General features: G+C 47.7%; 29 protein-coding genes, 10 long non-coding RNA genes, 1 other non-coding gene and 1 pseudogene across 110 annotated transcripts in view; 22 read left to right on the top strand and 19 right to left on the bottom strand.

Moving 5' to 3' along the window:
- Window positions 1-131,219, top strand: part of PITPNM2 (phosphatidylinositol transfer protein membrane associated 2) — a 144,488-nt gene extending 13,269 nt beyond the window's left edge. The window contains exons 2-28 of one of the 16 annotated variants that reach the window (XM_058691399.1): window positions 20,784-20,890; window positions 97,939-98,111; window positions 107,223-107,437; window positions 108,506-108,627; window positions 111,183-111,410; window positions 113,669-113,980; window positions 114,656-114,715; window positions 114,985-115,080; window positions 117,748-117,852; window positions 118,069-118,139; window positions 120,914-121,161; window positions 121,520-121,709; window positions 121,834-121,953; window positions 122,551-122,768; window positions 123,196-123,374; window positions 124,470-124,640; window positions 125,152-125,301; window positions 126,358-126,522; window positions 127,186-127,347; window positions 128,172-128,314; window positions 128,630-128,746; window positions 129,060-129,176; window positions 129,278-129,426; window positions 129,520-129,669; window positions 130,033-130,216; window positions 130,308-130,436; window positions 130,535-131,219. In XM_058691399.1, coding sequence (XP_058547382.1) covers window positions 98,034-98,111; window positions 107,223-107,437; window positions 108,506-108,627; window positions 111,183-111,410; window positions 113,669-113,980; window positions 114,656-114,715; window positions 114,985-115,080; window positions 117,748-117,852; window positions 118,069-118,139; window positions 120,914-121,161; window positions 121,520-121,709; window positions 121,834-121,953; window positions 122,551-122,768; window positions 123,196-123,374; window positions 124,470-124,640; window positions 125,152-125,301; window positions 126,358-126,522; window positions 127,186-127,347; window positions 128,172-128,314; window positions 128,630-128,746; window positions 129,060-129,176; window positions 129,278-129,426; window positions 129,520-129,669; window positions 130,033-130,216; window positions 130,308-130,436; window positions 130,535-130,858 — 4,203 coding nt within the window. In that variant the 5' untranslated portion in view covers window positions 20,784-20,890; window positions 97,939-98,033 and the 3' untranslated portion in view covers window positions 130,859-131,219. Of the gene's footprint in view, window positions 1-20,783; window positions 20,891-30,934; window positions 31,124-51,988; window positions 52,253-53,950; window positions 54,199-64,637; window positions 65,041-97,938; window positions 98,112-107,222; window positions 107,438-108,505; window positions 108,628-111,182; window positions 111,411-113,668; window positions 113,981-114,655; window positions 114,716-114,984; window positions 115,081-117,747; window positions 117,853-118,068; window positions 118,140-120,913; window positions 121,162-121,519; window positions 121,710-121,833; window positions 121,954-122,550; window positions 122,769-123,195; window positions 123,375-124,469; window positions 124,641-125,151; window positions 125,302-126,357; window positions 126,523-127,185; window positions 127,348-128,165; window positions 128,315-128,629; window positions 128,747-129,059; window positions 129,177-129,277; window positions 129,427-129,519; window positions 129,670-130,032; window positions 130,217-130,307; window positions 130,437-130,534 lie in introns of those variants that run through there. The other 15 variants (XM_058691393.1, XM_058691394.1, XM_058691397.1 and 12 more) reach the window with 15 other exon arrangements.
- Window positions 131,220-134,074: 2,855 nt separating this feature from the next.
- Window positions 134,075-136,494, bottom strand: ARL6IP4 (ADP ribosylation factor like GTPase 6 interacting protein 4). Of its 6 annotated transcripts, none has more exons than XM_058691390.1 (6): window positions 136,165-136,494; window positions 135,830-136,003; window positions 135,096-135,404; window positions 134,895-135,012; window positions 134,427-134,496; window positions 134,075-134,347 (listed from the first exon to the last, which is right to left on the bottom strand). In XM_058691390.1, exons 2-6 carry the CDS (start codon window positions 135,990-135,992, stop codon window positions 134,291-134,293), a joined length of 717 nt encoding a protein of 238 aa, XP_058547373.1. In that variant the 5' UTR covers window positions 135,993-136,003; window positions 136,165-136,494; the 3' UTR covers window positions 134,075-134,290. The 6 variants fall into 6 exon arrangements, with proteins under 6 accessions (XP_058547373.1, XP_058547371.1, XP_058547374.1 ...); XM_058691388.1 differs by having other exon boundaries at window positions 136,169-136,494; XM_058691391.1 differs by having other exon boundaries at window positions 136,185-136,494.
- A 630-nt stretch (window positions 136,495-137,124) lies between these two features.
- OGFOD2 (2-oxoglutarate and iron dependent oxygenase domain containing 2) lies at window positions 137,125-141,963 on the bottom strand. The gene is made up of 7 exons (XM_058691386.1): window positions 141,831-141,963; window positions 141,340-141,396; window positions 140,511-140,624; window positions 140,322-140,421; window positions 138,738-138,865; window positions 138,219-138,476; window positions 137,125-138,144 (listed from the first exon to the last, which is right to left on the bottom strand). Exons 1-7 carry the CDS (start codon window positions 141,960-141,962, stop codon window positions 137,881-137,883), a joined length of 1,053 nt encoding a protein of 350 aa, XP_058547369.1. The 5' UTR covers window position 141,963; the 3' UTR covers window positions 137,125-137,880.
- Window positions 141,964-142,897: 934 nt separating this feature from the next.
- On the top strand, window positions 142,898-179,399 carry ABCB9 (ATP binding cassette subfamily B member 9). The gene is made up of 11 exons (XM_058691633.1): window positions 142,898-143,033; window positions 155,560-156,248; window positions 162,110-162,258; window positions 163,135-163,340; window positions 165,717-165,914; window positions 167,131-167,259; window positions 170,091-170,279; window positions 170,766-170,939; window positions 172,807-172,966; window positions 174,717-174,853; window positions 177,974-179,399. Exons 2-11 carry the CDS (start codon window positions 155,644-155,646, stop codon window positions 178,235-178,237), a joined length of 2,211 nt encoding a protein of 736 aa, XP_058547616.1. The 5' UTR covers window positions 142,898-143,033; window positions 155,560-155,643; the 3' UTR covers window positions 178,238-179,399.
- On the top strand, window positions 175,774-177,961 carry LOC131489434 (uncharacterized). The gene is made up of 3 exons (XR_009250552.1): window positions 175,774-176,281; window positions 176,524-176,968; window positions 177,220-177,961. It is a non-coding gene; the product is annotated as an uncharacterized LOC131489434 (long non-coding RNA).
- A 23,426-nt stretch (window positions 179,400-202,825) lies between the features above and the next one.
- On the bottom strand, window positions 202,826-205,712 carry LOC131489430 (uncharacterized). Its single transcript, XR_009250550.1, has 2 exons — window positions 204,966-205,712; window positions 202,826-204,241 (listed from the first exon to the last, which is right to left on the bottom strand). It is a non-coding gene; the product is annotated as an uncharacterized LOC131489430 (long non-coding RNA).
- Window positions 205,713-205,810: 98 nt separating this feature from the next.
- VPS37B (VPS37B subunit of ESCRT-I) lies at window positions 205,811-232,844 on the top strand. Of its 2 annotated transcripts, none has more exons than XM_058691384.1 (4): window positions 205,811-206,001; window positions 227,758-227,929; window positions 229,908-229,990; window positions 230,793-232,844. In XM_058691384.1, the coding sequence occupies exons 1-4, from the start codon at window positions 205,891-205,893 to the stop codon at window positions 231,288-231,290; spliced, it is 864 nt and encodes a 287-aa protein (XP_058547367.1). In that variant the 5' UTR covers window positions 205,811-205,890; the 3' UTR covers window positions 231,291-232,844. The 2 variants fall into 2 exon arrangements, with proteins under 2 accessions (XP_058547367.1, XP_058547368.1); XM_058691385.1 differs by lacking the exon at window positions 205,811-206,001 and adding an exon at window positions 226,714-226,947.
- Window positions 232,845-235,713: 2,869 nt separating this feature from the next.
- HIP1R (huntingtin interacting protein 1 related) lies at window positions 235,714-263,659 on the bottom strand. The gene is made up of 32 exons (XM_058691383.1): window positions 263,449-263,659; window positions 249,061-249,124; window positions 248,388-248,530; window positions 248,110-248,166; window positions 246,789-246,869; window positions 246,310-246,386; window positions 245,920-245,981; window positions 244,038-244,178; window positions 242,948-243,005; window positions 242,775-242,850; window positions 242,468-242,608; window positions 242,306-242,367; window positions 242,149-242,221; window positions 241,872-242,055; window positions 241,669-241,757; window positions 241,465-241,581; window positions 241,267-241,368; window positions 240,799-240,993; window positions 239,455-239,602; window positions 239,252-239,338; window positions 238,770-238,877; window positions 238,481-238,617; window positions 238,129-238,239; window positions 237,859-237,917; window positions 237,589-237,619; window positions 237,443-237,505; window positions 237,034-237,134; window positions 236,807-236,912; window positions 236,572-236,695; window positions 236,423-236,484; window positions 236,103-236,309; window positions 235,714-235,894 (listed from the first exon to the last, which is right to left on the bottom strand). Exons 1-32 carry the CDS (start codon window positions 263,539-263,541, stop codon window positions 235,847-235,849), a joined length of 3,207 nt encoding a protein of 1,068 aa, XP_058547366.1. The 5' UTR covers window positions 263,542-263,659; the 3' UTR covers window positions 235,714-235,846.
- Window positions 263,660-267,416: 3,757 nt separating this feature from the next.
- CCDC62 (coiled-coil domain containing 62) lies at window positions 267,417-313,438 on the bottom strand. Of its 10 annotated transcripts, XM_058691379.1 has the most exons (14): window positions 312,643-312,830; window positions 311,478-311,670; window positions 308,515-308,679; window positions 307,176-307,342; window positions 305,062-305,163; window positions 302,941-303,112; window positions 299,629-299,730; window positions 294,405-294,493; window positions 293,948-294,063; window positions 291,125-291,853; window positions 287,521-287,677; window positions 283,842-283,967; window positions 269,121-269,214; window positions 267,417-268,141 (listed from the first exon to the last, which is right to left on the bottom strand). In XM_058691379.1, exons 3-13 carry the CDS (start codon window positions 308,606-308,608, stop codon window positions 269,161-269,163), a joined length of 1,908 nt encoding a protein of 635 aa, XP_058547362.1. In that variant the 5' UTR covers window positions 308,609-308,679; window positions 311,478-311,670; window positions 312,643-312,830; the 3' UTR covers window positions 267,417-268,141; window positions 269,121-269,160. The 10 variants fall into 10 exon arrangements, with proteins under 10 accessions (XP_058547362.1, XP_058547356.1, XP_058547357.1 ...); XM_058691373.1 differs by lacking the exons at window positions 308,515-308,679; window positions 312,643-312,830 and adding an exon at window positions 313,220-313,437 and having other exon boundaries at window positions 311,412-311,670; XM_058691374.1 differs by lacking the exons at window positions 308,515-308,679; window positions 312,643-312,830 and adding an exon at window positions 313,220-313,435.
- Window positions 313,439-317,254: 3,816 nt separating this feature from the next.
- Window positions 317,255-329,842, bottom strand: DENR (density regulated re-initiation and release factor). Of its 3 annotated transcripts, none has more exons than XM_058691371.1 (8): window positions 329,733-329,842; window positions 328,788-328,902; window positions 323,934-323,953; window positions 323,147-323,231; window positions 321,094-321,177; window positions 318,696-318,812; window positions 317,655-317,794; window positions 317,255-317,547 (listed from the first exon to the last, which is right to left on the bottom strand). In XM_058691371.1, exons 2-8 carry the CDS (start codon window positions 328,891-328,893, stop codon window positions 317,503-317,505), a joined length of 597 nt encoding a protein of 198 aa, XP_058547354.1. In that variant the 5' UTR covers window positions 328,894-328,902; window positions 329,733-329,842; the 3' UTR covers window positions 317,255-317,502. The 3 variants fall into 3 exon arrangements, with proteins under 3 accessions (XP_058547354.1, XP_058547353.1, XP_058547355.1); XM_058691370.1 differs by having other exon boundaries at window positions 329,689-329,828; XM_058691372.1 differs by lacking the exons at window positions 328,788-328,902; window positions 329,733-329,842 and adding an exon at window positions 325,054-326,291.
- A 19,366-nt stretch (window positions 329,843-349,208) lies between these two features.
- HCAR1 (hydroxycarboxylic acid receptor 1) lies at window positions 349,209-354,296 on the top strand. The gene has a single exon (XM_058691369.1). It carries the CDS (start codon window positions 350,022-350,024, stop codon window positions 351,051-351,053), a length of 1,032 nt encoding a protein of 343 aa, XP_058547352.1. The 5' UTR covers window positions 349,209-350,021; the 3' UTR covers window positions 351,054-354,296.
- A 9,969-nt stretch (window positions 354,297-364,265) lies between these two features.
- Window positions 364,266-366,372, top strand: LOC131489422 (hydroxycarboxylic acid receptor 2). Its single transcript, XM_058691368.1, has one exon. It carries the CDS (start codon window positions 364,389-364,391, stop codon window positions 365,478-365,480), a length of 1,092 nt encoding a protein of 363 aa, XP_058547351.1. The 5' UTR covers window positions 364,266-364,388; the 3' UTR covers window positions 365,481-366,372.
- A 32,211-nt stretch (window positions 366,373-398,583) lies between these two features.
- On the bottom strand, window positions 398,584-473,093 carry KNTC1 (kinetochore associated 1). Of its 3 annotated transcripts, XM_058691361.1 has the most exons (64): window positions 472,913-473,093; window positions 471,287-471,457; window positions 467,204-467,324; window positions 465,362-465,477; window positions 464,931-465,009; window positions 464,263-464,340; window positions 462,961-462,995; window positions 461,627-461,737; window positions 460,772-460,865; window positions 460,110-460,162; window positions 459,788-459,903; window positions 459,409-459,460; window positions 458,363-458,461; window positions 456,836-456,879; window positions 456,670-456,735; window positions 456,496-456,571; window positions 452,911-453,036; window positions 452,731-452,820; window positions 452,080-452,133; window positions 451,444-451,505; window positions 448,434-448,545; window positions 447,495-447,638; window positions 447,252-447,308; window positions 447,060-447,161; window positions 445,172-445,291; window positions 444,933-445,076; window positions 444,319-444,417; window positions 443,116-443,219; window positions 442,863-442,962; window positions 442,185-442,319; window positions 441,512-441,631; window positions 439,505-439,577; window positions 438,702-438,769; window positions 434,588-434,868; window positions 433,573-433,745; window positions 433,037-433,134; window positions 432,232-432,370; window positions 431,654-431,710; window positions 430,765-430,928; window positions 429,608-429,712; window positions 429,026-429,154; window positions 428,293-428,409; window positions 426,269-426,378; window positions 421,526-421,733; window positions 420,088-420,177; window positions 418,602-418,773; window positions 418,456-418,514; window positions 417,887-418,103; window positions 416,791-416,864; window positions 416,307-416,517; window positions 416,077-416,186; window positions 413,553-413,599; window positions 412,094-412,172; window positions 410,628-410,746; window positions 410,119-410,254; window positions 409,343-409,438; window positions 408,934-408,990; window positions 405,312-405,366; window positions 405,159-405,222; window positions 404,479-404,608; window positions 402,812-402,901; window positions 402,201-402,346; window positions 401,361-401,451; window positions 398,584-399,549 (listed from the first exon to the last, which is right to left on the bottom strand). In XM_058691361.1, exons 2-64 carry the CDS (start codon window positions 471,413-471,415, stop codon window positions 399,529-399,531), a joined length of 6,624 nt encoding a protein of 2,207 aa, XP_058547344.1. In that variant the 5' UTR covers window positions 471,416-471,457; window positions 472,913-473,093; the 3' UTR covers window positions 398,584-399,528. The 3 variants fall into 3 exon arrangements, with proteins under 3 accessions (XP_058547344.1, XP_058547345.1, XP_058547346.1); XM_058691362.1 differs by lacking the exons at window positions 467,204-467,324; window positions 472,913-473,093 and having other exon boundaries at window positions 471,287-471,398; XM_058691363.1 differs by lacking the exons at window positions 459,788-459,903; window positions 460,110-460,162; window positions 460,772-460,865; ... (6 more) ...; window positions 471,287-471,457; window positions 472,913-473,093 and adding an exon at window positions 459,688-459,724.
- Window positions 473,094-473,269: 176 nt separating this feature from the next.
- RSRC2 (arginine and serine rich coiled-coil 2) lies at window positions 473,270-491,711 on the top strand. 4 transcript variants are annotated; one of them, XM_058691365.1, is made up of 10 exons: window positions 473,270-473,427; window positions 477,433-477,589; window positions 478,960-479,003; window positions 481,485-481,675; window positions 482,730-482,933; window positions 485,117-485,239; window positions 487,271-487,350; window positions 488,576-488,805; window positions 489,265-489,354; window positions 490,744-491,711. In XM_058691365.1, the coding sequence occupies exons 1-10, from the start codon at window positions 473,422-473,424 to the stop codon at window positions 490,921-490,923; spliced, it is 1,305 nt and encodes a 434-aa protein (XP_058547348.1). In that variant the 5' UTR covers window positions 473,270-473,421; the 3' UTR covers window positions 490,924-491,711. The 4 variants fall into 4 exon arrangements, with proteins under 4 accessions (XP_058547348.1, XP_058547347.1, XP_058547350.1 ...); XM_058691364.1 differs by having other exon boundaries at window positions 488,573-488,805; XM_058691367.1 differs by lacking the exon at window positions 473,270-473,427 and adding an exon at window positions 479,824-479,901 and having other exon boundaries at window positions 477,494-477,589; window positions 481,463-481,675.
- A 4,639-nt stretch (window positions 491,712-496,350) lies between these two features.
- ZCCHC8 (zinc finger CCHC-type containing 8) lies at window positions 496,351-522,360 on the top strand. 6 transcript variants are annotated; one of them, XM_058691355.1, is made up of 14 exons: window positions 496,351-496,886; window positions 498,360-498,400; window positions 502,700-502,774; window positions 504,607-504,712; window positions 505,966-506,043; window positions 509,594-509,697; window positions 509,816-509,881; window positions 510,464-510,524; window positions 510,997-511,139; window positions 511,454-511,596; window positions 514,478-514,599; window positions 516,698-516,784; window positions 517,047-517,164; window positions 520,527-522,360. In XM_058691355.1, the coding sequence occupies exons 1-14, from the start codon at window positions 496,686-496,688 to the stop codon at window positions 521,309-521,311; spliced, it is 2,130 nt and encodes a 709-aa protein (XP_058547338.1). In that variant the 5' UTR covers window positions 496,351-496,685; the 3' UTR covers window positions 521,312-522,360. The 6 variants fall into 6 exon arrangements, with proteins under 6 accessions (XP_058547338.1, XP_058547341.1, XP_058547340.1 ...); XM_058691357.1 differs by having other exon boundaries at window positions 496,355-496,884; window positions 498,363-498,400; XM_058691356.1 differs by having other exon boundaries at window positions 496,355-496,884; window positions 498,357-498,400.
- LOC131490670 (small nucleolar RNA SNORA9) lies at window positions 503,439-503,573 on the top strand. The gene has a single exon (XR_009251181.1). It is a non-coding gene; the product is annotated as a small nucleolar RNA SNORA9 (small nucleolar RNA).
- Window positions 522,361-555,011: 32,651 nt separating the features above from the next.
- Window positions 555,012-682,451, top strand: CLIP1 (CAP-Gly domain containing linker protein 1). 14 transcript variants are annotated; one of them, XM_058691336.1, is made up of 28 exons: window positions 555,017-555,157; window positions 556,243-556,308; window positions 591,974-592,168; window positions 596,715-597,286; window positions 614,709-614,833; window positions 615,518-615,740; window positions 619,754-619,951; window positions 620,569-620,672; window positions 623,197-623,257; window positions 624,541-624,573; window positions 627,646-627,750; window positions 631,569-632,513; window positions 634,322-634,438; window positions 636,791-636,848; window positions 637,592-637,675; window positions 638,634-638,790; window positions 640,139-640,304; window positions 640,402-640,617; window positions 643,516-645,783; window positions 646,935-647,051; window positions 649,355-649,461; window positions 654,606-654,726; window positions 670,143-670,195; window positions 676,273-676,390; window positions 676,483-676,633; window positions 677,204-677,253; window positions 680,282-680,406; window positions 680,724-682,451. In XM_058691336.1, exons 3-28 carry the CDS (start codon window positions 592,084-592,086, stop codon window positions 680,947-680,949), a joined length of 6,585 nt encoding a protein of 2,194 aa, XP_058547319.1. In that variant the 5' UTR covers window positions 555,017-555,157; window positions 556,243-556,308; window positions 591,974-592,083; the 3' UTR covers window positions 680,950-682,451. The 14 variants fall into 14 exon arrangements, 13 of the variants coding, with proteins under 13 accessions (XP_058547326.1, XP_058547325.1, XP_058547318.1 ...); XM_058691342.1 differs by lacking the exon at window positions 556,243-556,308 and having other exon boundaries at window positions 555,015-555,157; window positions 631,569-632,285; XM_058691335.1 differs by lacking the exon at window positions 556,243-556,308 and having other exon boundaries at window positions 555,015-555,157.
- A 2,064-nt stretch (window positions 682,452-684,515) lies between these two features.
- VPS33A (VPS33A core subunit of CORVET and HOPS complexes) lies at window positions 684,516-708,207 on the top strand. Of its 3 annotated transcripts, XM_058691348.1 has the most exons (13): window positions 684,516-684,649; window positions 686,426-686,491; window positions 686,941-687,068; window positions 687,949-688,135; window positions 695,685-695,801; window positions 696,655-696,829; window positions 697,599-697,792; window positions 699,179-699,305; window positions 700,444-700,511; window positions 701,070-701,207; window positions 703,623-703,760; window positions 706,089-706,257; window positions 706,631-708,207. In XM_058691348.1, the coding sequence occupies exons 1-13, from the start codon at window positions 684,548-684,550 to the stop codon at window positions 706,810-706,812; spliced, it is 1,791 nt and encodes a 596-aa protein (XP_058547331.1). In that variant the 5' UTR covers window positions 684,516-684,547; the 3' UTR covers window positions 706,813-708,207. The 3 variants fall into 3 exon arrangements, with proteins under 3 accessions (XP_058547331.1, XP_058547333.1, XP_058547332.1); XM_058691350.1 differs by lacking the exon at window positions 706,631-708,207 and having other exon boundaries at window positions 706,063-706,229; XM_058691349.1 differs by lacking the exons at window positions 706,089-706,257; window positions 706,631-708,207 and adding an exon at window positions 704,032-704,990.
- Window positions 708,208-708,351: 144 nt separating this feature from the next.
- Window positions 708,352-712,446, top strand: LOC131489417 (uncharacterized). The gene is made up of 2 exons (XM_058691354.1): window positions 708,352-711,184; window positions 712,060-712,446. The coding sequence occupies exon 2, from the start codon at window positions 712,085-712,087 to the stop codon at window positions 712,217-712,219; it is 135 nt and encodes a 44-aa protein (XP_058547337.1). The 5' UTR covers window positions 708,352-711,184; window positions 712,060-712,084; the 3' UTR covers window positions 712,220-712,446.
- Window positions 712,447-712,564: 118 nt separating this feature from the next.
- DIABLO (diablo IAP-binding mitochondrial protein) lies at window positions 712,565-729,353 on the top strand. Its single transcript, XM_058691353.1, has 6 exons — window positions 712,565-712,731; window positions 713,602-713,728; window positions 717,722-717,853; window positions 718,847-718,957; window positions 719,133-719,229; window positions 728,577-729,353. The coding sequence occupies exons 1-6, from the start codon at window positions 712,682-712,684 to the stop codon at window positions 728,771-728,773; spliced, it is 714 nt and encodes a 237-aa protein (XP_058547336.1). The 5' UTR covers window positions 712,565-712,681; the 3' UTR covers window positions 728,774-729,353.
- A 222-nt stretch (window positions 729,354-729,575) lies between these two features.
- B3GNT4 (UDP-GlcNAc:betaGal beta-1,3-N-acetylglucosaminyltransferase 4) lies at window positions 729,576-733,869 on the bottom strand. 2 transcript variants are annotated; one of them, XM_058691352.1, is made up of 3 exons: window positions 733,370-733,869; window positions 732,975-733,075; window positions 729,576-730,814 (listed from the first exon to the last, which is right to left on the bottom strand). In XM_058691352.1, exon 3 carries the CDS (start codon window positions 730,804-730,806, stop codon window positions 729,745-729,747), a length of 1,062 nt encoding a protein of 353 aa, XP_058547335.1. In that variant the 5' UTR covers window positions 730,807-730,814; window positions 732,975-733,075; window positions 733,370-733,869; the 3' UTR covers window positions 729,576-729,744. The 2 variants fall into 2 exon arrangements, with proteins under 2 accessions (XP_058547335.1, XP_058547334.1); XM_058691351.1 differs by having other exon boundaries at window positions 732,975-733,869.
- Window positions 733,870-734,237: 368 nt separating this feature from the next.
- LRRC43 (leucine rich repeat containing 43) lies at window positions 734,238-770,039 on the bottom strand. Of its 4 annotated transcripts, none has more exons than XM_058691334.1 (12): window positions 768,040-770,039; window positions 751,502-751,762; window positions 750,421-750,531; window positions 748,194-748,333; window positions 745,778-746,016; window positions 744,950-745,137; window positions 743,855-744,093; window positions 741,599-741,740; window positions 741,313-741,468; window positions 741,019-741,204; window positions 740,656-740,689; window positions 734,238-734,398 (listed from the first exon to the last, which is right to left on the bottom strand). In XM_058691334.1, the coding sequence occupies exons 1-12, from the start codon at window positions 768,055-768,057 to the stop codon at window positions 734,271-734,273; spliced, it is 1,842 nt and encodes a 613-aa protein (XP_058547317.1). In that variant the 5' UTR covers window positions 768,058-770,039; the 3' UTR covers window positions 734,238-734,270. The 4 variants fall into 4 exon arrangements, with proteins under 4 accessions (XP_058547317.1, XP_058547315.1, XP_058547316.1 ...); XM_058691332.1 differs by lacking the exon at window positions 768,040-770,039 and adding an exon at window positions 753,065-753,181; XM_058691333.1 differs by lacking the exon at window positions 768,040-770,039 and adding an exon at window positions 752,102-752,931 and having other exon boundaries at window positions 741,599-741,686.
- Window positions 759,646-761,634, top strand: IL31 (interleukin 31). The gene is made up of 3 exons (XM_058691713.1): window positions 759,646-759,661; window positions 759,833-759,981; window positions 761,320-761,634. The coding sequence occupies exons 1-3, from the start codon at window positions 759,646-759,648 to the stop codon at window positions 761,632-761,634; spliced, it is 480 nt and encodes a 159-aa protein (XP_058547696.1).
- An 8,714-nt stretch (window positions 770,040-778,753) lies between the features above and the next one.
- On the bottom strand, window positions 778,754-835,288 carry MLXIP (MLX interacting protein). Of its 2 annotated transcripts, none has more exons than XM_058691329.1 (17): window positions 834,757-835,288; window positions 792,830-792,936; window positions 792,028-792,113; window positions 789,398-789,487; window positions 788,961-789,002; window positions 788,459-788,630; window positions 787,647-787,736; window positions 786,979-787,070; window positions 785,390-786,041; window positions 784,805-784,926; window positions 784,531-784,684; window positions 782,937-783,061; window positions 782,400-782,504; window positions 782,164-782,291; window positions 781,797-781,920; window positions 780,200-780,329; window positions 778,754-779,550 (listed from the first exon to the last, which is right to left on the bottom strand). In XM_058691329.1, exons 1-17 carry the CDS (start codon window positions 835,167-835,169, stop codon window positions 779,429-779,431), a joined length of 2,754 nt encoding a protein of 917 aa, XP_058547312.1. In that variant the 5' UTR covers window positions 835,170-835,288; the 3' UTR covers window positions 778,754-779,428. The 2 variants fall into 2 exon arrangements, with proteins under 2 accessions (XP_058547312.1, XP_058547313.1); XM_058691330.1 differs by having other exon boundaries at window positions 782,400-782,501.
- LOC131489408 (adiponectin receptor protein 1-like) lies at window positions 820,915-822,239 on the top strand (annotated as a pseudogene).
- Window positions 835,289-850,109: 14,821 nt separating the features above from the next.
- BCL7A (BAF chromatin remodeling complex subunit BCL7A) lies at window positions 850,110-880,330 on the bottom strand. 2 transcript variants are annotated; one of them, XM_058691327.1, is made up of 6 exons: window positions 880,065-880,330; window positions 872,696-872,777; window positions 869,368-869,464; window positions 863,517-863,684; window positions 856,263-856,447; window positions 850,110-851,999 (listed from the first exon to the last, which is right to left on the bottom strand). In XM_058691327.1, exons 1-6 carry the CDS (start codon window positions 880,154-880,156, stop codon window positions 851,928-851,930), a joined length of 696 nt encoding a protein of 231 aa, XP_058547310.1. In that variant the 5' UTR covers window positions 880,157-880,330; the 3' UTR covers window positions 850,110-851,927. The 2 variants fall into 2 exon arrangements, with proteins under 2 accessions (XP_058547310.1, XP_058547311.1); XM_058691328.1 differs by having other exon boundaries at window positions 856,326-856,447; window positions 880,065-880,326.
- Window positions 880,331-886,206: 5,876 nt separating this feature from the next.
- Window positions 886,207-888,434, bottom strand: LOC131489404 (uncharacterized). Its single transcript, XR_009250541.1, has 2 exons — window positions 887,568-888,434; window positions 886,207-886,455 (listed from the first exon to the last, which is right to left on the bottom strand). It is a non-coding gene; the product is annotated as an uncharacterized LOC131489404 (long non-coding RNA).
- A 4,568-nt stretch (window positions 888,435-893,002) lies between these two features.
- On the bottom strand, window positions 893,003-962,182 carry CFAP251 (cilia and flagella associated protein 251). Of its 3 annotated transcripts, XM_058691326.1 has the most exons (23): window positions 962,039-962,182; window positions 960,887-961,117; window positions 960,552-960,760; window positions 959,254-959,637; window positions 954,295-954,435; window positions 951,941-952,050; window positions 944,668-944,779; window positions 944,361-944,441; window positions 939,215-939,292; window positions 937,652-937,702; window positions 935,043-935,257; window positions 932,779-932,973; window positions 931,798-932,048; window positions 931,299-931,450; window positions 929,540-929,713; window positions 928,164-928,348; window positions 921,502-921,616; window positions 920,500-920,663; window positions 915,859-915,949; window positions 915,506-915,649; window positions 896,273-896,501; window positions 894,524-894,625; window positions 893,003-893,274 (listed from the first exon to the last, which is right to left on the bottom strand). In XM_058691326.1, the coding sequence occupies exons 2-23, from the start codon at window positions 961,095-961,097 to the stop codon at window positions 893,138-893,140; spliced, it is 3,531 nt and encodes a 1,176-aa protein (XP_058547309.1). In that variant the 5' UTR covers window positions 961,098-961,117; window positions 962,039-962,182; the 3' UTR covers window positions 893,003-893,137. The 3 variants fall into 3 exon arrangements, with proteins under 3 accessions (XP_058547309.1, XP_058547307.1, XP_058547308.1); XM_058691324.1 differs by lacking the exons at window positions 960,552-960,760; window positions 960,887-961,117 and having other exon boundaries at window positions 962,039-962,167; XM_058691325.1 differs by lacking the exons at window positions 894,524-894,625; window positions 960,552-960,760; window positions 960,887-961,117 and having other exon boundaries at window positions 962,039-962,167.
- Window positions 962,183-962,904: 722 nt separating this feature from the next.
- Window positions 962,905-985,803, bottom strand: PSMD9 (proteasome 26S subunit, non-ATPase 9). Its single transcript, XM_058691322.1, has 6 exons — window positions 985,569-985,803; window positions 980,103-980,205; window positions 975,574-975,785; window positions 973,312-973,413; window positions 965,235-965,323; window positions 962,905-964,528 (listed from the first exon to the last, which is right to left on the bottom strand). The coding sequence occupies exons 1-6, from the start codon at window positions 985,704-985,706 to the stop codon at window positions 964,501-964,503; spliced, it is 672 nt and encodes a 223-aa protein (XP_058547305.1). The 5' UTR covers window positions 985,707-985,803; the 3' UTR covers window positions 962,905-964,500.
- Window positions 985,804-985,870: 67 nt separating this feature from the next.
- LOC131489400 (uncharacterized) lies at window positions 985,871-1,006,237 on the top strand. The gene is made up of 3 exons (XR_009250536.1): window positions 985,871-985,994; window positions 989,353-989,397; window positions 1,006,126-1,006,237. It is a non-coding gene; the product is annotated as an uncharacterized LOC131489400 (long non-coding RNA).
- Window positions 993,126-1,005,855, bottom strand: LOC131489401 (uncharacterized). Of its 2 annotated transcripts, XR_009250538.1 has the most exons (3): window positions 1,004,585-1,005,855; window positions 998,414-998,716; window positions 993,126-993,983 (listed from the first exon to the last, which is right to left on the bottom strand). It is a non-coding gene; the product is annotated as an uncharacterized LOC131489401 (long non-coding RNA). The 2 variants fall into 2 exon arrangements; XR_009250537.1 differs by lacking the exon at window positions 1,004,585-1,005,855 and having other exon boundaries at window positions 998,414-999,126.
- On the bottom strand, window positions 1,006,058-1,010,536 carry LOC131489398 (uncharacterized). The gene is made up of 2 exons (XR_009250535.1): window positions 1,009,005-1,010,536; window positions 1,006,058-1,007,594 (listed from the first exon to the last, which is right to left on the bottom strand). It is a non-coding gene; the product is annotated as an uncharacterized LOC131489398 (long non-coding RNA).
- Window positions 1,010,537-1,015,663: 5,127 nt separating this feature from the next.
- Window positions 1,015,664-1,026,520, top strand: HPD (4-hydroxyphenylpyruvate dioxygenase). The gene is made up of 14 exons (XM_058691320.1): window positions 1,015,664-1,015,742; window positions 1,015,860-1,015,886; window positions 1,016,528-1,016,590; window positions 1,016,946-1,017,050; window positions 1,017,630-1,017,672; window positions 1,017,870-1,017,952; window positions 1,018,897-1,018,986; window positions 1,019,880-1,019,983; window positions 1,020,407-1,020,484; window positions 1,021,057-1,021,219; window positions 1,021,353-1,021,424; window positions 1,023,532-1,023,654; window positions 1,025,972-1,026,088; window positions 1,026,180-1,026,520. The coding sequence occupies exons 1-14, from the start codon at window positions 1,015,740-1,015,742 to the stop codon at window positions 1,026,288-1,026,290; spliced, it is 1,182 nt and encodes a 393-aa protein (XP_058547303.1). The 5' UTR covers window positions 1,015,664-1,015,739; the 3' UTR covers window positions 1,026,291-1,026,520.
- A 4,121-nt stretch (window positions 1,026,521-1,030,641) lies between these two features.
- SETD1B (SET domain containing 1B, histone lysine methyltransferase) lies at window positions 1,030,642-1,055,788 on the bottom strand. The gene is made up of 17 exons (XM_058691319.1): window positions 1,055,553-1,055,788; window positions 1,054,860-1,055,044; window positions 1,054,517-1,054,615; window positions 1,053,610-1,053,880; window positions 1,051,399-1,051,511; window positions 1,049,275-1,050,513; window positions 1,044,936-1,045,763; window positions 1,044,289-1,044,550; window positions 1,043,840-1,044,210; window positions 1,043,641-1,043,746; window positions 1,042,328-1,042,825; window positions 1,039,724-1,040,983; window positions 1,038,698-1,038,864; window positions 1,036,292-1,036,423; window positions 1,036,087-1,036,206; window positions 1,035,871-1,036,008; window positions 1,030,642-1,033,347 (listed from the first exon to the last, which is right to left on the bottom strand). Exons 2-17 carry the CDS (start codon window positions 1,055,028-1,055,030, stop codon window positions 1,033,174-1,033,176), a joined length of 5,949 nt encoding a protein of 1,982 aa, XP_058547302.1. The 5' UTR covers window positions 1,055,031-1,055,044; window positions 1,055,553-1,055,788; the 3' UTR covers window positions 1,030,642-1,033,173.
- On the top strand, window positions 1,036,432-1,037,433 carry LOC131489402 (uncharacterized). The gene is made up of 2 exons (XR_009250539.1): window positions 1,036,432-1,036,739; window positions 1,037,225-1,037,433. It is a non-coding gene; the product is annotated as an uncharacterized LOC131489402 (long non-coding RNA).
- A 429-nt stretch (window positions 1,055,789-1,056,217) lies between the features above and the next one.
- On the top strand, window positions 1,056,218-1,060,752 carry LOC131489395 (uncharacterized). Its single transcript, XR_009250527.1, has 4 exons — window positions 1,056,218-1,057,205; window positions 1,058,022-1,058,127; window positions 1,060,096-1,060,197; window positions 1,060,316-1,060,752. It is a non-coding gene; the product is annotated as an uncharacterized LOC131489395 (long non-coding RNA).
- Window positions 1,060,753-1,061,299: 547 nt separating this feature from the next.
- LOC131489644 (uncharacterized) lies at window positions 1,061,300-1,066,713 on the top strand (the record flags this gene model as incomplete). The annotated part of the gene is made up of 5 exons (XM_058691632.1): window positions 1,061,300-1,061,526; window positions 1,061,943-1,062,081; window positions 1,062,350-1,062,521; window positions 1,062,777-1,062,920; window positions 1,064,545-1,066,713. Coding segments are annotated over 5 exons (1,785 nt in total), but the record flags the coding sequence as incomplete, so codon positions are not given.
- A 4,515-nt stretch (window positions 1,066,714-1,071,228) lies between these two features.
- On the top strand, window positions 1,071,229-1,073,159 carry LOC131489397 (uncharacterized). The gene is made up of 2 exons (XR_009250534.1): window positions 1,071,229-1,071,523; window positions 1,071,974-1,073,159. It is a non-coding gene; the product is annotated as an uncharacterized LOC131489397 (long non-coding RNA).
- Window positions 1,073,160-1,073,744: 585 nt separating this feature from the next.
- Window positions 1,073,745-1,085,376, bottom strand: LOC131489396 (uncharacterized). Of its 5 annotated transcripts, none has more exons than XR_009250533.1 (5): window positions 1,084,727-1,085,376; window positions 1,080,498-1,080,606; window positions 1,079,909-1,080,033; window positions 1,077,360-1,079,614; window positions 1,073,745-1,074,620 (listed from the first exon to the last, which is right to left on the bottom strand). It is a non-coding gene; the product is annotated as an uncharacterized LOC131489396 (long non-coding RNA). The 5 variants fall into 5 exon arrangements; XR_009250530.1 differs by having other exon boundaries at window positions 1,077,360-1,077,484; XR_009250529.1 differs by having other exon boundaries at window positions 1,077,360-1,080,033.
- On the top strand, window positions 1,074,617-1,086,956 carry RHOF (ras homolog family member F, filopodia associated). Its single transcript, XM_058691323.1, has 5 exons — window positions 1,074,617-1,074,930; window positions 1,075,210-1,075,297; window positions 1,084,220-1,084,329; window positions 1,084,417-1,084,551; window positions 1,085,387-1,086,956. Exons 1-5 carry the CDS (start codon window positions 1,074,805-1,074,807, stop codon window positions 1,085,549-1,085,551), a joined length of 624 nt encoding a protein of 207 aa, XP_058547306.1. The 5' UTR covers window positions 1,074,617-1,074,804; the 3' UTR covers window positions 1,085,552-1,086,956.
- Window positions 1,086,957-1,087,968: 1,012 nt separating this feature from the next.
- Window positions 1,087,969-1,130,505, bottom strand: TMEM120B (transmembrane protein 120B). The gene is made up of 12 exons (XM_058691321.1): window positions 1,130,299-1,130,505; window positions 1,112,605-1,112,723; window positions 1,110,604-1,110,720; window positions 1,106,876-1,106,935; window positions 1,106,118-1,106,213; window positions 1,100,688-1,100,777; window positions 1,092,775-1,092,840; window positions 1,092,216-1,092,277; window positions 1,090,748-1,090,840; window positions 1,089,564-1,089,628; window positions 1,089,147-1,089,215; window positions 1,087,969-1,088,624 (listed from the first exon to the last, which is right to left on the bottom strand). Exons 1-12 carry the CDS (start codon window positions 1,130,365-1,130,367, stop codon window positions 1,088,511-1,088,513), a joined length of 1,020 nt encoding a protein of 339 aa, XP_058547304.1. The 5' UTR covers window positions 1,130,368-1,130,505; the 3' UTR covers window positions 1,087,969-1,088,510.
- Between the last annotated feature and the right edge of the window lie 1,059 nt (window positions 1,130,506-1,131,564).

Raw genomic sequence — 1,131,564 nt, 5'->3', positions numbered from 1 at the left:
GAGAGAGAGAGAGAGAGAGAGAGAGAGAGAGAGAGACAGATGCCACTGCTCGTGATGAGGACAAAGTAGCTCTGGGACCAGGCCCCGTGTGGGGACCACTGGCCACGGCCGTCTTGTGCTGTGGCTGGACTGTGCCGGGAGACCAGAGGCTCTGTTTAAGCTGTGCTGTGCGGCCTTGGGCAGGATTCCTTTCTCTCCCTGGATCTTCATTTCCTCACCTGACAAGTTGGGATGAAAATTCCTGCCCTATGTCCTTCTCTGGATCTGGTGACATAATTTTTGGGGGGCAAACTTCGAGTCTATAATGAGGTGTGAGTGCCGCGAGTGTGTGTGTGTGTGTGTGTGTGTGTGTGTGTGCGCGAGTGTGTGAGCATGTCCGGTAATTATTGTGACGCCAAGGTCACCCTCAGCAGATCTTCTAGAATTTTTCCTGCTCCTTCATCTTGCTACTGGTCCCTGTGATTTGGCTCCTCTGTTCGAAGGCAGAGAAAGAACAGGTCGGAGGGAAAAGGATTTAGTGCTTTGCATACATTGTCGTAAAAGATAAATCAAGGGACGACGTGGACACCGCCCCCTCTTCCCCACTACCTGTGTGCCATCCCGTAGAGTTTATGAAGGTACTCTGTCTTCCATTCCCGTGGCAAATACCTGCCTCCAGAGGGAAGTGACACTCGGCACGTTAGCTCTGTTCCTACAGTGGACATGACTGAGGCGCGCAGCGACCGAAGCGCTTGTCCGGACTAGAACTGAGTTTCCCCTGACTCTACGACCAGCACGGTCTCTGGGGCTCCGTACAGAACGGCAGGCATAAAGCAAACAGATGCTACTCTTTAAAATTCTCCTTTTAAAATCTCAGGCGTGGCTGTGATCCAAACACAGGACATAACGGGTGTCGGTGAGGATGTGGAGAAATGGGGACCCTGGCGCCCTGCTAGGGGGAACGTAAAATGGGGCGGCTGCTCTGGAGAACAGTCTGGCGGTTCCTTAAATGGTTAAACACAGAGTTGCCCTATGACCAGGCGGTTGCACCCATAGGTCACTGTGCTTAAAAGCATTGAGAGCAGGGACTTGAACAGATGTTTGTACACCGGCCGGAAGGTGGAAAGACCCCCAAGTGTCCATCAGCTGATGGATGAGTGAACATGGACGTTTGTCCAGTGGAATGTCATTCAGCCGTAAAAAGGAGGGAGACTGACCCCTTCTACAGCACGGATGAAACCTCAAGTGGGGTAAAAGAAGCCAGTCACAGAAGGACAATGTCGTGTGATTCTCCTTACCCGAGGTGTCCAGAATGGGCGAATTCATAGAGACAAAAAGTAGAGTGGTGGCTACCGGGGTCTGGGGGAGGAGGGATGGGGAGTTAGTGTTTAATGGGTATGGAGCTTCTGTTTGGGGTGATGAAAATGTTCTGAAATAGTGGTGGTGTTTATACCATTGTGAATAGTCTGTGAATGGTGCACCTAAAAATGATTACGATGAAGAAAACCCCCCAAAAAACCAAAAACACCAAACCCAGGCTTGTCTTGGAATCCCAAGTGAGACTTGTGGGCTGGATCCCACGTTCCTTTTACTTTATGGAGCCCCTAGCTTCCCCCCCCCCCCCCCCCCCCCGGGAATTGGGAGAGGCCCAGCTGGTCCTCGTGCTCTTTGGGGAGTGCACTCCCGGCGGCTAACGGCCACGCTCGGTCCCTGCATGCGAACGGCATCTGTCTCTGCGGAACATTTGTGCGCCTGACGTCGGACATGTCCTTTTATGGCTCTGCTTGTTCTCCGCGAGTGGAAAGACAAATACCTTTTCAAAGAGCAGATGCCATCTGCCCGGGGTCCCTGGCATCCACAGCTGCGAAGTGAGTGGGAGCCGGCTCCGCCGAGGGGCAGGTGCCGCGGCCCCGGGGGGAGCCAGGCGGGGGGGGGGGGGGTGCGCGGAGGAGTCAACCCCGCGGGTGGCCGGGGCCCTGTGCAGACAGCCAGGGCGCAGAGCGAGGCTCTGCCACCCACCTGCTGTGGGGACCCAGCGGGGCACGGGCTCTCACCAAGCTTCTTTTGGCTCACCTGCCTCTCGGCTGGTCGTGAGGTTTCCAGGAGATTGTGTGTGCCCAGCACAGTGCCTGGGGCCTCACCGAGCTTCTTGTTCTGGCCCCGCAGAGGTGCTGGGGTCCTTGGTGTCTTCTAGGAAGAGGCCGCAGCCTTGGGAGTGTTCTGGAGGTGTAGCCGTTTGAGAGGGTGAGGCCTGTTGACTGGGGCAGGGAGGAAGGGGCCATGTGGTTTGAGGGATTCTGGGCCACACCGAACTCCCCCTGTGCCTCACGGAGTCCCCTGCTCTGTGGGCAAACATATTCGAGTTCTGGGGCCGGGTAACAAATCACTGCACACCACGGGGCTCAAAACACAGAAACGTGCTCTCTCCTAGTTCAGGAGACACAAAGTCTGCATTTAGGCTTTGGGTAACGTTGGTTCCTCCCGGGGGCTCCGAGGGAGAATCTGTTCCAGGCCTCCCTCCTGGCTGCCGGTGGTGTTCCTTGACACTGGACTCCCGTCTCTGCCTCTGTCTCCATGTGGTTGTCTTCCGTGTGTGTGTGTGTGTGTGTGTGTGTGTGTGTCCCCGGGTCTCTTCCTGTGAGGACACCAGTCATATTGGATCAGGGCCCCCCTAGTCTAGTGTGACCTCACCTTAACTAATATATCTGTAAAGATCCTATTTCCAGATAAGGTCACATTTTGAGGTTCCAAGAAGGACGTGGATTTTGGGGGCACAGCCTTCAACCCCGTATCATCTCCATACTTGTTGGATGAGCGAGCGAGGGGAATCACTATGAAAAGCCGTCCAAGTGTGTCTGTGTTGGTGAAGAAGGTAGGGGCATCCCCGTCGACCTGGGTGTGTGAGAGGGCGGCTCCAGGATCTCCCCCTTCTCCCGGCAGGCCCTCCACCGCTACCTTCTGTCCCCTGAGTGAGCACTCCCGCTGCCTCCTGACTCAGCCCCCTTCCAGGTAGCAACAGCAACATTTATTACAGGGAAAGTCATGACACAGCGGGGGTTCTCTGCTTCCTTTCTGCCCGAGCTCTCAAAGCTCTCTTTGTTTCTCTCCCCTCCCCTTGGAGCCAAGGAAGACTGTAGGGGTGGCCCGTGGCCTTGGGCAAATCAGCTTCCCTCTTTGAACCTCAGTTTCCGGTCTGCAGATGAAGGAAGCTGAGCTGGGTGCCTCTGAAGGGCTTTTCTGCTCCATGATTATTTGTTTTACTGCCGAGAAGATTATGGGCTAGGAAAGCATGCCCTTGGGCTCCATAGGAGGCAGGACTCAAGTCCAGAGGTTCCCGAGTCTTCCCTGCCACCTCCTGTAGGAAGCCCTCTGTGATTGACCCCATTCATGTGTGGTTCCTCCAGTCCTCACTGTGCCCCGTGTGTGACACATGAATTCACAAATCCTAGCCTGCTCTTCAGATGTGTGCCGTTGTGTTTGTGTGCGCGTGTGTGCACACGCACTCTCTTCTTCATGTTCCCTTCCCTCCTTTCTTCTGTAGGCAGGAGCTATTTGCTTGGGGTCTCTCTCTGTGTCCCACCAGAAAGGCACCGGGCAGAGGGTTCACTGTACTGGGTTGTGGACCAGTCTCAAAAACATAAGCAGACGATTATTTACTAGGAGATCTGCTAAAAGAAAAAAGGGGGGGGGCGGAGAAAAACCACTTAGATGCTTTCAATAGATGCCAGGAAAGCATTTGATAAACTGCAACATCCATTACTCTTAATAACGTAGAGACTGAGCGATAGACACAGATCGCACCGTCCTAGAGAGCATTTCCACTCGGTGGCGGCTCACTCCTTCGTGGCGAAGCGCTGTGGCAGCACCTTCCAAAGTTGTTTGAGGGGCACGGAACGCTGTTGCAGGTTGTGCCGCAAAAGGATTTCAGGGCCAGCCAGTATCTGGAAACCCCTTGCTGCGAGAGGCATCCCTCTGAGACACGCTCACCCTCTGCCATTAGTATTAAACATCTCTGTAGATGGAAGGAAGCCAGGCCAGTGGGCCGGGGAAAGGAGGTTGCAGAATTAATGTTTTGAGATGGATACAGTGTTCATCTCAGGAAAGCGGACATAACTGACAAGCAATTAGAAGCAGTAAGACGGGGCGCCTGGGTGGCTCGGGGTCGGTGAAGCGCCCGACTTGCGCTCAGGTCACGATCTCGCGGTCCGTGGGTTCGAGCCCCGCGTCGGGCTCTGTGCTGACGGCTCGGAGCCTGGAGCCTGCTTCGGACTGTGTGCCTCCCTCTCTCTCACTGCTCCTCCTCCACTTGTGCTCTTTCTGTCTCAAAAATAAATGAACATTAAAAGAAAAAAGGAGAAGTAGCAAGACAGTACGGTGGCCAAGTTGCCACACGCCCATCACTGCCTTCCTGGGTGTCAGAGGTAACTGGCTGGCAGCTGTGATGGGAAGAGCGCCTCTGGCATCCTGCTCGGGTGTCGACAAACCAGGGGCCTTCTTTCCTGGTTAGGAATAAGAGTGACACCCGGGCGGTCTCAGCCGCCAGCATCTCCTCCGCCTCCCTGGAGCCCAGAATCCCAGGGAAATGTGGGGGAGTGACGCAACGCGGAGCATTCCAGATCTCTCCTGGCCCTCTCTCCTGGGGTCAGGCGGGAGCTGTTTCGTGGGGCCAAGCTCCCCGCCCGGTGTTCCGGTTACGGAGGTGTGAGCCCTGGGTCCTGAGTCTGGTGACACCACTTTCTGCCTGTGGGGCTTAGGCTGGACTACTTCACCTGAACCGGAATTCCATCTTCTGTGAAAGAGGGGCCACAACATCTGAGGAATCTCCGAGAATGACTTGAGCACCTCTGTGCGTCAGTGAGCCGCTGTTACAGCGGCTGGAGTCCGTGGTCTCAAGCTCAGCACCAACCCGGGACCCGCGGAGAGAGGACCCCGGCGCGCTGTCCGAGACTGGCTGTCAGGGTTCCCCTCCACCTTGTCACGCGTCCCTGCCGGGGCATCCCAAGGCAGCCCTTGAGGAGAATCTGGGTGTAGGAAGTAACTCGTGAACCCCTGTGAGAAGCCAGAGCACAGGCCAGGCCACATCATCGTCATCGTACGAGGTCACCTCATTAGCCTCGGACTCGGGAGGACTTCACACGGCCCCAGTAATGCTCCTGCTCTTTCTCGAAGGCGTTTCTGGCCTCTCTTCAGTAGACGGTGAACATCGGGTAGAGAATTCAGTCTCTTTGGGACCCGGCATCACCGAATCGCCCAGCCGGCCGGCACTGCAGAGACACAGATGGAGGTTGGCCGTCGGGAGCAGTGCTGTGCGCAGAGGCCTGCGATGGGGCCGTCTGCCCCTCAGGCCGAACCTGTGGGCTCCCACTAATTCCTTTTTAGGTGGCCTTCCCTTCTTCCTGTTGCTTTTCCTTTGCTCTCCTTGGTATGGTTTTGCTGCTGTTAATTTTTTGCCTTAGTTTAACCACGATTGTTTTACAACCACTCGCGGGGGCCAGTGGAACTTTCTTTCTTTCTTTTTTTTTTTTTTAATTGTTTTAAATGTTTATTTATTTTTGAGAGAGAGGGGGAGACACAGAATGCAAAGCAGGCTGCAGCAGACACTGAGCTGTCAGCACAGAGCCCGACGCGGGGCTCGAGCTCACCGACCGCGAGACGGTGACCTGAGCTGGAGTTGGACACCTAACCGACTGAGCCACCCAGGCGCCCCCAGTGCAACTTTCTAAGGACTGAAGTTCTTGGGCTTTATGCCAGCTTTTCTCCTGGAAGCCTGGCAGTGTTGCTTGGCCCACTTCTAAAGGGTTAAGGTTGCTGCCAGCTGGCCGGCGGGGTCATGGAGGTTAATAGGGCAAGAGTTAGGGGTTAATAGGCGAGAGTTCCCCAGCTGGGTTTGCACCCATCTCTGGAGAGCTTTTAAAAACTGTAATCACCTCACTGGGGAGTGATGGCTTTTTGATCTACTTTCTGATTCTTTAGGAATATGTGGTTCATGGACTTAAAAGGTGGGCTGTAATGTGGTTAAAAAAAATACATTAAGGGGCACCTATGTGGCTCAGTTTGGTTGAGCATCCGACTTTTGATTTTGGCTTGGGTCATCTTCTCATGGTTTGTGAGTTTGAGCCCCACATCGAGCTCTGTGCTGGCAGTGTGGAGCCTGCTTGGGATTCTGTCTCCCTCTCTCTGCCTCTCCTTGCCCCTCTTTCTAAATAAACAAACAAAGTTTTAAAAAATTTAAAAAATATGTTAAGCGGTGCCTGAGTGGCTCAGTCAGTTGAGCATCTGACCCTTGATTTCCGCTGGTCACGATCCCAGGGTTGTGGGACCAAGCCCTGCGTCGGGCTCCACACTGAGTGTGGAGCCTGCCTCAGAGTTTCTCTCCCTCCCTCTCTCTCCCTCTGCCCTTCCCCTACTCGTGTGTGCTCTCTTTCAAAAACAAAACAAAACAAAACAAAAAACCAAATTTTTGTTTCATCGTTTGGACCACTCATTATTTTCTTTGCATTCTGCTATATCCAAAGAAACATTAAATACTGGCTTTTATTTATTTATTTTTTTTATTATTTCTCTTTGTTTCTTAATTTACATCCAAGTTAGTTAGCATATAGTGCCATAATGATTTCAGGAGTAGATTCCAGTGATCCATTACCTACGTATAACACCCCACGCTCATCCCAACAAGTGTTCTCCTTAATGGCCCTTACCCATGTAGCCCATCCCCCACCCCCCTACCCACAACCCCTCCAGCAATCCTCAGTTCTCTATATTTAAGAGTTTCTTGTCTTTTGTCCCCCTCCCTGTGTTTGTATTATTTTTGCTTCCCTTCCCTTATGTTCATCTGTTTTGTATCTTAAGTTCTACATATGAGTGAAGGCATATGATAGTTATCTTTCTCTGACTAATTTTGCATAATAAACTCCAGTTCCATCCACATTGCTGCAAATGGCAAGATTTCATTCTTTTTGATCACCGAGTAATACTTCATTATACATATACATCACATCTTTATTCAGCCGTCGATGGACATTGGGCTCTTTGTATACTTGAGTTATTGTCTCTAGAGCTGCTATAAATATTGGGGTGCATGTGCCCCTTTGAAATAGCACACCTGTATCCCTTGTGTAAATGCCTAGTAGTGCAATTGCTGGGTGGTAGGGTAGTTGTATTTTTAGTTTTTTGAGGAACCTCCATACTGTTTTCCAGAGGGGCTGCACCAGTTTGCATTCCCACCAGCAGTGAAATGCTGGCTTTTAAAAACATAGTTATTAAAATTAAAAATGTAAAACCCTTGTTCAGTAACCTGTCTTTTCTTTTTTAAAAATGTATTTATTTACTTAAGTAATCTCTACGCCTAACGTGGGGCTTGAACTCAAGGCCCTGAGATCCAGAGTTTACGTGCTGAGACTGAGCCAGCCAGGTGCTCCCTTGTTCAGTAAACTCCTGACGTCAACTTAACCATACGGTCAGTGGTGTATCTCTTTCTTCACTGAATCTACTTTTTCTGCTGAGATGATCAGTTATCAACCAGTGTCTGCCTCTTCCTTCTCTAACAACTTAAGACTCACCGTTTTCTAGTATTCAAAGAATGTTCATAATTTTTCAAACACTTTTCTTCACTCTTCATTCACGTATGCTTTCGTTTATTTACAAAAATGACAGGGGCGCGTGGGTGACTCAGTCGGTTAAGCGTCTGACTTCGGCTCAGGTCACGATCTCACAGTTCGTGGGTTCAAGCCCCGCGTCAGGCTCTGTGCTGACGGCTCAGAGCCTGGATCCTGCTTCGGGTTCTGTGTCTCCCTCTCTCTCTGCCCCTCCCCTGCTCACATTCTGTCTCTCTCTCTCTCTCTCTCTCTCAAAAATAAATAAACGTTGAAAAAAAAGAAAGAGTAGGGGCGCCTGGGTGGCTCAGTCGGTTAAGCGTCTGACTTCGACTCAGGTCATGATGTTGCAGTTTGTGGGTTCGAGCCCCGCGTCGGGCTCTGTGCTGACAGCTCAGGGCCAGGAGCCAGCTTCGGATTTTGTGTCTCCCTCCTCTCTGCCCCTCCCCCACTCACACTCTATCTCTTTCTCTCAAAAATAAATAAACATTAAAAAAATGACAACACACACACACACACACAAAATGTACATGATGTTACGCCAGACATTGGTGAGGTTTTAAAAATAAATAAGATACGTGGCTTGATTTATGGAACTTAAAACTCATAGGTTACAATAAAATAATAAAACAGGATAGGGGCGCCCGGGCGGCTCAGCTGGTGGAGGCAACTCTTGATCTCGGGATCTTGAGTTCAAGCCCCACATTGGGTAGAGAGATTACTTACAAGTAAAATCTTAAAAAAAAAAAATAATAATAAATAAATAAATAAATAAATAAATAAAATAGACGATAAAGCTATACTTGATATGAAAAACACTTTGGGTATGTATAATCTTACATTTGGTTACCAAGCTGACTTACCCTGGTCTGTGGGCTCCCTGTCTTCCTCCCCAGAGGCAACTACTGTTGCTAAGTTTGTATTGTGCGTGTGTATACTCTTTCGGGAAGATTCTCTGCATATATGAATATATATGACTTAGGAGAAAAACCCCAAAAAACCGAAACCACAGACGGCTGCCTACCATTGTGCCCCTGCTGTTTTGACTTAACAATTGGTGGTGCTCTGTGGGTTCACTTAGATTGTCTGGGTCTTTTTAACGGTGGGCTTAGTGTTCGGCTGACGGATGATGCACCATCATTAGGTGAACCGATTCCCGACTCACGAAGTTCTACATTGTTCACGGCAGAAGCCTGGCAGCAAACAGGGCCGCAGCGAGTGCCCTGGTACAGAGGTGCTCGTGCACATATACTCTCCTATCTGCGGAATAAATTGCCCGAAGGAGAAGCGCTAGGTCAAGGGGTGTTTTCCTTTTATTTTCGATAGCTGTTGCCGAATTGCTCTCCGCGAAGGTAGTACCAATTTACACTCCCACTTACAATGTGTGAGTGCGAGGTAGTGGTTTTTAACCTCAAAACCCCAGGCAAGGAAGAGCTTTTAAGTAAAATGAAAATCTGGAGAAAACCGTGAGAGCCTTTGCTACCGCAAAGGGCGGCTCTAGCAGGGTTCCTGGCACAGCCGGCTAAGGACGCTGGTTCCCATTAGGTGCCTCCTCGCACGTGGCAGGGAGGGGGCCCTTGATTCCACCAGGCACGTTGTGGCCTGGGTGGTCCCTTCCTGGAGGGGTTTGGGCCTCCTCTGTCAGCTTGTCCATCACCAAGTATTGAGGAGCACCAGATGCTTTAAAAATGACACCAGGACGTGTAAAATTACAAAATAATTTTGCCAAGGTAAGGACACTATTTTTATTTGTTATTGTTGAGAAGGAGAGAGAGAATGTGAGCAGGGAAGGGGCAGAGAGAGCAGGAGACACAGAATCCGAAGCAGGCTCCAGGCTCTGAGCTGTCAGCACAGAGCCTGACACGGGGCTCGAACTCATGAACCTCGAGACCATGACCTGCGCTGAAGTTGGACGCTCAACCAACTGAGCCACCCAAGCACCCCTGAGGACGTTATTTTTATTTTATTTATTTATTATTATTGTTTTTTTGATGTTTATTCATTTTTGAGAGAGAGACAGAGCACGAACGGGGGAGGGTCAGAGAGAGAGGGAGACACAGAATCCGAAGCAGGCTCCAGGCTCTGAGCTGGCAGCACGGGGCCCGATGCGGGGCTTGAACCCGTGGACTGCGAGACGAAGAACGTTATTTTTAAAGAGCTGTGCAATTCACAGACGTTACCAGGGGCCGGAGGAGGGACAACGGGAAGCATGTGTTTAAGGGGTACAGAGTTTCCACTTGGGAGGCGGAAAAATGTCTGGAGATGGGCGGTGGGGGCTGCGAGCGGCGTGAGTGCGCCTGATGCCGCCGAATTGTGCACTTCAGACGGTTAGGGTGGCGCATGTTATGTTCCGTGTAATCGACCACACACGCAGAGAAGCACCAGTTCACTGTAGCCATCCTCCCGTGAGCAGAGGACACGGAAAAATAGGAACGATCTAACCCAAGAATGAAAAGAGGAATGGATGGAGCTTTTTTTTTTTTTTTTTTTTTTTTTTTTTTTTTACATTTTTTATTTATTTTTGGGACAGAGAGAGACAGAGCATGAACGGGGGAGGGGCAGAGAGAGAGGGAGACACAGAATCGGAAACAGGCTCCAGGCTCCGAGCCATCAGCCCAGAGCCTGACGCGGGGCTCGAACTCACGGGCCGCGAGATCGTGACCTGGCTGAAGTCGGCCGCTCAACCGACTGCGCCACCCAGGCGCCCCAGGATGGAGCTTTTTGAACAGCTTGCCCTGTTAGCCGTGTTTGCGGGTCACCTTGCACTGCTGAGAGTGTGGCGGCGCCTGGCGCGGACCGCTCCCCGGGTGCGAGAGCGGTCAGGAGACGCTGAGGACTGGAAACAGAGAGCTCCCTGGGGCAGGTGCTTGGCTGGGCCTGCGGGGGCTCCGTGGCCCCTGAGAAGACCCCGTGTGTGACCCGGGAGGCCCGAGGCTGACCTACTCTCCACCCTGAGGTGCTGGACTCACCTTCACCTGTGTCATCGCTGTGTTTAAACAGGGCGCTTGTCCCGGGCCTGTCGCTGGGTGTTTTCTGGGCCTGGTATGCGTGAAGCTGGCAAGCAGTAACTGGGTGCGAGCTTTGTCACGATTTTTCTGTGTCCCCAGTGGCTCAGATAACTTTTGCAAAAAGAGCATTTGCCTGGTCCTGCCTAGAAGCTGGGAAGCGGAGCGGGTGTCTGCCTGGAACTGCGCAGAGGCTCAGAGCAGGTGCGGGGGCTCCAGGGATCTGGCCAGAAGGAAAGTCTCCCCACAGAGGTCGCTTGGACTTCTGCACAGCAGCCACCAGCCTCCTTGAGGTGCTGCGTGTGTTACCGGTGCAGTCGTCACCCCAAACTGTAATGATCGTCGGGAAACCCGAGCTGTGAAGTCCCTGATTTTAGAGGGTGTGGATGTGTGCGCGAGCAGACTCTCGCTCAGGCAAGGTTGCTCCTGCGGAGAATGGGCCTCCTGCTTTGTCTGGCTGTGGGGTTATGACTTGCTTTAGGGCCCTGTCTCCGTTGGGTGAGTCTCTGGCCTTCACCTCACTTGCAGAGAGAGAAGCACCAGACCCAAGAAAGACCAGGATCCTGGGTTGGTTGCAAGACCACAAAGAGCCCCCTGACCCGGGCTAGTACGTCCCTGCCACCCTGTGACTGGATGACCAGCTCGTGATTGCTCCAAGTCACACAGTCTCACCCCGCCTTCCGTTGCCAAACTCAGATTCCAGGAGGCGAGGTGGCCACAGAAAGCTGGAGCCCAGTCCGGGTGCTGCCCTGGCCCCGAGCACTCCGTCTGGGGCATTTTGCGTCTTAGAGGGTAATCGTGAAAAGACGCGAACACTGTGGGTTCACGGTTGACGGAAACACAGCCCCACCTTTCCTGCGGTGCGCCCATCCGAAAAACCGGTGTCAGAGCGCGAAGCCACCGCCGGAGGCTGTGCAGGCACCTGTGACGAGTTTCCATTTGACTCACATCTGTCAAGAAGGTGACACGACGTACCATATCCACAGGCCGCTGTGATCACTGAGCTGACACAGCTCCACATGTGGGCAGAAGCATATGCTTCCCATTAAGAAAATTGCTGCTTTTGAACAGGCTCCGAATAGACTTTTTTGCTTTTGCAGAAATTAAGACAATAATAATAAAACAACCCACCCGACACCCCAAATTTCTTAAAAAAGGAAAAAAAACATTTGATGTCAACCCAGAAACCCAGCTTGGTATCGGGACCCGGCAGAGCCACGTGGACAGAAGGATGGCTGAGGCCGCCGTCCTCTATCCTCCTGGAGCAGTGACACCGGATCGTCGTCCCCGCCCCCACGCCCGAGTGTGACAGAGCTTCAGTGGAAGGGGCCTCCGACACGAGCGAACAGGGCCGGCCGGATTTGCCTGCGAATCTGCAGCAGCCCCCATGGGATCACTGGAGAAACCCCCCAGGTGGCTGCAGCATGTTGCGGTCACATTGAGTGAAGCCTCGTTTAGAGCACTCGAGCCCTGAAGGAGTCCTTGATAAATGGAAGGGAGACTTATTGTCGGTGCTCAGCCCAGACAGAGCAGAGGGTGGGAGCTTGAGAGCTCTGCTCCCCGCCTGTAGTGGCCGAGGCCAACGGGGCACAGGCCGGCCGAGACTTGGGCTGCAGACCCACCCCTCTCTCGGGTCCCTGTGGTGGGGAGCGTGATGGGGATGGGGCAGACGGTCGCTGCCTGAATCATCGGTACCAAAGCACAGCGTTTGTGGACGGGCATGTGTGTGACAATAGTTACTGCATCTAGTAGCCAGATGGTCTAAACAACCCGTCAGTGGTACGGTATGTAAATATTTTCCGTCATTATCATGGGGCTGCCGTGATCACATTAACAAGGATGAAGAATTACTCAGGAGCTTGCTGCAGTCAAGAGCCAGTTGGGCCACAGGCAAGGATAGCTTTTGGGGCGAGCTTGACCTCCTCTTGCTGCCTCCTGCCCAGACACCGGATCCTTCACATGGAGACCCCAGGGAGCATTCCCTTAGAGCTCTTAGCAAGGACAGAGTTTGTTTCTCATCTTGAACCAGTATGTTTTTCACTGGTGGTGAAAGCTCTGTGACCCAGAATATTTCCCTTTTTGCTTTGCCTACCAGGAAGCACACAGCTAAGATGATGATGATGATGATTGTAACTCATTTGCTTGTGGATTGTCCTTGGGAGTCTCAGGATAGTTTTTCTCGTCCATTTTGGTTTCTTTCGTTCTTTACTCATCTCGTGTTTTGGGGGAGGTAAACCTACATAGTAAGGTTTTGAGAAGCAGGTAGTATGAGTGCTGTGAGTATGAGCTCACATACATGCAGGAGCTCTCATCACGTGCTTAGCCTGTGATTGCCGGGTGCAGAACTGGGCTGTACCCGATCCCCCTGAACTGTTAACTACACTGGTGATGCCTAGGCCTGATTCTCCTGTGCATCCTTCACACGTCTGACGCGCAGTAAGGGTTTGGTGAATGTATCAGTTAGGATAGGTTTGCTGGCTGCTGTAACAAACCGTTGTTACAGTCTCAGTGGCTTATCCCAACAAAGGCTGTTCTCACTCTTGCAGTTGAGTTGCATGGGCTGGGGGTGGCCTCTGTGTAGTGATTCAGGGATCCCACATCCTTTCCTGTGGTGTTTCTGTCGTCCCCTGGGGCTCCCTTGGGGTCCTCCACTGGACCTGGGCAGTCAGCTGCCTGGTGAACGAAGAGAGAGAGGGCATTGAGGATCACGTGGGCATTTTAGAGGCCAGGCCTGGAAGGGGTGTACGTGCCGCTGCTCCCAGAACTCCTCACGCATCTTGAACCTGGGGGGCTCCAGGTGTAATTTAGGAAGAGGAAACTGGACCAAGCCGGAGTGGCATGGCAAGTGTTGTGGAACGAACAAACGCGTGCAGGGCACGGAGGTGAGGGTGGGGATCCTCAGGGGGCAGAGGTGAGGAGACTGTGCGCCTACCTTGTAAATCTAGGTGCCACAGTCGTTTGGCCTTTGTTCAGCGCTTTGGATTCTGTTTCCGTGTTCCCTTCTGCCCAGACTAGGAGGTCGCAGAATGTTGGAGCTGAGTGGAGAGGCCCTTTAGAGGCCAGCCTCCTCACTGCGCACATGGAGAAGTGGATCCCGGAGAAGGGAACTGGTCCACCTGGGGTCAGCCAGTGAGAACGCTGGTCTCAGCACCACATCTGGGGGCATTCCCTGGGGCTCCCAGGGAGCATCTCTGCTCACAGCCTACTGGACAGTACGGCTGAGCCAGCCAGCAGAAGGTCCGGCTTCTGCGCCGGATCACTGGAGAAACCCCCGGCCTCCACAGCAGCTGTTTGACTTCAGCATGTGTTCCGCTGGGGCTTGGGGAGTGGAAAAGGAGTCTCTCCCTGACACTTATTTAGGCACTGCCTTGTCTTCGTGGCTCACCTGTGAGAGCACCAAAGAGCTTCATTGGTCCTCCATTAGAAATGGAAATCTCGGGGCGCCTGGGTGGCTCAGTCGGTTGAGCGGCCGACTTCAGCTCAGGTCACAATCTCACAGTCCGTGGGTTCGAGCCCCGCGTCGGGCTCTGGGCTGATGGCTCGGAGCCTGGAGCCCGTTTCCGATTCTGTGTCTCCCTCTCTCTCTGCCCCTCCCCTGTTCATGCTCTGTCTCTCTCTCTGTCTCAAAAATAAATAAAAAACGTTAAAAAAAAATTTAAAAAAAGAAATGGAAATCTCCCCCAAAGCCATTAGCCTGACCACCGCGTTCATCATTCATCGCTGCAGCGAAGTACTCCCAAACTTAGTGGCTTAAAACATCAGTCGCTTTATTTGTTTGCTCACAGCGTGGCAAGGCAATTGGGGCAGGGCTTGGTGGGGACACCTCATCTCTGCTCCACTGGTGTCAGCTGGGACAGCTTGACTGGGGGTGGAGGATCCCTCTCCAAGATGGCCTCACTCCCGGGGCTGGCGTGTCGGGGCTGGCACTCGCCTCTATCTGCTGGGGCTCTTGGCTGGGACAGTGGTTCTCCTCCACATCACTTCTCCAGGCACTGTAGTAAAACACGCGTAACATAAAATTTACCACTTTAGCCATGTTTAAGTGTCCAGTTCAGTGACATTAGGTGTGGTGTTCACACTGTTGTGCCACCGTTTCCATCATCCATACCCAGATTCTTTTCTTCTTCCCATACTGAGACTCTGTCCCTGTTCAACGACAAGTCCCCCTTCCCCTCCCCCAGCCCCTGGCACCCACCCTCCTACTTCCTGTCCCTGTGAACGTGACTCCTCTGGACATCTCAGGTGGAACCATGCAGTATTTGTTGGCCTGTGACCGGCTTATTTCATTCAGCACAGTGGCCTCCGGGTTCATCCAGAATGGCCTTCCTTTTGAAGACTGAGTAATAGTTCATTGTATGGAGAGACCACACATTTTGCTGATCCATTCGTTCGTGGATGGACACCTGGGTTGTGTCCACCCTTTTCTATTGTGGATGGTGCTGCCGTGAACATAGGTGTGTGAATATCTGTTTGCGTCTCTGCCTTCAGTTCTTAGCCAGGCATTCCTGAAGGCTTGGGTCTGAACCTGGTGCAGAGTTACTTCCAGCACGTTCTGTTGCTTAAAACAGGTCTTGGGGTCAGGCTGGATTCTAAGGACCGGGACTCCACAAGGCTGTAGCTCATTGGGTCCTTCACAGAAACCATCTGCCACGACCCCTCTGGGGAAGGATCTTTGCAGGAGAGGCAGCTGGACCCGCTCGCACACACCCCTCCAAGGCCCGATTCCCCTCTCGGATGCCTCTGAATGCCCAGATGCCCGTGGCCCCGGCTTCCGGAGGCGAGGTTCCGTCGTCGGCAAAGCTCAAGCCAGAGCCCTGCTGTCCCCTCCCTTGGGGGGGCTGCAGCGCTCGCTGTCTGTTTTGTATCGCTAATGGCTGTGCCTCTTATTATATAATCTGTTATTCTGTGCCGCACCAGGCCCTGGTTACTTGTCAAAAGTTTCTAGAAGCCAGCTGTATCAGCTCCAGGCAACTGGGGGTGCTGCCTGTCCCTCATAGTATTAGTCACTCTGTACTTAGCTAAATTTAACTTTTTATCATCCAAATGATATTTTTGTGGGCTTGGAATTTTACATAATGCTACCAACTGCTGTAGGCTAAGAATTTCTCCTTTGTGTTGTGAGTGTGCATGTGTGTGTGCGTGTGTGTGTGCGTGCTGGTTTTCTCCCCCATGAACTTTTGCACGCCCAAGGAGACATTCTTCAGTTTCCCTTCCCTGTTCTGCCTTCCCAGGCCCTGGGTTTCTTCTTAGGCTCTGCTTTGCCTTTTGCCAGCTGGGAGGAAAATTGCTCCTAACAGCTTTCTGATGGCCCTGCTAATGCTTCCTTCCTTACTCGAGGGCTCTCCACTCTGAAGGTCTCTGAGGGTTTCCCTGCTGATTCCGACAGTCTGGGATTCAGAGAAGGAAGCTCAGCTCCAGAGTAGAGAGTGCTGAGAAAGCAGAGAGAAGGGTCCGGAAGGGAGGGTGGGGGTGGGGGCGGTGGTGGTGGAAAGGGACAAGAAGTAAGAAATCCAGTGACTTGTCCGAGGTGTGGGGTCCAAGACGCAGGCGATTCCTTTGTGCCTGGGGGAGAGACTCACCTGTTCTGTCACCACTGGGAGAAGTCAGGGCTGCGGGGGGTGGGGGTGGGGGGTGTGTGGAGCTGGGAGATCTGGCATCTCCTTGGGGAGGGGCTCCGGAGCTCTGACTTCCCTGAGCACCCGCCACTCAGAAATGGTAGCGTGCTGGGCCCTTACCCAGGGGTCTCGTGCGGTCTACACGTAACTGTGCATGCCTCCATTTTCCAGATGGGAAAACTGAGGATCAGATCAGAGGGTGAGCCCTTTGCTCTGTGCCAGGCATGGCACCTACACTCGCATCCTGTAGCTCGCCGGCTCTTGGCAGAGGTCTGTGAAGTAGGGGCCCGTGTCAGGGCTCTCTTACAGACAGGGAAGCTGAGTCCCAGGGAGGTTAAGCACACTGCTTAAGTTGCTTGAGGCGAGGCCACAGCTGAGAGGCCACCCCAGACCTGCCCTCAGACCACCCAGCCGTGTCACCTCTTCATTGCTCAGCGGCCTCAGATGGGACTCGCACTGGGCCCTGGGCTCTTCCCAAAGCCTATGAGGCTGACTCCAGCCTCACCTGGTCTCCAGGTTTCCTGTAAGCAATCTTTAAGTACGGGTGTGTGTGTGTGTGTGTGTGTGTGTGTGTACGTGTGTGTACGTACAGGCTGCTTCTGGGAGAATCTACCTGGAATTGGGATTGGCTTCTTGAGCGGGGGAACCCTGTTCCGGGAAACAGGGACAAGGCTGAAACTCAGGCTCACCTCGCACCCTTTTTATGTTTTCAAAAATATAGATGTGATGCTTGTTTTAAATTATTTTATCAACAAGTTAGGAACTCCTGGGTAGAGACCCCAAAGAATTAAACGCACCTGCACACAAAAGCTCGTGTGTGATCGCTCGCGGCAGCGGTTCTATTCACAATAGCCCCGAACGCGGCGTGTTCATACAGAGGAATATTATTCGGCCACAAAAAGGGATGAGGCGCTGACACCCACTGCTACACGGATGAACCCTGCAAACACGATGCCAAGCGAGAGAAGCCAGACGCAGAAGGCCACACAGGACGCGCCCGCTTCTATGAAACGCCCAGAACAGGCAAATCCGTAGAGACAGAAGCAGGGCGGCATCTACCGGGGGCTGGGGGAGGGGGAACGGAGAGTGACCGGTGGTAACAGGTGTGGGTCTCTCTTTGGGGTCGAAGGAAACGTTCTGGAAGCGGGTAGTGCTCAGGGCCGCGCAGCTTCGCGAATGTGCTAAATGCCGCCGAATCGTGCGCTTCGGGAGGGTGAACGTATGGCACGCAAATTATATCTCAGTAAAACAAAAAATCAGAAGCCATGTCTCAGGACCATTTGCATCTGTCCGCGTCTGCACGTTTTTTGCCACCCGCTTCACGGTCTCCATGCCAACGGGGGATGGAAACCACAGTGTTTAACTTCGGTTATACCACCCACTCGTTTGGAGCTTATGCTTTCAACCAGGGCCAGCCTGAGACACGCAGACGTCTGGGCAGGCTCGTAATTTGGCACCCCAGCAAACCGGTATTCTTTAAGTGTTTGTTTGACATTTATTTAGTGGGATGAGGAGAGACTGATAGCCTATTAATAGAAGTTGGGTAGAGAAACAGATTCACTTACTAATTCACGTCCACTGACCAAAATCAGGCAGGGATCTGAAAAATTTTCAGGAAAGCGGTTCTGACTCCTCCAAAAGGTGGGTTTTATTATTATTTTTTTTCCCCTTGCCGTTTTTCAAATTACTCAGGACGTATATTGAAGATTTAAATCTTGTTTTTTACCTTCATTTATTTATTTTGAGAGAGACAGAGAGCAAGTGGACGAGGGGCAGAGGGAAGAAGAGAGAGAGGGAGGGAGGGAGGGAGAATCCCAAGTGGGCTCTACACTGTCAGCTCAGAGCCTGACACGGGGCTCGAACCCACAAACAGTGAGATCATGACCTGAGCTGAAACCAAGAGTCGGGTGCTTAACCCACTGAGCCACCCAGGTGCTCCCTGAAGATTTAGATTTGCTCCGTGAAGGAGAAGATCTAGTCTGTAAGGTGATGAGTGTAGTTGATTATACTGTATCGTATGATTGAAGTTTGCTAAGAGGATAGAATGTTCTCCCCACACCCGCCCCCAAAAAGGGTTGCTGTGGGAGGGGATGGATGTGTGAATTAACTCCATGGGGAGGAATCCTCTGCAGGGTGTCAAACATCACCTCGTACACTTAAAAAATTTTTTTTAATGTTTATTTATTGAGAGAGAGAGAAAGAGGGAGAGAGACAGCATAAGCAGGGGAGGAGCAGAGAGGGAGGGAGACACAGAATCGGAAGCAGGCTCCAGGCTCTGAGCTGTCAGCACAGAGCCCGACATGGGGCTCGAACTCACAAACCATGATATCGTGACCTGAGCCGAAGTCAGATGTTTAAACCGACTGAGCCACCCAGGCGCCCATCCTCGTTCACTTTAAATATATCACCGTTTTGTCAGTTGTATCTCAGTAAACCCGGGGAAAAAAACTTTAAAGGCACAGAATGTTTTCTTTTTCTTCCTGATAATCAGCAACTCACCACCAGCATATTAATGCGTTCCGGAACCCTGCCTCCCCGGGACCACAGCCACAGGTGTGCACGGACCATGCACGCGACAGCTCTCAGCCACGAGGCTTGTGTTTTACTTCGACTTCTCATCTTCCCAAAGGGAGTGGGCTGATTTGCTTTTTGCCTTTTGTGCGAGGGGTCATGGGAGGAGACCTGAGTCACCTAGCAGCATCTTCTATTTAATCCCCGTGATGTTTTCCTGCCTCCTGCCTCCCGCCACCCACCCCTAGAGGTTCCCCCAAGGAGCTGACCAGCTCCTTAGGCTGATCCTGCATTCACTTTCTGGACTTCAAATGCTTTCTCTTTTTTTGAGTCAGGAAAATGATCTCCCCGCGGTGCACCTCTCTGTAAGGAGCCTGCGCTTCTCTCTCGCAGCCCCTGCCGGTCTCATTCTGCCGGCTGTGAGTCACAGCTGACCTTCTCACCCACAAGAGGCGTCACGGTGGCGTGGAGAGGGGCCAGCCTCCAAAATCTGGCTTGCCATTGACTGTTGTGTTGCTATGGCAAACTTCTGCCCTCTCAGTGGGCTTCCTTACCTCTGAGGCTCACGGCTGACCTCACACGGGGTGAGTTTGGAGGTTTTGTGATGGCCGCTAAGAAACAGAACGGAGAGACCACATGGAGGCAGGGCGTGTGTGCGGTGAGCTGTGGAATTTGGTGCAATGGAGAGGAGAGAAGCTGGAGGGCCCGACGTGCCCAGGCGGGGGCCCGGAACCTGGGAACCCTGAGATGTGTTGTTCGTTCGGGATCCGGCGTGCGTATGGGGGTGTATGTGCGGCCGTGGACAGGAGCGGCAGGTGCAGGGCCAAGAAGGAGGCTCACCCCTGCAGGCCCAGCCCAAAGAGGACTTTTCAGAGTTGGCCGAGCCTCCTCCGGGAGTGTGGGCCCGCACCGCTTCGGGTGGGCGTGTGAAAAGCTGGTCTCTGCTGCTTGCAGCCACACCTCCCACTGCTGTGCTGTCCCCAGTTAGATTCTCTCCCTCCTCTGAACTCTTACTGCCTGTGCCCTCATTCGGCAGTTTATCGCTTCTGCTGTCCCGAGCCACCACAAAATGCCCCTTACTTTACCTTTACCTTTACCTTTGTCGAGGATACTAGCCCCTTGCGGGCACAGGCTGGTGACCCCAGAGCCGCCAGCGCCCGGCCTCAGCCCTTGGTGTGAGGTTATTCCGGACCTGGGGGGATTGGTTCCTGAAGAGCCATGGCTTCTACGGCCCACGCAGGGGGTGGGGTGGGGAGGCTGCCTTCCGGTCATGGTCAGGGGAAGGCCTCCCGGCTGCTGCCCACTTCCTGGGCTCAGTATGGGGTCTGGCAGGCGTGTCAGACAAACAAGAACATGTTGAGGTCGAGCTGCAGGTGTGGGGCCACGGCGGGAGCCCTGGGTTGGGTGGCGGCTTTAGCAGTGCCTGTGGATTTTCTGACGTCTCGTAGTCTGATTGTACCTGGGACTCCCCCGAAATCCATTTCTCCACCTTTTCCGTTTTGTTGTCAGTGCTCATCTCTGGCCTTTGGATATCTGGCAGAGGTGGGTCTCCAGTTACACACCGCCCAACTGCAGGGACTTGATGGGAAGGAGAGAATTATCTGCATCACCCCATGACGCTGCTCGTGACCCCGCCCCGGGCACCAGGATGCTCGAGGCTGGTGGCCAAGAAGCCCAGGCTGCCGTTCCCCCCTCTCTTCCACTTGCCTCCTCTCTGCAGCCTGGGGTCCTGCAGTCCCAAAATTTGATAGGTGAGGAATCTCAGGTTTGACGCCGAGAGCTCTGAGCTGGGCTTCTGAGATAAGAAAGCTCGCGTGTGTGCAGGGGGGTGTGGGGTTCTGATTGTCTCCCTAAGCAGAGGGAGCCCTGGGCAGTGCTGGGTGCATCAGCCTCCGTGATTGAAAGGACTGGGCCCCTTTGTCGAGAGAAGACTCCTTCAGCCCAGCGTCCCCTGTCCTGTCCCCTAGGCACAGCTAAATTTCTGGTCTTTGGCGTTGCTCAGGATGAGGCCAGGCCCTGTGGGTTTCCTGGTGAGTTTCCCAGGCGCCTCACCTCCTCCCCGACTGGGCTTCTCCCTGCAGGATGCTGACTCGTGCTTCCTGGTCCCCGACACCCTTCCGTGTGCCTAGTGAATCGTCCCTCCTCCTGCAGCAGGACGTCGAGGGAGCCTTCTGACGCAGACCCACAGGTAAGGACCGCCCACTGGCTTTGGAGTTTGGGGGAGCTGGGGCTCGCTTGCTATTTCCTCTTTCTTAAACATCTGACTTTATCTGATTAATGGGGTAGATTGTATTAATCGATCCTGCTTCTTGCAAATATTGATTGCTCACTGAGTAGGTAGGACTGATGTTCTGTCTGTGGTTCCTTTAGATTGCAGATATGATACAACCCCCCTCTGGTGGCCCTTGTGACTCTCCACTGTACAGGGCACCCTGAGGGACTTCTCTTCTCTTCTCTTGGACCCCCTGGCCCAGCCTGGGCTCCCCACCCCCAGGAAATACGGCAAGACAGGAGTTTCAGGATTCCTCGGCCTTGGCAGAGGGCAGGGGCTGGGCACTGCCTCTCGGCGTTTCCCATAAGCTGTGATTGGCGACATGGGAAAAACCTTGTGTGTGTTTTCACGTAGACATTTCCCTAGATGAGAAACCCAGCAGGGGCTGTGGCGTGTCTGAGGTCCTCTCTGGAGTCAGTGGCAGCCCCAGGACTAGGGGTGGAGTCTCCCTGTGCTTAGTTCCTTCTCTTCTTCTGCCCTGGATCCTCCTGAGCTTCTTGTCCATCCAATTCCATTTCCTGTCCCCGGGTCTCTGGCACAGGCCTCTGTCCGTCCCCTTTTTGTCATGCCAAGGTCTTCGGGGGGTAGAGCAGGTAAAGTGGTGTTGCCTTTTCTTGTTCTAAACTCCAACAAACACTTCTCGCTGGACACTATTCAGCTAAACACGCTGTGAACACACTGGCCCTGCTGAGCACACAGGGTCCATTATGACCCCGTTTTCCACGAGGAAGCTGAGGCTCAGAGATGTCAAGTGTCTGGCTCAAGGTCACCTAGCAAGTCAGTGGGTGGGCTTGGGATTGGACCCCAAGTCTAGACCCTGAAGCACATGACATGGTTTTCCAAATATGGCATGACTTCCCCAAAAGATGGGGTTCAGACCGTGCCCTTCCTTGCGGTCTGGCTCCACGTCAGTCCCTTGCCTCCCCTGGGCCTCTGCTCCTTGCGGCGGAACAGGGCAGGGCAGACAAGGCCTCAGCTGTGTCCCCCTCACTCCTGGGTTTCCATGTTGGCACCGCAGGCTGTTTTCTCTGTAACTGCTCATTCTTTCCAGTTGCTGTAAAAAGGCCTCCAAGTGCTAAGAAGGGAGAGTGCTCTGTTGTATTTTTGTTTTGTTGTCTTGTGTTAATTCACTGTGTGAGAGTCTCAGAATCTCAGCTGCCAGGGTGGGTCTGGGGGAGGGCTGGCAGGGGAACGCAGGCCTGACCCTGAGCCTCCCTGAGGTCGCTCATCATCCTGCTGTGTCCTGCTGGCCTGCGGGGCCCTGGCGAGCCCTTCTCTGCCTGTGAGGCCTGAGCTCTGACGACAGCTTCTTTGCTTCCTGTTTCCTTTTCTACCAGAAGGCAGTTCTTTTTCCTTCCTTACAACTGCATTCCCCACGTATGTGGTTTTAGAGATGGTGGCCTTGTGGCCACCTGATCTGGGAGGGGAGACCCACTTAACCCCAAGAGTTCTCCAGGATTCCTGCGCTTTACTCGTTTATCCCGTGAATAGTTACTGCGTCCTTCATCCATATAGACCAGGTACTACTGTTCTAGGTATTGGGCGCACAGCCGTGAACAGAGAGATGGGAGTCCTGCCCGCGTGGAGTTAGGCTCTCGTGCTTCAGGAACACTCCCTGCCCTACGGTCTCACCTCTGCTCTTTGCACAGGGGAAGATCGTGGTTGCGCCTACCCACCTCTGAACTCCCCCTGGGAGTTTGTGGCCATGACAGGCGTCAGGACCCCTGGGCCCTGGCTGGCAGGAGTGTGTGGAGGGGGTGATGGGGATCAGCAGGCAGCCCTTCCCCAGTGGCTGAGAATGTGAAATCCCCTCCTCATCCCCACAGTGGGGTGAGGAAGGAAAGGGCTTAAGGAACAGGGTCTATTTTTAGAGGAGCTCTTGCTCCAAAGGAACAGGAGCCCTTCCTTCCAGAAGGTGGGGGTGGGGTGGGTGCAGGGCAGGGGGCTGCTGGAGTTGTTTTCTCCGCTTAGCCTGCCTGTGTTCTTCATCTGCTTGACTTGGATGCAGGGCCGTCCGCAGAGAGGGTTTGCCTGAAAGAGGCAGGGGGAGGGGGGCGTCCCAGCTGGGGGACAGCATCTGCCCTCAGGCACCCACCCAACCCGGGGCAAAGCTGAAGACGTTTGCCATGAGCTGAGCCTGTGGGCAGAGCTTCTAGCATTTGACCTTAACCTCCTCGGATGGGGGCCTGGGGTGGGGGAGGGTCCGCAGGCACAGGTTCAGGGTCCTCACTTCCTTCCTGACTCCCCACACTCGCAGGGAGGGGCGCTTCCTGCCATTGTCTCTGTGAGGCCTCAGCAAGGTCACTGTCTCCTGAGGAGGAAGAGGGCGGATGTCACCAGCAGGACCTCAGCCCACAGCAGCACTGACACACATGTTTTGTCCCTGCCACCCGTGCTGGCCTCCCAGCCTCCCTGCAGCCCAGGACACAGGCCACAGGCAGGGTAGGGGCTCTTCTCCTTCACCTGCAGAAGCTTAACCCTGCCCGGAGCCACCCTAGCGGCTGTCCCCTCAGGGTTTAGGTCGGTGACGATCCGTGGCTGCAGCCAGCTCGCCTGGGCACAGAGAGGCAGGAGCTCGAGGTCAGGAGGCAGGGCCGTGGGACGCCGTGTTGTGTCCTAGAGCAAGGATGCTTCCCGCTTCCTGTGTTCCTTCGCTGTCCCCCCACAGTGCTTGGGAGAGAACTGGGTGAGATCCGAGTCCCCCTCCTGTCCCCTCCTGACTTCCCTCCGCCATATTTCTTTTTCTTATGTGGTCCCTTGACACGCAGCCAGCCCTGCCCGGCACCTGGGCCGGAACGTGGAGGGGCTTTCAGCAGAGAGATCGCAGGAGCCTCCCTGCCCACCTACGGCCTCTCTGCTCTTCCTCAGCTCAGGGGCCTCTGGGAAGCCATTCCCTGGCTTTGCCCGCTGACTAGGTGGTGCGCGTCTTCCCGAGAGCATACTTTGTTTTCATCCAGGTGGCAGAAATGCGTTCCTCTGGCTATGAGTCGGGTCCCTGCTCCTGGTCACCTGGGGAGGTTTGCACAGGTGCACCGTGGCTCTCAGAGAGCCAGGCTGCAGTGCACTCGGCTCTCGCACTCCAGGGTCGGCAGAGCCAGGGTGAGAAGCCGGCTCAGCCTCCTTCAGGCCGCGTGAGGCCAGGCTGTGGCCCTGTCTCAGCCTCCGTGGTCCCGGCCGGGGCTCCCCCGGAGTTCTGCCCGCAGGCTCTCGGCACTGGCGGCACCCCCCTTCTGGCTGCCTTCTGTTCCCTCTTTCCCCATCTCTGACTTCACTCGGTTTTGAGGATGGGCCCACTGCTTTGAGTTTCTTGCCCTTCCCCACGTGGTCGTGCACTGACAGACGCCATGTGTATAAGGAGGCGTCTGGAAGCACTTGCTTATGAACTGACCCTCAGACCCACCGGGACCAGGTCCAGTCAGTGTTCTCTGGGTCATTTCCGTGCTTTGTTCCTCCCCACGTTTCCTGAGCCGCAGACCTGCCTGGAACAATCACTTTGATTCCTGGAGACAGTGTCCAGAGCTTGGGATTCTCAGAGGGACTCCTGAGATGATGCCATTCAAGCTGGAGGTTGTGTGGCCCCAGACTGTTCATTTTATTTTATTTTATTTTTTTATTTTTTTTTTAAATTTTTTTTAACGTTTATTTATTTTTGAGACAGAGAGAGACAGAGCATGAACGGGGGAGGGTCAGAGAGAGGGAGACACAGAATCCGAAACAGGCTCCAGGCTCTGAGCTGTCAGCACAGAGCCCGACGGGGGGCTCAAACTCAGGGACCGCGAGATCATGACCTGAGCTGAAGTCAGCCGCTCAACGGACTGAGCCACCCAGGCGCCCCCAGACTGTTCATTTTAACAGCACGATGGAACCTGCAGATGATCGAAATGTATTCATCCAATGCATTGTAGTCATATGTTCATTCAATATTTAGTGAGTACCCACGATTCTGAGAGCTGGGTATAAAGGAATAATAAAACATTTAAAATGCTGGCCCTCCTGGGCTTATAGTCTAGTGTGGGTATACATACAATAAGCAAATAATGCAGCAAACTATGTAAGACTGACCGATGGGGATCAATGCTAAATTAATGCTAAATGAATGACAAGGCTTCTCAAGTCAGGACAGTTAAGCAAAGGCCTAAAGGCGGCGAAGGAGAAAAAGCCAAGAGGTTATCTGGAGGAGGAGCATCCAGGCAGAGGAGACAGCCTGTCCAAAGGCCCTGAGGCAGGAGCTTGTCCGGGATGTTCTTGAAACTGGAGAGGAGGAGGGAGGGGAAGGGGCTGGAGAAGAAATGAAAGCCCACATGCAGCAGGTCTTTGGAGGTCTTATTGAGACTTTGACTTTGAGCTGCTGAGGAGTTTGTGCCCAGGAGGGCCAGGCTCCCACTGAGCTTTAAAAGGATGGTTTCTGGCTATTGTGCTGGGAATGGACTGGATGGGGTGGAGGGAGGAAGAGGGGAGGCCAACGGGGAGACTGTTACAAGGGCCCGAGGTGGCAGGCCCTGGACCAGAGGGGCTGCGATGGAGGTAGTGAGGGACTTGGGCTCCAGGCATGTTTTAAAGGTAGGGCCTCAAGGAATCTCTGAGGAACCGGGCAAGCCCTGTGGTGTGGACTTTTAGAAAACAGGTTCTCACAGACTTGGAAGGACTCAGGAGGTCAGCTTTTTTTGCTTACCGTCTGGGGAAACTGAGGACCGGTGAAGGAAGTCACTGCCCAAAGTCACAATGCAAGCTGGTTAGTGGCAGAGCCAAGACTCAGTCTTCCAGCCCCAAGTCCAGTGTTTTTGTAGCTGAAGTGATGGACAGCTCTGGGCGGGGGACGTGCAGGGGTTCGAGGGCTCAGGGAAGGACTGGCTGTGGACCCTGCTGCTGAGTGTGGGGTCCTGGCAGACTGCACCGGCGGGCAGGAATTCAGGGCTCTGAAAGCTGAGAGTTCTGGGTGCCCTGGGCCTTGAACAGCTCTCTCTGGGATGGTGTTTTGACTTGGTCGGACAGAGGTCTGAGTTGGTTGGCCATGTCTGAGCTCTGGGGCAGATCAGTTGGTGCTCTCATGCATTTTATTAACACTTTATTGAGCTTCTTCCAAGTGCCAGGCCAGAGATAAGATGTGCTTGCTCTCAAGGAGCTAACAGTTCAGGGGAGACAGACAGGTGAACCCACATGCCCCTGGGACAGTGGCAAGCTGTCCACACTGGGGGGAATCTCTATCCACAGTCAGGCCAGGCACTGAGCAGATTCTTCAGTCTCCAGACACCCCAGAGAACACAAGCCAGAGGCCGTCGGTACACCAAGGGGGTCATGCTAAATCCACAGTCCATCTCTTGTAACAGAGGGGGCAACGAGGGTCGGTGGGGGCTGGGGTCTCAATGCCCTACAGCTGTGTCACCTAGAACAGGTTTCACTTAAACTGTGACGACCCAGTGGCACCCTGAACTTGATTATACTCCCTGGGAGGCAACCTTGAATTTCATCGCTGGGACTTCCTGTGTGCCTCTCTGTGAATAGGACTGGTGACTTATTTTTAGCTTGCGAGCCTGCTCTAATGATGAACTTTAAGTCACTTGTGACCTTCGCGATGCAGAACAAGGCCTGTGAAGTTCCCGGCTCTGCACAGGGGGGTCTGGGCGTTGTCTTTAGACTCCCCAGCATGAAGGTAAAGACAGATTTTGCTTTGGCTCTCTTTGGTGAAGCTGAAACTATAGGCCAAAGGAGGGAAACCCAGTTTGATTTTTCTTTCGGCCTTTTAACTTGACCTGTCCCCATCACAATAAATGTACCATCGAGGAATGACAGCTTGGAAATTGCTTCCATTGATTGATTTTCAGCTGTCTCCAGAAACGGTTCTCATTGCCCTGTGCTCTGGTTAGCACCCTGTGACCACGGGTAACAAGAGTGTGGTGCCCAGAAGTGGGAGATCCGGCCACATGCTGAAGAGAGGCATGAGCCCCAGTGGGCTCGGTGTCCAGCCAGCCTCTGTCCTTCTGTTGGCGTCGTCCTCAGAGGCCAGAGGAGGTGCGAGGACAGCAAGGAAACCAGGCACAAGCTGTTGAGTCCCTTCCTTCCCTACTGTGGGCTGCAGCCTGTCTCTGGGCCTGTCTGCCCCGGGCTGACATGGCTTGACGGGGGATTTCATTCCTGCGGTGCTTCTCACGTGTAGACCCCTTGTCTAGGACAACTGAGGTTGGGTGCTGTGCCCAACAGATCAGTGGTGTGGGTTTCAGGATTCACGCCTCCCCTCTGGGCTCAGTCTCCCTGAGAAAAGGGGGTTTGTCGGCTTGTTCTCATCGAGCAGCTTTCTGGGAGGTGGGTTCCCAGATGGGAGGCATGGCCTTAGGTTGGGCCGTCATTTATCTAACATGTATTAAATACCTTCTGTGTGCCTGAGCTGTGCTATGTGCCAGAAGTAAAAATAAATCCAAGTTGTGCTTTGACGGGGGAGAACCATGCCTCCCCTCTTCCCTCTAGATGAGCTTTGCCCTTCTAGGCCATGCACTTTGAGTACTAAAGCCATCGGCTCGTGCTGTTTCCTGTGCCTTTCCCCCTTCTCCGTCTGGTAAACTCCTGTGCATTCTTCAAAGCCCAACCAAAATGCCCCCTTTTCAAGTTACAGATACTCTTGGGAGATATGGTGCACCCACTCCCTGGTGCTTTGCTGTGAATGAGTTTATTAAGTGGAACCAAGTGGGCGAGGATGAGATAAGATGGCATCTCAGCAGGAGGGACATCTCTTACAGCATGAGTTGCCCCAGGGCCAGCCCATCCCATGACCCGCGCTCTACTCCTGCCACAAGGGGATATCTGAGGTCAGGGACATGTTTTCTTCAACCACTAAAGCATTTCACAAAGATGGCCTAGATTTGAAAGGACTGACGGGAGGAAAGAAAGCAAATGAGAAAACCAGTGTAGAGCATCTCACATGTGCCTGGCACTTAGTAGGTGCTTAATACACACAAGTTCCTTGCCTAACACAAACAAGCAGAGTTGACTATAGGTCCCAGGGCTTACAGCTGCCTAGGGACCGCTAGCTGTGCCCCTAGTTGGCAGAGCTCTCTGATCCAGATCTGTGTGGGGCTCGGAGCACATGAGCAAATGGTTCCTTCTGTCTGTGAGGTCAGGAAAGGCTCCTGGGGCTGGGGACCCTTGGAGCTGTGGAGGCAGAGTGTGAAGGAGGGTGTTTAAGGATGCACCTGCCCCAGATGAGACGGCCTGAGTCCCCTCTTTTACACATGAATGGCCCATGCCGTGCCAGCTCCTAAGCTCTGTGTATGACACAGGAAGCTGGGGACAGGCCTGGCTGGGGACGTGAACAGCCAGCGGAATGCCACAGTGTGGCCGCCAAGCCTGCCCAGCCTGCCCCCCCCCCCCGCCCCCGCCCTAGGCAAGAGGGACTCCCCCTGCTCTGTCTCCCCGAGCGTGCTGGGCTTGTACGCTTCTGGTTTTGTACTGCTTGGTGATTTTTTAGCAAGCAGCTGGGCCGAAATATAATTTATGGAGCATACAATTCCCCCATTTAAAGTGTACAATTCAATGAGATTTCATATATTCGCAGACTTACGCAACCATCAGAGATTTTTGGAACATTTTTATCACTCCAAAAAGAAACCTGTACTCCTTTGCTGTCACTCCCCTTCCCCCACCCCCTGGCAGCCACTAATCTGCTTTCTGTCCCTATGGATTTGCCTGTTCGGGACATTTCGTGTAATGGGATCGTACACTGTTTGGCCTTGAGTGACCAGCTTCTTTCACTCAGCATCATCTTTCAGGATTTATCCGTGCTTCGCTTCTATTTTTGGCTATTACAAATAACGCTGCTGTGAACATTCACGTACAAGCGTTTGTGTGGACTTCTGTTTCATTCCTCCTGAGTATGTACTGGGGAGCGGAATTGCTGGGTCATATGGTAACTCAATCTTTAACATTTTGAGGAGCTGGAGGCTTTTCCAAAGCAGCTGTCCCATTTTACAGTGCACATTAAAAAAAACCTTTTTTAATGTTTATTTTTGAGAGAGAGAGAGAGAGAACGAGAACAAGCGGGGGAGGGGCGGAGAGGGAGACACAGAATCCAAGCAGGCTCCAGGCACTGAGCTGTCAGCACAGAGCGCAACTCGGGGCTCGAACTCACCCACCTCGGGATCATGACCTGAGCCGAAGTTGGACACTTAACTGACTGAGCCACCCAGGCCCCGCCCCCACATTTTAAAAAATACTGACAGACATGGAGAGTTGGGCCAGAATGGGCGAGGGCTCCTACTGGGAAGGAGGGAGAGGGTAGGTCTCCCAGGGGCTAAAGATCCATACTGGGTGGAGGTGTCAGGGACCAGCCCAGAGGCCCTGTCAGAGAACGCCCCACCCAGGCCACAGATACAGCCACAAGGATGCTGGGTGAGCCTCCTCAATCCCATTTGCTCAAAGGCTCTGCTCCTGAGATCTGTGATGGGGCCCAGCCCTTCTTAGTCTGACTCCATCTCACCACCCTTGACCCTGCACTCCTACCACTGCCATTCCCCAGTCAGACCATGCACTTTGAGTACTAAATCATTGGCTCATGATACTCCCTGTGCCTTTCCCCCTTCTCTCCTGGTAAACTCCTATGCATCCTTCAAAGCCCAACCAAAATGCCCCCTCTTCTATGAAATCTTCCCCATCAGGCTATCAGCTGGTGCCTTCTCTCTATTCCAGCTGCACTCTGTTCCTTCCTCTATTAATACATCAGGTGCTCAAATGAGCGCCTGTCCCCTATCCCAGAAGGTGACTTATTCCAGGATGCTGAAACTAAGGACCAGGAAAGGCCCACCGGTTCCCCTAAGGTGCCTGCTCTTCTTCCCTGCCCAGCCAGGCTGTCTCCGAACTGTCCTCCCTTCCAGGAGGTGGAAAGTGGCTGGGTAAGCTGGAGACCGTGCACATACTTCCACTGTGAGCTGAGCGCCTGTGTCCAGGTGGGAGGGGGTGAGGCGGGAGGGCGTGTCCCTGCAACCTTGGTGCATGGGTGACCTGCTTTTTTGTGAGCGCGTGTCCGGGAACCTGCAGAGCCCTCCTGCCCGCTCCCTTTGAGTCTCCGTTCTGTCTCTGAGCCGATTAACACGCTGACGTCCATCAGGAGATCACGTCACTTTTGGTCTCCCTGTAGCCCGGCAGCTGAGATGTATTGTTCCATACTCGTCCACCGCACCACTACAGAGGGCCGTGGCCGGCAGGGAAAGAGGGATTATGTTGTTCCCATCTGGCTTCAGCTGCCTTGCCGGCCCATCCAGCTGTTCCCTGTTACCCACTGCCAAGCAGCAGATGCCGGGGGTGAGGTCAGCCTGGGAGCTGGGGACCTGCCCATCATCTTCACGTGAATGTCTTCAAGGCTATTTCTGGCTGCACCATTATCCCAACGGCTTCGGGGGATAAATATAGACACGGATTGAAAAGCCCCAGTGGCAGGCAAGCAGGCAGGCAGTGCTGGAGAGTGTGCGGACGGGGTACTTGGCTATAAATAAGTCTGCTAGAACACCCCCCCCCCCCCCCCCAGCCACGCCGCCACCAGCCGTGTGTGGAAAGACAGATTTCCTTGCCGACTCCGTCCCAAAGCCCACGTGTGCCTGGGGGCCCCGGGGGGCAGAGGAGGGAGAGGGGAGGATGCAGGTGTGTCGGGACCTCGTGCAGATGGGCTGGTTGCTGGGAGTCGCTCCCCCGCAGCGCTCCTTAGAGTAGCTTGCGAAGGGGAATGGCCAGTGGCCCCCGCGGGAGTCCTAGGGACAGCTACGCGGAGGGACAGGATGTTGTGCTAAGAACCGTGGTCTGGTTCAGCTCCTCTCCTCAGCTCAGTCTCCCCAAGGCCTGGCTGCCCGCAGACCAGGGCTGGGCCTTAGGTGGTTCTGGGGCCCGGGTGGCAACGTGGCTTTCTCAAGCCTCACGCCCGTCTCCTTGATTTTCTTCTGCTTCCCCTGTCCTCACTGCTCAGTCGAGGGAGTGACCCTTGTTTAGGCTGGCGTTGCAGGGGAGGGGTCCAGTCGCTCCCTGGACCTTTCCCTTCCTCTCTCTTGTCTTCCTTCCTGCCCATTTCCCCACTGCCTCCTCCTGGGCGGGAGCAGGTAGCTGGGGCTGGCGTAGAGTGAGGAACGGGACGCGTGCCCGAGAGATACTTCTCACGGACGAGGAGAGTAGTCGGTAAGCTGGCAAGAATCCTGTGAGCTCCCCCGTGAATAAAATATTGTTTCTGTGCAATCACCGAGCCAGGGAAGCGGCTTCCCATGAGCCCGCTCGCCTCCTGTGGCCCTGGCCAGCAGAGGCTGAGAGCTGGAGTGTGCGAGAAGAGCCGGTGCGGGGAAGAAGTCACGCTTGGTAACACTGCCTGCATAGACCCTGCCCGCGTGCTTGCTGCCTGCACATGGGGAGTGGGCAGCTGCTGCGTGGGGGTGTGGCCGGGCCTGCAGAGGAGGAGGGGCTATGCCCCTGCCCCACGGTTATCCTAGAGATCCTAGAGCTGGTGGCTTTAACCCCGAGTGTGGGCAGGGAGCTGAGATGAACTGTCTGATGAACCCCCACTCTCAGGAGCTCGTTGGACACTGGACGGGACAGGGTCTGCCCATGGTGGTGATGGTGCTACACGCCTGTGGGGATGGGGCAGGGAGCCCAGGGAGGAAGGTCTCGGGTGCCGGTACTTGCAATCACCCCACGCAATGCCAAGTTCACCCCACAGCTGAGGTGTGGTCGGCATAAGCGGGGAGGGCCTTCCCTGCAGAAGGAACAGCCTACGCAAAGGCCTGGAGGCACGGTGGGTCCCACTGTGAGTCTGGTTAGGGGGTGTGCTGGGAGGCCAGGCAGGGTGGAGGGAAGGAGCCAGGTGTGTGGGTGGTTGTGTGCTGCTTAAGGAGCGCGGATGTCCTCTTGAGAGCTGAGGGGAGCGTGGAGGGGCTTTTATCCCGGGGATGTCACGCTCTGATGCGGGTGTCAGAAAAGGGCTTCATCTGGCTTCGTGTGGATGACGGGTCGGAGGCGGGGGGAGGAGGGGGCAGGCTGATGGCAGCGTCCCGATATCCCGCCTTGTCGAGTGCACACCTGAGAGATTGGCTTTTTGTTTTTAACTGAGCCTGTAAAACCGGGACGTACGCGTGTGGGTGCACGCCCGCGAAAGTGGGATTTCTCAAGATGGCAGTGCTGGGCTGCGGTCCGCAGACGCCCGGCGTGAAGCCACCATCGGCTCCCCTTGTCACCGGAGGGGTGACTTTGTCCAGCAGGCTTGGCCCCCTGCCAGTGACCCAGGTCTGGAGCCGAGATAACTGACCCCCAAGGGTCTCAGCCCTTGACCTGGGGTTCCCTGGAACCCCGAGTCAGCTGGCTGTAAAGAGATGTCAACGTGTGGCTCTCAGCATCCTCTCCGCCTCTGCCACCACTCTCCCCTCCTTACGCTAGTGCTGAGTGAGTCTAGCACCCCAAAAGAGAAGTATCTCTAAAGTGTTGTTTGACAAGAAGATAAACATGTTTGCTTAAGCGAGCCACAGGACCCAGAAGTTAATCTGGTCATGTAAATATTTTCATGTATTTACGATTCTGCGGGTGTATTTTGATGGAAGAAAGGAGAGATTCGTGTGGCCCTGACCCTGCCTTCGGGGAGAGGGTGTGATGTTGACTACTGAGCGCATGAGTCAAGAGGTCCCACGCTGCTCTGGAGCCCTGCTGTCTGTCTGCAGGGGCTGAGAAGATCAGAGCCAGGACGCTCCCAAAGGCCACGCAAGGCCGGGCCTCCGTCTCTCCGATGGGGCCCGGAAGGAAGTCGTTTCTGTCCTCAGCAACCCCTCGGACACAAAACGTGTGGGTCCTTCACGCCAAGCAGTTCTCCGGTTCTCCGTGGACACCAGCTGTGCGTCCTGTGTGTCCGTTCCATTCTTACACTAGCGCCCCCCAGTTGGCACGGACCCCATGGGTTAAGGGCTCGGTCCCACAACTGCCTTCCATTTCAGATGCCTTTCGATCCCAAGTGACGGGTCCTGGGTTCCCCGCTCTTCTGTCCAATCTGGCTACAAAGGCGGGCTTCCCATACACCCCTCTCTCCGCCTCCGGTTGGATCATTCGCTAGACTGGTTCGCAGAACTCAGGAAACGTTTGCTGATGTTTGTTGGTTTATCATAAAGGGTGTGATAAAGGACACAGATGAACAGCCTGATGAAGAGGCATGCAAGGTGAGGTCCGGAAGGCTCCCCACCTCAGGAGCTTCTGTCCCTGTGGATTCGGAGAGTGCCACCCTTCCAGATGTCAACGTGGAGGCTCTCTGAACCTATCGTTCGGGATTTTTATGCACAGATGATTCCATCGTTGTCACTGTGGTTAGTTCAATCTCTAGCCCCTTCTCCCCTCCTGGGGGTAGGGGAAGGGGTGGGTAGGGGCTGGTCACTGGGGCTTCCTCTGGGGAGCTCAGCCTCCAGCTCATTAGCATACAGAAGACACTCTCGTCATTCAGGAAATCGCAGGAGTTTTAGGAGCTCTGCGGAGGCCAGAAAAGGAAGCAAAGACCAAATATGTATTTTTTATTATGTCACAAGATCATAGGGAAACTGATCCCTGAGGAGGCCGGGTGAAGGGACATGCGTTCAGAGGCACCCAAGGGACGCAGCAGCAAGATCCCCGGGCTTTCCCAGGGCCGCACCCAGACCCACCGGGCCCTCTCGGGCCTGTCCTGGCACCTGTGGAAGGCACTTCCTTGCAGGCCCAGGAAGGTGGAAAGCTGAGGGCCCTTGCTTGGCCCTTGGGGACCCCCAGAGGTGCTCCTGGACCCTCTCTGTCTTGCCTTGAACCCTGCCCTGCGGCCATCCAGCCCTTGCTGGTGGACCTGGCTCAACCCTGCTCCCTCACCCACCTGCTTCCTGTTAGGCCTCCTGAGCCGAGCAGAGCAGAGCAGGTGGCCTGTGCCCGGCTCGTGTGGTCTGGAAGGCAGGCCAGTGCCGGGCTGAGGTCCTGAGCCTTAGAGACAACCTGGATTTGGATTCTGCCAGGTGCTGTCACCCTGGGAGCCTTATCAGTCAGACTCTGCAAAACGGGAATGTCACCTCCTAGAGTTTGAGGGAGGGTGAAAGAAAGCGCATCCGGGTAGGCGAGCTAACTAATGCGCGTTGCTTGCCTTGCCCGCCCTTTTCAGCTGCCCTTTGAAGGAGATGGCGGTGGCACAGACGCAGAAGCGAGGCCCAGGGAAGTGCGCGGAGAGGCCCGAGCGGCTTCCCTGTGCCTCCTCAGCTCCGTTCCCCTGATGGGTCACCTGAGCTGAGATGGCCCCCTCGGGATGTAGGGTCGGCCTGGGTTGGCAAGGCTGAGATGAGATAAGCGCCCCTGAAAGAAGTCACCTGGCTCCGTAGAAAGCTTGTAATGTGGGCAGGGGCAGCCGCCGCATGTGGCGGGGTGAAACCTGGCCTGTTTGACAGTGTTTTGGGGTGCACTCGCCCCGACCAGGCTTTCACGTCCTCCCCGTCTGCACTGGGCCAGCTGCAGCCTCAGACCCCAGTCTCTGGCCGGGGTCGCAGGCTTTGTCCTTGAGATGACCAGGTGCCGACGGGGTTCGGCTCTGCCTCTGCAAACTCCGGATTCCTCACCGTGGACCCCGGTCTTCTCTGGCCACTGTCCCCCAGCTGGTGCTGGTGGGTGGGCGTTGGGAGAGCGGGGCTTGTCCAGGGTGCCTGGCCCCTGCCCCAGAATAATACACACTTTTCATTCCTCTTGGCATCAGGCGTCATCACTGCTGTCTGTGGCTGCTGTTGGTTTAGCAGAGGTGAGAGAGGCACGGCCAACCTGTAGTCAGACCCTGTTCGCCCACAAACCAGCTGGAGGTCAATGTGTTGTTGCCTTTGGTCTCAGGGTTGGGAACTTTAAAGATGGGGAGCAGCAGGGGCACCTGGGTGGCTCAGTCGGTTAAGCATCCGACTTCGGCTCAGGTCATGGTCTTGCGTTCACAAGTTTGAGCCCCGCGTCAGGCTCTGCGCTGACAGCTCAGAGCCTGGAGCCTGCTTCGGATTCTGTGTCTCCCTCTCTCTTTCCCTCCCCCGCTCATTCTCTCTCTCTCTCTCTCTCTCAAAAATAAATAAACATTAAAAAAAAACTGGGAGCAGGCCAGGGCCACTACCCCCTGTTCTCCGGTTCCCCGGGGTGGGTGGGTGAGGAGAGCCGCGTCTCCTTGTTTTCCCTCCCAGTGCTGGCCCCGGAGGGACTGACGATCCCCTGAGCTGTGGTCACACTGGTGAGGGGGCTGCGGAGTGATGGACGGGGGCAAGGCTTGGGGGCAGAGCGAGCTTCCACTTAAGAGCCTCTTCCATCAGTTGTTAACGAATACTAGTCTGATTTTTGCATGTTTTATTTTTATTTATTTACTTTCTTAAATATTTTTTTAATGTTTATTTTTGAGAGAGACAGAGAGCGAGCAGGGAAGGGGCAGAGAGGGGGACAGAGGATCCAAAGCAGATCTGAGCTGTCAGCAGAGAGCCGGACGCGGGGCTCGAACCCACAAACCGTGAGATCACGACCTGAGCCGAAGTCGGATGCTCAACCGATTGAGCCACCCAGGGGCCCCATTTTTGCATATTTTAAATAACGGCTTTATGGTGATACAATTCACATCCCCTACAATTCACCCATTTAAAGTGTGCAAATTCAATGGTTTTTAGTACAATCGACCCTTGAACATCACAGGTTTGAACTGTCCGCTTATACGTGGATTTTTTTTTCAATAGATTTGGGACAGGTCTGTAAATGTATTTCCTCTTCTGAACTTCTTAGTAATTTGTTTCTTCACTGGCTTCCTTTATTGTAAGAATACAGTATTTATTAATACATAGAACATATACCAAATACGTGTTAATGGACTGTGGGAGCGGTCAGTCTTGTGGTCAACAGTAGGCTGTTAGTAGTTACGTTTCTGGAGAGTCAAAAGTTCTACACAGATCCTCAATCACTCGGGGTGGGGGGAGCCCCATAAGCCCTGTGTTGTTCAAGGGGAACTGTATTTTCCCGGATGTCTGTAATCATTGCCACGATGAGTTTTAGGACATTTTCATCACTCCTAGACACCTCCCCCTGTTGCTCCCTGAACCCCAGCCCCTGGCAGCCATTCATCTGTTTTCTGCCTCCATGGATTTGCCTGCTCCGGACATCTCATATAATGGAATCATACACTATGTGGCCTTTTGTGACCAGCTGCTTTCCCTGAGTGTCATATTTCCAAGTTTATTCATGTTGTAGCATGTGTTAGTGTTTCATTCTTTTTTATGGCAGAACAATACCCATTGTATGGATGGACCACATTTTGGTTTTCCATTTTTATTTTTTATTTTTATTTATTTTTAATTTTTAAAAAAATTTTATTCATTTTTTGAGAGATAGAGACAGACTGCAAGTGCGGGAGGGGCAGAGAGAGAAGGAGACACCGAATCCGAAGCAGGCTCTGGGCTCCGAGCTGTCAGCACAGAGCCTGGTGCTGGGCTTGAACCCACAGACCATGAGATCATGACCTGAGCCAGAGCTGGACGCTTAACCAACTGAGCCACCCAGGCGGCCCGAGTGTTATTTTTCAAGGGAGAGAGTAAGAGAGCAAGCAGGGGATACGGGCAGAGGGGGAGAGAGAGAGAGAATCCTTTTTTTTTAATTTTTAAAAAATGTTTTATTTATTCTTGAGAGAGAGAGACAGAGCACAAACAGGAGAGGGGGCAGAGTGAGAGACGGACACAGAATCAGAAACAGGCTCCAGGCTCTGAGCTGTTAGCACAGAGCCCGACGAGGGGCTTGAACTCACAAGCTGTGAGGTCATGACCCAAGGTGAAGTTGGATGCTTTACCCACGGAGCTACCCAAGCACCCCAAGAATCCTTTTTTTTTTTTAAGTTTATTTATTCATTTTGAGAGAAAGAGCCGGGGAGGGGCAGAGAGAGACAGAGAGAGAGAGAGAGAGAGAGAGAGAGAGAGAGAGAGAGAGAGAGAGAGAGAGGATCCTAAGCAGGCTCCTGTCAGTTCAGAGCCCAACACGGGGCTCAAACCCACGAACCATGAGATCATGACCCAAGCTGAAATCGAGTCAGATGTTTAACTGAGCCCCTCAGGCACTCTGAGAGAGAGAGAGAGGGAGAGAGAGGATCTTAAGCAGGCTCCATGGCCAGTGGAGAACTCGATCCCATGACCCTGGAATCATGACCTGAGCCAAAATCAGGAGTCAGACACTCAACCGACTGAGCCACCCAGGCGCCCCCCTTTTGCCATTATTAAAGGGTGATTTTCCATCTCAAGCAGAGTTCTGAGCTGCCGAGGGGATCGGGGGAACACTGAGTAGAGAATGTGAACAGCACAAACTGTGGCTTCCAAGAGGGGCGCCCGAGGGTGGAGGGTGTCCTTTCCCTGAGCAGTCGCCCGGGAGGGAGAGGGAAGAATTAGGAGACCAGGCGCAAGAGTGCCCGTTTCAGGTTTCCTGGTGACTTTTCTTTCCCGTTTCCGTGTGAGACAGGGAGATACTCTGCCCCAGCCAAGACGGTGGTCTCTCTGAAGGAGGCCTGGGTCCCACGGCTGGCACCCTGGAGCGTGTATGTCCCGAGGCCTTGCTTTGAGGTGGCCTCTACTGCCTCAGGGAGCCCTGCGGGCAGATCCAGAAGGAGCCCAGATTAGAGCCTGCCTGATTGATCACAACCCAGGGATTAGGGGAGGGCAGTTAAGCATTTGTTCAATCTTGCTCCAATTGTCTCCTCTTTTCAGACAGAATGACTAGTAATCCTGCTGTTTAAGGCTGTGCTTTGTGAACAATAGAGTCTTGGATTGAAAGGCACCATACCTCTCAGCTGTTTGCAGGCCACACCTGAGCCGCGGCTGGTTCTGAGGTCCCGAGGTTACAGCCAGGGATCCAGGGGTCTCAGGGAAGATTCTGTAGCAGGTGGGGCCTGCTCCACCCGCCCCCAAGTGTGAGTGCAGAGCACTGGCTGGAGGAATTCTCCACCAAGCTGCTTTACTGTAGGGCCACGTCCGGGTCCAAAACTAAGCAGCAGGGCAAGGAGGCGCAGAGAAACAGCTCCCGGACCGTCTCCCAGAGGCGGGCGCCGCTGGACGCTTTGTGCGCTTTTTAAGTTTCACTCTCGCATCAGCCCCGCAGGGCGGGGGCGATGGCTGAGGGCTTCTCTGTGCAGGGCGTTCTCCCGGCTTGTGAGTGGATCGGGGCAGCTGTTACTCTCCAAGGCCGGAGTCCCCTGTGCACAGTGGGTGGCCCAGGGAGGAGGGCTGGTCTTCATAGGAATTGCAGGCTGGTGGAGATGTGGGGCGAGGCTTCCTGGGTCTGACAGCCGAAGGCTCTGGGTGGCGGCCCCGCCTGGGGGTTGTAACGTCACCGTCTTTTATTTATTTATTTATTTATTTATTTATTTATTTATTTATTTATTTATTTGTTTTTGGGACAGAGAGAGACAGAGCATGAACAGGGGAGGGGCAGAGAGAGAGGGAGACACAGAGAGAGGGAGACACAGAATCGGAAACAGGCTCCAGGCTCCGAGCCATCAACCCAGAGCCTGACGCGGGGCTCGAACTCACGGACCGCGAGATCGTGACCTGGCTGAAGTCGGACGCTTAACCGACTGCGCCACCCAGGCGCCCCAACGTCACCGTCTTTTAAAATTGAGGCACCCGGCCATCTCAGTCGGTGGAGCACACAGCTCTCGATCTCGGGGCTGTGAGTTTGAAACCCCACGTTGGGTGTAGAGATTCCTTAAAAATAAAGTCTTAAAAAATAAATAAATAAAATATATCAGCAGGGCTGCCCCTTATGTTTGTTTGGCAGCAGGCACTTCTTGCATTTGGGCCTTAAACAGATGGTGACGCTGGCCTCTGTGTCCCCCCTGCCCCCCGCTCACCCCCACCCAGGCCTGTGCGGGAGAAGGGTAATCAGCATTGAGAACCACCACCCCTACGTGGAGAAGTTAGATTTGTGGACTTGATAACCTCCCTGTCCTCTGTGGTGGTGAGGACAAAGTGGGCAAAGCTGAGAGGCCTCTGTTCTCTCAGAGACAGAAGGCAGCTCTCAGGCCGTGTGTTTCACCTGTGTCCTGCCTCTGAGCGGCTGTTCCCGGGGTCACGCATCACTCGGGCGCTTCTGGAAGCCTGTCTCCTAATGAAGTGGCTGCGGAAGGGGATCCTGCCGTGAAGTCAGGCACCTCAGAGCAGGTGAGGAGCAGGACCGAGTGAGGAGGTGCTCCTTGCTGTTTCTGCAAGGCCGCTGGTGGCTGGCGGCCCGGCCCCATCAGCGAGGGGGTGACCGTGTGGGCCGCCTGCCCCTGTGCTGCTTCTCGGGAGCCTTCCTCCTGGGTGCCTACAGCCACACCCCCCTCCCCCCCCCCCCCCCCCAGCACTGTCCTCCCCGCTCCGAAGAGTCCCGGCAGGTTCCCGCAGGGAGCCTCAAGTCAGACACGAGTGTCGTGAGCCATTAGAGCAGCTGCTGGTGTTTAGTGAGTGTTGCCCAGCCCCCCGGGGCCCGTGCTGGACGCTTCTCTCACGTGATCTCATCTCATCTTCCCAATGACCCCACCAAGTCCGCACCGTGATTAACCTTATTTTGTGAATGTGGGAACACAGGGATGAGGGGATGTGGCGGGGCCCCACCAGCCTGGCTTTGGACTCCTTTCGGAGGCCCCGCTGCCCGGCGGGGGGCCCCTGGGGTTCCCGGGCAGGACACAGTGCCTGTCAGAGCTTCACTTTCTACATCTGTGGAAAGAAGAGGGACAAGCCGGCCTCCCAGCTCTGCCCTGAGGATAAAAGGACATGGGCTGGGACTAGACTTATCAGTGTCCATGGTGGCCCCCTGCCGTCACAGCCCCGCCGACCTGTGTAGCCCAGGGATGTTGGGGAAAGGATGGAGCGTGACGGCCGGCCAAGGCACAGTGTGGCGTGTGCTGCCCTCTCCTGCGGATCTCTTGCTCTGGGAAGCCGGCCACCATGTCATGAGGACCGGCCAGCCGCTCTCTGGAGAGGTCCGGAGAGGTGGTGAGGAACTGAGGCCTCTTGCCCACAACCAGCACTAACTTCTTGGTCCCATGAGTCAGTTCCCTCACGAGTGGCTCTTCTGGCCCCAGTCAGGGCTTCCGATGTCACTGCAGCCCTAGTCAGCATCTTGGCAGTGACCTCCCGAGAGATCTGGAGCCCGAACCACCCAGCTGAACCGCTCTTAGGGTCTTGAGGCACAGAAACAGTATGAAACTAATGTTTATTGTTTTTTTTTGTTTTTTTTTTTTTAACATTTTTTTATTTTTGAGAGACGGAGAGAGACAGAGCATGAGTAGGGGAGGGCCAGAGAGAGAGAGAGGGAGACAGAGAATCCGAAGCAGGCTCCAGGCTCCGAGCTGTCAGCGCAGGGCTCCACGTGGGGCTCAGAGTCCCGAACGGTGAGATCATGACCTGAGCCACAGTCAGACTCTTAACCGACTGAGCCACCCAGGTGGCCCTAAACATTTATTGTTTTGGGGCGCCTGGGTGGCGCAGTCGGTTAAGCGTCCGACTTCAGCCGGGTCACGATCTCACGGTCCGTGAGTTCGAGCCCCGCGTCAGGCTCTGGGCTGACGGCTCAGAGCCTGGAGCCTGTTTCCGATTCTGTGTCTCCCTCTCTCTCTGTCCCTCCCCCGTTCATGCTCTGTCTCTCTCTGTCCCAAAAATAAATAAATTTAAAAAAAAAAAAAAAAAAAACAAAAACATTTATTGTTTTAAATTTTTTTTTTTTTAACATTTATTTATTTTTGAGACACAGAGAGACAGAGCATGAACAGGGGAGGGTCAGAGAGAGGGAGACACAGAATCCGAAACAGGCTCCAGGCTCTGAGCTGTCAGCACAGAGCCCGACGCGGGGCTCGAACTCACAGCCCTCACAGGCCGCGAGGTCATGACCTGAGCTGAAGTCGGCCGCCCAACCGACTGAGCCACCCAGGCGCCCCACATTTATTGTTTTAAACAACTCAGTTTTGGGGTAATTTGTTACCCAGCCGTAGACACCCAACACACAGTGCCATACGTGCTCTTTCCTTTCTGATGTTTCTGTAAGTGTTCCCTGTTCGTGGGCAAATCTCGTCGTCTTTCCAGTGGCCACAAAGGTGCCCGTTGGTTGGCTCTCCCTCATAATTGCAGGTCTGTTGGCTGGCAGGAAGGCCTTTACACAGAGCACTGTGGTTTGTCACGTTCAGAACGCAAAGGTCACATCTGCTTTGCCAGTACACAGAACTTGCCGTCCTTGGGCTGAGCTTGATGGCTGGCAGGGAGGTGACGGGGCACAGGGAGGCAAAGGAGGAAGGAGCCTGGTGCACAGATCCCTGGCTGATCCACCGGTTTCTCTGGTTTCGTTTGCATGTGTGCTTTTGTTGAGGGCGAGGCACGGATGTTCTGGAACTTTTCAGTCTGAGGATGGGAGAAGATTTGTCTTCTTTCTCCCCAACATACCTTGTCTTTCTCTTCCCTTGGCATAGTTTTACAGACCACTTGGGACTGGAGTGGTTCCCTTTTTCCCGGGTTGGTCTGCAGAGAGCAAGGCCTGGGCCTGTCGGAGAACCGAGGGCAGCTGCTGGTCTTTGCGGGACAGGGCTCTGGACCGGCGGCAAGGGTGGCGAGGGCTCCCTTTGGAAGTGGGCCGGACGTCGGAAGGCCACAGAAAGAAGACAAGGAAGGTGCAGGCTGGGCAGGGAGGCCTGGGTGCAGTTGGCCTGCTTTGTGGGAGCCAGACCGGCTGGCGGGTCAGAAGAACTGCCCTGGCCTGAGGGCAACGTGCACTTACAGCCTCTGCCAGTGATGCCCCTGCTGCTGGCACAAAACATGCAAACGGGCTGACCTGGCTGGCCAGTTTTAAGAGAATGCCCTGCGGGTCGGGTGGGAGTGGAGACAGTTTTACAACCTCAGGCTTCTCCAAGTTTGCACACAGGGGCCCTAGATATTCCCTGTAAGATGCCTCACTGAAGTCCGGGTGACTGCCATGTCCTGAAGGACTTGTCCCTTACCTTCTCAGTCTCCAGGAAAAGTAAGATGACTTCATGTGGGATGAGGAGAGAGACCGCTGTGTTCAACTTGGTTTGGTCTGCTCTGTCTTATTGACTTTATGTGCCTTTAAACTTTTTTTTTTTTTTTCAACGTTTTTTATTTATTTTTGGGACAGAGAGAGACAGAACATGAACGGGGGAGGGGCAGAGAGAGAGGGAGACACAGAATCAGAAACAGGCTCCAGGCTCCGAGCCATCAGCCCAGAGCCCGACGTGGGGCTCGAACCCACGGACCGCGAGATCGTGACCTGGCTGAAGTCGGACGCTTAACCGACTGCGCCACCCAGGCGCCCCTAAACTTTTTTTTTAATGTTTGTTTGTTTATTATTTTTTTAAAAGTTTATTTATTTTTTTTTTGAAAGAGAGAATGTGTGCAAGCAGGGGAGGGGCAGAAGGAGAGGGAGACAGAGAGAATCAGAATCCCAAGCAGGCTCCACAGGGTCAGCATGGAGCCCGATGCGGGGCTCGAACCCACAAACCGTGAGATCATGACCTAAGCCAAAACCAAGAGTTAGACACTTAACTGAGCCACCCAAGAGCCCCAAATGTTTATTTATTTTTGAGAGAGAGAGTGTGTGTGCAAGTGGGGTAGGGGCAGAGAGAGCGGGGGACAGAGGGCTCTGTGCTGACAGCAGAGAGCCCTACGCGGGGCTCCAACCCACAAACCGTGAGATCATGACCTGAGCTGAAGTCGGGCACTTAATCGACTGAACCACCCAGGCGCCCCCGTATGTGCCTTTAAAAAGCTTTGTTGTACGTATTTCATTGTCTAGTTATCCCTAATTAGTTCACTCAACAGAGCTTATTTAAAAAAGAAAAAACGCAACACTTTTTATTGAGCTGTAACAAATGTGTAGAAAATGTACAAATACTAAGTAAGTGCATTGCTGATGACTTTGTATAGACTGACTCCAGACCAACTAACAGGACATCATTAGTGCCCAGAAGCTCCCGCCACTTGTCTGCCAACCAGCTTCCTTTTTTTTTTTTAAGGTTATTTACGGAGAGAGAATGAGCAGGGAAGAGACAGAGAGAGGGAGACAGAGGATCTGAAGCAGGCTCTGTGCTGACAGCAGTGAAGCAGATGTGGGGCTCGAACTTACAAACTGCAAAATCATGACCCAAGCTGAAGTCGGATGCTTAACTGACTGAGCCACCCAGATGCCCCCCACCTTGCCTTCTAAAGCCATCAGCAGTTTTTGAACAGCACTCGCATGCCAGACATTGTTCTGAATCCTGGAGATTGAGCAGTGAAAAAGATAAACTGTTTGGCGATGCTAAAATGCCAGGAAGGAAAATAAGAGAATAGAGTGGAGAGAGAGGATAGGGTGGTAGGGGGTTTTAGATAGGATAGTCAGAGAGGACCTCTCTGTAGAAACCTACATAGACTTAGGAAACAAGTCACATAATGTCTGGGAAAGAAGGAACAACAGGTGCAAAGGCCCTGAGGTAGTAGTGTGCTTGGCAAGTTTGAGGAACAGTGGGGAAGCCAGGGTGGCTGGAGCCAAAGGAGACAGAAGAGGTGCTGGGAGACAGTCAGGGGCCCAGTCTTGGAAGACTTGGAGGTCATGGTAGAGACTCTGGTCTCGATTCTAAGTGTGAAGAGAGTTGCTGGAGGGTTTGAGATGGAGGAGTGACGTACCCTATGTACGTTTTTAAGTGCTCACTTTGGCCGCCCTGGACTGGTAACGCCCTGGGAGACCAGATAGAAATTCAGTGCTGCAGGAGCCTACCTAGCACAGTGGTTACTGAAGAGGTTTGCAGATAGCCTTTAGGAAGTGGCACAGAGGGGAGCGAATCACCTCTGTGAAGGAGTTGAAAACAGCTTGCCCTTTAGCTATGTGTGGGGACTCCCATGTCTCCCTTGGCGGGTGTGGGCTTTCAGTTGTCCCCTGGGTCTCTGAGCTCCTGGGACGTCAGAGCTGGGCACGGAGATACTGCTCCCCTGCTGCACCCCAGCCGCGTTCTGAGGGAGTTAATGCACTCTCGGTGCTGACCAGTGCAGCTGGCTGGATGGGACTAACTATGTGGATCTTGGGCTTGACATTGGAGACCTTCAGGAGAAACCAGGCCAGTATAGCCCTGCTGTGGGCTTCCCCAGGGGATCTGCTCTGAGAACTTTACCGCTGGCTTCTAGGGACTCACGTAGTCCTGATGTCAGAGCTGCGGAAGCTGGCGGGAGTTCTAGCCTGCTTGCTTGGGGCTCCTCTCTGTGCCTCCCTCCATCAGTCCCAACCTCCTCCCTTCCTTCTTTCTTTCTTTCCTTCCTCCCTTCCCTCCCACTTTCCTTCCTTCCTCCCTTCCCTTCCTTTCTTCCCACCTCCCTTCCTCTTTCCTTCCTTCCTTCCTTCCTTCCTTCCTTCCTTCCTTCCTTCCTTCCTTCCTTCCTTCCTTCCCACTTTCCTTCCTTCCTTCCCACCTTCCTTCCTTCCTTCCTTCCTTCCTTCCTTCCTTCCTTCCTTCCTTCCTTCCTTCCTTCCTTCCTTCTTTCCTCCCTCCCTCCCTCCCTCCCTCCCTCCACCCCGCCCTCCTTCTTCCATCCATCTCCAGAAACCTTTTCTTTCCCAAACAGAAATTGTGTCCCCATTGAGCACTAATCCTCAATTCCCCCTATCCCCATCACCACCCCTCTCCTTTCTGTCTCCTCAAATCTGCCAATTCTAGGCACCTCCTATAAGTGGAATCATAAAGAATTTGTCCTTTTGTGTCTGCCCACTGTCACTTAACATAATGCTTTCAAGGTTCGCCCATGCTGCTGGGGGTGGACTTTTTAGAAACAAGTGGGGTGTTAGCACTGCATGCCTGCCCCTGTCCCCGGAGTTACCAAGAAACAAAGGGGGAAGAGCAGGGCAGGTCCTGGATAAAGTAACTCACTTCGTCCCTACGCCCGGAAGGCTTGGGCTCCACAGCCCCTGGCTTCACCTGTCTGCACTTCTCCAGGTGGGTACACCTTGAAACCAAGGCTCCCACCCCACATTTCGTCCTCCATGGAGCATATGACCACTGGAGATTCACTCACCATGGGTTCCCAACTCAGGCTCATTTTTTTCCTTCTGTGAAATGGGTCTCAGGCCCTGACTCTCAGGTCACCTTTGACCCGATTCAGCCGGCTTCCCACAGCCAGCCTGGACCTGACCCCGTGTGCCAGGCTGACTGCGGGCAGGGGGGGAGGAGTGCTTCTCAGACTATGACTTTTTTATTTATTAAAAATTAATTAAGGGACTTTGATGTATCAGGACTTAAGAGGGGCTGACAGGTCACATGGTCTCTGAAAGCACAGGGCTGGTAATCCATTTAAAAAAACATTTTCTTCTTCTTCTTTTTAACTTAATGGAGGAAATCATTAGCTGGGAAATTGGTAGAACTGATTTATTCCTGTTTTGGGGAGGGGGAATGAAAGAGAAAATCTGCTCTAATTGCTGCTTGTTCTAGAAGTATGTCAGCAAAACATTCCCATTAGCTGGGCCCGGTATGGGTGGAGGCAGAACGCTGAGATTTCTTCCCCACATTCAAATCGTACTCTGAGTGGGGGCAGGGGGCTCTTTCTGGGCCCAGGTGGGTGGCCGTCGTGTCCTCGTGTCCTCAGTGACACATCTTAAAAGTCCCAGCAGACCTGCGTTGGCCCCTGGGGCACATCAAGAGCCCCAGGGATCTCCTCCTCAAGCCCTCGTTCCCAGGGACACGGGACCAGGACCCCCATCTGGGAAAAAGGACTACGTGCCTCTTGGGCTCTATCCGGTTCCAAGGAGAGGCAACTGCGTTCACCCTAAAAATAACCAAACATGCAAACAGCTTCAAAACATGCAAATGTTTTTCATATCTGTGGGCCAAATAATTTAAAGGTACAGCTGTTTTTCCACTGTCCCAATCTGTTTGTTTTCCCCCCGAGCGGGGTGGGGCTCTGGCCTGGTCTGGGGCACTTCTGGGGTCACTGTCTACCAGCACAGTGACCTGGCTGAGGTCCAGCCGGGCACGGAGGCCTAGCCACAAGCTCCCGGCACCTGTCTTATGGTAGACGTCTCCTGCCCTGGGGACACCCCAAATCTGGCAAGAGGTGAGCACCCCCTTGCACTGTCTGTCACCCCTTCAGGCTTGCTGTGCATGTGGAGGGGTCTGCCTAATCCCATTTTCCAAGGTCGTCTGGCCCAGAACATAGGTAAATGAGTTTGCAGAGAGTAGGAGGCTATCAATAGGCAGGCAGGATGTGGAGAAGGTGAAAGGCAAGGGACCACCAAGGTTGTGAGGCTCAGACTCTCAGAGGACCCCAGGTCCCCTAAATCCATGCCAGAGACAGCTGCCCTGCTGGGTGCCTGCCTCCCCCCCCCCCCACCCCCACCCCCAGTGGCAGAATCGGATGCTTCAGGCCCTTACTCACCTCTCGCTCTCCTCCCTCCCCATTCAGAACCAGCTACTGTGAGCCTTCAAAGCACATTGTCACATCCGTGGCAGGGGGACTCTGTCTGTTCCTGTTAATCCTTCCATAGACATGCCACCTCTGGGGAGAAAGCCCATCAAGTTGGGGAGTCCTGTGGTGCTGAGTGTGGTCACCCCTCTGGATGGTGGGCGAGACTCCAGGGTGAGAGTGGGGAGGGGCCACCATCAGTGGGAGCCGGTCCGCAGTGGGGGGAGGGGTGGGCTCACCTCCGCAAAGTTTTTATTCATGCATTCATTCATTCGTTTGTTCATTCGTTCATTCATTCGAAAGATTCGTTCAGTGTCTGCTGGGTACCAGGTGTTCTTATAGGCCCTGGGGGGACAGCAGTGAATACAACCAACCCACAGCCTGCCCCCCCCCCCGAACCTCCGTTCCAAGGGGAGAAATGGTTTATTTGTTTTTTTTGTTTGTTTTTTTTTTTTAATTTTTTTTAACGTTTTTATTTATTTTTGAGACAGAGACAGAGCATGAACGGGGGAGGGGCAGAGAGAGAGGGAGACACAGAATCGGAAGCAGGCTCCAGGCTCTGAGCCATCAGCCCAGAGCCCGACGCGGGGCTCGAACTCACGGACCGTGAGATCGTGACCTGAGCCGAAGTCGGACGCCCAACCGACTGAGCCACCCAGGCGCCCCGGTTTTTTTGTTTTTAAAAAAAGAACACACTGCACCATGGATGGATCTGAAGACATGCTAAGTGAAAGAAGCCAGACACAAAAGGGCAAATACCGCACGATTCCACTTGTATGAGAAACCCAGAGGACTCAGATTCACAGGGACAGACAGTAGAAGGGTGGGTGCTTGGGGCTGGGGACCGGGAATGGGGAGTTGCTGTGAAAAGGGGACCTGGAAATGGGTGGAGGTGACGGCTGCACGACAGTGGGACTGTACTTCATGCAGCTGAACTGGACACTTAAAAATGGTTAAGATGGCAAATTTGATGTTATGCATTTTACCACTGTTTTTAAAAATTTATTTTTAAGAGAGAGAGAGAGAACCAGCAGGGGAAGGATAGAGAGAGGGGGAGACAGAGGATCTGAAGCGGGCTCCATGCTGACAGCAGAGAGCCCGATGCAGGGCTCAGAGTCACACGCCGTGAGATCATGACCTGAGCCGAAGTCGGACGCTTAACCGACTGAGCCCCCCAGGCGCCCCTGTATTTCACCATAGTTTAAAAAATAAAAACAGGAGGAGAAGGAAAAGTAGGTGGAATCTTCAATAAGGCACAAGCTGTGCAGTAAGTGAGGAAGGTCAGGCCGGTGCTGGGTTGGGGTTAAGGTTCAGAAGGGGCCCAGAGTGGAGGCCGCAGGAGGGGAGGGGGCTCTGCGCGCAGGGCAGGCGGGTGCTGATGCTGGGGAGGCCGGCAGGGTGGGGCCTGAGTGGGTGAGACCAGGCCACTTGGGGCACGGGTTTGAGGCGGATGCCTGTGGCCCTTCTGTCGGGGGAGGCAGAGGCCACTCGGAAAGCGAAGAGAAGGCTTTGCTGGGGGCCCGGGGGCGGACAGGCTGGGGCTCCTTGTCCTCGGTAGCATTTCCCAGCTCTGGGTGACCCACACCTGTTCATGGGCTCACACCAGGAGCTGTGGTTCTTTGTGGCAAATTTTTCTGAGTCCTCCCTGCCACTCCCCAGATGCCACTTCTCCCTCCCCCGCGTGGGCTGGTTGGGGTAGGTCAGGGCCGGGAGTGGGGTGGCTTGGCTAGGTTTCAGTTTCTGCCGTTCAGGCTTTTGAAGCTGCACAGACTCCTGGAAGCACACAGCTGCCCCTGGGCCCTTGACCTGCCGTGGTGTGGGGCCCTCCTGCCCTTCCAGAGTCGCTTCTGAGGAGGCCCGTGCAGACTGGGCAGGGCTGGGGGCTGGGCTTCAGCCCCGACTCTTCCTGCCTTGCCCATGCTCTTGTCTATCGGGGTCTGAGTTTCTGCTTCTGCAAAGCGAGAAGGTCTGGACATCACAGTCCAGACTCTGTGATGGCGGACGGCATCTGCCAGAGCTGCTGTGTGCATATGGGAAGGTCTCTGTGGGTGCCCAGCCCGGGACCGGGGACCTTCTGCGCGTCCCCACAGGGGTCCCTGCTGCCACTTTTAGGAGTTGGGGGAGGGTCTGTTCGAATCCTGTAGCTGTAGCCCAGACATTTCAGGAATGACCTTAGGAGTTGCTGGGGGAAACGGCAGGAGATGGGGTTCTAGAATAGGGGTCTGGGGCCAGTAGGGGCAGCAAGAGAGGGGCAGCGGTTCAAGGATCTGCGTCATTATGGAGTCCACCGAGCCCACTGTCCAGCCAGCCTCTCTTTTGTTCCCTGAGAGCCCAACCACCTGCCCTCTGTCTGTTTAGAGGGGGCCTCAGGGGCCAGGCTGCAGATAGAGGCCTGCTCCACTGCCGGGACTGTGTGGAGTATGTAGGGAGAGAGACGGATGGAGGAGGAGGACCGTGGAGCTGGGTGCCCCCTCTCAACAAGTCCTTAGGGCTGTCTAGGGTGGTCACCACCAGCCCCACACGACTACTTAATTTTAATCTTAAACTAAAGTGAGGTAAAACGAAAAGTCTCATTTCCCAGTCACGGGAGCCCCATGTTAGGTAGTAAATAGCCGCATGAGCTGGTGACAGCCGTACAGAACAGTACGGGCAGAATACGTCCGTCCTTGAGGAAAGTTCTATTGCGTAGTGCCCGTCTTGTTTCTGGTGCAACCCCATGATGGCGATTGTTGCCCCCAATTTACAGATGAGAAAGCTGAGGCTCAGAGAAGAGAATGACGTGCTAGTCATGGAGCCGGTGGGTGCCAGAGAGTTCTAGAACCTGGGTCCATTAGGTTGCAGAGCACAGATGTGGGGTTGCTGTGCTCATGTGTCCTGTTGCCCAGAGAGCTGCTTCTCGGGACCAATGAGACCAAGGCCCATCTGCTGGCCACACACAGGTGTGGAATGGGACCCCTGCCACCTGTGCTCTGTTACCTAGTGGGGAGTGATCTTTAATGAAAAGGCAAAGGAGCCTCCCAGCCTGCACCCTTGAGACCAAATCCCTCAGGAGGGGCTTCCGGCGATGTCTCCAAAAAACTCTTTTTATTCATTCATGTATTTTTATTTGCAAAATATATACATTTTATTTTTTTAAATGTTTATTCATTTTTGAGGAAGAGACAGAGCACAAGCAGGGGAGGGGCAGAGAGAGAGGGAGACACAGAATCCGAAGCAGGCTCCAGGCTCTGAGCCGTCAGCACAGAGCCCAACGTGGGGCTTGAGCTCACGAACCATGAGGTCATGACCTGAGCCGAAGTCCGATGCTCAACCGACTGAGCCACCCAGGTGCCCCGTAAAATATATACATTTTAATATTTTATTTATTTTTGAGAGAGAGAGAGAGATGGGCAGAGAGCGAGGGAGACAGAGAATCTGAAACGAGCTCTGCAGACAGCAGTGAGCCTGATGCAAGGGCCCAAACTCTCAGACGGTGAGATCATGACCTGAGCCGAAGTTGGACGCTTAACCCACAGAGCCACCCAGGCGCCCCCAGAAAACTCGTTTTAAAAGAGAGCTGGGGCACGTGGGTGGCTCCGTGGGTTAAGTGTCCAGCTCTTGCTTTCGGCTCAGGTCATGATCTCACAGTTTGTGGGATCAAGCCCCACATCAGGCTCTGCACTGACAGAACCAACCCTGCTTGGGATTCTCTCTCTCTCTCTCTGTCTCTCTCTGCCCACCCCCCCCCCCACCGCCACCTCTCCCCTGCTCGCACGCATGCATGCACTCTCTCTCAAAATAAATAAATAAACATCTTTAAAAATTGAGGAAGCAATAGCCAAAAGGTGGAAACAACCCACATGTCCATCGAAGGATGAATGCATGTGGTGTATCCATCCAACGGACTACACAAAGGAATGAGGCACGGACACCTGCTGCAACGTGGAAGAACCTTGAAAACGTGATCCTGAGTGAAAGAAGCCAGACACAAAAGGCCACACGCTGTACGATTCCATTTATGTGAAATGTCCAGAATAGAGGAGTCCATAGAGGCAGAGAATAGATTGGTGGTTGCCAGGGGCCGGGGGAAGGGAAAGCCAATGGTATCGGGTCTTGGGGTGATGAGAATGTTCTGGAACTAGATGGAGATGGTTGCACAGCATTGTGAACGTACCACGTGCCGCGGAACTGCGTACCCCAAAACGGCTAAAATGGTAAGTTTTAGGTTATGTACGTTTTGCCACCCTGAAGAAGTGGCACAGAATGGCAGAATCTAGGTGGTGTGGGTAGGGAAGTCCTCTATAATATGTTACAGCGTTGCCCCGTGTCTGAACATTTTCATAATAAAGGGTCAAGGGGAAAAGACTGAAGGGAGGGGCGCCTGGCCGGCTGTGTCGGCGGAAGGTGCGACTCTTGATCCCGGGGCTGTGAGTGTGAGCCCCACACCGGGCCTAGAGCTTACTTACTTAAAAATAAATAACAAATACATAAATTTAAAGGTAAATGAAAAGACTGTGAGAAGAAAGTGTTTGCAAGGCTGTGGCTTTCAGGCTGGACTCCAGCATGGGCTACCCTTTGATCTTTTCTGTGTCGGGACAGTGAGGCCAAGCCCTCTGTGCTGGCTTCAGGCTCTGCTGGTCGATGTTGGGGAGCAAGAAGAGGTGGGGTGTTGGGGGATGTGCCTGCCATGGAGAGAGGGTTCCTCAGGTGGTAGTGTTTCCCAGTGCCCATGCCCCTCACTGTCCCCAGCCGCTGGGGCGTCCCAGCGCCTGGGAATGCAGATTGGGAGGGGGTGGTGGGGTTATCATCCTTGTCGCGAGGAATGGAGACCAGAGGCCCCAAGCCAGGCCTCCTGGCTCCCTCCCCAGCCCCATTTCTGCTGCCCGGAGTCTGAGTGAGCCAGTGGCGAAGGCCCGCCCTGGAGCCGCCCTGGAGTCGGGCTCTGCACGGAAGCAGCAGGGCCACAGCAGGCAGGTGGGAGCACGTGTCCGCTGAGCTCCCCCCACCCACCTCTGCATCCGTGGCCTGGACCAAAGAGCCCTCGGCAGGGGACACGCTTGTTCCTCAGGGTGGGCAACGTGGCTGGCGCTCCTGGGGCCCGAGACTCGGGGTTCGGCCACTCTGATTTGTAGAAATGGGGAGGCAGGTGGAGGTCCACCCTGCCTCCCCAGACGCCAGGGCCCCTGGTGTCGCCCAGGCCATCGGAGGGGCTCTGTCCCCGTCCCCGTGGCCTGCCCGGCAGCGAGACCTCAGGTGAGGGCACAGCTCTCCGCAGGCCGCGCGTGATGGAGCAAGGAGCCCGGTGAGAAAGCCCCAGGCTCCTGCCCCAGCCCCCTTCTCCTGCCCGTGCACAGGGCTCCTTGCCCCACTGGGCCGCCCGTGGGCCCGAGGCTCGGGCCGCCACCGGGGGGAGGCTGCGCCCGGAGAAGGTGGGGATTGGCTCTCCGCTGACGCCTTCCCTCTGGCATATGGCTCCTCCGCCCGCCTCAGGCTCTGCCAGCGGCTCCCCCTTCTCCATGGCAACTTCGCTCAGTGGTCCCAGTGGAGGAGAGAGAACCAATTCTCCCTCTTCCCTCCCTCCCTCTCCTCTCCCCACCCCTTCCTCCTGGCCTCCCTTCCTCCTGCGTCCCCGCCAGCCCCGGACTCCCGCGTCTGTCTGTCCGTCCGTCCGTCTGGGGACCTCCACGCTTGGGGTGCGCTCCCGCCACGGGCATGGGTCGCCGGCGGAGCTGCGAGCCGGGGGCGGCTCCCTGAGGCCCGGCAGGCGGCATGGGGAGCTGGGCCGGCCTCCGCAGACATGGGGGGCTGCGGGCCGAGCCTCGGCCCGGGTCCTGCAGCGCGCGGCTCCAGCTCTCACACTCTGTCCCCTCTCTCCCCCTTCCTTACATTTTCCTCCTGAAAGGTAATGTTCTGCGAAAACTGTCACAGCCTCAGGACGGGTTTATTAGCAAGGAAGGCTCTGTCTGGTCACGTGGGCTGCTTGTTTTCTCCGAGTAGCTGGGATGGAGGGAGACGGGGAGGGAGAGGCATGGGCCGCCTCGCCGCTGGGAAGGGGCATGGCAGAGGTGGGGGCACGGGGTCCCCTTCTGGGCACCCGCGAGTAGCCCGGCGCTGTCAGTTGCACTTCCATTTTCCCGTGTAATTGCTACACAGCATGGACGGTCTGCTTTCCTGGACCTGGTCTGACCAGAGGAGGGCACGTTTCGAGGCACGCGCGTGCGCCCCAGATGGGGCAGAGCTCCCAAGTGGCCCTCGGAGGGTTTGGTTCTCTGCCTAGTTCTCTCTCACCTGAAAACGGAGTTCAGTGGGGGAACGTTTTGTCCTCGTAGCCAAGAATTTCCGAGAGGATACGGTGCAGCGAGAATCATCTGCTGGCTGGTTCCTGGCAGCACGGCCGTCTGTTTGGGACGGTCCCTCGGCAGAGTTTGGTTCAGGCAGGGTTTTAAGGCCGCTGCCCAGTTCCCCATCTCCAGCCGTGGTGCTCAGGATGGCTTCTGAATGGCTCCCCTGGAGGGGGCTGCCAGGTCCCGAGGCAGTCTCCAGATTTGCACCCCAGGGCGGGCAGCCCCCTCCCCTCTACATCTGCCTCCCGGGCAGCAGACGGACAGACCTCCCTTCCATCAACTGGAGCATCTTTATGTTGATGGAAAGTGAGGCCCAAAGGGAACGGATTTAGCACCCAGTTCTTAGAAGCCACGGGTTAAATGGTGCCTGAGAAGAAGCGCTGTGTGATCTTTAAATAGAAAGTGAACGCCAGGTGGCCCATCTGACTCCCAGGGGCGCTTCAAAGTTTGGTGCAGGTACGAGGGAAACAACCCCAGACTCTGAAGGTGGCGCCCGCAGTGGGGGCTAAAACGGCAAGTATGTGTCTTAGAGTCAGGCTCCTGGGCGCCTGGCTGGATTATGTATTTTGTTTCAGTGTCCTCTCTGACAGATCGCCGTAATGATGTCGGCCCGAGGCAGGGCTCCCCGTCTGGTTCTGTGGTCTGGGTCTGTGGTCTGGTTCTGTGGCTGGACCGCTTCAAACTACATTTGCATAGCTCCCAAAGCCACGTTCCTCCCAAGCTGCCCTGCACGCTGAGTTCTTGAGGCTCCCCTTTGATGATCAGGTCGGTTCCTGCTGGGCTGGCCGAGAATGCTCTCCAGTCTGCAGACGCCCGTGCTGTCTTGCCCTCCCTTTGCCTGGAGCCTGGAGTCTGTCACTGAGCCCCTCCTGGCATCTGGGCGCTGTGCAGGCTTCTTAATGACATTACCTGCGTCTGGACTCTCTAGTCGGCCGGCTGTAAATTCTGATAAGTTTATGAGTCGTGAGACGGGCGGGGAGGCAGCGTGCTGGTTTGCTTTTGGTTTGCCGGCGAACGGAAAATCCGATGTGACACAGAAAAGGTCTGCCCCACCAGGGGCAACGACCCGCTCTGTCTCCGCTCAGCCTCTCCGCGGAGGCCGGCCCGGCAGGCTGCAGCTGGGGTGACTCTGCCCTGGGGTCTCCCGGGTGCACAGGGCGGGGGCTGCTCTGGTGATACGCATGTGTGTGCGCGGTCAGAGCGGGGCTGGCGTTGGAGGAGGGAAGCGCCATCCGCCAACCCGCCCGCTTTCATCCCGAGTGAATCCTGAGTGCCTCGTGCCAGCCTCCCCGCTCAGTCCCCCGGCACAAGGAGCCAGCCTCCTTTCTTAGTGTAATTGCACGTTGCAGTGACTCACTTGAAAGCTTCTCGTAAAGAGCGGCGGAGGGTGTGAGAGCAGGTCGGAGAGGTGGGAGCCCGGCTGCCGAGGGCTCCAGCCAGAGAAAGCGTGGAAGGCTCGTTCCAGGAAAAGTGGAACAATCACCCGTTGGCTGGCTTTCAGGCGGTGAGCGACTCTCTCTTCCTTCATTCCCGGGGAGCACTGGGACTCGGGGAAGGGTGCGGTGGGGAACCTGGTGGTTCGCACAGATCTCACGAAGCTCTGAAGCGGAGATTGGTTTTATTTGGCCCTGAGTGCTGGCATCCGGCACCCGGGCTGTGCCAGGCAGGGGTGGCAGCACTGGCTCAGCGTCGGGGATTCTAGGACTCGGGATCATGTCCACCTGGGAGGCTGAGCCGACGCCCCATCCCCGCCCCACCCCCCGGACTTGAGAAAATCCTTTGGTGGTGGCTGTTGATCTCCGGGACACAAATGGTTTAAGAAAGTGAACAGGAGAAAAGCTCGTGAACGTTAACAATCCCGGTCTGTCTTGTGATGTCCCTGACACACACACACACACACACACACACACGTGCATGCAGCCACGCATAGGTACACGCACACCCCACACTCATGCACATGCACACTTACACTGCCTGCACACACAGGCAGTCACGCATGTGCACACCCCACACATTCACACACACACGTGCACACGCACCCCCCGCGTGCACAATACACGCAGCCGCACGTACACACACACCCATGCACACAGTCACACGTGTGCACACTCGCACACACGGATACGTTTTTCCCGTCTGCCATCGGGGCTGCGCGTATCAGTTGGCACTGTGCTTGCGGTAACGTGATCTCCTACGAACGGCCCCTGGTGTTGATACGATCGTACAGCTGTCCCTTTGGTGCATTGCTTTTTAGCTCCGTGTCTTACCTGTGTGAGACAGACCATTCCTGGCCACTCCTGGAAAGAGCTGCCTCCCTTCCCAACCGCTCCTCTTTTCCATGCCCTCTGGGCTGTGTTGTCAGAAGTATTACAGAGCCCGGCACGTTTGTGTCTGCAGGGAAAGCCCCGGTTGCCAGCTTTCCGTCCTGAGCCTCTGGGTGTCTCAAGCCAAAAGGAAGGGGAGTCGTCAGAGACTGCTAAGCTTCAGATGTGCTGAGCAAGGCTGTGTGTGCACACGTGTATACGCTGTCTATAGTGCTCATAGTTAGGCTTCCTTAGCTTTGCTTCTCATTTTCCGGTTCGTGTCTCAGAGCACAATCTCAGCAGACTCTGACTGCAGGCACCTTCACAAATCCCATCTAAGTTAACTTGAGAAGTGCTTGGTGTGGTCCCATTTTACATAGGAGCAAACTGAGTCTCAGAGGGGTTGAATAACCCACCCAGGGAAGTCAGAGCTCAGATTCCATCCATTCATTCATTCATTCGTTGGGCCCCAGGCCACCACACGCTGGGATGAGGAGGAGTTTATCCATCCCAGTTGTCTGAGGCATTAAAGCAAAAGGAAAGAAGCAGAGAGCAGGCCCTGAAGGAGGCGATGTCCCAGGGCCTGAGTGGTGAGGCCCTCACTGCCCACCTCCCCAGCCCCCCATTCCTGCCCAGAACTCAAGAGTTAATGCCGCACTGTGAGAACTTTCATATTGCCTGGTCCGGACCCCCTCTTTATTCTGCTTTTTAAAAAAAATTTTTTTAACGTTCATTTATTTATTTCGAGACAGAGAGAGAGCGAGAGAGAGAGAGAGAGAGAGAGAGAGCGAGCTCATGAGCAGGGGGAGGGGCAGAGAGAGAATCACAAGCAGGCTCTGCACTGTCAGCACAGAGCCTGACATGGGGCTCAACTCACGAACCACGAGATCATGACCTGAGCTGAAATCAAGAGTCAGACACTTAACCGACTGAGCCAGCCAGGTGCCCAATTCTGCTTTCTTTTAAAAATTATTCTGGCATTGTCACGTCGTCGGGAGGACAGTCTGCAGAATGGGGTCTGTGTGCTTTATGCTGAGAACTTAGGTGTGGGTGGGTCGATGTAGTAGGAGGGGCATATTGTATATCAGGAGACCAAGCCTCCGTTTCCTCCTCCTCCTTCACACGCCTTAGCACAAGGGAGGGAGGTGTGAGGGTGCCTGGCAGTGGACCCCATGAATCGGTATGCGGGACAGGGGTGGGATGGTGATCGTGCACTTAGACTTTCAGGCACTTTACTCTCTGACCTTTCAGAACAGACCGTATGCACATCAGTTACACCGAGAGATCGTATGCATACAGATGTGCCGATAGCTCTCAAATGGGAAAGCACGTGGTTTCGACAGTGGTGCTGGGTGGAGGGTACGTGAAAGTTCTTCCATTATTTTTGCAACTTTTCTGTGAGTTAAAAATTATGTGAAAGAAAAAAAAAAAAACTTAGGCAGTTTGAGGGCTTTTCCCCAAAGGTGGACGGAATAGTGACATGACAGAGGAGGGTTTGTACCTCTGGGACCCCACAGGAAGCCACATGGTTAAACCGTGGGTTAGCGCCCCCCCCCCCCCTCCCGCCACGGGGGATGGCTGGCGGGGGGCGGAGAGGGAGCCATGGGGGTGAGACCTTTTAGGCCACCAGCAGACTCTCTAGAGGCAACTCCCCTGGGCACAAGGGCCCGTGAGGTCAGGCTCCTCCCCACCTCCCTCCCTGGGCTCCCTGAAGGGGCACCAGGCTGGGATGCTTTCTCTTCTTCCAGGGGACACAGCCTGCCGACTGCCTGAGGCCAGGAGAAAATTGTTTGTGTTTTTTGATGGTTTCTTGATGGGGTGCAAATGCACCAGCTATGCCAGCCTTGTGGCTGCCATCGCCTGGACTCCTGAGAGCCCCCTGCAGTAAATGGCCACCCTCCCGTCCTTGAGGCAGCTGTGGGGAGGGAGTCCTAGACCTCTAGTCCCGCCCCCGCCCCATGCAACCTCCCCACGTCCCTCCACTGTCTCCCTGCCAGAGCCCAGCTTAGTGGGAGTGGATGAACTGGGTGCCTGATGTGCTCTGTTCAGTCCAGCCCAGCCTAGCAGCAGCTGCCCAGTGTGTGCCTCGGTTTCCCCACCTTGTTGCCCTAGCAAGAGGAGGTTTCCTCACCAGGTCCCCATCACCTCTCTGAAAGCAGCCCAGCCCAGAGGGTAGCAGGCAGGACAGAGGCGGCAGCCCGGAGGAGCGCTGGGGAGTCGGGCAGTTGGGCCATTTCTGTCCTGTCTCTTAGGTGAACACCCGGCACCGGGCGGTTGTGGGGGGGAGGGAGAGGCGGGGATCAAAGGGTGAAAGCAAGTCAGAAGACCTTGTCCTAATCCCCTATTCTGCCATCAGCCTGGGTGTGAGACCTTGGAGAATTCCCCTGGCCTCTCTGAGCTTCTCTCTCGTCTGTACAACAGGGTTAATGGCAGGTGCCCTCGGGAGCCTGGGAAGGACAGAAGGGACGGTGTGAGGGGAGCACTTTGTTCCGTGCGGGCGCCCTCCCTTGGCCCGTCGCCCTGTGCCCTTGTGAAGCACTTCACAGCTTTCTAGGCGTGGGCACACCATTATCACAGCCTGTGGCTTTGTCAGGGCTGCGGCAGGCTGCGCAGACGGGGGACCGGGGGGACAGTTAATTTTAAAACACTCTTGCTGCCTGGTGTCACTTGCCTGCTGGGCCCCTGCTTAACTGCATGGCTGAAGGCCTTCCCTAAGCCTCTGGACTCCTGGGATGGGGATACTGGGAGGTAGGCGCTGACCTGGGATGGCAGGAAGGGTAAGGAGCCTGGGTCCCGGCTCTGTGACCCACAGAAGGTGCTGATCCCGGGAACCTTAGCTTCCCTGAGTGCAGAACAGAGGTGCTGGGTGACAATATGAGACTGTGCTTGCCTCACCCGCAGGAGTGAGATGCCGGGGTGACCGTTTTACAGGGCTCTCCTCCAGTGCAGGACTTACAAATGGATTGGTCTCAAAGGACCACTCCGGATCAAAGCCCGTCCTCTTAGGATCAGGGCCTGGTCAGCTGCTGCCTTTCGTGCTTCCAAACGTTTGGAAGTCCGGTGCTGTGTCGCAGCTGGGGGGGACCTGCTGTCGGGAGGCGTGGTCACTACGCTTGCCCGTGGCCTGGAAGAGGAAGCCTGTGCTCTGCCAGCTGCCTGAGCACACATGGCACGGCAGGGTTGCTGATGGGGAAACCAAGGCACAGGGGGGTGACCCAGCTGGAGCTGCTTGTGGCCATGGCGCCAAGGAGGGGTCTCGCCTGGACCCACAAAGAGAGCCAGGGCCAGAATTTATGCCTGAATCACCACCTAGCCCTCTGCCTTCCCAGGCAGCATGCGGCATGCTGGGATTCCAGGTCAGTCTAGGCAGATGGGGAGACTGAGGCGGGACAAAGTCCACCTTCCTCCCCCTGACACTGGCCTCTGCCCCACTGTTCCCCACTTGTAGCCGTGGGGGGCTCGTGCTGGGGACATGGTGACGCCCCCTCCTTTGCAGTGCTAGCCTGCGTCACAGCCTTCTCAGGCCCGGCTCTCGCCCCGCAGTCAACCCGGGTTGGGCTGATGCGTGAAGGGGCAGGTGGGTGCTGGGCCCTTGAGAGTGTCCCCCTAAGTGGCCCAGGCTGAAGACTGGTTGGTCACTGTGAAGTCATCTGGAAGGCAGGGCTCCAAGTGGAAGCCGTGCCTACAGCTGGAGGAAGAGGCACTGCCCAGTGGAGCAGAGTGTGCCGTCTGACGGGCAGCTGTGCTCTCTGACCGCTTGGCAGTCATGGGAACCAAGAGTGGCGGCCAGGAGGAGGGGCTCCTGCCTTGGCCTGGCAAGTGTCACATTCCTCTGAGCCTCCCTGCCTGGGCGCTCCAGGAAGCCTGTCTCTAAGAGAGGGCTCAGGGAGGAGCACCAGCGTGCACCTGCCAGTGGGAGGCGGGGGGGGGGGGGGGGGGGGGAGGGGGACGGGTCCCCAAAGGCGCAGAGCCACTGCCCCCATGGCCCTCAGGCCGTTGGATGTGGTCTAGCTCAAGCCTTCACTGTGGCTGGGAAACAGGCCCACAGAGGGCCAGGGTCCTCCTGCAGCCCCCAGGGCCTTGGTAGCACCACTCGACGTGACCTCATCTGCAGCCTGATAGCTGTCAGGACCCAGGCCCAGTCACTACAGGGCATGGGGCCAGGGTAGGATTTATGCCCCCCAAGAGCAGTGGACTGTGTTAAGGAGGGGGTGGCAGAGCCTGTAGAACCTGCCTGCCTGTCTCACTGCAGGGCACGTGCCTGCCCCCGGGCACTCTCTGCTGCCCTGTCCACCAATAGCGTCTCCTGGCTGGCCTGGCTGCCCTGGGCTTCCAGCTCATCTCTAGTCCGCGAAAACTTGCTGGCTGTGTTAATACTGCTGTGCAGAGCTCATGCCTGGGTTGGCTTTGCATCCGGTTTGTTGGTGGATCTTACAATGGCCTTGTGAAATGGTCAAGGCAGATGACCAGACTGTTTTCCACGGAGGGGCAGAGAGGTTGAGGGAGCTTCCCAAGGTCAGACAGCTGCTCTGGACCAGAGTTTGGACTCCAGATCACTTACCTAACCGATATTTGCCAGGCACCTGCTCTGGCCAGGCCCTAGGGAGACAACCATGAGTGACCCACAGGGCCTGAGCTCCAGGGCGAGCCTGTGGTGGTGACATTGCCTTGTAAGAAGGGCCAAGAGGAAAGTCAGCGCTGGGTTCCCCGGGGAGCTGACCAGCCCCCAGGGAAGCCTTACCTGGGAGAAGAGCTCTTTGAGCACAGGAGGCTCAGATCCCAGGCCCAGAGAGACACCAACCGGCTTGGCTCTGCCGTGTGACCTGAAGCAAGGCCTGTTCCATGTCTGCTCCCTCCTCCTTCACGAACTGGTTGAGCCAGGCCACTTGTTGTCACCTCAGTGGTCTTCCCAATATCGGTGGAGAACGTGTGTAAAATGCAGGGTCCCGGCCCTCTCATGCAGAGGTTCTGTCATACAGATTTGGTTCTGATTCTGAGAGGGAGAACCAGGCATCTGCGTTTTGAACAAGCTCAGTGAACCTTTGTAAAGTGGCTCATCCCTGTACCTGAGTTTGAGAAGTGCTGGACTTGGCTTCTCAGAGCCCTGTGAGCTCAGGGCTTAACCCTGCCCCCACGTATGGTAGCATCCGCGGAGCCGGGACCGTCACCTGCCAGGGGTTTGTAGATGCTGAATCATCTGCGCTCCTGTGCCCTGCAGGAGCCCAGGTCCCAAGTCCTGAAGCTTTCAGAGGCCTTGGCCAGCTTCCCACCTCCCTGCCCCCGGTGAGAGGTTCCCCCAGAAATCCAGATGGGGAGGAGATGCCGAGTCAAAGGTCAGAGTAGGGGCCGAGTATTTCTCATCAGAGAAACCTGTGGTGCCTGGATTAGGACCTCACCCAGGGAGTGCTTCCAGCTGCTTGCTCGGGGCTGGCGTGCCTGGGGGCTCTGGCAGAGCCGGACTAGCCTGACCGGACACGGGGGCCTAGAAAAGGCTGTCCAGGTGCCAGCGTGGGGAGGCTGGGTGGCTCCACACCCAGCAGCCACTGCCCCTTGAGTGTGTTCATAGCAAATGCAAGAGGACTTCTCGCTGGCTCCTCAAGTGCCCTGAGCTCATTGGCTGCAGCCCTGGTGATGGCCTGGTCACAGGCTTGCCCAGTCCTGTGCGGGTGCTGGTGTTGTCTCCTGGCCAGGACACCGTTGGTTCTTCTCCCACAGACGCCCGGAGCAAGGGGACACTGGCTAAGTCTGGGTGGCCAGCTTGGGCCGTGTCCTGCTTGCCAATGCCACAGACCCAGAGTACTGTTTCACGGGGCTGCCATCACACCTGACCGCAAACGGGGCTTAGAGCAAACGAACGTCTCATAGTCCTGGAGGTCAGGCTGTCTGCAGGGCCGTGTATGTCTCGCTTCTGTAGGCCCCACCTGTTCTTGGCTGGTGGCTGTGTCACTCTGATTTCTTTTTCTCTTTTTTTTTTTTTTATGTTTATTTTTGAGAGAGAAAGAGAGAGCACGAGTCGGGGAGGGGCGGGGGAGGGGGGGCAGAGGATCCAAAGCGGGCTCTGCGACGACAGCACACAGCGCAATGTGGGGCTCGAACTCACAAATCACGACATCATGGGGCGCCTGGGTGGCGCAGTCGGTTAAGCGTCCGACTTCAGCCAGGTCACGATCTCGCGGTCCGTGAGTTCGAGCCCCGCGTCAGGCTCTGGGCTGATGGCTCGGAGCCTGGAGCCTGTTTCCGATTCTGTGTCTCCCTCTCTCTCTGCCCCTCCCCCGTTCATGCTCTGTCTCTCTCTGTCCCAAAAATAAATAAAAAACGTTGAAAAAAAAATTAAAAAAAAAAAAAAAAAATCACGACATCATGACCTGAGCCGAAACCAAGAGTCGGATGCCCAACCGACAGAGCCACCCAGGCGCCCCTGTGTCGTTCTGATTTCTGCCTTTGTCTGCCCGTGGCTGGCCCCTCTGTGTCTCTCTGTGTCTTCTCTTCTCCAAGGACCCTTGTCATTGAATTTGGGGCCCACCCTAAATCCAGGATGATCTCATCTTGAGGTCCTTAACTAATTACATCTGCAAAGACCCTGCTTCCATATAAGGTCACATTCCAGGGTTCCCAGGTGGACATGAATTTTCACTCAGCAGGCAGAATGTCACCAGGTAAAGGGCAGGTCTGCTGCGCCGGCCAGGGGAGCCGTGGGCTGGCAGCTGGTCCCAGCAAACAGATCTGGGGCTTTTAGCAGCCTCAGGCTCTGTTGTCAGCCAAGGCAGTTTTGCCTCTGTTAATAGAATCAGAGAGCCCAGAGCAGAGGAGGTGGTGGCCGAGGGGGCAGCTACCCTGGAGAAGAAAAGCAGAACATGGCTCTGAAAAACCAACCAGGACCCTAGGTTGAGTCCCCGGGAGGCAGACTGCACAGCATAAGAACTTCCTGGAGGTACCTTGCAGGTGGTGAGCATCCCCTCCTGGGAGGTGGTCTTAGCAGCCCCCCAGGGTGGGTATTGCAGAGCTATCCCGTCCCCAAGAGCTCTGAGCCTGCACTTGTCTCAGGGATCGACGGCCCCATCCAACAGCCACAGTACGAGCTCAGGGACCCCAGACCCCAGACCCTCCCTCTAGGCTGGCTCGTGGGTTTGCAAGGCAGGGGCGGGGTGGGGGGTGCCCCTAGTATCCAGGCCATCAGCTCCTCTGGAAGTCCCAGGCCCCTCTCTCTGCCCCCACAGAGCCCTCGGCCTCTGTAGCTGGGTCTCCCCTCCCCTTTCTCTGTCTTATGGCTCAGATCCTGACCCCCTTGCCCCAGAAGCCTCTCCCAGGGTGACTGTCCACAGAAGCTGCCTGTCTCACACCCAGGGCCTTTAAAATTTTTGGTTTTTGTTTTTGTTTTTAATGTTTACTTATTTTTGAGACAGAGAGAGAGCATGAATGGGGGAGGGTCAGAGAGAGAGGGAGACACGGAATCCGAAGCAGCCTCCAGGCTCTGAGCTGTCAGCACAGAGCCCGACGCGGGGCTCGAACTGACAGACCATGAGATCGTGACCTGAGCCAAAGTTGGAAGCTCAACCGACTGAGCCACCCAGGTGCCCCAAAGTTTTTTTGTTTTTTTTTTTTAATTGAGGTAAGATTCGTTTAAAATTAACTCTTTTAAAGTGAACAATTCAGTAGCATTTAGTACATTCACAATGTTGTGCAAATACCCCCTCTGTCTAGTTCCAGAATATGTTCATCACCCTTAAAGGAGACCCTATGCCCAACTCTGGAGCTTTTTTTCTCCTTTCCTTTCCTTTCCTCTCCTTTTTTAAAATTGTGATAAAATACATGTAACAGAATTTACCATTTTAGCCTCGTTTAAGTGTCCAGTTTGGTGGCATTAAGCACGTTCACACTGGATGCACTGAAACCATCCATCTCCAGATCTCTTTTCTTTCTCCAAATGACACACTGTCCCCATGAACACTAACTCCCCCAGCCCCTGGCACCCCATCCTACTTTCTGTCCCTGTGAATTCAACTCTTCTGGGTGCCTTGTATGTGTGAGTGGAATCATACAGGATCTGTCCTTCCTGACTGGCTTCTTTGGCTCAGCACAATGTTCTCCGGGTCCATCCGTGTTGTAGCAGATGTCAGAATCTCCTCCTTTTATTTTTAAACTTTTAAATTTTAAAAAATATATATATATTTTAATGTTTTATTCATTTCTTGAGAGAGATGGACAGAGTATGAGCAGGGAGGGACAGAGAGGGAGACACAGAATTGGAAGCAGGCTCCAGGCTCTGAGCTGTCAGCACAGAGTCTGACGTGGGGCTCAAACCCACCAAATGCGAGATCACGACCTGAGCCGAAGTTGGACATTTAACCAATTGAATCACTCAGGTGTCCCAGAATTTCCTTCCTTTTCAACGATGAATAACATTCCATTGTATAGATAGACCACATTTCTTTATGGGTTTGTCCATCATTCATTGATCAACGAATGCTGGGGTTGCTTCCGTGGTTTGGCCATTGTGACTCCAACTCTGGGGCTTTTTTTTTTTTTTTTTTGAGAGACAGAGAGAGAGCATGGGAGGGGCAGAGAGAGAGGGAGAGAGGGAGAGAGAGAGAGAGAATCCTAATCAGGCTTTGCACTGTCAATTCAGAGCCCAGTGTGGGGCTTGAACTGAGATCATGACCTGAGCCGAAATCAAGAATCAGAAGCTTAACCGACTGAGCCACCCAGGTGCCCCAACCGGGGGCTTTTTGAGGGTCTAGTGAGAAAAGTATAGGGCCAGGGCTCAAACTGGGCTAGTCACATCTCCAGTACATGCACTGGTCCCCCTTCATCTGTAATTAACTCAGGTCCTTGGGCCCAGGCCCCAGTGGAGAGATGATCATTCCAGAATGCCCTCCCTACTTGTACCTTCCTCTCCGAGCTATGCTGCCTTTGCTCCCCATCAGCCCCCGTATTTTCTCCAGAAAGACCAGGGCACAGCATGCTGAGAACAGCCCTTGCTGGAGGCTGCTGGCCTCCTGAAGTTCTGACCAGCCAGCTGACCTTGGACATGTCTTTTCTCTTCTCTGAGCCCCTGTCTCTCATCTGAAGGGCAGTGATCTGAGACAAGGGACTCACGTGGTGACTTGTGTTAGCTACTCACGAGGTGCCAGTCTCCTTGGAAATGCCCCCCAAATGGCTGTCCCCATCCTTGGTCCTGCTGTCTGTACTGCCAGCCCTGTTCCCTGGTATATTCTGTGCACAGGTGTTTGCTGAGCACCTGTCTTGGGCAGGACGGGAGGCTAGAGGGGCCTGCCCGGCAGAGGTGTCTTGAAGTGACCCCAAGGGATGACTGGCCAAGTCAGGGCCCCCGGCAGGTATCACCCTTCACATGCGTGCCCAGGGCCTCAGTGTTATCTCATTTGATCCCACCTGACCCTTGAAGACGAGGCCTGAATTTGAACTCACTTCAATCTGGTTCCAAAACTAGTCTCTCCCACTGCATCTTGCTGCCTCCAACTAGTTTTGTTTTTGTTTGTTTCCTGCCACCTTTGTTTTGCTCAGGGTGGGAGGGCTGTGTTTGCCCCCACCACCCCCGGCCTCCCCCCCCTCCCCTGTTCCTGCTGTTCGGTTCTGGGGCTGTTCAGAGCCTCACTTCCCACCCTGTTGACACAGGGCTGTTGCTGAGTTGGTTTTGTTTTTGACCTAGTCAGCCTGGTGGGGAAGTGGTGGGTTGTGTGCGATGATGGTCTTGGGCCAGGGGAGGATGACTCCATTGCCCGCACCCAGACACCCCCTCTTCTTTGTGCCCCCCCCCTGGGCTCCCCTGCCCTGTGCCCCCCCAGCCCAGGCCGCCGAATGCTGCTTCACACAGCTGTGCCCCTTAGGTGGCTCTTCTCCCCCCAACCCAGTGCCTCAAGGCCGGGATGGATTTGGGGTAGCCTGGGGCCTGGAATTAGGGATTCTCATTTCCTCCCTGTGACCGACTTGCTCAATGACCTTGACGAAATTTCCGGCACACCCTCGGGTTCAGTCTTCGTTTGGAGGGGGGAAAGGCCTGTACAACCGCCTGGTGTCATCATGGGGTGAGTGAGAGCGTGGGGGCCGGGGCCCAGCCAGGCAGTGGGAAGGTTGGGAGGAACAGTCTTGATGAGTGATTTCTTGTAACCCTTACCGTTTCGAGCATGTGAGGATACCGTTCAAAGGGAAGGGCTCCATTAGCAGGCTTGTCCCGATACTGTGTCGCATCACAGCGGGGCTGGCATCGCAGCCGCGGCCGTTCCTTGGGTGTTGCGTGCCGAGCACTTGTCACTGCCCCGGAGTCTAATCCCCCCTCGACTACCCTACGGAGGGACGTGGCATTGGAGCTAGTTTTATAACCGTAAGAACTGAGGGTCAGAGATTTCGAGTAACTTGCTAAGGCCAGGTGAAAGGTGGAGCCGGGATAGGAACGTTGGAGCTTCAAAGATCTTTGATGTCTTACCCCCTCCTCCAGGGTAAGCCTGCCCCTGCTCCAGGCTTTTCTCTCCAGACCCTGAGCCCAGTCCCTTGGGGGATCCCCTTGGCAGCCACAGCAGCCAGAAAGTTCTGTCTGTGTTCACATGGAAAACCTGCTGTAGGACAGAAACGCACAAAGGCCTTACCTCAAAAGAGAGCCCTGGGACACGGCTGCGTTTCTGGAACTGCAAAGCTGCTCCGTTGAACCTGTTCTTTTTATACTGTACATTGAAGCGACTTCACAGAATAGTCAGCAAGCGTTTCGCAGGCAAGCGCCCAGTGTCCCAGGCCCTTCGGGGCACTTCCATGCGCCTCGACAAAACCTGGTGAAGCCCAGTTATTTAGACTTGCCAGGTGAAATGCAGCTCAGTGAGGAGGCCAGGCCACTCGTCTAAGGCCGCTGGCTCCTATGTGGCGATGCTGGGGCTCGATCCCAGCGTGACTGGAGCTCTCGCTGCCCCTCCGGAAGCCGGAGAGCAGGAAGCCCACAGCCACCAGGCTCCCGCCCTGTTCCTCCTTCCTCTCGTCCGGGTGCAGTCTGGAGACACACGTGGCTCAGCAACGTCGCAGGGCTTGGCCCAAGCAGGTGTCCGTGGCCGCTGGAGGCTCCACCAGGGCTGGGTTCCATCTGCAGAGCAGGGCTTCCATCATTGTTTGCTCGTGTGACCATGTTTATACGCATTTCTGTGTGTGTTTATGTGTGTGCGTGAGGTTGTTTTTTGGTTTGTGACTGATCTTGCACAGGATCAGGGCTTCATGAGTTTTGGGGGCAGGGTGTGTGTGTGACTCCCTCCCCTCCCCCCCCCCCCCAATCATCTGGGCTGCACCAGCTGTGGGATGAACCAGGGCTGACGCACACTCGTTTTCCCCAGTGAGACATTGAAATGCAGACCCACAATTCCTTAGCCTCAATTCCAGAATCCAGCAAGCTCGGAAAACCAAGCACTTTTTCATAACTCATTTGGCAGCAAAATCCCGCCTGAACCGAGGTGAGGCTATTTATAGTGCAAGTGAGGCTATTTATAGCCTTCATGTATTCTAAGTTCACGTATTTCACTGCAGAAATGTCAACTTATTTGGTTATTGGATGCTGCTGAAATATGCAATATCATCCATCTAAATGCGGGGAGTTCTGAATTCTTAAATACATCCGGCCCCAAGGGTAAGACCTCTGCTGTGAGCCTTCTGCAAATAGCCTCTTGCTCCCAGGCGCCCACAGCGTCCCCCCCGGCCCCACTGGGATTCCTGGAGCTGAAGGGAGGACCCCCCACCCAGCCCCATAGCCTGGGCCACCGGCAGTGCCCAGCACTTAGATATTTTCAGTATTGCCATGGGTGATGGAATACATCTTTACTGCCAGGCACGGTGCCGGGTGCTGTCCACACTTACGTCTGTCCCCTCACTGGATGTGTCACCACGCTCCTTTACAGTAAGCGGAGGCTCAGGTTCAAGCATCCCGTCTCAGGACAGAGGGGTGAGAAGGGCAAGCGCTGGGGCTCCAGCCAACCTGTCCTTCTACCTCACTGCCTGTCTGGGAGGGCGTCTAGGGACGGTGTCTAGGGACGTGGCAATGGGTGTCCCTGGATTTGCAGCCAAAGCCCGTTGAAATGGGGAGGGAAGAAGCATGTGGGGCCCCAGGTGCACGTGGAGGGGAGCAGGCAGATGCGAGTCAGGCCCCTCCATTGGCAGGGGGGAGGGGAGGGAGCAGGAGCCCCTCTGCTGCTGCAGGGCCTCCCTCGGGACCCACCGCCCACCTACGCTGTCATTCCTGCTTCTCAGAGAGTCCCTGTTGTAAGAGCACCTGTGCCGCCCCACCCCCACCTTGTCTGTTCCCAGCAGCTGGCAGCTGATCACACGTATCTGCCCCTGCCCTTGGGTCTTCTCTGCAGTCAGTACTCACCGAGGCCCCAGGTGCTCAGACAGATGGTGAAACTTTGCCTAAACCCCATCTGCTCACTGTTCTCGGGAAGCACCTCCCCACAACCTTCAGCGCCTCCCTTGTATCTGGGAGCTTCGGCGGCTCTGAAGTCCCCAAGGGTCCATGCTTCCCAGTGTGCGAGCTCTTTCCTGTGCATACCCCATCAATCATCCTGTGTCAACCCAAGGATCCCTCAGCACCTGCCATGAAGTCAGGCCTGCCTCAGAGCCTTTGCTCAGCCTCTTGCCCCCCAGAATGCTTCCCCCGCCCCCGCCTCAGGCACACCCACCCTGCAGAGCCATGGTGCAGTGAGATCAGAGGAACGCTGTGATGGCTGTAGCTTTCTCATCTACAGAGCTGTCTGAACTGGCCTTAGGGCGGGTGCCTGGGGTAGTCTGTACCTTGGCCGGAGCCCTACGGTTTGTGGAGTCCCACCAGAAAGTGCTTCCTTCTTGCCAACCCTTATTGGGTTGGAAAGTTTCTCAGAGCTGCCAGGACTTAAAGAAGGCAACTGTGGCATGCCGTAGAGAGCTTTGGGTTGAGAGGCCAGGACTCTGGGCTCCAGGTCTGTCTCTGCCCTCACTCCCTAGAGGGAGGAGAGGGATGGATGTGTATGGGATGCAGGATGGATGGATGCATGGGTACATGGTGGGCACATGGATGCACATGTGGATAGATGGATACGTGCGTGAGTGAATGCATGGTCTCATTCACACATGGATGTATACATGGGTAGATGGATGGGTAGATGCCTCGATGGATGGATGAAAAGATCAATTCCCTGTCCTTCTCTGGCCTTAATTTCCCATCTGTGCAATGACAGGATTGGGTTACAGGTTCTGTGTTCTGTGATCCTGTCTGTGACCCATGCCCCATGCCAGGCACCTATAAAGAACACCATACCTGTTCTGGAACCCTTTCTTGGCTCTGCTTTCAGCTCACACCAGACGTTCCCCGGGCTGGCCTTGCAACCCCTGCCTCCAGCCTCTATCCGTGCGTGTGCTGTCTGCACTCCGTGTCCACACATCTGCCTGGAGGTGTACTTGTGCTTTTTTTGGCCTTTGTTTTTGACAGAGCCGTTTGTTTGTCTGGGGGAGGCTTGTATGTTTATGACGAGGAGCCACTGAGGGATCGGTGGGTGGCAGTGTTGTTGTGGAAGGGAACAGCGCCCCCTGGAGTTGGGCAGCCCTGTAGTGGCAGCAGGCCCTGAGGTCCACCGCCGAGGGCACGTGGCCCCCGTTCCTCCAAGAACGCATAGTTTGTGGGGTAGCAAGGTCTCAAAGCAGCACAGGCGTGTAACATTTTGTACGGTAACACACCCGCTTCATGCGTGGAGAGCTTGGCGGGGGGAAGGGCAGCTGTGGCCTAGGAGGCCGTGGGCCAGGGATGGCTTTCTCAACAAGGCAGGTCTTGCTGGGGCTCAGCTCTCTGGGCAGGGTGTCCCTGGGGGGATGGGGACCCAGATGATGACACCAAGTGCAGGCACCGAGACTGGCCTGGGACCCGATGCACAGGGTTGTCCCATCTTCAGCTTGTGCGCGAGACCGGATACTGGGACAGGGAGCCGAGGTGTTCTTTGGTGAAGAAAGGTGAATTCTGGAAGGTCTTTAAGCAGGAGAGCGATCCAGTCAGTTCCCCCTTTCTTACAGTACGTGAGGGATCTTTGGTGAAAAGACAAGACTGACTCAGAAAACTCACCTAGGAGTGGTATACTGAGCCCTCCAGGCCTGATGCTTCACATAAGGGGCTGGGATGCTGGCTCACTGAAGAAGGGGCGGCTGCCGGGACCTGTGGGACAAAGAAGGGAGACTGACTAGCTGGAGTTTTGCCTGACTTTTTTTTTTTTTTTTCTGAAAAAAAGAAAAATCTTCTTGGAGATATAATTCACGTAACATAAAACTAGCCATGTTAAGGTAACAGTTCCGTGGCATTTAAATACATGCACAATGTATTAAATTGTGGTTGTGCACCCACCACCTCTGTCTAGTTCCAGAACATTCTCATCACCCCAAAAGGAAACCCCAAAACCATCAGCAGGCAGTCCCCATCTCCCCTCCCCCAGTGCCTGGCATTCACAGGTCTGATTTCCTTCTCCACAGATTTGCCGGTTCAACATTATCATATCACTGGAATCACACATACATCAAATGCCAGGGGCTTTTTTTTAAATGTTTATTTATTTTTGAGACAGAGACAGAGCATGAACGGGGGAGGGGCGGAGAGAGAGGGGGACACAGAATCTGAAACAGGCTCCAGGCTCTGAGCTGTCAGCACGGAGTCCGATGTGGGGCTCGAACCCATGGACAGTGAGATCACGACCTGAGCTGAAGTCGGACACTCCACCAATGGAGCCACCCAGGTGCCCCGGCTTTTTTTTTTTTTTTTTAAATGTTTACTTATTTTGAGAGAGAGCACACACGAGCAGGGGAGGGGCACAGAGAGAGGAGAGAGAGAAAATCCCAAGGAGGCTCCATGCTGTCAGCACAGAGCCCGACGTGGGGCTCAAACTCATGAACCGTGAGATCATGATCTGAGCCTAAATCAAGAGTCAGAAGCTTTAGTTCCGCTTTGCCCCCCCCCCCCCCATCCCTAAGCTCACCCTGTACTTTGTGCTCTGTGGCCTGCAAGCCAGTCCTGTGTCCAGCCTGGCTGTGGCTCTGGTCCAACCGGGAGGTTCAGACAGATTCTCTGAACAGATTAGTCAGCCGTAGCCTGGACCTATTGGAGAAGCAGTTCTTCCGTCCTTGTGGGGCATTGGTTTTGTGTAGGGCTGTGAGGCTTGCATAGTAGCCCCAACAACAGAGAGCACAGACTGAGCTCCAGAAGCTGCAGGTCACGTCGGAGGCCCCGGGCAGATTAAAGTGGCTCAGTGCCCCCCACGTAAGAGGGTGAAAGCTGAACTGCTGGGGAGGTGGCTCATCGACTCACCCCCCACCTGACTACCCCCTGGCAGATCCCAGGGAGAAATGACCGAAAGCCTCTGAGCGCCCCCTGTCTGACTGTTCGGAAACACCCGGGCTCTTCGTGCCCTGCCATGCACCCCGGCCACCCTTCTCTCCGACCCCCGCTTGCCAGGTTTTCGTAGAGTTCTGCAGGGTGCCTTGTGGTGTGCTCAGCACTGAAGAGGGTAATGAACCAGACATGGGCACTGCCCTTGAGCCTTGCAGTTGGGCACAGATGGTGGGAATGGGGTGAGAACAGAAGGTGAGGTGCTATGGGGGACCCTGGGCACCCGGCTTCTCCCGGAGTGGTCTAGGAGGGCTCACTGAGTGTGAGCTGGCCAGGCAAAGTCTTACAGGACACTTTGGGGCTTTGCCACGTAGACCAGGTGGGGAAGGGCTTTTTCGACAGAAGGAACAGCAAGTGTGAATCTCAGCAAACGCTTTGCTTTACGCAACAGTGAGGGATCTCCCGCCGTGCGCCAGACGCTGGGGACCGGGTAGAAGATGTGAGCACTGCCCTTGAGGGCTACAGAGCAGGGGTGCAAGAGGGAACGGTGAGAAGGGCAGATGAAGCTGGAGAGTTGGGGTGGCCAGTGAGAGGGAGGACCTGAAAGGCCGTGGGCAGAGCCCAAGGGCCTCGGGGGATGATCTGGGATGAAGGCCTCTGACCCTGGAGGTCAGGTACATTCTGACAGTTTGGAGGATCTGGGGGGACCCAGACTGGAAGGCCAGTTGGGCAGCTGTCCTGCCCCCGAGGAGAGCTGATGGGGCCTGAACCAAGGTCGAGGTGAATAGGGACAACAGGTGGGGCAAATAAGAGTCTCCAGTTCTGCGTGGTGGCTCTTGGGGACCTGGTATGCATGCTGGCCTGGTCCTTAGCACCTGTGGGACTTTGGCTGACCTGCCTGATCTCTTCCAGCTTCCTCACTCTTGCAAAATGCCCAAAAGGAAGGAACGAGAAGCTCTGGTTCCTAACCACTTGGGAGAGTGCAAGCCAGCGAATGAGGCTGGGTTAGGTTTTGCTGCCCTGACAGGACGACCCCTGGGCTCATGGCCCAGCTGCTGCCAACTCTCGATCCCTCGGGTCTGTGCAGCCACAGGGTCGCAGCGTCCCTTCCCAACGCCTGCTCCCCACCTGGGCCCACCGCGTTGTCCAGCCTTCCTCCCCATGGGCCCACCGTGTTGCCCAGCCGTCCTCCCCCAGTTAATAACTCAGGACAAGCAGACGGCCCTGCTTCCTTTCCTTCCTGCTCTCGCATCGCCTCCCGCGGCTTGTTCCTCAGCTCGGGGTGGGTGTGGGCTGGGGGGAGCCTAGGAGGCTGGCTGCGATTAGCTGGGCGCGTCTGTCTGAGCTCTCGCTGCCAGTGCCCACGGCCTCGATGGGCCCTGGGGTGCCCCGGCGTCAGCTCTGTCGGCCCGTAGCCCGTGGAGGGGGAGAGTCTCCTTCGAAACTGCTGGTCCTGCCGTCTGCCCACCGCTGACCTCACAGGGGGTCTGCTGAGGGCACCTGTTGAGCCGTTGCAGACTGGAGAGGCCACCGGTGCCCTTTTCGCTCCTAGGAGCATCCCTTCCTTTGGTCTTCCTGATGTCCCGTGAGGCAAGGATTCACACACATACTTTCCGCCGTTGGGGTCTGAAGCTTCAGAGTGCCCCGACTTACCCAAGGCCAGCGGCGGTGGCTGTCTGCACCTGCCTGGCGTCCGCTCAAGGCCAAGGGCAGTCTGCTCAGTGAGCAGTGAAGTCCCGAGAGACAGAGCCCAGCAGGGGAAGCTTTAACACGCGCGCCACTCTCTGGTCGTTGTCCTCGTTCTTAATGAAATCCTGGGGGAGCAACCAAGTGCGTGTGACCCCCTAATTGGGCTGAATGTGGAGGGAGCCAGATCTCAAGGCCTAGGTGGTGGGAGGTTACCCCACCCCTGGCCCGAGGCCAAGGAGGGCTGGGACAAGGTCCAGTGCCCCCACAGGATTGGGAGAGGGTGGAAAGACTCTGAGCCTTTCTCTGCTGACCCAGAGGACTTGCAGGAAAAGGGGGGCAGGTCAGCTCACTTCTTTCATGCTGGGAGTCTGACAGAGGGAGGAAGCAGCACGTCCTGGGCCTCCTGGCACTGGTGGGAGCTGCTGGCGTAGAGAAGCTGAATGGGCGTGAGGGCACCTCCCAGGGCGAGGGGCCACTGTGGCACGGGGCCTACCTCACAGGACACCCTGGGGCAGCTCGAAATCGAGAGTTTTGTCTCCCCAGCAACGCAAACATGAGCTGTCAGCCTGCACTCCTCCAACCCGGGTACCCAGCACTGCCCAAGAGCCCTGACAAAGTTCCGGTGTTCGCTGTCCTTCCCAGACAAGTAAACGCAGGCCGGGGTTATGTGGTGCATACAAGTGGCTGAGCCCAGCCTGATGTTCTTTCCACTGACGCTCCACTACGGCCCTGACCTGAGGGGTCAGGACTCAGGGCCTGGGACTCAGCCCTCAGGGACCCTCAGGGCTGACTCAAGCCTGACGGGGCTTGAAAACAGGCAGTGTTCTAGGAGCCAGAGGACCCCGGGAGCAGAGGCGGTGTAAGGGTAACACCGCAGGGAAGAGCCCTGGGAGAGGCCGGGGCCGCATGGTGGCCAGTGGGGGCATGAGCACATGACAAAAGCTGCCCCTCTTGGACTCGCTTCTCTCCATTTCTCTCGGTCCTGCTTTCATACTGCCTCCACTGACGTCTCACAAGCGTGTATGTTCGTATCTGTCTTAAAATCATCGTTATCAGTGGACCCGGACACTTTTGTAGACAGGGCTCCAGGGGAGCCCCGGGCCCTGGTTCCCCCTGCCCTGTCTGCTTCTGCACGGGAGGGAAGCAAGATCCAGGAGGCTCAGGAGTCTGGCAAGAAGGAGACCCTCCATCTAGGATCTGTCGAAGGGCTGGGTCTGGTTTTTAAGTGGGTCAGAAGATCCGGCAGCCTGAGCTACCCTCAGAGTGGTCCAGAAACGTGTGAATCTGAGCAAAGGCTACTGACGTGTGATTAATTTACAAACAGGCGTGCAGAGTGGGACATTGTGTACACAGGAGCCTGCTGTTCCTGCAAAGCTGTGTCAAGATGTCACCAAGCTGGGTTTTATTTTAGTACCAAGTTATTGTATGTGTTTAGCACCAAGCCCATGTGGTGCCGTGTACGTGCTGGGTGGCCGACCTGGTGGTGTTATCACCTCCGGGAGGGGAGAAACCTTTGAGGTAGTTCCAGGCCCCACGCAGGTGGGCCCAGATTTGTTAAAAGCCCAGAGCAGCTCCCCAGATTCACAGAAAGTGTCTCACGGGTAATGTCTCTGCATGAGGAAAGGTCAGTGCACGTCCAGGACACGGGGCCTCGTGTTGCCCCACGTCTGCCCTCCACCCCGGCCAGCTGCATCCTTCCCCCAACCAGATCACCTCCCCATGACCTGCGCGGACTCAGAAGGTAGATTGTGAGATTTCAGAATGGCTGTACAAAGAAAAACGCCTTAGCTGATTTGGAATTCTCAATCACTTTTGACCTTGGGGTAGAGTGAAACTTACCTTACTGCCCTTTTGGAGGAAAGGTTTACTTAGCAGGTGAATAAGCTTGCAGAAGGTCAAAAGAGGATGCACCATCCTGCTGTTAGTCAGGACTTTCCTGGTTGAGAATAACAGAAGTCCCGTTCGAGCGAGCTCCGGCGCAAGGGGGGCCTGCTGGGAATGCGCGCATCAGCGCGGGGGTTACCGGGGCAGAGGACAGGGCAGTCGGCCTCGGCAGCCGCCAGGGTTGTGGATCCGAGGCTGCCAGGACTTGTGTTCGTGCTCAGCTCCGTTGTCCCAGACTGGCTCCTGCATGGAGAGGACGGGGCTGTTGACACCTTCCTGCCTTTGCCACCAGGGGAGGGCCAGCTCCTGTTCTCTTTGACCCCAGGCTTAAATAAAGGTGCCGGCATTAAAAAAATTTTAATGTTTATTTCTATTTGAGAGAGAGAGAGAGAACACATGTGCATGAGCAGGGGAGGGGCAGAGAGCTGGAGACACAATCCAAAGCAGGCTTCAGGTTCTGAGCTGTGAACTGTCAGCACAGAGCCTGAAGCGGGGCTCGAATCCATGAGCAGTGAGATCATGACCTGAGCCAAAGTCAGAAGCCCAACTGACTGAGCCACCCAGGCGCCCCAGGATGCCTGCATTTTAAGCAGAGGCAAGATCACAGTTTGCAGATTGAGGGCAACATTTCAGCCTTCTCTTCCTCCTCCAAATCCTCTGTGTGATGGAACAAATATTATTAAATATCCAGGTGGGCAAAGAGATGCGTTTAGTGTATCAGAAACCATGATGAATCAGCAAAGGACTAGGTATGTGCCAAGCCTAGATGTGTGACATGTGAGGACCAGGAAGGGTCCTCAGGTGACCTACCCGGTTTGGTGGGTAAATGCGGACGAAGAATGAATACAACTGTCAAGTTTTCTCTCTTGTTGGGGAAGGAAAGGTGGACCTTTATTAAATCTGGGCACTCTAGAGAATCACATGTTTAACTTTAAATATTTAGGGGCGCCTGCGTGGCTCAGTTGGTTGAGCCTCTGACTTCAGCTCAGGTCATGATCTCACAGTTCGTGGGTTCGAGCCCCACATCGGGCTCTGTGCTGACAGCTCAGAACCTGGAGTCAGCTTCAGATTCTGTGTCTCCCTCTCTCTCTCCCCCTCCCATGCTCATGCTGTGTTTCTCTCTCTCTCTCTCTCTCTCTCTCTCTCTCTCTCAAAAGTAAATAAACATTAAGAAAATTTAAAATATATATATTAAAGAGTATCCCTGGGATCTGGCCCATGCTCTGTTTGTGTATATAAAGTTTTATTGGAACACAGCCACACCCAGTTGTTAGTGTATTTTCTGTGGTTGCTTTCCTGCTATGGTGGCAGAGCTGAGTAGTTACAGCATAGACTATCTGGCCCACAAAGCCTAAAGTAATTACTATCTGGCCCTTAAATGGAAAAAGTTTGATGACCCTGCTTTAGAAAAATGAAAACCAACACAAAAAATCTAGTGTAGTAGAGGGGAAAAAAAAAAGATATATCTAACAAAACAAAACGAATCCAATAAAGAGCAAAGAAGAAGAAAGGAGATATATATAATAAATAGAAAATGGCAAGAATTAGTCCAAATATCACTAAGCACAATAATTGTGAACAGAGACAGTCTCTCAGAATAAGCTAAAATTTTTTTTTGAATGAGACTGAAAAAAAAAGAAACCATTTAAGAAGAAAATAAAAGGATGAGGAAAGAAATCCCTAACAAACAGAGCAAAGAAAACAAATGAGCAATTTAATATCAGATGAAAAGAGAAGTAAAATGAAAATATTTTAGGGATAGAGGAATTGCTTCAGCTGATAAAAAGAATATTCCACGGGAAGTTAAAGTGAAAAGATGTGGACTTCCTGTACTTAACAATGTAGCTTCAAATACAGTAAATAAAAACTGATGCTATTATGAGTGAAAAAATGACACATATAAAGTAACAATGTTGAGCTTTGAAAGTCTCTAAGACGTCTACATAGATGCACCCAGATGATGAAGTTGTGTAGAACTTAATACACACACACACACACACACACACACACACACAAATAAGTACAAGGAAAACTGGGGAAATGTGATTAAAATCTATAAATCTTATCAGTGTCAATATCCTGCCTGTGCTATTATAGTTCTGTAAAATGTTACCATTAGGAGAAACTGGATAGTGGGCAAGCAATCTCTCTGTATTATTCCTTACGACTGCATGTGAATTGACAAGAAAAATCTTCAAGAGATACACGTTAGGTACAAAAAACGGAGTAACTCTTAGGTTAGATGAGAGTCAAAGCGAAAATTTTACTATTTTTTAAAAACTGTTTATTCACTTTTGAGAGAGAGAGAGAGAGAGAGAGAACACAAACAGGAAAGGGGCAGAGAGAGAGAGGGAGACACAGAATCCGAAGCAGGCTCTAGGCTCTGAGCTGTCAGCACAGAGCCCGACGCGGGGCTCGAACCCACAAGCTGTGAGATCATGACCTGAGCCAAGTCCGACGCTTAACCAACTGAATTAGGCCACTGAATATAAAACCTATGGAGTGAAGGCAAATTGGTAGTCAAAGGACAATCTGTAGCCCTAAATTCATTTATTAAGAGGCAAGCAAGACTAAACATTATTGAAGTCAGCTTTCAATTCAAGAAGCTAGAAAAATAAACTCAGAGAAGGTAAAAAGATATCATTACACATGAAGTCAGAAAACAAAATTCATTAATAATTCTAAAAGCATGTTCTTTGGAAAGACTAACAAAAGAAACGCAACTTTGGTAAGTCTGATGTAAAAAAAAAAAAGGCACAAGCGAGAAAGAGAATATAACTATAGAAGGGATTTTTAAAAATATTTATGTATTTTTGGGAGAACACAAACAGGGGAGGGGCAGAGAAAGCGGGACAGAGGATCTGAAGCGGGCTCTGTGCTGACAGCATGGACTGATGTGGGGCTCAAACTCACAAACTGTTAGATCATGACCTGAGCCAAAGTCAGATGCTTAACCGACTGAGCCACCCAGGTGCCCCTTTTTTGTTGTCTTTTAAATTTTTTTTTCCAGAAGAGATTTTAAAAAGAAAAGACTGGGGGCGCCTGGGTGGCTCAGTCGGTTAAGCGCCCGACTTCAGCTCAGGCCATGATCTCACGGCTCGTGAGTTCGAGCCCCGCGTCAGGATCTGTGCTGACAGCTCAGAGCCTGGAGCCTGTTTCAGAATCTGTGTCTCCCTCTCTCTGACCCTCCCCCGTTCATCCTCTGTCTCTGTCTCAAAAGTAAATAAACGTTTAAAAAAAAAAAAAAAAGAAAAGACTGTTTTATGCACCTTTACGCCAATTAATTAGAAAATCTAAGTGAAATGTAGGACTTTCTAAGAAAATAAAAACTACCAAAACTGGCTTCTCAAGAAAATAAATTTGCCCCTAAAACAGGACTGAAATCTCCCAAAGATTTCAAGAATCTTTCCCTTTCAAGAAATAGATAACACTCGTGTTATATAGCCTATTTTGGAACATACAAAAAGGTGAAGGAGCCCTCATATCAAAGTCAGAGGATAACTCAGCCAAACTACAGGCCAGTCTCACTTTTGAATAAAAACCTGAATTCTTTTTGAAAAAAAAAAAAAAAACAAACAACATTTAATTCAGCCAAACATTAAAAGAATAATATAAGAATGACCAGGTAGGATTTATCCCAAGAGTAGAAGGAAGATTTAGTTACTAGAACTTTTCATCGAATTTAGTGTATTGACTGTTTGCTTTTTTTTCCCCCCTAAGTAGTTGTTCAAAATTAAGGTGGTTCTTATCGTACAATAGACCAACCTTTGCCATTTGCTTGCTGCTGAGGGAGTCCGGGGAGAACCTTGTCACACTGTCCTTTCCTGTGTACTGTCCCTGAGGGTGTTTAACAGGTGGGGCCGCAGGAGGCCACGTCCCCTTTATTGGGGTGACAGAGGGAAGGCAGCGTGCTGCAGTGAATAGAGTGAAAAGTGTAACGCCAGGCGACACTGAGAAGAAACTGTAGAAATTATAAGGTCCAGGCTGCTGAGAGAGGTTACACCCTGACGGAGAGTGTGCTTTGAATGGTACCCTCTTCCCCACCCCCCACCTGCATATGTGACCTTATTTGGAAATAGGGTCTTTTTTTTTTTTTTTTTTTTTTTTTTTTTTTAATTTTTTTTTTAAATTTTTTTTTTTCAACATTTTTTTAATTTATTTTTGGGACAGAGAGAGACAGAGCATGAACGGGGGAGGGGCAGAGACAGAGGGAGACACAGAATCGGAAACAGGCTCCAGGCTCCGAGCCATCGGCCCAGAGCCTGACGCGGGGCTCGAACTCACGGACCGCGAGATCGTGACCTGGCTGAAGTCGGACGCTTAACCGACTGCGCCACCCAGGCGCCCCTGGAAATAGGGTCTTTGCAGATGTAAGCAGGTTAAGGTTCTACTGGAGTTGAGTGGGTCCTAAGTCCACTGACTGGCGTCCTTATAAGAAGGATTTACAAGGTCTTGTAACAAGGACCTTATAAGAAGGTCCCTGTGAAGACACAGGGACCCAGAGACACAAAGAGAATGGCCCGTGACAGCAGATGAAAAATGCCCAGGATCCAGGATCGCCAGCAACTCCCAGAAGCTAAGAGGGAACCGACCTTACTGACACCTTAATTTCAGACTTCTGGCCTCCAGAACCATCAGCGAATAAGTGTATTATTTAAAGCCACCCAGTTTGTGGTCCTTTGTGACAGCAGCCCAGCAAATAAACATACTTGTTATCTGTTCTGGAGGATGCCCCCAACCCATTCTTCAGACCAACTGCTAGCTGGGAGTTGAGGGTGGTCTCAGACAGGCAGTAACCCAGGCGTCTGCTGAAGCAAATGTAAATCTTCTCAGAAAGCACAGACCCTCGTCCTGAGTCTCAAAGGATTTTCTCCGCATAACTTCCACAGAAAATGAGCAGTTCGTCCTCAAAAATAACGAAGCATCAGAAGAGAGAAGACACCATGAGCCAGAGCCAGAGCCAGCACGAACCATTCACAGCAGAAACAGACCCTCGGGACCTCGGCTACAGCAATATTTAGGCAGAGAAGAGAAAATAACTGTGTTCGATGCGTTTGAATAAATAGAAGGCAGGGTTGGAAAACCGTGCAGGGAATAAGAAGCTGTAAAAAATGATGAAGCAGATCTGAAAAAGAACCAAATAGAACTTCAGTAGGAGAGTAGGCATAGCTGAAGCAGGAGTTAGTGACTGGAAGCCACATGTGAAGAAATCATCCAAAAAAAAAAAAAAAAAAAAACAGCAAAGGGAAGGGAAGGAAGCCATAGAAAAGATAAGACACATGGAGAAGGGAAACACCTGACTTTCATCTGATTAGAATTCCACAAAGAGTAGAGAAAAATAAGCTCGAATCATGTTTGGAGAGAGAATTGCTAAGAATTTTCCAGAACTGGTGAAAGATAAGAGTGGTTTGGAGAGAGAGGAGGGTGCTGGAGAAGCGAGATTCAGCTCATAAAAGATAGCTAATTCTTCCGTCAGGTCCTAGGCTTGGAGCTAGATTCCAGCCTGGCCCCCAGAATGACTCAAGAGATACCAAAGTCTTCACCCTGATTCCCCTTCGATTTTGGTCAGTTCTTCTGACCCAAAGGGTGGTTCCTGAGAATTGAAGGATCCTCATGCTAGGACAAGGTTTCAGTGAGGAGTGGACCTTGAGACTATTGAAAACATTGCCCCAGATCAAGCAGGGCCCTTTCCCTGCACTGCCCAACTCAGGGGACTGCCAATCTTATAGTCCACAAGAATGTCATCTCTTGGAGTTGGGCAGTGCACAGCCTGTGCAGCTGAACTGGGCAACCCAACTACCTCTGATGCCGCCTTTTCCCAAGTTATGTGCCCATGGGGTTTTCCAAGTTTAACCAGAGGGGTTTTTTTTCCTTTGTGTTTTCTTTCCTCCCTCCCTCCCTCCCACGATGGGGTGGCATCCATCATCGGCAGGAGGATTTTATGGGGCGATGAAGGGAGACTAATAGCACTGCAAAGAAGAGCTGGGCAATTTTCCAGGACGCCTGGCTGTAAAGGCCACGCTTCTCAGTGAGATAGAGCAAGGCCTGGGCAGAGTCGTACAGACACATGGATTTTCATGTGCATACACAGCATACACAGCTCCCCCTCGGGACACTGGCTGCTCCTTTTGGCTCAGGATGGAACCAGGCCTGCTTGCTCCCTACTGAGTGAGCACTTGCACCCAACTGTTGGCGGCCTGAGGTGCTTGGACCCTTGCTTACCCAAGGGCACAGTAGGCCAAGCCTGGATCACAGGCCAGGAAATATGGATTGTGGTTCCATCTGCACTTGACTCGCTGTGTGGCCCCGTCAAGTGACTCAGCCCCTCGCGGCTTTCCTCTTCCCACCTTTTTCTGGCTACTTCCAAACAATGACTTCCTAACGAGAATGTGGCGGCCTGGTGTGATACATTGTAATGCACTGAGCCTATCTGAGAGCAGGTGGCAGCCACTGTAAGATATTTGGGCCCCTGGGTGTTGCCGGATCTCTGGATCTCACTCAAGGCCACGCTTGCCTTTCCCAAAACACCCCCGTAGGAAAGGGGTTGAGATGGCCCTGGATGCCCCCCATGCCCTCCATGGATAACAGCATCCAGCCCTCTGTGTGTCTGAGGTTTATGCCCCTGCATACTCTCGGGGGAACGGGGCGGGGGTGGGGGGGGGAGGAAGGGGGGAGGCAAGTCTGGCTCCGTGAACAGTCTGAGTCACAGACGCTATCAAGAAACTGGGTTTGTTATTCCAGGGACGGCAAGGCTCTATTCTTGGAGAATCTTTTAGTTTCTCTGAGGAACAGCTAACAGAGCAGTTTGTAATTAGCACTTTGGCTGCTTAGTGGCATTATCTGCCTGAACGTTCACCAAGCAAACCTTCTTGAGTACCTACTAAGTGCCAGGCCCCTGCTCCCCAGCACCTGCGGGGAATGAAAAGGCAAATAGGGCAGATTTGCTGTAATTTCTTCCGGCTGGGAATGAGGCAGGCGAGGCCCCCAGCGTGGGGTTGCCTGCGCTGTGTACAAGTAAATCAGATCGCTCGAGAGCGTGGTAAGCAGTGGGGTCCTCCCCGGAGGGGCACGGCATCTGGTGTTGAGCCTGTATCACAGCAAGCAGCCAGCTGTGCCGAGTCTCAGGTACCGGCTTCAACAGGCACAGCAGAGGCTGGAGTTAGGAACTCACCTGGGTTATTCCAATAGAAGGAAGCATGCCGGGTGGCTAGAGCAGGGTGAGGCAGGCAGGCCCGGCCCGGGGGTCAGCATCTTCCTTCCTTTTTAAGGGTGAGTAATATTCCCCAGCAGGTCTTTGATAACTCAGGCAATGTCTGTCTTTTCATGTGGCCTAGAGGCTCCCAGTGGTCTCTGTTGTGGTCCCCCAGAACCTTAGCACTTGGTACAGATCCTGACATCTGGCTCAGTCAATACCCTGGATACGTGAAGTTCAGAAGGAAGCCAGCATACGATTTCTTGGGGCGCCTGGCTGGCTCAGTTGGTTAGGCATCTGACTCCGGCTCAGGTCGTGATCTCATGGTTCATGAATGTGAGCCCCGCGTCAGGCTCTGTGCTGACAGCTCAGAGCCTGGAGCCTGCTTGTTTTCTGTGTGTCCCTCTCTCTGCCCCTCCCCCACTCGCGCTCTGTCTCTGTCTCTCAAAAACGAATAAAAGTGTTTCAAAAATTAAAATAAAAGAGTTCTTGCTGAGGGGGGAGGTTGGAGGGGCTTATTGAAACTTGGATTTAAGGAACTTATCTGCCGGGTTATAAAGTTGAGATTTTATCCTCAATAAATCATCCAAATTATCCTCCCTCAGCAATGCAGTTAAGATTTGGGCTGGAACCAAGGAGTCTGTATTTTGAAAGAAATACCAACCTTTATTTCCAGGATCGGTCAGAAACATTAAATTAAAACCAAGTAATCACTCTCAGATGGAGTTTATGTGGGTTTTCCCTCGGCTGCAAGGTGTGCATTCACTACAGAGTAATCCAAAAGAGAAAATAAAAGCACCTCTCTAAATCATGCATCTTTGTAAACAAGTGTTACAGCTAACCCGTTAGCTTACGTTATATCTGGATTCTGATGCAGCCACCATAAATCCATCAATAAATGTCTCGGGCCTTGGACACACAACTTAAATTCTTGGTTCCTTCCAAAAATGGGGCACACTTGTCTTTTCCACCTTGGAGGATCGATCTGAAAAAGCAAGAGTATAAAGCGAAAGGCTTTTATAAACCATAAAGCACTATTAATAATGCTAAGGGTATACATTTATATAAATTGGTGTAAATGTGGTTACGATTGTTCAGATCTTGAGCCGTTTCTCTTGGCTGCACAGAAAGATAAACTTGACTCCGGTCCTTACTGAGTGATGGGCGGGGGACAAGGGACTTCAAAGACATGAGCCATCGTTTCTGCAGCTATAAAAATGGATGTCATAGCCATGAAGCAGGATGGTATTCCGCCATAAAAAGGAAGGGGGTACGGATCCAGGCCGCGCGGATGAACCTCAAAGACATGATGCTAAGTTAGAGAAGCCAGACAGAAAAGGCCACACATGGTGCGAATCCATTTATGTGAAACGTCCAGGATGTGCAAACCCACGGGGACAGAACGCGGATGAATGAGTGCCAGCGAGTTGGTGAGGGTGGGGGTGGGGACGGAGAGTGAGTGCTCACGGCTACTGGGTTTCCTTTTGGGGTGAGGAAATGTTCTGGAATTTGGGAGTGGCAATGGTTGCACAGCTCTGTAAACATACTAAAAACTACTGAAGTGCACACTTTAAGAGGATGAATTGTATGGCACGTGAATTGCATCTCAGTTAAACAAATAGATAACTGGGGGTCATGTATTTAACACAAGGCAGTTGTGAGGATTAAGTAACTCTGACTATGTAAAGCGGACGAAGGGGTTTATGCACCAAGGGACCGAGAAGAAAGTGTGGTTTTGCATGTGTTGGGAGGTGGGATAAGATGAGACCCTGGTGGGGCCTCCAGGAGAGTCCGTGTTGGACAGACTGGACATTTCCTCCTCCAACCTCCTCACCGGTGGGGGGGGGGGGAGGAGGGGGGCGGTTTCTCAGAGCTAATGGCTTTAATATTCCACTGGACCCGCTCCCCACTGGGCTGTAGCGTCTACAGAAAGAGCCTTGGGTATCAAGCCATGAGAGCTTGCCCTAAAGCGGGCAGGACTAGGGAGCCCGGCTCCTAAACCCCACCACGGAGTCTGTGCCCCTCTAGATCGGAGGTCAGCCCCACGGGGCCACTTGCCGAGGCTGCACGATCCCGGCCATGTTTTTTTGGAACAAAAACCGAAGCATAATCTATAGCTTATGGCCAATCAGCTTGGAGCCAACTGGAGTCTCGCATCCGCTGGGCTCCGAGCAGAGGTTTGTCGGTGGGTGTGCAGGTCTGTCCAAGGGCTGGGCTACCTGCCTGCCACCTGCACGTGCTCCATCAGTGGGTGTTAAATACAGGAAGTAACGGAGGTGGAGACGTGATGGAGCACCGAGAATCGGCTTAGCCGCGCCGGGGTCGCTGGCGGCCCCGACCGGTGCCTTTGTTTTTTTTTTTTTTTTTTTAACATTTATTTATTTTTGAGACAGAGAGAGACAGAGCATGAACGGGGAAGGGTCAGAGAGAGAGGGAGACACAGAATCTGAAACGGGCTCCAGGCTCCGAGCCATCAGCCCAGAGCCCGACGCGGGGCTCGAACTCACGGACCGCGAGATCGTGACCTGGCTGAAGTCGGACGCTTAACCGACTGCGCCACCCAGGCGCCCCACCGACCGGTGCCTTTGTAGCGGGGTAGTGGGTTGAAAGAGATTAGGAGCATGGAAACTGCGAGCGTAGCTAAGTCTTAGGAGGAGTTTTGCTATAAAGGGGGAGCAGAGACATGGGGTGGGGTTAAGAGAGCCGTGGGGGTTTTGTTTGCGTGTTGTAAACACGGGGGCCGATCCTTGCATGTTTGCGTGCTGGCGGCGGGGGAGACTCCGGTAGGAAGGCACAGGCCGACGGCAGGTCAGCTCCCCGTGGGAGCCCCTGTCACGGGGCAGCGGGTGCGGGTGGGGGGACTTGACCCAAGGTGGGAACTTGAGGAAAGAAAGAAGAGGATTGGAGAGAGGTACACAATGGTGGCAGGAGCTGGATCGCTGTAGCAGGCTTGCTGGGTGCTGGGCCCACCCGGGGTGTCCAGTCGTAACCCGGAGCCCAGGCTGGCCTGAGAAGTGGGCACTCAGCACCGTCTGCTGTGATTATCACTGGCGCTTACTTAGGTTATCGCTGTCACACTGCCGTTGTAACAAGGGGCCATCACCCGTTTGGGGGGAAATCCCAGCTCTGCCTCTCAGCAAACTCGGGTGCCCCGAAGCTGCTTCTTCCGGGGGGGGGGGGGGTGTTGATGAGCAAAGGTGCTTTGGGCCGAGCTCTGTGCCAGATACCGGCGTAACCAGAGCCCCACTCGCCTAGAGGTGCCCCCCACTTTCAAACACCTGAGGGGTCCCCCCTTCTTCTGCCTCAGTAGCTGGGGGGCATTCTTACCCCAGAGCGGTGCTCATCTCCAAGGCCAACATGCTCTTGGGAGGCCCAGACACAGGACCTTCGGTGAGCAGACACGTGCACTGCTGACATGGAATGATCTGGATGTTGCTGCTGAAGTGCAGCGCCCGGGAAAGGCGACCACCGGGTGGAAGGCCCCTGAGCACCCCCCAGCCGATGGCTGTGTGAGCCACCACCGCCTGCCGCCAGGCTGGTAGGCGAGGTCCCTCTGGATTTGTGTTTCCCCGTCACATGTACGTGTCCAGTGGCCTTCTTAAAACAGCTCAGGCTTGTTGGAGCTGTGCTGAGTGCTCACTGTGGGGAGCACTCCCTGGAGGCCTGCGTGGTGACGGTCAGAGCAGCAGTGGCCGGCAGGATCCCCCAAGGGCAAGCAGTACAGGGCAGGAGGTGAGTGCTGGCTCAAGCCCCTCATGTTGGCCCAGAGGATCTGGCTCTCAGTTTTCAGTTCCCCACGTGCAAATCTCCTCTCCCCTTTCCCCCACAAGTGACGTTGGAATTTGCGGGCTAGTCAAGGGAGTAGGAGTCAGGAAATCGGGGCACTGATACCCCTTGGCTTGCAGTCCTTGGCAGGGCACCCACCCTCTCTGGGTCTGCCTTGCTTTCTGCACCGCAGCCATGAAAAACCCTCCCGCTGAACCCCCTGGCTGCCATTCGGGTTGAGGTGTTACAGGTGAAAAGCTACACAGCCCTCAAGCATTTCCTAAGGGTCTCGCTCCTACCACCCCAAGCTCCTAGCCCCACAGAGCAGCACCTGCCCTGCAGTGCCCCCAGCGGCCACTGTTCCTTGGGGTCTCATGGCCAAGCCCTGCAGTGGCTTGGCAGAGGTCCCCAGCTTGGCCCTCCGGGTGCACAGTGACGGGATTTATGGCCTTCCCTGGGATGTCAGTAACTGCAGGGGTGCCCAAGGCTTTGGGGCTCCATGGGTCCTGGTTCCATTGCTCAGGCCAGAGCAGGGGTGAGGCTGTGTCCTCTGGCTCTTCCTACCTGTGAAATCCAGGTCTCACTCTCATTTATAAGGTGACCGTTGACCTGGGGTGTGGTGGAGGGTGGGGGGGAACGTCCTTTACCTTTTCTTCCAGAGAAATCTTGGTGGAAGTCCAACATCTAACAGCTAAAGACGGAACACCCTTGGGGGCAGGGATCGGACCCCCCTCCCCCAGCTCCTTCCAGCCCAGACTTTCCTGGGGGATGTGCCTGCTACCCCCAGGGACAGAGAAGCAGCCCATGGGTGCTAACTTCATGCACACGCTCCCCCACCCCACCCCTGGCCTGGCAGGCACGTCCCTGGGGCACAAGGGGGTTGTCCCCTATTCATCTGGAGCCCGCCTTCCCTAGATGTGGATGGTGGGGGAGAGATGCCCACGTGGGGGCAGGTGAAGTTCTCTTACCTGCTTCTGCCCCTGATTAGGGGCCAGCAGACTTGGGAAGCCGAGAGCAGAGGAAAGGGGGCTTTCCTGGAGGATGTGGGGGAGAGACCCAGGGTAACCAGAAGGGGTGCTCCAGATGCTCTGAGGCTGCCAGTCGTCCTCCACGCGGTCACAAATGTCTAGGCAGGCTCCGACGGCCTGGCTCAGAGTTGCTCCCAGACCTAATGGCCAGAATGCAGCTGAATTGCGTTTGGACAGATCCCATCCCCCTTGTCTCCTCACAGCCTCGCTTCTCAATTCCATCTGTGACGTCAAACCCCAGCTAATCGTGGAAAAACAGATTAAGTTCCATAAACTCAATTTTCTCGCTTCCCTCCCAGCCACGGCCTTTGCTCAAAGAGTGGTCTTCCCCACCCGCTGTGTCACCTGCCCTCTTGAGCCCAGCCCCGGCAACCCGCCAGGCTCCACCAAAGTCCCTTCAGCCTGGCCACCCCAGCCCCTTCCCCACCATGCCCGGGGGGGGGGGGGGGGGGTCACTGAAGACCTTTGGGCTTCCAGCCTGGGAGGCCCTGAGATGTGTCCTGCCCTTGACCCCTCAGGCAAAACCAGGTGTTTTGGTCATCTGCATCCTCCTTTTTTTTTTTGTCTTCCTCATATGGGTTCAGATGGGACAGGCTGCCTGAGGAGGAGGGGGTGACGGCCCTTCCCCCTGTCTGCCTGTGCCAGAGCCCTGGCCTGGAGCTCTCTGGACCTAGTGCCTTGTCCAGAGCTGGGCTCTCCCCTCATTGCCTCCCTGCTTACCATGCCTGCTGGTGCCCTGTCCGTCTCCTCCCTGGTTAACATGGGGCCTGGGATCATGAATATGGGGGTTCTGGAAAGCCAAGGCTTTTCTACAGATCAGGGGCCAAGTGCCACGCATGAGGCCCATTGGAAGGTCCGTCCCTGTCTTCCCTGGAGAGGGCCTGGGGGGATGTGCGTATGGGTGCATTGGGGGCACAGCGGTCACTCAGACTCCTCACCTGGCTTCCCTCGAAGAAGGGCGTCTGGAGCCGTTTTCCTTTCTTCCGTCTCACTGTGCCAGGCACTGAGGGCTGCCCTGTGGAAAGGAGTAAAATATAACCCTGTCTAACCCGTCACGACTCCAGCGGGGACAGAGATGAAATGGGTGTCTCGCGAGCACCCGAGTGGGTGTGATGAGATCGTCTGAGGGTTCGGCTGCTGGTTGAAGGGGGCTCAGGGCACAGGCAGGCACACAAGTCACACTGCCTTCTCTCGTTGGCCTGGGCTCCAGCTGCGCCCTCTTGCGCCAGGCTCAACCAGGAGGAAAGCACGGGGACCCTGTGTCATGCCTAGCAGGTTCACATTCTGTCTGGGAAGCAGACCTGGCCTGCCAAGGGGTCATTTGTCCCTCAGATGTCTGTGCCTGGGTGCTGGGCTGTCTTTCCCTGATGGTGGTAGGCTTTGTGTCTGTGCCTGAGGTCAGCAGCACAGCCAGAAAGCTGCCCAGGCCCAGGGCCCAGCCTGCCTGACCCTGCCGAGCACGTTAACACCACCTAATGGCTAGCTGGGTACCGGGTGGAACTGGGCTAAGCATTTTATGTGCACCGTGTCATTTAAGCCACAAGACAGCCCAACAGGGCAGGTGCTGTTCTCACCTACTATTTTGCTGTTTTGTGGAAGATAAAATGAAAGATCAAAGAGTTTAAGCAGTTTGCCCACAGTCAGAGCTGGGAGGTGGTGGAAGGTCTGGCTGACTCAAAGTCCGCGGTTTTAACAACTGCATTGACTGTCCTTCCTTGGTTAGTACTCAAAATGCTACTCAAAGTCTGCTGCTGCGCCTTGTAAAACATCAAGTAACAAAGAAAAGTACAAGTCAAAGTTGTCCCAAATTCCACCGATCTGAGATAACCCTCACCAGCATCCAGTGAGCATTATTTCAGACTCTTTATACAAACACACACATACAGAGTAGTAATAACTTTAAAAAAAAATGGATCTTAGTCTGCATGCAGTTTTGTTTTGGTTTTTTTTTTTTTTTTTAGTATTTATGTATTTTGAGAGGAAGAGAGTGTGAGCATGGGAGGGACAGAGAGAGAGAGAGAGGGAAGGAGAGAGAGAATCCCAAGCAGGCTCCATACTGTCAGTGCAGAGCCTGATGCGGGGCTCAATCCCATGAACTGTGAGATCATGACCTGAGCTGAAACCAAGAGTCAGACACTTAACTGACTGAGCCACCCAGGTGCCCCTGCGTGCAGTTCTAAAATAAAAGGTCAAGTTTAATTTTCTTAAATATAACTGAAGACAAATCCCTTTGTATGTCTTTGAAATGAAATGGAAAGAAATTGCTAAACTTCAGAAACACATTTCTTAACTCACTGAGCCACCCAGGTGCCCCAAATGTTTGTTTAGTTTTGAGAAACACATTTCTTTAAATTTTTTTTTTTTAACGTTTATTTATTTTTGAGACAGAGAGAGACAGAGCATGAACGGGGGAGGGTCAGAGAGAGGCAGACACAGAATCCGAAACAGGCTCCAGGCTCCAAGCTGTCAGCACAGAGCCCGACGCGGGGCTCGAACTCACGGACCGCGAGACCATGACCTAAGCCAAAGTGGGCCGCCCAACCGACCAAGCCACCCAGGCGCCCCAAGAAACACATTCCTTAATCTTAAGTAATAATAAGTAGTTCCTAAAAGTTCCTTAAAGTTAATGGGGAAAAGAGAAAAACTTTTTTTTAAGAGAAAAACTTTTTAAACAGCTTTATTGAGATACAATTCATATACCATACAATTCATTGATTTAAAGTGTGTGATTCAGTGGGGTTTTTTATACTACATTCTTATTTTTTTTTAATTGTAGTCATTATATAACACAAAATTTGCCCTTTCAAACATGTTAAGTGTCCAGTTCTGTGGCATTAGTACATTTATAGTATTGTGCAACCATCTCCTCTCCTATTTCCCAAATGTTCTCATTCCCCAAATAGAAATCCTATAACCAGTACACAATGCCTCCCCAGTTTCCCCCCTCCCCAGCCTCTGGTAAACTTTAATTAGCTTTCTGAGAGAAAACTTTTGTTTAATTATTTTATTTCATTTTCTAAAATTTACATCCAAATTAGCATATAGTGCAACAATGATTTCAGGAGTAGATTCCTTAGTGCCCCTGACCCATTTGGCCGTCCCCCCTCCCACACCCTCTCCAGTAACCCTCTGTTCTCCATATTTAAGAGTCTCTCTCTTCTGTTTTGTCCCCCTCCCTGTTTTTATATTATTTTTGCTTCCCGTCCCTTGTGTTCATCTGTTCTGTGTCTTAAAGTCCTCATATGAGTGAAGTCGTATGATATTTGTCTTTCTCCGACTAATTTCGCTCAGCATAATACCCTCTAGTTCCATCCACGTAGTTGCAAATGGCAAGATTTCATTCTTTTTGATTGCCGAGTAATACTCCATTGTGGGGGGGGGTGATATATATGTATATATGTATGTATACACACACACACACACCCCACATCTTCTTTATCCATTCATCCATCGACGGACATTTTGGCTCTTTCCATACTTTGGTTATTGCTGATAGTGCTGCTGTAAACATTGGGGTTCCTGTGCCCCTTCGAAACAGCATACCTGTATCCCTTGGATAAATACCTAGTAGTGTCATTGCTGGGTCGTAGGGTAGTTCTATTTTTAAAGTTTTGAGGAACCTCCAGACTGTTTTCCAGAGTGGCTGCACCAGTTTGCCTTCCCACCAGCAGTGCAAAAGAGATCCTCTTTCTCCACATCCTCACCAACATCTGTTGTTGCCTGAGTTGTTCATTTTAGCCATTCTGACAGGTGTGAGGTGGTATTTCATTGTGGTTTTGATTTGTATTTCCCTGATGATGACGGATGTCAAGCATTTTTTCATGTGTCTGTTAGCCATCTGGATGTCTTCTTTGAAGAAGTGTCTGTTCATGTCTTTTGCCCATTTCTTCACTGGATTATTTGTTTTTTGGGTGTGGAGTTTGATAAGTTCTTTATAGATTTTGGATACTAACCCTTTATCTGATATGTCATTTGCAAATATCTTCTCCCATTCTGTCGGTTGCCTTTTAGTTGTGCTGATTGTTTCCTTCGCTGTGCAGAAGCTTTTTATTTTGATGAGGTCCCAGTAGTTCATTTTTGCTTTTGTTTCCCTTGCCTCTGGAGACATGTTGAGTAAGAAGTTGCTGCGGCCAAGATCAAAGAGGTTTTGCCTGCTTTCTCTTTGAGGATTTTGTTGGCTTCCTGTCTTACATTTGGTCTTTCATCCATTTTGAGTTTATTTTTGTGTATGGTGTAAGAAAGTGGTCCAGGTTCATTTTTCTGCAAGTCGCTGTCCAGTTTTCCCAGCACCACTTGCTGAAGAGACTGTGTTGATTCCATTGGATATTCTTTCCTGCTTTGTCAAAGATTAATTGGCCATATGTTTGTGGGTCCACTTCTGGGTTCTGCATTCTGTCCCATTGATCTGAGTGTCTGTTTTTGGGCCAGTACCATACTGTCTTGATGATTACAGCTTTGTAATATAGCTTGAAGTCCATGAGAGAAAACTTTTAATAGGTTAGAATCATTTTTTTTTTAATCAATACACTGTATTTTTAAAAGAAGTTTTAGGTTCACAGCAAAACTGAGAGGATAGTACAGAGAACTCCCATATACTCCCCTGCCCCCACGTGCACAGCCACCCCCACTATCAACATCCCCCACCAGAGTGGCACATTTGTCACAATTGATAAACCTATATCAGGACATCATTATCACCCAAAGTCCATGGTTTGCATTGTGTTGTATATTCTCTGAGTTTTGACGAATGTATAATGATATGTATCCACCTTTATAGTATCATACAGAATAGTTCCACTGCCCTAAAAACCCCTGTGCTCTGACTATTCATCCCTTATTAAGTTTTAAATCTGTATAATGAATCAACTTTCATGCCATCCACCTCTGTCCACTTTCAATTTTTGTTATTATTTGTGTACATTGCCAAGGTTTTTATATTCCATTCAAAAACAATAATTGCTCCAATTTCAAAAATATTAATTCAGTATTCACCAGGATTCTTCCATTGATGAACTTATTTTGGTTGGCTGGATTTCAGCATGAAGTAATTTTTTAAGACCTTATGGATGCCTAAGCGTCTAAATTTATGTTATAGAATGTCCATTAACTTTATACTCAAAGGACAGTTTTGTTGGGTATAAAATTCTGGTTCATAATTTCTTTCTCTCACAACTCTGTAGATATTGCTCCACTGTTTTCTGAAATTGGGTTGCTATGGAGGATTCTAATTCTCAATTCACCTTTCTGCCCCCCTAGTTATATGGTTCTTTCTTTATCCTTTAAGATCAGGACCTTTTTAAAGATGCCTTGGTGTTAATTACACCATCGAGTTTTCCTGGGCCAGTGAATGGCAGTTAATTTGTAGAGCCAAGTTTTGTTTTTGTTTCTGTTTTGTTTTTCAGGGGATTTTCCATTATATATTTGAATACTTTTCCTCCTGTTTTATTATTCTGTTCTCTTCACCAATGTATATGTTGGGTTTTCTTTTGCCTCCTATATCTGTCATTTTTGTCTTATTAGTCTTCTCCATTTAATTTTGTGTGATTTCTTGCAACCCACTCACCAGAACTCTCTAGTTGTTTATGCTCTGCTTCATCATTTATTCATTGCTTATCGTATGGTTTTTTTTAAAATATGTGATGTATTTCTTTTTCTTTCTCATTTTCCCCTGAGCTCCACTAACTCACTTTTCAGCTTTCATCTCTTTCTGTTGTCAAATAATTTCCTTTTTTTTTTTTTTTACATTTTTTTCATTTATTTTTTTAAATTTTTTAAATTCGTTTAAATTTTTTAAACTTTTTTTTAATGTTTATTTATTTGTTTTTTTGAGAGAGAGAGATAGAGAGAGCGAGCAGGGGAGGGACAGAGAGAGAGGGAGACCGAATCCCAAGCAGGATCCATGCCGTCAGCACAGAGCCCGATGTGGGGCTCGAACCCATGAACCATGAGATCATGACCTGAGCCCAAATGAAGAGTTGGATGCTTAATCAACTGAGCCACCCAGGTGCCCCTCAGATCATTTCTTTTTAAAATTTCTGTGTGTCTTTTTTTCCACTCATCTGACCCTGTCAGTTCTTTTTATTTTTTTATTTAAAAATTTTAAGTTTATTTATTTTGAGAAAGGTAAGGGAAGAAAGGGAGGGAGAGAGAATCTTAAGCAGGAATATGGGGGTTGAACGCATGAAACATGAGATCATGACCTGAGCCAGATGCTTAACCAACTGAGCCACCAAGTGCCTCTGCCCCTACCAGTTCTTAAGAGATTATATCTGTAGTTTCTCTGGGTCTGTGAACTGATTTTCTGAAGTCTTTCTGTATTTCTCTGGACGATTCCTCATGATATGTGTTCTTCTTCATTTGCTCCCCCGCCCTTAATGTCATAGGGCCCATGTGAGTTCCTTTGTGATTATTATTCTTTAACCACCTTCCAAATAGCAGCATGTGAAAATGTGGGAGTGGTCCAGAGCAGATGCACTATGGGCTTACTTACTGTCTGGAAGGCTCTCTGGCCAGAGCTGTTATTTATCTTCTGCCTAGGGATTCGGTCTCTCTCATGTTTCAGGGTCCACAGTCATAATGGTTGTCAGCAAAGCTCTTTACGTCACTGGCTGTCCATGTTATGACCAACCCCTTGCTGCCCCTTTTCTCTCCCCAGCCTCACTTCACTCCCAGTATCTGTTTTAGCTGGAAAACGAGGTTCTGTCATAGAAATGGCCCATTGGTGTGATTTCCCATCAATTCCCACACCAATTCCATCCCACAATGTAAAATCGCATCTCTACATGTGCTCAGTTGTTCACAACAGCCCTAGTCCCATCAGCCTCAAATTGGAAATCACCAAATTCCCATCAACAATGGAATAGTTAAGTCGATTATAGTACATCCACTCAATGAAATACTAGACAGCAATGAGAACAATCTACAGCCACATGCAAAAATTTGGACGAATCACATGAGCATCATGGTCAAGAAAGCCAGGATCAAGAACACATATAGTATGCTTCCGTATGAAGTCACCCAAAGACAACTGGATATTGGCAATTCATTAAAGTACGAAAGAAGCAAATGGCAGGAGAGTGGTTGTCCACAGTTGAGGAGTTTCTCGATCCTTGCTGGTCCTACAGTTGTGTTCAGTTTGTGAAAATATATCTGTACTTATGATACATGCATGTTTTGCATGTATGTAATACTTCAAATAAAACATCTTTCTTTTGGGGGTGCCTGGGTGGCTCAATCAGTTTAGCATCCGACTTTTGATGTTGGCTGAGGTCGTGATCTCATGGTTCGTGAGTTTGAGCCCCACCTTGGGCTCTGTGCTGAGAGCGCAGAGCCTGGTTGGGATTCTCTCTCTCTCCTTCTCTCTCTGCCCCTCCCCTGCTTGTGCTCGCTCTCTCTCTCTCTCTCAAAATAAACTTATAAGAAGTTTTTTCTTTTGAAAAACAAGACAGGGGGCGCCTGGGTGGCGCAGTCGGTTAAGCGTCCGACTTCAGCCAGGTCACAATCTCGCGGTCCGTGAGTTCGAGCCCCGCGTCAGGCTCTGGGTTGATGGCTCGGAGCCTGGAGCCTGTTTCCGATTCTGTGTCTCCCTCTCTCTCTGCCCCTCCCCCGTTCATGCTCTGTCTCTCTCTGTCCCAAAAATAAAAAAAATAAAAAAAAAAAAAAATGAAAAAAAAAAAAAAACGTTGAAAAAAAAAGAAAAACAAGACAGGGAGATGCCTCCCCTCACCTGGGTGGCATCCACAATCCTATTTCTTCATTCCAGCAGGAGGATCGTGGCCATGACTTTCAAGAAGTGATATTTACTTGGGGGTCCAAGGAAGAGGCATGTGTAAGCTGTCAGCATGTTCCTTTCTTCCAGTTCAGACTTCATGGTGTCTGTGGTTTGGGGGAATAGTGATTGCCTTATTTCATCAGCCACGAGGACTCCCCTGTCTCTGTAGTTTGTGTTGTTTTTGAGGGAGAACGGTAGAACAGAAATGCTCCTACCCCTCCGTCTTCAACAGGAAGTCAGGATGGATTCCCGAACCCACTGGTGAGGGTGTAGCTGTAAAGAAACAGGCCCGACTTTCTTTCTTAACTAAATAAAATGCTGGTCCTTGACGAGACCCCTTTAGAGTGATCAGCTTGAAAGACAACACCCAATGTGGCCAGCACTGAGAGATCACCCGTGGCCGTCTCCTGAGTTCGGCTCCTCTCACTGGGAGCTTCCTGAAGGGGTGCAGAGCTCTGAGGGCTTCCAGAGGGGACCCCCGGCGGACATGGGGGACCGCACACCTGCACCAGGGGCTGCTTCAAAGGATAACATTTGCTTGCCTGTGGAAATTCTGGTTATGAAGTTCATGCTTTATGCTCAGACCTTGTCTGAGGAGTGTGTCTCTTGTCCCTCAGAAGGAGAGCACTCCTGGAAGCACATGATGGTCTCTTGTCACCCTGCTCCTGTCCCACTGAACATCATGGGCACTCGGCTGCAGGGCATGGCCTCATCTCAGCCTTGAACGCCACCCTTTCCTGTGGTCAGTGACGGTGGGGTGGCCTCCGTGCATTCGCACAGCCCCAAACCCAGCATGTGGCGTGACAGTGCTGGGGCACAGTAGTGGGAGGTCACTGTGATAGTGTGGCACATTTAGGCCTCAGGGCCTTTGCTCGGCTTGTTCTGCAGCACGTCCATGTCTGCTGAGGATACCTCGGGTCCCAGGAAGCCCCCGCTCCTGTTACTGTAAAGCTCCACCTTCCCTGAAGCCTTTCCCTAGTCCCCCCTCTGCACTGACAAACACCACCCCTGGCTGGTCCACTTTTGTCATCTTGGGGACACTGGCAACTCTGGAAGGCAGATGATGTTATCCCCATTTGCTGTATGGAGACACCGAGTCTCAGCAGGCCCCGTCAGTCGTCCTGGGGGACCATGGTCAATCAAGGCATTGTCAGGTTTTGAACTCAGATCCCAGACTGGGGCTCCACCTGCGATGTCCCAGGTCTCGCAGAGGTCTGATCCCTCTGACCTGTTCTTAGTCCCCGTGCACTGATCTCTAACTGTGCGGCACTCTGTTCTTTCCTTCTGTCTGTCTGTGCTCCCACCTCTGAGTTCTGGTGTTGCACAGGCAGAAACACGGTCTCTCACCCAGTGGCAGATGGAGCTGTATCCTGAGCGTTCACATGGTCTGCTCATCTCCTGGCCGTCATGGGGCCGGCACCGCTGGTCAGCCCCAGGCTTTGCCCCTGGCTTTGCATGGGCACTTGGTCTGACTCGTGAGCAGGCGAGCACAGGCAGGTCACTTTCCGTGGAGCCTTTAAGATCACCAAAGGTCAGATTGCTTAGACTCCCACAGTTTCTCAAGAACACTTAGGGATTGCACCTGACTTCTTTGTTATTGAGGTGATGCAGTGGGACTTGCCCAAAGTCATTGTGGGTCATTGCACTTGTCCTGGGTTGCAGAAGAGGCCCCCTGAGGCCCCCTAGACATCGGTGTGCATGCCACCGTGTCGTGCAGGGCACGATGCCTGACACTTAGCAACTGGCTAAGTTGCTGTTCTGTGACGGGCGTCTAGTACCTTCCCAGCAAGGTGATGCTGGGCTTGAAAGAAGACCACGTGGAAAAGCCTTGGAAGCACGGCCCTTATTGAACCTCATCCTTCCTCTTCTTGTCTCCAGGCCTCATCGCATCGAGCTTCTCCCAAGCATGTGGGTCTCTCTCCTTTGTGTCAGGAAGGTCCCCATATCCAGTGCCTGTCCTACCCTGTCGGCCACTTGAAAGTTGCTCCAGGTGTCGGCTTGGATGTGCTGCCACCTGGCTGATCCCAGTCTCTCGTGGGAGGAGGTGACACTGTAGGGACTCTGGGGCCATCACCTCTGTCTCCAGTGGCCTCAGCTTCTAGCCAGACTTGAGCAGAGATCTGTGGGCCTCGGGGCAGGTGGGTCTCAGAGCTGAGTGGGGGCAGCCCACAGCCTCTGCTTTCTCGTCCTGGACAGTGTCAGCTTGGGCTCGAACCCACGGGCCCTCTCAGCTGCAGGCTGCACCCGTCTACCTTGAACGAAGGTTAGCAATGCTCTTGAGTGTAAACTCTGGAAAGTTCAACCCCCTCCTCTCTGTGGTAAGTTCAGGGCTTTGGGTTGATGAGGGAGGCGACAGGACCCGGAGGGGGGCGGGGGGCTGTAACAACAAGTGTGTAACAACAAGTGTTACCCTGTGGCATTTGGACAGGTTGCCTGAGAAAGTCCCTCCCAGCATGAGGCCTTGCAAATGCAGTGATGTGTGACCCCCACCCAGGAGGGGAAGGAGAGTCAGACAGGGCGCTCACGTGTCTGGTGACATCACTCAGAAGTGTGATGGGGAGCCAGCCTCCCTGTCTGCGGTGTTTTGTTGCCCCAGGCTTTGTCTTTTCTATGGCCAGCAAATGTGGGGTGCAGCTTCGTGGGTTATGTAAAGTAGATGACCTCTAGTTAGCTAAAAAGATGTTTATTTGGACTGTATTTAAAGCAGTTGGATGCGTGAGAGCTTGTGGTGGGGCTTTGGGCTAACGGTCCCACCTGCTGTGCAGAAGTGAGTAACATAGGGGTCATTTGAGGCTAATAATACAGTGGCCATCTCTGACTTATTTACGTAACACCCCCCACCTCTCAGTCTCTCTCCCTAGGTGGCTTATTAAAGAATTTCTTTCAACCCTACATGCTGATCGTTCCAAGAGTTCTGGTACATTCTTTTCCCCCAATCTCATTACATAGCCAGTAGTCCCTTAGTGCCTGGGTGACGCTCAGGCCTCGGACAGATGGTGCCCCAGGGAGGCTGCCTGCCTGGCCAGACCCTCGCTCTTATCATTTACCCAGTGTCACCATGAATCTCCACCGACTGCTGTCCCTGGCGTGGTCCCTCTGAAATGCTATCCTGATTCTGCCACTGTCCATCTTGGAAGCCTTCACTCACCTTCCATTTAGCAGTGTGTAACCTCTCTGGGGGTAACCACAGCAAAGCCCCCACCATCTAGGGGAAGGATTGTGATGGGTAATTCCATTTTCCAGATCACTGAGAGTATGCCTCCAAGCCTTGCTTGTTTGTTTTTACATTTGATTGCTCCCGGTGCACATCTCCCTCAAAAGTATTCTTTGTCATCTTAAAGAGAAGCTTCCATGGGTACACTGTTTATTTTTTAAGTAGTCTTACTGAGCTAGAACTCACATGCGATGCAGTCCACCCACTTATCTCACTTATCTCTTCTACTTCCAAGACCTAGGCTGGGTCGGCAGCAGAACAGATGCCAATAAATACTTGCTGGATTGAGCTAAAACCACACTGAGATCACCTCTTTTGGATAAGTCCAGATCTCCTGCCAGGAAGCAGCCGTGCCCTCTGTGTCTGGTGACATGAATGGAACTGATGGCCCCGACACCGAAGGGTCCCAGACTGCTGATTTTTAATTTTTTTTAACGTTTATTCATTTTTTAAGAGGCAGAGAGAGATAGAGCGTGAGCAGGAGAGGGGCAGAGAGAGAGGCAGACACAGAATCCGAAGCAGGCTCCAGGCTCCGAGCTGTCGGCACGGAGCCCGACACGGGGCTCGAACTCACGGACCGTGAGATCATGACCTGAGCCGAAGTCGGACGCTTAACTGACGGAGCCACCCAGGCGCCCCGCAGACTGCTGATTTTTAAATTTCTCACCTGGGTTTTTCATCCTTTTGTGTGCCCTCCCTTCTTTCCCGTGGCCATCTGCCGTCACCGTGTCTGCCTGCAGCTACTCCAGAGCACGGGGCTGCTCTTGCCGGAACAGGAACGGTGTGTGAAACGAGAGCACAGTGCTCTTCACGCTTAGGGGGTGTGACACCCTCCCGCCGCCTGGCCCTCACTAGTGGGATGACAGTCTTTTATTTACCCCACGGCTGATAAGAGTTCACACGTCGTCTACAAGATTGCTCAGCAAACAAGGAAAGTGAAGGCTGGGGAGGTGAGGGAACTTGTTCAAGGTCACACCGTAGGCTCACGGTGGAGTCAAGACCAGGCCCGTCCTCTGTGCTGCTGTGCCCACCAGTCTTGCAGGAAGTGACTCTCCTGCTCTCTCTTTCTCCCCCAGGGGTCCTTGGTGAATTTTGTCATGGTTATTTAAGGAACCTCGCCTAGAAGTCCCAACACGCAGTTCCCCATCGGCGGGAAGGCTTGGACTCCAAGATGATTATAAAGGAATATCGGATTCCTCTGCCCATGACCGTGGAGGAGTACCGCATCGCCCAGCTATACATGATACAGGTGGGTCTTGGGGCCAGGGCAGGCCACGCCGGGCGTACAGATGGCTCTCGGACCCTTGGGTGGGGTGGGGCGGCGCTGTGGTCTCCACGGCAGTGTCTGCTCAGTAGGCCCCTGGTAAGTGTCTCAGTTGCCCGGGCGTTGTGGCTTCCCCGCCCGATGCCAGGAACACAGCGGAGTGCCGTGGGTGTTTGTGGCATTGGCCTGTCCCGCCAGCCCTGTATTCACGGCGCTGGCAGTGCTGACGCCCTTTGCACTTAATACCCGTCCTCTCACTGATTCAGATGTTATCCGTGCGTATAGTCAGCTTGGGCCGCTTTAACAAAGAACACAGACCAGGGGGCTGAAACAACAGACATTTGTTTCTCACGGTTCTGAAGGCTGGAAGCCCAAGGTCAAGTTGCTAACAGAGCCGGTGTCTGGTAAGGGCCCTCCTCCTGGCTTACAGATGGCCACCTTCTTTCTCACCGTGTCCTCGATGGTGGGTGAGGGGGCAAGGGAGTCCTCTGGAGTCTCTTCTGTAAGGGCACGAATCCCGTTAGGAGGGCTCTGTCCTCATGACCTAGTCACCTCCCAAAGTCTGACCTAGTACCATCGCATGGGAGGTTAGGGGCTTCAGTATGAATTTGGAGGGGGCACAGAAATTCAGTCCATAGCAACCCACTTGACAGACAGGAAGGTGTGAGGTCCAAAGAAGTTAAGCGACTTGCCTGGGAGCACCTGGCCAGTTTCCCCATTCTTGGCTCCACACTTTCCTCACTACTCTAGGCTGCAAGACAGTGGCATCTACTATGTGGCTAGTTTACAGAGTCACAGACGAATTTCAGGGTGACAGATTCCTGTGACAAGCCAGAGAATGCCATGCCCCACCCCTCCCACTCCCACACACCCGGAGCCCTACTCAGAGCCTGGCTGACCTGGAACACAGAACGGGGAGACCCAGGATCTGGTTGCTCGTGGCCTCGATGTGACCAAACTCCTGCTTGCTGGGCTCCTGCTCCTCTGTGGAGGTCCCCCGCCCGGCTACCCCACCAGCGTCTTGCTCAGCCTCAGTGCCCCAGCGCTTTGCCTGACCTGGCAGCTTTCCTCCCAGTCGGGAGTCTGATTACGAACCAGCTCTCACCTGGCTCTGCTCTTCCGGGCATCAGGATGCCTTGGTGCAACCCGTGGATCATCGCGTCACTTGGTGTCCCACGGTGTCACACAGTGTCACATGGGCCCCTGCCGGCAGGGCTCCACCTCTGCCCCTGGCTTTGCTTGGTGGGTGCTCACCCTTCAACCCGGGTCTGGGGAGTTAGTAACAAGCTCCCTGCGGAGCCCAGGCCCCCGGGCCCTTCTGAGAGGAGCTCTGTGAAGCTACCAGAGTTTGACCAGGTGCCCCCAGCTTGGGGAGCTTGATGAGGAAGAGAACGGAAGGTGAACTGGCCTCTCTGGCAGGGGCTGTTGGCTCCATGCGGCTTCAGGAGTGCCACTCGATTCCCTCTTGAACCACTTACCTCGTAATTATTCCTAGAGATCAAGGAGAGAAGGGACTTAGTTCACTCAGCCCCCCAGCTCTGAGCTGTCTGGAAATTGCTCAGCCTATTCAAGGACGCTATTTGCCCTGCGGCTCCCCAATTCCCATCCCAGCCGGGAGAGCCCAGACCCTGGCAGGCAGCCCTTCCATGTGCCTGTCAGCTGGTGGAGGGCCCATCAGGATCCAGTGGCTGACTTTTAGCTCCTAGAACATCCCAAAGCTTTCTTGAGCATGTGATCACCTCCGACTGGGCTCCTTAGAGGCACCTGCCATCCCCACCCCGCTTTATTGAGATAGTTTGTTCTTTTTTTTTTTTTTTTTTTAATTTTTTAAGTTTATTTATTTTTGAGAGACAGAGACAGAGACAGGACATGAGCAGGGGAGGGGCAGAGAGAGAGAGGGAGACACAGAATCCGAAGCAGGCTCCAGGCTTCCAGCTGTCAGCACAGAACCCGACCCGGGGCTCAAACCCACAAACCACGAGATCGTGACCTCAGCTAAAGTCAGACACTTAACCAGCTGAGCCACCCAGGCGCCCGGTATTTTGTTCTTTTTAAAACATCCTTATGCCTCCAGTTAATGTTAACTATCCCATAGCCTCCTCCACGATACCTGCTATGGGCGCAGGGCCGCCTGTGTGCGTTCACTCATCCAAGCCCTACTATAACACCTGTCTGTCTCTCAAGGCTGCCCTCCCTTGCTCCTGCCCTGACACTTTCTTACCCGCCACTGGCCCCAGCACTTCTGGGGGCTCCACCCACCGTGGGGGGTGATGGACGAGCATATTATCTCCGTTGTGTGATGGTTTCACAGCCGCGAACATGCGTCAGAGCTCACCAGCTGTATTTTTGTGTATGTACCGTTTGTTGCACGCCAATCGTATCTCAGTAGAGCTCTTAAAACACTAAGTGAAATGCACGGACTTTTCTGTGCTCAGCCTGGGCCGAAGGCTGGGTTCCAGAGGAGAATGTAAAAGCACTTGCTCCTCTCCAGGAGCGCCTTTGGGGAGGTGGGCACACAGGCAGTTTACTGAATACAGGCCGGGAGACAGGGAGCGGATGTTCGTGTGGGCTTAGGGCCGCTGCTCCAAGAGTGCGTCCACTGGGAGCTGGGCCAGTTGAGGAGGATGGATAGGCCCTCAAGGAAGGCAGCTGTGGTTTTGTGGAAAGAAGAGCAAGACTTTAGTTCATTTCCTCCAGACCCTGCTTACCAGCTAGAGTGGCAGCTAGCAACGGACCTGCCTTCTGCACTCACTAGCCAGCCTCCTCCTCCATGGGGTCATGAACAAGATGGGATGAGCTCCCGTGTCAAGCTGCCTCGTGATGTGCCTGACCAGTGTCCAAGCAAAATACATGTTGTTCAAGGCAAGGAAGAGGGAGAAGGAGAAGAGGAGGAGAGGAGGAGGAAGAATAAGAAGAAAAGAAAAAAAGTTGGGCTGGCTGGGAGAGAGACTTCTGTCATCCATAGAAGTGTTCAGCAGATGCTTGCCTCAGAGGGAGGAATCCGAGGTGGTTTGGCCAGGACCCTGGACAGCTCTGAGAGCTGCCACTTTTACGGGCGTCCTGGAGCATTCTTGGTCTTGGGTCCTTCACCCCTATCGTTTGTAGGGTCTGTGCTTTTTCTGCACCAGGCCCCTCCTGTGCAGCCCCCAGGCCCCAGAGATAGAGACGGGTAGGGAGGTGAAGTTCCCCAACTCAGCCCCAGCTGGTGGGTAGGGGTCATGGGTGAGGCCTCACCCTGGGCACGTGTATGCCCCTGGGGACCTGGGCTTATCTCTGCCACCCTAACTCGGTCTCCCTGGGAGGCTCCACAGTGCAGGGAGCCTGGCAGGGACGACTGGCAGGGATGGGGGTGGTGACTTTCGGTGCGAGCAGAGAAGGTCAGCACGTTTCGAGAAGAGCTCTCCTAAGTGGCATGACCGAGAGCCTCAGCTGTGCCAGGGGACTGAGCACCCCCTCAGATGCCATTGTCAGAGGGGAACCAGGGGTTCAGCCCTTTAGGGTGTTAGCTTCAAAGTTGAAGGGGGTGCCCAGACTCAGATGGAACTGGCGATAGTTGAGAGCAGAATCCATTTTTGCTCATTCAGCTAATTTTTTTGTTTATTTATTTTGAGAGAGAGAAAGAGAGAGAGAGCAGAGGTGGGGCAGAGAGAGAGGGAGGGAGAATCCCAAGCAGGCTCCACACTGTCAGCATGGAGCCTGACACAGGGCTTGATCCCATGGACTGTGAGGTCATGACCTGAGCTGAAATCAAGAGTTGGGCACTCAACTGACTGAGCCACCCAGGCGCCCTCATTCAGCTAATCTTTACTGTGCAGAGACAACAAAGTGCTGTTCAGGGGGTACAGAGCACTGCCAGTCTGGGTCCTGGGGCTCTGCCACTGCTAACAGTGGCCTTTGTGCCCCCAAGTGGCCCATGGTATCCATCCTGCATGAGTGACCATAACGGCTTGCTCAGCTGGTTGGCCAGTGTCCCCCCAAATTCATGTCCATCCAGATGTTAGACCGTGACCTTATCTAAGGACAAGACAGAATGGGCCCTAAATTGAATGACTTATTGTCCCTATAATTATGAAGAGGAGAGGACAGAAAGAGACACAGTGATGTGATGGTGGAGGCAGAGAGCCGAGTGATGTGGCCACAAGACCAGGAACGCCTGGGGCCCTGGGGTCTGGAGGAAGCCAAGAAGGAGCCCCCCTAGAGCCTTGGGAGTGGACATGGTGGCTTTCCCTGGCTAGGAGTCTGAGGACAGCTCAGGCCGGGTCACCCACTGAGGCCGGATGGCACCTTCCCTACCCCTGCTCCTTGTCCCTCCCTGCCTCTTCTCCACCCTCAGCTCCCTGGCAGGCTGGGTGCCCCGCCTCAGCCTTCAGAGACTGCTTGTGGCCCTGGCTCCTGTGACCTGTGTGTCCCCTTCACACTGAGTCACCACAAACCCTAGATGTGTTCGTTTCCTGGGGTGGGGGGGGGGGGAGGGGGGGGGAGGCTTAAAACAAGAGACATGTATTCTCTCTTGCTTTTGGAGGCCAGAAGTCTGTCTGAAATCAAGGTGTCCGCAGGGCCTGCTCCCTTTGAAGGCCCTCTCTCCCTCTGAGGATTCTGCCTTGCTCCCCTCCAGCCTCTGGTGGCGGCCAGCTTCATTGGCTAGTGGCTACATCCCTTTAGTCTGTCTTTTAAGGACATGGTCCTTGGATTTAGGACCCACCTTAATCCGGTGTGACTTCATCTTAACGAATTATATCTGCGAAGATGCTATTTCCAAATAAAACCACATTCCTTTTTTTTTTTTTAAGTTGCTTTCTTTGTTTTCCTTTCTTTTCTTTTTTTTAAGTTTCTTTATTTTGAGAGAGAGAGATTCAGAGAGGGTTGAGCAGAGCGAGAGGGAGTAACAGAGGATCCAAAGTGGGCTCTGCGCTGACAGCCGTGAGTCCAATGCAGGGCTCGAATTCATGAACGGCGAGATCACGATCTGAGACAAAGTCAGACGCTTAACCGACTGAGCCACCCCAGGCGACCATAAAGCCACATTCTAAGGTTCTGGGTGGATGTGAATTTTGGGGGGCCCTTTAGCCCACTACACCAGGCCTTAGACAGATAGGTAGCCCCATCTCCCCTTATAGTTTTGGAAATTGAGACCAGAGAGAAGTGACTTGTCCAGGATGAGAGGGAGCTGGTCACAGAGTTGGGACTAGAACCCATTTATTTGCTCAATAAGTACCGAGTACCTGCCTTATGCCAAGGTGTCTTCATGCTGTGGACTGAACAGGTCCCAGAGGCCAACAGGATCTCGAGTACAGGTTGAGCTCTGCCACTTGAAGCTGTGTACCTTGAACAAGTCATTCCACGTCTCTTAGCCTCCACCTTCCCTTCTGCAAACTGGGAACAGTAGCAGCACTCAGCCTTTCTCAAGGGGTTGTGGCACTACCTAAAGGGAGACGTGCACGCAGAGCACATGGCACAACCATAAAAGTGAAGCCACCACGAAGCATGAGCTTACAAAGTGTCTGGGAAATGGTCGCTGCTTTCATTACAGAATCTGGGCCGCATTCCGTGGGCTCCTTTGAAGAGCAAGGGAGGGCGTATCCCCGCTGACCACATCTGTGCCCTCGGCCAGGGTCCTTTCTATTTTTTTTATGGAGGGGACTCAGCTGCTCTGGGCGTGGAGATATGGCATGTCTTTGTACCCCAGGGGTGAGACTGTGTTCTTGGGAGCGCCTGTGTGTGTGTGTGTGTGTGTGTGTGTGTGTGCGCGCGTGCGCGCATGTGCACACCTGCTATTCAGGAAGCTGACCGAAGGTGGCCTCGGTGATGCCGTCATGTCACCATGGAAACAGATGCTGGGCTTAAAGTCACCAGGACCTTGACCATGAATGAGGCTTTCTGCATAAGTAGAAACCTGAGCTTTTGGACACTGGGAAGAACATTTGGGGCAGAGAGACATTTAGAGGTGACCCAGGAGTCCTCTCTCTCAGGCAGCGCCACTGAGGCCCCTTCCCACTTCCCGTGTTTGATCTCTCTGAAATCTTAGTGAGTATAGACACAGGATTGGTTTCTGTTTGTTTGTTTTGTTTTATACCAGCTTTATTGAGGTGTGAGTCCCACACCACACAGTTCACACATTTGAAGGGTACAGTTTAGGGATTTTTCGCATATTCACAGGGTTGTCAAACCATCACCAAGATTTTAGAGTATTGTCATCACCCCAAGAAGTCACTCTCCAGCCCCCCACCCCCACCCCCATCCCTAGGCAACCAGTAATCTGCCTTCCGTCTGTACAGATTTGCCTGTACTGGACATTTCGTGTCGATGGGATCGTACACTATGTGGACTTTTGTGTCGGGCTTCTTACGCATCGTTCTCAGGGTTCATCCACGTCGTAACAGGTTTTGGCCCTTCATTCCTTTTTATGGCCGACTCTTACTCCATTATGTGGGTATAATTTGTCTGTCCATTTTTCAGATCACGGATATTGGGTTGTTTCCACCTTTTGGCTCTTGTGACTAATGCTGCAGTGAACATTCGAGCACACGTTTCTGTGTGGACATGTTCTCCTTCTCCTGGATGTTTACCTAGCAGTGGAATTGCTGGGTCATACAGCAATTCTATGTTGAGCTTTTTGAAGAACCGCCAAATTGTTTTCCGTGGCTGCTGTACCGTTTTATATTCCCACCAGCAATGCGTGAGGGTTCCAATTTCTCCACATCCTCACAACACTTGTTATTGCCTGTCTTTGTAGTCATCCTAGTGGGTCTGAAGTGGTAACTTGTAGTTTTGATCTACCTCTCCCCAGTGGCTAGTGATGTTGAGTATCTTTTCATGTGCTTGTTGGCCATTGATGTACTTCTTTGGAGGTATGTCTGTTCAAGTCCTTTGCCCATTTTTGAATTGGGTTGTATCTTTGTTGTTGAGTTGCGTAGTTCTTTATATATTTTAGATACAAGTCCCTCATCAGATACATTATTTACAAGAACTTTCTCTGTGGGTTGTCTTTTCATTATCTTCATAGTATCTTTTGATGCACAAAAGTTTAAAAATTTATATGAAGTCCAATTTATGTATTTTTTTATTGGCTGTTTGTACTTTGCGTACCCTATTTAAAAAAAAAAAAACATCGGGGCGCCTGGGTGGCTCATTCGGTTAAGTGTCCGACTTCGGCTCAGGTCACCATCTCACTGTCCGTGGGTTCGAGCCCCACGTCGGGCTCTGTGCTGACTGCTCAGAGCCTGGAGCCTGTTTCGGATTCTGTGTCTCCCTCTCTCTCTGACCCTCCCCCGTTCATGCTCTGTCTCTCTCTGTCTCAAAAATAAATAAAATGTTAAAAAAAATTAAAAAAAAAAAACATTGTCAAATCCAAGGTCATGAAGGTTTACTCCTATGATTTCTTCTAAGAGTTGTGTAGTTTAAGCTCTTACATTTAGGTTTTTGATCCATTTTGAGCTAATCTTTATATATGATGTGAGGTAGGGGTCCAACTTCATTGTTTTACATGTGGATATCCAATTATCCCACCAGTATACTGGGACATGTTGAAAAGACTTCTTTCCTTCATTGAATGATCTCAGCACTCTGGTTGAAAATCAATACATATAGTATGTAGATATATGGGTTTATTTGTAGACTTTCAGCCCTATTCTTTAGATCTATCCTGTGCCAGTACTACATTGTTTTGATTACTGTGGTTTTATAGCAAGATTTTCTGAAAAAAAATGTAATGTTTATTTATTTTTGAGAGAGAGAGAAAGAGTGTGGTAAACAGGGGAGGGCAGAGAGAGAGGGACACAGAGAATCCGAAGCAGGCTCCAGGCTCTAAGCTGTCAGCACGGAGCCCGACGTGGGGCTCAAACCCATGAATCGTGAGATCATGACCTGAGCCAAAGTTGGAGGCTTAACCGACTGAGCCACCCAGGCGCACCTATGGCAAGATTTTTTGTAGCAGGGTGCCTGGGTGGCTCAGTCTGTTAAGCGTTCAGTTCTTGATTTTGGCTCAGGTCATGATCTCATGATTTGGGAGATCAAGCCCTGTGTCAGGCTCTGCACTGACAATGCGGAGCCTGCTTGGGATTCTCACTCTCCTCTCTCTGCACCTCCCCTGCTTGTGCGCACGCTCTCTCTCTCTCTCTCTCTCTCTCACTCTGTCTCTCAAAATAAATAACTTAAAAAAAAGATTTTGTGTAGGAAAATGTAAATGTTCCAACTTTGCTTTGCTTTGTTTTTGAGATTGTTTTGGCTATTTGAGATCCTTCTCTGATCCTTCCTGATTTTATGATCAGTTTTTCCACATCTACCAGAAAGGCCACTGGGGATTTTGACAGGGACTGCACTGGATCTGTAGAATGCTTTGGGGAATATTGACCTCTTAACAATATTAAATCTTCCAATGTATGAACACAGATGTCTTTCCATTTACTTAGGTTTTTGCTTTCTTTTGGCAACGTATTACCGTTTCAGCATCTGAGTGCTTCACCTTCATTACATTTATCCAAGATATTTGATTCTTTTGTATGTTCTTGTCAATGGAAATGGTTGCTTAATTTCCTTTTTGCATTGCTTATTTTTGTGTGTTGATTTTGTATCCTGCGACTTTTGCTGAATTCGTTTACTTTGTCTAACAGGTTTGGAGGTGGGGGGGATTCTTCAGGATTTTCCGTATATAAGATCATGTCCTTGGCAGATTGAAGTGGTTTTATTTCTTCCTTTCCAATTTGAGTGCCCCTGATTGTTTCTTTTTCTTGACTAATGTCTTGGGCTAGAACTTCCAGTACAGTGTTGAATAGAACCTAGAGAGCGGGCATCCTCAACTTGTTCCTGATGCTGGGAACACTTTTAGTCCTGGGACTGATGGGAGCCAGAAGGGAGGAGTTGGCACAGGCAGTGCTAGAGCTCACAGGGAGACCATGGCCCGCTGGGTCTCCTGTAGGGGTACAGGGGCTTGTGGAGTCTGGGCCTGGATCTGGGAGTCCTGGAGCGACACAGAAGAAGCCAGCCTGGTTGGCCAAAGCCCCTCCTCCTCTCAGCATCCCTGGGCCTGGTCTCCTGGGCCCCTTCCCTTCTGCAGAGTGCTCTGGCCCCAACACATGCTGAATGCTTTTGTCCCTGTAGAAGAAGAGCCGTAACGAGACGTATGGCCAAGGTAGCGGAGTGGAGATCTTGGAGAACCGGCCATACACGGATGGCCCCGGCGGCTCTGGACAGTACACGCACAAGGTGTACCATGTGGGCATGCACATCCCCAGCTGGTTCCGCTCCATCCTGCCCAAAGCGGCCCTGAGGGTGGTGGAGGAGTCCTGGAATGCCTACCCCTACACCCGAACCAGGTGAGCCTTTCCCCACACCCTGCGCCACCCTCTGGTGGGGAAGGAACCCCGGGGGTGGCCCTCTAGGCGGGCTCACCCTCCCTCCAAGAGGCTCAGACTCCTGGGGAGCTAAGTCTCCATTCCAGGAGTCTCCATCCTCAGAGAACAGGCAGGAAAGGGGAGGGTGTCCCCCTTGTTACTGCACCTTCCCAGGAAGGCCGGGAAAGCATGAGTCAGGTGAGGGCCGCCTGAGATCCCTTTGCCATCTAGGAAGGCTCAGGGAATACAAACTCACGTTAATGATCACCTGGGAATGCGGGGCCACTAACCAACCAGCTAGGGAGAAACATGAACCAAGGGTAGACCAGATGGCCCAGAGACTCTCTCTGAGCCTGAGACCTCCAGCACCTGCAGCAGTGCTTCCTTATTTTCCACTTGGAACAGGGCTTCCTTTGGATTCCCCAAGAAGGGAGGCTCTTCACTCCGTGCTCCCACCCACCCAGTGTAGCTGAGTGTAACGGATAGGGGGCTGCTCCCAGCTGGCCACCCACTTGCTATGCAAGTGGAGTCCCCACGAGTCTCCTGGGGCTTCATTCTCCCCACTAAATGAGGACCTGGGCTTATCAGAGGGTCCACCGAGGTTATTCGTCTTCCCAGAAGTACTATCCTCCTCTGAGCTCATGTCCAGCCAAGAGAAAGGGGTGTGGCCTTGTCGTCAGACCTGGTTGCTTGGGGGGGTAAGGGGTTGCGGAGGTATCAGAGAGTGCTAATTTAGATTCAGCCTAATGGGTTCATGCCACATGCTTGTGGTATGCCTGTGTGTCTATGGCCATCCATGCCTTACACACATGAACAATGGCCATAGGGCTTCTGGAAGCTTCCTCCGATGTTTCCGTCCCTCTCTCCCCAAACACATTCCCCACCCCCAGCCTGGCCTCGGCCTGGACAAGGAGAGGTCCAGGAGGTGGACAGACAGGCAAGTCTCAGCCACCACCCCCACCCTTTCTCCCTCTCCTGCCCAGTGGGGTCCCACAGGCCCTGACCCACCGCTGCAGGCACCAGTCCTGATGTATGCTTTCCTCCCCACAGGTTCACGTGCCCCTTTGTGGAGAAATTCTCCATCGACATCGAAACCTTTTATAAAACCGATGCTGGAGAAAACCCTAATGTGTTCAGCCTGTCTCCTGTGGAGAAGAGCCAGCTGACAATCGGTAACCACCACTACAGCGCTCCCCGCCTGGGAAGGGCAGGAGCCCTGCAGGGCCACTTTCCAGGGTCCCTGCCTACATGTCCCTTGGCTCTGCCCCTTGTCTCCAGGCCTGGAAGGCTCCAGACTGGCTCCTGTCCTGGGCGGGGAGGTCATAGTCCCAGCAAGCATGAGGGCACAGGGATGGCAGGATCAGACTCCTTGGCCCCATTTTCCTGACGTGCACATTGAGGCTCAGTGCCCTTCCCACTCAAGCCCCTTCCCTCAATCCCTTCCAGGTGTCCTCCTCCCCTGGAGGGCACGTGTGTGCTCAGGGGGCCATCTCAGGCTGGCAGCTGTGTGTGGGTGCAGCCTGTGGGGGCTCTGGCACACTGCAGGGCCTGTGTCCCCTTGACGGTGAGTGGCCTCTCCAGCTGACTGTACGTGAGGAAACAGCCCGTCTGTTAACTTAAGAGAGGCCTGAGATCAGGATTTGCATGTGAAATCTTCCAATTCCTAAGTAAACTTAGTAAACTGGCCAAAGAAACCACATCTGTGGGCCACCTGCAGCTCAGCAGCCACTGGTCTGCAACCGGTGGGCTCCAGGCTCTGCGGGGCAAGCCACCACGGAGGTGCTTCAGGCAGGTGCGTGGCCAGGTTAGAGAGCTGCATTCCAGGCCGTGTGGGGTGAGCCGCCATGGAGGCAGGTACATGGCCGGCGTTAGACAGACGGCTCCCAGCACCACAGGGTCCTACTCTCAGGCAGCCTCTGATGGGCACGAAGGGCTTCTCCCCGGGACCCCCTCACCCGGCTCCCTCCCTCCTGCTGGAGTTTTCAGGCCCCATGGGGCTTTGGGAGCTCTATCAGTGTGAACAGGCCGCCGCAATGTACCGCAGGCTGGGGGGCTAAACACAGAAGTTCAGTGTCTCGCTAAAGTCTGAGGTCAGAGTGTGAGCAGGCTTGTCCCCTTCTGGAGTCACTGAGGGAGAATCTGTGCATGCCCTTCCCCTAGCTTCTGGTGGCTCCTGGCAGTTTCTGGCATTCCTTGGCATATAAATACATCACCCTAATCTCTCCCTCATCCTCACGTGGCACTCTCCCCGTGTGCTTGTCTGTGTCCAAATTTCCCCTTTTTAGAAGCAGATTAGTCATAGTGGAGTAGAGCCTACCCTAATGACCTCATTTTAGTTTGGTTCCTTCTTTAAAGGCCTTATCTCCAAATAAGGTCACGTTCTGAGGAACTGGAGGGTTAGGACTCCAACATACGAATTTGTAGGGGACACATTCGACCCACAACGGGAGGGATGGACCCCGCATGATACCGGCCTTCCGCCAGCTCAGGTGCAGCCAGCCTCAGACAAGGCCTGAGCTCCATGGGCTGCCTCCGGAGGCCACCTGCTGTGATTCCTAAGTCTCTGTGATATGACTCATCCATGTCCCGGCCTGCCCCTTGGCCTTTGCCTGTCCGCGCAGGCGGCGCATGTGGTCTGCTCCGGGAAGGATGTCCGTCCCTCCCCCGAAAGCCCCTGCCCCTGGGGAGCTCCTGACCCCTTGCTGATTTCCGTGGAGCCCACGTCTGTGCCTGCAAACCACCACGTGGATTCAGTGCGGGCCAGCAAGCAGGGGAGACGAGACAGAGCGTGGCCAGGGCAGAGCCCGCCGGGTGCCATCATCCCCATGCATCCCAAAAAGGGCCTCTCTGAGCCACAAACTCTCTTCTGGGGTTTATGTACCCCAAGTGTGTACCCAGTCCTCTGTAACACATGCATGCCTTGGGAGCCCGCACAGCAGGGAGAGATTTGGGACAAGAGGTGGCATGGCCCAGGCCCTGCCCCGAGTTGCTGCTGTTCCTCTTGGATCCATTCCCCACACCCGGCCAGGTCCCACCGCCCCCAGTCCTGTTTCCCCAGCACCCAGCCCTGTGGCATCCACTACCCGCTCTCAGGACCGACACCTCCTGCCGATCTCCTCCCTTCTGACCTAAGAGGGGCTCCTACGCGGCCAGCCTGCCTTAAAGCCGCTACGTGTGTATATATAAGGAGAATATAGCGCCATTTCCCCTCAGGGTACCGTGTGGGTGCCCAGCCTGGTGAGAGAAGGACGCATCCCCATCCCCTCACCCAATACAGACACTCTAGTGGCCGCCCAAACTCTCCCCATCCCTTGCTGCTGGAACCTTCTCGGCTTCACTGCTTTGCTCCTGTAGCTGAAATGCCACCTTTTCTGGGAATCTCTTCCCGGCCTTCCCTTCTGTTTCCCCGCCCCCCGGCAGCCACCACCCTGTCCCACATCCTCCGTGGAAATTCATCTCCCCTTGCCTCCTAAGCTCATCATCTAATTTGTCTGCTTAGGCAAGTGGTAGAGTCATGGGAGGACACAGGCCCTGAGGTCAGGAGAGCCCAAGGTCAGAGTGGCCCAGAGCAGCATCCCCAATCCCAGGTCCGGCCCTATGGCACAGGAGGCCCAGAGGCCTGCGAGGACTTGAGGGGGGAGGGCAGAGACACAGGGGCGGGGACTGAACAGGGAGGGGCGGGCTGGAGGTTGGGCGGAAGCGGCCACCAGCGGGCTCTCCCCCACAGACTTCATCGACATTGTCAAGGACCCCGTCCCCCCCAGTGAGTATAAGACCGAAGAGGACCCCAAGCTATTCCACTCGATCAAGACACAGCGGGGGCCGCTGTCTGACAACTGGATCGAAGAGTACAAGCAGCAGGTTTTCCCCATCATGTGCGCCTACAAGCTCTGTAAGGTCGAGTTCCGCTACTGGGGCATGCAGTCCAAGATCGAGAGGTTCATCCACGACACGGGTGAGCTCGCCAGTGCCCACCGCCTCCCTCCGCGTCCGGGGCAGATCCCTCCTCCTCCCAGAAGCTGACCCAGAGCCCATGCGCAGCTTCCTGCCCAGTTTATCTTGGCTGCTTGCCGAGTACCTATAGATGACAAGCAGCGTCCCCGGGCCCTGCCCCCAGACACTCTTGACTGGCTTGTGTTTGGAGCATATAGTGCCAACCCCCTGAGGAGGAGCAGCCCCAGGAGGCAGCCTCCCTGCTCTTACCTGCACCTCTTACCCCAGGCCCCAGCTCTGCCTCCCCTATGGGCTGGACGTTCCAGGCACAGAGGGCCTTGGACGCCGTGGTGCCCTCACACTGTGGAGCCCGGCCTGGAGCAGGTGTCCAGGGAACAGGTGGACCAGCAGGACCAACCTGGGGCTCCTGGCCCAGCTAGAGCTGACCCGGGCTCCTCCCTCCCCTAGCACCCCCAGCTCCCTACCTGCCCCCCCCCCCCGCCCCTACCCAGGTCATGGCATGAGATCAGTGCCAAGGGCCTGGCCCAGCCCAAGCTCATGAGCCAGGAGTAGCACCTGGACAGACATCTTTTGACTCCAAGGCCCAGGGTTTTGGTTCAGATGTGAATCTTTGGAACAGATGTCCCACACTGTTGATGATATGCTTTCACATGTGCCGTAACAGCTCACAATGACCTGTGAGGACAGCCATGTCACCCGTCCGTTTGTAGAGGAGGAAGCAGAGACTCAGTGCTGGGCCTGACCCCAGATCTCCCTTCCTAGCTACCCTGGATCTGAACTGATATTCTCATAGCAGTGGGGCCGTGGCTTCTCATCAGATGGTCTGTTGAGTGTGGGACCCAAGGATAGTATGCCTGAGGCCATCGCCCAGGCCTTGGAGGACATAGTCTTGGCTGAAGGAGGGCAGAGGGTGAAGGGATCTAGGAAGTATTTCTGGGGAGGCAGAGTGGCCTGAGCCAGGAGGAATGGTCACCATAGAGCTGCCTGAGGACATGACATGGGTTGACCACTTGGAAAGCCGCTCTCCTTTCTCTAGGAGAGTGGAAGATGCATGCCTTGAGACCCAGTGATGTCCCTCCCAGGTTTGCCCCTTGGAGAAACTCTTATACACATTCCAGAATGTTCAGAGGAGCAGATTTGTAAAAGCCAAGTGGACAAACAATGAAAGTGAGCCAAAGGCCCAATGGCAAAAGAAGGAATAAATAAAATGTGGTATTTCAAACAAATAAACACCATGCAGCAACGAACTTGAAACTCACCCAAAACAGCAGGCGGCAGGAAAATACATGCAGCTTGACACATACATGTAAAAATGTCAATAACATGCAAACCAACCCAACCTATCGTGTAGAAAAACACACCTGTGTGCTCCAACCAGAAAGAAAAGCAAATAAACACAGAGTTGAGGCTGGACTGGGCAGGGGGAGAATGCGTCCAGGAGGGCCAGCCAAGGGCTCCCTGTTACTGGTCATGTCTGCTCCCTCACTGGGTAGTGTGGGTAAGGATGCTCTATTTCTTCTTAATGTTTTCTTAACGAGCTTTATTGAGGCCTAATTTTACACACCATACACTTCACCCCTTGCAAGAGGACAGTTCTATAAGTGGCAGTATATTCAGAGTCGTGCACACTGTTCTAGAACATTCCATCACCTCAGTCTTTCGTTCCTGTTCACAGTCACCCCCACTCCCACCCCCAGCCCAAGGCAACCCCCATCTGCCTTCTGTCCCTAAAGTTCTTTTATTATCTTTTCTACCTTGAAAGCTCTTACTTTCGTTATTTTACACGCATGATATATTCTTCTGTATCTTTATCTTCTTTTGTGTCTTATTTTATATGTATATATGTTCTACTTATAAGAAAAAGGACCAACCCACTTTGAACTGGAACTTGATTTCCATGTGGAAATTGGACAGGAAAAGTGTATAGATACCAACCGAGAGACAAAACTGGCAGGAATCCCCCCTCTGTCTCCCCTTGGGGCAGGAATCCCCCCAAAATTCAGTGTGGCTTCTGAGCAGGCACATTCCCTTAGGGGGCACCCCTGCTCTAGTTATACAACCACCGTGAGCTTGTGAGGTCATCTGTGAGCCATTTGCAAATGGGGAAACTGAGGCACAGGGTAGGGAGGGCAGTGATTTGCCCACGGCCACACGGTGGGGATGACCTTGGGTTGCCTCCCAGCCCCGAGCCCGGCCCTGGGGGCTGACAGTGCCCGTGTCTCCTGTCTCTCCCCTCCCCCTGCCGCTGCCCGGGACCAGGCCTGCGGAAGGTGATGGTCAGGGCCCACCGGCAGGCCTGGTGCTGGCAGGACGAATGGTACGGGCTCAACATGGAGAACATCCGGGAGCTGGAGAAGGAGGCACAGCTCATGCTGTCCCGCAAGATGGCCCGCTTCAATGAGGATGACGAGGAGGCTGTGCAGCTGGCCAAGGACGAAGCCATCCAGGCCCAGGTCACTGGGGAGCCCGCCCAGCCCAGCAGCAGCAGCAGCGGGGAACCCTTGGCGGGCCGGGGTCTCAAAAAGCAGTGGTCCACATCCTCCAAGTCTTCAAGGTCGTCCAAGCGGGGAGGTGAGCGCCGTAGCTCTGCGTTTTACCACCCCGGCAACAGCCCTCACCCCCGCTCCGGGCAGCCCCTTGCCACCCACCGTCAGAGAATTCTGGCTCCTCCCGGGGACTCTTGCCCCCAGACCTTGTGGGCCACGCCTGAGGGGGGTCAGAACCATTCTGCCGGTAACCCCCCACCCAAGTTCAGAGTGAGCCCAGGGTGTCTGTCCCCTCCCCCCAACACAAAGCAGGTGGCCCAGACTCACCTACAAGGGCCAGGTGAGACAGGCTGGCCGTGTGGGAACCCAGCTCCCAGCCTCTCCTGGGGCCCAGATGGCTGCAGCTCTGAGGAGCTGGGCTTCCCAGGAGGAGGTGGGGGGGTGGTCTTAGTGGGTACCTGTCAGCACAGCCAGGAGGGGTCTCTGCTCCTGTGGTGGGAGCCAGGCTGACGGAGTCTGAAAGCCTTTACATCCTGAGAGAGGGCTTTCTCGGGAGAATTTTTGCAAAAGCACCGTGGCTGTTTGGGAAACCAGGATTATCCCGTGTAGAGCCAGGAGTCCCCTCTGTGAGTCCAGCTTCCCCACACCAGGCTTGGCCGTCTATGTGCTGAAGGCATCTGTGTATGTATATGTGTCGATGCCTTTTATGTGCTCACTTGCCGACAGCACCCCGCAGCCCCATCTGTCTGCTCTGCTGCAGGGGAACTGAAGGGGCTCGCTCCCGGAAAGACCCAGGTCAAAGGCACAGGAGCAGACCCAGGTCTGTGCGACTGTGCGTCCTGGCCTCATACCTGACACCCTCCCCCTTCCTCGTCCTCCCCGGGACACACCTGTTTTGTGCCAGGTGGGCTGGGCGGGGCCGTCTTGAAAGTTCCAGGAGCTTCCACCAAAATGAGCCAGGGTCACCCCACCCCTCATTTCTCCCTTCGTTCTCTCCTGAGCCCTCCCGGCCCATCACCTCCGCCTGCCTTCCGCCCGCCCGGCCTCACCCAGCCGGGTGGTGGGTCAGCCTGCGGTTTTGCCTTCCAGCCAGCCCTTCCCGCCACAGCATCTCCGAGTGGAGGATGCAGAGCATCGCCCGGGACTCGGACGAAGGCTCGGAAGATGAGTACTTCGACGCTCATGGTAGGCCGTGGCTCCTCCCGGGGCAGAGGGGGAGGATCTGGGCAGGGTTGGAGCAGGAGGCGTGGACTGAAGCAGCAGTGGGGCAGAGAATGAGACGAAATCACCGGGAGTCTGGGGTCTCACCCTGGCCACGTGCCGGGATGTCTCTGCTGGGCCTGGCAGGCAGGGACTGTTCTCTCGAGCACCGCCCCCCTCAGAATGGATTTATACAGTCAGACGGGGGCTTTTTTCCATATGTGAGTTTATTTCCACAAGCAGCTTTACCAAAGCATGACATCTTACAGTTTTCTAAATTTTTGCAATGACCTTGTTTTTTGCCTTGGTTAAATGCAAGTACACCGAATGTAGAAACTTTAGAAACTGCGATGAGCCGGAAATATGTGAGGTGCCCATTTTCCCACTAATCCCCAAATCAACACAGTGAGCACACGGCCTGACGAGTCACCCACCTGTGCTGGGAAGGTGCGGGTACACTTAACCCTCAAACGACACGAGTTTGAACTCTCCAGGTCCACTCACACGTGCTTTTCCCCCCAATAAATACAGTACCGTAAATGTATTTTCTCTGCCTTATGATTTTCTTAACAACATTGGTTTTTTTCCACCTAGCTTAGTTTGTTGTAAGAATATGGTATATAATACATATGACATACAAAATGTGTGTCAGTCGACTGTTTATGTCACCGGTCGGGCTTCCGGTCAACAGCAAGCTGTTAGTGGTTAAGTTTCTGGGGAGTCAGAAGTCTTACATGGATTTTTGACTCTGCGGGGGGCCAGCGGCCCAGCCCTCCCTCCCTCCCTCCCCTCTCCCCGCACCGTGTTGTTCAAGGCTCAACTGCGCTAAACATTCACTTGCTTCATACCTTGGCCGTTCCTCTCGACTGGCAGACAGGTCTGTGGAGACAGTTCTCCGGCTTGTGATTTACAAGGCAGGACACCGGCTCGGAAAGGGAGGGGAACTTGCCCACAGGCACTAGGCAGGGCAGCGGCAGGCCAGAGCCCTCTCACGCTGCAGCCACCTGACTGTTATGGCATCTTAGTTAACTGGCTGGTCTTCGAGGGAAAACTTGGTGGGGGGGGAGGCGGTGTCAGTGTCCAGGCAAGAGGGATCTAAGATGGGGAGCTGCAGAGGGTGGCAGGTGGTTCCTGAGCCGCCCTTGGTACCTGGGTCCTCCCCAAGGGTGAAGAAAGGTGTCTGGGGCATCCCATCCCACCCCAGCCAAGCTAAGAGGTGCACCCTCTCCTGGCTGTGAGTCCCTGACAAGAGGAAAATACACATCTAATGTAGGAACTTTATTTTTTTTTTAATGTTTATTTACTTTTGAGAGAGAGACACATAGAGCCCAAGCTAGGAGAGGCAGAGAGAGGGAGACACAGAATCCGAAGCAGGATCCAGGCTCTGAGCTGTCGGCACAGACCCTGACGTGGGGCTCGAACTCACAAACCGTGAGATCGTGACCTGAGCCGAAGTCAGACGCTTAACCGACTGAGCCACCCAGGCGCCCCTAATGTAGGAACTTTAAAAAAAAAAAAAACCAAAAAACAAAAACAGAAGGGAGAAGAGACAGCAAAGTAGGAGGTGCCAGAGCGGCCGTGGCCGGGGAAGCACCTGCTGACCCGCTGTGTGGCCAGAGGAGTGACCAGTACAAGCCAGCGTCTGCACAGCTGCCTCCAGCCCCGTGGTCCCCAGGCCGATGGTCTCGGAAAAGCAGAAACTAGAGAAATGGATGGAAGTGTTCAGAGCAGCGCCTCTCGCCGGGCTGTACTCGTGCAGATGTTGAAAACAGGAACGTTAGCTGATGAGTGGAGAAACAATATACCGTGATGTGGTCCGTCTATACTGTGAAATAGGACTGGGCCCTGAAAAAGAACGAAACCCTGACGCCTGCTACCATGTGGACGGAGTTTGATAGTATGATGCACAGGGAGAGAAGCCAGACACAAAAGGCCACATCCCGTGTGATTCCGTTATGTGAAATGTCCAGAACAGGCAAATCCATGGAGACAGAAACTAGACAGGTGGTCACCAGGGGCCGGGGGACAGGGTGTGACTGCTAATGGCTACAAGGCTTCCATTCGGGGAGGTAGAAATGTTCTGGAACCAGATAGAGGTGGCAGTTGCACAGCATTGTGAATGGACTAAATGCTACTTTAAAATGGTTCAGATGGTGGGGGCGCCTGGGTGGCGCAGTCGGTTAAGCGTCCGACTTCAGCCAGGTCACGATCTCGCGGTCCGTGAGTTCGAGCCCCGCGTCAGGCTCTGGGCTGATGGCTCGGAGCCTGGAGCCTGTTTCCGATTCTGTGTCTCCCTCTCTCTCTGCCCCTCCCCCGTTCATGCTCTGTCTCTCTCTGTCCCAAAAATAAATTAAAAAAAAAAAAAAAAAAAAAACGTTGAAAAAAAATGGTTCAGATGGTGAATTTTATGTTATGTGAACGTTACACAATTTTGAGAAAAGGTCAGGCAGAAGCCCTGCGGGTGCTGGTCAGGTGTTCATCCTGCTAAGGAGGGAGAGGGCGGAAGCCAGCATGGAGGGTACGGGCCAGAGGAGCATGGGAATCCCCACAGTGGCCACACCTACCCCTGTGCCTCCCAGCCAGGCCTCCCGGTGCCCCTCAGTCCCTGCCTTCGAATGGGTCGGTGCTGAAGCCCCACTCTCTCCTCCCCAGAGGACCTGTCCGATTCAGAGGAAATATTCCCCAAGGACATCACCAAATGGAACTCCAATGACCTCATGGACAAAATTGAAAGCCCTGAGCCAGAGGACACACAGGGTACCTTGGTCTGGGGGGGCTACAGGGCCTGGGGGAGGATGGCCGCAGGGGCCAAGCCCTTCTCTGCCCCAGCTCCTTAGCAGTGCTGGGCATGGCGGGGTGGGGGGGTTGGGAACACCCAAGGCCCCGCTTGTCAGGGTCACGGCCTCTGTCCTGTGGGCCTGGGGCTGCCCGGCTGCCCCTCCACTCACAGCACCCACTGCTTCTGTCTTGCAGACGGTCTGTACCGCCAGAGTGCCCCCGAGTTCAGGGTGGCCTCCAGTGTGGAGCAGCTGAACATCATCGAGGTGGGTGCCGGGTGGCAGAGGGCCCCCAGGGCCGCAGGGGAAGGGGGGGTGAGCTTGTAGGACCTGTCCTGTGAGAACTTGGCACCCATGGCTTCACATCCACACTGGCATAGGTGCCATCAGAGAGAGGCCTGGGGCCTCCTTTCCTCCCTCCCCTGCCGTCCCTGAGAACCAACAGGGCCTTCAGACAGCCCCCAAGGAAGGCCTTGACCCAGCTCCACCTGTGGAAAGTGGAATGAGAAATTTGTAAATTCCAGACCAAACATAAGATCCCCACCTTGAGCCCAGCTTTTCTGCATTTGCTGAAGAACATGAGATGGAAGGGAAGGAAGCAAAAGCTGTCTAGGCAGAAGTGATGTGGTTGGTGGCCGCTGCCCTGCTGGGGGCACGTGGGGCTCCCAGTGTCCAATAAAGCTGTCTTGGTAGAGTGCCTGTGTCCACTTTGGGGGTTCTTCGCATGAAGCTCAGGCCCCTTCTCCTCTTCCAGCTGTGGGCGGTCAGAGCTGTTTGCATGGGGCACGGGAGCCACGATGCCCAAGGTGGAGACAGAGCTGGGAACTCGGGACGCTTGGGGAGTTTGGACCGGGTGCGGGGGGGGAAAAGAGGAGCAGCGTCCACACTGCCCTCCCCAACTTGGGCTTTTCTGCTTTGAGGTCTGAGGTCAAAGTGGGCTTTTCTAGAAGGCAAACTGGGACAAGGGGAGTTGATTCCCAATTGGGGGTTAATGGCAAATAAAGCAGAGTCTCCTCCCCACCTAGGGCACGCACAGCTCTGACGGCCACTCGGGAGGGGCAGAAGGGACGTTGGGCTTTAGATCTGCCACAGGATGCAATGTGCTTGTTGGAACCCAGCACCGATTCTGGGGCATGGCCATCCAAAGTCAGATCCCTCTGCTTGCAATGGCCCCCAAACCGGAGCCTCCACTCCCCACTCCCAGCCTTGTGGAGGGGGTACGGCTTTATGGAGACACTGACGGGGACCCCCTGGCTCTCCAGAGCTGGCCCCACGGCTCCCAGGCCTGCCTCCACACTCTACCTCTCGTGGGCTCTGTTCCTACTGGGTTCGAGTCTTGGTGGGGGTGGGGTGTGCCCCAGTATTAGACATGAATGGGAGGAGAGCTGAATCTCCAATTGGCCCCGAACAGTCCCAGCCTCCGGTGCCGGGTCCCAGAAGATAGGCACAGGAGGCATTCTCTAGGCCTCTCACTGCCCACCCCCGCCCGGCCTGGATTTCTCAGGGCCATTGGACTCCCCCTCCCTGACTGGGTGGTGGTGAGGTTGCCCGCAAGACGTTCCTTCCTTGAGCCACTCACCGGGCAGTGTTGATAAGCCCTCGGGGCTGCTGGTCTGGGCAGCTGGTGGCCCCGCCTTGCCCTGGCCGTGAATTCACTCCTGCCAGGTGGGCCACTGGTGAGCAATCCTCACGTGGGGACAGGAAGCGCTCCGAAACTCTGCTGGGCAGGTGTTCCTGCCCGGGCCCCGGGGCCCACCGCCGGCCGATGACCAGCCTCCTCTCGGAGATGAGGCAGCCCAGTGTTGCTGTGGCTCCAGACCCCATACCACCCACCGGCCTGCCTTCCCCCTTCACTCAAGGTCATCTGCTGCTCAGTGGCTCCTGGGCCAGCCCATACGCTGCCATTTTCTGGCAGCCTCGCCAGCCCCTGGGTCCACTGCCTGTATTGCCCACGCCTCGCCTGGGCTCTGTGTTGGCACTTGGGCCCTACGCTGCCCCCCGACACACCACGCGGTGGCCCACTTCAGGGCCAGCTGTCCCCATATGGGCCTTCCAGGTGGCTTTAGGCCCTCGGTCTGTCTCCAAGGTTCCTTAGGGATAGGCCTCTCTCTTCAGTTCCTCCTCCTCGTCCCCCACACACCTAGGCATAATAAGGGCATGGCAAGTACTCCCAGTGGCCTCTCTTAGGCCCTGGCCCTGGCTCCTCCAGTCGCACATCAGAAGTTAAGGTGGGGAAAGGTCCCTGGGGATGGGGCCACAGCCTGGATTGGAGGGAAAACACTGAACCGGGGGCAGAAGCTTTGGATTCCAGTCCAGCTTGGCACTGATGCGCTCCGTGACGTTAGACATGTCTCTTGACCTCTCTGGGCCGCCACCACCACCTCCTCTCTAAATGGAATCGTTCCATACCCCGTGCAGATGTGTACCAGTCTCAGGTGTCACTTTGACCTCACGTGCAGGCCTGGCCAGCCAGACGTGGGATCGTTACCCCTCCCAAATTAGGTGGGTTCAGACAGACACATCTGCATCCCCTCCCTGCTCTAAGATGTCTGGACAGAGTCTGAGAATGACAGCACAGGGGACGGAGGAGAGGCCCTGAGTAGATGGGGGAGGGCTCGGAGCTGCAGGCTGAGTGCCCAGGATCACCGCCCTCCCGGGCACAGACACATGGAGGGCAGGTGGGCTCCAGAGGCCCCCCCATGGGATGCGCCTGTGCCTCCTCGCCGAGGCCAGAAACTGCCGCCTGGGCCCCCTGACAGGGAGCGGAGTCTGTGCTTTTGTTCAGACTGGCTGATGGGAGCAGGGCTGCTCTTGGGGAGGAAGAAAGGGGCCATCGCCGCCTCCCCCAGGGAAGGGGTCGAGGTGGCTAACACCAGGCCCTGTAGCTCAGGAACTGAAATCGGGGTTCTCAGAGGGAACAGTGGGCCAGATGGGCCTCCTCCTGGGGTGACAAGGACCCGGCAAGGGGTTGAGTCCGCGGGGAGTTGATGCCACGCCCCCCCTCTCCCCGCCTGCCCCCCCCCCCCCCCCGACCTGCACAGGACGAGGTCAGCCCACCCCTGGCTGCGCCAGCCTCCAAGATCCACGTGCTGCTCCTGCTGCTGCATGGAGGCACCATCCTGGACACGGGTGCCGGGGACCCCAGCTCCAAGCAGGGCGACGCCAACACCATCGCCACCGTGTTCGACACCGTCATGCGTGTGCACTACCCCAGCGCCCTGGGCCACCTCGCCATCCGCCTGGTGCCCTGCCCGCCCATCTGCTCTGATGCCTTTGCCCTCGTCTCCAAGTGAGTGCATAGGCCCCAGACCACCTGGCCCTGAGGGTCAGGCTTCCCCCCTAGTGTCAGGACCCCCGTCTAGATGTCCAGACTTGGCCTCCAGCCCCTTCCGACAGAGGAGACTAGCACTTGCCCTGTCCGTGACGTGGAAGACGCTGACCCGCCTCTGGGACAGAGGGCCTTACTCCCCCGCCCTGTTCCTCAAACTTCCAAGGCCTGGCCCACAAGTGACCCCGTGAGGTTTGCCGTCACGGCAGAGGCCCTCAGGTGGCAGGCAGCCCCAGCCCTGCTGCCCTGGCCGGGGAGAGGGGCCCACTGGGCCGAGCTGAGGCCTCCTGCTCTCTTCTGACCGGGCCCCCTCCCCCAGCCTTAGCCCCTACAGCCACGATGAAGGCTGTCTGTCCAGCAGCCAGGACCACATCCCCCTGGCCGCCCTGCCCCTGCTGGCCACCTCCTCACCCCAGTACCAGGAGGCGATTGCCACGGTGATTCAGCGGGCCAACCTTGCCTACGGGGACTTCATCAAGTCCCAGGAGGGCATGACCTTCAACGGGCAGGTGAGTCGTGGGATGAAGGAAGGGAAGACAGAAACCCTGCAGGGCAAGAGGTGGTGGCTCTCCCTGGCCGGCACCCCAGCAAACAGGGCGGGCACTCAGGCCTCTGGGGCCTCTCCCCCTGTAGATCTGCCTGATTGGGGACTGCGTCGGCGGCATCCTGGCCTTCGATGCCTTATGCTACAGCAATCAGCCAGTGTCTGAGAGTCAGAGCAGCAGCCGCCGGGGCAGCGTGGCCAGCATGCAGGTATCAGCTTCTCATGGCCCCCAGAGCAGGGGAACCCCAGGATAGAAACTGTGTCACCCTTTAGCCCCAGACACCCCCCAGGGCTGCGGTAAAGGCAAGGGAAGGGCAGAGGTTTCCAGTACAGGTGCCCAGAGGTGGCGGGGTGGGTGCACGGGGCAGGTGAGCAGCTGTAGCAGGACCAAGCCTAGAGCGCATGAGGCTCCGGCAGGTGTAAAGCAAGGTCTGCACCTCGCGGAGCTGGGGTCTGGTGCTGGAAGGTGTGGCAGGCGGCTCCTCTGAACTTCCCAGCAGGGGAGAGGATCCCACGTCCCTGGGGCACAGGAGCAAATGGCCTGGGTGGGCCGGGCAAGGCGGTGAGATCAGTGGGAGATCATGAAGATCCGGGTAGCCAGTTCAGGCAGGAATGAAGGCTGTTGGGACTTGGCCAGTGGGTTGGGGGGACAGTGGCACGACTAGGGGACAGGGCTTTCTCCTCTCCGGCGTGGGTGAGACGCTGGCCGGGCAGTGGCCAGTAGGCCCGGAGTCAGGAGGGAGGACACTGAAGCAGGGCCCAGGCCAGCAGCCACCGGGCAATGAGCCTGCATGGGGCTGTTCCAGGACACTGACCTGCTGTCCCCGGGCACCCTGGTCGATGCGGCACATGGCGGCAGTGGCAGCGGTGGCCTGGAGAGCAGCCGGCACCTGAGCCGCAGCAACATTGATATCCCCCGAAGCAACGGTGTCGAAGACCCCAAAAGACAGTTGCCCCGAAAGAGGAGTGACTCGTCCACCTATGAGCTGGACACCATCCAGCAGCACCAGGCCTTCCTGTCCAGGTGGGTGGGGCCGGTGGGACCCAAGGGTCAGACCGTGAGGCCCATGGCCTGGTGAGGAGGGGTGACTCCAAGAGGGAGGGACATCTCAGGTTTAAGGCTGTCAACCAGGTCAGGCTGCTGGCCAACGTGAGGGTTGGGTGCCTCTGGGGTCTTGTACAAGCAAGGGCCATCTTGAGCCCAAGGGGACAGTTTGTCCAGGGGTGAAGCCCAGTCAGGGGGCAAAACTGACCAGGGACAGCTGTTCCAAAGGCAGTGGCGTCCCTAGGGAGGTTGGGACCAGCTGTCACCAGAGGTGGCCACATCTGCAGGACAGCACAGGGGTCAAGGCTCGTTTGGGCCTGATGACCCCTGGGGGGCTTCCTTTGGGAGACTGAGGGCTGTGGTGCCGCCTCACGAGCCACCCCCCCTCCCCGCCCCCCGTCTGCAGCCTCCACGCCAGCGTGCTGAGGAACGAGCCCAGCTCCCGCCACTCGAGCAGCTCCACCGTGCTGGACGGCACAGGGGCTGTGGGGAAGTTTGACTTTGAGATCGCAGACCTCTTCCTGTTCGGGTGCCCGCTGGGGCTGGTCCTGGCCTTGAGGAAGACTGTCATCCCTGCCCTGGATGGTGAGAGCTCTGTGGGGGCAGGGCAGGGCAGGGCAGGGGGTGTATGAGCTGGGTTGAGGGTCTCAGCGGAGCCCTGTCACAAGGCCATGGCCACATCCCAGGCCCGTTCCTGCATCAGCCTGCCTCATTTCTGCCCCCCCCGGCATAGGCTCGCTGCTCCCCTTTGCTCCTACTCCAGCAGCTCAGTCTCCAGCCTCCAGCCCCTGGCCCCTGCTGTTTAATCTTCAAGGCACCTCTGGGAGCTGAGGTCCAGAAGTGAAAGGGCTGCCCCGCGGTCAGATAGGGACGGACCCAGTCTCCGGGGCCCAAGATCTTCCCCTAAGGAAGAGATCCTCCTGGGTGCCTGGCTTCCCGGTTTCAGAAGGGCCGCAAGCATGCTGCTCCAGAGCCCCTCCTCATGGCTGCGGGGACAGGGAAGAGTGACTTACTGGCCGAGCAGCCTATCAGAGCAAGGATCCCTGCACTGTATGCCCCAGGGGTCAGCCAGTGTGGCCAGGGAGCCCTGACATCCTTACGGGAGAGGAGACTTGCAGGGTTCGTGTTACGTCCCCAGGTCACAGAGGGGTCGACCGAGGCTCAGAAGGGTGTAGACACTTGCCCAAGAGCAAGTAAGCGCTGGCTTATATATATGTAAGTGGACAGAGACTTAGGAACAGTGACATGGCAACGTTATCTGTAATCGGGAAAACCAGAACCATTGTAACGGTTTGTCCATGGAGGGGGCTGCAGCCGTTAAAGGGTCGGGTAGGACTCGCAGTGATGGAATGAAGAACGCCAACATTTTTGTGTCAAATGGGGGGTGGAGGGGAGCTCGAAGACGATATAGCACCTGTAACTGTGTGTGTGTGTGTGTGTGTGTGTGTGTGTGTGTGTGTGTGTGTGTGTGTTTAAAAGTGAGACATCTACTCGTGGGGTAGCAGCCCCGCCTCACAGCCAGGGCTGCATCCACTCCGCTCAGTTTAAGAACACCTGGTTAATAAACGGTCAGACCCCAAATCGAGAGACATGCTTTTGGATGCTTCCGGACCCCCCACCCCTCGTGCTGCGGACCCCGGCCTCCTTAGGGCTCTGCGATCCCACCCCTGCCCTCCCCAGTTTTCCAGCTGCGGCCAGCCTGCCAGCAAGTCTATAACCTCTTCCACCCCGCGGACCCGTCGGCCTCCCGCCTGGAGCCGCTGCTGGAGCGGAGGTTCCACGCCCTGCCGCCTTTCAGCATCCCCCGCTACCAGCGCTACCCGCTGGGGGACGGCTGCTCCACGCTGCTGGGTGAGACCCGCGGGGGGGCCTGGGCCCCTGCCGGGTGGGAAGTCACAGCCTGCGCTGAGCTCCTCGGAAGCTGGGTCCCCGGTATACCAGGTGGTGGGGGGGATTAGCCCCACACACCCCAGCCAGGGAGGGACGACGTGGCCTCACAGGTCAGGGCCTCACCCCAGGTGCCAGGAGGCAGACTGGGACCCAGATTCCCACCCTGTTGCCCAAGACAGAGCTGGGGACCTGGAGGGACCGTGTGAGAACCCATCGTGGCAGTGGCTGGCGAGGGGGCACAGGGATGGGAAGGGGCTGCAGAGTGGGTCTGAGCAGGGGACGTGTGTGAAGGCAGCCCATCGCCCGCTCCCGACCCTCCCCGAGAAGGCCCCATCCCCCCGCCCCGCCCTCGAGCGTGTCCTGTCACGTCCTGGTCTTGAAGGAGCCCCACGTGTCTGTCGGAGGAGTACGTCTGGACTGCCCACGAGAGTGTCTGTTGTTGTCCCGTCTGTTCTCTCCCGTCTGCCTCCAGTTGAGACAGTGCAGAGAAACCCCGAGCTGGTCCTAGAGGGTGGGCCCCTGGCCCCTCTCCCCCCAGGAGACGGCTTCCTGGAAACCAGTATCCCCGTTCCCGCGCTCACCTGCCAAGACGGGCCCCGCCCGAGCCCGGACTGTGCTGAGTGTGTGTAACACCCCCATTCGTGGTGGCGTCTGCTTCGCTGGCTGACTGCTGGTCCCCAGGGGCTTTCCCATGCCCTCCTTGGCCACTTGGAGCCTGTGGGACCCTAGTGGCATCCCACAGAGACCAGACAGGACAAGTCTTAAGGATCAGGTCCCGGCCCCTCCTCCCTAGGCTCCTGGGAGCCTCGGAGCCCAGAGAGGGGACCGGCTCTCCCAGGGACACCTGGCACGGGCGTCAGTCCAAGGGCTCTGTCTCCCATTCGTGAGGCTGGTGGGGGCAGCTAGGAGATGGGGTGGAACCTTGAGCCTCATCCCACCTGCTCCCCAGGAGAAACCTCTGGTCCTGGGGAGGGTTTGATTCTCAGGGTCCCACTCCTTACCTTCCCTGAGGGAGTCCCCATCTGCATGTGAGTTCTCTAGCTGAGCCCCGCTCTCCCTGCTCTGCCCTGCCCTCAGCCCAGGGCCCAGGTGAGCCCTCAGCACCTGCCTCTGTTCCCGGACACACACGCAGGGCTGGCTCAGTGTGGCCCATGCGGGAGACGTGCAGGGGTGTTGCCTCATCCTCAGTGCCCAGCATTGGGTGCCCCTGGGAGACCACTCGGGCCCCTGTTGCAAGTGCCCCTCAAACCCAGCTGCAGGGGGCCGCGGGTCACACCTGGCCGGGCAGAGCCCGGGAGGCTGGGAGGGCTGGACGAGATCAGGAGCTGTGTATTGGGTAAGAAGCGTGGCCAGGGGGGGCTTGAGCCTGGCCGCCTTGCCTCCCTACCTGTTGTGTCTGTGTCGGTCCGTCTGTCCGTCCCTGCCCCGGCTCCGTACCCTGCCCTGTCAGCCCCGAGCAGTCAGGCCCCGGCATGCTTGGGCCTGCCCTCACTGCCAGTCGTGCTCAGATGCCACCGTTCGTCTGCAGTGGGAGGGGTTGGCCTTGCCCGCCCAGCCCAGGGCACACCGGGCCCTGCCTCCCACTGCTCAGGGTGCCGGGGGTGGGGGTGGGGGTGCTGAGCTGGAGGAGGAGTGCCTGTCTTACCCACTGGCCTCTCTGGTCCCTGTCCACCCACAGCGGACGCACTCCAGACCCACAGCACAGTCTTTCAAGAGCACGCAGCCCCCTCCTCGCCCGGCACAGCCCCCGCCACCCGAGGCTTCCGCCGAGCCAGTGAGATCAGCATTGCCAGCCAGGTGTCGGGCATGGCCGAGAGCTACACGGCATCCAGCATTGCCCAGAGTGAGTGCAGCAGCACCCAGGGCCTGCGCTCCCTGGGCCCTCCCCTCTGTCATAGCAGGGGTCTGCACCCTTCCCGCCCCCGGCCCCACCCCGAGATAGCGGGCAGTGCCTGGCGGGCAGTCGCCAGGGATGCCGCTAAACGCCCACAACAATCCCAGATGTCCGTAGCGGACTCGAGGGACGGGGGATGGCCGGGGCAGCCCAGCGGGGCCAAGTCCAGGCGGCACGAGATGGGCAGTACCACCCAGGCAGCTGGGAGGCGACGGGCGCGGGAAGAGGGGTCCTAACCCCAGAGGGCCCGGTGCTCCCGGAGGAGGAAGCTGTGGGCTGTTTCTGGACAAGCAAGCAGAACCAGATAACCAGAGGGGCAGCTGAGGGGAGCTGGAGAGGCGAGATCTCGCTGCGGCCGCTCCTTTGCTGCTCCTGCCCGTCTCAGAAGCTTCTCAGCAGCTGGAGCCCAGGTCACCCCCTCTCAGCTCACCAGGGCCAGCCGCCCACTCTGTCCTCCTCGACTATGTGCCTGCCTGCCTGCCTGCTCAGGGGCGCCTGAGCTGAGGCTGGCGTGGGCGTCCTTCTGTGAGGAGGGAGCCTGGCACTCTTCCCAGTGTCCTTCCTGGTGGGCCCGGCGTGGCTGACCCCTTCCTCGTCGTTCTTGCTTCTCAGAGGCCCCAGGGTCGCTCAGCCATACCCCCAGCGTCAGGCGCCTGTCTCTGCTCGCCCTGCCCCCCCCACCCCCCTCTACCCTGGGCCCCCACCCACAGGCCCAGCAGGGGAGCCCCAGCCTGGAGTGGGCCCCCCACCTCCCCGACTTGGACATCAGAGAAGGTACCGGGCGTCACACGGCCTCCGCCCACACACGCTCGCCTCCTCTAACTGGGGTCACTCAGCATTTCCAAGCACATCTCACCGTCAGGCCCTACGCTCTGTGGCCTAACCTGAGAGCTAGAGGCTTGGGCTGGGAGCACTCAGGTCTGGGGAGGACGTAGAGGGGTTGACTGGGGGAGTGATGGCCAAGGGACTGCCTGCCTATCCCACGTGGCAGGCCGCAGGCAGAACTCACAAGAGCCCTGACCCCCATCAGGCACCACTTACCAAGTGTCTGTGTGAACCTAGCAGAAAGGCATCTGATAACCCTTTTCCGGAGCTAGGGGGTTTCCCAGCCCCGAATGGGGGCCAGGACTCACACCCAGACCGTGAAGCTCAGCCTGCGGCTCACGGCAGGCCTTGCCTCGGGGTTCACCTCTGCAAAGTCTGTCACCAGCCTGAGGCCTGCAGGGCACATGGTGGGGGGGGAGGGGCAGGAGAGCCTGGAGAGGACAGCAGCAGGGCCCAGGGCAGGGGGTCAACAGGATCGGCGACAGGGCCAGGGATAGACCTATCTCCAGACTGGGATTGTCCCCAGCCCCCTAACTCCACATGCTCCTCCCCCACCCCCGCACCCGGGGCCTTCTGGCTGCTTGTGCACCGTCCTGGAGTCCTGCACCTTCCCTGCTCCCCTCTGTCACCCAGCCAGGGGGGAGGAGGCTCGCTGTGGCTGCACCCCTTTCCCTGGTCAGAGGAGGATCTAGTGTTTGGGCTGAGCCAAGCCTGCGGGGCCTGGGAACCTCCTGAGGTCCAGCCCGGTCAAGGATCCCTCCTGGCAGTTGCAGCCAAGTGGTGGGGCCAGAAGCGGATCGACTACGCCCTGTACTGCCCTGACGCACTGACAGCCTTCCCCACCGTGGCCCTGCCCCACCTCTTCCACGCCAGCTACTGGGAGTCAACAGATGTAGTCTCCTTCCTGCTGAGACAGGTATCCTGGGGCCCACCGCTAGGAGCACTAGGGCCTTGCAAGTAGGACCAGATGACGCCACCGCTGACATGGCCCCATTTCATAGATGCGGGGGGGGAGGGGCGTGCTCCCATCAGACCCCAGAGCAAGCAGGATGGAGGAACCCTCGCAGACACGGGGATGGGGTGGCTGTTACTGAACATTCGTGAGACATGTGAATCTGGGGAGGACCAGGAGGCAGACTGTAGTGGGTTGAATAGTGCCCCCCGGGCCCCTCACAGGCTCCTGCGTTTCTGGTTCCTGAGTCTGCCCCATGGCCTGCTTCTTCCCTCCCAGGTCATGAGGCATGACAATTCCAGCATCTTGGAGCTGGACGGCAAAGAGGTTTCCGTGTTCACCCCCTCCAAGCCGAGAGAAAAGTGGCAGCGCAAGAGGACCCACGTGAAGCTGCGGGTGAGGAGGCCTCTGGGGGTCCAGGCCCCAAGGCTGTTGTCCTGTTAAATCCTCGAAAGAAGACACCATATCACAGATGAGGAAACCAAGTCGCAGAGAAGCGTGCTGTGTTACTTAATCCTCAGTCCGTGAGGTTGGAGCTATTGCCCCGTTTATAGACAGGGATGTGCCAAGGCCGTGTAGGGCAGGTGGCTGAGCTGGACTCGAACCTGGGCCATCTTGCTTTAAGCCCGTGCCCACCCACCAGGCCCAGGAGATCCCAGCCACCCCTCCATCCCCTACCCTGACCCAGCCTCGCTCCTCCCGTCCCCAGAACGTGACCGCCAACCACCGGATCAATGACGCAGTCGCCAACGAGGACGGCCCGCAGGTTCTGACGGGCCGGTTCATGTATGGGCCCCTGGACATGGTCACCCTGACTGGGGAGAAGGTAAGGACGTGGGGAGGTGGCGGGAGCCCCTACCCTCGCCTCCCTCTGGCTGGGGAGGCCAAGGGCCCAGCCCCTTCGTGACCAGCCTGCCCGGCCCCCAGGTGGATGTGCACATCATGATGCAGCCGCCCTCGGGCGAGTGGCTGTACCTAGACACGCTGGTGACCAACAGCAGCGGGCGGGTGTCCTACACCATCCCAGAGACCCACCGCCTGGGCGTGGGTGTCTACCCCATCAAGATGGTGGTCAGGTACGTGCCTCTGGGGGGCGAGCAGGCCAGGCCGGCCACCTCTGGGGCAGGAAGAAGAGGGTCTGGAGGGTTCTGATGAGCTGCCCCTCCCAGGGGAGACCACACGTTTGCCGACAGCTACATCACCGTGCTGCCCAAGGGCACGGAGTTCGTGGTCTTCAGTATCGATGGCTCCTTTGCTGCCAGCGTGTCCATCATGGGCAGCGACCCAAAAGTGCGGGCCGGGGCCGTGGACGTGGTGCGGTGAGTGACGCCCAAGGGCACGGTGGGTGGGCTCAGGGGCAGGAAGCTCCTGGAGCCCAAGTTGGGGAGGGCTCTGGGCACCCGAGCAGGGGCTCACGGAGTCAGCACCACCAGCAGCTCGCCGGGTGACCTCTTAATGTTGATGTCTCAGTTCCTCACCTGAGAAGTGGGGCTCCCGACAAGACCGGTTGTACTTGCCACAGAGGGCGTCAGACCGCGTGACCTGTGTGACCGTCCTCGTGGCTGTTACTCTATCTGCTGAGCCCAGAGATGCAGTGTCCTGCGGCTGGGCAAGGAGGCAGGGTGGCCCGGGAGGGAAGACCGGGCGGCCGTGGGACACCCAGTCCTGCCCCTCGTCGCCAGGCACTGGCAGGACCTGGGCTACCTCATCATCTACGTGACTGGCCGGCCTGACATGCAGAAGCAGCGGGTGGTGGCGTGGCTGGCCCAGCACAACTTCCCCCACGGCGTGGTGTCCTTCTGTGACGGCCTGGTGCACGACCCGCTGAGGCACAAAGCCAACTTCCTGAAGCTGCTCATCTCCGAGGTGGGTCCCAGGCGGCGGGGACGGGGCGGGGGCGGGGCGGGGGCGGGGCTGGGTGGGAGAGCCGGGCCACGCCCACACGTCTCGCCCACAGCTGCACCTGCGCGTGCACGCGGCCTACGGCTCCACCAAGGACGTGGCGGTCTACAGCTCCATCAGCCTGTCCCCCATGCAGATCTACATCGTCGGCCGGCCCACCAAGAAGCTGCAGCAGCAGTGCCAGGTGGGTGGGCAAGTCGTGGGGGGCAGTGCGGGCGGGCGGGGGCGGGCGGGGACAGCCCACCTCGTGACGGCCGTCTTCCTCACCGCCCTCCTCTGCAGTTCATCACGGACGGCTACGCGGCGCACCTCGCCCAGCTCAAGTACAACCACCGGGCGCGGCCAGCCCGCAATGCGGCCACCCGCATGGCACTGCGAAAAGGCAGCTTTGGCCTGCCTGGCCAGGGGGACTTCCTGCGCTCCCGGAACCACCTGCTCCGCACCATCTCGGCCCAGCCCAGCGGGCCCGGCCACCGGCAGGAGCGGACACAGAGCCAGGCGGACGTCGAGCAGCGGGGACAACGCAGCATGAGCGTAGCGGCCGGCTGTTGGGGCCGCACCATGGCCGGCCGGCTTGAGCCAGGGGCAGCCGCGGGCCCCAAGTAGGACACCGTTAGCGAGGCCTTGTGGTCTCCGTGGTGCTAGGCCAGGGCGGCCAGCCCCGCCAGGAGGCCCGGCCCGGGCACACAATGTCGGCTGGAGACAAGCTTGTCCCAGGGCCTGGCGGAGGACATAGGCCGTGCCACACAGCCCTCCCAGCCCTGCCTCATGTCCTAGGGTCTGAGGGGTTCCAGCTTGCAGGAAAACCTGTCCCAGGATGACAGAGGGACCAGGACTCCCCACGTGGACTGGCCCGAAAGGCACTCCCAGACACTTGCCCTGCATTGACCTCCCAGCATCCTGGGCCCAGGCCCCGCCTGCCACCTCCCATCCACTAGCTCACCTTGACCCCCAGGTCCCCTCCCACTTGGCCTGCTTCTTGTGCACTGATTTTGGGGAGTGGAGATCCATTACCGTCTCCTGTGGCCACAGACCCGTTGACATGCATGAAAATCCAACGTTCGCTGATCTGGGACCTATTGCCACACAGAAGGCTCCAGGGTGGCAAATCCTTGTGCAAGCAGGAAGAGAAAGGCCACATCTTAATTTCTGCAGCTCCGCCTGGCCCGCCAACGCTGTGGCAGCCCCGGATCCCTACCCATCTGTCCACCTGCCCCACCTGGAACCCAGTCTGGCAGCGAGGCTGGTGAGGCCCAGAGCCGGCTCCTGAGAAGCCACGCCTCGGGCTCCTGGGCCTGGCCAGGCCCGGCCTCCTCTTCCACTCCTCGCCTGCCATCAGTCAAGGCCACGTGCCTCGGCTCTCCTGCGTTTCTACACCTTTCTACTTATCCAATCTGACTTCTATGAGGTTTTTTTAAATGAGCAATCCTTGGCTGCTTCCTTTTCTTAACTCTTTCAGTACCAAGCGCAGCCCCTCCACATGAAAACACCCAGCACTGTGATGGAGTCCAGCCTGGTTCTGGGTCCCGGGGCCCTGCCCCCTGCCCACGCAGTGAGGTGTGGGGTCCCTGCCTCACCTGACCCCAATTAATTCCACTGAATTTCTACTCTGGGGTGAATGGGCACACACTTAAGTTTTTTTAATGCCAATTCCGTTTTGATGCCGAATCTAAGAAGCCACAATTTGCTTCGTTAGCTTAAGGGCGGGCAGCCACGACCTCATTCCCCACCTGTCAAGGACCACGATGTCCTGCACGCTGGGTCTGAGCATCAGCCCTCCCTCCCCAGAACCGACCACGATCTCAGCTATGGCGCTCGGCCCCGGGCGGCCCTTCGACTGCTCCTCTACCTTCTTCTACAAGGCGGGGGAGCCTGCCTGGCCAGGCTCCCACTCTGAGAAGCTGCTGCCAACCTGGATATGGCCTCAGGGCCCCATAGGCTGGGATGGGGAGGCACGCAGATTGATGTTCACATTTTCCCGTGTGTAGATATGTACAGCCAAAGGGTTGTGTAAATGTTCTGCAAAAGTGGGTCTATACAGAGTGAAAGCTATTTATTTTGTGCAGAGAAACATTTCTGGAGGAATAGGACCTTCAGGGTTTGTTCATATTTAAGATGTAGCTTTTTGTTTTTGTTTCAGGCGTTCTGTATAAAGCAACGATTATTTTATGGACCAAGTTTTAATGTAAGTGTTGCAATGAAAGTGCAATATCTGACCCCCACTCTGCTCCCCGGCGGGGAAATCGCTTGGCCCGACAATCACAGCCCCAGCGGGGGGCCCCTGTGGCCAGTGCCTCCTTCTCTGTCGGTCCCATCTCACCCCATCTTGCCTACTGCCTCGGTGACCAGCCATCTGGAGAAGCACCTGGAAGAGCCTTGGGCCCACCTGCAATACAGGCTGGGAGGCCTCCTGGCCCGGGGAGGCCATGTGGGCAGTGGGCTCGGCCTCTCCCAGGGGGCAGCTCCCCCAGGCTCCGCACTTCCCGCCTGCCTGCCCAGCCGCCAGCCATGCCAAGGACAACAGCAATAGTCCCCTGGGCCTCTCCCAGTGGCCCTTAGCCATAGATGGTGAGATGGGCAGCCCCCCCCTCCCCGTTGACATCTCTCTTCTATATCCAGGTCTGCTTCCTGCCTCCCTTAAGGTTCCTTTTGGCACATTCTCCTCTTAAGGAAGCACCAGTTTTTCAGAAACTAAGAGAGGGAGGGCAGAGTCCTTTAAAAATACCAAAAATGTTTACAGTGTTGGGTGCTGAGCTGCAGGGCTCAGGCCTGACCAGTCGTAACCAAAGGGTGAGGCAGGCCTTGCTGACTGCCACCCCCACCCCAGGCCTGTTAGAGTAGAAGCCTTAGTCCCACTCCCAACCCCACACTGAGCCTCCGCCCACCACCCCAGATCCAACCGCCTGCCTTCTCTTTGATTTCTAAAGACGGATTCAGCAGAGACCCCACCCCCAACTTTCCCAGCTCTTTATGAGCTGCCCCTCCACCACCCCACTCCCCACGCCCCCCCCCCACACACACACACCTCGTTAGTTTTCTCGTCTCGGCCCCTCCTGTCTCTCTGTCTGGGCCGTGTGTGAGCCGTGTCCTGACTCGCCCCATCCGCCCTTGCTTTCCCTGCACCTTTGGGCCCGAGTGTGCTCTGTATACAGTGTCGTTGTCTATTACACCAATTAAAGAAGCAGGAAGGCTTCCTTCTGGGTCTCTTTACTGCACCAGCAACCACAGAGCACAGGGTGGGGAGGGGATCTGGGGTGGGGGCACGGCCTGTCCCAGAGCTAAAGCTGTGGTGGGGAGAGGATGTCCTTCCCAATCAACAGTGCCTGCTACGCTGACTGTAACACCAGTACACTTATGCAAGCCTTCCCCTGCACCGGGCCTCCTCCCAGCCCCTTCCTGGGCATGAACTCGGTTCATCCTCACAGCAGCCCAGCCAGGTGGATGCTGAAAGCCTCTCTGCTCTACAGAGGTCACGGCTAGTAACGTGGACCAGGATTCCCACCCCAGCGGCCCGGCCCCAGCACCAGGACTCTGAGCAGTTGTCATCTGCAGAATAAACAGTGCAGGAAGCAGCCTCCCTCCAAATCTGAGGGGATGGGGTTTAAAAGCCATGTCTCTGGGTTTGGGATTCAGCTGAGGGTCAGGGTCAGGATCTGGTCTAAGCAGGCTGACCGGAGGATGAGCAGAGCAAAGGTGGCTGGTCTTCACGAACGTCAGGGTACACCCCACCTTCCCCCCAAAAGTCCTACAGGCCTCCTTTGTCCTCTGGAAGTTGGGTAGCAACCTTCCCTCCCTTCAGCACAAAAAGCCGACCTAACAAAGTTTCCAACCAGGGAACATTTAATATTTGGGAAGTGATGCTCTTGCAGGAGGAGCTGATGAGGCCAGTGACCCCGTCCTCACCCCCTGCATCTGAGAGGAGGCTGGGCCAGAGGCCAGTTCGCAGGAGGAAAGGCAAACAGCACCCACTGGGCTTCCTGCTGCCCACTCTGAAGCCAGTCTCCAGGCCACGCCACCAGCACTTAGCCAGCAGGGCCCTCAGGGCAACAGCCCTGCTCGCATCTGGAAAGCCAGGCCATCCCCTCGGGTAGCTTGCTGGAGAAGAAAGCGCATGGGAGGAGACCCATCAGAAACAGAGCTGGGCGTGGACCCCGGGCAAAGGGGTGACACAAACCTTGTTGATCTCTCGGTGTCGTTCCTTAGTTACGATTTCCTCTAAGACCTCGCCATCTCCCTTAATGAGCCTGGGGGAGGAGGGGAGAGGAAGCTGAGCCTCTTAATGCCAGAGCAACAGAACCAGACCCACCTGGCAAAGAGATGCCAGGGCGCAGGCCCCTGCTACCCTGAGCGGGTGGAACACAGTTGCTCCCACCTCTCCCTCTCTCCCACCCTTGGGATAGTGATAAAGGCAGCTGGGTAGGGTCTGCCACCAGACCGGCCAACTGGCTCTTTGAAGACCTTCCTCAAGGCCCTTCCAGCCCCTGTAAGTGCTTGCTCTGGGCAATAGGGAGGAACAGCCTAAAAACTCCCAGAAATGAGTTAACTGCCCTTCTCCTGTCTTTGGCTTTTTAGCGCAGCAGCCGTCGCCCCTCCTCCTGAGAGTGCAGAGTGTGTGGGGCTGAGCTTTGCCAAGCGCTCCCACCTGGTGCGTCCTGTCTCCGGGTCCACCACCTTGCGGATGACACTCTGCCGAGCATCCCACTCCTCCTTGGTCATGGGCTTCATGGCCTGGATGCGGGACTTCTGTTCATCCGTCAGGACTGCGAGGGGAGTTGGCAGGGAGTCGGCAGCTGGGTCTCAGGGAGGGGGCCCTTCCCCTCCTGCACACTGGGAGGCACCATACCTGGGCCGTCCTCTTCCTCCTCGGCTGATCGGTGCCACTGGTCCAGCGAGGGTCCCGGCAGAGCCTCCCCCTGCTGTACCTTTGTCTTCTCCTTGCCTTTCTTCTTCAGCTTCTTCTTCCTTTTCTTCTTCTTCTTCCTCTTCTTGTCCTTGTGCTTCCCCCGCTTCTTCCGGCCACCACTGGAGGAAGAGGAGGAGGACGAAGAGGAAGAAGAGCTAGAAGAACTGGAAGAAGAGGAGGAGGAGCTGGATCGTGGTCTCCTCCGGGCCTTGTGCTTGCTTCTCTCTGTGATGCAGGGAGAAGGTGAGGCTGGAAGGCCAGGAGGGGAAGAGGTAAACCTTTATCCCCTGGCTCTGGCCTGTGGCAGGCTTAGGGGGACTACTGAGGGGTGAGACCCTCCAGGCCGGGCTTTCCAGCCAGAGCAGGGATCAGCACTCCCTGGAGAGGCACCTTCTGGGCTTCACCCTGTCACTGTTTGACCGGGAGCAGGGCAGCCAGGCCCCTATCTCAAGTCCTGCTGCTCAAAAAGCACCATTACGTGCTCCCTTCAATCCTTACACAACGGGCTGGCCCAGCCCCTAGAATCGGAAGGTCTTTCGATCTGGATACGGAGGTCCAACATTCTGCACTCCTCTGACCACTGCTCACAGCCATGCAGGGACGCCCGCCCGGGCCTGCCCGCAGCTTCCTCCCTGAAGTTCCCACACCCCTTTCCCATTCCCTCCGGTCCTCACCCTCCGCCCCAGAGGAGATGGTGCTGGCCTTGTGGTCTTGGGATCTAGAAGCCGAGCAGCTCTTCGGGACATCCTTACTGCTCTTCTTCCTTCTCTTTTCGGACCCTCGCCCCCGGGACCGGCTTCGACTCCTCGAGCGCTTGCGAGAGCTGACGTGAGCCATAGCGCCGCGGGCTGGAGACGGGGAGACACGCTCAAACTGAGGCTCACAGAGCCGATCCCCAGACTGGGCTCCACGGGCGGCTCTTCTCGGGGCCTGGCTCTCGAGGGCCCACTACCCATCACCACCCGGGGCAGGGACTTGAGGGGGTCCGCGGCCACCGCACGATCCTCACCCACCCCGACCCCCGGGGACCTCAGGTCCTGCGCCGACTCCCGGATCCTCTACCCCTTTAAGGGCTCGCCCCCGCCGGGCCGCTCCACGCCTGCGCACCGGCGCTCTGGCGCCCCTAGGAGCGGCCGCGGCCCCCGGCTGCCAGGTGCGTTCCGAATCCCTCCCCGCGCGCTCCTGTCCTCCACCCGCGCGGCCTCCGCCGCCTCGCAGCCTTGGGGAAGGTCCCCGCAGCTGCTCCGTTCCTTCCTCAACCGCCCATCGGGCGGGACCACCCGACCCGCGCCACGCCTTCGCGTGAGGAAGCGGCGGCGAGGCGACTTCCGGCCTGGGCAGTGCTCCCAGAGGCCGTCCGGCTGGGAAGCGAGGCGCTGCCTCCTTTAGTCCCGAAGCCCCAGGTTCCGCTTCCAGGGCTGCGGGAGAAACGGTGTGGCTCGCCCACCTCCGGAAGAGGGAAGCAGGGGATCCAGGCTTCGGCCGTGCTCCCTGCTCTTCTCAGACCGCCCTTCTCCAGCCTCCCTGAAGACCCAGGGAGGGAGGCGACCCGAGACCGTGCGCCTCTTTCCTCCTTGAGATGCCTGCCGTCCTGTCCACCCTGGCAGGCCGGGGGACACCTTAGTCATTCCAGCGTCCCCACCTGGTAATAGAGGTCGCGAACAAATAGCCATAGGGGCCGGAGAGATCATGACAGTGAGCCAGGAAGGGACCCCTGTGAGGGAATGCGCCACAAGCCTGTCCAGCGTGAGCAGCAGCGGAGGCTCTGCTCCAGCTGATTTCTCCAGTGTGGGCTGGGGCCTGGTGTTCCAGACCTTCCCACCTTCCCCGCGAGGCCGGAACTCAAGATTTCGACATGGGAACCCCTGGGTTTTCAGGTGTACAGCCCAAACCCATCACAGCTGCACTCTTCATCCAACTTGGGGGCGGCCAAGTTGCAAGTTTTTCAAGAACAACAGCAAACATGGAGGGCTGTTATAAAGCACTTTATATACATTAAATCGTTTCACTCTCACAACAGCTTTCCGAGATAGGTACTTCCCAGATAAGCAAAAGTAAAGCACAAAGAGGTCAAGGGGCTTACTTGCAGCCACACAGCTGGAAGCAGCAGGATCAGAATTTGAACCCAGGCAGTCTGGCTCCAGAGTCCCTGCTCTTAACCCCTCTGTGGAAAGCGCCCGACACCAACTAGAAGTTGCTATCGATGGCTCACCCAGATCCCCTTCATAGACAGATGCACTCACCCAGGCTGTGGTGTCTCCTAACTCATACCTGTACTCTTCTCTGGAAGGTTCCCTGGGCCACTGGGAACCACCACCTCCCCACCCACCCCGCCAGCCTGGCCTTGACACACCTGTGAGCCAATAACCGATGCAGGGGGCAAACTGCTACATTCATGCTCTAGAGAGCTTGGTGGGATTGGGCTGAAGCTAGGTGCCCTCTGAAACCACATCTTGGCCCAGCTCCTTCCTGTCCTGTCCTTCCCTCACGCCCTTCTCCAGAAGGTATTCCCTCAACAAACCACCTGCACAAGAATCCTCATCTCAGGCTCTGGTTCTAACACACCTGACCTAAACCAGCGTGTCTGCTGAAAGAATGACTCCGAGGCTTGTGTGTCCTTTTGAACCAAGAAGTGCCTGAGGGCTGCAGGGAGTTTATTCTTGCCCTGCCCAACCCAAGGCGGCAGAGCCCGGCCATGCCACCCCGACACTGGCCCCAACCAGACTCAGGTCAGTGCGCACACATCCACCGTGGTGGGCTCCTCACGAGTGAAGCCGTCGCCGAAGCCATCGTCGTCCACCAGCTCAGGTTTCCGGCAGCACATGGGGCACAGGCGGTTGCGCACAGCAGAGGCCCGGAGCCAGACGACAAGGTTCCAGCGCTCGCCAGTGCCTAGGGGCCGGGCCCCGTGCAGCTGGCCACCCCGGTGCAGGATGCCCCGGCCCACCACGTGTTCCACCTCCAGGGGCCTGGCCAGGGCTGAAGGTGCCTGCAGACAGCGGAGCTCAGGCCTGGGCACTCCTGGCTGCCCCAGGCCCTGCCCCCCGGGTCACACACACTAACCTGGAAGAGGTCCCCGAAGTACAGGGCGCCCCCCGTGAAGGCCTTGCCAAGGGCCACGTTGAGGGTGAGTTCGGCATTATCATAGTGGCAGCCTAGCTCACGGTCCTGGCCCGGTGCATATTTGACCACAAAGGCACGGTGGCTGTCGAGCCAGCCCCCACCGCAGTCTGGGTACAGCAGGGCCATCAGTGGCTGCAGGAAGCGTTCCCGCAGCGGAGTCACCAGCGGCTCATCCAGGCCTAGCTCGTGCAGCAACACCTGGGAGGGGGATCCCGGGAGTCGGCAGGGAAACTGGTGGGGGCCTCACCCTGGGTCCCTGCGGGCAGTCTCTTCCTAGGGACAGCAGCGCTTTGCAGATATCGATGGGCTTAACTTCAAAATAACCCGACCGTGACCTCATCTTACAGACTGGGAGACCAAGACCAACGGGACCCAACAGCTCTTCTCTCGCACTGCAGCTATGGCTCCCCAGCCCCAGCTCCCTGCCGCCTCGGGCCCCCCGGAGGGAGCCGCACCTACCCCATAGTTGTTCATGGTGTTGGGTCTTCCCTTGGGCATGTCCGAGTGCTCGAAGTGCTCCAGCTCCTCCAGCAGGGCCTGGCAGAATGGCGCTGTAAAGACCGGCAGCCGGTAGATACGCTTCTCCCCTGCGGAAGGAGGGACAGTCTGTTGGCTAGGAGCTTCCGTGTGGGTTTCAGTCTCCTTGCGAGCTGTGAGCCTGGGCACGTCTTTTCACTTCCCTCAGCCTCAGTTTCCTCATCCGTACAATGGGGATAACACAGGTACTCACTTCTCAGGGCTGTTGTGACCATTAATGACATAATGCATGGGCAGCAGAGGGGCCTATTCTCGGGTCCCCTTATTTGTCCCTGGAGCCTCTCCTCCTGCTGCCGCAGGTGTCCACAGCCTAGCCATCAGACTCAGATGTGGGTTCTGGTGAGACCCAGAGGTGGGAAGGGATTAGCCCAATGACCCCCAGCAGGCCAGTGATGGAGCCCAGCAGGGATCACAGGGCCAGCGCCAAGCTTTCCCTGCACCCCATCCCATGAGCCACCAACACTTGTACCCCAACTGAAGTGCCTCCTGGAGCCTCTGTTCCCCACACAGGAAGGCTGAGGGGGGCTGCTCTTTCTTGCCGGGTCCTGGTAGGGAGAGGCCAGGCTCTGAACGGAAATGCAAACATTTCTTGGCAGATGCACCAACACCCTGGGGTGCACGGCTGGTGTGCCCCCACACTTTTGGCCAACTCACAGCCGACAGCCTTCACCCAGACAACCGTTACACAATCTCCGCTGTTGGGGAGTGGATGGGAATGAGGAGGGATGCCCCCGGGCTGGGAGGGCATGTTTTCATTCACACTCCACCCTGTGCCTCACAACAGAGCACGGGCTTGATAAGGGGAGCAACACCTTGCACCTATCTCCCCAAAGGATCCCCTAGGCCTAGGAATAGCCGTAACTGTACGACTGAGGAAACCTCTAGATGCTATGCACCCAGCCCTTTAGGCATGTTACCTCACTTAATCACACTTTAGCAGATGGGTATTACTATCGCTCCCGTTTCACAGATGATGAAACTGAGGCAGAGGGCTTAAGGAACTTGGAAGGGCCAGACTTCCTGCTAGGGTTAGCCCACGGGAGATCCCAGCAGGAGACTCAAAGGCCAGAGAGATGCGGCATTTCTGAGTTTGGCATGGCTTTGTGCTTCTGCTCAAGGCCACAGCTGCTTCCCGCCCCTCTCCCACAGCTCCAGGTCGTGGCGGGCTCAAGACACTCACTCTTGCCCACTTCTCCAGGTCTAGGGATAAGGAACTGTCTGCTCCCCACCCCCCTCACCCCCAGGGAGAGGGGGGAGGGGGGTGGTCCTGTGTCAGCTGTCCCTTCGTTAAGTTCTTCAGTCACCCCCATTCGAGTGTGCCAGCTGGCTCATACCTGACACAGGCAGGTGGGCAAGTGAGTAAGTGACTTACAGATGCCCTGCTCCCGGCAGGTCCCACCAGCCCTTCTAGCTCCTGCTGGCTTAGATTCTGGAGGCAGACATGGTAGGTGGAGGGACCCCACCCCTTAGTCCTAGTCCTACCGGGTGATGGGGCCAGGGTCTCACCAGACACTGTCTCCAGCCGCTGGAGAAGGCCTTCAAGGTCTGCACCCGGCGATGTGCTGTACTCGGCTGCGGCCAAAAACTCAGGGGCCAGGGCCTCATCCTGGGGGCAAAACACACCGGCTGTGGGGCAGACGGCCTCCGGTGCCGGCTGCCTCCACCTCCTTCCAGTAACCTGCCCCGACCAGGTACCTGCAGCGTGTTGTAGATGTGAGGCCGCACCGGGTGGTAGGAGCGTGCGATGAGGGCTTTCCTGGCAGCCGCCTCCTGCCCCAGCCGCTGCCGCCGTTCCACCTCCTCCTCGAGCTGGGGATGGCACAGGGCCTGGTCATCCAGATGGGGCCGCCCATCACCCCCCAAGGTCATTGTACAGATGAGGAAACTGAGGCTCAGGAAGGCCAGAGCAGGACCTGGGCTGACAGCCCAGTCTCCCTACACGCCTGACTCGATCAGGGTAAACTGCAGGTGCCAAGCTGCTGGCTGAACGCAACTCCTTCTAGTAGGGGCCCATGCCGCTCGGGGTTGCACCACTCAGGGCCTGGCAGGGATGAGAGCCCCTCCCCATACCTCAGCCAGCTGGGCCCCCGAGGGAGGGGAATGGAATCCCAGCCAGTCCTGTGTTCCAGAGGCTGCGGAGGGCTCGCCTAGGAAGTTTCCCGTTACTAACCCTCAGATGGAGGAGGAGGTGGAAGGTGGAGCAGCCCTGGCACCAGCCAAAGGGGGTGGGTGGACAGACGAAGAGCTGGGAGCCAGAGCCGGGCGGTCCCGGGTGGGATCTCAACTCCACCTGCTGTGACACCTCGGGCCAGTAATTCCCTCTTTAAGCAAAAGTGTCTCGTCTCAGGAGGGCGTGGGGTAGACGACCTGGCATTTGCCACTTTCTCTTTTCCTGGTGTCAGGACACAGATACTGCGGTGAGTGGACACGGGAAGGACCCCCCCCCCCCCAAACTGCTGACACAACCTAAAGAGGAAGGGCTAAGCTGGGTGTGGAGGGGGTCCGCGAGGGTGGGGAGCGTTACCTCTGCTAATAGCTGCTGGAAGTCTTGGGGGCTGACACATCCTCGGCTGCGCAGGATCTGAGAGCAGAAAGTCCAGGGAGCTCAACTGTGTGACCTTGTGAGTAAGTCACTTAACGCCTCTGAGCCTCAGTTTCCCCAGGTTAAGATGCAGACGAGAGCCTGGACCTCACAGGATCATTGTGAGGATGAAATTCGATAAGCACGCAAAACAGACAACACCGAGAGCGCGCAGAGCCTGGCCCTGCCCTCAGCACTTTACCTGTATGTTCCACTCATTCATTCATTCCTTACGACAACCTCACTAAAGAGACACTATTATCCCCCTTTAAGGTGAAGAGAGCGAGGCACCCAGAGATTAAGTCATTCTTGTTGTCACATCTGAACACCCGGGCAAAGCACAAGACCTGGGGGACAAAGGTCCCTCCTCCGCCACCCCTCCCCCATCACCCCGCCCCGCCCATTTCTCTGCAGAGCCACTGGGGGCCACTCACCGGGCCATAGTCCCGGCGAAGCTGCTCCTCGCCCCGGAAGCGCACGTGGAGCCGGTAGCGCGCCACGTACAAGTTCTCCGAGCAGAAGCAGGCGCAGCGGCAGAAGCGCCTCGGGCCCCCAGCCGTCGCCATGGTGAAGAGGCGAGCGTCGCCCCGCAGGGTTCCGTAGGGGCACTTCCGGCACGCCCCCGACGGGGGTGGGGGCGCGGCGGTGGCCCGGGAGGCAAGGGTCCGTTCTGAGTTCGCAAGTGCAGAAGAGGACGAAGACTCCGCCCCAGAAAACGGGTCTGCAAAGGGGAAAGACGCTCCGGGGCCGGACTGGGGCGAGCAGCCTCGGCGGACAGAGCGTGTGGTCTTCTCGTTCCGCCTCACAGTTCCCCCATCCACGACGTGGGGATTAATCACCCCACTTTACAGATAGGCAAACTGAGCCGCACCTTCACAGGCCGGGGACAAGTCGGGACTTGGAACCGCAAGACGTTTTGCTTCAACGCTGCCTTCCTTTTCTGCTCGGAGCTTTTGAAGAGGCGGCCAACGCCAGGAGGACAGGAGTTCTGGGGTCCGGTCTCGTTCTCTCCCAACTATCCAGTTCTGTGCGTCTGAACTCGGGTTTAGCATTCTGCCCGGGTCCCTACCCGGCACTCCTCGAGCCTCCGCCACGGTCTCCAGATTCGCTGCTGACGGCCCCGGGATGTGTTTTCTCGAAAACGCTCCGTCCGGCGTGACTTCCGGTGGCTCCTCCTAGGGATACAAATGTGGGCGGGGATCGGGGTGTGGTCTGCTGGCGGCCACACCCCGCACGACCGGCTCCCAGTTGTGCTGTGCACCGCTGCTGTGTGAGATGAGTGTGTTTTTCTTTTAGAGTGTGCGCCCCTACCTCGGGGACACCCATCGTAGCTCCTACGTACTTGTCTGGGAGGCCCCCCATCTTGGTCCTCGGTTCACCCCCCAAGCCCAGAGCCGCAAAGCCCCGGGAAGAAGCTTGGATGGCAGCCCTGTGACTGGGGGAGGAAGTCGTGTCCCCTGCAACAGGTCTCGTCCCCTGTCCTAGAGTTCCCTCCCTGGCTCAGCGTGGTGTGGGGAGGCCTGGCCCTCAAGACTCCAGCCCTTACCCCAGATACGCAGATGACCACAAATGATAACTCCTGTTGGCCGAGCCTCCACCTTACCTGCTTCCATCCCTACGGCAAACCTTTGAGCGAGGTACCGTCTTACCATTGTTACAGATGGGGAAACTGAGGCTCAGAGAGGGGCGGTGACCTGCCCCAGGGTTCACAACGGGAGTCCTCCGAGTGGTTGGTTTCTGAAGGATTTCCGATTTCCTCTTTGTGCTTGTTGGCATTTCTTTTCTTTTCTTTCTTTTCTCTTTTCTCTTATCTTAAATGTTCATTTGTGAGAGAGAGTGCACGCACAAGCTGGGAAGGAGCAGAGAGAGAAAAGGACAGAGGATCTGAAGCAGGCTTCAGCTCACAACTCGGGAGATCGTGACCTGAGCCGCCCAGGTGCCCCATCATTTATTTTCTTGATGCTTTCCTTTCCTTCAGATGTATAGTCGGGTTTACACCCACGCACTCACACTGGCAGTGAGACACGTACACACTCATGCACACCCTTACATGCTCACATATGCTAACACACATTCACACACCGTCACAAATACGCTTGTATCAGTGACACACTCACACATCCACTCACCCTCACTCACACACACGAAACACCTCACATACGGTCACAGCCGCACACTCACGCATCCGGCACGCTCACTCACACTCACAGACAGCACAGTCCCTGGTTCCTCTCAGCTCTGTGGCAAATCGACCCCCGATGCCTGCCAGTGGCTCCTACTGGAGCTCCTACCAAGGCAGACGGGAGAACTTCACGTCCTGTGAAGTATGGTGCCAGGCTGCCTTCCCCAGCCGTCTCCAGCAGTATGTTCGGGGGTCCAGGGCTCCAGCCAGCACCTTGGGGGGCTGGGAGAAGGCTTCTGCTCTCAGGGCAACAGCCTGATTGGTTTTCACCCTGGCTGGCCAGGGGCCAGCCCGGGCGGGGGGGTGGGCAGGACCACCCCAAGTGTGGGAGGTTGGCCTGTGTCAGGAAGTGTGTTTTGACTGACAGATAAGGTCCCTCCCCTTCTGAAACTCAGTCAAGGTGGGGGGTGGGGGGTGGGGGAGGAACAGGAGCAAGCAAAGAAACAAATACATGGTCAAGGTATTTTCATTCAGCCGTAAGTGCAAGGAAGACAAGCTAGGTGATGGGATGGAGAGTGCCTGGAGGTGACCGCCTTACACAGGGAGGCCGGAGAACGCCTCCCTAAGAGTGACATTTTAGCCGAGCCCCAACTGCTGCAGCAAGATCTGGCAGGAAAGGGTTCTAGGCAGGGGGACTAAAAATGTAAATCCCCTCCCGTGGGATGAACTTGCCATGCTGGGAGAACAGCAAGGCATAGAAGAGGGCAAGTCATACGGAATGAGGCCAGGGTGACATTCGGGCCAAATTACTGGGCGTAAGATACCACTGTTAACACTTTGGATTTTACTCTACACGCAAAGGGAAGCTGCTTAATCCTTGCGACCAACCTTATGAGGCAGAAACTATCCGCATTTTACAGAAGTGGAAAACGAAGGTCAGAGAGGTTAAATGACCCAAGGTCATTCAAGGTGACACAGTTCATAAGTTGTAGGGTCTGGAATGGAACAGGAGTCAGATCCTGCCAGGTTGTTCCTAAACGTATGGCCAGGTCTGCCTTTCCCCTCCTCAGGCATAAAGTCTAGGTCACTGGGCCTCAAGGATCTGAGGATCCGGGGACCCAGCCCAAGCCTCCTGAAGGTACTAGGCTTCCCCAAGGGGGAAATCCCCCTGGAGGTCTGCTTCCCCCTCAAGGATGGAGCTCCCCAGGCCAGAGCTGTGTGGCTTGAGAAGGTATTTAAACTTTCATGGGTGTCTTGATTGCCCAGCAACAGTGGAAGGCCCTGCTCTCCAGGAAAGGATCTATTTCCCCAGCTCTGCATTCATTACACCCCTAACTGCCTTCCTCCCCCAGAGGCCCAGGGCAGGCCCTGCCCAGGCATCTTCCCACCAGTGCACCTGCTCAGATTCCTCCCTTTGCAACATTTTGCAAGATGAGCATCTTTTGCTTATCGGTTTAGACTGGCCTTCCCAGTGGCCCCCCCACCTCCTCGGAAGCAGTGTCCCTGCCCCCACCCTGCCCCAGCCCGGGCTCAGTCACCAAAGGGAACAGCAAGAATGTTAATAGTGAATACTGGATCAATGTGCTTTCAGCCAGCACTGATGTCTGTGTGAGGTATTGGGACACGTGTCGTACAGATGAGGCTCAGTGAAGTACAGGGCCCTGTCTAGGATCATAAGCCTAGTAAGTGGCAGAGCCAGAATTTCAGCACCCATCCTTCCCTCTGATTCCAGAGTGTGTTTGTGTGTGGGCTCGTGTGCATATGTATATGTACGTGTACATATGCATGTTGCACATATGCATGTATGTATGTGTCTGTGCACGTTCTTTTGAATTCATAGAGAGCATGCTATAAAAAAAAAAAGGCACATCTTAAGTGTACCATTTGGTAAATTTTTACAAACTAGACACACACAGGTAACCAGCATCCAGACCCAACGACAGAACATTCCAGCCTGCAGAAGCCCCCACCATATCCCTGCTCAGTCCGGACTAATCATCACCCTGACTCCTAAGAACAAAGATTAGTCTTGCCTGTTGCTGAATTTGATACAAATAAAATCGTGTAGTATGTATTATTTTGTATAGTGCTTCTCTCACTTGGCATTCTTTTTTTTTTTTTTTTTTTTTAATTTTTAAAAGTCTGTTTATTTTGAGACAGAGAGTACGGGCACAAGCACAGGGGAGGGAGAGAGAGGAGAGAGAGAGAGAGAGAGAGAGAGAGAGAGAGGGAGAATCCCAAGCAGGCTCTGTGCTATTAGTGCCGACCCCGATGCGGGGTTCAAACCCACAAACCATGAGATCATGACCTGAGCTGAAATTGAGAGTGAGACGCTTAACCGACTGAGCCCCCCCAGGCGCCCCTCTCACTCAGCATTCTGTTCTTGAGATTCACGGGTGTTGTGTGTAGCCGGAGACAGTTTATGCTTTTTTGTGGCTCCTTAATATTCCACAGGGTGACCCCTCCATCCATTGAGCCATTCTGCAGTCGAGGGACATTGGTATTGTTTCCAGTTTGGAGATGTCATGAATAAAGGTGCTACGAACACTGTAACTTTTTTCACTGCAGTAAAATATACATAAAATTTACCATGTTAACCATCTTTTAGTAGACTTTACTTTTTAGAGCACTCTTAGGTTCACAGCAAAATTGAGTGGAAAATGCAGAGATTTGCCATATGCCCCATGTCCCCCCAGCCTATCCCCCAGTGTCAGCACCCCTCACCAGAGTGGTACATTTGTTACAATAGACGAAGTCACACTGACACGGCATTGTTACCCAAAGCCCATAGTTTATGTTAGGATTCACTCTTGAAATTGTACATCCATGGCTATTGACAATGTATAACAACACGTATCTACCATCACGGTATCATACAGAATAGTTTCACCGCCCTCAGAATCCTCTGTGCTCTGCTGTTCAGCCCTCCCCACTCCCTAACCCCTGGCAACCACTGATCCTTTTACTGTCTCCATCGTTTTGTCTTTTCCAGAATGTTATGCCTTTTCAGATTGGCTTCTTTCACTTAGTAATAGGCATTTACGTTCCCTCCACGTCTTTCCGTGGCTTGAGAACGGAGTGATACTGTATTACCTGGATGTACCACGGTCATCCATCCACCTACTGAAGGACATTTTGCTTGCTTCCAAGCTTTGGCAATTACGAATAAAGCGGCTATAAACATCCATTTGCGGGCTTTTATGTGGACATGAGTTTTAAATTCATTTGGGTAAATACCTAGGGGCACGTTTGCTGAATCATACAGTAAGAGTATGTTTAGTTTTATAAGAAACCACCAAACTCTTCAAAAGTAACTACTGTTTTGCATTCCCACCAGCAATGAATGAAAGTTCCTGTGGCTCCACATCTTCACCAGCATTTGGTGTTGTCAGTGTTTTGGATTTTAGCAATTCTGTTAGGTAGGTAATGGTATCGCATTGTTGTTTTAATTTGCAATTTCCTAGTAACATGATTTTGAGCGTCATTTCATATGTTTATTTGCCATCTGTATATCTTCTTTGGTGAGGTGTCTGTTCAAGTCTTTTGCCTCTATTTTTTTTTTTTTTAAGTTTATATATTTATTTATTTGGGGGGAGAGAGAGAGAGACAGAGAACGCACAAGCACAAGCGGGTGAGAGGCAGAGAGAAGGAGAGACAGAATCCCAAGCAGCCTTCACGCCATCAACGCAGAGCCCATGCGGGGCTTGAGCTCACACACTGTGAGATCATGAGCTGAGCCGTGATCAAGAGTTGGCCGCTTCACCGACTCTGCCACCCAGATGCCCCTTTTGCCTCTTTTTAAAATCGGGCTATTTGTGGTTTTTTGTTGTTGTTGTTGTTGTTGTTGTTGAGATTTATGTATTGTTTTGGATAAGAAGACATTTGGCTTTATCAGATATATTTTTTGCAAGTATTTCCTCCCAGTCTGTGCCTTGTCTTCTCACTCTCTTGACAGTATCTTTTGCAGAGTAGAAGTTTTTAACTGTAATGAAGTTCTGCTTATCAATTCTTTCATGAATCATGCCTTTGATGGTGCATCCAAAAATCATCTTCATACCCAAGAGAACCTAGATATTGTCCTATGTTATCTTCTAAGACTTGTATAGTTTTGCACTTTACATTTAGGTCTGTGGTCCATTTTGAGTTAATTTTCATGAAGAGTGTAAGGTCTGAGTCTAGATTTTTTTTTTTTTTTTTTGGCATGTGGGTGCCCAGTTGTCCCCATACCATTTGTTGAAAAGACAATGTTTGCTGCATTATCCATCTTTGCTCCTTCGTTACAGATCAGTTGACTATATTTATATGGGTCTATTTCTGGACTCTCTATACTGTTCCATTGATCTGTGTGTCTCTTCTTTCATCCAAACCACACTGTCTTATTATGGTAGCTTTATAGTAACTCTTGAAGTCGGGTAGTGTCAGTCCTCCGACTCTGTTTTTCTCCTTCAATACTGCGTTGGATGTTTTCACACAGCAGAAATGACAGAGCCTGGATCTCGACCCAACTCTGAGTCATTCTGACTTTTGGATAGCCCATCCAGAATGCTTTCTTCAAGTATAATCATATATTTGCTTTTGTTTTTGCACAAACATTAAGAGACTTCAACTTTATTCTGTTCCCCCCCCCTTTTTTTTTTTTTGAGGTTTATTTATTATTTTGAGAAAGAGTATGTAAGCAGAGGAGGGGCAGAGAGAGAGAGAGGATCCCAAGCAGGCTCCACATTGTCAGCGAGGAACCTGATGTGGGCATGAACTGTGAGATCATGACCTGAGCCAAAATCAAGAGTCAGACTGTCAACCACCTGAGCCACCAAGGCGCCCCTATGTCCCTTGTTTTCACTCAATACATGCAGGAGGTCATTCCACACCTTTATAGAACTTTTGTATATAGATACATGCATACATTATTTTTCCCCTGCCATAGTGTTCTGTGAGCCATGAGTTGGCCAATTCCCTATAGAAGGGTATTTAGGTTATTTCCAGATTTTTGCTACTACAGTTACTATCTGAAAACTGGTATCTTTGCTCCCCTCCACAAGTCTTCTCTATAGAAGAAATTCCCAGTGGGTCCCAAAAAAGTGCTTTTTACGTTCTGAACTTTGCCAAATTTCCCCTTGAAGGAGGCTGTGCCTTGTAGTAGCAGAGGCTGTTTTAAATTCAGAGTCCTTTGGGGCGCCTGGGTGACTCAGTCATTTAAGCGTACGACTTCGGCTCAGGTCACGATCTCAAGGTTGGTGAGTTCTAGCCCCGCGTTGGGCTCTGTGCTGACAGCTCAGAGCCTGGAGTCTGCGTCGGATTCTGTGTCTCCCTCTCTCTCTGCCCCTCCCCTGCGCTCTCTCTCTCTCTCTCTCTCTCAAAAATAAAAAAAAACATTAAAAATTTTTTTTTATAAATTCCAAGTGCTTTAAGCCTTTGACTGAAGGATGGAGAGGTGAGGGAGATGTTGCCCCACTTGCCGACTCTCTGGGCCTTGACCTACTCTCCCTGGCTCTGGGTTCAGGCCACATCCTTTGCCTGGAAGCCTACTCACCTTACACCTTTCTCTAAGAGCCTTCCCAGCTAAAGTAGGCCTGGGTCACTTTCCACTACCCCACCCAGGTTGATTCCTTTATAGCACTTACCACTGACCGAAATGATCTTATGTATTGACTTGTTGATTTCCTGTCTCCCCTACCCTGCAAAGGATGGTCGTTTTCCTTTTTTCGCACTCAGCCATATTCCTAGCACCCAGCACCCAGCAGTCACTCAGTATGTATTGCTGTTTCCCCTCTCCCAATCCCTACTACCCTGCTCTATTTTTCTCCATAAAATGTATTCCCTGCCACCAGATATACTTTACTTATTTATTATATGTATTGCCTGACTCCCTCACTAGCATGTCAGCACTGTTTTCTTCACTGTTGCATCTCAAAAGCTCAGAATGGTACAAGGCACATTGTAGGTGCTGGACAAATGTTTGTTGAAAGAAAGAGAGGGAGAGACAGGGAGAAAGACAAAAAGGATGGAAGGAAGGGAAGGGAGGGAGGAAGGAACTAAGAAAAAAAAGAGGATCATAACGCCCACCCTCCGGGGCCGGCAGACTGTCCCTCCAGAGGAAAAGACCCATGAAAGAGGTGGCGCCCCCACCAGGTCAGGACATCTCTGTGTGCCCACATTGGCCCTGGAGCCTCTAGACCAGAAGTGCGGGGCTGGAGGGCCTGGCTTGGGGGGGAGGGGGCGGGGCTCGTCGCAGGTGGGCGGGCGGCTAGCTCGGGCCCCGCCCCTCCTGGGAGGCCCCGCCCCACCCGTCAGCTGGCCTGGGCGCCCGCCCCGCTCTGCTCCGACCTTGCCGCGGCGCCGCCGGGGTGGGAGGCTGGGAGGATCAGCGGGAGGAGCGGAGCGAGCGCAGCGCCGGGCGCAGCCTCCAATGAGCTGCGGAACCCGCGCCCCTGGAGACCCGAGCCCCCTGCGCCCCCTCCCCACGGCTCACCTGGTGTCAGGTAAGGTAACAGGTAAGAGCGCGGCGTCCAGGACCCCCGAACAGGTCCTTCCCAGGCCGGGGTGCCAAGCTCCACACAGGCTGGGGGCGTCTGGGTCCCATTGCCCCAGAGGTAGACATCACGGTTGAAGGTGGCAGCCTTTTGGGAGCCTTTCTGGCCCCCGCCCCTGTCCCCAGGCGCCCGCGGCCGCTGGCCCAGCCCCCCACCCCTGCGGCAGCATCCTTTCCACGCCCGCAGGGTGAATGTTGCTTTTTTTTTTTTTTTTTTTTTTTTTTTCTTTTTTAACTCCTCTGGCGCTGCTGCCTCTTGGAAAATGGTGGGGGCGCCTTTTGGGGAGGATCTTGGGATGGCTCTTCTCCCCCAAGGATCGGACTGGCGCGCCTTCCCAGGGCTCCCCCACGTTCTACAGCGGTGCCTGCCCACGGGTCCTGAGCGCCCTGGCTGTAGCAGAAGCCTGGGAGCGGAGGGGGGGGGGGGGGGTGGGCGACCTGGGCCTGCTGATCTTGGCAAACCTTTTCCCTCATATCCCCCGCTGGCCCATGGGCTGACCTTCCAGCGCATCCACCCTGGCAGTTAGGCCTATGGGTTCCCCGGGGCTCCTCCCTTGTTTGTGGGTCTGTGTTAAAACGAGGTGCCTCCTCCCCAGACCTAAGAGCCTTAAGCTGGTCTGACAGGGTTCGCCATCCTCTGCCCCACCCCCTGGAGATAGACTGGCCTCCATTCCCCTGCTTCAGAGGGGCAGGTGACAGGTGACAAGAGGATGGTTGTAGGAAGGCCCACAGCAGCTCCCCAGTTTGCCTTGCCCAGGGCCAGGAGTTACCTGAAACAACTTTCCCAAGTCTCTGCGAGAGGACCAGTCCCAGCATGAGATGTGGTGGGTTCAGCAGGACTGGACTCAGGATGGAATAAAGTGGACCTGGCCCAGTCCTGGCCCTGCATCCAGAAACCCCATGATAACACCACCCTCCGTTGGCCAGTGTTTGCTGAGCAGTGAATGGGCCATGACAACTTTGGGGTGAAAAGTTCACCAAGTTAGGAGTGGACCGAGCTGCTTGGGCCACCCAGGTCCTTCAGGACCCTTTTGTCGTGGTCCCTGAGTCCCTGAGTAGTCTGGGCACGTCCCACCCAGAGAGGCAAGTGTTGAGTTTCAGTCCTGCCTTTGCCTGTTCTCTGCGGGCCACTTAACTTACCCGGGCCTCCATTTCCCCGTCTGTACAGTGGGCATGATTGCATGAGGACCTCCCAGGAGAGGAGTGAGGATGAGCTGAACTGGGAGGTCATTGTCTGGCAGGTAGTAGCCCTCCATACACGGCAGCCGTTGTGATTGTAATAATTGCTTCTGATCTCCTGGCTGTTGCAGACTTTCCTTTTGTGCAGCTGACGGCTGGAAATGCCCCACCCACCGTTTCTACTGAGACGAAAATCCTTTGGCAGGACCCCCTGTGGACGTGGGGTCACTTGCTAAGCCTGTGCCGTTCCTTAGCATTTGGGGGCAAGGCAAGTTGCCCCTGTCTTCTTGGGCCATGTCACAACCTGGGCAGTGCCTGCTCTGGCCTCTGGCCACCACCTTGTCCTTGTCCCTCGGGCCACACTCGGCACCCATGTGCCCAGAGCTTGCCCTCCAGCTCCACCCGGCTGAGCTCAGCTGTATCCTCCAGATCAGGCAGCTGGAGGGCAGGGATGTGCCTCCAGGCAGCCCCACGGTCCCCCTTCTTCCCTCCTCACAGTCTTGGCTGGTGGTCTCGTCCCCTTCACCCTCCTACTCAGTAACTTTAAAAATAACAGAGTAGCCTGTCCCCACCGAGGGCTGTAACCTGACCCGAGTTGGATTCTGCTCCATCAGAGCCTGGATACGAGGACTCAGCACTTGGGAGTATGGGGCCATGGTGCTATAGCTGCTCTGTCCCCAGGTCACTGGGTGACCCTAGACAGGCCTCACCCCTTATTCTCTGTGCCTCAGTTTCCTGTGCTTCATGTGCTTCACATAGTCCATGATGCTGGAGTGTGAAACTTTGCTTTTCCCGGTGCAGATGAACAGCTGGGGTCCCCGTGTGGGTGGCTGTCCAACGGGGTTGCCATAACCCCAAGCGGAGGGGTGTTGGGAAGGAACTCCCCCAGTGACTGGGGTTGGGGGCAGGAAGAGCCGGCTACGTCCCTCGGCAGGTCTCTGGCAGATATGCCTCCTGTCCCACTTCTGAACCCCAGCTCCTTTCCGGGGCCAAGGAACTCCTTGTGCCCACCAAGAGGTGAGCAACAGCCAAGGTGGCTGGCAGGGCCTGGGTAGCCGGCGGTGGCTTGGCCAGGAGGCCTGGCGTGGCACCGGGCCAGGAGCGTCCCTCCCCGGGCTCCGACTCACGCTCGCCCACTCGCTGGCTCCCCAAGGCCTCTGCATTGCAGCAGACGAGAGCCTTTGCCGGCAGCCCAGCTGGGACTTGGGGTGGAGCAAGGGACTGGGCAGGGGGTGTCTGTCCCCACCATCCCTACCCCTGCCCCCTCCCCTGCCCCTGGTCCCATTCAGCCCTGCCTTCCTTAGGAGATACAGCTGCTGACAAGGTAGCCTTCTCTGGGACTGATCTGAGTCTAGTCAGAAGTGCTGGACTCTCCGTGGGGCCCAGGCTCAGGGACTGTCACACCCCTGGGTTCTTTCTGCATCTGAGACCCCTCCTGAGCATCATTAGGGGTCTTGCCTACCCCCTGAAGAGGCTGTTTTGGAGCATTAGGGCTTTGGAGTTGAGAGCCCAGATTTTAGAACTCCGTGGCCTGGGTTCACCTTCCAGCTCAGCCACTTACTTACTAGCTGTGTGATCCGGGACAGCTCACTTAACCTCTCTGTGCCTCATTTTCTTGACTATAAAATAGGGATAATAATAGAACCTACCTCACAGGATTCTTGTGAAGATTAATGCATTTAAAGCACTTAGAACAGTGTCAGACACACATTTACGTCAATCAGCATTAGCTGTCGGTACCGTTGTCACTGTTCTCATCACGGATGCCATCGGCTCTGCCTCTTGGCTGAGCCCCCTCTTGTGCAGACTCTATTTTCCTTTGACAAATACTCCCTGTTAGCACTTGTTATATTGACAAGTGTTTTAGCTTAACAGTGTAGAACCCAGATTCTGGAGCCAGAGAGCTCTGGGCTCAAATCCCAGCTCTGCTACTCACCAGCTGTGTGATCTTGTGCAAGTTCTTAACTTCTCTGGGCCTCAATTTCTCCATCTGTTAAAAGGGGATGGTGAAGGTACAAATCTCACAAGTTGTGAGGATTAAATAAACAAACACATATGAAGTGCATGGCCTATATAAAAGGCTGGGCCTGAGGTGCCTGGCTGGCTCAGTCAGTAGAGCGTGAGGCTCTTGATCCTGGGGTCCTGAGTTCAAGCCCCACTTTGGGCATGGAGCCTACTTAAAAAGAAAAATAAATTAAAATCCTATTAAGAAATAAAAAAAAATATATATGTATATGTATATGTATATGTATATGTATATGTATATGTATGTGTATATGTAATGCCAAGCCCACAGGAAGGGTTGTGTTTACATAACTGCTTGTACTTAAAAAAATGTTTTTAAGTTTATTTATTTGAGAGCGAGAGAGTGAGCATGAGCAGGGGAAGGGCAGAGAGGGAGAGAGAGAATCCCAAGCAGGCTCTGCGCTATCAGCACAGAGCTTGACATGGGGCTCAAACTCTCAAACCGTGAGATTATAACCTGAGCTGAAACCAAGAGTCAGATGCTTCGCCGACTGAGCCCCCCCCACCAGGCGCCCCATGTTTGCTTGTACTTACTGGGCAGCTGCTGTGCACCAGGCACAAAGGTTCAGAGTTAGGTGCCGGGATCCTTCACATACCGGCTCAAGTCCTGGCTTGGCCCTTTGTTGCAGAGTGATGCGGGGCACATGCTTTGCCTCTCTGTGCCTCAGTTTCTCCAACTATATATGGGGTGTGGAAGCAGCCGCCTCATGGGGTTGTGTGGGGTTTCTAGCACTCCAGAACATGAGCCAAGAGACTTTGTGCACCAGAGCTGTTGGGGAGGAGGTCTCTTGAGGTGGCCCCCTTTCCAGTCACTGCTCACTCAGAGTGACCCCTCCCGGTGTTCCGTGCCTCTCCTTTTCACTTGGGGACTCCAGAACTTTGTCCATTTTGCAGATGGGACGATAAAGTCCCCAGGATGAAAAGGGATGGAGCCAAGTCAAGAGGCAGCACTCAGAGGCACATGCCCAGCCTAGTCCCAGTCCTGCCCTGGACAAGCCCAACTTCCAAAGTCCCCACCGGGCCCACATCCTGCAGTGTCCCTGCAGCTCCCGGGCTCTCCCAGGCACTGGCTCAGTCCCGGGAGGCCCAGTATGGGAGGGTGCTTTGGACAAAGCAGACATTAAGCTCCTGAGAGCCAAAAGGGCCCAAGTCAGGAGGTGAAGGGCAACCTGGGCTGGCGGAAAAGATTCTGGAAACTTCCAGGCGGATGTGAAAGTCCCTGGGTTGCTCCTAGGACCTGCGGTCACCCCCTCTTGGTCTAAGAGAGTAAAGTTTTATTTGGGGACACGAAAGGCCTGATTTGGGGAGGAGAGAACTAAGCAAACATTTATTTATTAAGCACCCACTGTATACGGTGGTAACAATCAGCAGCAATTATTACGTGCTAGGCACTGTGGCCAGAATTGATGCTCATGCATCGAACCTCATGCTGTTTTAAAGCTGATCTCAATTTTGTCCGCAGAGTCCTCCAGATCCCCTGTGCCCTCACCCCCCAGGCCACGTGGGGTGTCCTTGCCTCCCTCAAGCACATCGGCACACTGCTACCTCGGGGCTGTGGGGCTGACTATTCCAGCAGAAAGTGCTTTTCCCCCAGATAGCCGCATGGTGGACCCCCTCACCTCTTCTCGATCCTGCTCAAGTGTTACCTTCCTAGCGAGGTCTTTCCCGGACCCCCTGTTTCAAATTGCCCTCAGGGCACCTGGGTGGCCCAGTCGGTTAAACGTCCGACTCTTGACCTCGGCTTAGGTCATGACCTCACGGTTCGTGAGTTCAGGCCCCACGTCGGTCTCTGCTGGGGATTCTGTCTCTCCCTCTCTCTGCCCCCTCGCCACTTGTACTCTCTCTCAGTCAAAATAAATAAACTTTAATAAATAAATAAGTAAATAGATAAAAAAAAATTGCCCTTGCCATTTCCTGGACCCCCCTATTTAAAACTGTCCCCATTGCCCCCATCCCCTACACCCCATTCTTTCCCCCCCAGCCCTATCTCTTAACTGTATCGTTTACTCATTGTGTTTCTCCGTCTCTGACCCGAGTGTTCCACCTCCACAGAATCAGGGATCTTTGTTTTTGTTCATCGTCAAATCCCAACACAAAGAACAGAGTCTGGCCCACTCAATAAACCTTGGTGTTCGGTAAACATTCCTTAAATGAATGGAATCTTCACGAAACTCCTGGGAAATCAGAATGCTTGTCATTGCCATCTTGCGGATGAGGAAACCGAGGCGTAGAGATGTCAAGTGACTTGCCCGAAGTCACACAGCCAACAAGCGGCAGACCTGACCTCCTTGCCCTGTCGCCCCTACAGGTCTGGCCTCACCCCACGGACAATGGCCTTGCCCCCGTGAGCTAGAGCCCGCCTCTCGGCACCTGCCCCTCGCCAGCCAGCAGGATGCAGCTGTGGAAGGCGGTGGTGGTGACCCTGGCCTTCATGAGCATGGACGTCGGCATGACCACGGCCATCTACATCCTCAGCCACCTGGATCGCAGCCTGCTGGAGGACATCCGCCATTTCAACATCTTTGACTCGGTGCTGGACCTCTGGGCGGCCTGCCTGTACCGCAGCTGCCTGCTGCTGGGAGCCACCATTGGCGTGGCCAAGAACAGCGCCCTCGGGCCGCGGCGGCTTCGGGCCTCCTGGACGGTCATCGCCCTCGTGTGCCTCTTTGTGGGCGTTTACGCCATGGTGAAGCTGTTGCTCTTCTCCGAGGTGCGCAAGCCAGTCCGGGACCCGTGGTTCTGGGCCCTGTTCGTGTGGACTTACGTCTCGCTTGCCGCTTCCTTCCTCCTCTGGTGGCTGCTGTCCACGGTGCGGCCGGACGCCAAGGCCCTCGAGCGGGGGGCCGGAGCCGAGGCCGAGGGCTTCCCTGGGGAGGACCGGCCCCCGCGTGAGCAGGCGTCTGGGGCTACGCTACAAAAGCTGCTGTCCTACACCAAGCCTGACGTGGCCTTCCTCGTGGCGGCCTCCTTCTTCCTCATCGTGGCAGCTCTGGGTAAGTGAGGCCCCGGGGGGCCTGGCAGGCACCCGCCAAAGCACTCGAGGGGGTCACAGCCACCTGTTCTTTCCTCTTAAACGTTTGACATTTTTCTCACGTGGTCCAAACAGCATTTTGATATGGGAAGGTGAACACGGAGAGTTTCATTCCTAATTCTGCCTGACTACCCTGATCTCCCTGCCTAGGGCTAACTACAGCAAAATGTTCTAGAAGCTTCCAGGTGGGTGGGAAACCACTTTCTTTTGTTTCTTGTATGTTCTTCCAGTGTTTCCTTACAGAGCTACAAGTAAAAAAAAAAACAAAACATGGTACTCTTAACCACCTCTCACACGCTACCTTGCTATTTCGTGCCTTGCTTTTCTTGCTTAACGATATATTTTTGGAAATTTCCAATCAGCACCTCGTCCTTTTATTTGGCTGCATAATAGTAGTCCGCTGTGTGGCCGTAGCAAAGATTATACAGTTGGCGTCTTGCGGTCGGACCCTCGAGTTGTTTTGAGTCTTTTCTCTTACGGTAAATAACCTTGTTCATCCACGTTTCATATAAATGGGGGTATATCTGTAGGATACATTTCCCGGAAGTGGATCACTGGGTCAAAGCATTTTTCTGGTAACGAAGCAGAATGTACGAGAGAGCCTCAGAGTATGCTGTCTGTGATAAGAATAAGTATCGTTTGGGGTATTTCAGTCACGTGTGCGTATATGTAAACGTGTCCTGGTTTGTCATGTAAAATGAATTCGTTACCGCGGTTCTGGTCCGAACAGTTTGTTTTTAAATTTTTGTTTTTAAATTTTTTTTTTTAATGTTTATTTTATTTTTGAGACAGAGAGAGACAGAGCATGAACGGGGGAGGGGCAGAGAGAGAGGGAGACACAGAATCGGAAGCAGGCTCCGGGCTCTGAGCCGTCAGCCCAGAGCCAGACACGGGGCTCGAACTCACAGACTGTGAGATCGTGACCTGAGCCGAAGTCGGACGCTTAACCGACTGAGCCACCCAGGAGCCCCTTTAAATTTTTTTTTTTAAGCTTATGTATTTATTTTGAGAGAAAGAGAGAGCGTGAGCTTTAGTGGGGGAGAGAGAATCCCAAGCAGACTCTGAGCTGTCAGCATGGACCCCGACAGGGGGCTCGAACTCACGCACCGTGAGATCGTGACCCGAACTGAAATAAAGAGTTAGACGCTTAACCGGCTGAGCCACCCGGGCGCCCCTGGTCCAAACAGTTTGAAAGCACTGCTCAAACAACGTGGGTAGGAAGGTGACATCTCAGGGTCAAAAGTCCGTGGGTTCCGGGGGGCGATAAGGCCTGGTCCTTGCCTGGCTGTGTGCCTGTGGGCAAGTTAGTGGACCTTTCAGAACCTCACTTCTGTGAAATGGGGATTGTTGGCATTCTCCATGTTTCACGATGTTGTAAAGCTTGGAGAAACAGGAGAAAGACAAGTACGGAGCTTGGTACGAGACGGTAAGCTCTCAGGAACGTTAGCCGTTAGGCGTCGTTGCACGTTTAAGACAGTGTCTGGGAGTGGCCACAAAGCCAGAGTGTTCTCAAAGAGGACAGGAGCTGACCCCTTTCCTCTCACGGTCCACCCTCTGCCCTCTCAGTCCCAGCCCCTTGACGGCTGTGCAATTTTATGCAAGTCACTCAACGCCTCTGAGTCTCAGTCCCCTCATCTGTGAAATGGGCATAAAAATAGTACCCATCGCAACAAGGGCTGAGGAGGTGCGGGACGTTAATAGGAGTACGACACCACAGACAGCTCCTGCCACACAGAAGGCTGCCGAGAAATTGTAGTGGCTGTGAGTATTGGGATGACCCCTTTCCATTTAACCAGATAGTGTCTCCTGCTCATGTTTCAAGGTCCAAATGTCCCCTTCTCAGAGAAGCCTCCTCGAATTCTAGTGACTTGCACTGGTGTCATGAAAATCACGCATCCACTGTCCTGCCTCCCCGACCAGGTTTTGAGCCCCTTGGGGGGGTAGGGGCCAGGTCTGCCTCACCCCGGGTCCCCCCCCCCCGCCCCGCCCCAAACCCTGGCACAGAAGCAGGCTCACCGAACGAATGAACAGATGACCGACCAGCGTGCCCGTGTGGGCAGCTGTCACCCATGACCTCGTTTCCCCCTCCTGCCGGGGCCCTGTTGTCAGCTGCCTGTGCCCGGGGACTACAGATGTCCTGAAATACAGCTGAGCAGATTCCGCCAGCCTGCAGGGTTGTGTCGAGGTGAAGGGCTTAGACTTGAGATCAGGCCCCCACCTGTCCTGGTAACTTGAGGCAAGGTTATTGAACTTGGCCAAGGCTGTTTCTCATCCTGAAAGTGGGGTTTTGTTGGGCTTGTGAGAATTGGGGGAGCTGGGGCACGGTGCCTGCAAAAGGAAGTACTTCACACAGGTTAGGGACAGGGGCTACTGATAATTATTCTCGATCAACAAGCGCCCAGGAGGGGCCAGCTTTTTCTGAAACCTTATAATCTGAAAGAAAAACCGCCCATTGTGGGGAAAAACGGTGAATTTTAGGGTGGAGCATCTCCTCTCCAATTGAAATTCTTTAATATGGACTTCACACCAACCCAACTAGAAAACCTTGGACAAGTGACTTAGCCTTTCTGAACCTTGGTTTCCTCATCTGTAAAATGGGAATAATGATAATACCACACCTATGGGATTACTGGGGGGCGTTTGAGACTTGAAAGAGATGGGAGAGCAGATATCCAGTGTAACAATGCTCCAAGCAGAGGGAATGGCCCGTGCAAAGGTCCTGAGGCAGGAACATGCCTGGTTGTGAAAGGAAAAGCAAAGAGGCCTGGGTAGCTGGAGCTGTAGGTGGGGTTGGGGTTGGGGGCGGGAGAGTAGAAGATAAAGCCAGGGCACTGGCAGGTGCCTGATCATGGAGGGCGCCATTGACCGCTATAAGGACTTTGACTTTTACCCAGAATGAGATGAAAGCCTGAAGGCGGATAAGGTCTGACTTGGCTTTCATAGGACCCCACTGTGTGCAGGGTGGAGAACAGAGGGGCAGGGACGAGGGTGGCAGCTGGGAGGACCAGGAGTTGTCTGGGAAAATCCAAGGGAGGTTGGACCCAGGTGGGGACAGTGAAAGAGACTGGATTCTAGAAATGTTGACTCTTTTTTTTTTTTTTTAATATTTATTTTTAAGAAAGAGTGAGAGAGTGTGAGCTGGGGATGGGGAGAGAGCAAGGGAGACACAGAATCCGAAGCAGGCTCCAGGCTCCGAGCTGTCAGCACAGAGCCTGACACGGGGCTCCAACCCACGAACCGCGAGTTCATGACCTGAGCCGAAATCAGTCGCTTAACCTACTGAGCCACCCAGGCGCCCCTAGAAATGTTGACTCTTAAACAACACGAGAGTTGGTTGAAAACACGTGTATATCTTTTGACTCCCCAAGAGCTTAACTTACGAAGAGCCTCCTGTGGACCAGAAGCCTTCTATATAAACAGTTGAATAGCACATATTTTGTGTATTCAATTATTGCAACAAAGTAGTGTATTCTTATGATGAAATAAGCTACAGAAAAGACAGCCTTCTTAAGAAACCATAAGGAAAATACGTTTACAGTCTTGTACTGTTATTTATGGGAAAAAATCTGCGTGTAAGTGAGCCTGAGCAGATCAGACCCGTGTTGTTCAAAGGTCACCCGTGGTTTTTTTTTTTAAGTTATTTATTTATTTATTTTGAGAGAGAGAGAAAGAGAATGAATGCAAGCGGGGGAGGGGCAGAGAGAGAGGGAGAGAGAGCATCCCAAGCAGGCTCCGTGCTATCAACGCAGAGCCCGACACAGGGCTCGATCTCACAAACTGTGAGATCATGACCTGAGCCACATGATCAAGAGTCAGTCACTCAACCGACTGAGCCACCCAGGCGCCCCAAGGGTCACCTGTATTTTGAAGGTGGAGGCATAGGATTCGTCAGTGGGTTGGAGAGTTTCGTGTGATTCCTGTGCAGATTTGACAAGAGCAAATCGCCTAGCTTAGCACGGCACCTCGTACCCAGTAAGGGCTCCGTAAGTGTCCGTTGTGCTTAATATTATCATTGGTGTTTCTTGGAGCTCGCTGATGCCCTTTTCTTCCCTGTGGGTAAACTGAGGCCGACCTCCAGTTTAGGTGGACTCCACAGCGGTGCCTGGAGACCCCATCGAGTGGAGGACCGTGGGGACGGAGGCCCTCTAGGTTGCCACCTTGTGGTCCCTGTGCCAAGACCAGCAGAGGGCAGCAGAACCCCACAGAGGGCCTCACTGTCCTGGCCGAGCCGGTCCCGCAGAGCTGGCCAGGGAAAGGGTGTCAAGACCAGCGCAGGATTCATTCGCTGAACTTTACCGAGTACCTACCGTATGCCCAGGCCCATGCCAGGCTGTGCCCTTCGAAAGCAATGCAGTGACAGCGAGGACACAGCCTGGTCCAAGCACCTTCAGTCCTGAGATGAGAGCGGGCCTTCCGGGTTATTGGGAGGGAAGGGATAGGAAAGAGCCCCCAGATGGGAGGCCAGTTTGGGTTTGCGTCCTGGCCCTGCCTCTTAACTGCCCCGTGCCGTGTGACCTCAGGCAAATGACTCAGCCCCTGAGTCGAGTCTCCCGTTCACCTCTGTGCCATGACATGGGGGTGGCGTCCCGCTAGCCCCCTCTCGCCACCCTGCCCGGCGTTGTTCTGAAGGTGGGTACAATAAGTGGGTGCACAGTGACGTGGCAAACTGTGAAGTGCGCCACCGAGAGGAGCTGGGTGGCCGTTTCCAGCATCATTGGAACCAAATACCTACATCTCCTGAGGCTGGGAGCTTCTGGAATTTGGACTCCGGGGCCCTCCGCCAGTGAGAAGAAGGAAGTGAACTTTGGCCGTGTGGCCTGGTGAGCGTCGTCTCATCTCTCGGTTCCACTCTCCTGCTCACCTGTCCAATGGGGGTGGTGGCAGGCCCACCCACAGAGCCTGTGCAGAGGGAACCGAGCAGCGCCCGGGAGTCCCATGGCGCCGCCACCCCCCCCCCCTCCCCCCCCCCCCCCCCCCCCCCCCCCCCCCACCCCCCCCCCCCCCCCCACCCCCCCCCCCCCCCCCCCCCCCCCCCCCCCCCCCCCCCCCCACCCCCCCCCACCCCCCCCCCCCCCCCCACCCCCCCCCCCCCCCCCCCCACCCCCCCCCCCCCCCCCCCCCCCCCCCCCCCCCCCCCCCCTCCCCCCCCCCCCCCCCCCCACCCCCACCCCCCCCCCCCCCCCCCCCCCCCCCCCCCCACCCCCCCCCCCCCCCCCCCCCCCCCCCCCCCCCCCCCCACCCACCCCCCCCCCCCCCCCCACCCCCCCCCCCCCCCCCCCCCCCCCCCCCCCACCCCCCCACCCCCCCCCCCCCCCCCCCCCCCCCCCACCCCCTCCCCCCCCCCCCCCCCCCCCCCACGCCGCCTCTCACCCCCCCGCCCTCCCTCTCGGACCGCAGCAGGGGAGGGAGGTCAGGGGCCAGCGCCTGAGAGGGCTGTGCCCTGGTGGGCCGGTCACCGTGGTAACCAACAACCAAACTGGCTTCAGCCACCTCTTGTCCCTAAAATTGGCTTCGGTCCCTGAGGGTTCCCCTTTTGCCCTCCCTGGCTATTCTCCAAGTGCCCTTCTGGAAGGAAGAGGGGTCTGACCGGGCAAAGCTGGATCCTTGTGCCCAGTGAACACAGTCCCCTCACAGCCCTCACCTTGGGGGACTCCAGGCAGGGAACGGGGGAGACCGTGCGGTGGCAGCAGCCCTGGAAAGGGGCTCGCTCGAGGTTGGGTCCCTCCCTGCCTCCCCCCTGCAGAGTGGCCCTCGCCTGCCAGCAGCGGGAGGGGGCAGCTGGGTTATGGTTGCTGGTTGTCGCAAGGACGTCGTGCTATATATAACATCTCTTATCTGCAATTAGCTCATTTGCCGCAGGTATTCGGGGAGGCATTTTTACACTAATATTTGCCAGACTGAACATTCGCCTTCGAAACCGTCTGTTCCGCTCGCTGGTGTCTCAGGAGATGAGCTTCTTTGATGAGAATCGCACAGGTTGGTCCTCCTGCGGCCTGGGGTAACCTCGGCGGCCTGGGGCCCAGCCAGGGTGGGCTGGCCTCCCGTGGAGGGATTAAATGGCTGGCTTTTCCTGCTATCCTGTTGGGGATAGAAACACCCCCGGGGGCCCTGCCTGAGGCCGGGAAGCTGGCCTGCTGGCTGAGGTTTTGGTATGAGCTGTGGCCACTGCAGGGGGACCCTGGCCAGGCCACTTCTGCAGGAGCCAAGGCCTTGCCTTCCGCTGTTCTCTGGGAAGCACCAGGGCGGTGGCCCGAGAGGCTCAGCTCCAAGGGGACGAGAGGGTTGGGGTGCGGGACAGAACAGGCAAGGCAGTAATAGTATCCGGCCTAGATCCCAGGCTCTGAGATAGAACAGCCTGGGTGCAAGCCCTGGTTCCACCACTCGCTAACTTAACCTCTCTGAGCCTCTGTTTCCCCATCTGTAAAATGGGGACAATGGTAGGAGCTACCACGGGCTTGCTGTGAAGCTCTTGGCCGGGCAAGTGCTCAAAGTTTCTCCTCCCCACCAGCCCAGATTATTATTTCTGTCCCCTCTGCCAGTGACAGGGAGGAGATACGGGCTTGGTCCTGGCTCAGTCAGGGACAAGTCACGTGGCACCAAATGACCTTTCCCTTTCTGAGCCTCGGCTGCCTTCTCTGTACCGTTGGGATGTGATGTCACAAGATGCTCGCGAGGAGGGCTGGGCTCAGAGCAGCCCTCCGGGGGGTGTTTTCTCTTCCCTCCCGTCCCCACCCAGAAGGTGGGGGACGCCTGAGCTCCCTGGTGCCTGTCTTGGAAACCCCCCAGTGTCTCCTGCCCCCACCCGCAGTGGGCCCGTTGCCACGGTGGGGACTGAGCCTGCCTGTGTTCCAGGGGACCTCATCTCCCGCCTCACCTCTGACACCACCATGGTCAGCGACCTGGTCTCCCAGAACATCAACATCTTCCTGCGGAACACGGTCAAGGTCACAGGCGTGGTGGTCTTCATGTTCAGCCTCTCGTGGCAGCTGTCCTTGGTCACTTTCATGGGCTTCCCCATCATCATGATGGTGTCCGACATTTATGGCAGGTACTACAAGGTAGGTCCCGCCTGCTTCCTGCTGGGGTCTGTGAGCCGCTCCCGAGGGAGGGAGGCGCCCCAGGAGGGGCTCGGGGGCACCACCGGGGGCTGGCGAAGGACTCAGCCCGAGCGGGTGCGCTCCGTACATTCATTCACTGTGCGTTCACTCATTCAAGGAGTACAGGCCCCGGGATGCATCAGTGAGACAGAAAAGCTTCTGCCCTCAAGGGGTTTATGTTCTTGTGGAAGACGCAGACGATAGCAACAATAATAATAGCAACAATGTGTAATATGATGCCAGACGGTGAGTGCTAAGGAGGAAAAGGAGAGAGAGAGAGAGAGAGAGGGATGGGGAACTCTGGGGGGGCTGCCCTTTTAAATCGATCTTTCTGGGGTGCCTGGGCGGCTCCGTCAGCGAAGCCTCCAACTGGGGCTCAGGTCACGATCTCACGGTTCGTGAATTCGAGCCCCACGTTAGGATCCGTGCTGACGGCTCAGAGCCTGGATGGAGCCCGCCTCGGATTCTGTGTCGCCCTCTCTCTCTCTGACCCTCCTCCACTCGTACTCTGTTCCTGTGTCTCTCCCTCTCTCAAAAATGAATAAACGTTAAAAAAACATGTTTAACTGGTCTTTCTGAGGAGGTGACATTCGAGGAAAGAGGTGGACAGCTCGGGGAAGCGTGTTCAGAGCTGGTGCAAAGGCCTTGCGGTGGGACGTGCCCGTATGTCTGAGGAGCCTCAGGGAGGCGGGTGATGCCAGGGCGTGAGCAAGGGAGGTGATGAGGGTCGGGCTGTGGGCCTTTGTGAGAACTTTGGTTGACGCTCTGAGCGCAGCGGGCGCTGGCTTTCCACAGAGGGTGCGTTCGTCCGTGTGGGGGAGGCTCGGGCCCCGCGCGGGCGGCCCTCGGCCACCACGCAGCTGTGCGTGGCCGCAGCCGCTTCTGGCCACTCCTTGGTGCAGCCTCCGCCAGGCAGGTTGGCCCGCGAGCTAGACCCCCACCTCACCCTCCTCCTGCTCCCCACACTGGCGGGTGCTCCAGAGCCAGAAGGGACTGAGGCCGGGTTTAGACAGGCACAAGCGGCTCTTTCCCCGGTGACCCAGGCCGGAGCGACAGGCCTTGACACGTGATTGGCTCAGCGTCCCAGGCTCACTAGAACCTTTGGTGCCCGTGACCTTAGGCCAGCCCCAAAATACATCCACTCCCCACAACCGTCGCGTCGCCTCCTGGCAGAGTTGACCGCCCGGGAGGGCCCTCTCCCCCATGGTTCCGGATCACGGGTCTCTGTTTTCCTCTCTCCGAGTAGAGAAAGTAAATATATGAGTTGGAACTGGTGCCATTTCCCTTCCTCTGCTCCCGCCCCACCCTTCCTGCCTTCCTGCCAGCCCCTGGGACGGGGCAGGAAGCCCAGAGCCTCCCCCCATCTGCCCGTGCACACCTCAGGCCCCGCCAGCAAGTTCTGCTGGGTGGGGCTAAAGGAAGCTCAACGTAGGTCTCCTGCTTGTACCTCAAAGTGTTGAATCTAGCCACTGAGTCATCGCCACAAGCTACATGTGCACTGTCCACAGCCAGACATGACTCAGGGCATGGCATGGCTCCACCCAAGATGCCACAACACACTGCATGCTTCCAACGGCCTCGTGGGACATGCCCCTGCATGATCCTAGCCTGGCCTCTCCAGCAGCCTTCCTCGATGGTTTGACGATATAAGCATCTTACCTACTACAGGGCCTGAACAGCTCTGCCCAGGGGCTGCTTCCAGAACTCTGGTGGGCAGTAGTCGGGTAGTCCTACACTTGGGACTGCCTCTCAGCTATCCATACCCAGTCATATACACAATGCAGGCGGATTTCACAGCCTTCTGCCACCATCTAGGACTCAGCTAGGAGTTCTGGAATCTCTGTACCAACCTTCAGGCTCTACCATAATTTAGTGTATGTTGATAATATGAACAGCACCCCCTTCATAGTTGGTGTTTCTTGGATAGTGTACAACCTGAACAACCATCCAGAGCATCTCTGTCTTACACTAGCACAGGATCAGGTGTTGAGGCTCCTTTTCTGAGAGGATTACCAAAAACTGAGCCTGTGATGGTGAATAACCTCCATTTGGTATTGCAGATGACTTAATAATCAGCTCCCCATCCCTCAGGAGCTGGAACCTCAGGACCTCATCCCAAGAACCCAGCTGGAGTCTATTCTCTGAGTCTGTCAAATCGAGCTAGAAGGAGAAGGGAGACAGTGGGGATCTCGGTCTTATCCTTTTGTCCCTGGAACTCCCTGCATAGGCCTGGCACCAACTAAGGGTAGGAAAAACCCAGAGAGGCGTAGAGGCTGTTGGATGGTGAGACTGTCTGTTTGGGGGTCTCCTCCTTCTTGTCCCCACTCCTGCCCACAGAGGCTCTCCAAAGAGGTCCAGAACGCCCTGGCGAGGGCCAGCAGCACGGCCGAGGAGACCATTAGCGCCATGAAGACAGTGCGGAGCTTTGCCAACGAGGAGGAGGAGGCCGAGGTGTACTCGCGGAAGCTTCAGCAGGTGTACAAGCTGAACAGGAAGGAGGCGGCAGCCTACACGTACTACGTCTGGGGCAGTGGGGTATGTGGGGCAGGTCCGCCTGCCGGTGGGGGTGGGGGACGGGACACCAAGATGGGGAGATCCCTCCGTCAGGGCGCGAGCCTGGGGCCCTGCGACTCCGTGTCGGGCTGGTTGCCCTTAGCTTCGCTCTGTCCCACCTTTCTTTCTGCTGGTCCCTGGGGCAGATCTTTCTGGAAAAGAATTCAGCCTCCCAGTAGATGTCTTCGCAGGGCATCTCCTCATTCCCTCTCACCTGGGCATGGGCTTGCTAGGAAACATCCTCGCCCAGGAAGGGAGTCACCCCGAGGCCACTGGGACCCAACCGAGGCTGCCGTCTGGCAGGTCCTAGGTCACAACCCCACAGCCCCCCACTGGAGTGTCTGGCTCACTCCCTGGGGGTGAGTCACGGCCCCTCCCTGGAGGACGGGGAGTTCTTGGAGCCCGTTGCTGTCCGTTGGCCACATCTGGGAGGGAGGTGGGCACAGCGGGGGTAGGTATGAGGAGGGTTTGGAGTTTAGGGGGGAGAAGGAGTGTGATCCCAGGGCACAGGGCAGGCTGCCCAGCCAGAGAGGAGAAGGGGCCCAGAAATCCAGCTCAGCTAGCCAAGCAGCCCAGCCGTCTGCCCGCCGACAGGGATGCCTTTTGCCCCCTGCACAAAGGTGCTGACCTAGCTCTAACCCAGCTGGGGGTTCGGGGCGGGGAGAGGCAGAGAGCAACCCCGGCCTGTCATGGGTGTTCGGGTTCCGCTCCTGTCCCACCTGCCAGGCGCTGGAGGTGTAGGGAGACAAGAGCGTCCCGGACGCAGCCCCTCCTTCAGGGAAGCCGGTGGGGCGAGGAGACACTTCCCATCGTCCCCCTCCGTCTGGCTTGCTGTGCGACCTTAGCCAGCGGACCGAACCTCCCCGAGCCACGCTCTTTGCAGCGAGGAGGAAGACACAGCTCCCGCTTGGCCTGGCTGAGGCACTTGGGCTGCGCGTGCGGGCCAGGGCCTTACAAAGGAGGCCTTGTTCTCTGCCAGGCCTGCGGCTCCCTCCAGCTGGGGGCCTTCGCAGGGAAGGAGTCCGGGGCCCGGGAGCGGGAGGGCACGTGTGACGGCCGGCCACCAGCGTGTGGGAGGACACCCCCGCCTGGCCGGAGTCTCGGTCTGTGGCTGGGGGGAGGGGGGAGGGAACGGGGGGCGTGGGGGGGTCTGAGCCGAGACCCCTGTGACCCGGGCCCCCTTGCCCTCTGCCCGCAGCTCACCCTTCTGGTAGTCCAGGTCAGTATCCTCTACTACGGGGGCCACCTCGTCATCTCGGGGCAGATGACCAGCAGCAACCTCATCTCCTTCATCATCTACGAGTTTGTCCTGGGAGACTGTATGGAGGTGAGGGGCCGGCTTGGGGAGGGGGTCCTGGGGAGCAGGAGGGATGCGACAGAGGGGTCCAAATGGGGGAGGGAATGCTCCAGGTGACGCACAGATGGGGTATTTCTCAGTAGGTGGGGGAGAGAACATAATGCCAAGCGTGACAATAATACCACCAAGTGGCAGCAGCTGTGTTTGCTGAGCAAAATGACAGGGACAGAGGTCATTTCAGGAAAGGCTCCTAAGAACACCGTGAGGGGTCTTAGTACTATTCTACGTCCCAGTTCTCAGAAAAAGAAGCTAAGGCTCAGAGAGGTTAAGTGACTTGCCCACCGCGTTTGTGGGGGGACCAGGTTCACAGCCAGATGGGTCTGACTTTATTTTAACCCACTTTGTAGTGTTTTTTTTATTTATTTTTGAGAGAGAGAGAAGGGGCACAAGTGTGGGAGGGGCAGAGAGAGAGGTACAGAGTACGAAGCAGGCTCTGAGCGGTCAGCGCAGAGCCCGACGCGGGGCTCGAACCCCCGAGCCGTGAGATCGTGACCCGAACCAAGTCGGATGCCCAATCAACTGAGCCACCCAGGCGCCCCTGTTTTAACCCACTTTATTTTATTTTTTTTTTTAACGTTTATTTATTTTTGAGACAGAGAGACAGAGCATGAATGGGGGAGGGTCAGAGAGAGAGAGAGGGAGACACAGAATCTGAAACAGGCTCCAGGCTCTGAGCTGTCAGCACAGAGCCCGACACGGGGCTTGAACTCACGGACCGCGAGGTCATGACCTGAACCGAAGTCGGACGCTCAACCGACTGAGCCACCTGGGCGCCCCTGTTTTAACCCACTTTAAAGAGTAGGCACCACGAGGCGCCTGGGTGGCTCAGCTGGTTAGGCATCTGATTCTTGATTTCGGCTCAGCTCATGAGCTCACGGTTCATGAGTTGGAGCCCCGCGTCAGGCTCTGTGCTAACAGCAGAGCCTGCTTGAGATTCTCTCTCTCCCTTTCTCTCTGCCCCTCAAATCCCCTCAAAATAAATAAACTTAAAAAAAAAAAAAAAAAAGAGTAGCACCACAGAACAAACGGGTTGTTTTAGATTCCCTTAATTTGGGTTCCCCCAGGAGCAGACCCTGAGACAGGGAGCTGGGGTGCTCACGTCCCAGCGCCCGTTGGTCACTGCTGAAGGATGCTTGGAGTAGGGGCGTTAATCCCCTGGCACCGAGGGTGGGCCTTTGTGTCCTCCACTGATAAAGCTGGGGGCGTGCATGGGGGAGAGGGTGTTAGCCTCTGCAGGAGATGACACTTTGCATTGGCGACAGTCATACCTGTATGTCATTTGACACAGCAGCTCTGCCTCTGGGAACCCCGGGCTGCAGAAACACCCACACCGGTGGCCAAAGGTGTGTGGACACTGAGGGAAGGAAGCATTGCTTCCAATAGTGAAAACTTAAAGCCTCCTCCAACGCCCACCGGTCAGGGATTGGGGCATTAGGGCCCATCTGTGTTCCAGAAGCAGTATGCCTGCACTATAAAAACTAGGCAACAGCCACAGAAATGGGGTGCCTCTGTGTGTATTGGTATGGAAAGGACCCCGAGACCTCGTGTGAAGTGAAAAGGCGAATCCCAAAGCAACAGGAAGGGTCTGATCCCACTGGCGTGGTTTTTAAATGTCAGAATTATTTATCATATATGTGCGTATGTTTGGAAACGCCCGGAGGAAGGACTGGAAAGATAGAGGACGCGGCTACCCAGGGCTGTGGGAGGAGGTGTGGAGGACCGTGGCCATGTAACGCTTGTATCTTAATAGGAATGATAATATCTTGATATTCGTGATAATGGTCCCAGCTGTGCTATATTTTTTAAGTTTATTTGAGAGAGACAGAGAGAGAGAGAGAGAGAGAGAGAGAGAGAGAGAGAGAGAGAGAGAGAGAGAAAAGATGGAGAGACAATCCCAAGCAGGCTCCACACTACAGCACAGAGCCCAATGCGGGGCTCAAACCCATGAACCATGAGATCGTCACCCCCTGAGCCAAAACCGAGAGTCAGACACTTAACCAACTGAGCCCCAGGTGCCCCCCACCCCCACCCCCCTGCAGCTGTGCTGTGTTGAGGGCCTACCAAGTGCCGAACAGTGTTTCCATGGAACAGTGACGCTGGTACTAAGGTCACTCCCGCTTCCCCAACCAGGACACCCAGTCCTAGCACAGAAGGGCCTGAACTCGGGAACCAGCCGTGCCTGGGTTCAAGCCCCACCTCTGCCACTTCCCAGCCGTGTGACGTGGAGGAAGTTACACGAACTCTCTGTGCCTCCGTTTCCCCATCAGCAAAAAGGAAATAATGATAGAACCTACCTCGTAACATATACAAAGTGTTTGATGAAGTGAGTCATCATTCTTACGTTTATACGGTGTGTATTTTTACGCGAGGAGAACGTATAGCAGAAAGTAAGTTTTTAAAACCGAAATTTGAAAAAATGCTGTGGCAGCCGAGAGGGGAAGGTTCGATTCCTGTCCTGCCACATCTGGCTGGTTCAGTTAACTTCCCTGCCCTTCCGTTTCCTCCTCTGGGGGGTGATAATGCCCCTGTGCAGGATGCTTAGCTAGAATGGCCCCAAGGCACTGGTTCCAATGTGTTCTGACAAAAGGCATTGGTATTTTTTGTTACTGCCCTTGTTTTTCATTATTGTTGTTATCTGCTGGACTAGTGGGGAGCCCCAGCAGCATCTGCACCCCCCAGAACTGCTGCTATGGTCCCCACTCTCCCACACCCCCTTCATCTCTCTGGCACCATGGCGGGGGGGAGGGCTCCCAGCACTGGGGTGTCAGCGGGACAGGAACATGTGTCTCCTCCGCCCACAGTCCGTGGGCTCTGTCTACAGCGGCCTGATGCAGGGAGTGGGGGCCGCCGAGAAGGTGTTCGAGTTCATTGACCGGCAGCCAACCATGGCGCATGATGGCAACTTGGCCCCTGACCACCTGGAGGGCCGGGTGGACTTTGAGAATGTGACCTTCACCTACCGCACTCGGCCCCACACCCAAGTCCTGCAGGTGAGAAGGGTGCTTGAGGCCCTCCCAGATCGCCCCCTCCTTCATCCCGTGTCTTGCGTGCCTCCTAGAAGCCAGGCCATGGCAGTGTAGCCGGGATTGCGTAAGGCAGAGTCCTTGTCCTGGAATTTGGGCTGTAGTCAGGGAAGGCAGATCACTGACCGAGGAGTCCAAACAGTGAGTGCTAGGAAGGCAACAAATCAGGGTGGTGTGACAGGGGCCGTCTACAGGGATGGTGTTAACAGTCAAGGAGGGCTTCTCGGAGGAGAGGACATTTGGGCTGGATCCTGAACAGGGAGAGGAGGCACCCAGGGAGTAGAAACGAGCATAAAGTTACTGCCAGATCCTAGAAAGGAGAGCATTCCGGGGGCTGGCAGTGTCCAGCCCAAAGGGGCGTGAGCGGGTGGGGAAGGGTGCCTGCCTGTGTCCAAGGCTGGAGCTTCAGAGCCCGTGGCCCCACACCGTGCTATGTGCTGCGTGTCCTTGCAGAATGTCTCCTTCAGCCTGTCCCCAGGAAAGGTGACCGCGCTCGTGGGGCCCTCGGGCAGTGGGAAGAGTTCCTGTGTCAACATCCTGGAGAACTTCTACCCTCTGGAGGGGGGCTGCGTGCTGCTGGACGGGAAGCCCGTCAGCGCCTATGACCACAAGTACCTGCACCGAGTGGTACGTGGAAGGGCCTTTGTTTGCCTCTGTGCGCTTTCTTTTTCTGGCTTCACCCTCATGAGCCGCAACAGAGATGCCGAGAAGAGTGTCGTAGGTAAACGTACAGCTCAGAGACCGCCACCCCGGTCAACAGAAGGAACATTCCAGCACTCCTGCACCTCGTGTGTCCCTTCTCCTCCCCTGGAGGCCACGTCTCCCTGACTTTTATGATCGTGTCCTTCTTTAGTTTTGTGCCTCTCAAACAGCAAAGCTGCGTTTTGCCTACTTTTGAACTTGATCTGGCTGGAATCCTAAAGCATGCATTCATCGCATCTTGCTTCTTCCGCTCAGCAGTTGTCTGTGAATCATCCAGGTTGAGGCTCTGGTTGTAGTTCATTCATTTTCGTTGCTGAATCTAAGGCATCTCTAGTACTTAAAGGAGGCTGTTCCTGACCATACGGTTTTTGGCAATCATTTCAGAGAAGGTTCCTCAACACCTGGGCCTGTGCTGGCATAAAAGCAGGGATGCCCTGGATGGTTGTTTGGGTTGCATACAATACGAGAAACACCAACTATGAAGAAGGCACCATTGCATCATCCACATACATTATAGGAGAGCCTGAGGGTTGGCACAGGGATTCCAGAACTCCCAGACAAGTTCTAGATGGTGGCAGAAGCCATAGGTTGTGAATTGTGATTATTTGCCCGCCCGTCTGCTTCTAACCAGGGGGTAGATGGCTGAGCAGTGGTCTCAGGTGTATAAGGACAAGGCTGCTGCCCACCAGAGTTCCGGAAGCGGCCCTTAGGCAGAGCTATCAAGGCTTTGCAACAGCTGATACGCTCAGACACATACTATTCTTAGACTGTTAATATTGTCCTGCTTTTTGGCCAGCGGGTGAGTGCACGTGTGGAGGTGTTTCACCGCGGCCTTTTGCATTTTACTGATGACTAAACATATCAAGTACCTTTCCATATGGTTCACTACTTGGATTTCCTCTTTTGTGAATCCCTTCTCTTTAGTTTAAAGTAATTTTTTTTCAATTTTCGTAAACCCAAAACAGGAAAATTCAACAATCTAACCACATTCCCATATATTCAGAGAATTTTGTAACTAAGACATAAGAGTTCCCCTCTGCCTCACTTTTTAAAATTCCACCCCATGGTGGTGACTCTGCTGTTAGCAGTTTAGTAAATATCCTTTCTAACCTGTTTCCTATCTTTATATAAATATATTGATATATAAAGGCGCACATATAAGTTTTATTTTTTAACAAAAACAGAATCATACTCGGTATGTGTATCTGTATATGTGTATATACAGATACACGCACATATATATACAAATTTGATTTTATGGATACACTGTGATTATTAGCCAATTCCCAATTTATGAAATTGATTTTTTTCTCTATTTACAATGTTGCAGTGATACCCTCCATACTCTCATTTTTGTAGGCTACATTCCTAAAACTGGAATCGGGGGACAACAGCTTATTTAAAATATTCTCTTTGGAGGGACGGGGTACCAGGGAGGTCTTTATGGCCCGGGGGCCTGCTGTGGCCTCTTGTCTTCTGACGTGAACAGACTTACATTCTACACTCTCTTTCCCAGCGAGCTGTCTTGGAGGTCAGGGAACTCGGCTTAGCCCCAAGCAGCTAGCTTAGCAGGCCCCAGATTTTTGGTCGGGGAGCTGAGGTTTTGTACAGAAAGTGGACTCTTGTTTTGGAAGAAGAGAGGCAGCTGATGTTAGCAGCCAGGCACAGGCCCTGATCAGATTTCAGACCCAAGACCCCTGGCGTCAGGCAGGCCTGGGGCTGGCAAGGTTCCCGGTGACAGCTGGACGGATGAGCTCCAGGCCTCTCATGCCCCATCCTTTCTCCTGCACAGATCTCCCTGGTGAGCCAGGAGCCAGTGCTGTTTGCCCGCTCTATCACGGACAACATCTCCTACGGCCTGTCCACTGTGCCCTTTGAGATGGTGGTGGAGGCTGCACAGAAGGCAAATGCCCACGGCTTCATCATGGAGCTCCAGGACGGCTACAACACAGGTACAGCCCAGGAACATCACCTCCGCTGTGCCTGAAGGTCCACCTTCAGGGATGCGACCCTCTGAGTTGAGCATTGCACTCTGCCAGCTGCTCTTTATTATTTCAGGTGAAATTCACTTAACCCTTTGAAAGTGAGCACTTCAGTGGTGTTTAAGGATATTCACAGTACCAGGCAACAACCGTCACCTCTGTTGAGTTTTAAAAGATTATTATTTTAGGGGTGCCTGTGTGACTCAGTCGGTTGAGCATCCAACTCTTGATTTCAGCTCAGGTCATGGTCCCGGGTTGAGGGATCAAGCCCACATCAGGCTCCATGCTCAACATGGAGCCTGCTTAAGATTCTCTCTCTCTCTCTCTCTCTCTCTCTCTCTCTCTCTCTCTCTCTGCCCTTGTCCCCTACATATACACATTCTCTCTCTGTCTCTCAAATTAAAAATAAACAGGGGCTCCTGGGTGGCTCAGTCGTTAAGCATCTGACTTTGGCTCAGGCCATGATCTCATGGTTCGTGAATTCAAGTCCCACTTGAACTCAGGTGAGCCCGAGCTCCACTTTGGGTAAAACACAAGCCCTGTGTCAAATGAGCCCCACTCTCTCTCTCTCTCTCTCTCTCTCTCTCTCTCTCTCTCTCTGCACCTCCTGGGATTCTCTCTCTCCCTGCCCCTCGCTCACTTGTACTCTCTCTCTCTCAAAAAAAAAAATTAGAATATAAATAAGTAAAGCATTATTTAAAATAATATATGTATTATATTAATGACAACTTAATTTTAGGTTAATAAATTAATATTTTAATATAACAGATTTAGCAATATTGATTTATATTATATATTTTATTGTGTTTAATCTACTTTAAAATTGTAACCCTTGTAAAGGGGCTATTCACATGGTTCAGAACTAAAAATATATACATATAATGATACATAATGAAAAGTTTTCTTTTATCCCTGTCTCTACCCCTTTTTGTCCCAACAAAGCCTCTTTCATGAACTTCTTACGTGTACTTTTGGAGTTTCTTTATGCAAATGTGGATGTATGTTTTATTTTTATTTTATTTATTTATTTTTTGAGAGAGAGACAGAGAGCATGCTGGGGAGGGGCAGAGAGAGAGGGAGACACAGAATCCGAAGCAGGCTCCAGGCTCCGGGCTGTCAGCACAGAGCCCGACGCGGGGCTCGAACCCACGAACCTTGAGATCGTGACCTGAGCCGAAGTCGGACGCCTAGCCGACGGGGCCACCCAGGCACCCCTGCCTTGCTCCTTTTTTAAACAGTTGGATTGTGTACCAGTGTATGGGCTTTATGATAATTTATTTAAATAAGCCGTTCAGTTTCCTACTGACGGACATGCAGGGGTCGTGCATTTGTCCTTGTGATCACAGGCTTGCACGGTACAAAATGACAGACACAGAGGTGTGTGCAGCCCCAGGAAGGTGGGGGAGTGCCTGTTTCCCCACAGCACAGTGTACTATCAAGCATTTGGATTTTTGCCAAATGAATAAGTAAACATTGGTACCCTGCTACCGGTGACTGTAGTCACGATTTGCACGAACAGGGAGGGAGAGCAGCCTTTCGTGTTTTGGAGCTGGTGGTTGTCCCGGCCGGCGGCCCTTTGAACCACACCTTTTCCTGGAGAGCACGGCTCCTATGGCAGCAGGGAAAGGCAGGAAAGACAGAGGAGGGGACTTTTCTCTCTTCCCCAGGGCTGCCCTGGCCTCACCCTCTGCTCACTTGCCCCTGTCCCTTTGTCACACAGAGACTGGGGAGAAGGGTGCCCAGCTGTCGGGCGGCCAGAAGCAGCGGGTGGCCATGGCTCGGGCTCTGGTGCGGAACCCACCTGTCCTCATCCTGGACGAAGCCACCAGCGCCCTGGATGCAGAGAGCGAGTACCTGGTGAGTTGCGGGGGATGGCGGGGTGATGCCAGACAACGGAGCCAGGAGCTGGGAAGGGTTTGGAGACGCCATGGAGCCCTCCCCGGCCGTCAGTTTCCTGGACTGGGGTGTTCAGGGCTGAGGGTAGGGAACCAGGGGAGAGGAGACCCAGGGCTGGACCAGCCAACTGGCTCCTGGCAGACGTGAAATTATATGATACGGTTTGGAGTTGAGGCCCCGCCCTCAGCTCATCACTTGAGCCAGTCTTCCACTCTCTGAGGCCCACTGTCATTGGTAAAGAGGGTCCAACGGGGTATTTGTCACTGACTAGCTACCTCGGCCTCTCCGAGGGTTGAATCGTTAATTACACAGGCATTCGCTGAGCTCCTCCTGGCCACTGGGCACCGTCCCAGACCCTGAGGTTGCAAGGGCTGGCTGAACAGACAGACAAAGGCCCCGTCCCTGCTGTGTTTCCATGTTTCCATTCCAGGGGAAGAACAAGCATGAGTTCAACCTGTGGCCTGTGCCACGTAGAGAATGAAACTGTCATTTGAGAGAGAGAGATCGAGAGAGGTCACCAGTGCCAAAGAGAAACACGGCCAGACATTAAAGCTGGAAAAAAACCCAGATTTTATTCAGTAACTACTGACAGTAGGGGAAAGAGCTGAGCTCCACACTGATTTGCGCAGAGGTGAGAGTGGTGACAGGCGTTTCAAAGGAGAATGAAGGCATAAGGAGGCGAGCTCCAGGGAAGGCCTAGGAAGGGCTGGGCAGTGTGGATGCGATTAGCCGGCCGTGTCTGCTGGCTGGCAACTGTCGGCCAGAATTCTGTCCTCCCACGGAGAATGGGAGACTGAGGCCCTGTCCTTCCTAGCAATTCCATTGAAGAGGAAAGGCCTTTAGGTCCTTGAGAAAGACACTCTTGACTTTATATCTCAAAGGGACAGAGGAAGGATTTATAATTATAAGCCCTTTTTAAAAATTTTTTGATGTTTATTTATTCATTCAAAAATTTTTATGTTCATTTAATTTTGAGAGAGAGAGGTCACAAGTGGAGGAGACACAGAGAGAGAGAGGGAGACATAGGATCTGAGCAGGCCCCAGACTCTGAGCTGTCGGCACAGAGCCCGATACAGGGCTTGAATTCATGAACTGTGAGATCATGACCTGAGCCGAATTTGGGTGCTTAACCGACTGAGCCACCCAGGCGCCCATTATGTTTACTTATTTTTTGAGAGATAGCGTGAGCAGGGGAGGGGCAGAGAGAGAGGGAGATACAGAACCCGAAGCAGGCTCCAGGCTCTGAGCTGTCAGCACAGAGCTCGATGTGGGGCTTGAACTCATGAACTGTGAGATCGTGACCTGAGCTGAAGTTGGACACTTAGCCGACTAAGCCACCCAGGCACTCCAGTTATAAGCCCTTTGTATTAAACGCTCGAAGAAAGGGAGGTCACAGGGGCGCCTGGGTGGCGCAGTCGGTTAAGCGTCCGACTTCAGCCAGGTCACGATCTCGCGGTCCGTGAGTTCGAGCCCCGCGTCAGGCTCTGGGCTGACGGCTCGGAGCCTGGAGCCTGTTTCCGATTCTGTGTCTCCCTCTCTCTCTGCCCCTCCCCCGTTCATGCTCTGTCTCTCTCTGTCCCAAAAATAAATAAAAAACGTTGAAAAAAAAATTTAAAAAAAAAGAAAGGGAGGTCAGGAGTCTACTGTCAGGCATTGGCCAAAACAGTCGATTCTCCTGGCAGTGCTGAGCATTCGGTGGGGCTGGGTCATCCCAGGGACAAGGCCTTCCACTGTCAAAGCCCTGCTGGAATGTGGCCATCTCACTGATAGAAGCAGGGTCTCCGGGTACCATTTGAGCTGAGACCCAAGAGGAAAGGAGCCAGCGGAGGGCAGTTCTGAGGTAAGAGCATCTGAGGAAGAGAGGGCAGCATATGCAGAGGCCTGGAGCAAGTTCATAGGCAAGCCCGAAGGTCAGCGTGTCAGGCTGGCGGGGTCCAACAAGGTGAGGACAGAGTCCTAAGGAGACACAGGCAACTCAGGCCCTAGTTCTAGAGTTTGGATTTTTTTTTTTTAATTAACAGAAAAGTTTTAGGTTTAAAGAAAGTTGAGCAAAAAGTGCAGAGAGCTCCCGTATATGTCCTTTTCACCCCATTCTTATTTTTTTATTTTTTTATTTTTTTATTTTTTTAAATTTTTTTATTTATTTTTGAGACAGAGAGAGACAGAGCATGAGCAGGGGAGGGGCAGAGAGAGAGGGAGACACAGAATCCGAAGCAGACTCCAGGCTCTGAGCTGTCGGCACAAAGCCCGATGTGGGGCTCGAACTCACAGACTGTGAGATCATGACCCGAGCCGAAGTCGGACGTTCAACCGACTGAGCCACCCAGGTGCCCCTCACCCCATTCTTATTACTAACATCTTATTAATAGTAAGTTTCTCTTATTATTAACATCTTGATGCAGTGAATTCGTTCCAAGTGATGAACCAGCTTTAACGCGTTATTCCTAACTAAAGTGCATAGTTTTCATTAGGGGTCCCCCTTCGTGTTGTGCACTCTTGACCTTGACAAGTGCAGAATGCTAATGTGGAGTCTGGATTTTATTCTTTGGTGAAGGGCTTGGAGCAGGAATTCAACGGGAACTGATGGAAACGTTAAATCCCGGGGGGCGGGGGGTGGGGGGGGTTGCAGGCATTCCAGCGAGAAGATCGTGGTGGAAGGAAGGAAAGGGTGAGATAACCTGGGGAGAGAGCACCTGCAGGGTTCGCTCAGCAGCCGGATTTGGACAATGAGTGAAGGATGAGGAATTGAGGGCGATCGTCTCGTTGGCTTGAGCTTTGGGGCTGATGGTGAGACCATTAACCAGGGCGAAGGTTAGAGGAGGGAGCAGGAGCAGGAAGACCGGGGGAGACCGGGTTAGGGTTCGTTCACCTGTCGCCGCCCAAGCACCTCCCTGGTGCCGGGCACGGAGCTGTGGCCTCCGTGAACCAAAAACAGGTCGCGTGCAGGCCCCAGCTGTACAAACGAGGAACCGAGTCTCAGAGCGGTTAAGGGTGACTGGGACACAGGGGACCTGGGAGCCGAGCCAGGCCCCGGGTGGACTCGCGGCCGCCCCCCCCCCCCTCCCCCGACTGTCTCTCCAGATCCAGCAGGCCATCCACGGCCACCCGCAGAAGCACACGGTGCTCATCATCGCGCACCGGCTGAGCACAGTGGAGCGTGCGCACCTCATCGTGGTGCTGGACAAGGGCCGCGTGGTGCAGCAGGGTACTCACCAGCAGCTGCTGGCCCAGGGCGGCCTCTACGCCAAGCTGGTACAGCGGCAGATGCTGGGGCTCGAGCCCGCCTCCGACTACTCAGCCGGCCACAAGGAGCCGCCGGGCAGCGGCGGCGGTCACAAGGCCTGACCGGTGGGGCGGAGGCCCTGGCGCCTCGCCTGGCAGACGTACCTGTGGGGGCTCCCCCCCCCCCCCCCCCCACCGCTGCCCTCTGAGCCCAGGCCCACAGCACTGGAGGGCCACCTGCCATGTCCCACGTGTCACCGCTTCCTGCATCTCGCCCCCGATTCCTGCCCCGTCGCCTGGGCCACCACCAGCCCTCCCCTGCTGCCACGAGCCACCGCCTCCAGCTGGGGCAGCGGAGACACGTCTGATCTCTCCATCTGGCCTCCCAAGGCTTCTAAGCGAAGGTAGAGCTACCTTTTTAAACCAGGATCTTCCCAGGTTTTTTTTACTGCTTGGTTTGATGGGCCCCAGTCAACTCCCAGATTTCAAAAACAGTTTTTTCATTGGGAGTAACGATGGGCCAGGCCGCTGAGATGTTCTAGAAACTTCTGAGCCAGGAGTGAATGATCTTTCCTAATAGCCTGGGGGATGTCAGGGGAGAACCAGGCCTCTGCCCCTTTGCCCCTCGAGAGAAGGGGCTTCCCTGTTCCCTCTGTGTCAGAGGAGGGGACTTCCTCTCTCACTCTTCCCAGCTTCATGAGTCAGGCCAAGGTCAGCAGGGGCAGTGGAAGGCACCTGTCTGCCCATCGTCCCTGCCGCCCTGCCAAATCGAAGCCAGTCTCACTGTGAACCACTACTACTGACCTTAACTGGGGGAGTGAGGGGCTGGCCAGGCCTGGCAGAGACTCAGGGTGTCCCCAACCCTGCACCCAGCTCGAGCCCCTCGGCCCTGCCTCATCCCCTGCCCCTGTCCCCCACCCCCACCCCTGCAGCCCTCTCCCCCACCCCCGCCCCTGCCGCCCTGCTCTTCGGAGGCTCTTGGCATGTTGGATGTTTGGCAGACGCATTCTCTTCTGTGTCTGGTGGATGGGGAGGGGACAGTGGCAAAGCTCAGGCTCTGGCTTTGCGGGGGGTGGGGGTGGGGGATGAGAGGGGCGTTGCAGGATGTTAGAAGAACCCGGCCAATAAAGTGTACTACCTCTGACCCCTGACCTCTGACCTCTTCCTGGGCCCTCTGCCCCATCACCTGGTTAGGTTTTTCCATCAAACCCAGCTCTCCTCCCAGCCCTGCCCGGTGTAGTTGTGGGAGAGACTCTGGGTGGTACAGGGCCTCCCCCCAGGATCTGGGAGCCTCCCTTCTGTCCTCTTCATGTCCCCAGGATCTCCAGCACATACATTCATGTCTGTCTGTCTGTCTGTCTCCGTGCGGCTTGTGCAGGGTAACGGAGACCCGTCTCCTCTAAATCTGCGGGACTTCTGTGACTCCCAGGAAAGCCGAGGCCCAGCAAATGCCACCTGTTCTTTCCCGTCAGGGACCGGGCACCTCACGCCCACTCCACCCCACGGAGCTGAGACATATTACCTAACAGCTCAGTCAGAAGAGACTGAAGACGTCCGTGGGGGTTATTCATACTTGCAGGATTGTAAGGGAGTCTGGGGCTCCCGGGAGGGGGCTGGGGCAGTGGCGATTTACCAAACTGGTAGAGAAGTATTTCGATATTGTAACTACTGGGGCGGTCACGCTGCGTATATCAGCTCTGTGTCAGCCATGTACCCACTCTCTTGCCAAATAAGCTGACCCAGGCTGTGACCAGCTGAGTCTCCTGCTTCACCTCAGGGGCTCAAGGAAACTGAGATACAGAGAGGTTAAGCAACTTGCTCAAGGCCACCAGCTAGTAAGGGGTAGAGCTGGGATTCACCCCCAAGAAGTATGTGTGTATGTTTGACCCCAACCACAGAACGCCCGTGAGAGTAAAGATTTAAGGGCGCGTGTTGGAGAGCATATTGACATTGCACCAAATGCTACAGATCAAATGTTGGTTCTCAAACATAAAAGTGCCTCCGGGAACCGGGTAGGTATCATAAGTGTGCAAAAGCAGCCAGGTGTTAGAAAAATCAGTCAACGCTCTTGGTTTCTTTTCTGCTTTTCCACTTTTGACACGGCACAGGGGAATCTTTCTGTTCTATTAAAAATAGAATATGGTGCAAGCCCAAGAATAAATGGCAACCGAGGCTTTATATCTCATTTAACGGCGATGGCTGGGACTTGGCCTCGGCCTCTTGAGGCCATGCGGGAAGGTGGCCTTGAGTCAGCAGATCTGCAGATATTTTCAGAGAAGCTGGAAATTCCAGTTTTAGTGTAGGATCGATGGCTTTATAGATTGGCTCAAATTATTTTTACAAAACCCAGGGCCAATAGACACATCTCGAGTCAGTCTTCAACCTGTGGGTCACCAGTTTGCATCCTCTCTGCTGGACATTCTTGTTCTCCAAAGTCCTTGGAGCTTCCCCATCAAGGAGATTTCCCCTGCCGTGGGGGCCCCCAGCCCAGCCCCATTCCAGCCCAGGCTCCTCTCTTGCCCCCTCCCCGCCGCCCATCTCTTTGCCTCATTGCCTCACCTCCCCCCTCAAAATCCCCAGGCTGGGAACCCCAGATGCTTCCTGCTTTCCCATGCTCTGGTTCCCTGGTTGGCAAACCTAAACCCAAAAGCAGGCCCTAGGCAGACAAAAGAACCTTCCAGAGACCAAGCTAGCTGTTTTCTAGAAGGCAGATATGATTTTTTTATTTTATTTTTTTTAAATGTGTGTTTGTTTTGAGAAAGAGAGAGAACGAGCTGGGGAGGGGTAAAGAGAGAGGGACAGAGAGAGAATCCCAAGCAGGCTCCACACTGTCAGAGCAGATCGAGGGGTGGGGCTTGATCTCATGAACCGTGAGAGGACGACCTAGGTCAAAACCAAGTGTCGGGCACTCAACCAACCGAGCCACTCGGGTGCCGTGGCAGATACGATTTTTTAAATAAATACTTTGTTGTGGGATAATTTTAGCATTTCAGAAAGGTTGCAGTGAAATAGAGGGAGTTCTTGCACAGCCCTCAGCCAGCTTCCTCTCACATCATCGTCTCGTGCAATCGTGGCGATAACTTGTCCTAACTAAGAAAACAGCACTGACGCATCACTGTCAGTGAAACTCCAATTGACCAATTTTCCGCTCATGTGGGTTTTTGGGTTTTTTTTTTTTTTTTTTTTCTGTTCCAGGATCCAATTCAGAGCACCGCATTGCATTTAAAGATAGTTTTTGAGTTGTTTTTATTGTAGTAAAACACACCTAACATAAAATTTGCCATTAATAACATTTAGCAACCGTCAGCATCTCCTAGTTCCAGGACATTTTCATCCTTTCCCTCCAAAAAAAAACCCATCCCATTCATAGTCCCTCCCTGTTCGCCCCTCCCCCCAGCCCCTGGCACCCACCAGTCCCCTTTCTGTCTCTAGATTCGCCTCTTTGGGACGTTTCGTATCGGTGGAACCATACCTTTATGTGGCCTTTTGTGTCTGTCTTCTTTCACTCAGCATCATGTCTCCGAGGGTCATCCACAGTGTGGCAGGTGTCAGCATCTCGTTCCTTTTTACGGCTGAATCCTATTCCAGTGTGTGGATGGACCACGTTTTGCTAATCCTTTCATCCATTGATGGGCACTTGGGTTGTCTCTGCTTTTGGGCTGTGCTGAATAGTGCTGCTGTGAACATTCATGTTTTTGTGTGGACGTAATCTCTTGGGTATATGCCTAGGACCAGAATTGCTGGGCCACATGGTCACTCTCCGCTTAACTTGAGGAACCACCTACCAAACTGCTTCCACAGTGGCTGCACCATCGTACCTTCCTACCAGCAAAGTGTTAGGGTTCGTGTTAGGGTTCCAGTTTGTCCACGTTCTCACCAACACTTGCTATTTTCTGCCTTTATCTATTTACATTTTTTTTTTTTAATTTTTAATGTTTTATTTATTTCTGAGAGAGAGCACGCGTGAGCAGGGGAGGGTTCAGAGAGAGAGGGAGACACAGAGTCTGAAGCAGGTTCCAGGCTCCGAGCTGTCAGCACAGAGCCCGACGCGGGGCTCGAACCCACAATCGGCAAGATCACGACCTGAGCCAGAGTCGGAGGCTTAACGGACTGAACCACCCAGGTGCCCCCGTTTATTTACATTTTAAATTACAGTCAAACTGGTGGATCTAAAGTGGAGAGCCATGGTTTTTGAAGTGGACTTTTTCTCTTTTGTGATTGAGCAAATACGGCTGCTTTCTTCTGCCCCAGGGACTGTGCTGGGCCATCAGGGAAAATCATTGCGGTCAGGCCCTCAGGGAATGCACGGTCTGCTGGGGACACAGGCAGGCGAGGAAATAAAGGATGGGACGCAAGGGACACGGGCACAGGGGCTGTGGGGCCCCAGAGCAGGTTTAATCCTGGTGTAAGGACCCAGGGGCGGGAGGAAGACAGAGGCAGGGCCGGCCTCACATGCGCGTGCATCCTGTGTTGAATTTTTGGAACAGGCGGCCCTGCATTTTCCTTCTGCACCAGCCCCTGCAGATTCTGGTCTTGGGAAGTGGTCCCAGCTGGAGGCAGGGGTCGGGGAAGCCTCTCTCCACAGCTGCATCTCTGGCGTCTGGAGGAGGGTGCTTTTTTTTTTTTTTTTAAATTAAGCCGTGTATTTCTCACCTCTCGGGCCCCTGCCGCAGATCGCACCTCCCCTCCTCCTGCCCCCTCTCTCTTCCAAGCTGGTCCCTGAAGCCGAATTAGTGCAGCAGGCGGCAGATGGGCTCTTCCAAATGGCTGGTCTCGGCAGACTCTGATCCAGAGCGTACGTGTCGGGAGGGGGCTGTTAATCCGATTTGGGGTCACAGTCAGAGCTGAAAGTGCCAGACACAGAAACCCAGCACCTCAAGATGGTGTTCATCAGCTACAGCTGGAGAGGACGCCGAAGGTGAGCTCTTCGGGGCTGAGCGGCCTCACTTGGATAGTAGGAACGATGGGACGGTATGTTCTTCTATCCGTTGCCCAATGGCAATGCCAGGGCTCTGGCCCCACCTTTCTCTTCAGTTCCCAAATCTGCTTTTCTCCCCAAGTCTGAGACCTCCCCTATCTCAGCAAACTTCCATAACCAAGGGGCTCAGAATTCCATCTGTCCTCTTCACCAGGGCCGCCTGGAACAGTTGTGCAGGTTGTGACCTGCACAAAGATGCTCAGCTGTGAGAGTGAGCCCCATTCACACCCATATAGTGCTCTGAACTTTATACCAGGCGTGAGTGTGCTCAAAGAGTCCCTGGGCCACGGGGGAACACAAGCGAGTACGGGGACCGGCTGTAAGACGTCAGGTAATGTGGAGGCCACAGTGAGTGAGAGAGTCCACTCCTTTGAAGGGGGCACGGGCTGCTCAGCTCCGCTAAGGGTCACTACAAGGAAATATGTGCTGTGTGGGGCTGAGTCACAGTCCGTGATCCTCGGATTTTAGCTATGGGCACCTGCTTCAAACTTTAAAAATACAAACTGGCCAAACAAAGCAAGTCATTGAGCCTCTAGATCGTCACCTCTGGTTTATACCCAGTTAATGCCTGAGTTATTCTCTTGGCTATTTTTCTCTTCGGTACCAAGTGTGTGTGTGGGGGGGGGGGGGGGTGTCGGGTAGAAGTTCTCATTCACTGACTACAGCTCAGGACAACAACTTTGGAGGGCAATTTCCCACGTGTAGTAAAAAAGGTGAAATGAGCAAACTGTGCTAGCCCACAATTCTGCCCTTAGTTTAGAGGAGTGGCTTTAAGCATTTTTTTTTAATGTTTATTTATTTTTGAGAGAGAGAGCATAAGCAGGGGAGGGGCAGAGAGAGAGAGACAGAGGATCTGAAGCAGGCTCTGAGCTGACAGCAGTGAGCTTGATGTGGGACTCGAACCCACGAACCGTGAGATGTGACCTGAGCTGAAGTCGACATTTAACCCACTGAGCCACCCAGGGCCCCTAAACACTTTTTTTTTTTTTTTTTTTTTTATATATATATTTTTTCAACGTTTTTTATTTATTTTTGGGACAGAGAGAGACAGAGCATGAACGGGGGAGGAGCAGAGAGAGAGGGAGACACAGAATCGGAAACAGGCTCCAGGCTCCGAGCCATCAGCCCAGAGCCCGACGCGGGGCTCGAACTCACGGACCGCGAGATCGTGACCTGGCTGAAGTCGGACGCTTAACCGACTGCGCCACCCAGGCGCCCCTAAACACTTTTAATTGAGGTAAAATTCACAGAACATAAAATTCATCATTGAAACCTTTATTTTTAAGTTTATTTATTTTGAGAGAGAGAGACAAACAGAGCACATGAGTGGGGGAGGGGCAGAGAGAGAGGCGGGAGGGAGGGAGGGAGAGAGAATCCCAAGCAGACTCCACATTGTCAGTGCAGAGCCCCGTGCAGGCCTCAAACCCACGAAATCGTGAGATCACGACCTGAGTCAAAGTCAAGAGCTGGACGCTTAACCGACTGAGCCACCCAGGTGCCCCTTAAGCCAATTTTTAAAGCATAGAATTCAGTGGCTTTTTGTAAATTCATAATGTTGTGAAACTATCATCGCTATCTAGTTCCAGAACGTTCTCATCACTCCAAAAGGAAATCCATATCCATTAAGCAGGTTCTCCCCACGTCCCCTCTCCGCCAGCCCCTGGCAACCACTAATCTGCTTTCCTTCTCTACGGATTTGCCTGTTGTGGCACTTAACATAAACGGGATCGTACAATACGTGGCCTTTGTTGTCTGGCCTCTTTCGCTCTTCATCGTGTTTTCAAGGCTCCTCTACATTGGAACATGAATCAGTACCTTCTTTGTTGTGGTGGAGTCATATTCGATTGTCTGGAAGCACCCCATTTTGTTTATCCATTCATCTGTGGCTGAACATGTGGGTTGTTTCCACCTTTTGGCTGCTGGGAACACTTGTGGACGCCATGTTTTCACGTGGACATACATTTTCTGTTGTTGTTTTTCTCAAGTGTATTTATTTTGAGACAGAGCACACGGGCAGGGGAGGGGGCAGAGAGGGAGAGAGAGAATCCCAAGCACACTCCAAGCTGTCAGCACAGAGCCCGATGCGGGGCTCGATCCCATGAACCACAAGCTCACGACCTGAGCAGAAATCAAGAGTCCTATGCTTGGGGTGCCTGGGTGGCTCAGTCGGTTAAGCGGCCGACTTCAGCTCAGGTCATGATCTCACGGTCCGTGAGTTCGAGCCCTGCGTCGGGCTCTGTGCTGACAGCTCGGAGCCTGGAGCCTGTTTCAGATTCTGTGTCTTCCTCTCTCTGACCCTCCCCCGTTCATCCTCTGTCTCTCTCTGTCTCAAAAATAAATAAACGTTAAAAAAAAAAAAAAAAGAGTCCTATGCTCAACCAACTGAGCCACCCAGGCGCCCCTGGACGTACATTTTCAATTCTCTTGGGTAGAATTGCTGGGGAAGGAATGTTTTGAAACCTTGTTTTCACTGCGATTCCCCAGTAAGAAAAACACTTTACCTCCCTATCAAGTACACACACACACACACATGCAAACACAAAACAAAAGCTTCACCAAAGGATATTGAAATACTTATTACAAACTATTCTGTCCTATGTCACTTAAGGGAAAAAGGGATTTTGTGACCCACTAATGCCTCCGGCAGTTTGAAGAACACGGCTTTGGAGCAATCCGCCCAAGGATGCTTGTGGCAGCCTGGTTTGCATTTGCAAATACTAGAAACAACTTCCATGTCTTTAATTTGGTTGAAAAAAGTGTGCTGTAGGACATATGGTGGGCTATTATGTGGGAGGAATAGGCATAAATTGGACCTATGCATGTTAACTTGGATAAATCTCAAAAATAGAAAAACAAGCCACAAAGCACACTGCGGGATAACATATTAGGTAGAGTTAATTTATTTATGTTAATTAATACACAACAAGCAGTACCAATGATATTTTTTGCATAAATAAATATGTGTGTAAAGTTTACTAAGTGTTTATTTTAATTCCAATTAGTTAACATAGTATTATATTAGTTTCAGGTGTATAATATAGTGATTCAACAAGTCCATACATCACCCAGTGCTCATCATGACAAGTGCTCCTAAATCCCCATCACCTGTACCCCCCCTCCCCCCACCCCTCCCCATGTGTGTAAAGTTTAAAAGAATAGGCTGAAGCGAGCCCGGCTGACTCAGCCCGTGGAGCTTGCGACTCTTGATCTTGGGGTTGTAAGTTTGAGCTCCACATTGGGTGTAGAGATTACTTAAATAAAATTTTACAAATAAATAAATAGGGGCACCTGGGCGGCTCATCGATCGAGCAGCCGACTTCGGCTCAGATCATGATCTCACGGTCCGTGGGTTCAAGCCCCGTGTCAGGCTCTGTGCTGACAGCTCGGAGCCTGGAGCCTGCTTCTGATTCTGTGTCTCCCTCTCTCTTGGCCCCTCCCTCATTCACTCAAATAAACATGAAAATAAGTAAATAAATAAATAAATAGGCTGAGAGCCTTTACACTGCATTCGTGTTGGAGTTTGTCTCTGGTGATTAGAGACAGAGGGACACCAATATATGCAGTGCTTTACCCTATTGTTAAGAATAAAAGTAAATTCAGGGCGCCTGGGTGGCTCAGTCGGTTAAGCATCCGACTTCAGCTCAGGTCACGATCTCGCGGTCCGTGAGTTCGAGCCCCGCGTCGGGCTCTGGGCTGATGGCTCAGAGCCTGGAGCCTGCTTCCGGTTCTGTGTCTCCCTCTCTCTCTGCCCCTCCCCTGTTCATGCTCTGTCTCTCTCTGTCTCAAAAATAAATAAACGTTAAAAAAAAATTAAAAAAAAAACAATAAAAGTAAATTCAAAGCAAATAGAGGAAAACATTAACAATGGTCAGTTCTGAGTGTTGGTCACATGTGTTACATTGTTCCATGGACGTTTCTTTCTTTCTTTCTTTTTTTTTTAAGGTTTTAAGTCATCTCTACACCCAACGTGGGGCTCAAACCCACAACCCCCGAGATCAAGAGTCCCATGCTCTTCTGACTGAGCCAGTCAGGCTCCCCTCCTATAACTTTTTAAAAACACTATTGTCTCCTTTCATCTGAATGGCCAGCCTGTAGATATCAGCACCAAGATGGGGCAGATGATCCTGGGAGGGCAGCAACTATTCCAGTAGATAACGTTGCTTTTTTTTTTTTTAAAATACCCATATACCTTTTTTTTCTAATTTTTTTTTTTAGCGTTTATTCATTTTTGAGAGACAGAGCATGAGTGGGGGAAGGGCAGAGAGAGAGAGGGAGACACAGAATCTGAAACAGGCTCCAGGCTCTGAGCTGTCAGCACGGAGCCCAACACAGGGCTCGAACTCATGGACCACAAGATCCTGACCTGAGCAGAAGTCAGACGCTTGGCCAACTGAGCCACCCAGGCACCTCACTTGGTAACATTTCAATACACCAATGCTGGACCAAGCACTTTGTATGATGCTAACTCTTTTACTCCTCACAACAAGCCTCGGAGGGATCTGGTACTATTAACCGTGTTTTTCCAAACAAGAAAAATGAGATTAAGTAATCTACAACAAATCATAGAGCTAAGTGACAAAGCTGGGACCTGACCCAGGCAGCCTGAACACCTGAACCCCAAGCTGGAGCCCTTAACCAGCATACCAGGCTGACCACAGCCTTGTTCGTGTAGCCAATTCCCCACCCAAACTCTTTTCCATCTTTGTGGCTTTTTTTTTTTTAAACCTTTGCAATAAGTCACTAAGAGTAACTTGTTCCAGCGCAAGGACTGGGAAATGTTGGAGAGATGTCTGTGCTGAGTCACTAACAGGGAAGGATGAAGAAACAGAGCATAACCAGTATTTCCTTCCACTGGTTTTTGTCCCTTCCTCAGGGCAAGAGGAAGTCATCCATTTAAACAGCTGAGTCACTCCTGGGCGGACCCAACGGCCACCTCTGATGACAAAGACAGGCCTCACAGTGTTGCAGTTCCTTACCTTTGACAACCTGAGACCAGTCATTCAGCAATGATTATTATGTATCAAGTGCCTACTGTGTACGAGTCACTGTGCTAGGCAGTGGGTCCCCACGGAACATAAGAGGTATGAGGTCGCCTACGTTCTCAAGGATCACGAACCCAAAGAGTGAAAAGACAAGAGGGTGATTTGGGGGAGGGTGTTGTTGTCTGAGTCAGGGTCGTCTGAGGACGGGACATCTGAGCTGAGTGAGGCGAGGGGCCAGCCGCAGGTATCTGGGGGAAAGAATGAGCCGACAGCAGTCCGGTGAGTCCTCGGTACATTGAACGTGGAGTAACCCTATGACCCAGCAATTCCACTCCTAGGTAGAGACCCACAAGAAATGGAGATATGTTCACCCAGGAACTCGTACATAAAAGTTCTATTCACAAAAGCCAAAAGGTGGAAACAGCCCGATTGTGCGTCAACTAATGAATGGGTAAACAAACGGTGGTAAATGCATACGGTGGAATATGATTCCACCATAAAAGGGAACCACATTCTGACACCTGCTAGAAAGTACATGAGCCTCTGAAACATCATGCAATGAAAGCAGCCAGTCACAAAAGCCACCTAGTGTAGGATTCCTTCTTCTTTTTTTTAAGTTTATTTATTTATTTTTGAGAGAGAGAGGGGAAGAGAGAGAGAGAGAGAGCGGGGGAGGGACTGAGAGCAAGGGAAAGAGAGAATGTCAAGCAGGCTCTGCACTGTCAGCAAGGAGCCTGACGTGGGGCTCGAACTCACCAACCATGAGATCATGACCTGAGCCGAAACCAAGAGTCAGATGCTTAACCGACTGAGCCAGCCAGGCACCCCTGTAGGATTCCTTCTGTGTGGCATATTCAGAAGAGGCAAATCTATGTTCAGAAAGCAGGTTAGAGGTTACCAGGGCACAGAGGTGGGGGCAATGGGGAGTGACTGGGTATGAGGTGTCCTTCTTGGTTGATGAGAAAGTTTTGAAGCATCCGAGACCTAGTGGTTGCATAGCACTGTGAATACACTAACACCAATGAACTTGCACACTTGAAAATGTACATGCATTAATTGCATGTTATATGAATTTCACCTTACTAAAAAAAAGGTGGGGGGGCAGGAAAAGATTGATCTGGGCAAAGGAATAAGGAATGGCAAGTTTAAATTTTTTTTAATGTTTATTCTTGAGAGAGAGACAGAGACAGAGCACAAGCAGGGGAGGGGCAGAGGGAGAGGGAGACCCAGAATCCAAAGCAGGTTCTAGGCGCTGAGCACAGAGCCCAACATGGGCTCGAACTCCTGAACCGCGAGATCATGACCCGAGCTGAGCTCCAAAGCTCAACCGACCGTGTCACCCAGGCACCCCAGGAATGGCAAGTTTAAAGACCACAAGGCAGGAAGAACGGGGGGGAGCAGGAAATGAGGAGTGAGAGGGAACCGTGGAGAAGGTAAAGGGAGGAAGCTCAGGGCTGGATCCTGAGGCTTCTGGGAGGTCAGGGCGTGATTGATCCTTCTGGCTCTGGGTGGAGAACATACTGGACTGAATGGGGCCCAAGAGAGGCAGCAGGCACCCCACCTCCCCACCCCGGGCAGCCAGGCCTGGGCTCAGCCCACTCTCTCGCCTTGGAGATGACCCTTACTCAGGACATCCTGCCGTTACTTATAACCGAAGGGGCCAGGGCCGTGTAGAATTTTCTGCTCTACCTATGACAAACACAAAAATCAAAGCTGGTGGTCAGCTAAGGCCCTGGGGCTGCTTTAGGTGGATACACAATAGACGCCCTTCACCTTTCCTGGCCCCAGATCAATACAGCATACGCCCAGAGACAATTAGAGACTCTGTGACTCACCCCCACCCCCGCCCCCCATGACTCTTGGCAGCTACGTAAGCCCTGCAGTTGACAGGCCTGGTCTGCTGCCAGATGTGAGTTCCCTGACCTCTGACCCTCAATTATCTGGCTATTCTGGACATCGGCCTAGAGAAAGGGAAGGCTTTTTCCAAAAGGGAGACGGGCCTGAAGCCAGGCCTGATGTGTGCTGACTCCGGTCAAGGACGGGCTTTTCCAGAGCAGGAAGATGGCTGACATCCGTTTTTCCCTACCGCCTTTGGGCCATCTCCTGGTTGCCCACCACCCCAACTGGTCTCCTCCGTTCTCACTGAGTCGGCCGGTCAAGCCTTCCCTGGCATTTTGCTTGCTCTTTGAACATACTGGAAGCTTCTTAAAGCCCTTTCACACCTGGATCCCCCACACAGTAGGTGTGTTCCTTGCTCACAGTAGGTGCTCTAACCCTCACCACCGGACTAACTCCTCTATCTCCCCGTCCACTCATGTCTCCTCTCCCATGTCCCAGGGGCCCCTCAGACCCATCATGGTGGAAATGCAGCCTCAGGCTTTCCTCCCAAACCCGTTTTCCTCACAGTCAACTCCATCTTAGTTCATGACGCCCTCTGCCACTGGCTCAAACTCTGGGTGTCACATACCCGACTCTTCCCTTCCTCTGTCCCCTACAATTCAGCTCTTGGGGAGGCCTGCCAGACCGTCAGCTCGGCCCCCTGAGTCGAATTCTCTTCCTCCGTCTCCCACCGAGACCCAAGCCACATCTCACCTGCGGGCTGCAAAAATATCCATTTCCGGCTCCCACGTTGCCTCACCCCTTACAACCCCATTCTCCCCGCAGTCACCAGCCAGATCTAACCTTTTTATAAACAGACTTTATTTTTTTAGAACAGTTTTAGGTTTTACAGAAAAAGTGCAACAGTAGTATGGAGAATTCCCATAACCCGCTCACCAGTTTCCCATTATTAATATCTTACATTAGTATGGTCCATTGGCCCCAGTTAATGAACCCATATTGATACATCATTACTAACTGAAGTCGATACTTTATTTAGATTTGTTTAGTTTTCTTTTTTTTTTTTAATTTTTTTAATTTGAATGTTCTTTATTTTTGAGAGAGAGAGACAGAGACTGAGACAGAGGACAGAGACAGAGCATGAATGGGGGAGGGGCAGAGAGGGAGACAGAATCCAAAGCAGGCTCCAGGCTCCGAGCTGTCAGCACAGAGCCCGACGTGGGGCCCAAACTCACGAGCCATGAGATCATGACCTGAGCTGAAATCAGACACTTAACCGGCTGAGCCACCCAGGTGCCCCTCTAATTTCTTTAGCTTTCTTAAATGTCTTTCTTCCATCCCGGATCCTGTGCAGGGCGCCATGGTGTATACAGTCCTCACGTCTCCTTAGGCTCTTCCGGGCTGTGACAGTTTCTCAGTCTTTCCTTGTGTTTGGTGACCTGTCACAGACTTTGTAGATTGTCCTCTCTTGAGATTTGTCTGAGGTTCTTCCCATGGCTGGACTGTGATTATGGGTTTGAAGAGGAAGACACAGGGGCAACGTGGCATTGTCATCAGATCTCAAGTCTCCACCAAACATGACTGATCACCACTGATGTTAACCTTGATCACCTGCAGAGATTGCGTTTGTCAGGTTTCTCTGCTGGGAAGGGACTCTTTTCCCCCTTTTCCATACCGTGCTCTTTGTTTTTTATTTTCATTTATTTTTAATTTTTTTAATGTTTATTTATTTTTGAGGGGGGGGAGTGGGGGAGGGTCAGAGGGCGAGGGAGACACAGAATCCGAAGCAGCTCCAGGCTCTGAGCTGTCAGCACAGAGCCCGACGTGGGGCTCGAACTCACAAACTGTAAGATCGTGACCTGAGCTGAAGTCGGATGTTCAACCAACTGAGCCACCCAGGCATCCCTCTTTGTTTTGTTTTTTTGAAGATTTTATTTTTAAGTAATCTCTACACCCAGTGTGGGCTTGAACCCACAACCCTGAGATCAAGAGTTGCATGCTTTACCAACAGACTGAGCCAGCCAGGCGTCCCCACACTGTGCTCTTTGGAAGGAAGTCACTAAGCACAGCCCACACTAAGGAATGGGAGTCATCGAGATCATTAAAACTCAATCTAGCCTCTTAGTCCTTACTCCTCGGGCTCAAACCCTGGGAAGAGGTCTCCTGTTCTTGGAATAAAGCCCACCCCCACCCCCGGGCTCCGCCCTGGGTGGCCTGGCCCTGCCCTGCCCCAGCCTCACCTCTGTCACCACCTGTACTCACCACTCCACATTCCATTCCAGCCACGCTGACCCCTTTCTTTCCTCAAAGTGCCAACTTTGTCCCCACCTCTGGGCCTGTGTGAGGCCCTTCCCTTCCCCCTAGTCCCCTTCCCCCTAGTCCCTTCCTGGCTGGCTCCCTCCTCATTCAGGCCTCTGTCAGCTCAAATGTCACCTCCCCTGAGGGATCCAGGTAAATCCTGGGGGAAACCCTGAGCCCTATCAGGGCTCACCCGCCTGGGTGGCTCAGTGTCTGATGCTTGATTTCAGCTCAGGTCATGATCTCATGGTTCATGGGTTTGAGCCCTGCATCGGGCTCTAAGCCGACAGCAGAGCCTGCTTGGGATTTTCTGTCTCCCTCTCTCACTGCCCCTCCCCTGCTCCTGCTCACTCCTGCTCCCGTGCTCTCCCTCTCTCTCCCACTCTCAAATAAATAAACATTAAGAAAAAAGGCTTTCTTGCTCGAGGCCCTAGGCCACCCCATGCACTCAGACTTCAGTGCAAGTGGCCTTGTAGAGGGAGCCACCAAGACAAACAGGAACCAAACTAGAAATGTGTGAGATGGGGCGCCTGGGTGGCTCAGTCGGTTAAGCGTCCGACTTGGGCTCAGGTCATGATCTCACTGCTCGTAGTTTGACCCCTGCATCTGGCTCTGTGCTGACAGCTCAGAGCCTGGAGCTGCTTCGGATTCTGTGTCTCCTTCTCGCTCTCTGCCCCTCCCCCAAACGTGCTCTGTCTCAAAAATAAATATTTTTAAAAATTAAAAAAGAGGGGCGCCTGGGTGGCTCAGTCGGTTGAGCGCCGACTTCGGCTCAGGTCACGATCTCGCGGTCCGTGAGTTCGAGCCCTGCATCGGGCCCCTGTGCTGACAGCTCAGAGCCCGGAGCCTGTTTCGGATTCTGTGTCTCCCTCTCTCTGACCCTCCCCCATTCATGCTCTGTCTCTCTCTGTCTCAAAAATAAATAAACGTTAAAAAAAAAAAATTTTAATAAAAAAAAAAAATTAAAAAAGAAATGTGTGAGAGCTTTACAAGCATGTAGCCTTGTGAGGGTCGGTTAGGGTCGTCGTGTCTCCCACAATTCACAATCATGACTTCACACCGGCTGCTTGAAATCGATCATGGTGTGAGTATTTATCATGGAAAGCATTCAGTGCTACAGATCAGGGCTTTTTTTTCTCCCCGATTGCTACACATTTACCCAGACACCACCACTGACAGACTTCACTGACCCCAACCCCAGGGGATGGTCGAGAAGTTTGTCTGGATGCTGAGCAAACAGGAAGAAAAAAGAACGGGGAGAGAAAATAATTCCTGAGAAGCTGTCACGGCTCACCCACAGATACGTCTCAGCTGGGTGCACAGGGCACTGAGGCTGGGTGCCCGAGCAGAAATGACCCTGCCCAGTGGTGGCCTGGGCGGGTGGCAGAAACAAGCAGGATTCAGAGCACGGCTCATTCATTCTGGGCCTCGCAGAATCCCTGCAAATAATTTCCCAAGGGCACTGACCAACATGCGGGTGAAGGGAATGTGGCCCACAAGGAAACAAATCACCACGAGTGAGAACCGACAGAAACAGGCGGCAGAAACAAGATCCACGTAGACCTCAGATACTGGAATTCTCCAACACAGATTCAAAAACTGTGCTGCTTACCCAGTTGAAGGAAGCAATCACCAAGCTGAGAATGTTTACAAGCAATAGAAGGCTACAGAAAGGGGCACAGCAGATATGGTAAGAAACAAAACAGAACTAGAGGGGCACCTGGGTGGCTCAGTCGGTCGAGCTTCCGACCTCGGTTCAGGTCATGATCTCCCGGTTGGTGAGTTCGAGCCCTGCATCGGGCTCTGTGCTGACAGCTCAGAGCCTGGAGCCTGCTTCCAATTCTGTGTCTCCTTCTCTCTCGCCCCTCCCCCACTCGCTCTCTGTCTCTCTCTCTCTCTTAAAAGTAAATAAACATTAAGAAATTTTTTTAAAGAAGTAGAAATATTAAAAAAAATAAATTCAATTGTATTTGATAGAAGATGGGACATAGCAGAATTAATGAGGTATCAGAAGAAATTATCCAGAATGCAAAACAGAGACCCCCCCCCCAAAAAAAAAAAAGAAATACCAAAGAGAGAAAACGAGAGGATGTGCAGATTCTGTGAGAGGTTTTGTTATCCATTTGGAGTTTCAGAGACAGGCGAGAGAGGATGGGCGAGGAATCTTTTTAAGAGATAATGACTGGGAATTATCCAGAACGGATGAAAACATGTCAACTTACAGATCTGAAAAGGCCAAATATTTGTTGAGTGAGTGACTAAGTGAACGAAAGATCCCTTGGTGAGCGTGCCCTGCCCCCTCCTTCCCCTTCCAGTGGGAGCTGCAGTGCGTGGGAAGCCCCGGCACTCGTTCCCCAAACTTCGCACCCAGTGGGAGCCGATCCACGTAATTGAAAGTCTGTCAGCCTCCTGCCAGCCTTTCGTGCCAGATGTCCTTCACCCACTGTTCCGCCTTTGTTGTCTTGCCTCGCCTCCCTGCTTGTCCGTGTGGGTGAAGACAGACGGGCAGGGAGAGGAATATCGCCCAGCTGACAACCCCAGAGATTCTCTAAACTTTCCCCTCGGGGAAGAGGAACATTGAAACCTGCTTAGCTGTCTTTTTCTCCTGGAACAAAGGGAAATATGTGGAACCCAGAGAAGGGTAGCTTCCCAGCTGAACGAGGAAGGGGGGGGGCGGGGGAAGGGTGAGAAAAACGTTCAGGTAGTTTTCGATCCCTCTGTTGAGCCCCCACCAGGCATCGGGGAATTGCACGCCACCTGGGCAGGGCTGCGGGGGGTGGGGGCCGATTTGTCAAAGCGGCATAATTGGCCCCATGCCTGCCTGCTCTTCTCTAGATATAACGCCTTGTTTTTGTGCTGAAGGAGCTGAGACAGGAAATAGCCCTGTTTTCCAGAAGGGGAAACTGAGGTCCAAGAAGCAAAGTAATCTGCTCGTCTTTTCAATGGCCAGAACCCAGTGTCTCTGGTCGGCCAGACCAGACTGTTTCTTCTCGTTGAAACTGTACATGGTCACCTACCGCCGCGAATCAAGTTCTTGTCATTCCAAGGCAGGCCGCCAGACTCTGGGGGGGGGGGGGGGGGGGACAGCCGTCCACTTTCCCCGATCCTAGGAAAGTGGATCCGTTCATTGGCAAGGACAGATCAAATGCAGGTGGAAAGGCTTCGGTCTGTTTACAAGAGAGAATGCAAACACGTACAGATCGATAGAGCACAAATGGAAGTCGCGCAGGTTGCCAAATGAAATCCTGATAACACGGCACAGCGTGGAGCGACTGATAGGTGCGAGGGCACAAATACTGAACGATCCCGCTTCCGTGAAATACCTACAACAGGCAAATTCACAGAGACACAAAGTGGAATAGAAGTTGCCAGAGAGTGGAGGAGGGGGGACAGTCTCCGTTCGAAAATGCTCTGGAGAGAGAGAGTGGTGATGGTTGTACAGGAATGTGAATGTGCTTAATGGCACCGAACGGTGGGTTTGAAAAACGGTTGATGGTAAATTTTATCTTATGTAGTTTTGCACAATACACAAACATTTTTAAAAAGTGGTAGCTGAGGGGCGCCCGGGTGGCTCCGTCGGTTGAGCGTCTGACTTCGGCTCATGATCTCGCGGTTCGTGGGTTCGAGCCCCGCATCGGGCTCTGTGCTGACAGCTCAGAGCCTGGAGCCTGTTTCGGATTCTGTGTCTCCCTCTTTCTCTGACCCTCCCCTGTTCATGCTCTCTGTCTCAAAAATAAATGTTAAAAAAAAAAAAAAGTGGTAGCTGAATTTGTTCTGTGTTACTGGAGATGGTTCCTAGATCAGAGAAAGAAGCATGCCCCGTAATATGACGCCATTTGGGTTTGGTTTTTTGTTTTTGTTTTTGTTTACCAAAAAAATCCACCGGCACCTGGGTGGTTCAGTCGGTTAAGCAGCTGACTCTCCACTCGGCTCAGGTCATGATCTCATGGTTCTTGAGTTTAAAGTCCCTCACCGGGCTCCACGCTGGCAGCGTGGAACCTGCTTGGGACTCTCTCTCTCTGCCCCTTCCCCATGTGTTTTCTCTCTCTCTCTCCCAAAATAAATAAATCAGCTTAAAAAAAATCCACCAAAACCAATACTAAAAAAATATGCTATGTATTTGTACGTACACACGTTAGAGCATGAAAATGGAAAAATGCACCCTGTAGAGTTAATAGTGGTCACTCCTGCGGGAAAGGCTGGAGAATAGAGCTAGGTGTCAAAGGGGCTCTTAGGTTTTAATTTATTTGTTCTTAAAGGAGGATAGTGAGGCAGGCTGAGCACCGCTCTCCCCTCCGCCCCCAGGAAATCCGCATCCTAATCCTCAGCACCTGTCAGTGTTGCAAAGGGGCTTGGCAGGTGTGGCTCAGCTAGAGACGGTGGGGTGGGTTATCCAGGTGGCCGACAGAGCCACAGGTGCTTATGCGGGGGAGGCAGAAGGGTCAGTGTCAGGGGATTTATGCGAGAGCAGAAGCGGAGCTCGAGGCAGAGATGTGCTTTGAAGGACGAAGACGGCCGCCGGCCAAGGAGTGCAGGCGGCCTCTAGAAGCTGGGAGAAAGGCCAGGAAACAGCTTCTTCTCCCTTCCGCCTCCGGAAGGAACCCTATCTGCCAACACCTTCGCTTTGGGACTTCTTGACTCCAGATTCCCGAGCTTCAGAACTGTAAGAGGATAAATTTGTGTTGAGTTGGTGGTGGTTTGTTAATGCCGGTGGGTTGGTACGTTCCTTGGGCAGTTAAACGTGATGGGAAGCCTACAGATAAAAGACGAGAGACCCAGGAGGAGAGAGCAGGTTTGGGGTGGATCAGGTAGGAAAGGTAGCCCCTCTGAAGAGGAGTGAACTGTGAACTCGGTGGGCTTCTGGAACCGCCGGGTACGCGGGGTACGGCGGCGTTGAGAGCTGCCTGAAGGGGGGAGGGTGTCGGCAGGCGATGGGATGAGCTGAGCGTGTCAGAACCGCCCGGGGAACTAAAGGTGTTCTCGAAATAAACTCGCATCTTCACACATTCTTCTGCCTACGATCTGACTTGCAAAATTTCACAGTGCTCAGAAAGGCCCAGATTTAGTGCCTGAATTAACACCTTCTGCCGAGAAGAATCCTCACTTAAAAAATGCACAGGATTAAAAGAATAAAACCGCTCCGCCTGTGTCGGTACCAACAGAGGCGATGGGAACTTGAACAGCAGCTCTTGAGGGAGTTCATGTGCTTTTGGAATTATCCGAGGGTCCGATAACATGCAGGGGTCGCGTTTGTTCACCTTTTTTAGCAACACGACTTCAAAATGACAGATTCCAGGGGCGCCTGGTGACTCAATCGGTTAACTGTCCGTATCTTGATTTCGGCTCAGGTCACAATCCTACGGTTTGCGGGATCAATCCCCGCGTTGGGCTCTGTGCAGTTTAAGATTCTCCCTCTCTGCCCCTCCCCGGCTTGCTTGATCACTCTCTCTCGGAAATATTAAAAAAAATTTAATGGCCAATTCTATGGAAGTTGAATGTGCTTCCCCTTTAAAAAAACAGGTGGGGCACCTGGGTGGCTCAGTCGTTAAGCGTCTGACTCTTGGTTTCAGCCCAGGTCATGATCTCACGGTTTGTGGGTTCGAGCCCCGCATCAGGCTCTGTGCTGACAGCACGGAGCCTGCTTGGGATTCTGTCTCCCTCTCTCTCTGCCCCTCCTCTGCTTGGGCGCGCTCTCTCTCTCTCTCTCAAAAATAAACATTTAAAAAAACTTAAAGGGAATGGGTGGCAGGGTCGAGACGAACAAAGTGGCTTAAGTACGCATGGAAAAAAAATTGGGGGAAGGAAACACAAAGCTGTTAACAACGGTGTGTGTTTCACCCCTTTATCTATCGTTTGAATTTGATTTTATACCATTTTGTGACTTGTGAAAGCTAGAAAGTAAAGCGAGGGGAGCATATCTCCCCACTCCTTAGGCATGGGCTGTGTCGAGTGACTTCTTTCCAGAGAGCACAACATGGAAAAGCAGGGGGTGGGGGAGGGGGGACAAGAGTCTCTTCACGGGGAGAAACCTGATAGACAGTCCCCCACAGGTGATCAAGGTTAACATCAATGCTGAGCAATCATGTTGTTGCCTCTGCATCTTCCTCCCCCAAACCCACATTCGAATCATGAGGAAAACCTCAGATTCCAATAGAGCACAACCTGCCTGTACCCCCCAGAATGGTCCATGTCCTCAAAACCCAGGAAAGCCTGAGTAATTGCCACAGTCCCGGAGGAGCCTAAGGAGACATGAGAACCAAATGAAATGTGAATGCGGTGTCCTGGACGGGGGTCCCAGGACTGAAAAAGGACGTTAAGGGAAAAACCAAGGAAACCTGAGAATTGGGACTTGATGATCAACTAAAGTCTCAATATCGGTTCGCTTAATTGGGGCATATGCACCTTTCCGAACTACTCGATTTTTCTGTAAATCCAAAACCATTCTAAAAGATTAAAAAGTGGTTCAATTCCCTTCCTAAGAAATTCTCCTAGGTATATGTGCACAGAGGACACAAAGATGTGTCCACAAAAGTGTTCATCGCATCGTACTGAGTGACAAGAAGGCCCCTAAATGCTCGAGACGGGAACTCTGGAATACCCCCCCCCCCCCCCCCCCCCCGCCCAGCAGTGAGAGACAGGGGTTTGGCTAAAACAGACTTGCAGTTGTAGAGTAGCAAGGCCCCACTTCTGCTAAATGAAAAGTTCTGTATGTGTGTGTTTTTCTAGGCTTAGAAAAATTTTAGGAAGAGAAACTCATACTTGTTTGTTGTGGTTACCTCGGATGGGAAGTCAATTGGACCCGTTCTGTCTTTAACATTTTACTTTACTAAAGTCTTTAATGTTTGGACAGTTTTAACAAACAAATATTTAAGTATTTGAATGTTAATTTGTATGTATTCTTGTGAAATATTCTAGATTGGCCAAAAGGGATCAAGGATAAGATCCAGCCAAGAAATGAAAGATGCAAATACCTTTTTTGACTTAAAAACGAAACAAAAAAACCTCAGCCCTGTCAAGGTTCCTGTTTAAATACCACCTTGAGAGAGTTTCAGTTTCTCCCTAGAGAGTTTGAAAGCCCAGTGCCTGGAAATCCTGTCTCTCTAGTCCTACCTAAAGTGTGAAACAACTCGAGGGTCCTAACCACTTCCTACGTGTTAAGTTCTTCACATCCCGTCAGGGCTGCAAGTGACATCTATAGCTGAATTTCTTGGTGCATGAACCTATATTCTCAAGGGAGTCAAGTTTCTTGCAACGTATGCACAGAACAGCCTCTGTGGCTGGAATGCCGCACCAAGGCAAAACAGGCCAAGATACTGAAGGATCATTTTCTAAAGGCCATTTTGGTGAGGAAAACAAACTTCCAGGATTTGAAACCCTTTGGGTCCTCTCCAGCGGTGACCTGTGTAGGGCTCTTCAGCAAAGCAGAAGTTAAGTAGTCTTAAAGATGCACCACCAAACCCACAGGGAAGAACAAAAGAGGTTAAAACACACACACATCTTCTTGCCTCTTACTTAAAATAATGGTACAAAACCACCCGTTTTTGAGGAGAGCTACAAAAAGCAAATGGAACATCTTAACTATCGAGGCCCCTCTCTGTTGCAAACTTTTTTAAATTCTGTTCTCTGCTGTCCATCAACAACTTAAAGACTTTGTTTCTATGTTCCTAGACAAACCTGACTTGTTCACGGTTGTAATCACAGTAGATGCACACATCTATGTTTTACTTTGGTAGCTCAGTATTAATTCATACTGGATCTTCCATGTTGCTTCAAAGTCTTTTCTTTTAATGACTGGAAAATATACCATGGGTCGGGTTTACCACAATTTACTTAACCGTTCCCTTGGTGTTAGTCATTTACATGACCCTAATAATGGTCACTTACTCATCCTTCCCTCCTATGACCGCTCTATAGGTGATGCATTAGTTACTTGTTGCCGTGTAACAAATTACACCCAAACTTGGCAGTTGTGTTATCTCCCCTAGTTTTGGGTGTCAGGAATATGGGAGCAGCTTAGCTGGGTGGTTCTGGCTCGGGGCCTCTCGGAAGGTTTCAGGCAAGCTGTTGACCAGGGCTGAGGTCAGCTAGGCTCGACCGGAGATGTACTCCAGTTCATGTACTCTTCTGCATAGGCTGCTTCAACGTCTGCATGGTGGGACAGCCAGCTTCCCCAGAGCTAGCCACGTTAGAGTGAGCGTGAGGGGAAAACTGGAAACTTATTCTCAGAGGTGACATGTCCTCTCTTCTGCCATAGTCTGTTGATCACACAGACCAACCCCAGGACCATCTAAGAGAGGGCCACTCGAGGATGTGAATATCAAGAGCCTGGCTGCCACAGGTGCCTATCTGACCTTCTGGCCATCTGCTTCCCATCCCTTTCTTCCTTTGCTTTCATATTCTGGGTCTTCTTAAAATTTTTCTGTGAGCACGTGTGTGAGTGCAGAGGGATGGGCAGAAGAAGAGGCAGAGAGTCTTAAGCAGGTTCCACAATCCGTGCAGGGCTTGATCTCAAAACCATGACCTCATGATCTGAGCCCAAATCAAGCACTGCCATGTTCTGGGGTCTTAAGCCAAGAAGACCTTTGTCGTGGGAACAATCAGTCACATCCCTTATGTACAGAAACATCTGTTTCTCTGTGCATCCCAAACTCTCTCTTCCTGGATTCTAGGAATAAAGAAAGCTAAGTTCTCTTAGTCATTACTGGTTTCTGGAACTTTTCAGACCTGCATCTGACCTGTACAGAGTCAGAAATGAAGTGATGTGTATCTTTTAAAGCTTATTCTCTCGCCATAAGAAACCCTAATTAAAAAACAAACAGGGGCGCCTGGGTGGCTCAGTCGGTTGGGTGACCGACTTTGGCTCGGGTCACGATCTCGCGGTCCGTGAGTTCGAGCCCCGCATCGGGCTCTGTGCTGACGGCTCGGAGCCTGGAGCCTGTTTCCGATTCTGTGTCTCCCTCTCTCTCTGACCCTCCCCCGTTCATGCTCTGTCTCTCTCTGTCTCTAAAATGAATAAACATTAAAAACAAAAAACGGGCACCTGGGTGGCTCAGTCAGTTAAGGGTCCAACTTCAGCTCAGGTCCTGGCCTTGTGGTTTGTTTGTGGGTTCAAGCCCCAGGCCAGGATCTGTGCTGATAGCATCTGGAGCCTTCTTCGGATTCTGTCCCCCGCGCCATTCTCTCTCTCTCTCTCTCTCTCTCTCTCTCTCTCTCTCTCTCTCTGCCCCTCCCCCTCCCCCCCCACTCATGCTCTCTCAAAAATAAACATCAACCAAAAAAAACCAGGATGGCTATTAAAAAAACAAAACAAATTTGGTGTGGATATGAAAAAACTGGAACCCTTGTGCATGTCTCATGGGAGGAACGTAAAAGGATGCAATCACTGTAAAACGGCCTGAAGGTTCCTTGAAAAGTTAAATACCATACAATCCAGCAATTCCACTTCTGAGTATATACCCAAAAGAATTGAAAGCAGTGACTCCGATACCTGTACACCCACGTTCACGGCAGCATTACTCACAAGAGCCAGAAGGTGGAAACCGCCCAGTCTGTCAACAGATGAGCAGATAAACAAAATATGGTACGTACATACAATGGAATATTATTCAGCCTTAAAAAGGAGTAAGATTCTGAGACCTGCTAGGACCTGGATGAACCTTGAAGACCTTAAGCGGAGTGAAATAAACCAGCCACAAAAGGACCACTATTGAACAATTCAAGTTACGTGAGGTACCCAAAGTGGTCAAGTCCACAGAGCTAGAAAGTGGAACAGTGGTTGCCGGGGGCTGGAAAGGGAGGGAAATGGGAGTTCTCGCTTAATGAGTTCAGGGTTTTCAATTCTGGAGATGGATGGTGGTGATGGTTGCACAAACGTACTTAATGACACTGAACTGCACAGTGAAAAAGGGTTAGAATGATAAAGTTTACATTATGTGCATTTTATCACAATTAAGAACCTTTTTATTTTTTTATTATTTGTTTTAAATATTTATTTATTTTTGAGACAGAGAGAGAACATGAACGGGGGAGGGTCAGAGAGAGAGGGAGACACAGAATCGGAAACAGGCTCCAGGCTCTGAGCTGTCAGCACAGAGCCCGACGCGGGGCTCGAACTCGTGGACTGTGAGATCGTGACCTGAGCCGAAGTCGGACGCTTAACCGACCGAGCCACCCACCCAGGCGCCCCAAGAACCTTTTTAAAAAACCACTTTGGAGAACAATCTGGCAACATTTAGTAAAATGGAAGGTGTGAATACCTTATGACCCCTCCAAAAATGCAGAAGGATTTCAAAAATTGTCATAAATGTATGTAACAGGACACCATACAGTTGTGAAAAAATGTTTCAAAGTATGTAATCTAGCAAGGCAATATCTCAAACTTCACGCAGACTTAAAAACAAGTAGCAGAAAGATACCTGCATGTCTGTATGTAAACATATTTTTTATTAAGTTCGTGGATATATAAGGTAAAATAATAAAACAGTAGCTACCCTCTGGAGCGGGTGGGGGGAAGTAAATGGGATTGAGGAGAAATGATACACAGGGGTTTCAGTTGTGTCCATGATGTCTATTCCTTAACCTGGTCATTATGAATGTTTGTTTTATTCTCTCTCCCTTTTTGTGTGCATTTTTGTGCCTTAAATGTTTATTAAACTCAGGGGGGGAGGGGGGCACCTGGGTGGCTCAGTCAGTTGAGCATGTGACTCGTGATTTCCCGTTCAGGTCATGATTTTCGGGTTCATGGGATCGAGCCCCACATTGGGCTCTGCACGGACAGTGTGGAGCCTGCTTAGTATTCTCTCTCTCTGCCCCTCCTCCATTCATGCTTGTGCTGTCTTTCTCAAAAAAACAAACAAAAGCCCCAACTCCACATGGGAGCAAAAAATTAAAAAATCAATACCAAAAGAGCCAAACCATCAAAACGACCAGCCTTCCTTTCCTCCCCACCTTTATAACACACAAAAACCATCATCCTAAACGTAATTTCAAAACTACTGCTCCATATCTTTAGATCTTCTCTCACCGTAGCAGAGGCTGTGTCTACGAGTTTTTTCCTTCTCGATGACTGGTGCTTAGGTCACGTTAGGCATTTAGTTATTAGCAGACGATGGTGACGTCAGGCAGTGCAGCCTGAGAGGAACATGACCACTTCACCTGTTGCCTTGGGGAATAATTCCGCCCCTGCCCACACATAGCTGCATAGCCTATGCTATGGGTACCTCGTCATTAGGTCGACACATTTTCTCCCAGCTCTTCAAACCAAAAATATGTATGAAGAATTCTACTGACTTGTGTTGAAGAGAAAGAGGTCTAAACTCAAGGCTAGCAGATGTTAAGGTTCAACCAGGCTGTCGGTTTTCTAAGTATGCTTTCCAAATGATTCCTGATGTTGTGTAACGGGAGATTCACTTCTCCAGCGGTAACAATGCGCCCGTTGAGAGCGCGGCCCTGGCACACGCATACATTGCCCTTGGTCTGCCAGAGCAAAATCTTAGTTAACCCACAGGCAGACGTAGGTGGGTCGAGAAACCCAAACATCAGTCAACCAAAAGGAGGAAAATGAGCAAGTCCACCCACACATTAAGTTGACAGGTTTGACCCCGATGTAAGGATTTTCTGATGTTCCTGGTCTTCTTTCAACCACTTTTAAGAGAAGCAAGGAGTTTTTAGAGCCGCAGAAAACGAGATATTTGTATGGTTTGCCCTTTTGGCAAAGGAAATGGTTTTTGACTCAAACAGGTCTGTGACAGAAAACAGGGTTGAGAAGAGCTCTGTAACGAGTGAGGCAAGGTGCTGAGAGGTCAACGTTGCAGCTGAGCATTTTAGTGGTCAGGGTATACAGAGCGACCTTCAGAACCAGGCGTGTTCTTGACTGAGTCACTTCATCCCTCTATATTCTGGAGTGCTCTGACCCCTAACCTTATTAAGGGGACTGTGAGAAATTTCTGGATAACCTCTTAAGCCTCACGGGTAAGTAGAATTTCCTGGAAATCTAGTGACGATTCCTAATTTGGCAGGTCTATTCTTTTCCTGGAGAGAAAAGAAAAACACTGAGCTAGTACTCTGACCATCAACTTGACTTTTGACATCCCCTTCCTCTTTATTGTGGACTTTCCTCCTCAAGGCCACCTTTTGGGACCAAGTATAATAAGTTTAAAAGAAGAAAACTATTGTGAGCTCCTTTCAAACTCCATAAAACATTTTGCTTACAGATATTATGAAATACTTTTAACTTTTCTGCAGGTGTGTGCCCTTAGTCACAAGGGGCTGGAAGGAGAGTGAGAACAGGGTCAGTGGAACCCAGCCTAATGTATGGGTGGACAATTCAGACCTTCTGTTCCACGGATGTTGGAGCAGAAGCGTCATTTTCAAACACAAAGCTCGTCAGTCGGCCAATAAGCATTCAGTGAATGCCTCGACTGTGTTCGGTACCGAGTTATGTACAAGGTCAATATGGTATGATGCCAGCCTCCCGAATGCCAGACTGGGAGCCAGGAGACCTGCCAATCACTCGATTTGGCGGGGGAAAAACCAAAATTTCCTCCTCCCAGGTCTCCTCCTCAGTTTCTTTATGTGTAAAACTAGGCTGTGGTAGTTAACCTCAGCCCTTGGAAGAAATCTAACTAGAACTGTTGCAGATTCCAAAGCAGGAGGAGTTCACAGGTTCCTGGATCTCGAGAGACTTCTAGATACCTGGGGCAACTGAATAATTGCACCGCAAATCATGTTTCTGAAAGAGCACAGTGTGGCTCACCTGGAGGCCTAGGTAACTTCCTCGGAGTTGGTGCAAAGGGGTCCTATGCATGGTCTCTGCTCGTGATGCTCTGGCCATCCTGGCAGAATGCTCTGCCCATTTCATGAGTGTCCCAAGCTAGTCCTGACTCCGGGACTCTGCACATGCTTGTTTGGCTGCCTTGGGCTTCCTAGAGGAATGGTGGTTGGTTCCTCCTTTCTTGTCCTTCGGATCTCTTTAGCTCTCCCCTTCTCTGAGGGGGCCGCGTTTTACACTTTCCAAAGGTGGTCTCTTATTTCAGCACCCATTTCCTTCTTTGTGCTCTCCCAGGTTGTAGCCCTTTTACTTGTTTCTTGCTTGCTTCCCCTGTCAGTCCGTTAGCTCCCCTAGCTAGGGGGTCCTTTTGGTTTTGTTCAGGACTGTACGCCCAATGTTTGGTCCACAAAGCAGGTCTCAATATTTGTTAAACGAATGCCTTGGCAGCTCTACAATTCCGAGGCGCCCAAGGCATCTAAAGTTGTTTCCCCGTAAATACCCTTCTTTGGAATTCCCCGGGCCAGGCTGGGCTTAGGGTGCAGTAACTTCACTGCCTGCTTTCTTTGGATCTCCACATTTCTTTTCCTTGAGGAAAAAGGCTGTTATGACCTCACAACACATGCTCCGGTGCCGCAGTGACCTCATCGCTGCTGCTTGTCGCGTCACAAGTCCATCCGCAGCACCTTTCCTTTTCCCTACAAGCCCCTACCTTTCCCGGAGGCGGTGCCTCCATGCGTCTGGCCCCGGGGCCCAGCCCGCTACGTCACGTCCGCCCGCCCGCGCGGCGATGACGTCATGCACCAGGGCTGGCGTCACGTGCCCCCCCACTCCGGGGGGCGGGCTTTGAGGGCGGCGCTTCCGGTCGGCGGAGCCTGGCGGGCAGAGCGGCGGCGGTGGCTGAAACGCGGGGATGGCGGGCGCCGGGAGCGAAGCCCGGTTCGCCGGGCTGTCGCTGGTGCAGCTCAACGAGCTGCTGGAGGACGAGGGGCAGCTGACGGAAATGGTGCAGAAGATGGAGGAGGTGGGCCGAGCGGGGGCGCGCGGTGGCGGCGGGGCCTCGAGAGGGGCGCGCGCGGGGCCGGGGGCCCTCGGCGGGCTGGAGGTGGCCCGAGGCGCCGGCGATCGCGGTGCCTCTAGCTGGGGTTGGGGAGACCGAGACTGGGGCTGAGCGGGCTCGAGGCGAGGCTGTGAGGCGCCGAGGCTGGGAATGGAGCCTGGAACGGGCATTTGGGGACCTCGGGGGCTGGGGCTGGGTCGGGTGGGACGAGGAGAGAATCGGGGGATGAGATTAGGTTGGGGAAGGTAGGGGGGATTGCAGTGGACGATTGGGGGGTGACAGACCGGACTGAGTCAGCCAGGGGTTGGGCGGGGGGTTGGGGAGGGCTTGAGGAGAGGGTGGAGCGGTACAGGCGGACTGAGGAAGTAACTGGAGTCTTCGAATAGGTTTTCAGGGGCTAGGTGGACGAGCTGGACGAGAGTCCTAGGGTTTGCTATTTCCAGGGTGAGTTTGTAGGGGCCTGGGTGTCTGTAGCTGAGTCTGGGCGGTCGTACTGAAATGGACTTGAGCCTTGGGCAGGGTCTCTGAGGTTGAGGGGCACGAGGCCCCCGACTTGGCCACGTTAGGGTTGGAGGGGTCTGTGTATGTGAGCGTTCCCACGAGGGTTAGAGGGGCCCTGTTGGGGCTGCCTTCTTTTGGAAGAGGCCTTAGTAGGGCCATCCTAGGGGCTTCTCCCTGGTTTTGGGGTGGGAGCAGGAATCCCTTTCCCCGTAAAGTTGCCCCCTTTTGTGGAAGAAGGGAATCTGGGAATCTGGTGGCTTTGCGTCACCATGGGGCAAAGTGAGAATTCCTGGAGCTGTTTTGGGGGAGAAGATAAGCCAGGGATGGGGGGGACTGGTGGCCAGTCCGCACACGTCTTCCATAGTTGAGGGCCTGCCCAGCCTCTGGGAGGCATATGCCCACTGTGTTCCTGGTTGTGTCACTCCGTCTCTCGTGACCTGCTTTGCTCTCTGCGGTAACTGACTTCACGCTTGCATTTGCGCTGTGAATTGTCTCTTCTCTTCCCAACCCTTCTGGGCTCTTTTCTCTAAGCCGTCCGTCCTCCGGGCCTGGGGTCTCCTCCAGGCAGGTGGACCCAGGCTGATCCCAGCCCATTTACCACTCCTGCCTCTTTGTCTCCAAAGTCTGAGCCTTCCCACGCCTACAGGGCTGAGCCTCTGCCCCAGAAGCCTGAGTGGGGGCTCTTGGCTCTCTTTCCGAAGAGGGATTGTTCAGCCCTGAGCCAGCTTCCTTAAAAGGGGGCTTGTGTGGAGGTTGCACATTCAAAATCACTGGAAAACCCTCAACAGATTATTGTCCTGAGCTACAGAGAGGCCACTGTAGTGAGATGGTATCAGTCTTTCCATTAATACACCCCTTGTATTCACGGGCTTTGTAACTTGGCACATAGCACGTTGCTCCGAGATGCAGTTTCCCTCATTTATGGTCTCCATGTGGCACTTTCCATCTCCGAGAATAATAAGTGACAAAATCCATCTTTCTTGACTGAAAGAGTCTCATGTCTCTAAAGAAATAAAATCTTTGCTTAGTTTCTCTGCTTTTCAGTTGCCGGGAGACCTTTTGTTGTGTGTCGGCAGGCATCCTTGTGCTTTAATGATAAAATGACAGGTATTTTTTCCTGACGTGTGATCCCACCTACAAGTTATTTTGCTGTACGACTGTTCTGTTTGTTAGAACAGGATACTGTATTTATATTGGCGTAGTTATACCGATTATATTCTACAGTAATAGAAATAAGCTGCTTTTTAGTGGAGGGAAGATTGTGGAAAGAGGTGATTCTCTCAAGTCTGAGGCTATTAGGGACAGCTTGTTTCCTCTACCTAAGAAACTGGAGATTATTACATGAAGGGAAAGGCAGATAAATCTAGCAGAACTTTTTTTTTTTTTTTTTTTTTTTTTTAGCGAAGGTGACTGTCATACCAGAGTCCCCTATACAAATGCGGACGACTGACGTACTTGATTAGGCCACATAATTCAAGTTAAATTACTCAGCGGTACTTCAGGGCGTAGTGCTGTTAAAACAAGGAAACCGAATGAGAAGACCAAAATACCCTAGCCAGGCAGCTCAACGAGCAATAGTCACACTTAGCAAATCCTGTTCCCCCAGTCACATGTGGCATGTTTCTGTAGGAATGGGTATAACATGAACAATTAAAATTGTGGCCATGGTCCTTTGACTCAGCTGTTAATGTTAGACATTGGTTTATTTCGGGGTAGTTGGGAGACACAGGAGAAAATATTCTGTATCAACTGTCCACTCTCAACCAGGTGGAACTTTCAGACTTTGGACTCCTACACTCCAGGCCGGACTTGGCCATTTCGCAGCTGTGTGATTTCAAGGAAGTTAATCCACCTCTCTGAGCATCTGTTAGAGAAGGCTAACATGATGTTTATTTCATAGAGTCGACACGGGGATTATGCGTGTTAACACATCGTGTAATTAGTGCTCAATAAAGAGTGATTGCAATTACTAATAATCACCTAGTTCTTTTTAGGGAGTTTACTGCCAGTCATCAATACCAGGCCATCCTGACAAGTTCATAGCGTCTTATTTCAAGAATGTTAAGTAAGTTTCTATTTACCATTAGCTTAAGAAACCTCTTATCTTTCTGTGGTCCAAATGATTATGTATCTCAGCAGGTCCGAGGATGAGATTGTAAACGGAACAGGCCTTTCCCAGCATAGAATCTCTTAATCTGAACCAAAGGCTTTTTTTTTAAATTGGCAGAAGGAAGTGTTTTAAATTGTAGAGTAAGACTTCTTCAAGCCTGAGGGGATATTTTGTGGCGGCTGGAAAGCGTGGCTAGGTTTTGAAGGCATTCACTGTTAGGTTTAAATACAGCCGTGTATTCTGCTTCACTTACATTGTTTTAATTGTGGTGTGTGAGCTTTAGTGCAGCTCAAGACATTGAAATCGTGCTGGAGCTGGAGCTGTTCTCTTTTTCGGTGCCCCCGTGTTTCTCTTTTCCTGTTGGTCCCGTCCACTGTGCAGTTCCCTAAATGCAGTACCCTCCCTGGTGATCTCTGCTCTTTGCTTTCGCTGTGGGCTAATGTTTCATATGCACACATTTTATTTTTATTTAAAGTTATTTTTACATGGCAATGGAATGCGCCTTCTTCTATCCGTCCACATTAACCCCGGTGGACTTACTGGGCACTCCCTTAAAAGGAACTGTCGCTTAGGGGATTAGGCAGCTAAACCGCACGTCTTGGGTCCCGTCTCCCCGTGTGCTTCCGGAGGGAATGTCGGTCGGTTGGTTGTTGCTAACGGATAATTCCACCCAACTAAGGATTCAAATTCAGGATCTCTGTTCCTTTGGCAAGTGAGAGTGCCCACATGCAGAAACACCGAGGGTCTGAAAAACAGATTGTTTTGTGGAAAGAGTCTGGTCTGGGAGACGCTGTTTCCCTAAGGCGTGTTCTGGTGTGATTGGTTTGGGGCTGCAGAGCTACTGCGTGAATCATAATGGCTCATTGAAACGTACTGACCTTGCTTTAAACCCAGGGACTGTTTCCTCAACACCAGCTGAGTGCTGGTGGGACTGGTTTTTCGAAGTTAAAGTTTAAACGCTTTGAGAGTCTGCTAACTGGAGTTTGTTTCTGCTCACATTGTGCAGTCATTGCGTATGCAGAGGCTTCAAACTTCTAGGTTTCAGTATTCTCTTCTGTGGACTTACTGTTTTAACTCTTGAGTAAAAACTTACTGTGCCTGGGAATATTTCCTGAAATTCAGTTTTATCTGATTTTTTTTTTTAAGTTTATTTATTTGTTTTGAGAGAGAGAGAGAAGGAGACAGAATCCCAAGCAGGCTCCATACTGTCAGTGGAGAGCCCAATATAAGGCTCGAACCACGAACTGAGAGATCATGACCTGAGCCAAAACCAAGAGTTGGATGCTTAACCGACTGAGCCACCCAGGTGCCCCTGATTTTATTTTTTAAGGAGGCATTAAGATTCATGAAAAGGGGTGCCTGGCTGGCCCAAGTCAGTAGAGCATGTGACTCTTGATGTCGGGGTCATGAATTCAAGTCCCACGTTGGGCATAGAGCTTACGTACATACATAATTTTTTTTTTTTTTTTTTTTTTTTTTTTTTGGTAATGTAAGGAGCATAGCCGAGACTTGTGTGACCTTATTTCAGTTACTTAAACTCTCTGTGCTTTGGTTCCTCCACTGTAAAGTGAGGGTGGTCCCCACACCTGCCTTTGAGGGTTCTTGTGAGGCTCAGTGGAATAGCAGGTGAAGGCAGGCAGTACTTTGGCACAGAGGGGGCTTCAACAGAGGCTAGCCCCCTCTCGTAAGAGATTTTCAGAATTGTTAGACTGGCTGGCCTAGGTGAAATCTGATCACTTGCTCTCTACTTGCATTGATTAAAAGTGTGGTGGGTGTGGTGTAGTACAGAACCGCCTTTTGATACAACCCACGGACCTTTGGCAAGTACTCTTGTCTTCCCAGTTTTGCAGTTTCCTCCTTGAAAACAAAGGAGGTGACAACAGTAACCTACTTCATAGGGTTTGGGTGGATTAAATGTGATAAGTACATAGGATGCTTACTCTGGTACCTAGCACAGTGAGCACTCAGGAAATTGTTATTATTGGCTAGTATTGCTAAAACTAAAAGGCATCCTATCCTGGCTGCCGTTTCAAGAAGTTTCCATTTCAGTTTCACAGCTATGGAGCACTAACTGTGCAAGACGTTTTAAGGATGGAAACACGAATAGGGCATAAACCCCGTATTATAATTTGGGGAAGAAACCACGCACACAGACCTTTACAGCCCAAGAGCGAGTAAAAGGTAGAGAGTTCGAGTTTGGGAAGACGAGCAACGTGTGGAGGATGGGTGGTGGTGCTGGCTGTGCAGCAGTGTGGATGTACTTCACCGTGGCTCTTGACAATGGCATCTTCTTATATATATTTTATCTTTTTTTTTTTTTTTTTTTTAAATTTTTTTTTCAACATTTTTTATTTATTTTTGGGACAGAGAGAGACAGAGCATGAACGGGGGAGGGGCAGAGAGAGAGGAAGACACAGAATCGGAAACAGGCTCCAGGCTCCGAGCCATCAGCCCAGAGCCTGACGCGGGGCTCGAACTCACGGACCACGAGATCGTGACCTGGCTGAAGTCGGACGCTTAACCGACTGCGCCACCCAGGCGCCCCTATTTTATCATTTTTTAAAAATAGAGAATAAGGAGGCTGCATGTGAATTGTAAATGACGTCGAAGGTCAGATGAAGAGAGGCTCTCTGGCGAGATTAGTTAGGTCCTAGTGCAAGAGATGGACTTTGATAGGTGGGTAAGAGTTAAGAAGGTAAAGGATCAGATACAATAATGCCTCTGAAAGGGTTTAGAGTAACGTAAGGAACATGTGTCTACCTGCCACGCGGCTTCGGAAGTAAACACTGTCAACCCAGTGAAAAGCCCTCTTTGTGCTCCATCCTGGGCCCGACACCCACTCCACCCCCAGCCACTGCCTTGAATTAGATATTTATTCTGAGTAGGATTTTGAGAGCTAAGCATGGGCAGTCAGGAAGAAGTGACCGCGAGGGTGCAGTCCCAGAGCAGGAAAGCATGGGACAGGCTTTCTGACTGGCGGGTTACCAGCTACTTGAGCCGGATCGGATCCGCGCATGAGCAGGGAAGTGACGGGCAGTGATGGGGAGGGAGGCTGGTGTGCCGTGTGTGCGCCGAAGGCCGTGAGTTTGGTAGCAGTGAGTTTCCGTGACTTTCTGGAGCGGAAGAACAGTATGATCAGAAGTACTCTTCAGTACGGTTAAGTTGGCCGCAGAGTAGGGGCCGCGTGGGTGCGGGAAGGTTCAGGAACGGCCAGGGTGGAAGTGGAAACCCAGGTGAGGAGAAGCTGGGGTTTCAGCTGGGTTTCTGGGAGCGGGGACTCCAGCCTCCTCAGCTTTGCCTTCCACATGCTCGCCCTGCCTCCTGCATCACGGGCACACGGTATCTTTGGGGACCTCTTCTGTGGTACTTGTCACACATTTTGTAAGTCATTCACTTCCTTGTGGCCCCATTTTGTCACTTTTGTCTTTGTGTCCTTGGCACGTAGGTACTGCTGAGTGCAGTTCACTGGCTTCAAGTGGAGATGAGTAAGGGTGGGGGGGAGGGGAGAGGGCTCACCCAGACCCTGCCTGCCAGCCTAAGAGTGAGGGACCGGGTGGGGGGAGGCAGGCAGGTGGAAACCCGGTTCCAGAGCTCAGGGGACCAGTCAGCTGAGATACAAGTCTGGGGGCCAACTTCCTTCAAGAAGAAAAGTTTGAAAGGCCGCTAGGAGTAATTAGTGGGTTGGGAGGAAGAAAGAGGTACCATCGAAGCACAGGGAGAAACGAGTCTGGTATTTTCCAGACAAGTTGACGTCCTGTTACAGTGCTTGTACTGTATCAGACTAGTCGAAAGAGGAACCTGGATTTAGACTGAACTGTTGGAGCATCATGTTGTCCTGTCCACAACTGATGTGCTCTTGAGCTAAGCCAACTTTGTTGTTTATAGAAGGTCCTGCCTTCTGATGGTTCGGATTATGACCGTTTGACTTCGTGATGGTGCAAAGCGCAAAAATGATACACATTCAGTAGAAACTGCGCTTGGAATTTTGGATTTGTCTTGTCCCAGGTTAGCAATCAGCGGTGTCCTCTCGTGATGATGCTGGGTAGTGGCCGCGGTCAGCCATGCGGTCAGGAGGGTTGACAGAGCTGAACGCGGACAGCCACCTGCACCAGTGTCCGCTCCATTTGTCACTTTCAGTACCGTAGTCAATGACCTAAGATAGTCAACACCTCGTTATAAAATGGGCTTGGTGTGGGGGCATCTGGTTGGCTTAGGCAGTAGAGCATGGGTCTCTTAATCTCAGGGTTGTGAGTTCAAGCCCCATGTTGGGCATGGAGCCTAGTTACAATGAAAAAAAAAAAAAAAATCTGTGGTAGAGGATTTTGCCCAATTGGAGGCTTATGTCCGTGTTCTGAGCGTCTAAGGTGGGCCAGGCTAAGCTATGATGTTCACTAGGTTAGGTGTATTAAATACATTTTTGACTTAGTGATATTAAAAAAAATTTTTTTTTAATGTTTTCATTTTTGAGAGAGACAGAGCGTGAGCGGGGGAGGGGCAGAGAGAGAGGGAGACACAGAATCGGAAGCAGCCTCCAAATCCGAGCCATCTGCCCGGAGCCCGATGCGGGGCTCGAACCCCCCCAACTATGAGATCACAAAGTTGGTGCTTAACCAGGCACCTCTTTATGATGGTTTTTTGGGACGTAACCCCATTATGTAAATGAAGATCTGTATTTGGCTTTTATCACCGTATTTGTAGTGGAATGTTTGCCGTGGGGATGAGCCCGGTAGGTGTGCAGTTCAGGGTTTTCTGTATCGACTTGTGTTTCAGCCACTGTTGATGTGTGTAATGGCTGGCTCTCAGAATGTGCCGAGACAGGAGTTCTGGTTGGCTTACTTCCTCCCTTTGCTCTATGGGGTTTTTGGATTCCACAAAAACTACCTTATTCAAGAAAACTTACCTTACCCAGTGGTAGAAAGGCAAAGGAAAGTCCTTTGCAGAACTTCTTCCTAGGGAAGAATGCAAGTGGAGAGGAAGATGTAGCTTTGTTGTCATGGGTTATGTTGCAGTATGTCAAGAGAAAGAAAGCTTTTGAAATCGTTTCTCATGGAAGTAGGAGGAATATTGTCCACTACTGTGCCAAAGAGTTCTTGTCAAAAGCAGATACTTGAGTAGCTCGTTCTGTTACAGGCGGTGTCATAGTTAATGTTTCTTCCAAATTAGATCTTTCATTATCACCAGAGGTGGAGCCACCAGGAGTGGCACCTGGAGGTCATGTCCATATCCGTTGCCTGGTGCCCCGGTTGGCAGAGGGACAGCGGAAGTGCTAATTAGTGTTTGCCATCAGACAGCAGCTTTCATTAGCGCGAACACAGCTGAGGTCGAGCAAGGTTATTCATTACTCAACTTTTATGGAGCACTTTGGGGATATGAAACCACGTAGTTTTCATCTTCTAGGATTGCGCAGGTACACAAAAGTCAGTTACAGATGTCGGAGGTGTGAAACAGCGGTGGTGGGGACGCAGCAAGCCTCTGCGGGGGCCGGGGGAGATCCACGGAGAATGTTCCCTTGAGGAGATGACTAATGTGCTGTGATTCAAAGGAGGAGTTAACCAGGTAACGAGGGAGAAGGGCTTCCAGTCATGGGGGTGGACACAGGAAAAGCCTAGAGAGAGAGGTGCAAAGGGATATTCTAGCCTTGCCGGAGGGATGAGGGCGGGGCTTGGTGGGGGAAGAGGCCAGAGAGGCAGGCAGAGACCAGATGGCTTGATCCTCTCGGCAGAGGGAGCCACCTGGGAGTGCTGTGTTCACAGTTGTGACTTAAATGGGTGGTTCAGCCAGCCCCAGGGTTTGGGGGATGGATTTGAGGAGATGAGACCAGAAAGCAGGGAGATCCGTCGGAAGCCTGGAAAAGATGCTTGATTAAAAAAAGATCTTTGGGCAGCCGAAATCGCTGACTTGGAAGCTCACACCAGGCTCCTCGCAGGGCTTGTTGAGTCTTGTCTCGTACACCGTTCAGATGGAGACACGCCAGGTCATATGGTTTGTGTGTCCATGGCAGATTTTCAAAGGGTGTAGGGAAAGACGAACAGAGCCAGTAACACCGTCAGGAAATAAATGATAGAGAAAGAGGAAGCAAAAGTGATAAAAAGCTTCACAAAAAATGTAAGGTCAGCTCTTAGGCATAGTGGTTAAAGGTGGGATTTGGAGGACACCTGGTGACTCAGTCAGTTGAGCATCCGATTCTCGATTTCTGCTCACCCAAGTCACAATCCAGGGTCTTGGGATCCGAGCCCACTCGCTCTCTTTCTTTTAAAAAAAAAAAAAAAAAAGATGGGGTTTGGGTTCCTGGGAAACCCTGGGCACCATTACCCTTTCTAAATATCAGTTTCCTTGTCTTTAAAATGGGCATATTATAACAATGGCCTGACGGGTCGTTCTGAAGGCTAAACAAGGTGATGATCGTAAACTGATGAACAGGGCGCCACAGGGCGCCGTGGCAGTAATGGAAATAATGGAAATAACGGCAGTTTTAATAAAGTGGTCGGGGCTGTTTGGTTTAGGGTTGCATTTCCCTTAGTTGTCCTGGGGCCCTGCTTCTGTCAGTGGTGATTACATTCAAAGGATCTCCATGGTAAATAAGTTTGGGAAACCAGTGGTTAAGAGGGATTTTTGTTGTTTTGCCTTGTTTGGTTCTTACTGTTAGGGCCGGGCGTGTGGTAAAGCTCCAGAGGGCGGACACTGAGCGTGTCCCGTTCTTACTTGGTCCCAGAACTGGCGGGACTAGCTTCCCTGGGGCAGGCTTTGGCAAATGCTTATTCAGGGGATAGGTGTGCCATCTGCTTTCACAGACAGCATGGTAGTTACTTGGGATTCATGATGCCGGTTCTTGGTCATCAGAGGCTGGCCTGCATTCACATACTCCATTTAAGAACACGGGGAATATATAGTATTTCATTTGTTTTGAGTATATGGCATTTCAGTTTCGGATTCCAACTAATCTTTAAAAATATTTTTACATGTTTATTAGAGAAAAATTCAGAAATGAAGAAAAACAATCACGTGTGATACCAGCACCCAGACATAAACCCTTATTAACATTTTATGGGGTTTTTTTTCATGTTTTTCCCCCACTGGGATCATTCTGTATGGTGTGTGTGTGTGTGTGTGTGTGTGTGTGTGTGTGTGTGTGTGTGTGTGTTAACCTAAAGTTATGCTCTGGGCATTTTCTTATTTTTATGTCATTTTTTCTTTTTAAGTAATCTCTTCACCCAGTGTGGGGCTTGAATTTATGACTTTGAGATCGAGAGTCGCATGTTCTACCAACTGAGCCACCTAGGTGCCCTGATTTTCTTATTTTCTATCAGAATATTCTTATATGGGGGCGTCTGGGTGGCTCACTTGGTTAATCCTCTGACTCTTGGTTTCGGCTCAGGTCATGATCTCACCGTTCATGAGTTCGAGCCCTACATCGGGCTCTGTGCTGGCAGCATGGAGTCTGCTTGGGATCCTCTCTCTCCTGCTCAGGTGTGTGTTCTCTCTAAATAAATAAGTAAATAAGTACATCCATCCATACATACATAAAACAAAAAGAATATTCTTATATAGCAGTGTTTTTAGTGGCTGCATGATATTTTATAAGTTATGATAAATATCATCATTTTTGTGACCATTCCCTCATTGGATATTTCATTGCTATCATAAATTGTATTGAAATTAACATCTTTAAATTTAAATCTATTAAAACATCAAAAAAATTTTTATTTTTTAATTTTATTTTTTTTAACGTTTATTCATTTTTTTTTTTTTTTTAATTTTTTTTTTTCAATGTTTTTTATTTATTTTTGGGACAGAGAGAGACAGAGCATGAACGGGGGAGGGGCAGAGAGAGAGGGAGACACAGAATCGGAAACAGGCTCCAGGCTCCGAGCCATCAGCCCAGACCCTGATGCGGGGCTCGAACTCACGGACCGCGAGATCGTGACCTGGCTGAAGTCGGACGCTTAACCGACTGCGCCACCCAGGCGCCCCAACGTTTATTCATTTTTCAGAGAGAGACAAAGCATGAACGGGGAGGGTCAGGGAGAGGGAGACACAGAATCTGAAACAGGCTCCAGGCTCTGAGCTGTCAGCACAGAGCCCGACGCGGGGCTCGAACTCACAGACCGCGAGATCATGACCTGAGCCGAAGTCGGACACTTAACCGACCGAGCCACCCAGGCGCCCCCCAAAAAATTTTAAAATGATTAAGTCTTAAGTATCTAGGCAGGTTTTTTGTTTTGTTTTGATTTTAGTTAGAACATCAAATTCCCTACACCAGATAAAGTTGCAGGTATTTTTTGTTATGAATATAAGTAGAATAATTTAGGGGTAACTGATTCTTTGACTAATCCCTTTCTCTACCCACAGACTAAAAGTATCCCACTATTAGAATAGCATTTTCTCATAAGAAGATGAATAATTTAAATCATGTGACAGTAAATTGTATCCATTAAACTGAATTCATGAGTCAGGGGTTGGAAAGTTTATGTCATGATGTATTTCAAATGTAAAAGCAAAATTGTCAAAAATGTAGTCTTCACATAATTCAGGATCCACCTGGTTAGGCATTTTCTTATTTTGCATCTGTGTAAAGACTGTCCTAGAAAATTCTCATACATGCACTTCTTGTAAATTGGGGGTAAAAGGAAATAGAAAAGAGGAAGAAGAAAAAACAAAACAAAACCCTGTGCTCTTACTAAACAAACGATTGCTTTGGTGGTTTGTCCTGGCCAGGATCTGCTAATAAGAAAAGCAGAGTTTATAAATTTTCTCTCTTCCATAAGGCTCTTTCTTTTTGAGGAAGGGATACAGCCTTGACGACACCACCCCTGTGTTCCTGATCAGGTTTCTGGACATTTCTGCTCCCAGTGCGGTTGAGTCCAGGACCTGGCCATTCTGGTTTCTTTGTTACAGTAATTATTTCATTAAAATACTGTGGCAAAAGCTGTAAGCGAAAGGACCTCGAGGGAAAACTACCTGGAGGGAAAACTGAGCTGTGCTTGCCTTGGAAAGAGTTAATAGAGTTAAAAGGTGTGCTAGAAACAGACTTGTTAGCCAGTGAGGTGTGTTCCAGGCTGGGGGAAAACAGAAGAATTCCAGGATTCTGCTCTCAGCTCGCTTGTCCAGTGTCTTGAAACCCTCCCCATCACAGGATGTGGTCTGGATGAAAAAGAACTTTTGGAACTTGAGCTAGTGGACCCTTTGTCTAAGAAAAGACCTTTGCCTTACATGAAGAAATGGACAGATGTATATCTTTAAACTTCTGTGTGTTTAGTGATTTATTGCTTTAACTGAACTGCTCAGCTGACCAGCTAATTGGTTCTGATAATGTGGAGTGAGGGCTTCTCAATAGCTTCCCTGACTCACCTGCTGAGACTCTGATTCCGTAGGATCAAGTGTAACAAGCCCTTTGAGGAGACTAGGGACAAAAGCAGTTAATGTGATCAGTTTGGGGGTCCTGTCCTGCCTTCTGTTCCTCCCTCCTCTCCCTGGAGTCCTCAGGAATTGTAAGGTCAGTGATATACTAGGAAAGTAACATTTTCTAACACGTGAGAGTTGTCACAACCCATCACACCTATTATATTTCTTTATTATTGACATCAGTATCCACAAAGTGGGAGGTCCCCCCCGCCCCTGCAAATATTAGGAAGTACTCTTCCAAGGGGTAGGGGGAAACAAAGCACCCTGGTACCTCGAGAACTAGAAGATTATTCAAATTGTGTTTCTTTGAGACCATTTAATTCTTCTCTGGGACTAGTCCATTTATTTTCAAACGTAGTAGCTCTTTGCATGTCTGTGGTTAGTTGCACGTAAAGTGAATGTCCTACCGATTTTTAAGGTGCAAACCAGCTCCATGTGGGAAGGAATCGTTCGTCTATATCGCATTGCCTGCTACTTTGAGTGCAGCAAGTTTCATCTCAACAAGGAATTTGAGATCTTCAATCAAAAATAGCAATCTTTATTAATCTAATATGCTGTCTCTGTTGAGTGGGTTGTTTTGGGGGAACATTTGATAAGCATCTGGTAAATTTCTTTTCCCGTGTGGGCTGTCGCCTTGGCGACACACAACCCACGAGGTGGTTATATTTTAGAACAGTTTCATAATCTCGACAGTTCTTTCACTGTATTTTTGAGTTTTCAGATCTTTAATTTTGTGAACATGTTAAGCAGTCCAACTCTGCACCTGTTAAGTTTTTTTATTTTTTCATGTTGGGGTTGAATTAAGCCACCTCTGCAGCACACCTCTGGGATATTGTGGGCTTGGATTGCAGGCTTCCCTGAAAGCCTGCATTTAGTGGGAAGACTGCAGAAAGAGGAATTTGTCACTGGCAAGGTCTTCACTGCATGGAAGATGAATTTGGTCTTTCTAATAGCTGTTGATATTAAACCCTAGGCTTAAATTGCATGTGACCTTGGTGATACTTGTCCTAAAATTAATCGGTGAGCTAGATCAAGATATTGTACTCAATAAAAAGAGATTAACCTGGCTGAATACGTGCCAACCTTTTGGTCGTCTGATCCATAAGCTTGTGTATTTAGAGTCTGAAGGCAGTCTAATGTTTTCTACTGGTAGGAAGGTACAGGAGCTGAGATTTATTTTGTTCTTCGTCTTTATATTACGGCAGCTTTCAATTTAATTTTATCTGGAGAGGAAAATATAAAAATCGAAACGAATTTCCCACCAAAAGCAGCCAGCATTTCTTCAAGAAGGGCTGGTCCAGATCAGGGGCAGCAAATGTGCAGATGAGTCTGGGACCCCTTGTTCTACAGGAGGGCTGGGCGGCGGGGGGAGCGGGGGCGGCTGGCAGTCCTCTGGGGTATGTCAGCTTGAGACCCAGCCCGAAGTGTCTCCCACCAGCCATGGACATTTTGATCATCAGGAAGATTACAAACTGCAATTGATTGAAACACACAAAAAATACAAATCCTGGGGGCACCTGGGTGGCTCAGTGGGTTGGGCATCTGATTGTTTCTTTTTTAAATTCAAGCTAGTTAACATACAGTGTAGTCTTGGTTTCAGGGGTAAAACCCAGTGATTGATCTCTTACCTATGACACCCAGTGCTCATCCTGAAAAGTACCTTAATCCCTTAATGCCTGTCACCCATTTACCACCCCCCCCACCCCCCACAACCCTTAGTTTGTTCTCTGTGCTTGAGAGTCTCTTATTGGGGTGCCTGGGTGGCTCAGTCGGTTGCGTGTCTGACTTTGGCTCAGGTCACGGTCTCACAGTTTGTGGATTCAAGCCTTGCGTTGGGCTCTGTGCTGACAGCTTGGAGCCTGGAGCCTGCTTGGGATTCTGTGTCTCCCTCTCTCTCTGCCTGTCTCCCACTTGGGCTCTGTCTGTCCTTTTATCTCTCAAAAATAAATAAAAACAAACAAAAAGAGTCCCTTAGGGTTTGTCTCTCTCTCTGTTTTTATCTTGTTTTTCCTTCCCTTCCCCTATGTTCATCTGTTGCGTTTCTCAAATTTGACATACAAGTGAAATCATACGCTACGTCTTTGACTTACTTCGTTTAGCATAATACCCTCCAGTTCCATCCACGGTGTCGTAAATGACAAGATTTCATTTTTTCATCACCGAGTAGTAATCCATTGTGTATATACATCACATTTTCTTAATCCATTCATCAGTCAGTGGACATTTGAGCTCTTTCCATACTTTGGCTATTGTTGATAGTGCTGCCATAAACACTGGGGTGCATGTGTACCCCTTCAAATCAGTTTTTGGAAAAGAATTTGGATAAATTTCTAGTGTAAATTGCTGGGTTGTAGGATAGTTCTATTTTTAATTTTCATACTGTTTTCCAGAGTGGCTGCACCAGTTTGCATTCCCACCAACGGTGCCAAAAGGTTCTCCTTTCTCCATGTCCTCGCCAACATTTGTTGTTTCCTGCGTTGTTGATTTTAGCCATTCTGGCAGGTGTGAGGTGGTATCTCCTTGTGGTTTTGATTTGTATTTCCCTGATGATGAGTGATGTCGAGCATCTTGGGTGGGCGTCCGGCTCTTGATTTCAACTTAGGTCATGATCTCACAGTTCGTGAATCTGAGCCCCGTGTGTCAGGCTCTGCACTGACATTGTGGCGCCTCCTTGGGATTCTCTCTTCCTTCTCTGCCCCTCTCCTGCTCTCTCTGTGTCTCTGCCCCCCCAATAAACAAACCTAAAAAAGAAAATCTGTTACATAATGATGATGTTCCCCCAGAGTCATTTTCAGAGGTTGCTTGGGCATTAATTCAGTCTTGTCAAAGTTGGGCTTAAAGCAGGGGTGGGGGATGGTGGAAACAGTTATAAAGGATTTCAGATACTCAGCCAGACAAGGCAGAAGCTCATTATAAGAGGAATTCAAGCCAACACATGCAGAAGTTGAAATTAGAATATTGTTAATTTTAGTAAGGGTGCTTAAATTAGAATATTGTTAATTTTAGTAAGGGTGATGATGGCATTGTAGTTAAGTTGTAAAGTTCTTCCCGGTAAAAGATACATATTAAAGCTTTTAAGGGTGAAATGGTAGGATGCCTGAAATTTACTTTAAAATACTTCAGGGGAAGAAGAAACTTCAGGAAAAAAAAGGGAGGAATATCTCGAAGCAGGATTGACAAATGTCACTAACTGTTGAACCCTGGAGAATGTGCACGGATTCTTTATTCTCTCTCTCCTTTTCCTTTGTGTTTGAAAATATCCTCGGTAAAAAGGTAAACAATAATAGAAATCTAGATGACTCCTGGTACTTGAAAATGGAGAAATGATAGACCAGTTCTATGCAGTGGACAGATGCTACGGCATAATTCAGGGCATAATCCTGTAGAAAACACACTTGGGAGACAGAATATCCTGACCCTTAACCTCATGGCTCTGCAGTTACTGACCCTCTCAAGACTCTGATGGTCTCTTAAACCTCCCCGAGATGGTATTTCTTTCCCGAGTAAAATGGGGGCAAATCCCCCCCCACCCCAGTTAGAGGATTAAATGGAGATAATGCATGGAGAGAAGGTGGCACAATGCCAAGTGTACAGTAAGTGCTCCATAAATGTTAGTAAGTACTGTTGAAACATGCAGGGTGCTGACAGAGTGGTTTTCACATCACCAGTATCTTCAAGTTCACCTATATTGGGATTTTTTTTTAATTTTTTTTAATTTTTATTTTTTTTTTTTTTTTTTTTGCCTTTTTCACTCTTAAGCCTTCTTATTTGTGTTTTTTTTTTTTTTTCAACGTTTTTTATTTATTTTGGGACAGAGAGAGACAGAGCATGAACGGGGGAGGGGCAGAGACAGAGGGAGACACAGAATCGGAAACAGGCTCCAGGCTCCAAGCCATCAGCCCAGAGCCTGACGCGGGGCTTGAACTCACGGACCGCGAGATCGTGACCTGGCTGAAGTCGGACGCTTAACCGACTGCGCCACCCAGGCGCCCCTTAAGCCTTCTTATTTGAAGAGCAACTATGGTCTCTGTTCAGGGCTGCAGTACAAGGGGCCTGGCGCCCCCTGAAGTTGGGCATTGTGATACTCACAAGGCCTGCCTACACTTGGGGTCATGGGGACAGACTGTTCTGGTTACTGTCTCCCCAGAACCCCTCAATAGAGGTGCTTCATAAGTATGTCTTGAATGAATGAATGAATGAATGAACGAATGAATGAATGAACGAACGAACGAACCACTCAACCAACCAACCAGCCATCGTGTTGGAGGATTTCGTTGTGGCTGTTACAAGCTATACTCGAGGTACTGAAGTATGAGTGTTTTTTAAAAATAGACATGTAAATTCTAGTGGCTTCAGGGCTGTCCTATCGTGACACTGGGTCCCCCCTCACATTCTGACATGCTGTCCAAGAGGAAGAGGGCTGAATCTCAGCTGAAGAGGAAGGAGTTGTGTGAAGCCTGTCTGTCTCTAACATGTCTCCATGTGTGTTGCGTTTCTCTCTGCAGTGAGGGGTGGTTTTGCTTCAGAGCCATCTGAGGTTTTCCACTGTACCCTATAGAAGTGTCTGCTTTGGAAAACATCCACTGGAAACTCAAAACTTTGACCTCACACTGGCTGGCAGGGCACTGGCAGTCCCCTGTCCTCGTTCCGGTGCCTCTCGTTCGTGACCATTGCGTATGTCACCCAGAGGGGAGTTTATATCTGTTTTCTTCTAAACCGACTTTATTTTCTACCACACTTACCAACCCAAATTAAGAAATAATGGTCAGGGGCACCTGGGTGGCTCAGTCGGTTAAGTATCTGACTCCTGATTTCAGCTCAGGTCATGATCTCATGGTTTGTGGGATCGAACCTCTGCGCTCAGCACAGAGCCTGCTTGGGATTCATATTTCTCTCTCTCTCTCTCTCTCTCTCTCTCTCTCTCTCTCTCTCTCTCCCTCTCCCCCTCCCTCCCTCCCTCCCCCTCCCTCCTTCCCTCTCTCTCTCCCCCTCTCTCCCTCCCTCCCCCCTCTTGTTCGCTCTCCCCCTTTCGCTTTCTCAAAATAATAATAGCATGCATTTGAGGTAGCACATGCCTGCTACAAGAGAGCTTCATGTATTAATGTGAGCATCGCAAGAGATAAAGGGGTCTTTACATTTCTTCTTGAACAAAGCATGTATAAAATACTTTGTTTTCTTTGTGTGTGTGTGTGTGTGTATGTGCGCACATGCGCGCGTGGTGTGTGGTCCTTTCTTAAAATTTACTATTGAAGTATAGCTGACACATCGTGTCGTGTCAGTTTCCGGTGTGCCATGTAGTGATTTGACACTTGTGATGGCCAGTGAATAATCTATACGATTAGCATAGTCCCCGTCTGTCCCCACACCACGTTGTTACGATATTGTTGACTCTGTTCCTTATGCTGTATTTCTCATCTCCGTGACTGACTTATTTTATAACTGGAAGTTTGTATCTCCTAATCCCCTTCCCCTAGTCTTGAAACAGCTTAATTTTCTGGAGCCTCTGCTCTTCCAGTTCTAATATCTAACAGGCTGTATTAACCCTTTTTTGTAAACTTATATATGCTTGTAGTAAATCAAGCACTATGTCCAAGTAGAAAGAGGAAAATTAAAAACACAGGTTGCTATTGTCAGTCTAGGGTGAACCTCCTTTCAGGCAGCTCTTGGGTAGACAGATAGGCAGAAAGAGCTGTATAATTGGGGTCCTGCTTTAAATGCTCCAATCCTGCATCTCGCTTTTCTTGGATTATGAGCAGAAAAAGAAACTGAAGTAACCCTGAGTACGTACTGAAAAATGTTCCCTTACCGCAGACCGATTATTTCCTGAAAAGATCTCTCTATGGTTAAGAAAAAGGATCGTGAGAACCATCAAGAGGTCGGCAGTAGTGTTTTCAGTTTCAGGTGTCTAGGCCCCTGCGAGCGTCTCCGAGTTCCGGTTCAGATTCAGCCACAGGCGCTGAGGCTGGAGTCAGTCTTACGGGACCTGGAGAGCTGGGCCATGTGTCGTCCAGAGTGACTGCCACTTGGGCCTGCTAAGCGTGGGGTGCACGTCCCCATGGGGAGGGCCCCTGGGCCTGTTCTGGCCAGCTCTTCCTGTTCTCCTCTGCTTTGCAAAAGATGGAACAGGACTGGGCGTTTCCCCTCCCGTTTTCAGTTGGCGCGGTGGAAAGGAATATTAAGGAGGAAAGCGTCTTTTTCGGCATCTAATGCAGCATCAGAGGTGTGTACCGGGAGGCACAGAAGTGTTGGAATCCAGGCCGTTGTCCCCACCACCACTGTCCACTGGAGAGTGCTGTAGGTGTGCCCTGGGTGGCCACTTAGAACTTACCAGTACTTCCTGATGTAAAAACAGCTGAATCCCCAAAGGATACACAAAATCACAAGCCGTTTTTGATGGCTGTCAGTCGCCGTCGCAGCTTCAGTTGGCTCTTTCGGTGGCTGGTAGCTTAAACTTCGCCCGTATGCATCCCGTGCAAGCCACCTTTGGATTATAGCCTGTGCTGCTCTCTTCTGGGACTTTCTAACATGCAGGAGAAGTGATTTCTACCTGATTTAGACCCTAGGAGAGTAAGATTTCTTTAGATCTGCTTTACGCTGAGACGGAAGCGGTGGCACTTAGCTGTATGCTGGAACACCCCGGAGAGCTTGGGAAAACACGCCCGGGCCCCTCCTGGAGGGTTCGGCTGGTCCAGAGTTGGTCTGGGCACTGTCCACATCAATACCCTCCTCCCTCGGGACTGTCAGGTCCGGCCGAAGTCATGATCCTTCAACGGCACGCTAGAATTACGTGCCTCATTGGACGCCAGTGCCTTTCCCGGGGTCCCTTTGCAGACCTGTGCCCACAGCGGTGCCTTGGGTGAGGACGGAAATCCTGCTTCGGCATAAGCCTCCGATCCGGCTTGAGACCCCCACAGCCCCCACAGACGCTGTCTCAAAGGACTTCATCAAGGGAGCCTGTCTCCATAAAGGATTTGGGGCATTTGTTGCTTGATGTACACAGCTTTTTTTTTTTTTTTTTTTTTTTCTTTTAATCCCCTCCATATTTTGTTACCCATCTTATTTGCTGGGCCTGGCCTCAAGAGACTGGCTTTTGGGGGGTGGGAAGGACCTCTGGTGCCGTCAGCAGCCTTGGACTGGTGGCCCACGTGTGCTAGGTGCTTGGCACGCTAGAGACGACAGGGTCCCTTCTGTGTTAGTATTCCAGTGGGGGAGGCTGTGAACAGGGAAACGATACTTGCTGACTACAGCTTGTGGCAAGGAAGAGGTGGGTGCTGTGACTGAGGACGTAGCGCCGACCCGGCCTCCCCGTGAGGAGCCGGTGGGAAAAGCAGACCTGAGCTCCAGAGGCGGTGGAAGGAAGGGCTGGGGGTGCTCTTGGAACTGCCCGGGAAGACAGCTGGGGGGACCAGGCCCCCCCACCGTAGTCAGGGCATGCTCCATTCCGTTCCATTTACATCACCTGGGTTTATGTGATGAAAGAAGTGTTCTCCTCTCCGTTCTCCAGACCTAACTCTGGGCCCGGCAGATAATAGTTGCTCAGTAAATGTTTATTGAACAAAGAATTAAGACTGAGTCAGAATGATGGCCAGCGGGCGGGGAGCCAGAGGTCCCTGACCATGGCCTTGAACACCTGCCGGTTCTCAGCTGGCAGATGAGATGGGTTGGGGGGTGGGGTGTAAAGAAACTCCCCAGCAGTTTGTTGATTTACAACTAAACATTGAATCTTGAGGTAACTGTAGATTCACAAGCGGTTGTCAGAAGGAACAGGGATCCTCTGTGTCCCTCACCCACTCCCCCCAGTGGGAGCACCCATCCCCATGAGCCCCCTTCCCACGGCCGTCCCCCAGCCACTCACCTGTCTCCGTCTCTGTGACTCTGGCGTTTCGAAAGTGACGTATACCCCGAATCCTAGAGTGTCCGACCCTTTGGGCTCAGCATGATTCCCTGGAGCGTCATCCAAGTTGCCACGCGTGTCAGGCTTTGTCCTTGTTAAGGCTGAATGTTCTGTGGCCTGGACGCTGTGCGCTTTGTGCAGCCACCCACCGCGGAGCGACAGCTGCGTTGCCTTGGGTCCTCGGCTGTTCCAAATAAAGCCATTTTGAACGTTCACGTGCAGGTTTTGTGTGAACATGTTTTCATTTCCCCCGGGGCGAATGCCCAGGAGTACAATTTCTGGGTCGTGTCGTCGTGGCATGTTTAGTTTTAAAAGAAATTGCTGAGCTCTTTTCCAGAGTGGCCATACAGTGGTTTGTGTGTGTTTGTTCTTTGCAGTGGCTTAACAATCGAAGGAAAGACTCTTCTACAGGATCGGGATACAACTGCACAGGGCAGGGAGGGAGCTGCTGCGTGGCGGGAGGTGGCGGCCCTTCCAGAACCCCGTTTACACCAGGGCCCCAAACTCTCCAGCGGCAAGAGATGAGAGTATTGGTGCTGCACTGATTTTGTAGTGTTGAGCTAGAGGCTCAATTTTCTATCTTAATTTAAATTCCATTTTAAGCGGAGAGGAATCTTTAGGGCCCCTGGGCGCAGCTCCTGGGTGCGGGAGATCCGGATTCTGTGTCTGCTGTAGGGAGCCCCCCGGCCCGGGTCCAGGGCTGCCGCTGTGTTCTCTCCCTTCACCTTCACCTTCACGGAGGGGGTGCACGTGCCTCGTGGAGCTGGACTGACGCCTTGGCTGGGCGTGGCCAGGACGAAGGCAGCCCAGTGGGAAATCTGCACCCAGACTCTCAACAGGAAGGAAGTGCAGACGTGCGGCGAAAATAGCCTGGGTGGGGTAGCAGCAAATATCAAGGGGAAAACGAGATAAGTGGAGTCGTGTCTCAGTAGAGCTGCGAGAAAACAAAAACGCGGCTCGATGGGGAAGGACTCTGCCCTGCGGGAACTCCAGCTCCAGACAGGTTGCTGTGGGCGGGTGGCGGCGGCCGAGGCGTGTCACTTGCCAGTCCCGGGGGTGCCCCATGGGTGTGGGTGTGGGGGTTTCCTTTAAATAACGTGGCTTGCTAAGTCTTCCTGGGAGCTCTTTATCCTCAGGCCTTCCATCTCCTCATCAGCCCTGGGGTCTGGGCACGTGGGCTTCTCTACCTCCCAAATGGCGCCTTGGCCCAGCTTTGGGTCTGGAGCTGGGGGCTGGGAGGACTCTGGCCTTCCCCTCAGTCGAGGAGGAGCAGGAGGTGGGCGTGGGAGAGAGAACAGGGTCATGGCAAACAGAATTCTTTCCCAGGGGGTGTCGGGCTTTCGTGTTTGATCCCTAAGCCTGACGACTGAGCCTGAATTGACCCCATGCCAGCTGGTCCTCCTCTGTTAAAAGTGATTCTTTGACTTCCGCTGGAGCAGCAGAAACAGGTTTTGAACAAATCTAGCCCTAAATCTTTACAGCTGTTTATTCTTGGAAGCACAATGGCGGCAGTAAGGGATTCCAGTCACAGCACGGCTATTGAAGCAAAAGGCCTTGACAAGTCACAAGACAAAGCCTGTCTGCAAATCGTTGGAAAGGAAGTGGCTTTGCTCTTTAAGAACAGGGAGCTGTGTCCAAACTAGAAACCCAGAGGGGCTGGAGTCCGGGCTGGGAGCGGCCCCACATGTGGTCCCAGCCTGGCGAGCAGCCAGACGGAAGCAGATGTGGTGGCCGCTGAGGGTGGGGCACAGGAACCTCGGGGGACTGGTCCGGGAACTAATACTTGCTTCTCACCATCCCGTGTTCCTTGCAGACGCAGAATGTTCAGCTTAACAAAGAAATGACGCTCGCCAGCAACCGGAGCCTGGCAGAAGGAAACCTTCTGTACCAGCCTCAGCTGGACGCCCTGAAAGCACGTTTGACCCAGAAATACCAGGAACTCCAGGTTCTCTTTGAAGCCTATCAGATAAAGAAGACCAAATTAGGTAACTTTTTCAGGGTGATCCTCCAAGAATAAAGAGTTGAGGGAAGGACACGTTTTCAAGCCGTTAGATTACCAGGAAAGAAGTATTATTATGGAAAAGTTTCAGATTAAGACCATGGTTAATGCCACAAAGAAAAAGTTTATGTATGGAATCATTTCACCTGTTTAGAAAAGAGACTTAACCACTTACAAATTCATTTTTTTAATGTTTATTTTTGAGAGAGTATGATTAGAGGAGGGGCAGAGAGAGGAAGACAAAGAATCTGAAGCAGGCTCGAAGCTCTGACCTGTCAGCACAGAGAGCCTGACACAGGGCTTGAACTCACACACTGTGAGATCATGACCTGAGCTGAATTTGGAGGCTTAACTGAGCCACCAGGTGCCCCGAGACGTAACCACTTTTTAAACAAAATTTCACCTTCTCCAAACAGTGCAGAAAAGGGTAACTTTCTTATTCAACAAACGTTTTATCCTGTGGAGTTAGGTCCTCAAAGATAGTGTTGACAAATATCCATCATGGGAACTTTTGATTCTCTCTTAAAAATAAACATTAAAAAAAAAAAAAAGGTGACCGGGGGAGGGGCAGAGAGTGGGGCTTGAACCCACGAAACCGTGAGATCATGACCTGAGCCAAAGTCAGACGCTTAACTGACTGAGCCACCCAGGCACCCCAGGAACATTTCATTAAAAATTTTTTTTGTTGTTAATGTTCACTTTTGAGAGCGAGACAGAGTATGAGCAGGGGAGGGGCAGAGAGAGAGCAAGACACAGAATCTGAAGCAGGCTCCAGGCTCTGAGCTGTCAGCCCAGAGCCCCACACGGGGCTCAAACTCACGAACCGTGTGATCACGACCTGAGCCGAAGTCGGACGCTCAACCGACTGAGCCGCCCAGACGCCCCGGAACATTTCATTTTAATGTCGTGCTTACACCCGACAGTCGTTACGAAGAGCGGTAGGAACTCAGTGTCAAGTCCTAGGGCTTGAGGTGGCTTTCGAGGGAGCGGAGATAAAGAAAAGGTTAAAAACGCAGCCCTTCCGTGAGGTGGACACGTCCGATGCTGAGACTCGCACTGTCTGCACACCCTCCAGAGCCAGTCCTGGTGACATCCGGCGCTGCCCGGGAGCCCTTCCCTTGCCGGGAGGAATGTAGATGGGTTAAAACCACCTTGGGGGGAGAGTTGTTGGGCAAAACCTGCCTGAACGCAACGCGTGCTCACTCTGGGACACAGCCTGTCTGCCCCTGGGGCCGCCCCGGAAGTGGCGGACCTTCGTGTCTGTCCACGGGGACGAGAGTGTTCGTGTGTGGCTTTATTTATAGTAGCTGAGTTTGGGAGCCGTCTGGATTCCCGTGTCCAGAATGAAGGGAGAGTAAGTTAGGTCCACACGGTGGACGCCGAGAGGGGTGGGCGGTGGATGTCAGAGACACGGTGCCGAGTGGGAGGGACCGGCACGCGTGTGACCTGCGTACGTGAGGCTCCCAGCCAGGCCGAGCTTCCGCAGCGGGGCCGCCTCGGGGCAGGCTCTGGGACTGGGCCCCCGGAGCCTTTGTGGATGTTCTACGTCCTGATCTGGGTGGTAGGTGGGGTTTATGCGTTTGTAAAAGCGCAGGTCACACGCTTCAGTTACGTACACCGTGTAAGTTCTCACTCAAACACGCAAAGGAAATCTGCGTGGGGTGACGAGTGGTGCGTCATGTTGCTGGGTCAGGGCCCCCTGTGGTCGGGATGGGGACACGGGGGGGTGCGGAGAAGGATGAGTGGCGTGGCCCCCAGTTTCCCCCTGCTTTTGTCCTGTGTGCTCCTCCTCTTGGATTTTAAGGCTTTGACTTTGAGCTTCCTGGAAAGCCAGTTCTCGGCGTGTGACTCTCCCAGTGCCTTTCCAGTTAAAGTGCTCGCTCTTTGGCAGGCGGGTGGCAAAGAGTCTGGGGGGCGTGTGAGTGGCTGGCTGTCCCTGCTCTCACACCTCTTGCTTCTTCCAGATAAACAGTCGAGCAGCGCTTCCTTGGAGACCCTGTTGGCGCTTCTTCAGGCAGAAGGAGCCAAGATTGAGGAAGACACTGAGGTAAGAGCCAGCTGGTGCCGGGTGGATGGGGGGGCAGTGCCCCGGGGCGTGGTGACCGGGGGGCCAGTTCCTCCGGGGGGGGCGAGTGCCACGCCTCCGTAGCTAGGACAGTCTGGTTCTCAGGCCAGGGGTGCACACCCTAAGGGGAGTCTGCGCCACGGCCGCCGGTGGCTCTGAATCGGGGGGCAGGGCAGAGCCTGGGAGATGCGGCCACTCGAGCACCAGAGGCCTGGGCCTCCCTAAGTGATAAGGTGATGAGTCAGGGTCAAAAGTGCCGTGTAGCAAGCTGGGGCGGGTGGCAGGTTGCCAAGTTAGGCCACCGGGGGTGGCGGGGAGTAACCCCTGGGTTTCTTGGGTGGGGGCCCGGGTGGGCGTGAGCACGTCTCTGTCCTGCTGCCCCTGTAGGGGGTGTGTCTGTCAGGGCGCAACCAGTGGAAGGAAGGGACTCCGGCCGGCTTAGTGGGAAGGGGGCAAGTGGGTATGGTGGCTTCCTCTGCGCCGGGTGGACCCACAGCTCAGGGCTGCTGAGAGGCCCCCTTGATCTGAGGCTGGCTGTCCCTGAGGCCATCCAGCTTGTGGGGTGGGGCGGGTGGTCAGGGCCAGCCCACCTCTGTCCCCTTCTCTCTGTGGGAGCTTGGGGGGCTCCTCGGAGGTCAGCCAGGGTCTGCCCCGTGGAGCACGTGGCAGATGGGATCGAGGGGGAGGGGGTACAGGTGATGGAAGCTGGGTGGGGTGGTGGTGAAGGGAGTTCCTTCCCCAAGGACTGAACCGTCCTTCAACGAGTTTCTCCTGCTTCTTTCAGAACATGGCAGAGAAGTTTCTCGATGGAGAGCTTCCTCTGGACTCCTTCATCGATGTCTATCAGAGCAAGCGGAAACTGGCCCACACACGAAGAGTGAAAATCGAGAAGCTCCAGGAGCTGGTGCTGAAGGGACAGAGACTGCCACAGGCCTCGGTGCCCGCCCCGCTGCCACCCAGGGTGCCCGAGCCAGTGCCCGCTGCCCCCCTGCCCTACCCTACCTCAGAAGCCAGCGGGCCCCCCTCTGTGCTACCTCGGCGCATCCCCCCGCCGCCTCCCCCGGTGCCTGCAGGACGCTTGGCCACACCGTTCGCCGCCGCCATGGGCTCAGGACAGGCCTTTCCGTACCCTGGATCGCAGTGTCCTCCCCTGCCCCCCCGCGTGGGCCTCCCCAGCCAGCAAGGATTCTCCGCACAGTTCGTGTCTCCGTACCCGCCCGCTCTCCCCCAGAGACCCCCGCCCCGGCTGCCTCCACACCAGCCGGGCTTCATCCTCCAGTGAGTGGCCCCGTCCCTCCGGGGAGCCTGCACCTGCTGGCCAGGGCTCGGCACACACAGGCTGCGAGGACCGGGGGGCTGTGGCCCTGCGCCAGCGCCCCCGTTTGTAGAACTGTAGGTCAGTGGTAAGTAGACGTAGACCCCGGTTTTGCACCCAGGTGGTCGTGCGTGCAGGGCCTCAGCCTGGCATCCCCGCGGCCGCACCGGCTTGTGTTCTCGGTAGGATTTCTAAGTCTCATAGTGTTGATGGACTCCTAAGTCTGGGGGGGAAAGCCTCCCTCCCTTCCCACTTAAAATCGTGTTCCTCCCGTTGCAGCTTTATTTAATAAGCTGCGTCATCGTTCCTGCTTTGTGCACGAAAGACAGTGCTGTGTGGCCCTGCCCGCCGCTGTCCCTGGTGAGGGTCTGTGAGGTGGGCTTGCCTGGAAGGTGCTTACTGAATCGGTGGGCTGGGGTGGCCAATCGTCCCTCCCCCCGAACCTGGACGCTTCAAAGCCACATGCAGGGTTTGCACTCGACCCCCTGCCAGGTCCGGAGGCTGGGCACGTTGCAGCCGGGCCGGGGAAGATTGGTCCGAGCCGGACTTTGCACAGCAGACCACGTCCTCGGCTCCTCCTCTCTCCCCCGCCTCGGGCCAGCCCCTGACGGTTTCTACGAAGAAATACTCCCCCCAGTATTTTTACTATGTCTGTAATTTTCCTGTTTTATATTGGGAAAGAAAACTTTTTTGACACAAGACCATTCAGGGAAACTTTATAAAAATGCGCATTTGTTTTGAACAGATTGAGGTGCAGAAGCGAATGCAATTTTCTTTCTTACAAGCAGTGTATGGTCACACCTGTGGGTGCCTGTGCTGTGCCTTAGTTTCCCCTGGTGCCAATGAGGGGCCGTCCATGGCTCCCCCGCAGGCCCACAGGCTGGGCAGGCCGAGGGGTAGCTCTCACTACTGGCTCTGTGTTCCCAGAGGGGCTTGTCCAAGGTCGTCGTGTTGCAGGTGGAAGAATTCTGTCCCGTCTTGAACCAGGATACTCGTAGCCAATATTCTCTGCCTCTGATTGGGCCTCAGGGTGGGAGGGGGACAGAGGGAGTCCGGCAGCATGGCGTCATGCTTTGGAGAAAGCCAGCACCAGGATCGGCAGACGCTCTGGGAACTCCCCTGGCTCCTCCCGGCCCTCCGGGCTCTCGCCTGCCCTGGTGACAGACTGGAGGCAGTGCTCAAACGAGGTCTGTCGCAGCAGGCCAGAGGCGAGGCCACCACCCTGTGTCTTCAGTTAGCATATGGTTCTCCTGGACTGTCACAGCCGAATGGGCTGGGCGTGCCTGCCATGTTTTGCGAATCTGGAGATCAGGGCCCGCCCCTCCCCTCCCCAGTACCTCTGCTGCCTACCCCGAGGTCGGTGGGGGGACGCCCACAAGCCCACATGGGGTGGAGCCAAGGGCGTGAGCTCGGTGTCGGTGTCGATGTCGATGTGGTGAAGGGCTGGCCTCACTCCAGGGCCAGGCCTGAGCTGGGGTTGTAAAGCTGTAGGACCCTTTTTAATAAACAGGATTAACAACAGTTCTGTCCTTTATTTTATCCGGGGATGTTCGTGATCTGTGTGGTTCTAGAGTATCACTGATCAGAATTCCGACCGCGAAGCTGCCTTGTGCGTCGAAGTTAAAAAGCCACCCACCGTCCTTGAAGCGTCTGCCTTGACCAGGGTCCCTGGCACGGACAGGATAAAAGGCTCGATTGTTTCCCACCTCCTGCCCTTCACTCGTGTTCACGAAAAGGCAGTGCACTGCTCCCGTGTCACAGTGTGGCTACACTGCGGCCGTGGTTGCCCTCTGGGCTTGGTCGCTCCCTGGCCCTGACCGCACGGTCACCGGCACAGACTGCATCGCCGAGGGAAGTGATGGATATTCTTGGCTTGTTGCAAATAAGTGATAGAATCGAGTGGGTGACATTTCGTCCTGGAGAAGAGGACCCCTCCCACCACCCCAGACTTACTTGCTCCCCTCTCGAGGCTGGAGAGACCCTGCCGGTCCCCTCTGTACCCCAGGGCCTGGGCATCTGGGAAGGGCCTTCCTCGTTGCACCGGTCGGAAGGCGAGCACGGAGGACACCCCCGTGAAGCCCTCCTACGGGATGCCATTCCCTGCACGTCCCTGCATGGGGAGGATGTGCCCGAGGCACCGCTGGGGCTCTCCCGGGACGAGGAGGAGAGCCTTTCTGGAGACATCCGTGCGCTTGTTTGAGAATTTGTGGCAGATAGGGAGCTTACGGCCACACTTGGAGCATGCTTGGTGAGGACACTGGCTCCCTTCTCCGGCCCCCCCCCCCCCCCCCCCCCCCCCCCCCCCCCCGTGCTTGTGAGGTCGTGAGGGAGGCCCGGCGGTAGGGGGCGTGGTGAGATCAGACGCGGGGCTTCTTGTTTGGGGTCTCCAGTTAAAAGAGTTGCTCACTGAGGACATGCTTTCAGAACCAGCTACCCTTTCTGGGGCTCGACTAAGCGGACTCGTGCCAGTTTTCACTGGTTGCATGTGGTGGAGCCAGTCGTCTGCTTGAAAGTCTTTCCCGGAGCTGGTTTCCCTTCGAAACGAGAACCAGGCCCCGGTTCCATCGCCCTGTTTATGAAGTCTCCAAAGCACTTCACCCCACCCACACCGCATACTGGTCCGGAGCGGGGACAGGGCCCCACTTCATGCTCTGGGAAAACCCCGGGCACAGGGAGTGAGACTCTCCTCCGAGGCCACATGCGGCGGAAGCCACCCAAGTTGATCTTTCTCTGCCCTGACCTGCGCGGTCTTTGTTCCACAAATGCCGGTGGCCTGCGGGGGAAGGGGGCGCGCTGTGGGCCGCGTGCCAAGGCAAGGCCGCCTGGCCGGGAGCCCTTGGCGGGGGCGCCCCCGCGGAAAGCGGGTGTCTGCACAGCCAGCTGTGCTCTTGGGAACCCAGAGGCCTGTTAGGCTCTCCTAATACAAGGCTGTGTGTGGCCACGCCGGTTCAGTCCGGACCAGATAGGAGTCCGCGTGCCCACCGCCAAGCCCCGGTGTGGGCCGTTCTTAACTGCGGGGACTCAGTGGTCACTCCTCCCCCTTCCCAAAGAAGCGTGGCTTCTGACAGGGCTGGGGGAGGGGGAGGGGGGGGGGGGTGTGTGGACAAGAACCCAGGGGACTTGGGGTGGCAGTAGAGGCCGGGGAGGAAAGGCCCAAGCCGCGACTCACCACGGAGGTGTCCGTCCTACGGCCGCAAGTCACGGACTTCCCAGGAAACGAGCCGGGCGGAACCAGAAGCAGCTGTACAAGCTCTTCCATAGTTCCAAGTGCCCTGTTACCTGCAGCAACTAAGTGGGTCCCTGCCCTGCGGTGCACGTCCCGGCCCTGGAGAAATGACAGCCCAGGCACGGCCCCTCATGGTAGGGCAGTGACGACAGTCCAAGTGCATTTTATTGCCAGTCTGACTCTTCAACACAAGGAAAAACTAAAGGCAAAGCAGAAGAGCTGGTTCCTTGTGCTCATGTCCAGACCGTGGCTGGTACCGGAGCACCCTGCGGTGGGGGGGGAGCTGCCGGTCCTTTCCTCCCAAGCACTCCCAGCGGGGGGGGCGGGGGTCCAAGGAACACACGTTCTTGCAAATCCTCCTCCCGGTGGGGTCAGGGCAGGCCCACGGTGAAGCGGGGCTGCGGCCAGGCTGCCGGGCGGCCCCTTCCTGTGGGGCACAAAGGTGCCCTTGATCTGGAGGACGGCAGGCAGGCGTCCTAGTTCTCGGGCTTTTTGTGGCTGAGCCGGGGAGGCCTTCGAGAGGGCTGGCCATCACCTCATGAGGAGGGGAGGGAAGGAGGCAGGGGGGAGGTGGGGGCGGCAGAGGGGAACAGGCAGAACGGGGCCTCCAGGGCAGGAGCAGCCAGATCAGGGTCGTGAAGGACAGGACACAGGAGGGTCACCGTAGATTCCGGCGGAACAAACTCCCGGAGTGACCACACAGCACCTGTGCCCGCCGGGCCCGCATCTCCCCAAAGGTCCTGTCCTCCACACTCCCGTCCCCGATGCCTTGGAGCGAGGCCCAAGGAGAAAGGGCAATGCTAGGCCGCTCTGGAGCAGTCTGCTTTGCTCGAGGCCACCCCAGCCCCATCGCCATGGACGCAGTGCCCGAAAGCTACAAGTAGCTACCACATCTTGCCTACGTCCCCAACAGCCAGCATGGACTGGCCGTTCATCGCTAACCTCAGACCTTGAGTTCAAAAGGCAGGGGAGGTCCTACCCAAAGTCCCTCTCCTGGGGCCCTGCTTCTCAGGGTGAATACAAACTCACGAAGGAAAGCTTGAACTCAGAATGTTACAAACGTTCCATGTGTTTCCTGAAGACGTTGTGGCTCGGGCCTGCTAGATCCTGGCTGCGCTCACGAGTGCCTGTTGCAGACGGAGAACCGGCCCCTGATCCTTTGGGTTCGGCGAGGGCTGGGGACCTCGGGGACACTGATCCGGTCCGTGGGGTGGGGGACCACACCCCGTGGAGGCTCCGCAGCCGAGATGGGGCGGCCACCCAAGGCCCGGGCCTGCCTGCTGGCCCCCTCGGGAGCCTAGTAGTTCACGAGCTGAGCCGGGTAGATGCCATCCTTCTTGTCCAGCTGCGGGAGTCAAAGTTGAGGGGCTCAGCGAACGTGGCTGGGCCCCCACGCACCCTGCCTCCCCTCGGCCCCCTGCAGCCTTCCCACCCCCAACATCCTCCCCGTGTTGCTGGAGCAGCGTTTCTGCCCCGAGTCCCGCAGACTGGGGAGCAGAGACCGGGACGGCACCCCTGGGGCCCCTCCCTGCCCCAGTGCCGGCGCTCAGCACCTGCTGGTCCTGCCGGGCTGCCACACTGGGCTTCTGGGCTAGGGGTGGCTTCCTGGAGGTCCCGCCACGGGCGGCAGCACTGGGTCGGCTGGGCTCCTCCTCGCTCAGTGTCCCCACGCCGCCAGCCAGCACGTAGTGCTGCTTCCGCAGCTCCCCCAGCCGCATACGCTCCGCCTCCAGCGTCTTCTCCAGCTCCAGGACACGAACCTGCAGCCCCACGTGCCCGCTCAGCACAGCCGTGTGGCCCGCCCCGCCCGCCCTCCCAGAGCCGGGCCCTCGAGGAGCAGCGGGAGGCACGGAGGCCAGCCGCAGGCACCCACCTGGGTCTCCATCTCCTGCTTCTTCAGCTTGATGAGGGACAGGCCGGAGAAGTCCATGGTGTCTGTGGCCAGAACGGGACGGGGTTAGTGCCTCTGCGCCCGCCCCCACCCCGGCTGCGGCCAGGGCCAGGGCCAGGGCCCGGGCTCACCTCTTTCTTCGATCTGCTCCTGGCCTGATCTGGTGGAGGCCACCACGTTGGCGGCCATCTCGTTGACGGTGCGGGAGCACTCCTGCAGGCGGCTCAGGTGCGGGCTGTGTTTGTCTGCCTTCACCTGGGGGGGGTGGGGGGGGGGGCGCGGGGGCAGGTCAGCCTCACCCCTAGCGCGTGGGGGGCCCGTCTGCCACAGCCCAGACCTGAGAGGCCTCCGCGCGTGAAGCCTCACCTTGGAGGCCGCCACCAGCTGGGCCGTGCTGGCTGCGATCTCGTGGGAACAGACGATGAGCTCTTCGTACTTGCCCGTGTGGAGCACCACCCTGTCGGCCGACTCCCTGCGGGCAGAGCCGGGCGGGGCCTGGGTCTCCGACCCTTGGGAACCCGGGCCGCCTCCACGCTCCCTCCCCAGACCCTGTGCACCGAACGCCCTGCCGCCCCCCACCTGGGGCTACATACACCAGCTGCGTGGCTCCCCAGCCCACGGCCTTGGAGGCGGAGATGAGGCCTTCGGTCCACCTGGAGTTCTTGGCATAAAATTCCTGCTGCGTGGCTGCCCCCTAGCGACAACAGGAGGGCAAGGCAGGGCGGGGGGGACCAGTCAGTGACGGTGCAGGTGGAAACAGAGCCCCACGTGGGGCCCCTCTGCCTTCACCTCAGCCACGAGGGTACGTCCCTGGGCCGTGGCGGGATTCAGGCGTGAACCCCGGGCGCACGGTGCGCGTCACCGGGTGGGGGGAGCGTGTCGGATCACTGCACGCTCCGGGAAGCTCGTGCCTGAAGGAGCCCTGAGGTCAGCTGAAGCCCAGGGTGGAGTGATCCGGAGGGCTCTGAGCTCATGCCCCCTTCGGGAATCGGGCCCGCTCACCCTGCCGCCCTCCACGATTTCCTTCTGCAGGCTGGTGGACGTCGTCACCAAGAGCCGGATGGCCTGCCAAGACCAAAACACGTGTCACTCTCGGGGTGGTCTTCCCAGGCACGCAGCCCGCCCTGGGATCGCAGTCAGCCACTCACCTTCATCAGGTCTGTGCACGAATTGAGGATCCTGAGGCGAGCAGGGAGGTGCGGGGGCAGGGGCGGGAGAGAGAGAGAGAGAGAGAGAGAGAGAGAGAGGAATCTACAGCGTGACCCTGGAGAGCCTGCCCTCCGTGTGGACCACCACGGGGCCCGACACGGCTGTTCAGCAGGCCGGGCTGCACTTGTTCCCGGTCCCTTGTGGAGAGCTAGGCAGGCAGGACAGAACACCCCGGGGTCTGGGGGGCTCGGGAGTGAAGTGGGGCTCACCTCTCGTTCACCTCTAGCTTCACCCCGGAGCTGGCATGGCGGGCCTGGTTCATCATGTCCTACAGCCAGTGACAGAGGTCAGCGGGCTGAGAGGGCGGTGTGAGAGGAAGGGGGATGCGGTGCCGGACCAGCCCCCCGCCCCCCAAACGGCCACGGAGCCGTCCACCCCCGTGCACGGGAGCGCAGAGGCGGGCAGAGCCTGCACTCAGCCCAGCGCAGCCCCCGGGGCTCCTGCAGAAACCGGAGGAGCCCCCGCGCCCCAGGCCTCACCTCGATCCTCCGCACGGCGTCTTCGATGGCCGCGGACGTGGCCGCCATCTCCTTGTCCACCACGGCCCCGAGCTCCTCCTGACGCACGTCCAGGCTCCTGGGCTTCAGCTCCTGGGGAAGAGGCATCTCGGAGTCAGGCGGGGCGGACTGGAGTCCCAGCAACCCCGGGGAGCCCGGGAGAGGCTGGAGCGGCGCTCTGCCCCTGCCCCGTGTCCTCCGGCTGCCAGCGCCACACACGAGCACCGGTTCGGCCCGAAGTAAAGGCGGGTGCAGGGGAGTTGGGGCCCCGAGCCTCACCCCGGCGTCCTCACCCCTGCGGACCCCCACCCGGCGCCGCGGCCACACACCTCACCTGGCCCAGCTGAAGGATGTCCCGCAGCGGGGTCCGCACCAGGCCGGGCTGGGCCTGCTGCAGGGTCTGCTGCTGCTGCAGCTGCCCCACGAGCTCCAGAGCCCGGGCCCCGCACTCCCGGCACGTGTCCATCAGGCCTGGGCGGGGAGAGGTCCGTCAGGGGCCGGCACCCGGGAGCCCCGGAAGATGCCCCCGCGCCGGGTCCGACGCCAGGACCGGTGTGGAGGCCCCCCGCCTTCCCTGGGTCCACACGGGCCCCAGGTGGGAGTCAAGCCCGGGGCCCGCTTACGGTCGGCAGGGTCGGTGGGCGCCAGGTGGGAGGTGGCGCCGCCGTTGACGATGGTGTCTGCAGCCACGTGGGAGAAGTGGGTCAGGGCTGCCACCAGCACAGAGGCGTCTGTGGGGGAAGGGGAAACAGAACCCTCACGCCACTGCCACAGAGCGAGGCTGGGCCGGGCAGGCTGCTCACGTCCTCTGCCCACAAGCCTAACGGGCACCACGGCCCGGAGAAGAAGCAGGCTCAGGGGGGTGGGAGGTGTGGGGGGGGGGGGGGGAGAAGAGGAAGGTCACGGGGAAGAAGAGCCTACACCACGTCAAGCGGCCAGACAGCAGCCAAGCCGGGAACAAAGCTAGGTCTGGGTGATCCCAGGCTCCCCGGCAGGCAGGGCTGGGCTCCCGGTGGGCGTGTGCAGGGGGCACGGCTCTGGGAAGCTCCCCAGTGGCAGGAGGCAGCCATGGCCGGCGGAATGGGCACCCCGCCGCCGTGCTCACCTGACCCGGACACCAGGTACTGGGCATGGCCCTTCTCCAGGGCGCTCACGGCGTCCAGGGCTGCCTGGGCCCTGCTCACCAAGTAGTCTGCGGGCACAGGGAGAGGCGGTCAGGGGCGGAGCCTGCCTGAGGCCTCATCGCCTTCCGCCCCTCCTCTCGGGGCGGGCTGAGCACCCCACCGGGCAAGGAAGGAAAGGCCCTACCCGGCGAGCTGGTGCAGCGCAGGTGCAGGGGGTCATCCAGCTTGGCCACGGCGTCCCGCAGGATGCGCTGGGCCTCGGTGGCAGTGGCCCGGAGCACTGCAAACTGCTCGTCCACGAGCCTCCGCCGCAGTTCCTGCTCCTGAGACTCCTGGGGGGGGAGGGGAGAGGCGGCTTGGACATCCCAACCGGGGGTCAGCGCCGTGGCAGCCAGGCAGGCGGTCAGCTGGGACCCTCGCTGGGGAGGGAGGTCTGAGGAGAGGCCCCGCTCCGACCCCCTGCTTGCACTGCTCCATCACGAGCCAGCGGGCGGCTTGGCAATAACAAGACAACCGATGGGGCGCCTGGGCGGCTCAGTCAGTTGAGCGTCCAACTTTGGCTCAGGTCACGATCTCACAGTTCGCGAATTCGAGCTCCGCGTTGGGCTCTCTGCTGTCAGCAAAGAGCCCGCTTTGGATCCTCTGTCCACCCCCCTCTGGCCCTCCCCCACCCTATCTCCAAAAAACAAAAGACAGCCAAGTTAAAAAGCAGACAAGAGATCTGAACAAACATTTCTCCCCAAATACACAAAAGGCAACGAACACACGCACAAGACATTCGACACCATAAACCCTTAGGGAAACGCGAGACAAAAAAACCACAATGAGATACCACCTCACCCCCGCTAGGGTGGCTAAAACGACCACAGACAATAATAACAAGTGCTGTTAAGGTTGTAGGGAAATTGGGGCAGCGGTTAAGCGTTTGTCTGACTTTGGCTCAGGTCGTGATCTCACAGTTCGTGAGTTCGAGCCCCACAGAGCCTGCCTCAGACCCTCTGTCCTCTGTTTCTCTGCCCCTCCACCCCGGCCGGTTCGCTTTTTCTCAAAATAAACTAAAAAAAAAAAGGTTCCCCAGAAACGGACAACTGCATACGTTCCTGGCGGGAACAGAAACGGCACAGCCCCTCTGGTTCGTGGCGTTACCCCCAACCGCCAAAGTGAAAACACCCACCAACTGATGAACAAGTACACACAATGCATTCTGGCCGTGGGACACTACTGGGCCACACGACACTCGGATGAACCCGGCCAACACTGCTCGGTGAGAGAAACCAGTCCTATCGTGAGGTCCCGTCCACCTGCAACGTCTGCAACAGGTCGATCCAGAGGGGAGAGGTTGCCAGGGGCTGGGGCTGTCAGAGGGGAGTGGGGATTAACCCCTTCGTGGGTGAAGAGTTTCTTTTTGGAGTGGTAAAAATGTTCTGGAAGTACAGGGCGGACGCGCAACCCTTCGGTCGATCGGGAAGCAGGGCGGGTCTCGGCGCAGCTGTTGCTGTGCTGGGGGAGGGGGCAGCCGGGGCGTCACCTTGTCCGCCAGCCGCCTCTGCAGCTCAGCCGTCTCCCGAGAGCCGCGCTGCTGCTCCTGGCTCAACGCCGCCTCCTTCTCCCGCACCAGGCCCTGGGCCGCCAGCAGGTCCGCCTCCTGTCGCTGCACCGCACTGCTCAGCTCGGCCTTCTCTGCACTCAGTGCATCCAGCCTGGAGCTCAGCTCCGAGCCGCTCTGCAAACACCCGGCACGTGAGCAGGGTGGCCCTGCCCGCACCCCGTCCCCACCCAGGTTCACAGACTACCCCCGAGAGCTATGTTCTCCTTAATCTCCCCTTAGAGAACTTCCCGAAGGCCAGGGCCTCCTTCCCGTGTCCTCTGGGTCAGAGCTGCACCCCAGGACTGAACCAAGCTACTGGCATCCGGGCATGGCCCCGCTCACGGCAAAGAGGACCCTAACTCCCGCCCGGCCGGCTCCCGGAGGCCACCCCACGTGCAGCGGCCATACCTGCTCCGTGCGGCTCAGGGCCTCCCGCGTGCGCACCAGCTCTCCCGCCTTGGCCTCCAGCTCCCTCTTGAGCTTCTCCAGCAGGTCAGTCTGCTCCTCCAGCTGGGACAGGACAGCGTGTCACGGCGGGCAGGGTGGGGGCAGGGGAAGTGACACCAGAGTCGGGGCCACGGGGGCCCACGCACGCCCGGGACGCACCTTCAGCTCGGACTCCCGTCTCTCTTGCTCCATCTGGAAGGCCAGCTGCTCCTTCACCCGCGCCACCTCCTCCTGGCTCTGCTGCGTCACCGTCAGCTGCTTGGCCGTGTCCGCGTTCTGCGCAGGTGAGGCACCGGCTCACGCTCCGCCACCGCCCGGGGGCCCCACTCAGCGTCCGCCCGTCACGCCCGTGCCTCCACCTACCTTCCTGAGCAGCTCGGCGTGTGTGCTGATGAGCTCGCTGTGCTTCTCCTTGAGCTTCTGGTAGCGCGCCTCGGTGGCGCTGGCCCTCTCTGCAGGGGGCAGGGGAGGCGGTGGTCCCCAGCCGCCCGCCCGCCGGCCGCCCCCCCCCCCCGTCCCCGCCCCCGCCCCCCCCCCCCGTCCCCGCCCCCGCGCCGCTCACGCACTCTCGGCCTCCTCGCGCAGGCCCTGGTTCCGCTCGCCTTCCCGCTGGGCGGCCCGCAGCTGGGTCAGCTCGTGGCGCAGCTGCTCGTTGTCCACCAGCGCCTTCTGCTTCTGCTTCCGCTGCTCCTCCAGCTCGGCCTCCAGCGCGTTCACCTGGCCCTTCAGCTGCGAGACGTAGCGCTGGGCCTGTGCGGCCGAGGACGGTGGTGTGGGGACCCCGCGCGCGTGTGCGTCGGTGGGGGTGCGCCACACAGCCCGGCCCCACGGCCCCGCCCTCACCTCCAGCCTGATCTTCTCCAGCTCTGCGCGGAGCGTCTCCACCTCTCTCTTCAGGGTCTCGATCTGCACGTCCCTGGGGACAGACGGCCTTCAAGGTCAGTCCTGACCACCGCGCAGTCCCCGCCACCGGCGGCCCCCGGCCCTCACCTCGCCTCACCTGTCATCCTTCAAGGAGCCGTTGGGGGGTCCGAACGTCTGCTCAAAGAGGTCGGCCACCACCTGCCACACAAGCACGGTGACCCAGGGCCACGCCCCCGGGCCCTGCAGGCCAGGGGAGGGTGCGGGCAGAAGGCCACCCGACCAAAAGGGGGAACCTCACCGCTGGTTCCCCGGCTGGGGGCCCCGTGCTGATCTCAATGAGGTTCTCGGGCTCCTCGTCCTCAGGGGCCTCCTCGGGGATCACCACCACAGGCTTGATGTGCTCGGCCAGCGCTGAGGCCCGCAGGAAGTTGGGAGGTCCCTGCGGGAGGGGCAATGAGTGGGAGCCACTCACGGCCCCGGGGGAAGACCCTCTCAGTCGTCCCCAGCGCCCAAGTGGGGCCCCAGCAGGCACCCGGGGCCCCCCACGCGCCCAGAGTAGGAACAAGGCTGCAGCCCAGGGGCAGCCTGGGGAATATGACAGGTACCTCAGGCAGCCGGGGGATCTGGATGAGCCGCTTAAAGTAGAGCATGTCAGAGGCTCTCCGGAAGAAATTTCTGAGGCTGCAGAGGCAGATGAGGGGAGGTCACAGAGGGGCCGGACCTGGACAGGAAGCCCAGCTCACCAGGCCGCAGAGCCTCCTCCCTGCCCGGGCCATACCTGTGAAACTGCTCGTGGAACCGGTCCCTGTGGCCTTGCAGGGTGTCAGCTGGGAGACCTGAGGGCAGGGACGTTGGACAGGACTTCCCCTCTGCCCCCTGCTCTGTGACTTGCAAAGACTTAAGCTTCCCTTCCCTCCCTCCCGTTCCCACTCTGCTCCACCACATTCTAGAAACCATGGTAGAGGGGAGAGCACCTGCTGCCTGGCCAGGCCCCCCCCCACCAACTGGGAGAGTGAGGTGAGGGGTTGTGAGGTGAGGGGAGACCCCTACAGGGGTGTGGCTCTCGACTCTGAGAAGGGGTGGGAGGGTGGGCGCTCCAAAGTCAGCATCTTGACCACAGCAAGCCTGAGCGGCGCATGCCTGTAGGGGGCGCTGTGAAATCGCTTCTGGACTCCAGCTTGGGCTGATAGCATTGCAACAGCTCATTCACCCCAGGCCCCTGGTTCTCAGGGTGGGGCGTGGGGACCAAGACCTCTTCAGAGGGTCGACCGGGGCCAAACCCTCTGTGAACGGGGAGCAAGTGACGTGCGCCTCTTTGGATGTGTCACGCCAGCCTGCGGGATGCGAGGCGCCCCAGTGGGCTGCCCTCGGAGGGCAATCCCTCCTTCAAGACCAGGGATTTCAGAGAACTGCAAACGTGTAAAACCACACCCCTCGTCTCACTAGACCCTTGTGTTGGAGAACAGTGCTTTTCCACCACAACTGTGGTGGTTATGTTAAGGCTAGTGTTCTACATCACATTTAACTGAGAAGTATTTTTTAGGGGCGCCTGGGTGGCGCAGTCGGTTAAGCGTCCCTCTTCAGCTCAGGTCATGATCTCGCGGTTCATGGGTCCGAGCCCCACGTCGGGCTCTGTGCAGACAGCGTGGACGGAGCCTGCTTGGGATTTTCTCTCTCTCTGTCTCTCCCCCTCCCCCCACCTCTCAAAAATAAACACTTTTTAAAAAATAACTTTTTTAAATGTCTTGATCTTCATTTCTGATACAGCCAATAGCTGTCAACGTAAGCCACCTAAGCACGGCCCTCTGTGGCTCCGGCGGAGCCTCAGGGGGCCCGAGGCAGGGCGGCAGGGGGCCGGGGGGACTTACAGGCGTGCAGCTTGAACATGAGCTTGACTGTGTAATGGTAGAGGTGGCTGCAGTCCTGGATGACCTGGATGAGGGGAGCCAGGCGGCACTGGCCCGAGGACATCTGGGACACAGCGATGGCTGTGTTCAGCTGCCGGAAAACTGCAAACAGAGGTGGAGGGAGCAGCATACGCATGGGAAGCTGGGATGCGGCCGCGGTGACAGGCTCGTGAGAACAGTGCAGAGGGTGGCCCCACGCCCTCATCTCGGGGCATGGGCAGAGCAACCCTGGGAGGCAGCGGCCTGGGGACCTGCCTTGCTGGTTCTAGCCAGGCCAGAACAACTCTGTCCCAGGTCCTCGGACACAAACACGCTCCAAACTGCTAGGACAGGAGCCCCTGTGCTTTGGCTGCCCCAGATGGACCCGAGAGCCCTCACAAACTAGGGCAACAGCAGGGTCGGCGCAAAGAGAATACAGGTCAGCTCAGCAAGGGTTTCCAAGAGCCACCACGCAGTGCTCCGGAATGAGGGGCTGGAGGGATAGGGTGACTTCGAAGGTCCTGTACCCGTGGGCCTCGAGCTCATCCTGTCTTCGAGGGAAAAAGGCTCAAAGCGGTGTAGCCAAGTGCCTCATCTTACAACTGTGATGAGAGCCACACGGCAGCCGATCGGGACCTGGTTCTGAAAGCCCCAAGTGACCCCAAAACCTCACTTGCACCCAGGGTCAATCTCCCCCGTCCCTGACAATCAAGCCTTTCGTGAGATCAGCCAAGTAGGAGGGCCAGGGACAAACACGAGGCTGCCCCCACCATAGCCGGCCTCTTACCCAGGGCACAGAGAGAAAGGACAACGGGCAGACCGCACGCCAGGGTGGCCCACGCACGACACAGATGCCAGGACAAGCCCTGGGGCCCCGCCCTCACCTGGCCTAGGGTGGGACCGTTTGCAAACCTCCAAGCCCAGGAGGAGCAAGACGCAGCTAAGCATGGTCCTTCACCCTCTAAATCTTAACATTCAATGACGTGTCACATCAAGTACATCTTCCTACAAAAACTGAAACGCACATAAAATACTATTCGGGGTTTGATACAAGGCAAAACCATTTCTCCACTGAGGGGCATTCAGGATGGTTCTCCAGGGAGACGCCGGCCTGTGGACCGCTAGGCTGCCCCTTCTTTGTGCTTCATCAAGAGGTGAGCGTTGCAAGGGGCGGGGCGCCCAACTGTGGGTTTTCTCTATCTTCCCTCGTGGGAGCCGCTGTGAGAAGCATGTCTCGTCCCTGCCAGTCACAGGCCGGCGGCCACACTCCCCAGTGGGGTCTGGGCTCCTCTGGGTACAGCTCAGAGTCCAGATCCAGGAGTGCCAGGAGGCTGCCCAGACCCACCTCTCTCAAATCCCGATTTTCCCTTAAAAAGGCATTTGCTATTCGTTCTCCTACAAAGAGCACTGAGTCACCCAACAAGACCTCCTGAAGCTGCCGCCCAGAACAATCCCCTCTGTGGCCCCGAGAGCGCGAGCCCTCTGAGATTTCCTGTCCAGCAGCTGCTGGGTCCCTGGACTGTGAAGTCCATGACTCACAGGCCTTTTACAGCAGGAAACACGCAAGATGACCCGAACCAACTCTCTCCTGGGAGGGCTCTGCAGATGCCCGACGCAGGGGGAGCCGAGTCAGGAGGGGGCGCTGCTCCCTGGACACCTCTGAGGCCTGGTGCCCTACAGGAGCAGTGGACATACCCCTCTCCCCATGTCCTGGGGGCACCTGGAGGCCCCCTCACCCCCTCCTAGCAGGGGCATGGACACCGGGGGCAGAATAAGCTGGTGGGGCTAACTTCTCATCCGGCTCTGGGCCCTAAGGAACCACGCAGGACCCAGGGGGGCCGGGCCTCCTCCTTGCTTGGCTTACCTGATTCAGAAAGCCTCAGCTCACAGTCCATGTAATCAAACATCTCCACGGTGAGCTGGAAGCTACAAGGGGAAGGCGGAGGGCTGAGCGGAGGAGGGGCAGGGGACTCACCGCACGAGACCCGCCCCCCAGGCGGGAAGAGGAAACACGGTTCATCCAAGAGCCTCTGCGCCGGACAGCCATCTTTCAGCCAAAGAGGCCAGATTCCAAATTAACCCCAGCCCTTGAACTTCAGCCTCATTTCCTGGGAACGGGACCCTCTGCCCCAGCCAGCCGCTGATGAGCACCTGGCCTCATGGACCCAGAGTGTGGAACGCTGAGGGAGCCGCCGGGGAAACTGAGGGAGAAAGGAGGTGGCGCCAGGCAGCCACACTGTCCTGAGGGACTCACATGTTGTTGACGTCGGTCCCAGCAGTTTTCTCCAACACTTCGTCCGTCACTTCCAGGCCCGCAGGAAACTGGGGGTGCTGTGGAGAGGACACCCCCACTCAACTGAGGCCCATGCTGGCCCCGGCCCAGAACGGGTTCTAGCTTCTGAGGAAAGGAGGAGATGCTGGGGATGCCCCCATCTGCCCCAGGCACTGGCTGAGGGGGCTGCAGGTGGCGGGACAGATTGGGGGACAGGGAGGAGGGGACGTCCAGCCAGGGCAAGAGGCTGCCTGGAGCCAAGGGCAAAGCAGACACTCCCCCCGGCATTGGAGGAAAACGTCTCAAGTTGCCGTGACTCTCAAGGCACCCTGGGCACCTCTGGTTTCCCCTCAGGTCAAGGTTGGGACACAGCAGATGCCACCACCCGGCTTCCCAGGATATCACAGAGAAAAAAGCCCAGGGTCCTCCACCCCCAGCCCCATGACGCCCGAGGAAACTACCTTGAGGTGGAAGGAGATTTTGGTCAGCAAGAGTTTGGTATAAACATTCACCAGCTGTCCGTAGCGGTCATGCAAATGTCCCTGTGGAGAAAGGAGCGCTGGGATGAGGGTCTCCCGCCCCAGGAACATGCCCACAAATCCTACAGGACCTGTTCACGCTTTGGGGCCAACGAGACAGCAGAGGCGGGAAGGTGCAGGACGCCAGCTGAGTGTCCCTCCCCCACCCGCCACACGGACAGACGTTCACGCACAAATACCGCTCAGCCCTCCAGAGGCCGCCAACGCATCCCTCCTAAGGGCCTCCGCCAGCCCTACGCTTTGTCTACGGCTCTTTGTTGTTGTTGTTTTTTTTAATTTTACTCCTAGTCCTTCTTGCCAAAGAAACTCTTGCGAGAAGAAGGCTCTTTGTCCAGGGCAACAGGCCAGCTCAGAGTTGGGACGCTTCATTAAAATGCTGGTGGCAGCCGAGGAGGCACGTTCTGCCGGGTCCGTGTACACATCCTCCCAGCTGCCTCCCCGGTCACCTCCAAACACCGTGGCCCCTGCGAGCACGCCAACTGAGCCTGTGTCCGCAAACACCACCACGGGCACTATTTTCTTGACTTCGAGGGACATCTGTGAGACACGGCAGCTCGTGTCTACGCCAGCAGGGCCTCCCTCTACAGCCCAGCTCCGAGGCCTGCCCTGACCCCGGCCTAGCCCATGAGGTCCCAGCAGTACTCCCAGGTGACAAATAAGGCCAGAGGTCCTGTCCCCACCCCCATATTCCCTGAGGTCTTAGAGGAGATCTAGAATACAAGCTTTTGGGGCTCCCAAACTTTATTATGGATAAGAATCTTCTGGGAAGTTTTTTGAACCCAGTTTCCAATCCTGAGATTCTAAAGCAGCCCTGGTCGGGGGGGGGGGGGGGGGAAGGGGGTGGCGGGCAAGGAGTCTGTACCCCTCACATTGGCTGTAACCGCCAGTCAGACACTCAGACTGAGGTGTCGCCACATTTCCCAGCTCACAGGGACCACAGGGCTGCTGAGTTTCTGGAGCTAGGGGGCCCATTAGTTATGCGTTTGGAGCTTCCCAGACAAGACCTTAAAAGCAAGGCTGAGGTTTCATTTACTGACGTCCGTCTGCCCCCAATGTCTCCCCAGATAACACTGTGACTTCTGCTCTGAGGGAAAGGAGGGAAAAGACACCCATCTGCAGGGAGCTCCCATTCACTTGGCCCCACGAGCTGGGGGTCAGGACACCAAGCGGGACCGTGGCTGGGCTTTCTGGACGATTCCCTCCGCAAGGTGCTAAGGCCGCCATGCTTGCTCCCTGCACTTACCCACAGATCTCCGATCTCCCGAATGTTGCTCCGATGGCGTTGGCAGTCATGTAGCACCTGCAGCGGGGGGGGGGGGGGCGGGGTATGAAGAACCCGGACTCACGCGGGCGGGGTCCCAGCGTATGCACCGCCCATGCTGGCTGGCACGCCGAGGGCAGGGAGGGGTGGGGACAGGGACACTGCTCTGCCTCCCTGGGGTGCTGGCCTGCTCAGGCAGCAGCAGGTGGAGGGCCTGAGAGCCCCGCCCCTGTCAGCACCAGCGGAGAGTGGCGACTCACATTCGGGTGCCCGTCTCGGAGGACCTTGTGGAGCACGTGGCAGAACTTCCAGCTGAGGATAGAGCTGCTGGGAAGGGGCAGACCAATGGCGTAGGACCAGAAGGTGAAGGCCCCCTTCTCATGGTGAGTGCCCAGAATGATGCCTACCAGGGTCAAGGCCAAGTGCAAGAGGCAGAGACTCAAGTGTAGGGAAGGCTGGGGTGCTCAGCGAGTGCAGCTGAGTGACGCAGGGAGAAGGCTGGCCCCTCACCCACAGCCACCCAGCACCTTCTCCCGACACCCCTCTCCCACCGCATCTGCAGGAGCTCGCCGAAAGCGATGGTTTTCTGCCAAGGTCAATCCTCACAGATTTAACCGGGACCGACAGCCTCAGACTATAGATGGTGTTGCCCAGATGGGACTGAGAATGTAAAACCAGCAGAGCAAGGCAGGAGACCCGGCTGGCCCGGGGCCACACGAGCATGCGCCTTCTCAGGCCTCTGTCTCGTCGAGGGCACGCTTGACAAAGCTCTGGTGGCCAGCCACCTGCACTGTTCCCCGCCCCCCAGTTCACTTCCCACCAAGTCCACAGTCAGAGATAACGCAGGGCAGGCCCCTCTCACTCTCCCTGCCTCCCCCCAGAGACCAAGAGGGACAGCGGCCGGCCTGCCGGAAGCAGGGAAGGGAAGGATACGCCGGGCATGCTTCTCCTTCACGGGGGCCTCCTGGGTGTTGATGGCTTTGCTGATGCTGATGGCCTGGGAGGGAACAGAGGAGGCAGAGTTCAGAAACTCACCAGGCAGACTTCTCCAGAAGACACAGGATGGATTCTTCCCGTCAGTCAAAGGAAGGTGTAGAGACACAGAGGAAAAGGAAGTTCTCTCAACCTAAGCGAACCAGAGCTCTGAAGACTTTTCTTTTACTTGACTCGTACAGCTCAAAATGAGTTAATACCCGATGCCAAAAAGCCCCTGGGAGGCTTCTAGGGGCTAGGATATAAGGACAGAGGCTGGCTGGTAGCTGCAGGACCCCGCCTCTGGGCAGACACCTGTGTGTGCTTAGCTCACCCCAGAAGGGGAGGCCCCCTGGGCCCCAGCGGGAGCGGCCACTTGCAACAACGTGGCATCCTCCGCCCTATCCCTCCTGAGCCCTCGTGAAGACACGTGTGTCACCCCCCCCCATCCACATTACTGTGGGACAAGGCCACACGGCCACTACACGGAAACACGGGACAAACCCAGGTCCTGTGGCCCGTCTGCCACGCGGGCCGCCTCCCTCCTGGATGGGGACAAGTCCTGACTCGGTGCCTACCCTCACTGAAGCAGATGGTGACCGTGGCCCCTACTGGGGGCGGTGGGAAGTGGGGGGATCCGCTCAGCATACCTGCTGCTGCCACTCGGGCACTGAGCAAGCAGCCATGTCACTTGTGGGCAGAGGTCCTCACCCATGTCCACCTGCTGGGGTCCTGTCTCCTCCCCCTTAGGTCAGAGCCTCCACAGCCCGAGGCCTCCTGGATGGGGCTGCTCCCTCAGCAAAGGGCCCCAGCACTTGCCGCCGGTCCCAGCTTTCCTCGCAGGGATGTTTTATTCCTCTACCTGCAGGCAGGTTCTACAGGCCTCTGTCCAGCTGCCCAGCACTGAGCTGAGGACATCGATGTTTGTGGCTGGAGAAGAGCCGCCTATGTCCCCCGGTGGGAGCGACAGGCAGGTGCCCGGCAAACCTACAGACGCGATCCTTCCGTCCCCCACTGGCCCTTCCCCAGGGCTCACGGCAGCCTGCCCCCCAGGCCATACAGGATCTGCAATGGCTGAGCAAGGGTGGGGGCTGCCCTCACCCTGCAGCCCGGGACCCATGCCGGCAGGTCAAGGCCTTGTCAATAGGACGCGTTTGTGTGGTGGCCTGACTCAGACAGGAGTGGGGAGGGGACGGGGCAGAGGGAGCCCCACAGGGCAGCCCCGACACTTGCTTTCCTCTTAGCCCAGAGGCCGCCACGCCATCCACCTCCAGCATCCTCACAGCGTAACTGCCCAGCCTGGCCAGGAGGCGGTCCCCCCCTGCACACGTCCACCACGAACCGACTTTGGGCCTACTTGGCAAGGCTGTGAGATGTCCTCTGTCGGTAAGAAAAGCAACCCCACGGGAGCAGAGGCAGGCCTCTCCCATCAGGCACGCAGCTGCTGAAACCGGCCCAGCCCCCGCCCCCCCCCCGCCCCTCCCCCCACAGAGCCCACTGTGACCCCACTCACGGGACGCAGGAGTGCCGACCCCACACCAGGCCCCTCAGGGGCCACTCTCCTGGTGTCCCGTCCCAGGGTCCCAACGGAAACCCAGACAGGCTCTGGCTTCTCTTATTCCCAAAGCTGCGGCAAGCCAGACCTGGAAGGCTCCCTTGGCCATCTGTGTGCCCAACCTCCGCCAGCACAGCCTCCCTGAGGCCTCAGCGCCTGGCTTTGTTCAACAAGCATCACTGAGCAGCCGCCGGGAGAGAAGTCGAGCCCAGCCCCTACTTCTCCCGGCCCCACATAACCACCACACCCCACCCAGGCAGAACTCTGTCCACCACAGTGGTGGCGACACTGATGATTCCCAACTGCCGTCTCCTGGGTGATTGCACTGTTCCGGGAACAGGAGACACCTCCAGCAACAGCCGTAGGAAGTGGGCATGAGCCCATCTTCCTGATGAGAAAACTGAAGTATAGAGAGGTTAGGTGTCCTGTCTGTACAGCTACTAAGGACAAAGCCAGGTCTGGCTGCCTGTTGTGTCCTTAGCGACTCTGCCATACAGCGTCCCAGGCTCCTCCCTCCCATACGGGCACAGAGCTGGGAAGGGGCAGGCAGGGGTGGCCGTGCACAGGGCAAGGGCGTGGGGCCACACCTCTCCCAGCAGCAAGCAGCTGCCAGCTCATAAGCCGGGAGTGTCCGGTCTCTGGGGGTGTGTAACTCCATCCCCCAGCTGCCCTGACACCTGAGCTGGCTCTTCTGACGACTGCCACCTGGTCTAGCCTGATCCGGAAGATTCGGGGCAAAAGCAGAGCCGAAGCGACACATGCTGAACAGGCCCAGGAGGAGGCTGTGGATGCAGAGACGCAACCCCAAGTCAGAGCAAGCTGAAGGGGCGCCCACAGTAACTGCTCTCCCTCCTGAAGGCCGGTGCTTTCTCCTCCTGGGGTCTGCAGCTGGAGAGCAGAGGCAGAGACGCGCCCTAAAGGGACAGGCTGGCTAGGGCCCAGCAAGGGAGGGGAGTGGTGGGGTGGGCAGCCCTTTCCTCCGAGCAGGGAGGAGGCAGAGAGGAAGCCGTACGCGGAAGGAGCCAGCAGTGGCTGAGCCAAAGTGGGGCGCCAGGGTGAGGCAGTCCCGCCTCCCAGTCGTCCCCCGGGTCACTAAACACAGCCTGTACTTCACCGATGGTCCAAATGTATACTGAGCACCCGCTCACTACTGGGCACTGGACCCCTCGAAAGACCACCCCCACCACCACCCCTTTTGGGTCTCTGCTCGCCAGTCCCATTCCTGCTGCCACCCTACGTCAGTCTCCCCTGATTAACGCTTTTCCACGTACTCAGCTACTCAGCACCCCCTGACAAGGACGTCTTCCTTATTTGTCTATTATCTGAAGGTGAACGCCATGAGGGAAGTGTTTTTGCCTCTCCGGCCACCCCCAGCCCCTAGATGGTGGCCGGCACATGAAAGATCTCCCAAAGCGGGAGCCCCGGTGAGATGTGGTGTCTTGGGTACAAGGCAGGATCTGGCCATCAGGCTCCTCCTCTCTCCCCGACCCGCCCTCCCAGTGCTGGCGGCAGGAGCAGGGTCCCTCCCGGGGTGGGAACACGGCCCCGTTGTGTGCAGGGCAGCAGATGTGTGGGTCGGGAAGCCTCACAAGGAGGCACAGTGTTCACACAGAGGGAGACTGTGCACACTTCACAGGGCCTCGCTCTTCCTACCAGGCACAGCAGCCAAGCCTCGTCCCGGGAGGGGATGTCAGGCTCCGGGGACCCCGTCTGCCTCCCCGGCCGGTCCTGAGTGGGCTGCAGGGGTGGGAAGAGCTTCAGGGTTCTTCTCCATAGCGCCGGAATCTACACGGGGTGACTGAGACACAGCTCAGCTTCTAGGGTTTACAGTCTCAAGGCGGCTCCACACAGCGGGGTATCCTCACAATAGCCTGCCAGGTGGCTGGGGGGAAATTCAGAGGGGAACCCAGCACTGCCATGTGGGTTCTCTCCAGCCTGCCGGCCTGAAAAATAGGCTTCTTCTGGCCCTGGTACAGCCACCTAGGCCAGAACTACCCTGGCAGCTCTGACAACAGCAAATTTAATCCCTCACGGCTGGCGGGATCAATTGCCATGGAGAGAAACAGCTTGGAGTGGAATGGATTGATCAGAGGCCTGGGTGGAAAACCCAGAGCTGGAGAGAAGGGTCCTGGGGTGGGAGGGAGGACAGGTGGTGACTGTCTGGGGATCTGTCTGCTTATCTGACTCCCGGGGAAAAGAGGGAACAGTTCCCTTGACCTTTCAGTGGTTGGGATGGGGGGGCTAGGGAGTGGTTCTCCCACTGCAGGAAATCAGGACAAGAACAATAGCGGGGAGTTCCGGGGCAGCCGTGAGACCCCAGAAATGCTCAGGGAGACTTTGGTGGGAGCTGGACGGTCTGCAGAGACAGGTTTCTTAGACCGGGGAGCAGGAGACAGCGAACGGTTTTATGGGCATTCAGGCCACTGCTGCCCTTTCTGTGCTGGAAAAAGCCAACAAGTCCACACTCTAGGCCCTGGCAGCCACCTCGCCTGCAACCCTCCACTTGCTCCACCCAGTGTTTGGATGGTGAGCGGCTGGACCTTCCGAGGGGCAGAGGCGGGTACAAGGCGGGTACAGGCTAAGGGATGGGAAGGCTCCGGCATGCTCTGGACAGAAGCAAAATCGCTTTCACCGGGAAGCTGGTAAAAGGTGTACTTCATGCCACAACGACAGCAAACTAGGCTAACTTAATAATAAAATGATTTGTATCAAGTTCGGCCAGGGCCCAAGCTGCGTGCTGAGCACTTTACCAGTATTACCTCATTTAATCTCCTAAGTAACCTAGGAGGAGGCAGATGAGGAAAAGCGAGGCTTAAAGAAGGTAATCACTTGCCCAAGGTCACAATAATGAAACGTTGACCAAGTGCTTTTGCCCTGCCAGGCACTGTTCTAAGTGCTTTGCATATTGACTTGACCCTCACACAACCCTCCCTCCCCCGTTCACACGGAGAGGGAATCTGCAGGACTAGACCCAGGCTGCCCGGCTCTGGAGACTGTCCTCTCGGCCACCACTCCACCACTGGGTCCTGGAGGAGGGAGGCTGAGCCAAGGAAGCAGTGTGTCAACAGACGTCCTTCTTTGTCCCGCCACAGGAACCCTGCACCCCCGGGCCACTACCGCTCAGGGAGGGCCTGGCCCGACTCCAAGTCAGAACACACGCTCTGGATCAGGGATTCGTTCAAGCATCGGGGCGGCACCGAGAAGCTCACGGGCCCCCATGGCTCCCCACTCCTGTGAGCAAGGGCATCTGACTCTGGGCTCTGACCTTCATCTCCGCTTACTCTGGCTCCCTCCCAGGGCAACTTCTGTCCTGCAGCCAGGACAAGCGAAGCCTGGGGACGCAATCCAAGGACCAGGCCGGAGAGAGCGGCCAATGGCGCCCGTCCCTGGATGAGCAACTGGCAGGGACACGCACCAGGAAACATCCCAGCAGGTGCTGGTTCGGGAAAGAGGAAACTCTCGAGGTGGCCAGGCCAGGACCGGAGCCACAGCAGGTGGTACCTAAGAGGCTCGGTACCTGGTGTGGACTCCAGACGGAAGCAGGGCCTTGAGGCGTGGATGTGGTCAGTGAAGCCAGATGACCAAACCTGGAAACCCCACTCAGCAGCTGCTCACAGCAACCCAGTCCCTGCCCCATCAGCTGTGGGGCTTCACAAAGAGCAAAGGGGACCCCAGGAAGTTTGGGGAGAGCCACACAGTCAAGGAGGGTAGTGGGGAGGAGAGTCACTGAGGACAGAGCAAGAGTGTGGGCAGCTCACAGAGCCACAGCTCCTCAGTTCACCAACGTCAGTTACACTATGATTGTTTTTAAAAATGTTTTTATTATTTATTTTTTGAGAGAGAGAGACAGCATGAGCAGAGGAGGGGCAGAGAGGGAGGGAGACGCAGACCCGAAGCAGGCTCCAGGCTCCGAGCTGTCAGCACAGAGCCGGATGCAGGGCTGGAACTCACAAACAGTGAGATCTTGACCTGAGACGAAGTCGGACACTCAACCAACTCAGCCACCCAGATGCCCCCAGTTACCCTGTTCTGCAAACCCCCAGCCCTCGCTCAGCAAGGGGCTAAGTGGCTGCAGAGGACGCAGCCCTGGCTGTCCTCTGTGAGGTCAGACATCCTAAAGACCCCTTCGCCAGGAGACCCCATGCCTGGGGACAAAGACAGGTCTTCTCACCGGCCCCACCGGTGATGCCGCTGCAACCCGGCCCGCACACACACTCACATCATCCCATCTCACTGGGGAGCCTTCGCTTCAGAAACTTTCCCTTTCCAGACGGAGGCTTCCCCATCTGGGAAGCAGGAATGAAAACCCCTGGGTCTTCTAGGATGCAAACATGCACAAAGCCTGTCCGAACACCTTGCTTTGTTGCAGGCACACACTTCCCCCTTTTCTTCCTCACAGGGCCAACCAGGTCCCAGCCTCCAGGCGCATCTCCCCTCACCCAGCTCTCGACTAAAATGCTCTTCCCGGAGGATCTTCCCCAACCCTCCTGTCCGGAGAGCAGCCTCCCATTTACTTCCCCGAGGACATTTATTATCCGAAACCGTCTTGTTTACCACTTAGTCTCAGCTTTTACCTCTGACCCCCAAACAGATGTCCACGGCACAAGGGACTCTGTGAGTCCCGCTCCCTGCTGTATCTCCAGTCCCCAAACCCGTGCCTGGCGGTCAATAAATCTTTATTGGATGAGTCAGAGTGAACACTTGAATGAACAAAAGCTCTTTCACATGTACTTTCTGGTTAAATTCAAGGCAGCGAGTGAGTGTCTTTCTCCAGCTAATAATTTAACCTCTAGTTAAGTAGTAAAAGCAACTATAAAACAATTTCTATTCTTAAAATCAGTCCTGAAATGAATCAGACTCAAGCCTCCTTGTGCCGTTATCACGACACTTCACAGAGGCACTCAGTGGGGCACAAAAACGTCCTTCAAAGAGCCAAGGCACGGGGACAGGCAGAGAGGTGGGTTGCTCTCCAAAGAGTTGTTTGAAGGACAGCAAGACCTCGAGACCTCATTCAAAAGCGTTTGCCATCTCAAAGGCCGCTGCCGCACGCAAACACAGGATTTCTGCAGCTGGGGCAGCGCTGGGATGTGGTCACATGCAGAGCAGGGAGGCGCCCGGCAGCTTGCTAATTCTGGCAGATGGGAAGTCAGTGACGCAACACTGTCCTACCCTGATTCCTTCAACCGCTCAACTGGCATCTCTCGTCATTCACATGCCCCAGTCCCCGCTCAGTCCTGGCCCTGCAATCACCCAGTTTATGAAACTGCAGGGCCCTGTTGACACCTACCCCTCCTGACGGCCGGCAGGAGCTTCCCTGTCACTGGGACGCAGCTAACAAGTGGCAGCCGGACCAACGCCACTTCTCCCCAGGGCCCTGCAGGTGACAGGCAAAGAGGAGGATGACGTAGCCTCGAGTCCCGCCTCCGTAGGCTGCTTCTGAATGGACAGGGAGCCAGCCCGGGCGGCTTCCTTCCTCGGGCCCTGGTGATATCACTCCACAGACCTGTCTGTCCCACAAGCCAGGGGGCTGAGTCACCCCCTGGCAGGCGAACCCACTACAGTTTGAGGAGTGTGTTTATTTCAACCAGAGGAAACACAATCCTGCCTGGACTCAACTTTTCTCCACGGGCTCAGTCCTTCCCTGTGGTGGGTGCCTTGGGTGGCTTAGGTCTCACCAAGTGACAGCATCAAAGAAGGGAGACCTGCTGGCCCCGTGGCCTCAGTTCAGCCACACACAGCAAGCGTGTCTCCTCAGCGCTAGGACGGAGGAGGAGCCAACAGGTCCTGCCTGAGGATCTCGGGGTTCAGCAGGTAGTACTCAGGGGCTCAGAGGGGAAAGCAACGCGATCCCTGCTCCCGTGGACCGGAACGCACGCCCACCCTCACAGCAGCCACGGACAGGGAGACAGGGAGACAGGGAGACAGGGAGACGGCGTTTAGGTCAGGAGAACCGGGGGAGCAGAGCAAGGCTCGTGCAGGGGGGTTAAGTGGCTGACGGCTTCACCAACGAGGACATATTTGAGTCCGCCCTGAGATCAAGGGAGGAGGAAGGCCAGCAGCGCAGCCCTGCTGGCAAAGGCATCTCCACTCTTTGCGCCAAGCGTCTCAGGTTAACAGACTGGGTTTCCCTGACCCTCGGCCAAACCGGCTCCGACTCCCGAGTTTCCACCGTAGCAGCCGTGGGACTGAGCAAACCAGTGCCCAGTTGGGTTTCATTCACAAATGGGTCCGGCCTGGGGCAGGCTGGGATGCTGGCCTGGGGGCAAGGCGCTGGCTGCCCCCCCAACCTCGGGCCTCCTCCCGGAGAAGGGGAAGTGCTTCTGGAGTGTGGGCACTCGCAGGCTCATTCTCCCAGGAAGAGGCTGTTCCCCACCTTCCCGCCCGCCCACCCCTGCAGCAGATCGGCCTCTCTTCCCAACAGCCCTCGCTCCCCCTTTACAGACGGCTACACTAGGGGCCCAGGGACAGAACCCTACAGGGACACTGGGTTTTATTTCTGCTTTTCTCTACAGCAAAACCGCTACCACACGGCATTTCCTCTGCACCAGCCAGTCCTGCACTGTGAAGTCCCAAGTGCCCCCAGCCGCTCTGGGACGTGTGCAGGATTCTACCCCCATTCTGCAGGGAAGTCCTGCTCTGAACCGCTCTGCCAAAGCACACCTGTCCTCCTCGCACTTCTCCCACCTCCTGCACGGAGGCAAAAGCTCCAGGAGAGGACACGGGTGGTCTTTGCCTCCCTGTGGCCCACCCCAAGGCACCAGGCATAAGCCGCACAGTCAATGGTCCTCACCAACGTGGCACGGGGACAAATGGCCATCAACAAGAGGAAGGGGAAAGGGAAGGACCAGCAGCCCCATCCCCACCTCAACTTGGACCAACAGGTCACATGATACCCCGAGAGCACAGGGAGATTCTGGAGGATTCTGGCAGCCCAGGGAGTCAGGAAGTCAGCTGCCTACCTGAGCATCACCAAGGGGAGGGCATGTTGGTGTGAGACAACTGTGCACGTGGCAGGAAGGGCATAGCTCACCACCCATGACCCACCCCAGCTGACTAGGGACTCTGGCGAGGGGGCAGCACCCTAGGTGGGCTGTGTGCCTGTCTCTTTCCCTCCTTTTCAGAATGCCTTGGCTCACCTCCGTTCTTCAGCCATTCAATCTGTCTGCACCAGATGCCAGGCCCTGTGCCCACATGTGGGCACCTCATGCCCCCCCACGACGGTGGGGGGACCGAAATGGGAGAGTCCTGGCTGTCCCCCACATGGTTTAGACCCCTTCCCAAATTCAGAGGCCAGGGGACATTTTTTTGGTAAACATTTAAATGAGGCCCAAAAAGGGGTTAGTGACTTAGAGAGTGTTAGAATACCACAGTGTTTAGGGGCGCCTGGGTGGCTCAGTCGGTTAAGTGTCCGCCTCTTGGTTTTGGCTCAGGTCATGGTCTCCTGGCTCGCGAGTTCAAGCCCCGCTACAGGCTCTGCGCTGACAGTATGGAACCTGCTTGGGATTCTCTCTCTCTCGGCCCCTCCCTCTCTCTCTCTAAAAATAAATAAATAAACTTAAGAAAAAAAAAAAAAAAAAAAAGAGGGCACCTGGGTGGCTCGGTGGGTTAAGTGCCCAACTTAGGCTCAGGTCATGATCTCCCAGCTTGTGGGTTCAAGCCCCACATCAGGCTCTGCACTGATAGCTCAGAGCCTGGAGCCTGCTTCGGATTCTGTCTCCCACACTCTCTGCCCTTCCTCCACTTGCACTCTTTCTCTCAAAAATAAACAAACATTAAAAAAATTTTTTAAATACCACAGCGTTCATAAGGAATAAAAAAAGACACGAAAGTGTATGTGCTTAAGTGCCTGCCAGTCAGAGGAAACTCCACAGAGGGGGTGATGGGCACACGTAGGACAGGAAGTCAGGTCAGAGAGACCAACTTGTGCAGTATGGGAGTCGGAAACAATATTGCGTATTTGGGAACGGCCCTCAAACTCCAACTCAAGTGGAGATTCTAAAGAAGGAGATTCTGGGAGCCTGGGTGGCTCAGTGGGTTAAGCATCCGACTTCGGCTCAGGTCATGATCTCGTGGTTCGTGGGTTCCAGCCCCACATCGGGCTCTGTGCTGACAGCCCGGAGCCTGGAGCCTGCTTCGGATTCTGTGTCTGTCTGTTGGTCTCTCTCTCTGCCCCTCCCCCACTCACACTCTGTCTCACTCTCAAAAATGGATAAACATTAAAAAAAATTTTTTTTTAATTAAAAAAAGGAGACTTTAAAAAAAGAAAAAGAAAAAGACCAATGCCTGGGGCTTATCCAGCACTTTCATACTGCCATTTTAAAGACACCCCCAAGTGACTCTAACACTGGGCAGCCCTAACAGGTAGTCTCTGGCCATGTGTGGTTATTAACTGAGCACCTGAAGTTGTGAGCCCAAACTGATGTGCTGTGTCCAACACACAACAGATTTTGAAGACTTAGAAGGAAGATTTAGAAGAGGGGTGGGCGCCTGGGTGGCTCAGTCACAGTTGAGCATCTGACTCATGATTTCGGCTCAGATCACGATCTCACAGTTCATGAGTTCAAGCCCCACATTGGGCTCTGGGCTGGGTGCTCCTAGCCTTGCTTGGGATTCTCTCTCTCTGCTCCTCCCCTGTCGTGCATGCCTCTCTCTCTCTCTCTTGCTCTGTCTCAAATATAAATAAATTTTAAATTAAAAACAAAAAAGGAGGGGTGCCTGGGTGGCTCAGTCGGTTAAGCATCCAACTTTGGCTCAGGTCATGATCTCGCAGTTCGTGAGTTCCAGCCCCACGTCGGGCTCTGTACTGACAGCTGAGAGCCTGGAACCTGCTTCTGTTTACTTTCCAACGTGGCTAAAGGAAATCTAACATGACACGTGAGATTCGTGTTCTGTTGCTACTGGGCGCCGCTGCTCTAACATGATCCAGGGCCGACGAGTCCTGAAGGTCAAAAACGTTACTCTTCACAGATTTCAATTCCCCTGGGGGCTGCTGAGGGGATGGGTCACTGACCTGGAAGACGGGCCCTAAGAACTGTTTTCTGCCTGCTTTCCCCCTCCCCCCCACACACTGCCCTCACAACTAGAAAACCCCCAGCACCGGGATAGTCTTAGCCCCCCACTTAACACTCCCCCAACCAGGCTTGGCTCACTGAACAGGGTGGCCCCTCGCTGTCCTGACCTCAGCGATCTTGCAGAGGCTTTAGCCACAGAGAAGCACAGGGACTCACAGACAAGGAATAAGCAAATCTGAAGTTTAGCATTTCCTATCTGCTGAGTCCTCGTCCATGATACGCCTCAAAGACAGGTTTCCTCTCTAGTGGAAGTTCTGAACTAGTTCTCAAATGTTAAAGCTTTTTTTTTGGGGGGGGTGGGTGGGAAGGGAGGAAGACAGCTGGCTATTTGCAGAGCACTGCACCATGCGTTTTGCATTCTGGGTGTATTAGCAGCCTGTTAACCGCTGTAACAAATCGCCACAAACAACACAAGTGTTTATCACCTTAACAGTTCCGAAGGCCAGAAGCCCAAAACAGGTCTTCTGGAGCTAAGATCAAGGTGCCAGCAGTGCTGTATTTCTTTCTGGAGGCTCTGTACGCGACTCCACGCCTCGCCTTCTCCAGGACACCCACCGTCCTCGGCTAGGGGCCCCTTCTTCCATCTCAAAGCCAGCCAGTACTCCTCTCTGCAGACCCTCCCTGTCACCTCCTCTCCTGCCTCCCTCTCCCACATTTAAAGGCTCTGGGCCCACCTGGCTAACCCCAGACTAGTGAGCCTATTTTAAGGTCAGCTGATGAGCATTTTCTCACCAAGTACTGTAACAGATTCACGGCTTCCAGGAATTAGGATGTGGCCACCTTCGAGGGGCGGCCTACCACCGTGTTTCTCTATACCTTAACCCAGCCATAGGAGACAGGTAGGATTATCTCCATACAGATGAGGAGACAGATTCAAGAGTTAAGCAGCTTGCCCAGGGATACCGTCTGCCAGTGCTTTCCATGACATGCCACCTTTGTAACGCCACAGGCTATTTTCAGGTTCAGAGTGCAGACATACAGTACTCTGTATTGAGAATGTTACAACAACGAAAAGCCATTACTACAGCGTCGTCTCCATTTTGAAAAGGGGTTTTATCACCAAGAGGGCTAAAGTCGTGGGGAAGAATCGACCAGCTTTCTGGATGCTCCCCTGGGATCTCACACACACACACACACACACACACACACACACACACACACACACACTCACACACACACACTCACACACACCAGGCAACGATCACAAGCACCAGCCACACAAAGGAAGCACGACTGCTCTAACACTCCTGACTGGGGCAGGGAAGGGACCCTGTTTTGCAAAACAGGGTGTGGCCTGTCAGGAAAACTAATATGGAAGCATTTTTCCTACTCCTGATCCAGGAGTCCAAGAACAAAGGTGAGGCTGGCAGATGGTAATGACAAATTCCAAGCAAGCTAAAGTGCTCCCCCGGAACACAGGGCCCTGTGGTCAACAGGAAGACAGAGGCAGTGTATTCCAAAGGGAAGGTAAGTCCGTGAACTGCATGTGCTATTTTCTGTCCACAAGGAGACATGTAAGCAGCAACCTCAGCTTTCTGGGTCCTTTCCGCCAATGGGGCCGGCTGGCAGCTCACGAGATATTTCTGGGACCGAGCTAATTAAATATTAACCATGCAAAAAACCTTTATCCTACATCCCTCAATAAGTCACTCTGAAGACCAGCAAACCTAGACGCTGAACCCAAACTCGATCTTTCCAGGAAAAAAAAGATCAGGAAAGGGTAAATCCTATGAGATTCGGCCATTACAAACTTATTTATTATTAAGTAACGCTCTCAGCTCCTAAGAAAAACCCAACTAGCGAAAACAAAACAAAACACTTTCTTGTTTATCGAACCAACCACTAAAATGTATGGACCGGTATCAGAGATTCTTTCTCTTTGACATTAAAGAAGGTTGCCCTTGGGACGCCTGGGTGGCTCAGCCGGTTAAGCGGCGGCTGACTTTGGCTCAGGTCATGATCTCACAGTTTGTGGATTCGAGCCCCGCGTTGGGCTCTGTGCTGACAGCTCGGAGCCTGGAGCCTGGAGCCTGCTTCGGATTCTGTGCCTCCCTCTCTCTCTCTGTGCCTCCCCCATTCACGCTCTATCTCTCTCAAAAATAAATAAACATTAAAAAAAATTTTTTTTTAAAAAGTTGCCCTTGATTTATAACTTAAAGGGTAAGATTAGTGAAACTGGCCCTTTAAATTCCATCTCCTCTGTGAAGCAGTCAGACCTCCTTATACCTCCTCAAAAGCAGGGGGAGAAAAATCTAAAAATCAGTGCATAAATAAAGCTTCTGACAAACCCCAGATTCTATCTGCCAATTAAATTTTCCTCTCCGTCCTTGCACATGCTCCTGACACAATTAATTACGTATTAATGACTTTAAATTAAATGCCACATCTGTTTTTATGATGGGCTGCCCCCGATGAAAAGAGGCCAGATGATGATGATGATCACAAGGAGAAATTAATAATTTGGGGGCAGGTGGGGTCCAGCTAATGGAACGGCTTTCATAAAGCGTTGGTGTCCCCAAATTTTATTATCGTTTTCATTGTTAATCATAAGCACAAAGGTTGGACGGTCCCCCTGAGTTTTCCTTCTTTCAAAATGAAAGCTGTTGTAGACTGCATGTAGATAAACTTGATTTGAAAGCAACTGCGGAAGTCACTGCTATGGGCAGGGACAGGTGGGAAGGAACTTGCTACAGCAGCCACAAATGTCACCACACCGCTTCAGACAGGGTCAGGAGGGGTCCCTTCGGCTTCCTTTATTTCTAAAGTAAAATTTCTCTGCGATTTCAGTCTTGGTTGACTTATTCTGGCAAATAAGTGTGCTCTCCCCTCCCCCAGGCAGAACACCACCTCAGGATTTGTAAAATAAAAAGGAACAGAAAGCCAGAAGCACAGCAGCGACTGCGTTTTGTGTTCTCAGCGGGAACACATGTACAAACACACACCCGCGCCATTGCTGAATTTTGAAAATAACCTTCCCAGGATAGGCGCGTGGGAAGTGCAGGAAGGGAGCCCTAGGAAGTTTCTGTCTGTCAGGCGCCGGTATTTAATAAGGGGGTGTGAACCTATTTATACGTGGGCCAGCGCTCAGGCAAACAAGTCTGGCTACATACGTGAAACTTTTCGCCCGACATATAATAAGATACTGTGCGGCCCTGGAAAACAGCTCGGGCGAGGAGGAAACTGGGAGTTTCCTTCAAGGAAATGCTCTGCCTCCCCGAGCTGGGGGCTTTTTCCCGCGGCCTGGAAGAGGGTGGCAGGAGCCCGCTGGGGAGGGGCGGCACGACCAGGGCGCAAAATCCAGGCAGGCCCCGCCGGGAGGCGCACCAAGGCCCGGGCACACCTGACCCCACCTGGCTCACCGCCGCATCCTCCCCCGCCCCGCACCTGGGTCGCCCGCCACCTTGCTCCCCGGGTCCGCCGGGCCCCCTCCGCCCGGGTCGCCCGCCACCTCGCCTCCCGGGCCTCCCGGCGCTCCCGCCCCGCCCCCCTCTCCCCGAACCACCTCAGTCCCCAGGCGGCCTCTTGCGCCCCGGTCCCTTCGGCCCCGGCGCCGGCGCGCGCTTCCGGTTCACCTGCGCGCAGGGCGGCTCGGGGGGGGGGGGGGCGGAGGCTGGGGCGCCAGGTGGCGGGGGCAGCCCGAGCCCGGCTAGGCCCTGAGGGGCGCGCGCGAGGGGACGGGGAAAAGGGCACCCACCCCCCCCCGCCCGCGGCCCCGACGCTCGCCTGTGTCTTGTCGAACTGCTCGCGCTCGGCCTCCAGGCTGTGGCCCGGCCTGCGGCTCAGCACCCGCGCCGGCACGCTCTTGATGCTGTTCATCCTGCCGCCGTCGCCGCCCGCGCTCCCGGCCCGGCTCCCGCTCCGCGCGACTGAGCGCGTCACCGCCGCCCGCCCCAGCCTAGGCACCGCGAGGCCGCCGCACGGCGCCCGGCCGCCCCGCCCCTGCGCCCCGCCCCGGCCCCGCCCCCGGCCCCGCCCCCTCGCCAGGCGGAGCCCAGGCCAAGGCCCCCCCGCCCCTCCACACCTCAGCCTACCCCCCTGGGTCGAGTCCCTTCCCCGCAACCTCCGCTCCGCACTTAGTAAGTCCCGTCTACACCGGAGCAGGATCTGGCTCACTGGAGAAAACTTGGCCTCCACGAATCTGACCAACGGAAGCACAACTAGGCATTTTTTCCCCCTTTTTAGTCTCATATTAATTTATGTGTCAGAATGCACACAAGTAAGCTCTCCCCTCTTTGTGCATCTCAACGCGGGGCTGTGGGATGAATCTTCGGAGACTGCAGGCTCCGCATCGGACACCTTGCCAGAGCCGAGGAACTGCAAGGGGAAGAGGACAGGCAGGGCTGGGACAGCCTGCGGACAGATCTGAACACAGCACAGCGCGGGGCCGTCCAAGGGCATGCCACCGGAGGTCGTGTGAGACTTTAAAAAACCCTGTTGTTATTTGTTTGCTTTTTAAATGATCGGTCACAAGACTGAAGTAAACAAAAAACAAAAAACATAAACCCCACAGTTCTCCCAAGTGTATGCTTATCAGATGGTCATTTTGTTTCTGCTGTCCTCAGTTTTGCTCTCGGAATGCAGGTGTGAAGTCACCGGATACAGGACTCCCCTTGAAGCCGGAGAGTGATGCCTACAGAACCCCGAAGGTGGTCTCCCTTTCTGGAACTTCACCGATGGCTCTCTGCCTGCCCCACAGCTGATACGGGGCACTTAAAACTGTGTGTGACAAGGCTCTCTCCTCTGACTCCACCAGAGAGGACTTAACCGTGCCTTTACCCAATTCCAATCCCTGAGCAGCGTCTTCACCAAAATAACAACGGCTAATATTTATCGAAAGCTTATTATTTGCCAGGCATTGAGCTAAATCCTTTACCCGCACTATTTCGTTTTCAATCCCCAGCACTCTAGTCAACAGCTGTGGTCTGATAAAGACCACAGCAAAGGGGCGTGCTGGCTCCAGACCAGCTGCTTCTCACACTCCGTTTTCCACATTGAACAAGATCAAGTTATCCTGTGAACTTCCTACTTAACACAGCATCTTCTCTCAAACACACAGCAACCCCCCTGGGTCTGGAAACATCTGCCACAGTTGCGTAACATCAGCAACCAGCTACCTCTCTTTTTAAGAATGGTTTGTTACTGGGACCCAAGAGCACTTTCCTAAAATATCTCTAATGAATTATAATTTGTCTGCCTGTACGGAAGCTTTTGAGCTCCTGGAGGGCAAGGACCACCCATCTGACTCCACTTGATAACCTCAGCAGAGTGCCTGGCACATTAGCGATGTCCAATAAATGTGTGTGAAATCAAGGGCTGAAAAGGTGAGCTGAATAACCCCCCATAATTCGGTATGCTTCAACATATGGCTTAGTTTTCTAAAACGAGCAGCCTGGGACACAAGGATAGAAGCTTCCCCACTCTGAATTTGTTGAAGTGCATCTCGGGTAACACCTCCAGGCAGCAGATCTGGTTCTGGTACTGGCCCCTGTCACCGGTTGGCTGAAATTCTCCTGGTCATCGGCATGAGGGTGCCATTTTGCTGTGTCTCCAGGGCCGTGTAATGCTTTCTGGAGGCTATTACAAAGGCAAAGGATTTGGGATATGTATGAGACCTCATTTCAAGGAAGCCCCAGGAAGATGAACAGTAGAGATTACATCATTGGGCTTGCTGAAATGACGAGGCTGTAATCCCCACACGTGTGTATGATCTGGCCCCAACCTCTCGGTCCAGCTTCGTCTTGCACCATCCTAGTTCATCAGGTCTGAAAATGCATCACGCTCCTTTCCACCTCAGGGCCTTTGCACATGCTGTTACCATGGTCAGGAATGTTCTTCCTCTTCCTGTTTGCTGGTTAGCATCTACTTATCTTTCAGCTCTTAGTTCAGGTAAGAACTGAAGCCTCCGCCCTTAACCTGTGTCCCTGATATATGCTGTCACAGTAGCTCAAAGCTTTATTTTATAGCACTTACCAGTTTTTATGACCTATTTGTGATTAATTAAGGTCTCTCTCCTCCACTGTAAACAAGGATTCAGTCTGCTTTGCTCACTGTTGTCTCCCCAGCGGCCAGCAAAGCAGTGTTTACTGTGTGCTCAAATTATTTTGTTTTGTTAGATGTCCTAAGTGTGCATTTGGCTGAGAACCCAGAAATCATCCTTTACAGGACTGATTAATGTGCCCTCCTCATTTGATAAACTCCTCTCAAAGACCACTCTGGTTTTTAACCTACCTTGCCTGCTGTGATTAATGTGTCTGGTTTCTTAGTCTGGACCAACCTTACCCCATGGAGCCTCTCAATTCCATGCTTTTCTACTACAACTTTTTAGGTAAAACTGTTATTAGTGTTTACATATTATCTTGAATCAGACTTTCTTTTGGGGTATTTCTATTTTTGTTTAGATCTGCCCACAAATTCTAAAAGTACCCTTACACCAGTCTCTTTTTCTTTTTTCAGATTTTTATTTATTTTTGAGAGACAGCCAGAGCAAGCACGAGTGGCAGAGGGGCAGAGAGGGAGGGAGAAAGAGAATCCCAAGCAGGCTCCACGCCGTCAGCACAGACCCGACCCCCGCCCCCCCCCCCGCCGCCCCACCGCCCAATGTGTGGCTCGAACTCACAAGCTATGAGATCATGACTTAAATTCAAGAGCTGGATGCTAAACCCACTAGCCACCCAGGGGCCCCCACACCAGTCTCTTCTGATAGAAGGCTGAGATAACTTCTGGCAGGCAGATTGTATTACCATTTATTTGCCTCCTCTTAAGATGATAGAATGTTGATGACAAAATCAGGATGCTCAAATCTGGTCTGATCTCACAACTCTTTCAAACATACTGAGGCTGAGTCTCCCTAACAGAAACTGCTCACATATCTAAATAACTTAGGTTGAGACAGAGAAGTAGATGATAATATTAAGATTTCCCATTTTGGGGTTATACGTGCTGTAATTCACAATAACATGGTGGGGTAAGATAGGAACTGTAGATATTATAACCCTAGGAGCTCAAGTACATTTAGCTACAGAATAAGTTTTGACTTTTTTTTTTCTTCAAATTCTACAGTTCCCTGAAATCTTCCTACTTACTAGCATCTCGCCAGTGTTCTCTTTCTCTTTTCACTGGGCAAGTGACGTGTAGCCATGAACCTAGCGTTAAGAGGAGAAATTTTCATAGTTTGTTTCTCAGGCTGGAAATCAGCCTCCCCAGGGACATTTTAGGTTTCCAACAGCTCAGAATCAACTGTACCTTTCTCAGACTCGCTCTGCACAGACCGGCCGGCCATGCCTGCAGGAGAAAGCAAGCATTTATAAAGAACTTCGGCAGAACCTCACCCAATTTCTCTTTTCAGCACCCTAATTAAAAAGGCTACATGGGGTGGCTCCTCCACTCTCACGAAAATCATCTCTGAAGTAGCACTGAAACCTTTCAACAAAGGGGCATTTATACAGCACAATGGAACCTTGATAACTGCAATGCTTAAGAAAACTACATTCCCACTCCCGAGGAAATTCACTTGCCAGGCTGGGTCTTAAGCGACTACCCTTCCTTATTTCACTCCTGTATAATACAAAGAAACCCAAGAGAGTTATTTTTCTTATTAAAAATATTTTTTATTGGCTGAAGCTGATCGATTCTCTTCTTCAGAAGGGATAGAAATGCACATTAGTATATTCTTTAAAAAATTAAATTACAAGTTAAAAGGGAAGTGTTTTTAGTCTTTAATGATAAAGAAAAAAAAACGCATATAAAACTTGATCTTCCAGTGAGCCTTTGTTTGTATGAGTAGATGGGACTTACTACAGACCCAGACACGATGGGGCTCTGTTCAGCTTGGGGAAAGACGGGCCTCGATTGTCAGTAACTGATGAGATACTTTCCAGTTAAAAATATGTTCTATCATATCATTTTATGTCTATTTTACACAGCGAAGTCCAGAGCAAAAGCCACGAAAGAGGAGGAGACTATTTCTCATATATTTGCAGCTGTCTCTGATAAGCTGTTGGTTGTAGTTTAAATGCATGCACAGGTTTTTTAAAAATCAGAGAGTGAAAACAGCACTTTATATGCAGGGGTTCTCGATTTGATGTTCACGCTTTTAAAGAGCTTCTCTAGTACTTAATTCTGGTCTGCATCTTTACAGAGAAGTCTTTTTCTCTGTGAGCATAATATACATAATTGTGTATACAGACAATACACAATAAGGTCTAATCGCTTACACATAAAACAATATTTCTTCAACATGAAAACGGTCAACTTGAAAAGCAATAAAATACAGATGTTGAAAAACTAACTTTCAGTTTCTGCTTCCCTTTGGTATTAAGTGTTGCTTACAAAGGATTACAATCCTCTTTTTGTTTTCAAGGTTAAGCATTAGGTATTGATGTCTGCTTCCTGCCTTCCAAAGTTGGAAAATCGGCTTCTGCAGGAAGGAAACAGAGTGAATAAAATCAAGTCAAGGAGAGCGGTGGGCAGTGTGTTCTAATTCACAGTCTCTAAAAAATTAACTATATACATCCTGATTTTTGTCTACCTAAGGCCGTGCAAAATACCATAAGTCTTACAGCTTCTCAGCAAAGAGAGAGAAAGAGAACAGGAGACAGGGAATAGCTACCTGCGTTTAGTTCTTGCTTACACTGAAAGCATCTGAAATGATTATGTCTTTTAACTTCTCAGACTGGATTCTGAAGAAACTTTGCATATGAAATGTAGGTTTAACAGAAGGAAACAGATCAAGAAAGTGCAAACTACACCAATTAGCCTTTTTTCGCAAGATTTTTTCTTTTTATTTATTTTTTTGTTTATTTATTTATTTTGAGAGACAGACAATCCCAAGCAGACTCTGCACCCCGATGAGGCGCTGGAACTCATGAACCATGAGATCATGACCTGCGTGAAACCAAGAGTTGGACACTTAACTGACTGACCCACCCAGGCACCCCTGAAGATTTTATTTTTAAGTCGTCTCTACACCCAACATGCGGCTCGAACTCACAACCCCGAGATCTCGAATGTACACTCCATGGCCTGAGCCAGCTAGGTGCTCCAGTCAATGAACCTTTTTATAAAATTGAAACCCCATGAAAAGATTTCTTTCCAGACAGATATCCAGATGAAAGGCTAAAATGTTAATTTAGATTTGATTTTGAAAGCTATCTGTATTCATTTCCTTATATTTAAAATTCTAGGTATTGAGAACAAGAACTTTTTGATCTGCATTTCTCATACAAATTACTGACATTTTACTGATTAAATTTAGAAGGTATGTACAAATAGGTCAAACAAGAGAAAGGATTACAGGTCAAACAAATGCATGGCCTTGACTCTACATTATCAACGTTCCCAAGTTACTTATTAAATATCAATGGAGATATAAAGGGAGATAAACAAAAGTGACTTACCTCTGACCACAGTGAATACTGAAGTTGACTTTTGTTTTCTTCAGTTAGTAAGGAGGGTATTTTTTTGAGCTGACTCTTCTGAGACTTCTAAGTTCTATAAAACAACTTCTAAATTAGTACCCAGGAGAGAAAAACTGGACAGTGCTTAAGACAATACACAAATATAGCAGAAATGCCTTTAAAAGACCTAAGGAATTAATGAAATACAATGAAGTAATTTCAAACAACAAGCATCCATCCAGCAAAGAGGTACTGATTTCCTATTCATGTGTGGGGCCCTTTCGTCTCTAATTGCCTAGTTGGAAGGCTCTGTTTGCTTTACCATGTACGTTATGCCTTAAACTCTGGCAATCAGCTAATACCCAGATATAACTGTCTCTTTGTCAGCCTTAATATGGACTATGTCATGAGCCCCTAATGATGACAAGGGTCATCAATAAGAATCGACAATTGTAAGTGCCACTGTTAATTATAAGTACTTACTGAGGGCTTGGTTAGTTAGCATTGTTAGCTGTTCTGGGAGATTTTTTTTTTAATGTTTATTATTTATGTATTTATTTTTAATGTTTATTCATTTCTGAGAGAGAGAGACAGAGCATGAGCAGGGGAGGGGCAGAGAGAGAGGGAGACACAGGATCCGAAGCAGGCTCCAGGCTCTGAGCTGTCAGCACAGAGCCCGGACACGGGGCTCGAACTCACGGACTGTGAGATCCTGACCTGAGCCGAAGTCAGATGCTTAACCGACTGAGCCATCCAGGTGCCCCTTGTTTATTTTGAGAGAGAGAAAGAGAGCATGTGCACACGAGTGGGAGAGGGGCAGAGACAGAAGAGAGAGAATCCCAAGCAGGCTTCACGTCAGTGCAGAGCCCGATGCGGGGCTCTATCTCCTGAACCAGAACCGAAATCGAGTTGGATGCTTGATCGACTGAGCCACCCAGGCGCCCCTGGGAGATCTATTTTTTAAAAGGCGAAAAAGAAGGAAAGAGAAGGATGATACCTGGAAAGACAGCGGTAGACACAGCTGGTGGACTTCAGGGTGCAGGGAAAGCCTGCCTCCTCAGCCTCTTCCTCCTCCCCAGGGGGCCTGCATTTGAGCCAGGCTGAGGCTCTTCTCAGTGCTCCCAGACCTCCGGGCTTTAATCATTCCACTTCCTCTCTGCTCAAACAGCCTTCCTATGTATTCTACCATCTGATGTATTTTATTTCATTCCTTTAAAAACATTCTTCTGAAAGGGAGCTGCAGGCTTTCCCAGCCTGCCACAAAAACAGGTCAAGAACCCCGACAGGACCGACAGTCTTGAGCTAGCAATGAGGATGTCGGGTCCCCTGTACTCGTCAAAAGTCCAAATTCAGTTTCAGGCTGAGTCCCTCCCTGTTTCCACCCCTCAACTAAGTAGGAAGCCTGCTGTGGGGCAAGGTGATGTGGTCAGCTATGCTGTGTTTTACTCTTTCTTTTCTCTCTCTTTAAATCATTGGGGCTTTTAAAAAATAGTCAATAGGGGCCCCTGGGTGGCTCAGTCGGTGGAGCATCTGACTTCGGCTCAGGCCACGATCTCATGGTCCGTGAGTTTGAGCCCCGCGTCAGGCTCTGTGCTCATAGCTCAGCCTGGAGCCTGCTTTGGATTCTGTGTTTCCCTCTCTCTCTCTGCTCCTCCCCTGTTCATGCTCTGTCTCTCTCTGTCTCAAAAATAAATAAAAATAAATAAATAAATAAATAAATAAATAAAAATAAAAAATAGTTAATACATTCAAATACGATAAAAAGAATATATATTCTTTTTTTTAATGTTTATTTATTTTTGAGAGAGGGAGAGAGAGGGAGAGACAGAGCGCACACGTGGGCAAGGGAGGGGCAGAGAGAGAATCCCAAGCAGGTTCCATACTGCCAGCCCAGAGCCTGCCCCAGGGCTCGAACTCATGAACCATGAGATCGTGACCTATGCCGAACCAAGAGTCGGATGCTCAACTGAGCCACCCAGGCGCCCCCAAAATAATATATATTCTTATCCCCATCCCTTTGGGTACATGTGAAAAATAACATATGAGCCTTTCAGTATCTTGCTTCTTTTCACTTAATAATATATCCCATAAGTATGTCCACATCTGAGCTCTTCCTCACTCTGTTTTATGGCTAAGCAATATTCCAGTGTGGACACACCATCGCTACTCCCTGAGTTCCTTTTTGCTGGACACTCGGAATTGTTTCCAAACTTTTGCTATTACAAAGCAATGCTGCAGGGGTGTCTGGGTGGCTCAGTCGGTTAAGTGTCCAACTCTCGATTTCGGCTCAGGTCGTGATCTCACACTGCACGGGTTCGAGCCCCGAGGGGGGCTCCGTGCCAGGCTCTGTGCCGACAGTGCAGAGCCTGCTTGGGATTCTCTCTCTCTCCCTCTTTCCTTGCCCCTCTCCTGCTTGTGTGCACTCTCTCTCTCAAGATAAATGAACTTTAAATTTTTTTTTTATTTTAATGTTTATTTATTCTTGAGACAGAGAGAGATAGAGCATGAGCGGGGGAGGGTCAGAGAGAGGGAGACACAGAATCTGAAGCAGACTCCAGGCTCCGAGCTGTCGGCACAGAGCCCGACGCGGGGCTCGAACTCACGGACGGTGAGATCATGACCTGAGCCGAGGTTGGACGCTCAACCGACTGAGCCACCCAGGCACCCCAAGATAAATGAACTTTAAAAAAAAAAAAAAAGCAGTGCTGTAATGTAAAACTTGTACATAGGCCACTTTATACACATGTGGATGTACTGGTAGGAGAGATTCCCAAAGCAACACTACTGTGTCAAAGGCTCAGTTCTGCAATTTTGAGTAAATGGTGCCAAGTTCCCTGCCAGAAGGTTTGAATCACTTTGTGCTCCCCCAGCAATGTCTAAGAATGTGTTTGAGAAAAAGGCTTTGAAATAAGACCCTTGTTCTCTGCAACAGATGCCCCAAAATGGTGACGCAGACAGGCTGCTCAGAATTTTACCCTGCTTCCTTATTGCAAAAATTAAGACTTTTTACAAATTGGGGAGCCTGGGTGGCTCAGTCAGTTGGGCATCCGACTCTTGATTTCCACTCAGGTCATGGGGTTGAGCTCTGAGTCGGTCTCCAAGCTGCCAGCTCAGAGCCCACTTGGGATTCTCTCTCTGCCATTCTCTCTCTCTCTCTCTCTCTCTCTCAAAATCAATAAACTTAAAAGATTCTCTCTTTCTCTGTCCCTCTGCCCTCTCCCCCGCTCACACATTCTCTAAAATTAATTTAAAAACAAAGAATTTTTACAAATCATTTGCTTTTTTCTATAACTATCCAGTTCCAAGGACCAGAGGGATGGAATTTGTAAAGCATGTTGCCAAGTATATTTCTGTGAATTACACTGTTTTTTAATGTTTCCAGAATTAGTTAATAACCTTCCAGAAAATTTATTACATCTGAAGGCAATACTTTTTCCAACTAATTCCAAACGATTATCTGATTCTAGCTATGGAATGTTAAGCGAGAGAATTAATCACTTTTCCTCACCTGTAAGATGAAAGGTTGAGATTACACCCTCTTCTAGGTCTTTCTAGCTCCAAAATTCTCTTAAACCAAGTTTTCACCAACCTCAAGCGGCTTTAGCGTTTTTTTCATTCTCTAGCTGAGGTTACTGTTTTGTCTTTTTCTTTTTTTTGAATTTTTTAACATTTATTATTTTTGAGAGAGAGAGAGACAGCACAAGTGGGGAAGGAGCAGAGAGAGAGGGAGACACAGAATCTGAAGCAGGCTCCAGGCTCTGAGCTGTCAGCACAGAGCCCGACACAGGGCTCGAACTCATGAGCTGTGAGATCATGACCTGAGCCGAAGTCAGACGCTTGACCGACTGAGCCACCCACGCACCCCTGTTTTGTCTTTTTTCTGATCATGTCCATTCCAGGTATTTATTTACTGAGCGTCCTCTAGCAGGTACTGTGTGTGCTACAACTAGGAATGCCAAAATGAGTATGAGGGGCTCCCGAAGGTGCTCACAGAGGAGGGGAGGACATGTATGTAATCTGCTATCCTGCACTGTGACCTGTGCTCTCATGGAGATACATATATGGACACATACATACAAAGCCCTGCTATGAGGACAAAAGCGAGGGAGCTATCGATTATATCTTAGATAGGAATTTGACATAAAACCCTCCAGAAGAGGGGCACCTGCGTGGCTCAGTTGGTTAAGCGTCTGACTCTTGGTTTTGGCTCAGGTCATGATCTCACAGTTCATGGGTTCGAGTCTCACGTCAGGCTCCATGCTGGCAGTGTGGAGCCTGCTTGGGATTCTCTCTCTCTCTCTCTCTCTCTCTCTCTCTCTCTCTTTCTCCTTCTCTCTCTCTCTCCCCTTCTCTCTTTGCCTGCTCACTCACTCTCTCTGTCTCAAAATAAATAAACTTAAAAAAAAAAAACAACCCTACAGAAGAGGTTAGGAGCCTGAGGCCATGAGAATGACTAGGAGTCGGCCAGGTAGATTATACTGAAAGACAGTTCTGCTCAAACACTTGTTTTGAAAATATGAATTTGTTCCAACACAGCCGATATATTAGGGAGCAATTTGGGCCTAATGTGAAGTTTGCATTTATTTACCTGAAATTTTGTCCATGAGAAACGCTAGGTAAATTGTACCCAGTTGCCTGAGCCATGGCGTGCCGGAATACAGACACACACCTGCACCCCTCAAACATCCACTGCCCTCCCCCAGTTTCCCCGTGTGTGTTAAAAGCCACCCCATCCACATCTGCTGCTATAACTTCCCAGCCAAGTACCTTCTTCCCTCATCCCAGTGAATCATAAGCTGCCACCTCCCCAACACCCAATTCCACACGCAAACTTCAGGTCTTTCTCAAGATAAAGTGCCATATTGCTTACAGGACTTATCTATTTCTTAACGACTTAACATGTATAAAAACTGTCCTACCGGGGTGCCTGGGTGGCTCAGTCAGTTAAGCGTCTGACTTCAGCTCAGGTCATGATTTCGTGGTTTGTGGGTTCAAGCCCCACATCGGGCTCTGTGCTGACAGCTCGGAGCCTGGAGCCTGCTTCAGATTCTGTCTCCGTCTCTCTCTGCCCCTCCCCTGCTCATGCTCTGTCTCTCTCTCTCTCCCTCTCTCTCAAAAATTAAAATAAACATTAAAATTGTTTTTAAATATATGCACTCTTTATTTTTTAAGTTTCATTTAAATAATGTCTATACCCAACAAAGGGCTCAAACTCACAACCCAAGATCAAGAGTCTCAGGTTCTTCCAAATGAGCCAGCCAGGTGCCCCAAGACTCTTTTTTTTTTTCTTTTAAAGTAAGCTCTAGGCCCAATATGGGGCTTGAACTCACAACCCCAAGATCAGGAATCCAGGCGCCCCTTTTCTATAGTAAAGGATTAAATGATACGATCCAGTCGCAGGCCTAATATTCTGTAATTCTGAGCCAGTGCTAAGTATAAAGGGTATCTCAAGATACCTGTAATGACTGTAATGTGATCTGAAACCATTTGTGATCTCTACTAGGAACAAAGTCATAGGTATTATGTACTCCTATGACTTGTTTCCTATGTCCAGAATTGAAGGAAGTGCTAAATTTCAATCAGAGGTTAATTAAAATAAGCTTATGTGTGTTTTTATTCACATCAAAGTTTATGGATCCCCTGAATTCTATTCAACAAACTCTGGTTAAAAATCTCTGCCTTGGGGCGCCTGGGTGGCGCAGTCGGTTAAGCGTCCGACTTCAGCCAGGTCACGATCTCGCGGTCCGTGAGTTCGAGCCCCGCGTCAGGCTCTGGGCTGATGGCTCGGAGCCTGGAGCCTGTTTCCAATTCTGTGTCTCCCTCTCTCTCTGCCCCTCCCCCGTTCATGCTCTGTCTCTCTCTGTCCCAAAAATAAATAAAAAACGTTGAAAAAAAAAAATTTAAAAAAAAAAAAAATCTCTGCCTAACAAATCCATAGAGAAAAAAAAAGGAGATCGATAATTAGCCACCAGGGGCTAGGGGAGAGGGAAGGGGGAGTGACTGCTAATGGGTACGGGCTTTCTTTGGGGATGATGAAAATGTTCGAAATTAGATTATGGTGACAGTCGCACACTTTGTAAAATACACTAAAACCACTGGATTGTACACTTCACATAGAAGAACGTGATGGTATATACATTATATCTCAGTAAAGCTGTTTAAAAAAACCCTTACGAATACTTAAAAATACTTTCTGCCCCAATGTAAAATAAATTGCTTCACTAATGCTTCAAAGAATCTGTCAAGAAAAAAAATCTTTCTTCCCAGAAAACACCACAAAGTCCATTAAGGTTTCTACTTTGAAAAGCTTATGTGGCATACATGTAGATATTCTTTTAAAAATCACTTTTTTTGGAGCCCATTCTTCTTTTTTTTAATGTTTGTTTATTTTGAGAGAGACAGCGTGCATGAGCAGGACAGGGACAGAGAGAGAGGAGAGAGAGAGAATATCCCAAGCAGGCTCTGCGCTGTGAGCACAGAGCCGAGGCAGGGCTTGAACTCAAGGTTATGAGATCATAACCTGAGCTGAAATCGAGAGTTGGACGTTTAACCGACTGAGCCCCCCAGGTGCCCTGGAGCCCATTATTCTTTCAGGCAATCTTTGTAACTACCTGTTGAAGCTCATGGCAATGAGCATGTTGATTCTAAAATGGTTAATGGTCTTGGGGTGCCTGGTAGTCTCATAGTGAAGTGTGAGACTTGGTTTCGGGGTTGTGAGTTCAAGCCCCATATTGGGTGTAGAGATTACTTAAAAATAAAATCCTTAGGGGCGCCTGGGTGGCTCAGTCGGTTAAGCGTCTGACTTCGGCTCAGGTCACGATCTCACGGTATGTGAGTTCGAGCCCCGCGTCGGGCTCTGTGCTGACTGCTCAGAGCCTGGAGCCTGTTTCAGATTCTGTGTCTCCCTCTCTCTCTGACCCTCCCCCGTTCATGCTCTGTCTCTCTCTGTCTCAAAAATAAATAAAAACGTTAAAAAAATTTTGTTTAAATAAATAAATAAAATCCTTAAAAAGAAGCAATAAAATAAAATGGATAATGTTTTAGTTTCAGATCATCTGTGTCACATGGAAACCACTCCATGGAACTCTGAATCTACCAAAACACCAATGTGATGAGGAACCAAGCAAGCAGTGCCCCCAGAGAGTATTTCATGGAACAAGGCAAGGACGTCTGCCCTCACTTTTCTGTCCAACACTGATCTGGAGGTCTTAGCCAGAGCAATAAGGTAAGAAAAAGACATAGGGCATACAGATCAGAAAAAGATATTCTTTGTTCACAAATGACATGACTGTCCATGTAGAAATCCCTAACCACCTATAGAAAACCTACCAGCATAGGTGAATTTAGATAGGGGCAATCTACAAAAGTCGACTGCAGTTCTTTGTGCCATCAGCAATTAGTGAAATTTAAAGTGCCATGTATAATAGCAGCAATAAACAAAATATTGGCAATACATTTAACAAAAGCAAGACGCCTATGAAAACTACAAAATAAGAGAAATGAAGGAAGGCCTTTTATTTTTATTTATTTATTTTTTTTAATTTTTTTTTTTTCAACGTTTTTTATTTATTTTTGGGACAGAGAGAGACAGAGCATGAACGGGGGAGGGGCAGAGAGAGAGGGAGACACAGAATCGGAAACAGGCTCCAGGCTCCGAGCCATCAGCCCAGAGCCTGACGCGGGGCTCGAACTCACGGACCGCGAGATCGTGACCTGGCTGAAGTCGGACGCTTAACCGACTGCGCCACCCAGGTGCCCCGGAAGGCCTTTTATTTAGGTCTATAAACAAACAAACAAACAAACAAACTATATGGAGACATACTCTGTTCACATATGTCAATTCTTCCCCAAGTGATCTATAAATTCAATGAAATCACAATATCCAACTGTATCTTTGTAAAAATTGACAAGCTGACTCTACAACTCCTACGGACCTGCAAGAGATCTAGAGTAGACAAAGCAATTTTGCAAAAAAAGAAGTAGAGTATGTATACTACCTGATTTCAAGACCCTCTACAGAGTTATATAATCAATACAGCGTGGCATAAGGAGAGCTACCAGATCAACAGAACTGATAGGAGACTCCAAAAACAGACCCTCGCATATACGGTCAACTGAGTTTCAACAGAGTTGCCAAAAGTAATTCAACTGGGAAGGGCAGTCTTTTCACCAAATGGTGCTGGAACTGGATACCTATGTGAAGAAAAATGAACCAGATCCTCACTTCATACCATCTGCAAAAATTAAATTGAGATAAACCATAGACCTAAACAGAACCTTAGAACTTTCAGGAGGAGACAATATTTACAACCTTGGGGCAGATTTCTCAGGACACAAAAACTGCCACTTAAAAAAAATTTGATAAACTGGACTTCATCAACATTTTATATTTCTGCTCTTCAAAAGACACTTAAAATAAAAAGGCAAACCACAAAGTGGGAGAAAATATTTGCAACATATCTGACAAAAGACAGAGGCCTTGTGTGCAGAGTATATTAAGAACACTTACAACTGAATATAATAAAGGAAACAACTCAAACTTAAAATGGGCAAAAGACTTGAACAGACACTTCACAAAAGAAGATATATAAAGAGCCAATAAGCACACGAAAAGATGCACATCATTAGGTTATCAGGAAAATGGAAATTAAATGGCAACCACATGAGGGCACCTGGGTGGCTCAGTCCATTGTGAGTTCCGGGGCCCCTGCCCCACACTGGGCTCTCTGCTGTCATGGGGGAGCCCGCTTCAGATCCTCTGTCTGCCCCTCCCCCACTCACGCTCTGTCAAAAAACAACAATGAAATAATAAATGGCAACCAGATGCCACTTCACATTTATCAGGATGGCTAAAATCAAACTGACAAGGGGGGCCTGGGTGGCTCAGTAGGTCGGGCGTCCGACTTCGGCTCAGGTCACGATCTCGCGGTCCGTGAGTTCGAGCCCCGCGTCGGGCTCTGGGCTGATGGCTCAGAGCCTGGAGCCTGCTTCGATTCTGTGTCTCCCTCTCTCTCTGCCCCTCCCCCATTCATGCTCTGTCTCTCTCTGTCTCAAAAATAGATAAACATTAAAAAAAAAAAATCAAATCAAATCAAACTGACAAAACCAAGCACTGGTGAGGATGTGGAGCACCTGGAATGTTCATACACTGCTGGCAGGGATGCAAATGGAACAAACCACCCTGAAAAACACTTTGGCAGTTTATTAAAAAGTTAAGCATGCACCTGTCCTATAGCTAGTGATTCTATTTCTAGGTATTTTCCTTAGAGAAATAAAAACATATTTCCATTTTACAAAAGGTTTATATAAAAAATGTTCATAGCAGCTTTATTCGTAATAGCCCCAAACTGCAAACAACCCACGTGTCCCATCAACAGGTGAATAAACAAACTGTGGTCTCGTCATACAATGGAATACTGATCGGCAATAAAAAGGAGTGAAGTACCAGTATACGCAACAACACGGACAAATCTCAAAATAGTTCTATTGAAAGAAGCTAGACAAAGAGTACATACCATATGACTGCATTTATACGAAGTTCTAGAATAGGCCAACTATTCTTCCATGATCAAAATCAGAGCAGTAGCTCCCTGGAGTAGGGGAAAGGGGGAGTCCACGCCAAAGAACATGAGGGAACTTTCTGGGGTGATGGAAATGTTCTATATCTTGACTGGGATATTGGTTAAATGAGTGTGTACACATTTATCTAAACTTACTGAACTAACGATCTGTGTTGGTTTTCATTAAGGAGTAAGTACTTAGGCATTAAAGTCTACAAAGTTGATCTTATTTTATTTCATTTTTTTAATTCAAGTTAGTTAACATACAGGATAGTCTTGGCTTCAGGAGTAGAATCCAGTGAGGGGCGCCTGGGTGGCTCAGTTGGCTAAGGAGTAGAATCCAATAATTCATCTCTTACATGTAATACCCAGTGCTCATCCCGAAAAGTGCCCTCCTTCATGCCCCTCACCCATTTAACCCATCCCCCACACCTTCCAGCAACCCTCAGTTTGTTCTCTGTATTTAGGAGTCTCTTATGGTTTGCCTCCCTCTGTTTTATCTTATTTTTCCTTTCCTTCTGCTATGTTCCCTTCTGCTATGTTCATCTGTTGAGTTTCTCAAATTCTACATATGAGCAAAATCATATGATATGTCTTTTTCTGACTTATTTCACTTGGCATAATACCCTCCATTTCCATCCACATTGTTGTAAATGGCAGGATTTCATTCTTTTTCATCGCCAAGTAATATTCCATCATGCGCTTGTGCGCACGCACGTGTGTGTGTGTGTGTGTGTGTGTGTATACATACCACATCTTCTTTATCCATTCATCAGTCAATGGATATTTGGGCTCTTTCCATAAATAATTTGGCTATTGTTGATAGCGCTGCTATAAACATTGGGGTGCATGTGCCCCTTCAAATCAGCATTTTAATATACTTTTGTATACTTTGGATAAAATCCTAGTAGTGCAGTTGCTGAGTTGTATGGTAGTTCTATTTTTAATTTTCTGAGGAACCTTCATACTGTTTTCTAGAGTGGCTGCACCAGTTTGCATTCCCACCCAACAGTGCAAAAGGTTCCTCACCAACATCTGTTGTTTCCTGAATTGTTAATTTTAGCCACTCTGACAGGTGTGAGGATGTATGTCATTGTAGTTTTGATTTGTATTTCCATGATGATGAGTGATGTTGAGCATCTTTTCATGTGTCTGTTAGCCATCCGGATGTCTTCTTTGGAAAAGTGTCTATTCATGTCTTCTGCCCATTTCTTCACTGGATTAGTTTTTGGGGTATTGAGTTTGGTGGCTTCTTTATAGATTTTGGATACTAACCCTTATCCATTATGTCATTTGCAAATATCTTCTCCCATTCCATCGGTTGCCTATTTTTTTTAAAAATGTTTATTTATTTTTGAAAGAGAAAAAGAAGGACAGGGCAGGGGAGGGATCCAAAGCAGGCTCTGTGCTTACAGCAAAGAGCCGGATGCAGGGGTCAAACTCACAAACCACAAGATCATGACCTGAGCGGAAGTCAGAAACTTAACCAACCGAGCCACCCAGGCGCCCCTCTGTCAGTTGCCTTTTAGTTTTGTTGATGGTTTCCTTTGCTGTGCAGAAGTGAGGCCATTTTTGCTTTTATTTCTCTTGCCTCTGGAGACATGTCAAGTAAGAAGTTGCTGTGGCCTAAATCAAAGAGGTTGCTGCCTATTTTCTCCTATAAGATTTTGATGGTTTCCTGTCTACATTTAGGTATTTCATCCATTTTGAGTTTATTTTTGTGTATGGTATAAGAAAGTGGTTCAGGTTCATTCTTCTGCATGTCGCTGCCCAGTTTTCCCAGCACCACTTGCTAAAGAGACTGTCTTTATTCCGTTGGATAGTCTTTCCTGCTTTGTCAAAGATTAGTTGGCCAAACATTTGTAGGTCCATTTCTGGGTTCTCTATTCTGTTCCATTGATCTGAGTGTCTGTTTTTGCACCAGTACCGTACTGTCTTGATGATGACAGCTTTGGAGTATAGCTTGAAGTCCAGGATTGTGATGCCTCCAGCTTCAGTTATCTTTTTCAAGATTGCTTTGGTTATTCGGAGTCTTTTCTGGTTCCATAAAAATTTTAGGATTGTTTGTTCTAGCTCTGTGAAGAATGCCGATGTTATTTTGATAGGGATTGCGTTGAATATGTAGATTGCTTTGGGCAGTATTGACATTTTAACAATATAAGTTCTTCCAATCCATGAGCATGGAATATTTTTCCATTTTTTGTGTGTCTTCTTTAATTTCTTTCATAAGCTTTCTATGGTTTTCAGTGTGTAGATTTTTCGCCTCTTTGGTTAGGTTTATTCCTAGATATTTTATGGTTCTTGGTGCCAGTTTCATTCTTTTGCATGTTGCTGTCCAGTTCTCCCAGCGCCATTTGCTAAAGAGACTGTCTTTCTTCCATTAGATACTCTTTCCTGCTTTGTCGAAGACTAGTTGGCCATATATTTATGGGTCCATTTCTGGGTTCTCTATTTTTTTCCATTGATCTATGTGTCTGTTTTTGTGCCAGTACCATAGTGTCTTGATGAGTACAGCTTTGTAATACATCTTGAAGTCCGGAATTGTGATGCCTCCAGCTTTGGTTTTCTTTTCCAACATTGCTTTAGCTATTCAGGGTCATTTGTGGTGCCATACAAATTTTAGGATTGTTTGTTCTAACTCTGTGAAGAATGCTGGTATCATTTTGATAGGGATTGCGTTGAATGTGTAGATGCTTAGGGTAGTATCAACATTTTAACAATATTTGTTCTTCCAATCCATAAGCATGGAATGTTTTTCCATTTCTTTGTGTCTTCTTCAGTTTCTTTCATAATCTTTCTATGGTTTTCAGCGTATAGATCTTTTACCTCGTACAAAGCCGATTTTAAAAGAAGTATTTCAGTGTTCGTACAGACCTTTTTTTATTTTAGTTTTTTGGTCAGGGACACAAAGAAGTTTAACTCCGTGGCTTTCATATATCTTTATGCACACAGCACACCCAAGTAATGTACCTGGAATCTTAAATTTAAAGCCTCAGTTCTAAGCTCTTATTTTAGAGATTAGGAAACTGGAACCCCAGTATCCCGATTTCAAGTTCAATGCTCTTTCCACTATTTATATTAAGGCTATAAAATCCACAAAGCAACTTACATCATTGCTACTGAAATGTTACCGGGCTCAGAAAAAGCAGTTAAAATTAACATGTAAAACACTCCCCCAAAAGAATGACAGATTTAGAATGAGTTTGTTGCAACTGCTAATGAAATAATAGCTCTGAGCAACAGTAATCCAAGAATGCTAAAATCATTAAGTGAACTTTATAAATATAAAAGCTCGGGCTGACCAACTCTTGAACTTCCAATGAACCTTTACATCCACAGGTGGCACAACCAGAGATCCGGGTCCTCCTGATGCGATGGAGTAGGCAGCAGGCAGCATCGCCAGTGAGGCAGTGATGCCAAAAGGAAAACACCAAATTGATCCCAAGTCTAACCAAGTCACTAGATCTAAATACCAGTTCTTAGGAATCATGGAGGACACAGGAATGTGTTAAATAACAATGAGGACAATCAGCAAGATCCAGAATGCGGGAAATTCTACAGGACAAATCACCCAGTGTTTCTTCCACAACTAAATGGCAAGAAAAAAAAAAAAACAAAGGGAGAAGGAGAAGAAGAAAGAGGAAGAAGAAAAAGGAGGAAGGAAGATGGTGAAGGACCTGCCAGTGATTGAGACTTTATTTCTATTTATTTATTTATTTATGTATTTATTTATTTATTAATTTATTATTTAGTAAACTCTACACCCAATGTGGGGCTCGAACTCATGAGCCTGAGATCAGGAGTAGTGTGCTCTTTTGACTGAACCAGCCAGATGCCCCTTAAGACAGACTTTTTTTTTAAATCTTTTTTTTTTAACGTTTATTTATTTTTGAGACAGAGCATGAACGGGGGAGGGGCAGAGAGAGAGGGAGACACAGAATCAGAAGCAGGCTCCAGGCTCTGAGCCATCAGCCCAGAGCCCGACGCGGGGCTCAAACTCACGGACCGCAAGATCGTGACCTGGGCTGAAGTCGGACTCCTAACCGACTGAGCCACCCAGGCGCCCCAAGACAGACTTTAAAGGACATATCCAAATGCCAAGTATGGACCTTGGTTGATTTAAATAAAGAGTAAAAAGGCATTTTTTAGATTAATGGGGAAAACTTAACACGGTCTAGTCATTAGGTTGATATTAACAAGTTATTGTTAACTTGGCTGGGTATGACAGTGTTAAAACTATTTTTTTTTTAATCCCTATCTGTGCAAGATACATAATAAAGTTTTTAAAAAAATTTTTTAATGTTTATTTTTGAAAGAGAGAGAAAGATACAGCAGGAGAGGGCCAGAGAAAGAGGGAGACACAGAACCCAAAGAAGGCTCCAGGCTCTGAGCTGTCAGGACAGAGCCTGATGCAGGACTTGAACCCAAAAACTGTGAGATCAGGACCTGAGCTGAAGTTGGATGCCTAACCTACTGAGCCACTCAGGTGTCCCTGAGTTATTATTTTTGTTTGTTTTCTCTTGTTGTTGTTGTTGTTGTTGTTGTTGTTTTTAATGTTCATTTACTTTTGAGATAGAGGGAGAGTACAAGTGGGGTAGGGGCAGAGAGAGAGGTAGACAAAGGATCCGAAGCAGGCTCTGTGCTGACGGCAGAGAGCCCAATGCGGGGCTCAAACTCATGAACCGTGATCATGACCTGAGCCGAAGTCAGGCGCTTAACTGACTGAGCCACCCAGGTACCCCACATAATGAAGTTTTTATGAGTGAAATGATATGATGTCTAGGATTTGCTTCAAAATGCTAAGAAAACATGTATGGATAGGGGAAGATAAAACAAAAATGGCAGAACGTTGAAGGCCTGTGATTTTAATATTCTTCCTACTTCTGTATTTGAAGTTTTCTATAGTAAAATATATAATCTTATATCCCAAGAATTTATATTTATACGCCCAGGTAATTAGAAAGAGGAAGTTGGGGCACAGTGACTTTTTTGTGTGAATTTTCCCTCGTCCTCGAAGCCAGTGTGCTACCTCTCTGTCTCAGAGACATACAGGAACTTTCCTTCTAACAGAAAGGGATGCCCGACCAGTGACGTCTGCGCGAGAGTACTCAGTGGAGTATTCGGATACACAGAGGGGGTCAAAGGAAAAGTAACCACATACCTTATTGGCACTGCTGCTGAAACTCTCAGAGCTGATGGGGAGCAGAGTACTCAACTCCAGGTCCGTAACCATCTGCCGAGACTCTGCCAGCAAACGCTGGAGCTTGCTTGTGGGCGAAAAGTCGTCCTGGGAAGACAAAACAATGTAAGCATTCAAGAAATCAAGAAGCGTTTTGAGATGTTTATGTTTACAAGCACAGTGTGATAAACACAAATGTTAACCACCCACTAATGTTTCTTTGACTTTAGGCATTACATATCAAAGCTGGACATGAAATACTACAAGAACCAAATTCCATTTATTTCTTAGAACCTACTTTGCTAAATAATTTGACTTCCACAGACCTTACAACTAATTAAGTAACATCCATGCGACAAAAAGAATCCTATGCTGGGGCCCCTGGCTGTCTCAGTAGGTAGAGCGTGCAACTCTTGATCTTGGGGTTGTAAGTTCGAGCCCCACACTGGGTGTAGAGATTACTTAAAGATAAAATCTTTAAAAAAACAAAAATCCTAGGCATTGTTTAACTCTCCTAAATTAACTTTCCAAAGTCATAATTACCATGCTAATTATTAGTATGTCAAAATACTTGCAAAATGTAATTTTAACATTAAACGCTTGTAAGCTTTTAAGGGGCACCTGGGTGGCTCAGTCAGTTAAGCGTACGAGCTCAGGTCATGATCTCACACTGTTTGTGAGTTTGAGCCCCGAGTCGGGATCTGTGCTTACAGCTGAGAGCCTGGAGCCTGCTTCAGATTCTGTGTCTCCCTCTCTGTCTGCCCCTCCCCTGCTGGTGCTCAGTCTCTCTCTCTCTCTCTCTCAAAAAATAAATAAACGTTAAAAATTTTTAAACAAATAATATAAAAATATGTGGATATGTGCCTTAATTTGTTCTTGTTTAATTTTCAACTTTGGGATCTAAAGTTTTAGCATGACAACCACTCTTGAAAGTACCTAGACTATTTTTTTGCTAAGAAAAGTGAAGTCTAATGTTCCAGGAACAAAGATGATCACTACTGACCTGGATTTAGAAGACATTTAATAAATACCTGCTGAGTGAATATATCTGTGTGTGTGAGCAGGTGCGCGTGCACACACATACACACACACACACAAATGTATACATATATATGGACAACATAAGCATGTAATATATATATACTGCCTCAAAAAATAGGTACCAACCCTGAAAAAAGGTCTCACAAGAACTGAAAAGGTAGTAACTAATATTTCCTCTCATACTAACAGCTTTAAAAAAATTAACATCTCTGAGGGGCACCTGGGGCCTCAGTCGGTTAAGTGTCTGACTTCAGCTCAGGTCATGATCTCATGAGTTGAAGCCCTGCGTCGGGCTCTGTGCTGACAGCTCAGAGCCTGGAGCCTGCTTCGGATTCTGTGTCTCCGTCTCTCTCTGCCTCTCCCCTACTTGTGCTGTTTCTATCTCAAAAATAAACATTTAAACAAATGTTTAGAAATTAACAGCTTTGAGGTATAATCAACATATAATTAACTACACAATTAAGTTGGGGTATCTAGGTGGTTCAGTCGGTTGGGTGTCCGACTTCAGTGCAGGTCATAATCTTGTGGCTTGTGAGTTCAAGCCCTGCATTGGGCTCTGTGCTGACAGCTCAGAGCCTGAAGCCTGCTTCGGATTCGGTCTCCCTTTCTCCCTGCCCCTCCCCCACTCGCGTTCTGTCTCTGTCTCAAAAATAAATGTTTTAAAAAACTATGCAATTAAGCTACATAATATGCTGAGCTTTACCTGTGTACACAGCCCTGACACCACACCCACAACGGACAGGGAAGCAAACCTATGCCCCCTGGGAATTCCTGCTGGAGTCGGTCCACCCATTCCCAGCCAACACTGATCTGTCTTCTGTCACCAGAGACTAGTTTGCCTTTTCTGGAATTTTATATAAACACATTCATATTTTTGTCTATGTGGCATCTTTCGCTCAGCATAATCATCTTGAGATTCACCTGTGCTGTGTATCGTAAATAGTTTATGCCTTTGTACTCCTGAGAAGTACCTCACTGCATGCGGGCATCATTTTGTCTATTCACCTACTGATGTATATTTGGGTTGTTTCCAGTTTTTCAGTTAATACAAATAAAGCTGCTTGAGTATTCACGTGCAAGTCTTTGTATGGACGTGTTTCCATTTCTCTAGTGGAATAGCTGGGTCACATGGTACATGTATATTTAATTTTTTAAGAAACTACCCAAGTGCTCTTCAAAGTGAATTTTCTTTTCCCACCACCAGTGAATGAAAGTCCCAGTTGCTCCAGATTCTAGTCAACGCTTAGTATGGTCAAGTTTTAACAAAGAGAACACCCATCAAATACCCATTAGGGGCCAGGCCCTAAAATATCTCATTTAGACCAAGCAAGTGTAATGTTATTATTGCATATTTGCACATGAAGAAACTGAGGCTCAAAGAAAGTAAATAACTTTACTGAGGTCATTGAGCTAAGACAAAGCAAAACAAGGACGTGAACCCAGATCAGTTTCATAGCCTGTTATCTCCCCCAAGTAAAGCCAGAAGTAATTAAGTTCACTTCAACTTATTTTCACTCTGACAGAGCTGTAATGCGGATCCCATTTATGGTGAAGGCACCGGCTCATGTGTGACAGTGACAGTGCAGTAACAACCTCACTGACCGTCAGGAGGGGCATGAACAAACTGACTTATTCAATCAATAGACTACATATTGATCAGCAGTCAAAATGAAGGGACTAAGTCTTCAAGTATCAGCATGGATAAATGTCACAAAATATTCACACAGTTGGAAAAATCATCGCAAAAGGATAGAGACAGTCTTTTACCACTTACACACATGTTAAATACACACAAAACATTATGTAATGTTTAAATATATGTTTTTAAATAGTAAAAGCATAAGAAAAAGCATGAATGCAACTTCAGGATAGTGGTTAACTGGTGGGGGGAGTGGGCGAGGGGAGAAGGCACGTGGGACCCACGCTTTATCTGTAGTATTTCATTTCTTGAACAAGAAAAATAAAACAAATGTGACAAAGGTAAGCATATTAAATGTGAATGTAGGTGCACAATTGCTTGTTACAGTCTTTTTTGTTGTATTTAAAATATGTGTATGCACATATATATGTAATATGTATGTATCTACCAGTCACCAGGAGGGCCTGAGGGACATCTGGCCTGGAGTTAACTCTATAGAATAACATTTATTTTTTTATGTTTTTTAAAATTTATTTTGAGAGAGAGAGAGAGCACATGTGTGAGCGTGGGGAGGAGCAGAGAGAGACGAGACAGAGAGACAAAGAAAGAGAGAAAATCCCAAGCAGGCTCCACACCGTCGGCATGAGTCTGTTGTGGGGCTTGAACTCATGAACAGTGAGATCATGACCTGAGCCGAAACCAAGAGTCATACACTTAACCAACTGAGCCACCGAGGCACCCCTATAGAATAATATTTAAAGGAAATAGAAGGTGAGTAACTGTGACTTCAGTTAAATGATATAATTAAAGTCCCATAGTTTAGGAAAAAACAACAACAACAACAACAACAACAACAACAACAACAACCCTGAAGAATGACCAAAATTAAGCACACGAACCACAGTACTACAGGAAAATTAAAAGCATGCTGGGGAGAAGTCTTGCTTGAATGAGTTGGGTATCTCTAAGCAAAATACAAACCTTCTCATTGGACAATGGCGCCTCTTTGTTGAATAACAAAATCTTAGGTGAGTTCTTTGTATCAGAAGAGGGCCCTGTCTCTATCAATCTCTCATCCTCTCGTGCCGCAGATTTTGAAGCACCCAAACAGTGGGAATGCTGGATGGCAAACAGCTCACTACAAACAATAAAACCAAACGGGACAGACATCTTAAAGTGGTAGCAAACATGCGTCACCAATACTCTTAACGCTTCAAACTATCTCAACAGGAAAAAAGTTGTTTTTCTTTTTAATGAAGAAGCTCAAGTTTGAGTAGAACATTAGAGATTTGAAGAGAATAATTGAGTAGAATATTATCAATTAATGCATACCCTTTGCAGTCAGAATTAAAACAGAATTCTTAGAGGGTAACAACAGAATAGGGAATTTCCATCCCCCTTCCAAAAAGAAAGAAGAGAAGGGAAAGGAAGGGAAGGGAAGGGAAGGCAAGGGAAGGGAAGGGAAGGGAAGGGAAGGCAAGGGAAGGGAAGGGAAGGGAAGGGAAGGGAAGGGAAGGGAAGGGAAGGAAAAAAGAAAAGAAAAGAAAAGAAAAGAAAAGAGAAAAGAAAGAAGGAAAATCATCCAAAAGGGAGGGGAAAAATTAACACAGGTTAAACTCGTGAAAATTTTGAGTTTTTGGTTTGTGAAGTTGATTTTTGTTCATGGTTTTTAAAAGTCCAACCCTTTTGTGAGAGTCGGACAGCACCGTATGGCTCTTCATTCTTCTGCAGGCCGTCGGTATCGGAGAACAGAGCCGTGTAGCCAAGCTTCGGGGTAGGATATTAGAGTTTGGGCTCAAAGCAGAATGAATGGCAAAAGCTGGCACCCCTTCCTCCCACGTGCCCTGCAACTGAAGGGGAACAGGCTGCCAGTGGCTTCTCCCTCCACAGGTGACCCCCCCGTGGTCTGGCTGGCATGGGATGGTGGAACAAACGGGAGCATTCAGTCCGATAATAAAGTAGGTACACAGTAAGTGCTTACACTCTTTAGCCACGCATTTGTCAGGTGACGTGTGGGCACCGCCCCTCTGCTGGCAGCACGAGTCCTGTCAAGTACTTCAAACCAGGGAGGTCAAAAGGGTCTTGAAAGAAAACTCCAAATTTAAATTTGAATTTCTTTCCTATGTTAAATTTCATATGTGTCCACTGCGCTCTTAAACCTAACATAGGGGCTGAGCACAGAGCCTAAATAGGATTCTCTCTCCCTCTGCCACTCTCCCCTGCTCATGCTCTCTCTCTCAAATAAAAAAAAAAAAAAAAAAAAAAAAAAAGAAGGGGCACCTGGGTGGCTTGATTGGGTAAGTGTCCGACTCTTGATTTGGCTCAGGTCATGATCCCACAGTTTGTGGGTTCGAGCCTCGCACTTGGCTCTATGCTGACAGTGCGGAGCCTGCTTGGGATTGTGGCTCTCCCTCTCTCTGCCCCTCCCCTTTTGTGTGCACGCACATGCTCTCTCTCCCTCCCCCCAAAATAAATAAATAAACTTAAAAAAAATTTTTTTAAATAATGTTGTTAAACCATGCACTCAACAAACATTAAAAAAAAAACTACCATAAACTTTCCCCGTAATCTATGTGTATTCTTCGCTCAGCAGTGAAAATGCGCAGTTGTGCTCTACTGATAACTTGCAATTATTTAAAGAAAATCTAAAGAAAATCTGTGAAAAACAAATACAAATAGATAACTTTCTACTGATAACTTGCAATTATTTAAAGAAAATCCGTGAAAAACAAATACAAATAGATAACTTTGAGTGGCACCACCATTTTACTTTAAAATTTCACAACAGACAATAACTATCTGTATGATTTTTTTTAAGTTTATTTATTTTGAGAGAGAGGCAGAGCACGCAAGAGGGAGAGGGACAGACAGAGGGATAGAGAGAGGGAGGAAGAGAGAGAATCCCAAGCAGGCTCCACACTGCCAGGGCAGAGCCCGACATGGGGCTTGAACCCATGAACCATAAGATCACGACCTGAGCTGAAGTCAAGAGCCATATGCTTAACTACTGAGCCACCCAGAACCTCATGTATGATTTTTAAATGACTTAGGCTTCTAAAAGGGCCAAGGCAAAATCCAAATAATGAAATTATCAGAAAGAAATTTTAATCATAAAGTCCTATGAAAGTCAGCGTGATGACTGAAATAAGGCTCTCAATATAGAAACTTCATTCTTTCTGTAATTTAAGAACAAAGAGCTAGGTTTTATTTAAAAATTGCAGGGGTGCCTGGGTGGCTCAGTTGGTTGAGTGTCTGACTTCAGCTCAGGTCACGATCTCATGGTTCATGGGTTCAAGCCCCACTTTGGCTCTGTGCTGACAGTTCGGAGCCTGGAGCCTGCTTCAGATTGTGTGTCTCCCTCTCTCTCTGCCCTTCACCTGCTCATGCTCTGTCTCTCTCTCTCTCTCTCTCTCAAAAATAAATAAACACTGAAAAATTTTTTTAATTGCACACATTGGGGCACCTGGGTGGCTCAGTCGATGGAGGGTCCACCTCTCAACTTCAGCACAGGTCGTATCTCAGGGTCATGGGATCAAGCCCTGCATCAGGCTCCATACTGAGCATGGAGTCTACTTGGGATTCTCTCTCTCTCCTCTCGCTCTCTCTCTCTCTCTCCCCCCTCTCTCCCTCCTACCCCTCCCCCCAAAAAAGTTTTTTTAAATTTCAGACATTATTATAGCGCCCCTCAACCACAAGATTCTGCAAGTTTTTTTTATGTTTCTCTATTTTTGAGGGAGAGAGCACAAGCTGGGGAGGGGCACAGAGAGAGATAGAGGGTGGCACAGAGAATCCAAAGCAGGCTCTTAGCTGCCAGCACAGAGCCTGATGCAGGGCTTGTACCCAGGAACCGCAAGATCATGTCCTGAGCCGAAGCTGGATGCTTAACCAACTGAGCCACCCAGGCGCCCCAAGATTCAGCAAGTCTAACGATAAGATGAGCCTGAATAATGCAGCATATGCTAATGACTAATCCATTTTCTTCTCTTAAAAAAAACATTAACCTTTCTCAGCTTGTTATGTACAAATATTATTTTTCTTGCATGATTTCAAAAAGTGAGAAGGTTTGGGAAATGTAAAATGAACACAAGGGCAGAAGCAGTTGGATACGGAAATATGTCACTGGGGGGTTGGGGGGGCAGGCGGAGGCGAAATTCTTATCTGTGGTCTAGGGAATGTAATCTCTGCAGAAAAACAGCTTATCGATTCACACGGGATCCAGGGGTGAGGAATGCTCCAGAGCGGCATTCTGCTCCGTAAAGTGACCTACTGTCAGCTTTAAAAAAAAAAAAAAGAAAAAAATTTGCCCAACTCATGACAACTGGCTTTCTTTTCAAACAAACCCTTTGCCTCAGAAGCAGTCCGTCCTAGGTACAAACTTTTCACTGGAATCTAATAGGGTCTCTTTGCACAATCAGAAACTCGACTATGTGGTGATGAAGAGAGTAACCGTTTGGCCCCAGACGTGATTTCTGTTTGCAAACACTGGTCTCTGCTTCCCAGTGAGCATCGAGTGGCTAATGCCTTTCCATTTCCAAGCACAGCATGTGGGGTCCCCGGGGGGGTTAACAATGCCAACATCACTAACCTCGTGGAGGAGTTGTATTTCCGTCTGCTGGCACTTTCTGCACAAGTACACACAGATTTGTGGCGAACGATTCTTTGGACTTTGGAAGGCTTGAAAATACTCATCCATTCCATGTCAGACATGTGGCCTGGTGCCTCGATTATGAGGTTACTCGGGTGGCAGCACTTGGATTCCCATATGTCACTTTCCCCCAAACAGGCTTCGTTTTTATGGCAACAGGAGACTCCAGACCTTTCCATGTCATCTTGACATTCGACATTCAACTTTTCCGGTTGTTTTGCCCCAGAACAGCTGGCCAGGCCCAGGTACACGTTAACATCATGCCACTGTTTCTCATCAGATAAGGACACTGATGTTTCCAAGAGTTGTTTCTCTTCATTCTGAATCTCTATCCCGTTCCCTTTTGGTGACTTTGCATGGATCTTGCAAAATGTACTTTTGTTTTCGGCTTCCATCGGCATTTTTCCTCCCAGAGACCAAGACTTTTGCTTCTCCAGCAAGTCTTTTGTAAATAGAGATGACACAGAAATTACACTTTTCCCCCCAAATGAAGTATTAACCTGTAGTCTCTTCTCTTCGCATACATCACAAGGGCTCTTGTCTGACCTATTTTGCTGAACCAACGTGGTCTCGAATTTTGGGTCTTTAACCAGTGACTTCTGATTTTTCTCTCTCTTAATATCGACTTTTGGGCGGTTATTCTCAAGGTCTGACAAACACATGTCTCTGCTATGGTGGCATTACAAAAAACGTAAGTTATAAGATACACTTAATACCGTCATTCTAAATATTTCACTCAAACTCCATTAGTTGAGCTAAATCCTATTAAGACCCATTTGTATGAAATGAAAAGGTAAGGTAGAATATGTATTCTTCCTTCAGAGCCCGATTTCCACCTGACTTCAAGGAAGTCTTTCTGACCAGCAAGCCCACACGCTTACTTTTCCTTCCTGCCTTCCACTCCCCCGTGCTTACTGCCTATACTGCGGTTACTGCTTTACTGTATGTATTCTCTAATCATGCAGCAAACTTCCTATTATAACTATATTGTTCACCAACTTTCATGTATATATCTTGTCTCTTCAGTAGACTCATAAGTTGTTTTTTTTTTTTTAATGTTTATGTATTTTTGAGAGACAGAGCACGAGCAGAGCAGGGGTGGGGAGGGGCAGAGAGAGAGGGAGACACAGAATCCAAAGCAGGCTCCAGGCTCTGAGCTGTCCGCACAGAGCCGGATGTAGGGCTTAAATCCACGAACTGTGAGATCATGACCCGAGCCGGAGTCGGACGCTTAACGGACTAAGCCACCCAGGAGCCCCGACTTGTAAATTTCTTAATGTATAGGCCTTTTTAGTCCTCCTGGCACTTCAGGACAGCCTTTAACATACATTAGGTATTCCGTAAATACCTGTTCATTGGTCTGTTATTCCCCTTCCTATTAGTGTCACAGTAAACAGAAGTAAAGCCAGGACTGAAAGGGGACAGAGATTCAAGGGACAGAGACACAGTGGCAAGTGCCAAATGTATTTACCATACTGCATTCATGACCGACCCATCGATCTGCTAGATATTTACACAGCGATATACTGAAAGCTGGTCTAAAGTAAGAAAGGCATGTGTGCATAATATGAAGATTAAGAACACTATACAACAGGATACACCGTTAACTAAACTGTCTTCATGTCACATGTATTCGGGTATTCTGATCTGTAGAATTCTGACCCCTCAGACAACTCAACCCCCACGTTTCTAGAATGGCACAGGCCATTTCACGCTCTTAGAGAATAACTTCACGCATCTGGCCCAAGTGCCTCCCAGGGGCAATGAGGTCCAAACAAGGAAAAAGCCAGTGTGATGGGGGCTCTTGCCTGCAAGAGAACTCTGGGCTGGTGTGGTAAGTAGCAGCAGCAACAGCTGGGACACAAAGCCAAATGTAACCACCCCCCTTCCCCCCCCAGCAGAAGGTCTCAAAAGAAAAGTAAAGCACAGCAGTCACACCGTCCGGAGGGACAGTCGCTCCCCACGTCCACCGCTGCAACTGCTAACTACCAGCAAAGGGGCGGCTGGGAGCACAGGGCGGCCTCCACACCTGCGCGGTTACACCACCCCCCCCCTTGCCTCCCCCAGCGGTGGGGACCTGCCCTCATTCCTGTGCCCGGTCATGACTCCCATGTAACACTGGTGCTTGGAAAAGTAGACTAAATGTAACTGTGGGGGCAGCCGTATGCCTGTTCAATTAAACCACACCTCATATATTTGTATTTTAACTTTACAGAGACCAATTTAATTCATACACTACACTGCTTGTTAGAGGTATGAAAAGGTGTCTCCTTCTATTAACAAGGAAAACAGGAAAATCCAGCTAAAATCAGAGATCACCCTCAGCTAGCTGAACTCCTACTCCAGTTATGTATACCATTCGCTGGCGTTATTTCTTTTAGGCAAGTGCTATGTCCTAGGCGTCTTTATTTTGCCCACCCCCAGCCCCGTGAGTGCTAAACACTACACACTAAGTGCGCCTGAAAGAGGACATGATTCACCTCTGCGGTTTCCACTTAAGCTCAAAGCCTTGTACGCAACGGACGCACAAATAATGCTAATGAATTTCTTTCATCAAGTGGCTAAATCAGGATCGTACGTAAAATTCTCAGATCAGGTCTCATTACAACACAGGATTATAATGGTGATTACTAGCTCATATATATTTATTCCGTATCCCTTAGGGAATGACGGTCAATACTGGCCTACAGTAAGGACTTAATAAGCAGACTGAACGATAAAATAATATACAAGATCATACTAGCAGCATCTTACTAAGGTTACCTGGATTCCAGAACCTTTGATTCCTCCATCTTTGAGTCATATATCTGTAATAATTCCTGAGAATTTTCCACATTAAAATTAAGAAACTGCAGATCACTCTGTTGTTTTACATAAATCTGCCATAAATATTGATAAGTAAGTTGTGACAATAAAACTATATTGAGTCAACATTCAAATGCTACAACACGTCAGATGGTGACTAGAGACATATGCTAAATATGTTTGCTTTTATTTTTCCTATGTTAGCACTGAGATTTGTTAGTATAACTGGTTTCCTAACCTTTCGTTACCATAAGCCAAACCCTACTGATTATGCTAAAGGTGACATACCTTTAATGTACTTAGGACACTAAAAGCACCATAAGCAAAAATCGGCAGACACACGCTTTTCCTAATTTGGTGTTTGTTTATAAACGTGTCCCACCTAACAGTAAGGGCAGGGGAACCGGGGACGTACCTGTCTCAGATTACGTAGTTCTGCGTCTGTACGTTCTTGCTTTGACTTGGCAACATCAAGTAACTCATCTTTCCTTTTTTCTCTCTGTGCTATTTAACAACAAATGTTATTCAAATATTTCTCATCAGCCGTATCAACACAAACCTCTTCATTTCCAAAAATTTAATGTTCCAGTAACATTTTCCTCCTGTTCCTGAACTTAAAATTTGCAAAATGCATGGCTGGGAAGAGCTTTTTCTGTGATTCTGACTAGATCTTTCACCAAATTTGAAAATTTTCACAGTGTAATTAATGCTGAGTCAAAGAAAAGATCCAGAATTGTATCAACTGTATGATCAAATCACACTGTGCGTTTAGATACACGGACACAAAGATAAAAAGTCTGAGAACAAGTACATTAAATATTAAAATAAGCTTTTTTGGATGGGAGGATTAATAACAATTATTTTTCTCTCTTTTTTGGGGGAGGGGGCATGATACAGTATGTATTACTTTAATTTTTAAAAATTTGTTCACATTACATGACTACCTTATGAATGCATTTTCATTGCAAAAACCCAAACAACGTATTACCTTTATCAACAGAATGAATGAATGAATAAATAAATAAATAAATAAATAAATAAAACAGTTTCAGAACTTGGTAAATTGAGAACCCATAGGAAGAAAAGAATCTGAAATGCTATACAAAGACTAGTACCAGAAAAAAAAAAAACACAATATTACACTAAAGGAGAAATAAAGTGACTCACACAGAAATCAGAAATCAACAATAAATGCTTCACTTCAGAAAAAATCAGTAACTTTATAAGAAGTTCAAACTCAATGTATAAAATGACCCTGTAACTACATGAATTGAATTCGAAGTAAATCGGAGACAATCTCAATAAAAATTTATAACTTCTATCTATGGTTCTTTCATAAAACACCTTCTACATGTCATTTTTCTACATTTTCATTTTACATGAAAAAGGACAAAAGTTTTTATCGTCACTTTCCATCTGGACATCGCAAAGACCACGTGAGGACACAGGCCCGTGCTTTGCTGCGCACTGTAACTCCACTGGACAGCTGCTCTGGGGGTCAGGGCACCAGCTGCAGGAAGGAGCCAGAGAGGTCTGTGCACAGCCGCCCAGTCTCCCCAGCGTGGCTCATGCTCAGCCCTTCCAACATGGGTCTGCAGCATCATCTCACCTTTGAAAGGTAATCCACGTGCACAAGATGGAAAATGTGAAGAGAAGTTCAGTGAAAGCCACGTTGCCAGCTTGAAACTATCACGTCTTTTCTACTCCATTCTGAATTTATTTCTTTGCATTACAGGCGTCAACACCATCATGAGAGCATATAAATGCAGTGCACCTGCACTATTTATGCAGAGTTGCATTCAGTTTATGTGAATTCAATTATAAGCACAAAGAAAAAACTAAAAAAGGAATTGCAGCTAGTTTGACTGGAAGTAATGCCCACAGTGGATCTGTGACTCTCTCTGCTGGGCTCAGTTCCGCTTGCCTCTCATTATTAGCAGCACTGTGACACGCTGGGTGTAATTCCTAGTATTTTGAGATACTCGAGATACTTTGGATACAGTACGGACCCTGAGCAAAAGCCATATTTGAAGTTCACGGGTAATTTTAAAAATATGTGAACTTTGCCTTAATCTCGGACTTTAGAATAATCTACTAGTGCATAAGAGGCAACTCTACTGTAAATATCGGTGTTCCGCTCGGTCAGATACTTTTCTACATGGCTGGGTTTAGCTGAGAGATCAAAGCGGTGGGACCACTCTTTCTGTGGTCACAGAAAACAAAGAGATGTCGGACTCTGCTGGTAGCTGCCTGAGCAAGCAGCCTAAGAAAGACACCAGAGGGGAAAGGGTCCTGGTAGTCTGCACCCACCACATCTGGTTAAGGCTCTGCCTTTTACTGACCAGGAGACCTTAGGCAATCAATCACTCAATGCCACGGGGCTTCGTTTACAAGACAGTCAGGACCCCAGAAATATGACCTAGCATCATCGCTTTATTTGCAAACTTCTTATAAGCAGTTATATACAAAACAAAGAAACACATCATCTATGTGAAGCACTTCATCTTCAACGAGACAAAAAAAAGTTTTGAACTTAACAGACATCTTAAGAGGTCTTAAGACATCTTCCAGCTTCAAATAAAATGTGTTCATTTTCAGTTACAGCATCTGACAGGATATTATCATATTAAGCCTTTTAAAATTATTTTAGGCTTCCTTCACTTTTATAATTTAAACACACAAAAATTGTTTGAGACAGCGGTATGACTAGAAAAGGTGTTTAAGAGGGGAAACTGGGTGGCTCAGTCAGTTGAGCGTCTGACTCTTGATTTCGGCTCAGGTCATGATCTCACAGTTCGTGAGTTCCGGCCCCGCATCAGGCTCTGCGCCAGTGACATGGAGCCCGCTTGGGATTCTCTGTCTCCCTCTCTCTCTGCCCCTCCCCTGCTTGTGTTCTCTCTCATTCTCTCTCTCTCTCAAAAATAAATAAATAAACATTAAAAAAAAAAAAAAAGAAAAGAAAGAAAAGGTATTTAAGAGATAAGCTTAGGAGGGGTGCCTGGGTGGCTCTGTTGGTTAAGTGTCTGACTCTTGATTTGGGCTCAGATCATGATCTCACGGTTCATGAGATCAAGCCCCATATCGGGCTTTGCACTGACAGCATGGAGCCTGCTTGGGATTCTCTCTCTCCTCCTCTCTCTGCCCCTCCCCCACTCATGTCCTCCCTCCCCCCCCCCCCCCCCGCACAAAATAAACATTTAAAAATAAATCGAGGGGCGCCTGGGTGGCGCAGTCGGTTAAGCGTCCGACTTCAGCCAGGTCACGATCTCGCGGTCCGTGAGTTCGAGCCCTGCGTCAGGCTCTGGGCTGATGGCTCGGAGCCTGGAGCCTGTTTCCGATTCTGTGTCTCCCTCTCTCTCTGCCCCTCCCCCGTTCACGCTCTGTCTCTCTCTGTCCCAAAAATCAATAAAAAACGTTGAGGGGCGCCTGGGTGGCGCAGTCGGTTAAGCGTCCGACTTCAGCCAGGTCACGATCTCGCGGTCCGTGAGTTCGAGCCCCGCGTCAGGCTCTGGGCTGATGGCTCGGAGCCTGGAGCCTGTTTCCGATTCTGTGTCTTCCTCTCTCTCTGCCCCTCCCCCGTTCATGCTCTGTCTCTCTCTGTCCCAAAAATAAATAAAAAATGTTGAAAAAAAAAAAATTAAAAAAAAAAAAAAAAAACGTTGAAAAAAAAAATTTTTTTTAAATAAATCGACATAAAAAATAATAAAATTATTCACAAAATGGATTTATTATAGTATTATCTAACAAATTCCATAATCCATAATCCATCCTAGTAATACACAATAGGATGTAGGAGTAAAAATTGCCAAATCAAAACAAAGGGAGACGGTTAAAATATACTGCAAATATCTTCCTTCCTCTGACCTCCCACAGCATTGTGTTCACATCTGTATAGTACTAGATTTTCTGTGGGCCTATGAGCTTCATAGCAACTAGCAGAGTGCCTGGCACACAAAAGCTGACCCAAAGATTGTTTGAATTCAACTGTAAAGCTATATATATACATATATGACTTTAGGATACATGTATATCTCATTTACACATACATTTTTTTTTTCAACGTTTTTTATTTATTTTTGGGACAGAGAGAGACAGAGCATGAACGGGGGAGGGGCAGAGAGAGAGGGAGACACAGAATCGGAAACAGGCTCCAGGCTCCGAGCCATCAGCCCAGAGCCCGACGCGGGGCTCGAACTCACGGACCGCGAGATCGTGACCTGGCTGAAGTCGGACGCTTAACCGACTGCGCCACCCAGGCGCCCCTTACACATACATTTTTTTTTTTTTTTCAACGGTTTTTATTTATTTTTGGGACAGAGAGAGACAGAGCATGAACGGGGAAGGGGCAGAGAGAGAGGGAGACACACAGAATTGGAAACAGGCTCCAGGCTCCGAGCCATCAGCCCAGAGCCTGACGCGGGGCTCGAACTCACGGACCGCGAGATCGTGACCTGGCTGAAGTCGGACGCTTAACCGACTGCGCCACCCAGGCGCCCCTTACACATACATTTTTAATAGATTACTTTGAGACAGCAATCCTAGAAATAATGAAAACAGTGACCCCTACTGGTAGAAAACTGCATTTTCCCCAATCTTTAGTCACATGACCTTAAAATTAAGAATTTCATTTTATGTGAAAAAATGTTAATAACGCATTTTGCCCTTTAAGAAATTTATTCTCCTAGAAGGAAGGGCATTAAGGGTGTGTATAAATAAACCCCAAATATGTCAATTTAATTAATTCTATTTGAAACTTCACCTCCAATTCTAGGATTTTCCTCATACAAACTACCAGAATGAAAGCCTAGTAAAATTTGGCTGGCAAGGACAGAGAGAAGACCTATACATCAGCGGTTCTCAACTGGAAGTGGAGAGGGAGAGGTCGGAACTAGTGGAAACTAGTGGGGCATATACAGTGGGCAGTGTGGTGGCGGGTGGGTGGAATGCAATATTTATATCTATCTTCAGGGGGCCTAAGTTAAACTAGTGATAAATTTGCTTTTTTTTTTTTTAAGTTTCCTTATTTAGGGGGCGTCCGGGTGGTTCAGTCGGCTGGGTGTCTGACTCTTGATTTCAGCTCAGGTCATGATCTCATGGTTCGTGGGTTTGAGCCTGTACACTGGGCTCTGTGCTGGCAGCAAGGAGCTTGTCTGAGATGCTCTCTCTCTCTGTGCCCTTCCCCCCACTCAAAAATAAACATTTCGAAAAAATAAAATAAAATTTATTTATTTATTTTTGGGAGAGAGAGAGAGAGAGAGAGAGAGAGCGCGCGAAAGAGAGCAGGGGAGGGGCAGAGAAGGAGAGAGAGAGAATCCCAAGCAGGCTCCCCACTGTCAGCCCAGAGCCCGACCTGAGACTCGAACTCATGAACCGTGAGATCATGACTTGAGCCAAAACGAACTCTGACGCTTAACTGAATCACGCAGGCACCCGCCCTTTGTGTTTTGTTTTTTTTAACGACTTTAATATTCCTTGCCTGATCCCTCCCTGTCCCTTAAAGGCTGTTAAAAAAACCAAAAACCAAAAAACTACCATTTTGAGAGAGGTGTAATTCCTTCAGTCTGTCGTGGTCGTACCACAGAAAGTTTAGGTTACAAATATATAACTATTCAATCGCTTAAATTAATTTCTATTTTTACCAGTAAAAACCAATTCATCATGCAGGCAACTTTTCTCTTGCTTGAGGCGAATGATCTCTTCTCGTTGTTCGTTATTTTCTGTTGTCTTTTCGTTTAGATCCTCTTCACAAATAGAAGAAAACAGAAGTCCTCAAATAAATACTAGTTCCTAGAAGACTATATACACTGAATACCTCATGCCCTCGGCACCCTTTCCAATCAATGTGAAATCCTGTTGGAGCTACAACCGCACCCCTGGCAGTGACCCTTGTCAGCCTTCCGTATCCCTGACCGGCCTCTCTTTTACAGCCTGGAGTCCAAAGAACAATCAGGGTAATCTTATTCTTTTTTTTTTTTTTTTTAATTAAGTAAACTCTACCCCCAATGTGGGGCTCAAACTCACGACCCCAAGATCAAGAATCACATGCTCTCCTGACTGAGCCAGCCGGGACCTGCAGGGTAATCTTTTAGAAGTAAAACTCTGTTCATGTCACTTCTTCGCTAAAAGCTCTACCACACTTAGGATGAAATCTAAACTCACTACCCTGAGCCTTGCATGGCCCTGACTGTCACTCTCCCCATTCTTTGTTCTGTTCCTTGAACGTGTCCCAACCTCAAAACCCAGCCTAGGGCTTTTGTATTTGCTGTTCCTTCTGCCTGGAAGGCTCTGGGCCCAGATCCTCACATGGCTACTTTTCTCGCCATCCAAGCTTCTGCTCAAATGTTCTCCTCAAAGCCGCCTTCCCAGTCCACCCGGACTGAGTTCGTTGCCCTCACTCTCTAGTCCACTGTCCATTACCCTGTCATCCTTTAAAGAGATGACAGAGTCTGTCCCTGCTGTCAAGGGGCTTACAGTGTGATTATGGTTTTAGCTGAAGCTACAAATGGAGACAAAGCCTACGATTTGGCACAAGCCAAGGCATCGTAAGAACAAGATTTTAGAAGGCTGTCTTTTAAATTAAATCGACCACAATAAACTTTCACAATTTCAGCAGCGACTCACTGGCTCAGGGGTGCAGGAGAACTGAAAATACGGACTCCGTCTGGTTCATGTCTGCACAATGACCTCCCTCGGGCCTGTGTGCTCCAGGCCCCTTGGAGGTTACTGCATGCCCTAAATGGAATTCAGAAAGGCTTATTCTGATCTTCCCTCTGGTGCACAGATGGCACCACTTTAGATAACTACCCTCGACCTCATCACAATGCCCCTCGCTCCATAAAAGCTATGGATTAAAGTCTGGACTTCGTGGAGAGTAGCTTATGTAGCACCAGGATCATGGGCCACCCGATCCCCCTGTCACTAAGTGACCCTGAATAAAACTCCATGTGAATGGTATGGAATGGCTTGCTTCATTTTTCAGTCTCAAAATGCCTTCTCAGTCTGGAAGATACTTTACTTTCCTCTACCTTCTAACAACAAGGCACTCCACTAAGGACAGAGGTCAGAGTAACTTCCACCAAAATACAGCTTTGTTATTCTAAGGTTGCTTGTTCCACGGTGAGAGCCTATGCTCATGTGGAGCTCGATGACCATTTAATCTGCCCCAGGGTGGGAAATGGCCAGAGAAAAGTGGGCCTACCAGGGCGCCTGGGTGGCTCAGTCGGTTGAGCATCCGACTTCAGCTCAGGTCATGATCTCACAGTTGGTGAGTTCAAGCCCCATATGGGGCTGGCTGCTGTCAGCACAGAACCTGCTTCAGATCCTCTGTCCCCCTCTCCACCCCTCCCCCACTTGCACTCTCTCAAAAATAAATGAAACATTAAAAAGGAAAGAAAGAAAGAAAGAAAGAAAGAAAGAAAGAAAGAAAGAAAGAAAGAAAGAAAGAGAGAGAGAGAGAGAAAGAAAAGCGGGCCTACCTCCATGCTCTCTGTAGGAAAAGGTAAGCTTTTACTCCATCACCTACATCCACACTCACATAAATAGGACTAACCTATTTGGTACACCTAGCCTCCATTTCGCTATAAAGCTTCAAGTAATATTACTCAGAAGGAAATGAATGAGTTACTCCGAGAACAAAAATAGAAAATGAGAACGCAACAGGAATTTTCAAAAATAAAACATGCGCCAAAAAGCCGCTCTGGCAGGTGTGTTGTTGTGGCAATTCCTCAGCCCTGCCCTGCGCTCCTCCCGGGTAGGGACAGATCTTTCTCCACTGCTGGACTTTGGGTTTAGCCACATGATGCTTCGGCCAACAGAGTGAGGGTATGTCGGGTCCTCATGTGTCTCTGCTTCTTCCTTCCTTCCTTCCTTCCTTCCTTCCTTCCTTCCTTCCTTCCTTCCTTCCTTCTTCCCTCCCTCCCTCCCTCCCTCTCTCTCTCTCTTTCTTTACTTACTTACTTATAAAGTAAGCTCTATGCCCAACGTGGGGCTTGAACTCATGACCCTGAGATCAAGAGCCACATGCTCTCTTGACTGAGCCAGCCAGTCGTCCCTAGGTGGGGAAAAGTGCCCAGGCCAGCCTACCAGCAAGGAGAAGTGAGACTCATAAAGCCCCCAGAGGAGCAGCTCGGCTGGGCCCAAGCAACATAAGCCAATTCCCATCAGGCCGATACATGAACTTATCACATGCTTACGGTTGCACGCCACTGAGATATAGTCACTGGTTGTTACAAAGCATAAATTAACAAGAGCTAAGTGGTCCAGCAAAGGCAAGAGTATTTTGAAAATATAATGCATTATGCACTTTCCCCCAAGTCTGTTATTTATTTTGTAACACAAAAACTGTAGCATAGGGGCGCCTGGGTGGCTCAGTCGGTTAAGCGTCCGACTTCGGCTCAGGTCATGATCTCTCGGTTTGTGAGTTCAAGCCCCGCGTTGGGTTCTGTGCTGACAGCTCAGAGCCTGGAGCCTGTTTAGGATTCTGTGTCTCCTCCTCTCTCTGCCCCTCCCCTGCTCATGCTCTGTCTCTCTCTGTCTCTTAATAAATAAATGTTTAAAAAAAAAAAAAAACAATTGGGGCGCCTGGGTGGCTTGGTCGGTTAAGTGTCCGACTTCGGCTCAGGTCATGATCTCTCGGTCTGTGAGTTCGAGCCCCGCGTCGGGCTCTGTGCTGACAGCTCGGAGCCTGGAGCCTGTTTCAGATTCTGTGTTTCCTCCTCTCTCTGTCTCTCCCCTGCTCATGCTCTGTCTCTCTCTGTCTCTTAATAATAAATAAATGTTTAAAAAAACAAACAAACAAACAAAAAAACCTGTAGCATCATTGTATACAAGTGCAATGAACATTTCATGGTAGGACCTAAGGCCAGACCTACCCTCAATCACAAGATGAAGTGAACCCACATGAAGAAATATGTGCCCGAGGTAAAATGCTTGAGTTGATGTCTCTTCCTTACCTTTTAGTTTACTGACTTCAATTTTAAGTGCCTTCAATTTCTGCTTGTAATCTTGTTTCTCCTTCACAATACAAGTCTCCACCATCTTAGCATCACGCAAGGCATGCTCTAACATTTTAAATTTTCCTGAGCAGTCTGCAATGTGACTGACGGCCTCGATGATATCTTTGTCCTAAAAACCAAATGTGAACACTGTTCTGTAAGATTTTTTAAGTTCCAACTAATCAGGATGAGACCTCGCTATGAGCCAGGTTCCATTCTAGGCACTTCGCTGCTAACTCACGTAATCTCCACAGGGGCTCTCTGAGGTAGGTGCTACCTTTATCGGCAGGTGACAGACGAGTCAACAGTAAAAAGTCCAAGGTGACGCAACTAGTCAGAGATGGAGCTCCAATTCGCACCTAGTTAGCTGCCCCGGCAACCATGCACGAACCACCACGGCTTGTGGTCTCAGGAAGTTTATAACCACAGTGTGATGTGCAGTAGGAGAGCTGTTGGCCGCTGGAATGGGCCTTACTCTCTGCACTACAGATAAATCCCATGGGCCTCTCTCTTCCCTTCTTTTCGGCTTGTTAAAATGGCAGACTCCAGGGGCGCCTGGGCGGCTCAGTTGGTTACGCGTCCGACTTCAGCTCAGGTCATGACGGTGAGTTCGAGCCCCGTGTCAGGCTCTGTGCTGACAGCTTGGAGCCTGACGCCTGCTTCAGATTCTGTGTCTCCCTCTCTCTCTCTGCCCCTCCCCTGCTTGCACTCTCTTTCTTTCTCTCTCTCTCAAAAATGAATAAACATTTTTTTTAAATTTAGAAAAATTTAGAAAATTTTAGAAAAAAATTTGAGAGAGAGAGAGCATGATCAGGGGAGGGGCAGAGAGAATCCCAAGCAGGCTCAGCACTGTCAGCACAGAGCCCAATGTGGGGCTTGAACTCGTGAACTCTGAGACTGTCACCTAAGCCGAAGTCGGACACTTAACCAACTGAGCCACCCAGGCGGCCCTGTTAAGAAAGCTTGCCCATGACCACTTTAAAACAGTAAACTGCTGGGGCGCCTGGGTGGCGCAGTCGGTTAAGCGTCCGACTTCAGCCAGGTCATGATCTCGCGGTCTGTGAGTTCGAGCCCCGCGTCAGGCTCTGGGCTGATGGCTCTGTTTCCGATTCTGTGTCTCCCTCTCTCTCTGCCCCTCCCCCGTTCATGCTCTGTCTCTCTCTGTCCCAAAAATAAATAAAAAACGTTGAAAAAAAAAAAATTGAAAAAAAAAAAAAACAAAAAAGTAAACTGCTGGGGGAAATCACACATGAATTACCAGGACCGTCCCATTATACCTAAATCACTCTCTTATTCTCTAGCTGCCAAACGTATGTGACAGCAGAAGAGACTGCCGATCACTGATCATGGCATGTTAGTGGCTCTATCAACTACTTGATTGCTAATAGTTTTTCTCTCCATTAAAAAAAACTTAACAAGCAATCTAACTGGCAATGACTTTATGAGACATAATATTGGATACCTCAGAAGAAAACAAGTTAATCCAGACATGCTAAACCATGGAACAAGCCTTGGAGACAGAGACCAAAAGTGGAGTCCTGCCTCCTCTCTCAAGGCCTTAGGGGCATCATTGTTGTTGTTGTTGTTTTTATTTATTTTTGAGAGAGTGCAAATGGGGGAAGGGCAGAGAGAGGGGGACAGAGGATCAGAAGCGGGCTCTGTGCTTGAGGCTGACTGCAGCGAGCCAACGTGGGGCTCGAACTCACAAACCGTCAGACCTGAGCCAAAATCGGACACTCAACCGACTGAGCCACCCAGGTGCCTCTTTAGAGACACCATTTTAAACTTGTTTCCCTCTTTTCTGAGAATTTTATTTTTTTTAATATTTTTTTATGTATAAGTAATCTCTACACACAACCTGAGGCTTGACAAACCTACAGCCTGGAGATCAAGAGTTGTATGCTCCACTGACTAAGCCAGCCAGATGCCCCTAAAATGAGAATTTTAAAAGACAGAGCAACATTGGTAGGTAGCTCTACCATCCGATTTGCAATGGGACTTAAGTAAGATAACATACATGACGACACTTTATCAAGTTCAAAGTGCTCTGGCAGATGGAGGTATTATTATTTCAATTACCTTTAGCTTTATCATTGTAGTGAGAGCCTGTTCTCGAGCTTGTAATTGTCCTACCTGAGCAGAAAGTTCCACTAATGTGTTGCTGAGATTTTCATTTCTAGCCTACAAGAAAACAACACATAAAATACTAATTGAATCATTTAAAAGCTTTCATTACTATCATTAGCCGCAATCTGTGCTCAGTGTTCCGTTTTTTCTGTACCTTTTATTTAGTAACAAAGTAGGCCAAGTCAATCAAAAAGGAATACAAATATCTCTGTCCATTACCTCTAGCGTCCTCCCAATACTTATGTTTGCCCTACTGAATCATACTGGTTATGCTTATAGATGTCTATTTCCCAACCTCTTCCATGTATAATTCTAGGTTGGCAGAAAAGAAAATAAACAAATGAAAACCGGATTGGTAAAGAGATTCCCTTCGCTGAAGTCAAGCAGCATTAGTGAACTTCTGTGCATTTGTATTTCTTACTCTATGTTGAAAGAACTTCACTTCATATTGGGGTATTCCCACTTATCAGGGTTTTTTTTTCCCCCCTTAACCACAGAACTGAACCACAGAACTACATGATATATTTGGAAATACAAACTATATGATGTATTTGGTTGGGAAAAAAAAGAATAATGAGGCTTTTTAAACAGTATCTTCGTGAAGGAAACTTAAATGCATGTTACTAAGTGAAAGAAGCCAATCTGAAAAAGCTACTTATTATATTCCAACTCTACGACATTCTGGAAAAGACACAACTACGGAGAGAGTAAAAAAGGTCAGCAGTTGCCAGGGGTTAGAGGAGACAGGAATGGAGCACAGGCTTTTTAGGGCAGTGAAACTATTCTGTACAATACTACGGTGGTGGGTACATGTCATTACACATCTGTCAAAACGCACAGCATATACACCACCACGAGTGAACCCTAATGTAAACTGTGGACTTTGGGGGATAATGATGTGTCAGTGTAGATTCACTGAGTATAACCCAGGTATTACTGTGGTGCAGAATGTCCACAGCTGGGGAGACTGTGTTTGGTGGTGGAAACAGGGGGCATGGGAGAAATTTTTGTACCTTCCACTTGGTTTTGATTTTAACATGAAATTGCTCTAAAAAATAAAGTTTATTAATTAAAAAAAAAGTCTCGATGCCACAAATTACATTGCATCCCTCCCAAAACACGCATGTTGAAGTCCTAACCTCCAATATTATGTTATCTGGAGATGCTCCTTTGAGAGATAATCAGGTATAAAAGAGGTCACGAGAGTGGGGCCCTCACAATGGGATTAGTATCCTTATAAGAAAAGACACCAGAGATCTCGCTCATTCCCTCTCTCATGTATTTCCTTTTTTTTTTTTTTTTAAAGTAAGCTCTATGCCCAATGTGGAGCTTGAACTCATGACCCTGAGATCAAGATTTGCATGCTTCACTAACTGAGCCAGTCAGGCACCCCTACATTTCCATTTTTTCATGCAACATATCACTGGATTCTAGAATAGTTTTTACTTATCTTCTACCTAGAAACCATAGAATAATCTGAAAAAATAAAAAAGGCATGATTATTATGAAACAAAAATATGGTGCTCTCTCCATGCCTCTCATAAAACAGGAGTTCAAAAAGTATCTTGATGACCAGAGCTGAAAACTGGAAAATCAGTCTTACCGATTTTATTCCCAATGGGCCACTAACATGACATATCGTTTATGTTTATCATTGTTTATCATATCATTTTTATCATGTTTATCATGATAAAACATGTTTATCATTGTTTATCATATAAGGCATGAGAAAGCCTAGTTGGAAGCTACCAAAACTTCCAACCAAAACTTACTTATCTCAGACTCTGAGAAAGGCGTCTAAAATAACCCGTTACTGATGAAATGACAGATGCTCCTAGACCCAATGGCCTGAGAGCAAAAGTAGTCATGAAGTTCATCTCCAAGATGGCACAGCTCTGTGCAGCCAACCAAAGCCACACAGTGGACACAAAACCATGGCAGTGGAGGGAAGGACAGATTTCATACACAGACATGCATTTTCATGGGAGCATTTAAATCCAATTTCTCAGGAACTGAAACACAAACAGAATTTGGGCAAGTGAAACTCATCACAAAATAAAACCAACCTCAAGGTCTTCAGAAAGGAGAGAGGAATGGGTTGCCTTTTGAGCCATTTCCTGAAGCTGTAGTTGAGTCTTCTGAAGAGCCGCCTGGTATTCAGTTTGATTAGATTCGAGGGTTTTTACCTTCTTCGTGAGTGACCGGATTATTTCAGTTCTTTTGTGTAGTTCACCTGAGGGAAATTTCATCAATAACTAACTTGTGACCAGAACTGAAGCTTAAAATGCATCATATTTAAACACAAAATTAAAAAGGTAAGTGTGCTATGGGGTGCGTAAGTGGCTCAGTTGGTTAAGCATCGGACTCTTGGTCTTGGCGCAGGTCATAATCTTTTGGTGGGTGAGATCGAGCCCCACACTGGGCTCTGTGCTGACAGTGCAGAGCCTACTTGGGATTCTCTCTCTCTCTCTGCCCACCCCCCCACCCCCCGCTTGCACACTCTCTCTCTCAAAATAAATAAACTTAAAAAAAAAAAAAAATAGGCGTGCCTGGATGGCTCAGTCGGTTGTGTCCAACTTCGGCCAGGTCATCATCTCACGGTTTGTGGGTTCAAGCCCGTCAGGCTCTGTGCTGACAGCTCAGAGGCTGGAGCCTGTTTCAGATTCTGTGTCTCCCTCTCTCTCTGCCCCTCCCCTGTTCGGACTCTGTCTCTCTCTCTCTCTCAAAAATAAATAAACTTTAAAAATTTTTAAATAAAAATAAAAGGTAAGCGTGCTAAAGAATTTTTTAAAGGATAACGCTTTTTAAAGAGTTTATTATGGGGGCGCCTGGGTGGCTCAGTCGGTTAAGTGTCCAACTTCGGCTCAGTTCATCATGGTCTGTGGGTTTGAGCCCCATGTCGGGCCCCGTGCTAACAGCTCAGAGCCTGGAGCCTGCTTTGGATTTTGTGTCCCTCTCTCTCTCTGCACCTCCCCTGCTTGCACTGTCTCTCTCTCTCTTAAAAAATAAACATTAAAACATTTTTAAAAAAATAAAAATAAAAAGTTTATTATGAAACACACGATACCATATTCTAGTCAAGAAATAGAACACTGTCGGCAACCCAGAAGCCCCCTGGATATCACTCCCTAAGCACAATCTCTCCAGTTTCCACTTTCCTAAACATTATCCTTAATCATTTCTTTGCTTTTTAATTATAGTTTTACCACCTATGACCACATCCCTAAAAACATGGTTTGATTTGAACCATATATAATTAGAATTATACTCTGAGTTCTTGTTTGTTTTTTTTTCACTTCAGATTATGATCCTAAGATCTATCCACATTGTTGTGGTTAACTGGTGTTTGGGCACTGTTGTTGCTACATAATATCCCATTATATGATTATGCCAAAATTTATTTACCCATTCTATTGGTGGTCACTTGGCTTGTTTCCACTTTGCAGCTGACTATGAACAAGGTTGTTCTGAATATCCTTATACATGTATCTTGGTGCATTTTTGCACGAATTTCTCTGGAGCCATCCTAGTACTCAAATGGGGTCCCTGAGCCACCAGCACTGACATCACCTGGGAATTTGTTAGAAATGCAGACTCTTAGGTGCCAGACCTATTGTATCAGAATCTACATTTTAACAAGATCTTTAGGGAATTCATGTGTCCTCCGAACTGTGGGTATATTCCTAGAAGTGGAAATGCGGGGGCCATGAGCCATGTTTATTATCTTCAACTTTACCAGATACTGTTAAATGATCTTCCAAAGTAGTTGCACCGACACTCCCACCTCCAGTGAAGGAGTCTTCCCTTGGCTCCACACCTTTACCAACACCTGATAACTACTACCAGTCTGAGAAATGTAAAGGGTGTCTATCTCATTACAGTTTTTTGTGTTTTTTTTTAACGTTTTTTTAAATTTATTTTTGGGACAGAGAGAGACAGAGCATGAACGGGGGAGGGGCAGAGAGAGAGGGAGACACAGAATCAGAAGCAGGCTCCAGGCTCTGAGCCATCAGCCCAGAGCCCGACGCGGGGCTCGAACTCACGGGCCGTGAGATGGTGACCTGAGCTGAAGTCGGACGCTCAACCGACTGAGCCACCCAGGCGCCCCTCTCATTACAGTTTTAATTTGCATTTCCCTAATTAGTAATGAGAATGATTGTCTTTTTTACATATTTACTGGCCAGTTTTCCATGAAATGCCAATGAACATTTCTTATTTTAAAATCAGATACTGATGGCTACTTGTTATCTTCATTCTTTAACATACTTGTTTAAGATATATTACATCTAATGTGTAATACTGTTTATGTGTATACATGTGTGGACGGGTATAGTCAGAGTAAAATCAAATGGTCATCAAAGAAATGGAAAATTACTCATATTTAGATGGTTATGTCTACAGAATCCTTTGTGTAAGGGAAGTAAAAAAGGAGGTGCTATATGGTTATCTTTCTATTAAGGAGATCTAGTGTTTTCCTTTCTAATACCGTCTAACATTAACGTAGTGTCACTAGAACATTCAGACTTTAGGGCAGCACGAAAGGATGACAGAATTAAAATACGGTACAAAAGAACATTTTTTCCAAGCCGTTTCTGAGACTGCTATATTTTTAAAAAGATGACTGGGGGGCGCCTGGGTGCCTCGTTCAGTTCAGCGTCTGACTTTGGCTCAGGTCATGATCTGAGTTCATGGGTTCAGCCCCGCATCAGGCTCTGTGCTGACAGCCCGGAGCCTGGAGCCTGCTTCAGATTCTGCATCTCCCTCTCTCTCTGCCTCTCCTCCACTCGTGCTCTGTCTCTCTCTCTTAAAAATAAACATTAAAAAATAAAATAAAGTCTAAAAAAATAAAAATAAATTTAAAAAGATGACTGTCTTAGGTACTTCAGATTAAGTTCAATACCAAAAGTTTATAAAATCTTTGAGTTAGTTCAACAGAAATGGCTAGTCTGATAGAATCTTTATTCATATTCTAGCTCAAAACTAATTTCCCTCAGATTCACTCTTGACACTGCAGCTTAAAAATTGGAACTCTGGGGTACCTGGGTGGCTCAGTCAGTTGAGCGTCTGACCTTAGCTCAGTTCATGATCTCATCCCTTATGAGTTGGAGCCCCACATCATGCTCTGTGCTGACAGCTCACAGCTCAGAACCCTGGAGTCTGCTTTGGATTCTGTCTCTGTCTCTCTGCCCGTCCCCTGCTCGTGCTCTCTGTGTATCTCTCAAATATAAACAAACATTAAAAAATTTAAAAAAAAATTGGAACTCTAACCTGCTTCGGATTCTGTCTCCCTCTCTCTCTGCCCCTTCCCTGCTCACCTTGTCTCTCTCTCCCTCAAAAATAAACATTAGGGGCGCCTGGGTGGCGCAGTCGGTTAAGCGTCCGACTTCAGCCAGGTCACGATCTCGCGGTCCGTGAGTTCGAGCCCCGCGTCAGGCTCTGGGCCGATGGCTCGGAGCCTGGAGCCTGTTTCCGATTCTGTGTCTCCCTCTCTCTCTGCCCCTCCCCCGTTCATGCTCTGTCTCTCTCTGTCCCAAAAATAAATAAAAAACGTTGAAAAAAAAAATTAAAAAAAAAAAAAAAAAAACATTAAAAAAATGTGTTTGTTTTTTTTTAATTGGAGCTCTATCCAGGGGCACCTGAGTGGCTGAGTCGGTTAAGCATCTGACTCCTGATTTCGGCTCAGGTCATGATCTCACCATTTGTGAGTTCGAGCCCCGTATCAGGCAGACAGTATAGGGCCTGCTTGGGATTCTCTCACCCTCTCTCTCTCCCTCCCTGTGCCCCTCCCCTGCTCATGCTCTCTCTCTCTCAAAATAAATAAACCTTAAAAAAAAAAAATTGGAGCTCTATCCATCATCCTTTTTACATTTAAGTTGTCTGTCCTACTTTAATTCACATTGTGTTTGTTCGATCGTGAGTGTTCATAAAGGCCTCCTATCTTCAAGTAAACTGAACTCCAGGACAGCAGGTATTGTGTTGAGATATTCCTTATCTTTCCCATGAACCCACCCTCCACTCCTTTTTTGTTTTTTTATTTTTTTTTTAATATTTATTTATTATTGACATACAGAGAGACACAGAGCGTGAGCAGGGAGGGGCAGAGAGAGAGAGGGAGACACAATCCGAAGCAGGCTCCAGGCTCCGAGCTGTCAGCACAGAGCCCAACGCAGGGCTCAAACTCACCAACTGTGAGAGCATGACCTGAGCCCAAGTCAGTTGCCCAACCAACTGAGCCACCCAGGCGTCCCCCTCCACTCCTTTTTTGAAATGTATTTAACATTTAAATAGCGGTTGTGTCTAACCCGTGAGTCCTTTTAATATGCTGGCATACAGAAGTGTGGAAGAGATACTGCTAATGTATTTCTGACCCTCTAATTTGCTGCAACGTTCTTCCAAAGTCAACACTTTCTGCCGATCCTCTTCCCATGAAAGAAGTTGTCTCTGATGTACTGCAACCATATCATTGAGCTCTTTATCTCGATCTTTTAATTCTCCAATGAGCAGCTGCAGCTCTTTCCGCTGTTTCTCGATAGTGGAAATCTCAACTTCCGACCCGATGTTCTAAACACAGAAAGTAGTTTTATATAAAAAAAAAAAACAAAAAACTAATCAATAAATAAATCAGCCAAAGCATCTTTTCCAAATAACTGTATCTTCTTTTGCTGCCAATTCAAGGCAGTTAAATTATTTTTTATGCACTGGTTATTATATGGCATCAACGTTACATATATTTAAATAAGTTCATGCTACTGTGCATGAACTCTATAATTTTGTCATACCACCACACACACTGCTCTTAAAAAGTGGGACCATTTGTCCCACCTTCATTAGCTAATCTCAAAAAACTCATTTCGGTATTTTTGTGTCTTTGCTGTCAACCTATTCCTTGTATCAATTAACAGTATTATCCCACACTTTGGCCCAACAATTCGGGGCCAATCAAGTAAAGCAAACCGGAAATATTAGTGTTTAAATGAAAATAATCCTCATAACATCTAGCACATATACTCCATCTACCAAGAACAATTTAATGTTGTGATTGGGCCAAAATCAACACGCCTGTTTATAAACACATTTTGTAAGGGAAAAATTTCAAACGCATATGGTAACAAGGGAACTGTACGATAAACTCTCTCATGCTCAGTGCCTAAGCCTTGGTTTCCTGAGGAACCTGTAAAATGGTAATAACAACAGTTAAACTTCTTAAAGTTGTGTGTATTAAGGAAGATAAACTGCAAAGCACTCCACATTACTTGGCACAGGGTAGGCATTCAGCAAACATTAGTTTTCTTATTTTGTTTCCAAGGAAAAATTTTAGATACCAACTTCAACATGGGAAAGGGAAGTGTAGCTTTTCCAAACATTACCTATTATTAAGATGGTAAACCACACTTTTGAAATATGGTACTGCCCCCTACCTAAGAACTAAAAGGGTTACTTTAAAAGATCACCAGAGGCCCACGTGTGCCATCACTGCTTTCTGAAAAATAAGATTCATAAATAAATAAAGACGAACGAGTTCTAGTTACTGACTAGTAACTAAACACAGAAAACGGAATTTGCATCAAGCGATTCCAAATCACAAGATCTGAATTCCGGTCGTCGGTAACCATCCATTAATTCATTAATCCGTTCAACAAATATTTACTGAACGTCACGTGGCTGAGCGCGCCGGCAAGGCGCACAAATTCTGGTGTAGGAAAATAGGCAATACGCCAAGCATGCAAAAAAGCTCATTTCATCGTACCTATGAATGCAAAGCTCACTTTTCATCGTACACTCATAAATGCAAAGCTCGCTTTCAACACTTCTAAGGAAATTAAGGACAGGAAGCGAGGTGGCCTAGGGCAGCTCTCCAAACGCCCAGCTGTCGTTAAAAAGTGAGCACCTACTGCTCCGCGCCTGGGCTCCAGATCGCTTTTACGAAGGAAAGTAAACAGATGCGACACTCCGTTTCTCTTCGTACTGTGTACCGTTTCACATTTTAAGCAGAAACCGTTCCTTAAAAACCACCCAAGCTGGGCCGGAGTGCTCCCCGTCCCCTGAAGTTCGCTGTCCACTCGCAGCTGGACGCAACGGCGGAAACGGTGAGCCCGCGGCGGCCGCTCACCTGACGCCCGGCGAATAAGGTCGCCGAACGGTTCATGGGTGTTTCCTCCGCCCCCGGAGAAAGTCGGGGAGCGCAGCGTCACCTGAGAAAGGCCATAGGCACGCCTGCCCGGAGCGGGGGCGAGCCCCGAACCCCGGAGCCCCGCGCCCACGGCCGGCCCAAGCGAGCACCCAAACCGCCCGCCCAGGGGAACGCGCCCACCGACCCCGCCTACGGCGTCGCCTAAGGGCCACCCCGGCTCTCGCGAGACCTCGGCGGCTGTGCTCCCGCTCTCGAGCCTCCCGGGGGGCTCCGGGCTCTGGGAAGGTTTATCCGCGAACGTCAGGCCCACTACCCACGGTTCGCAGACAACCGGTTCTTTACGATTACCCAGCGAACGGGAAAGCAAATTAAAGGCTGCTTGTGCCCCCGTCACCCGTTTTTGAAAGCTGTTGTGTACACGGGGCACTGCGGAGGGTCCCTGCCCATTGGCGCCAATGCCTGGATGGAGGCGGACGCCAGCCTGGGTGGTTAGCAGCTGCTGGCCAGCCTAGTAGACTGTTGGAAACTATGAATTACAGATTGAGAGGAAAACACAATAAAGCAAAACACGTTTTTTTGACTCTTGATGAAGCTCTTGAGTAACAATGAGAACTTTGGCAGTCGGTCATGACAAAATCTGCCATCCTGGGGCGACTTCTAAGTTTTTTCACGTGTTATCTCAGCCATCCTTCTCCCTTTTACTCTTTTTACACAGGAACTGGATTATATTAAACCCCTGGTCGCTCATCCCCTATTGTTTAACCCATAACATGGCATGAGTGGCAAAACTACCAAATACAGTATTACGCTGTTTCAACTTTACTTTTTTTTTTTTTTTTCAACGTGTTTTTTTTTTTTTTTTTTTTTTTTTGGGACAGAGAGAGACAGAGCATGAACGGGGGAGGGGCAGAGAGAGAGGGAGACACAGAATCGGAAACAGGCTCCAGGCTCCGAGCCGTCAGCCCAGAGCCTGACGCGGGGCTCGAACTCACGGACCGCGAGATCGTGACCTGGCTGAAGTCGGACGCTTAACCGACTGCGCCACCCAGGCGCCCCTCAACTTTACTTTTTGATTGACTATGAATGAGCAAAGCATGTCCCTGTCACAAAAGACAACCTGAAAATGGGAAAAATTTAAAATTCTTGCTTTGAAGTTCTACTGATTTAGGTGGCACCTGCCTCCCTAGGATACATAGGATCATTTAGGAGAACCAACAAGACAAGGTCTAAGATTTAAAGTCGGGAAAACAAGGGGCACCTGGGTGGCTCAGTCGGTTGAGTGACTGACTTTGGCTCAGGTCATGATCTGTTTGAGGGTTCAAGCCCTGCATTGGGTTCTGTGCTGACAGCTCAGAGCCTGGAGCCTGCTTCAGATTGTTTCTCCCTCTCTCTCTCTCTGTCCCTCCCCTGTTCATTCTGTCTCTCAAATATAAACAAACACTGAAAGTCAGGAAAACAAATTCTGGCTAGTTAAAAACATACTATCAATAGATGACTGTACAGTTAAATCTTGGTGGAATGAGAAAGATAAAAAGGAATGTGGTTGAATGTCAACTTTCCAGTTGAGGATTTCAATTCATGTTTCCCAAACTTTACTATTATTAAAATGTGTGTTTCTACCAGGCAACCACATGCCTAACCGTCACTGTAAAAATATGTGTACAGGGGCACCTGGCTAAGTTGACAAGAGCATGCAACTCTTGATCTTGGGGTTGTGAGTTTGGGCCTCACATTGGGTGCAGAGATTACTTAAAAATAAAATCTTAAGGGACACCTGGTTGGCTCAATTAGTTAAGTGTCTTAACTCTCGATTTTGGCTCAGGTCATGATCCCAGGGTTGTGGGATTGAGCCCCGCATCGAGTTCCACTGAGCATAGAGCCTGCTCAAGATTCTCTCCCTCTTCCCCACTCACGTGCTCTAAAGAAATAAAATCTTAAAAAAAAAAAAAGGTTATGTACATAAAGGAGAAAAAATGAGGCTCACTTTGAGATTGGTAAATAAATTCAGTGTGGTGAGAGGAGTATGGTTGACTAGTTGCACATCAAAAATCTCAATATTTTAAGTTCACTCCCACAGGTTTTCTTTAAAACAGAAAAGACCTTTGAGAATAGAATTTTTAAAAAAAATGACGTTTTATGAAAGCTCCAAGAATTACACTGCATCTGATTTTATACTCAGTCTAATTCTAACTGATGAACTAAACAGACTCATTCCAGTCTCCCTACCAGATATCCTAAGTAATTTAGAAAAAACAGGATCTAAAAACTAGAATTCATTTTTAAAACAGTAATTTATCAACTTTTTAACTATCAGTGAGAAAGCTACCATGTATTTTATCTTAAGCAACAGCTGATTTACTGAGGCTTCTATGTAATAACTAAAACAATGTAAAAATCACTTATTGTCAGCATCTATGCTTTTTTTAATGAATGAAATACTACATATCAAAGCTGGGTTTGCATTTAAACTGCCAGCTTAATTGTGGTAAGTCTTTTACAATTATAACATAAGGCTGTTTAAAGGTTAGTATTCTTTTTGCTAAAAATACTAGACAGTGAAAACATTTACAGAATACATAAAGAGAATGAATTAAAGTCAATCCTTGAACTCAGTATATTTTAACCAGAGAGTAAACTAATGCTGCATTTTAAATTTCTGGTTGAAGGAAAAGATTCACACATGTTATACACAAGGACAATTTTAATCCTCCATTATCCTGCAGTAACATCCACTGCTGGCTTTATATGGATTAAAACTGCATTTGCCAAGAACTGTGAACATTGAGAATCTTTACATGAAGTCACATGGTTGATACAGGCACATAGACGTCTTCCAGCACCAACAGCATACACAACACATACCAAATGGTCTTGATGGATAAATTTGCTTCATCAGATACTCATATTTAGTAAAATTCACAGTTAATGCAGAATTTCATTTCCTTAATTTGCATCTTTATTACACATTTTTTCTAAGATGTTAATTATTTTAAAAAAAACCACTCATTCATTCAAAATTGTACTTTGCAGGACAATAAACAATGGGTTCTAAATTTCTTAAAGGTGTCCATAGCAATTTAAAATACCAGGAGTCTTCTTTTCAATTTGTAGCACCTGACTTAAGACCTTTACAAAAACAAAGTTTAAATTCATTTAGTGCATTCATTAAAATTCATTGTCACTGTTTCTCTTGAGAAAGACTCATTTCAATTGTTATTTCCCAGACTACCTATATATAGAGAGAGAGAGAGCACGGGTGTATATTCTTTGTAATTGGGTAGAATTTTATTCTCAGAATTTATAGCTAGAACAAGAATTTGCAGCATCTCTCAATGGTCTTTCACTGCAAACAATGGTGATCATGTATAAAATGGATTTGGGATCTGACCCCCTACTTAACATCACCGAACATGTTTCCGAAGTATTCTTGGAAAATATTTAAAAATATATGAAAATTCTACCATATGGTGCACCTTCATTCTCTAACCATTTCCCAATTGTTCATTTATATCAGTTGCAATTTTTCTATGAGTAACATTGTGATGAACACCCTCATCCACAGTTCTAAGCAAGAATGATTCTATCTTTAGGATAATGTCAACTAAGTGGCTTACTGGGTCTGACTGCAGATGGTTTTAAGGCTTTAGTATACTTTACCAAATAATCTCCAGAACTGAACAACTCCTACCAACATTAAGTTAATGTGACCACAGAGTGGACTTGGTTGGTAACAATGAAGCAAATTCAACCACAAATCTATTAGATGCCCAAGCATCTCAAAACTATCACACCAAAGAAGCAAGGAGACAATCGTTAATGGTGATGAAGCCAAAATTCAAATTCTTTCAAACATTACGCAGCTTTAAATCATGATTTAATTAAATCACGACTATTTTTAAGAAAATTAACTCATTAAATCATGATTATTTTAAGATAAGAAACAGAAAAGCTTTGCACAAAAAATCTAGTGTTTTTCCAAAAATAAAAAGTTAAAAAGAGAAAGAGAAAAGTCAGTACCAAATGACCAAAAATTTTTATTTGACTAAATTCTATTTCATGCATAAGCATGACAGTCTCCCCTGTTTATTAGACTTTGGCAATAAAAAAAACAAGCAGCCTTATACAGAACAGTGAAAATGCCAAGGGTGAGGGTAGTCTACAGTTTTACTGTAGGATAAATATATATATTTTTAAAAGGCCTCTCTCCCTTTGGCCATATCAACTCTCAGTTCAAATCATTAAATAGAGACAAATTTTCAAAATCACTTCTTTACTTCTCCAAGATCTTCGATGCTATCATCATCCACCTATAAAACACAAATAATTACATCTCGTGAATTGTGGTATCAAATAACACGGAAGAATCTTGCTTTAAAAACTTATTTCCACAGATGCACACATTCTACCTACTCACCTCTGGCCATTTTTCCTGAATGACATCAATTATGTCATCTGTAAAGTCTCCCTGAATGATGATTTCATCCTCTCCTGTCACTGAGGCACCACAGGAGAATTTTTGAGCAAAAAATCTTTGTGCTTCTTTTAGATCAATTTCTGTTATTTATAAAAAAAGAAATAGCAAGACTATAATTGGAGTCGTATCAAAGATATTTTTCCATTTTTAAATTTAATCTTCATCTTAAATTCATAAAACAGATCACCTTAATGGGTTTTGTATTCCTTTCAGAATAATTACAAACTACCATAGGCAGTGGTCCTAACAACTCAACTCATTTTCAAGGCCAAATAAAGCTTCAGTACATAAAAACAGCACTGTTCATAGCTCATATAGTAAGACCCAAATAAATCCAGGAACATATTGATTCCAAGCATTATATGTACATTTCCAAGTACAACAAAGTTCCTTTGTTTATCCCTTTTTACAAGACAAAAATTTACAGCAGGGAAACAAACCTACTATCTCGTGATTGTTTTTTAACCTGCGCTGTCACAAGAAGGGACTCTGGTTTACAATTTTGCTGTTCATTCAAGGCCTCCACAAGAAGCTCTGAAGCAGGACACTGGGCCAATATCCACCTTCCCTCACCCTCTACTGTCATTCCCAGAGGGCACGAGCCATTTTGCTACTCTTTGCCATCCAAGCCTGCAGGGACAGAGGCGCAATACTGATAGGCTTCAAAAGATATCCTACCTAGCCCTTCTCATTCCACATAAAATGTGCCCAAGCAGGAATTCTGGGAAGGAAAAAGTTAAACTAGTCCCCTCTGCAAAAGATTTTTAAATTTCTTCAAAATTTGATTTTGGAGCTATAGTTAGAAATGCAAAATCTCATTTTGTATCTTCTTAGCAAAAAATAGATCTGTGAAATTTTCATGATGTCGGATGGTAACAGAGAAAGAGACGGAAAGAGCAAGATAAAGACAGGGAGAGGGAGGGAAGGAGGCAGAGAGCAAGAGAGAAGATAGTTCACACATCTTAAACATACTTAACTCACCAAAAGTTGCAAGGCCACATACTCTTGTTACATATTTCTTCTTTGCTCTGGGAATTTTGGCTATCGTAACCTTTTGTGGTACAGTCTTCTTTTTTTGCTTTATTTGACCCCTTCCACCTTTATTTATTAAAAAAGAGCTCAGCATTAATTGTTTCGTGTTTAACATACAGAATACTGTCTCTAAGTTTGTTAATTTTCAAAAGATACCAAATATTAATTTCTAAAGTTTCTTCTTCTAATACAAAACTAATAAATACATGCATGAGTATTCATCCAATAAATACTAACTAATTAATATGTGCCAGCCAAGCACTGTATTAAGGGCTGAAAACACAAAGACGAACCGAAGAAAACACAGTCCCTGCCCTCCAGGGACTCTCAGTCTAGTGAAGGGAGACAAAAAAAGTTTAATAAGTACTGCAACCTGATATATACTATATAGGATCCATGAATACTGCACTACCATAGCTTTGCAGAGGAATGGCTTACTATGCTTCCAGAGGACAGAAATGGTTTCTGAGAAGAAATGGCATTTAAGTTCTTATAGAATAAGAACTGTCCAGATGAAAGCAGAAGGGCTGGAGAGACACAGTAAAAAAGGAACCCCAGAAGAAAGGAGCAAGTACAAAGATAAGAGAAGGCATTATATTTGAGAACTACAATTGTCCTGATGAAGGATGCTTACGAACGTGTTGCAGATAAAGCCAGAAAAGCAAAAGATAACCTACCGGTCATAAAAGGACTAGTGCAAGAAGCTGTTACTAGACTTTATATCGAAGCAGAAGAAAAGCCAGTGAAGAACTATACAGGAGTCAAATTACCAGATTTAGGTTTTATGAGATCACTCTACAGTGTGGAGCGTGAGCGTTTGAAGAGTAAGGCTGACAGGGAGGCCACCAGAGGCTCCTACATTAGTTCAGATGAAAATTAATCAAAATCTAACAAAGTAGTGATAACAGCAATGGTGACTAGGCACAGGATAAAGAGAGTAAGGAGAAGAAACACAACAGAATTTAGAACTAAAAGGAGTAAAGAAAGAGGACCCAAGAGGAGTCTCAGGTTTCTGGCTCGGATGACTGGATAAAGTATGCTGTCATTAACCAAAACACATAGATTTGGGACTTAGTAAGGTTTTTGTGGAATACTGCTTTTGAGATGCCTGGGGGACCATGCACACTGCCAGTCTAGAGACAGAGGCCAGGAATCTCAAGCGTACTAGAGGTACAGGAATTTCAAGTGTGGAGTGGTGTCAGCAGTGAGGGATGTGAAAGAATCACTCAGGGAGAAAGCTGCAGAATGAGAAGGTATGAGGGCTGAGGACAGGATCCCGGGAAATACAGCTCTTTAGGGACAGATAAGAAGAGAAGTCTGTACAGAAGACCAAAGAGGAGTGACAGGGAGAATGAAGAAAGAAGTCTATCACAAAAACCAAGGCAGTACATACAGCATTTCAAGAAGTGTGTGCCCGAACACTCTTTTTGGTTAGCAATTACTGAGCCACTGATGACCCCTATTAAAGGAATTTCAGTGGTGTGACAGTCAGCTTAGGATGGAATGAGGCATGAACAATGAGGGACAGAAGAGCAAGGATGTGAGTCCAGTCTTACTAAAGAAGTCTGGCTAAGAAGGGCAGGGCAAGGCATAAGGTAAAGACATGGACTTTTGAGGGAATTTTTCTTGAAAGATGCAAAGTCCTTATTACTAAGCTAATTTTAGTCACAGGGGAGAATAATTAAGGAAGAAGAAACAGGCAGGGACAAGATCCAGAGTACAGGAATTTATTTTACAAGGAGGAGAAATAAGTATATGCAACAGTTGTTTTAAAAAAAATTCAGGGGCGCCTAGGTGGTTCAGTCAGTTAAGCGTCAGACTTCGGGTCAGGTCATGATCTCACAGTTTGTGAGTTCAAGCCCCGTGTAGGGCTCTGTGCTGACAGCTGGGAGCCTGGACCCTGCTTCAGATTCTGTGTCTCCCTCTCTGCCCCTCCCCCACTCACACACTGTCTTTCTCAAGATAAATAAACATTAAAAAAAATTTTTTTTAATTCAACTGAGCTGACAACATGAGAGAATAAAATCTTTTATAAACATCCTCACTCCAACTAAATAGAATACACAGGTAACAAAGTTTTCAAGTCATAAACAAAGTGGTCGGTCGCTTTTTACATATGTATGCAGCAAATAAAGCATGTTTTCGTAGGTCCAATTTACTGATAAAGCCCAAATCATATGACATCCAGTCATCTTGAGAATATGATTCTGTCTCATTCTGTAGGGTATACATATGGAACTAAAATAGCAGGTAGGTATTGCTGCCTTTGGGACTGTCTTCATTTCGTATTTCCTCTGGTAGAGGGAAGGTGTGTTTATATAAATCACGCCACAGATTTAGGCCTTACCTCTCTTCTGCTTTTTCTTCTCTTCTTCTTCCCCTGCTGTGCCTTGACCCTCACTAATTCCAGATTCTTGTTTGGGCGAATTTTCTAGATTTAACAATTAAATCCAAAAGCATTAACAATCACTTCAAAATAACCTTAAAAAATCAACTCTGAGCAACTTCTTATACAATTAAGGCATCTTGCCAACAACAGAGCATGTCATTTATAAACCAAATGATTATACTGCTAACTTCTTATCGAGTCTAATTCTGGTCATTATGGTAAAGTGTATGGTGATAGAAGACAAAATAAAGTCTTGGATATGAGAGGATTAGGATCCTTTTAGCCACATGAAAGCAGCATAAAACACTCAGACCCTGCAGGAGTGTTTAGCATCTGAACATACTATCTAGGTAACAGGAAGTCTGGTCCTGAGTAAGACGACTCCCTCCTCAAATCATATCATGACTTACACAGCTCATGTCCAGGGCTGACCATGACCATGCAGACTGACTGTAACAACCAACTTTAGGGTTCTTCTCCAACCACGGACAATGACTATGTAGCTACTATCCAAAAGGGCCTTAGGGATTGTGCGTCTTGGAAACAATCGGAAAATCAAAACAGCAAACAATGGAATAACGTCAGTACATCTGATAGGCCTGTTCCCAGCCCAGGCTTTCCTTTCTTCCTGCTACTGCCTTCATTTCCAGCAATCTTGTAACAGAAGCCAACATTTGAACAAAATGAAGAAATCTGTTCCTCTGCAGGCTTCCTTTCCTCTGGCAACGGCAACTCCATTTTTCTAGTTGCCAAAACCCTGGATGCCTCCTTTTCTCACATCCCACATGTAACATATCAAAAAACCCTGTCAGCTCTACCTCCAAAACATATTGAGAATCTGACCACTTTTCACAACCTCCACCACTACCATTCTGGTCAGGTCGTCATGGTCTCCCGACCTGATCACTGCCGCGGCCTCTTACCTGCCTGTGCCCCTCTTCAGTCTATTCTTTAGCACAGCAGCCTAAGAGATGACACTGAACGAAAGTTAGACCTTACTGCTCTTCCGTTCAGATCTCTCCAATAGCTCATCTGATTCTGAATTAAAGCCAAGACTTGGCATTGAAGGTGTGGTCCTCCATTACCTCTCTGACTTCATCTCTGACCCTCCTTCCCCTCCTTCCATAAGCTCCAGACAAGACATAAGCTCCTTGATGTTTCCTGAATGACAGGTAAGCTCTTGCCTTAGGGCCTTTGCACTTGCACTGCACCTGGAATGTTCTCCCGGATATCCAAATGACTCACTCCCTCCCTTCCTTGAGGTCTTTGTTCAAATGCCATCTTTTCAGCAAAATCTTCCCTGCCCCCACCTAAAATTTCAGATTCCCTTCCCAACAATTCTTATCTCCCCATTCCCTACTTATCACTATTTAACATACTTATTTTGTCTTGTTTTACCCTTCTAGAATATCATTTCCAAAGAGTAAATCTTTTGTTTACTGCTTTATCCTCAGCATCTAGACAATGTGTAGTATACAGTATGCTCACAAGAAATAATTTGTTAAATGAAGGAGTGAAAATACAAATGCCCCGGGGGCGCCTGGGTGGCGCAGTCGGTTAAGCGTCCGACTTCAGCCAGGTCACGATCTCGCGGTCCGTGAGTTCGAGCCCCGCGTCAGGCTCTGGGCTGATGGCTCGGAGCCTGGAGCCTGTTTCCGATTCTGTGTCTCCCTCTCTCTCTGCCCCTCCCCCGTTCATGCTCTGTCTCTCTCTGTCCCAAAAATAAATAAAAAAAAAAAAAAAAAAAAAAAGAAAATACAAATGCCCCTAAACTATTACTCTTGTTATAAGAAAGTTGTTCTAAGCTATCTGTGAGAGATAAGACACATGAAGCAGTGTGTGATTCTATATAAGAAATTTTAACCCAAGAATGTAAAGTGGTTTTAAAGTCAATAGCTATAAATACAATTTTGTAATATCCTACTAAAGGAGCTCGTTCCTATCTTTATAATGCCTTATGTGCATTTGTTTCAGGTATACAAGTTTTGATGAAAGAAAAAAATGTTCATACCTACAGTAAGTTTTGCAAACTCATTTGGAAAATTCTTCTCTAACCACTGTCGACATTTAGCGACATCAGGCATATATTCACAGTACTGAGGGAGGCAGGGAGGAGAGGAGAACAAACTGAGTCACAACAGAACATTTTCAGTCAACCAGTACATTTTAATTAAAAGTCATTTCCTAAAGTTGCTATATTAAGAAGGATGAAACTAACTACTCCCACCTGACATTTTATCCACAGGAATTCGGTGTTCCACCAGGAAATGCCCCGTAAGAAATTAGAATTTAAAAAGGATTAGGCACCTCCTCACTGCGGTACTTTATTTTCTCTCCATCAAACAGAAGGGCCATTAGAAAAAGGAGCAAACAGACAAAAACAAGCATGCTTATTTTTGCTTTGGGCACACAGGTGTCTCACTATTTCTGTGACTTGCCCACAGAGCCTGACTCAGAAACTTACTAACAGAAAATCTTATACATAATTTAATTTATGCTCTCCTCCGCTTAGACATTAGATTCTGGCTTTAAGGCTACTCTTGCTTTATTAGCTAACGATTCATGAGTTCCATGCAAAAGTCCAAACTGTCTAGTCAAGTGCAAGTGATATACACGATTCCAAGTCTAAAGAAAACAATTTGTAAGACCATAAAATCATTCAGTTCTCTACAAAAAGCTGAAACTCTACAATTAAATGATAGAAAATGAAAAATTAAAAAAAGCTCTCAGGCTAGCTCTAAAGTCAATAACCTCAAATGCAGAAGTTAAAGAAAAAAAAGAATTTTAAAAGAACTTACCTCTGTTGGTAATGAGCAGACTGGGGAAATGCAGAGAAAAGAAAGATTAGAAAATTTAAATATATATAAGCACACAGGGCTCATGTAACTTTTATTTTAAATTTGACAAAATGCTTCATTTCTACTTTTTCCTGTAATTCTGAACCACTTTTTGAATACTACCCATGGTTTTTTTTGTTTTTTTTTTTTTTGAGGTAAAAGGCACATGACTAATAAAAGTATTATCTTGATGGTTTTTTGTTTTTTTTTTTTTTTTAATTTGAAAGAAAGAGGGCACTCCCACAGGCACGAGCAGGAGAGGGGCAGAGAGAGGGAGACAGAATTCCAAGCAGGCTCAGCACTGTCAGCACAGAGCCCAAGGCGGGGCTCAAAGTCACTAACTGTGAGATCATGACCTGAGCTGAAATCAAGAGTTGAACGCTTAACCAACTGAGCTACCCAGGTGCACCAAATTTTATTTTTTATCTAAACAAGACTCTATCCCTCAGCTGATGGAGCATCAAACTATACTATCCTGTATATCTTAAGGTTTTCCAGAAACACTTCAATGGGTCTGAAGCTAAGCTGAGAACAAGTAAAGCTCGAATGAAACTGGTTATTTCTTTTTTTTTTTTTTTAATCTTTTGACAGAGAATCTTAAACAGGCTTTACTCGCAGCACAAAGCCACATTGGGCTTGATCCCATGATCCTGGGATCACAACCTGAGCCAAAATCAAGAGTCAACCAACGGAACCACCCAGGCACCCCAGACAATTGTTATTTCTTTTGATAGCTTTACCACAATAGCCACTAGTTTTCATTCATACTAACACATTTATAGACTTCAATAGCACTTTTGCTACCACCTCTTTGCAGTTAGTATTTCTTTTTCTTTTTCATATTATGCTACACAGGATTATGCAACTGTAAAGCTACAGGGAATGCTGGTTCAAGCTCATCATTGTTGTACAGGCTAACGCACTAGAAGAACTCAAAAGGTTTCCCAATTTTAAATGTAATTCTGTTACTGGGTCAATTGCTTATTTTGTTTTTATTTTTAAGGTGGCAAATGGAGTAGTTCAGTGTGTCCAAGATCTTGAGATTGGTGAGGGAGAAGAGGGGTGGTGCGCCATTACTCACAACAGCAATTATCTTTATGTCCATTATTATGTGTCATCATCACAACCCTGGAAGAATCACACCTGTATTACCGAAGAGAAAGAGGAGACTTCGAGTAAGTAACCCACTGCATCTGGTTAGTAAAACAGGATTTGAACCCTGGTCTGTTTCTGAAGCTCACGCTCTTAAGCACTGAATCGGATTACATGACACACACAGGTGGTGCAGCTGTGTGCCAGACTCGTGACACAGGTATGCCTTCTCCTCACCTCACCATCACTATTTTATAGATGAAGCTCTAAAAACAGGTTAAATAGCTCAGCCAGTGACAAAGGTGGTATGTGGCAGAAGAAAACTAGCAATCTAGCACCTCTTTATTTCAAGTGTAGAGTTCCTTCCACCAAAGCACTCCCTGGTTAGCTAGAGATATGAAAGTTCAAATACCAGTAGGTACAGACATCCAGCCACAGTTCAGGATATAATTATAGGTTAAATGCCATTACAGCAAATATGAAAGCTATATAACTTTGTACGCCATTTCAAAGACTATTCAGTTCAACAAAATTCTAATACAATGTAAAAATTTGGACAATTCTTCCAGGTTCACTGTTACTTGCTTTCAAAGTCAATTTTGGGGCGCCTGGGTGGCTCAGTCGGTTAAACGTCTGACTTCGGCTCAGGTCACGATCTTACAGCTTGTGGGTTCAAGTCCCGTGTCGGGCTCTGTGCTGATAGCTCAGAGCCTAGAGCCTGTTTTGGATTCTGTGTCTCCATCTCCCTCTCAGCCGCTCCCTGACTCATGCTCTGGCTCTCTCTCAAAAATAAGTAAACATCAAAAAAATAATAATAAAGTCAATATCTCTTTTTGCAAACTGTAGTTTTTCAACACAAAGCACTAGCAGTTACCATCAAACTTCACATCACTAATACTGGAAAAACATGAAAAACAAAGCATCATCATCCATGAGACTTTCTGTATGGTCTGAATGTTTGTGTCCCCTCGAAATCAGTATGTTGAAATCCAACGTGATGGTATTAGGAAGTGGAGCCTTGTGGAGTATTATTCATTCTTCTCAACAGCCCTCTGAAGTAGGCTTTTTAATGGATAAGGGAACTGACCAAGTGAGTAAATGGCTGAGCTGGGATTCAAACTCTGATGGACTTCAGATACTGAAGTCACAATCCTGAAGACACAATGTCTCCCGAGAAATGACCTCATCCTACCTAGCCTTGTTCCTCACTCTGCACCAACCAGCACTCTATTCCAATCAGCCCTTTCTTTTCTTTTTTTTTTTTTTTAAACTTTTTATCATGTTTATTTATTTTGAGAGAGAGAGAGAGAGAGAGAGAACATGCCTGCATGCATGGAGGAGAGGCACAGAGAGAGAGGGAGAAAAAGAATCCCAAGCAGGCTCTGCATGGTCATCACAGAGCCCAACACAGGGCTTGATCTCAAGAACAATCCCACAGAACCATGAGGTCAAGACCTGAGCTGAAATCAAGAGTCAGGCGCTTAACAGACAAAGCCACCCAAGCACCTCTCCAATCAGCCCTCTCTTTTCCTCTCCCCTGAGGAAATCATATTAAATCTTACCACCATATTGTTCTTATGAATTCCTTCGCTTTTCCTTAGAATTCTACCCATTCTCTAAGGCCTCCCATTTCCTTGGAAATTTCCCTATTTCCCTCTGAACAAAGATCCCACCTTTTCCTGAACTCTTAACTCACAGTTATTATCAGTATCCTCTAATTTAGAATTTAGTATTTCTTAAGTGCTTCTCCTACAAGCGGTCCATAAACTCCTTGAAGAAGTAACCCTGTCCCCAGCCTAGTGCCAGGAATATCAATACAAACTAAGGAGGAAAATGAAAATAAACCTCTCTTAAAAACATTAGGAACTTCTGGTCAACACCAATTATTACTTGGGTGCTTGCATATTTAATGGAATTGTTCAAAAGTCACCTTAGCAGTGACATAAACAATTTAACAGGATGGTGTTCGTATACTGTATTTCATCAGTTCTAAATTTTTTTTCATTTTTATAGGGATGCAACTTATAATTATGACAGGTCAGTCTGACAGCTTTTTTTTCTTTCTGGTGGAACATAAAATAATGGTGAAGCTTATAAGATATGGAGCCTTAGATGAAATAGTACAAAGAACAACAGCTCTTAACTACATGTGACCAAGATAAATAAAGCATACTAAACTAGTACACTCCTCTAATAATAACATTTATTGTACTACATTCTCATGTTAGTTGCTATACCAGGACCTTTATACAAATCACTTGACTTAGGATATAATCATCATTTTCATTGTACAGACCTTAAGAAACAGACCTCCAATCCTTTACTGAATTAGGTAACTTGCCCAAGGTCACATAGATGGTAATGCTGGAGTCAGGATGCAAACTTTGGTCTGTGACTCCAAAGGCAAACAGTTATCACCAAATAGGATCAGTATCATAACAAAACTCAATCAACCCTACAAAAAGTTCAGGAGAACTTACACTTACTGAATTCCTTACACTTACTGAATTCCTATATTCTTACTAAGGTATTCTACAATAATTTTTACTATCAAAGTAACAATAATAATTCCATCAATTTATTGACACTAAATGTCATTGTCAAATGTCATTGACACTAAATGACAAATTGATGAAATTTTAACTCAGTGACATCACCTCTTTTAGAGTGACATCACTCTATTATACTCCAAAACCATGGACCTTTTCACTACTTATTCACTACTCAGTCCCCAGCACCTAAAACATTGCTAGGCACACAGTAAATGGCCAAAAACATTTCCTGGGGCTCCTGGGTGGCTCTGTAAGTGTCCGATTTCATCTCAGGTCATGATCTCACGGGTTCGTGAGTTCGAGCCCCACATCTGGCTCTGCACTGTCAGCACAGAGCCTGCTTGGGATCCTCTGTCTCGCGCGCTCTCGCTCTGTCTCTCTCTCTCTCTCTGTCCCCCCCCCCCGCTCATGCACACATACGCTCTCTCCCTCTCAAAAACAGACATTAAAAAAATATAGTTCCTGAAAAAATTAATATTTACCTGCCCTTTTGCTATCTTGTACCTTCAAATTTTTCTGAAACCTTCCAAAATGCTAATAAAATTAGGGCATTTCGAACTCATGGATGTTCTATATTGAAAATGAGGAAAAGCACTCGGAGAATCCTGGTTTGAGCTAATATGTAGATTATTAGTCAAACCAAGAACACTTTCCTTAGACTGTCCTACTACCCCTCACCCCAACCTCATCATCTTCCATTCCCTACTGACACCCGCCCTATACTATACCCTGTGCTAATACAAAGCTGCTCATTTCTCCAGAGACATGCATCAAGCCTTTTCTTGCACAGCTGTTCACTTCATCTGGGACGCCCTTCCCCGAGTCCTCATCCAGTCCCTGTCATCTCTTAAGACTCCATGTCTTCCAAGACGTCCTCCTTTCATAGCCAGATGAGCAAGTAACATTAGGCTGAAATAATTTATTTGCACGTCTCTAGTCCTACTGGACCATAATCTTCTCCAGGCCAAGCAGCAAGACACAAGTCGCACAGGTTGGGAAAATCTATTAAACCATGCCCCCTGTTCACCACTACCCACCCTCCCCACCCCCAGGTAAGGATTTACCAAATAGCAAAGATGAGAAGAGGATTACTAGAATCCAATGAGAAACTACTATGACAATGCATAAAAATCACAAGAGTAAAAGCCACTTTCTGCTTTGTAACACTTGCCTCCACAGTAGAGGACTCGAAGTGGGTAGTCTGCATCTAACTTGGTATTGCCCCTCGGCTCTCCTTTGCAATCATGTCCACCGGATTCAGAAATATCAGCAGCCATCTCACAAACCTGTAAGCAAGGAAAATAACACATTTTCACTCTTTTGGACCAAGACCCCAGAGAAGCAGTGTTCAAACGCAGTCTCACCTCCTCCTCCTCCCACGAGAAATACCTCAACCCTACATCTGGTTCAGTTCTGTTCCCAAATGAAGGATACAAGCTCCATTAGGATTCATAAAATATGAGCAATTCTGGGCGCACCATTACCAGCTCCACAGGTCTACAGGGAAGCAAGTGACCGGAGCTAGAGGACCGTGAAGGATGGGGGAAAGGGACACGAGTGAAAGGAAGCAGTGGGATAACAGGATGGGGAGAAGGATCCGTAGTGACGGGGCAAAAGGTCTGGGGGTGCTCTGGAAGGGATGCAAACTGCAGCAATAAAGGCCACAAGGCAGCTGGACGAAAAGAGGCTGGAAGAGCCTACGAAGAAGGGGCGGGTGACTGGAGGTGCCCCCCCATACAGGGTGTGGGGGCAGCGAAGCGCCAAGGGAGGGACACAGGAATCGAGAAAGGGGTTGGAAGTGGGAGGGGGCGGGGAGACTAAAATCTGAAGAGAGAAAATGGGGGCAGAAGAATCAGGAAGAGGCAGAATGTAAGAGCACTGAGGCGACAAGGACGGCCAGGTGTTAGGGGAAGACGTGAGGCAAAGGGGCAATCCCGGGGACACCAGAGGGGCCCATGTGGGCGGGGGTGTGGAGACGCTCGGCCCGGCCCCCTTCCGCCGGGCAGCACCTCGGCTTCCCCCACGCTCTCTACGAGCTTCTCGGAAGAGAGAGAGGCACGAGGAATCGTTACCCAGGCGGTCGCACAACCCCCGCCGCCTCCGCTCCCGCCACTACCGCCAGCTGAAGCGACACATGCAACTCCTCTTCCCCGGCCAGGGCCGCCTGAAAGCCCGTCTGCCAGCCGCGGTCCCGCGAGACAATAAGCCTTTATCGCGAGATTCAGGCCGCCGCTGGGCGGCTGTCGCGAGACGCCTGGAGGCGGAGGTGGAGAGGAATTGGAGAGCATGCGCGTTTTGCTCGGGGGGGGCGGGGCCAGGCCTCCAAGCGGCTGACAGCCAGTAGGCGGTGCTCGCTACCCGCGGGAGAGAACTGGAGGTGGGCAGTCCGCGAGCGGAAGCGAACGCTGATGGGAAAGCGGGGACGTGCGCCTAAGTCATCAGTGACTCCTTGTTAATGAGTTGGGGAATGTATCCCCCGTCTGGGGTGCATCCTGGAGTCCTGACTAACCCCCCCCCCCCCCCAGCCTGTTGGATAAGTCACTCCTCCGCGGGGAAATGGCAGCTGGAAAAGGCATTTCGTTTCAACACCTTTCCCTACATTGGCTGAATTATTCTTGAAAAGATAGTTATCAACATTATTTAGATCGTTCTCATCGCCCATAGTCTCACCATCCTAACAACGATTTTCATCACCTTCCTCGTGCTTACCTATCCTTATATGTGTTGCAAGTTGGAATTAATCTCTCCCCTCTCAGGCTGTCCCCCAAGCAGCCGGAAACCTGGTAGACATAACCAAACATGGGGCGTGTTTGCTTTGCTTCCATACAGTTGTCTCATTTGGGAAAATCCCTAACCGTACTCCACCTGAATCCCGTTTGTGAAATGGGAGTAATAATACTACGGTGCTTGTAGAGTCATGAGGGGTAGGAAAACGATGACCAAAAAGTGCTCTGTAGCTGGTGGAGGTTGCCCTTTTGTATTTTGTTCTGCCCTGTGCCTCATTCCCCTCCTTCCAGGCCAACTTGATTTGCCACCACCACCCTTAAATTTTCTGCTTACAATTTCCTTTGTGCACAAAGCCATCTGGCATAATCTTTTCCACCAGGCTGTGGTCTCCACTCTGACATCATTTTCTAAATAAAAGAAGAGGCCCCCCGGCCCCTCCCACAGAAGAGTCGATTCTACATAACTAGTGAAAGAAGATCTTGTTCCCAAACATGGGTGATTCCAATAGTAATAGCATTCGATTCCAATAATAACTTCCATTTACTGACACCCACCTTCTACTATGTGCCAACAACCTGCTCATTTGGGGATACAAAGTCCAGGTGGACTCATTTCACAAAATTTTCTTGATGTGGAGAACAAATGCGAAAGGAAATATAGATAAAATTAAATTTCCTTATAACCTGCAGCCCATTGACAAATATAATATTTGACAAGAATAATTGTATAAGTATCGACAAGAATAATAAGGACGAGCAATTGAACTCCCTACTGTATTAATGTTAATACTTTGCTAGAGGCTAAAACCACCTTAGCTTGACAATAGATGGCCTCCAGGATCCTGTGAGTCTTCTTTAGCATATGAAAGTCCCTTTGGAAACTTCCCTTTGTCTTTATCCCACCCCCACCCCGAACTTCAAAGTATGTCATCAGTCACGCCTCACAGCCCCAGTGCAGCTCTTTCTGCCCACGGTGCTGTCCCTGTGCTTTAATAAAACCACTCTTTTGCACCAAAGATGTCACAAGAGTTCTTAGCCGTGGGCTCTGAACCCCACCATTTCAAACCACCTCTCTGTTATGCACCAAGTACTGTGCTAGGAAATGGGGGTACAGTGAACAAGGGACAAAGTCCCTACTCTTGCTAAATTTAGCAGTCTTAACAGTGTTAGCTGACTTAATCCTTACAAAAACCCTGTGAGGTAGGTATTACCTTTAATTTCCAGATGGTAAAATCGAAGCTCAAACGTGGAAATAAATTCAGTTCACATGTGTTTAAGATCACACAGCTAATGTAATCTTTCATTGATCTTAAGATGCACATTTTTTCACATTTTAATATCTCGTATTGATGAGGGAGCCAAAGGCAAGCTGAGGACAAAGCACAAGCTAACACTACCCCCAACCCCAGGTGGGACATGTGCGACATTCCTCAGGCACTCCTGGCTGCCCAAGAACAAAGGAAAGGGAAAAACAAATAACTGATAGAGATCACAGTCTTGCAGGACAGGAGTCGCCATCAGTTTACAAATGTCTTAGTAAATTACAGGAAAAGGCAATCTTTTTAAAAAATGTTTTACATTTATTTTTGAGAGAGAGAGAGAGATTGAGAGCGCGCACAAGTGGGGGAGGGGCAGAGAGAGAAAGAGACAATCTGAAGCAGGCTCCAGGCTCTGAGCTGTCAGCACAGAGCCCAACGAGGGGCTCGAACTCGCAAACTGTGAGTTCGCGACATGAAGTGAACTTGGACGTTTAACCCACTGAGCCACCCAGGCGCCCCAGCAATCTTTTTTTGTTAATGTTTGTTTGTTTGTTTGTTTGTTTATAGCGGGGGTAGGGGCAGAGAGAGAGAGAGAGACTCTGCACTGCCAGCACAGAGCCCAACACTGGGCTCAATCCCTCAAACCCTGATATCATGACCTCAGCCAAAACCAAGAGGCCATCTATCACTGACACAGCTCCGGTCAATGAGATACAGCAGCTGGGGGGGAGGGGGCATCCCTTCTGTCAGGAAACTGTGAAAGATTTCTAAATGGACCAAAATATCGCATTCTCTTTGGTGTCATCACCATCTTTCACAATCTTCGAGCTATTTTCCAATTTTGTAAGTTGTAGAAAACTGATAGAAATACAGTTGGCTCTTGTCCATAGAAATGCAAATGAGTCGTGTCTGGTGGAGCTGCAGTGGATTATTTCTCTTTTGGCTAGTTTTTCATCTATTTGTAAAGTCACTGCTTCATTCCTGATTGCCGACATGTGAATATTTTCAAGAATTCTCTTTTGAATTGGTTTTAACCTCTTATACTGATTTCCTTATTAGTTAACAAGTGAAATAAAATATTTGGCACTTGTTTATTTTATGATTAAATAAGAGTCATGCTTTTATTCTTCTAGAAATTCATCATTTAATGCTTCTCAAGTAAAAAAGCAAGGCCTCATGTTTAAAAAAAGAAAACAAAGCCTTGACCTTTCTCTCTTCATTCAGACCATGAGAACATGAAACATGAGCCATCTTGCAACCATGAGGGTCTAGCTTGAGAACGAAGGTACTATATCAAGAATTTGGGACTGGAAATAGATAAAAAGCCTATGTTCCGGATAGCATTGTTGAGTCATGGTATCAGTCCTTGACTGCCTCCCTTCTGAGGCTTTCTATTGTGAAAACTCCCTGCTCCCCACCCCTCCCCATCTGTTTAAACCAACGCAGTAGGGTTTTCTATTATATTGCAGAATGCATTCCTAAATTATACTATCAGAAACCCAGAAAATAAAGAAGGGAAAGAAGGGAAGGAATGAAGGAAGAAAGAAAGAAAGAAAGAAAGAAAGAAAGAAAGAAAGAAGGAAGGAAGGAAGGAAGGAAGGAAGGAAGGAAGGAAGGAAGGAAGGAAGGAAGGAAGGAAAGAAAGAAAGAAAGAAAGAAAGAAAGAAAGAAAGAAAGAAAGAAAGAAAGAAAAAGAAAGAAAGACAGACCAGATACTTCCTTTAGCACAAGAGGGAAACCTGTGGTCAAGCAAAGCATGACTGAAAAAAGAACAAAGCTGAGCCCTGACTGAAGGTCGATGGGGAAATAATATTGTTGCAAGACCAGTCATTCAGAGGAACCATGGACGGAGGGGTATTCTGACACTCAACTTTCTGAGAACTCCTCTAGCAAAGAAAAGGAAAGAGTTTGCCCTGGGTTTCTTGAAGTAGGAGGGATTTCTTACCACATGTGACACCTTTTTAGGAGATCACCAATTTTCTCAAGAAGTCATGGGTTTTATTTTCCCCTTCTTGGGGCTAGCTTGGCCCTTAGCCAGACATTTACTACCACCTGGTTCCTTCTGGGCATTTTCTGCCTCGGGTGGAGTGGATATTTGTTGATTGTCTTTCTAGCATCCACTCTCTGTAATAGACCCACCTTAGTTTGGAAGGGTTTGTGTCTCCTGCATACTATACCCATGTGGTCCAATTAGACCTTCACAACCCCCCATCCAGAGATGGAGCATGTGACCCAGGTCTAAGGCAATCAGCACGTGGTATCCTGTTAGAAACGACGATTAAATAATTCAAAGGTGGACTGATTGGAGTGAATTCCAGCACCTTTTTGAGGAACCTTCTAGAAAAGAATCTCTCTCCTTCCCACTGGACCTGAGTCTCAGAAGATGCACAATAAAGTTACTGGCAGCCATCTTGCCACCATGTGGCCTGAGAATTGAAGTCAATATGAAGGAGAGCAGAGCTGAGAGATGGAAAATGTTTGGCCCCTGATTCCGGTCACATTTGAGGTCAGCTCTAAACCTGGACCTGCCAGTTGTAAAAGCTAACAAATTGCCATTTCTGCTTGGGCCAGTTCGAATTGGAGTGTCACTTTCAAATTAGTTCTGAAGAACACACAGGTTTGGGGCTAGGGCAGCCCTTACAGGGTTTATTAAGACTTGTTCTAGCCTAATGTTTCCCAACATTTTTTCCCGCTCTGACACACACAATAGATTTTATGCCCTTGCAGAGCATAATCTTGTTAAAAAAAAAAAAAAAATCTACGTTTTGATGAAAGCCCTAAATAACTGCAAAGATGTAAAGCATTAAAATAATTTATAACTGGGTCGCCTGGGTGGCTCTGTCGGTTGAGTATCTGACTTTTTTTTTTTTTCTAAGTTTATTTATTTTTTAGAGAGAGAAAGAGAGAGATAGAGCTCATGCTTGGGGGAAGGTCAGAGAGAGAGGGAGACACAGAATCCGAAGCAGGCTCCAGGCTCTGAGCTGTCAGCATAGGGCCCAATGCAGGGCTCCAACCCATGAACCATGAGATCATGACCTGAGCTGAAGTTGGATGCTTCACCGACTGAGCTACCCAGGTGACCCTGAGTCTCTGACTCTTGATTTCTGTGCGCTGACAGCACGGAGCCTGCTGAAGATTCTCTCTCTCTCTCTCTCTCTCTCTCTCTCTGCCCTTCCCAGCTCCCGCTCACATGCATGTGCACTCTCTCTCTTTCTCTCAAAATAAATAAATAAACATTATAATAATAATAATAATAAATAAAATAATTTATAACTTTCACAGTTACTTACGATACATGCTATGAACTATGGCAGATTCAATGAGCTGTAACTTGATTTTTTTCTCTTCTACTCAAGAAGGTATTTTAGAGTTCTTAGAGCAAGGGCTGGCCCACAGAGAAACACTGTAGACTTAACCTTCAATCTGGCTCATTCATTTAGATAAATAAAGTTTCAAACTCTAATACTTTCACACCTGTTAGCAATAAATTAGCAGACACATGCCATACATACATCTGAATCCAACATCCCAGTAGATAGAGATGACCATGGATGAGAGCTGCTTAGTGAATCGGGCTTAGTTTATTCTCAAGCCATATGAGCTACCTTCAAAACTAATAAATTCTTCACCTGTTAGCCCCTATCTAAATTGAAAAAAAATTCATTTTTTTCCTGAAAAGAGAGTTTTTGGGTTTTTTTGTTTGTTTTTGTTTGTTTTGTTTTTAATTTTAATTAAAAAAAATTTTTTTTAATGTTTTTATTTATTTTTGAGACAGAGACAGAGCATGAGCAGGGGAGGGGCAGAGAGAGAGGGAGACACAGAATCCGAAGCAGGCTCCAGGCTCCGAGCTGTCAGCACAGAGCCCGACATGGGGCTTGAACTCATGAACCGTGAGATCATGACCTGAGCCAAAGTCGGACTCTCAACCAACTGAGCCACCCAGGTGCCCCTGTTTTTAATTTTAATTTTATTTTTTTAATTTACATCCAAATTAGTTAGCATATAGTACAACAATGATTTCAGGAGTAGATTACTTAGTGTCCCTTACCCATTTAGCCCGTCCCCCCTCCCACACCCCCTACAGTAACCCTCTGTTCTCCATATTTAAGAGTCTCTTCTGTTTTGTTCCCCTCCCTGGTTTTATATTATTTTTGCTTCTCTTCACTTGTGTTCATCTGTTCTGTGTCTTAAAGTCCTCCTATGAGTGAAGTCATATGAAAAGAGAGTTTTTGTCATCTTTCTCACCCTAAAGGATGGATATCTTTCCAGAATTGTTCTCTCAGAAAAAATAGGGGTGCCTGGGTGGCTCAGTCAGTTAAGCATCTGACTTTGGCTCAGGTCATGATCTTGAGACTTGTGAGTTTGAGCCCTTGTCAGGCTCTGTGCTGACTGACAGCTCAGAGCCTGGAGCCTGCTTCAGATTCTGTGTGTCTCTCTCTGCCCCTCCCCTGCTCGTGCTGTGTCTCTTTCTCCCTCTCTCTGTCTCTCTCTCAAAAATAAATATTAATTTTTTTTTTTAAAAGAGAGAACAATTCTCTCGGGGCTCCTAGGTGGCTCAGTCGGTTAACTGTCCAGCTCTTGGGTTCAGCTCAGGTCATGATCTCACAGTTCAGGAGTTCAAGCCCCGTGTAGCACTCTACATTGACAATGCGGAGCCCGCTTGAAATTATCTGTCTCTACTCTGGCCCTGCTCACTCTCTCCCTCTCTTAAAATAAACAAACTTTTAAAAATTGAAAAAAAAAAAAAAAAGAACTATTCTCTCAAGAGCAAGATGATGCCTTTCTCTTGGATCTTTGAGGCACAAACTGGTTCAGAATCCAGGAATGGATTCCAATTTCAGGCATGGCTGGATCCTAGAGATAAAAGAACATATTCACGAATCTCTCTTCTCTCAGAGAACAATAAAAGCAAATGTGTAAAGTGCCTATCCTTGGTAGTTCTGGGTAAATGTGTGTGGGAGTTACTTTGTACTAGGCTGGCAGCTTTTCTGTAACTTTGAAATTGTTTCAAATTTAAAAGTTTGGTTTTTTTTTTTTAAATATTTATTTATTTTTGAGACAGAGAGAGACAGAGCATGAACAGGGGAGGGGCAGAGAGAGAGGGAGACACAGAATCTGAAACGGGCTCCAGGCTCTGAGCTGCCAGCACAGAGCCCGACGCAGGGCTCGAACTCGCAGACCGTGAGATCATGTCCTGAGCCGAAGTCGGCCACTTAACCGACTGAGCCACCCAGGCGCCCCTCAAATTTAAAAGTTTTTAAAAATGAAACTGTCTCTTTTCATCTCTTGGCTCCTTCCCTATGCTTTGTTCATGTTCCCTAAATACTTAGGTTCGTTTCTACTCGTTTATCAATCCCCGAAGAGAGATCATCTTTTCCAATAATTCTAGCAAACAACTCAATTTAGTATCCGCCAGAGACTGAATGTTTGTGTCCTCCGAAAATTCAAATTCGTATGTTGAAATCCTAGCCCCAGTGTAATGGTAATAGGAGGCAGGACCTTTGGGGAGGTGATTAGGTCATGAGGGCTGGGAGCCTTTATGATGAGATTAGTGCTTTTGTCAAAGAGACCCCAGAGAGTTTCCCTTCTCCCTTCTGCCCTGTGAGGACAGAGAGGGAAGACAGCCATCAGTGAGCCAGGAAGCAGACCCTCCCCCGAAAGTGACTCTCCTGGCACACTGATCTTGGACTTCCCAGCCTCCAGAGCTGTGAGAAATAAATTTCTGTTGTTTATAAACCACAGTCTATGGTATTTTGCTACAACAACCTGAAAGGACTAAGACAGTGAAACATTAGCCTTTCAAGTCCTGTGCCCACCGGGATGAAATGATCTGATTCGCCAGGCCAGGGCACATGCCCATTCCTTGAGCCGAAGGATGGAACCAAATCCTCCAGAACCTCACCAGAAATGGTCAAATCTCAGGGATGGATGGGTCACCAAAGGAAACGAGGATAATAATGCCAAAAGAGAGCAGATACTGGGAAGACAAAAGCAGCATACAAGAACCCCATCATATGAGTTCTTGATCCCAGAAGCCCTGCTCAAAGGGAGAAGGGACAGGGGACTGGGATAATAGGCAAGGAGCAGGCATGACAGAGGTTAAGAAGACCAACCTGTCCTGCTTCTCCAAAAAGCAGACGTTTCATAAGCTCATTTGTTCTTCTTGCAAAGCAGGGCTGATAAGGAACACGACCAGTTCTGCCACAAGAGACCCATAAATATTCAACGTAGAGGAAGGCTAGTTTACAAAGATGATACACTTTTATCACCACGGGCCGTACTTTCAACTTGTGGTGAAACCCGTCTTTGCTCAGTCTAACCAAAGACGCCCCCTCCCTCGTGTAAGGGGCCCAAATCTCTCTGACTTGCTGAGTTGTGTTACAATACATGTACACATATCTCTCTTTGATTATAAAAATACTACAGAATATTTGAATAATACAGAAGTGTGTACAGTGGAAAATGAAAGTTTCCCCCTCTCCGGGGTGCTATTAACAGTTTGGTGCATATAATAATAATAATAATAATAACAAGGGGCGCCTGGGTGACTCAGTCAATTAAGCATCTGACTCTGTTTCAGCTCAGGTCATGATCTCATGGTTTCGTGAGTTCAAGCCCCGCATTGGGCTCTGCGCTGGCAATGTGGAGCCTGCTCGGGATTCTCTCTCTCTCCCTCTCTCTCTCTTGCCCCTGCCCTACTCACTCTGTATCTGTCTCTCTCAAAATAAATGAATTAATTAAAAAAATTTTTTTAAGTTAACAAAAATACTAGGAATATTAGCTAAACTATAAATAGCATACACACTGTGTTGCTCACTGTTCTAAGCGCTTTACATAGATTAACTCATTTTGCCTTCATATTAGAACAATGGAGGGGGTCTAGGTGGCTCAGTTGGTTGAGTGTCTGACATTTATTTATTTATTTATTTAGAGACAGACAGAGCACGAGTAGGGGAGGGGCAGAGAGAAAGGGAGACACAGAATCCGAAGCAAGTTCCAGGCTTCGAGCTGTCAACCCAGAGCCCTCCGCAGGGCTTGAACTCACAAACTGTGAGATCATGACCTGAGCTGAACTCAGACGCTTAACCGACTGAGCCACCCAGGCGCCCCAAGGGTCTGACTCTTGATTTCATCCCAGGTCATAATCCCATGATAGTGGTGGCATCGGCTCCACATGAAGCATGGAGCCAGCTTAAGATTTTCTATCTCTCAGGGCACCTGAGTGGCTCAGTTGGTTGCAAGTCACACTTTTGTTCATGTCATGATCTCACGGTTCCTGGGTTCAAGTTCCACACCCGGCTCTGTGCTGTCAGAACAGAGGATCCTCTGTCCCTCTCTCTCTCTCTCTAACCTTCCTCCTTCTCAAAAATAAAAATAAACATTAAAAAAAGATTTTCTACCTCCCTCTGTCCCCCTCCCCGCTTGCATGCTCTCTCTTGAAAAAAAAAAAGAAGAAAGAAAGAAAGAAAGAAAGAAAGAAAGAAAGAAAGAAAGGAAGAAAGAAAGAAAAAGACGGGCGCCTGGTTGGGCTCAGCTGGTTAAACATCTGACTTCAGCTCAGGACATGACCTCACAGTTCGTGGGTTCGAGCCCCGTGTCAGGCTCTGTGCTGACATCTCAGAGCCTGGAACCCACTTCTGATTCTGTATCTCCCTCTTTCTCTCTCAAAAATAAACATTAAAAAAATTTTTTTTAATAAAATAAATAAGAGCAAAAAAAAAAAAGAGAGAGAGAGAGAGAGAGAAGGATGTGGGTAACATTGTTTCCATCTTACACAAGGAGGAAATTGAGCTTTAAAGAAAGTGAAATAGCTTGCCTAAAGATGTCACAGCCAAATAGTGAGAGAATCAACTTCAAACCCAGCCAGTCTAACTTCAGAGTACTTATTATTCCAGATTTTAAAAAGGTAGATACATTTTTTTGAGTTGCAGTTCAAATAAAATTAACGATTTAAAGTGTACAATTCAGTAGCATTTAGTACGTTGTGCAAACATCACCTCTATCTAGTCCCAAAGCATTTTCATCACCCCCCACCCCCACCAAAAAAAAAAATCTCTGCACCCGTGAAGCAGTCACTTCCCGTTCTCCCCCATACCCAGCCCCCAGTAAACACTAATCTACTTTTTGACTCTAGGATTTACCCAATCTGAATGTTCTGTTTAAATGGGATCATCCCAGGGGCGCCTGGGTGGCGCAGTCGGTTAAGCGTCCGACTTCAGCCAGGTCACGATCTCGCGGTCCGTGAGTTCGAGCCCCGCGTCAGGCTCTGGGCTGATGGCTCGGAGCCTGGGGCCTGTTTCCGATTCTGTGTCTCCCTCTCTCTCTGCCCCTCCCCCGTTCATGCTCTGTCTCTCTCTGTCCCCCCCCCAAAAAAAAAAAAAAATAATAATAATAATAATAAATGGGATCATCCCATATGTTACTTTTGGTGTCTGGCTTGTTCCATTTAGAATGTTTTCCAGGTTCACATACTTTGTAGCATGAATCAGTACTCTATTCCTTTTTATGGTGGAATGTATTCCTTTGTAAGCATATACCATGATTTGTTTATCTGCCCATCTGCTAATGAACATTTGGATTGTTTCCACCTGTATTAGTCATTGTTCTTCAGAGAAACCGAACAAATAGGATGTGTATATATTCGGAGAGAGGTAAATTTTAAGGAATTGGCTTATGCGAGTTATGGAGACTGGCAAGTTCAAAATCTGCAGGATAGGCTGGCAGTTTGGATACCCAGGGAAGAGCTGACATTGCAGTCAACTCTGCAAGGAAGGCCATCTGCTGGCAGAATTCCTTTTTGCTTGGGAAGGTCAGTCTTTGTTCTAGTAAGCCCTTCAACTGATTGGATGAGGCTCACCCACATTATAGACAGCAGTCTGCTTTTTTAAAAAGTTCACCAATTTAGGGGCATCTGGATGGCTTAGTCGGTTGAGCATCCGACTCTTGATTTTAGCTCATGTCATGTTCTCATGGTTCGTGGGAGTGAGCCCCACATCAAGCCCCACATTGGGCTCTGCCCTGACTGTGTGGAGATGGCTTAGGATTCTCTCTCCCCCTCTCTCTGCCCCACCTCCCCCTCAAAATAAATAAATCAAGATTAAAAAAAAATATTTTTTAAGTTCACCAATTCAAATGTTAACCTCATCCAAGCATGTGGGTGGCCCAGTCGGTTGTCTCTGACTCGGGTCATGAGCTCATAGTTCGTGAGTTCAAGCCCCATATTGGGCTCTGCACTGACAATGCAGAGCCAACTTGGGATTCTCTTTCTTTCCCTCTGTCTCTGGTCTTCCAAATGTGTTCTCTCTCTCTCTCTCTCTCTCTCTCTCTCTTTCTCTTAAAATAAATAAAACTTAAAAAATTTAAAATAAAGGAATAAATAAGTGTTAATCTCATCCAAAAGACACCTTCACAGGAACATCTAAAATATTTGACCAAATATTCGGGTACACCCAAGTTGGCATATAAAAGAAACTATCACACCACCTTTTGGCTATTGTGATTGGTGCTGCTATGAGCATTCATGCACAAGTATTTTTTGAGTCCTGTTTTCAGTTCTTTGGAGTATATACCTAGGAGTGGAATTGCTGGGTCATATGCCAACTCCACGGTTAATTTTTTGAGGAATCGCTAAATTGTTTTTCACAGCCGCTGAGCCATTTTCCATGCCCTTCAGGAGCATCTAAGGGCTGGTCTATTATGTTTTTAACATCCCAAAATGGGAGTATGCTACACAGATTCAGGTGCATTTGTGTGTGTGTTTTGTTTTTGTTTTACACTTAACAATCTATCTTGGGCATCTTTCTGGGTCAGTACTTATAATTCAGTCTCATTCTGTATGGATAGCAGAGATGCTTAGAACAGGGCCTGGCCCAAGGGATTGTTATACAAATGAATGCCACCTTTTTTTAAAAAAAAATAAGTACACAGTGATATATTGAGTGAAGTCACTATAATTTATCCCATTCCATATTGATAAAGATTTAAGTTGCTTTCAACTTTTTTTACCTTTTGTTGTGGAAAATATATACAAGCAGGGGGAATAGATAATGAATGTCCATGCCTCCTCAATCCAGCTACAACAATAGAAAAACTCATAACCTCTCCTTTTATATTTCTGCACCTCTCCTGCACATCCTAAATATTGTATCAGTTCATCTACATATATTATTTCTAAAAGATAAGGAAATATTTCTTTAAGCACAACTGAAATACCGTTATCATACTGACAACAATTAGCAATCATTCTTGAATTAGCCAATCAGTGTTCAGATTTCCCCAAATGTCTCATACTTTTTGACCCTTGGAATTGAGCCAGGGTCCAAAAACTTGGTTAATATATCTCTTAAACCTCTTTGAATCTATAGTTTCTCCCTTTCTCTCTCTTTTTAAATTTTTAAATGTTTATTTATTTTTGAGAGACAGAGAGAGTAACACAGAGCACAGGCAGAGGAAGGGCAGAGAGAGAGGGAGACACAGAATCCGAAGCAGGCTCCAGGCTCTGAGCTGTCAGCACAGAGCCGGACGCGGGGCTTGAACCCACAAACCGCGAGATCATGACCTGAGATGAAGTTGGATGCTTAACCGACTGAGCCACGCAGGCGCCCCTCTCCTTCTCTCTTTAATTTCTCTTACACTTCGTATGTTGGAAAAAAACTCATTGCTCACAATTTTTAAGACTCATTTTGAAACGGCAAGGAAGTTCCTGTTAGACCTTGTGTCAGCTCAGGGTAAACCCCTCACCAACCCCATTACACTGCCCCTCTGCCTAACTGTTGGGCCCCCAATTTTCCCCTGGGCTGCAGGGCTACAGAGCACAACAAACAAAACATATGGTAAATCACTCGGTCCTTAAATTCCATCAGTAATTTCTTCTCCCTTCCAGAGAGGCCATTTTGAAATAGTTGGGTAGAGACAGGAATTCAAGGACGCACACATTTACACTGGAAAGGTCAATGGGTTGTGGTGGGTTGGGCAGTGGGTTGTAGCTGTGGGTTGAATGGTTTCCACCCCCACAAAAGATATGTCTGCAGCCTCACCCCTGAAAACTGTGAACATGACTTTATTTGGAAAAGGAGTTTTGCAGATGTAATTAAGCAAATGACCCTGAGATGAGATCATTCTGGATTATCTGGGCCCTAAATCCAATGACAAGTGTCCTTATAAGAGGCACCCAGATGGCCAAAAGGCACACGAAAAGATGCTCAACGTCACTCCTCATCAGGGAAATACAAATCAAAAGCACACTGAGATATCACCTCACGCCAGTCAGAGTGGCTAAACTGAACAAATCAGGAGGCTATAGATGCTGGCGAGGATGTGGAGAAACGGGAAGCCTCTTGCACTGTTGGTGGGAATGCAAACTGGTGCAGCCGCTCTGGAAAACAGTGTGGAAGTTCCTCAGAAAATTAAAAATAGACCTATCCTATGACCCAGCAGTAGCACTGCTAGGAATTTACCCAAGGGATACAGGAGTGCTGCTGATGCATAGGGGCACTTGTACCCCAATGTTTATAGCAGCACTCTCAACAATAGCCAAATGATGGAAAGAGCCTAAATGTCCATCAACTGATGAATGGATTAAAAAATTGTGGTTTATATACACAATGGAGTACTACGTGGCAATGAGAAAGAATGAAGTCTGGCCCTTTGTAGCAACGTGGGCGGAACTGGAGAGTGTGATGCTAAGTGAAATAAGTCATACAGAGAAAGACAGATACCATGTGTTTTCACTCTTATGTGGATCCTGAGAAACTTAACAGCAGACCGTGGGGGAGGGGAAGGGAAAAAAAAGGTTAGAGAGGGAGGAGGCAAACCATAAGAGACACTTAAAAACTGAGAATAAACTGAGGGCTGATGCGGGGTGGGAGGGAGGGGAAAGTGGGTGATGGGCATTGAGGAGGACACCTGTTGGGATGAACACTGAGTGTTGTACGGAAACCAATTTGACACTAAATTTTATATTAAAAAAAAAAAAAAAAGGCACACAGAGAAGACCACATGACCCTGGAGCCAGAGAGTGGAGCCATGGGGCCACAGGCCAAGGAGGGCAGACAGCCACCATCATCTGGAAGAGGCAAGGAGCCAGCTATCCCCTAGAGCCTTTGGTAGGAGCACAGCCTCTGCTGACACCTTCTAGTCTCCAGAACTGTAGGGGAATACATTTCTGTTGTTTGAAGCCTCCCAGCTTAGGATAATTTGTTGCAGCCGTCCCAGGAAGCTAATACAGCCACATACTCTGGGCTTGTGGGGGAAGCGGGGGCCCTGGATTTCTACCTGTGAAATAATAAGAAATATATATATGGCTTCTCTGCCCCTCATTCCTGACACAAAGCTCCTCAATCTCTTGGAATTTCCTGAGTGGTAGGAGCATCTGACACTGAGCTCCTATGTCGCTTGGAATTTCCTGGAGTGTCTTTTGCTCTAATGAGGTGATTCTTGGGGAGCGCCTGAGCTCCTCGTTGAGGGCTGGTCACCAAAAAGATCCAGCCACGATTAAAAGCTTGGAATTTTCAACCCTACCCGCCCTGATTCCTCTAGAGAGGGGAGAGAGATTGGAAATGGAGTTAATAATCTATCCTGTCTATATGACGAAGCCTCCATAAAAATCCCAGTTGAATGGGATTTGGGGGCTTCTGGGCTGGTGAGCTTCCATGAACCAGGAGGGTGACACAGCCCAACTCCATGAGGACAGAACTTCCTGCACTTGGGACCCTTCCAGACCTCACCCTATATACCTCTTCATCTGGCTGCTCATCTATATCCTTTACCACGTGCTTTATTACATAACAAACTGGTAAACACACATACGTTTATGTGTCCTGAGGTCCAGTGGCTGTTTTAGTATATGACAGAATCCGGAGAGAGGGGTCATGGCAACCTCAAGTTGTAACCAAGTCAGACAAAAATTGTGGGGAACCTGGGAACTTACAACTGGTGATTGGCATGTCATTGGGGGGCAGTGAGCCTCTAACCAGTGGGGTCTGCACTTGAGTTGAATCGTAGGACACCCGGCTGGTGACACAGAACCTTGCTTGATGTGGAAACAAAATGGCACACGTCTGGCAGAGTGAAGGTGGCAGGAGTGTGGGAGTAAGGGAGGAACGCACGGCGGGGCGTATGTCTTTCGAATACACTACCGCACAGTTCCTCCTCCTGACACTTGCTAGGCAGCCCCACAGGAATGTCCATAAAGTGAAATGTCATCTTGGAAGACACTGGAGGAGGGGGGCATGCAGGGCCCAAGAGCTCCAAATCAGTCCGGCAGGTGTATTCTCAAGTTTCTTAACCCACGTTTCCTGTTCGGTGGTGTCTCCTCACAGCCAGGAGGGGAATAAACCGCAGAGAGGCACCTGGGGGCGGGGGGGGGGGGGGGGTGGCTAGGTTGGTTAAGCATCCGACTCTTGATTTTGGCTCAGGTAACGATGTCACGGTTTGTGAATTCGAGCCCCGTGTCAGACTCTGTGCTGACAGCGTGGAGCCTGCTTGGGATTCTCTCTCTTCCTCTCTCTCTCTCTCTCTCTCTGCCTCTCCCCTGCTGTCTCTCTCTCTCAAATAAATAAATAAAGTTAAAAAAAAAAAAAAAGTAAACTGCAGAAGTCTGGGATCATGTGTTCGTTAGTTCATTTATTCAGGGCTGACTTACCGAGTGTCCCTGTGGGGTCAGGCATGGGGTTATGTTCTGGGCTTGCAAAGCTGAATCAGATCCAGTGTTTGTCTTCCTAGGGACGGAGGCTGCGGGAGACACACGAGTAAACCATTACAAGAATGTGTGGTAAGTGTGTGCGTGCCAGAAGCGGCACAAGGAACACAGCCTAATCCAGACTGGAGAGCGAGATTCACAGAAGGCCTGGCAGTTGTAGGAAGTGTGATCGCCGCAAACCACATGTGGCTTTTCAACGGCAAATTAATTAAATAATATTGAAAATTCAGGTTCTACTAGCCCCATTTCAATTCCTTCATAGTTACATGAACCTCACGGAGCATGTCCATCGTTGTGGTATCTTCTGTTGGAAGATGCTAGTCTAGGCTGAGGCTGACAAAGGAGGAGTTATCCAAGACTAAGAGGGAAGGAAGTATGTCCCCAGCAGTTCCTAGAAGACAGCCTTTGGGGGGGTGCCTGGGGGGCTCAGTCAGTTAAGCATCTGACTCTTGCTTTCAGCTCAGGTAGTGATCTCAGGGTCCTGAGATCAGGCTCTGCACTGGATGTGGAACCTGCTTGGGATTCTCTCTCTCTCTCTCTCTCTCTCTCTCTCTCTCTCTCTCTGTCCCTCCCCCCCCCAAAAATAAATAAACATTTGAAAGAAAAAAAAAAGGCAGCTTTTGGATACTAGACAGAGTAAAGCTTCTATGGGAGGTGTCCAGGTCAGTTCCTACGGTGCCTTGTCAGCCATCTTGAACTCCCTGCTAAGGACAACAGGGAAGCTGCTGGAACATTCATCCAGATGAGTCGCGTCAACAGATTTGAGTTTTGGAAATGGATTGAAGGAGGAACAAGACAGGAGGAGATGAGATGATTGTGTTCCTCCAGAACCTTGGATTAGTCAAAGTGATAGCAATAGGGTGGAGAGACATTTGGGGCATGTGGTTGACAGATTGGGGATTGTGGTGAGTGGAGAAGAGGGAACCAAGCTGATGGCTTGTGGCTAAATGGATGGTGCAGACTGTTCCCCTTGTCTGAGGTGGAATCTGAGGAAGAGGATAAGAAACTTTTTTTTTTCAGCGTTAGTACTTAAGGGAAGGGGCTTCAGTTATCTGGAGGCCCTCGTTCCTCAATAATACCTGCTCTGTGGCTTACCACAGAACACACTAGAAAGGACATGTGGGTTGGAGTCTGCAGGATACCTGGGGGCAAAAAACAGGAAGCTCTGTGGCTCCAGAGCAGACAAGAGAAGGGGGTGGGCAACAAAAGCCTGTTGCTTCCCTTTTCTCTCTTTCAACTATTCCCCCACTCCAAAGTGGCTCCCCGCCCCTACTGAGTCCAAACGCCCTCGGAAGACAGCCCCACTCAGCGTGGCCTGTTTTATCCTAATGGTTCTGTGACATAGACTCCAGATTCCAAGCCCCTCAAACGCCTCTGCAGCCTTACTTCTTCCACACTCTTCGTTTGGTTTGGAATGTCTGTTCCTTCCATTTCTGTCCCCGAGAAATTTTAACAGCTCTCCTTCACTCCCCTCATTCTCAAAACTCCGATGGACCAGTTGTATTTTTTTTCAAACACATATTAAAGTCGTAGCTACAAAGTCAAAATACAAATGTATCTGACTCTGTGTCATCCACAATAATCTCACATATCATCTGTTCTGTGTCCACTACAACTTGAAAAATAGGCTTATTCAATGTGCTTTGTTAAATTGTCATTTATGGACTTGTCTCATTTCCCCTACTAAACATTCAGCTCCAGACAGCGAATAATACCTTTCTTATCTGGGGGAAGCATCTAGTAAAAACACCTCAGAGGTTCATTGAATAAGCATTCTGACATCAATAAAGCCTCTGCTTTGCACCAGGCACTGTGATTAGTAGCTAGGAGCGAAAATACGGTCAGCAGTAAAATTTGGTTTAAACTTTTTAAGGCTCCTTTTAAAGTTTATTTAAATTTATTTTTTATTTTTTAAATTTTTTTCTTTGCCCTGTTTGTTTCTTCTCAAAGCAATTAATTTGTTATGTGTTTCCTTTAAGACTTTTTTTAAGAGCAGTTTTACATTCACAGCAAAATTGAGGGGAAGGTACAGAGACTTCCCATATACCCCAAGCCCCACATAGGCCCAGCCTCCCTTGTTATCAACAGCAGACTTTCAGGGAAATGGAAACCTATATCTTCCTAATCCTCTCCCTTCCAGTGAATTCTGCAGTCAAAGAGAAAGAGAAGGTGATTTGGCAAGACAAACAATGTGAAAAAGAAAGGTAGGTGTTTGTCATTTGAGAAAAGGGAAGCACTCGTGTTTACAAGAACCTTGACAGTATCTGCTTACACAGATGAGGACCATTTTCCATTTGTTGAAAATTCCAGCCTGACCACATTAAGGTATTCACCAAGAACATGGATTTTGTCTCCAAGGACCTCTTGGATGAGTGGGGCAGCTACATAGGCATGTCTGATGGACACTTATTTATTAGAAGTTATGAGACAAGTGAGGTATGAGGAGAAAAAGTAGCAGAAGGACATTGGAAAGGTAGTTGGAGAACCATCTGTGAAGGACCTTGTATACCAATCTGTTAGCCCAGAGCAGAGGTGGAAACTTAAAATCCCACAGATACCAGGCATGTGAATGAGTGAAGCTGCCCAGGCAATAGGGAGTGGTAAGGACTGGGGCAAAGTGGGAAAGTCTTACTCTGTCTCAGGGGAGCAGCTACTCTTGGCTCCAGCTGATTGTTACGATGCGGGACTATTGGCCCAGAGCAGCCAGGTCTTCCAGTTTTCCGAGACGCTCTGGAAATCCAGGTTTTTATAGGACAGTCCTAGCTTTCTAAAAAAATTTTTTTTAATTTTTAAAAATGTTTTTATTTTACTTTTGAGAGAGAGGGGGAGAGAGCAGGGGAGGGGCAGAGAGACAGAGATAGAGGGAGACACAAAATCCTAAAAAGGCTCCAGGCTCTGAGCTATCAGCACAGAGCCCAGTACAGGGCTCGAACTCCCAAACTGGGAGATCGTGACCTGAGCCAAAGTCAGAGGCTTAACCGACTGAGCCACCCAGGTGCCCCAATCCTAGCTCTTTAAAACATATGGCCCATCGGAGCTGAGCATTAAGTCTGCTTAAGATTCTCTCTCTCTCTCTCTCTCTCTCTCTCTCTCTCTCCTCTGTCCCTCTCCCCTGCTTGCTCTCTCACTTTCAAATAAAAAAAAAAAAAAAAATCTAAAAAAACAAAGAAACAAACATGTGGCCCAAATCCAACTGGCTTTAGAACCAGATATAGCTCACAAGTCATACAGCGATCACCTTGGCAGCTTGAAGTGAGCAAATGAAGGTTAAGTTAAAAAAAAAAAAAAAAAAAAAGGATGTGATCACATCTGTGCTTTAGAAAAATCACACTGTGGTACAGGGGAGGGATTACAGGAGATTACAGGGAATAGATTAGAGGAAAGGAAACCACTCAGGAAAGTCTCTCAATATTTCCCCCAGGTGGGAGGTGACAGCGATCATGGTGGGGTTGGGGGGGATGTCGTGGGACTGACCTGGATCCAGGATTCAGTGGGAAGAGCTTCGCTTTAATCAGCATCTGGAAGAAGGCGTGTATGCCTCCTTTCAATGCATTTCCCTCCCCTGCACCCCTTTCTTAAGCTGGGAGCTGAAAGGCACAGGGGCAGGTGGATCATCTAGAAAACCGAAGGGTAGGAAATTTTAGCAAAGACTCCAGTCTTGGGTGCAGTCTAATTTTACCCGTGATTATTTTAGAGATAGGCTCTCTGACCAACTGCCCGGCCCTCACTCCCCCCACCAACGGGCGCAGCCGACAGTTAAAATTAAAAGCATATCTATCATGGTTTTGGGCCAGCGGGAAACTCCGAGCCAAATCCTCTTTTGCAAACAGCTGAGGGAGGAACTGACTCCCCGAGAGGCCGCTGCGTGGGGACAGGCACATGAGAGGTGGCTTCACGTCCATTGCGTGGTCCTGCTCATTGTGCAACAGGTCACTTGGGTCCAGGGAAGGATGCAAAGGGCAGGAGGTACGAACGGAGGGAAGGAAAGATGTCACGCTTCACGGAGCTTTTCTAATGACAGCCGGCGGGTGCCGGTTTTAGAGCTTTTTTTCCTCCCCTGACGCTTCTGACTTCTGCGTGCCTTATTTTTGGGTGTGGGCACAGGAAATGGCTCTGAGGAGCTGCGGAGCAAGGCCTCCCCCTCTGGCACCGCCTGGGAGCGCCCCATGGGATGGGGGGCGGACGGGGCAGTCAGGCAAAGGTTAGGGGAGGAAAGCAAAGGCAGAGGCCCAGAACGGCTCCAGGAAATGTTTGTATTTCTCCACCGGGAGGGAGGACAAACAAGCTTTTCTCGTGCCTTCTGGGCGGCCCTGCACGCTCTCCAGCACAGGAGTCTGAAGAGCAGAGTGAGGCCGCAGAGAAAAATCACCGCGGGGCCGGGGCCGGGCCCGGCGCCGCAGCATGAGTCCTTCTGGACCTGCCCACCGCTTCCCAGAAGTGACCGCCTGCGCCTCAAAGCCTCGCGGTGCCACCCGCTTCTCCCGGCCTGGGACAGCCGGAGACGAACGGACCTCCCCGAGCCTCTCCTTTCCCGGCTGACGTTCCTGGCCTCCTGGCGGCGGCCGCATCCACCCGCACCTGCAGTCCGCGTCCGCCCGCATCCCGGGGTGGAGAAGGGAGAAAACCAGCAGCCCGGTGAGTGGTAGCGTTGCGATCGGCACCTGTCTTTGTGGGGGCTCCCGGGGCCGCCCGGCACGCAGAACCCCCGACCTCCGTCCACCATGGACAACGGGTCGTGCTGCCTCATCGAGGGGGACCCCATCTCTCAGGTGATGCCCCCGCTGCTGATCGTGGCCTTCGTGCTTGGCGCCCTGGGCAACGGCGTCGCCCTGTGCGGTTTCTGCTTCTGCATGAAGACCTGGAAGCCGAGCACCATTTACCTTTTCAACCTGGCCGTGGCCGACTTCCTTCTCATGATCTGCCTGCCCTTCCGGACGGACTACTACTGGAGACAGAGGCAGTGGGCCTTTGAGGACATTCCCTGTCGGGTGGCCCTCTTCATGCTGGCCATGAACAGGGCCGGGAGCATCGTCTTCCTCACGGTGGTGGCGGTGGACAGGTACTTCAAGGTGGTCCACCCCCACCACCTGGTGAACGCCATCTCCAACCGGGCTGCCGCCGGCATCGTGTCTGCCCTTTGGACCGTGGTCATCCTGGGGACCCTCTACCTTTTGATGGAGAACCATCTGTGTGTGCAAGAAGACACCGTATCTTGCGAGAGCTTCATCATGGAGTCGGCCAACGGCTGGCACGACATCATGTTCCAGCTGGAGTTCTTCCTGCCCCTCGGTGTCATCCTGTTTTGCTCCTGCAAGATTATTTGGAGCCTGAAGCAGAGGCAGCAGCTGGCCAGGCAGACTCGGATGAAGAAGGCCATCCGGTTCATCACGGTGGTGGCGGTTGTGTTCGTCACGTGCTATCTGCCCAGCGTGTCGGCCAGGCTCTATTTCCTCTGGACGGTGCCCTCGAGTGCCTGTGACCCCTCCGTCCACGTAGCCCTGCACGTGACCCTCAGCTTCACCTACATGAACAGCATGCTGGACCCGCTGGTGTATTATTTTTCGAGTCCCTCGTTCCCCAAATTCTACACCAAGCTCAAAATGCGCAGTTTGAGACCTAAGAATCCGGGACGCTCCAAGACCCAGAGGCCAGAAGAGATGCCAATTTCCAACCTCTGTCGCAAGAGTTGTGCCAGTGTGGCAAACAGCTTCCAGAGCCAATCCGACGTGCAGTGGGATCTCCAGATGTGTTGAATGGCAGTGAAACAGACAGACAGACAACGCCAAGGAGGACAGACAGACTGGCGACTTAGGATGGTTCATGCTAAGGGGTGAGAGTCTATTGAAAAGGCCACCCTTTCTTAACTGGATCCTCACTCTGTTGGAAACGAAATTCAGGTTACTATGCCTTTTTGGAAGGTTGTGGTTGACAAGTGAGTCACTTGCCTTTCTACGCCCCGATTGCAATGACGGGACAATATGTGCGTGGAGAAGGGCATGTGTGTGTTAAAAAGGAGGGACGTTAATTAAGAAGAGCTCGGCTCCTGTGTAGTTTTAATTGGCTGGGTGAACAGGCACCGATGTTTGAAGGAGTCACGTTCCCTGTCTGGGGGAGGTCGTGAACTTCATGACTTGGCAGTATTTCCTATCCTCTCTCAAGTCATCGTTTTAGAAACTAGAAACCTGAGTGAGTCAATACCTTTATTTCGGGCTGAGTGACATCTTTATGGGGACGTCCGGATCCTGACGATTTTCATCTCCACAGGGTGCCTGGGTATGTTTCTGATTTCTCAGTAGCCCAAGAAGAAGGACAGCAAAACAGTCTGCTCTGACCTTCTTGAAGCTCCACATGTTTCCGCAAGTCGTTGCATTTCAAAGAAGATGCTGAGGGATAGGTTTGCCTCCCCTGATCTTTCCAGTGGGAGCTGAGTGCGTGAAAAAACTCGGTTGACCTTTGGGATGGGCTGCGTGCAATGTGATCGCTTTTGACTGCTTGTTATGTGACTGTGAGTTGAAATCATTTATTCATTCCTTCTGCAAGTACTTACTGAGTTCATGTTTTGTGCGAGGCACTGTGCTACTATCCCCTTTACCTGGAGGGTCGTTAGTCGATTCCTGTGTGACAGCAAAGTATTTTGGTGGGGTTGGGGGTGGGGAGCAAACAGAGGGGTTAATACCCTCACCCTCTCACTGAATATAGTTTCTAGACCTGTTCTGTGCAAACATCAGTGTATTCCTCCTATTGTGGGATTCTGAACAAACACTGAAGGGTGGAAAGGGTGATGTCCCCTACGCACATGAATTTCCCACATATGTACCTGGAGCCCTCAAAACTAGATGGTTCTATGGAATGACCGACTGTCCTTGCTCTGGATTAGGGGGAAAGATTCAAAGCCAACCTTAACTGTGTTCTCAAGCCACAAAGTGGTGAAAGCCATTCTTGGCTCTTCTATTTACACTTTCTCAAATGTTCAGGGTGCTCTCTGCACTAGATGACCTTTCCAGCTTTTCGTGCTCTGGCCTCGAAACACTCCTATAGGCTGTCTTTATTATTTCCTTCTGCAGAGACACTACACAGCTCAGTGCCGAAAAGTAAGGGCTCTGGAAAGTCAGATGAACCTTAAATTGGAATCCTAGCTCCACCACTCACTAGATTTTGTTCGCTGTTATATCCCCAGGGCTCAGGAGAGTGTCTGCACATAGTAGGTGCTTAATAAGTATTTGAATGAATAAGTGTCTGTGAAGCATTAAACAGTGTCTGGCAGGGAGCACTCAATATTGTGACTTACGACATTAACACATTTTACGCACCAAGATATTGAGGCACAAAAGCAATTTCCCACGGGGTTCAGAACTCCTAAGTTGCTGTATTGTGACCACCTGAATTCCCACCCCCGCCCTCCCCAGCTGCCTGGCAGAGGGTGGGTGGGTGGGGGGAGTGAAAACAGGATTCTTACCGTCTTCAGAGAACCATACATCCTCCTGAAAGAAATCTGGGAAAGCCCACACTTCGGCTTTTAATTCTATCCCTACTTAGAATTCTTTCCTGGACTGCCCCTTTGTTGCTTCCTCTCCATAAAAACGGTTCCAAAAGAAAGTCCGCATCCTGCGTGTGAGCCTATATTAGTTAAAAGACTCGTAAGACTTTACCCTCCCAGGGAAAAAAGCCTAAAAAATCCAGAAGTTCACGGTAGTCAGAGGCTCTCACTAAAAAAACAGCAATAACAAACAAAAAGAAAGGAAAATGAAAAAACCCAAACACAGTCTAGACTCTGATTTTACTGCCCTTTTTAAATTCACAGAATGTGATGAAAAGGAAATCTTATCAGGTGTTCTTCAGAAATGGTGAGGAAGAGGAGTATAGCTTTGTTTGAGTAAACACAGGACCCTTTTGAGCTCATCCATGAAGCTGGGGCCCTAAATTTTATAGATGCATTTATAAACATATACACAGGTTGGCATGGAGTAGAACAGACAGATGGGCTCACGCATGGACCTAACTATACTCACCTTCCAGTGATGATACGGTAGGAGTGGGAAGGAGTTAATATTTTGTCCCTTGTAAAGATTCATTCATTCATTCACTCACTCACTCACTCATTCATTCCCTTTCAAGGAACACTTTTTAGGCACTGGCTCCGGACGAGGCACAGTACAAACACGAATGGAAAACACAGCCCCTGCCCCTGTGGGTTCTATTGTAGAATCCGGGGGAAAGAATCAAACAACCATTTGGGGGTAACCGTGTGAAAGTGGTAAGCACAGGGCCCTGCGGCAGAGCCCAGGGGCCTTCATCCTGGCCGTGGGGGTTGGAGAGGGCTTCTCAGAGAAACTGACTCTGAACTTAGCCCTGAAGGATGCAAAGGAGGCAGGCAGGTGACTCAGTGGGAAAAGGTATCCCAGCGAGAGGGGCATGGTGAGGAAGCAGCTTGTTAGGGAGCTTCGGAAAGGTCCACAGGACCGGAATGAAAGGTCCTGGGGGTTGGGGGGCGGGACTGCAGCCCCTTGGTGAGAGATCAAGCCATGAGATCCACTGCGGAGAGAGAGAAAGAAGGTCTGCTCATAACTCTTCTTTTTTTTTTTTTTTTTAAAGTTTATTTATTCATCTAAGAGAGAGAGAGAGAGAGAACGGGAGAGCACGAGCCGGGGAAGGGCAGAGAGAGAGAGGGAGAGAGGGAGAGAGAATCCCAAGCAGGCTCCACAATGACAGCAAAAAGCCCCACATGGAGTTCGAATTCATTAACACAAACCTAGAGATCATGACCTGAGCGGAAACCAAGAGTCAGACGCTTAACCAACGGAGTCACCCAGGAGCCCCCATTCACAACTTTTCCTGATGGAATATTCTTGAATAGCCTCTCAGAGTCGTTTCTTTTTTAAAAAAAAAAAAAGAATTAAAATCTCTGCAATTATTGAAGGTATATATGTTTTTGTTCAAAATTCAAAACAAATATATCAAATGAGAAATAAAAGTCTTCCTTCTGTTGTTCCCCTTAATCTCGTTTCCTAGAGGTGATGACTAATATTTGGGGTAAATACACACTTGCCCACAAATAACAAATCTTGTTTTGTTTTGCTGAAGCATGATACACAAATAGTTCTGCAAGTTATTTTTGTCATGAATAGCTTCCTACATCAGAACAGAGATCAATCTCGCTTTTAACTCCATTTCATTGTATAAACAAACCACATAAGGATTATTTAACCAATGGCCTTTTAATGGACATTTAAGTGCTTTCCAATTTTCCCCTATTGCCACCATGCTATGGTAAATATTCTGAATGATGTATCTTTGGGCACATGTGCTAGAGTTTTCGGAAGAAGATTCTGAGACACGGGAAGTATTGGATCAAAGGACAGGCATACTGGGTGAGACAATGCACATCGTGCCTCACAGCATAGACCCTAGAGCTGGACGACCTGGGTTCAGATCTTATCTCCTTCACTCACTAGCTGTGTGGCCTCGGACAAGTTACTTAACGTCTCAATGCTTTACTTTCCTTGCCCATTAGATAGGATAACAGTTGTACCTGCCCCTTAGGGTTGTTTTGAATACTGAGTTTGATGTATAATGCATGCAGAAGAGTGCCTGACAGAAGAGTAAACCCTCTGTCCGTTAGCTCTTGCTATTATCTGGCATTAGCTCTTTTTATATGAGTTTTCATTATAATCTTGATAGATACCACCAGATTGCCCAACACAAAGTTGAACCAGATTGCATTCCCACCGACAAAGCCTTCCTCCACATTCTTGCCAACAGGCCTTTGTTTGTTTAATAAACATTTTTATCTTTGCTTGTTAAAAAAAAAAAAAGAACCTTTTGTTTCCTAAGGAACACAAACAGGGGCGCCTAGCATGTGACTCTTCTTCTCAAGGGTTGTGAGTTCCAGCCCCATGTTGGGTGCAGAGATTACTTAAAAATAAAAATTAAAATATCTTAAGAAAAAGATGAGAGAGTAAGCGTTTTAAAAATTTATTTATTTAAAAAAATTTTTAATGTTTATTTATTTTTGAGAGAGAGAGACAGAGCGCAAGCAGGGGAGGGGAGGGAGACACAGAATCTGAAGCAGGCTCCAGGCTCTGAGCTGTCAGCACAGAGCCCGACGCGGGGCTGGGACCCATGAACCATGAGATCATGACCTGAGCCGAAGCCGGACGCTTAACCAACTGAGCCACCCGGGTACCCCAAGCCTTTTTTTTTTTAAAGATCTTTTATTATTAAAAAAAATTTTTTTAATGTTTATTTATTTTTGAGAGACAGACAGAGGAGCACTAGTGAGGGAGGGGCAGAGAGAGAGAGGGAGAGACCCAGAATCTGAAACAGGCTCCAGGCTCCCAGCTGTCAGCATAGAGCCCAACGGGGGCGCTCGAACCCATGAGCCCTGGGATCATGACCTGAGCTGAAGTCAGATGTTCAACCAACTGAGCCACCCAAACGATCTTTTACTATTTTCATTTTTATCTGTTATTATTTTTAAGTAATCTCTATGTGGAGCTTGAACTCACAACCTAGAGATCAAGACTCACAAGCTGCAGTGATTAACCCACCCAGGTATCCCAAGGCTTACTCTTTTATTTATTATTTTTTTTTCAAATGTTGAGCATGCCAGTCATTCTTTGCTTTTTTTTTTTTTTTTAAGTTTATTTATTTGTTTTTAAGAGAGAGAGAGTGTGTGAGTGTGGCAGGGGCGGGGGGGGGGGGTGGGCGGTGGACAGAGGCTCTGAAGCAGGTTCTGCTCAGAGAGCCGGATGTGGGGCTCATGAACCGTGAGATCCTGACCTGAGCCCCAAGTCTCCCAGGCACCCAACTGAGCCACCCAGGTGCCCCAAGGCTTACTCTTTTATTTATTTATTTATTTATTTATTTATTTATTTATTTATGTTTTTTATTTATTTTTGAGACAGAGAGAGACAGAGCATGAACGGGGGAGGGGCAGAGAGAGAGGGAGACACAGAATCGGAAGCAGGCTCCAGGCTCTGAGCCGTCAGCACAGAGCCCGACGCGGGCTCGAACTCACGGACCGCGAGATCGTGACCTGAGCCGAAGTCGGACGCTTAACCGACTGAGCCACCCAGGCGCCCCAACTCTTTTAAAGCCATGAAGTCTAATCATCAATGTTGTTGTTGGTGCTGATATGTTTGGTGTTGCACTGAGGAAGGCTTTGCCTAAGACAAGATCATGAAGACTCACTCTTAGGTTTTCTTCTAAGAGTTTTTGTCTTACATTTCGGTCTGTCATCCATTTTGAGTTAATTTTTGCGTCCAGGGCAAAGAAGGGATCTGACTTCATTCTTTTGCATGTGGCTCTTCAGTTGTCCCAGCAGAACCGCTTGAAAAGACTCTTCTTTTCCCGCTGATTTATCATAGAACCCTTGTTGAAAATCAGCTGACCAGAATTGCAAAAGCTTATCTCTGGACCCTCAATCATGCCCCACTGATCTATATGTCTATTCTTACGCCAGAAGCACTCATTGTCTTGATGACTGTAAAGTATTTGAATCAGGAAGTGTGAGTTCAACTTTTGTCTTCTTTTTCAAGATTATTTGATTATTCTGATTTGCCCTTAGGTTTTTTGGGGGTTTTTTTACATGAAATTGAACACCATGTTTGAAAACCCTGCAATATTCTTCTTTTTTCTTTTTATATGTCTCTGTCAGCCAGTATGGCCAGCTTCCTCTCTATCTCTTTGCTACTTCTCAATTTCGGCTTCATCTTCCTTAGTGGTCCAGGCGTCTCTCGTTTCCCACCAGCCAAGTGTCCCAGCTCAGCGCTATTTACCATCTGAGGGGGGAAATCTCCCACAATGTCCCCGATGAGCTATGATTCCTGTAGTCCCACCCTCATGTGACCCCTCCCAGTGGAATAGAGACCGGCCCCGTGACACGCTTTAACCCCCAAAATGTGGGGTTGGTGATGTTCTGAGATTTCCGAGCCAGGCAACAGAAAGGTCTGCACGTCTGCTCTTTGGAAGCCTTGAGTAGCGAGCGTCGTAAGAAGTCCAGCCTACCCCGTGGAAAGAACACGCGAAGAGGCCGTGTGGAGATGCCATGTAGGGAGATACAAGACTCGATGGAGAGGGAGGGAAGGCCAAGGGTCCCAGGGCTCTGCTTGAGCCTAGCTGCCCCCCACGCGAGAACTAGCCAGCTGAGTCCAGTCAACTCAGGACCCGGAGAGGTAATACAACAGTGGTTGCTTTAAGCCCCTGAATTTTGTGGTCGTTTGCTACACAGCAGTAGATAACTAAAACAGAAATGCCAGCTAAATCTGAAGACAAACAGCGGGGTACTTAATTTAAGCCTTGGTTCCTAATCTGTAATATGGAGCGGATGGTGACAATCACAACACATCATTCACAGGGTTTTCATGAGGATTAAGTGAGATCACGAACCTCTTAGCACTATGCCTGGCACAGAGGAGGCAGTTGATAAGTGATAGCAATTTTTTAAAAGATTTTATTTTTAAGTGATCTCTGCACCCAACATGGGGCTTGAATTTACAAGCCCCAGATCAAGATGCCCCTCGCTATTATCATTTTCACTTAAAAAAAAAAAAAAAGTTCAGTCCAGTTCAACGGCACTCATCCAAGCTGTGATAAGACAACTAGGAATAAAGATTCAATTCTGAAAGCCATAGATTTTAAGTGGAGTTTCCACAAAACTCAGTGGAATCACTGCGTTAGCTGGTGAAGTGATTCATTATAGCAAGTTTCTGTACAACTCATGTGCTAGTAAGAAAAAACATAAATACATAAAAGAAGAACACAAACACGACGACACATGCCCACGGCACAGCAGAAAGACCGGAAATTCCACCCGAATCCAGGGAGGCCGGAATTTACGTTCAGTCTGAGTCGTTGTGAACTTTGTGTTACAATCAGAGAATGAGCTGGAAGATTGTCTGATCCCTCAATTTATATACGAAGAAACTCAGAGGGTAAGAGGGTTCATGGTAGTTGATGATAAAGCCAGACCAAGCATCCAGGCCTCCAGCTTTTCTCTTCTTTCAAACTTAACAATATTTATTGCTCTCTCATAATTTTATCCATGACTATTGGCTTTTTTTAAAACATAACTATTATTTTTTTAATGTTTATTTATTTTTGAGAGAGAAAGAGGGAGGAGGGGCAGAGAGAGAGAGAGAGAGAGAGAGAGAGAGAGAATTCCAAGCAGGCTGCACACTGTCAGCATGAAGCCTGCCATGGGGCCGGATCCCACGACAGTGCGATCATGCCCTGAGCCAAAACCAAGAACCAGAAGCTCAACTGACTGAACCACCCAGTCATCCCCAAAACCACAAATATTGTAAAATTGTAAAACTTAGGAAGAGAAGGAACCTAGTAAATTTCAGCTCCCAGAAATAGACAACTATTGTTAATAGTTGGTGTTTCTGGCTTTTAGTGAAGAAAGTTAATCAAGGTTCTTTATGAATATCACCGACAAATCTACGTTCATCCCAGAAGGAAGCAGGATACTCATAGGCGGCGAGGACAGGAAGTAAATACCAGCCATTTCACTAGAGCCTTAACACACCCACGGAATATGACCTCAATCCAATGCAGCCTTACAAACGAGGCAATAATATAATAAGAGGCAGTGTAGTTTCATGGTTGGGGACACAGGCTTTGAAGCCAGTGCCAGATTCAAACCCAAAGCTCTGCTCTTATTAGCTGGGGTAGCCTTAAACATTTCCAACCTCTGTGAGTTTCACTGTCCTCATTTGGAAATCAGAATCAGCAATGGTCCCTACTCTGTGGACTGCAGTCACGGTAAAACACCATCATGTATTTGAAGCATTGCACGTGGGATCCGGTGTATATTGGAAGCTCTCTGTAATCTAGATACCAACATCATCACCTTTCCTTTTTTGTTCTTGCTTTTTTAATCGAGCAATAAATAACATAAAACCCTATATTGGCTTCAGGCATACAACATAATCATTCAATATTTGTGTATATTGCAAAATGATCACCACGAGGAATCTAGTAACCTGTCATCATACGTAGTTATGGAATTTTTTTCTTGTGATGAGGACTTTTAAGATTTACTATCTAGGGGTGGCTGAGTGGCTCAGTTGGTTAAGCGCCCAACTCTCGACTTTGGCTCAGGTCATGATCTCATACTTCACAAGTTTGAGCCCTGCATCGGGCTCTGTGCTGTGTCAGCACGGAGCCGGCTTGGAATTTTCTCTTCCTCTCTCTCTGCCCCTCCCCCACTCACTCTTACTTGCTCTTTCTCTCTCTCTCTCTCAAAGTAAATAAGCTTAAAAAAAATTATTTTTTTTTGAAAATTTACTGGGGTGCTTGGGTGGCTCAATCAGTTAAGCGTCCAACTTCAGCTCAGGTCATGATATCATGGTTTGTGAGTTCAAACTCCATGTCGGGCTCTGTGCTGACAGCTTGGAGCCTGGAGCCTGCTTTGGATTCTGTCTCCCTCTATCTCTATCTCTCTGCCCCTCCCTGCTCTCATTCTGTCTCTTTCTCTGTCAAGAATAAATAAACATTAAAAATTTTTTTAATTAAAAAAAAAAAAGATTTACTCTCTAAGCATCTCTCAACTATGCAATACAGTATTATCAGCTACAGTTGCCATAATGTACATTATAATCCCAGGACTTACTTATTTTATAACAGGAGGTTGTACTTTTTGGTTCCCTTCACCCATTTTGCCCCGCCTCCGGCAACCACCAATCTGTTCTCTGTATCTATGAGCTTTTTTTTTTTTATGACTCCTCATCAAGAGAGATCATACAGTATTTGCCTTTTTCCGTCTTATTTCCCTTAGCATAATACTGTGAAGTCCATCTATGTTGCCTCAAACGGCAAGATTTCCTTCTCTTTTATGGGTGAATAATATTCCATTTTTACACACATGCTTTTTTTTAATCCATTCATCCGTCTATGAACACTCAGGGTTTTTTTCCCATATGTTGGCTATTGTGAATAACGCCACAATGAATATGGGCATGCAGGTATCTTTTCAAGTTAGTGTTTTCGTTTTCTTTGGATAAATACCCAGAAGTGAAAGTGCTGGATTGTATAGTATTTCTTTTTCTAATTTTTGCGAAACTTCCATACTGTTTTCCATGGTGGCTGCACCAACCTACATCCCACCAACAGTGCACAAGGGGTCCCTTTTCTCTGCATTTCTTGTCTTCTTCTCTTGATAATAGCCATTCTAACAGGTGTGAGGTGATATCTCATCGTGGTATGGATTTACATTTCCCTGCTAATTAGTAATGTTGAACATCTTTTCATGTACCCGTTTGTCATTCGTCGTTCTTCTTTAGGAAAATGTCTATTCAGAGCCTCTATCATCTATTTATTCATTCATTCATTCATTCATTCATTCATTTAGAGAGTAAGTGGGGAGGGGCAGAGAGAGAGAGAGAGACAGAGAGAGAGAGAATCTCAGGTAGGCTTCATGCTCAGTGCAGAACTGGACTTGGGGCTCAATCCTACAACTGTGAGATCATGATCTGAGCCAAAATCAAGGGTCAAACATTCAACTGACTGAGGCACCCAGGTGCCCAGGAGTTTTATGGTTTCAGGTCATACATTCAAGTCTTTAATCCATTTTAAGTTCATTTTTGTGCATTTCATTCTTTTCATGTGGCTGTCCAGTCTTCCCAACACCCTTTATTGAAGAGGTTGTCCTTTCCCCATTATATATTCTTGGCTCCTTTGTCATAAATAAACTGACCATATTCTCATGGGTTTATTTCTGGGCTCTCTATTCTATTCCACTGATTTATGTATCTGTTTTTATGCCAATACCATACAGTTTTGATTACTCTAGCTTTGTTATATAGTTTGAAATCAGGAGTGAAAACACTCTAGCTTTTTTTTTTTTTTTTTTTTTTTTTTCAACGTTTATTTATTTTTGGGACAGAGAGAGACAGAGCATGAATGGGGGAGGGACAGAGAGAGGGAGACACAGAATCGGAAACAGGCTCCAGGCTCTGAGCCATCAGCCCAGAGCCTGACGCGGGGCTCGAACTCACGGACCGTGAGATCGTGACCTGGCTGAAGTCAGACGCTTAACCGACTGCGCCACCCAGGCGCCCCAAAAAACACTCTAGCTTTGTTCTTTTTCTCAAGATTGTTTTGGGACTCCTGGGTGGCTTAGTCAGTCAAGCATCTGACTTTTGATCTCAGCTCAGGTCATTATTTCACAGTTTGTGGGGTCAAGCCCTGAACTGGGCTCGGTGCTGACAGCGTGGAACATGCTTGGGATTCTCTCTTTCTCCCTCTGTGCCCCTTCCTCACTCTCTCTCTCTCTCAAAATAAATAAATAAAGTTAAAAAAAAAAAAAAAGATTGCTGAGGAGCCTGGATGGCTCAGTCAGTTAAGCATCCTACTCTTGGTTTCACCTTAGGTCACAATCTCATGGTTTCGTGGGTTTGAGTCTCGCATCAGGCTCTGTCTGTGCTGGCAGTGCAGAGTCCACTTGGGATTCTCTTTGTCTCTGCCCCTCCCCGAACTTGCATTGTCTTTGTCTCTCTCAAAATAAATAAATAAAAACTTTTTAAAAAATATCGTTTTGAAAAAAAAAAAAAAATAATAATAAAAAAATAAAAAAAATAAATAAAAAATATCGTTTTGGCTATTTGGGGCCTTTTGTGCTTCGATACACATTTTGGAATTATCTGTTCTATTTTTGCAAAAAATGCTATTGGCATTTTGATAGGGATGGCATTAAATCAGTAGATCTCCTTGGGTGGTATAGACATTTTAACAATATTAATTCTTGCAATCCATGAACATGCAATATATCTTTCCATTTATTTGAGTCTGTCGATGGCTTTCATCAACGTCTTAGTTTTTGGTGTATAGGTATTTCACCTTCTTGGTTAAATTTATCCTAGGGTATTTTATTCTTTTTGAGTATGATTGTAAATAGGATTGTTTTCTTAACTTCTCTTTCGGATAGTTCGTTATTAGTGTAGCCAACATCATCTTCATCATTATCATCATCATCAAGTCCTCTGGTTCCTATGGGAATCTAATATTAGAGCATCCTGACTCCAATTTACTGTGAAGAGTCCACAGATCCCTTTTATTGAAACTAGGTATGCATCTAAAGAAGCGAATTTCCTATTTTTTAATGATTACTTATTTTTGAGAGAGAGAAAGAAAGAAAGATCATGAGCAGGGGAGGGGCAGAGAGAGGAGACACAGAATCTGAAGCAGGCTCCAAGCTCTGAGCTGTCAGCACAGAGCCCGACACGAGGTTCAAACCCATGAACCTCGAGATCATGACTTGAGCTGAAGTCGGACACTCAACTGACTGAGCCACCCAGGCGCCCCGTGTATTTCCTATTTTTAACTCAAAGTAGAAGCAGCAGTTTGGAACCTCTTGCACAGCAAGAATCATAACTAAAATATTAAAGGGTAGAATATTTCTTTAAAAAGGGTAGAAATGTTCTGTGGGGCTTCACTCAATTAGACTAAAAAGCAAAGAAATGATGTGTGAAATAGTGGCCTGCTATGAGGCAGGGTTCAAAGTCCTCGTAGGTCCCATTGCTGTACATTTAATTTTCCAAAAATGGAGGCTTTTCAAATATCATGCACTTAGTAGGGGGAGGCTGTGAGTGTGTAGGGACAGAGAGACACAGGAACTCTCTGTACCTTCCGCTCGATTTTGCTGTGAATCTAAAACTCTAAAAAATAACTTACTGATTTTTAAAAATCATGTACTTAAAAATAAATCACTTATTCGAGCACAGAAGCCTATCAAAATCCAACACAAACAAAAACCCCAGCTTTATTGTAACATATCGCTGGCAATCCAAACTAGGTTCAAGTTTTCAAACATCTTATGAAATTGTATGCTGTTCCCAAGTATCTTTCCCCTCCCCCCACCCCTCACTTCCCAACTAGAGATTAATTGCAAAGTTCTGGTGTGGAAAAGCAATCCGTGTTTCTGCAGAGAAGGTGGCAGGGAAACATGAAAAGCAACACATCTGTCTGTGTAAAATAGATAATTACTGTCTTCTTGGTATTTCCAAAGAAATTATATGCATGCTACTGTTTTCTTTTCTTTTTTTTCTTTTTCTTTTCTTTTCTTTCCTTTCCTTTCCTTTCCTTTCCTTTCTTTTCTTTTCTTCTCTTTCCTTTCCTTTTTATTTTCTTTCTTTTCTTCTTTCTTTTCTTTTCTCTTCTTTTTTACTTTATTTATTTTGAGAGACAGAGAGACACACACAGAGCAGGGGAGCAGGGGAGGGGCAGAGAGAGCATCCCAAGCAGGCTCTGAGCACAGAGCCTGATGTGGGGCTTGAACCCACGAGTCATGAGATCATCACCTGAACCAAAATCAAGAGTTGGACCCTTAACTGACTGAGCCACCCAGGCACCCCAGCACGATACTGTTTCTTAAATCATATATATGCTAAAGCTTCATACTCATTCTTTTTTTTTTTTTAATGTTTATTTTTGAGAGAGAGAGACAGAGCACAAGTCAGAGAGAGAGGGAGACACAGAATCCGAAGCAGGCTCCAGGCTCTGAGCTATCAGCACAGAGCCTGAAACGGGGCTCGAACTCACAAACTGAGAGATCATCACCTGAGCCAAAGTTGGACGCCCAACCGACTGAGCCACCCAGGCGTCCCCATGCTCATTCTTAATGTTTCTGGAAAACCATGCTGCTTAGCACAGGAAATTATTATTGCCATTGTTGTTTTGTTCATTATGTAAGCCAACAAGCTGCCAGTGATTTAATTCTCTAATGTTAAGCACTCAGTATGTAGGCACACAGCCTTCCAAAGGGATGCCTTCCACGTTTCAGTAATTCACAAATGGCAGTTGGCTTGCCTAAACTTATCCTTTACATTTAGGAAGCTGTGGGTTCCTGTCTGCCCAGGGGATTTTTATTACTTGTTTATGCAAACAGCAGATTGCATAAGAGCCTTGCTGGCTTTTTTTTTTTTTTTAAACGATTTCGTAGCTTCCTGGTAACCATTCAGTCATCTATTTCAACACCCTGACATGACATAAAGGCGGGAGCTGAACCTCACGTTCGCCACTCAGACACACACCTCTTTCCTTGGGCATTCGCTAGGTGAGGCGCTCCCTAGGACTGACTCGCTCCACTCATGAACCTGCACCAGCAGCAGAATCATTTTCTGGAAATAGACAAGAAGAACTGCTGTGTGTTCCGGGATGACTTCATTGCCAATGTGCTGCCGCCAGTGCTGGGGCTGGAGTTTGTGTTCGGGCTCCTGGGCAATGGTCTTGCCCTGTGGATTTTCTGCTTCCACCTCAAGTCCTGGAAATCCAGCCGGATTTTCCTGTTCAACTTGGCCGTGGCCGACTTTCTCCTGATCATCTGCCTGCCATTCTTGACGGACAACTACGTGAGGAAGTGGGACTGGAAGTTTGGGGACATCCCTTGCAGGCTGATGCTCTTTATGCTGGCCATGAACCGCCAGGGCAGCATCATCTTCCTCACCGTGGTGGCTGTGGACAGGTATTTCCGGGTGGTCCATCCCCACCACGCTCTGAACAAGATCTCCAATCGGACGGCGGCCATCATCTCCTGCCTCTTGTGGGGTGTCACCATCGGCCTGACGGGTCACCTCCTGCACAAAAAGATGTTGATCAGGAATCGAGATGCGAATTTGTGCAGCAGCTTTAGCATCTGCCATACCTTCAGGTGGCACGATGCCATGTTCCTGCTGGAGTTCATCCTGCCCCTGGGCATCATCCTGTTCTGCTCGGCCAGGATCATCTGCAGCCTGCGCCAGCGACAAATGGACAGACACGCCAAGATCAAGAGGGCCATCAGCTTCATCACGGTGGTGGCCATTGTCTTCATCATCTGCTTCCTGCCCAGCGTGGCTGTGCGCATACGCATTTTCTGGCTCCTGCACACCACGGGTACGAAGAACTGTGATGTCTATCGCTCGGTTGACCTGGCGTTTTTCATCACCCTCAGCTTCACCTACATGAACAGCATGCTGGACCCTTTGGTATACTACTTCTCCAGCCCATCTTTTCCCAACTTCTTCTCCGCCCTGATCAACCGCTGCCTGCGGAAGAAGACACCACAAGGGCCAGATAATAACCAGAGCACAAGCATGGAGCTCACGGGGGATCTGAGTACAACCAGGAGTGTTCCAGACACTTTAGTGGCCAACCCCAGTGAGCCGTGGAACCCATCTCATCCAGCCCCAGCTTCTCGCTAAATAATCGAGCCAAGAAGAGAGATTGTTACCAAGAACCAAGGTCTCTGGAGAAACGGTTCGGCTGGGTGCACAGAGTACCATCGTTAGTCCCGGCCTGTGGTTTCCTGGAACTTCCAGATTCAGAGAATCAGACTTAGAGAAGTGGTGTGGCAGAGTGGGCGGCCTGGTTGCAGAAAGTCAGCAGAGGAATCTTGGGGGGAACAGAGACTAAAGCCTCTGAAACTCCTGCTCAATCTCTGACACTCACAGGATCGAAGACGGCAAAACTGTCCTCACCTTCTGCTGAGTAGAGTTGGAGCCGCAGAGACGCCCATCAGCACCTGTGATTCACTGACCTCTTTTCCTCCCTTGCCTGAGATGTGGATGGTTCTCAGCTCCTGGGGAGGGAGTGGGTATCCAGCCTGTTGGTGGACTCCAGCTGAGACAAGGAGAGCTAAGTGACTGGAGGGAAGTTATTGTCCCGGAAGGGAGGCCAGGCGTCATTAACACTTGCCAGTAGGTCACTTACATTCCATGGATTCATCTCTCAGCCAAGCTTCAGCAGAAAAGCACTAGGCAAAGAGACTCACAGCTTTGGTTAATATCTGAGTTTCCAGTAGTGGGAAGAGGGGGATTAGCCAGGGAGGGACGGAGCAAAACAGTCTTACTAAGAAAAAGGAAAGGCGTGTGTGCTACGACCTTCAGCTAATGCATTCCTTTCTTGTTGACACTAATTTGAAGGCTGAGCAGTTAGAGACTTTGGAGAAGATAGCTGCTTCCCACCTCTGTTTGCTTTTGTCATTAAAAGGGAGGTGCTGTCCAGCAATCCGAGGGAGAAGGTGCCTCCTGGTTCGTTTGCTCGTGTTTCTATCCTTATGGGAAATCTACCATGTCAATAAACTTGGATGTGAGACACACTGTCTGGTGTTGCGTGTGTCCGGATGATGGTTCACAGAAACGGACTTCTTACTTAAGCGGAGACTTTTATGGGCTGTCAACTGTGTCCTAGTAGAAAAATACTGAATACTGTAAAGTAAGAAAAGAATGTGGACGCTGAACCGCACCCAGAGACAGTTAAGTGAAAATTACACCTGCATTAGGACAAGGACGAGAAAGGGCTGGGAATAAATAAAAAACCATTTAATTGGGAAGGGAGGTGCAGGCAGGGTTGCAAGAGCACTGCACGTTTTATTTAGAGTTTGGTGAATATTGATGTTACTATTTGTGTATTAAAAAAAGGAATCGGGGACTCCTGGGTGGCTCAGCTGGTTAACCGTCTGACTTGGTTTCTGCTCTGGTCACCATTTCACAGTTCGAGATAGAGCCCCGCGTCAGCTCTGTGCTGACTCAGAGCCTGCTTGGGATTTTCTGTCTCTCCCTCTGTCTCTGCCCCTCCCCTGCTCTCACGTACTCTCTCTCTCTCTCTCTCTCTCTCTCAAAATAAATAAATAAACTTTAAAATAAATAAATAATAAAGCATCGTGGTTAAACAAAATGATGTGTTGGAAAAAAAAAAAAAAAAGGAATGGGGACAGACTGGGGTGCTTGCATAGGAAGGGGAAGAAAGAATTTCCTATGGAATTATTTTAGTTCCCGGTTCTGGATGGAAAGGAGACGTACTGGTTTGAGTCTGTGATCCGTCCAAGTTTCTGTTACGCTTTCATTCCCAGCTTGTCCCTCCTTGATGCTTTGGCAAGATGAGGCTTGCTTTGACATCCTGACTCAGAAACAGATAAGAAAGGTAGATACTCAGACTCCTAGCCATAGTTGAATGGCAGTAAATGAATAGACATAGACGTTCTCATGGTGAAGTGTTTTGAGAGCACTTTGCTTGCCCGGTTCTCCAGTCCATTCCTAGAAGTAGAAAGTTAAAGCAGAAATCACCTTCTTAAAGAAGAAGTGTTGGCAGACATGAGCTCAGAGGGAAGGAGTAGTTCCCCGGCCTCAAACGCATGAGTCAGCAGGGAGCCCGGCTGTGAAACTCTGACCTGTTTAGAATTAATTCACATTCGTTTCATTTGTTCATGAGTTCCATCAGCTTTTTGTTTTTTTTTTTTTTTTTAAATAGGCTCCACGCCCAGTGTGGGGCTTGAACTCACGACCCTGAGATTAAGAGCTGCCTGCTTTACTGCCTGAGCCAGCCAGGCACCCCTCCATCAGCTTTCAGGTATCAGCACCAACTATGTGCCCAATGCTGTGCTGGGTGGTTGGTGGAAATAGTACAAGGGACAAGGTACCCAAGACCTTGTTCTTACAGGACTCACCTTCGGGGTGGGGAGACAACAGAAAAGTAAAACAGTGACTGGAAAAGGAATTGGGGACAGCTGGGAGTATTATGAAGACAGCAAAGCAGGGTGACGGGCTTAAAAGGGAGGGGTCTGGGATGACCAGGAAGGTCTCTATGAAGAAGTGACCTTGACCTGAGCCATAAATGACAAGGCAGAGCAGAAATCTTCAAAATGTGCAAAACTCTGGGGGAAGGACATTCTAGCCAGTGGTGACGATGACGGTAACCACAAAGGCCCCGAGGTGAGACTCAGTTGGTGTGTGTGACTGTACTTGCGTCCTGGGGCCACCATAGCAAAGTACCAATCTGGGAGTTTAAAACAACAAAAATGTGGGGTGCCTGGGTGGCTCAGCTGGTTAAGTGTCCAACTCTTGGTTTTGGCTCAGGTCATGATCTCAAGGTTCATGAGTTCGAGCCCTGTGTCAGGATCTCTGCTGTCAGTGCAGAGCCCACTTTGCATCCTCTGTCCCCTTCTCTCTCTGCCCCTCCCCTGCTCACACATGTGCTCTCTCTCTCTCTCTCTCTCTCTCTCAAAAAAGAAATAAACATTAAAAAAAAATAGTCAGACGCTTAACCTACTGAGCCACCAAGCCATCCCTAGAACTGAACTTTTGATGAAATTCTTTGACGGTTGAGGCTGGGCTGTTTGTATTACCGGCTAAGCTCCTGAGAAGGAAATTCCTTTTTTTTTCTTCATTGTAGTGGGATGATGCCTTATTATAATTGTGTAACTCAGGGGCCTCATAAATGCAAGTAACTGAATCACACTTCAAATTAGCTTAAGTAACAAATGAAAAATAAAAAGAGAGGAAAGATACTAGCATATCTCACAGAAACTAAGAGTTAAACCAGGGTTGGGCAGCTCCAGGAGACCAGCTCACAGCCCTTCGCCCCAACTCTTAACCATGAACTTGACTCAACCCCTCCATACCCCTGTCTCTCCAGTCAGATTCTCACATGAGAGAATTTGACTGGTCCCAAGCCATTCTCTATAAAAGAGTCATGAAAACAAGTCACAGAGCAGCTGTGCAAAGGGTATTTTATTTTACCTATTTTTTAAAGTTTACTTATTTATTTTGAGAGAGAGCGAGAGAGCAAGAGTGAGCATGAGCAGAGGAGGGGCAGAGAGAGAGAATCCCAAGCAGGCTCTGTCAGTGCAGAGCCTGATGTGGGGCTCGAACTCACAAACCGTGAGATCATGACTTGAGCTGAAATCAGGAGTTGGTCGCTTAACCTACTGAGCCACCCAGGCACTCCCACAGAGGGTATTTTAAAATTACTGTTTGGGTAAAGACATGCTCTCTGCCGGGTGTTCCTCATATAACATTCCAGATCACCTTCCATGTCACTCATACATAGCACATTTGGACTTTAGGTAGATCTCAATTCTCTTGCTGCCCAAATGTCTGCCATGTTTTAAGATGGTGGTCCCAGAGAATGGAGAAGCAATCAGTCAACCTTTGGAAGCAACACAATTCACACACCCATCTCCATTCAGATGGGGACCTCCAGATGTGAGTTCTAGAGCCCCTCAGAAGGCCTTCCTGGAGAATTAAATTCTTCATTATTTTATGTATTGCTTCATAAACTCGGGGCTTAGAAATACTCTTTGGCCAGGGAACACCTGGCCATGACGCTGCGTTCACGAGGTTCTGTGTCTTCTGCGGCAATGTTGTCATTCTCCTGGAGCTCAAATTTAAGATTTGGCCACCTTGACTCTTCAGAGAGAAGGGGTTTGCGTGTGGCATCACAAACGTCAGGGCTGACCTATCGTCCACAATCCCACGGCCCAGGCAAATGAAAAGCAAGCACTTCTAGGCTTTTGGCAAATATTGATAAACTCAGTGTTCGGGCCGCACCCACAGAGGGATTTACGGCCATCAACAGGAATCGGGGTACATGACTTTCGAAAATGAGAGAAAATGAATCGACCCACTGATGTCATCAGGTTGAAAAACTGGGTTTCTCTCCAGCAGGCTTACAAAATATCCTTTCTCTTGATTATGATAGTTCAGTAGGAAAATGGTATTAATGATATGCTGCTTCTTCTTTTTTTTTTTAAAGTTAAAAGTAATCTCCACACCCAGGGAACCTGGGTGGCTCAGTCGATTAAGCACCTGACTCTTGATTTCAGCTCAGGTCATGATCTCCCCGTTTGTGAGTTTGAGCCCCACATCAGGCTCTTTGCTGTCAGCACAGAGCCTGCTTCAGATACTCTCTCTCCCTCTCTCTCCGCCTCCCCCACTCGCAGGCACTCTCTGTCTCTCAAAAATAAATTAAAACATTAAAAAGAGAAGAGTCTAAAAAAATATATAACCTCTACATCTAACATGAGGCTCGAACTCACAACCCTGAAATCAAGAGTCTCATGGTCTGCTGACTGAGCCAGCCAGGCACCCCTGCTTTTGGTTTTCATAAATATGCAACATGAGACAGAGACAGACTCACAATCAGAGACACTATTTTCTTCATCATCATCATCATCATTTAATGTCTACCAAGTATCATAGCTAAGATTTGCTCTCTGCTGCCTGTCAGACACTGAGCTAAGTGTTTTATATCGGCGATCTCACCTTATCCTCTCAATAACTTCATAGGGGAGGGGCTATTTCCATTTCACAGATAAGAGAAATGAGGCCCAGAGAGTTTGAGTAATTAGTTTTCCTGAGGCCAACAACTGATGAAAAAGGGAGGGACCAGGGGAACAAAGGCAAGCAGTCTGACTCCGGAGTCTTTGCCTTGAAAGTTCTGAAAAAAATGCAAAGTGAGAGATGAGCGACCTCAATGAAAAAGGTAGGCGAATACTTTGATCCATTTGGGCTCAATGTTCTCCGCACTTTCCAGGCTGCCCAACAATTTAGGCCCCCAGGCACCTCGGAAGCTAACTGGTGATGGACCTCTTTCGTCTTTCTTTGTAAGAGTGAAAAACAGGAGACAACCGTGTCCACTGGTAACAAAATAGATACATAGTGACACAGGCTCCCAATGGAACACTATATAGCAGTGAAAAAGGAACCAAAGCTAATTGTGTCAATAGGACCAAATCTTGAGCATGGTATCTAGAGCAAAAAGCAAGTTGTCAAAAGATATATTCCATATGATAACATTTATGTAAATGTTTAAAACATGCTAAACAATATAACATGGCTTTCGGAAGCCTCACTACATAATAAAACAAAAATTCCAGCTGAGAAGGAAGCACAGCAACCACAGGATAGAGATCGCTTTGCGGAGGGAGGCAGATGGCATGGAAGGGAGGCCTCAGCTATATCTGTAACGCTTTACTTCGTTTTCTTTTTTAAAGTAGACTTTATGCCCAGTGCGGGACTTGAACTCATGACCCTGAGACCAAGACCTGAGCTGAGATCAAGAGTCAGACACCTAACAGACCGGTGCCACCCAGGTGCCCTGCTTTTACTTCATTTTAAAAGAAAGATCCGCAGGGGCGCCTGGGTGACCGAGTCAGTTAAGCATCCAACTTCGGCTCAGGTCATGATCTCGCAGGTCATGAGATTGAGCCCCGGGTCAGGCTCTGGGCTGACAGCATGGAGCCTGCTTAGGATTCTCTGTCTCCCTCTCTCTCTGCCCCTCCCCTGCTTGTGTGCACTCTTCTCTCTCTCTCTCTTTCTCTCTCTCAAAAAGAAATACATAAACTTAAAAGATCTGAGGCGCCTGGGTGGTTCAGTTTGTTAAGCATCTAACTCTTGATCTCAGCTCAGGTCATGATCTTGAGGTTCTTGGTTGGACCCCTGCATCGGGCTCTGTGCTGATGGAGCAGAGCCTGCTTGGGATTCTGTCTCTCCTTCTCTCTGCCCCTCCCCTGCTTGTGCTCTCTCTCTCTCTCAAAATAAATTAAAAAAAAAAAAAAAAAAGGATCTGCAAATGTCCCTCAGTGAGTAAATGGTTAAACAAAGTGTGGAATTTACATCCATGCCGTGGAATGTTACTTAGCAATTAAAAGAACAGACTATTGGTGCATCAATTTGGACGGCTCTCAAGGACATTACACTGAGGAGGAAAAAAAAGGGCCAATCTTAAAAAGTTGCATACTGTACAATTCATTTCTGCGACCTTCTTGAAATGATAATATTATAAAGAAGAATGTAGATCAGTGGTTGCAAGGAGTTAGGGAAGGGGGGGGACAGGCATGGTATATAGCATGAGGATGTTTGTTTAGGGTGAGAAACATTGTTTGTTTGGTTTTTTTTTTTTAAGTTTACCTATTTTGAGAGACAGAGAGCATGGGGGAAGGAGAGAGAGAGAGAATCCCAAGCAATCCTGATGCGGGGCTAGATCTCACAAATGGTGAGATCACGACCTGAGCCAAAATCAAGAGTAGGATGCTTAAGTGACTAAGCCACCCAGGTGCCCCGAGTGAGGACCATTTGTATCTTGAATGTGATGGTGGATATACAGAGTTTATGTATATAATGAAATGTCGTAGAATTATAACAAAGACGTAAAAGAAGAAGCGGAGGGAAAGGGAGGAAGGAAGGGAAAGGAAAGGAGGAAGAAAAAGAAAGAATATGTGGAAAAATTGGTGAAATCCGAATGATGTCTGTAGACTAGTTAATTCTACTGGGCAAATATCAATTTTCTGATGTTGATAATCTAGTACAGTTATGGAAGGTGCCATCGTTGAGGGAAGCTGAGTGATGGGAGGGTGGGACCTCATTGTACTATTTTTGTAAATTTGTGGGTCTATAATTCAAAAAAAATGTTAAAAAAAAGGTTCTGAAGTAACTATAACCAACTGTTAACATTTGTTAAATCTCAGCAGTAGGAATCTGAGTGTTTTATGAATTTTTATTCTTTATGAGCATTTAGGGTGTATGTACACCCCCTCCCCCCCCACACACACATGCGTGTTCATGGGTTACCTGGAAGGACTTTGGGGCTGACATTACCACCCATTCTGTTGATGAGGCCTCATTTGTCTGATTCAGCTTAACCTCCACTTTCTTTTTCCTTCCCGCCACCCAAATGCCAACAGATGCCCTTTATATATTTTTTTAACTTTATTTTTTATTTTTTAAAATTTTACATCCAAATTAGTTAGTATATAGTGAAGCAATGATTTCAATAGGTTCCTTAATGCCTCTTACCCATTTAGCCCATCCCGCCTCCCACAACCCCTCCAGCCACCCTCAGTTTGTTTTCCATATTTATGAGTCTCTTTTGTTTTGTCCCCTTCCCTGTTTTTATATTATTTTTGTTTTCCTTCCCTTATGTTCATCTGTTTTGTCTCTTAAAGTCCTCATATGAGTGAAGTCATATGATTTTTGTCTTTCTCTGACTAATTTCACTTAGCATAATACCCTCCAGTTCCATCCACATAGTTGTAAATGGCAAGATTTCATTCTTTTGATTGCCGAGTAATACTCCATTGTATATATATACCACATTTTCTTTATCCATTCATCTATCGATGGATTTGGGCTCTTTCCCTACTTTGGCTATTGTTGATAGTGCTGCTATCAACATGGGGGTACATGTGTTCCTTCAAAACAGCACACCTGTATCCCTTGGATAAATGCCTAGTAGTGCAATTGCTGGGTCATAGGGTAGTTCTATTTTTAGTTTTTTAAGGAACCTCCATACTGTTTTCCAGAGTGGCTGCACCAGCTTGCATTCCCACCAACAATGCAAAAGAGATCCTCTTTCTCCGCATCCTCACCAACTTCTGTTGTTGCCTGAGTTAATGTTAAGCCATTCTGACTGATGTGAGGTGGTATCTCATTGTGGTTTTAATTTGTATTTTCTTGACGATGATTGATTTTGAGGATTTTTTCATGTGTCTGTTGGCCATCTGGATGTCTTCTTTGGAGAAGTGTCTATTCATGTCTTTTGCCCAATTCTTCACTGGATTATGTTTTTTGGGTGTTGAGTTTGATAAGTTCTTTGTAGATTTTGGATACTAACCCTTTATCTGATATGTCATTCTCAAGTATCTTCTCCCATTCTGTCGGTTGCCTTTTAGTTTTGCTGATTGTTTCCTTTGCTGTGCAGAAGCTTTTTATTTTGATGAGGTCCCAGTAGTTCATTTTTGCTTTTGTTTCCCTTGCCTCCAGAGACGTGTTGAGTAGGAAACAGATAAAAGGTAACTACAAATAAGCATGTTTATAAAAAACTAAGATTAAAAACTCTCACAAAATGACCATGGAAAACTTCATGCTGAGTGAAAGAGGCCAGACACAAAAGGCCACACATTGTATGATCCCACTGATATTGAATTGTCCAGAACAGGTAAATCCAGAGAGACAGAAGGTCAATTAGTAGCTGCCAGGGGCTGGGGAGGGAGAATAGGGAGCGACTGCTAATGGGTATGGGGTCTCCTTTTGGGGTGATAAATATAGAAGTGGTGGTTGTACAATACTGTGAATGTATGAGGCGCCTGGGTGGCTCAGTCAGTTAAGCATCTGACTTTTGATTTTGGCCCAGGTCATGATCTCACAGTTCGTGGGTTCAAGACCCTCATCGGGTTCTCCACGGTCATCGAAGAACCTGCTTCGGATCCTCTCTGTCCCTCCCCCACTTACTCTCTCTCTCAAAAATAAATAAGCATTGAAAAAATAATAATAACAGTGTTATTATTGCCACTAAATTGTTCACTTTAAAATGGTTCATTTTATGTTATGTGAATTTCACTTGATTAAAACAAAAACTACTTGTGAGCAGAATCTGTAGAGTAACTGACCCTGTCTCCAGATCATCCTCCCTCCCATCCCACACTCTTCCTCTGTCCCCAGTCCTGTCCCGCATCAGGCAAGTTCTCTCTTCCCCAGGGCCGGTGAAGGTAGAGTTCGGGTGGGATTTTAACTATCGGCCAGTGTCTCCTGTGGTTGCTGGTAACCCCTCGATTAATTGGGTAATTCTCATGTAAACGTTTTCCTTACTCCTTGGAGCCAGACATGGAGCCAGTGTCTGTTTGACTGAATTCCTTTGTTGAAGTCCTAACCCCCAGGACTTTAGACTGGAACTGTATTTGGAGAGAGGTTCTTCAAAGAGGTAATTAAGTTAAAATGAGGTCATTAGGATGGCCCGAATCCAACAGAGCTGGTGTCCTTATAAGAAGAGGAGGTTAGAGGGCACCCGGAAGGGTCAGCTGGTTAATGGTCTGACTCTTGATTTCAGCTCAAGTAATGATCTCACAGTTCGTGAGATCGAGCCCCGCGTCAGGCTCTGTGCTGACAGCACAGAGCCTGCTTGGGATTCTCTCTCTCTCTCTCTCTCTCTCAAACATAAATAAACCTTTTAAAAAAAGAAGAGGAGGAGGTTAGGACACAGACACACACAGAGGGAAGTCTATGTGAAGACACAGGGAGAAGATGGCTGTTGTCAAACCAAGAAGAGAGGCCCCAGAAGAAATGACCCCACGGACTCGGTGACCTTAGACTTCCGGCCTCCAGAACTGTGAGAAATAAATTCCTGCTGTTTAAGCCCCCAGTCTGTGGACCTTTGTCATGGTGATCCTAGCCAATTGACAGGGTCTGATCATTCTTCTTATGTGCCTCCGTCAGCCACTGGTTCCAGGGCTCAGCTGGAACGCCCTATCTGTTTATTTGAAACCACTTATCACCTATAAATGTGAAGAGAATTTGACACAAGGCCTGCTGTGCTACACAGCAGAGAAATTCAACTTCAGAAAAAGCAGAATAACACTAAGGACAGGTGGACTTTTCATAGGCAAACATTGCCCAACTGCTTCTTCTCTCTCTTCATCTACCTTTTGTGCAACGATGGAAACCCATCTCAGAATGTATTAAAGTGCATATTTTTAAAAAAATGGAATGAGGGATAAAAATTACTTAGCTCTCTAGAGTTCCTGTAGAGGCTGACATTTCACTCATGATTTTATTTTTATTTATTTATTTTTTTAGGTTTATTTACTTCTGAGAGAGAACAAGAGGGGAAGGGGTGGGGGGGGGGGGGACAGAGGACCCAAAGTGGGCTCTGCACTGACAGCAGAGAGCCTGATACAGGATTCGAACCCACAAACTGTGTCACTCATGATTTTAAAAAAATGTATCTTGGGGGCGCCTGGCTGCTCAGTCGGTAAATATGTGACTCTTGATCATGCATGGGGTCATGAGTTCAAACTCCACAGTGGGAGTAGAGCTTATATTAAAAGAAAAAAATATATGGGCCACCTAGCTGGCTCAGTCAGTAAGTCACACAACTCTTGATCTCTGGATTGTAAGTTTGAATCCTACATTGGATGTAGAGATCACTGAAAAACAAAATCTCTCCTGTATGTAAACTAACTGAAATTTAAATAAAAATTTGAAAACACTTAAAAAAATAAAATCTTAAAGAAACCCATATATATCTATATCTATTTAAACACGTTTTATTTATTTATTTTGAGAGAGAGAGAGAGAGAGCGCATAACCGGGGGGGGGGGGGAGGGTGGACAGAGAGAGAGAGAGAGAGAGAGAGAGAATCCCAGGCAGGCTCTGAGCTGTCACTGCAGAGCCCCACACAAAGGCTGAACTCACAAACTGTGAGATCATGATCTGAGCTGAGTTGGTTAAGCATCCTACTCTTGATTTCGGCTCAGGTCATGATCCCAGGGCTCTCAGAAGACAGCCCCGAGTCAGGCTCTGTGCTGATGGCATGGAACCTGCTTGGGATTCTCAATCTCTCCCTCTCTCTCTGCCCCTCCCCTGCTTGTGCAGGCACGCGCTCTCTCGCGCTCTCTCTCTCTCAAAATAAATAAACTTAAAAAAAAAAAAAAAAGCAAAACGGGCTCCTGGGCAGCTCGATCAGCTAAGCATCTGACTCTTGATTTTAGCTCAAGTCATGATCTCACAGTTGTGAGATCGAGCCCTGCATCTGGCTCTGCGTTGACAGCGCGGAGACTGCCTTGGGATCCTCTATCCTCCTCTCTCTCTGCCCCTCCCTGACTTTCTCCCTCTCTCTCTCAAAATAAATAAATAAACATGAAAAAAAAAACCTACTAAAATTATTATAGTCAACCCAGGAAAAAAGTCTTCCTCAATATTCTTATCTACTATTATTATTTCTAATAAAGAATATTCACAGTGGGGCGCCTGGGGGGCGCCGTCGGCTGAGCGCCCGACTTCAGCCGGGTCACGATCTCGCGGTCCGTGAGTTCGAGCCCCGCGTCGGGCTCTGGGCTGATGGCTCGGAGCCTGGAGCCTGTTTCCGATTCTGTGTCTCCCTCTCTCTCTGCCCCTCCCCCGTTCATGCTCTGTCTCTCTCGGTCCCCAAAATCAATAAAAAACGTTGAAAAAAAAAAAAAAAAAAGAACATTCACAGAAAGCTCCCAGTAGTAATTTTTTCTAAAACAAAAATTGCAATGTATCTCTTGTCCTACTTCAGAAACTTCAGTTATCAACGGAATAAAACTCAGCATGGATGGCATTTCCCTGCCAGGCTACCTGGAACCAGCCTGGTATGGGGAAGTGAAAGAGAATGGCCTTTGGAATCAGATGTTCCTGGGGCAAAATTTCAGCTTTACCACCCACCACTCAAGAGGCCTAGGATCTTTCCAGCTTTTGATGCTCCTGATTTATTTTCTTACTGAGATACAGTTCACATACTGTAAAATTCATCCTGTTTTCTTTAAGCCTACTTACTTGGTTGGCTATCTCGTGCCAGGTACTTTTTTACATTCAACGCGGGCCTAGAAGGGCTGAGAGGGTCAGGACAGGCAGGGCGCACAAATTTCAATTTACATCAATGCCCGTCCTTGTCTTTCCCGGTGAGGGTTCAGCCACCGCTTTCCTGCACCTTCTCAACAGCCCAGTGGTCCGTCCTTTATCACTGATAGAAATAAAGATGGGATCGAGGAGAACCAACCAACCGGCAGAGGAGAGCCTGAGAGAGACAGTCTTGCTGATTCTGGCAGCCATAGGCAAGTCCCCGGCGTGTGGCCAGGTGTCCTTGGTCCGGGCTGGCTTCCAGACATCAGCTGGGTTCCCAGCCACCTGAGCCATTTTTCAAGAAACCAGTATGCAATTCCCAAGGGCCCCGGCGTCAAGTTCTCAACCTCATTCCAGCCCAGGACGCCTAGCGAATACATCCTTGCACTTGATCTTAGCCAAAAAAGCCGGGAAATGATAAATCTGCCCTTGTAAAGTGTACAAGTCGGTGGGTTTTAGTATATTCACAGTGTTGTGCGGTTATCCCCTCTGATTCCAGAACTTCTTTGTCACCCAGAAAGAAGCCCTGGGCCCATTAGCAGTCCTGTAGAGTTCCTGCAGCCTCTGGCAAGCACCAGTCTACCTTCTGTTTTTATGGTTATGATATATATTTTTTTAATTTTTTATTAATTTATTTAAAATTTTTTTAACATTTATTTTTTTGAAAGACAGAGAGGGACAGATCATGAGTGGTGGAAGGGCAGACAGAAAAAGGGAGACACAGAATCCAAAGCAGGTTCCGGGCTCCGAGCTGTCAGCACAGAGCCCAATTCAGGACTCAAACCCACGAACCATGAGATCATGACCTGAGCCAGAGTTGGATGCTGAGTCACCCAGGCACCTCATGATATATGTATTTTTTTTAATGTTTTCTTTATTTTTGAGAAGGAGAGCATGAACGGGGAAGGGGCGGGGGGCAGGGCAGAGGATCTAATGCAGGTTCCTCGCTGACAGCAGCAAGCCTGATGCAGGGTTTGAACTCGTGAACCATGAGATCATGACCTGAATGGAGGTCGGACGCTCAACCGACTGAGCCACCCAGGCACCTCCGGTGATGACATATTTTTTTAATGTTTATTATTTATTTTTGAGAGAGAGAGAGGGAGAGAGAGAGAGAGAGAGAGAGAGAGAATGAGCGGGGGAGGGCTGGGGGGCGGGGGGACACAATTTGAAACAGGCTCCAGGCTCTGAGCTGTCAGCATAGAACCTGATGCAGGGCTCGAACTCACAAACCACGAGATCATGCCCTGAGCCAAAGTCAGACACTTAACTGACAGAGCCACCCAGGTGCCCCCAGTTATGATACATTTTTAAAAATGAAGAAATGCCAGGGAGCCTGGCTGGCTCATTCGGTGGAGCATGTGACTCTCGATCTTGGGGTTGTTTGAGCCCCATGTTGACTGTAGGGTTGCCTTTAAAAAAATGAAGAAATGCCATAACAGGGTTAGAAAAATCAGGTGAGGAGGATTTAGAGGGGAAAATACCTTAATCAAGGCTTCCCTTCCCATCCTGGTTTAGGTGCCTGTTCTTCTGGGTTGGGGTCAACAGGTGTAAATGAGGCCTTGGGTTCAAAACCCACGAGGGGCTTTCTCTCCTGTCTATGTGCTGGTGAGGAGACCAGAAAATGGCACTCAGCTTACGTATAAAGATCACTATGATGGTTAAACTATGTCCACAAATGCTTTGACACTCTCCTTTCAAGAGATGGGGCCTAACCTTCCTCTGCTTGAGTGTGGGTCAGACTTAGTGACTTTCTTTTAATAAATAGAATGTGGTCGAAGTGATGCTATGTGACTTCCAAAACCAGGCATTCAAAGGATATAGCTTCTGCCTCTCTCTCTCTCTCTCTTTCACACTCTCTTTCTCTCTATCTCTGTCTGGTGCACCATAATGGGAGGAAGCGCAGGCCACATGCAGAAGCCATGTGGGACTGCTCTGGCTGATGCTTCCAACCAGACCCTGAGCTGACAGCCAGCATCCACAGCAGGGCCACCTTTATGAATATGTGACCTGGACACTTAGCTCAGGGCCTCATGGCAAGAAGGACCCAGAGTTTATTTATTTATTTTTTTTTAATTTATTTTTGGGACAGAGAGAGACAGAGAATGAACGGGGGAGGGGCAGAGAGAGGGAGACACAGAATCGGAAACAGGCTCCAGGCTCCGAGCCATCAGCCCAGAGCCTGACGCGGGGCTCGAACTCACGGACCGCGAGATCGTGACCTGGCTGAAGTCGGACGCTTAACCGACTGCGCCACCCAGGCGCCCCTACCCAGAGTTTATTTTAATGCTGTCATCAGCACCTTGAAATTCTTTTTTTTTTTTTTCTTTAAGTAATCTCTATTCCCTACATGGGGCTTAAACTCACAACGCCGAAATTAAGAGTTGGCATATTCTACCGACTTAGCCAGCCAGGCGCCTAAGCACCTTGAAATTCTTAATAGTTTTTAAAACAGCTTATTGAGGGGTGCCTGGGTGGCTCAGTCAGTTGAGCGTCTGACTCTTGATTCTGACTCAGGTCATGATCCCAGGGTTGTAGCACTGAGCCCTGCGTTGGGCTCCACGGAGGGTGGAGCCACCCTGAGATTCTCTCTCAATCTCTCTCTCTCTCTCTCTCCTGCTCACACACTCTCTCTCTCTTAAAAAAACAGTGGGGGGCCTAAGTAAACAAATAAATAAAGTTTATCGAGATGTGATTTATATAATAGAAAATTCATCCATTTAAAGGGTACAGTCTAGGGCTCCTGGGTGGTTCAGTCACCTGAGCATCCGACTCTTGATTTCAGCTCAGGTCAAGAGTTCGCGGTTTCTGGGATGGAGCCCTGCCTCGGACTCTGAGCTGACAGCTGAGAGGCTGCTTGGGACTCTCTCTCTCCCTCTCTCTCTCTACCCCTTCCCCTGCTCGTGCTCACTCATGCTCTCTCTCAAAATAAATAAATAAACTTAAAAAATGTTTTTTAATTAAATCTTAAAAGAAGTAAAATAGAATAAAAGAAAAACTAAAGTGTACATTCCAATGGTTTTTAGCGTATTCACAGAACCCTGCGACCATCACCACACTCCTGCACAACACTCCATCCCCACCCTAGTCGGTCCTTAATGACTTTTCACTGTGCACTGGGGCCTGCACATTATGTACACCATTCCAACAGCCAGACGCGTGTGAGAAGGAGCCTTCAGATGATTGCAGCCCCAGCCTTTGGGTCCTTCCATCCAGACAAGCTATTCCGCATCTGAATCCCTGGCTCATGGAACCTGTCAGAGTTTCCAAGCAATAAATAATTGTTTTTGTTTTGGGGGTAATTTGTCACATAGCAAGAGATACATACAGCAGGCAGAAAACAGCGGGTTCTGGGAAGAGCCTGCATGGCTGTGGATTCTCCCGGAGGAAGTTTCCTTTGGCTTCCGATGGGCATCCTGAGTCTTACTGGCGTCCCAGAAATGAAGGTGAGTGAGCTAATCTCTCTCCGGACACATTAGAATGGTACCAATATTTGCTTGCAGAGCAGACAGCCTCGTTGCCATTTTCCTCTCTCCAGGCTACCTAGAGGAGGGTCCAAAACCCAAGGGGCTTCAACTAGTGGGCATATCATCTCCTGCGTACCCTTACTTTGTATCCAGTTTTTCCAGAAGCTTCACTGTCTAGATGTTTCCATGCAGACAAACTCTTTTAATGAAACTAGAAAGTGATCTGGTGGTCTGTAAGTTCAAGAAATCATTATCTTTGGGGCACCTGGGTGGCTCAGTGGGTTGAGTGTCTGACTTTGGCTCAGGTCGAGATCTCACGCTCTGTGAGTTCAAGCCCCACATCAGACTTGCTGCTGTCAGTGCACGGCTCACTTCAGATCCTCTGTTCCCCTCTCTCTGCCCCTCCCCTGCCTGCTCTCTCTCCTTCTCAAAAATAAACAAACATTTAAAAAAAAAAAGAAATCATTATCTTTAAGGAACGATCTCTCATGAAGCTGCTCATGTATAATATATGTATAAATATATCTGTATCATACATTAGTTTTTGAAAATTCAAATCACCTACTATTTGGACTACATCCATATAGTTTATGAGATATTTTAACATCCATAATCTTACAGATGATTTTATTTTTTTAATGTTATTTATTTATTTTAAGAGAGAGAGAGAGAGCAGGGGAGGGGCAAATAGAGAGTTAGAGAATCCCAGTCTCCGAGCTTTTATCACAGAGCCCGATGCAGGGCTCGAACTCACAAACCCTGAGATCATAATCTGAGCTGAAATTAAGAGTCAGATCCTTAACCGACTGAGCCACCCAGGCACCCCTGAAATACATGATTTTTGCAATTAAGAAACTCGTGTTATGATTTCAAAGCGAGCAGGGTCTCTCCCCGGATCCAAGTTAGTAGTCCGGGAGATCAAAAGCGAGAAATGTCTCAAAGCCCAGAGCGAAATGATGCAGAAATGGAAATCTGTGGGGAAAGATAGAGAGGTGGAGGAGAGCTCCTGGAGAATAAACACTCACATAGGAGGAGTTCCAAAATGAGAGGATGCACCAGATAAGCAGAGTTCCCTGAAAGTGATAAACACCGAAGATTGCAGCTCCAAGGGCTGGCTAAATTCTAGGCAGGCCCCACGAGAGAAGATTCTATGTTAGCATATTCTGTAACAATCTTAACAAGTGTCAAGTGGAAAGCAGAAAACACCCACAAAGAAATGGAATATCCGAAATCTATCTGGTTGTTCACGGAAGGTGGTAAACGACAGTGGAGTAGTATTATAGACAGGACAGCTGACATCGCAACCCAAGACTCTCTCCAGCTGCCCAAATATCTGCATCTACTGAGGCAAAAGAAGACAGTCAAGGATACCCAAGAATTCAGAGAATATAATCGCCAGTGCTCCGTCTGGGGAAACTAGCTGAGGAAAGCCTAGACAAACCCCGAGGAAACTTGCAAAGAAAACTGAGGGGGGAGAAACAAGAGAGAGAGAGAAAACAGCATTAAGAAGGCAGGCCTGTGACATTTTACATCTAAATGGCACAGCACAGACTGGGACTTGTAGAATAGGGAAGGACTCTTGGAACCAAACAGACATCCCCTAAGGGACTTTTAACAAATACTAGATGCTCTCAGCCAGACCTCAGAGAGCCGGGTGGGGAATAAAATTTTCATGGGTCTCAGCAGGGAACGAGGGGAAGGAAAGATGAAGAAATGAAAGTGTTCTAAAGGTCTCATCCTCCTGGGTGAGGGAGAAGGGGAGGAAATAGATCAAGGAAGTGGTGGGTTATGTGCCTCTGATTATCAGAGCAGGGAAATTCGTCACGAGAGAAAGAGGGAGATCTTAACCCAGCCTGGGAACACAGAAGCGAGGAAAGAAAAGATGGATGTATTTGACTCTGCAAACATTAAAATGTTTTGTATGACAAAGGATACCATAAACACAGCCAGTTCAAGAAATGGAGCTGGAAAAATATTTGTAATATAAATAACTGTCACCAACTGGTATTGACTTATTTTGTGCCTGGCACCATTCTGTTGACTCTCCGTGCGTGGACTCATCTGTGTCTAGAACAATGCTATGAGGCAGGGATGATGAGGATAATGATGGTCACTACTTTACTGATGAGTAAACTGAGGCAAAACGAGGTTGAACAACTTGCCGAGGTCACATGGCCAGTTCACATGTGACCCTTGGCAGCCCTCCCCGAGAACAATGGCCAAATGGATGCTATATAAAGAGCTTTACAAATTGACTTGAACATGACAAGCAACCATTACAGAAACAGACTTAGATTATAAATAGACTTTACAGAAGAGCAAAACCAAATGGCCAGGGAACGTATAAAAACACCCTCAATTTCACCAGTGGTCAGAAAAATAAAAATTCAAGAGGCAACCAGACATCGGAATGACGCAGAGCGAGAAGAGAGATCTTGTCAAACGCTGGCAGGAGTGTGGAGGAAAGGGCACTGTCCTACATGTGAAGCTTACAGCCATTTGGAAAAGCTCTCTGGCAACATCTGTTAAAATTAAAACTAAACATACCCTTTCACCCATTAATTCCACTCCTGGGAATCTGGCCCAAAGAAATAAAACCACTAATACTTAAGGACAAGGATGTTTATTGGAACATTATTTTTTGTGGCAGAAAACCTGTCACCAAGTGAGTCCCCGTTAAAAGGAAAAGGGGGGGGGGCGCCTGGGAGGCTCAGTCGGTTGAGTGACCCACTTCGGCTCAGGTCATGATCTCATGGTTTGTGAGTTCGAGCCCTACATTGGGCTCTGTGTTGACAGCTCAGAGCCTGGAGCCTGTTTCAGATTCTGTGTCTCCCTCTCTCTCTGCCCCTCCCCCATTCACACTCTGTCTCTGTCTCTGAAAAATGAATAATCGTTAAAAAAAAAAAAAATTCAAAAGGAAAAGGGGATCAGGGTGCCTGAGTGGCTCAGTCGGTTAAGCGTCTGACTTCAGCTCAGGTCACAATCTCATGGTTTGTGAGTTCAATCCCTGAGTCGGGCTCTGTGTTGACGGCGAGGAGCCTGGAGCCTGTTTCAGATTCTGTGTCTCCCTCTCTCCCTCTCTCTGCCCACCCCTGTTCATGATCTCTGTTTCAAAAATACATAAACATTAAAAAAAATTTTTCTTTTAAAGGAAAAAGGGATCTATTGCAAGAATTACTCTACTTTGATTCTATACACATTTTAATAAAATCAATCAGGGTCTTCCACGTGGCACCCCGCTGGCCCAAAGGACTGGCAGATGTGTTCTCCGTGGGCCAGCAGTGTTTTCATAAATTCCTGCAGGCTTCTGAGTCTGTGACCCCCTGCAAATATTTCCATTAGACACAGAGCCTGCCCTGCGTGAGGCCACGGTACATAAACAAATACACGGTGTACGTGTGGTATTAGCATTTCATGGTGGGGGAGTGCTGGCAAGGATGTGGAGAGACTGGAGCTCTCCTGTGTTGCTAGCGGGATGAACGATGGTGCAGCCGCTGTGGAAAATGGTTTGGGAATTCCTCAACGGGCTCAACATAGAGGAGCCATACGACCCAGCAGTGCCACTCCTATGAACACATCCAAAAGAATTGACAACAGGTTTTCAAACAAAAACTTGAACACAATATTCACACCACTACTATTCACAAGAGCCAAAAGGTGAAAACAACTCCAGTACCCACCAAACGATGAATGGGTAAACAGATGTACGAGATCCGTCCACACAACGGGATACAATTCAGCCATAAAAAGGAGTGAGGCACTGACCCCTGCCGCAATGTGGATGCACCTGGAAAACACAATGCTGGATGAAAGAGCCCAGACACAAAAGGATACATTTCGTATGGTTCCATTTATAGGAAATGTTTGGAACAGGCAAAGCCATATAGACAGAAAGCCGATTAGGGGTCGCTAGAGGCTTGGGGAGGGCACGAGGGGAGTGACTGTTCAGTGGGTAGAGAGTTTCTGTGGGGATGACGAAAATGTTCTGGAACTGGAGAGGGTGCAATGCTGCACACCATGGTGAATGTGCTTAATACCACTTAAAAATGGCTAACGTGGTGGGTTTTATGTTATATGTATTTTATTACAATAAGAAAAATTCATGGAGGGGGACAATTAGGAAAGAAAATGCCTAAAAGGCAACTTGGGAAGGAGGGATAATGGGAAAAAAGGGTTGAGACATACCAGAATAAAGACTAATCTGCATCTTGACTTTTTTTTTAAGTTTATTTATTTATTTTGAGAGAGAGAGAGAGAGAGGGCAGAGGCAGAGAGAGAGAGAGAGAGAGAGAGAGAGAGAGAGAGTCCCAAGCAGGCTCCACACTGCCAGCATGTAGCCTGAGGTGGGGCTTGAACTTCTGAACCGTGAGATCATGACCTGAGCTGAGATCAAGAGTCAGAAGCTTAACTGACTGAGCCACACAGGTGCCCCTGCATCTCAGCGTGTTACAAATTGTCACCCTTAAAGCAAATACCTAAGTTATTTTTGTTTTATTTTGTTTTTTAATTTTTATTATTTTTACAATTTTTAATATTTATTTTTGAGAGAGAGAGAGAGCGCACACAGCGGGGAAGGGGCAGAGAGAGAGGGAGACACAGAATCCGAAGCACGCTCCAGGCTCTGAGCTGTCAGCATAGAGCCCGATGCGGGGCTCGGACTCACGAACCGTGAGGTCATGACTTGAGCCGAAGTCCGATGCTCAACCGACTGAGCCACCCAGGTGCCCCTTATTTTATTGTATTTTTGTAAATTATTTTTATTTAATTTTTTTTTCTTTAAAGAAAGGCAGACTACCACATACATGCAGTGCCTCATTTGGATGTGTCCGGAGTCTTGGAAACGACTACCCTAAGCTTCCTGCAGAAGGACGATGAGACACTCTACTCCCGTACTCTTGACCCAAGAATGGTCCTTCTCTCGCAGGGAAGGTAGTCCTCTTGAACTGAGGACACGGCCTAGGGAGGGACGCACACTGAGCGGTAAGGGAGGAAGGGGTCACCGGCCTAGCCAGCCAGATCAGTCAGATCAGCCCTAGTGATGGATGGGGTGACAGGTCAGAGCCAGGTCACCCTCACATCCCTAAATAATCTTTTTTTTTTTTTTTTAATTTTTTTTTTTCAACATTTATTTATTTTTGGGACAGAGAGAGACAGAGCATGAACGGGGGAGGGGCAGAGAGAGAGGGAGACACAGAATCGGAAACAGGCTCCAGGCTCTGAGCCGTCAGCCCAGAGCCTGACGCGGGGCTCGAACTCACTGGCCGTGAGATCGTGACCTGAAGTCGGACGCTTAACCGACTGCGCCACCCAGGCGCCCCGCTAAATAATCTTTTTAAACAGTGAGGGTTCATGGTGGTTCCTGAAATAGGCCACCCCCCCCCCTTTCTCTTCTAATCCAAGATTTGGGGTGTGTTTTTTCACAGCTCATAAAGCTTTGAGTATAATCACTGTTTCCTGTCCAACTTGTGTCTGACTCTGTGCTTCTTGGGATCTTCTAGGCTGTAAGAAATCAAGTGCACACTCAGGTTACCTAAGGTAACAAAATGTATGTAAGCAATCTGAGCAAAGTGAGAACGCTCTGGAAGCTGTCAAGCCTCACGGAGAACTAGAACATACTGTCTTCAGTCCAAAATGCCATCTGTTAGAAGGCGTATGCTTATTTTATGGACCAGGATCAAAGGGAAATGATGTGCAGTTAAATTACGCCATCCTTCTTTCTTATCGCTTCATTTGATACTTTTAGTCTCAGGTGTTAATTTTTTATTTCCTGTATCATTCTTGTGCATATATAAAAAGTAGGTAAGTTGAAATGAGTTGATTAAGGTATCCTACGATGCCTTTGTGTTTCGAATCTGACTCTTTTCATTACTTTTCAACACACTCACATCGCGATCTGTGTTTTTCACCCACTGTCATCCTCTGTGCCCTTTTTTTTAAATTTTTTAAAATGTTTTTTAATTTATTTTTGAAGGAGAGAGAGAGAGACAGAGCATGAGCTGGGGAGGAGCAGAGAGAGAGGGAGACACAGAATTCGAAGCAGGCTCCACGCTCTATGCTGTCAGCATAGAGCCCGATGCAGGGCTCAAACCCACGAACTGCAAGATCACGACCTGAGCCGAAGTCGGACACTCAACTGACTGAGCCACCCAGGCGCCCCATGTGCTCTTTTCTTGAAAGACTTAAGAGCCACAAGCACTGAATTCTTATGCCAACTCAGTGAGGGAGCCTCCTTTTGACTCCTTCTATGGGAAGGTTGCTAAACATGTCCAATTCTTGCCCTGCCTCTCCAGCCTTTGGGTTCTCAAGAGTGAAATGAGTACACCACTGGCTTCTCCAACCATTGACACCCATTCTGTGTCTCTTGGTCTCAACTGGTCACCCAGTTGTCGGCAATGTCCATCACTTCAACACCGCTACTTCACTAGAAGCAATAGCCAATCTATTGTTAGACATACTCCAAGATACTAAAATGTGGGGGCACGGGGAAATACATATATTTTCACTTACTTTGATGACAATGGTATGCCAGGAAAGAGAAGCTCTAGAATGTCACCGTTCTCATGAGGCTGCTTCACATAGTTGTGGCTCTGACTTCTGGTTGCTCTTCTTTCTACCTCATGTCAGCTCTGCCAACTGTCTCCTTCTGGATCTCTTTGCTTCTGCAGGACTCCCGTGAAGGTGCCAACATCTTGCTGGTCTTGTGTTCAAACTTCCACAAAGGGAAGACTTGACCGGATTGTTGTCCCTAATGGGCAGAGGATTTGGTTGCGTTTAATAGTCACTATCCAATTGCAGTGGGTTGAATGGTGATGCTATGCCCAGAATTCGTGATCCCCAAAGACCACCAGGGAGCCGAGTCCGATGCAAAAGCAAAAGAGCCTTTATTCGAGCTAGCTAGAGCTCAATCCCCTACCTGCACCGAGGCAGCGGTGAGATACCAGGGAGAGAGAGCGAGTTTCAAAAGCACAAAGGTTTTATAGGGGTCTAGGGGCAGTTGGTGAGGTAATGGCTGTGGCCTCGGCCGATTGGCTGGGGAAGGGTCGTGGCCTCGGCCGATTGGCTGGGGAAGGGTCGGAGCCCTGTTACGCAAGTCGCTGGGCGTGCTTTGATCAGGAAGTTTGAACGGGTGAGTGGGAGGTTACTCAAGGGGAGGAGCGCGGTCTAGGTGAAGGACACAGAACAAGATGGAGTCGGCCGGCCTAGGCCCGCCCTTTCAGTGACCCCCAAAAAGATATGTTCCCAGGGGCGCCTGGGTGGCGCAGTCGGTTAAGCGTCCGACATCAGCCAGGTCACGATCTCGCGGTCCGTGAGTTCGAGCCCCGTGTCGGGCTCTGGGCTGACGGCTCGGAGCCTGGAGCCTGTTTCCGATTCTGTGTCTCCCTCTCTCTCTCTGCCCCTCCCCCGTTCATGCTCTGTCTCTCTCTGCCCCAAAAATTAAAAAAAATTAAAAAAAAAAAACGTTGAAAAAAAAATTTTTAAAAAGATATGTTCCCAGCCTAACCCCAGGCACTTTATTGATGAGTGTGACCTATTTGGAAAGAGGGTCTTTGCAGATGTAACTAAATTTAGGATACCAACACGAAATCGTGCTGGATTCTCTGGATGGGTCCTCAATCCAATCGAAGTCAGATGCTTAACCAACTGAGTCACCCAGGTGCCCAGCAATTCAGTTTTTAAAGACTTCCCTGCTCTGGCCTTTATAAAACAATAATTTGTCTTCAAACTTAGTTTGATTTTTCTCTTGAACATTAAGTTGAAAACAAACAGATCTCCGTTATGCTCCAGGTAGCATCCTTGGAGTCTGCCCTTGGCCTTGCTGGCGTATTGAGGGAGTTCCTTGACATTTCCTTGCTGTAACCACTTTCCCAGAACCTGCACATTAGAGGATCACTTGTAACCTCTCTAACCCGGCTGTTGTCAGGGAGGGTCTGATCAGAATCCTTCCTGTCTTCTACATTTTCAGAGTTCACTGGGCTGCTTCTTCTTCACAGCATTTATCACAATGTGAATTAAATAATTATCGACACAATTACATGTGGGTTTTTTTGTTTTTGTTTTTTAATTGTTTTTAATGTTTATTTATTTTTGAGACAGAGACAGACAGAGCATGAACAGGGGAGGGTCAGAGAGAGAGGGAGACATAGAATCCGAAGCAGGCTCCAGGCTCTGAGCTGTCAGCACAGAGCCTGACTCAGGGCTCGAACTCACGAACCGTGAGATCGTGACCTGAGCCGAAGTTGGACACTCAACCGACTGAGCCACCCAGGCGCCCCGACACAATTATATGTTTAGCTTCAATCTCACCCGCCACCCTGTAAGTTCCATGAGCGGGGAGTTAGGAGTCTCTGGCATACCATTATTTCTGCAGTGCCTTGCACAGCACCTGATACATAGCAGGTTGACAATAAGTACTTGTGGAGGGGCTTCTGGGTGGCTCAGTGGGTTAAGGGTAAAACTCTTGATCTCTGCTTGGGTCATGATCTCATGGTTCATGGGATCAAGCCCCGTGTCGGGCTCTGTGCTGACAGCTCAGAGCCTGGAGCCTGCTTCAGATTCTGTGTCTCCCTCTCTCTCTGCCCCTCCCCTGCTCTCACTCTCTCTCTCAAAATAAATAAATAAATAGATAAATAAATAAACATTAAAAAATAAATATTTGTAGAAAAAAATGAAAGAATGACTTGCACGTCACTTGGTGGCGGAGACAAAGGGAAATCTGGGTCTGCAAACCAAAATCTGGAAGACAAATAAATAAATGAAGCACATTCCCAGGGTCTCTGTAAGAGTGCTGGAGGGAGAGCACCCCCAGGATCCACCAAGGTGGATTTTATTTTTTAAGGACTTCTACTACCTCTTTTTTAAGGACTATTTTTTAGGGACTATTTTTTAAGGACTCCTATTTTTTAAGGACTTCTACTTCATATGGCCTTGATCCTCTGGCATGCTGTTTGTTATGACTCTGGTACCCACACACACACTTCTTCATTAAGACACATGTTTATAGAATAGACAATCCCTAAAGGGAAGGTTGGTTGGTAGCTGGAACTGAGCAGCTCACACCCTTGAACAGGTTACATATTGCTCTAATAATATTGAGAGGGGTGGTTGACAGAGAATTTGCCTACCTGCATCACTGTGTTTGTGCTCACGGTCACTGCCTTCTGCAAATGGCTCTCCTCTGAGTATCTGTGTCCTTCAGAGGTGATGGGGTTCAAACCAGCTACAGGGTGTGAATCTTGTGAGTTTAAGCCAATCGTGGTGGGTGGTCTTACTCTCCTTGCCAAGACCTTGCTGTAGGCGCAGGGCTAGGACACAGTTCTGACTAGTAGGATGTGAGGCACAGTCTTCTAGGGACGCTTTTCAGAAAATTTCCCAGCAATGCCATTGCTAGGTATGTGCCCCTAAAGAATTGCAAACCAGTTACTCAAACAAATACAAGCACAAGCATGTTCGTGACAACATTATTCCTAAGAGCCAAAAGGCAGAAACAACCCAAACATCCATCGATTGTTGCATCGATAAACTATGTGTGCTGAATCCATACAATAGAATATCATAAAAAGGATGGGGCGCCTGGGTGGCTCAGTCAGTCAAGCGGCCGACTCTCGATTTTAGCTCAGGTCATGATCCCAGGGTCGTGGGACTGAGCCCTGCCTTGGACTGTATGCTGAACATGGAGCCTGCTTAATTTAAGATTCTCTCTCTTTCCCTCTCTTCCCCTTTCCCTGGCTTGTGCTCTCTCTCTAAAATTAAAAAGTAAATAAGTAAAAAATAAAAATAAGGACTTTTGGAAATTCTTATCTAGGGATGTAATGCTTGGAGCTGCTGAGCCCTTTTGCATTGTAAGGAGACAAACTAAGGACAAGCCAGCACAGTAAAGCATGGCCAAGTGGAAAGATGGAAAGAATCTGGGTCCTTGATTATGTCATCGGCAAGTTGGGGGAACTTGGTCTCTAGACTTCTGATTATGCAAGATATAAATGCCCTCTTTACTTAAAGCCACCCCTAGCTGGGTTTTCTATGACTTGCAGCCAAAGTCAGTATAGACGTCAAGGTTCTGAAAAAACAAGGCCAAGCCATTAATTTTATCCAAATGGGAGCAAGAATCACAAAGCCAACAGTAGCCACCTTCACCCACTTTAGGTGTGTCGCATGGGAGACCGGAGACTACATAATGCATTGCTCCCTGAGGTGAAAGAAACACACCTCTTCAGCTTGTAGGTAAATAGCGATGACAAGTTTTGGAGAACAGTTAATTCTCAGGGTTAGACTAGGAGTGTGTGTGTGTGTGTGTGTGTGTGTGTGTGTGTGTGTGCGCGCGCACTCCTCAAGATGAACGCAGGTCTCATCCTCCCTGTTTTAGTATTACAAAAACAGGGAGGACTAGCTTCAGGTGCAATCGTGAAATAATTATGGAGTTGTCAGCTCTGAGTCCTACAGGCGAGGTGGAATCTCTGGCCACAGAGTTTGTGTGGCTTCTCTTGGGATTTGAGAGCTTAGCATCCAACACTGAAATGTGACCAAACACAGAAAACTCAGGCTTTCTCCGTCAAATCTATGCGGTGAAGGTGAGCGCATCCCTTTTCAAAGGCAAGTTGACTTTTCTGCATCACTAGGCTGTGATGGGAAAGCATAGAGAGGGAGATAAGTAGTCTTTTCTCCACCTCCTTTCCCCCACTTTCCCATGGTTTTGGAAAGTCCTGGCATTGCTACCTTAGATGCTTCCTGCTGTATTCCACACACAGGAAGATTTCAGAAAAAGGATAATGTAGTTGGGGAGGTTCTTCTAAAGGCATTTAAGGGCTAATATTAGGGATTAATATTTGAAGTGTTGTTGGATTTGATCCGGCTCTTCTCTATTTCTTGGTACCCAGTCCCAAGTCATTGTGTAATGTGTAAACTATGAAAATAAATGACTTAAGTTGCCGACCATAAAAACCTGTTTCACAGCTGATGGATTAAAGGAAATAGGTCCTTTGCCTGTGTCGATGATGGTGCTACATTTGTATATAAAGGTGGCAGGGAATTAGCCACGATGAAAATGAATTTTTATCCCTCTGAGAGTAGTTGATACAGATATGGAATTACATTCCTCCCTGTTTCCACATTGTGGTGTTTGTTTTGTTTTGTTTATTCAGCTAGGAATTCAGATAGTCAATGGGTCTGGTCTATAAAGAGGTGAGTTATTTATTCAAGAAGTCTTGAATTGCCTGGAATGCAAGGTATTTACAAAACAATGGGTAAGTATGCTAAAATAAAAGGAAACAAAACACAAAATCTTGCTGACTTCCAGTGGGCTGCCAGCCTGAGGACTTTGAGTTAAACCTAAACTATTGCTGACGTCCTGGGGGATTAGCCTGGGAGCCAGCTTCAGAGGAAAGAGGATAGAGAAATAAATTGTTCTTTGAGAATTGCCCTTCTGGTTACTCTTACCCACTTTTGAAACCTGTTGATTCCTTAGCTTTCCTGTAGACCTGGTGGCATAAAATGAAAACCCAAAATCTGTAATCAAGGAGGAAAAGGCTAAAGAAACATGCATTGTTGATTAATTAGAACCAGGGGTGAAAATAAGGAAAGATTTAGTCATAGAAATCCAGAGGAGGTTGTGACCACCTTTCAAAAGAATATGGTTCCTGTATTGTTCAGCCCTAAAAAGGAAGGAGATTCTGACACCTGCTCCAACATGGACGAGCCTGGAGGACACTGTGCTGAGACAAAGAAGCCAGTCACAAAAGGACACGTAGAGTATGACTGCACTTATATGAAGTCCCTGGTGTAGTCAAATTGACTGAAACAGAAAAAGTAAAGTGGTGGCTCCTGATGTGAAATGTTGGAGTCTAGGAGCAAACGGTCAAGAAAGAATTCTCGAGACATCTTTGGTGCAAAAATGATGGTTTTATTAAAGCACGGGAACAGGAACCAAGGGCAGACAAAGCTGCACTAGGGTTGTGAGGGATGACTGATCATATGCTTTTTAGTTAGTGGGGGTTAGGGAGAGTGTAAGTCTCTAAGGAATTTGGAAGCAAGTTTTCCAGGACCTTGAGGGGCTAGCTGCTGTTAAGATAATGTCATTTACTACTGTCTAGTAAAACCTTAGTCATCATGATGTGGTTTGAAGTGGTGCGGTTCAGAACCGACGGCCAAGAAAGAATTCTTGAGCTGTCTTTGGTGCAAAAAGATTTTATTAAAGCATGGGGACCGGACCCATAGACAGGAAGAGCTGCCCCAGTATTGTGAGGAGTGACCTCCTACATACTTTGGAGTTGGGGGAGGTAAAGACAAAGGGAAGTTTCCAGAAGAACTTTCACATGCTAAAGAAGGCTCACAAGATCCCTGAGGCCTAGCTATTGTCAAACTAAGGTTGCTTTTCCCTCTAGCAAAGCATTAAGACACTCAGCCTGCCTCAAATATTTGTCAATGGGCTGCAGGTTAGAAGGAAATTTAATTTCATCTACATTTCCTTCTCCCTGGGTTCCCCACATCAATGAGACTCTTCAGATGTGTATCAGTGGGCCATATGTTTGATGGATGATTGCTAACATATATCTTGGGGGGTAGAGATAAAGGAAGTTTCCAAAGGGATTTTTATAGTTAAAGAAGACTTACAAGATCCTGGATGTCCAGCTAATGTCAGGCTAAGGTTGCTTTTTGCCTCTAGCAAAGCATTAACTTTAAGGCAGTTGTGAGTTCTTTGAGGAATGTCACTCTCTACCTGCCAAAAGTATTTGTCAATGGGCTACAGGTTGTTAGATTTGATTTTAGGCACACTTCTTTTGCCATTGTTCTCCACATCAGTGGTTACTCTACAATGTAAATGTACTTAATGCCACTAAACTGTTTACTTACAAATGGTTAAGATGGTCAATTTTGTTATGTGCACTTACCACAATTAAAAATTCTCCTTAAATTTTATGGAAAAAAAGAGAGGATATGGCTCCTAATCTATAGGGGGAATGTTGTGTGTCTTGATTTGGGTGCTTCTTACATGGGCATGTAGACTTTGTGAAGATCCCATTATGATTTCTGTACTTTTCTGTATGTTAATTTACTATTATAGGATGATTGTTTCTGATCAATAGCTAGGTAGAGAGCTCACTGTCATTTAAAGGAGAATATACTTCACCCAAAGGCAGAAGCAGACTTTGAGGAACAAGCTTGTAGTGGGTTCAACAGTGTCCACTCCAAGATTCATGACCATCTGGAGTAGTGTCTCTGCATATATAATTAGGGTAAAGATTAAGATGAGATCACACAGGGTTAGGGTGGGTCCTAAATCCAATGACAAGTGTCCTTATAAGAGACAGAAAAGGACATACAGAGACACATGGAGAAAGCCATGTGATGATGGAGGCAGAGGCTGGAGTGAGATGGCCACAAACCAAGGACATCTGGAGCCACCAGAAGCCAGAAGAGACAAGGAAGGATTTTCCCTTAGAGGCTTTGGAGGGAGCACGGCCCTGCTGATGCCTTGATTTTAGACTTTTGGCCTCCAGAACTGTGAGAGAATAAATTCCTGGTTGTTGTTGTTGTTTAATGTTTATTTATTTTTGAGAGACAGCGTGTGAGCAGCGTAGGGGCAGAGAGAGGGAGACACAGAATGTGAAGCAGACTCCAGACTCTGGGCTGTCAGCACAGAGCCCGACATGGGGCTCAAATTCACAACCACGAGATCATGCCCTGAGTCCAAGTCAGACGCTTAACCAACTGAACCACCCAGGCACCCCTTCCTGGGTTTAAGTAGGTTCCTAGCCCGACATAAAGCTGAAACTCACAACCCCGAGATCAAGAGTCGCAGGCTCTAGGACTGAATCAGCCAGGTGCCCCAAATTCCTGTCATTTTAAGACTCTCAGTTAATGGTAATTTGTTACAGCAGCCCTGGAAAGCAAGAGACATTGGGGGCAAACTGGGGAGAAACGGAGTTTTTTTTTACCTCGCCTTTCAAGAGACCTCACAAAGGAGGCGAACGTTAGAAAACTTGGCAAGAGGATGGCTTGGTTTCTGGCTTTCATCCTTCGGGGTCTTTTTTCTTTCACTCCAAAGATCTCCTCATCTTCCTTAGGACCCTCATCACTTACATTTTTTCATCCTGTCAATTTTGCTTTTCCTCCTCCAAGCCCAGAAAATGAAAATATAGAAAAATCCTCACCAGCAATCCAGATTAAACCAAAAGCATGTAACTTCCTGAGAAAAGGTGACCCACTAATCCATTACTATGCAGAATTCTTACTTCCATATAGCACATTTATGAACAATTGAACTAAATGTTGAAGAATATGCTTAAGACTCTTCAATTTAATTTTACTGTATTTTAAAAATATTTATTTAAGGGGCGCCTGGGTGGCTCAGTCGGCTAAGTGTCTGGCTCTTGGTTTTGGCTCAGGTCACCATCTCATGGCTTTGTGGGTTTGAGCCCCCATTTGGGCTCTGTGCTGACAGTGCAGAGCCTGGTTGGGATTCTCTCTCCCAAAACTCACTCCCTCTCTCAAAATAAACTTAAAAAAAAAAGTGTGTGTGTGTGTGTGTGTATATATATATATATATATATATATATATATATATATATATATATGAATGGGAGCCTGGATGGCTCAATTAAGCATCTGACCTTGGATCAGGTTATGATCTCACAGTTCATGGGTTCAAGCCCTGCACCCAGTTCTCTGTTGACAGTTCAGAGCCTGGAGCCTGCTTTGGATTCTGTGTCTCCCTCTCTCTCTGTCCCTCCCCTGCTTGTGCTTTCTCTCTGTCTCTCTCTCTCTCCAAAATAAACATTAAAAATTTTTTTAAATTAATTAAAAAAAAAAGCTATACTAGTTACCAAGGAAAGTCAGTTGAGAGGCCACATTCTTGAGACCAACGACTGTTGGAAGAATTCAAAAAGAATTGCTCTTGAAATTTCTTTTTTCCATTTAGAAAACATTCAGCTTCGGCTGGTCTAGAAACACATCTCTTATTTTATGGTTATTTTCAAATATGTAGAGTGCCAGAAAATACCACCACCACCACCTTGTCCTTCTCTAATCTTTTGTAGAGTTTATGGTAAGACTTAGCTGTTTTGAGTTCACATTTAGACTCGTTTCAAGGGATCCAATGTATTAACATAAACACTGCAAACAGGTTTCAAATCTGAGCCCCAGCAAACACAGTAGAAGGAAGACTGAATATTCTGCATTTTGTCAGTCCAGGTTTTCTACCAAGAAGGCAGTGGAAGGAAAGCAATCCACTAATAAAATTCTATACTCCAAGTTGTCAAAGTAATGAAAATTAAGCCACCTCATTCAAGGCAGGAGATGGTGAAAGAATGGGCATGAGTCATGAGAATTAAATACAGTAGGGCCTTTACTCAGTTGTTGCTAACTTCCCCCTTTGTAATGAGGTGCTGTCATGTGTTCACATGATCATGACACATTCAAAGAAGGAATTTTACCCTGAAAATGGGTAGCTAAGGCTAATTTGTTTCACATGTATTTAAAAAATTTTTTTGTTTATTTTGACAGAGTGCGAGCGGGGGAGGGACAGAGAGAGAGGGAAAGAGAATCCCAAGTAGGCTCTACACTGTCAGCACAGAGCCCAATGTGGGGCTCAAACTCATGAACCATGAGATCATGACCTGAGCTGAAATCAAGAGTTGGATGCTTAACCAACTGAGTCACCCAGGTGCCCCCCTATATATATATATATGTATATATTTATACATATTTATACATATATGTATTTATACATATATATGTATAAAATTTTATATATATACATATATATACATATATGTATATATGTGTATATATATATATAAAATTTTTTAAAGAGCCTATTACATGAGATGCTGTTCTAGGGTTTGGGGACAACACGAGTAGTGAGACAATCAATAAACACGCCACGACAGCTTTGGATTGTATTGAGAAGGCGCTTGCAATAGCTAGTGACTGAGGTGGGGGTCAGCGGGGAGGCAACTTTAGTTGGGCTGTCGGGGAAGGCTGGTGAAAAGAGAAAGTGGTAGGTACGGAGGCTGGAAAGGTGGATGGGGACTAAATCACGTAGGACCTTGTAAGCCACCATATGGATGGGCAGGTAGCATGGAGTTGTAACTGAAATCCAGCTTTAAATCCAGTGCTTCTTACAAATGTGACTGTCTCCAGGGACTGCCTTTTTGCAGCGGATCTACCAAAAGGAGAGCCCTTTATAACCCGTTCTCCCAGAATGGATTGTTTCCAATTTGAACAAAGATGCCTGTGTGCCTCAGTTGGCAACTTGGGTCTTGTGCTAAAGTGACACTGGAAGCCAGTGAAAAGTGTGAGGCAGGGCAAAGTTAAGATCTGGCTTGTTTTAGGGATAAATAGTATGGAGAATGGCTGTATGGAGACAAGAGTGGAAAACAATCAAGGCTAATAAAAATATAATAAATGTAACAAGGATCCTGGCTAACTGTATATTTGAACTTCAAATAAACTTAAAAAAATAAATTTAAATATATTTATGTTTTAAAAAATTCCTTCTCTGGTATACCTAAAGCTAACCCTTTGCATGTCAGGACTTTATTCTGAACAATGAAACCAGTGTTGAGATTGGGAAAGAATCCTTCAGCTCAGTGTGAATCCCTCAGGCATGCAGAGTCGTTTCCCATTTGTTACCTTCTGGTGCCACCACTTGACCCCTTCCATTCCTTGCACATTTATGCTCAAGGCCATTCCAGGTTCCGCTTTCAGATGCAGCCAGAGGGTTTTCTTAAGGTTCAATTACATGAATATCAAAGAAATACAGATGTAAGTAGTGAGATATTATTTTCACCTATCATATTAGCCAAAAGTTTTTAAAGTCAGATTGGTCCATGTTGGGAAGAAGTAAAGCAGACATGCCTCTTGCTGGTAGGGACAGGAGTTTGTGAAAAAGATCTTTTGAGGGGAGGTGGGTGGGGGGTGGGCTAAACAGGTGAAGGGTATTAAGGAGGGCACTTGTTGGGATGAGCACTGGGTGTTATATGTAAGTGATGAATCACTAAATTCTACTCCTGAAACCAATACTACACCATATGTTAACTAAGTTGAATTTAAATAAAATCTTGGAAAGAAAACAAAAACTTTTGAAACGCATGCAGGTTGGCAACGTACATTTAGAGGTTTTAAGATCTTCTTCATTCCCTTTGATGTGGTCAATCTGTTCCTGGGAATGTATCTTAAGGAAATAACTCCAAATATGGAAGAAGTTTTATGAAAAATACTGGTGTGGTCTAAATGTCCAGAATAGAGTAAGTAGAGGCCCATTTACACCTCCTTAGGAGGTTTTACAAATAAGGGAACTAAGGCTTTGAGAAGTTCTATAACTTGTCCAGTATCACACAGCTAGTATGTGACAGAGCCAGGATTCAAATCTAGACTATTTTTACCCCAAAACCCAAGTTTTTAATCTATGATACCTTGACTATAATGTATAGAAAATTTTTTTTTCTTTTCATTAAAAAACTTTTAATGTTTATTTTTGAGAGAGAAAGAGAGAGAGAGAGTGAGCAAGCAGGGGAGGGACAGAGAGAGAGGGAGACACAGAATCCAAAACAGGCTCAGAGGTGTCAGCACAGAGCCCAACATGGGGCTCAAACCCACGACTGGTCATGATTTCATACCTGAGTCAAAGTCGGATGCTTAACCGACTGAGCAACCCAGGCGCCCCAGAAATAAGGTTGTTCTCAACTGGAAAAACAAAGGCAAACTCATTCTGATTTATGAAATTCAATTTATACACACAAATAGAAAAAGACTACAGAGGCAGAATAAGAGTTGTGATGACCTTTTCTGCACGCTGGGTGGCGGCTGCTGGCTTTCAGCTCCACACTGCCCCCGCAGGCCAGCCTCTGTACTGCCGGCGCTGACAGCCTACTGCCGGCTTTCCCAGACACCTGGCCAGATGGGTTCCGGTTTGGTTCTGTCATTCTTGGCACTGGCAGGAGAATTAGAAGGTTGGACAAAGAAAAAAGAGTTGTTTCTCTCCTCTTTCGGTGGTAGCCTGGAAGCGGCAGCAATCGCTGAGGGTGACCGAGGGCCACTGGAGGCCGCGGCGGTGAAGTGGGAGGCACAGCAGCCACCTCCTTGCGTCAGCTAACAGCCCTTTCCCCTTCCGCCTCTCCAGCGGCCCCTCGCTCTCCCCTTTCCTTTTCAGTCCTTCTAACACCTTTGTAACCAATTCCTGCCGTCCCATCCTTCTCTGCCTGAAATACCTAGAGTGGTTTCTGTTTTTCTGGCTGGCCTGATACACTCTGCGGCAAAACTTAGATACATATTTAACTAGAATTCATTAGAAAGAGTGGCATTATTCTTATTCTTATTCTTATTTGTATATGAAGAAATAGGATATAAGTAGTTGTTTGTCTTGTGGCCGGAGCAAAATACTTGTGCATTTAGTTTCCTTCCTGTGAGGTGCAAAAGACTGATGGTCTCTATACATTATACAAGTAACTGGTAAAGAAGATTGATTAACTCAAGACATGAGTTCTTTACAAGATAATAATCAAACTACTACGAAGCGCCTCAGTTGTTATTTGTTGGTCAACATTTGACAAGTTATAACACATTGACGGCACAACTTTAAAACCCTAATAAATATGATTAGTTAATAGTAGACTCCAAAGTCCCCTTTGTTCTTCTTAAAAGAGGTTGATCTGCTATGATCCACTAAGAAACATCTAAATGGGAAGAAACACAGAAGCATTTTTATTAATGCCATTTAGTTTTTTCAATAGAAAACAGTCAGATAAACTATAAAATTTAAGACTTAACTGTATTGCTAAACACCTACACATAAAGTTATTTGGCATTTAGACAGCTGGACTAGAAAAAAACAGATATATTTTAAGGGCCAAAGATTTGCCTCCTAAATCAATAATCTCCCTTTTAAAAAAAAGGTAACCTAGGGGCACCAGGGTGACTGAGTTGGTTAAGCGTCTGACTTTGGCTCAGGTCACGATCTTACAGTTTGTGAGTTTAAGCCCTGCGTTGGACTCTGGGCTGAGAGCTCACAGTCTGGAGCCTGCTTCAGATTCTGTGTCTCCCTCTCTCTCTCTGCACCACCCCCCCCAAAATAAATAAACATTAAAAAACTTTTTTTTGAAAAAAAGAAAAAAAATTTAAAAAGGTAACCTATGCCATTGATCACAACAGATTGGAAGTGACCAAGGGAAGTTATTAATGAAAGTTAACAAAACGCAGGCTTATTCTAACATGCCTGATCTGGACCAAAGGAGGGGAAAAAACCCACAATTACTTAAACATGATTAAAAAATTTTAGGGGCACCTGGCTGGTTCAGTCGGTGGAGCATGTGACTCTTGGTCTCAGGGTTGTGAGTTCAAGCCCTACTCTGGGTATGGAGATTACTCAAAAATAAAATATTTAGGGGCACTTGGGTGGCTCAGTCAGTTGAGCGTCCAACTCAGCTCATTATTCCAGGGTTGTAGGATCAAGCCCCACATCTGGCTCTGTGCTGAGCATGGAGTCTGCTTGGGATTCTCTCTCTCTCCTTTGCCCCCACTCGTGCTCTCTCTCTCTCTCTCTCTCTCTCAAAAAAAAAAAAAAAAGTAAAAAATTTTATCATATATATATATATATATATATATATATATATATATATAATTATTTTTTTTTAACGTTTATTTATTTTTGAAAGAGAGACAGAGCTCGAGCAGGGGAGGGGCAGAGAGAGGGAGGGAGGGAGACACAGAACCCAAACCAGGCTCCAGGCTCTGAGCTGTCAGCACAGAGCCCAATGCAGGGCTCTAACCCATGAACTGTGAGATCATGACCTGAGCCAAAGTCAGACGCTCAACCGACTGAGCCACCCAGGAGCCCCTTATCTTATATTTAAGTTCAGAATAGGAGTAAGAGTGATTTACATGCATATTTTATATATGAAAACATTTGGAAGGACGTATACTAAAATGTTAAACAGTAAACCTATTTCTGGGTAGTGAGATTTCAAGAGATTAAGGTTTTTTGTGTTTGTTTTTTGGCTCTTGCAAATTTGTTTTTTCTATGGTGAAATACATATGTCTTTGGTAATTAAAAATGAGAATTAAAGAAATTAATGCCCAAGGATAAAATTAATCAGTACTTTTTGAAATTTAGTTTTTCACTTGCTTTGATATGAAAAATAAGACTTTATGAGAAATCATAATGCTGGAAAGCACCCAGGAGACCACGCAGTCCAGATGTGAAAATAAAGCCTGCACAGGTAGACCATGAAGTCCAGGTGTGAAAACTAAAGCCTGCACAGGGTCAGTGAATGGCTGGAGACCACACTGCTGCAGAGAGTAGAACCAGGGCCTCTTGATTTCTGGGCTAAGAGCCCCTCAAACAAAAAGCAAAACATAAAAATATATATAGTTAACACATAAAAATACATTTATCTCCAGGACACAAGAACAAGTTGGGTCAATATCAAGACCCTAGAGATATAAATGGTGTCACGTCAGAACCTGAGTAACGGTGGGCCAGCTTTACCTTCAGAATTTCACAGGGAGCGGCGTCTGGTGGTACAGGCTTCCCACAATGCTTTGAATATTCAGTTATAAACACTGAAGCTTCATCTAAACTATGGAATCAGAAAGAAAAAGAGCATCAGGAGGAAATCCTCGGGCATGATAAATACGTTTGCTATCTTGACTGTGGCGATGGCTTCACGGGTACATGTATGTCCAAATTTATCAAATTGCATACTTGAATTATGTGTAGCCTATATATGTGTGTGTAGCTATGGTTGGATCACAAGTGGTAAGCAAACAAAAAGAAATCCACGGCTTGGTAATGAGAGAGAGATATGTCCCAAGTGGCCAGCACAGTTAGACTAAATGTAGGGACCAGGAAAGACTTCTATCCTGACAGGGTTTCCCTTCCTTAGTGCCAGCCATTTCTCTCTTCTCCTTTTCGCGTTCCAAATCCGTTCCCAATTCTATCCCAGAAAGCTTATTTCCAAACTTCTGGCTGCCAGAAAATTAGACAATCAAGCTTAGCAAAAATTAGGTCACATAAAAGCCAGTAATTCTCTGAGAAAATGTCTAAGGAATAAAGTTGTAACTCAAGTTTTAGAGCAGGACTGTGAGATACCTATTATGGGGGTTTGGAAAGTTTCTTGATTGTCTGATTCCAAGTTCATGTTCTAAGGGACTCAGTTATAAGACAACTAACCTCTGGGCATATGTGGTAATGCTATAGCTTAATATTCAGAGCCTTTCATTACAACCAAATAGTTGTACAATTATTTGATATTTTCCTCTAAAATAAAGATAAATTTTAAGGAAACTCTACAGTAAGTTGTTTTTGTTTGTTTGTTAATTAACTTACCTTAACTCATTTGCCAAATAGTTTACCAGCTCAGTGATGTTGTTGGAATTCATCATATGCAATTTCAACACTTGAAAGTATTTTGTCTTTGCCAAAATCCCAAACTCCTTCTTACTTATGATATTATTCAGAATCAGGTTTCTAATCTATAGAATGATAGGTATCATTAAATTAAAAATGTGTGCAATTCCAAGTTCTTACTCAATACCCCCAAATTCCTTACTATCAGAAGTTAAATTAGCACTGTGTTGTGACTAAGTCTCTTTTTTTAAGGGGGTGGGGAAGGGGATCTGTTTTGGCCCATTTCAGTAACAGATTAAATCAATAAGAAGTAATTGCTCTGAAGCACTTTGGGACTCTTTAGGAGGAAGATCTGCTTACAACAACAAGCATTTAAGGCTGCAGATTTTTCAGTGAGCACAGCAGCAAATAAGACAGATGAGGTCTCTACCTTTTAAAAATTTATTAAGGTTTTAATAAAGGCAAAATAATTTTATATATTACCAAATAGGCAGAGATAGTAGTATTCAGCCTACTTTTGATTTAGGGAAAATTATTACCTTCTAATATAAAATTTTTCATGGCAAAAAGGAGATGAAATTGCCTCTTACTTGATGTGAAAATCCTGCCAATTGGCCAGTATTCATATGCTCTTCTAATTGCTGTAAAATGATCTGAGGATTGCACGAGCCCAGAAAATTCTAGAGGAAAAAAAATCAAACACAGTGGAAAAGTATCATTACTAATTTCTGTCAAATCTAAAAGGTTTTCATTTTTAAATTTGGAATATCTTTAATCATTTCTATTATAGGAAAAAAACACAACTCTATCATATAACAAAAAATTAAATAAGGAAAAAGACATTTTACAAATACCTATTGTGACAACAAGGGCTGTTTAACAAGCATTTTGTCATTCTAAGTGCTGAAAGGACTCTATTTAAATAGTAAAATTTTGAAAAGCATTAATGGATGAGTTTATGAATAGTCAAAAAATCCCCAAAGTCCAAGGCAAGCACAGATGGCTGTGAGAAAATGGAGTAAACAGACCAAATGACAGATAAAAAATATGCATGTTCATTTATATAGATCTCTATCTACTGGCTAAACTAACTTTGGGGAAATACTGCAAAACATTCCCAAGTGCTTTGTTCTATTTGTTCTGTATTGTAAAGGGAATGAGTTCGTTTTAAAAGTTCTGTCCTGGGGCGCCTGGGTGGCGCAGTCGGTTAAGCGTCCGACTTCAGCCAGGTCACGATCTCGTGGTCCGTGAGTTCGAGCCCCGCGTCAGGCTCTGGGCTGATGGCTCGGAGCCTGGAGCCTGTTTCCGATTCTGTGTCTCCCTCTCTCTCTCTGCCCCTCCCCCGTTCATGCTCTGTCCCTCTCTGTCCCAAAAATAAATAAAAAACGTTGAAAAAAAAAAATTAAAAAAAAAAAAAATAAATAAATAAAAGTTCTGTCCTGGGGCGCCTGGGTGGCGCAGTCGGTTAAGCGTCCGACTTCAGCCAGGTCACGATCTCACGGTCCGTGAGTTCGAGCCCCGCGTCAGGCTCTGGGCTGATGGCTCGGAGCCTGGAGCCTGTTTCCGATTCTGTGTCTCCCTCTCTCTCTGCCCCTCCCCCGTTCATGCTCTGTCTCTCTCTGTCCCAAAAATAAAATAAAAAACGTTGAAAAAAAAAATTAAAAAAAAAACAAAACAAAACAAAAAAAAAATAAAATAGAAGTTCTGTCCTCAGAATGTTCAGGGGTCTGTCCCTTTGTCAGACACCCACACACAAACCTGACAATTCCCTCTCTTATCTCCCACATCCAATCACTAAGTGAAGCTGCTCTATTTGGCTCATTCTCACTGCCACCACCCCACTTACAGCACATATCCCCTCGAGCCTTCCCTGCCCATTCACAGGCTGGTCCAGGCACGTGCAACAGCTTCCCACACTTCCGCTCCTGCCTCCTCTCTCCCCCACCAAGCCCAAGGATTGTTCCCTCCAAAACGGTGCCTGAACATTTTACTTTACTCTTCCAGGAAACCTGACAGTTCCCCACTGATAAAGAACAAGGTCCAAACCCCTCTTAAGGCATCCCTTGGATGGACCTTGATCTATCTTTTAGGCTCACCTCCTGCTAAACCTGCATACAAACCTCCCACACCCCTCAGGCTGATGAACTCCTGCTTTGCACGTCTGGTAAAAAGAAAACACCACCCCTTTTGTGGGGGCACAAGCAGTGGGAGATTTTCTGTTTCTCTGGCAGGCCCAGAGGAATAATTTGCGAGATACCTTAATTTGCTGATGTCTTTTTTCCGAGTGAGGCATGAGCATCAGACAGGCTAGTGCAAAAGCCGGAAGCTCTAACTGGACATACTGCCTGGCAACCGCAATCATGTCGAGATCATCTGAAACTGGGCATCTTCAAGAGAGCACGTGAATTTATTAGTAATTTGTCAGATTCACGATATTATGTTGAGTCTTCCAGCTTTCCACAACTGTGACCTGATTGTGCTTTCAATGATTTTAAACATTACAGTGCCGGTGCATCACATTCACTTAGTAATGAGTAACTGGAGTCTTCTTCGTGGAACAAAATATCCCACCCACTGGAACACAGAGCACCGACTGCCACTATGATCATGTCTGAGGCCCACACGTGCTTAAAGACATTCTCAGAAGACTCAAAATCTGTGAGACAACACTTCATGATTTCAGGTAGTGATAAAAACACTCCTTATGTACATTAAAACTAATTTTAGGGAATGCTTATTGAGTATCAGTTTACGAGTTGCACTGCACGTGGAAAGCAGACATTGTGAAAATAAGAGAGATATTTTATTTTAAAAACAAGTGCTATGTTTAACTTCTCAAGAAAAATGAGTTACTCATTTAAAGAGGTTTATTAAAAAGAAATTTCATAAACAACACATATGATTTTGAGGGGGTAGGAAAGCAATTATTTTACTTACTCTAGAATAGCGATGAGACTCTCTCGACAATCTGATAACTGACTGGGGCTCAGAGGACAAGATGCTGAAAAGAAACAATAATGTGTACACACACACACACACACACACAGCTATAAAACGCTACTGTCAATGTTTCAGGGGAGAGAAAAATACCTGAAAGTAGGGGTATCTGAACCACACGCTGCCAAGCTTTGCTGAAGTAGGGAACCTGGGGAAACAAGCATGTTATAGGATTTGAGCCACAGTCTCTCGGTTTTGCGGTCACAGAATTATATACTTAGAGCATATGTTCTGGATCCTAAGACCAAAAACGTAAATTGGTATCTCCTTATTCAAGATGGTTAGATTTTAGGATAATATTCTTTCCTTCTCTCTCTTTTTTAAAGTAAACTCTGTACCCAATGTGGGGCTCAAACTTGATCTCAACCAGACAAGAGAAAGGATTTCGAAAAGGAATAAGGCAACAACATACGTTTCCACTCATAGGAGAGGGGTTAAATGACTCAGGATATATTTTACTTCACATTATGGAGAATAATTAAGAGTTCAAAGTCATGGGGCACCTGAGTGGCTCAGTTGGTTAAGCGTCCACCTTTGGCTCAGGTCATGATCTTGCAGTTCATGGGCCCTGTCTCAGGCTCTGTGTTGACAGCTCAGAGCCTGGAGCCTACTTTGGATTCTGTGTCTCCCTCTCTCTCTGCCACTCCTCTGCTCGCACTCTGTCTCTCTCTCTCTCTCTCTCTCTCTCTCAAAAATAAACAAACACATACAAAAAAAAGAGTTTAAAGTCATGAGATACCAAAAAGACTAAATGTAGAGGTTTCTTAAGATCCAACAATTCCACTCCTAAGCATACGTTTGAGAGAAAAACACACATCCACATAAAAACTTGTACACAAATGTTCACGGGGCACCATTATTCATAATAACCCAAATACCCTTCAACTGATGAACAGACAAATAAAATGCAGGTGTGTCCACACAGTGCACATGAGTCAGCAGTAAAAAGGAATGAGGCCCTGACACCCACTCCCATGCAGATGAACCGAAAACATGACACCGAATAAAAGAACAGAAGGCCACGTGGTGCAGGATTCTGTTGATATGACATGTCCAGCACAGACACTTCCAGGGGTGGGAGAGGGAGGAATAGTGAGTGACTGTTAATGGATATGGGGCATACTTCCGGGGTGAAGAAAATATTCTAGAATTAGACAGTGGTGATGGTTGCATAACATTGTGGATATACTAAAAACCACTTAATTATACACTTTATTCACTTTTTTGGGAAAGGTTTTTTTTTTTAAGTAATCTCTACCCCCAACGTGGGGCTCGAACTCACAACCCTGAGATCAAGAGTCACATGGTCTTCTGACTGAGCCAGCCAGGGTTCCCTTAGCTGTACACTTTAAAAGGGTACATTTTAGGGGCCCCTGGGTGGCTCAGTTGATTAAGCATTTGACTCTTGATTTCTGTTCAGGTCATGACCTCAGTTCGTGGGATCGAGCCCTGTATCAGGCTCTGTGCTGACAGCATGGAGGCTCTTGAGATTCTCTCTTTCCCCCTCTCTCTGCCCTTACCCTGCTTATGCTCACACACTTGTTCTCTCTCAAAATAAATATTAAAAAACAAATAAAAGGGTAAGTTTTACATGGGAATTACATCTCAATTGAGAAAATAAAGGTAGGGGGGCACCTGGGTGGCTCAGTTGGTTGAGCTTCTGACTTCAGCTCAGGTCATGATCTCACGGTTCATGAGTTCGATCCCCCATCGGGCTCACTGCTCTCAGCCTGTCAGTGCACAGGCTGCTTCAGATCCTCTCTCCCTTTCTCTCTGCCCCTCCCCACCTTGTGCTCTCCCCAAAATAAATAAATAATAATTTTAAAAAATTAAAAAAAAAAAGAAAGGTGGGTCTCTGAGCTCTATGGAACTATCTCCAAAACACCAATGTTATGTGGAAAAAACACTTTATCTAGAATGTGATTGCATGTACATGTACAAAAAAATATATATATATCCCTCCCCCCACACTTATATGCTACTAGGAAAGTTCTAGAAGAAAACATAAGAAACTAGAAACAGTAGTTACTTCTGGGGAGATAATTTTGAAGGGAAATGGTAAAGGAGAATTTTCAAGTTTTACTCAGCATGTTTCAATGTTGCTCTAATTTATTAAGCTACGAATAGATGATATATTTCTACATTACATATTATAACAATTATGTGGTATACAACTTGTGAGATTTCGAAAAGATGAATAAGTCATTGTGTCTGATTTAAAGATCTTCTAAGTTCAAGAGGGGCAGGAATATATGCTTAAAACAAATTATACCATGGCAGGTGTTACAGCAGAACCAGTGTTTTGAGAGCATAAATGAAGATGCAGCTCAGGAGGCCTGGAGAACACGGGCAAGTGATGTCCTCAAGTGACCTCTGAACTAAATATTCTGGGTCCCAGCACCATTTTATTTTTTAAATGTCTATGTATTTGTGGGGGAGGGGGAGGCAGCAGAAGGGCAGAGAGAGAGAGAGAGAGAGAGAGAGAGAGAGAGAGAGAATCCCAAGCAGGCTCTGTCAGTGTAGAGCCTGATGAGGGGCTCGAACTCACGAACCACATGATCATGACCTGAGCTGAAATCAAGAGTCAGATGTTTAAGCAACTGAGCCACACAGCGCCCCCTGGCACCATTTTAACAGGACATCAGGTCTGTTCTTTTTTTAAATTTTTTTAATGTTTATTTATTTTTGAGAGAGACAGGAAGAAAGAGAGAGAGAAAGAGCGAGAGAGAGAGCATGAGAGGCGGAGGGGCAGAGAGAGAAAGAGACACAGAATCTGAAGCAGGCTCCAGGCTCTGAGCTGTCAGCACAGAGCCCGACGTGGGGCTCGAACTCACAGAGTGCAGATCATGACCTGAAGTGAGAGGCTTAACTGATTGAGCCACCCAGGCGCCCCAGGTCCATTCTTTTAAACATTTTTTTTTTTAAGTTTATTTATTTATTTATTTATTATTTTTTTTTTTTAATTTTTTTTTTTTCAACATTTTTTATTTATTTTTGGGACAGAGAGAGACAGAGCATGAACGGGGAGGGGCAGAGAGAGAGGGAGACACAGAATCGGAAACAGGCTCCAGGCTCCGAGCCATCAGCCCAGAGCCTGACGCGGGGCTCGAATTCACGGACCGCGAGATCGTGACCTGGCTGAAGTCGGACGCTTAACCGACTGCGCCACCCAGGCGCCCCTAAAGTTTATTTATTTTGAGAGAGAGAGACACATGCAGAGAGAGCATGTGAGCAGGGGAGGGAGGGAGAGAGAGAGTGAGAGTGAGAGTGAGAGTGAGAGAGAGAGAGTGAGAGAATATCCCAAGCAGGCTCTGCACTGTGAATGCACAGCCCAGACATCAGGTCCATTCTTCACTTGAGCCGGTGACTTCACCCAGTGCACCCAGCAGCCACAGGCCGTCAAGTATAAAGATTAAGTTCTACAAAATGTATTTTATTTTATTTTATTTATTTATTTTTTTTTTTTTTTAAATTTTTTTTTAACATTTATTCATTTTTGAGACAGAGAGAGACAGAGCATGAACAGGGGAGGAGCAGAGAGAGAGGGAGACACAGAATCTGAAACAGGCTCCAGGTTCTGAGCTGTCAGCACAGAGCCCGACGCGGGGCTCGAACTCACGGACCGTGAGATCATGACCTGAGCCGAAGTCAGACGCTTAACCGACCAAGCCACCCAGGCGCCCCTCTACAAAATGTATTTTAGAAAACTACATACCTGCCATAACGAATGGATACTAGAAATGGCGGTTAAAACTTTCCTTAGATAAGGGATCTGTGAAAACAATAAAATACAGTTCTGAATATCACTAAAATGGAAAGCTTCAACATGAAATATCAGATTCTTAAATTCAGTAAAATGTATCCACCACGAGAACCAAAGAAATTCACTTCCTAAATCACAAATATCAAAAAAGGGCAGGGAAGCTTCCATTTCTTTCCAGCGAAATTTATGTCAGTTTTGAGTTAGCACTTCCTCTGGCCTAACACCAAGTTAAGTTTGGCACGAACCCAACAAGTCAATGTTTGCAGCATACATCTGTTCGATAACAAGCATCAGTGCAGAATGCTTAAGAGATGCTATGAGAAAGCTTTAACACACTGCAGTCTAGGGCACTGAGTCTCACCATATTGAAGCCAAGAAGCTTCTGCAAGAGTCCATTCCAAAGCTGCAGGTCATAGATTTTGTACTCCAAACAAAGTTCAGTCACCAATCTTACTGCCTAAAGCAGAAGAGACATTAAAAAAAAAATCATTCTGCTTCAAAAACAAACAAACAACAAAAACCCATACTGCTTCAAGATACCAGGAAATCAAAGCAACTTTGGAAAAGGTAGGGTGGCCACACACAAAATGTTTATAATCTAGATGTGTCTATTGCCTAATTTCAGTGAAGCCCTCCCATCTCTCTAATGAAAGTAAAAAAGATTAAGATTATTCTCTTTCTTTCTTGCTGTCATGGATTCAAAGAGCATCTTGGGGCTTCCCTGTCTTTTTTCTATCCAAGATCAGTTTGCCTGTTGGCCTCATAACCCTCACGCCCTAGGCTCCAACTGCCTCGGAGACTAAATTCCCACAGGCAATGAGGAAGGAGAGAAGTGACGTCCCTCCTGACATAGGGACACTCTCTGTCCCTACCCATCAGGATGAGGACACACAGGCCTTGGGAAGGGATTACAAAAGTGTCCTTTTGTGGGTGGAGATTAGGCCCTAGGCTTTAAGGGGCAGAGGTAAGGGGATCCTACAAGTTGCCCGTCACCTGTCAGGATAGGAAAGTAGAAACAGTCTCAGAGCAGCAAATTTGTTCAAGAATGAAGAGTTTCTCTGGTTTTAGGCATGTGAGTGAAAACAAAGGTATCTGAGAAGATGGGGACCCCACCCTCAGACAATTCCATGTACATACCATGGATTCATGGCTGTGGTTTTTCCATAGACCCTTAATCATTCCTTCTTTAGGACTGTTGCAAAATAATTCATATGTGATGGGGATATTCAAAGTCTCAAATGATGCCAGAAAAGTTATACATTTCAAATAAGATCTGGAAAACAGAGGCATTTATGGGAATCATTCTTACCGGCCACATTTACATTTAAGATAAAAGCCACCAGAGGGCAATTATTAAGCCTGTTTGTTTTTAAATGTCTATTTTTTAGGCTTCTAAATATATTCACTGAATATAATATTAGAAATAAATCAATATGAGCAAGATCAAGAAAACATTCAGTTCCTAAATGCCTCAAAAAACTAGGGAAACAAGATGTTCTCAGAGGCCTACATCCCCTTTGCCAAAAGGTCAAGGGCACTCAAGGCATAGCATTCTAATGAACTCTTATAAACTAAGGGATTTAAATGTTACATTTCCAAAGAACCCATCTGTTTCCTATTAATACAATTTAAAAATTTCCACTTACTTCACTTCTTGCATGGGTTTTTTGAAGAGAGATTCTATAGTTTCCTTGTCGGCCAAATATAGGAGACACTGAAGAGCTCGAGCTCTGTGGGCAAAAGTTAACTGGCGCACACCCAGCGTCTGTAAAACCAATGCAAGTTTGCAGAGACACATGCATGTTGCAGCTGGGTATATGAGTTTCAACTTAGGTAGCATAAGCATCATGAAAAACAAAAATTAAAGTCAATCTCTACCCTTAGGGAGCCAGTGGTTCCCAAAGCGTGGTCCACGGACCCTTGGCGGACATTCCTCAAACTCTTATAGGTGGGAAAGGGTCAAAGTTACTTTCACAGCATCACAAAGATATTATGTGCCTTTAGGCTGTGTTCATACTTGCACTGGTGGGTGAAAGTGTTGGCACTAGTCACAGGAACACACGGTTGCTGGGGCAGCTGTGGTGTACATCACAGCCACGCACGCACAGTATTGAAAACCAAAGGTGACTTCCACTTAAGGTTCTCGACAGAGCGGCAAAAATTAATTTTACGAAACCTCACCTCTTGAATATGTTGAGTTCACACTTGAATACATATTAATTAATTAAAATATATTCATCAATGTGTGTGACCGAACGGGAAGTACAAGTAAAGCATACTGCACTCTTACGATTTATGAATAGTTGTGAGCTGAAGTAGCCACTTTAAATGGAACGTCATTTTTACTTGAAACAATGACTATCAGATAAACTAATATGGGGAAGGAAGAAGGAAGGAAGGAAGGAAGGAAGGAAGGAAGGAAGGAAGGAAGGAAGGAAGAGAGAGAGAGAGAGAGAGAGAGAGAGAGAGAGAGAGAGAAAGAAAGAAAGAAAGAAAGAAAGAAAGAAAGAAAGAAAGAAAAAAAGAAAGAAAGAAAGAAAGAAAGAAGAGATAAAGAAAGAAACCCTCCCCTTGCTGTTGAGGGCATATAATCAAGCATCTTAGATTTCCCTCTTTCTTCCTTCTATCCAAGACCTATTTGCCTCCTGGCTCTTTCTCTCCGTTTCTGCCTCAGAACATTTCCACGGGCAAAAGCCTGAAGGCCAAAGAAGTAGTGTTGCCTTTAGGGAAAAGAGAAAGTTTAGTGCAGCTAACGTTTAGTGGGGAGGGAGGGAGGGAGGCACAAGCAAAGGGTGAAGTAGGTCCTGCAGGGCGTTGAGACCAGTTGGTTTGGCCCCTGGTATTAGGAATGTTGTCTAACCAAGGAGTTAATAACTTTAAATGCAGATAACCGTGGGAACTGTCAATTGGTTCAGTTTACCAAACAGGATGTTACAGAAGCTAGCACCTAATAGAGCCTGCAGATACTATAGTCCTGATTACCAAGTAAAATACGCAGTACCTTGAGTTAAGTGTGTAAGTGAGCATTATCGTAACCATCCCCTAATGGTATCAAGCATGGTAAATACGCAGGGAGAAAAGGGTAAGCTGAGACTCTGTGTCCTGGGCTTACAGTTGTCGCTGATGTTGCAAACACGAACAGCATTCTTGAACTGTAATCAATTGGGCGAGACAGAAGGAGATACAGGACTCTGGGGAAAAAATAGTTTAAATTACATTTGGATTTTAATTTAGTGACCGGTTACCCAAACAACAGATCTTTTGCTGTCCATGGAAAAAGTTACCAGACATCCCAAACATGGGCCTGAAGGATTATGGGTCAAGAACATTTTTGCTTTTCCCCTGAATGGATGCTTATGCTTTTCTTGAGTTCCAGGCATAGCTAAAGAAAATAAATACGATAAATGCCAGGCCCCAGTCTTCTCATCTATAAAACAGCCAATCTCTGATAATTTAAATTCTATTTAAGAAATTAATGCAAACTATAGCTACAAAGTACATTGGATCCTACACATGGAAAATTCTATTTCAGTTCACAGGACCTTGTTAAGTGGCACAATTCAACCTCTAGACTCAGGCCTGACTGGCCCCCCTCCAGAGAAGGGCAAGATGGATGGGGTGGGCAGGGTACCAGGCAAAGGAGAGGGTGGAGCTTTCAGTGGGAAATGGCAGGAAGCTACAAAATTAGTATGAAGTATCCCTTTGGGATCTCCTAGGGATTTCTTTTTCTCTCTTTGAATCTCTGTAAGGCTTTCCATCGTGGCTGGTTCAGTTAGACACGGCAGGATGAATCTACCTGTTGCTTAGACAAAGGTACCCCTGTGTTTCAAAGACTAAGCAAGGACAAGGTGGGGTCCACAGGAAAAGAGGACATAGAAGGGGTGGTAAGCCACCTCTGCCCAAACCAGGAGAAATTCTTCTCTTGGGTTTGCCTTTTCACATCCTCTCTATCAGATCCAGGGCGGACGCAGGGTGTAAGGCTTCACAAGTGACTTGACCTACTTTTGGTCTAGACCAGGAACGGCAAAAAGCTGGCACACATGTCACCACTCCCTCTCCTGTGCCTGTGCCAAGCATCATTAATGGATTACCACATCCTTTTAGATTTGGGCCCAGATATGGTCAGCAAGCCATGACCAATCAGATTTAGCATGTTAGATGAAACCAACGTGCCTTCCTTGGTCTCAGTCTTAGGTTAGAAGGGGAAAGGAATGCTGGTGGCCCATACCTGAACCAGGCCCAGCTCACCTGGGGGACAGAATACATAGAGGTCTGGGGCCAGAGTCCTAGCCTAGCAAATAAGAATACTCCTTTGTTTGAGGTGCATTCTCTGCTAAAGAACCCTCAACATCAGTAGGGACTCACTGAAGGTTCAGAAATTCTGGATCTTGGTTGTTTATTCCACTGGAGGTAGTTGTACATATTCATGGCCATATATCAATGAAGTGATTCTTCTCAGAGACTCTGACCCAAATTACAGGAAGAAAAGTCTTTTCAAAACCAACCTCTGACAGATTTAAGACTCCTACTGGGCAACAAGATACAGACACATCTAAGTAAAGAAAGAGTACCTTCGGAGTGCTTCATCTTCTTGAAGTTCAAATAATTCTGACGGTTTCTTGAAAAAGTGAAAAACAAAGTCAAAAAACTAAAAGTTTGTGGACTATAGAAGCTAACACAACCTATTAGGTGAAAAACCCAATACACAGAATTGTTTACATAGAAGACATTAGAGTGTAACCCATTACTTTATGAAAAAACTTTTCCTTTTAAAATTAGTTACCTCACATTATTCAGTCAACAAATATTTACTGAGCACTTACTATGTGCCAGGCACAATCCCAGGCTCGTGGGTTGCCTGAGTGAATGAAACAGATGTTCCTGTCCTCCTGGCGTTTACAGTCACTGGATAATTTTTAAAAGGAAAGGACTCCATGGATTTTAAATGAGTCCTTGAGTAATTCAGTACAGATTTACTGGGACTTACAAAGCAATGTGCAAGGTGCTATGGACAGTCCCAGTTCCTGGCTTCAGGGTGCTTTTGTTCAGTTCCTCGAATTTATGTACAAGTTAAAACACATCGGTTTCTGAGTCAACCACAGATTCTATGAGGCCTAGATATGCTTCCGTTTCCATTGAAGCACAGTCCTTGCTCTTTGCAAACATTTAATAAATACTTGCTAAATTGGATGCTAAGGGATATAAAAAATAATTTAAAAAAACCTGTCATTTCAGTTATAGTATTTGTTGACACATACATTTTTTTCCAAGCATATCTGCCTAGGTGGATAGAGGAAGGCTCCCTAATTGAGTTCTGCCTGAAAACGCAGAAGTACTGCAGAAAACTGTGTTGGGATTGCTGAATCCCAGCATAAACGTCAGTGATACTGCTTCTAACACTACATGCCTCCTGATGTGATACACTGAAAAAAAAAAAAACACATTACCTATATGGTATCCTTGCCCAAACCACATAACCTGAATCTAATCATGAGAAACATCACAAGGAGACATTTTGCAAACCAACTGGCTGGCCCCCTTTAAAAACATCAATATCCCATCACAGTAAAATAGACTAGAGTAAGAATCAGCAATAGATGCTAAATTGGATTATGTGTCGTAGGGAAAGGAGTTTGAGGAGGAACAAGTTATTAAACTGTCTCAAAACACCTCCCCTAATAGTTACAAAAGGAAATACAGTAACTATGTAATATGGACACTGACAACATCTTAACCAGGTTATTTAAACTCACATCACCTATTATGGCAAACGGACATCATGTGCCTCCAAATGTCATACCCTGAGAAGCACACGATATCACTTAAGTAGGATTCTGGCCCAAAATGCATCATTAGAATCTTATCATGAGGAAATATCAGACAAACACAAATTGAAGGATAGCTTCTAAAGTAAATGGTCTGTACTCTCCAAGAATATCAGGGGTGCCTGGGTGCTGACAGCTCAGAGCCTGGAGCCTGCTTCAGATTCTGTGTCTCCCTCTCTCTGTCCCTCCCTCACTCATGCTCTGTCTCACTCTGTCAAAAATACATAAATATCAAAAATTTTTTTTAAATAAATAAATAAAAGAGATTAAAGATATGACAAATACATGCAATGTATAGTCTTAGACTAGACCCTGGTCCAGGGGGAGAAAGTTCCTTAAAAGAGCACTATTGGGCCAATTCATTAAATTATAATGTGAAATAAAAAACGTTGAAAAAAAAATTTAAAAAAAAAAAAAAAAGGGGCGCCTGGGTGGCGCAGTCGGTTAAGCGTCCGACTTCAACCAGGTCACGATCTCGCGGTCCGTGAGTTCGAGCCCCGCGTCAGGCTCTGGGTTGATGGCTCGGAGCCTGGAGCCTGTTTCCGATTCTGTGTCTCCCTCTCTCTCTGCCCCTTCCCCGTTCATGCTCTGTCTCTCTCTGTCCCAAAAATAAATAAAAAACGTTGAAAAAAAAATTTAAAAAAAAAAAAAAAATTATAATGTGGACCACAGATTCAAGCCTATGTTTGTACTGTATCAATAGTGCACCAATTTAAAATTATCTAATTTTGATAATTATACTGTGGTTAAGTAAGAGAAAAGCCTTGTTCTTAGGATATACAGACTTGTTAAGGGGTGAAAGGGGATGCCACATACCATGAATTCTCAGACGGTCCAGAAAAATACTATAAATATATATATAATAGGGCAAAGCAAATATGGCAAAATGTTAAACATCAACAGAGTTGGGTGAAGGGTGTACAGGAATTCATTCACACTACTGCAACTTTTCTGTATGTTTAAAATTATTTCAAAATAAAATTATCACATGAATCTAAGAAAAATAAAAAGTTAATCACATGAATCTAAGCACAGACCACTTCTTTTATACAAGAGTTCGTCTGAAATCACCAATTAAAAGGTAAAATAGTGGCAAAACAATATTTAAATAGAAAGAAAAAGGAAATAACCTCATGAAGACTCATCTGATAACAGAAGGTATTAAAAGCAGCAAACATTCCTTGTGTTAAGTCTGAGCTCCTAATCCGAAGGTTCTATCAGTGCAGAGCCAGCAGAAAGGACAAGAGAACCTCTCAGAGGACGGACTGACCTCACCAGGCTTTGTGGACGGGCACAGCCACTTCTCCAACAACATGTCCCAGACTTTCTCCAAATTAATTTCGTTAACTTCGGCAATTTCTTTGGCAGCTGCGTGAATATCTAAGATATTCAAAATAAAGAGTTTAAAAAAAGAAAAACCCAAGTTTTCAGTGCAAGATAACTGGGAATCAAAATAACAGTTCTCCCTGAGCAGAAAGATAAATGGTGCTTTGTCCTCACCGGGATATTCTTTGCTGGAGGAATTCTGAATTCTTTGACTTATGCTAGGATGCTCGTACAGACTGACGATGAGATGTGCAGGCTTTCCTATCACTCTTAGATATTCCGCGGTGTTTAGCTTGTGGGCTATGAGCACAGCTTCAGTGCCTGATCGCCGGTACTGAATATGAAGCTTCTTCAACAAAGCCTCTGCTTTTTCACGCGTTTCATCCTTTAAAAAAAAAAAAAAAATCCCAAGCAGGGATTCCAAGAAAAGGTCACATTCTAAACCTCAGGTGAGGCGAAGAATCCATCTTTATCAATCAAGATCCCTCCCTGCCTTAGTTACATCCTTACATATCTACACAAATTCTCATCTTCTTTATCCATTTTAGGCATCCAACCCTTAAAGACGCCATCAGCAGGGCGGGATGAGAAGGTGGGCCAGGGAGCACACTATGTAAATGAAAAGAGAGGAGCCTTCCATTGTACAGTTCAGACTCACCTGACATGGGATATTCTGTAGCCATCTCTCAGCTAAATACAGGCAGAATTTCAAGCTGGACATCTTGAAGGAACCTGAACAGATAAAAAAGAGATTTATAAACAAATCATAATCCTTTTATGATAAATGTATTTAATCAAATTATCAAGGTGTTTTTTTTTTATACAAGAATGCATACTCAGAGAAAAAACATAATTTAAACAGAAGGATACAAAGTAAAAAGTCCAAAGGCTCCTCTTTAGCTTCTATTCCTTCAGAAGTTTCCCCTGTATGTGTGTGTCTGTGTGTACATGCACACATTTTAACCCCAACAGGCTAAGATCATACATGTGCTATTGTCCACTGTTCTGACTTAATATATACCTTGGGTATCTTTCCAAATCAACTATATAGTATTCTATTCTATGCATATGCTCTATTTTTAAAAACAAATTCCTGACAAATGAGCATTTTAAAAAAACAGTTATTTTTTACGGGTGACTGCGTGGCTCAGTTGGTTAAGCATCCAACCTCAGCTCAGGTCATGATCTCACGGTTCGTGGTTTCAAGCCCTACGTTGGGCTTTGTGTTGACAGCTCAGAGCCTAGAGCCTGAAGCCTGCTTCAGATTCTGTGTCTCCCTCTCTCTCTCTCTGCCCCTCCCCTGCTTGTGCTCTGTCTCAAAAATAAATAAATATTAAAAAAATAACTAAAAAGTAGTTATTTTTGACTTCTGTTACAACTAAAAACATGGCAGTAAGTGCCTGTGTTTGTGTGCTTATTTGGTTATGCAAGAACATGTAAGGATTCATTACTAGAAGCAGGAGTACCTGTTAGGAAGCAATTTCTATTCCTACAGACAAGGTAGAGAACACCCACATCCCTGCACCCTGATAAGCTGCAAGGAGCCTTGCTGACTTCACTGGAGCCTTTCAACATTCAGCAAATTTTAATCATTTCAGCAATGCACCAAGTGAAGAGAAAGGGCACATAACATTTTTAACTACCATCAATAGTTTTAAATGCCTCTTCTCAAAGATAGGTAAGGAGTAAATTTTTTTATTGCAAGTTCAAAAAAAGCCGACAATTTCGAGCCCATTTAGAGGAAGAATCCATACCTTCTGGGATATCCTGGGCAAGACTGATGCCAATAGCTACAGCCCACTCTGGGTTAACTATAGACAATAAGTAGGACTCGATGGTTTGAGTGATCTTAGTTATTTCCTTGTTAATCAGTGTTGAGGATTTAGCTTGTGTTAACTTCAGAAGCTTTGGCTTCAGTTTTTTTTCAAAAACATGTTTGGCTGTAGACACATACAGAGTGTCCAAAGAGAACTTCAAAGAGAGGAAAAGAAAAGTTAAGGCTGGGGGCACCTGGGTGGCTCAGTCGGTTAAACATCGGACTGATTTTGGTTCAGATCAGGATCTCATGGTCGTGAGATCAAGCCCTGCAAAGGGCTCTTTGCTAGGAGTGCAGAGCCTGCTTGGGATTCTCTCCCTCTCTGCCCCTCCCCTGCCCCCAAATAAATTAACGTTAAAAAACATACACTTAAAAAAAAAAACTTAAGGTTGATTTACATGCTCACCTTTAAGGGTTTTACATGAAAGTAGTACAAAATCCTTCTACAAAGGGTCTGAGTTAACTAGAGGGTATAAAGGTATGTTTGACCAAGTCTCAACCCATTACCTTCATTAATTTACAAATCAGGAGCAGTGTTGGAAAAGATTCTTCACTGAGTTCTGTAGCTAAAAAAGAAACAAGAAGATTATGATTTGCTTAAGAAAACAAATTTGGGCTATTCAGTAAAATTCATAAGAAGTTAAGGAACATACAGAGAATTTTCCAGAAGTTCTGTGCCGTGCCAAAGAATATTAGGTGAAAAGGCAGTCTAGTTTGGGCAGCTGATGGCAAACTTATCACATGCTCCAACATATACTGATATTCTAGGTCCACCGGAGGAGATATTCTTCTGTATGATTTCAAATGTTTCAGAAGACTCAATGCCTATATTAAAATATAAATGTATTTTCTTGTGAGCTTAAACCAATCCTGTTTCTTAACTCTTTAACTTGATCGTATCATAGAATTCCATTCCTGAGATGGTCTTGTTTTCATTAAGAGAACCAAAACCTTTTGTAGTTTTACCTCTAAGATTATCCTTCTAAACCACAATTTATATGATGATTAAAGAAATTATACTCAGAGAAACTAATGGAACCCTGTTATTGGTGGGATTTTTCTAAGTGAGTCTGAAAGTTCCCCATAACCTCTTCAAACAGTCTGAGGAAGATCTCAAAAATACTGGATTTCATTTTAAAAAGGTAGGCAGTAGGTCTAAAATTAATCCTCTACACCCTTACATCTCTTTAGGCTTATATCTGATATTTTGGGTGCTTGTATAATTTTTTGAATCAACCCATTTTCTTTTAATGTTTGAATCCATTTTAAAGAGATACAAAAGCTACTATGACCAAAATTCAGAAAAGACTAAGAAGTTACTGAAAGTACTAGAATCGAGTCAGCCCTACCTACTAATATAGAAAGTGGAATCTGACTCTGGGTCCCACATACTACTACTTCTTTTTTGTTGTTGTTGTTGTCGAATCACAGAAATTTTGCTTTAATTCTTCTAAATTAGTCCTTTAGTGACTTCATGATCTTAGACAAATTTAAACTGCCTCAGTAAAGCCAAAATAGGATTAAGATAAACGATAAAATATGAAGAGCATGAGAAGTATTTATTTACAGAAAGCATTAGGGGCAGAGGGGCAGAGAGAGAGGGAGACAGAGAATCCAAAGCAGGCTCTGAGCAGTCAGTGCCAAACCCCATGCTGGGACTCGAACCCACAAACCGTGAGATCATAACCTGCGCCAAAGTCAAACACTTAACTGGCTGAGCCACCCAGGCACCCTGAGCGTGACAAGTCTTTTTACTTCTGTATCCCTTTGAAAGACCCAGGGGCGCCTGGGTGGCTCAGTCAGTTAAATGTCCGACTCTTGATTCTGGCTTAGGTCATGATCTCACAGTTTGTGAGATTAAGCCCCGAGGAGGCCTCTCTGCTGACAGTGCAGAGCCTGCTTGGAATTGTCTCTCCCTCTGCCCCTCCCCCACTCACACGTGCGTGTGCACACACACTCTCTCTCAAAACAAAATATTTTTAAAAATCTTAAAAAAAGAATAAAAAAAATAAAGAGGAACCAAACGAAAAATGAAGCTCAAAGGACAGTCCAGAAAGGTCCCATAGGACCACAATTTTGTGAAATGATCCAAAAAGAAGCAAAAATATAATTCTAAAATCTACGATACATTAGTTATACCTGATTGATATTAATGTTGGTTATCTTTTCATCAGCTCTTTCTATAACCTTCAGGACCACTTCAATCATTTCGTAGCTGTAGGGATCCAACTGTATAAAAGTAAAAATATGTCAAAACTTAAGATGGTGGCAGGCCAGGTTTTATTATGGTCATCAGTACAGATCAAAAATGTAAAATCTCAGTGTGCCATAGTGTTAGATAATTCTTCTACAAATGAACTGAAATGCTCTTATCTCTAAAATTAGTTGTATCAGGATAAATAAACCTTAAAATGTCTCAGAAGTGATTTTAAAAAGAAAGCTGTTCCTAGGATACTAAAAATCTAGAAAGAATAAATATATCAAGACTTCATAATTTTGTAAGATCTTTAAATGAAAATTCTATGTCTTCCATTTAAGATGGGAAAAGTACAATAGGAGGAAATGGACATTTTCTTGAAAATTATGTAACTAAAAGTGTGGGCCTCCAAGCAAAAGTTTCTCCAAGTATTCCATTCTGGCTCTAACCACATACTAAAATGCAAAAATTAATTGGGTGGCATCTATATATGTTCATGAAAAGAAAGGAAGTATTCTCTTTGTTCTTTGTTTCTGCCCACACACCATTACTTTTTTTTCATTTCTTAAATGCCAACTCAAGTCACATGAATAACAACACTGAACTAAGTGGGAAGATGATTTCCGTAGTACCTAGAACTTTTGTGAAAGTCTTTATTAATTTTGGCTGAATTTCAGGAAATACTGAAGTATTTCTTGTAGTCTTACAATCTTCCTTGCCCTTCAATCCACCTTTACTCCCCCAACAAACTACTCCTTGAGTTAAAAGTTTCAATTCTCAGGAAGATGTCCTAAGAAAATAATCAGACTAGAGGCCAAATAGGTATATGTATGTATGGAGATATTCACTGTAGCAATATTTAATAGTAAAATATACAAATAATTTAAGTGTCCATCCCTAAAGGCTTGGTTACAGTATGTTTATCCACACAGTGGAGTAATATGTACCTGTCAAAAATGAGATAGATGTATGTTATTGACACATAATGACAATATGTTCAGTGAAAAAAGGAGAATAACAGAATAGAATATTTAGTCTAAATCAGTCACCAAACTACTAACGTTTTTATCTATGGGAATGGGGTTATAGAGATTTTGCTTTTTGATTAATACTTCTCTCTAGTTTGATCTTTTTCAAAGAATGTGTGCTATTTTCAAAAATCTGAAAAACAATGCTATTTCTATTTTCAGGGAAAAAGGGAAGAAAACTACTACATTAAACTATATTAAAAAGGTAGAAATCTAAAATTACCAAAATTATATAAGTTTATAAAAAATACAGGACTTACTTTTCCAGCTTGTTACTTTATGTACCTAAATTAACTAAGGGTAGGAGGGATGTTTGAAGTGACCCGATACATTCAGTTCCCCATTCATCTACCTTATGCAGTATTCCACTAAGACTGATGACCAGATCTTTTGTGCTCGTCAGTAGAGGAACCATTTCCAGGGCTTTGGCCAGGAGTTTGGGGTGCTGCTGCTTTGCAGACTGTGTGCTCATGTCTCCCTGGCCTTGGCTGGCATTGGTGTTGTGTAGCAGTGTTTCGATGAATAGCTGAAGAGCTGCATCACAGTCCAACTGAAATGTGCTGAAAGAAGTATTCAAATACAGACTAACTTCTCTCCATGCATGTGTTTTCATACAATTTCTCACTGACACACTCCCATCGAACCCTCTCATTGTCCAGCCTCATTATCAGATCACATACACATCATCAAGAGTTAACTGCTGTCTTTAAAAAATCAGATCTTGGGGGCACCTGGGTGGCTTAGTCGGTTAAAGCGTAGGACTCCTGGTTTCAGTTCAGGTCATGATCTTGCAGTTCATGGGTTCCAGTCCTGCATCAGGCTCCATGCTGGCAGTGTGGACGGAGCCTGCTTGAGATTCTCACTCTCTCCCTCTCTCAAAAACTAAATACACTTAAAAAAAACCCCAGATCTTGGGGCCCTTTGGGTAGCTCAGTTGGTTAAGCACCTGACTTTAGCTCAGGTCATGATCTCGTTGTTGGTGGGTTCAAGTCCCATGTTGGGTTCTGTGCTGTTAGTGCAGAGCCTGCTTCAGTTCCTCTGCCTCCCTCTCTGTCTGCCCCTCCCCCACTCACACATGCTCTCAAAAATAAACACTAAAAAATTTAAATAAATAAATCATCAGATCTTGGGGTACTTGGGTGGCTCAGTCAGTTAAGTATCTGACTCTTGATCTCGGCTCAGGTCATGATCTCACAGCTCACCAGATAGAGCCCCACGTTGGACTCTGCACTGACACCATGGGGCCTGCCTGGGATTCTCTCTCTCCTCTCTCTCTCTGTCCCTCTCTGCTTGCACTCTGTCTCTCAAAATAAAAATAAAATAAACTTAAAAAAAAATCATGGCCATGTAATGGCATAATACTGGGGATAAATTTGTAATAAAATTGAAAATATTTAATAGGGCAATTCCACTTTCATACCCTTCACAAAAAATAGCCAAGATACACATACAAGGATGTCTGCTGCAACAACTGTTTGTAATATTTAAAAACTGAGAGCAATTCAATTATCCATTGAAAAGGGGCTAAATAAGTTATTCATACAAAGGAATACCAGAGTTCAAGAGATACAAAGAAAAGCTATATGTACCAATCTTATAAATATACTGTTAAGTGAATGATGCATGCTATAAAATAGTTTGTAAAATATGATTCTGTTTGTGATAAACTTAAAGAATGCATGTTTTTTTTTTTTTAATTTTTTTTTTCAACGTTTTTTATTTATTTTTGGGACAGAGAGAGACACAGCATGAACGGGGGAGGGGCAGAGAGAGAGGGAGACACAGAATCGGAAACAGGCTCCAGGCTCCGAGCCATCAGCCCAGAGCCTGACGCGGGGCTCGAACTCACGGACCGCGAGATCGTGACCTGGCTGAAGTCGGACGCTTAACCGACTGCGCCACCCAGGTGCCCCAAGAATGCATGTTTTTATATGCATAGGGGAAATAAAGGAACAATATAGACGAAATTCTTTAAACGGTGATTATTCCTGAATGGTAAGATTATATGGAACTTTGATTTTAATATGTTCTATCTTATTAGAAAAATAATAAAAATTTAAAAAATAAGAATGAGATGGAGCTATTATGTGTATTGTGCTAAGTGAAATAATTCAGAGAAAGACAAATACCATATGATTTAACTCATGTGGAATTTAAGAAACAAAACAGATGAACATATGGGAGGAGGAGAAAAGAGAGAGGGAAACAAACCATGAGAGACTCTTAAAGATAGAGAACAAACGGTTGATGGAGAGATGTGAGTGGGAGATGGGCTAGATGGGTGATGGATATTAAGAAGGGCACTTGCTGGGGTGCCTGGGTGGCTCAGTAGGTTAAGCATCTGACTTTGGCTCAGGTCACGATCTCATGGTTAGAGTTTGAGCCCCGCGTCGGGCTCTGTGCTGACATCTCAAAGCCTGGAGCCTGCTTCGGATTCTGTCTCCCTCTCTCTGCCCCTCCCCACTTGCACTCTGTCTCTCTGTCTCAAATAAACGTTAAAAAATATTAAAACAGGGGCACCTGGGTGGCTCAGTCAGTTAAGCGTCCAACTTCGGCTCAGGTCATGATCTCAAGGTTCTTGAGTTCGAGCCCCGCATCAGGCTCTGTGCTGACAGCTCAGAGCCTGGAGTCTGCTTCACATTCTGTGATTCCCTCTCTCTCTGCCCCTCACCTGCTCATGCTCTGTCTCTGTCTCTCTCAAAAATAAATAAACATTAAAAAAAAAAATTAAAACAAATATAAAGGAGGGCACTTGTTAATGATGAGCACTGTGCGTTGTAAGTGATGAATCACTGAATTCTACTTCTGAAACCAATATTGCACTGTATGTTAACTAGAATTTAAATAAAAATTTGAAAAAAATGAAGAATGAAATTATAGACAATTGAAATGCTTTAAGCCCTATTAACAAGATGATAGCTTAATTTGCTACACAGAATAACAAATATCAAGAAAAGCTTTAAGTAAGACCATTAAAAAATTTTTTTTGTTTATTTGGTTTTGAGAGAGAGCATGAGTGGGGTAGAGACAGTATTTTAAAACCAGTCACGTAGGGGCGCCTGGGTGGTTCAGTCGGTTAAGCGGCCGACTTCGGCTCAGGTCATGATCTCACGGTCCGTGAGTTTGAGCCCCGCGTCGGGCTCTGTGCTGACAGCTCAGAGCGTGGAGCCTGTTTTGGATTCTGTGTCTCCCTCTCTCTGACCCTCCCCCGTTCATGCTCTGTCTCTCTGTCTCAAAAATAAATAAATGCTCTGTCTCTCTCTGTCTCATTAAAAAAATTAAAAAAATAAAATAAAATAAAATAAAACCAGTCACTTATTATTTGACCTTAAGTGGGTCACTGAATATGGGTTTGTTTTCTCATATATAAATTGGTGCTAATATGCAATAAAAATGTAAAAATTAAATGATGGTGCATGAAAGCACTTTGAAACTAATAAAGTGACAACAATCTGGTCATCCTATTTATTAGATAAACATGTGAGATATTATTTACTCCTACTTATCACAATAACTGTTATATATAAACATTTAGTTTTAGTTTAATTACTTGTTATTTTAAAAAATTCTCCCTAAATCATATTAAAAAAATTTTTTTTTATGTTTATTTATTATTGAGAGAGACAGAGCACAAGCAGGGGAGGAGCAGAGAGAGAGAGAGAGAGAGAGACAGAAAGAGAGAGAGAGAAAGAGAAAGAGAGAAAGAGAGAAAGAAAGAGAGAGAGAAAGAGAGAGAGAAAGAGAGAGAGAGAGAGAGAGAGAGAGAGAGAGAGAGATAATCCAAAGCAGGCTCCAAGCTCTAGCTGTCAGCCAGAGCCCAATGTAGGGCTGAAACCCATGAACCGTGAGATCATGACCTGAGCAGAAGTCAGATGCTTAACTGACTGAGCCACCCAGGTGCGCCCCCCACACTTTTCTTTCAATAAGAAACATCATTATCTTTTTTTTTTTTTTTTTTTAACTTAAGAGTTTATTTATAAGGGTGCCTGGGTGGCTCAGTCGGTTAAGCATCTGACTCCCGATTTCGGCTCAGGTCATGATCTCACGGTTTGTGAGTTCAAGCCCCACACTGGGCTCTGCACTGACAGTGTTAAGCCTGCTTGATTGTCTCTCTCCTTCTCTCTCTGCCCCCACCTTACTCACTCTCTTTGTCTCAAAATAAATAAACTGTTTTTTAGTTTATTTATTTTCAGAGAGGAAGAGAGAAAAGTGGAGAAGTGGCAGAGAGACAGAGAGAGAGAGAGAGAGAGAGAGAGAGAGAGAGAGAGAGAGAGAATCCCAAGCAGGCTCCGCACCACCAGTGTGAGGCTTGAACTCAAAAGAATTGCAAGATCATGACCTGAGCTGAACTTGGATGCTTCACTGACTGAGCCATCCAGGTGCCTCTAAATCATACTTTTCATTACATCTTTTTTTTTTCTCTCCATTATATCTTCATTTAAGATTACTTTGCCCCTATGTTGATCTGATTTAGAAGTTCAATTGCTCATAACAATACTCCCAAACTTTCCTATCATGGGAATCATCTGGAACTCCTATTACGGATCAGATTTTGGGGCTTGGCCCAGATCTGCTGAGTCAGAACCACCAGGAAGGGGCCCAAGAATCTTTATTTAAAAAAAATTTTTTTTTTTTTAGCGTTTATTTATTTTTGAGACAGAGACAAAGCATGAACGGGGGAGGGTCAGAGAGAGGGAGACACAGAATCTGAAACAGGCTCCAGGCTCTGAGCTGTCAGCACAGAGCCCGACGCGGGGCTCAAACTCACAGACCGCGAGATCATGACCTGGGCCGAAGTCAGCCGCTTAACCGACTGAGCCACCCAGGCGCCCCAAGAATCTTTATTTTTAATCAGGAGCCCCAGGTGATGTTCAACATGAGGCAAGTCTGGGAAACACTTAACCATGAATTTAAAAGGTGATAACCTAAGAGAATTTAATCTGGTTTTGGATTCACTTAGTTTGGAGATTAAAAAAAAAACATCCACAGTCCATAGACTGCATGGAATAATCATCTTTATTACTGTGTTCTTGCAATAAGGAGTACCAGTTTGTTAACCTAATAGTAAAAATACCACTAAAGTTTAAAGAGTTACCAGCAATATTCCAGAATGAGGCTTGTGTCCATATCTATATTCTCCACAAGAGCTTTAATGAGGTCTTTCTTGGTGAGAAAATGTTGCCTGAAAACCGGTTGGAAAGAAATCTAGAAATAAAAAGAGCAAAACAAAAACCCCAATAAAGTGAAAGGTATTAGAAAAAGGACACCATGGTGATTTGCCTTTTTACTATCCTTTTTTATAGAGAAACATTTTTCTAGACTCCTCTAACCCTTTTTTATCCCCCTACCCAACTTGACCATCATTCTGAGATTTCAGGTATATTTGGCTATGGGCCCCAAATCTCTTAGTCAGGTTACCCTTTGGTTCTTCATCAATTAGTTGTTATCAATAACCAGTCCCATTTCTACATTTGAACTAGGCTTCAAAACACATATCCTTTCTGTAGTGATCACATTCCTGATAAGCCTACTTGCGAGTAAAATAAAATGTTTTTATTTTTTTATTTTTATTTATTATTTTTGAGACAGAGAGAGACAGAGCATGAACAGGGGAGGGTCAGAGAGAGGGAGACACAGAATCTGAAATAGGCTCCAGGCTCTGAGCTGTCAGCACAGAGCCCGACGCAGGGCTCGAACTCACGGACCGCGAGATCACGACCTGAGCCGAAGTCGGACGCTTAACCGACTGAGCCACCCAGGCGCTCCAAAATGTTTTAAAGACATAGTGTCAAGAACACAGTTTTGTTTGTTTTTACAAAGTGAAAAATGACTTTTCCCTAGGAGTTCATAAACTTCAGTATACCTGTGTACACACTGATGTTATCTTTTTAATTTTTAAATTTAAGTTTACTTATTTTGAGAGAGAGTGAGCGAGAGAGAGAGCACACAAGCAGGAAGGGAGCAAAGAGGGAGGGAGCGAATCTCAAGCATGCTCTGCACTGTCAGTGCAAAGCCTGATGAAGGGCTCAAACTCACAAACCATGAGATCATGACCTGAGCCCAAGTCAGATGCTTAACCGACTGAGCCACCCAGGCACCTTCACATTGACTTATCTTCCACCAAACAGCAACAGAAAAGTATGAGGCTAAAGGCTAGGTCTGAAACAGCTTATATGTTAATTAATCCTAGATATAGTTCTATCAATGGGAAAGCTAAGTAGAAAAAAATGTCAAGCCTCAGGGGTGCATCTGGGTAGCTCAGTCAGTTAAGTGTCCAACTCTTGATTTTGGCTCCGGTCATGATCTCACGGTTCATGGTTCAAGTCCCACACCTTTCAGTGCAGAACCTGCTTGGCATTCTCTCTCCCTCTCTCTGTTTGGGATTCTCTCTCCTTCTCTCTCTGTCCCTGCTCTGCTCTCTCGTGTGCGTTCTCTCTCAAAAATAAACATTAAAAAAAAGTCAAGGGCACCTGGGTGGCTCAGTCGGTTAAGTGTCCGACTTTGGCTCAGATCATAATTTCACAGTTCGTGAGTCCGAGCCCTGCATCAGGCTCTGTGCTGACAGCTCAGATCCTGGAGCCTGCTTTGGATTCTGTCTCCCTTTCTCTCATCCCCTCCCCCACTCACATTCTGTCTCTCTCAAAAATAAACAGACGTTAAAAAAAGTCAAGCCTCTTCTAAATTTTCTTAAAAATACAGAAAACAGGGGCGCCTGGGTGGCGCAGTCGGTTAAGCGTCCGACTTCAGCCAGGTCACGATCTCGCGGTCCGTGAGTTCGAGCCCCGCGTCAGGCTCTGGGCTGATGGCTCGGAGCCTGGAGCCTGTTTCCGATTCTGTGTCTCCCTCTCTCTCTGCCCCTCCCCCGTTCATGCTGTGTCTCTCTCTGTCCAAAAATAAATAAAAAACGTTGAAAAAAAAAAAAAAATTAAAAAAAATACAGAAAACAGGAAATGAAGCAAATGGTCCTTATTTGTTTGAAAACAATAATGTGTATATTTAATATAACTAAAATTTATGAGTCCACAACATATATCCTCTCCCCAAAGAAGAAGACTTTAAGATTTCCTGGGGAAATCATCAGAATGGATCAAATTTGATGGTACTCTGAAGAATACTCACACCAAGTTTGCCAAGACGAATACCCCACTGAGCATCAGTACTGAGTTCACGGAACTTAAGCTCTGTTTCTATTTCCTGATAGAGGCTGGCCAGCTGAGAGCCCACCAGAGATATTGCCTAAAAAATTAAAATAGAATTAAAATTCAATCACAATATGTTCTAACACCTTTTGGATGAAACCCAACAATAAAAATCATAACCTTTCTTTGTGATAACAGTGTGGAATATTACATATTGCTTCATACACACAGTCATTATTGATATAATAGGTCATTCAGCTTTTATTATGATGCCATAAATGTAGTCTGGCTTTCCTTCAAAGAAAAGGCCAAATTTTGGTTATCCTGAAAATAAAATCCCCACAAAAGGCAAATTTTAAAACAAACATCAAAGAGAGATTCTGCATCTGCTAACCTTGTCCAACAAAAAAGACCTGGCTCGTGGGTCTAAGGTTTCAAATACACTTCAGATATAGTAAATGTAAGAAGTGACGGTCTATGGCCACATACAGATTTAAGAAATAAAAAATATCCTAATTCTTTGGGTTGAGCAGTGCTTATGACCTGCATATACATTCACTGGTGTGTCAGTAGTCAAGGAAAAGCTGTTAGAAAACAAGAGAGTTTGCTCCACATTTCTTCTGCTAAATCATTAAGTGGCAAAGCCAACTTCATTTTTTCCCCTAAATCTCTTCATACTTTAAGAAATGAAGCTGTGCTTGCTCAGGCCATACCAAAATTTTGTCGTAATTCTGCCACGCTTTATCTATGAGCTTCCAGAGATTTTCAAACACTTCTTTTTGGGGTAACAGAGTGCAGTAACCCAATGCCAAGTCAAGATCCACCAGGCGACAATTAAATACCTATTGGAAGAAAGCATCAAGAGAAGGACATTCTTTACAATCAAAATAGAATTTGGTCTCTGAAAGCTTATTTGTTATCAAATTTAATTATAACCCCTAAGAATAAGAATAAGAAAGAAAGAAAGAATAAGTTTCGTGAAAAGTGATTTAGAGTAACTTGGTTCCAACTTGTATGCTTAGTTTTAATATCCTTTATCATTATCATAAACTTAAGGAAACAACTTGGACAGGTTGTATATAGCACAGAACCCTTACCTTCTTCTCCCTGACAATCCCATCACTTCTCTTTAAGCCCCAATATGCCCTCCCCATCCTCATTCTTATCCTGAGATATCAGAAGCAACTAGAAGAGAGAAAGGGAAAAAAAAAAAAAAAAAAAAAAAAAAAAAAAAAAAAAAAAAGAGAGAGAGAGAGAGAGAGAGAGCCAGCAGCTTACCAAGAACGGATACTCACTTTGTGCAACAGTGTTGTAGCATTTCCCCTGATAAATGTAACAGCTTTCTCTTTCAGTTCCGTAACAACATGCCTTGATTTAACTAATGTGGCCTCTCCAAACAACTTTTAGAAAAGAACAAAAGAATTGTTAGGTCTACTTCTACCTATGTGTCATTTTGAAAACTCTTCTTAAATATTAAGGAACTTTGAAAATTCATCATTATATGCAAAATGTGCTGGCATTTAATCTATGATGACAGAATGCTGCAGCTGAGGGGGGAACTGACTGGGAAGGCACAAAAAGGAACCTTTTCAAATATTCTATACCTTGATCGTGCTGTTGGTGACATGGTGAATACACTGTTGACAGACTTAAAATGTGCAATTTTGAAAGCAATACTTTACTTAAAGTTAATTTTGGGGCACCTGGGTGGCTTAGTTGGTTAAGCATCTAACTCTTGAATTCGGCTCAGATCAGGGTCATGGGATTGAGCTCCACATCAGATTCTGTGCTGAATGCAGAGCCTGCTTAAGATTCTTTCTCTCTCCCTCTCTCTGTCCCTCTCTCCACACTTGCACACTCCCCGTCTTTCAAAAAAAAAAAAAGTATATATATATATATATATATATATATATATATATATATAAAAGATAAAGTTAATTTTGTAAAAAATTGTTATTTAACAAATATAAACAGAATAGTAGAAGTGAATGCAATTCTGTGATTAGCTTCATAAGCAAGTTATCAACAGGTACTTTGCCTTCTAGAATCTTTTCAACGATGCTGTCAGGTAATAATTATAATAATTTAGGCTACAGTAAAACAAACAACAGATAGAGTTTTGACCTAATGTATTCACTGGGTTGGGAGTAAGAAGACATATCACTGCAAGTTAAAACCTCAACTGAATGATTTCACCTCCCTCAGTCTGCTTCCTCATTTGCAAAATGGAGACTCTCAGGGCTGTTGTCAAGACTGAATATGAAAAGTATGCAAGTACCTTGAACCACACCTGAATCTCAGATGCTCAACACATGTTTCCTAAATCTGACAAATTATCAATTTCCTTGTTCCAGAGCCAAGTGAGAAAATGTGGACTCCAAATCCCTTTGTTTGGTGGTGTATTTGTATCTATATTCCTCCAAAGTGAAAGCATTTGTTCTCAGAACTATACCTTTCCACTCAGACTGGCATCCATGAAGCTTGATACAGAGTGCTGAAGACAGGTACCAAATGAACCAATGACAAATCTTAGGGCCAGTTCCCACTGGCTAGATTCTTGCAGGTTCTGGAGCAATGCCGAGATGGAATTTATAATAGGTAAAATGAGGTTGTCTCCTGTGAAGTGATAAAAGTACTTCATTTCAGTAAAAGTATTTTAATATTTAGATTTTTCAAAGAAATAAAGATCATAATTATTGAAAAACTGTTTTCAGGGACAGCCAATGTTTTCAATGTAGATAACTATCATAAAATTCTTTTTTTTTTTTTTTTTTTTAACGTTTATTTATTTTTGAGACAGAGAGAGACAGAGCATGAACGGGGGAGGGTCAGAGAGAGGGAGACACAGAATCCGAAACAGGCTCCAGGCTCTGAGCGGTCAGCACAGAGCCCGATGCGGGGCCCGAACCCATGGACCGCGAGATCATGACCTGAGCCGAAGTCGGCCGCTTAACCGACTGAGCCACCCAGGCACCCCTAAAATTGGTTCTTAAAGCTAGTAAATGAGAGAATTAACACGGACTTTATTTAAACCAGAAAATAACTAAGTTTGATGATAACTGATCTATTTTCAGATGCTTAAGTCATTAGCTGGAAAAAAAAACAAAAAACAAAAAACCACTTCTCCGTGGGGAAAACCAAAATTTATGAACAGATTCATAAGTTAATGTTCCAAGCCAATGACAGTCTCTTGACCTTCTGGAAGAGTAACACTGTAATAGTCATAATTAAGTACATCAAGAACATTAAGTCAGACTTATATTCAAGATTTCAAGGAATTTCTGTTTTTCTGTTATTTATAAAATTGTAATACAATAACGTATATTTCTGATGTCAAGTACCTTCATTAATAGAACGGTATGGTAAACTTGTAGAATCCAAGGGATGTCTCTTGCTTTCTACAAAAAAGAGTGAAATATGTTAACAGTAAATAAAACAACATGCTTGTAGACCACATATTCCAAGAAATATTTAAATATTATGCTATTAACAAATAATGTTCTAAAATAATCTACTTAAAAAAAAAAAAAAAGAGCACTTAAGTACATACAGAAAAATACATACGTCAAGTGTACAACTCGATGAAGTGAATACATTCACGTCCCAGAACCCAAACAAAGAAATAGAACCTTACCAGTACCCGAAACCCTCTCTTCCCCCTTTCCAGTCATTATCCACCCTCGAGAGCAACCATTCCCCTGACTTCGGACAGCACAGCTTCTTTATAGCCTGACCTTGCACTTTACGTGAACGAAATCATATAGTATGACGTGTTCTTTTGTATTTGGCTTCTTTTGGTCAGCACTGTGCCTGCGAGATTCACCATATTCCCATGTGCAGTCCTAGTTCCAAACCTCCACGCTTTAAAACTTGCAGAAAGCAGAAATACATAGAAAATAACAACACAAGTGACATTTACCAGCCAGAGGCAGAAGTGACGCAATCATTTCATAGATAACAGGCAGCACCATCTGTGACTCCAGAACTATCCCATCTTCACTGAAGAAGTCACTGTAAGACCACTCTTCATATGGATCTTTTTGAGTTCCAAAGGAAGTCTAAATACCAAATCACAGAAAAGACACAAGTAAATACGCTCCAAAACACAAATACCATCTTCACTAAGCAGAACCCAGAATCCGATGTACTAGAGCCAAACGCAGTTTGGATGGTCAAATACAACTGTGTAGTCTGCTTCCTCTGGGTAGTCTGTGGCTTATGATAATGCCATTTTAAATTAAACCGTCGCTCTAAGATAAGGACAATGTCCAGAGATGCCTTTTTTGAGGCCCGACATTTCAAAAGGTAGGGCAACTTAAAGCCAATAAATGTCACTGAAAAAGAGGTTTCGTGCCCTTGAGTTTTCCGGTCTAGAGTACGAAAACACAAGCGGCAGGGGCACCTGGGTGGCTCAGACAGTTAAGTGTCTAACTTCAGCTCAGGTCACGATCTCATGGTCCGTGAGTTTGAGCCTTGCGTCTTGCTCTATGCTGACAGCTCAGAGCCTGGAGCCTGCTTCAGATTCTTTGTCTCCCCCCTCTCTCTGCCCCTACCCTGCTCTCTCTCTCTCAAAAATAAACATTAAAAAAATAAAAAAAATGAATTTAAAAAACCCACAAGAGGTAGATTTGATATTTTTATAAACTATACAAGTGATTTAAAAGTGGTTCATAATGGGCGGGCAGGGATTTGGTTTAAGGAAAAGAAATTTAAAGGCAATTTACTTTCATTAGAATTCCACAGTCATCCATGTGGCACTGTCTGGAAAGCTCTACTGCCGTTAATGTAGATTTACACAGTTCTAAAGCATCTAGCAAAAAATCTGAAAGAAAATGGAGAAAAATCATTACACTAATATTCCACGTGTTTGGAATAATGAAAACAATCTTTTAATAATTACCATTCAAATTTTAAAGAAGGCCACAAGACAGAACGGTTTCCACACAGCGTTGACTACCCTAAATAATGCAGTTTAAATTTTTACAGAAGCTTGGCTGAGATGTAACCTCGTATGTGGAGAGGCAAGGAATTTCACAATCCCATCAAAGTGACTATTATCAACAGTTGGAAATGACATTGTTAATATCTGTAAATATTCTGAAACAATAATCCCCATGGAGAATCAGTTACGACTGGCTTTGCACAACGGAGAGAACGGTCTTTTGTCTTTATGGCGATGTCCAACTGTGAAGAGACAGCCCGTGGGAGATCCGTGTGAAATGAGACACACAACACAAAACTGTATTATACACCCCGTCACCTGGGCTGCAGATGGTGGCAGCTTGGCAAGCTAGAGCATGTATTTCAGAAGGAAGATTGAGGCCCACGGGTGTTGCCAGTGGAATGTCATTAGCCAACATGTGACAAAGCTTCTGACACGTCAAAAACAGCAACTTCCCAGTGTCGGCATTGCGGTGATACTTAAACAAGTCTCTGGAAAAAAGGAAGTGTCAAAAGTGAGACTACTCGGAGCAGAAGCAAATGCATTTGCCTTTCTTGGATTAATATATGAACACCGCCTCTTTAAAAAGGGGCGCCTGGCTGGCTCAGTTACATGTCTGACTGTGGCTCAAGTCATGATCTCGTGGCTCATGAGTTCGAGCCCCGCACCGGGCTGTGTGATAACAGCTCAGAGCCTTGAGCCTGCTTCAGATTGTGTGTGTCTCTCTCTCTGCCCCCGACTCACGCTCTGTCTCTCTCTCTCTCAAGAATAAACATACATTGGGGTGGCTGGATGGCTCAGTCGGTTAAGGGTCTGACTCTTGGTTTCAGCTTAGGTCATGATCTCACAGTTGGTGGGTTCGAGCCCTGCATCAGACTCTGTGTTGACAGTGTGGAGCCTGCTTAGGATTCTCTCTTTCCCTCTCTTTCTCTGCCCCTCCGCTGTTAGTGCTCTCTTTCGCTCTCAAAGTAAATAAATAAACTTTAAAAATAATGAAAATAAACACTAAGAAATAAATAAAAAATAAAATCTCTTTAAAAATGTTTTTATGACATCTAATGTGCTTTGTCTTTTAACTTATTTGGGATATTATTAACTGTCAGAGGGCAAGGCCACCTAAATTCCACGGTTAGGTTACCTAACGACTCACATCATGTGAGTTACCTGCCTGCTATGCTACCATTTTGTGACCTAAACTAGGCTCCGAGGGCGAGAAACCAAGAATGATATCCATGCAAATGAAAAGGTCACTGGCCTAACCCTATTACCAAAGAAGTCAAGGAAGCACGTGTTCCTTTCAGACAAGCTATGTGTGCACGGGGCCGGGGCTCACCTGCATCTTCTCAGCGCTGCTTCCAGGTTCCCATGGTTTAAGGCTCTCAAGGTCAGCTCGGCCTCCCGCTGTTGTGTGGACAAGTGCAGGGCCAGCGCCTGTCTGTGCAGCTTGGACCTGGTGCTCGGGCTCTTGTCCTCGGCAGCTGGAGGCTCTGCAGAGCTCTGGGATTTGTGTTTGGTCTGTGTGACTTCGTGAGCTCTGATGTACTGTTCACGGAGCTCTGAGACCAGGGCACTGTTGCTGTAATCTCCAAAGGACAGGAAGACCTCGAAGTTCTCCTAGGAAGGCAAACAGGACAGCGTGCCTCATGTGCTCACTTCATCTGTTGTTAAAAACCACTGGTGAGTCTCAAATCTCTCCTTATTCTCCCTCAAAGACAACTCCCATGTTAATTAAGAATTTAAGACTTTATATTTCAAGTTATGAAAATAATACTATAATAAGTTTGAAAAACAGGAAAAACCATTTTAACCCAAGGATTTTTTTCTTTTCCTTGTTTATTTTAAATTTATTTTTTTTTTTAACGTTTATTTATTTTTGAGACAGAGAGAGACAGAGCATGAACGGCACAGGGGCAGAGAGAGAGGAAGACACAGAATCGGAAGCAGGCTCCAGGCTCTGAGCCATCAGCCCAGAGCCCGACGCGGGGCTCGAACTCACGGACCGCGAGATCGTGACCTGAGCCGAAGTCGGACGCTCAACCGACTGAGCCACCCAGGCGCCCCACAATGTTTATTTTTAAGAGAGAGAGAGAGCGAGAGAGAGAGAGCGAGAGACAGAGAGAGTGAGCGAGGGAGGGGCAGAGAGGGAGACAGATAATCCAAAGCGGGCTGCACATTGACAGCCGACAGCCTGATGCGGGGCTTGAACTCATAAACCGCAAGATCACGACCTGAGCCAAAGTCAGACGCTTTAACCAACTGAGTCACCAAGGCGCCCCTTAACCCAGGATTTTCTAAATGTCAGCACTATTGACACCATTTCTTGGTGTCAGATCATTCTTTATTGTGGGGGAATCCTTGAATAGCAAAAGTGACAGAATTAAGTATTAGGTTTGGGTGACTGAAGAAACCAGCTTTGCTCTTTTTTGTAATAATTCCTTTTGGCTGCTAACTCCAGACTTAGAATTTATTTTTCTTACCCGATTAAAAAAAATCCCCCTGAGGCCCAGGGAAGGATACCAAGAGGCAGTGAGATCACCTTCTTCTCCCCCTCTTCTTCTGGCTTTCCTCCCTCTCTTCTCCTTTTCTTTCCCCTTCTTCTACTTTTTTTTAAGTAATCTCTACACTTAACATAGGGCTCAAACTCACGATCCCAAGATCAAGTCACGTGCTCTTCTAACTGAACCAGTCAGGTGCCCCCTAGACCTTCTGTTTTGATGCAGTACTCTACAGCAAGGTTTCTCAATCTTGCCAGGTCCTCTGTTGTGAGGGCTGTCCTGTGCACTGTAGCAGCATCCCTGGCCTCTACCTGCTAGATGCCACTAGCACCCTCCTTCTACCACTCGTGACAATCAAAAACTATTTTGATTTTGAAAACTCCCTTCACAGTGTCAAGTACTCCCTGGGAGCAAACACACCTGAGCTGAGAACTGGTTATCCTAATAAGCAGTGACCATTTTCTTGGTCTTTCTTTTCAGTTTTCTTCACCAGCATTTTGTGGCTACACGGGTAATTTCATATGTTCCCTTCTCCAGTTAACACTATGGCATTTCTCCTTTCTCCTGTCATTACACAGACTTCACAAATATTATTTTGGATGCCTGCATAACTTAATCTATGGTGCAGTTATTTATAAAATGTAAAATTTTGAAACTGAGGCTTTTCCCCCAAAAATATTAGTTATCTTTCCCAAAGGGGATGCATCATGTAGAAATACTTATTTATAAAAATAAATAGAATGTTTACTGCAGATAAGTTGTGGAAGACTTTATTCATTATATGTCACAATTCCCTCTTTATTAGGAACCACAGAAATGTTTATGCTTATATAACCACAGACTATCTCTAGAAAAATACACAAGAAACTGGCAACAGCAGTTGCATCTAATGTGGGCAACTGGGTAGCTAGAATATCAGGATAGGAGGAAGACTTGTTTTTCACTATATATTCTTTCAAACTTTTTTTTTTTTTGTCAAAGAGTTAATTCCTTACTGTTTACAACATGCAGTACAGAATTTTAGTAAGTTTATTTTTTATTGTGGTAAAATATACATAAAATTCACCATTTTAACCATTTTAAAGCCTTTTGAATTATGTAGCATCCATGTATAATCTAGTCAAAGATAAATATACAAGTGATTAAACCAAGAAGTTTCTCTTTTCAATGTGCATCTTTTTCCCAAGGAATGTAGCTTCTGTGTGTAGTCAATATAGCTCATGATTTTTCAAGAAGATATATATATGTTTTTAACGTTTTATTTTTGAAAAAACACAAGCTGGGGAGGGGCAGAGAACCCAAGGTGGGGCTTGAACTCACAAACAGTGACATCATGACCTGAGCCAAAATCGAACGTTTAATCGACTGAGTCACCCAGGTGCTCCCAAGGATATATATTTTTTTTATTTTCAGTAATCTTATTTTAACTATTTATTGCTGCTGAGGCAGTGCTAAGTAGAATAAGCAAGGGTACTGAGGTCAGACACATGGGGTCCGAGTAGCGGGTTCAGGTGATGAGCTCACCATGTTCACTGCAGCATTACTCACAACAGCCAAAAAGAAAAAACAACTTAAGTGTCTATCAACAGAGGAATAAACAAAATGTGGTCCACTCCTACAATGGAACATGAGTCAGGTGTGAAAGGAATGAAGCACTGACACCTGATACACGGAGGAACTTTGAAAACATGCTGACTGAGAGAAGCCAGACACAATGAGATAAATATTGTAGGATTCCACTTACAAGAAATCTATAGAAAGGCAAATTCAGAGAAAGTAGATCAAAGGTTTCCAGGGGTTGGAACGGGGGGTTACTGCTTAATGGGTAAAAATGGGTAAAATGCATAAAAAGTTTCTGCTTGAGGGGACGAAAAGTAGATGGTGGTGAAGGTCACAACATTGTAAGTGTAATTAATGCCATTGAACTATATATTGAAAAATGGGTAAAATGGCAAATTTTACATTGTTACCACAATTATGAAAAATTATTAATATACCAAAAGCACTGAATTATACACTTTATTTTTTTTTTTTTTTTTTTTTAAATTTTTTTTTAACCTTTATTTATTTTTGAGACAGAGACAGAGCATGAATGGGGGAGGGTCAGAGAGAGGGAGACATAGAATCGGAAACAGGCTCCAGGCTCCGAGCTGTCAGCACAGAGCCCGACGCGGGGCTCGAACTCACGGACCGTGAGATCACGACCTGAGCGGAAGTCGGCCGCTTAACCGACTGAGCCACCCAGGTGCCCCTGAATTATACACTTTAAATAGATGAACAGTATGGTATGTGAATTACATCTCCATAAAATTGTTTTTTCCTTTTCCTTTTAAATTTTTATTTATTTTTGACAGAGAAAACGCTTATGTTTGTGAGGGTGGAGTAGAGAGGGAGGGAGAGAGTCCTAAGCAGGCTCCCTGCTGTCAGTGAAGAGCCTGGGGCTCAATCTCACGAGATCTCAAACTGTGTGACCAATGTCCCAAGCTGTGACGGTGAGACCATGACCTGAGCCAAAATCAAGAGTCCGATGCTTAACCGACTGAGCCACCAAGGCACCCCAGGTTGTTTTACAAATGAGAGAAAAAAAGGAAAACCAGTACGCTGTAACTACAATTCCCGAAGGCTTGGGGCACCTGGGTGGCTCAGCTGGTTGAGCATCCAACTTGGGATCAGGTCATAATATCATGGTTTGTGGGTTTGAGCCCCACATCGGGCTCCCTGCTATCAGTGCAGAGCCAGCTTCAGATCCCCTGTCCCCTTCTCTTTCTGCCTCTCCCTCACTTGCACTTTCCCTCTCAAAAATAAATGAACATTAAAAAAAAAATAACAAAATAAAATTATTGAAGACCAGTACAGAAAGTTTGAAGGATGGACTGATCATCCATGTCAAATGCAGTGATAAGTAACATAATCAGTAAAGTAATAATGTTCAACATAACTTAACGTCTTTACCTGTAAGCTAGCAACAGCTTTAAATTGTTTCAGGATTTCTTCACATTCATCCTTCTTCTGCAGATTGTCTGTAATTAAATTTTTTTAAGTTATAGTAGACATCCAAATTCCCCTATTATTAGATTTTTTTTTTTTTTTTTTTTTTTTTTTAAGTAGGCTCCATGCCCAATGTGGGGCTTGAACTCAAGACCCTGAGATCAAAAGTCACATGCTCCACCGACTGAGATAGCCAGGTGCCCCTTATCAGGGTTTTTTTAAAGCTAATGTTTTAACTGGCTATGGGTCTTTTATCTCAAGTCTTCAGTAGTTCTTTTCAGAAGCTGAGGTAAGAGAATTTAAGTACAAAAAATCTATTCTTTCTGAAGACAGAAAAGAGCAGCTTATGGGTTACAAGAGAAATGGCAGTTATTCTGAAATAATTTCAGCTTTTTTCCCCCCTAAGAGTTACTTTGTTAATGTTTTACTTAAGTTCAAGTTTAAACAGGTTTTTGCCTGACCATGACCAAACGATAAGTGAGAAATCTGAGCAGTAAGTGCAAGGCACCAAAGAAATCCAATCTAGCTTCAAAGAGCTTACTGAAGCGTATAAACAAATGGTCAGGTGATTTTAGAGGTTTCTGTTTTTACACTACTAATCAAAAGAATAAAGGAAGGAAGACTTTTCATGAGGAAAAATGGGTGGGGTCAATGAAGACAAAGCAAGAAAAAACAAGGATAAGGACAAGGGCTGTCACTGATGCTCCTTTCTGGAAAGGGCAAGCTTACGAACAAAACCAAGATGAAGGCACAAAGGTAGAATGTACCTTTCTGGATGTCACATAGCATTTTAAGAATGTCTACGGATGTCTTCGCTACAGACATTCTCCAGGCCTTGTCCTTAAAAGGAAAATAGAAAATAAAACATATTTCTTTTATTCGTACTTTTTATTCACTCTTTTGTTCACTACTAGTGAAGTACACATACAAACAAATACACAAAAGCCATGAAATCAGAAAAAAAAAAAAAAAAACCCAGTAAAATGGCTGAAAAAAAATGAGAGGTCAGTCATCACAGGGAGTCAGGCCGCTGAGAAATGGATAATTGAATCGCATAGAATGTAAACACGAACAACACTGGTACGAACGCTTGGATATATGATTTAGAAATACCATAGAGCAGGCAAATCCCCAAATCACACCTTTCAGCTACACTATTTTTTTTACATATGTAATGTTTTTTTTTTTTTATTTTTGAGAGAGAGAGAGAGACACCCACTCAGGCACCCCTCAGCTACACTGTAATTAATCGTCACTTGGGTTTTGTTTTTTAAATAGTTTTTATTGGACAAAACATTCGGAAAAGCTCTCTGGAAAAGTTAAAAAGAACTGAACTTGTTTAAGCCCAGAGAATCAAAGTCTAAGAAATAATCATTATCTTCAAGACTGAAAAAGATTTGAGGCACCTGGGTGGCTCAGTTGGTTGAACGTCTGACTTCGGCTCAGGCTATGATCTCACAGTTGTGAGTTCGAGCCCCGCATTGGTCGGGCTCTGTGCTGACAGCTCAGAGCCTGGAGCCAGCTTCAGATTCTGTGTCTCCCTCTCTCTCTGCCCCTCCCCAACTAGCACTCTCTCTCTCAAGAAAATAAACATTAAAAAAAAAAAAAGGACTGAAAAAGATGAAAACAAACAAAAAAGACAAGAAAAATCGGGGCGCCTGTGTGGCTCAGTCGGTTAAGCGTCCGACTTCAGCTCAGGTCACGATCTCGCGGTCCGTGAGTTCGAGCCCCGCATCGGGCTCTGGGCTGATGGCTCAGAGCCTGGAGCCTGTTTCAGATTCTGTGTCTCCCTCTCTCTCTGCCCCTCCCCCGTTCATGCTGCGTCTCTCTATGTCTCAAAAATAAATAAACGTTAAAAAAAAATTTAAAAAAAAAAAAAAAAAGAAAAATCAAAGGAGGAAAAGCTTTAATTGAAGACATGATGTATGTGAAATGCTTAGCAAGTGCAAGGTGCACACAAAGTACTCAAGTATTTCCACTCTGGGGCGCAGTCCGAGCTGGTGGTTAAGAACACAGACTTTGGTATCAGATGGTTTGAGGTGAGGTTCTGCCACTTTCTAATAACGCCGGGAAAGTCACTCATCTTAAAATGTTAGTTTCTGAACTTAATCTATAAGGAGCTGACAACAGGACCCATCTCAGAATGTTGTTGTGAAGAGGAAAGTGGACAATTCATTTAACCTATTTAACCTAAGCCCCCAGCATTATAACAGTATAACAAATATTAGATACCAAAATAACCAAACTTATTTCCCTAAAGGTAAAAAATTACTAAAGTGGACTGCTGACACAGGATGGGGGGTAAACGGTAAAAAAAACCCTCAACTGTCCTGAAAAAATTAGGTATTTGGTTCCTCATCTCTCTCAAGAAGTGAAGTGGCTCTTTTAAAATTGTTTCTAAGTTCAACATTCTAAGATTATTGAGATTTACATGGGTTCTGTGGCTGACATTATTTGATAGTAATGACTACGTCCTATACAACACAAAATACTTTATATTGCATGGCTTTATGGAAAACCCTTTGTGTACAACAACTAGTTCAATTAATCCTGGTTTGTAGATCCTTGATTATTCAGTGTGGGCTCAAGCCACTGCTCCGAGGCAGCCATATGTGGTTTTCTATGTAGTGAATTTACACAGGGATTTTTACATTAGAACATTCTAGCAATGAGAAGAGCAGATATTCATATTTTGCTTATCCATCTTTTCTATCCTGTTGATTAATATCCATAAATATTGGATTTATCTATATTTTATTTAGTGAAAATCTCACCTCTTTAGAATCATCCGGTTCTTCTTGTAATGCCAGTCGTGCCCATAAGATTACCCGTTCTGCAGTTTTCTCCGCTTGAGCAGGAGGCAAAGACCTCAACAGAAGCACACAGTCTTCACCCTTTAACAGTGTTTGAAAGGAAGAAAAGTGTAAAGGACAGTTTGGAAAGTTTGGACTTGCCTCTTCCTTTTCTATTTAAAGGTGAAAAGACGTCAATTAAAAAAACAGAATATAGTCTGATGTTTTAAAAATTTTGCTAATTCTGGTTTTGACAACAGCAAACAAAAAGATAAAATTAAAATACAAACCTTTGTATGTTGTGACTCTTAAGTATGCTCATGTTATCAAATTATATCAAAATAAAGACACTTAAAATACAAAAAAAAAAAAAAAAAAAAGAACATCCTACTCTGGAATCAAAGGGTCCTACAGCGTATATAAAACATGAGTCTATGTTTCATAACCACGAAATAGTATGAAAGCCCAACAGCCAGTCACTAAATACTTTTTAAAGAACCTACAGTTATGAAAAATGTGGCCAATCTAACATCCAATATTTTCATCTTGGTGTAACTTTCTTTTGTGCTAATCTAGTCAGATAATTTGATTGATATGAGCTTTTACAGATTTAGTTGACAAAGAAATCTAAGAAAAGATAATATAAAACTCATACCTGTTCTCTATCCATCAGGTCAATAATCTTTAGACTATAAATTTCATCATCAGGTAACATATACGCTTGGGCCACCTTCAAAGCATCTTCTAAAGAAGATGGGACATCTTGTTTGAGAATATATCTGACCACCCTCTGAAACAGAGACAATATACAATATATACTTTCTTCGTCATGAAATCTCAGTGAACCCAGAAATCCTTTGCTCGTAAGGGCACAGTACTCATCAAATTAAAATCAAGCAGCAGAAAACAAAGCTGTGTGAAAAATTAAAACATGATTTATATTCTGAATTTTATGACAGTCCTGTCTACCTTCTTCCCCATCGCCCAGCTTTATTGGGGTATATGTGACAAATAAACGTTGCGTATACTTCAGGTGTACAACTTAGTGATCTGATACACTCCTTTTGGAAAGGTCTTCTTTTATTTTTTTAAGTAATTTCTACACATAACATGAGGTTCAAACTTACAACCCTTAGGTCAAGAGTCACATGCTCCACTGACTGAGCCAGCCAGATACCCCTGAAGATCCTACTCACATTCTGTCTAACAAAAGGAAAGTAGTGAGGAACCTAGCCCTATGAGCTTTTAAGAATATAAAGTCCTCGTTACATTTTCCAAGTTGCTTTCAACATGGAACAGAGGAGTTAAAAGACTCTTCAACTATTATACTTACCATGATTTCCTTGTTTAAGAGATTCACCTCCCTTATTCCATAACCTCGTAAAAGTTTTTTCATCTCCATTAGTTTATAACTTTCCTGCAATAACTTGACCCTAAAAGGAAATTGTTGATATTAACATGGATTGTATTTTTTTAATGAAATAATAAAGGACACAGTAAAGGAAAGAAAACCATAAATAGATGTCAAGTGAAAACATGAGGTTTATCCAACACCAAAACAACTATTTGGGAGACTGTCATCTTACTTGGGATGGTCCATCTCTAAATGCTGTCTCACCAGCTGCTCCACAGCCACGCTCCAGGGAACCACTGCAGCGTACATGATCTTAAGCACAGCATCAAATATGAGCTACAAAGATACACACACACCAATCATGAAGAGGCCTCAGATTTATGTCTCACGCAAATTAATGACACTGTCTAATCTACAGTAGATGTCTTATATCCACTGTGCAGTACTCTGAGAATATTCCCTCTGATTGCAAAAATACATATTTCTTCCAGTTTTCACACATAAAGTACAATTTTATTATTTAGAAAAACTCAGAAAAATATTTTCTCTGCTGAAAGTTAAATCATATACCTCTATTCCTACAGACTCTAGTCTCTTTAAAAATATTTTTCAGGATTTTATTCATATTTTTATAATGGTGTCCAGTAACAGTGAGAAGCCAAAATAAAAAATGTTTCAAAAAAAAAAAAAATGTTTCCATGTTTGTATTATCATAGAACAGCCTAGAAATATATGCATCCCATCATCCACGATAGTTCTTCTAAGAACGGGATAAGAAAGTTTTTACTTTTTATAATTAAAGAAAATGGAATTTTGGGGTTTTTTTCTTTTTTTTAAATTCTTTTTCCAAACCTCAGAAATTCTCCTTAGCAAATATTGTGTTGCAGGGCACCTGGGTGGCTTAGTTGGCTAAGCGTCCAACTTCGGGTCAGGTCATGATCTCATGGTTTGTGAGTTTGAGCCCTCCATCGGGCTCTATGCTGACAGCTCAGAGCCTGGAACCTGCTTCCGATTCTGTGTCTTCCTCTCTCTGCCCCTCCCCTCCCCCACTCATGCTCTGTCTTTGTCTCTCAAAAATAAATACACATTAAAGAAAAAAAATTTTTATTTTTATTTATTTATTTATTTTTAACATTTATTTATTTTTGAGACAGAGAGAAACAGAGCATGAACGGGGTGAGGGTCAGAGAGAGGGAGACCCAGAACCCGAAGCAGGTTCCAGGCTCTGAGCTGTCAGCACAGAGCCCGACGCGGGGCTCGAACTCACAGACCGCGAGATCATGACCTGAGCCGAAGTCGGCCGCTTAACCGACTGAGCCACCCAGGCGCCCTGAAAAAAAATTTTTAAACAAATATGTGTTGCTTTTGTGATTAGAGAAAAAGTTTTAAGATGCAACGCTCAAAAGGAAAATCTGCACGGTCACGACGTACTTACATCTGTGTCAGACAAACATCCTATTACTGCCATGGCTTTTGCTTCCCATGCAGTTTCAAAGAGTGAGGTGGACTTTGAGCTACATCTCTTCAATAAATCCTAAAAGGGGATAAACATATATACTTTTTTATTTAAAACTCTCACATACACAATAAGTAAAACACAGGTAAATAGCTTTTGTGGACATGAAAAAAAAAAAACAAAAACAAAAACTACTTAGCCATGAATGTTAAAACAATACTCGAGAAAGACAAAATTGCCAAAGCCTGGGCCTTTAGTTTTATATGGTACAGAAAACTTAAGAAGGAAACGTTCTTGAAGAATTTACAAATAAGATTATTGCAGCTTATTAATGTGTGAAAACAATTGCTAACATTTGTTGAGCTTATGCTCCTATTATTTCACAATAACAATTTGGAGGAATAATTAATTATATTATCCCATTTTGCCCAAGGTTACCATCAATCAGTGGCAGTTATCCCACATAACCTTGCCGATACAACATGCTGCATAAATCCTAATGGTAAAGTATGACATTTCTTAAAGGTTAAATGTTTAATATAATGACACATTGCACAGAGGCAAGGAAAAAAGACTAGATCTAAAGAAGCTACCTCTATGTAGAGCAGGAGAAGTTCCTCCTCTTGCAAGCCATGTTCCCTCATGTAAACTCTTATAAACTTCTCTAAGACAGAAGGAATCAGCTCTGGGGCTAACACTTTATCAAACATCCGGAACACAATGGTGGTTGTATTCTCCTGGATGCCAAAAGAAAGATGGTATAGATGCAAGCTCTAGCCATAGTGGCTGTGATTAAAAACTAATAATACTTCTGATAAGTCTAGACTTTTACCTTCTCAAAATCAGAGAGGGCCAGTTTGCAGTTGTATTTCCTATGCAATGCGATCAACTCCTGCAAGTTATTTACCAAAGTCCTTAACTGACATACTTCCTCTGTGTTTTGATAATCCTTCTAAAACAGAAGTGTGAGAAGGAAACATACAAAAAGTCAGAATTATTTCAGATAAGGAGTGCCTGGGTACCTCAGTCGGTAAAGTGTCTGACTCTTGGTTTTGGCTCAGGTCATAATCTTATGGCTTCGTGGTTTGAGCCCCACATTGGGCTCTGCACTGGCCATGTGGAGCCTGCTTGGGATTCTCTCTCCCTCTCTCTCTGCCCCTCCCCACTTGTGGTGTCTCTGTCTCTCTCAAAATAAATAAATAAACTTAAAAAAAAAAAGAAAAGAATTATTTCATATAAAATAAGAATTGGCCATGATTATGGTCTTAAGGGGAAATCTGCACCTAATACCTTTAAATTTTGTAGAATTTTAACTCATACACTAGTACAAATTGACAGATCAGAATCCAACAGAAATCTAAAAGCAATTTTCCCTCTCAAAAAAAATACACAGAAAAACTTCAATGTTAGTGTAATTTTTTTAAACGTTTTATTTTTGTTTTAAGATTTGTTTTTAAGCAATCTCTACACTCAACATGGGGTTGAACCTACAACCCAGAGATCAAGAGTGCACGCTCCACCGACTGAGCCACCCCTGAATGCTAGTGTAGTATTTTTATACTTAAGTATAAAAACATCATTTAGATGGCCCTCAATATCCCCTCTATACAGATCAAGATCACATATAAAATTGTAACATTTCCTAAACTTATATACAAGAACACAATTTTCACTATTGACAAAAGACAACAGAGAAAAGACAAAAGTAGTATTTTATAAGCAAGAGAAAAATCTCTTCTATGGAAAAATCTGTTATAATGATCAATATACATCATATATTAAATATACATATATCAATATACTTGAAATGCATAGAAAAAATTCCCATTTAATTTTTAACAGTATATAATCAGTAAGTACAATTACTGGCAAGAATCTGCTGTGTCAGAAAGGAGGAAATTTAGTATGTATTTTGATAAATTTAGAAATTTAAGGAATCAATGCAATTTCATAATGCATATTATGACCTTATATAAAGTCATACCTTCTGGTACTTAATTAAGTCCTTAATACTTCCAAGTTGAAATTGTAAGGGGATGTCTCACATATTAGTTTATAAATGAATTTATGGTACGCCGACAAACTTATGAATGCTTTCTAGTTTTTAGAAACTTAAGGGGAAAAAGAAATTAAAAATTCAGAAGCCAAATTATTAATTCAGTTCATGAACCTCAAATTAACATCAAACATAACATCAGCATTTCTGAGCTTAGTTCCCTTTCTAGCACTGCTATTTTTTTCAGTCAAAAAAGACCCAGAATTTTTTTCAGTTTCATCTTTAAAAAAATTCACTGGTACCTAAGCCATAATGGCTATTAGAAATCTAAGAAATGCAATCAGAACAGGGAGTGGTTTGCTGGTTTAAGTAAGTCTTTGAAAACTAAGCCTAATGCATTAATAAATTTCATTCTTTTAAAGGACTATGAAATGCTGCCAATGCAGAAAATCCCAATTATACTACTTAGGAGTATGTTTCTCTACTGTTTCCCATTTGGTTTGATCAATAGAGAAAAACAGAGCATTAAAATAGGCTGAAGCTGTGACAGGAGAATCAGAAAGAAAAAAAAAGAAAAATTTTCTTTTTTTATTTTAAAACTACATGAAAGAAGAACTCATAAACAGAAAATTTAAGAAATGGATGTATTTCTAAGTACACGTAGACAAACTCTTTAATATAAATTGAGTGCTTTACTACTAAAAATTCACTATCCAGATCATACCAAGGAAATCCATTGCCAACAGGACACCAACACCAACTCATTTGGTTTTCCTGCTGTAAAAAATACTTCTGCCAGTTGAAGTCCATTTTCTGGCCAGTTTGCCTGTGAAGAGTAACAAGCCATGAAATGTGATGTTGTAAGCCACTGGGAGTGTTTGAAATGTCTGTTCAGTGTAAATTATACTGGTATTACCTTATCAGTTAATTCAAGGTTTCTGGCTGCTTGTTCCAACCATTTTGCCAGAATTTTCTGAAACAGACATATTACTTAAAAATAAAATACTCGGCAGACAATCACTGGAATAATTTAAAACCCCCCTTGGTAATCTTTCAACAGAGACAGTAAAGAACTAACTGGTGTTAGTGTAATTTACTATGACATAAGGCAAAGATGGGACTTGGACGATCCAGAATGGAAATACTAAAGGAAACTCACCTGCCCTTCAGGTACAGCCCTTCTCACAAATGGGATCACATCATTTTTAAGCCATGGACAAAGCTTTCGCAAAGAGACTGGTGTAGAAATTGAGTTGAGCAAGTTCTCAAGCATTTTCACATCCAATCTGTTTTCAAAGTTTGCCTAAATTATACAGGGTGAGAAATTAAGACCTCTCAGACAGATTTAAAGTGACAGCCTCCCAAAATGGAAAAGACTTGTTATGAAATAATGTACTGATTTAATTATGAGCACTAAGGGTGACCAGTGAGTCACCGGCAGCCACAAACTCCACGAGCTTTCATGGCAACAAGTACCAACTAACAAATTAAGTGGAGACAAACTGGCAGAGAAAGGGAAATTTAGCAGCAGGTCAAAGTACAAATCCTAACAAGCAACATGTCCGTTATTGACGTCACACCAAGATACCACTTTTGGCACCTAAGTATATCTGTCAACATTGAAGGGATTCAGAGGAGCAGTGTTAATGGGCAATCCTTTCCCACAATCTGAGCTGCAACAGGAACACCCTCTCCACCAACACTACTTAAGAAAGCCCATCAATAAATCATGTAATAAAATGTTACCTTTTTTTTTTTTTTTTTTAAAGATCTTGTTAAGTAACCTCTATACTCAACATGGGGCTCGAACTCACAAACCCAAGGATCAAGAGTCACATGCTCTACCGACACAGCCAGCCAGATGCCCCAAAATGTTGCCTTTTGAACTAAGTTTAGGAGTTAATTAGATTTGAATGATGAGATAAAATATGTTTCTAAGGTATCTTTACCTCTAATTTAATATCATCAGGATACTTTCATCAAACATTCCATTACCCACTCACACCTGTGACCCTTCTCATCCGTGTGAAGACAACGGATTCAATCACCTATCCCAGGAGCCATAAAGCCACTAAGGACAAAACGCAAAACATATTACCCGATGTCGAAGCCAAAGGTACTGTGCACAAACAAGGTTTCCTTCTCTTAGCTGTAAAAAGATATCCTTAAGGTCATCTTCATTATTCAGAAATTCAATCCAAGAACTACCACTGCAAAGTCAGAGAGGAAAAAAACTAGTGGTTTAAAAAAAAAAATTAAAGTTATATATTGCAAGGAGAAACCATTAGACATTTTAATTAGTTTTTTCCTCAAAGTTAAAAAAGTTCCAAAGATTATACAGTGAAAAGCATGTTTTCTTCTTATCTCAGACCTGTAGAGCTCCTGTTATCTTCTCCAAAAGCCATATCTCCTCTTCTAGGTCCTTCCTGAGATAATCACTACATAACAAGCAATTATTTTAAGTATTAAAAAAATTTTTTTAAATGTTTATTTGTTTTTGAGAGAGGACAGAGAGTGAGCAGGGGAGGGTCAGAGAGAGAGGGAGACACAGAATCCTAAGCAGGCTCCAGGCTCCAAGCTGTCAGCACAGAGGCTGATGCAGGGCTCTAATCTACAAGCCATGAGATCATGACCTAAGCCGAAGGTGGGGGGCGCCTGGGTGGCTCAGTCGGTTAAGCGGCCGACTTCGGCTCAGGTCATGATCTCGCGGTCCGTGAGTTCGAGGCCCGCGTCGGGCTCTGTGCCGACAGCTCAGAGCCTGGAGCCTGTTTCAGATTCTGTGTCTCCCTCTCTCTGACCCTCCCCCGTTCATGCTCTGTCTCTCTCTGTCTCAAAAATAAATAAACGTTTAAAAAAAAAAAAAAATTTAAACGTTATTCTTTTTAAGGACTACGTATTATTCCATGACATGGATTTACTATTCTTTATTTAACTAGTCCCCCATAGTTGAACATTTAGGTTATTTCTAGTCTTTGGCTATAACCAGTAATGTATGACCAACTCAGTCCCGATTAAAGCTCAGAAATAGGGTGCCTGGGTGGCTCAGTTGGTTGAGTATCCGACTCTTGATTTCAGCTCAGGTCATGATTTCATGGTTCATGAGTTCAAGCCCCACATCAGGCTCTGTGCTGACAACATGGAGCCTGCTTGGGATTCTGGGTCTCCCTCTGTCTCTGCCCCTCCCTGCTCATGTGCATTCTATCTCTCAAAAGGCTCAGAAATGGATGATGAATGTTTCCTTAAAATTCTTTTTTTTTTTTTTAACGTCTATTTTTGAGACAGAGAGAGACAGAGCATGAACGGGGGAGGGTCAGAGAGAGAGGGAGACACAGAATCCGAAACAGGCTCCAGGCTCCGAGCCATCAGCACAGAGCATGACGCGGGGCTTGAACTCAGGAACCACGAGATCATGACCTGAGCCGAAGTCAGACACTTAACCGACTGAGCCACCCAGGCGCCCCTCCTTAAAATTCTTAAAAATGATAAAAAGAGAAACACACCAAAAGCCTGTATCATGCTTAATGGTAAAGCAAAATAAGGATTCCCATAAATGCCAGTTACAAGAGAAGGATACCTATTACCACTATATTCAATACTGCTCTATATGCACTGATGAGATTAGGTAAAGAGAAAAAGTGAGGCAAAATTATCATTATTTGAATATATAATTATATACTTGGAAAAAATTAGATCAACTGAAACATTATGAATAATAAAGGAATTTGATAAAGTATCTGGTTAGAAAGCAATTTAAAAAAATCAACAGCTTGTCATGTCTTTCAAAAATGTGATGAAACATCCCATTTATAACAGTAGAAAACAATTTAAAATAAAATTAACAAAAAGTGTACAAAATCTGTATGAAAGCAACTGAATAGATACTGCTGAGAACATAAAAAAAGAACAGAATGAGTAGGAAGACACATACTGTCCTTAAATAGGAAGATTCAATACTGTAAAGATGCTGGTTCTCCCCAAATTGATCTTAGATTCAGCACATTCCCAATAAAAAATAAATAAAAACTTAAAATCCCAATAAAAATAAGCTTCTTTAAGCTGGGTAAGCTGACTCTCATTCCAAACATCATACAGAAAAACAAACATGAGAAAATGGCCCCCCCAAATTCTGAAAAGGAAAGTACAGTAGGGTTAGTCTACCAGATAATAGGACATTCTAAAGTTACATTAATCACGACTATTTCATACTGGTGAATAAAGAATATAAAATCAACCCAATACAAAGTCCAGAGACAGACAAATACATGCCAGATTGTTAGCATAATATTGCAATTAGCAGGGAAAGGGAGATTGACTAGTCATAAGGAAAACAATAAAACTTCTTTGTTGTTGTCTTATCTTTTTTAAAAAAATTTTTAAAGTTTATTTATTTTAAGAGAGAGCTCAAGCTTGAGCTGGGGAGGGTTGAGAGAGGGGGAGAGAAAGAATCCCAAGCAGGCTCTGCATTGTTAGAAGGGAACCCAATGCAGGGCTTGAACTCACGAACTGTGAGATCATGACCTGAGCCGAAACTGAGTTACATTTAACCAACTGAGCCACCCAGGCGCCCCGTAACTTGTTTTATCTTTAAGGTATACCTCATACACGTAAATAATGCTACTCTTGGTGTACGTGTTAGTATATCGAACAGAATCAAATGCCAGAAGTGAAATTGCTAGGGCAAAGGTATATGCATTTAAATTTGCCTTCCAAATTTTTAAAAATTTTTTAACGTTTATTCATTTTTGAGAGACAGAGTGCAAGTAGGGGAGGGGCAGAGAGAGAGGGAGGCACAGAATCTGAAGCAGGCTCCAGGCTCTGAGCTGTCAGCACAGAGCCCAATGCAGGGCGTGAACTCATGAACCGTGAGATCATGACCTGAGCCGAAGTAGGATGCGTTGCCAACTGAGCCACCCAGGTGCCCCACCTTTCAAATTTATCAGTTTTCCAAGGATGGTGCAGAAGAGTATCTAAAACTCATCAGGAAAATAGTATTTTCCATCACTCAATTCCCAGAAACACATTCAGTCAAAGCAATACTGTATCTTTTATGACACTCTAAACTAAAACCTAATTCATAATCTAAAAATGAAAAATGAGGAATTTTTCACCTGAATTTTTCTGGTCCAAATGCTCCATAAAAAGTAGTCAATTTTGCATGAGCCCTTAGTACCTAAATAGAAATAATCTGATAATCTGAAAGTTGCAAGCAATAACAATTAAAAACACCAAAAATTAGGCATTCTGTTTCAGAAGTCTTATACACATGCCCATTTCATCCCATATTATTGGTCAATTCCCATAAATAGGACTGCATTTATGTAACACAAAACAAAAACAACGTGGACTAATGGAAACACTTCCAATCACATTAAATGCAATAAAACTGCAAAAGAGAAGGCATTTGCACACTGACTATAGGTGCCCTTCAAAATTAATTAGTTTTCCCAGTGGTTTATAAATGCCTTATGGTAAAATCCAGCTGGATTATACTTTTGTACTCTGATAATCACCGTCACAGTTTACATTTATTTGTGTGCTTAACAGGTGCCAGGCACTACACAAAATGATTTATATAAATTAATTCATCTGATTCCCAAGTAACCCTGTAAGTACTGTTATTCCCATTTTTCAGTAAGAAAACAAGAGTCAAAATAACACTCTTGAAAAAATATAGGTCTATCTTGAACTGAAAAACATATTGTAAAGGTACATATTTGCCCTCAAATTAAGTCCAATGTAATTACCTCTTTTAAGCCATCAGAATAGACAGGAACAGTTTTATCTTCTTTTTTCAAAAGCTAAGATGAACAATAAGAAACACAGTTAGAGTATCTGCTATATTAGTTTTTTCATGAAAGATGGATTTTCTGTGAAAGGAAACAAATTATCAAATTGCACTGAACTCTGAGATGAACCGTGAACAATAAAGAAATGACATATTTTAAAAAATAATGCATTTTATGAAAACAACTCATAACATTTTGCCCATGTGTTACACCTTAATTTTAAGGAATAAAACTAGCAGTGGTGATCAAAGTTCAGAGGGGAAACTACAGCGTAAAAATGCACTTTAAAAACAGGTCTATGATGGGGCGCCTGGGTGGCTCAGTTGGTTGAGTGTCTGACTTCGACTCAGGTCATGATCTCAAGGTCTGTGAGTTCGAGCCCCACATCGGGCTCTGTGCTGACAACATGGAGCCTCCGTGGGATTCTGTGTCTCTCTCTCTGCCCCTGCTCAGGCTCTCTCTCTCAAAAATAAATAAACATTAAATAAACAAAAACAAAAAACAAAAAACAAAAAAAACAGGTCTATGACAGAGACACAAATCTTTTTTTTGGAGACGGTTTATCTTGCACAAGACAAACTATCAGGTACAAATGTTATAAAAACTTACCCTTGTTTTTGCATAATTTAGCATTTCCTGGGTGGTTTCATAGGTTATCCACTGAGCCTCCAAGCAGTAATTCACCACAAATTCATCGTCCTGGTTCAGAAATACCAGACATAATGAGGCAACCAAATGTTATTCAGTCCATCAATCCGAATACTCTCATACATGACAGGGGAAACACACCTGGATTTTATGTAGATTTTCCTTAGCTTCATCTACGAGTTTTTGCCATTTAGTCTGCTCGCTGGTGTCCGCCGAACTCAAGGCTAGTCTCTCTAATATATCATTGGATTTCACCTTGTATACAAGCTGTAATTTAGAAATGCTACATTAAGCAACTTGGAGCAAAATAATGCCTGTGGATGACTTTCTAGACTGCAGGCAATAGACTGTTATTGAAAAGGGTTAAGTCTCATATGGCCCAGGAGTAAACAGTAAAGAAGCTAACACTTAGATGACCAAAAGGTAATCCAGATTACTAAGAGTTATGGAGACCACTGAGTCCTTAACTAAGGCCACGAGTAGCCTTATGTGAATTATCTCATTTAATTCTCATAAAAACCTGAGCAAACATTTATATCTCACCCTAACTCTATAGGGTGAATATTAATATTCCCATTATACAGTCAAGAAAACTGACACTCCAGGAAGGGTAAGGAATGCACCTGAAGTTACACAGTTCCAAAGGGATGGAGCTGGTTTCTAAAAGAGGACGATACAGGGGCGTCTGGGTGGCTCAGTCGGTTGAGCAACTGACTCTAGATTTCCATTCAGGTCATGATCCCAGGGCTGTGGGATCAAGCCCTGAGTATCAGCCTCTGCACTGAGCATGGAGCCTGCCTGGGATTCTCTCTCCCTCTATCCTTCTCCTCTCTCTCCCCCAAAAAAACGAAACAAAACAAAAAAACCAAAAAACCAAGAAAAACTAGAAGATGTCTGTTGGATATGTTGATTAGGTAGGTCATGGACATGTCTTGAGAAGTCCCGGGGAGTAATGTAGGAAAAACCTGATTGTAGTAAAGACTTAATATTTCCTAAGAGGGTGGAGGGCGCCCCTCTGTTTTAAAAATGTAACATTTTAAAGCATGCAAAACCATTTTGTGAGTTGTTTAGAAAGTTATATGACCAAAGAGATAGAGAAATTAATGGAGTATTAAGCACCAAAATCAGAATAATGGATACTTCTGGTTGGGGTAAGGAGAATGATGTATTTGGGAAGAAGAGAAAGAGGTCTTAAGCTATATTGGTAATATCTTTTTTTTTTTTTTTTTAAGTAGGGTGATGAGTATGTGAGTGTTATATTACCTTTTTGAACATCTGAAGATTTTGCAATAACTATTTTTTAAAAAAGCGAATGGGGGTGCCTGGCTGGCTCAGTCAGTAGAGCCTGTGACTCAGTCTTGGGGTTGTGAGTTCAAGACCCACATTGGACATAGAGATTACTTTAAAAATAATAATAAAATTTGGGGTGTCTGGGTGGCTCAGTCAGTTGAGCGTCCAGCTTCAGTTCAGGTCATGATCTCGCGGTTCACGAGTTCGAGCCACGCATCGGGCTCTGTGCTGACAGCTCAGAGCCTGGAGCCTTCTTCAGATTCTGTGTCTCCCTGTCTCTCTGTCCCACCCCTGCTCATTTTCTGCCTCTCTCTCTCAAAAATAAATAAAACATTAAAAAAATAAAATAAATACAAATAACAGTAAAATTAAAAAGTGAACAGAATAAAAAATCAGCGAAAGTTTTTCAGGGAGGAGAAACAGAAGTAGAGAAACTATGTTTTCTTATCATTTTTAGTTTTCGGAATCAGAGAATCAAAGTTGGTATTTGGTTTATAAAAAAGGAACCTGGGGTGCCTGGGTGGCGCAGTCGGTTAAGCGTCCGACTTCAGCCAGGTCACGATCTCGCGGTCCGTGAGTTCGAGCCCCGCGTCGGGCTCTGGGCTGATGGCTCGGAGCCTGGAGCCTGTTTCCGATTCTGTGTCTCCCTCTCTCTCTGCCCCTCCCCCGTTCATGCTCTGTCTCTCTCTGTCCCAAAAATAAATAAAAAACGTTGGAAAAAAAAATTAAAAAAAAAAAAAAAAAAGGAACCTGAAGTTTTGGGTATTTCTAACTCATGCTATTTCTAGCTGCTAAAGAACCTTTGACAAACTTAGAAAACTAGACATGCAACATAATTGTGTGGTCATCTTTTATTTTTATGTTTACTTATTTGTTATTTTTTGAGAGAGAGAGAGTGCAAGGAGGGGAGAGGAGTAGAGGGGGAAAGACAGAGACAGAGAGAGAAAGAGAATTGTAAGCATGGAGCCCAACACAGGTTTGATCCCACGACCCTAAGATCACGACCTGACCTGAAATCGAGTCAGTAGTTCAACAACCTGAGCCGAAGTTGGACACTTAATCGACTGAACCACCCAGGAGCCCGCCCCTTGATACTTGATCTTATCTGCAGTATTTGAAACTGTGGATCACTTTGCACTAGACTCTAAAGTTTCTCTTTCCTTGACTTCTATCTATAATCATACATTCTTGTGGTTTTCTTCCTTTATTTCTTCCCAAATATGTATACAGCCCTTCTTCCTCAACTTCCCACATGCTGGTACCCCTGGATCTCATCCTGACATGAGATCTCTCTACCCTACACATTCTTCCCAAGTGGTCTGAGGCATCCCCTGGTGTTACCTACCTCTAGATTCAGCTAAGATCACTCTCCAACCTCCTACCATAAAGACTCGTTTCCAGTTTTTTTTTTTTTTTTAATTTTTTTTTCAACATTTTTTATTTATTTTTGGGACAGAGAGAGACAGAGCATGAACGGGGGAGGGGCAGAGAGAGAGGGAGACACAGAATCGGAAACAGGCTCCAGGCTCCGAGCCGTCAGCCCAGAGCCCGACGCGGGGCTCGAACTCACGGACCGCGAGATCGTGACCTGGCTGAAGTCGGACGCTTCACCGACTGCGCCACCCAGGCGCCCCTCGTTTCCAGTTTTTATAAAGCAGATCCTTCATCTTTTACCACTACCTGCTTTTCCACACATACTTCTCATTTTAGGGAGGGCCGTCCCCATCCCACAAGTATGCTAAGCCAAGCGTCCCGCCAGTCCAATCCCTACATCTGTCCCTCCCTATGTTTGATCACTAGTCCCACTGATTCCACCTCCCCTGTGCCTCTCATGTCAGACCTCCCTCTTGTACATCTCCACCTCACTGCACTAGTTCGGGCTCCCACAGAAAGCTGTTCAGTCTCCCAACTGGTCTTCACACCTCTAGTCTGCCCCTTTCCAAGCAATTCTCCAGCTTTACACAGTGACAATCTAATCAGGACACTTGTATTAGCTCCCTATCACCTGCAGAACACAACCTAAATCCTCTGCAACACACACAAGGCTCCCCATGCTCTGATCACCTAGTTCTCCATTACCAGTTCCTCTTACTGCATGGTGCATATAACCTACATTCTACTCTTACCTAATTACTGGGAGGTCCTGGAAGCCCTGTACGCCTCCCTCACTTTACTTACGCTGTCCTTACACCTAGAATTCCCTACCTTCCCCTGGACTATCGGGAACATCGTCAAGATCTGACATAAAATGATCTCTGTGAAGTCTTTCTGCCCCAGTATATTTCCATCTCTCCTTTGAATTCCTAGTCTACTTCGGTCATATCTTAATCATAGGACTGATCATACTAAATAGCAATTACGCCTTACATGTCTGTCTCCCCAGTCTCTACTACATGAAGAAATGCTCATTTGATGAACAAATGAATTCATGATTACCTCAACATCTAGTCCAAACTGAATAGCAAAGCTCTCGGCTTCAGCAAATCTGTGTTTGTGAAGTAACCGACTCAATCTGATGAAGTGAAAAACAAATTTCAGTGAAATCTTTATTAATCAGGGAATTTACGGTTATCATTAAGGGGTAAGGCTTAAAAGAATATGAGAACTTACCTGTTTTCTGGTAAAGCTTCTGTAAGACACCTGAGTACTACAACAGAGACTGAATCTTCAGATAGTCTGAAAAAAGTTTTCAGGGTGAATGAATTAATAGTATTAATAAGTAAATTGTAACTTAGCTGCTATTTAACGACTTATTCAATAAAACAAAATGACCTACTTTGAATCATTTTTGCAAATTCCTTCCAAAAGGTATATGGTATCCTACAACAATAAAAAAAAAAGTTTAAAACTGAAACATAGAAATAATTTATTTTAGGGGCACCTGGGTGGCTCAGTCAGTTAAGCGTCTGACTCTTGGTATCAGCTCAGGTTATGATCTCAGGGTTTCATGGGTTCAGGCCCCACAGGGGGCTCTGTGATGACAGCGCAGGTCCTGATTGGGATTCTCTCTCTACCCCTCTCCCACTCACGCTATCCCTGTATCTCTCTAAATAAATAAACTTTGAAAAAAAATTTAAAAAAATAATTCATTTTGGTTACTAAGGTAACAACTGGTTTAGGTGAGAATTATTCATCAATGGATTCTAAACTCACTGTGAAAAACTGTTGGGGAAAAAAGGATATTCCATAGTTTCAAAATAATACCAGAGAATTTACTTAGCAATTACAAAGGAGAAAAAGCACCTCTACAGTGGAGAAATCTGGCAAAACTGCCTTAACCAAGTAATCACATTTATCATCATCAGTAATAGGACAAATGGACATAAGCCCCTTAACATGACACAGCTGAATACAGTATAACCTATGTGGTATCCTTGCCAAGAAAGCTCAGCATGTGTCTAATTATGATGCAATAACCAGACAAATCCAAATAGAGGGACACTGTACAACACAACAGGCTAGGATTTGGAAATGTCAATGTCTTGAAAAAAAAGACTAAGGAACTATTTAGCACATTATAGTAGACCATGTGACCATGACAACAAAATTCCATATATGATGCTTGATTAGATCCTGGACTAAGGAAAAAAACAAAAATAAAACAAAACAAAAAAACAGCTTTAAAGTGATTGGCACAATTGGTAAAATTTGGATCTGGATGGTGTATTTCGGAACAGTATTGTATTAATGTTAAATTTAATACTGGTATTATGGAAAAATGCCCTTATTCTCAGGAGAGACCTGCTGACGCATTTAGGGGTTAACAGGCCATGATGTCTGCAAGTAAATTCCAAATAGTTTGGAAAAATATAGTGTGTCTGTGTGTGTGCATATGTGTGCATCTGTATGTGAAGACACAAAACAAATGTAGTAAAATGTTTTTTGAAAGATTAAAATTAAAAGATAAATCAGTAAAAGCAATGACCCTCTGCCCAAATTGCTTATCATTCATATTTCCTGTGGAGACACAAGAAAACTGAATAAGCAGATGGTTCAGGTTTCATTTGATTAATGTGCTTTTCTTTTTCTTATATGAAGACTTGGTTTTGTCAAGTATATTTGAGAACCTCTGGTAACAACAAATATAGTTATAAACCTGAGCTCTATTCAGGTATTACACCAGTTCCACTCATGCTTAGTTTGTTTTAAGTTTTTATTTATTTAAGTATCTCTACACCCAGTGTGGAGCTCAAACTTACGACCCGAAGATCAAGGGTCGAATGCTCTTCTCAGTCAGCCAGGCACCCCTTAGCTTATTCTTAATTTTTTTTTATTATAAAGTATAAAATACACATCCACTTACTGTGCTAATTCCTGACTGGACCAGAGATGAAACGCTAGATACTTCCAAAGAATACAGTATTTCCATCATAGGTAATGAATAAACCACGAGATTTTTCATCTAAGAAAAAGAGAAGAGCAATTAATTTAGTAGGTCATATAAACCTACAAGGATAAGACAGCACTTCATATCAAGTGGCTAGATTAAAACAGTACAAAACTAAATGCAAAAACAATTTTATAACAAAGACCATTGCTGTATTATTTAAATGTTACATATAAAATTATGCTCTATTCCACCTTTCAAATCTGTTGAATAAAAAACCGTGCATCTGGTGTTCATTCTACAATTTGTATTTAGGATGCATGGAATTCCTCAGTACCAGAACTGTCTGAGTCACTCTAACAAACATTTTCTTGTGGATATATATTTTTAAAGTTTATTTATTTTTGAGAAAGAGTGAGCAGGGGAGTGGGAGAGAGAGGGAGAGAGAGAATCCCAAGCAGGCTCCACACTGTCAGTGTAGAGCCCGACATGGGGCTCAAACTCACAAACTGTGAAATCATGACCTGAGCTGAAATCAAGAGTTGGACACTTAACTGACTGAGCCACCAAAGCACCCCCTTGTAGATATTTTTAATCCTGCAATGCTCCATTTAAAATAGGGAGCTGAGGGGTGCCTGGATGGCTCAGTCAGTTCAACATCCAACTTCGGCTCAGGTCATGATCTCAGGGTTCCTGAGTTCGAGCCCCGCATTGGGCTTTGTGCTCACGCTCAGAGCCTAGAGCCTGGAGCCTGCTTCGGATTCTGTGTGTGTGTCTCTCTCTGTTCCTCCCCTGCTCACACTGTCTCTCTCTCTCTCTCTCTCTCTCTCAAAAATAAATAAAGATTAAAAAAATTTTTTTTTATTGGGGAGCTGAGACATACCCATTTTTTTATGAGGAAAAAAGAACTCTGCAGGATTATTTCTGATTTGTCAAGTGGGCACTACTTAACTACTTTCATATTAGTTAATGCTATTTCTAACACATAATATGGACAAATGTGAAATAAAATCTTCCAGTACCTTATCAGCAGTAGTTGTCAGAGCTACTAATTTGAGATTTGTAATCCCTTGCCTAAGAGAGAAAAGAAGGTTTCAGTGAATAAAATAAGCTTTGCCAATTGCTACATAGAAGCTAAGTCAAAGGGGTATTCTTAAAGGTTAAAATTGATTCCCACAAAAGACACTGAACCTGGTTTCTTCACATTTATAGCCCAGATTAACACTCTAACACAACCACTTGGAGGTTTGAACTACCTATTTGTTCTCAATGAATCTGGCCAGCAATGGAATGATCCTTACCCTGTCAGTCTGTCCAGAGTTAGTTAGAATGTAATACATAATCAATGATCAAGAAGCCTGATTCTAAAAGAAAGGAAACACTACTAGCGTCATAATGTACCACGTGACTGATGAAGGAGACTCTGCTTCTGTGGTAAGAAGAAACTCTTCAATGTGAAGAGAGGGCCAGTTCCATATGGGAGTCAGAGTGTAAATATCCCACAAGCTCAGCACATTCTGCAAAAGGAGACATTTCACGGATACATCTTCTAAATGATATTTCAGGATCTTACATTGTAGGATCTTTTTGATTTATGTACTGAAATAAAGCATAGCACACCGGACAGTAATCCACCCCACTTAAAGTCCTCATCTTTGTTAAGTATGACAAATATCACATAATACCAAGTGAAAACATTGAAGGAGAAATATCAGAAACATACATCAGTATCAAGAACAAAAAGTAGATTGTCTATCAACTGGAACTTCTTTGCACCTACAAAAGAGAAAGCAAGGTGTGTAAGAACTACATTTCTGTATTACAGATAGCCACATTTAAATAATAAACTATCATGTTTATGGAAAGGCAGACCTACTACAACTAAAGTTTGCATTCTCACATTCACCTCTTTATTTATATATATATATATATATATGTCTGTCTACGTGTATACATATGTATATTTTAACTTTATTTTGAGAGAGATGGAAATACCATGAGTGGGGAGGGGCAGAGAAAGAGGGAGAGTAAGAATCCCAAGCAGGCTCTGGGCTTCCAGCCCAGAACCTGACGCCAGGCTTGAAGTCATGAAACCACGGGATCGTGACCTAAGCTGAAACCAGGAGTGAGATGCTTAACTGACTGAGCCACCCAGGTGCTCCTGCCTCTATGTATTTTTAGATGACCACTAAAATGTAAAATCTCCTAAAATGAAGAGTAAAAACTGCAACATGTCAAGCATACATGGACAATTATCTAACTAACCTGGCGTGTTTCAAAGAGCAGTAAGGTAAAATGTCCTGTTTGCCAGACTCAGGATGATATTGACCTGAAAATTAAAACTTGCTAGTGTTGACCCCAAGTAGCTTCATGAACTTATTTTACCTTTAATAATCTCTGCATCAAGAACATTCTTAACTGTCATTCCTTTCTTGGAAGAGTCTGGTTCCCATTTTGAGAATGCGCAATTACCAGTTCCCTACAGAGGTAAAATAGCACATCAACTGCAAATTTCGTTCTTAGATCTGAATTCTCCTCAAAGCAGAAACACCCAAGTTGTACACATTACATATTTCAGAATATACTTATGTACTCAAGCCCAACTAGCTTTTTATCTTCCAGTTCCCCTCTTAGATTGCTTTCAACAGAACAGGATGGCAAGAACAGCAAAGTTTGCTGTTCACTGTTATCACGTGAATATTTAATAAGGAGTGGGCATATTCAGGCAACTCACTCCAAAGACATGGGGTAAACTTCAAGACCTCCTCCAGTAGCATGAGATATAGTTTCTGATTAAGTATTTTCATTAAAGTAACCACAACTTTTTAAAAAAAATTTATAAATATTAAATCATTTGAAACCCTAATGAAATATTGAACCAGATACACAGAATAGACAAATGTGCCTGCTTCTTAATATGAAATACAAATTTGGTAGGTAAAAACGTTGTAAATGCTATAATTATGTTGAATTTTTGCCTACTTCTTGAATATAATTAGATTTTTGTTGTTGTTTTTATCTAGACTCATAATTGAAAGAAATGCTAAATTTCAGGAAGAAACTAGTGACAATAAAGATGCAATATTTTCCAACAGAGAAACTTAGGTATACTTACTGAGTTAATTTTATAATTTCCTGCTTCTGTTAATATATTACAAATTAATTTGTAATTTAACCAAAACTATGTTAATGAAGAAACACTTCTGAAGCAAAAAACTAAAATTTTATAGAAAGAATTACCCCAATTATCACAGGAATTTCACTGGCTAAATCTCCAGCCACAAGATTGAGACAACCAAGAGTATGGTAATTTTCAGTAGAAATAAAACTGGACTTGATTTGTCCTTGTAACTGCAAAATTAAAAAAAAATAAGAACGTTATATATATGCTCCACCGTCGAAATTCCTTGGAAAGATAAAAATGAATTAAATCCATCTGTTATGAACGCATTTTTACTTTTTTTGTTTGTTTTATTTTCTAAGTTTATTTATTTTGAAAGATGGAATGAGAGACAGTGCAAGCAGGGAAGGGGCAGAGAGAGACAAAGAGAATCTCAATCAAGCTCTGCACTGTCAGCGCAGAGCATGACACAGGGCTCGAACCCAGCCGAAATCAAGAGTCAGATGTCCAACCAACTGAGCCACCCAGGAGCTCCAGTTTTTTTTAAATAGATATCTTTTTTTTTTTGAAAGGCTTTGTTTTTATTTTTTTATTTTGAGAGAGAGAGAGCACACAAGTTGGGGGTGCAGAGAGAGAGGGAGAGGGAGATTCTCAAGCGGGCTCCATGCTTAGCATGGAGCCCAACACAGGGATCTCATGACCTTGGGAATACCTGAGCCGAAATCAAGACCTGGATGCTCAACTGACTGAGCTACCCAGTGGGCCCAAGATATTTTTTTAAGATTTTATTAAAAAAATTTTTTTTAAACGTTGGTATTTTTGAGAGACACAGAGCAAGTGGAAGAGGAGCAGAAAGAGAAGGAGACGCAGAATCGGAAGCAGGCTCCAGGCTCCGAGCCGTCAGCGCAGAGCCTGACGCGGGGCTCGAACTCACGGACCGCGAGATCGTGACCTGAGCTGAAGTTGGACGCTTAACCGACTGCGCCACCCAGGCGCCCCAACACTTATTTATTTTTGAGACAGAGAGAGAGCATGAACGGGGGAGGGGCAGAGAGAGAGGGAGACGCAGAATCGGAAGCAGGCTCCAGGCTCCGAGCCGTCAGCGCAGAGCCTGACGTGGGGCTCGAACCCACAAACTGCGAGATCGTGACCTGAGCTGAAGTCGGACGCTTAACCAGCTGAGCCACTCTGGCACCCCTAAGATTTTATTTTTAAGTAATCTCTATAGCCACCATGGGGCTTGAACTCACAACCCCGAGACCAAGAGTTGCATATCCCATCAAAGGAGCCAGCCAGGTGCTCCTATAAATGCGTTTTAAAATGGAAATGTTATTAAAATGTTTTATCACACTGATTCCTAAAACATTAGCCACTAGACAATATCCAGAAACACTCTCCCCAAACTTATATTAAATATAAGAATCAACAAGACAATGTGGTTTTGTTTTCTTACCTTTTTTGCTGTGTTGAAGTCTACATTCTCAATTGCTGTATGAAAGGAGAAAGCAGACTAAATTTATAGTATTAACCTACGAAATACACACAAGTCACCCTTGTGTGTTAAGTCAAAATTACATACAATCTAGTGAGAAGAACACAGGTCAGAAACTAATAAAGAAATGTTGACTTTTCAGTTTTGCCTTTGACCACTGATATAAACTGTGACAACATGTCATAGTCAGGACACCAGCCAGGCTGCCTTTTTGTCCCTGGAATGCTTCTCCATACCTTCCCTTATCATGTTTCTCCCTTCTAAGAGGGTCTTCTTCCTGCTCCAACTCTTCTATCCAAGCTCTGAAGTCCTACCCGTAAAGTCTTCATCACTTTGCACACCATTTTGGAAGAGCTCTTTTACTTGCCTGGCTTCTTTATTACACTATGAAGAACTATGTCTTGTAGTATCCCCAGGACCTTGTATATTCTTGGAATACAGACTATTTAAGGAACTTGCTGAACACATGCTCTGAACTAATTCCTTAACCTTTCCCAGCTCACAGGAATGTATGGTCCATCCATTCACTTAGCACATACTATGAATTATTGTCTGTTATTGTTAACATGTTTATATAGTCACTTCAGTTTCCAGGTTCATTCTTTCCATCGAAGAGCATTTATTATTAGGCTAGTGTGTGTCTTGTCTCCCCAGCTAAGCCATAAACCCCTTAAAGGCTATAAACAAAATACATTTCCTCAGATTCTGTTGCATCCCTCATACGGGAGAAACATAATATGAATACTTAAAAAAATATATATGCAGTATCATAGAATCTAATGAAACTAAAATAATACTCTCTTTTTTTTAATGTTTATTTATTTTTGAGAGAGAGAGCAGGGGAGGGGCAGAGAGAGGGAGACAGAGGATCCAAAGCAGGCTCCACACTGACAGCAGAGAGCCCAATCTGGGGCTCAAACTCACAAAATGTGAGATCAGGACCTGTGCTGAAGTCAGACACTTAACCGACTGAGCCACCCAGGCACTCTCTCTCTTTTTTAAAAAAATATTTATTTATTTTGTGAGAGAGAGACAGGGGAGAGAGGCAGAGAGAGAATCCTTAGCACAGAGCCTGATACAGGCCTTGAACTCATGAACTGTGAGATCATGACCTGAACTGAAATCAAGAGTTGGACACTTAACCAATGGAGCCATCCAGGTGCCCCCTAAAATAATGTTCTTAAAGAAAATATTTAAAATTTTACCCCAAAACTAATAAGAAATATTGCTGCAAATCAATAACAAGAAAAATCCATTACTTACCTTGTTGAATTTTTGCAAGCTGAAGGTTTGTAATACAAAAAAATCCATTGTTTGTAAGCAGCAGCATATAATAGGTACCTATTGAAGGAAAATCAAACCAGTTTCTCTAAAAGGTGTGTGGATATGAAATTTAAGCCAGTGTTTGGACCTAGCTTAAAAATATGCCAATTTGCTCATTTAAATTCTAATCATCAAATAATATACTAATGATACAGATAAAGCTTATTTACAAAGAACTGTTATTTGCAAAAACAATGTTAACTTCCTTGCAACTTTATAAATCAAAGTTCATTTGCCAAAAAAAAGAAAAAAGAATCTTAGATATATTGAAATAAATTAAGTATAGTTAACATTTGTTGAAATAAAAATATGATAAATATGCTAAAACCTACAAAAACATTTTAAAAGCATATAATTCTCCTTGGTAATCTATAGAATTCTCAAAATGGTAAAAATGAGTTTAGAATATTATATTTAGGAGAAGAACATTTAAACCTCTGAAAAGGACTAAAATAAAAAACTTATTTCTTACAATAATATTACTTGAATCACTAGAAAATTTAACATTGTATAAAAAGCATTAAAATAGAGTCATGTAATTTATTAACTATAAAGTTGATTTTTTGATTGGATATTAGAGAGCATTAAAAAATATTCAAAAAACTTACCTTCACTTGAACCGTCTTTCTCAATAACAAGATTCCGGTAAGTACGCTGATTTTCATCATTAGCTTTCTGAATAAAAGCCTAATTGCAAATTCATTTCAAATGATAAGATTAAACTCAGAAAACATAATTAAGGGTTATATTCTCTAAAGCCAGGGTTATCAATTATTATTAGCAATAATTCTGCCTATGTTCCAAACATTTTAATTTTGAAGTGGAAAACTATTTTGGACAAGCATACTATCTTCAAATCTTAATTTTTAAATTTTGCATTTACTTCATGTTTCTGAGGTATGATTCTTAAAATTTCATGTAAAGAACATTATTTTTTCCATTTAAAGCACAAATTAAGCAACGGTTTATTAGTTTTCGTTGTCTAAGAGATAATTTCAAATTTAGGTTAACAAAAAGAAAAACATTAACAGGGTCTTACATTAGTGAGTAATGTTTGCTTCGATGTTACGTGAATAAGATGTAAGTTGCCGCTTCTCTCCCCAACGAAAAGAAACTTTCCTTCTTGACACAGGCCAACTACATCCACTTCGGTATCTGAAAATTTCAAGTCAAAGTTACAAGCTTCCCACAACTCTTTCTGCCCACAGGTCCTGTCCTCTTGCTTTAATAAAACCATCTTTTTGCACTAAAAAACAAAAAGTTATAAGCTTCCTTCGAAAATGTTTATTTTCAATCAATACAAGAAATTTGCAAATTTTGTCATTAAAAGCCAACTATTCAAGTTTCTCTTAAATACTTCCAAAAGGTGGTGATTAAAAAAGAATGTGGGGGGGGAGGGGTTGAGGGTGAGGAGGCAGTGAAAATGGGGCATGGGCATTGAGGAGGGCACTTGCTGGGATGAGCACTGGGTATTCTATGTAAGAGATGAATCACAGGAATCTATTACTGAAGACAAGACTACACTGTATACACTGTATCTGTATGTAAGCTAACTTGACAATAAATTATTTAAAAAAGAATAAAATAAAATAAAATAAAATAAAATAAAATAAAATAAAATAAAATAAAATAATGTGGGGCACCTGGGTGGCTCAGTTGGTTAAGTGTTTGACTTCGGCTCAGGTCATGATCTCACAGTTTGTGAGTCTGAGCCCTGCATTGGGCTCCGCACTGGCAGTGCAGAGCTTGCTTGGGATTCTCTCTGTCTCCTCTCTCTTTCTCTGCCCCTCCCCTGCTTGTACATTCTCACTTTCTCAGATAAATAAACTAAAAAAATTTTTTTAAAGAATGTTACTCTTGTATTCAGTGAACAAATATTTACTGAGCACTTACTGCATGCTAAGCAATGGCCTAGGTCTTTTGCATGTATCTAAGAATAGTAACAAAAGAGTCCCACCTTCATGGAGCTCAAATCCCAAGGCAGAAATACATGGTAAACAATTAGAGCATAATAAATTACATGATATGTAAGAAGGTGGTTAAATTTTCTGGAAACAAGAAAAAGTAGAGCAAGAAAAGATAGTTTGGAAGAGCCATGCATGTTGCAGCACTGACTGGAGTCCTCAGGATAGCCCTTGTGGATAAGATGAGACATAAACACTTTCTTCAAGTGTATTACATGTTAACACAGCCCGCTACTCCATGATGAAACTGTCAATCTTGTGGATCATTCAGGGTAGATACATTAAGATTCCACAAAATAGGAGTTCCTTGCCTCCATACTACGATCAGGATTGGCTTCTCACATGCATACCTCCTGACTTTTTCTGTTGTCTAAGTTCTTAAACAAACACTTCAACAACCACCACTCACAATTTCAGAAAAAGCATTCACAATGTTTTCACCTATATTTCAGCACACTCACTGACTTGTCCCTTATTCTTACGTCCACATTTGCATATACTTTAAGTCCTTCAACTCAACGAAGAATTTATAAGTAATTTAAAAACTTTTTACACAGCTATACATATTCTAAAACTATTCAAATACCTGTTTTGATATTGAAATTATGTACAAGATTCAGGAATGTGAACACAAATGAGCTCAACTGGTTTCTACAGTAATTCTAGTTTTAAAAACCAGGCAAGTAAAGTCAATTTTTGTTTCACATGTACCCTTTAGATTTACTGAGGAAGGGGCTAATCTCAGGATCCCTTGCATCTAGTACTCTTTGTACAAAAAGACATTCAAGATTAATTTCTTGAAATAGTCCAATTTCAAGTCTTAGAAATAATGAAGTAAAGAAAAGGCAATGCAGTAGAAATTGGCAGAAAGCTATATCTGACTTCCAATTTATTTTATTTCATTACATTAGACTTACCAAATATAAGATGCAGTTGAAGCAATCTACAAACACTGTCAAGCAGGATCACTGATTGATCCACTACAATAATAAATCCGTTACTTAGGCTACATGCTTGTATCTTTGGATTTAACGAGGCCTGTGGGAGGGAAAAGCATGACTAAAATAAAATGTTTTTATACAGTTTAACAATGCTTACCAAGAGTATCATCATAGTCCCAAGCACCTACATTTAAAATTTGAAAAGACTTTTTTCTTTTTTTTAGTCCATATATCTAATTAGTCAAGCTTTTCTTTCTATGGTATATCAATCCATTCAGAGTCCAAAATAGGGAAACAGTCCAAGATTGCTAAGAAAGGGCAAGGGATTCTCATGAGCAAGTCTTTGTTTCCTAAGGATGGATCTTGCGCCTGAAGGAGTCGGCAGGCATGAAAATAAACAAGCCATGACTGGCACAAGGTCTCAGTGTCTGGGATATGACAGCTCGAAGGATGAAAACAGGAGGGCTCACACCCCCACAGATAACAATAAAGAGAGCAGAACCAGTCAGATTAAAGCCCCGAGGAAATGCAACTCTGGTATGGCCACGCCAGAAAACTGGATCCTTGTGCAAAATGTTCTGAGTTTTAAATATTGACAGCCAAGTCAACATTTTAAAAATTACTCTGCAAGCCAAATAGGAGTCTCTGGTCTTCAGCTTCTGGTACTTGGAGCTCTGCACACAAACGTTTCTGGAAGCAGTTGGACAGCTCAGTGGTTGACAGTGCTCAATCACTTGCTGAGTAATCTTGGGCAAATGCTTCAACTGACCCCTCTGTGCTCTCCAGTACCTACAACACTGGCCTGTATGAGCATTAAATGACTGAATTTGCGTAAAGGCTCAGAAGATAGCCCTGCATGTAATATCCGCTCAATCAGTGTTAACTGTTCTTAATCTTCCCTGGCTGGGTTTTAATCCCATCAGTTCATTTTGGGCCTGTTTCAACAGTCACCTTTTCCAGGTGAAATTCTTGAAAATGCCACCACATGCTGATGCTTCTTAATACTTTTAACTTGCTTCTTCTGATAGCAAGAAGTTACCCCAAAGCACTGCAAAGAAGGAACCGTGCAATACCTTCCTGAGATGTACCCATACAATTCTCTCTGCTTGGATAGCTCTTCTTCCTCCTCTTCTTTTTTTTTAGGACTTTATTTTTTAAGGGTAGTTTTAGGTTCACAGGGCAATTGAGGGAAGGTACAGAGAATTCCCAAAAATCCCCAGCCTCCACATATGCACAGCTTCCTCCATTATCAGCATCTCCCACCATTTGGTACATTAGTTACAACTGAAAAACCTATATTGACACATCATCACCCAGAGTCCATAGTTTATGTTATAATCCACTCTTCCTATTGTACATTCTGTGGGTCAAAACAAACGTGTAATGACATATATCCACCATTATCATACTACACATTTTCAGTGCCCTAAATATCCTGTGCTGTGCCTGTTCATCCCTCCTCCCCTCAACCTCTAACCTCTGGTAACTACTGATCTTATCACTGTGTCCAGTTTTACCTTTTCCAAAATGTCTATCACTGGAATCACACAGTATGTCACTTTGGTTGACTTCATTCACTTAGTAATAGATACTTAAGTTTCCTCCTTTCTGTGGCTTTATAGCTCATTTCTTTCAGGGCTGAATAAGAAATCATTGTCTGGATGTACCACTTTATTCACCTACTGAAGGATATCTTGGTTGATTCCAAGTTTTGCCAATTTTAAATAATGCTGCTATAAACATCCACGTGCAGGTTTTGTATAGATACTAGTTTCAACTCCTCTGGGTAAATACCATGGGGTCCAACTGCTGGATTGTATGGTATGAGAATAATTTCATTTTGTAAGAAACTGCCCCAAAGTTTTCCAAAGTGGGCTGTACCATTTTGCATTTCCACCAGCATGGAATGAGAGTTCCTGGTGTTCCACATCCTTGTCAGCATTGGGTGTTGTCAGTGTTGTCGATACTGGCCATTCTGATAGGTGTGCAGCGATATCCCGTGATTGCTTTGTTTTTTTAAGGTTTATGTATTTTTTGAGAGAGAGAAAGAGAGAGAGCTTGTGCCATGAGTGGGGAAGGGGCACAGTGAGAGGGAAACACAGAATCTGAAGCAGGCTCCAGGCTCTGAGCTGTTAGCGCAGAGCCTGACATGGGGCCGGAACTCACAAACTGTGAAATCAAGACCTGAGCTGAAGTCGGATGTTCAACCAACTGAGCCACCCAGGCGCCCTATAACATCATATCTAACAAAGTTTTGCCTGATCCAAGCTCACAAAGATTAGTTTGGATTGTTTTTAATTTCAAATTCTTCTTGTTTATTGCCGGTATATAGGAAAGCAGCTGACTTTTGCATATTAACCTTATATCCTGCGAGCTTGCTATAACAGATTTTTATTTTGTTCATTTATTTTTTAATGTTTATTTTTGAGAGAGAGAGAGAGAGAGAGAGAGTGCATGCACAGGGAAGGGGCAGAGAGAGAGGGAGACACAGAATCTGAAGTAGGCTCCAGGCTCTGAGCTGTCAGCACAGAGCCTGACACAGGGCTGGAACCCACAAACCCACGAACCGTGATATCATCACCTGAGCCGAAGTTGGATGCTTAACTAACCGACTGAGCCACCCAGGCACCCCTATAATTGCTTTTTAGTTTCAGGAGTTTTTTCAGATTTTCTACATAGACAATCAAGTCATGTGTAAACAAAGACAGCTTTCTTTCTTTCTTCCTGTATGCCTCTTCTTTCTCTTTCTTGTCTTATTGAAGTAGCTGACATCTCTAATATGATGTTGGAAAGTAGTGAGAGGAATACCTTGCCTTGGTCTGATCTTACTGGGTAAGTTTCTAGTTTCTTACCACTAAGTATGATGTTAGCTGTAAGTTTTTTATAGATATTCTTTATCAAAGAATAGTTTGTTGATGTGAAGCATTACACCGATTTTTCCAGCTTTACTGAGATACAATTTATATCTAACATTGTGTAAGGTTAAGGTGTACAATGTGATGATTTAATATAGATACATATTACGAAATGATTACCAAAATAAGGTGGTAATTACTACAACCATCACCTAAACATTAATTGATTTTTGAATGTCTAAGCAACCTTGCATACCTGGGAGAAATCCTATTTGGTCACAGTATATAACTTTTTTTTATATATTGTTGAATTCAATTTGGTAATATTTTGTTGAGGATTTTTGCCTTTCTATTCAAGAGAAATATTGCAGTTTTCTTTTCTTATAATATCTTTGCCTAATTTGGATATTAGGGTAATGCTGGACTTACAGAATGAGTTAGGAAGTTTTTCCGTTTATGAGTAAGGTCCCCAGAAAGAGGTCCTGCCTTTCAAGCCCTAAAAAATGCAACTCTTCTTTCTAATAATTTGTCTCTTCTTCATTTCATTTAAACCTTCTTTCTTGGGGCGCCTGGGTGGCTCAGTGGGTTACGTGTCTGACTTCGGCTCAGGTCACGATCTCGCGGTTCATGGGTTTGAACCCTGCCACCAAGTTATACAGTGTCAGTGCGCAGCCTGGTTGCGATTCTCTCTCCCTCTCTCTTTCCCCCTCCCTCACTTGCATGCGCACACTCGTTCTCTCTGTCTCAAAAATAAAAATAAACTTAAAAAATTTTAAATAAATAAATGAAGAAAATGAAACGTAGAAAGAAATGCATGAAAAGGATAAATGTAACCTCAGCAGTGTGCTTAACTCACGGGTGGAGTATGGGAGAGCATGGGAAAAGGAAGAGACCTCAGGGGCTTCAACTCTACTGGTAATGTTTTATTTCCTGAGCTGGCGGTGGGTACTTTTTATATCACATAATTTATATACATTCTGTATGTCCAAACGTCAAGAAGAGCTATGAAATGTTCAGTTTTGGAAATAGTGAACTTAAGACAGTAGTGGGAGAATTCAGATGGAAATTTCCAGTAACGTGAGACTGAAACTTGATTCCTCGAGAAAGTGCTGTCAGCATTTACAGAACATTTACCATGTGGCTACTAGGCTTACTAAGTATTCAGCAAAAACGTTTTGAGTGAAAATAGCATCATAATCATTACCTTTTCAGAGGAGATCTTCGCTAGCAAATCAACTTGATATAAAGCGGTTCCATGTTCTTTTCTTGAGCCAACACTTAGGTACCCGCTTCCTGTATCATCACTTGTCAGCAACTCAATATCATTCCACATGTTTCTGAGATTGTCTTCCTGAGTCAGGAACCACTACTTTCCCTGTGACAGTATGTAAAATAAGAGAACAAATTATATTGTTGCATAGAACACAGTTCCTTGGGAAACAAAAAGTTTTAACAAAAAGGACATATAGATATATATGTCCCCATAAATATAGATGCACACGTATGTATACATATACATATATATATAAATCCACTGAAAACTCACTAGATACTTTGGACCAATAATATAAATGGAACTACAGCTATGATTATCATTAGAGAACAATGTATTGGTTTAGGAACATAAATCTGATCTCAGCAATGTATCCGAGAGCTTCCAGTATTTTGTGTGCCTAGCTCGAAATTATAACAAGTTTTCATTTGAAATAAACCTGTAAGCAGGATAGCAATGAACAGTGGAAGCTCTGAAGTCAGACTATCTGGGATATCCAAGGATGGTTAAGCTTCCAGCTGAACTTTAAAAAAAGTCCGTTATAATGTTTCCAGTAACGTACAGTAAATGAAAATAAGAAGGGGAAAATTGGATTGGGTTTCTGACTGCACCAAAGAGTATACATATAACCCCAGCCAGTCGCTTGAACATCTCATCAGCAAAGACTATATAACTCATTGTATGTATGGCGTGTGGGAGTAAAATACAAAGATGAAAAACAATCCCTGGGTCGATCGCTGGCGGGGAACCACCACCAAATAATTACAACTGTTTGGATAAGTGCAAGCAGAAATATGTTTTAAAATTTACGGAATGTACAGCACAGGGAAGGAATGATTTTTGACTTGGTGCTCCTTCATATTTACGACACTCGTCCTGGATTTTGTTCCTCAATTCTCTGTAACAGGGACATAGTTGTACCTACCCACAAAGGTTGTTACAGGACTTTTAAATATTCACAGAACAAGGCTTGGTTCGCGGCAAGCACTCAGTCTTATGTGTTAGGTGACTAATTATTTTCATTGGTGGAAACAGGTAAGATTTAGGCTACGGTCACAGGACGTTTCTAAACACGGGAAAGAGCTCTTACCGAGAGTGTAAGGCCAAGAGCAAGAAGCCAATTATGCAAAGCTCGGAGGGAAAAGTGACGCAGGCCGAATGCACAGGCTCAGAGCCTGGAACGAGTCTGGGGCAGGTGCCAGGCCACAGCAAAAATGAAACAGTGCAGGAGCTAACGAATCCTCGACTTCGAGATTGGATTTTTACGCTCGGTGCCACAGTGTAAAAGACACTAAGCAGACGAGTGACTTGATTCGAGTAACGATTTGAGGTCACTCCGGGTGGAGAACCGATGAGCAAATTAAACGAAATGAAAGCGTCAATTAGGCCCCCATGCATAAGTGCTCCCAGCTGGGCAACAGACCAGCAAGAACCGACTTCAAATTCTCTCCCGCCAGCGTCTCGAGGGAAAAACGCCCCGAGGTGAGATGAGGCCGCTATTCCTTCGACGTGAACCCACCCCCAGGTCTTTACAGCAGCGCGTTTCCCCCTCCTCACCTGCAACTGCAGAAACTAAAGAAGAACACTCAAATTTACCGCCCCGCTTCCTTCCCCCGACAACTGTCCCTAATCTCTTCAGGTTCTAGCCCACGGGTTTAAATTGGCGGGAGAACACAAACCCAACCTCTTTTACGGCGGCCGGAGGAGGCCAAGACTGCTTTAGAATCGAAATAGGAAGTCGCCCCACCCTAAATTCCACCCGTTTCGATTTCCAGGCTGCGCATTCTAAGGGTACCTTCTTGGCACCGCCCCCCTCCTGGCCTTACACGCCCCCTTCAAAAGAACAACCAATCACCTCTTCCAAACACGTTGCTATAGAGACTCTTATCACCACCCATTTTTTTTTTTTTTTCCCAGCAAGCTGTGCGACGCACCGGGCCTCATCCCCCTTTGTGCCATCCGGGTCTCTCGCGCGAGCGATTTAGTCTGTGGCGAAGCGTCGGGTCGGCCGGTACTGTTGAGAGCGGCAAGTGGAGGCGCCGCACTAGCGGCAAGGACTCTGGACTATGGCGGTAGGTGCCAACTCTGGGTTTAAAGCCGGGGATGTTTTTCTGCTACTCCCCAAAGAGTGGGTGAACGGCTCCCAGAGCTGTTGTCCGCGCGTGTGTGTGGACAAAATGGCGCCGCGGCCTTTTTCTGCGCCCGCCATCATGGCTGCCTGCTGTAGGGAGGGGGAAATGAGGCGGTGTCGATGGGGGTGGGGAGCCTCAGGGAGTGTCTTTTTTTTTTTTTCCAGAACTTTCCTCATCTTTTTTCCAGCCTGTATTCTTTCTGACCCACGGACCGGCGTCCAGTTTAGCTTACTCATTGTTAGTGGTTTATATTGAGTTTCATTAGGGCTTGGGAATTTATGTCCGTGTTGGGGAAGGGCTGGGGAGGAGAGAAAAAGCATGCGGGGGGGGGGGGGCGCGAGGGTCTTGGAAAAGTATTGGGTCAAAAAGGCGTTGTCTGTAGTGGATAGAATGGGAAAAGAGTCATAGCAGGTTTTTTTGGTTTGGGGGTTTTATTTTGGTTTGGTTTGGGTTTTTTTGCTTACGCTCAGTAAGATTCTAGTTGCATAATTTCGATTAGTGTTTCTCCTGTTAAAACCTTAATTTGTTTTTAGTAAGGACCAGAGGAAGATGCTCAAAAGGAGTAAAAAAAAAAAAAATCGGCTTAATTACGGGAAGGCTTTGGAGCTACGATTTCTGATTGTTCTGTTTCCGAAGAGGCTCGTGATGTAATCATTTTGAAGTCTTTGAAAAGCATTATAATAAAGCCTTATCATTGCTGTTGTTTCTTTAAATTTAAGAACCCTGCGTTGACCCGTTTAATTTTAAATAAGAACAATGGTGCTTAAAAAAAAAAAAAGCCTGCTTTTGAGTATAAGATGCCCAATTCTGGTGGATCGCGTTATTGTGATTACTTCATTTTTACTGAAACTGTTAAAAAAAAATGCAAGCATTTTGTATTCCTTTCCACTGGAAAGAAAAGTTCTGTTTACTCCTTTTCGAAAACAAGTAGGGCTATAATCATAACGAAAAATTTGTTTGCTCTTTTATAAAAATTAGGGTTTCTGGAATTAGGATGGTTTCTGCACTCCCCTCCTCCAATGCCTAATTGAATTGACCGATTTTTGATAAGGTTTCAAACCACTGGAAGCCTTTTTTTATATTTGTGCAACTAATCGATGTAATGTTTTCCTTTGTTTAGTGTTTTGGGCCCCTTAAGGTACTTTAAATAAAGAATAGCATTGTTTTACTTGGGCTCAAATTTAAAAACGAAGCCATTTCAAACATTTGGACCTGCAGTGCCTTGTTCAATAAAAAGACACAGTCCCCTGGAGAAGTGGCCTAGTATTAGATTCACTGTACCTTCTTTGCACTGGAAAAAGATTTGTGTACTTGGTCTTGAGCATTGTTAGGGTTTAAAAAAAGATTAAAATGTTAGGATAACTGGTGGCCTTCTGAAAAAGCAAATGCTAGAGTAGAAGATGGGTTTGCAATTAGCATTTAAGATTTCTTATGTACCTCTCTGCTAAATCGAAATAAAGTTAAGATCAGAGAAATTTTAGTCAGTTGGGTTTTGTTTTTGTTTTTGGGGGGTTTTTTTGGATACTTTTCATTAGGCTATTGCTATAAAATAGCCTCATGGAAATAAGGGCCAACTGGCTACCTATCATTCATACCTGTTTAGTGTTAGGACGGTTTTTGTTCTATATATTTGACAGATGAAAATGGCTTTTTGGTATAAGTTATTAGCTTCTATTACTGGATGTCTTCCCTTATGCTATGGGCATTTGACTTCCCTATTGCCAGGCTTCTGTGATGCACGTAAATAAACTTGACTGAAAACCTGTACTACCTGGGCTAGATGCTGATTTTTCCGTGGAAAGGTCGTTTATAGTTCTAGTCATGACCTCTGAAAAAGTGAATGACATGTGCCAGTGGTTCTGCAGCATGCCCCCAAGAGAAGTGATAGCAGTGCTTAAGTTTTTGCAGTTTTACCAAGTGTAAGCTTTATTAGCACTTAACATCACAGACATCTCTGAAGTAGCCCATAAGGATAATGATGAGAAGGAGAATTAAAAGAAAATGGGTAATGTGAAAATCATGATTAATTGATACAGCTTGATTTATTAGAAAGTAGAGCACAAAGAGCATCTTAGGGGAGCTTTGCTGTAAGATAAAGTTGAACTCGAATCTATGCGATGAAAGCTTTCACCACAAAAATTTTATGATTCCAGAAATCACCCATACATAGAAAACTGACAAGACCCTTGAATGATTCTAAGAAACTCTCCAGTAGTTAGTTGTTTCCTTTGTTTGCTTTTTTTTTTTTTTAAACCATTGTCAGAGGCTTAACACATTTATGTCTTTCATCCCAACTAAGCTTGTAAATCTTTTAGCATTTTATTCTTTGAGTCTAGCATTGAGTTTGGCACATTTGTGACTCTTCAGTAAATAGTTGTTGAAATAGTGCAATTTCTCCCCCTTCATTTGTTAAATTACTCCCCTTTTTACTTGGCATTTGTTTTGTGGACTAATCTTCCTAAAGGGAGGAGAAATTCATTGTCATGTGATTTTTTTCCTCCTGCTGAAAATTTATAGTGATTCCCTTTTTATCCAATTCAGATTTTTCTGTAAAGACCATGGTAGTAAGTATTCTAGACATTGTGGACAACATACAGTTTCTGTCTCATTTCTTGCTTGCTTAATCTTTTTAAAAATGTAAAAACCGGGGCGCCTGGGTGGCGCAGTCGGTTGAGCGTCCGACTTCAGCCAGGTCACGATCTCGCGGTCCGTGAGTTCGAGCCCCGCGTCAGGCTCTGGGCTGACGGCTCGGAGCCTGGAGCCTGTTTCCGATTCTGTGTCTCCCTCTCTCTCTGCCCCTCCCCCGTTCATGCTCTGTCTCTCTCTGTCCCAAAAATAAATAAAAAATGTTAAAAAAAAAAAATGTAAAAACCATTCTTAGGTCAAGGGCCAAGTGGTGGTCCACCTTCTGAATACTACTGAAACGGTTTCCCCTGCCTTTTATCAAAATCTGATTTGGGAACAGTTCAGGTTTTAGCTTCTTGAAGCTTTTTTCTATGACTCATTTAAATCAATGTCTTTTTTGTATGATGCTGCTGTTTGTAATTTGGACTGCACGGTTAAACAGCCACAGAAATACTTTTTTTAACTGGAAATTAGTAACAAGAATTCATTTGTTTGATTGCTCTGCTGAGTAGTTTGTTATGATGAGCAAGGCAGGTGAAATTGCCTTCTATAAACTGGAAAACAAAACTGATATTTAGATGAAAAAATCTAAGTCAGGACTCTTTGGAAAGTATACGTACAATTTAATTTTTTTTTAATTGCATTGTGAAAATTTATAAAATGCTTTAAAGCAGAAACAACTTAATGTTTCCATAGCCCAGAGCATATGTGAGGAGAGGCAGACCATATTTTGCAGCAGCACTGTGCCAGGGGGCTGTTTTCATTAAAGAGGGTTAATGAAATTAAGATTGGGTTCTCAGATAGGTAAGTTAATTTTCTGTTTATTCTTTTATAATCTAGAAGCATTCTCTCTGCTGTTTTCTTAGATTTTCAGACTTGAGTCTCTAACTTTTACCAACTTATTTTAAATGCTTTTTTAGTGTATGCTATTTTAAAATAAGCATTATTGGTAAAGTCAGGTAAATGACTTCACAAATCTGAAATGGTCTGTATTTTTTCTGTTTGAATGTATGTTCTTTGAAAATACTTGGAGCCCTCTTCTTCCCCTTCCCCCATTGTTTTTAAAGTTATGAAAATAAGGATTTTTTTAAGTTAAAGACATCAGTCTAATCATATATATCTTTGTTACTGGGTTAGTCATTTCAGTTTATTTAGGTTTATCAGGCACAACGAATAGGTACTTAGAAATTAGCCTTCTGATTTATTGATTTTTTTTTTTTTTTAACTCAAGGATCATTCTTTTCCCTCCCTTTCTTTTAAGAAATTGGAATATTTTAAATGTAATTAAGAACTTATAATCATTTTTCTTTAAACTTCTAGGCTAGTGACACAGAGCGAGATGGACTAGCCCCAGAAAAGACATCCCCAGATAGAGATAAGAAAAAAGAGCAGTCAGATGTATCTATTTCTCCTAGAGCCTCAAAACATCATTACTCAAGATCACGATCAAGGTCAAGAGAAAGAAAACGAAAGTCAGGTATGAGTTGTTGGAATTGTAACTACCACTATCAGCATTTGTTATAATCCATTTAGATGTGTGTGTAAAACATACATTTCATTTTTGATACAATTAATGTTTTTTTTCCCCCAATTGAGAAATGAATAAAAGTACATTGGTGATTTTCTGGAGAATTTTTTAATTATGAAAAGCATAAATGTCTTCATGCAGAAATTTATAACTTCTCCAAAGACAAATATATACATATTTTTCAAAAATGTGTTTTTGTGTCACAAAAATTATTTGTGTCACAGTAATTATTTGTCCACCCTGAGATGTTTAAATTTCATTTTTTCAACATTGGGAAAATGTTTTTGAAAGCTGTGGTCTGGGCAGTGGTATGTTTTTCTGGAGTTCTTTAACATGCTTTGATATACAATACAAGAAGGTGTTTAACCTTGTGTTTTGATTAATTTAATGTTAGAATATTTCTGAAGCAAGACATTTTGGCGTTTTGAGATGTTCCTTACTCGTTAACCTGAAAAAGAATAGATTGATATGATATAGGAAGCGTGACGTTTTGCTGTATATTTTTTTTTAACTAGTACTGCTACATAATGAAGAGGTTAAGTGAAAAGTAGAATGGTAATGAGTTAAGAGAATTTTAAGACCTGAGCTCTAGTTATTTATCCTTTGTGCCCACAGATAATTATAAGATAGTTCAGATATATATTTTCACATATATATTTGAAACTGTACAGTATTAAAATCAGTTTTGAATGGAAATTATTCTAAACTATAGCACCCTTCTCACCACTTAAGCCAAATCTAGTTCAACCTGTTTCTTTTTTTGCATTCTTGTTTTGTTTTTCTTGTGTACCTCTATTAAGCCCTTTTATAAATTTTCTGTGGACTGGAAAACAAGATGGGCTAGTCAGAATGTTTTGTAAATTAAGAGTCTGTGACAAAGACAGTATCTGTTTTTGACTTGTCATGGAGGTTTGGTTTTTTTTGGGGTTTTTTGGGGTTTTTTTGGTTTTGTTTTTTTTTTTTTTTTTTTTTTTTTTTTTTTTTGCTTACTCTCAGTTCTATCTGGTTTGTACAGATGGCTTGATTTGTTTCGAATACATACAGTCTTAACTAGAATAATCCCACCTTGCCATAAAAAAAATAGTCTTTGAAAGTAAGTAGAATTTTAATTAAGCAAAATGGGCTAGAGTCTGTTAAGGGTCTGACTCTTGATCTCAGGGTGGTGAGTTTAAGCCCCATGTTGGGCTCCATGCAAGGCATGAAGCCTACTTTAAAAAGGGTGGGGAAGAAGGACTGGAAATTGTCTTTTACCTGTTAGAATTTGCTTTTGAGATGTTTCTGTATCTTTGTTTATGGTGAACTTTTGTATGTGTTTACAGATAATGAAGGAAGAAAACACAGGAGCCGGAGCAGAAGCAAAGAGGTAATTAACACTTTGTAGTGAATAGGCACTTTAAAATTCTTGTAAAATATCTGGTAGAAATGTTTGTGTGAATATATGATTTCATCAAGGTAAGTACCAAAACTTGAAATTTAAAAGGTTAATTGGGTTATAAAATAAGCATGATATGGATTCATCATTGTTCAAGAAGATAGTTGTTTATATGAAAAGTTCATTCAAAAATTATTAATTTTATTATGTTGTGAAAATATTCACAATAAAAATTTCATATGAAGATTATAATTGGTTTTTTTAGGCCTGTCACACAGAGCTTCCATTAATCTGAGGTCCCGAGTCTCCTTATGCCTGACGACTGCTCAGGATTTTTAAATAGCAATCATCTTTAAGTAGCAATATCCTAGAGATCCGTGGGCTACTTTTTCTTTATGGAAGGTAACGAGAGTCCTCTTTTCATTAGCAAACCAGTTTAGTTTCCCTAAAAGTAGTATTGAATTTTGAAGTAAAAGGGTCTGTGAGGGACAGCTGGAAAGGTGGCGGTGACAGCAAAACTTGAGGAAAAAAGACAGCAGCTGTATTGCAGAGGAGTTAACTTGCTTGCCCACCTGAGAAGACAAGGGATGAGCCAACAAGGAAGAACAGAAGTAGGAGCCAAAAAGGGAGGAGAAGAATCTTATGGGGGCTGGGCAAGGGACTCCTAAAAAAAAAAAAAAAAACGTGGGCAGGGACTTCACCTCTTCCCCTAATGGAAGCTCTGTTAAATTTTTAATTTAGGAGAGTTTTTGTGAAAATGACTATTTTGTTTAGCTCACATGATAACATTTCTATAATAAATCATACTCAGCGTGCTAATGCGCGAAGAGACTGAACTGAAGACGCTGCAGACTCAGATAGCAAAATAATAAGCCTACTTCATGATAAGGTAACTATTAGTCATTCAAACTCCTATTTCCCTTAAGTATATCTTAAATCAGTTAAGGGTTTTAATGTTTTTTTTTTTTTTTTTAATAGTAATGTTATGTTTGGAAACCTGGATTGAAATAAACTCTAAAACCTTTGGAAGTTGAACCATTTAAAGCTTTTCCAGTTTGCCACTATATGGCAAAATCAAGGAAATAACTTTTATAAGTTCATATTATAGAGAACTGGCAATGAAAGTAAAATTTAGGTGTGTCTCCAGGTCTCTTGTTTTTCTGCAAAATATTAACTTACTATGATTCTTTTCAGATATATCATGCATGTTCCAAAATGTTTGGCCAAGTTTTTTGTTTTTAAGAAAAGTTAATCTTGAGTGGAAAGAAACATGCTATGGCCTGTTTGGGAAACATGAGATAAGTGTCCTGTTGTGGTAGAAAAGCAGTGTCCTGGGCATCAGAAGAACATGGGGTCTGGGTTCAGCTGCTACCATGTAGCTTTGTGACTTTAGATCTTAGTATAGTCATACTTACAGTAAGGGGAATTTAGACCATCTGAATTTCCTTCCAGCTTTAAAATTGTGATTCTGAGATATCTGGGATTTTAAGCCTTACCTAAAAGATGGGTTTGACAACTTAATGTCAGGAGATCTAATGTTTATCACTTCCTAATTTGGTGTGTGAGTGTAGGATGGAGACTTGATCACGCAATTAATTTTAGCTCAGTCTCTGAATGCCTATTTTGTGAAAGCAAAAGCCTTGGTTTTAAATCTTTCAGAGTATGGGGAAAGTAGGTATTGTATAATGGTGTAGGGATTAATTATATTATGCCTAGTTTGATTTTGTAAAAATTAAAACAGATACGGTTGCCATTTTCTACCCTAGGTACATGAAATGTAATAGAACTCCAAGCCCGTTGGGATATTGCAAGATGAAAAGTGATTGCATCACAGTTTAGACATTGGGAGAAAAACCAAGAGCCGTCTTTTAGAGAGAATGTGGCAGTATAGCTTTAAAAAGGACACTTCAACTCTGCGTAAAGTAACTTAAATTGCAGAAAATACTAATAATTAGTAAGAGTAATCTTATTTAGCTACGTAATTGAAATGCGTTTTCTGGTGCATTTCTTTGTGTCCTGATCATCTTTGTTACTGTTTTTAAACGTAAATGATATGTACTCTGGTTTTAGAAGTTGATGTATATATGTGTATGTGGTTTGTTTCTCTAAAAGGTTTATTGGAAAATTTTGAAAGCTTTGATGTGTATCTCCCTACTCTTTTAGATAAAAAAAGAAACATCAGGGAATCCTTTTTTCTGATAATGATGGTTTTTCAATATTATTTCAACATTGAAAATCATTGTTTTAATTGTGTTAATTTGGGGAGGAAACTGCATTTGGGGGACTTATAAAGACAAAGATTAGTAGTATTCATCTGCAACATTGGGTGATGTGAAACTAGATCATTTTTTTATTTGCCACACACTCCTAAGGTTACTAATGTTGCATCTCAACATTTTTGTCTACTGATACCCATACTAACTCTCTTTGTTGCACTATTTTCCTGAAAGAACCAACTTCTTCTTAAAACAGGCAAGAAGACATGAATCCAAAGATAAATCATCTAAGAAACACAAGTCTGAGGAACATAATGACAAAGAACATTCTTCTGATAAAGGAAGAGAACGACTAAATTCATCTGAAAATGGCGAGGACAGACACAAACGCAAAGAAAGAAAGTCATCAAGAGGCAGAAGTCACTCAAGATCTAGGTCTCGTGAAAGGTAAGTAGTTTGGGCATTTATAAGTGACTGCCATCCATAGAGCTATATTATGTAAAGCTTCTCATTAATCCAGCAATACCCAAACAGTCTTAATTAGAAAATACATATATTTGGTGGGGCATCTGGGTGGCTTGGTCAGTTGAGCAATTCTTGATTTTAGCTCAGATCATGATCTCATGGTTAGTGAGTTTGAACTCCACGTCAGGCTCTGCACTGACAGGGAAGAGCCTACTTGGGGATTCTCACACGTATGTGTGCGCTCTCTCAAACATGGAAGGAGAAGAAAATACATGTGTTTGCTAACTTGACCTATTCTCCTGCCTGCTGATGTCCATTAGTTGCCGAAATCTTTGGGACATTGTTACCAGATAAAGGCAAAAATGGTGTCCAAGACTGGGGGGTAAAGGATGATGATGATTCACACATTCAGTTAGTGAAGTGCTTTTTGTTTGTTTGTTTGTTTTTAACTTTGTAATTTATCTGTTTCTTGTAGTTAAAAAGTTACATAGCTGAACTATGTTTAAGCCAATAAAATGATCCTTTTACATTGTTGGTGTAGAATTTGCTGATACTGTGTGGTATAGGTGAAAAGGTTTTTTTTAGAGACTGGGTCATGGCTGAAATTTGTGGGAATTTTGCTTTAAGAAGCAGTGTTTAACATCATGTTTGGAGTTTGTGGAAATAGGTGGTATCAAACTGGGTCAAAATTTTTCAGTAATAGATTAACTTGTCATCTTTAAGTTGCATAAATACTCCAATGAGGCAATAGTAGACTTTAAACTATTAAACAGAATCTTAAGTTGGGGTAGGATGCATTGCATTTTTGGCATGTTACAGCTTTACTGTGTTCCCTCTGAGGTATCATCAAACAAGAATAAAGGCCCATTTGTTGTAACTTCCTTCGTTAAAAGCTTCAATTATCCTTTCTATATACAATACAGAGTAGTTTATAGCCTGATTTGACAGCACACATGGTAGATAATTAATTCATAATGTCTGTAGTTTGAAAAGATACATCTCTAAGTAACTACAAATTTGTGGGCTTTATTTTTAGGCGTCATCGTAGTAGAAGCAGAGAGCGGAAGAAGTCTCGATCCAGGAGTAGGGAGCGGAAGAAGTCAAGATCCAGAAGCAGAGAGAGGAAGAAATCAAGATCCAGAAGCCGGGAAAGAAAACGTCGGATCCGATCTCGGTCCCGTTCAAGATCAAGACACAGGCATAGAAGCAGAAGTAGGAGTAGGACAAGGAGTAGAAGTCGGTAAGTAGTCATGATCATGAATAAAATTAGATAGGTCCCTCACAGGGTCTGTTCATCTTCTCTCGCTATGAAAACATCAAAATTGTGGATGAGTTTTATTTAGAGTTATAAAATATATTGATCATGGGGCGCCTGCATGGCTCACTTGGTTAAGCATCTGAGTCTTGGTTTCATCTCAGGTCATGATCTCGTGGTTCATGGGTTCGAGCCCCATATTGGGCTCCCCACCATCACTGCGGGAGATTGTCTCCACCTCTCCTTATGAAAATAAATAAACTTAAAAAAAAATTTTTTTTATCACACTCTGACGAATAAAGAACAAACCTGAACATTTGCATAGCATTCTTACGTATACTCATTTAATCAGATACTCTGTGAAGTGTAGGTGGGAATAGTCCCATTAAAATCATAGTAGCAAAACAATTGTTTTGTGAATTCAGACCATTGGACTTAACCTTAAGTAACTTGTCTAGGAAGCCTCAAATGATACAGTTATTAAATAGTACTGTCAGGACCAAGTCCCAAGTGTGTCTGAATACGAGTGCTTAACCCACCATACTCTATATGCTATCTCAGACATTCAGAAAGATGAGCTTATTCAAACCTGACTTGTTTGAGGGGAGGCTTTAATTTGTTGAGACAGGAAGTGAAATAAGAGAAGGGCCACCTGGGTAGCTCAGTCACATGAGCATCCCGACTCTTGATATTGGCTCAGGTCATGATCCCAGGGTCTTGGGATCGATCCCAGCATCAGCTCCATGCTGAGCATGGAACCTGCTTGGGATTCTCTCCCTCTGCCCCTCCCCCCATTTTCTCTAAAATAAAATAGAAAAAAAATTTTTGAAGCACAAGAGAAAAAATGTAAATATTCAGAGGATGTATTTATAATTATATTTGCACATGGCAGTTATTAATAGTGTACGTATATGCAGAGGTCCTGATGTTAAAGTAATAGAAAAGCTTTTTTATTAGCTTACTGCTCAAGTTAGTCTGTAAAGACTGAAATACAGGTAAAAGTAGACTGTGCTTATTACAGTAACTTGGTTTATCACTTTTGATCACTATATCAGCTTTTTTTAAATTTTTAAAATTTTTTTTTTTTTTAACATTTTTTATTTATTTTTGAGAGAGAGACAGAGCATGAAAGGGGGAGGGCCAGAGAGAGGGAGACACAGAATCTGAAACAGGCTCCAGGCTCTGAGCTGTCAGCACAGAGCCTGACGCGGGGCTCGACCTCACGGACCGCGAGATCATGACCTGAGCCGAAGTCGGACGCTTAACCGACTGAGCCACCCAGGCGCCCCTCAGCTTTTTTTTTTTTTAATGTTTATTTATTTTTGAGAGAGAGAGAAAGAGAACACAAGCGAGGGAGACACAGAACCCTAAGAGCAGGATCCAGGCTCCTAGCTGTCAGCACAGAGCCAGATACGGGGCTGAAATTCCCAAGCTGTGAGACTTGAGCTGAAGTTGGATGCTTAACCAACTGAGCTACCCAGGCATTTCAGTATATCAGTAGTTTTAGTTTGTAATAGGTTACTAATTTGAACTTTACCAGTTAGGAGGTTTAGTGAATTTAGGGTAAATGGATTTCACCATTAACTACCATAATTTTTATTCTCCGTTTGGGCAATACAGGCCATTATTTATGGCATTTCTATCTTTTTTTTTTTTTTTTTTTTAATGGCAATTCTAGTTTTGGCCACTGTTACTCCACTCTGATCGCTGCCTGTTTTTTGTTTTATTTTTAATCTTTAATTTTCCTAATTCTTTTGTTCTGATAACGTGCTTTGGATTTTTAACATCTATGAACTAATTCATTGTAGATTAAAATACTAGGAACATTTAAACTATGGATCCTGCTACTAGGGATTTATCCTATATATTCACCTATGTAAGCATAAAATAACAGTATAAAGTTTATCTTTGTAACACTGTAAGAGCAAAAGACTAGAAACATTCTAAATGTCTGTAACTGGGATGGTTAAATGAACTTGCAGAAAACTAGCAGCACATTCAGGGAACCTTGATACCTTGTGGAAGCTGTAGGGCAGAGGTGGAGAGGAAAGGGTTTGAAGTATATTATCTACTGTTTGGTACCCATGTAAATATAATTGGTTTTGATTAAGTGAGGTAATTATTATTACTTGGCTGTATTGCAACATGTGAAATATGATTTATCACAGAGATAGAAAGAAGAGAATTGAAAAACCAAGAAGATTTAGTAGAAGTTTAAGCCGAACTCCCAGTCCACCTCCCTTCAGAGGCAGAAACACAGCAATGGATGCACAAGAAGCTTTAGCTAGGAGGTTCGTATGTTTTCTATTGATGTGTATTTCATTTTTTCAACTGGAAGTAGATACTCAATTGTGTGGACAAAGTGAATGGTTTCGTATAAGTTAAATGATTAAATCTAGCTATGCTATTGTGCCAGCTCTGTGACGTAGAACTAATAAGTAAGTAATTTGTTAATTCTCATTTTAAACATTTACCAGTTTGTCCAACTGGAGAGATTACAATGTCTGCAACAGTTTGTTTTTTTCCCTTCGTGATTAACTGTTTCATTTTTCTCAAATTTAGGCTTCTAAATATTTTTGGTTTGCAATTGAAACTCTTTAGAAATCTTAGGTCTGATTCAAAAACTCTTAAATTTCGCCTCTAAAATTGCTTAACATTGCAAGGTGATTTATTTGATCTTGTAAATTTTACTGCTGATAGCATGAGATTGTTGTATGGTTTAATTTTGAAATAGCATCACAGATGTTCTGATAACTGTGGGATGACACACAGTAGGGCTGTCTGGCCAAAACGTGCAAAATCATTGAAAGAACTGCCTTATAGAGAGAGGGAAGAAGTAAAGTAAAATCCAAGTGCTTGTTTGCAGGTTTTCCCATATTCTGAAAACTATACTTTTGATTTGGGGTTTTTTTCCTTATGAAATTGAGTTTGTATTTTTTTTTTCATTACAAAAATACAGTTATCACAATGTAACCTGATGGGCTGCTGCCCTGTGAACCCAGCCTGGCAGAAACTCCAGCTGAACAGCAGCAGCAGCAAAGGTGTGAGCTCGCCCCTTCTTCGTTCCATTCACCTTAGTGAATGGTGTTAATTCCAACCTGCAATGGCCATTTTAAATATGCAACCAATAATAGTCAATTATATTTTCTTCCTGAAACTAAAATCAACGAAATGAAGAAGTAATTTTAATAGTATTGAACTAATCTATAAAGAATAGCCGATTAAGCCTGGCCAGTATTTTTTTAAGCCCTGTATTCTTATTAAGTTGGGTGTGTTTTAATTTGGGGCTTTTATTACTTTTGAAGCTGTTTCTAGCATCTAAAACTATTTTGACTTAAATAATCTGCTTAGTGATTTTCAGATAAATTTATATGAAATAACTTTTTTCAGAATACCAGATTGCTCTTTGGCTAATTTGAAGTTTGAAGGGAAATCTTTGGTTAATAAGAAACTGTAGTATGTAGACCGTTGTTTTTCCTTTTTTAAAAAATAAGGACGAAATGTTTAAACTCATTTGAAAATATTTTTCACATATGTGGACCAACATTTTAATGTTATCCCTAATCAAACTTTTATCCCCAAGGACAAAATCAAGTCTGTACTGTTTGTTTGTTGCATATGTGATCAATAAATGGGAATAAAATTATAGATTGTTATATTCATGTAATGTAAATTTTAGCAGTTGCTAAAGTGAATGCCCATTTGCTATCACTGTATTTTACTACTTGTAGTACCCCAAAACAAAATCTTTTCCCTAATTTTTGTCCTTTTATACCAAATTGAAGGAGGAAGGGGTGGCTTTTAACTTATGATTGGGAAATCAGTAATCCTTTGAAGAAAAGAGTCTTCTCTTTCAGGAACTCATGAAGATGATATTACTTACAACTTGCTATATAAGAAATAGATACTGGCTTGACAGCACGTTTAGTATATGTATGTATTAGTGAATTTAGAGTGAACCAGAACCTGTTTTTCTTTCATTTGGAGATGAATTTATGTTTCATGTTTCCAGTTCAAGACTGAATAATTTTTATTTTTTCAAAATACTCTCCGTGAGAACTGTGTGTAAAAACTATTCCAGTTTTTGGTTGTTCCGTGAATTTAAAAATGTTTAAAACAAATACTGAAATAGTTCTTTTTTAACTGTGGCTGATATGTTCAGAACGAATGCTTTTTTTTTTTTCCCATATTCAGATACCAATGTGTTAAATTTAATTTAAAATTCTATATTGTCTCGTGTCTGTACGTGTGGAGAAGTACAAAGATAAATAATGGTTTTATATTGAGCGTTATTTTAAATTCATTGCAATTGTTATTGACAGGTTGGAAAGGGCAAAGAAATTACAAGAACAGCGAGAAAAAGAAATGGTTGAAAAACAAAAACAACAAGAAATAGCTGCAGGTAATTTATTTTCTTTATTATGGAAGTGTATGGCATTTCCTTATAGAAAATTTGAAAAATTCAGAAAAATAATGGAAGCAGATCACCCGTGATCTTTGCTAGCCAGCAGTGCACAGTAAACCTTGCTTTGTTTGTTTTGGTCAATGTTACTGAAATGTGGATAACTTACTTTTTGATGTTAACTTTCATACCTCATAATTTCTTCGTGCATATATGTTTCTTAATTAGTTGATGGACGTAATTTTGGCAAGTGAATAGTCACTGTTCTTGTTTAAACTTTAGCCGTACTGCACGTCTTTTAGTCATGATTTTTGAGAAAATGCAGTTTAATAAAATGATGGCTAAACCTGGATAAGAAATCAAGACTTTCGACATAACACAAACATTGCCTGATTGAAGATGATCAGAGAGTGCTTGTTGAATTGTATGGAATGTAATCTGGAAGGTGTTTTTTGTTTTGTTGACATTTCTGGTTAATTGGTGCTTCTTGAAATTACCTAAATTGTATTGTTATTTTCCTCAAAACTTTCATAACTGGATTGCCACAATATTAGTAATGGAGAGAACTTTTTAAGCTTATATCCTGGACTGACAGAAAAATATTTAGTCAGAACAGTCTGTTCACAGAAAATTGATGCAGTTCCTGACTCAACCACTTAAAATGGAAACACCAGGCATGGCATTTAACCTTTATAGGACTTGGGCTTAGTATCTGTTTTACGTGTGTCTTCCTTAATATCTTAAATACTCATTTAAGAGTTTCAAATAAATGTCTTAAATCCTTTTGTAAGCTTAAAGACTGTAAAAATGAAAGTTTTTAGGGGTGCCTGGGTGGCTTAGTTCAGCATCTGACTTCAGCTCAGGTCATCTCACGGTTCCTGAGTTCGAGCCCCATGTTGGGCTGTTTTTATTGTGTTACAAGTTAGCTACAAGCACCATAGTTCATTTTCATTGAAATCATGAATCTTTTTACTGTTTGTAGAATCCTTCCTATTTTCAGATATGTAAAGTATGTATAAAGGATCACATCCAGGAAATCTTATAAGTACGTCCAATAAATTTTTACTAAACTGTTAACTGCTTTATAAACTAACATGCATTTCCTTATTTTGGTGAAAATATTCTGCCTTTTTGTAGATTAGTTCTTACATGTAAACGCACTGCTGTAAGTTAGGAGGTTTGCTTTGCTTAGTCTAGAAATCTGTACTTCCCTTCTCTTCAGCAGCTGCAGCCACCGGAGGTTCCGTTCTCAATGTTGCTGCCTTGTTGGCATCAGGAACGCAAGTTACCCCTCAGATAGCTATGGCAGCTCAGATGGCTGCCCTGCAGGCTAAAGCTTTGGCAGAGACCGGAATAGCTGTACCTAGCTATTACAACCCAGCAGCTGTGAATCCAATGAAATTTGCTGAACAAGAGAAAAAAAGGAAAATGCTTTGGCAGGGCAAGAAAGAAGGGGTAAGTTCTTTAATTCCTCTTTATTGTCATTTATACCTAATAAGTAGTTGTTCAGAGCAACAGTGGATTGGAAAGGATTGGTTTGGGTTTATTATTCTGCAAACCTGATTGGAATAGTTTAATTTACCACAGTTACTTAATTTTGGAAAAAGCATGATCTAAGTCCAGTTGTAGGAAAAAAAAAAAAAAAACCAAAAAAAAAACACAGTATTCCTGTAAATTTATAGTGGGTGAAGAAGCTGCTTCTTAGCTTAAGTTTTTTCCATGAAGGATATAATGTGAAGTACTTCTATTTCTTTGTTTCATTACATTGTAATAGGAATCTTAAAATAATGATAATGATAAACTCCATTGGTAGAATGCCATAAATACTGTTGTTTCTTTTACAGAGAGATTTAGTAACCTGATAAAAGAGAACCTAAATTTTATGTATTCTAAAAGTTGAGTGTTTCTTAACAGGACAAATCCCAGTCTGCTGAAATATGGGAAAAATTGAATTTTGGAAACAAGGACCAAAATGTCAAGTTCAGGAAACTAATGGGTATTAAGGTGAGTTACCTGGTTGGAATTAAAATTCATATTAACATTTTCAGGTTAACATTGTTCCTCCATCTAAAAGTTATTTCAGTAATGTGTCAACATTGGGTTCTTTCTGATGCTTTCTTGTTAATGTTCTTCAGATTAATTTCACAGAATTATGTTATCACTAGTTAGTTGACAATACAAATTATTCCATTTAAATTAACATGTTGATTATAACTTGCTTATACCTTAGATGAACCATTTTTAAGATTGTAAGCTTTACTTAGTAAATAAAAATGAAATTATAAATGGGAAGTAATGAATTTGCCTAAAAAAAATTGCTCATTTAAAAAAGCTAAGTGTACTTGGAATAGAATCTTAATTTTTAAAGTTTCCAGGGAGTTTTTTTAAATTAAGACATAGATTTTTTTGTTTCAAGTTTTTTAAATTTTTTTTTTTTTTTCAACATTTTTTTATTTATTTTTGGGACAGAGAGAGACAGAGCATGAACGGGGGAGGGGCAGAGAGAGAGGGAGACACAGAATCGGAAACAGGCTCCAGGCTCCGAGCCATCAGCCCAGAGCCTGACGCGGGGCTCGAACTCACGGACCGCGAGATCGTGACCTGGCTGAAGTCGGACGCTTAACCGACTGCGCCACCCAGGCGCCCCTTGTTTCAAGTTTTTATTTAGATTTTTTTTTTTCCTGAGTAAAGTGTAAATGTACAGGTCCGGTATTAGATTTAATATAACAATTGGGAAAACTTCACAAATGCTCAGGTATTATTACTTAAGGGAATGTGTTTTTTTCATCGAAAGGGTATTTGGCTTAAAGCAAGCTGCACTGAACTGGCTGTTTTGGAACAATGCCAGAGGACCTTTGCATCTGCTGCTAGCTTTCCCTGTCCTTTTCTTCCCTCAGGTCCCTGCATCATTCTTGGTTTCTTCTCACATGTCAACTTTATAGTCCTGTCTCACCTGCTTTTTTTTTTTTTTTTCTTTTTTTTAATTTTTCAATGTTTATTTTGAGACACAGCATGAGCGGGGGAGGGGCAGAGAGCAAGAGGGAGACACAGAATCCGAAGCAGTTTGCAGACTGAGCTGTCAGCACAGAGCCCAGCGCGGGGTTCCTACTGACAAGCCATGAGATCATGACCTGAACCGAAGTCGGATGCTTAACTGACTGAGCCACCCAGGCACTCTTCACCTGCCTTTTTAAAATAGCGTATCTCCTGGTCCTTCCCAATACTTAGAACATTGCCTTGTACTTCATACGTGCTAAATGGATGAATGGGAGCTAAATAAGGTCAAATCCATATCCTAAAAAATGTGATTTATCATAAGTACTGTCAAGTGAGAAAAAACCTTTTTTCTCATCTGTGTTAATTTTAACAATATATTTTTTATCTGATGTTTAGAGCGAAGATGAAGCTGGGTGTAGCTCAGTTGATGAAGAAAGTTACAAGACTTTGAAGCAACAGGAAGAAGTATTTAGAAATCTAGATGCTCAGTATGAAATGGCAAGATCACAGACCCACACACAAAGAGGAATGGGATTGGGTTTCACATCATCAATGCGAGGAATGGATGCAGTTTGAAAAAGATCAGACCTACTGTTTGGGACTTTATAGACTTCTGGTTCTGATGTCAGGTCCTTGTTCACCAAACAGCTAGCATTCTAGCTTGCATGGGTGTTGCATTGACTTTAATTTATTGAAAAATACGATTTTTTGTAAATATCAGATCAGTGATACTGGTGTTAGTGTTGTAATCAGGTTAAACACACTTCCATTAAACTTGACAGGACTATAGAAGGACAATATTTTTTAGTTCATGAATTCTACTTTTCAAATATATAAAAGCTGCAGGTGGGATAAAATCTCATACATGGATATTTCGTGTCCGCTGTCTTGTGTACTTTTGTACTTAACCTTGTACAGTTATTTTCATCTCTTGAAACATGAAAGAAATGTTATGTAGATGTTCTTTAGAAGATCTGGCCATTTGGTACATAATCCAGCACAAATAAGCTGGGTGGTGATGATAATAAAAATGGTTTTCTCAAAACTGGTGTTAATTTAAGTTACCTGGAATTCTTATTTGAATTTGTTTGATGGGTTTTGTAGCATTTTGCAATTGCTATTAGAGAACACTAGGTAGAAATTCCTTTTTTTTTTTTAACAGTTAAATATGCTCTAGGCAATACCACGGTGAGCAAAAATGTAAAAAGTTGGGAGGAATAACAAACATTAATACTGTTTTCCTACTACTCTAAGGAACAGAATTGGTGTACAATATTTGTTCAATATTCCGTGTTATTCAGGAAATAGATTAATACGTTAAAGGGATGTAAGCACTTTTATTTTAATAAAGTGCCTTGTAACAAGTTCTTGGTATGCCCTTTGCTCATTATCCCTTTGAAGTCTTCCCTAGTACTAAAATGTTAGAAAACTACTTTGTCACTAAATTAAATAGGGCATAAACAGGGTGGAGGGGGAGAACCGCAGAACTTGTAATTCATTTGCTTTTATTAGTACAAAGTCATAATTTTCACCTTTCCCTAGAAAAATTCGTTGGAAAACAACTTTATAATGTAGTAGCACAATACAACAAGGGAAGCATGCTTAATGGTAAAAACTTAACACCTTTTTTTTTTTTAATTTTTTTTTTGAATGTTTATTTTTGAGACAGAGACAAGAGCATGAGCGGGGGAGGGGCATAGAGGGAGACACAATCCGAAGCAGGCTCCAGGCCGAGCGGTCAGCACAGAGCCTGATGCGGAGCTCGAACTCACCAGCCGTGAGATCGTGACCTGAGCCGAAGTCGGATGCTCAACTGGCTGAGCCACCCAGGCACCCTTTAACACTTTTATTTTTATTTTTATTTTTTTTTTTCAACGTTTATTTATTTTTGGGACAGAGAGAGACAGAGGAGCATGAACGGGGGAGGGACAGAGAGAGAGGGAGACACAGAATCGGAAACAGGCTCCAGGCTCCGAGCCATCAGCCCAGAGCCTGACGCGGGGCTCGAACTCACGGACCGTGAGATCGTGACCTGGCTGAAGTCGGACGCTTAACCGACTGCGCCACCCAGGCGCCCCAAGCACTTTTATTTTTAAAATGAGTTCATAACTCTGGTCAACTTGCTTATTGGGCATGTTTTTGTGATGAATTTGTAGTTGTAAGATTTTTAATATACATTGGTAAAGGGCTTAGCTTTTCCAGAGCACAATTATTTTATGAAGAAATGGCTCTTCATGCTTGAGTGACAGGTTTTTGGGGGAATGGTACCATGGTTTTTGTTTTTTCGTTCTGGAGTCCCCACAAATTCAAGTTAGCTATATTTTCTCAAATCAACGTCATTAGAAATTTTCATGGGCTTACAGAAGGCAGTGTGGATACTAAAGCATACACTGTCCTGTGTTTTTCTATATTATTTTAGGAGCTGGCCATACATTATGAGTGATAGGATCCATCCTGCCCTCATCTAGAGCAGTAATTTAAAAATTGTAACCAAATTTAAACAAATAGAACTAGTCTATCCCAACAGGTAATATGTAACTTTAGTTGAGATTTTACATATTTTTAAAAACGAGTGTATATTTTAACACATCGCAATTTTTACTAGACGCACTTAGTTATCAATAGCCAGTCCCATGTAGCCAGAGACAACCATATTGGACAATGCAGATCTAGAGGGAGGCATGTAGATAATTTTTAAGTCGCATTATGAAACTTGAATAAGCAATTGATGGAGTCCTGGAAGGGGAGTGGGAACATCCAATTGTGAATGAAGTTATAGGGGAGACTTACTTAATGGTTTTGTTATGTGTTAACCTTGTGTTACCCCCCCTTTTCAGTGGCTGTTCCTTGCTTAGTTTCATATCCTCAAAGATGGATATGTTGGGGTTTATCCTTGTCAGCAACAGGAACATAGGTTTCTGTCCAGGAGATAACTTTAAAGAAGTGGTAGCTAGGCAGGGCGGTAAGAGTGAAAGACTACACTAATGTTTGGGGCTAGATACGATGAACAGTGTGAGAGCAATTGGCTTTGAGGGTAACTTGGAAGTTAGAATAGGACTTTGTAATTGTGTGTGGGTGTTGAAGAAAAGGCAAATTCAGAGATGAGGTTTCCAACTTGGGTAGTGCTGGATTTTTATTACCTTAAGCTTAGAAGGCTTAAGTACTGGGGTTCCTGGGTGGCTCAGTCAGTGAAGCATCCGATTTGATTTCCACTCAGGTCATGATTTCACAGTTGGGGGGATGTAACCCCTTGTCGCTGAGGGCTCCATGCTGGGCCTGGAGCCTGCTGAAGATTCTCTCTCGCCCTCTGCCCTTCCCCTGTGCACGTGTGGTCCCTCACACTCTCAAAATAACATGCCTTTAAAAAAGCATGGGGAGGGGTACCTGCCCGGGTGGCTCAGTCAGTTGTGTCCAACTTAAGCTCAGGTCGTGATCTCACAGTTTGTGTGCGTTGAAGCCGGGCATCAAGCTCTGTGCTGGCAGTGCAAAGCCTGCTAGGGATTCTCTCTTCCTCTCTCTCTGCCCCTTTCCTGTGTACACTATCTCTCCCTCTCAAAATAAGCTTTTCTTTTTTTTTTTTTTTTAAAAAAGCAGTTTCATTAAAAAAAAAAAGTACCATTGAAGAAGTAAATCGGTTCAAGGAGATGGAAACAAGTTTTATGTATCATTCCAAGCTAAAGTTTCATAAGTCAAATGATGAAGTGTATACTTAAATATAATTTCTAGGGACACCTGTCTGGGTCAGTCCGTAGAGCATGCAACTTGATTCCATGCTGGGTGTAGAGTTTACTTTAAATCTTTAAGGGGCGCCTGAGTGGCTCAGTTAAGCGTCTGACTTCAGCTCAGGTCATGATCCCGCAGTTTGTGGGTTCAAGTCGCATGTTGGGCTCTGTGCTGACAGCTCAGAGCCTGGAGCCTGCTTTGGATTCTGTGTGTGTGTCTCTCTGCCCCTCCCCTGCTCAAGCTGTCTCTAAATAAACATTTAAAAAACATATTTCTTAAAAATCTTTAGGATCTATATAATTTCCATTGGACCCACTCCTAGTTCTCTCACTCTAGCCATTCAGCAATTTCTGTAGTCTCATCCTCAGTCCCAGTCCTTCGAGTCTCCCAAGACTCGTAGACTCTTCTCACTGTATTCTTCCTTAAGCAATCTCATCCTTTACCACAGTTATATTTACTGTCCTTGAAAATGTGGGCCAGCCAAGTGGTATCCTCTAGTTCGGACTTTTTTCTTGGAACTTTACTCAAAAATTCAGCTGCTCTTCCACTGGGGCTCAAATTTTACCTTCAATATAAGAATGTGTAACCAAAATGCTTGAAAAATTTCCTTCACCAATCCAGTTGCTTCTCTATGGCCTCTGAGAATAAAATTGCCTCAAGGTACCACATACCTTCCTTTATTGCTATTAAACCTGGTCTGAATCCATTGCTATCTCAAATGATCAATTACTTACTCAACCAGTTTCTTGAGTCAATCCTGAGAACTATTCATGAACCCTTTTCTCTCATTCCCTGTATCCAACCTTTCAATTACTTCTGATGCTTTAATTTTATGTTCTAAATATTTTCTACTTCTGGGGCACCTGGGTAGCTCCATTGGTTAAGCATCTGACTTGATTTCTTGGTTCAGGTCATGATCTCACAATTTGTGAGTTCAAGCCCCACATCCTGCTCTGTGCTGACTATGTGAAGCCTGCTTGGGATTCTCTCTTCCTCTCTCTGCCCCTCCCCCACTGACACACACACACACACACACACACACACACACACACACACACACACTCTCTCTCTCTCTCTCTCTCTCTCTCTCTCTCTCCCCCCCCTCCACTCCCTCCCTCCCCCCAAATAAACTTTAACATTTTCTACTTCTAAACATCAATTCTCCACCACTATTGACACTACCCCACTACAAAAATCTATCAATCTATCTGCTAGACTCAGTATTTTACTTTTGCTGGAGCTTTGACCCTTTTTCTACCATGCAGTCAAGACCATCTTATCAAAATGAAAATTTTCAGTGTGACTGGGTGGCTCAGTAAGTTAAGCCTCCAACTTTGGCTCAGGTCATGATCTTATGCTTCATGCGTTTGACTTCCGCATCAGGCTCTCTGCCAGTAGCGCGGTGCCCGCTTTGGATCCTGTCTCTCTGCCCCTTCTCCGTTCACTCTCTCTCAAGAATAAACATTAAAAAAACAATTTTTAATGAAAATCTTCAGGTCACAAACACACTACCTGTTTAAAATGTTGAAATGACTTCCCAATTTTGGGAGTGGAAAGAGAGGAACCTTAACTTGGTCTGTGAATCCGAACCTAATTGTACTTGTCTCCTCTTGCTCCATTCTTTGCATTTCACATGTGATTTCTTCCAAGGAGGATGATCTTAAATCCATCCGCCATAATCTCGCCATCAATTTTGCCTTTCTAACAATGGTTCAGTTCAAATGTAAATTGCTCCATTCACTGATTCTCACAGATTCTGTCAAAGTAAATCGTTACATATCTATAACTTTGTTTTTATTTCACATATTTTTAAAAAACGAGGAATCCTCATCAACATCTACCTCCAAGGGCGGGGCCATTTAGGGTTATTTTTTTGTTTCTTTTGTTAGCCCATAGAGGCTCCACTAGAGCAGGAACTTCTCTATTTTACTCACTCTTCATCCTCAAGTTCTGGACCTGTACCAGGCCCATTGAACGTGGTAAATAAATGTTATTGAATGCATGAGTCATTGAATTAGAGAAACAACCGAAAGCCGCAACAGAGTAATCTAAATCAGTCTAATGATTAGCTCGTTTTTCATGAAAAAGTGCAACAAGCCCAATAAACTGAAGCAGTTTGTCCAAGATCACAAAGGTAATCTGTGGCACAACTAGAGAGTCCGTTCTTCTTTTGTTGCAATTTAGCACGCACACCAGAACCCGTGATGAGACAAGCGTCGCGCTCTGATTTTTCAGCCTCAGATGCATCACATGGACAACATAACACTGTTTTAACACATCCTGATCTAGCCAGGCTTTCGGCACGCTTGAAAAGGACCAATCCCAGTATGCAATGCAAACAATGAGTTAACAGTCGCTTAGAAACCACATGTCCCAGCATGCCACGCTCCCGAGCAACCTCGGAAGTGACTCTGAGAGACGCCACTGTACTCTGGGAGTTGTAGTCTCTCGGGACTGGCCCGCCCTTTGTGCAGCTTCGCGGCCTGTGTTTGGAGAAAACCCTACCGGGTGGCTAAGCGCGGCCCGGAGTCCTAGCGAGCGGTGCCGCCCTACAACCTTCGCCCCCGGTCCGGCGGCCGGCTCCGCCTCTTCTCGACTCTTTCCCACAGCCCAAGATGGCGGCGGAGGTGGATTTTGGCGACCTAGAGCTGTTCGAGGCGTTTGACCACCCAGAGGAATCCATTCCGAAGCCCGTTCACACTCGCTTCAAGGATGACGACGGCGACGAGGAGGACGAGAATGGGGTCGGCGACGCGGAGCTGCGGGAGCGGCTTCGGCAGTGCGAGGAAACCATCGAGCAGCTCCGCGCCGAGAATATCCTTCCCGCTCGCTGGGCCCGGTCACCGGCGTGCGGTGGGCGGCGAGCCCTGGAAGGCGCGGGCGGAAATTCCAGGGGGGCCAGAATTCCGAATAATCTCCCTGAGGGCTGAGAGTCGAGGGTTCGCTTGCGTAAGCAGCACCGGGGGCCTCGGCGCCAGCCTCTCCTCTTCTGGGTTCCGTGTCCTGGACTTCACTCGCTCTTCCCGTCCCCCAAGCTGGAGCTGGTTTTTAGGGCTTTTTTTCAGACTGCTACATTACAGACTGGTTACCGCTTCTCTCCTCTTCTCGAAAGTCGTCATCCGATTTTATTTTTGGCGGCCAAGCTTAAGTTCATGCAGTCATGCTGTAGTTGTGTATTAGGAGGTAACCGGATTACTCAGCCCCTTAGCGTGGGTCTGTTTTTTCGGGCGGGGCAGAAGCTAGTGGTCCTAGGATGTAGAGTTGGGGGTTCAAGGATGTGAGGCATGCACAGAGACATGGTTAATTGCCTGATTAAGATTGGGGACTCATTTTAAAGTTCTTCGACTTTTCCGTGGTGAAGGTGCCGTCGCAAAGGTTTGGGAAAAACGCGCCAAGTTTCCGTTTGCCTTCGTTACATGATTACAGCTTTTCTGGCAAGATTTGCCAGTATGTTTATTTATATTCTTACAGGTGGGTTTTTTTTTTTTAATTATATGCCGATGATTTCAGTTCAATTGAAACCCTGAAAGCGGTTGGTAAATCATTTTTGAAGTTTTTTTTTTTTTTGGTTTTTTTTTTTTTTAATGTTTGTTTATTTTTGACAGAGTGTGAGCGGGTGAGGGGCAGAGAGGGAGGGAGACACAAAATCCAAAACAGGCTCCAGGCTCTGAGCTGTCAGCACAGAGCCCCCTGCGGGGCTGGAACTCGCGAACTGTGACATCACGACCTGAGCTAAGTCGGTCACTTAAACAACTGAGCCACCCAGGCGCCCCCTTCTTTTTTGAAGGGTTTTGAAGTCCGATTTTTTTTGCTTCGTGATGCTTTTTCCCCTCTACGTTTTTATATGTAAAACTTCGAAATACAGAGAAGTTGAAAGGACTGTACTGTGAACATCCATAGTTTCCATCCTAGAGTTTTCCTTCCTTAGCAGTTTGTTTTACTGTACTTTGTCGCTTATCATGCTGCTCTTTCTTAAGTGAATTGCTGTTTAACTTCTGATGGGGTGCGGTTGTTTGAATAACATTTTTGGTTCGGTCTGTTAGGTCTGTCAGTGGCTTTTGAACTATATGACCTTGTTGGAAGAGATGAAAAAACTATTTTAATGTTGGGGGTTAAATGCCTATCCCTGCAACTGAACAGGAGCTGGGTTAAGTGTGTCATTCCCGAGATTATTTGCAGGTCTTTTGATATTAACATTCTGACGCCAAAAGTGAGAGTGAGTAGTTAAAGTTTATGTTATTTATGATGGTGTTTGATGAGGGCTTGTGTTCCTTAACGAGTAATAACATCAAGAACTTAAAAGAAAATTGAACATTCTGACTCGACCGAGGTATGAGATACTGCAATTACACTATTGTTGTCTTTTATTTTTTTATCCTGTTGTTAATATTTAGCTATAATTTCTTTGTAAAAGGAGTATTTAGGATTTTTGTATTATTTTTCAGTGTACTCCGAAGAAATCAGTAATGATACTTTATTTTTAATTTAATTTCTGGGGATAAAATTTGAAATCTCACAACTGCATTGAATTTTTAACTAATTTGTTATTTTGGGGGGATGTTAACTGGATTTATTGCGGTGGTCATTTCACAACATATACAAATACTGAGTCATGTTATATATCTGAATAACTTTTTTTTTTTTTTTAAGATTTGGATGTTTCTTTCTTTCTTTCTTTTTTTTTTTTTTTTTGGAGAGAGAGAGAGAAAGACAGTAGGCGCAAGTGATCGAGGGGCAGAGAGAGAGAAATGGGACTCATGTTTTACCCGCAGTGGGGCTCGAGCTCACCCCAAGCTGGTGCTCACGTTCAACCGAAGCGGGCCTCGAGCTCACCCAGTATGGAACTCGAACTCATGAACTGTGAGATCGTGCCCTGAGCCAAAGTCAGATGCTTAACGACTGAGCCACCCAGGCGCTCACCTGAATAACTTTTAAGCTGATTTAATGGGTAAAAATATTTGTGAAGCACATCCAAAAAATTTTGACTTAATGTTTCAAACAAGCCGGTTTGCCAAGCTAGCCGTTCTTACTCCACAAACGTTTCTGGGACGTCAGTTAAGATTACAGTATTGCTCCAGCTGAAAATTTACTTATGCAGTTAAAGTATGTTCATAAATAGGAATGATGCACGATTTCATTTTAGAAAGAGACATAAGTGTGCTTTTGAAGAAAGTACAGTGAGTAGGTTTGCATTCAGACCTCTGACTTTAGCAGATAGAAGATTAAATGCTGGTGTCTCTTAAAAAAATTTAACAGGTCAGTAAATCTAAAATATTTGTCTGAGTACATATTTATCATGGGGAATCGTGTTGTCAAGTTTCACAATTTGGGGTGCCTTGATGCAATGGTACATGCACTTTTTTGTTTCTGGTACCAGCTGAAGTAACCGGCTGGCTACATTGGTGACTAAAGGTTTAAAATTTCAGAATTCAGATGTATTTTGGAAAGCTCCCCATGCCCTACCTTCCTCCCTCTATGTGAGCACACTTTGTGGATCTAAACTCGCTGTTGCTTTGATATTAAATGTGTTGAATATCACTGGGATTCCTCGAAAATCATAATTTAAAAAAAAATTTTGAGTTTATTTTGAGAGAGAGAGAGCACATGTGGGGTAGGGGCAGAGAGAGGAGAGAGAGAATTCCAAGCAGGCTCCATGCTGTCAGCGCAGAGCCCGATGAAGGGCTCGAACTCACAAACTGTGAGATCATGACAGTTGGGATCAAGAGTCAGATGTTTAACTGACTGAGCCACGCAGGTGCCTGAAAATCATAATTTTTTAAATATTTTTTAATGTTTATTTTAAATTTTTTTTTAAATATTCATTTTTGATTGTGAGAGACAGAGTGTGAGCAGGGGAGGGGCAGAGAACGAGGGAGACACAGAATCTGAAGCAGGCTTCAGGCTTTGAGCTGTCAGCACAGAGCCCCGTGTGGGGCTCGAACTCATGGACCAGGAGATCATGACCTGAGCTGAAGTTGGGCATTTAATAGACTAAACCACCCAGGCGCCCCTAATGTTTATTCATTTTTGAGAGAGGGTGTGAGTGAGCGAGGGAGGGGCAGAGAGAGAAAGGGACAGAGGATCTGAAGCGGGCTGGCTCTCTGCTGGCTGCAGAAAACCCAGTGTGGGGCTTGAACTCAGGAACTGTGAGATCATGACCTGAGCTGAAGTCGGACACAACCAACTGAGCCACCCAGGTGCCCCATTTGTTTTTAATATTCAAAGATAGGTAAGCACACTTTAGAGTTGATAATTTAAACAAATATTTATTTACAAAAGGGTTATAATTACCTGAGTTTAAATGATTATAGCATCATAGGGTTTGCCAATACACGAGAGGCAAGCATTAATATCCTAAAAAAGGAATAAATTAAAATTTTTCTTTTAGAATTTGTGCTCTTCGTGATGTCATACTGATAAAGCATGCTACAGAAAACTTAGAAACAAAAAGAAATAAAATTATTTAGATAAATTTTGTACCCCAAGTCTCTTGGTTTAATCCTTATTTTTGGAACTGTCATGATCAGAAGTTTCCTTTTTGTCTGGTAAATATTATTTTTTGCTTTATATTATGAAAAATTTCAAATGTATGGAAAAGGAACAGTGCAATTAACACGTTTTCATCACTTAGATTTAACAGTTAATATTTTGCCATATTTGCTTCTCATCACATATATACATTGTACTCTAAATATTTCAACATGTAACTTTTTAGAAACAAGACTTTTTCATGCATAATCACAACACAACTATCACAGTAACTGGTATGATTTTCTTAATAACATTCCCAGCTCAGTCCATATTCATATTTCCCCACCTGAATGTCTTTATAGCTGATTGTGCTTGGACTCCAGTCAAGGAGTTATGCAATTGTGTGTGGGTTTTTTTTGTTTTTTTTTTTTTTTTTTTAAATTTTTTTTTTCAACGTTTTTTATTTATTTTTGGGACAGAGAGAGACATAGCATGAACGGGGGAGGGGCAGAGAGAGAGGGAGACACAGAATCGGAAACAGGCTCCAGGCTCCGAGCCATCAGCCCAGAGCCTGACGCGGGGCTCGAACTCACGGACCGCGAGATCGTGACCTGGCTGAAGTCGGACGCTTAACCGACTGCGCCACCCAGGCGCCCCGGTTTTTAAAAACCATCATGTATTCTTAAAAAGAGAAATTCGTGCAAATTCAAGTAAACTTCTGAACTTCTTCATATTTTACTTTTGTTTCTTGATCTGAGCAATTCCAAATATAGACTGATTTATTTCACATGCTGCGCAGGTAAAGGAATAGGAGGCAGGTGGGCAGAGGAGGAATCTGAGAGTCAGCTGGTCCAGATTACCACCGGGACATTGGATATTGTGCATTGTGCAGATTTTACAGCCAGAGCCACATCCTCTCTCTCGCTCTTTTCTTTTTTTTTTTGGCAGTAATTGAAAATCAAATCCAGGAAGAAGAACAATGTACTTTTTACATTTCTGCTTTAGAATCCGGGATTTGGAATAATGGAATGTGCTCTGCCCTCGAAGAGGCTGAAGTGTTTCCTTGTATATTACTAAGCTAAATTCACTCTGATTTTTTAGAAATATATTCTTATGACCTGCTGGTTTATTCCGACCCTCCCTTGCCCCGGCTTGTAAAGAAATGATCCATTAGATAAATGTTTTGGTTGAAAACTGGAAGATTAAGCGTAGTTTTAATTTTTTTGTGAAATATTTAAAAAACTTTTTTTAAAGATTTTATTTTTGGAGAGAGAGAGAGCAGGAGCAAGGGAGGGGCAAAGAGAAAATCTCAAGCAGGCTCCACGCTCGGCACAGAGCCCCATGTGGGGCTCAATCCCACAACCCTGGGATCATGACCTGAGCTGAAATCAAGAGTCGGATGCTCAACCGACTGAGCCACCCACGCACTCCGTTTTTGTGAAATATTTTTTAAAATATGTAAGGGAGGGGCGCCTGGGTGGCGCAGTCGGTTGGGCGTCCGACTTCAGCCAGGTCCCGATCTCGCGGTCCGTGAGTTCGAGCCCCGCGTCAGGCTCTGGGCTGAGGCTCGGAGCCTGGAGCCTGTTTCCGATTCTGTGTCTCCCTCTCTCTCTGCCCCTCCCCCGTTCATGCTCTGTCTCTCTCTGTCCCAAAAATAAAAAAAAAAAAAAAAAAAAAAAAAAACGTTGAAGAAAAATAAAATATGTAAGGGATATCTCTGTGTAAAACCATTAAACTAGGTAAAATTTGATGAACACTTGGATTTTTCTTGAGAAAACAAGAGTTATTGGTGGTTCTTCATCTTATTTGTAAAATATTCTATAATTGGGGCGCCTGGGTGGCGCAGTCGGTTAAGCGTCCGACTTCAGCCAGGTCACGATCTCGCGGTCCATGAGTTTGAGCCCCGTGTCAGGCTCTGGGCTGATGGCTCGGAGCCTGGAGCCTGTTTCTGATTCTGTGTCTCCCTCTCTCTCTGCCCCTCCCCCGTTCATGCTCTGTCTCTCTCTGTCCCAAAAATAAATAAAAAACGTTGAAAAAAAATTAAAAAAAAATATTCTATAATCTTTGGTACTTAAGAATTACAAAAGTTATGTGTTTATATATACATGTACGCGTTTTACTCTAATATCTTCTAAGACTGTTTTAATTTCTGTTTTAGTGGAATATTGGTGAACAATACTAAGTTAGATGGACCTTTATTACAGATTCTCTTTATGAACAATGTTATTTCAAAGTAAGTAACTTTCCCCTTTCTACATATAATGAGTTAATGTGTTAATGAAACATCTTCCGTTAGTATGCTGTATTTATTTGTACTTATTCCATTTTTATTCTTTTACTTAAAATTTAGGGAATCGTGGGGCTTTTTTGTTTTCTGGTTTTGTTTTTTTGAGAGAGAGAGAGAGAGAGAGGGCACAAGGGAATGAGGGGCAGAGAGAAAGAATCCCACTCAGGTTCTGCACCATCAACGTGGAGCCTGAAGCAGGGCTCGAGCTCACCCCATGTGGGGTTCGAACTCATGAACCAGGAGACCATGACCTCAGCCAACTGAACCATCCAGGCACTCTAAGAGCAAGGACATTAGAGTCTATAAACATGAATTTGAATCTGGGCCCTAACTTTGTACATATGTGAGCCTGGGGAGGTCACAACCTGTCTGCATATCAGTTTCCTCACTGGAAAACAGATGCTAATAGTAACCACTTCGTAGGTAGTTAAGTGAGTACCTATAAGAGCCCAATAGCCTCTAATAAAAATAACAACTGGTACCACACCGATAAGTAATGTTAGTCGTTTCTCCCCCAGAATCAGATAACTGGGTTTACCCTGTTGGTTGTCTTCAAAGCTTACCCACATAATTTTGTGTTTGGGTGAATGTGTGAAAGAGAATTAGACCTTTGCAGACCTTCCAGCATGATTGGGTCTAGGGTGACTCAGTGTATTCCTCCAGTGCTTGCCAGAACGTTCTGAAATGTTTTGAGACTTTGCCCTGTCCCTTCCGCAGAGTGTGGTCGTAGACATTTCAGACAGTTGCTTGCCCCTCTCCTGAGTCCCTGAATCATAATCGTTATCTTGCATACTAGGCAAGGTAAAGAAGGTAACAGCATATGTTAGTTAGAGTGTTAGCTGTGTGGCAGGCCCATCACCTACCTATCTCTGCCTAGGTGGAACCTGCCGCTCTCAGGGGTGGGGACGCTGGATGGTGAGGGTGGCAGTAGCAAGGTGCTGGGCACAGCTGGGCGTGAGCACTGTCATCATCATTGGATTCGAATCCGCGTCCACTCTAGCTCATGGCAGTCTCATTTCTGCACCACGTGTCTGCCATTTTGCCTGCAGAGATCTTGGAGTGTCAGAGCTAAAGAGACCTGAAAGATCAAGTCTGGTGAAGAGCAAGATGGCTGCCCCACTGCGGCCAAGCTGGGTTCCGCGGGCCCCTCCTGAACCGAGCGTTAACAAATAGTTGATGAAAGCGGTTCTTGACCTGGGAAGCTGGAGAAAGTAGACCTCAGTAGTTTCTCTGCTTCATGTTGTGTTTCCATTGCATTTTGGTGTTTTGGTTTTTTTTTGTTTCTTTTCCCAGTTTAACATTTATATAGTATTTCCTTCTGTGTGGATAGGGAGTCTCTGGGAGGAAGATAGGAAGAATGTACTGGCTGTCTTTTCATTGCAGAGAAGGTGGCTGGGGCACAGACCAGGAAGGAAGTTTTTCATTATGTAACCCCTTTACTTCTTTTGGATTTTGAACCATGTTTTATGTAGATTATGTATTCAAAATTTAACTATGTAAAATTTATAAATAAAATCCATTTATTCTCAGCACAAATACTTGCCACTGTTACATGCCTAGCACTACCTTAGGTTCCCATAATCATTATGTTAACTCGGCAACAATGTATATTTCTTTTTCTGAGGAATAGGTTCCTGAGTGTTACAGAATCAGTGATTTGATAAACCTCTGAAAATCAAATTAACGGCATTTACTCCTGACATCTTCTAATAATGCATAAGATTTCAGTCTGTTCAGTGTCTCACTCTGCATTCTGACTGTTGTGTCCTCTCATGCAGGCAATACCATCAAGAAATAGAGGAATTTGTGTCAAATTTAGTAAAAAGATTTGAGGAACAGCAGAAAAATGATGTGGAAAAGACTTCCTTTAATCTTTTGCCCCAGGTATTTCAAACTTAAGAGACTTTAAGATTAACAGGTTATGCTTTTCACTGCCGTCTGTTAGGCCACAGGGATCCTCTTGTATCCTCGTGAAAATGACTAAGTGCAACCACTGTGTCCTACACCTGAAACTAATATAACATTGTATGTCAAGTACAACTAAAAAAAGAAAAAACAGGATTGTTAAAACTGTTCACCTCCCATCCTTCAACTGGGCTTCCTTCATTGGTCTGACCCGTACAGCCACAGGCGATTCCTTTGTATTGTGGCTCCTTTTCTCGGGGGAGTCCTAGACCTGGCTACACTCAAAATTAGTCTTTTACCCCCCCCGCCCCCATTTCCTCACTTGGACACGTGGTTTGAGGCAGAAAATTAATTTTAAGGCAGAAAAAAAAATCTGTATTTCTGGAGTTTATAAAAGATGAATTATTTTTCTCTAAAACCAACAGGTTTACCTGCTATCCTATTTTCCCCTCTGCTTATTGGAAAAAATCAATAGCATGCCCAAAGAAATCTGAGAAATTTCACTACGTGAATATCAGAGCGTGGATTTATATTTTAAAAAATCAGAATTATGATTTCTGGGCTTTTTTTTTTTTTTAATTAAAAGTTATGGTAAGTAGAGTCTGTCAAATAAGGGTTGTTAGCTGTGTATCCTGAGAATTGGAAGAACAGAGAATTCTGAGTAATTAAATTTTTATCACCTTGAGTTTTTACATCTCTTACACAATTTTTAAAGATTTAAGAAACAAAATACATTTAACAATAAAAACCATACAAGGAGTTTTGATTCAAGGAGCACTTCAGAATTTTGTAGTGGAGGGAGGTCTATGAGAGTTCTATCATCAGTATTGACCACTAATGTAAAATCATAAATGTTTTAGTCTTTCTGGTTATCTGGTTTTAAGATCGTCTACTTTGTCAATTTCAGCGTTGAGAGTTTAAATATTTAATTCGTTCAATTTAATACATGAATTAATACTCAGTAACACAAAAGTCATAGTCTATGCTAATGCTTCAGAAGGCGCTGTCTTTTGTATCTTTTATAATTTTTAAATTCTCCCTCTTGTGAAATTTATTTCACAAACCTCCCTAGCTTTCAAACTTACCGTAATTGTGACAGTGTTGAATTCAGAACTTTATATACCTTAGTGGTATGTATTAGAAAATAAAGGGGTGTGTTTAAATTTCTAATATTTGAAATTTGAACTAGTTAAAAATTGGTTACCTTCTATAACTGTTTTTCTTTGTGTTAGCCATCTAGTGTTATGCTAGAAGAGGACCATAAAGTGGAAGAATCGTGTGCCATTAAAAACAACAAGGAAGCTTTTAGTGTAAGTTTGGACATTTTAGTTTTGAATCCTGCAAAAACATGTTTTCTATCCTGTGTCATTTGGGTGGCATTGAAATGATAAGGTGGCATAGCCATGTGTCATCAGATGATCACCACCCTTTCATGAAACTGTTACAAGCAACAGTTTAGGCTTCAGCCTCTAGATGATATGGTTCACTTTCTAATAATTCCTGGATACACGATAGACAGACGTTGGAGGACTTTATTTTTGTCCTGACGAACTTTTTTTGCACGTGCGTTTCATGAACGCGGATGATGATCTGGAGTGCGTGCTTGTTGCACGTACAGATGGGGAAGGATAAGTAAGCAATGTAACAGATGGCAGATAGGAGATTAAAAATGTTGACAAACTCAAATGGCGGGTGAAAAATCGAAGAGGCGTAACAGGGATGAGCCTACCCTTAGGCCTTTTGGTACCTGTGCGGAATTCCACTGTGTCAGTGCGATGTAGCGGTGTGATTTTGCAACTTCGGTTTTTTTAAAATGATGATGAAATCCCGGATTCTGTTCGAGGCAGACTAGTTTTCATGTGTAGGGAGTGACGTGCCCCATTGACCTACCACAATCTTAAGGACGTGGGGCCGCTGGGACCGTGAAGGGCCCACAGCCTTACTGCAGAGATTGACAGGGGATAGCGTGTCTCTGCAGATGTGATCGAGGCGTCATGTTAGATCACTCTGTGTGGTGCCGGGTGGGAGGACCGGGACCAGCGACTGCGTGGACCACAAGCAGGCACAGTGCAACTCAGCCTTCAGTGCAAACTTCTGTCAGAGATGTGACAGAGATACGAAGTGGTCGGACTCGTTTAAGAAAAGCGAATTCCACATTACCCAAAGAAGTCAAAGACTGAGATGCTATCAAAGCGCTTTAAAGAAAGAATTTGAACTATGTAACTCTTCATGTCCCTTCTAAACTCTAGGGTTCTGGGCTAGAGAGTGGTACCTGCCTGGAAAGTGGGACTATTGTGTATTATTAATTTACTTCTTTAATAAATACTAATAAATATAGAATGTTCTCTTGTCAGGGACCCTTCTGGGTTCCAGAGACAGCAACGAAAAAAAAGGGCAAAGTGTCTGCTCTCATTTGAATTACATTCTAGTGGGGCAAGAAACTAGGTGAGGCTAAGGACTTAGAGGGTAACTGTGGGGCGTTTGGTTTGTATGGTGAGTAGATAGCGACAGCCTCTCTGAGCTGATAACAGAATAAATTGAGGGAGTGAGCCATCATGCGGTGAAGAGTATTCCAGACTCCAGGCAGTAGGAACAGTGAGTGGAAAGCCCTGGGGCAGAAGGGCACACTGACGTGTTGCTCACTATTTACCAGGTACTGTTCGAAGCTCATTACAGATATGCTCGTGAAGGTACTACTAGTATTCTCTTTTTACAGATGAGGAAACAGATGTGGAGAGCTAAGTAACTTGCCCTGAGTCCCTTAGCTCGTAAGTGACAAAGCCAGGGCGTGAATCCAGGCCTTCTGATTCTGGAGCAGATCGAAATCTTTATATTGCCTCATAAGCAACAGTAAGGGCTTTGGGTGTTACTCTGAGATGAGAAGTCCCTGGAGGATTTTAAGTAGAAATGTGACATGATACGACTTGAATTTTTAAAAGAGCTGGCTTCTCTGTGGAGAACAGTGTGTAGCTGGTTACATGTGGAAGCTGGAAACTGGCTAAGTGACTCTGTTGATCTCAGGTGAGAGAAGATGGCAGGTCAGTCTAGAAGACCAGGGCTGGACGTGAGCAGTGGTTAGAAGCTGGATCTACCTTGAAGGTAGAACTGACCAAATGTCTTGACGAATTGGACGCATAGAACACAAAAGCGAGGGAGTCGTCAAAATGATGCGGGTTTTTGGTCTGAGCAGCTAGAATGAGGTCCTTCCCTTTCCTGTGATGGGAAAAACTGGTGGGAGGCACAGCTTTGGAGTGGAATGGGAATCTGGTTCAGTTTTAAATAGGTGAGTCTGGGGCGCCTGGGTGGCGCAGTCGGTTAAGCGTCCGACTTCGGCTCAGGTCACGATCTCGCGGTCTGTGAGTTCGAGCCCCGCGTCAGGCTCTGGGCTGATGGCTCGGAGCCTGGAGCCTGTTTCCGATTCTGTGTCTCCCTCTCTCTGCACCTCCCCTGTTCATGCTCTGTCTCTGTCTCAAAAATAAATAAACGTTAAAAAAAAAAAAAAAAATTAAAAAAAAAAAAAAATAAATAAATAGGTGAGTCTGCATGTCCTGGAAACCTGTCTGTTGGCACTTGAATTTACAAGATTGGAGTTGAGGCAGAACCGGATATTTGGGGTGTCCCATATACTCATACTTCATACCATGGGCCTGGACGAATCACCTCAAGAGTGCAGGTAGAGAGGGGGACTGGACCGAGTCTCACAGAAGATGGAGAGATGAGAAGGATTGGTCAGCAAGGTAGGAAGAACACTGAGAGAATGGTGTCCCGGAAGCCAGAAGAAGTGGCTGACCTGTGTCCGTCGTTGCTGACAGGTTAAGGTGAAGACTGAGCCGTCCACTGAATTTGGCTGCATGGGGCCCATGGGGGAGCTTAGCACCATGAAGGAGGCAGAAGCCTTTCTGGAGATGTTCAAGAGAGAATGGCAGGGCCATCTGAGGAAAAAAGTGGGGGTGCTGGTTTAGAGGGAAAGAGATTAACTCAACGCCATCTGAATGCAACGTGTGAACCTTAAGTTCTTGCTTGGAAAAAAAATAAAGCCTAGAAAAGGCATCTTGGGACCAGTTGGGAGAACTGAGTACAGAATGGATATAGATGGTGTTACGGATTTATTAACTTTCTTAGGTGTGACAGTGGTATTGTGGCTTGTGGGAGAATGTTCTCGTGCTCAGAAGACCCGTCCTGAAGTGTTTAGGGATGAAGTGTCACGAAAATAGTCTGTCGCTGGTTATGTGTAGAAGCTGGAAGCCGGTTAGGAAGTTACCATATTGATCTCAGGCGAGAGACAGTAATGGCTTAGACTAAAGTGATGGTGGTGGCTTGCTCTCTCCCGGTGGCTCAGCAAGAAGTAAGTGTGCGCGTGTACCTGTGTGTGTGTGTGTGTGTGTGCGCGCACGCGTGCGGGTGCACGTAAGGTATCCACAATTGTCGGATCTAAGAGAGTAAGTACATACCTGGGTGTTCACTGTAGCATTCTCCCGACTTTTCTGTATGCATTCCTCCCCGCCCCTGAATTGGAGAGGAAGGAAAAGAGTGAGCGGGAGGGGAAGGAAATAGTAAATACTTTTCTGCATTGTCTTGCTGCCAAGGGAAGCGAGGAGACGGGTGATTGAAGTCTGAGGAGAGTGCAGCTGACGGTCACCATCTCCTGGAGAGGGAAACTGTGACCTCGGCGACACAGGGGCATTTAAAGATGGAGCTTTTTACCTGCACCTCCAAGTCTGGCTCCTTTAGGGAGTTGAGTATGACTTCTAATCATTTCCTCCAAAATTAAAGCGTTAAAACAATTAATCATAGTCTTACATTATTTAATGTCTTTTTTTCCTGCTTAAATAGCAATATTTTTTGACTTGTTTTCTGCAGGTTGTAGGAAGTGTCCTGTATTTTACTAATTTTTGCCTTGATAAATTGGGGCAACCGCTTCTAAATGAAAACCCTCAGCTTACCGAAGGATGGGAAATACCTAAGTATCCTACATAGTGAATGAAGATCTTTTATGCATCTTGCCATTAAGTTCACCTTTTAAAAAAATTTACCAAAATTTTGCAGACTATGATAACTGTTCCTTAATAAAATTCACTAAAGGTACCAGCAAGTCTTCAGCCACATTGTTTCTCTAGAAGGGCAAGAAATACAAGTAAAGGCAAAAAGGTTTGTGTGGGGAGTTGTTTTTGTTTCCTTCTTCTTTTTAAAACTTTTTTAACCAAAACCATAAACTCTTTTAGCTTGAAAAATTAATATTCTTTATTGCTGGCTTACTATAAAGAAGTTATAGATTCAGCTAGAGTTTTAATATGTAGACATATTAAATGTTTAAATCAGTCATCTGTTTATTGGAATTCATTGGTTCACGCCTGATATGCTTGGGTGGGTGGAAAGTGTCATTGTTGCTGTCAGTTTGGTTGCTGTCTTATAACCATCTGCCCCTTCCTGAGTCACCTAAAGGAAATACAATCTGTTTGCCTCGGTTCTTCTGTTATTAACCACTGACAAAACCCAGAGGTGACAGATTAGTTGGGAACATAAGGGTTCTTGGTTAAAAGACTCGGATAAAAGTACTGTTTGTTTAAACCACTGAGTACAGGAGGTGAAAGCGTACTCACTATTGCAGATGTTTGTAATCTGTGATCTGCGTGCTTTCTTTCTCTCTGATACACTTTGCTATCATGATTGTATTGATTTGCTTTTATGTCTAATTTACATTATGCAAATCTTTGTTTTTTGACCAAATAGGCCAAAGCCTCACTGTTTCAATTGTGGTTCTGAAGAACATCAAATGAAAGATTGCCCAATGGTAAATTTTTCTCCTATAAAAAAAAAAAATCTTTGAATTAGAGCTTTCTAATGTTTTCAGCACATTTCTGGCATTGTGTGAGTTGAAGAAGCTAGCTGCGATAACTTTCTTTCGGTCCTTGAATTTGAAAGCTTTTCAAATTTGTACTTAAATTTTAAGACATTGGATTTTTAAAACTGATAACTTGTCACAGTATTCTGTATTTGAGATGAATGACATATGAGAGTTAATTTTTAGAGTTGATTCTAAAAACTTGATTTTAGGTTAAGATAATAGGTGATAAGAAATTAAAATGACTGCTTCTCTTCCTTGCTGTATTTTTCTAATATTTACACTGTCTTTTATACTTGTTACACATTAAAACTGGAATAGTCTGTTTGCTTGACCTGAAACAGAGTGTTTAGTTTTATTTAATTTCTGAAGTACTTCTAAACTGCTCGTTACCATTTTTCTCAACTGCGTTATGCTCCAGCCTCGGAATGCTGCTCGGATAAGTGAAAAAAGAAAAGCGTATCTGGACGCCTGCAGTGAGACAAACAGTCAGAATTTTCAGCAGCGATACCACGCGGAAGAGGTGGAGGAGAGATTTGGAAGATTCAAGCCGGGAGTCATTAGGTACCTCTGTCATTTTAGTGGAGAACGTCATTTCGACTTCATCAGTATTTGGAACGTTCTGTGTATCCAGAGGGTGATGGTCGGTGTGATCCGGAGGGCGGTGGTCGGTGTGTAGGTCTGCTCTGGCAGCGCCTAGATAATGCGCATCTGTTCGTTCAGAAACTTTCACTGCAATCTCAACCGTGTATCTGTTAAGCACCGGGTCACTGTGTGGAACCTATGACACGGAGTTGTTTTAACACATTGGGGACGGTATGTGTTTTAATCCAAACAAGAATACGGTATTTTCTTATTCCTCTTTTGTTTTTACATAGCGAGGAACTTCAGGACGCATTGGGCGTGACAGACAAGAGCCTTCCGCCTTTTATATATCGAATGCGCCAGCTGGGGTACCCGCCGGGGTGGCTCAAGGAGGCCGAGCTGGAGGGCTCCGGGCTTGCGCTCTATGATGGGAAAGGTATAGTACGTGAAGTTAGATAAGTCGGCCCAAATGTTATTGTGAGAGAGAGAGAGAGAGAGAGAGAGAGAGAGAGAGAGAGCGCGCACGTGCACGTGTGTGTAATGACAGACTTACAGTAATATCTGATAGGAATGGCTGGCTTGATCAGTGTGTGCTGAGGGAACTAAAAACTATCACAATGGTGTTTCCTTCGTTTTACAAAGAAGGAACTAAAACCTCAAGAATTACCAGATGGTTGGTTATCTGGACCTGCTCCAGATATTTGACTATGCAGGCCAAAGAATCAGCTCTCCAGCTGGTCCTCATAAGCTCTTGCCTTGCTCGGAAGTGGTAACAGAAATCTATTCATCAGTGAATGCCAGGAGACCTAAAATACAGGATACGTAAATCCTCTCGTAATCTAGATCCCCTCTCTTAGGTATCTGCTGTAGAGGAATAATCACACATGTGCACAGGGAAAATATGGGTATGTGTTTTTGTAGCATTGAATATGATAGTGAGAAATTGAAAGCAACATTAAGGCTCTAAAGAAGAATGGCTAACTAAACCGTGGTAGATCTGGGCTGTGGGATCCCTGTGGTAACTAAGGAGGAGAGTGCATCTGTGAGCTGACATGGCAAACTCTCTGTGCAATGCTGAGTTTCTGCCCAACATACCTATCATGTCGTTCAGAGAATCCCACATGGATGAAACAGTGCTCTATGTTTTTTCTGAGGACTGATTTATAAGTGTTTTGGTTTTTTTTTAATGTCTCTTTATTTTTGAGAGAGAGAGAAAGAGGGAGTCAGAGCGTGAGTGGGGAGGGGCAGAGAGAGAGGGAAACACGGAATCCGAAGCGGGCTCCAGGCTCTGAGCTGTCAGCACAGACCTTGATGCAGGGCTCAAACCCACGAACCGTGAGATCATGACCTGAGCCGAAGTCAGACGCTTAACCGAGTCATCCAGGCACCCCAAAAGTATTTTTTTAAACGTTTATTTTGAGAGAGAGAGAGAGAGCATTAGCAGGTAGCAGAGAGAGGGGGGACAGAGGATCCGTAGCAGGCTCCTGGCTGACAGCAGAGAACCTGATGTGAGGCTCGAACTCACAAACTGGGAGATCATGACCTGAGCCGAAGTTGGACATTTAACTGACTGAGGCACCCTCCGGTTAGATTTTCGATTCAGACTCATTGAAGCCTTTCCTGACCACCTTATTTAAGTATATCTCTCATTGGCCTGCCAGTCTTTTATCACTGGACCCTGTCTGTTTCTTTCATGCCCTATATATTTATTTCTCTGTTCTATTTCTCTACTTCTGTTTTCCTAGCTAGACAGTCAGGTTTGTAATTGCTAAAACCATTCATATTTTATTCGCCAGTATATCCCCTGGCATATAGCACAGTACCCGCAATGTGGTAGATGTTAAATAAATACTTTTTAAAAAAGTCTTCACCCATACAGCAGGCTCAACAGTGGTTCCCCCCGGGGAAAGAAAGAGGATTGGCCTTGAGATTATAGTTTATCTCTAATCCCCTAAATCTTTTAAAAATGAAAATGTTTCTCTATATTACCTAGATATTTAAAAATATTTTTGTTTTTTATTTTATTTTTTTTAACATTTTTTTTAACTTTTTTTTTTTTTTAATGTTTATTTATTTTTGAGAGGGAGAGAGAGTCAGAGCACAAGCAGGGGAGGGGCAAAGAGAGAGGGAGACATAGAATCCAAACTAGGTCCAGGCTCTGAGCTGTCAGCATAGAGCCTGACGCGGGGCTCAAACTCACGAACGGTGAGATCGACCTGAGCCGAGATCGGGTGCTCAACCGACTGAGCCACCCAGGCGCCCCTAAAAATATTTTTAAAAATTCACCAAGCTGCTCCTTTTCAGTTAGTGCCAAAGAGGTATTTCGGACAGCCCTTTTAATATATCCCCAAGTCGTGCAGGCATTCAGGTTTTCTGTAGGTGCTTGAATTTCTGTTGTTTTGTCAAGTTGTCTCTCTTTTTTAGTTTGTTTGATTAGAGATTCTTTGGATAAACGTTGTGGATGGTTGAAGTCTTTTGGATGTATTTCAATTGGCTGAGCCACCCTAAGCCTTTTTTAATCTATAGATACCCTTCCTTGTTTTTAACAAAGCCACATTTTGTCCTTTCGGGTTTTCGAGATTTTGCTGATGCATCTCCGTGGTGTGTTATTTTAGCGTGTTCCTCTGTCCCTGTCTTTACTGTGATGGAATCGGTCACTGGTGGTCGTTGCCTATCTATACTTGCTAATGATGGGTCGCAAAATGGCTATATACTCATTCTTTTAATACTTCTTAGCTTATTAGCTAGAATACTTCTATAAAGAGAAACTTCTCATAAACCGTTTCATTACCTTACGTATATAGACACCATAGGACCGGCAAAATAAACGTATGATTTACTTAGTAGTTTTCAAGGTAGTAAAGTGTTTCCCAAGTATCCTTCTCTCATCTGTAAAGTGGTTTTGTAAAGTAGTACATACCTCTTAAGGTTGTGATGAAGATTACCAGAGTTAATACTTACAGGCCATTTAAAACATAATCTGGTACATAATAAGACTTAGATAAATGTTCGTTAAATGAAGACATCAGAACAGAGCATCAGGCAGGTCATTGGGTCCGCACAAACTAGACTTCTAAGAAACCCATGGAAGAACCCAGGTTTCCAAGATTTTCAGTATGCATTTACTATCAAAGTATTCTCTCCACATTGTTTAAAAGTTTCTAATCTAAACATTGTGATTGAAGCCATTCTCAGAATAATTATTCTCAGAATAATTCTGTTGCCTTGAATATAAGTACTTTCCTAGTATACTTTTGGTCCGGAGAGGGATTTATATTGGCATCTAGCAATGTTAACCTTCTGATGGTCTCTGACAGATGGTGCTGATGGGGAAACAGAAGCTGGAGAAGCACAACAGAATAAAAGTGTCACTTACGATCTCTCGAAATTGGTAAACTATCCAGGTTTTAATATATCTACTCCCAGAGGAATTCCAGATGTAAGTATACCGTGTTTTTATTCTTATGGGATATGACATTATTGTAAGGATTGTTAAGAATTGTTAGCTTATAAAAAAAAAAAAAGAATCGTTAGCTTATGTAGCAGTTACTGTGACATGAAGAAGTAAATGTGTTACTCGTTCAGCTTTGTAACTTCCTATACGTTGTCTAGAATTTTAAGTGATACCTTGTGTTCATTCAAAAAAATTTTTTTTCTGATTTATGCCCTACGAAAAGGAGTTAAAATGATTAAATTCTGTAAATCTAAAACTGTTCTAAAATTATGCTTTAAAAACATGGGATGGTTCTGAGGCAGTATTGTAAGTTCTTTGGAATTACTTGGAAAGTAAATTTATGCCTTTAATAAATCTAAGTTAATATAACTCCTTTTCCTATCCTATAATTCCTTTTCCACTTTTTTCATTCCAAACTAAAATTTCTCATTCCATATGAGAATGGTTTCTGCATTTATTTAGTCTTTTCCAACTTTCATCTTCTATTTCAAGACTCAACAATGACCTGTTGTGGTGATGGTGTGGTTGTATTTTAAGTTTATTTATTTATATCGTGAGAGAGCGAGAGCGTGCCTGTGTGCGTGCCCAAGCCTGGGAGGGGCAGAGGAAGGAGTGCAAGAATCCCAAGCAGGCTTTGCGCTGTCAGCGAAGAGCCTGACACAGGGCTCGAACTCATGAACCATGAGGTCATGACCTGAGCCAAAGTCAGATGCATAAACCGACTGAGCCACCTAGGCACCTGGTGTGGTGGTTGCATAAAAAAATGCATTTTTAGGTGTTCCTAGAAACTGGGAAGCAAAGAAACCAAAGGTCCGAACTTAGAGTCTAGTGAACAGATATGAAGACAAGTGTGTAATTAATTAAGAGCCAAACTGCATGGCACAAACCATCAGTGCCTCTGGAAATGGTCCTAGTACCAGCCAACCTCAGAGTCCTCTGGGAAGTGCTCGGTAGAAGTATGCCTTTTTTTTTGTTTTAATTTTTCTATTATTGTTCTTATTATTATTATATTTTTAAAGTTTATTTTGAGAGAGAGAGCAAGAGAGAGAGAAAATCCCAAGCAGCACTGTACCAGCATCACTGAGCCTGACATGGGGCTCAAACTCACAAGCTGCAAGATCATGACCTGAACCAAGATCAAGAGTCAGACATTTAACCAACTGAGCTACCAAGGCATCCCTTTTTAAGTTTGTTTATTTTTGAGGGAGGGAAGAGGGGCAGAGAGAGAGAGGGAATCTGACGTGGACTTGAACCCATGAACTATGAGATGACCTCCGCCAAAGTTGGACGCTCAACTGACTGAGCCACCCACGCGTGCCCTTTTTTTTTTTTTTTTTTTTTTTTTTAATTTTAGAGAGAGTGGGTGTGACTAGGGAAAGGGATGGAGAGAGGGCGAGGGAATCTTAAGCAGGCTCCACACTCAGTGCAGAGCCCAACACGGGGCTCGATCCTACAACCCGGGATCATGACCTGAGCTGAAATCAAGAGCCGATCGTTCAACCAACTGAGCCACCCAGGCACCCCGGAAATGCACATTCTTGAGTCCCACCCTTAGACTTAACTGACTTGACCCTGGAATCTGGAGGTTTGACAGGAACCCCAAATGATTCTTCTTGAGAACCCCTATTGCACGTGCTCATAGAGATGAGAGAGAAGGAAGGGATGTTGAACCTTAAAGATGAATGCCGGGTTTGGAAAGGGAAAGAACAGAAGCTGGAAAGTGGTAGAAGAGGTGAGCCTTGAGGGGCCCTGTAAGCCGGGCCAGTGCGTGCAAGGACGGGGAGAGGGAGGCCGGAAGAGAGTCCGCTCGTCACTGCGTACAGCTTCTGCTTGTAATGGGTGGAACCTTTTGGGGCCAAGTGATTTTGTCAAGTAAGCTTTTAGTGTTCGCTTCTGATCGTGTTGCCGGCAGGGTTGGGTGGCTGGGTTTTTTGTTTTGTTTTGTTTTTCCTTCAGTGCACCATCCTTTTCGTTAATTCCCCAGAAAAGGAAATGTAATTTGAGACCTCCATTTTACAGAATGTCAAAGTATGATGTTTTCCAAATACAGGCTTGTTTTTTTTCCTTGTCTTCTCACCATTAGGAATGGAGGATGTTTGGGTCCATACCGATGCAGGCGTGTCAGCAGAAGGACGTGTTTGCCAATTACCTGACTTCTAACTTCCAAGCGGTAAATAGCTTCTCAGGGTGAGGTTGATAAAAATTGACTGCCTTTTGTTGGTGGACTTTTGTAACTCATCAGCGTCTTCTTGCTCTTTGGCTTTGCTTCGAAAGCACTCTGTGCCTTCTGATGCATCCAAAGGAAAAGGGCAGCTGCATTCACCATTTACCTACGCTTTGCTCCACATTGGTTTTCTGCGGGGTGGAAGGGAAGGACTGGAGTCTCCTCCTTCTGCCCCGTTAACTTGTGCTTGGCTTGGCCCCTCCATCAGCCGAGCATGAGGTCTGGCGGCAAGAGGTCTTCATCCCAGTCCAGCCCAAGCAGTCCAAAGAAGCAGAGGAAGGAGAGCAGCTCAGCAGCCTCCCCCGCGGACATGGAGCTCGACTCAGGTGGGTCTCCTCCTGTGGTCTCAATCTCACCGAGAAGGTAGAGGGATCGTGCACGCTCCTGAGTTCCAGGAGGAAGGCTGGGCCGGTTTGAGCACTAATGAAATGCTTTGATTCTGTCCCTGGAGATGAGAGTGACACCCCCTCGTACTGATAAAAGGTAAGGTGGGAGACAGCTTGGTGTGAGGGCCATGCCGGCCGGTTAACTGAGTTCCCGAGTCAGGCGATCCTTGCCGCCCAGTCCCAGTGGTCCTGATCCGGACCAGGCCCTCGGATGGGGGCAGGGCCCTGGGACAGGCGGTGGAGAGTGTCCCGCTTCGGCAGCTCTATCCCAAGAGGAGGAAGGGCAGAGCTGAGCCAGGCTTTCCCAGGGAAGAAGGACCATGAGGAATATCTGCCCTCCTGGAAATGCACAGTGGAACAAAGGACCTGCCCTCTGATACTCCTCTGGCTTTTTATTCTCTTAATCCTCTGGGCTTAACCATGGAAGTGGTGGCCATGCAGCACTGTGACAGCCCTTCTCAGCATGTCAGCAGTGGGTCAGGAGAGTCATGCACGCACCTTTCCGAGTCCCCCACCCCTAGAACTGTCCACGCTTCCTTTGGGCTTCCCCTTGGGACTGCTGGGGTGTAGTTTAGATGTTGCCCCCAGAAAGCTCTGGAATGAATCAGAACTTTATGTTAACTTGATAAATTCCAAAGCTGCTCTGAGTCCCAGACTGAAAACTCATTCCTTGCTCTACCTCCCATCCTAAAATATGACCAGCCTTATAGCTGGTCCTTATAGCTGGCACATGTTTTGAAGTGAGGTTAAATGGCAACATTAAGGTACAATGAATGGCTGAGGGGCACCTGTGTGGCTCAGTCTGTCAAGTGTCCGACTCTTGGTTTTGGCTCAGGGCATGACCTCACAGTTCATGTGCAGGAGACCCGCATTGGGCTCTGCACTGAATTTTCTCTCTCTCTCTTTCTCTGCCCCTCCTGCACACATGCTCGCTCGCTCTCTCCCTCTCTCAGAATAAATAAATAAACTTTAAAAAAAAGGAAAAAGAAGATAAAATGAATGTAGATACCTTAATAATAAATGCTATCTACTAATGTAAATTGCCCTGATTTGATTGTGAGGGATTCACCTGTCTTATTTTCAAATTCCCAGAGAAAATTTACAAGACCAGTGCTCTAACCCCTGAGCTATGGAGCCTCATCCTTACCAGAGAAAATTTAAAGGTCACATTTTAAACCCCCTTAAAATCCAAAATCAAAGCCCCCCAAACCATTTTCCCCAATTTTTTACTTTGCTTAGTCTCAACCATAGGAGTTCTTTTTTTTTTTTTTTAACATTTTATTTATTTTTGAGACAGGGAGAGACAGAGCATGAATGGGGGAGGGTCAGAGAGAGGGAGACACAGAATCCGAAACAGGCTCCAGGCTCTGAGCTGTCAGCACAGAGCCCGACGCGGGGCTTGAACTCACGGACCGCGAGATCATGACCTGAGCCGAAGTCGGCCGCTTAACCGACTGAGCCACCCAGGCGCCCCTCAGCCATAGGAGTTCTTGATGCCAGAGTTCACACGCCAGGCTTTTAGTACCGACAGCCTGACATCAGTGTCCATTCTCACTTTTTTATTTTGCCCGAAGCAGTGCTCAAATACGAATCACATGATCATGACCTGAGCTGAAATCTAAGGGTTGGATGCTTAACTGATTGAGCCACTCAGGCTCCCCCCACCCTTTTCTTAAGTATATTTTTTGAATTTGCCTAATTTTTTTTTTTTTTTTTCAACATTTTTTATTTTTTATTTTTTTTATTTTTGGGACAGAGAGAGACAGAGCATGAACGGGGGAGGGGCAGAGAGAGAGGGAGACACAGAATTGGAAACAGGCTCCAGGCTCCGAGCCATCAGCCCAGAGCCTGACGCGGGGCTCGAACTCACGGAGCGTGAGATCGTGACCTGGCTGAAGTCGGACGCTTAACCGACTGCGCCACCCAGGCGCCCCAAATTTGCCTAATTTTTAAAACCTGTGCTGTTTTGGATACCTCTACTAGACCCTGAGGATAGGAAGATTCATGAGACACATCTGCTGCCCTTAGTTTCCACTCTGTGTGGAAACTGTGTCACCTAGGGTGTGCAGAGGTATAAACCCCATTTTAATATAAATGTGACCTGTGGTGATCCATACAGAGCCCCAGAGCTGGTTACACGTATTTTAGTGTCAGAGGGGACAAACCAAGCAGCTGTGCTGGATGAGGTCATAGACCCCGATCAAGAAGGACTTTGAGCTGCGTCCGTAGGGATAAATTCAGGGATTTACCATGGAGATGAGCAGGGTGAGGACATTTGAGTCCCTGGGAAATGCAGATGCAGACGCGTGAGACATCACGGCGCACTGGTCCAAAAGCAGAGTGACACCTGGGGTTTCAGCCTGGCAGAAGAAATAACGTGGTGCAAGGAGGCAAATTCGTGGTCATAGAGGGCCTTGTGAGGCACAGAGGAGATCAGATCAGCCTTTGTCCTGATGGAAAGCACTGAAGGTTTCTAACGAGGTGGGAAGGTTAATGGGCCCAGACTCATGCTTCACAAAGATAGTAGTTTGGAGAATGGATATAAGGAAGAGGAGCCCAAAGCACAGACGATGCCAGGATTCCTGAAATAATGTCTTGGCTGCGACGGTCTGCCAGAGAGAGTAGGCCCCAGGGAGCCGAGGACTGGGGGCGGGGTGCAGAGGGAGACGGGGGCCTCTCTGGCGATTAGCAGGTTCCGTGTGGGCGACTTCAGCCAGATACCACTGGTGGCACCATAGTGGGAACAGCATGAAGGAGCGGAGTCCGGATTCGAGGAAAAGTTCGGATCTGTTCCGTCTGGGACATATAGGTGGTGATGACCATTGACCCGTGAGCTACACGAACCCGCAGTTGAGGCAGGCAGGCAGGACCAGAGGTGCAGAACTGGGGAATAAGCCAGAGTGTACCCCACCCCGTCTCCTCAGTTTTGTCTCCTTCAGCAGCCCCGCCAGCAGCGTTTCCAGTCGTTGTCCCACCACACTTTCCCAGGAACCCCGTTCTGCAGCTCCCGCAGACAGCCTGGGGACCACTCGCGCCTCCGGCCTCCATGCCGACTCTCTGTCCCCTCACTCTGAAACGCTGCATGGGGCCAACGGGTGGATTTCCCGTTTCCTTCAAGCTCCTGGTGCCGGAAGAGCCTGTGGCGCTCCCTGCGGGCGTTCTTTCCAGGTGCTGGTGGTTTTGGAGCCTCCAGGGCGTCCCCTCTCCAGCCGGTGATCTCTGGCCATTGACTCTCCGGGCACACCTGAGTTCAGACACCAACTGCTGTGACAGCTGGAAGTATCACAACTCTTTTCTTTCAGATGCGGAGGTCCCTCACGGCTCTCCCAGCAGCGAAGCTTTCCAGTTTCAGCCACCGCTGCCCCCTTGCACTCCCCCTCCTCTGCCCCAGGGGACTCCGCCGCCCATCTTCACCCCTCCGCTCCCCAAGGGCACCCCGCCGCTGACTCCCAGCGACTCACCCCAGACCAGGACAGCGTCGGCAGCTATGGATGAGGACTCACTGACTCTGGAAGAACTTGAAGAGCAGCAGAGGCGGATATGGGCGGCCCTCGAGCAGGCCGAGAGTGTGAACAGTGATTCCGATATTCCCGTGGACACACCTTTAACTGGGAATTCGGTTGCCTCTTCGCCTTGTCCAAATGAGCTAGACCTCCCTGTCCCAGAGGGAAAACCCTCTGAAAAGCAGATGCCTGATGAGCCCGAGGTACCAGACACTTGTACAGAAAAGTCGGAAGTTGAACATTCTCTGAGCCCAGACTCTGAGCCGACATTGCTTTGCCAGAAGGAAAAGGAAGAGTCTATTCAGATGGACTCTAAAGATGATGCCCTTCTTGATAATGGCAACGTTGTGTCGAACTGTGACATTAGTAATGGAGGCAGTCAGAAGCTCCTTCATGTGGACTCCAGTCCTTCAGCAGCCACTAAAGTTCATAGTCCTGTACCTGACATGAGCAAGTTTGCAACTGGAATAACGCCATTTGAATTTGAGAACATGGCAGAATCTACTGGAATGTACCTCAGGATAAGAAACTTGTTAAAGAACTCGCCCCGAAACCAGCAGAAAAACAAAAAGGCTTCTGAATAACTCCTTGACATAGCGCCACGAGCTATTTAATTATCTATAACTTTGTGTTCTGTTCATTAGTACCAAATGGAGATGAGATTGTTTTCCTATTTGTCCCTCCCGTGTTTAAAAATCTATCCAAGGCTTAATTGTGGCCTTAAGTCGGGCCTATGTTAAAGAACAGAAAGACCGGGCTTGCTGGTTTACTATATTTTATTCTTATTGCTAAAAACTTGCGGGGACGGGATGTAAGTCCGAGCTGGTTTAGAGATAGTTCGTTAAGGTTTATACTACTTTTGGGTCGTGAGTGTCTGTCAGGAGTGATGGTTTTTATCTGTCTTTTGTACATTGATTTCCCTTTCTACATTTTGCTAATTATCCTGTATATAAGTTTAATATATCACTTTTTAAAAAGAAAAAAATTCTAACCATTTTAAATGCATATTTCAACTCTGACAACCAAATGAGAAAAATCAGGGATGAGCAGCCTTATCCCATTTGGGGTATTTTTGTAAGTGATTTACACACATCAATTTTAATAACACTTTTACTTTTTTTGTAACTTCATTCTTCATATAAGTTTGCTATACAGGTGCGTTCATCTTTGTGTACAAAGGTTTAATAAATTAGCTTTCATATACATAATCTAAGACTCTGAATACAAAAAAAGTGATTCACAGTTAGTGTACCCAACGTTGTAAGTTTGGAAGTAAATTATGTGGTTGCAAAAATTAGTGGTAGCAAAGAAAATCTAGGAAAATGCAAGTTTGAGTGTTTTCAGTGTTATTTCAGCCTTAACTATAGAGACAGCAAAATCTTTTAAAGTACTTATTTTGAAAAAAAAAAAAAAATGAGGGCAGCTAGCCTTTGTACAAAAATAACTTTCTAAATTTGAACCTTAAGATAATTAATGCTTAAAAATACAAAAATAGACATAAACAAATTGCTTTTAATTGTCGGATATATAACATGGAGATGAATTATGTTTTTTTTTTTTTTTGTATTTAAATGGAATGCCATCACATTGTTACAGTCGCATCCCTGAAAATAAACATACAGCTGATCTTGAACTTTTAGTCTCAGGTAGTGTGATCTTGCTCTCAGGCCAGCAGAGGGAGCCAACTACAGCCATTCTGGACCATTCCAGATTTCCTTTTCATTTTGAGGACTTGAATAACCAAATTTACTCTTCTATAAAGAATAAAGGGAAAGACAATCGTATGAAAAGGACAGTTTATTTTCAAGCCCCTCACAGAACATGCTAGAAATTGAGTAAAATGTTAAGTCCTTTTTGGCTTCTTTCTCTGTGTTGAAATACATAAGAAAGTTTACATAGTGCTTTTATATACGTTATCTTACTCTCTTTCTGTCAAGTAAATGTATTATATCACCACTTAAGTATGTAAGAGGAAACCAGTGGCCTTGAGGGTTACAGGGACTTGTCAGCATAGAAGTGGCCTTCAGCTAAGGACCCGCGTCTTCCCCGAATCCTAGAAGTAGCTAAGTGCCCCCATAAGTACCACACCGGAACACCAGAGATACCTAGCCGTTCTCTCCTTAGCAGGAGCCACAGATCTCATGTTAAGGTGTTTTGGTGGTGGTACCCCATTTTCACAATCCCCATATTAGGTAGGTGGGATTAACTTGACATTTTAGAGGAAATGCCTACGACCCACAGCTGTAAGTCACCTAGGTGCTCTGACCCTGGAGCCCACGCTTTAACCATGTGCTGCCTCCTTATCAAAAGCTCTGTAAAAGCCCTGGTTTCTCCACAATTGGCTTCTACCTTTTCTACTCGTTCAGTTACTTATTGAGGACGCAACTTACGTTGCTCTATGTACTTTGGGGCATTCAAGCGAGAAAATGATAGAATCTGCCTCAGGTAGCCTGCACGCGCAGAAGGTGGAGGCTCTTAGACCCGAGACTCACTACGTGGCCGCCTAAAGAGGACAAGGTACTAGGACCATCTGGGGAAGCAGGAGAAGCACCGAGGGAGGACTGGCTTCCATACACGGGGCTGTGGGTTTAAGTGTCCATTTGAAAGGTACTTACAGCCTTCTGGAAAGAAGAAACTTTGAGCTAAGCCTTAAAGGGGAGGTAGAAGGATTTCCATAGACCAAATGAGCATTGAATGTACAGGAAACAGCACGAGTAGCGTAAGTAGGAACACTCAAGAAATGCGGGATGGTGGAAAAGACTTTGGAAAGGGTTGTTGACTCACTGATGCAGAGAACTCCTGATTGCTTTGCCGTGGACTCTGAGTTTTACAAGGGAAAAGGATCTCCGTGAAGATCTTTTGGTGAGGAGTGACTTCATCCAAGTGTGTTTTAGGAAGATGAATCCTAAGGCAGAATTGAGAATGAATCGGAGAGAAGAGACATTTTACGAGAGGAAGCCTCCCCAGAACGAGAAGTAGTCGCCTTAGGAAGGTGCCCTATTTTTCAAGTGTGTGTTTGAGTATTATGGAGAGCGATGGGTGGAACAGTAAGTTGTTGCGTGGACTTGTCTGCACAGTGACAGATCACTAGGTGTGGGGAGGTGAGGTCATAAGCAAACACTTGTACTTCAGGATGGACTTGGAACAGGGCTGGGGACCGGTTTCTAATCTTTGCCTTGGGTTAAAAGGAATGTGGATTGTAACACAGGTTGCTAAAACAAGACCAGCTGTCATCTCCTTGGGCAGGTAAGTGGGAAAAGGGCACTGCCCTTAGTAAAACACCAAATAACCAATTTCTTCCTTTGAAAGGTTGCATTTCCTTAAGTGGTCAAAAATAGCCTGCCTTCCACTAACAGTGGGATCCTCTTAATTGGTTCTATTCTTCAAGTTCTCTGCTGGAACCATTTTGCCTTTCTGTCTCGTACTTTGTAGGTTGTCATTAGCAGGCAAAGCCAACAAGGGTGTTGTAACAATTTTGAATACCCAAATGGCTTCTTGTAAGGCATGACTCAGTTTCCCAGAAGCCAATGTGTCCACATAACCTGTGTCTTTCTTCAGCAGTCAGGAAAGTCCTTTTTTTCTTCAGCCTAATGTATCCATTGATTTAATGGTCTAAATTCACTTTAGAATGCTCAGGATGAAATTGTTTTGTTGATGTGTTTACAAGTGTTCCCACTGACAGAGCCATTTCTATATTCTTAATAAATGGGAAGTCTCTGAATAGGCATGTTTTGTAAATTACCAGCAATCTGGGTACAATGTTTATATTGGACTATTAGAGTGGAAAGAAAATGTGACAGCTGTTTAAAAAAGGGGGGGGGACTATTTATATATTTATTTAGGCTCCTAAAGAAATAACTACATTTTGGGGAGAGGGTAGGAATGGAGGGAGAGTGTAAACTTAAGACTAAGCCGAAATACCTATTTATATAGTTGCAGAGTGTGTGTTTGTCGTTCATATTTAGGTTTTGAATTCGTGAATTTTATAATTTAGAAAACAGTCCCTCTGTAAAATTCACATCCCATAGCCTTCTACTAGCCGATGTTAAATGTCTATGCATTAGATTTGCCTTCTAGCACATTTTTAAAAGTTTTTTTTTTTTAATGTTTATTTATTTTTGAGAGAGACAGAGGGTGAGCAGGGGAGGGGCAGAGACAGACGGAGACACAGAATCCAAAACAGGCTCCAGGCTCCGAGCTGTCAGCACAGAGCCTGACGCAGGGCTCGAACTCACGGACCGTGAGATCATGACCTGAGCTGAAGTCGGACGCTTAACCGACCGAGCCACCCAGGTGCCCCATAACTTGTAGTACATTTTCATTTGCAACTATACTGCTTCATAATTACTTAAAGAGTAAAATGAGAGACTTTTCTTTTAAAATCTTTACTTTTTGAATCGTAAGCAGAAGTAACAAAGCCATCAATTTGAAGGGAAACCTCCCGTAAAGAATGCCCACACCATTTTTCCTCATACAGTATAGAATTTTTTTAACCCGATTTTCTAAACCCCAAACTGTTTTTCTTTACCAAAATGGAAATTCTTGATTTTTTCTGATTATAATACATATTTGTTTTATAAATCCAAACAAAACAATATAAAGTCCTTCATGATCACAACATTGAGAGAAAAAAATCATTGTTCAGGATTTGGTATACCTTTTCCTGAGCAAATATATGTTAACTAAGAATTTTTTAAAATGTGTTATAAGTGTGTCTGAGTGGCTCAGTTGGTTGAGCGTCTGCTCTTGGTTTTGGCTCAGGTCATGATCCTAGAGTCGTGGGATGGAGGCTGGTGTCGGGCTCTGTGCTGTGCGTGGAGCCTGCTTGGGATTCCTTCTCTCTCACCCTCTGCCCCTCTACCCTGCTCACACTTTCATTGTCTCTCTCTGAAAAAAAAAAATAATTAAAAAAATAATAAAATGTTTTATAAGTGTGTTTCAGTAAAAGTGAGATTATACTATACCTGTCAGTGTTTGAAATCTAGTTATCGGGAGTTTTAAGGTTTTTTGTTTGTTTGTTTGTTTTTTAATAATCTCCACACCCAATGTGGGGCTCAGACTTTAAGATCAAGAGGTCCATACTCCACTGACTTGAGCCAGCCAATCTCCCCTCTAATTCTTTTTTTTTTTTTTAATGTATTTATTTATGGGGCACCTGAATTGCTCAGGCGGTTAAGCATCTGACTCTTGGTTTGGCTCAGGTCATGATCTCATGGTTTGTAAGTTCAAGCCCTGCACAGGGCTCGGCACTGCTGGTGCAGAACCGGCTCAGGATTCTCCCTCTCTCTTTCTCTCTCTGCCTCTCCCCCACTCTCTCAAAATAAATAATAAAACGTTTTTTAAAATGCATTTATTTTTTAAATATTTATTTTTGAGAGAGAGAGAGTACGCATGCGCACCATAAGCAGGGGAGGGGCAGAGAGAGAGAGAGAGAGAGAGAGAGAGAATCCCAAGCAGGCTCCGTGTTGGCACAGAGCCCAATGTGGGTCTCGACCTCACAAACTGAGATCATGACCTGAGCCCAAATCAAGATTTGGACACTTAACCAACTGAGCCACCCAGGGGTCCCACCCCCCTCTAGTTTATTCTTAATGGCTACAAGGTAGCATACCACATTTATTCAATATTGTTTATGATATTTTATTGTTAACAGTGCTGCAGTGAACATTTTGAAAGGTAAATCCTTCACTTGATCTTAGCCAAAAGGCCGAGAAGCGATGAAAGGTAAATCCTTAAATATTTGTGGAAGTATGTTTATAGGACCATTCCTATATTATCAGATTGGATATCTTATGGGGTTTCTTGTAATTTTCATTTCTTCTATAAATTGTCTTCATACCCCTTGTTCTATTTGTTTACTTAATGATACATAGTAACATCATTAAAACATATATATCTTTAGGGCACCTGCGTGGCTCAGCTGGTTGTGTCCAACTCCTGGGTTTCGACTCAGGTCATGATCTCACAGTTCACAAGTTGGAGCCCCATATCAGACTTTGAGCTGGACGTGCAAAGCCTGCTTAGGATTCTCTCTTTCCCTCTCTCTGCCCCTCCCCTGCTCACGCTTTCTATCTGTGTCTTTCAAAATAAATAAATAAACATTAAAAGAAAGATAAAAAATATCTTTTGTTAGGCACGCTGCAAGGTTGTGTTTTTAATCTGTCATGTGTATTTTTACTTGTTTATGGCACTTTTTGTAGAAGTTTCAAATTGTTATGAGTCAGATCTTGAAATCTTTTCATTTGTGAATGAATAATTTTGGTGTGATCTATTTTCCAAAAGACTTTTTGTTTTGCAAATTTGCCATCCAGTATCCAATAATGTGGTTATTGATTGAAACCGATACTGGAACATTATTTCTGCCCCAGTATTTCAATTGTGTGACCAGTAAGACTGTCGCCCCTTGTAATTCTGCCAAGTTTATTTTCACATAGATGAGTTTATTAATTATTATCTATATTTGGTTCATACTATGCCCTAATAAGTCACTATCTTTTGGATTTTCTTTCTGAATAAACTGAAAAGACAATTGTCTTTCCTTTTATTGGATTGTTTTTTCACATATGGATTAAATAGAAAAAAAAAGACAAACCAGAATGACTAGCAGAATACCAAAAATATTTTACAACCTAACCTAAAGAAAGAATAGGTCATTCAAAAAAAAAACAAAAACAAACAAAAAAAAAAACCAACAAAAACGCTTAGGATCCTAATCCTTTTCTTATATCTGTGGTAATGGGAAATTCTATATAATCACAAATTCTAGATATCAGAAATGCATTTTTCAACAATTAACTATGGCCGATCTGGCTCTATTTGGAATTTTTATAATACAAGGAATTACAGCAAATGACTCGACTTTCTATCATGCTAGACAGCTGAGATCGCTCGTCTGTAGGGCTGACATCATACCAGAGTGAGTGCTTACTGTTTTCAGTGGCAGAGACTAGTCCATTAGCCAGAAGCGAGAATGACAAATGAAACTGGATTGGGACAGGTTGTGGGATTAGACCCAGGGCAAATTTCTCACGGGCTCCTAACAAGTTTCTTTCTGTCCCTACCACGTGCCTTCAGTCCCTGTCCGGACCTGTGGTTCTGTAAACCAGGTACAGTTCTGTTTGTTGCATTGTTTCAGTTTCAGTTTTTCGTATGTGGGGACGCCTGGGTGGCTCAGTTGGTTAAGCATCCAACTCTCAATTTCGGCTCAGGTCACGACCCCAGGGTTGTGGGATCGAGCCCTGCATTGGACTCTGTGCTGAGCATGAAGCCTGCTTGAGAGTCTCTCTCTTTCCCTCTGCCCCTCTCCCCTGCTTATGCTCTCTCTCTCTCTCTCTCTCTCTCTCTCTCTGTCTCAATTTTAAACAATTAAAGTTTTCGTATAGGAACATACGGAGAACTACTGTGACCCTACTGTATGAGAGAGGTGGAAACCTAATATAGGGTCATGACTTTGAGAATCAAAGAGGAGGACAGGGCACAGGCATGTGGGAGGAACAGAATGTGTTGCCTACATTCCTAACAAAGGAATGAGAAGTTCTCCCAAGTTCTCTCCAAAAGGTCTAAGGACTCACCACTAAGAACCCGGCATTAGAGCATCCAGAGAAGAGGCTTCTCAGGCCTGCGTAAGGCATTTGTTCTGGCTGTTTCCTCTGCCTGACTGTTTTCCTCCTGAAATCCAAATGGCTGAGTCCCTCAGTGCTTTTTTTTTTTTTTTTAAGTTTATTTATTTATTTTGAGGGAGAGAGCAGAGGAGGAGCAGAGAGAGACAGAATCCCAAGCAGGATCCACGCTGTCAATGCAGAGCCCCACTTGGGGCTCAAGCTCACGAACTGTGAGATCATGACCTGAGCTGAAATCAAAAGTCAGACGCTTAGCCCACTGAGCACCCCAGGTGCGCCAATCCCTCACCGCCTTCAAGTGGGTGCTGACATCTCACCTTCTCAGCGAGACTACCCTGACCGCCTGGTTGAAAACTCCACACACGCAGGCAGGCCACCAAATCGCTCCCAACGTCCCTTGACCTACTCTCTCTTTTCCATAGCACTTTTCACTCTCTAACATATTACACGATTACTTGTGGTTTATCATCCGCCTTCCCCAGCCAGAATTTCAGTTCCACAAGGTAGGGATCTTTGTCCACGGATACGTTCCAAGCACCTAGAGACGTGTTTGGCACATTAGTAAATGCTCAATAACGTTTTGTTGATTAAGTGACTGGATTTGGAAGTCGAAATATCCCACCTGCTTACGGTAATAGAGACGGGCTAACACCCTGGCGGAGAAGTGGCTTCACGCGCAGGTAAGATTCTGACCTGTAAGGTCCCTCCCAGCCCAGAAGTTGCTCGGTTTCATCCTCATTTAACCTTCCTTCACCATGAACTGCATTTCATTTTTGGCAAACCAAAGCAATTTCCTAATCTCATTCTTTATTCCGAGTGAAATTATCATCATGTTTAATGTGCTTTGTGTGAACGATTCACTCCTGGGTATATTTAGGATGTACAGGCAGACATAAAACCTTACTGCACTCTTAAGAAGAAGTTGTAACCAAGTGTATTTTACAAAGGATACATAAGTAACTGCAGGCACAGAATATAAATGATCTACTGAATATTCATCAGTTGTGACGGGAATGAATTATGTTGATTTCCTAGTTGGTTTCTCATGAAGCAGTGTTGAATTGTGTCAAATACCTCTTCTGTATTGACATGGTCAGTAGTTTTTCTCATTTATTCTCTTGATACAGTGTATTCCATTAATTGAATTTTCATTCGCTAAACCGACTTTGCATTCTTGGGATAAATCCCATTTGATCATAATGTATAATCCTTTTTCTATATTGGTGGATTCAATCTGCAAGTATTTTGTGGAAGATTTTACATCTGTATCCATAAAGGTATTGGTGGGTAGTTTTGTTGTTGTTGTTGTATTGATTTTTTTTTTTTTTTAGTTTATTTAAGTAAACTCTACACCAAATGTGGGGCTCAAATTCACAACTCTAAGATCAAGAGTCCTGTGCTCCCCCGACTGAGCCAGCCAGGCACCTCTGTTGTATTGTTTTTTGTTTTAATTTCTTTTCATTTATTTATTTTTGAGAAACAGAGCACAAGTGGGGAGGGGCAGAAAGAGAAGGAGACAGAATCCGAAGCAGGCTCCAGGTTCTGAGCTGTCAGCACGGAGCCCGTTGCAGGGCTCGAACTCACAAACTGTGAGATCATGACCTGAGCTGAAATGGGACGCACAACTGACTGAGCCACCCAGGCGCCCCTGTGGTATTGATTTTTAAAGTACAATGAAGATTAATGAGCCTGTGGGTAGTAATCCAACTGTGTGAGAACTTACATCCTTGAACAATTAAAACAACAACAGCTTTCTTATCCTTTCATTTTTCTGAGTTTTTAGCTGATTATTAACCCTAAAGGCAAGGATATGTTCTCCTAGTATATGGTGATCACATACACATTCACAGGGCACCTAGTAAGTTTATTTCTAAATTTCACATACTTATTATCTTAGTAGATTATTTAAATTCTTTAACTCTCACTAATTTTACCTCAAACATCTGCTTTGTAGGCATTTTACTCTTTTCATGTTTTTAAAAAATTTTTAATGTTTATTATTTTAAGAAAGAGAGACAGACAGAGTGTGAGTTGGGGAGGGTCAGAGAGAGAGGGAGACACAGAATCCAGAGCAGGCTCCAGGCTCTGAGCTGTCAGCACAGAGCCCAACGCAGGGCTCGAACCCATGAACCGTGAGATCATGACCTGAGCCGAAGTCAGACGCTTAATCGACTGAGCCACCCAGGCGCCCCTTTTTGTATTTTTTTAATGTTCATTATTTTAGAGAGACAGACAGAGCGTGAGCAGGGGAGGGGCAGAGAGAGAGGGAGACAAAGAATCTGAAGCAGGCTCCAGGCTCTGAGCTGTCAGCACAGAGCCCGATGCGGGGCTCGAATCCACGAACTGTGAGATCATGACCTGAGCCGAAGTCGGACCCTTAACCGACTGAGCCACCCAGGGGCCCCTTGTATTTATTTTTGAAGATTTTATTTTATTTAGTTCTAAGGCTTTTATTTATTTTTGAGAGAGACAGAGACAGCGTGAAAGGGGGAGGGGCAGAGAGAGTGGTAGAGAATCCCAAGCAGATCCTGCACTGACAGCAGAGAGCCCCATGTGGGACTTGAACTCACCAAACCATGAAATCATGTCCTGAGCTAAAACCAAGAATCAGATCCTTAACCAACTGAGCCATCCAGGCCCCAAGATTTTATTTTTAAGTAAACTCTACACCCAACATGGAGCTCGAACTCACAACCCCGAGATCAAGAGTCACATGCTCTTCCAAATGAGCCAACCAGGCACCTCAGGGCATTTTACTTCTAATAATGTATTTTCTTGATATGAATGATTGATATTTGGCTAATAATTTAGTAATGTTTGATGATCTGTTAAAGACTGTGTCTGTGTGAGTTGTCTGTTGCTGTGTGACAGATGATCCCAAGATTTACCGTCTTGAAACATCAATGATTCGTTATATCTTGCGATTCTGTAGGTTGGCTGGGCAGTTCTGTTCATCCTACTTAGATTCACTCATGAGGCTACATTCATTTGGTGGCTTGACTGGGGACAGAGGGGCCAAGATACTGCCCTCCCATGTCTGGGGCCTTGGTACTAGTTGCCAACCGGGCCCCTCTCTCCAGGTGATCTTACATCATTGCATAGTCTACGCTGAACTTACTTAGAAGTAGCAAAAACATTCGGGGAAGGCAAGAGCAGACACCACAAGGCCTCTTGAGGCCTAGACTGTGACATTCACACAGTGTTACTTCTACTGCATTCCATTGCAAGTCGGCAAGACCAGCTCAGACAGATCCTACCTCTTTTTTTTTTTTTTTAATTTTTTTTTCAACGTTTTTTATTTATTTTTGGGACAGAGAGAGACAGAGCGTGAACGGGGGAGGGGCAGAGAGAGAGGGAGACACAGAATCGGAAACAGGCTCCAGGCTCCGAGCCATCGGCCCAGAGCCCGACGCGGGGCTCGAACTCACGGACCGCGAGATCGTGACCTGGCTGAAGTCGGACGCCTAACCGACTGCGCCACCCAGGCGCCCCTAGATCCTACCTCTTGAAGACACGAGCTGCAAAAGACTGGGGCTACTTTTCCAAAATCTACTACCATGCATATTTCAAGCAAAGTATTGTCAGTCTCTTCAGTCCTTTAACTGAGAATTCTCGTGCATTGTGTAATCATTGAGTGCAATCTGTAGTCTTGGCAAATATCAATAACTTTTTTGGGGGGGCTTCAGGCCCAGTGTGGAGCCCAATGCAAGGCTTGAACTCACGACCCTGAGGTCAAAACCTGAGCTGAGATCAAGAGTCAAAGGCTTGGGGTGCCGGGGTGGCTCAGTCGGTTAAGCCTCTGACTCTTGATCAAGCCCCACGTTGGGTTCTATGCTGGCAGCATGGAGCTTGCTTAAGATCCTCTATCTTCCTCTCTCTGTCCCTCCCCTGCTGTGCTTTCTCTCTCAAAATAAATAAATAAACATTAAAAAAAAAATAGAGTCAGAGGCTTAATCAGCTGAGCCATTCAAGTGTCCCAAATGAGTGTAACTTAAAAATAATTTTTTTAAATGTTTATATATTTTTGAGAGAGACAGACAGAGCATGAGCCGGGAAGGGGCAGAGACAGAGGGAGACAGAATCTGAAGCAGGCTCCAGGCTCCAAGCTGTCAGCTCAGAGCCCGACGCTGGGCTCGAAATCACGAACTGCGAGATCATGACCCGAGATGAAGTCAGACGCTTAACCAACTGAGCCACCCAGCCGTCGTCCCAAATGAATGTAACTTTTAAACTTGTTTTGAAACTCATCTATTTTGAAAATATCTGAGATTAAAAATAAGTACTTTCCAGAACAGGAAAAAAATTAGCGGGATAAGGTAGTGTTTAAAATCAGAAATCACTGAGATAACAACGTCAAATAGTAACATTACTCAATCAGCCCAATTTTAGTGCACTACAGTTTAAAACAAAATTTTTTTTAAGCATTTATTCATTTTTGAGAGTGAGAGAGACAGAGCATGAGCAGGGGAGGGGCAGAAAGAGAGGGAAACATAGAATCTGAAGCAGGCTCCAGGCTCTGAGCTGTCAGCACAGGGCCCGACACGGGGCTCAAACTTGCGGAGCGTGAGATCGTGATCTGAGCTGAAGTCGGACGCTTAACCAGCTGAGCCCCCCAGGCGCCCCTAGTGCACTACAGTTTTAAAGCACCCTACTCTTACCCATTTGGTCTGTAAGAACAGATCTCACTTCCAAGGAATTGTTTGTTTTATGATTGGCCCAAAGTACCCCATTCGACCAATAGGCATCAGTTCGATAAAATTCAAAGTTGAAGGGCGCTTGGGTGGCTCGATCGGTTGAGTGTCTGACTTCAGCTCAGGTCACGATCCCATGGGTTATGAGTTCAAGCCCCACGTCGGGCTCACTGCTGTCAGTGCAGAGCCTGCTTCAGACCCTCAGTCCCCCTCTGTCTCTGCCCCTCCCTCCCTCCCTCCCTCTCCCCCACTCTCAAGCATGAATCAACATTTAAAAAATAATTCAAGGGGCGCCTGGGTGGCGCAGTCGGTTGGGCGTCCGACTTCAGCCAGGTCACGACCTCACGGTCTGTGAGTTCGAACCCCACGTCAGGCTCTGGGCTGATGGCTCGGAGCCTGGAGCCTGTTTCTGATTCTGTGTCTCCCTCTCTCTCTGCCCCTCCCCGTTCATGCTCTGTCTCTCTCTGTCCCAAAAATAAATAAAAAACGTTGAAAAAAAAATTAAAAAAAAAAAATAAAGAAAGAAATAAAAAATAATTCAAAGGGTGTCTGAGTGGCACAATTGGTTAAGCGTCTGACTACGGCTCAGGCCCGTGATCTCACAGTCCGTGGGTTCGAGCCCCGCATGGGGCTTTGTGCTGACAACTCAGAGCCTGGAGCCTGCTTCGGATTCCTGTGTCTTCCTCTCTCTCTCTCGCTCTCTCTCTCTGCATCCCTCCATTTGTGCTCTCTTTCTTTCTCTCTCGAAAATAAAATATTAAAATAAATATTAAAAAAATAAATATTAAATATAAAATATTTAATAAATATAAAATATTTAATAAATAAATAAATATTTGATATTTAATAAATAAATATTTAATAAATAAATAAACTATTTAATAAATATAAAATAAATATTAAAATAAATATTAAAAAATAAAAAATTAAATTAAAAAAATTCAAAGTTGACACAAATTGAATCCTATCCGTGTGAATAAGATAGGAGATGGTGTGAATATTTGTGCAGCACCTACCAGGTGCAACACACTTCCCTGAGACCCCATTATGCAAGAGGGAGAAGACTTCTAGTCCCTGGAGGAAGGAGAAAGCATATAATTAACCATTAGATGAGGCAGGACATGGTAAACGTCCTATGGTCACTGCAGAGTACCACTGAAAATTCAGAATAGGCTGAGAACACCACCACTTATTTGGGATGCACTTGACGTAGGCGAAATAGAGATAGGAAGCCCCTTAAGAGTAACCTCAGAAGAAGATCAGATTTCTTGATGTCATTGGACGGTGGAAGATATGCTTGTTGACATGAACACCTTTTTTAAAAAATAATTTTTTAAGTTTACTTATTGAGAGAGAGAGAGAGAGAGAGAAAGCACAAGCTCGTCAGGGGCAGAGAGAGAGAGAGTGGGAGACACAGAATCCGAAGCAGGCTCCAGACTCTGAGCTGTTAGCACAGAGCCTGACACCGGGGCTTGACCTCACGAATCGCGAGATCATGACCTGAGCCGAAGTCAGATGCTTAATTGACTGAGCCACCCGAGCGCCCCAAAACAGACACCTTTAACAGTTAGAATTGGTCCTCAGGTACTGGGTGTTGGACTGTGTTCCTGAATATCCTGAGAGGGGAACGCACAGTTGGTATCAGAATCAGAGTCAGCTTAGCTTATATTTGAAGATGTTACCACTGACACTACCCACTGTACTGGGTTGAATAGTGTCCTCCCAAACCCCCGCTCTTGTGAGGTTCTCATCCAGAACCTCAGAAGGTGACGTTATTTGGAAATAGAGGGCTTGAATCCAATATGACCGATGTCCTTACAGGAGGGGAATTTGGACACAAAGGCAGAGACACACAGAGAGGAGGCCACGTAAAGATGGAGGGATAGATTGGCATGATGTCTACAAACCAAGGAATGCCAGCAGATACCAGAAGCAAGAGAGAAGCATGGAACACATTATCCCTCCGAGTCTACATAAGGAATTCACCTCGCCAGCTTCCTGCTTCTAGTCTATCAGAGAATAAGTGTCTGTTGTTTAAGCTACCCAGTGTTTTGTACTTTATTACAGCAGCCCCAGGAAACTAACACGGCTAGTCGATTGGTATGCTTACGGACCTCCATTATCAGGGACCCACTGCCCTTCTTTGTTGGTGCTCTGTCAGTCACGAGTGGTTTTCCATTCGGGGGTCAACTTAGTGATTGCAGCTCCAGCCATCATGTGTGTATTCAGGTCAGGATGAAGTAGAAAGGAAAGGTAAGAGTTTGCTGTCTCCCTTTAAGAAGACTTCCAGATGTTTCCACAGGCTACTTCAGCTTGGCTAGAGCTTAGTCTCATGGCCACACCTCACAACACAGGTAGCTTGGAAATCTAAGTCTTCATTGTGGATGACCATATGCCAGGAAAAATCAGGTACAGAAACAGGGGAGAATGGCTTTTTGGCGGGAGGTGGGGAGGGACATCTAATAGTCTCTGTGATAGTCTTTGAAAATCAAACCAGGGGCGCCTGGGTGGCTCAGTCGGTTAAGCGGCCGACTTCGGCTCAGGTCATGATCTCGCCCGTGAGTTCAAGCCCCGCGTCGGGCTCTGTGCTGACAGCTCGGAGCCTGGAGCCTGTTTCAGATTCTGTGTCTCCCTCTCTCTGACCCTCCCCCGTTCATGCTCTGTCTCTCTCTGTCTCAAAAATAAATAAACGTTAAAAAAAAGAAAAAAAAAAGAAAGAAAATCAAACCAATGTATGATGAATGGATAAAGAAGATGTGTGTGTGTGTATATATATGTACACACACACAATGGAATACTATCAGCGATGAAAAAGAATGATCTTGCCATTTGCAACAACATGGATGGAACTGGAGGGAATTATGCTAAGTGAAATAAGTCAGTCAGAGAAAGACAGATACCATATGTTTTCCCTCATATGGGGAATTTGAGAAACTTAACAGAAGACCATAGGGGAAGGGAAGGAAAAATAAGTTACAAACAGAGAGGGTAGCAAACCATAAGAGACTCCTAAATACAGAGAACAAACTGAGGGCGGATGGGGGGGGCGGGGAAAACGGGTGATGGACATTGAGGAGGGCACCTGTTGGGATGTGCACTGGGTGCTATATGTAAGTGACGAGGGACAGGAGATATATTTCAGAAGCCAAGACTCTACTGTATATAATGTATAGTAGCCAACTTGACAATAAATTATTAGTAAATAAATAAATAAATAAAGGTGAAAAAAAAAAAGAAAGAAAAAGAAAATCAAATCAGTGTAGTGAATATAGAGAATGCAATACCCACTTTACCCTGATTATGGTATGTTCAGAATGGGCAGACCTGGGCCAGTTTGGGCCAATCAGAGGCTAAGGGAGGCATGCTGGAGGGTGGTGTGTGTGTGTGTGTGTGTGTGTGTGTTTAGAAGGCCACCTGAGAACATGAATGAGGAAACGTATAATATCCATCGCTCTGGCAACATCTTACAACCAGTCTTAGGATGAAACAGACTGCAGGTAGCAGTGAAAGAGAAGAAAGTGTTTTGGGTGCTTGAGAAAATTGTTGAGTCACTGCATCAACCCACCCTTGAAGCCCAACCCCGCTCCAAACTTCTTGTTTTGTGACCAAAAGATTTCCGATTCTTTAAGCTAGGCTCATTTGGAGGAGGTGCTGAAATCATGCTTACTGATGTAGACGCTATTCAAATGTAGGAGAATTTTTGAACAGAGTATGAACCTTAACATAGGAGCAGCCTCAGCAGATTGAAGGACTCTTCTTTTCACTTTAGAAATTTCATTTGGGACTCAAATAGCTGTATCTGATGCATTGTTATTTCCAGGTAGCCTCTGATGGCCTGGTCTGTGATGGAGGAATATTGGTTTTGCATTTAGGAAAGATTCAAGGGGGCAGGGGGAGGGTGGGCAGAGGGAGACAGACGTTCTCACACATTGTTGGGAGGGATGTGAATTGGTACAATCTCTTTTGGAGGGCAACTAAAAAAAGAAATTTCTATGTGCATACTTTTGATTTAGCATCTATAATCTAAGAATTAATCCTACAGGTATATTTGTATAATGCAATTGTTAAAAAAGAAACAACAGGCCCCCAAAAGGAGTCACTTGTGCTAAATCCATGTCAGCAAACCAAAACTTAATACCTGACCTAATTGCAGTTTCAGCCCCTCCCAGGGATGTAACCGTTGACAGCCTCAGTCTGGAATTACCTGGTGAATACTAATGAGGTAAAAGGGCAGACCCCTGCAGTCCGCCATAGGAAGGTGACCTTGCCTGAAACGATGCACTCTATGCTAAAAGTTTCTTCCTGCCCCTTCTGCTTGTAAAAGCTTTCCATTTTGTACAGCTCCTCAGAGCTCATTCCTTCTAGATTGGATGCTGCCTAATTCATGAATTGTCGAATAAAGCCAATAGGAGTTTTACTGAATTTCGTTGTTTAGCACAATATGTGTGCATACACTTTGTATTGATGGGAACAGTACATGTCATAGAGAACACCAAAAGTAACCTAAATGTCCATCAGTAGGAGCCTGGGTAAATTGTACTGCACTCATGACCCTGCCATGCAATAATTGAAAAAGAAATGAAACATTCTGTATCTTCTGATTTGGAAACAGATATAGCTAACTCCCTAACGTATGTGTTGACTGAAGAGTATGTGTATGAATATATGTATGTTAGCGTATATTACAGTCCCCAACTTATTATGGTTTGAATTACAGTTTTTTTTACTTTACGGTCGTGGGAAAGGAACACACGTTCAGTAGACACCATACTTCGAATCTGGAATCTGGGTTTCATCCCGGGTTAGCGCGGGACATCTCCCGCGATGCTGGGGAGAGGCCGCAGCTCCCAGTCAGCCACGCGGTCGGGAGGGTCAACGGGTGGTACACGGACAGCCACCTGCAACACACGCCCCGTTTGTCACTTTCAGTACAGGATTCAGTCAATTACAGGAGACAGTCAAAATTTCCTTATAAAATAGGCTTTGTGGCAGATGATTGTGTCCAACCGGAGGCTCGTGTCAGTGTTCTGAGCATGTTTAGTGTGGGCCAGGCTGAGAGCTACAGTGTTCGGTAGGTTAGGCATATTAAATGCAACTTTGATTTACCATATTTTCAACTTATAATGGGTTTATCCGGATGTCACCTCATCTAAGTCGAGGAAGGTCTGTATGTATTTCTATATAAATTAATATATATATAACATGTATACATAATATATGTTAACTATCATATTGTAACAATATACATGTTAAATTATATGCATATATGTTAAATTTTATATCATCGAGGAAATATATATGTTGTCAGTTGCAATACACACGCAAGTTTAAACACTTTTGGTTCTCTGCCTCGCTTCATGCATAAAAAGCTACCCGAGGAGAATAAAAGATTTAATGTAAAAAGCAAAACCTAAAAACTTTTATAAGAAACTATAGGGGAAGGGCACCTGGGCGGCTCAGTCGGTTAAACGTCAGATTCTTGGTTTCGGCTCAGGTCATGATCTCATGACCTGTGAGTTCCAGCCCTCTGTTGGGCTTTGCTCTGACAGTGCGAAGCCTGCTTGGGATCTTTCTCTCTCTCTCTCTCTCTCTCTCTCCCTCTCTGCCCCACCTGAGCTCTCTCTTTCTCTCTGTGTCTCAAAATAAATAAATAAACTTAAAAGAAAATATAAGGGAATACTTTGTGACCTAGAGTTTTAAAAACATCTATTCATTGAGGGGCCCTTGGGTGGCTCAGTCAGTTAAGCGTCTGACTTTGGCTCCGGTCATAACCTCACAGTTTGTGAGTTCGAGCCCCGTGTGGGGCTCTGTGCTGACAGCTCAGAGCCTGGCCTGCTTTGGATTCTGTCTCCTTCTCTCTTTGCCCCTCCCCACTTGTGCTCTCTCTGTCTCTCAAAAACAAATAAAAAAAAATTAAAAAAAAATCTGTCCATTGAACAGCACCATTTCTTTTTTTCTTTTTAATTTTTTTTTAACGTTTATTTATTTTTGAGACAGAGAGAGACAGAGCATGAACGGGGGAGGGTCAGAGAGAGAGGGAGACACAGAATCCAAAACAGGCTCCAGGTTCTGAGCTGTCAGCACAGAGCCCGACGCGGGGCTCGAACTCACGGACTGCGAGATCATGACCTGAGCCGAAGTCGGCCGCCCAACCGACTGAGCCACCCAGGCGCCCCTGAACAGCACCATTTCTTAAAGAGTGGAAAAAATAGGCCATAGACTGGGGAAAAAATTTATACATATATCCAGAATATATCAAGAACTTCTTCAATCACTTTAAAAAAATGAAAGACAATCCAACAGAATAATGCACAAAAGATATAAAGAGGCAATCCACATGAGCAGATACATCAAGTAGCCATATGGAAAGATTCTCAAGCTCATTAGCAAGAAAGAAAATGCAAATTAAAACCACAAGAGATGATTTCAAATCTTTCAGATGGTCAAATACTTGAACGTCTGATCATACCAAATGTTGACAAGTATGCAGAGAATATGAGGGCTGGGGTGGGGGATGCCCCCTCAAGGTAGAATGTCTGGGGCGCGTGTGTGGCTCAGTTGGTTGAGCCCTGACTCTTGATTTCGGCTTAGGTCATGATCTCGAAGTTCATGAGATTGAGCCCCGAGTTGGGCTCTGTGCCGACAGCAAAGAGCCTGCTTGGGATTCTCTCTCTCTCTCAAAATAAATAAATAAAACATTGAAAAAAAAAAAGGTAGAATGCCTGAGCCCTATAAAGATCTGAAAATGTCTTGTGTTGGGGTATGTTGCGGTTTTAAAACAGTCTATATGTGTTTTGACCCCCTGTCTTCAGAAGAGGGAGCTTACTTCCTCTTTCCTTGAGTGTGAACTGGGTTGAGTGACTTACTACTAATGAATAGGTGTTGTAAAGGTGAGGGGATGAACTCCAGACCAGATTATAGAAAACATTGCAGGTCCCTCCTTGCTCACTGTCCTAGATCACTCATCCTGGGGAAAGTCAGCTGCCAGGTTGTGAGGACAGAAGAAGCTGGAAGAGAGGCCTGCATGGCAAGTGTCTGGGCTCCCTACCAGCAGCCATGGGAGCGAGCCCTATCAGGAAAGGATCCTCTAGCCTTGTGTAACTTACCTGGCTTGGGTTTTGTTTTTTTTTGTTTTTTGTTTTTGTTTTTTTCTTTTTTTTAGAAAGAGAGAGAGTGTGCTCGAGAAAGGGAGAGGGAGAGAGAAAGTGAGAGAGAGAGACAGAGAGGGAGAGAATCTTAAGCGGTTTCCACACTCATGCAGAGCCCGACTCAGGGCTTGATCCTATACCCCTGGGATTATGACCTGAGCCAAAACCAAGAGTCAGATGCTCAACCAACTGAGCTACCCAGGCACCCCCTCTTTTTTTATCACCCCCTGTTATAGATGGAATGTTTGTGTCCCCCCCAGAATTCATATGTTGAAGTCCCAAGATGTTGATATCAGGAGGTGAGGCCTTTGGTAATTAGGCCATGAGGGTAGAGTCCTTATGAACGGGATAAGGGTCTTTAAAAAAGAGACCCCCGAAGGGGCGCCTGGGTGGCTCAGTCGGTTGGGTGTCCGACTTCAGCTCAGGTCACGATCTCGCGGTCCGTGAGTTCGAGCCCCACGTCGGGCTCTGGGCTGATGGCTCAGAGCCTGGAGCCTGCTTCCGATTCTGTGTCTCCCTCTCTCTCTGCCCCTCCCCCGTTCATGCTCTGTGTCTCTCTGTCTCAAAAATAAATAAACGTTAAAAAAAAAATTAAAAAAAAAAAAAAAAAGACACCCCCGAAGAGCTCCCACACTCCTGCCATGTGAGGACACAAGAGAGGGAATGGCAGCCACGAGCCAGGAGACAGGCCATCACTGGATTCTGAATCTACAGGTGACTGGATCTTGGACTTCTAGCCTCCATAACTGTAAGAAATACATTTCTGTGTTTTATAAGCCACTCAGACTTTGGTCTTTTATCATAGCACCCCAAACAGATTAAGACGCTCCCTTAAAGAGAAATGTTAGATTATATTAAACTTTCAATATGCTCATATCAATTATTTAATTTCCCTCTAATAAGAGAAAGTAATTACTAAAGAATAAGATTTTGTCAGACAAGGTTGAGCTTTAGAGGACCACAAATCACTGTGATATCTGAGATTGTTTTGTTTTGCCCCCACCCTTAAGAACAAATTCTCACTCCCTTGGGGGAAGTAACCCCCCCCCCCCCCGAGAATGTATGTTCTAGCCCCAGTCAAGCCCACCGATGACTACAGCCCCAGCTGATGTCTTGATTGCAATGTCATGAGAGCCTTTGACCCGAAAAATCCAGTTAAGCCTTTCCTGGATCCTTGACCCTCAGAAACTGTGTGAGATCATCTTTATGGTTTTAAGCCACTGCAGTTTCAGATCAATTTGTTACACAGAAATAGATAGTTCAGACAAGGGGCAGTGGTTCAACATACGACGTGTACCATCTCAACTTATCTAAGAGTCAAGCAAAGGACTGTGAAGGACCTTACGTTTTGGATAATGCTACAAAGAAAGGAGATACACTGCTTTGGGTTTCACACAGATACCATGCCACAGTAAGTGTGAGCAAATTATTATTAGGTTAAACCATATGAAGTTGTGCTTTTTTTTTTTTTAAGATTTTATTTTTTAAGTTATCCCTACACCCAACATGGGGCTCAAACCTACAACCCCAAGATCGAGAGTTGCATGCTCTACTGAGCCAGCCAGGTGCCCCTGAGGTTGCCATTTTTGTACCCCCAAATAATCGAATGCTAGCGATTTCATGGGGTTCAACCTAACAGTTGCCAAGAATCTGATTACAGAAAAGCACACTCATCAGTTTTGTAGGAAGGCCTATGAATTCTTTAAGTTTGATTGTGGTTGACCCCAGTAGCATTGAGCTTTTAATATACCTGGTCTCAGTTCTCTGATCTGTGAAGTGGGGATAATAACACTTTACTTCCTGTCCTCAGAAGGATACAGTATTACAAGTAATTAGCCGTTGCTGTTCAGACGCAAAGATCTTGAGCAGTGCGTTATTGCTTGTTAACGCTCTGGGTGTATTTTTAGCTTGAAGACATGGAAAATATAAGTGGCTGGCTTTCCTGGCAGGTGGTTTTCTTTTCTCTTTTCTTTTTTGTTTTCTCTTCTCTCCAATCCTCTCCTTTTCTTTTCTTTTCTTTTCTCTTTTTCATGTTTATTTATTTTTGAGAGAGAGCGCTGAGAGAGAGGGAGACACAGAATCTGGAAGCAGGCTCCAGGCTCTGAGATGTCAGCAAGGAGCCCAGTGCAGGGCTCTAACTCACTAACCCCAAGATCATGACCTGAGCCTAAGCAGACACTCAACCCTCTACCGACTGAGCCACTCAGGTGCCGCCTGGCAGGTAGTTTTCTAAGGCAAATTTTTACAGGTATGAGTAGCTGGAAAGTCAAGTTTTCTGCACGGAAGAGGTTGTATTTTTTCTTCCCCTTGAGCAATACTATTTGACCATCTTCATTTGCTGTTTTCTGAAGGAGATGTCATATGTAAATCAATCACTTAGATAGAATTTGTCTTACGACTTTATGCATTTAGCATTAAAGCCTGTGTGTGTGTGTGTGTGTGTGGTCGTTGATCATTTGTTTGTATTTGTACTGCCAAACCAGAAGCACTATATAAAGATTATAGAATGGAAAAAATACAAACTAATTTTCTTTTGCACTTAAGCTCCTTGAAATAAACACAGAAATGAGAATTAACTTTAGCAGCCTGAAGCCTTGCTCTATAATGACAAAAGGAACATTCTGAACTAAAATTAACTTCCCACCAAAGGTGCTAATTTTTGCTTTTATGGTGTCCACATAGTTACAAAGGAAAAAGCACCGTGGTACCACATTTAGAAAATTGACTGAGGATGCCGAGAAGTCTTGTGGGTCCTAGGGCCCTGTGGACAAACAGTAAAATGGAAGATTTGATGTGATGGGTTCTAATCCCTGTTTATGATTTTTGATAGAATAACAATAATTTAAGAAATTTAAAAAAACTCATTGAACTCATTAAGTGATGGAATGTCTTCCCCAGGGGAACAACATGAAAATCCCTGGCAAGCAACTGTCATCCTTAACATTTGGGGAAGGTTGACATTGTACTCTAACCATTTTGACTGATGAGATATTGATTCAAATACAGTAGTTGTCCTTATGACTGCTTTGAACTGAAATGTTTTGCTCTTAGAAAGGGAGGTAGGGGCGCCTGGGTGGCGCAGTCGGCTGAGCGTCCGACTTCAGCCAGGTCACGATCTCGCGATCCGTGAGTTCGAGCCCCGCGTCAGGCTCTGGGCTGATGGCTCGGAGCCTGGAGCCTGTTTCCGATTCTGTGTCTCCCTCTCTCTCTGCCCCTCCCCCGTTCATGCTCTGTCTCTCTCTGTCCCAAAAATTAAACAAACAAACAAACAAACAAAAAAAAACGTTGAAAAAAAAAAAAAAGAAAGGGAGGTAGACGTTTATCCTTTCTGGCTGCCTAGAATCCAAACACCATTCCAACTTGGGGAATCTTGAGCTAGGTCCTAGGCCCCTTTTCCCGATAGGGAACCAAAGAGGCAGCGCTGTGCCCTCTCCTGGATCCCCGGCGTCTGCAACACAGCCTGGCGACCTAGGCTGAGCCAATCGGATCATCCTGTTGGGATTTAGAAACTTCAGGAAGGAATACAAAGGCCCAAACCTGGCTAAAAAAGATACCCTGTGGAAGAAAGAAGAGAGTCCTAAAGTGGCCACAAGTGTCCAGTGACACGAAGCCCTGCCGTAATTCATTCCCATCGTTTGCAGTACCCGGTGTCTCCAGTGATCAGCTTTCCCAGGGTCCTGCACCTTATCAGTATCCCCTCTGAAGTTACTTTTAGGTTTATTTTCTCTAACAAAGGCAGATGTTCTATCTGCCTTCCAACCTCCAAATATACACCATGGGGAAAGGAAAAAAAAAAAAGTACCCTGTTGGCACCACTCCTGTTCTCTTTGTCCTTATTTTCATCTCTTTTCTATGATTCTCCTAAGATTTAAGAAGGCAGTGGCAAGAGGGGCATCGGGTGGCTCAGTCGGTTGAGCGACCGACTTCACCTCAGGTCATGATCTCTCAGTTCGTGAGTTCGAGCCCCTTGTCGCCTCCATAAGAATTTTAGGATCAACTTTTCCATTTCTGAAAAAGTCTGGTTGGGATTTTGATAGGAATTGTGTTAAATCTGGGAAGCTTCAAGGGGATTCACCATCTTAATACTAAGTGTCCCAATGCATGAATATGGGACTTTTCGTTTATTTAATCTTTAATTTACTTAATCAATATTTTGTAGTTATTTAGTACAGAACAGTCTCATTTATTTATTTTTTCAATTTTTTTAATGTTTATTTTTGAGAGAGAGAGAGAGAGAGAGAGAGAGTGCAAGTGGGGGAGGGGCAGAGAGAGAGGGAGACACAAAATCTGAAGCAGGAGGCAAGCTCCGAGCTGTCAGCACAGAGCCCAACACAGGGCTTGAACTTGTGAATTGCAAGATCATGACCTGAGCCGAAGTTGGACACTTAACTGACTGAGCCACCCAGATGCCCCTGTCACCTCTGCCTTATAAAAAGGTCTCTCTGATAACAAGGCAGATAAGGGATTGAAAGTCAATAACATGAGTCAGGAAGACCAACAATCAAATGTTGCTATTATCCAGAAGGAAGGACATTGCATTTTGCATTGCAACTGTCCCATAATAATGGTGGTCTAGACTCCAGTGGCAGGAAGGGGAGAGAGGTATAGATGGATTTACAACAAATATGATAGAATTGACAGAACTTGGTGATTAACTGCAAGAATTTGACCTGCTTGCATATGGATAGGAATTAAGGAATTAAGTAGGTATGGGAGGAGTTAGGAGTTCTGTCCTGAATATGTGTAATTTGTGTCTATGACATAATAAATATTTACTGAGTAAATTGAAGTGGAGATATCCAACATCCATTTGGTTGTTTTAAAAATATTTCATATTTTAATATTTTGTTAATATTTTAATATTTAATAATCTCAAGGTCAGGAGCTGTGAGATCATGACCTGAGCTGAAATCAAGAGTCAGAGAGGCCTAACCGATTGAGCCACCCAGGCGCCCCTCCAACATCCATTTGTACATACCAATTTGAAATTCAAGAATTAAGGGCTGGAGATGTGGATCTGGCAATTGTTTGTACAGAGATAATAATTGAAAATAAGTGAATTGGTGGGATTATACAGAGAAAAAAATGGGTGGCAAGAGAAGAGGGAACTGAAAAGATCCCTGAGGCACATTAATATTAAGGAGTAGGTAGAGAGAGTCTTGAAAAAGAGATCGAGGAGGAATAGCCAGTGAAGAAGGAAGAAAACAAGAAGGGTGTGATACTGTAGAAGACACAGGATGAGAAGCAGATATGAAAGGAGGATGTATCAGTTAGCTATTGCTAAGTAACAATCCATCTCAAGACAGGGGATTAAAACTGCAACTATTTACTTAGCTCATAATTCCATAGGTTGGAAATTTAGTAGGTGCTCATTTGGGTAGTTCTTGTGGTCTCAGTTGGGCTCCCTGACAGTCCCTAACTGCAGCCAGTTATGGGTTATCTAGGTAGCTCTTCCAATGGATTTTGGCGTGAATAATTGTAGCTGCTTTTTGCAATATACCACAGAGGGAATAGCCAACAGTGAAGATGCTGTTAATAGATCAAGTAGGTGAAATTCTTGCCTCCACTGCTCAGCTGAAACTCCTATTGCTAGAGTCATCAGTAATAGCCACGTCACTTGGTTCACTAAATGACCCAGTGGTCATCGATGATATTGGCAGTAACAACTTCTAAGCAATGTGGGCAAAAGCCAGATTGCAATGGGGAAACAGGGACATCAGACATAGAAAGCTTGTTCAAGAAACTTGGCTGGGAAAGTGCAGATGTGTTGAAGGAGAGTCTTGTTCTGTTTCACTTTGTTTTTTGTTTTTTTGTTTTTTTTTATTTTTTTAATGTTTATTTATTTTTGAGAGAGAGAGAGAGACAGAGACATCATGAGTGGAGGAGGGGCAGAGAGAGAGAGAGAGGGGGGGGGGGGACACACAATGTGAAGCAGGTTCCAGGCTCTGAGCTGTCAGCATGGAGCCCATCTTGGGGCTTGAACTCACAAACTGTGAGATCATGACCTGAGCTGGAATCAGACGCTTAACCGACTGAGCCACCCAGGCACCCCTCACTTTGTTTTTAAGATAAAGGAGCTTGAATATATTTACATGTTAACAAGGAGTCGGTAGAGAAAAATAGGTTGAAGATACTGGAGAAAAAGTATATAATTCATATGGTTGGCATTAATGTTCAATCTGAGACCTACCCAGGTATGCCAAAAGTTAAACAAGAATACGGTAGGGGTGCCTGGGTGGCTCGGTCGGTTAAGCGCCTGCCTTCAGCTCAGGTCATGATCTCGTGGTCCATGGGTTCAAGCCCCTCATCGGGCTCTGTGCTGACCGCTCAGAGCCTGGAGCCTGCTTTGGATTTTGTGTGTCCATTTCTCTCTGCCCCTCCCCCACTCATGCTCTCTCTCCATCTCTCAAAAATGAATAAATGTTAAAAACAATCAAAAATATCAACAAGAATACGATAACCTACCTTCTCTAGCAAAGTTCAGAACAATGAGATGATTTGTATGTGAAAATACTACACGTGCTTGTAGATGGATTATGTGCATTACAAAACTTCAAGGGTCACTTGAGGACTCTCCACTGAGGAAAAACTCCTAGAAGCAGCTTTTTGTCTCTCCCGAACGATGTTTACCTTGGAGCAGGTCTCAGAACTATGTGGCATCTCCCAAAAGCAAATTTTTTTTTAACGTTTACTCATTTTTGAGACAGAAAGACAAGCAGAATGCGAGTAGGGGAGAGGCAGAGACAGAGGGAGACACAGAATCCGAAGCGGGCTCCAGGTTCTGAGCTGTCAGCACAGAGCCCGACGCGGGGCTCGAACTCACTAACCACGAGGTCCTGACCTGAGCCGAAATCGGACGCTTAACTGACTGAGCCACCGAGGTGCCCCCCAAAAGCAAATTTCAAATTCACAAAGCATTAACAAGTGGTGTACGTTTTATGAAGAATTTGGAGTAAGATACAGTTACACACAACATGCAGAAAAGCAATGAAAATCCTCAGTAACCATTTCTAGTTTCTTCATAAAGTTCCTTTTCAACCCATCTGTTAGCCCTTGAATATTTATTTTATTGTTCTAAATAGCTGTTTTGGTTCTTATCAGATATTTGCCCCTGATGAATAGGTGTCTTCCCAGGAGAGGAATTTTTCAGTCTTTCTGTTTGGCCACCTTGGCCTGTTGGGTTTTGTCTTCATGCTCATTAATTACCTCGGGGTAACAACATAGCTGCTTTGGCTCCAGATAGCACATCTGTGTTTGTCTCCATTTAACAGGGAAGGAAAAGCTTTCCCAGAAGTGCCTCTAGCTGACTTTCTTAGGGAAAGTCTGAGTAAGTGAGCATAAATTCTTGGGCACATTGCCATGCCAAATATAATCAGGGTTTATTAGGTTAAAAAAAAAAAAAAGGGCTAAGGGATGTTGGGGAGGCATTCGGCAATGTCAGCCACAGCTGAGTTCTTGGGCGGGTGGCTGTCCTGGTTCTGTGTCCAAGTGTGTGCTTGGAGTCTGCAACTCACATATGCTCTTTCTTGGCTCAGTTAGGACTCCGTGCCTCCTTCTGCTGACTCAGCCTCCCCTCCTCCCACCCACACAGCAGGCACCTCTGAGCCTCTGCCACGCTGCGATGCTGCCACAGTGGCTCCCAGAGCAGGCACACACACACACGCAACCAGCCATTCACGCCACCGAGCGTCCCAGGGAGGCCCAGAAGCGCAAACCGGATCTTCCTCGTGCCTGACCTTGGCGGCCATCTTCCTAACAATGTTGGCGTGGAACTACCACGCTGCCTAAGGGGGTTTCTTCCAGACTCTTAAATGTAGACTGGGGACAAAGGCATCTGCCGTCCTCCCCTGACTCTCTTCTTCATTTCGTCTTCATCAACTCCCAGGCCTGAAGTACAACATTCTTAGTTCTTCTCTGCCACAACCCCTTTCTTCCCATCTCCAGCCTCCTGGCTAAGCCTTAATGCTAGACCAGGGTTTTTTCTGTGCAACACAGCAGAAAGTCGAAAGTCTTCCAGGCCCTTGGTATGACACATGGGAGGTAAAGGAGTTTTTGATAAGCCTTTCTCACTTGACAATGCTGGAATATCAAGCCATTCTTCTCTGCAAAATTCTGTTTTGGGTTGCACAACATGGTGACTGCAACTAATGTCCCCGAGTCATACACTTAAAAATGGTTAAAATGGCAAATTCTTGTTATATGTTTTTTTTACCACAATTAAAAAATTAATAATGTAATATACTAAAAACCATTGAATTATATGCTTTCAATGGGTGAATTGTAGGGTAAACGAATTACCTCTCAATAAAGGTCAAAACCTGAATATTAAATTCCTTCTTTTTCTTTGCTCTTCTCAGGTAACAACCCAACTTAGACTCACTCCCATCTCAGTCACTGCAAGTGGATGCCTTAGGCTGTCTAGGCTCAAGCTCAGGTATGACAAAAGACAAGAAAAGCATATTAATATTTTGCTTTACGTAAATACTTCCATTAAACATTTGTGTAGACATCTCTCCCTTTCTTATTTAAAAAAAGAGCGCGCCTGGGTGGCTTAGCCAGTTGAGTGTCCATCTTCGACCTAAGTCACGATCTCGCCAGTCCCGAGTTCAAGCCCTGCGTCGGGCTCTGCACTGACAGCTCAGAGCCAGCAGCCCACTTTGGATTCTGTGTCTCCCTCTCTCTCTGTCCTTCTCCCATTAATGGTCTGTCTCTCTCTCTCTCTCTCAAAAAATAAAAATAAAAAAAAATAAAAATGGCATATTATACACACAGTTTTGCCTCTTCTTTTTGGTTGTTGAAACTATTTCCTCCAGGAAAACCTGATAACTGTCCCATTGACAACCATTAAGAGTATCCCAAATGTATCCAACTGACCTGTTCACAAGAAACAAACATATACCCAGAAAAACACACCCACTTATCCTCAGGTAGCCCGTGAGGCATGAAGTCAGGGAGGTTAATATACTACTACAGAGTTAAATAAACTAGTTTTAATCTGCTATTAACATTGTAGTTGAAATCACTTAAGGACGATCTGGTGTCTCCAGGTCATAGGATTGAGGATAGTACTAGATAGTGCCTATTTTGTTTTGAGCCTTTCATTTTAGAAGCTGTCTCAGTGAGAGTGAGCCGTTTTATTTGAATGCAAGTCCGGGCGGGGGCTGGCAATGCCCTATGCACCCTCCATTAGATTTACAGTCCAAATTCAATTTTGGTCTTTTTTGTTAAGACTTCAGACCCAATATGGCTGTGGTCAGGACTGAACACATAAGGAAGAGCTGGGTCTGTAAAATAATAGAATATTAGAGTTGAGAAGGACTGCCTCTCAAAAATAAAGAAAACTAATAAAAAAAATTTTTTTTAATAAATGAACTTTAAAAAGGACAATAGTTATTAATTTATTATTTATTTTGTTGAAATAATATTCACATAGCATAAAATTAACCATTTTGTTTTTATTAAATATTCTTTTAAATGTTTATTCTTGAGGGAGAGAGAGACAGAGTGTGAGCGGGGGAAGGGGCAGAGAGCGGGAGACACAGAATCCCAAGCAGGCGCCAGGCTCCAAGCTGTCAGCATAGAGCCCGACATGGGGCTCGAACCCATGAGCCGTGAGATCAGGACCTGAGCTGAAGTCGGACGCTTAACCAACGATGCTTTTGCCGACCATGTGCCCCGTAAAGTTAACCATTTTAGAGCCTACAACTCCGTAGCATCTAGTACATTCACAATGTTGTGCGACCACCAACGCTATCTAGTTTCAAACATTTACATCACTCCAAAAGGAGATCGGCACCCATTAAGCTGGTGCCTCGGCCTCTGGCAACCACTAACTACTTTCTATTTCTATGTGTTGACCTATTCCCGATATTTCATATAAACAGAGGCACAATATGTGCCTTTTTGTCTGGCTTCTTTCCCTTAGCATACTTTCAAGGTTCATCCAGATTGTAGCGTGGGTCAGTAGTTTATTATTTTTTCTTTTGGCTGGACAATATTTCATTGTATTTATGTACCATACTTTGTTTACCTATTCATCTGCTGATGGACATTTGGCTTGTTTCTACCTTTTGGCTGCTGTGAATAGTGCTGCTGTGAACATGGGTATACATGTATTTGTTTGAGTGTGCTTGATTTTTGCTGGAGGTAGGAGCAGCTTTTCATGCACTCAACAAATATTTATTGAATTAGGTTTGAACGGCTGCATCAACCACCGATTTCACAAATGTTTTGCTTTACTGGAGAAAAGTCACAGAATCTTAAAAATGTTTGTGGTAGGAACTTTATACGTCATCTTATTCAACCCCCTCATCATGAAACTACATGCACTCAAAGCACCAGTCTATTTAGAAGGCCTTAAATACAGTTTACATCATGATGTGTGGCGCCCTACTGATATTGTTCTTTGTTAACTCGACGTGTACAATACAGCTTTTGTTGTCACAAGATGGCTCCCTTTGAGAAGTGATGACAGGAATTTAAATTTAGCTTGTCATTCTTGCATTTCGCTTTTTGAAAAATTCCATGGAACCACTATCATCAGCTTTCTTTCTTTCTTCTTTCTTTTTTCTCTTTTTCTTTCTTTCTTTCTTTCTTTCTTTCTTTCTTTCTTTCTTTCTTTCTTTCTCTTTCATCAGCTTTCTTTCTTCCTTTTCTTTCTTTCTTTCTTTCTTTCGATCTTTTTAAGTAATCTCTACACCCAAAGTGGGGTTTGAACTTACAACCCTGAGATCCAAAAATTGCATGCTCTACCAGCTGAGCCAGCTAGGTGCCCCCTGTCAGTGTTCTTTGTATAAAGTAGATATAGCAGTCTTTTTTTTTTTTTTTTTTAATTTATCTCCACACCCAATGTGAGGCTAGAAGCTCATGACCCTGAGATCAAGAGTCATATGCTCTATGGACTGAGCCAGCCAGATGCCCCCACACAGTCTTCATTGATTCAGTGATAAAATTACTTTTTGGCCCCAAATAGTGTGTGTCTGCTTCATCATATATTGTGGGAATTATTTTCTGTGTCCTTTCTTTGATGTTGAAGACTGTTTTGCTCCGGATTAGTATCCCCCCCACCCCCCACCCCCCCCCGAGCTGTTGTTGACATATAACATTATATTCTTTTCAGGTGCACAGCATAATAATTCAGTATATATATGGGATAGTCACTTTCTCATTAAACAAACCAGCCATAGGTCCTTACCTTTGCAAGGGAATGCAAATATTTCCTTAAACATTAAAGTTAACTTAAATATTTTTCTCGTATCTCATTTTGTAATTTTCTCTCTAAATTTTTAGCAGAGCTGAATGAAATTGACAAAAGGCATGGACTGCTGCATTATATCCACTGTGGGCATAAAGCCAGCGAATTCATGGAACAGTGATTACTACACCTTGACTTAGCAAACCAGATAGCAGTAAAAGTCAAGGCTGGAGGACAGGACTTCTCTGCTGTCCCTTCCCAAACCTGGAACAGTGCTTGGGACACAGTAGGGGTTCAGTAAATATTTTTTGGATGAATGAAACTAATTTGACTCTGGTTTCTGAAATAACACTAATAAAACTAGATGTAATTTAAAAAATAACATAGTGAAAATGATTATTTTCATTTAAATAAAGATTATTTAGATCATGAAAATAAAGATTATTTTAATCATGGACTATCTCTTATGAGTTACATTTTAAATTATTATCTAAGTATATAATTTAATTATTATTATTTAATTATCTATCATGGTCCAGGAACTTAAAGAAAAGAAAAAAGTGAAAGAGAAAGAAAATTTACTTTTAAGGGATGTTTTTGTTTTGACGGACTTTGTTTCATTTTCTATTTCAGAAGCTCTATAAATCCTCACATCTTTATAGCAATTTACAAAGGACTCTCCAACCACTATTTTATAGTGTGTGTTGTTTTTGAATGGCGGGAAAAACTATTTCTTAAAAAAAATTTTTTTTGAGATTTAAAATATTTCTAAATAGCAATGAATTATTAAATTTCTTTAAATGTTTATTTTTGAGAGAGAGAGAGAGCACGAGTCAGGGAGGGGCAGAGAGAGAGGGAGACACAGAATCCGAAGCAGGCTCCAGGCTCTGAGCTGTCAGCACAGAGCCTGATACAGGGCTCAAACCCACGAACCATGAGATCATGACCTGAGCCGAAGTCAGATGCTTAACCGACTGAGCCACTCAGGCTCCCCTTTAAAAAAAAGGAGAAAATACAGCAGAAAATTCCCCAGTTATTTAGAACCTGAAGTCTTAACACTCCATCTTTTTTAATAACCAAGTGTTATTCTGGGGATGCAGCGAGAGCAATACATAAGAGTCAACAAATCCTTGCTCTCTTGGAACTTACATTCCAGTAGAGGCTCAGTAAGACAGGTAATAAAATAATAAACCTGCAGTACTGTGGAAAACTAGCACAAAAAGAATTAATGCTAAAGAGCTGTGTAGAAACAAACCACAAACATCTATCACTTTATAGAGAATATTCCTTACTCATTTTAGTTGAGGATCTTAAATTTTTGTGTGTGTGGGGGGGAATCAGAGAAATGCATGCACACGGTTTTAAAAAATAAAGCATATGAGAGTTTATAATGAAAAGCAACATTGTTCTGCCCACCTTCCCACCTCATCTTCCCCAGAAAACATTATTATTATTATTTTTTAAGATTTTATTTTTAAGGGGGCGCCTGGGTGGTTCACTGGGTTAAGCATCCGACTTCCGCTCAGGTCATGATCTCATGGTTCATGAATTCAAGCCCTGCATTGGGCTCTGTGCTGACCACTCATTGCCTGGAGCCTGCTTCAGATTGTCTCCCTCTCTCTCTGGCCTTCCCCTGCTCTACTCTGTCTCTTTCAAAAATAAATATTACAAAAAAATTTTTTTTTATTTTTAAGTAATCTTTACACCCAACATGAGGCCTGAACCCATAACCCTGAGATCAAGAGTCACATCCTCCACCAGGTGAGCCTACCAGGTGCCCCAACTTCCCCACTTTGTAAAAGGAAGATCTGGGAGACCCTTCCAGGCTTTCTACTTCTGCTACTTCCCTCCATCTTCCAAAGTCTTGTCTATTGAGCTGTTCTAAAACTTTTACAAAAGATATGCATTTAAAAAGGGTCAGTGGCTAAATCTAAAAATGGAATAACGTAAATGTTTATTTTGAGGTAGGCCTGAGCATGTTCTTTAGTCTTAACACCGTCACTCTGTGGGACAGAGCAGTCAGTGTTCAGGTGGCAGGGCTGGGGATAGGCCTTGGTCACAAAATTTAAGGGGCACTGAACTCACTAGTTTAGAGAAATAACATTTTAATGCAGTATTAAAAAATAGAGATTAATGCAAAAATATCTATAAGGAACAAAATATCAGCGTTTTAAAATAAAGACAGGCTCAGTAGAATGAGTAAAGAGACAAACAGAAGTGATTATAGTTGCACCTCACCATTAACAATGACCTCATTCTATGGCATCTATGATTATATAGGTTGCTTATTACAGCTGAAAAGCCTTCAGATGAGGGGGTGAGGTGAGCCTTTCAGATTAGGAATATGGATACTGGATTTCAGGGGTGCCCCCACCACTTTGACCTCGAAGCTTGCAAACGAGGGCAGTGTTGAATTAAGAAATATAAATTTTGTTATTCAAAACGTGAATCGAGGGGAAGAGGCAGCAGGTAAATTCACTTTGTCCAGAACTTCCAGCAATTCCAGTGTGGTTCCCTCCCTTTGCTCTGGGCGAGCCTGTTGGTCCAGCTGAACAGTGCTTTGAATAAAGGTCAGCCAAGAGGTCGCCCTCCTGATTATTCTTTTCTACCGCGGGGAGGAGGGGGCCCTGGGCCCCTTATCCACCCCTGAGTCGCTGCAAAACCCTGGGCTTCCCTGACAGCTGCGAATTCCTGCCAGGAGCCACAAAGCTTCTGGGGTTGCCATGGTCCATGAGAGTGAAATGCTGGCCGCCCTCTGCTGCAGCAGCCCTGAGCAGGCTGTTGCTGCCTCCTCTCCAGTCCCTTTCAAAAGCTTTTAAAGGAGATCCCTGCGGGGAGGAGGGAGGACGGGACAGTAACCAGGGCTTTCGTCCAAGCGGCTGGGGCGAATAAAAGAGGCTTTTCTCAAACGAATGGAGCAAGTGCTGGGCTTGTTTCAAGGGATTTTTAACACTCGGTCTTTCCCTGGAGGAAAGGAGAGTGCAGAGATGGTCCTTCTCAAGCTTCAGTTGTTGTAGGCAGCTCCTTTCAGTTTTTTCAAGGGATTCCGCACCCTGGGGCCTTCCCCGGAGGGAGCGGAGGGCAGAGAAGACACTCCCTAACTTAACCTGCTGTGGGCAGCTCCTCCTAGCTTATTTCCAAGGATTTCTCACCCTGGGTCTGGTGAGATAGATACAAGAAAAGAAAAAGAAAAAGAATCAATCAGCCCCACGCTAGCAGGCTGCGGTCAGCACTGAACAGAGCTCTCGGGTGTGACTTGCCAATTCTGGGCACACTTTTCAGAAAACGCGCAACTAACCGAGATGACCAGAAGCCCCAGGCCTCTGGGTCTTCCTTCACACCTTCCTCCCATTCCGGTCGTCAATAGAGTCTGGGGGCCGGACGGCGGGCGGCTGGAGATCGGCTCCCCGGCAGCGGCGGGTGCAGACAAAGGGGCGGCGGTGCGGGGCTCAGGCCGGGGTCGGGGGCGAGGGGGGCGGGGGGGGGCGGGGGGGGGCGGGGGGGGCGCGGGGCTCGCGGCGCGGGGCCGGGCCGGGGGCGGGCGCGGCGGCCGAGCGCGCGGGGAGGAGCCGCGGCCGCCTCTTCTCCTGGCGGCGCGCGCCTGCCCGGCCCCGCGGCGGCGGCGGCGGCGGCGGCGGCGGCGGCGCGTCACGCTCTCCCCCGCCCCGAGCCGAGGAGCCGGGAGGCGGCGGCCGCGCGGCTGCTGCTGCTGCTGCTGCTGCTGCTGCTGCTGCTGCAGTGGGGCAGGTGGCGACGACTGGCGGCGACCGAGACGGCGGTGAGCGGGGCGAGGCGCGGGCCCTCTCCCCTTCCCCGGTGCCCTCTTCCCCTTCCCCTCGCGCCGGGCCGGGCCCGCTCCCGTCCTCCGGGCCGGGCAGTGAGGGGCCGGGCCCGGCGTCCGGGAGGGCCCCGAGTGCCCCTCGCGGGGCCGCTCCCGAGGGGAGATCCGAGGAGTCCCAAGCGGGTGGCCCTGGAGGTCAGCGGGGGGCCCCGGGGTGCCCCCCCCACCGGAGCCGGAAAAGTGGCCGGCCCTGTCAGCGCCGAGCCCGGCCTTCCCTTCCTCCGTCCGCCTCAAGATGGAGCTTGGAGTCCTTGCCCCTGCGCCGCCCCAGGCGCCGCTCCCTCCCGGGCACCCCGCTCCGCTCCCCTCGGCCCTGGGGGTGGGGGTGGGCGTTGGGGCGGCCCGGACCCCCCGGGAGGCCGAGCCCCGGGGGGACCTGTTGCCCCCGGGCGCTGCCGCCGGTCTCCCGAGCGTTCCTCGGGCCCTGCCACCGGGTGCCCGCGAGCCGGAATGGAGGGCACCCTGGCCGTGGCCTCCGTGCGTGCGCCGGCCGGCGGGCTGGCCCGGCTGGCCTCGGGCCTGGCTGGCTATGGCTTTTGTCCCCCCACCCCGCCTCCCCTAGGTGGGACTGATTGTTGGAGAAGGTGGATGACAAGAGGTGACCGGGATTTCTGAAATAACACCACTGCCGCGTAACCGGAGCCTTCTCCCTCCGCAGGGGATTCGCTCGGAAGACAGATGACACTTGTTTAGAGGTTATTTTAAAAGCACAGCCTTCTGATGCCTCCTACTTCGGAGGTCCTGTGCTTCAAAAATGTGATTTTGAATTGGGGATAAACCCTGAACTCGGCTGTTTCTCCACTTCGTGTGGCTTTTCCATCTGGCAGGAGCCGAGCACCACCCCCTCCTCCCTTCACAGCCCCACCTCTTTGGTATGAAGAAATTACACGTCAAGTCTGTAATCTTCTACCTGCCTGTTTTTAGCAAAAACTTGGCGGCCAATTACCGTATTTAAAAAGGAGGGTGGAGAAAATTGAATTTTTTTTTTTTTTTTAAGCAACCTTGCCTTCTTCCTGTTATAGGTTAGGACAGTGCCCGGCCAGTAGGAGCTCAGTATTAGTGTTCCTGCTGTTGTGGTTATGATTCTGGTTGTGTTACTATTTCATTATTACTATAACCTGTGGTATCCACAAGTTAGGCGAACAAATGTGTTTGACTTTTGGGTTTAATGATGACCTTTTGCAAGAATCCTCAGTTATGTTTCTTCTCAGCCTTGGGGCATTTTTTTTTTCCCTCTGGAAATAATAACAATTAACATTTATTGAGGGCTTCCTTCCGTCGGGCTCTGGGCAAGTCTTTTGTTTTATCTTCTTAATCATCCTAACTCAATGAAGGTGCTATCATTATCCCCATTTTACAGAAGAGGCAAGGAAAGGTCAAGTCCCTTGCCCAGGGTCATACAGCTAATCAGTGGTGGTGTCAGGATTTGAGCTCAGGTATTGACTCCAGGTGCTTAGTTATTAGATTCGTATAGTGAATCTCTGGCAAGGAAAAGGCTGGCTTTTAGTAAAGCAAAGGAAGTAGGTGATTGCTAGGACAAGGCTGGTGCTGGGTTTTTGAGGTTCAGAGAATGTGGTAAAGTATATCTTAGGCCCCCTTATTCAAAGGAGTGAAAACCGAAACTGGGTGGGACCCTCAAGTAGGTATTGTCTGCAGATAAAGATCATGTCCTTCCCTACCTTTCCAAGAATTGCTTAAGCTTCTGCTTGTGCTTAAGCACAACATAAGCCGATCTGGCTTCTGTTCTTTAGGAGTTTAGAATTTGGTGTCCTTCTTATATTTAAAACATTTTTTTTTACCCAGTGTCTAACATTTAGTCTCTTGCATCCCATGTGACCCCTGCATAAATTCACATGAACATAACTCAGTAATGTTTGACCCTCCCCCCCCTTTTTTTAATATGTTTCCCCACTTAGTGCGAGTGAAATAGAGGCAGAGAGAGGGAGGGAGAGAGAGAATCCTAAACAGGCTCCCCGCTGTTAGCTCAGAGCCAGCTTGGGGCTCAATCCCATGAATCGTGAGATCGTGACCTGAGCCAAAATCAAGAGTTGAACGCTTAACCGACAGAGCCACCCAGGCACCCCCCTTGACCCTTGCTTTTTAAGTACTGTCTCTGTTGGGATTGTAAACCCAATAGATGGTTAATTAGAGACGAACTGGTCCTCTTGTGCTCCATACAGAGGCAGGCATCTTTGAATTTATCACTTATTGGCTGCCTGGTGTCATTATTTGTAGATTTATTTCTGGCTATATATATATATATATATTTTTTTTTTTTTTTTTCATTCTGGAAATGTATGTGGTAAGGACCTTCCACTTTATTTTTCACTTTATATTTTATTTATTTAAAAATTTTTTAATGTTTATTTTTGAGAGAGACACACACACACACAAAGAGAGCGAGCAGAGGAGAGGCAGAGAGAGAGGGATACGCAGAAACCAAAGCAGGCTCCAGGCTCTGAGCTGTCAGATCATGACCTAAGCCGAAATCAGACGCTTGACTGACTGAGCCATCCAGGGATCCCTATTCTTATTTTTTTTTTAAAGTTTATTTGTTTTGATATAGAGAGAGTGAATGGGGGAGTGACAGAGAGGGGGAGAGAGAGAATCCAAGCAGGCTCCCCGTTGTCAGTGCAGAGCCCCATGTGGGGCTATTTCATTTTTTAAGATTTTTTTTTTTTTTAAGTAATCTATACACTCAGTGTGGGGCTCAAACCCACAACCCAGAGATCGAGGGTTGCATGCTCTACTGGGGCACCTGGGTAGCTCGGTCCAAGTTCATCTGACTTTGGCTCAGGTCATGATCTCACTGTTCTTGGGTTCGGGCCCCACGTCAGGCACTGTGCTAACAGCTCAGAGCCTGGGGCCTGCTTCAGATTCTGTCTCCCTCTCTCTCTGCCCACCGCCCCCACCCCCCGCCTGCTTGTACTCTCTCACTCTCTTTCAAAAATAAACAAACATTAAAAAAAAACTTGCTTAAATTATTAAATAAATAAAAGAGTTGCATACTCTACTGACTGAGCCAGTTGGGCACCCCCTTGTATTTCAGTTCATAGGATCCTCTGCAGGATTCTGCAGAATCCTGTGTTCGGTAAATATTACTTAGTTGATAGCAAATATGAGGTTCATAGGTTGTTAAGATTGGTTTTATAGGAGTCAAAGCTCAAGAAAAAAGCAGAGGGTAGTGTGGTAAAGTTACGTGGAGATGGCTTAATATTTCTTAACATTGAAAGGAAATTTTATACTTTAACCATACTACTTTCCATTTTTCTATTTTATCCCAATTTTCAGTTTCTTAATTTCCTTGTACAAATGAGGTGTGGGGTTGAGTGTGTTTTTCAGATAGAAAGAATGGACAGTGGTGTTGATTAGTTGTGACGGGCCTATAGTTCTTTACAGTATTTTTGAAGTGTTGTGATATTCTCCCCAAAGGCAGCAGGTGGGGCTCTGGAGTACCTATCTGTGGGCTGTATTAAGTCTCATTTGGTATTCACTCAACAGATATTTATTGAGCACTGCTGTGTGCCGTCCTGGGTGCTGATGATATAGCAGTGGATGAAACTGAAATCTTTGCTCTCTTGGAATCCCCCCTTCAAGTAAGGGAGGCATACGATAATAGATAGGATGGCAAGAGGAGACCTGGCTGACTATGTAACTTTAGAGATCTAGAGGAAGTGAGGGAATGTAGATCCTTGAGGGAAGGGCACAGTAGGAAGAGGAGTAGTAAGTGCAAAGGTCCTGAGGTGGGAGTTTGGGAGGGGGCAGGTAATTTAAGACTATATAGGTTATAGTCCTTAAAATATGTGTTTATTAAAATACTTTAAAATAGTGAAAGATACAGGATAATAACATGTTATTGGTTTTGTTGAAGCAAAAGTTAAATATGAGGGAACTGAGGCTCAAAAAATTTTACTGATTTGTCTAAAATGCCACACAGCCAGTGAGTACAGAGCTAGAAATTGAACCCTACTTGATGGTATTTTATTTATTTGTTTATTTATTTACTTATTTATTTATTATTTTTTTTTAACATTTATTTATTTTTGAGACAGAGCATGAACGGGGGAGGGGCAGAGAGAGAGGGAGACACAGAACCGGAAGCAGGCTCCAGGCTCCGAGCTGTCAGCCCAGAGCCTGATGCGGGGCTCGAACTCACGGACCGTGAGGTCGTGACCTGAGCTGAAGTCGGATGCTTAACCGACTGAGCCACCCAGGCGCCCCTACTTGATGGTATTTTAAGCAATGTGCAGAGTTTGTTGGCTGTGGCACCTTAAATGGCTGGCAGGCCAGACCGGTACTTGATGTTCAGCCTTGCTAGTGAGTGTGTATACTTTGCTATTTGTATGCAGGATCTTTGCTCAACCCTGGGAGGCCTTGTAACTGGCATTGCATATATAGCTTTTTCCTGGAATTGTGCTCCTGGCAGCAAAGCCTTCCTTTTTAGTCTTAAAAGTTTCATGTTCAAAATCTCTGTTTAATACAAACCTTCATGTAAGTCTCTTCAATCTTAATTGGAAAGTATTGTCCGTATTTCTCTGGATATCAATTTTTTAGATAACTACTTAGGGGGGCTTTAAACTATTACAGTATCTTACATATTTTTAATATACATAGTGTATGTTTCCCATGTAGATGTAACTCAGAGAATCCATATGCTTTAAATCAGCATTTGAGTTACAATGCTCTTTTAAGGGAAAACATATTGACTGATGGTACTACACAAGAATTTCAAGTAAGAGTGACCTCTTCAGATTTCAATCAGGGGAACAGAGGATTTTTTTTCTTTTTTCTTTTTTTTTTTTTTGTAAGTTTGGCAGATAGTAATTAACCAACCTTGAATTTGGCTAGGACATCTGGGTTAATATCCTGGTCCTGGCACCAAGTACCAAGGAATCTTGGCCACAATTAGTAAAGAGCTTTTTTTTTTTTTTTTTTTTTTAATCTCCATCTGGCACTTCCAGAAGGACACATTCCACTAGCACTAACTCAATGGGTGGGTCTGGTTTTTAATTGTCTATCTTAAGTGGTTCAGCAACAAAATCTTAAAAGTATTCTTCGTAAAATCTTTGAAAAGAGGAAGTAACCCCATTACAGATCCATAGTTGGAACTCTCTTGGGTATCTCTTTCCCTGGGGAAATGTAGTCTCTACCTCTTCTCCAGAATCATAATGAAAGTATAGATATTTTGCTGCCCTAATGTTTTATGTAAGCCTAAGTTCTAATATACTTGTGATTTGAATTAAGTGGTTTGATATTTGTATTCTCTTTTGCTTACTTATATCTGAGTATAGCTTGGATAAGAGCCCAGTTTTAACTCTGCCCGTTTTTTACGATTAAAATTGCCGAGTCCTTGATTTAGTCTCTGAAGTTAAAGGCCTGAAGATCTAGATGTTCGGTGTACAAATCATTTAAAATTTGGGCTCGATACCTAAAGGGATGGCAACTTTAATGAGTTTTTTTCCCCCGGATTCTACAAATCCCTTGTCATGTAGGATTTATATTACTATTTTACTATTTTACGCTGAAATATTTGGCATATTTTACCCCCTCTCCTCTCAGGAAAGGTAAGAGATATTGGAATATTTCCCTAAAAATCTTTTAACCAAATCTTTTGACCTCCTGCCTTCTCTGCCTTAACTGATTTACTCCTCTAAGAATGATTTCTTATTGGAGACATTATGTTCTAATACCTTAAGGCAGGAAGGATCCTATTGAGACTTTTCCAGACTGTAGAATAAATAAACTTTATAGGCTTGGTAATTTTTTTATGGCCTGAGTGAAAGAAAACTATTATCACTAAGTATCTTTCACACATGGGTGACTAGAAAAAACGTGTGTGTATCATGAAACCATATTGCTGATTTCTGTTGTAGGGCATATATGGCTTACCTAGGCTGTTACATTGAGAAGCTATTATCAGAGTCAACTTTAGATTTTAGAAAAAAGTTTTCTAAACATTTATCACAGTGAAGTGATTATTTTTCGGATATTCTCAGGTATATTTCCGTATATACTGGTTTTAAAATGGTCCTTAACATTTTAATAATATATATTGTCTTCTAATATGTGGATTCAATGCGTAACGTATAAAACAAACACATAATACAAAAACACAGAAAAAAGCAAATTACCTATAATCCTACTGCCCAGAGAAAATCATTTCAGTATTTTAGAGTCTGTCCTTCCATCTTTTATCTTAAAATTTTTTTTTAAAGATTTTATTTTTGAGTAATTGCTGCACTCAAGATGGAGCTCAGAGTCAAAACCCCGAGATCAAGAGCCACATACACACCCTCCCCCCGCTTTTTTTAATACTTAAAAAAGTGTGTCTGGATTTATATTACTATTTTTAAGTCATTAGAAGTGTAATCTTTTCACTGGAAGCACTCTCAACAAACCAGCATGGGGAATCAGAACTACAGTGAAAAAGTTTGAGGTCCTGGATTTGCTTTAGCCCCAGCTTGGGCAAGTTGCTTAGCCTTTCTCTATATGCTTGTTGCTCTGTAAAATGGGGGTGACACTTGTCCTGGCCACCCTAGGGGTTTGCCGTATTGATGCAAGGGATTTGGCTTTGTTGAACTGGAGAGCTCTAGATAACCTTGTCAGGGGGTAACAGTAGTGCAGAGGGAGTTCGTGCTTTCAAATACCAAACTGGCCAGGGAACATCAAAAAGGCCAGTCCTGTATTGCTGCTTGTCTGTTTTGTTTTGTTTTGTGCATGGTTAGGTTTATAAAAAAGCTTTTCAGGTAGATGTGACTAATAGAAAGTGTCCTGTGGGGTGGCGGAGAGCCCCAGAAATGCCCGTTCATCAAACATGTGTTGAGTGCTCTGAAGGCCCTGCTGGGTACAAGCAGCTCTGTGTCTTGCAAGGTGAGACCGCTACCGTGGGTGAGATGGGACGGGACCCTGGAAGACGATCAGTTCATTTGGCTTGAGGGTGTGTGTATGGGAGGGAATCCAGGAAGGCTTCCCAAGTAGGAATTAGCGCTTGTGTTTGGCATTGATGGAAATCCGGGGTTTCGAGGCAGAGGTAGTTTAGGTAAGACATTCTAGGCTAGATTGGCATAAAGGTAGCATGTTGAGATAGGAACAGATAGCCTATTGCTCTCTATTTTGAGGGCAAGTAACAGAAAATAAAACTAAGGAGTTTGAGTTTATATCAAGGAAAGGCCTCCCTGCCCTGATGAGGAGTTCATCCTGTTGGTCTTTAGCATTTTCTAATCACTGAGTTGTCTGTGAGTCTTTTTTCTGTTGTTTGGTCAAAAATACCCGGTTGTAGGTGATAAACAGGAAAATCTGCTGGGTAAACGATCTTCTTCGTGCAGATCGTGCAACTATCACCACGATCAATTTTAGTATATTTTCTTTCTACCAAGAAGGAACCCTGTACCACCAGCCCTACTCTCTTTCTATAGACTTGCCTATTCCGGACATTTCACGTAAATGGAATCCTACAATGTGACTGACTCATTCCACTTAGCAGAATGTTTTCAGAGTTCATCTCTGTTGTACCTGTATCAATACTTTATCCTTTTTCGGGTTAAATTATATTCCATTGCATGGATATACCACATTTTGTTGTTCATCAGCTCATGAACATGTCGGTTTCCACTTTTTGCCTATTACGAATAATGCTGTTCTGAACATCAGTGTATAAGTTTGTGAGTGGACATATGTTTTCATTTATCTTGGGTATATACCCAGGAGTGGAATTGCTGGTTCATATGGGAGCTCTACCTTTTGAGGAACCACGAACTGTTCTCTAAAGTAGCATCATCAATGAATGAGGTTCCATTTTTTCCACATCCTTGCCAATTCATGGTTTTTTGTTTTGTTTTGATTACAGTCATTCTCGTGAGGGTGAAATGTGGTATCTCATTGTTATTTTGATTTGCATTTGCCTCATGGCTAGTGATGTTGAACACCTTTGCATGTGCTTATTGGGCATTTGGGCAATTGTTTGGAGAATATACCAATTATCTTTTATTTTGGCTTTCAGAATTTAAAAGTAAAGTGCAGAACAACAGTATGTTACTGTTTAGCATAAAAGTGTACAGAAGAATGCCAAGTATCTTTTTTCCCCCAGTTGTTTTTATTGTGGTAAAATACCTGTGATGTAAACTTTACCATCTTAGCCATTTTTAAGTTTACAGTTTGTGTACATGAAGTACATTAGTGTTGTTGTGCAGCCATTAACCACCATCCTTTTCCAGAACTCTGTTCATCTTGCAAAAGTGAAACTCCATTAAACACTAAATCTCCATTCCCCTTCTCCTTGGCAACCGTCATTCTACCTTCTGTCTATATGACTTTTTTTAATAAAAAAAATTTTTTTAAGTTTATTGTGTGTGTGTGTGTGAGAGAGAGAGAGAGAGAGAGAGAGAGAGAGAGAGTGAGAGAGTCCAAAGTAGGCTTCACGCGCTGTCAGTGCAGAGCCTGAAGTGGGGCTGGAACTCACGAACTGTGAGATCATAACCTGAGCTGAGGTCAAGAGTTGGATACTTTTTTTTTTTTTTTTTTTTTTTTTTTTTTTTTATTTTTGGGACAGAGAGAGACAGAGCATGAACGGGGGAGGGGCAGAGAGAGAGGGAGACGCAGAATCGGAAACAGGCTCCAGGCTCCGAGCCATCAGCCCAGAGCCTGACGCGGGGCTCGAACTCACGGACCGCGAGATCGTGACCTGGCTGAAGTCGGACGCTTAACCGACTGCGCCACCCAGGCGCCCCAAGAGTTGGATACTTAACTGATTGAGCCACCCAGTCACCCCTCTATGACTTTAAGTACCTTATATAAGTGGAATCACAAAGTATTTGTCTTTTTGTGAGTGACATATTTCACTTAGCCTAATGTCCTCAAGGTTCATCCATGTTATAGCAGATGTCAGAATCTCTTTCCTTTTTAAGGCTGAATAATATCCGTTATATGTATAGACCATATTTTGCTAATCCATTCATCTGTCAATAGGTGCTTGGATTGCTTCTGTGTTTCAGCTGTTATGCTTATTGCTATGAATGGGGGTGTACAAACACTGCTTTGAGGCCTTGCTTTCAGTTCTTTTGGATAAATACCCAGAAGTAGAATTGCTGGATCGTATGGTAATTGTTTTCAATTTTTTGAGGAACCACCGTACTGTTTTCCACAGAGGCTGCACAATTTTGTATTCCCACCAGCAGTGCGCAGGGTTCCAATTTTTCCACATCATTACCGACACTTGTTATTTTCTAATTTTTTGGTGGTAGTCATCGTAATGGATATGAGGTGGGTCTCCCTGTAATTCTAATTGGCATTTCCCTAAAGATTCGTGATGTTGAGCATCTCTTCATATGCCTATAGGCCATCTGTGTGTCTTTGAACAAATGCGTATTCAAGTCCTTTGCCCGGTTTGGAATTGGGTTTTTATTGTTGTGGAGTTTGCCAATTATCTTTAAATTTACGTACCCGTCAGTCACTTACTGAGTACCTGCTGTGGTGAGGCACTACCCAGATGTTGGAGACACAAAGTTGAGTGAAACAGGCACACCGTCTGCTCTGGGGGAACCCAGAAGTGGTAATGGAAGTCGGGTCACGAACAAGAATTCAGCCCTTTTGCCTGACAAGAGATCCTGGCTCTGTTACTTTATGGAAGACCTTCTACAAAGTGCTTAACCTTCTGGAGCTCAGTGTTCTCATCTGTAAATGGGGGATAATAGCCACTTCGTGTAGTAGTTGCCGTGCAGATTCAATGAATTAATGTGTGTAAAACTCACTGAATGTTAGAAGTCTTCTTCCCCTTCCCTTCGGTCCGTTGTGTCTTCCTGGCTGCTCATTGTACAGAAGGGGGGAAAGACCCACACCTACCAGTGTGGAAAATTAAAACCTTTGTTCCTGGCCGTGTTTTCGGAAGTTAATTTGAGTAGGAGTGTCTTGCCATTATTAAAGGGCACATTTTTAACGAACAGTTGTCACTGAAGAACTTGTAATTTATGAGGAGTTAAATATTCAGCATGGAAAAGCATCTCTTCCTCATGTCAGAACTTGTGCCTTTTGCCAAGTTTCAGGCAAATTTGTATATTTGTATATTTGTGATGTTTGTCAGTTTTATATTTGTATATTTGTCAGTTTTATTTCCCAGAGTTTAATTAAAGGTGTGTATGTTTATTTTAAGATTTTATTTTTAAGTAATCTCTGTACCCAACATGGGGCTCGAACCCACAACCCTGAGATCAAGAGTCTCATGCTTTGCTGACTGAGCCAGCCAGGCACCCCAAAGGTGGGATTTTTCCTTCTCAGGTCTGATAGAACCTGCTTTGTGTCTCTGTGGAAGATTGCCTAAGCATGGAAAAATAACCAACAATGAGGCTGGTGTTCAGATCCAAATGAAACCATGTCTTAGTCTCTGTTTACAGCATCTAGGATGGTTGTACAGAAAAGCAACTTACGGATTCGGGAGGAAAATTAGTAGAGTTGTATCTTCTCTTGAAATAGCCAGGTATCCCTCAGTACTCTGAAAATAGGAATGTGATTTTTTTTTTCCATTGAATCCAAAGACCTATAGTAAATGTTAAACTTGCTTATTTGCAGAGTAAAAACAAGAGAGGTTTTTATAAAGAGAGAAAAAAAAACCCAAGTAAGCAAGTCATTGTTTTGTGAGTTAACCTTTGTGCCGTTTTCTTGTTCAGAACAAACAGCTGGTATGTGTTTGCTTTTAGTATGGGCAATGTTAGACTGTTTAAGGGCAAGCAACAGTATTTATTCCTTTGTGAAAATTGGAAAGGGACACCAGTTTTAACTTGGCTGGGGATTGACTCATCTCATTACTGTATATAACAGATCAGAGATTTTATTCATCAGTACACTTGAGGGGCAGGAGTCTTTAATATGGAGATTGAGGTTTTATGTTCTAAACTGTTAAGTGACCTTAACAAGTGATTTCACAGGGCACCTGAGTGATTCTGTCCGTTGAGCGTCCGACTTCGGCTCAGGTCATGATCTCACGGTTCATGGGTTCGAGCCCCGCATCAGGCTCTGTGCTACCAGCTCGGAGCCTGGAGCCCGCTTCCGCTTCTGTGTCTCCCTCTCTTTCTGCCCCTCCCCCACTTGCACTCTGTCTCTGTTTTTCTCAAAAATAAGTAAATGTTCAAAAAAAAAAAAGTGATTTCACTTTGTAGAATCCATTTCCTCAGTGGTAAAATGAGGAAGTTGAACTAGATTGCTAAGGTCTCTTCTGATGCTAAAATTTTAAGCACATTTGCTCCTTTTGACACATTAGTATAATTGACTGCTCTCGACCTATTAAGTTCTTCTGGGAGATACCAACCAGGCCTAGTAATTTTTGTCCCTTTGAAGATCTGCCTCTGAGCTGGTGGTATTAGAGTTACAGAGTCATAGGAATTTTGTAGAAACTTGTGTAAATGAGAATAGCTTAATTTATTCAGCTTTCCATGTTCCCTTTTTAAAAAAAATTCTTTTGCAGATGGAAGAACTTTGGGAGGCTGCTTATTTTCTGTTTAAGTAGCAAGAACGTAAATCTTCACTCAAACTGAGCTGTGTAAAGGCATTCGTAATTACAGGCGGTTGCATCATGGCACAGAGTTTCATCTTCTAGAAAAATCACCTAATGCTCCAGATCTCTTTGCCTTGGTTGGATTTCATACCCCTCCTTCTCCTTTTTTTTTTTTTTTTTCAACGTTTTTTATTTATTTTTGGGACAGAGAGAGACAGAGCATGAACGGGGGAGGGGCAGAGAGAGAGAGGGAGACACAGAATCGGAAACAGGCTCCAGGCTCCGAGCCATCAGCCCAGAGCCTGACGCGGGGCTCGAACTCACGGACCGCGAGATCGTGACCTGGCTGAAGTCGGACGCTTAACCGACTGTGCCACCCAGGAGCCCCACCCCTCCTTCTCCTTTTTAAAACTGCTATAGACTGTGAAGTTCTGGGCGCCACTGTATTGTGCCCTATTTCATACGTTGAGTCTTAAAAATACACACTTTTTAAGCACAGAATAATTTTTGAAATGGTCATGTCTGTCTATCGATACCCTGTTCTGACTTCATTCAGCAGACATCCTGAACTGAGTCTTGAATCGCTTATATTCTACTTCTGACTTCGAATGGAGAGATGTGGTAAAAGTTTCTGCATTAGTATCTTATTGTATGATCCTCTCAAACCAACACTTGAGATTGGTAGACTGATTTCATAAATTGCTTTGTAAGGCCTCTACCAGTTAGAGATGGGAAGTACAACTTCCTTATGGCACCTTTTGAATTAAGGCATCAATGAATCTTCTGACCCTCCCTAAAGGACCCTGTGTCCTTTAGTGTCTAAATGTGCTTTTCACATTGATCAACAAACAGTGACTACGCTATTTACTTATCTTTTATCTCTTGTACTCTATCCTTGCTAGAGATATGCACTTTGTATTTTGAATCTTTATGCTAATTTTAAAGCTGTTTGACTCTGGCTTATTGAAAAAGTTAGGTGTTGTGTATTTTGTTTTCTCTAAGTCTTAGGCTCATGCTACTATATATTAAACATTTTTTTGTACTGTGTCTCAGTATTTCATGATATTCTGTGAAGAACACCACTGTTTTCAGAGGCTCTGGCCTCCTGAGCAAATTTGAGACCTTGCTCCACCCTTTTAGGCATATGCCTTGGAAAGACAGAGTCAGCTCTCAGGGAGATGGATTCTCTTTCTTTTCTTTCCACTTCGGAAAATTGTTCTCTTCTCGCGTGTATTAATTTCTGACAGGGCTGCATGGCCTTTTCTCCTGGCTGGTGTTTTCATTATTCCCGAGTCTTTTAATCCTCCGCTGGAGATGGCGGGCTCAACAGAGGGGCGGTTTGGAGCGTCCCTGTCATCGCAGGCACCAGCCTCCATAGACTTACGTCTCATGTTTAAGATCCTGTTGGCCGTTAGGCCAACCAGCTGGTTGCTGCTGAAACCAAATGGCTCCGGAACCCTGCTTGCTCTTCTCTCTAGTTTACCTCACTTGTTACTGCACTGATTTGAAGCAGTGGGTCTTCTGTGGCCTGTGCCCTCAACTGTGTTTGGTGACACCTTGCACATTTTCCCTGTGCTCAAGGGGCAGGCTTCTGGGAGGCCGGAACCAATGAGGACCTTCAGCAGCTCGTGTCACACTCATCGTCAGTTCATACTGACTCTCACGCGCTTGCTCGTGACATTCTGCTCTGGAGGAGATGCTCTCTGTCCCCTGACCAGCGTTCCGTGTCTTCATTCAGAAGATTAACAGAGTTTCTCAAAAGTGAAAATGTGAGAGATTTTTTTTAATGTTTTTATTTATTTTTGAGACTGAGAGAGACAGAGCATGAGCAGGGGAGGGGCAGAGAGAGAGGGAGACACAGAATCCGAAGCAGGCTTCAGGCTCCGAGCTGTCAGCACAGAGCCCCCATGTGGGGCTCGAACTCATGGACCACGAGATCATGACCTGAGCCGAAGTCAGACGCCTAACCGACTGAGCCACCCAGGCACCTCTGGATCTTAAATCTTAAACTATAGCCGCTAGACTGTTTCAAAGTCAGACAGTTTAGGGGCGCCTGGGTGGCACAGTCGGTTAAGCCTCCGACTTCAGCCAGGTCACGATCTCGCGGTCCGTGAGTTCGAGCCCCGCGTCAGGCTCTGGGCTGATGGCTGGGAGCCTGGAGCCTGTTTCCGATTCTGTGTCTCCCTCTCTCTCTGCCCCTCCCCCATTCATGCTCTGTCTCTCTCTGTCCCAAAAATAAATAAAAAACGTTGAAAAAAAAAATTTTAACAAAGTCAGACAGTTTACTAAAGGTGAGGGGGAAAAAAATACCAGATTAGTAAGAAATGAGTAGCTGACGCTGCGGGTGCACCCTTACTTACTGCCCTGCGGTTTTGCCCTCCAGTCTCCGAGCCTCCCTTTCCGTGTGTTCCTACCGGCCGTTGCTCGCCTCTGCCTTGGTTTCCTGCCGTCCAGAGGGCAGCAAGCGCGGTGCTGTGCTGCTTCAGTAGAAAAATGCTCTCACTCCCTTCTTTGTACTTGAAATGCTGCTCCGGGCGCATTGGCCTTAAACCTGCCAGTCAGTGATTCTCCGGTTCCTCTCGTGTATCTCGAGACACGCTTATTAAATTTTCATATGTAACTCAGTACTGTCTGTAGTGTCTGTGCTTTGCTTTGAGTTTTGTGTGGGTTCTTTTTTTTTTTTTTTTTTTAAATTTTTTTTTTCAACGTTTTTTTTTTTTTTTTTTTAATTTATTTTTGGGACAGAGAGAGACAGAGCATGAACGGGGAAGGGGCAGAGAGAGAGGGAGACACACAGAATTGGAAACAGGCTCCAGGCTCCGAGCCATCGGCCCAGAGTCTGACGCGGGGCTCGAACTCACAGACCGCGAGATCGTGACCTGGCTGAAGTCGGACGCTTAACCGACTGCGCCACCCAGGCGCCCCGTGTGGGTTATTTTCAAACTCGTAGTATTGAGCTATCAGGTTTGCTGGCCAGTGCCTCGTGCTATAAGCAAGACCTCTTTCTACATTACGTATCCCCGGTCAAACATATTTTAAAGATCCTGTTACTGCAGATGCTTACCCCTCTTAACGATAAAATTACTCAGTTTTATATTCAAGATTTTACATTTTTTCTTTTCCTCACATATGTTAGGAGTTAGGAAGGTGAATATTGCACACACGGGGAGATTTGGGGCACCTGGCAACTTTATTATCAGTGCCAAGAGGAAGGCTACTTACTTTGTATTTTGCCTTAAGCACGTATTCTAGACCTGTACAGTCCAGTAGCCACAAGCCACATAGGGCGGTTGGGCACTTGAAATGTGCTAAGTCCAAGCTGAGATGTGCTCTAAATATGAAAATACACAAAGGGTTTCAGAGACCTAGTAGGAAAAAAAGTAATGTGATACAGCTTATTAATAATGCTAATACTGATGACATTTTGAAAAATTATTTTGGATATATTTGGTTAAATAAAATGTTATTTCAGGTGTTTTTAGTTTTCCAAATTCTGTTACTAGAAAATTGAAAATTATACATTTGTCTCACATTATACTTTTATCACACTAGTGCTGGTCTAGAAAGTATGGTACTGTCAACATAGGTAATGATCTAACTTGATACTTAAAACTGTGATGTTCCACTCACTGGAGGTAGTAATCGAATAGTTTGCCCGTAGCGTTGTTGGGCTACTTTTAAAAGAAGCCCCTGGGCTGGGAAATTCTCTATTCCTGTCATCTTTGTCAAAGGCTTAGAGAAAGTGAGACAGAATCACTTGATGCTTTAGTTTGAAAACTGCAGTATCGTGTCATTTTACGGGTTCTTGTTTGGATGTTGAGTCAGTTCAGAACTTTTTTGTACTCTTACTGCGTACCGGGTACTTTCTTAGGTCCTTTGGATGCAAAGACAGATCTTACCCCTGACCATGAGGAACTTAGTCATCGCATGCTATGAGGACGAGACAGGAGTGTGATGCATCGTTCAGTAATAGAAGAGCTCCCAGTGGCTGGTGTAGTGCAGAGGAGGAGGCGGTAGGGCAGGGACAGTGGTCAGGAAGGACCCCACGAGGAGGTGATGCATCTGCTTGAATTCTTTTAGAGAACGTCCCAGAAGCCCTGCCCCAGGGGAATGCTCAGGGTGGTGCAAACACAGACCATCCTCGGGGTGCGAGGCGTGACTGTGCAGTTCCCACCCCAAGAGTGTAAGCTCAGGTCAGCCAGGAAAGGAGATGTGTTAAATTGGCCCCACACAGGCCCATCAGCTTATTGATGGGGTTTTGATGGTCGTCTTCGCAGTTGAAATACTTGACCTTTCCTGTTTTACTCAAGAATTGAAGAAAATATGTAAATGTTCTTCAGTTTCATCTTTTCCAGTTTTTTTTCTGTACATAGATGTGAAGGTGAATGAAACTGAAATGGGGGAAAATCGAATGACTTGCCTTTCTTTGGTGGAAATACGAACAGTTTGGAAAGCTACCAGAGTGTTGTGTAAGCGTGTTCAGTGGCTGAAGCAGATCAGCTCAGGTTACACTGCATCTCCCGTGTTGGGGGTGGGGACAGCGAGTGACACAGCATACAACGGACACTTACATAACCATGACTCCAGGGGACAGGATTAAGCTGTGAATGGACCTCCCAGATTCCGGAATATGATATTAGAACACAGCCTTTGAATTTTACTCTCAAGCTTGACTTGAAAGTGAGCTTCAGAAACCTATCAAACTAGACTTTCCATTACTCTCAGACATTCTTTCCCCTTCCCTTCTGTTATTAAGTTTGTGAACTTTGATCATTTTAGAATTAAAAGGCAGCGCGGAAATCTCCGAGTGCAGCTGTCTCTAGGTAAGTCATGTAACTTGTCTGGTGCTGGGTTTCCTCCCCGTCCCCAGCAGAGCAGAGTTGAAACCTGGGTCTCCAGATGCCTCTGTCCTTAGCACGCAGCCGGTTTCCAGAGGCTCAGCGTCCGACTCCCTCTCCTGGCAGAGTAACCTCATTGCAGGTTCTTCGGCTCTCCTTTGCCTCCTGACGGAATTTCCAGAGTTAGTAAATAAAGGAGGATTTTTGTTTGGCTCGTGGGGCGAAGTGCGCCTCGAGGGGACCAGGGGCAGCATGGGGTGTGATTTGCCGGGGAAGACACGATGCCCTCCTGGAGGGTGCCAGGCGTGCCGAGCTTGCGGGAGCCGATCTTATCAGAGGAGGCTTCTCTTCACAGGTGGCAGGGTACTCTTACTTTGGCAAAGTTACAGCCACTGTGGCTTTCCTTTCACTTTGGATCCTTGCCCTTTCACTTAGGGAGTTTGGATTTGAAATCCGAAATAGTCAAACCACAAAAGGTGGGGTTGGAAATGGGTTTTACTTAGTAACCTCCAGTTCTAACTGAGGATACTGAGGTCTGGAAAGGGGTTAAATGCTAGTGCAAGGTCATCCAGCTGGGACGGAATCCACATGTTAATTTCCCAGTCTCTCGGTTGATACTTTTATTTTTTTAAGTCATAACATTTTTTATAGCAGTAAATAAAAACAACAATAAAACAAAAATAAGTAAACTAAGCCTTAAAAGAGTCAGAGAATTATGAAGAACATTATTGCTTTCATTTGAACATGGTTTATACCATGCTTATTTTTGGGAATTGCTTATTTTAAGGAGTCTCTTGTTTCTGTAAATTGCTTAAGCTTTTTTTAGGTTATAAGGGAGAAGGCGGAGTTTAGACATTACTAAAATGCCTCCTATAATAAAAACTTTATATTATGGAGAATTTCAAATGTGCACAGAAGTAGAATACTGCTGTCATCTAACCGAACAAGTTGTCAACTCATCAGTCATAGCTCACATAACTTTAAGCGTGCTGTAGTCAGACTTGTATTTTTTACACCTATTTTGCCCTTGCCAGTAAAATGTCTTTTTGCTTTTAAGAAAACATGGTACTTTTATTTATTATTCATAGAATTATGCTCTTGTGGTGTGAAGTATTTCTATCTCAAGTGCTTATCCTAAAAATGTTTAGAGAGAGCATGCTTGCCAATGGGAGGGGGCAGAGAGAGGGGGAGACAGAGAATCCAAAGCAGGCTCCATGCTGTCAGCACAGACCCCAACATGGGGCTCAAGCCCACAAACTGTGAGATCATGACCTGAGCTAAAGTCAGTTGCTCAATCGACTGAGCCACCCAGGCACCGCATCCTAAAAATTTCTCTGAGTTGACTTGGTCGAGATGATTCTAAAGCAGAGTTTTTATCTTTGTTACCACATTAAGAAGAGCTAACTTCTGTGACAGACCCCATTAATTTTAGTAATTAGGTAGAAGGTTTTTTAAAAAAAATATTTATTTTTAAAGACCAGTTAAGTTTATCCATTTATTTTGAGAGAGAGAGAGAGAGAGAGAGAGAGAGAGAGAGAGTGAGTGTGAGCAGGGGAGTGCAGAAAGAGAGAGAATCCCAAGCAGGCTCCATGCCATCAGCCCAGTGTGGGGCTTGAACTCACGAACTGTGAGATCATGACCCGAGTCAAAACCAAGCGTCAGATGCCCAACTGACCGAGCCAACTGGGCTCCCCAGTGTTTATTTTTGAGAAAGAGAGGGGAGGGGGGAGTAAGGGGGAGAGAGAGAAAGAGAGAGAGAAAATATGAGTGGGGGAAGGGCAGAGAGAGAGAGGGAGAGAGGATCTGAAGCGGGCTCTGCTGACGGCCAGAGGTCCTGAGGTGGGGCTTGAAGTCAAAAACCACAAGATCATGACCTGAAGTCGCACACTCAACCAACTGAGGCACACAGGTGCTCTGAAACAGGTAGAAGTTCATTTTCAGTTATGGGAAAGTCCAGGGTGGGTTTTTACTGATGGGCGAACGGGAGAAGTGATTCAGAGATCCAGGCTTCTTCTGTGTTGTGACCCCACGATCCTCAGGCCATGCTTTTGTGGTGGCCCAGTTCGCCTCCATCAGGCCATCAGAGGGCCAGGATGGGGGACTGCATAGGGGAAGATAGTAGGGGCTAGGCCTAGGAGTGACCGATGGGCCACGTGTCTTCATAGCCCATTGGCTAGAACTCAGTCATGTGACCATGCTAGCTGCAAAGGGAGCTGGGAAATGTGGTCTGTGACTCCAGGAGGACAAATCAGCTTGGTGAACACCTAGCCACTGTGTGGGTGTGCATATGCACCTCTCATGCTGGCCCTGTGTGCTGCATTTATGTTCCTGTGTGGAAGCAGCACAGCAGGGTGTTTTCTTTGTGGTTCAGGCCATTTTACTGTGGCCTTAAAAATCATTAGTGTTTTTTCCTTCTCAAGAAATTACATCTATTCATTAAATAAAATTTGAGAAACCCAAGGAAACACAGAAAAGAGACAAAAACTACCAATAATCCCATCACCTGGAGATGATTATTAATTCTTTGTTACATTTCCTTCCAATTCAAGAGTTTTTTTTTTTTTTTTTAAGTTTGTTTATTTATTTTGAGAGAGGGAGGGAGGGAAGGAGAGAATTCCAAGCAGGCTTCATGCTCTCAGTACAGAGCCCAGTGTGGGGCTTTATCTCATGAACTGTGAGATCATGACCTGAGCTGAAATCGAGTCTAATGCTTTACTGACTCAGGCACCCAGGTGCCCCGAATTCAAGAGTTTTTAGCTGCTTAGAAATAACAGTTTATTTTTGTAACGTTTATTTTTGAGAGAGACAGAGCATGAGTGGGGAGGGGCAGAGAGCGAGGGAGACACAGAATCTGAAGCAAACTCTAGGCTCTGAGCTGTCAGCACTCAGGCTCAAACTCCTGAAACGTGAGATCATGACTGAAGCCAAAGTCAGATGCTCTACCAACTGAGCCACCCAGGCACCCCTAAATTTTTATTCTTTTTTTTTTAATGTTTTATTTATTTTTGAGAAAGACAAAGTGCAAGCTGGGGTGGGGGAGAGAGAGACAGAGACACAGAATCTGAAGCAGGCTCCAGGCTCTGTGCTGTCGGCACAGAGCCCGATGCAGGGCTGGAACACACAAGTGGTGAGATCATGACCTGAGCTGAAGTCGGACGCTTAACCGACTGGGTCACCCAGGCTTTTTTTTTTTTTTTAAATACTAATTCTTACTTTGTGCTGACTTGTGAACTCTAAAATTCATCAGAGGGCGAAGCTACAACAGTTACCAATGGCCTGGCAATTTTGCCTTTTCTTAGCAAAAAATACACCATTGCAGAGCTGTGGTGAGGCTTTATTTACGCTTTTGGCATTTTCAAAATGAACTTCTAGGGGCGCCTGGGTTGCTCAGTCAGTTGAGTGTCCAACTTCCGCTCACGTCATGATCTCATGGATAGTTAGTTCGAGCCCCGCATTGGGCTCTGTGCTGACAGCTCAGAGCCTGGAGCCTGCTTCGGATTCTGTGTCTCCCTCTCTCTCTGCCCCTCCCCCTCTCATGCTCTGTCTGTGTCTCTCAAAAATAAATAAACGTTAAAAAGAAAACAAACCCAAAATGAACTTCTAGTTTGCACATCATAATCTCCTCTTAGTGAATAGAGTAAAAATTGGGGCTGGTGAAGTTAGATTGTCAAGGCAGAAATAACATTTTAAGTTTATGATCTGCTTCCTACTCAGTTTTTAGAATTCTTAAGAACTGCTTAATTTTGCAGGAGAGAATACTAAGAAAAGGTGTTTGAAAATGAGCCAGAATTAAAACTTACCAGCTTGAAGTATATATGAATGTGTTTCTGGGGCTGAGCTGAGAACTTGGGTGGATGTGCTTTTCCCTACGTACCTGCACTGTTTATCCTGGTCAGCAGTGCAGAAAGGTGTTACTCACCTGAGGTGGGAGAGCCCTCTGCATTTCTTGTCATCAGCTCCAGATTCAGGGATCTAGAACCTTCAGGGTTTTCTTTAAGGTGGTGAGGTTGCATCCTAGAGGTAGACCTACATCAGAGTTCCTCTTTGTGATATCATCCTCATGACCTCACAGGCAGGGTTGCTCAAGATGTTTGTGCAACTTTTGGCAGGATATGAGCCGAGACCTGGCCTGATTCTACAGACACGATGAGGTACCAGATGGTCTCATATTGGTAGATGGTACTGACTTTCCTGCGACTTCTGTAGATTAAAAAAATAAAGACATTAGTGGTAGGCCCTCTATATTTTACTGAAGCTCTATAATGGTAAGAAAATCATTATTTAAAAATCTCCTCTGGCAGGACATTTAAAAACAGAAAACTCAGTAGTAGAGCAGAAGGATTTTACTGTGAATGGGTATGTGGTTAATCAGTGGCTCTATTTGCTATGTAATTTATCAGTTTTTCCGTTTCCTGCAAATAGTCCTGACATTTTTGTTGTTTGAAAACTTGCCCTGATGCTGAAGATAGAAACAATTTGAAATGATTAGACTTGGTGATCAGACTTTGTATAAATTATGACCGAGAGGCTTGCTTGAATTCAGACGCATCACAACAGAGAAGTTGTCATCATTTGTTTTTGAATATATTGTTTTGCTCTTTGTACTGGTTTTAGTTGGAGTTGGAAGAGAAAGCGTTGCTTCACACAAATGCCCAGAAGTATAGTCTCTGATGGTCAACACATAGAATTTTCTTTTTTAAAAAATTTTTTTAAACATTTACATTCAAATTAGTTAGCATATAGTGCAACAATGATTTCAGGAGTAGGTTCCTTAATGCCACTTACCCATTTAGCCCATCCCCTGTCCCATACTCCCTCCAGTAACCCTCTGTTCTCCATATTTATGAGTCTCTTATGTTTTGTCCCCCTCCGTTTTTATATTATTTTTGCTTCCCTTCCCTTATGTTCATTTGTATTTTATCTTAAAGTCCTGGTATGAGTGAAGTCATATGATATTTGTCTTTCTCTGACTAATTTCACTTAGCATATTACCCTCCAGTTCCATCCACATAGTTGCAAATGGCAAGATTTCATTCTTTTTGATTGCCGAATAGTATTCCATTGTATATATACACCACATCTTCTTTATCCATTCATCCATCGATGGACATTTGGGCTCTTTCCATACTTTGGCTATTGTCGATAGTGCTGCTATAAACATTGGGGTGCATGTGTCCCTTCGAAACAGCACACCTGTATCCCTTGGATAATACCTAGGAGTGCAATTGCTGGGTCATAGGGCAGTTCTATTTTTGTTTTTTTGAGGAATCTCCATACTGTTTTCTAGAGTGGCTGCACCAGCTTGCGTTCCCAACACACACATAGAATTTCTTAAGTATTGTCCTCCTTTATTTATTTTTTTTTTTAATTTTTAACGTTTATTTATTTTTGAGACAGAGAGAGACAGAGTATGAATGGGGGAGGGTCAGAGAGAGAGAGGGAGACACAGAATCTGAAACAGGCTCCAGGCTCTGAGCTGTCAGTACAGAGCCTGATGTGGGGCTTGAACTCACAGACTGCGAGATCATGACCTGAGCCAAAGTCAGACACTTAACTGACTGAGCCACCCAGGCGCCCCTGTCCTCCTTTAAACAAAAACTTCAAAAACCTGTTCTTCCTATATAGTAGGTGCAAGCACTTGATAAATTAACCCTTCCATCTTTTTTAAAGTAGGTATTGGGACTCTTCTAACTTTGATTCTGTAAGCCATGTTGAGAGATTATTAGGCGATCAAAAAAATTTTTGTTACTGCTTTGTCCTCTTGGAAAGCATGTCAGTATTAGACTCAACATTGCATTTTTTGAAGTAGATTTCTCTTTAAAGTGTTGTCCTATGTATTTCCCTCTGTAACAGCCATATGTCCCAATTTTCTTAAACACGTAGGACTTACAGTCTTAAAACATTGACTTTCTTTGAGACTAGGAGCCCTTTATGGGTCCTCTACGTATGTTCCCTTTCAAATGTCTCTCTTTAACTGGGACGTCTTTGAGACAGCTTCTTAGAAATGAGCCATCCTGTAAACATAGGTTATAGAAACTTGAAACTGCAAATTTGAAGTGAATTTTAGCTACAGGGACATTTAACTGCTTTAGATTAGTTTTCATTATTACAAACATTTCTGTGTTTTCAAGATATATTCTTATGCAGGGAGAATGGAACTGAATATTTGATTTAAAAACTTTTTTAAAATTTATTTTTGACAGAAAGAGAACGAATGGGGGAGGGGCAGAGAGAGAGGGAGACATAGGATCCAAAGCAGGTTCTGCACTGAGAGCAGAGACCCTGACATGGGGCTCAAACCCAAGAACCATGAGCTCATGACCTGAGCTGAAGTCAGATGCTTAACTGACCGAGCCACCCGGCACCCTGAATCTTTTTCGAATTCCTATTCCCTCTGCAAGATCTCTTTCATGGAAGGGTTATCCAGGTGGGGTCTGAATGGTAGTGGGTCAGTCATAGCAGAGGGGGAGTGATCCCGGAGGCATCTTACAATGACAGTTTGGTAGTTTCCTGGGGCACTTGAAACAGTACTTGCTCATTGTGCTTTGCATAGTGTTAGATGGCTCTGGCTTCACTTCCGACCTTGGCATCGATTAGTCATGTTTTTATTTTGATTTTTCTTCTTTCCAAGGTCTTGGTAATTAACCCATTGGTTTTTTTCCTAAAAGCAATTTTTATCTTTATCTGGATGTTTTTATGAGGCAGAGATAGCTTATTAAAAGGAGTAACTGCAGGGGCGCCTGGGTGGCTCAGTCGGTTAAGCATCTGACTTCAGCTCAGGTCACGATCTCACGGTCCGTGAGTTCGAGCCCCGCGTCGGGCTCTGGGCTGATGGCTCGGAGCCTGGAGCCTGCTTCCGATTCTGTGTCTCCCTCTCTCTCTGCCCCTCCCCCGTTCATGCTCTGTCTCTCTCTGTCCCAAAAATAAATAAACGTTAAACTAAAAAAAAAAATTAAAAAAAAAAAAAAAGGAGTAACTGCAGGGGCACCTGGGTGGCTCAGTCAGCTGAGCGTCTGATTTCTTCAGGTCATGATCTCATGGTTTGTGAATTCTAGCCCCGAATCCAGCTCATTGCTGTCAGCGCAGAGCCTACTTGGAATCTTCTGTCCCCCTTTCTCTCTGGCCCTCCCCCAGTAGCGTGTGCATTGTCTCTCTCAAAAATAAATAAACATTAAAAAAATGCTCTCTCTTTAAAAAAAAGTACAGTAAGCTTATTGTTCTGTATTTTGAGAAGGGTGTTGTCTTGAACTGTAACCACCATTTCTGGAAATCTGTTCAGAATGAAAGACTGACATTTATGTAATTTCCTGTTAAAATACTGTGTAGCAAGAGAAATTCTATCTGATAGGAAAGTGGGGTGCTTGGATTCTTAGAAATAATAGCTGTTTCAGTGCTTACTATGTACTGGCATTATCCTAATCACTTGGAACTTCCCTAGGTGCTGATCTTTTCCAGTATCTAACATCTAACACACTCAACAAATGTGTACCAAATCTTGATTTCCCAGAGGGTAGAACACATTTTTTTGTTGGGTGGAGGAGAGTATTTCTACTTTCTGGAATACTAACTTGGAGTAAAGCTGACATTCTCACAACATGCAAAGCACACTTCTTTTTGGGAAATACGAAAGAGGATAAGTCTTCTAAGGTTATTTGCTTCCCTGAAATAAATACCTTGTCCTTTTAAAATTTGTTATTTAGGTCAGATCTCAGAGTTACATCACGAACTAGGATATTAATCTGCTTCAAAATTGTTGCTTGAGGCCTGACTTTTTTTTTTTTTGTCTCTCAAAGTAAACCTGTAGGTTACACAGGGAAAAGAACAAAGCCCTGTTCCTCTCGTGTTGATGTTTAGCAACAAAGCTTCCAGTTAAGTGAAATGTAAACCTTTTAATGAGAAGAGAACCAGAAGAGTTGGTGCCACCGAACCATCTATGTGTCCTGGATCCCTCCCTGCATCTCCCATTTGAGAATGTACTAGCAAAATAGTAGCTATCTTTGTTCAGAAGTGAGTTTTAGCGATAAGTATTTTACAAATGGTTCTTCGCTTGAAAAAATACTGGAACTATGGCATTAGTCAATGATGTAAATATAGGATTCTGGGGGTTAGTGTATAGTCTGTTGCAGTATTATGGTTTGGAAATTGAGATTATAAGTAATGTGACTGGCTTTAAAAATGGGGCACCTGGGTGCCTCAGTTGAACATCCAACTCTTTTTTTTTTTTTTTATAAATTCAGGTGATTTGGATCAGTTTTAGGTCTCCCATCCCTACTTTTTTTAAAAAAACTAATTTAGTTTTAAATTTATATCCAAGTTAGCATATAGTGCAACAATGTTTTTAGGAGTAGATTCCTTAATGCCCCTTACCCATTTAGCCCACCCCCCCATACGCCCCCCAGTAACCCTCTGTTTGTTCTCTATATTTAAGAGTGTCTTATGTTTTGTCCCCCTCCCTGTTTTTATATTATTATTGCTTCCCTTCCCTTATGTTCATTTGTTTTTTTACCTTAAAGTCCTCATATGAGTGAAGTCATTTGATATTTGTCTTTCTCTGACTAATTTCACTTAGCATAATACCCTCCAGTTCCATCCACATAGTTGCAAATGGCAAGATTTCATTCTTTTTGATTGCCTAGTAATACTCCATTATATATATTATGTGTTGTGTATATATCTTTATCCATTCATCCATCGATGGACATTTGGGCTCTTCCCATACTTGGACTATTGTTGATAGCGCTGCTATAAACATTGAGGTGCATGCGCCCCTTCGAAACAGCATACTTGTGTCCCTTGGGTAAATACCTAGTAGTGCAATTGCTGGGTCATAGGGCAGTTCTATTTTTAGTTTTTTGAGGAACCTCCACACTGTTTTCCAGAGTGGCTGCACCAGTTTGCCTTCCTACCAGCAGTGCAAGAGAGTTCCTCTTTCTCTGCATCCTCACCAACATCTGTTGTTGCCTGAGTTGTTAAAGTTAGCCATTCTGACAGGTGTGAGGTGGTATCTCATTGTGGTTTTGGTGCGTGTTTCTCTGATGATGGATGTTGAGCATTTTTTCATGTGTCAGTTGGCCATCTGGATGTCTTCCTTGGAGGAATGTCTATTCATGACTTTTGCCCATTTCTTCACTGGATTGATTATTTGTTTTTTTGGGTGTTGAGTTTGAGAAGTTCTGTATAGAGTTTGGTTACTGATCCTTTATTAGTCATTTGCAAATATCTTCTCCCATTCTGCTGGTTGCCTTTTAGTTTTGCTGATTGTTTCCTTCCTGTGAAGAAGCTTTTTATTTTGATGAGGTCCCATAGTTCAGTTTTGCTTTTGTTTCCCTTGCCTCTGGAGACATGTTGAGTAAGAAGTTGCTGCGGCTGAGGTCAAACAGCTTTTTGCCTGCTTTCTCCTTGAGGATTTTGATGGCTTCCTGTCTTATGTTTAGGTCTTTCATCCATTTTGAGTTTATTTTTGTGTAAGGTGTAAGAAAGTGGTCCAGGTTCATTTTTCTCCATGTCGCTGTCCAGTTTTCCCAACACCATTTGCTGAAGAGACTGTCTTTATTCCATTGGATATTCTTTCCTGCTTTGTCAAAGATTAGTTGGCCATATGTTTGTGGGTCCATTTCTGGGTGAGCATCCAACTCTTGTTTTTGGCTCAGGTCATGATCTCACGGTTTGTGGGATTGAGCCCTGTGTTGGGCCCTATACCGACAGTGTGGAGCCTGCCTGGGGTTCTCCCTCTCCCTCTCTCTCTGTAAGTAAATAAATATTTTAAAAAATGAAAAAAGGGGCTCCTGTCTGGTTCAGTCAGTTGAGAGTGTGGCTCTTGATCTCAGGGTCATGAGTTTGAGCCCCATGTTGAGTGTAGAGATTACTTAAATAAATAAATAAATAAATAAATAAATGAAAAAAGTACACCAGAACTTAGGTTTTGTCATCTAGGGAAGTGTTGTTCATTTATTACAGTGATAGAGCCATTAATAATTCTGGGAACTCTTGGAATTGTCTGTGTGCCTTGGATACATTTTTGCTATGTTAAGTAGTTGCACATCTTATTTTATTATTTTTTTTGCACATCATATTTTAAAGTTTTTTTTTTTTTTTTTAATTCAAATTTTGGAAACAGCCAGTAGTGTTTTAGAGTCAAGTCCAATGAAGAGCTTTGAGAGATTGAGTGGTCATTACCACTTTGGGTCACCAATAAAGTACAACTTAACAAACTGTCTCTGAAGTTAATTCTAAAAGAGGAGTCAAGGATACTTTTGACCAAAGCAGTATTATTGAGATAACCTTAAAATTTACTCAAATGATTACATTTGACATGGAGATCCTTCCTGGATGGAGGAGGTTCTAGAACAGTGCTGTTCAATAGAACTTTCTGGCATGGTAGAAATTGTTGTATATGTTGCACTGTGGTTATTGAGCACTTGAAATGTGGCTGATGCGACTGAGGAGCTGAATTTTTATTTCATTTTGTAAGAATTTAAACTTTAAACAGCACATGTGGCTAGTGACTACCATCCTGGGTAGTGCAGATCTAGAACATTTAGCTTTCAGTGTGCCTTACAGACCAACATGAACAGTTGATGGTAAGACACTCTGAAAATCTTAAAACAGTTATTTTACCAGCAAAAATGAGTTGATTCTGGAATAGCAGAGAATTGCAATTCAAGATAAGCAGGCGGTAGCAAAAACCATAGGCCAGTCCAACAAAGTAAGCACGTTATTCTATGGAGAAGGTGGAAGTTGGGAAGGGTAAGTTTTTGAGAAGAGTCCATTGGAGAAAGGCAAGAGTTCAGGGTCATAACTGTTCCTCATTGGCTGAGTGAGGTAGTCAATTTCTTGGAGGAGATGCTGTATACATCTTACGCTGTTGGGGCCTGTTATTGAGGATTCTTTCCTGTTGACAATTGTGTTGGGATTGGTCATTGACAATTCGTGACTGATACTGCTTGAGAACTCCCCCTCCTGGCCTCCTGACTCCATGTTAGTGAGGTTTTCCTTTATTCGTGTTCACATTATCAAGGCAAAGTAGTTCGTGGGGTTTCTGGTCTGCTCTACCATATGTGCAGAGTAGTGGAGAGGCCAGAGTTGTCATGTATGTTCAGTGGTATCTAATTTTTATAGCCCCTGCAAATTTATCCTTGCTAAGGTGTTATGTATGTGAAGGATTTGAGATGAGAACCTTCCTCTGTATTTCCATTTTGATCACTGACTTCAGATGCTCACGGCTCCTCTTCCTGAAATTTAAGACCTGCCCCCGGCAGCCCCCATCTGTTACTTGTACCCACGGTTTGAGTGAGTGAAGACTTGGCATGCCACTAGAAAAAGCCTGCCAACCCTTGGTTTAAATCTTTGCTTGACAATGGTAGCCAGGTTAAGATCACTGAAATGAACAACTGAAATAAATTTAGGGTTTAGGAGGAAACTCCAGACATCTTTCATTTCCTACCACTAGAATCTTGAAGTAAAAGCTGATCATAGTAAATTTTTTTGATTGAATTCTAAAACTCTTGTCTAACTTGATTTATTGCAAGAATCTTCTGATGTTAGCCAAACCAAGCTGCTCAGTGTTTTACTCACGTGCTTTATACCTTTCCTCCTCCTTCCTCTCCTCCTCTGAAGTCTTTTCTTGGGGACTTCTTAATATCCTGACTGCTGACACCTGTACAAGGCTGTTACTTTCCTTTGAGCCCTTGCTGAAATCCTTCCTTGCCATGAAGCGTTTTCTTTCTGCCTTAATCCACTCCATCCTTCCATCTTCTAAAAACACTTCCAGGATCATTGCATGGCTTGGTATTTCTTGTAAGTTACATTGTAATCTTAGTTATTTTTCGTATATGTGGGTCTTTTCTTCCCAACTACATTATAAACTCCTTGAGTTTAGGTCTCCGCCATGTATTTTTCTGTCACCTGTAGCAAGCACCAAGTATAATCTTTTAAAATACTGATACGCTCTGACTGGCGTGCGTGTAGAATTATTGAAACAATTAAGACTACTTTCCTCATTCATTTTCTTTTTAAAAATTTTTTTTAATGTTTATTTTTGAGAGAGACAGAGACAGAATGCAAGTGGGTCAGGGGCAGAGAGAGGGAGACACAGAATCCGAAGCAGGCTTCAGGCTCTGAGCCGTCAGCACAGAACCCGATGTGGGGCTCGAACCCACAGAGCTGTGAGATCACGACCTGAGCCAAAGTCAGGCGCTCAACCGACTGAGCCACCCAGGCACCCCTCATTTCATTTTCTTTTTAAAAAAAAATTTTTTTTTTTTACATTTATTTATTTTTGAGAGACAGAGGGAGACAGAGCACAAGTGGGGGAGGGGCAGAGAGAGGAGACACCGAATCTGAAGCAGGCTCCAGGCTCTGAGCTGTCAGCACAGAGCCTGATGCGGGGCTCGAACTCACGGACTGCGAGATCATGACCTGAGCCAAAGTTGGATGCTCAACCGACTGAGCCACCCAGGCGCCCGCCTCATTCATTTTCTTTAGTGAGCGTTGTTTATAAAGTACTGTGGGGAATATAACAATGACTAAAAGACAGTCTGGTGGAGCGCATAGACGACACACACAACTTAGTGTGCCAGGTGTTAGGAAGAGGTACAGATTCAGTACTACAGGAAGTTACACATTTTCATTGGTGAGCATTGGAGAAGGGTTTGTGGGGCAGATGAGTGCCTGAATCTGCCCTTGTGTAAGGTTTCAGCAGATGGAGGTAACTAGACTTGGAAAGGGCATTCAAGGCTGAGTGAACCACCTGAAACGAAAGCACAGAGGAGTGAAACGCTGAGGCTTCCGTAGTGGATTTGGGGAATCGGACACGTGGATGGTTCATGTGCATGTGATTGAGAAAATGAACCTCACGTGACTTTTATCGATTGTTCAGCAGTGAGTGGTTCTTGAATGTAAGCATCGGAATCACCAGAAGGGCTAAAAATACAAGTAGCTGGTCCCCCACCCAGAGTTTGTTTCAGTAAGTCCGGGGTGGGGGAGGGCCCTGATAAGTTTCTAGGTGATGCTGCTGCTGCTGCACATCTTGAGAACTAATCTGGAGTACCATTCCATCTGATAACCAGCTTAGAGAAGTGCCTGGTTTACATATATAAATACCCCAATATTAATGGATAATTGTGTTCTTTTTGCATTATGTACGTAAAGTCTTCCCACAAATTTTAAGTTCAGTTCTGTCACTCACCCGCCAGCACAGCGCTGTGCCAGTGGTGATACAGTAGTAAATACTGTACTTGCTCACTTGGCGTCCGCATCTGTGACTATCTGAGCCAGAAGCACATGCTTCTGGAAGCCATTAGGGAATGGGGGTTTTCAACCTTTGCAATTCTAAATACAAAGCACAAATGGATAGAACGGCAGTTCTCAACACTTTTTTCCTTAGGACCCTTTTACATTCTTAAAAATTATTGAGGTGTCCAGAGAGCTTTTCTTTATTTAGGTTTTATCTATTGATGTTTATACCATTTAGAAATTAAAGCTGGAAATATTACTTCATCAGAAATTCAGAATCCATTACACATTACATAAATTTTTAATGAACAACTTTCTCTCAAATAAAAACTTGAAGATGGCATTGTTTTTACATTTTTGCAAATCTGTCTTTAATAGAAGACGGCTTAATAGGAGACAGCTGCTTCCTCATTCGATCTGTAGTGAATCGTTTCGGTTGAGGCACATGAAGGAAATTGGCCTCAACGGATGAAGAGGAAGGGAAAGGAGTATTTTTAAGAGCATTTTCAGATAGTTATGGATTTTCTTCTACCAACATTTGATAGGTTGTAGTTTATTAAAAGTGGAATCTGAAACCGTATGAATGAACTTCTATTGTTACATAACAATCCATTGGTTTAATTTGTGCTTTGAATGAATATTTTACCCATGAGTGATTTTGTAACATTATGCATTGTCCGTTGAAAAAGATTGATTCACTGAGTTACGGCACATTTCCATATTCTGGCACATTTCATTATAATATCAAAAAATTACATTTGTTAATCCTGTTGATTTCATCAGAGAATTCTTCAGTATTGGGAAACTGTCAAGCTCACAGTGGAGGATATGTTTTCCAAAATTTGAAGTTTCTCTTGAATACCTAGAATTTATCTTTGTTTTTTTTAAATCTGTGCTTATATTTTATTTAATTTATTTTTGTAATTTTACATCCAAGTTAGTTAGCATATAGTCCAACAATGATTTCAGAAGTAGATTCCTTAATGCCCCTACCCATTTAGCCGATCCCACCCTCCACAACCCCTCCAGTAATCCTGTTTGTTCTCCATATTTAAGAGTCTCTTATGTTTTGTCCCCCTCCCTGTTTTTGTATTATTTTTGCTTCCCTTCCCTTATGTTCATTTGTTTTTTACCTCAAAGTACTCATATGAGTGAAGTCATGATATTTGTCTCTCTAATTTCGTTTAGTGTAATATCCTCTAGTTCCATCCACGTAGTTGCAAATGGCAAGATGTCCTGCTTTGTCAAAGATTACTTGGCCATACCCTTGTAGGTCCATTTTTGGGTTCTCTATTCTGTTCCATTGATCTGTTCCGTTGATTGTCTGTTTTTGTGCCAGTACCATACTGTCTTGAAGTATGACTTCAAGCTTCTTATACAGCTTGAAGTCTGTAAAATTTATCTTTGTTAACAAAGATAACCCTTCCTTGAAGGGACAGGGTCACATAGTTCATTTTCAAGAGAATGTCTGCCAGATTACCCAAGCCTCAGTAGCCATAGTTTACCAGTCATTTTTTTCAGGTACAATAGATGTTCCCTAAAGAAGTGGCTAATTGAGCGCGTTTCTCTGTTGTACAAGTTCTTCTTTGAGACGCAGTGGGGCACAGCTGAGGTGCTTCCTGTCTACTTGCCATGTTGCTGCAGAGTATTAAAAAGGCATGTATTTAAGGGTTGGATTTCTTTTAAATTTTTTAAAATTTTAGTTTGCTTATTTTGAGAGAGAGAGTGCACAAGAGCATACTACCTCTTCATTAAAGTGGAGGATGGATGATTTCATGCTATCCCTTCCTGTGCTTCTGGGTTCACCTCATTTAGCCCAATTCTTCACTCCTTCTTTTCTTCCCAAACTCGAACTCACCTTCTGTAACTCAGGTTGTAATGATCCGTCTTCTATGTCCCCATCCTCTTCTGGGAACAGTCTCCTTCCCTCCTTGCCTTATCTGACACCTGCCTCTGAAGACTGCCTCCCACCTCCCCTGTAGCCCTCAGGGAGGTAACTCAGGGCCAGGCTGGTGTGATTGTTGGCCTAAACTGCTTCTCAGGCCTTCAGAAGCCCCAGCTCTTCTACCACCTGGTGTACCCCTGCAGCCGACATGCCCTGAGCTCAGTGTCTCTCTCTCTCTGATTCCTTTTAACTTCTCCACTCCCTTTATCTGCGGACTCCCCGGTCCTTTGTAAAATCGCTGCCACACTCAGGCCGCTGTGTTCCATCTCCCTGGTCAAAACCTTGAAGCTTCTCACTCTCACCATCACCTCTTATCTCTCGACTCAAAGGGGAGGGAGCATTAGTATCCCTTGGGAGTGTTAGCAGAACCCGAGGCCCCATCCCAGACCTGCTGAGTCAGAATCTGTAGTTTAACAGGGTGTCGTTGAGGCACCTGGTACCCTCGTGATTACCACCCTCCATCCTGTTGAGGTGTCTCATCCCTCACTACTTTTCACTGTCAGAACTACCCTATCTTCACTTTCCTTCACCCATCTCAGATTCCCTGTCTCATTTTTTTTTTAAGATTTATTTATTTTAAATTAAAGAATATTTTCGTTTTTTTTAAACGTTTATTCGCTTTTGACAGAGACAGAGGACGAGCGGGGGACGGGCACAGAGAGAGGGGAGACACACAACGTGAAGCAGGCTCCAGGCTCCGAGCTGTCAGCACAGAGCCCGACACGGGGCTCGAACCCATGAACCATGAATGAGATCATGACCTGAGCTGAAGTCAGAAGCTTAACTGACTGAGCCACCCACATGCCCCTAAAGATTTTATTTGTTAAAACTAATCTCGGGGCGCCTGGATGGCGCAGTCGGTTAAGCATCCGACTTCAGCCAGGTCACGATCTCACGGTCCGTGAGTTCGAGCCCCGCGTCAGGCTCTGGGGCTCTGATGGCTCGGAGCCTGGAGCCTGTTTCCGATTCTGTGTCTCCCTCTCTCTCTGCCCCTCCCCCGTTCATGCTCTGTCTCTCTCTGTCCCAAAAAAATAAAAAAAAAAAAACAAAAAAAAAAAAACAAAAACGTTGAAAAAAAAAAAAAACTAATCTCTACACCCAACATATGGCTTGAACTCACAACCCTGCGATCAGGAGTTGCATCCCGGCATCCCTCCCTGTCCCTTTTTAATCGCTCCTTGTTTTTCCCTTCCATTTTAATTTAACTGGCAAAATTTTGATTATGAGTGAACTTAGCTCCCCACCTTCCTGGTACCTGTGCCTGAGCAGAAGCTCGTTAGTGGAAGAAAATGTTAGTAGAGGAAAAGGGAAGCTGGTTTCGCTTTAAGTTTGTGACCGCAAATCTCATGTTCACTCTACTGCTTGGCGTTCCTGCTATATTTCCCCAGTAAGCTCCCATTTCTTGCTCAAAGACAAATATTTTTTGTGTTCAGCTTTCATTCTGAGCCTCCCAGAGGTCTCCCTGCTTTTTGCATGGGCCCATGAGAAAATGGAAGAGTGCCTTTTTCATAGTAGTTTCTCAGGAAACGTTTGTTGAATGAATGGATTACTATCTTGGAGGAAGATTGCCTTCAGAGCTGATCTATTAGGCAAAGCACAGGGTCTCAAAAGTGCCACCACCACTTCTTTGAGTGACCTTGAGAAAGCCACTTAACTGCTCAGACCTTCATTCTCTTTGTCCATGAATGGACAACCATTGATAACCGGTCACCTACCTTCCAGGTTATTTTGAGATGCAAGTAACTCCGTGTTATCTTTGTGCTTTTGGCACTCTTGCTCCTCTACACGTGTCCGTCATCTCAGTAAGACTGAGTCCTAATGTTTTTAATTGTGGTGTGCGGTCCTTCCTAACTTTGAACGTTAGGTTCGGTGGAAAGAACTTGGGACTCTGGAATCAGGCCTACTTACTGTTCATATCTCTGCTGCTCAGCCAAATGACCTCAGGTGGCCGGTCATTAACAAGTGAGGAAATACATCTGTTAATCTGAGGTGTTGATTCATTTGTTACGAAAGGACAGTAATTGTTGATCCATAGAATTGTAAGCCTCAAGTAGGATAATAATATGCATACAAACTATTTCTAGATTATAATACTGTGTGTATTATGGTTTGTACATTTTGGGAGGGTTTGTACAGAGGAGAAGGGTGGTTTGTCTTATTTTAGGTCCAAAACTCTTGAGATTCGGTAAGCACGAACATCAGAAATTCAACTACCCTCAGCATATTAGAGAGTCAAGAATGTCTTTTTTTTTTTTTTTCTCTTTTGCATGTATTTTGGAAGTGATTAGTTTTAAGGTGACATTCACTGACCTTGAAACATTATATGGAGATGTTGCTTCTTGGTCATTACGATTTGTAGGTACCATGACCAAGACTTTGATCTTTTGTTTCTCAGTGAATTGATTTTTTTTGAAGTAAGCCTGACCTGCCATTCATTAATAATACGTGAAGAAGAAACTTGAATTGGGAGATTAAAAAACCCAGCATTGGTGGTGGTGTTACTAATTCTTTTATCGAGACAGACTAGACTTTTCTCCTTTGTTATATCTTGGTCACAGTTCCCTGCTTCGGGATTCAAATGACTCGTATGGACCAAGAGGCAGAGGCATTCAGTCAGGCCACAAAGTCTAGACTTCGGGTTTATAGCTAGCTAAACGTAGGTTCCTAATAACCACATGCTCTGTTCTTTTGACTGTGGCTTGTAGATGCTCAGATTTTTGTGAGCTCAGGGTGTTGAGCTGCAAAGTTTGAAATTGGCCGAGGCTTCCTAGTTGCTGATTATGGTGTTTTTCACAATCTCTCTTGAGGGAGGAGCGCTTGACCAGAGCCCAAGAACTCACTGTTCTGCCTGAGTGGAGTATTTTAAGGAGCACGTCATGCTCTCTTCTTACCATCGTAATAACTTCCCCAGGACCATTGTACTCTGTCTGTTCTGTTCTTGCCTACCTGACCCTTTCACCTTATAATGTTGGACCAGGCAGTTTCTGACCTTAGCCTGTCCCCACCTTCTTCAGATTCTCTGTACACGTCAGTAGTCTTTTTCAGCTTAGAGGGGACTCAGCCATTCCCTTCCACCTAAGGCAGTAGCAAGAACAAGTAAATCTGCTTGAAACTTACTGGCTGTGTATGGTGAGGGTCTGACAGTAAAGCAGGTGGCTTCAAACCCGACTCTGAATCAGCTCCCCACCCTGGCACATGGACTCCCACACCCATTGCCACCATGATGGCAGGGATGATGATGATGGTGGTTATAGAAAGGAGTCCTGGAATTTTATATTAATAGTCAAGATTGGCAATCACTGTCTTCCAGTAAACAGTGGTTCTTTGTTAATCAGAATCTTCAAGCCACACAATTTACCTTTCACATTATTAAAAACACCTTGTACCATTTTGGACCCTTTCAAGATTCATGGGGAATCTGCAGATGGAGCCTGATGAGGCAACTGTCTTGGTTTGATTTCTGTCCAGTCTGATTGTCTTTGAACAGGAAAGCTGACATGGCTGTATTCGTTTCCTAGGGCTGCCGTAACAAATTACCACAAACTGGGTGGCTTAAAACAACAGAAATGTGTTCTCTCACAGTTCTGGAGGCCAGAAGTCAGAAATGAATGTGCCAATAGTGTTGGGTCCTTCTGGAGGCTCTGAGGGAGCATTCCTTTCAGTGCCCATCCCTGAGATTTTGGTGGCTGTCGGCTCTCCTTGGCTTTGGACACATCAGTGCAATCTCTGCCTCCATCTTCTTGTAGCCTTCTTGGTGTGCTCTCTTGCTCTAATAAGGACACTTGTCAATGGGTTTAGGGCCCAGCCAGGTAATCCCCAGGATGATCTCAAGATCCTTAACTGAATTACATCTGCAAAGACTCTTGTTCCAAATAAGGTCACATTCACAGGTTCTAGATGGATATATCTGGGTGGGGGAGGGGTGGGCACTGTTCAGTCCACTCTAGGGGCCATAGCAGGCTCTTCTGACATCCCCGGCCAGATTTTTTACTGCTGCTCGTCATTGCTTGTAAGAGAGACAGACTGGCAGGGGCGCCTGGGTAGCTTAGTCAGTTGAGTGGCCTACTTCTTCTCAGGTTATGATCTCAGAGTTCACGAGTTTGAGCCCCATATCAGGCACTGTGCTGACAGCTCAGAGACCGGAGCCTGCCTCAGATTCTGTGTCTCCCTCTCTCTCCGCCCCTCCCCCAGTTGCTCTCTGTCTCTCAAATAAGTAAACATTAAAACAAAACAAAAAGAATGGCAGAGTGACATCCATCTGTGCTTCCTCATCCCAGCTCTACTAGCAGAGAAAAGTGCAAAATCATTTGACAAGAGAGTCAGTAACATTTTTCTCATATTCTGTTTTTAGGTGTTATGTCTAGAAATCTTTTCTCATATTCCTAAATTCCTAAGTTTTTCTCCTCTCTTAGAATAAGACAAGATCCTATTTTGCCTGGGCCCGAAGTTGCAGTTTCATACCTGGTCTTGAGTAAATAAAAAGTGTATTGTGTTTCTCTGTAGATAGGACAAAAACAATTTTCTTTCACTTCCCAGATACAGCTTTTTCTTACAGAGTTTGAACCTCCCTCTAGTTTGACATGTATATGGTTTTGTATTGAGCATTGCATAATTCTGTGAACTTAAAAAGGTACATTAATACCAGCTTGTGGTCATAAAACTTAAGCAATATACAAATGAATGCAATAAAAATTTGAAAGCCCCCTTCTTTTCCTTTTTCACATTTTTCTGAATCCTGTTATGTGGATGTGTGGATTTTAGGCACTGTACTGAGCTGGTAATGTTAGGTAAAGAAAAATGAATGCATTGCTAGGCTCGACTACTTGTTTGTAGGGTGGTAAACTGCTTCTAAATCCATTTCAGCCGCATCTTCATGTCTTTATCTAGAGTTTTCTAGGTTACGTGTGGAGATAGTGTGTCATCATGTATAAAGAAAAGTTTAGCTTGCGAAACTGCTTTAATAATAGATGTTATTTTGGGGTGCCTGGGTGGCTCAGTCGGTTGAGCGTCTGACTTCGGCTCAGGTCATGATCTCACAGTTAGTGAGTTTGAGCCCTACATCTGGTTCTGTGCTGACAGCTTGGAGCCTGGAGCTTGCTTCGGATTCTGTGTCTCCCTCTCTCTGCCCCTAACCCGCTTGCATTCTGTCTCTGTCTCTCTCAAAAATAAATAAACATTTAAAAAAATGATAGATGTTATTTCTACTTTCTTCCTCCTATAGATTCTAAATTCTGTTTATATTTTTCTTTTTGCAGGTTTAACCCAGAGACTGACTTCACCATAGAAACACCCATAGTTATATCAATGGTTGGGGCAAGATAGTGGCAACAGGCAAAGGAAAAATAGCTTTGACATCCTAAGGACAATGAGTATGCTAAAACCAAGTGGGCTTAAGGCCCCTACCAAGATCCTTAAACCTGGAAGCACAGCCTTGAAGACACTTGCTGCTGGTAAGGCTTTCTGTTTTCCCTTAGTAGAAATCAATTAGAATCCTATTTGAAAACTTTCAAAAGACAGCCTTATAAAACTTCATATTCTTGAAAATATTTGAAAAAGGTTTAATTAAAAGACCTGGGATTTTATATCTAAAAATCTTAAAAAAAATTTTTTTTTAATGTTTATTTTTGAGAGAGAGACAGAGTGTGAGTGGGGAAGGAGCAGAGAAAGAGGGAGACACAGAATCTGAAACAGGCTCCAGGCAGAACCCGACGAGGGGCTCAAACTCATAAACCGTGAGATCATGACCTGAGCCAAAGTCGGATGCTTAACTGAACCACCCAAGTGCCTATATATCTAAAAATCTTAATAAAGAGTTTAATTTTCTTGTAGGTTGTCTTTTTTTTTTTTTTTTTTTAACTTAGTTTATTTAGGGGTACCTGGGTGGCTCAGTTGGTTAAGTGACTGTTGGTTTTGGCTCAGGTCATGATCTTGTGGTTTGTGAGTTCGAGCCACATCAGGCTCTGTGCTGGCAGCACGGAGTCTGCTTGGGATTCTCTCTCTCCCTCTCTCTCTGCCCCTCCCCTGTTTGCTCTCTCTCTTGCTCAAAATGAATAAATTAAAAAGAAAATAAACTTAATTTGTTTAGTGCATGGTGCCAAAATAGTTGTCAAGACTTTAGTATTTAATCCTTAACGGTGTTAAGATACACTACTTTGTTTTTCTCCCTGTGTCATTTTGAACTCAGATGAGTTCTCCTTGGGATTTAGGGATGTGTGGAGAAAACAAAGACGAGTCTGGTTTAAGAGATTTGATGACACTAACCGATCTGAAGTTGGCCATTGGTTTCAAGGGAGCAGGCGGTACAGTGGCCCAAATCTGGCTTATGCGGGAAATCATCCCCATTTCATAGATGAACCCATGCCCTTGACCATCTTCAGCCTCTTCCTCCTCTGTTCTCCATCTCCTCCTCCACCATTTCAATTTATATCCCATAATGGCCACCTAAGGTCTTTAATAAAAGAGACAGGAGAGGGTATCTGATGCTTGTTGCTTTTATGGTCTTTTAATGTGATTTATACACTATTCGATAGGTTATCAGCCATCCCAGACAGATGTCCACCGTAAAATATTAGTCCAACCTTGTTTCTTTAAGTTTTTCCATAAAACCTCGTTGATCTTTCATGAGGGCAGGGATCTTTGTGGTGGTTTTTTTTTCCCCACTACCCAAATCCACCCACATACGTGGAACATTGCCTAGCTCATAACAGGAGCTCATTAAATATTTGTTGACTGAATAAAGGTCCCAAATTATTTACATTTTGTGTAATGAGGATAAACCCATGTTTTCCTGTGTTTTTATCAGAGAAGCCATAAAACATCTTAGATGAGAGGCAAGCTTTGCTTTGGCATCTCTTATTCTCCTTCCCCTCAAAATCCTTTCTCTCTTTAGAACCCCTTCAAATGCTGCCCCTTCCTTGAGCCCTTCCACAGTTATACTCACCCTTGTTTTAGACAAAAAAAAAAATTCTTTTAATGTTTATTTATTTTTGAGACCGAGACAGAGCATGAGTGGGGGAGGGGCAGATTGAGAGGGAGACACAATCCGAAGCAGCCTCCAGGCTCTGAGCTGTCAGCACAGAGCCCGACTCGGGGCTCAAACTCATGAACGATGAGATCATGGCCTGAGCTGAAGTCAAACGTTTAACTGACTGAGCCACCCAGGTGCCCTCTCACCCCTGTTTTAGAATTGTCTTTTTCACTTTTAGCATTTTTTATGCACACCCTTTAGCATATAAACTCCTTGGGTGCAGGAGATCAGGAGAAATTCACTTGGTTACCTCAACAGTCTTCAGCACACACTAGTTGTTTTTTTTTTTTTTTTTAAGAGTCAAGCAGCCTATAAACATTAAAATTTAATATGCTTAGGGGCGCCTGGGTGGCGCAGTCGGTTGAGCGTCCTACTTCAGCAAGGTCACGATCTCGCGGTCCGGTCCGTGAGTTCGAGCCCCGCGTCAGGCTCTGGGCTGATGGCTCGGAGCCTGGAGCCTGTTTCCGATTCTGTGTCTCCCTCTCTCTCTGCCCCTCCCCCGTTCATGCTCTGTCTCTCTCTGTCCCAAAAATAAAAAAAAAAATTAAAAACGTTGAAAAAAAAATTTAATATGCTTAAAAGGAAATAATTACCAGTTTGAGCACTTTTATGAGGATTGTTTTTCAGAAATTCATGCTTTCAGCACTCTGTCAGGAAGAATTGTTCATGTACAAAGCTGGAATAGATCCTAAAAAACTGGGCTGGCCTGTCTTTGGCAGATGATTATCTGTTTGATCTGAGAGCGTCTACCGTCTTCTAAAAACAACAACAACAACACAAACCCTTCATAAATCAAACCTCCACAGTCTCTGGTGTAGGGTAAAGGGATGTTCCTCCTCCTTAGGCCGTCCAGACAATTCTGTTCTTTTATCTGTGAATGGTTCACTCTTTCTGTTGATCAGGCCTCAGGCCAGATGTTACTTCCTCCAGGAGGCCTTTCCTGACTGCTCTGCCTAAAGCCACCGTCTCCTCCACCGCACTTCCATCACCTGAAATCACCTGGTGTGTCTTTTGACTGACCCCACGTCTCTACTCTGGGCTCTGTAATGGCATGGGCTGTGCTGTCGTGCTTTGTCCCCTCGTGAAGAACAGTGCCTGTGACTAGGTGCTGGAGTGGTAGAAACTCAAAGAAAAGAGGAGCATGAATAAATACATTATTTCATTTAATCTTTATTTTTATTTTTTTGAAGTTTATTTATTTTGGGTGGGGGGAAGGACAGAGAAAAAGAATCCCAAGTAGGCTCTGCAAGGTCAGTGCAGAGCCCAATGTGGGGCTTGGACTCACGACTGCAAGACCATGACCTGAGCCAAAAGTGGACGCCTAACCGACTGAGCCACCCAGGTATCCCTTATTTTATTACTTTTTTAAAGCTTATTTATTTTGAGAGAGAGCCAGCGTGTGCATGTGAGCGGGAGAGGGGGTAGAGAGAGACAGAATCCCAAGCCGTTTCCACACTGTCACAGAACCTGGGATGGAGTTGGATCCCATGAACCGTGAGATCATGGCCTGAGTTGAAATCAAGAGTTGGACACTTAATCAATTGAGCCACGCAGGCACCCGTAAAACTCTTTACATTTATTTATTTTTGAGAGACAGAGAGACGGAGCACAAGTGGGGAAGGGCAGAGAGAGAAGGAGGCAGAATCTGAAGCAGGCTCCAGGCTCTGTGCCCTCAGCACAGAGCCCGACGCAGGGCCTGAACTCATAAATCGTGAGATCATGACCTGAGCCGAAGTCGGATGCCTAACCGACTGAGCCACTCAGGTGCCCCGAAAACTCTTTAGATACTACTTTCCTCTTACAGATGAAGAAATTGAACTCAGAGATCATGTAACATCCTAAGACTGCAATATGCCTAGTAAATGGTAGTGTGCTTAAGGGGCACCTGGTGGCTCATTCAGTTAAGCGTCTGACTCTTGGTTTCTGCTCAGGTCATGATCTCGTGGCTTTATGAGTTCCAGCCCCATGTTGGGCTCCGTGCTGACAGTGTGGAGCCCTCTTGGGATTCTCTGTCTTCCTCTCTCTCTGCCCCTTCCCTGCTCCTGCTGTCTCTGTCTCTCTCAAAATAACCAAAAAAAAAAAAAAAAAAAAAAAAAAAGATAGAGTGGTTAAGATTGTGGACTTGGCCAGTTCATACCAAATATTTAATGAGCACTTGCTGGATGAATGCTGGAATTTCCAGTGTAAATATCACATTTCTGGCAAAATTTAACTTCTGTTTTTGCCACAGGGTAGAGATTACATAAAGTCATCTTGCTAGCAGCGAGTTTGGCCAAGTGCTACCTTTTTTTTCCCTTGTGATTTCCACATCTCTGCCAGCAAAGGAATGGGGTTTATCTGGTGTCTTGGAGTGAGGTGGCAGGGCTGCAGCTCCGAGTCCCCTCCTTCTCCAGGCATGACTGCGAATCTCTGGACTTGTCAGCCTTCCCTGACTGCGCCCACGTGGGAATAGCGCCCGTCTCCAGGGATCTGAATGGGTGTTTGCTCCTGATGTGCAGGGAGGAGGGGAAAGGAAAAGATGAAATCAAACCTGTATTATGATCTATGGGAAAGGGACTCCCCTCCCCCCCCCCGCCCTTGGACTTTTTCCAGTCATAATTGCCGGTAAGGATTAATCCCACCAGCTCACTGAGTTTCGACAGCATTGAAAATGGTAGTGGTGGGTCAAGTACTTTTATCTTTTTTTGTTGTTGTTTAATTGATTTAAGTAATCTCTATACCCAATGTGGAGCTCGACCTCACAACCCCGAGATCAAGAGTCGTACGCTTCACTCAGCCAGCCAGGTGCTCTAATGGGTTAAGTACTCTTTGCCTCCTTATTAAAAAAAAAAAAAAGGACCGCACACCTTAGAAATGCTGTGACTCCTGTTGCTTTGGGCTTTCTCCAGTTTATTTTCCTTTAAGGTAGAAAGGAGTGGTCTGCTCGAATATGAAAGTGAATCTTCTCTGATCCTTTCTTCTGTTTGCAGTTGTAGCTCCAGTGGAAAGAACAACATCCAGTGAAAAAGCATCAAGTGCGCCATCCTCTGAGGCACAAGAGGAATTTGTGGATGACTTTCGAGTCGGGGAGAGAGTTTGGGTGAATGGGAATAAACCTGGGTTCATCCAGTTTCTGGGAGAAACCCAGTTCGCACCGGGCCAGTGGGCCGGGATTGTTTTAGATGAACCCATAGGCAAAAATGACGGTTCAGTGGCAGGAGTTCGGTACTTCCAGTGTGAGCCTCTAAAGGGCATATTCACCCGCCCTTCGAAGTTGACAAGGAAGGTGCAGGCAGAAGATGAAGCTAACGGCCTGCGGACGACTCCTGCTTCCAGAGCGACTTCGCCTCTGTCCACCTCAACGGCTGGCATGATGACCTCGTCCCCAGCAGTCCCTTCAAATGTCCCCCATAAATCGTCCCAGCCAACAGCAAAGGAACCTTCAGCTACGTCTCAGATCAGCAACCTTACAAAAACTGCCAGTGAATCTATCTCCAACCTCTCAGAGGCCGGTTCAATCAAGAAAGGAGAAAGAGAGCTCAAAATTGGAGACAGAGTATTGGTGAGTCCATAGACCTCCCTGAGGTCATTGTGTTGAACTGAGACTAGTTACTGATGAATGGTTGAAATGCACACAGACAGGCTTGGCGTCTGTTTTAGAGGGACCGCTCATTTATGGAGAAATTCGTCAACTTTTCTAATTGTTGGGTTTATGTGTAAAAATGCAGCAAATTAGTAACTGGCTGTATAGTATGAACATAAGTTTGCAATGGTTAGTTGAAGTTTTATCTACCAGGTTAGCCAAAAGAATGTTGAATTTATTATTTGCAACTATTACTTGACAAAACAAGCTCAGAAGTGGACTTGGAAAGTTTTTTCCCCCTGGTTCTTAATTTTTGCTTTAAGGATGGTGTGTAGGTGTATATAAGATCCTGCTTTTTTAGGTGTCTTGAAAAACTCAGACAAAACAGGATGTCATTTCAGAATTCCTGTGCCTCTGAAATTACCAGGTTCAGATCTAGGAAAAGGAAGGAAATGTGCAGTAGTTTCTGTTTACTAATAGGCAAGAAACACAACATGTAAGGTCTATGCTGTATGTAATTCTAGAACCCCTGAATTTATGACAGTGGTTGATGTGTTCTTTGTTTTAAACAAGAAGCTAAAAAACACCAGCTTCGCATTTGTGACCTCAGCAAGTTAACTTCCCAGTTTCCTCATCCGTAAGAACATAATAATAGTACTAACTAACCTCCTAGCATCATTGGAAGGATTAAATTAGATAACGCATTTAAACTTTTTTTTTTAATTTTTAAAAATTTTTATTTATTTTTGAGAGAGAGAGAGAGAGAGAGAGCGAGCATGAAAAGTGGAAGGGCAGAAAGAGAGGGAGACACAGAATCCAAAGCAGGCTCCAGGCTCTGAGCTGTCAGCACAGAGCCTGATGTGGGGCTCGAACCCACAAACTGCGAGATCATGACCTGAGCCGAAGTCGGACACTTAACCAGCTGAGCCACCCAGGCACCCCAACGCATTTAAATTTCTTAGCAGCGCCTGGTAGACAGGAAACACTCGAGATGGTAACTCTTTTTTTCACTGATGAAAATTTAAAGCTTTCCTATTTCACTCTGTGAACACTTCAGTTAGTTCGGTTAAGGCATGAAGTTGGTCAGCAGTGTCTAACCCTTTGCTCTTCCTTTTCTCGTGTCTGTTGAGCAGCTGTAGAAGTCGCCGGGCGTGGCAGCTTCCAGTGATGCAATGGGAAGACGGGGAGAGCTGTTAGCCCTCAGTGTGCCTCAGGTGGTGTTTCCACCGTGCTCTGGAGGAGCCCGTGGAACTGAGGAGAAGGAGGCTCGGAGAAGGGTGGTCACTAGTTCAAGGGCTTCCAACCCAAAGAGGGGTAGACGTGCAATTTAAATTTTGGTCTTTTTACTCAGGTGCCTGTTGTGGAGAGGTGATGATTGACAGTATACTTTTTTTTTATGTTTATTTTTGAGAGAGAGAGCACACATGTGCACAGGAAAGGGGCAGAGAGAGAGGGAATGTTTCAAGAATCCCATGCACGCAGAGCCCAATGCAGGGCTCGAACTCACAAACTGTGAGATCTTGACCTGAGCTGAAATCAAGAGTCAGACACTTAACCGATTGAGCCACCCAGGTGCCCAACAGTATAATTGTAAAATTAGAAGTGGTCTTTGTGGTTTTGTTGTGTTACAGATAGGAAACTTACACCCAGGGAAATGAAGTGACTACCTACAGGTCACACAGTGGGTTCCCAGCAGATTTTAGAGTTAGGACCCAGGACTTCTGCCCCCCAGGCCTGTAGCACCATGAATCCAGGAGACCTCACATACCTGTGGGGGCCTTCTAATACCTCTTACCTTCAAGGGGTTCCTTCTGGATCCCTTTGTTTCAAGGTCAGTGTGTTCCCTCTTCGGTTAGTCATGAATTTCAAAGGCAGATGTGTCAGAACTTAGAGCATGTTAAGACAGCTTTTCCATGCCATGCAACTCAACCTATATCTCATTTGTTTAGCTGCTGTTCCCTTGCTGTACCAGTTTTGGGTTTGGTACAACTGCTCTTTTGTGGCAATAAAGGTTTTTTGATACTTTTTTTCTTTTTCTTCTTTTTTTTTTTTTTTTTTTTACTCCGTAGATAACTGCTGCCATGAATGCCTTTAAAATTTTTTGCTGTGTGTATATATCTTACTTTCACAGGGTAAATTCATAGAGGTGGAATTACTAGTTTAAAGGGTATAAACATTTTTAAGGCTTATGGTACATACTCACATAGTAAGCTTTGGTTAAATCAGAAACCTGTTACCTTAGCACAGGACTGCTCTGGAGATTAGATTGCAGGTTATATGCAATGCCAGACTAAGTGCTTTTTGTCAACAACTTCTTTCCTTCCCATTGGAGAAAGCACATGGCACACTTTCAAAACAAGAAACTCTCCCTTTCCACCAAGCAAAGTGAGTTGATTGAAATCCTGGTCCAGTGGTAAACCGCTTGACTGCTAAAACAGCCGAAATACATGATCAGCATGGTTTAACTCACAGCAAAAGGCTCTCACGAGGATGCTGTGATTAAAGTGGACCTGAAGGATAGGAATTGGGCTGCCCAAAGGAAGTGGTGGTGGGCAGAAGGAGCCTTCTGGCCGAGGGAGGGGCAGACTCCCTGAGATGGGAAGGCGTTGGCATGTTTGAGGAAGAGACCAGTGTCCTTCCCCAGGTGCAGTGTGTGGTAGGAGGTGAGGCTAGTTAACTATGTGGGGTCTGCAGGGACAGGTGACATGGAGCCTATGAGGACAGGCTGTGTTCTCGTTAGGAACAATGAGAGTGGTATTGGATTTGTAGCTTGGGAAGATCACTCCGACTGCTTTGTACAGAATGGACTCGAGGTGGGTAAGAACGGGTTGGAGGTGACCTTTCTTTGAAGAGGTTGGACGTTGAAGGAGAGTACAGAGGTCCGGCGGATGGTCAGGCTGATGCTGGAGGAGTGCTGGGTCTCGGGAAGATTTTGTTTATTTTCTTTTTTTAAAGATGTCAACATCTGGAGTATTTATATTCTGACTAAAATGATCTGGACCCAAGGAACAGGTTACAGACACAGTAGAGAGAGGGGATAAGTGGTGGACAGAAGTTCCTGGAAGGAGATGTCACCCCAAGCTCATACACAGGAAGAATTAACTGGCTTGTGATTAAGAGAGGGAGACTTCCTCCATTTTTATAGGAAGGAAGAAGGTGAATCTGCAGACACAGGTTGGAGTGTAGAGGTTTGAATGGTGTACTGCTAGGAAAATTTTAATGACATGGTCAGAACTGGCATACTTGGAACAAAATTTAACTTGAATCTATGAGAATTTTAAGTCTTATGAGTGTATTATTGGAAGCAATAAAATTATTTACTGCCTTTGGTTAGTATTTCTAGGAGAAATTACAAGAGTACCTTAGAGTCACAGCATTTTAGAGCCTGGATGGGATCTTTTGAAATCACCAAATGCTTCACTTTGCTTATAATACTGAAGCCCAGAGAAGAAGCAGGACTTGCCTCAGGTTGTATAGGTTTGTGATAAATGTGTGTGCGAATGTCCCAGTTTCTGTGTAACACGCCACTTTGTTTAATAGAAATCTTTGATTTAGAAATATGAAACATTTTTGCTTCAAGATGAATGTATTAAGGAAATTAGATATGAAAATCGGAAATATTTGATACAGAATTTTCCTAATTAAAGTTGGTCACCAAAATCCCACAAAACTAAGATCATCAGATCACTGTTATGTGAGGCTTGTTCTAGAATGTTCCCAGTCTCACCCACAGGGCCCTCTTGACTTCTGCCATGTTGAACTGGTACAGAGAATCCGGCAATTGAGCTTGCCTTCATACCCCCACCCTCTGTAACTTCACTTCTTCAGCCCATTGCAGGAAGAGCAAGAAAGTGGATTTCTGCAGTGGGTGTGGTGTTTAGCCAAACGACCTGTGTAAGATCCCAGTAGGAGCTCTGGAGCTATGACTGTATCAGGCATGTGTTTCTTAGGAAGGCAGTTAGGGCTTGCCGAAGCTCCCCCTTGTCACCTCTCCCCTGCACCGTACACTCATAGTCGCCAGCAGGATCAGTTAGCCATGGAGTAAGTTGTGCTGATTTTGGTAATATCTGGAAGCCCGAGGAGGGTCCGTCAGAGCTGCTTGTAACAAACCCATGTGTGTCCTTCCCGTCTCTCTCTGGTCTCTGTGCTCCCATTTGTCCTCGTGAATATTGCATGGATCTCCCCGAAGATTGCTTTAGCCCATCCGGTGTGATGAGCTGCTTTGGCTTCATACTGGGGCTCACTGCACTCTTAGAGACCTGCCTCGTTGCAGACTGGGAATCTCTAGGGTAACTAATTGCCCTGAATATTTTTGAGATGGCCTTGCTGCGTTTTTGGGTATATTTGATATTTCAAGGAGGTGATGTCAGATTCTTGAGAAACATGACTGACTTCCAGCTGTTGTGTTTCAACATGGTTGTCTCCATATCTGGGACTGTATGTTCTGTGCCAAATTCTTAGCCTATGACCATATATGAGAAGGAGACTTCTAAGCACTTTATTTTTTAAAATGACAAGTTTAATGTTCTTATAAGCTGCTCCCAGAGCTCTTACACTAACAGTCCTACGGTATAGATCTGTAGGTCTTTTGGATACTGTGAAAGAAGAAAAAAGTCTTCCTGAGAATTAAAAAATACCTTTATTCATAAGATTTATTTTGTGTGTGCTTGAACCTTAAATAACTATAGTTCATCTAGTATATACTTTGTGTGTCTCTCTTGATTAGTTCAGTGTTATGTTTGTGAGATCTCTGTAACTTATTAATTTAAAACACACATATAGCAGGGTCATATTGTGTAAACACCACTTCACAATATACTTCTGTTGACTGGAGGCATTTCTATGCTAGTAAATACAATTCTTATTTAAAATAAGAAGGGGTACCTGGGTGGCCTCAGTAGGTTAAGTACCTGACTCTTGATTTCGGCTCAGGTCATGATCTCGTGGTTCATGAGTTCAAGCGCCACATCTGGCTCCATGCGGATGGTTGCGGAGCCTGCTTGGGATTCATTTTCTCTCTGTGCCCTTCCCTTGCTTGTGTGCTCTCTCTCTCTCTCTCAAAACAAATAAACTTAAAAAAAAAAAAAAGTTCTCTTTGGTATCACACTCTTTGGAAGCTATTGTACCTAATTTAATCATAGGCATTAGATTGCTTCCATTGTTTTCCCTAGAAATGAAGTTTCTGTGTAAAGGAATATATAAACATTTAAAATTATAATATATTGCCAAATTATAGTCCAGAGCACCATTACCATTTTATGTTTACATAAATATGACCCCACTAAATGCCCTTTCTAATAATTTGATTTCTTCTGGTTTCCTCAGTCCTCTTACCAGTGACTTAGAACCCCCAAATCTGCGAGTCTGGTTGTCACATTGCGCTTATATTGGGTATTTGTTCATCACCTACCTGGGCAGGTTCTCGTGGAAGTTGTTCTTTACTGTGGCCTCTCTGTACCTTGATTGCTGGATAGTTTGTTATTTTGAAATACAGAAAGATCTGTTATTTTGTATGCCGCAAAGTTGAGCAGACTCTAGATGTTCACATTATGTTAAAAACGTTTTGGAGAGGCATCTGCGTAGCTCAGTTGGTTAAGCATCTAATTCTTGGTTTCGGCTCAGGTTTGTGAGTTCGTGCCCCACATGGGACTCTGCTTTGATAGCGCAGAGCCTGCTTGGGATTCTCTCTCTCCCTCCCTCCCTCCCTCCCTCCCTCCCTCCCTCCCTCTCTCTCCCCCTCCCTCTCTCTCCCCCTCCCTCTCTCTCCCCCTCCCTCTCTCTCTCTCCCCCCCTCCCTCTCCTCCTCTTCCCCTCTCCCTCTCCCTCACTCTCTGCCCCTCTCCTGCTCACTCTCTCCCTCAAAATTAATAAGTAAATGCTTAAGAAAAAACGACAAACCTCTTTTTTGGAGACCCTGGCTGACTATGGGGATCTTTTCCAGCATAATGGGTTTTACTCGGGGACCTGCAGAGAGCCTCACAGTATTGGTGAGAAGCTGGCTCCAGCAGCTGCCTCCTCTTTGTCAGAGCCAGGGCCAGTGGAATCACATCCTAGCAGTTCATGGTGGGTGCAGGTGCCCTTCCTCCTCCTCCCTGCTTTTACTTGTGAGAGGGTAGAATAAGTGTGTTTTTCTCACTTTTACTTGCAGGGCTTGAGGGTGCATAAAGCCATCCACCTGTTAGATTTCATGTCTTGGGTTTCATCCCCCCCCTTCCCCTCTCTAGCCCTGTTGTCCTGCACTGTCTGAAGTGGGCTGGCATCACTTTCACCTGGACTTCCAGACCACTGTCCAGCCACTACCTGCCTCTCCCCGGTTCTGTTCTCCACACAGTTACAGAGCGGGGCAAAATGTAGACCTGGTCATGCTATTCCTGCATAAAACCCTTTGTGGTGCCCTGTCTGTCTACACCTGTGGTTTTGGTTTTGGTTTTGGTTTTGCAGCGTTGGGAGAGTTTTCTCCAGGGCTTAGTCCCTGAGCCTGGCTAATTAATGTGAGATTAGGTTCTTTTTGCAAACATAAGATATCTTACAGAGATCAAAGCTGGTATCTCTCTAGCCTTGAAAACTTAGTGTAGGCCCTTGGGGCTCCGAAAGTTCTGGTTGAGAACACAGATCCCTCTGTCCTACTGTGGGACTGGGAGAGAGGAAAGGTCAACTACTGCCCAGGCCTGAGTCTAATGTTGGAAAGCCTGTTAATAGAGCACATCTTCTAACTCTTAGTATTGCTTTCATGAAATCGTTAAGCAGAATTAACCAAAATATCTTGAACCTGAGACTAGAGAGTTTGGGCAAAGAATATTTTGAATAGGGGTTTTTAGAGAAGGAAAAATGTAGAAGTCTTCATTGCAGCTTCTCAGGGATTGGTAATGGGTTTGTTTGACTTCTTCCTAGTTCCCAGGTAATCCTTTCCAGGGAACACTTGTTTAATATACATACACGGTATGGTTAGCTGTTACATGTTGGCTCATTTCTTGTGGTAGTATTCTAGAAATACTATGAATGATGGAGTGAAATAGTTACAAGTTAATCTGGTTGGTGAGCATACTAGCGTCTTTATACATTTTTATGTGTCTTTTATTTTTAAAAGTAAATAAAGAGATGCTGTCTGATACCCAGGTGGCATTTCAGTTTTCTGCCTTGCCAGCCCCTTAAGGGAATCCTATTCTTGCTGCTATGACATACATCCATTACCCCATTTATCATCTTTTTTTAAAGCTAAACCTATCTTTTATGTGGGTATAAAAAATAGCTGGTATATTTATTTTTAATCTTGTTCTTTCTTTTTTTAAAATTTATTTTGAGAGAGAGTGCAAGCGTGAGTGGGGAGGGGCAGAGAGAGACCTAGAGAATCTCAGGTGCTTTCAGGGCAGAGCCTGACACGGGGCTCAATCTCACGAACTGTGAGACCGTGACCTGAGTCAAAATCAAAAAGTCTGATGGTCAACCGACTGAGTCACCCAGGCTCCCCTCTCTATTGTTTTTAAACCACTCTATGGAGGTATAGTATATGCATCCATTGTGAGTGTATAATTCAGTGGTATTTAATAAATGTATAGAGTTATAAAATCTCTGCAGTCCAGTTTTAGAATATTTCTAGCACCCTAAAAAGTTCTCTTTTACCAGTTGGCAAGTCATTTTCCACTCCCAACTCCAGCCCCAGGCAATCACTGATCTGCTTTCTGTCTTATTCCTTTCCTGGTCACTTTCTATAAATGCCATTATATAACACACAGTTTTTTGTGTGTCTGGCCTCTTCCATAACATAATGTTTGAAGGTTCATCGTGTTGTAGCTCTTTGTTTTTCATGGCTAAATACATTCCGTTTTATGGATATATCACATTTCATTATCCATTTGCCTATATATTTTCTTAAATTTTTGTTAAAGGAATCCCTGCTCCTACTTCAAAATGTCCTGATTTTGGTACTTACTTGTAAGCCTGTGTGAAAAAGTCAATAGTTCTGTGCCCATGCTCTGATGTTTAACCCTCTCCCCACCCCACCCCCTTTTTTTTTCTGTTTCTTGGTATTCTCATAGGCTTTACAGAAGGGAAGATGAATTTTAAGGGTTAACATGCAAGTCAAACAGCTTTTTCTTCTTTTAACCATCGTCTTTATAATTATGCCGTCTTTTTATTTTACCTGTTTGTTTTCAGGGGAGTTACAGAGTTTATGAGAGGATACCTGTTCCACATCATCTGCGCTTGTCGTATTATTCTTCTAAGGGGGTTTACTCACTATCATACATTACAGATGGAGAGACTGAAATGATGACATGGAGCGAAGAAACAATGACGTTTACTTAGCCCAGGGAACCGGTAATAGCTGTATTTAACAGCTTCCGTCATTCAGTAAATATGCTGAGTGTCCACTCTGTGCCACACCTTCTTCTTGGTGCTGTAGATTTGGCACTGACCGACACACTGCTGTCTAACAGGGCTTCCCATTACGTTAAAATAAAATCTGAATTCCGTCCCTGCAGGGCCCACGTGCTCTGGATCCTGCCCACCCTTCTGACCTCCTTTCCCTCAACATGTCTCCCTTCCCCACTCCATTCAGCCACGCTGGCCTCCTTGCTGTTTCCAACCCCCAGACTCATTCGCACCTTGGGATTTGCCCTTTCTTCTGCCTCTGGATCTTCACATGGTTAGTGCCTAGTAGTCATTTGAGCCTTGGCTCAAAGGTCACCTCCTTGAGGATCCTTTTCCTGCTGCCCCGGCTAAAGATCCTTCACGGGCACTATCACATCACCCTATTTTGTTTTGTTTCCTAGCCCTCTACACTTGTTGATTGTCCATTTTCCCCTGACCAAAATTTAGGCTCTGTGACAGTCTAGAGACTTTGTATGTCGTTCACGATCATATCCCCAGCACTTACGATAGTGCCTGACACATAGTAGGTGCTCGTAAATATTGTTAAAGAACCAGAGGGTTTTTAGTATAGCTGTCACGTACCCTCGAAGAGGGGGAGTAGAATTGTAAAGGATGACCACAAGAGGTGCAGTTAGGAGCCGGGGTAAAAATGAGGTAGGAAGGTTTAACCCTTCTCTGTGGGAGGCTTGCTCCAAAAAACCATCCCAAGTGGGGTTGGCTCTCTAGTTGAGGTAATACAGAATACCCGTGCTGGCACCTTCATTTCACAGCTGATTAAGTTTTAAGTCAGGGCTAAATTTGTACTTGGTAAATGCCAATTAGCCATATTTACGTATAAACTTTTTATAAATAAACTGCTTAACTCAGAATATGGCAAACAAGAGGCCACCTCATGAAGTTTCGTTGATCATAATATTCCTGTGAAACAGTCCCTCGTTACCACTCATTGGACATTTGCTAGCTTTGGAAACCAGGACACAGATTACGGGGCACGTTTGGGATTGGTGATAAATAGATGGGAGAGTTCAGAGAGCATTAAGTGTTTCCTCTTTCCTGTTTGGGGACTCGCTCATTAGCTGGCCGAATTCGTCAGTGTTCTTCTTTGTCACAGGAGCACCGGAGTTTGCAAGAAGAGTATTTGTATGTTCGCACAGCATTTTGTAGAAACCTCTTAAGACTACGTACTACTTTTCACCGGAATTGGTGGTCTCAGTTTCTCTCTCCATCAGTGACCAACACTGTGTTCTGTTTATATTTGTATCCCAAGGACCTAAGCACTCAAATATATATTGTATGAGTGAATAAGAACTTACAAATCTGAGATTTTCTGAAGCGTGAAAACAGTGGCTTTGTTTTTCTTTGAGGTCCTAGTTTGTTAATTTTGTCTCTAGTAGTGAGTTCTTTTTTTTTTTTTTTTCCAATGTTTATCTTTCAGAGAGAGAGAGAGTAAGAGAGCAAGAGCGTGTGAGCAGGGGAGGGGCAGAGAGAGAGGGAGACAGAATCTTAAGCAGGCTCCAGGCTCTGAGCTGTCAGCACAGAGCCTGACATGGGGCTCGAACTCAGGAACCACGAGATCACAAACTAAGCTGAAGTGAGACACCTAACCGACTGAGCCACCCAGGTGCCCCTCTAGCAGTGACTTCTGATTTTCACTTAGATTGACCACAGTTCAGGAGTTATATGCTCGTTGTCTGAAAGTAAAGGGAGTGAATGGTAGTTATTTGTGTCTGTCATGGAAATCTAGTTTTTTGTATTTATACTAAAAATTTGTTTTCTCTAAAAATCTTGATATCTGTCTCTAAAACATAGATTTGAAAATTGTGTCTTATATCTAATGTAACCGCATATACTAAAATACTGTGGATTCTCTGGAACACTTGAGAAGTAAAACTAACTTCATAAAGTCATGTGTTTGTTTTGTTTTTTATTTTCAAGAGAGAAGGCATGAGCAGGGGGAAGGGGCAGAAGGAGAGAGAGAGAATCCCAAGTAGGCTCTGTGCTGTTAGCTCAGAGCCTGACATGGGGCTTGATCCCATGACCTTGGCATCATGACCTGAGCTGAAATCAAGAGGCAGATGTTCAACTGACTGAGCCACCCAGGCACCCCTATAAAATCATATTTAAATACTTTTAAAAAATCTGACTATGGAATGATTAAGTAGAAAAGGATTTGAATGCAACTACTGATGATCTTTTACAAGAAGAGGGAAAGTATATGGTCTGTCGTAGGAGTCAAGAGTTTGAGGTTTGGTGGGAGAAAAAAATAAAAAAACCGCTCATCGTAGGAACCAGTAGTCATCCATTTCAAACAAAGTTTGTGGTATGGTATTTTTTTCTTCAGGGTAAATGTATATTTTATTATCTGCCTTTAGAGAAATAGTTGCTTATGTGCTATTTGTAGTGTTTAAATTTTTTTTTAATTTAATTTTCTTTTTTTTTTTTTTTTTTTTTTTTTAACATTTTTTTAATTTATTTTTGGGACAGAGAGAGACATAGCATGAACGGGGGAGGGGCAGAGAGAGAGGGAGACACAGAATCGGAAACAGGCTCCAGGCTCTGAGCCATCAGCCCAGAGCCTGACGCGGGGCTCGAACTCACGGACAGCGAGATCGTGACCTGGCTGAAGTCGGACGCTTAACCGACTGCGCCACCCAGGCGCCCCTTAATTTTCTTTTTTTATAATAAACAAGACATTTATTTTTCATACGCATTTGGGGGAAAGGAAAAAAGCCAATTTGCCTTATCCAATGATGATCTTTCTGAAAGAGTGTCCATTCATTCCATAGAATTGGATAGGTTGCTTGATCTGAGGATTTTGGACTTTTCACTCATAAAGAGAACTTCCTCTCTGGAGAGAGTGGTCAGAGGGTGAGTCTTCATGAGCTACTTTGCTGGTGCACAGCCAGAGTGCCTCTCTGAGTGAAGCTTTTCCCACACTGGCCACACAGTAGGGTGTCTGTCCTGTGTGGATTTTGCCATGTGGGATACAATTCTTCCTGGTGTGGAAACTTCTGCACTGTGTACAGGCATAGGGTTTCAGGCTTGTGCAGACTTTGAGGTGGTCAGTTAAGCTTAATTCAGCGTCCTTACTTTTTTATTTTTTAAAGGACAGAGCCTTTAATTTTTTAGAAATGTTTATTTATTTTTAAGAAAGAGGGAGGGAGAGAGAGAGAGAGAGAGAGAAGGAGCGAGCATGCCAGCAGGGGCGGGGCAGAGAGAGAGGAGGGACAGAGGATTTGAAGCAGGCTCTGTGCTGACAGCAGGGAGCCCGATGCGGGACTTGAACTCAAGAACCGTGAGATCATGACTTCAACTGAAGTCAGATGCTTAACTGACTGAGCCACCCAGGTGCCCATAAGCTTCCTTTCTGATTGAAGGCTTTTCACCACTGTGAACTTTTTTCTATGAACAGCAAGGTGATTTTGATTCCTGAAGCGTCTCTGACAAATAGCACACTCATAGGGTTTCTGTCCGGTGTAGAGTCTTTCATGAATGGCCAGACTACCTCGTTGACTAAAGCTTTTCTCACATTCCTTGCACCGATAGGGCTTCTCTCCTGTGATTACTGTTGGCCATGAAACTTTTTCCACAGTGGGTACACTCAAAGGGGCTTTGACTAGTGTGGATTCTCTCATGCAAGGTTAGACTAACTCCTTTGTGCCTGAAGGATTCTCCACATTCCTGACCTTCATAGACCATCTGTCTTACTCCTGGCGAATCTTTCCTGTAGTGTCTTAGAATCTGGGCATTTTGTTCTAGCTTCTCTCTTCTTAAAAAATTCTGGAAATCCTAGCTTGAGGATCCTGTGGCATCAGAGTGATCATATTTGTGGTTGGGGCTTCTATCATCACATTAAAAAGTGCTACATTCTTGGGGCGCCTGGGTGGCGCAGTCGGTTAAGCGTCCGACTTCAGCCAGGTCACGATCTCGCGGTCCGTGAGTTCGAGCCCCGCGTCAGGCTCTGGGCTGATGGCTCGGAGCCTGGAGCCTGTTTCCGACTCTGTGTCTCCCTCTCTCTCTGCCCCTCCCCTGTTCACGCTCTGTCTCTCTCTGTCCCAGAAATAAATAAAAAACGTTGAAAAAAAAAAAAAAAAAAAAAAAAAAAGTGCTACATTCTGGATACATCTTCCATGACAGTCTGTTGGACTGGGGTAGCTGTTGGAAATGCAAACATGTCCGTGCCTGCTCAGTGTCCTTAATCACCACCTGTTCATGTGATTCTTCCATGGGCTGTCCTTAAACACCACAGTGGCCTACACCGGCAGACAGACAAAGCCCGGTGCCGAGCCCACAGCAGCGCCTGCCTGTTTGTGGTATATATATTTTATAATGTTTATTTATTCTTGAGAGACAGAGCACGAGTGGGGGGAAGGAGCAGAGAGAGAGGGAGACCCAGAATCTGAAGCAGGCTCCAGGCTCTGAGCTGTCAGCACAGAGCCCGACGTGGGGCTCAAACTCACAAATGGCGAGATCATGACCTGAGCTGAAGTTGGACACTTAACGGGTTGAGTCACCTAGGCACCCCTGTGGCTTTTTTTTTTTTTTTTTTTTTTTTTTTTAATCTTCCAAATGAAGCCTGTGGTTTGCTTGGGTTATTTACTGACCACAGCCTGCTTGACGCCTCTTAGAAAAATGATTGTCATGACAGTAAACTTAGACTCACCCCCAAAGAATTCAACAGATTATCTGATGAGATTGTATCATCTTTCATGACCTGTGTGCTGTTCATGTGATGCTGGGTAGATGGCAGCTCGGAGTGATGTGATCTAGAAGGGTGGAGAACACTGAGGTCAGCTTTATGTAGGTGACTGTTTGTAGGTTCCACGAATACCAGTAAGAGTATCATAAAGTCAGAGTGCCCGATGGAGAACTAGTATTCCGGTTCGCACGGGCAGAGACTCGCTGTTAGTATCTCTTGGAGCCTTACACGGTCAGACACCGCTCTGAGCAATTTTATGTGAGTTGGTTTACTTGACCCTCACGACAGCCCTAAAGTCATCACCATTTTACTTAGGAGGAAACTGAGATTTAGAAATTAAGCAACCTGACCAGTTAACAGAGCTGGCATTTGAATCTGTCCAACTTCAGAGCCCTTGCCGTGTGTCAGCATATTTCTTTCTTTTCTCACTTCTGAGATGTCACATTCAACCTCGGCCACAGGAGATCTTTTTCCTTTGGTCAGTTTATGTGGAAAAGTGGCCTTTTCTGTGTAGGCTCCAGTGGAGACAGTCACCTTCCATTTATTCTGCAAATGTTTTTCTGAGGGTCCGCTGTGCTGTGCTGGGCATTGCGGGTTGCAGGGCCAGACACAACAGGGCTCCTGCGTGGAGTTTTCTCCATCTCTGTCTTGCCTCGTTGATACCTGTCATGACACCAGGCTGCTTCTGTAATGTCCTGGCGCTGCCTGCCCTCTGTCACCCTTCACATGCCCTTCCTGCCTGAAGTGCCTTAAGCCGTCTCCCTTAGTTCCTTAAATCAGTTTCAGTGTCTCTGAAAGTTTTTCTTTCAGAGGAAAAGTACATAGTCTCGAGGGGCACCTGGGTGGCTTAGTTGAGTGTCTGACTCTTGATTTTGGCTCAGGTCATGATCTCACAGTTGTGGGATCAAGCCCCACGTTGGGCTCTGCGCTGACAGCACAAAGCCTGCTTGGAAGTCTCTGTCTCTCTCTGCCCTTTCCCCCATTGCACGTGCTCGCTCTCTCTCTCTCTCTCTCTCTCTCTCAGTAAATAAACTTTAAAAACTACATAGGCTTGAGGCTTTAATGTTTTTTCCATCTTCAACAAAGGGTTAAAGCTGAAAAAAAATCTGCCATCCCAAACTCCTAGAAAGCTATATGCAGAGAAAATTAGAAACAAATGCCTTTAGTATTAAAAAGCAAGACAAAAAATAAATGTAGTATTGGTCTTAAGAAACTAGGAAGGAGGGGCGCCTGCCTGGCTCAGTCCATAGAGCATGTGACTTTTGATCTCTGGGTTGTGAGTTCAAGCCCCATGTTGGGCCTAGAGCTTACTTAAAAAAAAAATAACAGGGGCACCTGGGTGGCTCAGTCGGTTAAACATCTGACTTTAGTTCAGGTCATGATCTCACAGTTTGTGGGTTCAAGCTCCTTGTCAGGCTCTGTACTGACAGCTCAGAGCCTGGAGCCTGCTTCAGATTCTGTGTCTCCCTCTCTCTCTGCCCCTCACCTGTTCACACTCTGTCTCTCTCTCTTTCAAAAATATACATTAGAAAAATAATAAAAGTAAATAAAAATAACTCTAAAAAAAAGAAAATAGGAAGGAAAGAACAATAAACAAAAAGGAAGTAGGAAAAAGGAAATAGTAAAAATGTGAATTCAAGAAAACAGAGAACATCAAGAAAGAAAAAAAAAAACCCTAAAAGCTGGTTCCTTTTTTAATTTTATTTATTTATTTGTTTTACATTTATTTATTGAGAGACATAGAGAGAGCACATGTTGGGGAGGGGCAGAGAGAGAAGGAGACACAGAATCTGAAGCAGGCTCCAGGCTCTGAACTGTCAGCACAGAGCCCAAAGCGGGGCTCTAACTCACAAACCATGAGATCATGACCTGAGCTGAAGTCTGACGCTTAACTGACTGAGCCACCCAGGCGCCCCAAAGCTGGTTCCTTTTTAAGATCAGTAATAAATTACTGTCCCAAGTTAATATAACTTGTTTTAGAATTAGTCAAAATTATTTATTTTTAAATGTATTAAATTAACTAAACCTACTTAACTATCAGTAGGGGCTGATTGAATAAACTGGAACACATCCACACAGTAGAATGACCGCAGTTGCAAACAGAAGGAAGTTCTCTGTATTCTGCATGGTGCAGCACAGTGCATGTAGAATGCTAGCTTTTGTGTAAAAATAAAAGGGAGGAAAAAGAACATATGTTAACATTTGCTTTCATCTGCAAGTATAAATGCCAGGAGGAAGGAGGCATTGCTAATCAGTAACCATGCTTCCCATGTAGTAGGAGTGGGGCAGGTGTGGACAAGAGTTCAGTAAGGGAGACTCTTCCCTCCATGTGTATTTTTAATGTTTGTTTATTTTTGAGAGAGAGAGAGTGTGAGCGGGGGAGGGGTAGAGAGTGAGGGTGATGGCGAATCCAAAGTAGGCTCTTCACTTATAAAATTGCTCTAAAAAAGAAGAAAAAAAAAAAAAAGTTCGATGCAGGGCTCAAGCTCACGAGCTGTGAGATCATGACCCAAGCTGAAGTCAGACATTGAACCCACTGAGCCACCCAGACGTTCCCATGCATATTTCTTTTAGAATTTTTGGAACCATGAGAATGCATTGGTTATTCGAGAATTAATTTAAGTTTGTTATGTATAAAGATTTTTTTTTTTTTTCCAGTCAATAGGAAAAAGGTAAACAGCTCAAACAAAAAGTGGGGAAAGTGCCTATCGTGGTACCTCCATGTTGTGGGATCCTAGCCCGCTGCAGTGTGGTGGGGGGAGTGAACCAGAACAGCAGGGTCTGTCTTGGGGTGTTGAGAATACAGGCAAAACATTTATTTTCTTTCTTGTAATGTTCTTAAGTTCCTGCAGTGACTCCTCTCAGTAACAGAGGCAATTTCTAAAGAAGCAATTAAGATAAAGGAAGCCTAGAACAAAGTAAGAAAATTAAAAAAAAGAAAGTCAATCTGCAGAGTAGCAAGGGAAAACAGCGCTAGCAGATGTGACACAGATTATAAAGCAGCAGTAATTGTAATGCTGTGGCAGCAGCACAAATCCTGAACTTTCAAAGCTGTAGAAAGACTCACGCGCATCAGCGTGTTCTTGTGTGCCCATGAGAGATTGTGGCAAAATGAGTATTTGAAGTAGAAAAGTAATGGAAAAGGAAGGAATAATTCATAAATGGTGGTTGGTAATTTTGGAAATAATGTTCGCATAGTACATCAAACGGCTGGGACAGAGTTACACATTAAAGAAGACTGACAGCTTTGAGCAGTTCATGTCAAATAAAATGTGAAGAATAGTAATCTTAATAGTCATGAGGAAACAGCCTCACAGTGGAAAATATCTGTAGAGTTAAATCATTTTAAAGAATTCACATTTTCATGCAGCATATACTTAGGCCAAAAGCAAATGTGTGTAGATGTGTATCTGTCCTTAATATGGATGTGTCTTGTTTTCCGTGGATAAAGATGTAAAGGAAGTGTGAGAATACAGACACAGCAACTGTCACAGTGTAGGAGTATAGATGAATTTTGTTTTCCCTTAATGATGTGCCAATTTTATTTTTGTAGCAAATGCTTATTTTTTTAATGTTTATTTTTGAGACCGTGTGAGTGGGGGAGGGGCAGAGAGAGGGGGACACATCCAAAACGGGCTCTGTGCTGACAGCAGAGATCCTGTTGTGGGGCTCAAACCCACGAACCGTGATACCATGACCTGAGTCGAAGTCAGTTGCTCAATGAACTCAGCCACCCAGGTTCCTCCCAAATACTTATTTTGAAGCTGGAAAATCCCTCTGGAATAATAAAGTATTTTTAATGAAGGGACAAATTAATTTGGTGGAGGGCCCAATGACTATATATTATTTAGGCTATTTCATTACTGGGACATATCAGATCACTCTCGTAATATAAATCATTCAGGTAAACTTTACCAGTGTTTGGAGAAAGCTCTTTAAAAGCTGAAGAGAGGGGCGCCTGGGTGGCGCAGTCGGTTAAGCGTCCGACTTCAGCCAGGTCACGATCTCGCGGTCCGTGAGTTCGAGCCCCGCGTCAGGCTCTGGGCTGATGGCTCGGAGCCTGGAGCCTGTTTCCGATTCTGTGTCTCCCTCTCTCTCTGCCCCTCCCCCGTTCATGCTGTCTCTCTCTGTCCCAAAAATAAATAAAAAACGTTGAAAAAAAAATTAAAAAAAAAAAAAAAAAAAAAAAAATAAAAGCTGAAGAGAAGGCAAAGAGAAGAAGCCGTCAATGGTGATGGTGGAGAGTTCTGTACTTAATTGTCAGTTGCAGCTGCAAAGGATTAAGCTATAGAATTCTGTTCACCTCTTTATTTTTACATTCTCTTTTTCCAGGTTGGTGGCACCAAGGCTGGCGTAGTCCGGTTTCTTGGGGAGACAGACTTTGCCAAGGGGGAATGGTGTGGTGTGGAGTTGGATGAGCCTCTTGGGAAGAACGATGGGGCTGTTGCTGGAACCAGGTTTGTTTGGAGTTGGAATCTTGCCTCCCTCTTGCACATATAAACGCTCAAGCAGATCTCACCAAGAGCTGCACTTTTATTTCTTAAGGCTCATTTACTGATTTTTTTTCCCCCCACCAGAATTGGAGACATTCTTTTAACTGTTTCTTTTAGTAATATGTAATGCATCTGAGTAAATTCTGAACAAGCATTCAATTTATTTATTTTTTTTAGAGTAGTTTTAGTTTCATAGCAAAATCGAGAGGAAGGTACAGAGTTCCCATATGTCCCCTGCTCCCAACGTGCACAGCCTCCCCAGCTATCAACATCCTGCCACCCGATGGTACGTTTGTTACAACTAATGAACCTAGATTGACACCTCATAGTCTGAACTCCTCTGTTACAGGTTTATCAGATAGTAGATCTACTTATTCCCTTGTACTTTAGTAGATCTTTAGTAACAGATCAGTAATTCTGTCTCTGTGTATCACATTGTTGTTTTTTAGTGTGTTTTCTAAAACATCCTGGAGGTTATCAGCCTACATACATGTGAATGCTACGTGCTGGTTGATCACCCCAGCTTTCTGGTAGAATTCACAGCAAACCAGTCATGAGTTATAACCAGAAAACTATGCTTTTGCTTATAGTTGTGATTTCTTGTAATTAAGTCTTTTTGGTCACTGCTTTTATTGTTATTCTCTAAAGGTATTTTCAGTGCCAACCCAAATATGGCCTGTTTGCTCCTGTCCACAAAGTAACCAAGATTGGTTTCCCTTCCACGACACCGGCCAAAGCCAAGGCTGCCGCCGTGAGGCGAGTGATGGCAACCACGCCCGCCAGCCTGAAGCGCAGCCCTTCCGCCTCGTCTCTCAGCTCCATGAGCTCAGTGGCCTCCTCCGTGAGCAGCAAACCCAGCCGTACTGGATTAGTAAGCTTCCCCGTCCTCACTGCATGCCTCTCCCTTCCAGGCACAATAAATACCTGCTGCTGGTGGACCTGCTTTGCTTTAGGAGCTATTAACTTGCCTTGTACTGAGTGTTAGTTGTAGTTTGTTGGAGGTCCGTTCCAGATGTCATAAAACAAAGCTTTAGCAGGAAGACAGATTTTGAAATAGGGTTTTGAACTCCGCTTCCAGGTTCTTGAGGCTCTAAGATGTATCTAGTTCTTGGTGAGTCTGTAGTAACTACTGTTGAGTCTAACATATGGGGTGATTTTCTCTGAAATTATTTTGGGCACAAGAATGACAGGAAAAAGGGAGGGATCGTTTTCCTCAACAACTTAGGTCTCTCTGACTTGAAACAATTTGAAGGAACTAAAGTATTCTGAGAAAAGGTGTGTTCTTAGAATTTAGGTAGTGTGTTAATACAGTCTAACCCGCCGAGAGCGGTTAGTGTGTGGGATGTTCCTGTCTTGCGCCAGAGGACACACGGCAGAACGAGCAGAACTCGCAAGGATGCTAGGAAGTGCCACGCTGTGTCTCCTCTCTCCATCTCTTCCTCTCCCTTCCACTTCCTCTCTCCACCTTTTTCCCATTAGGTCAGTAAAAATAGAATGATGAGAATTAAAATAGGCAGTGGTGGCTCATTCTGTTTGTTAATACAGTGTTTTATTAGGGTCAGAACAATGACTTCTTGTCTTGTCTCCTGCCAGTAAATTTATTTACTTGAAGTGAGGCAAACACTGTTTAGATTTGTAATGGCAGCATAAGACTGCACTGCAGACTGAATTCTGGATCTCTGTGTTAATGACCGTAAACTACAGACAGAAGGGAGAATGTTAAATGGTGTGATCGGAAGTAAGGCTGCTGGCCTGCGGTCTCGTTTTGCCTTCTCTTCCACGGTCCACAGTCCTTGGGAAGAGAACGGGGGAGGATTCTTTCCTTCTAGTGCGGGGTGGGGGAGGAGTGCTCCTCTGCCAGCCAGCTGGACTTTCTCTTAAATTCAGGTAAAATAAATACTTGCTTGGACTATTTCATTTCACATATGAAAAGAAAGTCTCCATCTTCAAGAGAAAAATTACAAATGGACTTTTACAAGAAAAGCTTGATAAGAACAATGACATAGAGGTGAAGCCACCCCTCTTTGGACAGAGCATCGTTCAGCAAACTCACATGGACATCTAGTCTACTTTGCTAATCCAGGAACAAGTCCATGCAAGTGTCTTCTCTGGATTAGGAATTCTTTCTTGAGTCACTTTTATTATGTTGTAATTGTAAGTGTCCATTTCTTTGGAAGACAACCAAGCTCTCCCTGCTCCCTCCCAACCTCTCCTCTTTTCAGACCAGTCCTGATCGTTCTTAGTTCATCTCACTCAGTGAAGAAAAGTGACAAAAGAGAAAGGAGTCTTCTTGTCTTGTAAAACAGCTTGTTTTTGTATATCTTTATTGAGGGTGGCTGTAGTTTCTAAACCAAAAATCACCATAAAAGAATATGCCAAAAATACAGAAAAAATGACTTCCTAGAAATATATCTCCCGAGAATAATCCCATGCATATGTATGGAAAGGTCTAATGATTCTTGAATGTAGAATCCTCCGAAGTACTGAGCACAGAGGTGCCCAAATGCTCTGATTTCCCAGCCCCTTAAGAGTTATTTTCTCATAGGGCCCCTGGGGGGAAAGAAAAGAAATAGCAATTCTGTTTATGAAGCAGCTAAGGACAAACAAGTTAATATTTATGTTCTAGCAAGTTAGTAGTTGTTCAAAAAGAATGATACACATTAATTGAGAGAAGAAAGGATTTTTAGTTAATTCGTAAATAATCAAGCTTAGTGTTAGGTTGTATGGTCCTGTTGGGCACTGTACAAAGGTTGCTTGTCAAACCTTGGAGTCTTACTGAAAACTGCCACCTTCATTTCCTCTGACACATTGATAGTGTCACTGATTTGCACAGTATTGGCTTTTTGTCATGGCAGCAACCAAGGCCTAGCTTTGGGAAGGCACAACGTTATCGAAAGGAATATAGTCCAGTTGCCTCAAACTCCATTGCCCCAAGCTGGTAGTTTGCACGGTGTCCAACCGGTGGTGCCGTGTTTCCCTTGAAATTTGAAAATCTTCCACAGTGCCCAGTGACTTGGCTGCAGCACCCTGGGTTATCTCTGTGCAGGGAACCTCAGAGCTACTTTATCCAGGAAGAAAAGTTAGTACCGAGAAAGTATAATTTTAACCATATAATGAAATTGGAAAGTCAAGGTCAGATGGTTAAAAGAACACTCCCCCCTGCCCCAGTATGTTTATGTAATTCAAGAAATTTCACAAAATAGAAATAAGCAGAAATAGAAACTCTAAGAGTAAAGGAATCCAGTCAAGCCCCAAACTAACTATTAATGACAGATCCTCACTCTGTCTGCCTCCTGGACGAGGGCTCAGATAGACGCATGAAGAGCATTCGAGTGGCAAACAAGGCTTCGATTGCAGGAGATGAAGTCAGGGCTGACTTGATCCAGATCCAGCGATCTGATCTCTAAGTCCACGGCCTTGGACAAATGCTTGCCAAGGGATGAGGCCTTTCCTGAACTCCCTCCCAGCCCCTGGAGCCTCACTTGGAAGAATGCTGTTCAACTTGCACACATTATCCCTTGCCATAATGGGAGGTTGTTTTCTCAAGTGTTTTTATCTGAACGATTAGCCTCAGTGTGGAGGAACAGCACAGAGTAACAGAGGCCCCGGGCGGCTTTCTTTCTCCACCCCTCCCCCCACCGCGTTTCTGCTCTGCCTTATTTTCTGTCTCCTCCCCTTCCCTCTCCAATCCCCTTACCGCTCCTCCCATCCCCTCCTCCTCTTTCTCCACAGATTCTCTTTCCCTCTTTTTCCTCCCTCTGCATGTCCTCTGTCTCCCTTTCTCTTACGCGTGGACTTGCCCACACACATGCACACTCACCCCATACACATGCACTTTTTAAGGCAGATAGAGTTTTCCTCTTCGTCTGATATTCATAAATCCCTCTGGTGATTGGGATTCAGGTCTTCAAGTTCTGGGTTCCTGGGTGAGATCTACTGTGCCTTTCATTTGTTTAAAAAAGTTTTTATTTAAATTAATAAATTTAATTAATTAAAAATTAAATTAATTAATTTCAAGTATACAATTTAGTGATTCAACACTTCCATCCAACACCTGGTGCTCATCACAAGTGCCCTCCTTAGTCCCCATCACATCACCTATTTCCCCCATTCCCCTCTCCCCCCTGGTAACCATCAGTTTGTTCTCTTAAGAGTCTGTTTCTTGGTTTGTCTCTCTCTTTTTCTTCCCTTTGCTCGTTTGTTTTGTTTCTTAAATTCCACATATGAGTGAAATCATATGGTATTTGTCTTTCTCTGACTTATTTCTCTTAGCATTATACTCTCTAGATCCATCCACATTGTTGCAAATGGCAAGATTTCATTCTTTTTTATCTGTCCCTTTCATTTTGAAAGAAAGATGAAGAAAATCCTGACAAAATCCAACTGTGTAATCAATAAGAGGACGGTTTTTGGCTCCAAGGGTGACCTCTTGGTTACTTAATGGTAGAGAAAGTTGGAAAGTCTCGACCTCAAGTCTGAGGAGCAAAAGACTGACCAAAACGTCACAAGAAGAAGAAAACTACTAATGAAGCTCAGGTGGTAACAGAAGCTTGTTAAATGGGTTTGTGGAATTTTTCTAGATTCCTACAAGGCCCTGTCAGCTGAGCTCAGGGTACCTTTGATGTGAGCCACTTATTCTCCTTCTAAACATCTTTCTGATTGTTCCATGACTTCTCACATTGATGTGTTGTTTGTGAAATTTACAGTCAGGAGGCGCACGCTGTCTTGCTTCCTTGATGAAAAGCTTTTCCTAATAACTGGCAAGCTTGGGAGCAGGGGCAGCACCTTCGCTTTGCTGAGGAGACGCCTGCCATGCATGCCTCGTGCCCTCCTTGCATCCCCGATAGCATCATCGCCCTTCACTTCTTTAACTTTCCTTTGCAGTTGACTGAAACCTCCTCCCGTTACGCCAGGAAGATCTCCGGCACCACTGCCCTCCAGGAGGCCCTGAAGGAGAAGCAGCAGCACATTGAGCAGCTGCTGGCTGAACGGGATCTAGAGAGGGCGGAGGTGGCCAAGGCCACGAGCCACGTGGGGGAAATAGAGCAGGAGCTAGCTCTGGCCCGGGACGGACACGACCAGGTGAAGTCTGGTGCTGACCTTGTTTCGGAGATGGTGATGGGTTCTAAGCTGATCTTGTGGAGATGATGGAGCTTTCTAAGTTGAGGGAGGAGGCTGAGCAGCGTACCTCGAGCTTGGAGCCAGGGAGCTAGTCTTGGGAGCCCTGGAAATGAGTAGAAATGTCTTTGCTGCGCTTGTTTGAAGCTGTGACCTGGGGTACCACTCTGTATCGTCATAAAGATGCAGTTTTGTTCTTCTTGAGTCTACCGTAGTCCTTCGGTCTTTACATCCAGGCCTCTCGGCCTGTGTCAGGGGAACTTGTTTACTGGGACCTTACCAACGATTGCAACTCCTGTTTTGTAGATGACCTTCTGTATGCGTTTCAGCCATAAAAAAGATGAGCGTTGTTGTACCATTGCCCTCTTTTGCTTTAATGGTGTGGTTTTTCATCATCTAGTTTCCAGGAATGCGGCCGAGAAGTAACCTATTAAAGATTATAGAAAGCATTTCACCGTGAAAAGGTTTTAGAGTCATACCCGCCCACAATGGTACCACTTAGCTGTAGCTCTTTGGAGGCGTCCCTGGGCCTGTGTCTGGGTCCGAGGGAGGCCACTCACTGACACCCTTGTCTTTCTCAGCATGTCCTGGAATTGGAGGCCAAGATGGACCAGCTGCGAACGATGGTGGAGGCTGCTGACAGGGAGAAGGTGGAGCTTCTCAACCAACTTGAAGAGGAGAAAAGGTGACCTCAAACTGTTCCTTAGTGCAAGTGTGGCCTTTTCCTTCTAAATGACCTTAGGAAAACATTCTTATTAAGGTGTCAAGCCCTAGAACCAAAGGAGTGACTGTGTGCTCGGTAGAAATTCAACTCTTCGTCTTGTGCCGGGAGGGTTTGCTTTGATTTGACTTTTTTTGAGACGTTTGGAATTATCTAGACGTGGCCTGCTAAATTTAACAGCTGCTTATTGAGCACCTGCTGTGTGCCAAACATCCTCTTGAGGTTGGCCTTAGTGTCGTGAAGTCGATTCAAACCCTGCTTCCACCTGGAACCGTTTTTGGTGAGAAGACATTTTGGGTCCACGTTACCTAGTGTGTATGTATTTTAAATGTTTGTTTATTTTGGAGAGAGAGAGAGAGAGAGAGCGCGTGCGAGCGAGCATGAGTGGGGGAGGGGTAGAGAGAGGTGGGGATAGAGGATCTGAAGTGCGCTCCACACTGACAACAGTGAGCGCAATGCGAGTGTTGAACCCATGAACAAGATCATAACCTGAGCTGAAGTCAGACTCTCAACCGACTGAGCCACCCAGGCGTCCCCAAAGTGACCAAGTATTTATGAAACACCTGTGTATCTAAATAAAACTCTTCTGTCTGGTAAGTGATACAAGGGCCCTGTCCTTGAGAAACTCAGTACCTTGTTAGGAAAACATAACTTTCATGTGAAGCAATTAGAGGATTATCCAGGTCAGGATGGAATCAGGTGCTAGATGGTGTGAGACAGAGCAAGTTTGGTTCTTAGCGGCTTCTTGAGGCTGTGAACTAACACAGTCTCTGAACAGGGTGTCTGCATGGAGACATCGGAACATTTCTGGACAACAGGACGTTTGTCCTGTCTTGCATTTAATGCCGCCATCTTGTCATTTCTGATGGTAGCAACTTCAGTAGCCATCTGGTCTGTATGTTTAGGACCGTGAGAGGCACCACTGAGGTACGGGATACAGTGGACGTATAATAGAGTCTCTTATCAAGGAAATTATCTTCTTACTAGAAGGAGAAGTGCTATATGTAGGAAATTTTCTTCACATCCTAAAAATGGCTACGAATAAATGAGATCTTAATAGGCCTTTCTAGGCTCTTCTGAATACCAAGGCAACAGTACCGTTTGCTTTGGTTCTTAAACCAGCTGTTGATCTGCTGACTGCTGGGCAGGACAAATGTCTTCCCACACTTCCAGTGAGCTTGAGGGGTGTAAATTATTTACGATTATATTTCTGATTTAACAGAGTAGAATTTTTATTTAAAAAAAATGTTTTAAGTGTTTATTTGAGAAGGAGAGTGCATATGTGAGCAGGGGCAGAGCAGAGAGGGAGAGAGAGAGAGAGCGAGCACATCCTAAGCAGGCTCTGTACTGTTAGCGCAGAGCCCGACATGGGGCTTGAACTCACAAACCATGAAGTCGTGACCTGAGCCAAAATGAAGGGTCGGATGCTTAACTGACTGAGCCACCTAGGCGCCCTGATTTTTTTATTCTTAATTTTGCCAGAAAGGCTAGTGAGTTTGACAGTTTTGGTTTTTGCACATAGGTTATGAACTCTGTCCCCTTTTCTTCCTTACACTCACTTTTGTGAAGATTTGTAATATGGATGTTACCTGGATTTTGTCAGTCTTCAGGGTATCCTATTTCATTGACTTGGTGATAGCATTGGTTGAGACCCACACCCAATTTAGAGATTTTAAAATGGGGGGGGGGGGGATGTGACTCAAATTGTTGATAATCTCATTCTCCCAGTACAGGTACTGGTATTGTCCTGGGGCTTTCTGTGTGGGTAGCCTGCTAACCTCACCATAAAGTATCAGATGTAGGGTGGTATAAAGAGAGATTTGTTTTCTTTTTTTTTCTGAAAGAGAGAGAGGGTGCAAGTGAGTGAGGGGCAGATAGAATCCCACAGGGTTAGGGAGAGAGAGAGAAGTGGGTTTCGCCTGGCACTTGTGTTTTATCCAAGGTGGGGCTCGCGTTCACCCAAAGTGGGGCTGGTGCTCGCCCAAAGTGAGGGCTGGGGCTCATGCTCACCCAAAGCAGGGCTCACGGACTGTGAGATCATGACCTAAGCCGAAGTCAGATGCTTAACGACCCAGGAGCCCCAAGAGAGATTTGTTTTCTATGCCACTTTTCCCTGTGTTTTGTTATTGTAAAGTAGAAATTACGGACTTGGAATCTCAAACCTATTCCTTTGGTAATCCGACGTTTTCCCTTTAGGCTGATCTTGTCTTGATTAGGTTCATTCTGGTGGTTGTGACAGAAGAAAACCAGTGGATTTTTCTCAACTCTTAACTCATGTCTCCTGGAATCAGTATCTGGCTAAAATTTTGAAGTTTCCTAAATAGCAGAGAGCTGTTAGATTTATAAACTAGGTGCCTAAAAATGTATTTTCTTTTCTTCCACTATCATCTGTTACATTCACCAGGGTATTGATTATAGATTCTTGTTTTGGTAAGGCAAATATATTCCTTGGTTACCTGAAGTGCTTTGTTTTGATTTTGTTCTACAGGAAGGTTGAGGACCTTCAGTTCCGTGTTGAGGAAGAATCCATCACAAAAGGCGATCTTGAGGTAAAACCCCTCCAGCTCTCTACAGCTCTTATGGGTACCAGTATTGACAAGTACGGATGGGATGATCCTGCCAGAACAGGCGGCAGAGGGAAGGGAAGGAGCCCGGGTCTCTGGCCGGCTGGGCTATGGGCCTAGCTTACGGCTCAGGTGCCAGCACCCGTCCTTGTCCTGTGACGGTGCTGTCCCAACTCCAGTGGCCCAGTCAGATTTTTACTACTCTTTCCTCATGCTTCAAAATCCAAAATCTTGAATTGGAGTTTATCAAGTCATAAATCTGGCAGTGTGTCCAAGTGAGATTCTAGATATTCCTCTCACGGTCAGAAATGGCATTTAAAAAAGCATGTTTAACCTCATCATAATAGAGCAAAACAAAGTTTTTTGCTGTATCTCAGCTTTGGTTTTCAATTGGGCGGAATAAATTTTTCATAACCCTGTAAAAGGAATAAATGCATGTTTTAGTTGTTTTTGTGAAGTAATTACAAGAGGATAAAACAAGATCAAATTGTATTTCAGCCTCTTTGACTTCCATGGCATATTTTAAATTCGCAGAGGTATCCTTTAGCATCAAGTTTCTCATCTTTTAACAATTATTCATATCAGTTTTTTTTAATTAGATGCCAGAATTAAATGATTTTGATGCTCTTTAAAAACCACTGCTAGATATATGACAGATACAAATTATTAAATTGTTCAAATTCTGCAGATTTCTGGTATTGAATTAATATTTTAGTAAAAATTGCACTTGCCTGTGCAGGTCTCAGAATATACATTTTTATTAAGAGTATACATTACATTTTGTTAAGAATATACATTACAAGTTAAGAGTCACTCGGTTGATGGCCACACCATGCTTACGTTTCAGGGGCCCTTCCAAATAGGAACTGATTCCTTTGGCAGTTGTCTTTACAGTTGACAACAGAGAGCAAGGAAAACATTTTCTGAGTTGTAGGCCCAGAATTTAATGGATTATTAATAATTCAATAGTCACCTTCTTTACTCATTTCATATATAGTCACATTCCTTTAGTTGACTTTCGTGTTGTTTCCATCCATTTAAAAACACCCCAAAGTCTCATATCATCATCTTATTCATGGGGAACACAGCCCAGGGTTTGTTGGGGAGGTGCAAGTTAAAACCTTTCCATCAGCACTGAGTTAGTATAGTCTGTCTGATAAACTCACTTGAAATTAATCAGAGTTATATTGAAACCCTAACACGTACGGAAACTTTAGTGGAATCTCTCCTTTTGTTGTTGCTTAATTTTTTTATTTTTTTACTGATAGCAAAAGAGCCAGATTTCTGAAGATCCTGAGAATGTAAGAGGGCACTTAACTGTGTGGAGATTTCCCTTGTTAACACAGATTGATGACAGATTAAAATGCTTATTGATATACTCAAATACTAACTGCGTAATCTGACCTGAAACATTGACCTTAATATTTCTGTGCATGTGGCTTTCACAGCAATTACGTTTGTATCCAGAAGAAATTGTATGTAATGACTAAGCTCTATAAATCTATGTATTTAATGCATAAGCAAATGTTTGCTGATAAATTTTGCCAAAAAAAAAAAAAAAAAAAAGGATTTTATCTGGGTGCTTGGCCTTCTCTTAATTCATAACGTCTTCTAATTTTAATAGAGTTATTCCAAAAGATGATAGCTAATAGAAACATAAAACATAATAGCTGAAGGGATTACAGAAATTTCTTCGGAAAGTTTGCCCCAGTGGTCTGATTTTATTCCAATGAGAGCAGAAGGGCATTCTGAGCGCCAGAACGGATTGCCTTTTTGTGAGCTCCCACTGTTGGCCAATGCCTGTCAGTGCAGGTGACAAGAAATTCAAGCGTCTGCTTGTTGCTGCAGTATTTTCCCTAATTGGTGACACTAGAGAGGAGCATTCTTCAGTGAAGATGCTATGTGCTTTAAATTTATTATTATTGAAATGAGATTTTTCTAGTAGCTGTGCTACCGGGCTTGAAGGTGTTTTTTTTCTTCCTCCCTCTGATTAAAATGAAACACCCAACACAGATCTCACCTAAATGGCCTCGAAAGCACCCTGTGAGCTGTGCATCTGCCAGCTGGGAGGCCAGTTGAAAGAACCTAAACGCTTTTGGCTTGTTTTACCACCATAAGGGAATAAAATTAAACCAAAGCTTTTTCTTCCTACCACCACCTGGCAGCTGAAATAGACAATTCAAGACCGAGCTTGTAAAAAAGCCTGCGTTCTGAAGGTTTCCTTTTTGTGAAGCTACTTCAGTGATCTGGGTCTCTTCTGTCCTCCCAAAACAGGCTCCCGCTGCATCCGGTGTCAGTCTGCATGGGACCTCCCTCCTGCCTTTCTTGTGTGCTTCTCGCAGAGCCTTTGCTTTCCCTCTCAGTCCCCGTCCCAGGACTTTCCTCTTGGGATGCTCTGTCTTCCTGGGAGAAAGGAATACTTTTAAAAGGAGGGCTGTCCTGTCCAGTGGAACGTTTTTACCGCACACCGTGGCATGGACGTGGGTCTCTCGTTCCCCTGCTGCTGGTTGCTCACACACAGCTGTAGAGAGTCCTGCTGGTTTGTGTGCATACTGGCCAGCAAGGAGGTACAGCAGTCATCTGGAAGATCTCAGTGGGAAGGAGGTCACGCTGCAGTAGATGCTTGCTTTTTTATCTGGAAGTAGTGACCTTTCACCCAGAGGACACTGAACTTGGAGTCAAGAGGTGAAGAAAGGTTCTGTTGCCTTTTGCTTTTTACTGTTAGTTTTACTGTTCAGTTCTTGAGGCTGTGACCCCAGTTATATAGATCTGGATTAGATTTGTTTTTTTCTTGTAAAAGCAGGTAAATTGAACAACTTCTGTCTAAGGCACATGTGGACCAAGGGGACTATCCAGACAGTTAGGTTTTGAATTTTTTTTTCCATTATTTTTGTTGAGTGTAAAGAGCTGAAGCAGATAGAGAAATTAAAAAAAGGTTTTTTTTTGTTCACCTTTTGAATATTCCATGATGGTTTATCCATGGTTCACAAGCAACGTGACCTTTGGAATGTGTTGAAATCCCTAGAGAACCACTGGAGTTAGGATGTTTTCAACGTAAAACATTCTACCTTCTACTTAAGCTCTGCGTTACTTTCTGTTACTTTATTTAGAGTGTGTTGTCATTTTCTCATTGCCTGTAATTGTCCAGACATAGATCTGACCAGTTAGAACCACAAAATACTACAATTAATACAAGTAGTTAGAAGCTGCTGGGAGCAGCTCTATCAGTAGGTTTTATCAATCAGTTGATTATGCTGGTAACCTGTTGAGTGGACAGGTGAGTGGGGAAAGAGGTACATTCAGACTGATACCTAGATTATTTCAAATTGATTAAGACTCTGTCTGCTGTTAGAAAGAGATTGCTTTCTGGGTTCTCCCATCAGGTAATGTCTAAGTAAGTGATGATGGGGAGTCTCTGGAGTTTCGAAACACACTAGGATCTGACCAGCTCCTTTTGCATGGAGCTCAAATGAATACCTTTGTGCTGAACCACCGTTTCTCACTTCTGAGCTGGTAACTACTTCATCCTAGGATCAAGAAAATGAGCCCTTTATCAGCTCTAAACTTCTCTCCTGACCTGAGTCTCAGGGATGTAGCATAATTATTACTGAATTTTCCCCTCGTGAATATGATCTCCTCCTTTTTTCCCTGGTGACAAAATCGTTTTTGGAAAACCCACTGTTGGAAGGAAACTAGGGAATTAGGAAATGTTGCTAAAAACGTCAGTCCCGTTTCGCTCATCTCCACAAAGGCCACCGGTGTGATTTTCTCAGCTCTGGTTTCTAGATCCCTTCATTAGGTTTAACTCTCCACACTTGTTCACATCAAATTGCATGCCAGAGTGCTAGGATCTGCTCTAGGGACTTACCGAACTCTTATAAGATTTATGACATGTTTTGCATATTTAGGGGATTAGCAAGTGATCATTTTGAGGGTCAATTCACTTTTCAAAGTCACCGAGTCAGTTACATACACATTGATGTCAAATAGCTGTTGTGGGGAGGAGGGAAAACGATAGTTTAGAGGAATATTAACTATTCTAATTTGTGCTGATAAACTTCACTTATCAATATAACTTATATTTGGCTGCATGCATCTGACACTTTTCATCTTGCCTCATATGTTTTCATTTGTTTTCTTTCTCAGTAGACTAGCTTGTGTCCCCTGCCCACCTCATCCTCTTGTCCGTAGCGTTCATCCTCACCCCCAGCCTTCCCATCTCAGTCCATCCTCTGCCCTTCTCCATTCCCCTTTTTGTTCATCCTTCGGCGGAAGGTACTGGTGGCTCAGCCTGCATGCCGCTCTCTCTCCTCTTGTGCTGGCATGTCATGGTGGCACTGTTGTGTTCTCTTCCTCTTCCTTTTTACTAACAGACGCAGACCAAACTGGAGCATGCCCGCATTAAGGAGCTTGAACAGAGCCTGCTCTTTGAAAAGACCAAAGCTGACAAACTGCAGAGGGAGTTAGAAGACACTAGGGTAATGGTTTTCACTGTTTAATGAAGCAGATCCATATATGTGAATGGTGATGCCTCGGGGGACGTGCCTTGCAGTTGGCCTAAGCCTTGACCCAGTGGTTCCACCTGAGTTTGGTCTTGGTGCCGTTCGGGTGTTTGTGAGCTTAGGCTGATGGTTAGACACAGGTGTTTCACGTCGAATCCTACGTCAAAGGTAAAGACTCATACCTTTGGTTACCTCGGCCAAAATCAAGATCAGAAACGATGCAACTGTATAGACTGCATGGACATCCACAACCACATTTGAGGCTTTTTGTATTACTACCTTGAAATACGTTTCTCCCGTTTGCCACGAGCAGTCAATTGTCCTCTTGTTCTCATATTCCCAGTGACAGGGTTTTCTGAATAATTTTTTGCTATTGTTGTTTTACTTTCCCTCTCTTTTCCTGCCTTCTTCCCTGACCTTTTGGGGGAATTGAAACGCTGGCTCTTTTGAATGAGAGTTAAGGACTTTCATCCCATTGGCCTTTTTTTCTTGATAGCTGGTATGTCTTGTATTTCCCTCCTTTCTGTCACCAGTAGGTGAAAATCTCAGCAAGCAGGAGGGAAAAGTGTGCTGGGACCAGCATGGCTTCCTACAACCCCAGCTCACTGTCTTTGGCCCTCCGAGCCCATGCGTTAGTCATGTTTTCATTTATTTATGTATTAAAGCACTTATATAGTGCTTACTCGGGGCTGGGCACTATTCTGAACACTGCACCGGTATTAACTTACTTGGTCTCACCTCAATCCCAGGGGAAGTGGTAGTATTGTCACCATTTTACAGATGAGGATACCGAGAGATGGAGAGATGAAATAATTTGCCCAAGGTTACACAGCTAACAGTGACAGTGGAGCCAGGATTTGTATCTAGAGCAATGGTCCCCAAAGTCTGTGCTCTTGACCACCATAGGATGGAGTCTATTATGGAGGCAGTTTTGTGCTGAAATATTTAAGAAATAATCCAATACCTTTGCATATAAGAGGACATGTGTCCACACACACACACACACACACACACACACCCCTTTTAAATCACGAATTTGACTGTCAATGGCTAAATTGTCCAGATTGTTAACTTTAAAATTTCAAAAATTACTGTCTCTGATCAAATTTGGCATGATTTTTTTCTTTTGAATTATTAGTATTTGAGGAAATTTCCTTTGCTGAGAAATCATTGATCTAAAAATCTAGATAATTGAGTGATTTTTCTTCTCTAAATCATAAGTTTTTGTTTCTTAAGAAGAAAGAAAATGTTCTCAGTTGGCCTCAAGAGTAAAGGTACTGCCTGTGTATTTGGTAAGAAAAAAGTCCTGGTAGTTTGGTGCTATTTCTTTGTTACCTGAGAGCCAAAGATTTGATCTGGGAAATACAAGGGACTGATGATAACATTGGGCTCCTTTAGTGAGAATGGCTGTTGAAGCAAGGATATATATGTATATGCACATGTATATACATATGTATGTATGTGTATGTGTGTGTGTATATATATATATATATATATGGTGTGTATATATACACATATATATAAATATACATATATATATATATATGTATATATTTTTTTTTTTTTTTTTTTAGCCCATGAATTCTTCCCATGTAGATAAGTTAGTAAACAACTTGGATGGATTTTTGTTTTGTTTTTGTTTTTGCTGTCGATAAGAAGGTATCTATTACGGCATGGTTTATCCAATTATCTCAGGTTTAACCTGTTTTCTTTCTGTAACAAGTCATGTCTTCTAATGATCCTTGTTCTTGCTTGGCCAAGTGTGAAGCCAACCAGTGAGCCTCTTGAATGTCTTATCACCTACCTTCCTTTTAGGAAGTGCTTTAGAATTCCTAAAAGCCAGTAAGGCCAGTTTATCAGTAAGCTTCTGGAGACAGAAGCAAGACTAAGAAACGATACCTGACTTTTATGGCCTGATCCTGGTGGAAGAGGCAGACACGTGGTTTCGCCCGAGGGCAGATTTGGGGAAATAAAATGAAAAACCGAAGTGCTGTGAAAATGCTACAAGATAATCACACTATTATTTTGACTTATTTTTTACTTGATATTTCCTCAGTTTGCTTTATAGTGACTAATTACAGATTCTTATCCTATTGGATTTAATTTATGTTCCTGACCTTGAAGCACTGGCGTTTATCAATGTTTTGTACCTTATTTTGTGGCAACAAACTCTCGGGCACCCTGCCCCAGAAAAAAGTATATAAATAAATTAACCTCTTGAAGCTGGAGCATCTATAACCCTGAAGCATAACACTTACAATCAGCTTTGGAATAGTTACTGACTTCCTTATGCAGTTTTTTGGAGACCAAGTTGGCTTCTTTTCCTAGTCTTGGCGGACGTCTTAGTGTCTCTCCATATCACAGCCTGTAGGTGTGCAGAGAAAGTGAAGGAAACAACGGTGACTTTCTGTCCCACTAGAAGGCAGTGAGGGAGAGGAGCCTTCAACCTGGAGGAGTTTTAATCCTTAAAATTGGTTTTTAAATCATTCATGTTCCCTTCTTTTTCCCAGGTTAGTCCAATAATTTATTTTTATGCCCAAAGGTATCATTTCCCACATATTTTGTGTGTTACTCTGACTGGCTAACAGGTATCAGAGGGAAGTAATTTCCTAAGAGTAAAAGGACACAGTTTAAGAAAGTGTTTTTCATAGTCCTGGGGTGTTTGTTTAAAAACAGATTCTTGGGTGCTATCCCAGAGCTCAAATAGAATGAAAACATGGGAAAGTACTGGGACATACATATATATGCCTTTTAGACATATATCCCAGGAGATTGATTTGCATACTAAAATCTAAGAACCACTGGGTTAGGGGAACAAGATTTGTACATTAAAATGCCAATAGAATTATAAAATCTAAAAAGTGTAATCTCTAAAGATTCATGTGCATAATTGCAGGTAAGTAGTAGTTCTCATTTTGTCTTCCTAAAAAACAGGTTAATGAATTATTTCTTCATTATCCAGGTGAAGCTTTTATTCTAAAGTTGATGTGGTATTAATTGAAACATTTGATAGGTAATTTCACACATTTTTATACCAATCGTAGCTGACGGAAGTATAATACTAACCATATATATGTAATTGAAAATTCTGTGCTTCCCACATGAACATACTTTTTTAGTAGATAAAAGGAAAAAGAAAATGAGTAATATATTTTATTTAAACTGGTATATCCGACGTAATATCATCTCATTATGTAATCAGTCTAAAAATTATTAACAAGGTGTCTTCTGTTCTTTTTTTCCCGTGAGTCTTCAAAATCTGTGTATTTCACACTGCCAGCACCTGTCACATTTCAAGTGCTCAGTAGCCCCGTGTGCTACTATTCCGGACAGCACAGAGCTTTAAAATCAGCTGCATCAGGTAGACGAGCATTTACACATCCTGGGTGAAGCAGAGTAGGGAAAAAACAGGTAAAATGAGGAGGATTCTTTCTTCCAGCAGGCAGATAAAACGAGAAATTGGAAAGCTACTGTTTCCCTCAACTTACCTGTCAGATGATGGGCACTTCTCTAAAGTTTCTTTAGAGGAAAAAGAAGCAAGTTAAATTCCATATCAGTTTTCAGTTTCTTGAGCATCTCAAGATGGTGGAAGTTTGCCCAAGATGATGACTGACTTTGGAGCTCTCAGAACTGGGCTTCCTCTGTGATGGCAGCTAGAGGTGGGTGAGCACGAGGGCTCGCTGTAGCTCACCGCTGCCTGAGGTGGGGAGTTATTAGAGATCTTCAAGGTTAAAGGAAATCACCAGTGATGGGTTATTGACATGCTTTGTTTCTCTTTGGGCTGCGGTTGCTAGGTGGCTACAGTGTCAGAAAAGTCCCGTATAATGGAGCTAGAAAAAGAGCTGGCACTGAAAGTGCAGGAGGTGGCTGAGCTGCGGAGGAGACTGGAGTCCCAGAAGCCCACTGGGGACGTCGACACGTCGCTCTCCCTTTTGCAAGAGATAAGCTCTTTGCAAGAAAAGTCAGAAGCTGCCCGTGCTGACCACCAGAGAGAAATCGCTTCCCTGAAGGAGCATCTTGGAGCCCGCGAAGAGACCCATCAGAGGGAGGTGAAGGCTCTTCAGGCTGCCACAGAGAAGCTTTCCAAGGAGAACGCGTCCCTGAAAAGTAAGCTCGATCACGCCAACAAGGAGAACTCCGACGTGATAGTCCTGTGGAAGTCCAAGCTGGAGACGGCCATCGCGTCTCACCAGCAGGCGATGGAGGAGCTAAAGGTGTCCTTCAGCAAAGGGGTCGGAACGGAGACGGCAGAGTTTGCGGAGTTAAAAACACGGGTGGAGAAGATGCGACTGGATTACCAGCACGAGATGGAAAATCTGCAGAATAAACAAGACTCTGAAAGGTCTGCTCACGCCAAAGAGATAGAAGCCCTAAGGGCTAAGCTGATGGCGGTCGTTAAAGAGAAGGAGAGCAGCCTAGAAGCCATCAGGGCGAAACTGGACGAAGCAGAAGACCAGCACCTAGTAGAAATGGAGGACACCTTAAACAAATTGCAGGAAGCTGAAATAAAGGTAAAGGAGCTAGAGGTCCTACAAGCCAAATGCAGTGAACAAACCAAGGTCATTGGTAATTTTACATCACAGCTCAAGGCTGCCGAAGAAAAGCTCTCGGATCTCGATGCACTTCGGAAAGCCAGTTCCGAAGGTAAATCGGAAATCGAGACACTTAGACAGCAGCTTGAGGCAGCTGAGAAACAGATTACGAATTTAGAGATTGAAAAGAATGCTGAAAGTGGCAAGGTTTGTATTGGCGTCCTCCATCCTTTAAGTTTCCATCTGTCCGTCCCGCTTTGCATTGTGTGTTACTTTTGAGTGGAGCTCGTTCACCTTCCAAATTCCCGATTCTATTATACAGCACATTGCTTTGCTCTGGCAAATTTCCCAGCTGCGTGTAGCATCCTCTGAGTGTCTTGAGTGTGGTTTCTTCTGAGGAGATTAGAGAAAACACTGGCTCAACTATGTGAGTTTATTTTGGTTTCCTGTTATCTGGAAACTTTACACTTTGTCTCTGGGCCAGGCTGTACGCTTTCCTGTTGAAGCTTGGTTCTGGTCTGTCACCTTTTTAAAACAGAGAATTCCCTAAGGTGATGGTGTTAAGATAAATAAATGGAGAGGAAAGAAATTTAAAAGATTACCTCCTCCCTTGCCGTTTACGTAATTGTCTTGTCCATAAGGTAATATATAAAAACAGACTGTGGACCTTCAGGCTTGAGTTTGACTAATGGAAATTAACACTCTATGATAAGTAATACTCACAGCAAAATAAGGTTAAGAGCCTGGAGCCCTTTGCATCGCTACTTTCTTTCTCCTTGGAGCTTTTCCTATGCCACAGTGAGATCATGTTCTATTCCCCACCCTTTTTTTTTTTTTTTTTTTTTTTTTTTTTAATTTTTAGAAGTTTATTTATTTTGAGAGGGAGACAGAATGAGTGGGGGAGGGGCAGAGAGAGGAGACAGAAAATTCCAAGTAGGCTCCCACTGTCAGTGCAAAGCCCGATGTGGGGCTCAAACCTATGAACCATGAGATCATGACCTGAGCCGCCGAAACCAATAGTTGCAGGCCTAACCGAGCCGCCCAGGTGCCCCTGTTCCCCCCTACCGTTTTGAGGAAAGATCTGACAAGTATGCTTTTTGTCAAGGTGCAGGAAATTCTATGGAACGTTTGTCAGCTACATTCCTTTCTAATTAGCCTTTTCAAATATTCCCTTCATTTTTAAGAACCGTTTGAGGGACGGATGCTCTTTCCCAGCCCTCTTGCCACTAGCGGGAGTACTGGTACTGATGAGGAATGTTACGAGCTTTTTGCAGGACAAACTGCTTTGTTAGCAAAGGGTTATAAAGTTAAACGGGGAGATGGGAAGACAGAAGGAAAAGTCACCAAGTAACTAACGTTAGTTGAAGATAACAAGCTAATTACAGGAAGTTTTTCTCAAATCTCCTCACTTGGATCCAAAATACCAATCAAAACACAAAAATGAATTAGTAGAGCAGTATGAAGCTAACTAAGGGTTGGTCAACTTTTTTTACATCCAAATTTAATGAAAACCAATTTCTGATGACTGTTGTCCAGTGGATTTTAAAATTCTTTATTTTTTTAAGTGTTGAAATACTTTAAGCATATACAAAGATAGAAAATAACATAGGTCACATGTATCAGTTATTCCTACTTTATGGATTTTAAAGTCCAGAAAATGAAATTGCTTAACTTACCCACTTAGAAAGTAACTGTCTGCGCTTTCTGCTTTAGATCATGCTGATACTCCAAATTTTGGTATAGAAAAATACTTTGTTTTGACTATTTTAAATAGCCATTAGATTGTGCTACCTAGAAACGGATTGTGTGAAAAGTCATTGGCTTCTTAGAGTTAACAACCACAAAAAAAAGAAAAGCAGTAATTTTTTTACCCATGCCTTTATTCCTTTCGGTTTTGTTTGGTTGTGTTTGTTTCTCGTATGTTTTTTAGGTTTCTTTTATTTTTTCTTTCTCATTCATTCTTTTTTGTTTCCTTCTGTTCGTTTACTCCTGTGCCACGTCACTGTGTACGGTAGGCTAGTAGCATTTCCAGGGAGCTTCAGGGGAAAGAGCTAACACTAAATAACCTTCAGAAAAACTTGAGTGAAGTCAGTCAAGTGAAAGAGGCTTTGGAGAAAGAACTTCAGATTTTGGTAAGTACCTGTTGGGAATCTGACTCTCAGGGTTTCTGGCCATTTGAATGGTTCCTGTTTTAAAAACAAAAATCTCTGTAAGGAAGTATTGTACCTGTTTCCTTCCTCTTTCAAAGTATTGATTGAAATTGAGTGTATTAGTCATTGGCTGATGACCTTGAAGGGAATGGGATCAAATCGACACTTGCAATAAAGGTAGGTATTACTTTTTCCTTTTTAAAATCTAGCTTTTGCTTCTGATAAATGGGTCGCTTTGGCATATTATTGACTGCTTAGTTTTGCTAAACACAGGGACCTTCCAAGTTACACACCCAACACGTTAACTTTCATTTATAATGAGGTCTTGACTGCTTTCACGTACTTTCCAGAGAGCTGTCCCGGACCATTGGCATCCTCTGTTAGCAAGGCAGGGTGCTGTCTAAGTCTACGAATTCAAAGAATCATCTCTTACAACTCTGTTCATTCCACCCCAGGAAATTACATTTCTTTTCACATATATCCTCTTGCCTTAATCCCAAGTTGTAAGACATTTTTTTTCTTAACTTTTTCTTACCTTTTCTCAACTGTTCTCCTTACTTCCTGCATCAGAAACTGAACTTACAAGGCACCTGGGTGGCTCAGTTGCTTGGGCGTCAGACTTTTGATTTTGGCTCGGGTCATGATCTTGCAGTTCGTGATTTCGGGCCCTGCATCGGGCCCTGCACTGACAGTGTGGATTCTGCTTGGGATTCTCTGTCTCCCTCTCTCTTTGCCCCTCCCCTGCTCTCACTCTGTCTCCCTCTCTCTAAATAAATAAATAAACATAAAAAAACCCCAACAACCCTGAATTTAGTCAGGGCCAGCAACCATAATTACACATCATGGAGAGTTGAAGGTTATGGACAAACTGGGTAAGAGACACATGAGTCAGGAGGGGACAGTTGTCTTAGATCCTCCATACACCATCCTCTTCCCCACTTCCTACACTTCTTTGCTAATACCAGGAGTATTTGCTTTTTTTTTTTTTTTTTCAATGCCAATATTCCAATATTACAAACTTCTTCTTCAAATGTTAAATATATAGCTGCACTGTTCATTTTGGTAGCTACTGTTCACATACGGCTATTTAAATGAATTAAAATTAAGTTCTTCGCTTGTACCAGCCACATAGGAAGTGCTTAATACCCACATGTGGCTAGTGGCTACCATATTGAACAGTGCAGTATAGAATATTTCCATCATGGAGGATAATTCTGTTGGACAGTTTTGATGTACAGTATTTTAGCTACTTTTTTGAGAATAAGTTGGCCTGGGAATGACAATTTTCTAATACGGTATCCTTTAAGAAAATGTGTTTTGAGTTTCATACCATTTCTCTGCCCTCTTCCCCAAGCTTTACTTTTTTGTGTAAGTTAGCATATCCCTCTAGGTACCCTGTAGAGAAAACTTGCCATCTAAATCTGGCTTTGGGAATAACACAGGTGGACAATGTGTGGGCTTTGGTGGACTTGTGTGGTTCATGTACCCGTTTTTAAAATAATTCTAAATAGTTAGAGACACTCATTTAGAAATGTTATTGGTGTATCTAGGTCAAAACTCATCTCAGGGAAACCAGGAGAGAGTTTTTATCTACTGTCATGTTTAGAAAAGAGTGGGTGAGCAATGGCCCTTTTTGGTTCTAGAAATAGTTTTTTTTTTTTAAGTACATTTTATTTTATTAAAAAATTTTGTTTAATGTTTTATTTATTTTTGAGACAGAGAGAGAGGCTGATCGTAAGTAGGGGAGAGGCAGAGAGAGAGGGAGACAGAACCCAAAGCAGGCTCCAGGTGCTGAGCTGTCAGCACAGGGCCCAACGCGGGGCTCGAACTCACGAACTGCAAGATTTGACCAGAGCTGAAGTCAGATGCTTAACCGACTGAGCCACCCAGGTGCCCCCAGAATTAGTTGATATGGTTTCAAGATGTTAGGTTCTCGTTACTCTCAGATATAAAGCATTTCAGAATTCTGATCACTGTCTTAGCCAGATATCTGAAGAGAAGTTCTGCTAATTGAGGATGGCAACATGAAAAAAGCATTCACATGTACCACATGTACTTACGTGTGCACATTCACACATCTGTACAGACGTATGTGCACACCTAGGTATGCACACACATAGAAACCTCATTCACTTGTGTATGTACATGCACAGTACACATATGGTAGCACTTGGTGTCTACACGTTTTGAGTGTAAGCTCGTTTTGATGAAACAAAATCAGCCACAAAAAGTAGATAGTGTCGTAGTTATCACTGACTGAAGCTTTCTATTTCTATAATTGGAAATCTTTCTCATCTGAATATCCAATTCTTTTTTCTTTTTTTTTTTTTTTAGAAAGAAAAGTTTGCTGATGCTTCAGAGGAGGCGGTCTCTGTTCAGAGAAGCATGCAAGGTATGTCTTACTAAAGTATGAGCAGATGGCTTCAGAGAATGTCACATTCTCACCCTGAAGATGGCGTCTGGAATACACAGAATAGATGCTCCTGTAGTCTGATGTCCCTCTTCTGGAAGCTCCTGCAGCCGGATTGCATTAGCTTCCTGAAGCCTCAAACTCGCATTAATTCTTTCTTCTTTTGACTTGAAGCTTATTCTATATTAAAATTAAATATACTTGGGAAAAGTAGCTTAATCCTCAGGCATTGATAACTATTGAGTTTTAGCTGGAAGTAGGAAAGAGAAGCCTAGAAAGGGATGCGTGGTGTCTGCTTTTTTTTTTTTAATTTTTTTTTTTTATTGTTTAATTTTTTGAGAGAGCATGAGTTGGGTAGGGACAGAGAGGGGAGACACAGAATCCGAAGCAGGCTCCAGGCTCTGAGCTGTCAGCACAGAGCCAGACACGGGGCTTGAACTCATGAACCACGAGATCATGACCTGAGCCGAAGTCAGACACTTAACCGACTGAGCCACCCAGGTGCCCCGCCTGGTGTCTGTTTAATCCACAGATGTGGGGAGGCAGAAAGAGACGCATGCTTACTCCTGTAGGTCCATTATGCAGTGGTTTGATGTGTGGTGGGACTTTCTAGCATTTGTCCTCTCAAATCCCAAGCATATTATTTGATTTGGTTTAAGACCGCCAGCCTCTAGATGGCTTCTTAAGTATGAAATATATTAAACTTTTAACTTTATCCTCCGTAGAAACAGTAAATCAGTTACGTCAAAAAGAGGAACAGTTTAACGCGCTGTCTACCGAATTGGAGAAGTTGAGAGAAAATTTAACAGGTAAGATAGCTCTGGTTACTAAGCACTGGATATAGTAGGTTTCCTAGGATTTGTGGTAACCATAGTACATTACAATAACATTTATTCAGGGGTAACTTCTTCACTCAATAGTGTGATATAACGAGATCAAATACTTGAATACTTACTTGTTGGAGGTCTATAAATTCCGCACATGCTCTCTGCCCTGTTTTCAAATAAGTCAGAATCCACCACATGTCACCGTTCCTACCTCTGTCCTTGACTCAAGCCACCCATCATTTTTCACTTGAGCTGCTCTAACAGCTCACTGCCTGCTCAGCCTGCTTCTGCCCTGCCCACTTTGGTCCATTTGTAGCACCCCAACCAGAGCGGTCCTTCCACCATCAAGTCAGTTCGTGGCACTTTTCTGCTTGAGATCACTCGGTAGCTCCCCTCACATGCAGAGTAAAAACTACAGTCCTTACCAATGCCAGGCCCTGTTACCTCTCTGATTACATCCCGTAATCTGTAATCTCTCTGATTACATCCCGTAATCTGTAGTCTCTCCGATTACATCAAAAGGCCCATAGTACCCTTCCCCTTGTTGATTCTACTTCAGCTATATTGTCCTCTGCATGGCAAGCATTTTTGTGCCTCAGGGCCTTTGCACTTGGTGTCCCTCAGCTCCATCAGGTCTTTACTTAAATGTTACCATTCAGAGAGGCCCTGCCTGAGATTTTAACCTTCCCGACTCCTTCGTGGTTCCTTTCTGTACTTACATTTTTTTCCCTCTTGGCAATTACCCCTATTTTTCTACTATTTATTTTCTTTCTTGATCTAGTTTATTGTCCGTTTTCTTGGCTAGAATATAATTTTCATGAGGGCAGGGATTGCTGTATGCAAATATTCCCAGAACAAGCCTCGGAATACAGGATGTAGTCAATAAATTTTTGTTGCCTGTAACACTGTGGTGCAATTTGTTTTTCCTGTGTATATTCAGATATGGAGGCAAAATTCAGAGAGAGAGATGACAGAGAAGAGCAGTTGATAAAGGCAAAGGAAAAGTTGGAAAACGACATTGCAGAAATTATGAAAATGTCTGGAGATAATTCTTCTCAGCTGACAAAAATGAACCATGAGCTACGTCTGAAAGAAAGGTATGTACGAATGGTTATAAGGGCGCCCAATTTAGGTTGGCCTCTGAAGTGAGGTCTCGGAGGGAGCGGAGCCAGAATTCAGGGTGGTTCTGTTTTAAAGTTTCTTGTCTCTCTTCCTTCCTGTCATTACCCCGGTGTACCCTTCAGTCAACTACTGGACCTTCTAAGTAATACAGTATTGTGGACTTTTTAATGACTTGCAAAGAATTTTACCAAGGGCAGTGACATCTTTTACAGGCGCTTAACAATTTTTTAACCTGTTCCAGTGTAACGAAGGGTAGCCCTTATTACAGGCTTAGTAGGTATGTGCCCTGCACTGTGCTGAGTGTATTTTCTAATTCTTGTAACAGTCCTGTGAGGTGAGTGTCTTACTCCCATTTTGAAGAGAAAGGAATTGAGGCTCAAGAAGGGGAAGTCACTCGCTTGTGTTCTGGCCCCAGAGAGCTCGCGGCTCTCGTCGCTGCGCTGTTCGTCCTCAGCGCTAGCTTCCTTTATCTTCGCCTCTGCTGTTGTCTTTATTCTGAGGTTCTTGTTGCTTTGATTTTTTTTCTTTTAATAGCTTCCATACAAAAAGCAAATGTCTTATAAGGCAAAAAGCCTTCAGAGGACATTTTAGGGCCAATGAGTCTGAAAGCGTGACTAGTTGGCAGTTAGGTTTGCATCCACGGGCCGGCGTGGGGTGGCGGGGCAGGTGGCGACTGGGCCTTGGTTGGCCGCCTCGGGTCAGACCCGCTGTGAGGTGGGTGCAGTTGCACAGGCGGTTGCGGCACGGTGCCCTCGAGGAGCTCCATCTCTGCAGGTGTCGGACAGGTGTAAAACCCAGAGGGACCGCCCGAGTTTCCCTCCTCCGTTCTCGGAGTCGTCTGATAGCCTGTTCTCCAGGTTTGTGTCTCACGTCTTGTGTACATCTTTGTTGGACCACATTAGGATCTCGAAGCTAGTTCTTCAAGTTCTGAAGTGTCATTTTGTATCTTCTGTACTCAAGCGGCACTAGAATGAGTTTTTGATAATCTAGTCTGCTAAAATTTTGAAACTTAACTAAAATAACTCATTTCCTCATATATGTGTACTTTTCACTCATTTTTCCTTACTGATCTATTTACATAAAATGATAAACCTTCACAATTACAGTAGTTGTCGCTCCAAATAATGTATTTATAACTGTCACAATTGTTAAAATTATTCTTCAGGGCGAGTCAGGTTAATTTTTTGTTGTTTCAGACGTCATTAAGTTATTCACAACTTAAAATCATTAATACAATTATTAATACTATCTTTCTAAGCATATCTTTGGAATTCAAAGCATTCTTTTGAAAGCTCTGACCCCTTGTATTGAAACTTGTTCTAGAACCGTAGAAGAATTACAGCTAAAGCTCACAAAGGCTAATGAAAATGCAAGCTTTCTGCAGAAGAATATTGGGGAAGTAACTCTCAAAGCGGAACAGTGCCAGCAGGAAGCAGCTAAAAAGCATGAGGAAGAAAAGCAAGAACTGCTGAGGAAATTGTCGGACCTGGTAAGGAGGCAATAAATGGGACTGTGTGTTGGCAGGAAGGTGAGGGGCAATGCAGATGCGGCTGGATGACTCTCTCCCTCATTCGGGCTCTCTGCAGGAGAAGAAGGTGGAAACGAGCCACAACCAGTGCCAGGATCTGAAAGCTAGGTACGAAGCAGCCAGTTCAGAGACGAAGGCGAAGCACGAAGAAACCCTGAAGAGCCTACAGAAGATGCTGCTGGACACAGAGGAGAGGCTGAAGGCCGCACAGGAGGAGAACAGTGGCTTGTTGCAGGAGATGGTGGAACTGAAAAAGCAAGCTGACAAGGCCAAAGTATGTTCTGGGAGACAGTTCAGTCGCTGTGTTGCGTCGAGGCTGCGGTGGGGCTTAGAGAGCGTCAGCGGATGGGACGGGGTACGCTGGCCTTTACAAATGCTGACCTCTGAGGGCTTGGCGGGATGGCGAATTACGTTTTCCTGGCTTCACGTGTTTTCTGCCAGCTGCTGGTCCTTCTCGGGGTGGCGGCCACAGTACAGGGCTTTCCCCTGAGTGTCCTGTGTAGCCATCACCCCCCCACCCCATGCTGCTTGCTCCCTAGCTGTCACAGAGAGTCTCCTGTTGCCTGAGCTGTGTTTGCCTGCTTGCAATAGACTTTGTGTCGTGGCCTCTAATCTTGGCCATCTTGCTGCTGCCTTGCACTGGGGTTAGGAGGGACATCTTGCAGCAAAGCGAGAAGCAGAGGCCACGTGAAACAAGTGAGCATTGGAGAAACAGAGCTCCTAAACAGCAGATTAGAAGTGAGGAGTCTAGAAAGGGCTTTTATATGTCCCTGGAAGGCACTCTGAGCTTAATTGATAAGGAAGCTGGATGCAGGGGCTGGAAGGAAACGCTCTGTTATTAAATAGAGTAGAATTTGATACGTTGAATTTCATTTTATGGTGTCAGGATCATATCTGCAACCCAGTATATTTTTGGACTCTGGTAGCTTAATGAAGTTCAACCATCCTTCTACTGTTTAACTTTTCCCTCCTACTATTTAACTTGCTCAAAGAAAAGTAAATACTTGTCTTCAGTTACTTTTAGTGTTTATACAGGAGTTTAGTGAAAAGGAAATGTAAGAGAGCATACATAGGACTTCAAACAATTCCCACCTAAAACTTGTTAATTAAATTGGACCATGACATAATTTATGTGATATGTAAGATGCCTCCATTTTCTCTCTCCTTCATGCTGGCCATCAAGGATTTGTGTTCTCCCTGTTAAACAGCTCCAGTTTTACGAGTCATTTAACACTGGATATAATTTCCAGATTTTTTATCTTTATGGATCCCTTTATCTGGACAGACTCCAGGTTTTTTTTTTTTTTTTAATGTTTGTTTATTTATTTATTTAGAGAGCTCCTGTGGGTGACAGTGGGGGAGAGGCAGAGAGAGAACCCCAAGCAAACTCTGCACTGTGAGTGCAGAGCCTGATGCTGGGCTTGAACTCAGGAACCGTGAGATCATGACCTGAGCCAAAATCCAGAATTGGATGCTTAACTGCCTGAGCCCCCCAGGCACCCCCAGACTCCACTTTTTTAGTGTTTCCCTTAAAAAAATGTTGCAGTTTGATGAAACCATGGCATTCTAGAAGTTTCTGTTAAGTCTCATTAATTTTGCTTACTGGTGTTTTGTTTTTTATTTTTTACAAGGGTCATTTGGTTAAGATTGTTCCCCCTCCAAAGTTGTCTTGATATCCAGTTTCTGTGGATTTCAGTATCGGTCAGCAACAGTGGCTCACAGACTATTTTATGAATCTGATGAGCCCTTAAAGTAGTCCCTTCCTAGAAAATTTATATGCTCAACACACTTTATATAAGATTTCAGGAGGTTCCTGGAGCCCACAGAACTTCTGTGTTTCCTAGTTTAAGACTTAGTGATTTGTAGCCATGCTGTCCAATACAGTAGCTACCAGCCACATTAATTTGAATTTTAGTTGTTCAATTTTAATAAATTACAAGTTTAGCTCCTTATTTGCACTCCCCACACTTCACGTGATCACCAACTACGCACATGACCAGTAGGCTACTATATTTGTGCAGATAACATTCAGACCATTGCAGAAAGTTCTGGACAGTGCTGGTATAGATAATGTGGTCAAGTCATTTTATAGACCAGTATATTAAAAAAAAAATTTTTTTTACATTTGTTTATTTTTGAGAGAGACAGAGCATGAGCAGGGGAGGGACAGAGACAGAGACACAGAATCCGAAGCAGGCTCCAGGCTCTGAGCTGTCAGCACAGAGCCCGACACAGGGCCCGAACCCACGAGCTGCGAGATCATGACCTGAGCCGAAGTCGGATGCCTAGCTGACTGGGCCACCCAGGCACCCCTAAACCAGTATATTTTTTTAAACTCATTTTATTGGGCCGCATGGGTGGCTAAGTCGGTTAAGTGTCTGACTTTGGCTCAGGCCGTGATCTTGCGGTTTGTGAGTTCAAGCCCCACGTTGGGCTCTTTGCTGACAGATCAGAGCCTGGAGCCTGCTTTGGATTCTGTGTCTCCCTCTCTCTCTGCCCCTGCCCTGCTCATGTTCTGTCTCTCTCTTTTAAAAATACATAAAACATGAAAAAAAATTTTTTAATCATTTATTTCAGTCACCCAAACCTAGCAAATTGGTCTGTACTTTTAATAAGTTGTAATATTGGGATTAAATCAGCCAGGCCAGTGACTGTCCTTTGGTAAGCTGATGTCTTATAGTTAGTTTGAAAAGCAACAATTTACTTTCCCCCACCCTTCCCCTCCCCCCTTTTGGTTAAAATATATTCACTTTTTGTAATTCTCTAGATTGTATTTTTCAAAATTCTTCTCTGAATTCTTCCTACAAGAGAAATAATTGGGAAGTTAGAAGGGCAGGAAAGAATTTCATGCCCTGATGTCAGAGTCAAACTAACCATTTTTATCTCGTAGGTGCCACTCAGGGATGATTTCAAAAGTGTTTCAGAGATAAAATAAACCAGTAGGTAGATCAGCACTTCGCAAAGCTAAACCTGCCTTGTGTTATCCTTTAATGGGCTCTTTTCATCTAGTTCCCCATTTCCCCCCATCCCCTTGTTATCTAGGTAGTTTCTAGGACATTTATTGCAAAACATTTTAAGCCTGGGCGATTTAGGTTGCATTAAGCTATTTGGGCTTGCATTTGTCTGCTTGATTTCATTTTGTTTCCATTCTTTCCACCTTTTATTTCTGTAGTCGCTAACTTATTTGTTAACATCAGCCAAAAAAGAAATTGAACTAATGTCAGAAGAGCTGAGGGGTCTGAAATCAGAGAAGCAGCTTCTTGCACAGGAGGGAAATACTTTAAAGTTAGAAAAAGGTTCACTTTTATCAAAATTGGTAGAGGTGGAGGCCAAAATAACTTTACTTCAGGAAGATCAACAGAAACTGTGGTTGGTAAACGAAACTCTTAATTTAGAAAAGGAGAAAGTCTTAGAAGAAAAACAAGATGCTGAAAAGCTTTATCAACAGGAGCAGCTCCATAAAGAATCTTTAGCTGTTGAGAGAGAGAAATTACTACAAGAAATCAATATTGCGCAGGAAGAGCTTTTGAAGATCAGTATGGAAAATGATGCTTTGCAGGCTTCCAGAGCAAGCCTGCGGGCACTCACAGAAGAGCTCCAGCTCAGCAAAGATACTTTGATTGCTGAGTCTAAGAAGGATCAAGAAGAAAAAGGTCACCTAGAGGATCATATCAAGAAGCTCACTACTGAAAACCTTGCCTTGACTAGAGATAAAGATGAAGTTATTCAAAAGCTGCAGAGCTCTTACGAAGAGCTAGTCAAAGATCAGAAAACCTTGGTGCAGGAGATTGAAGATCTCACGGCTGAGAAAAAGTCAGCTTCGGAGAAGCAGTCAGATCTTGATAGCACGTGCATAGCCTTAAAGATGGAAAGAGAAAATCTTCTCCAGAACAACAAAGAGCTGCAGTTTGAGAAGGACGTGCTTCTTCAAGATCGGGAAAAGCTGAGTGCCAGCCTGGAGGCCGCCCTCCAGATCAAGCAGCTGCTCAGCACGGAAACCAGTGGGCTCCACACACAGCTAGACGATGCCAAGAGGGCTCTGAGGAAGGCTGAGCTGGACGTGAGGCAACTGCAGGCTACAAATAGCAGCCTCACAAATCTCCTGGAAGAAATCAAGACCAGTCGGAAGATCACAGACTCCGAGTGCATCCAGCTTCTGCAAGAAAAAGGAGCCTTGGCCGCCTCTGAGAGAAAACTCTTGGCTGAAAAAGAAGAACTTCTAAGTGAGAACAGGCTCGTTGCTGAAAAACTGAAGAAGTGCTCGGAAGAGGCCACCCATACGGAGATGAGCCTGAACGAGAAGATCACTTACCTAACTTCTGAGAAGGAGGTGGTATGTCAGAAAATTGCTAAGCTCAAAAAGCAGCATGTCAGTCTCTTGAAGGAAAAGTCTGTCCTGGAAATGCAAAATGGAGATTTGCTTGCAGAAAGAGAGAACTCCATGAAAACCATAGGAGACCTCAAAAAGAAATACGATCAAGAGTCTGAAAACAGAAGAATCGTAGTGCACGAGAAGATGAAACTCCTTGGTAATCTCGACACTCTGAAGAAGGAGCTTCAGGAGAGGAAAAGGGAAAACCAAGTGCTAGCAGCCACCAAGTGCGATCTCTCTCTGATGCTGAAAGAGGCTCAGAATGCCAGACAGAGTTTAGAGAAAGAGCACACGAGCACCCTGCAAGCAAAGGAGAGTCTGAATGCTGAACTTCAGACTTGCTGTTCTGAAAAGAGCATCTTGCTGCGGGATGGGTTGAATCTGCAAGAAGAGTGTCAGAGATTAAACAAGGAGATCCAAACAATTCAGCAGTCCTTCCTCCTGGAAAAAGAAGCCAGAGCGCAGGAAACTGAGTCATCCCTGTATGAAAACAATAAACTTCATGGCAGGTTGGTCCTCCTGGAGCAGGAGCTGGAAGAGTTAAGAGCACGCACTAAGCAGCTTCAGTCTGAAAATTTTGTGCTCGTCCAAGAGAAGACCAAGTCAGAGCAGAGAGTGGTGGAGATAATTAAGGAAAAGGAACTCTTGAGTGCAGAAACGGCTCGGCTCGCTGCCAACATAGAGACTCTGAAGAAAGATTTTGCCACCTTGTCCAAATCCAAGTTAGAGCTGCAGGAACTGCACAGCTACCTCACCAAGATCCTGGATGACCTCCAGCTGAAGCACGAGACGACCCTGGCCGATCGCGCCAAGGTGGTGCAGGACAACAAGAACCTCCTGGCCGAGAAGAGAGACATGATACTGACCAAGGAGGAGCTCCTAAAGGAGAAGGAAAAGCTGGCAGAAAGCTACTTCATCCTTCAGAAAGAGATTAGCCAGTTGGCCAAAACCAACAGCCATATCTCAGCCAACCTCCTAGAATCTCAAAATGAAAACCGTATTTTAAGGAAAGACAAGAGCAAGCTCACCCTTAAAATTAGAGAGCTCGAGACTCTTCAGTCATTTACGGTAAAGTGGGAGGGTCAGGGACCAGCACCTGGACTACTAACACTGTGCACTAACTTCCTAGCGGCCTCCTGGAGAGGATAGGCACCCCACTGAATCCACTGCTCCTATGTCTCAAGCTGTTTGTTTCCACCTGAAGGGGCCACTCATTACTAAATCTCTAATCGCAGTTGTTTCCGTTAGAAAGAGGTGTGAACTGTGAATAAAAAGGATATCTTTTTTAATTTAAGGAGAAATTTACCAGAAAAAGTCAACTGTGGTTCTGAAAGGATTAAGAACAGTAGAAAAATGGGCACATATTGAAACACAGTATCTTCTGTTTGGCTTTTAACTGTTTTGTTGTGTCTGTCCTTCTGGACTTGGAACCCGCCAGTGAAATCTCCATGGCTGGCGGTCGGGAAGATACACTGCAGAATTCCTGGAAGCTTTATTAGACCACGTGAAATTGTAAGCAAGTGCCTTAAACATCTTTTAATTTATTTTTTATGAAAAACAAAAAATAAACGAACAAAAACATTGTTTTTAATGATTGTTTTCATATCTTAGCGAAGGATTTGTCTCCATATGCATATTATCTTTTTTATTCACAGCCATGTTATATTCATTACCCACAGCTTCTCTCAGAGACCTTTCCATTTAATCCTTCTCATTAAACACTTGAGCCTTATGTTAATAACTGCCCAAATAATTTTTATTTTTCCTTGAGAAATTCCCCACCTAAATTACAAGTGATTTCAAAAGCCCCACATCTGAAATAGCAAGAATAGTGTTTCAAACACACAGCAGTAAATATGATTAAGAGAAAATTCAGCTACGTGAGGATGTTGGTCTTTACTATCCCTGAATGTTTCTCTCCGACATCGGTCAGAATGATGAGTGTGACTGTCAGCGTAACTTTGGAACTTGGAAGATGTAGGTTAGAATGGTCTGAAAATCTGCCAGTTGCATATCGCAATTGGCTTGTTTGAAGAATGGCATGAAAAGGGTCTGTGGCTTTGTTCCCCTTTGGAGGAAAGACCTTTCATGTCTCGGTCTGTTTGTTTCGGCATTGGGTTGGTGACTGGGCCTTAACCACATGAGACAGCGAGGGCTGCCTGAGCACCCTGACGGGGTCGGGGGTGACCTCATTTCTCACAGTATTTTCTTGTATTTAGGCTGCTCAAACAGCAGAAGATGCCATGCAGATAATGGAACAGATGACCAAAGAGAAGAGTGAAACTCTGGCCTCCTTGGAGGATACCAAGCAAACGAACGAAAAGCTACAGAATGAAGTAATCAGATTTAAATGGCTTTTTGTACAAAGGACAGCTTACCGACTTCATGGAATATTTGATCACTAACTCAGGATTGTTTATTTTTTGAAGTGTGGCCTTACACAGGTCTGATCTGTTAGCGGAGTCGAATGTACACCAGAGCCATGATAATATTAAATAAAGTGTAATCCTTCATTACTTATTTAGTAGGATCAGCCTTTGAAATAATGAGGGGAAAACCTGAATAGTGTGGCTTTTTTATGATAACTTCAATGACGGAACTGAAGAGAGAGGTACTCATAATATTCTCTAGTTTTGTGTCTTTTATCTTAAATCACATACATTTTTTTTTTTTTATTTTCACTCTCTCCCAACTTGAGCCACTAAATTCCATTCCTCGGCCCCAAGTTTGGCGTAGGCCTTTTCTCGGTGTCATTCAGTCCTGATTCCCTTTTGTGTCATCTCCAGGCAGCCACTTCTGCATCTCAGATTTGTGGTTTCAAGATCACTTTTATTCTGTTGAAAGTAGCATTTCTCATTCTTGGACCTATTTTTGATTCCCTTCCTCCCCACTCCCAGTTCATATCAGCCCCTTCTTTCTTTGGGAAGCAGTTACCTCTCGGTCCTAAACAGATTGATTCTCCAAAATAGGTGAAGTTCTGGGGCGCCTGGGTGGCGCAGTCGGTTAAGCGTCCGACTTCAGCCAGGTCACGATCTCGCGGTCCGTGGGTTCGAGCCCCGCGTCAGGCTCTGGGCTGATGGCTCGGAGCCTGGAGCCTGTTTCCGATTCTGTGTCTCCCTCTCTCTCTGCCCCTCCCCCGTTCATGCTCTGTCTCTCTCTGTCCCAAAAATAAAATAAAAAATGTTGAAAAAAAATTTTTAAAAAAAAAAAAAAACAAAATAGGTGAAGTTCTGCCTGGCTTCAGATGTTTTTAAAAGGGATAGTCAGGTGAGACGTGAAGGAATTAAGCAGGGGAAGGGCTGGCCACATTGAATAGCTGCTCTGTAAAGCATAGGCCTTCTCACTATGCAGGTTCAAAGATGGAAATCTGTCAAGGCATGCACGTTTTAAGATACTTACAGGGTAAATAAAACTACACACCCGGGGGTACATTTACAGAACTGATGGTCCTAATAGAAGAAGAAAAAGCATTAAAAAATCAGATGGTAATCACAGAAGTTAAAATGAATAAGAAGATTTTAGGGAATATATCTCATTTTTGAGGGTAGAATCAGGGAGAATTGTGCACTTTCATGATATAGCCCTTGGTGTCCTTGTTATAACCAGAATGTAAGACTGGCTAAATCATTTTTTTGGACCCTTTGTGATACTTGGTTTTTCTTGTTCTGTGAATCTGGAATTCCAGACTCCTCTATTAATTGTAGAGGCATTAAAAGGAACATTGTGGCGTTAAAACCATCGAGACACTTGTCTAGGCCTCCTGACTGTGGCATGTGACGTGGCAGAGGTGACTCTGTACAAGATGACCACACAAGTCCCAGGAAGCCACTCTGGGGCCAGGAGCACGCCTTGGGTCATGGACAGCCCGAGCGAGCTCCCTGTGCTTGGGAGCCCCTGTGCTAGGGGCTCTGCACCTAGAGCCCCAATCACCTGCCAGAGCCCGTAGTTGGTCACGTCTCCGTCGTTCTAGTGATGCGTCTGGCTCTCCTTTCGGGGCCAGGCCCTAAGCTGGCTGCATCCCCCATGGGCAGGTGATGGGGCTGAATGTATGAGTGCTTTTCAGCCTCCCTGCCGGGCTTTTTCCTCTTCAGATCAGAGTTCAGATGGATAACCAAATATTTTCCCACCCACAAAATACTTTAATTCAAATGTTTTTTGTAATGGGGACTTAGTACATTTAGTTCTAATGTTGACAAATACATCCGAAACTACTAATCTATGGGGAAGGACAGGGGTTTTAGTTTTTATTGCAAAGAATAATTCTTGCTGATGTTATGCCTTTGCAATTTATTTCTCGTGTTTGTTAAGAGGGGTCATACTTGAATAGCAAGTTCAATGATGAATACTGAGAATTATATACAAAGTGGAAGCAAACCTTTGTTGTAATTCACGTAGCAATTTAGTTTGACACTTTGGCCAGGTGTACGGAAAATGTCTGACTAAATGTAAGAGGGAGGTTTGCCGTTTATAATAGACGTGGTCATTTGCCGTCTCCTCACCTGGCAATCCCCCCCCCCCTTTTCTGTACCTGACTAATTTCACCTATCTATTCGGTGCACGTTTGCATGAATATGTCTATCCAGTCCTGCCACTGGAAAATGAAATAATTTCATCAAGTTTTTTTTTCTTGGTCTTTAAGTTGGATACACTTAAAGAAAACAACCTGAAAAATGTGGAAGAGCTGAACAAATCGAAAGAGCTTCTGACGGTAGAGAATAAAAAAATGGAAGAATTCAGGAAAGAAATGTAAGTTCATGTCCTTTGAGAGAAACTGTGGGACTTTAATGTCACAAAAGTGAAAACGATACTAATGATTTAAAAAATAACTTGACAAACACTTGCTCAAAGTAAAAAGTAATCACCACCCTCTCTGTCCCCCGAATGCTTTAGCATACTTGGGAGCCCCTATAACCACTTAGCTGTGAGGAAGCGAAGTCAAGATAGTAGCTGAGTTAAAGAAGCAAAACGAAAAGTGTGCTTGCTGCCTGAGAAGTTGGGACCCTTTATAAATAAGTCTCTCAAGATCCTTTCTATAGGGAGATAAAAAGCATGTCACTTTCGAGATTGTTAATCTTGATTTTAAGAGTAATTGAACCTCTGGCATGGAAGTCAGGTGAAAGGATTCTGGAAGAATCTTTTCTTTTTCATATTGTATTCATTTTTGAGAGAGAGAGAGAGAGAGAGAGAGAGAGAATGAGAATGAATATGAGCAGGGGAGGGGCAGAAGCAGGTTCCAGGTTCTGAGCTGTCAGCACAGAGCCCGATGCTGGCTCCCAACTCACGAACAGTGAGATTGACCTGAGTCAAAGTCCCGACACTTAACTGACTGAGCCACCCAGGCGCCCCTGGAAGAATCTTTCTAATCCAGGTTTATCCATCAGTCTGCCACCTAGACTGCCACCTGTCTGCCACCTGGCCAGACAGGCTGGCCATGTTTCCTTTGTCAACAACACCTCCAAATCCTTGCCTTTCAGGTCTGTTTTCAGGTCTGTTAATTGTTGGTGTTTATCTGGCTTTTTCAATGATCGTTTCGCTGTAGATTCCATGTTGCTCTTCGGTTCTGAGAGCTACACTCTATATCAACTGTGTGAACCTGGAAATGTAAAGGCAGTTAATCCAGTGAATATTGGAGTGTGTCTTCTGTGCTAGGAAGGATAAGAAGATGGATTTATATGGTCCCTGCCCTTTAAGGGTTTGTATTATTTATCCCCCCCCTTCTGATCGAACAAAGAGATTAGCTTCAAACAGAAACAAAAGCATCAGTTCCAAGTCTCCATCCTCAGTACGATTTGTTGATCAAGCTTGGGACTAAACTGGTACATGGTCGGGTTCTTCTGAGAGTTGGTAAAATCCTCCAGAAGGAATCTCATCTGAGCAACTTAGGCAGTGCATGATTAATGCCTTCCTCAGTCTTAGTTTTTTGTGTGTTTTTTAAAAGTTTTTGTTTATATTCCAGTTAGTAAACATACAGTGTAAGATTAGTTTCAGGTGTACAATATAGTGATTCAGAACTTCCATACTCAGTCTTAGTTTTAATGATACTTCTCTAGACAGTGATTCAGCAGTTCCCCAAAATTCTGTTCACCTGCACAGATTGATCAGTCGACAGTTGTGATTGTGGCCATCAGGATGGGCTTGAGCTTCTTGGCCTTCTCAAGCCAAATCACACAGATAAAGGTCCCTGTGATGGGAAACAAAATCATTGTCAGTTCCAAGAGGGTGGCTGCAGATCTGGTTTGGGACATTCCCCTGTGACACACGTCATTATGCTGCCCTGGCGCTTTGGGAGCACTGTTGACTTTAGTTCATTTGTGTCACACGGGCAGCTGGTGAGGGAGGATCTGAGCAGCAGGAGAAGATTCCCTAACCAGCCTCCCACTGCCATAATCCCACCTCTGAGCTCTCTGGGCTGTACTAGGTAATGGAGGGGCAGGGCCGGTGTGGACCGAGCCAAGACAGCTCTTGGGATTTCGATAAAACTTCGCTTTCCTGCAGGCCTACTTGGAGTCTCTCGTGATGGTCATTGCATTGGTCTAGTATTGAAGTGTTCACCATCCTAAGTCTGTGTCATGGCACCCACCTCCAGTTAGTACGGGGTGGTTTTATCTCCATTAAGAGATCATTTTTTGCCCTTCTTCAAATGATTCCACGGAATAATAAAATCTTAGCCTCCTAACTCTGGACACGAAGGGTCATGAGCAAAAGACTGAGGCTTCTGCTGCTGCTCCTCTAACCATGGCCTGTCCTCTTCCCTAGAACCATTTTTCCCAGATCTCTGATCCCTGAGGGTGTAGTTGGGGTGAGGTGAGGAGGAACCAGGACCACCCAGCAGACAGCCTGGGCTGCTTTTGATTCTCCGCCTTTTTATCTGGCCTACCAGGACTGAGGGGATTGCATCTTTTGTCGGTAACCTGGCACACGGTGGCTGGGGTTCTTAGCAGGAGGAAGGACCAGTGGGACACAGCAGTGACAGGCATTAGAAGCTGGTAGAGGGAGTAGGAGGAGTAGGTTCAAAGAGCCCCTGCCCCCGGTGACTCATTGTTCCCTGCTGTAGACGTGGCCACACTTCAAGGACCACTAAAATAAATGTACTATGTAATGGGAATGGTGCTTCTCAAAAAAAAAAAAAAAAAAAAAAAAAAAGGCAGTTATTTTACTGTTCCTCAGCGCTCAAAGCTAGAGAATGAGCAGCTGATTATTTCCCAGCATGTATCTGTGTATCTGGGGTGCTTTGTGTTCTTTAGAACTTTCCTGGTATTTCCCCGCACCTTAGATAGGACTTTGATTCCTGGAGGAAAATGGACACCAATGTAGGCACTGGAGTTCTCATTAGAACTACCTCCTGTGGAATATTGCCCCTGGCTCTGGAAACCCAGCGCTTGTAGCTAAATACTCCTTTTCCTCTGTGCCATTTACTAGACTGGTTTTAGGAAAATTCTTGGTTAGCCAGCTCCTATTTTCAGGTGGAGAGAGAGAATAAAATGGTTTCTCAGAGTGTAATTTTAGATGTTAGGGAAAATGATATAAGCGGCTTAATTTTTGTCTTTACTCACCTGGCACAGTAATAAATCTAGAATATAGAATATACTTAGCATGGCAGTTAATTGATAACAGACTTGTAAGTAGGATGTTTGCAATGCAGTCAATGTTAACAATATGTATCTTGCCTCTCAGATTAAAACTGGGATAGTCTTCTGTTGTGTAGAAAAAAAAGCAGCTTAAAAAAATTGTTAGAAATACTTGGAGGTATTTTTGGACTTATTCCCTGGAGTACTTCCGGAAGTTGGGCTATTAGAGCCTCCTTTCTGTACCCACTGTGCTCTAAAGAAAAACGGGAAGGTGTTTCTATGTTGGAATTAGAGCGGAGGTCTGTCTGCCAGTTTTAACTCTGGTTCTCTTGCTTCTACAACTTCCTGGCTTTATGATTTGGAGAAAATCTCTCACTTCCCTGAGCTTCAGTTTTCTCATCTTTAAAATATAAATAATAACATTAGCTTCCTTGGCTTTTGAGGATTAAATGAGAAAATAAATATTTGTGAAAACATTTTTTTTTTTTTTTTAACATTTATTTATTTTTGAGACAGAGAGAGACAGAGCATGAACGGGGAAGGGTCAGAGAGAGAGGGAGACACAGAATCTGAAACGGGCTCCAGGCTCCGAGCCATCAGCCCAGAGCCTGACGCGGGGCTCGAACTCACGGACCGCGAGATCGTGACCTGGCTGAAGTCGGACGCTTAACTGACTGCGCCACCCAGGCGCCCCTGTGAAAACATTTTTATAGATCTTAACACATTGAATGTTGCTTTTACAGATCACTGCTTTAAGACATTTTGAAATTTCTTTGATTCCTTATTTTAATTTTCTTTACTGTGGGCTCTTAATAGCAACCGAGGATTCCAAAAGCCATTACAAGATGCACATCTTTAAGACACAGAGTAGGATTACATACTTCTCATTGACAGGCCATCAAGATGCTGAGACCAAACAGCCCCTGAGGAAGGCAGTGACATCCTAGGAATAAAAGATTTGACCTCAGATGATTTCATCCTAAGTAAAAACTTCAGATTTGTCAGGAATTGATGGACTTTTGCCAGAAGATGAACTTGAGCTGTAGTTTGTGTGTGTGTGTGTGTGTGTGTGTGTGTGTGTGTGTGTGTGTGTTGATCCACAATTAGAATCAACCCTCTTAGCTTTTGTATGACCTGAGGCTAAAATTCCTTCTCCATTTTTTCCTCACTTGCTAAATAGACATCTCAGTGAAACACCTCATTTAATTTAATGTGCTAGGAAAATTTTTGTGTAGGTTTATTCCCCTAAATCTTACCCCAATATGCATATTATAGGTGGATGGAGAACTAAAACTCAAAAAACTGGAGATGCCAGGCATTGCCACACATTAGACAATTGAAGTTAAAAATAGATGTGTTCCTCTATCAGCAGATGGATTCATACCCAGATGACTTGGTTCAGGATTCAGCCACGTATTGACAGCTCCCTAAATGGAGTTTAGCCAGCACAGACTTAAAATTCACAGTGGCATCAAAACCCTCTATGACAGAAAACTAAGATCCAGTGATCAAATAAAAGATTTTCAATACCCACATATAAAGGATAATAATTTGATTTGTGTATTTTGGATAATTTTAATATTGGGAAGATGTTTAATATACTTACCTCGTTCACATTTCATATGCTGATATTCATGATAGAGGTTAACAGGCTATATTTTTATTTGATTCTTTTAATTACAAATTAGCATTGTGGAAAGAATACAATCAAAGTGAACCACCTGTTATGTAATTGGAAAACCGCATTTCCTTTGGGCATTTCACCTCGAGTTGTCCTAAAAATATACTCAGATTCACGACAGCACTTGACTCTGACAGATACCGGCATACCAGCAAATGGGACCATTAGATTTTTATTTCTGCCAGAAAAAAACACATTACCGATTTGTGCAGTCAGTACAGAGTGCCTTGGCAGCAAAGTAAATCACTTTATCAACATACTGGGTTTGAGCATAATTTTCTAACGGAAATAGCCCTAAAGACCAGAGGACTGACCATTTCATTTGTCATTTATTTTATGGTAGCATGGATTTTTGGATGGGGAGTGTTCAGAAGTGGGTAAGTGTGGGTGGAGAGAGGGTGGATAGCGTGTTTATTAGGTTTTAAAAAATAATGTAATAATTGTGGGTGGCAGTCCACCTCCTGACAGGTTAAAGCCATTTAGCCTCTCCTGCACGTAGATACCACTGCCTCCTGTTATTATAGATCCTATCAGGCACGTGACCCAGATATATTTTCCTCAGTGCTGTGAAGCCGGTCGTCTCCCACAGTTTCCTTGCCTGTCTTGTTTCTATGGTAACCCTGCACTCACTGTCCTTGCAGAGAAACCCTCAAGCAGGCAGCAGCTCAGAAGTCCCAGCAGCTTTCAGCATTGCAAGAAGAGAACGTGAAACTTGCTGAGGAGCTGGGGAGAAGCAGGGACGAAGTCACGGGTCATCAGAAGGTCAGTGGGCCCGGAGGGGGGTGCGGGCGGGCGTACCTTGCTCTCCGTGCTCCTGTCTGCTGCTGTTGGCAGGGCGCTTGGAGGCCCCTCAGAGAGGTGCTCGATGTGGTCGGGTCCTTCCAAATGGGATTTCAACTTGTCTGTGTGGTAGGTCTCCTTGCTTTTCAAGTGTGCTGCTGTAGGACTTAGGGGAGGAGCTGACAGATGCTTATGGGAAAAAAAAAAAAAAAGTGGCAACGCTGGGAACTTGAGCACCTAGAAAATAAGACCTTTATTAGACAACCTCATGGCAATGCGTTTCAATGGAAAGGAACAATATCTTCTCCCTACTATTGCCTGGATTTCAAAATTACTTTCCTCTTAAGGTTCTTTTTTTCTTTCATCAGAATTTGTTTGAAGGAAGCAAGTTCTCAGAATATGGATTTGGTGTGGGGGTTGGCAGCTGTTTTTAAATAGAACTCTGCTTTTCTTTAAAAAAAAATTTTTTAAAGCATTTCCTAATGGAACTGTGTACGTGTGTGCACTTGTGTGCGTTGAATGTGATTTGCGTTACACCCGGAATGAGCCGTAAGCCAACCATAACCCATTTGCTTCCGTACTTAAATGACAGAGATTTCTGATAAGTTTATTAAGCACTGAAACAAAACTGATTTTAAAGAATGACGTATCCTGCTTTTTATTCTTTAGTAGTTGAATCAAAGTGCTAAATGGTAGTCCTATCTGGCCTCAGCAGAAGCTTCAAATGATATTTTTTTTTTTTTTTTTTTTTTTTTAAATTTTTTTTTTTCAACGTTTATTTTATTTTTTGGGACAGAGAGAGACAGAGCATGAACGGGGGAGGGACAGAGAGAGAGGGAGACACAGAATCGGAAACAGGCTCCAGGCTCTGAGCCATCAGCCCAGAGCCTGACGCGGGGCTCGAACTCACGGACCGTGAGATCGTGACCTGGCTGAAGTCGGACGCTTAACCGACTGCGCCACCCAGGCGCCCCAACTTCAAATGATATTTTTAAGAGAATTTTACCATGTGGTCATCAATTCATGGTTTACACTTCAAGAGAATTTTTTCCCCCAGGAATACTTGGCAAAGATTCCTTCTCACTTGGGATGGAGTCATCTGGGGTAATTGTATTGAGTACCCATTGACATGGCAGTTTGTGGCGAAAGCACTTTTTGGAGAGTTGATTTCAGACTTTAAAGTCTTTGTTACAGCTTTCCACAGTTTTCTTACTTCACAAAAGGAATGCCACATCTCTCCAAACTCCAGGATGATGATGATGATGCTTTTGGTGATACTAGTTCACGTTTATTGGCTCTTACTACGCGACAAGCACAAATAAATGATAACTGTCGTCTCAGTCTTTACAATAATTCTAGGCGATGACACTGCCATTATTTCCGCTTGTCAAAGAGGAAACAGGGATATGAAGATAGTAATTTGCTCATCCTCATTCAGCTTATAGTCAAGAAATGTTTGCCATCTTCTGATTTGGGTCAGGAAAAGGATCAAAGTGGATTGACTTAAATAGGGTCAGTGCCCTCTCCTTTAGTCAGTATGTGAGAAACTGGAGTTCATGAAAAATAGAAGCCCTTTGGGGCGCCTGGGTGGCGCAGTCGGTTGAGCGTCCGACTTCAGCCAGGTCACGATCTCGCGGTCCGTGAGTTCGAGCCCCGCGTCGGGCTCTGGGCTGATGGCTCGGAGCCTGGAGCCTGTTTCCGATTCTGTGTCTCCCTCTCTCTCTGCCCCTCCCCCCGTTCATGCTCTGTCTCTCTCTGTCCCAAAAATAAATAAAAAACGTTGAAAAAAAAAATTTAAAAAAAAAAAAAATAGAAGCCCTTTGACCAGATGCGGTCCTCTTTTTCCTGGCACAAACTAGAGCGTCTAAAACATTGGGCAGCTGCTCTGTCATCACTGTGTCTGTAAGTTCTTGCAAAAGCAGGGTCTCTGAGAGGTGCATCTCGTTTGACCTCATGGAACATCTCCGGTAGAGAGAGTGGATTCCATACATGGGAGGAGCACAGAGAGATCCTCCTCGCGTCTCATGTTGTGCCCTTAACTGGACTGTTGACTGCGTTTCTTGCTTGTGTGTCTCTGTAGGGAAAACAGTGGGAGGAGGCATCTTGCTACCTTGGCCAAGGCTCTGCCGGGCTCCCTCACCCGTGTTCTTCTCTTCTGCATGTTGGCATTTGAATTGCCTTCCTTTTGAAAAGGTTTTGCCACTAGAAATTTGAAAGTCAGTGACTTTGAAGGGTGTTACAGAACAGCACGTGCAAGAAACAACTAAGAAAAGTGACTTCCCTTTAAAGGACAGATTGTTAGGCCCTTCATAGTTCTGTGCTTTACTCAGAAGAGAGAGATAAGTGGGTATGAACTAAATAATAGGCTTCAATGGTAGAGCTCGTTGACCATGATAATGATTATCAAGGAAGATTATGGGTAATTCTTCCCTTGAAAAAAATAAAAGTATATATGTAGTGTCTATGTGTATCTATTTCAAAAGACTGGAGAGAACCACCCATTTAAAATGATTTAGAAACAACCTTAGTCTACAGAAGACTGATTAATTCATCAGCTCTATTCTTACTGTATAATCTCCACAAATCTGGAGTACTGCTTACTTCTGTAAAATCACACGTTTCACATTATTACTTACTGTAGTCAAGCCAAACTATTGATCCGCTATGTTTAGAAATATACTCCAGAGCCACCTTGTTTGGCAGAAACCTTGGTTTTAGAACAAAAAAGGAATTCTTAGAATTTTAATTGTCATACTACAGAAACATTGAGTGTTTCATTCTAGGATTAAGACAGTGGAGGTGAAGTTGACAGGGGATGGGTAAACACTGACCTAGGACCTGGGTTCTTCCTGAGTCCTTTATTAAGTAGCATCATAATTCACCAAACATGTACCAAGCTGATGGTCTTACATGTTTCCCAGAATCATCACAACATGCCTCTGAGACAGGCAGGCTATTATTTTGTAGACCAGCTGACACTCAAAAGTGGACCAACTTGCTAAGGACACACAGCTAGGCGGTGGAGCTGAGACCTGTACTCCTGTCAGACTAATTTGGAGGCCTCTTTCCGTACTTCTATACTGAGAATAAAGCTTATTTCTACTTGATAATTGAGATTAAAAAAAAAGAAAGAAAAACTTGTGAGCTAGGATTGGTGTGGGTGGATGGGGTCAAACAATGCTATAGAAATGCCCTCTCGATGTGTTGGTATTTTTTTTTTTCTTGCCTCAAGAATTTATTTTGCTTAAAAGCCCAAGACACCCCAGAATCTGTTCTCCATCTTAGGCATCTCACTGGGATTATTTGCTAAGGATTTTTACTTCCTTGAGAAGCCCCCTTCACTATGGGGACTATTTGATTTCCTGTTTGTCAATTGGATGTGAGGTGATTTATCAAAATAAAAGAATCCCTGCCTCCTGTGGCTGTGGTATTGTAGAATATTCTTTTTATCAATTAAAAAGATGTAGAAAATTTGTGAAATTAAGAGGGTTAGTCATGAGCAGCACTGGTTGGTCAAAGTTGGGCAGTGATGTCAGTTTCCACTTTTAGGTAGAAATTCTCATTGGACTTGATTGACAAGTGGGTATCGTGTGCCCCCGTGAAGAAGTATTTCAGTAATTGGAAGGACTCATCTATTCGTTGATGGTCCTCTGGAACAGAGCTGGCAAATCCAGAAACAGACCCACACGTGTGCATTCTTTTTTCTCTGCTCTCCCTACCAGACATTCTCCTTTCCAAAGGAAAATTGTGTAAGCCGCCTTTCCCAAGTGGGAGACTACTTTTGTGGGGGGAGGGGAGCAAAATCCAGGGTCAGCTGGGATTGTAAGAGGCGTGATTTATCTGGCATCAACGGTGACAGAAATCTTTAGAGACTGTCACAGAGTGCCTTGTCTTTGAAAAGAGAGTATATTAGATTGAAACATACGCAATTGCTTTCATTTTGCAATTTCCTAGTGTTCACTCTAGTAGTTAACATAACCTACTTCTTGATAACTGACGATTATGAAGATTGTTGTAATTATATAACTGCCGTTGACTGCTTCCACCTTCGCTTTGACGCCTGAGGGCTGACTAGTTTCATGCTGCTTCAGGGGTGTGTGTGTGTGAGTGAGTGAAAATACACGTAACATCTACTGTTGGAACCATCTTACAGTGTACAATCCAATGGTATCTGGGATATTCACAGTGCAGTGTGGTCATTACCTCTGTCCAGTTCCAGAACATTTTCATCGCCCTGAAAGGAAACCCCATACTTGTTTAAGCGCTCGCTTCCCATTTCTTCCTGCCTCCCAGCCCCTGGCGACCACTCATCTATTTTCTGTCTCTATGGATTAGCTTGTTCTGGATGTTTCATACAAGAGGAATGATAAAACACGTGACTGTTGGTGACTGGCTTCTCTCACTCAGTGTCGTGCCGTCAGGGCCCATCCGTGTTGTAGCAGGCGTGAGCGCTTGCTTGCCTCTTGGCTGAATGGAATTTTATTGAATGCGTACCCCTCATGTTGTTTCTGCCTCTGCTTCAGGTGTTTCGGGTCTCCTTTCTCCATCCGAATGGTCGCCTGTCCCTGCTGATGTCTGTCTGCCTCCCTGCCTATGGCCACTGGGTCTTATTGCCACTTGGTATCTTTAGTGGGTGGGGAAATCCTTCTCACTTCCTTAAAAGCTCTTCTAAATCTTGCCACACTGGTCATACTTACAGTCCTGTCTTCTTTTCTTTACTTCCAGACTTTTAAAAAGAGTAATATTTTCTGCCTTCAATTTCACCCCCCATTTTCTTCGCAATCCCCTGCTGTCTGCTTTTCGCCACCGCCAGTGCACCACTGAAGTGACTCTCGCCTGAGTCATCACTTACCTAGTGACAGCGCAAGTGCGTGGCTTCCTTTCCATCCTTTCTGAACATTTGGCGTCGCCACCTACATTCTTGACTTTCCCTCTTTGACATCTTCCACCCTCTTGGCTCATGTTTGTCCTGCCACCCCTGGTCAGTTGCCATATGCAGGTCCGCATTTACATTTTCTCTGTCCCCATGTGGTAAACATCTCCTCATTGTTAGGCCCATCCTCTAGCCTCGGGGGCGGCTGCTGTCCAGGACTCTGTCATGCTGAGAATGCCATGTTGTGTCTCCACACAGGCTGTGAGATGGTGGGAATCGCAGGGCATGCTGTATAGGTTCGAATGAACAAATGAGTGATTAAATGCATACCTCGCTTTTAGCGGGGCCTCAGGATGCAGAAACCTTGACTGCCTTTTTTTTTTTTTTTTTTTTTTTTACATTATTTCATTTACTTCGAATCTCATAGCTTTGTTATAGAGAGTTGTGGTTGCCGGAAACGTGATGAGTGGGGCATTTGCCCTGTGTGGCTAGAGGAAGCGCACAGCGCAAAATCAGGCAGGGTCTGGGAGATTCAAGATTAATGGAAACTATACAGAGCATTATTTCCTTTCCTAGAGAACACTAAAAATAATTACAGTGATGTGAGCTCTTCTATAGAAATAGTCACCTTAAGTAGTAACTTTTGAAATGTCTGATTTGTCATTTCCAAACCTCACACGTATTCCCCCTTGTAAGGGCTGCAGATACACTGAGCTGTCACTATGGGAACAGTGCTGATTTCTCTCCCCACTCCCCTTCCCAGTTATTTGCAAAATGAGATTACAGTTTGTTGATACAGGACAGGGATTACATGCCTCAATAACTGTATTTTATCAACACTTCTGACAAAGGTTACAACAAATGCAGTCTCCAAAATTTGAGGTTACCGTTGAGATTGATTTATGACTAATAGCCTGCAAATGTTAAATAGGCCTGAACTTGCAGACATGAATGTATAGAAAAGGAATGCATTCTTTTTCTTTTTTCTTTTTCTTCCTTCCTTCCTTCCTTCCTTCCTTCCTTCCTTCCTTCCTTTCCTTTCCTTTCCTTTCCTTTCCTTTCCTTTCCTTTCCTTTCCTTTCCTTTCCTTTCCTTTCCTTTCCTTTCCTTTCCTTTCCTTTCCTTTCCTTTCTTCTCTCCCGCCCAATGTGGGGCTCTAACTCACAACCCAAGACCAAGAGTCACATGTTCTACCGACTGAGCCAGCCAGGTGCCCCAAGGCAACACCGTTTTTAGCTTGTCCTGTTTTATTTTGGAAAACAGTGGTTATTAGCCATCGTAATTTTAATCTGGGCTCCGGATACTTCTGGGCAAGTAGGGCTGAGTGAAGCTGATCACAGAATCTTTCTCCTTCGATACCTAATGAAGTGAACACACTCTTCTGACTATTAAAAAAATGTCTCCAGGAAAATCTCTCCAGCAAAGCCAATCGGCTTCATGCTTTCAGTAAACATTAAAATTTGGCAACCAAGAAAAGAAACAAGATGGTGGTTTGACTCTGTTGACGCTGTTCCCAGCGGTAAGAGAAAAGAAAATGTGTAGCAAAATCCTGAGAATTTTTATTCTGCTTCTCTCCATCCTTGTGCCCAGTCCAGTTTAGGGAAAATTAGATGGAAGAGGTGAATAGTCCGAACAGTCACAGAATAATCTTTGAGGCTAGAAGTTCTCTTTGACCATCTCAGAATTTTACCAGAGGCGGGAAGAATTGCCTGGCGTCATTTTCCATAGTGAGTCTAGTCAACAGAGTGGCTTAAGTAAAAGGATATGGAGGAGGGGGTTCCTCTCAAATGATAATAAGTCCACAGGAGGGGAGTCCAGGTGAGTCCTCTACTCAGGAATGTCCTCAGGGAACCCTGTTCTTCCTTTCTGCTCTTCTTTCTGCTACCCTTACTGCACATAGATGGTCACAGGGCATTGGTGAAACTTTGCTGGAGGAAGTAGGGGAAAGCCAAAGTGGGGAAGGGCAGAAAGGCCTTCTCTTTACGTGATTTTGTCTTTCAGCTTGGAGAGGAAAACTCCTATCCCTGTAATAGTGTCACATAATCACGTCCAGCCATAAATGAGGCTGCCTTCCCATCTTTGGGAAGGGAAGGCAACAGAGATGAGACTAGATGTTAAAAAGACAATTTTGTGTCTGCCTGAGACTGAAGCCTGAGGACACACTGCTGTGGGAATAGGATTACCTTTGTTCAGAGGGGGCACTAAAAGAAAAGTCCATGAAAGAGACCTCCAGCCCAGATGCTGTATATCCCCTTCACTGCGCTCCCTCCCTCCTTGCCCTCTAGCTATAGACATGTATAGGCTGCAGTGCCCAAATTTTTCCGTTGTAGCTTGGAGATGAAGATTAAAGGTCTCAGATAAAACAGGAAGGGTGTCAGGGAAAATTAATGTGCATCACATATGAGCAAACAGACGGTCTCAGTAGAGCTGCCCACAGTAAGATGAACACTTGAATGCCTATCGTACTGAAAGAAGAAAAAAGAAAAGAAAGGAACACAGGAATCCAAAGAGATGAGGAATTCAGGCCGCGAGAAAGCATTACCCAGAGTGGAATATTGCTTTGGGTTCTATAAAAACGCCAGTGACTTAAATAAAGCGGGTGTTCAAAGAAGAAATGACACAAGTGGAACAGAGAACGTGACAAGTCGAGGAAACAAGTGAGGACCAAAACAGCACCGTGTCGGGACTGAAGTCAGAAACAGAGAAGAGCCTAATGAACATTTCTAAACATCCGGAGGGAAGGCTTGAGATGGTTATAACAAAGAGGGAAACAGAGATACCAAAGAGTAAGAGGAAAGGTGATAGCTTTGGAGGACAGAGATCATCTGAATGAATATAATGAACAACTCTGAAAACTCTGAAAGAGGGGATTCAACAGAATTCAGAAAGAAAGTGTTAGGAGGTAAAATAGGGAAATTTCCCTCGCGTGAAGAACTGAGTCTACATATAAGAAGGACGGTAGGGGGGGCGCCTGGGTGGCTCAGTTGGTTAAAGGACCGACTCTTGGTTTCAGCTCAGGTCATGATCTCACAGTTCGTGGGTTTGAGCCCTGTGTCGGGCTCTGTGCTGACAATGCACAGGTTGCTTGGGTTTCTATCTCCCTTTCTCTCTATAAACTTAAAAAAATAAAAAAATTAAAAAAAATTAAAAAAAAAAAGGAAGGACATAGTAGGATGTAGGGAAACTCAATTAGAGAATCTTGGGTGAGGGGGGTGGTAGTGGTGGAGGAGGATATTGGTCCAAAGCAATTGACATAAAAAAATAACACTGGTTATTAATGAAATTTGAGAATATAGAGATAATTCTTGAGATGCCCAGGCAGGAAAGGCATATTCCTTATAAAAAGGTAAAAAAAAAAAAAAAAAAAAAAAAAAAAAGGCGGTGGCACCCAGGTGGCTCAGTGGCTTAAGCATTCGACTTCAGCTTAGGTCATGATCTCACGGTTTGTGGGTTTGAGCCCCTCATCTGGCTCTGTGCTGACAGCTCAGAGCCCGGAGCCTGCTTTGGATTCTGTGTGTTTCTCTCCCTCCCCTGCTTGTGCTGTCTCTTTCTCAAAAATAAATAAACATTTAAAAAAAATGAAATGGTCTCCTTTCCTGAAAACGGAGGTATTTTTAAAAAATAATACTAACAATAAAATGAAAAGGTAAAAAAAAAAAAAACCAAAAAACAACCCAACCCACAACCCAGTGCAGCCACATTGAATGCGAGAAAACTGTGCCACAGTGTTCCCAGAGTTCTGAGGGATAGAAAATAGGATCAGGAGCGTCCTATCCTGGCAGTTATTCACAGATGAAAGGACAGGTAGATGTTTTCAAAAAACATCTGAAAAAATATCATGAAAGAACTCAGAAGCTATGGCATCTATGAACCCTTCTGAAAAGTAGCTGCTTGCTGATAAAATCTGGCCATGAATCAAAATACAGGACTTATCTAAAGAGAAATTGTGGCAAAAGGATTAGTACTGGTGTGAGCACTAAATGCAAGTAAGTAGACAACTAAGCTAACAACTCAGGGAGCTACAGGTATAGAATAGAATTGTGTTTTAACTTTATTTGGAAATTATTTCAAAACTTTGCAAAAATATTTATAAAAATAGAACACAGAATACTCAAATTCTCTAAGGACTTGTTTTTACCTTAACCAAAGTGCAGTTACCAAATTCAGGAAGTTTTAACACTAGTATTCAATGTACAGGCCATTTTCCTGTTCAGGCAGTTGTCCCAGTAAATGACCTTTATAGTTTTTCCCCATCTCTGGTTCAGTATCCAGTCCAGGATCATGCATTTCTTTCTCCCTTCCCCTCCCTTCCCCTTCTTTTCTTTTTTAAAACTGAATTTATTTTTAATTTTTTTTTTTTCAACGTTTTTTTATTTATTTTTTGGGACAGAGAGAGACAGAGCATGAACGGGGGAGGGTCAGAGAGAGGGAGACACAGAATCGGAAACAGGCTCCAGGCTCCGAGCCATCAGCCCAGAGCCTGACGCGGGGCTCGAACTCACGGACCGTAAGATCGTGACCTGGCTGAAGTCGGACGCTTAACCGACTGCGCCACCCAGGCGCCCCCTGAATTTATTTTTAAAGCAAGAGAGAGCCCAGGTCGGGGAGGGGCAGAGAGCAGGAGAGAGAAAGAATCCCAAGCAGGCTCCACACCCAGCATGGAGCCTGACATGAGGCTTGAACTCACAAACAGAACTGTGAGATCCTGCATGACCTGAGCCGAAATCAAGAGTCAGACGCTTAACCGACTGAGCCACCCAGGTGCCCCCAGGATCATGTATTTCATTCACTGACTTCAGTCTCTTCTCATTTTATCTGGAATGCTGCTTCTGCCTTTTTTCAGTCAAAATTTTATGACTTGACTCTTTTTTCTTTTAAAGAACAGGCCAATGATGAGGTATAAAATCCCTCATTTTGGGTTTGTGATGTTTCATCACGATGGTTATACATTTTTAGCAGGAAGATAATTGATGTTGTATCCTTCCAAGAGTCATGTGATGTTGCTTTATCCCATTTATTGGTGGTGTTAATTTTGATCGAGTGTACGTTTAAAACATTTGCAAGGTAAAAAGAAAAAAAGGAAAGAAAAAGAAAAAAAATAGACAAATATAAAGAGAGAAGACGTCTAACAAAATTTGAGGTGGTAGAGTGGAAAGAAAATGGAAGAAAGCAACCACGAATAAAAATTAGAGACTAATTGACATGTGTGGGCACTGTGTAAAAAGAATTACTTCATACGTATTGGCCTTGCTCAGTCACAGTCCCCTGCCCTATGGGCACTCAATCAACAGCATTCTTGACAAAGAACCATCCTATCCATGTGTGTGTGTATTAGAAGATACAAATATATTCATATACATATATTTATGTTAGAAGATACAAATATATTCATATACATATACATATATATATACATATATATATATATACATATATATATACATATATATATGTGGTTACAACAGGTTTTCAGGATACAAGGTTTAATAGACAAAAGTCAGTCATTATGTATCAGCAATGAACAAGTGGAGTTTGAAATTGAAAACTTAATACCATTTACATAAGCACTCCCCAAAATGAAATACTTAGGTAAGTTTAATAATGTATGGACAGCATCTGAGGAAAAACTACAAAACTGTGATGAGCAAAATCAAAAAAGAATGAAATGAATGGAGATATCCTTTGTTCATGGATAGATACTCAATACTGTCAAGATATTGACTCTTCCCAACATGATCTATAGATTTAACACAATTCCAGTCAAAATCCCAACAAGTTCTTTTGTGGATATTGACAAACTGATTCTGTAGTTTATATGAAGAGGTTAAAGACCCCAAATAACCAACTCAGTATTGAAGAACAACAAAGTTGAAGGATTGACACTACCTGATTTCAAGACTTAGTATAGACAAATAGGTCAATGGAATACAGAGCTCAGAAATAGACTCACATAAATATAGGCAACTGATCTTTGACAAAGGAGGAAAGGCAATACAATGGAACAAAGATTGTTTGTTCAACAGATAGTGCTGGAACAAGTGGATGTCCCCATGCAAAAAGGTGAATCTAGACACAGGTACTACCTCTTTTGTGAAAATTAAGTTGAAATGGATCATAGACCTAAATGTAAAATACACAGCTATAAAACTCCTAGAAAATAAAATCAGGGAAAACCTAAATGACCTTGGGTACACTGGTGACTTTTTAGGTACAAGACCACCAAAAGCATGATCCACAAAAAAAGATTGATAAGCTGGACTTTAATGAAATTAAAAACTTTGCTTTGTTAAAGACAATGTGAAAAGAGAATGAGAAGGTAAGTCACAGATTTGGGGAAAATATTTACAAAAGACACTTCTGATGAAGGACTGTTACTCAAAATCTACAAAGAACTCTTAAAACTCAACAATAAGAAAATGAATAACTCAATTACAAAATGGACAAAAATCCTGAATAGACACATCACCAAAGAAGATACATAGATGGCAAATAGCATTTGAAAAGTTGCTCAACATCATACGCCATTAAGGAATTGTGAATTAACAATGAGATGATATGATACAACTATCAGGATGGCCCAAATCGAAAACATTTGGCAACACCAAATGCTGGTGAAACTGTAGAGTAACAGGAGCTCTGATTCGTTGCTGGTAGCAGTGCAAAATGGTAAAGCTGCTTTGGGAAGACAGTTCAGCAGTTTCTTACGAAACTAGACATACTGTTACCATAAGATCCAGAAATGGTGCTCTTTGGTATTTACCCAAATGAACTAAAAATATAATCCACACAATATCCTGTGCATAAGTGTTTGTAACAGATTTATTCACAGTTATCAAAACTTGGAAGCAACCAAGATGTCCCTCAGTAGGTGAGTGGATAAATAAAAACTATGGTCATCCAGATGATGGAATATTACTCAGCACCCAAAAGAAATGGCCTGTTAAGCCATGGAACCACATGGAGGAATGTTAAATGCATATTACTAAGTGAAAGAAGCCGATTGGAAAAGGCTACATATTGTATGGTTCCAAAGATACGACATTCTATCAAAAGCAAAACTATGGAGACATTAAAAAGATAGTGGTTGTTAGGGAATAAGGGAGGGGGGAGGGAGTTATGAATAGGGAGAATACTAAAGATTGTTAGGGCAGTGGCACTACTTTGGTCATACTACAAGGGTGGATACATGTCTTCATATATTCATCAGAACTCAGAGAATGTACAGCACCAAGATTGAACCTAATGAAAACAATGAACTTTGGGTATTAACGATGTGTCAATGTATGTTCAGTGCCTATAACAAATGTACCACTGTGGTGTGGGATGTTGATAATGTGGGAGGTTGTGCGTGTGTGGGGGCAGGGAATGTATGGGAAATGTTGATACTTTCTGTTCAATTTTGCTGTGAACCTAAAACTCTCTAAAATATAAAATTTATTAATTGAAAAAAAGTATGTAATTTACCCGTAATAACATTAAATGTAAATGGATTAAACACTGATTAAAAGAGGGTTGGCAGAGATTGTCAGGATGAATTTTTTAAAAACATGATCTAACTATATAAGATTATATAAAGTATATAATGTTTATAAGAGACACAGCATAGATTCAAAGACAGAAATGGGTTCAAAATAAAAGGACGGAACAAGATATTACATGCCAACAGTAACCAAAAACAAGTTGGAGTGGCTATACTAATATCAGACAAAATAGGCTTTTGAGACAAAACTTTTTACCGAAGACAGAGAAAGATATTTTATAATAAAAAAATCAAAATGTAACAATTATAAATATATTTGCACCTAATAATAAAGCCCCAGAATATGCAAAGCAAAACTTGATAGAATTAAAGGAGGAAAGACAATTCAGCAATAAAAGTTAGAGACTCCAGTACCTTATTTTGGTAATAGATGGAACAACAGCAACTTGTTGAGAGAAGATCAACAAGGAAATAAAAGCTTGAACAACACTATGAATCAGCTAAACCTAATAGTCATCTATAGACTACTCCACCCGAGAGGAACAGAATACACATTCTTCTCAGGCACACATGGAACATTCTCCAGGAGAGACCGTAAAATAAGTCTCAGTGAATTTAAAAGGATTGAAATCATGTGAAGTAGGTTGTGGCTTGTGCGATTCAAAAATGTCAAGGCCGGGGCACCTGGGTGGCTCAGCCGGTTAAGCACCCAACTTCTGCTCAGGTCATGATCTCATGGTTTGTGAGTTTGAGCACCACATCAGGCTCTGGAGCCTGGAGCCTACTTCACATTCAGTGTCTATCCCTCTCTCTGCCCCTTTCCAGCTTACACACTCTCTCTCTTTCAAAAATAAACGTTAAAAAAAATTCAGAAGGAGCCCCTGGGTGGCTCAGTCCGTTAAGCGTGTGACTTTGGCTCAGGTCATGATCTCACGGTCTGTGGGTTCAAGCCCTGTGTCGGGCTCTGAGCTGACAGCTCAGAGCCTGGAGCCTGCTTCGGATTCTGTGTCTCCCTCTCTCTCTCTCTCTCTCTACCCCTCCCCTGTTTGCCCTGTCTCTCTCAAAAATATTAAAAAAAAAAAATTTTTTTTAATTCAAAAATGTCAAAGCCACAAAAGGGAAGAATGAGGAATGAGTTAGGTTAAATCTGACCTACTAAATGAACTTATTATCCTAAATTGGATACTGGACCAGAAGAAGAAATAAACATTTCCTTTAAAAAAATCAGTACCAGGGGCGCCTGGGTGGCGCAGTCAGTTAAGCGTCCGACTTCAGCCAGGTCACGATCTCGGGGTCTGTGAGTTCGAGCCCCGCGTCAGGCTCTGGGCTGATGGCTCGGAGCCTGGAGCCTGTTTCCGATTCTGTGTCTCCCTCTCTCTCTGCCCCTCCCCCGTTCATGCTCTGTCTCTCTCTGTCCCAAAAATAAATTAAAAAAAATCAGTACCATAAGTATTCCAAACTTATGTGGAAATTCAGGCACAATTACTCCCTCCAAGAAAGAGGGGGACTCTCTCCATAACTTGTTCTTGAAAGTGTTGAATGATTTTTCAGACGTTTATTAATCATTTGTATTTTCTCTCTTGTGAATTACCTGTTTTTATCCATTTATCCTCCCTGTAGGTATTTCTCAGTCTGAAGTCTCATTGATTTTTTTTTCTTCTGTTTTAATTTTTAAATTATAAAACAGCTTGTTTAAAAAATAAAGTGTATAGGGGCACCTGGGTGGCTCAGTCAGTTGAGCATCCGACTTCGGTCAGGTCATGATCTCTTGGTTCGTGAGTTCGAGCCCCACATCAGGCTCTGTGCTGACAGCTCAGAGCCTGGAGCCTGCTTCAGATTCTGTGTCCCCCTCTCTCTTCGCCCCACCCCTGCTTGTGCTCTCTCTCTCTCTCTCTCTGTCTTTCAAAAATGAATAAACATAAAAAAAATTTTTTTAATAAAATAAAAAATAAACTGTATAAATGGGCATAAAGGAAAAAAGGCCCTTTCATCTCCGCTTCCCACTCTCCAGATGTTCTCCCTCTTATTTTAGTTTTTAAAGCTTGTCTCCCACCCTTACTCTCCTTCCTTGCACTCTTTAAAAATTTCTAAATATTTTTTGTGAATTACTCATGGAACAAAAGCATACATCTTTAATAGACTAGGAAAACAGTTTACAGTGGAAAAACTGTATGTTAACCTCAATAGATTTTGTGATAAGTGTAATTTTAGGTTCAACACACACATTTATGTCTATTTAAGAACTTTAAAATTCTGAAGATCTCATAGCAAAGCATAGATATAATTAATACATAATCAGAAATAAGACCATAAACTACATGCAGTGAGCTAATAGCTTAAATTCTGGGCTGTTGGAAACCGTTCCATAGTCTTTGGTGTTATCCTTTGATTTGGAAAAGAAAGCACACAGGAATGTGTTCACCTGTGTGGAACACAGCTTTCACAAGTGTGAGCTGAAATTGATATGTCACATAATAAACTCTGCATGGTACAGATTGGGGGTGGGGGGAGGGGTGAGTCATCTCTCACAGGATTAACTAACTAAACCTTTTGCATTTATTGTCATAGAATAATAGAATTTTAGAAGTAAACACCCCTTAGAACATCTCTTCTAACTTCCTTATTTTATGGGTGAAAAACTAATGCCTGGAATGTGGTAGACGTGAAATGAGGCCCATACGGCATAAGCAGCCTGTTCCCAGCCATCCAGGAGTTAGTGACACTTGATCTGTGTGACTTCAGCGAAGGAGCCAGCATGTTAACAGCGAAGCTTTCACTCGTTCATTTAACAAATGAGCGAAACATTTATTGAATGTTGAAGATAGGGCATGTACCGAAGAAGGGGAGTCATTCAGGTCCTAAATGACTTGTAAATTAACGACTGTACATGATGTAGTAACCTTTTGTTCTTTTTTCATTGCCAGTGAGGAAGGCCAATTGCTTTAGCTGCCCCGGAGCCTGGGAATGTGACATGTGGAATGAGAAATAGGCCTCTCTGTGGACTTTGGTGACGAACTGAACTTTTTTGTGTGTGTTTTTTTCCAGCTAGAAGAAGAGAGATCTGTGCTCAATAATCAGTTGTTAGAAATGAAAAAGAGGTAGGCTTTCTTTTTGTGTTTATTGTTGTGTGTGTGTGTTTAATGAGGAAAATGTCAGAACATGACGTGTATGGTGACTGTAGAAAACACGTCACCTCCTTATTGTTCAGAAGATTGGATTGTGATGGTTTGGTGCTCATAACCAGTGAATGATGAAAATTTATTTGCAAAAGTTACAGTCTTAATTACAAAGACAAAGGACAGGTTAATTTTTAAGCCATGGTCAGTTGAATTTATTCAGAAATGTTCTAAAATCAGATTGTCTCATTATACTGCTGTTACCTCTTCTTTTCAGTAACTGAAAATGCTGTAATCTTCTGTAGAGTAATTGATCTGCATATAAATACTGATTGCATTATATAAAAATTTGAACTTTTCAATAATAATGTGTTAGCATCAATTTGAATGTTTCTGTTTTCTAAGAAAGAGCTTTCTTCTCTGTTACTCTTTGATGATAATCAAATGATATTTAAATGGAAACCTTCCAGCACTTTGGAGTAAGGATAAATGGGGCCACAGAAATAACTGTTTAGAAGCCTGATGCTTACGTATCTTGACAGTCTCTGTCTGCTCTTGTAAAATGTGCAGTTTGTGTCTAGAGAAATTCTGTGCTTTACGCTGCGTGCCGGGCAGATGGGTGGGTACTGTTGCCGAGAACCATAGCCCTGATGGTGGTTCGCTGAGTAGATGTGCGTCACGACAGTGACGTACTTTTCTCTTCTTGAAAACAGAACTAAACATAATTCTTTAAGAAGAGCTTAACCAAGAATTCATCCACGCTCTTGCAAAGTATTTTATTATTCTTTCTGGTCGGGAAGAGGAAGTTTCTCTCCTGGCCACTGACACACATGTTTTACTCTGGCAGTCTGCTCCTGCCAGCATGGCGGTGGCTTAGGAATTGAGGGCTTTCTTTAGCCCACAGAGATATTGGGATCCACAGGAAACATTCCAAAGGACATTAGGCTTCAAGTCCAGGAGTGCCTTTCCTCCTTTCTTGTTTAATTAAGAAATCCTTAGATTCATTCTTACTTAAAGTTTCCTACCAGAATGCACACAGAATGCATCACTGCCCCCACCCCGTCCTTGTGTAGGCAGCCAGCTCTGCGAGGGTGGGCCTCAGGATATTTCCATTTTACATAAATAAGGCTCCATTTCTTTAAAGAGAACCTCCTTATGCAGTTATCAAGGATATGTGAAAAAAAATTGATAGGGCTCGTTCCTGTCACATTCTGCCAGGAGAGCATGGGAAAAATGGGCTGGTGTAAGTAAGTGAGTACTGACATTATCCCTTTGTGTTCACAATTCACAAACTTAATCTCAGGACAACCCCGCAAAATATATGGTGGGGCCTGCATTTATAAAGGATGAAAGTAGAACCCAAAATGTTGGGCAACTTAGCCGAGAACCCAGATGCAAGCGTAAGACAGAGGGTGTCAGATGTTTATGCTGGCTCTTTTCTCACTGTACATTTATTTATTGTTCATTTTAAATCTTTTTTTTTTTCCTTTAAAGAATAAAGCTGCTATGCTTCATTAGTCTTTTCCATGTGACTTTAAATTACATGCCTTTCAAAATGTGAGCAGGCCTGTGACTTTTTTCTTGGCTTAAAAAGGCAGAACAAGTTTGGGGGCTTGTTAAGGCCACTTCTTAATTCACCATCTTTGCTCCCATTTTAATTCCTGGATAAGTTTAGGAGACTGTCTCCTGAAAATCACTCTTTATATCAATAAATGCTGATAAACATGGTAATTGTTTCTGAAAGTGAAAATTTTGAAAACCTAACTTACCCTGTTTGGCGCTGTTTTTTGGTCAAATTAATCGTCGTGGAAAGTTGTGTCTATTTCTGAAATCCGAGTGCAGATCTATTTTAGCTAATAATTTGGGCCCTTAAGTGTCCTCTACTTCTCATTAAGTAGTAGGGTTCTTGTTATGTTGCATTTTTAAAGCTTGCCCAGTAACACTGTAAGGTACTTGCTTCGTTGCTAGAATTTATTTCTAAGGTAAGTAGTAAGGAAAGAATCCGGGTAATATGTTCCCTGGAAGGGAAAGGCCCTTAGAGCCGTTCTTTCACACCGTGTTTATCTTCCCTTCTTGATACCTTAAGTGTCCTCTAAAAGCCAGTGTGATAATGGATAATGTGTAGATCTGTGTGTGTAATAGTTAAGTAAATTTAGCATGGAGTACTGAAAAGAATTTGATAACGCTCTTAATTTAAGTCTGGAAAGTACTTAAATCATAAAGATGTTTGCAATGTAGTTGTTGACGCAAGAACTGAGATCTATAGTCAAGGGCTTAATTCAGATGTGATCATGGAACATACATAGTCAAGATAGTATCTAAGTGTGGCATTGAAATGGTCATTGTATTGAAGTGCAGAACTTCTGACCCTGAGGCACAGACTGCTTCTCGTTAAGTAGTAGGGTCTTCCTGTATTTGCTATGGTTTTTTGGTACCTAAACATTAAATTGCAAGCAATCTGTAGTTCAGGTTTTTCTCTTAACTTAGAAATACAATCGTTATTTTGGAAGCTGGTTTCCAAGTTGGGTGGACCTCTCTCAAACCAGGCTCCAAGATACCTGACCCAGCAGAGCCAACCTCGAATTGCTCTAACTGACCGAAGTGGACAAGTGTGCTCCCCTGTCCACTAAAGCCTACAGCAGATTTGGGAACACGTTTGGCCTCCCTCCCTTCTCTAGGCTATTTGATGTCAAAGCAGGGACTCTGGAGCTCAAATGTTAGATGTGGACTTCTTGGCGTCAGAATTAATTCTCTTAGTGTAAATGCGGGATAAATGTCAGGAATGGAAACTGGTTGGCGACCCCGTCTGAGAGACCGGGTCTAAAGCGGTCCCGTGCTACTCCAGCTCGTTAAGCTCAGTGTGGGTTGCTGACTGTCTGACTGTCTCGAGCTTGCGCTACTTATCAATGCTCATTTCACCCTCTCTTTTCCCTTCCCTACTCCTGCTTCCTTTGCTCTATCTGTGTGTCTTTAATGGTAAGACTAAAGAAAGTCTATCCACGTTATAATAAATAAATTTCATATATTTTTAGTAAAACAACTTGTTGTATATATTTTTTGGCTGCCTTTGTCCCTCTGTGTCTTGCTTTTGTTTTGTAAAATATTCCTAGCAGCATACACACACACACACACACACACACACACACACACACACACACGCGCCGGTTTTAGATCTATATACAGCAAAGAGCTTCAGTGAAAATTTAGTTCTCCTTACATTACCTGCATTTCTTTTCATGTTTCTAATGTTTGGTTCTTGCTATCTTGCATTTTTTAAGCTTGCCCAGTTACACTTTAAGGTATTTGCTTCATTACTAGAATTTATTTCTTAAATAAGTAGTAAGGAAAGAATCTGGGTAATATGTTCCCTGGAAGGGAAAGGTATCTGGCCCTTAGAGCCGATCTTTCACACCGTGTTTGTATCTTCCCGTCTCGATACCTTCAGCAGCACCAAGTCCTTCTAGCCAGCATGGCTTCAGAGTGTAGCACAGGCGCTCCTGTCGGTGTGGTTTGTGACTCACATGTCAGTAACATTGGCATATATGGTTTAATTTCGTCCCTCTTGGTTTGCACAGTGGGATTAGGGCTTGGAAATAGCCCAAGAAGCCAGCAGTGAAGACCGGCCATGAAGACAAGCTGCCAAAGGCTATTTGTCCTGTCATTTGATGTATAAATCACAAGGCAGATCCCTTTCCTAACCATGTGTCTCTTGACAGCTTGTCCAAGACACGTTCAGCCTGCCATCTTCTTCGAAGGCGGCCTCAATTAGGGGTCGTGTGTACGTGAGAAGCAAAGATTCCCGTACCTCTTACCTTCTATCATCTGCTGGTGTCTTTATCCCTCCCTGCCACAAAGACTCTGTGAGATTCTGGTTGCCTAGAGTTCTGATTATAGAAGAACTTAAATCTGTTCACCAACCCCCATATCCTGGTGTTTTTCAGTAAAAACAGTAAAACTACATTTTTCAAATTGGAGTTGGATTTCTCACCAAGTGAAGCTCTTGAAATAGTTTCCACAATGGAAGAAACTACCAAATAAGTTTAATTGAAACTTAAGGAGCCCAGGATTTTGTGGATAACTGTGGATAACATCAGATATTTACTTTCCAGGTGGAAGAATACCTATATATTCCTCCCACTGAAATCTTTGCTTTGTTTTAACCTAAGCAAGACCCTATTTCCTAGCGAGGTATTCCTCACTTAGTAATTTAACAGCACCAATACCCACCCCCTCTCCAGTGTTCATATCATGCTTGGGTGATGAATTCAAGAAATTTCTGTAAGTCTCAGATTCTTTTCTTACTACTTATTCTGGACTATAAGTGTAAGCCACACAATGAGATAAATGCAACACTTATATTTTCATCTTTGTGTAGAATTTCAATTTACCATAAATCATGAGAATTTCATGAGAATTCGTGTGCCGGATATCTTGGGTCTCACTAACCAGACATACATTCTGCCATTTCTAACCTGGGCCTCAGTTTCCGACTCTTCCAGTCAGTTCTCAAACAGACTGAACCATGTGACATGCTCGTGTTTACCCAGTCCCTCCTTCTAGAACCGGGAGGGATTTGACTTCTTGTTCTTGAAGTTTTGGACTCACAGGTGATCATCTACATTAATGCAGTGTTGTTGTAGGTTGGAGGGTCTGAGGACTAGCTGGGAATTTCTTCCAGTCATGTTTTTCCTAAAAATTTTTGTGAAACAAGGACTTTTTTTTTCCCTCTTGTTTCACACTGCATGTAATTTTTTAAAACTTTTTTTATTTAAAAATTTTAGATTTACAGAAGAGTTGCGGAGGTAGTACGGAGAGTTCCCACATACCCATCACCCCACATCCCCTGACACACACACATTGCACACACCCTGGCACATTGGTCCAGACCGAGAAAGTAATGTTAGGTCAGTATGCTTAGCTAGACTCCAGACTCTATTCAGATTTCCCCAGTTTTTCCACGAGTGTCTTGTTCCTCTTCTGGGATTCAGTCTAGGAAACCACACTGCATTCAGTGGTCATGCCTCCTCAGCTTCCTGCAGTCTGTGACAGTTCCTCAGTCTTTGCTGGTCTTTCGTGGCACTTTCTGAATGCATATAATTTTTGCAGCAAAAATTTAGATACACACACGTAAACACAGAGTAGCCTGCCCTTCTGGGTTATATCTATTGTGTCTTGCCCTCCTTCCCTGTCTTTCCTTCATCTTCCCCTTCTTTTCCCCACCCCTTGACTCCAGAATAAATGTTTCTCTCCTTAAGACCTGGTCCCCCTCCCTCTGCTGACAGACAAATTCGCAGTCAGGCTGAGAACTTGAAGCAAGTGCTCCGCCCGTGTCCCTCCAGGCTCCCCCTGTGCTTTCATTCTACACCCGGAAATCCATTTTAACATTTCTGTTCCAGCCCTTATGTAATTACCTGTAATTTCTATGAGCAACTTAATGTCCTTTTCCGATTCTGTGGATGAAAAGTAATAATCCTTCAGTATGAACAGCAGTAATAATCTTTGCTACTGTTTTGGCCCATGAGATCTCAAAAATACATTCTTGGAAGTTGCTAAAAGTAACAAATTAGTGAGAACCAATTGATACCTCCAGCATAAAACTGCTCTGCATGACATCCGTGTATAATCGCTTTGCATGTGTGTATTTTAATTGTTGTTATTGCTTGGTAATAATTTATTCAAAAAGTAACAGAATTCAGCTGGGGTGGGGGTTAGATTTTTAAAAGAATTCTTTGGGGGTACAACAGTCTTGTTCTGTTTGTTTTTTTTTTTTTAAATTCTACCTCTTCCAAAGTTATTAACATGTTTCTTTAAATTCAAATGAATACAATGATATGCAGATTCTGGCATGTCTATGCATAGGTAAACTTGTTCTCCCTCACAGTGAGTAAAATTTCAAGTAAAATTTTGCAAGCATAATAGCCTTAACCCCCTTTTAAACTTCCCCATGATACTTTTTTCTTTACGTTAACTCAAGTTAATTGCGTGTTTGTCATAGGGCAGTTGGACGCTGACCATTCTCTCGGTTGATTTGTGGAATTTTTAACTCTTTGGTCTTTTAGAGAATCCAAGTTAATAAAAGAAACCGATGAAGAAAAAGCTTCCTTGCAGAAATCCATCAGCATTACTAGTGCCTTACTCACCGAAAAGGATGCAGAGCTGGAAAAACTGAGAAATGAGGTAGAGTACCGTCGGCGGCCTCTTTCTGTTCCCGCCGCCTCTTTCTGTTCCCGTGTGTGCGTGCGAGCCTCAGCTCACCTGCTGTGTTTCAGGTCACGGTGCTCAGGGGAGAGAGCGCCTCCGCCAAGTCCTTGCACTCAGTCGTCCAGTCTCTGGAGTCCGACAAGGCGAAGCTTGAACTCCAGGTAAAGAACCTGGAGCTTCAACTCAAAGAAAACAGGAGGCAGCTCGGCAGCTCCTCAGGTAAAGTGCCGGCCGCCTCCTGCAGCTGAGCCATTCCTAGTGAGGTGCCCTGGGATGGCAGCTGTTGCGCCGCCCCCTGCCTCGGCCCGTCTGCCTTTGGCTCTCCTCCCATTGACGCAGATAAGGGTCATGACACAGGTCCTCCGCTCAGGGACGTGCCCGCCATCCCCACCTCTGAAATGTTGGCAGCAGTAGAGGACGTGAGTGACGGCTGCCCTCGCGGTCGCAGCCGTGGGCTCTGAAATGCGCTGCGGTAAAGGGGAACAGAGGTGGCCCCTTCGTGAGCACGTGCTACTTGCTTGCTACTTTAACTTCCGGGTGGGTGTGATGGGCGCCCTGACCAGCCGTGGGCCGGCCCGGCGGGGAACGCCGAGGGGGTAGGGCCAGCATCTGGCTAGATCCCTTAGGGCTCCAGATGTGGGACAGGAACCCACGAACTGTTCTCAGAGAGGCACATTTGGGAATTTCACAGGAAAATACGTGTCTATCACTGGCCCGTTTGTTATAGTAACTCAGGAAAACAAGATTGCAATTTTTGTAAAATCCACCCCCCCCTTTCTTTGATATAAGGTAATACTGATACTCAGGCAGAAGAGGAAGAAAGAGCCCAGGAGAGTCAGGTAATATTCCTTTCCTTTGCGTGGCTTGCTCGCTATTTTTTTTTAGTTTTTATTTTTTAAAGTTCATTTTGAGAGAAAGCACAAGTTGGGGAGGAGCAGAGAGAGAGAGAGAGAGAGAGAATCCCAAGCAGGCTTTACACTGTCCGTCCAGAGCCCAACACGGGGGAGGGGCTCAAACTCACGAACTATGAGACCATGACCCGAGCCGAAATCACTCAACCGACTGAGCCATCCAGGTGCCCCTTACTCACTGTTGTGTTTGGTTTTGTTTTTTAATTTTTTTTAAGTTTGTTTATTTTTGAGAGACAGACAGCACGAGTGGTGGAGGGACCGAGAGAGAGAGGAAGACAGAGGAGCCACAGCAGACTCCACACTGTCAGCATGGATTCTGACGCGGGGCTTGAACTCATGCAACCATGAGGTCATGACCTGAGCCAAAGTCAGATGCTTAACTGACTGAGCCACCCAGGGGTCCCTGCGCACTGTTGTTAAAAACCACTTAGCCTTTTGCATACATAATACATTCATATGGTGTAAACAATAAATAATAGTAAAAGTATATATGGTAGAAAGTCTCACTCCAAACACCATCTCTCTTCTCAGTTCCCAGACCTCCAAACAGGTAATCACTCTTATTAGGATCTTCAACAAATCTTTTCAGAGATTTAAGAACATGTCCTATCCTTTTTTTTTTTTTTTTTTTTTTTTTTACCACAAATGGTGGCATATTACATAATCTGGTCTTTTTTTATTGCTGTATAGTATGCATTATGTGGATGTACTATAATCAGTTCCTTGTCAGCTGACAGGACATTTGGGATTTTTTTTTTTAATCTTTTTAGGTGTATTATGAACAATGCTATAATGAATTATCTTGAATATCTGTCATTTTGCAGCTATACTAGTATTTTTCTAGGATAGATTCGTAAAAGTAGAATTACTCGGTCAAAAGATTCCTTGCTCCTCTTGACCTTAAAAAGACAGAGTTCTTTTTTGTTAATTTTTTTAATGTTTGTGAATTTTTGAGAGAGAGGAACACAGAGCGTGAGCAGGGGGCAGAGAGAGGGAGACAGAATCAGAAGCAAGCTTCCGGCTCTGATCTGTCAGCACAGAGCCCGATGTGGGGCTCAAACTCAAGAATCGCAAGATCATGACCCGAGCCAAAGTCAGGTGCCTAACCAACTGAGCCACCCAGGTGCCCCAAAAAGACAGAGATCTTGAAAGCTGTTTCCCTAAAGCCAAAATTATCAAAACAGACTTAGCCTTAAAAATGGGATTATAAGGAGGCAAACTGTTTTGTATTTGGAAATATAATTGCACATAGCAACTAACTTCCACCTTCAATTTTAGCACTATATGTTGGATATATTTATCCTGTTCAAAATTCAAAAGTACAAAAGCCAGCATGTTCATATTTATTTTACCATTCTTTTTTTTTTTTTTTTTTTTTTTTTTGAGAGAGAGAGCGTGAGTAGGGGAGGGGCAGAGAGAGAGAGACACACACACAGAATCTGAAGCAAGCTCCAGGCTCTGAGCTGTTAGTAAAGAGCCCGACACGGGGCTCGAACTCAAGAACCATGAGGTTATGACCTGAGGCGAAGTCGGACACTTAACCGACTGAACCACCCAGGTGCCCCCATGATCTTTAAATAAAAGCAAAGTTCAGTGAGTTTGTGATTTGCTTTAGTCATCTGCTGTCTATCTCCTTTGAAAGATATGAAAGGATTCAACAGATGCACTGACTCCCCCTGGATAGTGTTGTCTGCTTAGTCTGTGTGTCCAAGAAGCATAGACTCCATTAACAGTGTTTTCTTTTCCCCTCTCCTTTCTGCTTCCATTTGTTTCATCTGCCGCTGCCAACACTTTTCTTCCAATCAGCAAATGGTTTGTTTTATGTTTCCTAATTTGTGAGCGTGTGTGTGTGTGTGTGTGTGTGTGTGTGTGTGTGTGTGGTTCCCCACTATACCTACATCCATTTTGTGGCTTTTTCTTCTTCCTGAATTGTAGCTCCTAACAGGATAAAGTCTTAGAAAATGTAAGCCTCCCGTCAGTATTGGAAGGGGTATTCTGCAGAGAATCACAAAGCCAGTGATTGCTGGCTTTGTTTTGTAACTTGCCCCGGCAGGGGAGTAAGGCCAAATATTTTTTTTTAATTTTTTTTTAGTGTTTTTTTTATTTTTGAGAGAGACAAAGACAGAGTGTGAGCAGGGGCGGGACAGAGAGAAAGGGAGACAGAATCCGGAACAGGCTTCAGGCTCCAAGCTGTCAGCACAGAGCCCGACGCGGGGCTTGAACTCACCAACCGTGAGATCATGACCTGAGCTGAAGTCAGACGCTTAAACGACTGAGCCACCCAGGTGCCCCAAGGCCAAATATGTCTTTAAAACATGAAATACATCATTTTCAATATTGTAAAGTAGGACTTAGATATTTAGAGACTGGACCTTTTTAGTAGAAGAGGGGAAAAAATTTATTTTTAGAGTGCCCTTGATTTGAAAGGAGATGTTAGGACAAGAGTGTCTCCTCCTGATGGTCACCTTGTTACCCCACTGCTCAGTGAATCTTGGTACAGGTGCTGGCCACACGTGTGCTACCTGGGCTCTGCCCTGTCACTGTGTGCCAGAGTGTCTCCTCAGCTGAAGGGAGCCAGAGCCCTCTCTTGAAAACACCTTCGTTTTGCTCTGAAGATGACGTTTGTTTCCTGTGCCACCATGACCAATGAGTAAATGTTAAACGGTGGTCAGAGGAGAATTTCCATGAACTTTTTCCAATCTACAGAACATCAAAGTTCTGCATCTGTTCTACAGTTCAGTGGGACAACTCATTGGTTCCGCTTTTTGTAGAGTCTTGCTGATGTCCGTGTGTATATATAAAGCGTTTAAACGTGGGTTCAGGAATGGCCGCTATCTCCCCCTCCCGTGAGTCCAGCACACCCTGTAGCCATAGCGTATCCTCCAGCATACACACTTGAGACATTTTACACATCTGTTTCTCTCCCCGCCCCCCCCCGCCCCCCCGGACAAATCAGATTGATTTCCTAAATTCAGTAATAGTGGACCTTCAGAGGAAGAATCAAGACCTCAAGATGAAGGTGGAGATGATGTCAGAGGCAGCCCTGAATGGGCACGGCGATGACCTGAACAATTATGACAGGTATTTCATATTAAGCAATACTAATCAGAACCTTAGCTCCATCTAAATAAAGGTTTTCAAAAGTAGGTTCCAGTGGATTGGAGAAATCATTGCCTTGTGGTTACTTGTCCACAAATGGAGTTCCACGAATCTGGCAAGAGAATGATACACCGCGAGTGGTTTGATGTGAAAATTCTAAATGTGGACTGTAGAACTTAACACTCAAGGCTCCCAGACGTGGCCATAATTCGTTCTTATTTTTTGTTGTGAGTGATACTGTCTCCTGAGTTTCTTCTTACAGAGAGGAGTTTCTGATTTATGCACGTTAACATTTGTAGCGATGACCAGGAGAAACAGTCCAAGAAGAAACCCCGCCTCTTCTGTGACATATGTGACTGCTTTGACCTCCACGACACAGAGGATTGTCCCACGCAGGCGCAGGTGTCAGAGGACCCCCCCCATTCCACACACCACGGCAGTCGGAGCGAGGAACGCCCCTACTGTGAAATCTGCGAGGTGTTTGGGCACTGGGCCACCAACTGCAACGACGACGAGACTTTCTGATGAAGCCCCGGCCCCTCCCCCGCGCCCGCCAGGCGCCTCCCCCCCCCCCCCCCCCCCCCCCCGCACCGGCTCCTCCCGGCCCCGGCTCCACCCGCACCGGCGCGGAGGCAGCTGGACACCAGCATTGTGCGGCGGCCTTCGGCGGAACTCACGTGACTTTTGACCCCCGTCAACAAATCGAAGAGAATATTTTGATCTTCAGTACATCACCCTTTTAGTCCCCCCCCCCACCAGAAGTTAATAAATACTTAGTAGGTGAGATTTCACCTCTAATTTTGTCTTCTTGATTTTTAAAAGTTCTAACAAGACGTTGCACCAGATGCCATGACATTCACCGTCCCTAGGGAAGCCTCATAGAACAATTCCTACCCTTACGATACCTTATTTCAGTAACTTTAAATTATGCTGTTACTTTTCATATTTGCACTAAAATTTTTCCAGGCTGCATTTGTATATTTAGATGTTTTGGTTAAGCTTTGACACTGGAATGAGTTGGAAAAATGTGCCATTTTGCATTTTCATCTACTCATTTAAAGTATTTTATTCTTAAAGAAGCATCTGAGCTCTTTGCACTACCTGATGTCAGTAGTGCCTTTATTTCAGGCTTGATAATACTTAGGTGTGATTATAAAATCATGAAACAGGTAACAGGAGGGGGAAGCCCCCAAACTGCTGTGGGGACATTTTATAATCTATATGCTGCACCTACTTACTCTACTGTGGTGTTTTGTTTATTGGTTTTTGCATAATTTCAGCTTCTATATATTATATGTATATATTTTTGAAAAATCTATATTTTGGGACAAAATACAATGTCTTTCTTTTCAGATTTTTACCTTTAGGAAAAAGAAAACACATCAGGACATAATGGACTAGGCCCAAAGTGATATCACGTGGCTTTGCAAATAGTTTTTTTTTTTTCCGTTTTCATTTTGTTTCTTTATCAGATACCTGGGAGAATTTTCTCTAAATCTTTTTCTTTCTTCAGCAGATATCCCCGGCAGTCAGTTATTCAGATAATAAGCCACTATTAAAACACCTAAATTAACCGATCTACAACCTTTACAGGTTTTTTTTAAAACTGTTTTTAGATGAATGTACGATGAGAAATTCAACATTGATAATTTTGGATTTTCTTATCACAAATAAAATGAAGGACCTCAACCATCAGAAGTTTATCAACCAGTTTGAATCTGTTTATCTCATTTGAATGTCTTCTACAATATGTAAAAAGTAATGTATCTTCCGTGCTACATGTATAATAAGAACTTCTATAATTGTATATATGCCTTTGATGTATTTTTTCCCTCAAGATTATCAAATGTGTGTCTGACAAGTGAAAAATCTGTAATTAAAATTTTTGGTTATAAACATTATAATAGGAAGTGTTTCACAAACAAAATGTAAAGCAGTATTAAAATTTGAGCAAACGAGTGTTCTGTATCTACTTTAATAAATGGTTATTCTTTTTTGCCAGTGGTAGTAAACATATTCTTCCCAGGTTTATTTGTCATGATGTTTTCTTTTTCTTTAAATGAGTGAGCACTATAGATCCAAATAGCAATTTCTACTGCAGTCTTGTTGATAAACAGCTTTTAAGAAATTGATATATCCTCATCTCAAAGCATCCTATGACCCACTTAAATACCTAAGGTTGTTATCCATTGCTATATCACACTGTATTACCTGACAAAAATATAAACGGCACCACGTAGCACCAACTACCTAATAACCTGTGATGTTTTGGAAAGAAACCCTGAAAATTGCTGTGATATTTAGCAAAATGATTACTGAACCAAACATTTGTTTTATGAGCACAGACTCCCCAACAGGTCGATATTTCCAAAGCAGAGTTATTAGTTGAACAAGAACAATACTTTTACCTCCTTAAATGATACCTTGACACTAGTCCTTGACTTCACTACTAACCATAGGGAATTAAAAGACTCAAACTGTTTTAACTTATTGTGGTAATCGTTTCGCAGTATATACTTACACTCAAATCCTGTTGTATACACCTGAAACTAATACGATGTTATATGTCAATGATATCAATAAAAACTACAGAAGAAAACACTAAGGTCTGCAATATTTATAGGGCAACTACAGCAGTATAGCAACGTTTCCAAACATCAGATCCCTATACAAATTAAACACTCATGTTGATCATTACCTAGCATTGTGATCCTTTGGGAGAAGGATAGTTTATCATCCTGCTCTTGCTCGTTTACATGCATGCATGCTTGGGATTTCACTAGCCTTGGGCATCTCACCGCTTCACCGTAAGTTTTGCCCTAATATGAGAGTTTGTGACAAGGCCTGCTGAGAACATTTATTTTCACGGTGCTAAAATAATACACCTTTTCAGTTGGGCAAAAAAGTCTGTACATGTGGTAAGAATTTGTGATATAGATTGAGAATCACTGAAAACCGGGTTGAGAATTAGGGCATGAAACAGTCAGCATTGAGTAGAAACACGTTATTTTAAAATTTAAATGGTTTTGATGAAATCATGGAATTGAGAGTGCCAGTGTGTATGTATGATTGATTGGTTGCTTTTCAGCATCATCCCCAAATTCTGCTCTTTGTTTACTCAGACTCATGGGTGAGTCCTTCCTTCATAACAAAGTGTATGTAAAGGATTGAATAGAGCCATCCACTCGAAGAGCAAATGTTTTCAAGCCTCTTATACATCCCAGACAATTTCCACCCTCGAAGTACTAAAACGAATGAATCATTCTAAAACAATAGTTATTAAGCAATTAAATTCCAGGCACCCTGCTAAGTTTTTAAAATGAAACACGACGTAAATTCCACCCTCTTGATTCTCACAACTCAAAAGGTAACATACGAATTTTACTAATGGAGTGGAACTGGATTCCACATGGGATATTATCTGTGTGAAATACAATGCAGTGAATCTACTGGCGAGAGCTAAACAGACAAGTTTGTCGCAGCCGTTGTCTTTCCTTGGGTAAAATTTAGCCTACAAACTAAAAGAGCAAAGCGGAGGGCTTTCTGACTGCTATAATTTTTTTTTTAATGTTTTTATTTATTTTTGAGACAGAGAGAGACAGAGCATGAGCAGGGGAGGGGCAGAGAGAGAGGGAGACACAGAATCCAAAGCAGACTCCAGGCTCTGAGCTGTCGGCACAAAGCCCGATGTGGGGCTCGAACTCACAGACTGTGAGATCATGACCCGAGCCGAAGTCGGACGTTCAACCGACTGAGCCACCCATGACTGCCATAATTTAAAAGAGTTCCATGATAGCGGGTACGCTTGCTGCTACGAAGAAAGTCGCGATTTTTAAGCGGAAGAAGTAGGACCCAGTCCCCGTCTCTCAACTCAGTTCTCAGCGTCCAACGACTCCTGGACTGAGGCAGGGTCTCGATGGAGCCGGGGGTCTTGGGGAGCTTCGGGACCGATGCAGCAGAGGGAAAGCAGCGGGCGCCTGATTCAGCAAAGACGGTAGGCGCCGGCCCACCTCAGCTTCCGCGTTGGCTGGGGAGGCGGGGGGAGGGGGCGGTCAGCCGTCCTGGTCACGTGAACGCGCCGTCATGTGACTGCGTTCGTGGGCTACGCCTAGGGGGAAGCAAGATGGCGGCGCACCTGTCCTACGGACGAGTGAACCTGAACGTGCTGCGCGAGGCGGTGCGTCGCGAGCTGCGAGAGTTCCTGGACAAGTGCGCGGGAAGCAAGGTGAGCGATGGGAGGCGGCGACACTGCTTTCCAGCCCCCCGTCCCTCCTGGCCCAATCCGGTGCCCGATTGCCTGAGCTCCTGGTGCACGAGGTCCCTGGGGCTTCCGAGGAGGGGAGCGGGCAGGACCAATGCGCGGGGGAGAGGGGTCTGCCGGTGGGGCTGGGGCACACGGCAGGAGTCGGCGTGGCATCGCGATTGCTTTGTTGCAGCAGAGTAAGCCACTGTGGTATCCCAGGCCATCGTGAACCTTAGCTATGTCAGGTGGCCCTCAGATCCAGAGGGGCAGTTCTGGTGCCCCCTGGGAACAGGACGAATGGGGCGGGCCCGGCCCAAGGATGTCGATGGGCCAGTGAACATGCCTTACAGCGATCATGCATGTCGTACCTTTAAAAGCCTGTGTAGCACTAGCATCTTAGAACCTGCTGCTCACACGTATTATGAAAGAGGTTGTAGTTATTTGCGGTTTTAACGTGACTTTTCTAGGGTTTGTTTCTCCTGTTAGACGTTTACTACCACCCAGCTCACGACTGAGAAATTGTAGATCAAGGACTTAATAGGATTTCGTCTAAGTGCTGTCATCTTTCTCCTCTCTCCTTAGGGTTTATTTGTCCCCCTAAGTAACTGGCAGTACAACTCCGAAAAGGCAAGGAAAACTGGGGAATCTCAGGAATCGGTTTTAGGAAGAACAGAACTTCCAGAGATGGAGTGGGTGCTAGCAGCCATTGAGAGAAAAAGGCAGGCTAAGCCCTAGGTGCCCAGTTCAGGCTCAAGAAATGATACTGAAATCTGAATAACATCACGGATTGGATCAATGGCAATATTGTGGGTGTAATATTGTGCTGTGGTTTTGCAAACTGTTACCATTGGGGGAAACTGGGCAGAGCATGCAGGGGCTCTCTCTCTAATATTTCTTACAAATAAAAGTTAATCTACACTTACCTCAGTAAAAATTTCAGTTAAAAAAGGGAAGAAGAGGGGTGCCTGGGTGGCTCAGCCGGTTGAGCCTCCCACTTCAGCTCAGGTCATGATGTCACGGCTTGTGGGTTCGAGCCCTGCCAATAGGGGTCTGTGCTGACAGCTTGGAGCCTGCTCTGGATTGTGTGTCTCCCTCTCTGTCTGCCCCTCCCCCACTTATGCTCTGTCTCTGTCCCTCAAAATAAATAAATAAGGGAAGAAGAAGAAATGACACTGGAGATGAGCAGTAATAATGTTCATGGGAGCCCAGAACAATGACCCGTGAGTTGTCAGCTGAGTTCTACGCTGGGGTTCTAGTCCCCTTATACTATATGTAAGGTCCAAAGTCCCTACGTGGCCCTGGACATGTTACTTAAACTTCCCAAACCCTTTAAAACTTTCCTCTTCTGTCAAAATAAGATTCGTAATACCTACATCCAAGGTTTTAATTTTATATAATTGGATTATGTGACATTTCCATGTAAAATGCTAGACTGAGCTGTTGCCATTGGCAGTTTCCATCTGGTTCAATCTACTCGTTAATACCATGACACAAATACGCAACAAACTACAGTTCCTTCTTCCTGTTTGAGGACGGTGGTTATGTCTTAACTTTCCCGTGACAACAGTAACATCCTTGTCCAGATCCTGCTTTTCTTTAGACCTGTAAGATACGAATGTGATTAGAGCCAGTTAAAATTTTTGCTAATTCAGTTTGAAGCAAATATTCCTACTACGTCCTCTGACTGCTGTTTTCTGTCGATATTGTTGAAATTCCTGGTATTAACCCTAACAAGAGAAAGTTTCTCTCCTCCTACAGGCAATAGTTTGGGATGAGTACCTCACAGGACCATTTGGCCTGATTGCACAGTATTCTCTACTGAAGGTAAATGAGCTATTTGGGTTTTGTTTGGGGATTAGTAAATTCTGTGCTTTAGTAATAATAGGATTTTACATTTTTCCTGAGTAATTGACTTGCAGAGTTCTTTGGTCTTTATAGACACTGATGCTGATGCATGTCTAACATTTTTTATACAGTGGCCACTGGCCAGTGATTTTATACTGATCCTAATTCTAGAGAAATTACTAGCATTGTGTTATGTGACCATCACCTGGTGTCATTGACAGGTCATCATGTGAGTCATTTGAATTCAGGTGCAATAGCATTGACTTAATCCTGAAACTTTGTCCTTTATACATCTGGCTTTGGGGAATCTAAATTTTGCTAATGAAGCATTATGCACTTTTGGCTGGGAGTGTTTATGATGACTGAATCTGGATATGATAGGTAAAGTACAGGGTTTTTGTTAACCTTTTGTGTATGTGTTTTCTTAGGAACATGAAGTGGAGAAAATGTTCACACTTAAAGGAAGTCGTTTGCCAGCAGCTGATGTCAAGAATATTATTTTTTTTGTCAGACCCAGGCTAGAGTTGATGGATATAATTGCTGAAAATGTGCTCAGGTATCTCCCAGAGTTTCTGTTTGGACCAAAAGAGGTTGATCCTTCTCAGGGTTTTAACATACCGAACTCTTCCTTGCAACCTCCTTGTCTTGGCAGTGAATGGGAAGGTGGTCTTTTAGAAAACTGGGCAGGCGTGAAAGAATGTAAGAGGGGAATGGGAAGCTCCCATGAACTTGTTCAGACAGTTGGAGAAGGGGGTCATCATATAACCCCGTTTTCAGGACAACTAAAAATTTGGACCTGTTATCGGTGGGAAGGACCCTGATTAAAACCACAAAATCTCTAATGGTCATCTTTCAATACACTGTATATAGCGTGCTCGAATTTCATAAGCAAAATAAGTATGAGCCGATTAAAATTTAACGTAGCATCCAATCTATAGAGGAAGTTCTTAGCCCAGTTTGCACTCTGTGGTACAGTTGATTGAAAAGGCCCTTAAAATCTTAAAAGCATATGGGCTATTTTGGGAGGCCCACTGTCAAGGAGACTAGAGGTGGAAGTCAAGAGTGATCTTTCCTTTTTCTGTAAGACTGTGTCACAGCATTGGTTTGGTTAAAGAACCATCTGTTTTTCAGTTAGACATGGACATCCTGTTTCAATAAACCTGAGAGCTTAATGCCCCATAAATGGTTTAAGAGAAAGCTAGAAAATGCTTCACAAAACACTGGCTGTGAATCAACGCCTCTTTCAGGGAAAAAAAAAGAGAGGGAGAGGGAGAGAGAGAGCCAACTATGCAGCAGTTTGAGTGCGTTTATCTGATGCCCATTTATTTAGCGCCTGCTGTGTGCCAAGCAACAGGCCAGGCTCCAGGAATAAAATAGATGAAATAGCCTATGACTCGAAGGCGCATGCAAGCTAACAAGTGTTACTTCTCTTGCAGTGAAGACAAACGTGGCCCAGCAAGGGATTTCCACATTTTGTTTGTTCCACGACGAAGTTTACTGTGTGAACAGAGGTTGAAAGACCTGGGTGTTTTGGGATCCTTTATTCATAGGGAGGAGTACAGCCTAGACCTCATTCCATTTGATGGGGATCTCTTATCCATGGAATCAGAGGGTGCATTCAAAGTAAGTTTGACATTTAATTTCAGACTTTATTATTTTTTTTATTTATTTTTTTAAGTTTATTTTGAAAGAGAGGCACGCACATGCCTGCATGTACAGGGGAGGAGCAGAGAGAGAGGGAGAGGGAGAATCCCAAGCAGACTCCGAGCTGTTAGTGCAGAGCCCGATGTGGGGCTCGATCCCATGAACCGTGAGATCGTGACCTGAGCCGATGTCAAGAGTCAGACGCTTAACCATTTGAGACACTCAGGTGCCCCTGTGCTTAATTTTTTTATAACAGCTTTATTGAGACAAAATTCACATACCATAAAATTTACCCTTTTAAAGGTGTAGTTCAGGGGCGTCGGGGTGGCTCAGTCGGTTGAGTGTCCGACTCTTGGTTTCAGCTCAGGTCATGATCTCATGGTTGGCGAGACTGAGCCACAAGTCGGGCTCTGTGCTGACAGTGAGGAGCCTGCTTGGGATTCTCTCTCTCTCTCTCTCTCTCTCTCTCTCTCTCTCGACCCCTCTTTCCTGCTCATGCACTCTCTTTCTCTCTCTCTCAGAAATAAAGTGTGCAGTTCATCAGTTTTCAGTATATTCACAGAGTTGTGCAACCATCACCACTGTCTAATTTTGGAACATTTTTATCATCCCATAAAGAAACCCTCTGCCCATTAGCAGTCACTCTCTCCCCCAAGCTACTGGCAGTCCCTAGTCTTGTGCCGTCTGTATGGATTTGCCTGTTCTGGAGATTTCTTATTAATGAAGTCATATACGTGTGGTCCTTTGTGTCTGGCCTCTTAGCCTCATATTCTCCAGGCTCATCCACGTTGTAACAGGTGTCAGCTCCCTTCCTTTTGATTGCCAAATAGTATTCCTTTGTAATGATCTCCCACACTGTGTTTACCGTTCATCTAGAGTGTTCGGATCATGATTTTTCACTTGTCAGCCATCACGATGCTGCAAACGTTAATACAAGGTTTTGTATGTGCATGTGTTTTCATTTCTGTTAGATATACCTAGAAGTAGAATTGCCAGGTCATATGATAAAACTCTGTGTTTAACGTTTGGGGGATCCACAGTGACTGCACCATTTTCTGCTCCAGCCAGAGGTAGATGAGGGTTCCAGGGTTTTTTTTGTTGTTGTTGTTGTTGTTGTTTTTTTTTTTAACGTTTATTTATGTTTGAGACAGAGAGAGAGAGACAGAGCATGAACGGGGGAGGGTCAGAGAGAGGGAGACACAGAATCTGAAACAGGCTCCAGGCTCCGAGCTGTCAGCACAGAGCCCGACGCGGGGCTTGAACCCACGGACCGCGAGATCATGACCTGAGCCGAAGTCGGCCGCTTAACCGACTGAGCCACCCAGGCGCCCCAAGGGTTCCAGTTTTATATCCTCACCAACCTACCATCGTCTTTTTGGCTTGCCATCCTGGTGAGTGTGAAACATTATCTCATTGTGGTTTTGATTTACATTTCCATAGCAACCAGTGATGCTGATCACCTTTTCATGTGCTGATTGGCCGTCGGTATGTCTTCCTTTAAAGAAATGTCTATTCCGCTCCCTGACACATTTTAAAAATTGGGATATTGTATCTTTTCATTAGAAGAGTTGTAAGAATTCTTAGTATGTTCTGGATGCAAGTCCTTTTTTATCAGATACCAGATTTGCAAACATTTTCTCCCATTCTGTGAGGTTTTTTTTCACTTGGTAAAAGTGGGGTCCTTCAAAACACACACACAGTTTTTTTTTTTCCCACCACGAAAAATGTTTCTAAGTAAGCTTCACACCCAGCATGGAGCCCATTATGGGGCTTGAACTCACAACCCTGAGATCAAGACCTGAGCCGTGATCAAGAGTCGAGTGAGCCACCCAGGCGTCCTTCCTGACAATTTTTAATTTTGAAGTTCAGTTTATCTGTTTTTTCCTTCTTGTTGCTTATGCCTTTGATGTCCCATCTAAGAAGTCATTGCCTAACCTGGGGTAACGAATTTACCCTGATGTTTTCTTCAAAGAATTTTATGGTTTTAGTCTTACGTTTAGGGCTTTGACCTATTTTGAGTTCATTTTTTTTCTGATGTGAAGTAGGGATCCAACGTCATTCATTTGCATGTGGCTGTGCATGTGTTCCCGCACCGTTTGCTGGAAGGTGATGGTATTTTCCTCATTGAATTGTCTTGGTACCCTTGTTGAAAATCGGTTGTCTGTAAGTGTAAGTGTTTATTTCTGGTGTCTCCGTTCTTTACCTTAATCAATATGTCTGTCCTTATGTCAGTACCATACTGTCTTGATTACTGTGGCTTTGTTGTAAGCTTTGAAAGAGAGAGATGTGAGTCTTCCAAGTTAAAGTAGTTAAATATATCACTTTTATTCTTTTAGCTTGTGCTTTTTTTTTTTTAATGTTTGTTTATTATTTTTGAGAGAGAGGGAGAGACAGAATGTGAGCGGGGGAGGGGCAGAGAGAGGGAGACACAGAATCCGAAGCAGGCTCCAGGCTCTGAGCTGTCAGCACAGAGCCCGACAAGGGGCTCCAACTCACAGAGTGGTGAGATCGTGACCTGAGCCGAAATCGGACGCTCAACTGACTGAGCCACCCAGGCGCCCCATTAGCTTGTGCTCTTGAGTGTTAATAAATCCTTTTCCACCCTGAAGATATAGAAAATTGTATATTTTCCTTGGAAAGTCTTGAAGTTTTGCTTTTTATATTCAGGTTTTTAAGCTAGTTTGAATTGTGTGTTTTATGGAGTGTGTGGTATGAGGTAGGGGCTTGTTTAACTTTTTCCGAGTGGGCAGCCCATTGTTCCAGCAATGGTTTTCTCCACTGAGTATTTTCAGCATGTGTTTATAGTGAATGTGCATGCCTTTTCCAGTTCTGAGAGTTTTCTTGCAAATGTAATTTTATGTATTTGTTTTATTTACCATCTTTATTTCAAAGAACATTTTCTCTCATAAGAATGTTACCTTATCTGGGGCGCCTGGGTGGCTCAGTGGGTAAGGCCCGACTCTTGGTTTCGCCTCAGGTCATGATCTCACAGTTTGTGGGTTCAAACCCTGCATCGAGCTCCATGCTGATGGTGTGGGCGCTGCTTGGGATTCTCTCTCTCTGTCCCTCCCGTGTGCGTTCTCTCTCTCTCCCTCTTTTTCTCTCTCTCTCTCTCTTTTTCTCTCTCTCTCTCAAAACAAATAAACTTTAAAAAAAAGGAGTATTACTTTACATTTAATAAAATGATTTGAAAGTGTTTGAAAACATTATCCTTGCACAGTGATACATTTCTTTGAGTAAGAAACAGTACAGAGTGAAAAATAAGCCTCCCTGTTCTCAAGCTGCCAAATCCCTCCCAGAAGCAATCACTATTACTAATTCTTTTCTTTTTTCAGAGATGCTTTACATAACTATAGCTCATAGTATATGTAAAATACCCTCCTCACTTTTATACAAATGGTGTCATATCCTATGTAAGTTTGGTATCTTGCTTTATTCTCTTAGTAATATATCTCAAGGTTAATTTATACCATACATGAAAATGCTTCTGTATTTTTAATTTTTTTTAATGTTTATTTATTTTTTTAGAGAGGGAGACAAAGTGTGAGCAGGGGAGGGGCAGAGAGAGAGGGAGACACAAAATCCAAAGCAGGATCCAGGTTCTGAGCTGTCAGCACAGAGCCTGATGCAGGGCTCGAACTCAAACCGCGAGATCATGACCTGAGCCAAAGTCGGCCGCTTAACTGACTGAGCCACCCAGACGCCCCGTTTGCTTCTGTATTTTTATTTGAAGTTGCATAGTGTTCCATTGTTTGGAGGTATCACGATTTATCAAACCAGTCTCCTTCTGAAGGACACTGCGGTGTTTCTCACCTTGTGCCGTTGGAGGTGGTGCTATAGTGAATAGTCCTGTACACGTCTGCCCCGAAGCTGTAGGCTTTAACTGTGCTTACTCTCCTTTGACATTTGTCTTTTAATTTTGCTTGTGGTAGTTTTTGCCATGTGTGTTTTTCAGCGGAGTCACATTTGTCCATATTTCCTTCCTAGATTCATGGGCTTGTGATGCTGCTGGTCTGGACACTAGAACTTTTGAGAACCTTCTGGTGTTGTACAAAAAATTATTTGGAACTTTTTCTCCCCCAGTGCGTTGTTACAGTGATCATCGCCTAAAAAGAGTTTACTTGGGGCAGTAGATTTCATTTGGCCGCACTGATTAATTTGAATAACGAAGAGACCTTCTTGGCTCCTTTTTTGCCACATTCCCTGATGTTTTGCTTATATACTGAATCTCATCCAAGGACCGTACAGATTCCCCCTCCCCCCAACATTTTGTGTGAAGAACCTCAGACATACAGAAAAGTTGAAAGCGTTCTACAGGAAACACCCACATACCCATCACTTGGATTCCAGCACTGCCATTTTGCTGTATCTGCACCCTCATATCTGTAATGCTGTGCCCACATGTAATTAATTCACATCTGTGTAATTAATGGGAGTTGGTAGCAGCTGAGGAAGACTCGTCCTGGCATGAGGAAACCTGCCCAGAGGAGAGATTTCCTCTTTGTGTTTCTGGTGATTTGCAAAAAAAAGGGACAATTATTTTCTGCTGCAAATTTCAAGCTCTTGGTTTTGTACGTTCACCTCAGATTCCGTTTAGAAATCAACGATTTTGTCTGGATGGTAAAGCCCCAGGTTCCACCTAATGCTAAATGCAACCCCGATTTCTTTTTTTTTTTTTTTTTTTAACGTTTATTTATTTTTGAGAGAGAGAAAGAGAGACAGAGCGTGAGCGGGGGAGGATCAGAGAGAGAGAGAGAGGGAGACACAGAATCCGAAGCAGGCTCCAGGCTCTGAACTGTCAGTACAGAGACTGATGCAGGGCTCGAACTCACAAACTATGAGATCATGACCTGAAGTCTGATACTTAACTGAGCCACTCAGGTGCCCCTCAACCCTGATTTCGGATGGAGTTGATGTAATTTTTACGTATTTATGTGATTTTAAGTAGTGAGCATAATTTAGTGGTTTTTGGCATCCAAAGGCACATGGAGATCTTTCTGTGCTTTGGGGATGTGATTGTAACCTTCTCCATCATTGTACTGTGTGAAATGTGGGAATCAGAGGTCAGCCCGTTGACTGGGCCTGGCCCGTTCACAGCACTCAAGGACAGTGCTTGACGTATTGTGGCCTTCGTATATACACATACAAATCAGTGTCTATAAATCTGTCTCCTTTGTAAACACTGTAGGTATGTGGGATTTGGAGGTCAAAAAATATGTGTATTGAAATGTTAATGATACTAACGTTTGTCCCTCTCCAGATGTCCTCCTGGCTTGAAATTCCACAAACTCACAGTAGAGTTAGGACATTTAACACAAATAATCACCCCATCACCAATTATTTTAGAGCAAAAAATTCAAGATTAATATCTGTTATTTATTTTTATTTATTTAATAACTTTTATTTATTTATTTACTTATTTTTGAGAGAGAGCGAGTGTGTGCATGCACGCCCCAGGAGACAGACAGAGGTGGAGAGAGAGAATCTTAAGCAGGCTCTGTGCCCAGCTCAGAGCCTGATGTGGAGCTCAGTCTCATGACCCTGAGATCGTGACCTGACCTGAAATCAAGAGTCAGACGCTTAACCGGCTGAGCCACACAGGCACCCCGTTGTTAACGTTTAAATCTTTTTTTAAAGATAGACTTGTGGGGGCACCTGGGCGACTCAGCCGGTTAAGCATCCAACTCTTGATTTCAGCTCAGGTCTTGATCTTGTGGTTTGTGGGTTTGAGCCCTGCGTCAGTCTCCATGCTAGCAGTGTAGAGCCTATTTAGGATTTTTCTCCTTCCCTCTTCGCCTCCCCCTGCTGATGCGCTCGTGTGCACATGCACGTGCGTGCTCTCTCTCTCTCTCTCTCTCTCTCTCTCTCAAAATAAATGAATATTAAAAAGAAAAGAGGGGCGCCTGGGTGGCGCAGTCGGTTAAGCGTCCGACTTCAGCCAGGTCACGATCTCGCGGTCCGTGAGTTCGAGCCCCGCGTCAGGCTCTGGGCTGATGGCTTGGAGCCTGGAGCCTGTTTCCGATTCTGTGTCTCCCTCTCTCTCTGCCCCTCCCCCGTTCATGCTCTGTCTCTCTCTGTCCCAAAAATAAATAAAAAATGTTAAAAAAAAAAAAAAAAAAAAAAAAAAAAAAAGAAAAGAGACTCGTAAAAGAAATACCTGTAGTGGTAAAACTTTTTAAGTTAAAAATATGAATGCTATTTGGGAGATGTTCCCTAATTTTTTCTTCCTTGAATTTTGATCTCACTTCTGCTCCAATCAGGAGTTCTAAGCAATTTTGCCAGAAAGTGTCTCCAGACATTCTTGATCTTGGCTTGGCCCGTTCACTGCAGTGTTAAAATACCCCAGACCTGGAAGAGCCGTCATCCGTCACTGCTTCCAGTAGTGACCACACACTCGTCAGTGTCTTTGGGGGACAGCCCTCCTCCCTCCCCAGGGGGGAGTGCACTAGTGCTCTACTCTGTCTTCCCTGATTCCTCTGGTGTCCTTTCCCTCCTGGCTTTGGAGGCTAGAGACACGTTGGGTGGGTGGGTGGAGGGCAGGTGTCTGGTGCTGTGTACCATTTTGACTTATGGATGGGTGATATTTGTGGGGGGGAAAAGTCCAAACAATTCCAAATGATAAAAACTAACATTTATTAAGCACTTACTGTATACTTTTAAGTGCTGGAGTTAAATGTTCTACATGCATTTTCTTCTCCTTATGCTTTGTGGACGATACTCCCTTCTACTGATGGGTAAGCTGAGGCACGCAGAGGTTTTTCTCACCCGCCCAGGGAGCAGCTGGAAAGTGGCCCGGCTGGGGCCCAGATCAAGGCTGTCTGAGTCTAGAACCGTGCCCCCCTCCCCCGACGAGGATCAGATCTGAGTGTTTCCCCTCTTACTTCCCAGCTGGTCTTGTGTGCATTTTATTGGCCTTTACAAAATAGACCTTGTATATTTTATATCATAAAATGTATTTTCTAAAAATGAAATCATAATCTAAAGATTCTTCAGCCACCCCCTTTCACTTCTCAAGACGTTAGGACCTTTGTTTGTTGGCAGCATATGTGAAAACCTTGTGTTTGTCAAAACGGCTAAGTACCCTGTCTTGTGGTCCTCTGGGGCTCCAGGGGTCAAAGAGTATGTGCCTTTATGGGTATTAGCATAGGGCCTTCCCAGAATGTCCTGCCAGGGTCTACACTCCCCACGGTGAGTGGGAGAACCCATTCCCCTTGTAAGTCTTTGTTAATCAGTTTACTGACGAGCTCGTAAAGTACACCTGGTGTGCTTGACGAACACTTTTCTTCCAGAAGGCTCTGCCAGTTGCTTCCACAGCTGCATCTCCATAGCACCGCTGTTGGCCTTGTGCTCTAGACTCCCAAAGAGCAGCTTGACAAAACGGTCTCGCGTCCCCCCCCCCCCGCCCCTTCCAGGCAAAGTGGGAAATGAGTGGAAAACCCCAGTACCAGACAGAGGCGGGTGCTGGCAAGCACCCTATGACTGTGGCCTGGCAGTAACCACCCTTCTCCCCCCCCCCCCCCCCCAACAGGAATGCTACCTGGAGAGTGACCAGACCAGCCTCTACCATGCAGCCAAGGGGCTGATGACCCTGCAGGCTCTGTACGGGACAATCCCCCAGATCTTTGGGAAAGGAGACTGTGCCAGGGTAAGAAGTGGCATGTGTTTCTGGGGTGAAGGAAGGGGTGCCCTGCTACCCAAAAGGGGAGTGATAGCAAGCTGTTTACAAATAAGTACAGCCAGTCCTGTTTGTGAATTCACCTAGTTGCTGAAATGTACTCGTAACCCCCCAGACCGATAGTCACGGTGTTTTGTGGACAGGTCCAGGGTAGCAAAAAATTTGAGTTGTCCAATGTGCCTGTTCCCAGCTGACATCCAGTAAAGTGATGCTCTGCCTTCTTGTTTCATCTCTTGGACTATAAACAGGGACTATATAGTGCCGTGTGCTACTTAACGCCATATTTCTTGCACTTTTGTGCTTTTTATCGGTCATCTCGCTGTTTCACATGGCCCCACAGGTTGTCCTAAAGCACTGTCCGGTGATCCCAAGCTCAGGAAGGTTCTGGTGTGCTGTACGGAGAAAATACCTATGTTGGCTAAGCTTCCTTCGGGCATGAGTTACAGTGCTGTTGGCTATGAGTTCATTGTTGGTGAATCAACAGTATATATTAAATAAGGTGTCTTTAAATAGAAACACACATTGATTAGTTGATAAAAATGTTGTCACCAGAGGCTCACGGGAACTTAACCCTGTATTTCCCCTCAGAGCAGTGGCTCCGTATTCGCTAAGTCAGTGGTCATGGTGACTCTACAAAAGTACCATGAATAACGAGAACAGACTGTGTCAGAGCTCATGCCTCGTTGAGTAGTGGCCAGTGTTGGGGTACATGTACGTGTTCGAGTGGGTGGCCAACAGCAGACGCTCTTCTCTGTCTTGAGCTAAATTTGAAAATCAGCTAATTCCCAGGAAAGTCCCATCTGATCCAATGTTTGATTTCCAGCAAGTGGCCAATATGATGATCAGGATGAAGAGAGAGTTTACAGGAAGCCAAAATTCAATATTTCCTGTTTTTGATAATCTCTTGCTGCTTGATCGAAACGTGGATTTATTAACGCCTCTTGCCACGCAGCTTACGTATGAGGGACTCATTGATGAAATTTATGGCATTCAGAACAGTAAGTAAAGCGACATCTGTGTTTACTAACAGGTCACTGGATACAGACATCCAGAAGGTTTCTTCGTTTTTTTTGAGATGCTGTCTTTGCATGTAAATCAGAGGATATTTGAGAAAATAAAAATACTGACTTTCGGCTTTCAGACAAAGTCCAAGCAAAAACTTCTGTCTTCGGTGCCACAAGGGCTGGCCAGGTGCTTTGTGTGCAGACTGTGCTTATCCCCGTGAGCTGTGGCCATGGGTTAGATTCAGGTGGCGTTGCAGTTCGGAGACTGTAGGCCCTCCCGGCTGGCAGTTGTTCAGGAAAGCTTGTCGGAGAGGCGGCATTTGCCCTGGGTTTGCGGAGAGGGCACAGCGTGGGGCACACCATGTCATAAATGCAGGGACGCTACAGGGGAGATTGCTGTGGGGTATATCCAGGGAAGGGCAGGTAGTCGAGGTTGGGGACACCAGATGGAAGCCTGGGGAGGCCGGCTAGCAGTTGGATGCGACAGATTATTAGGTCAGAGGTCACTTTGGCCCACATGATGCTTGTTTCTGTCGGCATTTAAAATTTTAGAAACGTTTAGTAACAATCCTGATTGATTTACTTGTGACCAAAGTGTACCTTGATATGGGAAAAACTGAAACCTCTGTGCCATACGCCATTTTCCCTAAAGCCAAGGGCTTCCTTCTCTCCTGAGCTGGAGAAGTCTGTTTCGAGCCTGAGCACTTGATCGGTTCTGCCGGTAAATTCACCCAGGCGCTTGTCTCCTTCCATTGTGGCTCAGGTTATGTGAAGTTACCTCCGGAGAAATTTGTACCTAAGAAACAGGGCGATGGCGGGAAGGACCTTCCCACGGAAGCCAAGAAGCTTCAGCTGAATTCTGCAGAGGAGCTATACGCTGAGATCCGAGACAAAAACTTCAATGCGGTGGGCTCAGTACTTAGCAAGAAAGCAAAGGTGATCTCCGCAGCGTTTGAGGTGAGGCGGTCTGGCTGTCTTGCTGCGCCCAAGGTCATGGGCTAGACTGCCCCTCCCAGGAAGAGGGGCAGAGCCCCAGAGAGACACCTCCCGCCCCCCCCCCCGCCCCCACCTTGAAGCAGGGCGACAGCGTCATTGCACATTTCTCTTCTAAGGAGCTGTGCGTTTGGTCCTGGGGGCCCCACGGGCCTTCTTTTAGAACTCGTTGCCAGACCCACAACAGAAGGTTTTGAGCCCGCTCCTTTTTTGCAGGGTGGCAGGAGCTGGGTGTGCGGTTCACAGACTTGTGTCGTAAATATTTGCTTTACCCTCTTCTTTTTCGTGATTTCCTACCTCACACAAGATGGAACCAGCTGGGCCATAAATAAAAGATCCCCTAGAATAGAACTTGCAGCTTGGGGTGGAAGCTCGAAGTTTAAGCCAGCGGGTAGGTGACGGGGGAGCCCCGCAGATGTGGGAGGTGATAATGAGAGAGGCAGTTTCATTTTCACCTTCCTGTCTCCTCTTGCCCGGCCACTGAGTTATTCTTGGGGGAGCTCGTTTTGGAAACGTGGAAATTCAGGAAGATGTTAAACCCTGAATATTTAGACTTTGGAAACATAAACTGGCAGAATTTTTGAAAACTAATTTCCCACCGAGTATATATTAGATTTCGTCTTTCTTAGGGATTATATTTATTGATTGATTGTCATATATATATATTTTTTTATGTTTTAATTTTGAGAGGGAGAGTGCGAGCAGGGGAGGGGCAGAAAGAGAGGGAGACAGAATCCGAAGGAGGCTGAGCTGCCAGCACAGAGCTCGAACTCACAAACCGCAAGATCATGACCTGAGCCACCCAAGCGCCCCTGATACTCATATTTCTGAAGTTCCTTTTGGTTTAAATGATTACATTTTGGAAAAAAAAAAAAAAAATCACTAAGCGAGGTTCACTTTTCCATGGACGATATTCAAGGTTGAGATCCAGCAGTAAGAATGAGTTTTTTTATTATTATTCTAGAGGACACTTCTTGCTGCTTACGTTCCCCTCTTGACAGCGTTTCTGTGTTTTACTCGAAGCGCTTGTGGGTAACCTAATAGCGTCCCCCACGAATACTCCAGTGTTACTCCAATGTCTGCAGATACCACTCACGATCTGAGCCCGGGCAGAGGAGGAGAAACCCTCACACGTTTGCTCTCCGAACTACCGACACGGTCATCAGGCACCACGAACTCCTCTTTTTTGTTTCATTCGTAACGTGGGACCTGGGTTTGGCCTGCTCTATTTGTATCCCGTTCTTTCTTTCACATCGATAATAAATGAGACATCCTCTGAGCAACGCGCAGAACGGAGTGCTTTAAAAATACCTTCCCTGCCCGATGGGTCTGCTGTTCCATCCATTTCAGGAAAGGCACAACGCCAAGACGGTCGGGGAGATCAAGCAGTTCGTGTCCCAGCTGCCCCACATGCAGGCAGCGAGAGGCTCGCTCGCAAACCACACGTCGATCGCCGAGTTAATCAAAGACGTTACCAGTGAGTATCCCGTGGAGGGAAGGTTTTCATCTGGGGCCGACCTGCGCGCACCGGGGTCATTGGCACTGTGACGCCTCCTTGGGAAAGGCAGCTCCGTTTTAACGTGTTATTTGCAGCGTTAATTAAGTGTGTGCACGTTCAGAGTTAGAAGCGTTCCGTTCGTAGTTAACCCATTTTTTCCTGTTACTAAAACACTGTAATCCTAAAGCAAAATAACTTGGAAGAGTGATAAGAGAAAAAAACTCTACTGCGAGTTTGCCGCCATAATGAGGCTCTATTTTTTCAGTCTAGTGTTTTCCCTCTTGCTAAGGGTTATTTAATCAGAGCAATGTGACGTTTCCACATTTGTTTTTGTTTTTCCCTTGAAAACCTCCTGCAGAATGGGTAGAGAGCTCACACGCTGAGTGTTTTGAAAGAACTCAGAAGAGATATATTAAACCAAAGACGAGTTTATTCCTAAAACATGGGTGCCCCGTATTATGAAGTGTACTTTGAACCTGAAGTAGAACATGGTATTAGAAAATCAGTCTTTTGTTTCCATGTCCGTTGAAATCAGTTAAAACTGGTGGAATTTGCTGATGGGAGTGAAATGCTGGGAAGATTAGCTTTCCCTGTTAGGGCACGGTTCTTGAGATCTGTGTGGAGTCCTGAGGATCGCCAAGGGGTACAGCGGTCAACTACGTCTTGATGTGATTTAGGAGGACAGTGTTGTAGGATTTTCCATGTTTTTAGAAGATTGTTTTCAGATGACAATTTATTCGATTAAAAAAAATTTTTTTTTTGATGTTCATTCATTTTTGAGAGAGAGAGAGAGAGAGACACAGAAGAGTAAGTGGGGGAGGGGCAGAGAGAGAGGGAGACACAGAATCCCAAGCAGGCCCCAGGCTCCGAGCCGTCGGCACAGAGCCCGACGCGGGGCTCGAACCCACGGACCGCGAGATCGTGACCTGAGCCGACGTCGGACGCTTAAGCAGTTGTGCCACCCAGGCGCCCCTCAGATGACAATTTGAACCTTTTGCTTGCTTGCTTTTTTTGCACGTCTCGTTTGTTCATCGTCTTCTGTGTAGAAAAACACAGTGTTCCGGTAAATCAACATTTACTGAATATCTAAGTTGCAAATTTGCTAATTCCATTTTAGCCTCGGAAGACTTCTTTGATAAACTGACAGTGGAGCAGGAGTTTATGTCTGGAATAGACACTGATAAGGTATGTGAACAATCAACTAGCAAAGAATTGATGATTTGTCGGACGTAAGATTGTAGCTTAGAAGAGCCTGGGTATTTCTCAGAGCGAGTGCACAATGTGAAAATCTAGGTTTCACCAAGTAGCCGTTCCTTAACTTTGCTCTGTGCAAGGTGTTTTCTGCAGTGCATGGAGTGATGGAGACCCAGCCCCTGAAATCAGCAGTCTTTAAGGCCTGTAGTAGATAAATTAAGAGATTTGCTTTCTGAGGGAATTGGGTCATTTAATTCCTTTAAATATCCACTTCTGTTCACGTATTTAAAATTATTTCATTCACAGAAATTCCTCTTTTCTCTAGAAAAGTTCCGGACCGTATGGTCCATAAGTCGCCGTTATAATTGAAGTAGATGCACTCACACATGCCCCAGCCTCCCCGCAGCCTCTCAGGAAGTGGTCTGCAGTGTGTGGACGGGCGTTTGCATCACTAAGTGCATCCTCCACTTTGAAAAATAATAGCAAATATTAAGTTCTTTAGGTCCCCAAAGCGGACGGTGGTATGCATACGTATATATTTGTTTCCAGGTCAACAGTTACATCGAAGATTGTATTGCCCAAAAGCACCCACTGATCAAGGTGTTAAGACTGGTCTGCCTCCAGTCTGTGTGCAACAGTGGACTCAAACAAAAAGTTTTGGATTATTACAGAAGAGAAATTCTCCAGGTCAGTATGTTTTAAGTTACTCATTTACCGAGGGAGGAAACATCTTTTTAAAAAATACTTCTTGGTATTTTGAATACCAAAAATACTTCCGAGCGCCTGGGTGGCTCAGTCGGTTAAGCGTCCCAACTCTCGATCTCAGTCCGGGTCTTGATCCTCAGGGTGGTGAGTTTGGGCCCTGTGTGGGGGTCTGTGCTGGGTGTGAGGCCCACTAAAACAAAAACAAAAGCCTTTTTAATTAAAGCTCCTGTTTTGATACATTGTTTCCACGGTCTTTTAGATTTTCTAACAGGTAGAGGGGTTGTCCTTGGTATTGATCACTGTTTACTGTGTTCGCGTAATGACACCTGACATTTATCGAGCATTTACTGTGTGCCAGGCTCTACCGAAAGAGCTTTACTGGGGCTCCTGGGTGGCTCAGCCGAGCCGGTTAAGCGTCCGACTTCGGCTCAGGTCATGATCTCGCAGTTCGTGGGTTTGAGCCCCGTGTCGGGCTCTGCGCTGACAGCTCGGAAGGTGGAGCCTCCTTCAGATTCTGTGTCTCCCTGTCTCTCTGCCCCTCCCCTGCTTGTACTCTGTCTCTCTCTGTCTCAAAAATAAATAAACATTAAAAAAATTTTTGATTAAAAAAAACAAAAAGCTTTATTGTATTCGTTTGTTTGACCTTCACTGCAGCCCTGTGCGTTAGATGCTGTTATCACCCCCCTTTTATGGATGAAAACACTCAGGCACAGAGTAGTTACATAGCTTGCCCAAGGTCACCCAGCCAGTAAGTGGCAGAGCCAGTGCCAAAACCCAGGGAACTGGGGTCAGGTGCCCATGCTCTTAACTAGATTGCATTTGATTCAGGAAGGGACCTTTTTGCAAATATTCTGATAATAATTCCTTCTCAGACTTATTTAGAGTAAGCCTGTTTTACTTCATAATTAGGAAGAAGCCACCTTTATTTTAAAAAATTCTGCCCTCTGTTTGAAAACGTCTCGGGGAATGTTGATTTGCTATTACCATCCACGGTTAAATACACTGTTGTTAAAACTAAACGCTCATTCAGTTTTTTTTGTTATTCTCTCGTTTTGTCTTTTATTGTTCATTTTTATTTTTTTAATATTTATTTATTTTTGAGACAAAGGGAGACAGAGCGTGAGCGGGGGAGGGGCAGAGAGAGGAGACACGGAATCCGAAACAGGCTCCAGGCTCCCAGCTGTCAGCGCAGAGCCCGACACGAGGCTCGAACCCACAAACCATGAGATCGTGACCTGAGCCGAAGTCGGACGCCTAACCAGTGGAGCCACCCAGGCGCCCCTCTTGTTTTGTTTTTAAAAAAATTGCACAGATAATACACGCGTTCTTATCACGTAAGAGTCTGGTAAGGTCAAGTACCTGGAGCCAAAGGGGATCCTTCTGCCCCTCGCTCACACCACCTGCCTCCCCAGATAGGACCAACAGTTTGTGCGCTTCCAGACTCTCCTTTGCACTTTTGTACAAAGAATCTTTACGTACACAGACTTGGGGGCGAGACTGGCCGGATCCATGTCTCAGCTCTGCTGCTCATTAGCTGTGTAACCTTGGGCCGGTTCTTTAAACTCCTCCATCAAATGGAGACGATACTACCACCTACCTCACTGGCTTATTAGAAAGATGACTGAGTTAATGTATGCAAAGCTCTTAGAACAGATGACTGCCGCCCCTGCTCACAGAAAGTACGTAAGTACTGACCGTTGTTACTGTTACCTCCTGTATCTTTTTTAAAGCAGAAGTAAAATCCTACGGTACATAGTGTTCTATCGTGATAGTTTTTGTCCTTAATATATCCAGATCTTTCTTGTCGGGATGTGTAGATGTCCCTCGTTCTTGTTTTTTAATATCTAATTATATCTCATATAAATACATAATTTATTTGTAAATTGGAAGATGTGTATTGCAAAGTACATAACACATTTACTTATTTATTTGATGCTCACTTAAGTTGGGTCTATAAATTCTGACTTTAAAGTAAAATCTTTAGGGGCTCCCGGTGGCTCAGTCGCTTAAGCGGCTGACTTCGGCCCAGGTCATGATCTCGCGGTCCGTGAGTTCAAGCCCCGTGTCTGGCTCTGTGCTGACAGCTCAGAACCTGGAGCCTGCTTCGGATTCTGTGTCTCCCTCTCTCTGTCCCACTCCTCTCCCGCTCGTGCTCTCTCTCCCCCCCTCTCAAAATAAACATTGAAAAAAAAATAAAAATAAAGGAATAACTTTAAATTCCTCTTCAAAACAGTGAGCTGGGTTCATTTTAATGGGTAGGCAGGTCTCATCCCCCACGGACTTTGGTAACGTGACCTTGAGTACGAACCGAATTGATTTGTGGGAAGTGCTCTTTTTAGAAAGTGGCAGAAACCCTTTTCCTGATCTGACATCAATGCCAAACGACTTCTCTTGCAGACGTACGGCTATGAGCACATACTGACCTTATACAACCTAGAGAAGGCTGGCCTGCTGAAACCACAGACGGGGGGCAGAAACAATTACCCAACGATCCGGAAAACGTTACGCCTCTGGATGGATGATGTAAACGAACAGGTAAGACACACCCCTCCACTTCACCTCCGTTTACCTATTGTTAACGGTTTATTGTGACCACATATGGTACTTGATTTACACATCCACCATGCATTTTCTAGAAACAGTTTTCTAGTGTGTTTGAGAAAGTAATGCATTCGCGTGTTCCATCTCCCAGAATCCCAGCGGGGAGCGGAGAGGGTGCTCTCACACTGGGTGGTTTGAGGAGAGTTTCGGGAGATGTGGGCAGGGTGGGAACCGGTGAAAGGAGTCAGTGGCGATTCCTTGCCAGCCTGGGCCCGAGGGCAAGGAGAAGGAGCTGTCGCAGAAACCCGTTCCACAACCTGGAGAAAAGAGCTGTGTGGAGAGGCCGCCTGACAAGATGAGGGATGAGAGAGGCCTGTGGTCGAGGGACACAGCCAGCCTCCAGCAGTGTCGCCAGAGGAAGCCAGGGCAATAACCCTGACGCCATGCTGCTGCCCACTCCCCAGTATTCCATCCGGTGCCTCCCATTGGCCGAACCCGAATCGGGCACGGGAGCACGTTGGTATAGAGCCGGCAGGTTCGCCTCCTGGACACAGAGCACCGAGGAGGGCGGAGGGATCGAAAATATTCAGCACGTGTGGTGAAAATGTTGGCCAATACAAAAGTAAGACGAACAGTGAGGAGTCAGGTTCCCTCCACACCTAACCCAGGTTTTCCCTCCGAAGGAACCACGGTAACCGGTTTTTTTAAATCTATCCTTCCAGGAAGAGTCTTCTGTATCTTACTGACATTTTAACATAAATGATGAGTATTTTCAGAGTGCCTGGGTGACTCCCATCGGTTAAGCGTCCGACTCGGCTCACGTCATGATCTCGCAGTTTGTGAGTTCAAGCCCCGCATTGGGCTCTGTGTTGGCAGCTTAGAGCCTGGAGCCCGCTTCAGATTCTGTGTCTCTCTCTCTGCCCCTTCCCTGCTTGTTCTCTCTCTCCAAGATAAGATGAGATGAGATGAGATGAGATGAGATGAGATGAGATGAGATGAGATGAGATTAGTATTTTCTACCACTGACCCTCAAAGCAGAGTGCACTTTGCTTTACATTTACTATTGATGCCAGTCTTTCTCAATTTCTTTTTCTTATTTTCTGTTTTTGGACTTTCATAGGCACTTTATCAGGCTGCCTCCTGCAACAAAACCTAATAATTAAAAAGCCTCCTCTTCCAGTGGCAAAATTGGATTAACTTTCCCCAGCGGGAGTATAGATACTCTTGATTCCACTCTCTCACTGTTCTTTTTTTTTTTTTTTTTTTTTTAATGTTTGTTTTTGAGAGAGAGAGAGAGAGAGAGAGAGAAAGCACATGAGTGAGGGAGGAGCAGAGAGACAGGGAGACAGAGGATCTGAAGCGGGCTCCGCGGGACTCGAAGTCACGAACTGTAAGATCATGACCTGAGCTGAGGTCGATTGCTCAACCGACTGAGCTACCCGGGCGCCCCTCCCTCACCGTTCTGATCTGCCCCTCCCCACCCCAACCACCACTTACCACTGTGTCTTGAAGATCCTGTGATCTACTTCATTCTTTTTTGTAAGGTTTTTTTTTTTTTAAAACATATTTTTTTTAAAATTTTTTTTTCAACGTTTTTAATTTATTTTTGGGACAGAGAGAGACAGAGCATGAACGGGGGAGGGGCAGAGAGAGAGGGAGACACAGAATCGGAAACAGGCTCCAGGCTCCGAGCCATCAGCCCAGAGCCTGACGCGGGGCTCGAACTCACGGACCGCGAGATCGTGACCTGGCTGAAGTCGGACGCTTAACCGACTGCGCCACCCAGGCGCCCCGGGTTTTTTTTTTTTTTTTTAATGGCCGCAGAGCGGTCTTGCAGATAAACCTTAATTTACGACTTGCCAGATTTCTCTCGCTAGAAATTCAGGGTGTTCCCAGTCTGTTGCTAGCACCCACGGTGTTAGTTTACCGGTTTGCGCTTTGGTCTGTGCTGGTACAAGCCCCCTCTGTAGGGTAAATACCTAGAAGTGGGACAGCCGAGTTCAAGGGGTGGGCTCGTTGTTACTCAGCTAGAGAGCGCCGGCTTACCCTCCAAGAAGTTTCTTGCCAGACCAGGTAACCTCGTTTCGTGGCCAGTACCTAGAGATGCTTTGAGTGGCGTTTTCAAGATTTGAGTGGGAAGCGAACCTCTGGCAGCTAAGAATCGGGCCCAGCCGGGGTGGACTGGAGCGGGACGTGGCCGGCCTTGATTTGTGTTTCTGCCCTCACAGGCAAATCGCGTATTTTGGGGTTCCCCGTAAAGCCACTGTTCAGTGACTCTGTGTCTCTATGTCTATAGGCTTTTTTCCTTTAATTATTTAACAGAATCCCACGGACATATCCTACGTGTACAGCGGCTATGCCCCTCTCAGCGTGCGGCTGGCCCAGCTGCTGTCCCGGCCAGGCTGGCGAAGCATCGAGGAAGTTCTGCGCATGCTCCCAGGGCCCCACTTCGAAGAGCGGCAGCCGTTGCCCACGGGACTGCAAAAGAAACGTAAGTCGGTGGCCAGCATCTGCGACTGCGCACCGCCGGTGTGGTTTTCGTGGATTATGCGGTTGCCCCATAAGGTACCCGGGAGTCAGAGTCCGGCGCACCTCTCGTTGGTTGCTGGTGGAGGGTGTGGGCACCGGAACCCGCCCTCCCCGCAGGAGTGACAGTTCTTAACCTCCGAGTTGAGGATCTCCGTAGTTAGAGAAAACGGTGAGATCCAGATCGAGTTCCTGAGTGTCCGAGGAACTGTCTGCACCAAGACCCAGTTACAGTTACCGTATTTTTCGCTCCTTACACACGATGCCATTTTTTTAAGAGGTGGGATAAGAAACACCCATAATAAATAATTCTTCATTCTGAAATGTTTCCATTTTAGGCCAACCGGGGGAAAACCGAGTGACTCTGATATTCTTCCTCGGGGGCGTAACCTTTGCTGAAATTGCTGCCCTGCGATTTCTCTCCCAGTTGGAAGATGGAGGCACAGAATATGTCATCGCCACCACCAAACTAATGAATGGGGCCAGCTGGATCGAGTCCCTAATGGAAAAACCTTTCTAGGGTGCCCAGAGTCGACTTGAGCGAACTGCAGAGGAAGCTCGTTTGGAGAGGCCACCACAAGGAAGGGAGACCTCACTGAAGAAAAACGGAAGAACGCAGAATTTACTTCGGGGTCAGCTTCTTAAATTACACGGTTTCCTCCTCTCTGCTTCTCTTTTGTGTTTCTAATTTCCGGAAGAAGGAAGACCAGAGGAGAATCAACCTGGGTAAAAGAAACACCAGTTGTTAACGTCCTAAGCTCAGGATCCTCCTTAGAGACTTCTGGAAGCGTGCGAAGGACAGTGGGGATGGATCGTCTTCTGCAGCTGCACACGGGGGGGCCAGTGCTTAAAGTAAGAAGGCAGGGACTGAGGAAGTAAAAACGAGAACTGGAAAGGCTCACCCCTGATTGGATAGTACCGTCTTTCCCGTCATGCCCAGGGCAGTGGCTGAGTGTGGAGGCAAGAGCTCGTCTCGTCTCGGAATTGAGATTTCTTTCTCCTGCAGGGCCTGGCACGTTGTGTTTGGCGTCACCCCCCCTCCGTCATATCTGATCGTGAAGGCAAGCGTTGATTCCTTGTGCTTTCTGCTTTCACTTCCTCCGCTTCGATAAAGCAGGAGGCCTGGAGGGACGTCTTTCTCCAGATCAAAGCTTATGTATCATCTGTCTGACCAGCTAAACTCCTGTGGCTCCCGTACTTCTCAAGGGCTTGTTACGTTGAGGGGCATGAGGATTGGGGAGCAGCTTCCTGGGAATTTTCTTAGACGCTTTTCCAAGACACTTGCTTAGCACACGTCTTATAAACTGCACGACGTTTCCGTGGCCGATGCCTCCACCCGGGGCTTCAGTTTTCTTCCCCGGCCATCACGGGCCCCAGCCTCCAGCTGGTCCCACCCGGAGCAGTCGTGACATCAGCATTCGCCGACGCCATCTCCACGGTAGCTGCCCCCGCGTACTTCTGTGCGGCCGCTCCACACTCGGCCTCTGGCAAAACACGGCTCCGCTTCAGTCCCTGGTCCGGTACCTCAGCCTCCTCTGGTGCAGCTCGTCGACGGTCTTGGAGACCAGCTGCTCCTGCAGGAGGCGGTTAGTTAGCCGTGGGGCGGAGGAGTGGGGTGTTGGTGGAGAGGTTGGAAATCGGCGTGCGTCCCCTGCCTCCCTCCTGCTCCGTCCCAACGCCTGGAAGAGTTAAATCCAAGAAGGGGACCAAATGGGTGGCTTCGTGGCCCTTGCGCAAGTCTCCCCTCCGCCGGGGGACCACGGCCAGCATCCCTTCTGAGGCAGGGTGTGGTTTCTGTTGTTCATTAGTAACCGTACATGTTTTTTCCTCACTTTGTTTCGTTAATGAAATTCTGTCAGCACATTGCATGTTAGGAGTGAAAGAGAAATTCTATAATAAATCTCTTCCAGAGTGAGGTGTAGAAGAGGTCACATTTAAGAGATTTCCTTCTCACGCCTTCAACTTGGCCTTGACCTTCAGTGTTTGGAAAGTGGTCTTAAAAAAGAAAACTATCCCTGGTTTAGAAGGTCCTTTTTCAAATACTTGTTATCCCAGGGAGACTACTTTATACCTTCCAGCCCCAGCTGTTGTCAGCTTCAGCTGCCTTAGAGAATGAAATCCACCTTGCCTCTCAATGTTTTTGGCTCATGGGATTCAATTCAAGTCTGGTCAGGTCTCCTTGGCTGGGGTTTTTGTCCTATGAACAGATACTCAGTTGTGTCTCCTGTGTCTGCATTCACTCGTGACTCTGTACTTGGCTTGCTCAGAGCATAGTTAGGTCAGCTCCCAAAATGCATTTAGCAGAAGACTTCAAAACATCAATTGCTTCATTTGTATGCAAATAGAAAGTGGGGGATAATTATATATTATCCGCCTTTGTGTAAGTTCACTTAATACTTGAAGCAGCCTTTGTCTCCAAGGAGTATGCCCTTACTGAGAAAGGGTAGGTGAATGGTACATTTATTCCTGGAGAGGGCGGATTGTTTACATCATGTCTGGACTTTTGTCTAGTTAGGCAGACAGTTCTGCTACACCAGCAACTCCATAAAAAAGAAGTCTGCATAGATAAGTATACATAAGCACTGTTCTGTGTCTTACTGTACACTTTTGAATTGTAGCCAACAGGGAAGCATTTGTAGTTGAACTGTAGAGCAAGAGAATCCAGGCATGCTGAGAGAGACTGGGGACGGATCTTTTGGTTTCTTGGTGCATATAAAAGTTATGTTTACACCGTACTGTAGTCTCTCCAGTGCGCCGTAGCATTGTGTCTAAAAAGATACATAATTCTCAATTTAAAAATATTACTAAAAAATGCTAGCCATCATCTGAGCTTTCAGTGGGTTATGACCACAGATCACCATAACAAATATAATAATGGTGGAAAAGTTTGCGATGTCACGAGAACTACCAAAATGCGACACGGAGACACACTTGATCTTAGCCAAAAGGCCGAGAAGCGATGACACGGAGACGTAAAGGAAGCAAATGCTATTGGAAAAATGGCGCTGGCAGACCTGCGCAATGCAAGGCCGCCACAAACCTTCAGTTGTTTAAAAAAAAAGAAAAAAGCCCACCGTGTCTCCAAAGCACATCGAAATGAGGTGTGTCTGGGCACCTGGGCGGCTCAGTCGGTTAAGCATCTGACTCTTGATCTCGGCTCGGGTCGTGATCTCACAGTCTGTGAGTCTGAGCCGCGCCTGAGGCCCTGCGCTAGCGCTGCAGAGACCGCTTGGGATTCTCGCTCTCTCTGTCTCTCTCTCTGACCCTCCCTGCTCGCTCTTGCGCTCTCAAAAAATAAAATTTTTTTGAAGACTGGCATATCGCCACGAGGAAGTATTTGTATTCAGCAGAAATTCAAGAAGAAATACTTTTTAAAAAAAATACCAAACGCACTGAGTGTCTAAAGCAGACTGAAAGAGAGGCTGTGGTCAAGATGGCAAGGCATAGAAATGCAGCATCACGCGAACTGAATCACGGAGAGACTGAATTATACTCTACAGCCAGATGTATTATACTCGTATAGTTTGAGGACCTCCTGTAGAAAATAGAGGATGCTTTTCTGTCAACCAGTGATCTAAAACAAAAAGGCAGTATGTCCACTTTCTCGGTGGGTCTTACTTCTAAATGAATGCATGTGAATTTCAAGCCACATAATGTTTCTTCGCTTCCGTTACTTCGTGGTGACCAGAGTCTGCAGAGGCTAGAATACTTAACTGCTCTGAGACGTCCATTTGAAGGACAGGAGAGTGTAAGGAGACAGAGCTGAGCCTGCTCTCCTAGCCTCTCTTTTTCATCTGTTGCTGTGGTGTGGGGTGAGGGCATAAACCTTAGCCATACTTTCTTTCCTGTCACTAGGCAGGACACAGAAGCCCTTCAGATGACCAATGCTCTGGGGGAGCAGTTACTACTCGCTGGCTTCCTGGGCAGCTTGATAATGTTCTGCTCCTGTTTTCAGCCAGGCTGCGGCCGGGGCAGTGATTTGATAATAACAGACCCTGATTAAATTAAGGAGCCATTTGCTTGTGGATGATGATGTTGATAAAAGGGTTGATGTCCACACACTCATCTATTTTTAAAGGTCAAAAAACAGTCTCTAATCACAAACTACAGCAAAAAGCAAAATAATCCGAAACAGTATAAAGTTTGTGCTTTCCCTTCGTTGTCCATCTGGGAAAGGGTCTGTTATTTGCTGACATCCTTACTGGCTGTTTTTGCATCACATTTGGAGTTGAAATTAGAAGTAGGCTCGTTGGGAAGGTGACTGTATCTCATCTCTAAACTGCTAAACTCTGTAACTTACAATCGAGCACTCAGGGGCTCTTGGTTGTCTAAGCTCCTGTTTCTCACATACATGCATGCTCGCACTTACGTGTGTTTTCAGACAACAGCTTTTGCTTTAGGTGGAAAGTTGTAAGTGAAAGTTGTATATCGGTTCTTCTACTCTGAGACACAGAGTAGGACGGGGTTCCTCTCGATGTTGGTCAGAAAAGGATTTGCACTATATCCCACCCGCGGTGTTTAGAAAAGCAAGACAAGAAGGGACATGAAAAATCCCCTCGTGTACCACTTGCTCAGCCCATCTGATTCGGGAGCTTTGCAGGCATCGTTAGAGCCCTGTGGGCTGTGGCCGTGAAATGGGCGGAGGGCAGGCAGGGTTGCCAGTGCCCCGCCTGGCCTGAGACGGGCCGTGCGCAGCTCCCTGATTGCTCAGGGACCACGGGGAGACTCTGATTGGTCTCTAGACCACACCTAGTTGGTGAGCGCAGCTGCTGCCTGAATATCCCACAGCTCTGCCGAGGCCACTGGAGTACGCACACGCCTACCTTTAGACACCAGACCGGGAGAGGAACCGTGGAGCTGCTGCAGTGGAGGAGTTGTGGAAACTTTGCTGAGTGAGTAAAATGGGGAGAGAAGGAAGCTAGTGGCTGGGCCTGAGGGGAGGTTGCTGGGCAGGACAGCAATGGAGGTAAAGAGATTGTTGCCATTGATTCCATCAGCGGTGGAAGATAACAGGACTGGAGCAGATGCACGAGGGGACAATGGGAAGGAGATAAGCCCGGAATCAAATTGATGCCCACTTCTTGGCACTTCTGCAACACTGGCTGGCCAGAAGGGCAAGCGTGCCAGGCTATAACGCAAAGGACTCTCAAACTGCATGTTATCAAGCCTTGGGGTCCAGGGAATTGCCGAGGGGCTTCAACGAGGACCTGCTGCCTTCTCCCACCCAAATGGGTCCCTCTCCTTTTCCCCTCCCAGGCAGCACGGGCAGCTGGGGCCGCAGCTTGAGTGATGGGAAAAGAAAGCTTTACTTCATTAGGCCATTAGCAGCACTCACAGCATTAAAAATGCAGGAGGTGGATGGGAAGAGAGAGCCAGGGATGAAGACTACTAATGCAGCAGCGGAGACTGGGAACAGACAGGCTTCTCTCTTCTCACAACCCAGATCCAGATTAGGAGTCCTAGAACAAGGAGAACTTTTGGTTTAAAAGACTTCTATTAGTGTAAATGCAAAGAGGGCGTCCAGATGGTTGTTAGGGAGAAAGTCAGCACTTGGGGCTTTCTCAGCCTTAGGGCGGCATGTTTACTCTTTTGAGGGCCAGGAGCTAGCCTAGCCCCCCTGTATCCACATTGTCTGTAACACCGCCCGGCTCAGCAGCGCTTGCCGAGTGGCCAATGGAGGGTGGGCTTACGGCGGGGGGGGGGGGGGGGGGGGGGGAGGGGACTGTCTTTGCGCGCCCAGGGACTCCAGAGTGCCCCCGCCCCGCAGGTCCTCGGGCCTCCCGCTCCCTGCGATGCCGGCCTCGTCCACCATCCACGTGCTGCAGCTGCTGCGGGAGCTGCTGGCCTTCGTGCTCCTCAGCTACACGGTGCTCATCGGAGCGCTGCTGCTGGCCGGCTGGACCACCTACTTCCTGGTGCTGAAGTGACAGCGCCCGCAGCCCCGCCCCCCGCCCCGCCCGCCTCGTGCCAGCCCCCAGCGGCCGGAGCCACCGCGCGCTGCTCCTCCTCCTGCCGGACACATTCCACCCCCCGACGGAAGAACTCTGCGCCTGGCGCTCGGGCCCCGGCTGCCTCTCGAGGCAGGGCCTCGCCCGGGTAGGTATCCAACTTCCTCTCACGACGGCCGACTCCGCTCCGCCCGCTCAGCCCCAGGCCCGGGGCCCGCCCAGTCCCACGCGGAAGCTGCGGCGGTTGGGCGCTCGTCGCGGTCGTTACTGCCGTTACCCTAAGCCCCGCCCCTTCCCTCCAGACTGTCCAATCCCAACTGTTCTCTCGGGCGGGGGTGCGGTCATGGGGCCAGGCCCACTCAAGAAGAGGCCGCGCCCCGTCCCCCGCTCACGAAGTGGCGTCACTTCCGGCGTGTGCGTCTGGCGTCGGGCCGCCGCAGGATGGCGGCTCTGAGGAGCTGGGTGTCGCGGAGCGTAGCCTCCCTCTTCAGGTACTTCTGTGGTCGGGTGCAAGGGCGGTGCCGCAGGGTGGGAGGCACCGCAGGGGGCGCCATGGCCGGGATGGCAGCGGCCGCCTAGGTGGCACGCTTTTGGCTTCTCGGCCGAGCGGGTCCCGGCGTCCCGCCCCTCTCAGATCCGAGGACCTCCTGACTGTTGCCCCGGGCTGGAGGCCAAGCCCGGGGTCTGCTTCTCACTGACGGCTTTCCCGTTATTCCACTGGCCGAGTGCCAAGCCCCGCAAGCTCGGGCTGGCTTCCTGGAGTGCCTCGGCCTGCCAGCGAGTTCCCGTTAGCCCATCGGAACCACTGGAGGGAGATAAGGGGAGAGGCCCTGGCGGGGGGCCGATCGTTCAAGGAAGTGTTCCCTGAGGGCAGGAGAGGAGTTGGTCAGTCCCCGCGCGGGCACTGCTGGGTGCGTCCTCTGCACACCGGGGAGCCCTTCGCGGCACCTGCGGACTCCAGCAGGTGTTGCCTAGCGGGGACTCTCGGGGACACCTGGAAACCTCAACCCGAGTTCCGGAGCTGAATGCTGCCTGCAGAAGCGTTTATTTTGGCCTGAGGTTTTTAAAAAGCTTTGAGACCGCCTTTTAAACTTCCATACCCGCCACCGGTTAAAGTCCGAAACCACCGGGCTCGCCTCCCCGCGCGGCAGCGGTTCACGGGAGTTGGGTAGCGGTTGCCCTTTCGATCGAGTCCTGGGCTGTCCAGTCCGACGCGCTTCCTCATGAGCCCTGTCATCTGGTGGGCCGACCCAGCGCCTCATTTAGGCTCCTGCTCGGCCCGGTGTGAGTTTTCAGCCCCTGCAAACGAATTGAAGAGACTTACAGATTGGTCGTTACGCCTTATTAAATTTGACTTCTAGGTACAGACGGTGTGTTCCTGTCGTGGCTAACTTTAAGAAGCGCTGCTTCTCAGAATTGATAAGACCCTGGCACAAAACTGTGGCAGTTGGATTTGGTGTGACCCTGTGCGCAGTTCCCATTGCACAGGTAAAAATACTGTAGTGTCACTGTTTCTTAGTGTACTGTGCCCTCTTGAAGTCTCGGGGGCGGGGCGCACTGAACCCTCAGACAAGCTCTTAGTTTGACCCAGTGCTCCTACCCCCATGCGACAGTTTCCTTTCTACCATACCAGCGTTATTTCTTCATAACTGAACAAATACATTAATACTCCCGTTTCAACGGTCCCATTTGGAACGGTATGTCAGATTGTACAAAGAGGGGAGAGGAATAAGACGAGGGTATTACAGTATCAACAGAGTAGTCTTTCATTCAGCAAAAATTTATTGAGCAGCTTTAATGTGCCATTGCTAGAAATGTAAGAACAAAACAAAGTTCCTGCTTTCATAAAATTTACATTCTAGGGAAAAGGGGAGAAAATAAATATAAATGCCAGGTGATCGGTGCTGTGCAGGAAACAAATAGAATAAGAGAACAGGGAGTGCTTGGAGGGAGTTGTTTTGTTCTTCGGTAGGAGAGGGTAGCCCAGGAGGGCTATTCTCATCAGGTGATGTCTAAATAGGGATCAGAATGAGAAAATGAGCCATGGTAACGTCTTGGAGAAGAGTTTGCCAGGCAGAAGGAACTCTTGAGTACAAAGGGGTAGAAGCAGGTGTACGTCTGATACGTTTGATGAACAGCAAACAGGTTAATGTGGCTGGAGTGGAATGAGAAAGAGAGCGTAATAGATGGGGCCAGAAAATTAGCTGAGGATCAAACTCAGCTTTTTGTCGTTTTTGGCACTGTAAGGCTTTAAATTGTATTCCGAAAAGGAAGGCACAGAGGATTTTAACACAAGGCTGTTACGATCTCATGTAAGTTTTTAAAGGCTGCTGTGTGGAACTAGGAAGACCAACGGGAGACTGTTGTTCTAGTCCAGGATTGGAGCAGGCTGGCAACAGTTTAGGTGGGGAGAAGTTGGACCAAATGCGGTCAGCATGAGTTGCCGATGGATTGAATGTGGAGTATATGCCAAGGCTTTTTATTTTTTTTTATTTATTTTTAAAAAAATTTTTTTTTAATGTTTTTTATTTATTTTTGAGACAGAGAGAGACAGAGCATGAATGGGGGAGGGGCAGAGAGAGAGAGAGAGGGAGACAGAATCAGAAGCAGGCTCCAGGCTCCGAGCCATCAGCGCAGAGCCCGACGTGGGGCTCGAAGTCACGGACCGCGAGATCATGACCTGAGCCGAAGTCGGACGCTTAACCGACTGAGCCACCCAGGCGCCCCCGCCAAGGTTTTTTAAAAAGCCTAAGCAGGGGCACCTGGGTGGCTCAGTCGGTTAAGCATGACTTCTGCTCAGGTCATGATCTCACAGTTCCTGAGTTCGAGCCCCCCATCGGGCTCTCTGCAGTTTGTGCAGAGACATCTTTGGATCATCTGCCCTCCGCCTGACCCCTCCTGTGTTCGCGTTCTCTTTCTCCCTCTCAAAAATAAACAGTAAAAAATGAAAAAGCCTAAGCCACTGAAAGAATGGAGTTGCCATTTATTGGAGTGGAGGGGAGTGGGTTTTGGGAGGATGAAATCGAGAGTTTTGGAAGTGACAGTCTGAGATGTCTGGTAGACACCTAGGTGCTATCAGGCAGACAGGTGATATGGAGGTGGCGCCTTATGAAAACCATCACTGGTTGTGCGCTTTTGGGGAAAGAGCAAACCCCATTTTGGCAAAATATTTCTGATACTGACGTGTGTGTTTATCACAACAAGAAGATTGATTTCACTTCCCACAAGTCCTTTCAGCATCTTCTGAGGCTTACTCCTGAGACTGCACCTTTTTGTTCCTCGCGCCAAACCTCATCTCTGCTTGCGAAGCATTAATCCTAAAACCCTGACTTGAACACTGGCCGTTTTCTGCCATAATTAAGACAGCCTTTCTTCCTTCCTTCCTTCAAAAGGATATTTTGGGTCTGTCCTTTCTCAGTTCATACACCTCTCTTAAGCCCCAGTTACCTCAGTCCCAGGCCACATGGCAGGAGCCTCTGGTCCTTATCCTGTAGGAATGGCAGTTCCTTTTCTGTTCTTCAGAACCTGCAGTGGCTCTCCATTGTGTGCCCCTGCACTCGAGTGTCCTCGCTGGTCTCCCCTTCCTTGTGCCGTCTGTTGTAACCGGGCTAGGTCCCTAAACATCCCCCGCATGCAACAGATGTATTCTTTTCTCATTATCTCTTCTTCCCTGGGCTGCCTGACAGTTCTCATCCTAGCTGTCTCAGGCCCAAGTACCACCTCACTTGAAAGCCTTTCAGAGTTTCTGGCCAACAGTGATCTCCCTCTTATCCCTTGTGTTGTACATTTTGATATTTGGTGATAATCTATCTGGCACTCGCCTGAGTCAGCAGAGCATAGTGGAAAGGGTACAGACTTGGGTGCAGATGTGGTTTGAAGTCTAGCTATGTGGCTTTTGGGGAAAGTTTATAAAACTATTCTGAGTTTTCATTTCCCCATCTGTAAAAAAGAAGTGATAATACGTGGACCGTTGTAAGGAACAAATGAAATGCATTGTAAAGTGAATCGTGAAGACGTAAGTTAGAATATACAAAAGTTAGCTTCCAGTGAACAGTATATATTCTTCCCAGTCTTTCTAGCCCCTGAACGGAAGGTACATAAGGAATACTTATTTGATTGAATGAAAGATAAATATGGTAAATGAAATTCTGGATTTGTTCACGTGTCAGAGATAATTCTTGATGGCTACTTTCAATGGGCAGCGGTTCTCTGGGCTTACACTCTAAATAGCAAAAACAAGACAACATGGGATTGAAGGAATTGGTTTCGTTGTTCTGATACGATCGGTGCTCTGTTGAGGAAGGAAAAGGCAGAGTCAGGGATGACCCGAAAGTAAAGCATTCCTATGAAGCCTTTGGTAATTCAGCGTAAAACAAAGAGCATCTCTCCAAACGTTCACATTATGCCACTTGGCTTTTCAGGAAAGACATTCGTACAGGAACAGCTTTTTTTTCTTCGTAAACTTGAAAATCTTCTCCAGACATATTTTGGTTATTGAGATCAGGTACTAATGTAGGTCTTTTTTTCTTTTTCTTTTTTATTAACGTTTATTTGTTTTTGAGAGAGAGCTCAAGCGGGGGAGGGGCAGAGAGAAAGAGGGACAGAGGATCCAAAGTAGGCTCTGCGCTGACGGCAGCGAGTCCAGTGTGGGGCTCGAACCCACAAACTGCGAGAGATCATGACCTGAGCCGAAGTCAGACGCTCAACCAAGCCACCCAGGTGCCTCTGTAAATCTTTCTTAAAAGTGGCTTAACACAAACTTTGCGAAAGCAGGGGAGACCTGTGTTTAGTTAAGGTGGCTACATTACCTTAACTCTTGAGAAGTTATATTGGCTTTTTTTAAATAATAACCGAGGTCAGAGTGAAGAGTCCCCAAACCCCACCCAAGACTCTACTGTTCATTCTGCCCACAATTGCTCTCCCCCATCCACCCATTTACTTAGACTCTGCTTAATTGTCATCAACTCTGTGAAGCCTTTTCTAAGCTCTTTTCATTCAACATAGAAGAGATTGTTTTCATGTGTGTGCCCCCACTGTAGCCTGTATGGACTTCTGCCACAACTCCGTGGTACTTGACTGCGTTAATTTCTCAAGTTCTCTGTTAGCCCCGGCTCCTCCCCTTCCCCATCTGAAATGTTTGAGGACAGAGAATATATCCTATATATCTTCATATCCCAGGTATCTAACACTGTGTTCATGAATGAATCGCAACTTTCTGAAATTTGTTGGTTATAATTACTAGACCTATTTCATGTAAAGAAGTGCTTGGCTTTTTGGAGCAGAGCATAAAGAATAAAAGTGGACAGAAAGCATACTCTGGAGTTATTTCCATATATTGTCTTTATTAGCCCAAATAGAGCCTAATGAGAAAACAAAGAAGCAGCTGCAGTGTGACCAGTGTTTTTCACTTGGCTATCTATGATGAAATTCTCGGTTGGAGCTTTAGGTTAGAAGTTGAGTGAAAATGTTTGTGTCTTTCAGAAATTGGAGCCTCATTCTCTTAGCAATGATGCATTAATGAGGAGAGCTGTGTCTTTGGTAACAGATAGCACCTCCACCTTTCTCTCTCAGACCACGTATGCTTTGATTGAAGCAATCACCGAATATACTAAGGTAAGTGTCCTCTTTTTTTTTTTTTAATTTTTTTTCAACGTTTTTTATTTATTTTTGGGACAGAGAGAGACAGAGCATGAACGGGGGAGGGGCAGAGAGAGAGGGAGACACAGAATCGGAAACAGGCTCCAGGCTCCAAGCCGTCAGCCCAGAGCCTGACGCGGGGCTCGAACTCACGGACCGCGAGATCGTGACCTGGCTGAAGTCGGACGCTTAACCGACTGCGCCACCCAGGTGCCCCAATGTCCTCTTAAGTTTTGATTGCCTAAACCAGGAGTTAGCATATTATTGCTCGTAGCCCAAGTCTAGCCTGATGCCTGTTTTCGTAGTTCTACTGAAACGTAGCCAGACTCATTTGTTTTTATGTTGTCTATGACTTTTTGTGAATTGAATAGTTTTAACAGAGACTATAGGGCCCACAAAGCCTAAAATATTCACTCTCTGGTCCTTTACAAAAGTTGGCTGAGGCTTCAACCTAAGTCAGTGGTGTTTAGACTTTTTCCAGGAACTCCTTTTTTTTTTTTTTTTTTTTTTAAAAAGTCTTTAAATACAGCATCGCAGTAGAAGACCAGAGAACAAAGCTGATTGGGTTCAGTTGGGGGTAAAGGGGTGCAGTCTAACACTTGCAGCACCAGGGGCTTCTCTGTGGGAATAGTTTCAAAACCACTAATCGGAGCTAATAGGTATCATTTATAGGTTTATTATACCTTTATTTGTTGGCAGCTTTCCCCCTCAGCCTTCTGGGCTTTTCTTCTACGTTGTATTCTCTGTGTGAATTGCTAACAATCTTTTAAAAACACAAAAGTGGACTAGTGGGTACACTCGTGTCCTAGAATAATGCCTTTACCTCATACAGTAGTGCGATTTCAGTGAGGTGGAAGGACTGAAGAGCTGGTTGGCTATAACAGGACTTTATTTCCTTGAGGTGTAATTCTCACTAATCCTAGTATGTCTCACCTACTTTACTCACGCTTATTTATTCTATATTTGTAGGCCGTTTACACCTTGATTTCTTTGTACCGACAATATACAAGTTTACTTGGGAAAATGAATTCACAGGAGGAAGATGAAGTGTGGCAGGTGATCATAGGAGCCAGAGTTGAGGTAAGAAAAAGTTATTAGACATGTCTGTATTAGTGCCCCTACCTCATTCTGGTATCTAAATTAGTAAATTAAGGTGTCTAACCAGCAACCGTTCCCTGAATCTACTACTCTAAGTCCATTTTAATGTGCTTATGAGCCTCTCGTTGTTGTCTGAAGTGCTGTGTTTAATTTGCAGATGACTTCAAAGCAACAAGAATACTTGAAGTTGGAAACCACTTGGATGACTGCCCTTGGTCTTTCAGAGATGGCGGCAGAGGCCGCATACCAGACTGGTAGGTCCCAGTTTTCACTACCAGTGTGCCAGTTGAGTTTTCATCTAGCTGTAAAAAGAGGGATTTAGATGAGATAGTCTAAGGCCTGTGGCTCTGACTGAAAACACGTCTCCATCTCCATTCGCCAGGTAGTCTGTGTCTAGAAAATGGTGCAGCTGCTGCCAATTAGAAAATGATTGTGTCCAAGTGGTTTTTAGGCTTTTTTTTAAATGTTTGTTTATTTTGAGAGAGAGCACAGGGGAGGGACAGAGGGAGAAAGAATCCCGAGCAGGCTCCGCACTGTCAGTGCAGAGCCGGACGCGTGGCTCAAACCTTGAGATCATGACCTGAGCCCAAACCAAAAGCCAGGATGCTTAACTGACTGAGCCACCCAGGTACCCCAGATTTTTAAGCATTTGTGTTTGAGAGCAAGAGAACATGAGAGAGAGAGAGGCAGGGAATCCCAAGTAGGCTCCGTGCTGTCTGTGCGGACCGGATGCGGGGCTTGATCCCACAAACCGCGAGATCACGACCTGAGTGCGGATCAAGAGTTGGACGCTTAAGCAGCTGAGCCACCCAGGCACCCCAAGCGTTTTATTCTTTTCATAACACCGATATTTATGAATAACTAGTCACAGAGGGACACAGTTGGAGGAGACTTGAGATCATCAATCTGTGTGAACCTTACTGAAACCTGGAATCCTAGTCAGTGGCAGAGCCCAGACAAATAATGGCTACTGTTTATTGAGTATATGTTGTAAGTATTTTATAGGCACTTCCAATTTAAGGAACTTGAGGATGATCTTTCCCACTTTACAAATGAAGAAAATGGGGAGAGAGGGTTAAGAAACCCATGGAGATGATGCGGTAGGGTAAGTAAGCAGCCAGACTGGGATTCAGCCCAATTCTAATGCCTCCACTTTTGTATCCCAGTCATTCACCAGGATGTTTTTTGAACCTCACTATCCATCCAGTGGGCTTGAGCTGAATGTTTTTGAATTTAAAATATTTTAAATAAAACTAGTTTAATCTTACCTGAATTCATTTCAGACTAGAAGCCTAGGGTCAGCTCTTTTGTTTTCTGACTTCGGGATAACAAACTAGGGGCTCTGGTGCCATATCTTCAAAAAAAGCATATAATATATGTTTGGTTATTTTAATGTTGATTTGAGAGAGTGCATGAGCAGAGGAAGAGCAGAAAGAGAGAATCCCCAGCAGGCCCCTCACTGTCAGCACAGAGCCCGATGCGGGACTCAATCACGAGATCGAGACCTGCGCCGAAATCAAGAGTCACCTGCTTAACTGACTGAACCACCCAGGTGCCCCACAACATATGTATGTATTTTTTAAAGTAAAACAAAAAAGAATTGTTAGTGAACTAAAAGCAGAATTGGAATGAAGAGTGAAACAGCAAATACACGAAAGCAGCACCAGAGCGGTGCTGAGATGTGCAGTGAGCAGGGAGATTTGCTGAGGTGTCACAGCATGAACATTCCCAGGCAACCTTCATCATCCAGGCAGGCTTAGATTGAGCTGGAGAAAAGGGAAAGTGTAAGCATTATCTGGAAAAAGACCTTTTCATAAAACTGATTAAAAAGGCTCACAATTTAAAATCATGGCAAAAAGCTCAATATGAAATATACAAAGAATCCTAAAAAACCTAAAAAAAACTATAAGAATCAGTCTTATCAGCAATCCTAGATGCAAGGTGACAAATCAATAACCTAGAATTTTATATCCAGCCAAATATTATTTCAGATATAAAAAGACTCAAAAGTTTACCAACCACATATGCTTTCTGGAAAAACTGCTTTGTAAGTAAAGAAATTAGTTTAAAAAGGAGCAACTGAGATAAAAATAATGAAAAAAATTTAATAAAACTTGTCAAAATTTGAGGTTTTTTTTTTTTTTTAATGTTTGAGAGTGAGAGAACACAAGCAGAGGAGGGGCAAAGAGAGAGGGAGACACTAAATCCAAAGCAGGCTCCAGGCTCTGAGCTGTCAGTGCAGAGCCTGACACGGGGTTGAACTTATGAACTGTGAGAACGTAACCTGAGCTGAAGTTGGACGCTTAACCAACTGAGCCACGCAGGTGCCCCCTGAGTGTTAAATTTTTAAATCAGTTCAGGGAAGAAGTGAAAGCATGCTAAGAGGAGATAGACATTGGCTTACAACAAATGAAAACTTGATAAAGATTTAAAAGAAAGAAAATGCGAAGTAAATAAAGGAACAAGTACCAACATCAATAATTGCAATAGCTAAGAATATGTTCAAAAAAAATAATCACAGCAAAAATGATTTACAGAGATACCTAAAACAAAATGTATAGGAAGGTTGAAAGTTATAAAAAGCTAAACTGAGCCATTATTAAGAAAAAGAAAGCTATCCCAAAAAGCTCTAGCAGAGCGATGTCAGAATCCGAAAAAGGATTCAAGACTAAAGGCATTAAAACAATCCAGAAGATATCAATCATTAAGCAATTGCCTGATAAGGAATTCAAAGTGATTGTCATAAACGCACTCACTGGACTTGAGAAAAAGGGGATGAACTCAGAATTTCAACAAAGAGAAAATCTAAAAAGAACCAGAGATAAAGAATTCAGCAATGGAAATAAAAAATACACGAGGGAATCAACAGAAGATGAGAGGAGGGGGAGGAATAGATCAATGATCTGGAGGACAGGGTGATGGAAAACAAGCTGAACGGCAAAACGTAAAAATAGGTTAAGGGTACTCGGTGACTTTATCAAGCATAATGACATCCACATGATAGGGATCCTAGAAGGAGAAGAGAGAAGACGGCAGAAAACCTTCCTAATCTGGAAAAGGAAACAGACATTCAGGTCCAGGAAGCCCCTAACAAGATGAACCCTAACAAGATGAACCAAAAGAGATCCACACCAAGATATACAATTAAAATGGCAGAAAGTACGGGGAGCCTGGGTGGCTCAGTCACTTAAGTGTATCTGACTTTGGCTCAGGTCACGATCTCGCAGTTCATGATTTCAAGCCCCGTGGCGGGCTCTGTGCTGACAGCCCAGAGCCTGGAGTCTGCTTCAGATTCTGTGTCTTCCTCTCTCTGCTCCTCCCCCATGCTTGCTTGCTCACTCTCAAAAATAAACAAACATCAAAAAAATAATAAATCAGCAAAATGGTTACATGCAAGAGATACCCCATAAGGCTACTAGTTGATTTTTTCAGCACACACTTTGCAGGCCAGAGGAAGTGGCATGTGCTGAAAGTGCTAAGAGGAGAAAATCTATGACCAAGAATACCCAGCAAGGTTATTATTCAAAATGTAAGGAGAGAGAGTTTCCCAAACAAAAGTTAAAGGAGTGCATCACCACTAAACCAGCCTATGGGAAATGTTAGAGGAAATTCTTCAAATGGGGGGGGGGGGGGGGGAGGCCATAACTAGAAGAAAATTATGAAAGGAAAAAATGTCACACGTAAGAGCCAATATATAGTAAAAGTATTAGATTAGTCACTTACAAAGCCAGTATAGAGGTTAAACCACGTAAGTAGTAAAAATTGATACAAAAATGAGTCAAGGGATACACAAAAAGATGTGAAATGATATCATATACGTAAAATGTGGAGAGAGAGTAAAACTTTAGTGCTTACAAACTTAAGAAACCAACTTAATATAGACTCTGATGCATATAACATGTTATATATGAACCAAATGGTGACCACAAATCAAAAACCTATAATAGATACACACAAAAACAACCACTAAAGAAAGCCATCAGGGGCACCTGGGTGGCTCAGTTGAGCGTCCACCTTCAGCTCAGGTGATGATCTTGCAGTTCGTGGGTTCAAGGCTTACCTCAGGCTCATTGCTGTCAGCGCTGAGCCCGCTTTGGATCCTCTGTTCTCCACTTCTTTCTGCCCCTCAGCCTCTTCCACTCTGTCTCTCAAAAATAAAAATTTTTAAAAAGCCATCACATTCACAAGGGAAAAGAGCAAGAGAAGAACTATAAAAACAACCAGAAAACAATTAACAAGATGGCAGTAAGTACACACCTGTCAATAATTACTTTAAATGTAAGGGGACTAAGTGCTCCAAAAGACACAGAAGACCCACTTATGCTGCCTACGAGAGCTTCGCTTCTGACCTAAACACACGTACAGACTGAAAGTGAAGGCATGGAAAAACATATGCCATGCAAATGAAGTGGGGGAGGGTGGGGGGGAAGCCAGGGTGGCAATACTTCTATCAGAAATAGACCTTGTTAATTTTTTTTAAGTGTGTTTATTTTTGAGAGAGAAACCATGAGTTGGGGAGAGGCAGAGAGAATCCCAAGCAAGCTCCACATGGTCAGCACAGAACCTGATGTGGGGGTCAAACTCATGACCTGAGCTGAAGTCAGACACTTAACTGACCAAGCCAGCCAGGCACCCCCAGACAAATAGACTTTAAAACAAAGCCTGTAGCAAGAGACAAAGAAGGATATTACATAAAGGAATCAATCCAACAAGACATAACAGTTAACGAATATGCACGCAACGTAGCACCTAAATACATACATCAAATATTAACAGACAAAAAAGGGAGAAATTGACAGTAATAGAATAATGGTAAGGGATTTTAACACCCCACTTACATCAGAGGATAGATGATTCAGGGGCGCCTAGGTGACTCAGTTAAGCATCTCTTGATTTTGGCTCAGATCATGATCTCACAGTTGATGAGATTGAGCCCCATGTCCAGCCCTATGCTGACAGCACGGGGCCTCCTTGAGATTCTCGCTCTCCCCGCCCAACCCCCAAATAAACATTAAAAAAAAAAAAAAAAAAAAAAGGATAGATGATCCAGACGGAAAACAGTGGCTTTGAACGACACATTAGACCACACGGACCTAACAGCTAAACACACAAAACATTCCATCACAAAACAGAGTATACAGTCTTTTCAAGTGCACATGGAACATTCTTCAGGACAGATCACATGTTAGGCCACAAAACTAGTCTCAGTAAGTTTAAGAAGATTGAGATCTTATCAAATATCTTTTCTGACCCCAATGAATTGAGACTAGAAATCAATTTCAAGAAGAAAATCTGGAAAAATACACAAATACATGCAGGCTAAACAACATGCTACTGAACAAGTGGGTCAACCAAGAAATCATAGAGGAAATAAAATACATGGAGAGAAAAGAAAACACACTGGTCCAAAATCTTTGGGACTCAGCCAAAGCAGTTCTAAGTTTACAGTAATATAGGCCTCACTTAAGAAATAAAAAAAAAAACTCAAAAAAACCTAACCTTACACCTAAAGGAGCTAGAAAAAGAAGAACAAATAAAACTTAAAGCCTAGTAGAAGGGAACAAAATAATAAAGATTGGAGCAGAAATAGGAAATTTAAAAAAAAGGAAAGCTCAATGAACCCAAGAGCTGGTTCTTTCAAAAGACAGACAAAAATTGATAAACCTTAGACTCCTAAAAAAAAGAAAAAAGGACTCGGGCACCTGGGTGGCTCAGGTCATGGGTTGATGGGTTTGAGATCTCACAGTTTATGGGTTTGAGCCCTGCGCCAGGCCCTGTGCTGACAACTCAGAGCCTGGAACCTGCTTCAGATTCTGTGTCTCCCTCTCTCTGCCCCTCCCCCTGCTCGTGCTCTGTCTCCCTTTCTCAAAAATAAACAAACATTAAAAAAATCAGAAATGGAGAATACCACAGAAATACCACATACCGATACCACAGAAATACAAAGGATTATAAAAGATTATGAAAAATCATATACCAACAAATTGGACAATCTAGAAGAAATAATAAATTCCTAGAAACCTACATCTTCCAAAAGTGGACGAATAAAAGATAGAAAATTTGGGGCGCCTGGGTGGCTCAGTTGGTTAAGCGGCCGACTTCAGCTCAGGTCATGATCTCGCGGTCCGTGAGTTCGAGCCCTGCATCGGGCTCCGTGCTGACAGCTCAGAGCCTGGAGCCTGCTTCGGGTTCTGGGTCTCCCTCTCTCTGACCCTCCCCTGTTCATGCTCTGTCTCTCCCTGTCTCAAAAATAAACGTTAAAAATAAATAAATAAATAAATAATTAAAAGATAGAAAACTTGAACAGAACAATTACTAGTAATGAAATGGAATCAGTAATAAAAACTCCTGGGGCACCAGGGTGGCTCAGTGGGTTAAGCATCGGACTCTGGATTTCGACTCAGGGCATGATCCCGCAGTTCATGAGATTGAGCCCCACAGTAGTGGAGAGCCTGCTTGGGATTCTCCCTCTCCCTCAAAATTAATATTAAAAAAAAAAAAAAAACACACAAACTCCCAACAAAAGTCGAGGGCCAGATGGCTTCACCAAATTGAATCATACTAAACTTTTAAGGAAGAGAGAATACCTGTTCTTCTCAAACTATTCCAAAAAATAGACGAAAATTTCCAAATTCAGCCCTCCCTGATACCAAAACGAAAGACTCTGCAAAAAGAAAACCAGAAGCCAGCAGTACTTCTGAGGAACATAGATGCAAAAATCCTCAATAACAACATTACAAAAATCATTCATCAAGGTCAAGTGAGCTTTATTCCAGGGACGAGAGGGTTGTTTGATATTTGCAAATCGGTGTGATACTTCACATTAACAAGAAGAAGGATAAAAACCATATGATCAACTCAATAGATGCAAAGAAAAGCATTTGACGAAATATGACATCCATTGATGATAAAAACTCTCAGCAAAGTGGGCTTAGTGGGAGTATCCCCAAATACATTAAAGGCCATACCTGAAAAGTCCACAGCTAACTTCATCCTCAGTTGTTTAAAAAAAGATTTAAGAAAATTTACAATTGCACCCAAAAGAATAAAATACCTAGGAATAAATTCATCCAAGGAGGCAAAAGATGCATACTCTGAAAACTATAAGGCATTGATGGAACAAACTGAAGACACAAATATTGGAAGGAAATGAACCAAAATGCTAATATAGTTTGGATGTTGGAGTAATGGGTGATTTTTAAATTATTTTATAATCAGTAAATGTTCAACACTAACAGAAATATATCATGAAAATGTAATAAAGCAAAATTGAGATTTACAAGGAAAAGTTACGTTTTATACACATCTCAGAGACTCCCAGATCAAGACTAAAAAAAGTAAAGCTGTGAAGGGTTGGAACAATGATTTTTTTTTTTTTTTTCAACATTTTTTATTTTTGGGACAGAGAGAGACAGAGCATGAACGGGGGAGGGGCAGAGAGAGAGGGAGACACAGAATCGGAAACAGGCTCCAGGCTCCGAGCCATCGGCCCAGAGCCTGACGCGGGGCTCGAACTCACGGACCGCGAGATCGTGACCTGGCTGAAGTCGGACGCTTAACCGACTGCGCCACCCAGGCGCCCCGATTTTTAAAAGCTTCATCAAGTATACATAGTAAATATAAAACTTTGCCCCCCTTCCAAATACATTCTTCTCAAACAAATAGAGCACATACAAAAATTGATTTTATGCCAGGTGACAAAGCCTCAGCCAATTCCCTCTTACCCCCTTCTCTGACCAAAAATCAAAATAGAAATGGAAAAATATTTGAAACGGTGATGACAAGTGCAGTATGCAGCAGACATAGAGAGTTGCAGATAAAGTAGCTGCTAAAGAGACCTGGGGCACCTTTAAAGAGGTATGTCATAAATTCAAAGAACAGCCATGAATGACAGGGAATATTCAGTGTACCGAGTACTGAAAATGAAACTGAACTTGTAACCCATTTAGAAATAGGGGACTGTACCCAGTGTAGAACAAATGAAATAAAAGGTGTAAGAAGATAAAAATAATCAGAAAGGCAAAATCAGGGTGCCTAGGTGGCTCAGCTGGTTAAGCACCCAACTCTTAACTCAGGTCATGATCTCACCGTTTATGGGTTCAAGCCCCTCAGACTCCTGGCAGACAGTGTCAGGAACTTGCTTGGGATTTCTGTCTGTCTCTCCCTCTCTTTCTGCCTTCCCCCGCTCATGTGCTCTCGCTTTCAAAATAAAAAGAAAAAGGGCAAAATCTGGTTCTTAAAAAGAAAAAAAATTTTTTTGGCAAGTAGGACTTTTTAGAAGGCAAAAGTAACATTAGAAAGGGCTGTTACAGATACGGAGGGTTTTTAATTATATCAATATTATAGTCTTTATGGAAACCCCACATTGGCCAAAGAAGTAAAGAATCAAAAGAGCCAATAACCATAAAGGTTGAAACAGTATTCAAAGACTCTGTGTCCCAAAAGTGGACACTAAACCCAGCTGTTTTGTGGGATACCTTTATCAAATCTTTCAGGAACATATCCTACGTTACAGAAAGTGTATCAGTACACAGAAAATGATGGCAAGCCTCCCAACTGTTGTATAAAGCTGGCCTAGGCCTGATCCCAAACTGCACTAGGCCAGTACCGAAACAAAAAAAAGAACTATGGTCAGTATCACTTAAGAATATACATAAAAGTAAGACCTAGCCATTTACTGCAAAATCCAAAATACTTCAACACTGGAAAAAAAAAACTATCAATATAATTTACTACTTGAGATTATCTACAGTAGATTAAAGGAGAAAAGCCAGCGGTGTAATATCAATATAGGCCCCAAAAGCCTTCAGTAAAATGTAATACCCATTTATGATTTCAATCCCAGTACAGTTATGAATACAGTTTTATTAACATGATAATCAAGGTTAAGTACTCCTATTTAATGAACTATGAGAGGCATTCCCATCAAGGTCAAAATAAGATGCTTGCTATTCTCCACTAACTTTTAACATTGTGCTGAAGGTTCTTATTAATACAGTAAGGTAGAAAAGAACCACCCAGATCGTCTATAGATGAATTGATAAGTGTGCATATCTGTATGATGAAATATACTAGTAGCAGGTAAACAGAATGATAGAGCCTGAAAACATGTTTAAAGAAAAAGCAAACTTGCAAAATATGTTCAATAAATACCTTTTGTGCCATTATATAAAGTAGCAAAATATTTCTCTGTGCATCCCATATGTACAAAAGATGCGAAAGATGCTCATTAAACTTCCAGCAGAGGTTGTCTCTGAAGATTAGGTAGGCTGACAAAAGAGATCTTTGACACTTTAATGAGCTATTAATTTGTCAAAAATAAATGTATTACTTGTGTAAATTCATAAGATGTCTAGACTAAGAGCTGTGTAGCTGTAGAGATGGTTGTGGGAATCAACATTTAGTAATTATGAATAACGAGGGCGGATGGCTGGAGAAGTATGCAGACCTGAACGTGGAGACAGTTCTCTGTGGTGCAGAGAGGGAGGGCAGGGCGAGTCTCCAACAGGGGCTCAGACGACAGGGAGCCCCAGGCTTTCCTTTTTGCCACCGCGCCTTCTACCCTTCCGCCATTCAGCCTAACCGTGCCATCTCTTGGCAGGAGCAGATCAGGCCTCTATAACTGCCAGGAATCACATTCAGCTGGTGAAGTCCCAGGTGCAGGAGGTGCGCCAGCTTTCCCAGAAAGCAGAAACCAAGTTGGCAGAGGCACAGACAGAGGAACTCCGTCAGAAAACTCAGGAGGAAGGGGACGAGAGGGCGGAACCGGAGCAGGAAGCCTACCTGCGGGAGGATTGAGTGCCTGAGCTGCCCAGCCTTCGTCCGAGTCGCCGGCTCCGCCCCGGGGCCACGATCCGCTTGGCTCTCTCCTCACAGAGAGGAGTCAGCAGGTCCTGCCCTGGCCCATCGGGCCAGAGGCCATAGCTGTGAGTGCCTGACCCATTTCCCCACGGACCTGGTTCTTAGCCCTGAGGCACTGCGCGCCCTGTTTAACATTTGACCACCCCCCCCCACCCCCCACCCCCAGCTTTCCACCCACCAATCTTTTCACCTCCCACCCAGAGCATCTCAGCAGCCTGGCCAGAGAGAGGGTCCTTCTTCCGTCCTGCCCGCAAGTTCAGTAGTTTAACCTGTTTGCAGTCGTATTCGCATTTTCAAATCTGATTTAGTCTTTGCTCCCTCCATAGGGACGTGAGTTTTCAGGGGAATGGGGAGCCTGTTAAGATTTTTTTTTTTTTTTAAGTGTTTCTAATCCTTTCTGTGATCTGGCCCCTTTGCCTGTAAGGACACCTGAGGCCCAGGAGCCAAAAGTCCATTTTTCTTAAGGAACTGAATGCAGAGTGTTTACCTGGTGCTCAACAGGACATATTCCAACACACGCCTCTTGTTTCCTTCTTCCTGTATTGTATCTGAAGAATAGTTTGTTTTTTGCACTTCAAAAAATGTCTGTATTCTGGGGCCCTGTGCAGCCTCCTTTGCCTCCCAGCCTGGCAGAGCCCCTAGGGGGTCCAGGAACCACCGCACCCCCACCCTGCCACAAGAATTCTGGCAGCCTCTGCTATGCCGAACTTTGCTCCCATTCAACACATGCTGGTACAGGTTAGCCAGGGGTCAGTGTTTTTAATCAGTTATCAAGGTCTGGGTGGGGGTTACAAAAATGAAGAAATGAAGTCAGCATTTCCCATAGACCCTCAGGTCAAGATTCAAGGTTCTCACGTGTCATCATGATAGGAAAAATCAACGCTGGGTCCACTCACTCAACCCACCCCTCAGAGTTGGGGCAAAGGGGCTGCTGCACACCTGAGCCCCTCATCCGTCACCAGCGCCCACATGGTCCACATCTCCAGGGGGCTGAGGCGGTGCACGAGTAGGAGCCCCCTGTACAGGCAGGGGTCTAGGGGGTCCAGGGGCCGCCGTATTCCAAATGTCTTGAAGCCAGCGTGGTGCACGGGACTCACCCCCAGCTTCCTCAAGCACATGCCCACGAAGACGTCGTCGATGGGGAAGAGTTCAGCCTCCTCCACGGCTGCTTGGAGGCGCTGCACGGTGGCTCGGGACATGACGTAGCCCCCACCCCCGGCGTAGGGTGGGTAGTGGCGGGCCCTGTACATGGAGGGGGGGATGAAATATTTGACCTTGGTGTTCCTGTTGGGCAGGGCCTGGCGGATGACATCTCCCACCAGGAGGTCCCGGGCCGGGTCCCTGCCCTCCAGGAACTCCAGCACGTTGGGGACGTGGACAAAAACATCGTCATCTCCCTTTAGCATGAAGTGGGCCTGGGGGCAGGCAACTGCCACCCAGCGCTGCAGGTGCAGCTCCTTGAGCGTCAGGTTGAAGAAGTCCTCGGCAAAGTCCCACTGCAGGATGTCGTCGAACTCCCGGCTCTCGTAGGCCAGCAGCTGGGCTGGGGGTGCAGGCCCCGCCACCCCCAGGAGGAACACCAGTTTCAGCTGCCGACCCCTCGCCCAGCCCCCCACCCGGCCCCACGTGCTGCGGATCGCCGCTCGCCGCTCCACGTGGCCGGGCTGCGACTTGATGGCCAGGAGCAGAAAGGTGTCATCCGAGCAGCCGGAAGGCTCCAGCAAGACGGAAAAGTTGCGGCAGTGGCGATAGGTCAAGAAGAGGCGGTGGCGGCTGGGCAGAGACAGGGAGACGTTAGCCACTGTGCGGTTGGGGAGACACTGGCTGCGGCGGGGCCCCGGGGGAGCCCAGAAGGGCTGGCGGGCCGTGGGGCCCCCCACTGGCTTGGCCTCCTTCTTCAGGAAGAGCAGGCAGCTGAGCAGCAGCACAGCCAGGCTGTACAGGACCAGCCAACCCAGCCTGCGAAACATGGCAGGTCCTGCAAAGAGAGAGCCGTGTGAGCCGCCAGCCACGTCCCCGGCCGGCCACCCAGCAGCCGAGTCCCTGCCGGCCTCCCTTCCATTAGCTCTTCTCGGTGTCTCCTGTGCCTCCTTCCAGAGTCCCTCTCCCAGGGAATAGGTAGGCACACCTGCTGTGCCAGCCTTTGCCTTCTGCTGTCATCAGAGGGCTCTCGGGTCAACTTTTTCCCCCAAAAGGACTTGCGTTTTTTTTTTTTTTCTTTTTCTTTTTTTTTTTCTTTGAGAGCAAGACAGAGCAGGGGAGGGGCAGAGGGAGAGAGAATCTTAAGCAGACATCATGCTCAGCTCAGAGCCCGACATGGGGCTCCACCCTGGGATCATGACCTCAGCCGAAATCAGGAGCTGGACACTGAGCCCACCGAGCCACGCGGGCACCCCCGACTTGCAGCCACCTTAAAACTGAGGCACCATGGAGTGGCCTGGCTGGCTGGGCTGAGTCTGAAGAGCGTGCGACTTTTTTTTTTTTTTTTTTTTTTAACATTTATTCATTTTTTTGAGACAGAGACAGAGCATGAGTGGGGGAGGGGCAGAGAGAGAGGGAAACAGAATCCCAAGCAGCTCCAGGCTCTGAGCGGTCAGCACAGAGTCCTATGCGGGGCTTGAACCTACGGACCACGAGATCATAACCTGGCCGAAGTCGGACACTCAACCGACTGATCCGCCCAGACACCCCACAGCATGCGACTCGAGTTTGAGCCCCGAGTTAGGTGTCAAGATGACTTAAAAAATAATAAAATTAAAAAAACTGAGAAACCATGAGCACTTGCAGCATGTCCCAGGAAACTCAAGTATCTTATAAAAATGGCACGGAGCTAGTTTAGTTTCCAGTGAAATACATTCTAAGCATTTAGGGCCCTTGAATCTAAAGTCAAACCATTTCCCCTGAAATAGTGTGCACCGTGATCTGCTGGCGGCAGGCCCTGTGCAGGATGTCGCAGAGATGACCGAGGTGCTGCCCCAGGGCCTTTGCTCCTCCAGAGAAAGGGAGCCACAGGGACCCCAGAATACACCCTTCAGGTCTGTCTGAAGCTTCTTTCCCCAGTTTCTTGGAAGTTTCTTCTTTCCCCCAGGTTTTTGGGGGGAGTTACTTAAAATGGGGTTTTAAGAAAAAACCACTTGCACAGCAGAGCATGAAAGGAGAGTTGGAGCTCTGCCTCCCCCGTGGGGCCCCTCTCCCGTCCCTTTAAGCTCTGCTCTTCTCCCAGCCAGTATCCCAGCGATCCAAAGAGAAGGCCCAGAAACGGGAACTAGCCGAGTAACCTGACCAAGATCAAGTCAAAAGGAGCACAGCCAGGCCTGGGGCCCCTCGTCTTCACTTCCACTGCCACGCCATCCTGGTCCTACAGGCCTACACCTCTATCCAGTCTGCCGGCATCGGCCTCATCCCCGTCGTCCTGCCGCCGCGGCTGCCACAAACGCATCTCTTCTGGCCGCTAGGGATGGAGAGGCCGGCACGACAGGCAGGGCCACAGAGAAGAGACAGACCGAAAACCAAAACCAATACCCACTTGAGACGGTGCCGAGAAGAAATTAAACCAGCGTAACGGAACACAGTGACTGGGGAAGATTATCTCAAACTGCAGTAGCTGAGAAAGCTCTCCTTGATAAAGGACGTTTGACTTCAAGGGTACTTATTTTGAGAGAGCGCATGCACACAGGCGGATGGGGGAGGGGCGGAAAGGCGGAGAGAGACTCTCAGGCAGGCTCCCCGCTGCCAACGCAGACGGGACCTGACTCCCGGCTAGATCTCACCAGGGTGGGATCATGACCTGAACTGAAACCAAAAGTCAGGCGCTTAACAGACCGAGCCCCCCAGGCACCAAGACAAAGGACATTTGAACGAGAACTGAACGCAGCGAACCACAGAGATCTGGTGGGAGAGTGTGCCAGGCAGAGTTAAACAGAGCTCCGGGAGTAGGAGCAGTGAGACTTCTCTGAGGACGGGAGTGTCCTGTGGCTGGAGTATTAAAAGCAAGGAGGAAAACGGAAGAAGGTGAAGCCAGAGCACGGGAAGGCATACATAAAAGGGCCATCGTGAGGCAAGGGGGGAAGCTTGGGTTTATTGTTATCCTCGGTAGAGATCCACTGGAGGATTTAGCAGAGGTGGTGACAGAATTTACCTCGTGTGAAGGATTCCTCCTGCTGCGGCTTAGATGATGGGTTTTGTAAGGAGACAGGAAACCGGCTAGGAAACTGTTGCGCCGCCAGGTGAGCTACGCGGCTTTCAGGCGGGGAAAATGACTCTCAGGTGTGGGCGATGAGCCCGGGGCCGCGCCGGCCCCGTCGGCTGAGAACTCAGGGCGCAGGGCCAGCGGTTTGGTTCCAGAGGCCGGTGCGCCGCGGCCCCGCTCGCCTCGGCCCCCAGCGCTCCCGCTGCGCGCGCACACACGCGGGCTCCCCCGCACGCCGGACCACGGGCAACTCCCGCCCCGCCCCGGCCTGGAGCACGGTCCCCCCTCTCGGGCCGCTCCTCTGCTCCCCACCCTACACGCTACTGTGAATCCTGATTCAGTACCTGCGAATGTAGGTCTCCTTCCAAACCGAGAGCCCCCAAGAGCCTGGTTCTTAACCCGGCGTGGGCTTCAGCGAGGGCACAACCCCCACCCCCTCAAGTGTCGTGCGGGGTCCTAAGGGTCTGCAGTTGTTTCTGGGGTGACAGCTGCCTGGGGTCCTTGGGGCTCGGCGACCCCAGTTCATTCTTTCCACGCCGCGGTCTCTAACGGGCTGTTGTAGGGGCCGTCGGCCGGCGGGGTCGCCAGAGCGAGGAGCGGGGGGGGGGAGGGGGGGCCCGCGGCGGACGCCCCTCCCGGGCCTGAGGACCCGCGGCGGCGCTGCCCGCTGAGGCTGGTCCGCTCCACAGCGCCCGGTTCCGGCCGTCCGAGCCCCGGCGGGCCAACAGCAGCCGAGGGTCTCCGGGGCAGCAGGAGGCCGCCTGGCCCCGACGGTCCACAGCGGAGACGACCCCGCCGCCAGACCCGGCGTCCTCGCGGACGCGCCGGGGTGCAGAGGCACGGGCAGCCCCGGCCCTCTCCGGCACAGTGAGACACCCCTGAGCCCGCAGCGCGGCCCCAGGCGCCCCCGGTCCCGCACAACCCGCCCCCCGCGGACCTACCTGAGCCGGGACGCCGGGCCAGGCACGGGCGTGGAGCTCGAGCGGCCGAGCGCGGACGCGAGCTCTAGCCTCGCACCTCCCGCTCCGCTCCGCTCGGCCGGTGGGCGGGGCCCGCTTGGGCAGCGGGAGAGGCGGGGCTTCGGGGCCGCCGCGGGGCCCCGCCCCCTCCGGGCTCCGCCCACCCGCCGCACACCTGCGGCCGCTGAGGCCGCCCCGCCGCCCCGGCCCCCCCCCCCCGCTCCCGGGCGCGGCGGCCACACGGACGCGGAGCTGCGGTGGTCAGAACGGACTTTAATCCCGCGCCCTACAGGGCGAACTCCCGGAGCGCCTCCTCGGCCGTGCGGCACTGGTTCAGCTGGATCTGCACCTCCACCGTCAAGGGCTGGGGCTGGTAGTCGCCGTCGTACACTGCAGCCGCAGGCTTGGTCTTTTCTGAGGAGATAAAAACGCGGGTCTGTGAGTCCGAGGGGCGTGCGGGCTGCTTCTCGGCCGTCCTGGACGGGCTCGTTCCGCATCCCCGAAACGCAGAGCTGCCCTCCGAGCCAGGGGGAGCGCGGCTTCGTTGTCAGCGTAGTAAGGAACACACTTGTCACCCCTCATCAGATCGTTTAACCAGGCTCAGCTGTTGGAGCTGCGAGATGAACTAGCCACGTGTCTGGGAACACCGTTTTCTCTTGACAGAACACCGACAAACCATGGTTATTCGGACGCGGATATTTGGTAGATGTTTGCTAAAAAGCAAACAAAGGAAGCCTGGCATTGCGGGGAAAACAACAGAAAGCGTTTTGATACATTTATGACATTTGAGCTTTCGAGTAGAAATTAGAATTTTGGAACATCGCATCTGCCACCGTGAACTTAACCGTTTCCCAACACTCCAAGACTTTTCTAATCATATGCGTGCTGATGAAGAATATGATTTTTGGATAATGTATAATGAAACGTGTCAACGGTTGGAAGATCTGCATAACTCTATGGACCAGTATTTCACAAATAACCAATGTCTGACGTCACAGATTGTGCAGGGGCAAGATAGCCCTTCAAAATGCAATGTGAAAAAAAAAAAAAAGCAATGTAGACTAATGGATTTTAAGGTAACTATGCAAAAACGATAGATTCAGTATTCACACTGTAACAGGCTTTAAAAAACTAGTTGTCAAATTTTGACATAATATCTAAGATATCAGTTATTTGAAAGCCTATGAAAATAGCTCCTTCTTTTCCAGTTTCTTGCCCATGTGAGACTGGATTTTCTTCATACACTACAATCACAGCAACACATCACAAGAGATTAGGGGCTGCAGGAGCAGCTATTCAAATGCAACTATCCTCAATTAAGCCAGACAATAAAGAAATTTGCAAAAGAGTAAAAGAAAATTAAGACCATCTTAACCCCGTAGCTTGATTATAAATCATGCCCATTGTCCATATTTGTATGGGCCCTGAAGTCTGGCAGTTTACATCCTTTGTTCTTTTTCTTTAAAAAAAATTTTTTTTTCAATGTTTATTTTTGAGAGACAGAGAGCACAAGCGGGCAAGAGCAGAGTGAGGGAGACACAGAATCCAAAGCAGGCTCCTGGCTCCCAGCTGTCAGCACAGAGCCCTATGCAGGGCTGGAACCTACAGACTGTGAGACCACGACCTGAGCCCGGAGTCTAACGCTAACCAACTGAGCCACCCAGGTGTCCCTCTTTGTTCTTTTTCAAAGCTGTTTTGGCTATTCTACATCCTTTGAATTTCCATATTAATTTTAGAATCAGCTTGCTGATTTCTACCAAAAAAAAAAAAAAATCCCCCCAGAATTATGATTGCTATCGGGTTGAATCATAGATCAATCTCTGGAAAACCAACATCTTAACAATCTTGAATCTCCCTATCCATGTACATATTTATCCATTTAAGTCTTTGATTTCTCTCAGCAACACTTTGTAGTTTTCAGTGTATAGAACTTCCACATCCTTAGATTTATCCCTATTTCATATTTTTCAATGGCATTGTAAATGGTATTTTTAAATTTCAGTATCTAATTGTTTATTGCTAGTATATGGAAATACAATTAATTTTTGAATACTGATCCTGTATCATGCAACCCTGTTAAACTCACTTAATAGTTTTAGAAGCTTTTCTAATTATAGGTATGCAGTGCTATAGATTTCTCTATAAATACTGTTTTAGTTATATTCTATTAATTTTGATATTTTATCTTTTCATTTTCATTCCGTTCAAAATATTTTCTAATTTCCTTTTTGATTTCTTCTTTGACTGATAGGTTATTTAGAAGTGCGTTATTTAGGGGCGCCTGGATGGCTCAGTTGGTTGAGCGTCCGATTTCTGTGCTGACAGCTCAGAGCTTGGAGACTACTTCAAATTCTGTGTCTGTCTTTCCCCCTCTCTTTCTCTGCCCCTCCCCCACTCGCACTCTGTCTCTCAAAAAAATAAACATTTAAAAAAGATTTTTAAAAAGTGTGTAATTTAGTTTCAAACAATTGAGAGATCTTACATACTTCTTTTACTGATTTCTAATTTAATTCCCCTGTAGTCATAGAGGATAGGATACTTTGTATGTCTTGAATTGTTTTAAGTTTATTGAGACTTTATTAATAGCCCAGATTATGGAATATCTCAGTTCTGTGTGCACTTACAGAAGGTGTATTCTCATGTTGTTCGGTGGGGTGCTCTACAGATGTCAGTTACGTCAAGTTGATTGGCAGTGTGATTCAGGTCTCCTACATCCTTAATGATTTTCTATTTGTTCTATCAATTACTTAGGGAGGTGTATTGAAATCTCTGAATATAATTTTGGATTTGTCTATTGCTCCTTGTAGTTCTATCAGTTTTTGTTTCATATATTTTCAAGCTCAATTATTAGCTGCATACTTAGGATTGTTACATCCTCCTGACTCCTTTATTATTACAAAATAACCCTCTTTACCCCTGGTAATAGTCTTTCTCTGAAGTCCATTATGTCTGATATTAATAGTTGCTCCTGTTTTTTTATTAGTGTTAGCAAGAATATCTTTCTCCATCCTTTTAATATTTTTGTATCTTTATATTTAAAGTGGGTTTCGGGTAGGTAGCGTATGGTTGCATCTTTTTTATCCAATTTGATCATCTCTGCCTTTTAATTGGGTGTTTAGACCATTTACATTTAATGCGATTATTGATATGATTACATTTAAGTCTACCATCTTATTTGTTTTCTATTAACTCACATGTCCTCTGTTTCTTTTTGTTTCATTCTTTAAGAATGACTATCTTTGTGATCCCTCATTTTACTCCTTTGTTGGCTTCAAATGATATTATACCACTTCACATAGAAATAGGAACCTTACAATGATACACTTCCATTTCTTTCCTTACTCCCACTTCTAGCCTTTTTGCTATTATTGTACATTCTATTGGTTATATATATTTTTTTTTTCATTAAACAATTAACTATAATTTAAACATACTTAAATAATAAGAAAGGAGTCTATATTTACTTACAATTACCATTTTCAATGCTCTCGATTTCTTTGTACAGATCCAGATCCATCTAGTATTTTCTTCTCCTTAAAGAACTACTTTTAACTTTTCTTGTAGTACATGTATGCTGGTGATGCATTCTTTCAGCATTTGTCTAGAAAAGTGTTCACTTCGCCTTTGTTTTTGGAAGATAGTTTTGTTGGGTAAAAAATTTTAAGTTGATGTTTTTCTTTGAGACTTCCTCCACTGTCTTCTATTTGACATTTTCCTGATGACAAATCTGATGTCATCTTTATCTTTGTTCTTCTGTACATAATGTGTCTTTATCACCAACTTTTAGCAGTTTTATTATTATCTAGCTTGGTTTTGTTTTCTTCATGCTTCTTGTGTTTAGAGTTCACTTAACTTTTTGGATTGGTATATTGATATTTTCCATCTAATTTGGAGGAAGTGTTTCAGCAGTTATTTCTTTAGATAGTCTTTTTGCCCTCCTCACTCTCCTTTGGGGACTCCAACTACATGGACATCAGTTCCTCTGAATTTGTCTGAAAATTCACTGATGCTCTATTCATTTTTTTCCAACCATTTTTCTGAGTTTAATTGTGGATAGTTTCTACTGCTTCCAGTTTACTATTTTTTTTTTCTGAATTGTCTAATATGCCACTAATCCCACTGAATGTATTTTTAATGTAACATGGTAGTGTTCATCTCTAAAAGTTTAGTTTATCTTCCATATTGCTACATACCACCACCAATCTTTCCTTTAGCTTCTTAGATATATGGAATATAATTATAACTTCTTTAATGTCCTTGTCTACTAATTCTAACATATGTCATTTCTGAGTCAATTATGAACAATAAATTCTCATTATATATTAAATTTTCTTGCTCTTTCTTTTAATGCCTGGTAGTTTTTCTATTGGATGGAAGACATAAATTTTACCTTGGGTACTATTTTTGTGTTCCTTTCAATATCTTTGAGTTTTGCTTTAGTACATGTTTAAATTTGATCGTTCAAGTCTTGCTGTCCCTTCCTGCTCAAAATTTGTAGTGTTCCCCAGGGCACTGTGCTCAATCCTCTTCTCTGTCAACATAAGCGCACATACTTTCATGACTTTAAATACCACCTATAAGCTGATTCATTCATTCATTCAATGTCAATGGCCTACTATGCTGGAGGCTGGGGACTGTCTGACTTTAAAGAATGCAGGCATAGCCCCCACTCTCTTGTAGTTTCAGTGTAGTGGACAAGATAAAAGGGAAACCAGGACACAGATTCATATCTCTATAGTTAGCATGGCGCTGAGTACCAAGGATGAAAACAGGATACCCTGAAGAAAACAAGGAAGCCCACACTAATCCAGGGATCAACTCCCCTGAAGAAGGCAACTGAGGCTGAGATCTGGCAAAACAAGTAGCTGAGTACAAAGAGTGGCAAGTGCAAATGGAGTATTCTAGGCAGAACTCTTGGGGGTGGGGGGGAAGTGCTTATAGAACATGGACATTCGGATTTTGTGATGAGCCAGCAGGAAATCATGGAAGAATTTCCAGCAGTAGAGTGACACAACCAGATCTGCAAACAAAACCGTCCCGGCTGCTGTGGGGGTGCCGACAGACCAGCCACAGAGTGGGAGGAAGGAGGTGCAGCAAGGTGGCAATTGTGATTGTCTAGCGTGGTGGCAAAGGAGATGGAGAGCGCCCCGGGTGACAATGGGCAGGTGAGGGAAAGGCTTCTTAGGTGCTCCACACACTTCAGCTTCACAGGCCCTGGGCCCGAGTCTCTCCTGTCCACCCCCGGCCCCACGGTAACTCTCACATCTGTCTTCTCCACACCATCTCTGCTGCCCATTTCCAAGTCAGGAAATGACTTAGCACTTCTTGCCTTTTACAGGGTTTGGTTTGGTTTTGTTTTTAGGTGAATTTTTTTTCATTGAGATAAAATTCTCTTAATATTCAACATTTTAACTATTTTTAAATGTACGCTTCTTCTGTCGCTTTTAGTATATTCACAATGTTGTAGAATCATCACCATTATCTAATTCCAGAACATCTCATCCCCCCAAATGGAAACCCAGTACCCATTAGCAGTCACTCCCCACCCCCAACCCCCAACCCCCACAACCACTGATCTATTTTCTGTCTCTATGGATTCACCTGTTCTGGGCATTTCACACAAGTGGAATTATACAGTACATGGCCTTTGGCATCTGGCTTCTTTCACTCTGCATCCCGTTTTCAAGGTTCCTCCACGTTGTGCACAGGTGGCGCTTCATTCTTTTTTGCTGGGTGATCCGATGCATGGATACCCGTGTCCTCTTCAGGCACTCCTCCGCGGATGGACACTGGGCTGTTTCCACTTTTTAGCTGTTGGGACTAGTGCTGCTCTGACCTCATCTTACACCTCCTTGCACCTCGCAGTAGCCTCCCAGCTGGTCCCCTGCCTCCTAGCGCTCCTTCCAAGCCAGCCGGTTCTTTCTAAAATTCAAATCTAAAGCTTACCTATTTCAGACACTTCAGTGACTGCCCCTTGCTCATAGAGCAAGTCCAGGGTCCTCATTGGGCAAAGAGGGCCGGACGACTGCTGACCCAGAAGGATGCTGGGCCAGTCCCAACTTCAGTCCCCTATCCCACCTCATCCTGGCTCCTACCCCAAATTGCCTCTCCTGCCCTTCACATAACCCACAGCAGGCTGCTCTTTTCTCAGAGATGCAAGAAAGATGTAGGGTTTGGTCCTCAGAGCGGGCATGGCCTTCCCACTGGCCAGAAGATACAGTTCTCCATTCTTCCATTTCTTTGGTCCCAAATCAGGCTGATCCTTCCCCAGGTCCTGCTACAGTCTGAATGTTTGTGTCCCTGCAAAATTCACATGTTGAAATTCTAACCCCCAAAGTGACGGTATTAGGAGACGGGGCCTTGGGAGCTCATGAGGGTAGAGCCTCAGGAATGGGATTAGCGTCCTTACAAAGGAAGCTCCAGGGAGCTCGCTCACCCTTTCTACCATGTGAAGACATGGCCAAGAAGGTGCTGGATAAGACCCAGGAAGAGGGCCCTCACCTAACGATGTTGGCACCTGGGTCTTAGAGTTTGCAGTCTCCACGACTTCAGGAAAGAAATGTGTGCTGTCTATAAGCCTCCTGGGCTGTGGTGTTCTGTTATAGCAACCTGAATAGACTGAGGTCCTCAATAAATGCTCCCTGCTCTCAGTTACCACTGTTAATTCTTACCTTTTTTAGCTCTCTTGTTCTTGTTCTTTGAATCCTGAGAGGAAGAACCACAACAAGAGATGCTTACTGGACTTGGTGGGCACCGGGGAAGGGGTGCTGTCCTGTAGGAAGGCAGGGCAGCTCTAACCTGGCTCCCCACACCTGAGAAGGCTGCCCGAGGAGCCAGTAAACCAGAGGGCTGGGAGCTGGGCACCACCGCATGGCCTAGGGAGAGGGCTTCCTCCTCCCCAGGCGTCCCAGGGCCCTGCCAGCACGGGGGCTTCCGGAGGAGGTTGGGAGGCTCAGAGATGCCCCCCCCCCCATAACCCTTCCCTGCCCAGCACTGGTTTGATGGGGAGGGGTGTGACAGAGGCCCTACTGTACCCTGAGGGACGTCAGCCTGTCAGTTTCCAAAGTGCGGATCACCCCAAAGTTGCACACTTCGGACACAAGTGGTTCCCCCGCCAGCAGGGGCTCCAGGACCACCAAGCCACTGCCCAGCACCCGCAGGATGGGCGGGTCCTGGCGGAGCTCCTTAGGAAGCTCTTTCTTCTTGGATCCCTTCTGTTCCTGTGGGGAGAGGTCAGGAGAGTGGACGGGGCCCAGCAGGGACAGTGCCCAGAGTGCCCACGACCACTGCCACCACCACCTCAGGGCACCTGGCAGCCCGGCCAGTACCTTTGCCACCTCTTTCTCCCTTTTCCCTGCCATGTCCTTCCCGTCTTTTCCCTTCTTGTCTTTCTCCTTCTTCCCCTTCTTGTCCTTCTCCCCTTTTCCTTTCTTGGCAGGCAACGGGACATCAACAGGAGGCAGCACCACAGGCCAAGAGAGAATCTAGGGGACGGCGAGGCGGCCACGAGTGAACACAGGCCAGCCTGGGGCTGGCTGGGACCTTGCCGACAAGGGAGCGGGGCCCCACGACAGAAGACCGGGAGATAGGAAAAGGGGGATCCCGGCCACCCACCTTCTCCTCCACGATGGTCACGGTGGTTCCCGCCAGCAGGAAAGCCTTGAGTGGCACCAGGTCCTTGAGTGTGTGCTGCATCTCGTAGCTGCAGGGGATGACATCAGTCCAGGGCTTGCGGACAGTGCTGAAGAGAACAGTCCTTGGGGAGGGGGATGAAGACAGGGGTCCCATCACCCGGGAGGCTGTGGCCGGGGACCAGGACCAGGCCTTTGAGAAGATGTGCACACACGTGCACAGCGGGAGATGAGGCCAGACACAAAGGATTACTGCCCCATGCATTTAGATCAAGGTCAAAGAGAGGCAAACTAGTTAATGGTGTTAGTTGAGTTGACCGTGACCCTTGGGGAGGAGGCAGGGGCCTAAGGAGTCTTCCGAGGTCCTGGTATGTTGTTACTTGTCAAGGGCAGTGGCTACCTGGGTGTCCTCATCATTTGGCTGTAAAGTGGAGATTTCTCTGTGTGTGTTACACCTCAATCGTTTTTTTTAATGCTAGAACAGATCTGTATGTCCACAGCCACATGGAAAATCAGCAAATTTCAAATTGATATACAGAAGTCTATTTTTTTAAAACAAAAAAGATATGAGTATATATGTTTATATATATGACTGTATAAGAAAAAAATAGGGAACTACGTGCACAAAACTATTAAGAATAACTCATTCTGGGGCACCTGGGTGGCTCAGTGGGTTGAGTGTCCAACTTTTGATTTTGGCTCAGGTCATGACCCCAGGGTCATGGGATCGAGCCCCACATTGGGCTCCATGTTGAGTGTGGAGCCCGCTTAAGAGTCTCTTTCTCTCTCTGTCTCCCTCTGTCCCTCTCCTGCTCTCTCTGTCTCTCAAATAATAATAAAGAGTAATTCACTCCGGGGCCTGGCTGGCTAAGTCAGTAAGGTCTGTGACTCTTGATCTTGGGTTCCTGAGTTCAAGCCCCATGATGGGCATAGAGCCTACTTAAAAAAAGAAGAAGAAGGGGCGCCTGGGTGGCGCAGTCGGTTAAGCGTCCGACTTCAGCCAGGTCACGATCTCGCGGTCCGTGAGTTCGAGCCCCGCGTCAGACTCTGGGCTGATGGCTCGGAGCCTGGACCCTGTTTCCGATTCTGTGTCTCCCTCTCTCTCTGCCCCTCCCCCGTTCATGCTCTGTCTCTCTCTGTCCCAAAAAATAAATTAAAAACGTTGAAAAAAATAAAATAAAATAAAAAAATAAAAAAAGAAGAAGAAGAAAAAGAGTAATTCATTCTATAGGATAGGTTAGATGGATGCAGAAGAAGAAACTTATTTTCTCATGTACATATTTTTCTAATTTACATATTTTTAAAACAGAATTATTTGCGGCTCTTTTTTATGTTTTCAAAAACTCAACACCACCAAGAACCACAAAGTCGTCGGCTGTGGTTGACTGAGGAGCCTGGCATGGGGGGTGGCTGGTTGTCCCCCACCTTCTCTCTGGCAGCGGGGATGGCCGCTTGCCTGGTTCTGTCACCTGAGGGAACACAGCACAAGTGGATGGGCCACTGCAGCTTTTCCATATTCTCCACAAACCTTATCATTTACCCTCAGTTGAATTTTGTAAAAAATAAACCCAGGGGAGTCTGGGTGGCTCATTCGGTTAAGCGTCTCACTCTTGATCTCAGCTCAGGTCTTAGTTCAAGCCCATGTTGGCATAATAATAATAATAGTAATTATTATTATTATTATTATTATTAAATAAACCCAAATCAGGCTCAATGTTTTGAAATTAGTTACAAAAATCAGTTAATAGAGCTTCAATACCTAATGAGAAGTGACCCTAAAAATTCTTCATCGAAAGGTTCTTCATCAGATAAGACAACACCTGTGGGGGCTGCGAGGCCAGAGGGGCCTTAGGAGGGTAAGGAAGAGCCTGCTGCTCAGGCTGCAAGATCCACACCAGGGGTCGGACGCCAGGATACGTTCCATGTATCAAGAAGTTAAACTGAAAAGATTCTCAACTCTGAGGGCTAAAACGGAAAGTGCTGCCCTCTCGGGTGACTAAGAAATGCCCGCGTGCGCGACACCTGGCGGCGGGACTCCTGGCGGCGGAAAGGCGATGCAGCCCTGCCGGGCGGAGGGAAGGAAGCGCGGGGGGTAGGGCTCGGAGTGCCGGACACCGACCCGGCCGCACCTGCACAGCCGGGAGCGCAGCCTCGGGCCCGTCCCGCGCGGCCCGGGGGCGGGGGTGCCCTGCTGTTGGACGAGGAAGGGGCTCCCGCAGGGCAGGGTCTCCGTCCTTACCCTGGGGAGGGGCAGAGCCGGGGGTCTCTTCGCGGCCGCAGCTTGGCCAGCTCTTCCGCGGAGTCGGCCACCCCGGGCAAGGGCGCCGACCCGCCCGACACGAGCGAATCCTCGCGCTCTCCCGACTGGGCGGACAGCCCGGACTCCGCAGAGTCCTCGTGCTCTTCGAAGACCTCTTCGGGAACGTCCTCCGGAATGTCCTCGGACAGCTGTTCGGCGCTGGGCGAGGGCATGACGATCTGCGGGAGAGACCACACCCCCGCCCGACCGCGGTGTTCAGGGTTCTCAGGGCGCGCAGCGCGCGTGTGCGTGAACAGGTGTGCGCATGAACAGGTGTCCGCGCCACGGTGAACTTGCGGAGCCAGCGAACACACAGACTGGGGCAGGAAGGTTTTTTTGTTTTTTTTTTTTAAATTTTTTTTTTTCAACGTTTTTAATTTATTTTTGGGACAGAGAGAGACAGAGCATGAACGGGGGAGGGGCAGAGAGAGAGGGAGACACAGAATCGGAAACAGGCTCCAGGCTCCGAGCCATCAGCCCAGAGCCTGACGCGGGGCTCGAACTCACGGACCGCGAGATCGTGACCTGGCTGAAGTCGGACGCCCAACCGACTGCGCCACCCAGGCGCCCCAGGAAGGTTTTTTTTAATGCCCCTTCTCAGAGAACTGCCTTAGGGGTAAGAAGAGTAACAATTTCTGCAGAAGCTGGGGTGTCCTCCGGTGCTCCTGGCCGAATGACACCCTGAGGTCTGCTTCCGAAGGGAAGGGTGCTGCAGTAGGGGAGAAGTAGGCCGCGGGGAGCAACCAACCTGGTTGTAAACGCTGTTGCCTTGTGAGGCCGTTGGCTCATATTCAAGGGCAAAGGAAGGAGGTGAAAGAAAGGAGGAGGTTCGAGAAAGGGGCTGAACGAGCCTCTTCCCTTCTCAGAGGGTGTGAATCAGAAAGCTCCCTGTGAAGGGGTTTCCTGGGCCCCAAGAGGCTGAGAAGCTGTTCTGCCTGCGCAGGACACCCTGCGGACCCCAGTGCAGCCCAGCCCTCCCTCCCCCCCACCCCCAGTTCCGGGGGGGAGGGGGGCAAGAGCCCCCGGATCACACACCTCCGCCAGGACACCACCATATTCACTTCCTTCTCCGTCTTCCTCTTCTACGAAATCGTAGGTCACATAATAGCTGTAAGTGATAAAAGGGCCTTGTGGCCCTGGTTCCGGGTCTAAGACAGAGGTGTCCTGAACCCCCTTGACATTTCCAATGGTCACCACGAGCTGTGCCTGACGTGCCAAGAGGTCTGCAAGGGAGAATGGGTAGGAGTGAGGGGGACGGCAGGGGAGCCGGATTCTTGCCTTCTCTCCACTCAGTGGGGAGCCTCAGAGTTTGCAGACTTGGGTTCAAATCCCAGTTCGGCCAAGTTCCAAGTTCCAAGTTCCAACAGCGGTTTGGGGGTAAGTCCCTTTTTGCTGAGACACCCCCCTTAAGCCTTGTTTTCTGGGTCTGTATAATGGGAACGGTAGTAGCTGCTTTACAGGATGGTTACAGATGAAGAGTACATGTTATCTTAGCACGAGCCTGGCTCACAGTAGGAGCCTGGCTCACAGTAGGCGTAGCTATTATCACCATCTTGACCTTGAGCAACCTCTGATGCAGCTTGTGGCATGGGCCACAAGGGGGTGATCTCAAACCGCCACAAAAGTAAAGAAGTTGATTTAAAGAATGTTTCCTGTTTGCCTCCTTACTGCTTCTGTCCCCAAATCCCAATCACAGGAATCAAAAGTCTGGGACAGAACTCGGACCGAGAAGGTGAGCTACGCCTGATTAGGGTGTGGGTCAAGTGGGGAGCTGCAGGGACAGGCCACTAGTTCGATGGTGGCAGCAGAGGCTCGAGGTGTCAGATGCCGGCCCCTCCCCACTGGGCACATCAGCTCCCTCACCCCCACTGCGGCCGAGCCCCCGGAACTGATGCTTCTCGCTGGGAGACACGGTGATGTCGTCCAGCACGCAGAGCTGGGACAGGCTGTCAATGGTGAAGCCTCGGTAGTAGGGCAGCAGGGCCAGCGGGTTCCCCTGAAGCACCAGCAGCCTCAGGCGGCGGAGGGTGCGGAGGCTGGCCATCATGCCCTGCAGGTCCGTCAGGTCGTTGAAGCTCAAGTCCAGAGAGACGAGGTTGGGCCTAGAAGGGAAGCAGGACCATCCGGGGGTCCAGAGGCAGGGTGAGCGAAGGGCTGCCCTGCTCAACACCCGCCGGCACCCCGCATCCAGAACAGACAGAAGGCCTGTGCTGAGGGCAGGTTAGGAATTTCCACCCACCCTCGACTCCCAAGTCAGGCGCCCTTGACTCAAGTTAGCCACCCTGTTGGGAAGCGCTTCTTGGTTCTACTGCCCCCCCCCCCCCCCCACGACACTGCCATCCTCGCTGCGACACAGAGATGGCCCTCGTCACATCCCGCCTCCACTGACTTCCATTTACACCGGTCTTTTCTTCTTGGTCCCTCCCATAGATCCTGACACGGTGTTGTGCCACTAGAAGGTTCTCAACAAAGACGGACAGACTGGCAAGGAAGATGGATGGAAGCCTCATGGGGAGGGGCGGTGAGTAGGGGTAAGAGAGGGAGGTGGATATGGGGATCTGGGATGAGGGTGCCTGAAACTTGAGGGGGTTAGAAGCCGGAGGATGCCCTCCAAAGCCCGGCTGGCTCACGGTCACAGGAAGCCACGTGATTCCTTTCTCGGGGCACACGAGTGAAGAACATGCCAGTGAGGACAAAGGAGGCACCGTGCATGCCAGTCTGGAGAAGAGGGCCGCACAGGGGGCAGGGGTGGTTCCCCGATGTGCACACTAGAAAGCAAACTGGTTTCAGCTCTGAGAGCAGCCGCGAGAGAAGCGCGAGGGGCGCCTCATCAGCACTTTGCTGTACCCCGGGCCTCCAGCTGGCCGAGCTCAGCCACGTCCCCCCCCCCCCCCCCTTCTGCTCTCCTTTGGCAGCCTGTCCCGCCCGTGATGTTGGCTAGCCAGTCAACGGGAAATACCCGAGAACATTTCATGGGGACCAGCACACGGACTGTATCCCGTGTCAGCCTTCTTCAAGAAGACTGAGAACACATCAGCAAAATCGGTCCACGAAAAGGGGGCCCTCCGTTTAATTTCAAAGGTTTCACATACCTGTTTTTATGAAAGCCACACTTGGCATTAAGCAGGTTACCTATGTTTAGAATAAGTATGTTTTCCAAATTAAAAAAATCAGAACACCCGGTACCCTGTCCACGGTCTGAAATCAGCCATCACAGAAGTCTAACGTGTACGCCTCCCTCCCGGCAGCCGCCGTCACTGGAAGAAAGAGGTGCAGAAGCACACGCAGCCAAGACTGTGTAGAGAGAGCTTGGCAAGAGTGGGAGAAAGAGGAGGAAGAAGGAAACTATGGCCAGAGTCGGGCACGTTCCAAGAGCACGTACAGTTGGGCCACCTGAGATCGTTCTCCAGGTTACCTAGAAAAGCAGGGAAGTGATGCTGGCCTATGTCCTCTGCCCCTTCCGGGCTGTGAACCTAAGCCCATGGCTGCCCAGGACGCTGAAACCCTGGGAATCCTCACAGCACACCCCGAAAGCTTCCTCTGACGGCCTTTCACAGGTCGCCTCGGGTCCCCGCAGAGTCCTCAGACCCAGGGTCTTGTCTCCCACCGCTCACTCCCCAAGGAGACAAGTCACGGCAGGAGTGGTCTGTAGGGCAGCTGGGGGCGATTTTGCACGGCACGCACTGGGCACTATCTACAAACACGTTGGTGGTTACAACTGGGGCAGGGGTGCTACTGGCATCTAGTGGGTGGAGGCCAGGGGTGCCGCTCAACTTCCTGTGTGCGCAAGACCGCCCCACCACCGACAGGTTCCCACTCCAGTGCTGGCAGTGCCCAAGTCAAGAAACCCTGCTCTAAAAGCATCATAGCAAAAGGTTTGCTTTTGCCTCCTGCTATTTGTAATCCTTCCCTGGGCTTCGGTGGAAATGTTTGCTTATTTAGTTAGAGAAATAAATCCTAGGACTGGAGCTGGCAGCCAACCAGCAGTTATTATAGAAAAGAGCAAAGTTAAAAAAGAAAATAAAAGAGCAAAGCTAGAAAGGGAAGGGAAGGGAAGGGAAGGGAAGGGAAGGGAAGGGAAGGGAAGGGAAGGGAAGGGAAGGGAAGGGAAGGGAAGGGAAGGGAAGACAAGAAGAAAAAAAAAAAGAAAGAAAGAAAGAAAAGAGAGCAAAGCAGAGTCCATCAAGGTACCAGAGTGCAATCATCCAAACCTAACACTAAGCCCTTCTCTCTCTCTCTTTCTCTCTCTCTCTCTCTCTGTCTGGGACTCTGGAGTTACCAGTGGTTGGAGGTGACATAGAGACTTTCCAGGGGGCCCAGAAGCTTGTTGTGACCCAACCCCAAGTGCTGGAGTCGCGGGGGCGGGGCAGCGCACAGACACTCCATGCTGCGGATCTCGTTGCCATAGAGCTCCAGCACCTGAGAGAGGCAGAAAGAATGGTGCGTGTGAGCCCCAGTCCCTCCATCCTTCCTTCCCTTCTCCCTCCCTCCCGCTGTCCCTCCTCCTCCCTCCCTCTTCCCTAAGAAACGGGGAGGACCGCGAAGCATTCAAGCCAGGCCACCCGGTGTCCATCCGGACTCACTTTAAAATAGGGGAAAAAAGGGGCACCTGGTGGCTGGGTCCGTTGAGCGTCCGACTTCAGCTCAGGTCATGATCTCACGGTTACTGAGTTCCAGCCCCGCGTGGGGCTCTGTGCTGACCGCTCAGAGCCTGGAGCCTGCTTTGGATTCTGTGTCTCCCTCTCTCTCTGCCCCTCCCCCTCTTGTGCGGTCTCTCTCAAAAATAAATGAACATTAATTTTTTTTTAATATGGAATAATATTTCTATAGCAGGTGTTGGAAACTTCCTTTTCCTTTTGTGAAGAAAACTTTAAAATTTGGCACGGGACGGGGGGTAACATAGCATTTTGGCAATTGCTCAACCCACAGCAACCTGTCACTGGGAAAGCTAAAGGGCCCCTGGCTGGAGTAAGGGATGGACTTGAGGAGAACGGAGCATTCTTGCACTTCTGCTCCAAGGTCTCACCTGGGTTCTTCCGAAGCCTGGCACTGAGCCATATTTCTGAGTCCCTTTTGCCACTACATCTACTAATTTCCACATTTAATTTAAAATGGAGAGCACTTGGGGGAACCTGGGTGGCTCAGTCAGCTAAGCATCCAACTCGGTTTCAGCTCAGGCCATCTCACAGTTTGTGAGTTCAAGCCCCGCATCGGGCTCTGCACTGACAGCACAGAGCCCACTTGGGATTCTGTTTCCCTCTCTCTCTGCCCCTCCCCTGCTCATTCTCTATCTCAAAATAAATAAAAATAAAAACTTAAGCCTGGAATAGCTTTTATTTATTTATTTATTTATTTATTTATTTATTTATTTAGAGAGCATGACCTGTGCATGACCTCGGGAGGGGCAGAGAGAGAGGGAGAGACAATCTCGAGCAGGCTCCACGCTTAGCGCACAGCCTGATGGGGGGCTTGATCTCATGACCGTGAGATCATGACCTGAGACAAAATCAAGAGTTGGACGTTTAACTGACTGAGCCATTCTGGTGCTCCTGGTTTCTTTTTAAATGATTATTTTTATGGTGGCAAAATATACATAATTTGTCATGTTACCTATTTTTCTTTTTTCTTTATTTTTTTATTTTAGAGACTGTGCACATGAGCAGGGGAGGGGGTGGGGGGAGGGATAGAGAGAGAGGGAGAGAGAGAGGGAGAGAATCTTCAGCAGGCTCCAAGTTCAGCATGGAGCCCAACACGGGGCTAGATCCCTCAACCCTGGGATCATGACCTGAGCTGAGATCAAGAGTCAGGAGGCTCAAACGACTGAACCACCCAGGCGCCCCCATTTTACCTACTTTTAAGTGTACAATTCAGTGGCATTAAGTTCACTCACATTGTAGTGCAGCTGTCACTGCTACCTACTTCTGAAATTTTTCATCACCCCAGACAGACTGTACCCCATTAAGCAACAACTCCACATCGCCCTCACCCCTGCCCCAGTAACCTCTCATCTACTCCCTGTCTCTGTGGAATTGCCTCTTCTAGATATTTCATGCAAGCGGAATCAGCTAACATGTGACCTCTCGTGTCGGGACTCTTGTTCTCAGCATCACGTGTTCAAGGTTCGTCCATGTCCCAGCACGAATCGTTCCTGTTTATGACTGAAGAATATCCCACCACGTGGAGGGACCACATTTTGTTTGCCCTTTCTCGGCTGCTGGACATCTGGGTTGTCTCCACCTTTCAGCTGTCGTGAGGAGTGCTGCCGTGAACACGGGCCAGCAAGAATCTCAGTCCCTGCCTTCACTTCTCTGGGGCGTACACCCAGACACGGAACGGCAGGGTCCTATGGAGATTCTACTTTTTCGGAACCTGGCCTCCCTCTCCAAAGCCTGGGGCCGGTCCTTGGCATCCAGCCACACTGGCCAAACCTTCTGTGGGGAGGGCAGGGGCAGGGCCTCTGGGCCGAGCCAACTCGAAGACCCTAAATGGAGTCTGAGCTCTTTTACCTTGAGAGTTGGGGGCAGGTTGACAGCATCGATCTCCTGGATTTGATTAGCACTCAGTACCAACTCTTCAAGATTTAGAAATTTCAGGAGGTCTTTATCCACCAGGCTCACCTGGAAGGGAAGGAAAGGAAGTTGAGAGCTCTTGCGGGTGAGGCAGCTTTGGAGCAGAAACAGGGTCCACGGGAGGCCACCGACAGGAGGCCACTTGCCTCCTGAGGGAGTCACCTCGAACACACCAACCCCTTTCGTCTCCCCTACCGACCCTCTTACAGCCTCTCCTGCACATTCCACCAGGATCCCAGGGCTCCGCCTCCGCAGTGACCTCTCAGCCCCCGCCTCACTCCCCGGAGGCGCTGTACAGCTACCAGCCCAGTGTCCCGTGTCCCCAGTTGGACTGTGTGCTCCCAAGGGCAGGGATCCCATGTTCTGTGCTGTCTACCCCTGAGGCCTTAAGGAATCACGAGTTTACACACAGCAGGATCAGACCGGAAGTTCAGAGGCCTATCTGTGAACCTTCAGTTTTCTGTGGCCTCAAACACATCAGGGCCCTTCCTGGCGACTGTGCCAGTGTGCCCAGGATCGAGGCGTTCCCGGGACACTTTCAGCGCTGATGCCCGAAAGTCCCAGGAAAACTGACAGGAGTTGTTCCCGCCCCTCCCACCTGGTACTGTGTAGATCCACAGTTTCTCTGGGAAAGGGGAAGCCAATGTAGGGAGGCTGAGTTTGCAGATTGGGGCTCTGTTATCGGTAACAGAAATTAATACAGTACCATGCCAACCCTCCCCAACCCCGGGCCCCCACAGTTTAAATTAAGTAAAACCGACACAGACACTTCAAAGGTCTCTCCGAGGACCCAGGAGCCCCAAGTCAGAAGTCAGCTGTAGAAAACACACCTGGATTCCCCGGGGGTGAAGGAAGAAGACACGGAACAAATGAGCAGCTGGCCCTGGCAGGTGGAGGCGCTGGTGAAGTTAACTAGGCCCGAGCTACTTCCCCATCCTTCCTTCTACTCACCACCTAGGTCTCACCACTAAGCTCTTTAAGGGGCATGGCCTCCTTGACATCAACTTCTGGCACTCACCTGCTTGTCCACCACTCGTAGGGACCTGAAGTAGGAGTAGAAGAAGGTGTCCTTGAGCATCAGGGGATTCTGGATGGCCAGTTCTCTCAGAAAACGGTCCTCTGCACTGGAGCCCTCCAGCAGAGCCCAGGGGGAGTGGGGGCTGCGGACCAGGCCCAACAGGGCCTCCACCGTCTCCTCCCCAGGGCTCACGGCCTCCTCGTCTCTGGGGATCAGCTCCCTCCATGTTCGCCAAGTTCGAGGAAGAAAACGTGACTTATTCTGCAGCGGTGGAGGTGGAGAAGTTCGCTACTCGTGACTCAGCCCTCTCAAGGATTCGAGACTCCCCAAAAAGAGTAGATGGTAAGATAGGACCATCAGGGATCAAGAGTTTAGAAGTTTAAGCAGTGAGTAATCAATACCTCCGACTGATCATCAGCCATGGATAGAACTACAAAGAACTGCATTCCTGCCTTTAGGAATTTACTCGAGCTGGGAACCCTGAAGAAGCAGGTGAAAGCAACCTAACGGTTAAGAAGGATTTATGTACTAAAAGCTAGAGGCGCAAAAGACAATCTGGGGGATGTATTAACCAAGGAATGGCTTTCGAGGAAGAAGTACCGTGGCTGAAAAGGTGAATTCAGAATTTAGAGGCCACAGCGGACGGGGAAAGGTCGGGTCCCAGAGCTGACTTTCTCCCAGCCCTTCCCCCAGGAGAACTCCTGGAGACATCGGTGAAACCCAACAGCGCCTTGCACAGTAGACACTCAACAGTGTTTGTTGAGGAGACAAACAAATCCATTAGTTCCTTGATTGGTGCCTTGGTTTTCTCCTCTCTGAAAATGGGCACACAGACCTCCCCTTAGCCCCTACCAGTGTGGCGGGCCTCAGCTTTCCAGCAAGCAGGAGGGGAACATTCCAGACCCTCAAGATATTCCAGGGCACATCCTGGGGGCTGCAGGTTCTCAATGGCCTGCTCCTCATCCCCACCAGGAGCACTAGCTGATGGGGGTGGGGTGCGGGCAGACGCACCCGCTCCGGCCCGCAAGAGCCACGACTTGCACCCCAGGGAGAAACTTTAGAAGGGAAGTGTTTCCGGCCTCAGAGACAAGGAGCCAGGAGAGGAGGGAGGGAGCCGCTTCTCCCCCAGACCCACCGGCCTCTGGAGGCAGCAGAACCGGGCCTGCTCAGGACCACGCCTTCTGCGCCCTGGGGCACCTGAGGGTTGAGAAGCTCTTGGCCCAGGCAAAAACTTTCCACCTCAAAGGGAGCCTGGGGTTTCTAACGGAGAAGCCCTACCCCACCCCCCCCTCCGGTCAGCCCGCCGGGTTCAGGTCTAGGCGGGGTCCCGCCCTCCTCTGCGGGTCAGGCCCGCGGGGGGAGGCGGGGGGGGGGGGGAAGCTCTCCCGTCGGCCCCTGCGGCGTCCCAGCCCCCACCCCAGCTCAGGACGCTCCCTAAACGCCCAGATCCAAACCTCCCCTCAGGCTTCTCCGGATCCGCCAAAGCCTGTGCCGGCGGCCCGGGCCCCTCGGCGCCGCAGATCCCCGCGTCCCTCCTCCGGCCGCCCCCGCCGGCGCCCGCACCCAGCTGCCGGTGCCGCACGGGAAGTCGCGAAGACACAACTGCCTCAGGTGCTCCCGGACCGCGGCGCTCACGGTCCCGCCGGGCGTCTCCATGCCCGCGCGGCCGCCTCGCCTGGCCGGTTGCTAGGCAACCGCCGGGACACGCGTGCGCGCTCACCGGGGCCGGGCGCGCGATCCTCCCGGCGGGGGCGCGCGGCACGCAGGCGCTCCAGGTGAACCCAAGACCAGCCGGGGTCTGCGGACTTTTCCCTGCCGGCCGGGAAACCGAGACCCTGACTCAGGCGGGGACGACCTGGGTTTTTGATTCTGACCCTTTTGCGCCCGCAGCTGCGAAATGGGACAATAGTACACTTCCCACCACCACCAGGGGCCATAACTGCTGTAGCTCCTAGCAGGCGCTTCCCACCTGAGAAAAGTGCTGATTATCGTTCCCATGTGACAGATCTAGGAAAGAGAAACGAGCCCAAGGTCAAACAGTCTCAACATAAACCAGTGGACTCCAATGTGGATCGCTTTAACCCCTGAGTCCGGGGTTTTAAATCACTGTCTACATATATAACCGTTTTAGCACCAAGACCCCATTATAGACGGAAGCAAGCTCGCACATCATCTCTCCATCCTAAGTATCCAGCATCTAGCCTACTGCTACCCAAACAGTAAGGGCTCCCGGGCACACGTTTGAGAAACAAATGGGATGATTTGGTTCCTATAATTTGGAAATGCAACATCTTTACTGAGCTATAATTTACGAACCCCCAAATCCACCTGTTTAAAGTGTGCAACTATCACTGTTACCTAATTTTCAACTTTTTTCTCACCCCAAAAGGAAACCCCATACCCATAGGCAGTCAATCCCCATTCCCCCTTCCGTCCATCCCCTAGCAATCATTAATAGGCTTCTGTCTCCATGGATTTGCTTCTCCTAAATATTTCATATTAAATGGAATCATACAATATTTGCCATTTTGTGTCTGGCTTCTTTGGCTCAGCATCATGTTTTCAAGGTTCACCCATGTTGTAGCAGGTGTCTGTGCCTTATTCCTTTCTATGGCTGAATAATATTGCATTGCATGAATGGACTACATTTTGCGTATCCATTCACCCACTGAGGGACGTTTGTTTTCACTTTTTAGCTCTTATGAAAAATTCTGAAACATTCCTGTACATGTTTTTATGGCAACATGTTTTCATTCCTCTTGGGTCGATACCTAGGAATGAAATTGCTGAATCATATGGTCACTGTATGTTTAACAGTTTGAAGAAACTGTTTTACACAGAAGCTCTGCTATGTCACCTCCCCATCAGCAATATATGAAGATTCCGGTTTTTTAATATCTTCACTAACACCTATTATTTTACTGCTTTGTTTTGTTTTTATAATAGACATCTTAGTTGATGTGATGTATCTCGTTGTGGTTTTTATTTGCATGTCCCTAATGCCTGGCTAATGAAATGGAGCATCTTTTCATGTGCTTTTTGGCCATTTGTGTATCTTCTTTGGAGAAATGTCTTTCAAATTCTTTAGTCATTTAAAACGATTTTTTGTCTTTTTATTGTTGATTTTTAAAAGTTTTTTTTTAATATATTCTGGATATTAGCCCCTTGTTTTACATACAATTTCCAAATATTTTCTCCCATTCCATGGTTGTCTTTTCAATTTCTTGATAGTGTCCTTTGTTTTTTTTTTTTTTTTTTTTTAATTTTTTTTTTTCAACATTTTTAATTTATTTTTGGGACAGAGAGAGACAGAGCATGAACGGGGGAGGGGCAGAGAGAGAGGGAGACACAGAATCGGAAACAGGCTCCAGGCTCTGAGCCATCAGCCCAGAGCCTGACGCGGGGCTCGAACTCACGGACCGCGAGATCGTGACCTGGCTGAAGTCGGACGCTTAACCGACTGCGCCACCCAGGCGCCCCTTGATAGTGTCCTTTGATCCACAAAAGTCTTTCATTTCAGTGAAGTGTCATTTATCTATTTTTTCTTATGTTGCTTGTGCTTTTGGCGTAATTTTAAAGAAACTATTGCCTAATCCTAATAAAATTGAGTTTGAGTGTTCTTTATATATTTTGTCAGATTTGTGGTTTGCAAATCTATTTCTCCCAGTCTAGACTTGTCTTTTCTAAACAGTGTCTTTAGAAGACCAAACATTTTTAATTTTGACGAAGTCCAATTTATTGATGGGATCCTTCCGAAAACACCCACTGTGGTAGACATCTTTCATCCTTTTTGACTGTGTGTCAAACACCTTTACTGTATCAGAACACCTTTACTATTATTATTATTATTAGAGAGAGAGAGAGTATGTACAAGTGGGGGAGGGGTGAGGGGGAGAGAGAGAGAGAGAGAATCTTAATCCACACTCAGTGTGGAGCCTGGCTTGGGGCTAGATCTCACCATGATGAGATCATGACCTGACCCGAAATCAAGAGTCAGATGCTCAACCAACTGAGCCACCCAGATGCCCACACTTTACTTTTATTAGAAAAATTCTCCAAAACTGGGCTATAAGACAAAATAAGAGCCACATGTCCTTTTAAAGAATAAGATAAATATCCATGAGTGATATAAGCAAATCAGAAAGATGAATTGGGGATGACTCCTGGGATTTTAAAAAAAAAATTTTTTTTTATTTGACATTTATTTATTTTTGAGACATAGAGAGACAGAGCATGAACAGGGGAGGGTCAGAGAGAGAGGGAGACACAGAATCTGAAACAGGCTCCAGGCTCCGAGCTGTCAGCACAGAGCCCGATGCGGGGCTCGAACTCACGGACTGTGAGATCATGACCTGAGCCGAAGTCGGTCGCCCAACCGACTGAGCCACCCAGGCGCCCCGACTCCTGGGATTTTAATGAGGCAACTAGGTGGTTGATCTGCAGTGAGGGAAAAGAAGTCTCTAGAGGAGTAATCAAGAGTCCCGTCTCAAATGAGTTAAGTTCAAGATGCCCATTGACATCTATCCCATGTCAAGTCAGCAGCTGGATAGGAGTCGAGAGCACAGGGACGAGATCAGTTCTGGGTGGCCCATAGAGCTGCACAACAGAAGAAACAGTTGGGAACCCTCGTCCACCCCAAGTCCCCCTCCAGCCCCTGCTGTCTCTTTCCTCCTCTGACCCAGTCTTCTGGACAGACTGGTCGGAGGGCCCTTTTACCTCACTTCCCAAACTGCCACAATATGGCTCCTGCCCTAACAACTTATTCAAACTCCCCAAGCAAAGTTCCCAGTGACCTTATGTTGCCACACCTAGTGAATCCCTTCAGTCTTTATCTTATTTGACCTCTCCATGGCTTATGATGGTGCTAATTGTATCCTCCTCCTTGAAAGCCACTTTTCATCTTGGTCCATGGCGTGTTTTCCTAGTACATTTCTCTCCCTCCCAAGAGTGTCTTCTCAGTGTTGTAGACTGTCATCTCCCTCTCCCTCTTCTGTTAATAGACGTGGACCCCTGGACTCCACACTTACCTTACATGTCTCTTGTTGGTCATCTCTTGTAGGATTACGGTTTTCTCAATTACAACATACAGATGGCACCCAAAGATGGCCCAATATACAGACATGGCACCCATGACTCCAGTTCCTTCCTTCAAGCTCCAAATCCGAATGTCCAAAGGCTCACTGTCCATCTTTACCTGAGAGTTCCATGACACTTCCAACTCACCGTGTCAAAACTGAATTCTTCACTCACCTGAGCCCTGTGATCCCCTCTGCTTGCAGCACCACAATCTGTCCAGTTACCCAAACCACCAACCCAGAAGCAGTTCTCAACTCCTCCTTCTCCACTATCCCCATGTCCACTCAACCACCATCTCCTGAGAACTTTGCCTCCTACAAATTTCTCCACTCTATCCATACCCATTCGTCTCCACAATTACTCTTACTTTGACTCATATGCTTGGTTTTGGACATATCGAGGGCAGGACATTCCACTGGAGATGCCCATTAGGCAACCGAACATTTAGATCTGGAGTTTGAAAGAGAGAGACGTTAAGGTTTGAGGAGCATGGATTGACGATGGGGCCCTCGGAGACATGCCCATTAAGAGATCAAGAAGGAAGATGATTTGGCCTAAGAAGGCATGGTCAGAGGGCCGCAAGGTATCAGGATCATAGTATTATAGAGTAAAGAGGAAAAAGAGGTTTTCAAGAAAGAGGAAGTGGTTGGCATTACAGCGTGTCATGGAGGGGTCAAGTAAAATGAAGGCTGAGAGGAAGCCAGTAAGGTTGGCAACAAGAGGCCACTGAAGACTGTATTGGTCCTCAGTTGCTGCCATAACAAATGCCATAAAGCCAACAATATAAATCTATGAAGTTACTTCCTACAGTTTCTGTAGGTCAGAGGTCCAGCATGGAGAAACTGGATTCTCTGCTCAGAGTGTTACCAGGCCAAAGTCAGAGTAGCAGCTGGGGCTGTGGTTCTCAACTGGGACCCAGGGTCCTCCTCCAAACTCACTGATTGTAGGCCAAATTTGTTTTCTCCTCATGCTTTCCACCTAGCGCCCTCCCTCTTCAAGCCAGCCAATAGTGGTTGAGTCTTTCTCATGCTTTGAGTCTCTCTGCCTTCTTTATTTTTAAGGGTTCGTGGAACTACATTGGACCCACCTGGTAACCAACCTTTCTTCAGGTCAGCGGATTAGTAACCATTAGTAATTAATTCCATTTGCAAAGTCCCTGTAATGTAATATAATTATGGGAGTAAATACGAGAGGGTGAAAGTCACATGGGCAAAATTCTGCCTACCATGGACTTTGCTAGAGGATCTTGAATAAATTGTTAGGGTAAAAACCATACTGTGGCATTTGGGGAAGTGAGGTAAATGTGCACGTAGACCATTCTGTTAGGAAACTTGGATAAGAGGAAAGAGACAACAGGGACTGGAGGGGAACTAGGGATTAAGGGTGGAGGAAGGGGGTTTCTGACTCTTTTCTGTTGTGCATGTTGGATTCTGTGGATGGCTCTGGTCTGGCTTCCTTCCTGTGCTCTTGACTCCTATCCAGTTGCTAACTTGACATCGAATGCCCAGTGGGCATCTTGAACTTAACTCATTCCCGATGAGACTCTTGATTTCTCCTCTCCAGGCTCCTTTTCCCTCAGTGCAGATCAACTACTCAGTTACTTCACCAAAATCCCAGGATTCATCCCTGATTCCTCTCTAGGATTTACCTCCACATAAGGCCATCAGTCAGTTCTGTGGACTCCATTTCTGTCCTCTCTACCCTGTCCAAGCCACCATTACCTCTATCTAGACAGCCACGGAGCCTCCTAACTGGCCCCTCTATTCCATCTTGGGTTTACACAATCCATTCTCTACTCAGGGGCCTCTCTCATTCTTCTTAACCGACTGAGCCACCCAGGTGCCCTATTCTTCCTTCTTAAAGTACACCAGAGCCTATACTCACCTCCCTACTCGCCTCCCTACAGCCGTCCAGCAGTACCTTGTCCCACTTGGGATAAAATCCAAGTTCTTTATCATGGCCTCAGAAGGCCTTCTGTGTCCTGGCCTCTGTCCACCTCTCTACCCTACTACCCTCCCCTTCTTTTGCTTCACTCCAGCTCCCATGACCCATTTCCCATTCTTGGCCACACCAAGCTCACTTTTGCCTGAGGATTTTTACACTAGTGTCCTCTACACGTGTAAAGGTGTAGAGATCTTTCCCCAGATCTTCCCACAGGGACACCTCCTCAGAGAAACTATTCCTCGTCACTTAGAGTATCTCACCTACCACTCTCTCCTTCTCCCATCACCTTGTTTTATTTTTATAGTTCTTATTACCTTACACTTTCTTGTTTGATAATGTGTCTACTGTCTGCCCGTTGCCCATCAGAATACCAGCTATCAGGGCAGGGACCTTGTTTAACTTCTTTGCCACCATTCCTAAGACCCTAGAAGAGTCTATTATTCAAAATATGAATAAGCACCTTGGACAAATAACTCTGGAGCACAGACTCTGGTTCTAGGCCTTGTCATTGCAAAGACACGGTTGAGAATCCAATGATGTTCAAGGCCAAGCAGAACGGAGATGAGGCCTTTGACTCACCATATTCACTGTGGTTATCGGGGCCATCCCCGCACACTGGCATGGGCATACTTCAGAAATTTCCAAAGGTAATACATTTTGAGAAACCTCATGCCAGCCTGACGCCTACGCATACTCACTGTGACCCTCCCCAGAAATTCCCTGTGGGGCACTGACCCTCAGCTCCTGTAAATCATCTGTTCCTGGGGAGTTAGGCCTGTCAAATCTGGGCTTCAAAATTTCTTCTAGTCAAATCGACAAGCTTTTTCCCAGAAGAAATGGCAAAGATGTGTGTGCTTTCCTGTGTGTGTCTGTACTGAGTCAGGCATCTGCCCACCTTGAGGGTAACCTCAGCATTTCCTTCCAGTCCCGCTTTCACCCAGCCTCGTGGGGCAGAATATTGAAAGTGTTTTCTGGAGAAAAGCTGAGCAATGATTTTGCCATGGGCGGGACGTTGATTGCTCTTTTCCCTCACAACTGGCCCTTTATATATCTCCCAGAGGCCATGGCGAGCACATCTAGCTCTAGAAGCTGTTGCCGGAGCAGGCCCTGTGTGCTCTCTCGCCATGCTCTCCCATGCAGGTACTACTGTGCCCTGATGCCTGTTTCATGAGTGTGGTCTTGTCCCGTTGGATAGAGAAGACTCTGGAGGGGCTTGGCCAGTGGTTGCTCAACAACGGCTTCGGTGGTTGCAACTGGGGTGGGCAGGGGGCGTCTGGCCACGTGGCCCACAGCATCATTTTTTTTCTCCAGGACCCACCAGGTTTGCCCTGTTTCTGCTCTGCTGCATGGAAACCTTGCTGCCCTCCCATATGGCACCCACCCATCGACTACAACCAAGTGACGTCCGAAAAATAATCTTGGAATTACGGCCCATGTCTAAGGGACTTTTGCAAGACTACGTAAGTGCCCTTACAGATTTCTTCTCCAGGCCATTTCTTTAAAATGCCTTCCATTTGCCCCTAGAAGAGGCCTACTATTTTTAGCCCCCAAGCTAGGGCTGCGGATACACCAGGAAGAGATGGGAACAACTAGACAGGATACAATGGAATTTTCATGAGGGTCGGAGGCAGAGGTTAGCCCAGACAGTCTGAAGTTCAATGACTTCTCACATACTATAGGATCTGCTTTGGTAAGTCTGTTCATTCTTAACATATCTAGTTCGCGGTAATGTTACATGGATTTTCCTGCCTGTAGCACAACCCTAGGGACGGGCCATCTTGCCTGACCATTTAGTTGCCTGCAAAGGTCAACCTCAGCTGTAAATGATGTCTCAGTGAATTCAGGATATTAAAATCCTCTTGGGGCACAGAGAGTCTCTCTTACCGCAGAGAAGGGCAGTGAACAAATTAGAGGCTCTGCTGACTCCGACCCCATTGGGAGGAAAGTATGAGGTTGAATAAATGTAAATACTCTTCCATTTTCTCAGAGTTGTCTTCAAGATAGAACCTCTTGGGCAGCTTTGATTAAACGAACAAATAAAAACCAAAACCCGGAAACAACTCACAAAATTGGCCTAGCCCTTCCCTTCCACCCCCTGACATTCAAACCTTAGCCTTGGCTTTAACGGGCACAGAAACAGAGGTTGTTACAGCCAAGGTGACTCTGCAGTTCAGGCTGCTGAGATGCCGTTAGCATTTCAGTTGAACCCCAAATCTCTTAGTCCTTGGGAAGAGGGACAGGAGAGGGTGTGGTCTGGAGTCAGAGGGTGTGGTCAGTATGTTTGGAAAAACTCTCCCTGGCATCTTGGAGGCCTTTCCAGACGTGCACACATCCCCCTGATGAGCTGGGGATACACTGGCTTTAATACAGAGTCACAAAGAGCAAGAAGCAGGATGGAAACCCAGATGCTTTCCTATTCCCCGTCTCTGAGCCCCAGAGCAGCTAAGAGAAGATTCCTGGGGAGGTGTGTGGAGGCCTTGGTCGCATGGAGCAGGGGAGGCAGAATGGAGCAGTGGTTATCGGTAGAGGCCTCAGAATTGCTGCTGACATGGGTTAGAATCCTGTGTCCGCCCCTTGATCTTGGGCCAGCTCTGCGAACCAACTGACCTTTAGTTTCTTCTGGGAAAGGCAACAGTGGTGACCACAGCCTCACACGGTGGTGGCACCGATTACATGGGATGGCAAGGGGGACGTGCCCACCCAGCCCATCACAGAGGGAGCGTTCGGACGTAAGCACTTTGACTTCTAGCCGTTACTGCGGATGTAATGTTCACCCATGTCTCCTCCTCGTCCCACAGCTGAAGAAGGAGATGGGGTTGCCAGAATCTAACCATTCCTCGCTACCGTGTCTCAGCTCTGACTCCCAACTGCCGCACATCAATGGTTCCGCCATCCTGCCTTATTTCAGGGCGATCAGACCATTGTCAGATAAGAATACTATCGATAAAATCATAGAACAGCTGGACAAACTCAAATTTCAACGTGAGCCAGAAGCAGAGGTTTCTATGCCTGCAGACAACTTTGAACGTAAAAACTTCATCTTGGCCGTTTTACAACAGTTCTCAGCGTGCCTGGAACATGTGCTTCAATCATTGAATTCTGGACCCCAGTAGGCCATTCAAGGCCATCTGGCTGAACCTATTCCTTTTGGAATGGTGGAAATGTCTGAAGCCTTGAGAAAACGTAACTGGCAGGCTAAGGGTGACTGCTCTGCTGTAAATTATTCCAATGAATAATTTCAGTGAGTCCCCAGATGGGCTAGTCCCGGGAGGACTGAGGTATAAATGTGTGAGTTAACTTGAAGAGATGTCAGGTTATGACGTTGTTCTCCATCTTGGCATTTATAGAATGTTTTTCCTCGGCAGACTTAAATCTTATCTTCATTATGCCTTTGCGAAGGCAGAAGGCGATACCTGTGTTAATTTATTGGTTTTTATTGTATTGAGAGTGTTAGTGCTCCTCAGGAACTATTTAATAAATTATATTGAGTTTTTCTCATGATCTGTTTTGGATTTTGTGAGGGGGTTAAAATCAGTGGCTGGGAATCCAGGCTGGGTGGTGTTGTGGCTGAGGGAGCGTGGGGCATGCTGTGGAAACAGATACCATTTCTCCCCATGGGACAGGCTCAGTAGCAAATAAGAGTAATTCTAGCAGCGACAACCATTTATTGAGGATTTTCTTTATGCCAGGCCATGTAAGTACTGTTATTGTCCTCTTTTTATAGGTGGGGGAAACTGAGGCAAGGAGTCATTTAGTGACTTGCCCAAGGCCACACTAGCTGTTAAGTGGCCACACTAGCTGTTAAGGCAGACTCACGCTTGCCCTTCACCACTTTGCCCAACCTTTGTCCCTCTCTGGGCAGTGACTGGGTCTTAGGAGCACTTAATGGCGTGTCCGGTACAGAGCAATCATTCAAGTGTCTCCTGCACGGTTCCAAACTGGATTTCCAGTGCCTCTGCTCCTGTGAAGTCCTGTTCCATCATTGCCTCCATGACTTCTACGTAGCCAGGGCCAAAGATTTTCTCATTGGAATGAATGTTGAGTCCAAAGTCGTTAATGGTTCTTTGAGATCATTTGGACTAATGGCTCTCAACGCACGGCCTCCGGGCCAGCAGCATGGGCATCACCTGAGGGCGTGTTGGAAATGCGCATGCGCGGGTCCCACCTCACACCTACTGAATCAGACGCTTTGGAGGGGTAGTCAGTGATCCGGGTTTTAACAAAACCTCCCCGTGATTCATATACACGCTGGAGCCTGAGAACCACAGATCCTGAGTTGAAAAACACCTTCGTATTCATTTTATTTGGGGGAAGATGAGGCCCAAAGAGATCCTCTGATTTGCCCACGTTCTCATATGGGGCGGGTGGGGGGGGGTGGTGATGTTATGGGGCTCCGAGAGCTGCAACTCACCCGGGAATTCTCTTTCTTACTCTTGTGGGTATTTCTACTTCAGCACCTCCCGGGGCTCTGAGGCTACACACATCGTAGCCTCCAATGACCAATGACAGTGTTTTGGTCAGCCTTTCCCAAAATATCCACCGTGGTGCTCGTGTGTCATTCTTTTTGACTGTCCTATATCAGAACACATTTACTATTGTTAGAAAAATTACCCCCAAGCTGGGAAATCAGGCAAAAAAGATGACCACGTGTCCTTCCAAAGAGTAAAATAAATATCCACTAGTCTGCAGTGATACAAATAAATGGAGGAAAAGGGACAAATGTTCCTTACAGAATTCTAATTAATAAACATAGAAGGAATGAGGGAAATAGAAAATCACCATTAGAACACCTCAGTTGTGGGGCGCCGGGCTGGCTCAGTCAGTAGGGCACGCAGCTCTTGATCTCGGGATTGTAGGTTTGAGCCCCACATTGAGTGTAGAGATTACTTAAAAATATAATCTTAAAAAAAAAAAAAGAATTATACCTCAGTCATAATTGCTGTGGGCAAGATCTACAGATGAAGGCTAAAATTAATGGGTGAACTGCGAAGAAACAGGAAATTTGCTTCACGACAAAGTATCTTCCCACAAATATTTACTAGTCATTTGGCAGTTTTAACATAGGTCTGCAAATTCTTTGATATTTCCCTTCCAGGAGGTGGAGGGGAACTTCCCTCCTTCTGATGCAGGCTGGATCTGTGATTTGCTTCTAAAGCACTGAGCACAGGAGGGCAAGACAGCCACACACGAGGGAGAAAGCAACAGACAGCACCCCTGCGTGAGGCAAACAGAGCAGCCAGTGGATGTCAGGCACCCCTGATCTGCCGTGGTGGGGAGGGTGGCTCGTCATCTCTGTGGGACTCTTCCCCCAGATCCACACCCACCCCTTCGCGAGAAAACACCAGGCAAACCCGAGTCAAGGGACATTCTACAAAACCCCTGACCACAACCCTTCAAAGCTGTCAGTGTCAGGAAAATCAAGGGGAGACAGAGAAACCTCCACCTGGGGACCAAGGAGACATGAGGGTTGGGTGCAGTCTTGGAGGGGATCCTGATAAAGGACATTAGTGGAAAAACTGGTGAAAATTCAAATGAAGCCTGCACTTATGTGAATTTCTTAGTTTTGATCAATGTACCACAGTTATGTAAGACGTTCGCATTTAGGAGAAGCTGGGAGAAGGGAATATGACAATTCTGTACTATCTAGAACTTTTCTGTATAACTACATTTATCTTAAAACACTTGTAAAGGGACCCCTGGGTGGCTCAGTCAGTTAAGTGTCCAACTTCGGCTCAGGACATGATCTTACGGTTCATGAGTTTGAGCCCCGCGTCGGGCTCTGTGCTGACAGCTCAGAGCCCGGAGCCTGCTTCAGATTCTGTGTGTCCCTCCCCTGCTCTCTCTCTCTTTCTCTCTGGCGTGCGAATGCGTGCGGGTGCTCTCTCTCACACCCTCTCTCTCTCTCAAAAATAAACATTAAAAAAATAAATAAATAAATAAAACACGTGTAAAACTCCACTTCTTTGGTCCCACGAGCCACATTTTAAGTGCTCCAGAGCCACATGTGGTGAGTGGTTCCTATACTGGACAACACGGACGTAGAACATCTCCATCGCCACGGAAAGTTCTATCAGACAGCACTGCTCTCAGGGGATGGGGCATGATTTGTTGGGCATGATTTATTCCTGAGTAGGTCCCAGAGTCTGTGAATTTGTAGAAATTGTAGAAAATGTGTAGAATTTGTAGAAATCTGTAGACAATTGATAAGGTACAGATCCTTCCTCTCTGGTAGAGAAGTAACCCCAGAGGTGAAGAGGGTTTTAGTGGCGGTGAGGATGAGGCAAACACCTCCCTTCCCATTTCATTCCAGCACTCATTTCCCTCAATGACGATGGAGAGACAGAGAAAAGGAGATGTCACCTTCCCGTATTATCCTTTGAGCCAGTTGTGCTGTGCTGACTGATGCCTTCACTGATGAGGTAAACAAAACTTTGGCACCCAAGTTACCTGGAATTCAGCTAACAAGGACCCACACGTAATTAGAATTTCTTTCGGTGATAATCTGCCAAAACCCGGAAAGAGGCAAAAATACCGTCAGATTCTGGCGTTTTGTCAGAAATTTAGTATCTCCTTCATCTACTCATTTCCACGGTATGTCCTGTGCTCAAGACACTCCAAAGTAATGACTTAAAAAAAAAACCCAATATCACTGACTCACAGAGGAAAGGAAAACAAATGTTCTAGAGTCACAGGGAAGCAAAAACTACTAGGATCTAATACGATATGATTAATACGACACTCTCGGAAGCTGAGTAGAAGCTTAAAGTCGCCCGATTTATAAAAGAAGAACAGGCAATATCAAGCTTTAAGAAAAACATTTTTAAGTAAGGTCATCTTCTTGTTCTGGAGAATTAAGAGGTGAGAGGAGAACTAAAAAGGAAATAGAAGGGGTAATCAGATAACGAATGAGGAGGAGGAGAGAGAAGAGAAGGCAAAGAAGTGGTTAAATGTAAACTAAGAAATCAAATAACCAGTAAATGTGAAACTAGGCTGAACCTTACTAGTAACCAAGAAAAGCAAATAAATAGGAGGTCATATCAGCACCGGCTTTACACACGATAAGGCCTGATGGCAGCGACGGTGCGAAAGGCCTACTCAGCCACTTCCGGAAGTAGGTGTCTGTCTCGCAGAGGATTCCATCCTGCCGACCCTCTCCTGCTATTCTCTCCTGGTGGAATTTCCTAAGGAGCTGATCACAGACTGGACACATGCAGACACAGACGCAGACACAGACAGACACACACCGGGGGGTGGTGGGGGCGGGGGCTAACAGCATTCGTGACAATATCAGAAACACACGAGGAAACCTGCGTCAGGGAAGGTCATCTGAGGAGCAGGTGCCAAGGTGGGACTCTCCATACCAAAGGCTCAGCAGTAGCAAAACTGTGAGGGGCAGCGGAGGCACAGGGGGGACTGAGGCCAGGCCCCAGGCCCCCGTGGAACAGAAGGCTGGTGGCAGCATGTTAGACTGAAGTGCTTTTCTTTTCTTTTAATGTTTATTTATTTTTGAGAGGGTGGGGGAGAGGGGGAGGGGCAGAAAGAGAGAGAGGGAGACAGAATCCAAAGCAGGTTCCAGGCTCTGAGCTGTCAGCACAGAGCCAGACACGGGGCTTGAACTCAGGAACCGCAAGATCGTGACCTGAGCCAAAGTCGGAGGCTCAACCGACTGAGCCACCCAGGCGCCCCCTGAAGTACTTTTCTAAGACAGATTGGCGAGGCTGTGGGGAAATGTGCCGAGTCACTTGTCAGAGGAACCTCGTGTCCCTCAGAAACGAGCAGAAATGTCAGCGTCCCTGACACGGTCCCTGGCTGGGAGAGGCCTGTGGGGGACACAGTGCCCCCGCATGATGGGCAGTGGTTTCTGAGTCCATCGTGTGAGCTCCCCCTGAGTTCTAGAGAGAGAGAGCCTATATGGACAGAAAGCAAGACTGGGATAAGGCCAGGATAATTTTCTTTCTATTTTTATGTAGTTTCCAAGTTTTCTAAAGTTAGGAATGTATTATTTTAGGAATCGGGAAGATAAACACAGTTTCCCGTTTTGAAAAAAATAGCCGCGTGAGAAAAAGAGGTTGAAACATGGAGCGTTTGAGGGGTTTTCCAAGGACCGGAGAAGGTAACGGTCTTTGGCCCAAGGCTGTTCACTGGAGCAGGGGGTTTGTCTCTTCTCCCCGATCGCTGAAAGCAGCCTGGGGTCCACTCTTCACAGCCCTGAATCTGCGTCTCAGACTCCCAGCTGACAGGCACAACCGAAGCAGCTGGGCAGGGGCACAAGCGACCTCTAGCGTAACCCACGTGGTGCGACTTCCCCCTGCCCTTTTGTGAATGATCCCAAACTATAGTAGTTTATAATGAGAAGGAATACTCAGTGTTTGTCTCGCAGAGGCTCTTTCAGACCCCACCTTTTTTTTTTTTTTTAATTTTTTAATGTTTATTTCTGAAAGAGAGAGAAAGAGTGCAAGCTGGGGAGGGGCAGAGAAAGAGAAGGAGACAGAATCCTAGGCAGGCTCCAGGCTCTGAGCTGTCAGCACAGAGCCCAACACGCGGCTCGGACTCACAAACCATGAGATCACGACCTGAGCCGACGTCGGACGCTTAACCGACTGAGCCACCCAGGTGCCCCCAGATCCCAACTTTCTTAATTTACTTATTCAATGGCCCCGGAAACATTCTGCCTCCAACAGCATTGGTGTTAATAAGAGCAGATGTTCTCGGGTACCAGGTTCTGGTTTAGGTTCTGGTTCTAGGTTCTGGTCCTGTACTTTCTGTATGTGATGTAACCTTAGACAAATTATGTCATCTCTCTAAAGTATGCAACCTGGTAGTGTGCGTGTATATGTATATGTATATGTGTATGTGTGTGTGTGTGTGTGTATGTATGTTCAACCATCCCAGAAATCTGATTCCAGAACATTCTCAGCACCCCCAAAAGAAGCCCTATACTCCTTAGCAGTCATTCCCTATTCCTCCTCCAGCTCCTGCAAACCACTAATCTACTCTTTTTTTTTCTTTTTCTTTCTAAGTTTATTTATTATTTTTAGTAATCTCTACACCCAATGTGGGGCTCAAACTCACAACCCTGACATCAGGCAAGAGTCGCACGCTCTACCAACTGAGCCAGCCAGGCACCCCACCACTAATCTACTTTTTGTCTACGGATTTGTCTATTCTGGGCACTTAATATAAATGGAATCCTACAATATGTGGCCTTGTTTTTTTCAATGTTTATTTATTTTTGAAGGAGAGAGAGAGCGTGAGTGGGTAAGGGGCAGAGAGAGAGGGAGACACAGACTCCAAAACAGGCTCCAGGCTCCGAGCTGTCAGCACAGAGCCCGACGCGGGGCTCGAACCCACGGACCGCGAGATCATGACCTGAGCCGCAGTCGACGCTCAACCGACTGAGCCACCCAGGTACCCCCCGCCCCGCCCCCTGCATACCCACCCATTAAGCAGTCACTGCTACTCTCCCTCCCCCGCTGGCCCTGGCAACGCCAATCTGCTCTCTGTCTCCGTGGATTTACCTCTTCTGGGTGTTCCATACACGGAATCTTACACTGTGCGTCCTTTTGTGTCTGGCTCCTTCAAGGTGGCACGGTGTTTTTGAGGTCCATCCACATGGCAGCATGGGGTCAGGGCTTCATCCCCTTTGAGGGCAGAATAATACTCCTCAACTCTGTTCGGTAGTTGTCAGGGTAAAAGTCTTGCACTTGCTTGATTTATTCCCGAGAATTTTCTTCTTTTTGACGCCATCGTACGTGGAGTTGTTTTCTTAATTTCTCTTTTGGGCTGTGTATTGCTAACGTCCAGGAATGCAGCTGATTTTTGTGTGATGCTCTCGTGTCCTGTGACCTTGCTGAACTCATTTGCTGGCTCTACTAGGTTTATGTGCGCGTGTATATCCTTCAGGGTTTTCTATATATAGCATGATGTCATCTGCACACAGAGAGTTTTAGTGTCTTTTTTTTTTTTTTTTTTCCTCCAGTTGGAACGCCTCGTATTTCTATGTGTCGCCTAACTGTGCTGACTAGAACCTCCGGGACGGTGTTGAATCTGTGCCCGTCCTAGATGGAAAGCATTTGGCCTTCACCAGTAAATACATTAGCTGTGGGGTCTCCTCAGACGCCTTTATTGGATTAAGGACATGCCCTTCCTCTCCTGCTTTGTCGAGTGTTCTTATCATGAACGGTAAGCCTGAGTTCACGCCTGTGGAAGATAAGGATAACAATTCTCACCACCCCGGGTCTTTTGAGGATACAAATGGCACCACGGTGGAAGCCTCCAGGCTGGCTGCTGGCACATGTTATTGCTACCAGGCACACCCAGGTCTAGAGCTCAGATGTGCACTTGGTGATAGCGCTGCTGGGCAAGTGGTGTGCTTCTCTAAGCCTCAACTTCCTTATCTCTAAAGTGGGGATGATAATAGTTACCTGCTTCCTAGGGTGTTGCATCACCTGGCACGCAGTGGTAGATACGACTTAACCCACGAGCTGGCTAGGCACCAGGGACACCGAAACTACGTGCTACGGTAGATGGCTGATAAAACGAGACGCGGTCCCTGTCCTTCGGTGGGGGCAATGACGCGAGGGCAGTACCGAGAGTGACACGACCAAGCAGAAGGTGCCACGTGACGTAAGTGACAGAAATGGAGCACCGGTGGTAGTTCGAAGCCCGGCGTGGGGTGGCGGCCTGCAGAGAGGGACTGAGCACAGGGCCTCCCGGGGGGCAGGGCACAGAGGGAGGAAGCATGGGGCGTAGCTAACGGTCACAGGGAGTCCGCTTAGCCTGGAACCCGGGCGGTGTAACTGGCAGGGAGGACACTTGGAGTCAGTGCTCTACTGAACGCCACGCTAAGGACTGGGGGACTTTATTCTAGAAGAACAGGAAGTTCTGAAGTGCTGGGAGGAAGACACATTTTTTAAACAAGGATGAATATTAGCAAGCCGAATGCTAGCTATTTCCTGACTTTTTTAGACCTAAGCTGGGAAGTTAGGCTCCTTCTTAACTCTGACAGTTCTGATACTTCTCAACTCTGAAGCAGCTGTTCCCTGGCACAGGACGGGGCCCCAGGCAGCGACATTTCCCAGAAAGAATTCACAGCACAAGATCTGGTGCCTGAGAGGGAGCCAGGCAGGATGCCACGGGGCAGGGAGAATCGGGATGCCGATGCCGCCAGGGTATCAAAGAGGGGGGATGGTCTTTTGCGGTAGCGTTAACGACACGCAAGAGAGTCGGGCGAGGGTGCGATGTTGGGCCCGGGGAAGGTGGGGAGGAGCTGACTGTAAACGGGTCTCTTTTCAATCCTTCAGTGCGGAAGTGGGGCCGGCACGATTTTATCCGCATTTTCTAGACGGGGACGCTCAGGCCCAGAAAGGGTGTCACTCGCCCGAGGCAGTCGGAAGCCAGATGGCGAAGAGTTTAGACTTTATTCGAAACGCAGCAGGAAACCACTGGAAGTTTGAGTGGGGGAGACGACGCAGTGTCTTTAATAAGGTCACTCCAGGGGTGCCGGGGCTGGGGGGGGGGGGCTCAGTTGGTTAAATGTGTGACCTTGACTTGGGCTCAGGTCATGGTCCCGTGGTTCTTGAGTTCGAGCCCCGCTTCGGGCTCTGCGCTGAGCATGGAGATTGCTTGGGATTCTCTCTCCCTCTCTCTCTGCCCCTCCCCCCTCCCCCTCGTGCTCCCTCCCTCTCTCGCTCTCAAAACAAATTAATAGACATTTTTAAAAACACAAGGTCCCTCTAGCTCTGTGGGGAATGGGTGACGCGGAGCGTGGAAGATATCACGGTGGCCCCTCGAGGTAGTGGCAGGGGGAGTGGGGAGAAGAGTGGACTTGTGATGATTCTGGAGGGATCACTGACAGGATTTACCGACAGATTGAAGGTGGGGCATGAAGGGAGAAGAACCGGGAGGGGACCGTCTGCAGTTTCGGCTTGAGCCATCGGGCGGCTGGCAACACTATGGAGCGAGACGCAGAATATTTGGGGATGATCAGGCTTCGAAGGGGCAGGGGAGACAGAAAGTTAACGGGTGGTTAGAGGCAGAGAGACTTGAGAAAGAGAAACGGGTACGTGGAGAGGTGTGAGTCAATTGGAAAAGGAGAACACCGCAGACAAAAGAGATAAGGATGAGAAAAAGCCCCAGCGGGGAGAGGGGGAGGCTCGTCAATGCGGGTGTCGCTGGGCCTCGGCCTCAGGGGAGCGGTGTCCGTGAGGAGCGTGCGCTTCTTCCCTGAGGGATCTGCCCCCTCTGCCTGGCTAACTCTGCCTGTCCCGCTGGCTGCTGGCTCGGCTCAGGCACCTGCCACGGGGACATTCCCAGCCCCTCCCAGGATGGGCTGCCGGGGCTCCTTCAGGACCTCAAGGGCACCCTGTGCTGACCCCCATCGCTCAGTATCAGGACAGAGTTGGCGGTGTCTCCAGTAAAGTCACTGCGCTGTTCCCTGAGCTGAGCTGAGATCTGGCCTTTAGCGCATGCTTCTTGATCGAAGACTAGAAGGAAAGGGGGCACAGTGGGGCAAACCACCGGCTGCTGTTGGACGAGAGGCACAGAAGCGGAGCAGCTTATGTGTATCCCAGGGAAAGGTCGGTCATTCAGTGACACTGATGGGCGGGCTGGGGACACCAGGAGACACCAACAGGCTAGAATCTGGGCTGCCGGATGGGTGAGGGGCAGGTGGGACGGGCTGCTACCCTCCCGCTCACACAGGCCCTACTCCCACGACGAAGACGAAGACGTTTGTAATGGAACCAGCCAGCGCTGTTTGGTCGTCCCCCAGGAAAGAAAATCAGTCAGACTAGATCAAGAGATTAGATTGTTTGCTGCACCATACCCATTAAGGCAGGAAAGTAGGCTCTTATCTTAGAAAGCTTTTCCCTCTTTAAACAATAAGGGTTTTCTAGCTAATGATTCTGTGAAACAGAAAATCTGATCAATAAGAACTCCCCAGTCCCCAGGTTTCGTATTAACTGTGACTTTGTAGCTTTTGACAAAGCCTTTAGGAGCCTTTAAATGACCAACACTATTGCAGGTATGCAATTCTGTAAATAGTACTAAAAAGCACATTTGCTATTTTTAAATTTTTGTTTAATGTTTATTTCTGAGACAGAGACAGAGCATGAGCGGGGGAGGGTCAGAGAGAGCGGGAGACACAGAATCCGAAGCAGGCTCCAGGTTCCGAGCTGTCAGCACAGAGCCCCATGCAGGGCTTGAACCCACAAACTGGGAGATCACGACCTGAGCCGAAGCCAGATGCTTAACCGACTGAGCCACCCAGGTGCCCTAGTGAAATGCTTTTAAATGTCACTTAGAGATTGTTCTATTTGCAATCTGAATTACTAAAGCTGATGTTCTACATTAAACATGTAAGGGGTACCTGGGTGATTTAGTCAGTTAAGCATCCGACTCTGGACGTCAGCTCAGGTCATGATCTCATGGTTTGTGAGTTCAAGCCCTGAGCGGGCTCTGTGCTGACAGCACAGAGCCTGCTTGGGATCCTCTCTCTGCCTTTCCCCACTCACGCGAGCTCTCTCTCTTTCTCTGTCAAAAATAAGTAAATAAACATTAAAAAAAAGGGGAAAAGTTAAACATGTTAAGGTCAACCACTTAACCTCAACATCTACATCAGCTTGACATCTGCACCTGCTGGTGGTCCCCCTCCCCCTCTCCTGAATTCTCATCACGGCCGCATACCCCCACCTCTCTGATGCAAATGTGAGGAAAGGGCAGCTGGGCTGCTGGAATGCTGGAGGGCTCATTCAGCAGGTTACCTGTGCACCTGCTGTGCGACAGTTCTGTGCTAGGCACAGCGGTGACCATCAGCACCGGGTCCCTGTCCCCACGGGCCTCAGGGCCTGTTAGGGAAGATAAATGATAATGACAAACTTAACAGGTGTCCTGAGCAGACACAGGGTGCTCTGAGGCCTGACTCCATGCACGTGCTTCAGAAGAACTGAGGTCTCAGAAATGGGACTGGAAGAAAGAATGGGAGTGAGCCAGGAGAAGGCGTGGAGATGAGGGGAGGCTTGGGCAGAGGAAAGAAGCCTTGGAAAAACCTTAACAGTGAAACAACATGCAACGGAACATGGTACGTACGTTCATAGAACCGAAACGAGCGAAAATGAGGTGGGGAAAGTGAGCAGGGGCCAGAGGGGCAAGATGGGGCGGGGTGGGGGAAATAGACACCAGGGCTTGGCCCTCATCTGGAAGGCCCTGGATGGACTGAGCACAGGAGTGACGTGGCTGGACCTGGGCTTTTCCAAACTCACACTATGATGAAGACCACAAGACAGAGCAAGTGGGGCCCTGTTATGTGAACTGGTTGAGAAATATTGGCAACCTGGATCTGGTGACAGCAGCGGCATGGAGAAAAGTGGGTAATGTATTTGGAAGAGATTTAAAAGATGAACTTGACCAGACTTGGCATTAGGAGAGGTGAGGGAGGGGAGGGGAGGGGAGGGGAAGGACAAGTCAAGGATAATCCTCCCCATTTGGTGGGTGGAGAGGCTATTTACAAGGTAAGAAATAAAATGGTTCTTTAGACTTCTCTGGTCCATGTGGCCTTAATATCTTGTCAACTACTTTGATTTCTTCTTCTATGAAATGGGAATAGCAACACCACCAGGTTGAGAACTATCCAGGGGCACGCATGCCCCATGGAGCCCAGAGCCTGATGCGAAAGAAGTCTCTAGAACACTGGCCTCACTCCCTCTGCTCGCTCTGTCTCCCTTCTCCCAGCCTATCGAAACTTAACCCTCTTCTCCGAATTATGTCCCTAGCATTTTTTTTTCCTCAAAAGTCTACATTTATTTTGAGAGAACGAAGAGAGTGCAGGTGCACAAGAGAGGGAGGGGGCAGAGAGAGAGGGAGAGAGAATCCCAAGCAGGCTCCGTGCCAAGCCGGACTTGAGGCTGGATCTCATGACCATGAGATCATGACCTGAGCTGAAATCAAGAGTCAGATGGCACCCCGTCCCAAGCATCTTTCAAGATTCCACACATGACATGGAGCTGCGTTCAAAAACTTAAAAAGAGCAAAGCAGACACCTGTTGCTCAATGGAAATTGAGTTTCTTCAGCCCAGAGGAGTCTGAGAACCACTCACTTCTTTCTAGGGCCTCCTGTTCTCAAGACCTAAAATCTTGCTTTGTGTCACTGAGACTTCTTCTTTGGGGGAGGCATCAGGTTTGATCAGACAAGAGCCGGTGTATCAACCCACAGCATTTTAGTCAGAGATTCAGATCTGAGCCGTTTGGTGAGACAGGCTGGCAGCTCCGTACGGGAGCTAGGCCGCCCGCAAGAGGTAGCACGAGTTGGTTGGCTCACTGGGTCACCTTCCAGGCACAAGTGACTGCGGTGGGGGACGCAGGAAGATGGTATGGAAAAGAGAGAAGCTTCTAAATTAAACACAGATCATCAAAGTCTTCTCAGCACGGCAACGGGACATCTTTGCTGCTCAACTTCCCTGCGTTTTCCACCTATGGTTTTGGGTCCATGGTCAGCAGGGAGACCACAGCTCCCTGGGGCCATCACCACGACTCAGAAGACTTTCAGCCCTGGGGCCAGTGTTAGCCATTCTGATGATGACCTATACTTTTTTTTTTAATTTCTTTTTTTTAATGGTTGTTTGTTTTTGAGAGTGAGAGAAAGAGAGAGAGACAGAGCTCGAGAGGGGAAGGGCCAGAGAGAGAGGGAGACCCAGAGTCGGAAGCAGGCTCCAGGCTCCGAGCTGTCCACACAGAGCCCGACGCGGGGCTCGAACAAACGAACCGCGAGGTCATGGCCTGAGACAAAGTCGGATGCTTAACCGACTGAGCCACCCAGGCGCCCCGACTATACTAAGTCCAGTGCTCCACGGGTGACTGCACACCCTGATGTGATTTTATGTGAACCTCACAACCACCCTGTTCAACAGCATGGGCCGGGTGCCATCTGCCCAGGTTCCCGATGGGGACATGGGCAGCTTGTACAAGCACCACTGAGCTCCGTCCACCTGGGAAAGGCCTGGAACACGAGGCTCTGGAGAGTTCATGGGAAGAATTGGTCATTTTGGGCTTCTGTCACAGGCCCTTCCAGCAGCCTCTCTTCAGGAACCCCTGCCCACCTCGGGCCTCTCTTCTCGCCGCCAAGGCCTCCACCGTAGGCTGCACCCATCCCTCAAGGTTAGAATGAGTGAGCCCGTCTTGGCATCACTTGGCTCCCATTTCCCTGAATCATCTCTTCCACAGCCCAACAGAGTACCATTTAAGACCACATGTCACAGGCTTTTCAAAAAAATACAACTTTTTATTGTCTCGGATGCAAATATAGTTTTAAAACTGCATTGTAGTGTTGAATACAGCTGGTGGAAACGTGCTTCTCAACAGCGGAGCATGAGGGATGGTGTTCTGGATGGCGCAGGCCTGAGGGAGCCTCTGATTAACAAGGCTCTTCTCCGGTTTTGTTTTTCAGACCACGAGAGGAAACTTCCTCCTAATGGAGCCCTGACACAATCACCAGAGCTCACAACAGAAAAAACGAGCCAGGTACACTAGGAAGAGAACATGGTGGCTCAGCCGTGGTGTTACAAAGTGAGTAGATGAATCCGGTTTCCTTTTGAGGGCTGTCCGAGAAGGTTCGGGTACAGAGAGAGCAGGGCGTTGTAGGGGACGGGCTGTGTTCAAGCTCCCTTGGGAGAGACACAGCCTGGAGTCACGTCTCCTGAGCCAGAGCCCTTCAGACCCTTCAACTGTAGGACGTAAACTCTATGGAAAAATGTGTCAGTGTCTCCTAGCCTTCCAGAACCTCAAGCCTTGCGAGTAGCACACCTCTGTTCAGAAACCCAGAAAAGAATTCTTCAAATGAGTGATGCCCAGGGTTGACTATGGCACCAAAAGTCTGACTGGGAGATGGAGGTGAATTTTGCTACATATTTGGGAAGGAATTTCACAAAAATAAAATTCCATTAAGTAAATGCACGCAGGCAGGCTTGTGCAAGCACATGCACACGCACACGCGCGCGCGCGCACACACACACACACACACACACACACACACACACACACACACAGAGTCAAAGCCAACATTCAACATGAAAAGTTCCCTTTTCTTTTCTCAAAGGCTGATTTTCGCAAAAACCCCGACAAGGAAACAGAACCCCCGTGTGATGAGCCAGGAAAGCCAAGTCCTCGGAAGGAAAAGAAAATGGAGCAGCTGTGGATGTGCACGGTAGGTCCTAAGGCCTCTCCTTGATCCCGCAGCCTCTCCGATCAGACGGGTTCAAGGCCAAGGAGACTACTAATGAACGGTACAAACGTGTTGAGCGTCCAAGCTCTTCCACTCTCTAGCCCTACCCTCCTCTCCCTTTGTCCATGTTCAGACGTGGTGAAGATTCTCTTGAACGTACGAGGCACTGGGACACTGTGGCACAGACTATGGCCCACGGCTGCCATGGTGCCCACATCAGGGCACCCAGCTCCCTCGACGAGACCACGACTGCAGGAACACTTGGCACAGCTAAATCCCGGTGAGCGGCCGGCGGGTGTCACCACTGGCAAAGTGTGTAATGGGAAGCAGGGTATCTCTAGGGAAAGGTAACTTCCCACCAGACAGAGAAGAGCGCGAGGGCCAGCTTGCACCCGGCATGCGGGGCCGTGAGCAGCCGGGTAAAGACCGTTGAGAATAGCCCGGCCCCATGCAGATGCATGCTTCAGCTACACTGTGACAGCCTGTGAGCCTGGAAACCACAAACCCACTTCTCGTTCTTCTAGTTCTCGGGTCACTCACCACTGCACACCCTCACCTGGGGTGAGACAAAGGGGGCCGGCACCACCGTGGGGTGCCACGCTCCCTCACAGTCTAGGTTTATCTTTCTATTGGCCAGAACAGAAAAACCTTCAGGCCCAACCTCTACCAAGGGGAAGGGGTCAGGTCACAAGGACAGGAAGCCGAGGAAGCCGGGTGCCCAAGGACACATGGGCGACCTCTTCTTGCAGAGGCTCCAGGAACAGGGCGGCGTTGGGGGTTCCTTCCTCCTGACAAGAGCCCGTGATGCCTGTTAGCATCTCATCAACGCTAACGTCTGATGCTGGGACCAGTGCTCCAGTGTGAGAAAAACGGCTGGACGGCGGCCAGGGTGCACGGGCTGAAGCATCCTGGGTGGGTGAAGGGTGACTGCTGGTGCAGAACCACCTGAGGCCAGAGACGGAGGGACAGCCCGCCAAGTCTCAGAAAGCCCCACGGCGGCACCTGCCCTGTCCCTCCATGTCCCATTCATTGTGACAGAGCACGCAGCAGTGTGAAGGGAACTGATGGCACAGAAAGATTTCACAGAAATGCTTTTCAGATTTATGTGCCAGATGGGCTTCCCCCCCCCCCCTTTTCAGATTGTTTTTCTAATTCTCCAAAGTGTCAGCATTTTAATGTTTCTTTTCTGGGAGTAGAGGCAGGAGCAGGGGTGAAAATGAGCGTAAACAAAGCACAGCCCCATGGTCAGCATCCACTGGAGGCTGCTGGAAGAGTGGTCTCGCTGTCCCTGCACACTGGCTGGGCCCCTCTGGCCATGTTCATTGAGCAAGATTCCAAAATAAGAAATGATTCTGGGACAAGAAACAATCGTGTCTGTGAGAAGAGATACAGCTTTGTGGCCCTACAGCCGTGGTAATTGTGAGCACCAAGAGAAATGGATTTAAGTAATTATCTCGAAACAAAAACATGCATCTAGTTAACAGTCTGCTAGGACACACACACACACACACACACACACACCTCAAAGTCTCACGTGACCAACAGCCTTAAATATTCAACAAAACAGAAACATGAACATCAATTCAGCAAAAGGGAGAGGAGGAGAGGTAGGCCAAAGAAGCAGGAGGCCAATTTTATATCCCACGGAGTTAAAGAAAAAAAAAAAAAAAAAAAAAAAAAGACTCCCAGCACGGGGTGCTTGGAAGGCTGCTAATTCAGGAGAGGTCTTGGTGGGCCAAGCACTGTGGCCATCCACGTGGTTTACAAAGGCACAGGAACTGTGGAAGGGACTGAGCTCATGACCCTCCACGAGCCCTCATAGCTGGGGACATCATGTGGTTTTCCTTTTGACCGTAATGAGTTCTTACCGTGGTGGTCTTCTCCCTTTTGAAGGGAGACTTCACGTTTGTCCTGGGGTGAAGGGCAAGTTCTCTTACCACCTCCCAGTGGATATTAAGGATTAGCCCAGCTTTGTGTGCTCACCCCTGAGGGAAGTGATCTGGAAGGCCTGTAAACACGTTTTTCCGCTGTAGGCTGAGGGATGCCGCCAGGCTGCTCTTCTGTGAGGCTGAAGGACAGATGAGGGAACAGGCGGCTGGTCGGTGACCCGCGGCAGCGACGGCAGCAGGGAGAGGACGCCCCCTCTGCTCTCCATCAGCTGAGGCTGAGGCAGGGCTGGCTGCCCCCGAGCGCCTTCAGCGGGCCTCCAGGAAGCAGTGGGAGCCTCCAAATGGACCCACATTTCAGGAGGCAGCCCTCGGAGCCCCTGCAAAGCTCGCCCCAGGATTTCCAGCCTGCCCAGCACCGCCCAGGCTCCATCTCTGGCCGGGAGGACAGAGGTTGAATGGGAAGTTCACTAACCCTCCAAACTTCACAGCAGAACGTCAGAAGCACATTCTTTCAACAAGAAGGTACCCTGGGCTGGGCTTCCTGAGTGTTAGAGTGAGCGCCCGCCCTTCCGTCTGCGGTCCTCCGACAGGTACAGCAAGAGGACGGGCCTGGACGCCCCAGCTGCAGTTCCCATGTTTGGAAGCAGGCCATGGCCCCCCGATATCCCTCCACCTTGATCAAATATGAGTGTAGCTCTTCACTGCCTGATCTGGAGGTGCCCAGAGACAGCTCGAAGGCTGGCTGCCTCAGAGTTCTGCCTGTCAACACTCAATTTCTTCCTCCAAACACGAGACAGGACAGACTTTGGGTGTGGTGACATCTTTGGTCCGAGAACTGTTACGGTTTGGGGCTCCTGGCTCAACAATCCGGCCAAGATGACCGGACCGATGACGGCACCGTGGAGTCTGGACTTTCAGACGCTCCACCCTGGGGGCTGTACGCATCCACGGAACACTGCTGGCTTACCCGAGGCTACGGCTTGGAAGCAAGTGGAGAACGAGGGCCATGCAGTGAGGCGATGCCCGAGGAGGCCCCACCCGAGTCCCTGCCACGGTTTCAAGTCAGCGACGTGTGGCCATCACAACACCAGGCAGAACGAAGTCACTCCCAGACCACAGTGCCGCCCGGGCGGCAGCTTTGCATTGCTCGTGCTTTCCTTCTTGTCCCGCGTGCATTCACACCCACCACTTGTGCACACGGGTTCTGAGGTTCCCTGGTGGCTCGTGCGGTGGGAGGCGGCCTACCGTGCGCAAGCCTGAGCAGCCGTCCAAACCTACTTACAAGGTCAGAGTCTGAGGGAGGGAGAGAGACGCCTTCCACCTGCCCCGTGGGCATGTCAGAGTGGCACAGGAGTCACTCGGAGCCGTCCGAGTACCCAGGGGTGACAGGAGCGAGTATCTCTCAGTCTGAGGACAGAACCGGAAAGGAACCATATGCCTCTTATAGCTCACAGGAGCAGGCCCTGCCCCTTCTGTCCCATCTACTCCCTGCACCGGCACCATGGGCCTGGCAGGCCGCCAGCAGGACAGGACTCTGTCTGGGTTGCCCGAGGGCAGGGGAGGTCACGACTGAGGTCGCTGAGTGAGAGTTCACAGCAAGGGGTTCCCAAAGATGGGCTATTGCTGTTGGCAGGACCCGAACCTGCTTCAGACCTGAGCACAGTGTTCTGAGCGGCCCGGTGGGCCAGCGGAGTTGGAGGGGGGCCCTGAGCTCCGCATCAGGAGAGGCATGGGGCGCAGCATCCTCTCCGCAGGCAGGGAAGAGCCTCGAGGCATCTTGCGCGGCCACGTGCCTGCTAGGCGCTAAGACTCCCCCGATCTCTTGCCAATTCTGGTGACAGCCTCTGCCGCCTGCTCCGGCAGCTGGGACGGGTCTGTCAGAATGGAGGTGGTGGTGCTCAGGTGCCGGAGGGTGTTCAGCACCGCTGGAAGAAAGGGGAAGGTTAGCCCGGGGACACAGGCACACACGGCAGCTCTGAGCCCGACGGACGGCACGCAAGGTGTTACACATACGACCCGTGTGGTAATTCTCACGCCCGCCAAAGCAGAGGCGCTGAGCTCAAACTGAGGGACGAATGCCAGCAAAGCCTCTCTGGCCCTAGGGTGACTCTCCGAATCATGCCTCCTATCCTGCAGACGGGCAGAGAATCCCAAGCCGTTCCTGTATGTCCACCTGTTTTCACATCACCCCTCTATAACCTCAACGTGTGGGCGTCGCCTTGTTAGTTACAAGAATTAAATGGGAAAAAATCTAAAAGCACCCGAGACGGCCTGGTGAACAGCAGGTGCTCGGTAAACGCAAGCTGGACCTGAGCACGGTGACACCCAGGGATGGTAGGAAGCCAAGCAGAGGCGCCAGGGGCTCTGCCCCCGCCCTGCGGTTGGCACATTCCGGTTCGGGGCCTCCTACACAGCATCGTCCCGCGCTCCCGGCCCTGCTGGAGCGGCTGCTCGCGGTGGAGCCTGGCCTGGCTACAGCGCTGTCTGCAGCGAAGGCCCTCCTCTCTCCGAGACTGTCGTGCAGGGGCTGGCAAGCCCCCGTGGCGCCTCGGCCCCCATGCAGCCCCTACTCACTTGGCCTGAGGACGGGCAGGGAGCAGTGCTGGTCCAGCCAGGACAGTGCCGTCCGGTGCAGTTCTTCCAGGCTGCTGGTGGACACCATCCCCTTGAAGGACTCAAACAGCGGCTTGATGATGATACTGAACTGCATTGCACGTGGGTTAAAGAAAACGTAAGCGAGGAGGAGGACCAGCAAACATGTAACCAAGGGTGGGGAGAATGAAGCCCAGCTACAGGCTTGCCCATGATCAATTCCCCCGGGGCGGGCAAGTGACTGTACAGACAGCGGATGAGAGGCAGACATCTAGGTTAAGACGCACCCTTACATTCCCCTAAAATGCTCCCATCTAACTGGAACTGAGCAACAGGTTAATGACCACTGAGCAGGCCAGAGGCAGGGACTGAGAGGTTTGCTTGGTGTGGCACGGGGTCCTGGCGCAACGACATGAAAACCAACGGTCTTTACGTATACCGGCAAGAATAGGAGAGGCACGCCGCAGACCAAATGGTGGAAGCTGTCTGTCTAGAGATAGATGAGGCCTGTGTCTGGTGACAAACACACATGCTGGCTCTTAGTCACATTCCACGTAGGTCTCCCAAACCATCCTAGGCAATCAGCTTAGTGAAGGCAATGAGCTCCATTTTCTCCTTGACCTGAGCCATGAGTGCCTGCGGTCCAAGCCTCAGCCCAATGAGGAACGTGCCGTTTTCCTAAAGAGGTTCTGGCCCATCCCAGCTGTCACCCAGCTCCACCAGTGATGAGGGCAGAGGGAGGCTGGGCCAGCCAGGCAAAGCAGAGGAAACAGAGCCGGTGTCTGTCATCCCTCCTCTCTTCAAAACCAGCCCTCAGAGTGCAAATAAAGCAGATAAAATCCTCTGCTCCCAAACAACTGTCTTCTCAGTGTGTCAGTAACAAGGTGGAGGCACGTGGCCAACCTCCCACGTGTGCAGACCGTCTGAGGCAGAGATGTGGCTGGAAGGGTACGGACAAGGCAGGAGCTGTCCCCCAGAGGGGCCCTGCTGACATCTGGAAGCTGAGTGCGGGCGCGCCTTGGCCCCAGAGACAGAGCCCAGCGCTCAGGTGCACGTGCCTCATGACAGCATCAGAGGCCACGTGGCCCAAACCCAGACAACAGCCTCGAGGGAGCTGGTTTCAAATCCTGACTGTGCCACTCGGTCGTTCGTGAACCCTGGTTTCTCATCCATCACAGGGGCAGTACTCACCCTCCCTAAGTAAGTTACCCCAAGGACTGAGACGGCTGCCAGGAGGTGTCAGATGAGACCCTAGCTCCTTCCTACAGGATTGCCTCTACAAGCGGCTTTAGCTCCTTGCAACCAAGTGTCTTTACTTCCCAGGCACCGAGAGAGCAAACCGGGCCTGTTCTGCCTCCCCAGGAAGCCGTGAGCCGGGACGGTCACCGACGACCGACTCCCTTCACGCCACGGCCCTGGCCAGGCCCCTCGCCCGAGGTGGAAGCCGGCACCGCCTGTTGGATGAGCCCAACGACAACCATTTATGTGGGTTTTTTCTAAAATCGCTGGGCTGTCAGTGTCTGTTGTTTCAGCCTACCCACAGCTGGGGGGTGGGAGAGGCAAGAAAACCCAAAGATACAATCCAGAACTTCCAATTCTGCAGGGTCCGGCTTTTCACATACTCGTCAAACATGTCTCTCATGTGATCGAACTGGCGCCGGGTGACAGGGACTCCCGTGGCGGGGAGCAGCTGCTGGCAGGAGCTGCGACAGGCAGAATCAGAGGCAGCTCAGAGCGGTTGGCGGTAAAGTTGGACCCGGGGCACCGAACAGGCAGGGCCGGCCCGCTGTCGGCCACGGCAGGCCCGAGGGGGGCGCCTCGGAAGGAGGAGGATGACAAAAACCCAGAGTGCTGCACCAGAGAGGCGGCTACGGGTGACGGGGCCTCTGTGACACGCACACAGGAGCGCAAGGCGCCAGCCCCGGGCCCCGCGTTCCCAGTCTCACATGATGGTGGTGTTGAGCTCCTCGATTTCCTCCCGCAGCCGCCGGGCTTCCTCCTGCATCTGGCTCCGCTCCTGCTGCAGCTTGGTGATGTACTCCACGGTCTTCTGCAGCGTGACGGCGTGGCTGGTCTGTGGGAGGGGCGGCGGGGGTCAAAGCCGCAGCGGCCACGGCGACCCTGCCTGTCCACCCGGCACCGAGGCCAATGAAGCGGCTCCCACCCACCCAACGCCACTCACCAGCTTGGAATTATTAGAGATCAAACTGTTAAGGGTGTCAAAGCCCATCTTGATGTTGAAGCGCCTTTTCTGCTCAGCTGAAATATGCTTCATCTGCCGGTTCTGCTGGGGAATCAAAGGGTCACTGTGATGCGGTGCTCTGTAAGGCCACCTCCCCTCCCTGCAGAATGGAGCACCTCGGCAGGGGCCACGACTGCTGCTGGTCGGCACCTCCCAGTCACCCTCGGACCCCTCCTCCACGGACCCAGTTCCCAGCTGCGGCCTCCCGGCACATTACAGGGCTCGATGCTGATTCCGGGGCTCAGGCCTCACTGGTAGGTAGGGGAATGGGAAGAGGGGACCTGATCTCGAGGTTAAAGTAGCAAACGTCCAGGCTCCTGATGCTACACCCCAGCCTGGTGAGCACCAGCCAAGTGCGTGGTCCTCCTTTCCTCTGTGTCCCTAGTAAGGGACGCAGCTGCCCCAGTGGCCCCTTGATATTCTCCTTTCCTCCCCAACCCTCCAAGGAAATCAAGACCCGAGAGAGACCTGTGATACCTTTAAAGCAGCCACATTTTTGGGGTCTGCAGATTTCCCTGAGCAGTTGTTCTGGGGAGACTGGGGACTGGGGCTCTGCTCTGAAGCACATGGAGAGGCCTGCCCTGAGTTTGGGCAATCTCGACCTGAGAAGAACAGAGACTCCTTTTAGAACATGGCCGGCTACAGCAGCTGGAACCGTCCTCACCCATGAAAGGAACCCCTGCAAATCCCAAACCCTGGAAACCCATCCAGAACCTCCCACGGCGACCACAGAGCAAAAACGGGAGAAATGCTTGCCAACACCTCAAGGAGGGTTCTGTTAGGTGTGGACAAGGCCTGAAGAAGGCTGGCTGGACATGGAGTGGGAACACGGTCTGAGCTTGACCAGCCACAGGTTTTGGGGGACACGGAGAGTTTTGAGGAGAGGTGTGACTGCTAACCCAATTTCCTAAAAAGCCACGTGGAGGCAACCTGGGGTTTCCGCAGCATCTGTAAGGCTCTGGTTCTTACCCTGTGTGTCAAGTGCCCAGGTACCTGTTTATTTTTGTTCTCTCAACGCTACACATACGTTCTCTTATACTTTCTTCAATCCTGCCTACTCCCACACAAGCCACGTCCTGGTCACTGGCATCTCTCAGGAGTCCCTCTGAGCCCCTGGGGCTGCCCCACTCAGCGCACTCTTTTCCGTGGCACCGATCTCCCTGTGGTGCTCTCTCAGGCAGAACTCCCCCCACGGCTCTGGCGCCCAGGGTTCTGTGCCTCAGAGGACAAGAGGCCACTACCTGAGCCCTAACTTACATCACTGTAGGGGCCTGACTCATAGTCTTTGTCTTTGTCTTTATCTTTCCGGACTGGAGGCCCTTGTTCCTCCAATCCTCCTTGGACAAGTCCCTGTACTGTCTGATCTCTGTGAGCAAAGATCTCTCCTCCTCATGTCTTCCTGTTCAGAAAAGACAACCGTTTACACAGAGCTCCAGGAGCAGCCACGCCCTGCTTTTACTTAAGACAAGAAGGCACCTCTGGTCTCCCCCTCTGATGTGGCATCTGAAAGGAAGGAGCCTGGGTTCTGGTTCTACCCCCACCATGAGCGGCAGAGCCTCGGGCAAATCGTTTATCCCTGGCTTCTCAGCTCTTCGCTGGGCAAAATCAGTTCTACCCCGACCATCTGGCCAATGGAAGGCCCACGCTGTGGAAATGGGTTCAGCAGATGGGAGGTTCTTGAAAACTAAGGGATGACTACGTTGATGTGTAGACAAGGCTGGGTGGTTTCTGTTTTCTGGAAACTGCGGACAAGGACTCTTCGGTCCCCTTTCTGGATCAGAACAGGCAGCTCAGAGCCAGGCCTTTCTAAAGGTCAGGGACGGTGGTCCCCCGAGTGCATCAGTTGCCAACACTGCACACGCTTGCCGCCTTTCTGCTGCTGTGGATGATCTGGCACAATGCCGAGCACTTCCTAGCCTGGGCCGCTATCGGGCTTGTAAAATGTCACTGCACATCCTGTGAGTCCAGCCCCAAACCTAGGGAAGCCCACAGGCGGTCTCCCTGACCCAGGAGTGGGAGCTCTCAGTTGGCCCATGAAGTCCCAACTGCTCCGGCTGGAGCACACACTCACTGGAACCCGTGGCAGAGGCCTGCTCGCCCTTCACCAGGGACTCTTGCACTGTGCCTGGAGAGAAGAGCCGAGAGACAGGGGCTGGCTGGCTGCTCGTGGGATGGCCAAGGTCTGTCACCAGGATGCCACTGTGGAACTCCGTGACTCCAGGAGCCTGAGTGACACAAGAGAGAGAGGTCACCCCCAACTATAGTCATGCTGGGTGAGGATCACCCAAGAACAGGGCCACACTGCGGTTATAAGGATGCTGAGGGTCTGTCCAGAGCCCTCTCACCCGGGCGATGGAGGCAGGCGTGAGGACCACATTGGACTGCGACACAGTAGAAGCCAACATCCCTTCTCTCTTCAGAGGGCCTGATGTCATAATCACTGCTTGAGGTTGTCCTGAAAAGGCAGCTGCCAGAACAAGAAGGTGAGGGTGGTGTCCCTGAGCCACGGGCGGCCTGCTGGGCCCAGGCCCAGGCCCACTGCACAGTGCTCCCCAGGAGAAGCATAGCCCCTGTTGCTGCTTAGACGTTGCTCTCCTCACCACAGGAGAGACAAGACCACAAGGGTACCTGACCTTTGTTTTGTAACTTCTCCTTGAAGGGGACAGATTATAGACCTATAGACCTAGGACGGATTATAGATCACCCGGACCATGCTTTTTCAAACTGGGTTGAGACTAACTTTAAAAGAACAACAGAGGGTATACATGAGACTAGATCACACACATGCAGATCAGAACACTCCTTTCACATCACTCTGTGTGTGTGTGTGCGTGCGTGTGTGCGTGTGTGACAAGTTTGCAAGCCTCGGGGACAGGGAAATATTCCTCAGGAAGGGGAGACCAGGCTCTGGCTTCCCTCCACTGACTTACCTGAGGCGATGCAAGCATTCTTCAATACCAAGGACACGGGCTCAGGTTTGGGAGCAGGCACTATTTTGGGGGGCTGCTTGGGCCTCCCCCCAGTCAAGGAGACCGGTTTGGGTTGCACAAAAGTTAAACACGGTTGAGACGGCCCAGCGGTTGGAGGCCGGGTGACTGGAGGCAGTGCCAGGCCACAGGGTGACACCGAGGGGGTGGGATGGTGGGTTGTGATGACAAGGCCCTGGCTCTGACTGAAGGTGGTGGCAGATGCATCGTGGGTGAGGGTGGCGGAGGCCGTGTGCGTGATGACGGAGGGTGACTTGCTGGCTCCAGCAAACTTCGGCTGTAGGAAGGCGGGTGGAGCCAGGGGGCTCAAGGCAGTGGCCGGGGGTGGGGCTAACGGCAGAGCAGGGGAAGCAGGCGCCGGGGCAGGGCTGGGAGACAGCAAGGGCATGGTGAACACCGGGAGGAAAGGCTGGGGGACACTCAGAGGCTGTGCAGAGGGACCGAAGTCTGTAGGCTGGATAAAGGGGTCTCCAGGTCGGGGAGCTCGATCGCATCCCGGCCTGTCCGTAGGATCTAGGGTGGTGGCCGCAGGAGGCGAAATGAGGCCATCAGGGAGGTTCACGGTGGGGAGAGCAGGGGCTGGCAGGATGCTCTCCTGAGAAAGGAAGGAAAAGTGCTGGATCACACAACTTGCCATCACTTCCCGGTACAACACACCACAAAGTCCAACAACGTGTGGTGGGCGCCTGAGCAGAACCTCCGGACGGAGGGACAAGGCGATGGTTCCCGTCCCCACGGCTGCTAACCGGGGGGAACGGAGCTGTGTCTCCCCAGGCATCCGCAGGGGTCTTGTTTCCATTAGGGACTAAATGATAACACAGAGCTCAGACAAAGCGACTGTCTGCACACAGTTGGCTCTAGGCCTGGGAGTATCTTGTTTCTGAAGTCCAGCAGGGGTCCCCCCAAAGTCCCTGCCATCTTCTGTTACAGAGCAGAGGCAGCCTGGATCACAGCTGCTCATGGGGTTCCCCCAGGGCAGTTTCACGTATCAACTTCCAGAGGTCACCTCTTCCTAAAAGAGAAACGCTATAAGGAATCAATTGTCAGGATCTCAGTCTCTACAGAAGAACTTCTTCCCAGAGCCAGATGAAGAAGATGGGGCCAGGTTTCTGGTGTCTAACTGGATGCGGGTACCAGCCTGAGAGCCCCTGAGGGCAAAGAGCCATGCCTCCCTCATTCGGCTCTGCAGCCCCAGCACCCGATAACCAACTACTGTTAATTGTTGAGTAGAAAGTAAGAGAAATACACAGAACTTGTTTTTATTAGCGATCCACGTTTTTCTTTGCTAATCCTCTCTAAACTGGTCAGAACAGAGCTCAGGTTATGTGCAGCCTTAGGCAGGGGCGCCTGCTTACGGACAGTCTCTCTCCCCTCTTGGATATCTCTGCGTGCTTCCGAGGAGGGCCAGAATAGCTTCTTTATGCGTTAGTTGTGTGTTCAGCCCTAGATCTGGCAAGCTCTAGTGTGTTGCTTATGACTGTGTGGTTACTTATTAGCCTGGCCCTCGGCCCCCCTGCCCCCACTCCCTATACCTGAGCAGGTGGGCTGTTGGGATCTGGTGCAGGTGCCGAGACAGGAGCAGGCAGCACGGAACCAAAAATGGAGCGGCTGGAAGAGAAGAGGTCTGAAAGACAACAGCGGGGGCCTTTGAGCTCCGTGTGCCCATCACATCCTTGAATTAAGATCCAAGCGAACAGGGCACCGAGCCCCATCTTACCCAGAGGAATGCCATGGCATTCCCCCCTGAGGGTGTTCCCCCCTGAGGTAACTCTGCAGAAAGAGGCCCTCTGATTGGAACCGCTCATGCTGGCAACTAGTGTGGGCTCTGAAATACTCCCAGGCCTGGTGTTTCGTGGGCTCTTACGAGCCCAGTTCTAACTGCAGGACACTGCTGGGAGGTGGCTGCGTTGCCAGCGCCCTCTGCTGCCTAGAGGGAGGACTGCTTACGGTTCTGGGCAAACCTGAGGACCTGAGACCGCAGGAATGACAATGGCGATTCCCTTGAGAGAGAACCGTGTGGCAGAAAAGCTTCCCAGACCTTGCGACTACTACCAAAAAAAAGGTAGTTCTGGAAAAATTCCAAGTCTTCCCCTCTGCCCATTCTAACAGTCCCCTCCACGAAGGGGAAGCACCAGTGTGCTCTGTCCTGGGCAAAAGGAGATCCCGGCAGCCATGCTCTCAGCCTGCCCCGGGTCCTCACCCTGGAAAGGTTCAAATGTGTCCATGAAGTCCAGGTTGGGCTGCAGGGGGATGAGCCCCGGCTGGATCATGTCGGCATTCCCCAGATGTGCTGCAAGAATCAGAAAGGAGACAGAGGCATCATTCTGCCTTCTCAGGCAATGTTGCAAGAACACGTAACGGGCCTGGAACGGGTCCTCCTGGCCCTGTTCACACTCCAGATTCTTCCAAGGAGGAGTGCAGGGAGATGGCTGGAATTTCTACCTTCTTGTGAGTTCATGGCTATTCTCCCCCTTCAGAAGGCAGGAAAGAAAGTGAGTTTTTGTAAGAAAAGCGAAGTGAGTATCCCAACAAGTGCCAGAACAGCTATGCAGAGATCCCTGGTTCTAACTGCTGGTCTGTGGGCTCTTCCCTGAAGGGTAACTGGATGCCTGAATGCTGCCAGGTAAAAGGTCATGCCCAGGAATACCTGATTTTCTTCACAGTGAGTCAGAGGCCCTGTCACTCGGCCTAGGCACAGATCCTCCGCTCAGGGGACAGTATCAGAAACGGCAAACTGATTCAGACCAAATCCCCACCGTCTTCTCACAGTGGCACCACAGGCATGACAGCTGCCCAGGAAGGCCCATTTGCAGTCCCCACGCTCTCAGTGCATGTGACCCTCAGATGCCAGTGACACTGGCCAATCTTTCTGGCAGCCTGCCCTAAATAAGTGGTGCCCAGCAGCTAAGAGATGGCCTTGAGGCAAATCCTGCCCTGGGGGCCCCGGGGGTGGGGCTGGCAGAGAAGGACACCAGCTGCGTGTTGGAAGCCAAGGATCCGGAGGTGGGTTACCTATTTCCCGGGGATTGGGCCAGGCCACCGGCTGGTGAGAGGAAAGTGTGGAGAAGAGGGTGTCGCTGAATTCTGACATGAGCATGTCTGTGTCCAGCAGTGGGTCCTCCTCCATGGGCACCGGGGTCTTCCATCCGTCCCCACGTTTGTGCCAATAAAGCATGTCATCATCCTACCGTCAACAGAAGGGGAAGGACAAGTCCCAGGGGACCGGTGAACTCAGAACTCCCAATCCCATCGCGCAGGGAGGCGCTACCCTAGTTTACGCAGCGGCAAGGGCTGCTCTGAGAGATGAGGCGGTGGGTGAGCAGGGAGAACTGGCCTGTTCCCTTAGCCTGCATGTCCTCTGTGTGAGAAGGGGCGTGGCTCCCCTGGAGCCGCAGGGACAGCCTGTGTCCCTAGCGCCTTCGGCTGCGGGCTTCACCGTGGGGCCCACATCATCGCCGCTTCCCTTCAGAGGAGGGTTCCTCTGCGGGTCCTCCCGGCCCCGCCGCGCACTCACCCGGGCCAGGCTGGACAGGTCCTCATCCTTGTGCTGCTGCAGCTGCGGAGAAAAGGGGAGAAAAGAGCTTCACTCGGGGGCCGGGGAGGGGACGAGGCCCTCGGCCTCTCCTCCCAGAACCATCCGGGCCTCCTCTCCCTGGGAGGCCTGTGAGGGGTCTTGCCCTCTGCCATCGCCAGGCCCACGCCGGGCAGAGACGAGATTCCCAACCAGCGTCTGTGGAATAAACAGCCCCGGTTCACAGCGGGAGAAACTGAGAGCACAGGTAACATGACCGAAGCAGGTCCACCGCTCGGGCTGGGCTAGACCACTGGCTGCCACGGGAGCAGCAATGGAGCCACGACCTCGGGGGCCAGCGTCCGGATACAGGCCTTCGGTCCTTCCCTCCTCTACGGGGGCTTCCCGCACACGCTCTTCTCGGAGCCCAAGCCGGGTACCCTTTTCTTGAAGTAGGTTCTCCACTTGTGATATTCCCGGATCACGATCTCAATGCGGCTCTTCCAGTACTTCCCTTCTGTGGTGATGGCCTGTGAAGAGAGGCAGGTCACGGTCAAAAGAGGGGCATCCAGGCTGAACGGCAGAACTCGACCTGAAGACAGAGATGTGTCTGACACCGGAAGTCAGCCCCGGGCAGCGCGGCTCAGAGGGCCCTGCCACGCGCCTACAACCTCATTCGCCGACGTGTCCCGCCTCTCCGGTGCTACAACCAGCCTCTACCTAAGGACGTGCTTTTATTTCACGACCTCAGATGACCAAGGGCAGCTTCGGCAGCATGGTTCCTAAGGGTCCGGATTGGAGCGTGGGTCAGAGAGAGTGCTTGGGCGGGGGAGAGGGAGAGAGATGGTGGGGGGAGAGGGAGAGAGATGGGGGGGAGGGGGGAGACAGAGAGAGGGAGAGAGGGAGAGGGAGAGGGAGAGGGAGAGGGAGAGGGCCCTCCGTCCTGGTGCCGGAAGAGCCCCAGAGAGAGAGCCAGGGGTAGCAGTGAATGCCTGATCCAGGAGACCCTGCCACATTTTCGAAGGGTGAAAACAAACGGCCAATGACAGAAGTTTTAGGTGGAAAGTGACTCCAAGAGTAGCTACTTCAACCTTCCCATCATGCACGTGAGCCCCTTCCAAGATATCCCTGAAGCGCTCTGGCAACAAAGAAACCATGACTGCCTCAGAGAGCCGGCCTCGCTTTCAGATTGCTTTTTGTTTATGGCTGGAGTATATTAAAGCGAGTCCCAGGTATCGTAAGACCCACTTAATTTCACCCAAACATACTTCACTGTGGGTCTCTCTGACAGTGAAGAATGTTCACAGTGGATAATACAGTATTATCACCAAACCCAACAAAATGATATTCCTTAATATTGTCTAATATCAGACACACCCCACAGCTCAAAAGGGTCTTTCATTGGGTTACTTTCTAATTTTTCCCATTCCATCCAAACAGTGAGATGTGCTTGGATAGCATTGAAACAATGCAGAAGCGTGTAAAGGGTACCTGCCTCACTGTAATCCTCCTTCCCAGAAGTACCCACCAATAAAGGATTTCTGTATATCCTTCTAGACTTTTCCTACACACCCGCAATCACATAGATACACTTTATTCTTTTTTATTAAAAAAAATTAAAGTTTATTTTTGAGAGAGTGCACGTGCGTGCCCACGAGCATGGGTGGGGCAGAGAGAGTGAGGGAGGCATAGAATCCGAAGCAGGCTCCAGGCTCTGAGCTGTCAGCACAGAGCCCAACGCGGGCTCAAACCCATAAAGTGTGAGATCATGACCTGAGCCAAAGTCAGACACTTAATTGAGCCACCCAGGCACCTCTAGATACACACTTTAAAAAATTAACACAGGGGCGCCTGGGTGGCTCGGTCGGTTAAGCGTCCGACTTCGGCTCAGGTCATGATCTCACGGTCCGTGAGTTCGAGCCCCGTGTCGGGCTCTGTGCTGACGGCTCAGAGCCTGGAGCCTGTTTCAGATTCTGTGTCTCCCTCTCTCTCTGCCCCTCCCCTGTTCATGCTCTGTCTCTCTCTGTCTCAAAAATAAATAAACGTTAAAAAAAAAAAAATTAAAAAATTAAAAAAAAAAATTAACATAAAGTTACTAAAATACAGTTGTGCAACTTTTTTTTTCATTTACTATTTCTTCAGCATCTTCCTATCTCAGCATATAAAGATCTTGAAGTCATTTTTTTTAAGGATTTTATTTTTTGAGAGAGAAAGCACGCATGCACGCATAAAAGCTGGGGAGAGGAGTAGAGGGGGGAAGGGGGGGAGGGAGAGAGAGGGAGAGAGAGGGAGAGAGGGAGGGAGAGAGAGGGAGAGAGAGGGAGAGAGAGGGAGAGAGAGGGAGAGAGAGGGAGAGAGAGGGAGAGAGAGGGAGAGACAGAGAGAGAGAGAAATCTCAAGCAGGCTCTACACTCAGTGTGGAGCCTGACATGGGGCTCGATCCCATGACCCTGAGATCACGACCTGAACTGAAATCAAGAGTCAGACACTTGGGGTGCCTGGGTGGCTCAGTGGGTTAATGTCCGACTTTGGCTCAGGTCATGATCTCACAGTTTGTGGATTCAAGCCCCGCGCTGGGCTCTGTGCTGACAGCTCGGAGCCTGGAGCCTGCTTCAGATTCTGTGTCTCCCTCTCTCTGACCCTTTCCCGCTTGACTCTCTCTCTCAAAAATAAACATTAATTTTTTTTTTTTTTTATAAAAAAAGAAGAGACGCTCGACCGACTGAGCCACCCAGGCGCCCCTTGAGATCATTCTTTGTTGAAGATAATCTGTCTTGTAAGGAGACCAAATCCCTCCCTGCTGACGTCCAGAGAAATGCCAACATTGAGGGTAAGTCCCAGGGAGAGAACCCCTTAGTCCTCAGGTCAGCCCAGCCAGAGAAGAGGGGAGTCCCGTGGGCTGTCACATCCTCGTCCTTGCGAGGACACCATGGCGGCCAGGGCAGCAAGGCTAGACCTTTTCCCTGAACCCCCGCTGCGGAATCCACCCCCTATTCCCAGCCCTGGGAGAGCTGCTTCCTCCTGATGAGGGAGGATCCTTTCCAGCTACTAATGGTCCAGGGCCAAGTACCTCTGGCCTGCGATGCTCATCCACTTCAACAGAGCCATCTAGTGGAGTGACGAAGTGGCACACGGGATTCTTGCGCTTCTCCAAATCTGGGCAGAGAAACGAGGAGACATCATTGCTATGACCAAGACCCCTGAAGGAACCCCTGCCCGCTCTGTCCACATGCCCCTCAAGGTGCGGCCCTCCTTCCCTCGAAAATGAGATTTCAGAGAATAAAGGAAAAGAATCTGTAACTCATAGGTGAGGTAGGCAGTCTGGCTTATCAAGAGAAATGCTAGCCTAACCCAAGCATGCCCCCAGCACGCGGATCTCCTACAGAGGCCACAGGATCTACCTGCACGAAAGCCAGCTAGAAACGGAACGAGGCCTGGGTCTGCATCTTCTTTGAAAATAGGAACTGTTCCCTGACTCTTTGAATGTCACTCTCTGCTATGCCCTCCTTGACTCCCCGGAAAAGAACTAACCCCTCCTTCCTCCTCTGCCTTTACAACACTGGGCCCAAGCGCCTAACCTAACAGTGGGCACGTGACGCCGTGAGCAACTGGCTAACACGTCTGTCTCCTGCAGATTATAGGCAACTACATGACCCCATGACTGGCTCCCCATGCCTGATGGCCGAGAAGAATCCAGTTCATGAGGATCCGGCTCGGTTTTCCTATTGCTGCAGACTGCCCAAGAGAGGCTTCCTTTTGAGGCACAATGTCTGGAAAGTGGGCTCTGGGGACCCGAGGTGCACAGGCTTCCAGGTGCTAGAACCTTGGGGCCCCCGCGGTCCCCTCCTGCCGGAAGGCCAAGTAGCACTCACACTGCATGTACCACGCCCGCCAGATGGCATTATTGAGCCGTATCTTGTCTCTCCACTGCAGCTTCAGGCCCTTGAAATTCTTCCACTTTGGAGACACCAACTTCCCACTGAAAGGCAAGACCAAGAAGGGAAACTTAGTGGTTCCTCTGAAAATGAAACAAAATCACAAAGTGCCACCCCAGCACTCCAGACCTAGAGTAATCTATCACAAGCCACAGGTTAGGCTGGAGAGAATACACACGTCACTCCGGGATTTCTTCAAAGGGATCAGCAGCAGGGAAGGGGGAGGTGTGCGTGGCAGCAATGGTGTCCGCGGCTCGCAGGGGAGGCAGGGCTGGCTGCGGCTGCGAAGTCTGCAGTGGGAGGATGGGTATGTGGTCACTGCCCTAGGCTGCTGGCTTTCACAGGTCTTTTAAATTTTTCATAATTAAAAATTAAGAATCTTTTGATTTTTCAATATAGCAAACCATCACGTTGTGCATCTTCTGAAACTTGTGCAATGTTGCATGTCGATTACAACCCAGTAAGGCCGGGGCGAAAAAAGAAAGAAGGAAATCTGCTGGCGACTGAATGAAAGCCGAGCTCCCTTAACCTGGTCCGTCTCCTTTGCCACCAGTCCCCAGGAGGCACTGACAATACAGGCACACAAGTGTCCCACTGGCCTTAGAGCCTGTGGGGCCCTCTCCTGCCTCCAGGCCTGTGCACACACGGTCTTCACTCTTCATGGAGCTCCTTCTCCCACCTGCTCGTCCTTTAACACGCTGCTGCAATACCATCTGGCCTCCCCCAGGCTGCTGCTGACCCCTTCAGGGCTCCCTGAGCACCATTCAGACTCAAAGGCGGCACTGAGCTCCCCTCCACAAAGCAATGTCTACACCCACACCTCCACGCAGCCCGTGAGACGTCATCACCCTGAGCACCCAGCGGAGAACCTGGCATACAGCAGGGGCTCAGGCAATAACTGTCCGCCGGATGAGTTAAAGAGCCCCACACACCAAGCTAACAGCAGGCGAGGCGCGCCACCTGGCACAGCCTTCTCGGAGAGTTGAGTTTCCCAAGTGCTAAGATAGAAGCCACCTCTGGGTGGCTGACACAGGGTTTCCCTTTTTCAGAAGGCATGAGGCGTGCAAGGCGCCATTCGGTCCACATCCGAGGGGGCTCAGGTGGTTCTACCTGTGAGCCACAGCCCTGCCTCTTCTGCTGAGCCAACTCAGAAAGACCTTGTGAGGAAGAACAACAGGTATCTCCAGAGACGGCACCCAAACAGTAAGACTTACCGGAACCCGAGAACCTGGCTTATAAAGCAAAGCCCCTGGCTGTGCGCCTGGCAAAGACCTCAAGCCTCCCCCACTCACCCCAGGGAGCCAGGCTTCAGATCACACAGGCCAGAAGGCTACGATCCGCAGAGAGAAAACATCACAGGACGCCCTTGTAAGAATCGGAGGGACGGACAGCAGCAGCCTCAGCTCAAAGGGTTAGAGGTTTCAAACCTGTCACACACCCTCCTTGCTGCCTGTCCCCAGTCCAAAGGCGCTCCTAACCCAGCTCCGAGTGGTCCACTTGCACTCAGGGCCAGTGGCCAGGGCTGGAGGCTCGGCTGCATCACACGTGCACCGGGCAGCTTTTGCAGTTGGGTAACCTGTCTGACGGCTGGATAATCATAACTCAGGATGATACCATCTCCTCCAGAGTATGTGCATAAGGATTAAGTGACGGTGCGTATGTATGTACACATATACACTTAGACACATATAACTGGTAAGCCTAAAGCAAAATATGTTATTAATAGCCATCTCCAAGTTACTTCTGAAAAGCCCGAGTCTTAACACCCCCTGACTTGAAACGTTCTTTCTTTCGCGTTTGCCACCACTGTCACGTGGCTCTTCCTTCCCCACAGGAGGAAAAAAGTGACACCCATGGGCCCACCCTCAATACCAGTGAACAAAGACCTGGGCAGAGGTCAGCCCTGTCCAAGCGCTTTGAAGGCAGGAACTGGGTCTCATTCCCTCATTTGAGAAGGGCGAGCGCTACGAGCAGAGGAAAGGGGCAGATGGGGAAATGAGGCCCCGCCCCTGGGGAGCATACAAGGTGCTGAGGGTCACAAAGAAGGACAGAGGGCTGGGGTAGCACACAGCCTTATAACCAACCCAGTCAGAGCAGTCAGAAGAGGCTTTCTGAAGGCGGTGACATCTCAGCCAAGGCCTGGAGGCTCAGAAAACTTGGGCTAAACCACAAGGTGGCGAGTGGCCCCTGCCTGTGACAGCCTTGACGTGAGCCAGAACACGCCTGGTGGGGAGCTCCAGGACGAGGCGGAGCGCCGGGGGAGGCATGCAGGGTGCTTTAAACCGGGCTGGGGAGCAGAGTAGATTAGGTCCCTCCGCTTGGCAAACCAACCCTCCCTCCCCTCCTCTGCAAGATCTTTCAGCAACTTAGTATCTAGCCAGGCAGGTGGTTCCAGGGGGAAAAAAACAATTAGAAAACTCCCTCTTTTTTTTTTATTTTCTTAAGGGGAAAAAAAAACCCCACTTTTTCTATAACTGACAGCTTCCTCTTACCGAAGCCCGGGATTCAAAGGCCACCTGCACAGAGGGCTGCTGAGGACAGAAACCCAGAAGGGTTACAATGCAAACGAGGAAGGACCCCAGAGAAGAGAACAACCTCTGGTGTCCTGCAGTGTCCGTTAAGAACTAACCACTGGGTGGGGCGTCTGGGTGGCTGCATCCATGCTTAAGCATCCGACTCAATTCTGGTCTCGCCTCACGTCCTGATCTCACGGTTAGTGGGTTCCAGCCCCCCGACAGACTCTGTGCTGACAGAGCTGAGCCTGCTTGGGATTCTCTCTCTCCCTCTCTCTGCCCTTCCTCTGCTCGCTCTTGCTCTCTCTCTCTCTCAAAAATAAATAAACTTAAAAAAACCCCGCAAAACCATTGGCTTAAATACAAACAGACCCTTACCCCTGCTTTGTGAAGAAAAAGTGACTGAGGGGCGCCTGGATGGCTCAGTCGGTCGAGCGTCCGACTTTGGCTCAGGTCATGATCTCACAGCTTGTGAGCTCGAGCCCCATGTCAGGCTCTGTGCTGACAGCTCAGGGCCCGGAGCCTGCTTCGGATTCTGTGTCTCCCTCTCTCTCTGCCCCTCCCCACTGCGCACGCACGCTCTCTCTCAAAAACAAATAAGCATTAAAATTTTTTTTAAAAAATTAAAGAAAATACCCATGACTCACAGGTGCCTGGGTCTCTCAGTCGGTTGAGCGTCCGATCTCGCGGTTCATGAGTTTGAGCCCATAAGAGTGTCTCCCTCTCTCTCTGCCCCTCCCCCACTGCACGCGCGTGTGTGCGCGCTCTCTCTCTCTCTCGCTCTCAAAAATAAATAAACATTAAAAAAAAGAAGAAGAAAACAGAAAATGAGTGACATGTGCATAAGACCACCTTCTCAAAGAGGCCAGATCATGCTGACAGCTTCAATCACTTACGATGAAGAGGTATGATGATACAGAGGGAGCTCAAACCCTACAGGCTAGAAACCAAATCCGACGGGGGCAGTCTGGGGTTCTCGTCTTCTTCCTCCTCGCTTGCTGAAATGGTTCACTTTTCCTTGACGTTTATGTCAAATTTGGCCAAACTTCAGCACAAATATACAGGAGGTCAGAATATACAACTGGTATCACAGCATCCCAGATTTCTGTAATAGCTCAACAGTCAACAGGTGGTGCTCAACCAACACAAAGAAGTGAGTCCAAAACCAAAACTTAAACCACCGCCAGACGTAGAGACAGTGAAAGAGCTGCAAGGATGGTTTTCACGGTGACTGACCACTCTTTGCCCACACAAATTGCAAGACAAGATCTTAAGAAGGAACACGCACGGCTCTATGCAGCAAGGTACTACAGAGAGAAAAGGATTCCATAGACACGTTTTTAGGAAAATATGGGCATAATTTCTGTAAATCTCCTCACCGCCTTTGGTGCTCTGAGGTCCCTGTCAATCTTCAAGGGGAGAAGAGGAGACATTCCTTATGTAGACGTCCACAGACCAAACCTGGGGCTCTTTCCATGGGGGGTACCCAAAGTCTCATTTCCTGGGGGACATACAAGGAAAGGCTGCTCTAAACACTTGTAAACGCGAACTTGCAGCTCCCTGGAGAGCTCCCTATGACAGTAGCCCCCAAAGCATCTGTAGTCGGGCTTCTGGTCCCCCCAACCCTGCCCCAGCTGAACTCCTCTTCCAGACATGGCTGACGGGGGAACTTCTTGGTCTAACTCAGGATTATGCCACATTCCTCCTTTTAAAGTGTAACCAGAAACACATTACAAAGATTTCTGAGACTACAGCTTCTATGTTTGCCAAAGCCCTCTTCTGGCCTAACCTCCCCAAACTGCCCTCCTACATGCCCCATTGGCCTCCCTGTTGGAACAGTGACCCCAGATTCTCCCCAAACTATGAGAAGGCCAAGGTCTTCGGCTGACTCATTCCAGCACAGTGCCTGGTACATGGGAGGCGCTTGTAAACATGGAGGCGCTAAATGAGTACGAACCCTTTCTTTCCATAATGAAAAATCTTCACATGGCCCTGCCGCGGGCCACTCTTCTAGAAGACAGGTTCACGACCTGGACCAGGAAATTCAGAGTACAACAAAGGTCTCCCTCAAAACTGCTGTTGGATGGACTAGCAAACTCTAAATTCTTCAGCGGTCTGGTAAGAGACCGCTTGGGAATGGAAGCTTTGCACAAATTGGAGCTGAAATAAAGAACAGGGGTGGACGGGACCAGGAGGGGATTTTTGGATTCTGTCCATCCCAGGTAGGATTAACTTCTAACGCCCGGTTGGACCATTCTCTCCAAAAGAAAGCAGGCAGAGGGCTCCAGGGCCTGTCACGACAGGCCCCAGAAGAGGAGTGGGGCCCATGCGTTTGTTCACTGAACCATACTTGCTTGTTGTGGGGCCAACACTTCTTTGCCATTCCTAGAAATGCTTCTTGGATGCTCACTAGCAAAACGGCGCTAGGCCTGCCTCCCCCCTCACTCCCACCCGGCTAAGTGACGTGTGTGTGTCGGCAGTGAGCGCAGTGAGCGCAGTGAGCGGAGAACGAGGAACTGGAGTGGGTGGTCCAGGCCCCTCCCCTCCTCTCCTCTCGGGAGCAAGCTGCCATTCATCCTGCTCTGCTCCTCCAGAGCCCAGGGCGGGGCTGGGGCCTGTCCTAGGCCCAGGACCACCTGGCAAGGCAGTCTGGGGCTCACTTGTAAGCCATACACTCAGCTTGATCAACAATAAAAGTAATATTCTGGCTGCTATCTATTGACTTTTTTATTGCGGTAAAGCACATCTAGCATAAAATTGACCATTTTAACCATTTGCTTACAGCGTACAATTCAGTAGCATGAAGCACATCCACAATGCTGTGCACCCATTACTGCCACCTAGTTTCAGAACGGTTTTCATCGCCCCAAAAGGAAACCCTGTACCCGTGGAGCAGTCACTCCCCATGTCCTCCTCCCTTTGCCCTGGCAACCACTCATCTACTTTCTGAGGCCATTTGTGTGTGGCTTCCTTCCCTAAGCACCCTGGTTTCAAGGGTCATCCGTGTTGTACCACGTGCTAGTGTTTCATTCTTTTCCACGGCCGAATCGTACTCTGCTGGATGGACAGACCCCCTTTGTTTGCTGTTTCACCTTTCGGCTGTCGTGACTAGTGCTGCTGTGGACCAACTGCTTTACTTCCCAAACAGTTCAGCACTCTGGCAGGGGAGAGGGGTCCGATCGTTCAGCTGGCGCTGCGGACACAACGATGGGCAAAAACAATGTGAACTTTGCTGGGGGGGCAAGCGGACAACTGTCCATCGACACTTTCAATGCACACTACTTTGGCCCACAAGTCCACCGTCAGGAATGGATTCTGCAGACTCAAGTGCACATGTGTACAAGGACACACATGGAAAGACATCAAACAGCAGTGCTGATGTGGCAGAAAAAGGCTGGAAACGACCTACACATTCATCAAAGGGACCTGCTTTAGCGACTGCTGGATGCACACAGAGGGACACTATGGGGCACTTAAAAAAAACACAAACCCACATTTTATGCGCCGATTGACAGGCAAGGTCTACAAGCTGTATTAAGTGAGAAGAAAACTAAGGTGCAAGATGGACAGCGTGGCGACCATGTGTTTTTATAACAGAGAGATATGTGCACAAGACACACGGGATGCGGGAGGGGGGAGAGGAGACAGACTGTCAATCTCAGAAAGACACACAAGAAACAAGTAACAGTGAAACAGTGATTTCCCTTTAGAGAGCTCAACTGGAGAGTTAACGGGTTCAGTTGGCAACCTCGTTTTCACTGTTTACTAGTTTATACTGCTTAAATACAAGAATATATATATATTTATTATTACTTTTTTTTTTTTTTCAAAATAAATAAGGCAAAGAGACCAGGTACAGTGAAAGACTTATAGGGTTTCTAGTTAATCAGGGAAGGCAATTAATCACATGAGCAGATAGAAGATTTGGTGCAAGTCAATTTTGTGAACTAGACTCAAATATGAGGATAATGCTCATTAAGTGGTTTCTTTAATGAGTGAGTAGATGCGCAATGCTCAGACCGGTCTCTCTTCCAGGACTCTGACTCTTTTTCTTCAAAAGAGCGGTCTCTATTGGCTTTCCTAGGATTTGGGCCTGGTTCCACAGGCTGCCAGGAGCCAAAACTAACAGGCTCCCGACAGACAAAGGTTCATTGAGGAGCCAAGGCGTGGGGAGCAGGCACAGCGACAGGCACCGCAGGAGGAGGGCATTGTGTCTAACGGACTCGCCCAACTGCGGGCCTCCGCCCTGGGCCTCCGGCCCAAGCAGAGCCTCCTCCCAAAGGCAGCTCAGTGAGATTGCCAGGCCCTGCTCTCACGCCTAAACATGGGTCCTCTCTCCTACACCAGCAATTCATCCTCCTCGTGGCTCGCTTGGTGTCTATTTTATTTTTTACATTCAAAGAAAGTCCTGTTGGAGAAGCGGACTCTGAGGGCAACGGAGGGAAAGCAGGAATATGGACTCCTGAGGTCCTTGTCTCAGGTCTTGTCCTACTGACAAGGTGAGCGAGTGTGTGTGCGTGTGTGTGTGTGTGTGTGTGTGTGTGTGTGTGTATGCTGGCGTATGTGGTGTGTGAGGTGTGTGTGTGGTTGTGAGAGAGAGCACACTGTGTATAAGGGTGCATCTGCCCTCATGCATGACATGCTTGCGGTCACATCCTTGTGAGGGCTTGTATTGGTTTTGTGTAAAAAAGCAGGGAGTCATCATTTCCATGACCATCAAAAATTAAAGCCAGTTGAAGGAGGTGAAACCAGGCAAAATCAGAGTAGCTGCAGTGGTGGCTTCTTCACCCCGTCTGTAAATGCTGGTGACCTGTGTCCTTGTTGGGAGCACTCCCTCCTGTGTCCTGGCCTTCCACCAGGGGACACACACCGCCGAGCTTATACCATTTCCAACCCAACAAGGCAAGGAGAGTAGTTTCCACTTCTGGACAAGTCACATGAGCCGTCCAAGCTCCACCTTCTCTAAAATGGTGACGGTGTCCACCTCACAGGGAGGATTACAGGCAGGCACGAAAGGGCAGAGGAAGTAGCAGCCAATGCTGGGGCACGTTGCTGCACAGCAGTCAGTTCCGGGCCACGTCGCTGGGTTTTTAAACCCGTTGTTGCCCGTCAGACTGTAGCCATAACTGGACTTTCAGGCAGGAGCAGGGATGCTGGGCAGGGCATCACTTAAAGCCAGATTCATGGGGCACCTGGTGGCTCAGTCAGTTGAGCATCTGACTTTGGCTCAGGTCGTGATTTCACGGTTTGTGGGTTTGAGCCCCACGCTGGACTTTGTGCTGGCAGCTCAGAGCCTAGAGCCTGCTTTGGATTTGGTGTCTCCTTCTCTCTCTGTCCCTCCCCCACTCATGCTCCATCTCTCAAAGATAACTAAATGTTAAAACATTTTTAAAAAATTTAAAGCCAGATTCATATGTTTATTTGCCAAGAGACTAAACTTAGATCCAGATCCCAGGGTGTTCTGACTCCTCTGGACCAGGTACAGGGCCAGACTTAGAACAAGAAACAGGGGTGTATCACTTCAATTTGCACCATTTGTTAATAAACTTTAATACTTAAAAAAAAAAAAATCTGTGCATTAGTCATGTGTCTCTTATACTGTAGGAGCTGTCTGTGCCCTTCACCTTTTAAAAAACTTTTTATTTTGAAATAATTATAGACTCACAGGAAGTTACAAAAACTAGCACAAAGAGTCCCCTGGATACTTCACCCAGCTTTCCCCAGGGGCGGCATCCTCTGCGGCTGGGACACAATCTTACCACCGGGAAACTGACTTTGGCATATCAGTGTTACCGAGACTACAAATCTCACTCCGTTTTCACCATCCGTTAAAATGTCCATCGTCTTTCTCTTGCTATTTTATGTTGGTAACACCATAACATTGATTTGTGATGTTTCCGCAAACGTTTACCTTAAGTTTTGGAGTTTTACTTCTTTATACAGCATATCTTCAAATAAGCAGGTTATCCATTTGTGTAGTCCTATCTACCGGTCTTCCTTTAAAATTTCTTTTAGCGTCCCTGCCTGCCCGTCTACCCCATCCAGAGATTGTTTCCTTTAATCTCTTTTTTAGCTTTTTTAGTCTTACTGATTTTAAAATAAATTATACACCCACACTCAAAGAAAATTCAAACAATACAAAACAGTACAAAACAAAAGCAAAGTCACCTGCAATTCCACCACCTAGAAATAACTGTCGTCTAAATTTTGGTGATAATATTGTGTAGTGAAGAAATAACCTATCCAAAGAGAAGTCTGGCCTTTGCCCTCAAGCTCCTAGGAAGTGACCTCTACGCCCCTGGAATGTCCTGCCTGATAGTAGTGTCTCTGTTTGCCTGGGGGCGTTGGTCAGAGGAGAATCTCACACAATCTGATTCACTCTAGCGCTCTGGACCAAACAGTGTCAGTTCCAACCTCCAGAGGAACTGATAACTAAAGGCATCAGCTAGATCTCCAGGAGGGGCTGGAGACCAGAAAGTGGCCACACAGGCAGAATGTCATCAAGTAAAACTGCGACCGCCAGCGACTCAGGTGAGCTTCCCTGACTGGCAGTGCTCTCTGCGTGCAATGTCACACACTGTGGTGGGAAGGAGGTCACACCGCCAGAAGAGGACAACCAAGGGCGCCACCTTCGAACACCTCTTCGACTCTGCCCTGTGCACCCCTTCCTTCCCTTGGCTAACTCAATTAGAAGCTTTTCCCTGTAATACACCGTAATGAAGAGTGGAACGGTTTTCAGTGAGTTCTGGGTGTCCTTCTATAGAATTATTCAACCTGAAGATGGTTTCCGGGAACTCCTCCAACTTATAATTGGTGTGAGAAGTGAGGGCAGTCTTGTGAACTATTATCCCCGACTTCGTGGTTGACCCTTAAGTCCTTGTAATACACATATTTTCATATATATGAATAAACGTAATATTTAAATGTTGGATAATACTGTTTTATAATTCATTTATCATTTATGTTATAGACATCTTATTGTGTCAATATAGTTTTATATATATTCTTAACGTTTGTTTATTTTTGAGAGAGAGAGAGCGTGCGCACGCAAGCCGGGAAGGGGCAGAGAGACAGGGAGACAGAATCTGAAGCAGACTTTAGGCTCTGAGCTGTCAGCACAGAGCCCGACACAGGGCTCGAACTCACAAACTGTGAGATCATGACCTGAGCCCAAGTCAGACGCTTAACCGACTGAGCCACCCAGGCGCCCCTCCCTGTTGGATCAAAATGCCCTCTTCAGGGACACCTGGGTGGCTCAGATGCTTAAGCATGTGACTCTTGATTTCAGGTCACGATCTCATGGTTCGTGAATTTGAGACCCATGTCGGGATCCACACTGAGTGTGGAGTCTGCTTGGGACCCTCTCTCCCTCTACTCCTCCCCTGCTCATGTGCACACTCATGCTCTCTCGCTCTAAAAAAAAAATTTTTTTAATACCATTTTCATCATACACCCCATTCCCACATATGTACTTCGGGCAATTTCTGAACACACTATTTCTTTGGGTGTTTGTGCATATGTTTTTAATGGTTTCACTTTTTACATTCAACTCTGATTCTTCTGGGGAAAAGAATCCGTTTACTTCTTTACAGAGCTCACCAAAATAAATTCCAACCAGCTATCTGATTGCTTCACCTTCCCCAACTAATTTATGAGATTTCCATTAACAGATCTTAAATTATAATATACACCAGGGTCTGTTCTAGGGCCTCGTGTCACTGATTCATGTCCAATCCTGTGCTAGTATCACACGGATCTGGTAACTATAAATTTGTAATACGCTATCTAGGTAACGTTGGCCTCCATCACTTTTGTTTTACTGTTAGAATCCTTGCCTATTTGCTCTTCCACGTTCCAATGTTACAATCACATTGTCAAATCTCAAAAGACAACTCTTCTGGTATTTTTATTAGAGTCGTGCTTAATAAATTAACGCGGGCAGGGCTGACCATTCCAGTTGGGTCATCTCCATCCCAGACCAGTATATGTTTCTCCACTTATTCAAGCCACTTACCCTACTTAAAATGTCAGAGACATCTGAAGCCGTCTAGTACTCTATAATTTACTTCATCTGTGTCCTTCACATTTCTAACCATATACTTCTACTAACGTTTTAAAACAACGTAAAAAGAAAATTTAGAAAGCTAGAATCGGCAAGTCACATAGTCACACACCCAAATACAAACACCGTCCACATTTTACTGCATTCAACCTAGCCACCCACCCCTCAACCCCGTAGCTACGATGGTGACGGCCGCCCTCACCTTGATCAAAGTGGCTAAGCCACAGACACAAGTCAGAAGCTTCTACTGTATCAGCACCAGGAATAACTACCCTCAAAGAATCCTGCCGTTTCCTAGCACTTTTATCCACCTACGCAGAAAGGTAATTAGTAGGTTCCAACATTCACCGAGGTTAAGATTTTTATGTAAAGTATGAAAAACTCCACCCCTTACAGACATCTGGCTTACAGAGGAAGTAAACTAACAAAGGTCTGCAGCCAGAGTACATACCTGCAGTCAGGACTCTAGATAGAAACTGTCTACCACAAATGTAAGAGAAAGAGATGCGCAGATGTTTCTGAGTTCCTATGAAGACTGGCAAGAAATAAATCTGTTACTATTATTATTGTTATGACCATTATTAGTCATTTTCAAGGCACTGCCAGCTATCTAACCCACTTTAAAGGCACCGAAATCTGAAGCTGTCTGATGCATTTCAAAGGATAAGGTAACACCCTCCAGGTAGCCAAGACCTATAAATAGGCTTTAAAAGCATTGGCTCCTTTCCCAAGTCAGTTTGACAATTAAAGAAAACCCATGGAATCTGCTCTCTATTGAATTTGAAACCCCAAACCTCGACCTTGACAATAACTGGGGTCGTAGTGACAGTAGGGTTAAGTAGGTATGGGGGCATCTATCAAATCCTCACTTTTCTGGGGCAGAAGCTGGAGCCAGTAGTTAAATCTACACAGCACCTATTATAATGTTGTGTAAAATGGTGCTTAACAAAAGAAATGAATTGATGAAAAGAATTAGAAACTTTTCAGGTTGCACGTGGGCTATACAGCATGAACACTGTACCCAGATTAATCTGGCTGAGACACCACTTTCTTCATGAAACTATCCTGATCCGCTTATCTGACACTGTTCTAGCCGCGAATGATAGAGCAGCAAACAAGACGATGTCCCTGGCCCCATGGAGCTTATATTCTCCGGGGAAAGACAGGCGCCACGTGTGTGCTATGCCAGGAGCACCGAGCAGTACGGAGCACAGGCAAGGTGGAGAGGGAGCTGGGAGGTGCTATTTCTATGGGGTGAGGTGTGAAAGTGGAAGGATGGAGAGTGGACACTGACGGATCCTGGCTTCTGCCTCAATAAGCCCACAAAACTGCTCGTGCCGAGGACGCGGACAGCCTCTGCACTATCAGTCACTTTCAGATCTCCCCTGACAGAGCTTCCTCCAACATCTGCCCCCATCCCGCCCCACGCCCTCACCGCTGCCCAGCCTACTCTGCTCCCCACTTCGCAAGCTCTTCCTCCTCCTCGCGGCCGAGGGGCTTGTCCTGAACCCTCCACACCCCACACGCTCTCCCTTGCCTCCCCCTACCCACACGCCAGGATGACCTCACCAACGGTGTCTGCTCACACCTCTCCCCTCCCGAAAGGCCCGCACGGGTTCCCATGGCTCATAGGGTAGAACAGAGTCCCTAAGCGCTCACCAAGGTGGAGGCCCCCAGCTGCACACACCTGGCGTAAACAAGCTCTTCATCACCCATCTAACGCCTTCATCTTGAGGATATTGGCCCCCGGCAGGAGCCCTCCCGGACCGCTCTCAGTGTAAATTATTAGCTGTGTCCTCTCCCAACTCCCCGTGCCCACCACGATCTGCCACTACCCGACGTGTGTGCCAACTGTCTGTCTCCACAACCAGAGTGCACTTTCTGGGAGGGGGTAGCCGTATCCATTCTGTTCACCAATACCTCTCCCCACACGGTGCCACCATGCAACAGGCCCTTGAGTATGTGCCGAACGACCTCCAGAGTGTCCCTCCTGCCCAGAGAGCCCCACTCGGGACTACCACAGTCCCTGGTCCCTGGCCTTGCCCCACTCATCCTGCGCTCCGCGCTCCTCTGGGCTCCGGACTGGGCCCGACGCACAAGGGGTCCTCCGTGTTTCAGTCTGTATCACGCTCTCCTTTGCGGGAGCTCCAGGCGCTCACATAGATGCGTTACTGTCCACATGTTCTCGGTCTGTTGGTCCCCCATTCCACCTCCCTCCTCCCCCAGTGTAAAAGCAGGTAACACAGCTGTGTAAATTAACGATTCGAGCTTTTTCCAGGTCGGCTTCATTTTAGAGACCACAGCTAGATGAAAAGGAACAGTATGTTACACATTAAACGAAACCAGGAGTCGGAACCCAGCACTGCGGTCTGAGTTCTAAACAGTGTGCCTTTAGGTGGGACGCCATCTCTGCCCAAGTCAGTTCTTCTCTCTGGGCTCACTTTTCCTTTTTGTGATGAGACAGAACTTAATTAGCTTATCCCAACTTCCTGCCAGTTCTATGGGTCTAGGATTGTACCCGTCCCCAGAAAGGGAGACGTTGGCCCCAAAGACTATAAATGAGAGGCACCCACAGTAGGGTTGTGTTGGGGAAACACCAGCTACTGTTTAGCAAAAGAACGAATAGAAGGATCTGTAACACCCTGACCACAACCACACATCTCTGCCTTTTTTTTGGAGGAGGATTTTTGGAGGTGGGTGGAGGGATGAGGGAAATAGCTGATGTGATGGAGATTAAGGAGGGCACTTGTGATGAGCACCAGGTGTTGTGTGAAGTGTTGAATCGCTATACTGTATACCTGAAATTATTATTACACTGTATTTTAACTAAGTGGAATTTAAATAAAATCTTAAAAAAAATTTTTTTTAATGTTTATTTATTTTTGAAGGAGAGAGAGACCGATCATGAGCGAGGGAGGGGCAGAGAGAGAGAGGGAGACAGAATCCGAAGCAGGATCCAGGCTCTGAGCTGTCAGTACAGAGCCTGACACGGGGCTCGAAATCACGACCTATGAGATCATGACCTGAGCTGAAGTCAGACGCTTAACTGACTGAGCCACCCAGATGCCCTTTAAATAGATCTACAAACAAACAAACCAAAAACAAAAACACAAACTGAACAAAAATTTAAAAAAACACAAAAACAAAACACAAAAAAATTAAAAACACCAATAGGGGTGCCTGGGTGGCTCAGTCAGTTGAGTGTCCAACTCTTGATCTCAGCTCAGGTCATGATCCCTGAGTTGTGGGATCAAACCCCGCAACTGGCTCCACACTGAGCATGGAGCCTGCTTAAGATTCTCTCTCTCTGCCCCTCTTCCCTAACTCCCCAACTCTCTAAAATTAAAAAAAAAATGTTGTTTTAAAAAGCACAAACAACACAAGAAGCAACAGGTGTTGACAAGGATGTGGAGAAAAAGGAACCCTAGTGCACTGCTGGTGGGAATGCAAACTGGTGCAGCCACTGTGGAAAACAGTATGGAGGTGCCTCAAAAAGTTAAAAAACCAGAAGTACCTTATGATCTAGCAATTGCACTACTATTTATCCAAAGAATACAAGAACACTAATTCAAAAGGATACATGTACCCCTAGGTTTATAGCAGCACTGTTTACAACAGCCAAGATATAGAAGCAGCCCATGTGTCCACTGACACATGAATGGATAAAGATGTGGAACATAGGGGCGCCTGCGTGGCTCAGTTGGTTAAGCATCTGACTCTTGATCGCAGCTCAGGTCATGACCTCACCATCGTGGGGATCGAGCCCCTCATCGGGCTCTGTGCTGGGTGTGAGCCTGCTTGGGATTCTCTCTCCTTTTCCCTCTGCCCCTCCCCACTCATGCTCCTGCCCTCTCTCTTTCTCTCTCAAAAATAAATAAATAAAAATTTAAACAAGATGTGAGATATGCATACAATGGACTATTATTCAGCCATAAGAAAGAATGAAATCTTGCCATTGGCAGCAACATGGATGGACTGGAGGGTATAATGCTAAGTAAAATAAGTTGGTCAGAGAGACAAATACTATATGATTTCACTCATATGTGGAATTTAAGAAACAAAACAAACAAGCAAAGGGAAAGGAGAGAGAGAGAGAGAGAGAGAGAGAGAGAGAGAGGAAAAGAAACCAAGAAAGAAACTCCTAATTACAGAGAACACACTGATAAAGTTACCAGAGGGGAAGGGGGGGGGGGATGGGAAAACTAGGTGACAGGGATTATGGGGTGCACTTATCTGGCGTGCACTGGGTGATCTATGGAATTCTTGAATCACTATATTGTATACCTGAGACTATATACAACACTCTGTTAACTATTAAAATAAAACTTAATTTAAAAAATAAAAATAAAAACCACAAACAAAAAAACTTTGTACAGCCCTCCTCACATAAGAGAAATTCCAAAATGAAATGCGTTTTACCTGTCCCTGCTAAAGACAATCTCCCCGCCATCTGCTACAGAGAATCAGCTGTCACCCTAAATCTTTCCCTCTTCTTATCCTCCTCCCATGCATGCGTTTTCATCAACTTGTCAGCCACCCAAGTAAGAAGTCTGCGATGGCAGGAGAGCCAGGGCTCACTCATGAAAACGAAGGCAAGCGAGATCATCTCAGACCGGTGTCTATTTCAGAAACACTGCAGATCTCCAAGCCGCCCTGAGTACGGGACGCACAGACAGCCCTTCTGCCAACAGGCTCCTGAGACGTATGGACGTATTTCATCTTTATCAGCCTTCAAAATACCCACATTTTTTTCTTCGTGATATGCTCATTTTCACTCTGGCCTTTCTGTCGAAAGCAACAATTTGTTATTCATGAAATCAAACTTAAAGACAGTGGCAGAAGATGAAGTTTGAGTTCAGGATCATATCCCAGTTTTAGCCTCAGACCTTTACACAGTATGAACCCTGCTGCACAGGCATTTCCCACCTCAACGGCCGTGGCAGACGCCTGAAAAGAAGAGTGTGTTTTTATAGCTCCACGGGAGGATAAACACACCTTAGTTACCACGGGGCTATAAAAATCAAGGTCAGGGTAACTTATCTCTCATTTACCTCTGCTTCAGGGCCTCCTGGGAAAACGGACAAAAATAAAATGAGCATATCTAAGGCACAAATCATTTAACAAACCACAGAGCAGGAAAAAGTCAAAAGAAAAAGTAAGTGATGGATATTTATTTTCTCAAAACCGAAACCTTTGGTACACTGATTTCTTTTCCCCTCCACATTCCCAAATGAAGCCAACAACTCAGCCGGGCGGGAAGAACTTGTGGTACGAAAGACTGAACCAAACGGCAAGGAGATTTTGTGTTTTCTCATCCCGCAGGTCTCTGAGAGCCAGTGTGTGTTTGGGAGGAAGGGAAGGAAAAGAGTAGGGAGGGAAGTTCCTATGAATGAAACTTGAAGCCAACCGTTTACGCTGATTTTCTACCTGTCAAGTTTCAGAGTCTTTCTATTATTGCAGGAGCGCAATCCGCTTTCCTGGCATAAAGATGAGTAACATCCATTCTCCCTAAGTCAAAATCCCAGATTTTACTGAGGAAATCTGATCCCGTCCACGGTGCCACAGTGAGAAATTCAAGTCACAAAAATTCATCTACCAACAGAATCTCAGGCCAGGCGGAAACACAGTGTGGCTCCCACTATGGGCTCGCTCCCAAGAACGAGAGCAGCCCTTCTAATGAGAAGCACTGTCATTATCACCTGTTATCCGCCACTGGCCACAGGAGTGGGGAGAGAGACTGTGTCCCCCTCCTGCCTGCCAGCTCTGCAGCCTTGGGTAGACATCTGGCCTTTCTGAACGTCTCTTTCTCTGGGGGGAAGAAACAACCTATTTCACAGAGCTATGGTAAGAATTAAATGAAGCGAGGTACTTAGATGGATTAACAGTGTCTGGAACATAGGAGGTTCTCAATAAAATGGATTTATGCCTTCTTCTGACGTTCCCCGTGACGTTCAGAACCGTTCTGACTCTTTGTGCTATGAAAAAGCACAACGACAGGCCTCCAGGCCACAGCAGCCAAGCCTCCCAGCAACTGGAGTCAGGAGACAAAGAGAGAGCCTGACTGTTAGGGTGGGTGATGAGCAAAGGTCCTTGAGAGCTGGAGAGAACTGCCATTTAGAGATGAGATACGCGGTTCTTCAATGAAAATGCAATCGATTCCCACCAGTACAGGTGGCACAGATACAACTGTGTTTCTCTTTTATTAGCGCTGGTTCACTCTCCACCATAGAGTATCTACATAGCAGCAAAGTCTAATAGCCCTTCAACAGGAACTGAAGCTGGGGGGCTTCACAGCCTCCCATCACTTGCACACACACACCCAGAAGCTCCCTCAGCAAGGAAGTGCTGTCTGGGGGCTGATTCCCCTCCTTCACATCAGCTCTGGGGCACACTTCACAGCACTGTCCCTTATAAGGCACCACTTAGGCTAGAGAGTAGACTGATGTTCTAAACACTGCAATGCTCCAGGAGAAAGTGGGCAGCCTGTGGGTTTGTATATCTGGTGGTATAGCTGAGTGCTAAGCCTGTTTCAGCTCAAAGTCCACAATACTATAGGCCTACGAGAATAAAGAGTAAGAAAGGTACTAAGGGAGAAATAATTACTCTAGAATGCGGAGAAGCCAGACTTAAGGCAGTTGGCACAGTTAAAGAGGGGATGGCCAAAGAGTTTTAATCCTTCAATTATTTATAAGATACAGATTAAAACATGTCTTTTGATTTAAAAAAAAAAAAAAAAAAAAAAAAGAGGCTGCAATTCCAGCTTGCCTTCACGACCAGGACCATAGGGCAGAAATCATCTGCAGGCCAGGAAAAGAAATATCCCAGCAACATGTACCAAGAGCCTGTGATGTGACAGGCTCTGCACTGAGAACTGGATGATAATGATGTCAGGACATCACAAACTGAGAAAGGCAGCTTTGAAGGAGCTAAGGCACATGTGCAGGGTATGGAAACACGCGAAAGGGGCATTCAATGTCATCAGTGGATCCAGGGCATCTTCCTCAGATAGGATGCCGGAGCTGAGGCCCCAAGGATGGGCAGGAATTAACTAGGGAAAGAGGATGTAGAGAAAAAGGTTTTTTAGCAGATGGAATAAAGAGGTCTTTCTCAAAGTATTAGCGGTTTGGCTCTGGTCCCCTCTGTCCTCCATACTTAGCTTTGCTGAGCAAAGAAGTGAAGGTAAGAACACTGATTATCTGGAAATCTCAGGATCCAAGCTCCCCCTTGCCAGTGGGATGGGGTCAGGCACAGCAGTCAAGTCCTTGGATAAAGATAAGAGAGCTACAGAGAAGTCAGTTAGTTTGTGCCTGTGTTAAGGGTCAATCTCCTGAATCTGTCACCCAAAAAAGATGAAAGAATGGGAGGAAGAGCTGGTTTGTCATCCTCATTTCTGAAGTAGAGCAGGAGAAAGACAAGAGAGAAAGAGAGAGGAAGAGGAAGGGGGAGCAGGGCTGAGAACAAGGAAGTTTGTGAAGGATATGTCTTCCACTATTAGTGGTTTGGCTTTAAAAAGTAAAAACTCTCTTCTAAATCAAAAAATCAATAAACAAAGTTAGAAGGTAAGTGCCAAATGGAGGGAGAGATTGTGAAAAATCGGTTAAGTTCCTCAAACTACCTGCTAATTAACTATCTAATTAAAGATAATTATCTTTACAATGAAAAGATCTGGCAGTTATCTAAACCAAATGATCAAATTTGGCATCATTAACAGTGGGACAAGCTGACATTATGTACCTCTGATGGGACTATCCGTGAAGCACACCCACCAAAAATGCTGACCCTAAATGTTATCAATGCCTTCTAGGCCCAGCATGGTTTACAGGAAATACAGGGGACAGAGAAACATGCTAGCCACCACCACAAGAAAACAAATACAGAATGCGGGACGTTCTTCAAGACAACTGGCCCTGTCACTTCCGAACGTCAATGGCAAGGGGAAAAGGTGAAAGGATTATTCTCTTTGGCATGAAAATGACATAATGGTTATGAAAGTAAATATATTTTTAGGAATAAAATGTCATGATGTCTCCAACTTTTTTTCTGAACCATACAAAAGAGAGACAGGTACCTAGAGCAAGGGTGGCAAAAGTTAACAAATATCAACTGCAGGTGATGGCTTTAAACGTGATGGCTGCACCATTATTTCATATTTTCTCTGTTAAAATTTTTAATCATAAAAATGTTGGGAAAAAATGGAAAATGAAAGACCCACTTCCCAACTTAAAAAAGAAAAGAACTAAAAGGAAATTCTCAAATACCAAATAAATGGTCAAATTCAGGGAACAATACATTCACTAGAGAGCACAGAAATGAAAATTAAAACACCTGAGATACCATTTTTTGCCTATCAGATTAACGAAGATTTTTAAAAGCACAGTAATAATGGTACATGATTTTTTTTTTTTTAAGTACAGTCATTCTGGAAAATAGTTTGGCAGCTTCTTATGATGTTAAACATATCCTTGCCTATGACCCAGCATTTACCCAAGAGAAATGAAAACACATGTCCAATCAAGACTTGTACATGAACATTCAGAGCAGCTTTATCCACAATGAAGATGAAAACGACAAAATGAAGACAAGCCAGCTGTCTATGGACAGGGGAATGGATAAAACAAACTGTGGTATATCCGAGCAACAGAATATTAACTATTGATACATACAGCAACACAGATGAATCTTAAAAACATTCTGAGCACAAGAAATCAAGCAAAAACAGTACATACTGTATGATTCCATTTATACAAAACACAAGGAAAGACCAAGCTAATCTACAGTGAGAGAGCAGATGGGGGACGGGAAGAATGCCTGGAAAAGGTACAAAGGAACCTTCTGGGCTGATGGAAATGTTCTGTATCTTGACTACAGTGGTTATATACGTGTATACATTTGTTAAAACTGTTGAAGTGTACATGTAAAAGGGTGAATTTTATTGTTTACATATTAAACCCCAGTAGAGTCGAATTAAACTTTCAAATTACAGTAAGGACACCCAGACTTGGAAAGGATGCAGGGAGTGGGGTCTCTTATATACTGCTGGTGGGAATACTGACTGATGCAACTTTTTCTTTCTTTTTCGCTAACAGCTGTATTGGGATGTAATTCGCATACCACACAATTCACCCATTTAAAGTGTACAGTTCAATGGTTTTTAGTCTAATTGCAGAGAATTGTGCAACTATCACCACAATCAATTTTACAACGTTCCCATTACCTCAAAAAGACATGCCATCCCCTCAGTCATCACCTCCCAATCCTGAACAACTCTTAACCCACTTTCTATCTCTAAATGTGACATTTCATATAAATGGGATCACATAATATGTGTTTTTTTGTGACTGGTTTCAACTTAGCATAATGTTTTCAAGGTTCATCCATGTGACAGCAAATATTTTCTTCCTTTTTATGGCTGAACAATATTCCATCATATGGATCCATCACATTTCGTTTATTTATTTATTCACGGATGGGCATTTGGGTTGTTTGCACCTTTGGGCTATTTTGAATAATGCTGCTATGAACATTCGTGTACAAGTTTTGTACAGACAGATGCTTTCATTTCTTTTGCATAGACACCTAGGAATGCCAACTCCTGGGGCAAATGGTACGTGTATGTTTAACTTTTTGAGGACTACTAGAGTGATTTCCACAGTGGCTGCACCATCTTACATTCCCACCAGAAATGTACAGAGGGATCCAATCACTCCACATCCTTGCCAACGCTGGTCACATCCTAGTGGGTGTGAGGCAGTATCTGTGTGGTTGTTTCAAGTTTCATTTCCCTAATGATTAATGGCATGGAACCTCATGTGTTCTCATGTGTTTATTGGTCATCCCTGTATCTTTGAAGAAATATCTATTCCAGTCCTTTGCCCACTGTTTAACTAGGTTGTCTTTCTCTTTCTGAGCTGTAGTTTTTTTGATATATTCTAGATAACACATCCATTATTAGATACAGGGTTTGCAAATATTCTCTCCCATTCTGGGGGTTGTCTTTTCTAGTTGGTATAACTTTTGAAATCCAGTCTGGTAACACATATCAAAGAGTTCAGTATATAGTTTACCTTATAGTTTTACTTCTAAGAATTTATCCTAATAAAAGAATTAAAGAAGTGGAATGAGAACTGCTAATGAACAAGAACATTCACCATAGTACTACTTAAGTTGGATCTCAATCCTTTCCTCACACCATAAACAAAAACGAACTCCAAATGGATCACTGTCCTATATGTAAGAGTTAAAACTATAAAGCTTCTTGAAGAAAATATAGGAAAACTTTGGAAACCTTGGGTTTGGTACAGATTTCTTAAATAGGTCACAAAAAGCATGAACTACAAAAAAAAATGGATACACTGGACTTCATCAAAATTTAAAACTTTCACTCTTCAAAAGATGACTGAAAATGACAGTGCGGGTCTATTTTTACCTACAAGGGTACAGAAAAAAAAATAAAAAGGCACAATAACAAAATAACAGGGTATATAACTCCACAAAGAGTGTTTCAGAGGATTCCGCTCTTTTCTTCCTATCTTCTAAAATGTCTGAATTCTCCATTTGACAATGACTACACATTTTTTTTTAATTTTTAAAAATGTTTATTTATTTTTGAGGGAGAGAGAGAGAGAGAGAAAACAAGTGGGGGAAGGTCAGAGAGAGAGGGAGACATAGAATCCACATCAGGCTCCAGGCTCTGAGCTGTCAGCACAGAGCCTGACATGGGGCTTGAACGCACAAACCACAAGATCACGACCTGAGCCAAAGTTAGACACTTAACCGACTGAGCCACCCAGGTGCCCTTCTTTTTATTTTTTATTTATTTATTGTTTTGGGGGGTGGGGAGGAGCAGAGGGAGGGAGGGAGGGAGGGAGGGAGGGAGGGAGAGAGAGAGAGAGAGAGAGAGAGAGAGAGAGAGAGAGAATATCCCATGCAGGCACCACGCTCAGCACGGAGCCTGACTTGGGGCTCATTCCCACGACCCTCGGATCATGACCTGAGCCGAAATCAAGAGTTGGATGCTCAAACGACTGAGCCACCCAGACGCCCTGCCAGTGACTATGTATTTCTATACAATGAGGAGGAGAGCTGGAGAGGAACCTCCACAAAACTATTTCTGTTTTGAAAAAGGGAAAAAGGGAATTTCCATCTCATAATTAATAGAAAATAATATTCAGAGTTTACCATGTTGATTTAGGAGTTTTGTGAGGGGTTTTTTTTTTTTGGACACATTTCAAAAATAAGAATACATTGTAATTTTATTAAGAGTGTAATATCTTTGCCCTTTTTCACGGATAATTTCTATTATACACTCAAGTTAATCTGTCAACAACTTTCAGTGATGTAAATGGATAATAATGGCTTAAGGTTATTCTGTAAAAAAAAGTTTACATGCACAGCACTATCTCACAACCCTCCAGGGCTTGTTATACAGAAGTAAAAATAATTCAAGACAGTTAATAAAAGTCTGCGTACTTGACTCGGAGTCTCTAGACCCTCACTAAGTTAATTACTCTTATTTTACACTCCATTTAACAAGTTACGCAAACCAGCAGAAAACGGGAGGCACCAGACAAACAGGGAGGGTAAGCGGCAAATCCAGTGCAGAGCAGGTAGCAGTCAAGAGCCTGGAGGAGACGATGATTAAAGATCTGAAAACTGACTCACAAGAGAGCCAAAGATGGTTGAGTAGAGAAGCAAATATACCTTTGCTGTACAAGAAGATCAGGAAGTGACCATAATGAAACAATAAATAGTATTTGGAAACAGGTGTCTAGATAATTGAAAGCTATATACTCAGTACGTTCAAGAAAGCCAGTCAAGATTATTATGTATTTGAGAGAGATTTCCACTTTTGATTAAAAACGGCTAATTTTGTTAGAGATGATTAACAAAGTAAACAACGGCAATCTGGAAAACTACTTTATTATCAAAGGAAGCTCTATGCGTTAAGAGAAGGGCAAATAAGAAAGGTATTTTTGGAAACGTATTTTAATAGCTGCCCAAGTTTAATGCCGTTCAGAGGACTGAACTAAAGAAGTCATTTAGATCCGCTGACGGATTCTTCTGTGCTCCTCAGAATGCACCATGTAGGTGGTTCCCAAGACCAACTCTGAGTAAGAACTAACCCTGTGGACAAGACCATTTTCTATCTGGCTCTGTCCATCACCTATAATCTCCTGGCTTTGCACCTCCGTCTTTGAGAAAAAGCACTTTAACTTGGCTGTCTGGGGCCCAGGTCTTTAACAAAAATTTGTGTCATACCCTGCTTTTGTACTAAGCTTTTCAAATGCCACTCTGCAACCACACTGCATTTGGAGAGCTACCAGGTCCTATGCAGAGAAACTGAGTTCCTGACTTGATGAGGAAATGGAGTCTGATCTTCTCAGCGCTGAGGTGAGTTACCTCCACTACCACGTGAGTTCCTGCTGTCCGCACCCCTAAGGCTGGCATTTCCACAAAGACAGCTGGATGTGACTAATCTGACCTCACAAATGTGAAACTAAACGAGGGGTAGAAGCGAGCCAGTGCCACTTAAGTCAGCAGCAGAAAGAACCCAAACACGGAGTTCCTGCTCCCAGTCTGGATGGACTATGTTTGGGACTCCAGCCAGAGGAATTATTCACTCTTCAGATTAACTTTGTAGCTTGAAGTTAATGCATGACAGGGACAGATGCCAGGCCAAAAGGGCAGCCTGAAGGTCAGCCGGGTAGCAGTGACAGCAGATGGGTAGAGAAGGTGGTGTCCTGCACAAGGCAGGAGAGTGCCAAGTAAGGCTGAGGCCACAGGCAAGCAGCCTAATTCCTGGAGGCTCCATGCCAGGAGGCCATGATGGCTGTGACTCGGCTGGGGCCCAGGAGTGGCCTGGGATGCCCGCTGACCAGGAGGAAGCTGTCTATTCTGGAATGGTTAGCTAATCGCCTAAGATGCTGCTGAGCCAAGAGGGCAAAGGCAAGCATGTTCTCCCCTCTGGACCAGGCAGTCCTCCCGCCTCCCCCCAGGAACGTGGCTGAGGTGGAAGAAAAGCGGCCAGTCTCAGAGCACTGAAGCGATTCAGACTGAATCAACTGGTGCTTTATTCAAAACAATGATGGCTTTGTCAGGAGACTGCAACAGGCCAACAAGAGCCAGCTGAAAAACCTGCCCTCCCCTCCTAATTTCTGCCCCCTAGTCCCCATGACTTTAAGACATCACACAAAAAAAGAGGGGAAAAAAGTACACACACAAACCAACAGCAGCCAACCCTTGTGATGCAACAGGGGCAGGCCAGCTGCCATTCAGAGATGACACATCACCGGAGCTGGCTGTTTTGCCGCCGTGGATCTCCTACCCAGGAGTCGGAACTCCTGGGACACAGCTGAGTCTCACTTACTGATATATTTCCAGTGATCCCAGCCAACAGAGAACAAAGGGCTGAAACATCGTGTTTCTATAGTGCTGTTGGGTCAATGTTCCAGTCAATTTGGGAGGGCGGCATACCCGAGACCTCAGTTAGAGCTACCAGGCTCGAGTGGCTGCCCCTCGCTTTACAAGAGCCTGAAAGCTGCTACCCCAGGACCCTCTAGGGAAGGAAAGAGAAAGAGATTCTCTCTGCAGGAAAGAACTTGGAGGGGGCTGGGGTGGAACCAGCAGATTATAGTATTTTTCACACCACACCCAGCCCTGCTCACTTCATCCATATTTTACCAATCAGCAGCAATCATCTCAAGCATTGTACAAACACACCCATAGCTCCAAGGAGCCAGCAATAAGCACAAAAAAAAAGAGATAAGCAAACAAAGCTATGGGGCAAAAAGCAGCTGGCTACATACTGGCCAAGCCAGCTCAACTGTAATCAAGAGGTCTCTGGTAGGCTGCACTAAGAAGCAACTGTAGGAGTGAAGAGCCATGTCCTTTCTCCCTGGCTCCTATGGATTTTGCTAACGAGAGGATGTGTCCTATTTGGTGTTGAGCAAATCCTAGGAACTTCATCTAGCTGTCCTGCATTAATCTGTGAGCAGCTTTCAACTTACTGGAGAAAAAAAAAACTGCATAGAAATTTTGAGATACTTAAATATCATTTAGACCACTTTGACTTCTTTATTGTAATCAAATACTTGGTCTTGTCAAAAGGATTCTAATAAAATGCTTTAGAGAGAGAGAAAAAAAAAGAAGCAACTGCAGGAAGACACGCATGCCACAGGTGAGTTTCCCCAGCACCACCTGCCTGCTGGTTCTCAGGTACCGCACAAGGACAACGTCAAGGACAAGAGAGAGGCTGAATTGATAACTGGGCCTTCCGCCGAGGTCTCTCGTGAGGGAAAAAATTAAGAACTCCAAAGCTCAGGACTTGTCCAATGAGTAGAGGACCAGCTTGAGGGAGTGCTAAGGAGGCTGGGGGCCAGGGCCTGGAGCTCTAAGCCAGAACGTGGCGGGTGGATGCGGATGCCACAGGGGCAGCCTCCCCTTTCCGCTGAAGGGAGGGAGTCTTATGACTGATTCAGTTTTTCAAACATAACCGAGGTCCTCATGTCTTCGACCAGCCCCTCCACCACGCGTTCAGCCAGCAGCACAGGGGTGGGCTAAATGGAACCACAGAAACCCCACAACTGATCAAACCGACACGTAAAGCTGCAGAGATCATCTCTGGACTTGATGTGAAAGTATTTCAATTGCTTTCCAGCGAGCTGAATCAGCTCTTCCTTCCATGAACCAAGTCATACCAGTATTTTCTTTTGTAATTCAAAGGAAATGCATCCACACAGCTCCCCATCACATGTGGTGCAGACTCACAGTTGGAATTATAACCTTTCATAACACTCAATGCTCTCCTTGCGTCCGGATCGACAAAAAGCTAAGGGACCGCATTCACCTGCTCACATCACTGCAAAGCGTAGCCTCGGGGGTCTGTCAACCAGCAGGCACAGCACAGACAGGCAAGCTGGGGCCTCAGTTCAGGTGTGCACGCTGCCGATGGGTGTGTCAAACACCATCCACTGAGTTTCCTGCCCTTCTGCAGGCTGTAGGGACACACGTGAAAATGCAGGGAGCATTCCTATCAGCAGCCCAGGGCACAGAACAAAGGGTGCTTTTCAGCTGCGTACCTGCTCACCTCCTTCCTCCACACACCCCTTATCAAGGGTTGGCAGGGTGTGGCAAAGAGGTGGGGTGCCTAATGTGGCAATCCCAATTGCCTCTTTTTTTCAAGAGTCCTGCTGAGAGATTCTCAGGGTTGATGGTTATTTCTGTCAGGAAGGAGAGGGAGGGGGAGCATTTTCAGAGAAAGCAGCCACCCTGCAGTACGGTAATAGGGATGAACAGAACAAGGGCACAGAAACACCTTAAAGTTACGCAAAATACACCATGAAATATTCTCAATAACCAAGAAAAAGGGATTAAATAAACAATAGTACACCCACACAATGAAACACCATTCAGCCACTAAAAAACATTGCAGATGAATATTTTGGGGCCTAAAAAGGTGTTCATAATCTATTAAATGAAAAAACATATATACTCATCATGACAAAAAAAAAAAAAAAGAAGAAGAAAGAAAGAAAAACAAACAAAAAACCCACAAGGTCTGGAAGGATAAACACTAGGGAATTGACAGTGGTTATCTCTGGGTGTGGGATTTTTTTTCCTGGAAGGAGGCCTGGAAATACAGTCAAATTTCAAAAAGTGAGGTGTTAAGCCTAAAAGAATAACTCCCCAACTTTTCAGGGAATGTATCTCAGCAGAAGCACTACACCTCTAATAAATACAAATTCTATTTCAATCTGGCTTAGAAGCAGAAGTGATTGGCATTTAAGAACCATAAAGCTATTTGCCAACACCCTTATAGATCAGATCAAATATAGATGGAAATCTGAGAGCAGGAACAGGCTCAAGGGGGCAAGATGGCTGCCCAAGCCGTACCTTCATGTGTGAATGTGTGCGTTGGGGGGAAGGTTCTAAAGGGGGTGCGTTTATTCTTTTCTTCACCACCTCAAATACACACACACACGTGCACATATACACACTAATACTGGGGAAGGGAAGTAGGAGGCACGTAATGTAAGGTCAAATGTGTAGGTTAGAAACTTTAAACAAAAGTACAGAGACAGGCCTCCTCAGTCTAACTTAAAGTTATAATTTTATTTCAACTACAACCAAATCAACTTATAGTTAAATTATCCCTTTCATCTCCTCCAGACTCCCCCTATGAAAACAGCCCCACCCCAACAAAGTATGCTGAATTTAAGGGGTGTAGTCTGAGATAGACTATAAAGCTAAGAATGACTTCAAGTCCAAGAATTTCACAAAATGGAGAATCGATCCTCTATCTCCCAGATAAGATCATTTAAAATAATTGCCCAAGCTCCTCCTAACTCAAAGTTAACTGTCTACTAGATGCATCTGTACCTCTGGGGTTTGACAGGCAGTCTTAGATTTTATATTCATTTATATTTTTATGGTCCTGTGACTTTAAACACAGCACAGGGCAGAGAGTACACAGTAAGAGCTAGAACACTAAAAATACTTTCCTTGTGCCAGAAGCTGACCTGTGGCAAACAGCACAACACAATCCTTCATCCAAGACTCACTTTTAAACTAGATTTAACCTAGCCTAAACCCATCTCCCCAGAATAACTAATACTTGAACTCAGACATTAAACTATAAATTGAAGCAAAATTTAAAAGTGGAGCTCACATATTAGTTCAGATTTCTTCCAATTCTTCAGATATGCCCAATCTCGTTAACACTGGGCTCACATTCCCAAACACCAAGAATCACCTGAAGCTGAGTGACGGGTGCCCACCCTTAGAGCCAGCAAACATTCCACCACTCCCTATGGCCTTTCCATCCATCACTCAGGCCACATCAATTGCAGTTTTATGTTTACATGGTTTTTCACAATAAAAAAAATTTCTCTGTAACCATGACTTTATCAAAATGAGGAAAATACATGTTACAGATGGCTCATTCACTTCCTGGCCCTTGTGGGCATTTGTGTTTGTAGTCCCTGACTCATACAATGTTAACAGGAAAAAAGGTCTTAACAGGATAATCTCAGAGACAGTGATCTGGCAAGCTAGAGGGCAAGCTGGAGAGGCAGGCCATTTTCCCAACCATTCTCTCATTTACTATATACAGAAGAGACAGAAGATAGCAAATTGTGAAATTTCTAGACACTGACATATTTAGATCTTGAAGAGCATGTAGTCCAGTGCTTCCCAAGTCAGGCTTCCTAAAGAAAATGTTGAAAACCAGAAGCGTTTTAAGTACTTGTTTAAATGACAGCTCTATTGTGACATAATCTCCATGCCATGAAATTTTCCCTTTAAGAGTGTTCACGAGGGTAGCCAAAGATACGGGGCCGCTTGGCCACAGGATGTAGCGCGGGGGACTGCGGGCCCCAGCAGAGCCCGTCCACAGGCCTGTTTACCATTACAGGGAGGTCTCTGTCCCCTGGGGCTGACACCCCCCCCAACCTTTCCCCAGGCTGAAGCTGCAGGGTATTGAGGTACCAGCCAGATGTCTTCTCACAAAGGTTCTGGGGTGGCACAGGGCAATGCAGCTCCTGCCAGTGACAGGGAAATGGACACACTGGAGCTGGCGGAACTGGGACCCCTGCTAGAAGAAAAGGCAAACGAGTAACGGTCCACCCAGCCGAGACTGAAGGAGAGCAAGCACACCCAGCACCCCAGGAGGAGGAGGAGGAGCGGGTATAGGCCCTTCCCCTCCAAGCCGACCACTCCATGGAGAAGATGCAGAGGAGTTTGTGCAGAAGGTCTGGGAGGGATGCTAGAGGGTCATCCCATATGTCCCAGCCCGGCCTAGGACAACGACTACTTGCTACATGGCCATGGACCACCCGTGCCCTCCTGCCAGGTTTGCTTCAAGAGCGTTTCCCGCATCTGTACGGAAACTGGCAACATCTGGACCCATCTGCTTGGTTTTGTGCTGTTTTTCTTTTTGGGAATCTTGACCGTGCTCAGACCAAATATGTACTTCATGGCCCCTCTGCCAGAGAAGGTGGTTTGTGGGATGTTCTTTTTGGGTGCAGTGCTCTGTCTCAGCTTCTCCTGGCTCTTTCACGCCGTCTATTGTCATTCAGAGAAAGTCTCTCAGACTTTTTCCAAACTGGGTTATTCAGGGATTGCTCTACTGATTATGGGCAGCTTTGTCCCCTGGCTCTATTACTCCTTCTACTGCTCCCCACAGCCACGGCTCATCCACCTCTCCACCATCTGTGTCCTGGGCATTCCTGCCATCATTGCGGCATAGCAGGACTGGTCGGCCACTCCTAAGCACTGGCAGACAACAGCAGGAGTGTTCCCGGGACTTGGTTTGAGCAGTGTTGTGGCCACCATGCACTTCACTATTGCTCAGGGCTTTGTCAAGGCCACCACAGTGGGCCAGACGGGCAGCTTCTTCTTCATGGCCGTGATGTATGTCACCGGAGCTGGCCTCTAGGCTGCTCAAATTCCTGAATGCTCCTTTCCTGGAAAATGTGACATATGGTTCCAGTCTCATCAGATTTTCCACGTCCTGGTGGTGGCAGCAGCCTCTGTCCACTTCTACGGGGTCTCCAACCTTCGAGAATTCCGTTATGGCCTAGAGGGGGGCTGTACTGATGACTCCTTTCTCTGAGCCTTCCCACCTGAGGGGTGGAGGAGGAACTTCCCAAGTGCTTTTAAAAATAACTTCTTTGTTGACATGAGAGGAAGAGTCTGAGTTGCCTGTTTCTAGAAGAAACCTCTTAGAGAATTCAGTACAAACCAAGCTTCAGCCCACTTCCATACCCACTGGGCGATAAACTACCCATTTCCCTAGCTGAGGAGGATGGGGAGGGTCCAAATCAGACATGCCCCGCCTCAGTAGTCCCCGTCGTTGGCAAGGGGGGACCGTCCCCTCACAGAGACAGCACTTCGAAGCTCATGTTGAGGTTTTACCCCTCCTCCAGCCATTTTGGGAAAAAATGATGGACTGGGACTCTTCAGAAATCCTGTTTCCAGAAGAAAATGTCCCTTCCTTACCCCCATCCTTACTTTGTTATCTGGCTTATAACAGGCCATCCATTTTTGTAGCACACTTTTCAAAAACAGTTAGAACCTGGTCCCATCTTTCTAGGGCCTGGATCTGCTTTTAGAAGAACAAAGCCACCAACTTTTACATAGCCCAGATAATCATGGAAGTGTGTTCAGGCTTCCATGACTTTTAATTTTCTTTTAACCTGACTTTTAATTTTCTTTTCCTTGGCACGGTCATGTAAAATTAAAATGGGGAAAGATATTTAATACTTAATACTAAGCTTTAAAAAGAAACCTGCTATCATTGCTATGTATCTTGATGCAAAGACTATAGTGATAATAAAAGAAAGTACAGAAGACACTTGGCATCCAAACAAAAAAATAAGTAAGTAAACAAACAAATAAAAGTGTTCACTGGGGTGCCTGGCTGGCTGAGTTGGTGGAGTGTGAGACTCGTGATCTCGGGGTAGCGAGTTCAAGTCCCACGTTGGGTGTAGAGATTTAAAAGTAAAATCTTAAAAATTAAAAAACAAAATACAATAAATGTGTTCATTCGTTTTTAGTGCATTCACCAAGTTGATGAACACATCATCATTCTCTAATTTTGGAACATGCTCATTACTCCTTCAAAAACCTTACACCCATTAGCTGTGAGGATCCATTCTTCCATCTCCATGGCAACAACTACTCCACTCCTCTGTTTTATGAATTTACCTGCACATTTCAGATAAATGGGATCGCAACAGGTGGTTCTTTGTGTCTTGCTTCCTAGGAAAACGTTTTTAAGGCCCATGCATGTTGTACCATATGTTGGAATTTCATTCCAAAAGTTGTCTTCAATATTTTTAAAAGTATTTATTTGCCCATGAATAAAGTCATGGTGGTCATTCTTTAAATAAACACATTTTTTCTCATTTTGTAAACAACAGAAAAAAATTCAAATATATAGAAAAATTGAAAAGTTATGTGGTGCACACCCATGAACCCACAACCTGGATGCGACAAATAACACTTTGGTATATTTACTTCAACACAAATTCATCCATTCATCCATCTATCTTACTTATTTTTAAGCAGTGGTTCTCAAAGTGAGCTGGAGAGCCTGGGAGTCCCTGAGGACCTTCTGGGGGTCTACGATGGCAAAACTATTTTCAAAATAATACTAAGGGGCTATTTTCCTTTTTCCATTTCCACTCTCTCAAGAGTGAATGGTGACATTCTGCAGACGTGTGACACCGCGGCCGAAGAAAGTAGAGGTGAACATCCAGCTGTCTTCCAACCAAACATTAGCTGAACAGTAGACAAGATTTGCAAGTGTGGAGAACAATGCCGCTCTGCTCATTTTTGCAGAAAACAATCATTTTCTACAAAAATGTTATTTATGTTAACACCTAATGGTGTTTATTATTTTTTCCAGTGCTTTAGCAAATATTTTTAAATTCTCTGTTTTCATTTCTAGCATGGGAAACGTCAACAGCTATAATCCACACAATCAAAAGCTCTTTGGGCTTTCCAATATTTAAGAGCACAAAGGGGTCCTGAGACCAAAAGGTTTGAGGGCCGCTATTTTCAAGCATTTCAGAGTAAGATGCAGACATCTATATACTTTGTCCCTAACACACCAGCATGCATAACACGTCAGCCAGAGTTCAACATTGGTCAATGTTTCCTTTTGTTTTGGTAAGATTTACACATAATAAAACGTACAAATTTTAAGTGTACCGTTCTCGTTCAATGAGTTCTGACAAATGTATGTGCAATCCCCTATCCAGATTACCCCCATCGTGGAAAATTCTCTTGTGCCTCTTTCCAGTCAGTCCCCACTCCAACCTCCTTCAGAAGCAAGTAGTGGTGTGATTTTTTTCACCTTAGTTTCAGCTATTCTAGAACTTCATGTAAATGAAATCATATCTGTTCTTCAGAGGAAGGGTTATTTAATTCAACATAATGTTTCTGAGGTTCATCGTGTTTTTGCACATACCAGTAATTTGACCTTTTTTTATTGCTGAATGCAAATTGTTTCTACAACAATCTCTCTCAAAAACATAAGGGCCATTGAAGATAAACAAGGTTGGTAACCATGCCTCTAGTCTAAACTCAATCCCAGCCCCTGCCTCCCCCGACCCAGTTAGACACAGTGGCAGGGAGGAGCTAGCCAGCGGCACCACCGTCCCGGAGCGCCAGCCCAATCACCCTTCTACCACGGTTCCTGCCATTTCCTATTCTCACCTGAGAAGAAAGTTCCCATCTCAATCTGTAAGAGAAGTTTATTACAGGAAATGGAAAATCAATACCAGATGACGGAGGTACTAGGCTTCCCTCAAAAACACGTCGGTCAATGAACGGACACACAAACGTGGTATGTTAATACACGGGACACTATTCAGCAAGCGCGAGGAATAAAATACAGATAGATACATACTGCCACATGGATAAACCTTGAAAACAGGATTCTAAGTGAAAAAAGCCAGACATAAAAGGCTGCACACAGTATGGTTCCATTTATATGAAATGTCCAGAAAAGGCAAATCTAGAGACACGGAAAGCAGATCAGTGCGTGTCTGAGGCTAAGGTGGAAACTGGGATCAAACGTAAAAGGACCGGAAAGACCTCAGCGGGGGGGGACGGAATCTAGTTCTGAAACTGGATTGGGATAATGACTGCACAACCAACAAATCGATAAACTGTATACTTAAGATGACTGCAATGCATGGTATATAAATTATACTTCAGTAACGTTGCTAAAAAATAACAACAAAAACTTGTCTGTGCAAGTAGATAAGAGTCCTGCTCCAAGGCAGAGAAAGACCTGTTTAATAATTCAAAGAACAAAGGAGGCATTTTAAAAGACCCTGCTTGCTACTCAACTAGAAAAGAGTCATGTAAAATAGCAAAGTAATACAATCATATGTTGTTTTAAGAATTCATTGAAAGTCTTTCGTTTTAATAAATAAAAGGGATTTATAAATTAACTTCCTCTAAAAGGCTCCATATCAAGCTATGAGGGCAGGTCCCAAAGGCTCATCAGGAGACGAGGTAGCCCACTGGCAAATGGGCCAGTTACCACATCAGCACGGGACAAAGTGCTTTCGGTTGCTCTTTTAGAAGCTTGAATATTGGGTAAATTTTAATCTACAAACTAAGTTAATTCCCCTACTTTCTTCGTAAGAAGCTATTTTTTGTCCTAATGGCCAAGTTTGTCTCATGGTGACAAACCAAAAGAGGGCACCTTCTTGCCTACGCCCACAAGCCACAGAGGGAAGGAACTGTAACAAGCGTTCAGAATGGATCCTCCTACTCCCAGAATTTTCCTCAACAGCAAAGCCATGCTACCTAAGCCTCATGGTTTCCCTCTTCAGTGCAACTAAAACTCCCAAACCTCTGTTTCTACCTGCAGCCTGGTTCTCTCTGCTGTCTCTTTACGAGCTCTCACTGCTTAGCTCTCTACTCAGATTCTTTACGTCCACTTCTGAGACTCAAAAGCAAACAGAAAGGAATCCTGTTTCTGGAACTGTTTTTTCCAGATCTTGGACACCTTCCTGGAGCTACGCTTCTACACTGCCCCTTTCCAGAAGATTTTTCTGGTGATGCAGTCCAACCCCAAACACATGAAGAATGCTAGATTTGGAGAGGCTCCTTTAGGGCATGTAGATCAGGCAATATTCCTCCACCACAACCAGACCCAGCTGAGCAAAAACATCTTTTGGGATATACGACAGCATGTATTTCGCAGGAAAAAACACTGCCTTCCAGATGCCAGCTCAAAAGTCCAGAGTCTCCCCTGCACATCCGACCCCTTCGAGAGGCACGGTAGAGGTCTGGGAGGCGAGACAGAGCACAGTGTGGTCGAGGCTACGAGAGGACCTCGCCGGACAACTGCAGTGCCCCTTACACTGACAGTCCCCTCGAAGCCCCCTCTTGGGGAAGCTGCCCCTCCCACAGCTCCAGTCACAGGGTACCCACAGCAGACGAGTTTAGTGCACAGCACAGCGGTGTCCCCAGCACACCTGCCACTGCAGTTGACGGGGCCTTCCTCAGCTTCCTCATTTCAGTAACGGCCCCCGTGGTTCAGGCCAAAACCTCCCAGTCACTGCAGATCCTTGTCTTTCTTTAATCCTCCAGGCCCAGTCCACTGGCACGTCCAAAACCCACCCTGAATCCATCCACTTCTCCCACCTCCACTGCTGCCATTCTAGCCTGAGAAAGGCCCAACGGCCTCCCAAGTGGTGCCCCAGCTTCTACTCTTGCCTCCTATCAACTGGTCTCCACGGAGCAGCCTCGACAAGCTATATTCCCCAGGGCGGCGAGCACAAGATCCCACTTCCTCACCAACAAGGCCCCTTGCCTCTTGAGTCTCACCTTCTACCGCTCACCTTGCCCTCAACATTCTAGCCACACTGGCCTTCCTTCTAGCCCCACAATGTGCCAAGTTCATTCCACCCTGGGCCTTTGCCTCGGGCTCTTCTGCAGCCCGGAATGCCTATCCGTGCCTGGCTCCCACTCACCACTCAGGTTTCAGCTCAACCTAAAATGTCACCTCCTCAGAAGACTTCTCTGACCAGCAAGCTAAAGTATCTTCCTCCCATCCCCCTATCACTTTCCTTCTTTCATCCTGTTTTATGGTCTTCACTGCACCAACAATATAAATCTGATTTGCTTACCGATTCCCTTTGTTAGAATATAAACTCCATGCGGGGAGATGACTCATGTTCCTTGTTTACTACTGTATCTTCACGCCTACAGCTGTGTCTGGCACCCAACAGAGGCCTAATAACTTCTAGAAGGAAAGAGCCAGACTCATGCTCTGTGGCCTGTGAGGTTCTACTCGGAGAGGAAGGGGACAGCTAGTCTCCCCCCTACTCCCAAACATTTTAATTGGAGGCTATGGGGCTAACTTAGGCAACTGGCAAAGAGCACTGATGGTAGCAGGAAGCTCTAAGCAAGGTCTGAATGTGAAACACAGGCCGTGGGTGAGCTCTGGTCAGGCGGATGCAGAAGCTCCTCTAAGCAGAAGTTTTATTTTTTCATGTTTGTTTATTTATTTTTGAGAAAGAGAGAGGAAGAGTAAGAATCCCAAGCAGACTCCACACTGTCGGCACAGAGCCTGACCGGGGCTCAAACTCACAAACCACGAGGTCCTGAACTGAGCCGAAATCCAGAGTCAGACACTTCACCGACTGAGCCCCCTAGGCACCCCTAAGCAAAAGCTTTGACACAGAGAAGAAACAGGGCTGCAGGTAAGCGAGCCAGCTGGCAGTGGGCTAAGCAAGACTGCAAGGAAACCAGGCTGAAAACAGGCTGAGAGAAGAGCCGAGTCACTTCACAGGGATGAAGCGGGAAGGAAGGACAAGCCCCCGCCCCGGGGCGGAGGACCCAGAGCGGCCGGGAACCCAACTCTAGTCCGCACTAGTTCAGGCAATGCTAGGAACCCTGGGATCATCATGAGGTTACCAGCACCCTTCCCAATCCTTGCAATAAACCCGTATCACACGGGGAAGCACAAGAGGGTCCCTGATCCATGCAGCTGGAAGAGTTCTGCCTACATAAAACACAAGTCCTGAGGCCTGGAATTCTAACCATAGACAGAATTCCAACAAAAGATGGAAAATATCATCTAAGATATTTGCTGTCTGCACTGCACATATTCTACCCAAGAAAATGGGAGCTCACACTGAATTCTTCATCATTGTACGAATCCTTAAAAGTAAGTAAAATTGGGGCACCTGGGTGGCTCAGTCAGTGGAGTCCAACTCTTGATTTCGGCTCAGGTAATGATCCTAGGGTCATGGGATCGAGCCCTGTGTTGGGCTACATGCTGAGCGGAACCTGCTTAAGATTCTCTCCCTCTCTCTAATTAAAAAAAAAAAAAAAGTAAAAGTAGCTTTCTATAATATCCTATCCTATCAATTATAGTGAGGACTAAGGCTAAGACCCATTCTACAGACTTCTCCTTATATAACAAGGACCCTCCTATCACTAGATCCCCTGAACTGCCACCTACTACACCAGCATTAAATTAATAGAACTCGAGAATGGGCTGCTATGTGTTCCTGTGGTTAAGGAAGAGCTAAAAATGCCTTTTTATAGCTGAGTCATGTGTTTCAAAACATGACCTCAAGAAACACTTCAAACCAGGCTGTATGGCTGCTATAATAAATGACACAAAAGTGAGTGGCTTAAAACACCACCTGTTTAGGGGTGCCTGGGTGGCTCAGTCAGTTAGGCACCCAACTCTTGATTTCGGTCAGGTCATGATCACACAGTTCATGAGATCGAGCCCCACGTCGAGCTCTGTGCTGACAGCATGAAGCCTGCTTAGGATCCTCTCTTTCTCCTTCTCTTTCTCTTGTGCTCCTCCCCTGCACATGTGTGTATGTGTCTGCATGTGTGCCCACGCTCTCTCTCTCTCTCTCTCTTTCTCAAAACGAACAACCAACCAACAGCAACAAAAAAAGAACACCACCTATTTATTACCTTAGAGTTCTGGGAGTCAGAAGTCTGTCGTGGGTCTCACTAGGCTAAAAATCAAGATGTCAGCAAGGCTGGGTTCCCTCTGAAGCTCTAGGGCAGAATGTATTTGCCCGCCTTTTCCAGCGTCTGGAGGCACCCACATTCCTTAGCACACTGCCCCTCCTCCATCTTCACAGCCAGCAACATCAGGCCAGGATTTCTCCTGCTGATCTCTGTCTGCTTCTCTCTGATTTCCTCTCCTATTTTTATGGACCTCGGTGATTACTGTGGGCCCACCCAGAAAATCCAAAATAATCTCCTCATTTTAGAGGTAGATGATTAGTGGGGTGCCTGGCTGGGTCAGTTTGTAGACCATGCCACTCTTGATCTCGGGGCCATGAGTTTGAGCCCCACATCGGGCGTGGAGCCTACTTTAAAAAATCAATCAATCCATCAATAATTTATAAATAAATAAACAAACAAACAAATAAATAAAGGTAGCTGATTAACAACCTTGGTTGATTCCTCTTTGCCATGTAACCCAGCGTATTCACAGGTTCTGGGGATTAGGATATGGATCTTGGGGGAGGAGGGGGGAGGGAGAGGGGTCATTAATCTGCCACAACAGTCCAAATGAGTCACAATACAAATGCCATTCAACGAAAGCATTCACCCTATTGTCCCACTCCATACCAACATCCCCTAAAGCCCTGTTCCACAGAGTCTGTGTTTGTCTTTGCACAAGTGAAGATAAATAGGTTCACCAAGGACAAGTTTATGATGTTGGCTTCCAAGTACCTGAACTTCCCTTTTCAATCGCACATGTATTTCTTAATCACCCAGTATGTACCAGACACTGTTAGGATCTGTGGGAAAGTCAAAGATAGCATGAAGCGTGTCAGGTCAGGTCTATGTAACGATTTGAGGCAGAATCGATAAGGGTCATGGATTTACAAAGGAATGTGGCGTCCACTCCCCTTGGGAGGCCTTGCTAGGGCAACAGTGCTTGAGCCGGGTCTTGAAGGAAGGGCAGGACTTCATGGGTGATGAAGAGCGTGGAGCATGGAAAGGCACGGAGCAGCCCAAGGCATTTCTTTTCCCCACCTTGGTTTCCCCAGGCCTTACTTTAGAAGGACTGGCCCTTTCACCTCCTATAGAACCACAGGCTTTTGTGAACAGATGCGGAAGGCAACTTTTCAGCTCCAGAGTCACTGCCTTGGACAAGGTGCCTCAACTCAGCAACAGGACTAATTAACTCCCAAACTTGGGGTGGGGGGTTGTTTTTTTTAATATGAAACATGAGGATCCACCACCACCCCACCCCACCCCCACACACACACACCTAAGAAGGCTATTGTGAGAGTTGCTTAAGATCATGTAAAGAGAATCCAGGACATAGTAGTGTGTGAATTCTCGTCTTCTTCCACCCCAGCAAACAACCTCGAACCTCGTTTCTCAGGCGTTTCCCAACTGTACAGCCTTTCTTCACCCTTCCATCAGGATGGCAATTAGCCAATCAGCCTCTACACGAAAAGGAAGTATGCTCCTAGACTACTAATGGAAGAAGACAGAAAAGGAATATGGAGCTTCCTGCTGGGGAATACGGTCCATAACCGCTGACGGTTAACATGGGGAAGGGGAGGTAAGTATTAAACCCGGATGTCAGGGGAAAGTATCCACACTGATAGCAATTATATAAACTCTCAATCTCAGCGCCGCCATCAGAACTGGTTCACGTTTTTTATTGCAGACCTTGCTAATTATTCTACCACTGCCTGTTTTATCTGCCCCCCACCCCTAGTTCGTGAGCTCGTCAAGGACAGACACTGCCTTTGTCATCCCTGTAGCCCTCATTCCCACCTCAGTGCACGCCCCGCAGCGCACACTATATAATGATCAAAAACTGAAAAAAGTGCAAAAGAAGAAAACCTGTTTATCTTCGGCGTGGTTGCAGAGTAGTAAACTTAGTCATCTGTGTGAACGGTTCTCATTTACAACCGGTTACCACACCTAGCATTAGACAGTACCTCTACTGAAAACTTAAAATCTGGAGGTCACCGTGCTCTAAACTTTTAATCCTTGCTACTCCTTAAATCTGGCAGAGATTGCCACTCTGGGTTAGGAACAGAGAGTTTCTATACAGAGTACACATATACAGGGGTATGTTTTAGGAATTTGTATCCCAAAGCTATCTTACAGGTCCGAATTAAAGGTCTCTTCAGATACCCATTTAAGCAGAAACCCACTGTCCAGAAAGCTACTGCTTATCACTAAATACATAAAGACAACATCTCTAACCCTCCAGAAACATTCACACCTAGGTTCCCCAATAAATAAAGAGTTACATAAAAAGGTAGAGAAGTGAAACCAAAACCAACCACAAAAAGCTATCTACTAGATGTGCTCAGAATCTGTGTGGGTGAGTTACATGTGTGACATTCCTTAAAATGCTAAGAGGGCAAGAACCATGAACTATGTTCTAGAGTACATAGCTCCATTGTGGAGCGTGGAAAGCATACGCAAAGCAAGAATGTGTCTATTTAGTATTTGTCAAGCAAGCATTTGAAAGCCACACTAAAATACCCCAGTGAGATATGTCAGTTCCTTCAGTTTACAGAGGAGGAATCTTGTCCTCGGCTGGGCGAGGACACAGAATTGGATTCAGCCTGCGAAGCCTTCTCTTGCCTCCTACTAGACACATTCACAGACATTATCTCAGTTATCCTCACCTCCACCCTGCAGGGGAGTTTTACTCTCCCCGTTTTATAGTGGCAGACAGGAAGGCTCTGAAAAGGTAAACCATGGGCGCTTTTCCCCCATCATCTATCGCCTAAGTTTGCCTTGGGGAAAGGCAACTTCTTCCCCTCCAAAATGTCCCAGTGATTGAGCATACACCGTAGGACCAAATCAAGATGCTCTGCTACAGGGCTAGCATCACAGACCGGGAAGGACATGGATTCCAAGGCCAGATGCACGGAGCTGGAATCACCTCGGCACTGTTACTTGCCCAGGAGGGTCACTGGGCACACTCACACACAGTCCCCACTCCTCCAACACCCTATTCCCCCACCCAAAGTCAGTCTCGCCAAAGACTTTTTCAGGGTTCAAGACTTTGCATGTTCAGGAACAGATCATATTCAGAATCCCTGGACCACTTCACAGGACTGGGGAAAAAATAACCACAGCTTCCCCTGTGCTTAGTTCCTCCCCCAAAGAGCTGCTGAACCTCATCTGGAAACAGCTGGGAGACAGCAGTTAACAGGAAACCAAAAAAAAATAAATAAATAAAGACAGCACAGAGTGTACCAGGGAGAGTTAGGCAGCTAGAACCAAGAGGCCAGGGAACAGACAGGAAGCTGAGGTTAGGAAGAGCCTAGGCCAGAAACAGTCTTGCAGGAGAGGAGGCCCCACTGTCCTTCCTCTAGGCCCAAGAAGGAAAAAACCCGGAAAACAGTGGCGAGGGCTGGAACCCCACAGAAAGGGAAGTCAGACCACCAGTGGTGAGATCGAGTGTGCTTTCCTCCCTACCCCCATCTCAACCCTCCTTCTCTGAGAGCCAGCTAGTGGTCATAATAGGACAGCTGAGGTCAGAAACTCACTTCTGTTCGCTGCTTTCTGTGCCAGAGGCTACAGCCCAGACAACTGGTTTTGAGTCATTCCTCTGTCAATCTGTATCACGGCTCCACACTGCCAACTGAACTCAGGGGCAGTCGCATCAGCCTCCCACGGAGAGACAAAGAGTATCTTCATGAGAAATTACTAGGCAGATACCCACCGGAGGCTTGCAGCGGCAGGACTTGAGCACAGAGAACTACAGCAAAGCGAGAGAGCCAGCGGGGCTGGAGGTCTTGAAGAGCAAGGTAAGGGTGCATTTGGCAATCAAGAAACTTAATTGAGCAATGGCTAGTTGCCAAAATATTTTTGAAAGAAGTGGGGGGAAAATGCCATTACTAAAATTCTTTGGTGTTATTTAATAATAAGCCTGTGGGTTATCCAAACTGAGGGCAAAGGGAAGTCTGGTTTATTTTTCCTTTAGCAGAGATTAGGTGAGATCTTTCTACCCCATGGCTCCTGCTACATAATCATCCCTTCTCTCCCTGTACACGAAGAAGTTTATATTAAAATAAAGAAAAGGATTAAGTTCTCTTAATAAAACACATTCCTGTCTTTCCCTTATAGTTTTGTTTGAAAAGGCTCTTGTGGTGTATGCTACAATCTAGGTGGGTTTGATTCCAGCGAAGTGCTCAAATTTTAAGACTGAGTAAGCAGGGCTAAAAGAGGGCTGCAATCTCAATTCCAATTCCAAAAAAAAAAGAACATCTTCACGGGCTCAGTGCCAGCTCAAACTGGCAAGACCAGAGAATCAGAGCAGAGCCTAACCAATATGCCACGCAAGGGGGATGGGAGGAGAGCTATGGGTAATGTACTGCAGCCATGTGGCAAACAAACCACCAGGGAAACCTTCAAGAGAGGAAATGGGGGGGGGGGGGGGCGGGGGGTTTGTTTCAGGAACATAACAAAGGAACAAGTTGACTAATCATTTATTCCAGTGGGGGAAAATGCCACCCGGAGCCATGTTTTGACTTCAGGTAAATGTGTAATGTTTTAACTTGGATATATCTGGGTTTAAAGGCTCTCCCAAAAAACAACAACAACAACAACAACAACAACAACAACAACAACAAGGAGTGGGGGGAATGTACCTATTTTTCTTTACGCTGTCTCTGGAGTCTCCAAGAAAACTTTTCCTGTGCCGCCTGCAGAGCAGACCTAAGACAGCCCAAGCCAGCCCAGTTACTAATGCAATCACCCCCACTCAGCAGAGATCCTATCATGAGCTTGGTGCAGGACTGACTGCTCTGCACTGCAGATGGCCCGGAGAAGTTCTGTCGCTGAGGCAGAAGTCGCTGGGCACAAATACCTAACATGCGCACCAAAGAAGGAGGAGAGAGTGGAAAGACAGTTTATCTCATGAGGGCCAGGTATATCTGTGACTTAGAAAAAAGGGATCTCTGCCCAGAGCTGGGTCCACATGTCAGGATGGTGTCTGGGATGCCTGCCCTCAACAATGCCATCTCCATATAGTGTTTCAGGGCTGACCCCAGAACCTTCCAACTTGCCGGGAGGGCAGACTGCACCTCCAACAGCTGTGGTTCCAAAAGTCAACCTAGGAAGCACCCAGGCTGGCTGCTAAGGTGGGAGAGGGTGTCCCAATAAAGTGGATGTGAGAAGACCCAGCCTCCCTCTGCTGGGACAATAAGAAAAGTAAGCTAACATTTACGGAGCATCTACCTACGTGTCAGGCAGTGGGATAAAAGCACTACCTATCTCCTTCCATCCCTAAAATAGCCGATGGAGGCTGATATTACTGTCATCCCCTCTTCATAAAGGAGGAAGCAGGCTCCAGGATTTTACACAACCATTAAAGACTGGAACCAGCACTTAAGCCACCCCTGGACAGGTGCTCCGAACCACTACTCGATATTGCCGAAGCACACAAAGCGTTTGGGGGAAAGGGTGGAGAGTCGAGTAACACAAGGTGCAGCCTGTATTTGCAGCTTTTTCGTGTCCCAAATCGGTGGCCTGGGGACACTGGAGGGGAGGGCCTGGATGGAGAACGTGAAGCCGGAAGAACGCAAGCCCTGCTGGCAGGGGAGGAGGCCAGGACACGGACCCCTCTCGCTACCACGGAGGATCCCAGACCCATAAACACTCCCAAAGGGACAGGAGCCAATGGGAATGCGTGCAGCCCCGGGGTCCTCGGGCGGTCGAGCCCTCCGCGCTGGTTTTGTCAAACTAGGAAGCTCCACTCGAGAGGTGGGGCCGGCCCGGGGTCGCCGGGTCCCTACCTGTAGGCCAGAGTCATGCACTCGAAGAGTTTGGTGAGCGAGGCGTCGATGGACAGGTGGCAGGAGCTGGTCTTGCCGAAGCTGTAGGTCTGGCACGTCTGCTTGTTGACCGTGTCGAAATCGTAGCCCTTCTTGGGCGGGTGCTCGCGGTGCGGCGACGACACCATGAAGTGGCCGCTGTGGATGATCTGCTGGCGGCGCGGAGGCTCCTCGCGGCCAGGCCCGGCCCTGGGCGGCGGCGGCGCGGCGCTCGCGTGGGCCCGGGCCGGGGTGGCCGAAGCGCAGGCGGGCGGCGGGGACGGCTCATCCGTGTCCGAGTCGTCGTCGTCCTCAGGCACCTGAGGCTTGAGCAGCACCGGGCGGCCCCGACTGCGGGGCCGGCGCGGGGAACACATGAAGACGTCGGCGGCCATGGGGGGTGCCGGCCGGGGGCATCCCCCGGGGCTCGGGGCGACGCGAACGAGCGAAGCAGACGGGGCGCCGGCCCGGCCCGCGCGCGGACTGTCCGCGAGCGCGCGGCGGGACTAGAGGGGGAGGGCGCGGGGCGGGCCGACTGGGCAGACTCGGCGCCGGCCCAGGCGTGACGTCACCGGCGCGTCTCGGCCAATCGGCTGCCCGCGTCGGCCTCTTAAAGGTGCAGGGGAACCTTTCCGTATCTAGGCGGACAAAAAAGCAGGGGGGTGGGGCGGGGAGGAAGGTTGCCGGAAGCCACGCCTTGATGCCCCGCCCCTCGCCGCCCCCACCCTCTCCGGGCTGCCTGAGATGCTGTGGGAAGCAGTGGCCAGGGAATGCCACTCGCAAGTGTCCTAGCCTGGGAGAGGCGTTGGACAAGGGGTGCTGTGCCGACCCCGCCCCACGGTCCCGGGAATCGCGCTGTGGGCGGGGCCGGGGCTCCACGTGGTGGGTGGAGGTGGGGCTCCTTCCCCCTCCCCCTCGCTGGCTGGCTCGGCCGGGCCTGTAACTGAGTCCTGGCAGCAAGTCCCTTGTGTTGCTGGGCGCGTTGGTTATTGTCCCCATTTTATTGATGAGAAGACTTGAGTCTCTGATACCAAAGGCATTTTTCTAAAGCAGAAACCAGATCAAGAACGCTTCTCACTTAAACCTCATACCCGCAGAGGTGGAAACTGGCTCCGCCAAGTTAAGGTGCTTTCCAAAAAGGCATCACGGTTAGTACGTGGCAGAGCCACCAGCTCCTTTAACTAGGTCTCAAAATACTGTCGTTATTGTTAAGATCTTAAATTTAGACGCTGAACCAGCCCCGAAGCAATTCTAAAAGGGAAAATTGTGAACCTTAGTTTTCTTCTCTTTCAAATAGGGAACAATTCTATGCCTCAAAATTGCGACAGTTAAAAATGATTATAAATCACTTAACACAGTGCCTAGCACAGAATGAGCACTAAAGAAATGTACTACAGACTGAAGCAATGGAACCGACCTGACCAGAGGTACCTAGAAATTGCCAATACTCCATCACTCCGGACCCCCAGAAATAGCAATTTCAAATGGTTCAACCTAATAGTTGCCACTTCTAGAAAGCTGTCAAGGCTTCAGGGGCTCAAAGCCAGCCTGTGATGGCGGCCATGTTGGGAAGATGGGGTTTGACAGGGCATCAGGAGGGGGAAAGAGGCCCCTGGCCAAGAGCACCCACGGCTACTTCCTGCAGGGCCTTGAGCGTCCTCCATAGCTTCTCCTTTCAAACCAGTTTCACTTCCAGATTTGGGTGGGCACTGAGGGCCCTGCCCCACCCTCTTCCTGGCAAGGGCCTCCGGAAGAGGTGGGTGTTCAGAGAGAAAGTGACAAACGGCTTTTACCAAAGTGGCTGTGCATCCTCCTTCCCCAGTTGTCTTCAAGGACAGATAGGCCCAAGGGACTGGCAGCTTCACGTGTGAGTTTGAGCTCTTCCCCGTTGCCCAAAGCACCCTTCCCAGCGCTGGTTGCAGATGGCTGAAAGGCCACCCTTTGACTTGTCTTCCTTCATCTGAAGACTTTTCTCCGTGGTGAACTCTTAAATGCCCAGCCGCATTGTCTAACAAGAGGGAAATTGTTGAATATATTATGGCCCCGAATGTAACAGAACACTACATATCAAATGAAGCAAATATTATTGACATGGAAAGATGTCCATGATATACTGTTGGGTGAAAAAACAACTTTTAAAAAGTTATCAGTAGTTTGAGATCAATTTCAAAAAAATACTTATAAAATCATATCTGTATGTGTGTGTGTGGGTGGGTGGGTGGGTGGAGAGAGAGAGAGAGAAGGTGAAGCTTAGTGTTCACACTAGTTATCTCTGGGTGGGGTGATTCTTACTTTCTTCATGTTTATCTATTTTCTAATTTCTTAAAAGAAACAATTATTACTTGTATACCTTTTTTTTGGAGCGTACTCCATTTCTCTTTGGTTTCTTAGCACGAAAGACATCCATGTGGGAGGATGTATACTTTACTTTTTTAATTTAAAAAAGTAAACATTGGGGCGCCTGGATGGCTCAGTTGGTTGAGCGTCCGACTCTTCATCTTGGCTCAGGGTTTGATCTCACTAGATCAAGCCCTGAGTTGGGCTCCGTGCTGGGGGTGAAGCCTACTTCAAAAAAAAAAAAAAAAAAGAAACATCAGTTCCCTGGGAGGACAGAACCTCTAAAGGCTGATGTTGTAAACTGGCCACCCATAGGCCATATACAGTGCACAAACATGCTTTGTGTAATCCTCACCATAAATTCCTAAAGATTATATTAGAGAAAAAAACAAGACTGGAGGAAAGCACAGTTTAAAATGCAGGAAGAAAAGAACTACCAAGAGTGAGATCTGGAGGGGGGTGCAAAAAACAATCAGAGACTAGCAGGAGAAGGTCTCAGGGACAGTGTACTGGGATATGTGGAAATGATGGCAGAGAATCTAGGCTGAGGGCCTCCACCTTCCTTCCTGCACAGTATCAGGCAGCAACAGCCACGTGCACAGAGGGACATGCAGGACAGTGCTCCAAGAGAGCTAACAACCCCCATGAAGGACAGAGAGCTCCCACACCCAGCAAACCACAAGAACACAGAACCTCATGGAACAGCCATCTCTTCTCAAAAAATTGGAAGCACTCCATTATAATCAAATCAGCAATCAGGCAAACAGGAATTCCCAAATACAGAGTATTACAGACCAGCAAACGTCAGCAAACAGTTAAGGAAAGCCAGCCCTCTGGAAGAAAACTACCTAAGAACTAACAAACAAGGGGGAAAGTTAACAGAACAAACAGAATACTTTAAAAATAATTAATAGCTCTAGAAAGAGTGTGGAAGATTCTGCACCCACCAAGCAACAACTCATTATAGTTTCTTTGTGAAAAGAAGCAAACAGAGGTCTTGGAAAATAAAAATAAATATATATAACATATATCAAATATAAAAATAATGATTTTGAAAAGCTGAGTTGATAGCAGAATGGATAGGGCTAAAAGAGTAGCAAGCTAAAGATTAAACTGAGAATTTCTCCTCAAAATTCTAAAAGGACGAAGAAAGTAAATGACCCGGAGGGATACGTTCAAAAGTTCTAGCACCTGCCTAATAGTTCTAGAAAGAAAGAAGAAAGTGAATGAGGGAGGAAAGAAATAGAGGAAATAATTAAAGCAGAAGGAAAAGAGGGGCGCCTGGGTGGCTCAGTCGGTTAAGCGTCCGACTTCAGCTCAGGTCATGATCTCACAGCTTGTGAGTTCGAGCCCCACATCGGGCTCTGTGCCAACAGCTCAGAGCCTGGAGCCTGCTTCGGATTCTGTGTCTCCCTCTCTCTGTGCTCCTCCTCTGCTCATGCTCTGTCTCTATCTCCTTCAAAAATAAATAAACATTAAAAAAAAAAGAAGAAGAAGAAGTAAAAGAAAATTTTCCAGTGCTTAAAATATAAGCATTCTGTATGGATCAATATAGGCGGATTGTGCTGTGATAGCAAACCACACCCAAATTTCAACACAAAGGTGTGTTTTTTGGCTCAAGCTCCCTACGTATTTGCTGTGTGTCCATCACAGGTCGGCAATGGGCTCTGCTGGTTGTAGTCACTCCAAGACTCAGGCTGACATTGCAGCCACCATCTAGAATGTTGCCCATCGTAGTGGCAGAAAGGAAGAGAAAGCTCAGTAAGTCTCACTTTGTCAGTTAAATGGTCCAGCCCAGAAGTGAGATGCACTCACAATTCATTGCCTAGAGCATGGCCTCACCCAAGTAGGAAGGAGCCAGGAAATGCAATCCGATCATATGACTGTAAGTATTAGATGAATAGCACTGACGACTGATGATCAACTATACCTTTGGTTTCCAGAAATGCAATACTATGGATGACTCTCAAAAGCATTATGCTTAGTAAAAGAATTCAGACTCAAAAGGCCATACATTATTTGATTCCATTTATATGACATCTGTAAAAGGCAAAATACACAGGGACAGAAAAACCAGATCAGTGGTTGCCAGGAGCTTGTGGGGAGGAAACTGACTACAAAAAGGAACCAGAGAACAATTTGTGGTGATGAAAATACTCTCTCTTGATTATGGTGGTGCTTATGTGACTGTGTAAGTTTCTCAAAAATCATAAAATATATGCCTGAAAAGAGTGAGTTTTCCCTCAACAAGTCTTGGAGGATAAAAGGTTAAATGACTTTTTCATCCATAGGCCATATTTGAAAGAGTTACTGGAGGTTGTTCTTCAGTAAAACAAGAATTAAATTCAAGTAAAATTAAGATAGGGAACGTAAGGGGCGCCTGGGTGGCGCAGTCGGTTAAGCGGCCGACTTCAGCCAGGTCACGATCTCGCGTCTGTGAGTTCGAGCCCCGCGTCGGGCTCTGTGCTGACAGCTCGGAGCCTGGAGCCTGTTTCCAATTCTGTGTCTCCCTCTCTCTCTGCCCCTCCCCCGTTCATGCTCTGTGTCTCTCTGTCCCAAAAATAAATAAAAAACATTGAAAAAAAATTTTTTAAAAAAAAAGATAGGGAACGTAAGAAACAGGGTAGAGCAAAACAAACAAAAAAAGAAAGTAAAACTTAAAAATTTTAAATTATTATTTTAAAAGATTTTTATAAAAATAAAATATAAAAAATAAAGATTAAAAAAAACAAATTATGTTATTATGTTAGAAGGCTTATAATTAACCCACACCACCCATGCCATTCCCCTTACTACCTGACAGTCCTACCTACCTCCTCCAGAGAGGTAACACTTTTCAAATTTTTAGTGATCACTTCTAGTATTTATCTCCAAATTAAAAAAAAAAAAAAGCAAAACCTCTCTCCCTATATATATCCTAAAATCATCAATTTCACACATCATTTATTGACTTACTATGTTAGAATGATTTTTTTAATGTTTATTTATTTATTTTGAGAGAGAGAGAGAGCATGAGCAGGGGAGAGGCAGAGGAAGAGGTGGAGAGAGAGAATCCTAAGCAGGCTCCATGCTATCAGCTGATAGCATGGAACCTGATTCAGGGTTCAAACTCGCAAACCATGAGATCATGACCTGAGCTGAAACCAAGAGTCAAACGTTTAACCAACTGAACCACACAGGTGCCCCTGGAATGATTTTAATTTATTTTTTTATAGATGTCTTTCCTCTCCCATTTTACCACTATAGTTACATTATATTTTGTTAAATTCATATTCAGTGTTTTTATATTTTGGCCACAAAAGTATTGTGCACTATGATTTCTTTTCCTTGTTCCTTTGAACAAAAAATTGTTCAAATTTTTGTTTTTCCTGGAGTTAACAATTGTGTCACTTTTCCCATTTTCTTAGTTTTCCTTGAACCTATGGTTTAAGTCTTCCTATAACATCCGATAGTTTTCTTAAATATCTCTCAGTACAATTTTGACAGAGTCAGCCCTATCAGAGTCTATCAACCTCATTTTTTCCCACTGAAGTCTTTTGTCCTAACAATCTGGATTGATTGTTGCGTAGGCTTAATGCATAGCTATTGTCCCAGGACCTCCCTTTATCATCCTGGACACTTACTTCCTTGATCTTGTGTCAGATGTACTATTTCCTAAGCTCTGTATGGTGGTTTGGATCCCCTTTCATCAGTTTTTACAATTGTTTGTCAGACCCCAGCCACCAAAAGGGTGAAGCAGATCGAGAGCAAGTACGCTTTTTAGGAAGGCTTGAACACTGCAGGAGATACGCTTGCAACAGTTGACTTCTCATCCACATGTTGTGGGCCTTGCAAAATGACCCATCCTTTCTCCATTCCCTCTCTAAAAAATGTTCCAACATGGTGTTCCTTGAAGCCGATGTGGATGACTGTCAGGATATTGCCTCAGAGTAAATGTGTGTGTAGTACTTCGAACAGTGCCTGGCACCTAGTATGTGGGCTATGTTGGCTTATTGTTATTATTCTTATTATTTTTATTTGTTTTGTTTGGTTGGGGTGTAATTTGCATACAAGGAAGCTCTCTCTCTAGTGTACAGTTCCATGAATTTTAAAAAATATATACTGTCATGAAATCACCACCACAATCAAGATAGGGAATATTTCTGATACCCCCCCCCACACACACACACAGAGGCTTCCCTTGTATCCCCCCCCTCCTTCCACCCCAGTCCCTGGCAACCACTGATCTGCTTCTCGTCCCTGCTGTTTTGCTCTTTCTAGAACACCATACAAATGGAATCTTTCAGTAAGTAGCCTTGAGTCTGGCTTCTTTCACTTAGCGTAATGCATCGGAGATCTCCTCTATCCTTCAGTGTCTCCGTAGTTCATTCCTGTTTACTTCTGAGTAGGATTTCATTTGAGGAATGTACCACAGTTTGTCGATCCACTCAGCCATTGAAGACCATTTCAGTCGCTTCCAGCTTGGGGTGATTATATAAATAAGGCCACTATAAACTTTTATGCATAAGCTTTTGTACATTTTAATGTCTCTTAGATAAATATGTGTAGGCGTGGGATTTCTGGGTTGTATGGTAAGTTGACACTCAACTGTACAAGAATCTGCCAAACTATTTTCCAAACGGCTGTGCCGTTTCATCACCCCACCAGCAGCATGGGGGGGGGGGTCTGGTTTTGCTACATCCTCGCCGGTACTTGGTGTGGTCTCTCTTTTTAGCTATTCCAGTAGGAGTGTCCTGGGTCTCACTGGGCTTTTAATCTGCATTTCCCTAATAACTGATCATGTTCAGCGTCTTTTATGGGCTTATTTGCCTCCCATATATTTTCTTTGATGAAATGGCTATGCCACTATTTTGCTAGGTTTCTGGGGGAGGGTTAGTGTTTGCTTTCTTCTTCTCAACTCTTGAGTGTTCCTTATATATTCTAGATACAAGTTCTTTATCAGTTATGTGTTCTGCCAAGATTATCTGCCAGTCTGTGTCTTTTCATCTCATAACAGTGTCTTTAGCAGAGCAGAAGTTTTGAATTTTGATGAAGTCCAATGTATTAGCTTTTCCTTGTATAGTTAGTACGTGATGCCATGTTTAAAAAAGCTCTGCCAGGGGCGCCTGGGTGGCGCAGTCGGTTAAGTGTCCGACTTCGGCCAGGTCACGATCTCGCGGTCCGTGAGTTCGAGCCCCGCGTCAGGCTCTGGGCTGATGGCTCGGAGCCTGGAGCCTGTTTCCGATTCTGTGTCTCCCTCTCTCTCTGCCCCTGCCCCGTTCATGCTTTGTCTCTCTCTGTCCCAAAAATAAATAAAAAACGTTGAAAAAAAAAAATTTAAAAAATAAAAAAATAAAAAAAAAAATAAAAAAGCTCTGCCAGGCCACCTGTGTGGATCGGTCGGTTGAGCGTCCGACTTCAGCCCAGGTCATGATCTCACAGTTCGAAAGTTCAAGTGCCATATTGGGGTCCATGCTGACAGTGTGGAGCCTGCTTGGGATTCTCTCTCTCTCCCTCTCCCTCTGCCCCTCCCCTACTCTCTCAAAAACAAATAAATAAACTTTAAAAATAAATAAATAAACTGGGGCACCTGGGTGGCTCAGTCGGTTGAGTGTCCGACTTCGGCTCAGGTCATGATCTTGTGGTTGGTAAGGTCGAGCCCTGCGTCAGGCTCTGTGCTGACAGCTCAGAGCCGGGAGCCTACTTCAGATTCTGTGTCTCCCTCTCTCTCTCTCTGCCCCTCCCCCATTCATGCTCTGTCTCTCTTTGTCTCAAAAATAGATAAATATTTTTTTAAAAGTTTAAAAAAAAATTTTTTTAACGTTTATTTATTTTTGAGACAGAGAGAGACAGAGCATGAACGAGGGAGGGTCAGAAAGAGGGAGACACAGAATCTGAAACAGGCTCCAGGCTCTGAGCTGTCAGCACAGAGCCCGACGCGGGGCTCAAACTCACAGTCTGTGAGATCATGACCTGAGCTGAAGTCGGCCACTTAACCGACTGAGCAACCCAGGCGCCCCTAAAAAATTTTTTTTTAATAATACATAAATAAAAATTTAAAAAGCTCTGCCTAACCCCAGTCACAAAGATTTTCTCTTATGTTTTCTTCTAGAAGTTTTGGAGTTACATTTTGGTCTATGATCCATTTTGGGTGAATTTTGGTATAAGGGGCAAGGGACGGGCTGCGGTTCATTCCTTTTGCACGTGGATGTCCAATGGTTCCAGCCTCCGTTGTTAACTGTTTGCAATGAGCATTAACACTATCAGGATTCCCGGTGTTCTGGGGACTGGCAGTCAGCAAGAGGGCATCCTGGCCCCACGTGTCCCTCAAATCTAACAGCGGGGGCCCCGTGCAGTCCTTTGCTGGCAGAGGAATTGGTTTCAGGTCGCTTTACCTCCTCTCTCTCTTCCTGAAATCTCTTGCATAAAACAAACCATGAAAGGGCAGGGGTGGCTTAGTGGTCTGGCAACGTCCCTTTGAAAATAAACAAGTGCAGAAATTGAAAGCCAGCGGCCATCTCTGGGGACTACTCTGAGAAACAGTTTGGGGCCGGTGCATCCGCTGCGCGTGGCTCTCCTGCCCCCGCAGGCAGCAGGTCGGACGTGGCAAAGCCAAACAGGATCCTGATTGCTTCAGATGTCACTTCTGGCCAGGCAGACCACCCCCCAGCTCCAGGCCTTTGCAGAGAGAGGCTGCGCTGGTGGGGGGTGTCTAATCGTCGGGGAGGCCGGAAGAGGTCCATGGCTAAGCAGCCCTGCACAGTTTGTACAGTCGGCCTCCCTCATCTAAGGGACGGTAAGCTCTGTTTTACAGATAGGGAAACTGAGGCAGGGGGAGGCGCGTGCGCGCGCGCGTGTGTGTGTGTGTGTGTGTGTGTGAAGTAGATGAGTGCAAATTTGGGATTTGGGAGGGACAACTTTATCGAGGTATTGAAGCATACAACTCAGCTTTAAAGAAATTCACACAGCTGTGGGATCCTGCCCACAGTCCAGTGTTAGAGAGTATTTTCATCACCTCCTGTCTTTTTGCAGTCCATCCCTGTTGCCACCTGTCCCGGATAACCCAGGCTTTTCCTTCCGTCACCACAGCGTTGCTTTTTCTAGAAATTTCATGCAAACGGAATCACGCAGTAGGCGGTCACAGCGAGATTTCAAGTCAGAATCTAATGAGGAAGCCAGAGAGCCAGGACAGCAGGCACACCTTCACCAAGGGTTTTCCCCGTCCCGCCTGCTGTGTCTCTGAACCCCAGTCTGCACGCCTTTTAAAGAGGCTGCAAACTGGCTCCCCGCCTCAGGGGTGAAGCCAGGGTGAAATGAGATAATGGAGGTCCAATATCTTGCATATTCATAATCAATACTCCATGGAAACTGGAAATAGACCAAACGGCCAGCAGCAGGAAAGTGCGTAAGTGCCTTGTCGTGTCTTCACCCTGCGGAATATTCTCTAGCAAGGAGAATGGACTCCAGTGATGTGCAGCCATCCGATGAATCTCACAAACATTGTGTTAAGTGAAACAAGACAGAGGTAAAAGGGCACATACTGTGATTCCATGAACAGAAAGCTCAAAACCAGGCAAAACACACCTGTGCAAAGAGAAGTTGGGAGAGCAGCTGTCATTCGAGGGGTGGTGACTGGAAAGGACAGCGGGGGGGGGGGGGGGGGCACACAGGTGTATTCAGTGTGTGAAGGTTCATTGAGCTACACTCTCACCAGCTGAGAAATCAACGCAAAGTCCTGCATGGTGCCTGGCACATAGTAGGTAATTATTATTCTTATTCTTTCCTCTGCACGGTGTTTCCGTAGGAAAGTGTGGTTGACTGCAGAGGTTGGCAAACTTTTTCTGTAAAGGGTTAGTTATTACATATTTTTGACTCTGCAAACCATATAGTCTCCATAGCAACTATTCACCTTTGCTGTTGCATCATGAAAGCATCCAGAGATTATATGTAAATGCACGAGCATGGCTGTGTTCCAGTAATACTTTTTTTTTAATTTTTATTTTTTGAGAGAGAGAACGTGTATGGGGGAGGGCCAGAGAGAGAGGGAAAGAGAGAATCCCAAGCAGGCTCCACACCGTCAGTCCAGAGCCCAAGGCAGGGCTCAAAACTCACGAACTGTGAGATCATGACCTGAGCCGAAATCAGGAGCCGGACACTTAACTGGCTGAGCCACCCAGGCGCCCCTCAATAATACTTTATTTACAAAAACAGGTCGTGGGCTGGATTTGCTGACTCCTCACCCACAGACAGATGGACCGGATTCCAAAGCCTCCTTCCCAGACAGAGTCACTGCAGGACTCTGTTCAGTCATGTCCCTGTCCCCAGTTTTCCTATCTGTATAATGGGGAGTTGGTCCCTGCTCTAAACTACCATTCCGGGTGGTTCGGAGGTCAAATGAGCTCATAAATGAGGGACGCAGAGGGAGGAAAGAGCAGGAATTAAGAGTCTTTTGAGATTCTTTGGTGCAAAGCAGATTGTTATTTCTGCCAAAGTCTGAAGAGAGAAAGCCATCGACCTCACGTCACCCAGTGCATCCATGGGCACCAGTGTCCCAGGGGTATCTTGGAGGGAGTCAGGACCCACAGGCCTGGCACCACGGCCTGGTCTTTGCCTTCTAGAGGCTTTTCTCTCAAGAGCCTGTGGAGGAAGAACGATGGTGAAGGAGGCTGTAAAATTGAGTCCCCAGTGGGCTGTTCCTCTGAGACCCAAGGCCCCAAAGCTCCCTGCCTGGGACTGCTTTACTGGACAGCCTGTGTCTGTGGCAGGGACGTACCCTCTAATCTCCAGCCTTTGCTCAAGCCTTACCCTCAGCCAGGAGTGTCTTCCCTTCTGTTTCCTGGAGGGCTTCTACTCGTCCCACAAGACACGATTTAGGCTATGGATCATCCGGGATACTCTGGGTGGATAACCCCACTGTCAGTCATCTGGGGAAGAGGCCGGTCTTCAGAAAGCCAAGTATAACTCAGAGGCAAGCCCAGGGGCACCTGGGTGGTTCAGTCGGTAAGGCATCTGGTCAGCTCAGGTCATGATCTTGCCGTTCGTGAGTTTGAGCCCCACATCGGGCTCTGTGCTGACCTCTCAGAGCCTGGAACCTGCTTCGGATTCTGTGTCTCCCCACCTCTCTCTCTGCCCCTCCCCTGCTCATTCTCTCTCTCTCTCTCAAAAATAAATAAACATTTAAAAAATTAAAAAAAAAAAAAAAAGAAGAAGAAGAAGAAGGTAAGCCCAAAGCAGCGGGGAGTGGGCAATTCTTGCCTTTTCTTGCACCTCATTCTCTGGGAGCTGGGTTTCTGGGGTCTAAACACGATTGAAGATAGTAACTCTAATAGTAACGGTAGCAGCCAACATTTATTGAGATTTACTCTGTGCCAGGACCTGTCACAAGCACTTCACATGTATTGATTCATCTAATCCTTGCGATGGCCCGAGAGTAGGCACTGTTAGTCTTCCCCTCCTAGAGGAGGAAACTGGGGCCCAGAGAAGCTAAGATACTTACCTGACGTGACATAGGTCTAACGTGCTGGAGCTCTGAAGACTGTAGAAGACGTTGCTTCAGAAGTCCGAAATGGGTTCTTATCATCCTTGTTATATCTTTTCCTTCAGCTCTGGACCATCTAAGTCTTTGTCACATGGGAGCGTTAAAAGGGGAAGTTGGAGGGGAGAGAAAGACACGCCTTCCAAGACAATGACACCCAATCAGCAGTCAGAGCTACTATATGGGCAGCCACCCCTCCTTCTGGATTCGTCCAGGAGAGACTCCAAGCCCTGGGACAGACGAGCGGGGACTCACGTGGGAGACGATCCAGGGAAAACTGACCCGAAGGGCCACAATTGACTCGCAACATTGAAAAGTTCAGGAGAGCTGGCTTCGGGGCCGGCTGGGGCCAAGTGCTCAAATGCTGCCCTCGGGAAGCTCACATTCTCCATCGTTCGACTCTTTCTTGTGTTCAAGTCACTTGCAGGCAGGCCTCTCCCTACCGTGCTGGCCCTCTAGGGAATTCTCTAGTGACTACTTTAGTAGGACTCTTTTCTAGCAGTTCCCACGGAAATCCCAGGGCTGTCACTGGGCCACAATGGCTTACGTGATCATCCTTGAACCAACTGTGGCCAGGGGGTGGGACCATGCGGGTGGTGCAGGCCTGGGTCACCTGGCTGTCCCTGGGACTGGGTGGACAAGGGTGACCTCTACTGGCAGAAGAGGGGAATGCAACTGGCAAAGAACGTGTGTCGTCTATTAGCCTCCGGAGGGAAATAAAAAAGATTCCTCACTCACAGGAGCGGGGATTGTTAGACTTGGCCTTTAAGGTCTGCACTCCCACCTCGGTCTTGACTGTGGACCTCCATGATCCTTGTTGGCTTAGTCTGGGCTAAGACCCAGACCTCAGTTTCCCTACCTGTCTCTCCCAGCCCACCTGACTCCACCAGCTGGGCTGCTGTACTGATTGCCTGGGAGCACACGGCCTGCCAACTCCCGGCCTCCTGCTTGGCCCACTGCCCCAGTTCCCTGGTTGCTTTGCCCCCATCTCCAGCCTTGGCTTTTTCCAATCCATGCCATTCCCTGGAAATCCTGTCCCCAGCCCAACAGAGCCCTGGTTCAGAAACCTCCAGCCTACTCCTTGGTGTCAACCAGGAAAACGAACTTCTCATCCCCATGCCTGGACTCCTTGCACCATCCCTGACCCCGCCCCCTCATCAAAAGGCACCTTCCCTAGTTCCAAACGGCGTTGGCCATCCTGGCACACTGGCTCACTTATTTGCCTATAGCTTTAGGGACAAACTTGAGTCACTGCTGCCCCGGGCCCAGCATACACGTGGTGCTCACACGAATGCTTGCAAAGCTGCATTTTCCAGCTCTTGTGCATGACTGCTTCTCAATTAACAGACAGGAGAGGAAGTCAGGCAGCTCCACAGACGGACAGGAAACGGCAAGAGACAGAGAAGCCAAGAGAGTCACAGAGAGAGTGAGTGTATGACTGAGAAACAGATCTGGGTGGGGGGGGTGTGTGTGGAGAGAAGGGTGGCAGATCCACAGGGACAAGTCTGGAAGGGACGGAGCTTCATCCAGGACGGAGACGCGGACACGCGGGGAAGACAGAAAAGGAGAGCGCAAAAGGGTGCCAACTGAAGCATAGTTTTGGTTGAGCAAAGTCCCTATGATTTCTGTTTTGTCAAGCCGAACTTTATCAGGAGTTCAGGAGTCTCTTTCGCTGAGCAATCAATCCCGGTAAAAACACTAGAACATGGTAAAAAAGAAGGGGGTGGGAGGGAGAGGCAGACAAAACAGAGAACATTTGCCTCCAGGTGGGTTGGCACAGGCAGGCCTCACTAAAACAATAATCCCATCCCTGCCCTCCCTGCTGGCAGATCAGCCTCGGCCAGGTTTCAGGTGGAAGAGGAGATGGTGGGACAGGCCAGAGAAAAGGAAACCATGGAGGGAGACTCCAGGGAGGGAGTCTGAGCTGCCAGGGAGAGAAGCGCCCCAAATGCCAGGAGGGGAAAGGGCCCCGGGAAGGTCCTGCCTCCGGCCTGGCTGCGGGTCACTTAAGCCAAGACAAAGTTGCGATCCACCTCCGGGCCGACTCCTCAGAGCGCCTGCCACAGCCTCGCAAAGTCGAGGACCAGGGCCTTTCCACGGGGGCCCTGCCTGGCTATGCGACTGTTTCTGTGTCCTCGCCTCAGCAAGGAGGTCTGTCACCCCTGTGTCCAGTGTCCAGCTGGTGCTTAACGGTGGCAGCTAACGTGACCCTGGGAGGCAACAGTCCCTGCGTGCAAGGAGCTTAGTGCCCTGCACAAAGTCAGGGCCACACGGTCGTGCACGAGAGGCCAGAGCAGCTGGTGAGGGGCCCTCTCACCATCCATCAGATTTTACCCTTTATTACGATGCTAGAAAGCCACATGGTGTTCATGATTTGAATTTTTTATTTTCTGAAATGGAACCATTGTACATTGTACAAACCATATCTACTGATGGAATAAATAAGTGAAAAATTATACTGCTGTACAACACGCCAAAAAGAAAAAAAAACGTAAGAGGAAAAAAAAAATTAGGTAACGGTGAAAAAAGGTCTTTATACCTCTAACCAGGTCCTTGGCGATAATGAACATTCCAAACCATGACATCGTTTGTAATGAGAGGTCACCACCCTCTAGATCGGTCAACTGCCCTCCAGGTTCTGGGTGTAAAAGTGCCAGCACTTTGTGGAATGTGTAGCCGAAGCCTCCCCGACTTCGTGTGTGGCGGGGAGTAAGGTTGCCCTGGGAGCCCTTTAGGCCACAGGGCCTGGTGTCCGCGGAAGGCATCTGCTGAGGACCCCCGCCCCTGGCTCGGTCGGCTGAAAGGTCTTAGATTCTGTGGTGGGAGGAGGGCGAGGGGCGCAGGGTGGGTGGGCAACAGTGGCTCCGAGGAGCGGACCGTGTCGGGGAAGGAAGCACGTGTGGATTTTTGCAGTCTAACGATGCTGCGCGGGAGGCCTTCCCGGCCAGCGATGCGTGCAGGGCCACTGGCGCTTTGCCTGGCGTGGCCGCGGCGGGGCCGGGTGGGTCCCCGGCCACGGGCCCCTTCCTACCTTCATCAGGCACTTCAGAGAAAAACTAATGACAGCCCCGGTATCGTGGATGTGGTCTTCGTCCTCAACCGCGTTGACTCCCCTTGCCTGTCCAGAGAGGGCACCGCAACTGGAAGGCGCCCAGGGGACCCCGGCCGACTTGCCGTTCCTGTGGATGCGTGTGTGGGTCTCCTTCGGCTGTCTTGCTCCTAACCTCTCATTTCCCAAAAAAGGAGATAAATCTCCAAATTCACCTTTCATCAAAATGGAGTTTTGCCGCAAAGAAAAAAAGTTAAGTTACTCTAGCTCTAGAGGATCTGGAGGTAAAGCCGCCTTGAGAGATGCTGAGAGGTAACGCAGAACACAGTTCTCCACAGAACTGACTGCCTGAGGGGCAAAATTGATAAGGATTTTTTTTTTTTTTAAGACAGAAACCTTTCGGCATTGCGAACTTCAACATTAAGATTCTCAAAGTTTGTTGTGTTTTTTTTTTTGTTTTGTTTTGTTTTGTTTTTTCCCTTATTTCAGGAGACATTTTTGCATGAGGTATTTGAAATTCAGGAACATTTTGATTCTTCTTGAAGTGCAGGAAATAGATTGGCTCCCTTAAAAAAAAAGTAAGAGCCTCACCCTCAGAAACTTAGAAACTGGAATCCGGCAGACACTTCCCACGGTGGTCAGGAGAGAGATCCACACGTCAAAGGTGGTACCTGAATATATGCACCAATCAGCAAAACAAAAACGAAAACAAAAAAACCACAAAACAACAACAAAATAACCCCCCCTCAACCCTCCCACCCCCTCACACAACTCAAAGGAAGTTGAACTCCAGTGCAGTAAAGAAAGCTCAGGAAAAGGGTTAAGGTCCGAGGAGTCCATCTAGGAATTAAGAGCAAACCAGGCCTCAGAACCAAACGATCAGGCGGTTTGTCCACGGGGGGCATCGCCGTTTGAGTGAGAGGAAGCTGTCCTGGCACAGGCACAGGACGGAGGCCAGGGGATGGGGGCTCAATCACCCCTTTCTGGAGGAGTGTAGAGCTTTCTGCTCCCCGGTGCCTTGTTTCTGGCCTTTGAGGCCCAATCATCAGGGTCTGCTCCCCAGTGGGGACCATCAGCGCATCCTGGGAGCGAGAGGCGATGGACTGTTGTTGGCTCTGAAGAGTCAGGAACGCTTTGCCATCTCCCCTCCCCCCCTGGGGGGCGTGGGGGGAGAGCCCAGAGGAGCCGGGGAGGCGGAGGGCAGCAGGTTACTGTGGATTTGAAATCCAGGCAACACGCTAGGAGAGAAAGTTCAGCACCAGCTATTCTTGCCATCTGCTCCCAGCCTCCTCAGCCCTTTCATCGTCCTAAGGAGACAATCCTGCAGTCAGCCACAGAAGCCATTTCGTCTTGGAGGTGTGGGAGAAAGCGGTATGGTGGGGATAGAGGGTGGAAGTGCCAGAACAATCTAAGGGTTCCGTGTATCCGTCTGGGCCACGGTGGGCTTGGAAACACCGGCCTCAGATGCCCCGAGGAAGTGAGAGCACATCCAGTGGCCCGCCCTCGGGGACAGTGCCCCGACGACATCGAGACTCCTCGGACCTTGGACCCAGGCCCCAGGGCCCAGGGCGTGCTCCACGCCCTCCCTCCGCACCTGCAAATCAGGTGGCCAAGGAGGTCCTGCTCTTCCGAGGCCTCAGTTTCCCCTCCTCCCTGCCTGCTCCGCTCCAGCTGAAGTCCCAGGTCAGGGAGGGGAGAGATGTTGAGGACGGTGGCACCGGCTGCCTGGACAAAACCGAGGGCACTTTGCAAAGGGAGATGCAAAACAACCGGGAAAACATGCCAGAGGTCACCTCAAGGGCACAAGGCACAAAAAAAGAAAGCGGAAGGAATCGGCTGAACAGTGAAATGCCCCGACGAAAACCGATTTCCTGATCGGCACCACCCTCAAATATAGCTTATATCGTTAAATAGACAAGTGGGGGGTGGCGGAGAGGGGAACGAAACAATACAGCAGCAACACAAATGTGATCTTGGCTTCAGAGACAGTGTGCAGACACTCCTGAGTGCTGTCGACTCCGCCTTCCCAAGGACGGTCCCTTCGAGACTCAAGTGTTTTGCTTCACAGCAGAAAGTTCTTCAGTGGCTGAGAAGTTACGCTGTTCTGGGTTTTCTTGGATTTGCACTTGGTAAACTTGGAAAGTTAGTAGTTCTGTCTGCACCCGAGAGGAATCGCTCGGGGGAAGTTGTTCTAGAATTCAGCCTGCAGATGGCTCTCCCGTGGAACGTGGACAGCAGGACCGAACGTAGTGTCTACATCTCTTCAGAGTTCTGTTGCGAGGCCTCCAGTTTCAGCTTCTTAGAGGGTGGGACTCCTTCCAAATCCTTGGGGAAGAAGAAGGGAGAACAGAGGTTAACAGCCAGGGGGGCAGTTTCGGGCCAGCCGTGAGGTAGAAGGTCAGCCCAGGAGGAAACTGAGGCCCACCCCCTGTGGTTCCAGTCTGAGGTTCTGGCCCTGTGCTCACCAAGCCCCGTGTCACCTGGGTCCCCCGTCCCTGCCACGGTGGCTTCCCTGTGGGTCTTCAAGCATACCGTCACCCACGACCGTTACCACACTGCCCCCTGGGCCTCTAAAGCTTCTCTGTCCCCTTCACCACACAGGCCGGGGGAGGGTTTCCCCATTATCAGCCCTCCAATCTGTAATTAATCGCTACGGTAATCATTTGTACACAAGTCCCAAGGGCACCTCTCCAAGCTCGAAGAAAGCCTGGTCCAACCTTGCCGTATGGACAATGGCTCCTCCAGAGCTCCGCACAGGTGCCTGGCCTGGGCACACACTCGGCGTTTGTTGAATGCACTTGTGTGTTTTTCTGGGGGAAAAGGCCCATAGCTGTGACTGAACTCCTAGATCCCATGACCCAAAAAAGGTTCAGCACTCATTCTCCCACCCTGACTTTCCCATTCAGGCATCGCCAACCTGGCCCATCACCCGAGACCAGCTGTCGACCTTATCCGCCTCGACTGCACCCCCGTGTCTGTCCAGGATACCACACCTGCCCGGGATAAAGCTGACGGTAGCCAGGAGGCCTCGTTTGCTCGCCCTGTGCCCACACCCCCCACGTGCTAGCAAGTATCACCAACTCCATCTCCAAATACCCCTGGGCCTGCCCACCTCTCCCCGCTGCCTGCTGCCCCATCCATTGTCCTCACCACCATCACCTGCCCAGAGAAAGCAGCATCCTGTTCCGAGATCTCCCTGTGCAGCCTTTGCCAACGTCTAACCAATCCCAAAATAGAAATCACACACAGAACATAAAACCTGCTGACGCTTTCCCACTGACTTCAGAGCAAAATCCCAACTCCTTACCAGGCTGAGAGGGCCCAGCGGCCAGCCCAGGCCTACCTCTGTGCCTCGCCTCGCCGTGCTCTTCCTTGTCTGCTAGGCCCTGGCTCCCCTGGCCCCCCTTTTGTTCCTCAGGCTCGTTCCTGTCTCCAGGCCCAGGCACCTTTGGTTTCTCTGCCCAGAAAGCCTGCCCTATTTTCCCATCCTTCAAATTCCCACTCAAAGCCCCTTTCTCTGCCTATACCAGCCCGAAGAACCCTCCACTGTCAGGCCTCCTTGTTCTGGTTCTCCTGAAGCACGTGTTGGGACCTTGTATTCCTCCTGTGCCTGCTGTATTCCGGCTGCGTCTTCCTCCCCGACCCCATCGTGAGCCCCAAGAGGGCAGGAGGGACCCCGTCTCTGGCTCACCCTGGGTCTCTAGTATCTGGTCGAGAGCTGGCCCACAGCAGGTGCCCAACAAACGTTCCATAGAGGTCCTAGACGTTGAGGCAGGCTGTGTATGAGTTTCTTTAAAAAAAATTTTTTTTTTTTTCAACGTTTATTTTATTTTTGGGACAGAGAGAGACAGAGCATGAACGGGGGAGGGACAGAGAGAGAGGGAGACACAGAATCGGAAACAGGCTCCAGGCTCCGAGCCATCAGCCCAGAGCCCGACGCGGGGCTCGAACTCACGGACTGTGAGATCGTGACCTGGCTGAAGTCGGACGCTTAACCGACTGCGCCACCCAGGCGCCCCTAAAAAAATTTTTTTTTAACATTTGATTATTTTTGAGAGGGACAGAGCATGAGCAGGGGAGGGGCAGAGAGAGAGGGAGACACTGAATCCGAAGCAGGCTCCAGGCTCTGAGCGGTCAGCACAGAATCTGATGTGGGGCTGGAACCCATGAACCATGAGATCATGACCTGAGCCAAGCTGGACACTTAAATGATTGAGCCACCCAGGCACCCCATCTTTTTTTTTTTTTTTTTTTTTAGTATTTCTTTTTGAAAGAGAAAGAGAGCACAAGCAGGGGAGGGGCAGAGAGAGGGGGACAGAGGATCCAAAGCAGGTTCCATGCTGACAGCACAGAGCCCAATGTGGGGCTCAAACTTGTAAACTGCGAGATCATGACCTGAGCCAAAGTCGGACACTCGACCGACTGAGCCTGCCAGGGGACTGTGGGTGTGAGTTTTGTGTGGCAGACCCTGACAGCAGGTGTCGCAGGGAGGCAGAAAGAACCCCTCCATCTGTGTTCTCCCTTGTTCTCATTATGAAAGCGATAAAAGCCCGATAAAGACAGAACAGCAGAAAGCAGGTACTGTGCCTTCCGAGGATGGTGGGTCCCGCTCGGGAGAAGGTCTTTGGTTCTGCAGAGCACCTGGGTGCGGGGGCAGCATGTGAGTTTGGGAGGGGAGCCTGGAGGGAGGTGAGCCGGTGTACAGGGCACAGGAGAGAAGGAGAGAGGGAAGAGGGAGGGAGTGAAAGAGGAGCCACGAATTCAGGACAGTTGAGCCGGCAGAAGAGCCGAGTAAGTCTTCCTCATGGGGGAGGAAGGGAGGGTTTTTTGTTTGTTTGTTTTTGTTTTTGACACAGGAATGGCCACATTTCAACGTCAAGTTGTTTTGCTTAGCTGTGATGCATTCTGCACCTTGCTCACAAGCCTCGGAGCTCTGTGAGCGAGCGTCTGTCTGTGTGTGCGTAACAGCAGACGAGGCCTCGTTTCAGGTCTGGGTCCCCTGGAAATGGGAGTGGAGGTGGGGGGGCCATGTTAGAACAGGAGACCCCTGTACCATTCAGACATCTGCAGGGGAGGGGAGCACGAGATGCCCCCCAGGGTATGGATCAAAGTTTCAAGCTGGTCTTTCCTCCACTGAGTTCAGGAGGCCAGGAGATCCCAGCTGACATCCTGGTTTTACAAACTGTACACGGGGCTTTGATTTTTATTTTTAATCAAATGGGCTCATGCTATGCCTGAGGTTCTGTGTCTTGCTTTTCTCATTTCATGTTGTGAGGGTACTTCTTTATTGATGGTCTGTACCTGGGTCAACCACACTCTTTTTTTTTTTTAATTTTTTTTTTTTAACGTTTATTTATTTTTGAGACAGAGAGAGACAGAGCATGAACGGGGGAGGGGCAGAGAGAGAGGGAGACGCAGAATCCGAAACAGGCTCCAGGCTCTGAGCCATCGGCCCAGAGCCCGACGCGGGGCTCGAACTCACGGACCGCGAGATCGTGACCTGGGCTGAAGTCGGACGTCTAACCGACTGAGCCACCCAGGCGCCCCAGCCACACTCTTTTTAACAGCTATGTACCAGTCTGTTCTATCCGTGACCCCAGGATTAATTTAACTAGTCCCCTCTGACAAACTTAGGTTGTGGTTGATTTCCTGCCACTGCAAACACATCTTCTATCAACACTCCCTCTGTTTCTGGGCAGAATACTCTGGAGAAGTATTCTGTAGGAGGAGGGGGCTGCAGATCCAAAGGGGCACTTCCTCTTGGGGGGACAGCCTCGCTTAAGGCTGTGCTAAGTGCAGACCATGTCCCGCAGACCCTGCCTCTTCCAGTCTTTTGGCTACTGCTCCTTGTCAGTGTCTCCCAAGGTCCTGGAAAATAGTTTTATTCGTTGGCGTTTTGACACCCCTGAGTCCCCAGCTCATCTTAGGTGAGCACAGTGGGCTGACGGTGAAAAAGCACAACGGTGGCTTCTGAGGCATTCCTGTGTCCAGTGTCACAATGAGTGTGTTAACCCACATTCAATCATCTCATCTGCGCCCTCGTCCCAAGACAGTCCTGTGACTCCATTTTGGCAGCTGCAGACAATGAGGCTCAGTTATGCTAAGTGAAGGAGTTGGCGGATTTGAACCCAGGATGTTTGCTCCTATCCACCGGCCACCTGCTTCTGCACTGTCTGATTCACACCAGATGCGCACAAAGGGCGATGACCCAGATCGGGGTCCAAGCAAGGTGGGGGAGGGGTGTGGTCAGTTGCAAAATGCTAAAGGATGATTCATCTGGCATTTAGGATTCTGCAGACTTATGGTTCCAGCTCTCAAGGAAGCTAACTTCGGGTCACAAGAGCAGGCAGGGCCTTTGTGGACCCGAGTAAACAAAGTGATAAGGCTAAGGCTGGGTTATAGGATGCTTCCTCCTTCTACGCCCTGTTCCCCGAGGACTGGGCCCACGTGTCTCTTTCTGCAAGACACCCAGGGTGCCCAGGGCGGATCACAGGACGCTCACGAATCCTGCTCAATGAATACAGGAAAGTTCCGACCTTCCAAGGAGAAAGCAAAAAACCAAAATAACAAAAACGCCTTTCAACGTACCCCCGACACCCCAACGGGCTCCCGGCCGATCTGGCTGCCCCTCTGAGGCCTCGATCGAGGTACCTGAGAGATTGCGGACGCCTCTGCAGCTAGACCCGCGTCTCCAGATGGCTGCCGTTCTACTTTCTCTGAACTGTTCATCGAGTTTTCCATTGAGGACTGTGAATTCTGCTCGTCGGAAGCATCTGAGGGAAAAGCAAAATGACAGAAGCTGTTTTCAGACACGTGAGATGCGGAGCCAGATGGACCAATTACTAAAAATACCTGGAACAGGGTAGTTTTGTGGCCAGGCGGTCTGTCGGTGCTGCAGTGAGCTGTGGGGGAGGGGGGCTGGGAAACCTCTTAGTTTTTTTGTGGGGTGGTTTTCACCTGCGAGGCCACAGGCTGGCCCCGGGGCCTCCAACCCTCGCCTGCACTCCCACCACCTGCCGCGTGCCCAGAGAGGCCATCTTAGGGATGCTACAGGCTCTGTGCCGTGTGCACCTGGCGCCCTCTGGTGGGCACAATGCGCTGCAACCGTCATGGCTGCTGACTCCTCCCTCCCGCGTTACAGAGCCTGCGTTCTCCACCTGGGGAGCCCACGGAGGTAACTGTCTTTGCAGACATTTCTCTTAATAACATGGGTATTTTCCTGACCGTAAGAGCAAGGACTGATCATTGCGAGAAACGGCAAATACAGAAAAAATATATAGAGAGAGTTAAAATCAGTGATTATCTCACACCACCCACAACTACCAACCCACTAACATTTCAGAGGATTTATTTCCTAACATTTCAGAGGATTTATTTTCATCTCTCCAGATGTTTTCCCCCTACATGCATATAATTCTCTGCTCTCCCCAAATAGAGATCACACAGAATTTTAGAAAAAATTTTCACATCTTGAAAAATTCCCTAAATACAAGAGTGCACAAAATGGCCGCACAGCTTCTCCCAAGCCATCACTGATTTATAGATCCTGTTTTGCCAATTATTTGGGCTATTTCTTATGCATCAGTCTCCCTGCTCCCCACCCTCCCTGCCACGTTCCTTCAGCCGTAGCTGGCTGCATGTGGCAGTGTGGCTGTGGAAGAAGAGACAGCAGTGTTTGTACCTGAAGCTTATTTTGGGTGCCGAGCAGCCGAGCTCACGGCTGGGGGGGGGGGGGGGGGGGGAACAGCAACATCCTGCCCAGGGCCCCATTCTGCTTGCACTCAAGGCCCCAACAACATATGTCACCCTGATTTTTCTAAAGTGCACTAGAACACTCAAGAATGCTTGCTTTTCTGGGGTTTCTGAGGCAGAAAAGAAAAAAAATCCAGGCTGAAGTTTTTTGTTGTTTTTTTTTTTGTGTGTGTGTGTGGTTTTTTTTTTTAAGTTTATTTTGGGAGAGACAGAGAAAGCAAGGGGCAGAAAGAGAGGGAGAGAGAGAATCCCAAGCAGACTCCACATTGTCAGTACAGAGCCCGATGTGGGGCTCGAACTCACACACCGTGAGATCCTGACCTGAGCCGAAACCAAGAGTCGGACGCTTAACCTACTGAGCCACCCAGGCGCCCCTAGGCCTCGGTTTTAAAGCGAGCCAGGCAATATGGAGACGTGGAGCAAAGTCAGCAGCTCTCCTTGGCCTGAAGCCACAGGGGGGCAGAGGGCTGGGGCTGGGGCCAGAAGGAGGCCTAAGACCTTCTTCCCCAGGAGGCTGACCTCCCGGCACGTCCATCCCGGGTGAGCTGTTGTTCACACGTTCTCTTACTCCCCAAACCAGCGGCCCTGACACCTCGAGGTCAGCACTGGGACACCAGCCGCCTGGCCGGGGCCACAGGGAGGCTCAGGGGTCCACTTCTCCAGGGCTGCATGCTGCCTACAGACTGGCGTGTGGGGGGACACAGCGTGGAGAGATAAGGCCTAAGTTCCAACAGCGCCTCTGCCACTTGATTCCCCCGGGCCCCATAAAAAGCACGGCTGGCAAGAGCCACCCTGTCGAGTCACTGTGAGGACTAAATGGAATGCCAGAGAAAGCACTCAAGTAGCGAAATAACCCGGGGGGAGGTGGGGTGTAACTGAGGGATTAGCTAGAGCACAGACCCAGAGTCCCCATAAACCTGACAGTTCTTTGATATTTCGCTCTACTCTTCTTTAAAAAAACATTTACCGATTGGGGCACCTGGGTGGCTCGGTGGGCTGAGCATCCGACTCTTGATTTCTCACGGTTTGTGGGTTTGAGCCCCATGTCAGGCTCTGTGCTGATGGTGCAGAGATGGGATTCTCAGTCTCCCTCTCTTTCTGCCCCTCCCCTGCTCACGCTCACTCACTCTATCAAAATAAGTAAGTAAATAAATGACAAGAAAGAAAGCAAGAAAAAGAAAAGCAAGCAAGCAGACTGATGGGGCACCTGGGTGGCTCAGTTGGTTGAACATCTGACTCTTGATTTTGGCTCAGGTCATGATCCCAGGGTCATGGGATCGAGCCCCATGTTGGGCTCCGTGCTGAGCATGGAACCTGCTTGGGATTCTCATTCTCTCTCTCCCCCTCTGTCCCTCTCCCCCACTGGAGTTCTATCTGTCTCTTTCTCTCAAAAAAAGAAGAAGAGAAGAAGAGAAAAAGAAAGGAAGGAAGGAAGGAAGGAAGGAAGGAAGGAAGGAAGGAAGGAAGGAAGGAAGGAAGGAAGGAAGGAAAGAAAGAAAAGAAAAGAAAAGAAAAGAAAAGAAAGAAAGAAAAGAAAAGAAAGACAAGAAAGGAAAAGAAAAAGAAAGCAGATTGGTAGTTGCCATGGGTTAGGGCCAGGGGGAAGGGGAAGTGAGTTTATGGGCACAGAGTTTCCTTTTGGGGTGACAAATGTTTGGAACTGGTCAGAGTTGAATTTTATCTCCATTTTTTAAAAAAGGAAAAAAGGTCTCTGCTGATGTTATATATTCTATTTCATAATACGTGTTTGCTTTAGCAAATACCATCAATTGTTATTGTCCTCCAGCCTGCAGACCGGACAAGGAGGTTCAGAAATCATGGCCAGTCACCCAGTCATGCTGAGCCCCTGCCCGGCCTGAGAGCTCGCGGAGCACTCTAGGGCTCGGTGCAGCGCTGGTGCTGGAACTCACCCAGGGGAAATTATTTTCCTAGGGCCTAAATTTAGTCCAGTGAGTTTGGACATTATGTCATTCCCTGAGCTCACTCAGCAGTAAACAAGTTCAAAGCAAGGTCAACAGCTGGCGACCAACCTGCCCTGTCCTGCAGGCAGCGTGCACCCACCTGGGAGGCCTCCAGGCCTTTCCCATGGGGGCCCCCCCAGCTGTGGCGCCCCCCCCCCACCGCCCCGGGCGATGATGTGCAACTGTGCGTGCCCAGTGGCCCGGGGTCGCCAGAAGAGGACCCTGGTGTAGTTTCCTGGACCAGGAAGGCTTTTGGTGGTAGTGGGGGGAGGGGTGGGTAGTGGTAATAGTTACCAAAATGTGGCAACCGTGGAAGCAACAGCCCAAGAAGCCATTCCTGAAGTAGAGCTTTAACCGGCCTTCAGGGAAAGGAGCTGCAGATCCCAGACGTGGGAGGAATGCGGGAGAAAGCAGGCAGTATGGGGCGCAAGTGGGCATCACCTCCCCTCGCTCACCAGGCCCCTCCTACACGGCGGGCTCCAACCCTTTGCTTCCCTTCCTGCCCCGTTCCTTGCGGGGACCTGACGGGGGAGGCAAGTTTTACTGGTCTCATGTCAGCCCAGCTGTGACCAGCGCGTCCCGTCCCCGGGCCCGGCCCCCTGGTTCCACCGCCCTCTGCCCGCAGAGCCACAGGGAGCCCAGGAAGGCACTGGGGGCCTCTGTAGGGACAAGGGGATGTCCACCCGAAAGGCCCGCGTCAAGCTTCCTACGATGGTGGCTCTCGACTGAAGATGATTTTGCCCCTCACGCAAGGCGGGGGGGGCATTTGGCAGGGTCTGGAAACATCTTTGGTGTCACAACCAGGGGTGAGGGAAAGCCAGGGATGCTCCTCAACACCCCGCCACACACAGAACGGCCCCACAGCAAAGACTCATCTGGCCCCAAGTGCCACCAGTGCCGAGGCTGAGAAACCCTGCCCAGCCACCGCCTCTCTGGAGGAAACTGTGGGATCCGGCCAAATTTTAAATGCCCGCACCTCTGACTGAATACACAGCCCGCGATCCTTCAGCTCCATCACACCTGAGCACAGACGCAAAGATGTGTGGACAAGACTCCACGCAGGACCGTGTACGGAAAACACAACACATCGCCCCCCCACCCCCACCCAAAACAACCCAAATGACCATCGATACGGGGACTATTTAAATGAATTAGGACACATGCACACCTCTGCATATGAAGCTGGCAAAGAGAATAAGACAAACCTGTACGTGCTGACATGGAACAATCTCCATGGTGATTGTTAAGGGAAGTATTCTTAAAAAAGGGAGGTTATAATCTCATATAGATTCTTCTAGGTGCACAGACTATTTATTTCGGAGGGCCACAACACAGGCTCAACAGGGGTCCTCCCTGACGAGGAGAACGCCAAAGGCTCCGGGTGCGGGGCTGTCCAATCTGTGTCCTAACACTGAACTGTTTCACTCAGTTACCTGCACCCCACCCTACCCTGCCCACGGGCCTACCTGGCACATGAGCACCTTCCTCACGCCTGGCTGGCCTGCCCCTTCCCCAACCCATCCCCAGGCACTGCCCCTCAGCCTCTCCTACTTGCACTGTTCATTCCCCCCCATTCCCGCTCATCCTTCAAGTCTCACTCAGGGAGCACCTCCTCCAGGAAGCCTTTCCTGAACTCCTTAGGCTCCCTTTTCTTACCATCTAGCACAGCAGGGGCCATGAACTCAAAAGCCCCCTTAAGGGCCAGGCAGTGCCATGAATGAGTCAGAGAAGCTGTTCAGTTCAGACACAAATAAAAAAAAAATCTAAAGGAATGCTCTTCTGTTCCTCTAAGAAACATATATTCGCCCAACCTCTCAGATTTTTACTTTTCTACTTTTGATAGTGAAATCGGTTCAAAAAGCAACTTAGTTTTTCCTTTAAATGTGCAATAAGAAAAGTAACAATGATCGTGGAGTGACATGGGTTACTACTCTTGGGCCTCGGTGTCAGGGAGACAATAGGGGGTGGTGGGGAGTGTGGTAACTGGCAAGGGTGGGTCCGCTCGCCCTCCCTGGAAGGGCAGCCACATCTGTTTAACCAGTCGCTGCTCCACAGAAAAGCAGACCCGGTATTGCCAGATCTTCTGATTTTTCAAGAGGTGGAAATCAATCTTATTTTAAGCAAAATTGTTTTAAGGTTAAATTTTTGACATCAGGTGCCTGGATGGCTAATCGGTTAAGTGTCGACTTCGGCTCAGGTCATGATCTCATGGTTCGTGAGTTGGAGCCCCACGTCAGCTGTGCTGACAGCTCAGAGCCTGGAGCCTGTTTCAGATTCTGTGCATCCCTCTCTCTCTGACCCTCCCCTGCTCGCACTCTGTGTGTGTGTGTGTGTGTGTGTGTGTGTGTGTGTCTCAAAAACAAATAGACATTTAAAAAAAGTAGAATATGGAGGCACCTGCATGGCTCAGTTGGTTAAGCAACTGGCTTAGGCTCAGGTCATGATCTCGCGGTTCATGGGTTCAAGCCCTGCACTAGGCTCTGTGCTGACAGTTCAAACCAGGAGCCTGCTTTGGATTCTGTGTCTCCCTCTGGATTCTCTGCCCCTTCCTTGCCTGCTCTCTGTCTCCCTCTCTTTCTCTCAAAAATAAACATTAAAAATGTAAAAAAATAGAGTATGTTTGAAATAAAATTTTGACATCAAATTCAAATTAAAAATAAAAATACCACCAGGCCCATGACCACACCCACACACCACACGCTGGATCTAGTCTGTCTCTGACCTCTAGGTGGGTGGGGGAGGGGGTCTCAGTCTCAGTTTTGGTGTCTGTCTCCCCTGCTTCCCTCTGAGTGCTTGTGGGACAGGAAGCAGGGCTTAGCTGTGAGTGGCGCCGAGCCTCACACAGGGTGGGTGTGGGAAAGTGTGTCAAAGGGAATGGGGTTCAAATTGCCTCCATGGCCCCGAGAGGCCTTCCTCCTGAGAAGCCCCACTCCCTCCCCAAGCACAGAGAAGCCTGGACTCCAGGCCGGCCGCCCTCCCCGTCAGGAAAGCTCAGCCGTGTGCAGGGGCTCCAGCCGCAGCTGGCCCTTCATGGATGCTGGCAAGGCCATCCCCCCAGGTGCTGGGGGTCACCCTCCGGTCCCCACTCTGCCCAGGTACTCCCGCCTTGGACCTTCAAAATATACCTCAGTTATCAGACAATCAAAACCTATGGACCTATCTTAGGTGCGATGATGGTACTTGTGATGAGGGAAGAAAAGATTCTTATTTTTGAGAGATGCGTGAAGTGTTCAGGGACGGAATGCCGTAAGATCTGTAACTACTTTCAAATGGCTCCCCCCCAAAATATTTATAGACAAAGCAAAACCAGTTAAGAATTGCCGAATTCAGCTGACATATATGGGAGAGTACACTATTCATTTTTCACGATGTTTGAAAATTTTCAAGAGTCGAGAGATCTCAAAATAGACAAAAATAAACCGACACACACAGATTCGAGTACATACACGTCCTCTATGACAAGACAGCTTCTTGCCACCCTCTTCCATCCGGATGACCGCAGTACCCGTACCATCTGTGCTCGATCACAGTTAACCAAAGTGACCCTCTAGCCCACAGTGCTCAATCCCAGTGGCTCCTGCCTCACTTGGCACGGAAGCCAGGTCTGTTTAGTGGCCTACGAGACCCCCATACTCGAGGTCCTGCCTCCTCTCATCTCATCTCACTTCGTAAACCCCTCATCCGCACTTCCCCGGCCACTGAGCACACTCTTGCTTGCCTCAGGGCCTTTGCACTGCCCATTCCCTCCTGCCCAGAGTTCTTTTCTTCCACTTATCCACATGGTTTGCTCCCTTACCTAATTTTAGCCAAATTTGCTCTAATGTCACCTTCTCGGTGAGACCTTCCCTGGTCACCCTATTTAAAATTGAAACACTCCCCATAATTCATCAAGACTCTCCATTTCCCTTTCTTCTAGTTTTCCACAGCTCCTATCTTCTAAAAACTAGACTGCCGCATTTTTAAATTGCCCCACAAGAATATGACCTAGTCTAGGCATTACCCTGCTTCTACTTCTACTGTGACCTTCTAGGGGCGGGCACGTGGCAGGGCCTCCCAGAGGCCATCATCGAACTACAGGAAGGCTGGCTGAAGACAGGCCCCTCTGATCCCAGGCCCCAAGGGCACATACCTTCGGCCCCAGGGAGCTCCTTCCCATCTGCCTGGGTCTCATCTGCCTTGGTGTCGGTGCCTTCGCCGGGCACAGCCGAGGTGGGCTCGGGAGCAGGGCTTGAGTTACTGCTGTTCTCCTGTTTGATGGGGGAGGCATCTGCTATGGAGCTCTGGTTGCTGTTATCATCTGCACAGGGGGGAACAGAACCACAGGGTGAGATCCCGCAGCTGCTGGGGAAAGGTGGGTTGGGGGCTCAGCCTCCCCAGGTCTCAATGCCTGCAGCCCCACAGGACGCTCTCCCAGGGAAGGAGGCACTTGCCCCGCCCTCAAGACCTCTGAGATGACCCACCCAGAGCCGTCCCACATGTCCTAAGAGGAAAAGGCTTCTAGGAGCCTGCCTGAACTTCCCCTGCGGGCTCGGGCCCGTGTTTGGGGACAGCCAGCTGCAGACAGCGGCCTCACACATTTTAAGTCTTTGAGGGACATTTAAGACCTCATTCTGGGTTGAAGAAGCCAGACTTGTGCACTTGGCTCTGTAGCCAGACAAAGGCTGAAGCATGGTTCGTGTGTGAGGCAACACTGCCAAAAAAAAAAAAAAAAAAAAAAATGTTCTGTTGATCTAATCAAGTGTCTAGACCAACTTCCACTTGATACAAAGTAAAAGGGGGAGAGGAACATGTTAGCAGAAAGCAGGCTATTCTACAGGACAGTCAGACCAGGCTCAAGGCAAAACCACTGATTAAAAAAGAGAGAGAGAAAGGGAGGGAGAGAGGGGGGGAGAGAGGGGGAGAGGGGGGGGGAGAGAGAGAGAGAGAGAGAGAGAGAGAGAGAGAGAGAGAGGAGAGAGAGAAGTTAGGAAGATTATGAAAAGAAATTTAAGAGGGGCCCCTGGGTGGCTCAGTGAAGTCGACTCTTGACCTGGGCTCAGGTCATGATCTCACAGTTCATAAGATGAAGCCCCACTCTGACAGCATGGAGCCTGCTTAGGATTCTCTCTCTCCCTATCTCCCTGCCCCTCCCCTGCTCGTGCTTTTTCTCTCTCAAAATCAATAAATAAACATTTAAAAAAAAAAAGAAAAAAAGTTTAGAGGCTTAACAACTGGAGTGCCTGGGTGGCTCAGTCAGTTAAGCATCGGACTTTGGCTCAGGTCATGATCTCACGGTTGGTGAGTGGGAGCCCCAGGTCGGGCTCTGTGCTGACCAGCTTGGAGCCTGGAGCCTGCGTTGGATTCTGTGTCTCTCTTTCTGCCCCTCCCCATCTCGTGCTCCGTCTTTCTCTCAAAAATAAACATCAAAAAAATTTTTTAAAAACAAATGAATAAACGTTAAAAAAAAATTATGAGATTTAACAACTAAATAGGACACGTGAAAATTAGATTCTGTTTTGAACGTGCCAGCTTGTAAGGGGCATTTTGGAACAACTGGGGAATCTGAATATTTGAATATAGTCTGGAGTTTAGAAGATACTACTGTTGTTACTTTTGTTAGGAGTAAACACAGCACACCGGGTGTATAGAAATGCCATTTATTAGTGACGGGTTCAGCCATGTACTTCAGACACAAGGTGAGGAAACTGATTTTAAAAGGCTTCAGTACAGGTTGCCTACAATTGTCAGAATTCCCTGAACTTAACACTCAAGAGCTGTGCAATTTTTATATGTAGATTACATTTCAATTAAAAAAACTTAACACGTTAGTGGCGCCTGGGTGGCTCAGTCGGTTAAGCGTCCGACTTTGGCTCAGGTCATGATCTCACTGTTCGTGAGTTTGAGCCCCGCGTCGGGCCCTGTGCTGACAGCTCAGAGCCTGGAGCCTGTTTCAGATTCTGTGTCTCCCTCTCTCTCTGACCCTACGTGGTTCACACTCTGTCTCTCTCTCAAAAATAGATACATATTAAAAAAAAAACAAAAACAAAAACCTTACACATTAAAGAAACAGATGAGGCAAACATAGCATGTAAGGGAAAACCTAGATGGCAGGTGAATGAAGTTCATCACGCGATTCCTCCTACTCTTCTCTGCTATGAAATTTTTCATGAAAGAAAAAGGAACAGTTATTGGGGCACATCCTGGGCACCCACCACGTGTAGGCGCTGGGCAAAAACATCTACAGTCACGTTGCCTATCCTCCCGACAACCTGCCAGGTAGGAGCTGTTACCTCCTTCACTTATAGAGGGGGAAACTGAGGCTCTGACGGGCAGAGCCCCTTCATCAGGCTGGTCTGCCCCACTCTAAACTCAACCTGCTGACGAAGCAGTTACACAGTCCCAGCCAGGTAAAGTGCATCTGACTCTTTTTTTTTCTTTTAATCAATTTTTTATTTATTTAGTTTTTATTTCTTTATATTGAGAGAGGGAGAGAAAGAGAGCAAGCACCAGCGGGGTAGGGGTAGAGAGAGAAGGAGAGAGAAACTCCAAGCAGGCTCCGTGCTGTCAGTGCAGAGCCCGACATGGGGGCTCGAACTCACGAACTATGAAATCATGACCTGAGCTGAGATCAGGAGTCGGACTTTTCACCGACAGGGCCCGGGCTCCCCGCATCTGATTCTTTTTTTTTAAATTTTTTTTTTCAACGTTTTTTATTTATTTTTGGGACAGAGAGAGACAGAGCATGAACGGGGGAGGGGCAGAGAGAGAGGGAGACACAGAATCGGAAACAGGCTCCAGGCTCCGAGCCGTCAGCCCAGAGCCTGACGCGGGGCTCGAACTCACGGACCGCGAGATCGTGACCTGGCTGAAGTCGGACGCTTAACCGACTGCGCCACCCAGGCGCCCCAAGATTCTAAGTGTCCTTGTTACAGAGAAGTATTCTCTTGCGAATTCTGGGACTTAAAAAAAAAAAAAGTACACTCTCCTGATTTACCTTTCAAGAACATCTAAACCTCCTATGCCAAGCTATGTGTGCCTGTGTCTCAAGAGGCACAGAAGGCAAAGGCCCGACCCACGGGTCCCAGCATGAAGTTGTGGTAAGAATGACAGCAAACACGAATGTTTAACAAGTTAGTTGCCCGAGCCTAGCCTGGTCACCTAGGAACTGCATGACGCTGACACTCAACACTGGTAGGATCTCTGACACTAAACGGGTGGCTGCAGGTGGCCACTGCCCCCACCTGGAACCTTCCAGATCATCCTGTCCAGGTGCACATGCTTCCTTGCCTTTGTACACATACACGTCCCGCGGCTGGACTTGGTGTTGGCTGCACACGTACTAAAATGGAAGAGATGCCAAGAAGGTGAGCGAGGCTCCTTCCATCAGGGATGCTTACTCAACAGTCCGGATTTTTCTGGAGAGTAAGCCTGGGCTGGTGTCCATCCACTTGGATTCTGCCTCCAAAGGACCTCATAGGCCAGCACTGGCATTTATGACCTTCCCAACCCTGGGTGAGCTGCATCACCTGTCCAAGCCTTCGTTTCCTCATCGGCACAATGGGGCTTGTTTGCAGGATGAAATGAGGTAAGGCAAGAAATAGGCTTAGCAAGATGCTTGGCACATTGGGACAGCTCCTTAAATGTCAGCTACGGACATGCCAAGGCTTTTAAGGGATTATCTTATAGACTACTTACAATGACCTTATTGACCTTATGAAGGAGGTGTTACCATTCCTACTGGATGGACTGAAAACAGACCTGAAAGGTTATGTGTTCAGGATCTAGCCCAGGTTCACAAGCTACGAAGAGATCCCAGGGACTCAGATGGGAACCCAGGTGGGATCTTGTCCTCTGCTGTAAAAGGCTCTCACCTGTGAACCAGGTTGAAGGGTGTGTGTTGTGTGTGTGTGTGTGTGTGTGTGTGTGTGTGTGTGTGTGTGTGTCTTCTCAATCCCTAGAGAGTGGGGACCTAACCAGTGTCAGGGAGACAGGTTATGTCCCAGCTCAAATACCTAATTGTGAAAAGGAAAGGATTCAACTGTAATTGCATAGCCAGTAAGGGGCTTTCTTGACACACAGCCGTCAGCAAAACCCTTCTGTGCTTTTCTGAACCCAGTTCAGCAACAAGCAAGACTCCCTGCCCTCGGAGCTTGTGACTGTGTTTTCCAGACTGGTTGGTCAGTTTGGGAAAATGGGAAGTTCAATGGCATTCTTTCCCTGGAGCAAAAGGAGTAGAAACTCGATCAAACGAATATTCCGTGTTGATTTACTTATGTATATAATGCCACGTTGGTGTACAAAAGGCTTGGGTAGTCAAAAAGACAAAGACATTGATATTGGGATCAAGAGGTGGGAAAGGGGTGCCTGGGTGGCTCAGTCTGGTGAAACGTCCAACTCTTGGTTTCAGCTCAGGTCACGATCTTGCAGTTCGTGAGTTTGGGCCCCTCGTTGGGTTCTGTGCTGACAGTGCGGAGCCTGCTTGGGATTCTGTCTCCTTCCCTCTGCCCCTCCCCGGCTCATGCAGACACACATGTGTGTGCACACACACACACACACACACACGCTCATTCTCTCAAAATAAATAAGTAAAAACTTAAAAAAAAAAAAAAAAAAAGAGGGAGAGATGGGAAAAGGCAAGTGGTACAAGCTCTTCTACTGGCCAGCCAGGCAGGTGGCCTCCCAAAGAAACAGCTGCTGCCACCTCGGGGGAGCACACTGCTAGGGTTTCTGGGTCTGGCTTCTCACGGGATAGCAGAAATGCAGGTTTCCTGACTTACAAATAACAGAAACTCAATTTTTCAGACATTTCATGTTTGAATCTCTAAGGTCAGAAATCAGGCAGTGGTTTTCCTTGGAGGGGTGGGGACAATCAAGAAGGGACAGCGGGGGGACTGAGGGATGTTCTGGGCTTGATCTGGGCTGGTTACACAGATGGATGTAGTCTGTATACACATCGTGGAGCCATACACTTATGATCTGTGCCTTTCCTTTCAGTTAAAAAGGTAAAAGAGGGGGCATCTGGGTGGCTCAGTCGGTTGGGTATCCGATTTCGGCTCAGGTCATGATCTCGCGGTCCATCGGTTCGAGCCCTGCGCCGGGCTCTGTGCTGATAGCTGGAGCCTGGAGCCTGCTTCAGATTCTGTTTCCCTCTCTCTCTCTCTGCCCCTCCCGTGCTCATGCTCTGTCTCCCTCTCAAAAATAAACAAACATTTAGGGGCGCCTGAGTGGCTCAGTCGGTTAAGCGGCCGACTTCGGCTCAGGTCATGATCTTGCGGTCCGTGAGTTCGAGCCCCGCATCAGGCTCTGTGCTGACCGCTCAGAGCCTGGAGCCTGTTTCAGATTCTGTGTCTCCCTCTCTCTCTGCCCCTCCCCTGTTCACACTCTGTCTCTCTCTGTCTCAAAAATAAATAAACGTTAAAAATAAATAAATAAATAAATAAATAAACAAACAAACAAACATTAAAAAAAAAAAAAGTCAAAACAAGTGCAGACTGGCTAAAGCAGGTCTCCAGCCTGGATTCAATCAGACAACTGGTTGGGTGTCATTTGTGAAATAAGACAGCAAAGGAAGTTAGGAGGATATCAATGTGGAAGGCAGGTCCCCGGGACCCAGAGTGATAACATGATGTCAAAAATCCAGTTTCCAGTTTCCCAACAGCCAAAGCAAAATAGGAAATGGAAAATACAGTCATTTTTATGGTATGTCAGGCCTAGGAGGGGAAAAAGTACCCCCAAAAAAGTGTCTGAGCACACAGGGCTGAGAGGTCATCTCTTGTGAGGTCTGTGTCCCTGGGTGAGGAGGTCTCTGGCTTGTTGTATGTTTCTTGGCTTGCTGTGCTGGGAACAGAAGTTTCTTCTCCTCCACGGAGCCTTCTCCGGGCACATAGAGGCCTCCTCGCACTGCCCAACCCTCCTACCTTGCCTGGAATGTGAACAAACCTGCTGTTGAGAACAAAACCTCAGTGCTCTGCCACAGCCCAGCGCCTGGCAGGGGAGCTCACCGTGCATGTCCATCATCCCTGGGGAGGAGCTGTTCTCCGGAGTGGTCACCTCTGAGCCACACTTCTCATCTTTGCCCTTTTTCTTGTTCTTGTTCTTCTAGAGGAGAAAATGGAGCAGAAACCAAGTCACCACATTGTGTGTGCATGCGTGAGCAAGCCCCCCGGGGGGTGATATGAATATTTTATTCAGCTGGTTCATCCTGGAGCCTGCAAGCCTCTGGAGGGCTCTCCTTGGCCTGCATTTGAACATGTCCCATTAGAGGCCTCACCTGCAGAAGGGAGGATTCTGGGGCTGGACTGGGAGGCTGGGAATAAAAAAAAAAACCTGCCTTGTTTGTGGGGTCAGCACCGGCAGGCATGCAAACACCCTGGCTTATGGGAATTTCCTCCACTTGCCAGGAGAACATCTGGGGAAAAGGCCAGAGTCACCCTGCCCAGAGCAGGTACAGTGATGCCAGGTGAGGGATGGAGAAGACACAGGTCACACACTTTCACTATCTGCAGGCCCCGGGGCTGCCTTTCTCGAATAGTCAGCTGACTCCCAGAACCACATTGGAAGGCCAGGTGAGGAGGGAAATCCCAGAGAGGAAGGAGGGAGAAGAGGATGCTTTCTGTGTGCAGTTCTGTTTTGGTGTTTGCTATTGTTGTTTTTCTTTACAGATGGAACAGAATCCTGTTAGAAATGACCTGTGTCCAGTGGTAAGAGACTCATTATATTATGGCATATTCTTTCAATGTAATGTAATGCAACATTTACAGAGAATATGGCAGCTCTTTGTGTACTAACGTGGAATGATCTACAAAAATATCAGCATATTGGAATATCTCAGTACCTTCAAGATGTATACAAGGAAGGTTCCAGAACGTGGGAAGAGACCACTAGTAATGGAAAGGACACACGAACATGTGTCCACACGTGTGTTTGCATGCACTCTCTCTGGAAGGATAAACAACGCTGGTCACTTCCAAGGAAAGGAGCTGGGTGGTGTGGGGGGACCTGCGCAGGGATGGGAAGCAGATTTACAAAAAGATATGTATGTATTTGGGAAAGGTAGCATTTGAGGAACATGCATACCTATGGATAGAAAGTAGATTGGTGGACTCCAGGACCTTGGGCGGGGGGGGGGGGGGGGGGGGGACAGGAGTGACTGCTAACAGGTGTGAGTTTTGTTTTTGGGGTAATGAACATATTCTGGATTTACAGCAGCGATGCTACATGGATATATAGTAACACTGACTCGCATATCTTAGAAGAGTGAGTTTTATGGCATATGAATGGTCTTCATTTAAAAAGCATTTTTAAAGTAATACTTGAACTTTGTAAAATGGTTTCCCTACTTAAAAGAAAACAACTTTCAAGAGTTCTGAAGTAAAAAAAAAAAAAAGGGGGGGAGGCAACCATGTCGCAATTGGGTGTTTAAAAAAATAGAAAGCGAACCCTCCACCATACAGGTTTCTGGCCACAACCACCAGAGATTCCGATTCAGCTATCTGGGGTGGAGCCCAGGATCCTGCATTTCTTCAAGATTCCCAAGGGATCAGATACTCAGCCAGGTGTGGGACCCATCGCCCTGGAGAGAAAGGGGGTAGGGGAAACATACTGTACATCATGGCTCAGAGACAATAGCAAATTAGCATTGTTCGAGCTCCGTCTGCACAGCCGTGCTGGCTGGGTTAAGTTCTCTCGGCTTGATGTATTGCTTTTACACTGTTGCAGAAGCCTCAGGAGCTAGATATTGCTGCCCCACTGCACAAAAAAGGGAACTCGGGCCCAGCAAGTTGGGGTCACCTGTCTGACATCACAGGTTAATCGAGGGTAGCCTGTCCCAAACCTCTTTGCCCAGCCCGGAGCTGCCCTGTCCTTCCCGACAGCCCATATATTATACTTTCTCCTTGATCACTATCCATTTTGGCACTTCCCTGATGTCTGTTTCATGCTATTCTATAATTATCTTTCCCAACGAGATTATAAATTCCTTGAGAGCAGGGACCATGTCTTCTCAAATGCAACCGGCGTTTATATAAAACACCTAATGATGTGCAAGGCACAGACGTGGGCCAGAGCCAGGAGCTGCCTTCGAGGAGCTGGCTGCACCCTGCTCTCTCCTCCAGGACAGCCAGCACCAAAGGCCACAATGGGCTAGGTCTCAGGGCCTCTGGGGAAGGCGACCCTGGTGGCTCCATGAGCCCAGGCCAGAACCAGAAAGGGTGACAAACACCGGCGTTCTCGGCCCAGCACCAACCTACCCGGAGGTGAGCAGGTGATCACAGGGTCAAGAATGGAGCCTCAGCCCTGTCTGAAGACGCAAAACAGGTCACTGAAGATGGGGGAGGGAGGCTCAGCTCTGCCTTTAGGGCCCCCTAGAAACCCACCAATCACAACCACGTCACCCCAGAAGCAAAGGGGGCCATGCAGCCTACTGTGGGCCATCTTCCTGCAGAAGACTGTGTGTGCAAATAGGGAAGGCGTTCTAAGCGGGAGGAACGGTCCATGCCAAGGGCTGTAGGTGGGGTCATTCTGGATGTTGACCGGAAGTAAGAGTAGCTGATCTGGGGTCTAACTGGACCGGGAGCCATGAAGCTGAAACACTGTCTGTGATGTGGCAACACTGTCAGCAGTCCCTGGGTGAGATGAGGCACAGCCGCAGGGGCTCCCTCTAGTGGTTGGAGCCAGCCGACCCCCCCCCCCCCACAAGCCCCCCAAGAGTGGCTGTGTTCCCACGTACCAAACCCTCTCACTCGGGCTCACCAGCAGCTCCAACCACCAGAAGGCTCTCCGACAGCAAAGAGAGCATGTGCTTTGGTGTCACACAGCTCTGACGCTTGCTGTGTGATTCTGGGAAAGTGGCTTCACCTCTCTGAGGCTGTGTCCTTACTTGTACAAAAGGGATAAAGACAGCAACTCCACAGAACTGGCACGAGAAATACGAGGCAATGCCTGGCAGGTGGTCAGGTGCTCAGAAACAGCGGTGCTACGACGATGGGACAAGGCCTGCTTGTCTGTGGATATGCCATCTCCAAACCGTGGTGCCCAGGGCACTAAGGCACATTCCCACCGGCAAACTGTGGAGCCCTCGGTCCAGAAGAGATGACTTGTGGGGGACACTCCCCACCTATGTGACGGCCAAACTCTGGGCTGGACCGTGAGTGAGGAGCACACAGGTGCAGCATCCTTTCTAGCCCGAAGCTGGGTCCTTGTACCTCCCAGGTGGCCTTGGCCCCAGGCTGCACACTGGTGGGCAGTGGCAGGCAACGCCTTCTCCCTGTGGTGGGGAGAGCATGGACGGATGGACGGCCTGGCCCCAGGGAGCCAACCCCGCATACTCACATCATCCACCTTTGGCTCTGTCACAGGGACCCACTTGTAGATTCGCAGGGACGTGTCACCCACAGTCACCCACTTCTTCTCCCTGCAGAAGATGAGGAAGAGCCCATTACCAGGGGGTTTCTGGGGCAGGACCCTGCTCACCCCTCGTGGGGGACACAGGCCGCACAGCCTTGGAGTAGCTGCGACAAAGGGGCTGGTCAACTTGGGGCTAAGGGAGTGCGCTCCACATCACTCTAGATCTAGTAGCTAGGGGACCCCAGGCGAGTCACTTCACCAATTCAAGCCTCAGTTTCCCCATCTGTTGGACCACAGAGGGTCACTAATCTCTCCAGGCTGCCATAAGGACTGCCATGCTGCCATGCATGAGACAGCATGTGTTAACAGCTTCCCCTCTGCCTTGAGGGATGCGCCTGGTTGACGCTGGGGTGCTGAGGGGCTGCCATTTAGGAGGACTCCTGTGGATGAAGGGGATTGGGCCCCGGGGTCCTCCAGCTTTGCCCCACACCACGGCCCACTCCAGGGAGCCAGTGAACTGGGCCACCCCAACCCCTGGGCAGCAGAGAGGGCATCAGGCCAACAGGGCATTTCCTTCTGGGTGGGGGTGCATATCTTCACCAAGGGCACCCGGGGGCTTACCCTGCCCTCCTGGCAATGCCTGTCAGGTCAGGGGAAGGGAGGCAGGAGCGGACAGTGTGAGTGACCAGCCAGGGCTCTTGGGGCAAACGCCATCTGGAGCAGCCAAGGGGGAACGGTGGAGCAAGGGCAACCCGCACGGCCATGCCCTTGGCCCAAGGGTGATCCCCGGGCCTCGGCAGGTTGGCACGGCCCATACTGTGGGGCAGCAGGCAGCCAGAAGGATGCTCTGAGACGCCACTCCCCGGTTCTAAGACAGGCACATGTTTCTGGGTCTCCCCTCCTAATACCCACCTCTGCACACTGCCCCCACCCCACCCCTGCCACATCCTGAACTCCTGGGGGACCGCGTCCAGGGTGGAGAGCAGCTACTAAAAGCAGGTTTATGGGTAAGGAGAAAAATCACAAGCCATGAGAAGAACACGGGGTGACTGGTTTTCATTAAGGATAATAATTAACACCCTCTCCTCCACACCACTCTGCCTAAGCTACCATCACTCCCCAGGCGCCTGCCATAGCCTCCAAACTTTGGTCCCTGACCCCTGCAGTCAACACATGAGGTCATGTCACTTCCTGCCCCTAACACTGGGCATGGCCATGCACCTGATACCGAGGCTCAGAGGAAACTCCTGGAAGGAAAGCTGGGACTCCTGAACCGAGCAGTTTGGGCTCTAGGGTGCGCATTCCTGGCACCAGCCTCTGCCATCTAAGAAGTGGGAGGTCACAAAGGATCTCTCAACTGCTTCACAAGGACCTGAGCTGATTCAAGGAACCTGCCACGGAATGAGAGGGACAGATGCACACCAGGTACAGGCAGCACAGCAGCCAGGAGCCCTCGGCAATTTTAGGGACAAGGGTTCCACCAGAATGGAGATTTATGTGTGATGTGAGCACCTCCGTTGGGAGCCACCAGGTACCTGCCCAGCCTCCCCTCCCTGGGTGGGTGGCCTTCACGTGCTGGAGGGACACAGTACAGCCACCTGGCACCCCTTTACCACACTCTGGGCACCTGGCGCACTCAAAACCAGAGAACCCGAACCACAGACATCTCCATTCCCCAGGCTGTGCCTGTTTGGGTCCTACACACTTCCTGCTGGAAGAAGCCACAGTCAGTCTTTTATTTATTCTAGGATTATTTCTAGTGCTTTCTATGAGCTAAGCCCCATACACACTCTAATCTTCCGATAACCTTGAATGGCAGGAACAGTCACCTTCCCCATTTGACAGATAGAGAAACTGAGGCAGGAGGAGGTGAGATTGTTCTCTCCCCGGGGCTGGTGTTCAAAGCCTCCATGTGGCACTGCCTTTAGGAGAAGCTTCTCTGGCTTCTCTGGTTTTCATCCCTGCCCTTTTCAGCCCAGAAAGAATTAAGTAAAGACACATATCTAAGTCACCACCCACCCATCTCCTACGTCCTGGAAGCAGGATGGACGACTCATAATCCCCGTCTTTCCCCACGTCCATACTGAAAAATCAGAAGGTACCCGGAAGGGACAGGGGCGTTCCAAAGAACAACCTTGGTGACAAAGCAACAATCATAACAGACACTGTGTGCTGAAGGCTTACTTCTGCCAAGTGCTTTATTTACAATAAAGCCCTCTCCCCCTAAGACTGCCAACAAGCCTGTGAGAGGGGAACCAGTCTCACTCCATTTTATGGATAGGAAACAAGATGCCCAGAGAGGTTACATAACTGCTTCATGGTCACACAGCTAGTCTAAGGCAGAACCCGGACCGGACACAGGCTCTGACCTTAGAGCCCACTCTATGCTGTTCTGTCTCCTGTGGAAAACTAAGAAATCATTCCACCGAGCACATGGGGACAGAAGCCGGATAAAGAAACACAAATTGCTAGAATCCCACGCAAATGGCCAAAGGCACTCACTACCCGCAATCCCTGTCAACTGGCTTCCTCGGCCTGGGCCCCACTAGGTCAGCAAATCCAAGGTTTGATTGTCTTAAAAACAAAATCAAGAACAAAAGTAACTGACTTGCAAAACCTAGGCCATATCTCAAGGCAGAAAGTGGGCCAGCTCTGGGCCCTGCGGCCTACACACGAGCCAAGACAAAGGTCCAGAGTCGCACATGCTTCCCTGAGCGGTTGAGGGCCCTGAAGCTTCCAAGCTGACAACAGCCGGGTTCTCGTGCCTCCCTCTGCCCCAGCTGATGACCCCTTGGCTTGAGTCCCCTAACTCACCCCAAAGATGAGAATCTTTCCTTCAGGAGTGCCTGGGTGGCTCAGTCGCTTCAAAGTCCAGCTCTCGGTTTTGGCTCAGGTTGTGATCTCACGGTTTGTGAGTTCGAGCCCGGCATCGGGCTCTGCGCTGACAGCACGAGCCTGCCTGCCTGGGATTCTCTCTCTCTCCCTCTCTCTCTGCCCCTCCTCCACTCTCTCTGTGTCTCAAAATAAATAAACTAAAAAAAAAAAAAAAAAAAAAAAAAAAGAAAGGAACCTTTCTTCAGTTGCATTTCTACTGGACGCTGAGGGGCCACGGGACCCAGAGACAAGCACTAAGAACCCCCCCTCAGGAATGGACCTTGAAGGACTGTGCCCTTTGCTCAGCGGGCCAAGCAGGGACACCAGGCCCGGAACTCAGGGAGTCAGTCACTGAGCACGTAGCAGGGAGGACAAGAAGGGATTTCGCAGACATGACCCACAGGCTCTGGGCGTCCCCACCAGCCGGCAGCGCCCCGGGAAACAACACACGGGCTCGGGGAGAAGGTGTCCCTATCAGTCCCCTAAACCCATCATCCCAGAACGCGCTGCCCCGATCCTCCATGGGAGAAGGAAGCTGTGCTTCCTACTTCATGTCTAGGGTGGCAAACGAGCACCCACAGGTAGGTTTTGTCTGGTCTGCATGTGGATTTACAAATGTGAATCACTGGCCAAACTCTAAGAAGAAAAAAGTCAGACTCCACACAAAAATCCAGATTCCTGACTACTCTCACACACACGGTGACCTGGCCACGAGGGGCCCACGTGCCTCAGGAGCAAGGGCTCTTTCAGATCCCCAGCGCTCACCCCCACCCCTGTAGGCATGGGCCCAGATTCACCAGTGGGCTGCACCCCCCACCTTGCCACAGAACTGCCCATGGGCACACCCTGAGCACCCGTGCCCTGCCGGGCCCTGGTTAACCAGCCAGGTAAGTACCTCTCAGTTCCTCTCCGGACTTGGGCTCCTGGACAAAAGGGCAAATAGGGTCCCAGCTGTAGCAATAAAGCTCTAAACACGCCCCTGCCCCCCTGCACAGGCTCCCATATAAATCGCAAGCACCCATCACAGATTTTCTAGGCCAAGATCAATTTCTAATGTTTTCCTGGGTGAAGGTCCAAGAGCTAGCCCAGGAGACCATCTTGGAGTCACTGCCCATGGGGGCCCTGATGACTCCCTCAAAGAGACTGAATCCCTCACTTTGTATTCACTTCCCAGGGCTAGTCCTCGATACCATTAGGAGAATGGTGTCGTCCTAACTAGGCCCGAGATCACTCGACCTGCCCTGTACCTGGCAGGAGGGCACCCCCTAAGGTAATGCGATGAGGCCCTAAACACGGTCGAACTTCCTCCTCCCCCAGGGACCGGTGAGAAGTCTCCGGGGAACAGGCCTATCTCCTTCTTTGGTAAGTCACTGAGGGACCCTTCAGACCAAGGGCCCAGGGGTCTGAGGCCTCAGCCTACTTTGTGGTTCAAGCTTTTGTCTCCTGTCCAACGACCCCACTCCCCTGCTCTTCTGCACCCACACTGGGCCTCCTAACCCTGGCCCAGTTTCCCAAAAAGGGGCCTGCCATTTTGTTCTTCTTCCGGCCATCTTGTGGCTGCCTCCTAGCCTACCAGCCTGCCTTGCTGGGACCCCAGACAGGGGAGGAAAAAAGGCTGGCAGCTAGGGACAGGGTGGTCACGGCTGGCTGCTGTCTTTTTCTGGGGACAAGAGAAGGAAAGGGTTGGCAGAGGCGGGATTTTTAGGGGTCACCAGGGCTGAGAAGAAATACTATCCTAGGCTTCCAGGCTAAATGATATGACAGACACCTCTGTTCTCTGGATAAAATATAGGATGCTGCATTAAATTTGAATTTCAGATCTATAACAGTTTAATATAAGTAGGTCCCACATATTGCATGGGACATACTTACACTAAAAACTATACACATATATCATTTATTTTTTCAAACTAATTTCATTGTTTATCTAAAATTCAAATTTAACTGTGTGTCCTGTAATTTTATTTGCTAAATCTGGCAACGTGATGTCCCAGCCACTAGTTAAATGCATGGTTGGTGGCCACGCAGTTAATAAACAACCCAACGTCTCGAGGACTGACTGGAAGACCTATTCTAAAGGTGCAGTGGAGGGGTGAGATTCGGCTTCTCTGGGCTGGGGAAACCGTGGAAATAAGGCGAAGTTTTTTTTGCTTAAAAGGGGCAGGGGAAAAAAAAATCAGCAAAACACCTATTTTATGGAGTCCACCTTACAATAAGGGCACAGTAGTGACTGCTCCTGTATGCAGGGCTAAGTGCTTTTGGAGACAAGATCTTGTTCTAGGAGAGAGAAAGCAGCAAGGGACCCCTTGCTGCCGTGATTAAAGGAGTTCCACAGTTTGCCCAAGGTCACGGCAAGGAAGTAAACTGGAGGCGCAGCCCTGAGATCCTTTATCATGACCTGTTTCCCAAAACACGGGCAGGGAGGGAAACACCTTCTTCCCCCCGTCCCCCAAACACAGGCCAGGTCCCAAAGTGGGCTCAGCAGCACGGACGTCCTCCAGGCTGGCTGTTCCAGCGCCCACGGGGCAGAAAACCCCACAGCTCCATCTGCCCTCCCCGTGGAGCAGCTGGCAGACCCGGCCCTGCAGGAGCAGCTGGCAGGGTGCCTGAGCCCCTGCCCTGCTGGAAACCTGGAGCAGAAGGCCCCACCACGCCTCTTTGGAACAGAGAAAGGTGCCTTGCCCCCAGCCCCTTTCTCACCTCCAAGCCTTGACAGAAGGGACTCAGGCCCAGACACTGGTTCTTTCTGTGCACAGGCACTAAGGCGGGGGGCGGACTCCAGCCTTCCCTCTGGGAATCCCACAGGAGAGGGAATTGTGGGCTTGTTTTCCTGTGTGTGTTTTGGCCTGCAGCTGTTTCTGCCATTTTTAAATGGCTCCAGTTGGGCAATGGGCACCCTGCGTGCCCCGGGAGCTCCCACAGTGTGGAAGACTTGGATCTCAACTTTGGAAGGGCTCCCCTTCTCACGGTTCTGAAAATTCTTTGTCCCATTGGAGCCAAACCCAGCCCTTGGCCGGGCATCCGGCCATCCGCAGGCAGCCCTTTCCATAGGAGGCCCGGGAGCACGTGGACTTTATTGATTTTCCTCTCGCCTTTTTTTGTTGGGTTTGACTCAGAAAGGACAGCTAACTTGTGACACGGCTAGGCTGCAGGCTCGCCCCCGGTGGTTTTTAGAGACCAAGGCGTTACTCGAGAAATGACACCCCTAAACGTAAACATACTCCACCGGGGGCCTGCCCAGTTTTTAGTCTTTAAATAAAGGGTCTGGACGAGCCCGCGGGGGGCTGACACTCGAGAACCTCGCGGCTGCTCCTCTCCCTCCCTGACCCTGGTGCAGCCGTGGGAAAAAAAATAATAAAGTTGAAATCAAGGAGCCAGGAGTTTTCAACAAGTCTGCCCCAACCTGGCGACGTGCTTGCGCCTGGGGCCTGGCCCGCGGGCCGATTCCGAGCCAGATCCCGATGAGGCCGCGAACACGTTCGGTCCCCCATCAATTACAGCAAGGCCACGCCGGACAGACTCCAACGTGAGCTCGAAGAACACGCACGGCCAACACCGAATCTCCTCTCCCCCCGCGCGGAGAACAAAAACAACGGCTCTCTCGGCAAAACAAACACGAGCCGCCGCTTTGGGAGAGGCAGACGCGGCCGAGGACCGGTTTCTGGCCAAAAAGATCCGCCCGCCGACCCCCGAGCGCGGGCGCCGGCCGGGCAGGCCGGGCAGGGCGGGCGGCGCGGGCAGGGCGGGGGGTGCCGGGCGCCCCGGGCCCGCGGCCGCCCCGGCGCTTCCTCCTCGCGCTCGCCCCCATCTTTCTTCCTCGCCGAGAGCCCTCGCTCCAGGCAGCCCAAAGCGCTAAATTTAAACGGCTCGCGCTCTGCAAACTCCGCAGACTCGAGGGCGCCGGGCCTGGGAGGCGGGGAGCGAGCCAGCCAGCCAGCCGGGGAGGGAGGCGGGAGGGAGGCCCGGCGCGGGCTGGGGCGCGGGGGCCGGCGCTGCGCCGCCCGGGGCGCGCGGGGAGGAGACGGAGACGGCGGCGCCCCGCTCGGTGCCTGCACAATGGAGCTCGCGCTCTCCCCTCCGCCGCCGGCATCGCGGCCCCGGCGCGCGGGAAGCCGCTTTCATGTGACTTGCACAAAACGAAATGGCTTCTGGGGCCGGCCCCGAGCCCCCCTCCCGGGAGCCGAGCGCCGCGGCGGGGCCGGCCCGCCGCTCCACCGCCCGGCCCGGGGCGCCCCGCCGCCTCCAGGCTGCCGCCGCCACCGCGCCAGGTGGGCGACAGGCGCGAGCGCACCTGGGCAGCGGCCGCGGCCCCCGCCTCGCGCAGGTGACCCGGCTCGCGCGCCGCCCGCCGCTCCAACTCCCGGGCCCGCGGCCGGCCCGCGGCGAGGCGCCCGCCGGCTTTTTGTATGTGCTCCGGGGGTCTGGGGCGGCCGCGGCGCCGGGCGGGCGGGCGGGCGAGCGAGCAGGCGCCTCCGCTTACCATTTGCGCACTTTCTCGATAGCCGCCATGACCCTCTTGATATCATCTTTGGCGCGGCTCCTGGTCTCGGCTCGAACCGACCTGCCCGACATGGTTCTGGCGGGGAGAGAGAGGCTGGGGGAGCGCGCCCGCCGGGTCCTGCTCGCGCTCCGCGGCGGCCACACTCGCGCCCGCCCGCTCACTCACTCACACACTCACACACACACTCTCTCACACACTCACACACACTCACACACATACACACAAAGCCGGAGCCGCCGCGCGCGCCCGGGGCCCAGTGCGCAAGCGCCGGGCGCCAGCTGCACCGAGCAGGGGGAGCAGCGCCGCCGCGGCCGCCAGCAGTGCGGCCTCCGGGCGCCGCCGCCGCCGCCGCCGGCCAGCGCCGCGAGCCTCCCCGGCCCGCCCGGGGAGGCGTCCGCGACCCCCCGCTCCCCGGGGAGGCGGCCGGGGGTGCCCGGCGACCCCCGGCCCTGGGCGCGCGGAGGTGGGGGGGGGGGGGGCGGCCGGAGGCAGAGACACTCACTCGGAGGCCGCAGGTGCCGCGGGATCCCCCGGGGAGGGCGCGCCGGCGGGACGGCGGGCCGTGGAGGGGGCGCATTCCTTGGGAGCCAGCTCGGCGGCGGGTCCGCCGCCCCGGGTGTGTGGCAGCGGGTGCAATAACGCAAGTTTCCTGTGGGACTCCTGACTTCTCAGAGTTGAAGGCGGCGATTCGGGACGCGAGGTGCTCTCGGAAAGAGTTGGGAAACACGGATCTCTGCCGGTCCTCTGCCCTGTGCAAATACGCGAGCTAGGACGTCGCTTCCCTTTCCCTCGTCCTTTTGGAAAACTAGAGTCGGAGGAAAGGTGTCAGGGGCGAGGCGATGGCGAGACATTCGACCCTGCCTATTAAATAGCTTTCCGTGCAGGAAAAGCTCAGTGATTATCAGCATTTCAACAGGGGTTCTTCCTTTCCTTCTGGGGTTGCTCTCAGAGAGCGAGTCACGATTTAAATCGAAGCCACTCCTCACTGAAGTCCCAGGCTCAGACCAGGTGCTACCGCACGAGTGCAAATGACCCTAGCAGGTGTAATGGGCTGGCCGGCGTACAGGGAGGATTTTGAGGTAGCTTCTTCCCCATCATGCCTCAGGACCGCTCTTGGAAGGATCCCGGATAACCCAGGTGCCACATCTTTGTGTTCAGCTGCCGATAAACCGACTTGACCAGAGCTAATCCGTGCCCGGATGAATGCTAGGAAAAATGAGAGTGACCCTGTTAGCACACCCAGACCCTTGGAGATAAACTAGCCCGACACAAGTCGTTTGACCTGTGGGGAAACAGTCCCAGGAAAGCTAAAGGTCGCAGCCATAAACTGGATCCCAGACTTCTCACTCATTCTAGAACCAAGCAGTTACCCCTGAGAGTTTGGTTTTGGGGAGAAAAGCCACAGGGGAATGGGTGCCTGATACGAAAAATAAGACAACACTTACCTTAGTGAATCATTCTGAGCATTATATCTAGGAAAATAAGACGCAGCAGGTCATAAAACAGATTTCTACTGTTGGCCCTCAGATGGCTTAGAACCACAAAGAACTTCTGAATATGTATATTTGAAAAATAGGAAGATTTCTGGGGTGCCTGGCTGGCTCAGTCTGAGGAGCATGGTACTCTTGATCTCTGGGTAGTGAGTTCAAGCCCCATGTTGGGTGTAGAGATTACTTTAATAAATAAAACTTGAAAAAGTAAAATGGGAAGATGTCAAAAATTCAAACATCAACTAATAAATGGATGTGTGTCTATTCACCCAATAAAGTATTATTCAGCCATTGGGAAGGAATGAGATCAACTTTGAAAACATAGTAAGTACAAGAAGCCAGTCACAAAAGATCAAGTATTGTATACTTCCACTTTCATGAGATACCTAGACTGGGGAAATCCATAGAGACAAAGCAGGTTGGTGGTTGCCAGGGGGTGGGAGTGGGGGTGGGGGAATAGAGAGTGACTTCCAAGGGGTTTGGGATTTCTTTTTGGGGTGATGAGAAAGTTCTGGAACTAGGTAATGTTTCCTGTACACCATTGTGAATATACACTTAAGCATACTGAATTGTACACCTTCAAATGGTTACAGTGGTCAGTTTTATGTGTATTTCACCACAATAAAAAGAAATCAAAATATCCAGCTTCTCCAGAAATAGAAGATCTGCAGACTGGTCCCCCAGTGCTACATGGTAACAATCAGCTGGAACTGAGGAGCCCTGTGCCCCTCAAAGCTCTTCAGGTCACCAATGTGTCACCAGGTCACTTTACTCATTGGCATTATCAGATGGCCCCTGAAGGTATTTGTGTTCTTGATCTCTGATTAAACTATAAAGCTTTCTACAAATGTTCTTTATAAATCTAGTATGTCACTTTTTATAGTTCCCTGTCCCCTGCAGATATTTTTAACCTTTCTTTCAACAAAGCACAGTTGTGGTATAGTCTGTGGTAATTCTAACATTTGAAGTACCTGAGGGTCTGTTTCTCCTAGTGCTTGCTCATGGTGTCCTATTTCCTTGTGATCTGTCTGGTTCCCTTTGACCATGCTGGACACTGTATTTTAAAATTTATTTAGAGGAATAATTTGAGGCCTAGGATGAAGTTACCTTCCTCCAGAGATGATTTACATTTCCTCCTGCCAGGCTCCCGAGGGCACTGCTATTCCAGGACTAAGTTCAGGGCTCATGGGTCCCTGGACCACCCTGATGATGCAAATATATGCTGCCCTATTGAGCAAGTCTGGTTTGCTTATTGTACCCTGGGGGGTGGGGGGGGGGTGGGCGTCAGTGACATAAGCGGCTGGCTAACAGATCTGCACTTCCCAACTCTGAGTTCAGTGACCCTGTGTTGATGGTTTGAAATCAACCGTGGCAGGAGTATTTACACTTATGGAAGTTAGCAAATTCTGTATATAAGGATCCTTTCCTCAACCCCACCCAGAGCCGGTTGGTGAACATTTACCAGAATACCACTGGTGGAGCCCAGTAGGGTCTCAAATTATTGTGGGGGAAAGTCTCATCTCCCACCCGGACTTTTATTTTTGGCCTCTTGCCTCAAAAAGCCAGTCACACTGGAGTTCGAATATGCTAGACTTGACAAATCTCTGCAGGGTTAAATGGCTTCTTTGCTGGGTTCTCCTCCAGGGTTCTCTTCTTCCTTCCATTTCAGCTACTCCTTACTATTTAGACTATTCCTTATTTTTAGATTGAGAGTTCATCTGAATACGTACTTAGTTACCAGAAACTGGATGTCGGGCTGTCTCTGAATATTAGTTATTATTCTAGAGATGTTAAAAAAGAGATCATGCGGTTACAGAAGTGAGTTATTTAGTTATGGCTTGTGTCTTAGCCTCTCTTTGCCTCATCTGTAAAATGGGATGAAAAGAACACCACCTGCCTCACGGAGCTGTCATGAGAATTAAACACAGTATTTGTCAAGCACATAGAACAGTGCTTGGCACATAGTAAGTACTAGAGACCGGAGAGTATTTGTTAAATAAAGGACCTGGGTGATCCTTTGCACCTTTATGACCTATACTAGGAACTGAAGTCCAACTACCCCTCTTTCCGGGCTGCCAAATTCAACCCTTAATCCACTGTTGCACAGGGAGGAGGTTTGAGGAGGTTTCCACCTTTGGAGAGTGGTACGAAATTGTGAGCGCAGGCCCGGCTCTTGCTTCTTGGCAGGTTTGGTCCTCACCTAGCAACTTGCAGGAGCAAGTTGTTTTCATAAACAGAGGTGCTTTGGTGTTTGGGGAGCAGGCCATTAGCAAAGCCCAGCAAAGGGGAGAACTGAAGAGAATGCTCCAAACACAGAATGGTTCCTCAGAGACAGGAGCCAAAGGGTGTGCTGCAGGGTATGAAACCTCCCTCCTATTATAGAAAAGAACACGAAAACTCAGAAGCCACACAGCCAGTTAGCAAGCAGGGTTCTGGCCAGAACCCTGCTCTCCTATTGTGGTCTCTGGGATTCCCCACTCCACATCCATCATAAAGTTGGTAGTTGGAAATCAACATGGCAGGAATGTTGACACGATGGAAACTGGCAAGTGCTTTTCATCAGGACCCTCCTGTCCCTCCTCTTTCCAGAGCTGGTTGGTGAACATTCACCAGCCTACCACTGGTAGAGCCTAATGGGGTCTCAAATGATCGTGGGGGAGATCTCCCCTATAGTGTGGGCCTTATGATAGACTGGGGAGACCTTGGAAAAAAAATTTGTTTTGACAAACCAGATGCTGCAATCTGCCTCTCCGTATCTTTCTTCCCTAAAACTACAACTGTAAAAATTGTCACCAGCTCAGACACGAGTGAATCGGCAGTTTGCATATCCATCCATGCAGCCATTGGCTTGCCCAGAAGCTGAGTCACTTGAGGTCGCATAAAAATAAAGAGATAGTGGACATGAAGTGCTTTGAGACATTCATGTGTTCAAAGGTGAGTCAGTGTAGGCCAGACGCTCTTCTAACAACAAGCGATTAAACACAGGATGTCTGCTCAGGACCCAGTGACTCGGAACAAAGTTAGAGATCTGTCCACAAACAGGCTTGGTGAGTTCTCAGGTCAGGAATCTAGAAGGCTGCCCAGATGCCTTTTGCCTCCTTCCTGCATGCTGCCCAGCATCTGAATATCCTTCCCAGTTTTGGGTGAGCCTTTGGGGGTGAAGGCTAACCCCTCCCCAGAAGCTGTCTTCCTCTTCTCCCAAGGCGTTAGGTCCTGGGCATGGGTTGCAACCTTAGACTGGTGGATGGTTTAGCTAGTTGGTGTTTTGTTTTTTTTTTTCTCTTTTTTTCCCTATGTTTGTTTGTTTGTTTGTTTACTTTGAAAGAGAAATAGTGCGGGCAGGGGAGGGGCAGAAAGAGAGAGAGAATCCGAAGTGGGCTCCACACTGACGGCAGAGTGCTGGATGTGTGGGGCCTTGAACCCATGAACCATGAGATCATGACCTGAGCCAAAGTTGGACGCTCAACCGACTGAGCCACCCAGCCGCGCCTAGCCAGTTGGTTTTTTAAAATATTAGTTTTATTGAAATATAATTAGCATGCCATAAAATTCACCCTTTTAAAGTGGTTTTTAGTATGTTTGTACAGAGTTGTGAAACCATCACCACAGTTATTTTTAGAACATTTTTGTCATCTGAAAAAGAGATCCTCTCTCCACCCAAGGTTAGAGGCAGTTACAGAAAGCCACAAATCTACTTCTTGCCTCTGTGGATTTGCCTATTCTGGGCATTTCACATAAATGGAACATACGATGCGTCCTTTTGTGTTTGGTGTCTTAGCGTATTTTCAAGGTTCATCTGTGTTGTAGCGTATGTACTAATATACTTCATTCCTTTTTATGGCTCAATAATATTCCATTGCATGTGTGGATTTACCACATTTTGGTTATCTAGGCATTCACCGATGAACACTGGGATGTTTCTTCCACTGTTTGGCTCTTGCGAACACAGTTACTATGAAAATTACCATACAGGTTTTTGTACAGATGTGTCTCTTGCCTGTGTATACTGAGGAATAGAACTGCAGGGCCATATGGTAACTCTGTGTTTAACATTTTGAGCGGCTGGAGACTGTTTTCCACAGCAGCCGCGCCATTTTATGTTCCCACCAGCAGTAGACTAAGGTTCCAACTTCTCCACATCCTTGCCAACACTTGTTTTTTTCTTTTTTCTTTTAGCCATCCTAGTGGGTGTGGAGTGGATCTCACTGTGGTTTTTTTTTTTTTTTTTATTTTGACTTTGATTTTTGAGGGAGTGTAGGGGCCGTGGAAAAATGACTTACGGCAAAAGTGGCCCCTGCAGAGCCCCAGAGGATTGGAGGCACTGAGCTCACGCATCTGGCCTTTTTTTCGTTCTTTTAAAAAAAAAAAAAATTATTACTTTTTAATTGTTTTAATGTTTATTTTTTTTTTTTTAATTTTTTTTTTCAACGTTTTTTATTTATTTTTGGGACAGAGAGAGACAGAGCATGAACGGGGGAGGGGCAGAGAGAGAGGGAGACACAGAATCGGAAACAGGCTCCAGGCTCCGAGCCATCAGCCCAGAGCCCGACGCGGGGCTCGAACTCACGGACCGCGAGATCGTGACCTGGCTGAAGTCGGACGCTTAACCGACTGCGCCACCCAGGCGCCCCTTAATGTTTATTTTTAAGAGAGACAGAGCATGAGTGGGGGAGGGGCAGAGAGCAAGGGAGACACAGAATCTGAAGCAGGCTGCAGGCTCTGAGCTGTCAGCACAGAGCCGGACTCGGGGCTCGAACTCACAAACCAGCTAAGTCGGCCGCTTAACCGACTGAGCCACCCAGGTGCCCCTGGCCTTCTTTGGTTCTTGCTCATTTCAGAACTTGCTCATCTTCCACTGAAGCTAACCAGCTTCTGATATGCTGCAAACCAAAGATCATGACTGATACCATACTGAGGTTGCCCCTTAGTCTTTACACTTCTTTATACTTCTGAATTGTGTCTTGTTGCAATCCTTTCCTTCTCTCCCAAATACCAGAATACTCTCCTTGCTGTTGTCCCTTTGCCCAGCCATCCCCTCCTGCCCATCACCCAGTCCTACCTCTCTAACATGCAAATGTAATCCATTTCTCCTCCTTTACTTTAATCTTCAAGTTTAACCTCCTTAGTGCACAAGGCCATCCCTAATGTAACCATTGGTTTCTCTGGGTTGCTCTCCTGCCCCCACCCCCAGAGACCCCTCAGATTGGCTTAGAGTGCCTCATTTATGTAATTTCTCCTCTACCTACCCTGATCTCCTCCTCCTTCCCACCCCATCTGCTCCAGATGCCCCTATATCACATCACAAAATACTGTCATTATCATTGGCATGTCTGTTTCCCTCACTACAATGTAACCTTCTTAAGGGCAAGAACCACGCTTTGTGCTACAGTGTATCCAGGGCTTAGCACGCTGCGTTGACCCTGGGGTCGCTTAGTGAGGATCTGCAGGCTGCAAGTGATTGCCATCCCAGCATTTAGTCTACAAAAGTGGAAAAGGTAGAGGTGGCCAACAAGACACAGGAAGGGGTAAGTGGCATGCATTTGCTGACGCTTTACTGCATAGCAGGCTGCCTTCAGGCAGTTGCCAGCGACTAGGGGAATGTATAGTTCAACATGATTGTTGATGAAGGAACAAGATCACTGAGAAAACTGTGGTCATGTTTAAAAAAAATATTGAGGGGCGCCCGGGTGGCTCAGTCGGTTAAGCGTCCGACTTCGGCTCAGGTCATGATCTCACAGTCTGTGGGTTTGAGCCCCGCATCGGGCTCTGTGCTGACAGCTCAGAGCCTGGAGCCTGCTTCCGATTCTGTGTCTCCCTCTCTCTCTGCCCCTCCCCTGCTCATGCTCTGTCTCTCTCTGTCACAAAAATAAATAGAAACATTAAAAAAAATTTTTTTTAAATATTGAAATCTCTGGAAAACTAAGGAAGATGAAGAGATGCCAACTCGAGACATGAGGTTTAGGAAGCCAAAGCCCACAGTCAGCATTCCTACCTTTGGCCTGTGTCATGTGAAAGAATACGTCAGCTTCAGGGCTGGCTCCACGCGTGACCTCGTTCTGGTCTTCCCCGGGATCGTCTATCCCACATCGAGACTCTGGATAAAAGAAATGAGACTGCCTCCTTCCTCCTGCGGCTTGTTCACATGAAAACATTCCTCCTCCGGCTCTCAAGGAAGACCCACATAATGGTAGCACTGAAGGAATACTAGAGATCCTTCTAGACCCCTGAGGACCTTGTCTCGAGCCCACATCCCCCTCTGTGTTCCCACCACACAAACCTTGGCTCCACTGAATGCTTCTGGCTTTGGTGCACACTGTGCTCTCTGTCTGGGATGTTCTCTCCTGTCTCTTTCCATGACTGACTCTCAACATCGACGTCTCATCTTTGGAGAGACCCTCCCTGACCACCCTAACTAAAGCACATCCCCCTCTTGGTATTCTATGTCACAGAGTCTGGGCCTTGTCTTTATGACTCTGAGCATAATTTGCAATGACATGTTTACGTGCTTGTTTAACATGAGCTCCCTAAAGACAACGGCCGTGCCTGTCTTGCTTACAACTGCACACCCAGTGCCAACGCAGTGCTAGCATGCAGGAACTATTTGCTCAATTCATGAATGGACAAACGGATGCACGAAGCCCATCTGTGAAGAAATCAGGCACTCACAGAGGAGAAGCGAGGCAGCAGCCAGTCCCTTAGATGGGACTCTGGGTTTGCCACAGCCCCATGTCTCCCCCATGTTGGAGCCGGCGCTCAGGGTGTCCTCTGTGCTTCAGACCCCAGGACCACGGTACCACCCAGTGCTCCCTTCTCCGGGGCAGGTGTGCTGGTGGGATGGGGGAACTCGCACCTTGCAACACACACTTCTGCCATGTTGGAAGGGCTGGCAAAGGAGCATGAACTAGTTCCGAGGAACCAAACCTGCTCCCCTCCCAGAGAGAACACCCCCACTTGCTCTAAAGAGTAAGATTTAGAGGGGCGTCTGGGTGGCTCAGTTGGTGGAGCGTCCGACTTGGGCTCAGGTCATGATCTCAGGGTTTGTGGGTTCGAGCCCCACGTCAGGCTCTGTGCTGACAGCTCAGAGCCTGGAGCTTGCTTTGGATTCTGTGTCTCCCTCTCTCTCTCTGCCCCTCCCCTGCTCACGCTCTCTCTCTCTTTCAAAAATGAATAAACTTGGGGCGCCTGGGTGGCGCAGTCGGTTGGGCGTCCGACTTCAGCCAGGTCACGATCTCGCGGTCTGTGAGTTCGAGCCCCGCGTCAGGCTCTGGGCTGATGGCTCGGAGCCCGGAGCCTGTTTCCGATTCTGTGTCTCCCTCTCTCTCTGCCCCTCCCCCGTTCATGCTCTGTCTCTCTCTGTCCCAAAAATAAATAAAAAAACGTTGAAAAAAAATTAAAAAAAAATGAATAAACTTAAAAAAAAAAAGTAATCTCTTCCCCCAATGTGGGGCTCAAACTCATGACCCCAAGATCAAGAGTCACAGGCTCTACTGACTGAGCCAGCCAGGCGTCGCAGAGTGTTTGGTTGTTATTGTTGTTGTTTTGTTTGTTTTCCTTTAAGCCAGGCTAGCAGAGGGTAGTTCTTTTTTTTTTTTTAATTTTTTTTTAACTTTTTATTTTTTGAGAGTCAGAGAGAGACAGAGCATGAGCGGGGGAGGGGCAGAGAGAGAGAGGGAGACACAGAATCCGAATCAGGCTCCAGGCTCTGAGCTGTCAGCACAGAGCGTGATGCGGGGCTGGAACCCACAAACCGTGAGATCGTGACCTGAGCCGAAGTTGGACTCTCAACCGACTGAGCCACCCGGGCGCCCCAGGACACAGATCTTTTCAAAAAGACCCTTCTTGTCTGCAGTGCCTGGAAGCACAGCAGAGGCTCATGGCCACAGAGGACGGACAGCAAGTGAGGTAACACAAAAGCAACCAGCCCTGACTGGCTTTGGGAGTGTTTGCTTGGGAACAGAGAGGCGTAGGGCTGAGCACGGAAACCATTCCGGGGTGACTGACTCAGAGAGGTGGTGTGTGTGTGTGTGTGTGTTTGTGTGTGTGTATACACACATATATTTAACTTTTAATTTTGAGATAATTTTAGATTTACAGGGGAGTTGCAAAGGTAGGACAGAGAGTTCCCACGAGCCCTTTGCCCAGCTTCCCAGGTGTGTACCCCATGTAACCACCATATAGTGATCAAAACGAAGACATTAACATTGCTGCAATGCTGTTAACTCATCTACAGACCTCACCTGGAGTGCACGGTTTCCCCGTGTCGCCTCCTGTCCCGGACATCCCTTCCGGGGTCCCATTTTGCACTTCTCCACCATGTCTCCTTAGTCTCCTCCCATCGGAGGAGACTTGCTCGTCTTGACCTTGACGGGATTGGAGAGCATGTCGGTTTGGTCTGGTCATTTGTACGGATGCACTGTATTTGTAAAACTCTGTTGGGATGAGGGATCCTGGCCTAGGGGGTACGGCGGATGGAGTTTTCCCTGCAGGTTAAGAATGGTTTTCACATTTTTAAATGGTTGAAAAAAAAATCAAAAGAAGGTGATTTTGTGATAGGTGGAGATGATCGTAAAATCCAAATTTCAGTGTCCATTAAGTAAACTTGGTTGGAACACAGCTACAATCATTCTTTTCTGGATGGTCTGTCATTGCCTTTGTATTCCGATGGGCAAGTCAAGGAGTTGTGACAGAGCCATAAGGCCTGCAGAGCCTCGACATTTACCCTCTGGCCCTTTACAGAGAAAGACCCCAGTGGAGAGAGCCTGGCAGGACCTGGAGCTCACCTTTGCTCTAAAGCAAAGCCAGCTATTATTAAAGAGCTGTGAGTTCATCCGTCCAGTCATTCCACAGATACTTACTGAGGGCCCATTGTCAAAACCAGCAGGCACCCCTATTCAAGCAGGTGCTAACGAAGCTAAAACTTCGGAACCGGAGGAGGTTAATGCTCATCAATCATCTGCCCAGGTCTCAGGCGCAGGTGTCCTGTAATAATAACAGTCACTGCCCCATTTTGAGCTCTGCCTTATGCTGGTAACACTTTCCTTGCACCTTCTCCTTTAATCCTCTCAACCACCCAGGAGAATTCCAGGAGGAAACTGAGGTTTAAGAAATTAGATTAGCCACACCCAAGGGTGCATAGGGAGCCACTAAATGGCAGGAGCAGCAAATGAGCCCAGTCAAGCCCCTGGGCTTCCAGAGCAGATAGTGTGCAAACAAAACCCTCACCATGCTTGGGAAGAGCCTCGGGGTCTGGAGCAGAGGGAGTGGGGTGGGGAGGCTGCTGGTGGTTCCTGAACTCTAGAAAAAACAAACCAGGATGGTTTGGTTGGTCAGTAGCCAGAGACCCCATCTGAAATAGCGTTCTTCCAAAAGAGCATCACAATCTTTAGCCTTGATGTTCACGCCCAACGATTATCCTTCTTTGGTCTTTTCCTCGCTCCTCTTCTGGCGTCGCTGCTCTGCCATGCATGCCGCGGGAGAGTCTGGGTGCTCTGCTCACTTGGCAGGGAGGCTGTCCTCCACTCCCTCCCCTGAGTGGGGACACTGATGTCCTACATCCCATGTGGCCAGTAGGTGGGGCCTGCCAGGAATGGGAGGCAAAGGGCCTCCTGGTGCTGAAAGGCGCACAGGTCCTCTCCGTGTGGGTCAAACGGGTTGAGAGACACCCAAACAAAAGCACTTGCAGAAAGGGGCCCTGACGGTGAGAAGGGCGCCCCCTGGCCAAGCTGGGCTGGGAGCGGTTGGGAACACTATTGACATGAATGCTGCTGTCCCCTGGGGTTCTGGCCTTCCTGGGTGAACGTCAGAGCCAGGGCCTCATCCCCCACCCCCACCCCGCCCCCCGTACTGACCTGGAGACGCAGGAAGCCGGATCGACACAGCGTGACGGTGGTTCCAGCTCACGGGTCCAGCCACAGTGGGTCCTCCTGGTCACTGGCCAGTTCTGCTCCGGACAGTGATTCATTCCAGTACATGTAGTCGATCAGAACGAAATCAGTGTGCCGGATTTAATGAAAGAAGCCCTGGCTGGTGTCCGGACAGCATCCCATTCTGAGTAATTTTTTTGAAGAGAACAGTCATCTGAGAGTTTCCTGTTCCCTAAAATGTCCCCAGGAACTTTTTAACTGGCTTGGTAATATGTCTCCTAAGCCCTTAGCAGCTGCAAAATTGATTCATAAAGCATGTTTGGTTTTTTCTTCTGTCTTGTTTTATTTCGCCTTTTTTTTTTTTTTTTTTTTTTAAAGAACAAAATGTAAACCAGGTTGCAAAGCCCTGGCCACACAACCTGACGAGAAGGTGCCTGTGGGACCCTGGCCCACGCCGCCCGTCCCAAGGTCACGGTGACGCAGCCGGGTTTGGGGTAGATGGTTCTGTTCTATGTTCCCAGGCGTTCCAAAGACTCACTGAGGCCACGTCTCCAAGAGGACCCCCACGCAGCAGGGAGGGCTCAGTGCATGAAGGACGAAGGTACTGCCGTTTACTTCTCTTGCACACACTCTGGTCCTTAGCAAGAAGGGCCTTTAGGGGGTCAGAGATGTTATCTCACGTGCCAGCGCCTCTGGGGAAGGGCCCGGTTTGGGTGGGAGGGTGTGATGGGCTCAGCGTGTGTACAGAATAACACCTGGCACTTGTGTCTGAATGAGAACTCATCACTGATAACAAATCTCTAAAATCAGACAATAACTTTCATCTGTTTGCACAATGATGATACTCTATTCTCAAGGTCAAAACACTGCTGAAAACTTAGCAGCATGTCCTAAATGTCCCCCGAGCTGGGGAGCTGGGCCCCATTTGTGCCTACTACGTGCTTGGGAGCCCTGTGGAGGGGGCGTAAGGCGGCGGCCGACCACCCAGGCCTGTGGGAGGGGTGTGTGGGGGAGGGGAGGCTCACAGACTCCAGTTGGCAAGTTCTGCCCCCACCCCGCAGGCCTGGCCGGTGGTTTCTGGTCCAGGTGCTGCACACACACCGGGCCCCAGGGGTGCTTTTTTGCATTCTCTCTGGCAGTTGCCACCGGGGTTAGGCATGGCCAGTGAAGCTCTCCATAACGGCCACACACAACTGCTTAGTTGTTTTGCTGATGAGAAGGCACGAGCGGGGACTCTCAGGAGCCCAGAACACCCAGCAACCCCCCGCCGGTCAAACAGCAGGCAGGGGTGATCCCCATTAGACCATATGATGCCAAGGGTCCGGGGAGGGGGAGGGAATAAGGCCGCACGTGTCCCTAGGAAGGCCTACGGCAGCTGGAACCCTTCTCTGCCCCCCAGGGACCAGCCACCTGCCTGTCCTGTTCAACCCTGCTCAGGCAGCACTGCCTTGGACAGAGCAGAGAGCCACCATTCTCCGGCCACCATTCACATCCAGCTGCCAGTGTGTTTTTGCCTCCACCCACTCTTCTGTTTGAGAAACAGTGGAATGTCCAACTTTGTGAATTCCATTGCTTAACCGAAATTTCCTTTTAATGTCTAAATGTTCCAAAGATTAGTGTGGGGGCAGGGAAATACAGGGAAGCAGTGCCTCTCGGGGGGGGGGGGGGGGGAACCCGCACACACAAAGTCCTTTGTGCCTCAAACATTCCTTACAACTTCACTGACCAGAGGATCTTGTGTGAAATCTTGTGAAATGGTTAGGCCAAGAATGTCAGTCGTGAATATTTCTGCAGTGATTTCGTCTGGAAGTTGTTCTTCAAAGCAGATTTCTGAACCTAGCCAAACAAGAAAACAAAACAAATGCCTTCATTATGATGAGGTTTCTAACTCAGAAGCACGTTCCAAAAATACAAGGAACCGATACTGAACAAAAGTGAGAGGCGCTTTGTGTCCCGGTTTGTCTGGGAGTCCTTCAAAAGCCCCGGGTCGGTTTGGAGCACTCTCACCAAATCTCTGCAAACTTCATGGGAAAGCCTTAAACCACACGGTATGGTTGATTTACTGTTTGGAGACATCTAGGAACACGGCGTAAGTTACAGTCTGATGTCCTGAGGACACAGGGAATGGGGGAGGGGAGCTTGGAGGCTCGAAACGACCCCCTGGATACTGGAGTCTAGAACTATCTGAGATCAAGAACTCTGTTTATTTTTTTAATTTTTTTTTTCAACGTTTTTTATTTATTTTTGGGACAGAGAGAGAGACAGAGCATGAACGGGGGAGGGGCAGAGAGAGAGGGAGACACAGAATCGGAAACAGGCTCCAGGCTCCGAGCCATCAGCCCAGAGCCTGACGCGGGGCTCGAACTCACGAACCGCGAGGAACTCTGTTTAATGTGACACCGGGATGGGCAATAACAGGAGAGGGAGAAGGAAGCCTGGGGGGGGGGAGGGGGGTCTTTGCTCGTGACCCCAGTCTCGGTACTGGTGACAGGCTTTGACCACCGAGGGGCATCGGGCAGCGTCCTGGGCCTGGCAGTGGAGACACCCCCGCAGGCCCGGGAGAGCTGTTTAGACTGGTTCCTCCAGAGCTTAAATTCCCAGCCTAACTTCGGGTCCATTTTCCTCCCTCCGGGGGACTAGAGAAGGAGGTGAGCAATCCTTAGGCAGGAAAGGAGGACGAGCTTTAAAAACTTCCAAGCACTAGCAGCTCGAAGCCGGGCTTGTGCCTGTTTGCAGCCCTGTCCTTCTCCAAGTCTCTGACAACACGTCTCCTGAAACACCTTCCAAGCTGTATCTTCTCCCAGCGGCCAGTAGGCACGCACCCAAGCCGAAAAGATGCAGACCGGTCGGTGGAATAAAGGGCGGAAATAAGGCCAGAAGACACAGGATGGACAGCGCACGGCAAACAAACGTGACCGCGCTCACTGGTCCTTCCTTGCTCACGCTGGGGCCCAGGCAGACTTGCTTCGTTGTGGGCACGGTATTAAGGAGGATGGTTTGCACCAGTCAGGAGAGAGAAATACGCTTAAGTCTACGACAATTAGTGAGCTCCGGCTGCAAGCCCGGGCAGGGTCAGGAACGGTACCTTTGATGGAGGAGGCTGCGGGCTCGGATTTCCACCCCTCGGGATTCAGTCCAAACAGCGTAGCAAAGCAGTCACACATCTCCTCCTCAGTCATGTGCTCACCTGAGTATCGTAAAACCAAAGAGCGTCCGCTCCCACCCTTGGGGCTCCGCATAATGTCAGAGCTTAGCATCGTCATTCTGAGGTCTTAAAAGAGAATTATTCCACGATTTCCTTTCCTTGAGACACAAAAACAATCTATAGAGTCCCGTGTTAGACATATCCTTCCTTACACGGTGTTAAGACTGGTGTTGCTCATACAGAGAATAAGACAACTTTCTTTTTTTTTTTTTTTTAAGTTTATTTATTTATTTTGAGAGAGACAAGACAGCATGAGTGGGGGAGGGACAGAGAGAGAGAGAGAGAGAGAGAGAGAGAGAGAGAGATTCCTAAGCAGGCTCCACATTGCCAGCACAGAGCCCAATGCAGGACTCGAACTCATGAAACCGCAAGATCATGACCTGAGCCGAAACCAAGAGTCAGACACTTACCCGAAACCGACTGAGCCACCCAGGCGCCCCAAAGACAACTTTATGATCAAGACTGTGCTCTGCTTCATTTCATGTTCCCTCACACTAGAACCACCAGCTTGATGAAGAGGAAACTGTCACCCGAAGAGAAAGCCTACTTGACTTCCTCACATGAAATATTGAGAAAAACAGTAGGTAAAGAGGAAAAATCTTACACTTGTGTGGTTTTTATCTCACAATCACATCCCAGTGTCATAATAGCCCTGTGACATTGGTGGCTAGCACTTTCATTCATAAACACCGACTCAAGTGGTTCAGCAAGTTGGAACACAAATCAGAGTCTTAGGGGACCCAGGATGGCGCCCTTCCCATCACCCCGCGTTTGCCAGCTCTGTGGGTCAGTAGATGGCATCCCTCATGGTTGAAGCCCCCGTCCGGTTAAAGATACCAGGAGGTCCAGGCACCTGGGTGGCTCAGTTAAGCATCGGACTTCAGCTCAGGTCATGATCTCATGGCCTGTGGGTTCGAGCCCCATGTGGGGCTCTGTGCTGACAGCTCAGAGCCTGGAGCCTGCTTCAGATTCTGTGTCTCCCTCACTCTCTACACCTCCCCCACTCACACACTGTCTCTCTCTCTCTTAAAAATAAATAAACATTGGGGCGCCTGGGTGGCTCAGTCGGTTAAGCGTCCGACTTCGGCTCAGGTCACGATCTCGCGGTATGTGAGTTCGAGCCCCGCATCGGGCTCTGTGCTGACTGCTCAGAGCCCGGAGCCCGTTTCAGATTCTGTGTCTCCCTCTCTCTCTGACCCTCCCCCGTTCATGCTCTGTCTCTCTCTATCTCAAAAATAAATAAATGTTAAAAAAAAAAAAATTAAAAAAAAAAATAAATAAATAAACATTAAAAAAAAAAAAAGAGGGGCACCTGGGTGGCGCAGTCAGTTAAGCATCTGACTTCAGCTCAGGTCATGATCTCACAGTTCATGGGTGCAAGCCCCGCATCGGGCTCTGTGTTGACAGCTCAGAGCCTGGAGCCTGCTTCAGATTCTGTGTCTCCCTCTCTCTCTGCCCCTCCCCAACTAGTGCTCTGTCTCTGTCTTTGTCTCTGTCTCTAAAAATAAACAAATAAATAAATAAACGTTAAAAAAAAAAAAATGCCAGGGGTCTGCCTCCCCAAACACAGTTCTCTCCAGTGGAAATGGCCCAAGAATGTGACAAGATATTCCCTATTTATGGATTTACCTTTCGTTAGAAGCAGTTTTAGGAAATCTTCTCTTCGTATAACCTTCTCTCCTTTTGAATTGGTAAAACCAAGGATGTCAAAGCTATGCTGAATGCCACGCATGGTGTTCCCAAAAGGTGGTCTGTGATTAAGGTAAACTTTGAAGAAATCTGGTAAGTTGATTTTGTCAATTAGCTTTCCAGTGTCCACATACTCACTAAATCTGATTTCGTTAAACATATCTTCAATCTAGGGAAGAGATTGGAAAAAAAAAAAAAAAAAAAAAGACCATGGTTAGCAGAAAAGACACTTTGACATACTTCTAAAAATTGAACAGTAACAGACAAATGTTTACAGTTAGCTGAAAACATATCTGTTAAGGGTTGATTATACCCCCAAGAAAGAGATGTTGAAGTCCTAACCCCCAGGACCTCAGACTGTGACCTCATTTAGAAAAAGGGCCGTGGCAGATGCAATTAGTTAAGATGAGATCATACTGGAGTGGGGCGGGTCTTTAGTCCATTGTGAATGGTGTCCTTGTAAGAAGAGGAGAGGGACACACAGGGAGGGGATGGCCATGTGATGATGGAAACAGAGAGTGGAAAGATGTGGTTCAAGCCCAGGGCTGCTGGTAACCACCAGAAGCCAGAAGAAGTGAGGGAGGAAGGGTTCTCCCCTAAAGGTTTCACAGAGAATGTGGCCCTGCTGACAGCTGGCTTTATTCTGTGGGAGAATAAATTTCCGTTGGTTTAAGCCACCCGGTTGGTGATGTTTTATTGCAGCAACACTAATACAGTGGTCAGTTTTTCAATACTATTAACACGGCTACATTATTATCACCTCTTTCTCGCTTTGTGAGACAGATGTTAGTTTCGTTCAGAAGGTAGAATCCTCACGGATTTGGAAATTAGCTCATAAGAATAAGCAGGGGCGCCTGGGTGGCTCAGTTAGTTAAGCGTACGACTCTTGATTTTGGCTCAGGTCATGATCTCAGTTTGCGGGATCGAGCCCTGCCTGGGGCTCCACGCTGACAGCGCACAGCCTGCTTGGGATTCTCGGTCTCCCTCTCTCTCTGCCCCTCCCCAGCTTGCTCTCTCTCTCTCTCTCTCTCTCTCAAAATAAATAAACCTTAAAAAAAGGAATAAGCAAATAATTCAACATGAAACTCAAATATAGGACCAATGGCCCTAATAAATTTCTTAAGACAATTAGCTGCACCATGATTTCAGTTTTTCACCATGTTTTTCCTTTTTCTCTTTTCCATTTTTATATATACAAAAGACTGTATGTAACTTATGGGGTATAATTAAAAAGTGAATACCTAAGAAGCAACCATTCATTGAAAAGATCAACAAAACTGATCAATCTTTAGCTAGAATAACCAAGAAAAAAAGAGAAAAGACTCAAATTACTAATATCAGAACTGAGAGAACATTAGTACCAACCTCTCAGAAATAAAAAGTATGAACAGCATGTTCATTTATAGTTCATTTCTATATATCTGTAACTGATGATGTTATAATGAGATAACTTAGATGAAATGAACACATTTGTAGAAAGACACAAATGACCAAAACTGACTCAAGAAGAAATAGAAACTCTGAACAGACCTATAACAAGTAAAGAGATTTAAAACTTCCACAAAGAAAAGCCAAGGACCAGAAGGCTTCCCTGGTGAATTCTACCAAATATTTTTTTAAAATACCAATTTTCCACAAACTCTCCTCCCAAAAAACAGGAGAAAAGGGAACACGTCCCAATTCATTCTATGAGGACTGCTTTCTGATTTGGAAATTCATTGTGTATTTTCCAAATTTTCTAGGATGACAAAGAGTGCTGTCATGTCTGTGGATTCAAACAGAAATGTGGTGACCATTAATGTGGTCTCCACATGGGTCTCCTTATGTAACTGCCAGAACAAAAGACAGGGAGAAATACAAAAACAAATAAAACCACTCCTCACTGCCATCCATCTCTCTCTGTGCAGTATTTTTGTACCATGCACATTGCAGGTGGCTGAAATTCAAAAACCCAAATTATACCTGGAAAAGGGCTAGAAATGAGTAATTTATTTTAATATCTACATTAAAATTTTTTTTTTATTTTTTTTTTCAACATTTTTAAATTTATTTTTGGGACAGAGAGAGACAGAGCATGAACGGGGGAGGGGCAGAGAGAGAGGGAGACACAGAATCGGAAACAGGCTCCAGGCTCCGAGCCATCAGCCCAGAGCCTGACGCGGGGCTCGAACTCACGGACCGTGAGATCGTGACCTGGCTGAAGTCGGACGCTTAACCGACTGCGCCACCCAGGCGCCCCTACATTAAAATTTTTTTTAACGTTTATTTATTTTTGAGACAGAGACAGAGCACAAGCAGAGGAGGGGCAGAGAGAAAGAGGGAGACACAGAATCCAAAGCAGGCTCCAGGCTCTGAGTTGTCAGCACAGAGCGTGACTTGGGGCTTGAGCCCATGGACTTCGAGATCATGACCTGAGCTGAAGTTGGATGCTTAACCAACTGAGCCACACAGGTGCCCCTTTAATATCTACATTTTATTAAAAAAATTTTTTTTAACGTTTATTTATTTTTGAGACAGAGCATGAACAGGGGAGGGGCAGAGAGAGAGGGAGACACAGAATCTGAAATGGGCACCAGGCTCCGAGCTGTCAGCACAGAGGCCGACGTGGGGCTCGAACTCACAGACTGTGAGATCATGACCTGAGCCAAAGTCGGACGCTTAACCGACTGAGCCACCCAGGTGCCCCTATCTACATTTTAAACTAGTATGTGTCCTAACAAGTTGTAGGGCTTGGAATTTTACAAAGAGAGAGAATAAGAGCCACAGAAAAGTAGGAAATAATTTTTTTTTTTTCCCAGAACATGAACTCTGCTTTCGTCTGTAGGAATGAATCAGGAATTGAATCTATACTTGTACACAATATTTATCAATAGGTAACCAATTTCTCCCTGTCCAATAAACTACATAGAAAAAAATCAGAAGAGCACCAGTTTGAAGAAACACCAAATATCAGACTGTCTGGGGCACCCTCATGTCTTGGTCTGGCCCCAACTATCAATAAGAAAATAAAAATCTTTTGCAGTCCAACCATCCAACCATAATTTCTGTGAAAGATCTGAGGCACTTTCCGTTTTTCCCCCATGGGTATAAAATATATATGTATATGTTTTGCAAAATTCTTATCATATATGTATATAATTATGTATCCTGCTTTCCCCCCCCTTTAACACTGTATCTGAGTAATCACCTAGTATTTTCAAAGAAGCCATATATTTTCAATGCAACATTCCAGGAATGATCCTTAGACATAATATCATTGGTTACAGATACACATGAATTACAATCGATACTATGTAAGTAGCTTTAAATTGTAACATCTTCCTATGGAATATTTATTGAGTTTATATTACGTACAGTTGCAAGTTAAATTATGTATAATTTTAGTTATAAATAAAACATTATCCACTATCATATTATTTATACTTTGTACTATGTAATTTTAGTAGTATTATTATAAACATGTGCTACTATTTACTATGAGTCTCTACTCTGAGCAGAGACTAGGGCTAGAAGTATGACCTTTGATGATAGACCTAGGTTCCTAAATTCTGGTGCTCCCATTTTCTATGTGACCTTCTCAACTTCCTTATCTTGGAAAAGGGGGTAAAGGAGTTTTGAAGTTTATTGCAACAATATATTTAAGGTGCTAAACATAATGCCTAATACACAGTAAGCTCTCAACAGGCAGTAACTATTCTTTTTTTTTTTTTTTTTTTTTTTTTAATTTTTTTAATGTTTATTTTTGAGACAGAGACAGAGCATGAATGGGGGAGGGGCAGAGAGAGAGGGAGACACAGAATCGGAAGCAGGCTCCAGGCTCTGAGCCATCAGCCCAGAGCCTGACGTGGGGCTCGAACTCCCGAACCGTGAGATCGTGACCTGAGCTGAAGTCGGACGCTCAACCGACTGAGCCACCCAGGCGCCCCAGGCAGTAACTATTCTTATGATTATTATATTTTCTATGCCTTTGCTAATTACAATACATATAATTATAATATAAATTATAATTTATAGCTATAAATTATAAATTATATGTATAATTTATAATTACATAAATAATATAAACGATATATACAAATTATAAACATAACATAATGATTTAACTCAATTCAGAACTATAAGGCTAACCCAAAGATACCAAAAAGGAACTCAAAAGCGGGAGTTACTCATACCCAGAGCGTTCCAAAGATCTCAGGGAACATTCTCAGCAAAAACCATCGAGTAGGTGATTCACCTCTTACTCTCTTTTCCCATATGACTGATCAAGAATCATAGCTCGATGGGGCGCCTGGGTGGCTCAGTCATTTGGGCACCTGACTGTGGCTCAGGTCATGGTCTTACAGTTCGTGGGTTCAAACCCCCCGTCGGGCTCTGTGCTGCCAGCTCAGAGCCTGGAGCCTGCTTCGGATTCTGTGTCTCCCTCTCTCTCTGCCCCTCCCGCACTCTCTCTCCCTCTCAAAAATAAACATTGAAAAGAAGAAGAAGAAAGAAAGAATCACAACTCGAAAAACAAAGTTGGCAGCTTCGGCATCATTGACATTTCTTTCCTGAGCCTCCTTTGCAAGTGTTGGTTGAAAAGGCATGTCTAAACAAAGTTCACGCTTGGGAGAGGAGCCTTGGAGATGGACTAGAACGCCGAGAGCCTTCCCTACGCTCCGGTGTGAAGCCGACCCTGCCGCCCTGCCTCTGCTTGGCTTCAGCCAGCCCTTTGTTGGCATTCTCACGCCGGCCCTCCCTCCACTAAGGCAGTGTTTCATTTGGGTCACTCGGGGAGCTTTAAACATTCTGAGCCCCAGGCCCTGTTCCCAGAGATCCTAACTGAATTCGTCTGGGGTAGAGTATGAGCAGTCATATTTTATAAAAGCTCCTCAGGGGATCTGAATGTATGGCCAGGGTTGAGAAGCATGGCTTTAAGGCAGGGGTTCTCAACTTTGTCGGGGGCCAAAATGACCAGGAGGGCTTATTAAAACAGATGGCTGGTCCCGCCCCCAGACTGATTCAGTGGGTCTGGGGTGGAGGGGGAGGGGGGCAGCTGAGAATGTGCATTTCTTATAGGTCTCCAGGTGATGCCAATGCCCCTGGGCTGGGGGCCACATCATGGAGAACCACTGCTCTTAGACCACATCGCTTCTGCAGAGGTGACACTCCTGCCAAAAAGCCTTGTGATTTTCACTGGAGAGGAGTGGTGGCGGGCAGCTGTGAACTTGTTCTTGCTTTGGGCCCACACCTGTCTCCTCCATTAAGCTGTAGCGATCACTTTCGTGTCTATTTCCTCAGCAGCTTCAGAGCCTGGCAGTTGTAGGGACCAGAGAAATAAGAAAGAAAACAAAACAAAACAAAACAAACAATGCAGGCACAAGTGAGGTCATGGGAAAATTTTTCTTAAAATATACCAAAGGCTGGGGCGCCTGGGTGGCTCAGTCGGTTCAGCGTCTTGACTTCAACTCAGGTCATGATCTCTTGCGGTTTGTAAGTTCGAGCCCCACGCTGGGCTCTGTGCTGACAGCTCAGAGCCTGGAGCCTGCTTCGGATTCTGTCTCCCTCTCTCTCTCTCTCTCTCTCTCTGCCCTTCCCCTGCTTGCATGCTTGCTCTCCCTCTCTCTGTCTCTCTCAAAAATAAACATTAAAAAAATTAAAATATACAAAAGGCTTATTTAGAATAACCACTTAGTTACTGCTCTTGTTAGTGCAATTTACTAGAAGTTACCGAGCATTTGGTTTAGTGCTAGGTGAACGAAAGGCAAGACAATTATTCCAGGATAGCCCTACACTCTAGGACTTTATGGTCAGCAAATATCTATTAAGCACCTGCTAGGTGCCAAGCACCGGTCTGAGCCCTGTGAAGAGACACGCAAGAGATCTTAGAATCTTGTTTCAGCATCGTGTTTTATAAATTATGCTTTCTAACCTCCCTGTTAGGCGGTGAGGAACATAATACATTAGAACCGAGGCCTTCCTCACTGTACAAGTGGGCTCCCGGTGTGGGTCAGCGTCTTTTGTGCTGGTTTTATAGGCTCGCAGGCTGGGAGGACTCTCCCTGCTCCACGCGCCTGCCTCCCGACGCAGGGTGCTCTCTAGAACCTCCTCTGCAAGTGAGGAGCCTGTCTCATCACAGCGCACGTCTTCTCCTCTCCCGGGACCCCTTCGAGTGCTTCCACACTGCCCTGGGCAGGGAAGGAGGGGCGCAGAGGAGTAGCGCTCAGGGCTGGGCAGCCTCACTGCACAGTCACATCTGGAGACACTCCTGCTATTTATGAATTGCTCCGTGACTCACAGCTGCCCCCCGCTTCCTCCAGGAACTATATTTGGACGACAGCTGCCTTTCTCCAGGAGTAGGACATGCCACACCCACTGGATGCAGTCCCAGGCCAGCCCTTGGTGCGCGGCCACCACTCTTTCTCCCTGCTGTCTGGGGTGAGGTGACCCAGAAATGAGAACACTACCTATGCCAGGGCCCTCTAGGGTGGTGACCTTCACTCAGCCCCTCATCGGAGCCCAGGTGTCAAACACTTCCAGGCACTGACTCCAGGAAACGGTTTTAAAGGCTTTCCAATCTAGATGACACTTTCTCCAGCTCATCCCAAACCTACAGTGAGGGCTTGTCAGTTAAGCGCTCACAGCTCTTCAAAGTCCTGCTTCCTTGTAGCTGTGCCCAGAAACAGGGGATAGGTCCTGGTTCCAGTCAAGAAATAGCATAGATGGAAACCAATCTGGCAGTCCTCAAACATAGGGTTATTGGCACAGCAATTCTGCTCCTAGGGACGTATGCGAGAGAAAATAAAACATAGCTCTACACAAAACCTTGTGCACAAATATTCATAGCAATATTATGCGTAACAGCCAAAACGTGGAAACAACCAAATGCCCATCATTTGATGAGTGCAAAAATAAAATGTGGCACATCCATAAGAACGAACAGAATATTAATCAGTTATAAAAAGGAGTGAAATGCGGACACCTGTTACCACATGGGTGAACCCTGAAAACATGATGTTCAGTGAAAGAAGCCAGTCACAGAAGACCACATAGTATGATTCCACGGATATGAAACATCCAGAACAGACAAACCCATAGGGACAGGAAGGAGATTGGTGGGTGCCAGGAGCTGAGGATGGGGGGGGGGGCGGAGTGACTATTCACGGGTCACTGCATTAAGTGTGCTGATGGGTATGAGGTTTCTTTTTAGGGTGATAAACATGCTGTGGGATTAGATGGTGGTGATGGTTGCACAACTCTGTGAACAAACTAAAAGCCCCTGAATTGTACATTTTATTTTATTTATTTTTTTTAATTTTTTTTTTTAACATTTATTTATTTTTGAGACAGAGAGAGACAGAGCATGAACGGGGGAGGGGCAGAGAGAGAGGGACACACAGAATCGGAAGCAGGCTCCAGGCTCTGAGCCATCAGCCCAGAGCCCAATGTGGGGCTCGAACTCACGGACCGTGAGATCATGACCTGAGCTGAGCTGAAGTCGGACGCCCAACCGACTGAGCCACCCAGGCGCCCTGAATTGTACATTTTAAATGCACGAATTGTATGGTATGTGATATATCTCAATAAAGTTGTTAAAAGGAAAGAAAAATACGGGCACCTAGGTGGCTCAGTGGGTTGGGTGTCTGACTCTTGATTTCACCTCGGACCATGATCTCACAGTCTGTGGGACTGAGCCCCATGTTGGGCTCTGAGCTGATGGCGTGGAGCCTGCTTGGGATTCCTCTTCTCCTCTCTCTGCCCCTCCCCTACTCTCTCTCTCTCTCTCTCTCTCTCTCTCTCAAAATAAATAAACATTTTTAAAAATCTTAAAAAAAAAAGAAAGAAAAATAATACGAGGTGAAGCCATGGCAAAGGCAAGTAACAAAGTATTTTTTTAAAATATATTTTCTACCATCACTATGTTCTAACCTGTTCTAATCATAAAACCAGTAAAGATAGAATATGCTTGTTATAAAAAATTTAAGCAATGGAGATAGGGAAATGAAGTGCCCTATAATTCCCCATCTCTCAGCAATAGCCAGTGTTTGATGTCCCAGCTTTTAGGGTTTCTTCCTTGTTTGCACTACAGCACATGTGTAGAAACAGAACATGGGGTCTGGGCCCTGCCAGCTGGGGCTCAGACGCAGCTCTACCCTCAGGGGCTGTGACTGGGAAAGCTTCCTCGCCTCCCTAAGCCTCACTTCCCCATCTGTGACACTGAGACAATGAAAGCATCTCCCTGCTGTGGGAGGGAGGACTGAAGGACGGTGGGGTTAGCCCTGAACCTGGCACAGGGTGAGAGCCCCAGAGAGAAGAGGCTGGTTGGTGCTGTTGCTGGTGTCATTACGGTATTATGGTCACCTCCATTCTTTCTTGGTGGCTGCGTGGCATTTCAGGATTTCCTTCTTTAAATGCATTAAAGTGTGAACAATAGAAATCATTTTGTCTTGCCCTCATCTCTCTGAAGGGGAGACACCCTGCTCACTGGTGTAGGGACTCAGCTGACCGGGAAGGCCTCCCCACAACAGTGGGCCATGGGAAACAGCTCCTGACATTCCAGCTTCAGAGCAAATCTAACACAGTGACGGCTTCTTTTCAAAGTGCAAATCACCAAATTCCCACTGGGGTCTTTATCAGAGCAGAAATTGTGCCCATGACCACTGGCTCAGATTTCTCCTCCTTGTATGGGGAAGGCTGTGCTGCTTGGCCACAGTCCCTCCATCCCAGCTGGGACCATGGTTTAGCCACAAGATTAGCACAAACGGCTTTGGGAGGATTTGTTTGTTTATCTTTCTGGGTTTTGTTCTAGATACAAAAGCAACACAAGCTACATGCTTGCAGCTAAGAAAAATTAGAATAAATTAGAATACTACAGAAGTGTATGAGTCCCCACCCCCACCCCATATATAACCACAACTGTCTTCTGAGGAGGGTACAAGCCACTAAATGGGAAGTTTCTTCATTTATAGACCCTTGAGATGGGGTTATACTGCAGGTTTGGAAACCAGCTAAGAGCCCAACTGCCACGGCTGGCAGAGGGAGAACGTGGAGTTCCTGGGGGCGCACCAGGAAAGAGGGGGAACAGAGCACAGAATTCAGCATGGGGTAAAGGCCAGCAAGGAAGCCCCTGTCCGGGTCCTCGTCAGGACTGGGAAGAAGGTCTCAAAGCAGTTTCAGGTAAATTGCTGTGAAATGTGCTTACGTGTGACTCTTTCTGACGATGCCCAAATTTTCAAGAAAGTTGTCTTGTGTGTGTGGGCTTTGTGTTTTTGTGGAAACCAAGGAAAGAGCTGGGAGTATCAGGTCTGGAATGATGTGGGCTAGACAGAGTCTGCACACACACACGTGGATGCCCCCCCACCCCCATGGTAGCCCCAAAACTCTGGAACCAGAGCCAGGTTCCAGCTGGTACCAGGGGCTTCTGTGGACATGGGGTTATATGCACAGAGTAGGAAGTAAAAGTTCTCCCAGATCCCAGCCCTCAGAAATCAATGTCATTGAGCGTTTGGAGCATGTTCTTTCAGAGTTTTGCTAGGAGTGTACAAATATATAAATTATCATTAATGAGATGAGATTATGCTTTACATACTGTTTTGCCCTTTTCCGTTTAAATTTTTTTAATGTTTATTTATTTTTGAGAGAGAGAGAGAGAGAGAAAGAGAGAGAGAGAGAGTGTGTGTACATGAGCGGGGGAGGGGCAGAGAGCGAGGGAGACACAGACTCAGAAGCAGGCTCCAGGCCCTGAGCGGTCAGCACAGATCCCAACGCGGGGCTCGAACCCACAGACCATGAGATCATGACCTGAGCCAAAGTCAGACGCTTAATGCTTAACAAGGCCACCCTAGCGCCGCTGCCCTTTTCCATTTAAATAACAAAACCTGAACATTCTTTGAGTCAAGAAATGTAGGTCAGTTTCACTTTTTAAGGACTGCTAAGCGTAGGTCTGCCTGGTTTATTTATCCCATCTCTTATCAAGGGACATTAGGGTTGTTTTAACATTTCATCATCAGGAAAATAAACGACAATTGTCCTTTCATATGCACATCACTCACATTTGTGTGAGTTTTTCTGGAGGACACGCTCCTAAAAGTAGATTGGGTGGGTCCAAAGACACGTAAAAAGTTAAACAATTGTTGGGGCGCCTGGATGGCTCAGTCAGTTAAGCGTCCGACTCTTGGTTTCGGCTCAGGTCATGGTCTCGCGGTTCGTGGGTTCGGGCTCCACATCGGGCTCTGTGCTGACAGTGTGGAGCCTGCTTGGGGTTCTCTCTCTTTCCTTCTCTCTCTGCCCCTCCCCTACTCATACTATCTCTGTCTCTCTCAAAATAAATAAATTAAAACTTTAAAAAAGGAAATACAAAATCAAAAGTTAGACGATTATTTATTTCTTCTCTAGACACTCCTAAACAACACTTAAGTGCTGTTGTTGAATATACCGAATACTTCAGGGCTACTATTAACTACTCTGAGATCAAATAATAATGGCCAGGATTCTATTTTCCTTGTTGTCTTTGCAGCCACATATGACCAAAGAGCGTCCGTCACTCATTCATTCATTCACTCACTCGTCTGACCAATATTCTCTGAGTGTCTGTTTATCATGTGAGCACTTGCCAGTCACAAACAGACGTCTCTGCCAGGGTTGGCCTTACATTTACTGAACTAAGTGGTTATACTACTGTTAATTCACTGCGAAAACCTACCAGGGTTAAACACCGCTCTGCAAGCTAAATAGAAACGTAGCCACCAGTAACCAGGGAACACATGTGACAGGTGGGCCCTGCCCCAACATGATACTCCAAAGTCCTGGAGGAAAAGAAAACTTCTACAGATAGAAGATGAAACTCTGTCTTATGTGAGCTCAGCTATAGGAAACAATGACATGTAAGTTTTGGTTCCTTCTGTAACACTATGAACAGTGTAAATCTTTCATTTAAAAAATGAAGATGTATGGGGCTCCTGGGCGGCTTAGTCGGTTGGGTGTCCGACTTTGGCTCAGATCACAATCTCACGGTTTGTGGGTTCGAGCCCCGGAGCTTGCTTCAGATTCTGTGTCTCCCTCTCTGTCTGCCCCTCCCCCACTTGTGCTCTGTCTGTCTCTCTCTGTCTCTCTCTCAAAAAAAAAAAAAAAAAAAAATCTGTAAGAGCAGCCCAGCCCGATGACTTTGGCTGTGTTATGCCCAGGTACAGCGATCTGTAAAGGATGGGAGTGGTTAGGGATTCTTTGGGGAGGGTTATATTCTTGTGTAATTTGGCTTCAATTTACCACACTGACTAGAGTGAAATCCCCAAGCCAGTTAAAATGACGTAAGAAAAATATAAATAATGTATAGCTTTGGTTGGGGCGGGAAGGCTGAATCTCTGTGACTGAGTCTTATATGTAACCAAGTTTAGCTGGGCAGACTTCTTCGTGCAACTTCTTGGGGGAGGGGGAACAGCTGCATCTCAATAGGAAATGTTTCATTAACCACGACAAAGCCTGGATTTAAAAGTTTCAAAGCCCTGAAAACATTTTTATTGAAACCGCTATAAATCCAATGTGAAAACAAGAGACCAAAAAGCTCTCCCTGTGCAGCTTCAGACATGAACTGACTCATCAGCTAGCAAAGTTTGCACACTCACATGGCCACATCTGGATCGGGGGTCTTCAGAGAACATCGCCAAAGAGTGAGTGTATTTTTCTTTTAGGTGGATTAAAAACCCTGGAGTCCAAGGGATTAATGAAGGCATTCGAGCGGGGCACTGAAAGTCTCCTTTTTAACAGCGGGAGAGATGTATACAACAGCCATTGAAAACCTTGCAATCACCATTTTTATTTCTATTTATGTTTGTAACTAATGCTCAATGTCACTTTATGACATTTGTTGAAGACTGACATTTTTTTTCTGGGTACCTTTTACTCATCAACGAGACATGGAGAGGCTGTTAGGCTCTATTACATTTTGCCAATGACCGGGTAACTGAGTATGCCTTAGTGACTGCCCGTCCTTGCTTCTGCAGGAAGCAGGGAAAGGCTGGTCACTCTGTGTCCACCCTCCGTCTGTAGCAGTTCATGTGGCCGGTGAGTGATGGTCACTAAGGCTAAATGCCCAGAATTCCCTCACTAACCAGGCACGACTGCAGAGGAGGAGGACACGCTTATATAAGCTCAGGGCTGAAAATCGAGAATCCTGAAAGGAGTGCCTGGCTGGTTCAGTCGGTAGAGCCTGCAACTCTTTTTTTTTTTTTTTTTAATTTTTTTTTTTCAACATTTTTTATTTTATTTTTGGGACAGAGAGAGACAGAGCATGAACGGGGGAGGGGCAGAGAGAGAGGGAGACACAGAATCGGAAACAGGCTCCAGGCTCCCAGCCATCAGCCCAGAGCCTGACGCGGGGCTCGAACTCACGGACCGCGAGATCGTGACCTGGCTGAAGTCGGACGCTTAACCGACTGCGCCACCCAGGCGCCCCGAGCCTGCAACTCTTGATCTCAGGGTCGTGAGTTCAAGCCCCACATTGGGTGAAGAGCAAGGAAGGAAGGAAGGAAGGAAGGAAGGAAGGAAGGAAGAAAGAAAGAAAAGAAAGAGAAAGAAGGAAACAAAATAAAGAGAAAGAAGGAAAGAAAAGAAAGAGAAAGAAGGAAAGAAAAGAAAAAGAAAGCCCTTAAAAAAAAAAAGCAAAGAAAGTCCTGAATGAGAAGCCTGCCATCAGTTTGATGACTTTCAGTCACTTGGCAAAGTGCCCTTACCAGATGAGTCAAGGAAACAACGAACTGGTTTTAGAAAGGAAATTGCGAGCAAAGAACCACACGGTCGGAGGAGTGTTCGTCTACAGGCCTTTCACAATCACACGTCCAGAGATGAGGACTTGAGGATGAAGACAGTAATACTGGATGGTAATTTCCGAAGACTTAACATGTGCCACGTCCTGCGCTACATAGATGCTCATTTAATCGTCCGTCATTCTGGGAGGTGGGCGCCACTACTGTCCCAGTTTTACACTCGAGACAGAGACTCGGGAGAGATCCAGGAACTCGACCAACTCTTCGCCCCACAGCCCCTGACATGGGAGCCTGGGCTCCCAGCAGCTATCGGGTGCTACGTCCCAAGTAGGACGGCTTGGATCTGCGACCTTCAGAGAGGCACCGGAATGCTTGCCCACAGGACATAAGTGACCGTGAGCTGGAAACACCCACTGGGGGTGGGGGAGTGGGAGAGGAAGGACCCTCTCCCCAGCTGGACGACTGAGTAAGGGACACCTCAGTTCCCAAGGCCTCTCTGTGAGGTAGGAGTGCCTGGAACCTGCTTCAGAATAGGCCACAGGTGGAGAGGAAGTTGGGGGGTCTGAATGTAATAGGAATTGATAATTGTTGAAGGTGACTGATGGGTACACAACAGTTTATTACACTATTTTGTCTGCTTTTGTCCATGTTTGGAATTTTCCAAAATAAAGAGTTAAAAATAAGTAAAGAGGGGGCAATCGCATCAACCTCTTAAAAAGAGCACACCGTTTCAGGGTGCCCGGCTCAGTTGAGCGGCTGACTTCCGCTCGGGTCATGATCTCACAGTTTGTGAGTTCGAGCCCCGTGTCACCCTCTGTGCTGACAGCTCGGAGCCTGGAGCCTGCTTCAGATTCTGTGACTCCCTCTCTCTGTCCTTCCCCTGCTCATGCTCTGTCTCTCTCTCAAGAATAAACATTAAAAAAAAAAAAAAAAACACCATTTGACAGGAAATACTGAAGTAAGAAGAGGGTCTGAGTAAGCACCTATTCTGTGTCACACTGGATGGGGGGGGGGGGGCGCTCCTTGGACTCCTGTCCTCAGGTCCTTGTGATGACATACGAGGTCAGAGCTGCTTCCAGCCTCATCTGACAGATGGGGACGCAGGAACTCAGACTATAGTGGAAATGACTTGCCAAGGGAGCCAGTAGGTCAGCCAGGTTCTGTGTCCCTGCCCTTCCTACAACATCTGCTTTTCCCTCCTCCTCAGTCTGGAAGTACTAGGCATTATGCCAGCCAATCCCTCGAGAAGATGGGTATTAGCTTAAGATAAATGTTTGGCTAAAAAAAGAAGATGAACCATAGATACAATAGAGAAGATGAAACGCAGAGGGAGTAGAGCCTGAGTGAGAAGTCAAAGGCAATACTTCCAGACTGAACTGAGACAGGTTTCCACAATCAGTCCATTGGGGGGGTGCTATCCTGCATGTATACACCTCACTTCAAGACTCCCAGTGTCCAATAATAAGTGTTTATTTTTTATTGTCCTTTAAAGTTTATTTATTTATTTTGAGAGAGAGAGAGCCAGCTCACGCACAAGTGGGGGAGGGACAGAGAGGAGGAGAGAGAGAATCCAAAGGAGGTTCCACGCTGTCAGCACGGAGCCCAATATGGGGCTTAAACTCGTGAACCGTGAGATCTCAACCTGAGCCAAGATCAAGACTCGGACGCTTAACTGACTGAGCCACCCACGTGCCCCTTCAGTAAACTTTTAGCGCCTCAGAATAATGGACCCATTTTTTTTTTTTTTTCTGTGCAGAATTCCATTTGGAGACCACTCCTCCTGCCCCAGAATCCTCATGGTCAAGGTGGCTGACCCTGCCTCTGATTCCAGGTGTAGGGAGTATACAGGCCTGGCCAACCCGAGCAGCACCTGCCCGAGGACAGTGGCCAGGAGGCTGGGGGTAGTCACCAGGGCTCTGGGGTTGTGCATGCTGAACATGGGCCAAGGGACCCCCTGAGAAGACAGGCAACACGGAGGCGAGTGAGGCCCCGGAAGAAGGACACCCTCTGGAGGCGGTGTGAGTGCCCATATGAGGTTACACTGGGTGTTACCACTGCCTCTAGAGTCAGAGTGTGGCGACCCAAAAACTAGTTCGCCTTAGGTTTCTATAACCCGTAACCAAAGGAGAGTCCTGACCAATAATCCTGTTTCGCTGTGCTGAATTGTCCTTCCTCCAGCGTAAGTGGCCTCGGTAAACACCTCAGGGGCCAGTGTGCTAAGGCAGGGGTTTGAAACCGGGGGGGGGGGGGGGGGGGGGGGGGATATGCAGATTGCCAGGCCGCATACCTGGAGATTCTGATTGGCTAGACCCAGGATGGGCCCAGGAATCTGTCTCCTTAGCAAGTGCTCCATGTAATTCTGATGCAGCCTGCCAGTTTGGGAACCAATAGTCCAAGGAGCGTGCTTTGGAGCTACAGCTCCCAGGAACACTTTCATGTGGGTCGCGTCAGCCTCAACTTTCTCCCTACCTGCTTCCATTTCCGGGCATGTACTTTTACCAAAACGTACATTGGTCAAAAGACCTTTTGATGGGGCGCCTGGGTGGCTCAGTCGGTTGAGCTTCCGACTTCGGCTCAGGTCACGATCTCACCGTCTGTGAGTTCGAGCCCCGCGTCCGGCTCTGTGCTGACAGCTCAGAGCCTGGAGCCTGCTTCGGATTCTGTGTCTCCCTCTCTCTCTAACCCTCCCCCGCTCATGCTGTGTCTCTCTCTGTCTCAAAAATAAAATAAAACATTAAAAAAAAAAAAGACCTTTTGAGGAGCTTGTTAGAATACCTGTTGAGCTGAAGGTGCTCTCCCTGGTCTCTGCATGGGTCTGTGGGCTCGCAGAGCTCATCTTTCCAGATGCCATCTGGAGAATGAAGGTCATCTTCCCGTCACACCCAGAGCACACAAAACAGGTGGTTCTAGGCGGGCCACCAAAGCTAGGAGAAATACCAGGGACCACAGCTTATACCCCTAAAACGCACCGAGCCACCAATGTGGGCACCACATCTCAGCTGGGTCTCAGGCCTTTCGTATGCCTGATGGCGGGCCATGAAATGCTACATTTTTGGAAAGCTGTTTGGCAGCACAGCCTTGAAGTTCCTATTCTCTGACCCAGTGATTCCATTTCTAGGACGCTGAGACTGGAAAATAATCAGAGGAGTATGCAAAAACTGCACACAGAGATGCTCATCACAACCATGTCTCTGACAACCAAACACTTCAAGACAATCTACATGGCTGTCAGCTGGGGACCGGCTCAAGCAAGTACCCAGCCTGTAAAAAGCATGTTGTCTACATCAAACGAAAAAGCTCCCGCCCGATGGGGTGTCTGGGTGGCTCAGTTGATTGAGTGAGCACCCAACTCTTGATTTGGGCTCAGGTCATGATCTCATAGTTCAGGGGATCGAGCCCGACATGGGGCTCCGTGCGGGCAGCATGGAGCCTGCTTGGGATTCCTTCTCCCCCCCGCCCCCCTCTCTCTGCCCCTCCCTTGCTTATGTGTGTGCACATGTTCTTTCTTGCTCTTGCTCTCTAAATAAATAAATAAACATTTTAAAAAAGCTTCTGGGGGCGCCTGGGTGGCTCAGGCGCCTGAGTGTCCAACTTCAGCTCAGGTCACGATCTCACAGTTTGTGGGGTTGGGCTCTGTGCTGACAGCTCAGAGCCTGGAGCCTGCTTCGGATTCTGGGTCTCCCTCTTTCTCTGCCCCTCCCCTGCTCGTGCTCTGTCTCTCTCACTCTCTCTCTCAAAAATAAATAAGCATTAAAAAAAATTAAACAAAACATTAAAAAAAACTTCTGCACAACAAAAAGAAATTAGTAAAATGAAAAGGTGGCCTATGGAATGAGAGAAAATATTTGCAAACCACGTATCTGATAAGGGGCTACTCTCTAAAATATATAAGGAAAACATATAACCCAATAGCAAAAAAATAAATAACCCAATTTAAAAATGGGCCAAAGACCCAAACAACCATTTTTCCAAAAAAGATATTCAAACGTGAAAAGGTGCACAATGTCCCTAATCATCAGGAAAACACAGATCAAAGCCATAATGAGCTGTCACTTCACACCTGTTAGAATGGCAAAAGGTAACTGGTGACGAGGATGTGGAGAAAAGGGATCCCTTGTGCACTGTTGGTGGGAATAAAGAAAGAAAATGTGATTTCTGTATACATCATGGAACACTATTCAACCATAAAAAAGAAGGAAATCCTGCCATTTATGACAACATGGATGAAACTTGAGAGCTTTATGCTAAGTGAAATAAGTCAAAGAAAGACAAATGCATGTATGTGGAATCTAAAAAAAACAAAACAAAAAAACCACAACACCAAACTCATAGAAATAGAAAATAGAGAGTGGTTGCCAGGGTACAAACTTCCAGTTATAAGATGAAAAAGTCCCAGGGAGGTAATGTACAGCATAACGACTATAGATTTTGAAAGTTCTCTAGGGGCGCCTGGGTGGCGCAGTCGGTTAAGCGTCCGACTTCAGCCAGGTCACGATCTCGCGGTCCGTGAGTTCGAGCCCCGCGTCAGGCTCTGGGCTGATGGCTGGGAGCCTGGAGCCTGTTTCCGATTCTGTGTCTCCCTCTCTCTCTGCCCCTCCCCCGTTCATGCTCTGTCTCTCTCTGTCCCAAAAATAAATAAAAAATGTTGAAAAAAAAAAAATTTTTAAAAAAAAGAAAGTTCTCACCACACCAAAAAATGGTAGCTACACGCGGTGGTGGATCTGTTAACTGACCTTACTGTGGTGATCGCTTTTGCAACAATACGTATATAAAATTACTAAACTGTATGCCTTAAACTATATAGGTTGTATGTCAATTTTGTCTCAACAAAGCTGGGGGGAAAAGTATATTGTCAAGGAATTTTTGCCACCATGCTTACAAAACAACAGTTACTGAGAATGTTGACACACTGGCACCTGGGTGGCTCACTCGGTTAAGCATCCGACTTCAGCTCAAGTCATCATCTCGCGGTTCGTGAGTTCGAGCCCCGCATTGGGCTCTGTGCTGACAGCTCAGAGCCCGAAGCCTGCTTCGGATTCTGTGTCTCCCCCTCTCTCTGCCCCGCCTCTGTCTGTCTCTCAATAATAAAGTAACGCTAAAAAAAATTTTAAAGAATGTTGATACAAATATATACATATATATACACATACACAGATATGCCTATATACTCACACAAATCTGTACATATGTACATGTATATGCACACATCCTCTGTAAACTGTTGATATATATTGTCACAGACACATATATGCCATATAATGCCAATTCCTTATTTAAAAATATAGATGTATCTATACCCATGCATAAAACAATAGAAGGAAGTCCACTAAAATGTTAACAGTGATTATCTCTGAGTAATTTCTATTTTCTTCTTTATAGTTCTATTTTCTAAATCAGGGTAAGTTACAAAATTAAGGCATATCCTTCAAAAATCATGTTCTCAGAGAATTACTAATACATGGAAAATGCTTATGAAATGACATCAAGAGGAAATATAGGGTAAAAATATATATTCAATACAATACCAATTAGGTGTTTAAATTATATATATATATATATATATGAAATATATATACAAAATTTTATATAGATATCCCGGAAAATACTGAAAACTGTTAAGTCTGTGTAGTGGGATTATTAGTATTTTCTTCATTTGTGTACCGTTTCCAAGCTTTCTTTCCTTTTTTTTTTTTTTAAGATTTTTTTTTTTTTAATGTTTATTTACTTTAGAGAGAGAGAAGGGGGGAGGATCCAAAGCTGGCTCTGTGCAGGGCTCAAATTCACAAACCGTGAGATCATGACCTGGGCCGGAGTCGGAGGCTTAACCGACTGGGCCGCCCAGGTGCCCCAAACTTTCTACAATGAGAATGTGTTAACACCTCAAGTCTGAGAGAAAACCCAGTCAGTTGCATCGTAACCACGGTTTCTAAGGGAAGCACTCTCCCTCGAGAGCTTCTGGTCCCTTGCGGCCGGGCGTGTTGTGTGAGGTCATGAGGAATGACTGTGTCTCCTGAGCCCACAGCACAGGATGAGCACCCACCTCCCAGAGGCGCCCCATTCACACAGGCCAGGTTAACAGCAACTACAAAGTGAAGGTCATCCCAATAACGGAGCTTTTCCTATGTGCCTGGCCCTGTGCTGAGTGCTTTGTGGGCATATCTCGGGCACCATCTCCTTGAACTCATCAGGGGCCAGTCTAATTCCAAAACCCAGGCTCTTACTGGCATCAAACTGTGGTAAGGAAGAAGTCTTTAAGGAATATCTTTATGTTAAGTCTGTTTCTAAGGAGAGTGTCTGGGATGCCCACAACCTTCTTTTTGATCCATTTACGTAAGAATAATGTTAAATTTTTACTTTTGACCTATAATTGTTGCTCCCAGAGGTCGTTTTCATGAATAACATGTCCCACTGCTGCTCTTGTTTTCGTTCCGCCTACCTTTTCTTCCGAGGGGTAAAAGCCAACTGCTCTCATGACAAAAGGAAGCTCCGACAGGCAAATGTGTTCCGACACCTTTCTGGTCTCCATTGTATCAATTCCTTGACTACGGAGCTGAGAATAGTAAAAATAGTCTTCCAGCTCCTATGTGCAAATACAATGAAACACAACACACATTTTGGCTCAAGTCTGCAGCATCCATTAGGACTTCAAGGACATTTTCTAGAAAGTACATTCTGAGCTCAGTGGGGAAAAGAGCTTTGGGAAAAAGGCAAGAAGGTTCATCCCGGGCTCATTTGTTTCACAAACTTAACTAGATGTTACCAGGAAGTGTTTACTCTGAGGACAATTACCCTGTAGAATTTTCCTTCCCTGCCACCAGCCACCAGACCGTAGAACGGGGTCAAGTCTTCACCCCCGAGAGAAACTGCAGCCTCCAGAGCACTAGAACGGTGACAGAAACATCGCTGTTAGGGAGCGCTCGCGCCTGAGCACTGGCCAGCCCGAGTCCCGCTGGCACTGCGGACCTCGGCAGGGTGTCACGATGCCCGTACAAGTAGGGTCTCTGTAAACTTGTCAGGAAAATCCCTTCTGAAATGAAGCCAAAAACGAAAAATTCAATTTCAATGTGGAACCTGGTGGTACAGGGTACCTGCCTTAACGGTAGTGATGTTCTCTCGCCGATGACAGGGCAGGCGCTTGGCAATTTGTGGGCAATCTTTGGGGAGCACGGCTCCTCCCCTGAGGGAGGCAGGGAGGGGGGGGAGGGAGGGAGGACCCCTGTGCACTGAAACCACAGTGCTCCCCAGTGGAACCGCGTCCCTCGTGAGATCTGTGTGACCAGAGCCAAAAACGGGGTAAGTGCAGGTACGCTGCCAACACTAATTGCTTCCATAAAAACTCGGGAGGCCACAAGGGACCCATGCCAGTCAGATAAAAATAACCCTCTGCTCTCTAACATGGGGTCAGGTTTTCTAAAAATAGGCACCGTAAATGGTAAGAAAACCTACTTTTGTGTGTGAGACTGACTCTGCCCCGCACGAAATACACGTAATAGGAAATCATTGTAATAGTCCGCTAACTGGATTTCTGCTAATCAGGCCGTTAGCCTCTTCGTGGAGCTGTTAAAACACACTTCGGTGCAGACCACGGCAGGGAAGTGGTTAAGTATCCAGAATCTGGAGTCAGAGGGACACGCGTTGAGTCCTGGCTCTGCCACTCGCAAGCAGTGTGGTCACGGGTCAGCGACAGCCTCCCTGGGCCCCAGTTTCCTCATCTATGAAATGGGAATAGTCACAGGTCTGCCTCACAGGGTTGTTTCGAAAATAAAGTGAAGGCGCATAAAGGGTTTGACACGAAGCCCTTTGTTTTCCTCCGTGATGAGTGTTTGTTAGGTGTGGCGTTGAATCAGAAAGACCGGATGTGAATCCCAGCCCCACCACTTACTCCAGTGCTGGGGGGGAGGGAGGGGTGTCATTTAGCACCCTGGAGCTAGTTTCCAGATATATGGGGGTACCACCGTGGGGACACTGCCAGTCCCTGCCTCCCAGGATGGCTGTGAGCATGAAATCAGACAATGGGTGGAGAGCAGTCAGCACGGGGCCTGGCCCAGCGAAGGCTCAGTACGAGGAGCGATTATTACTGTTGAACTGGGCATCACTATACACCTGCATGGCTCTCCTCTTCAAAGAGTCAGCCACAAAAGCGTGCTGGCCCTCTGTCGGGAGAGCCCGCATAAGCAGGCTGCCTTCGGGTCTGGGGGAGCTGGTGTATTCTCCAGGGGGCCTGAGGCCCCTCTCCGGCAGGGCCCAGGCTTCACCCAGCTCTCAGCTGTGGTATTAGCCATCGAGGCAGGTATCCAGCGGACAGGGCTCCTCCTCTGTGGCCTCCAGGCCTTGTCCAGGCCCAATCCCGACAGGCTCTGTGGGAGACCACTTTTAGCCACGTGGCTCTGGAACGGGGCCAGGTAAAGGCCAGAAGCGACACAGAGGAGCCTGTCCCTACCAGGAGTGTCTGGGAGAGGCTCACAAGAGCTCCGGATTCTCTGGAAACAGCACTCTGGTGGTCAGGACTGTACTATGCACCCTACTTCCTGCCCACCGCTGACTGACCCCAGAGAGCGAGAGGGACAGGACTGGCCTGTCCAAGCAGAGCTGGAGGAAGAGACCCACTCCCTCTGCCGTGAGAGCTCCAGTTTGTGCAATCTGAGGACTGTCAGTGGCCATGTTCACTCCGGGTGACAAAATCCACTTGTGCAGAGAATGAAGCCAGTAGCAGAGCCCCACAGAGAGCAAGCGGCGAGGGCGCCTCGTGCACACGCAGTCCCTGCACCTCGTGCAGCATGGTTACCTGAGATGCCCGTGACCTTCTCATTAGTTCCCCTTTGTGCTTCAGCTGGGTTTCGAATAGTTGCAATAAAAAAAGGGGGTCATTAGGGCACAAAGGGCAAGGAGGCTTATTGCGAACCTACTGTGTGCCGAGCCATACTTCTGGGACATGAGCTCAGTCAGGAGAAGCAGTGAACACTGTAATCAGCACATGGTAAGATTCAGCAAATGCTCCCTAGGGGAGGAGGCAGGAGAGGAACAGCAGCTGTGGTAATCTCTACCCTCAAAACGCTGATGGTATTCCCATTCAACAGATGGAGAAACTGAGACTCAGAAGTTAAGGGACTAGCCTGAGGTCATACAGCAAGCAGGCAGGAAAAGTGGTATGTGAATCTGGGTCTTTCTGCTCTTGTCTGAGCACAGCAGCAGGACCCCAGGTGGCTATGAGGTTAAGCACAAAAGAGCAACGGGGGATTTAAAAACGGGTGCCAGGAGCGCCTGGGTGGCTCAGTCAGTTGAGCGTCCCACTCTTGATTTTGGCTCAGCTCATGATCCCAGGGTCGTGGGATCGAGCTCTGAGTCAGGCTCCACACTGAACATGGAGCCTGGCTTAAGACTCTCTCTCTCTCCCTCTGCCCCACTTCTCCGCTCGCTCTATCTAAACAAACAAACAAACAAACAAAACCATAAAAACCAAATGGGTGCCAAACAAGGGGAGGAAAAAGGTAGCATGCCAGCAAAGTCGGGGCAAAGGCACAGCACAGTATGCGTGGAATGAACCCTAGGAGAAGATGAAAGGAAGGGGTCTGCCCAGGAGAAGGTCAGTGTGCTGCAGTGATCGTATTTGGGCCCAGAAGCACCCTGATTACAATCATGGGAACGTGAGCGGACTTAACATCTGTACTTCACCCTACGACTCACCGTCGTTAGACCAGCAGGGAATTTTGTTTGTTTATTTGTTTAGCGTTGTTACATTTCTTCCCATTAGTGGAGCACTGAACATATTAAGACACCAGAAACAGCAATGAAGTGCTAATTAGCTTATAATGATCCTTTGTCCCCACAACAGATTAAATTGAAATTCTCGGAAGCCTGGACTCTGGCCAGGCACCGGGAAGCCATTGCAAAGCGGGTGCCGTTTTTCACCCTTTAATCTCTACCATGATTATCGAGAAGAAGACAAAAAGGAAAAGGTGTGTGTGTGTGGGGGGGGGGGGGGGCGGGATTCTGTTCTCTCAGCAGGGTGTGGCTCGCCTCCACTGTTCCAGGGACTGGCCACACACTCAGGAAGTGCTTTTCAATGTGAGAGCTCACCTCCAGCTTCGGAATTCCCAAATTCCCACGATCTGCTCTTAGGTGAAGGCAGAGGTGAAGGTCAGAGTGACAACTGCAGTCTGAAGCCAGCGAGGATCCAGAGCAGACTTACCTGGCGAGTTTTGCTTATATTCAGGTTAAGGGAAGAAGCTTCGATGTCTGCCATAAAAGAAAGATGTACGCTTGGCAGATGACAGGGGGTACACTTTCACTGGGAGCCAGGAATCGAAGGAAGGTAGGATTCTTTAAGAGGGAAGGTGCCGCTGAGCTGTCTATACCCAGCTCTTCAATGGGACGCTGCCGGGCAGGAGGCCATCTGAGAGGCAGGGGCTGGGAGAAGGTGTTGAGGGACGGGCACTGGCTCTGCCCGGTGGCAGCTCAGTGAATCGGGGTAGATGAGAGGATTACTGTAGTACTTGCCCCCCTTTTCGGGAAAGCTCTTTAATAAGACCTTCACAAGGAAGAACAGAAGAGAGGAAATAATGTACCGAGCCCTTAGCTCTGTGCTAGATGCCTTCCCTATATTAACCTACTCAGTCCTTCTTACAAGGATCCTATTAAAGTCCCTATCATTACCCTCCTTCCCCCCACCGTTTCACAGACAAGGAATCTGAAGATCAGAGATGGTAAGAAGCATGCCCTGGGTGTCACAGCCAGCAGAAAGGAGGCTCCACATCCAAACCCATGTCTCTTGGGCCTCCAGGTGCGGGTACTGTCTGATCCTCAACCCGGACTTTTCCAGCCTCGCCCAAGGTAGAGCGTCTCAGCTCAGGGCAGGCGGGTGTGAAGAGCAGAGTGGACACACATGTTTCAAATCAGACTCCTCCTATTTCTGTTACACACACTTGGGAGATTTGAGCAAGATCTTTGTAGCTGGTGCGAGTCTGCAGATGACAGAGTGGGAAGTATTTCAGGGGCCACACCGAACAAAGTGGAATCACGCTGCCTTCGCTGCAAATAGTAGCGAATAGTAACCTTTTATCCGCACATCGGTATGGACAGATGTCATGGGAGGAACCTGAACGCCAGGCCTGTAGGGGGTTAACACCCGTCTGCTGTTACTAGTTAAGGAAAGAGGGTCTGGGGGCACCTGGGTGGCTCAGTCGGTTGAGTATCCGACTTCGGCTCAGGTCATGATCTCGTGGTTCATGGGTTCGAGCCCTGCGTCGGGCTCTGTGCTAACGGATCCCGGAGGCTGCTTCAGATTCTGTGTCTCCCTCTCTCTCTGTCCCTCCCATGCTCGCTCTCTCTCTCTCTCTCTCTCTCTCTCTCAAAAATTAATAAACATTAAGAAAAAGGCGGCTACACTTGACACCTTCTTTGTGGGGGTAGGGTTCTTGCCTCAACACATACCTTAAGTTGATTTCCCATTGCACCACCGATCGATCATGTCCTCCTGCCGTGAAGGCATAGCAGCCGTCATAGGAAACGGTCATTCCAGCCACCCCGCTTGGGTGGCATACAATAGCAGATGTCTTATGTGGATTGCCATCAACGGGTAAGATCTGAAGTCCAACCTAGGGAGGAATATGTAATTGGAAATTCAGATTCAGACAACTGGGGCCTGGGCTAGGACCTCGCACATTCACGTGTTACCTCCGGTTCTGTTTACTGGAAGGACGTGTGCATCTGGAGCTACCCCACACATTTCACGTGGCCAGGGGCTCACATACACTGACCCCTGTGGGGCGTTCCCTTAGGGGAGAGATGCCAGGCCCCGGTAGAGACACAGGAAGGATTTCACTGGTCTTCAGAGTCAGATATCCAAGGTTTTCCAGAATAATTCTGGAATCCCATGATTTTACGCTTTTCAATAGGTTACTTATTTAAAAAAATTTTTTTGAAATATTTATTTACTTATGGGAGAGACAGAATGCGAGTGGGTTAGGGGCAGAGAGAGGGAGACACAGAATCCGAAGCAGGCTCCTGGCCCCGAGCTGTCAGCACCGAGCCCGACGCGGGGCTCGAACCCACAGGCCGTGAGATCATGACCTGAGCCGAAGCCAGACGCTCAACTGACTGAGCTACCCAGGCACCCCTAGATTATTTATTAAATGTAGGACTAAGTGCAATGAGTTTGCATGTCTTTATAAGTTTTTTCCATGTAATTAAATCAGAAAGAAAAAATCCTTTGGTGACAACGTGTCTTCATGGGAGTACAGAAAATATAGTTAACTCCGCTCAAAAATGCCTCCTAAGACCCATTTCCACTCATTTATGGCAAATTTCAGTAGCACTGTGGACCGGGACAGAAGTCAGGGGCTGGGCTATCCTAGAGTCTGATCCTACTTGGGGCTGACTGCCACTCAAAACCCACAGAGTCATCTCACAGAGGCAGAGAGCAGAGGCTCATACCTTGTCTCTGTTAATAAACACCATGTAGCGTTTCTGCAGTTCCAAGGTGCTCTTCACTGGGAGGATTTGTACCTGTTCAATGGAAGAACCGTAAACTGGCCCAAGAAGCGTCTTTCTGCATGAGAAAAAAAAAAAAAAAAAGAAACATTTTTTTTTTAATTCCACAAATCTGAATGCAGTTTTCCTGACTAGCTACATTTCATGATGCTGTATACATTTTAAATTCTGAATTTCCTGACCTGTCACTTGGCTAAGAACCTCGCTCTCAACTGCGGCTAACAGCTGCCATAAATAAGGGGCACAGCCTCAAACGGTAAATGCTCCAGGAAAGTCAGACTGTGAAGGATGCTTTCTGCGTGGAGGTTCTGACTTTCCTTCCTGACGGCTGAGTGAAGGGAACATTACGCCTCGAGAATGTGTACGGGAACAGGGGATGTGAAAAAGGCGGTGAACGAGTGGCACGCGTGGGCAGGAAGCAGGAAAACACCCCTTCCTCAGTGGTCGGCCAAGAGATTAGATGACGTGATACCTGTTGCTACAGACGCCTGACACGCGGGTCCAAGTGCAACACACAGACTTCCGAAAAAACTGTCTGTGACTCAGACTGTAATGAATTGTACCTCCACAATGGTCAGACTTCTTTAACTCAGACTCTGTTAGGAATCTGATCTGAGGCAAGGAAGTGACGGGATGTTACCCTGAGCCCGGAGCAGGACATTTCCTGAAGCTGGAAAATGGTAGCTTCAGGACTCTGGCTCACACAGGCATCTTCTGAGGCCTAGGAGGAGTCCTGATGTGTTTTAGTCTTAATTATATACCCCCCCCTTTTTTTTTTTTCAACGTTTTTTATTTATTTTTTTTTTTATTTTTGGGACAGAGAGAGACAGAGCATGAACGGGGGAGGGTCAGAGAGAGAGGGAGACACAGAATCGGAAACAGGCTCCGAGCCATCAGCCCAGAGCCTGACGCGGGGCTCGAACTCACGGACCGCGAGATCGTGACCCGGCTGAAGTCGGACGCTTAACCGACTGCACCACCCAGGCGCCCCTACCCCCCTTTTTTTTAACAGTGCCCACAAATCCGAACACACTTCATACCCCACAAAACCTGGATCTGTCCCTGTGAGGCGAGTAGCTATTACAATCTTATTATAAGTCCCTTGTTGTTTGGATGTGTTTTCTCCCTGTGTCCCCTGTCCCCAGCCCATGTCTAGTGGGGACAGTACATACTCCACATACGTGCACTGAACAAACAGAGTACAAATCCATTAAACAGCCTTTTTTAAGGACCTTCTGTGCCAGGCACTGTGTGAGGTGCTCGGACCCAGACGTGAGCTCACAGCCTGGCAGGGACGACAGGCACGGGAGCACCGTGAGGGCAGAGACATGGGAACAGGCAGGTTCAGGGCTCAGAGACAGCTCTGAGGAAGGAGACCTGTGAGCTGGGTGTGCAATGGTGAGTTGGAAAGGTGGAGAAGAATATGGAGGTGACAGAACAGGCAGTGAAAACAGGGGGTGCAAGTGCATGGAAGATGGACTGTTGGTGGAAAACTGCGGAAGGAAAATTTAAGGGGGAAGGAGTGGGAGGTGGAGGGCGGTGAGCTGAGCAGGGGAGCAGGGGCCAGTTGTGAGGGCAGATGCTGGCCGGGCTGCAGGATGCTGCAGGGGGCGGGGGTGGGGGGGGATCAGGTTGGATGATCCACGGTCAGGTTCATACACATGGAGACTTAGGTGAAATGTCAGAAATGCTAAACAGCCACCTGAGGGACCACACGTTGGTTAGCCACAAGTCACCCTGTGTGGGGATGTCCGAGGACCTTCCCCAAGTATCCCTGAGTGGACAGAGGCGGGGAGACCATGGCTAAGAGAAGACTGATTTGAATCCCACGTGGAGGACTTGGGGCTGTCACACACCACTGGTGGGAACGTGAGTGGGTGGCACTGTTTGGTAACCAGTCTGGCAGCTCCTCATCATGGTTAAACAGTTACTATGTGACCTGGCAGTTCTACTCCCAGGTCTCTACCCAAGAGAAACGGGACATGTACCTGCATGGAAACCTACACACAAATGTTCATAAGAGCCCAACACAGAGACAACACCGATGTCCACCAACAGGTGAATGAATAGACAGATGAGGTAGACATTTTTTTTATGTTTATTTATTTTTGAAAGAGAGACAGAGCGTGAGCAGGGGAGGGTCAGAGAGAGATGGAGACAGAATTGGAAACAGGCTCCAGGCTCTGAGCTGTCAGCACAGAGCCTAATGCAGGGCTCGAGCTCACGAACTAACTGTGAGATCATGACCTGAGCCGGAGTCAGGCACTTAACCGACTGAGCCACCCAGGTGCCCCCAAATGGGATACATCTATAAAATGGAGTATTATTCAGCCATAAAAATGAACACTGAAACATGCCACACCACAGATGAACCCTGAAAACAGGATGCTGAGTGAAAGAAGCCAGACACAAAACATCACACAGGTATAAGTCCATACACACGAAATATCCAGAATAGATAAATGCACAGAGACAGATGCAGATTGGTGGCTGTCAGGAGTGGGGCAGGAGTTGGGGAAGGAAGGAAGGAGGGTATGGGGGATGGCTGCTAATGGGTGCAGGGTTTGTTTCCGGGGTGATGAAAATGCTCTTGGATTAGACAGTGGTGATGATTGCACAACTTTGTAAATATAGTAAAAACCACTGAAAAGGGGTAAATTTTATGATATGTAAAACGTATCTTGATTTAAATTATAAGTAAGCAAAAAAAAAAAAAAAGTCGAACTATTCAGCCTCCCGATGCTTCCACTTCCTCAACAGTAAATGGGGACAATGACAATGACAGCACCTGCCCCAGGAGTCAGTGGTAAACATTAAGTAGGTTAATATACATAAAGCACTTGGAACAATTTCTGGCACATAGTAGGAGCCAGACAATTTAACTGTCACCATTGTTAAGCATATCTGACAATTTCATAAAGTTAGCATCTTTTGCTTCTAATTAAAAAAGTATTGAGGCGCCTGGGTGGCGCAGTCGGTTAAGCGTCTGACTTCAGCCAGGTCACGATCTCGCGGTCCGTGAGTTCGAGCCCCGCGTCAGGCTCTGGGCTGACGGCTCGGAGCCTGGAGCCTGTTTCCGATTCTGTGTCTCCCTCTCTCTGCCCCTCCCCCGTTCATGCTCTGTCTCTCTCTGTCCCAAAAATAAATAAAAAATGTTGAAAAAAAAAATTAAAAAAAAAAAGTATTACATATTCATTGTAAACAATTTCACACATTTAGACATGCATAAGATAGTCTACCTAGACCCCCACATTGCTGCACTCTTTCATCCCGAGATAATTGTGGGTAACAGTCTGGTGTCTGAGACTTGAGAATTTCTTTTATGTATTCTAACCTATATAATTATAATTTTATGTGAAAATTATATAAATTATGGAAACACCATTGTATATGAAAATATAGTATGTCATAGGGATAGTTGCATGATACTACACAGAAAGCTGATTTTTTTTTTCTTTCTTTTTTTTAAGTAGGCTTCATACCTAGCACAGAGCTCAGTGTGGGGCTTGAACTCACGACCCTGAGCTCAAGACCTGAGCTGATCAAGACAAATGCTTAACCCAGCCACCCAGATGCCCCTCTTTTTTTCTTTTCTACAAGCAGTATCATGTTTCAGCGTAGTAACAAGCCATCATTTAACCAATCCCCTATTAATGGACATCTGGATTGTTTCCACTTTTGAAAATATTTTCAAACAAGACATCCTTTTACTTATGTCTTGGCATAATGGGTGAGGACGTCTGTGGGCTACATTCCTAGACATCAGACAACATGATGCAAATTAACAGCGGGCAACAATTGCTCTCCCAACGGATGCCCCAGTTTCCACATCTCCCCAGCAGGCAGAGAGTGCCCACCCCCCTACACCTTTGCCAACACTGTGCACTGTTGGTCAACTTTACCTTTGCTAATCTGGTTCGTGAAAAATGATGTCTTGCTTTCATTTACATCTTTGATACACTAGTGAACATCTGCTCATAGGTTTATTGGTCTTTTTCTGCGAACTGCCTTTTTAAGGTCTAGATATTTTTTAATGCATTTTAAAATTGTTTTGGATTTATCATGAAAAGGCACTTCTTACCCAAGTAAGTGTGGTTATGAGGCCTTATTATTCCTACAACTTAAAAGATGCTTTATGCAAAGGGCTTTACTTTGGAGTGATGGAGATGTTTTGGAATTAGATACAGGTGGTTGTTGTATGACATTGTGAATGCATTAAATGCCAGTGAATTGTTCACGTTAAAATGGTTAGTTTCGAGGTGCCTAGGTGGCTCAGTCAGTTAAGCATCTGACTTTGGCTCATGTCATGATCTCACAGTTCGTGAGTTCAAGCCCCATGTTGGGCTCCACGTTGATGGCTCGGAACCTGGAGCCTGCTTTGGATTCTCTGTCTCCCTTTCTCTCTCTGCCCCTCCCCGGCTCACTCTCTCTCTCTCTCTCTTTCAAAAATAAACAAACATTAACAAAATTAAAAAATAAAATGGTTAGTTTTTATGTTTTTTTAAATGTTTATTTTTTTGAGAGAGAGACAGAGCTGAAGTCAGACACTCAACCGATTGAGCCACCCAGGTGACCCTAGTTTTTATGTTTTGTGTTATTGAATTTCACTTCGATAAATTATTTTTTAAGGGACACCTGGGTGGCTCAGTTGGTTAAATGTCCAACTCTTGATTTCAGGTCAGGTCATGGTCTTGGGGTCATGAGATCAAGCCCCACTTTGGACTCCACGCTCAGCATGGAGCCTGCCTGACATTCTCTCTCTCTCTCCTCTCCCCCTCCCCTGCTCAGGCTGTCTCTCTGAAAAAAATAGTAAAAGATGTTTTATGAAAAGAAATTTTTAAATAAAAATAAAAAGATGCCTTATGCTAATTTCCAACTGATTATCAATGGCAGAAACTCCTCTAACTGTGTGGCTCTAAGTCTCTGCTTAGTAACTCTTAGCAGGAACTTCGAGCCTGGGGGCCCTCCATGCCCAATCTATCTGCTTGGCAAAGTCAGATTTTCTCAGGACTTGCATATCTATGGGATAGTCCATGTCCAAAAGGTTTGTTTCCATTAAAGATGATGTATGAAGATTCCAGGATCGTCCTAAAATTCTTTTGCCATGTATCTTTCAAATGTCTCCTTCCCAGTGTTTTAACATTAAAAAAAAGTTGTGCTGGATTTCTCTCCTATTCATGCCACATGACATAGCATTTCTCAGTCATTTTTCCTTGTACCCTTCTGGAAACAAATGTTTAAAAAAGGAAGAAGAAGAAGAATATGAGGGTGATCCTTTGAGGACCTATCTTACTGAGAAACATTTCAAAACGATGATCTTCCTCAAGCATAGGACCAGCTGCTATTGGCCAGTTTTCTCACTTCTTTCTCCCAGGTGAGGTCACTAATGAGTTCTCACCTCTGTGTTTCTCCAGCCTCCATGGCTCTGATCTTGCCAGCCATACCACAAGGCAGCCAAACCCCAGGCAGAGAGGGGATGCACCCAAAGCAAGGGCTGCCCCGGCACTCAGTGGTGTGAAGTAGAGGACAGAGTCAGAACAAGGTTCAAGGATTAAGTCTCATCCTGTCCTGAGCAGCAATTTCTGTTGCATGTCAGAACCTCAGTGGGATAATACTTGGGAGCGTTGTTGAAGAAGAGTGCAGAGCCCTGGTGCAGGGACGGTGCACCATAATCTGTATCTCTCAGGAGGAGCAAACCCTGGGGGCCGGGCCTAGCAGCACAAGCGCCAAGCACAGATGTAGACCTACTTCAGGATGGAGAGGCTGCTGCTCTGAAAGGCTCAGCTTTGAAGATGCCCTGGGCTTGGTCCTTTGGCCGCTCCTCTATACACTTTTCCCTTCTGGAATCTTCTCTCATCTCATGGCTTTAAAGCACCATGTGCTCCTGACCTCAAACATGGACCCGGCCCAGAACTCCCACGAACTCCACTCCCCCTCCAAGATGCAAATTCCATGGTGGCAGGAACAATGCTGTTTGCATCCCCACCTTCAGCACCTCGGACAGAACCTGGCCCAGGTAGGGGCTGGGTGAATACTGCGGGAACACACGAATGCCATCAGGTAAACTGAAAAACTCCTTTAGGAACCAAGAGTAAGAAAAATTGCACAATTAGGGGCATCTGGCTGGCTCAGTCGGTAGAACATGTGATTCTTGATCTCGGGGTTGTGAGTTTGAGCCCTACGTTGGGTGCAGAGATTACTTAAAAAAAAATAATAAAATCTTTTTTTAAAAATCACACAATTGGTAGTATTCAAGTGAAAATATCTGTTGTTATCCACGAGGGAAGGATAGGAGAGTTTATAAAGCATCAGCAACTTCTCGGGTTCCTTCACAGGGTCTCAGGCACTGAGCTCTGGGTCCCTCATCTCTGTGCAGGGCTGGGCTCAGAAGAGGGCTCTGGATTTGCATCCTGCCTCTGGCAACTTCCCAGCCACGTGACCCTGGATGAGAATTTCTCAACTTTTCCATGCCTTTCTTTCCTCCTCTGCAAAGTGAGTGTGAGTAAAGGTAGCCAAGCTGCTCATGGGTCCACGAGCTGGGACGTGAAATAAGCTGGGGGCTGAGGAACTGATTTCTGCATCAGTGGGAGGCTCCTGCTGCTTACCTGCACATTTTCGTGGTGGAATTAAAAAGTTTCACTTTGTAGCCACTGTTGCAAATGAGCAGGAAGAGTTCCCTGGTGAGTGGTGGGTACCAGACCATACAGGTAGGGTAGTTGCCCTGATCGGTTCGGTGAATGTCCAGGACTTCCAGGTGGTCTTTGGAGCTCTTAAGAAGATTATACTCGATCTGCAGAGGAGCCCAGATGTTCACACATGAGGACTGAGCCAAATGAAGTCAACCCACAGTCTTATTCTGGGGGAAACAACATTGGGCCTCTTAAGAGAAGACTTGCTTAGACCCTTGCTCCTAATAAGCTGCCATTATGGAGCATTCCTTATGAGCAAAGACAGTGAGCTAAGCACCTTAAAAACATGATGCCATTTAACACTCATGACTCCCCTGTCAAGTCGTACCATTGTGCCCATTTTACAGATTAGAAAACCTGTTCAGAGTGGTTCAGTGGCTTGCCCAAGGTCACACAGCTAAGAACTGGTAGGGTGAGAATTCAAATTTAGGTTCCAACTGACTCCAAAACCTGAACTCTCACAGTTATGTTATACTGTCTCCCTTAACATTATCTTGGGAACTCTTTGAGGGTGGGAACTAATTCATATCTAAATCTCAGCGCTTGACCATGATAAATTAGCAGCTTGCTGAATTTCACCCATAGGTAGATTTTGGTGGCCAGGCCAGGATGAATGAATGGATGGGTGGCCATAATAAAGGAGACAAAGGGATGGCGGAAAGGGAGGGAGCGAGGAAGGAAGTTAAGATGGACAGAAACAGAACTTCTTTGACTCACGATGGGGTTACATCCCAATAAACCTATCGTAAGTCAAAAATGCATTTAACACACCTACCCTAGGGAACACCGCAGCCTAGCCTGGCCCGCCTCAGAACACGGACATGAGCCTCCAGTTGGGCACAGTCATCCACCACAAAGCCTGTTTTATAATGAGGTGTTGACTATTGCATGTAATTTACTGAATCCTGTACTAAAAGTGACAAATGTAACAGCCGTGTGGGTGCAGGTGGCTGTCCGTGTACCACCCGTTGACCCTCCCGACCGTGTGGCTGACTGGGAGCTGCTGCGGCCTCTGTCCAGCATCGCGGGAGAGGATGGGGCCACAGGTCGCTAGCCTGGGACAGGATCCAGATTCAACCTTTCAAACACAGCTTCTACTGAAGGAGCATTGCTTTTGCACATCCTTGAGACCAAGCATCGACCCAGAGATGTTTATGCTGCTATGTTATGCTGTACACTCATTTTCTCCAACATGGACTGTGGGCCCAGTGCTATACCAGATGCCAGGGACACAACAAGAATGAAATACACACAGTCCCAGTGGTGAGATAAACGGACACTGAACGGCTTACCAAGAGCCTGTCTTTCCCGAGGCTCAGCAGTCTCGGCTCATTGCTGTCCAGATGAACCCCAAACAGGAGACTGCAAATGCTTTTGCGATGAGAACGAAGTCTTGCCAGATATTCCCAGACCCTGTGTCCATTTCTGACTACCACCACATAAACAGACACAGTAAAACGTACATCCTGAATAGGAGCAAAAGAGTACAAGTCATTCCTTGCTAGGTCTTGTAACTTGAAAATCATCATCATGTTTTTCATACTAATGTTGCCGTTAGAATATTTTATCCAAGAGGCACCCGGGTGGCTCAGTCGGTTGAGCATTCAACTCTTGATTTGAGCTCAGGTCATGATCCTAGGGTTGTGAGATCAAGCCCTATGTCAGGCTCTGTGATGACAGCATGGAACCTGCTTGAGATTCTCTCTTTCTTTCTCCCTCTGCCCACCCCCCACTCTTGTCTGTGCTGTATCTCTAAAACAATAAAAAGAATAATAAAGAAGACTATTTTATCCAAAAATAAATTTTAGTCTATCAGAGCAAGTAATAAAATAACACCCATTTGGGGTGCCTGGGTGGCTCAGTCAGTTGAGCGTCCAACTTCAGCTCAGGTCATGATCTCGCAGTTCGTGAGTTCAAGCCCCGCGTCGGGCTCTGTGCTGACAGCTCAGAGCCTGGAGCCTGCTTCAGATTCTGTGTCTCCCTCTCTCTGCCCCTTCCCCACTCATGCTCTGTCCCTCTCTATCTCTCAAAAATGAATAAACGTTAAATTTAAAAAAACAACAACAATACCCATTTTACAGAGGAACATATTAAGGTTAACAGTAGATAACCCACAAAGGTAATTGTCGGGGAGGGAGACACTGACACTGTGGCCTTACCCTTCTTTCTGGTCCCCACCTCTTTCTATGTGGAAAAATGAAACCCTGACTCTTTTGCCTTTGTCCTCCCTTCTCTGTATCCAGCTACACAAAACTTAAAAGATGTAAGTTCTAAACAGTATCATGGCTGAGAGTGAACTGGGTAGGAGAGTGTGTGAGAGCAGCCTGAGGGAAGGGGGCACCAAAGTCAGGTGCTGCAGGGGTGCGGAGGCTCAGCTTAGGGCCTGTACAGGCAGGACCAGAGGAGGAGCCGGGCACAGAGGCAGGGGTGGGAGAGCATCGGGGACATGGTGGCTCTTACTCCTCACCCCACATCAAGGCAAGACTTGCGCATTGCAGACCAGGAGAGCTGGCAGGAAGGGAGAGGTTAAAGGTCTCAGAAAATCTTTACTGAGCTTAAGAGCCCTATTCACAGAGGGAAGGAACAGAATCCAAAACACCAGGGAAGACTGTGCTTTGAGATGAATGAGAATGTCATCTTGTCAAAAATCAAAGAGAAAGATGAAAGGATGGATGCCGAGAAAGGGGTCCAGAAACCAACACACCAAAATGAGCTGTCAGGATGGCCAAATCCCAGTCCGCAGGTCCTGAGGCCCGGTCTCGTTTTCGAGCGAGAGTCTCCCCCACCCCCTTTACAGCGGCTTTGTGGAGATACAGTTCACACTCCACACAATTCACACCTTTAAAGTGTGCAACTCCATGGTTTTTAGTGTACTCACAGAGCTCTGCCCCATGCCACAATTTTAGAGCATTTACATGACCCCTCAAAGAACCCCGAACCCATCAGCAGTCACTCGCCAGCGATCCCCGCCCACCCCGCCCAGTCCCCTCTCCCTTTTGGTCGTAAACAAGGCTGCTAGACCACTGGATGGCACACAGTGGAAACACTTACAGCAGTTGCCATGTACTGGGAGTCATGCGAGAAGCTGACGTGAGTCACGCTGGTTCTGGAATATTTGAAAGGCTCCGGGGTTTGGTTTTCTAAGGACATTGCATCGAGGATGTAAACTGTCCCTTCGGTGAAGCCAGCTCCAAGAAGGACTCCTGAAATCACAGGCCAGAGAACAATGCTGGAAAAGGACTTCACTCATTCAAGAAACATGGGACTCCGGGCCAGGCCTTGTTCTAGGTGCTGAGGAGACAGCAATGAACATGACGGACAAGGACCCTGGACGGAGAAATAGACTGCAAAGCAGGAGTCTCTGGGATGAGTGCTCAGAGACTACTAGGCACCGAACGCTGCAGGGCCCAGAGGGACAAGGTGCGTCATCTGGCCTGCTGGGGGGAGTGCGGTCAAGGTGAACTTCCTGGAGCTGTTACAGCCAAGGGCTGCAGCCATTTGGGTCTGTTTTTGAGTTGGAGGCTAAGACAGGCTGATGAAATGAAAATACCTTCAGGGTTATAGGTTAGACTCTGGATGCCAAGCCCCTTCTCAAAGACCCTGCTGAAAAGGTATTTTTTCGTTTCATAATCCCACACTTTGATCATCCCACAGAAACTCCCAATGGCGAGGAGGGGTCGATATGGGTGGCAGGAGATGGCACAGATGGCATCCTTGGGCTCCACGAATAACTTCTCAAGTTTGGTCCCGTCCGTCGTTAAGTGGTACACTGTAGCGTCAGATGTTCCGATGATAAGATTCCTGTTTGCCAGGGAGAGACCAGACACTATCAGCGTTTGCAGGGAACGGGGCACGCCAGCTATTCTGCTTCTGATTGCACACGAAACGCCTCTGTCGTCTGTAATTTAGTGACATTATTAACCCACCATCTCCAAAAATATACTACCAATACCCAACAGCCTCCATTTGCAAGTGAAAAAGCCCACATTTCTACATGTAAATTGAGTCATTAAGTATGCAGATGGACAGTCAGTTGTACAATTAGCTAATCTGCACATGCAAATATTCATTTGTGTATGCAAATATGGAGTTTGGTGCACACATACAGATGTGCCTGCAAATACGGCAAGGGTAATTAAGCAGACTCGCACATAATTCAGTCTCGAAATGTTATGGCTATTAATTATCAAATGCCTTTAACCGCAGCGCTAGGGCAAACTCGGCCTGGAGAAAAGACACCAAGCTACAGCGAGGGACTCCAAACACAACAGCGATTAGAACTCAGGGATAAGCCCTGTCCAGCTTCCAGTCGCTGAAGAGTCTTAATACGAAAATAATGCCTCATCTTAAAAAATGATTAAATAGGGATGATAATCAGCCTTGGAGATCCATCTTCGAGCCCTGCAAAGGACTGAGCGATCCTGTTCTATCACATATGCTAGGAACAAGGTGAACATTCCACCGCATGCCAACTATAAGACATCAATCATTTTTTTGGCCACTCAAATGACTAGATTCATTAACAACTTACCTTACGATAAAAAGGTCACCTTTTAAAGTGCAGTCTGGAGGATAGTTTGATTTTTCGGTAGGCGGAGCTGCTGGGGTCTTTGAAAAGGACAGGGTCCTTATGGAGCTCAGTTTGAAGTGGCTGTACCAGTTAACAATGGACAGGGTGCGATCGTAGAACTTAATGTTACCTCTAATATCACCTGTGACAATATAGCTGAAATGGAGAAAAACGTGAGTTTGCTAGCTAACTGTAGTAAGGACCAGATATCTATTGAACAGCTAATCATATGTCAGGCTCCAGACTCTGGGAATTGTAAAAACTTGACTTCATACTACCATCCAAGGCTGATTTTACTGTTATTCCACTTTACATCCAGGAAACTCAGGCTCAGAGAAGTTGAGAAATTTGCTCAAGGCCTGGGTTTGCCAGATTTAGCAAATAGAAATGGAGGTTGCCCAATTAAATTTGAATTTCAGTTAAACAATGAGTAATCTTCTAGCTTAAGTATATCCCAAGTAACGTACGGGACATACTTATACAAGGCAACTTTATCAGGCCCTGTGGCTAGACTATGCAGGTGTACCTAATGCAAAATCTGTGCTCTTGCTTTACTCTCCCTGCCTTCCCAGATCAGCCATGTGCAGTGGCAATGGGCAGTGATTTACATTCTCTGCTGTGAAACCGTCTACCAGCCCTCCGATATCACCCAGCCTGGCAATAGGACACAAGCTGCTTTACAAGAAGGCACTGTTGTTAGAGCCATCGTAAAACCCTGTCCAGTCATCACAGCCAAAGGCAGTGCCGCGTGACAAAATGGCTTTTATTTCCAGTCCTCAGATCCATTCCAAATGGGCTTTTTTTAAAAAAGCCTCTAACGTAATTCTAATTGTTGGGGGGGGGGGGACAGGGGGATGAATTTCCTCTCATATATGCAAAGTGATTAAATGAGGTTTCTGATTAATAAGCGAGGCAGGTGGGCAGAGTAATTGGCTAGAACACCTTTCACTGCCCTCTGCTGGACAGAAAAGGCAAAACAAGCCAAGTATTTTCAAGACCTTTCCCTTCATGGGCTCCCTGGTCCCGTCTGGGTTTTATTTAACACGGAGAGAGCGGAACAGAGGCCTGGTCTTCACTGGCCCTAACCCCCAAGTAATTAAAGGTTGGTTCATCAGCAGCAGCAATTCCATCACCGTCTTCTCCACACGACTACTTGAGGACGGCAATTTACATTTCTCTTTGAAAAGCCATGCCAGACCCTCACTGCTCCCTTTATTAAAAGAAATGAAAATGAAAGCAGGGCTTTTGGAAAGCAGATGGCACAGTGGCTCCAATTATATGGGCATGGTCCTTGTCATTTGGCAATTTTCTCCATCACTTTTGGGAACTTCCCTAGCATACTAACTTTTTCACCTAGGGCTCCCTTGTGCCAGACGATGTGTTACAAGTTTTACATGCTTTGTCTCACAAAATCCCCATAAAATCACTCTGAGAGCGATAGTATTGTTATGCCCATTTTACAGATGGAAAAATGGAGGCTCAGCAAAGTCCCTTGCCCAGGGTCCCTCAGCAGGGAACAGATGCACCTAGAATGTGAACCCCTTTCTATCCATAAAGGTCTGTTGTATTTCATCTTTTCATAATGGGTAAGTGTTATTTATTTATTTATTCATTCTGAGAGGGGCGGGGGGAAGAGAACCAGTGGGGAAGGGGCAGAAAGAGGGAGACAGAGGATCTGAAGCAGGCTCTGTGTTGACAAGAGAGAGCCATACATGGGACTTGAATTCACAGACCGTGAGATCATGACCTGAGCCGAAGTCAGGGTCCCTGAGTGGCTCAACCAACTGAGCCACTCAGGGACCCTGGTAAGTGTTACTTTGTAATCAGAAAAAAACCCCAACATAGTTATTCATGTTATTTTCTTAAAATTAAAGTATGTAAAATTTAGGGTGCAAAATAAAGTCTAACTAGTGTGGAAGGAAAAACAAGTTACTTTTTGTTTCACCAACACAAAGGGATTTTTAAAAGTAATATATGCCCATGATTAAAAAAATAATAATAAAAGCAAACCAATTAGTACAAATGAGACTATAAAAAGAGGTGAATCTAACCCCCACCCTGATCCTACTTCTCCATTCTTTTCCTCAGAGGCAACAAACATTCCCAGTTAATAACGAATTTCCCCAGAAATATTCTATGCATATACAAAATACATGTATACATCCAAAAGGGCTTTAAAATACTTTTGTAATCCTTGATAGCTACTTTTTAATTAAGTTAATTACCTATCAACTGTAGTAAGCACAGTGATGCCCTCTTTCTGCAAATGAACCAATTTACAAGGTTTGATATGAGGAAAGTCCAGAGAGGCGGAGGCAGACGATGGGGGGCGGTATATGTCCCAGACAACCAGCTTCCCTTCCATTGTTGCTGAGAGTATTTGTGTTAAATTCAAATGAAAGACTGACTGGGTTAATTTTCCCACGAGCTTGTTGAACGTCTGCATTTCAAAAGACAGATTACAAGTTACCGTTGGTAATAAATATAAAACAAAACATTTATCAATATGACATTTTATAATATTACACTGAAATACAGTAGGAAAAAGATAAAATTTAAACAAAACAATCACTAACAAATCTCTCCCTGGTGGATTGCCGGGGTGCAGGCAGTTCTGAGCCTCTGAAGGTTTGCTCAGAGCCAAGTGAAGGGTTATGTACTGTGCTAATTAAACTGTTTGCTTAAATCAAATGAAAGAGTGGTTAATCACTTGTTTATACCTGTTCAACTTCTCTTACTTTCAGAGTAAGGGGTTTCAGAGACTGATAAAGAGACTAATGTCTGTCGTGAGCATGCTCCAGTTGTAAGATATCATAAAGTAATTATCCCAGTCTCATAATTATAGCCTTTTTTCCCATCAGTAGAAATTAAGTACCATACAGTACAGAAATGCCCCTGACTCCTTATGAAATGTGTGCTACAAAAAATAAGGCACTAGGCCATCTCTCTTAGGCAACATCTTAGAGATGAAGCATAGAAAGAACCCAAAGCAGTGAGTGGAGCCCCACAGTGAATATTTAACAAATGAGTAAATCAAAGAAACTCCACATTTTGTCATGCAAGACAGCATGTCTGCTGCCCGGTTCTCCCAACTACGCAGAGAAGACTCTACGGTTTACCTCTATTGCCCTGAACACAAGAGGGTCAGGAAAACGATAGCTAGTTAAGCAAGGGCATCAAGTTCTTTCTAAGAGCAGCTCTGATTCAATACAAGGCATTTTCATCATTTCAAACTACAGACAATCCTCATTGTGGGTTCTGTATCTGCAACTTCACCTCCTCGCTGAAATTTATTTATAACCCAAATCAATCCTTGTGGGACTTTCGATGATCATTTGCGGACGTGCACATGTGCAGAGAGGCAAAAAAACTGGACTCTCCCTAGGCGCACGTTCTTAGCTGAGGTCAAGCGAGGATGCGCTCTGCCTTACTTCAGCTCTCAAACTGTAAACAAGTGTCCTTTTCGTGGTCTGTTTAGTGCCATGTTGTTTGCAGTTATGAGGTGCTTTTTGTTGGCGATTTCAGTACTTAAACTGGCCCCAAACAAGACACTGAAATGCTGTGTAGCGTTCCTGAGTGCAGGAAGGCTACGATGTGCCTTCCAGGGGACAGACCTGAGTGAGATAATCTTCATTCAGGCATATGTTCCAGAGTTGTCGGTCGTGAGTCAAAGTTAGTGAATCAACATTACATATTAAATATGGTGTCTTTAAACAAAAACATACATAAAACGAAGTTATGCATCTATCTGTTGACGAAAATGTTAATGACCAGAGGCCGGCAGGAACCTAATCGTGTATTTCACCTAGGAGCAATGACTTCGTATTCACTATCTGAGGTCTGCAGAGACTTGATCCAACGTAACTGCCACGAACAATGAGAACTGACTTTATTTTGCGAAAACTTTGATTTATGAAAAAGAGCTTGCAGACAGAATATTCTCTCCTTGTATTCATCCATCTCATATTTTTTTTTTTGGCATGCCCTCTTAAAAAATAAGTTCCTATAAATCATAACAAGAGTGAAGAATGAAAGAAGAAACACCATAAGATGCTCGCCGGGGGCAGGTGACATGGGTGTCAAATGCAGAAAATGCTGTAGGAGACAGGACCCCAGTTCCACCTTGGACGGGACATCTGGAGGCGAGCAGGCAAGACAAACAGTTTCCTCCAACCCCTGCTGCACTGCCTTCCCCCTGGTTCTTAAACCTCCCAATACCCCACATCAGGTTTTATTGCTCTGAAAACTGGGTGGCTTAAAAAGGATCCACTCGTGTTCAACTATTATATCACTCCAAATTAATTTTCATTCTGTGTCTCACACAACACACACACACACACACACACACACACACAAATCTATCGCTGTTTTGGGTATTTTCTCAGGGTAGTCAACTATCATTTCCATAATATTTTATTTTGAACAAAAGTCCATTATTTTCAGCTGGCAATTCAATATGGTGAAGGACCCAAGTAAAAAATTCAAATGAGGGGCGCCTGGGTGGCGCAGTCGGTTAAGCGTCCGACTTCAGCCAGGTCACGATCTCGCGGTCCGTGAGTTCGAGCCCCGCGTCAGGCTCTGGGCTGATGGCTCGGAGCCTGGAGCCTGTTTCCGATTCTGTGTCTCCCTCTCTCTCTGCCCCTCCCCCGTTCATGCTCTGTCTCTCTCTGTCCCAAAAATAAATAAAAAATGTTGAAAAAAAAAAAAAAAATTCAAATGATTTCCCAGTGGTTTAATATCAAGACACCAAGAGTAGCCCAAAGCGACTAAGCTCACACATACATATTTACTCTGCACAAACTCTGACATATAAAAGTGGAACAGGCATACTCACTTTTTCTGTTAAATGTGGGGCACTGTGAGCAAGTATATCTCTCTCTTCACACTATTAAGTACAGAAAAAATAATCACTACTAAAAAAAAAAACCTGGTTTCCAAAAGGAGAATATAACCACAAAATCAAAACAAATGCATCTAAACAGGCTCAGAGCTTTGCAATCTCTATAGATAAGGGAGCCTGCTGCCTCCAGGAACATCTGAAAACATTCTGAAAGAAAAGCAAATGTGTAAAAAAAATGCCACAAATGGTTGTGACTTTAAATGGGAATGAATGCAAATCTGAATTCTACATTTGTAAGGCATTAAAGCTACAATAAATACTGGAAGTAATGACTACCACTGAAAAATCAGTGATTCATTCAATCAGTGTTTTCGTTTTGCATTTTTAACTGAGGTAAAACCCACATAACATAAAATTAACCATTTACCATTTTAAAGTGTATAATTCAGTGACATTTAGTACATTAATAATGCCGTGCAGCCATCACCTCTCCTAGTCCTAGAACACTTTTATCACCCCGAAAGAAAGCCCCCTCTCCATGAAGCAGTCCCACGTGCGGCTCCCGGAGCCCCCAACAACCACCATTCTGCACTTTGTCCCCTGGATTCTCCTGGTCTGGACATTTCATATCAGTGCAATCATACAGTATGTGGTTTGCTGTGTCTGGCTTCCTTCATTTAGCACCATCACCATGCTTTCGAGATTCACCCACATTGCAGCAGGTGTCAGTGCCTCGTTCTTTTTTTATCGCTGAATCATATTCCATTGTATGGATTTGCCACATTGTGTCTGCATTCGTGAGCTGATGGACAGTTGGCTTGCTTCTACCTCTTGGTTATTGCAAATAATGCTGCCCTATGAACATCTGTATGTGAGTATTTGTTGGCTTGCCTGTTTTACATTCTCTTGCATTTAGGAATTCCTGAGTCCTGTGGTAAGTTTATATTTAACTTTCGATGTTTTTTTAATCTCATGATTCCACCCTGTATCAGTATACATATTGCTGATCTGTTTGCTAATTCCTATCTATAAAAACCAAGGTCTTGAAAAACCCCGCATTTTAAACCTGTTAAGTACGTTTAAATAAATATTTGACTCATTACTTTAAAAAATTAAATAAGGGGCGCCTGGGTGGCTCAGTCGGTTGGGCGTCCGACTTCGGCTCAGGTCGTGATCTCGCGGTTCGTGGGTTCGAGCCCTGCGTCAGGCTCTGTGCTGACAGCTCAGAGCCTGGAGCCTGCTTCGGATTCTGTGTCTCCCTCTCTCTGCCCCTTCTCCGCTCATGCTCTGTCTCTGTCTCTCAAAGATGAATAAATGTTAAAAAAAAAATTTTTTTTTTAAATAAATTAAATTAAATTTAAATTATCTGTTTCTGACTTAATACACTAATTTCCAGTGGGGCTAAAATTAAAATTGTAATTACATAAAAAACATTTCAATACATATTTATTGCTTCCTAAGTGGATACTATATTGTTACATTACCAATATATCTGTATTTAGAGAATGAACACATACTTGTCCCATATTTAAGACAAACAAAAATATTTCTACTTACCCACAAATAATATATTGCCTGTGTTTTACTATTGCTCACCAATTCTTTATTATTTGTTGGATTAAAAATAAGGTAGTTCTGAAATATAAAGTATAGAAATATATTACATTACAATAAATTTTCTGTTTCTCTCTGGCTAAACTGTTAAAATTAAATAATATTTTTATTATAATAAATAACTGGATAGGAATATAAAACAGAAAAGACATGGCATTTTGTAAACAACAGGAATATAATCTAAACATCGAGTGTTAAAATTAATGGTCTCAAATGTGTTCCCTTTCTCATTTAGTCTTATTTATTAAAACTCATCATCTGTAAATTGGAACGAGCAAAAGTCGAACAATATTCACTAATAACCTTTACTCTGTGTCCTTTTGGACAAAAACTGCTGCATCCACATTTCTAAATTTGACAAGGCCACAAGGTAACTTGGAATGAATGCCAAATACTGGAAGGAGTTTCTGATTCCTGCCAAGGCAGCGAATAGCAAGGGTTGCCTGGCTCTCTTCCCAAAGAGCCCTGCAGCAACTATGGAAGCGAGGAAACCATGAAATGCAGGAACTAAATCAAATAGCAACAACACGGCTGAAATCCCTCGGGAGACTTAGGCACATGTCCTGCCAGGGTATGTATGTGGAGCGGGGAGGGGCTGGCTGCAACCTGGGGTGAAGGGCTGTAGCCGGTTGCCCTGGAAAACAGGTTCCAGAAACACATCAGGTGCTCAGGGGCACCTGAGCGGGTGGCTCAGTCGGTTGAGCGTCTGACTTCGGCTCAGGTCACGATCTCGCAGTCTGTGAGTTCAAGCCCCACATTGGGCTCTGTGCTGACAGCTCAGAGCCTGGAGCCTGCTTTGGATTCTGTCTCCCTCTCTGTCTGCCCTTCCCCCCCCCCCCAAACATAAACATTAAAAAATTTTTTAATATATTTTTTAAAAATTACAAAAAAACAAAAAAAAGCCAACTGTTGAAAACTAACAGAAAATCATAAAAGCATCCAGACTGGGGCAGGAGGGGAAGGAAAGACACATAGCTTTCAAAGGAAGGAACAATAAGATTGATAGCTGACTTCTCAATAGAAATGGTGTAAGTCTGAAGACAGTGGAATAATATCCTGAGTATTGAAAGAAGATAACTACCAGCCTAAAATCCTATAGTTAGGGAGAACAACCTTCAAAAACAAAGATAATTACCAGAAGAAACGGAAGCATATATCCCTACAAAGACTCGTGCATGAAAGTTCATGCAGCCTTGTTTTCAACAGCTAGAGATAGAAAGAAAACAATGCAAATGTCTTTCAACAGTGAATAGATAAACAAATTGTGTCATATCCACTCAACACACGACTACCATTCAGCATTAACTCAATAAAGGACACAAAGAATAATATAAAGGAATAAACATGTAACAACATGGATGAATCTCAAAAATTAAATTGAGTGAAAGAAGCCGGAGTCCCCCACAAAAAGAGTCCATTCCTGTACAATTCTAGGGTATGGAAACTAATAAAACATTAATAAACAGGAGATAGATGTTGGGAGACAGGTGGAGGGGGAGTTTAAGTTTATTCCCATGCCAATGGGAAGTCACTGAAAGATTTTAAGAGAGGGATATAATTTGTTTGGCTTAAGAACTACTGCTCTGGGGGCGCCTGGATGGCTCAGTGGGCTAAGTGTCCGACTTTGGCTCAGGTCATGATCTCGGGGTTGGTGAGTTCAAGCCCCTCATCAGGCTCTGTGCCGACAGCTCAGAGCCCGGAGCCTGCTTCAGATTCTGTATCTCCCTCTCTCTGCCCCTTCCCCGCTCGTGCTCTGTCTCTGTCTCTCAAAAACAAGTAAATCGTAACGAAAAGGAAAAGAAAAGAAAAGAAAAGAAAAGAAAAGAAAAGAAAAGAAAAGAAAAGAAAAGAAAAGAAAAGCAAAAACTGCCTGCTCTGGCTGCCACAGGAAGGCTGGTAGGAGTGCGTCAAAACCGAACCCAGATCAGATGGGAGGATGTTGTAGTCATGCAGGTGGATGTGATGGCTGTAGAAACAGAGAAGGGAGGCAGGATTTCGGGATGTACCTGGGGGGTACACAGTACTTAAAAGCCATGGCAATGGATGAGAACAGCCGGGAAGAAGGTGTAGCAAGAGGAGGAGCTCCCACAACTAAACTCTGAGGACCGCCAACACGTAGAAGGTAGGCAGTGAACGAGGAAGAGCCCACAGAAAAGCCTGGGAAAGAAGGCCAGTGAGAGAGCCGGAAATGCCCCCAGGCAGGGATGCACCTGAGGACTTAATCGTGCTCATCTGACTTGGAAGTACCAGCGACTGTGATAAGGACAGTTTCCGTAGGTCCGTGGGTGGGCGGAAGACAGATGAAAAACACCAAAATCTTCATCGACTGTACGATAAATGAGCTGTATTGTACTCAAACGAGGAGAAACTACACAGCAGTGAGAACTGATGAATTACAGCTCAATAATCAACATGGATGAATCTCAGAAACCAGGCGGAGAGAATGAAGCAGTTAGGACTCCAAATATGTACAGATTAAAACAGGTGAGACAAAATAGGATAGTACGGAGGGCTACGTACATTGCTGGGGAAAAGTGTAAAGGCAAGCAAGGGAATGTGTAACACAAAACCTGGGACACTGGTTAAGTTGGGAAGCAAGGCTGGAGATGAGATTGGGGAAGGGGGACAAAGGGACTCAGGGTTTGGATGATGTCCTCTTACCTGACCCACCAGTGAGCACACAGGTACATTTCGTTCTCTTCCTTAAAATGTACACATTTTACATGGACACCTTATTTAGCAATGAAAACATAAAGAGACCAAATGTTTGGGGCACAAAAAAGATAAAGAAGGAAGAAAGCAAGTGCGGACAGTCATTCTCAGACGTTTTACCGTGAAGAGGCGCAGCGGGCGAGAGCTGGAGGGACATGAACCGTCAGAGGCGGCTTCTTCTCCAAAGAAGAGTGACACTGAAGCCCGTGTGTTTGTGGAGGGGGTAACCACCCAGCAGAGGGAGAGCTGATCACTGCAGGCGAGGGCCGCGTGAGTGGGGAGGGATCCAGTGCAGCCGGCTCTCAAGCAGAGAGAGGGATAAGAGAAGGTGGTAGGTTGAAGGCAGGTTGTAGGCCTGGGGGTGAGAGCAGGCCAGTGTTTGTATCCAATGGCTCTCAGTTTCTCAATGAAAAATGAGAGAAACCATCAGCTGAGAGTAAAGAGAAAGGACCGAAGAGGAAGGAGGAGACGATATGACACTGTTGTCTCTAGAAACCAAAAAGACAGCCTACTAGAATGGCCAGGCAGTGCTGAGAGCTCCCTCCACATTTGTGGCTCGATGCCAAGTAAAAGGAATCGGCTTAGTTGGGTGGTTCTCTCCAGCCACGTCCAGCCTGCTCAGTCGGGACGCAAAGCAGGCTGTGGGGGGAGTCCATCCAGGCCTAGGGCTATCTGCAATGCTGTCCGATAACACTTTACCTTAAGATGGAGACGTTTGATAATCTGCGCCGTCGAAAGCGGCGGCCACTAGCCACATGTGGCTAATGAGTACTTGGAATGTAGTGACACTGAGGAAATGAATTTGTAGTTTTCTTTCATTTCAATTGACTTAAACTTAAGTAGCCGCAGGTATTCAGCAGAGTTTCAGGACACAAAATAAGCTGAGTTTCTATACACAGGACTAGCAATGAGGAATCCGAGAAGGAGATTAAGAAAATAAATGGATCCAAGGGGGCGCCCGGCGGGGGCTCAGTCAGCTGAGCACCCAACTTCAGCTCTGGTCACAATCTCACGGTTCGTGGGTTCAAACCCCACATCAGGCTCTGTGCCGACAGCTCAGAGCCTCGAGCCTGCTTCGGGTTCTGTGTCTCACTCTCTCTCTGCCCCTCCCCTGCTCATGCTCTACCTCTCAAAAATAAATAAACATTAAAAAAAAATTTTTTTTTTTAAAGAAAAAGAAAATGGACCCACTTACAATAGCATAAAAATACTTCGGAATAAATTGAGGTGAAAGATTTGTACACTGCAAACTATAAAACACTGCTGAAGGAAATTCAAGAAGACGTAAGTAAATGGACACATCTCGTGCCCGTGGATTGTTCCGAGAACAGTAACCACCCAAAGCGATCTACAGATTCCTTGCAGTCTCTATCAAAATCTCAGAGGCATTTTTTGCCCCAATTGAGAAACCCACATGGGGTGGCGGCTACCCTATCAGCTCAGCTTAGAAAACACGTAAGGAAGTTTTTTCACATAAGGGAAGGGAAACAAAAATAATATAAAAACAGGGAGGGGGAAAAACCAGAAGAGACTCGTAACTATGGAGAACAAACTGAGGGTTGCTGGAAGGGGTGTGGGAGGGGGGATGGGCTGAACGGGGAAGGGGCATTAAGGAACCTACTCCTGAAATCATTGTTGCACTATATGCTATATGCTAACTAATTTGGATGTAAATTTTAAAAAATAAAAAAATAAAAAATAAATTTTTAAAAAAAGGAAGTTTTTTCCAGGGAAGCGGAGGAAAGTTGGGGGGGTGAGCAGAAGGAGAGAAATGGACATAAGGCTGCGGTATGGTGTGTGCTTGGCTGAGCCTAGTCACCCAGACCCTCTGACTGGGTTCCAGGTCCTGCAAGCCAGGTAGGCGGCATGCACGGTGTCTGGTGCATAGTAGGCCCTCAGCAAGTGTGCGATGAATGAAGGATGCAATATGAGTAAGACAATGCAGCACAGCAGGGTAAACTTTGTGGGTGCCCTTGGCAAGTTACTTCAAGCAAACCGAGATTAATAACAACTCCCGGATATGAAGAGCCCCTAAGAGCATGCCTCTAGAGTAAGAACGGCTGCTAGCTGGTGACTTCAGACAAATTATCTAACAACAGTAGCATTCCACAGGCCTTACTAAAGTAACGACTCCGACCCAGCATGTTTGCATGGATTGTATGTAAAGAACTTGGCAGAATCTGGCACGTAACAAGTGCTCAGAAAAATACTGCCACTAGCCTCAAAAATAAAACGAGATCATGGAGATGAAAGTGTTTTGTTTTGTTTCTTTCCGACCTCTAGTGCACCGTAACAAAACTAGTAAAACAGAAAGTAGGTTTTGACCTGGGCTCGGCGTCGCTGCGGGCAGAGCTTTACAGACTTCAGTTGAGCTCACCTGAAACCCATACTCTTTGGGAAGGTCAAGAGCACACGCTGGCGTTTCCACTGCTAACGTCCACCTCCAGATGCAAACTTTCTGTAACAGCAGATAGAGGAGAATGAGAAAGGTCCTGAAGGCTGCTGAAGTACTCCACACCTGCCGTGGTAACCCTGTAACTTGGGTGAACTGAGAGCCCCTGACAAGGGGCCAAGGAGCCCGGTCACGAGAGCATCCCACACGCCGTGTGGCCTGAGCAGAGCTGCCCACCGGGACGCACGACAGGCCAGCCAGCCCACCAAGGCCGACCCGAAGGGCCTTGTACCTGGATTTCAGCATCTGAGATGGTTGCCAGGTACTTGGCGTCCCGGGTGATGGCTATGGCCCCGATGCCGTTGCCTTGCGGGCAGCTGTCAAATATCGTGTGCACAGGAATGCTGCAAAACAGGACCGGGGAACGAGCATTTGCTGAGGTCTGCCTTGCTTCCCAGACGGACTCATTTCAAAAGCATAACAGCTATGGAGAAACGAAATGTGGTCCAGGCATACAACGGACGGTGACTCGGCCCTAAAAAGGCCTGGTGCACTGACGCAAGTGTACCATGGGTGAGCCCCGAAAGCATCCTGCGACGTGCGAGAAGCCGGTCACAAAGACCATATATTGTATGAGTCCATTAATATGAAATGTCCACAATTAGAAAATCCATAGGGACAGAAAGCAGATCGGTGGCCACTGGGGCGTGGGGAGTGGGGAACGGGCTTCCCTTTGTTGGGGGATGGAAATATTTTGGAGCCAGATACGGGTGGTGGTAGCACAACACTGTAAGTGTGCTAAGTGCCAGTGGATCGCACACTTAAAATTTTTTTTAATGTTTATTTTTGAGAGAGAGAGAGAGAGAGACAGAGAGAGACAGAGAGTGAGCGAAGGAGGGGCAGAGAGAGAGGGAGACACAGAATCCGAAGCAGGCTCCAGGCTCTGAGCTGTCGGCACAGAGCCTGACGCGGGGCTCAAACCCATAAGCTGTGAGATCATAACCTGAGCTGAAGTCAGACGCTTAACCGACTGCGCCACCCAGGTGCCCCTGGATTTGCACTTTAAAATGGTTAATTTTAGGTGTGCCTAAGTGACTCAGTTGAGCATTCAACTCTTGATTTTGGCTCAAGTCATGATCCTAGGGTTGTGGGATCGAGCCCCGTATCAGGCTCCGAGCTGAGCATGGAGCCTGCTCAAGATTCTTTCTCTCTCTCTCTCTCTCTCTCTCTCTCTCTCTCTCTCTCTCTCTCTCTGCCCCTCCCCCCTGCATGTGCATTCTCTCTCTAAAATAAAATAATAAAAAATAACAAAATAAAATGGCTAATTTTACATTATGTGAATTTTACCTCAAGTAAAAAAAATGAAGAAATAAAACTAACTCATCATCACGCAAATGTGCTATTTGCTGCTTTCATGAAGTTATTGAGCACTGATTCTGTGCCAGGCACAAAGGATGAAAATATGGGGAAAGATGCCTATGACAATCCCAGGCTCCCAGGAAAACGCGTGTCCTCCTACCTAAGTGGGAATGTAAATCAGCAAGCTTTTGGGATGGCAGTTTCACCGCATCTATCAAAATTTTAAATGTATATGCACTAGGACCCAACAATGTCCCTGCTATGGCTTTTTCCCAGAAAAATAATAGCAAAAGTAAACAGAGATAAATATACACTTATGTTCACTGTGGCATGGCTTTAATGGCAAAAAAAAAAAAAAAAATCTGGAAACAACACCAATATCCATGGATGTAGAAATTGTTTAAAAATATTATGACAGGTGGGGCAGGGGGCGCCTGGATGACTCAGTCGGTTAAGCTTCTGACTCTTGATTTTGGCTCCGGTCATGATCTCACTCTACGTGAGCTGGAGCCCCGTATCAGGCTCTGCACTGACAGTGCGGAGACTGCTTGGGATTCTCTCTCTCTGCTTCTCTGCCCTTCCCCTGCTCATGCTCGCTCGCTCTCTCTCTCTTTCAAAATAAGTAAATAAATAAAATACAAAAATAAAATAAATTAAAAAGTATATTATGACATAACCGCATAATGAAAAACTATGCTACTTTTAAAAAGAATGAGGTAGATGTGGGAAGGTGTCCAGATTTTGCAAAAAAAAAAAAAAAAGCAAATTGTGAAACAGCATACAGAGCATCATCCTAAGTGAGGGAGGGAGAGTGTGTGTGCATTTATGTGCACAGAAAAGTCTGGAGGAATGGACTCCCAACTACACATGGGTGACTCTGAAGGTGTGTTTGGATGAGGAGGGACTTCGTCTGTTTTTCCTCACTCACTTCTGCACTGTGTCACTGGCAAGACCGCAGAAGTGTAGGCAGTAGGCAAAGGCCTGTCACAAGCGGAATTTAATTAGATACTTAAATATGAGAGAGAGCCAAAGAAATGCAGGAGACAGCAGAAGCAAGGATGGGAATGATGTAAGTGAGGGGCAGTGGGGCGGGGGGGGGACCCTGACTTGCCCTAGAGGTGAAGAGGAGGTGGTAGGGACAGGGACTGATGGTTCCCCATTGTTTTTCATTATAGAGCCCTGTCACCCAACTGGCTGGGACCAAGTGTCTGCCCCGGCTGAGGACCTGGCCGGTTCCCTGTCACTCAAGAAGATTTCCTCACCCTGGGAAGTACCCCCCAAATTCACTTGGGAGGCAGTCCTGTTATTACTACAAATGCCACGGCGATGCCCTTAGTGGGGGAAAGCGTCTTGTCCCTGTGGATATTCAGAATTCAACCTAGGGACGATGACGTCGGTCAGGCCTGTACCACAAACGTATCGGTGGTAAGAGAATTTGGTCATTTTGTTTAGGAATGGGTGATGTTTAGGAGAACTTAACATCTCAGAGTCTCTGATGGATTAGATTTGTGATTCTAATTTAAGGTCTGTAGTTGATTTAGACTTACGATTTCAAATTCAAATCGCACTGGGTTTATAAACAATATTAGACTACTTATGAGAACTTAAAATTTGCCATAGTTATGTCTAATTTATTAGACTTATAAGAATTACTTAAGTACGGGTGAAGGGTTTATTTTTTAGTAAGACTACTAAAGAACTTAAAGATAAAACCAAATATATTCAATTTCTAAGTGCAGTTTAAAAATGCTTAAAAGGAGTTAATAATCAAATTTGTGAGTGGGGCCAAACATTAATCAAAACCCCCTTAAAGGCAATTGCAAAAATGTGCTAGATTTATAAAAGGAGTAAGATTTATAAGTTGAGCAAAAGGCTTAAGGAAAAACTGTGGTTTTTAGTTTATAACTTTAATAAGGTGAACATTAACTCTAAAACCAAATAATCTTTTCTGGGCCCCAAAGTCATCATTTCCTATATCATAAACTCATATCGACATACTGAATTGCTAAGCACAGACGCACTTTACTTTGTAACTGGGAAAAAATATCGCTGCCAGAGCCGCCCCCAGTCTGGTGGGGGAGACAGCTTTACAAGCAAGAGAGAAGCAAAGAATAAACACTGTCTAAGGGGCCAGCGGTGCCTGGGGAAGGGGAGCCGTGAGCAACGGCTTCAGAGAAGAGACACACACGAGGGGCCCCCCTCCTACCTGTGGACTCTCTCTCACGGGATATAAAAATGCTCCCTCGTGTGTTAAGGCAGATGTCCCAGTACTTGCAGCTGAAAGTATGTGACAGCCACAGATGACAGCCAGTCATATAGACGGGGAATTTCACTTTCTGGGGGACCTGTTCCCATGGCTATGAATCAAGGTGCGTATTCCCTGTGACACAGGCTGGGCCGGCAATGGCCGGCCTCTGAATGGTTTTAAGCAGGCGAGAAACACAATCAGATTCCGTGTTTGGGAAAAGATCACACTCAAAATGCTATGGAGACAGGGCACCTGGATGGCTCAGTTGGTTGAGCATCCGACTCTTGATTTTGGCTCGGATATGACCCCAGGGTCGTGGGATTGAGCCCCACATCAGGCTCCATACTGAGCTTTGAGCCTGCTTAAGACTCTTTCTCTCTTTCTTTTTCTCTCTCTCTCTCCCTCTGCCATTTTCCCCAGCTCATGCTCTCTCTTTAAAAAAAAAAAAGGGGGCGCCTGGGTGGCGCAGTCGGTTAAGCGTCCGACTTCAACCAGGTCACGATCTCGCGGTCCGTGAGTTCGAGCCCCGCGTCAGGCTCTGGGCCGATGGCTCGGAGCCTGGAGCCTGTTTCCGATTCTGTGTCTCCCTCTCTCTCTGCCCCTCCCCCGTTCATGCTCTGTCTCTCTCTGTCCCAAAAATAAATAAAAAACGTTGAAAAAAAAAATTAAAAAGAAAAAAAAAAAGGAGGAGGTGCCTGGGAGGCTCAGTGGGTTAAGCATCTGACTTTTGACTTTGGCTCCATGATCTTGTGGTTCATGAGTTCAAGCCCCATGTCAGACTCTGTGCTGACAGCGCAGAGCCTGCTTGGGATTCTGTCTCCTCATTTTCTGCCCCTCCCCCACTCGTGTTTGCGCTCTCTCTCTCTCAAAATAAATAAACAAACAAACTTTTTTTTAAAAAGGAAAAAAAAAGGGGCACCTGGGTGGCTCAGTCGGTTAAGCGTCCGACTTCGGCTCAGGTCATGATCTCACAGCTCGTGAGTTCGAGCCCCGCATCGGGCTCTGTGCTGACAGCTCAGAGCCTGGAGCCTGCTTCACATTCTGTGTCTCCCTCTCTCTCTGCCCCTTCCCTGCTCATGCTGTGTCTCTCTCTGTCTCAAAAATAAATAAACATTAAAAAAAATAAAAAATAAATAAATAAAATAAAAAAATAAAAATAAAAATAAAAAAGGAAAAAAATGCTGTGGAGAAAAACCACATGATGATACATGATGATATCCGTATATGTGTATTTAAGACAACGGCAAATGTTCTGGAAGGAAACACACCAAACTGACTACCTCTAAGAAGAGGACTAAGATTGGAGATGTAGCCAAAGGAGATGTTAGCTTTCAATTAAAATGATTTTTAGGGGGGTGCCTGGGTGGCTCAGTTGGGTGTCTGACTTCAGCTCAGATCATGATCTCGTCGTTCGTGAGTTTGAGCCCCGCATTGGGCTGTGTGCTGACAGCTCAGAGCCTGGAGCCTGCTTCAGATTCTGTGTCTCCCTCTCTCTCCTCCACTCCTCCACTCCACTCCTCCTCCACTCATGCTCTGTCTCTGTCTCTCTCTCTCTCTCAAAAATAAATAAACATTAAAAAAATGTTTTTTGAATAAAATGATTTTTAAGAGTGCCAGGGTAGCTCAGTCACTGGCTGTGTCTGACTCTTGGTTTTGGCTCAGGTCACGACCTCATGGTTCACGAGCTCCAGCCTCGCATCGGGCTCTGTGCTGACAGTGTGGAGCCTGCTTGAGATTCTCTTGCTCTTTCTCCTTCTGCCCCTCCCCTGCTCACTCTCTCTCTAAAAACTAAATAAATAAACATCTAAAAAATATAAATAAAGTGATTTTTAAAAATCAACAGGTGAACAAATAAGCAGAACTGGTATATCCATGCAACAGAATCTTGAGCAGCTAGAAAAAGAAAGGAAGCGTTGGGTCAAGCTACCACACGGCAGAACTTTGGAAACATGCTGAGAGAGAGAAGGCAGATGCAAAAAGCCACGGACAAGTCCACTGACACGAACTAGCAACAGGCAAATCTATGGAGACAGGAAGCAGATCAGGGGCTGTTGGGAGGGAGAAGGGGGAGCTCACTGGCACAGAGTTTCTGTTTGGGGGGGGTGATGAAAATGTTCTGGAAATGGTGGTGATGGGTGCATAACACTGTGAATGCAATGAATGTCACTGAATTATACATTTAAAAATCATTAAGATGGTCAATGTTATGTTATGTATTTTTACTACAATAAGACAAAATCAGTGTCCCGGAGGCTGGACTGCAAGAGTGAAGCTGGAGAGAAGGAGGCCGGCCGGGCCAGAGAGGGTGGGCAGGGGCACCCGGGAAGAGATACAACAGGGCTTGGGGACATTTTAGCAGGAGATACCCATGGGACATCCAGGTGGAATGTTCTCCGGCAGCTTCCTCATCAGTGAAAACAGGAAGTATTGAGGTGGTTATTTTTTAATGCTTATTCATTTTTGAGAGAGAGAGGTGGTGGGAAAAGTTCAGATAGAGAGGGGGACAGAGGATCTGAAGTGGGCTCTGCGTTGATAGCAGACAGCCCGACGCGAGGCTCGAACTCACGAATCCTGAGATCATGACATGAGCCGAAGTCAGACGCTTATTTGACGGAGCCACCCAGGTGCCCCAATATTGAGGTGGCATTGAAATGAAGACAGTGTGGTTTCAAGTCCCAGGTCTGCTGCTTCCTGGTTGGAGAACAATACCAAAGCATCCTCAGGCCGTGGCCAAGGAAAGGCCAGAGGAAGCGAGACTCAGAAGAGTCTGAGAAGGAAGAGGCAGTAAGTCGGATGAGAACCAGAGGACGTGGTATCAGAGAAGCCAAGGAAATGAAGAGTGTCAAATGCCACTGAGATGTCCAGTAAGATGAGGACCAGGGTTAGGTAACATGGCCCTATCCAGGTCACCAGTCACCTGGGGACCTGTGTCTTAGAAGATCCAATATAACTTTCCAGAACACTCCAGAGCATTAAACACACCTTCTTCCTAATCTAGCCCAACTGGACTCGTCCACTCCCAACCAGAGCCTTACAATCTTGTCAACTAATCCCGCACTGCTCTCTGCCCCTAGGACCAGGAATTAAGAAAGAAAACTCACATATAAACATCCGTCACGGGCCAGGTACCATGCTCTACTGGCCTCTATGACAGTCCTGTAAAGTAAGTGTAGTGGGTTGAAGGGCCCCCTTCAAAAGTCATGTCCACCCAGAATGTCAGAATGTGAGCGTTATGTGGGATAGGGTCTTAGCAGGTGTAGTTTGTTAAGATGAAGTCCTACTGGATTAGGATGAACCCTAAATTCAATGACTGCTGAACTCACAGAAGAGAAGACACAAAGAGATACACAGGGGAAAATGCCATGTGAAGACAGAGGCAGAGACTAGAGGGATCAGTCTACCAGCCAAGGACTGCCAAGGGCTGCCAGCCACCACCAGCAGCTGGGAGAGAGGCCTGGAACAGATTCTCCTTCGGAGGCCCAGAAGGAACCACCCTTGCAGGCACCCTGGTTTCAGACTTCCAGCCTCATGAACTGTGAGGGAGTAACTTGCTGTTATTTTAGGCCCCTCAGTGTGTGGTAATTTCTTAGAGCATCCCAAGAAAACTAAAACAGTAGGTATGATTAGCCTCTTCCTTTTGCAGGTGGGGAAAGTCACTTCACTTCTCTGGGCCTCCAAGCTGGGTTTGTGTGAGTTAACCTCCCTCAGCCCCGTCTACTCTGGGACACCGCCAAACCAAGTTTCTGGGCCTCGGGAGCCAAGAATCGTAAACGGGAAATTCACCAAGGTAATGTCACTCAAGGCAACAAGATGGCCAGCCTCCCCCAGGTCCCCTAGCCCCTCACCCTGCATCCCATCACTGGTTTCTGCACGCCCAGGCCAGATTGCTCGTCCGTCCTGCCCACAGTGGCAGACACAGGACACTAAGTAGGAGAAAGCATGGTGGCACCAAGCCTACCCTGTGAAGGAGTCCCATATAATTATCAGGCAGTTGGGCCCTTTGTCGGCCGTGGCAATCCACCGCCTATCTTCACTGATGCAGAGGCAGGAGATCGCATTGGGGTGGCCCTGCAGAAATGGAGAGAAAATGTTTTTTGTTTTTTTTTTTTTTTATTTATTTATTTTTGGGACAGAGAGAGACAGAGCATGAACGGGGGAGGGGCAGAGAGAGAGGGAGACACAGAATCAGAAACAGGCTCCAGGCTCCGAGCCATCAGCCCAGAGCCTGACGCGGGGCTCGAACTCACGGACCGCGAGATCGTGACCTGGCTGAAGTCGGACGCTTAACCGACTGCGCCACCCAGGCGCCCCGAGAAAATGTTTTGAAACCTCAAGGACATGGCCCAGGCTTGGCACTGGTAGGAGTGACGGGGGCCCCAGAGAGAACAGAGCTCCCCTTCCAGGTTTATCTGGCTGAAAATTCCATGCCCACTGGCTTTCCCTGGCATTTCTCCATAGCCGGCGGTGTTCAAATTTGCTCCCCCTCGAAACACCTGGATAAGCCCCACTGCCCACAAGAACAGGGGTGTCCTACAGGTATAGGCATGTCCCCCACTCTGAACCCAGGTTGAGAATAAATGTTGGGGTTCTGCCTAGTCCCCTGGAAGCTCCCTGCCGGCCTCATCGCCCTAAAACAGTGTCCACATCAGGTCACTGAGCAGCTCTGGAGCAAAAGGTTCCTCACTGGTCTATCTGCTTTCATTCCCAGCCCCCTATAATCCTTTCCCAGTAACTCAGGAATCTTCTGGAAACACAGAAAAAACGGTAGTGCTCCCTGCCAGGAAATAGCCTATTTCTACCCTTCTTCATCTTCCCTCGCTCACTCTGCACCAGCCATACTGGCCTCCTTTCTGGGCCCCACGCACAGGCCTGCAAACTCAGTCTAGAATGCTCCTCCCCAACCTGTCCCTGGTTGATTCATTTTCATCAGTCAGATCTCGGCATGAAGGGCATGTCTGCACTCCCAGGCAACCCAATCTGACGTCCGGCTCTCACTCTTGACCTCTCCCCTATAGCATTCCCACATTTCCTTTGGAGTGCTTGTTATAATTCATAGCTATGTATTTACGAGACTATGAGCTCCACGAGGTGGGGGGGGACTGGATCTGTTTTGTTCATGACTACAGACCCAGAATCTGCAACAGATGTCATGAGAAATATCTGTGAAATGAATGAATGAATGAATGAATGAATGGTCAAGGCCTTTCCCAGCCAGCTCACTCTGACCTGCCTGGCATTGTCCCCATTTCTCAGCCCCTCTGCCCACTCCTGCTTCTTCCTGACTCTGCAGACACCAGCTCTCCCTCCTCCCTGTGCCATTACCACTGTGCGCAGTCCCACACACTCAACTGAGCTCCGCAGAGTGGTGCTGGCTGGTTTCGTGTGTATTCCTGGCCTTCTAGAGAGCAACTTTTTCCAGCTGCACCCACATGGCTTGGATCCCTGGCACAATGGACTATGGGAAAATCCTTTGTGATGTTTTTGACCTAGGTATTGATTCAAGAAGGTCCTTATTAAAATATATGTCCATTGAAAAGGGTAACATGGAACTGTTCATCGGGTTAATGAGTGGAAAGTCAGAGAAGTCCAAGAAAGGAGGACATTTGGTGGTCAGGTAAATGATGAAAATGTCAGGAACGGAGGAAGCAGAGTGGTGTGGGGAAGGCAGGCATGTGGGACACTTGGGGAGGCACAGAGGGCGCTGAAAACAAATAAAGGTGTTCAAGTGGGGGGGACAGGATAAGACAAAACCAACCTACTCAATACTTTCAAGTCAGGGGACCTGGATTCAAGACCTGGCTTCATGTGCAGGCTCAGGCAAGTCAGTTAACCTGCTCTGAGCCTTTGTTTTTTCTTCTGTACAATGGGAATATGAACACCCACTTCTCACCATGATTATAAGGATCAACAAATGCCCTTTTAAACCTGCAAAGGGTTCGAATCCCTGCTGAAGCCTTTTGTGTTCCCCCCAGATGTGTGGAGACAACATGATCTATCCTGACCACATTTTTAGGGAAATGCAGAAAAAAAAAAAATACAAATGCTTTAAATTCTTGTTGCTATAAAATTAAAAGCAACTGCTATTTGTTAATTGATTCTGATTAGGATCAGACAGACAATGAGTAATAAAATGTGTGTCTAAAGACAAGATTTGCTATAGTTCAGAAGAGAGGTAGGAAAACACGATGGTGATATAATGAAGTCAGCCCTTGCAACAAAAACCAAAATGCTGTAGTCTAGCGAAAAACCACCTCTTTTACTTGTGGTCAAAACGGAACAAAACAAAAACCAAAAACCGAAAACCGTGCGTACCTGAAGACAGTGCTGATTATTATCGAAAACGCTGTAGATGACCGCGGTGTGAGCGCAGACATACAGAAGAACTCTCTGGCTTTCATCTCGAATATAGTAAACAGGAAGAGAGCTGTTCCAGCCAAAAGACCAGGTCAAGGTCTGGAAGACAAAGGTAAAACCAGCAAGACGCTAAGTGTGCCGAGGCCAGAGCTAGGATGCTAGGCGCTCCTGGCACGGTCTCTGGAGGAGAAAGATTCCACATCATCAGTCCAAAGAGGAGAAGTCACTTCAAGACAGTCCTCAGCCACGTGCTACAGTGTGGATGACCCTTGAAGCCATGACTCCGAAAGAGGCCAGACACACAGGTCCGCAGAGTGTGTGACTCCATCCACAGAGACAGAAGGTAGATGAGCGGCTGCGGGGCGGCTGGAAGAGGGGGTGGGGAGTGACCGCCAAGGGGGATGGATTTCTCTTGGGGGGGATGAAAATGTTCTGGAATCGCATAGTGGTAATGGTTGCACACCCTTGTGAACAGGCTAAAGACCAATGAACTGTACACTTAAAAGGTAAATTCTGGGGTGCCTGAGTGGCTCAGTCGGTTAAGCATCCAACTCTTGGTTTGGGCTCAAGTCATGATCTCACAGCTCGTGGGTTTGAGCGCTGCTGGTGCAAAGCCTGCTTGGGATTCTCTCTCTCTCCAACCCTACGCTGCTTGCTCTCTCTCTCAAAATAAATTTAAAAAAAAAAAACTTAACAAAAAATGCTTGAGGGTAAATTTCACGAGGATGTAGAGGAATCGGGACCATGGTGCACTCCTGGTGGGAACGTGAAATGGTGCAGCTGCTATGGACACACCAAGGGGACTCCTCAAAAACTTGAAAACAGAATTACCACATAATGCAGCAAGCACACTTCTGGGCACGCACCTAAAAGAACCGAAAGCAGGGTCTCAAAGAGACATTCATACACCCAGGTTCATAGCAGCATCTTTCACAAAAGCCAAAAGGTAGGGCCGCCTGGGTGGCTCAGTTGGTTAAGCAACCGACTTTGGCTCAGGTCATGATCGCATGGTCTGTGAGTTCGAGCCCCACCGGGCCATGTGCCGACAGCTCAGATTCTGTGTCTCCCCCTCTCTCCCTCTGCCCCTCCCTGGCTTGTACTCTGTCTCTCTCTCTCTCAAAACTAAGTAAACATTAAAAAAAAAAAAAAAAAAAAGCCAAGCCACCCAAGTGTCCATTGACAGATGAATGGACAAACAAAATGTGAATATTATTCAGTCTTCAAAAGGAACGAGTTTCTGACACACTCTACGACATGGATGAACCTGGAGGACACCGTGTAAGTGAAATCCACCAGTCACAGCAAGACAAACACTGTAGGATTCCACTTACATGAGGTCCCTAGAGGAGGAGTCAGATCCACAGAGACAGAAAGTAGAACGGCAGTTACCAGGGGCCGGGCTGGGGGATGGGGAGTTGTTGTTCAATGGGTAGGGAGTTTCGGTTTTGCAAGATGAGCTCCAGGCACTGGTTGCACCTCAGTGTGAAAGTACTTACTACTACACTGTATACTTAAAAATGGTTAAGATGGGGGGACTCAGTGGATTAAGCAGCTGACTCTTGATTTCGGCTCAGGCCATGGTCTTACCATTCGTGAGTTTGAGCCCCGTGTCAGGCTCTGCGTGGACAGTGTGGAGCCTGCTTGGGATTCTCTCCCTCTCTCTCTCTCTGCCCTTCTCCCGCTCACTCGCTCTGTCTCTCTCTTGCTCTCTCTCCCTCTCTCAAAATAAATAAATAAACATTAAAAAAATAACAACAACAGATCAATATCGGCTCATCAACTGTGACAAATGTCCCATGCTAATGCAAGATATTAATGAAAGGAGAACCTAGGCATGGAGGAGTCACAAGGGAGTAGAAGGGAATTCTATTTTTCATTCAGTTTGCTATAAACCTAAACTCCTCAAAAATATAGTCCATTTAGGGGTGCCCAGTGGTGGCTCAGTCGGTAGAGTGTGCGACTCTTGATCTCAGGGTCATGAGTTCCAGCCCCACACTGGGTCTAGAGATTACTTAAAAAAAAAACAAAAACAAAAAACCAGTCCATTTAAAAAATTAACTAACACCAGGCGCCTGGGTGGCTCAGTTGGTTAAGCATCCAACTCTTGACTTCGGCTCAGATCATGATCTCATAGTTTGTGGGATTGAGCCCCGGGTCCGGCTCTGCGCTGACAGCTCGGAGTCTTTGGGATTCTCGCTCTCTCTCTGTCTCTCTCTCTGCCCCTCCCCAGCTCACATGCGCTCTCTCAAAATAAGTAAGCTTAAAAAAAATTAACTAAGGCCAATTAATCGAATGTGGTGTTGTCTAAAGCGATGGCTAAGCGATTAGAGATTTTTAGTAACTCGTTCATTCGGTATTAACAGAACTTCCTTGTCAAGCAGTGCTCACATTAATTGAAACCACACAGTATTCATTGCATTTTGCACTCATGGTGACCAATCACGCAGATAGCCATCTCTTATGGCAATATTTTCCCGTAAAACATGAAAACAAAACATTATTGTCAAAACCAGATTTCACTACATTTGACAGTCACAAGATCCCCTCTCATAAATGCAGGATACCCTTCTTTCTTGGCTGGAGACAGTGTCCATGAGCCCCATGAGCCACTCCAGGCCTTTGGGATGAGGCAGGGGACCCCAAAGGAAACGGAGGGTGCCGCGGGCAGAGAGATTCAGAAGCACGCTCACTGAAGCACCTCTAGTGAGAACACGAAATCAGAAGGAACATAAATGGCCATCAATAATAGGGAAATGCCTGAATTTAAAATGAAGAAATGGGGGCAGGCACCTGGGTGGCTCAGTTGGTTAAGCGTTCAACTTCGGCTCAGGACATGATCTCACATTTCTTGAGTTCCAGCCTCTGTGCTGACAGCTTCGGATTCTGTGTCTCCCTCTCTCTCTGTCCCTCACCCAATCACGCTCTGTCTCTCTCTCTCTCTCAAAAATAAATAGACATTAAAAAACATTTTTTTAGGGGCACCTGGGTGGCTCAGTCAGTGGAGTGTCCGACTTCGGCTCAGGTCATGATCTCACCATTCATGAGTTCAGGCCCTGTGTCTGGCTCTGTGCTGACAGCTCGGAGCCTGGGGCCTGTTTCAGATTCTGTGTCTCCCTCTCTCCCTGCCCTTCACCCACTGTCTCTCCCTGTCTCTCAAAAATGAATAAACATTTAAAAAAATTAAAACAAATTTTTAACGAGGAAATGGATCTACATTCACTGATAGAAAAAAAAAATCCTCCAAGATATATGAAGCAGAAAAATACTCTGCAGACATGCAGAATCTGTCACTGGTAAAGAGAACAAAAACTAATGCGTGTCATGGTGTGTGTGTGCACACACTCACGGAAGTACACAGCTAACAGGTCTGTAGATGCACAGAACAAGGTCTGGAAAGATCTACAGTTATACCGAACCGTAACAGTAGTCACCCCAGGGAACTGGGATGGGCGTGGTCAGTGTAAGAAGGGGAATCTGCTTTGTTTAATTTTTTTTTTTTTTTTAATGTATGGAGCACCTAGTAATTTTAACAGAAAGGAAAAACAATACAGGAACGGGAAAAGAAAAGAAAGAAGGTATACTCAAAGCACTAAACAAGTTTGTAGAGAGAGGTCTGGTTCTGCGGTGAGCCCAAGGTTAACAGGAGACCCAAAGCCCTGGCACAAAGGTCACTTGGTCTCATTAGTGATATTACATGATGTCTTATTAGCTGGCTAAACAAGACAAAAGTCTTCAAGGGCTCTAAAACTTACTTATTCTTTCTTTTGGACAGAATAATCGCAAGCTTTGACCTTGAACTCCACTGCTCAAAGTAAGCCAAATGTACAGAAAGGAGGCTGTCAATTGTCTGCCCTTCTCGCTAGACATTTTCCATCATCCTCATCGGCATTATCACCACCACTGCCATCTAGCTGTTGACGCTCAAGTGCGCCCTATATGTTCCGAACTACATTAAACGCTTTATATGCATTCAGTTGCTTACAAATCTTCCAAAGGCCAACTCTGCAGGGAAAAAAGAAAAACAGGAGATGAATCCTAGGAGGCAATTGTCAGAAGCAGATGGAGGAAGAAGGGGGGAAAAAAACTTTCCTCTCCCTTCTCTTGGTAAATGATAATATTTTTATTCCTCGCAGATGGTGCCTCCCTGGAATACTGTCAGTGGCAGCAAAGGCAGATTCCTTTGGACTGCCTGGTGCTTTTCACAGTGGCTTTCACTTTTTTTCCATACCTTTCACTCTTTCTTAATTTTTTTTAACGTTTATTTTTGAGAGAGAGAGAGAGAAGAAGGGCAGAGAGAGAGGGAGCTACGGAATCTGAAGTAGGATCCAGGCTCCGAGCTGTCAGCACAGAGCCTGACGCGGGGCTTAGACTCACAGACCTGGAGATCGAGACCTGAGGCTTAACCGACTGAGCCACCCAGGTGCCCCAGTCCACACCCTTCACTTTCTGACCCATCTTGGTAATGGGATAGTTTTAGGAGCCTGTAATGGTTTTAGGAGCTTGTAAAGCTATCAAGCAAGCTAAGGCAGAAGAGGTGAGGAGAGGGGGGAGAGGGGAAGGAATGGAGGAGGAGGAGTACAAAGTGAGAAAACGGAGAGGGGAAGGGGAGGGGGAGGGAGGAGGAGAGATGGAGTTTGAGTCTCCCACCAAAACCAGCACCCTATGCAACGGACAAACCACGTCCGGAATTTCCTGCCTGCGGAGCAACACTATTGGACCCAGATGTGGCGCTCCTGTCCGTAGCCTGTCATGAGTGTCCAGCTGGAGCGCTGAACTGAACTTTAAAACACACAAGTCTATTGTTAGTTTAAAAAGGATATTTCTGGTGGTATTTTTTTTTTCCCATGTGCATAAAACTCCCCTATTTCACAATGCTCTCCGAGCGTTGGAGGAAATCAAAAAGCACATGACACTCACCAAAGGGTACACATTGGCTCTGTCATCCTTTTGAAACAAAATGTCCTCACTGGTGGCCACCAGTGAATCCTCTGGGATCTCTGTTTGGGGCTGGAATTCTTTTCCTTTTTCTTCGCTTAAGTATGATAGTCTTTTGTCTTGTATCCTTTCTCCCTTTTCTGCTTCCAAATCTGTCCCTTCTTGTCCCGATTCATCTTGGGGCATCTGGTGGGTTTTCTGCCCAAGCTTGCTAGAGGGCTGTGAGTCAGGGGAACTAATCTGTAGTTCCTCAGAACTGATTTGCTCCAAATCAAGAAATCTTCGTTGTGAGCTCAAGTCTCTGAAACGCCCATTTGTTTCTGAATGCTCTGATGCACGCTTTGACTCATCACCACTATGGGTTTTCTTAAAAAAGAAAGAAAAGAAGATTGTGATTCCAGTTACAGTATGTGCTGCCGTATTCCCTCATAAATTTTCCTTTCTATTCCTAATCAGCCAGTCAGTGTTAGCCTCCCATGGGAACCATGAAGCACTTTAAAAAGGAGCCTGGGACGTTTTGTACTTAAATGAGTCATGGGTGTGCCAGGTTTATTCCTGGCCTACCAGCAGAACCACACAGCAGAACCATTCTTCTAAGTGGCACTGGTCCTCTCTGAGGACAGACTCGGCACAGAGTCACTTCTCCTTGGACCACAGCTGAGTTCTCTTCCAGGATGAGTCTGTGGAAAGCCTCCATTACTATAATCACACTGACTCTGTTCTAAAACAAGCACACCAGCTAATCCCTAGCCCCTCTTTACAGCAGCTCTGGTGCACACGTCCTCCAGGAAGCTTCCCCTGACCATCCTCCTAGCTGGGTTAAGTGTCCCTGTTTTTCTTGTTTTGTTTTTTTATTTTTTTTTCAACGTTTTTTTATTTATTTTTGGGACAGAGAGAGACAGAGCATGAACGGGGGAGGGGCAGAGAGAGAGGGAGACACAGAATCGGAAACAGGCTCCAGGCTCCGAGCCATCCGCCCAGAGCCTGACGCGGGGCTCGAACTCACGGACCGCGAGATCGTGACCTGGCTGAAGTCGGACGCTTAACCGACTGCGCCACCCAGGCGCCCCTGTTTTGTTTTTTTAAATGTCTCCCTTGCATCTTTCAATCACTGCGCTTAGCATATTGTTTTATAGAGTTCACGTCTGCCTCCTGATACTCCCTAGAATTCCTTAAGAGAATGGATTGTATCTTATTTGTATCTCCATAGCCTGGTATACAGTAAGCAGTCATTTAATGATTATGAACGAATGAATGAATGATCTACAATTACTACTTACTAGAAAAGTTCCCGACACGACTGACTGGGAATCAGTCAATGTAAGTTCCTCCAAACTGATCTTGGACTTGGTGATTTCTTGGGGCTTCACTGTGGTTTCTTCCTGTACTCCTGCAGCTACCTCCTCCCCTGCTGCTGCAGCCTTTTCCTCCGTTTTTTCTCTCACAGCCTCCTCCTTCCCACCTTCTCCCCCTTCTTCCTCTTCCTCCCCTTTCTCCTCCACTCCTCCCCCCTCCTCCCCTTGCTCCTCTTCCTCCACTCTTTCTTCCTCCTCTTCCTCCTCCTCCCAGTCCTTTCCCCCTTCCTCCCCCTTCTCCCATTTCTCCTCCACCCCGCCCTTCTCTTCCCCTTCCTCCTCTCCTTCCTCTTCCTCCTCCTCCTGCTCCCCCTCCTCCCGAGGCTGTCTCCATACTAACATATCATCTTCCTTTAATTTCGGTGGCATACTTTCTCCCTCTCTATAATGTGAATTATAATCTTCTTCTTCCATTTCTGTTTCTCCATCTTCTTCTGTTTCTTCCAGTGGCTCTTCCCCTGCGTCCGACATTCCTCTTTGTGGAGTTTTCTCTAGAGAAATTTTGACCGTAACAATCAGCAGTTCCCATTTTAATTTCCTGGTGCACTAACCTATCGATGAAATGTGCAATGCTGGCCCTGGTTCCCTTCCACAGCAATAAAAGTAATTTCGTACTCCTGGGAAAGCCTGTCCCAAATCTTCAACATATTGATCCCAGGGCCTCTCGCCTTTCTAGGAATAACTTGAGAGCCCTTTAACTCACTTTATATATGTTCATATTCCCTCAGGCAGCAAAATGATAACCCCGACATTAACGACGATACTAATAATGTAAATAAGGGCAGAAGCAGTGTGCCTAGTGGTTAAAAGCCGGCTTTGCAACCGGCCTCTCCTAGCACCGAACCCTACCTGGCTCCACCACTCACTTGCTCTGTGCCCTTGGGCAAGTCACTATACCCCCTCAGGGTCCAAATTTGCTCACAGGCAAAATAAAAATGAGAGCCCTAAATTCTGGGGTTGAGATGCCATGTCAAATGCTCAACGCAGCTGCAGCAGAGTGGCTGAGAAAGGTGGCAGCTGTTTACAAAGTTTCAACGCCTTCTAGCATAGTCTCTGGTTTATTCCTTCCGCCAAACTTGAGTGTGAGGCTCTGGGAGTTGAAGGGACTTATTCAGATCACACCGCTAGAAAGAGGCAGACCTCCCTGACGCTTGGTTCCTGCATCTCAAAAATCATTACTATGATTTCCAGCAAGGGGCCCTCAGCACGAGGCCTGCGCCCACTGCAAACTTTGCCGGCGCATCTTGAGGCGCGGCTTCGGGGGAGGGGCGGAAGGAAGGTGTGGGGGCCTGTTGGGGGCACAACGCGCAGCTCAGGTCTCTCCGAGGCCGCCCCAGGCCCGGCCGGGTGCGGCGAGCGCCCCCCGCGGGGCACCGGGCCCTCCCACGCCAGGGCCCCCGCCCCCGACTCACAGAGCGCGCCCTCCGTGGGCCTCAGTGGCCGGGCCGTCCCGCCGCCTGGACCCCTGTCACCTCCCCGCCTCCAGCGGCCCCGGCTTTCTCCACCGCGAGCTCCTTAGTTACCGTTGCCACGCAAGCCCCGTCCCCAAGGTAACCGCCGCCTGGGCGACGGGCCGTAAAGCGGGAGGGCCGGACGGTGGTCACGTGCCCAAGGCTCTGCCGTAAGCGGGCCGGCACGCCCCCTGGCGGTCCCCGGGGAACGGGCGCGGCCGCCACTCGGGCAGCGAAGTTGGCCTTCTTCCTGGCCGCTTCTTTCCTCCTGTTCCTCTCCCAACTTTTCCCCCCAGGCGCCGAAGTCTGAGAAGCTGCAGCGGTGGATGCTTGCACCTCTGACTTTCTGAAGGCTTGACGAGATGAAGTGAAGAAGTATGAGCTGTTTGGCAAAATTCTCTTTGCCAAAAGCAAACTAAATTTCCTGGTTTCACAGACGCAGCACACAGATTTGCCCTCCACACTTTCTCTACGTGTTGTGTGCAGTGTTTTAGCTGGCTGGGATTACACGTTATATAGGTTACATGATCTTGCTGTTCTGATCACAAAATGTTTCTGCAAAACCAGCTTCGTTGAATCTACTGGGATCACTTCAAAGTGACTCTCAGAATCTCAAAGAGACAGCACACGTGGCCATCCTGAGGTTTCTAAAGGGAGACTCGGCAGGAAACCAGCCAAAGGCACTGAGGCAGAAAACTCTTTGGTCCTCTCGTTTTAGGACAGTGTGAATGATGCTCCCTGTCCCCCACCCCCAGGCCCCACCCAGTGCTGGTTGATTAATAAGCATACATCTCAAAAAAAAAAAAAAAAAAAAAAAAGGATCAAACTGATGGTACAAGCTGTGTTTATTATAAACTAGGATTTATAAAAAGAGATTGGAAAACACACTTGAAATCAGAACACACAATTTAAACAGCAAACACTGGTAAGCGTGGCATGTTCTGTGCCTACAAGGGGGGAACACATGTGGAGGTACAGCTAGAATGCAGTTTGGGGCAAGAACTCAACAGGAAGGCTTTCCAGTTGAGCGATGAGAATCCATGCCTTGAAGTACTGCCCCGGTACTGACTCCTGTCAAGGCAAGCTGGTTTCTGTATCCAACCCAAGCAAATCCACTCCCAAGGAACACAGGCATGCCAACAGAATGGGCCACACCTGACCTCTGAAACAAAGTGGTCTGCAAGAACTATGGAGATAAACGTGGTGATAAGGTGAAGAAAGAAAGACACAGGGTCACTAAGAATCACCGAAACCCGTGCTGTCACGTGGAAGAGAGAAAATAAAAGGAAGGAGGCTGATTCAAGAGGTCAGATTGGCACACACTGCTGGTTCCCCTTAGCCATCGAGCACACCTTGGCAGTTTACAAGCTACTCTTGATCTGAGCGGATGACCAGGAGGCTCAATTATAAAAAGTCAAATCAGAAGATAATTTGCAAGGTTTTTTTTAATTCCAGAAACAAAGGGAGCTTGCTGCCCTCTGGTGGGTTATAGAAAAGGAAGCTGACACCATGGTGGGCTACCTGGGGAGCCTCCTGGCTTTCCCTGTTCTTCCAGGGAGCAATTTTGGCCCCGGATGTCCAACTGCTGGTCCATCTGCCGAGGATGCAATTTCTGCATCCAGAGCAGCAATGTCACAATGCAAATGCAGATGGTGCGGCCCGAGTGTCTGGAACCCTCCGTCACTAAGGACGACATTCCTGAAGTATTGTGGGCCGAGTCTTGACTTCAGCACCACTGTTGGTTTGTTCTGTCCAACCCCGGTTTTTGTTTTGTTTTAAAGTAAGCCGTGTGCCCTATGTGGGGCTTAACCTCAGGACCCCAAGATCGAGAGTCGCAAGTTCTACCGACCTAGCCAGCCAGGTGCCCCTGTCCTGTCCACTTTTTTTTTTTTTTTTAAGTAATCTCTATACCCAACGTGGGGCTTGAACCTACAACCCTGCGATCAAGAACTGCACGTTCCACTGACTGAGGCAGCCAGGCGCTCCTGTCCGACTTTCTAAAATAATGTTCTAATTTCTGTCTGAGCTTTGGTTTGGGAGGTTCATAAGAAATTCAGTTAGGGTGATAACATGGGTCATATCACCACTGTAAACCTGTGTTTATTTGGGGGAAAAAATCCTAAAATAAAGACATATTGGTACGCGCCAGAATAATTCCAGCCCACTTGCCCACAATCCAGATGGCTCCCACTTAGGGCCATGGCCTAATATGCAAAAGATGCCAACTACAAACCAAGTTAACAATGTCTTAATCCCAAGAGATTACACTGGGAGGCCATAGTGTTTCTACTACCCAGAAGTTCAGGCTTCCAGCCTCTTCCAGATGCTTAAGCTTCAGGGGGAGAAAAGAAGGAAGAAATCCCCACCAGACCCAAGTCCAGGGCAAGGGAAGATGTTTTCCTATTACTGTTCCCCAGAGGCAATCATCTTTGCAAAGGAATAATGTTGCAGCTGGAAGAAAAGAAAAAGGAACAACGTAAGTTTGGCAACTCCATTTAGCAAGATCAGAAAGTGAGCCGTCTGAGTGTTTCATCCACATTCTTTAATTCTTTTTTTTTTTTTTTTAATTTTTTAAAAAAATGTTTATTTATTTTTGAGACAGAGGGAGACAGAACATGAGTTGGGGAGGGGCATAGAGAGAGGGAGACACAGAATCCGAAACAGGTTCCGGGCTCTGAGCTGTCAGCACAGAGCCCGATGCGGGGCTCGAACCCACGAACGGTGAGATCATGACCTGAGCCGAACTCGGACGCTTAACCGACTGAGCCACCCAGGCGCCCCTCTTTAATTCTTTTAAAGCACATGCCCAGTTCTCTGCACCGACAGCACAGAGCCTACTTCAGAGTCTCTGTCTCCTCCTCTCTCTGCCCCTCACCTCCTCACACTCTCTCTCTCAAAAATAAATACATAAATATTTAAAAAATAAAATAAACCAAATGCTCAGTTAATGAAAGAACCAGAGAGACCAGGGTTCCCTCTGCCTCCAGATCTGCAATCTCATTCCTGCCACAAGCATTTATCAAGAGTTTCTGCAGGCAATCTGGGGAATGCCATCAATTCCCAGTGGCCCCCACCTCCTCCCCACAGCTTTATATCCAGCAAACACCCAGGTGACAACCGACAGTTGCCTTATGAATAAACAGAAATGATACTTTACCCCAGCAGTCCTTTTCCTGCCCAGCGGGTTGGGACAAGTCTAAGCTGGTGTTTCTCCCCTCTGCGGATCACGGTCACATTCAGGGGCTTCTGAAAGGACAATAAGCTCATATATTCAACCTGTTCAGAACCCAAAGAAATTCAGACTAAAATGCCGAGATACTGATTTTTGCACATCAGGTTGGTAAGGTGCTTATACGAAGTATAACCCGGCAGTTGTCAAGAGTGTGGGGGACATGGCGCTCTTGGGGCAGCTAAGGGGGCTGCAGATTGGCACCACCTTCCTGGACAAACACGTCTCCCCACGAAAAAAAAAAACCTTTAAAAGGTGCCTACAAGATACATTTTGCAAAAGTACAAGATGATATATGAACAAAGTGTTCATTCTAGGACTGTTTATAAATTCAAAAACTGAAAACACCCAAAATATCCCTCAATAAGGTATTATTCAAATACAGCAGAGTGAATTAAGCAGTTTTGGTAAAAACAAAACAAAACGAGCAAAACATGAACCCATGTAGGGGCGCCTGGGTGGCGCAGTCGGTTAAGCGTCCGACTTCAGCCAGGTCACGATCTCACGGTCTGTGAGTTTGAGCCCCGCGTCAGGCTCTGGGCTGATGGCTCGGAGCCTGGAGCCTGTTTCCGATTCTGTGTCTCCCTCTCTCTCTGCCCCTCCCCCGTTCATGCTCTGTCTCTCTCTGTCCCAAAAATAAAAAAATAAAAAACGTTGAAAAAAAAAAATTAAAAAAAAAAACAAAAAAACAAAAACAAACAAACAAACAAAAAAAACATGAACCCATGTGAATACAAGTTTTTTATTTTTTTACTTTTATTTTTTTCAAGGAGGCTCCATTCCCAATGTGGGGCTCGAACTCACGACCCTGAGATCAAGAGTCACATGCTTTACAGACTGAGCCAGCCAGGCGCCCCTCAATATACGTTCTAAAAGGACATAAAGATTGCTTCATGCATACAAAGGTTTCTGGAAGATACACAAAAAAACTGTTAACAGTAATTACTCGCAGAAGAAGCACTAGGAGTTTGGAGTGAAAGACGACATTTGCTTTTATATCTTTGCATTCAATTAATTTGTTTTTACTATGTGTATGTATTACTTTAGTGTGAAAAATTAAAATAGCATACCAAGGAAACTTACGCATTGCAACAAAGTGCATCAAAATCTAGAACTTTTGTGCATCAAAGGACACTACTGACAGAGTCAAAAGTAACTCACAGAATGGGAGAAAATACTGGCACATCATATATCTGATAAGGGATTAATATCCAGAAAAAACAAAGGACTCCTACAACGCACAATAACAGCAAACAACCTGATTAAAAATTAAGCAAAAAAACCCTGAGTAGACATTTCTCCAAAAAAAGATAAACAAATGGCCAAAAAGCAGATGAAAAGATGCTCCACGTCACTAATCATTAAACAAATGCAAATCAAAACCACAATGAGGTGTCACTGCATATCCATTAGGATGGCTACTATCCAAAAACAGAAAATGACGAGAGTTGGTGAGGATGTGGAAAAATTGAAACCCGTGTGCACAGCTGCAAGAGAATGTAAAATGGTGTTGCTGCCGTGGAAAACAGGGTGACTGTTCCTCAGAAAACTGAAAGTAGGATTACTACATCGTGGGAATGCAAGCTGGTGCAGCCACTCAGGAAAAACAGTATGGAGCTTCCTCAAAAAACTAAAAATAGAACTACCCTACGACCCAGCAATTGCACTACTAGGCATTTATCCACGAGATACAGGTGTGATGTTTCGAAGGGACACATGCACCTCAATGTTTATAGCAGTGCTATCAACAAAAGCCAAAGTAGGGAAAGAGCCCAAATGTCCAACGATGGATGAATGGATAAAGAAGATGTGGTATATATATACAATGGAGTATTACTCGGCAATCAAAAGAATGAAATCTTGCCATTTGCAACTATGTGGATGGAACTGGAGGGTATTATGCTAAGTGAAATTAGTCAGAGAAAGACAAAAATCATATGACTTCATTCATATGAGGACTTTTAAGAGACAAAACAGATGAACATAAGGGAAGAGAAACAAAACTAATATAAAAACAGGGAAGGGGACAAAACAGAAGAGGCTCATAAATATGGAGAACAAACTGAGGGTTACCGGAGGGGTTGTGGGAGGGGGGATGGGCTAAATGGGGAAGGGACGCTAAGGAATCTACTCCTGAAATCACTGCTGTACTATATGCTGACTAATTTGCATATAAATTTTAAAAAATAACAAACGAAATTAAGCATTCCATAAAAAAAAAAAAATCACTACATCATCCTACATTTAACCCTCTTAGTATCCATCCAAAGAACTGGAAGCAGGGACTCGAACAGATATTTGTACATCCTTGTTCACAGCAGCATTATTCCTAACAGCCAAAAGGTGGAAGCAAACCAAGTGTCCATCAATGGATGAAGGAATAAACAAAATGTGGTCTATCCGTACAATGGAGTATCATTCAGCCTTAAAGAGTAAGGAAATTCTGACACACACAACAATACGGGTGGACCATGAAGACATTATGCTAAGTGAAATCCACCAGCCACAAAAGAAGAAATATCGTCTGATTCCACTGATCGGTCCAGAGGCATAGGGACAGAAAGCAGATTAGTGATCACCAGAGGCTTGGGGAGAGGAGAATGCAAAGTTAGTGTTTAACAGGTATAGAGTTAGTTTCAGTTTGGAAAGACGAAAAAGTTCTGGAGATGGATGGAGGGGATGGTTGCAGAACAACACGGATGTACTTAAATGCCAGAGAGCTGCACACTTAGAAATGGTTAGAATGGGTTCAGTGTCCGACTTCGGCTCAGGTCATGATCTCACGGTTCTTGAGTTAGAGCCCCCACATCGGGCTCACCGCTGTCAGCCTGTCAGCACAGAGCCTGCTTCAGATCCTCTGTCCCCCTCCCTCTGTCTCTCCCCCGCTTGCACTCTCCCCAAAAATAATATTAAAAAAAAAAAAAAAAAGAAATGGCTAAAATGGTAAATTTTATGGTATGTATATTTTACCACAATTTTTTTTAATTAGGGCAGATCTATCAATGTAATCTCTGAAATGTGACAAAACAGAGCATGAAGACAAAAACCAAAAAGATGCCATTTTTCACTCAGATGGTCAAAGAATGAGACTGCCAATAAATAACACAGGCGAGAGGGGTCAAGAAGCAAGCCCTCACATACGCTATTCAAGAAAATGTGAACTAATCCAAGCTTTTTGGAGGACACTGTGACATCTATGGAACCTATAAATGTGCACTGTCTTTGACCCAGTAATTCCACTTCTAGAAATCTCTCGGACAGAAACCCTCCCACAAGACAAGAATATTCACGACACCATTGTTGGTGATGGGCAAACCCTGGGAACAACCTAAATGTTCTGTATGGAGGGATGGTTAAATAAAAGATGGTAGACCGAGCAATGGAATATGGTGAAGGTAGGTACGTACCCACACGGAAATCCCCTCAAAGGGGAGGGGGAAATCCAGAACAGTATGTAGGGTAGGTCTTGTTTGTCTTCTTTTTCTAAATTTTTTTTTCATGTTTATTTTTGAGAGGGGAGGGGAAGGAGAGGGGCAGAGAGAGGGAGACACAGAATCCAAAGCAGGCCCCAGGAGCAGGCCCCAGGCTCCAAGCTGTCAGCACAAAGCCCGACACGGGGCTCGAACCCACGAGCCGCAAGATCATGACCTGAACCGAAGTCGGACACTTAACCGACTGAGCCACCCAGGTGCCCGTCTTCTTTTTCAAAAAGCAATCGCTATGGACATATTCATTCACACTTAGGAAATATATGAGAGATACACTGAGTGCTTTGGTTCTAGAAACAATGCCCCTAGACAAACTAGAAACCCAGAGGTCATCCTTGACATGGGCTAGGTGTCATATTAAAGCCTATGTACTTCCATCCTAAAGGTCTCCTAGATTTGTCCACTTCCTTCCACCTCCAGCACATTCACCAAAACCACCATCACCTCTTGACCAGGCTGCTAAGACTGTCAGCCCTCCAATCAGCTCTCTACCTAGCATCTGGAGAAATCTTTCCAAGACACAAAGCTGCTTACATCTGTTCCTCTCAGCTTGCAAATGTACGTATGGCTCTCTACTGCTCCTCAGGAAAAAAGAACTACATCTTGACTAGGGACCACAGGGCCTCATGCATTCTGGCCCCTGCCAACCTCCCGGACCTGCCTCCTCCTCCCTTCCTCTCTCCCCCTTGCTCTGGTCTCCAACCATCTTCTCCAGCCCTCCCACCTCAGGGCCATGACCCTGCTGGAAAACTCCTCTCCCCGCCAGTCTCCAGCCTTGAACAACTTCTAACACTCACAGGTCACGTCCTCGGGAACCTTATCCTAACCCCCGTCGTTGCTCTCCTAGCCTCCTCAATCTTTTCCTTCATAATACTCATGACAGTATAGAATTACCTTGGATTAATGCTGGTCTCTCCCACCAAAGCGTCCCCGAGGCAAAGGCCTTCTGTTTACCTTTGTTGTTCCCACTTTAGCACCCGCACCTTGTCCACCACTCAAACAGAGCAGGGAGGGTCCTCGGGAGGGAGAGACTCAGGACTTTTATCCTTTCCTCAAAACCTTTTGCATTAAAAGTGCATTATTTTGGGGGCGCCTGGGTGGCTCAGTCGGTTAAGCGTCCGACTTTGGCCCAGGTCATGATCTCACGGTTCGTGGGTTCGGGCCCCACGTCGGGCTCTGTGCTGACAGTTCGGAGCCTGGAGCCTGCTTCAGATTCGTGTCTCCCTCTCTCTCCATCCCTCCCTAGCTCACACTCGCTCTCTTCGTCAAAAATAAATAAACTTAAAAAAAAATTTTTTTAAGTGCATTTTTATTTACGTGAGATATAATTCATATACCATAAAATGCATTTCAAAGTATACAATACAGTGCATTTTAGTATATTCAGAGATTCGTACAACCACTCCCACTATCAATTCCAAGACATTTTCATCCCTCAAAAGGACCCCAGTACCTATTAGCAGTCACTCCCGATGCCCTCCTCCACTCAGCCTCTGGCAACCACCAACCTGCTTCCTGTCTCCGTCCATCTGCCTGTTCTGGACACTTCACATAAATGGAATTCTCAGATACGCAGCCCTCTGTGCCTGGCTGCCTTCACTTGCCACAAATCCTTTCAAGGTTCATCCATATTACAGCAGGCCAGCACTCCATTCCTTTCCACAGCTCAATAAAATAAACGTTGTTTATACTAAAGATGACTTTTTTTTAAATTTCAGATTTGTTTTCCTTTGAAAATACATGCATTTGATCCAGAAAGGCAGCTTTAGGAAGTTATCAAAAGAAACAGAGATTGGTCTACAAGAGTGTTCATTTCCAGGTTTCCCTAAAATTGGAAACCACCTAAATGTCTAATAACAGAATATAGTGGGTTTTTTTGTTTTTTTAATCATTTTTCTACGGACACAGAGCGGACCCTTGATTCTCAAGTCGGGATTCTGGTTCCAGGAGGATCCAGGGCCCTGAGGGGGGTGAGGTGTTCCAACCCCAGCAGCTCAGCTTTTTTTATCTATTTGATATATTGGAATTCCCCGAGAAATTTCATTTGAAGAAAAGGTTCTGTCGCTTAAAAATGTTCAATGACTACTTTTGTAAGGAAGGATTTATAGCGTTATTAACTATAGTCACCATGCTGTGCATTACAGTACATAGTAATGTTGTATAGCATATTTGAAAGTTGCTATGAGAGTAAATCTTAAAAGTTCTCATCACAAGAAAAAAATATATAACTATGGTGATGGATGTTAACTAGACTTTATGATGATCATTTTGAAACATATACAAAAATGGAATCATTACGCTGTATACCCAAAACTAATATAATGTTATATGTCGATTATACCTCAGTAAAGAAGAAAAAAAGGAGGGGGGGGGGTGTCTCACAGATCTACGAAGAGCTTAAGAATATATTTAACTAGAAAAGACAGACTCAAAACCAGTAGCTGTTATCACTAATCACCAAAAAGCGGAAACAACCTAAATGTCCCTCACTGGTAAACGGGTAGGCAATCTGGCGTTCACCTACACGGTGCAGCACTACTGAGCAACAGACAGGAGTGACTACACGCACGCACGACGACGTATGAATGAATGGATCGCAGACGCATGACGCAGAGTGAAAAGAAGCCGGACTTAAAGGGCCCCATATACTGGGCAGTTCCATTGACAAGCCGTTCTTTTTTTTCAACGTTTTTTATTTATTTTTTGGGACAGAGAGAGACAGAGCATGAACGGGGGAGGGGCAGAGAGAGAGGGAGACACAGAATCGGAAACAGGCTCCAGGCTCCGAGCCATCAGCCCAGAGCCCGACGCGGGGCTCGAACTCACGGACCGCGAGATCGTGACCTGGCTGAAGTTGGACGCTTAACCGACTGCGCCACCCAGGCGCCCCGACAAGCGGTTCTTGAAAGGGTGAAACTACAGGGTTGGAGCACAGCCGCGCGGCTGCGTGGGCTGGGGGCTGGGGGAGGGGTTCGCCACCAAAGCACATGGGGCCATTTCGGGGAGGATGACAGAACTGCTCTGTATCTTCATTACGGCGGCAGCTACCAAGCTAGGTACGCGTGTCAAAATTCACAGCACCGCACAATGAAAAGGGTAAATGTGGCTGTAGGTAAATTACACCTTAGTCAAGATAACCAGGAGCTCTATATGCTGGTACATGAACAGACTGACCCTGGAAGGACACACAGCTGGAAAGTGGCTACTTCTAGGAGGAGGGGGAGATCCTCCATCATGTGTTCTTTGGTTCTGCCTTAAACTCATGTTATGTATTACCTCTTCGAGAAAAAAAAAGGCATATTTACAAAACAAACCAGTAACAATGATCCCAGACACCTGCAAGTTTTGAAGTATGTGCACCAAGGTGTGCAAGAGACATGAGTGAAACCGTAACACGAGGAAACTCCAGGGAAAAGGAGTGAAAGATCAAGAGAGACGCTGGATAAACATAACAGAACGAAACTACACCTGCACCACTTCCAGGAGCCTCACTGACAAGACAGGACAGCAGAGGGACACGGCCACAGGACAAATAAAACGGAAGGAGACGGTACAGAAAGAGACGGCACCAAAATGAAAAGCTAACAAACTAGACGAGTGGTAACTGAGCAAGTACGGAAAACACAAACCCTGTTTAATTTACCCCTGTAAATTAGAGAAAAAAAACACTTCCAAGTAATCAAAATCACCATAAACTAAGTTAAAAGACCAGGAGCTAACAGGAGAAACATGTAATGTGAAAACAGGCAAAGGTTTAACATCTGTTATGTTAAAAAAAATTCCTACAAATCACTTTTTTAAAGGGACGAATACCCCAATGAGAAAAAAATATATAAACAATCCACAGAAATCAAAATATGACCATTAATGCACATAAAAAATAAGGACACTCAACCTCACTGGTGACCAGGAAAATACAAATGAAAATAAGATGTCACTTTCGCAAAAACGTTAAAAGTAATAGAGAGTTCTGTTGATGACGTGACGCTCTCAGGCACTGCTGGTCAGGGTACAAATTAGTAACACTTCTTCAGATTACCTACTGTAACTGTGTATAATACACTGAGAGCCTGTAAGTACTTTCCCGTATCAATGTCAAGAAATAGCACATGAACAAGAATGTGTGACCGTTCGTGCTGGTAAAAAACCAGCGATCACCAAAACGTCCACTGATAAGGCAGGGGATGGACAAACTGGGGTCCACTCACACAACGGAGTGCTGTGCAACAGTGTAAAAGAGCAAGGTATGTGGAAACGAAAAGACTTCCAAGAAACACTGCTGAATGAAAGCAGGGGTAGGAAGGAGGAAGGGGTACTTAGATAGGGTGGCTGCAAAGGTCTTATACAGGTGTTATCTGTACAAGATGAGGGATGGGCCTAAGGGAGAAAAAAACACTCCAGCAAGTGCAAAGGCGCTGGGCCTGAGCAACATCTCTCTGAAGGCAGTAAAGACCCCAGCGACGATTCCTGGCCCTAGCGATTCCAGGGTTACTGACCGGATGTGACTTCCAACTCACCCCCTCACTGTGTTGCACCACGCTGCCAATGTTATGCAGAGACTGGAAGTTTTGGGTGTTCACAGAGCCAAACTCCACAATCTCATCATCCACTTGCAGACCCTAGACAGAGAAGAGAAAATAGAAAACGAGGGTAGAGGTTAAATGTGCTTCTGGTTTCTTTACCCTTCCACATCCAACTTTAACACCCAGGCCAAGAACGTGTTTTCTACAGGGGAGAATGGCAGGCACAAAGCAAAGAGGTCAGGGGTTTAGCTATTGCACATGGGAGAGGGTGGTGGATAACTGGGCCACCTCCCCCTGCAGGTTTCTTCTGGGACAGATCTAGTGAAAGGGGGCCACATCTGCCCAATGTCTGATAAAAGCTGGGGTTGTACAGGCCTTCAAGAATGAGGGGAGAAACCAAATGCTGCCTTCTGGGGTCCCGACCCAGGTTCAGGGGCAAGAAGAGGCAGAGCAATCTGAGCTTATTTTGTTCAGGGGTCAGGATTTAGACCAGTTTGCCCTAAAGGTCCCCAGACAAGCAGCCACAGGCGCAAGGCTGACCCAGGGCTAGTGTGACCCTTTCATTCCAAGAACACAGATCAGGATTCATTCACTCCTTCAACTTATACTTGTCGCGGGCCAACTACAGCCTGTGCTCGATGCTGTGGATAGGGTAATGAGTACAACAAAGCTTCTGTGTAACTTAACGTCTTGTGACCATTAAAGATGGCTGGCAGGCCCTGGCTCCAGGACCCGGTTCCATAACTGAGGAGCAATGTGTCCTGGCACAAGTTACTTCAGAGCTCAGGGGCTTTTTTTCACGGGCAAAATGGGGGTAAAGATTACTGCCTATCCCAGAAGGTGGCTGTGGGATTAAAGATTAAATATGCAACCACATAAAAACTTGAACATGATGTTCAGAGCAGCATTCTTAATAATTGCCAAAAAAATGGAAAAAAAAACAAATGTTAACTGGTGAATGGATAAAAACAATGTGATGCAGCCATACAATAGAATATTAATCAGCCATAAAAAGGAAAGAAGGGGGTGCCCAGGGGGCTCAGTTGGTTGAACATCCGACTTTGCTCAGGTCGTGATCTCAGTTTGTGGGTTCGAGCCCACATCGGGGTCTGTGCTGGCAGTTCAGAGCCTGGAACCTGCTTCGGAGTCTGTGTCTCCCTCTCTCTCTGCCCCTCCCCTGCTCATGCTGTCTCTCTCAAAAACAAATAAACATTAAAAAATTTTTAATAAATAAATAAAAAAGGAAACAAATAGGGATACATGTTCCATCAGGGATGAACCTTGAAAACATGATAGTAAGTGGACAAAGCCAGTCATAAAGCATCATACATTATATGATTCCATTTACATAAAGTATTCAAAATAGGCAAATTCATAGAGACAGAAAGCAGACTTGTGGTTCCAAGGGGCTAGGGGAGATGGGGCTAGGGGGTACAGGGTTTCTTTCTAGAATAATGAAAATATTCTAAAATTGATTGCAGTGATAGATACATAGCTTGTGAATACACTAAAAGCCATGGAATTGCATACTTTTTTTTTTTTTTTTTTTTTTTTTAGTTTATTTATTTTTGAGAGAGAATACAAGCGGAGGAGGGGCATGGAGAGAGGGAGACACAGAATCTGAAGCAGGATCCAGGCTCTGAGCTGTCATCACAGAGCCTGACGTGGGGCTTGAACTCACAAAGTGCAAGATCACGAGCTAAGCCACAGTCGGACGTTTAACCGACTAAGCCACCCAGGTGCCCCCCGGGAAATCATATACTTTAAATGAGTAATAAATTTTACAGTGTGTGAACTGTATCCCAGTAAAGCTATTTAAAACTTTTAAAAATACACCAGGTAAGATCTATAAGTCATTCGGCAGGACAGCCAGTGCCCAGCAAGGGTTCAGTAAATGGTGGCTACCGTTGTCATCGTCGTGTCTATTACTCACAGCCCAGCTAAAATACGCCCAACAAGAGGTCCTCTTTCCCTCTCTAGCAATATTTACCACCTCCTGCCTTGTGTCCCAGGCCTCCCCCTGACCAGTCTGGTGGGAAGCTGGGACTGACTCCTCTCGAAACCCTGGCCCCAGCACAGGGCCGGGCCCCCAGGCCTTGGCCAGTGCTTGCCAAGTGAGTGGGGAAAGTGAAGCTGCAGCATGGAGAGATGACGAGTCTGCGTCCACAGTCCCACCCGGCCCGCACCCCCACCCCAAGGCTACCCGACCCATGGCGCTCTCTGGCTATGGATTTCCGTGGCCGGGTTCTGGCTTACCGCGATGCTGGCCGGGGAGCCAGGGCTGATGCTGTTCACTTTGGCGAAGGCCTGAGTGGGGCTGAGGCCCTCGCTCTGGTCCAGGTTGCGGCTCATGGCCTCTTTGTGGGCCTCAGCCATGTCCCGGGCCTGCTTCTCCTTGTCCCGAGCATGAAGCTGGTGCAAGGCTTCCTCCACCTGCTTCATGACCGCCTTGTGATCGTTCTGCAGGCCTGGGAGGAGGATGCCGTATCAGGGGACAAGGAAGACAGCGGAGGACATGAGACTCCCACATTCATTCACTGAATATTCAACAAGCACCTCCTACATGCCAGACACTGGACTAGGGGCTGAGGACCAACGTGTGGCCGAGACAGGGGACTACCCTCACGAAGCTCAGTCTAGCAAGGGAGGCAGCCACAGAACAAGTAAATTACGGTCACATCTGATGACTGTGATGAGGGCTGGCCAGCCAGGACCTGACCATTTGAGTCTAGGAGATGAGGGGAGACTTCCCCAAGGCAGCGCCGTTTCAACTGAGACTTGAAAGGTGAGCAGAGGAATCGTCCCGCGTTACTTCTCACCTAATTCCTCCGGAACGAAAAATGATGCCTAAGTCTACTAATACACGGCAAGTGATGTTTGGCCTGAGACCTAACAGGACAAAAGCTGGAAATGAGGAACCGTGGGGCAAAACCCTCTGATTTTTTTCAGTACTGATGGCTAATTCAAAATGTTGCAAAATAGGGCACCTGGCTGGTTCAGTCAGAAGAGGCTCTTGATTTCTGGGGTTGTGAATTCAAGCCCCACGTTGGGTGTAGAGATTACTAAACAAAAAAAAAAAAAAAAAAAGATGTTGTGAACCACGATGCTAGTAAGTCACCGCAGCAGGCCAGTGCAGCACTGGCCTGGTTGGCAGCATTTTGATAACTTTCTAAACCTAAAAACAATTTCCTCTATTTCCTTCATTCAAGCCAGGTCACTCCCAAGGTTCCCTTTGAGGAGTTTCAGAGGCCAGAGCCGCCAACCAGCACTGCCTGCCAATCCACGTCCAGCATCTGTGGGTCACGGACTTTCAGACTTTCCAGATGCCCTCGACTGGAAGCACACATGGCCACCTGACCTGGTTCCTCTGTCTCTGTCACTTAGAGGGAAGGGGAGGCCCTCAGGCATAATGGGACTCTGGGACCCAACCCACAGGAGCAGACACAAGAAAAGAACCCAGATTTGAATAAGTAGAGACATATACGTGGGCAGGAAGACTTAAAACGGTGTCAACATATAATATGTGGTCACTGTCTGACTGGAAAAGACCCCCTGGACAGTAAGCTCCGCAAGGACCCCCAGAACCTTCAGCAGTGCCTGGCACATGGTAAGTACTCCATATATAGCTGCCGGGTGATGGAATGGATAACTTCACTTATAATCTATTGCAATTCTAATCAGAATTCCAAAAAAAGTTATTCTCTTGGACAAAATGTTTCCAAGGCCTACTTCAAAAAAATAAATTTGCAACTATAACAAATTCAGTATACTAAGATGTTAATAATAGGGAAAGCTAGGGACTACATGGGACCTTTCTGTTAATATGTTTCCCATCTTTCTGTAAATCTAAAACTGTTCTAAAAAATAGAATCCATTTTTATTTTTTCTTTTTTTTAATGTTCATTTAGAGAAAGAGAGAGGGCAAGCATGCATGAGCAGGGAAGGTGCAGACAGAGAGTGAAAGGGAGAATCCCAAGCAGGCTCCATGCTGTCAGGGCAGAGCCCTTCTCGGGACTTTATCTCACAAACCATGAGATCATGACTTGAGCCAGAATCAAGAGTCCGACACTTAACCGACTAAGCCATACATACAGCCCCCACGCCCCCTCCCCAAATCCATTTTTAAAAATACAAGAGGAGCACATGACTGGTTCAGTTGGTGGAGCATGTGACCTGATCTCAGGGTTGTGAGTTCAAGCCCCATGTTGGGTATAGAGTTTAGAATTTACTCACACACACACACACACACACACACACACACACAAAAACAAGAAACTTCTGAGAATAACTTTTCAAAAGGTTGATCAGCATTGCTCAACAAGATTCCTTTTTTTTTTTTTTTTTTAATGTTTATTCATTTTTTTGAGAGACAGAGTGCAAGCAAGGGAGGGACAGAGAAAGAGGGAGCCACAGAATCTGAAGCAGGCTCCAGGCTCTGAGCTGTCAGCACAGAGCCCAACACGGGGTTTGAATTCATGAACTGCGAGATCATGACCTGAGCCGAAGTCTGACGCTTAACAGACTGAGCCACCCAGGTGCCCCACAACCAGATTCTTAAATACAATAAAGTCATTAAGACAGTGGGACACTGGGGTACTTGGCTGGCTCAGTCAGAAGAGCATGTGACTCTTGATCTCAGAGTCATGAGTTCAAGCCCCAAGTTGGGTATAGAGATTACTAAAGAAATAAACTTAAAAAGACAGTGTGATATTAGCAAAGAGATGTATTAACAGAATAGTGCAAAAAACTTGAGACCTAAACACGTCTAAAAATTTTCTATGTAATACTGCTAGCATTTCAAATGAATGGAGAAAGAATAGGCTATTTAATAAATGGTGTTGGGGGGCGCCTGGGTGGCTCAGTCGGTTGGGCGGCCGACTTCGGCTCAGGTCATGATCTCGCGGTCTGTGAGTTCGAGCCCCGCGTCGGGCTCTGTGCTGACAGCTCGGAGTCTGGAGCCTGTTTCAGATTCTGTGTCTCCCTCTCTCTGACCCTCCCCTGTTCATGCTCTGTCTCTCTCCGTCTCAAAAATAAATAAATGTTAAAAAAAAAAAAAATTAAAAAAAAAAAAATGGTGTTGGAACATCCGGGTAACCACCCGGAAACAAATAAGTCAGTGCCCTCTCTCACACCATAGGCTCCGCTTCTCAAATTTCCCCCAGAATCCTAAGTGCCGAGGAAAGCAGGCCACATCCCTGGGGAGTCTGAGGGTTTAGCCAAAAGCCCCAAATTTCCCTCAGTCTGATCGTCTTAATATGGCTTTTCCCTACCCTGTATCTTCCCTTTGTTTCAATACAAAGATGCCGTGCTTCTTTCCCCCAAATCTTCGAGGCAAAGTGACACTCTAAGAAGCTGTTCTGGGATCACACTGCAGCTTTGAGGAATGGTTGGCACCTTGAGCGGTGTCTCCTGTGGTTACTCGCGACCCCAGTGAGCAGCTCAGCTTTATACCACGACGTGCTGAGGACGGAGTTGAGGTTCACACACATAAAACGGAGGTCCCTGAGTGAAAAATGTGCACGACAAGTTCCCCTCTAACAGGACTTTGTGGCAGAGGCTGCTGGTTGCCCGCCTGTGACGGGGTGAATAATGGCCCCCAAAGGTGCTCTCGTCCTTGTCCCCAGAAGCTGCCCAATATGTTACTTTCCGTGGCCAAGGGGGCTTTTTCCAGAGGTGGTTAAATTCAGGACACTGAATGGGGAGATCATCCTGGATTACCCAGATGGGGGGCCCAGTGTGACCACAAGGGTCATAAGTGAAAGAGGAAGGCAGAGAGTGACAGGAGGAGGTGGGACGGTGGGACCAGAAGCTGGGGGATGACCTTACTGGCTTTGACGATGGAAGGAGCTATGAGCCACAGGACACAGGCACCTCCAGAAGCTAAGATAAGGAAGATAAGGAAAGGGGCTCTTCCCTAGAGCCTCCTGAAGGAACACAGCCCTGCCAACACCTCCACCTTAGACCAGTGACACCCATTTGGACACCTTATTATTGTAAGAGTAAATCTGTGCCATTTGAAGCCACTAAGTCTGAGAATTTATTCCAGCAGAAAACAGAGAACTGATACACTATCCAAACACTTCTCTCCACTTGTTCCTCAACCATGAACAAATAAATGATTTTATTTAGGATCGGGAGATGCCCACCGTGGGGTACATCCCCCAACATGTCTTGCCGGCAGAGGGGCCTCGGAGGCGAAACAGAAATCACGGCAGCAAGGCGGGGGTGGGCCCCCAGGACAGATCTTTGAGGGGAGGGTGCTGGCTGGCTAAGGACCTTTCGTCCTCCTTACTTTCTTCCTTCCCTCCCTTCCTGCTTGGCGCACGGACACGGTGACCCTAAAGCTAGACATGTCCTAAGGATGGCAGAGCCAGGGATGTGGCGGCCAGCCCTGCACTGCCGACCTCCAAACGTCCGTACCGAGGGACTGAGCACTTCTGTGTGCGTGACCACAGCCAGGTCACTATCCTTACCAGCTCATACATAACTGCTTTGATTAGGATTGTGAGCAATATTTGACTTGGGCTCCTATTACCATTTCAGAAAAGTTTCCAGAGTGAAGCAAAGTCCTTAAAAACGAAATGAAAAACGAAACCATAAATTTAGAACCCTAGAGGCCAAACCATTTCCTCCGAGTCCCTCGATGCGGGGGGGGGGGGGGGGGGGGGGGAATGGTAAGAGAATCGCATCAGGGCAGAAGAGGGGGAAGCAGATTACTCTGGAAGAAGGAGATTTCACTTGTGTGCCTTCAGCCTCGGGAAGGGCCCTGCACGCGCACCACTCACAGACAATGTTGTGCCTTGCGGTCCGGACTTGGTACAGGTCCACATCTGAGCGGGGGTACCCCTCGCAGTCCACCAGCGGCTCACTCATGCCAACGCCTTTTTGCTGGAGGGAAGACACACGGTTAAGATTTCGCAGGTGTGAAGTCCTCCAGACCTCCTTCCCTGTGCAGCCGTCATAAAGGCGACAGTAACAAAAGCCGCCACATGCTGATCGCTTAGCACAGGCCACGGACTTTCCCCACACGTTCCCTCAACCACCCTCAAAGTGTGAGGGGGGGATGGGGAGTGGGGGGGGCACTATATTTTTTTATTGATTTCTAATAACACAAGAAATGCAGGAATCCAGTCTCCTCTTTTGAAGTCAGAACAGTGCAGAATAAGCTCTGCAGCTCATCCCCAAGGCCAGCCTCTTGGACTCCTCCAAACACTCCTTCCTACAGCAGCTGATACCTGGCTGGTGGCCTTGGAAGCTGGAGGGGAGTGAAAACCCCAAAGGACATCCAGCTGTGGCAGGACCTTGGTTCTTTCTGAAAGTAAAAAGAGATCTGAAAGGGATTTCAAAAGGTTTTTCATCCCTCAAGGACACACTGACATCAACTGCCTCTGGGGAAAGGAATTGGGTGGGTGGCTGGGGGACAGGGAGGGAAGAGGGACTTTTCATTTTATACCCTTTGGTAGACTCTGAGTTTTGACCGTGGACGTATATTCCCTATTCAAAACAATACATTTTAACATTTTAAAGACTTTTCCTGCGTAAATCAGAGCACAGCGCACAAAGGCAATGCAAAGTGTCGTGTTGTGTGATAGAGGGTAGAGATTTTGCAGTCAGACTTTGATTTTTTTTACTTTTTTTTTTTTTTAATGTTTATTTATTTTTGAGAGAGACAGAGACAGAGTGTGAGTCGGGGAGGGGCAGAGAGAGAGGGAGACACAGAATCCAAAGCAGGCTCCAGGCTCTGAGCTGTCAGCACAGAGCCTGATGTGGGGCTCGAACCCACAAACCGTGAGAGCATGACCTGAGCTGAAGTCAGATGCTTAAATGACTGAGCCACTCAGGTGTCCCAGTCAGACTTTGATCTGAATCCCAGTTTTGCCGCGTACAATCTGGGTGCCCTTGGTTAAGACTCCTCTCCAAGCCTCAGCCTCCTCAATTATCAAATGGGAATAATGGCACTCACCTCCCTTCCAACTCGCGATGAGAATTAATGAGTTGACCTTTGTGGACAGCTTAGCACAGTGCTAGGTGCACCCACAGTGGGGTGAATAGTGGCCCCCAAAAGATATGCCCCAAGTCCTAAACCCCCAGAACCTGTATATGTGACTTTATTTGGAAAAAGGATTTGGAGATGTAATTAAGGCTCTTGAGATGAGACTGTCTTAGATTCAGGGTGGGCTCCAAATCCAATGACAGGTATCCTTGTAGAAAAGGAAGGGAGATCCAGGACAGGGGATCGTGTGACCAGGGGCAGAGACTGGCGTTATCCAACTAACTGTAAGCCAGGGACGGCCAGCAGCCACCAGGAAGTAGGACAGGGACATGACATGGAACAGATCCTCCCTCCGAGCCCCCAGAAGAAACCAACCCTGCTGACATCTTGATTTCAGACTTCTGGCCTCCACAACTGTGAAAGACTAAATGTGTCATTTTAAGTCACCCTGTTTTATGGTAATTTGTTACTGCAGCCCTAGGAAATTAATACGCATAAAAGTAACAAGTCACGGCTGTAATTATGGCAGCAGCAGAAAAGGTGCCCAGGATACATATATGCAGGACGAAAGATTCCATTCACTTCTCTATCTGGAAGCCACTGGGTTACACCTACTGTTTCCCGTTATTAACTGAAGTCCGTAGTTTACCTCAGCCTTCGCTCTTAGTGTCTTACATTCTATGAGTTTGGACCAATGTTTAATGAATGTACCCATCATCACAGTGTTACACAGGGTATTTTCACTGCCCTAAAAATCCTCTGTCCTCCACCTATTCATCCCCACCACTACCCCTGATCCCTGGCAACCCCTGATCTTTTTACTGTCTCACAGTTTTGCTTTTTCCAGATTCTGGTTGGAATCCTACAGATGTAGTCTTTTCAGACCGGCTTCTTTCAGGCGGTAATATGCAATTAGGGTTCCTACACATCTTTTCAGAGCTTGCTAGCTTATTTAGTTTTAGCACTGAGTAACAGTCCATTGTTTTGAGATACCACAATTTATTTACCTATTCACCTACTTAAAGACCTCTTGGTTGGGACTCCTGGGTGGCTCAGTCGGTGAAGCATCCGACTCTTGGTTTTGGCTCAGGGCATGATCTTGAGGTTGGTGGGATCAAACCCTGCGTCAGGCTCTGTGCTGACAGCATGGAGCCTGCTTGGGATTCTCTCTCTTTCTCTATGTTCTCTGCCCCTCCTCCGCTTGTGCTCACTCGCTCTCTCTCTCAAAATAAATAAAAACTTAAAAAACAACAACACCTCGTGGTTGCTTCAAGTTTTGGCAATGGTGAAAAAAGCAGCTATGAACATCAGGAAGGTTTTCGTGTCAACATGTTTTCAACCCCTTTGGGTAAACAGCATGGAGCACAACTGCTGGATGGGTGGTAAGAGAATGTGGAGCTTTGTAAGAAACTGCCCTACTTTTGCATCCCTATCAGCACGGGATGAGAGTTCCTCCACACCCTCACCAGCATCTGAAGGTGGAAATTCTGACACATACATAGTACATAGTAGCACCTCGCGGGTGTTTTAATTTGTATTCTCTGATGACTTAGGACGTGATGCATCTTTCTATATGCTTCTTTGCCATCTGTAGATCTTCTGTGGTGAGGAGTCTGTTAAGGTCTTTGGCCAATTTTTTTTTTTTTTTATGTTTTTTACTTATTTTTCAGGGACAGAGAGACAGAGCACGAGCTAGGGTGGGGCAGAGAGACAGACAGACAGACAGAATCCAAAGCAGGCTCCAGGCTCTGAGCTGTCAGCACAGAGCCCGATATGGGGCTTGAAACCACAAACTGTGAGATCATGACCTGAGCCAAAGTTGGATGCTTAACCGACTGAGCCACCCAGATGTCCCCTTTGGCTGATTTTTTAATCAAGTTATTGTCTTTTTAGTATTGAGTTGGAAGAGTTCTTCGTATTTTCTGGATCCCTTGTTAGGTAACTGCAAATATTTTCTCCCATTTGGTGAACTGCCTTTTCCCTTTCTTGACTGTGTCTTTGGAAACACACATTTTAAATCCTGATAAAGTCCAATTTATCTACTTTTTCTTTTGTTGCTGGTGCTTTTGTTTTTTGTTTTTTTTTTTTTTTTTTTTTTAAATTTTTTTTTTCAACGTTTTTTATTTATTTTTGGGACAGAGAGAGACAGAGCATGAACGGGGGAGGGTCAGAGAGAGAGGGAGACACAGAATCGGAAACAGGCTCCAGGCTCCGAGCCATCGGCCCAGAGCCTGACGCGGGGCTCGAACTCACGGACCGCGAGATCGTGACCTGGCTGAAGTCGGACGCTTAACCGACTGCGCCACCCAGGCGCCCCTGTTGCTGGTGCTTTTGGCATCACATCTGAGAAAGCTTTGCCTGATCCAAGGTCACAAAAGTTTATTCCTAGGCTTTATTCTAAGAGATTTATAGTTTTTGCTGTCCCCTCTTTTTGAAAACAGACATAGAGGGGCGCCTGGGTGGCGCAGTCGGTTAAGCGTCCGACTTCAGCCAGGTCACGATCTCGCGGTCCGTGAGTTCGAGCCCCGCGTCAGGCTCTGGGCTGATGGCTCGGAGCCTGGAGCCTGTTTCCGATTCTGTGTGTCTCCCTCTCTCTCTGCCCCTCCCCCGTTCATGCTCTGTCTCTCTCTGTCCCAAAAATAAATAAAAAATGTTGAAAACAGACATAGAGCAGGGCTTCAAGCTTCAAGCTTTTAGCCAGTGATGGTAGCTAATGACAAGGAATGAACATATTATAGCACCCTGATACGTATTTTTATTTTATATTAAAGGGAAAAAGATCTCATTTTTCCCCATATGCTGTAGAGCTATAAAATTTGCATTTAAACTAAATCAAGTAAACAAGTGGATCAACTTAAAGAAAAATACAGTACAGGAGGTATATGGATACAGCATCTGCTTGAGGTAGAAAGTAACTAAAGTTTGGGAAACTGTTAGCATAATGTTGAAAACACAAGTTCTGGATTGAACAGGCTTGATATCTGAATCTCACTTTGAGACTTTTTTTTTTTTTTTTTTTAATTTATTTTTGGGACAGAGAGAGACAGAGCATGAACGGGGGAGGGGCAGAGAGAGAGGGAGACACAGAATCGGAAACAGGCTCCAGGCTCCCAGCCATCAGCCCAGAGCCTGACGCGGGGCTCGAACCCACAGACCGCGAGATCGTGACCTGGCTGAAGTCGGACGCTTAACCGACTGCGCCACCCAGGCGCCCCTCACTTTGAGACTTTAAGTAAGTGACTTCCCCTTTCTGAGCTTCAGGGTAACATCCTAACTTCACAGGGTGGTTGTGTGGATTTCATGATCTAACACACACATAAACCAACACTCTTCAGGCATACAATCAGCACCAATAAAATGGTACCCTGGCCTCCGTATGATGCCTCTATCTTACTCCCATCACCTAAAATGCATTCCATCCACCCTACATAAGATGTCTTTTATTCTTCCTCTGCAAATTGATTTGTGGCTTTACACTAAGTGACATAAGAAGAACTATCAGTTCGGTAGCCAGGCGACCAGGGAACAAGACCCACCACTGCCACTTCCCAGCTACATGACCCTAGACTAGGGTTTGCCTCACCCTGGGCCTCAGTTCCCTCCCTATACAATAATGATAAAGAGCCTTACCTGTCACTCAAAGCTCGGTCTTTAGACCAGCAGCATCAGCAGCGCTGGGAATTTGCTAGAAACACAGCATCTGCACCTGCGCTCCCGAGCTCATCAGAAACTGAAATTTTAACAAGATCCCCAGTGCTTGCCAAACACACGAAAGCTTAGGAAGCTCTGACGTGAGCGGGTTAGCAAAGCACAGATCTTCTGGTACAAGGTCAACAAGGACTGACGATGCTGGTGACATCCGAAAATTTATTAGCTCTGTGACCCGAGGCACGTTTAAGTAACGCCTCTGTTTCCTCATCGCTAAAATGGGGAGAGTAACAGCCTCAAAAGGTTGCTGTGACGGTTAAATGAGCTCATCAACGTAAAGCAATTAAAACAGCGCCCGGCACACGGTAAGCGCTCCATAAACCCATGCTACAGCACCAACACCGATTATTCTTAATTGCTAATATTACTTGCCTCCTGCCGACAGAGGCCGCAGTTGCCGCGCCTTGGGCTTCCCAGGGAGGGAGAGACACACAGTTGAGAGCTCAAGCACAGGCCGCCCCTGCCTCCTAGTCCTCCCAGAACCGGGTGCCAGGTCAAGAGGCCCCGGGCTCCTCCTACTCCCGCCAGGGAACCCCGAGCCCACACTCACGCTCTCCAGCACGTCATAATTGGCTTTGATCTGCGCCTCGATCTCCTCCTTGCGCCGTATCAGCTCCTGGATGTCGCTGACAGTCACTCCACCAGCCTGAGAGGAGCCTTCGCTCTGCCCGGTTTGCTCCTCCGACATCCTGGACCTCCGCGCTGTATCCTGGACTCCAGGCTTCCCGGCTTCCTGACTGCGGACGCCTGAGGGGACTACGGCTACGGATCCGCCCGCGGGCCAAACTTCCTCGGACATCAGCAAGCGCGAGGATGGGCAAGGGGCGTGGTTTGTGGACGGGCGGGGTCGCCGGAAGCCACACCCCTCTGGAAAAAAAATTGGTCTGGTGACTAGCAAGGACCACTACGGAGAGAAAAGGATTCCAGGTCATTCACACGCGCTGTCACCAGCCGGAACAGGATGATCTCTTTCTAGGTGACTCATTTGCTTTCTACATTCATTCAACAGACATCTATTGAGCGCCTACCACGTGGTTGTGCTAGAGCACTGTACAAAGCTATCTTCAGTTTAGCTCTTCACATCTACCCAGCCCTGAGCTTTTGCAAAACACCTTCAAGCTTTATCCCCATTTTAAAAAAAGATTTTATTTTGGGGGTGCCTGGGTGGCTCAATCGGTTTAGCGTCTGACTCTTGATTTCGGTTCAGGGCATGATCTCACTGAGTTCAAGCCCCACGTGGGGCTCTGCAATGACGGCATGGAACCTGCTTGGGAATCTCTCCCTCCCTCTGCCCCTCCCCCGGTGGTGCACATGCGCTCTCTGTCTCAAAAGAAGCTTTTTAAATTTTTTTTTTTTTTTTTTTTTTTTTTTTTTTGAGACAGAGAAGGACAGAGCATAAGCAGGGGAGGGGCAGAGAGAGAGGGAGACACAGAATCTGAAGCAGGTTCCAGGCTCTGAGCTGTCAGCACAAAGCCCAGTGGCGGGGCTCAAACTCACAGACTGTGAGATCATGACCTGAGCTGAAGTCGGTCGCCCAACCGACTGAGCCACCTAGGCGCCCCTCTCAAAATAAACTTAAAAAAAAAAAAGGAAAAAAGATTTTATTTTTAAGTAATCTCTACACCCAATGTAGGTCTCAAATTTGCCACCCCGAGATCAAGAGTTGCACACTCCACCAGCTGAGCCAGCCAACTGCCCCCCACCTTATCCCACATTTTACAAACCCTACAAGCTTAGGTTCACATCTGGTTCTTGCCACTCACTGTAATGTGCATGACCTTAGGTAAATTACTTCACTGCTCTGAGGCTGTTTGCTCATCTCTAAAATGGTTGCATAGTGACAGTAATATATCTCAGAGAGCTGCCATTTGCCAACAAATATTTATTAAATGTCATCTATATGTCATACACTGTCCCAGGAGCTAGAAAAGTAAAGAATTGAGTTACAACTCAGTACCTCTTACATATTAAGGCCTCTATTGGGGTGCATGGGTGGCTCAGTCAGTTAAGCCTCTGACTTCAGCTCAGATCATGATCTCACAGCTTGTGAGTTTGAGCCCCCCGTTGGGCTCTGTGCTGGCAGCTCAAAGCCTGGAGCCTGCTACCAATTCTGTGTTTCCCTCTCTCCCTCTGCCCCTCCCCCACTCATGCGCGCGCTCTCTGTCTCTCAAAAATAAATACACATTTTTAAAAGAATTTTAAAAAGGCTTCTATAAACTTTGATAAAAATAGTGATGATAAAAATAATTTATCAAATACAATGTGCCAGACACTGTTCTAAGTGCTTTACATGCATCAATTCAACAACCTTGTGAAACCTGGGTCATTATTGTCCTCATTTGACAGCTGAGAAAACCCTTTCAATAACCAACTTGTCCAAACAGCAGAATAAACTTCCAAATTTTCAACGTGGCTTAACCAAATGATAAAACTTAACATCTAAACATGTGCCCCCTAATATTTTGCCCTCAAAAGGCCATACCATTACTTATGTAGCATTCAAACATTTTCCCCTGAATCTAATCCTGGCAAATAAACACAAATCCAAATTAAAGAACATTCTTCAAAACAAGTGGCCTGAACTCTTCAAAAAAGGTCAATGTTGTGAAATACACATACACAAGCTAAGCAATCTTGGAGCTTAAACAGACACAATAATTAAATTCAATGTGTGATCCTGGATTGGATCCCAGTTCTCTTAAAAAAAAAAAAACTATAAAGGGCATTCTTGCAACAATTAGAGAAGTTGAAATATGGATAGTATAGTATCGATGTGAAATTTCCTGATTTTGGTACTAGTATAGTACTGTGGTTACATAAGACAATGTCCTTAGAAATTGTACCCCGTGGTATTTAGGAGCAAGAGAGGCAATTTACTTTCAAATTGTTCACAAAAAAAGTACAAACATATATTTGTAGACAAGAGAATGGTAAGGTAAATGTGATAAAGTAAATAATTGGTGATTCTGAGTAAAACACATACTAACACTCTTCTTACCATCTTTGCAACTTTTCTGTAAGTTTGAAATTCTTTCAAAATAAAAAGTTACAAAAATAATCTTTATAGAGAAAAAAGTAGGATTGATTGCATTCGGACTCCTTTATTTTGTTCAATTATCTTCTTTAAATAAACTAACATTTCGGGGCACCTGGGTGGCTCAATCAGTTAAGTGTCCGACTTCAGCTCAGGTCAGGATCTCGTGGTTCGTGAGTTTGAGCCCACGTGGGGCTCTGTGCTGACAGCTCGGAGCCTGGAGCCTGCTTCGGATTCTGTGTCTCCCTCTCTCTTTGTCCCTCCTCTGCTCATGTTCTGTCTCTCTCTCCTTCAAAAATAAACATTTAAATAAATAAATAAGTAAACTAACATTTCTAACCCTGACCCCTCCCACCAAAAAAAAAAAAAGAAGAAGAAGAAGAAAAGAAAGAAAAAAAAAAAAAAGAAAGGAAGGAAGGAAGAAAAGGAAAGGAAGAAAAGAGAGACCTGATAACTAAATACAATGCACAATCTCCAATTGGATATGAGATTTTTTTTTTTAAATAATAAGCAGCAGCTTTAAAAGATATTATTGGGAAAACTTGAAAATTTTAATATGAACTTTATATTAGATTATAATATTGCATCAATGTTCTATTTCTCTTGTTAAAATACTGGTGTTCTAGGGGCACCTGGGTGGCTCAGTTGGTTAAGCGTCTTGAGTTCATCTCAGGTCATGATCTCCCAGTTTATGGGTTTGAGCCCTGTGTTGGGCTCTGTGCTGATGGCTCAGAGCCTGGAGCCTGCTTCAGATTCTGTGTCTCCCTCTCTCTCTGTGCCCTTCTCCCACTGCTGCTCTGTCTCTGTCTCTGTCAAAAATGAAAAGACATTTTTTTAAAAAATTTTTAAAGGGGCACCTGGGTGGCTCAGTCAGTTAAGCATCTGACTTCGGCTCAGGTCATGATTTCTTTCTTTTTTTTTTTTTAATTTTTTTTTTAACGTTTATTTATTTTTGAGACAGAGAGAGAGCATGAACGGGGGAGGGTCAGAGAGAGGGAAACACAGAATCTGAAACAGGCTCCATGCTCTGAGCTGTCAGCACAGAGCCCGAAGCAGGGCTCGAACTCATGAACCGTGAGATCGTGACCTGAGCCGAAGTTGGCCGCTTAACCGACTGAGCCACCCAGGCGCCCCGACAGGTCATGATTTCATGGTTTGAGCCCCGCATCAAGCTCTGTGCTGACAGCTCAGAGCCTGGAAGCTGATTCAGATTCTGTCTCCCTCTCTCTTTGCCCCTCCCTCCTTTGCTCTCTTTCTCAAATACTAAACATTAAAAAAAATTTTTTTAATTTTTGTACAGGTATTGGTATTCTAATTATCTAAGAGAATCCTCTTATTCAAGGAGGTGAGTGCTGAAGTATTTAGAGATATGGTATCATAATTTCTACAACTAACTTGTAAGTGGTTTAGAAAAAAAGCTGTACATAAACACACCTAAATATTAAAGGCATGGGGGGGGGGGGGCGTTGGAGAATAGAGAGGGAGAGAGAGAGGTTAAGGGAAAGGCAAAATGTAACAACAGGTAAGTGAAGGATATATGGATGTTGGCAGAAACTATCTTGGAATTCCTGAGGTTTGAAATTTTTCCAAATAAAAAGGGCAGAGTGGAGATTCCTACCCATGCCTCTTGTGCAGCCTGTGTGGGAAGATTTCCACTCATCTGAAACCAGAGCTATTTTTTTGTTGTTGTTGAAACCAGAGCTATTGTTTAAGTCACTGTATGATGTTATTGTCCATATTATCATTATAATAAACCTAGATCCAGTACCTTCTACTGCCTTCATAGCTCTCAAATCCATCCGTTAACTCCTCCTTCACCCACATCCCAATACCCCAATCTTCTTCCGGATCACAGCGGCCTCTGACCTGCTCTCAGCTTCTAGGTTGCCCCTTCCATCCATTCTCCACGTAACAGCCAGAAGAACCCTACCCTAAGAATAACACTGTCATTCAGCTGCTTAAAAGCTTTCAATGGCTTTCCAGTGCTCTTCTCTCGGCTTTCATGACCCTTCTAACCCGTTTGCCTTTGGATACACACACACACACACACACACACACACACACACCACTTATTTTCCAGCCACACTGAACATCTAGCAGTTTCTGACACATTCATTGCTCAGTCTCTCTCAGCACTGGGTCTTAGCACCCTCCTCTGGAACACCATGTCAGGCCAGGCTGATCCAGCTCCTCCTTCAAGATCCAACTCAGACACTACCTCCCTTGGAAATCCTTCTGTGACCCACCCCAAAGCTAGGGGTGATGTTTACTGTACTTTCCACATGTATTATAAATGCATATTTACCTGTGTGTCCCATGCACTAAGGATACTTAGAGGATGTGGGCTGAAGCTTGTTTATCTTCAAATGTTTGTAAGTGAGTGTTTAATAGAGGATGCAAAGGAGACAGGCTGAGAGAACAGTCTGCTTCTCCCCCATTCCTGTCTTTCTGGTTCTTCTTACCTGCAGTGGCCTCGGACAGCCAGCAGATCCTTTGTTTTAGAAAGCTGCCACGATCTAGGAGAACCTAAACTGGTTACCTCTTTTTATTCCACAATAAGAAGGAAGCCAAGAGATAAGGAATGGGGAAACAGAGGCAGGAAGCTAGAGCCACACCAGGAAGACATGGTCAGACATACTTCATATGGCCTGGCTGCAAATTTTCCTTGTTTTCCCTCCTGCCCCCAGGAGTCAGACCTACTGGCAATACAATTATCTTTAGTCCTGTGGCTATAAACCAAGGGGCTGGCCTCCAAGGCCCAAATAGTGTGAGTTGGTTTACTAAGTGTTTGAGAGAGAGAGAGAAAGAGAGAGAGAGAGAGAGAGAGAGAATATATATATATATATATATATATATATATATACACATTCCACATGTAATGTAATCTCCACACATAATGTGGGACTTGAATTCACAACTCCAAGATCAAGAGCCACGTACACTATTGACTGGGCCAGCCAGACACCCCGGTACACTAAGAGTTATAAAGAATTTTATTTTATTTTATTTTTTAAAGTTTATTTATTTATTTGGAAAGAGATAGAGAGTAAGCGGTCGAGGGGCAGAGATGGGGGGGGGGGTGGAGTGGGGTTGGACAGAGGATCTGATCCCAAGCGGGCTCTGTGCTGACAGCAGAGAGATAGGGGGCTCGAACTCACAAACCGTGAGATCATGACCTGAGCCAGAAACCAAGAGTCGGACGCTGAGAATTTTAAGTTAGTTACTGGAACAGCTGCCATACTCAGAAGGCTATTTAAGAGGCATTTAATGGAAGGCCTACTTACAGAGTCACGGACAAACTTAAGGGAGCAAATAAGGGATAATGAAACTCTCTGGGACCAGCAACACGGGGTCAGTTACCACCCCAGACCCGAAGGGGCAAGGAGAGGGAACAGTTTCCAAAGCTGGAGAGGGTGTAGCCACCCAGCGGGAGTGTGGTGGTCAGCAGAACACAGCTGCACTAGAACATCTAGGGTAAATACGTCTCCTCTCCCTCCTGCTGCCTCCTGCAGGAGCCTCTGGGAAGCTGAGGACAGAAGGGTTAGGGATAAAGAGTTAGGGAGGGAAGAGACTTAGAGGGGCAAAGGAATATCCAGCACAGTTGCCAATATTTAAACATTTGGGAAAGAAAGATGCAGAGCCCCACATAGTGTATGATCCTAGTTTTACACAACAAAGTCAACTCTCCCTTATATGTATATATAATTGCTTGTGATTGCATGAGAAGGGAGAAAGGTGTGGGATTATACATGTGAGAGTGTTAGGATTTAGTACCTGGACAGGGTGTGGGGCAGGGGAGAAGACAATAGAAAAAATAGGATATTTATTAATATGAATTCAGAGTCATTTAACAAAGAAAATAATTGCTAAAGAAACTGCACATTCAAGTAAGATAGACCATTGTAGATGCTGTTTCTAATGACAAGATTTTGTTTGTTTCTACGGGTTGGGTAAAGTAATTATGATACAGCCTTTCAGTGAAACACACACACACACACACACACACACAATGAACATAGGTGTTTACAATCATGAGAAGTGTTCACAAAGCATATATTTAAAAAATCGTTACAGGGGCGCCTGGGTGGCTCGGTCGGTTGAGCTTCCGACTTCGGCTCAGGTCATGATCTCACGGTCTGTGAGTTCAAGCCCCATTTCGGGCTCTTTGCTGACAGCTTGGAGCCTGGAGCCTGCTTCCAATTCTGTCTTCCTCTCTCTCTGACCCTCCCCCGTTCATGCTCTGTCTCTCTCTGTCTCAAAAAATAAACATTTAAAAAATTGAAAATAAATAAATAAATGTAAAAAAATAAAAATTGTTACTATACTCATATCCACACCTATCTATGTATCTATGTATATTTCAGTGGTTGTGTCTAAATCAGTCATGGTGGTTGTTTATAGTCTATAGATGAAGGAGGATAACTGGCAGGTTTGTCTTCTGTATTTCTTTCTCTCTCTCTTTTTTTTTTCTTAGAGAGAGAGAGAACGAGTGGAGAGAGTGGAAGAGGGGCAGAGGGAGAAAGAGAAGGAATCTCAAGTAGGCTCCATGCTCAGCATGGAGCTCAACACAGGGCTCGATCCCACAACCCTGGATCATGACTTGAGCCAAAATCAAGAGTTGGATGCTGAACTGACTGAGCCACCCAGGCGCCCCTTTCTTTACTTTTAATTAGATGTATTTTCTCCTTTTTTCCCTAAATTAACTTGCATTAATTCTGTTATAAAGAATAAAGCAGTGCCTGGGTGGCTCAGTCAGTTAAGCGTCTGACTTCAGCTCAGGTCATGATCTCACCATTCATGAGTTCAAGCTCAGCATCAGGCTCTGTGCTGGAGCCTGCTTTGGATTCTGTGCCTCCCTTTCTCTCTGCCCCACCTCTCTCTCTCTCTCTAAAATAAACATTAAAAATTTTTTTTTTAAGAATAAAATAAAACACACCTCTGAGCCGGTTAAACATGTATTCAGTTTGTGAAAATTCAGAGAGCTTTATACTTTTTCACTTTTCCATGTATATTAGTCTTCAATAAAAATACTACTTTTCAGTATCAAAACAATGCACAAAATCAAAAAGAAAATTCGAGAACCACCACAATGTTTTAATTGAGGTGAGAGTCACATAACATAAAATTTTGAAGGTGAACAGTTCAGTGGCATTTAGAACATTTAGGATGTTGTGTAACCACTCCCTAACAGAATACTAGACGCAGAATCACGCCTATCCCTGTAGGTATTAGAGACTCATAACACCTCTTCCTTCCATTCAGAAATGGGAAAAGAGGGTTCAAAGAGGTTAAACAGCAACTCGTAAGCCAAAGCTAACTCACCCATTGCCCCTGTGAAGAATGAGAGTCAATAGTCTGAACTGAAGGGTGGGCCATGTTCAAAAGCTTGGGGACTTTGGATGATGACGACACAGGTTCAGTATGGAAGGGACCAATGGTTGACCTTGAGTAATCGGGCCCTCTGATTATGCAATGATCAAGCTACTGACGTGATGGCGGTTTCACCTGAGAGGAAAGAGAAACCCCCTTTGACGTGCCCTTGGCCTCAATCCCATACATAGCAGATGCTCCCTGTGCAGGCCAAGGCTCTCTTTGCCACTCCCCAGTCGTGACCTCTGGCAATCAGAGCAGTGGAGGAACTCCTACAGGCTCAGGAAACCCATTTGTGGACCCTTCAGGAAGTTTGCAAACCATTTTTTTTTAAACACCAGCATCACTTAAATTGTAGTAAAAAGTAAATTTTAAAACTGCAAACATTTAGGGGCGCCTGGGTGGCTCATTCGGTTAAGCGTCCGACTTCGGCTCAGGTCATGATCTCACAGTTCAAGGGTTCAAGCCCCGCGTCGGGCTCTGTGCTGACAGCTTGGAGCCTGGAGCCTGTTTCGGATTCTGTGTCTCTCTCTCTCTCTCTGCTCCTCCCCTGTTCACGCTCTGTCTCAAAAATAAATAAACATTAAAAAAAATTTTTTTAAAAACTGCAAACATTTAAATAATAAACTTACAACTAAAGCTGCATTTAAAACAAAGGTAACAAATGCTCAGTTGTCACTACTTCCTAAATCTTTTACTGTGTTTTAGTTTTACCTGTCCTTTTGAGGCTCTTTCTATTACAGCTGTGTGAGGTGTTGTTGCACCTGCCCATTCTCAATTCCAGGTGTCTGTGACCTCACACTGGTAGTTTGAAATTGGCCACAGGACGTATATATGCCACAGAATTCAGCAACTGCTACAAATTAGGACTTGCTTTATTGTTTTATTGATTGGCAGGGCAGGAGTGAACAATCTACAGCCCCTGGTCCAAATCTGGACCACTGGGTTTTTTTTCCCCCTCACTGCCTGTTTTTGTAATAAAGTTTTATTGGCACACAGTGGTACCAATTCATTTACAAACCATCTATGGCTGCTTTCATGTACAACAGCAGAGTTAAATAGCTACGGCAGAGGCCATATGGCCTGCAAAGCCTGAAATATATACTATCTAGCTGTTTACAGAAAATGCTTGCCAGGGCCTACTCTAGACTTTTAAAAGAGCAAAAGAGGGGCGCCTGGGTGGCTCAGTCGGTTAAGCGTCCAGCTTCGGCTCAGGTCATGACCTCAGGGTCCGTGAATTCGAGCCCCGCATCGGGCTCTGTGCTGACAGCTCAGAGCCTGGAGCCTGTTTCAGATTCTGTGTCTCCCTCTTTCTCTGACCCTCCCCTGTTCATGCTCTCTCTCTCTCTCTCTGTCTCAAAAATAAATAAATGTTAAAAAAAAAAAAAAGAGCAAAAGAGTATTGCATATTTGAAAGTTGCTAAATGAGTAGATCATAAAAGTCCTCATCACAAGAAAGAAAATTATTTTTTTAATTTTTTAAAGTTTATTTATTTATTTTGAGAGAGAGACGGAGGGAAAAGAGAGAATCCCAAGCAGGCTCTGCACTGTCAGATGTGGGGCCCAGATGTGCGGCCTGAGCTGAAATCAAGAGCTAAATGCCCAACCAACTAACTGAGCCACCCAGGTGCCCCAAGAAAGAAAATTCTGTTAACTATCTATGTATGGTACAGATGTTAACTTGACTTATTGTGGTGATCATTTTACATTGTATACACATATTGAGTTCGTTACATTGTACACCTGAAACTAATATAATGTTATTTGTCAATTATACCTCAATAAAAAGAATTTTTTATTGTTATTAAAAAAATGTTTTAATGTTTATTTATTTTTGAGAGAGAGAAAGACTGAGCAGGGGAGGGGCAGAAAGAGAGAGAGAGACACAGAATCCTAGGCAGGCTCCAGGCTCTGAGCTGTCAGCACAGAGCCCGATGCAGGGCTCGAACCCACAAACCGTAAGATCACGACCTGAGCCGAAGTCAGACACTTTGACTGAGCCACTCAGATGCCCCAATAAAAACAAATTTTTCTTTTCTTTTTTTTTTTTTTAAGATTTTTTTTAATGTTTATTTTATTTTTGAGACAGAGACAGAGAGAGTGTGTGCAGGCTGGGGAGGGGCAGAGAGAGGAAGACAGAGGATCTGAAGTGGGCTCCACAATGGCAGCACAGAGTCTGATGCGGGGCTTGAACTCATGAACCGTGAAATCATGACCTGAGCCGAAGTCAGATGCTTAACCAACTGAGCCACCCAGGTGCCCCAAAATTTTTTGAAAGAAATCTCTGCTCCCAATGTGGGATTCAAACTCATGCCCCCGAGACTGAGAGTGGCATGCTCTACCCACTGAGCCAGCCAGAAGTCCCCTGGTCTGGCATTTTCTTTCTTTCTTTCTTTCTTTCTTTCTTTCTTTCTTTCTTTCTTTCTTTCTTTCATTTCTTTAAGGTTTATTTATTCTCGAGACAGAGACAGAGTTCGAGCAGGGGAGGGGCAGAGAGAGAGGGAGACACAGAATCCGAAGCAGGCTCCAGGCTCTGAGCTGTCAGCACAGAGCCTGATGAGGGGCTCGAACCCACGACTGTGAGATCGTGTCCTGAGCTGAAGTCACTCAACCGACTGAGCTACCCAGGCGCCCCTTGGCATTTTCTAACCGAAGCAGACAAGTGATTTGTGCCAGTCTTCATCTTCCTGAGTCTCGGTTTCCTTATCTGTAACACAGAAGAAATAACACTGAGAGGACAAGACAGGTACAATGCCCGGAAGCGCACATGAGGCGCGGTAGAGGGGCAGGTACAGTGAGGGCGTCATGGGATGGGTTCTCCAAAAGCAGAGGCTGAGACAGAGCTTGGGGTGCAAGAAGTTTTTAGGGCTCCACCTTGCTGAAAGGAGGGGGGAAACGAGATTGAGAAGAAGGAGTGGTCGGTGGGGGAGGAGGCCACAAGGCCTTGGCCAACCCCACCGGGGGCTCCGGAGACAGACTTACCCATCGGTTTTCCCCATTGGGCTGAAATGACCTGACCTTTCAACCCCTACTGTGCTCAGTCGCAGCCGCTTTGGGAAAAGTCTCTGCAGCAGCAGATCCTGTGGGAGTGTCCAGCCTGCCAGCGTCCCTGCACCTGGACAGCAATTACTGCCTCGAAGGCAGATGGAGCAGCAGGTCGTTGTCCCTACCACAGGGGTGCACTGTCTTTAAAGCATTTAAAAATAATATGGGGCACCTGCATGGCTCAGTTGGTTAAGCATCCGACTTCAGCTCAGGTCACCATCTCACGGCTCATGGGTTCGAGCCCCAGGTCGGGCTCTGGGCTGACAGCTTGGAGCCTGGAGCCTGCTTCGGATTCTGTGTCTCCCTCTCTCTCTGCCCCCCTCTCACTCGCTTGTGCACATGCGCACTCTCTCTCTCTCTCTCAAAAATAAGTAAACATGAAAATAATTTTTAAAAAGAATTTTAAAAAATAATAAAAACTGCTGAAGTCCGTCAACGTTATTTTATCATTTTGTGCCAGCAACTTGAAACAACATCAATGGCAGTTGCTATAGCAGACAAGCCCCGCCCCCCTCCACCACCACCTTGGCGCCTGACGTTGGATAAGTGCTCCTGGACAGCGTTGTTGCTGCTATGATTACGATTGTTCTCCTAGTGTGCCAGAATCAATGGTTGTAAAGGCCAGAAACCCATCTCAAACTAGCTGAAGCAGAAGAGGGAGAATTCGGGCTCACCCAGAAGCATGGCTGGAACAAGATGCTCAGATATTAGGAATCTGTTTCTTTCCCATCCCTGCTTTCCCTGTGCTGGCTTCATACACAGGCACATTTACCCCGCATGGAAGCAGACGTGGCCAGCAAAGCACCGTGCGGTCAGCTGAACAAATACAGAGCTCAGAGAGACGCTCTTTCTCAAGCAAAAGTCCCAGGGCAAACCCACATTGGCTGGCTCTGGGCCAGGCTCCCATCCCTGAAGCAATCACAGGGTTTTCTCACTGGCTGGTCCCGGCTCGCCTGCCCTTAAAACCACGTGGACAGGGAGGGGAAGGGATGGTTTCGCAAAGGAAAAGAGATGCTGTAACAACAGGGTAGGAGTGGATGCTGGCAGCAAATATTCAGGACATTCCTCTGTGCTCCCAGCAAATATCCAGGACATTCCTTAGTGCTCCCAGAGCCAAGCCAGGAGGACATCCTTCAGAACACATCAGAGGCAGGGCACTCATTGCTTGCACAGTTTGAAACACTGAGACTCCGAGAGGAGCTGGGAGTAGCCCAAGTTCACAGTCTCCAGAGCCCAGGGATCCTGTATCCCAGGCCAACAACTCTCTTGACCCTCCAGGCCATCACTGATGCCTGGTGATATGGCTGCCTGTCCCCTCAAAGCTCAGGCCTGTGGGCTCTGTGCCCGGAGAGATACAGAATAGCCACGCCCCACTGGCCCCGCCCCACTGCACTACCCTGATAACAGCCCAGCCCCCTGGCCAGCCCACGCCTTCTCCCTAACTTCAGTGTGCCCTCATGGGGAAGGCTGTGGGGCGCAGGGCAGGGTGGGGGAAATTCTATCCCTGGGCTGGTGCCTTTGAATCCTCATTCCTTCTTTTTGGGGCTCTGTAGCTGTAGATTCTAGGAAGCAGAACACAAGACTGTTTGGCTGTTTTTAGGTCCAATCCTAAAATGTAACTAAAGCCTTTGGTTTATTTATGTTCTCTGAATATAATGAAGAATTACAAATAGGCCACTGGGCCACTCCAGTCCCAGCACAGCACCTATGAACAGCTGGGTTTTCTGCTCAGCTCTCTTTCCTACGACCTTGAAGGGAGGAGCCTTTAAAGTCATGATGATGTTGCACTTATAAAACTCTGAACAGCCCCCCACTGCCTCAGAGATAAAACCCAAGTACCATAACCCAATATTCGAGAACCTCCCACATTCCTTATAACAATCGACATAATTGGTGACCATTAACTGAGTCTTACTAAGGGCCAGACTTCAAGCAAAGCATCCTACCTTCATTAGATCAGATGATCCTCAGACGACCCTATGAAGGAGGTGCTATGATAATTCCCCATTTACAGAAGAGGAAACTGTAGAGGCTGCTTTTAGGGAACAGGCTTAAGCAATGGAAACTTGACCAAGGCGTGGGGCGCCTGGGTGTCTCAGTTGGTTAAGCGTCCGACTTTGGCTCAGGTCATGATCTCACGGTTCGTGGGTTCGAGCCCCGTGTTGGACTCTGTGCTGACAGCTCAGAGCCTAGAGCCTGCTTTGGACTCTGTGACTCCTTCTCTCTCTGATCCCGCTCATGCTCTGTCTCTGTCAAAAAAAAATAAATAAATAAAAGTTAAGAAGCTTGAGCAAAGCAGTGACCACCTGGCTGAATGCAAGCGGGCTCATTAAGCAACCCCCCTTTGAAATAGCCATAGGCCTTAATTAACCAATAGGCTACTTACAAACAGCCCGTTACCAAAAAAAGGAAAATTCCATATGTTCCCATACCTCCTCAACCACCCTATGCGTGTGGCCCCTCACCACCACTTTGTGGCAGTCTGTGCTTTGCTGTCCTGCCCGCTGCCCCCTTGCAATGTATTCGCTAATCTTCTGTGTTCTGCCTTGGGTGAGTTCTTGCACTGCCACGACCGCTGCCCCCACCCCGGGACGCCCCACATTTGGTGGCCCATATGGGGAACCTCTGCTGGCCTGGGACTCTCCCTGGATTGTTGGGGACTTTCCCTTGGTGGACAGACTCTAGTTATTTCTTGGGGAACTGATGACCTCCAGTTCCGGTTAGTCCTCAGCAAGGATCCAGAGCCCTGCAGGGAACCTGCTAGATGGCCCTTGCCTGAAAGGGTGAGGAATTTACCCTCTTGCCCATCAGAGGGATCCTCTCCTCCCTCTCCTTTCTCTTTTTGGCCCTTTGGTGGCCTAACCTTGGTGTTGCTCGGACAGCTGAAGGTCTCTGGCCAGGGTGGCTGCCCAGTGTGGTCTGAAGGTCTGAGGGCGAACAGGTCAGACTGTCCGCCCCTGTGAGGGCGAAGGACCCCTTCCTCTCCTTTCCCATTCCCTCTGCAGATCATCCAGGGTAAATCTGCATGATACAGACTCAGTTGGGACCCATTACTGACACTGGCTGACTGTCATCTGCCTAGCTTCTTTTAGGAACCCCCTCTTTTTCCTTTGTTTCCAAGGAAACAGCCACCATCTTGATCTATAGGCAAAACACATTCCCATGCATCTGAGTGGTGACCCCCCCCCACCTCCTTCTTCTGACCTGGTTTGGTCACCCGCTGTCTGGCTTTCCTGTCGTAGGGGATGCCCCAATAGGGATTGCTAATGCCATTTGCCATGACCCTCTCCTTGGCGGGGGGGGGGACATCCCAGTAGACTCAGTCACCCCGTATAAGGTCTGGCCCTTTTTTAGACCAGCGATGATGTGGGGCCGCGAGTAAATGGTCAAGGAGGAATTCTTGAGATGTTTTCGGCGCAAAAAGGTCCTTTTATTATAGCATGGGGACAGGACCCATGGGTAGAAAGAGCTGCCCTGGGATTATGAGGAGTGACTGATGACAGACTTTTTAGTGAGTGGGGGTTAGGGATAGTGTAAATCTCTAAGGAATCTGTGCATGTTAAAAGCAAGGCCCCCAGGTTCTTGGAGGGCTGCTATTGTTAAAATAAAGTTGCTTTAATTGTTTAGTAAAACATTAGTCACGAAACCCTTCAAATGTATATCAGTGGGCCATACTGTTTGAAAGGCGATTGCTAAAGTATATCTTGGTGTGGAGGGGTTACCATTATCGGAAGAAAGTAACACTAACCAGAGCAAACATTAAAGAAGTCCTTGAGGGAGCCGTAGGAGTGTTACAATCCGTATGCCTCAGGAATCCTGCTTAGAGACGAGGAGCTACAGCAAAGTTCTTTTTCTCTGATCTGGTGGGGCGCTTTGACTAAAATCAAGACCACTAGTCAAAGCTCCATTCCCCTTACTGGGACGCCCCTTTGGAAACCAGCAGCCGGTCTTTATAATCCCCTCTATGCCTCCGGACTCACCCTGGGGCTGTATTTTTTTTTTTTTTTTAATGGAACAAACGTGGGGGCGCCTGAGTGGCTCAGTCGGTTGAGCGTCCGACTTCGGCTCAGGTCATGATCTCACAGCTCGTGGGTTTGAGCCCCGCGTCGGGCTCTGTGCTGACAGCTCAGAGCCTTGAGTCTGCTTCAGATTTTGTCTCCCTCTCTCTCTGCCCCTAACCCACTCGAATTCTGTCTGTCTCAAAAATAAATAAACATTAAAAAATAGCAATAATTTAAAAATGGAACAAACATGATCCCCAAGGCCCGAGGAAAAACTTCTCATCTTTTTATGTAATGTTTCCCAGCCTCGGTACAAATTCCCAAATCAAGAGGTATGACCTCTCCATGGAACTCTTTCTTATAATACTATTTTCCGGCTTGACCTCTTTTGCCAGAACTCCAAATGGTCAGAGGTCTCACGGGCAAGCCTTCATGGCACTGTCCCCAAGGTCCCAAGCTCCACAAAAACTGTAGAATCTGTCTTGCTGGGTCTCATGGCCCATCTGACCTTGTGGACATTCTAGATGACTGCTCTTTTGTTCCAGCCCACATCTTTCCCTTTCCCCCCGAAGGCCCAGGGGCTCCCTAGATTGAAATTCTGCTTTACCCTCTGTTAAAAAGACAAAGTTTTCTTGCATTGTTGGTCTGCTCTTGATAAGAAAGTGCAAATCAAGAGTCGGATGTTTAACTGACTGAGCCACCTAGGCGTCCCTTTAAAACTTTCTAAATCTAGGGGCACCTGGGTGGCTCAGTCCGTTGAGTGTCTGACTCTTGATTTTGGCTCAGGTCACGGTCTCACGGTTTGAGCCCCACATCTGGCTCTGCGCTGTGCGTGAGCCTGCTTGGGATTCTCACCACATACACACGCCCCCGCCGCCCTCAAAAAAACGAATAAGTTTTGAAAAAAAAATTTAAAAAACCCAAAACTTTCTGAAGCTAAAACTGCCCACTTTAGATTTTCCCACAGGTACCTCAGATAAAAATTGACAATGGGGAACAAACTGATTGACTTTTATTTTAATTTTTTTTTAAATTTTTTTTTCAACGTTTTTTATTTATTTTTGGGACAGAGAGAGACAGAGCATGAATGGGGGAGGGGCAGAGAGAGAGGGAGACACAGAATCGGAAACAGGCTCCAGGCTCCGAGCCATCAGCCCAGAGCCTGACGCGGGGCTCGAACTCACGGACCGTGAGATCGTGACCTGAGCTGAAGTCGGACGCTTAACCGACTGCGCCACCCAGGCGCCCCACTGATTGACTTTTAATGGACATAGGTGGAATACACTCAGTATTAAAGCTAATTTAAGTTTGTTGGTTTAATTACATATATCTTCAGAGTTATCAGCATTAAATATAAAACTCTTATTCTACCAAAGTTTACTAAAGTCGAATAAGCTCACATTATATCTCTGGCAATTGGTCAGCAAAAGGATGGCTTAAAATGATGGTTACTTTTATAAATAAATAAATAAACTTAAAAAGGGGGGTGACACCTGGCTGGCTCAGTCAGTGGAGCATGTGACCCTTGATCTTGGGGTTGTGAGTTCCAGCCCCATATTGAGGGTCAAGATTACTAAAAATAAATAAACAAATAAACTTTAAAAAATTATGGTCAATTATGTCTGTCTCATAAAGTTCTCAAGGGTAATTCTTAAAATAGCTTTCAAAACCTTCGCTAACCTGAAACTTTAAAGTTTTGCTAAGCTAAATTCTAAATTAAGTTGAATTCATTGGCTATCTAAGTCTTTTCCAAATAAGATAAAATACTTCGACATTAATTACTAAACACAAGGTTTACCAGCTTTTGGCTTCTTTGCAGAGAAATTAAAGCTATTTGGGTCTGTTGGAAAACATGGCTTTGTGCTTTACTGAAAGATTATACAATGAAAAACTATGACATGTATTTATAAATTTGCCAACCTAAAGAATCCTGCTGTAATACAGTTCACAATTGGTTACTAGTTTTCCCTAGAGACTAAGGTTTCTAAGAGTTAAAATTCTGCTAAATGTAATTAAGACTGATAGAAATGATAAGGAAAGCAACTCTGTATGTAGGACAGTAGGAGATGTGTAAGAAGAATATAAGAGGTGAGAATATATTTTGTTGAGCGAAAAAGAAAGTAACATTGTCCTAAAGTGAGACTAGCTATTTAGAGAAAAGGCGTAGGACAAAATCTGAATGCAAAAGAAAGCTGTAGGTTTGTGAAGGGAAAGCTTAGAGAAGAATTTTATGTGTGGTCAGGACAGACTAAGCTTGAAACTAATGGATTTTAAAAGTACACCTGGGGGCCGCCTGGGTGGCCCAGTCAGTTAAGCGTCAGACTGGCTTAGGTCATGATGTGACAGTTCCTGAGTTCAAGCCCAGTGTTGGGCTCTGTGCTGACAGCTCAGAGCCTGGAGCCTGCTTCGGATTCTGTCCCCTTCTCTCTGCCCCTCCCCCACTCACACTCTGTCTCCCTGTCTCTCACTCTCTCAAAAATAAATAAACATATAAATAAATAAAGTACACCTGGTATAAGATTGAAATTCTACCATACTCTGTTAAAAAGACAAAGTTTTCTGGATTGTTGGTCTGCTCTTGATAAGAAAGTGTAAACAAAGGTGTTTTGTTTTTTTTTTATCTGCCCAGAAAACAAAAGTTTCTATGTTTTGTCTTTATCAGGTCTTTGACTAAAGTTAAAACTTCTCAAAATTTATAATGATCTGTAATCCTATTTAGATAGGTGTTTTAAAACTTTCTAAGGTTTCTAATAAACGTCCCTGAGATTTGAATTGTCAATGAAGCCTTTTTGACTCATTGGGCTTGTTGATTTGGTCTGTTAAATTACTAGGGAAGCACCATCAAACTCATAGTAATTAGCCTTAGGTTGTATTGTATGGGTAAATGCTATAACTGCTTTAGAAATTACATACAGTCCCTAGGGTTTTAATATGTTTTGATATAAGGTCATCACTTGACATTCTAATCATTAAAATGCTAGGTGTTGGGGTACCTGGGTGGCTCTGGGCTGACAGCTCGGAGCCTGGAGCCTGCTTCGATTCTGTGTCTCCCTCTCTCTCTGCCCCTCCCCCACCCTCTCAAAATAAAATTAAAAAAAAACAAAAATTTTAAAAAATAAAATAAAATAAAATGCCAGGTGTCACAGAAATAACTGGATTTCCTTGTCAGCTACATTATAATGAACTTTACTATCAAATCTTTAACCATGTCCATTTCTGAGGGTTTTTTTTTTGTCATTTATAGTTACTGTTCCGATGCTCTTGCAAAACGAGTTTTGTCTTCAAGGCGATTCATGAAAAGGACGGGTTTTTTTGTTTTTGTTTTTGTTTTTGACAAATACGGGTAATTGGTATCTTTAAGATCGTAAAACTGAACCGGGTAAGAATTTCCAGAACTAATGGGAAAGCTTCGTTCAAACAGAACAGAAATTAATAATGTAGAACTGAATGAATTAAAGAAGATGACTGTAGTTTTATGACTCTGGTTTGAAACATTGCTGGTTCTCTAATGTTTGCTTTTTCAGATTAAGGAAACTTTCTCTTAAGATATCCATGACTTACAGAAATATGATAAAGTATTCTTTTATGAGCAAATTGAAACATTTAACTTTTCTCCCTACCTGAACCCTCTAAAATTCAGAAAATCTCAGTGAGTATTCTTTCTTCCTTGGCAATTACAATTATTTGCATAAGTTCAACAAGAATCTGTCCTTGTTTTTTTTTTTTTTTAAGTTTGTATATTTATTTTGAGGCGGGGAGGGGTAGAGAGAGAGGAGAGAGAATCCCAAGCCAGCTCCACAGTCAGCACAGAGCCCGACTCGTGGCTCAAACCCATGAACCATGAGACCATGCCCTAAGCCGAAATCAAGAGTCGGACACCCAACCAAATGAGCCACCCAGGCACCCCGAGAATCTGTTCTCCTTGTAACAGGACCCATTAGAAACTTTCATTATTTTACCAAGGCTTTGACTGGAACGTCCTATTTGACAGAGACGTGCATAGACTCAGATGGGACCAGACAGCTCTAAGGAACTAAGGTTGACTTTATGGAGCCAATGAAGCTCCTTGGAAATGTTGGCCTGATACCTTGCTTACAGAGTTTCCAGCAGCCTTACCTGGTGGGTAAAGAACATCACTTCCTGGCGGGTGCAGAAACCTCAGGATATTTGGGGGATCCCGAGAAGAGAAATTCACCCGCATCTACAGGTATTGCAGGCATGTCTAATGGCAGGTATTTGGATTGGCTTCTGGCCTCAAGAGGCTATTAAAAGTTCAATCTAGGAGGCACCTGGGTGGCTCCGGTGGCTGGGCATCTGACTCTTGATTTGGCTCAGGTCATGATCTCACAGTTTGTGAGTGGGAGCCCCCGCATCGGGCTCTGTGCTGATAGCGCGGAGCCTGCTTGGAATTATTGCCCTCCTCTCTCTGCCTCTGCCCCTGCCGCTGCTCACGCTCTCTCCCTCTCTCTCAAAATAAATATAAACAAAGAAACATTAAAAAAGAATGAGTTAGTCTTGATTTGACTATCTCTGGAAGGTGAGTTTAGAGAAAAATTATGTTTCAATAACACACCTTCGTGGATGTTAAATTCTAGTTGATTGTCTTTGAATGTTTGTTGTTTGCTTGGCTAGACAACTTGGAAACCAGAGAAATTGCCACAATGGCTCATATGTAGACAATCTCTGTGCTTGTTACTCTGTGGGGATAATAAGCAGACCCCATGGGCATATGATTATTTGAACAGCTGGAAAACAGGATGGACTCAACAATTGTATAACTCAACTATCACCTTGACCAATTCTGTGTGGCTGGGATGACACAGTCATTCCTAAAAGCCAGAGCCTACCCTCCTCCACAGGGTCAACTCTGGACTTGTGGAGATCATAGATGGCCCCACTTTCCTCTGACTGCATAGAGGATGCCCTTGGGATGGCCTTATCCCCCAGAGGAGTCTTCCCCCATTTGCCAGCAATTTCTCATAATTAGGATATTGTTAAGGCTTGATACCAAACAAAGAGGGCTTCCTGATGGTTTTATCTCTTAATGGTATTTGTCCCAGGAGCTGCATCATTGATGTAAAATTGCAAGTAGAGGCTTTACCCAAGCATGTAGCCACCACCTTTAATCAAGCCCAGCATGCAGTCACCCACAAATTTAAAGGGAGCCCTCCAAAACTCAACGGCCCCTGATATCCCAACTGCAGCTCAAGAAGGAACCTACGGTTTATTAAAATAGAATGTACAGGGCTACTGGGTGGCCCAGTCTGTTAAGCATCTGACTCTTGATTTCGGCTCAAGTCATGCATGATCTCATGGTTTGTGAGTTCGAGTCCTACATCAGGCTCTGCACTGACAGTATGGAGCCTACTTGGGATTCTCTCTCTCTCTCTCTCTATCTGTTCCTCCCCCCCACTGTGCTCTCGCTCTCTCAAAATAATAATAAGCAAACTTAAAAAAAAAACCCAGAGTGTTATATATATACTCCAGATAACCACAAAAATTACTGAGATGAATACTACCCAAATTGGCATGTTAAAGTCTCCCTCCCACTCCATTCATGATTGGTTAAACTCCTGGACTGGAGGAGGATTTGGGTCAAAAGTCGTTTAATTAGGGCTTTTCTTTTTCATCCTAATAATCATCATCTTATTTTCCAGATCTCTCTCCGCCTGGTGCCGAGATTCCTTCACGGCCACATGTTTGAGCTGACAGATGATCCTTTCCACTTGGGAAAATTCACACGTGCTATCTGCCTTGGATACAGCCGCCTCTGCCTTTCATAATCCCAACATATAAATTCCCAACCGACCAATGTTGATCCATACGTAGGGACATCTCTACACCCCTCGTTCAGCAGGAAGAAGCCGTTGAAGATGAGACTTCCACTCAAATGCCAAGGATTTGTCATTGCCGACCTGTCGGGGTGGGGGGATGATCAGGGCCACTTCTAGGCAACAGGCTTGAGCAGTGGAAACCTGAGTGAGGTAAATTAGCCCACAGCCACCCCCCGCCCCCAATGAAGTAGGCTCATTAGGCAACTCTTCTTAAAATAGCCACAGGCCTTAACTAACCAATGGGCCATTTACACAGTTACCAAAAAAAAAAAAAAAAGTTCCCATATGTTCCCATATCTCCTCCTCCCACCCTGTAACTGTGGCCCCACAATACCGCCTGGTGGCAGACAGTCTCTCCTTTGCTGTCCTGCCCGCTGCTCTCTTGCAGTGTATTCAATAAGTCTCCATCTCCTTTGTTCTGACTTGGGTGAATTCTTTCACCACCCATGCCAGCCCCCACTCCATCGGGACGCCACGGAAACTGAGGTTCAGAGAGAAGTGACTTACCGAAGGTTGCTCAGTGACGGGGCACCCACCTCTGCCTCTCCAGCCCGCCAACGGAGCCCCTGCGCATGCCCACAGGTCTCCTAGCTCCCTCCTGGGCCCACCCTGGCCTCCTGCCATGCCTGCCCTTCCCACTCTGCCAGAGGCCAAATGAAGAGGAACTTCTCCAGGTCTTAATGAGTACAACCAGGAGACTGGATTTTTGTTTGTTTGTTTGTTTGTTTGTTTGTTTGTTTGTTTTTCCTGCTGCTTGAAAATGGGCTCAGAGGTCATTCCCAAAGCATTTCCCAAAATATCTGAGTAATGACAGCATGGCTGGAAGTGGCTAGCTTGTAGGCTATGGAGAGAGTCAGGCCTGGTTCATTTCTCAGTTCTGTCACTTTTTCGCTGTGCTCAGACACCTCTCTGAGCCTCTGTTTTCTAATCTGTAATGGGGATGTTGATAGCACTTACCTCTGAGGGTTATTTGGGGATTTAATGAGTAAAGAGCACAGTATATAATGTGCTTAGCACGGTGCCTGGCACATAAATCAGTGACCAGAAAATTGGAGTTTTTGTTATTATTATTATTATTTTAAGGTGCTCTGCCTTCCAAGGTGACAACTTGGAGACAGATCCCATTCCCTCAGCTAAAGATCTTTTCTTAATTTAAAAACTCAGTCTCAGGGTGCCTGGGTATCTCAAGCAGTTAAGCATCAGACTTCAGTTCAGGTCATGATCTCACAGTTCGCGAGTTCGAGCCCCGTGTCGGGCTCTCTGCTGTCAGCACAGAGCCTGAAAAATAAAATCTTAAAAAAAAAAAAAAAAAAAAGAAACAAGTCAGTGTCTCTTCTTCGATACACACAAAATACACAGATGACTAATAAAAAGTAGATAAATTGGGCTTCATCAAAATTACAACTTTTGTGTTGCAAATGACACCATCAAGAAAGTGAAAAGAACCCACAGGATGGGAACAATTATTGCAAATCATATATCTGATAAGGGACTCGATTCTAGAATATAGGAGGAACTCTTACAATTCAATAATTAAAAGGCAAGTAATATAATTTAAAAATAGGCGAAGAGGGGCACTGGTAGCTCAGTCGGTGAAGTGTCTGATTCTTGACTTCAGCTCAGGTCATGATCTCTAGGTTCGTGAGATCGAGCCCTGCTTGGGGCTCTGAGCTGACAACACGGAGCCTGCTAGGGATTCTCTCCCTCTCTCTGCCCTTCCCCCACTCGCCCACACGCCTGCGCACACACACACACACTCTCTCTCTCTAAATAAACTTTAAAAAATAAAAATAGGCAAAGGATATGCGTCGAGATTTCTCCAAAGAGGATATGCAAATTGGCAATAAGCACATAAAAATCAACATTACTAGTCATTAGGGAAATGCAAATCAAAACCACAATGAAGCATCACTTCAAGGAAAGATGAAATCTCTAGAATCAAAACGGATGGCCAACAACTGTTAACGAGGCTGGGGAGGAATTGGAACCCTCCTGCATTTCTGGTGAGAATGCAAACGGCTCAGCCACCGTGGAAAAGAGTTTGGCAGTGCTCTAAATTTTTTAAAAGTGCTTATTTTTGAGAGAGAGAGAGACAGAGACAGAGAGAGACAGAGACAGAGAGAAAGCACAAGTCGGGGAGAGGCAGAAAAAGAGGGAGACACAGAATCCGAAGCAGGCTTCAGGCTCTGAGCTGTCCGCACAGAGCCCGACGCAGGGCTCGAACTCACGAACCCCAAGATCATGACCTGAGCCGAAGTCGGCTGCTTAACTGACTAAGCCACCCAAGCATCCCTATGTTCTGTCTTGTAACCAAGACTCCCACTTTGATTTGTCAATAAGTGGATTATAGAGGTTAATGAGAAATGCTAGCAAACCCTGGTGCACCCATTCAAAGAAACTGGAACCCTCCCCAAATCCACATTTTCAGATGCCAGCCAAGGGCCAACCTTATAAGCACGCCTTTCTAGAACTGCTAGGTTAACTCTTTTCTGCACATGCCCTTTGTCTTGGGCCAAGGCATCTTGAGAACAAAACATGATCAGTAGGACCCCACGCAGCTGGATGAGACCAGCATACATCACTGAACTTGGTTATGCCATACAGAGATCTTGGACCCAGGTGAAATGAAACCCACGAATCACAAAGGTTTATCTTAGACAAGGAAATGGCTTCTTAACATTTCTGTACGAGCCTTTCTTTACCTGAGCAGAGGCGCAAGGATTCAGCACAGCACACCTGTGGCCAGTAAGTTGAAGCTGCTTTGAACACCTTCCGGGGCACAGGCAATGAATATCATGATGTCCAGGGGACTCACAGAAGAAGTACAGTCCCAGAGGCCAAACCTGCCCACCCCCCCACCTGAAACAGAGTTTACAGTGTCAGGGCCCTCCTAGGAGGGTGTGTATTTGTCTGAAAGTCAAGGTATCAGGACTCCCCAGATGGGACCTCCTATCCTAGGGTTCTGGCTGCGGTCCAAATAATTCCCTTGAGTTATTAGCTTAAGAGGGACTACTTGAGGCCATCAGTTCCAAGCTAGAACAGTTCTGAAAAGCCAAGATCAGTGATGCTCTCTCCTCTTATCCCCTGAGCCTCCCAGGTACTGGGATTTTGTTTTTCTCTGTTGTTAAAAAGTCACTATGTCCCACTCAGTAATTAAAACTTTAATTCTTGGGGTGCCCGGGTGGCTCAGTTGGTTAAGGGTCCGACTTCAGCTTAGATCATGACCTCATGGTCTGTGAGTTCAAACCTCGCATTGGGCTCTATGCTGGTAGCACAGAGCCTACTTTGGATCCCCTCTCTCTCTCTCTCTCTCTCTTCTTTCTTCCTTCTTCTCTCTCTCTCTCAAAACCAGAGAATCAGACTATCAGTCAGTTCATTGATGGAGACTACAACTAGTGGAAAAGTCAAATGCAACAATCCATAGCCATGAGATGTCTCCCATCTGCCAGGAGTGGGTGGGAGGGTCATGGTCCTTGTGACATGCCCTCGCCCAACCTGCTGCTTTGGGCAGGAATCACAGTTAGGAAGGCAACGAGTCTGCACCAGAAATAGCCGATCAGCAGCTGAGTTTTAACTTGTGCCATCAGAAAGCAAACCCTTCATCGTGGACATCTGCACAACCAGACGGTCCGGCAGCACCCGTAATGTTTTCACAGCGGCCGCTCCGCAGAGGGGTGTCCCAAATCTGGCCAGCTCATCGAGTGGAGTGATTTCACCTGATTTTCATTCCACACAGCTCGTGGTGGGGCTGAAATGGCTCGCAGCAGACAACAGCAGGTGTCAGCCCAGAGTGGGAGCCAAGCAACCAGGCTCTGTGAATTCAGGATTCCAAAAGTCAGTGGCAAAAAAATAAAAAAGGTAACTATGTAATCTGATGGATAAGTTCATTAGCTTCATCGTGGTAAACATTTCACAATGTACGCGTATTTCGTATTTCGTACATTGCATAGCAGGAAACCACATTGTAGACCTTAATTATGGGCAATTTTTTCTAGGGAATTTTTATTTGCCAGTTACACTTCAATAAAGCTGAGGGGGAAATGGCACTGGGTTTTCTTTTGCTGCAGCCAAGCCAGACAGCTTTCCTAACTCTTTCTGTCATGTTGGTCTTAGAGCCCAGGTGGGTGACCTCAAAAGTATACACGTCATCTGGAGTATCATCAGCCTCTAACGGTCAGACAGGCAATTTCACAAGAACTCATTAGCAACCTCAAACTGCTTTTAAAAAAAATTTTTTTAATGTTTATTTAAAGAGAGAGAGAGACAGATTGCAAATGAGGGAGGGACAGAGAGAGAGGGAGACACAGAATCCGAAGCAGGCTCCAGGCTCTGAGCTGTCTGCACAGAGCCTGATGCAGGGCTCGAACTCACAAACCATGATATCATGACCTGAGCTGAAGTCAGGCATTCAACCACCTGAGCCACTCAGGTGCCCCTGAAACTGCTTTTTATAAACCTCAAAAGTGTATCTCCATTTAGAGATTGCTTCTCTTTTTCAGTTCTCACTCTTTTTTTTTTCCTTAGAATTTCCAAAGGGCGAAAATCATGGTAAGAATCATCAGTTACAGATGATTGTTCTGTTTTCAATACTCGTAAGATTTCAAATTCCAGGTCACCCACGTGGCAAAATACAAGAAAGCTGCATCCCAGTGACTTTTATTTTTTTTATTTTTTTGCAACTCTCTCTAATTGGGATGATACCTCTGGCACTTATGAAATTACAGGCATATAACAGTTTACATCAATTTTAACCATACATCCAGATGCAATAGCTGTAAAATACAAAGGCATTTTAAAAGTTCCTTCTCCTTTATTTTCATTGCAAATTTACTTAAACCCCTAGCAGTAAATTCAGTATTTATGGGGGGGTTGTGGCAGCAGCACCAGCTGGAGCCCCCCCTCTTTTCCTTCCCCCGTGATTTGCCTGAAGCTTTGCTCCAGCTCTGAGAACTGATTTAACTTTTTCCTTCCCGCTTGGACGAGAGAATAATATAAACTTCCAACATTTTTGGTCCAACCAAAGGCCACCATTGGAAATGTTTGGGCTCTTTCTCCTCCTGCCTTGAGGAGGGAACAAAAACCAAAGACATCACCCCCTGAGATTTCCCCCTCTCATTTTAGCCAGCGCACCCAAAAGAGGCCAAGGGATCTGGCTCCTCAACTCTCCTGGGCTCCTTCTATCACTGTCACATCCCAGAGGTAATCTGTACTTCTTACAGCAGATTCGGCTGTGGCTCAAACAGCTCTTGCAAAAACCACGGGTAACTGCAGAGCCACCCACGCACCAAAGGATGGCTGACCATTCCGGGAGGCCATGCAGGCCACCCCAGGGCCCCTGGGCAGGTACCGAGCACTCAGCAAGGGCTTCAGAAAAGAGCTCAGGGCCAAGGCCGCCTGGGTCACGGTCACAAAGGAAGAAGACAGCCAGTGCTTATACAGCTAGGAATCTCATGCTCATATCTTAGCAAGGATGTCCCTTTTCCTTCACCCTCCCTTTCCTCAGACAATGCTTGTACCGCATTCCACTTGAGTCAGGATCCATCGAGCACGTCCTATGGCCGCCAGCACGGGTTGGGGGGTTCCCAAGGCCACCACCAGGTTTGTTAACGTGCTAGGAAGAGTACAGGCCCCAGCCTATGGCCATACCCATGCCTCAGATGTATTACAGCCAAAGGACACAGGGCCAAACCAGCCCAGGGAAAAGGCACGTAGTTGGAGTCCAGAGGAAACCAGGTACAAGCTGCCAAGGGTCCTCTCCCGGGGTGGGTGGGGGTGTCCCATGGGATACACTGCTTTCCTCCAGCAAGGGGTTTGTGAAATGTTGTCTACAAAGGAACCTTGCCTGAGCCTCGGATACCAGGGTTTTTACTGGGGGCCGGTCATACGAGCGCCCCGCTCCACAGCACAAACCAAAATCCCAGACTCCCAGAAAGAAAGCAGGTGTTTGCTGTAAAGCACATGGCTTATGCAAACAGTTTACACACAAGGAACTACTCTGATCATTTCTGGGGATGGTGGGGACCTTCCTGAAATTCAAGTTTCTCAGTGCCAACCAAGGCTCAACCGTGAAAGCCGGCCTCTCTCCTCAAGCCTGCTGGGTTTACTCTTTTCTGCACACCAGGGCATAGTGGAAGATGAGCCTTCATAGTCCCTCTGGAGAGAAGACTCCATGAGCGAGGCTTCTAGAACCCAGCTCCCAGCTCATATTGGGCAGAAGGAGACAACTCAGAAACAAAGAGCAGAGACAGCCATAACCCAGCCACTGCTGATGCGTTATCCAACTGGGCCCAGCCTGTGAAGGAGAGTCTGGGAGGGAACGTGGGGGCTACAGAGACTGAGCCCTGTGGGCTCTCCCTCCCCAGCCCCTGCGTGCAGCTGAAAGAGGCACCTAGTAGTATATCCAGAGTGTGACTGAGATCCACAGTGTTTCTGGAAGCAAAGTCCAGAGGGTAGGACAAAGCCACCAGCCCTGGCCAGCTGAGCCAGACATCTGCCTCCAGCCCTCTGCTGCTGATAATCTGCTCCCTTGATCTGGTAAACATTGACTTGTGCCTAGGACACCAGTCAGGCCAAGCTCCAGGAGTAGAGGTTCCAGTTGGCCACTCTGCACACGGGGACAGGATGTTCCGCCTCGGCCGGGGGGCCGAGAGGGCTGCACTGAGGCCCTTCTCCCTTGGTGGAAACTTCTAGCCTGTGAGCTCCACTCTGGGCTCCCTCCACACCATTTTTCTCAATTAGAAACCTAGACCCAGAGGGCTGAGGTAGACACTGGGGGCAGGCTGGCAAGGCACCCCCAGGAGGGGCAGAACAAGGAGGTAGGGTCACCTCTCCAGTCTCCAGACTTGCCCAGAAAACAGAAGAGAGAAGTTGGGAAACGATGTCTGGACTGGTGGAATGAGATCCAATCCCAGAAGCAACTAGGCCAGGGTTTGGATCTCTATTCCTTTTTTTTTTTTTTTTTAAGTGTTTATTTTATTTTTGAAGACAGTGAGAGAGAGCACAATAGGGGGGCGGGGCAGAGAGAGAAGGGGACAGAGGATCCATAGCAGGCTCCGTGTTGACAGTAGGGAACCCCATGCGGGTCTTGAACTCACAAACCGCGAGATCATGTCCTGAGCAGAAGTTGGACGCTTAACCGACTGAGCCACCCAGGCACCCTAGATCCCTATTCCTACCAGCCCTGAGACCTTGCAGACACATGTTCCTTCTCTGGGCTTCAGTTTCCCCATCCTTCTAGTGGGAATACCAACATCTCCTATTTGTATAGAAGGCAATGCAGGAATTAAAAGTGCAGGCTTTGAGGGGCCCATGGGTGGCTCAGTCGGTTAAGCGTCTGACTTCAGCTCAGGTCACGATTTGGCAGTTTGTGGGTTCAAGCCCTGCGTCAGGCTCTATGTTGACAGCTCGGAGCCCAGGGCCCGCTTCAGATTCTGTGTCTCCCTCTCTCTCTGCTCCTCCCCCACTCATGCTCTGTCTGTCTGTCTCTCTCTCAAAAATAAATAAACATTAAAACATTTTTTTTTAATTAAAAGAAAAAAGTGTAGGCTGTGGCGTCAGAATAACCCATTTCATATTCCAGCTGTACCGTGCCCCTTGCTAACTGCATGACTTGGAAAAGTTCTCTAATTGTCCTGGACCCCACCTCAGGGCTGCTGGCTAAGGCTGACCCGTGGCAGGGCTTAGCTAAACCTCAGACCTGGGTCTAGTGAGTTCTTAGAGGGCTTCCTGGAGAAGGTGGCAACTTGAGAACAGCCCTTTGGGAGCGGGGAGCTGATAGGGTTTGCTGAGGAAGGCGGAAGGGGGGTTCCTCCCTGGCACAAGCCACTCTCTGCTCCCTGGTGAGGAGAGAAAGGCATGGGAGGGAAGAAGGAAAGAGGAGAGTAGCCTCCAGCACTTTCTTACTGTTAGTTTGTCTCACCTGAAATATGCTAATGTTGGATCAAATGATCCTTAAAGGCATTACCACTCACGCTGATTTGTTTTTACATACTGAAAAGAAAAAGAGGGGGGCTCCTGGGTGGCTCAGTTGGTTGAGCGTCCGACTTCGGCTCAAGTCACGATCTTGCGGTCCGTGAGTTCGAGCCCCACATCGGGCTCTGTGTTGACAGCTCAGAGCCTGGAGCCTGTTTCAGATTCTGTGTCTCCCTCTCTCTCTCTGCCCCTCCCCCACGCATGCTTTGTCTCTCTCTCTCTCTCTCTCTGTCAAAAATAAACTTAAAAAAAGAAAAGAAAACAAAACAAAACAAAAGAAAGAGGGGCAAAAAAGGCTTGATGCAGGACATTTGGGGAGCCCAAATGCAAGAGGGTAGGGGGTCATAACACAGTCATGAGCCAACACCGTAAGCATGAGAGACTAGAAAAAGTTTCCAGGCAATGAGGATAGTTGAAAAGTAAGTTCCCCGAGAAAAGGGAAGGATGGCTCAGCAACAGAGTTCTGGGGACTGGGGTGGAACAAGAGGCGGCAGGCTGTCCTGGGACCCTCAGGTGAATGCCATGGCTGGCCAGCAGCCACCATTCCATCTTTCAGGAAAGTGAGACCTGAGACCTGAGGACCCGGGCGTGGGGCTGCTTAGGAGGGTCCTGGCATTCCTCCTCTGAGAGCCATTAGCTCCACCTTCCCACCAGTCTGCAGATATTGCGAACCTGGGGCAGGGGACAGGACCATAACCTCTTTCCCAATACTCAGGCTGTGGCAACGCCAAGGCCCCCTATTCTCCATCAGTTGCCGAGAGCCCTAAAGGAACATAAGTAATCATGACCAGCGTTAACAAGTGACCTTTCCGCGCACCAGGCGCTATTCCAAAAACTTATGCTTTATCTCACTTAATCCCAACCACACTATTATGGCTTCCATTTTACACATGGGGAGACTGAGGCTCAGAGGGGTTCCATGACTTTCCCCAGTTACATAGTTTGTAGCAGGGCCAGGATCCAAACCCCATACCCATGCCTCTAACCACCATGGAGTATGGCCCTTTTACCTAATTATAAACCACGCACTCGCTATGCATTCAGGGCTTCAAGACCAGCCCCTATCCCCCCTCAAATTCTCCCTAAACAAGAATTCTGGAGCGACCACTGCACTCCATCTGGCCTTGACTTCTGAGCTTTCTATTCTGATGGACAGAGAAAACAGTCCCAGCCTGGGGTACTGGAGTGTGCCCTTGGCTCTTTGCCGTGGCCCTGCGCTGCTGGCTATTGGCCTTGGGGGTCACACCCCTTCTCTGGGCCCGACAGCATCACCCTGTCCAATGAGGCTGCGGCTAGATCAGAGGCTCCCAGGCCTAGGTGCTTCCAGCACTGGGATCAGCTCCCGCCCACCCCTAGGAAGGCCAGGAGCCCAGGGGCGGGACCTGTTCGGAGTTAAATACTTGTGAACAGCACTCCACTGGCCTCTTGTCTCAGTCTTAGAGCAGGAAGTTTGACCTCGATTAATCATGGTAAGTGCCTGCCGGCGGCCATGGCAGCCTCCCCCTGGTGACATCTGCGGTGAGACTTCCAGACACGTGCCTTGTATCTGAGCCTCCGAGTCTTACTGTCCTTTTCTTTCTCCTCAGACGACTTACAGCAACAAAGGAGAGAAGGTAAGCAGGAGGGGAGATGTGGGGTCAGGGCCCCGGGAGACTGGGATGTCAGCAAAGAGCAGGAAGGGAACTTCGGTGGGTGTGTGACGTCCAAGATGCTTGCTCAGGTTCATCTCTGCCCGTCCCCGTCCCCCAAAGACTTAGCAGGACTCAGCCTGGCCCTGCTAAGAAAAATTTTACCTCTTCTTCTTAAATTTCTACCAATCTATTAATCCTGTCTAGAAGTTCTTTCTAGATTTTTTTTTTTTAAATATAATCTCTCCCCCGACATGGGGCTCAAACTTATGACCCTGAGGTCAAGAGTCATATGCTTTTCCGACTGAGCCAGCCTGCCAGCCCTGGAAGTTCTTTCTAAGGTTTAACTTTAAACCCGTGTGGCTGTAGCAAACGGCAGCTCCCCTCTGGGAGACCTGGGCAGGGCTCCTGTGGGGGCTTTCTGATCCTAACCCCCAGGAGCTCAATCTCTACCAGTCTCTACGTGAGAAACGTCTCTTGAGGCTTGGCAAGGCCGCAGGGTGTTTGGTTTCTCGGTTCTGGAATGAAGGCCGGCACAAGGAAAGTGATTAGACGACACCTCTCCATCCGCACTTTTCTAGACCCGCCTCCAGAGACTTAGCCTCTCCCCTTCTCTCCTTCTGCAGCCTGCGAGGGGCCGATTCCTCCATTTCCACTCCGTGACCTTCTGGGTTGGCAATGCCAAGCAGGTAAAAGCTGGGGCCGGGAACTGGAGAGGGCAGAGGGCAGGCAAGAGAGCCTCCTGGACAAGGGCGGGCCTCCAGTAGGGGCTGTGATTGGCCCCTGAGTGGGGAGGATCAGGGCCAGTGTTGGGACCATCCCAGGAAAGACAGACACTCTTTGGATCCTAATTACACAATCAGGGCCTCAGACCCCAGCAGGAAACTTATCTGACATCAGAATGGGCCAGGCAGTAGCCTTTCTTCGCAGGACGGACTCTGTGCCTGGGGCCACAGGGCAGACAGTCTTAGGGGGACTGGAGGCTCTCAGCTGGGGGCCCCCCAGGCTGGCCCTCAGGAACCCGGTTGCAACTCTGTGATTTAGGCTGCGTCATTCTACTGTAACAAGATGGGCTTTGAACCCCTGGCCTACAAGGGCCTGGAGACGGGTTCCCGGGAGGTGGTCAGCCACGTGATCAAGCAAGGCAAGGTGAGTCGCCACCCCAGGACCCCACTCACCCAGGAGGCTCCCACTTGCCTTCTCTGCCCTTGCTGGTCTCTGAGTCTCCTTAGGGCTCTGGTGCCTCTGGGTGAAGTAGACCAGGAGGCCCTTTCCCCAGGCCGACCCGGTTCTCTCCCGGGACGTCTGGTGGAGCTAAGAGAACATGGGCTGAGAGCCCCCACTCTCCCCTCCACGGGCACCTTTGTACAACTTGCAACACGGACGTTAGTGTCATCTCCTTGGCCTGGCCCAACGCTGGCCTCACAGATGTTCCTGATAAGTTGGCGGAGGCCTCAGACATCAGAACTGAAAGTCCGAGCAGTGCCCTGGTCCCCGGGACCCCTGGGGATTTCCTCCCCTGGGGGGGCCAGAGCCAAGAGCTCATCTCAGGGAGAAGCTAAGGCAGAGACGGAGCTGGAACCCAGGGTTAAGGAATCCTGCCCGGCTGGGAGGGGTGCTGTGGTCCTGGGGTGTCTCCCAGGTGGGCAGGGAGGAGGGGATGGTAATACATCGCCAGGTGCTCTCCTGAGCCACCAGCTACCCCTCCTTTCTCCTCTGTGTTCTTAGATCGTGTTTGTCTTCTCCTCCGCCCTCAACCCCTGGAACAAAGGTAAGGAGGCCCCGGGGGCTCAGGGTACCAGGGGGTGAAGACAAGCTATTGTGGGGGAAGGGTAAGGAACAAAGGAGTGGGTCCAGTCCAGGGAGGGTTCCCCAGCCTAGAAGGAGATGGAACCCGGGGACTGACAGTAGAGGGGAGGGGGGAGGGGGCCATGGCTCTAGCGCCATGACCTCCCCTACCGGCCACAGAGATGGGCGACCACCTGGTAAAACACGGCGATGGAGTGAAGGACATCGCATTTGAGGTGGAAGACTGTGACTACATCGTGCAGGTGAGACGGCTTCTGGGCTGCCCTCGGTCTGTCACAGGGTCCCCTGTAGGTCAGGGCCGGAGGACCTGCCGTGTTGGGGTGACAACCCCAGACACTGCTGTGATGCACACCTGAGCTCCACCTTGCCAGCTGCATGTCGTCTCTCCGAGCCTCAGTTTCCACATCTGTAAAATGGGGACAATCAGAGCACCTACCTCACTGAGGTCTACCCCGAGGAAATGAGATCATAATTACGACTTCTCGCGCGCGACTCTGAACCAAACACCCTATTCGAGAAGCAGCTTGGAGGTTCAGAGCATAGACTCCAGAGCCAGACTGCCCGGGTCTGAATCTTATTATCTGTGAGACTTTGGGCAAGTGACTTAACTTCTCTGCGCCTCTGTTTCCTCAACCATAAAATGGAGACAATCACAGTACCTTTCCTGTAATGTTGCTGTGAGGGTGGAAGAGGTTACTACCTTCACTGATGCCTGATATGTGATAAGCACAGCTATGCAGTCAGGTTTTGCTAAATGAATGCAGGAGTCATGCATGTAAGGGTGCCTGGCAAGGGTCTGACACAGGTGCTCGATAAATGCCCGTCGGATTCTTCCTATCCAACCACCTGTTTTACAGATGGGGAAGCTGAGGACTGGAGAGGGGGAAGGGCCACAGAGTGGGTTAGTGCAGATGGGACACGCTCCCACCCCCACCTGGTTTGTCTCTCATAGCCCCAACCCTGGGCCCGGGTCTCAGTTTCCCTATTTGCCAGACGGGCACAAGGCATGGGTGTCAGGGGCGGTAGCTGAAGCTGGCTGTATTTCCCGCCCGGGGCTGGAAAAACCGGAGGAGCCCGTGGCAGGACGAGGTGGGGAAGTCCCGCAGAGGCTGGACCGAGGGGGAGCCGGCAAGGGCTCCGGGAGGGTCCAGCACTTAACCGCCTTCCTGACCCATCTCCTCTGCAGAAAGCCCGGGAACGGGGCGCCAAAATCGTGCGGGAGCCCTGGATAGAGCAAGATAAATTCGGGAAGGTGAAATTGGCTGTGCTACAGACGGTGAGTTAACTTCGGTGCCCCTACCCCTCCTGCTGTCCGCTCCCCTGAGATGCCAGGATTCCCCACACCATCCTCGCGCACCCCCCCTCCCCCCCCCCCCCCCCCACCGCTCTATCCTACCCTCCCGCCCTTGTGCCTCGACGCAGACGTTCTCCCTCAAGGCAGGGGCTCTGCAGAAGGGGTTGAGTGGGGTCTGGAGAAGCCCCGCCCTCTTCCAGCTGTGTGACTTTGGACAAAGCACGCCACCTCTCTGTGACTCAGGCTGCAGGGCCTGCAGCTGGACCGCGTGTGTGACGCGCGACAGGCTACTTAACTCTTCTGTGCCTCCAGTGTCTTCAACTATAACCCCAGCCAGGGTCATTGCGAGGCTCAGATGAGCTCATTTGTGCACAGCATTTCGAACAACAGTGCCTGGCATGTCGCAGACACTCAGCAAAGATTTCCAAGGCTGTGTTACTGTCGTACAGAGACAATCACAGGTCCCATCACCTCAAGGTTAAGTGCAGATTAAAGATCATTAAGATGACTGAAAGAACCCTTGGGTACAATTTGATCCAATGCCCTCATCATTCTCACTTAGCCAACACATTTTTCTTGAGCCCCTACTACTTGCCAGGCACTGCCCTAGGTGCTGAGGATACCATGATGAGCCAAACCTCGGCCTTGCCCTCACAGATCCTGGGCCCAGGGGGCGGGGAGGTGGGGGGGTGCGGCAGGCAGACCGTTAAAGTCCCGAACACATGGCACGTGGCAATTCGTTTCAGAAAGGGGGAGGTGACCATCTTGAGCTGGGGTCAGACCCGGGCGGGAGCTGTGTTGGCATCGTGACATGTGGCCCAGCCTCAGTGGGGATGAGGGCTCAGGGGCCAAGCTGGGCTGTTTTCCACCCATAGTACGGGGACACGACACACACCCTGGTGGAAAAGATGAACTATACTGGCCGGTTCTTGCCTGGATTCGAGGCCCCAGCATTCGTGGACCCCCTACTTTCCAAGCTGTGCGTACGCCTCAGGCCCGGGAGAGGGGAGTAGAGAAGGGTGGGTGGTGGAAAGCACTTCCCTGATCCTCCATGCAGACGGGGCTTCTCTGAGGAGACAGAGCATCTGGGAGCCTGCCGGGGAACTCCCGAGGGTCCCCAAGGGTGGCTTGAAGGGGTAGCACAGAGGCTAAGAACATAGGCTCTGGACGTAACTGCCTGGGTTCAAACCCTGGCTCTGTCATTTTATAGCCATTTAACCTCAGCAGTTACTTCGTTTCCCTCTGCCTCAGTTCCCTATTTGTCAAATGGGGCTAGTAAGAGTGTGTGAGCTGACACGAACGGCTGCCTCTGGTAGTCCTATGTCACTCGAGCTATTACAGCGGGAAGGGGAGACTGAGGAAATAGCCCCATCCTCACTGCCTAACGGCTTCCTTCCCCCAGGCCCAGCTGCAGTCTGGAGATTATCGACCACATTGTGGGAAACCAGCCTGATCAGGAGATGGAGTCTGCCTCAGACTGGTGAGTCCCGGCCCAACCCCTCCGCGCAAAGGAGTCAGGCCCGCCCCCCCCCCCCCCCCGTTCTTGCCTCAAGACACTAACGTGGGAAATGGGGCCACAAGGGCGCGGGAGCCTAGCCTTATGTCACCGAGGCATCTTCTCCCTGTAAAACCATCACCGTGGAGTCCAGGGGCTTTGAGGCTCAAAGTGATGGAAAGGTCTTCTCTCTGACGAACCTTGCGGAACCTCGGCACAGAGGGGGTCACAGTCCTGGGAGACCTGGAGGCAGTCTGTCACTCCCCAAACAGTGCCCTTGTGCAAATTAGGAGCAAGTGCCCTTCTCAAAGCACTTCTATCTGTTGGACCTTTGCCATACTACACGGGTGTTGTTACAAGACACTTCACTTGCATCCGAAAGAAAATTGTCATAATAAAGGTACAGGTCTATGAGGTATATGATGTAAGTGAACGGTGGTTCCTTTTTGGAGCCTGCTCGGGGCGGGGCGGGGGGTATTCTGGAAGGTGGAAATAGAGACAGGGAGCCAGTCCCCGGCTGGCGCTCAGAGCCACTGGGTCCTTATGCCACCCCGCAGGTACCTGAAGAATCTGCAGTTCCATCGTTTCTGGTCTGTGGACGACACACAGGTGCACACAGAATACAGCTCTCTGCGCTCAATCGTGGTGGCCAATTATGAGGAGTCCATCAAGATGCCCATTAATGAGCCAGCACCGGGCAAGAAGAAGTCCCAGATCCAGGTGGGGCCTTCCCTGGACCCCGGGGGCCTGGTTGGGGAAAAAGAAAGCAGGAAGGAGGTTTCAAGGCTCTTGCAGGGGCTGCGGTGTGGGTGACAGGGGCCAATGACAGTGTTTTCCTTGTTTCCTCCCACAGGAATATGTGGACTATAATGGGGGCCCTGGGGTCCAGCACATTGCTCTCAAGACCCAAGACATCATCACAGCGGTTAGAAGCTCATTCCTGGTCCTAATTCAGCTCCAGAGCCAATCTCTGCAAAATGGAGGAGAGCATGGGGGGCGGGTAGTAGCAATCCTAGGGCGTCTTCACCGGCCCAGATGGCTGGCCCGGCTCCCTGACTGATTGCTGCCACTCACGTCCAGGCACATTCCCACCCCAGAGAGTTCAGGTTCTCTGCAGAACAGTTTCTCTGCTGGCTTTAAAAGTAGCAGGTGCCAGAGTAAGAGGAAGCCTGGATTCTAGTCTTAGTTCTGCAAGTGACTTCTGTGTGTCCCTGGGGGATTCAACCCCCTCTCTGGGCTTCAGTTGCCTCACCTTGAAAATGAAGATATTAGGCTACAAGGTGGATTAGGTCCTTTGAGCCAAATTAAATGTGCTGAGTCTGTGGAACCAGCCCTTGGAGAGACTGGGTCCTACCTATTCCCTACGTGGCAGTACATCAGAGTGGACAGGAGCCTGAACTGCCCCATTCCATCCTGGCCTAACCGGAAATTCACTGTATGACCCTGGCAACTTTGTTCATTTGTTCATTCATTCACCCATCCAATAGATGTGTACTGGGCACCTATTATATGCCAAGCACCCTTTTAGGTACTTAGGATACCTCAGCCAACAAAACAATAGTCTCTGCCCTTATGGAGGCAACAAGTAAAATACATATATTAGATGGTGACAGTGCACATTTAATAGGACGGTCGTGAAAGGCCACATTGAGAAGGAGGCATCTGAGAACGTAGGCTTGTAAGAAGGGAAGCCTGTGGACACCTGGGAAAAGTGCCCCAAGCAGAAGGGACAAGCAGGGCAGAGGAAGGTTGAAGGCACAGCCAGGAGATCAGCACGGCTAGAACAGAATGGGCGAGGGAGAGGAGGTAGGAGATGAGGTCAGAAGGTGGAATTGAGGGCAGATGGTGAGGGCTTTGAACTTGACTCTGAGGACATCACTGTGAGGTAAGCAGAGAAGTGACATGATTTCACCTGTATTTTTAATTTATTTTTTTATTTTTTTAAGTTATTTATTTATTTATTTTGAGAGAGAGAGAGAGAGAGAGAGAGAGAGAGAGCGCATGAGCAGAAAAGGGACAGAGAAAGAGAGAGAATCCCAAGCAGGGAATCCCAAGCCCCGATGTGGGGCTTGATCTCATGAACCGTGAGAGCATGACCTGAGATGAAATCAAGAGTTAGAAGCTTAACCGACAGCCACCTAGGCACCCCTAACTTGTATTTTTTAATTTTTTTAGAGTTTATTTTACTATTTTATTTTATTTTATTTTATTTTATTTTATTTTATTTTATTTTATTTTATTTTTGAGAGAGAGAGACAGAGCGTGAGCCGGGGAAGGTCAGAGAGAGAGGGAGACACAGAATCCGAAGCAGGCTCCAGGCGCTGAGCTGTCAGCACAGAGCCCGACACAGGGCTCAAACTCATCACCCGTGAGATCATGACCTGAGCAGAAGTCGGATGCTCAACCAACTAAGCCACCCAGGCACCTCCTAACTTGTAGTTTTTAATAAAATCACTCTGACTACTACGTTGAGAATAGATATTTAATCTCTCAATGCCTCAGTGTCCCCAGCTATGAAATAGGGATAATTGTTTGGATACCTCAAAAACTTACTGCGTGGACATAATGAGGCAACACACGGAAAGTGCTTGAGATAGATACATAATGAGAATTCCATAAATGTTAGTGATTGCTGTTCTTTTTTAACAAGTTTTTTTAATGTTTATTTATTTTTGAGAGAGAGAGAGAAACAGAGTGTGAGCAGGGGAGGGGCAGAGAGAGAGGGAGACACAGAATCCGAAGCAGGTTCCAGCTCTGAGCTGTCGGCACAGAGCCCGACGCGGGGCTCGAACCCACAAACCGTGAGATCATGACATGGGCTGAAGTCGGGCTCTCAACCGACTGAGTCACCCAGGTGCCCTGCGATTGCTGTGGTTCTAATGGGGCCCACAAGGTCCAGAAGAGGAAGGGCATGAGGTCACAGGGATGCATCCTGGCAGGTAGGGGAAGCTAGGATAGGGACTCTGCCTCCTCCTGGCTAGGGGTGTTGAGCATGGAGAGAGGAGACTGACCTTGACCCTACTCTGAGACAGATTCGCCACTTGAGAGAGAGAGGCATGGAGTTCTTGGGTGTTCCATCAACATACTACAAACAACTGCGGGAGAAGCTCAAGTCTGCCAAGATCCGAGTGAAGGAGAACATTGATGTCCTGGAGGTGAGGCGAGTGCAGGATCCTTGAGTTTGAGATGGGGAGAATGAGCCCTGAGTTTCATCTTGCCTCACAAATATTGTCTAAGCCTCTACCCTGCATCAGGCACTGGGACACAAGAGGAAAACCAGACTGGGTCCCTGCCACCATGGGACTTGCGGTCTAGCGGGGAGACAGATAACAAACAAGTAATAACACAAACACCATCAGAGAGAGAGTTGGTGCTGTGTAGAAAGTTAAAACAGGCTACGACAGAGAATGATCTGGGGCTACTGCACCAGAGGTGATCTAGGAGGGCCTCTCTGAGGAGGTGACATTTCAGTGAACTCGAAACAATAAGCAGGAGATGGCTGTGTGAAGGGCTAGGGGAAGAGCAAGCACAGAGGTCGTGAGTCAGGAGCAAGTTCCAAGTGTCTGAGGAATGGAAATAAGGCAAGAATGGATGAAAGGAAGTGTTTGAGGACTGGCCTAGGTCATAGAGGTAGCCTGGGGCTGATTCCTCTTGTAGATTCTTTAAGAGTTTGGATCTTGTTCTTCTATGGCCAGAAACCAATGGAGGGTTTGGGGGTTTTGTTTGTTTGTTTGTTTGTTTTTGTGTTTGTTTGTTTGTTTGGTTTGTTTTTTAACAGCCTTATCCGTATATAGGTCACATAACATATAAGGCACTCTTTAAAAGTATACAATTCAGTGGTTTTTTAACTACCCACTATGTTGTGTAGCTATCATCAAAATCAATTTCAGGGCGTTTTTCATCACCCTAAAAAGAAACCTCACACCCCTCATCACCTTCCTCCCTGCAGCCCTAGGCAAGCACTCACCCATCTTCTGTCTCACTGGATTTGCCTCTTCTGGACGTGTCATATAAATGGCATCGTACAATATGTGATCTTTTGTGTCTGGCTTCTTTCACTCAGCATTATGTTTTCAGGGTTCATCTGTGTGGTAGCAGGTGTCAGTGCTTCTGCCTTTTCGTGGCTGAATCGTAGTCCATTATATGGATATATCACATTTTTCTTATCTGTTCATCAGTTGATGGACATTGGCATGTTTCCACTTTGGGGCCATTGTAAGTAATGCTGCTATAATCATTCTCATACGAATTTTTGTGTGGACATGTTTTTCATTCTCTTGGGTTTATACCTAGGACTGAAATTGCTGGGTTATACGGTAACCCTATGTTTAACCTTCTGAGGAATCTGCAGTTTTCCATAAAGGCTGCACTATTTTACATTCCCACCAAGCAACATATGAGAGTTCTGATTTCCACTGGAGGATTTTAAACAGGGGAATGACACCATCCAATTTTTTAAATTATTTTTTATGTTTATTTATTTTAAAAAAACATTTTTTTTAACGTTTATTCATTTTTCAGACAGAGAGAGACACAGCATGAACAGGGGAGGGGCAGAGAGAGAGGGAAACACAGAATCGGAAGCAGGCTCCAGGCTCTGAGCTCTGAGCCATCAGCCCAGAGCCCGACGCGGGGCTCGAACCCGCGGACCGCGAGATCGTGACCTGAGCCGAAGTCGGACGCTTAACCGACTGAACCACCCAGGCGCCCCTATTTATTTTTGGGAGGGAGAGACACACACAGCATGAGCAGGGGAGGGCCAGAGAGAGAGGGAGACACAGCAAGCTTCAGGCTCCACACTGTCAGCACAGAGCCAGACGCAGGGCTGGGAACCCATAAATTGTGAAGATTATGACCTGAGCTGAAGTTGGTTGCCTAGCCGACTGAGCCACCCAGGCGCCCTGACACCATCTGATTTTTGAAAGATCCCTTGGATGTCTGTGGGGAGGATGGATTGCAAGAAGGCAAGAGGGAAACATGGGGACCTGTGTAGAGGTGAGGTGACTGGAGTGGTCCAGGACAGCCTTGATGGTGGCTGGCATAGGGACTGAGGCAGGTGGGTGGTAACAGGACAATTTAGAGATCTATTTGGAAGTGTCTGGAACAGCGGGAGAATGGGGTCTTTTCTTGGCTTTCAGGTGCAGGAGCTCTTATGGACTTTCTTTTTTTGGTTTTTATTTTTTAAATGTTTATTTACTTTGAGAGAAAGAGAGGGACAGAGAGAGAGGTGGGGAGGAGGAGGGAGACAGGGAGAGAGAGAATCCCAAGCAGGCTCTGTGCTATCAGCTCAGGCCCGGAGGCGGGCTCGATCCTACAAACCATGAGGTCATGCCCTGAGCAGAAATCAAGTCAGACGCTTATCCCACTGAGCCACCCAGGCATCCCCTTAGGGACTTTCTAAAGACCCCACCGTGCCACGTTAGACGGGTGAGCCAGCCGCCCCCCTAACCCTGCCCCCTGTCTCCTACCTAGGAGCTGAAAATCCTGGTAGACTACGATGAGAAAGGCTACCTCTTGCAGATCTTCACCAAGCCCGTGCAGGATCGTCCCACGCTCTTCCTGGAAGTCATCCAGCGCCACAACCACCAGGTACCACCTGTCTCCGACAGCCCTCGGGAGCATGCAGGGTAGCATGGCTGGCTTTCTGGGCCTGCAGCTCACCTTCTCTCTCCCGCTCCAGGGTTTTGGAGCCGGCAACTTCAACTCACTGTTCAAGGCTTTCGAAGAGGAGCAGAACCTGCGGGGCAACCTTACCGACTTAGAAAACAACGGGATAGTGCGGGGCATGTAGGCCGCGGGTGGACCTAGCGAGGCCCCGCCCACCTGCGGGCGCCCGGTGGGCCACGCCCCCAGACCTGGAACACGCCCACCCCACCACGTACCCTGAACTGCAAGCCCTCCTTACTGGCCACTCCCTTAGGCCCCGCCCACCAAGCCGAAGCACCAGGCTCTGACCACGCCCCCCTCGGTGGGGCAGCTCCTTGCTCCCGCCCTCGGAATAAAGCGGACACGGGTCCCGTGCGGGGTCGTGGTGTTTGTGCCTGGCTGGAGCAGTGACGCCCTTTGGCCTGCAGGGGGTGCTCAGGGCGTCAGCACTGCCGGAGGCGTTTGCGTTCTAGCTTCGCAGCCCAGAGCGAGCGAGGAAGGCACGGTGCAAGCGTTTTGCTAAGAGAGACCGTGCCGGCCAGGGAGAATTCTGGAACCGAGGAGGGCAGAGGGCTGACACTCTAGAGGGGAAGACAGTATCATTTCATAGAGTGGTAAATACTATGAAGATAAAGCGGGTGATGATGAGATTGAGCAGAGGTAAAGCTGGGAGGGGGTACTAATTTCAACAGAGAGAAAGCCCCTCTGGAGAGGTGACATTTGGGAGCCAGCCATGGGAAAATCTGGGGAAAGAGCATTCCAGGGAGAGGGGAAAAACAAGGGTGGAGGCCTTGAGGTGAAACCGCGCTGGACAGCGTCCTATCTGATGGCTTTACGATCTCTATCCCAGGTTTCCTGCCCTGTGCCCAAACTTACGGACCTCAGAGAGAGGAGGATGTTAGCCAAGGGACTCCCGCTCAGCAACCTAGAGACATGGTTCCCAGCCTGAGAAGTAAAGCAGGTGGGAAGGATCGGAGCCCCTCAGCTTCTGCCCTCTGGTTTTAAAAACCAGAGAAAGGAGGAGCACCTGGGTAGCTCAGTTGGTTGAGCACCTGACTTTGGCTCAGGGCACGATCTCCCAGTTCAGGAGTTCGAGCCCCACATCCGGCTCGCTGCTGTCAGCCTGTCAGCGCAGAGCCCAGCTTCAGATCCTCTGTCCCCCTCTCTTTGCCCCTCCCCTGCTTGCGCTTTCCCCACAAATAAATAAATATTTAAAAGAGAGAGAGAGAGAGAAAATAAAAACCAGAGAAAGGAAGATGATAGAAGTCAGGGCTTCTGGGATCATGATCTTCAGAAATGAAAAGAACAACAGTGAGAAGCCAGAGGAACAATGGCAGCCCCAGGCCCATGCTGCTAGTTAAAAACTATCCTCCCTCTATTTTCCTGTGGCTTATGCAAAGCGGAGAAATTCTGTATCTCAGAAGTTTACAAAATGGTGGCTCATGGGCCAAATCTGGCTCACAGATGTATTTTGTTTTGTCTGTATAGTTATACATTTTCTCAATTTTTTATTGTAGAGAGAGAGAGTGCACTCGAGTGGGGAGAGGGGCAGAGAGAGAGAGAGAGCAAGAAAGAGCGAGAGAGAGAATCTTAAGTAGGGCTCCACACTCAACGTGGAGCCCAATGTGGGGCTAGAGCCCATGACTCTGGGATCATGACTCTGAGCTGAAATTAAGAATCGGACGCTCAACTGATGGAACCACCCAGATGCCCCTGTCTGCATAGTTTTAAACAAATTTGAATCATTTCGGAAAGTAGGATTATTTCACATACAAATTCTAGGATTCTGTTTCTTCTCAGAACAACTAGGCAGTTCTGGGCTTGCCTTCCTATGCAATAATCAACTAGTGCCAAGTGGTGCATGCCTCCTTGGACGGGACATGGGCCGACAGACCCTCATCGGCTGAGCACGGACTAGGAAGTGGGTTTGCCCAGGCTCACACTCCAGATCGGCTACGTGTTAGCTCTGTGACCTTGGGCAAGCTACGTGACCTCTCAGTGCCTCAATTTTTCTCATCTTAAACAATACCCACCTCCCAGCACTGCTGTATGTTTAGTATCAGGCTTTTAAAAGAGTGCCTGGTGTGGTGTCGGGGCTATATGTTTGCTCTTGTTATTTTGAGAGAGGGGCCTGGGTGAAGGGTCTTGCCCAAGTCTACCTGGCACCTCCCCTCCCCCACTCCACCCTGGTCTGCATGGAGATGGCTCAAGTTGGGACTCCCTTTCTGGTCCCCACAGCAGGACCAGAGAAGAAAGGACTTGTCCTATGGGACTGAGAGGCAGAGAGGTGAATGGATTTGAAGAATTAGGGAGGAGAACTGTCCCACATGGTAGTGGAGGGAAAAGAAGTCCAGGGTTTTTCAGATTTGAGTTTAGCAACAATCCGCAGCAGTGGTGGGTGGAGGGGAGGAACAGAAGTGCCATGGACTAAGGTGGAAATTATGGCAAGAGAGGCAGGTGCAAGAGGAGAGATGAAGGAGACTCAGATTTGGATGGGTTCCCATTCTGTGCCTTGAGCTACATGCCCTGAGTTGTCCTCAGGCTGCCCTGCAAGGCCCTACAGCATTGGTCCCCCCTCTTCCCAGTGGGGTACCGGCCAGACCTCTACTCCCCCTTCCTTCATTCAGCTGAAGCTCCACAGATCTGCTGGTCCCCAAACGCCCTAGGAAGCATTAGCCTCAGGACCTTTGCACTCATGGTTCCTTCTGCCTGGAATACCCTCCCTCCAGGTGTCCACTGTATTTAAAATCCCCCCCGCCCGAACTGATCTCCCCTTTCTGTAGCTGTTTTTCTCCTTTATCGTGGCATTTATTTTTTTTTAAGTTTACTTGAGAGAGAGGGAGAGAGAGAAAGAGAGAGAGAGAAGGAGTGGTGGTGGAGCAGGGAGAGAGAATCCCAAGCAGGCTCTGCACTCTCGGCGTGGAACCCAATGTGGGGCTCGAACTCACAAACTGCGAGATCGTGATCTGAGCCGAAATCAAGAGTTGGACACTTAACTGAGCCACCCAGACACCACCACAGCATTTATTCTTTACGTCTGCTTGGATCACTCACAAGAACACAATCACATAAAGACAGGGAATGTGTTTTCTTCGCTCCTATACCCCCAGCACTTAGAGGACTGTCTGACACATAGTAGGCGCTCAGTGATGCCAGTGAATGAACAGAAGAATGGCCAGCAGGTGCTCTTTTCCTTTCCTGGCTCAGTTCCGCCCTCAGCCTTTTCCATCCCCCCCCCCCCCCCCCCCAGTCCACCTTCAGTGGTGCTCACCGGTCCGGATGTACATTTCTGAAAAACAGCCCGCCACCGAGGACCCCTCCCCCGCCTTCGTTTCTACTGCTCACGAGTGAGGCTGCAAAGAACATCCTTGTACATATTGCTGTCTGCTTGTGGCTTTCAGGTGCAATTGCAGACAGTGGAACATTTGTGCAGGTTTATGTGCACTTTGAAGCTGGTTGTATCTGATTTTTCCTCCTAAAGTTTGCGGCAATTTAAGTTTACACTAATGGTGCACGAGTGCCCCCTGCCCCGGCCTCGCCAACATTGACCATTTCGTGGTATAGTTTGCATTTCTCTAGTAAGGAGTGAGGTATGGCATTTTTTTAGTCGTGCTGCTTACTGTTGAGGTTGTGCGTCCGTCCTTCTCCCAGGTAAGTGGATATCGTCTAACAAACTCTCCACGGGCCCCTGGGCTACCCCACCACTGGATCAGGCAGGGTTGAGACCCACGGGGCACAGAAGATCTGGGATACCATAACACTGGCTACACTTCATGCTGCTCAGCTTGTGACTATTTTATTAGTTCCTTTCCCCTCAAATGCAAACTAGAGGGCTATCTCCTTAAAGGGAGTATTCCACATTTTTGAGATACCTACCAGTTTTCCAATTTCTTCCAGTGATGGAAATAGGATATTTGAGCCTGTTTCCTAATTGCAAACCTCTAGCAGTGTCAGATACCTAAGATTTTTAAAGTTCTAGAAACAAAACTTGAAGGCAAAACAAAAACAAAAAGCAAACACACACGCACGCACACACACACACACACACACATACACAAAACAACTTGGGGCGCCTGGGTGGCTCAGTTGGCCAAGCGTCTGACTTGATTTCGACTCAGGTCATGATCCCAAGGTTCGTGAGTTCAAGCCCCGCATTGGGCTCTGCGCTGACAGTGCGGAGCCTACTTGGGATTCTCTCTCTCCCTCTTTCTGCTCCTCCCTGGCTCATGCTTTCTCTCTCAAAATAAATAAATAATCTGAAAAACAAACAAACCGACAAAGCATTAAAAGTTCTGGTCTGAATATAACTTGGCCCAGTTCACAGAATCCACCTAACAGACTCGTAGTTTAAGAACCACTGGTCCGACTGGACCACACCACACTTAGCTCCTTGTACCTGAAGAGCCCAGCCAGCCCACCTCTGTGTGAGCAGGGTGTACCTAATCAGAAAGGAAGGAGGAGGAGCAGAGGGAGAGAGGAGAGCAAGAGAGACGGCGTATCTGTAAGAAAAGTCAGTATATTTATGGTTTGCTTTATAAAAGTTACTATAATACAATGGTACATAGTATTGAATTCACAAAAATATGAACAAATATTTACAACAAGACACACCCACAACGGAAACACTTCTCTTCAAAACAAGTTACGTACGGATGACAGAGTCTATATGCACAAACATCCCTAAAACTTATGGGTTCTCTTCTTTGCAGGAGGAGAGAGGCAGAGAGGGAGGGACAAGAAAAAAAAAAAAAAAAAAAGTAGGAACCCCCAACTTTTCAAAAGCAAAGATTTGTTCAATGAAAATGAAGGCATCAAAAGAAAAACGAGCCACGTTTCTGGATATGGCCAAGCATTTTTGGGGTGGGGCGGGGGGTTCCCGGGTACCGGTGAGGGTGCAGCCCCTGGCCCATTGGCCAAGGTGAGGCCAGGGTGAGGGACGAGGGTGGCCCCCAAGCCTGGTTTCCTCACATCCCCCTCCACTTCTATGGGAAGAAGGGAGAGAATGAAGGCAGCCCCTTGGGGGCCGCACAAGCAACTTAAATCAACCATCTCTACAAACTACACATTTCCTCATGTGAAAAATAAATATTTCCTCAGTTGCACAATTAGGCAGAAAACCGCAAACGGAAGAGAAGGTCACCGCTGTGCCCAGGTCCCTCCTCTGTGTCTTAATGCCCCCGATTTCATCGACCTCGACCTTGAAACTGGTGGGCACAATCTCAAACAGAGAGGGCATGGGGTAAAGAAATTAAAAAAAAAAAAAAAAAAAAGAACACAACAAAACCACCAACGACAAAAAAAAAGAGAGAGAAAGAGAGAGAAATAACAATTCTTTGTACAGAATTTACATGATAACAAGCTTGACACAAGCTGAGATACCAGAGGCTCCGGGCCTGCATCCATCCGCAGGGTGGGGGCTTCCCCGCTGGGAGCTCTCCCGTCTTGGTGAGGACTCCTGGTCACAACAGTCACTTTCCAGAAATTATTTACATGCCTGCTCTGCTTTCTGGGGTGCGAGGGACTTGCTTTTGTGTGTGTGTGTGTGTGTGTGTGTGTGTGTGTGTGTGTGAGTGAGAGAGTGAGAGTGAGAGAGAGAGAGAGAGAGAGAGAGAGAGAGAGATTTGGAAATACGAAGAAATGAGCAAAAAAGTCTCCCCACATGTTTCTACAAGAAACAATGTTCCCGAGAAAAAGTCCTTTATGGCAGCCTATATACAGAAGTTGGTTCTGAACTTCAAAAACCTATTTCTTCCCTTCGTTTTGATTTTATACACGCACAAGAAAAAAAAAATCTATGGAAATAAACCCTGAAGAGGATGATGGGGAAGAGGGTAAAAGGAGTTAAAAAATAAAAAACAAAAAACTGTCAGACTTAGATCTGAGCTTTAAAAATCTTCTCCAAGATTTTCCTTTCTCTGGGAGAATAATCTCACTCTGAAAATAAATATGCTCTTGCCTCCTTGGGATGAGGGGGCTGCTGGCAGGGTGAGTTCGGGTGTGGGCCAGGGGCAAGCGGGTGAAGCTTATAGACCAAAAAAAAAAAAAAAAAAAAATGCCACACGCATCTGGTCAGAGACCCGAAGTGGCGGGACTAGGGGACCCGCCTGCCCTGGGAGGCCCTCCTCCTGCCCTGGGGGGAGGTGAGAGCAGGAGAGAGTAGACAGGACCCTTCCCAGTGCCCCCACGCCCACACTGGGGCCTCCGGGAGGCTCCCTCATTGCTGGCATTCGAATGAGAAAGTAAACATTGAACCCAAGATTCTGGGGGTGGCAGGGTGTGGGGTGGCAGGGAGAGCCCAGAGGGGAAATTCCTGCCTGGGACCAGCTTGGCTCCACCAGGGTCTGCTAGGGGAAATGGCGCCCCCAGGCTGCTGGGGAAGGAACAGAAGGGGGGGTGTCTTCTCCTCACTGAGTCGCTGCCAGCAGAGAGGGGGCCTTGCGTAGTGTTCTGAGGTCACAGCCTGGGGCTGACCCCCCTCCTCTCTGCAGCACCTGGCCCAGCGCCCTGGCCCGGGGGTTCCGGGACGCGGGCCGACACGCCACCATACCGAGGCCTCTGCAGCCCCCGCTGGGGGTCCCCACTCTCTGATTCTGCCTTCACATTTCAACGGTTAAAATGTCTTTTCTTACGACGAGGAAGAGAGTAAAGAGAAGACAAAACAACATAGCAGCATTCGTGGACAGAGGCTGACCGGGAAAGAGAAGGACAGAGACAGAGACGGAGAGCGAGAGACACGGACAGAGAGAAGTTTACGCTGGAGTTGAACAAAAATCCTGAAGGGAGCATTTTAAAAAAACCAAAGAGACATGGGCCGAGAGACACAGAAGCCCTTTCCCACTGAGGGGCTGGAGCTGCGCTGGGTTCCGGGGGTAGTGTTGGGGGCGCCAGGCCCTGACATGGCCGCTGGGTAGGGGACAGCACCTGAAATGGGGGTGGGAGGTGGGGCTGGGCCCCGGGGGGCCGGGGGCTCCACGCGCGGGAGCCCCAGGGCAGCACGGGCGGCCTTCTGCGGGGCGCCGGTGCGGGGCCTAGTTGAGGGTCCCCCGGCAGTTCTCGGAGCCGCACAGGCAGGGGATCTTGACGTCCTCGATGGGGAACTTGTAGTCGTAGGTGATCTCCTCATTGACGTTGATGTGCTGCTTTGAGTAGATGACGATCTTCTTCTGCGACTCCACTGTGATCACCTTGGCATAGCAGTTGGGCTGTGGGTGAGGCGGGAGGGGAGGGTGAGCCGATGACCCACCAGGCACCCGACCCGGGCCCCCCAAACCCGACCATGCTCCATGCTCAAAGCCTGACTAACTTGCTTCTTGCCCCGCATTTCCACTGGCCACCTGCTCCAGGCCCCCGGCTCCCCTGTCTGGGTGACAGGGACCCTTGCCTCTGATAATAAATAAGAATGATGACAATGGTGATGATACTAAATTATTCTCCAGGGCTGCGATTTCCATTTACACTACAGGCGACTTCCAAGTTTTTGTATTTCTAGCTCAGGCCTCACTTCTGAGCTCCAGAGAAGGGGTCAGCCAACCCCGGCCGGCAGCTGCCTGTTACTGCAAGTCGAGTTTTCCTGGCACACAGCCACACCCATTCATTTACACACTGTCTACAGGCTGCTTTTGTTACAATGGCAGTTAAGGAGTTGCTAAGAGATTGTCTGGGCCACGAAGCGAAAAATATTTACTATCAGGCCTTTTAAAGAAAAGGATTGCTGGACCCTGCTCCAGACCCAGAAATCCAAGTGTCTGCTTGCTATCTGCCTTCGGCAGCTCCTGGAGACGTTTTTGACTCAGTAAGCTCAAACCTCAACTGTAGGGCGCCCAGGCCCCCAAGCAGCTGTCTCCCACACCTCCTTCTTACACCGAGGCTGGCTCTGGCCCACTGCTGTGCCCAGAGGGTTCTCCCTCCAAAGGACCTACTGATTCTGTCTACTGCCCTTCACCTCCACTGCCGCAGCCCCAGCCAGGTCTCTCTCATCACTCGGCTGGACCTCAGCAGCTCCCGCTACCTCGCTGTCCTCTGAGATGATCTACTCCTGACCCAGCAGCCAGCGAAATCTTCCCAAAGGAAGAGCAGACCCAGTGGTCTCATGGCTCGAAACCTGACAGTGGCCCGCTTGCTTGGCTTTTAGAGAAACTTCTCAGCTCGGCCTGCAAGGCTGAGTGATCTGGCCACCCCAAGCCTGCCAACCTCATTCTCTTACCCGCCCTCTCAACCCCTACTCCATCCCTACTGTCCGCTTTGCTGTCCCTTCAGGGCCTCATTGAACGGAACACTTGCCCCACTCACTGCCACCTGGGTGATCCCCTCCTAACCTTCAGGTGCCACAGGGAGGCAAGAGGAAGTCCCTACTGGCCCCAGTGATGCTCCAGTCACAGTCGTGAGAGCTAGCTGTGTCCGCTGTGTCAAAGGGAACTCATTGGGGCGCCTGGGTAGCTCAGTCGGTTAAGCGTCCGACTTCGGCTCAGGTCATGATCTCACGGTTTGTGAGTTCAAGCCCCGCACTGGGATCTGTGCTGACAGCGCAGAGCCTGGTACCTGTTTCGGTTTCTGTGTCTCCCTCTTCCTCTCTGCCTTCCCTCCCTTGCTCGAGCTCTGTCTCTCTCTCTCTTTCTCTCTCTCTCTCTCAAAAATAGATAAACATTTAAAAAAAGAGAGAATTCATTGGTTCTCCCGACAACCTACAAGGAGGGACCATTACCATCCCTGTTTTACAGATCAGGAATCCGAGGCACTGAGACGTTAACTAACTGGCCTACAGTCACTTGCTAAGTAGCAAGGTCATTACTCGAAACAAGAGTTGGGCATATCTGCTCTGGAACTAGCCTGTCCCCTGTTTGAAGCTCCCTGTGCCTATCTTCGGCGTGAGAACCCCCCTTGTTGTCAACACTCACTGCCCCCTGGACCAGTGCCATCCACCACTGTCACCCCTAGCCACGTGAGACTATTTAAGTTAAAATTAAACTCAATTAAATTAAAAACTCAGTTCCTCAGGGGGCGCCTGGGTGGCTCAGTCGGTTGAGCGTCTGACTTCAGCTCAGGCCATGATCTCCCAGTTCACGGGTTCGGGCCCTGCGTGGAGCTCAGTGCTGACAGCTCAGAGCCTGGAGCCTGCTTCTGATTCTGTGTCTCCCTCTCTTTCTCTGCCCCTCCCCTGCTCGCACTCTGTCTCTGTCTCTCTCAAAAATAAACAAACATTAAAAAATAAGTTAAAAAAACCCCAAAAACCAAAAGTCAGTTCCTCAGTGGCAGGGGCCACATTTTAAGTGCTCAACCCCACGGGCAGCCGGTACCACAACAGTGGCCACTACGGATGCTGTGCCGCTCACAGAGTTCTGCTGGACAGCACCGCCCCGGGACCGAAGGCCTCGGAGGGCCGAGCCTGAACGCCGGCGGCACAGCAAAAGGCCAGCACGGAGGAGGAACCGGGTAAACGTGAACTGAGAGGACTACTTCCGGAGTGAACTGAGGACTACTTCAGGAGTGAACGGAGGGGGACTACTTTCAGAGCACCTCGAGTCTCGTCATGCCGTTTTGCAGAAGGGAAAACTGAAGCTCAAGGGAGCAAAACGCGGTGTATGAACGAGGCCTCCCCCCCACCCTGCCTCCATCACCCTCGGGCAACCAGAGCTTGGGACGGAGGCCATGCCGATTCCGTGCCAGAAGCTTCTGGGTCCTTCGGGCACAGCGGCAGGGGCAGCAGCGGCCTCCGGACAGGCACTCACGTTGCAGCTGTGGTTGATGAAGCGCGCGAAGTTGCCGCACTTGGTGGCGTCGATGATGGTGTCGTGGTCCACCCGGAACATGTAGCTGCTGCCAATGCCCTCGTCCTCATAACGCTTTTCCCGCATGTCCGCGATCACCTGGCCGGGAGCAGGCCTCAGTCGGGGCTGGCCCGGCCCGCTCCCACCCCTGCTCCCAGCCTGCCGCGCGGTGCCTACCTGGCGGATGTTCTGGCCCACGTACTCAATGACCATCTCGTCGGCCGCGATGGGCTCCATGGCGAACAGGCCCCAGTCGTGAATGTGGCTCTTGCAGAATTTGAGCTTCTTCTTCCGGAACTGGGGGAGGGAAGGAGCTGAGAGGTGAAAGGCCTGGCCGCAGCCCCGCTGCCACCCGGCGGCCCTGGGTGGGGCCCGGCCTCACCTTGAGCTGGTTGAACTTGAGCAGGTCACTGTCACAGCTGCCAGTGAAGGAGGACAGGAGGCGGCGCTGTTCAGAACGCCGCTCCGAGCCGGCCCGAGTGGAGGCGTGTGGCTGTGCCGGGATGCTCATGCCCTGTGAGGGGGACGGGGGGACGGATCAGGAGGGGTGGGACCGCCCTGCTCACCGTGGCACCGGGACCGGGGTCCCTATCACACCCTAAGCCCCGGGTTCCTGTCGTCCCACCTTCTCAGCCTCCTTGCTCTGGGCTTGGCCGTGCCTGTCCCATCCCTACTTGTCCCCTCTCCTCTTCCCTGGTCCTTCCTGCCAGAATGTGAACGTCCTCAACGGCCTCCGGTCAGAGAACAACACAACTTTTCCTTCACACTTGCCGTCTTTCCTGTCCCAGCTAGAAGACTTGGAAAGAACTCCACTTCTGGGAGACAAGATGGTGCGTGTCCCTCCACCCTGTCCCCCGTGGCTCTCACCACGGGCCCTCCGACCTCCCCTGGCTTTCGAGATCATGGCTCTTTCCTTGGCACCCTTCCTTCTCTTCCTTCCCTCGGCCACCCTCGTCCTCTGCTCTCCTGCCCTCACGCCTTCTCCCTGGGTGAGCTCTTCCTTGCCGTGACCTCCCATGAACATTTCCATCCCGATGACTGGAAGTCTCTCCCCTGCCCCAAGTTCTCTACTGCACCCGTATATCGAACTGCCTAAAAGACCTCACTCCCTGGATGTTCCACAAACCCTAAAACGCAAGCTTCCCACCTCAGAGCTTGGCATCCAGCTCCCTGGTTCCCCAAGCCAGACCCAGCTGCATCCCAGCCAGGTCCTTGGTCTCCTCCAGCCAATCCAGCCCCCAGTGCTGTCCTTTTGGCTTCCCGATATCCCACTGTTCCTGCTATTCTTTCAAAAACATCCACTTTTTTCTCACAGCAAATCAAGTTGAACCTACCCAAATGTCTGGACTGGGAAATGTAGCAGCTGTGCACGGTCTCCCCTGTGGACCCTTGGGGTCAACTCTCCACACAGCAGCCAGCGTAAGCTTTGAAAATCGTGGGCCGAGCCACGTCACCCTCACCCTCTCTCTGGAAGCCCTCATGTGGCTGTCACACACAGAATACAAATCTAACCTCATCACCACAGCCTCCAGGGCCCTGAGGACTTGTTCTGTCTCTGGTCTCAGCTAGTCTTTCCTTTCCTTTCTCATGCCACTGAGATCCGCCCCCCCCCCCCCACCTCAGGGCCTTTGCACATCCTGTTCACTCTGTGCATGACTTCAAGTCATTCTTGAAAAGCATGACTTCCAGACTTAGTGACCCCCTCTCCTGTCTTGTTTTGTTTTGAAGTAGGCTTCATGCCCAGCGTGGAGCCCAATGCAGGGCTTGAACTCATGACCCGGAGATCAAGACCTGAGCTGAGACCAAGAGTCAGATGTTCAACTAAGCCATGCAGGCACCCCATCCCCCCTCCTGTTTTAACTTTAAAAGAACGTGTTTTTTTTTTAATGTTTATTTATTTTTGAGAGAGAGAGACAGACAGACAGAGCATGAGCAGGGGAGGGGCAGAGAAAGAGGGAGACCCAGAATCTGAAGCAGGCTCCAGGCTCCGAGCTATCAACACAGAGCCTGATGCGGGACTCAAACCCACGAGCCAGGAGATCATGACCTGAGCCGAAGTCGGACGCCTAACCGACTGAGTGAGCCATCCAGGCCCCTAACCTTTATTTATTATTATTTTTTTTAATAAAGTAGGCTCTACACCTAACATGGGGCTTGAACTCAAAACCCTGAGATCAAGAACGGCACGCTCTACTGACTTGAGCCAGCCAGGCTCCCCTCCTGTTTGAACTTTTTATTGAAGCCTTTTTCTACTTCTGTGGTCTCTCCCAGTTATTCACGTGGCTCATTTCTTTACTTCATTCAGGTCTGGCTCAACTGTCACCTTCTGTGACCCCTCTGACTCCCCAGTCCCTAACCTCCTCTCCTGTTTTCCCCACCTGGAATTCTATGTTTATTTGTTCGCTTGATCATTTCCCACCTCCCCGCTAAAATGGAAGTTCTGTGAGGGAAAGGATTTTGTTTTGTTCACTGCTGTAGACCCAGAACAGTGCCTGGAACACAGCAGGCACTCAGGAGACGTTTGCTGAATTTAAAGAGGAGAGAAGGAAACTTCTGGAAACACAACTCCACTCTGCTCACATCCCTGATGAAAATCTCAGAGGCTCCCACTTCCCAGCCTCGCCTCACCTTTCCAACCAGGGTACCCGGGTGAATTAACGCCTAACACCCCCTGTGCCAGCCCCTCTGACCCCACAACCCCTCATGCCACCTGGTACGCCCCCCTCCAGAAGGTCCCCACCCACGGCAGCCTGAGAGGCTCCAGTGTCCAGGCACCTGAGGGCAGTACCTGGGTGTCTGTCGGGGGCTCATCGGTGCTGGCGCGGCTGCTGTTGAGGTATCTGAGCTTGTCCTTCTTGTCGATGGTGTAGAAACCCTCGCTGCGGGCACAGCCCGTCACGTGCTCACGGATGCCATCGTCCCGTTTCTTTTTCTTAGCTGAAGAGAGGCTGGTGGGTGGGTGTGGGTCAAGGGCCACATGGACGTTCTTGAAAAGCCCCTCCCAGTCCTTCCAGAGACAGCCCCACTGGGCCTGGCCTCTCTACCCTCAGGCTAATTTCCAGGAGGTTCCACCCCCCCACACCTACACCACCTCCACTGAGGGTCAGAACTCTTGTCAGGGGTACCTGACTGCACGGTCCTGGGTGTATTTCTTATCTGCTTCCTGCCTCGGTTTCCCACCTGCGCACTGGGGCAATAACAAGGCTTCTCTGAATGATTATACACGTTCAGGTGCTTAGCAGACTTCCTGGAACAGAGGAAGTGCTCAGTAAACTAGTTTGGTATAAAGACAGCTCCGACTTGATAGTTCTGTCTGTGCCGGTAACACAACTATCAGGATTAGCATCATGGTTAAGAGCCCAGACTCTGGAACCAGAGTTGCCTGGGTTCAAATCCCAGCTCTGCTACATCATAGCTGTGTGACTTTGGGCAGGTCGCTTAACCTCTCTGAGCCTTGGTTTCCACATAAGTGAAATGGGAATAATAGCTCCCACCTCACTGACCTGTTGGGAAGATCAAATTAGGTGATGGGGGGGCCAGGAGGAGTTGGCCCTCCGTCAGCCTCTGCTGCTCTGACGTGGTGCGATCACGCCGTTACGTCTGGCCCCGAGACCCACTAACTCTGGGGGTGAGACGGGCCTGGCACAGAAAAGGTGTTTTAAAGGTGCCAGTGAGGACTCCACATGGAGCCTGGCACGGTGCCAGCAGACGCCACTCAGTAGGTGGCGGGGAGTCGGGCGACTGCCGTCGTGGGTGTCGTGGGAGACGGGGCCCAGAGAGGCGGGCAAGGACCCCACCGCGTCGTCTAGGATATAGGGATGGTAGACCCAGAGTGTGTCGTTGAGCCAGTCCATGCCATTGTCCTGCTGCAGCAGCCGCTCGTAAGTGACACACAGGAAGCGGATGTCCTCCTCGTCGATGCCACCGTTCCAGATGTCGTACAGGATGGTCATCTCCTCAAACTCCGACCGGGGCCGGAAGAGGGGCTGCGGTGGTGAGAGCTCGGGCGAGGCTGAGGCCACCAGGTCCTCGTGGCGTTTTTTAGGCGGCCGGCGCCAGGGCCCCCGAACCTTGGCCAGGTCCATGAACTCCTCGGTGACCTCATCGCGCCCACGGGGGCCTGGAGGGATGGCCTCGGAGGGCCACTGGTTCTCTAGCTCCTTAAAGGGCAGCTTGGTAGGCTCAACAGGGGGTGGAGGTGGGGGCGGAGGAGGCTGGGGGGGCAGAGGGGGAGGGGGGGCCGGGATCCCCGCGTTCCGGAAGTCCAGGGTCACGGCCCGGGGGTCATGGGTGCTGGGGAAGACAGGGGTCTGTGGCTGGCCTGGCAGGAGCAGGAGGTCTCTGCCGAGGGTGGCCCCCCCTGGCGGCCGGACCAAGGGCCCATCCAAGGAGAGCACAGCCGGCGGGGATCGCCGGGGCCTGCCCGGCTTCCTCTTGATAGGGGGTGGGCAGGGGGCCAGGGGCGCAGGCAGCAGGGGCGGCAGCTGGGTGGGGGCCCGCGTCTGGGCCCGCAGGACAGGGACGGGCAATGCCAGGGGCAGGGGCAGGGGCAGGGGCAGGGGGAGAGGCAGACCCGTCTCCAGGAGCACCGGGGAGGTCAGGGGGCCAGACCGCTCATCGCGCCGGCCAGCTGGGAGGGGACAGACAGGCAGGAGCAGAGGTCCGCCGGGCTCAGGGAAGGTGGGCGTGAAGGTGAAGTCCCGACCAGGTGTCCTCGGGAGGCCCCCGCTGCTCAAGCTGGGGGACTGGGATGGGTAGGAGAAGGGGCTGCCGGGCACCTGCGGGGAGCTCAGTGACAGGCCACTGCTACCCCCTGACAGCGGGGGCTCCCCACTTGGCGTGGCCGGCACCGTCTCTGTGCTCTGTGACTTGGCCAGGCTGCCACAGAGACCCGGAGTACGCGGGGGCTGCTCCTCGGGAGGCGGCTCCAGAGGGACGGGTGGGTGTGGGGGCTCTGGGGTCTCGGGCTCTGGCGGTGGGCTAGGCGGCCGGGGTGGTCGAGGGGGTGGCAATGGCGGCTGCAGTGGTAAGGAGAGCAGCGTAGGGGACTCGGGCGCCACTTCCAGGTCATCCTCTGCAGAGAGGTGGGCAGAAACCGGACCGTTATTACTGGAGTCAAACATCTCGTGGTGCCCTATTTATGCTGCCCTACTCTGTGCTTGATACCCGACCTCACACCCCTCTGGGCCCCCTGGTATTCTGTGAGTGTGGGGACCGTCCCCCCACAACTAAACCACTCAAGGCTTCTTAGTGCCCAGCCCAATGTCTGGCACACAGTGGGTGCTTGATAAGCTAAAGATGTAGGAGATATGGTTCTTAGCCTTTGGCATTACGTCCTTAGAATGGTGTTCTTGTGAACAGGGAACGTCCCATGGATCCAGAAAATGGTCTCTGCTATTGAATAAAATTCAACAAGTCCCTTTTCTGCAGGACTTGTCAGTGCCTTTCTCCCAGCATTTAATCTCCATCGTCATATAATATATTTTCTAGCTTATCTACTGTCATTTATCACCCTGTCTTCGAATGTAAGCTCCATGAAGGCAGATACTTTCGTCTGTTTGGCCACTGTTGTATTGTCAGTGCCTGAAACAGTACTGGGGACACAACATAGGCTTAATACATACCTATGGCAATATTCAAAGACCTGAGGTTCTGTAGCCAAACAATACAGAATTAAACAAAGTATAATAGGTTTCTTTCCCGAAGGATGTAGAACTGACCACACGGTGGCTACATAAGTTTAAGTTAATTAAATAACATTACAAATTCAGCTCAGCAGTAGGCACTTGCCACATTTCAAGTGCTCTTAGCAACATTGTATTTAATGGCTATGATATTGGAGAGAGCAGATAAAGAACGTTTCTATCACAGCAGAAAGTTCCACTGGACAGTATGTTACAGCCTTTAATATGCCTTCTGCGGCTCCACCAAGGTGGCAGAGAATGCTGTGTCCATGGCCCTTCTCACCTGGCCCAGCACCCCAAGCCTCCCCCACCTGCCTGTCACTAAAATGACCATATACACCTGCTCCCCACCCCTGCCACACCTTTCTGAGAGCGTCCCATAGGACTAATGGTCCAAGGAGCAAACGGTGGGGAAATGTGACACTGAGGAACGGTGACAGGAGCAGTTCTCTCAGGCAGCTATCTGAAGTTCTGGCTGGGTGCCAGGCTCCGTGCTGGCACATTATGTCATCTCACTCTGCCCTCCCGCACGACCTCATGGGGGACATACCGCTGATCCCACATTACAGATGGGGAAACTGAAGCTTGGGAAGGTTACACGAATTACCCAAAGGAGCCTGGGCTCATTCTGCTGGTGAGGACATCCTGCCTCCATCCCCACCACCTCAACCGGGGGGGGGGGGAAGGGAGAAGGTGGGGAGGTGGGGGGACGGGCTGCGGGCTGCAGGTGTTACCTGGGGTGGGCTCCGGGGAAGGGGGGGGCCGGGCCTCCGTCTCTCCAGCAGGGGGCTCTGGAGACAGCAACCTGGCCCCTTCTTGCTTCAGGCCCGGTTCCTCGGAGGGCTCCTTGCAGCCTGCGAGCTCTTCGACACACACAGGCAAGGGGGGCTCTTCCAGCACGGAAGTCCGCTCCTCGGGAGCTCCGTCCTCAGCCTCGATGTCCACCTCCCCTTCCATGACCGAGGACTCCGTCACAGGTGCCCCCGTGGCCACATCCTCCTCAAAGTCCTCATCGGGAGCAGCAGGAGCCATACTCTCGTCTGCTGCTGCGGTCTCCTCCTCCTGCTCCTCCTCCTCCTCCTCTTCCTCCTCCTCCTCCCTTGCCACCAGCTCCTCTTCATCCTCTGAGGATGACGACGAGGACTCGGAGCTTGATTCGAACTCAGAAGACTCAGAACTCTCGCTGGAGGACCCAGCTCCTGCCTTGGACGTGGCGATGCTCACCGTCTCCTCTGGGCAGGGGACGCAGGGGACACAGGCATGAGCCCTTCAGCGTCTGCTGTGCGCTCCGGCTAGATGCTTCCCCAGACATCTCAGACTGATGGCACCCAGGCTGAACGTGGCCCTGATATCTCGGGGCGGGGGGGGGGGGGGGGGGGGGGGAGGGGGGGCGCCTGCGTGTTAACTAGTCAGCATTTAAAAAAAACGGAGGCGAGGGGCGCCTGGGTGGCTCAGTCGGTTAAGCATCCGACCTCGGCTCAGGTCATGATCTCACAGTCCGTGAGTTCGAGCCCCGCGTCGGGCTCTGTGCTGACAGCTCAGAGCCTGGAGCCTGCTTCAGATTCTGTGTCTCCCTCTCTCTCTGACCCTCCCCCGTTCATGCTCTGTCTCTCTCTGTCTCAAAAATAAATAAACGTTAAAAAAAAATAATAAATTAAAAAAAAAAAAAAAAACGGAGGTGAAATCCGCGTAGCATAAAATGAACCATTTTAAAGTGAATAAGTCAGTGGTATTTAGTACAACTATCTTTAGTTCCAAAACACTCTCATGAGCTCAAGAAGAGACCCAACACCTATAGCTCTCGCCCCTCCAGCCTCCCATCCCCAGACCCAAGCAACCACTAGCTTACTTTCTGTCTCTGTAGAGGGACCCGTTCTGGACATTGCGTACAAATGGAATTGTAGGGCGAGTCCTGTGCATGTTTTAATGAGCTCACGTTTCAAAGGCAAGAAATCTTGCCCCAAAAGTACTGCTGAAAGTTGCTCGGGCTCTGGTCTCTGCACAGGGGCCCTGGGGCAGACCAGGTGCCTCGGCCCACACCGCTCACCTCCATCCGAGTCCCCTTCTTCCTTCTCACTCGCCTCTGACAGGGCTATGTCCTCGTCCTCATTCTCAGACTCCTCCTGCTCATCGCTGTCTTCAGCGTCATCATCCTGGGGGAGGGGGAGGGAGAGGGGAGGTCAGGCTGAGCAGAAGGGCCCCCCTCACCTGGCCCAGCACCCCAGGCCTCCCCAACCCGAAGGTACCTTATCTGATGTGGATGAGGTCGAGGAGGAGGAGACCTGGCTCCTGGGGCCTTCCTCCTCCTCCTCCTCCTCCTCCTCCTCCTCTTCATCCTCCTCCTCCTCCTCCTCCTCCCCCTCCTCTTCCTCCTCAGTGCTTTCCCGCTCCTCCTTGTCAGAGGCCGAGGATGAGGGTGAGGTCGTGGAGGAGCCCGAGGATGAGGACGCCGATGACGATGAGGACACCGACAGTGACTCCTTCTCATCCTCCTCCCCGCCACTGTCCAGCTCCAGCGGCCGGGCTGGCCGGCGCCGCACGCCCACGCCCTTGGGGTCCCGCTTGGCAAGCTCACAAGGGGCGTCCGCCATATCCCGGTCCCGTTCTCGCTCTGACTCTGAGGGGAGAGAGGGGTGTCCGAACTGGGCTGGGGAAACACGGGAGAGCCCAGCGCCACGTGAGGGGGCGCACATACCTTCATCTTCCTCGTCCACAGAGGTTGAGGGCCGCAGGCGCTTCTGGTCACCAGAAGAGGCTGTGTCTGGCGGCTCCTTCCTCTTGACCTTGAAGGAGGGCAGGCGGATGGCCCCGCGCAGCCCGATGCCCAGGCCGAGGCCCTCATAGCCCAGGCCCTCGCCCTTGCCCCACGACTCCAGCAGGCACGAGGCGATGCGGTCCTTGGGCTTTGGCCTGTCCTCGTCCTTGTGCTCGCCTGACTTCACCGGGGTCAGAGAGGCCTGGGGTGTGAGAGAGGAGGGGACTGTCACCATGGTTACGGTGCTGCCGGTGGACCCCCACCTCCCCAGTGGGTGGCCCTCCCTAAGCAGCCTGCCTTCCCTCAACAGCGACAGCCACACGGTAGCTGGCACTTCCTTCCCACCAAGTCGGCTGGGCTTCGTGCCTGCCAGACATTCCCGGCGCCCAACTCCGTCTCACTGAACTTCAACCTCCTCGCCTGCAGGGCAGGCTACATGCGGCAAGGACACGTCCGCGTCATGGACACACAAGCTTTAGAAGGTAACACTCACGCTTTCCTACTTGGGGGTTATGGGGATCAGCGTCCCTCAGGGGAAGAAAGCGTGCCTGCCGGCTGCCCGGGGGCACCCCACACTCGTTGCCTACCTTGGCCATCCGCTCCTTCTTGTCCCACCACTCGTCAAAGGCGCGGAAAGCCACCACCTCCACCATCTTGCGGTTCAGGTCACGCTTCATGATGGCCTTCAGCTCTTTGAGCACCACCAGCAGGACGCCATCCACAGTGGCCTTGTGTGGGTCCTCCTGGCGTGGCACGTAGCCTGGTGGCGGCACTGACGGGTCGAACTTGGGTAGCGGTGGCCAGGGCTGTCCGCGGCCCGGTCCGCTGTTGCTCAGGGAGAACGGGCCCCGGTAGGGCGGCAGGTTGACAAACTGCAGCCCAGCTGAGGCAGCTGCGGCAGCAGCGGCCATGAAGGGCGGGTAGGGGCAGGCGCCCTGGCCAGTCATCAGACGGCTCAGCATCTGCGTTTGCATCTGGAAGGACATGGGCATGCCGCCCCACTGGCCACCCAGCACGTGGCTCATGTCCACCTGCATCACGGGAAACAGCCCTGGAGGGAAGGGCGGCAGCGGTGGTAGGATGGGTGGGGGCGGGACACCAGGGGGGGGCGCTGGCAGGGGTGGGGGGGGCACCGTCACAGCTGGGTGGGCGGGGGGCGGGGGGGGCGGGGGAGGCGGCAGAGGCGGGGGCATGGGGAAGCCTGGCTGTGGTGGGGGCGGCGGCGGGGGTGGGGGCAGCGGCGGGAAGCCGGGGGGTGGGGGCAGCGGCAGCGTCGGAGCCAGCACAGAGGGGGCTGCCACAGCTGCCGCCCCTGGGGTCACCACCATGGGTTTGGGGCAGTCGGCGCTGGTGATGGGGGCTGAGGGCATCTCATCGTCCGAGATTTCCATGTCCTCGCCTGAGGACTGCTGGCCCTGTGGGGAGAGCCGGGGAGAGTGGTGAGGCTGCGCCTGGGAGGCCAAGCTGGCTCCTAGAGCCCCTTCCAAACACCAGAAAGCTCGAGAAGCCTTTTGCAAGACTAATGAGCAACACGGATTCTGCAGTTTGGGTCCTAGTCCCCTCCCTTCTGGACCATGTGAATTTGGGACCATGTGGCTTTGGGGAGTCACTTAACCTTGCTAAGCCTCAGTTTCCCCATTTGCATTATGGGCATCTTAATACCTGCCAGTTGGTTTACGAGGATTCATTCATTCATTCATTCATTCATCCAGTAAACACTTGCTTAGCACCTGCTGTGTGCCAGGCACTGTCCTAGGTGCTGGGGACACAGCATTGAACAAGACAGACACAATTCTTGCTCTTGTGGAGCTAAGTTTCTAGAGGGAAGAGACACAGGAAAACCAGGATGAAGAGGAGAAATATAGAGCCCACCTTGGAGGAAAAGAAAGCTGGGGAGGGGGACAGGGTGTAAAGAGGGAAACAGATTCCATGTCAGCTTGAGAGATTCTATTTCAATTTGTAATCGGAGAATACTAACAATTAACACTTCTATAGTGCTTCCTACGTGCTCGGTATCTTTCTAAGGCCGTTCTTTTACCAAGGAAATTGGAGCACAGAAAGCTTAAGTAACTTGCCCAAGGCCACAGAGCCGATAAGAGATGGAGCCGGGATTCAAACCAGTTAGGCTCCCAGTCAGCCTGCTGTCCTCACTGCTGCAAGGAGGGCCCGGTGGCAAGGGCGACATTTGAGCAAGGAGAGCTAGCAGTTTTAAGTCTTTTTATTTTCCTTAGTTAATCTTTCATCTGGTCTTGAAACTGCACAACACCTTGTTTCACATCAGCACTGTCGCCTTGCAAGGTGGGGCTCTACTCCAATCCCTTCTGACAAGTGAGGACACAGAGCCAAAAGCCACCGGCCCAGGAGGCACAGCCGGTCAGAAATAAGGCTGGGACTCAAGCTCAGGATGCCTGCCGAACGGAATCCAGGAACACTCACTGTACCAGGCAAACAGTGGGGAAGCCAAGGATGACCCCAGCTCCGAAATGGGCAAGGGCCCCTTTACATTGGGACACAGGCCTGGAACTGGAAGGAGGCATTGGGGTGTACCTGGTAGGGTTGGAGTGAGAAGGCAGAGCAGGGGTGGGGAGAGGAGAGTTACGTCACCCCCAGGCTTTTGTGTCCAGACAAGAGGTGAGAAGGTGGCTCAGGCCCTGCCCTAGAAGATCTCGGTAATGTGACAAGAGCGTTTGTAGGCTGCCACAGACAGGGAATGCATTTGAAGGCTGAGGGGGTGCGGTCTGTACAGGCTGTAAGGTCAGAGGTCAGATCTTCAGGTGAGGGAGTCCTCAAAGGGAAATGGGGGGGAGCGCCCGCGGGGAGAAGGGGAATACTAAACTTTCAGCGGCAGTAGGAAGCTCAGGATTTTGCTAGACCCCCACTACACACACACACACACACACACACTCTCTCTCTCTCTCTCTCTCTCTCTCTCTCTCTCTCTCTCTCTCTCTCTCTAAAGGTCCGCACGCACATGCAGCAGGAGGGACTGGCAGGCTCAGCCCGATACTCCGGGACAGCGCCCGGGAGATCAGTCCCGGACAGCGCCCAGAGAGGCGAGCGCAGCACATAGAGGGTTAACCCGGCATCGCGGCCAGCCAATCACAAGGAGACCCGGGATCCTGCGCTCCAGCCCTCGGCCCTGCCCCTCCCTCCGCCCCTCCGGCGCCCGGGGGTGGGGGTGAGAACCAGCGGGAACTAGCCGAGCGCACACGGCTCAGCACCGGCCCGCGCGCGGTGCCGGGAGCTTCCCTTGCGGGCACCTCAGTTAAGCCGAAGACCGTGTGAGGCAGGTACTTTCACCGTCCCATTTCACAGGCGATGAAACTGAGACTCAGAGAAGGAAAGTGCCTTACCCAAGGTCACATAACCAGTAAGCGACAGAGCTGGGTTTCCAGGCTCACGGACTGGAGCCTGAACTTTTAACCACCAGCCTCTGTGAAGAAAGGGAATCTCCCTCAGTGGTGCCCTGCTCTGTCTCCGGAGTCTTCAGCCTGACCTAGCTGGGACTCCCTCCAGGTTCAGTCTGGAGGAGTCCGGGTGCTGCTCTCCAGGCTGCCGGCAGGGGGCTCCCGAGGGCCAGCCTGGAGGTTCTCTGTACTTTGGTCTTCCTACCGCCAAGATCTAGGGGCATCCCGACCCCATCGCTCTTCGGCTTCAGTCTCCCGCTTCCCTACAGTGACATGATGGGAGAGCCCAGTCCCTCCGTCTACCCTGGGATTCCCAGTCCCGGACCATTCTGTCAGCATGGTAAACATCCCCCAAGCCCAGGCAGCAGAGAGGAAGGGAAGAGAAGATGGCAGGGCTGCCAGCCCCCCACCTCTGCACACCTGTCAACTCCTCCTGCCCGGACCCCTTGGCACCAGAAACCACTTCCCCAGAACTGCCTGGAGGCCCCCTGGAGCCCCGGCCACCTGCAGTCCCCTCCAGGGCAGGCCAAGTTCCTCTCTGTTCCTCCCCGAGGCAGCCAAACCTGCCTAATCAAAGGGCCTGGGAAGGGGGGACCCTCCCTCCTGCCGCCCACAAGGGCACAGAGCTCTGTCTAAGCCCCTGGCTGCTCATGCCCGCTGGGCACGCAGGTTCCAACACAGGTCTTCAGGAGGACCAGGACAGGTGCCTGGACCAGGAGTGGGGAGGAGCAGGGCCAAGGAAGATGACCTAATCCGTCCCTCCAAGAGATTGTAGCACACAGCAGCCCCCACCCCAACCCAGAGGCTGGAGATTTGGGTAATAAGACCCCAGATAAAGATCTATGGCTGAGGAGAGGCTGGAGAATGGTCAGTTTTGCCTGTTTCTGGCTGTGGCCTTCCCCCTAGGCTAACCCTTAAGTCCCGACTCCTGGAAACAGAGGAAAAGCTAAGGGAAAATTCAATGCCCTCCCTGCCCACCATGGCTTCCTCTCTTCAGAAGGCACCAGGTTCTAGGAGACAGTGCTCCAGAGCTCCCATCCGGCCTAGCCTAGCAGAATGCTCTGGCTAATCCCTCCCCCCAAATATGCCTGAGTGTCAGGATCAGCCCTGATCACCCTCAGGCGACCCAACAGACAAGGGGATCCAGAACCACTACCACAGTCCATACTATCTGGGGTCTCGGCAAACTCCTACCAAAGAAGCTCAAGTCAGAATTGATCCCTAGGAAAAGTCTTAACTTCCCATACCTAACAGGAGAGCAACAGAACTAGGTCATGTTTCCCTTCTCTCTATGGCTGCTAGGTTGCTCAGAGCCAAAGCAGCTGCTCAGTCACAGCTCCTGGTGCTTTTTGCGTTCGCTTTTTATTCTCTGTATTTGACCGGTTATTTTAGCTGCCCTAACCCTGGTACTTCTGTGTTTTAGCTAATTGTCCTGAGGGGATAACGTTTCAAAGGAGGAAAGGGAGACACAAGATAGACAAAACCAATCCAAGACAGAGGTGGACAGACATGGTGGTACCTCATCCATCTTCTCTGAGGTTGGGGTCCTGTCTCCAGCCAGGTCCAAGGCTACCTCAGTTGTCTGGCCCAGAAGACCAGAAGGGTCCGGGGGGCCTGGCTCCGGAGGGGGGCGGGGCCCCACGCCCAGGTCAAGCTCATCATCCTCGTCTGAGTCGGGTAGCGGCGTGGGGCTGATATCCTCCAGGCCGGTGCTGGACGGGCGTGAGGAGGGCGGCGTGGGGCCTCGAAAGCCTGGCTGGGAGTTGGTGCCAAAGGGGGCCAGTGGGGAGAGCTGGGAGGAGGAGGAGGAGATGGGGCTGCCCTCCATCTGCAGCTCCGTATCCGAGTCCTGCTCTCGAAGGAAGGGCAGCTTGGTGCGCTGTTCCTTCAGCAGCATCTCTATGCGTGAGTCCAGGCTGTCGTGGGGCTTCTCCAGCCCCGCAGGTGAGGACTCCAGCGTAGGTGTGCCTGGACTGTCACAAGGCTCAGGGCTCCAGCCAAAGGTCGGCCGGCCACCCAGCTCCATGCTGTTGGCATCAGGGGGCGGTGGGCCGGGCGGTGTGCCTGGCTTCTCCTTGGTCAGGGGTTCGGTGGGTGGCAGGGGTGGGGGCACAGGTGCTCTCCGGAATTCCCCACTCTCACGGGCCCCAAAGGTGGTTGTGGTGGTGGGCTCCTCAGGGGGTGGGGGAAAAGGGGGCACAGGGGTCTGATACGGAGAGAAAGCCGACTTGAACGTGACTCCAGGAGCGGGGGTTGCTTGGGCAGGCGGTGGAGTGTGGGCGAACGTGGCCGAATCCTGTGGTTGGGCCTTGAATGGAGGGCCACTGCTGCCCCCACTGCTGCTGACTGCCCCAAACGGGAGGTCCACGGAGCCCCTGAAGGCAGCTGGGGCCCCGGCCACTGCGGTGACCGCACAGGAGTTGTGGACATAATGATGCTCGTGGCGGCGGTTGTAGGCATCTGTGAACTTGCTTTCGTGGCGCCGGGCTTTGAAGGTCACCGTGGGGTCCTGGCTGAAGAGGTAGGAGGGTGTGGGCTGGCGGCTGGAGTAGCTGGAGTCCTGCGAGAAGGGGGTGCCCAGACGTGGCGTGAGCGGTGTGCCCTGTCCGTAGGAGTTGGGGGTGTCCAGGCGGCTGCTGGAGTACGCCGTGTCCTGGGAGAAGGGTGTCCCACCACTATTGGGGGTGACCGAGGAGGAGCCGGAGCCACAGCCTGCAGACAGACTACCGTCCTTGAGGCGCTTCAGAGCATCTGACAGCTAGAGAGAGAGAGGGAGAGACAAGTGAGGTTGCTGGAGGGGGCTGCATGCAATGGATGGGGGCTGTTTTCCCTCTACACTCCGGGGATCTCAGAGCCAAGCTGGCCACTCTAGAACTGCTGCATGGTGGAAGGGGGGGGGGGGGGGGAGGGGTAGGAGATGGAAGAGGAGCTTCTGGATTGTCCTAACTTTTCTCTAATCATAGGATAGCCAGCTATCCCCAAAGAACCTTGAGGGTTTTTTCTAATCCTTAAAGCAGAGAGAAGAGAAGATCCTGACATCTTGATTTAAACTGGGATTTCCTTCCCGTCTCAGACTGTCGGAAATCAAGGATCTTCCAGCAGGGAGAACTATAGTTTGGGGAGTGTGGGGGTGGCCAAGGGTCCTGTTCCCTCTGGTCTCCCAATGTTTTAGGAGTTAAGTCGTGTGACACGGTAAAAGTGCCTAACGAATAACCTAGCCGACCAGCAAGTCGGTGAAGGCTGCATTCTGGAAAAGCTACTCCTGAGGGTAGGTGAGTTGATGCCAGGGAAGGGTTGGATTGAGAATCTCCCTGTGTGAGGGTGGCCTAGGTAGGAGGCAGTGGTTGAGTAAGGAGTCACGTCAGTCTCGCTCTGGGAATGGGGACCACTGAGGTCTGCTTTCTGGGGGCAGGGCTAGAGCAGTGCCCAGGACATCAGACACAGCAATGTTTCAGCATTAACACGAAGCCCTAAGTAGGCTGTGGGTCTGTGGGAATCCCAGGCTGGACAAGGCCTGGCTCCTCTGCCTCCTAGGCTCGGGCGTCCGACACTAGAGATGGTGAATGGGGGCAAAGGGCCCATCAGAGGCCGGTGATGAGTGTGAGTATGTGGGGGGGAGGGTACTGGATGGTAATAAACCCACCTGCAGGGTCTCATTCACGATTGGAGAGACAGCATCCAGCTCACCCACTGGGAGGGTCTGGGGTGTGTATCGGCCCGTGACCAACAGTTCGTAGAACCGCATGCGGGTTTCCCCTGTGGGAAGGGCAACGGAGGGAGGATTGAGGGAGGCTCCAGGATGGGGCAGACCCCACAGGTTGGCTTATGGGCCCCTGGCGCCTGAGACCCCCAAGCCTGAGAAGCTTTGTGACCCTGACCGGGGAACCACCTCTCTCTACCTCACTGAGGAGTCCGATCTGTTCAACCAAGCTGCTCACCTGTATGATATTTCTGACCCTAAGATTCAGAATTTAATCCTCTGTGGGGCCGGGACTCCCCCCAAAACAGAAACACCACCCCCAACACAGAGCCTCTGTCACTTGAGCCATAGCACCTGAAAAAAGAGTCAGGTTTTCCCACTTAACAGCCAGAGCCTGCAGCAGGTGGAGAGACCCAGTGACACAGAGGTGACAGTTCACTTTATTGTTAACTATCTGAGGCCAGGTGACCAGCAGAGTTTGTAAAACACAGTCTAGTACCACGTTACTGTGAACTCCATGGGCCTCCTCCACTGACCTGGCTGACCAGGCCTCCCCAGCTCTGCCGGGGTTGGTCCCACTGGGCCCTGTCTGGTAACCCTCCCCCATCAGCAGAGAGAGAGAGAGAGAGAGAGGCCTCTATAGACCCTGGGGCCCCAGATTATTGATATTTATAGAGCCCTCTGAGGCAGCTGCTTACATATGCAAAGGAGGCACATTCCTTGAGCTACACTTTACACTTTGCTGGTCTCTTTCTTGAAATACAAAGTTAGTTGGCAGTCTCTGAGGGCCTCCCACTTTTTTTTTTTTTTTCTTCCTTTTTTTCAGAAATGAAATTTTGGGAAGAGCTGGCTGCTCCTTAAAATGGGCATGTGACAGGGAAGAAGGTTCCACATTCAGTTCTCAGGGAGAAATGAGACTGCAGCCACACAAGGGATGTGTAGAGTTTGAAGGGTCTGTACTCCCCTGACAGAGACAGGAACCCAGGCTTGTGCCCTGAGGAAACTCAGAACTAGATATGGGCTTGGCAAGAGTTTGTGGGATAACGGTGCCCACCCAGTTCCAGCATCCCTCCACAGCCCCCAGCAAGGTCTTAGAGACCTAGTCAATATGTATTCATCGTTAAAAGCACAAGAAAGGTTTAGATTTTCCTGTTTGGGTTTGGTGTGCCATTTGCCTCTGAACACCATGCTCACAAAACTCCTGGAAGCTGGCCACCTAAGCCTTCCCAGACAGTGTCTCCCAGAAAACCTCAAGAAGCACCGGACCCAACTGTGCCTGCCCAGTCACAGGGCAGGTTGGTCCTGGGGCACCCAGCACCTTCTTTCATATGGGCGGGAACTTCCCTAGAGAGGCCACAGGCAAACTTTGGGGGATGCCCTAGAGTCTTGCAAGCCCCTCCATCCGGTCGAGAAGAAGTCTCCCAGGAATGGAAGGAAGGAAGGGTGACTTCCCCAGCCCCACTCTGCCAGCAGTGAGCTCAGAGTGAGCACATAGCGGGATTCCCGGCGCATGGGAGGTGCTGCTGTCTCTTTAAGAGAGGAGGGAAGGCACAGTGTCAACCCTTGAGCACCCACAGCAGCCCGCCCAGCTCTATCAGAACATTATCAATGAAACCACACTCTGAGCCCAGATTGGTTCCCACTCCAGAAGGAAGGGGCAGCATGGGGGGGGGGGGGGGGGGGACCCTGGATCCTTGGAGGATTCCCTTTTTAGTTGAAGGACCTACTCTATATGTATTTAAAGGCATTCTAGTGGCTCCCTCTCAGCTCCCACAAATAAACAAACCCTGCCTCTTCCCCTAACACAGATGGCAACACTGGAGACTGCCTAAACCCAGGCCACTAGGGCTCCAGGAGGGACCCACAGGGGTGTCAGTGGTGGGGAAGCCTCTGGGTGGTCCCTAGGGGTACATGCAGTAGCCAAGGACAGCACATTTGGTAAATTATAGCCTGTCTCCTAGCAACAGACAACACATTTAGCTCCATGTGACTCTATCCTCAGGAGGGGGCAAAAAAAAAAAAAAAAAAAAAAAAAAGGGGCTGTTGGGGGGGGGTCCCTAACACTGCAAGAGGGGCTCTGGGAGGGAAAGGAGTCATAGTGACAGGTCTCACTGCCCCTCCATCGCAGTTTGTCCCGAGTGAGTCTCCACTCACCTTTAGTGTCCAGCTCCACGTGGATGATATTGCCCATGACCGAAGTGCTATGCAGGTGCTGAACCGCCTCTTTGGCTCCCCTGACCGTGGCAAAGACCACCTTGGCAATGCCCAAGTGCTTCTTGGTCTTAGGGTTGTACAAAATCTCCACCTCCTCCACCTCCCCATACTTCTTGCACATGTCCCTCAGGAAGTTTTCTCGGATGTTATCATTCAGCTTGGCAAATGTCACCTGCTTCGGAGGCACCGGGCCCACGTAGAACTCATCGATCTGGCAGGGACGAGGGGGAAGGGAGTTTGGAGAACATTGAAACCGAAGGGAAACACAACATTCCCCACTCGCGTGCCCGATGAAAACAATGAAGGTTAAAAAATAATTTAAAAAAAAAAAATGCACGCGGGCGGGCCCGGGAAGCAGAGGATTAAATCGTTTGGAACGTGGAAGTCCTCTGGGTTCGAAAGGAAAGGGGAAAAAGAAACAGTTTCTCTTTCCCCACCCCCCATTCTGGCCTCCTCTCCCTGCAGCCGGGTCAGGGGCGAACCCTTGGTCTATGAAGTTGTCCCCTCTTAAGCCACAAGACTGAGAAGGGGGGTGGGTCCCTAGGCCAAGCCGCGGGGGCTAGCAGGAGCCAGGTGGGGACCCGGAGCCCCCAGCTGGGCCGGCAGGACACTGTATCAGATCCTTGATTACAGTTTCACTGAATGTTATTCTGTTTACAGTAGCTGAGAGAGGACACCCCTCTCGCTGCCATCTCCCCCTCCCCGCCAAAACTTCCCTGGCCATGGACGGCGGGAACTCAGAACCAGCCTAGGCTCCGGCAGAACTGGCGTTATTTTCGAACTCGGGGACTGGGGAGGCGGGGAGACACCGTGGGGTCGGGGGGGGGGGGGGGGGGAGGGGTCCTACCTTGAATTTGGGCACCGACAACTCCAGCTCCTTGTTTTTGGTCCAGATCCCAACGACCCGGGGATCTTCGACAATTTCCACCGGGCGGTTGCTGGACATCTGTGGGGAGGAATGGGGGGGCGGGGCGGAATGGGAGGGCTGGTCCCACTCCCCAGGGGCAGAGGCAGACGCCCCCCCCCCCCCCTTCTCCAGGCACTTGTCAAACTCCAGGACTGGGGACCCGGCTGACAGTTGGCCCGGTGGTCGGAAGGGGGGGTCCCTGGGCAGCTCGGACCCCTTTCCCTCCGCCCCGGGCACGGCTGGTGGTGGGTGGGGGCGGCGGGGAGGCGCGCCGGCTACTCACCGCCAGGCTGAAATGCTGCCCATCGTAGCGGTACAGTTTATGATGCCCCTTTTTCAGAGCTGGGTCAATCATCAACTTGTAACTTCTCCAATGGTGGTTCCTCCTCTCGCCCGAAGGGCCGGGCTGCGGCGGGGGCTGCTGGTGGTGGTGGTGGGGGTGACTGTTCTCCATGCCGTTAACCCAACCTGAAAACGAGCAAGTTGTTGTCGTCTCCGCCGCGGCGGCGGCGGCGGCGGCCGCCGCTTCTACACACACGCGAAAGAATCAAATCGTCCAGCCCCCACCCCCTCCCACCTTAGCAGCGCGCCCCAAAAGGAGCTGTCTCGCTGGCTCCCCCCAAAATAAGAATAGAGCGAGAGAATAACCCTTCCGGGAGAATTAGGCGCCCGCCCGCTCGGCCACCGTCTCGGGGCGGCAGCGAGGGGCTCCCGGGGGCCCCCGGTGCGTGCTGGCGGGGCCCGGGGCGTCCGGAGGACGCGGGCTCCGGCCCATGGTGCCCGTCCTGCCTCCCGGCCGCCCGGCGTGGCGCTCGCTCGCTCGCTCGGCCCGGCTCGCGCGCTGGGCTCGCGGCAGGCCTGGCGCCGCCCGCCCGCCCGCCCGCCCGCTCGGCCGGAGCCCGGGCCGGGGCCGGGGCCGGGGGCTCGGGCCGCCCGGCTGCCGACCGCGGCCTCTCCCTCCCCGAGCCGCGCTTACATCCCCGCCGGGCGCCGGCCTCCCTGCGCCGCCAGCCAGTACATGGTGTCCCCCGCGGGAGCCGAGGCCGGGGCGGCCGGACGGGGGGCCGGGAGGGGGGGGCGCCGCCGCCGCGGCTGCCGGGCCCGGAGCTGCTGCCGCCGCCGCCGCTGCTGCTGCTGCTGCTGCTGCTGCCCGGGAGGCGGCTGGCGGCGGAGGCTCGGCTCCCAGTAGCCGCACATCCCACAATACACCGCTAAGGAGCCCGACCCGAGCGCTCACCCTCCTCCTCTTCCTCCTCCTCCTCCTCTTCCTCCTCCCCTCTCCTTCCTCGCCGCTTCCCCAGGCACTCTCCCGGCGGCGGCAGCTGCGCCGCCAAAGCCCCGGGCCCCAGCGGCCCCCCACCCCTCACTCGCGCGCTCCCACACTGCCTCCCCCCTCCCCGGGGGAAGGCCTTTTAATTTATTTATTCTGCTGGGACTTAGGTGGGGGGCTTGGCTGGCGGGGGAGGGGGGGGTCTCCCCGGGCTCTACCTCCCGCGGCTGGGGCTACCCTCCGAGCCGCGGCGGCCGCGGCGTGCGCCTGGGGCCTCCAAAACTGTTTCCAAACTGCCAAGACCGGAGGTGGGCTCGTGGGGGCTGGGGGAAAGGGCTGGGTTTTTTTGAGGGGTGTGTGTGTACGATTGTGTGTTTAGATGCTGGGAACCGTGGGGGGAGGCAAGACGACTCGAGACAAGTTGCAATCGAGGTATCTTCGCTCCGGCTTCCTCCTTCTGCCCCGAGACCCCCTCCCCCGTGGTGCTGAGCTAGGGAGGGGAAACCAGGATTTTAACCAAATTAGCATTCACATTCCTGGGAGGATGTAGCCCTCGCCTGGACCTGGGTGATAGAAGCTTTTTGCTCTGTTTTTATTTTTGGAGAGGAGCGCCCTGTAATTGTCCTAAACACATGCTTCTCTCTCCACCACCCCCCCCCCTTCTTCCTCCAGCCACCGACGGAGGAGAGAGTCCCCCTTTTTTGCATTTATCTTTTCCTTCCCCTTTCTTTATTAAAGGTCCGGGAGTGGCGGCGCCCAATCAGCGCGCGGCTTCCATTTTGTGAGTTCAACTCCGAGGCTCCCGGGCTTCGCGAGGACGCATTTGCAGCCCCCTCTGCCTGTCCTCTCGGGCGGCCGAGGCGAAGGAGCCGCCTTTCTGGGGCTTCGTGGTGGTGTATTTCATATTGGGGCTCTTTTCGGGGTTTGTAATTTGGCCGTGGGTAGGTAATTGGCTGGAGCAGGGCGGCAGGGCGCGGCAGCCAATCAGCGCGCGGCTTCTATAGGGCTTGAGTTATTAGACGCTGATCTCAAAACATCGTTCATCAGACACCAAGGAGAGGCCAACAGATGAGGGGAGCCATTTTTCTGCAATGGAATTAAATGGCCAAGTGGGTTTTTCCTTTGTTGCAAATGGGGAATGCTTTTCCTTTGACTCCACCATCCAGTTCAGGACGCCTCAGTGTTGTGTTTAACATTTGTCAACAGGCTAAAGGACTCACAATTGGAAGAATGAAGAAGACTTTTTAAAAAGATCTGGATTTTTCCTTATGACTTGGAATCCATCTTTGTCTTGTATAACTAGGTCATAGCACACCATTAATGTCAGCAGTTAACAATTTTGAATTCCAAAAAACCTAAGTAAATGACATATTTAATTTTTTTCCTCTTTTTTTTCTTGGGTGGGTGGGGGGAGCTTGGAGCTGTCTTAATCTGTATTCTCTTGACTGAACAATAAATTTTTAAATATATATAGTTTCCTCTATTAAACACTTAAACCTGGCCATCTTATTAACTCCTTCTGCTCTCTTTTTAACAAGGTAATGTTTTAAATGTATAGTTTTAGGACTAGCGAAATGGCAGCAACAAAAAATTGTAAGCAGTTGTTACTTTTAAGCTTTTAAAAAACCTTTTACATTGTAAGTACCCAATCCATTCTGTCCTTACGCAGTGCAGTTTTCATGTTAATGTTGCTGAGATGTCCTTAATTTTCTGAACCTTCATCTGCATGTATGTCTTTGTCGCTCTTGTCTAATATAAGCCAGTGAAAATGCTTTTAGACGATTTTGCTTTTATAAAGCTAAGGTTTTCTAGCTTTAAGCTTTTGAAAATGTTTAAAGCAATAAATGTTAGTCAGCTTTCTTCCCAGTAACATGTACACGTTCTTTGAAAATCGATCTATTTGAAGAAAAACAGCTCTGTTTTTCTCGTCTTGGTGGGGGGGTGGGTGAGGGAAAGGAAGACCTTCTCTTTGTGTACAGAGTCTAAAGCCGTCACAGGAAACTAGATTAAAACTGGAAAACAAGTCCTAGCTGGTTCGAGCCAAACACCAACGTTAACTCGCGGGTATTTTCTATGGTGGTTGGGATGGCCGTGCGTCTTTTGCCTTTTGTTTGATTTGACTGTGTATTTTCGCCTTTTGTCTCTTAATGACGATCACACCATTGCTATATCCAGAGCAGTAAACAGTCCTCAGCGAAGCCGCCTTTTGCCAACCCAACCCTGGAAAGTTTGCAGAAGTGGAAGGAGCAGAAAATGCCATGAGAGTGTAACTTACAAAAAGGTAACAACAAGAAAGACACCACCATTCCCCCAATAATCCTAACTAAACAATCCCCCCTCCCCACCCCCCGCCAAAAGATATTTTTTACATAACACGTCCAAAACCTCCGCCCAGCTTGATCTTCCAGACTCCATGGCACCGGGCAGAGCCGGTAAGTTTAAAAAAAAAAAAAAAAAAAGTGCCTTTTGCCCCTTCGAGGAAATCTTTTTTCTAGCAGGCCAAGGGCTACAGATGTTTGGGAGCTGAAGGGAGAAGAAGGTTTCTGGAGCTTTATGTTTGGCAGCCAGATGGGGAGGGGTGGGGGGACGAGGACTCCTCCGACCTTTTTGCCCCTTCTGCCCCGGAGGCGTGGGGAGGGTCTCCCCAGCGAGCTCGGGCATCCATGGAGCCGCCTGCGTTCATCCCCTTCGCTTTTCTAGGTCTGAGCCTTCCTGGGGAGGAGAAAGTTGAAGTGTTTTGGAGATTGGGGGGGCTCGAAAAACGAGGAAAGCTCCCCACTCGGCCTAGGGCCTCTCTCTCTTTTGATTGTCGGGCTCGCACTCTGAAGCCGGCTTTTCGGGGCTCCTGGGCGGGCCTGCGCTTCCTAAGCAAAAAAAGGACAAAAGGCCGGCGTCCATGTTGGCACCATGACGCAGCATCTCTCCCGCCTGCCACCAAGCGCTGCCTGTTCTCCCGACCGCGCTCGCTCCTCCCTCCCAAACACGAGTTTTATTTTCAGGTTCAGAGCAGAGCCGCCGGCCGGGGCCAGGGCCGGGGCTGGCCGGCGGGCGGGCCGGGCTGCGGGTGGCTAATGGCGGCCGCCCTCCTCCTCCTCCTTCCTCCCTCTTTCCCCGGTTGTCGTTGGGGGCCCGGGGCTGACGGCGGCCCCTCGCCGGGCCGGGCCCCGAGAACCCGCCAGGGCACAGCGCCCCACCCCGGAGGGTGGTCGCGGAGACTGTTGCGGGGGCCGTGGGCCTGGGGGCGTCACGCGCCCCGGCTCCCACTGTCGCCTCCGCCGGGCGAGGCGGCCACACGGGCGCCATTTCGCGCGCCGCCCGCGGCTCGGGCGGTGGCGGCTGCTGCGCGCCAGGCGGGAGGAGGGAAGGAGGCGGCGGGGCCGGGGGGGGGGGGGGGGGGGGGGGGGGGGAGGGGAGGGGAGGCCGGCGCGCCGCCGCCCGCGTTTCAGGCCGCCGCCCGCGTGGACGCCCCTGGCCGGGGGAGGCCTCGACGACGAGCGCGGGCTCCGCAGCCGCCCCGGACCCCGCGCCCGACTCCGGGGAGGGGTGAGGGGCACGAGGAGACCTCGTTCCGAGCCCGGGGAGCGGGAGCCAGTAGCAAAGGGCCACGGGGACGGTCGGGGCCTCGAGGCTTCCCCTGACACCGCCCGGCGCCTCCGGAGGCGGCGGAAGCCTCCCTCGCGGCCCGACCCTGATCCTAGGCCGACCCCCGCTGCCTACCCGGGCCTCGGCGACCTTGTCTGGCTCTCAACGCCCGTAACAGCTGAGCCCGAGGGGTAGCTCCCTCCCCCACTTTGTCCCCACTTTGGGCTCGAGGCCTTCACGGAAGCCACTGATCTAGTCGTGCAGGGCACACCCCCCAACCCTGAGCTCTAGAGGCGGGGGGGGGGTGGGGGGGGGGGGGTGGGGGGGGTGAGGGAGGATTGTGGCCTGGGAAAGCCGAGCAGGCCTTCCCCGGGATCCCCTGAGGCGGAGGGCTCCAGGGTAAGCCCTCATATCTCCGGCCCATTCTCCGGGAGGGGACGTGGACTGGGCGGGCCTTTGGAAATGCAGATGAGTCGCCTCCTGCTGCTAGTCGCCCTGGCTGAACCTTCGTGACTCAGCCGCCCCCCACCCCCATCCTTTCCAGAGTGAGTGCCCCCTGGGCAGATGGGAAAGGGGGGCTTTTGTAAGGCTCCCTTTCCCTCAAGGAGACCCTACCCGGTTTGTGGCTATCAACACCCTGAGAAACCATCCGACTTTTCCCCGCCAGGCTCTTGGCTGGAGAAAGGGCGACGGCCAGGTATCCCCAGAGTGAACCATCCTCCTCTGGACAGCAGGATCAGGCCTAATTTCACTCTGACAATACTCTAAGGTAGGTGTGAGTCCTTTCCCAGTCTGAGAGGAAGATTTGGGGGGCTTGGGCCTGGAGCCCAGGGAGGGCGGGCACCCCAAACCCGCTAGGCTGGTTCTGCAGCCCCTCCCCCCCACAGATGTGTGGGACTGTTGTGTGTGAAATCGGCTGCCTGCTGGGCCTGCTTGGTCCATCCATCCCCGCCTGTCAGCTTCTGTTGTCAAGAGTTTGGGGCGTGCAATTCTCTGCAGTTGAGCAGCATAGGAGAGGCTGAACTTGCAAGTATTTCCCAGTTGTGTGTTTTGGGGTGGGCGGGGTAGGGCCATGGATGCCTCTTCCGAAAGGTAGTCTGTTGCCAGGAAGCTCAGCCCTGCTCTGGCCCTCCCTTCCGGCCCTAGTGGGGGCATGTGGGGTGACCGTGAGCTGGTCTCTTCCCCTCTGATGTCTGGCTGCTACAGAGGTGAACACAAGTACTTGAGATCTGGGCCAGCTTCCTCGGAGAAAGAGGCTTCTGGACTCTTCTCCCCCTTCTTGGGCATTCCCACGATTTTCTGCACCCCCCCCAGGCCCCCCCCCCCAAGAGTCCTGGTTCTAAAATGAGACAAACTGGGATTTGAAACCTGGCTAGCCATTTATGTGCTGTGACTTTGCATGAGCTGCTGAGTCTCTGAGCCCATTTCCCCATCTGCACAATGGGGCTGGGTCACTGATCCCTAGTCTAGAGTGTGCACCGGAGTCATACAGGTGGCTCATTAGAACATACTGCTGGGGCCCAGGCCTCAAGTTTCTGATTCGGTAGGTGGGGCCCGAGACCTTGCATTTCTACCAAGTTCCCAGATGATGCCGATGCTGCAATCTGAGGATATGTTTTGAGAGCCTTTGCGTGAGAGACTAAGAGAAAAATTACCAGGTGTACCCACAACCGCAAAGAAAAGACCCTCCACCCCCCACCCCCACCCCGCTGTTCCCGGAACCAGCCAGTGCGTGCCCCGTTGTGGTTTGACCTAAAGGCGGGAATCAATCAAGTTTTGCTGAGTGTTCAAATTTCAATATCAACCAATAACAGCTCTGTAACCGTGGAAGATCCCTAACTTCCCCATAACTTGTTTGTGCCTGTCTATAAAAAGGCTGTAAAAACCTCGCTCGGGGCCTCTTAGTGTCACTGACGAGTGTGCGGAGGTCCGGGTTCGAACCTGCAATAAACGGCCCTTGCCGCTTGGCTTTGACTCTGGACTCTGGTGGTTTGTTCTTGGGGGTCACCCGAATTTGGGCATATCATTTGGGGGCTCGTCCGGGATACCCCCAAGCCCTCCAGACCCCAAGTCAACGGGTCGTCCCTGAAGCCGATCGGTAAGTGAGCCGGCTCTGTCCGTTTCTGTCTGTATATAGTCTGTTCGTTTCTGGCTCTCTCCTGCGCGGGATCTGTATCGGGGACTGACACAGCCCTGGCGGACGCGCTATAGGGCAGTCAGTCGGGACCAGTAGGAGACGTCCTCTGGCACCCGTCTGGGGCACCATTTTGGCCCATCGGAGCTTTTCTGTTCGGGTTACGGACACCCGAAACGCGCTAGCGACCTATGTTTCATGTTCTCTATTCTATAACCTTTAAGTGTTGAACCCCTTCTCTTTCACAGGTGACCTGGCCTGGCGCAACCAGAAATCCTCATAACTTTACTGTTTCTCCTTTTAATCCTTTTCTCCACCTCCAGGATACAGATGGGCCAATCTCAAAGCACTCCTCTTTCTCTCCTTGTTGTTAACTTCAGGGATGTTAGAACCAGAGGACAGAATTTGAGTCTAGACATCCGGAGGGGAAAATTAATAACCCTCTGCCACTCCGAATGGCCAACCTTCGGCGTTGGATGGCCAACCGAAGGAACTTTCTGCCTACCTATAATTGCCAAGGTGAAGTCAAAGATTTTTCTACCGGGTCTCGAGGGACACCCAGATCAGATTCCCTTACATTCTAGTATGTCAAGATTTGGTGGAAAATCCACCCCCTTGGTTGGCCCCCTTCCTGTCCTCAGGAACGTGTAAGGTCCTTGCCATGCGGACTGCAGATCCCCCAAAACCTAAGACGCCATCCGCGCCCTTGTATCCCATATTGCCTGATAGTCAGGACCTACTATCCCTAGACCCTCCACCCTATCATCCCCCTCCCCTCGTACCCCAGGCCCTACCAGCACCAGCCGCCCCGCTAGTTGCCCCCCTAGGGGAACCGGGAAGACGGGAAGTGGCAGCTGCGCCGGAACCAGGAGGACGGGAGGCTATAGCTGCGCCGGGCCCCATTGAAAACGAAACCGACCGCAAGGGGCCAGCCGGCCGAACCCGCGGGCGCACCCAGGGTGAGCCAAACCCTCGCCTCCCCCGACTCCACTGTGGCCCTACCCCTGCGGGAAACAGGACCCCCAGATGAAACAGGCAACCCCCGACTCCAGTATTGGCCCTTTTCCACCAGTGACCTTTACAACTGGAAAACACAGAACGCTCGATTCTCTGATAACCCTAAAGACCTAATAGCTCTTTAGACAGTGTCATGTTCACCCACCAGCCCACCTGGGACGACTGTCAGCAGCTCCTCCGCATCCTATTCACTACAGAGGAGCGAGAGAGGATCCAATTAGAAGCAAGAAAGCTGGTTCCCGGAGACGACGGTCAGCCGACATCTAACCCTGACCTCATTAATGCGGCTTTCCCCCTAACCAGACCTCCACAGGATGAATGGGACTACAACACGGCAGAAGGTAGGGGAAGGCTACTCATTTATCGCCAGACTCTGATGGCGGGTCTCCGGGCTGCAGCTCGCAAGCCCACCAATTTGGCTAAGGTATATTCGGTCGTACAGGGAACGACAGAGAGTACAGCTGCTTACTTAGACTAATGGAAGCCTTTAGACAGTTTACCCCCATGGATCCAGAAGTCCCTGAGAACCAGGCTGCTGTCGTTATGTCCTTTGTAAATCAAGCAGCTCCTGACATTAAGAAAAAACTCCAAAGGCTAGAGGATTTAGAAGGTAAACAGATCCAGGATCTGCTCCGTGTAGCACTACGGGTCTACAGCAACAGGGACACCCCAGAAGAGAGACAGATCAAGGCCACAGAGAAAATGACTAAAGTCCTGGCCGCTATAGTCCAGAAAGAACAGCCACCCCCAGAAGGCACTCAAACAACACGCCCTCCCAGGCGGCACTTAAAGATCAATGTGCCTATTGTAAAGAAAAAGGCCATTGGGCACGAGAATGCCCCAAAAAGAAACAACCCCGCCCCAGCCAAGGACAATGGCAGCCTAAAACAGCCCCCATACTGTTTACCCAAGATACAGAATAGGGAGGACGGGGTTCGGATCCCCTCCCCGAACCTAGGGTAACATTGCAAGTGGAGGGGACCCCGGTCCAGTTCCTAGTCGATACCGGGGCACAGCACTCAGTTCTGGTCAAGCCCCATGGAAAAGTATCTGAAAAATCTTCCTGGGTACAAGGAGCCACTGGAATAAAAAAGTACCCCTGGACAACTCAGAGGACTGTGGACTTGGGAACTGGGAAGGTAACCCACTCCTTCCTGGTCATTCCCGACAGCCCCTGCCCCCTGTTGGGGAGGGATTTGCTTACCAAAATGGGGGCCCAAATTCATTTCCAACCGGGAGGACCCACAGTGACTGACTTTCACAACCAACCCATATCTGTACTCACTGTGAGACTAGAAGATGAATACAGGCTCCATCAGAAACCCACTCCTCTGGATCAGGGCACCGAGCCCTGGCTTCAACGCTTCTCAGACGCGTGGGCAGAAACGGGTGGTATGGGGCTAGCAAAACATCGCCCAGCCCTATTTATAGAGGTCAAGCCCGGGACAGACCTCGTCCGCGTGCGCCAATACCCGATGCCCGAGGAAGCCAAAAATGGCATCACACCGCATATCCGCCGCTTCCTTGACCTCGGGGTCCTACGCACCTGCCACTAAGCATGGAATACCCCCCTGCTGCCCATGCGCAAACCCAACAGCGGGGAATAAAGACCAGTGCAGGACCTGAGAGAAGTCAATAAGCGGGTGATCGACATACATCCAACCGTTCCTAACCCCTATACTCTTTTGAGCGCCCTCAGCCCAGAAAAACAATGGTATACTGTTCTGGATCTAAAAGATGGTTTTTTCAGCCTACCACTAGCACCTAAAAGTCAAGAGCTATTTGCATTCGAGTGGACAGATCCAGACAGGGGCATAAATGGCCATCTCACTTGGACCAGACTGCCACAAGGATTCAAAAACTCTCCGACCCTGTTCGATGAGGCTCTACACGAAGATTTAAGTGAGTACAGAAAACAACACCCTAATATAACTCTTCTGCAGTATGTTGATGATCTCTTAATAGCTGCCGAGACGCCCAAAGCCTGCATCCAGGGAATCGAAGGTCTCCTGCGAACTCTGGGAACCTTAGGCTACCGCGCCTCAGCAAAGAAGGCTCAGATCTGCAAGTCAGAGGTAACTTATCTGGGTTACTTACTGAAAGGGGGGCAACGCTGGCTAACGGATGCCCGGAAGGAGACCGTCCTTCGTATTCCCAGACCGCAGACACCACAACAGGTGAGGGAATTCCTGGGGTCGGCTGGGTTCTGCGGACTATGGATACCAGGGTTTGCTGAATTAGCAAAGCCTTTATACCAGGCAACAAAGGACCAACAGCCCTATAGTTGGACGGAAGAAGCCGAACAGGCCTTCCAACAAATTAAAACTGCTCTGCTATCAGCACCTGCCCTGGGACTCCCCGATGTCTCCAAACCCTTCCACCTATATGTAGATGAAAACCGAGGCATAGCTAAGGCGGTGCTAACCCAGCATTTAGGCCCTTGGCGCAGGCCAGTAGCCTATCTGTCTAAAAAGCTAGATCCAGTGGCTGCCGGATGGCCACCCTGTCTCCGGATGATTGCAGCCACTGCCCTAATGGTAAAGGACGCTGATAAGCTGACCATGGGCCAAGAGCTACAAGTCACCACCCCGTATGCCATCGAGGGCATCCTCAAGCAGCCGCCTGACCGATGGCTGAGCAATGCCCGACTCACTCATTACCAGGGACTGCTGCTGAACCCCCTCAGGGTGATCTTCACCCCCCAGAAGGCCCTGAACCCAGCATCACTTCTGCCAGACCCAGACATGGGAACCCCACTTCATGACTGCGCCGACATACTGGCTCAAGTTTACGGGGTCCGGGAGGACTTGCAGGACCAACCATTATCGGATGCGGACACCATCTGGTTTACCGACGGAAGCAGCTTCGTTCACCAAGGACAAAGGTATGCGGGGGCGGCCGTAACTTCAGAAACTGAGGTGGTTTGGGCAGAAGCCCTACCCTCCGGAACCTCGGCCCAAAAGGCTGAACTCAAAGCCTTAACCCAGGCCCTAAAATTAGGAAGAGACCGCAAGCTAACCGTGTACACTGATAGCCGATATGCTTTCGCCACCGCTCATGTACATTAGGGCGATATACAGAGAACGGGGGCTCCTCACAGCTGAAGGGAAAGACATCAAAAATAAAGAAGAGATTCTAGCCCTGCTAGCAGCCTTATGGGAACCCAAAAAGCTAGCGATTGTGCATTGCCCAGGACACCAGAAGGCAACCAACCCAGTTTCTCGGGGCAACAATTTGGCCGATCGGACTGCAAAAAACATAGCTCGGCCCCCAGCGCAATTACTGACCCTACAGCTGCCAGACCCCGGACCCCAGGAATTGCCCCCCAGCCCTGAGTATTCAGAAAGCGACATTCAATGGATGAGTAAACTTCCTATGACCCGACTCAAAGATGGCTGGTGGAGAGACCCCAAAAGCAGCATTATACTCCCAGATAAACTAGGGTGACAGGTTCTAGAGCGGATCCATCACAGCACCCACTTAGGTTCCCGGCGAATGTTGGACTTACTGAGACAGACTGGACTAAAAATCAGAAATGTCTCCGATAAGGTCGATCAAGTAGTCACTAAATGTACAGTGTGCCAACTCAACAATGCGAATAGCAATCCTCAGGCAACAGGGGTAAGACAAAGAGGGAGCAGACCGGGGACCTATTGGGAAGTAGATTTCACTGAGGTAAAACCAGGAAAATATGGATATAAGTATTTGCTAGTTTTTGTAGATACATTTTCAGGATGGACTGAAGCCTTTCCAACCAAGGATGAAACGGCGCAGATTGTAGCCAAAAAGATCCTGGAAGAAATCCTGCCCAGGTATGGTTTTCCAGTAATGATAGGGTCAGACAATGGACCTGCATTCATCTCTAAGGTAAGTCAGGAACTGGCTTCCATACTTGGGGCTGATTGGAAATTACATTGTGCATACCGACCCCAAAGCTCAGGACAGGCAGAGAGAATGAACAGAGCATTAAAGGAGACCCTAACCAAATTGACCATGGAGACTGGCGCTGATTGGGTGGTCCTTCTCCCCTACGCTCTGTTCAGGGTGCGTAATTCCCCATACAAACTGGGACTCACACCCTATGAAATAATGCATGGTAGACCACCCCCTATCATCCCTAACCTAAAAGATAACCTTGTCGGGGCGCCTGGGTGGCGCAGTCGGTTAAGCGTCCGACTTCAGCCAGGTCACGATCTCGCGGTCTGTGAGTTCGAGCCCCGCGTCAGGCTCTGGGCTGATGGCTCGGAGCCTGGAGCCTGCTTCCGATTCTGTGTCTCCCTCTCTCTCTGCCCCTCCCCCGTTCATGCTCTGTCTCTCTCTGTCCCAAAAATAAATAAAAAAAAAAAAACGTTGAAAAAAAAAAAATTTAAAAGATAACCTTGTCAAAGCTGAGAACGATAATAGTCTTGAATTCTTGTTCTCCCTACAAGCCTTGCAGAGGGTCCATGAAGATGTATGGCCCAAATTAAAGGAACTCTATGAGACTGGATCCCCGCCTATTCCACATCAATTCCAGCCAGGGGATTGGGTCCTCGTCAAATGTCATCGGCGGGAAAATCTGGAACCCAGGTGGAAAGGACCCTTCCAGGTCATCCTGACAACACCTATGGCCATCAAAGTAGACGGAATCGCCACCTGGATTCATTGCACCCACGCCAAGCCTGTAGACCCATTCTCAGACCTCATCGGACCTCCAGCAAAAGGAACAGCCTGGACAATCGACCGGAGTAAGGACGATCCCCTAAAAATCACCCTGTGCCGCAAACCACCCAAGCCATAGCCATGATAATCATTCTGTTCTTTGTAACCTCTTTTATTTTACAAACCCCCTTTGTGAGCGGAGGCCTCGAACCTCCAGCTAAGGAGGCAATACTACATAACTTATATGGAAAACCATGTGAATGTAGAGGGGGAAAGTCTGAATCCCCAGTAGTACCCGAGCGGTACACCTACACATAGGATTGTAGAGAAACAACCGCCTATTTAGTTCAGAATTATGGAGCAATGGGGGGCTCTCAATCATGGAAATGTGTTCCTAAACCTAAAACTCTCCCCCCTAGCTCTAGATGCCCCTGTAGCACTTACCAAGACTCCATGCACAGTACTTGCTATACTGCTGTCCAGCAGTGTTTAGGACGGGATAACGAAACCTACTTCACCGCAGTATTGCAGCGTGCCAGGACTGCCGCGGTAACGGGAGAAAATAAATATATGCAGGCAGGGTGCTAGGGCACAGTAGGAACTCATGTGTGCTGGAATACCAAAGCCCCGGTACTCGTTTCAGACGGGGGTGGGCCCCAAGATACGGTCCGACAAATTGAAACCCGGAAGAAACTTGAAAAAAATATTTCAGGGGATGTATCCCCAACTTAATTACCACCTGCTAATTCTGCCTGAAAATAGCCATTCCAACCTGGACCCTCAGACTGTGAATATAATTAAGGCTACCTTTGCGCTCCTAAATGCCTCCAACCCCACTCTAGCCCAGGACTGCTGGCTATGTCTCCCTCAGGGGCAGTCCAGACCTGTAGCAATCCCTACCACCCTAAGCCTCGATAGCACTGATGACTCTCATCCCTTTAACCCCGTCGACCCCTTCCCCGTGCAATCTCCCATTGTATTCAATATCTCATGTCTTGTTAAAAATCACACAGACGCTAACGACAGTATTGATTTAGGGGAAGTCTCTTTTGCTAACTGTACCAACTATACAGTAATCAACTCCTCACTACGTAGCTCCAACACCACTGTATTTATATGTGGGGGCAATCTCGCTCACACTTACCCCCAAATTGGACAGGAATCTGCGTCCCAGCAACCCTCCTTCCGGATGTAGACCTGGTTCCAGGGGATTCCCCGATGCCTATACCTAGCTTAGACTATCTACCAGGGAGAGCCAAGAGAGCAGTGGCAGTCATCCCCCTATTAGTAGGGTTAGGAATAACGGGAGCTGTAACAGCTGGATCGGCGGGCTTAGGTGTATCTGTCCACACATACCATCAACTTCCGCGACAGCTAATAGAAGATGTACAGGCCCTGTCCGGAACCATCCAAGACTTACAGGATCAACTTGATTTCCCTAGCCGAGGTAGTATTACAGAATAGAAGGGGACTAGACCTGTTAACTGCAGAGCAAGGTGGGATATGTTTAGCCCTCCAAGAAAAATGTTGCTTTTATGCTAACAAGTCAAGAATAGTAAGAACAAAAATCAAACAACTCCAAGAAGATTTAGCCTGCCGTCGGAAAGAATTAGCTGACAACCCTTTATGGTTCGGACTCAACGGCTTCCTCCCATACCTCCTCCCCCTCTTAAGGCCATTGCTAAGCTTGCTACTTCTCCTCACAATAGGGCCATGTATCATAAACAAAATGTTAGCTTTTATCAAAGAAAGAGTCAATACTATTCAACTGATGGTCCTCAGAACCCAATACCAACCTATCATTAATGAAACATTTGAGTCAAACACATAAAATCCAAGATTGGCTCTTAAGGCACCAAAGAAAGGGGGGAATGAGAGACTAAGAAAAATTACCAGGTGTACCCACAACCGCAAAGAAAAGACGACCCCCCCCCCCCCCACACACACACACACACAACCCCGCCATTCCCGGAACCAGCCAGTGCGTGCCCGGTTGTGGTTTCACCTAAAGGCGGGAATCAATCAAGTTTTGCTGAGTGTTCAAATTTCAATATCAACCAATAACAGCTCTGTAACCGTGGAAGATCCCTAACTTCCCCATAACTTGTTTGTGCCTGTCTATAAAAAGGCTGTAAAAACCTCGCTCGGGGCCTCTTAGCATCACTGACAACGAGTGCGCGGAGGTCCGGGTTCGAACCTGCAATAAACGGCCCTTGCCGCTTGGCTTTGACTCTGGACTCTGGTGGTTTGTTCTTGGGGGTCACCAGAATTTGGGCATATCGTGGGCTGGGTAACACCTGGGGGTGTTGTGAGGAGGACGTGCGGTAGTGCTTTTGAAACCGAGGCGTTTGCTTCATAATAATGGCAACTCTCCTTACTCTCCTAACACAAGCTGACTGGCTCCTGGTGTCCCACTGTCTCCAGGAAGCTCCACAGCTGGAGATGGTGTGGCCCTTGATCTCTGACCCCTCCCCCATGCGGTCTCTAGTTAGGGATTACTTTGATGAGCCATTTGGGTCCCAGGTGCCACTGATCTGCACCACTCCCCCATCTGGGCTGAAGTTTGGCTTCCTCGGGGTCGGCCCTGCCCACTCACTGTAAGGCTAAAGTGAGGTTTTAGGGGAGCCGGTAGGGCTTGACCTGGAGATTTTTGAGAGCATCTTGGCGCTCGGTCAAGAGAGGCTTTAAGTCAGGCAGCTGTGCTGGTGACCTTGGGCGAGTCTCCGGTGTGAGATGATAATAAAGCCTGCTGGAAACGGGAATGGGGGGAATTAAGTGTGACTAAGGGGGCTTGGCCTCACGTTCTGACTTCACACTAGCTGGCCTCCATTCCCTTTTGGCTGCAAGGAGTGGGGGCTGGGCCGGCTGTGAGCTCCTCCCCCACCGACCCACCCCTGAAGCACGTGGCACTGCCTCAGGGCCAAGGGGAAGACTGGCTTTCCCTAGGCAGGGAGCCAGCTCCGTTTTTCCTCCGTGTGGTTGGAGTCCGAGCGGTGGCCTGCCCCCAGCTTCACAGGCTGTTCAATGGTCGGGTCATGATTTAGGGTCACTCCCCCCAAACCCAGAGATAAGCGACTCACCCAAGGTCACGAGGCCACCACTGGCAGCCAGTATGGGCTTCCAGGTGTCCTGACTTCAGCCTCTCGCCTGTGTCCCTGGCACCCCCACCCCAGCTGTCTGGGTTATTTCGGGCTCCCTCCCGTGCCAGCTGTCTGCTTGAAAGTAACCAGCATGGTGCTCTTGGCTCTTTCTGGGCCCCTTCCCTTGGCCCCATGAGGGTCTCCAGGGCCAGATAAGTTGGGTTTGGTCCATCTCGTCCTTTGGTGGGGAGAGGAGGTTCACTCCACTGCCCCTAGCACCAGAGCCCCGTCCCGCTATCCAGGGTGCGGGGAGAGGGGGCAGCATTTGGTAGAAGTTGAGGAGGCTCACGTTTTTATCCCATGGGCCTGTTCCGCCCTGGCCCCAAACACCAGGTTTAAACTCGGTTGTCGTTGAATTGCTCACTGAACCCCTTTGAGAACCCCTTTGATCCTCGCGAGACTGGCTCGCTGCCTAAGGGTGTCCTGCATCCCTTTGGATAGAGTCCTTAGGGCTCCCGGATACAGGGGTCTTTATATCCCAAGGGCGTCGGACGATTAAATAATTGACTTAAACTTCGCCCCCCAGCCACAGCCTGAAGGGCTGAAGCCAGCTCCTCCAGTCCCGCCCTCGGAACAATTAGGGAGCAATTAGGTGCTAAACTGTGGTCTGGGTGTGATTCTCAGAAGGGTGAGGTGTCCCTGTGACCTGTAAGAGTCATACCCCCTCCCCACTACCATTTCTCCTTTGCTTCTTTCTACTTTCTTTGTCCCCTCCCCCCACCCCTGCCACCTCCTGGGGCAGGGAGAGACGGAGCAGCCCGTCCGTCCTCTGGCTGTAGTTCCTCCGGGCTTAGAGATTGGCCCCGCCCCCGGTCACCAAGCGAGCTCGGGGCGGGGCTGCTCCTGGGGCCAATCCGGTGGGGCCAGCCTGGAGAGGGCCACGCCAGCGGAAAGGCGGCCCAAGGCTGGGAGGTGGCTGGACCTGCCTCGCTACTGGACACTAGGGTCCCTCCTCTTCCGGCCCGTCCGCCGGAGCCCCAGCCGGGAATACGACCTTTTGGACCCTCTGGGTGGAGACTGCCTCTGCCTGGACTGTGGAAAGAGGCACCCCGCCATCTTGGAGGCTGCCTGGATCCAGCGCGATCTCCAACTGGCCAGGGACCTCAGCAAGTCCCCGCCCCACTGGGAGCTGAGGGCTCCCCGTGTGAACCTGGAGGAGGAAGGTGGATGATGACTTTTTGAGATGTTTTTAATTCTGGCTTTGTGAGGGGAGCTTTTTGTGTTCCAGTGTGACCTCCCCACCAGCGCCACCAAGTGCTGCGACCTGGACAGAGTCCTGGGCTCCCAGGCCATTCCTGGCCACCTCCCATCTCTGGGACGTCAAAGAATAGCTCAGTTTTTTCTGCCTCATCTGGGGTGGATGACCCTTCGGGTGTGAGGTGAACTCTCAGGATGTGCAGAAGTGCCAGGGAAGTGGAGGCTGTAAGAATTGTCATTAACTTCCCCATCCTGACCTGTGCTGGCCCGACTTTGCCCTGACAAGACAAGTGGATCTGGCCCTTATTCTCTCCTGAGCTCAGCCGGCCTGCTCCCCTAGCTTCTGTTCTGTGCCCATCAGCTCTATGGCAAGAACCAACTTAAAGAATCTTTCTTGCTCTCCTAAACCTCTCCAGGAATTCCCGGTGAATAGAAGGTGAATGACTTGGGCCCCTCAGAACATGTCACAGGTAAGGGAGCAGGGTTCCCCCGTGCGAGTGCGCCTGCCCAGCTCCTCAGCTGGCCGGGTCTGGCCCAGCTGCCTCTGAGGAAGCTCTCGGCAGCTGGCCTGGCTCCTGGGTATTTTTAGGTACAGGTCCAGCCCCTGCACCACCACTGGAGCTGGGTCCAGCTGAAACACACTCCAGGCTGGGTGGGGCTGGGGTGCTGCCAGCCCCTTGGCCAGGCAGGGGGTGGGCAGGCGGTCTGGGGCCAGCGTCAGCTGTTGTCCCTTGCTGCAGGCTGGCCCGGGAAGTCTCGCTCTTCCTCTCCTCCTCCCCCTGCCCCTCGGTATTGTGGAAGCCATTTGATCTGCCTCAGTTGGGACTGTAGCCCTGTTTCTCAGGTGGAGAAAATAGAAACCGAGGTCTGAGGATTTTGAGGAAAGTCAGGAGGTGTGATTAACTCCCAGGTGACAGTTTGCTCAGAGTGGGATGACCCTCCTAAGCGCATTCTGCCCCTAGCCCCTCTCCTTCCCTTCCTGTCTCTCCCCAGGCTTCAAGGGCCCTGATTCAGGGTCAGGTCCAGGGCTGGCTGCAAAGGTAAGTGGTCTTCCCCTCACTCAAAGGCTTCTTCCAGCCTCCGTCTCCCCGAGTGATAGTAACCTGGTCCTTTCCTGCCAGCCTCAAGCTGCCACTGTGGAAAGATGACCCCCAGTCCTGCCTCACCAGCCAATCCCAGCTCCTCCCTGGTCACGAGAGAGCTTGAGGGCCTGGCTTTGGCTGGGCTCCTGTTCTGTTCAGGAGTCTCCTGTCTGACACCCCCCCACCCCCGCCCCGCCCCTTGAGCCTGGCAGCAAGGCCCTCCATGATCTAACCCCGGTTACCTCGACAACCATGTCTGGCCTCCCTCCTCACTCCCCAGGCACTGCAGAATCTGATGGGGTTTTCCAGCCACCGTTCATTTGTCCAGGGTACCCATCTTGCTCCCGTTGGTCTGCCCTCCCAACACTGCCAAGCTTAGGCTCAGCCTTCGCTGAGCCCTACAGGGGTCTGGTCTCTAAAGCGTTGACATCTCCCAGGCCCCTTAAAGAGACTGCTTCCCCTAAGACAGCTCCCTCCAGGCAGGAACACAATTGCCTCTCAGTAAACTTGCGTGGTAAAAGAATGAATGAGTTGCTGTAAATTTGTGTGTGTGTGGGGGGGGGGGGGGGGCGGTGCTTGACCTAGCAGGTGGCTCTCTGACCGGCTGCCTAAAGCTTGGGACTTTCACATAATAGCGTGGAACTAGGGGTGGCCTTACCTCCTTTTCCCAGCTATAGGCTTTTTTGTAAGCTCTCACGAGCGGTCGCTGCTGCCCTCTGGTGGTCAGACCTGCCTTGCATCCGCTGAGAACGGACGGGGCACTTAACAAAATTGCCAGGTTGGCAATTTCCTCCCTGAAGTAAAATTTACTTGGTCTTTACTGAGAACTTGGAAATTCAGAATCTTCCCGGGGATGGGGTGGGGGTGGGGCAAGAAGATCCTGAGTCCTGCCTAGCCCTCTCTGAGGAACCTACCAGAGATCCTACCCCAGCTGGTCGGACCCCTCTCCCTCACTTAGCCATGCTTCAATGCCTGCTTGCCGCACACGAGCTCCAGGGGTCTCCTGCCTCTCCTGACCACTAGCCTGGCTTTTGCGAAGGACTGTTGCAGGGAGGGAAGGGTTGGGTGGTCTCAGCCAGCAGCCCTCGTGTTATCCTGCACATAGTGCTTAATAAATAGTTGTTTTAATCAAGGGGCGTGGGAGGATTGATGAGACTGCCTGGCTTGTGGCCTGAAGATATGTGGCTAATGGCTGGAGAGCGCTTAATCAAATCAAATTTAAGGGTGGGGTGGAAGTTATCAATGGGCCCAGCTTCTCACAACTAGATCTGTCCTAGCTTTCCCCATCCCTTCCTCGACGGTGTCTTCCTCGGTTCACGCCTCTGGCCCCTGCTAGAAAGAGGCTTCCGCCCGCGTGGTTTGGGGCCAACCCCCAAAGGAAATTGTTCCCGGAGTTCACCTGCCTTCCAAGCCGTCCGCCCCAAGATGACTGCCCGCCAGAGGGCGCCAGACGCCCACCTTGCGCTCTTAGGGAAGTGGGAGGGGTAGGTGAGGGGAACCGCTCTTCCCCACCCCCAACCTGCACCCACACTGGCGCCCGTAGGGCTGGGCTAGGTGGGCAGGCACGCCCCCTGTGCTAGCATCTTTCCTGGCTCGACCAACCTACCTAGTAGGGAAACTGAGGTCGGAAGCCGACTTGCCCCAGGCCACACAGCTGGGGCGGGGCAAAGCGAGGGGGCTTTTCCCAGAACTGGAGACCCAGTCTCCTGAACTCTGGTGCTGGGGCAACGGTCCGCCAATCAAAGAGTCTCTGTCAGATGGGGGAGGCCGAGTCGACCAATCAGAGGGGCCCTGCCAGAAGGCGGAGCCTGCCAATCAGGGGTGCCCAGCGAGGTACCGCGGAAACCATCGAATCTTGCCGGTGGGGGGCGCGCCGTGACGTGCAGGGGAGCGAGTGGGAGCCGCGCTTCAGGCTGAGCTCCTGTTTCTCAGCTGCCTCAGTTTCTCTGGGAATGACAGGTGAACGCACCGGGCTAGGACCCTAACGAGAAGGAAGACAGGTTGGGAGGTGGGCCCGGGTGGCTGCCTGGCGGAGGCGATGCCTGCACAAAGTGGGAGGGGCTTCTCTAGCTCCGCCCCTGGATCCCGCCCCCGCCCCCGCCCCCGATCTCTCAGCCCCAGCGGTCTGTCCCGCGCGCTGTTGCCAGTGCCGCCGGCTCCCGGCTATGGACGCCCCCGGGGCCCCGGGCCCGGACCCGGGCAGGAAGGAGCTGAAGATTGTGATCGTGGGTGACGGCGGCTGCGGCAAGACATCATTGCTCATGGTGTACAGCCAGGGCTCCTTCCCTGAGGTGAGGCCCGCCGGGGGTGGTGGGGGGGCGGTGAGGGTTAGGCTACGGGGGAAATGGGCTTGGGACCATCGGGGGCGACGGACGGCCTTCAGCCTGGACCCCGGCTCCCCGGCGTCCAGCGCGCGGAGAGGCAGCCGCCACCCCGGGGCTCTTCCTCGGGAATTCCAGAGCCCATCAGAGTGAGGGGAGGTGAGCTGGATGGGGAGAAGGCGGGCGGTGCAGCCGTACCCGGGCCTCCGTCGCACCCCTTAAGAACCAGCCCGACCCCTTCTCCGACAGCACTACGCCCCATCCGTGTTCGAGAAGTACACGGCCAGAGTGAATGTGGGCAGCAAGGAGGTGACCCTGAACCTATACGATACCGCTGGTGAGTGCGCCTGCGCGCCGAGGGTCCCGGGTGTCCAAAGGGTTTCCCCCGCCCGGGTATCCCCCTCCGGGCATCCCCCCACCCCCACCAGCCTCTTTGGGCCCTGACATCCTGTCACTCCTGAAGGCTGCGGAGGGGCGCTGGCAGGGTGGCCTGGAGGCTCAGAGGGCCTCAGTCGCCCCTTTGAAAGGAGGGTCTTTGAATGACATGAGCTCCTCCGCCACCTTCCTAGTGCTGATATGCTGGGAACCCATGGCTTCGTTCCTCTCCTGTGGTTCTAGAAAACCGTGGGCATCACTTCTGCACCCCATGGTTCCAGGATTTCATGTGTTGCATGCTGTGGTCTCTTTAAGACTCTGTGGGCTGCAGGTTTGAGTCCACTGATGCTGGGATTCTGTGGGCTGAATTTCTGGGTCGGGTCTATAATATTCCATGCTACAGATCAGAGCCTGTGACCCCGGGATTCTGTGGTTGACAGTCCTGAGGCTCCAGGGTCCTGTGGATATTGATTCTGAGTTCCACACTTCTGGGATTCCATAGGCTACAATACACGGCTCTGGAATTCTGTGGTCTACAGTTCTGAGCCTGTGGTTCTAGGATTTTGTGGCTACAGTTTTCTGTGTCTTCCTGGTTCCCTACGAATAAACCAAGCACTGAGGAAGGAACACAGCTATAGGGAACGTAAGTCCAAAATAAGGTTCTCTCTGCCACCTGCAGCTCCTAAAGCAAGTGGATTTATGCGAATCGAGTCAGATATTAGAGTCCCTGTTGTTGGGAGCTGCAGGGAGGGGGTGCGGGGTCTGCCCCCAAGGAGCTTGCATCCTGCCCTCAGTCCCCCTCTGGGCTCAGCCAACACTGGGGGACAAAGGTCAGGATCCCCGGATAGAACCTCACCCAACCTCTGTGACTCAGTGTTTAGTGATCTGCGTGGAACCATGTCATCAGGTGCCCTTTTCCCTGCCAGCCAAGCCTTGTATGTGTAAGGGGAAGTCTCCCCTGGCCCGGGACAGGACGGAGCCCAAACCCAGACATGCCCCACCCCAAGCCTGTCAATGGATCTCTCATGCCACCCTGGAGAGAATCAGAAAAGGGACTGTCTGGCCCCCAGACCCCTCCTCCGTTCCTGACTTCATCAGCCTTTACTGTATGGTGGCTCCCGCCCGTAGCGGCTTCTAAGGAGCCCCATCTTGTTGGATGAGGACCCCGAAGGGCTACCCCCAGGGCAGGGCTGTGCTTCCAGCCCTGTGAACTGAGAAAGCCAAAAGTTGTTGAGGAATTCCCAGGGACATAGCTCTAGGAGCAGTAAAAATCATGGTGTGGCTGGAACACTTTTAGTTTCACATGCTTCCTGTTGGGGACCCAGGGAGGGGCAGGTCCATTAGCCCCACTTTGTGGGTGGGGTGCTGGTGCAGCAGGGAGAGTCAGAGGGGAGTGGTCACTCCTCCTTCCTCTGCCCTCAGGGCCCCTGGGGTTCACTGTTCGTGGAAGCCTCCCCCATCAGACCCAACACAGGGACCACTTCTGGTCATCGTGGCCTTGCCCAGAGAAGGATGTTCAAAGAACATGTCAGGACAGATTGTGGTGTGGAGGTTCTGGAAGTTTCTGCTTGGTGTAAGGAAGGATTTGCGCTAACAGGTGCTGCGGGAGGGATGGCGGAGCTTCAGGCCCAGCCATCAGAGGCACCAGGGCGGCCACCAGGGCAACAACGATCTTCCTGCCACATGCTTTGGAATCAGACCTGGGCTTTGTTGACACTGGCTCCTCGGCTGTGTGTCATCGGGGACACCTGGACCTCAGGTTCCTCCTCTGTAATCAGGGCTAAAACAGTCTTGAGGAGTAAATTAGATCCATGTGATGTATAACACAGGGGCTGGCTCTTAGGAAGGGCTCACTAAGTGTTGTGAGTTTTTAAGCACCACCCCCTCACACCACCATCATTCAGGCTCAGACCCAAACCCAACCTGTTCTGAATCCGTGGCCTGCAGAGATCTGTGCTGGCCCCCGCCCTGCCCTCCCAGCAAGGTTCTCCCAAGCAGCAGAAAAACAGAGCTGGGGTTTGAACCTTTCAGTGGAGTCCCGGGGGAGTAGAATGGCTTCAGAGTCAGCAGGACGGCCCAAGGAGGAACACTCAGGGAGAAAGAAACATGGGTGTTTCTTCAAGGGTGCCCTACCGTGACCCAGGAAGCCCTGTTGCGAGGAACATGAAGGAGAGACTGGGTCATTCCTCTTCTACACACCAAGTGCCCAGCACGGCGCTTATGGAATGAATGAAGAATAAATCTGAGGAGCGCCTGGGTGGATCAGTTGGTTAAGCGAGCCCCGAATCTGGCTCTTGTGCTGACAGCTTAGAGCTTGGAGCCTGCTTCAGATTCTGTGTCTCCCTCTCTCTCTGCCCCTCCACTGCTCGTGCTCTTTCTCTCTCTCTCAAAAATTTATAAGCATTGGAAAAAAAAAATAGAAAGAATAAATCTGGATTCAGAGACACCCTTGGAGAAGGTCCTGTGTAATAAAGGCAGTGAGATCCTCTCTACCTGTGGGGTAGATGGATATCAAAAATAAACAGCAGAAAAGGGTGGCCAGGTGACCTACTAGAGAAAGATAGAGACTAAGGGGGTGAAGGGAATGACTATACTGGAGATGAGTCTAGTAAAAGTTATTGTAGAAGGTTCTGGAACCTGATGAGCTAAACCCTATGGTGGGGCGGTGGAGGGGAGTGCAGAGTAGCATCTTTCTGACCAACCACTGGTTGATCAGCCAGAACTGTGGGCTCAGGGTGGCCCCTGAGAGGCTGAATTTCTCCACACTCAGGACCTTGGCCACAGGGGAGGCCAGTCTGTGGGAGTCACGTGGGAGGCCAGTCTGGCTGTGCGTCTCCATCCTGCGGAAGCAGATACAGACACAGTGGCTTGAGGGTGGTTGAGGGGAGGTGGAGCTCTTAGTGCTGACAGGTGAGGGGGAGGCGGGCTCCCCTGCCCCCACCCCCCACCCCGCCCTGACACTGTCAGAGGCAGGAAGCTGTGGTGTGGTCTGAAGTTTCCTGGACAGAAGGGAGGTGGGGACAAGGTGGGCTGTTAAGACACCAACTAGAGATGGGGCTGTGCGGGCCTTGGGGTGGGCCCCGGGGTGAGGGTGTCACAGAATGGAATGAGGGTTGCCCGGGGAGGTGGGGGGCTGTGGTCCCCTTCCCAGCCTGAGATGGCAACAATAGGAAAAGTTGGGGGCAAAGGAGTTGTGAGACAGGGAATCGGGGACAAGAGGGGTGTCTAGGGGCGAGGAGCCCTGGAGACTTGAAGAGCTGAAGCCAAGGGCCAGTCAGAATGTGGCCTCAGCTCCAGGCTGGGGCTGCCCCGGCCCAGCTCCTCCTGCCTGGGGAGGAAGCACAGGTGGGCGGGCCCCAGTAGCAATACACGGGTTCCTCTTCTGGCAGCTTCCCCTTCTCATGCTGCCTGCGCCCCTCCCCTGACCGACGTCCTGGCTGGAGCTGGGAACCACCTGCTCTGGTAGGTCCAGAATATTTGGGGACCACTGTGGCCCAGTGACACCCTCTCTCCTCAACCGGGCTCCAGGCCTTAGCGATCCCTGCCCCTGCAGAGATGACTGACACAGCAAAGCTCCTTCCCACAAAGGAAATACCCTCGTGCTAGGCGAGAGCCTCACTTCCTCCCCACCCCACTGCACTGCCAGCTTCAGGAAGATGGGCCACTTCAAGGGGAGCTGGGGCCCAGAAGACCTTTCCTCTTCAGAAACAAATGCGTCCTTTTGCACGTGACTCCGTGCAAGCTCATCTGCAGAGGCCAGAGTGGAAGCCCGGTGTGCCTCTGGACAGGTGACTTGGCCCCTTTAAGCCCTGGCATCAGTGTGGGTAGATGGGGAGGGTATTAGTATCGCCTTGTGGCTGGAGGGCCCCCTAAAACTTGTGGGTCCAAAGATCCAGGGTTAGAACCCCTCACCCAGCCCCCCCCCCAGAAGTTTCTGGTTCAATAGTAACCATAGTAACAGTCCTTCCCCTTTGTCCGACATTGCTCAGCCTCCCAGTCCTTTATTTCCAGTATCAGGGGCAGGGTTATCACCCCCTTTGCCAGATAAGGAAACTGAGGTCCAGGGAGGGAAGGCATCCGAGTCACGGAATGAGAGTCTGAGTGTAGCCTGGCTCTCCTGACTCATAGAGGAGAGGTGTCAGGACACTCCACACCTCCCGAGGGGACATGAGGCCAACAGCATGCGGGAGTCCATCGTTTGTTGGCCTGGTCTCCACGTGGAGGTCCACACTGAATCTTGGGAAAGTTGAGCCAGGCACAGTCAAGCCAGGAAGGCAACCTGGAGGAGGGAGCTGGAAGCTGAGCTGGCTGCCCATCCCCTCCCAGAACCCCTCTCTCTTGAGATACCTGTGTTGGCAGTCTTTGCCTTATTTGGTCGGGCCTGGGGCTTGTAGGGTGAGGACAGCTCCCTACCCTCTCGAGTGGACTGAGAGAGGCACCCCCAGTAGTCTCACCTACGGTCCTCTGTCTTTTACAGAGTGTCCCCTTAGCTGTGTGACCTTAAGGCAACTCGCTTCACCTCTCTGTGCTACACTTTCTTGCATCTCTAAAATGGGGATAACTACAGCCCTACCTTGTTGGCATCGTGATGAGATAGTGTAGGCCACGGGCTTCAAATGAAGCCATGAGAGAGCACAACGAGCCTTCGTCATGAGTGAGCACTGCCGAGGTGTGTTGTTTCACAGGTCAGGAGACCATCTGTGAGGAAACAAGGTCCAGAGGTCAATTCCCAGTCGGGATCTTGGGGAAGGCTCCCTGAGAGAATTTTTGGCCATTTTCGAGCGGCGCGGCAGGCAGCTGACCTTGGAGTTAGGGACTGAGCTGGCTCTCCAGCTCACAGGGAACCTATCTATGACCTTGCAAAAGGCCCCCCCCTCAGCCACATGGGCTCCTAACAGGAAGAACTTTCTCCGCCCAGCTTACCTCCCAGGTGGCTGCTTAAGTTAACACAGGTGATCGAGGTGAAACGCCCTTGCTGACAGCCGAGGAGATTATTGTTACACCCACTCACCCACTCATTCGTTCGTTCACTCACCACATGTTTATTGCGTGCGCCTGCATCCCAGGGGATGACAGAGATGGCCCCTGTCCTCAGGGGCAACCGTGCTCATGGTGGGGAGACAAAGCCAAACCCAAATCAAACGTCAGATAGTGATACGTACTCAGAAGAATAATAAAGCCATGGTCGGGCGTGGGACAGACTGGGTCGGAGGCTTTGTCTCCGAGCAGTCAGGAAAGCTGCCCCCGAGGAGGTGACATTTCTGCAGAGACCTGAAGGAAAGGAGGGAGCAAGCCTTGCCGCTACCTGGGGAAGAACCTTCTAGAAACAGCAAGGGCAGAGGCCCCCAAAGGGGACCAGGCTAGGTCTGGCTTCCTCCTTCAACCCACGGCTGCCCGACTTCTGCCCTCATCAGCTCTGCTGAAATCCTCACAGGCCGTAATTGCTAAACCCCCTGGCACGTCGCGGCCCTGGTCTCTGCTGCATCTGACAAGAGCTGAACAGCGTCAGCCAACAACCAGCCAGTCTTGACTGGACGCCTGCCGGGCGCCAGGGGTTATTTGCGAGGACAGACATGGTCCCTGCCCCCAGGGTGCTTACAGTCCATGGGGAGACAGGCAGTAAACCAGTGTCTGAGCATGGATTGTGGACACCCAGGGTGGGGGAGACTCTGTGTGGTGAGAGACGAGGGACGGCCTCTCTTGAGGGGCCAGCCAGTCAGGATGAGGGAAGCAGTTGGAGCACAAGAGGCCTGTTTTACAACTACTTGTCCACTCCGGCCCTATTTTTTTTTTTTTTAATGTTTATTTATTTTTGAGAGACAGAATGTAAGTGGGGGAGGGGCAGAAGAGAGGGAGACAAGGATCCGAAGCAGGCTTCAGGCTCTGAGCTGTCAGCACAGAACCCGACGTGGGGCTCGAACTCAGGACCCGCGAGATCATGACCTGAGCCAAAGTCGGACGCTTAACCGACTGAGCCATCCAGGTGCCCCTACTCCTGCCATATTTCTAACAGGGAATGGATATGTATGTTATGCCAGAATTAGGAAACATCATTAAATCATGGAGGACCAGAACCTATTTTTGCACAATGCAAAGCGGAATAGAGCCTTGCTGGTATCAGCAGAAGGAATGCTTGACCCAGAACTTGATAAACTGGGGTTGAGTCCTGCCTGGCTCACTGATGACCTCGGGCAGGTCACTTCTTTGAGCTCAGTGTACATGGGAGCATTCTTAACTTCTTGACTAGCATATCGGGTGGTGGCTGTAAGGATTTCTTAACTGTCCCTAGGCAAAAGCACTCTAAGAAGTGTCTAAAGCAGGGTGTCTGGGTGCCTCAGCGTGTTAAGCGTCTGACTCTTGATTTTGGCTCAGGTCATGATTTCACGGTTCATGAAGTTGAGCAGTGACAGTGCGGAGCCTGCTTGGGATTCTCTTTCTCCCTCTCTCTGCCCCTCCCCTGCACTGTCTCTCAAAATAAATAAAAAACATTTAAAAAAAAAAAAAAAGAAGAAGAAGAAGAAGTGGGGCACCTGGGTGGCTCGGTCAGTTGAGTATCCAACTTTGGCTCAGGTCATGATCTTGTGGTTCATGAGTTTGAGCCCCCCCATTGGGCTCGCTACTGTCAGCGCAGAGCCCGCTTAGGATCCTCTATGCCCCTCTCTCTGCCCCTCCCCCGCTTGCACTCTCTCAAAAATAAACATTAAAAAAAAATAATAAAAAGCATATAAAGCATAAGGGGGGGTATCAACTTGAAGTAGAAGTAGAGAGGAGACAATTATCCTAGAAAAGGAAATAACGTGGACTGTCAGCCTGAATATTTTTAAATAATGCTAAAAAGAAAATGTGAAAAAAAAAATTTGAAAAGCATTCCAGGTGTGGGAAGACAGCAAGTACAAAGGCTCTGAGGCACCAGAGCTTGGTGGGTTTGGAAACAGTGGGGGGGGTGGGTGGGGGGAGGGAGATAAGGTCAGGGTCCGTGGGTGCAGGTCATGTGGACCCCTGGGAGATGTTTGGATTTAGTACAAAAGGCAATAGAGAGCTATTGAAGGTATATATTTTTTAAGTTTATTCATTTTGAGAGAGACAGAGTGAGCAGGGGAAGGGCAGGGAGAGAGAGAATCCCAAGCAGGCTCCGTACAGACTCGGGACTGGGACTCGCGAACTGTGAGAACGTGGCCTCAGCCAAGACCGAAAAGTTAGACACTTAACTGAGCCATGCAGGTGCCCCTATTGAAGATGTTTTTCCTTTGAGGGGAGAGAGGCAGGATTTCAGTCGCGTTTTAGGTTCATCCAGCTGCTGGGTGGAGGGAGAGTGGATTGTTAAGAGGCAGCAGGAGATCATGGGCGACCAGCTGTGGCTTGGATGGTGCCATGCTATCCAATAGAACTTTTCTTCAGTGATACAGGTCCTGCACCTGAGCTGCCCATTTACGGCAGCCACTAGCCCTGTGTGGCGATGAATCACTTGAAATGTAGCTAGTGCAATGGAGAACCTGAATTTTTAATGTTAATTAACTTAAATAGCCACATGGGGCTAGTGACTACCCTATGGGACAGCACAGGTCTAGAAGGACATGGACAAAGATTAGGAGAGGGGACAGTTTGGAGATGAGCTGAAGCAGCATCCTGGCCTGTTTCCCACCATCGTACGAGGATTTCTCCAGCTTTGTGGTGATAAGGACAGAAGAATCTGAGTCGGCCGGGCCCTGACAGTGTCGGGGGGGACTCGGGCTAAATGGCTGCATGGAGTCCTCCTGGCCCAGCCACTGCCATAACTGTGGCTGCCGTTCACTGCACGCCCTCAGGGGTCCTGGATTGAGGGAGAACCAGTGGGAAGGGAGAAGGTGGCAGTATCCTGGCAGCAGCTGGGGGGCGGGAGCAGGATGTGGTCTGTCCACCTTCAGTGGAAAGGCCAACTTTGGCAGGGAGGGAGCCAGAGGGTAGGCTGGCGCCTCGCCGGGGTAGGGGCAGGGGATTCCTGGGCCTCTGCGTCCCAAGTAATGGAAGGAGGTCACCTTTGTGCCTTTAAGAACGCTAGGGCATAGGGTGACCAAGTGCAGGGCATAACCCTGGGCCTGCTTCTGGACCACAGCAACCCCCCCTACGGGACATCACCGGTGACACCTGAGTACAGCCTGTGGGTTTGGCTAGAGAACAGCGTCAGTGGCGGTTGCTCACGTTTGATACCTGTACTATGGGAGGTGATCTAGAACGTGCTTGTTCTTAGAAGATCCGCGGGGCACCATCCTGGGGTGAAGAAGCAGGACGCCGGCCATTACTCTGGCGTGGCTCACGTGTTTACAAGTGGAGCAAAGTGTAAACACTCGGAGATCTGAGGGCGTTCTTGGCACCCTTTTTGCAACTTTTAAGTTTGAACTTGTCAATAGAAACAATTACTAAAAACATTAAAAAGCCACACTCAGCCTTGGCCTCTGATTCAGTCTGCTGGGGGAGGGGTGTTCAGTCTCCCCACGTGAGTCTGAGTGTGGTGAGCTTGACAGCAGCTGTGCTGGTTGCCTGCCCGGCCCCACAGTGGCCTGGGCCCCACCAGCCCCTGAGCCTTCAGGGAGGGGAGGGATTCGGCCTCTCTCTCTCTAACCTGGGTGCCAGGGCAAGGGGGCAGCGGTAATGGTCACGGGCAAAATCGCTAGCAAGTTTCTCCAGTTTCTCCTGAGCGCCCTGTAATCAGGCCATTCTGGGCACTGCATGGGTTTCGTCTCGTGTAACCTTTGCTACCAGGGGTTGCCACCTCTGTTTTGCAGACGAGGAAACTGAGGCCTTAGAGACAGAGTCACCAACCCCTTGCCCATCGGAGCCCAGACAGGGGAGTCAGGTGGACAAGGAAGTGGTGCCCCCCTGACCCCTACCTACCCTCCGGTTTCAGGGCAGGAAGATTATGACCGGCTGCGACCCCTGTCCTACCAGAACACCCACCTCGTGCTCATCTGCTATGACGTCATGAACCCCACCAGCTATGAAAACGTCCTCATCAAGGTGAGGCCCGCGACCAAGCCAGCCTACCTCAGGGGTGGGGACCACGGATCTGGCCTCAGCCCTGATGCCTGCCTTCTCCCTCCACAGTGGTTCCCTGAGGTCACACATTTCTGCCGTGGGACCCCCACGGTGCTCATTGGCTGCAAGACAGACCTGAGGAAGGACAAGGAGCAGCTGCGGAAGCTCAGGGCGGCCCAGCTGGAGCCCATCACCTACATGCAGGTCGGCAGGGGGTCTCCCCTCTCTCCCCCTCCATTTCCCTCCTCTCCGCCCTCTTCTTCCCTGCCTCCTTTAATCCTTATAATGCTGAGGTGTGTTCTGTTGGCATCCCCTATTTTGTGGGAGAGAAGTGGAGACCCAGAGAGGTTAAGTTGAGGTTAAGAGCCACACAGCTAACCTGCAGCGTATCGCCAGGATCCTGCCCCACTCTGGCTCCGGAGTCTGGGTGCTTAACCACCATCCTGTCCTGTCTGCCAGAGGGGACTGGAGAGGCAGGCCTTGTTCAAAAGCAGGGTTCCCCTACCCACGAGAGTCACGGGCAAAACCAAACCCTGCGGCTTTCTGGGTGAGGCACGGGACGATAAAAGGAACACAAAGAACACTGGTAAGAAAGTTTAATAAAAAGAAGCATTAATAAAAGCAAATGTTAGAAGAGAGAGTTTTTACTCTCCTAGCAAGCCGTTTCCTTAGTTGTGCTCTGGAGGAGAGGAGAGAGGCAAGTAGGAAGCCCTTCGTGTCTGGAGGCCCCTAGCTCGGCAGAGGCCTGGCAGACACAGTTGTCGGGATCCGGCCCCCTCTCTGCCTGAAGGTGGACAGGACGCTTCTCTCAGCAGCTGCAGCCCTCAGGCCACACCAGACGGGCCTTTATGTTCCATCCACCCACACTGGTGGGGGCTGGGCCCGGGATAGGGAGAAGGGGGCTCCACACCAAGACCTCTGCCCCGCCCCGGGGGGCCCCCCAGAGCCAGATCCAAGTCCCCAGATCCATGAGGGGGTGTCAGGAGGTGCCCCATGCTCCAGGCCCCTCATCTAATGCCAGCCCTTCCCGCCCACCCAGGGTCAGAGCGCCTGCGAACAGATCCGAGCCGCCCTCTACCTAGAATGTTCTGCCAAGTTTCGGGAGAATGTGGAGGACGTTTTCCGAGAGGCCGCCAAGGTTGCCCTCAGTGCTCTGAAGAAAGCACAGCGGCAGAAACAACACCGGTTGTGCCTGCTGCTCTGACCCCTCTGGGTAGGGCACAAAGCCCTCAGGGCAAGACTGACAGGGGCCAGGCCACCAGCCCCAGATTATACTCCGAGATCCTGCCCCATCCCCAGCTTTCCAAGGGCACCTGGAGGTGGGTGTCTCCTTGTGTCTGGAGCCTCTGGTTAGACTCTTAGAACATTCTGGAGATCTCTTATTTCCCAGCTGCGGCTCTGACCATGAACTCACCTTTGGGTTCACACTGGAGCTGTGGCCCGCATGGAGGTGGGTGAGGGTGCTAGACTCAGTCCCTCTGTACCTGGAACCGGCATATGTCCCCAGGACTCAGGAGTACGCGGCCTCCCCCCAGCCACGTGTATCCCCCTTTGCACACCCAATAGGTCCTCAAAACCTATGCTTAAAACAAAGAACTACATCTGGTACGTGGATAAGTGTGGATTCGTCAGCGTTCCACACGCCCCCCCCCCCCCCCCCCCCGACCGCTGCTCCCATGTCACCCGCCTCCCTGGGCTCTGGAGATAGGCACGGCTGCACTCTCCAGCTCCTCACTTCCTTCCTCCAGGAGCTCGGGGACCACGATGGGATAGGGGCCTATCGGGACAACACAGGCACCAGCCCCGGACACGGGGGCCAACAGTGGCCCCGGCCCCCCCACAGAGGACTCCAGTCTCAGCCTTTGGCTGGGCCACCAGGGGACAAGAAACTCTCTCAAAAAGCAAAAAGTACCCTGGACCACACATCCAACCTCTGCTCAGGGGCTCCTCACCTGCAACCCCCCAGTACCAGGAACTTGAGATGAAAGTGACACTGGCTCCGAGTGACCTTGGGGAAGTCACTCCTCTCTGTGGACTATCTCCCTATCTGCAAAAGGACGGCACTGGCTCATTTCAATAGTCATCAAGTTTCCTCCGTCCCTCACAGCCTCCACTTCTGCCAGGATGTGGAGTTCTGGAGCTGAGACCCCCTTGACCTCCTGTGAAAACACACTTAACCCCCAGCTGCAGATCCACCGAACCTCCTCCTGGAAGGTCTGCAGTCACTTCCGGGAGCTTTTAAACAAGTGCCCCAGGTGATTCTAATGCCCCACAGATTGAGAGCTGCTTGCTTCCTGAGTGAGCCAGGAGTCAGCCTTACTGAACGCGGCATAACGGCTTCAGGTGCCTCCTGCCCTCCCTGGGATCTCCTGCCTCAGCCCCACTAAGCCTGAGCCTCTCTGAAGTCAATTGCTAGGGAAAGAGACTTCTGTATTCCACCCACCTCACACAGGTTCCCCAAGGCCCTGCCATGACCTGGGGAGTCAAGAGCGTCGTCAATCCAAGGCCTCATGGACAAATGATATAGGACGGAGGTCCACAAACCGTATAGTCTGTGGACCAAATCTGGCAGCTGCCTGTTTTTGTAAATAAAGTTTTGTTGGGACACAGCCAAATGGGACACAGCATTTATGTATGCATCAGCTGCTTTTGCCCTACAACTGCAGGCTAAGGTAGTTGTAACAGATTATCTGGCCCTCAAATATTTACTTACCATCTGGCCCTTTACAGAAAAAGTTTACCGACTCCTAGTCTAGGGAAAACTCAAGTGCCTTAGGGCCAGATGGGAGGTGCAAACGAGTGAAACAGGACAGGTACAAAAGGGAGTGGTGGGTCTGTGGCATACTAGAAAGCAAGCACCCCATCCTAGGCAGGCAGCTCAGCCCAGCCAAGAACTGCCCTGTAGGAATGTTGACAGATCTTTCCATTTTTCTAGGGAAAGTAGAAATCTGGGTTTTTATGTGGACCCTTACTGGGGTGGAGGGGAAATTTCATATTTTAAAAATGTAACAATTAAAAAAGAAGCTTAAACTCCCCTGAGAGCCAAAGCATGACTGTGGATGCCAGCCCTGAACTCTGGTCAGAGGGGGTTTGTAGGGAAATAGTTAAAGGCAGCTGAGGCTCGCGTGTGGGAGAAGGCGCCGAACATTCGACCAAACCTGCTAGCTTCTTCATCGTCCCCACAAGCATTCAAGTACAGAATCCGACACAAGGTGACCAGCGGACTTGTCCTGGCTTCCAAGTGCCACCTCCCAGAAGTGAGCCTGCTCAGACTCTCCCCACCAACATTCTAGAACCTGAGGGGGAGGGTGGGTGAGCTCTGTGATGGCTTAAGTCCCAGCCAGCGCTGAAAGTAAGGGTCCCACTCACTGCAAGAATTCAGGAAGGTGGGCTGAGGGGTGGGGGTCAGGAAGCCAAACTTTCAAATTCAAAAAAACCCAACACCAAACGATCTCAAACCACCCAAGTGATGCCAAGGCTGGGGCGCCCTCTGGTGGTAGCAGCACCCCCCTCGCCTCAGGCCCACCCCAGGGACCAGGCCCTCGGGGAGGCAGGGCACCTCTCCCCAGGTGGCCAGCAGGAGGGAGAGGAAGCACAAAGAGCACCAGGCACAGACAGACAGTGATTCTCTGAGAACTTAAATACCCCACCACGGAGCAGCGGAGGCCAGGAGAGCTTACAGCGGAAGCGGTTTGCCGGTTTGCCCCGGGGAGGGAGGCTCCACAGGACGCCGAGGGGTTTCCTTCCACCTGCTGGGGACTCAGTAAGTAGCAGGTTGGCACTCCAACGAGGCACATCCAAACCCCAACCTGAGGGGCTCCCTGAGGCTTTAGGTCCCCGCCCAGGAAGACTGACCCAGTCTCAGCCGTGAGAGGGCAGCGAGGGAAGACTGCGGATTCTAGGGCAGTCGGGAGGACCCCGTGTTAAATATGTCATAAATAGGGAGGCTGAGCAGGCTAACATTGTGCAGACGGGCAGGGGCCACATTCCTTGTCCACTGGGGACCAGGGCCTTGGCCCTTCTACCAGTGATGCGCTGGCCCCTGAGGTGGCTGCTGCAGTGGCCAAGGACACTGTGGGGAGGAAATCAGGTGCAGCCAGGTGCCAGCTGGAACCCCCTGCAGTCTTGAACCCCAGGGGCTGGGGGTGCACAGGTCCCTTGGCTCACAGCTTCTTCCCTTTGTTTCTGTTCTTCTGAAGTTTCGCGTGCACGACTTTGAGTGTGGTCAGGAAATTGCCAAGGAAGAGGACGAGGAAAGTGAGCGCCAACACGAACACCTGGGCAGGGGCAGGGGCGTGCGGGAAGATAGGGGAAGGCCCAGCACGGGGGAGGGGAAAGGAGGAAAAGGTTGAGCCAGCTCAGATCGGCTCCCGGCTGAGATGCCCACTCTGCCTCCGTGACCTCGCGACCCCCTTAGCGTAAGCTGCCAGAAAACTGCGGGGTTCCACCAGCAGAAAGCAGAGATCTGGGCCAACTGTGTGAAGGCTGTGAATCCTCAGGGTCACGGAGGGTTGGAGAAGGCTTCTCTCTTGCCCCCTCCCCTCCCCACCCATAGCATTCAATAGGGCTCTCAGACCACTTAGGGGTTCCGCGGCTTCCCAAGTTCCCTCCCAGTCTCCCAGGCCCCAGTAGCAGGGAGCTCTGAGCACAGGGCCCCATGGTGGGGAATCAAGAGGTAGCTGAGGAAAGAATTCTCTCCAAGCTGGCCCAGCCTTCTGCAGGACACCCTCTGCCACCCGCCAGCACACACGCACACGCGCGCACACACACACACACACACACACACACACACCCCATACCTGCCATTCTCTGCATTCCTCGTGGCTGGAGAGCTCAAACAACGTGACGGCATTGTAGAGCTGCCAGAACTGGAGAGAGGGAGGCAGGCGCCGCTTGTCCCAACAGACTCCCCTGGAGTCCCACATGGGGAACCCCAGGGAATGGGCCAGCCTCCCCCAAGGTTCTGGTATCACCTATCCCAAGACACTGAGAACCCCCCAAAATGAAACTGGGGCCACCCTATGCCAGAACACCCTGAAGATGTGGGAATCAGCATGCTGGTGCTGAGGGCCACTTCTGTCTCTTGCCTTTGGCATCCCAGGACCCTGTAGGGCCCAGCCCGGGGATGGCTGGTGAATGTGGGAGAGGCCTGAAGACCTCCCGTTCCCAGGGTCAGCCCAGAACAGGGGACACCCACAAACTCCAGGGGGACTCACATGGCCACAGAACAGGAAAGGCAGGAGGAAGGTGAGGCCCCGCCACATCCAGGACTGGAACCCTTCTGTGGAGAGGAAGGAGGAAGCCAAGGGCCCATGTGAGGGGGTTCAGGTGCCCCCACAGCCCCACCAGGCGCCTGCGGCCTAGCCACACCAGTCACCCCGAGACTAGCCACACGGGGCAGGGAGGACAACCCTCTCCTCTCGTGGATGGGTGAGCACTCAGCTATGAAAATCACCCAGAGCACATGCAGAACACCTGGCACCAGGCCTGACTGCTCTCAGGCCTCAAGTCACCAAGAACTCCTAGAGCTGGATGACACTTGCAGAAAGCTGACATGACAGGCACTGTGTTTTAATAAGTTCTTTAATTTGCACAGAATTTTGCATTTTATAATGGACTTTTGCATGCATCACTTCAACTGAGTCCTGACAAAGTAGGGCCTACGTTGCAGAGTAATTCAACGAAAATGACCATCTCAAAAGATGGCAGAATTTTATGAGTTTCCTGTGAAAGTTGAAACGAGTTCTTAAGCTCTTCTGACTGGGCAATCGCCCCATGAGTTAAAAAAAAAAAAAGGAGCGCCTGGGTAGTCCAGTCGGTTAAGCGTCTGACTTTGGCTCAGGTCATGATCTCATGGTTCATGAGTTCAAGCCCCGTGTCAGGTTCTGTTGTGACAGCTCAAAGTCTGGAGCCTGCTTCAGATTCTTGTCCCCCCTCTCTCTCTGCCTCTCCCCCACTCTCTCTCTCTCTCTCTCAAAAATAAACATTAAAAGAGAATTTAAAAAAAAATTTTAAAAATTAAGCACACCTTCCCAATGTATATACATATGTGTCTATATATATTTATATATAGGTATATTATACACAAATTATACATGCACAACACTAGGCTAGCATTATAATATAAAACACAGATTAAAAAAAATAGACACTTGGTAAGACAGAAGCATGCATCAAGGCCTGGCACACAGCTGGCCTCAAGCTTGTCAGCTGAAACAGAATCCATGATGAATTATGAAAAGCAACTTAGGCAAGAGGCCAGCAGCCCTGGTTTTGTGTGTGGTAGGTCTTATTATGTTTTTATTGGTCTGTGCTCCCAGTGTAGGAAGTTAGGGGTGAGGTCTGGGGGAGCAAGGAGGGGCCAGTACTCGTCTACCTACCCCCAGGTTGGGCTACTTACCCACCGTGAGGTCCAGATGATTCCTCTCTCCCAGAGCCCGCAGCCTGTAGAGGCAGCCCCTCTGGTAATAATATTGCAGGAACTGGACACAGCCTGCAGGGGGAGCACAGCACCAGGCTCAGAGCCTGCAGGACCGGGCACCAGCTCTGTGCAGACCCAGGGGTCTTCACTGCCCAGAGGGCAGCCCCCTCCCATTCCCAACACACACACACACACACACACACACTCAGCCTGAACCCACTTTATCCCTTATCCAGAATACAATAGGAGCAGGTTATCTGAAGACCCAGCTAAGCACCAATTAGGCTAGAAACTTCTAGAGCTTTCCTAAGCATGCAGTGGGCACTCAATAGATACTTGTTGGAATGGTGGCATCATGCTGGGAGCTGTGTGTAATGCTAAGACAGCAAGAGACATTTTCATACAATGAGATACTTAGTAGTTACTAAAAATGAAGAGATAGCCTTCTCTGTATTGACACAGAAAAATACCCATCATGGGGGCACCTGGGTGGCTCAGTCCGTTAAGTATCTGACTCCTGCTTTGGGCTCAGGTCATGATCTCACAGTTCGTGAGTTCGAGCCCCATATCTGAGCCCCGTATCTGTATCTGGCTGTCTGCTGTCAGCACAGAGTCTGCTTCGGATCCTCTGTCCCCCTCTCTGCCTCCCCCCTGCTCACGTGCTTTCTCTCTCTCAAAAATAAACAAACATTAAAAATAAATGTAAAAAGGGGCGCCTGGGTGGCGCAGTCGGTTAAGCGTCTGACTTCAGCCAGGTCACGATCTCGCGGTCCGTGAGTTTGAGCCCCGCGTCGGGCTCTGGGCTGATGGCTCGGAGCCTGGAGCCTGTTTCCGATTCTGTGTCTCCCTCTCTCTCTGACCCTCCCCCGTTCATGCTCTGTCTCTCTCTGTCCCAAAAATAAATAAAAAATTTAAAAAAAAATGTAAAAAAAATAAATTGTATTGTTTTAATTGGCAATACACACACACTATAAAATTCAAAGGGAACAAACAGGTACTGGATGAAAAATAGAACTCTCTGTTGCTATTCCCAACTATCCAAGCTTCCAATTCCCAGAGGTGACCTCTGGGACCAGTTCACTGTACATAAATCCAGAATTATTCTTAAATGAGAAAAAGAACATATACTCTATTTCCATTTTGAGTTGTGCCTTCAACACCACTCAGTTCACAAAAGTCACAACTAGTCCAGTTGTGACATGTGGAAGAAAAGGCAGTGGTGGGGGATTCTAGGGGTGAGGGTGGTCAGGCTGCCCCTACCCCAGGATGGGGCAGTGATCTGGGGGGAGATGCCTCTTTCCTGGATTTCTGGGATCTTCCCCTGCCTGGAGCTCCCTTCCACACCAGACATACCCCTCACAAGGGAGGAGGGATGACAGGGGCCTCCATCAGTGAAAGCCACAGGAAACCATGCCCCCTCCCCCCAATCTAGGCAAGAGACACTCACTCTGAAAAATGGAAAACGCTAAAAACTGATTACGAAACTTCTGATAAATTAATCCGTTAGGCCTGCAGAGAAGTGGGGGAAAAGCAAAGGTGAGGCATGCTGTGAAATCAGACATTCATCCTTGTCCCTCTCTATTCCAACTAAGAGAGAAAAGCTTTTAAAATTAAACGGAGGTCCCTGATTTCTGCCCTTCTTCAGCACCAGTGTCTCTCAGGCTGGACCAGATTACTTCCGTCATTGCTTTAAGCCCGTTCTACAACCTGGGGACACATATCATCATTCTGAAGCCTAAGTTCTTATTGATTCCCACTCCCTCCATCTGTCTCCTTTGGAGCCTCATCCGTGTGCTCTATCTGTCGCTCCCTGTTACCTCTGCCTCAGCCAGCAGGCCATTGGGACCTCCCCAGAAACCTCCCAGCGGGCCTGGGGGATCCCTGAGGCCTGGCTATAAGCTCACGCTTTCCTTCTTGGCCCAAAAGTCAGCCCAGGCCAGGAGCCCCGAAGGTGCCCCCTTGCCTACCGCCAGCTCCCCCCATTCATGGACCCCCATGAGACTCACCAGGTCAGCATCACTCCAGAGAGGAACGTGGACACGTAGTGGTGAGACACCCACCAGCCTTTAATTCTCGGAGAGAGGACAAGGAAAAGGAGCTCAGGTGGGGAAGGAAACACAGGTGGCTCTTGTTCTCAGACTTGGGGGGATGGGGGGTGGTTCCTGCTCTGCGGCCCAGAAACAGCCATGAAATAGACCTAAGCCATGACTCTGCGCTTTTCTCTGTCCTACAGAAATGCACAATCACACATAAACCACTCACAGATTGGCCATGAGACCCACAGAAGGACTCGGGCCCCCAGGGGCTTCCCACTACCCTAAGAACACATCCCTAATCACACCCCAGCTTCAAGCCCTGTCTCCCTGTCCTCTCCTTGAACCTGACAAGCCCATTGGTACCTCAGGTCCTGTTATAGGCTGAATTGTGTCTCTCAAATTCCTATGTTGCAGCCCTAACCCCCAGTACCTTAGAATGTGACTGGTTTTGGAGATAGGAACTTTATTTATTTTAAGTAATCTCCATACCCAACATGGGGCTCAAATTCACGACCCAGGTATCAAGAGTCACACGCTCCACTGACTGAGCCAGCCAAGGACCCCTGGAAGTAGGAACTTTAAAGAGTTAATTAAGGTTTAAAAAAAGGTGATAGGGGAGTGCCTGGGTGGCACAGTCCGTTAAACACCCAATTCTTGGGGCATCTGGGTGGCTCAGTCGGTTAAGCGTCCAACTTCAGCTCGGGTCATGATCTCACAGTCTGTGAGTTCGAGCCTCGCGTCGGGCTCTGTGCTGACAGCTTGGAGCCTGGAGCCTACTTCAGATTCTGTGTCTCCCTCTCTCTCTGCCCCTCCTCTGCTCATGCTCTGTCTCTCTGTCTCAAAAATAAAAATATTTAAAAAAATTAAAAATCAAACAACACCCGATTCTTGATCTCAGGTCAGGTCGTGATCTCAGTTTGTGGGTTTGAGCCCCACATCAGGTTCTGTGCTGATGACACAAAGCCTGCTTGGGATTCTGTCCCTCCTTTTCTCTGCCCCTCTCCCACTTGTGCATTTGGTCTTTCTCTCAAAATAAATAAACTTAAAATAAAATTTAAAAAAAGGGCACCTGGGTGGCTCAGGTGGTTAAGTGTCAGACTCTTGACCTCAGAGCTCAGAGTTCAAGCCCCCAAAGGCCACATGAAGCCATGGTGACCATCTGTAAGCCAGGGACAGGCCTTAGGGGAAACCAATCCTGCTGGTACCTCACCTTGATTTTGGACTTCGAGCCTCCAGAACTACAAGAAAATAGATTTCTGTTGTTTAAACCACCCAGCCTGTGGTATTTTGTCTAACAGGGACTTTGTACTTGCTGTTCTCTCTGCTTCAAGAACTTGGCCTGCCTGGCTCCTGATCCAAATTCAAGTTTTGGACCAACTGTCACCTCCCCCAAAAGGCCTCCGGCTACCTTATCTAAAACAGACAGGCAGCCCCACTTTACACGACACTACCCTGTTTCATTTTCTTCACGGTGCTTACCACTATCTGAAATTACTCATTTTTTCCCCTTGTTTGTTCTCTGAACCCTCTTCCCCAAATGTAAACATCAGAAAAGCAGTAATTTTGTCTGTCTTCTTCATGGATGTATCTGTGACACCTGGCTCAGAGCAGGTGCTCAGTGTGTTGAATAAACACAGCGCGCACACACACACACACACACACACACACTTACAGAGAGCTGGAGCTACCTACGTTATCCCACGCAGACACAGGGAAATGACAGACTGTCCACACAGCATCTCACATCGTCCCAGACAGTTTCTCCCTGGGAGCCCATGCCCTGGGCTCATCTGCTCCTCCATCCACAGCAGGGCCCTGACCAGCCCTGGACTTCCTGTGTCCAGTCCAGAAGCTGTGGGAACCCTGTTTTCAGAACCCAGTGCTCCCCCAACTGAGGGCTCTCACTCCACAGGACGGGAGGGAGCCTCACTGTCAATCCCTCCTCAGTGTCAATGTTCCAGCCTAGATGAAAGCTGGACCCTCAAACCTTTTAACCTTCGAAGTCCTTGAGTCTTGTCTCTGGCCTCTGATCTTTTCCAGCCTCTAAGAGCTCAGTTACCTGAACACAATGTGGCAATGATTTGCTTTGCCAAATGCAGCCTGGCAGTAGCTGGGCTCCTTCCTCCCAAGGACTGGCCAGTAGAAATTTGGTTCCCCAAACCCTCACCAATGCCGGATTCCAAGTTTTAAAATTTCTTATTAGGTGAAAATTACTGTGTCATTGAGGTTTTAACTTGCATTGTCTTAGTAAGTGGGTTTGAGTTGTCTTAAAACCTTCTAATCAGATGCAGACATCCTACAAGCAGGGACTGGATCTTACTCATCTCTCCTCTTTGCAATCCCACAATAGACCTGGACATAAATTAGGGGCTCAGGCATGGCCTGTGGATGCCTCAAGGGTTATGGTTAGGAACAAGGTCTTAGGTGACTCTTTATGCCTAGCACTAATAGCACCTGGTAAACAGTAGGCACTCAATAGATGCTGAAACGAATGAAGTGATATCCAGGAGGTATGGCCGATGAAGCAGCAGCTGGTCTAGACGCCACCAGCATGCAGGTGTAGGATGAGACATCCACCCACTTCTTTGTGCCCAGACTCCCCCTCCCAATGTCCCTGTATTGCCTGTCAGAGTCTACAAGGACCCCTGGCTCTAATTTTCTGATAGAAAAGGCAGTTAGCCCCATCTGCACACTTTCAGCTTGCAGAGCACCCAAGAAGCCTCTCCGGAACCACTTCTCCCCAAGTTCTCTGCAGAGCCACACACACAAGCCCTTGAGCCTTGGCAAACCCAGTGCCCCTTTGTCTTCCTCCCCAACCCACCCCCCCCCCCACCCTGAGAATGCCCCCTCCCGGTGTGGGAGCAGCCAGAGACGCAGGATGTATGCAGCAAGCCTGGCTGGGCAGCAGCTCTCAGTCCACAGCTCACAGTGCCCAAAGCCCAGCTCTGACAGGTGCCCCCAATAAGTAAGCACTGCTCAGATGCACTAGGAAAGGCTAGAAACTGCTTCTTCCCTGGCATGGCGTTCACGAGCCCCCTCATCTATCTGCACTCTCCAGGGTGCTGGGCTGGTTTTGTGCCGTGTGTGTGTGTGTGTGTGTGTGCGCAACTGCTTTATTGTGATTCAATTCAGATTATCATACACGTCATCCACTTAGTGGATCCACAAGTCAGTGGTTTTCAGGACATTCACACAGCTGCACAACCGTGACTACAATCAGTTTTAGGACATTTTTATCACCCCAAAAGAAACCTGCACCCATTAATCACTCTTTGGGCCTGTTTTGCCACAGAAATAAAGTTTGTAGGGGTTAATGGGCTTTTTAATGTACAGACAGTAGATACCCAATGAAGAGTGGTATACACATAGCCACAATGTAGGAAGCGTGGCCCAGTGTCTGGGGATGGTGCCCGAGGAGACCACAGTCCTCTCTTTAGGACCACCTCAGCCACATTTACACGTGTGCACAATCTACAGGCACCAGCAATTATTCAATCACAGGCTGTTTCTGGCTTTGAGCTTGGGTCATGTGGGCAGTCAGGGGAAAGAGCTAGCTTCCACTGTGAGGATCCCTCCCTCCTGGCCACCCCTAGTCTTTATCCTAGGAAAGGCCCCTACAACAGCCAGTTGGAACCAAGCACCCATGGGCCGGCTGGCCAAGAAAGCTAACACGATCCCTGATTCATTACTTATTCTGGCCCAGAACTAACTATAGAGGACATCTGCTGTTTTGCCTCTCTGTCAATCACCACCCCCCAACCCCCTGCACACCCCCATCCTCCCTGCATGCTGGCTTCACGCCAGGCCCTTCCTTTGGTGAACCACCTCATCCCCACACTCCATCTGGGTGGTTGAAAGGGAGCTGAGGGATATAACTGGGCACATGACTCACAGCCAGGCAATCGGGGCTCTACATCCCTTCAGCCACAGTGATTGGCTCAGGGATGAGCATATGACCTCAGCCCAGACAGTCAGAAATCAGTCTCAAAATTACAACTGGATCTTCCGAGGAAAGAGCTCTTTCCTGTGAGATTGTTGATTTGTTGTGATGCTGGCCAGTGCAGCAGCAGAACAGAATGGGGAGAAGGACTGTTAACACTGAGCCAGTTTTAACGCCTTGAACTATTAATACACAGGCATACTTCAGAGAGATTGTGGGTACACTTTCAGGCCACTGCAACAAAGCAAATGTCACAATAAAGCAAGTCAAGTGAAGTTTTTGGTTTCCCAGTACCTATAGAAGTTATGTTTACACTGTACTGTAGTCTAGTTAAGTGTGCAAAAGCAGGTCTAAAAAAACAATGCACAGGGGCTCCCGGGTGGCTCAGACAGTTGGTCAAGCACCCAACTCTTGATTTCGCTCAGGTCACAATCTCAGGGTTGTTGAGATCGAGCCCTGTGTCAGGCTCTGTGCTGACCGTGAAGCTGCTTAAGATTCTCTGTCTCCCTCTGCCCCTCTCCCCTGCTCACACTCTAAAATTAAAAAAAAAATTTAAATAAAAACAAAACAAAACAAAAAAAACAATGTATATACCCTCATTTAAAAATATATTGTGGGGCTCCTGGGTGGCTTAGTCGGTTAAACGTCCGGCTTCAGCTCAGGTCATGATCTCACAGCTTGAGTTTGAGCCCCACATTGGGCTCTGTGCTCACAGCTTGGAGCCTGGAGCTTGCTTCAGATTCTGTGTCTCCCTCTCTCTCTGCCCCTACCATGCTTGTGCTCTCTCTCTCATAAATGAATAAATGTTTAAAAAAAAAAAATTAGGGGCGCCTGGGTGGCTCAGTCAGTTAAGCATCTGGCTTCGGCTCAGGTCATGATCTCACAGTTCATGGGTTCAAGCCCCATGTCGGGCTCTGTGCTGATAGCCCAGAGCCTGGAGCCTGCTTTGGATTCTGTGTCTCCCTCTCTCTCTGCCCCTCCCCTGCTCTCACTCTGTCCCTGTGTCTCTCAAAAATAAATAAACATTAAAAAAATTTTTTTTAATAAAAAATTAATTTAAAAAATATATATTGCTAAAAAAATACTAACCATCATCTGAGCTTTCAGCAAATTTTAATTACTGATCACAGATCACTATAACAAATATAATAATAATGAAAAAAGTTTTAAATACTGAAAGAATTAGCAAAATGTGACAGAGACACCAAATGAGCGAATGCTGTTGGAAAAATGATGCCGATAGACCTGCTCGGCACAAGGCTGTCACAAATCTTCAATTTATAAAAAACACTATGTTTGCGAAGTGCAATTAGACAAGGTATGCTTATATATGTTCCCCCCTCAGGTTTACTCCTATCTGGTGGTTTTCCCTCATTTGCAGGATTTGCAAAGGAACTTGATTTGCTTATTGCACTAACTGAGCTAATGAACCACAGCTCCAAAGTCATTCCAGAAGATAAAGCACCAAACCCACCCCACCCATTCCAGATCCCAGCCCCCACCACATCCAAACCCCTGCCCCAGGCCACAGCAGAAGACAGGCCCAGAAGAACAGTCCCATTACAACTTGAGATACCTGCTGAAGTGTTAGGCGAATGAGGCTTGGCTTTGGAACCCCACTTCTACCCCCCTGTGTCCCCCTCCCCACTTTCCTGGTGTGACCCACACTTGCAGGGACCTCCACTCAGTCCTGTTCCTTTCTCTCTGGTAATGCCTCTCCCCCGGCCCCATCCACAGCTTGTCACACTAGATAAAGAGGTGACCAGAGTAACTCTTACTAAAGTGTTAGTGACTGTTAGAGATGTAGCATGCCTCTGAAGACTCTTAGAGTCCATCAGAAGGATAAAACTGTAAGACTGACAGCAAGCCCATGACAAGAGAAAGAGAATTCATGACCAAGAAGACTTTGCCACTTGCCCCGGCCCCCTTTCCCCACTATCTACCACCCTGGCTCCCCTCCAATGACACCCAAAAGCAGAAAGATACTATTCACTACAATTAAGGAAGACTATGAGTGTTATTTATTTGCTGAGATTTTTCACTTCAGTGTTTCCCAAAGCTTGGGGCGTGTATATCAAGTTTTAGATGACACCTGAGGGTCGCACTAGATGCTACTGAACTGTGTGGGGAAAGGGCATCTCTTGAGTTCTCTTTGTTCTCCTGAGTAAGTCCGGGAGAGTCTCTTTAATGCCTCTCAGGTCCAAAAACCTCCCTTTTCACACTCATGTACACACACGAAGAGAGAGATGGCAGGCCTCAGGCTCAGAGCCTTCCGGAAGCAAAAATAATTGACTTCAATAACTTATACAAGGAAAACAAAAGGATATTTTTACACTACTTCCTCCTTCCTGCGACTGATGCTGGTTTTCCATGTATGGTGATGAAATAAAATTTCCTTCTAAAATAAACTAATATTTATTGAAGTTTAAAAAAAAAGGAGAGGTTGATTTAAAATGTGAACATTATCAACCAGATGATACATGGAAAAGGCAAAAATGGAGAGCGTGGGTAAAAAACAAGTGTAGTTTGAGAAACACTGATCTTTTTTTCTAAAGGGCTACATGCTGCAGGGCTGTATACCTAAAACTCGCTGTTCCCCTGCTCCTTACCTCTGGGCTCTACATGCAGGCTAAGGCCCGGCAGGGCAGGGATCTGCCATGAGACCACTGGGCAGAAAGTGAAAAGGTAGCAAATTATTTAGGAGTTTGCAGACACCCCCCCAATCTGAAACACACAGTTCATGACAGTTCCTTAGTGGTGTCCAGAGGGGAAGAAGCAGGGAGGGGTTGGGCGGTTGTTACTTCCTGTTTCAGGGGAAAATAGGGGCAAGCATGGCACACAGAGATGAAAACGGCCATCCCAAAAAGGAATCAGACCTGTGGAAAATGGGTCCTGCAGGTGGCAAGTCGTGGTCTCAGCTCAGAGACAGGTGGGGGTAGGAAGGAGAATGAGAAAATAGCAGGGCTCCTGGCATAGGAGGCCCTCAGTGATGGGGAGCCCCAAGTGTCTTGATTCACTCAGCAACCCTGAGACATACTCCCCCAGGGGGCTGTGAAATAGCCCAGAGAGTGGACATCAGTTGCCCAGGGTCACAGAGCTGCTCAGGAATAGCACTGGGACTAGAACTCTGGAACCCTCACTCCCAGCCTGGCTGTCTTCCTCCTCAGCACCAGCTGGGTACAAAGCAGGTTTGAACCAAGGCCGTTACCACATGTTCTCCATCCTCCCTATCTCCCTTGGGGGGGGGGGGAACCAGTCACTCCTGTCACCAGAATCCATTCATCCTCATGGTGACAGTATCCCAATTTTCCTCTGGGGAACCACTCCCCTCCTGACACTCAGCTCCTAAGCTGTAGGGGCAGGCATGAGGCTCAAGCCTGGCCAATCACAGCCATGCATTCTCTGGCCACAGTGATTGGTGCACAGACAGGCACATGATTCAGCAAGTGCCAATGGGACCCAGTGAGGCTCTTGGAAGAAAGTGATGTGCCCTATTTTGCTGAGAATGCTAGAAACAAAGACTTGAGCCTGGAGCTCCCAGGTGCTTCTACATGGAGCCTGAGAATGAAGACATCATACTAGAAGGCAGAGGTGAAGGGTGGAGAGAAAGCGGGTCCTGATAACATTGTCTAAGTACCTGGATTAAGCTTGACCTGAAGTCAGTCCCAACAGACCTGTTCCTTGATACGAGAAAATAAACTTCTTGTTGTGTTAAACCCATTTGAGTTAGTTTTTTGTAAGCAAGAGACTGACCATGGCGAGTGATGCTGCATCAGCAGACATGTTTTCCCTCCTCCCTGGATCTGAACAGTCACGGACAACCCCCCGCCCCCTCTGAGGAGGAAGGGAATACAGGCTGGGGGTGACAGCCCTCCCCTGCATCCGTTCCAGATCTCCCTTTGGTTCCCCCTATGCCCCCCCACAAAGCCAGGTCCCCCGTTACCTCGAGCCATTGCTGATGAGAATGCTCTCCCGGATTGTCAGGGTGCAGTAATACCACACCAGCAGGAAGTTAAAAACTTCGTCAGTCACCCTGGTGGAAAGAAACAACCCCGGGGAGGAGAGCAGGCATGAGAACCGGGCACAGATCTCCCACCCGCGCTGCAACAGACAAGCACACCACGATGAGTGCTGCCTACCAGGCGTGCCTCTGGAAACTCGTGCTGATCCTGGGCAAGGCAGAGGAAGCCTGGCCTCCACCTGGAGTGCCTGTCTCCCTCACCTTTCTACCGAAATCCAATCCACCTTTAGGGCTCTAGCTGGTTTCCTCTCCCTCCCTGAGCACTCAGCCTAGGGCACCCTCTCTCCCTTCTAAATTCTCACTGTCTGATGTGAAATTTTTGGTGGAATGGCAACAGGACTCTAAGTAGAAAACCTAATAGTTTATTAAAAAAAATTTTTTTTACATTTATTTATTTATTTTTAAGAGACCGAGCACAAGCGGGGGATGGGGAGAGAGAGGAGGAGACACAGAATCCGAAGCAGGCTCCAGGCTCTGAGCTGTCAGCACAGAGCCTGACGTGGGGCTCGAACTCACAAACCGTGAGATCATAACCTGAGTCGAAGTCGGACGCTCAACCAACTGAGCCACCCAGGCGCCCCTCTAATACTTTATTTTTAGACTGTCTACAGCCTCAAAATGTAAATTCCCTCTGTCCCCTTAAACCATCTTTAAACTTCGTTGCACTTACAAAACAGTTCTTACGGTCTGAATCTCGTCTGTAAGATGAACTTAAGAACTCCCGGCCTCCTTTGTGGTACCAGAGCTGGGCGGAGCAAGTCTTCAAGGTGGACAGAACAGAGCGGCTGGAGCCGCTGCTGTGGCCTGGTCAGGGTGGAGAGCTTGCAGACATGCTGTGTGTGACCCTGTCAGAGACCTGCCCGGCCTCAGCTCTGCTGTCTGTAAAATGCAAAGGCCGACCCCCTACCTGAACATTCCTGGGTGAAGGGTCCTGGGACAGAGCCGGCAACAGACAGCCCCTTGGAGGGCTCCCCTGCCCCTGATGCTAATGAAGGCTTTATCTTCCACCCCAAAGGGAAGTGCCTCGGTAGCTGCCAGTGCCCTCCACATCCATTCAGCGTGGGAACAGAAGTGACTGTACGGGGCGCCATCCATCTGCACATGGGAGGGAGAACACTTCCAATCTCCTCCATTCCTGTCTCTGACAACTATGGGGACAACTATGATAACCCCAGGAGGGAAATGAAAGAGTGTGACTCCAACAATAAGTAGAAGTTGGAAGGTGTCTTTCAAGCTATGTGACCCTGTTTTGTGGTCACAGATGACAGACTTTCCACCCCAAGCCCTCCTGAACCATCGTCTGCAGAGGCGGTCTCAGGAGGGCCAGGAGCACACTCCGGAAACTCGGGGCCTGAGTTCAAATCCCAGCTCTGCCTCTTTCCCGCTGTGGGACCGGGGGCACATTGGTAATCCCGCCCCCCAACTGTGCCATCACTGCCCCCCCTGGAGCGGGGAGAGTACCAGCAGCTCCCGTGTAGGCCGCTATGAGCATCGGCTGAGTTTCACACATGCAGGGTGTAGAACAGTGCCTGAGGCATAGGAAGGGCTACATACGTTCCCGGTTATAATTTTGGAAGTATCACAGAGTACCCAAAGGCTGCAAAATGAGTCTCAGATGCTTAACTCTGAGGAAATCAAAGGCTTACTTGAACAGGGTGCTGGGGTGGGGTCGGCCTCCCCAGTGCAGAGTCACTTAGATACTGACTTCTGAGCTCGCCTCCAAACAAGAGGCAGGCCCAGGAGTGAGTCCGGGTTACCAGGATATTTTTCATTGGTCCTTTCCTATATCTTGTCAGTAAAGAGAAGAATGGAGTAAAGTTTTATGGCCCCAGCGCGTTAGGGACATGCTTGAGGTGCTGGCCTCGGCTGCTCTGACAAAATGTATGAGCTTCCTGTTGCTGCTGTAACAAATGACCACAAACCTAGTGGCTTAAAGCAACATACATTTATTTCCTTATAGTTCTGGAGGTCAGAAGTCTGCAATGGGTCAGCAGGGCTGGGCTCCTTCTGGAGGCCGTAGGGGAGGATCCATTTCCTTACCTTTTCCAGCTTCTTGAGGCACCTGCATTCCTTGTTTTGTGGCACTGCATCACTGACCTCCGCTTCTGACTCGGACCCTCCTATCTCCCTCTTCTAAGGACTCTTGTACTTACACTGGGGCCACTGAATAATCCAGGATAATCTCTTCTCAAGATCCTTAGCTTAACCTATCTGCAAAGATGTTTTGCCATGTAAGGTAATATATTTGCAGATTCTGAGGATTAGAACGTGCACGCCTTCAGGCTGCCACACCAGGCCAGCACTAATTACTGAGAACTTGCAATGGGGCAGGCACTTGACATGGATGACCTGTCTGTGTCTTCGAACAGCCCTACAGGACTGCTTCTTGTGCAGGTGCATTTACTGCATCTGTGCCCGTCTATAGAACTCCCAACAGCCAGAACCTGCAACTCCTGGCATGCCTGGGCTCAGAGCTCACTCTGCTGATGCGAGAGGCAGATCAGGAGGGAAGGGGAATTATCACCCTCTGGAAGCAGTCCTCAACTCCCCTGACCAACAGCAGCAGGAAGAAAAATACCCTTGCCCCTTCGCCCCTCAAGTGGGATGACTGAGGCATGTTCCATGCTGTCCCCAGTTCTCCAGCAGCACTGGAGTCCAGATGCCCACAGGTAGCCCCTCCTGTCTCACTTCCCATTCCCCTACCAATGTTTCCTGGGATCACCTCCCAAATAAACTGCTGGCACTCAAATGCTCGAGTGCTTGGGTTACTTCTGGGGGAACACAAACTAAGATGGTACAACTTCCCATTTTATAGATGAGGAAACTGAGATTGAGAGAGAGGAAATGAACTGCCCAGGAGTGAAATCCAAACCCGAGCCCAACCAACCCAAGCTTAATCCCAACCACCTCTTTCCTACCAGCTTCAAAACCCAATCCTGATAGAGGACAATTCTAACTAGACACAGCCTCTTGGCCTGAAGGCGGAAGAAGGAGACATCACACTCTCCAGCAGCCTCACCAAAGCCTCCCAAGGGCCCGGCAACATGGGCAGATGTCCTCTGGTCATGGGGAAGACGAGGAACCACACACAGAGAGATCGAGGGCTCTACTCAAGGTCGCACGATCTGTGAGTGGCAGAGCTGGACCTACAACCCATGGTTCTGAAGGACGTTAGCCATGCCCAGCTCCAGACTTAGAGGCACCACGGAAGGGCCTTTGGGTGGGGCACCCAGCAAGGAAACCACCTCAAGGGGGCAAGAGTAAGGAGAGAAAATCCTGCTCTTTGGGCACTGGATATTAAGCTGTGATCTCCTCCAGCACAAAAGATGGCAGCAATCACAACTGCTCACACTTAGGCAGCACTTATGTGCCAGGCACTAAACACTGCAGATATAACCTATCCAGTCCTCTCAACCATTCTACCATGTAGCTCTCACTATCTTCATTTTCTGTGTGAAGGAACTGAGGTGGCGAGAGGTTAGGTCGTTTGCCCAAGGTTAAACAGCAGGGCAAGTTTCCCTGAGGGCAAAAGAAGAGAGATAAGCTGCCTGCCCAGCCCCCCTCCCTGGTCCTATTTGTAACCCAAAGAAGGTATACTAGGTTGAATAGAGTTCCCTCAAAATTCACATCCACCCAGGACCTCAGAATATGACCTTATTTGGAAATAGGGGTCTTTGCAAATGTAATTAATTGAGATAAGGTCGGTCATACTGGGTTAGGGTGGACCCTGACTCCGGAGACGGGCGTCCTCATAAGAAGGCCATAAGAGAAACACAGGGACATACAGGGAAGGAGGACAGGACAAGGTTGAGGCACATGAAGCTGAGAATGGAAGGGAACAGCTTTCTTTAAGTCAGGAACGCCAAGGAAGCAGGTACCACCAGAAACTGGAAGAGTCAAGGCAGGATTCTCCCCTAGAGCCTTCAGAGTGAGCATGGTTCTACCCACACCTTGATTTCAGACTTCTGGCCTCTAGAACTGTGAGAAAATAGATTTCTGTTGTTCTAAGCTATCCATTCGAGGCACTGTTACTACAGCCCCAGGAAATGCACACAGAAAGGGATGGGGAGAAGACTGAATTTTAGAACTTGACAACATACGACTGGTGTGCCCTTTTGAGGGCCCTAGATGTCCCAGTGCAAGGGAATCTGGTTGCACATCAAGTACTTGTATCCTTTCCAGAATGGCATGTGAGCAGGCAGTACTGATGTGTGCAGCCTCTACCCTTCGGGGAACCTGGCCAGCCCCGAGGCGGCAGGCAGGCACGGGCCCAGGACCTCAAAGGGCCTTTGTTTGGACATTCAAGTGGCCAGACCAGCAACCGGACTCCCAGCCAAGCGCTTGCCAGGAAATAAACCCCTGACACGGGGCCAAATGCCCAAGTTGTGCTTGGCTACCTCCCCTCGGGGCAGAAAAGCCAGGGCAGGGGAGGGGGGAATGAAACCCCATGAGGCAGTGAGGCCTGAGCCGCCAGGCCACAGCCTCTCAGAGCAGCATGGCTGCCACCTGCTCCAAAAGCAGCGGCTGACACTCTCACCGGCATCGCTGGTGCCAGGCACTGGGCAGAGCCCTCCACACGCAGCTCGCACAGCCTGGTGTCTCCCCCCCCCCCCCGCCCCATTTTACAGATGGGGAGACTGAGGCTCCCAGAGGGAACGTGCTCACGGTAACGGCCAGTTAGTCCCAAAACCAAGATTCAAACCCAGGCAGTCTGTGATATTTTCCTTTTTCTTTCCTTTCTTCCCTTCTTTCCTGTTTTCTCTTTCTGTTCATAATTGATATATAATTCACATACCATAAAATTCACCCTTCCGAAGTATACAGTTCATTAGGTTTTAGTATATTCAGAGGGTTGCACATTCATGACTTCCATCTAATTCTGGAACCTTCTCATCACTCCAAAAGAAACCCTATACCCATCAACAGTACCCTCCCCCATTTCCCCTCCGCCCTGCTCCTCACCACTGATCTGCTTTCTGCCTCTCTAGACGTGCCTGTTCTAGACATTTCATATAAATGGAATCATACAATATGTGGCCTTTTCTAACTTCACTGAGCATAACGTTTTCAAGGGTCATCCATGTCGAAGCACATGTCAGTACTTCATTCCTATTTATGGCCAAATAACATTCCACAATGTCAGTGTGCCACTGGGCTCTTTCCAATCTACTAGTTATAAGGCCTCTTCCAATAGCTGTTCAGTAGATATTTGTTGAATGGATGTAGGGTGGACATGGCTGCCATTTCCCATGAGAAACAGCTCTTCTCTACCTACAATCTACCAAACGTTGCAGATGCAGGAGAGACGCCCCACCAACTCCATGCCTACACACACCACCACCTTCCCGTTACCTGTAGTGAAGGACAAATCGACACGCCACAGCACCTAGGAGCAGGATGATGGTCAGGTAGAGCTTGAACTTCTCGTACTCATCCTTGTAAGCAAATCTGCATTGATAGACACCCCCAGAAAAGGTCACACAACTATTACTATAGTTATAGTAATATAACTGTATCCCATCTGGGGGCAGAATCCTCAGCCCCATCAGATCCTTCACCTACCACTACCCACAGCCCACAAGGACCTTCTGATCCCACCAAAGGAAAGCTCTGGTCTTGAATTAATAGTGACGATCAATTACAGAAAGGGGGCCAATGCACAAAGCTCCCATGTCGCTAGACTCTCAGGTAGGTCTCTAGGCCTGTGATAGGGATGGGCAGGGGATGGACACAGGTTCCTTCCCAACCAGCTACCGCAAGAGAAACACCATGGCTGCACTGCCCCTGGGACTGACTGATTTCAGATGACAGTACTGCCTGCTTCCCAGGAGAACTGTGTGTGATAAGGAGTGGAATGGGGCAGGAGCCATTTCTCATGGGGAAGTGGCACTTCTGTTCACCCAGTGTACTGACTGCGTGAAAAGAGGGAAAGAACCTTCCCAGGATGGTCCCCCAACGAGGAGGAGAGTGTCAGAAAGACCAAGAGCCAGAGCCCCAACTATTAATATTTCTTTATTTACGCAAAAATTCTAGCTTCGTTCATTTCTCCTGAGTTGAAAGAACAAAATGCCTGGCTTCCCTAATGCCAGCTGGGGATCTGAGATACTTACTTGGCCTGGTTGCTGAGAAGGGTCACATTCACATTGCCAAGGACCAGGTTTAAGTAGAGCCTGGAAGGAAAATACCTGTGAGGGCCACCGTGTTCCTTAACAGCCCTGGGAGGGGGCCCCCCAAAACCATTCAAACTCAGAGCACACATGGAGCACTGGTGGTAGAAAACAGGGTGCTAAGCTCATTGGTAAAATTCTCACATGGAATGGGAATGATGATCACCTAAAGAATGTGAAAACTGTGACACACAACAGTCATGACAAACTCATTGTCCCCCCATTTTAGCTGGCTGACAGACCACATTTCCCAGCCTCCCTTGCAGCCAATGTGAGCATATGACTAAGTTCCAGCCAATATGATGAAGGCATGTATGCAATCTCTAGGTCAATTTAAAAAGGGCTCTTTTTAAAACTGAGGTATAACCTTCAGTATATTTATGCCTGGCTTCTTTCCCTCCATATTATGTCTGTGAGATTCATCCAAGTTGTCTATACATAGTATTCCAGTGACTGGAGATACCACAACTTATTTATTCATTCTGCTACTGACGAACACTCAGGTTGTTTTCAGTTTGTGGCTAATAGAAATACAGCTGCTCTGAACATTCTTTTTTTTTTTTTTTAATTGAGATGTAATTCACATACCATAACATCACCCTTTTTTTGTTAAGGTTTTATGTATTTAAGTGATCTCTACCCCCTCCACGTGGGGCTCAAACTCACAACCCTGAGATCATAAGTCACAAGGTCTTCTGACTTAGCCAGGCAGGCACCCCCATTACATCACCCTTTTACAGTTTTTTTTTTTTTTTTAAGTAATCTTTACACTTCACGTGGGGCTCGAACTCACAACCCCAGGATCAAGAGTCATATGCTCCTCTGACTGAGCCAGTCAGGCACCCCAATAACATCCCCCTTTTAAAGTACACAATTTAATGATTTACAGTATATTCCCAACATTGTACGACCATCACCATTACCTAATTCTAGAACATCTTCATCACCCCAAAGAAAGCCCGGACCCATCAGCAGTCACTCCCTTTCCTCTCTCCCCTGCCAGCATGTGGCAACCACTAACCTACTTTACATCTATGGATTTGCCTGTTCTGGACATTTCATATAAAAAGACTCATGTGGGGGCGCCTGGGTGGCTCAGTTGGTTAAGCGTTCAACTTCAGCTCAGGTCATGATCTCACCGTTCATGAGTCCGAGCCCCAGGTTGGGCTCTGTGCTCACAGCTCAGAGCCTGGAGCCTGCTTCAGATTCTGTCTCTCTCTCTCTCTCTCTCTCTCTCTCCCTCTCTCTCTCTCTGCCCCTCCCCTGATCGTGCTCTGTATCTCTGTGTCTCTCAAAAATAAATAAACACTAAAAAAAAAAAAAGATTTCTAAAAAGACTTGTGTAATATGTAGCCTTTGTGTCTGGAGTCTTTGTTGTCAACACTCTTATACGTGTCTTTTGGAGGATAGAAGTGCTCACTTCCATTGGCTATGCAGACAGGAGCGGAATTTCTGGGTTATTGAATATCTATGTTTTTGGCTCCACTGGGAAATGGCAAATATTGTTTGTTTTGTTTTGTTTTGTTTTTCGTATAAAGTTATCTGCTTGCCCTCTACTCCCTGACTCTTCCCCACTTCCTGAGGATGTGATGGTGCGAGCCAGCTCTGCTCATGCAGATGAGGACAACTCTCTGAAGGGTGGTGAAGCAGTGAGTTGGTGCTGGAAAGACCCTGAGTCCCTAGATGACCCCACGAGCCCACCACTCTTGGCCCACTCACCTCTGGACTGTTATGTTTGAGACAGAAACCTCCAGCTTGTTTGAGCTCTTGTATCATTGGGCTTTTGTTACAAAATAGCCTGTACTCTCATGCACCAATAAAAGTGTAAATAAAAGGTTATGTATGAAATCTCATAAGGGTTAATTCCGCAGAGGGAGAGGGGGTTTTAGAAAGGCTTCACTGAGGTGATTAACATCTGAACTGGGCTTTGAAGGATGAGTAGAAGGCTGAGAGGAGAAAAGAGAAAAGAGGAGTCTTCTTTCTAGCTATGAGTAAGTGCTAGGGGGCATTTCCAGTCTGGTGTAACTGAAGCAGAGATGTGAAAAGAACATCTGTTGTTTTTTGCCTAGCAATATAGTCCCTACTTCCTGAAAGAGAGTCTCTTCCTCCCAGACCCTAAGGTAAGGCACATGAGCCAGGCTTAGCCGATCAAAGCAGTGCATCCCCGATTGGGTCAATAATGGTCATGGGACACACTGGTCACAGGCCAATAAGACTCGGTCCTGGGATTTTTCCCAGAACTACTAAGAAACAAAGATGCTTTCTTTACTGGGATTGCTAAGCAGGCAGAATGCAAACCCAGAGCAACCCCGGCCAGCTAAACACACTGGCAGAGAGAGTAAAATGAAAGCTCACTGAGAGAGAGAGAGAGAGCCTAACAGTATCATTTGAGCAGCAGGATCTGGCCAGACCCACAGCAACATCTGGACCTTTTAGTTACATGAGCCAATAAATCCCCTATTTTTTCTTAAGCACTTTGAGTTGGGTTTTCAGACATTTGTAATCCAAAGATTGCCAACTGGTGTAAAATGCACGGAGGACTGAGGAGACTGGAGCTTGGAAAGAGGATCTGAGCCACATTGTAAAAGAGGGTCATGCTGTTTCATTCTATGGAAAATTATCACCATCCAACTTAGGGAGATTTTCACCAAATTTGGCACCAAAAAAAGAAAAAAAAAAAAAAAAGCCAAGAAGAATGACTTCAAATGTGAAAGGGCTAGTAGTCTCCTCACAGGGGCTCTGACTTTGTGTTAGGCCAAACCAGGAAAAAGCGCAGAGGGAAGTGATGGGAGCACACTTGGGAGCCTGCATCAGGTTTTGATACAACGCTGTTCGATCTCGCTCGCTCTGGAACAGGTGGGAGTGATGTCACTTGAGGGAGGAGATGGGACTTCTCCGAAGGAGGAAGACAGAAAGAACACAAGCTCTGGAGTCAGGGTATTCACATCCAAACCTGGGCTGCGCCACCTGAGCAAAACACCCGCTATGTCTCTGAACCTTGTAGAATTCAGATATCTGGGTCCGACTCACCAAGCTGTAGATAATTCAAGAGCCCTCAGCACAATGCCAGGCATACAGCAGACACTCAATAAATGTTTGTTCTCAAAGGAAAAGAGAGAGAGAGAGAGAGAGAGAGAGAGAGAGAGAGAGAGAGAGAGAGAGAAACCAAGAAACAGACTCTTAGCTACAGAGAAAAAAAACTAATGGTTACCAGAGGTGGGGTGGGGAATAGGTAAGGGGATTAAGGGTGCACTTGAGGTGATGAGCACTGGGTGATGTATGGAATTAAATCACTATACTGTATACCTGAAACTAATATAATGCTGTCTGTTAACTATACTGAAATTTAAAATAAAAATAAATAAATAAATGTTTGTTTTTTGGGAGAAAACTTTCCTCTGGACCTTGGGTGGCCCCAGGCATGCGGCCAGTGCTAGAAACGAGATCTTACATCTAGTTCCTTGCCAAAGCCCTCCCAGGAAGTTCACTCTGAGATCCCCGCCTGTTCCATGGAGGAACACATAAGGAAGCTTCCTTTTCTTTGTTGCCCTTGCTTCCCTTCTTTCTCCTCAACCTCAAGCCCCCACAGGGAGGTGGGAGTCACACAGACCAGGTATTCTAGGCCTGCGCATCTGCCCGCAGCAGGGGTGGGATATGTTTCCAGTTCCTACCCATTCTTCTTGGGCAGGTAGGCTTCCATGTCGAAGAAGACATTCTGCCGCTCCTTGATGTTGGCACTCATCTGCTGGATGAGCTCTGCCTCCTCCCGACTCGCATGGTGTTTGTACCTGTTTGGTCAGAAGTGTGGGCATAGGAGAAGCAGCCGTGTCACTCAGACTAGAGGAAGAATCCGGGAACTCTGGGCACTGCCCTCCCATCTTTCTATCTCAATGCTTCTTGTAACCTCAATTCTCCCTCTGCACCCTGTGGGTTTGACACTGGGTCCCTGCTAGTCTTGTGACCTTGGGAAAGTTCTTTAACCTCCCTGCCTTATTTTCCATACCTGAAAATCAGGAGTAGCATCAGGCCTACCTCATGGACAATACTGTTGTGAGGATTAAGTGAGCACAAGCAAAGCAACACATTTAGAATGACCCTTGATACTCAAGTATGAGCTCGATGGACCTCTACAGGCAATACCATACTTCTTACTATTCTAGAAGAATAGCCTGATTATGAGAAGGGCAGACAGGAAAGTGCTTTAAATGTAAAAGCAGCTAAATGATCATTGTCTGTTATTCTTTGGTGATATTTAACTCATAAAACTAGAAAAACAAGTCAGTGGACACACTCTCAGAATAGTAGGCACCCTCATGGGTCAACCTTCTAACCCAATGGTTCTCAACTGGAAACACTTGGCAATGTCTAGGAATATTTTGTTTGTCAAACAGGGATAGAGGCCAGGGATGCTGCTAAACATCCCATAATGCACAGGACAGACCCTGCAGCAGAACTGTCAACAGTGCCAAGGTTGAAAAATCCTAGCCTGATGAAGACTATTGAATCTTACCATCAGTAAGATGTGTTTTTCCAAGAGTGGTGATATCATTACATGGAACCATCCATACTCTACTCCATGACTAATGGGCCTCCATTTCCAAAATGGTCAGCCAGGGCTAGAGATATAACCAGCAACCTTTGCAAAGGGACGGGAAAAATGGACCAGGAGTTACACACTATGATATGGAATCCCAGCTAAGTATACTGGGATAAGCCACTCAGAGCCTCAGTCTCCCTGCCTGCCTGGGGATCACAGCATTCACTGGGCTCCTTCACCTATGAGGGATGAGAGCAATTTCCAAACCATGAGGACGTGAGGATCAATCGGAAAGTGGACATATGATCGTGGCCTCAAGAACTGAACTAAATCATGAGCTTGGGGCACCTGGGTGGCTCAGTAGGTTGGGCGGCTGACTTCAGCTCAGGTCATGATCTCACGGTCTGTGAGTTCGAGCCCCGTGTCGGGCTCTGTGCTGACAGCTCAGAGCCTGGAGCCTGTTTCAGATTCTGTGTCTCCCTCTCTCTCTGACCCTCCCCCGTTCATGCTCTGTCTCAAAAATAAATAAATGTTAAAAAAAATTTAAAAAAAATAAAAAAAAAAAATAAATCATGAGCTTAAGTATGTCCCCCCCGGGGATACCAGACTTCCCACCACCTACACCAGAGACCTATAACAACTTTCCTCTAGGGAACTCTCTCTCATCCTCTTTCCCCTTCCATATAGTTCAAGTAAGGCTGTCCCATTCCCCAGGTCCATAAACTAAGCCTATGACCTAGTCTTGCCTAACCAGAGTCTCAGTGATTAGTTCACAAATGGGCACATGACCAATTCCAGCTAATGAGGATCACATCCAGAACTCTTTCTGGAAAAACAAGTTATTCTTCTGGGGTAACTAAACCAATAGGAAGTATGGCTGGAAGACACAAGTCTGGCACTGCTGGTGGCCATCTCGGTGACCATAACAGGACAGTCGGCCTGAGAGTGAAGCCAATCTAGAGGAAGGCAGAATTCAGAGGGGGGTAAAAAATCCTAAAAACATCTTTTGACCCATGGATCCAGTGATGTCTGAAATTACTCCTGGGATTTTTCCACTAAAATTTCCATTCTCTGCTCAAGACAGCTGAGTTGGGTTTCTAGCCCTTAAAACCAGGGGCGCTGCAGCCTCACCTACCTCTGGAGTGTGTGCTTCAAGTCCTTTAGTCGCGTCTTCTGCTTGTTGATAGAGCCACTACATAAAGTCTGGAGTGAAGTCAGCTCCTCCAGCTTCTGCCTGTAGATCCTGTGGGTTTCCTGAGGGATAGAGACCCCAAGCAGGGTGTATGGGAGAACACGAATGGGACGTTTTTCATGGTTTGTATCATAGGACATGACTACGGGTCAGTTTGGCAGCTGAGATGATACAACTACCATTATCAGAGATGTGGCTTACAAAACTGGGGCTGGAATTAGGAAAGGCAGCATGGCACAGCACTTGTGTAAGGAACCAATGTTTTGTTTTTTTTTCCCCCCTAGACAGGTTCTATCCTTCCTAATGGTAAAGGCAACCAAAAAATGCCTTTGAGAGGCCACCTCTTGTCAATTCTTGGTCCAGTTGGTTTGACTAGAGCTAAGAGTCTCCATGCCGGGAGCAGTCATGTGACCTAGGTCTGGCCAATCAGTATCCTCCAATCCCCTGGCCACTGACTGGCTCAGAGGCAGACACGTGGCTTATTTGGGCCAATGAGGTCAGTCGGGGGACTTTGGCTGAAGTATTGGTTTAGAAATGCCCTCCTTGTGGGTTTGCTAATCTGGTAGAAAGTACACCTGGGGCTGCAGAGCAAATGAAGCCAAACACAAATATAATTGCAACAGGGTACAAGACAGCATTCTCACAGCATCATTTCAGCCCTTAGATTTAACCAGGTCTGAATGTAATGCTCTTCATTATATGAATTAATAAATTCCTTTTCACTTAGGCCAATCTGAGTTGGGTTTCTGATCCTAGCAATGAAGAGAGTTCTTGCTAAGTCAACTAAAAGGACATACCTCTTCCCGTAAAGCTAGCCCTCCCTACCCCAGGCACAGTCACTCCAATAAAGCCAGTATCTGGAAATAAACATTCAGGGCCATAAGGCCAGGGGAAATACAAGAGACTTCCCAGTGCAGGGAGAATGAACACAGTAACTTCTCCATCACACTGCCACAGGGCACCTCCCCCAACATTACACCCCAACACATGCAGAGAAACAACCCTTTCCCTCTAGAGTTCTGATAATCTAAGACAAACACCAACAATTTGGAGGAAACTATTAGGGACAGGGACCATGACACTAAAAAAACAATAACCCAACGAACATATTTAAAGCATCTGTTTTCTTGGGTGGTGGTGAAATGTATTTAGCAGAGGGAGAGAAAAAGGGGACAGTTAAAGGATGAGGCCAGAGCCCAAACTCTCACATCTGCCAAGTGGGGTCTCTAGACATGACAGTTAAGCCAGAAAATAAGGAAGAAGTGAAGGCAGTGAAGTGAACAAATAACAGTGAGGAACATCATCAAAGAACACTATGAGCAAGTCTCCCTTGGCCCTGAGATGAGAGGGTTTGTTCCCCCGAATTTACACAGTATCCTCAACCTCTCCTTCCTGGGCCCCCCAGGGAGGAAAATCATGCTGTTTATTTAACTTTTTATTTTATTTTAAACATTTTCTTGTTTTTAATTTATTTTTTTGAGAGAGAGAGAGCACTCGAGCAGGAGAAGGGCAAAGAAAGAGGGAGAGAGAGGATTCCAAGCAGGCTCCACACTGACAGTACAGAACCCGACATGGGGCCCGCATCCACAAACTATGAGATCATGACCTGAGCTGAAACCAAGAGTCGGGCACTCAACGACTGAGTCACCCAGGTGCCCCTAACTTTTTACTTTAAAATAATTCCAAACTTGCTAAAGAACTGTAAGAAGAATAAAAAGAACTCCCCTGTACCCTTCACCCAGATTTACGGTTAGCATTATGCCATACGTATTTGCTTTATCGTGTGTGTGTACATTCTTCTTCTATTTCAGGCATCAGTGAACTATAACCCACAGGCCGAGTCCAGCCACCAGATTTTGTATGGACAGTAAGCTAGAATGATTTTTGCCTGGTTGAAAAAACTCAAAAGAAGAATGCTTCATGACACGTGAAAAGTATATGAAATTGAAATTTCACTATCCATAAATAAACTTTATTGGAGCACAGCCACACCCGTTCATTTACATATTGTCGTGGCTACTCTGGCGCTACATCAGCAGAGCGAGTTGTTGTGACACAGACCATATGGCCCGCCACAGCCTAGAATCCTCATTACCTAGCCTTTCTGCCAAAAAAGTTTGCCTACTCCTTTCTAAACCATTTGGGAGTTGACTGTAGACAACATGCTTCTTTACTCTTAAATACTTCAGTGCATATTTCCTAAGAACACGACATTCTCTTACACATTCACAGTACAATGATCAAATCATTGTATCTCGTTAGACTCCTTCAGTCTACAACAGCTCCTCAACTTTCCTTTGCCTTTCATAACATGGACATTTTAAAAGGGTTCAGTCCAGTTGTTTTGAAGAATGTCCCCCCATCTGAGTTTGTCAGGTATTTCCTCATGAATGGATTTTGGTTATGCATTTGGGACAGAAATGCCATTAGAGTGACTCTGTGTCCTTAGTGTCTCCTATCAGGAGGGACATGGTGTCTGTGATGTTAACTTTGATTGCCTGGGAAAGTCTCTGTCCACTGCTTTCTCCACTTACAGTGACCAGCTTCCTATCTGTAATGAACAAGTAATCTGTACAGAAGGGGGCTGTAATTTATTCACTTTTGAATTCCTCAGTGCCCAAACAGCCCTCTATGTTCAACTAATCTGCTAGTAACAAAGGAAACCCTCTAGAACTGGACAGGAAGGATGGGGGCAGAAATACCCCAAATAGAGTACACAGACTTTGAGAATGTGGGGCCTCTGGACCAAAAGTCCCCTGAAACACCAGCTGAGTCTCCTGGGAGATTAAGGGCCATGCTACCTCCTGGCTCTCTTTGGTGCTGGGTCCCACTACGGAAAGATAAGACCAAGACTGCAACATCAGCAGCCAGATGCTCTCCAGGCCCTCCTGGGCTTAAATTAATATTTAATTTAAAGGTAAAACATGAAGACATTATCCTCGTTAAAAATTAAAACACTACAGCTACAGCTACAGTCAGCTATGAATATCCCCCATCCTGTCTTCTCCCCATTCTCCAGGGGTAATTACTGTTACTAGTTTCTTCTAGACCTTTTTCTATGTATTCTTTCAGACTGCAGTCTATTTATCTATGTATTTCTGTATTCTACATAGGCCTATTTCTATACATATGCACACAAATATATATACATATTTATGAAAAATACACGCTGTTGCAAAAATTAATTGTTCCTAATACTCATTCTCCTTTACTTCCTTTAGTAACAGGACCACACTGAGTTGTAGCTGGGCACGTAGCTGCTCAGTAACAGACATTTCCCAGCCTCCCTTGTGGCTGTGTGTAGCAGCAGGACTAAGAGTTAGCCAAAGGGATGCAGGTAGAAGTGACGTATACAAGTTCTGAACCACCTTTTTATAAGGAGATGCTTGCCCTCCACTGTCCCTTTCCCTGGCTGGATATGACGACAACAGGTGCAGTTACCTTGAAACCAGAAATGGAAGCCACATGTCAATGGCAAAGTCCAATGTCCCTTCCCCAGCCAAACCAACCTTGGGTGACCTCATGTGACAGAGCTTCTCACCTGTGATGGTTTTAAAACAGAATGCCCACCCTTTGGCACTCCTCACATAAAGAGGTGGGATCTCTGTTCCCTCCTTTTAAATACAAACAGGCTTGTGGCTGGTTTGACCGATAAAATATGGCAGGGGCAACATGACAATTTCTGAGAATACGTATGGAAGGCCATGTGGCTTCTGCCTTTTTTGCTGGAACATCTGCTTTTAGAGCAAACAGTTCAACTACTCTGAGGCCACCATGTTGAATGGAAATCCTAACCACATAGAGAAGTCACATGTAGGCACTCTGAGCAATAGTCCCAACTAAGACAAAGGTTCTTGTCATTCCAGCTCAGGCATTTAGATGCATGGGTAAAGAAACCTCCAGATGATTCTAGCCACAGCCATGTAAGTTACTCCCAGCCATTCAAGTCTTCCCAGCTAAAGCCTCTGACATCACAGAGCACAGTCAAGCCACTCCATGGCCCTGTCTAAACTCCTGAGCCACAGAATCCATAAGCAAAATGTAATCACTGCTGTTTCATATAGCAACACAAAACTGAACACCACTTACCCTGGACCACACTCCCTTTGGACTGTTAGGTGAGAAAGAAGCTACCTCATTTAAGCCTTTTTTTTCCTTCTTCTAAATTTGGGGATCTCTTTGTTACAGCATAGCTTAGACCCTAACACACATATTTTTGATTTTTAAAAATATCATAAAAGTATCAGAATATAGATACAATTCTACAACTTTCTTTTCTCACTCCACAATATGTCTTGAAGCTCCACCAACATAAGAATATATGGATACACATACTTCATTCTTTTTAGTGCTATGCTATGGATATGCTACAGTTTATTGAGCCACTCTCCTATCGCTGGATATGTAGGTCATTTCTAGTCTCTGCCTATAACCAACAACGCAACACTGAATAACATCTTTGCGCTGCTTCCCTGGGCATACACACAAGCATGTCTCTAGGGCAAAGAAGAAGGATTGCTGGGTCAGAGTGTACAGCCTTGGTTTTAGTTTTAATAGATCTTGGCAAACTGCCCACAGAGTGGCTCTACCAATTTACACTCCCATCCACAGTGTATGACAGTTGTCCACACCTCAACAACACTCAATGACATCTACTTTTCTACAGGCACTTGTCTAAAGTTCTGCTGGTGATATTTTCTGCTCAATGCTATGGCATCAGACTGGGTAGGGATAGGAAGTCGGCGAGCCTTCCCACAATTTTGTCCCCAGGCATATGGAGTCACTCCTGCTCCCCTCTGGTTCTCTCTCTCTCTCTCTCTCTCTGCCATCAGCTAGAACCACTTCCCAGGGGAGATCCTATATTGGAGACCATACATCTGGTCTACTCTTGTCTCCAGCTCCAGGCTCAGGATTTGCCAGCTACGAGGAGGACAACATGGGGTGGGGGGAAGGGGAGGAGGGAGTCAGAAACAAGGCCCTTAGTGTGACATATGCTCCACTCCCAGGGCATTCCTCGCCCATGCTCAGACTCTGCTGATTCTACCCTCATGCCAGTCCCACAATCAGTAGGAACATTTACCAATTCATCTCTTGGATCCTAATTTTCCTCCAGAAACCTGCCTCTTTCTCTAACTGCGGTAGAATATATATAACATAATATTTACCACTTTAACCATTAAAATTTTTAAAAATTTTTTTGATTTATATAAGACACATCTTAAAAATTACCCTCTTAATTATTTTAAGTGTAGGGGTGCCTGGGTGGTTCAGTCGGTTAAGCTCCGGACTTCAGCTCAGGTCCGAAGTCGGGCTCACATCTCACAGTTTGTGGGTTTAAGCCCCATGTCAGGTTTTGTGCTGACAGCTCAGAGCCTGGAGCCTGCTTTGGATTCTGCGTCTCCCTCTCTCTCCCCTTTCCCCGCTCATGCTCTCTCCCAAAAATAAGTTAAAATATTAAAAATTTTTTTTAATTAAAAAAAAACCTATTAATTATTTTAAGTGTACAATTTGGTGGCATTAGATATGTTCACATCATTGGGCAGCTATCCCCACCATCCATCTCCAGAACTTTTTCATCATCCCCACTGAAACTCCAAACCCATCAAACAATAACTCCATTTTCTATTTCCCCAGACCCTGGCAACCACCATCCTACTTTCTCTATAAATTTGACTCTCCCTGGGGCGCCTGGGTGGCTCAGTTGGGGCGCCTGGGTGGCTCAGTCGGTTGGGCGTCCGACTTTGGCTCAGGTCACGATCTCGCAGTCTGTGAGTTCGAGCCCCGCGTCAGGCTCTGGGCTGATGGCTCAGAGCCTGGAGCCTGCTTCTGATTCTGTGTCTCCCTCTCTCTCTGCCCCTCCCCCGTTCATGCTCTCTCTCTGTCTCAAAAATAAATAAGTGTTAAAAAAAAAAAATTTGACTCTCCCAGGGGCGCCTGGGTGGCTCAGTTGGTTGGGCGTCCGACTTCGGCTCAGATCATGATCTCACAGTCCATGAGTTCGAGCCCCACGTCAGGCTCTGTGCTGACAGCTCAGAGCCTGGAGCCCATTTCAGATTCTGGGTCTCCCTCTCTCTCTGCCCCTCCCCTGTTCGTGCTCTCTGTCTCAAAAATAACTAAACGTTAAAAATAAAAAAAAATTTGGGGGGCGCCTGGGTGGCTCAGTCAGTTGAGCGGCCGACTTCGGCTCAGGTCACGATCTCGCGGTCCGTGAGTTCGAGCCCCGTGTCGGGCTCTGTGCTGACAGCTCAGAGCCTGGAGCCTGTTTCAGATTCTGTGTCTCCCTCTCTCTCTCTGACCCTCCCCTGTTCGTGCTCTGTCTCTCTCTGTCTCAAAAATAAATAAACGTTAAAAAAATAAAAAATAAAAAATAAAAAAATAAAATAAAAATTTTTTAATTAAAAAATAATAAATTTTACTCTCCCAGATACCTTAGATAAGTAGAACCATATATTGTCCTTAAAAAACAAACAAACAAACAAACAAACAAACAAACAAACAAACGGGTGCCTGGGTGGCTCAGTCAGTTGAGCGTCTGACTTCAGCTCAGGTCATGATCTCGCAGTTCGTGGGTTCAAGCCCCGCGTCAGGCTCTGTGCTGACGGCTCAGAGCCTGGAGCCTGCTTTGGATTCTGCGTCTACCTCTCTCTCTGCCCCTAACCCACTCGCATTTTGTCTCTGTCTCTCTCAAAAATAAACAAACATTAAAAAAAAAATTAAAAAAAAAAAAAAAAAAGAACCGGATAAGTTTAACTGAATCATACATGTGGACCCTTCTAGTTCTTCATAATTTAGGTCTGACGTCTCAGAAACACTTTGGGGGAAAAAATGCAGGGTTTTTTGGGGGATGGGGGGAATACATGATTACATTTTTAAAAATTCCAGTTACTTAATATACAGTATTCTATTAGTTTCAGGTGTACAATATAGTGATCCAACAATTCCATACATCACCCAGTGCCATCACAGGAGCACTACGTAATCCCCATCACCTATTTAACCCATCCCCCCACTCCCTTCCCCTCTGGCAACCATCAGTTTGTTCTCTAATAATTAAGAGTTTGTTTCTTGATTTCTCTTTTTTTCCCTTTGCTCATTTGTTTTGTTTCTTAAATTCTACATGAGTGAAAGCATATGGTATATTTCTTTGACAGACCTATTTCACTTAGCATTATACTCTCTAGCTCCATCCACATTGGTGCAAATGGCAACATTTCATTCTTTTATGGCTGAGTAATATTCCATTGTGTGTGTGTGTGCGCGCACGTGAGAGAGAGAGAAGGTATGCGCACGTGAGAGAGAGAGGATATATATATATATATATATATATATATATATATATATATATGTATGTTACTATGAACATGGGTATATAAGCATCTGTTTTGAGTCCCTGTTTTCAATTCTTTTGGGTATATACCCAGAAGTGGGTTTGCTAGACCAAATAGTAATTCATTTAATATATTTTTTAGGAACTACCATACCATTTTCCACAGCAGCTACACCATTTCCTAACAGCTGTCTCTTGATGCATTGTCCACAGAGTGGTTCTGGGAGGTCAGATGGTGGGATGTAACTCTTGTCCTCCCTTGGAATCCCTGGCTGTCCTCTGCACCTGTCTCCAGAAGACCCTCAATTAAACCTGTGCTTTCATATGCTTTTTCCAGGAGCAAGATGAACCACAATGCAGCAATCCAATCTCCAAACCTGCCTTTCATCCAGTCAACCCTGAACCTGTGGCCTCAAATAGAACTGGTCACCATATGGAAGCTTTCTGTTGTTTTTGCCAACTACGCAGCTATTCCCCTTCTGGTTAATGTCTCCACAGTTTCTTTGGAGATCTATCCCTCCCCCACACTCAGTTATTGAAATGTGACTAGGAATGAGGTTGAACCTGTCCCAGGTTTCAGGGCATATGACCCAGGCTGGCCAATCAGAACATTAGCCTCCTGACCCAAGCAGGCTGATTCAGAGACAGGCATTCAAAACCAGCAAAACTCAGTTGGGGGGGTGGGGGGGGGGGAATTTCATCAGAACTGCTGAACAAGAGTTCTTCCTCCACTAGTTTGAAGGAAGAAGAGCTAATTTGAGCCCAGAGCGAATGGGGCCGTCTTGCTTCAGCACGGATCCAACTGATGGGAAAACAGGGCAGAGAGGTAGAAGAAGGCTGAGCCCCAAGGGTTCATTTATTTGAGCCCCTAGATGGTCAGTTTACCTTTGACCTCCCAATTACATATGCAAACAAATGGTGTTTTAGTCTGTTTAGCTTTGCCAGTTTGAATTGAATGTCTTTATTTCAGAAGCAAATGTCAGAATCTAGATTAACAAACAGGGGCATCTGGGTGGTTCAGTCCGTTAAGTATATAAGACTCTTGATTTCAGCTCAGGTTGTGATCTCACAAGGTTTGGGAGTTCGAGCCGTGCACTGGGCTCTGTGCTGATGGCACAGAGCCTGCTTGGGATTCTCTCCTTTTCCCTCTCTCTCTGCCCCTCCCCTGCTCGTCTGCTCATGTTCGTTCTCTCTCTCTCTCTCTCTCTCTCTCTCTCTCTCTCTCTCTCTCTCGCTCTCTCTCTCTCTCTCTCTCTCACACACACACACACACACACACACACACAATAAATAAACAAACAAAAATGCATAAGAACAGAGTTTTCCTTCTGGGCAAAGTTAACCATACAAGGTAAGAAGAGAAGCCACAAATCTCGGACTCATGATTACCAGCCTCTTGCCCTGGGCACTATCATCATCCTAAAGATGCTAAAAACAAGACCTGGAACCTCATTGAATGAATCCTTCATCAAGCCAGTAACTAAATGGGCACCTAAAAATGCAGATCTCTGGACAGTCAAATTGCGTGTTTTTCTACCAAACCAAGAATTTGGTAGAAATAGATAAACCATCCTTTTTAAACAACTTTACTGAAGTATGATTCACATATCATAAAACTCACTCATTTTACATGTACAATTCAGTGATTTTTATACATTTACCAAGTTATGCAACTATCATCACATCCAGCTTGAGGACATTTCCACCACCCAGTAAGATCCCTCATGTCTATGACAGCAGTCACTCCCCAATGGCAACCACTAACCCACCTTCTGTCCCTACAGATTTGTCTCTTCTGGATATTTCATATAAATGGAATCATACAATATGTGGTCTTGTGTCTGGCTTCTTTTACTCAGCATCACGTTTTTGAGGTTTATTTACATTGCAGCACACACAAGTATCTCTGTCTCATTACGTTACTGCTTCTATGAAAGACCTCTGTTAGTAAAGTAATGGCTTTCTTTTTTCCATAAAAGTGAAATTCCTCCTCGGATTTCTTTTGGTTAGCGAAAACAGGTACTAATGGAAGTCTGTCATAAAAGCAAAGTGGTGTAACTCAAACTTTCAGAAAACAAGGGATACTCTCTGCTTTATGCCAGTTTGGCTTATGAAAGGTTTCGCAGGATGGTTGTACTTATGGACAGTAGGCAGAAGCACGTATTACTTTGTTTCTATTGCTACTTAACAATAAAAATTTGGTACAGATGCACCACATTTTGTTTATCCATTCACCTGTCATTGGACATTTCGGTTATTTCCACTCTTTTGCCATTATAAATAATACTTCCATGAATATGTACAAGTCTTTCTGCAAAGATAGATTTTCATTTCTCTTGGGTAGATACCCAGGAATGGAATTGCTGGTCATATGGTAAATGTATGTTTAACTTCTAAAGAAAATGACAAACTGCCAAATCACTATTTTTGTTTCTAAACTTGGCTGCAGTGGATTGGAACAGGGGAAACACCAAACACTGAGTCCGCTCTCAGCATAGGGTGCAGGGAGTACCAGCTTATTAAATGTGATTGACTCCCACATCAAGTTGCGACCTCTAAAAATAACCCAGAATGCTGGGGGCACCAAAGCAGACAAGCAGCTGCAGAAGAAAGTACTCCATTTGGGAGTACAAAGCAAACACCCACCCCCTAACTGTCTAGTTCAAGGCCAAAGAAAAGAAACACATTTGACAGACTATCTACGGATGGAGCTTTAAAGGAGAAAAAAGAGAATAATTATAAGCAAACATTGCCAGTAAAGAATCAAATGCTAACTATATAAATTTAATCAAAATATCTAAAAGAGAAAATACAAGCATAGTACAATAATTGATTCAGCAGGAAATAATATTTGCATGGTCATGATCATGTAAGTGACTGACAGTGAACCTATAGAGCTGTTTTTCCTTTTTTTTTTTTTTAAGTTTTATTTATTTAATCTCTACACCCAACGTGGGGCTTGAACTCACAGCCCTGATATCAAAAATTGTATGCTCTTCTGAATGAGTCAGTCAGGCACCCCAGAGCTGCTTTTCTTTATAAGCCTTTTGGTACTGTTGGGTTACTTTTTGGTCTCCTGCTTATTTACTATGAAATATTTCAGGCATACAAAAAAGAAAGAAAATCATATAATTAGTAGAAAATAAACATGAACACCCATATTCTCACCCTCAGTTTAAGAAATAATAGTTGGGGGAGGGGCACCTGGGTGGCTCAGTTGGTTAAGCAGCCTACTTCACCTCAGGTCATGATTTCATGGTTTTTTGGGTTCAAGCCTCACATTGGGCTCTGTGCTGACAGCTCTAAGCCTGCTTCAGATCCCATGTCTCTCACTCTCTCTCTTCCCTCCCCCCACTCACACACTCTTTCTGTCAAAAATAAATGAATAGGGGTGCCTGGGTGGCATAGTTAAGCATCCGACTTCGGCTCAGGTCATGATCTCACAGCCTGTGTGTGAGCCCAAGCCCCGCATCGGGTTCTGTGCTGACAGCTCGGAGCCTGGAACCTACTTCAGATTCTGTCTCCCTCTTAATCTGCCCCTCCCCTGCTCATGTTCGCTCTCTCTCTCTCTCTCAAAAATAAATAAACATTAAAAATTTTTTTTAAATAAATGAATAAACATTAAAAAGAAAAAAAAGACAGAAATAATAATTGGGGCACCCAGGTGACTCAGTTGGTTAAGCATCTGATTTTGGCTCAGATCATGATCTTACCATGGCTTGTGAGTTTGATTGCCTTGTCGGGCTCTCTGCTGTCAGATCCCCTGTCCCCCTCTCTCTGCCCCTCCCTCCCTCAAAAATAAACATTAGCAAAAAGAAATAATAGTGCAAGAGAGTTAAAAGCACCTATGTATACTTTCTATATGGTATCCCTATCCTCTGCCCCCAAAGAGGGGGACCCCTCTGCTGGTTATTCCTGCCCCCATGCCCACCCCAGATCAATCCTGTCTTTCTCTGTGCCCTAAGAGGCTGACCCCTACGGACTGCATCTCCCAGACTCCCTTGCCCTGCCTCCTACTTGGGTTTAGCCAATGGATGCACAGTGGGAGGAGAGAGAAACTGGGGTATTTATTCCTTCTGCCTCCTTTCTGCTTTACTGCAGCCTTCAACCATCACAGCTCCTATCCTGCAGCATCTCTTCCCCAGCAACAGACTTTGGCCAAGCTCTCGTGATGGTCCCCCCTTCCCTCTGCCCCTTTAGAACAGGACTGGTCCCAGCTCTAGGGGCCTCACTCTTAAACCACCACACCTCTGTAAACAGCCCCTTCCTTAAACTTCTTTCAGTGACACCCTTCAGGGAGAGTCATTTGCTTCTCACCAGCCCTCCTCCCCCAATCTCCACCCTACTGAATCTGGCCCATATCACTCCCTTGTACTATATATATGTATCAGCAAGCAATACATGGTATTGTTCTGAATGCTTTTTAACTTTATCATACACGTCATACTATATGTACGTCTCTGCAACTTTCCATTCAATGTTGCTCTTCTTTTAAAAACATTTATCCCTGTTGACACATGTAGTTCCAGTTTATTCATTCTGCTCATTGCACCTTACTCTATGGATGTTCAGTGGAATAATCCATTCTGAAGAACATTTAGGTTTCCAGCGTTGAGCTGTTATAAACAAGTTTTCTGAGAATTCTTGTACATCTCTATTTGAATTTTTAACTTGGTGGATATGTATTGCTTCTAAACATGTAGAATGGATTAAAAGAGAGAGAGAGAGAAGCACTAACATTGGCTCTATGAGCTGGAATGCCTATACCTTCTTTCCTACACAGTAATTACCATCCTTTTATACCATGTACAGGAGACAAACAAGCGAGTTTCCACTGGAGGCGTAGGCAATCTGCTGCCTTTCCTGTTCTCTGAGGCCCCAAGCTCTGCCCCAGTGGGAAGATGAAGTTAATGACTCCAAGTCCCAGCATGGTTGTGAAACATCTGGAAATGCCTGATTAACACAGCATGGCTGAATCGTAAGATCCAGAACTGGGAAGTCACAACCCAAGCCAGCATTTATTGCAAGAATTGCCAGCAATGGAACCTCATGGCATTTTCAGATAGAGCTCCAGCCCAGGAGCATTGCGAGTTGGTGGGCAACCCAGTACATTGCAACAGAGCCACGGCCACCACCAAAATGTGGTGCCTGATAGCTGTGCTTCTCTCTAGTGGTAAGCTTTTGAGAGATTACTTTCATATGGTTTTCTTTCTTTCTTCCTTCCTTCCTTCCTTCCTTCCTTCCTTCCTTCCTTCCTTCCTTCCTTCCTTCCTTCCTTCCTTCCTTCCTTCCTTTCTTTCTTTCTTTCTTTCTTTCTTTCTTTCTTTCTTTCTTTCTTTCTTTCTTTCTTTCCAAGTATACTGGATTCCTTGGAAAGATTTCTGGATGCTGAGTATACCTACCTAAGACTCATCACCATGAAAACAGTAAGGATGGCAAGATGACTTCACCTACACTGTGTCAATTCTATACTGGAAAATATTCCAAGTCACATGCCAGGATGTCACATGGCAGGATTGATTAGTGATGTCTGATACAGGACCAGTAAGTAAGGGTCCTAGACATGTGTGTCAGACGTTTGGGAGTCCGGAGAGCCTAACTCTTCATATCCAGAGTCTGCCACTTCTTAGCTAAGTTATGTAATCTCTTTGTACCTCAGTTTCCTCAGCTGTGAAAGGGTTAGGAGATGAGATATATGTGGGGTGCCCAGGTGGCTTGGTCAGTTAAGTGTCCAACTTTGGCTCAGGTCATGATCTCATGGTTTGTGAGTTTGAGCCCCACACTGGGCTCTACAATAACAGTGCGGAGCCTACTTGGGATTCTCACTCTCTCCCTCTCTCTTTGCCCCTCCCCCATTTGTGCTCTCTAAATAAATAAATAAACTTAAAAAAAAAAAAGCAGGTGTATGTAACAGGCCATGTACTGTTTTTTAAAAATCAGTTTTATTGAGGTATAATTTACATATCAATTCATCAATTTTCAGTTATACAACTCAATGAATTCTGGCAAATATATACAATTGTGTAAACACCACCACAATCAGGACATAAATCAAAGGTTCACAAACTTTGCTGGTTCACCACGCTCTTGATGTCTCAGTAAACTTTTCACAGTCCTCAGGCCAAATAATTGAAAAGTATTTATGCCCTAACAACTTAGTAGCCTTTTGGGGAAAAAAAAAGAATACTCAGAAACTGACAAATCTTTTTTATTTCATTCTGAAATAACCAAAATTATTTACTAATGGAATGTGTGTGCCTATTGTGCTCTGCACAAATTTTTAACCCTTGGAATTGGATTGGACACTCTCACCCTCATTTCGTGTTCCACATTGATTTTCACATAATACTTGATTTTAATCACAGACCGCTAAAAACCTAACTACACAAAGATATGACATCATCAATAAGAATGTAGCATGGGGCACCTGGGTGGCTCAGTCGGTTGAGCATCTGACTTCGGCTCATGACTTCATGATCTCACAGTTTGTGAGTTCAAGCCCCGTGTCGGGCTCTGGGCTGACAGCTTGAAGCCTAGAGCCTGCTTCAGATTCTGTGTCTCCCTCTCTCTCTGCCCCTCCCCAGCTTGCACTCTGTCTCTCTCTCTCTCTCTCAAAAATAAACATTAAAAAAAATTAAAAAATAAATAAGAATATAGTGTGACTTAACGTGCAGGTAGGAACTATCCCAAGTTAGTTTAAGCGGTATATGACAGATGTCACTGTGTTTCCCTTAAAGATTTAAATTATCTTGGGGGGACTGGGTGGCTCAGTCGATTAAACCTCTGACTTTGGCTCAGGGCATGATCGCACAGTTTGTGAGTTCAAGCCCCGCATTGGGCTCTATGCTGACAGCTCAGAGCCTGGAGCCTACTTTGGATTCTCTGTCTCTCTCTTTCTCTGCCCCTTCCCTGCTCATGCTCTCTCTCTCAAAAATAACAACAACAACAACAGTTAAAAAAAAAAGAGTATAGACTCTGATATTCAGCAGCCTGGGTTTGAATCCTGACTCCAGTACTTATAAGACATGTGACTTTGGGTATATGATTTTCCCTCTGTAAAATGGGATAAAAGGATCTACTTCATAGGGCTTTGATAAAATAATACTGGCCTTTTTGCATCTATCCCGTCTCTCTCATGTCTATTCTATACACAGCAGCCAGAGGGATGCCCATTTCATTGGTAGGAAAAAAACAAAAATCTTTACAGTGGCCTACCAGGCCCCTGTATTTCTGTGAGGTCAGGTTTAGGGAGAGGCCTCTTCAGGCTACCTCCTTCCTGGACGGGGAAGGATGGGGTCAGGTTTCCAGTGATGCAAGGCAGGAAATGCTTATTAAATCACCTGCCATGGTGTCTGTAAGTGACCTTCTGTGGTCACACCACAGGCCACAGGGCCAAACGAGTTGGTCTCAGACCAATGCTCAATTCACCAGCATAGCTGAAACCCTAACGAGCCAAACCAAAAACAAAGTCCCCATAACCACTTGACCTTGCCCCTGAGTCTAGTGAGGCCCTGGCAGAGGCAAATCACAGTCAAAAGAAAACAGATCCTTTCCTCTAGAAAGTCCCAGAGATGATAACTTTTTTTTTTAGTGGGGGAGGGGGAATTCCAAAGACCTTTCAAATCCTCTGGGGTCTGACAATTAGGTTTCCTCTTTCCTCCCTTCATTTGAAAAAGGTAAGGAGAGGTGAAACACAGAAACTTTAGCTATGACCCCAAGAAAGACAGAATCAAAGAGACACAAACATGAAACCCCAAAATCCCAGATTCTAAGGCAAATATAGGAAAATTAAGATAGAAAGGAATTTTCTAGTAAAAAAAAAAAATCTATATATCCATATATCTCCTTCCTTTCTAGTTCCAAACTGTCCACCTGACTACCTGTTGTGACCTCCTTTTTCCCCAATAAATGTCTCATATCTGAGGGTCTGTCCAGCATATACACAATGACAATATACACCCTACTTACTTTTTTAAAAATGCGTTCTCCTTTATTATTATTTTTTTAATGTTTATTTATTTTTGAGAGAGAGAGAGAGACAGAGCACAAGCAGGGGCAGAGAGAGAGGGAGACACTGAATCCGAAGCAGGCTTCAGGTTCCAAGCTGTCAGCACAGAGCCCAACGCAGGGCTCGAAACCACGAACTGAGATAAAGTGACCTGAACCGAAGCTGGATGCCCAACCGACCAAGCCACCCAGGCACCCCTATACCCTACTTACTATCCTCAAATCCCATTGACTTCCAGCTCAGGAGTTCAAAGCTCTCGCATTCATTATGGGGGATGTGGAGGTGAAGAGAGAGAGAGGGACTCCCAGCACACTGATAGACATCGGAACTAAGCATTTAAAGTACTAAGTTCTAGTGTCAGCTTTACCACTAAAAGAGCTGTGTGACCCCAGTTGAGTCCATTAGCATTCCCAAGCTTCAGCTTCCTCATCTATGAACTGAAGTTATAGACAGTGCTTTTGCTCTATGACCTTCACCCATGCTGCTGGGGACTTGGTGGCCTTCCATCCATCACTGACCTCTGACCCAGCAGTGGTCCACCAAAGCCTGAAGCCAGCAAGGTCCCTCTTCCCCAAAGGCTCCATCGATTCCAATTCCTCCACTGCTGAAGAACTGAGTAGGTGACATCACAGTTTCCCCTTATACAACCCTTGCTGTGCACCACGGGACAAAATCCAGAATCCCCAACTGCTCTCTGTCTCTCACACAACTGAACCCCAACGATACCAAGTAAGAACACAACAACAAATCAAACGTCTCCTTTGCAAGCTCTGCCTGCCAAGACTAGTTATCTAATTGCTGTTGATTGCATTAATTGCATGGCTCTGAAGTGTTGAGACAACTCCGTGTAGTGTAAGGCAGGGCAAGGGAAAGGAATTCATGAACAAAACGGTACAGTAAAACTCTTCTACTCCAGACCCTAACGCCCCTTCCATGGCTCCAAGGCTGAATGTGACTTGAGAGCCCAGTAGGACAAAGTATTAAGAAGCAGCTGAATCTTCTCGATGGGACAGGAGCTAGAAGGATCCACTGGGAACTGGGTGGGTCCCAAGCCCTGGACTTAAGGGGAGGGCACCACCCCACACATGATGCACAGGCCAAGAACAGCATACTGGTTCTGGATACCCTATCCTCTGCTCATGCCTGAAACGGAGGCCTCCCCCCACCCCTCACCTTCCTGCTCAGTCTCTTCAGGACCCTCCTCTTTAAACATTGGGGCCTACTGCCACATGTCTAGAAGACCCATCACAGACAATCTCCTCTTCCCTCCTCTAGACACTATAAGAGGCCAACCAACTGCAGACAAGAGCTACATGGACAGGGAAAATGTCATTGCTCCAGAATAGGAAGAAGTGGGGTGGGGCTGTGCAATGATTTCAGGCAAACTGCCCAACTCCAGAGAAGTACCTGGAGAGGAAAAAGCCCCATCTCCAAAAATGATCCAGGAGTCCCTCTCGGCCAACCCCAAGGTTTCAAAGGAGGTGTCTCTAGTCACCTCAGTAGGTAGCTGAGACCTCTCTGAACCTCCTTTGGATTAACTCCTCCGGCCAGGCTCCCACAGGGGCAATACCATTCCCTCAAGAGGCCTTGCTTACATCTGCCCTCACCCCACCCTGGGCAAGGTTCTGGGCCAGATGGGGGAGGGCGGGGAGCAGCCTCTATCACCGAGGGAGGCAACCCAGCTGTCAGAACTGACAGATGTCATCCAGAACGCCAAACTCAGCCTGCAGCAGCGGCAGAGAGGAGGGCACAGACACCAGAGCCCCAAAGATGCAGAACAAGGGTCCCCAATCCTTGAGCAAAGCCTAGGGGTTCAAGGTGAACGGCTCCCAAGCACATCTCTTAAAATGTAGTTGCAGAAGAGAGAGCTGCCCCACCAGAATAGGAGTTGAGCTGCCGAGAGTGGGGTTAGGAGAGACCCCTGCGGAGGTGGGGGCTGGGCTGTTCTCCCAGCACATATCTGTGCCCACAGGCTTCCCTTACATGACACACCTGGAACTTCCCCTCAGAGACCACAGACCAACTTTCTGCAGAGGAGGAGGTGCGCGGGAGCAAAGAGCCGGTGCGAAGGCGGGATAATGGGGGGCTACGACAGGGCGCCCCAAGTGGGTGAAGAATTGAAGTGCTGGAAGATAGGAGGATGCTGGCCCACGCGGACGACCAACTCCCAGGGCCTAGCCAGGGGCACCCCCCCCCCCACCCCCGACCCTGACGGGCCCCACCGCCCCGGCTGGGGAAGCAGGAAGGGAAAGGCACTGCACCGCAGGTAGCAGAGCTGCCCAACCAGGTGGCCCGGCCCTACCTGCAGTTCGTGAAATTCTCCCTCCAGCTCATGCCACTCGCGCTCGCAACGTTCCAGCTGGCCGGACATGGTGCTGCGGTGCGAGGCGGCGGCGGCGGCTCCCGCAGCGTGGCGCCACTGGCCGCCAGCACCACAGCCCGTCCGCTCGCCGGCCGCCTTCGGAGACACCAGCTGTTCCTGCGCAGCCGGAGCCACGCGCGCACCTGACGTCACAGCCCCCGCCCCAGGGGCCGCCCCACCCCCTCGCCGGGGAGGCAGGCCCTGCGCATGCGCACGCACCTCCCCCCGGCTCCGCCCCCGCGCGCCGGCTCGGGGACCGCTGTAGTTCTGCAGGTCTTGGCGGGTCTGTTGCTGCCCTCTTGAGAGTGCTTATGCTTTTCCAGAATCTCTCCTAGTTGGGCTAGGGCCTAGGGAACTTGTCCTCAAACTGCATTTGCCGAACTTATTTTACTTAGATTGTGTTTATTTGGGGTGTCTGAGTCGGGAGGGAGGAAGATTTTGGGGAGGTGAAAGTTCACCACCTCTTGGCATTGCCTGACCGGAGCCAAAGCCAACGGCCCAGAATGCTAGAACTGACATTGACCATCCAGCAAGGTCGCCAGGCAAGGCCGAGGAGGGCCCCGTCGTCTCACGGTGTCGTTATTTACTGCAACTAATTCATCCTAGATTCCTGCCCTTTAAGACTCTAGGTGACTCTTTTGACAGCTGTTTCTGTCGCTCAAATGACACAATTGCATCCCCTCCCCTTCATGGTCCTACAAGATCTATCCCTGCCTAACTTCCCAGTCACATCTCCTATCTCACCTCCCTGGATCAGTACTTCCCAGCCAGTTTTTTCTCTTCCTGCCCTTGCATGGAACATTCCCTCTAAACCTTCACATGGTTGCCTTTTTCTCATCATTCAAGCCTTAATTCAATGACACCTGTATTAATTTCCTAGGGCTGCGGCAGCACGTGGCTGACTCAATCCATACAGCATGCAACTCTTGATCTCAGGGTTATGAGTTCAAGCCCCACATTGATCACCCAGCCTACTTAAATTACAAAAGAAAAAAGAAAAAAAATTCAGGGCACCTGGGTAGCTTAGCCTGCTAAGCGTTGGACTCTTAATTTCAGCTCAGGTCATGATCTCACGGTTCATGGTGTCTAGCACATAGACAGGCTCCCCACTGCCAGTGCAGAGCCTGCTTGGGATTCTCTCTCCCTCTCTGCCCCTCCCCACTCACTCTCGCTCTCAAAATAAATAAACATTTTTTAAAAAATTCC

This window comes from Neofelis nebulosa, chromosome 11, assembly GCF_028018385.1.
Source record: "Neofelis nebulosa isolate mNeoNeb1 chromosome 11, mNeoNeb1.pri, whole genome shotgun sequence".
Taxonomy (NCBI): domain Eukaryota; kingdom Metazoa; phylum Chordata; class Mammalia; order Carnivora; family Felidae; genus Neofelis; species Neofelis nebulosa.
This window is presented reverse-complemented; position numbering and strand designations above follow the sequence as displayed.

What these genes read in the sequence shown, in the direction of transcription:
- ARL6IP4 (XM_058691390.1), bottom strand. Translation starts at nt 135,992, where the DNA reads ATGGCTCACGTCAGCTCTCGCAAGCGCTCGAGGAGTCGAAGCCGGTCC. An exon ending in GGAGGAAGAGGACGGCCCAG is followed by an intron (nt 135,013 to 135,095) that starts GTATGGTGCCTC and finishes CTCCCCTCGCAG; the next exon opens with TCCTGACGGATGAACAGAAG. An exon ending in GACACCGAGAGATCAACAAG is followed by an intron (nt 134,348 to 134,426) that starts GTTTGTGTCACC and finishes TTTCTTCTCCAG; the next exon opens with CAAGCTACCCGAGGGGATGG.
- OGFOD2 (XM_058691386.1), bottom strand. Translation starts at nt 141,962, where the DNA reads ATGGCGACGGCTGGGGGCCCGAGGCGCTTCTGCCGCTGCGCCTGCTTC. An exon ending in TCCAGCAGCTATTAGCAGAG is followed by an intron (nt 140,625 to 141,339) that starts GTAACGCTCCCC and finishes TGCCATCCCCAG; the next exon opens with CTCGAGGAGGAGGTGGAACG. An exon ending in ACTTCGGGGACCTCTTCCAG is followed by an intron (nt 138,145 to 138,218) that starts GTTAGTGTGTGT and finishes CGCTGTCTGCAG; the next exon opens with GCACCTTCAGCCCTGGCCAG.
- ABCB9 (XM_058691633.1), top strand. Translation starts at nt 155,644, where the DNA reads ATGCAGCTGTGGAAGGCGGTGGTGGTGACCCTGGCCTTCATGAGCATG. An exon ending in ATCGTGGCAGCTCTGGGTAA is followed by an intron (nt 156,249 to 162,109) that starts GTGAGGCCCCGG and finishes CTATATATAACA; the next exon opens with TCTCTTATCTGCAATTAGCT. An exon ending in CTTTGATGAGAATCGCACAG is followed by an intron (nt 162,259 to 163,134) that starts GTTGGTCCTCCT and finishes CCTGTGTTCCAG; the next exon opens with GGGACCTCATCTCCCGCCTC.
- VPS37B (XM_058691384.1), top strand. Translation starts at nt 205,891, where the DNA reads ATGGCGGGCGCCGGGAGCGAAGCCCGGTTCGCCGGGCTGTCGCTGGTG. An exon ending in TGGTGCAGAAGATGGAGGAG is followed by an intron (nt 206,002 to 227,757) that starts GTGGGCCGAGCG and finishes TGTTCCTTGCAG; the next exon opens with ACGCAGAATGTTCAGCTTAA. An exon ending in GATAAAGAAGACCAAATTAG is followed by an intron (nt 227,930 to 229,907) that starts GTAACTTTTTCA and finishes TGCTTCTTCCAG; the next exon opens with ATAAACAGTCGAGCAGCGCT.
- HIP1R (XM_058691383.1), bottom strand. Translation starts at nt 263,541, where the DNA reads ATGAACAGCATCAAGAGCGTGCCGGCGCGGGTGCTGAGCCGCAGGCCG. An exon ending in GCTGAGGCTTTCTGAATCAG is followed by an intron (nt 244,179 to 245,919) that starts GTAAGCCAAGCA and finishes CTCTGTTTGCAG; the next exon opens with TTTTCCGGCAGCTGAACACA. An exon ending in AGAGGCGGCTGGCGGACAAG is followed by an intron (nt 239,603 to 240,798) that starts GTGACGCCCCGG and finishes CTCCCCCCCCAG; the next exon opens with GAGTCTCAGGAGCAGGAACT.
- CCDC62 (XM_058691373.1), bottom strand. Translation starts at nt 313,255, where the DNA reads ATGAACCGTTCGGCGACCTTATTCGCCGGGCGTCAG. An exon ending in CCTTATTCGCCGGGCGTCAG is followed by an intron (nt 311,671 to 313,219) that starts GTGAGCGGCCGC and finishes TTCTGTGTTTAG; the next exon opens with AACATCGGGTCGGAAGTTGA. An exon ending in CGCCATTGTCCAATGAGAAG is followed by an intron (nt 283,968 to 287,520) that starts GTTTGTATTTTG and finishes TTGTCTTCCCAG; the next exon opens with GACGACTTTTCGCCCACAAG.
- DENR (XM_058691371.1), bottom strand. Translation starts at nt 328,893, where the DNA reads ATGGCTGCTGATATTTCTGAATCCGGTGGACATGATTGCAAAGGAGAG. An exon ending in TCGAGTCCTCTACTGTGGAG is followed by an intron (nt 323,954 to 328,787) that starts GCAAGTGTTACA and finishes GCATTTCCCCAG; the next exon opens with TCTGCTCATTACCAACAGAG. An exon ending in GTTTGCAAAACTTACTGTAG is followed by an intron (nt 321,178 to 323,146) that starts GTATGAACATTT and finishes TGTTAAATCTAG; the next exon opens with AAAATTCGCCCAAACAAGAA.
- HCAR1 (XM_058691369.1), top strand. Translation starts at nt 350,022, where the DNA reads ATGGACAACGGGTCGTGCTGCCTCATCGAGGGGGACCCCATCTCTCAG.
- LOC131489422 (XM_058691368.1), top strand. Translation starts at nt 364,389, where the DNA reads ATGAACCTGCACCAGCAGCAGAATCATTTTCTGGAAATAGACAAGAAG.
- KNTC1 (XM_058691361.1), bottom strand. Translation starts at nt 471,415, where the DNA reads ATGTGGAATGATATTGAGTTGCTGACAAGTGATGATACAGGAAGCGGG. An exon ending in TCAACTGCATCTTATATTTG is followed by an intron (nt 465,478 to 467,203) that starts GTAAGTCTAATG and finishes TGAAATTTTCAG; the next exon opens with ATACCGAAGTGGATGTAGTT. An exon ending in TTTTTGTTCTTGATACTGAT is followed by an intron (nt 459,904 to 460,109) that starts GTATGTTTCTGA and finishes CTCCTTTTGCAG; the next exon opens with AATGTGCTGAGCTTGTGGGA.
- RSRC2 (XM_058691364.1), top strand. An exon ending in GGCAGGGCAAGAAAGAAGGG is followed by an intron (nt 488,806 to 489,264) that starts GTAAGTTCTTTA and finishes GTTTCTTAACAG; the next exon opens with GACAAATCCCAGTCTGCTGA. An exon ending in GGAAACTAATGGGTATTAAG is followed by an intron (nt 489,355 to 490,743) that starts GTGAGTTACCTG and finishes TCTGATGTTTAG; the next exon opens with AGCGAAGATGAAGCTGGGTG.
- ZCCHC8 (XM_058691355.1), top strand. Translation starts at nt 496,686, where the DNA reads ATGGCGGCGGAGGTGGATTTTGGCGACCTAGAGCTGTTCGAGGCGTTT. An exon ending in AAATGAAAGATTGCCCAATG is followed by an intron (nt 510,525 to 510,996) that starts GTAAATTTTTCT and finishes GTTATGCTCCAG; the next exon opens with CCTCGGAATGCTGCTCGGAT. An exon ending in TGACTTCTAACTTCCAAGCG is followed by an intron (nt 516,785 to 517,046) that starts GTAAATAGCTTC and finishes CCCCTCCATCAG; the next exon opens with CCGAGCATGAGGTCTGGCGG.
- CLIP1 (XM_058691335.1), top strand. Translation starts at nt 592,084, where the DNA reads ATGAGTATGCTAAAACCAAGTGGGCTTAAGGCCCCTACCAAGATCCTT. An exon ending in CCCGGGACGGACACGACCAG is followed by an intron (nt 619,952 to 620,568) that starts GTGAAGTCTGGT and finishes TGTCTTTCTCAG; the next exon opens with CATGTCCTGGAATTGGAGGC. An exon ending in AAGTCACGGGTCATCAGAAG is followed by an intron (nt 654,727 to 670,142) that starts GTCAGTGGGCCC and finishes GTTTTTTTCCAG; the next exon opens with CTAGAAGAAGAGAGATCTGT.
- VPS33A (XM_058691348.1), top strand. Translation starts at nt 684,548, where the DNA reads ATGGCGGCGCACCTGTCCTACGGACGAGTGAACCTGAACGTGCTGCGC. An exon ending in CTGGAATAGACACTGATAAG is followed by an intron (nt 700,512 to 701,069) that starts GTATGTGAACAA and finishes ATTTGTTTCCAG; the next exon opens with GTCAACAGTTACATCGAAGA. An exon ending in TGGATGATGTAAACGAACAG is followed by an intron (nt 703,761 to 706,088) that starts GTAAGACACACC and finishes ATTATTTAACAG; the next exon opens with AATCCCACGGACATATCCTA.
- LOC131489417 (XM_058691354.1), top strand. Translation starts at nt 712,085, where the DNA reads ATGCCGGCCTCGTCCACCATCCACGTGCTGCAGCTGCTGCGGGAGCTG.
- DIABLO (XM_058691353.1), top strand. Translation starts at nt 712,682, where the DNA reads ATGGCGGCTCTGAGGAGCTGGGTGTCGCGGAGCGTAGCCTCCCTCTTC. An exon ending in CAATCACCGAATATACTAAG is followed by an intron (nt 717,854 to 718,846) that starts GTAAGTGTCCTC and finishes CTATATTTGTAG; the next exon opens with GCCGTTTACACCTTGATTTC. An exon ending in TCATAGGAGCCAGAGTTGAG is followed by an intron (nt 718,958 to 719,132) that starts GTAAGAAAAAGT and finishes TTTAATTTGCAG; the next exon opens with ATGACTTCAAAGCAACAAGA.
- B3GNT4 (XM_058691351.1), bottom strand. Translation starts at nt 730,806, where the DNA reads ATGTTTCGCAGGCTGGGTTGGCTGGTCCTGTACAGCCTGGCTGTGCTG.
- LRRC43 (XM_058691331.1), bottom strand. Translation starts at nt 752,212, where the DNA reads ATGTCTCCAGGAGTTCTCCTGGGGGAAGGGCTGGGAGAAAGTCAGCTC. An exon ending in AATTCACCTTTTCAGCCACG is followed by an intron (nt 751,763 to 752,101) that starts GTACTTCTTCCT and finishes CCACCGCTGCAG; the next exon opens with AATAAGTCACGTTTTCTTCC. An exon ending in GGGGCTCGGCCGCAGTGGGG is followed by an intron (nt 745,138 to 745,777) that starts GTGAGGGAGCTG and finishes TCTCCCTTGCAG; the next exon opens with ACCTCTTGGCACGTCAGGCA.
- IL31 (XM_058691713.1), top strand. An exon ending in AGGGACTTTTGCAAGACTAC is followed by an intron (nt 759,982 to 761,319) that starts GTAAGTGCCCTT and finishes CTCGTCCCACAG; the next exon opens with CTGAAGAAGGAGATGGGGTT.
- MLXIP (XM_058691329.1), bottom strand. Translation starts at nt 835,169, where the DNA reads ATGGCCGCCGACGTCTTCATGTGTTCCCCGCGCCGGCCCCGCAGTCGG. An exon ending in GAACCTACTTCAAGAAAAGG is followed by an intron (nt 789,003 to 789,397) that starts GTACCCGGCTTG and finishes TTTTCTCCGCAG; the next exon opens with CTGCAGCAGCACAAGGATGA. An exon ending in AGAATTGGAAGTTCTGGATT is followed by an intron (nt 780,330 to 781,796) that starts GTATCTTTGGGT and finishes CGTGCAATGCAG; the next exon opens with TTCAGTATCATCATCAAGCC.
- BCL7A (XM_058691327.1), bottom strand. Translation starts at nt 880,156, where the DNA reads ATGTCGGGCAGGTCGGTTCGAGCCGAGACCAGGAGCCGCGCCAAAGAT. An exon ending in ATCGAGAAAGTGCGCAAATG is followed by an intron (nt 872,778 to 880,064) that starts GTAAGCGGAGGC and finishes CATCTTCTGCAG; the next exon opens with GGAGAAGAAGTGGGTGACTG. An exon ending in AGCCCGTTGGGGTGTCGGGG is followed by an intron (nt 852,000 to 856,262) that starts GTACGTTGAAAG and finishes TTCTTCCCCAAG; the next exon opens with GATTTGGAAGGAGTCCCACC.
- CFAP251 (XM_058691326.1), bottom strand. Translation starts at nt 961,097, where the DNA reads ATGTCGGACGCAGGGGAAGAGCCACTGGAAGAAACAGAAGAAGATGGA. An exon ending in ATAATCAGCACTGTCTTCAG is followed by an intron (nt 952,051 to 954,294) that starts GTACGCACGGTT and finishes CCATTTCTGCAG; the next exon opens with GGCCACCCCAATGCGATCTC. An exon ending in AAAACTGCTTCTAACGAAAG is followed by an intron (nt 894,626 to 896,272) that starts GTAAATCCATAA and finishes TACGATACTCAG; the next exon opens with GTGAGCACATGACTGAGGAG.
- PSMD9 (XM_058691322.1), bottom strand. Translation starts at nt 985,706, where the DNA reads ATGTCGGAGGAGCAAACCGGGCAGAGCGAAGGCTCCTCTCAGGCTGGT. An exon ending in ATTATGACGTGCTGGAGAGC is followed by an intron (nt 980,206 to 985,568) that starts GTGAGTGTGGGC and finishes TCTTCCCTCCAG; the next exon opens with CAAAAAGGCGTTGGCATGAG. An exon ending in TGGTGCAACACAGTGAGGGG is followed by an intron (nt 965,324 to 973,311) that starts GTGAGTTGGAAG and finishes TTGTCCTTTCAG; the next exon opens with AAGCCCCTGAATGTGACCGT.
- HPD (XM_058691320.1), top strand. An exon ending in AGAACATTGATGTCCTGGAG is followed by an intron (nt 1,023,655 to 1,025,971) that starts GTGAGGCGAGTG and finishes TCTCCTACCTAG; the next exon opens with GAGCTGAAAATCCTGGTAGA. An exon ending in TCCAGCGCCACAACCACCAG is followed by an intron (nt 1,026,089 to 1,026,179) that starts GTACCACCTGTC and finishes CTCCCGCTCCAG; the next exon opens with GGTTTTGGAGCCGGCAACTT.
- SETD1B (XM_058691319.1), bottom strand. Translation starts at nt 1,055,030, where the DNA reads ATGGAGAACAGTCACCCCCACCACCACCACCAGCAGCCCCCGCCGCAG. An exon ending in TCGTGAATGAGACCCTGCAG is followed by an intron (nt 1,050,514 to 1,051,398) that starts GTGGGTTTATTA and finishes CTCTCTCTCTAG; the next exon opens with CTGTCAGATGCTCTGAAGCG. An exon ending in TGGGCCAGAACATCCGCCAG is followed by an intron (nt 1,036,009 to 1,036,086) that starts GTAGGCACCGCG and finishes GCTCCCGGCCAG; the next exon opens with GTGATCGCGGACATGCGGGA.
- RHOF (XM_058691323.1), top strand. Translation starts at nt 1,074,805, where the DNA reads ATGGACGCCCCCGGGGCCCCGGGCCCGGACCCGGGCAGGAAGGAGCTG. An exon ending in ATGAAAACGTCCTCATCAAG is followed by an intron (nt 1,084,330 to 1,084,416) that starts GTGAGGCCCGCG and finishes CTCCCTCCACAG; the next exon opens with TGGTTCCCTGAGGTCACACA. An exon ending in AGCCCATCACCTACATGCAG is followed by an intron (nt 1,084,552 to 1,085,386) that starts GTCGGCAGGGGG and finishes CCGCCCACCCAG; the next exon opens with GGTCAGAGCGCCTGCGAACA.
- TMEM120B (XM_058691321.1), bottom strand. Translation starts at nt 1,130,367, where the DNA reads ATGTCCGGCCAGCTGGAACGTTGCGAGCGCGAGTGGCATGAGCTGGAG. An exon ending in TTGAAGCACACACTCCAGAG is followed by an intron (nt 1,110,721 to 1,112,604) that starts GTAGGTGAGGCT and finishes CTGACCAAACAG; the next exon opens with GTACAAACACCATGCGAGTC. An exon ending in CTTCTCAGCAACCAGGCCAA is followed by an intron (nt 1,106,214 to 1,106,875) that starts GTAAGTATCTCA and finishes CTATCAATGCAG; the next exon opens with ATTTGCTTACAAGGATGAGT.